Source organism: Euwallacea similis, chromosome 16 (genome assembly GCF_039881205.1).
Source record: "Euwallacea similis isolate ESF13 chromosome 16, ESF131.1, whole genome shotgun sequence".
Classification (NCBI taxonomy): Eukaryota; Metazoa; Arthropoda; class Insecta; order Coleoptera; family Curculionidae; genus Euwallacea; species Euwallacea similis.
This window is the reverse complement of record NC_089624.1, coordinates 1,827,685-2,884,300: the sequence shown is the minus strand read 5'-3', so window position 1 is coordinate 2,884,300 and position 1,056,616 is coordinate 1,827,685. Positions and strand designations below refer to the sequence as shown.

General features: G+C 34.7%; 74 protein-coding genes and 2 long non-coding RNA genes across 116 annotated transcripts; 37 read left to right on the top strand and 39 right to left on the bottom strand.

The window, feature by feature from the left end:
* Positions 1–37,283: 37,283 nt before the first annotated feature.
* On the top strand, positions 37,284–39,231 carry LOC136414069 (achaete-scute homolog 1a-like). The gene is made up of 2 exons (XM_066397863.1): positions 37,284–38,301; positions 38,637–39,231. Exon 1 carries the CDS (start codon positions 37,518–37,520, stop codon positions 38,289–38,291), a length of 774 nt encoding a protein of 257 aa, XP_066253960.1. The 5' UTR covers positions 37,284–37,517; the 3' UTR covers positions 38,292–38,301; positions 38,637–39,231.
* A 4,881-nt stretch (positions 39,232–44,112) lies between these two features.
* On the top strand, positions 44,113–45,377 carry LOC136413947 (histone-lysine N-methyltransferase SETMAR-like). Its single transcript, XM_066397719.1, has one exon. It carries the CDS (start codon positions 44,149–44,151, stop codon positions 45,319–45,321), a length of 1,173 nt encoding a protein of 390 aa, XP_066253816.1. The 5' UTR covers positions 44,113–44,148; the 3' UTR covers positions 45,322–45,377.
* Positions 45,378–115,427: 70,050 nt separating this feature from the next.
* Positions 115,428–117,010, bottom strand: LOC136413948 (uncharacterized). The gene is made up of 2 exons (XM_066397720.1): positions 115,846–117,010; positions 115,428–115,672 (listed from the first exon to the last, which is right to left on the bottom strand). The coding sequence occupies exon 1, from the start codon at positions 116,917–116,919 to the stop codon at positions 115,867–115,869; it is 1,053 nt and encodes a 350-aa protein (XP_066253817.1). The 5' UTR covers positions 116,920–117,010; the 3' UTR covers positions 115,428–115,672; positions 115,846–115,866.
* An 8,928-nt stretch (positions 117,011–125,938) lies between these two features.
* Positions 125,939–131,698, top strand: LOC136414007 (cytochrome P450 4g1-like). Of its 2 annotated transcripts, XM_066397790.1 has the most exons (11): positions 125,939–126,204; positions 126,252–126,361; positions 126,414–126,504; positions 129,964–130,146; positions 130,200–130,266; positions 130,322–130,448; positions 130,529–130,703; positions 130,754–130,866; positions 130,919–131,159; positions 131,210–131,395; positions 131,453–131,698. In XM_066397790.1, the coding sequence occupies exons 1-11, from the start codon at positions 125,991–125,993 to the stop codon at positions 131,614–131,616; spliced, it is 1,671 nt and encodes a 556-aa protein (XP_066253887.1). In that variant the 5' UTR covers positions 125,939–125,990; the 3' UTR covers positions 131,617–131,698. The 2 variants fall into 2 exon arrangements, with proteins under 2 accessions (XP_066253887.1, XP_066253888.1); XM_066397791.1 differs by lacking the exons at positions 126,252–126,361; positions 126,414–126,504 and having other exon boundaries at positions 125,940–126,204; positions 131,453–131,693.
* A 4,368-nt stretch (positions 131,699–136,066) lies between these two features.
* On the bottom strand, positions 136,067–137,101 carry LOC136413941 (histone-lysine N-methyltransferase SETMAR-like). The gene has a single exon (XM_066397712.1). The coding sequence runs from the start codon at positions 137,099–137,101 to the stop codon at positions 136,082–136,084; it is 1,020 nt and encodes a 339-aa protein (XP_066253809.1). The 3' UTR covers positions 136,067–136,081.
* A 2,727-nt stretch (positions 137,102–139,828) lies between these two features.
* Positions 139,829–201,017, bottom strand: Scgdelta (sarcoglycan delta). 2 transcript variants are annotated; one of them, XM_066397802.1, is made up of 7 exons: positions 200,784–201,017; positions 199,851–200,030; positions 148,199–148,248; positions 142,823–143,042; positions 141,205–141,394; positions 140,965–141,157; positions 139,829–140,911 (listed from the first exon to the last, which is right to left on the bottom strand). In XM_066397802.1, the coding sequence occupies exons 2-7, from the start codon at positions 200,019–200,021 to the stop codon at positions 140,605–140,607; spliced, it is 1,131 nt and encodes a 376-aa protein (XP_066253899.1). In that variant the 5' UTR covers positions 200,022–200,030; positions 200,784–201,017; the 3' UTR covers positions 139,829–140,604. The 2 variants fall into 2 exon arrangements, with proteins under 2 accessions (XP_066253899.1, XP_066253900.1); XM_066397803.1 differs by lacking the exons at positions 199,851–200,030; positions 200,784–201,017 and adding an exon at positions 149,246–149,388 and having other exon boundaries at positions 139,836–140,911.
* A 36,093-nt stretch (positions 201,018–237,110) lies between these two features.
* Positions 237,111–248,032, top strand: LOC136414070 (proton channel OtopLc-like). Of its 2 annotated transcripts, XM_066397865.1 has the most exons (13): positions 237,111–237,381; positions 241,672–241,878; positions 244,494–244,590; positions 244,645–244,894; positions 244,952–245,072; positions 245,130–245,352; positions 245,403–245,578; positions 245,636–245,813; positions 245,868–245,999; positions 246,300–246,546; positions 246,598–246,853; positions 246,910–247,163; positions 247,219–248,032. In XM_066397865.1, the coding sequence occupies exons 1-13, from the start codon at positions 237,223–237,225 to the stop codon at positions 247,280–247,282; spliced, it is 2,364 nt and encodes a 787-aa protein (XP_066253962.1). In that variant the 5' UTR covers positions 237,111–237,222; the 3' UTR covers positions 247,283–248,032. The 2 variants fall into 2 exon arrangements, with proteins under 2 accessions (XP_066253962.1, XP_066253961.1); XM_066397864.1 differs by having other exon boundaries at positions 245,636–245,999.
* A 7,511-nt stretch (positions 248,033–255,543) lies between these two features.
* On the top strand, positions 255,544–262,086 carry LOC136414054 (proton channel OtopLc-like). The gene is made up of 15 exons (XM_066397849.1): positions 255,544–255,792; positions 257,385–257,534; positions 257,664–257,750; positions 257,812–257,992; positions 258,047–258,198; positions 258,251–258,468; positions 258,524–258,616; positions 259,858–260,021; positions 260,482–260,608; positions 260,662–260,788; positions 260,845–260,945; positions 261,004–261,279; positions 261,331–261,494; positions 261,556–261,730; positions 261,788–262,086. Exons 2-15 carry the CDS (start codon positions 257,509–257,511, stop codon positions 261,934–261,936), a joined length of 2,040 nt encoding a protein of 679 aa, XP_066253946.1. The 5' UTR covers positions 255,544–255,792; positions 257,385–257,508; the 3' UTR covers positions 261,937–262,086.
* A 30,603-nt stretch (positions 262,087–292,689) lies between these two features.
* LOC136414134 (uncharacterized) lies at positions 292,690–338,290 on the bottom strand. Of its 2 annotated transcripts, none has more exons than XM_066397981.1 (6): positions 338,141–338,290; positions 328,989–330,243; positions 294,378–294,554; positions 293,441–293,896; positions 293,319–293,390; positions 292,690–293,268 (listed from the first exon to the last, which is right to left on the bottom strand). In XM_066397981.1, exons 1-6 carry the CDS (start codon positions 338,152–338,154, stop codon positions 292,969–292,971), a joined length of 2,274 nt encoding a protein of 757 aa, XP_066254078.1. In that variant the 5' UTR covers positions 338,155–338,290; the 3' UTR covers positions 292,690–292,968. The 2 variants fall into 2 exon arrangements, with proteins under 2 accessions (XP_066254078.1, XP_066254079.1); XM_066397982.1 differs by lacking the exon at positions 338,141–338,290 and adding an exon at positions 336,575–336,699.
* On the bottom strand, positions 294,726–311,601 carry LOC136414136 (uncharacterized). Its single transcript, XM_066397984.1, has 2 exons — positions 310,839–311,601; positions 294,726–295,019 (listed from the first exon to the last, which is right to left on the bottom strand). Exons 1-2 carry the CDS (start codon positions 311,136–311,138, stop codon positions 294,861–294,863), a joined length of 459 nt encoding a protein of 152 aa, XP_066254081.1. The 5' UTR covers positions 311,139–311,601; the 3' UTR covers positions 294,726–294,860.
* On the top strand, positions 304,654–305,651 carry LOC136414135 (probable zinc transporter protein DDB_G0282067). The gene has a single exon (XM_066397983.1). The coding sequence runs from the start codon at positions 304,700–304,702 to the stop codon at positions 305,513–305,515; it is 816 nt and encodes a 271-aa protein (XP_066254080.1). The 5' UTR covers positions 304,654–304,699; the 3' UTR covers positions 305,516–305,651.
* A 2,025-nt stretch (positions 338,291–340,315) lies between the features above and the next one.
* On the top strand, positions 340,316–343,063 carry mbt (serine/threonine-protein kinase PAK mbt). Its single transcript, XM_066397958.1, has 2 exons — positions 340,316–341,477; positions 341,906–343,063. Exons 1-2 carry the CDS (start codon positions 340,602–340,604, stop codon positions 342,776–342,778), a joined length of 1,749 nt encoding a protein of 582 aa, XP_066254055.1. The 5' UTR covers positions 340,316–340,601; the 3' UTR covers positions 342,779–343,063.
* A 5,404-nt stretch (positions 343,064–348,467) lies between these two features.
* LOC136414121 (serine/threonine-protein kinase SIK2-like) lies at positions 348,468–373,872 on the bottom strand. 3 transcript variants are annotated; one of them, XM_066397955.1, is made up of 11 exons: positions 373,478–373,872; positions 366,711–366,827; positions 360,757–360,820; positions 359,337–359,452; positions 358,745–358,915; positions 357,579–357,702; positions 357,315–357,517; positions 357,061–357,220; positions 356,559–356,967; positions 354,944–356,012; positions 348,468–350,046 (listed from the first exon to the last, which is right to left on the bottom strand). In XM_066397955.1, the coding sequence occupies exons 1-11, from the start codon at positions 373,601–373,603 to the stop codon at positions 349,933–349,935; spliced, it is 2,673 nt and encodes an 890-aa protein (XP_066254052.1). In that variant the 5' UTR covers positions 373,604–373,872; the 3' UTR covers positions 348,468–349,932. The 3 variants fall into 3 exon arrangements, with proteins under 3 accessions (XP_066254052.1, XP_066254053.1, XP_066254054.1); XM_066397956.1 differs by lacking the exon at positions 348,468–350,046 and adding an exon at positions 350,993–351,147; XM_066397957.1 differs by lacking the exon at positions 348,468–350,046 and adding an exon at positions 351,286–354,641.
* A 778-nt stretch (positions 373,873–374,650) lies between these two features.
* LOC136414040 (G patch domain-containing protein 2) lies at positions 374,651–380,097 on the bottom strand. The gene is made up of 6 exons (XM_066397832.1): positions 379,816–380,097; positions 379,605–379,759; positions 376,386–376,592; positions 376,081–376,331; positions 375,843–376,023; positions 374,651–375,283 (listed from the first exon to the last, which is right to left on the bottom strand). The coding sequence occupies exons 2-6, from the start codon at positions 379,729–379,731 to the stop codon at positions 374,985–374,987; spliced, it is 1,065 nt and encodes a 354-aa protein (XP_066253929.1). The 5' UTR covers positions 379,732–379,759; positions 379,816–380,097; the 3' UTR covers positions 374,651–374,984.
* A 7,866-nt stretch (positions 380,098–387,963) lies between these two features.
* On the top strand, positions 387,964–391,588 carry LOC136414010 (uncharacterized). Its single transcript, XM_066397795.1, has 6 exons — positions 387,964–388,722; positions 388,781–388,991; positions 389,052–389,302; positions 389,358–389,522; positions 389,574–389,802; positions 390,311–391,588. Exons 1-6 carry the CDS (start codon positions 388,399–388,401, stop codon positions 390,991–390,993), a joined length of 1,863 nt encoding a protein of 620 aa, XP_066253892.1. The 5' UTR covers positions 387,964–388,398; the 3' UTR covers positions 390,994–391,588.
* A 2,578-nt stretch (positions 391,589–394,166) lies between these two features.
* On the bottom strand, positions 394,167–402,047 carry LOC136414021 (hexosaminidase D-like). Its single transcript, XM_066397808.1, has 13 exons — positions 401,721–402,047; positions 401,124–401,302; positions 400,896–401,070; positions 400,666–400,842; positions 400,425–400,611; positions 400,056–400,134; positions 399,836–400,000; positions 399,587–399,773; positions 399,097–399,225; positions 398,932–399,047; positions 398,748–398,881; positions 397,781–397,960; positions 394,167–396,905 (listed from the first exon to the last, which is right to left on the bottom strand). The coding sequence occupies exons 2-13, from the start codon at positions 401,292–401,294 to the stop codon at positions 396,707–396,709; spliced, it is 1,899 nt and encodes a 632-aa protein (XP_066253905.1). The 5' UTR covers positions 401,295–401,302; positions 401,721–402,047; the 3' UTR covers positions 394,167–396,706.
* A 317-nt stretch (positions 402,048–402,364) lies between these two features.
* On the top strand, positions 402,365–403,248 carry mRpL22 (mitochondrial ribosomal protein L22). The gene is made up of 3 exons (XM_066398051.1): positions 402,365–402,670; positions 402,721–402,934; positions 402,987–403,248. The coding sequence occupies exons 1-3, from the start codon at positions 402,473–402,475 to the stop codon at positions 403,205–403,207; spliced, it is 633 nt and encodes a 210-aa protein (XP_066254148.1). The 5' UTR covers positions 402,365–402,472; the 3' UTR covers positions 403,208–403,248.
* A 25-nt stretch (positions 403,249–403,273) lies between these two features.
* On the bottom strand, positions 403,274–415,790 carry LOC136414185 (ral GTPase-activating protein subunit beta). Of its 7 annotated transcripts, XM_066398043.1 has the most exons (27): positions 415,617–415,790; positions 415,343–415,549; positions 414,734–414,953; positions 414,643–414,669; positions 414,338–414,552; positions 414,106–414,289; positions 413,945–414,051; positions 413,742–413,889; positions 413,001–413,165; positions 412,237–412,338; positions 412,044–412,181; positions 411,377–411,599; positions 410,929–411,230; positions 410,651–410,860; positions 410,258–410,353; positions 409,620–409,760; positions 408,813–408,994; positions 408,414–408,637; positions 408,236–408,359; positions 407,925–408,139; positions 407,594–407,822; positions 406,751–407,000; positions 406,403–406,603; positions 406,102–406,278; positions 405,889–406,004; positions 405,699–405,829; positions 403,274–403,412 (listed from the first exon to the last, which is right to left on the bottom strand). In XM_066398043.1, exons 1-27 carry the CDS (start codon positions 415,650–415,652, stop codon positions 403,301–403,303), a joined length of 4,482 nt encoding a protein of 1,493 aa, XP_066254140.1. In that variant the 5' UTR covers positions 415,653–415,790; the 3' UTR covers positions 403,274–403,300. The 7 variants fall into 7 exon arrangements, with proteins under 7 accessions (XP_066254140.1, XP_066254142.1, XP_066254143.1 ...); XM_066398045.1 differs by lacking the exon at positions 410,258–410,353; XM_066398046.1 differs by lacking the exon at positions 413,001–413,165.
* Positions 415,791–416,016: 226 nt separating this feature from the next.
* On the top strand, positions 416,017–419,441 carry Taf7 (TATA-box binding protein associated factor 7). Its single transcript, XM_066397858.1, has 5 exons — positions 416,017–416,158; positions 416,262–416,538; positions 417,035–417,198; positions 417,462–417,879; positions 417,941–419,441. The coding sequence occupies exons 1-5, from the start codon at positions 416,084–416,086 to the stop codon at positions 418,147–418,149; spliced, it is 1,143 nt and encodes a 380-aa protein (XP_066253955.1). The 5' UTR covers positions 416,017–416,083; the 3' UTR covers positions 418,150–419,441.
* Positions 419,442–435,297: 15,856 nt separating this feature from the next.
* Positions 435,298–505,795, bottom strand: oaf (out at first). Its single transcript, XM_066397792.1, has 5 exons — positions 505,577–505,795; positions 465,396–465,509; positions 441,558–441,736; positions 441,368–441,507; positions 435,298–437,498 (listed from the first exon to the last, which is right to left on the bottom strand). The coding sequence occupies exons 1-5, from the start codon at positions 505,694–505,696 to the stop codon at positions 437,197–437,199; spliced, it is 855 nt and encodes a 284-aa protein (XP_066253889.1). The 5' UTR covers positions 505,697–505,795; the 3' UTR covers positions 435,298–437,196.
* Positions 505,796–510,608: 4,813 nt separating this feature from the next.
* LOC136414086 (glycerate kinase) lies at positions 510,609–514,180 on the bottom strand. Its single transcript, XM_066397896.1, has 7 exons — positions 513,920–514,180; positions 513,313–513,643; positions 512,826–512,966; positions 512,629–512,765; positions 512,133–512,354; positions 511,116–511,296; positions 510,609–511,039 (listed from the first exon to the last, which is right to left on the bottom strand). The coding sequence occupies exons 1-7, from the start codon at positions 514,106–514,108 to the stop codon at positions 510,660–510,662; spliced, it is 1,581 nt and encodes a 526-aa protein (XP_066253993.1). The 5' UTR covers positions 514,109–514,180; the 3' UTR covers positions 510,609–510,659.
* Positions 514,181–514,619: 439 nt separating this feature from the next.
* LOC136414051 (phospholipase A1 1) lies at positions 514,620–518,925 on the bottom strand. The gene is made up of 7 exons (XM_066397844.1): positions 518,571–518,925; positions 517,942–518,071; positions 516,485–516,707; positions 515,876–516,065; positions 515,630–515,821; positions 515,409–515,577; positions 514,620–515,354 (listed from the first exon to the last, which is right to left on the bottom strand). Exons 1-7 carry the CDS (start codon positions 518,656–518,658, stop codon positions 515,213–515,215), a joined length of 1,134 nt encoding a protein of 377 aa, XP_066253941.1. The 5' UTR covers positions 518,659–518,925; the 3' UTR covers positions 514,620–515,212.
* Positions 518,926–519,880: 955 nt separating this feature from the next.
* On the bottom strand, positions 519,881–550,268 carry VGlut (Vesicular glutamate transporter). Its single transcript, XM_066397708.1, has 12 exons — positions 550,153–550,268; positions 549,626–549,727; positions 527,141–527,260; positions 526,954–527,086; positions 526,667–526,903; positions 526,329–526,614; positions 526,094–526,275; positions 525,824–526,037; positions 525,611–525,768; positions 524,665–524,838; positions 524,447–524,608; positions 519,881–524,398 (listed from the first exon to the last, which is right to left on the bottom strand). The coding sequence occupies exons 2-12, from the start codon at positions 549,637–549,639 to the stop codon at positions 524,249–524,251; spliced, it is 1,830 nt and encodes a 609-aa protein (XP_066253805.1). The 5' UTR covers positions 549,640–549,727; positions 550,153–550,268; the 3' UTR covers positions 519,881–524,248.
* A 1,487-nt stretch (positions 550,269–551,755) lies between these two features.
* dpp (decapentaplegic) lies at positions 551,756–553,350 on the bottom strand. Its single transcript, XM_066397692.1, has 5 exons — positions 552,994–553,350; positions 552,677–552,942; positions 552,482–552,629; positions 552,266–552,431; positions 551,756–552,215 (listed from the first exon to the last, which is right to left on the bottom strand). Exons 1-5 carry the CDS (start codon positions 553,255–553,257, stop codon positions 551,845–551,847), a joined length of 1,215 nt encoding a protein of 404 aa, XP_066253789.1. The 5' UTR covers positions 553,258–553,350; the 3' UTR covers positions 551,756–551,844.
* Positions 553,351–560,010: 6,660 nt separating this feature from the next.
* Positions 560,011–566,223, top strand: LOC136414063 (uncharacterized). The gene is made up of 6 exons (XM_066397856.1): positions 560,011–560,300; positions 560,497–560,668; positions 560,724–560,847; positions 560,896–561,103; positions 561,158–561,302; positions 561,358–566,223. The coding sequence occupies exons 1-6, from the start codon at positions 560,216–560,218 to the stop codon at positions 561,536–561,538; spliced, it is 915 nt and encodes a 304-aa protein (XP_066253953.1). The 5' UTR covers positions 560,011–560,215; the 3' UTR covers positions 561,539–566,223.
* A 1,430-nt stretch (positions 566,224–567,653) lies between these two features.
* LOC136414080 (uncharacterized) lies at positions 567,654–572,642 on the top strand. Of its 3 annotated transcripts, none has more exons than XM_066397879.1 (5): positions 567,654–567,735; positions 567,789–569,862; positions 571,043–571,249; positions 571,314–571,679; positions 572,146–572,642. In XM_066397879.1, exons 2-5 carry the CDS (start codon positions 567,797–567,799, stop codon positions 572,240–572,242), a joined length of 2,736 nt encoding a protein of 911 aa, XP_066253976.1. In that variant the 5' UTR covers positions 567,654–567,735; positions 567,789–567,796; the 3' UTR covers positions 572,243–572,642. The 3 variants fall into 3 exon arrangements, with proteins under 3 accessions (XP_066253976.1, XP_066253977.1, XP_066253975.1); XM_066397880.1 differs by having other exon boundaries at positions 567,694–567,914; positions 567,972–569,862; XM_066397878.1 differs by having other exon boundaries at positions 567,694–569,862.
* A 740-nt stretch (positions 572,643–573,382) lies between these two features.
* Pcmt (Protein-L-isoaspartate (D-aspartate) O-methyltransferase) lies at positions 573,383–575,850 on the bottom strand. Its single transcript, XM_066397918.1, has 4 exons — positions 575,514–575,850; positions 574,130–574,385; positions 573,802–574,012; positions 573,383–573,749 (listed from the first exon to the last, which is right to left on the bottom strand). Exons 1-4 carry the CDS (start codon positions 575,626–575,628, stop codon positions 573,588–573,590), a joined length of 744 nt encoding a protein of 247 aa, XP_066254015.1. The 5' UTR covers positions 575,629–575,850; the 3' UTR covers positions 573,383–573,587.
* Positions 575,851–577,565: 1,715 nt separating this feature from the next.
* TBCC (Tubulin-binding cofactor C) lies at positions 577,566–579,081 on the top strand. 2 transcript variants are annotated; one of them, XM_066397911.1, is made up of 2 exons: positions 577,566–577,677; positions 577,735–579,081. In XM_066397911.1, exon 2 carries the CDS (start codon positions 577,971–577,973, stop codon positions 578,967–578,969), a length of 999 nt encoding a protein of 332 aa, XP_066254008.1. In that variant the 5' UTR covers positions 577,566–577,677; positions 577,735–577,970; the 3' UTR covers positions 578,970–579,081. The 2 variants fall into 2 exon arrangements, with proteins under 2 accessions (XP_066254008.1, XP_066254007.1); XM_066397910.1 differs by having other exon boundaries at positions 577,732–579,081.
* Positions 579,082–580,791: 1,710 nt separating this feature from the next.
* LOC136414184 (mitochondrial amidoxime reducing component 2-like) lies at positions 580,792–583,122 on the top strand. The gene is made up of 5 exons (XM_066398042.1): positions 580,792–581,039; positions 581,101–581,470; positions 581,532–581,743; positions 582,648–582,722; positions 582,969–583,122. The coding sequence occupies exons 1-5, from the start codon at positions 580,792–580,794 to the stop codon at positions 583,120–583,122; spliced, it is 1,059 nt and encodes a 352-aa protein (XP_066254139.1).
* Positions 583,123–583,578: 456 nt separating this feature from the next.
* On the top strand, positions 583,579–584,600 carry LOC136414183 (mitochondrial amidoxime reducing component 2-like). The gene is made up of 5 exons (XM_066398041.1): positions 583,579–583,645; positions 583,706–583,898; positions 583,955–584,120; positions 584,198–584,404; positions 584,460–584,600. Exons 1-5 carry the CDS (start codon positions 583,579–583,581, stop codon positions 584,598–584,600), a joined length of 774 nt encoding a protein of 257 aa, XP_066254138.1.
* A 2,446-nt stretch (positions 584,601–587,046) lies between these two features.
* Naglu (N-acetyl-alpha-glucosaminidase) lies at positions 587,047–591,183 on the top strand. Its single transcript, XM_066397675.1, has 15 exons — positions 587,047–587,186; positions 587,238–587,398; positions 587,455–587,630; positions 587,682–587,900; positions 587,951–588,242; positions 588,290–588,435; positions 588,746–588,830; positions 588,926–589,075; positions 589,599–589,814; positions 590,068–590,154; positions 590,210–590,400; positions 590,458–590,578; positions 590,630–590,723; positions 590,778–590,948; positions 590,999–591,183. The coding sequence occupies exons 1-15, from the start codon at positions 587,111–587,113 to the stop codon at positions 591,148–591,150; spliced, it is 2,337 nt and encodes a 778-aa protein (XP_066253772.1). The 5' UTR covers positions 587,047–587,110; the 3' UTR covers positions 591,151–591,183.
* An 853-nt stretch (positions 591,184–592,036) lies between these two features.
* LOC136413914 (uncharacterized) lies at positions 592,037–597,802 on the bottom strand. The gene is made up of 9 exons (XM_066397676.1): positions 597,179–597,802; positions 594,971–595,241; positions 594,714–594,899; positions 594,446–594,655; positions 594,219–594,365; positions 592,873–593,235; positions 592,597–592,821; positions 592,354–592,545; positions 592,037–592,286 (listed from the first exon to the last, which is right to left on the bottom strand). Exons 1-9 carry the CDS (start codon positions 597,248–597,250, stop codon positions 592,111–592,113), a joined length of 1,842 nt encoding a protein of 613 aa, XP_066253773.1. The 5' UTR covers positions 597,251–597,802; the 3' UTR covers positions 592,037–592,110.
* Positions 597,803–601,736: 3,934 nt separating this feature from the next.
* Positions 601,737–604,653, bottom strand: Tektin-A (Tektin A). The gene is made up of 7 exons (XM_066397900.1): positions 604,498–604,653; positions 603,917–604,104; positions 603,406–603,632; positions 603,055–603,349; positions 602,432–602,654; positions 602,002–602,156; positions 601,737–601,950 (listed from the first exon to the last, which is right to left on the bottom strand). Exons 1-7 carry the CDS (start codon positions 604,651–604,653, stop codon positions 601,737–601,739), a joined length of 1,458 nt encoding a protein of 485 aa, XP_066253997.1.
* A 494-nt stretch (positions 604,654–605,147) lies between these two features.
* Positions 605,148–619,679, top strand: bbc (choline/ethanolaminephosphotransferase 1 bbc). 6 transcript variants are annotated; one of them, XM_066397906.1, is made up of 8 exons: positions 605,148–605,407; positions 605,490–605,724; positions 605,784–606,024; positions 606,594–606,752; positions 606,860–606,991; positions 613,248–613,406; positions 613,939–614,064; positions 614,126–615,451. In XM_066397906.1, exons 2-8 carry the CDS (start codon positions 605,498–605,500, stop codon positions 614,327–614,329), a joined length of 1,248 nt encoding a protein of 415 aa, XP_066254003.1. In that variant the 5' UTR covers positions 605,148–605,407; positions 605,490–605,497; the 3' UTR covers positions 614,330–615,451. The 6 variants fall into 6 exon arrangements, with proteins under 6 accessions (XP_066254003.1, XP_066254002.1, XP_066254001.1 ...); XM_066397905.1 differs by lacking the exon at positions 605,148–605,407 and adding an exon at positions 619,562–619,679 and having other exon boundaries at positions 605,450–605,724; positions 614,126–614,270; XM_066397904.1 differs by lacking the exon at positions 605,148–605,407 and having other exon boundaries at positions 605,450–605,724; positions 614,126–614,270; positions 614,807–615,451.
* Positions 619,680–621,153: 1,474 nt separating this feature from the next.
* RhoGAP71E (Rho GTPase activating protein at 71E) lies at positions 621,154–639,733 on the bottom strand. Of its 6 annotated transcripts, none has more exons than XM_066397889.1 (11): positions 639,229–639,733; positions 635,627–635,898; positions 632,458–632,659; positions 631,862–631,873; positions 630,269–630,467; positions 626,337–626,497; positions 626,137–626,280; positions 625,422–625,587; positions 625,056–625,191; positions 624,845–624,996; positions 621,154–624,791 (listed from the first exon to the last, which is right to left on the bottom strand). In XM_066397889.1, the coding sequence occupies exons 1-11, from the start codon at positions 639,391–639,393 to the stop codon at positions 624,706–624,708; spliced, it is 1,695 nt and encodes a 564-aa protein (XP_066253986.1). In that variant the 5' UTR covers positions 639,394–639,733; the 3' UTR covers positions 621,154–624,705. The 6 variants fall into 6 exon arrangements, with proteins under 6 accessions (XP_066253986.1, XP_066253990.1, XP_066253988.1 ...); XM_066397893.1 differs by having other exon boundaries at positions 621,154–624,787; XM_066397891.1 differs by having other exon boundaries at positions 625,056–625,188.
* Positions 639,734–641,528: 1,795 nt separating this feature from the next.
* Positions 641,529–653,180, bottom strand: arr (low-density lipoprotein receptor-related protein 6). Its single transcript, XM_066397870.1, has 25 exons — positions 652,833–653,180; positions 651,812–652,050; positions 651,181–651,368; positions 650,945–651,122; positions 650,774–650,886; positions 650,497–650,711; positions 650,230–650,445; positions 650,021–650,173; positions 649,604–649,774; positions 649,038–649,232; positions 648,553–648,865; positions 648,342–648,493; positions 647,989–648,121; positions 647,793–647,924; positions 647,578–647,726; positions 646,851–647,096; positions 646,190–646,341; positions 645,761–646,011; positions 645,520–645,705; positions 645,007–645,248; positions 644,794–644,950; positions 643,976–644,159; positions 643,563–643,827; positions 643,286–643,508; positions 641,529–642,930 (listed from the first exon to the last, which is right to left on the bottom strand). Exons 1-25 carry the CDS (start codon positions 652,903–652,905, stop codon positions 642,687–642,689), a joined length of 4,770 nt encoding a protein of 1,589 aa, XP_066253967.1. The 5' UTR covers positions 652,906–653,180; the 3' UTR covers positions 641,529–642,686.
* A 1,316-nt stretch (positions 653,181–654,496) lies between these two features.
* LOC136414083 (zinc finger protein 354A) lies at positions 654,497–660,726 on the top strand. The gene is made up of 13 exons (XM_066397887.1): positions 654,497–654,855; positions 656,031–656,216; positions 656,273–656,400; positions 656,693–656,996; positions 657,059–657,292; positions 657,346–657,567; positions 657,626–657,720; positions 657,993–658,214; positions 658,324–658,512; positions 658,727–658,918; positions 659,170–659,353; positions 659,746–659,958; positions 660,015–660,726. The coding sequence occupies exons 2-13, from the start codon at positions 656,035–656,037 to the stop codon at positions 660,115–660,117; spliced, it is 2,268 nt and encodes a 755-aa protein (XP_066253984.1). The 5' UTR covers positions 654,497–654,855; positions 656,031–656,034; the 3' UTR covers positions 660,118–660,726.
* A 792-nt stretch (positions 660,727–661,518) lies between these two features.
* On the top strand, positions 661,519–663,124 carry LOC136414107 (uncharacterized). Its single transcript, XM_066397928.1, has 2 exons — positions 661,519–661,941; positions 662,036–663,124. Exons 1-2 carry the CDS (start codon positions 661,638–661,640, stop codon positions 662,170–662,172), a joined length of 441 nt encoding a protein of 146 aa, XP_066254025.1. The 5' UTR covers positions 661,519–661,637; the 3' UTR covers positions 662,173–663,124.
* Positions 663,125–663,499: 375 nt separating this feature from the next.
* Positions 663,500–672,909, bottom strand: LOC136414076 (pericentriolar material 1 protein-like). 4 transcript variants are annotated; one of them, XM_066397871.1, is made up of 21 exons: positions 672,488–672,906; positions 672,197–672,332; positions 670,819–671,009; positions 670,635–670,763; positions 669,566–669,764; positions 669,268–669,503; positions 669,081–669,225; positions 668,842–669,028; positions 668,507–668,788; positions 668,023–668,278; positions 667,589–667,957; positions 667,170–667,537; positions 666,729–666,916; positions 665,952–666,243; positions 665,203–665,413; positions 665,050–665,151; positions 664,784–664,998; positions 664,392–664,570; positions 664,203–664,339; positions 663,881–664,004; positions 663,500–663,825 (listed from the first exon to the last, which is right to left on the bottom strand). In XM_066397871.1, exons 1-21 carry the CDS (start codon positions 672,620–672,622, stop codon positions 663,788–663,790), a joined length of 4,119 nt encoding a protein of 1,372 aa, XP_066253968.1. In that variant the 5' UTR covers positions 672,623–672,906; the 3' UTR covers positions 663,500–663,787. The 4 variants fall into 4 exon arrangements, 3 of the variants coding, with proteins under 3 accessions (XP_066253968.1, XP_066253969.1, XP_066253970.1); XM_066397872.1 differs by having other exon boundaries at positions 670,819–671,006; XM_066397873.1 differs by lacking the exon at positions 670,635–670,763.
* A 197-nt stretch (positions 672,910–673,106) lies between these two features.
* On the top strand, positions 673,107–675,961 carry Smu1 (Smu1 spliceosomal factor). Its single transcript, XM_066397897.1, has 10 exons — positions 673,107–673,231; positions 673,293–673,359; positions 673,997–674,140; positions 674,200–674,314; positions 674,370–674,580; positions 674,741–674,948; positions 675,000–675,223; positions 675,277–675,378; positions 675,438–675,774; positions 675,827–675,961. The coding sequence occupies exons 1-10, from the start codon at positions 673,206–673,208 to the stop codon at positions 675,923–675,925; spliced, it is 1,533 nt and encodes a 510-aa protein (XP_066253994.1). The 5' UTR covers positions 673,107–673,205; the 3' UTR covers positions 675,926–675,961.
* Positions 675,962–677,178: 1,217 nt separating this feature from the next.
* Positions 677,179–695,330, bottom strand: LOC136414088 (glycogen synthase kinase-3 beta-like). 2 transcript variants are annotated; one of them, XM_066397899.1, is made up of 8 exons: positions 694,998–695,330; positions 687,134–687,324; positions 686,978–687,061; positions 686,812–686,922; positions 686,570–686,760; positions 685,779–686,019; positions 682,621–682,807; positions 677,179–681,879 (listed from the first exon to the last, which is right to left on the bottom strand). In XM_066397899.1, the coding sequence occupies exons 1-8, from the start codon at positions 695,080–695,082 to the stop codon at positions 681,695–681,697; spliced, it is 1,275 nt and encodes a 424-aa protein (XP_066253996.1). In that variant the 5' UTR covers positions 695,083–695,330; the 3' UTR covers positions 677,179–681,694. The 2 variants fall into 2 exon arrangements, with proteins under 2 accessions (XP_066253996.1, XP_066253995.1); XM_066397898.1 differs by lacking the exon at positions 694,998–695,330 and adding an exon at positions 689,943–690,080.
* Positions 695,331–696,218: 888 nt separating this feature from the next.
* Positions 696,219–697,350, top strand: Rpi (Ribose-5-phosphate isomerase). Its single transcript, XM_066397917.1, has 2 exons — positions 696,219–696,741; positions 696,792–697,350. The coding sequence occupies exons 1-2, from the start codon at positions 696,240–696,242 to the stop codon at positions 697,103–697,105; spliced, it is 816 nt and encodes a 271-aa protein (XP_066254014.1). The 5' UTR covers positions 696,219–696,239; the 3' UTR covers positions 697,106–697,350.
* Positions 697,351–697,457: 107 nt separating this feature from the next.
* Positions 697,458–698,536, bottom strand: LOC136414104 (uncharacterized). Its single transcript, XM_066397923.1, has 4 exons — positions 698,381–698,536; positions 698,118–698,321; positions 697,935–698,068; positions 697,458–697,882 (listed from the first exon to the last, which is right to left on the bottom strand). Exons 1-4 carry the CDS (start codon positions 698,381–698,383, stop codon positions 697,696–697,698), a joined length of 528 nt encoding a protein of 175 aa, XP_066254020.1. The 5' UTR covers positions 698,384–698,536; the 3' UTR covers positions 697,458–697,695.
* Positions 698,537–698,808: 272 nt separating this feature from the next.
* Positions 698,809–700,218, bottom strand: LOC136414099 (uncharacterized). Its single transcript, XM_066397919.1, has 4 exons — positions 699,907–700,218; positions 699,673–699,852; positions 699,073–699,240; positions 698,809–699,021 (listed from the first exon to the last, which is right to left on the bottom strand). Exons 1-4 carry the CDS (start codon positions 700,114–700,116, stop codon positions 698,839–698,841), a joined length of 741 nt encoding a protein of 246 aa, XP_066254016.1. The 5' UTR covers positions 700,117–700,218; the 3' UTR covers positions 698,809–698,838.
* Positions 700,219–700,857: 639 nt separating this feature from the next.
* Positions 700,858–702,274, bottom strand: NANS (N-acetylneuraminic acid synthase). The gene is made up of 4 exons (XM_066397909.1): positions 702,128–702,274; positions 701,902–702,078; positions 701,531–701,693; positions 700,858–701,464 (listed from the first exon to the last, which is right to left on the bottom strand). The coding sequence occupies exons 1-4, from the start codon at positions 702,239–702,241 to the stop codon at positions 700,881–700,883; spliced, it is 1,038 nt and encodes a 345-aa protein (XP_066254006.1). The 5' UTR covers positions 702,242–702,274; the 3' UTR covers positions 700,858–700,880.
* Positions 702,275–702,370: 96 nt separating this feature from the next.
* Positions 702,371–703,700, bottom strand: LOC136414100 (probable U3 small nucleolar RNA-associated protein 11). Its single transcript, XM_066397920.1, has 3 exons — positions 703,365–703,700; positions 702,672–702,943; positions 702,371–702,611 (listed from the first exon to the last, which is right to left on the bottom strand). The coding sequence occupies exons 1-3, from the start codon at positions 703,591–703,593 to the stop codon at positions 702,408–702,410; spliced, it is 705 nt and encodes a 234-aa protein (XP_066254017.1). The 5' UTR covers positions 703,594–703,700; the 3' UTR covers positions 702,371–702,407.
* A 1,176-nt stretch (positions 703,701–704,876) lies between these two features.
* Dtwd2 (DTW domain containing 2) lies at positions 704,877–705,831 on the top strand. The gene is made up of 2 exons (XM_066397835.1): positions 704,877–705,060; positions 705,123–705,831. Exons 1-2 carry the CDS (start codon positions 704,975–704,977, stop codon positions 705,799–705,801), a joined length of 765 nt encoding a protein of 254 aa, XP_066253932.1. The 5' UTR covers positions 704,877–704,974; the 3' UTR covers positions 705,802–705,831.
* On the bottom strand, positions 705,797–706,720 carry LOC136414043 (DNA replication complex GINS protein PSF1-like). The gene is made up of 4 exons (XM_066397837.1): positions 706,573–706,720; positions 706,453–706,517; positions 706,073–706,332; positions 705,797–706,011 (listed from the first exon to the last, which is right to left on the bottom strand). Exons 1-4 carry the CDS (start codon positions 706,642–706,644, stop codon positions 705,812–705,814), a joined length of 597 nt encoding a protein of 198 aa, XP_066253934.1. The 5' UTR covers positions 706,645–706,720; the 3' UTR covers positions 705,797–705,811.
* A 3,023-nt stretch (positions 706,721–709,743) lies between these two features.
* Positions 709,744–716,580, bottom strand: LOC136414077 (DNA (cytosine-5)-methyltransferase PliMCI-like). The gene is made up of 20 exons (XM_066397874.1): positions 716,450–716,580; positions 715,630–716,053; positions 715,356–715,528; positions 715,019–715,295; positions 714,647–714,778; positions 714,338–714,585; positions 714,099–714,280; positions 713,799–714,040; positions 713,564–713,742; positions 713,130–713,289; positions 712,836–713,073; positions 712,584–712,772; positions 711,994–712,257; positions 711,775–711,940; positions 711,417–711,569; positions 711,224–711,351; positions 710,876–711,022; positions 710,640–710,814; positions 710,126–710,352; positions 709,744–710,034 (listed from the first exon to the last, which is right to left on the bottom strand). The coding sequence occupies exons 2-20, from the start codon at positions 716,011–716,013 to the stop codon at positions 709,829–709,831; spliced, it is 3,870 nt and encodes a 1,289-aa protein (XP_066253971.1). The 5' UTR covers positions 716,014–716,053; positions 716,450–716,580; the 3' UTR covers positions 709,744–709,828.
* A 485-nt stretch (positions 716,581–717,065) lies between these two features.
* Positions 717,066–719,379, top strand: LOC136414013 (V-type proton ATPase subunit D-like). Its single transcript, XM_066397798.1, has 5 exons — positions 717,066–717,242; positions 717,416–717,533; positions 717,590–717,737; positions 717,927–718,142; positions 718,491–719,379. The coding sequence occupies exons 1-5, from the start codon at positions 717,202–717,204 to the stop codon at positions 718,712–718,714; spliced, it is 747 nt and encodes a 248-aa protein (XP_066253895.1). The 5' UTR covers positions 717,066–717,201; the 3' UTR covers positions 718,715–719,379.
* A 1,024-nt stretch (positions 719,380–720,403) lies between these two features.
* LOC136414182 (fibrillin-2-like) lies at positions 720,404–739,071 on the top strand. Its single transcript, XM_066398040.1, has 28 exons — positions 720,404–720,604; positions 727,446–727,697; positions 727,756–727,896; positions 727,949–728,116; positions 728,171–728,425; positions 728,474–728,715; positions 728,768–728,909; positions 728,967–729,077; positions 729,663–729,866; positions 730,165–730,344; positions 730,401–730,536; positions 730,871–731,080; positions 731,161–731,418; positions 731,469–731,722; positions 731,823–732,155; positions 732,538–732,839; positions 732,893–733,016; positions 733,075–733,222; positions 734,790–734,977; positions 735,032–735,223; positions 735,588–735,833; positions 735,891–736,160; positions 736,306–736,518; positions 736,810–736,942; positions 737,389–737,659; positions 737,982–738,084; positions 738,149–738,276; positions 738,676–739,071. The coding sequence occupies exons 1-28, from the start codon at positions 720,541–720,543 to the stop codon at positions 738,994–738,996; spliced, it is 5,589 nt and encodes a 1,862-aa protein (XP_066254137.1). The 5' UTR covers positions 720,404–720,540; the 3' UTR covers positions 738,997–739,071.
* Positions 739,072–742,712: 3,641 nt separating this feature from the next.
* LOC136413951 (pancreas transcription factor 1 subunit alpha-like) lies at positions 742,713–745,976 on the top strand. Its single transcript, XM_066397726.1, has 3 exons — positions 742,713–743,067; positions 744,231–744,538; positions 745,677–745,976. The coding sequence occupies exons 1-3, from the start codon at positions 742,856–742,858 to the stop codon at positions 745,823–745,825; spliced, it is 669 nt and encodes a 222-aa protein (XP_066253823.1). The 5' UTR covers positions 742,713–742,855; the 3' UTR covers positions 745,826–745,976.
* A 3,477-nt stretch (positions 745,977–749,453) lies between these two features.
* Positions 749,454–751,965, top strand: LOC136414084 (trehalase-like). Its single transcript, XM_066397888.1, has 5 exons — positions 749,454–749,947; positions 750,003–750,246; positions 750,301–750,671; positions 750,868–751,399; positions 751,458–751,965. The coding sequence occupies exons 1-5, from the start codon at positions 749,591–749,593 to the stop codon at positions 751,769–751,771; spliced, it is 1,818 nt and encodes a 605-aa protein (XP_066253985.1). The 5' UTR covers positions 749,454–749,590; the 3' UTR covers positions 751,772–751,965.
* A 644-nt stretch (positions 751,966–752,609) lies between these two features.
* Got2 (glutamate oxaloacetate transaminase 2) lies at positions 752,610–756,658 on the bottom strand. Its single transcript, XM_066397908.1, has 6 exons — positions 756,304–756,658; positions 755,732–756,239; positions 754,735–754,917; positions 753,473–753,711; positions 753,139–753,289; positions 752,610–753,084 (listed from the first exon to the last, which is right to left on the bottom strand). Exons 1-6 carry the CDS (start codon positions 756,372–756,374, stop codon positions 752,962–752,964), a joined length of 1,275 nt encoding a protein of 424 aa, XP_066254005.1. The 5' UTR covers positions 756,375–756,658; the 3' UTR covers positions 752,610–752,961.
* Positions 756,659–757,054: 396 nt separating this feature from the next.
* Positions 757,055–759,850, top strand: Wdfy2 (WD repeat and FYVE domain containing 2). The gene is made up of 6 exons (XM_066397800.1): positions 757,055–757,311; positions 757,460–757,807; positions 757,886–758,132; positions 758,186–758,349; positions 758,919–759,086; positions 759,153–759,850. Exons 1-6 carry the CDS (start codon positions 757,154–757,156, stop codon positions 759,286–759,288), a joined length of 1,221 nt encoding a protein of 406 aa, XP_066253897.1. The 5' UTR covers positions 757,055–757,153; the 3' UTR covers positions 759,289–759,850.
* A 404-nt stretch (positions 759,851–760,254) lies between these two features.
* Positions 760,255–822,887, bottom strand: LOC136414106 (reactive oxygen species modulator 1). 2 transcript variants are annotated; one of them, XM_066397927.1, is made up of 4 exons: positions 822,877–822,887; positions 761,405–761,498; positions 760,723–760,856; positions 760,255–760,436 (listed from the first exon to the last, which is right to left on the bottom strand). In XM_066397927.1, exons 3-4 carry the CDS (start codon positions 760,854–760,856, stop codon positions 760,328–760,330), a joined length of 243 nt encoding a protein of 80 aa, XP_066254024.1. In that variant the 5' UTR covers positions 761,405–761,498; positions 822,877–822,887; the 3' UTR covers positions 760,255–760,327. The 2 variants fall into 2 exon arrangements, with proteins under 2 accessions (XP_066254024.1, XP_066254023.1); XM_066397926.1 differs by lacking the exon at positions 822,877–822,887 and having other exon boundaries at positions 761,405–761,552.
* Cdc37 (cell division cycle protein 37) lies at positions 762,038–765,031 on the top strand. The gene is made up of 6 exons (XM_066397829.1): positions 762,038–762,184; positions 762,900–763,187; positions 763,248–763,526; positions 763,604–763,828; positions 764,584–764,773; positions 764,856–765,031. The coding sequence occupies exons 1-6, from the start codon at positions 762,152–762,154 to the stop codon at positions 764,939–764,941; spliced, it is 1,101 nt and encodes a 366-aa protein (XP_066253926.1). The 5' UTR covers positions 762,038–762,151; the 3' UTR covers positions 764,942–765,031.
* LOC136414004 (BRCA2-interacting transcriptional repressor EMSY) lies at positions 766,346–770,522 on the bottom strand. Its single transcript, XM_066397787.1, has 5 exons — positions 770,283–770,522; positions 768,836–769,010; positions 768,034–768,399; positions 766,736–767,718; positions 766,346–766,487 (listed from the first exon to the last, which is right to left on the bottom strand). Exons 1-5 carry the CDS (start codon positions 770,341–770,343, stop codon positions 766,381–766,383), a joined length of 1,692 nt encoding a protein of 563 aa, XP_066253884.1. The 5' UTR covers positions 770,344–770,522; the 3' UTR covers positions 766,346–766,380.
* Positions 770,814–772,699, top strand: LOC136414102 (sperm-associated antigen 7). Its single transcript, XM_066397921.1, has 5 exons — positions 770,814–771,049; positions 771,531–771,687; positions 771,775–771,946; positions 772,065–772,221; positions 772,426–772,699. The coding sequence occupies exons 1-5, from the start codon at positions 770,971–770,973 to the stop codon at positions 772,539–772,541; spliced, it is 681 nt and encodes a 226-aa protein (XP_066254018.1). The 5' UTR covers positions 770,814–770,970; the 3' UTR covers positions 772,542–772,699.
* Positions 776,381–778,727, top strand: LOC136414133 (uncharacterized). The gene is made up of 4 exons (XR_010752525.1): positions 776,381–776,475; positions 776,544–776,612; positions 778,446–778,535; positions 778,591–778,727. It is a non-coding gene; the product is annotated as an uncharacterized lncRNA (long non-coding RNA).
* On the bottom strand, positions 779,447–780,097 carry LOC136414044 (caveolin-2-like). The gene is made up of 3 exons (XM_066397838.1): positions 779,940–780,097; positions 779,711–779,890; positions 779,447–779,653 (listed from the first exon to the last, which is right to left on the bottom strand). Exons 1-3 carry the CDS (start codon positions 780,009–780,011, stop codon positions 779,447–779,449), a joined length of 459 nt encoding a protein of 152 aa, XP_066253935.1. The 5' UTR covers positions 780,012–780,097.
* LOC136413938 (uncharacterized) lies at positions 781,552–784,606 on the top strand. Its single transcript, XM_066397709.1, has 3 exons — positions 781,552–781,717; positions 781,774–781,984; positions 784,275–784,606. The coding sequence occupies exons 1-3, from the start codon at positions 781,687–781,689 to the stop codon at positions 784,444–784,446; spliced, it is 414 nt and encodes a 137-aa protein (XP_066253806.1). The 5' UTR covers positions 781,552–781,686; the 3' UTR covers positions 784,447–784,606.
* On the bottom strand, positions 794,334–859,830 carry LOC136414096 (homeobox protein aristaless-like). Of its 4 annotated transcripts, XM_066397913.1 has the most exons (5): positions 859,612–859,830; positions 856,686–856,876; positions 813,707–813,944; positions 811,936–811,981; positions 794,334–796,179 (listed from the first exon to the last, which is right to left on the bottom strand). In XM_066397913.1, the coding sequence occupies exons 2-5, from the start codon at positions 856,840–856,842 to the stop codon at positions 795,673–795,675; spliced, it is 948 nt and encodes a 315-aa protein (XP_066254010.1). In that variant the 5' UTR covers positions 856,843–856,876; positions 859,612–859,830; the 3' UTR covers positions 794,334–795,672. The 4 variants fall into 4 exon arrangements, with proteins under 4 accessions (XP_066254010.1, XP_066254013.1, XP_066254011.1 ...); XM_066397916.1 differs by lacking the exons at positions 856,686–856,876; positions 859,612–859,830 and adding an exon at positions 836,393–836,529; XM_066397914.1 differs by lacking the exons at positions 856,686–856,876; positions 859,612–859,830 and adding an exon at positions 833,141–833,382.
* Positions 799,451–800,509, top strand: LOC136414103 (larval cuticle protein A2B-like). The gene is made up of 3 exons (XM_066397922.1): positions 799,451–799,799; positions 799,859–800,126; positions 800,178–800,509. The coding sequence occupies exons 1-3, from the start codon at positions 799,788–799,790 to the stop codon at positions 800,504–800,506; spliced, it is 609 nt and encodes a 202-aa protein (XP_066254019.1). The 5' UTR covers positions 799,451–799,787; the 3' UTR covers positions 800,507–800,509.
* A 3,365-nt stretch (positions 859,831–863,195) lies between the features above and the next one.
* Positions 863,196–865,820, bottom strand: LOC136414105 (endocuticle structural glycoprotein ABD-4-like). The gene is made up of 4 exons (XM_066397925.1): positions 865,672–865,820; positions 864,395–864,534; positions 864,074–864,240; positions 863,196–863,513 (listed from the first exon to the last, which is right to left on the bottom strand). The coding sequence occupies exons 1-4, from the start codon at positions 865,681–865,683 to the stop codon at positions 863,392–863,394; spliced, it is 441 nt and encodes a 146-aa protein (XP_066254022.1). The 5' UTR covers positions 865,684–865,820; the 3' UTR covers positions 863,196–863,391.
* Positions 865,821–871,957: 6,137 nt separating this feature from the next.
* Positions 871,958–874,571, bottom strand: LOC136413917 (bifunctional 3'-phosphoadenosine 5'-phosphosulfate synthase 1-like). Its single transcript, XM_066397680.1, has 9 exons — positions 874,180–874,571; positions 873,863–874,096; positions 873,657–873,811; positions 873,370–873,597; positions 873,082–873,318; positions 872,825–873,033; positions 872,574–872,769; positions 872,237–872,522; positions 871,958–872,181 (listed from the first exon to the last, which is right to left on the bottom strand). The coding sequence occupies exons 1-9, from the start codon at positions 874,370–874,372 to the stop codon at positions 872,081–872,083; spliced, it is 1,839 nt and encodes a 612-aa protein (XP_066253777.1). The 5' UTR covers positions 874,373–874,571; the 3' UTR covers positions 871,958–872,080.
* A 2,244-nt stretch (positions 874,572–876,815) lies between these two features.
* On the bottom strand, positions 876,816–966,258 carry Gfrl (Glial cell line-derived neurotrophic family receptor-like). Of its 4 annotated transcripts, none has more exons than XM_066397882.1 (15): positions 943,508–943,569; positions 934,589–934,828; positions 917,565–917,687; positions 907,641–907,811; positions 905,709–905,853; positions 901,126–901,253; positions 890,624–890,824; positions 889,196–889,421; positions 888,760–888,897; positions 887,308–887,513; positions 886,809–887,135; positions 886,600–886,664; positions 883,345–883,710; positions 879,757–879,876; positions 876,816–879,477 (listed from the first exon to the last, which is right to left on the bottom strand). In XM_066397882.1, the coding sequence occupies exons 2-15, from the start codon at positions 934,743–934,745 to the stop codon at positions 879,256–879,258; spliced, it is 2,595 nt and encodes an 864-aa protein (XP_066253979.1). In that variant the 5' UTR covers positions 934,746–934,828; positions 943,508–943,569; the 3' UTR covers positions 876,816–879,255. The 4 variants fall into 4 exon arrangements, with proteins under 4 accessions (XP_066253979.1, XP_066253981.1, XP_066253980.1 ...); XM_066397884.1 differs by having other exon boundaries at positions 886,809–886,964; XM_066397883.1 differs by lacking the exons at positions 934,589–934,828; positions 943,508–943,569 and adding an exon at positions 965,920–966,258.
* On the top strand, positions 892,784–895,288 carry LOC136414108 (uncharacterized). Its single transcript, XR_010752511.1, has 3 exons — positions 892,784–892,950; positions 894,771–894,838; positions 894,922–895,288. It is a non-coding gene; the product is annotated as an uncharacterized lncRNA (long non-coding RNA).
* A 6,494-nt stretch (positions 966,259–972,752) lies between the features above and the next one.
* On the bottom strand, positions 972,753–981,802 carry LOC136414019 (uncharacterized). The gene is made up of 4 exons (XM_066397804.1): positions 981,372–981,802; positions 977,608–977,670; positions 975,484–975,641; positions 972,753–975,427 (listed from the first exon to the last, which is right to left on the bottom strand). The coding sequence occupies exons 1-4, from the start codon at positions 981,592–981,594 to the stop codon at positions 975,224–975,226; spliced, it is 648 nt and encodes a 215-aa protein (XP_066253901.1). The 5' UTR covers positions 981,595–981,802; the 3' UTR covers positions 972,753–975,223.
* A 969-nt stretch (positions 981,803–982,771) lies between these two features.
* Positions 982,772–1,002,368, bottom strand: LOC136414124 (uncharacterized). Its single transcript, XM_066397959.1, has 21 exons — positions 1,001,982–1,002,368; positions 996,995–997,246; positions 993,286–993,397; positions 992,927–993,022; positions 992,694–992,850; positions 992,475–992,610; positions 992,212–992,416; positions 991,936–992,160; positions 991,718–991,882; positions 990,532–990,686; positions 989,614–989,815; positions 989,300–989,558; positions 988,649–989,244; positions 988,408–988,581; positions 986,400–987,846; positions 985,548–986,116; positions 985,047–985,465; positions 984,574–984,785; positions 983,723–984,088; positions 983,368–983,610; positions 982,772–983,305 (listed from the first exon to the last, which is right to left on the bottom strand). Exons 2-21 carry the CDS (start codon positions 997,237–997,239, stop codon positions 983,160–983,162), a joined length of 6,129 nt encoding a protein of 2,042 aa, XP_066254056.1. The 5' UTR covers positions 997,240–997,246; positions 1,001,982–1,002,368; the 3' UTR covers positions 982,772–983,159.
* An 8,002-nt stretch (positions 1,002,369–1,010,370) lies between these two features.
* Positions 1,010,371–1,012,621, top strand: LOC136414001 (uncharacterized). The gene is made up of 2 exons (XM_066397782.1): positions 1,010,371–1,010,744; positions 1,010,934–1,012,621. The coding sequence occupies exons 1-2, from the start codon at positions 1,010,425–1,010,427 to the stop codon at positions 1,010,986–1,010,988; spliced, it is 375 nt and encodes a 124-aa protein (XP_066253879.1). The 5' UTR covers positions 1,010,371–1,010,424; the 3' UTR covers positions 1,010,989–1,012,621.
* A 2,720-nt stretch (positions 1,012,622–1,015,341) lies between these two features.
* Positions 1,015,342–1,017,790, top strand: LOC136413983 (tigger transposable element-derived protein 4-like). Of its 2 annotated transcripts, XR_010752507.1 has the most exons (3): positions 1,015,342–1,016,363; positions 1,016,426–1,017,198; positions 1,017,261–1,017,790. XR_010752507.1 is itself a non-coding variant. In XM_066397757.1 (2 exons), exon 2 carries the CDS (start codon positions 1,016,436–1,016,438, stop codon positions 1,016,862–1,016,864), a length of 429 nt encoding a protein of 142 aa, XP_066253854.1. In that variant the 5' UTR covers positions 1,015,342–1,016,363; positions 1,016,426–1,016,435; the 3' UTR covers positions 1,016,865–1,017,790. The 2 variants fall into 2 exon arrangements, 1 of the variants encoding a protein (XP_066253854.1); XM_066397757.1 differs by having other exon boundaries at positions 1,016,426–1,017,790.
* Positions 1,017,713–1,020,665, bottom strand: LOC136413980 (reticulon-4-interacting protein 1 homolog, mitochondrial-like). Its single transcript, XM_066397754.1, has 7 exons — positions 1,020,405–1,020,665; positions 1,019,823–1,019,903; positions 1,019,634–1,019,755; positions 1,018,978–1,019,175; positions 1,018,674–1,018,786; positions 1,018,159–1,018,423; positions 1,017,713–1,018,101 (listed from the first exon to the last, which is right to left on the bottom strand). The coding sequence occupies exons 1-7, from the start codon at positions 1,020,601–1,020,603 to the stop codon at positions 1,017,994–1,017,996; spliced, it is 1,086 nt and encodes a 361-aa protein (XP_066253851.1). The 5' UTR covers positions 1,020,604–1,020,665; the 3' UTR covers positions 1,017,713–1,017,993.
* Positions 1,020,666–1,020,838: 173 nt separating this feature from the next.
* On the top strand, positions 1,020,839–1,022,373 carry LOC136413981 (protein lifeguard 4-like). Of its 2 annotated transcripts, XM_066397756.1 has the most exons (5): positions 1,020,839–1,020,968; positions 1,021,179–1,021,432; positions 1,021,539–1,021,644; positions 1,021,716–1,021,867; positions 1,021,927–1,022,373. In XM_066397756.1, exons 2-5 carry the CDS (start codon positions 1,021,191–1,021,193, stop codon positions 1,022,177–1,022,179), a joined length of 753 nt encoding a protein of 250 aa, XP_066253853.1. In that variant the 5' UTR covers positions 1,020,839–1,020,968; positions 1,021,179–1,021,190; the 3' UTR covers positions 1,022,180–1,022,373. The 2 variants fall into 2 exon arrangements, with proteins under 2 accessions (XP_066253853.1, XP_066253852.1); XM_066397755.1 differs by lacking the exon at positions 1,020,839–1,020,968 and having other exon boundaries at positions 1,021,097–1,021,432.
* Positions 1,022,374–1,022,671: 298 nt separating this feature from the next.
* subdued (anoctamin 1) lies at positions 1,022,672–1,032,120 on the bottom strand. Of its 3 annotated transcripts, XM_066397875.1 has the most exons (20): positions 1,031,989–1,032,120; positions 1,031,603–1,031,731; positions 1,031,197–1,031,430; positions 1,029,564–1,029,800; positions 1,029,069–1,029,225; positions 1,028,947–1,029,015; positions 1,028,751–1,028,816; positions 1,027,924–1,028,087; positions 1,027,698–1,027,866; positions 1,027,418–1,027,650; positions 1,027,204–1,027,364; positions 1,026,625–1,026,857; positions 1,026,312–1,026,476; positions 1,026,052–1,026,255; positions 1,025,476–1,025,604; positions 1,025,149–1,025,269; positions 1,024,622–1,024,827; positions 1,023,486–1,023,658; positions 1,023,084–1,023,334; positions 1,022,672–1,022,963 (listed from the first exon to the last, which is right to left on the bottom strand). In XM_066397875.1, the coding sequence occupies exons 2-20, from the start codon at positions 1,031,716–1,031,718 to the stop codon at positions 1,022,782–1,022,784; spliced, it is 3,270 nt and encodes a 1,089-aa protein (XP_066253972.1). In that variant the 5' UTR covers positions 1,031,719–1,031,731; positions 1,031,989–1,032,120; the 3' UTR covers positions 1,022,672–1,022,781. The 3 variants fall into 3 exon arrangements, with proteins under 3 accessions (XP_066253972.1, XP_066253973.1, XP_066253974.1); XM_066397876.1 differs by lacking the exon at positions 1,028,751–1,028,816; XM_066397877.1 differs by lacking the exons at positions 1,031,197–1,031,430; positions 1,031,603–1,031,731; positions 1,031,989–1,032,120 and having other exon boundaries at positions 1,022,673–1,022,963; positions 1,029,564–1,029,798.
* Positions 1,032,121–1,032,537: 417 nt separating this feature from the next.
* Positions 1,032,538–1,056,217, top strand: kat80 (katanin 80). The gene is made up of 10 exons (XM_066397886.1): positions 1,032,538–1,032,971; positions 1,033,033–1,033,844; positions 1,035,687–1,035,975; positions 1,043,386–1,043,448; positions 1,045,062–1,045,243; positions 1,045,666–1,045,852; positions 1,046,304–1,046,560; positions 1,047,273–1,047,514; positions 1,047,765–1,047,839; positions 1,054,680–1,056,217. Exons 1-10 carry the CDS (start codon positions 1,032,929–1,032,931, stop codon positions 1,054,933–1,054,935), a joined length of 2,406 nt encoding a protein of 801 aa, XP_066253983.1. The 5' UTR covers positions 1,032,538–1,032,928; the 3' UTR covers positions 1,054,936–1,056,217.
* The last annotated feature ends 399 nt before the right edge of the window (positions 1,056,218–1,056,616 follow it).

Here is a 1,056,616-nt window from a genome sequence, read left to right as displayed (position 1 = left end):
GGTGGAAACATAAAGATGTATAAAGTTATCAAATTTTCGATATTATGGACATGTTCAAGAGACTTGAAGATTAGGATGAGGGGAGAACTGATTTGTTTCTTTGGATAGTGAGACATCACGATTGAGAAAAAAGATTAAAAAAGAATGTGTGGTAAACTGATATCCATTAAATACACCGGAAAATGAGTACTACCGATGAGTAATGTATTTGTGTGTTAAATAGACCGTTAAAGTTTTAAACTTTTCTGCGATTTTCTGTTTTAAACTGCGTAGAGTTTTTGAGATATTTGGTTCTGATATTTAGAGCTCAGTCTTTAGGATGCATACGATTACACCCTTCAAATGGAACTTAAAAGATACACAGGAAGGGAGATCAAAGATATAATAAATCTTGGTAAATTTATTCAAGGATTTTTCAAAATATTATTATGATATTGAATGAAGGTGTGGTAATCCAAAAATTTATAAAAACTCTTATTTATTTTGATAAATGTGATATAGGAGCAGGTACGTAGGATTTAGGGTTTGACATTCAGGCCTTTACAGGGATCAGAGTGATAAGGTTGCCAGATGGTGAAGAAAATCTGATGAGCAAAAATTAAATATACATACAGTGTTTATTAAATATTTGTAGAAATTTTAAAGTGTGAATCTTTGACTAATTTTAAGATAAAAAGTTCATATGACATGGGTTCATATCGACTTGATTCTGAGATACAGGGCTTCAAAAATTTTTTTTTGTTTGGTATTTCGATTATATCTATTTATTAATTGATTAAATTAATGAAACACCAGGTATATTCGAACGAGTTCATCAATCAATGTTAAGGCGAATTGATGCATGCATTGCAGCAGGTGGCGGTCGTTTTCAGCAATTATTGTAAATGTTATTAACTTATTTGCAAAAGTAGTTTAGTCTTAGTCTTGTAAATTATCTAAGTTTGTCACATCATAATATAATCAATAAAAGACACATTTTCCCACTTATTTTTTAAAAACTCTCAGCGATTCAACTTACAAATTTTCAACTCAGGTTTAAGCTTAAAATCGTTTTTTTTTCAAAACGGCTGCTTTCAGCTACAAATGCGAAAAGTTATGGTTATTTTAATCCAGGTAGAACACTGTATGTGGCGTCCTTTAACATTAAACAAAAAACTAAGTAAATATTTGAATTTCTCATCACCGATACTCCCAGTATCCAGAATTTCGTCAAATTAACGTGTTATTGAACAAAAATATTGTTAAAATACCAAATAAAAAATTTTTTTAAGCCCTGTATCTCAAGAATCAAGCCGATACGGAACCATGTTCATATGTACCTTTTTTACCAAATTAGTCAAAGATTTGCTCTTTAAATCTTGTACAAGTCCTTAATAAATACGCTATATAATATATAAGTATGTATATAATAATTAAGTACATAGAAGTTTCTTGTTCTTGGAAGTTCACGAGAATGTACTGACACTTTGTTTACCCTCTTTTTAAGCTTTTTAAAAATTCTCGAAACTTTTCTAACAAATGTTTGTTGGGTTAACCTTTTTGAAACTTTGAAAAATATTGTGCCTTCTAGACAATTTCCACTGAGATGCTTCTATTCGATTTGATTTAAGCATTCCCCAAAATCCGTCAGGCATATCCCAATTTTTGATACTCTATTTATTCTGAGATGCAAAACTAGGAAATACAATTTGAAAATATTCGTGAACTTCATACATTTTTTAACAAAAACTTCCCCTGTTATTGAATCTGGTGCCCCAGATTCAACAGCTTGAAGCACTTTGCACCTATGGGGGTGAACAATACTACCGATTTGAATCAGTACCGCTACCTGCATATTATACGGACCGTTACACTTTGTGCATACTTTTTTTGTGTGACATATGCTATATATGTCCGCCCCTTATCTAACCGTTATTTTTCATTCTCCCCCTCGAATCGATCACACACACACACACATGTTCTTTCGATTCAAGAGCAAACAATAAGCGTGTTTTTAAAGTGATAAGATGTTTTCACTAATAAATCCTAAAACTCATGAGACCACCAGATAGTTATGATCTGAACTGAGGCTGGAAGGATACATTTATCAAATTCTCATGCCCAGTTTGATACACGTCACCACGAAAAGCTTAACAAAGCCGTCATCGTTTTTTACCCGTAATCAGATTATATTAGGGTCAATAAAAATTTCGTGGGAGTGCACGGTTGGTTCATTTTTTCAAAGGAGATTGTATCTCGATCTTTATCAGAAATATTATAACTGCAACCATACTATTTCTCCCTATTCTTTCCAAGACAATGCTAAGCCTTCAAAGGGAATAAATTTATTCTGTATTTTAGTCTTTTCAAAAGTGTACGTCAACTTTGGATGAAACGGTCCAAATTTCCGTTTAGAGCAAAACTAAGCGATTTTGAGAAAAACTTTTTTCTTTGAGTACTTCTTTTCGACTTTCTTCAAGGAAACGCTCTCAGAAAGTTAGTAAAAGAGAGCAGATCGTACAAGAGCGAGAAATAACATTAAGAACAAAAAAGAATATTAAATTAAAAAAAAGAAGAAAAGAAAGAAAATTGTGCCAAGCTTAAATTTATTGCATCTTTATTAGGAAAATTAGGGAAAAAATAGTGTAAGTCTTCTTATTTCTGTTTGCATAATGCCTAGTTAATACCCCTGATTGAGAGTTGATACTTACAGTAACAGATAATAATCAAAGTGTCTCTGTCAATTGTGAAGGTGTTTCATATTTCATATATGTACCTGTTCTTATATCAACAGTTGTTTAGATGGTGGATTTGACAAATAGATTATCTCTTACAATCTTGAGTTTAACTTCAGGTGGAGGCTAAACCGAGGAATACATGCGCACCTAAATTCAGTTTGAAAAACACATCATCTGCCATGCGGTATAGTTGACTAACAGCTGTCGTTCTTTGACTGGACATTGAAAAACTGACTCTAGAATAAAAAATTCTAACAATCAATGGAATCGTGTACTGGTACTTAGTTTATCTGAATAATTCAAAGGAAGGTTCAGTTTGACGAGTTTTGAATTTTTTTTTAAATTTCAAAGTAAATAATCTCTGTTGAAGGAAAACTCCGTCGAACTTCAGAAAGCTATGGCGACAAATATGGGGGTGCCCCTGATTGTGGCTTACTACGAAACAACCTGTAGGATTTTTCTTGTCAATTAAAATATGGAAGGAGGTATCGCCGAAAGTAGGTTCAAAGAGAAAACTATTCCTGAATGTTTTCTAGTGAATACAGGTAGAGATCTCCAAGATACAAAAGAGTTAGGTAGAATACGTAGTTGCGTCACTAAAACTCGTGAAGAACTGTAGCTAACCAAGAGGCTTGTGACGACCCATTATCTTAAATAAATATTATTTTATCTCTGTTTCTATTGATAAAAAAACTTTCATTGAATGTATAATTTATAACTGCTTTAATTCGCAAACCTCACTTCGTAAAAAGTTATTTGATAAGAAAATCGGCATTGAGACAAACTATACTTTTTGCAATAGTTTATTTCAGTATTACCATTGCGGTCACATCTCCTTCAATGCAGGTGACAAAACTTGGCTAGAAAAAAATATTCAAGGTTTTAATGATTTTAACACCTTTTAGTATTCAATCGTCTGACCTTCCAGAAGTTGGAAATCTCATTTGCGTAAACGGTACAAGAATGTATAAGTTGCAAATATATGAGTAAGTTGCAACATATTAATGAATTGTTGTGTGAATCGTCGGACAGATAGAAGTTGAGACCCAAAAAATCACTTATACCATTTTAAACGAGCACTCATCAAATGAACATCAAAAATAAACACAGTGGCATGTTAAGGCAACATAACAAACCGTCAAATTAGCAATGCCATGATATTGCAAATATCTAAAGAGGGTTCGCATTAAAGGGGCCCAAAATTAAATTATATTAAAGGAAAGAACAAATGAAGGCCCGCTGCTCAATGGCTGCTTTTAAAAAGAGCTTCCAACATCCACTAATTGCGGAGCTCTTAGGCGTCTTGTACAAACAAAACGTGCTATTAAAACTAATTTTTTTCAGTTCATCATTTCGCTAATTTACATATAATTTGGGTTTAGGGTTATTAAAAGAACATAAAAATTTCTAAATTGCAGGAAATATTTCGCCCTGTCCTGTTCAGGAATTCATACGAACTGCCCAGAGGGTGAAGGAATTCGTGTTTATGCTAAGTATGTGTCAGATCTTTTATCTTAATATCGGTGGGGGCTGTATTAATTTTGATATGCAAGTGAGCCACTTATTATTATGGAGATCTTGTGCCAAGTAACTCGATATATTAATCGATTTCGAGCCACTCTTCGGGCCCAGTTTTTTTATTGTAGTAATTTAAATTAAAACTGATAATATTAAAGCATTACCGGCACCTGTTTCAAGGGGCAGCCAAATAAAGCGAACCGGAGTTCGCCAAAAAGTCCGCTTTAAAATTAAGTGCTAATCCGACCAGGACCAGCGGAACTGTCTCCTTAAAAGGATGAATCTTACGAAAATGCACTGCTCCTCTTCTTTTAATATTACAGCATTTAAGATGTTTACTTCCAATTAAAATTGCACTCATTAAAAGTTTTTTTATACCGTTATATGCTCGCTTCAAGACTATTTCCAGGTATTGCTTTTGACAGCACTGCCGCGGATGCAACACGTAATAAGAAATGATAGATTACGCAGTTATTATAACAGCGTTAAAGGGAGAGTTAACTTGGTGAGGATTTTCGTCGAGAAATTATTGAAGATCTTCATGTCCAAGTGGACAAAATTGTACAGAATTAAGGCGCATTAATAAAAAAAAAAACATAATTTTTATTAATGAAAACTAGGTAACAGCGGCATTCTAAGAGTCGAGTGCGAATTCTCGAAAATTTCACTCCATATCATAAAATTGGAGCACGATGTAACGATCGCATTTTATCCGCTTCAACACCAAGGCTGGTGCCGAATCACTAAATACTCATTATCGTGTTGTTTATGTTGCGATTATTTTATTTGGTGTCACCAAAAATTTATCTCTGCATTCTATAGATGTCACGATTTGACCATGTAAAAACCGAGATTTCCCTTATGGAAAAACCAAATTCACGTCCGATGAAAATAAAAAACAAAGGATAAATTCTGCAACAGCCATATTATTATATTGCCTCTCAAAGTATCTTTAAAAAGAGGAGCGCCCTGGGTTCGAATTTAAATTTGCAAATCGAGGCAAAAAGGGTTCTTGAGGGTCTTCTACACCATCGAGGAAGCTGTCCAAAATTTTGCAGTCACCCTAGTTTGACTTCAACTCGAAATCAAGTTTTTCCTGGGTGGCTGCTTGAAGAAGTGATGCGAGTTTATGCAATTTTTCAAGGTCGTTGGTGCCCGTCCAAGAAGTAGATATTCAATTTAAATTTGAGCAATGTTTTTCCAATCGATTGAACACCAATTTAGTGCAAATAAATTGTATAAAGATTACTTTCTCCGTAAGCGAAGGTTCTACGTGAAAATGCAACGCTAACCGGCATAACTATTTTTTAGAGTTTCAATTCGTATGAAAGTAAATTATATGGCTGATTTTCAGAAACCGGAGATCACTGGCAATTGCCTCAATTAAAACGTCATTTAAAGTTTATCTATAATAAGCAGCCTACGAGCGAGCTAAAATCGCCTCTGCGAGCGTCGTCGTTAACATTCCCACAAACGAAAACCCTCTACGAGACATTAATCAAAATTTTGTCATACGCGCAGTACCATTATTTCTTTCACATACAGGATGCATTATTCACTTAATTGGGAGCCAGCTAGTGGTTTTCAGAGTGCTATGACAGTTATGTGGGATATGCACCATTGGTCGCAGGCTTTCACACAAAAAGCGAGAAAAATTTGTCACAGGATTTAGTATACACTGGTGGAACTCGTTTTTAGTGGGATGTTTAACTTGTAATTTTACGTGATAACGTTTCCTGAAGACGTGAACTGGATCAGTTTCTATTCAAGATATTTGCGAATTTCCATAAAGCTATATGGATGCAATGGAATAGGGGGAACGTTACGTTAAGAAGTCTTCTGTTTTAAAGCTAACATGAATTAATGGGAGATGTGCAATTTTTGTTCATTCCGTATAGAGAAAGATCGTTGGCGTATATCCTGCCATAGCCAGGTTTTTAAAGGACATTGAGACTGGTACCTTAATTCGTAATTTTTTTTTACATTTTGCATGCTCCTCCTTAAAATTAAAAATGAAATAATGCACACATACTTTTTATCCACTCTTGGGCTTTATACAGGCAAAATCTGTATGTCCAGGGTGGTCAGATTCGGAGTGTTTTGGCAGGAAACCCCTGTTTCCCGGCTAAATAGAAAAAATCAGCTGATATACACTGTCGGCAAAAAGTGGAGACACAATTCAAAATTATCAGCAACTTTTCGAAAAATGATTTAAAGACTTAATCGTCCTGCATACAAAATTGATTTCAACTTGTGAACCATATTCCTGTGCATGAACATTTCTGTTTATTTTTGATTTTTTTTGTTAAGAGAAATAATTAATAAATTTGGTGCGGCACGAAGTAGAGAAACATTTTCGTTACAGCAATTTATTCGAACAATTTTCCACAATTTTTGTACAGAATAGTACTGAAAATGCCGTGTGGTCGTACTTTGTCCGAAGATAGCAAATTAAAAATTACAGAAAAATTCAGTAGTGGTTCAAGGCAGGCTTCAATTGTTAGACAGTTTAATTTCAATCGATATGTGATAAGTCAGATTATATCATCAAGTATAGTAGAACAGAAGTATTGTAGAACAGTAAAAAGCCCTAGGAAAATTGCAAGGTCTAAAAAACAACCCTCCCTGAAGACAGACTAATGAAAAGATTAGTCGTAGCAAATCCATTTGCATCTTTCACTACAGTGAAGAAATAATTTTAAAAAATATTGCTTTTGGTCCGCAATATTCGCTATCGCTTGAGCAGTATAGGGCTTTATGAAAAATGTCCGGCAAAAATTTCTTTTATTTCAGCCAAAAACTGAGCCACCAGACTTAAATCTGCAAGAGTCCATCTTGATTTGAGTATTTCTAAACGGAGGACTGTGTTAATCCCAAACGAAAACAAGTACAACTTGTTCAGATCAGATGGAGTGAAGTGGATGAGACCGCCAAAACAGTGTAGGTTAGACCCTATATACATATTATCAACAATAAAACACGGCGGAAGAAATGTTATGGTGTGAGGATGTTTTTCAGGTTTTCGTGAGTGTAGTATTGGCCCTTTGATTAGAATACAAGGAAAGATGGATCGGTTTCACTATCTGGATATATTGCAGAGTCAAATGTGTCCATTTGCAAAGGACAATATTCCTTTGCGCTGGTCATTTCAACTTGAGAGCGATCCAAAGCACACTGCTGGGGTCGTTAAACATTGGATTGCAGAAAACAGGATTTGTGTTTTGAAATGGCCAGCGCAGAATCCCGATTTGAATCCCATTGGAAATTTATGGGATCAGTTAAATAGACAGTTACAACCAGCCAACAACATCGAGGAAAATTTAAAAATCAAGACGCATCGTCCTCTGCATTGAAAAAAGTCTGGGTTTCTATAACTCTTGAATACATTGACAACCTGATCAAGTCAATGAAATCTAGATGCATTGACGTGATAAAAAATAAAGGATACGCAACTAGATACTAGTCATTGTAAATTTAAAAAGGTTTATTTGTAAAGTTTCTTTGCTTTTTGCCGCACCGAATTTATCAATCATTTCTCTCGGAGCAAAAAAAAATAAAAAAATAAATATTTATGTACAGGAATATTATTTACAGGTTGAAATTCATTTTGTATACAGGACGATTACGTGTTTAAATCATTTTTTGCAGAGTTATTGATAATTTTGAATTGCTTCTCCAGCTTTATGCCAATAGTGTATCACCAGCTCCGTTTTTGAGAAATGCTTAGATATGAAAATGCCATTTTCGCCATTTATCGCCGACGGCAAAGTAAAATAGGAATCGTATAAAGTACAAAACATTGTATATCTAGAGAAACCTATGCAGAGTTGGGACCTAGATTTAGGGTGTCTAAACAGATTTTCCTACCCCCCAAAAAAAGAAACATTAACTTCCGTTCATCTGGCAAGAGTTGGAGTTCCAGCTCGTCAAAGAAATCCCATTTATGATCAACATTTGCAATATATTTTATAAATGATGTTTGCCTTAAATCAATACACGCTTTCGGCGATTTTCAGTTATTACTTCCGATTCAGAATATTTTGAGGACGCTCAAGATTTAATGATGAATATGACAGATTAAGATTGACTGCATTGTGCAGACCCTCGAGGCCTCTGGTAACGAAATTAATTTACTTCTCCTTTAAATCTAATGAAGATAAGTTTAGTCTCATACTCTATTTTCCCACAAGCACTAATTAAGGCAGTCTACTGGGAAAATAATCTCGTGATGTCTACCCACGGCTCATTAACATATTGACGTAAACAAAGTAAAAAACAGCGTTGTTGGCACTTTTCGAAGCAAAAATTTACATAAGGCCTCTTCTCACATAAATTCATCAGAGATGGAGAGTGGTGAAAGATACATGGAATCAGTTGGCACTACGTTTTAAGGCGTTTTATTTGGATTCGTCAAGTTGTCGCCCGGTGGACCGACGTCTCTTCTCATGTGACATTTCAATGTAATTCGGGTGGAGTTATTTCATTGAAAACGCATCCATGCTAGCCATTTGCATTTCGAGATTATCGTTTCTCTACGTGGGAGATTTGGGGCTCAACAACAGTACACATGCAAAATAGTCCAGTGTCTTTAGTCGGGCGTCTTTTATTTAAATCGACCTCCGGTTGATAGACGTGTCCGCTATATTTCTGCCAACATTTTGGGCGTATTCAAATCCAGATGGGCTATCTGCCTCCTCTGATCTAATTTACAATAAGCCGCTCGTTTTGCTTTCTTTTTGATTGAGTTATGGCTGAAAAGATAACAAATTGATATTATTTTATTGTTTCGGCTTTCGTATGCACGGTCCTGCTGCTGTTTGCCGCGTCTTCAACGCGGTCGACATATGGGAATAAAAGAGGTCCTGCTGGCTAAGTGAATCTTATATTGCGGCGTGAGCAAGGTCTAGTAACCTTGACAATAAGTTATTTGTTCGGGAATCCATTCTAAAATACATATGGGTGCTACACATTTGTCTTTTAATTAAAAATATCTATATTGCCTGCCCTTAGTGCGTTGCTTGGACAGTTGCATAAATAATTAATGAAACTGAACGCCCCGCGGTAACAAGAATACACTTGCTTGTAAAATATCGCGTAAATTAAAGCGGCACGTAATTAATGGAAATAGTGCCAATTAATTTGATTGTGAAGCCTACCTTCTGGGTCTTAGCCCACGCTTTAATACTGAAAGTTCTTTGCGAGCGATACTGGACAAAAGCGTAGATCAAAGCGGACACTTTGAACTCCGCTAAACGATGGGTTTCTTCAATCGAACGTTTTCCCACAAAACCTTAATCGCTCATGATTCTCAGGCCCCTTATTTACCCTTTTGTGGTAAGTTTTACACTTATTTTGGCACTGCTGGAGAATAGAAAGGGTTGAGATCTATCGACATTTCAACGTGACAATGCTTCGGAAGCATATGGCCCATCGCTCAGGTGGTCCTTTTCAACACCTGCTCTTTGACGCGTGGCATATCCGAGATGTGTAGCTCGGTCTTCGAAGATGTTCGCATTGAATATTCAAAAATCACATGAGTTTAATTAGTGCAAGGGTTTATTGTTCACCTCACTGAAAGCGTAAAAGAGGGGTCGCTGTATTTTCGAAATGTAGCACTTCGCTTGTGCTGCACCCCACAATAATTATCTGCTGATGGTGTTCAGGAAATGGATAATACAGTAGAGCAAGCTTCCTCTTTGGGAAGGAGTGAAGATGTGACGGGTGCTTTGTATGGGAAATTTTTGCTGGAAGGTAGTTAGGGAACCAATGCAACAGAGGAGATAAATCAGGTGCAAGTCGTTTTTTATCGGGCATCGTGACTGCACACCAAATCTCCATTGCACTATATTAACCATTTATCCATATATTAAGACGTCATGGGTAAACAGTCGGCATTGTTATTATACCATAGCTCCGGGCTGTTCTTTGTGATTGCCGATTTTTTTCCCCATTAAATCTTAATACTTAATAATATTGGCGATCCTTTATTATACATATAAATAAGTAACTTTATAGCTTCTTCGGAAAGTTATTAATGCCAAACTTTATGTTAATTCAGAGCTGCTCTATTATGTAACGCAATTTTGGTGCTTTTAAATTTGATTTTTTAGTAAGAAAACTAGTTTAGTCACGAAATTCGTTTCCTCCCGCGAGTGGGGATCGAATTCGAGATTTCAGTAATAGGTCCACGAAGAAATATAGGCGAGAATGCTCAACTGCATCTTTCATCGTGCGTATCCCTTATTGCACATCACCCTGTATGTGATGGTTCGAGGAGATACAATTTTCTCAGTCCGCATAACAGAGTAGGTAGAGCTGTTTTATTGAGTAGGTGCTTCGAGACCAGCAAAGAAACTTAATCCAATGTTAATGCAATCTCTCAACTTAATGATAATTAAATGACCGATGTTATCACCAGTAATTATCAGCATTATCGTTGGATTTATATTAATAATTATTACGCCGGATTACATCACCACCTAATTAGTAAAACGCAACTTTTAGGGCAATTAACAAGATTTTTGCAGCTGCGTTGCGTATTATTGGCTTCCCCCACGACATTAAATCAATATTCGATGATCAAAATATGCGCTTGACCCAGTTTCCTATATCCCACAAGAGACTATCTCAAAAGTACCGAAGCCTCCGTGATATGTTAATTTTTCACTTTCCTGATCTGCGATATTACGCTGTCAATTAATAAACAGATTACACTTTCTGCGACTGTGTGTACCATTAAATTTTCCGTGTGATGACAAGTCAAATCCTCAATTTAAACTCATTTATCTCCCGACGATGACCCAGAACCAGTGGCAAGCAGAGATCTCTAAGCTGCTTCCGCTTAAGCGGGCGTAAGTGGTACCACCGGTATGGTACTCACGTATCAAATTGCTTAATTATGCAGCATAACTCATAAAAAATATACGGTTACATCTACGTTAGAAGCCAACTGAATGAACGAAAAGTGAATGGAGGAGAGCCACCTTCAGAGAGGTCCGATTAAAATTCGAGACGCATCGCGGCCTCCTAACAATGTGTTTTCCGAGAGAATCGTTTAAAACGCAACGTCTTGTTATTGTATGTATTCGATTTAATGGGCATAAATAACCTCGTTGTAGTAATGGGCAGTCTCCAGTTTGGAAAATGCTCGGTATTTGCCTCAATTTCGTTTTGAATTGCCTCAAGTATGAAAGAGAGTTTACGTAAAATGTGACCTTTATTTTATTCATACAAAGTACAGCTGAAATTTATTCAAAAATGAATGTCGACGTATTATTAACTGCCCATCTCTACGGGTATTGATACAGGGAGCTGCAACTTCTTTTTGTAAATTCAATAAAGAAGCTGCAAAACCTTACAGGTTGCACGTAATTAAATTTGGTACAGTGGTATTTCATCCAATTAAAACCGACCGTTCTTGTTAAAGAATTATGAAAATATTAATAATAATAACTTTCTTTTGATCTGCAAATCGAAATGAGATTTAGTACCGATAAACTGATTTAGTCGTGCGTTCTTTTTGAGAGACAGGGTGAATATCTTTAGCCCGAAAGTTGGGTAATTGGACCGTTGACATAGTTCCGTCCGGAATCCACCATACAAGTCCATTTTCGGTTTATTAATGATTGATATTAAATACAAGTCCGACGCAATGGCAAACATAGGAGTCGCTCAAAGAAGCATAACAAGACTGTTATTATTAATTATTTATTGTCTACCTCTATGATTTACGTACGCACAGAACACAGAGAGACCTGTTTCTGATTATTAGTTTCATCAGGCTTGTGTGTATATCAAGCAGCTACAGAACGTGTGGGTATAGCGTGGAATAGGTGAGAGGCAGAAAGGTGGGTACCACAACCAGGCGTCAGCTGAGACTTTTATGAAAACACCGAAATTTTTCCCAATTTCGGGAATGTCTTTAGGTTAGCTCAGGTTAGCAGCTTCGCCATGGGTACTCACTGTGATTTTAGGCTGCAAAGAATATTAAAAAACAAAGAAATTTTCGAACGGGTATATCCGCATGTGCGTATGTCTAGACATGCGCGGCATGATGTATGTGATTCTACTTCGTATGAATTCACGCCTGATGAAGCCAATGAGTAGAAACGCATGTCGCAGTGTTGCCCAATATCCTCTTCCCTTTTTATTTGAGCGCTCGTTTCCTTTCGTGGACCAACAAGGTTTCTTGACCGATACACAGATCAATTTTTAAACTTGTGCACTTTCTATATTTTTGTTAAAAGAAACAAAATTTTTAAATAACTAAAAAAGGCTGTGTTGTGAAAATAAGTCTGTGGTTGCAATGTCAATCCCTAGGGCGCCCCTTGAATCAGGTATTGAAGTAAAATGGATTTTCCGACATTTTTGTAGTGGGCTTATATTTGAGAATAAGAATAGTATTTTGGGTACAAGAATGACGCTTTGACTATAGAACCATCTAGAACATTTATAAAACACAAGAAAGAATAATATCATTTTATGTAGAACTCATTAACGCGCTAAATAGAAGTGTTAAGGGCGTGAAAGGGTAAAAGAAAATAGGGGGGGTAAGCTGAGATAACATCAAGTTAAATATCTAATTATTTAATTTTTTAAGCTATTTAAAGTAAAGAACCAAAATCAATGGCAAATGCATTCTAACTTATTACACATCATACAAATACGTAATACACCGAAACTATAAAAACTTAGGATTGAAATCGAAAATAAAATATTCCTTGACTCATCTGGAACGCATATTATGTACGTGGAACACTACTCGAAAAAGAAGAAGATTAGTGTTATAGATCCCACAAGTTATGCATGGTAAATGATGGCATTCGAGTCTCTTAAAATTAAATGGTCACAATCGTAACGATATCAGTAATGAAGATCTGTCAGAACCATTAAGACTGCGGCGCGAATTTGGCCCACCCCATACGCGTATCGTAATTAGTGATAAGGCTTAATTTATGAATTGGTCTTGCATCAAAGTGTAGAACCGTTGAAATCAAACCGATTTATCGAACACATATTGGAATATGATGTATGGCCCGGGTTTTTGTGATGACATTTCCGAAACGATTACAACAACGCCACACTCGATCTACATTAAATTAAAGCAACTTTACATTGCAGCAGGAAAACTTTCTTCGTCTGATTTGCATGATATTTAGGGTATATTGCTTCATTAGCAGTGGTTAATTTTGCGACATTTAAGTCTTTATGTTTGCCAAAATAATCGTCGTAATTAATCGCGTTTCTGATTGGCAGCTGAACTCAGCTGCAGTCAAAGTGGTACCCACCGAAAAATGGCTGTAACAATAAAACGCGAAACTGTATCACATGCGTCTGCTTTTTATATTACCCAAAGGTAATTAAATCGAATAGCCGAATTGTACGTTGCATATACGTTTTACGTACCGTACACACGTACCACCGAGGACTCGTGGCCGACAACCAATCAGATTCAACTCCGGGTAGCCGGGTGTCTTGTGATAACCACCTGCCGCCTACGGGTGCTTTTACCACCATCACAATCGAAAATGTACCCGAAAATTCTGTGAAATTATTATTTTCTTTATAGGTGACGATGCAGTTCCAGTATCTACTAATGTTAGTCTGTTCTTGGTTTGGGCACTAACCTAGAGCTTTCTCTTCTAAGGGTGGTTTTCTTTGCATATCATTCGAGAGATCGGTCATTTTCGTACTTCTCGCAGTAGTTTGTAGGGGAAATATTTGGTCTAAAGTGATTCCCTTTTGCTGCTTTAAGATTAAGCTGCCACACAGTATCTCTTTCTGTTATATACCAAAGCTTTCCTCTCGCCAATTTCTTTGATAAGACATACATATATTATATGAGGGATTCTATTCAAAGCTCATCTTCTATAATTTCAATATTTTGTATTCTTCAATTGGCGTCGAAGGTCTCGGCTATCGGTTAGTCCGAGACTGGTTTTTCCAGTTTTTCCATTTTTTATAGGCTATGCAGTATCTACCCAAGTATCTCTTCACCTTCATCAATCTTCTTTTCGCACCAATTCTATTTTCGAGTCTTTTGGGTATTTTCTTCTTGAGTAACTCTTTCTGAAAATGGATGGACATTTTTTAAATTTTTTGACCCATTTCAATTGCTGTCCTTCTCATTACTTATACTCATTATTCGTCTCAGGTGGTCGTTTCGTCATTTTTATTATTACGTAAAGGCGACGATGTAGTTTGTACCGAAGTTCCCAGAAGTCTCTTCTCTCCGGTCGATTTTGAAGCTTTCAAAAATTGGCTTCCAGTTTTTGATGTCTCCTAATCACTGTAGGTCTCTTTTCGTCTACCGTAGTTAGCTTTCTTTCGATTTTCTTTCAGGTGATAATCGATACTTTTAAACAAAGTTAGATTGAATTTTCGAGCAAAATGTGAAGCCTTGTAGGGTGGTTGTCGCCAAAGCTGATAAGAGAATTCTTCATCTGTAAAAGAAACATGTGTCATACTACGTTTGTGTTTTCAATCAAGCCAGTACAATTAAATGGGAATATGGAGATTAAGAACACGGATGTCACTAGAGATAAATATGTCGTTGGTGTCCTGGTTTGTTTGAAGACAGAAATGCAATTGTAGCAAAATTGTCGATGTGCTTAGAAATATTTTAGATAATTTTATTTAATGATAATTAATGCGTTAATGCAATTTTTATTAAAAAAAAAACTTAAAGCAAGTACACTCATGTATTATGCTTACTCGTGTTCTTTTGATCCTAAACTTCATTCATGCATATTGGACTAAAATGAATTGAGGATTTTCGATGTCTATTATATCAAATATCCTTCTATGACTTTAGATATACACAGGTCTAACCTGAACTAACCCGAACTGAACAACTTTGATGGTAATATTCACGAGATTTGCTCGTTTATGAAATGATCATATTTTATGCACACATTTTTGTGCATTTTGGAAACTGACGAGTTACGGGAAGCTAAAGAGGAAAAAATGAAAATTTTTGGAATACTCTTAGTTTCACATTTCTGTTTGAAATTATTACCTGGAGAAACTTAAAAATTGAGAAAGATTATATATTTGCTTCTTAAAATGGATTCGGTGCCTTTCTTACCTCGGTCTTCTAATCCCTAAATTTAAGATAAACCGAAGCAATAAATCATGGGAACATCATCACCAGACAGCAGACAAAAAAGAGGGCCGGTGATAAACAAAAGATACAAAAGTAACAATAAAAAATCTCCATCAAACGATCGCGTCGGACCCTAAACAAAACACTTTTACTTGTGGCTAATAAACATTAATAATGTATTGGGTGTGCAGCGTGGAAGCGCCACAGCTGTCTTGTTGTTCTAGTCACACGTGCTCGCGAGTCTGCTAAACCGACTAGACGAGATTACTGTAAAGTCTTTTTGTCCATTCATCCTTCCTTCTCTTTCATCGTCTTCTTACACAGATTGTCTACCTTGTCTCGTCTAATGAATGTAGTTCGTTCTTGACGATCAGCTCATAGAGACGAAACGTTTGATTACACCAAGAAGTTGTCAAAAATGTCGTACACCCAGGAAATTGTTCGGACAAAAGGGGACATCCGACGCAGATGGTAATGCGAATTATGAACACCCATCAAACTGGCCACTTAAAGCTGCATATCTTATGAGGAGCCCCCAATAAATTAATTCGCTAAGAGTGGAAAAAATAATCGACGGCTAAAGAATTTTGGATGTTTAGCACGTGTGAATACAGGTGATCAACCAAACTACAGGTACCGTTAATTGGTTCACCTGCTTCATTGGGTTCCTTTCGCAAAAACGGCGACGAAATGGGCCACTGTCGTTTGAAAAATGCGACACGACCCTGGGCCTTGCCCACCTCAAACCTCATCTTGATGAAGAAGAGATTCATTAGAGGGATCAAGGTTACAGATGTTCAATTTGTCAGATTGGGATGGACTTAGGGGGTATTTCCGGGGTTGGAGATCATTTGTTTTGATGGCGAATTTCATCCATCAAGGGATATAGCTATGTCAGACTTGTTAATTATCTGAGAAACATCACGACTAATGTGTTCATACGCATATTTAAACCCGATAAAATTTGCATGTTAAATTAGTAGGTACCATCTCTGCAGAAAACGTGTTCAGTGACGATAGGGTGTGGTTATTGAATATAACGACATAACACTTATCGAAAAGCCACAACACACCTCCCACCGATAATAATTGGAGGGCGAATCATCGCACCTCGTTACGAAAAAATTACGAAATATACAGTTGCAGTCGAATGTGTAGTATGTATTTATGAGACTGATATTATTAAAGGTTAGTTAGTCTTTATTACCAAGCACCTTAAATTGAGACAATGTGATATGATGTGCAATCAATTTGCATAAACGAACGGCAGTAATGAGACATTAAATAAGATGCCGTAATAATTTAATGTCTTTCGGGAATTTTTAAGATTCAATTAAAATGTAATTAGTATCTGATACTGGTAACCACATTGGAAAAGGTCGAAACACTTATAGCAGGGTGTATGTTAATGGAACGATAAAGAATCTAGTTTCCTGAAGTGGCAAAGCAGAAAAGATGAGAAGGAGGAATCAAGGAGATAATCAAGAATATACGTCAAAAATTAATTTGCTCCTAGTGATGATGATGAAGATAAATGTTAGTTAGACATCTATAATTTGTGACCATTTTTCATTACCATACTTTCTACAACGTTCTTCGGACAGTTGTCGATCCTTAGCTAAGTCTATCAAATGTTTTCGCTTTAAATCTAGAATTCAACAGTCGAGCACGGAGAAATGCATGGTGCCGATGATTAACTTCTTCAGAAATTTTAGCCAAATCCTGCAAAAGTTAATAATTTTCAAGTAAATTGAAACTAAAAAAAAACGTTTAAAGCTCATGTCTTGAAGGCGCATTAATCCAGAAGAACCAGGAGATTGATCCAGTCATTCCATTGAGCATCTTTATGACAGATTTTTAATGGTTATTTTGATGTAACAGCAGAGTTCCATATTTTTTCATGAAAGAAAAATTCCCATCAAATTTGACTTATCCAAAGCCATCATCTACTAACGAGAACATCATTAGCAGTTCACATTAGGCCTATCCGATTCTCCTATTTCAGACATTAGACACATACGAAGTGTTCTGAATAGAAAGCAACATGAAGATAATAGAACAAGAACGAATCGATAATTCATTCATCAAGCCGACTATTTTCCGGCTTCATTCACTTTAACTGAAGATAATGAAGATTAGTGATCTGGCCGGGGTATCGAAAGGGGATCGATATATTTCATTTAGAGCCGTCGAGTGCTTTAAGAAAGGAAGCAATATTGTGCTGAAAAGGGCTCGTCGCAGACTCGAATTTTAAAGCAATTTAAGACACAATTATTATCGAATAATCCAAAAACCAATAGTTTACCTAAAATTGGCTTTAGCCACAAAATTGCACCTGAAGTTAATGGATACAACCAAAAAAACACTTTCAAACTGCCAATTATTGAATTATCTCAAGGGTTTTTTAATCTTAGTGCGTGAAACAATGTTTGCGAGTATTTTTCTAAGTGCTAAAAAGGTGAAGATAGGCGCTAAAATCCCAGATGATTGCCCCGTCTAATATCTAAATTCACACTTTTAGGGAAAATTACAGTCCCTTTTTAAGGGTTGCTGATTTATATCTATTGATTGACGGCTTACAATATTGATTGCAGCATTTAATGGGACTATTATCTGCAATTTTGACCAGAGTAGAGCTCGATAAATGGCACTTGAAAAATACCATGGCGTACAAGTTTATCGACTTCAATTAATCCAATTACGATATTGCTCGCTGAATCGAGTAATCTCAGATTGTTTCTGTCTCTTTCGCGATAAAGAGGAAATATCTTAATTTATACTCGAATTTCTTGTTTCAGAGACATCCTCGTTAGCACAAGGAATTTGCTAATTTGACCGCGACGCATCAAAATGATCTGCGCATCATTCATTAACTGAAAAAATCCAACATGGTAATTGAGCTAAAGCTCTAAATTTAGGCTGGTTTAATCTGATTTTCCGCTTTGTGAGCTTACAGTTAGAATTAATTCATAATCCTTTTAGCTTGAGTAGCAAAAATTAATGGGAATAAATCTCGGTCTTCCATTTAGCATGGTAATTTTTTTCTGAAAGATCTTCAGTTTTCTTAAATTGAAATCATATTCAATTCATATTGCAACCAAAAAGTCACTAATAGCGCTGTCTTCAAATCACACGTATCTTCTATCGTGCGTGTCCTCACCTTTTGCCTTTGAAGAGTGATAAAGATTAAGCACGTAAAGCAATTTTTTTAATATTGGGTTTCCAGTACAACTCGCGTTTAAAGTCGTCCATTCATGTCCATTATTGGATTTGTTTTTTTTTTTTCTGGCAATTATATCAATTACTTTGGAAATGACTTATGCGTGTTGTCGAAACTCGATCAGTAGTACCAAACCTATTACCTACTTCTTTGAAAGAGGATTCAATTCGACTAAAAAAAATTTTGGGGTCACTTCAGGTTACTTCAGGCGAGTTGTTTGCGTTAGGACAGTACGGGTTATTTTCGGACAATCCAAACTACCTAGCCAAGAAGTCCATTCAATTAAGTTATGGTAACTTCAATTGATTTATTCGAATTACTTTAAAATAGTTGAAATTACTAATTTTCGTCCCTGATTTCTGTAGGTGAAATGAACTTTAAGGGAGTCTACGCCTTTACAATTTTGAAGTACTGAAATAACTCAGTTCTAGTTTTCCTAAATATCTACTTTAAAAAGAAAAAATCTTTAATTAAGAGCAGACCCGTAATTTAATATTCTCAGACCCAGACTGTATTTCTCCTGAGACGTATTAAGTAATTATGCTTAGGCCGATAAGACAATACATCCGTCAACCCAATAATCCCCGTCTATGACATTTAATTAAAAATAATAAAGTCGGTAATTCTGTATCATTTGTAAGGCATATTTGTTTAGCCTGTGTGGTCTCTATATTAATTTTGTCTCACAAAAACCGATATCCCGCTTAATAGAGCCCTTAGAGTCCATTAGGGTGGAGTTATCCTATACCTTGTTACGAAAAAAAGGGCTTTCCTAATTAATATGATTTTTTAACTTTGCTTATAAAAAAGACAATTTAGGGTTGCGTTATCCTTCAGTTTTGTAAGATCGAGTCATTTATTAATTTATGACAATAAGAGAACAAAAGATTTGTTAAATTGCTTATGTTTGATGTGTAGATGATAGCGATTAACATTAAATTTAATTAATACAGCAAATTATTTTTTATCTGAAGGGCACATAAGATGGATAGGAGCAATCTGACTATTGAAGACAGTGCTGCATTTCGATTCGTTCAGAGATAGAAAGCGAAATGATTAATCTGCGGTTGGGGAGAGGTGTTAAACTTTAACAGATTTGTAGAATATTCTGTTTGTCGTCCGTCCACTAACACCCCTCGTATAGATTCCGAGATAACTAGGCGCTTTGTTTAACGTGACAGTTGACAAATTTCCATTTGTGATGGCTTTATTTTAGCCTTTGGATTTAAAGAAGGTTTCAAAATTTATTTCGGAATTTAACTAAAAAAAATTGCATTTTTGTGTAAATTGAAAGTGGAAGAGAAACCGTCCGTAAAATATTGTCAACTCTTTAGGGTTGTAAAGACAACTTGCTACGGTATTTTCACCAAACTAACCGTGGAATTGTGTGAAGAATCCTGTTGCAAAGTTATGCTGCAGAGAATTGCATCAATCTGCAAAAAAATTATAACTAATTTATGCAATAAGTATAGCAATTTTGGAGAGAGAATGTAAAGACTTACATGATTTTAAGAGAAAAAAGTTTAAGGGTCACAAATCGAAGCCTACTTTTAATTTAAAAATTTAGGGATTGTTTTCTCGGAAAGAAGGTTGAATCTGGACGGTATTTTGAATATTTTGAAATTTAAAGTTGAGGTTGCGAATTAACAATTGACATAGATATTGAATATAATCCATAGCTAAACCACACTGCACATTAAAGTGATCTTCAATGACCTACGCACTAAAATTGAAATTCAACAGTCAATTTGGTTTGTCCAAGTATACTTACAGGGACATACACCTTGAAAAAGTATTATTCTCTTTAATGTCTAAAAAAGTCCTTGAGGAAGAAAATGGACAAGTAGTTGATATTACCAGAAGGAAATGTTATGGAAAATATGGAACTTTTAATGTGTAACACATACAGGGAATGGTAGACATATAGGATAATATAAGTAGTTCTTAGTGAACGGATGTCAAGTTTGAATTTACTGCGGTTTACGATTAAGAAAAATTGCTTTGAAGCAATTTAGAAAAAACCTCCCATGGTGACGATCATCATATCTTTATTAAAAGATAGCTTTTGAGACAATTGAAATTAAACTTCTCGCATTTTGCTGAAACAGAGGATTTTCTGCTAACTAATGCAAATTAGAAATATATTTTAAAAAATAGATTAAGTTTTATATAGCACGGATATCACCATAGCCTCAATCCCATTTGATCGCAGTTCCGGGGTATATGAAAATGCCCAAGACTTAAGCTACATATCCCTCAACTTCAAAATCGCTCAAACACTAAAAATTCTTATCATAACAAATACGAGCATAACGTTTTGAGTTTTGAACATTTGATATTTATATAAATAAATCTAAAATAATATAATAAATGCTAATATACAGCCAACACGCAGCTTCTCATGATGACGACCATGAAATACAGAGTCCACCTTTGGAAACTGACACAATCCGTATATGAACAATCACAAGTTTAATGTATTTTTCAAGTTTGTATTTTTGTTTTGTAGAAAAAACCTGACGTTGTAAAAATATTTTCAACATGATGTGACTTCTGGTTGCACTAGAAACTGACCCTACTTCATTTTTTTTTAATGGAACATGGCAGTTTTTTTAATGAAAATGGATTTTTTGTTGAAAACCAACATAAGTTTCATAATACAACATTGTATCGATTCTCAACTATTTTTCATTTATTTTCATTTTTACGATTTTTTCAACACACATCACAAAATAAAGGAAAAACAGTTGAGAATCGGCATTGTGATACTTATGTTGGTTTTCAACAAAAGATCCATTTTCACTAAAGAACTATGTTCCATTTAAAAAAAATAAGTCAGGATCAGTTTCCTGTATAACCGGAAGTCATATTAGGTTGAAAGTATTTTTACAATGTCAGGTTTTTCCCACAAAATAAAAATTCAAAATTTCAAAAATACATTAAACTTGTAATTTATCATATACGAATGGTATTAGCTCCCAAATCCTCCCTGATCCTGAATATGGTATTGATTGATCCGAGAGCTCCACGAATCTTCATGAATTATACATCGAACTTTGTTCAAAAGTTAAAAGTTGCTTAACATTTAGTTTAACATTATTTTTTATTTATTGTAAGTTGCAAGAATAATCGAACTAATAAATAAGTTCAGTTTTTACTCTGATGGGCACGCTGCCAATAAAAATAATGAATATTGATATCATAAATTAAACAGATTATCGCTGGTGTCATTGTTATGCATGAAACTCGCTGATGTTAATGACGCATTTAAAAGGCAGTTAAAAATTTGCAACTTTATCTGGTCTATTCATGCAACTAAAAAATTATCAACCGTTCAGGATAAACGCCAATTTTCAAGATTTTAGTAATTTGAATACCGACACGCCTGCGATCGTACATTGCATGTATGCTAATTAAGACACTGTCACATTTAACCTGACATTTCTTGCTTAAATTGCTATCCGAAGCTCCGTAAACTGGACTGAGACATTTTAAAGTTATTTCGATATTATACACATTTATACGAAATAGCCGTCTAAAACATAAAAGTTACTGGCGGCCCCGTTATGCCTTTTAAATTCAGTTCAGAACCATCTTTATCGTTATTTAATAATCGCGGTAAAATTAAGAACCCCCTGTTTATTAGTTGCTTTTTGGGAGTAGTCGTATAAGGAAGAGGCTTTCTCTCGTCTCAATTGGAGTTGAGAGAGTGAAATTCTCGCAATTAAATTATGGTAGAAATGGCGCTTCGCTACCAACAAAGGCATGCTTACGATTACATGTGTTAGGTATCATTGCTGTTATTAATCAAAACGGACATTCTTCATTCATACTTCAGTGAAGTGTGTATAGTCGGAGGGAACATGAAAGTGACACCGCTTGACGGATGATGAGTACAAAATTGATGGTTGTGCACCACACGCGGCTACATCGCCGAAGAATCTCGTGGTATGTTTCAGCCTCTTATATAATTGTCCTTTGTCCCAATCCATGAAGAAGAAAATTGGTGTCGTAATTGGACGTTAATCCTCGTTAATTCTTCACAGAAAAATCATTTTTTGAGAGAAATATCAATCAAACGTAACCAACGCGCCGTGGTAATTGGGAGCAACATCTTCGACGTGGGGGCCTTCAGTTAAGAATTCACGAAGTCAAGCGGTTTGATATTTATATGAATTACTTGACTGGAATTTGAAGATAGAATTACATTAAAAATAAAAAATACTTTACTTGATTTTTGAAAGTTCGGCTTAAGTGGCCGCAAACAGCAGTATCTCGCTCTACACTAACTTTAGTTATTAGGGAGAGAATTCCTTCTTTCCAAATAAAATTCCTCTGTCCAGAGTTTCTTTTTGAACACTTCTAAAATTACTAAAGTATTCTTGTTTGTAAACGTCAGGTACAGGTTTGTTTGAATGGTATTTTGTAATTTTTGAATTTCCCCTTGAAGTTGCATTCAAGTTAATTCAGCTTTATTTAGATATTTTTTCAATAGGCCCTTATTTAGACTTTAGCTGGAAAAAGCCAAGCTGTTTCAGATTTCTTATGTAATTTGTTTACATGACAAGAGTTTCCCTTTATGCAAACAGCTTTCATTGCGTCTAGAGGTTTTTTTTTAAAAGTTCAAAACCGCTGGTCCTATAAGCCTCAAAAATTGTTATTTTCTGTTAATCGAGATTTACACTAATTATTTAATTTGTTTTCGTCAGTTTTACACTTGAAATTTCAGGTTCGATTGGCTTTTTTCCTAAGGTTTTTGGTATTAAATTTCGAAATCCATGTACTTGCGGAATTGAGTTTGAAAATTCTGATTAAAACCTGAGTAAACATGAAACTTAGTCCCAAATTAGCTAAATAATCATCAGATCATATTTCAAAATTTCGGTTCGTCCTCAAATTCAAACACTTGTCAGTGAAGCTGAACTTTTGCAGTATTTTAATTTACACTATAATTTTCCGACTTTAAATTTCAAAAAAACGATTAATTTTTTTTTTGTTTGAATTCTAAAAATAAATTCCAAAGTAACAAAAAAAAAAATCGAGCTGAGAATAAGAGTCACAGAAATAATTTTAAGTATTCCGGGTTTTCGACCTTTATTTCAAGCCAACGAGCCTGAAAATTAAGTCGGTTCCCAGTTTACGTTATGAAATATTGCCTTGCATCTGCTTAGCTTTCTGTCAAGGCTGCTGCCTCACCGAAACTTGCTGATCCCTGAAAATATATATACATGTATATGCAAAATATATGTTACTTTGTCCTTATTAAAGCCCCTTTTATAAAATTTTTGAGTTCGCATAAAAGTAGCGCTTGAAATGCTTCGAAATTAAGAACTAAATCATTACGTGCAGAAGCCAATTTTGCCAACGCTCTGCCAAGATTTAAATCCTCCAAGTGATAACGTACGAGGACACGTTCCAAATTGTTTTGCATATTTTCTGAATAAACTCGAATTAAATCTGCGACCAAGATAAATTTACATATGTTATAAGCGGTAATTGAAGGCTTCCTATCTCAGGACGTGAAATTATTTTCGAAAACCCCCAATAATATTTAAAACGAATCACATAAATAATACTTAATAGTAACACTATATGACTATACTTTTATCGAAAAGTCTTGCCGCTGAGGACTTCGTTGCGCAAAAGTATGTCTTAAAGATTTATCACTATGCAAATTTCTTGTTATTGCTCACGATAATTTCTTGGCACTTATATTGTACAATAATTCTTATTGGCGAATTAACCGAAATTGCCTTATGTAAAATGACTAATTTTTTATGTAATATAGATAAATCATCAGAAGGGAATCCTGTTATAACTACTGCAGAAACTAATGCCGATTCCATGTTTCATATCCTACGTATGTGCATACCTCAAGACAAAGCAATAAAGGGGCACTAGTCGAAGATGATTATGGAAAATATACATAGGTCCATCTATCCTTGAGCCTTCTTCATCCAACCTTGGCATTGTGAAATCTAAACTCTTAGGCTGACCAAAAGAGGAATTTTTCATGGAATACTCGCAAGGTATTTCTTCACAGAACGTCTACGAACATAACTCTAAAGGCTGAAATTAAATACTCCTGAACCAATACACACACTTAACCCTGGGAACTCCACTAATAATAAATAATACATTATATTAACTACATTTTTGCCGATAAAGCGTTATGTGGAAGAATCCCATATAATTAATGTCAGACTAGAAGTGCTCGTCCTTGAGCTGCGAGATTATGTGGGTACCCGGTGCTCATTTTTTCGAAAAGAACCTGGTAAAAAGCCTTCTCGAAGACGTTTGTAAAATGTTAATTGACTTGAAACAAGACGAAATGTCGTCTACGCGTGCTAAACTATGAAGAGAAGCGTTAAAATCAGGTGAATCTGTGATAAGCAAATTCTCAACGTCACTTCAAAGGTGACGATCGAAATTTATTAACCAGATTGGAAGGTTTAGACTTTGTAGTTGCAAATAGCTCCAACTTTCAGCGGTAGTTTCACCTAAAGTTCAAAATCAGTCGAAATATTTCTGAATGTGGAGAATGGAATACATATTACCCAACCAAATCTAAAGGTTTTTCTGAGCAATCTCCGTCCTCCCTCCTGCCAGGAAAGGGCCATACACTTCAATATGGAATTAAAATAGTTTTATTATTAAAATTAGCAAATTATTCACAAAGTGGTCGAGATAATTAAACCAAATTTGTATTCAGGAGTCTTGTAATAGATAATGTAAATACGGGGTGTTTCATTCGAAACAAATAAGTTATTGAGACTCCGGTACGAGCCATATTTGCAAAGTAACTAAAAATGCAAAATTTCACATATTACCAAATTTTTCAATATATGTAATTACAAAACAAGTTTTTCTTATTGGATTTTGCTTTGAGCGTTAAGAAAAATTTTGGGATTTTTGAATAATGTTAAGTAAGCTGATGCAAACGTAATGGTACAGAATTTTGAACAACTCGAAATATTTTCACGATTTTTTTTAATTTTCTTCAAATTGAAGAGTTCAATGTTTGGGTTTTTTAAATAATTTGAAAGTGCCCCCGCCGAATTAAGTTTTATGAAAATTTTTGAATTCGAAGTATTTTGAAAATAATTCTGAATTTGAGATACCGAAACAATTTTATTTAATTTTAGTTGCTTGCAATCTTAGCGCAGAAGTCTGCAAGACATAATCCATATTTAAGAGATATTATTCGTAGTTTCGAATTTTGACAAATAAAATTAAATGAAACAACCGAAACAGCAAAAAGTGTGGTTGATGAAAAACACAAAGAATGTTGACATTTATGTGCTAACAGGCATCAATGGAGATCTGAATGGAACTAAAAACCAGGATTTTATAGCGTCTAACGTATAAATTACCCTAACAATCCTCGTTATGCTCCTTTGCCAAATCCTTCCGATTTTTTCTCGTATTCAGTGATGATAAGTTTTCAGAATTGCAGAATTATAGTCGGACAAAAAGTTACTTGATTTTTCTGTCAATTCTTCTGCTCATTCGTCAATACTTATCCACCAATGTTTCCCAACTACCGTATCCTACAATACACTTAATTAAAAGAGATAGCAAAAATGCTAGACAAAGGAGCATTCAAAATCTACAAAGGATTTTTTAGGTACCGAATTTCAGGCCTAATCAAGGGATTCTTTTGAGCCACTGGGTGCCGATACGCGGGCACTTTGAACCATAATTAGCAAGGGCGTGCTATCATTTATATATAATTATAAAGGGTGAGAAAAATTCTTCTTTGGGCCCTGTAAGCTTTTTTATTTGTGTTCTATGCCAGAGGCGTACAATTCAGATAATTTTGCGTGTGTTAATCCAGAATAGAGCCATCAAAAGTAAAATTCATGAATATAATCGAATGGACTCTTAAATAGGGAGTCGTCAGATTACTTATACTTTCAATTTTGCTTTAATTTCAATGCGTGTTATAAATTGGCCGATGCCTTGGTTGTTCGTGTCTGATCAGTTTTGATTCGTATGATCAATGATTTTGGGATCTGCCAGGTAAGACTAGATTTGATTTTAATTACTATTTGTCTATAGATGAGAGATAGGATCATGAGTCCCGCTTATCCCTCAGGATAAAATATGGAAAAGAAAGCATTCAACCACTCTCTTTGGAATGAGGAGAAAAGGGCCTTTCGCCCAAAAATAATATACGCCACTGAACGAATGGTTTTATTTCCGTAATAAATTATATTTATGGGTTGGAAATATAATAAATTTCAGTAGCCGTGTTAATTTTGTTTGGGCACATTGTTAAATATTTTGTTTGTGCCTAATGATGCTGATGACTTCTTGTGTCTAGCCTTTGTTTTAAGCCGATAATGATGAGATTTCAAACATATCAAAGCGGAACTTGCACCTTGGATTACGATCCCACATGCAGTAGCTGTTCAGGTAACTTAGCTGTGATAATCAACCTTAATCTTCTATTCAAAGGACATCCACGAATCGTAAAATCCCAAGTGTCCCGTGGTTTTATTTCCACTTAAATAATTGGAACCAATTTCTTTCCCTTTAAACCTTCATTTGCCTAAAGACGGTTTATTATATATTGAGACGTCAACCATATAAACAGGAGCCAATAAAATTCAGGATTTATACCAAGCGACCATTTACGGCAGACTTGCTTCCGATGGTAAAGTACCCTTTGCGACAAATAACAACCAGTTAACTCCTTAGTTGTCCAATAATTTTAAAAAAAGCTCCAACTAACATCAAAGATTAGTTTTGAATGTTGCGTTATCAAAAAACTATAAACGAAGGCCCTCAAGCCACTGGTTATAAGATTTTTTTTGCACAAAGTTCCAGTTTATGTCTTCATTAGCATCTCGATGTTTCAGCTAACGGGGACGGTTTTCAGAATATCTGGTAATAAGTGCCCTGAGTGTAGATAATTATCATTTTACTTTTCCCCAATTAAATTATAAAGTGCTTCACACTTACTACAAATCTCTATAATAAGGACTTAGCTGCATATGTTCATCCCTAATTCACACAGTAAATTGCCTTCCCTGGCTTTAACGAGAACTCGAAGTAAGTTATTAAATCAGTTCCTCACACAAAACCAGATACTATCGAGTTTTTCATTGACAATTTTACGAAGATCGTCCTCGGATTCAATGTAAACGTAAAAGCTCATCGACACCGGATCCACTTTAATTAAAGCTTACACTGAATGGCGATTGAATCGATCTGGTGATTGTGCAAATTTACTTTTTGAAGCACATTCGCTTTTAGGCTGATTCTTCTCTTCCACATCGTATATATGCTAATACCGGTAATGGGCGAGTTAGCAACTTAATCTCAAAAAAGTTAACGTAAAGAGCATGTCCAGTGTTAAGCGAGTTCACTTTACGGCCCTTTTCAAGATTCTGAAATTTTAATTTTGTTGTCACGTGTTTTTTTGTTTCGGAGGACTCTTTGAGATTTTGAATTCGTGCTTTTTGAGATACAGTATATCACTAACATTTTCTATAATTTCTACTAAACCCGTATAGGCACTCGTATTCTTTGGTGGGTAGTTCTATGCGTGATCTGAATAATTTATCAATCTGCGATTTCTCAATTTTATTGGCACCTATACGTAGTACATTTTTTACTGAAAAAGACGTTTTTATAAAAATTTGTATTCTTAAGCCATTTCTCTGTGAGATGTCATATATCGCCATATAACTTTCGTAATAGAAATTTTATTGAGAGTCTGGTTATGTCAGAAAGCTTAGATGTATGATCTTTCACATGCGATCTTGTTCACACACAATCTATCAAAGTATGGTAAAGGTGCACTATCTATTTATGTAACCAGTTAGAAAATGAACATTCTTCTGTAATGAGAGATTCTGCGGGAAGAGCTAATCAAGGCCCCGCGACTAAAATAAGACAGGGGTAACTCAAAATAATAACGGTATTCTTTAATGAATATCTTACATGACTTTTTCAAATTTTTCATGAATTTGTACATACTTTAGGTGTTCCCTTATCGGTAATACTACAGAAATCGTTGTTACTAGTCCTATTTGTTAATTAAGTTACGAAACAAGAGTATCCGCTTACATTACGTAATTAGTCCGAAGGTGAAACCCGTTTAATTTTCAGTTGCAATTAGGAAATATTTCACTTTTTGTCTACATATTTAATTATTTGTTAAAATTAGATAAATCTTTCAGATTTTATTAGAAAAAGCTCTTTAAGATACTGTTTGTGGTCATAAAATAATTCACTATGGCTTTACTACGTTGAAGCGGGAGAAATTATAATCTTATTAGAATAAAGTGGGTATAAACGATATAAATTTAACACATGATTAAAATATTTTAAAGGTATTTTAATTTTAATTTAAAAGTTAAATGGCTAGAAAATTGAACATAAAAAGTGTTGTGTAATGCGTACGTAATGAAATTTTTTTCGACTCATCGATTTATGAATTTAAAACGGGAATTACATGTACCGAAAACGGCGAAAAATCTTTTCCTGAACCACCCTGTATATAATTTTTCATATTTATCCAGATCTTATTTATACTACACTGGATATTGTTACAGAAATCACAATTAATTTCGGCAACTTCTCGTGTGCTATACTTGAGGTCTTTTTTAATGACAACTCTTTATTTATACCTACAGCTGGCGATCAATATTAACGCACCACCTGCTATACGAGGACGCACTTAATTGCACAGAGTGTTTCCAGTAAGACTGAAGACTGCTTTCTTTTGAATCACCTTATATTTATTTCAAATATTGAAAATAGCAGTTTTATGCATTGATACCTTTAGAATTTAAAAGCAAATTCATTTTCACGCAACAAACAGGTTCTTTTATAAATCTCAAGTGTCCGATGTACACTGATGTAAACGAACGGTTACGTGACAGGAAATGTGGATCTTGAAAGTACCATATTCTCCTTGCGCATATACCCATTTAATCTGATATGAACTGGAGTATGAAATTCTGATTTTAATACAGCTCTATCGAATATAATTTGCTCAACAAAAGGGGGTGCTTAATCAGACCTAAAAAGTTCTTAACACTGGAAAGTAGCTAAAAATACAATTGAATTTTATTTATAAAATTTTCTCCTATATTGTGGATGTAAGTAGTAAATTAAATCACCATTTCCACAACGACGTTGCTTCGTATCAAAACCCATTAATCTGTGTTGAGCCAGATAGCGGTCAATTTCAAGACACAACTTGAATCGCCATCAGGATCGCGTTTATAAATAACGTAATCGTGATTAGATTTTTCTTAATAGCGACCCTCTAACAACGAAAGGGTAGGTTTGGCTTAATTGGACGCGATGGGATTCATGCCCTTATTGTTAATTTTTCTTCGACTACTCGCTCAATGTAGATGATTAATCTATATTGGGAGGAGCACTAGGTCTTAACATCGGAATTACCATGAAATTATTATTTATGTTGGGATGGTGTAATAATATTCATGGGTAGCCACTATAACCGAAGAACTGAGTAATTACACACTCGTCAATCTTACGAGATAATCCTAGACAAATCCTTGCTTCTTATCTAGAAGCATAAGTTATCGATATGGCACTCGAATTCTAGCTAATTTACCTATTCAACCAGACCTAATCCATTAGCTACCATTGTCACTGCGTCATCGTATATTGGATTACAACCTTATAATACATCATCAAACAGAATTAGAAGAACGCGGTCTATCGGTAGAGCGGCAAAAGACAGAAAAACCTTTCTTGTGCCGCCGGCATTTTTTGTCTAGTCACTGAAGAATTAAGTATGACCAAGAAATATTTAAGTCAATATTCTGAGGGAGGATGCATGACATCTTTTAGAGAATTAGCTTCTTAATTACTGCTCAAAAATCGAAGTAATCGCCCTATGACAAGGACTGGTTTGCATCTGATAAGGCTAAGAATCAAATCTACTTGTTATAATCCCGCAAACTGGCCGGACTGCATTTTCTTTTGCATTATTAATCGCCGCAAGAAGTTGATTAATTTACCTTTTATTGTGTCTTTAATGGCGCAAAAGAGGAGTAGCTACGTCATTTATATATCATATATTGTTACTCTGCATAGTTGCAAGAATACCATATAAGGCTACTCGCTCACTTTGTTTTACCTCATTCAAGGCAATTTTGCCTTTTTCGAGACAGAAAACAACGTTGTTTTTATTGGAAAATTGTTGTTTGTTTTATAAACTGATATGTACTTTCTACATCAGAACCACAGTACAATTATCAAGAAATCGTGGCTGCCTCGAGGCAAATTACGAACAAATCCGACCAATTGGTAGCAATCATGTGGTAATGGGACAGTTTTCGGGAAATTATCGATAAGGTATCAATTTCGCCTTACCTGATGGTATGTAGTGCCTCCAGCTTTCCGATAATGACTCCAATATCAGAGTTTATAAAAGCGGTAACAAGTCTCGTGTCAATTATTGATTTCTTGTAACACTAAGGAGAGAAATTTTCTGTCAAGTTAACACGATCTTGATATTTATTTTGCGTACATTTTTGGGCCACTTATTTTTGTGCAAAAATGCGTTTTTTCACCGGATATACTAAACAGCGGGTAACAAAACAGTCTGTGCATCACTTGCTAATATTGGGTTTGGTTAATTTAATTTTTAAGCCCAATCTTCGAGCGTTATAATTTAAAAAATCATTGATCTGTTTCGAGGTGCTGGACAACAACGAAAAGCTTATCGCCTTCCTCCTTGTAATTTTTGGAATCACTGAGGCAACGTGAAAGACTTCATGATACAGTACTCATTTTGACGCTTTGTGAGCCTGACTTCATGATCTCTTTTTGGCTTTGTGAAAGTCAGAGGATGACAATCGTACGACTTCAAATCGCTCTCTGGTTTCGTCAGGCTTGTGAAGACCAATGAGGTTAACCGAATTTGCGAGATAAGTTCATTTAAAAAAATGATCGAAGTGTACTATTTTGATCTTATCCCTCGGGAACATTCTGCTCCTCAGACTCCGAATTTTAAACTCAAGTTAAGATTTACCAATAATCTTTTCTAACGTATTTAGCGGAAGCTCGGAAATATGGCTCTTATGATCCCTGCTTCCAACTTTGAGCCACAATCCTTGAGGGTTTAGACTTATATGCCTGTCAGGTTAGCTCAGGTTAGTTCAGATTTGTTCAGATCATGTATGGTAAGTTCGAGATGAAGTATTGATTGATCCATTTAATCTAAATCGCCCCAATGATAGCCCGATTGAAATTCTAGATAAAGCTGCCGTGTTATGTTTTGGGAAAAGTCCATTGGGCATATGCATACATTGAAGAAAGATTTAATTTGAATATTTCTAATAATAACATGTGGATTGCAGTTTGTGATCAGTTGAACGATGTATGCAGCATATTGAATATTCCATTTTATATGGAAAATTATCACACTGAAGTACTCAATATTTCTGCTATTCTTCTCGTAAGCACTTCAACAATTCAGTAAATATGTTTTTACCTTGCGAATAAATATGTCGACCGGTAATTTGAAGTAGATATCGGCAGTTATAAATATGACTTACAGATGCCTGGGGAAATTACACATTCTGAGCAGTACAGTCTCATAACTAGCAATAAATTCCATAAAATATAGATTTCCCTCTCGTCAAAATACCCACAACTCGTTTGCTACTAAATAAACGTCTGAAGATAACGTAATTTGCGGAAGAGATTCATCGACTAAATGTACAAACCACGCTCATAAACAAAGATGAAGATAGAAACTTTATAAAATGTATATACTTCCTCTTCAACGGCTCTTCCAACACAACATCTCCCTGGGTAATTTGAGGCAAAAATCTGGAATTTAGACGCCCCTTAGAGTTAATATTACTGGAAGACACAGCTCTTGTGATATAGATTTGGCACTAGCATGATTTGACTCAAAACCAAATGCTTATATTGGAGGTAAGACATTGTAGTTTAAGTGACTAGAAAGCTTTCTGATAACTTTGCTAAGAGTTTAATTTCCATAAAAACGATGGGATAAAGAAGCACCATTGGCTTATGAATTTTCATCTCTGGAAGTTATCTTTCAGGTAAAGCTGCCAGCATATAGATCTGGTCGCTCTTAGAAAGACCCTCGTCATCTTGCTGATTTGACATAAAACTATCGAATACGTAGAAATTTGACAGCTTTTAGAGCCTTGAGGCTTAATATAAAATTTATTTACACCGCACGTCAGAGTTAAATATTCATTCACTTCAGTTGAGCAGGCTGAACTTTCCAATGGTTCATCAGCAAGTTTGCCAAATCCATCAATAGAATATTTTAGGACTTGAAACTCAGATATCACTGGGCTTAAAATCATCTAATAAAGAGCTTTCATAACGCTCAAAATTCACACAAAATAAATGAAATATTTCATTACTTGGAAGCGAAGAAATGGACCTGAAGTGAAATCACCCTTTTTGATGTTCTTTCTCAGGGTTCTTTAAATCCGTTACTTTAGGTCTGAATATAGCTGCAATATTTGTCCGTGAACTTAGAGCAATTTTCCTATTTTTTTTGTATCGTTACGGAGCATGGCCGAATCTAATGGATAAATTACTTCAGAAATAATTGCCGCATTAAAGGCACTTAAGGCACTTTTACTTGAGTGCAGAAAAATAAACGTTTTGAAAATTTCTGACACATGTGTTATTTATTATAATTGAAATTATAATGAAAATTAATCTTTAACCAACCAGAACTGAACCTCAGGAAAAAATTTAATCGAAATGTTTTTACCTTTTACAAGAGCCGTTTCCCATACAGAATGTAACATTTAACTTGAGACATCACAACATCTCGAATAATAAGCGCTCTACGAAAAAAATATCTATTATAAAAGTTTAATTATTCCGTGGGGGAAATACATTGATGATAAAATTTCGGCACAAGCATTTCTGATACGCACAATTATATTGTCACGTGTCGTTAGTACTTGTTTATAAATTTTGTTTTTAAGATAGCCCCACAAAAAAAAATCTGGCGACGTGAGATCTGGTAATCTAGCAGGCCAATTCACCGGATTAGCTCTACCGATTTCAACGATTAATGAATTTACGATCAATGCTTGTGCCGAAACTCCAGCAGACGCACTTCTCGGTTGTGTTCGATCGATTGAAATGCGGATTAATAAGTGCATCGAAATTGAAGACCATCATTTTGGGATTTACTATAAAAACTAATTGTAAAAAGTTTTCTTTTACATTGATTGTAAAGCAAATTTCACCAAACTTTTCGGTAAAGCATAAGCCAAAGGACAATAAATTTTCGTTGATTATAGCGCTATCTATCGTGAGTCAAAAAAAAAATTCCAGGCAAATTCTTCTTCAAATTCAAAATTTTTTGCCGTAGAATTTGAATCTGCAACAAAAAGTAGGGAATTCCATTTACGAAATGAAAGTAACCCCCATCCCCCCCACAAGGGGGGGGGGCACAAATTTTAGCATCACTGTATTTCCCCAGCGGAATAATTAAACTTTCATAATAGACATTTTTTTCGAAGAGCACTTATTATTGGAGATATTGCAATGTCGCAAGTTAAATGTTACACCCGGTATACTGGATACACATATAGCGAGGAAAGGCATATTATATATTATTTCAATTTTTGTCATTTTTTTAATCATTTTCTACGTTGTTTCAATATAATTTATACTTTGGATAACACTTACCCTAAGAGAGTATCTTAATTGTTATCAATTCCTCGCTTACCCTCCCTACAGAGGTGCATTTCGAACTTCCGGAGGTATCTCAGAGTCTTATTAAAAACTGTTAAAAATAAGTAAATACCCAGCCAAGTACTGAACTCTGTTGGTAGCTGCCAAACAAATTAACTTCCAACTCTTCTCTTATTTTATACACTCGTTGATCAGACATGACTGTAGATAAAACTATTACGATGGTGACTCGCTCCAAAGCAACTACCGGAGACCTGGTGGGTGGGAAGTTAAGATTAAAAATACATAAAGTTCCTTAAAAAATCCAATTGCAGTTGAGATACATGAACATTAAAATTATCGGCATTAAGTTACTGGTTATATGGAGATGTCAGTTCGGTTTACTGGGCTATAAAGTACCATGCTGGATTATTGCTCTATTTACGAGTCGATACGGCTCTCGTACGGCTAATAGCAGGAGATTGCATATGCTAATAATTCCGATAATAGGTGAAGAACCTAAATGTCAATTTTAAGTCCTTTAGTATTGATTTTATATGGTTTTGCTTTAATGAAAATATGTACTAAATAAAAACAAGGGGCAGATGTTAGGGATTTTTAGACCATTAAAAAAACAATGCTAACACAAAGCCTAAGCCTGGAGGCACACTTCAGATCTGATTTTGAAGTAATAAATAACAGTTTCGGGCGAAAAATTCAAATTAATTTAAATTAATACAGATTTAAAACACCTCTGAGTGATTTTTGTTCAATCATAATCAGCCTGACTGAAGGCAAATTATAGATAATCACACAGTACGGCACGCAGCTCTACAGACCATGTTGACAGGACTGCGTAATATATTAAGTGCTGTTTGGTAAGATGGAATCAGTGGTGTAGATTTCCTGCTGCTCCCATAAGGTTGTGGCATGATTGAGTAAAGTGTAGATATGCTCGTGCAAAGCAGGTTTTGCTTGATAACTGAGTGTTTTGTAATACGGGAGTTCGGATAGCTACGCCACTGGGTGCCGTTGTTAAAACCCGTTGACAGAACTATGTGATATATTGGCTATTATTACTCACCGAGGAAGTTAATAAGAGGCAGTTAAATATGTTTTTAAGCCTGGCGTTAAGTTGTTGACAGACTTCTTTCACTACGCCGCTATCTCTTCAGTGGTGCCTAATTAACACTGTTATATTTGTCTGAATAATCCAAGATTTTCAAAATTTACTTATTGATTGAAGACTTCCAAATGTTCATGTCTGCGCCATCTAATGTATGGCCCTCGAAACCTCTTAGGGACAGGTAAAAATATTTAACCCATCCCGGCCCTTCACAAATTTATGGTACGCCAGGATTTAATTACGGTTTATAAATTCTTCTGTTCTAGTTGTGCAAGTCTCGTTCAGTTTATGGCTCGAGTCGTAAAGACTCAAAGGGCTACAAATTTATTGCGGGTAAAAGCAATTGCACGCGTTGAAGGGAGGGTTCTGCGAATAATAAGGTCTGTAATAAATCTTTTTTCCTCTTAGGCGTAGAAGTTAAATCGAAAAGTTAAGGTTTATTAGTTTACCTATAAGGTTGTTCATGGAAAAAAAAGTTTAAATTTTCGAGGGTTATAGAGGAATAAGCAGTGAGTAAAAAAATTATAAAGTAGTAAAATCTAAAACTATTACAATTTAACGAGGCGAATAACATCGTCACAAAAAATCTAACGGGGTCATGTCCGGAGAACAGACAGGCCAAGGATGTTTCGAGTTTGTGCCTATTCACGTTCCAGGAAATCTATGTGATAGATATTCTTGTACAACTTTTGCATTAAGTGCAGGCGCGCCATCCTATTGAAACTGACAGTTATGTGTTAAAGTCAACGGGAGATTACCTAAGGCTTCTTCCGAATCCCTTTCAATTAAAATGAGTAATGGTTATACAAGAAAGGATCAATTATTCGAGTGCCAAATATTTCAACCCAAATGTTAAACTCAAAGCCATGTTGGTGATGCACAATCCTGTAGACACGGGGGTTCTCTTGGGATCAGTAATGCGTAATTCTACTGAAAATTTAATTGTTTGCTACTTCACTCTTACCTGATGATTTCGAAAATTAAGATCCGCTACACATTTCCTTCGCAAAATGTTCTTCAGCTTTCGTCATCACTGGGTCGAAGTCCCTGACAAATTCTAAATTTGAAGGGATGGTACCTTTGTTTGCGTAAAACAAACCCAGCTGTTGATTTTGGGATACTTGTGGATATATTCAATTTCGGAATTTTCAGTAACCGATAACATTACATCATTTTGTTCTTCGCTACAGCGTTTGTTGCAGCTTGTTACCGGTTTTTAAAATGATCCATCTTCTTCAGCATTTCTTACGAGACATATAAAAACTTTACGGTTTGGCTGTATGCTTTAATTTATTTCGAAATTAATGATAAACCAAAAATTTTATCTTTAATCTGTTCGAATTGTGAAATTGTTCCCTTGAATACGCAAGTTTTCTACCGTTTAACCAAATCTGTACCTATTACTGTTTACGAGATCCCCATGCTGTTCTTCCTTAGCTCGGACACACTGCACAACATCTTATTTTACGTATCGTAGTAGCACACTAATACACATAATTCTAAATCACCATCGCGCATCAATATTGTAGAAGATGTATGTTACTTAGTCTTACTCAGTGACTTTTATCAGTCCTTGTGCATATTTATTTATACATCAAGGTTAACTTTCATCTACTTTTTGCATTAGTGTGTCTGGTACAAAGCACCATTCAACTTTCCAGGTGTGCAATTAAAAATTCACTTGGATACACACACACATAATGAGATTATGGTGTGAATGAGATACATTTCAGCTTTAGCAGGCATTCCTGAAGACTGCGTACCCGCATCTAACAACAACAACAAGGGTGTACAAGCCAATGTCAACTTGTCGCACGGTTTAAAACAAGTGCGATTGCACGGCGATCACTTGCGATCGGCAGCTGTCCCGGTGCCAAAATTAACATTCCGTCGCACGAGGCCTTATTTTGTCCCGTGCACCACCCATTCGGCCTATCACGAGCCATTCTCGGCCATTTCCGGAGCCGAGTCGGCACGCGTTCCTACGGCTACCCCAGCTCACACGGCCCCTTTGGAGGGGGAAGGCCCTGTTGGAAAGAAAACCCAAGGCCTAGGGCTCCCGAAATCATTCAGCCGCGCGCTCTCGAAGCAGCAAACGCGTCCCTTCTTCACGCTCTTCTTTCTTGTATTTTTCACGCGTCGCGTTCTTCTCAACCTATGGCTCTTGCAATGACCCTAGGTCAAAAGAACAACATGTATAACGTAATCCAGCATTCCATTCCTCAAGCGAATTGTGTGATCGTGTCGCAACCTCAAAAGCATACGGTGATCGCCTCGGGGAAGAGGCCTCTGGCTCCGGCTCCGGAAAGAAGTTCCGTTCTAGTGACCAATAACAACAATGACATGCGTTGCAAGAGGAAGATCCAGTTCATGCCCTATGGAGCTCCGCCTGTGCAGCAACCCGCCTCTGTAGCCAGGAGAAACGCCAGGGAAAGAAACCGTGTCAAGCAAGTCAACAATGGTTTCGCCACTCTAAGATCGCACATCCCTCAAAGTGTATGCCAAACCCTAAGTCCACAGCCCACTGGCGGTAGAGGGGCCTCCAAGAAACTTTCAAAAGTTGAAACTTTGAGGCTGGCAGTAGAGTATATCAGAAGCTTACAACAAATGATTGATGACCATGAGACTGAAATGGGAATCAGCAATCCTGGGGAGCATCAATCGTTGAACGAGCAACGCTATTACACCAGCTCCCCGGATTCTAGCCAGATCTACCAAAGTTCCTCCTATCCTATTCTGTTGCCAACCCCGTCTTGCTCAGAAGCCTCGGCATCGCCCACTCCCTCCCACAGCTCTGAAGGCTCCTTCTCAGCTTCATCTACCTTCACGAACGCTCTGTATCACCATACAGAGAACTACGAAAATTACGATCCAAAAAGTCCTGAGGACGAAGAGTTGTTAGATGCGATATTCTCTTGGCAGCAAGAATAATTCAATAGAGGTTAGTATCAATTTGGAATTGCAAGTTTTTATACCTGTTTCGAGCTTACCTGCCGGGTATAATGCACTCACTGTATAAATTTCCTTTCCTACCCCTAAGTTAAATCCCGTTCATTTTTTGTGCCGCAGACTCTTTTCATTGCAACTTGACAGGGGTCCCTAATATAAAGACGAGTTTCTTATAAGCCGGAACAATACAGTCTGAGACGTTATGTAAAGAAAAATGCGCGAAATACCCTCTCCCCGGGGATTTCAAACAAGTTGCTCTAACGGACTTTTTTAATTTGTTTCTCTTTTTATTCCACCCTTGCTTTATGCTTTTTTCAATTGTTACAGGTTGTGCAGTTCTGGCCAGTCAAACTAGCTCTCCCAGTGCCTTTTCTTCATTCCAGTGAGAAGTGATAGATATTTACATATATTTTTTGAAGAGTTTATCACTGTTTTCTAGTCATTATTCATGTAAATAGTTTGTATATATTTTATTGTTTACATTTATAGTGCTAAGCTGAAAGCGCTTTTTTGAGTATTGTTCAAAATCTATGGCCAGCAAGAAACAAATTCACTATTTTTGTATTTGATTTTTGGCTACGTGTTGGTTATATTGTTGCAATAAAATTGTTCTAATATTCACAATACACAACATAAAGGGTGATCGTAAAATAAGTTCCAGTAAGCGTCGAAATATTCATGATCACTTCATCTGTTATTCAGATGTTTGGTGCTAAGTAGTGAAGCGCGTGCTGCGAGGGTTGTTTTAGTGATCACCTTTACTTTTGTACTGAATAATTATAGATTTATTGTACAAATTTTACGATTTACCTTTTAAGAATAGCGTAAGTGGTAGTTCGATAAGTTATCGGTTTAATGTTGCATGACAACGTACTGTTTTATACTGTTAAGCGCATCAAATGTCGAAACGTACTGATTTATAATAAAATCATTTCATATTTTTTTAATTCACGTTTTTGTCCTTCGAATTACCCTGATTAATAATAGAACAAACGCCTATGCGTAAATTTCTGCCGAAGCTGTTTTCCTATACTTTTGTTCCTGTCGCAACTAATTCAAAAAACTTCGAAATAATTAGGAATAATCACTCAAAACTGTCAAAAATTCGTCCAGCCCAAGTCCTTAAAATTTTGACAAAATTTACATATTGGGGGTTGGACCAATAAAAACTAAAACATACACAGGCAGGTGTCTTACAGTAACCACGCGCCATACTCGTAGATAGGTTAAACTTCGATCTTATCTGGTTTTCTTACTTAATAAGTACCATCCAGGCAGATGCGTTTTTATTAGAGTTGTCTGCTTTAGGTTTTAGTTCAATTCTCATAAATTTTAGAGCAATTATGTACAAGACTTTTGTTGATAACATTATTTCCTAATGTATACTGCAAATGAACGCGCGCGCGTGTGTGTGTGTGTGAGTGCAACTCTCAGCTCTGAGTACTCCCAGGTATCGCCTAACACGGTTTGAGATGAATAGGGGATAAATTTGTTATTCAGACTAGAGGATTTCGGTTCGGTTTTTATTTGGGATATATACCTGCTTCTAGGCTTTGGAGAGCCGTTTTGTACTGAAGAGGGAGGATTGTACTAAATTTACTCTATAAGACATTGAAATTAATAGTAGTTAAATGCAGTGCGATCATTTTACTGAGAATTAGATCACTTTCCTCGTTAAAAGGCATTTTAAATTTTATCATGACGTACCTATATTTGATCCTGCGTGATTGTATTGATTCTATTTCATTTTTAACTTGAGTTTTTAATATTGTATATTTTGGTAGATTTATGGCATACACATCAGTTTTATGTGTAACCTGTGACAAGTTACGGTAACCACAAGAAAACAACTATTTTATTTAAAGTGGATTGGAAATTTGAATACATTAAAATAAAATTCTCTTTAGAAAAAAACTGATGACGATTGACTCTAACAAAACTATTGAAATTTTTATTTTGAATGTGTAGGAAAATAATATTATTAGGTAAACTTTTTAAAGAATTTTTCACAGTATTAGTAGATCTTCGAATTAACTTTTTAGTTTTAAAATTATACGTTTAACATTTAACGCCATATGAACACCATCTCAGATTTTTATAATTTTAATAGCCGCACATAAAGTCAATAATTACAAGAGGTACATCGTAATTAATAATTAAACAGTTTTCAAAATTATAAAAATGTAAATTAATCTTCATAAAGGAATAAAAAATTTAACTTACTATTTCAAAAACCGAGAGTCCAATAAAAAAATCTGATGGCACCACTACAAAGCTCTTAAAAAGCTTTCCATGAATGTTTCATTTCTCTCTAGTCGCCTCTAAATGTACTAATTATATTAATACTCAGTACATGAATCTGAACAATTTACAAATAACCTTATATCTTTGATGTAAAATATTTTTCGTAAACTGCATAACTCACGGTCCATCGGACAAATTTTTTACAAAATTTTATAAAAAGTTTCCTTAGATTTGCGTCTGCATTCAAATCACATTCGGGTTATTAGAAACGTTAAATGTGGTGTCAGATCGAGAGATCTTGCTGATTAATCTATGGCACCTCGTCCACCAATCCATTTGCCGCAAAATCAATGGTTGAGTCACTCTTTAAATGAAAAAGCGTAATCAGAGGAACCTCCATCTTGTTAAAAATTAAGGTTATCCTCGTTAAGTTCGAGGGATCCATTTTCATTAGCTTGGTATTCTAAAGATCTTTTATACTCTCAACCACTTTTGCTACTTTTATGATGACCAACCTAATCTGGATAATAAGGAGAAGACTTTTCGTTACGATGTTAAACAGAAGAGATAAGAAAAATTGAATTCTGCTGAATGAGGCATTTGGGCTATTCCTCAGTCTTTGGCGGTAGCTCTGGTATACACAACATAACTAAAGGTGGTTATAATATTATATTGTGTATTCAGCTAACATAAATAATACATTTACACCATAGAATGGTTGATTGCCCTGCAACATCTCAAATTCAACGTTAATTTAAAAATTGTACTAATTCTAGTACAACTCTCAGAATGTTGATAGCCCTGTCTTCTACCTGGCTAAAATTTTCATTTCAGAAGGAGCTCCGGAACTGAGATAGATTTGAGAGAAGTTCTGATTTTACATAATATCCTTTATTTTTAAAATTAGTTCGGGTTACTGACCTTATTGACTGTTAAGCTCTCAAAGAGAAGTTCTTAGAAGTCACTTTTGCACATAAGCCAGCAAAATGCTCTAGATGGGATTGCGCAGATTGATTTGTGACCTTAGAATGTACTCTCTGTCTACAGTCGATATTTTGTAAGTTATATCTTCATGAAGAAGGTTCACCTAAATGTCATATAAGTAGGTAACCGTTATAGTACCTTCTTAGCACGAAAAACCCATTTTCAGAGCGTTATAGCCGTTTTATGCTAAATTATTCCATAAATCAATCCATACCCACTTTCATTGCTCTGCGATATTGATAAACAGGCTCAGCGAAAATTCCCTGTTTTTTTAAATCAAATGTATGGAATGTACTACAATGTTCAAAGCGGAACAGTTTTGCTAATTCTGTACAATTTAACCCATTAATGCATGAAAACGTATTAGAGAAGAGAATGAATGAAATAAGTGCTTGGACCACCTAGAAAACAAAGTGATGTTTCCTCATAATTGGCAAAGACACTAAAAGCCAAAACTATCAACGCGGGCTGCTTCTGGTAAAGATAAAACTCTTTCGTCAAAGTTACACCGCCGTTGTAACACAAGAAGTCCGGCATTCTTCATAGACAGTCGCCTATGAAGAATTTCGGTATTATCAGGCCACCTCGATTCTTTTTTTTTAAGGTTTCCACCCAATTATCTTCAGCTAACAAGGGTGAAGCTATTTGTTAATTCCTAGGGTCTTAAGGGGGAGAATTCAAATTCTTTGATCATAATTTATGCTCTTCTTTGGCAGAAATGACGCGTGCCTGCACGTGGCCTCAAGACAACCACTTTTCAAGGAAGTGTTTTCTTACCTTCCGTTGCTATCTGCCATAAGAAAAATTCACATTTCTTCACCTACGGTAAATTAATGCACCTCATATAAAGCAAGCTATATAAAACCTCTATAATTTATCGTCGCACAGTCGTGTGCAATAGGAAGTTGTACAATGGCCAAGGGCCCCAAAGTGCATTTTGAAATTCCACCTATTTCCTCTCTGGCCGAGAATATTCGCGTGCGCCTTTGGTTTCGAGCTTTCATTCAACTTCGAGTTTTTGTCGTACCAGGCATTGTTGGTTTCCGACGTAATTATGGGTCTCATGTTGGTCTTGGAGTGCCCAAAGTCCCGGACTAGTTTCAAGCACATTGAGGGACCACGATGATTTATTTTAATGTTTTTTTTTTCAAAGTTTTTGTATGATTTTGGTCAGCAGTAACTGTACAATTAAAACGGTCAAAGATAAATGCATTAATTGGCAATCGCACTTTTAATAAGGGCAACTCCGAAATTGAACGATTCATCTTCTGCACACGGTGTTATGTTTTTAATCTGATTAAAACGCCTTATTAAAATTTCATAAGGCGCTTAGTCTTCGTTTAGGCTAAAGTCGCAAAAGGGTTTAAATTGACTTGTAGTGACAGTTTGAAGCACTGTTGGACTCATTATTGGTGATATGGGTGCGTGAAAGGAAGCATATATGCTACAAAAAAACTTAAAAAATTGTTTGGAACTTTTCTCATTAATCAATTATAAACCTAAAAAGTGAAACAGAAAATAACGGATTCATCGGACAGATCCCGCCTTTAGAGCGATTGTGCCTTCTCGATTGTTAGGCCTAATTTAGAAATATTTTCGATTTCTTGAGGAATTTCGTGGGATTTGTTTTTTCGATAGGACGCTAAGGTTTGTGGACATAAATTACTTCATGGTTGGCCAATTAGAGGAAAAAACGGTCAAGCGATTTGTTCTTGACCGTAATAAAAATTACTTTAGCAGCTAAGATATTTTTCTGAGACCTGAGAAATCCGGCAGGTAACCAAGTTTGCAATATAATAATTGTGAAAAGGAGACAGTTCGGACGGAAGATTTATAGAAAAATTTATATGATCTCTTATTTCCATATTTGTTATACCTATAAGAAGTTCTCAACTTTTCTTTATGCTTTTGCAAAGCTGAAGTTAATTTGCTCGGTTTGCTCAGGTCAATGGTTTAGCACATATTCGTATACGACAAAGCCAATAATGACTATTACAGCTTATGTATCTTTTTTTGTTTTCAATTAATCGATACTTATCTTAAATCACCTCATATTCAAAATTCAAAATTATCTAATCTGAATTCATCAATCACATCATTGAAATCTCCCCTATATCACAGCGCAGCATGAACCTTCAAAGTTTATTTAAAGCCTCGGTAAACTCATCAAGTGAGTGATTTAAGATTTATATTTGGTATTATTTGGTATGATGGTATCAACTCCATCCTTTGAGCTGTAATGATATTTTCAGATAAAGCAATTGGGAAAAGAGTTTTTCATGAGAAGTGGTTTTTAATCCAAATTAGCTGAGTAGTTGGTTTCAATGAGTCTTTCAGCTTTGAGCTGCAGATTGGAACCCATAGTATATACTCATCCGAGGGTTTTACTCCAATCAAACCTGACCAACAGAACAACGTAATCCACATTAACTTTATATTTAGCTCAAGAAAAACTCGAAAATTGAGAAAGAATTTCTGACTCTGGTAATCCATAAGGGAAAAATTTGCTGAGTTCTCTAAGAGGTGTTGTCGGAGAGGCAAGATAAACTGATTATACTATATGGTCCTATTACTATTAGGTCGTGTAGTATGAAATGAGTAGATTCTCGAAATGCCACATTCAACTGCGAATAACTTCACTCGAAATCTATATTTGGACTTGACTTTTTTATGTGGAAAAGGCACATTCTTCCTCTTTCGATCAGAGTTTAAAGTGTTAAAAATTATTGAAAACTTTTATTTTTATAAAAATTTTTGTGCAGCCATGCAAAATAGTGAAATTCGTGTGTTAATGAAATATGAGTTCCACCGTGGAACCACAACAGCTCAGACGGCTCGCAATATTAATGATGTGTTTGGTACTGAAGTCACTTCACAGCAAACAGTATCTCGTTGGTTCATGAAATTTCGTTCTGGCAATTTTGACCTAACAAATGAACCACGTGGACGACCTGAAACTCAAGTGGATAACGATTATCTGAAAGCCGTGGTGGAAGCGAATCCATGTCAAAGTGCAAGCGAATTATCGTTAATATTCAGTGTAACCAAAAAAACAATATTGACTCATTTGGCTGAAATTGGTAAGGTGAAAAAGCTGGACAAGTGGGTACCGCATGAGTTGAGCGACATACAGAAAGAACGACGTCTCGAAGCTTGTGTTTCTTTGTTGTGCCGGTATAATAACGATCCATTTTTGAATCGAATTGTTACTTGTGATGAGAAATGGATCCTATATGACAATACCAGACGTTCATCGCAGTGGTTGGATCAAGATGAACCACCAAAACATTGTGCGAAAAAAAATCTTCATCAAAAGAAGCTTATGGTGTCCGTTTGGTGGTCCAACGCAGGTGTCATCCATCACAGCTTCATGAAACCTGGTGAATCGATTACGGCTGATGTCTACTGCCGACAACTGACCGAAATGATGAGGCAACTGACGGTTAAGCAGCCAAGATTAGTCAATCGAAGCGCACCGCTATTGTTGCACGACAACGCTCGGCCACACACCGCACAAGTCACCTTGGCCAAGCTACAGGAGTTGGAATTGGAAACTCTTCGTCATCCACCGTATTCATCCGACTTAGCACCCACTGATTACCACTTCTTTCAAAATTTGGATAACTTCTTGGTAGGGAAAACATTCAACTCCGACGAGGCTGTCAAAGCTGCCTTCCAAGAGTTTATCGACTCTCGGCCTGCAGGCTTTTACAGCAGGGGAATCAATGAACTTCCCGTTAAATGGCAGAAGTGTATTGATAATGGTGGTGCATATTTCGATTGACAATAAAAACATTTCATATGAGAAAAAAATGACTAAAGTTTCAATTCAATTCTACTCATTTCATACTATATGACCTAATATATTATACACTCAGTCTCGTCCAGAATAAACAGTATATGCACCAGTTGAAGCAAATTAAAAGTACTTCGTAATATTATTCTTTCTGGGGGCTTCTCAAACAGCTGCAAAAAGTTGAATTTGGCAGTCATAAACCATCACTATTAAACTCAAAAATCGAGCCCCTTAATCCACTCTGGTCAAAGATAATCAAAATACCTCGTGCACGGGAATGCACCCTTATTAATATCGCCGAATTCATCTTAAGGGTACAAATTTCAATCTGGGCCTCATTATAATTCATGATACACTGTAAGTCACCGAGCATCTATCCCTTTGGTTCGAGCCGACTCAGGTTCCAGGCTATAAGTGTCTCATTAAGTTTGATTGACTCTCCGTTTCTTAATTGAATTGTTTTTATGTGCAATTTCTCAAGGGTCACTTGGCGAATTTGTCGCTTATGCTGGCTAATTGCTGATAAGGCAAGAGCGCAGCAAATGCTTAGAATTTTGATTAGTCTTGGAGCGCGCAGAGGTAAAGTTCCATTGGTGAAAAACAGAAATAAATTGGCAGTGAAGGTACGAATGTATTAATAGCCTTCTCAAGTAATTTCAGTTGAAACTTCCATCAGTTTAAATGAGCGAAATCCCGGAGCATGAAAAAGGATAATAGCCATTGGAAAAAGTCGATTACTCGAGCAAAAACAAGCCGAAAAATAAATGAAATCATGGTCTGATCGATTTAGACAATCAAACACTTGGGAGGTGATAATGTGGTTAACGAGTTGGGTACACGCTGGTTCGGTTCGGCTTTTCGATTGAAAATCGTCGTGACCACAATTATCAGCAGAAAAACGTAATCACGAAGCCGAAAAAGCATGGCGGCTCACGTTCTGAAGGACTTTTTATAGTTCTCAGTTAAAATCATGTTTTTTGTTAGTCAGTTGTTTAAAGGGTACCTCTGTGGTTCAACTTTGCTCTTTGGTATCTGTCTAGAAAATTCGAAATTTCCTCTAAACAGCAGTAAGCCGAGAGCGAAGTCACGGAAGATCTTTGATGAAGCTTCTAATGTTTAAAACTGCACAATGAGTCCTGATGCTGCTTTCCAGAGAAGATTATTCTCCTCCAAGTATTACTCAAAACAACACTTTTCCAGGATTCGCGCTCCACGTTCTTTGTGTATTTGCTTTAAGCCTTCGACACATCTGCCCCAATCGCTTTTTGTTTTTTTTCTATGAAAAGATTGGGAGAATGCTGGTCATATAGTATGATGACACAGTTTATCCAGATTTTAAATTTGTCAATGTTGCTTTCCAGAAATTTATAGTGGAGCCAGTACTTTTTTACACGTTTCTTAAAGAGTGTAGAATATACCTCACCGAAGTGAAATACAAACCCCTAAATAGGCTTAAGTTGTATCAGTGTCCTGGAGCATCTACTGGTCATTCCTCCCCATTCTGCCATAAAAATGGCGTCAGCTGCACCTAATTAAGAAGAAGGTAAGCTTCTGGTCAGCTTCCAAAGATGTATTACGGTAATAAATTAATCTCGATATCTTAATAATCATAATTATTTCAGTATTGTAACTCTTATTATTATAGCCACCATATTAATATGTTTTTGTATACGGGGGAATGTATTAAGATGACCTCGATACTTCGGTTTCATCATTAAGGTTTTTGCTCATTATATAGTTGTTGAAATTAGCCGTTGGCCAATCTTCCAGTTGTCCCCTTTGGTATTACTTGTGTGAATTTTCCACGTTTTCATTTTGCAAAAATCAGTCAAAATGATTTAAAGTTAATCCCGTGATAAGATGAAAGTTGAACTAGTTCTTTCTTTAATTTATAACGTTATTATTGCAATTTTATGAATACGAAAGGTCAGTGGGCATATATTTTCGTTCCTTACTCCCATTCGTCCTGGATTTAAGTAGCAATTTAATATTGCACGCTGACATGCAAATAATCGATAATAAAATCATCGATACATATTTATAAGAGAAACAAGTTCCCAAACGATTCTCTCTCAGTCTGCCATTCTTCAAAGTTGACTTCTGCTACAGGCGAAACTGAAAGTTTTATTAGCCCTTGGCCACATTACCGGAATTCTGCCACACTTTTGACGTTTAAATCTACCACCCACTGGCCCAGTAATAATAAATAAGGCCTAACATATAACCACCCACAAGAACTATGTTGGAAGGACTATTGCAAGCCACAACAACTCAATGGGACGTCGATCTATTTTGGCATCATAGTTTTGTTCTTTGAGCCATTCGAGCCCACAAATATGTTTCGACGTATTGTCCTGAATTCAATTAAAACGGATTTCTATAGATAAGTTATCGATAGCGTCTCGGATGACAATTCGTACATTACGTGTGTGGTATCTGGCGAGGAAGATGCCAGCTGTTTTTTCTTGTTTGCTAGTGTTATCTATAATAACACGAGGATTTTGGGAACTCTATCGATAATATATCGATAATTAATCGCTTAATTGCGTAATTCAATGAGGAAAGCTGCCTCATAATTAATTTTTGTAAACATTTATAAGTCACGTTTATGTACCAAAATTAAAACATAACTTTTAATAACATATTTAGGTTTCTGGTTTCGTAATAGCACTAAAATATTACCTGGTAGGGCACCATTACAACTTTCACCCTCCAGCTGTTTTAAGCAAAATTCGGAATCTTGTAAAAAAGTTATTACTTTTTATAATGACTCACTTGTTTCGTATTTAGCTCGATAACCGTCAAAATTGAAAAATAATCGGTGGCCCAGTGAAAAATTTATTGCATCAATTAAAGTATTTAAGCAAATTACTAACCCAATTTTTAAAGACAATTTTTAATTTGGCAATTTTTCGTTGGATCATTTATCCTCCATACTGTCCGCGTGTTGTACGGTAATGATTGTAAGGCGTCTTTAATAATATTGTAATTGATATTTTTGTCGATGTGTGTGGCCCCCAGAGAGACGGACATTGTGCAATGTTGTTGCCTGAAATTGTTTCCCTAGGTAATTGCTCAAATTGAACAACAGCAACCTGTAGGAAGTAATATTGAAATTGCTTAACACCACGGGTAGGTTCAGTCTTGAATCACTCTTTTAATAAGAAGCATGAGATGGTTTTTAGAGAATCACCGAATAATTAAAGATCTACTCTTATACAGTTAAATTCATTGTATTGTTCGTTGCAGAACAAAACGATATTTGAAAACTTGTCAGTTTTACTTATAAAGTTTTTACTGAGAAAAAAGTATCGAAGCAGGCACATTCAAAGGGAAGCTCTATTAGGAAATGCTCTATTAGGGAATGCTCTTACCAAAATGGCATAAACCTTACATTGCTTCAAATTGAAGGTTAAGAGTTATCTAGGGAACTTTTGTCCTTTCCAATCAATTTTCCAAAGAGCCTCATCCCGGAGCACAAAAGCTAAAGAGCAGTCTTCGCCGATTTTAACGGATCAATTATCATTACCTTATCGAGTTATGAATGATATTATCACAAATGAATTGCATTAATATAGATTAGATAAATAGATTGATGATCGTTCACAAAACTTTGGCTAACCAGTGATACGTGGAGTAGAATGTACCCAAAAGTATGGAAACATCCAATTATTAGGGAAAAATCTGGACCAACATGAAGAAATCCAGTATGATTGGATAACTGTGTCATGAATGGCAAGTGTAAAATAGTTTCCAGGCTGAACTTAAACAGTTTTTCAGTTTAGATTCGTTAGCCTGTACGCAGAAGTATAGAGTGAATATGAAGTAGATAAATAAATGCTAAGTAGAAAGTAATAGTAAATGAACATGAATGAAGGAAGTAAATTATAAAATGGAAGTTTGCTTTGCGGCCACTGGTTGTAATTTATTATCACAGATCGATAGAGAAATGAAACAAAAAATGAGCTTTAGTTTTGAAATATCAGTCAAAGTCAACATATTGAAGAAATCGGTAAAAAAACTTACCCATTTTTGGACAGAGTGACTATAAGATCACTTTCTGCAGGTGCGTAAGTGGGTCTGCTTTATACACCAGTGGAGTGGCCGCAAAGCAGATTTGCTTGCAAATTTCCATTTTGCTCTTTTATTACTTACTTCATTTAATTGTATTTACTTCTGCATAAACTGTAAAAATTTCAAATTAATTCTGACAAAAAATAAATCGTTTTTCAATTAAACGACCAATTAGGTGGTGTGTTTTAGCTGGAAAGATTATGCAATTTGTAGCTGTATTTTTTGGCGTCATCGGACAAGTGAGCTTCAAGTAACTCATGAAATTGATACTTCAAGGCCCCAGATCAATGGCATGATCAAGGCCTTCAGAAACCTGAAAAAAACTGGTCTTCCCCGTATTAACACTAACTTAAGTAAATCGTCTTTAAGAATATTTTATTGACATGAATGCAATTATCTCAATCTAAAGATTTACGAGATTTTAGTAAAGTCTGAGGAGTTGCACAATGAGTAATCGCTCATTTTATCCCTTTCCCTTTCCCTTCCTCCCTACTCCTCCATCTTTCGTCTCAAGAATATCCTCAGTATCATTCTGCAGATGAACTAAATGGGCAAAAACATTTAACATTTTTGTCCAGATTAGTTTAATGTACTTTTCCTGAGATCAAGTGCGAACGTTTTACCCTATAATTTTTTCTTCACATCTGGGAATCGAAAATGAAGTATTTACTGACATAATACAACAATTATTGTTTTAGTGCGATAATTTGCAAGGGGAGGATGTAATGTAGGAGCGATGTAATTCAAGCATTCCATCGGAATCTTCTGAAAATTGTCTTTGTCAATAAAATAATAATTCATAATAGATACTTTGTCGGGGACAGTCAAACGACCATTGATTGCATGGTATGAATATTAATGGCGATGTGTTGATGATGTGCACGCAAAGTTATAATCATTCTACTGCATATCATTGAGATTAATTAGATAGATTCGCTTGGAAAAATGGTACAGTGCATGTTACTCGCAGTAAAAGGTTTTATTTGTTTTTCGCCCAGTTGGTAGCGTCAGTTCCGTTTTGGCCTTTAATTCCACAATTTTCACAGTTCAGCGCTATAAAGACAAACTAAAATCTAGTTGACGGAACTGAGATAGCCCTTCGATGATTTTAAACCAGCTTGAATTAAAACAGCCTTAATTTGAGGACCCACCAACCATCCATCAATCCAACAATCAACAACTCTCCCTAGACAATAGATTAAACAGCATCACAAAAAGGGCACTTAAACAGGACATGAATATGCAAAAGGTACTAAAAGTCTAAGAAATCGCCTTTATTTCAGTCCAGGCATGCCCTTTATGCACAGTCTGTTGGATTTCTGATGCCATTTATCTGAAGAAATTATGAGAGTGATAGATTCGGTCCTTAATCTAGGCAGTAAGGGTCGGTTTCTGAAAGAGATCCGAGAGATTTCCTTTGTTTATATTTTAGATATGTGGTCTTTGTCGTTAGTCCGGCGCCGACGGTGTATATTGTATTGTTTTATGGTGTGATACACATATCAGTGGTATAAGATTAGGAGCCAGATTAGGGCAACCGCTGGATAACGAGGGGCTTTTTGTCAATAGAGCCGAAGATTATGTTAATTATCTTAAATAGCAGTCATATGTTTATGCTGGATTTTCTTCGATAGCCCTTCTAAACAGCACCCCGAAATACGTGCTTCTGTAATCTCGGCACTTTGTAACCTTAATAGCTCCCTGTTTGTTGATAAAGATGTAAAGGAGTCAAAGAGGGAGAATACACATTCCTTAATAATTTTTCGTGAAATAAATAAGATCAAATCAAAAATCTCTGTCGGAGAGGTGTGAGAAATATATATTTAAAATGGAAATATGTTGTAAATTTAAAGGTGTAAAATTTTAATTTTATTAGCCTGGCCGTCGATTTGATATGCTTTGCCCACAAAAACTGATATGAATTACATTAGAATGGACACCTATGGGGTTTGTTGGGTTTAGGAATTTTGATCAATAATATTAATGCGCATATTATACTCAGGGATCTGATTTAGTGTTCCTTAACGCGCGACTGACCATTGGGATCTTGAAAAATAATGTTTTATTGGCTATAAAGTGACGACTATCGATAGATCATTGAGATGGTACTAAGCTTCATGTGTAGTCTGCACGCTCTTTTACACAAGAACTTAAGTACAATTCTACATTTAGGCTGGGGAATATGGTATAGATAAATATATTGATATGACCGGATCTCACAAAATCGTTTTTGTCGAATTTTAAACGTTTTTTCTTTCATTTTTAGGACCAGGAATATTAACAAAATTTCTTCAGTTTTTGCTTTTTTCATCTATACTTACAAATGATTTCGGCGAATCTTTTCTAGATCTGCAAGTAATTTTTAGAGATGTTTTAGTGTTTTTTCAAATGTACAGAATTGTGCGTTAAATATCTCTAATTTTGCGCATATTGTAACAACAAATAATTTTTTTTTTGGGTTTTCAAGTAAATTTTATGAATTTTTGGATTTTAAAATGTTCATAAAATGTCTCCAGTTTAAGTTTGTTTTCTGAGTATATTAAGTGACCACATGACTCCTTTCTGGATTTCTGGATACATTTTTGGGATATTTATAATTTTTTTTTTTGGATCTAAAAATCTGCATTTTCTCCAGATGACGCTTGTTTTACAGATAGGAGGAACCTCATTGTTTTTCAATGGATCTCCATGAAATTTTTAAAGATTTCTTTTAATTTTTCAATGTAAAATATTCACACGTCATTTTCTATAGAGAACGATTTCAGCGATTTTTCAGTTCAATTCTTTAAATTGAAATCAGAAAATTGTGCATAACATTTTTAATGATTTAATTTAATGATGTCTGTGACGAAAACGTTTTGTTAGATTCAAGAAGACTAGTAGCCTGAAGTGACCTAATCTCATATATTCGTTATTCTAAATTCTGTAGCATCAAGTTTGTTGTTTTTTCTGGATATTTAAGAAATGTGTTAAAATTATAGACTTGGAAATGGGAATAAAAATTTATTTGTTTTCGCAAATTTTACAGATACAAAATATCACTTCGTAGTCTACACTATTTCTATTATTAAAGGATAAAGATTATATTTAGATCTTAAAACTTACCAACGTATCGACATAAATTATTATGGAAGACCGATAATGACTTCTAATTATGATAAAATACAACCTCCAGTATTTAGGCCCAAACAGATAAAAATCTATTCCACCAAATTGCTATAGAAATCACATCTCAATCATCAATGATTATCAAAATTACATGTGATTTATTATAGAAGCAAAGTAAACAGAACAATCAATAGCGAGATTAATATCTCGGTACCGTCAGCCTCAAAATTTCTACAATTCCTAGTTCAAAATTTGAAAGTCATCTAACTTAAAGGGTTGCCACAAAGCATTGAAAATTCTAATAAAGACTTTTGAATGGAAGAAATATGGGTCTCCGTATAAAAGAACGATTAGTACACTATTGTAGCATGGTTTTCAAATTCTGACATGTGGTCTGAAGGTGTTCGATATGTGTGTATTTCAGGCAACTTAATCTTCGGTTTGGCTCATGGAAGGCAATTTGCAAAGGAAGTCCCAGTTTCTGAAAGGAAGTGAGAAAAAAATTAATTTTCTGCTCGCTGAAGTATGAAATTATTTTGTCAACAAACTGGATGTTATGGGGTGGCAAAACGCATAAGTCGAAATAACATGTCATAGGAAGTGATTGCTTTTGGCTGCAGGTACGGTTGCTTAAATTCCGATTATGCCTCTTCGGGCAAGAAACTTCCTTTCTGTTGAAATATACTTCGTGTTAATGAGAAGCAGCAGCATCAGCTTACACAGATCCTTAAATCCTCTTAAAAATCCCTTGATGACAGATAACTGGCTCTTTAAGAAAGAAGACAATATGCCGTGGACAGCAATAAATCGTCTTCACCTCTTTTAAAAAACGGTTTATAATAATATCCTCACCAAAAATGAAATTTATGAGTTTGTAATCAAATCTTCTGAAATGTGTGGGAATAGTGTCGTTTCCGCTTTAGGGGACAAAGAGCATAATGCTGACCATCACTCGAAATTTTCTTGTAAAGAATCCTTGCCTGTGATTGTACCAAGAACAAAAACAAAGTGAGCCTGGTTAATTGACATTGTCAAAACAAAATCTGGCAGAAGCTGTTGCACTTGCATTTATTTACAGGCCAACCCTCGGCCATCTTAGATTACTAACAAAATAAATCTGCCACACGTCCCATGCCGTGCGTATCGAGCTTCAATCTCAAACGAAAATAAATTTTAACTACTGGCAAAATCTCGAAGAGTTTTCGGAATTCTGCAAAAGTGCATCTGCCCTTGCTGATGGATTTTTAACAATTGTTTTCTTTTTGGACCACCTATACTTGAGGCTGTTTATCTAGATGGTCGTGGTCGAATCGATGACAACTCATTTAGCTGCTTGTTTGGACAATTTGTGACATTTTAAGCAGAAACATGTATTTAAACATGAGCTCGTTTTCTGGCAATGATCTCTGATTGTATAAAGTTGTTTGTTCTTCAAGCTCTTTTGCATGCCAATGCTACGTCCTAGAATTCAAATATCGTATAACAATGCAGTTAAACCGTTTTTCATCGATCACAAAAAAAAACCGCAATTTTGTGCCTTCCTTTTAAGGGATTTATAGAAGGACGACGGTAAAAGGACGTTTGAAAGGTATTTCGGGTCTTCGACAATGGACCAATAGCGATAAATAGTTCAATGATGACGAGGTAAACAAGACAACGGAATACAGGATTTAAGGAACATTCTTGCTGCTCTTCTTTTGCTGCTCATCGCAATTATAATTCTCCGTGATTGTTAAATATCGAGGAAATATTTTTTCACATCAGCACCTGTTGTTGGTTAATTGAAATTTAAAATTTTAAGTTTTTTGCCAGTTTTTGCTGTAGGTTTAACCATCACGTTAGCGCACAGTGGTAGAAAACCCCAAACTAATTCTTCTCCCTGGCATGGCTTGCTACATATTGAGCAACTAGATTTTCAAATTCAGCCTTTGGTTTTCATTATTGAGCATTACAAATGTTAAGTTTCTGTCCTCTCTCTGAATGTCTTGATACAGAATTGTAGAAAACGCCGTAAAAACTAGACAATTCCTTTCGGAGATGTGATAAGTATTATCAAATTTCAAGGAAATTGGTTTCCATCTTTCATCGTCACCGTCGTTACCAATTTAAAATTTTGGGCCAGTTTCTGTTGTAGATTGATGATGCATAATATCCCTAATCCACGGCAGAGAGGGATGAGAAGCCATTATACGAGTATTATACCACATGCAACATATTCGCATTTTCAGGTCTTGTTAGTAAGATTATCTGATATAAGCGTCGAGTAGTCCGCATGACCACCACAAATCAAACTATATTTATTTCACCTTTAATTTTCTTTACCATTTATTATCACATTTTTATTGACTTTTTAATTAACTATTTGTAATAATTTACTAAAAAAAATAAAACTGAGTATCTGTTATTTTTCTTATTTTTATTAAATATTTTAATGGTAAAATATTTTTTTAGAAAAAATATGTACCATGTACCATATACCATGTAATGCAGAAGTTTATCCAGAAGGCAAAGGCTTTTAAAAAATGTTATAAAAAATATAGGTCCGTATTTTAAATGTTGAATTTTAAATGAAGTTGGTGATTTATTTTGAATGATCTCTACCGTTTTCGAGAGCCCAATGGTGAGTATTGAATATAAATAACACCGTAGATCTGAAATTTACATTTCAAAGGATTCCAACATCAAAGTTACATTTCAATTATTTTAAAATTTATTTCATTTTAAATTATGAAAATTTGTACAAAATTGTTCTTAGATGGACTTAAGATGGTTTATGGTGGGTAGATGGTTTAGATGGTTCTTAGATGAACTTAAATGATTTTCGATCCTAAAATTCTAAACAAGGAAAACTTGATAATATGTATATAATGTTACTCAAATAACCACGGATATTCTAAAATTCTGCAAAACGTTATGAACTTCGAGTAATGAAAGTTACCTACATCATTATGTAAATATGTCTATAAAATTCGTATTAATATTGTTTGCCAAAAATTAACTTCAAAATTTCAAGTCGTTGAGAAGCAAATATCTCTATTTTGTCACAATTTTTTCACATTTTGTGCGTATAAGTAGATATAAAAAATATCCTCTTCATCTATGAATTATTCAGATATTTCAAAAATATATATTAAAAGTATCTGCTACTTGGTCACTATACTAGAGTGTTAGTTAAAGACATTGACTTAATATAGTATTATCTTGTAAGGAATTATTCATAAATTCGAAAAATGTTCAACATTTCAGTCACTACTTTCTTATTCTGGTTAATTCAGCATATTTCGAAAATTCGCTTTTTAAATTGCTGCACGTAACTTATTATAAAACTTATTTCTAAAATAGGTTATTTTCCTGCAAATCATTGCATTTTCTCATATCTCTCATTTTTCACCAATCAATTCCCATGAAATTATATTAAATTAAATATAGTAACAAATTCACCTTTACGTTAATTTGGCTTTCCTAAATCCAAAATTCCGCTTTAACTCATTGGGACGTCCAAAGGATATTTAAAAATTTATTTTCAGATTATCCGAAGATCTTTAAAAATTTTCAAAAACATTGTTAAATCATTGTCTACGTCAGAGCAATGTGTCAGTTGATCGTGGCAACTGTGTAACTTGTGTAATATATCAAGTGTCAAAAACATATTTAGCGTTTTAATTAAATTAGAACTCAGGTAACACTATCACATGATAATCTCGTTGGTGAGTAGGTACGAATTTGTTGAAATGAAGGCCAGTAGTGTTCCATTCTTGGCTTCCGTGAAAGTTATTTTCTAGGTAAATTGGCTCGATGTGTTAGCCCTGGAACTTTAAACGTTTCTATCGTATGGAGTTTCTTTCTTTTTTGTTATGATCCCTATGATCACTGCCAGTTTACGTTAATACGAAGGTGATTATAATCGTTTGATTTGCGAAGCGTATCCTAGGACCAAGAATATTATTAGCCAAGTTATTTTAATTTAATGCTATATAGTTAACAAGTTATCATTATTTTACATTTATAATTAAATTTTTCTATGTCGGGTGCAAATTCTTATGCTTTATTTTTATTGTTGTAAATTAAATATAAAATCAAAAAACATGTTTATCGTATTGAATCCTCTTTACTTAATAGTTTAAAGCATACAAGTTAACTTAAGATTGTTGTCTTGTAAGTGGAGTGTTTTCCTGTCACTTGCCGACTTATTAAACCGTTTAATGGCTTTTATCAAGCCGTCTCAAAGTTACACTGAATAAAATGCCGTAATAAACGGCTGCATAAAGCTCAGTATGCCACTTGACCACTTCATTTTGAACTGCCTGTATATTTTTTATTGCCATAATAAATTGATTCGTATCACGACTACGATCTAAAAGGGACTTTAAAAACTTTTACTGTAATTTTTCTTCAAAATATATTTATTGGCGTTTGCAGCTTAATACCTCAACAACTACATTCCTTTATCAAAGGTTCAACAAAGAGGGATTTTTTAAAAATAAATCGAACAAGTCAGTGTATATAGACACAGCTGCAGGAGTGTCATGAATAAACTGTATTGTGGTGATCCAAAATGCAAACACTTTGTACACTTTTATGCCACGTACTATACTTATCTACGATACGTCATTATTGCTAGGCACGAATTAATGTATTAAGGAAATCACTGCCGCTTGTGAATCATGGATTTTTTGTGTTACCATAATTTGCCATAAACGATCGGAATTGTTGTCTCCGAAGCACAATAATCGATACACTTTTAAGTTAAAACTGCGACTAAAGATCATAAAATTCATTTTATATTAATTTATTACGGTTTTGAGTGTTTAGTGACATTATCATTTGAAGAACGATCAAATAACCATTGAACATTGCCGCAGAACCAATCAGTAGATCTTATCACTCAATATTAAGCGAATTACATTGGGGCTTTTTTTGAAAACGTGCCGCTTTTCTTGGAACGACATCTTGTTAATGTGAGCTTTTGATTTTCAGGTTTGATGTCGAAATAAAATAATCATCGGCAGTCTCCGTCGTATCATTCTTCTCGCAATTTTAAGTCAGTGACACCAACCTTAAGCTAACCACAACAGCTGATCCTCTTTCTCATTTATTGTCCCAATTTTTTCAATAAGATTTTAAAGATATTCGAATAGGCCCACTCGAAACCTCCATAAAGTCGTTAAACTCCATTTGTAATCCCATTCTTCCAAATACCCAAGACCAATACGTTTTGTTTAGCATTCCAACTTCAGTTGAGCCGATTGATGGAATGTTTTCCGAAAAAAATCCGTAAATTTTTGAAAGGGCCAGGACGAACATCACTTATATCCAAGAGAATGGAAGGGCCTCGAGAGAATGCCCTTTAATTGCATTTATTGAAAGTGAGGCGTGAGACCGCATTGTTGGAAGATGAAAAGTGAATCCATGGGCAACCGAAAAGAGAATGCAGTTGACACCTCGCATCCATTCATAAACACAATACACCTACAAATAGACCAGCATGTAAAAGTGTAAATTTATTTTGTTGATCCAATGGGCAGTTCTTAGGATTACAGGACCGGATTATATCAGGTGTAAAGCTGTAATGTACCTACCTCTAACCGCGTAATATGACAGTAAATAAGCGAAATTTTTTCTTCACCAGCACCAAATACGATTCGCCGGTAATAAGCAAAAACGAGTGAACATTTCAGAATTAAATATACACAAAACTAAAAAATCTTTTGCCTCAAAAACGATACTTCAGTATCACCACAAAACTGATTTAAATACGAAGCAAAGGGGCTGTTTAAAAAGGTTTCCAACATTACTTTTAAAATCTCATAACCAACCTTATTTTGTCTTCTATAAATAACCCTCAAGTCCCTGAGAAAATCGTTTTTCATTCCTCACAATATTTGAATAGTTCCTGATAATTATGAAAAAATAATTTAAAACCATTTTTGCATCTTATTTGCTCTAATCTATTATAAATGCTTGGGAACAGGCTCTCCTGTTTGACTCTAGTGAAATGAGCTTTCAACTAACGCTAAACGCTAAAAATCCTAAACTTATACTATTTCTTACAAGAAATAAATCTTTTATTCAATTAAAACAAAAGTAAATTATCCTATTTTTCTTCATCTTCATCCTGGAGTGACACGTCTTTGGCCTGTCTATATCTGGACAGGAGTGGCTCTTTTGAATGTGCAGTACCTCGTATGGTTTCATAAAGATAAAACTATTGATTACAAAAATCTTATAGTAAAAACTTACTTTTTCAATTTTTTTTAAATTTTTGGCTTTCATTATGCATTCTTTAGATTACCTATCAAGTACAATAATTAAGGCAATATTTAGAAAGCAATGTATAATAATTATAACACATGCAGCTGTTCGTCTCTCTCACACACAAAGTTTTTTTCATAAGTTGTTCTTTGTTTGACTCATTGCAGCTCCACAGAAAAACTTCAAATATTAACTTGTTAAGTTTATTGGCGCCAGTGTCTGTTTTAAAGAGAGTTTATAGACAGTAATAAGAATATGTCATGCATTAAAGCTGGTTTTAAAAATAGTCATGAAAATCTTTTTAAATGAGCATTTTTTCAGTGCTTGGAATCGCTTTTGGGTTGGAATTAAAGTCTTATTCATGAGATAAAATATTTGCTATCTATTTTTATATTTTACTCTTAAAGACCCTTTACAGTCTAATATAGAATTTAAATCGTTTCTTAAGGCGTTGCATGCTGTCGAGGAACAAACCCTAAATGGACTTTATCTAATGCTAAAAAAACAATAGTTTCTCTTTCAAAAATTGATTCCTAAACGAACAAATAAGATGTCTTCATTAATGTGTATAGGCGTGGCTGAGCTTGATTATATTTGCTTTGCGGTACTATTAGAAAGAAGATTCTTATGGAAATTAATAGAATATTTACTGCCCATTGGGTGTCACTTTTAAAGTCGTTTTAAGGCGCTTATGTATAATTCAAGGCGCGTTTGTTAAGTGGATTCGGCATGATTTGTGAGGGTGTGTGCTAGGTTTTCATTTTCATGCTACGGATTTGGAGCTTTTTGTATTTATTACAAAATACTAGTAACATATATACTTAAAGTATCAAACTTAAAATACTATTATAGTAGGTAACGATAGAACTTAACGGTAACTACTCAATAAGCCATAGTCATTTCGAATTTAGTACTTGTTCACATTATTTCAATTAACTTCACGTAGATTTTAACGATGTTTTCTGATCATTTTATCAACTACATTTAATTTCTCCTGCCTGTTGATCCATTTAATTGCATATTTACCTGCCCCATTCTCCTATAGTTTTTTTAAAGCTCGAAAAAACCAAACCGCAGAGAAACAATATTGATTCCCAGAACAAAAATGCTCTCGAAAAATGATTTTCACGCTTCGGCGTTTTTTCACAAAACAAGGACCCGGAGTTTAGCTCTTCGCCATGCTTCGTCACCTCTGGTAGTGATTTTTCGGCCTGGTGGACATCGGCAAAAGTCGATAGGACCTTTAAATATTAAAAATCAGTCAGTGACCATCGCTTTTGTGGGTATTAGCGCATGGGCCAGTAAAGTTCGAGTGGTTCTTGGAGAAGTATTTTTTTTACTGAAAATGCCACAAGTAAATTCCACTCATGTTTATTTTTTTTCTCATTTTCAATAAGGTGTTTAACTGGCTACACTGAAGGTACGGTCAACTCAATAGTTTTGCAGCACCGTGTAGAAAAATTTCCAAATTCTGCTTGATCGAACCACCACAAACGCCCAGGGCAATTGACGAACAGTCGGTTTGGGTCGCGGTCTCGTGCCATTGCGGTCTTCTAGGTTTTGTACGGGAGAACCGGCGACCAATAGCGCACCGATTGGTACTTGAAGTACTTGGCGGCGGTACCAAAGCCCATTCGTTCACCTGCCTCTTTTACATTGTAACCAACTAGCCGACCGGCCGATCAGGATTGTTTATTGTTGAAATGCCGCGGTTGGTGTCGGGTTCCTGCCTACTGTTCTCGTATATAAACATTGTTGAACCTACCTGGCGCTAATGCTGGCTAGAACGGAGATTATTAGTTATGTAAGAAGATGTAAATAATAGGAGGTTAAAATTCGAGATTTACACGTATAGGGAATCTCGGGAAAAATCTTAGATAAAAAAGGAATAAATAGTACATTGTCGATATTTTTTTTTGACGCAAGCTTAGGGATGGAATTTTCAAATGTTTGATTTGCCTGGTAACATATCAGTTTGACTTGCCTCCAAAAGAGGCATCCAAAATATCCCATTCACTTTCCTCCTACTGTTATCGATATTTCCCATTACATAAGCATGGCAAGTTAACCACCCTGTATGTGGAAAGAGGATTAGTCGCTTCGAAATTGCTTCTTTTTCACTGTTTGCTTCTTTCTCACATAAAAATCGTTTAGTAGTCTAATAAATATTTGTTTAGTTAAAGTTTTTTTTTTTACTTAAATCAATTTTATTTAATTGTTTTTCTTATTTTGTTTGGGTGTAACGCCTCACGCATAAGTAGGGCTTATTGGCGAGGGGTAAATGCATACCATTCTTAGTTAAAACCAACTCGTTATAATATTTACCCTTTACTAAGGGCTCGGACGAAAACTTGTTAATGTTTTGATCATATATGTACCCCCGTCTGCAGAATCTAAGAAAAAATTATTATATAGCGAAAATTAACAGAACGAAAGTGTATGGATTGTGGATACGTAAAATACATATATGAAACCCTCCTAAATACAAAAATATATGAAAATTCCTCGTTTCAATCGCTGAAGAATGGCAGTCGCTTGATCTTGAGTTAGGTCATTATTGTAAAAGGTCGATTTGAGGTAAGTGAATGGAGTTTGACCATTGCACCTAATTTAATCTGCCTTAAAAAATAGTATCAGTGTTGGTGATTATCTAAGTGGTATTTGTTAGTGTTTAGTTTCTTTTTATCTGTCCGAGATTGACCTCTTGTTCAAGCATAGCTAACCAAGTATTATCCATGCTTAATGAACAAGAGGCCACACATCGGTTTTTATTAAAGAAAATATATGTATTTTCTTTGTTTTTACGCTTCTTTGATAATGGTTCCTTGGTAATGATGCATCGTCCCATTTAATTCTGTAACCATTATGAAAGACGTGCTGACATATATGTGTATTTAACTTATGAAAATGTCTATTTTTAGTGTGATTTCGGAGTTTTTTAATTGTATTGTCAATATAAAATTCCTCACATTTGCAGTGAATTTAATTCGTAATTGGTTGATTTAGTCTAATATACTTGCTATGTATGATATGTTATGTTTCCAGAGAAAGAGACTATCGATCCTATGATTTGTTTGCCCTTGTGACAAAAACACTTTCATCTATGCATAAATAATCAGTCACAGAATGTAAAGAAAAGAAGAGAAAAAATACATTTAGAGATGTTTCAATAGAGTGGTTGAAAGAAAAAGGAAGCAGGGTAGTCTTGTTTGCCTTGTATTTCTTAACTATAATATATGAACAAATATTCTACCTGGAATTCAACCTTTGAGACAAGTTTTAGCGAAATGGCCCGGCGATTCAAAAATAGGTGACGGCATTAAATTTGCGCCGGATTAGTGTGATGTCTCAAAATTTAAAATATGAATAATCTACAATTATTCTGATGTACTTGATTTTGTTATGGTGGTGACTTATGGATTTCAGAAGCTAACATCAGGGCTTTTTCCAAATTTTTCGGAAAGCATCTGATGGTATTTTTCGATCCTGTTCAAAATCATACAAATACAATCCTTCCAATAGAAGAACTTTAAAAATAATCTTAATTATACAAAATTAGCAACCTCTATCAATCATCTTTCCCTTGTCTTGTAATTTCGCCCTCCACAAGACACCACTTAATACAGGATGATTAAGGATTCATTTCTGCAAGAGATCCGTTATATTTTAAATGAGTTGTATTTAAATTCAAGGGGCGAATCTCATCAACGATATTATTCAGCAAAATACCGGCCACTTCATAGGGGAAGTGATTTCAGTTGCCTTGATTAGTATATGAGCTTATTTGGGCCCAAATTCGTTTAATATTTCGAAGAGTTACTGCCTCAGTCTGAGCTTGTTTTTATAGGAAATCGGGAGCAGTTAAGACTGGTTTTGCCTGCGCGACATGCATCTTAATATATCTAGCTCGTACTTTTTGTAAAATTACGTCAAGTATTAAGTATCGGTAATGAGGTACATGATTCCGATAAATCGACTGTAATATTTGCATAAGAGCTTTTAAATCAGGGTTTCTGACCTGAAGCTTCCTTAAACGCTTTTAAATTTCCTTAGTTCCTGGAATTCAAGGATCTTGTGCAACTCAGGTGTAAAACTTGAAAGACATACACAATGCCAGTCAGTTAAGGGATACAAAGGCACAAAAACCAGAAGAAATTTTACGACGGAGCCGAGGGATCAATTGATTATTGGCCATATATTACATAAGGGTCTTTGCGCGGGAAAAGGGAAGATACGGGTGAATTTTTCATTTTGGCGCACCTGTATAAACTTTTTCATATTCATGAATAACGGACTAATCAACTGAAATAAATTAAAACCGAAATGGTTTTTCAAAATTAACTGAGTTAAAATTCATAACCAATTTGTGAAATCGGCATCAACAATTTGGTGCAAAAATTGAATTTTTGGGTCAATATAGAGCCAGTTGGTCATCAATTTATATTAGGTTCAATCACCAACTAAAAATCGACTTCTTCCCATGGGACTTGTAAACTGATACTTTGACACAAGAAAGGGTTTAAGAACTACGATACTAAAGGGCTTTTAAATGGATACAAAGCAGCCCTCTCTAGTGCATTGTGAGTTTTATTGTCACCAATTTAAAGCCTACCGAGACCTACATGTGAGATATAACCTTGACTTCAAGAGGTTCATTTTTGAATAACAACTTTTCCCAATTTGGAATTCATTCAACTCCAACACCGACCAAATTAACCCAATTTTCTGGGGAAGAATCAATCATTCGAATTGTTGCCTCAAGTCTTCAGGATGTCTTTAATCTGACCAGAACAAACAAAAACGCGAATTGGGTTGTTTTTATCCATTTATAATTAATGCTGACACTTCAGGAGAGTGTCCAATTTATTATGACGAGATGAAACGTAATTTACTTTTACTTCTACTGCATTGTGCAGATTTTATTTCCTCGACAAATTCGTAGTGGAATACAATTTTGAAATTTTCCTATCAATGAACCATAAACCAAATTATTTCGGCAATCAATTATAAGAAAACTAGACTTAGTTCACATTTTTAGCTAGCTTTTCGTTTACAGTTAATTTAGCTATAAGTAACTCTGAAGATTTTATACTGGGGTTTAATATTTTTTTAATTTTTTAATTTAATTATTATTTAATATTTATATATGGGTTTAATAGGGCTGAAGAAGGCCATCATATAGTTTGACAATGTATTATGAAATGTGTAAATGTGTATTATCGCAATGAAAGTGAAAGTTTAACGTTACACCATATGAGGTCGACTTAGCTTTCCATTCATTACTTTTTGGACTTCACCGGTTTTCTTTAAATCTCTAGTGGGACTTTTGGTCATTTTAAACATTTGGACCCTCAAAAGTCAGTCATTTTCATTTTTTAATTTGGCCTTCAGTTTTTATCCAACGACATTAGATGAATAATAGAATATTAGATACACAGAGACATATATTGCAATTTTCGTAAATAATAGAGCAAATAAAAATATAATTTTCATTTCTCTTGATACTTTTTTGAAAACCTTGAAACTTTTGCACGTATTTGAATAAACTTAATACAACTCAAAAAATGAAAATAACTGTAATTAACTATAAAAATTTATAAAATTTAAAATGACTATCAACTAAAACACTTGAATCCAAATCTTCTTCAAAGTGGCTGTCGAACTCTTTCGAAAAAACCGTGGTTGTTTCTTTAACACTTTGTGTTTCGGAAATGAGGCAATTCTATACATATATGGTATGTATGTTTATAGGAACTTTTTTTTATTATTTTAACCCAAGGTATATCCTCTTAAATTGTTCTGTACGTTTAAGAAATACCCTGTATAATAAAAAAAAATAGTGTTAAGACGTGTTCATCTCTCCTAGTGGGAAGCCCTAAAAAGAACTGTGTATGACTAGATTGAAGATTCAGAAGTCACATTCTCCTCTTGAGAAGTTGTGGGATTAAAGCTGAGACAGATGGAGATAAGCGTAAGTACATGAAGATTTGAAATCCCGGGATAAATTTTTTTTTAATCCTCTGAGTTTTAGAGATGGAAAACGATGGATTAAACCAGATTTGAAAATGTAGTATAATTCTGACACCATTTGACTTCTTTTTTTAAGAATTGGTATTCCAGAAATTGCTTGCTTGTTCATATCACTTCGAAAGCTCGTCTTCAGTGTTTTAGTGTCGTTGGTGAGATTGAGAACGATTTATTTAGTGAGTCTTAAAAAGATAAGGATGCATTTTTAAATGGATGGATTTGTTTTGAGAATTCTTACTGCCAGAATTTTATGATTTACCAAAAAATATATATTCATAACTCTAAGTCCAAGGTTTTCATTTACCATCTGTAGTATGCAGATAAAAATCAACACAAATTGGGGATCTACGGCTCCTAAATTAAGGAAATCATTTTCGACCTTAATGTATCATATCCCCTAACCCTTTAAACCAACACCATCATCCCGACATCCGGTCAAACCTAAATCGATCTCTGGAGCTTTTAATGGTTTGAGCTTTTGTAATTATAAATCGCACTGTAACAAACGATCTTTTCTTTCAGACGTACTAATCTCCGATCTGATCCTTTAGGGCTCAAAAGGTGTGAAAATAGGTCGATTTCCACGTAAGCTGGAACCTTATCGAATACCAATCGATCTATTATCGAAGCTGGGAGCTTAATTATTTTATAGCGCTCATCTTTAGGCTTCACAATAAAAACACCAGTGGCTTATTAACATAAGAATCGGGCCAAAGATCAAATCTCGGACACTTAAAGATTAGTTTAGAGGCATTTAGCGCCAAACAATGAGCTCTTTCACGCCTATTCACGGCGGGTTAATTATGGAAACTTGAGGGATGGTTTTTTTTTTTTCATTTAGTTGATGGGAGGTTGCAAATCTTAGGTATTATAAGATGATTTACCAATACCCTGAAGAGTTTTTGTCTTGGGTGGTAAAACGCTGGAGGTGGCATTTTGAGATAAAATCCAAGGCCATCAGGCATATTTTTTCACCACTGAGTTAAGAGTTCTCACATATTAGACATTCAACATCGTACTCCCACGATACCATTATTAGGCCATTCCCTCGTTTATCTAGTAATAATTATGTTAGACATAGCTTGATGATAAACGGGTGAGTATTAGCTCTACTCGTATATCGGATGAGATGCTGCGATATGATGAGGCGTCCATATCCGATAGTTTATCGGTAATGGCTGTCTCTAACGGTACAAAGTATAATCATTCTTAGGAGCGTCTCTGGCCTGTGTAATTAGGATTGATATTAATCTCTTCCAATAAAATTTGAATTTTCATTTTTGGGGGCCATTTACCACCCAGTGTAAGGGACCTCAGGGTACAGTCTCGACTGTGGTAGTTAGCATATAGTTATCACCTTAGAGATTTATCGAATTTAGATTAGGTAATAAGTTGTGTAACTTTACATAAAGCGCCCTTCTGGACCATGGACGTTTCGGTATATGGCAAAATTGGACTTTCCAGGTTCGTCAAAAACTTCAAGCATCTCTTTTCAGAGCGGTGTAATTTGCTCACTCGGGAGTTAAAAAAAAATCTCTCAATGCAATCTTGGTGACACCGATAGTAGAAATATTTCCATTATCTCCGAAATTATTTCTGAATATTTCCCTTCATATTACTCCGAACTACTCAGAAAGTCCTCGATTTTTTGCTCAAATCAGTCCGAGTGGTTAGGAGTGTCAAATTTTATATGATCTATTACCGTATCTAACTGAATATCCTCAGCTTCTTCAGATGTTGCGCGGTTCCCCAATTTTATTAAGAACTATGATGATCTCGAGTATAATTTAACAAAGTGACTGACGAAATGTTTGAAATTAAATTTATCTCAAAAACTTGACACCTGCCTACCTCGAAACCTGCAATAGAAAAAAACCTAAGAAATCAGCGTGAGCTTTGACTTCTAGCTGAAAAGGCCTCGGACTTCATTCTTGTTCTCTCTAATAACCCTATCTTTTTGCAATTATATTGTATTCCGAGGTATTTTCATAAGATCCATGGCTGCACCTTATTTACAGATTTCACGGTCCACCGATATATAAACATGATGAATCGGATAATTTACGTCGAACAGAGTTACCGCGAATTATGATTGATACCTACTGACTTTTTGTAATTTTTTTAATGAAATATTTATGCATAAGCGATCATTACGTTACCGATATGCATTGGTTATTGTCGGTAATTTGCTACCGGATTTTTCGGGGCCGGGTCAAATTAATTTCGCATGGAATTAATCAATATCTGTTTAATCGAATCTTTATGTCGTTACCGACTATCCATCAAGCCATCCCTGGTGAACCGATTTCGTGACTGATAAGATGAAATCTCACCAGGGCAGCCTTATTTCAGCCATCATGAACGTAAAACTTTTTAAAATCATAAAAATGCTTATTGATTAAAAAGTAGGCCAAAAAACACTAACGAGTTTGTAGTCATCAATTTGTTAAAGAAAGTTTTTCTAGCAGTCTATTATCGGCCCTTTCAACCCTTTCATCGGATTAAATTTAATAAACGCATTTAGAGGGCTAGATGCTCCAACACAATTTAATTACCTTAAAAAAAAAGACGTGCCGATAAGGCCTTAAGAGGCGAACCTCTTTCCCTACGCTTTTATGAGAAGAAAAAACAATTTTAATTACAAATCTTCGAGACACTGTTTTATATAATATAAGCTCAGGCCTAGGGCCCTATCAGTGCTTATATTATTCAGCTGAAGAGTTGAAGACAGCAAGATGAAAAGCCACAACTACCCGAGTTGGCGTAAAAGAAACTTAAGTATAGCACGCATAATTAGTGTGGTGCTTTAAGATATTGCATGAAGAACAGAAGGGCAGAAAGGTCAGATATCAAGTTAGTAACGAGATGGAGGAGAATTCCGACACGTCAAATGTTGAATCCCTACGTTTCGCCTTGCAATGTTAGTTTACTCTTGTGTGTTTGGGTCATAAGCGTTTATACACACAGGGTGTCCCAGAATGAATGGAGCAAATCAATATTGCGTGCTGGAACGTAAAAAACAGGGCGACTCAGCAAAACATGTCTCACACAAAAGTTGCTTGTTTTCATTCTACAGAGTATCTCTCAGACCCTGGAACTTGAAACACGCTAAGGAAATAAATTGTTCGTTAGTATAGTGGTGACTATTATGCTGATGCAATCATACTGATTGCATCACTTTCACACACTATGATGTTGCAATCAGTGCGCCGAAAAATTGAATGGAAATTATTTCGACAACGGTTAGAGATACAAGTTTTTTTACAAAATATCTTTTTAGTGTAGATGAGTTTAGAGTATCAGAATTCGCAACATGATTGAAGTTATCTGCACTGATAAAATGGTTAGATCGATTTTTGTGCCTTATTAAGACACAAGGGACGCGGCCTATCGACCAGCTGCGAACAGAGAGTTTAAGTGAATTTATCGTACACAAAAACCCCTGGGAGCAATTCAAGCCGATAAATAAAAAACTATGAGATTTACTGGCAATTTACAGAAAAAACTTAAACATCCTGTAAAATGAAAACTAGCAATTTTTTATGAATTTTTACAAACTATTTTCCGGCAAACCACATACATAGGTATTGAATCGGTTTTTTTTTCTAGGAATAAACCGGCTTTAAGTACGTCCCTGAAGTTTAAATCACCCGTGTTATATGGCCGAATGTCCCAGCTAATCTGCCCGAAAAATCGGCAAATTTTGAATGCGGGTGCTAAAACTGCGGTCAGTCTGTCTGAATGTGGTAGATCGATATGCTTGACCACCTGATTTGACCCTCAAATGGTTTACGTTGCCGCGATTTCTCGCTTGTCATAGCTGCAGCCCTACAAAACCGCCGCAGTCATATAGCTCATTTGTCGTTAGGGTACTTTCGCCCTAAAGGGATTAACTTTGAAAAATTTCTTATTGAGTTACCCAGTCAGCGACGCTTCGTAATCTTATAGTCAATAACCCAATTTAACGCTTTTCCAAGCATATTACATAACTCGGCCTTATCGCCGCTAGGTGTCAAAGTTAACAATAAGTCCTTCGGTCTTTCGCCTGTCTCTATTTGCATTCCCGGGACCCCCTTATAAAAGGGTAACGGTGTTAAAGTTGCACCTTGAGCAAGGAATATCAACAGGTCTTGCGGAAACAAAATTGTCCACCCACGCTGGAATTTAAACAAGGGGGCGCGTGGCTTCACACCTTTACCCTTACGTAAACACTCTTATCGCGAAGCACTCAATAACGTTTGCCCTTGTGTTTTGTGATCTAAATTCGACACTTGAACTCCTTCTGACAGGCATTCGATGCTGGGTGAGTTTTTGGGGGAATTTTCACACTGTCGGGAGAACTGAGAAAGAACTTACATCATGGACAACAGCTCGCCAGTTCTTGCAGCCAGTGCTGACCAAAGTCTCCTTCTTGATCTTAGCCCTTCAGCTTCAGTCCCTACAACTACAGCTTCTGTAGTTCTCTCTATTCCAAAAGTGTTCAGTAACATTCTTGCTTCATACTTGATCAAAGCAACAACAACTTTGAAATGAATACATTTTGCCTTCAGCTCTAAAATAAGTGTCCCATATGCAAAACTTCTACTTCATGTTGACTTTGCCCTTATCGCTCGAAGGAAGTCTTGTATGAAAAACCGAAAGTTTAACTCTCTTTTAAATATTTGATGATTGTGTTTGCACTGTCTGGGGATTTTTGGTTTGTGTGTAATTTATTAGTTGTGTTTCCCGGTATAAGCGTGCCAATGCTTTAGCTCAGGACACTAAATTGTGGTTTAGTTTGTTATGAATGTGCGACATGTTTGTCAGCATTCGCAATCTTATAAGCACCTATTATAAATAAAACTATTACGTCAGAAACATCTGCGATTTCTTATCTTTACATTATTTTTCTGCAAGGCCAACCTCCTTTCCTTAGACAGTTCCAAAGTCTATTCAAAATTTAACTAATTAAGACTCTAATTTCGGATGGTGGCTCCTCTTTTTGCTCCACTGAAATTCCGAAAACAAATATGAGAAACGTCGTTCCAGTAGCTTGAAAAATTGCTTTCAATTAGATCGTCTTGGGAGGCACAAATTGAATTTTACGCCTCTTAAGGAGATTTGTTTCTACTCGACCTTTCCAATTACAGAAACAAACGTATAATTAGATACCACCTAAAGCCTCAGAAGATAGAGCGAACTTTTAACAGAACAACGGTTTTGATTTATTTACTGGGCACTAGATTACATAGAAATAATTCCAACTTTTACTAGAATTTGAAGAACAAACACAGATAATTTGCAGGCAACACCAATTTTCAGGTCTGCTGCTCAAGCAATGAAAGTGTTTAGCAACCCCTGAACAGTGCCTTAATGTAACGTTTTTCTCATCTGCTGCCTCAATTCTTGCACAGCATGTTTCTCATTAACTTTGTTAATAATAATTATTATTGCTTGTAATGAGTTATCTTGGGTTTTAATCTGTCACAGGCCACAAATTTAGCACGCGTGTTTCGCACAAATTGTCACAGAAGTACTGCAATGTGACTGAAAATAGGATCAAGTCGAAAAGTCTTCATTAAAGTAACTTAAACATACTCGCGTAGTAAAAAGTATGTATATGTGATTTGGTATAAGCATACTACTTATCATAAAAATTGTGACACCTAGTAATAATTAATGTATTTTAATGCAACTTACTGCAATTTGTAAATACATTAACAACACTATACAAAATAAATTATGTAACTTGCGAGTGAACTAAAGTCCAGAAAGTCTTTAAAATTCGAATAATGTCACTTTGTGAATTTACACGCTCAGAAACTCGTGTGGGCATATTTCTACGCAAATGGTAGATTTTCTCTTGAGGTAGTAATTTGAATCGCATTTCGTAACTGTGCTAAAATACATCATGGGTTCTCCAGTGTAGTAACTGTTCTTCCTGTCACGTTCCATATGTGTTCTCTGGGGGAAAGATCGGGAGAGCATGGAGGCCAAGGAAGCACATTAACATTGCGACGTTATAGCTGAGCCATAGTTATACGAGCAATGGACGTGTGTTAAGTAGCTGGAAAAGCACGTTTCCAATACGTTGAATGTATAATATTCTTCCTGTATGTAACGCACGGCGTTATATGTAAAATCTGATCAATTGTACTACTATTACAACAAAATATATATACCAATTTTGGTTGAATTTGATGCTGTAATTCAAGTTGTCACAATTTTTACGATAAGTAGTATATGTTCAAAATCTAATATCTGTTGTACGTAGATAGAATTTGAGCAGGTATACTATACCTACATATTCTTAGCAAATGCAATTGTCCCGAAATCGTATATTATACATATAAATGTGAATATCGCATCAAAAATGACCATCGCATTTGCTGCTCCAAATGTTCGAGAGCTTAACATATACAGGAAGGATACTTCGATACATTGTAGGGCTATCCCATGTTTGATTTAACATAGATTTTCCATATAAATTATGCCCTGAGGTGCTTTATCAGCGAAATATCCAATATCAAAGTTTGAAAATAACTCTCAATCTTTTTTCTGCGTATCCTAGAATTTATGATAGATTTAGTTCAATTTTAAGAGTATACGAGTACATTCTGTAGCGTCGCAACTCATGGTTACGATCCATAGGATGACGTTGTTTTGGAACATAAAATAAATGAAAAAATTAGTTGGGGGGAGGGGGGGCTGCAGCGGGTTCTCCGTATCCTCATCTATTTTGAACCAAGTGAAGTGATAGGTACCAAATGGTATTCCGCGATGTCTACAATAAAATTAATATAGAATAGAGGCTTTGAGGTCGTTTTGGTTAGTGGTTCTATTTTGTAGACAAAGTGTCTTGTCTAAAATATCGGTTCAATTTAAAAATCATTGTGATAGTGCTGGGCTAGATTACTGGATTACACGAAAAAGTTCAAAAAACACTAAGTTTTAAAAGATGTCTAGTTTTTACACACTAACTGGGAGATACCAATTTAAAAAAAATATTTTCGGAGCCTTCTTAACTTTTATGTATTTGCTTTGATGAAGAATAAATATTTCTAATATTTGAGTTACTATCCATTAATTTAGAATTTAGATTGTGCTATGTCTCACAAAATGACCTTATCAAGTAGGTATACCCAAAATAGGGTTAGGTGTCCAATAAACCCTTATTGTTTAGGACGTAGAAAAAAGTACAAAGTGCTAAAACTGAAATTCGAAAAAATGGCCATTACTGTCCGATGCAGTTTTTGCCGTTATAATTAAAAAGTTTGTTTACGGACTTAATTTCTTTTTTACGGACGCTGTTGATGATTCGGGTCGTCCTTTCCCATTACGAGTCGACGGCATGGCAAAATTAAAACATAACCCCGATGATCTAATTATTCCATCGGGTGAAATAACGATTAATCGATGAACTTACGTCTTGATAAAAATTCGGGGAAGACCTTGACTGGAAACTGGTAGAAAAGAGACCGTTGACAAAGCCATTCTTTAATCTTAGCACGATCTTTAACGTTACAAGTTATATCTTTACATCTTACAAGACTGACGACATTTATGCGAGAAACGCATTATTCAAGCTCACTTGAATATAAACATCAACAAACGCACAATAGAAAATTCGGCTTTCGGACTTCTTTGTGCCATATTTCACGCAAGATCGATCAATAAATTCTTAACACAATGAGTTATCCCTCGATATGTGAAGAAATTTAAGAATAGTCCAAGTTTCTATAGACGAATGTGCTGACCACTGGGTTCTGACCACATTTTTGTAAACAGATCTTTTTTTTCATATGCCATTGTGCAATGAGATTAGATCAGCTTACCTATTATGTAAAACGGTTTTTTAGGCAGACTTCTGACCGTCGATTTCTCCGGCCGTTGGGAATGATGAAAAATTATGGGGCGGTGCGCACAGTACATTTGCAGAGTCTGAGTTTAAGCATTCCCAAGCATTATTCAAGCACTAATTTAATTTCCACTGCTTCTCTTAATTCGTTCGAAATGTTTATTACACCGGGTGGCGCAATTTATAATGGACTCGTCAAAATACACGAAGTTAATCAAGTGCAACAGCTTAATTTAGAACGTACCATAAATTTTCATTTTTAAAGATCGTGTACTCGGTGCTTAACAACGCGATAAATAGTCTTTTTGATGTAAACTCGTTTCACTTCAAGTCATTTGTGTTTCGAAAAAAAGAATGTTTACTCGCATTTCTATCTCCCATATCAAAGGCTTATTAGCCGAAACTCCACTGGTTTAAAATTGAAACTCTTAAAGCCACGATTATAGAGACATAATCATAGAGGGAATACTTTATGAGGGGATTAAGTCAAAACAAGTAATTAAGCCAATAGGGGGCAGTCTTGAGTGGAGTAAAATTAAGAAGATTCCGACAATGGCAATGAATCCAAATAAAAAACGAACCTCCTTTAATTGAATTGTCTCATCGATTTGGACCACCATGACTTGGTTTCGACGCGTATTTATTCCCTAATCAGGCGGGCTTTGTTTATGACTCCTGTGGCTCTTTATTCGAGTGAGTCGTGTTCAGCTCAGTAGCTGACTCGATTTGAATTGCAATACAAACGAGCATAAATTGGAACCAAAATTGGCATTTATTTAAAATAGTGGCTATAATTTAGATCAGTAGTTTCGGAAGAATGAATGAGAATGTATTCTTTATTGGGAGCAGATTGATCAGATTTTTATTCAATGAAGTTGGTGTTAACTGAAATTAAGAATATCATGTTTAATGGTTCATTTCTATTTAGCACTTTGTTGCTTGCGGGTGAGTTTTAAACAATATTACTCTAATAGTGAATCGAATGAAGTCAGATACAAATTCAGAGGTCATTTTTTTAGCCTACCAGGTCAATTTTCGATTTTGAAAATGGTGAGGATTAAAGGGTACATATACAGGGTGCTAATTAAGTACATATACTTATTTCGAGGAATGAATCTTTAACTGATTTTAAGGCAAAAAGTTTCTACGAATGTAGATCTGCAACATCTTCGTTTAAGAATTAGGTGTTAAAATTTCATTTTTAATTTGGGGTTTTTCAATATTTTCAGACAGAGATGTAATAATCGGACAAAATTTGGTATACAGGAGTTTTTCATGACACGAAATCCCAATATTATCTTAATTTTTTGATTACAGATAGAGAGCGCTACATACAGGGTTCCATTACATTTTAATTGGTTCTAACATTTTGTGCTACCACTCCTTACCACTTCTGTATTAATAGGCTTATTGTACATTTACTTTTATTGAAAAAAAGCACTCTTGGAAAATGTCTCTAGAAGTAACCATCTTGGAGATAAACGGGTTTGCAATTAACGTGACTTGGATAAAATTGATTTAATAACAATTATTGAACTTATCAAAATTAGTTTAATATCATAATAGTTGTTGAAAATGACCATATGCATGTATAGAAGTCGGAGATGTCGGAGGAAGTTGAATTTCAACAACTGTTATAATATTAAATTAATTTTGGTAAGTTCAATAATTGTTATTGAATCAATTTTACCCAAGTCATACTAATTGCAAACTCGTTTATCTTCAAAATAGTTATTTCTACAGGCATTTACAAGAGTACTTTTTTTCAGTAAAAGTAGATGTACAATAAGCCTTAATACAAAAGTGGCATACAGTGTAGCGCAAAAAAATTGTGGCCAATTAAAATGTGACAGAACCATGTATGTGGCGCCCTCTATCAGTAATAAAAAAATTAAGACAATATTGGGATTTCGCGTCATAAAAAATCCCATACACCAAATTTTATCCGATTATTACATCTCTGAAAATATTAAAAAAAAAACAAATTAAAAATAAAATTTTAACACTCTCTAGTTCTTAAACGAAGACGTTGCGGACCTACATTCATAGAAACTTTTTGCCTTAAAATCAGTTAAAGATCGCTTGAAACAAGTACTTGTACTTAATTAACATCCTGTATTCAGAGCGTGCCAGGTTCACGTCGAATATCTTTGTTTATTATTTTTTAGGATATAAATATAATACTTTTTGTCAGTTTTGAGTTCCGAGTGCAAACCTCAGTCATAGGACTGAGGGCTGGAAAGTGTGGAAATAGAACATGATTATCATAATACTGTAATCAACAACATGCACAAACCTACAAATTTTCACACATAAACACGGGTGCTAGCAGTTTTCCACTGGAAACCGCGTCTTCGCAAAACTTATTTGAAGCTTTAAATCTCTGATCATCTCGTAGAAAGTTTTTTTAAACTGACTCGTAAAGCTGGAATAAAAGTAAAAATAAACCGGCAATTTCAAATTGGTTTTCTTCTAGGCACTCTTTGACGTAGGTATGATAAGTGCATCATCAATTCAAGTCTTGTACGACCGGAAATGGATCCTAAATCAATTAAAACAGCGGCGGATCGAGGGCAGAAAAAGCAGAAGCACAAAAAGAAGACTCGAACAGTACCTGCGCCATAAACAAAACAAAAGCCACTAATGTAAGTGATGATCTTCGCGTTCAAGTCTGACATACACTGAAGGCATCAATGACCATGAGTCGCTGCCTACCGGTCTATCAAACATTCTTCACACAAACACGAGATGATTTATGTATCTCTCTTAATAGATTTTTTTACTTAGTTGCTTTTTAATTGGAACGGATTCATTAGGACTCTTACATTTGTTATGCTCTTCTTGTATTATTGAATATTAAATATGCATACGAAATTTCGGCACCATTTTGATGTAGATGTCTTAGACCCTATCTGATTGTCTTGATCTGATCGAGTTAGATTACCGCCGAGCCATGAGTGAACAGAAAAATTCAATTTCGTCTTGCTAATGAAAATTTCATTTATCTTCGCTGGCTTAGTGCCAGCGAGCTAGCCTGAAGTTTGAAAGGGCAACTTTTTGAACAAAATTGTCAACAAAACTCCCATTTAGCATTCGCAGAAGCTATAAACTACGTCAAACGATAAAAAGGTCTTTAAAGGCGTGACATTGCACACAAAGGGATGAAATTCGAAAATCGGACACTATGTCCACCCTGTTAGCACTATGTCCCATTTGATTGTTTTCTTGTTCTGCCTTGTTTCGTTTAACCTTTTGGCTTGTGCCGGTCGCATTTGTGCTTATCTACGGGCTGCTTCCTGTATATACAAATAAACAAAGTGCACAGAGTGATTTAAATGGCGTAACCTCACAAAAGGGACCCTGTTTCATTTTGGCAGATTATCACTTTAACATAGTTATAAAGGGGCAAGGTCAGGTATACTTCAACATCTAAAGTTATATTGCACTCGGAAACGCACTATCGCAAAGGCGGAAATTGATACACAAAGTACATGACACTTCTTTTCATGACGGAGATTTTTCTGCTAATACCTGGAAGACCGATTCTTCAGTGTGTGTAAGCAAATTTGGCTCAGGGCTATTGTGAAAAGATGCGCGAAAAATGGGAGTATTAAAGCTTCATCAGCTAGTTAAAGTTTACTTTGCGTGTATTAAAAACTAATTAGAGCTGCGATGAGGGGAGTTTCGCAAAATAATGGGCAAATAATGAATTGGGAGCTTTAATGACCTAAAGGAGGTCCCGTTTTAATGTTCGATACAGTGAAATAGATTTATCTTCTTTCTCCTGCGGACTTTCTTCTTTCAGCGTCATTCTCAAAATCTTCTGCATTTGTAGTGATGCTTAATTCCCACAATGTAGCAGCGTTGGTACTTCGGTGGAACCGTAACTAAATATCCTTTCCCTACTTAGCCGCAGTTAAAAGGGCAGCCTCACCTGCAATTTTGTGCAGAATTCTCATTACAGAAAAAACAGGCGAGCAGTAATTAGACTAAAAATACGCACCACCCACCGAGTGGCACCAAAATATTTACCTTTTCGCTTTTTACGAGGTACGTGCCTGGTTGTTTGATCACGAATCCGTTTCATGTATTAAACTGCGACAGTACCACGTTGAAGTACTAACCATACGTAAGCCGTAAATTTCCTAATTAAACTCTAAGGGTAAGTTGACCTATATCACTACCGCTTATTCAGCTGCGTACATTCCCCTCGAACTTTGTAGAAGATACTCAATTCGTTGGCACGAAAGTTCCAGTTGTGGAGTCTCACGTCCGTAGACCTCTCTGAAGTTTCAGTACAAACGGGAGTCCTCGGTGAATGAAGGAGTTTAATGGTGCCAGAATTTTATGAGCAAAAATGTAAAGTTCTACGTCTATGTGTTAGACCTGTGTAACCACGACATGTGTTAAGTGAAAAACGACACCCTGCACCTTTGGTAATAACGCATTGTGCGAGACAAGTTTACATGCGCCGTCCAGTTTTTATTTCGTATATAGGTAGGTACTGCCCGCATCTAATAAAATTTTCATAACTGGTCAATGGTACGTGCATAAGTCGTACCTATATTCTGAGGCAAGCAACCTTGACCTTTTTTGCCCCTGAAATAATAATTGATATTGGCACGTGCGTCTCCAGACATGGGTTTATATAGGCCTCAGCTACGTACTCCTAGTGTTACCTATAAAATCAGTTTTAGCCGGCAGCAATGAAGATATAAATTATTTTAATTACTTCTTGCCTGATCATCGGAAAGCAATAAAATACATCATTTCGAATGACTCGAGCTCTGTAGTCGAATATCGCAATTGACTGCAGTAATAATATCTCTTCAAAACAGGGCAGAGCAACTACTTGATTAAAATTGTCGATGTTGATGGCCGATTAGATAAAACGTTTATTCAGTTTAATTACAGAAGAAGGAACTGTTGCTCCCGCTCCAGGAGCAGAGCATGTAGTGTGAAACACCTCATATATTACATGTCAATGAATTAATGTGAGAGAAACACCCACAAGATCAGACTGTATTTAATTATGGTCTTGCGAAATTACAGGCAATTAGATTGCATTGTTACACAAATGTAGAAAGGGTGGGGTATGGGGTTACCATAATATAATTTGGTATCCAGATGATGACATGTGATAATCCTTAAATAAATGTGATGGGGAAACGCCTCTAGTACTGAATCAGCTGAATTCTTTTTTTGGGGAAAATATTCGGCTTACTGTTTTTGATCAAGTCTTATGGAGATGTAATTAATAACACGATCTGGGTCCGGGTTGAATAAATCATCGGATGGCACACTTTTTAATTACAAGAAATCATTCATCACCTCAAAAGAATCACAAGTAGAAACGCTTCATTTCGAGATGGTCAGCAATTCGTCCAAGAGCGACTTTCAGAGTTATGCCCAAATTTACCATTTTTTTTCTTATAAATTCTTAGCAATTTTTTTCTTATAATTTGCTGTTTGACACAGGAGAGAGATACTTAGATAATTTTTCGGAGAAAACTTTGATACAATAATGGATAACATGTTCTATACGTGTTTTGTCCACTTAAGGAATTGTACTCTAGAACGGTTATTTTCAAATTTCACCCCCGTATCTCAGTAACGAATCATTTGCAGCCCTCCTATGTATGAAACATATTTCGTATCTTTAGACGTACACGCTATGTAAAGTTTGAATATTTATAAATATTTTTTTTGAAAAATAAATAATGTTTGAATCATTCTTAAATAAAGTCAAAGATTATTAAAAAATGAACAAGTTCTGACCGACAAATTAAACCAACTCAATTTGTTTAATAGATAGGTAATTATGGTAACAATATTACTTCTGGTTTCTCGAACCTGGCCGAAAATGAAACTCCAATTTTTAAAGTGTTACAGATATTAGGCAAAAACAAGTTCCACCGTTTCTCCTTAATTGGTATAATTTTTGGCAATTGCAATTAGTAAGAAAAACCGTTAAAAATTTTAAATACCTTTCGAATGTGACAGTTAAATTATTGGATTGAGCTGATATAACATTTTACGGCGATTTTATTAACTCTCGAATTACATGCAATTACGTGACAGTAATAGAGCCCAAACGAGGGAAGATTAACATTTTCATAAAAGTTCTGGTTCTAAAACAATCGACTTTTCGTTCTTTTGCGGACCAGCTTCACCATTTTCCCAAGATATTCATAACTAATCAGGCACACTAATTAAACATACCGTGAACATATATGCACAAGTTGAAAGAGATGCGGATGATTAATATCCCATTAAGCTTACAAAGCGTATCAATTAAAACGAATATATTAATTTAATCGGTAGTCCATCAACTGGTCGCCGATCTGAACATTGGAAGCCTCTCGTTAGTCAATGGGCAGATTGTTTGCGGTACTTCTGACAATCACTTGACCTGTTTGCATCCACTTCAATTACTTACCAAATAATTTACATTTTTCATGTCCCTAATTATTCCACAGGCAGCAACTCATTATCCCGAAATTATGGGGATTTTCTTAGCTGATTAGATGAGTTTACAATAATTCATCGAGCCATTACTAAAATAACCTTCGCCGATTCTTTCAAAGACTAATATAATCCATCAAAAAGCCCATCTAGTGCTTACTGCTCTTAGATAGATATCAGGCTAATACATCAAGAGTATTAACTTAAAAGTGGACTTTCGGTAAACGCCCCTGGCGGACGCTTCTTTCGGATCTGTTTGTCTTGTTTTATGTAGAGCTGAAAGGGTTGATCCGAAAATGTTGTCCGCACCAATACATTTTTCAAAATTCCCTATAGGTGCGCTTAAACTATTAAGATTAAACTGAGCAAATTTGTAACAGCAAAGTCAACAGTGGTAGAGTATGTTAAATTCAACTGTACTAAATGTCTATATTTTGAAAATTAGTGTGTTTGCCATAAAATAATTTCGAAGTATAGCCTGCTACGCTTCTGGTTTTCAACAAATTTTAATTGCCAATACGTATAGAATCAAAGATTTTTAAATATATAATATGTAGCATAAATCAATGGTGGATTGTGCTAATTTTGTAAAAATTAAAATTCCATCCATAAAATAATTACCAAATTTAGTAACTCAAATCAAATTAGTCTCACTTAAAATAGTAAATGATCAAAAAAGGTACAGCAAATTACTACATGCCCGTATGCCTTTCGGTTTCACCACTAATCTGACTATAAGGCATTTTTCTTACGAGTATGCGGTAAAGTAATTTTACCTATAAAAAGTTTTACCGCACGCAAATCACAAATGTACTAAAATTTATTGTAGATATTGATATGCGTAATCGGTAAAACTTTTTACCGCACGTAAGTGCACAAACGTTTTACCGAATGCTAATACTCAATTGGACGTATAAAAGATGATAAAGTCCATAGGCGCTTGTAAGAAAAATGTCGTACATAACACGTGCAAAAGAGTCTTTACCGCATTCGATTGCTGACCGAATTCCGCTTCGCATCGTTCGGTCAACTGCAATTAGCATGCGGTAAAATATCATTCTCGGCACTTATCAGGTAAATAATTAATACCTAGTTTGCATTTTTTTCATCCAATAGTGCAAAATTGGAAATCATCTTAGTCGGCTTTTTATAAAGTCATTAGTTCGCCTAAATTCACATTTTTAAGATTAATTCACCTATCAAAACTGTCTAAATACAAATGAGTTAACAACGCAAACTTTTCTTTTGTGGCGAATTGACGATTCATCGGCCCCTCATAATGGCTTCGTTTAGTTTTCAACCCCATGCTGACATTCGTGTGTCTTCATCAAGGCAAAGTAATAGCACCCTTATATTCAGTTTCAAATGAGTTTAACTATACCTCATTTATATTATTTCCGCACTTTACAAAAATGATAAAATTTCTTACAAATTGGAACTTTTATCATTTTTTTACAAATGTGAAAGAAACGGTCTGGGTTCATTGGTTTATTAATAGTTAGTAATAGACGCTAATAAATAATCTAAACATAAAGTGAAGATTTGGCAGAGTCAATACAGTGCATGGAAGCCGCCTCCTGATGGATTTTCGAGTTATTCTTTCAGACGGAAAGGTGGCGGAGTGGATAATCAAAAATTCCTTTATCAATATGGGTAATATCATCTGAGGTTTAAAACACGGGAGGTATAATATCTAACCAAATTTGAGATTTATTGATTTAAACCAATCTGTCTCATGTCACTGTATTGATCAGCCTATCCAGATCAATGCCTTCTACTCGGCCCATATTAGCACGAAAATTCTCAAGTTTTACAATACATTTTTGATGCACGCTTTGGGTGCAGCCAGAGTGCGTCTAAACCACTCCGACAAAATATTCTCTATTGTGAAACTTTATAGGAAACACATAGTTATAAATACATTAAAACATCCTTATATGCAAATTTTGTTTAGATGAAATCAAACCACATTAAAAGTAAATTAAAAGTGTTATTTTCGAAAGATCTATTTAGATTCTCTAATAGTATTTTTTGCCATAATTTCAAGTAATTAAGTTATTATTTCCTAATACCCTATATTCCTTCTTTTTGTGGCCTGCAACCACAATAATTATTCAACATATAAAGACATACGAGGGTATCTGATTGTTCGCAAAATATGTAAATACAGAATGCAAATTTGAGGCGCTAAATACAAGACATTAATTCCTTATTCAGCACTCCATACGTTTTTGCATATGAATTCTTATCTTCCTTATTAAAACTTGTTCGCATGTGTGTGCCGAAAATAATAATTCGTACTTTCGTATGTTCCTTGACAGAAAAATGAGACTTTCTTGGTTCAATTTGCTTATTATCGGCTTTTGAAAATTAATTTTTGTTAACGCAGTGTTGCATTAGCAATGAGCCTACTGAAAAATTCATGCGAGAGCATTTGTAAATTTAATTATGATGCTAATCAAAGGACCCGAGAAGAAAAAGCCCCATTCCCTAAGCCCATAAAACTGCGGGGTGGGTTCACTTCTAGCGGGGCTCTAACGTTTTTTTTTTGCGCTATTGACATAAAGAATACTATCATTATAAATGCCACGCCAACAATGGGCTTAATGCCGAATGGTGGCGCACGTGAAACGACAAAGGGCGCAAAACCACCCCTAATCCAACAAGTATAACTAGAAACACATATGCACGTCGAGTACGATAAAAACTTTGCGTTTATGATGCGAAACACGCGTATCGGGATGCTGATGCATCTGAGTACCACCGGTACGTTTATATTATTTACTTTTTCTTTCCACCTCAAGATTTGATATCAGAGTATCAAGACTACCATTGACTGCTCCTGTTAAAACATCTCAAATTCAAGATCTTTACCCAGAAATATTCAATCTAAGCGTGAACCACTGGGCCAAAATTCTCCAACTGTAATACGCAACCTGGCTCACTTCACCTTACCCATAGCATAAATCCTAGGGCAGTTAATTTAGCATATGCATGCACGCAAACAAGTTTCAATGATTATTTTAATCTGAACCCACACCCCTTTGAATGAGGGTTGCCACCCCAGTGCACATGCATTCGAATGTACGCACATGTGTGGAAGTAGAAGAAGCAGTGGTGGAGGTAAGTGGGTAGTACGGGGTACATGGTGAGAATGTGTGGAAATATTTAACTGACGGCGATAAGCGTCGATGTGTTACATCAATCGTGGCAATTTTTTAGTACCTAGCCCTAATCGAGTAGATATTTGGAAATGGGATCTTGTCTCTGATCTCCTGTTTACATCTGCAATATTAACTGCAGCCTCTAAATGATTTAGTGGAGAATTTTGGGTTTTCTGATTTTCGTTTTTTTTAATTTTTATATTTACAATTAATGCGGCATTAAGAGGAAGGAAATTTCAGAGATATCTGAGAATTTTCAGACTTTGACTCTCAAGCTTTTAAGTGGAATTCACATAGGCTCAGGGAAATTAAAGAGGGGGTTTCTCATATAAGGGAACAGGGTATAATTCATTCTACATTTGTTTCCTTTTCAAATTAAATCACCAAATTTCTTGAACAAACTCATCTTCGCAACCCTTAATTTTGCTACATTTTACATCCACCCATTGGCAATAACATCAATGATTCGCTCCATTGATACCTTTCTAATGGTCTCTTGAAAATTTTAAAATCACATTAGAAGTCAACGTGTTATTAGCCTTCCCTGTAGGACAATTTCAGCAAACGACACTTAATTTTCAGACTGGCTAGGTAGGACTTGTGGTAATTATTCCTTAAGAGAAGTTATTTTTTCTTTGTTTTTAAATTACAGTGGGTCCGGACATCAATCGGTAAAATTGCGGCTTTGTGAAAGGTTTAATGTTTACAATTTTTTTGGAAATGACACTGCTAATGCGTTTTATATTCAATAAACTTGAGAGCATTAATCCGAAGATCTTGCAGAAATAGTCGGGATGTTTGCTGCAGGTAGTCGAGATCTTTAAAGTCATTCATCCCACACGGAAATTTTGAAGCCCTCGAGAAGCTAATGCAGAGTGTTTATTAAAAGCCTTGGGAAGGATCTGTAAGAAGTAATAAGACACGCCATAATGTGTGTACTGAATGACGAGTTGTAATTATTAAATTACACAAGAGACAATGGTAGCCTGAAGCCAGAGCATAGCAGGAGTATTACCATAATATGCGTACATAACAGATGTAACTTATTGAAGATGACCATTGCCCAAAAGTATTCCGGCGGTATGCTCAAAGGCCACTAAACGTTCGTAATAGAGCTTAATTCTTTTTCGAAAATTCCTTTAACTGCCCTAATTCTCTTCCACGTTCCACTAATGACCGGCAAATTGTTTTTGATGATTTTTTAAAATCCCAGATAATAGAAAAAACACCTCCTCGAATACGTCCGCACAGCCCTAAAAGTAGTTTTTATTCAATTTCTGGCTAGTAGAGTCGCGGGGCATAGACTGGTTTAATGCTTTTCGAAATTGATGGATAAATTGGAGTTTTCAGTATAGTGGAAATGTGGCAGAACAACACCAATAGCCTCATGAGAAACCTTCAAAGGGTCTATGGTCACGAGGAGATTGTGGATTAACTGAAAAGTTTCAAGGTTATAAATGATTTAATGAATGAGATGTATGCTGTGGAGGAAGAAAAGTTGTAAAATGAGTTGAGTTCTAAGATGAATCATTTTTAGGTAATTGCTGTGCAAACCCTCTGGAAAAATAGGTCCCAGCCCAGAAACTCGCTTTGGCAAAATCCATAATGAGGCTGCAAGGCAATTTAAAATAAGAACGAACACTATTCTCTGATAGTGTTTATACTTGAAGCTTTGAGCAAGATTTTATTCTTTGAAACTCACAGCAGCAATGTACCACCAATGTATTTCTCAGTGATTTACGCAAATTTTGGAAAGTATGTGATAAATAATAGCAATTTTCAACCATTGAAAAACCTTTGAGTCTCGTGATTCAAAGCATATTTTCCATCATAACGTTTTTTTTTTAAATAATATAATCCACGATGGATACGCCACTGCAATCTGCCCTACATCACCCTCCCTCCACACTATATAGTAAATGTGCGTACCTTCATTGTACCGCTTTAATGCAAAGAAATGCAGAACGAGTGATTAAAAATCACAGGGGTTGCTGATCAGGCAAAGTAGTAGCTGAAGCACGTGCCACGTGTGCAAAGAATAACGTTATCCGAGGGTTAGTTACATCAAAATGAACATAGGGCACGCGTGCCTATAATATGCCCTTTGTTTTGCCTACACAAAATGCTTGGTATTGCTATAGATCTCTGAGATAGCCCTTGTCGAAGGGTTTTAAATCATTTGGCCCAGTTCTGCTGGTTGCCCTTATTAGCTCGTTCCGAAAAGGACCATCAAGAGTTAGTTTTGTTTGACAAACCCAATAAAATGTAATAATTGGATGTTTTACTAGTTTTTCTGGACGTGAAACAAGCTCAAAATCGAAACATAAATTCTTATTAACGAGAGGGAATATTGATGTTAGATTGGCTTTTGAATATTTTATCTTACATCTAACACGATGTAGGTAAAGCTTCTCTTCGGAGCAAAATGTGACATTTGGGTTTGCTTTATTGATTCGAAGAATTTTGTTTTGTGACTTGAAGTGGCATTAAAGATGCTTATCGGAAATATTTGATGATGAGCAATACCGAAGACCAAATTTTGAAACGCACGCTTTTAAATGTGTATAACGCATAATACTTGGATGTCGAAGAGGCGTTTTTTTGGCATTTTCACCAATTCAGGACGTGTTAAAAATTTACTTTACTCAGTTACATAAGATAGATCGATATATGTTAATGGCATATTTTTACATATACATATTGTACTAATAACAAAGTGGTAGCTATACGTGGAAACCATCTTCGTTTTCGATATACAGGCTGTAGAATTTATGTACTATTTAGGTGAAATTTAGAATTTTATTTAACATTTTAGTGCTTACAGGGTTACGAACAGTTACTTTTTTCAGACTGTTGCCCCTTTTACATACCAAACCTTTTTGCGGCGTGATCCTAACCATTTCTTCATAAGAACCCGAATTTCTGGTTCAATTTAGAACTTTTTTCGTTTCTTACATTTTTTTCTCTGTGACCGTTTTCCAGCAGTTTGTATCTGTTGCATCTCTTGCTTAATGCGTTCCAATTTGCCTCTCTCCCACATCCTGTTTTTTTATCCTTCTCGATCCCTCGTTACCGTCTCTCAACACCTACCTCAAGTGAAATTGACGAACATTTTTTCCTTTCTCCTGGTTTTCTGAAATTCGTAAATAGCTTTGAAAAATTGTATCTTGTTAACTCAAAATAACATGAACTTTGAACCCACAGTAAGTAATTTGAGCTTCAAAGTACTATAAATAGCCTCAATTTAATTTGAGTATTGAACTCTGCAAGTAACTTAAACACACTTTAGCTTAAAAACCCGCAAAATAATGAAAGAGCGCTTTGGAAAAACTATAAGTAAATTTATCTAATTTCAGCTGAAAAATCTGTAAGTAACTTGAACTCTGAAGAACTATGAGTAACGTGATATAAACTAGGCGTTGAAAACTGTAAGTAAACTATACCCACTTAAGCTTTAAAACCTTTAAATAGTCTAGAGATGTTTTAAGAAACTGTAAGTAACCTTTTCTAATCTGAACTTTTAAAACTAGTAACTAACTAGTAAATAACCTATCGGAAGCTAAGTGATATGATCTAACCTGAGATGTGAAAACTTTAAGTAATCCAAACAGCGCACCCGTATATACCGGGGCCTCATATATGTACACATATATCAATGACCGTTTAAATTGCAACTACAGCAGAGGCAACTGAAAGCTTTTGAGAAATAACTCTCAGACCTAGATTAAAACTGGAACAATTTGTTATTGCTGATAAGCAGTAAAACTTATAATTATTCATTTTTAAATGTAAATTTCAAAAACTCGAGCAATTTAAACAGCTTGACCGAATTTACGATGGACCTTGCCCACACCGCACGTAAACATATTTCTCTTAATAAGACATTTGGAGAATTTTTATGGCAGATAGCATCATTTACGGAAAAATTTGCGCCCTTTCACCGAAATAGCTTAGCTCAAATTTTTAAATATATATCACTTTCGGCCCAAAACACCCGGCAAGAAGTATTCTCTTCGTGATGGGGCATTCTCCAGTTCTAAGCTAACGATCATAGGTTCGATTAACTGTTCTTCTGAAAGCCAACTTCAATACAGAGTCTCCATCTCAATAATATAATTATTTAATCAGCAATGAGCACTCAAGAATTGATCTCTGTTACTTACAAAGTGTAATTTCGGGGAAGCTAATTTTCGCAGTATTTTGGGGAATGTCCCATTATAGCTCCTGTACGTCATTAATTATATGTGCTTGTAAAATGTAAAAGTTTCTCTTTACAGGTAATCCATATAATGACTGGTTTTTTAGCATAAAATATTTATGCGGCACGCAACTATCCTGTAGAAATAATTAATAATATTTAATACCCCATAAAATTGTTTATACCGCCGCTACAAGATAAGCGCTAATTTTATGCTCTGGATTCTTCTAGTGCGCGTTTATTATTTAAACGGACTCACATGGGTAGACTTTTAATTACTTTGAATTCCCTTCCTGCTATTAAAGATGTACCTACAGTGTTACTCATCTTTTTTTAATCTTTGGATGAGAAATAAGAGAGATGTTTTGGCGCCGTATTCAGTAAAAAGCCTTGGGAATATTATGAGTCAATTTGAAGAGTAAAATGTTCCTCGAAAATGATGTCAAAATCATCTGCTGTGTAGATATGATCCTGACATTTGCGATGCCAGCCGATCATTTTTAACGTCATTCCCCTATGAGCGACTTCCTTCCTACACTCGAATCTCTGGAAAATATGCCATTATGTCGTTTAAACATTTTCGAGTGACCTGTCCAGAGATTATGCTCTAGGATTGAGTCGAATCTGTCGGTATTCGAATACTTTGAAAATAACCCATTGGGCTAGGTATAACATTTACCACAAATGACGATTTTCAACCAGTAGCGTTCTATTCGAACTGGATGCATTGACCTTCGGATTACAATTCATAAACCGCAATTCTAGAAACCCAAAACCGGATGTTTAGTCTTCTAGAATAATGTTATTATAACGTGTGCAGGTTATAAATTTCTTTTTATTGTCATCCTGTATCACTTTTGATGTCATTACAGCTGAATTATCCTTCACCCATTACACAGAATAAGATCTTAGTGAGGCTCTTCTGATTTGCATGGAAAAATTATAGCTTATTATTTAGATTAAATCTCTCTGAAGGAAATTACTCTGAATTTTTGAATAAGCTCCATATACTGTGCGTAAAACGTCTGGCAACCGTAAATTATCTCAACAAATCCACCACCTATTAAAAAACACCTCTTGCCAAAGCTGAATCATTTTAAAGTTTCATCGTTCTGTGATGTTGTGATAAGTTACCAGTAATATCAGGTTGTGTTCTTTCTTATACAACGGCAAAAATTTTTATTACATTTTCTGATTCACTCTAATATTCTGTTCACATTCCATCTTGTCCTATGATAAAGGCTAATAGTTTAGCAACTCTATGCTTTATTATCCTAAGCTCTACTTCTCGTTGACAAAACTCATGCAAAATCTAGAATTATAAATATTCGTATATTAGGTGGGTACCTGGAAAATTCCTCATAGTTCTAGAAAAACCAAGAAAGATGCGTCCAAAAATAAGAAAATTATAGATGATCCTAATCAACACTATCAGAAAAACTCCCAAGATCATTAGAAAAAAGCTGCCTGTTACTCTAGACACTGAAATATCAGCAGACGACACTAAGATCCTTTACTTCTTAATATCAAACAGAATTGTAGTATTACATGGAGGCTTTTGTAGAAATGTAGCTGTCTTTCTTTTAAAGGGGTAACCTTTTATTCAGTGATGTTGGCAAAATTCTAAAAAAATTTTTAGGTTAGTTAGAAGTTAGTTCAGGTTAGTCTACTTGTCTCAGGCCAACGTCAGTTATTTTAAAAGATCCCTTTAGCCGTAAAAGTAGACTTTTCCTATTTCTCTGTCAATTCTTATAAAGAACAAGAATGGTCAAAGGAGGATGAATACCAAATCCTGGAAGCCTAGGAATGTAGTGAAACCGAGAAGAAATAAACAGAAATGTAGCGCTTCTTCATTCATATTTGAACACTTCAAATTATCCCCAAAGACCAACGTAAAATTATACCATGGACAGGTTCAACCAAAAAGAAGTACAGCAAAGATGTCTCAATTTTCAATTGCAGCCGGTCACTTTCAGTAAAACAATTGGAAATACTTAAAGAAACTCTCAAAAATCTTTAGTTTATAATTGAATAAAATCTCAAAAGACGTGGTACTTTATAAACGAAAATCATCGCAGTGCATATAATGCATTGCAGCCCTAATGTGGCTCGAGCCATTTTGAAGGTCAGTAGGGGGGTGCTCCAGGTGTCGGCAGCTGGCGACTCACCCCCCTCGGACGTGCACCCCTGCGATGCAACTAGTAAAACCACCCCGAGGTTATACAGCCGAACGAACGGTTTTTTCTAATCAAAACCGGGATTGGGTGCAAGTGAGGTTCTCTGAAATATCACGAGGAGATATCCGTTTTATGATGAGGTATTAATTAAATAAATTAATTACGCCTTTATGTCACGCTGAACGGTACTTAGCAGTACCTACCTACTTATAAAGGCGGCATATCGTGTCGTGTTGGCCACTCATTATTTTAATTTAATTTATATGAAATCACAAGGTAATTTACAGGTTCCTTTGGCCATAAACGACTTGTCCATGAATGTACTCCCATACTCTCAATTTGTCAGTTCGATTTTATAGTTGACTATCACGCTTCCATTAAAGTGCAATATCGAATTTACACCCTTGTAATGCTTCATGTCCGAAATTCTTAATGAGATTCTCCTGAATATCAAAGAGGCCTTTTATCAAATTTTACAATTTCTTGGGAACATTCTTATGCATACTCCTCCATAGGTGGCATAAACACGTCTACAACCATTACCAAAAACCAACCACCGATGACAAACCTTATCGGCGAATTAAATCACTTTTAATCTTAATCCGAGACGTATCGAATAGTTTCTGGTCTAGAATATGTGAAAAATGTGTCGGAAGAAATTCTAGAACAAGGCAGTCTCATCTTACCAAAAAGTATCGAAGTAGCCTGATTGATGTTTATCTAGCTACCGAAATGAAATTTTGTTACCTTCCAAAAGGTAGGTAAGGGAGAGTCAAATGCCATTTCAATTAGAACATGATATTAGAAAAAGAAAGGGTTTTTCTTATTGCCATCACCGTTTGAGAAATCACAAAAGTTGAAAATGAAATTTAGTTGCTATGACTGGAGATTTTACAACTGTGAAGTTTTATTTGTGTAAACTTCTTTAATGTAATCTCCTATACGTTCCCCTTTAACCGAGAGCTAAACCAGTTTAAGTTTCAGCAACTGGTTTACTCATACAGGGTGTCTCGGAATTAGGCGCCTAAAGTTGAACAGTGAAATATCGAGTCAAAAATAATACTAGCTTGATAAACTATATTTATTAAGGAAATTCTGGGTTTTCATATTTTTCAAAATTTTTTTTTCATTACCATAATGTATCATATGTTACGATTTAGGATTGCGGTTTGATATAAACATAAAAAAATCTGGTTTTTGCAAAGAGTACCTTGGAAATAATTTCCATATTTGTGTTTTATTGCAGTTACAAAATGAGTATAAATTTGTTAACAAATTGTCATTTTCAAGGGACGAAAAAGGAGAACGCTAGAAATTGATTGCACTTCGCATCGAAATGTGCAAGTTATTTCGGAAACATCTCGGGACTCTCCACTCTGCCTGATGAGATACGTTAATTTCTGCTGCTCTAACCCTTCTAAAAGTAAAAGGATTATCTTGAATCTAATGGAGAGTTCGATTCAATGCCATTAATTATTTCTCAGGTTTTAACACTTTCCTTGCCGTTTATAAAATTTTCACTTCATTCACATTTGGCATCCGAAAACAGGAAAAGAAAATAATTTTGAGGTGGTTGTTGTCTTTATGGATACCGCTGTAGATATCTTTCCGAAGTGGCTTGTATATATTTGATAATATATTATACTACATATATATAGTTTTCCTTCACTTAAGAAAGACATTTTGTTAATGAATTTATACTAATTTTGTAGCTGTGAAAAATGCAAAAGTCCAAGGTGGCGCCAGTAAGAGAAAACATAGTTGATGATGGTTGTCAAAAATCGAAACGTCGGATTTCAAATATGACATTTGCACGTTGTAAACGGGGAAAAATTGTAACGATGAAGTGTCATTTTGAATTACCTCGCCAAATAAGCTGAGAAAAAAATGAGAACGTTATTCCAAACCATCAGTTTTCTTTTTCAATTTTTTCAAATTTTCATATGCCATATTTTTGACCTCCGAATTGCGTGACTTTGCAGACTTCGTTTCTTTTATGGTTTACGAGATTTTCCTGATTGAGCTCCAAAACCGAGCACTATATATAGAGTGTCCCAGATTAAAGTGCAAATATATAAAAAATCGATTTTCCTTGTAAAATTAACAGACACGTATTTTTCCTTTTTAATCAAAAGTCCTTGGTTTAGGTTCCAGAGCTTAAAGTTAACAAACTTGGCAATTCAAATAGGATACCTATAGTTTGTTTACGATTTAAATGTGTCTTTTTATCTTTGAAATGTTCATTTTTCTAGTATTCATCTACCTTATTGGTACATGTTGAGAACCTATAATAAAAATGTGAAAGTCGTATCTTATTCATATTCATAAGGTAAAAGGATGTATTTAATAAGCAAACAACAATGATTTTTTTAACCAAATGACGATTGATTGATTTGATTGATTGCAAGAGGCGGGAGGCACAAAAACTGCCTTTGGCACGTATAGGCCTCGAGAGTGGGCCCGTCACGTCCCGCCTAAGTGGAGTTACAGTAGTCCCATCGAATTGTGAAGCTGACGAGTCCGTTGGGGTGTAACTCTTTGATCTCATTGGGCAATAGGATTGGTTGCTAGAACTCCTGCAGTCGAGCATAAAAGGAAAACTGAACGTTCTAATAGCACGTATCCAGATATTTCAGATTCGAGGCATCCGCTGCACTCCAGAACTATACGACCTATCGTCTTCTTGAAGTCTCACCAGATCCATAATAAAACTGATGGAAAAATTCGGAAGCACAGACAATCACACAAACCAAACTCCTCCGTATATTAAACGTGTCACAGACGACGAATAAACGTGCCAAGTCAGAATAGACATGCCACGTCAACATCCTTGGTAGGATTTTTGGCCCCAGATCACAGACTCAAACAGGATTATTTCTTTTTTACTTTGTCATTGCCATAGGCTTGGACTGGACTTTTTGGGCAAAATTCGCCCCCATTTTCACCTTTAGTTTATTGTTTCGATTGTCGAGTGTTCGCCGACGGGAGTCTCTTCAGCAATCTTCTGTCCTCCTGGACGCCTCTTTCTTCGCAAGCTGTCTCCCAGGCGCAGAGTCGTTAAGGAGTAATGAAAGTAAAATGCCAGAAAAATATCAGGTTTTTTCTTCATTATTTCAGAAAAAATATGTCTAGGAACCTAGGGGGCGGGGAGATTGACCTACCACAATAAGGGGACCTGGGACTGCAGGCGGAGGTAGCTGCTTAGCACTAGTTGGCCGCAGAGAAGTTATACCCTGATTCTTGAGAATAAATTCTCCCAGTCCGGTAGGATTTGTCGTTGGAAGGTAATTTGTCGTATGTTTCTTCTTCCTGGTTGATCGTAGGTAGGAGCAATCCCATCAGATGTTTGTGTAAATCGCTTTGGCAATTCTTATTTGTTGCCTGTTTAACCGTATAGCAGAGCTTGAGAGCTTTACTGGACAAAAAGGGAGAAATGTAGCGTACATAACTGCATTAAATGTTTTTCCGTCAACTGGTTATTAAGGCGTTTGTTTACCGTATGCAGAATCGATCATGAATGATCCATTTTAATGCAAAATTTTTCGATTCTTCGGTCGTCGGTTCTGGTCCATGGAAAAATGTGGTAACTTACACGTATATTAGCGAGTCGTCAGTCATCTTACTTTCTATCGACGCATTTTGCTACTTCAAAGCGTTAAAATGTCTTGATTATTAATCGGCGCCATTAATACGCTTGCTCGTTAAATAGCTATTAAATGCCTTCCACCAAATGTCGAGTTTCGTTGTGGATCATAATTATCTTTGTGATTCATCTTGGTTTATACTGTATTCTGATAAGATAAAAAGTGTGGCACCTATTTTACAGTTAAATTGATCATTTAGTTTCCGCTCTTTGCATACATATCTTCGTTCTCCCTAACATAATTGAAACGTTAACAAGTATAATCAACTCCACCTGTGAAGTCTAACAACGATCATTTTTGGTAGCTCCTACAACAAATAACTCATTCAAAATATAATTAATAATTACCCCATCTTTGGATCATAAAAATATCCTTTTTCTGATTAGTGTCAGCTTCCTAAACCTGTCGTTGACATAAAACAATATGTGGTCGTGACTTCTTGCGGTGTGTGTCCTATCGCCATACAATAAAACCCCGACATCTAAATCCTCTTTAATTATCTGATAACATCTCCATAAGAAGGCGTTTTGTTTCTACATAGTTAAGTTCTGAAAAACAAATATTTCCATTAAAATAAATATTTTTGTCTCTCATGAGGTCTTAATGACACAGGCCACCACCGGGATGGCTTTCTCATTATTCAGGTGTAATGGGTAATAAATTTTAGCAGTCCGAACCTACAGGGTAGCTACTAAAGGATTGCTGTTTTTTATGTGTACCTGCCCTTAAATTTAGCATGAGTAATGTGAGAACTCTTCCCGCTTTAATCGTTCTTCAACATCCTTAGTGTCGATAACGAGAAGCACCATGAAATTGAAATTTATAACCATGCTTTGAATTTTATGAGACGTCCGAAAAGTCCCATGGTATACCATTTCCGTGCACCCTCCAGTTTTTGTCTCGTGTTTTCAGCCTCTTCAGCAGTTCATGAAGTATTTATCGGCGAGAAAAAATCCTGCCATTTGATACACTAAAAAGTCTGCTTCCTTTATGTTACAATGCGACAGGCCAATTTCCACAAAACCCAACACAGAACACAAGCGGCTTAATTACCATTAATATCATCCCGTTAAGTCTTCTTATTGTTAATTTGGCTAATTACAACGTAGTACCATCAGGGTCAAGTACCCCGGTCGGTGCCGGCTAAATGGCTTGTCAGAGAAAGAGGAGACGTGCGACCACGCCCTTACCAAGACGCCAAAAAGTACGCTCGAGCCGTGGTTCCACGTGCCTCAAACATATTATTTGGGTACCTCTATATTAGTTTTATAGTAAAGCAAATAAGGACCAGATCTGCATACGAGATTAGAAGGATGGAATTTCGCTTTTAAGATGCAATTTGTGGTAAAGCGTGTACAAGATTGCCAAATTGAATCGAGAAGAAATTATAAACCCCAAAAGAGGTTCTTGGGTATATAATTTTAGAACCGATAGAGTTAAAATAAAAATTTGTCTTCTTATTACATTTTTATGAAGATTCTTGCTTGTATGATTCCAGGCACTTTTAAATCATGTTCACAATCAGATTATCTCATTATTACCTTCTCCTTTCAATTTACCAACCTGTAAAACAAATTATTACGCAAGCGGTCAAAAACCGATTAATAGTCGTTAAGGACAAGACAAAATTACCGAATAAAAGCCAAAAAAAAACCTAAAATACGTTAACGGTATGAGAACAGTTCATTTCAAAAGGTATTTTTCCAAAAAATTTAATGAATAACGCCAGTGCAATATCGATCGAATCTGGTGTGCTATATGATGTAAGTACCCATCATATACGACCGCCATTAAGGCTTATGGGTTCTTATTACAATTACAGGAGACTTGGCGAGGCACGGGAGGGTCAAAAGCAAGCCGAATTGTATCGATAAATTATGATGCTACTACTACCTACTCAGAAGTCCGATGAGTACTGCTCGTTAACCTGTGTTAAGTCTCAATGATTCATAAGTATTTTGATAGTGACATAATCAGTACATAATAAGAGAAACAGGAAGTTTGATCGTCATAGATTTTTTTAATCGTTTTGTATGGTTAGTAATGTTTTAAGTCAAATGTAAATAAGTCTAAAAAATTGCAAAGTCTGTGAATTCATTTTTGGCTTAAAGGCTTAAAATTCTCAAAATAAAAGAAAAAAAAATTTTTTTGTTGTATCACTTTACTACCTAAAAGGGTAAAAATTTTAAAATTCTGGTTAAAAAACCAAATTCTGTGGTTTGGACGGGGATATAAGAAGGTAAAAATTGTAAAATTAGAAATAAAATGACACATTTTGCATTTTTAAAAGGAATATGTCCCAAATATCGAACATAAATTTAAAAGAATCCCAATATAAAACCAAATTCTGGTATTCAATAAATTCTTACCCATATTTCCCGCCGAATTTCATCGGCAAAATCAATTTCTAGTTTCAATCACAACTAAAACTGACGTCAAAGAATTATGCAAGAGTCCGAAACAAGAAGCTTCCCATTTTATGATATTTGTCAAAGGCATTTACAGAATTTACAGTTTCTCTTGAATTCTGACGAATCGCGTACTGCACATTGAGTCAATGTGACTCAGAACGGTACCTTAAAACATCATCCATCCGTCCGGTCAAAGTCCATCATCTGGTTTAGTAAGAGCAGTCCAGACCCATAACGTTGAATTTTGTTGAAGTTATCCCAATCACATTTTCTGCACAAAATGATACACCTCGTGTTGTCTAATTGTCAATCTCAGAATTTCCAATGAAGAAATTGCTTCACAGGGGACGAATCTAAGAATTTTACACCAACTTTGTTTAGTAACATTACTCATTTTTATCCAACCAATTATCTAGAATTAATTCATTCTCGATCAGTTTTCCGGCATTAACCTTCAAACACCTTTATTTTTATGTAGTCACATGTATGTAATATGGTAAGAATGTACGCTCCCATCCTCGATTAAATCATCAACCGAAATTAGGTCATCAATACTCACACATTACACAGTTTTGATCCAAGTGACTACGGAATTCCTATGAATTTTGTGTAAATCCCATGAATTTTCTCAATCACTATAACTGCGATATGGTAAGTCCGTTGCCCAATGAACTGAGTCAATTCTGACCTACAAAGAACAAAGAATGGTGTCTGGCAAAGCGTACCTATTTTCATCTCATGTTTATGGAGGTTTTCATTCAACCTACCTGCTAACACTGTTCGGGAAACTATCATAGCTAACTTTAATTGAAATTTTCATAATTAAACTGGCATCACTATTTACATAAATGTAACATGATTACAGACCATTAACGTCTAGCACCCAGGTTTATTATCTCCTGATAAGTAAGACATGATTTTGGCGCCACGGTAAAAATAATTTCCATGAATTGTCAATTCAGTTAAATCACTTCCTCATGATACACTAATTTACACTAGTCATATCCTGTAACTTTAATGGCTAACTTTAAAAATATTGGTTAACTTTCGCCCGATAAAGATTTCAATTATTTATTACCATCTAAATTACGTTACAGACAAGGAAACCTTATCATTTGTTTAAATACTGACGCACTAAAGGTTTATTATTTCAGTTCTCGTGCTTCACTTAAAGTGTTCAGAAGTGTGTTAGTTTTATTCAATGGAGATGGGTAATTGTTGTCAAAGAACTCAATCCTACGATGTTGTCAGATACAACGTAGGTCAACCTGAAAATGTACAGACACTGCACTCCTATGGTGGTGAAACTAGAAGTGGGTCGAAGGAGCCAGAATCAATGCAGAAAACCCTTGCTCCAGACAACACCTTTAACACACAGGCAATTTCGAATAATAGTGACGTTGACTCTCCAAATGGCACTTGTTCATCACAAGATAAATCAACAAAATCAAAAATTGAAGAAGATGATAGATCTGAAGAATCAGCACAACTAAGAACCTCAAAGGTTCCCACCAAGCGACCTAATTCTAGAAAGTCAGCACTTGTAGTTCGAGATATTGCTGCCATTCCAGAGTACAACATAGTAACGGCTTTAGCGCGTGAACCAATCAGGAAAGAAAAAATCATCTGTGAGTCTGGGCAAATGGCTGCCCCTTCTCCAGCAAAGAGGACTATTTCAGTGGAAGCCAAGTCCACAGGGTTCATTGTGGATGTGCCTCAAATGGAGGGATTGGGACCTGATGGTACTTTCTTGGTAACATTCAATAAAATGGAGTTGAACGATAGGTGAATCACTTTAAGGGTCTGTGCACAGACATCAGTTATTGTGTAATTACATTTCAAAGTTTCTTTATAGAAACTTCTTGTGATGCTTTTTGGTAGAAGCCTGTATATAATGAGTATTTGGTAAACATTCGAATCCGATATTTTTTAATTTTTACTTAGATTATTTCCTTTTATATAGATAAAGTAGATGAACTACTTACCCAAAATAAGCTTTTGAGATACCTATTTATTTATCTATTTAAGAGTTTTATACTATTGTTTTTCACTGTAATAAATATTGTGTGATTTTGAGAAATTACTTTTAGTACAACGTGCCTCGAGAACATGATAAATATAGCGTTTGTAAAAAGTATTGCAACACGTTTATAACTTTCACAAACCTGATATTTTTTAAAATGCTTAAATGCGTATAATTTTATTACAAAAATGGCATTTAATACATTATTTTCGATGTTTAAATTTTTCACCCCTATTCTTTGCTAGAATTTTATTTTCGAATGAAGTAATGTTTTGTTTAAATTGATTTATTCTTCGACATAATTGTTGCTAGTGATCTGGACACAATCTTCATTGAATACACACATATGCAAAAGCTCAATCTATGAAGGAGTATAATCGGCCACCAATTCATAGGCTTATTTTTCATAGCAAACAACGTATCATATTTGCACTTATTGCAAAACAAAATAATTCCATCAATTACCGGAATTTTTCTTGGAGGAAATGGGGAATAAGTAGCCAATAATATTTGCTTTCAGCAAGATTGTGTACCATCACATTATGCTACGGCTGTGAGAGTATCTCAATGAAATTTTCCTTGGGAGACGGATTCGTAGAAGAGACGTAATAAAATGGACAGCATGACCTCCAGATCTTACGCTCCTTGATTTTTTTGTGGGTCATTTAAAGGGTTCCGTATGCAAAAATAGACCACAAAATTTAAATGATTTATATCTTAAGCTTCAAACAGAATTAGAATGAATAACAGAAGCAACACTGGATAATTGTATAAAAAAGTTTCAGGAACGACTGCATCATTGGCAAATAGTTACTGGGGCCCAATTTGAGTATTTATTGTAGGAATTTCAATTTTATTTTATATAATAGTTTTTAATAGTCAATTTAATAGTCAATTTATTTTGTATGTCGCAATTTTATTTTTTTAAGGAATCTTTAGATCCAATTTTATTACTGAGTATACCAGATGTATCCTTTATTGAATTATCCTTTATTTTTTATACTACACTGGGTACCTTTCCTTTTGAAAATAAAAGGTAGTAGGGGTAGCTGGATAGAGGTGAAAAATTTGAACATCGAAAAATAACGCATTAAATACTTTTTTTTAAATTAAATGATACGTATTTAAGCATTTTTTTTAATATCGGGTTTATGAATGTTATAAGCAGATTGCAATTCTTTTTACAAACGCTATATATCTGAGAATTCCATTTATCCTATATTTTTCCCAAAAAAAAAGAGGTTTTAATTATTAGATAAGTATGTATAATTTATGCACGTTTGGTGGTCATATGTATGAGGAAATCTATATAATAATAATATTATTTGTCTATGACTCATTACATCCGAATGGTTAAATGACTCTTCTCAAGTAATCAGATGTAATAATGTACTTAAGTGGCTTAACGATAAGGCGTTTATAGTAAAACACGTAAACCTTCGCATGTGATAAATATAGGATATAGAGATAACATACAACATTAACGTAAAAGTTAAAGAGGTGCCTTTAAAATCAACTGGTAAACCGATTTTTGGTTGGTGAATGTGTGTGGGGGAAAGAAGAGAGAAGTGAATTGAGGAAAGAAAGACGAAATATTTACTATTAAAAACTAAAGATGTGGATAAAGGAATTAACAAAAATAGATGGAGTAGGGCTGAAAGAGGTGCCAAACATACAAATATGGGATGGTTCCTATGCACAGGTTTGTCTCTTTAATTAATTTGGAACCACGCTCAATGCGTCAATGTAGAATTCTATACTTAGAGGAAAGATCCCAATCGAATGCAGAAAATATTTAATCATTATCGACGTATAAAAAAAAATTAAAAAATTCATCTATTCAAAATAATTCCAACTTGTAAATATTGAGAAGAATCTTTAATCCAAAATAAATAATTTCTTGCTTTTGGAAAGAAATTTATTTGATTTTGAATCTACTTTATTTCCCGCCATTATTAGTTTCCTTTGAAATCAGAAGCATAAATTCTACAAGAGTTCCGTTAGGAGAGTCTTGAAAACTTATTTTTATCCGTTTCAGTTCAAACTGAGTTATCAAAATATCGCCCCTCAAAGGAAAGCATCAGTTATCAAGTCTCTTAAGCCCCTAAAAGAGCATTTAATCTCCGAAGTAGGTATTGCTCAATCTTGAAGATTTGCTTGCCTGACTTTGAATACGTTTCAATTACAAATATTGAAAATATAAAAAATAGTCTTAGTAGTTTTTTTTTAAATACACTATGTTTTTTTCAAAATTTTTCAAAAAGTGGAAGGGAAAAATTAATTCAGGGTATGGCGATGGCTTCTCAGCAATAGTTTAAAACTTTAAAGGGCGCCTTAAATATTGGATGTTTAGTTATAAGGTTTAGATATTCGGGCACCTAAGAAGGTTTATTCTTTAGTTTGTTTTCAAATTCTGGGTCCTTTTTGGTACTAATTGCAGGTTAAAATTAGTTCTATCTTTACATTAAAATATCCTCTAAAACCCCCTCTAAAAAATCAAAGCCTAAATATTCCAGAGTTAATCATACGGGCTCCTACAACTCTTTTCACATGTGGTCCACAAAGACCACTTGAAGCTTAAGAGCGCGGAAACCTTCAAGAACATCAGCATAATGATTAGATGCGATTACCAGCTGGGTCTTTGTTAATGTTCTAATTATCAATTCATCTCCATCAAAAAGTTCAAAAGCCTGCTGCAATTTCTGAAAATATGCTGCCAGTGCTTTATCCATGATTTCTTTGAACAAAGTATTGTAAAATCTATGAGAAAGACTTAAACTAGTTCAGCACGAGGTCTTAATAACAATTCAAATTTCTTATGTTCATATATGGGAGGTCTATCAGATGTCGATATTGGTTACCGATGTTATTTAATCTACAGGTTTGAATCATTAGTTTGTTTTGGGAAATGCGTCCAAACTCCATACAATAATGAATTTTTATCTCAGGCATGATTAATTGATCTCTGCCAAAGCAATTATGCAGCTTCACTTTCGTGAAATCGATTATCTTTGAGAACTAACACCATCAATTGAAATATCCTTATCACAGTTATGTCTATCAACCAGGATGTAGAAACGATTTTTTTCCTTTACCTCCAAATACACAAAAACAAGGAGATCCAATTATTTATGGAATTAAATTATTTCGTGCACGTGTGCGGGTTCTCGTTAAGGGGTGTCGCGCAACACCGGGGCGGTTTGTTGAAAAAACCGGAAATGCGACCAACCCTGGACACACTTCAATCCGGGGAACGGTCGAGATACGTCATTCTCACCGGAATTTGAGCGTGTCGATAGGAAATTAAGGAAGCAGGGCTAATTTGGCACAAGACACGGGGGTTGTATACATTTGAATTTTTTATTAAGATTAGAGTATAATTTATATGGCATGTGCGAAGGGGCTCAAATGATCGAGAATAATGCACCGTATTTTACAAGGGGAACCCGTGATGCTTGTTGTGAGCTAACGTTCACAGCATGGATACATTCACTGTAGATATTGTCCAGAGACTTTTCAGCAAATGCTACTACTGAGATTTGCTACTGAGAAGGTGAGCGCTGAGCTATTACTGAGTGCTCCTATTCAACTTGGTTATCAACGCAAGGAATTTTTCACGAAAACTGGCGAGTTCAAATATCACTAGTGTTTTGTACGAAATCCATACATAGTAAAACATTTCTTTCTGAAAGCAATGCCTTTGAAAATGCAGTTAAATCTTAATGCTTCATATGGAATTCTCTCTCGCTAGATGCGATTTTTCCGGTATCACAGTCTCCGGTAAAGAAACCATTCTTATACAGGACGATTCGGAATTAAGAGACTAAATCATAAAGAAGATTTCTCACAGTGATCTGAAGAAAAAAATCATATGAATATAGGCGCGCAAGTACCTGCAAATGCCCCAAATGCTGCAAAGTAGTCTCAGCTATTTTATCGGTTAAAGATGATCGGTGCACATTTTTTAACTTCAATCAAGTAATATTTCATGCAAAAGTTAAACTCATTCCTTATCAATGTAGATTATCGAAAATAGTTGATGCCTTAAAAAAAGTACACTGTTATATCAGGAGGTAACTCCTACAGTAAATATTGTCTGACTGACGTGCATATGATCTTTGTTCTTAGATCACTATGAGTACTCACCTATGGTTTTTCCACTTTAATTCTGAATCATCCTGTATTAGGGTGTTTTCTAAGTACGGTATGTAACTTCGTGAGAGTATTTTGTCGCTAAAATAAAGGTAATTTTGTTATATAAATTATATCCCAAAAATACTGCATTACGGAAATGGAGGATGTGAAAGTTTCATTAAAACATTATGTGGTAAACGTGGTACACCAGTGTTCTTTTCCAATTTTTCAATTATTATTATATTATATTTAATTATTTTAAAATTAGATGAAAATGACTTAAGAAATCGAATAATTCAAAGTTACAGTGCCATAAGAAATACTCCAGGAGTTTTTGAATGGGCGAGACGGTCAATGATGAGACGATTGAAATCGTGCATTTTATCAGAAGATAGTCATTTTCAATATTTGCTTTGATTCACAAATTATTATTTTTATGATTGCTATTTGTCGTTAAACAATAAAAAAATTTAAATGCCTCCCCATTCATTCATGAATAGTAGTTATTACATTACGGCGCACTACAATGTCTTTTTTTTTTAATCAAAAACGGTGCGTCCTACGAAAAAACGTCAAGAGACCTTTTTCCTTCCAAATCGAACAAACAATTAAAAAAGAAAAAAAATATTTAAAAAAAACACTAGCGTACCATGTAATTTTTTAATGTTCACACCCTGTATTTCCATAATGAAGCATTTTTAGGATATAGTTTATATTACAAAATTACCTTTATTTTAGCAACAGAATACGCTCTCGAAGTTACATAGCACACTTAGGAATCACCCTGTATGCCTGATGGTATCGTTATTGCTTTGAGGAACTGATTTTCTGTTTTCCTGCATTATAAAAAAGAAACATCTCTAAAATATAAACCTTACCACTGTGTGGTTTCTTGGAGACCCTTCTTGCTCTTATCCACCAAACTATAAGTTCATCCTTCTTTACAAACTCATTATAGACTGAAATATCTATTAAAATTTCATATAAAACGACCGACCGATTCCGATAAAATGAAGCAGTAAATATGTAGATAATACCGAAAGTGTCATCATACCTTCAAGCGAATGCCGAATACCTGAATCTGTTTTGCTGAAATCCCTCCACCGTTACGCAAGTGTAAATTTGTTATTAAAACAGGAATTTTTAATGAAATATTTTAGAATTGTTAATTTGCTTTCTTCACAAGATCGATATGTCCCGGAATTCCTTCTATGTGTGTTCTAGAAAAATGTCAATCAGGCAAAGGCGATCAAATACTTTCACATGCACTCTCACACTCAAACGAAGGTGATAAATTCCATTTTTTGCTAAAGATTCTTGAGACTGAGACTTGTATGTAGTTTTTGATTCTGTCTCAAATTTAAACTACTTTTAGGTCTCGATTTCGGTTTTGATCTCGTATATGTAGTTCAGCAAGAGACTTACACAATCTCGGTCTCGGTCCGGTAGTAGCACTCAGATACTTGGTCTGGGTCTGGGCCTCGATTATATACGCGAGATAGTTATTAGTTTCGTGGTTTTGCGAACCTCTGATGTAAACCATAAACCATACATCGACCACCGCGAGCGGTTTTTTCGTGCGATAAAGTACCTACTACTTTTCACACTCAAACGAATGTAGCAAGTACATTGCACAACACATCAGTAGGGAAAAAGCCTAATTCATGAGATTGAGACTTGATCTCGATATCGGTTTTGAACATTAAAGCCGAGGTCAAGATAGTCTGAGACTCGATCTCGAAATGGAAATTATAGTCTTGGTGTCGGCGTTGGTGCCATTTGAGACTAATTCGTCCAATTAGTATTAAAATGATGATTATTTAATTTGCTTTTTTTAATATATTAATAAAGTTTAAATATTTTCTTACTTAAATCAAATTAGTTTGTTTGCTTTCTTGTAAAATTTTTATTTTGCTACATGTCAGGTATCGGCCTTTAGCTATTCTGTTGAATACCTGCTTGAGGAACATTAAAATATTTCGAATGCTGTTATCGTGGAAAGCAGCTTTAGCGCCATACCAAGATTTCAATGAAAGTACTCATAATATCAAATAGAAAATATGTGTTGTACTTCTGTACAAAAGGCAGATACTCTTCAACATTGGAGGATTTTCCAGCGGTAAAGGGCAATATGCAAAAAAATATCGGTCGCTATCGATCCCAAACCAATATGTCAAGCAATCGGCACCTGCCAATAGCGCGTTTCGGGTTCATAAATATTAATGAAGAAAGCCGCACTGCGTTTGACCAAATAAATATCCGCATTCAAAATGGCACCAGGCTGCAGGCAGGTGAGGCACACGGCCCCAGTTGTTATTACGTTAATTATTTTAATTCCTTTTACTTACGTATGGCCACCAAAAAGTGGTTTTTTTCGGCATCACTATCTCACTCACAATTTTTTGTTTGCTCAACTTTTTTTGAACCAGTTTAATTAACGAAATTTAGATCAATTCATGCGTGGTGGCGTAGGTGGAATGAAACGTCCATTTATCAGGATAAGACGTTTGTTCACTTAAAGAGGACCTTTGAAGATTAAAGTCAAAACATTGTGACCCATAATTCAGAATTAAACTCAAAAATAATAAAGATACAGCCCTCGCGCACTCAATGGAACACAGATCGGGTTGTCGCGGCGTCTTTGTACATTTTTAACTAACTTTTACATGATAATGGGGTTTATATTTCGGAGGGAACCTCTTTTCGTGAAGAATCGCTTTTCAAGCCGATGACTTTATTATAGAGATTTATTGTTAATGAGGAACTCATGATGACGTTAGCGTCTTTCGCTTTTCAAATTTATAAGTATTGGCCAAGCTGGTTTCTTGTCGGATTAAGACGGTTTACGACTCAGTTTAAATATTCTTTTCCATTTCGATTATTTAGTGGAATTCCTTTTCTTGTCTGACTTAAGTAGCACATTTTTGTTGTCACCAAGACTCCTGGGACTCCTGGGGTTGCTTATATGACTTCCAAGTTAAAAATCAGAAGTTAATTTGAAGTGAACGAGAAGTCACCGATGAGGTGACCATCCGTTCACTTGCAGAAGAAGATCAAAATCAGTGTCGAAATATAAATCTCTGGGCAATTTTCAAGTCATGTTGGACCCATCTGATAATTGCGCTTAATAGAAATTAATCTTCAGCTTAAGATAACAATGTGTGCAATTCACTGATTCTTTGATAAAAAAAGTGATAATCTTGTAAGTATTGTCAATATATGTTCACTGTCCATCATTATATGGTTTTATCAGGTAGATAATTACGAAATACCAGCGGATTTGCTTGATGAAACGGCATCGTTTTTGGTCTTGATGGGGTGCGATCGTAAAGAACAAAAACGACGTAATGTCACGGTTACTTGGAAGTCGGTGGCTTAACGTTGATTAGTTCGGTGCTTAAGTATAATTTCGAAAATATGAAAACAAGCCATTCAGGCGATTAAACTGTCTGCCTTATTAATGAGCTGAAAATAGATGTTGAAGGTGACGTCGACGAATAAATATACCGTAGGTGAAGCATTTAAATTCTACCTTGAGTAAATAACGCGACCGATCTAATTAGAAACAAATGGTTTTTAGTGATAAGTAAGAAATATGAATGTTTGAGGTTTAATCGTGCATAATTAGAATTGCTTGGGCTGCCTGACTTATCGACATTCAAAGAAATATTACCAGTATTATTTGCATATTTGCAACTGTTTAACCGCTTTGCAATAACTATTTATATGTAGAATTGCTTAGAACAGAAGAAAGTCTGTAATATTATTAAAATTCGATCTAATTCAGAGAATAAAGAGGTGATAAAACTAAAGTGAACAGGAGTTGGAAAATTGAGCTCACCTCATCCTGGGACTTTTAAATAGTTCCATGCAGTTATTCTTCTTGAGATGAATTGAGGTTACTCAGAAATATCGAAAATTATTTTTTGCACCTCTTTCTGTTACTAAAAACAATCCATATGTGTCACATTATATCAAATAGGTTACTGAGAACTACCAGTTGAATACAATATGTGCAAATTAGTGATAGTGCAGTTTCTCATAAGAAAAACGACTTCAATCTCTTCCACACCCTACCACCAGTTTGGAACACCCTAGCTTTTGCATACTGTATCTCTTGGACACTTTAAAGAACGCATATCTTCAGATATCTACAGATTACTTACATCTCACATATGCAATATGTAAAATACATGGGGTTTTATGGGCATCCCCGCTGTCTGAAGGTCTAGAGGGTTGAGACTTTGATTTGGGAAGGTAAGGTTGGCAAATCACCCAATACGTTTTTGCCGATACGTTAAATTTTTCTCAAGATTTGGGGACATTGTGTATGTGTACCATCGGTTTTCCCCAAAATTTAAGAACATCTTAAAATAATAATTTGGTCTTACACTACGGAACGTTTTTAACGTTAGTCTTTTATGGAGCTCCAGAGAAATCGAAGATGAAACGATTCGAGATGGAGAAAAAAAAAGGAGAGAAAACTTCATAGTCATTCAATATGCCCAATAGTGGTGGGCTTTAAAGCTACCAGTGGAAAAAGTTAATTACATTTTCTTTTATAGGTTCAATTAAATATTAGCGTGTGGTGAAATCTTTACATATAGATGTGCGGTAAAAAGTTGACCGTACAAAAGTTCTGATACTGACGCAGTTGTTTTGATTAGCGTGCAGTAAACACGTTTTACCGAATATGTGCGGTAAAGTGCTATTTTAACTGGCAAACGTGTGTGGTAAAGCCAGTTTATCGCACCCTCATAGAAAAAACATTATTTTGCTCAATGTTAGGAAATATAATATAGCTTTAGAAATGTACTTCCCAGATTATTGTTATTGGTCATATTATATAAATATTAAAATAATCCATTATTATTTGTTTATATCAAGAAGGCTTAAAAGTAATACATATTTACTTATAAACATACCCGCCTATGATGTTATGTGGGATTTCTTAGTTTCTGATCAATATGGTGAATGCACGATAATTCAATTCTCTTCTTGGATACAGAAACAACTAAAATTAAAATATCTCAAAAACAGTTATGAGTATTTTTTGTTATATTTATACTTAGAATTGATTTGCAAAGTATGAAACTTTAAAAATTTTGGGGGATTTAAACGAAAACTAAGGAAAACCTACTCTATGGCGGTATTAAATTTTATATCGACCCATGCTGATATCGACTTTCTATCTTAGTAATATGAATTCTACCAAAGAATATGAGTCGACCATCACGATTTGGAACAAAGATCCTTTATTTTGTACGTCGGGTCGTAAAATATAATTTCGCGCCACCGTTAACGGTCGTAAAAAACCTTTTTCGCTCCGTAAACCAGAGAAGAGTACAGATCACGATTTTCAAATAAAAAACGGAAATAAGAACAAAATTAATTGGAAGATATTATCTACATTTGGAAAATTGATGTAATTTAAAAGCTGTGATGTATCAATGATTTAGGGTGTACACTAAGTGTTGTAAATGATTTTCACAGTAATAAAAGCAGAGGCGTACTGGACGCAATTTTGAATTGAGAAAAATCGCGAAAAAGTTAAAGTGGAATAATTGAAAAAAATTGTTGGATGTAAAAACACTACGATCCTTTAACACTACTATATAACTAGGATATATTGTATATTGGTTGTTGCATTAACATAAACTTGAGATGTACTTATCTCCTGATGCTCTACTGGACAAAATCATTTTTTAATAAATCGACTGGGTGCTTATAAACACAAAAAACCAAAACTTTTTCAGTACTACTTGTATTATTAGTGTATGTAAGCCAGACCCGAGTCTTACGAATAATATCGAACTAACCCAGGGACTTACATCTTATATTCCTAATGTTTCTGAAGATTTGGGATTCAGGGATCATGATGATCCTATTAACTAGGAACGATAGGATAGTTTAGATAAGCGACTATGCATGGAGAAATGAAAACTCATCTCCATTTACCGTTAAACTTTTAGATACCTGGAACCATTTCAAAAATATCTTTAAAAAAAAAACTCGGTCACGTTATATTGAAAAGAGGGTCACCCTAAACGTCGGCAGATATATTTTAATTATTCCAGACCAAAACAATGAGATTTTTTCACCGGGAAGTCCCAAAAATGACACGCTCGGTAACCAACTACAATGCCCCTTTGCTCGCCAAAAATGTTCCCATACGCATTTGCATAATTTCCACATTACGCAAGTTGTTGCCAGCTTAGACCCTTATTATTTTCCGCCGGTACAAGAAACGGATTCGAACTAAATCATTTGACCGATGACAGGACAAGTTCGGATGTCGCAAAACAATTACACTTTACAGATTAATAGGCCATTTATTATCGGAAATTATCACCTCAAAAATGAGCACATCATTCCCATATATATCGCCAAGTCACGCAGTAAATTCTCAGACATTGATCTTCATATATGAAGGAAATCTGATTTTTTCTCATCAGACGACCTTATTTGAGTGGCATCCACTTAGCGTGTGCCATATGTCTCTTGAGACGGAGATAAATTTTGTGGTAAAAGTAGTAAATTCAGCACATGTGGTAGATACGTCTGTTTTAGCGGAAGTTTCTGATGTTCAGGGTGAAATATTACCAACAAGTGTTATTCACCTTATGTTTACCATTCCCCGGTTATTATGGGTCACACTTTGAGCTATTTTTGGGTGTTAGGGAATTCTAGATATGCAGAGCTTATCAGCTTCATAGTCGCAATATGCAGGGTGTTTTCAAAAATGTGGGCTATATCCTGGAAATGAAAAGTTCTAATCAAAAGTTTGTGCTTATGCTTTTAAATTATTTTCCAAAAACTAACTCTTACCGAAATACAGCTTTCCAAAATTGGATAGCAAAAATGGTATTTTAATAACTCTTCTTCCAGTTGATTAAATTTAATAAATTGTGGGTCAGTCGTGCATTATACCAAAGTTAATAAGATAGGGCTTAACACTCCTTTCTACATCTCCAGGGAGGCGAAGGGGAGCTACTCTCAACTCCTTTATCCCTAAACTTTTAAAATCTCTGGTTTTTTAACCGTTATGCGATTTATTAGATTTCCGGCGAATCTTTTATCAAAAAAACACCATTTTATTAATGGGCGAATTTGACAAAACTAATGGAATTTTACGTGTATTTTTTACTTTATTATCACCTAGATATCAAAATAAACTGCATTTTTGTGTCAAAATTCTTCGAAATAAATTTATTACTTTGAAATAAATTCCTTAAATGTGATCTACTGGGAAAAAAGTTATACAAAAAGTACCGTTTTCGCTATCAAATTTTGAAGAGCTGTATTTCTGTAAGAACAAGTTTTTAAAAAACAATTTACAAGCATAAGTACAATCTTTTGAGAATTTTTCATTTTCGTGATATTGTTTACATTTTTGGAAAGGCCCTATATAACGCGCTTGTCCGCGATCTCAATTTCTCTTGGAAATTTAAACCTCTGATTGCTCAAACATAGATGAAAAGATGAAAACGTTCCGAGGGGGCAAACCCTTGACGAAAATGTGGGGCACAAAATAAAAAAATGTACTGAAAATGGACATATTAGTGTGAAAAATGTTCAGTAATGCAGGAAAATGTAGTGGGAATTTCCCAAGACGTTTTTTTTTGTTCCAGACTTTTAACCTGAACTAACCCGAATTAACCTAAACGGCTAGAGTTGCAGGATTAATTATTAGGATTTAGAAGCCAGAAAGAAAGGGAGAGAGGGGGGAAGTGAAAACACTTAAAAAAAATAAATAGAAAGGTAATGTTTGATGGAGAGCAAATAAGCAAAGCTCAAAATCTGCACTTACATCAAAATTATAGGCCAAGTAAAAATGTTAAGAATAACCCGAGACCTCGTCACCAACATATTATAATTTTCCACTAATTTTCCTATAACTGTCCGGTGAAATAACTAATGCATGAATTTTCAAGCTGAAAGTAATACTTCGAGCCAAAATGTGATCCTTGCAACATCGGTGCGGTAAAACATTGTATCGCACGTGTGCGTAACAGAGTTTAAAGCACGCTAACGTTTTGTTTAACTTTACCAATGGTTCATCATGAATTTTTTGCATTCATTAGGACATTTCTTACCATCTCGAAATTTTCGGGTGACACTCCACTAAGAACTATCGCAAATCAAACAGGGTGACACAAATAAAGCATGGTCCCATGCGAACCTAATCAAATAAAAGGACAAAAGAGGCCTGCGGGATAGGAAAAAGAAACAGTTTGTCAATACGGAGGAAATGTTTGCTTAGTTATTTAAATGTTTCAATATTTGTTCCTGTGTTTATGAGCAAACCTCACTACCAGTTTTTAGATTTTATTGATGCTTGTAGTTCGATTCCCATGACTGCTCCGTGACAGGCCAGTTTTATGCATCAGATATTATGATTACCGAGTTCAAAATTACATGTTTGAACTCAATGATTTCAAAATTCATTTTTGAAAGCAACGATGTAGATACCTAAAAAAATGTAAATTTTTCGATCAATTTACATCGGGTAACCATGATAAATCGTTCTTGCAACTGCTAAGAAGTTCCTTAAACTTGATGCCATCAATCATAAAAATGAACCCTCAAATTCGGTCAACTCACGCACAATTTCAGTCTTCCATTCAAAATTTTGACTAGAAATGCCTTGAAAATGAAGACACTGAGGTGCATAGTTCTCAGTTCCCCTCGCTATATCATCGAACTTTCATTTTACCTGTATATTGAAAAACAAGTTTCAAAAAGACGTCGTGGGAACTTCGCATTCTCGTTTACGAGACCTTTCGATCCTTTGACCGTTTAGAAAATAAATAAGGTGCCCTTTTGTACTGCTAGTCCTTAAAGTCTTTTCTCCTTCGGGACTTATGGCACCAATCTGTTAAAATGTTTCGATATGAAAGGCGAACTTGGCGAGACCGTTAAAATATGTATGAAGGTTAATTTCGCTCCGGTGAATTTCGAGGATTACGGAAATCGATTTAGGGGCACTGTATGTTCAGGTCTCAGGGTTGAAGGGTCAGGATACAAAACCGACTTTCTCAGAAGTTTTTGGTCCATCAAAAACGTAATTCAATTATTGAGTCTCGAATAAGGCAAGCTTCTACGGACAGCAGAGAAGTACTGAACTTTTAGGTATTTGTTGATGAAATACGGCCGCACACACATTTTTGAAAAATTGCTGAAAATAAAAAATTAACGGAATCTTATGGTTTTAGCAGAGCACAACCTTTAAAGGTTCCTTTTAATAGAAAAAATGATCAACTCGAGAAACTTGTAATTAGATACGGTCTAATGTGTGGAATTATGGTTAAAAAAGGTAATTTTTGAAAAATTTCTTGATGCTAAAAAATTAAATGAACGTTTATGATTTTTTATTGTGAGATTATTATTTATATATATTAAATTATGAAAATATCAAACTATGGAAAAAAATTATTTCGTCAACTCACTAAGAAAATTAATGAGTTTAAATGAGAAATTTTAACTTCCCCTATATAAGACATGTCTTCCCCTGGAAGACGTGAAACATCTGTTTACATATGGAAATAGCATGACTATAACTTATTTAAATCACCAAATTTTTATCGTTACTATGACAATTGTGTGAAAATTACAGCAAAAATGCTTTTTTTAACTTTTTACTTTGGGAGCCAATAACTTAGTAACGAAATTCGCTAGGATTTTTAAACATATAAAGTGCTAGCATTATTTTAGTCTTTTCTATAACCCTTGAAATTTATGACTGGACCTTCCCGGACGCCCTTTATAGTTCGGCACTCGCCAGTCATTATCCTTAAACCAGGTAGAGTTTTTGCGATTTCTAAAATCACTTTTAGTAATTATTAGTCCTAAATATGTAATACTTTATTCATTATGTTCATTGTTCTGTTACATGCTTTATTTATAAAGTAACGATAGCATGCTTACTATAAATATATTTTTAAGTTGTAAACAATGGAACTCATGATTCTGAAGCGATTATTCAGTATCTAAAATTAAATATTGAGTTTAATAGAATAGTTCTATGTAATCTGAAATTTAGTTAAAATTGCTTTTCTGGCATGTTATTCATAGAATCAATTAATGAACTAACTATGGAAAACCACATGACGATCCCAATAGTAGTAATAGTATGAAAAAAAGAAGTTATTTTTGACCGATTAGTTAGATGATAAAATAGATAATCTTGGGTTATTGGTCTTGTGCAGTAGCAAGAAAAATTTTCAAGCTCCTCAGCAGTTGATAATTTTTATCATTCATGAGGGTGCTATTGATCAATTAGCGAAAGATTAATTTCATTTAATGTTTGTCCGTGATTACGGATAACAATTTTGATTTGATTGCGAGAACTGGAATCCCCATATTCCAATCTTTGCAGATCTGGAAATTTTTTAACAAAGTCGATTTTAGGCCGTGATCCTTGAATTTTATAACTTTCAAACTCTCTGTCTTCAAAATTTATCTACATTAACCTGAAATTGCAATAACAAGAAATGATTACATGATCTACTGCTTTACAATTAGGTATTTCCATGGATATTATTAATTACGTCTAATACACAAGGTGCTATATATGTACGTGGCCAATCTTCGATGGGTGATTTTTTGAGTAATTCTAATCCGAAAAGTTTATATAAACATAGATCCGGTAATGTTCCGTTTTCAAAATTCACGGTGTCAAACTTTTTTTTAATCATTTTTTTCGTAAAAATCTTCATAACCTTTTAGCCGATTTTGTTGAAATTTCGCAGCGTGTAAAAAAGTCGCATTATTAGTTGCTTAATGTGAAAAAATATAAAATTTTAAGAAAATTCAGTAGCCCATAAATAACTGCCAAATTTCAACGAAATCGGCTAAAGGATTGTTAAGATTTTGACGAAAAAATTATTTTTTATTTGACACTGTGCATCTTGAAAACGAAGCATTATCGGACCTATTTTTATATAAATTTTCCGTCTTAGAATCACTAAAAAAATAACCCTCTGAAGTTTAGCCACGTTCTTAAATAACACTCTGTATTAAGTTTTTACTGAAACATTCTGAAATTTATAAGAATGGCAATTCTAAGTCTGCTGATGCTGATTTAAGCAATATAAAACAAATTTAACAAATTTCGCCCGTTTCAGCCTCCAAAGAATAACCCTAGTGCACGTGGGCCCGAACCGTTTTTTAATCCTATTAGGGGGCATTATTTGTATTTTGCAGGGCATATAATATTTGGTTGACATTTGAATGGATAGAAGATTATTCAACTTTGATACGGGAGCTTTGGTAAAATAACTACAAGGAAAATCTTCCAGAAAACATTATCGACGTAAAGATAATAACGACCTCTACGTGAAATCGAACACTGAGCAAACTACTGAGTTATGCTTTTGTAAATTGCGTAGTGCAAATAAATTTTCATTACTGGAGATTTATAGCAGTCTCCCGTGGTTGTTATATCATCTCTACCAACTTGTCTTCGGTGGTATAACGGGCAAAGGAAGCCCTGAACGATACATCATTCGGGTTTTTTCCTTTCTTGGGGCGGTCTTCAACTGAACTACCTTCTTTTTTTAATTTTTTGGGAATAACGCCTTACTCTCCAGGCGGGGTTGTTTTTGCGATGGAATTGCACACCATTTGCTGTTAAAAGTAACTCAGAATAGCAGGCACCTTTTATTAAGGGCTGGGACTAATGCCCTCGTTAACGTTTCCGTGATAAATCCGTCGTCATCTTCAGAAGCTACGAAAAAAAGAGTGGGTATAAATGGAAAATGAAGAAATACTGTTAGGAAGTAGCTTCTGTTTTATGGGATAGCACCGGTAGAATGTGACTTATTGGTAAGGTGTCCATTCTAAAAATTATGATATGATATTTAGAATTTTTTGTTAACAAGAAACTGACCTATTCTCCCACGACCTACGTCAATGGGTACTCGTTCGGTCATTCAATTCCCTCGCTCGACGTGAACCCAAGAACAAGTTCTCCTTTCCTGGCGGAGACGCGTTTCACCGGGACAAGAAATAATGCGCACTCTGTATGTCTGAAATCCGTGAATGGGCGTCCGCGGGACGGGATCGAGTTGAATAATAAGCTCTGGCTTTGGGGAATCTAAAGAATACCACTTCAAGTTCAATGTCAGACGCATTGTGTTAAATTCGACCAGAAACCAGTGCAGTCATATCAGATTTTTTATTGCACTCCCGATAATTATTCCCACACTTAGAGATTCATACGACAACGTTCCTCCTTTTATTACACAATCAAGATCCAGTCCTCCCATCATTCACGTACCAACGACTTTGGATCAGAATCATAATTTCAAATGCGTCCCAGTCAGGCATATTGTGTTTCAGGTCGACTTCGTTCTGCAGGTAGAGCAGCCAGCATTGTAAAAAGTGCATCGGGGCAAAACTTAATCCTTATCAAAGTACTTTAACCCCCCAAAGGAACGCTATTTAATGTTGAAATATAAATCTGATATTTAAATATATAGAGCGCGGTCTGATCTTTACCTTTTTGCCCTTCCAGGTAGGCAAGGTTGATCTTAAAGGCCTAAGGGATTGTGCCCCCGGGATTTGTTTGACAATTCGTGCAAAATATGACCAGGAATAATGTTCTCTTGCCCCTTGTATATTACCTTTAGGCAGTTAAGTTAACCAAAGATCCTTTAATTTATAACTAGATTTACTCGAGTATGACATAAGCTGTTTCATAAAAAGTTGCCGTGACAAAATTGTTGTTTTTTGTGGCAAATTTAGCGCATAAATATTCTCCAGGGTGTTTCTTAGAAAACTCTTTAAGGGTTCATTCCTTGGGTCAAAATTAGAAAGAAGATTCTTTGAACATGTGTCTGGAGTGGCTTCATTTCCGCAATTCAGGGCGCCAAAATGAATTTCTTTATTATTTAAACAAACTTTTATGCAAATTTTATTAAACAAACATATCAGAGTTCGCTCAGAAGTTTCAGGAGCACACCTACGGAACAGGTCTCTCAGAATTTTCCAAAACTCACGCTGGATTTTTGTAATTTTCAAAATTATTTCGAATAGAGCAACTGCTATTGTAAACCTACCAGGTATTTCAGATTCTAGAATGTTATTAACTAGATCCTGAAAATTCCTTGTTTTTTTTTTTAAATTTATTATGATTGTAAATGTTCCGAATAATTGACTGCCGATTAAGCATTTATGGATTGATATCATACCGTGCCCATCTCGTGCTTCGTCTCACCCCTAATCATCAACAGAATCAACTGGAATGGTATATTACGACAGTGGTTGGGATGGGAAACGACTCTTTAGCGTCGAACCCAGATTGTGCTTGGATGTTGGTCGAGCAAGAATAAAAAGGTGACGGGGTGAATGAAATTCACACATGTGATTGACAGAGCATGTAAGTCACTTTTGATGTTTATCAGAGGCATTATGAGGCATTTACATCCAAGAACTTCTGGAAAACATCTATTCTATTCACAAGTCTCTCGAATAAAGTTTTTTAAAACAAGATGATGCACGACCACACGTAGCTAGAATTATTTTGGATTACTTTTCACGACACGAGATAAATTTTTTACCTTGGCGACCTAGATCTCCAGATTTTTCACCTATTGACTTTTAGAACAACGAAAGTAGAAGATTCTAAAATGGACCTCATTCCCAACAAACCGTTGAAATGCTGTATAAATAATCTAGAATAAAACACCGCAGGAGGATAACGATAATCTCATTAAGTTAATGCCTGAACGTTTTTAGGAGTAAATAAGAAATCGTGGAGGATCGACCCTTAATTAGTTTTTAGGTTTTGAGATATCGAATTTTTTTTATTTTTTACTGATGTACTTATAATAAACATACATCTCAAACTGTATGTCGATCATAAAATGTCGAAGGAGAAGATTTTAAAATCAATTTTTCGTTTATCTTGCCATGAGTTTTTCGAATTAGTTTTTGCTATGAATTTATTTCTTTGATCAACTTAATTGTTGAAAAAATGGGAACGAGGTATATTAAGTGACGTTGATATCAGCAGTGGTCTTTAAAATTTTTTTCCAATCAAATTCTTGCGTAACGCCACATGACAACACATAAATCTGGTAGGCTCCGCAATATTAGATCGAATTGAACGTCTAAAGGAAGAAAATCAACGAAAACCTATTTCATATTCCATAGAAAATCTGTTGAGAAGAATGAGAATTAATTAACTAGGAGTGATACAAAAGTTTCGATAGTACAATTGTTGAACATGGGTATCATTCAACTCCAAAAGACGTTTGTCTTGACAAAAACTGCAGAATAAATTTTAATAATAAAAAAGTCATTGCATGTAAGAAAATATATATTATAAAATTTTAAAAAAACTTAACAAGGTCTGATGTTTTTTATGATTCACAATAATCACTAGCCTAAATAAGTCACTCTTTACAATACGATTAATTGGAAATATTCCAAATTTCAATCTTAGTAAGGCAAAATTCGGTTTAATGTCATTTAGAAATAAAATGAATTTTGATTGTTCTCTTGACCCTAAAATATTTCCATTATCTATATTATCAAATCCAGGGAAAAAACTATTATTCCTATGTTGATTTCCCTTAAATAGAGGGGAAAAGAGGAAATTTAGTTTTATACATTTTATACGATTACATTAATACACCTGAGACATTTTCGTTAAAAGTTATGGTTATGAACTATTATACATATAAATTTTTAAATGTAATTACTTCTTCGAAAGATATTTACACTAAAATACACAAAAAATAAGTTAACTAGGCTAACAGAGTTCCGCCTTAAATCACCTTTCAAGTCTGTTTCTCCGTGAGATCATAAAGTCTTCAAATCTGAAAATACAGAATTACTGCTTTACCAGATAAAATATTAATTTTTTTCCATCGACAGCAAATCCCCTATTAGTAGGTACCTTCATAATGGAAGTTTTTGCTGCCTTATTTAATTACACTAAATGGCAAACAACAAATGACTGGAAATTTTATCACATTACAAATTTGCATACCTAATACTCAGCAAATGTCTGCTATCTCCTTTCGTCTTGTCCATCAGCACTATGTTGCCACCAGCCAGCCTCGGCACTCGCAAGCTCTTCCTCTGGCTTCAAAGAAATGAGCGGTAAATCATTCAATTCAGCCTTAATCTGCACGTTAAAGTTACTTCCCAATTTTCCAGTTGCGAATACTGGAATGAAGCAGTTCTGCTGACGCATTGCTTCTGTCAGCTTAGTTGAGGTCTCATTACTTGGACTCAGGGATCCTTCGCTATACATTCCAGGACTCAACGAGCCTGCGGTAGTTTGTAAAGCGTTTACTTGCAAATAAGACAAATCCTGGCTATTGAGGTCCAATTCGGAGTCCAGGAGATTCGGATCGCTGAGTATTTGCTGATCTACAGACATTGGATCTAAGTTCTCGGAGTTCTCATATAAAGTTGAAGGAACGATTTCGAAAGTATTGTTGGAAGTGTTGATTCTTATGTATTGTTGTGGAGATGGGGTGGCTACAGATGAGAAGTCGTCCTCGTCATCTGAAGGGGACATCACAAAGTTATAACCCAAATCATTGGAGTCATTTTGAGATGTAGGGGATGGACAAGATGAAGTCTCTCCTTTAGAGAAAACGTAACCGTCCATCGCTAGGATGTCCTCTAAGCTCCTGATATACTCAACGGCCATCCTCAAAGTCTCAACCTTACTGAGCTTCTTGTTTCCTCTTCCATTTCCACTCTCAAAAGCTTGAGCAATGAAGTTGGGAATGTGCTGCCTTAAGTTGGCAAAACCGTTGTTCACTTGCTTCACTCTATTCCTTTCACGTGCATTTCTCCTCGCAACTGCCATCGGAGGAGGACTGGTCTTTACCTCCTTCCCTCCTTTCTTGAAACCTTTCCGTCCCGGATTTGTGATCAGTATATCGTCTTTGGAACAATCCTTCGGCTGTGGTAAAATCGGAGTAGGTTTCCTTAGTACTATAACGTGTCTATCACCAGCTTGCACATGATTCGTGCTGGTCTTCTGCTGAAGTATGTTCAACTTTTGTGACCCGGACCCGTTGTATTGCACCACACTGATCTGCGACATTTTCACTTATTGGTCCGCACTAATAAAACATTGCTCATTGGTTTTAAGGGAAGTTAACCGGATGTGAAGTCGGTGGCTGATACGTGTGCTCTTTGAAATCGTGAAATAGAATGAACTGAAAGTTTCCGATCTAATTTTATCGTTTGGCATGTGGCACGAGCGCGCGGGTAAGAAACTCCACCCATTTTTCAATTCCGAGGGGTGTTTCGAGTCCAACAGCTGTTCGGCTGTGTTAAAAGCCGGCACATATGAGGGAGCCGGGATGGGCAGTGGATCAATAATGCCATTAGGTGGACAAAATTTCTTATCTTTACGTTAGTTGAGGGAAGGTATATTTTAAATTGATTTAATAACAAAATAAGATTATATTGGATTCAAAATTCTCATTCCCGTTTGGCTAATAAAATGACATGAAACGCGCGATTAAAATAATTACGGGCATACATACGTATTATTTGCCGACTACCCCAAAGTATATCGCGGACTCGTCCAAGATGAAAGATCTTCCTTTAGTCCATGATTCAGGTTGGAAATTGATTTTGAGCTACGTTTTTTGATTAGCGAAGTAGTTGAGCGAGAGCTTCTAACTCAAACCTCCAACCCAAGAAAATTATACAAGATATTTTATTTTCGGAACGACCTATATATTCGAATATTCCTCAACTTTAAGCATCGCGTATGCTTATGAGCTCATTCAGAGAATTCATTTTATATTATTAAGGCAATTGCTTCGTGGATTCTTCAAAAACCGGCACACAAATCTTGAAAAAAGCAAAAAATCAGTTATCTTCAACCCTTCGAAAATTTTGAGGAAAATATCCAAAGTTTTTGGGGTACCCTTTAAAGTGTTCTCATTTTCATGGGCTGATATGAATGCACGAAAAATTAAACATATACTCGATTAAAGATTTCTAATCTATAATCTGTAGCCATACCATTCAGATAGAAGTACATTGCAATTAATATTTAAAAAAACTCTGAATTTTCACCACATTAAACCGTCATTAACGATTTAGTTCACAGATCTTGGGCACGAATGTCTGTAGATAAAAGAAATGAACCGAAAAATGTTTTGTAAATCTGTAGTCTGTATATTGTAGCGCCAGTAGTGATTAAATATCGAACAAAAAGTTTGTAGGCTTAATTAACCGAAAACCTCAAGATAATGGAAATTTTGACATATTAGGGTCATTCACAGGTTTGTCGTGGCACTAAGACAAGATGTTGGCTGGAACCATTAATACATACACAATACACTGTAAAAATGTTGTAAAATACATCAATCATGAGACATTTAAATGGTTTCCAGTTTTTCAATAGACTGCAAAAGGATTACTAAAAATTTAAAAAAAGTTGTAGGTATTGAGAATCAAAATCTCTTAGAATTTCTAAAATCATTTTTAGTATTTTCTATTTAGTTACTTCTTCTGGCAGTCGTTTCAAAAGTTAGAATAACTTTTAAAATTTTTCAAAATTAATTTAGTTAATAGTCCTATTTCCACACTCTACGACGAATAATGTCTGAAACACAGCTTGCCTCGTTTCTTAACGATTCACCTGGTGCATTGCTTAATTTACATTACCTAATTACATTTCCTCATTTTCTAGATATTTTTAGTGCATTGTTTGACGACGCCATTTGCCCCGCTCAAAGAAACTTCAACCCACTGTTAATATGAGGGACCCCCGATGCGTATGGTAAACAGAAACGGCTCGTCCGCACAGGTAAGTCAGCTTGGCCGGGTCCGTGGGACATTCACTTACGAGGATTTTTCAATGTTTACTCATACAGCTACTAAAGGGTGGAATAAATTGTCTTGTAGGCTGTTTGAAACTGAAGAACTTCCGTCAAAGGCATTTTTGATACCAATAAATATTTGCGAACTTTCTGATCAATTTAAGGCATAAATTGTATACCAAACGGAACTTTCCCCACCATACAGACGGGACCATATGGGATCAGATGTTACGTGGTGGTTTTGCTTAAGGAAATGCACTTCACGACGATTGAATAACGCTGCAAGCCAAATGTCGGTCTGATATGCACTCCAGCTTTAAAAATAGATAGTTCTGTAAGTGGCACATGTGCCCCTAATTGCCATTCAGCAACATGTGGTTTACCTCTTGAAGAATTTGATAATGGAAGAGTATTTTTATTCCTTGATGCATGTTTTGTAGGACATCGTTTTGAATGACGTTGGAAATTTTTTTCTGCCGCAAAACCACTGTTGCCCGTTATGAGGCCAACTGATCATTCTTTAGTGAAGAGTGGGGAAAACCATAGAATAGTTACCTAAAATTTTCTAATTAGATTTCTTCAGTTTTATCTCGTGCTCTGAAACAAGATAAATCCTTGTGAATAACGGCTTTAGAGCAATCCACCAACACAAAAGAGAATTTTTTTGGGTGATAATCCCGTTTTTGTTCAGGTAAAAAACGGTATTCCGTAACTAAATGTATCAAACTTGTAAATTCGGAATGTGAGAATGTGAGAATGGGGAAGTCTTTTGTCAGGGAAAGATTTGAAGCTTTCACGCAATTTCATAACGGTTTTTGGAGGGATGCGCTAGAATTTTAACCAAAGGAAGCTCTAAGGGAAAAATATTGACATGATTCAACTTTTCGTAGAGCTACTGGCAGTTAAGGCACATTTATGTAATAAATACAAAATTAGAAATACAAATAGGTATGTGGATAGTCACCAGTTCAAGAAAACATCAAAAACGCTGACGAGAGGAAATTATCAAATTGAACTTTGGAACTGAAGTTGGATTAAAAGGTTCTTAGGTTGGAACTGCTGATATGTTATATCCAAAGTATAGACAGGGAGATATGTATAAAAAATTAGAAAAATGTCTACAAAAACTTCAAGGATTTGCTCATATATTATAGAAAACTAATCGTGATAGGTTAAGATTTGCCAACGAACAAACCGGAATAGCGATGGTAAATTTCGAAAATCAAAGCAAGAAATTTGAAAAAAGACGTAAATAGAGAAATTGTAATATGAGCAATAAGAGTTGAAAATTGCTAAAATATAGTGGCGTTAATTTTTTATTTGAAGTATTGTTTGTAGGTTTTGGTTCGTATGTTTGATTGGTTTTGTCAAAATTTTCAAATTATATTTGAAGAACAAGAATTACATTTTTGCCTTATATATTCCCCCCCCCCAAAAAAACAAATAAGAACTTTATGTAGTTTGGTTATTTGGATTACTTGTAAAAAATAATTTGTCGCCAATAGAAACTCCCATATACGATATTATACAAAACAATTAAAAAATACTTTGAAGTTTTGTATTTCGAAAACTCTTAATTTTTTAATTTGTGCGGAAATTTTTTTAGGGCACCTTGTTTCTAGAGAGTTCCACTACAAATACGTGCAGACAATATAAAGATCAATCTTAGTAATGCGAGGAAGAAGATGAACCTGAAAATTCCCTCGTACATTCCGAGCTTTCTATCCACTTAAGAAAAATAGCTCTAAATTAACAGTGAAAAAAACATAATTACAAATTAATTTCTGCTAAAAGCGTAATCAATTCCTCAGTAAACGAATTTTTTTGCTTGATGGCACTTACAACTTAACTGCTTTCAGTCTCCAATGATACAAAAAACTTCATAGTGGCGTTTCTCCGGTACTTCTCAAAGAGAATTCGTTTATTGGTCTCGTTAGCCAATTAAACAAAATAATTTGGCGCGACTAATTTAACGGCATGTTAAATGGTGGCAGAGGAGCAATCTTTGAAATAAAACAAGAAAATATGATTGCAATTTCCCTTCTCCCGCCTTCCCTGAACAGTTAGTCAATTTGAAAAAGCTCTTGCGCCCCTTTTTGAGCAATTTTATGTCCCACTGTTATTGTTTTCGCACCATTAGTCGTCGGCAGAACACAATTTGAGCTAATTTACGATATTTTTATTTCCCCAAATCAATTAGCCAACCGCCGTCTCAGAAAAAAAAACCCACTGAGATGCTAAGCAGGAGAAAAGCTCATAAAATCTTGTCCAAATTGGAAGTTCTTTTGTTCCTATTTAACACTTAATGATTTTATTGGCTCAAAAACATTGGCGTAGTTAACATCACAAACCCCAAACCATCTAATTCTAGAACCCATAATGCTTTTTAATTTATGGTCGCATCAGCAGCAAGCTCGGAGCGAAATTGCACTTCGTATAATATCAAAAGGGGGCAGATGTTCTGAAAAAAAAAACATAGTCTGGGCCGTATAGAAAATACCGTTTTAAAGTCGGTCCTTTTTCAGTGGAGGTCCTTGAAATCTGTGTTGAAAAAGGAGGGAAAAGGTCTACCTGAACTTTTGACACGTTCCTTGCCACGCGCCCCAGCTCGGGATGAATTTGCACAACAATCGGGCTGGGATTTCTTTTATCCCCTGTATAACTGCCGCCCATAAGGATGAATTATGATGCACGGCGTGGACCGAATTTGCGCGGATGTTGTAGGCTTAACTTTTGTGCTTGCTGAAGCTGATTCATCACAAAATAAGTTTTTTAACGTTTGAAAGTTTTTCAAATTTGAAATGTGCATTCAAAAATCTATAGTACTTATACGGCCTAACTGAGATCTTCAACAAAAAATGCACTGCTTTAAGGTCTATTAGAAATTTATCCGCAAAAATGTGGTCTTTTTGATTAAGGCAAGGTGCATTAAATCTTCATGTTTCGATATTAGGCATCGGTTATAAAATTGTTTTGTACAGGTCATTTAGGTACACCCTGGCTATGTGGACCTATTCTCTGTTATGTTAAGTTGGTGGTTAAGCTAAGGCGGATCTTAGCTGATGTAAAAACATTGCTTTCAAATAAATATGTCATTTAGGCTGAGTTGCTTAATTATCATTTAAAGTTGGTTTAACTAAATCTAACTCTTGTAAATTTTGACGTCCATAAAAAAATTCATTGCTATCACAATAACCGCAATCTGAAATCGTGATAAAAGTAAGTGAATTTAGCTAATTAAGGAGATTTAAAAAGGCGTATGGTTAAGTATAACATTATGATGAAGTGAACCAATTAATGTAAACATAAATTTGTATAGTTAAATTCAGCGTGAAATGTAATTTTCATATCAGATATAAAAATCACGACAGTAATAAAAAAGAACCCTCCCGTGAAGATGACGCGATAAAGTTTCACCAAATTTTTTTCTAGCTCGAATAGCTTTTTACATCTTAAATATGTTAAATATAACGAAAAGTATAAAATAATTAGTTCTTTCTTAAAATAACTCAAAATCGCATATTGCAAGATGCCATATGTTAGCCTTGAAATTGCGCGACTTACATTTAATCAAACTGGCATCTCTTGCTATTTTCGAGATCCCCATATTTTGAACGTCCTGATTATGGATGCAGTATCAAATGTGTGAGTTTATAAGAGAACAGAACAGAAGAAAACCATTGTCATTAAAAATTTTTGAAAAATAAGAATTGTGAAAGACCCGATAATGTGCCTCTACGTATTATCAAATGGTTTGTGCTGATTTGCATCTATACCTTGTCGAGCATTGTGAATTAACCTTATGAAACTGGAATATTTCCTTCAAACCTCAAGTGATTTAAAGTCACTATTGTCATATTCTAAAAAGAACATTCTTTATTGCCAGAAAATTGCCGTCTTTGATTAAATATGCAATATTGGATAAGCGCATGCCTTCTATGAACCAGAATATTATTAAAAAAAGTTAATAAGGCTTGTCCTCTGAGCTCTTAGTAAATGATGAATGTTAGTCTTAATTAGTTTTAACTCAAAATAGTCTGCAGTTTCATCACGCCAACAATCCCTACTTGTGTGTAAGATGTTATCCCAAACAAAATAAATAAAACATAAAGAATCTGTCTTAAACGTATAAAACATTTCGACTTTTTTCAAATCGAAGTCAGGAGTTATTAATTGTGATGTGTAATGGAAGTAACTCAGGAACTGCTATTTTTGCTGATATTGTGGATTGAGAAGACATTGAACAATGTCAGGATCCAGAAAAACTTTGAAATTTGACGATTTTTCAAGTGACCTAGAATCAAAGATTAGTCTGATTCTGCCAAGGAAATTGATTCATAACTTTACAACCTCATGATCTCCATCTCATCTTTTCACCAGTTTTTATTATTCCTTACCCTGCTTCTCTTTCAATCTCATTGAGATGTATATTCTTTTAGGCTAATTTGCAAACGTTACATTAATATAAGATTATTTAGAATTCATTCATGTCACCTTTACAAATTATTATAATGTAATTAATTTATTCTACCGCATTGATTACATTATGCTGTTCAAGCTGTTATCAAAGTCATTCATTGAATTTCGTTATAAGTGTTTATTGAACAAAATCAAGTTTATGGTATCAAAGCTTTATTACGACTAACTAAAAGAAAAACAAAAGGCGTTGGGCAAAAATGAATATAAGCAGAGTATCGATTAATATAGTGCTGGTCCAGCAATCATATAAAGTTGGTGCCAAACTTGCAATTCATTAAGAAAAATAAGATTAAGAGTAGAACCTTATCGGTCGGAGTCGGCACAAATTTCAGATAAACTGAAAAATTCACCATCTTGATAACTAATTTTGATTAGAAATACATTGAAAACAAATCTATACTTGCATATCACTTTTCAAAATTTTAATAAATGAAGTCAGTTCGGATACATTTGTTGGATGTTTGTTCTAAAAATAAATCTTTTTTGTGATTTAAAGTTATAATTTTTATTATTTTAGTTACAAAATTACATAATATCGCGAGTTTGTGTGAATTCTTCTGATCTGTTTTGCTACATTTGTGGTCAGTTTACATCGAAAAGTGAAAAAATGACATTTTACCCATTGTTGTAAACCTGTTATGAGGTTCACTTTAATAATAAAATTAAAAGGGTGCTCAATGTTTGTTGCTTAAAATGTTATAAATATTTAACAGGGTGGTACAACGGAACAATAAAAAAAATGCTTTTTGGTGTTCCAATGCACTGGCGGGAACCCAAGAACCACATTGACGATTGCTATTTCTGTCTAACGAAAGTGAAGGGTTTTTCTAAAAAATTAAAGGGTTCAGTGGACTATGCCAAGGTAACATCTACCCCATCCTGCAGAACATCCAGTTCCGATAAGATTCCCCAGTTCGACCAGCTCAACAAGTTCAACATGTCTTCCTTGTAAAAGAGAGGTGTTTCAAAAACCGGCTAATAGAGAACTGCATTTAATTACTCAATCAGAACTAAATGACTTTATCAGAGATTTAGGATTAACCAAGAAAAAGTCTGAAATATTAGGATCTAGATTGAAGCAATGGAATCTTTTGCAGAATGACGTTAAAGCAGCAACGTACAGAAAGCGACACGTTTCTTTAGCTGAGTTTTATTCGAAAGAAAATGATTTAGTTTTTTGTACCGGTATTAATGGACTAATATTGACGTTAAGTCATAGTCATATACCAGAAGAATGGAGACTATTTATTAAAGGATCGAAGGTAAGTTTAAAGGTAGTTCTACTTCACAACGGTAATCATTGCCATCTGTACCTGTAACGTATGGTGCTTACTTAAAAGAGACTTATGAAATTTTAAAACTTATTCTGGAAAAGATCAAATTTGTAGAGGATAAATGGCAAATTTGCGCAGCTTTAGGACTGCAAACAGGATACACAAAATATTGTTGTTTCTTATGTGAATTGGACAATAGACCGCGCTCAGAACAATACATTAAACAGGACTGACTTCTACGAACTGGATTTGTTCTTGGCCAGAAAAATGAACCATTGGTATCTCTTGAGAAAATAGTTTTACCACGACTACATATAAAACTCGAATTCATAAAAAATTTTGTTAAACAACTACCCAAACATGGATCAGAATTTCAATTCCTGATTGAAAAATTTTGTACATTAAATGAGACCAAAATTAAAGAAGGAATTTTTGTGAACCGTAATATAAGAAAAATAATGAATAATCCCTCCTTTTTATTAAATCTGAGTCCTATAGAAAAGACGGTATGGTTAGCCTTTGTAGATGTGACAAAAAATGTTCTCGGAAATTACAAATCGCCAGATTTCCATGAAAAAATTACATCTTTACTGAATGCATAACATCAGCTAAGATGTAATATGTTACTAAAAATTCACGTTTTACGCTCACATTTGAGTTTTTTTCCAGAAAATATGAGTTCAGTAAGTGATGAACGTGGAGAACGTTATCATCAAAATATTGCTGAATTTGAGAAACGTTATCAAGGAAAACAGCAATGCTAGCAAACTATTATTGGTACCTTCACAAGGAAATTGCTAAATCTGATTACAAAAGAAGACAAATATCAATTTTCTAGTGAGAAGTAGAGAACTATTGATATAAACAATGATATGATTAAACCATTTTCACTATAAATCCTGACGTGTAGTAAAATATTATTTTCTAAATTCCAACTAACATTAAGTTAAGGAATCATAATTACATACTGTAAACATAGTGATTTTAAAAAAAAGTATTGTATAGAGTTGCAAAATATTAAGATTTTTACTTTGGAAATTTTTAGAAGTAATTGAACTTTGGCGCTTATGTAATAATTATGAGTGTAATATACATACAAAGCATATTTTTCTGATACATGTAAGAGGGTGAGTCAAAAAATTTTATCATGAGGAAATTCTGCGAATAGATTTAATCACATGCTTGCATGTCATAACTTACTTCATCGCTTATAGCTGAAATATATTAAAATCGAAGTTGAATTTAAAATCGAACTCAGCTGCGACATGAATGCGCTTATTAAAATTTATTTAAAAACATTTTCGACCAAGAATTTTTTTATGCAGTCATGTTTGAATTACCCGGTATAGAGCTACTTTCTATTTAATACTTTATTGTCTTCAAGCATTGATAATGGCTTTCGACAAAGCCCAGAATATTCATGCGTTTTATAGATAATAGAATAATTTGCATCGTTAAAAAATGCCTTCGTTTGAATTGTTTGGTGTAGCTAAATTGTTTATAAAAGAAATTTACAGGAGAAACCAACTATAGTCACTGGTGAAAATACTAAAACTGTAACTGATTTTACTTTCCCAAAAATGTTGTCATTGGGGATGCAATTCATGACTCACTCCTTCACATCCGTTTTAAATCCATTTGTTTCAATTTTGCTAGGGATTATCTTGATTTTGACGATTTACCATTTCTGGTTCCAGTCTCTACGATATGTCAAAATGGCTAAAAATATTCCAGGCCCCAAGCCAATACCAATTCTAGGAAACGCTTTAGAAGTTTTAGGATTAGGACCTGAAGGTAAGAATTTCCGAAATGTATCCATAGTTTTAAATAAATTTCTCTAGAGGCGATGAAGAAAGTCCTAGACATGTTTCAGAAGTTAGATACTGATGTTGCGCGGGCATATATGGGTCCTAGACTGGTAGTTGGGATAAATAATCCCATGGATGTAGAGGTAGGAAATGTTGTGATGGTGTTTAAAAGAATTGATCGTAGTTTGTATTTAGGTGATACTAAGTAGTTCTGTTCATTTGGAAAAATCGTGGGAGTATACTTTGCTTGAGTCTTGGCTAGGGAAGGGATTACTCACCAGCAAGGGTAAGTGAGAAAATAACATTATTTTCCAACAATGAGATTTTAAACATATTTTTAATGTTTTTTTGCCTCGGTGTCTATAATTTGCCCTAGGGGAACTCGTGTAGTAACTCCATCATCTATCTAATCATCTATCTAAAGATCATGCTATCTAAAGATCTAGCTAGAGATCGGAGATCGTCACCTACAGAAGGTGGCTAACACATTCCATTTACATCAAATATTTCATATCAGTTGGTCCTAAAACGTGGTTAATTATTATATTTCCACCATCGTAGTTTGAAGGACATTTTTAATTAAATGCCCAGTAAATTTTGCTTCATACTCCCTATTTTGGTTAAGTGTTGCCAGAAAATTGTTGTTTATTGTAGGACACTCCTGAAATTTCGTATACAGGGTGACAATCATGTATTAACCAATCTATTCTCACTTATCCCCTTATCATCATCCACCACTAAATAATGTTAAATCGCACATCTCCCCTTCACCCTTGTGATATCTTATCTTAAAACTTTTCAAAATGTGATTTTGGATGATACCCTACAAAGTTACATTTAATCAAGCAGTTTTCGGTTGATTAAGGAAAATCTAGTTGCAATGTGTTTTCAGTTAATTTATTCATATTAATTTAATAAATGCTGAAAATCATGCATATTAGTGTCTTGGCAGCAATCTAAAAACTCTTAGCCATTTTAAAATCTTTTTTACGTCTGTGGTCTTTATTATTAAATGAACAATCAAAAAGTGTAAAAACGCATTGTTTATGTTTTTAACGTTGTTAATGTTTCCTCCGTAAGTTTTGTTTCGTAAAGAAAAACTGCAAAACTAGAGCTGTAAAAACCGAAGGACAAAAACATTAATAACGTATTTTTAAACATTTTGTTTGTTCAGTTAGTAATAAAGACCATAGACGTAAAAAAGGATTTAAAATGTCTAAGAGTTTTTAGATTGCTTCCAATACACTAGTATGAATAATTTTCAGCATTTATTAAATTAATAATGAATAAGTTAAATGATAATATATTACAATAAGATTTTCTTTAATCCACCGAAAACTACATGATCAAATGCAGCTTTGTAGGTTATCATCGAAAAACATTTTTTTGAGAAATTTAAGTCAAGAATTCAAAAGCACGGGGTCAGCATTTAACATTATTTAATTGGGGTGGCTGGAGGCGAGAAGTGAGATTTACCACCTCAGAAGAGGCGGTAAATGAGAATGGATTGGTTAATATAAATTTTTGATTCTCTCTCGATATTGTAGAAATTAGTTCCAGGAATTTTTTATATCATTTTTTGTTTCTTATATGCAACGATTGTACGTTTTCACATTGTCACTCTGTATGTGAACTAGCACTTAAATGTTATCACAGCAAAAAATAAGTTTTCATCTACCCCAATTGGTCCTTAGACCGAACATTTAATCCATGCGGTATAATCGTATTAATTATTAATTAAGTGGTTTTCAGTTTGCTCCTAAGAGAGAACGTGTGCTAAACTGATTTTGCGAGATGTATAACAGTTTACATGTTTTTGCGCCCAAAGGTAGATACAAAGTTAGTAGTCTATATAATTTAATTAACGTAATCAGTTTTGATTTACTGGTACTTAATACTATTTAAGCTCTTAACGATAGCTGTTATTTGATGCCTTCAATTTTAAAAATATATTTAGTTTGCTGTTGAAATTGATTTTGGTATGATCACATGCGTTTTGGTTAATATTATTTATATAGAGGTTATATAGAAATAGGGCGAGTTAACCCATAAGTTTATCAGTTTAAATGATGCGCTACGTTCTTTCTTGCAGAAATCAGTGAGCAAACGAAAAAAGATTAATAGAAAGTGTTATTTACGCGAAAAGGCAACAAATTAGATGTATTTACCATCCCGTTTATTGAACATAGATTAATCGGTTAAAGACGGTTATTTACCTTGACATAAACTTAATTATTCCTCTTTCATACTTTGTTGGGGATACAATGCGGCTACATTCTATACAGGATGTCTGGAAATATCATACAAATATTTTGGGAGGTGATTCCATAGATTCAATCAACACGGTCTTACACAAGATAGGTTGTCATGCTTGTACCTATCAATTTCATTTGAATCAACGTGTCTTTCTGTCATTCACATTAAATCTTAAAATAGCATTAATTATTCTTTTCTTAATTCTTAAAATTCAATATTTATTTTACTTTTATCATTTTGAATGAACACCATTCAGGGCATACGTCTGATATGACGTTTAAGGTGGTACTGAAAGTCTACCGACTGATGGTTGGAATGAAATACAAAGAGTTCAGAAGAACAAAAATTTTCCTCATTAATAGATCATCGCGTGGAGTTTTGGTCGGCACCAACTAACTCATGATATGGTGTATATCTCTAATCGTAGTACTCGTCCCTAATTTTAACTAAGTAAACCACTGTGGACCTTTATTTACACAAACTTCCTGTTTTATTTTGATGCAAAGAATCACTCTTCGTATTTTTTCTCACTTATTTATTTACTCTCGGTATCTTGTATTTCAATATTGTCTTGTGGATGGTAGCTGTGTTTATCGATACGCAAATATTAGGTCTATCATACTGTTCCACCTTATAGTTTTTTTATATTGGCAAGTTTTTAAGGATGGCAGTTCACGGGTCAGATGTTCGTCTTCTTGATACTAGCTAAGAAACTATCTAGAAAGAAACTTCATAAACTGAATTGAGGTGTCCATTTTCAAAATTAAAGTAATCAACTGCCCGAAACCAGTGCCCCTGGTCACAATCTTTAAAATGCTCATGTATTATAAAGAAAATATTCAGTCGCCATTCGGTCGAGAATACCACTGTATTAATACTGGTAATGTTAAGATATTTTTCTGCAATTGGTAAACAATGGACCATTTTAATTAAAAAAAAGGCTGTAAAGTAACAATTTTACTGCCTAGACATAAAAATTGTCACTTTACGTACACGCAATAGTTTAAGACTATAAAATGTTTCGCTGATCGCTCCTTTCACGTATATTTATACTAATCAAAAGGTTGATTTCACATCCATTTGTTCATCACTTAGTTTTTTGTGATTAATGAATTAAAACTGAAAGGTTTGTAAACACAAGGGGCAGCAAAGCCAAAATTTTCAATAGATTTTGATGAAATTTCTCCATTGGGGTAGTCGGCAAAAAAGCGATTTTTAAAATTTGGTGTTTGAGACAATTTATGAAACATTTTCCTAACTTTTACTAAAACAGCCTTTCTGAAGATATTTGAGTTAAGTGCCCCCCCCGTTGTTATGAAAATTTTAAGAAATACGTTTTTTAATTGGCATCTACGTCCATAACCTATTGAATTTGTTTGTGTGCTTGAATTTTCATGCTCATGACTCTTTTTTGTTTTAATTCATTTTCAAGTGCTCATATTGAATCACAACCTCGATAAACTCTCCCCAATAAACATTTTAATTACAGGAGAAAGATGGAAATCTCACAGAAAAATGCTGGCTCCCACGTTCCATTCTTCAATCCTTAAAACGTTTATACCAATTTTCAACAGGAACTTCAATACGTTACTGAAGAAACTTGATAAGATAAAACACGTAACCTTTGACGTATTTGAGTACACAACTAGCACAACTGTGGATATTTTATTAGGTATAAATTTGATTTAGCTCTTTGCTTTGAAAATTAAATCAAATATTAAACAGAAACTGCTATGGGAGTGAAAGCCAAGGATGACAACGTTGGATTAAAGTATGCCAAAGCGATTATGGAGTAAGTGGGTCAATACATATAAATTTTCAGTAAGGGAATTTTTCCATGTCCTTAGCATGTGCTACATTGTTCACCAAAGACATTACAATCTTTGGCTTCGCATATCATTTTTCTTCAGATGGACTAAAATGGCAAAGGAACAAACTAAATTGCTGAACATCATCCAAAGCCTCACCAGAAGGGTATAAATTCCATAATTATTCCTTTATATTTTTTGCTTTATAACCCTGTCTCGATTTATAATGATTTTCTTATTTCTCAGGTACTCAAATCCAAAAAGGAAGACTATGTGAAGAGGGTTGAGAAAGGAGAGCACAGTATATATAATGAAGTAGTTGCTGAAGCTGCCAAGAATCAAAATGACACTGAAAATGAAAGAACTGAGAATTACTCTTATATTCGAGATGATTTAGAAGACAATGAAGAGAATGATGTTGGTGAGTAGATCTTCAAACCTGGAGATTTAAATTTAATAATAATTGTCTAGGTAAGAAGAAAAGATTGGCTTTCTTGGATTTCATGGTAGAAGCAAGTCAGATTGAAGGAAATAAACTGACTGATGATGATATTGAAGATGAAGTGAGCACCATTACTTTCGCGGTATGTTATTTATCATTTAGAGTTTAATTGCTATCTAATAATAACGTTCTAGGGTCATGACACCATATCAGCAGCTTCGAGCTTCATATTCACTCTTTTAGGAATCCACCAAGATATCCAAGAAAAGTGTATTATAGAATTAAAAGAAATTTTCCATGATGACTGGAATCGATCAATTACATTTAAGGACACCATTGAAATGAAGTATCTGGAAAGAGTTATAATGGAAACCTTGAGGTTGTACCCGCCAGTACCGCTAATTGCCAGAAAAATCAATGAAGATGTTAAACTTGGTAACCGTAGTGATTAAGTATAAAAATTTGTTTTCATGTAGTCGTTTTAGCATCTCGGGATATAACGCTTCCTGCAGGCACAACTGTGGTAATATCACAGTATGTTAATCATAGGGACCCTAAAATATGGACAAATCCAGAGAAGTTTGACCCTGATAATTTTTTGCCTGAGAAATGCCAGGCTAGACATCACTATGCTTATTTTCCATTTAGTGCTGGACCGAGGAGTTGTTTGGGTATGAAATTTGGGTTCGTATTACAATCTTGGAACAGAAAAGAATGTAATATTTTAGGTAGAAAATATGCTATGTTACAATTGAAAGTGATGATCGCAACTGTTCTCAGGAAATACAAATTAATTTCGCCGAAGGAAGAAAAGGATTTTAGACTGCAAAGTGACATTATATTGAAAAGAGCTGATGGGTTTGACTTGAGGGTTGAAGATCGAATTGTTTAATTCACATTCACATTCGTAGTTATTGTTAATATTTTAAGACAAGATAAATCAGTAAATAGTGTGTCTATAGTAAGCGATTCAAGGAAAATTTATTTTAGCCATTCCTATTATTACATATTTTCATATATACAGGGTGTTTGGTAACTCGATACATTCCTTTAAGGGAGTAATAGAGTATGAGGCAAGGACTAAATTTAAACTAACTTGCCTTAGTACCAAAGTCGATAATAATAAAGATACAGGGTGTCAAAGTTGAAGAAATAAATCATATTTTCTTTAATATCTTACGATTTCTTCTAGCAAATTTTGGAAAATTGTGTGTCCGGAGGTTTTTTGAGATGAGAAAAAAGGTATACTTTATTGAAGTCGTTAGAAGCAATGGTTTTCAAGAAAAACGCACCTAAAGCTAACGATGTAAAAATAATTGGGGTAGGATGAAAGAGATGGTTTATGCTCAAGAAATACAAACAAGAGAGCAATTAATACGTTGTATTGAAGAAGCTGCCGTACCTCTTAAACAAACATTTTCTGCCAGAGTAAATCATGTAGAAATTACGTGCGTGTATTAGAAGAAGAGAGCATTACTTTCACAGAAAACAGGCAACGATCCTTTTAAGGACTATAATATTAATGGGCATAAAGAAATTCAATAAGTGCTGAAATTATTATATAGGTATACTATATACATATAATTATTATATGCGTATAACGTATATAATATAATTTCATTTGTGACGTAAAATAAACGAAATAAAACACCTATATTATCTATTACAAGTAAACAATTTAAGCTGAATCTGCATGTCTTCGCCCAATCTCCAATGAATAAGCACAGTTGATAAAGGTGTACTTTATATTGCAAACCTGAAAAATTTAGCAAAATTATGATATGTGGCAATTCATGAAATACGTAAATAACGTACCTTTTTGAATAAATCGTTACTGATTTGAAATGTTGAAAACAATGAAATGGAAGCTTCCCTTGAAAAGTTGGTAATTATAGTTAAACACATTTTTTGACTTTCAAGACTCCATTGCTACCAATTCATACTATACACAGCACATCAATGAAATGGTAACCCTGAAACTTTTGTATAACATGTTCAGTAGACCTAAGTGCGAATATCTTAACAGTACTTTTTCTATAAGAATAAGATGCTCGATAAACTTGCAATTAAAGGAAACTCGGTAAAGGTAACCGAATAAATTTATTTTGCTCAGAACGAAAATATACCCCACACAAGCCTATACTAGTTATACTTACATGTAAATTTTGAATTTTCAGCGTTTCGCAGAAGTACAGTTAACGTAATGAAATTACAAAATACAAATTTGCCAGCAAATTTGTTTTGCGGTCATTCCATTGGTTGTAATTGATGATTACGGACAGGCACGACAAGAAATTGAGAATAAATAGTTACAAAGTGAGGTAGATAATTGGACAAATTAAGCAAAAATTAAAATTTTATTTTGATATGTAGGCATGTGGGATAATTTATTCAATCATACTTACATTATTTATGTAATCTTGTCCCAAATCTGAGACCAAATAAGAACCTACGAAGAATGCAAAGAAAAATACTAGTCCATTAATTGGGGGCAGCAAGTTCTGCACTGTAAATTAATAGTTTATGGCGAATATTCTGGGTGAATTTTTAGATGTACGTACTAACACTACAGTGATTAGGGCTAAGAATCCTCCAAGTAAACATGTAAAAAGAATAAGGAGGAAAATTGTCTCATGAGTGTCAATTAAATTGTAAATCCTGCTATAAACGTTACCACTCTGTTAGATTCTGACTTAAGATTTTTCACAATTTATTTACTACTTGAAGTACAAATGCCCCTCAACAATCTTTATCAATTGAAACTTAACAAACCCAGTATTGTGCTCTTTCTTCTGGTGATCAATAACTTTAATATTTTTATCCCTTTTATAGACATTATCAAGAAGTAACAACGTATCGAAGTTCTGAAGGAATATTATATACATCTCGAGACAAGTTATGATTACCACTGAAATATTGGTTTCATTTCCAAAGAGCATTATAATTAAGTAGAGGACCTTTACAAGGATGCAGTCTAAAAGCAAATATCTTTTGAGAAAAGCTGCCTATTGTTACAAAGAGACGTAATACGAGACATGTCCACAAACTAAGTTCAGATTTGTCAAAACAACTACAATACATCTTTCATTTTAATGTCTTTGTTGAAATTTGCTTAAATGTATCTTAAACGATTTCTCAACATAATCGCCATTTAGGTTGAGACATTTATCATAGCGTGTAGCGAGATTTTGTATATCAGTATCTAGGAAATTGGCTTCCAACGTATTTATCTATTCCGTAACCACTAGTTTTATTTCATCACCGGTGTTGTATCGATGGTCTACAGAAATCATTTTAAGTAGAGAAAAAGATGATAATCACTTGGCGCGAGATCGGGGCTGTAGGGTGGATGATCAAAAATTTCCTCTTTAAATTTCTTCAAAAGTTGTGTGGAACCGGCAGTGTGCGGTCGTGCATTATCATGCAACAAAACAATTCCGGACATAAGGAGACCTGGTCATTTGTTTTTTATGGCCCTTCGTAAACTTTGCAGTGTAGCACAATAAGCAGCTGCGTTTATTGTTTTTCTTTGCTCCACGAATTCTATAAGCAAAATGCCGTGCCTATTCTCAAACACTGTACACATGACATTCCGTTTGAACAATGCCTAATTGAATTTCTTTGTTTTTGGAAATCCACTATGCCGCAACTCGATTGCTGCTTGCCCTCTGGTGTAACATGAACAATTCAAGTTTCATCACCAGTCACAATATGGTTCGAGAATTCGTCACCAGCATCATCGTAGCGCTCCAAAAATGTCATCGTTGCGCTAGTCACCTTAACTTGTGTTCGTTAGTAAACATTTTCGGTACCCATCTTACGCACAATTTGTGATAATGCAATTTTTCTCTCACAATTTCATACAAGAGAAACTTTAAAATTATTGTAAACTTTCTGTTCTCACGAACTTTTTCATTCAGTTGTTAAACCAAATTCTTAGTAACTAAGGATGGCTTCCCACTTCGTTTTTCATCGTGCATGTTTGTCCTACCTGGGTGAAACTGTCGGCACCACATTCTTACCATACCTTTACTTATGGCATTTTCGAGATTAACATCATAAATTTGCTGAAAAATCTCCATCGGTCGAACATTTTTTGCGTTTAAAGACTTAATAACCGTATTTCGCATGTGGACGGATTATCTATAACTTTGTTCATGTTGACAGGACCTAATAAGATTACTGTCAAAGTCATGCGAGTCATTTGTTTTCCAGAGTCTTTTTACTTCATAAACGAAATTTTTCTGACCAGATTTGCTTCAATCGTGCCATCTGTTTAAAACATATTTGCGATCGGAATTTAGTTTGTGGACATGCCTCGTGTAATAATAATGGAACGAGCTTTGGTTGTAGACTCAATAAAATTGTATTAAACAATACGTGTATTGACACGTATTGTTGAAAGAGATCATCTTTATGGTAATCGAAGAATTTATCATTTCAATGGAACATATTCTTTTCTCCACCGTTGTTTAGTACTTACCTGAGCACTCGTAATTGAGAGCTCTCAGGAATACTGGCAAGGGAATAAATGCCTCTAGTTCCCTTGATATAATGTAGCTGTTAATCATCATCGAAGATATGAATGTCGTGGCGAAAATAGCGCAATAAAGTTTGAGTTTGCTCTTCAGCTTTGCCATCCTTCTCTGAATTTCAGAGCTCAGTTCTCTAGTTCTGAATGTTGCAAGGTAAATTGTTGTTTCTTTGTCCAAGGGCATTACCGAGTTCATTAAATAGAGACACAACGTATTCATACATATTGCTTGAAGCAATAAATTATTGATTAATTCATAAACATGTTGTTTAATATACTCACAAACATGCAACAACAATAGAACGGCATGGACTTTTTCATAGCCGGTATATCATTTAATTTTATGATGAGGTAGGTTTGTATAAAAATGATCAGTCCAAAAACAACTGTCGAAGTATACATTATGGGTTTGATATATTTATACAATCGAAAGAAGTTATTTAAAATGCAAATAGGTTGGAATTTGCTGTTAAGCTCAGTTGGGCTGTTTGTTACCTGAAAAATATCTGCAACACTATCACTATGCATCTTTAATGTTAACTGAAGACTTCAGTCACTCTCAAGTATCTGGTTATAGTTGCAGGAAGTTATATGTCTGTAAACATCACAAACATTCCTTTATTAAAATTTAATATATTTGTTCATAAGTGCTATTTAATAGCACCTAATGACGATATACGTTAATTTTGAATTAGGCGCAATTGGTACTGAAAGTTGTGCTCCTTTGATAGTTCTTCCTCAACTATTAGGTCGTGTAGCATGAAATGAGTAGAATTGAATTGAAACTTTAGTCATTTTTTTTTCATATGAAATGTTTTTATTGTCAATCGAAATATGCACCACCATTATCAATACACTTCTGCCATTTAACGGGAAGTTCATTGATTCCCCTGCTGTAAAAGCCTGCAGGCCGAGAGTCGATAAACTCTTGGAAGGCAGCTTTGACAGCCTCGTTGGAGTTGAATGTTTTCCCTACTAGGAAGTTATCCAAATTTTGAAAGAAGTGGTAATCAGTGGGTGCTAAGTCGGGTGAATACGGTGGATGACGAAGAGTTTCCAATTCCAACTCCTGTAGCTTGGCCAAGGTGACTTGTGCGGTGTGTGGCCGAGCGTTGTCGTGCAACAATAGCGGTGCGCTTCGATTGACTAATCTTGGCTGCTTAACCGTCAGTTGCCTCATCATTTCGGTCAGTTGTCGGCAGTAGACATCAGCCGTAATCGATTCACCAGGTTTCATGAAGCTGTGATGGATGACACCTGCGTTGGACCACCAAACGGACACCATAAGCTTCTTTTGATGAAGATTTTTTTTCGCACAATGTTTTGGTGGTTCATCTTGATCCAACCACTGCGATGAACGTCTGGTATTGTCATATAGGATCCATTTCTCATCACAAGTAACAATCCGATTCAAAAATGGATCGTTATTATACCGGCACAACAAAGAAACACAAGCTTCGAGACGTCGTTCTTTCTGTATGTCGCTCAACTCATGCGGTACCCACTTGTCCAGCTTTTTCACCTTACCAATTTCAGCCAAATGAGTCAATATTGTTTTTTTGGTTACACTGAATATTAACGATAATTCGCTTGCACTTTGACGTGGATTCGCTTCCACCACGGCTTTCAGATAATCGTTATCCACTTGAGTTTCAGGTCGTCCACGTGGTTCATTTGTTAGGTCAAAATTGCCAGAACGAAATTTCATGAACCAACGAGATACTGTTTGCTGTGAAGTGACTTCAGTACCAAACACATCATTAATATTGCGAGCCGTCTGAGCTGTTGTGGTTCCACGGTGGAACTCATATTTCATTAACACACGAATTTTATTATTTTGCATGGCTGCACAAAAATTTTTATAAAAATAAAAGTTTTCAATAATTTTTAACACTTTAACTCTGTTTAAACTCTGATCGAAAGAGGAAGAATGTGCCTTTTCCACATAAAAAAGTCAAGTCCAAATATAGATTTAGAGTGAAGTTATTCGCAGTTGAATGTGGCATTTCGAGAATCTACTCATTTCATACTACACGATCTAATATCTTAACTCAGAAATATTTATTTCTTTATTTCTATTGAACTAACGAGCATATTATTTGTAGCTGTAAATTCATTATTCTTCATAATTTATTTGACTTTAATATGACAAATCGTAAACATTTTTTTGGGTTCCCTATTCAACTGAAATTGTTAAAAAGCAGTATTACGTCATTTTGATAATTTTATTGTAAGCTCACATTTATATTGTTTATATGCCAGTTGAAAATTCTGCTTTAAAATTTCCCGAAGGAACGTAAAAACAGAGTTGTTAAACGTTACACTTGGATGCGAGCACAGAGTATCATGGTTAAGGAAGGTTATGTGAAAATAATTCCATCAAACTTTGGTTATTGAAGAGCATTAGAAGACATTTTTAAGGACAAACCGGCATAAAATTGGAAAACTTCTAACGGAAAAATTTTAAACATGAATGCCATAAAATCTTACTCATCACAGCTATTGAATTTGGTAACTACCCAAAAGAAAAAAAAAATTCAGTTCGCACCCCTCTAAAAATATTAGCTCATCATGGATTTTCCTCAAGATTTCTGGAGTTTATAAGCGTGAATGTTAATTTACTTTATCTGGCAGCACTTGAGGTACAGATATCGACTTGATCGTTCAGACACTATAGTCACCTTTTGATCGAAAGCTTCCAAGATCCTGTCTATCAAAAATAACCCAGGGAAATCATATTGTTCAATCAGTGTGTTCAGTGATTAGTAGGACTTACCCCACTTACCATGCATATATTATTTCATAAAGTAGAACGACTGTTATGTTTGTTAGTTAAAAATCTTCTTTCGGATTTTATATTTATGGCAAAAATGATTTGTTTCTCAATAAAATTAAATTATAAACCAAGATGAAATCAATTATTTTTTATTTTAAAAAAGCATTTTATTCGGGAATAAAGACATCTAGAAGAATATAACAAAAAGAAAAAGCTTTTTACTATAGTAGTTCGTATATACACATTTTTAAACATTTTAATAGTTACTTTTTCTTTACATTTATTGCTAACAATTGTTGACTCCCGGAAAGCTTATTTGAAGCTCGCGTTACTACGAATCTCAACAAAACCGACTAGTTTTCAATAAAATCATTTTTATTAATTTATATAAATTTTGTCATGTAGCATGCCAGCCCTCATCAAAACATCTTTTGAGATTTATAAAAAGCAATAAGTGTATTCAAAAATTCTTGCTGACGAATGCTTTGGAAAAATTTGTACACGTGACTCGCGCGTCATAAATTAATTAATCATTATTTACAGGTAAAACGTGTTAAAGCAAAAGTTAAATTTAGGGTTGAACTGCAAGCAGTAAACAAAATTTGTTTCAAAGCACTCTTAACCAAAAATTTTTTCATATACACTTTAATTAGGTGCACAGAGTATGTTAAATTTTCGCATTATTTCTGAAAAAATCACCCTATATTTTTTCTACAATTTTTCAATTAATACAAATCAAAATTTCTGCTGGGATCGCCTCGAATATTAATATAATAATTAATGCCAATTAATAAGGATCGTCTGAAGATAAAATACCAAACTCGGATATAATGTGTTTATTTGAGATTAACCATAAGGTAGTCTTGAAAGAAATATACCCAAAATGTATATATCATGTTAGCATGAAGTTATCCATAGAATGTTCGCTGTGAATCGTGAAGTGCAACAGTACTTTATCTAACAAGGTCGGAAAGTAATACTTAACTGCGGGATAAAATATTCTTCGAACGAGCGTATGTGCATTAACTTTGTGCCTTCTGTAAGTTTAATTAAATATTAGGGTGCGGCAAAAATTTTTATTACGAGCATATCAATGATCGCGACTTCACATTCACAAAAATTTTGACACTCTTTCAACATGTCACTTTCATTTGAGCGAGGTAAAATTTTTTACGTGCGGTATAGTGCTTATATCAGCTGGAAAGTTCGTGCGGTAAACCCTGCTCTACTGCGCGCTCGTAGGAAATAGCCCATTATACACGAAAGTTATGAAATGATTCGTAATGACTCAATCGTCAAGTTTAAGTAACGCAGCGGGCAGCTTCGAGGCCGCTAAGAGGTGAAGGTCATAATGTTTAATTTACAATAAACTTACCTTATTAAGAATAACTTAAATCAAAAGCACAAATACAAAGGCTTTTGAATCAGAACATCAATGAAGGCGTTTCATTTGAAATTCATGTCCATGGCAAACATCTTAATTAGTTCACTGTGACGCGAATAATTAGCCATATATTTACTATCTGAATATTAAATAGATCTCGGCAGCATTCAAATGTTGATTTTTCTTTTATTTATATCCGTTTGGTTCGTGTGGTAATGTCGTTTTTTTCAAAGGCAATTAAATCGATTTAATAAATAACCAACATATATGGGTCATTATTTTATTATTTATATATTATATAGTATATAGTAATACTATGTATAGTATTTTAGAAACAAGGCGAAAAAATGTTCTGAACAGTTATTCAGCATACTTAATAATGCTATCGTTTTAAGAACTACCCTGAACCAATACGAACTTAGTCGTGTTTTTGGATATTGAAATTCAAAAGATGATAATGACCTTCAAATTTCGCCATTGCAATTCGGAACATCCTGTATAACTTCATGCTAAGAGCAAAATTTCAATAACTGTTTCCATTACCACCACCTCAAAGTAAATCTCAACAACTTCGCACAATATGGGCTCAAAGGAGTACTTTAACAGAGTCCAATTAAGCAACATGGTCATAGTATACAGGATGAGCCAATTAATTAATACTATTAAGATTCGTGATTTTCATATAAAAATTGATGTCAACTATTCAAGTAAGATATTTATATCATCTAAATATATTATGCCATGAAATTCTTAGTTTTGGTTTTTTATAGAAGTATTTTTTGGCAAAACGCCTACAGTTTTTGAGATATTTAGCTTAAGCTTGGATTGTGAAGTATTTCTGATAATTTATATGTTTGGCATATCAAGATGATTTTAAAATCTACCGTTCATCAGCAGCATGCACCAGTTGAATATAATTCAAAATTATAAATGTGACCATCTGAAAGTTGAAAATTGAAGTTTTTATTGCATATGATTACATGACATACCTTTACTTAAAATAAGCTTTTGTAACGAACATGAGAGTCATGCTACTAGGTATTTTCATTGACCCATCTTGTAGAGTTGCCCCATGAAACCATGATTTATTGAGTTCTGCGCTTTTATCGTCCAAATTTAGCTCAACATTACAATAATCAATCAGCAAAATTAATTCTAATAAAGTTCAACCAAGATCAGAAATATGTTATCGACAAAATCCATCATCATTTTCGCTTGCGCAGACCGCATGCGGGTCAGCCAAGAACAACCGTCCGCTCTCGCATGCGCACAATTGAAAAACATCAAAGCTCCTTGCCGCTACAGGTCGATGACTCACTTTGGCGGTGGGGAGTTGAGGCACGATGATAGACGAAGACTCAAGCCGAATGGCTCCGATTTCGCTTCGAAAGGAAATGTCACTTTGGGCAAGGGTGTTAATATGCCCACCCCTCGATTCCAGTTTCAGTTCTTTTGGGGCTTTGATTTGTAGGCTGCGAGTTGGGGATTCTAACCTATTTTTATGAAATTTTAGTGCATTTCAATTAAAAAAATAATGTGAACTCACCGTAAATCCTGTCCACTTTCGGCCCGAATCAACCGAGTTTGTATGGACCCGCTGAACTTACTGCCTCCTTCACCAGACACTCTGAGAGTGTCGGCACCTACCAACACCTCATTTTTATCTGCGGAGAAAAGTGGGTACCCTCGGTCATCCAGAATTTGAAATTTGTTGGCTACACACTCGAAGTTATCTAGACCTAATGAAAGTTTGAGCATTCAGTATATCAAAATGTTAAGATCTTACCTAGATGGATAGAACTGCCAGTACGACCATCCTTGTTTCTAGACCTTAAGGTTATATTTCTACTAGATTCTATTACTATTGGTTCCCCAAGACGCGATCTAATTTGGCTGGCTATGAGGTTTTCTAATACAAAAGCGTTGCCTTTCAGTCGGATGCCTCCTGGCACGATTTCTAATTGACCCATTCCATCCTAAATTCAAAGAAAACATTTTCATCTGATCTACATGATTTATGTAATTTTAGGCTAATGCATTTTCTCATGTTTGTTTATTATAAACACCTTCTTTCCTCAGATTTAAATTAATATTTGTCAGGAATTTCCCAAGCGTTAATTCAGTTTGTTTGATGGGTAAACACATTGAAGTACGGGTATATACAAAACTACGTGTTTGGCTTTTCATATTAACAGGCTCAAGAATATTGAAAGAGCAGCAAGTTTAACGGTTTCTTATAAACCGTTTATACATTTTTTGCAAATTCATTAATTTTTTAAAATATTTTGTAGGTCCCGCATATACATATAAGATATTTAGCACAAATGTGTACTAACTTTTTAGGACCTACATTACTACTGTGATACAGATGTGAAAAATTCCTGCAAATTTTAAAAAATGTACATTTAGTATAGAGTAACGAGAAAAATATAACAGAAATTAAAATATGGACATTTTTGACCCACTCTGTACATAATTTATTTGCATACCTATAAAACGGTGGCATTGTGACAGTCATCGCTTTTCACTAAACAAAGCAAAAGACAAAAAAGTTTCTAAAATATTGACAATATTTAAATCCTCGATACACTGTAGGTATCTCGGAAATTAAGCGTTGCGGGCTTATGTTTATATGAGCTTTTTTAGCGTATTCCTAGTAGCGGAATATTTTGTTAAAATTTTAGAAATTAATAGTGGAATAATTCGTGTATTTTGTGGCTCTTAATTTGGTTTATTAACAGTCCCACATATACAGGTACTTCACGCTCCATTCTTTTCAGCAAATCATCATATCAAGCCAAAACAATGCTCTTACTATTTTCAGTGTTTCGTCGCTATAAAACTGAAATTGCTATAAACTGAAACCGAAACACTTTCACATGTATCGTAAAAACACTTCCAGATGCATTTTATCCTTAATTTCATCAACCTCTGGTTCCTCCTAATTAAAACAAAATTCCGTTCAACGCCTTTGTCGCTGACGTCTTTTTTTCTGTCGTCTTTGAAAAAAGGTTGTGCCACACGATCTCAATTAACGCGGCTTTAATTGCGAATGATTAGAAAAAGCTGTGAAGTCTTTTTTTGCGTAGAGTTTTGCGGCCCGACGAGCCGTCCTTTATTCTGGAAGCGTCTTTATTTTGCGGCCTGCGGTCATAATTAGTAAACTTTGTGACGAATTCTCTCAAATGCGTCACCCATTTCAAGTCTACTTTTAATTCTTACGTATTATATTTTAATTCAGTTGAATTTACTGGCAAGAAATCCATTACTTTCGATACCCATGATTACCACTAATACTGAAGATGAAGGCGCGCATAAGTCTATTTATACATCAGTCGTAGATTACTTACTCATTTAAAACTTCAATCTAACCTTTATTTTAATTCAATTATATGAGAAATTACCGAGGAGAAATCCATTACTTTCAACACCCATAGTGTTAAAGCTAAATTGACAATGACGATGAAGAGCAGGATGAGGATGAGAGCGAATAAACACTTTTTTCGCCATCCGTAGATTCCTAGTCTGAAGCCTTGATGGCATCTGTGGTCTTCTATGGGAAGTGGATGATCGTCTTCGCGGAGTGGTATTGTGGTCGTCGCTGACGCGTCATTCTTTTTCATCCTGAAAAGTGCATTAAACATGAAGAATACGATTTTAGTGGCCTGGTAAATGATGAGATTGTTGTGAGTATTTAAATTAATGGGAAAATAGCTCTAGATTGCAGAGAATTTCTCTTTTCTTTCTCAGTGTGGTAATATAACATATCTTCTTTTTACCGAATATTCCACAGCTTTTTGCATTATTTTGTTTCCACTTCCGGTCCAAAAGGTAAACTCTTTATGGTGATTGTTGGCCAATATTAATTTTTACCTCAAGTACGTAGACACCAGGCTAACGAAAGCGAATGAACACATCCGAGTGTGTGCGTTTTGTGTTCATTCGCTTCCTATCCGTTCATGTACTATTTAATACGCGCGTTAAATAATGCATGCGTTCGCTTTGGGCCGTGTTTGGTCGACTAGCGATGCATCAAAGAATATTCATTCGGTGAAGGATTGCATGTGGTCAGCAATAAGTGTTATTTGAGGCGAAGTCAAAAAATTATTTTCAGATCGACCGAAAAAGAATTGAAGAGTTGAACTGCTTTATCAAAAAGAATGTTGTAGTTATTTTATACTGGGAGTTTTAAATCGATAACGCAGAAAATGTTATGCTAATATAATCTTTAATGCGAAAGCCGCACACTTTTACTGCCTCTCTTCGATAGTTTATGCCATTTGAAAGAAACTTTGGTGGAATAATTTTCGGCGCTACCATCTCAGACACTATCGAATATAAAAAAATTTTACTGTCAAATTTTTTTATATTCTACAAGTTCACTTTTCAATTTTGTATTCAGTTTTCTTCCAACATTGGACCTTGGTAAGACCTAAGTTGAGGATTTGTCATTATATCGTGAGGATATCGAAAATTAAACATCTCTTTAATATAGTTTTGATAAAAAGGAACAAAAAAATTTTAACTTTTTTTGCATATCGAACAGCGATAAAGCCAGGGAATATCGATTTTTTTACACTATATTAAATTTTTTATGCTTTTATCATATATTTTTAAACAGTTTTTTAAAAGAAGACCAGTATTTTTCAAATATATGCAGAACCGTTTAAATCACCCTCTATGAAATTTTTTTCAATTAAAAAGAATATTACGAAGTTCAATAGGTTTTTGGCCCTAGCCTGAATATGTCTCTCTATTTTTACATTATGAAATTTTAAATGTTGGGCACAAATCAACATTATGTTGTTGGTTTCTATAGCAGTTTAGGGACGAAATATGTCAATTTGATATCTATTAAATTTAATTCCTATTTGTGCATCAAAATCGCATAGGAGGTGTAAGGGGCCTTCAATCTCTGGATCCCCATGACAGACACGAACATGAATATTTCAGGAGCCCCGGCAAATATTGACGGCACTCCAAATTCCGGGTCCTTATTTGAAGACACGTTTCCGACTAATCCTTCTTCAGACGCGCTAAATCTATTGAGAGGCCGAGCATTTCTCGTGCTGCCGAAATTAGAAAATCCATGTTAATATTATCCCACAATTTAGTAAAATTTCCGGATTTTTCCTTTCATGGAGGAAATGAAGGCTGAAGTGAATTATTTGTAAGCTCCTTTTCCTGACAAGCCTTGATAGCACGCGAATGAAATACATCAAAACGATTTGATATGCTTTAGCTATACGTAAATTTTTAAGGGCCAATTTGCAAATCTCCTTTAGTAAGAAAGTTTTGATTACGTATACCTTCTAGTGACAGCAAAAAGAATTGAAAATAAATTTTGGGGTTTAACTTTCAGACCCGGTCAATTTCTGCCTTGAAAGATCCTTCGCCATATCAATCGTGACAGGCCTTCTTTCCTTCTTTAAAGACGTGTTTATCCCGCAATAGCGAGGACAAAAAGTGCAATGTATTTTTCATCCCGGCGGTCTCTTTTCGAAGTCCCGGGAAAGCGAGAATTTCCCAGGGGAGAACCTCGGGAAAAACAAACACAGAACTTGACTTTTTCCGTTTGCGTTCGAACCCTGATCCCAGTGGCGTCTTTAGTTAATGTTTTTCAATTATAGCTGGCAAATCTTTCGGTAAAGAAGCACCATATGCCGAGTTAAGAAAACAATACGTTCCCGGTCCGTGACGGCCCTTCCATGCAAATGTGACAGGGCTATTGTTTCAAGGACACGATTTATATTTCCCTTTGCCATTTATCAACTCAAACAGCCAAGTTTTACCTCCCGCTTATGGAGTGGCTGTTATACGGTATACAGGACGAGCATATGATTTATTGCCGCCCCCCAGATTCGTTTTCGGAACCGGCAACGGATTCAATTGTGCATGGTGGAAGGATCTACATATTTTCAGTTGAAAGGGTGAGGGGTAACTAAGGAAAACTTCCCTTTTTTGGTGATCACGATGAACCCTAATTTCAGCCAAATTTTGATTCACGAATCAGAGATTCTAGACATATCAGATTATCCAACACGACAACTGAATCTTTGCTTGCTCTAAAACCCATAGAAAAAATTCGCTTAAAAAAAAACGATGTCGCAAGGAAATTTGTTAAGATTTGGAACGTTTTCTCTTTCACCTTGTGTTTTATAACCATTGGTTTTATTATTCAGCACATACCGTCCCGCACTAGGTAGTACATCCTAACAAGCTTCAAGCCGCATTCAAATGTCTTTCTTATTTTCAGAGATTGAGATATAGTGATAGTTGATTTGTGGACTTCTAAATTCCACAAATATAACCAAAATTATTTAAAAAAAGTGTTTTAGTCATATTGGTTTATCAAATCACAGTGCGCTAAAAATGAAAAGAAGAATGCCATTCAAGACCAAAGTTAACATACAGCACGTTCAAAAAGGTTATATCAGACTTAGAAGGGTATTGGGGGATATTGCGGCGAACAATTTTTGCATAGAAACCCGAAAAATGAGTCATTTTAATTCCAGGCTCATATTTATTCAAAAAACTTCGACATTCAACTTAGAAGAATAGAAGAAAAACAAACAAAATAAACTCTACACATACTATTAATTTTTTAGGGGAAAAACTGCAGATAAATTTTATGCGATAGTATACTTCTATGATGTGATGACGGTGTGATAGGTTCTGGAGAAACATAAAACTGCTTTTAAAAGGCTATTTTATTTTAAAGCGCTAATAAAAACAATTTAGCGTCGTGGTTGCTTAAAGACAATCTAAATCATCATTTACAATCGCAATATATTAGATCCCATCCAGCAGGTATCCGAGGCGAAATCCAGGCTGGTCTCTTCCAGGCGGCCATCGTAAATTATCCCACGGTGCTGTCTCGTCGGGCAGCCGGGGAATCCCCATCGGACGAGGTAAATTTAGCGCCGCTCTCCGGCCGTAACTCAAAGTCCGAAACACTTTCTGCCATTTACAAGCGTGACGTCACAGATGCGGGTTACTGGACTGACCGTCAATATCCTGCTCTTATCTCTGTACCGTTGATTACGAAAAGGGGGAAAATAGGCAAATAATTGTCACTTATCTGGCCTTTGTCATCGACTTATGCGCTTCTGAATAGCAAACTTCCCCTCTTAGGAGATTACAAATGACTCCGCTGTCAACTTTTTCCCGTGTTAAACCCTGATAAGTGGCTGTCCAACATTCAGACGCTGTTTAACACCGACTTCAGACGTGATAACAGCCCCTAGAGTTAATAGGGCAGCGATATTTTACTTGCCACGACTTAGCTCGCTCCTAATTCCAAGGCAATTTTTATCGCAATCGTAAGAAATTGGGGTTTGAGTGCCTGCTTCCATTGATAGTAATGACAATGTTATCCGTAATGACTAAGAATATATTCGGAATATGTTGGGAGAAATAAAATAATAGTTCTCCCATTGTTCCATTCTCAATTCTAATACTTCGTATGTATCGCGCGTTGTAACGGAGTTTGACATTTCCATTATAGTTTCCGCAAGAGTTAAGAAAGAGTTAGCACGCCGAAATTCAGCTATAGTTGTCGATAGTTTAACCAGCTTTTAAGGGAAAAGTTTTACTATTCAGCCACCTCTCACATACCTCCACTAAACCATAACCGATACCCCTTTTCATAAGTTTTGTGGACCGGGAACGAGCGTTTTATCTTTGAAACAATTAAATCCATTGCCCGGGAAAAATTTAATCACTATTTATCCATGATTGATTTCATGCCTATATTCTTTTCTGTACTAATAATACTGTTCACAAGCTTGATGCAGTCGTTCAATTAATACACGTCCTAACTGCTGTGTACTGGATATTGAATATCATTTCGAATAATAAATATTGTTTTAAACGAATAGATGTCAGTGCTGATAGAAAGATAATTATAAATGTAAACTTCATAATAAAGACAATTTGCAGCAAAAGGTGTTTTGCTGCAAATTGTCTTTGTGCAAATTATAAATAAAGAAAGATACTGAACTAAAGTCGAAAATATCTAGTTTGTACAGAGTGCCATAAATTTCGCTCTTAACATGGAGATGAAAAGCAAGAAATTTTGTTCTGTTTTTTAATGCTCAGTATTTTCAATATTTTAATAATTCCGATTACTAACGGAAAAAAAAACGCAAATTTCTATTTCCTTTTTACCTCTTTTCTGTATTAAATTATTACCAAGTGAGAAACATTAAAGTGAAAATGGAAATAACATTTCCTATTTTTTTATATATATTATATATTTAAATGGACAGCTTCGAATTTAGGACCCTGTACCTGGTCTGGATACCAGCGTCTAAAGACATTAGATCCACGGATTTATCTATATTTGCATACTGGTAAGAGCGTTCAGGGTCTCTTCTTTGTTTCAATTTCTCTCGACTAAACTGAAGAGAAATCCCTTCACCCTCCCTCTCCTCTCATTTTATTTTCAAAGTAATTTATCCGCAGGAAGAGCAATCCAATAACAAGTGTTAAACCCAAGCTGGCAACATAATCTAATATCGAGCCCCTGGTCTTAGAGCACACCTAGATCGATTCAACACGTGGCTACGGTCAGAGCTCGGGATTTGTGTATCAGGACTTTGGCAAAGTGGCCTGCATTAAAGTTTCAATATCGCACGACGATGGTAATTAGGGGCGAAAGATAAAAGGGGGTTGTTTCGGAAGGAAATCCGCCTTTCAGTGTTGTAAAATTTCGGGTCTTTGTGATGGCCGTTAGGCACTATCTACTGATTTCCGGTCCAAGGGCCATTTTAACTTACCTCAGAGATTGATCTGAGTTGTTGTTGATTATTTGGAGGCTGGTGACAATCTGAAACAAGATTTATTTGCTAAACAACAATATGTCAACTTTATGTGGTCAATGCAATACATTTTGCAGAATATTTTAAGTTAAGCCATATGACAAAAAGCTCCTGTCCACAAACGTTCCGTTTTTATGATATAAGGCACAAATAGATTTAATGTTTGTTCTGTTTCTTGAACGGGATGTTTTATAGAATCAGCAGATTATCTAACATAGAAAAGTAGCAGCTAGTAATAAAGTTTACGAGTAGTAGACATATATCTAGGCTAAACCTGCTTCTATAAGTTTTGGTAGAAAAGTCATGCAAAACATATAATGTTTTATAGATGGTTCTAATTTAATTAACAAATTCTTCTTTGTCTATAAATTTAATCTGTTGAGTTTTAGCCAGATTAAGCAGTTGGGCGCGCCTTGATATTGGAAATATGAGTTAAGATTGTTAATTTACCTGCAAGTTTTCAGTTCGATCGTAGATAGAAGTTTTGAATCAGGTATTAATCTACACTAAAATTCAACTAAAATTGCAAATTTGTACCTTTTAAATTTATATAAGTGATGTCTTTGCGTTACTCAGGGTGGCTTAAATAAATAAATTAGGTGTGTTCATCTTAGATAATTTCTTTATTCAGGATATAATTTAATGATGATTTTGTTAACTTTTTTTTTAATGTCTGGAGTTCAAGGAACTAAGTCTTTCTGAAACTTAGTTAAACAATGTTGAATTTTCAGGATATGAGGATATTGGTGATTTTCCAGTGTCAAGTGTAGATATTTAACAATAATTAGTAACTTATCTGAATCTTACTATAATAGTTCTTTATTTTGTTAGAGTCGACTGGTCCTCTCTTTGAATATTCATGGATCAATATTATATACTTACTGACCAAATAGTAATTCGCGTCGTTAACAAATATTTACTATTTATCATTAAGATGCCAAAACAGAGAGAGTGCAACATAAACAAAACAAAGCAGTACCGAAAATAAAACATCCATCAACCCACCTAAGAAGATTTAACGCTTGCACATATTCTGTAACAGCGACGTAATAACACCGAAAACAACTTCACAGAAACTGTATTATAATTCCTCAGGATTTTATTACGGCGTTAAGAGTATGATACGAACTGGCACACTTAAGCCGTGGAGTTTCATTTCAAGTTAGACCTGAGTTATAAATAAGTTGATTTATTTTGTCACGCCGCTCCTCTTAGCCGAATGCTCTTGAGCTAAAAAAAGATTCCTATTTTACGGGAATAATTGGCAAATAACTTAGGTTAATTAAAATCCACGTGGTTCTGAACAGAGACGCACCAAATGTAGATTACACTAATTAACATAAAGTGGAGACGGTTCCCAATGTAAGAAAAATATTAGTAGTATTAGTAATAGTAGTACTAGTAGTGGAAAACAGACAAGAAATAGATTAAATAATTGAAATATTTATAATTCAGAGCTCCTCAATTTTGATGAGCGGCAATGAGACGAAGTAAATGAGAAAAACCGGAACTTTCATCTCATTTCAATTTCCAAAAAATTGAAATGATATAAAGTGAAACTAGAAAGTAGATAACAAAATCAAAGATGCAAAAAGCAATTTTTTCAATTTTGATTGTCGGAAATGGCAGATGATTAGACATGATAAAAATTACATCTGAAAAACCAGGATTTATAACTTGCCTAAGCTATTGTATTATGAATGCTAAATTTGCTTCTCTTGTGGAGTGCTTCAGATGAGTAACTTACGGTAGCAATCGTTTCTCACAGAGACAGTACCCTTCATAAAGACTGCTAATGGCAGTCAAAACGTTGGCTTTTTTTTCATCGAAATGAGGTGTTTCATTATTTTGCGGTCACTAATTTCATTATCTACTGCATCTAGAGAACTTACATTTCTTGAAAGAAAAGGGAAAGTAGAGTAGAAATATGTGACAAATATGGTGAAGACACTTTAGGAAATTAGAAGAGAAATAGATAAGGACATCAAAAATTTAATACTAAGATTTCTTTAATGTCGATGATCGATAACCAAAGAAAATTGCGCAACAACGACAAAATAAAAGGGAAAAGTAGTGTGTAGTATATTTTTTAAAATTCTTCCAAGAGCGAAAGAGAATGATGAAAAACGGAACTAAAATTTAGCTGACCATAAATTTAACAAATCCTAATCCACCAAAGTCTATTTTATTTAAAATCCTTTACCTAAAACTCGAATTCATAATCGTACAGCAGGCAGGATGTTCACGTAAGAACTTATTAAAATCCCCCAAAGAAAGCACCTTATTCTCATTCCACTATAAAATTTTAATAATGTTTTCGCTATATAACATGCTGGGATTAAGCGAGACCGCACAACTTTATCCTTAAGGGTTTTTTTATTAAACAACTTTCCGAAATCTGAGGAAGGTATTGCCTGATGCCGCTACAGCCAGCTATATATGAAGTTCGCGGTCTGACTCTTACTCTCAAGTATATTAGGGAATTTCCTAATAAAAGATAAAAGAAGCATATATGGGGACAAGAAAGTTCGTATCAACGCTTTAAAAACTTTGGCCAGGACCGTGATTTATCACCGTTTAACCTGGATAAACAAACCTAATGGTTGAATTTAATCTTGAAATAGGCCCTAATTAATTAGAGCACTTCATGCACATGCCCTTAAAGCTTCATTGCATATTACGCGTGTAAAGATAAACTGAGTGGTGTTATCGTTTCTGGTTAAATTAATTAACCTCCCCTGGAAACAAATGGCTCTAGGGTCCGTTGGTAATATACAAAATGATACTCAAATCATCTAATTGATTGCATACATGTTCGGCCTTGTATTATCTTCATCTAGTTGCTCCGAAGAACACATAACAATGGCGATTTATATTTTAGCAACTTGATACATTTTGTGGGTGAGCGGTAACTGAGAGGAAGCTCGTTAAATACATATGACATTCAATATCCAATGCCAGAAAGTAAAAAAAGACTTGTATCGCTCGTTATGTTCTCTTTTGTGTGTTCCGCCCATCGGCAGGAAATTGACTTAAATGGTTTTTCTTTTAAGGCGTGTAGTATAACATTTTATTTTTCTCGCATCTGAATGGTGGCTCGTTTGAATTTCCCAGCCCCTTTAAAAAAAACGAATTTTCTAATTAGTGATTTATTTAATTAACAAGTCACTAAACCACGGTCCTCGAAAAAGATAAATAATATAATTCTCCCTCGGATAATCAAGTCGTTTTATCCAGAAGTGGGCTGAGATACGAAAATTACTTGAAAAACCTTGGAGAGTATCGCCGCTAATGAAAATCACTCCGGAAACTTTTTCATTTTAATTGAGATGAACTTGCGGAGCAAGTTCAAAGATTGCCCTGTTGGCAAATCCGAAATTTAAATATTCTTCCTTTCCTTCCTTGGCGGAAGTTACCGTGAGTTAGGAGGCTCTCTTCGTGTTTCATTTGGAGAAAGTTCGATATGTTGATGACTATCCTGAGAGAGATGATAAGTTTGAGCTGCTACAGCTTTATATAACGTTTGAAGATAACATTAAAGAATATTTTTTAGTAAACAATAATGTGGCAAAAATAGCTTGGTGAAAAATTCAATAAACATTCAATTAGAAGACAGAACCTACAATCGACACAACGTACTGAGACTATAGATTAGAGATTCAAATATGATAATGAGAATTATAGGAAACAAAATCAGGGATTTTTAACTCAGATATGTTAGTTGTGAAAATAAGTTCAAACAAAAAATATAATATAATAAATAAAACTTACTGAGATTGGTCGAATTTTGGTTACTAAGAGTGAGGAAAAGGGAGGGAACAAAATATATGAAAAAGAATAACGGTGATTGTAATTAAGATTTCTTAGAACGAGAAAAATGTCTTCAATTTTAGTACTCAAGTTTCTTCAGCAGACTGAGGAATAGAGAAATTTACAGATGAATAATCGATGAGAAAAACAGGAATTTATATATCTGATAATCTTTGTAAAATTTTGTAGAATTGGGCCTTGTCCCAAATAATTTACTCTTTACAATGGCTTGACCCAAAGTTTTCTCAATGCAGGGTTATTGGTTCGATGGTCAGCCTGAGGTTCATGTCAACGGCCACGAGTAATTGCAAGATTTCCATACCATTTGTTGTCCCACTGAATTGAGCTATCTTTCGACCTATCCACCGCTCACTTTCTGGTTGTTCCCAAGAGCAAGGTAAATGAGTACACTTCTGATAACTGACCTATACAGAGCAATTGACACAAGAGTCCTGTTGAATATCTGTTCTGTACCGACTCTAACCAAGACCTCGTAATAAGTTCGGAACTACGAGTACAAAGCTGCTCCCATCCTTTGTGCTATGAAACTTTACGACAAACTTCCACGTGAAGGTTGCTCTATTATTTAGAGCTTATAAAAATCTTTTATAAGTTCTTGGAGATTAGTTCATGACTCTTCTTTTGGTTATATTAAATTCATAAGACCAAACAATTGATTATTAACATTAGTTAATTTCATAAGATCAAACAAATGATTATTCACAATAATTAAATTCATATTACCAAACAATTCATTATTTAAGAGGCAAGGCATCTCCTATGGGTTTTTGATGGACACGTAAAAGTGCTTTGCTTGCTAATTACGGAGATATCCTGTTGCAGGCGATATTCATTGACGGAATCGAACACAAATCCTTTGAATATGGAACCATAAATATTCCGTTATCTTGCGATGCATTTCGTTTCCATCTCTTACGCGATTTAATCAACTGCTCAAACATTAATTTCAGCAATTTGCTACCGGGATGGCGTTGTTGCCAAGTCGTCCGTGACCGATGGTCGGCTAATTATTTACCAGAGATAACCATGCCCCGATCATTAGAAATATCGCTTAGAGAGCCGATAATATGGATGTAATTAATTGCCTTGGAACCGAATGACGGGCGTTAAATCACGAACATACTCGATTAGATAGCTCATGTAGCTGTGTTCAGGCATTTGAGAATTCCTAGTAGAAATTTGGCTGCGGAGATCTCATAGTAATTTATGTCAAAGTTTTGCCGCTTGCACATAATGATACCTGAATTAAGTTTTATATGCTTGATACTCATCCAAAGGATCCCTTCGCTAAGTATCTAAAGTTCAAAAATTAAAAAGGATTATTAAAGTCTCAGTACGAATATAAAAATGTGATAAAAGTTTAAGAAGAAATAGAAACATGAATTCATATGTGTTTCTTTGTGAACTTCTCGACAAAAAGAAATATTCCAACGTTGTTTCACAAATTGTTTGAAACTGAAAGCTTTCAAGAATATCTATTTCTCATGTACAATCAATTGGCACACGTTCAAAGGTTAAAGCAATCCCATGAAGAATTCGATAACGTTTGCTGAGCTGACACGTGCTAATTAACAGGACATTCCGATCGCGCCTCCGGGCATTCCTAACAGGGTTGACCACGGTTAGCCAATTTCCCTAATCATCAGCCTCCATTAACTGCGTCAATAATTATGTTAACTATGATGGAGATAAAGTAAGTTTCATTTTACTTTAATTATTTTTGGGGCAAATTCGAGGCAAGTGCTAAAACGACAAGAAGGAAAATTTGTAGAAATATTTATGAAAAACTGTTAGTCCACATGAATTTGCTTTGCGTCGAGGCCCACTTAACCGTAGATACGCCACTGGGTGTAATTTACTCAAGCATTTTCTCCTTTTAGACTTACGGTTTTCGTACTGCTTCTTTGGTTGACACTGCGTTATGTTAACAACTTGATTTAACCTGATCGCATCAAGCCAAATATGAAAATGATTAAAGGAATTTGATATTGATTGATTACGTCTTTAGAAGGGGTATAAACACTACATACATTGTAAGCACTCTTGAAGTTCAGTCTCTTGGGGCGCGTGTAAAGTTTTCAGAAACTAGGTCTTTTGCCAATAGAACGCCCTCAGAAGTTTTAACTTAAATCAAACCTGGGTAATTTAGTAGTTTGTTCTTGATCATCGTGCCAATTTACCGGTTGCAGCAGTTTCGTATCGTTAAAACCAGCACAGTTCTTTTAGCCAAAAAGAAGAAGCTTGAAGAAAGAAAACCCTGAAAGAGACGAGGTAATTATGCTTCACTTTTTATTTATTCTGAAGAAAAAATGAATTATCCTCCCTTGTCCTCTTTTTAGGGTGCTTCTTCTTTCTTCCGTTTCTTTGTTTGGGAAACTCTGTCTTTCTTATCAGTTTCTTTAAGTTTCTGATTTGTCCATAATTTTTATTTTATACCGTTAGTTTGCTAATTCGAGAGATTTTTTTGGATCTTGATATACTGGAACAACTATCAGGACTTAACTTGCCATAACTTAGAAGGCCGACAGCTAGGTATCTAGTTTCAAGATTTATTTTTGTATATCCCGCACTTGATTTGATTAATACTATTGTTCGCACACTCATACTATACCTAAGTTATATTACCCCCCTTTTAGGGTAATCGCAGCTAGCTGCCTACACTAGTGAGCTTTTCCGATAAGCGCAGACTTTACACACTTGGATTGCTGTAGTGCTAACCTATCAATGATTTATTTGATATATATATGATTAGTGTTTTTGGTGTTATATGAGTGTCCTGTGGTAGATTACATGTATTTTTTGTTTCTTCTTTGTTGTGGCACCTAGTTGTTTTGGCAAGGATACTTAGCTCTAAAATTGTTTTCCAAGTTTTGTTGATAGAGTTTAGGATTAGAATATCAAAATTTGGCGACGCTCAATTTGTTTTGAGGTATTATTTGTAATCAAATTTCAAGGGAAGCTCGACAGTCAAATTATGGTGAATAATTCACGATCCTAAGCTAAATTCGAGAATATTAAACAGCCTTTTAGGTTTGTAAGATATTAAAATGTCTTCAAATAAGAACTGTGGGGAATAAATCATAAGAACACTTCGTTTAATTATGTGGGTGCAACTCTATTTTAGATAGCCGATGTTTCTCAAAATACTGAAGTTTTTATTCCTTTATTACTTTTGTTGGGAAAAAAACGTTCGTTTATGCAAATATTTCAGATGACAGGGCCAGAAAAGTGCTTGGACATCGCCCAAATTACCCCTAGCACAAATTTTTCTTGGGCTGAAATCTGGAGTATCAAAATGATTAATATGTCCACTCCCACGTTTTCACTCAAGCTTTCTATTTAAGAGTGGGACGCAACAAGTGGTTGATAAAAGCACTTTTTCGTTGCGTGTGTGTGTGAATCTGAACACCCTTCTTATTTTATTTGTCCATCTTTTGTTGACGGAATTATTTAGGAGGATTAAGAGCTTAGAGTCTGTTTGCCGAAAGATTAGACCTTGCTAACCCAGTGTTTTTCGAAGGTTCCGACTTAGATGTCAATCAAGGGTTTTTCACCTGGGAAGGAAAAAGTTTGAATTCACATAAATAAATGCGTCGGATCAGGACGAATTATGATACACAAAGGAAAATTTATCTAGAATTTTTCGGAGCCGTCAATAATTGAAAACAAACAACCAGATTTGGGCGTTAGTTTTCCATCGCAGAACGGCATTCTTTTCACGTACTACGTGGCCCCTCAGGAATCGATCTTTTATTTTCGCAAGGATGGAATTTCCGATTTGTTTAAAATTTATGGATTGACACTTCGCAGCTAGCACACCAAGCGTAAATAGCAAAAACTACATAAAGCCTTAATATGGGTGGAAATTAGATCCTTGCGAGTCATTAATCAAAAGTAAAATAGAAGCGGGGGACCTTTAGTTCTCCGTCGTGGATCAATCAGAGAAACATTAATATACCAAGCTTATGACGGGCCCTATTTACGGAATTATGTCGCCATTTGTCAGAGACGAGTCGCGACATGAGCGGAAAATGCCAAGGCCTGATGGATGTCTTTTTCCCGGAGGAAATAGTTCGATTGTCGCCAGTTAAAGCGTATGCTTCCTGCCTTTTTCAGGCCCAAATGCCCGCCCCTAAAAGGTTTAATCAAAGAAAATGCTCCTGTTTTGAATTTATCAAATCCTCTGGCAGTACATCTGAGGAAATCTGGGTCAATTATTGCAGCTAAAATCTCCTTAAATCCCATTCCTTCCTTTACGGAAGCCCGCAAAAACGGACCCGGCAAATAAAGATAAGACATCGCCGACCATACGTATGCAGATTTTGCCTTTTTACTAGTGCGGCGAAATTAGAAAATTAGAAAGGACTTACTACCAAGGACAGTGATTATCTTCAAGCCTGGATTAACCCGACTTGGATTGGCTATAAAAGAAATTCGCTCTTTTATTTTCGTGTCAGAGGAAAGGCTGTTTTATTTAATTTCTTACTAATTTAAATGCGGGAGGGGGAGAGAGGACGGCCACAAGGCTAATTTTGTTAATTATTTCTGCGTTGAAGCATTATTAGTTCTAGTCTCTTAACCTTCTTTGGGAAATATTTTGGAAGAACTTGTGGTGGTTGAGTGCCCTTTCAGGTGGTGCCGTAAAAAATTTAGGGAGAAAAACCTCAATTGGTGTTTATATTTATATATAATCTGAGTCAAAGTCATAAAAAATAACAAAATCTGAAAAAAAGCGAAGCTTGTATGACGTTATCGCAGAAATATATTGCTATGGGTGTTGGGAATGAAGATTAATTAAGAAAGGAAAAACATTGCATGCAAGGGTCCAGTTTTCAGTAGCTAAAGATTTGATGAAGGTATTCTTAGCTTAAAAAAAGTATCAACTAAATTGGTGTTTAGGGCATTTTCTGATTATTATGATAAGATTCAGAGAAGATACAGAAGAACTACATTCTATAGTATTCTTAATTGATTAGAACCGTTCTATTCCCGACTTTTCTATATGAGAATTTAAGGAATCTAAATATTCCCATATTGCTTGTCTATCCAAGTTCCTGCATCTCCCATGAATTCGTAGGTATTCTCATATACGAGCCAAAACTAAATATTTTCAATATTGAATGGATTTTATTTGCTTAATTTTCAAGGCTATTACGAAAAAAAATTTGATCAAGTTCTTCTTCTACCATATCAACTGCTGGAACTTCGAAACGTATGAGGAAAATGAACAATGTTGTATTAAAGACCCGGAGTTTTAGCTCACAACAAACTTGAACTATCGTGTACGAACATGCATATAAATGTACAGCAAATAATATTATTTTATATAACCGTTACACTTCCTGTTTCAAATCGAAAATTCTAAATGCACTTACGTAGGTGAAAGTTTTACGGTCCTATTAAGCAAACACTCGTGAAGCCACTCAAAATAATAACATTTGTTTTGAATTATTATTAACAACCAATACAAGGACTTAATGTGTTTTCATGTTTGGATGTGCATGTTAATTTTTTTTCTATGCACATTATATTTTATTTCCGAACCCCCTACAGGCAATGGATGTAGTTTTCATATTACTTCTCCAAAGTCTGATATTATAATGTTCTTGTCCATTATGGTAGCAAACTTAAAGAAAATCTAATTTCCAAAATCAACAGTCCCCAGACATCTCAAGGCGATTAAAAGCCACCAAGACAATTGAAAATCCAATTAGGCCTTAAATTGAACAAGAAACCTGAAAGAGTGTTTGCGGTTAAACAGCAACTAAAACCTTCTTGAATGTAGAGATTATTTTCCTTGTTGCAGTTCTCGCCTTCTAATCGAATCAACGACTTTACTTTGACCATATCTGGTTACAAGAATATTTATTTGATGGCATGTACCAATATCATAAGATAAACGTTCGGTTAAAATCTTTGTGACGCTTTCAAGACTACAATCGACAATCCTCACATAAATATATTCTGATTCTGGAGTAATCCTGGATAATTGAAAATATTCCGCGCATTTCCTGGAATGGGAAACGTGCAACCGCATTGGTAAGGCGACGCATAATGCCAGCCGATTGTTTCAAGATTTCTATATCATCTTTGGGGGATTTCAAGACTGCTTCAAGATTTCTATTATCCTTTTTCGGTTCGTTTCAACTATGCGAGGATTTAAACATCATACATACGCGATTACCAGATGGAGTTTATTGTACAATAAACTAGCAAGTGAAAAGTATAAATGCAACTACTTTTGATAAGTCCTACAATGGTAAAAATGTTTTTACATTCATGCAGAGTGGGGCGTCTGAGGAATACGTAAATGGATTTATAAGAAATCGGAATGTCTCTGATGCGCTTTTTAAAATCGGAAGTCCTTTAGCGATTTTCTCAATCTTCAGATTTCTAGGGCAAAAATAACTCTTCGTAGATCTTCTTTAGATTCCGTTCTTCTTCTTCAGAAAAGCAGGAATATTCAATTCAGGAAACGGCTGGTGGTACAAATGCAAAAAAGGTATTCTAATAATTTTTTCTCTTGTAAGAAAACCTTTGTTTCTCTTGGACAGTTAGTCCCAGCCATGATTACAAAGTCAAGATATGACTGCACATAAGAAAAATACTCCCTCAATTTTGAAATCCACTCAAGTCCGCAGCTGATGTACACGGTGTTAGAGAAATAGCTTTCGTAAATTTAACCAATGATTAAGAACATCATTTTGAACAAAAAAGTTCCTTACAAGAGGGGTCGAAAACCTAATAGTTAAAAAAAATTTCAAAACTGGCAACCGAAAAGCTATGATAAGCTTTAAAATTTGAATAAAATGTGGAAAAACGTACTTGACAGACGTTGATTGTTTGATATGTAACAAAAAACTTAAAACTATTCAACAATAACATTGCTAAAAGTAATTGAAAACTTAATTAAATTTAAGCGGTAAAAGTAAACGTAAGCGGCAACGCTGCATTGAACATGAGTGAGGAAGAGGAGTTTGTTTTTGTTATGATTGTTTTTTTATGGCCCTTCGTAGGGTCGATCGCCCACTTTGCGGGTGAAGCGATAAGGCATTGGCATGCGCAGTAAACAGGTAGGCCTAGTACCTCAATAGTACATGAACTATGTAGCTGGACAAGTGAAGCCCATTAGAGAGCATTGAGAAGGGATAAGTTAAAACTACCCTTATTTTTCAGTTTTGCAATGGACTGTATGTGTTTCCATACTTTTAATATTTTAGTGCGATTTCGTTCTCGTTGAATGCATCTTCTGTCAGTACACGCAACAGATCATCCGCAAAGTTAATTTAAGTGAGCTTTAAGTAATTTTATTCCGACTTATTAACAGTATCTACGCGACAATGTATTCTTTACGCGAGTGTCATGACATGCTTTTGATTTATCGAGAGGCGTCACAAAATTCTGAAGAAGCTAAGCGCATTTACGGTAATCGTTATCCAGAAAGAAAACTTTCAGCTTGACAAGCATTTGTGCAAGTTTCCCGAAGGCTTCTGGATACAGGTAGCGTTATTCCTACATATCGAAGGACGAGGTCGCGCACGTGAAGTTGATTCTGAAGCCGAAGAACAAATTTTAAACCTTGTTCAAGAGAGTTCAACAAGGCGTATCCAGAATAGAGCATGCATGGACTCAAATGGCGAACATTTCGAACATTTAATGTAGCAAAAACAATAATAAATTTGTGTTTTTGGGTGTGATGTGAGTGGCGTAAAATGTGCAACGTAACATGTTTTGAAAATTAAAGATGATAACAATAATTTAAAGATAAATGGCTTTTCAAAATAATAAAATAAGAATCACATAATTTTTAAATTTCACGAATTCAGTGTATTTTGTTAATTATGTACTGTAAAACCTACCAGACCCAAAAAAACGGTGTAAAAAAGCACCCCAAAGCGACTAATTTTATGCGGCTATTTAGGTGGGTATGGAAATGAAATAAATACGACGCGACGTTGCCAACTCTCACAAGATGTTTTCTTGATTTTCCGGGGAAATAGTTGTATTTACGACCTCTCTTATAAGGAACTTTTTTGTTCAAAAAGACGTTTATAATCACTAGTCAAATTTACGAAAGTTATTTCCTTAATACTCTGTACATATCAGGAATCGTCAGAGAGTCATATATATTGTTTAAAATCATGTCAATCTGGTCCGCTCAGGTGAGTTACGCATTAACACAGACTCCATGAAGGTTAAACAATTTTTTTTGTGTCAAAGTTTTTCCTTCAAATCTTACCAATAAATATTTGTCGAAACCTCCCTAGCTAAAAACAGCCACATCAGTTTTAGCCTGATTTAATACCAGTCAATTACTTGAGGCCGAATTGTTAATCCTACACACCGATACCAAATCACTTCGTTTAACACAACTGACACTCCGACCCAAACAGGCCACAGCTCTACCATTAACATTCAAAGAAATGTAGCAATTAATTCAACTATAAACAGAAAGATCATTGTTAAAAATAATAAAGAATAAAGGTTTTAGCAGACTACCATGTGAAACGCCGACGCCAACATCCCATGGGTTGGAGGAGAACATGGTACTATGTCTTAAAAGCATCTCTTGAGTTCTACCTGATACTAAATCATCTAGCCAAGGAAATCCATTATCACGAATTTCATAAGTAATCAATTTACCCAACAATAGTCCATGATCAACTAGTTCAAAGTGTCTCTTTTTTTAGGGAAAACATAAACACGAAGACGAGTACTTAGATCTAATTTTTCCATGAGGTTAGTAGCATTACTGGTAAATAGCCTCCAACTAAAACCAAATTGATTGGAACTGGAAAAGTTTATGCTTTCCAAGTACGCAATTAATCGTTGATAAAATGCCTTTTAGAAAACTTTTGGAAAAAGCAGAAGTAAAGAAATTCCCGTATAATTGAAGATGTCTTGCTTACTGTGACTATTATGGATTGAAACCAAAATTGTTTGTATTATTTTATGACTATGTGCAATTTTATTTTCATCAATCTGTAATAATCAACTCAAACAACTGGATGGCTGCAAAGCAGATTTGCTGGCAATTTCCGTTTTGTAATTTTATTACTTACTTCATAGTGTATCTACTTCTGCGTAAACGCTAAAAATTTCAAACTTAAAACATTTCTCGCAGAAGATAAATTTTCTATTCAATTATACATTTCATGCTTAGCAACTTACATTCATATTCACACTCCAGTTGTTCCATCAGCCTTATGTGCGTTCCTCTTTGGGATTTCTTATTCACCTTTCCATAATATTGTATATTTTTCATGTATTTTCTACTTATTTTTGTATGTAAAATAATTAAGTACCTATTTGGAGTGAGTTTCGGTTCTTGAATGTAAACATTTTTCTTTCAATTTTGTGATACAAACGACCACCGAGCCATGTGCTGTGTCTAAATTTGAAGAAAAGCCTTGTATATTCGAGTTCAAAACATTATTAAATGCAAATAAGACCCACGAACTAACTTTCAAACTGGGTTAGAACATCGCGCTTGCAAAAACTTAAATACGCATTAGGATTTCAATTAAAAGGTTGAGAGCAACTCCGGCGGGGAAAAAGGCAATATTTAAATTCTTCGCTGATCTTTGAAGTCCGCCTTCGACTCTCAATTAAGACTGAAACTTTCAAGACCGATTCTCATTTAAGAAAATGATACCCGAACCAAATAACTGTAAAACCTTTCAACTTAGACGAGATTTTAGGGGTTAGCAAATAATTTATTTATTTAGACTTTCATATCGTTTGAATTCCTAATATAATTAACATATCATTGTTGCAATAGCTATTAGAGGAAACGTGATTTAACCAGCAGGTTTACTTTAGGAGGTCTGTGAGACCATGCAATCAAACGATATCGTATATTGAGAATCGACTATTGTGATAGATTCCCGCATGTTTGTCGCAAACAAATCATGCCAGTTGGCCATTGGCCACACGTAATTTCATTTATCCTTCACTAAAGCACCACCTGTAATGTAGGTCCAAATCTAAAGCCTCATGATAACAATGTTTACTCTTTATAATCCAAATATTCAATTCCAGACTAAACCAATTTGATTCACCTCTATGAATATCTGAATCATTAATAATAAATATTATTCTTTCATCATTCGTAAACCACCCAAATCAAGGCACAGGAGCGAAGGAAGTCAATTATCCTTTTTCGAGATGTGCATCCAAGATAATGCAGGGTCGAGTTAATCCTTCAGATGGGCAAAGCTTTCTCTAAATGTGATTTTCTAGGAAACGGACCGCCACAAAGGAGTGACCGCCGGGTTTTTATAATATCGGAAATAACTCCATTTCGTAGTTTCTTTGTGTGAGAGTATGAGAAATTCTCGGTTGAGTTGTTATAGAAAAGAGACAAAAATTTGTAGTAATAATTGTAAGAATGCGGTATTGTGTCTTCCATACATCGACGAGGGTTAGGAATTTTACAATAAGTGAGAATACTCTTTTAAAGTTAACGTATTAATGTTTGATCGGTGGTAATTGCACAGTCATTCTCCACCGCATAGATGATTATTTGATACTTGAAGTAACTTTATAAATTTCTTTCTGATGGTCCAACAAACAAGCACTTATTTTTCCTAATTTGGCGGACTGAATTAGGAAAAGGTTTCGCATTTGAATTGTAACTGCCGCCATTTTGAATATCCACAATTTTCATTCCTCTATATAGCCTTCTCATGAGGACTTCCAGATACATAACAAATGGTACAAGTACTGTGCTGAATAATAGAAAACCTTATTCCTACTATATTTTGATAAATACAAATATGGAAATCCAGTATAAGAACGCTATACGACAATTTCGGGAAATGAAACGTTCTAAATTCAATAAAGAATTAAAATAACCTCAAAAACTATAAGAGCTATGTTAAAAATACAAAAATGTCTTAAACTTTGATGCCCTGTGGCACCTAAGAGTTTTCCGATATATGCTATTCCCACTAAGATAAGGTTATTCATCGAATGCCAAAGTCCTGCTAGTATAAACTGACTCATCCTATATTATGGAGATTGTGGAAAGTGAAGCTGGTTTTACAAAGTCTGCTCTTCCCGTTCGCCATTTACTGCCCATGAGCTTTCTTTGTTTAACACTCCGATTTTATATCTTGTGGCGTTGGTCGATTATCTCAATAGAAACAACAGCATGCGAAATCCAGCTTTAACGTCTGGGCTTCACACATTTATTGAGTATGCTTAACGCACTATTGACCTTTATGACTCTTACATGATTTTTTCTCACACCTTTATCATTTACTGGATTATGGATATATACCCCAAAAAACGTTTCGATTGCATTTGAAAATCAACTATATAGAGTTGAGTTTATCGCACCGAAATGACGTCATAGGGCGCAAAATGGCGTGTATATTCCTGTGACTATTGCGGCATAGATAAGGAAAACGACCAAGCGGGCCTGCCGATCCTTAATGGCCCCATCTTGGAGGATTAAAATTGACCCGTCAGATAGGGGACTCGTTCCGTTAAGAAAATTATATTTTGAACATCAGGGCCTAAGGGGAATCTTGAGGAAATCCAGGTTTGTTACGTATTTTCGGCGCAATTAGGACTAAGTTTCGTGTAGCCCTAAGTGGATATTTACCAACTAATTTATAGCTGATGGATATTTGGATAAGAATCTTCACAAATGGTGGTATCATTTGTAGTGTAAAAATGTTTGCGTGCCACCGAATTGCCTAAAGACAAAATACTTTTTTGGCCTCATTACAGTCGTGTTTACCAAGCTTTTAGTCTCTATAGACCACAAAATTTCTTGACCTCAAGCATACGCCTCAATTTGCAGCTTCATTAGAAATTCACCTTATACGGCATCGAAATTTCGGAACAGATAGGGCTAGTTTTCAGAGGGGAATATGTTTCCAATTTGAAGTTCAGCACAGTAAGAGCAATATAGGAATCTTAATTAAATTGGTTTCGGATTAAATATCGGAATACAAATAGCTATGCTCCAATACCGCTTAAAAATATCCTCTTGCACGCCAAAGGATAATATGCAGATGGTTAAACAAGTACCTACCCTATCATAATTCAACAAAGCACCCATTACAATAGACTGTGAATAGGGCAGTTGACTAATGTTTCGATATACCTGCCTATACGCTAATGTGTGCTTTGTGCCTAGCTACGTCTAAGTAATATTAGTCATTGATATTACCCATATGAAAAGCGGCTTACATCATACGTGATTTATGTTCCTCGTAAAGCAAATTAACAGTCACAAAATTTCAGAACGAGACGGTAAACGTTCTCGTCTAGTTTTTGTCTGCTCTTGCAAATGAGAGGGTAAAAACCTCAAAAGAAAGTCGCTTGTAATAAAACTAAATATAGATAAAAGCAGCTTATTTCGGTAATTTTACCGCGAAGCTCCAGCCATTCTTTTGCCTCCGAAAGAATTAAGTCGGCGGAAAATATAGTTTCCACCCGACTAAGGTTGAATCTGATTGAGCAGTTTACGTCTTTTTGTCAGCTTTAATTGCTACAATGCTTTTGCATAAATCCCATAAATTGAAGCCACAGAAAATATTGCTATCCACCTCATGGATCTGCAATACAAATTTTAGCCTCGGGTTTTTAATAAATCAAAAAGTGTACTAAGTAATTAAAACTGTGCTTTCAGTAAAGCAGATGCTTTCTATGTGCTCTTTGTGGGGCAGACTTAATCTCAAAATGGTTCAAAAATATATTTAAGTTATCTTATGTTCGAACAGAGCGATTATTGGTTCAGAAGTTGTTGCTTACTGATAATGATGTTGAAGACAACGTCGTTGTTTCAAAAGGGCTTTTGGGTAAAATGAGTATAGAAATTATGATGGGAAATATAAAAGAAACTTCAACCAACTCATTCAGTTTAGATGTGTTCAAGGAGTCTTCACATATTCATCTAATTATCCTCAATATTACGAGATATTTTTCCCAATTAAGAGGTTTTTATGAATTCCTTAAACGTTCAAAGCTTCCGAAACTTTGAAAACTCCATGTAAAAAAAGAGTATAATTTGATCAGTCAGTATGCAACTCTCCAATTAAAGTTTTCAAGGGTGATTTTTAATTGTAACTGCTTGCAACTTGCAAATATGTTTCCTTTTGATGTTGATCTATTTGAAACCAATTTTCTAGTACTAAAACACATTTTCCCGCAAAACCTCGTTCCACTTTCGAATCAAAATCTATTTTTAAGTTTATTGTTTAGGTTTTACGTAAATTTACAGAAGTTAGTTTTCCCTGTTAATTCGCTTCTTTTGAAGTCGTATGTGGAACGCTACAGTATTTTAATTGGTTTCTTGATATAATTACATCTTTTACTTTTTTATAATGAGGATACAGGCACTGCGGAGTCTATAGAAATTAGAACTTCAAAGATGTTTCACTTAAGCGTCGAAGTTTAGAATACATTGAATGCCAAGGCTGTAAGAAAAATTTTATTTTAATTGAGGCTTTTAAGCGACAGCTGCAGTAGTGGAAACTTCATATCTTCATCTATTGATTTCGCGTCACTTGATTTCGTTCACTAACCTTGGGCTATAGTAATTGATTTAGCACCAGAATAATTATTGTACTTTCTCTCCAGTTATTGAGAATAACTTGATCCATCAATGCAGAGATTTTCACCCATAATTAGTATTTTCATTTGCAAACTCGTTACAAATGATAGGAGGTACTTCCATTTTAAAACCCAGTTCACAAATTGAGCCAGTAACCACAATAACTGCTGTAGTTCTGCAGGTACCGGGCGTAACTTGAATAAGTAAAAACATATTCCCTTTTGTGAAATTTCTTCATTTTAGGGCAAAATTTGAAGAAAACGTTGGTGAAATTCACTTGGAAATGATATTTTGTTTAACTGGTGTCATTTGCTACATAAAACTATGCAATTTTTGACTTATTATGTAAATAGCTATTTTGATCCACGGCTCATCTGATACTATTATAACAGTGCTGCAGCTTTTTTGACTAAAGAGGAAAATAACAGTTAAAATCGCAATTTAATTAACTCCATGTCATTATGTTTGAGCTCCACAGTTTAATCATCGGAACCCTACAAATCATCTCGATTAACCTATTTTCATTAAACCTTCATTCCTCATGATTCGCAAAAACTTAATACACGAATATAAAGTCCTAAAATGTTAATCTAGGTGTACCCTAAGGGTCAACATGCATTGACCTTTAGGAGAACTTCTTTAGAAAAATTTCTGAACACTATAGTTCGCTACACATCCGTAAGTAAACATCAATTAATAAAATAAGATTAGATCCTAATTATTCAAGCCGAACTACGCAGGTACGTGTAACATCATTTCTACTCATGAATATAAATTTGACTGCCAACTGGCTGATGCCGATGTAGTCCCCAGTTTAGCGGCTAATTTGCAGGACACTGTTAATATTTAGGGCAATTTAGTAGGATTGGCAGCAATAAAGTACCTACCGACTTATTACTTGTTTAGTGCTTTATTAACTAATTACAGATCGATGCAAATGCGAAAGTTCTAACACGTTTCGGAACGAGAAATGTTAGCACTCCAACCTTCTAAATGCTATACTTATGCTTGAACATTCAGGAAATTGAAACAAATTGATTTTGTATTGTTCTTGCTTTGCACAACCTCAGAGTTCTCACAAATGGGGAAGATATAGGGGACTTGTGTTTCACATGAAGAAATAGGTTTAGAATATTTGATCGAACTTTGAGCTCTCAGTCGTGTATAGTGTTAAAACATTATAGTTCCAAAACGGGTCATCTGAGGTAATTATGCTTTGAACCAATCAAAAGAGCTGATTTAGTTCCTTCTTTTTCTTCACTTATGTCATTGAATTTTAAACTTATCAAAGGAGTAAATTTTGTTCTCTATTTCTTAAAAAATTCATATAAATCAGTGGCGTTTCACATGAACGGCAGATTGACAAAATATAGCTTTAAATTATTTTAGAGGAATTTAATATTGAAACATGAATATTTGCTGATTAAATTCTAATCAATGACGTATTGCCCTACCAATCCTATAACAATATGGACGGTATTCTTTTAATGAATTCGTGATTTGTTGCTCGATAATTAACATCAGGAAAAATAAAATGCGTCTGCTGTTGTCTTTGCTGAACGCGGTCTTGGAAAGCCATGATAATGTGACTATTATTTCATGGGTAAAAAAGAGCCATACTTACTTTCGCCTTAATATACACATTCATTGGAATATCGTGTGGAAAAGCTAGTAGTTTCCGGTTACAATTATTAAAACAAGTAAAACAATAGCGAACCAAATCGAAAAATCATCAACCCACGCGAATGTAAAAACCAAACAATCGCACAAAATTCCCAATATTTCTATTTATCTTACCCGGTCATGTTCGAATCCTATTTAGATTTAAATTTCTACATGGAGATCTGCTAGTGATATGGTTTTTAATGTTTTAATGCTCTGTGATAGGCCTCAGTTATATTTGATATTTTGTGCTGCTGACAAACCGGCTGCCCTTTGTTAATTTTGCTAATTTGTTTTATAATGCTCGAATAGAATTTTTCCATTTTGGCGGGCAAAATACGGCAGGTTTATTTCGAGCATTGGATTTTAATTGAAATAGTTGCCCGCTGATGGGTTCGTAATCTGGTGCACAACAATTTTTCGAAAATACGTTTTAAAATTAACAATAATGATCCGTTACAACCCTCCATAAACTAAACTAGATTACGTTCCGCCAGGGTACAGAATTATTACCGTGTACAAAATTATCGTAGGCCTAAAGGAAGGAGAGGATTCAAGCGACGCAGGATCGTCTACTATTAATTATATCGAAAATATAATTAACCGGGGAACCGGAACAGGCACGATTCATACGAACCTATACGTCACGTACGGTAATAACTTTTGAGAGAGTTTCGTGGCCGCCAAGTTTCCGCTAAATAACAAAGTACAAGCTTAACGTCAGCATAACTTGACTGCGAAAGGTTAAAATTGCTTCGAATGAATTTGCTCAAGTAGTCAAGAGACCGTTAATCTTTGACGTTATTTTAACCGAGTTAAAATTCAGAAGCACAATTATCTAACCCTTTAAAATTTCACATGAGAAATGGCACAAAGTTTACTACCATATTAGGCGAACGAAAACCGCGTAGTGTGACAAATTTTTTTAATAATAACCAAAAAGATGTGATGTTTCCATGGTATAGCAAAAGCTTGTGATATAACTGAAAGATTTTATACAGAAAAGAATAGAAAAAACAATCATAGAAGCTTTTGGGACTGAAAGCTCGTTTTCTAGTGAGTGATTTATCAGACTAGTGAGGACTAGAAGTGCTAGAGAAATTTTTAATAAATGTAGGATCGCGCCCCTTGTAGATAGGTGTTACTGTTAAATGGGATACATATTAGATAGTAGGAATTAACTGTAAGATTGTTATACCCCTGGGGTACGACTCTGGTGGGCATTAGTTGGGGCATGGGAACTTCCCATGCCATGCCTTGTCGGTGTTGGAAATCCCCGCAATAAACCGGGTCGGCATTGGAACTGCTTGTAATATACTTTGTCGGCATTTGAATTGTCCTTGATAAGTTTCGTTGGTCCTATAGTGGCAGTTCCAATTCCCAGCTTAAGATGTAACGGTTTAATGCGGCGGGTGGTATAGACGGCACCCTAGCCAGGGTACGCCCATGGTTTATCACCATGGGTTTTAGTATTTAAGATTTTGCAGGGCATATACAAGCCCTCTTTTCTTCTGGGTTCGGTTGTCGTTGGTAACTCAGAAGTCGCATCCGCGCTCGCTAAACTCACAAGTTACTTTATACTCTCTTTTGTTCACTTTACATTAATAAACGCATACTTATAGTCCTTTCCTATCTGTGATTTTATTATAAGATATAAACACCATCCTATATCTACAGTAGTATCAAAACCCGATACTACATAAATATATCTCTTTATGAGCTGATAGCTCACTTTCACTAGAGAGCACTATATCAGAGTACTATTTTCACTTTTACTTAATAACTGATTTCACATAAAGAAAATTTGACCCACGGTTTCTTATATATATTGTTTTCAAAAGAAATTATTGTTGTGCGTTATTACCTTTTGAAGCCTTGTTCTGCCTTACATATTATAAGAAAAATTTGCTATTATTGAAGTCTACAGTATAATCTGCGTGTTCTGACAAAAGATTGTATCAGGGGAGAAATCGTACCAAGCAGTGCAAAAATACTTCACTTCTCATGCAGCCCCACATAATTTCGGGACTTTCTTGGAAAAACCGTCATTAGCCTTTTCAATTATTGCTCTCGTTATTCTTAGTTGTTGTTAATTGCAGACGAATTATTCCAAAAATTTCCAGTGGAAAGTCAATGTCTACTCATCAAACGTGTTATTCCAAGCTCCCTATCCGTTAAGATTCCTAATCAGTAGCTATGCTTTGCAAATTTAAGTATCCAGCTAAAAATTTTCCAGTGAGTGCTATTTTTAGTTAAAAAGACCTTTTTTGAAGAAGCCGTTATTAGCCTTTCAATTATTGCTCTTGTTATTCCTAGCTGGTTTGCACGACAGACTAATTATTCCCAGAATTTCTTACAGGAACTCAGAGTCTATTCAAAAAACATATTATTCCAAAATCCTCTATTGGTTAATATCCCTAGTCATCAACTATACTTTACTAATCAAGGTATGCAACTAAAAATTTTCTAATGAGTTCTCCTTTCAGCTAAAAAGTAATTTTCTCCATTAATGTCCATGCTAAGCTTGTCATTAATCTCATCTAACTTGACTTAACACGAACAGCATGGAAATTCCTTTGCGACAAAGAAATATAACTTAACATGCAATAAATGTTCTTACTCGAACGGTACAAAATAGACAAAATAAAATTAATTAGGTTTATGCCCTTGCCCGTATAAAAGTGATTTTTTTTATATCTGGTTTGGTATATTATTTACTTATGACAACCCCCAAAGTTTATTAAAATACATCCAACAGGTTTTAAGACGATGGTCGATAATCTAGCTTTACTCTGAGAATAGAAACTCGTAGAACGTACAGGTGAGACAAAAATGTATTTCCATTAATCTCTCGTTATCAACAATTCGCTTGTTGAGATGTTGAGACTTTGGAATACTAAGAACGTATCCTCTTACAAATCTTGTTGATCCATATGCTCTCTTAAAAAGAAAAAAATCTTCTCGATTCCAAAAGTTTTTTTTTTCAGTGTATAATGGTGTCATTCGCCTTTCCACCCAGGGAAATTGGTTATGAGAAGGTGAAAATTAGCTCCCGGGAGCTATAATGGGAGCCAAAATTCTACCGTCGCAGATAGTTTCACAGTGCTTCCAGCGTACACACAAATTTAGTGTTTTCTTCATCAATAAAATTGTAGGGTGTTATTTTGCATCCTCAAACTAACCAATGTGACAGTCCTTAAACATTTCGACTTTCACGTTATTAGGTCTAATCTCTCGTAGTTAATTGCTCTTCAGAAATTATCGCAGTAATTAATCTGAGCAAATGATGTCACGCCAACACCTGCCTGTTCTGCTCCCTGCTACATAAATTTAAATAACTAATTTTGTACCTGTTCTCCTTTGTGACATTATCTAAACCTCGAACGACTACTCATAACACAATCCGCAGAAATAGTTTCACGAAGAATGCGAAATATGTAATGAAAATACCTGGATGGCGATATGAAATTTTCGAGATCTGCCATTGGGAAGTCGAGAGCACAATATGGTCTCTATATGAAAACACCCGAGATTTTCAATTTGATGTTGTCTGGAAGAGTCGTTTTGAGTGATATAAGCGGATTTCGGGGGATTGCCTTTTTTCAATAAGTGTTTTCTGTTTAATTAATGCAACTGTGGTTAAGACTGCCTACCTGTAATGGAGGTTAAAAAAAATGCAACCAAAGACAAATGGGTAACAATCAAAGAAAAAAGCACGGGCAACCTTTAAAAAATCACGAGAAAACTTTATTAATAAACGGGATCTCTTGGAAGCGGATATCCTTCTTCAGATAACGTTAGAAAGGAGAGCAGAGCAGGCATAAATTTAAAAAGTAAAATATGACAAGTTATTTCGCCCAAATCGCCTTATACATTTCTGCTGCCTATTTTCTGGCTCTAATTTCGCAATCCGCAAACTTTTTATGCCCGCAATTTTTCATATTTCCCATGAAGGATTTGCCTGAGGGCTCGGCATGTCCCTTTAACGTTGGTTATTATATTAAACAAGCCGAAATGTTGTTTTTATTGCTCGTACTTATGGTTGCTATTTCATTTAGAACCGTTTAATGAAGTCAGCTTTAATACAGTTTAATTCTTTCACTGTTTAACAAGCAGGATATAGCCTTTATTTTAAGCGCAGTAGAATTCAAACTTTGAATAGTTGTTTGGTTAAGGGCATGAGACTAAATTGACTTAATAATTGAAAATATTGGAGCACAAAATGAGTTTTTGACCAACAGATCCAGAATACAAAAATTTTAATGAGCAAAGTTTGGACGTGAAGAATCTAGAAACATCCCCGTGGGGTTTGTAAATCGTTTTGGTTATATCTCGTATAGAGTGAACTACGTTATGGAAATTGGACAATAAATTATACTAATTAATGTTTTTAGCTGGTGTCTCGAATATAGAAGCTGGTTTTTTTCTAGCCATCCTCATTTATTTCAAAGAACGATTGGCAATCATTCTTTTCTTTAGTCTCTGAGACATAGTCCTTCTTGTATATATCTCTGATTCTTTTGGATCTGCATTTAAGACCATAAATTTGGAAATCCAAGGACTCTCCTTTGTGTTTTTGGTTCAGTTCTAGTTATTAAAACTTCTCAGTAACGTTTTCTTTTTAATTGCAGAGGAACGGTACTTCACAATGGGCATATGGGATGTGAAAATATTTTCTATACTTTGAAAACCCACTAATAATCATTTATATCAAGTTTGATATAATTATATCCACAAGAAGTACTGAATCAACTTTTTTTTTAATTGCAGGAGGTAAGTTTCTCTCAGAATGATTTTTTTTAAGAACCAAAGACCATCAGTTGTGCCGCAAAGTTTCATTAAATTCCATTCTCTTCAAATTTTCAATAAACCAATTCTTTTTTACAAAATTGCAAGATGAAAATTTCCATCAGAAGGATGAATATAATTTTCTTTTTCAAAAAAGTCATTATTTTTCACAAATTTCTTTCAATTATATTCATTTTAAATGCCAAATGGACTCGTTATTTGGAAATATTATGTAGCATCGGGTTTGATACTACTGTAGATATAGGATGGTGTTTATATCTTATAATGAAATCACAGGTCAGAAAAAGGATTATAAATGTGCGTTTATTAATGCAAAGTGAACAAAGCGGAGGACAAAGTAACTTATGAATTTGTAATCGCGGAAGTGACTCCTATGTTGCCAACGACCAACCAAACCCAGAAGAAAAGAGAGCTTGTACATGCCCCTGCAAAATCTTAAATACTAAAACCCACAATGATAAACCATGGACGTACCCTGGCTAGAGTGCTATCTGCACTAGTCGCTACATTAAACCATGGCATCTTAGCTGGGAATTAGAACTGCAACTATAGGGCCGCCAAAGTTTATTGCGGGCAATTCCAATGCCGACAAAGGCTATTACAGGCAGTTCCAATGTCGACCAAGCATAGTATGAAAAATTCCCATGCGTCAATTAATGCCTACCAGGGTCATACCTGAGGGGTATATCAAGATTAAAGATAATACCCTATTATCTAACATCTATCAAACTTAAAAATAACATCTATTTACAAGAATACGCCAACAGTCAACTGCGATCCTACAATTATAAGAAGGAAAATAAGAGGAAATATAAGAGGGATATATCCTTCAGAACGGACATGAAATCTTGGAACTAACGTCAAGTTTCGTTAAATTTTATTCACTTTAAGTACTCAATCATCCTGTTTATTGGAAAAATTGCAGGAGAGATGTGTTCTCCAGAATAGAATACATTTTTTTTCAACATTCTGAAAACCTGAAAATCATCTTTTGCGTCAAGTATGTATGATTGAATTCCATTCATTAGTAGCACTTCGCCGCAAGCAAAATCAAGTAGCATATGTCAAATATAAAAAAAATTTATGAGGAATCAGAAACCTCAGATTCACCTGTATGCGATAAAACTTTGGCCCTATGAGCGTGCAGTAAAGTAGCTTTATGACAATATTCTAATTCTCTTTGCTTCGTTTGAAAAAATTGACGTTAAACGCAGTGAAGCTCAAAATTATCGATATTTTGGATGCGATCCAAGTGTGAATGGCTTTAGTGGATTGATATAGGTGAAGAGTGCTTCATATGGGTTCTTTTTGTGAAGATTCTTTATAAGATTGATTTGCCTCACGAACAGGATATGAATTCTAAAAAAAAATGCTGGAAATGGTATTAACAGTTTGCTTTCTTTCCTCCGTAACAATGATAAAACAGGAACTGATACGAAATCCATGGAATTTGGAGTAATCGTAAACCGGTCGCATTCTCTAGTGTAAAAATAAACATTTGAGGATAATCTGCTTTGACATAATAATACTTTGAACAATATTCGTGAAACCGTTGCATATTCCGAATTCAAGCCAACGCGTAATCCCAGATGGTCACTTGAACCCTTGTCGCCGTCTCTGACGTCTCGTTTTAAGCAGGGTTAATTCCCCTTGTTCTTGAGGGCGGGAATTACACGTTGGCTGAAATTTAAAGATTCCCGAAGCCATGTCCTCTTCATAGCTCCCGTCATAAGCCGAAATACATCAAACCAAATCGCCCCTTTTTATTTTATGCCCATACTTATCTTAAGTACGCGTTTCATCCGCATCCACTGAAACGGCAGCTTGATATCCTCAATTTATGTCGAGATATTCACGTAGGACATTAGGGATATTTGTGGGCTTTGTTGCTTTTATAAGTAGATATTGCGGACTCAATAAGTATTGCGCTAATAAAATTTTTGAACAGCCGTATAGGGGGAGTTATGGCAATTTGGAGTTCTGTGGAGCCAACAACCGTGGTAACCTTTTGAAAAGTGCATAACTGAACTGAAACGAAACAGATGGAAAAGAGCAAAAGGAATTATAATCCGAGTGGCGTTTCGTAACGAAGGAATTGTGCTCGCCAAGTTAACCGCATCGCCACCGCATTAAAAATGGTTTTCCCGGGATTATTTCCATACGGGAATAATCCCGGATTGTGGGAATAAAAGGTGTGGCAATGAGACCTAATTGTTCCTTTTGATTGGGTTTTTTGTCGGGTAATAATTGTGCCGAAAGAATCTTCCGACATCACGCTGCTAAGCAGGATAAAATCTCATTTAATAAAAGCCTAATTGCCTACAAGACCAATTTGAGTAGTGCCACCAGGCTATACAACCTTTAGTCATAATAATCGCTTCCCTGACTGAAATCCATTAGAAAACCCTAAGCTAATCGTTTAATCGGCCATTCATTACCGCGGGTTCAACAACGTTGATCGATTATGGGCCATTATGTAAAAATTACAATAATATTGTCGTCGCCGACACTCCTAAGACCTCGGAAATTGCTCAGGGTGTAAGGCACCACTTTTTCCTTGAGGTATAGTAAAAATAAGATGGAATTTTTGGTAATTTCCGATTTGAACATTTTACGATACTCTTTATGAAGAAAATTTTTAAAGAAGGGTCATTGAAGCTCAAAGATGGATGTAGTATGAATGCAATATAATATGCTGTAATATACTGGGAAAGTCATATTTAGGTTTAAAGCTTTTATGGGCTTAAAACGATTTACGTTTTGCTCCTTTAAAACAGCTACAGCTTCATCAACCATTTTTTATATGTTTTGCATCCTGCACTAACCACTAGAAGCCATTATTCAATTATAACTATTGGTAAAGGTTCTAACCAGGGACGGGCATTCCAGAGACATGCTATGAACCATTGGGCCCTTTTTTTCATTAATTTGCAAACATGCAAATTTTACGTTAAATTATCAAAAAGTGACACAGTTTTTTAAACTATAAAGTTATTATATATATTTTTTACTTAAAAATGTTGTTATAGTCGAAACTTGCTAAATTTAGTGGTTAAAAAAAACTAAACCTAAACATATTCAAATTATGATCAATAACTAATAGTAATAACGAGCCCTAAATCCAGACTTAAGATATATTTCAAGCAAAGTTTATAGGAATTTTTTTGAACTCTTTGAGTCTCGGAATCGACTTTTAAAAACTTTAAACTTTATTATGACATCCTATGCAGAGTATCCCTTTCTACTTGAATGTTTAGTTTTTCGAATTCAGCTTCCCTTTCTAATTATGATGTATCACATGTTACAATTCCATTATTAATGTGTTAACGATTGTATACATAATTATTATATACACATGTATATATGTGTTATTATACTATATTATATTATATTATTATATTATATGTGAGGTGCGAAGGGCCAAATTATTAATGTGCAATGAATTTTAACTACAAGCTAATTTCTCTTTATGTTAAAATTAACAACATTAATAATTTTTATTCCAATTTTGACAAATAAAGTGACACTTTTCATAATCAAAACTGCTAAGTAAACCGTTTTCATTTCGTAATTAATCACATAATAAAAAATAGTTATTGACAGTTATTAAATTTATTGGAAAGTGTTATTTTGTGAATTTTCTTACTGTGGAACCTCGCTTCACTCATGGCACACTATCTAACCCATTACCGTAAATATTTCCTAATTGATTACAATAATAACTGTTGAATGTTCATCCTCCAAAGTTCCTTAAATTTCTGAGAAAGTTGTCGTAATTAAGAAAGTTAATAGTCTTCTATGTGAATGAAGTAAATTTTCAGCAGAAAGTTTTTTTAGTGTGAATTGACATTATCAAAGTTACGAGATGGTTTGCGAACACGTGAATAGTACCAAATAGGATTTAGAAAGAGTAGAAAAAGTTCAGAAAAGTTATGAAATGTTTCCCTACTTTTAAGAAATCTGTTACACTTTCGTAAATAAAATTAGGCCTATAATTTTTCTTTAAAACACTAAAATTTCACCCCGAAAACTTGCAAGAAAATTTCAAAATATCAGAGTCGTGTCAAACATGGCTCCAAAAGAGGTCAAAAATACTAGAACGGTGATACATTTTTTTATGAAATTTTATGCAATACCCTACATGAAGTTACACAACTGAATTTAAATTGTTTAAGGTTTGTATAATTTTAACATCGAGACGCAAAGTTTGTAGTTTAATAGTGTTCGTGTGCTTATTTAGAGCGCAAAGTGATACATTGTTTTACGATGGGAAAAGGAAAGCGCATGATAAGCACTCAAATTATGGGAGGTTCTCGTTTTAATTTGGGTGACTATACAAGTAGCAATCTTATAAATTACTTATACAGTAAGAATATTAAAAGCCTTCACTATCTTGGACATTCCTGGTTAGTTTTCAAAATAGGTTTCTACCACTTTTTTCGCTTAATGCTTCTTGCTTTTCCCATAAACCCTCCAACACAAAGTTCCTACATGAACTTCTATCTAGAAAGAATTTTGCCGCCATAATCTCAAACTCATTGCCTTCGTGACTTTATTTTTATTGGAAATATCCGTTTGTCCATTGAGGAAGAAAACTAATTTAAGTAAGTATATTTGCCTATTTCAGAAGAAAACGGTAAAACATGTCACAACCTCCAGGAAAATCATAAAATATTTTCATGTTTAACAAAATTTAATTATGAAGCACCTACTCATCGCAATTTAGGAGATTTAACAACCTAACTATTCACCTGACCTTCAAAACTACGGATATGCAATGAGCCTTTTCAGATGTTCTCGGCATACGAAATGTAAAGGGGAGTAACAAAGACCAGGAACATTTTTAGTTTTCTATTTCTAAGAAAAATAATTTTCAAAAGAAATTATGCCTTTAAGTTTAAGTTTGAAAAATTTCGTAGCGAAATCATTCCTCTTGCCAATTGACATCAGCAACCGACACCTTTCTATCTTAATACTGTAAACTAATGCCTTTAATAATAATTATTAATGAGATATTGTTTTATTTACCTATCGTTTTAAAATGCGTCTCCGGCACCTAAATCGTTTTCTCTTTGAAAACTTTAGTTTTCCCTTCGTATTCAGCTCCGCGACCTATTCAGACCATATTTGGGCCACGACTGACACTGTTTGCAAAATTACATATTTATGAGAGAGTTTCGTTTTACATTAAACAAAGAGGCAGTCTCGGGTCGTATTTACTTAAATCTGGTATTATTAAGTATCTAACCTTAAAGGCTTAAACTTCAACCGAACTATTATATAAAAAAAATAACCCGTAAACTTTTATTCCTCTTAATGAATAAGTTTCGAAACGTAATGAACTAAACTAGAACCCATTATTTTAACCCGCAATTTCGTTTGGATTCGGTTAAGAGTAATTATACAAAGCGTATGATTAACTAAGCCGGGAGTGTTATTTTAAAATTTAGATAATCTAGCTTTCGCATAGGGGCGGTCGCTATTATATTTCGCACATTGTTTCCAGTCCCTAGAGAAGCCTCCCCGACAGCTACAATGGGGTCTGTGTTGTTCCAAAAACGAAAGTTTAGTTTTTCTTTTGCACCATATTAACTGATGAAAGTTAATGTAAATTGTACTTTAAAAGTGTTTATAATTAATTGTGTTCATTAATACTATTGTAACTATAAGGACGAAATTGCAAATCTAAATCTAAAGATGATTATTTTTCCTTAATATTCCGGGTTTTGAAATTGCAGAAAAAATAAAGACCAACTTGGAGCTTTTTTAAATCTAATATTTACTTTTTGTTATCTCTCTTTCTGTTTCACGGCATGATTGATGCACTGTCGTTTTCGCACCACTGTCGCACTGACGATTCACGCACCACTGTCGCATTGAGTTTGAATCTTTAAAATAGCAAATTCGCATACTTCTATAAATGGTGGTGTACCTTCATACGTTATGTTAAACATTTCTTTCAAATCGGAAATGTGGATCCTTTGTTTACATTAAATTGAGAATTATATTTTCTTCAATATCCACTACCAGTACTTGCGGTTGCTGGAAAAACATTGAAACTAACTCGTGCATTGATCTGAACTCTATTAAACCGTTTCGATTATTAATCGCCTTTATTAATACACTTACTCTCCCATTCTCTATAGGTCCACAAGCCGAGCTTAAGGCTAAACGTTGTTTAATGTGACACTTCTACATGCAAAATTATCAATCTAATCCACGCTTTAGACTTCAATTGTGGCCTTGCAGAGGATATGAGGGTTATTAATTAAATAACTATTAAACACTAAGTTTAGTTTCTGGATATGATGAAAACCAAGAAAATTCATTTTTCCTAATTTAACTAATGGTTCTAAATACATCAATGGGCAGAAAAGGATTACATACTTGGGAATATTTTTCTTCTTGTAAAGTTTCACATTTCAAAGAATATAATATCTCTATCTAAATCGGTATAATGATCGGAGGATTACACGGTAAATACCTGGCTGATTAAAGGGGTTTTCGTCAAGTGCTTAGAAGGTATTTGGCAGGTATTCGTCTTGAGATGTATGGCAGATTTACATGCATAATTTGGAACCTGAAAACGATCCATTAGCGCTTCTCTTGCGGTAAAAGTCGTTTGTGTAATTTGATAGAACTCCTACTCTGAGCTTAGTTGCAAATTAGGCAAAAGTATCTCGGATTACTTTCGCATTCTTTATAGTACAATCAGATAAAAGCTACGATTAGTTCACCAGCACGCGACTTTCATTATCAAGCAGCCGAATAAAATATAAAGGTCGATATCCCTCGATCCTTAGGGCCTTTCCAGTTTGATTATCTTCCGTTTGACCAATTTATGCCCTTCGTGCAAAGATAAACCACAGATAACATTCCAATTTCCTTCTTTTTCTTGACCATTTTCGGGCTATCCGACCACTTAAACAATTAGAGCCATTTCGGGGATATTTTCCTATTAACTTTCACTGTACTAATGATTTCTTCCGTTACAGAACTCCTAAAGGCAGTGAAGCTTCGGAACATATCTTCATGCTCTGATTTAAATTACCTAAGTTCAACTCGTCATTGCTTCACCTGTCTACCTGCAAAATAAATTACTGCAGAATTTACATCTAACTTGATGGCAAAACAAAGTAAATAATGAGTACAAGTGATCAAAATTAACTCTATTCTATCCAGACCGGTTACACATCTCTTATAATCCAAGGTAATTAGTTTCCGAAATAGCTCCATATTCTGTATCTTATATCCCGTGAAATTGCTGATACAATGTAGCGGTCAAGTTTCGCTAAACAAGACGTGATTGACCCTTTGATCAAAACTGAATTGTGTTAGGTGTGGCCTTTGTATATGGACGGGTCTAATTACGGAAAATTCAAGCGGGGACTGTTTTGATAGAGTCACTTGACTACGTACTCAGTAGGTAAATTTGAAATTTAAAGGCCAATTTCAAAGTTGTTGGCGAAAAATAGTTGAAATTATTTCACAGAAATAATTCCAATCAACAAAACTTGTAGTTTGCGTCAATTCTCACTGCCCGAACTTACTTATTTGTGCATCTCCTGTATTTCTTCTTCATTTCATTTATAATAACTTTGTATTATTATTACATGAATTTACAATGCAGTCTCCGTATACCACAAAACACGAGTATTATTCGTAATTAGGCCCATCGTGATATCTTGCCGAGCTACAAACAGCGAAACTTAATTTCCAAATCTTGTTTATTACAAAAGTTGTTTCAAGTAGGATCTCCGAAATACTAGACACGCTGTTCCCGAATATTACGTAATGCTTAAAATATAGTACACGTACAATGAGGAAGATTAGCGGAAAATGAACAGACACTTTTCCGAAGTTATCAACTAAGCTTCATTTAATTAAGCTTTGAAAGCTCTGCCTGCCAGAGTTGCCCTGCCGGAGCAATATTAATATTATGCTGCGTGTCTGTATTTTTTTGCTTGCCCCTCTATCCTTATTGTTGTCTTGCGATAAAAAAATTTAAATCAGATTGTAAATTTGTAAATATTAACTTCAGGAATCTCGCCCGTGCCACGCTGCGGCATTCCGTTTGGGTTGCAGGAGGATGGATATATTCGGAATGTTTCTCGTTTAATGAAATATTCAAAAGCCACTTGGATGGTTGGGTCTGTAAATCACAGGAAGGAGTCTTTTTTTGTACTTCTTCGTATGAGGAAATCTAGACCGCGTAGTCTTGCCACAGCAGGTAATTAGAGCTTAGCAAAGAATAAGATATAATAATTTTGTGGGCAGCTCTGATTTTAACTTGAAATTCTGCAAATAAAGGTTCATGAGTAGTATCACCTAAATTTTTAATTATCTACATGGTAAAGCTTTATCATCCAAAAGTTCACTAAGCGCTAGATAACGTTGACATTTTCTTCTATAAATTTTAAACGTAGAAGTTTCATTTTAGGGTTACAAGATTTTAGAATTCCGATTTGTTTTTCTTTCATTTTTTCTACCCGCAATTCAAATACTAAAATTAAATTTTCTGAGTGGAATTTTCAATTTTTTAGCTTCCTAACCATGAAGGAAAACTACAGAATTTTATTTTTATAAACCCCAAGTTGAAGCCTCTTAATTTGGTTTTCCATACACGCATTCATTGTTGGTGAGTGGTGGTCAACATCTAAGGAGTTGGCAACTGATCAACGTAAAAAAAACTCGACTTTTTTGTGGAAGAAAGGGGATGAATTTCAGGATATGACTTTTAAATGGCGAATTACAATCTTATTTATTACTCACACTCCTTTGTCATCTTGGAAATTGCATGTGCCATATGTGGATTCTGTTGAAACCAGGATGGGTTGAAATTTTCCCAGAAGATTTGCTAAATTTGCAAATATAATTAGCATAATAAAATTGGTTTTTTATTATGTAAACACCATACCGAGAGAGGTGAAATTGCATAACTTATCTCAGCGAGTAGAAATTATAAGGGATCTACCTACGTACCAATCTATTATTGTCAATGTGATTTCAGTTCTCCACATTTTACCACCAAAAATAGAATATTTAAATTGGATTCCTTGAAAATCAAATGGTTTAGCCACTGAGCCACAATGATATAATTTGCTAAATACAAAAAATCCCAATACTTAACGGGTATTTTCAAACGAGAGCACGTGATGGACGAGACGAAACAGAAATTTTAATTGAAAAGCCTTGTATGGCCTTTGCCGCACTCGACGCCAATTGAAAATTCGGCAAAACACAAAACGAGAGCTGTTGATTAAAATGATTCTTTCGATCACAATAGAGCCCCACATTTACATATCCAGAGGTACATCAATTGAATTTAGGAGAGAGATTCAATAGAAAACCTTACCAGGTGCTACAGTAAAGATATTAGTATCTTATGACGATTCAGGGAGTCAGTAACTGCATTTTTATTTGCCGCAGACTGAATCCGGTCTAAAATATGTCTTTCGTTGAAGCAGACATGTTTTATAGTCCTGTTTTTGCAAAAGCTTTGGCCCGATATCAATTTTATATCCTTCGTTTGCAAAGAGATTGCCATAAAAATAGGGAATATTTTTTATTTAGTGCAGACCCGGATTACCAACTTGCGACTAAAAAATAACAAACGACTCCATAAAACTCGTAAAGGTGGTTCTTCTGACGAATCTGATCCATATTTGAATTATAATTTTCGTGTTTTGAGGTGAGTGCGAACAATTATTGGCAATTCGCCTATTCCGGTCCTTCGTCGCTCTAAAAATGGGCAAATCTTAGCCCACTTAACACATTATCCCAAGTCAGGATCAGTGCTGTAATTGAAACTCCTAATTCCTATTATCTCCTAGCAATTCCACATCCAACATCAACACCATAATTCGATATTGTTTCGTTCGACAATCCAGCGAGCCCCGAGCAAATCGTCTTTTTGGTCTGAAACTTTTATCAGCCACTGACATCGCTCCCCGTTACGACAACTTATTGTTGCAGAAATAAGAGAAACAATCCTTATCCCTGCTAAAAGGAGACTTAAATGGACTTACATCCGCTCCAGATGTCGGATCTATTATTTCTTATTTTGGCGACCTTAATAACAAATTGCTCAGCCGAAGATTAAACGTAATTCGAGAGTTTAAATAATAAATGCGTCTCTAGACAACAACAGCAATTTGCTAGATAATCGCGTCTCTGTCATTCATTATGCATAGAATTGGTTAGGCGTGGTTTTCCTGCACGGATTTGGAAATGAATTTTGTATCTAAACGCAAATGAACACGATTGTGTGCTTTCATACGTTAGTGAATCGGTCACTACAAACCGAGATTAGTTATGATGATTAACAAATGACTTTAATGTCTCCTCTGGAATATTATTATCCATTGTGCGAGAATACAAAAGTGAATGTTTCTTGACGTAAATACCGATTTTCACCCGATTAGACAGTTTTATGCATGTAGTAATAGCGCCAAGAAGTCATGTCGGGAGTTTTCCATTCTTCTTTCTCCTTTCAGCTTTCTTTCGACTAGAATATTTTCATCGTTAAACATATTTAAGAGATTCTTAAAAAGATGAGGCAATTATGGTGGTAGTAGGTTTACAATTCAGCTGTTATATTGAAGATCTAATCCAGCAATGGTAAGTAGAACCACCACTTGTCACAAATACCTCGGAAGAGAGATTACTTCACAACAAAAATAAGTAAAGATTTTGGGAGAACATAAAGCTCAAACAGTATCGTTTATAGGGTACACAAAGTGTTAAAAACTGAAATTACATATAAATATTTCTAAAAAAATTATTAGTATTTTAACGAACTATAGCAGGTATTAATTTATTTATTAAAGTGTTTTCCTCCACGCACCCCTACGAAATAAACATAACAAACGGAGATAGTATCCAAAAAAATTAACATAAATCGCTAATATCACGAAATCTCCTATCATTCCCTATTAGGTCTTTAAGATGGAACGTCGTATACTGGGTGTCCGGGCGAACCTTGAACATAGGAGATCAACATGGGAAATCGATTTTCTTTTTATGCGCCTGCACGGATTATTCAATTGAAAAACTTTTATATGGAGGTCATAATATTCAAGATCGGTCATTATTCTGCAATTTTTCCAATCTCCTAATTTAAGCCATTTTGGCTCAAAACGCGTCCAAATTTTACAACTTTGAGTACCCTACGTAACCATTCGAGGCCGTGATTGGTCAGAGTCAAGGTTAGAATTAAACAAACACAAAGTTGCCCACAACTTAAGCGTAAAAACCCCATGTCAAACGATTTTTTTTTTGCTAATTTCGAATCAATTTTCCACTTATTTACGAGTTAGTTCAGTGAAAAATTAAGAGGAAAACCTAAGGATAATTATCATGTGGTCTGCTTTGATGTCCCCACAGTAAATAAACAAGTTTCTTATTAAGCTATAATGATAACATAAAGACTATGTCGTTTTATCTTACTTACTAAAGAGAATTAAAATTAAAATGAATTAAAACCATTTTGAACCAAAACGGCTCTAATTAGAAGATTAAAAAAATTTCGGAAAGATGGCCGATCTTGAGTACTATGACCTCCATGTAAAAACTTTTCGAATGGATAAACCATGCAGGCGCAGAAAAATAAAAACCGATTACCCATGTTAATCTGCTATATCCAGGGTTCGCCTGGACACCCGGTATAGTCTAGTACTCAAAAATGCTGGTCTCAAGAGGAAAGTAGCTGAAAACCACAATAAAAAATTTTAATTTCGGCAATGCTGCACTCATCCCCATTGATTCACAGATTATTCAATTGCCAGTGACTTTTATTCGTGAATTACAGACTCGTCTTACTTCAATATTTCTCTAGTCGCACTATCTGATGCATTTTTTGTATTCTGAGAATAATAAATGTTAATTGCTAAATATAATAGGATTTAAGGGTAGCTGTCCAGAATTTACGAAGGTCTTATTTGCCTACAATGAACTTTTTCCTCTTTGAAAATGTATTATTTATTTACCGAATACATTTGATAGTAGTCTACATAAACCATTTAATTTCCCTTTAAAACCGATACAAGAATTTCCCAAGTTATAAGATAATTAATTTTGAAAGCTTTTTTGATTTTTTATTCTACGAATGAAAAACCTGACATGTTCGATTTTTATTTCTTAGACATGACCTAAATAATGAGGCAGATTCTGATTCGAACTTGGCCCATTACTCAGATAGCCGAGGCCACTTCGTCGCCTTAAAATATTCAGCTCAATGGTGATGTTTTGTTAAACGAAGCTCTGTCACCCTTTTTTGGACAACTGGAGTAGGGTAAATATTTCATAAAGCCTAAAAGTGTCCTTTTAAGCATAACGTCTTTTTTCCCGCTGCTTTTTCTCCTTTAATATTTACCATTTTAATTAAAGCAATTAAACGCCCGTTTTCCGAGCTTTAAAAATACGTTTAACATAAATATGCATAAATTATGTCCTCGATTAACAAGGCGCGACAAAGAGTTTTGTTAAGAAATGTTCATGTCTGAGACTAAATTATTTAATAAAATCGTATTCTAGTTCTAATACTACTGAATAAACTATTAGCGAATCATGCAAAATTTGAAGACATTTAAATGAACAATTGTCTTTCTTTCAAGAACATAACATATACATCACCTTCTGCAATCTCGGAAGTAGGTTGGGCTGTTTTTGTCTTTTCGTGAAATACACTGTCTAAGAATAAATTTTCTAATATTTTTCTCAATGACGAGAAACGTCTTGAGTCTGAAAAATATTCAATATATTATTATTGCCCTGTTAATAATTAACTGAACATTTTATATGTAACGTTGAGTTACGAGGAATTATACAATTTAGAACGCAGTTTTATTCCAAATGAATCGGGTTGTAATGAAGTTAATTATTTTTGGACGTCAGGGCCCTCTATAATTTTAGTTCATGAAATTTAATGCACTTTATAGGATTTCTCTTGAAATATCATGATGTTTCAAATATTTTAATAGTAGTAGTTTGAAAGCCAAGTTTAAACCTCGAAGCGCGTAGCGCTTCGGGACCTAACACGTGAGGATCATAAGTATTTCACAGCCGCGATGTACGAGTATATACGATTTTCTCCACTACTAAATTTAACTAGTTTTTATAAAAGAAAATTCAATAAATTCACCTAATTTTAACAAAAATTAAATGGGAAACACAAAAATGCATCGAGTCTTAAATCATAAAATAATCATTTTTTAAATAATTTTGTTGTTACATGGTTTGATGTTGTGTGTACTCATTTTCACTACTCCATTCCTCAAAATATTTATAATACTATAAAATTATCTTTTTCTTACCAAACAAAGAAAAGCTGGGAAAGTTAGCACAATCCCCAAAGAGCATCCTTATTTCAATATAATTTGACCACTAAGACTAGGTAGATATTAAAGAATAAAGTGTCAATATTCATAGACGCGACATGTTGGTTAGAACACTGCAAATCGAGTCGAGAATAATAGAGAATATAAATATGCAACAGTAAAAAGTGACTTCAAGAACGTATTATATCATGAGCTACTCATAAGAAACCGTAAGTGAAATTTCACTTTCTGATTAACCTTGTGATAATTTCACCAGCAGTGACTAGAAATGAATTAACATAATAACAAAAAATTATTTGATTTTCACTATATGAGAATCAGATGATTCGTTCAATGGTTGTAAAAATGTTAGTATGTTATGCATTTTTCACTCCAAAATGCACACTATTTCACACTTAAGAAACTAAGAAGTTAACACCAAGAGGATTCTACAGATAATGTTAGGTGAAAAACACGTTTGAATAAAAGCAAAATATTTACATGACTGAAAATCCCTATATATCATGTAAAGAATCGCCCAATCTTACATCAATTGACATCTAGGAATCAACGTACTTTTAACATCAGATTTTTGTTAAGAACTTACTTACTGTTGGAATTTCTCTTTCTATTTTGGCTTTTTGGATTTTTGGTTTTCTTACAGCTTAAATGTGTTAAATGTTCAATATTAAATGTTATATGTGTTTTTTACGAACCCACTATAATTTCTATATGTATAAAGAAGTCGAATAATTTTATCATAAGGTAATACAATCAACAGTTATTAACAGTGAATGTGGAAACCTTGTCTGAGATAGAAAACAAAGTGGAACAGGTGGACCACTCCGATGTGAATTAGTGAGTTTCAGTCGCTTAAAAAAAGGTTAACTATAATTACACAGAACTTAAAAAACCCAAAAATTAAAAAAGTATAACCTGGTTTAAAAATAAATCCAATCACATGAAGAAATCCAAGACAAAAAGAGAGGCTTTGTGAAGAATAAAATAGGAGATAATACCTACAATCTACGACATGGATTACAGAAAGGAGTACGTGACGATGGCAGAGTTGTGCAACCGATTAAATGACAACTTGAGTGGATATTTCAGCTATTGAATACAATCTGTAACAAGGCGGCGCAAGATTAATGGATTTAAGTGGAGAAGGAGTAGATAGTAATAGAACGTACTTAACTGAATTACAGGACTTCAATGCAAAAGAACAAAATTTTGAATAGAATACCAATGTACATAGACTAAATTTCGGATTGGATCTTCAGCAAGGGGTCTTTTCGAATAAACCGATGAAGATACTAGCATATCTAGATCGCTCAACAAAACCACTGAAGGTTGGAGTTTTTATTATTGATACAATGCTTTCTTTGACTAGTTCTGTTTTTACAAGTTGTCAGAATGTTATTCTTCATGTGGAATGCAATCGATGATTTCATAGAAGGTGCTAACTTAATCTTTAAATCTAGTTGTACATCTGGATATTACCACGACAGTAAATGAACAGAGAAAACTTTGAAAAATGGTTTAAATCCCAATGAGTTTCCTCATAAATCACTTAGAATAACAGCTAATGCTAGTAATCACTCCGGGCTTTGCGAAGAGATTCCTAGAAACACATGGGCAAAATATATACTGAATAAGGTTGAAAGATAAAAATTAGGATTTTCCTGAAAAGACAATGACGGGTGAAATTTGAGATTTAAGGTAACAAGCATTACCTCTAACAAGTATAGAATAGTTAATATCAAACACGGACGAAAAGTTTGTACTCTGGTCTCTTTTAAGCATCTTTGCACACATCAAGTTTTCACCCCTCTATATTCCCGAACCCTTAATTTCATGGTTTAAAATTTGCCTTTCTCATTATTTTCGTCCTCTTTCTTTATTGGACATTTTCGTAATGAGAATTTTAACATAATAAACATTAATTAGTTATTTAATAAAGATTTTTAAGAACGATTAAAAGTTTTTGAACATTTTTCAAATGTAAAAATTAAAATAACAAATTTAATAAAATAAAAAATCTTGAATGTAAAATAACATTATTTCAGCGTTTAAAACGTTCCTGGAAATATCTTGTTCAGGTGTATTTCAGGGAAATTATAAGTAAATATGTCCTAGTTGGAAAGTTACGAATTAGGTTTTTTAGCCACGTGTGCTCTCTCACTTGTGAAATCGTGGCACGTTCTTTGAACTTAACTGGCTTCTCACATCATCTTCGAATTCTTTCCATCAATTTTCATTGAGAAAATCGCTTACGGAGCGCATTTTTCTGATTTTATTCGATGCATAGAACATTTCCTGAAAATCCTGCATTCTGTGAGAACTTGATCTGAAATCCGCAGTTTTGACACATTTCCCTTTTGCTTATCAGACAGTGGTTCATAACTTCGGTCATAACCCAAAACAATTTCCTCTTGCCCAAGTAATATCCAAGGCAAGACGTACGTCCCCATCTCCTGCATAATGCAGTTCGCCTTATCCCACATCTTGATTACTTCGTTACTGCTGCCACCCAAAACGAAGGCGTCCGACGTTTGACAAGTGGCGTGGGCACGTGACCGCATTTGCTTTGTAAACTTTACTGAAACTGTCGTAATTGAATTCTCCGAACGGGGCATCACGTCGACGATTCAGTGTGAACGGGGCTTGCAAATAACGACTCGCTCAAAAATTTCACGCAAATAGATTATGGATTATACTTTGAGTAGGGACTATAGTCAATGATCTCGCTCATATAATAAGCGGGGGGGCATTGAATAATGCGGTACTAAAACCGGGCATCTTGCACGTCACGTCGTTCGTGATTTAATGCAAAGTTCCGGTTTGTCCGTCTTCCTGCATGTAGACACGTCGACGTTGTAGAAACAATGGGATAATACTGTTGTGGACCCTGTGTTCGGATAAGCTCTTAGTTATGTGCGGCCATTCTTCGGGGAGGATAATTTTGTTAATTATACCGTTAGTCTCTCCCTACCGTATTTGCTATGGAACAGGAGTTGAAACACATACGTACTTCCTAGATTATATTAAGCTTGAATATTATGTTTGTATTTGAAAAGGAGTTATTTAAATAATGAACTTACCTAGTTAGTCTAGGTATTTCTTGTTTGCGAGAAATTCCTTTATTTCCCTAATAAATACACTTAAATCCAAGAAACATCAACATAGTTTTACGTCTTCGGATAAATCCGCGAATTACTAAAAATCAGATCTAGTGTGGCCTAAAAGGAGATTAAACTTAGAGAAGTTGGCAAACTTGGGTATCTCCCATCTCTATTAGAAATTTTCAGAAAAACCTCGAGTCTTTTGAGGGAAAGTTCACTGCTAGTATGTATAGATATAGATTACATATTGACCTGAAACTTAAAAATACAATTTGAAGATTCTTCGTTTCAGGGAACTTACCAAATTGCGAAAGCCTCTGTCCCGGGAATTAAAAAACACAGACCAACACGCTCAGCGCAGCCAGAAAGAGCTCATTGTGGCGATTGATATGATTGGAAATTTTCAGGAAAATTTCTAAGCTTTTGAAGATATTTATTCTATAACTCACCACTAATATACTCCTACTAAAGTAATAACGTAATGTTATCAGCTCATATAACAACTTCATCATCAAATCTTGAGTTCATTAATAAACACCTTTCCAGTATTTATCCCATTTCACTTTCTCCTAGTGTAAAATTTTCTCTGACAAATTTTGGATATAAAAATTAGCCCCCGACATGAATAAATTTTGGCCCAGCAATTTCCGTCGGAAAATTTTCATTGTCTAGCAAAAGGGAACAATTTCCTCAAACTTGAAAATAGACGGAACGCACGTTGCGGAGCCCGAAATCCGAACCGTCATCACGGTCGGAAATTAAAGGTAATCTGTTTTCTGTCATCTGTTTAATATGATCATATTTTATTTACCGAATTGGATGATGATTATGGCCAGGAATGGGGAAATTTAACGGGCAATTTGTCTTGGTTTATTCTAGGGCGCTGACAAGGCCAACGTTTATTGCCTCAATTTTGCTATTGTTTCTGTTGATTAATATTCTCACATGTGAGGTTGGCGCCTTCTTGCGCTATTGATGGGTAAATAAGCTCTTAAGTTTATTCAGGTGGGAAATAGTTGGATAAGTGGTGAGAACGTCATTATGTAGGATGAAGAGATCTAGGGAATATCAGACCAAATTAACAGAGACCGAAGATCAGTTGAACTTAAGCGATTTGATGGCGATCTGTCACATTCTAAACTTGGACTATTCGGGACAACACGAGGACATCGCGAATCGGGTATGCTCTTTCCTGAATGACAGAATGATTTTTTTCAAATGGACCTGAATACCAAAAATATAGAAAAGTTGTTGTAATTTTAGAAAGAGAAGGTAAGTGCCTCAAAGGCCAGCATATACTAAGATACTTTAATGAATCTCTCGCAGCAGACTACTACGGGCTTTCAACTGTGAAATGTATGAAAATACGTTAAGAAAACTTGACTGAAATAACATCACTTTTGTAGCATAAATTTTAATTTAATTCTCCGGTTTGTGGTGAAAATGAACTTGCATTGCTACATGCTAATGCTGATATTACTTATTTTAGAAAAGAGACTTTAACTTATAAGATGTTAAATTATTTTATAGAAAAAGTAGACGTTAAACCTATCTATTATAGAGCTACTTTCATATCAATAATTTACTATAATTCCCCTGTTTGTGGTAGCACTGGACTGAAATTGCTTAAATGGGTTAAAATTATCAGCAGTATTATCAGTATTTATACACGATATATTCTAAATTGAGATCAAGCTCTCACTTATATTGAAAACACCACACAAAACGAATAAAATACAATTTGATAGGTTTTTATATATTTTTTTAAATTAAAATAGAAGCATTTTCCACTGTCTGCATTTATAGTGAGAAAAGTAGTCGAACTAATTTTCTTAAATTATTTTTATGGAGGCCGCAGAAAAATTTACAAAGTCCTAATAAAGAGCTTGGGCGCTATTTTAAATATATCCTCTATATACATATATCTAAAGGACTTTACCGCAAAATTATGCTTAATTCCACAATGTTTAGGGTGGCTCTGAACTTTAATTTCAGATCTGCAAATTGTACATTGTATTTAGAATATGTAATAGTCAGTGAATAAAACTGGTTTTTCAAAACCAAAACCTCAATAGAAAACTAAAGGTTTTCTCCTCAACTTCATCCGTGACGAATCATAATATTGCGTGCAGTGGTAAAAGTTTTCCACCAGGAAATTCCTGCGACATTGTTGTTCCTTCGCCGAACTGCACGGAACTAAGCGCGGCTTCACTTAAAACTTTAATTTCTGGGTTTTCGTCTTGCCAGGCGACACCAATTACGACAAATTGTGCCGGATAAGTTGTAATTTTATTAGAAAAGTTTTTGATCGCGACCGGCTTAAATGGAGACTGTTTACTTCCTCTCTCCCTCTCACCCCACTCTCCCAAGGCAAATTACGCCTATTTTTTTTTTTTCACGTCAGATTATCTAATGAGTGGGCTGCGAACAGCTATTCATCAAAGTAAAATCATGCAAAAGCGAATGTTTTTTCATGTAGTTATGCCGTAGTTAATCAAATTTATTAACCCTAAGGGCGGCCGGATAATATTCACGTAATAACAAATTTATTACAAACAGAGAGACGGCAGCGTTCATTAAGTCAGCAATAAATATTAATTGCTCTATCACAAGAATTTCCGTTTATCAGGATTTGAATTGTAAATCATAAGGAACTTAGACCCTAATCCGTTTTTGGCCGACTTGAAACAGTGGCGCACATGAAATTTAGAAGGTTTATTTTTCCGGCACTGCAAAAGGATTTCATGGATTGTTAGCTTTCCAACTTTTTTTAGTAGATAAACTAATGTTTTTTTTCCTACAATTTCTAAAATCTAGAGAGAATCGAAATTTCTTTTACTGTCGAGAACAATTATTAATGATTCCATGAGAGGTACTGCAACGCTAATAGAGGCATAGAGAAATTGACTAAAAAAAATTTATATAATTGAAAATACTTCCAGTTGAAAGGCACCAAACGATTTTGTTAAACTAAAATAAATTAAATAGCAATCATACAACCAGATAATTGTTATTTACAAAACCATTTCTGAATAAACATTTTCCCTCCTTAACTAAAAAATGTCACGATAGTAAAACCTGCCCATTGCTCTCTTGTATTGGAAATAACTATTATTGCTTTTATTTAAAATCAATGCCCACGTCTGCGCCTGCAAATACAGATAGCCAGACGAAATAAAAAATGCCCTGTATTGACCTTTGTGCATATTTAAAAATAGGCGTTAATAGAAATAATATTAAATTCGCGTCAAACTCGTTCGAATTTTCAATATTCTATAATGAAATCAATTTTAGTGTGTTTGAAAATATGTAGTTATTTACCTGACAAATGTGAAAAGTAACGCTTTACTGTACACTCTTTGCAGTTGACCAAATGACGCGACGGAAAGTGACCAGTGATCGAATTTGGTAAAAACACTTTAGCATGTGTTAGATAATAGTTCATTACATAACGAGCAAAGAAATTAACTGTTAACACATGAGTGTGAAATGTTACGTACTAACCATACGTGCGGGAGGCAATCATGGAAACTTTTTTGCAAACTAGATATGGTATTTTCTCCAGGACCATGAACTATGGAAAAAAATAAAAAATCTGCCCGACTGGGATTCTGCGACATTGTAGCGGAAATCCAATTGCAAAATTATTTTTGAACTTCTCGGGCTTAGAAAAACATATGTTCCGTTACTGTTTACATCATACAGGATTTGCTGTACAAAATTAATATTTCGAATGTCTAAAAAACTATTGACTTTCTGTTCGAAAATTTGAAAGTCAATATTCCGAAATAACTGTAAACAGATTATATGTATTTTGAAATATTTTCAATATGTTTAGTTATTATTTTTACATTATTGATTCGCACCTGCTTTGAAAAAGACACGTTAGACCATTGTTTAAATGGTATAACATTGAATTGTAATTCGATTTAATCCCCAAAAAAGACCTTTTAATTGAATTATTAGCGAACCAGTGAAAATCCAGGCAAATATTTTAAACTTAAAATTTCAGTCTAAATATAAACAGAGAATTTTGAATTAGTTTTTGGTGCCTTAATTAAGATGCGTTCCACCACTGCTTGTATGATAAATGATAGTTTATGATCTTAGTTGTTTCCACACCAATTTGTATTTTGATCCGCTTAAATCCAGTGTCGTTCTAGACTCATTATTGAAAGTGAAAATTTCAAACTAATACACTCACTTTCACACGAAATGCACCACCCAGTAATAATAATAATAATTAAGTCTTGTAATTTTGGCAAAATAATGCTTCATAATAGAGTATCAAATGATCAGACTTTCAGTAAAAAAGAAAGAATGCTAGTGGTTTTTTTGTCATCGACCTATTAGATTTTTTATTCAATTGTAAATAAATAAAATAATATTTACATGGAAATATCAGTTTATTTTGTTGTTGAACTGTGAACAAGACATCTCAAAATGCCCCCAGTGAGACAGCGTCGAAATTTTTCCCACGTTTCGGATTTTTATAGAGGGCGAATTATTGGCATGAAAGAGGGTGGACTTCTTTTCGTGAGATTGCCCGAAGAATGAATCGGAACCACACCACGATTGCGAGAATATAGTCTTCGTGGTCTGAAGACAGGGTTCAGCGACATCATCCAGCTGGACGTCCTCCCCGTAGCAGCAACGTACGTGAAGATCGACGGATGACCATTGGTGATCGATTTCAAACAACAATGTCTGCTGCAGTAGATTGGATGGGAGCTCTAAATCGTCGGGTGTCGATGGCAACAGTTTACAGAAGAATTTCGTCTTTTGGCCTGCATTCATACCGCCCAAATCTACGACTGCCACTAACCGCCCAACACCAAGCTTCCAGATTGGCCTGGTGTCAAGAACGACTTAATTAGAATCATGAGTGGAACAATATCGTCTTCAGTGACGAGTCGCGATTTTGTTTATGGATCAATGATGGTCGTAAAAGAGTCAGACGATACCGAGGTGAAAGAAGAAATTTGCAATTTTCTGAAAGGCGGCACACAGCTTTAACACCTAGTGTTATGGTCTGGGGTGCGATATGTGTTGGCCGAAGATATTCTCTTGTGTTCGTTCCAGGCACCCTAAACGCACGTTGTTACATTGACAATGTTCTGAGGCCAGTATTAATACCTTTCACGCAAACTTTGCCAAATGGCATTTTCCAACAGGATAATGCAAGACCACATAGTGCGAACGTTACTCGACGATACCTGGAAGAAGCACAATTGGAAATACTGCCTTGGCCTGCACGGTCACCGGACCTATCGCACATCGAACATCTTTGGGATATGATGAGTCGCCGTCTTCGAAATTTACCGAGGCCTCCAAACAATGTGGATGACCTACGACATCATCTTGAGGTAGCATGGAATGAAATACCCCAGGAAGATATTGATCATTTGTTGCAAAGTATACCGCGAAGAGTACGTGCTTGCATTGCCGTACGAGGCGATGTCACTTATTATTAATTTTTTCATTATCAAATGTTGTATCTTTTAACTAAAAGTCTGATCATTTGATACTCTATTATGAAGCATTATTTTGCCAAAATTACAAGACTTAATTATTATTATTACTGGGTGGTGCATTTCATGTGAAAGTGAGTGTATATTTCCGAATTTCTTGTGTTTGAAGAAAATATTTCTTACCACGGTTTATCAGTTTTAAAAATTAGCTATAGCAAAAATATCAGTGATTACGTGTGATGAAAAATCTAAATGTGGATAAGAATAGAAATAAATAAAAAACATTTAAAAAAATTTTTTTTTTAAACTCTTACCCCTTGTCAGTCTAAACGACGCAGCAATTTCATTTCGAGTTCCTCCGAATTAATAATTAAATTTATTGTTTAACATTGTTGCTAAGAACACTAGGCTTATCCTTTTGGTTTATTTTGATTTCTCAAAATGATCAACCATCATCTTACATGCCCCAAGACTAGATTAGAATTCTGATTAGTGTTGATTTTTTATTTTACATAAAATTATAGCGGCATAAGAACTCGTATTTAACTTCGTAAGCTATAAAAATCAGTACCTAGATGTTTAATCGCCTTAATTAAGTGAAATCAAATCGGTATCGAGACCATTATTGTTCCCAAATTAATTTATGGACCATTCTGACCGCTGGGGGACAGTCCCGAAATGCTATTATCTGTCTACTAGTGGTCGATTTCTGCTAGGGATGGGGCCTTGTCGTGTTTCATACTCTAATTGCCTTTGAGATTAATTGACGTTGACGGGAATATTAGGTATCTATCAATAGGAAGATATAGTTAATTGCCTTACGAGTGCGGAAAGTGATACCTTACCGCACGTTAATTGCAGGTAACCGAACGATGCAAAGCGAAGTTCTCCGCTTTGCTCTTCCACTGCTCGAGCACATTAAAATATTTTCGCAAGTATAATAGTTTTGCTTCAACCGCATGTAAGTTAACTTTGTTGTCTTCTGTAAATTCAATATGCACACGTGCAATAAAGAACAAATCGAAGTTTTTGACATTAAAAAATGACCTTTTCTTATGATTTTTACGGCAAAGTACTACTTTTATGTCGCAAATGTGTGTGGTAAAATCACTTTCCCGCACCCTCATAATAAAAGAATTTAAGTTAAATTTGACATTACTTTAGCAATAAGAAATGATATAACTGAACAGGTGGTTCTGATTTTCCTACCATATATTATATGAATTCAAACTAGTGTAATGTGATCAAAGCATAACGTTATTGACTTTTTATGTTTACCAAAATTAGTATAGAAGCTTCCAGAAATAATAGAATTCAAGGGAGATAAAACATGCTACTGTGTAAATTAGCTGGTATAACTGAAATTAGTGAACACATTTTCTCCGCAATTTCGAACTTTCAGAATTCAAGTTGCGAAATTAAAAAGTTTTGCTACATAGATATTTTCCATCGTATAATAACAAACTAAAGTGATATATAAAAGGCAATACCGGTTATTCTCTAAACCAAAGAATTAATTTGTAAGCTGGCATTCACCAGTTTAGAGTTGCTATTGATTGCGGTGCCTTTTTAATTGGAATGTAATGTTTTAAATTAAAATATAAATGAAGCATTGTTTTCTGTGATCGTTGCTGGTGGTCTGGCTAGCTGGATTAGCGGCATACATGGGCAATTCTCGTAAACAAACAATTTACTGTCCAGTTATTTCAATATCTTGGTTGATATTAATTTGCCTATCGACATATGCGGAAAAAAATTTCACCACTACCTATGAAAATATTTCTACCACATACTAAATGAAGGGGAAAATCAGCAATATCTCTCAATTGTGCATTAAGGAATCCTACCTACATTTTACAATCCTGACCTACATTGGTATCAACCAAAATGCAGTAAAGTTCATGACATGTCATCATAACAGTAAACAGCCAACCTAACAATAAACACGAATGAAAAAATTTTTTATGGAAAATATATTTATTGTACTCAGTTATAGGCAAAATATGGTCCTATCAATAACTAAACTATACTCCGTGCTATAACTTTACTTGCGCAATAGATTATCGAAATTGTTTGATTGTACTTTATATTTCGTAATACTTTACATTAATTAAATTAAATCAAATATTTAAGTTCTCTATGAATGTTCGAAAAACTGGCGATTATAATTAATTTTAAATAGTTACCTACTTTCCAACGTACCTTTGGGAAACCTTACCTTACTTTAATTTCTGCAGTCCAAGTAAGTTATTAATAGAGATCGTTCTGTGAACTTCTAAAAAAAACTCGAATTGAATTTTAAAAAAATTATATGCGAGAATTTGTTGAAGTAGCAATTTAAAATTTTTAATACAGCTGTACCCTAAAAAACTATACACGCAAATTACAGAATTTACAAAATGTGGTGCGTTAGATAAATAAATTATTTGCTTCTCTGACTGCATTTACTGACAACAAAAAATCATTGTTACCCCTTTCTCTTTCAAAACAATTTATTACGAATGGTACACATTTTTTGCATTTGCTGGTTTAGAATTTCGGCATTCTTTAGCTTCCAGTCCGATATGTCCACTTTTACTAACAGTATTTGTAAGGGAACAATTTGATAGTCAGGTTAATATTATATTATCCGTCAGAACTTATGAATATAAAACAATTTAAAGAATCTCCAAAGGAGTAAAACACGCAATTCTATTTAAAAACCTTTAAGGATATAATGGAACTAACGGCGACAAAAGTTAGACGGCGTCTGACTTTCGAGAATATTTGGCTGGTGGTAAAAATGAAACTACTGTTACGCACCTTTCATGGATGAAAGATTCGTTCAAGTCATTAGTCATTATCAATTTTTTATCAATTACCTTTAAACTTGTTAAATTTTGACATTTAAATTGATAATTAAATGCCATTCATAGATTTCAAAGCTTTGAGGAATTTACTGCGACATTATGATTTCAGCTTAACAAATTCAGGACAATAAATACAAAATTTAAAATCATGTGTACCAAAAAAATTTGCTTTGCCTTATTCGGTTAATTATAATCAGTGTGTTTTAAAGTATGACTTTCAGCACTTGTTAAATAATTGGCTATTTCCCACGCTCCCATACGAATGTAAACATATCCAATTAGAAATACTAGTCGCGAAAGTTTAAAGTAATTAATTATAATAGTTTACTCGTTTTATACCGTTTGATGAATACTTGTTCAGGATAAGCTCTTACAGTTCTCAAAATAATGAAACTACGGATTCGATATATTCGTGGTTTTGTCAAATTATACAGGGTGAGTTTTTTAAGTGTGACACGTAAATATCTCTGAAGTTATTCGTTTTAGAAGAAAAAGTTTCAAATAAAGAAGGGGTTGTATGAAGGGGGAAAATTTTTGGTATTGTCACTGTTTCGATTCAAGGTCACCTTCAGTTTCTAATCAAAGTCAGCTTTGTTTTTTCAAATGGAAACCCCACATTTTTTTGACGGATTCTGATTTATTGTTGAAAATGAACATGTTTTTACTTGAAATATTGTTTTATTCAATTAATAGTTTTGGAACAAATTGATATTTTTAAAAAATTTCTTTTTCAACAAAAAATGCTAGTATTAATACATTCAACAGAAGCAATAAAAAAACATATTTTTTAAATAATTCAATAATATAAATATTCAAAAGAATGTCCTATTGCAATGCATCTAGCGATTCTTATTTTAAACGACTATTAAATATTGAAAAATATTTTTGATAGAATGTTACGGCAAGCTACTCTTATTATTTCTTTCATGTTTTCAGCAGTTGTTGGCACAACATAAACAATTTCTTTTAATTATCCCCAAAGAAATAAATATGGAGATGTTAAGCTTGATGAACGTGCTGGCCAGTTAACATTACCACCACTACTAATCCACTTTTGGGGAAATATTTCATTCAATTTTTCTCCCGAACAATTGTTGCGTAATGGACTGGATATCCGTTATGTTGATACCACATGGTCATTTGTCGAGTTATTTCTTCCAGAAGTATTGACAAATCATTTGCTAAAAACATGGAAATACTTTGCAGCATTGAGATTTCCATGAATAAAAAACGGCCAATTAAATGTTCATCCACAATGCCACGCCAAACATTTACAGTCCATGGATGCTGGTTTTCCACTTCTCGCAACCAACAAGGATTTTCAATAGCCCAGTAATGCATCTTGTGCCTGTTAACTTCCGCATGGTTTGTGAATCTAGATTCGTCCGAAAACAGCACATTTGAAAAAAAAATCATCATTTTATCTGATTTTTTTTGAGCCCAAGTATAAAATGTATCGCGGTTTTGAAAATCCTCACCATGCATTATATTTGTTTTCAACAATAAATCAGAATCTGTTAAAAAATGTGGGGTTTCCAATTAAAAATACAAAGTTAACCTTGATTAAAGCCTGAAGGTGACCTTAAATTGAAACAGTGATGATGCCAAAAGTTTTTCCCCTTCATACAATCCCTTCCTTATTTATTTTTTCTTCTAAAACTGATAACTTCAGATATATTTACGTGACATACTCAAAAAACTCATCCTGTATATACTATTTAAGAAAATCTTAACCGAGTTTTAAAAACTCTGATTGAAAACCAAAATTCTCAATCTAGAGCGAAATTTAGGTCCATCTTGTCGGCTTTTAGTTACTTACAGATCTGGAATGTCACTATCAATTAAAATGATAGTTTTAAGAAGAAATTTAGTTGCTCTCATTAACTAGTCCAGTTCATTAAAAATTCAGGGACTATCTTCAGATCGACGACTTATGAATTCTCGAGAATAAAGTTTGAATATAAAACTCGGACAAAACGGAATGAAACCTGAATTAGAAACTAGTTTTTTAGAATAAAAACTGAATTGTTCTTTACAGTGACGGTGCCTAATTTTATACGAAAAATGAGACCATAGCCAAATAATCTAACAGTCTCATTATAACTGGTTATGCTCTGAGGTACCAAATTAATGCTAATTATCTAATTAATGGTTTTCGTGCAATTCCTAAATTTGAACTGCTTTATTATTTAAGACGATAAGGGGACAGAGTTTTTTAATTTGAAAGCTTTCTTCGATTTTGATTTGATTTTTTAAATTAATTAATTAAAATATGTTCTCAACTCAAAGCCATAAAATATAAGACTAGTGCAGTGCTAAAAAAGCGTCGGTAGCATTTCCACCTTGTGCGAGAAATACTGTGCAACAGGGCAATGAAAATCGATGGGGCAATAAAAACGATGTCTTTATGACTGCAACACTTGTCCTAGGGCAGGTTGTTTTGCTTTGCCCTAACCCAAATCGTTTCCGACATGGCACAGGGTGCTTTACATGACTGCATTTCGGATGTCTTTTGTTCCTGATTCAGCAATTCAACCAAGAATATTTAAATGAACCCGAGGTAGTTTAGGTAGGTAATCAAGACACTCCGCAATATATTGCCTGGTTCTATTTAAAAGTGTATCGATTCGACGTAGTAATCAAGTGTCGCAAGGAAATTTCTAAAGGAGGGTTTAAAGGAAAGCGATACTACGTGTAGAAAATACTTGAGGCACCGAAAAAATTCCAAAATCGAGTTATTATTTACGTGGTCTTGTTAAGATAAGAAGCAGGGTTTTGATTTATGAACAGCGCACGGGGTGAGGTTTCGCCCGTAAATCGTCCAGGGTGACTTTAATGAGACGTAATTTCTTGTAATCAGAGTAAAAGACCTCGAGATGATACCGCCTTAGTTGGGCGTTCAAAATTTTCACTTGCACACTTCCTTTTCAAAACTTCATCTTAATTAATTTTCACATGTTGGTAATAAAAGGAGACTCACATTGTTTGCAGACGAAGAATCTTGGTTCCAGTGTCTTCTGTCATCCGAGGATATTGAGGGATTCGGGGATGTGGGGTAAAATAGCACGTGTTTTTCCCCAGTACCGGACTGCTGGTAGACACTTCTCGTCGTTTTGGCTCCATTAAGATACAACTCTTCATTCATTGGCATAATTTCAACCTGAAACAAAACAAATGAGATAACAAAAATTTGTCATTTTCTTAACTTTGAATTTTATAAGTATTTTATGAGAACTTAGTAATTATAAGCAGAAACAATTTATGAAGAACCTCAAATGACGTCGGAAGATAACGTAAAAATGTACATTGAAGGTGTAGGTCCCTTGGTAGTAGTATTTTTAACTAAATTATAAGAAAGTGGGAAATAGTATTGAAACATTTTGAGTTTAAACAGTTCTATTACATAAATGGAAATATAATTGATTCAATTATGTTTTAATCATAAATTGTAATTAATCTATTAACAAACCATATTGTTTTTTCAATTTAAGAATTTCTTTGAACGTTACCAATTATTAGTAACTACAACCAAGAAAAAAAATGATGTTTTCTTTTTGACTCAATTCAATCTCGAAATTCTTCATTCAATTTGAAAGAAAAAAGTTCTCCCGTGTTTCTTTTGCATAAAGCAACGCGTTCGACAAAAAATATTTCGAAGGTTTAATCAACGGTGTTATTTCAATAAACTCTCAATTTAAATTTGATCGATGTTATTCAAAATATTCCAGTTGTGTGCTACTTAAATATAAACATAGAGAACGATTCTTACATGTTGGTATAAAAGATAGTTCTTGCACATTTTTTTGTCCATTATGCAAGGATTTTCTTCAGTTTTTCCAAATTAAAATAACAATAAATTTTTCTTAAACTAACTTTCAAAGCAAAATTCACTTTCAATTGGGGTTCAACTTACCAAAATCTAAGCAAAATTTAACTAAAAGAAATGTTCATAACTTCATGACGTATAACACTCCTTAATGAAGAACTCATGCCATTTCAACAATTTTTCTATAGTTGTCTTTTAAAGTTCTCTCAAAATTAAATTCGTGGTGTGCAAAACACACAATCAAATATTTCATTACATTGAAACTTCCAGTTTTATCGTAAGTTTCGTGGGCAGAGCGTCCGGGCTTTCCCGAAAACAGACAACGCGCGACTGCTAAACTTTCACGTGTTTTGGAGACATCAGGCTTTTGTTATTGCCGTATGCGCAAGCGTTAAATTGGGCCAGTAAGAAACGTCTTGAAGAGTTTTATTGTTTCCCATATCCAGAGGAACAGCCTGGAAAGGTGTACTTTCTTAAGGTTATTTTAATGCGTCCATATTTCGTATTCAATCAAACTAAAGACAGAAACATTATATCTAGATATTCACTTCGGCTTAAGGCCTTGCGATGCTAAATTACACAAAATAATTATTCTTGGAACATTTACTGAAGGGCACAAAAGGGCAGGAATCAGGAAGCAGGTGACGTTTCTTCCTGTTTAACCTTTTGTTGTCAGTCAATTCTAGCGTTAGCAGATTCTCGCTCTTGTTCTCGCAGCTCCCTAAGGAAGTAAGGTGACTTGGTAGTTGGGTACAATTTTCCCAAAAACACTGCGAGTGAACAATTGAACAAGAAAACAGAAAGAAAAAAATACAAAATACACAAAGTGAGCATTATTATTATTAACATTCACTTTTCCTCGGAAAATGCGTGGTATTAAATTTCAGTCACGAATTCCCGATTTTTCGCAGCGCCGCTGCCTCCGAGCGATGTTTGTTATCAATTAGAGGTATAAAACCTTTAAAAGGGCATCTTAAGAGATTTAAAGGGCCCCTTTTCTCAATTTTATAGGGCGCCAAGAACGATAAATCAATACCAAGTATTCCAAATAATAATATATATTTCCATGTGGAATGGGAATAGTACAAGTCATAAAATGGGGCCAGTTAAGCGAAGTTTGCTAAGAATTAAAGTTGCTAAACTATAACTACAGTCTCTTGCTATCTGGTAAGTGCAAACGATCCTGAAGGCAAAGACGTGCTTGCCAAAATTTCTATCTATTATTTGGAAAACAGCCTGCAACGGTGCGATTTCGCCACTTTAATGCATAAAAATACGATTCCGCTTGTAGCTACAGCTACACGAGGCGGAGATAGCGGCATTATGGCACTCTTAGCATCATATTAAGAGACGATAACAAAAATTAACAGTGCTCCATATATCAAGAATTTAACGTCTGTATTCTAGGAAGTTTTAATTTAGTTATCACAAAATTTTAGTTAATTGATGGGGGAGGACCACGCGACCACGTGTTTGATGTAACCAATAATTAGTGGCTTTGCCTTATCTGTAGAGTTGGGTAAATATAGCAGAATTGTTCCATTCCTGGTGGGAAAGTTGAAAACGTCTTGTAATTATTGTAGATTTGTACATTGCTATGTTCAGGGATGTCCAATGCTTATAGCCAAAGGTTCTCTCCCGATGTGTCTTCACCTTGGCGAGGTGGGAGGGTTTGAAGTCTCCGTAGATCTCAGAAGCCATGCCGGTGCTTGTGATAAACCGGAAAGTGACCTGGGGGGAGTTGGTTAAGAGAGACACAAGAGTGGGGCACCACGTCCTCTATTGGAGAAGGGAGCAACGCCAGTAGGAACCACCACCCCCCCTGAAGTAATGCCTTACGGCGGTCCCGGGGGGGATCAAGGGTGAAGAGAGGAAAGGGGGTTTTAGAGGGTAGTGAGCTTTTGTTTGAACACTGGAGCCCCACACTATCAGTTCGAACAAGACCTTTCATCAATGGATTGGTGTACGTAAAAACATTTCCCGAACCTCTATAAAAAAAAGTCAAAGGGTAAAAAGTCAAGTTGAAGTTTTTCCAGGGATAACGACATCCCTATCCGAAAATGTCCTTTTAGAAGAATAATGTCAAATTTAAGCCTAAAGAATATTCTTCAAGAAAAACATTGAAGAATGTACCTCCTCGTCGGAATGGCAGATAGTCATAAACCAGGTTTTTGGTGCTGAGTTCCTAAAAAACTACCTCAAAACATCGTAACTCTGTTAATTGGAGTTGTTCAACCACTTTGACATAATTCCCAGGGGAGCGTTCAACCCTCTAATATATAGAATCGGGCCCCAAAAGACATGAAGAGTTTAGTGCCATAACGCTTGATTAAAGTTAAAAATGAAATGAGACAAAATAGAGTACTGTGAATGAAGAGAACGACTGAAAAATTTAAAAAAATGTTGTAGTGGATGAGCAAATTATTGTGATTCAAAATGATGGGACATCTTAGCAAAAAAAAAGCAACATATAAATAATTTATGATATATAATTCATGGTTGAAATTGCACAGCAGGAGCAAAGCGGAAAAATTACCTTTTAATATGATTTGATCACCAGACGCAAAAATAGTCATTACGACAAACATAGAGAATATAGTTTTTTTCTGTATGTTCAAGTATTCGATATTTATTGGCAATATTTTTTCCATATTTTACTTTCAAATGAAACCAATTAAAATATTTCATAGCTCTCTTGCGCTTTATCATCTTCCATATAAACAAGGGAAAACATTACAGTCTTCTTCGGTTCTTATTGCATCTGTTAGGCTACTATAGTAGAGCCTCTTGAAATATTCTATTATTGACTCGCTATCGCTGGCAATAAATCGAGATGAAATACTATAGGCCATTAGAAGAGAGATTTTATTTGTCTGCAAGGAAAGGAAATATTTGAAAAGTTAGATGGAGGATAAGATTAAATAAATGTCACGCGTTTAGGTGTATATTACAAGAAATGATGTAGAAACTTAAATTTGTTTTGTGAAAAATGAGCGGTTTCCTATTGTACCGGTAAATTCATATTGAAGAGTGTTGTCACATAAAATAAATAAGGCGATTTATTAAGTTGTGTATAGGAAATTCTGTGGAGAAGCCCAAAAAGTAATATGGAGCCATCTAGCGTCAGATAATGTCTATTAGGCCCACGCAGCTGCTGCAACATTTCGGGCGGGTAGAGAAATGATTTAGTGCGCCCCTGATTACAATTTGATGATTGTTCTGCCGGCGATTCTTCTCTGTTAAACGCTAAACTTTCCGTGCATTACAGCGAACTTTAAATATTAAAAAAATTACTCCGATTTATGACATGCTGGAGAGAAATTTGGGGGTTTATTAGGAATCTGTTTTATTAAAGGAAACTGATGTCTTATTGCACGAACTTCCCCTACTAAACCAAATTTAAATCAAAAGGGCGGTGAAAAAGTGCAACAACGGAAACATTAAAATTTTATGTGAGATTCAAAATCAAATATGTGTCAAATATGTGTGTGTGCCAAATACATATGTAGCAACAGTTCCATGATTTTTATCACTGCTTTGCTAGTGAATTTTGATTCGGGTTTAATAGAAGATAAGTGAGGTAAGTTAAAATTAAGCCAATAATCTATAAAGCTTGCATATTAGATATCTTTAGAAGTTCTTCTAGTCTAAGAAACGTCTTATAATTTTACCGACCTTGAAACCCTTGTTTATAAGATACCCGTGCAATTAGACCACCCTATGTATCAACGTGTAACACAGTATGATGTATAAACTGTTAAATTACGGTTAATTTAAAAAAATTATCTCACCAATTTTGCTTTTCCCTGAATATTTCAGCAGACTCAATTTGTCATCGTATTTAACGCGTCTACTTTAGCCGACCTTCTCGCGAAGAAATGCAAATTATCATGAGATGTTGGTTGTACTGAACGGCAATGTAGCCAGCAAATTTACATATCATTTTTTTCATAGAAAAAGTCTATCAACGATTTGATCCTTCTGCCTTTGTGACCAAAACACTTACATCTATGCATAAATAATAATTCAAAAAAAGAAAAAATAACACATTTGGAAATGTTTCAATAGGGTGGTTGAAGGAAAAAAAAAGCGGGGTTGTCTTGTAAAGCAAAGAGGGTTTAGAATTGTCTAGTTGTGACGATTGTCTTTCCATTTTGCCTGAATTTGTTTCAGTCTTTCAGTTATTCTTGTCAAGTGTGTGTGTTCATTTAGCCATTGACTGGATGAATTGTATAGCGAGTTGTCGGGGTATCTTTGGAATCAGTCTTAGTACAATTTCTTTTGATGTTTGTATGTACTCATTTTTTTTTCTGTTGCAGTTGGCTTTAGTCTGTGTTCGTAGTTTAGAGGTCTGCATATGGACTTGTATATTTTTGGTCCAGTTTTTGTACTTATGTATTTATCTTTATACATCGTATATCAAAATGTGCATCCATCGAAAATGTTTCGTCCGTTTAGGAAATACTATCCATTATTTCTAAGGTGTTTAGTCAATTTCAGTTCTTTGTTGATTTTTACTCCTAAGTATGTTACGTATTTTTTTATTTAATTTGTGTGACCGTCTGTTATTAATGTTGGAGACTGCTTTAATTTAGTGATTTGAGAGCAGAAGTTGGTTTTTGGTGGCATGTGGTGTTAGTCTCTATTTATAGAAGCATGTCATTATAATCCGTTAGTATCCAAAGGCTTTCCACCTATTTCTCAGTTGTGTTGTCATGTACAGTATAGACAATGTATTACAATATGTATGTTGTGTTTCTATACACTTTTGTCCTTTAAAGCATGGTTGTACATGTTGTGATAGTATACATTATAAAAAAAGCGTGAAAGCGACAATCCTTGAGGGAGTTCTTGTTCAACAGAAAAAGGAGAAGAAAGAATTTCCTTAATTCGTCCTTCTAGTTGTTTGTTTTCCAACAGAAAGAGCATCGTAGTTGGTGTGATTTGGCTTAAAAAGCAACTTTTGGGGAATTGAATAAGCTACTCCACCTGATATTCTCCACTATTCAAAATCAACTGGCACCGACGTTTAGACAACAAAATTTCTTATGGCTCATTAGAACATAGGTTATCACGAATATAACAATCTGATTTTGACACTGTAATTAACCCATAGAAAGCTAGTTACCTAATTAGTTGTTGGCAACTGCGGTCAAGTAATTTTGACGCCTACGGCAATTAATCAAAACTAGCCGCTCATAATATGAGAAAAAAGGATTAATCTTGAGGCAACAGTGGTGTGGGTAAATGGCGGTCCTAGGAAAACGAACTCATAAATTCCTGGCAAACCCACCACACCACGGCATGCTCGATAAATTAAATTTCTGCCAGTAAAAATGATCGAACTATCCATCGTAACCCGTGAGAACTGACTCTTGGAAAGCAAATGTTCTCGTCAGATAATTCGTCCGTTCTGCTGCAAATTTTAACCGGATTTCCCTATTTGGACACGTAATTCAGCCATTACGGGCTCTAGCTTGCTACAAGCCTAAGCCCCGGCTCTATATCCACGGCGTTGCGATTTTTTCCCTTTGCCCGGATATTATGTATAGAGATGTTCATCCTGAATTCCTGGATTAGTGTCATTCGACGGTTTATCTGGGTTGTGTTTCAGAGATCGGCCCTTGTATTCAAGGATTAGGATTACGGATAAGATTTCATTTAGGTGCATATTATGTGAGATAATTGTCGTATGTACTGTAATAACAGATGCGAAATTAATATCCGATGTAATATTTGATAATTGACCAACGGAAGCACATAATTAATGCTAGCTCAATTAATGTAAAAAAATATCAAAACTAATCTTTCAAGTATGACAGAAAACGAGACTTTTTTAAGTTAAAAACGATGGACTCCAGGTATAATAGTTTTCAGCAAGATATTCACCCTTTTAATGTGGTTATAAGTTTGTTTTGCATAAAAGTCATGTTCAAGATAAAGACGTAATCGAGCTCACCAAACCAAAACCAAGATTGCAGTCATTTTCCAATAATAAGATCCATACTATAAGTATATGAACAACACCAAAACCGAAATCGTCTTAGCCCGGCACAACTTTGCTTATTAAATATACACATAGGTATAAAACTAATAAAGCAGTGAGCAGTGGTTAACTACACTGATAGACAAAATTAGCGCACTATCTATAAATTTCAAAGGAATTTTAATAAAACTCACCTAATAAAAATTATTTTTTTTAATTGAGAAAAGAAGTAATAGAATTAAATTACTTCCCCTCCCCTACGTTACCTTGGGCAACATTAGGTTAGTTCAGTTTTTTTTAGTTTTTCAGATTTATTAAAAATTTACGAATAACAAAAATCGAAAATAAACTGAATTTCTCATTTTTAACAGTTTCAATATCGTGTATTCCGGCCTCTAGCTCGAACAATTCTTCTCAAACTTCTTGGAATGCCATTAAAAAGTTTTGTGATGAATTCTTAGGGTATGTTGTGCCATTCTTGAGGAACTGCGTTTTCCAGCTCAGCCAAGTTGTCAGAAGCAGGATCTTGTCGTCGAATATGTCGTTTAAGATAATCTCAAACATGTTCAAGTCAGGACTACGCACCGGTCACACTAAACGTTGAATGCCAATCTCGTTCAGATATTCGCGCGCGATTAGAGCTAAGTGCGGTCTGGAATTATCATTGATAAGCAAAAAATTGTTGCAAATGTGAGGTGTAAAAGGTACGACACGTTTTTTTAAAATGTTTTGGATCTACCTTTGAGAGGATAATGCTCTTCCTCGGATCACTACAAAGTCCGTACGGGCCTTCAAAAAAATGCCGCCCCAAAGCACTATTGCGCTACCATGAAAAGCCATTTAGGGAACCATACATGCTTGGCTGTGGCTTTCACCTGGTCTTCTCCAGATAAAAGTACGTCCATCGGAAGACTTTAGGCCCACTTTGACTTCATCAGTAAACAAAACTCTCTTCCAGTCATCCAAATCCCAATCGACGTGTTCTCAAGCAAAATCAAGCCTAGTTTGCTTATGAGTTGTTGTTAGGTCCAAATTTTGGCGCGTGTACGTGGTTGGGTCGATTCACCCCTTTCGATACGATAACCGTGAATTGCGTAGATCGTGGACTGGATTGATCGATTATGAAGGACCACCCTGAGTTCGCAGTCTCAGAGACACTGTTTTCGCGTATAAAAGAAACTAAACCTTCTTAACTTAACAAAGGTTTATTGGTAACATTAACAACTATACAATATCGAGAAATGCGTTATTTAAAGAATGTTGACGAGAGTTTAACGCGTACGAGTCCGTGATGAAGTGGCGAGAAAAGAGAGCTTCTTCAGTTTCGCACCCTCCTTAAGTATTGATACGGAGGTGTAACGCCCATAGACGTACCCCCGATAGGGCCCCATTAGCGGCTTCTAGGCTACCTTGTTACGTTAAAGCGTAGCACTTAGAGGCACGATCGCTGGGCTTTTATTGGAGCCCAGCCATTGTATTCGTTTGGCGGTACCTTTAATTTAAATTCGCAATGTTAGTCCGACAAAGAATAGTGCTGGAAATCCCAATCATAAAATAACTTCCCTCAGCCGAAGATGGGTGTTAAGCGCTGGGAATTCCAACAGTATTACCCAATGGCTGGGGTTGTCCATGGGCGTAACATCAGTTTGTTAAACTAACTTTTAATCCGTAATAAAACAATACGTCACAAGTCCTAACAGTTGTGCTTAAGAGAGAGTATTTTGCGGGTATTTGGCACTCAATCTTGATTCATTGAGCCTTCTTCTTACGGTTTTGGAAGAAATCGTAACATTTCGGGCATCTAGAAGTCGATTTTTTTTTCATTTCCGGTGAGAAACCGATTTCTTAAAGCTTGCAGGCGTATAAAACGATCGTCCACTTGGTTTATGGATCTTGGTCAGTTTTACCCTGGTCGTCTAGTATGGTAACCTGTTTCCCTAAATTGCTGGAGACATCGACCAATGATGGTATGATGAACACCCAACCTTCGGGCAACCTCACATTGGGTATACCCTTCTTCCATCAAGGTTACAATTTTGACCACATCATATTCGCTTAAATTTCTTGTTGGAGGCATTTCAATAAGTACACACAAAATCAAAATTCAAAATAATACAATACTTGTTGACAATAACGATGCAATATTGCAAATGGTGTAAAACAAGTGTCTCAACAAATGTCAAAATGGATTAAAAACAATTAAAAGTGTACAGTGTTACTTGATTCTTTAAGAAAATACGTCATTTACACGCCTACTTGGGAAAAAACTTATATATTAAAACATTTATAAGTGGTGCGCTAATTTTGACCATCAGTATATTTACCTCATATATCTAACACCTAAATTCAACCTTGAGACCAACCATAACGCATCTACAGGAAACTCTTAAGAGCGACTCTAGCAAAGTTACATGTTCAGTAACACATAATGTTTGTAGTTTCTGTGAATTTGTGTAATTTTTGTGTTTTGTGCTGTAATTTTGATGATTGGAAAGGTGCCCGAGTACATTTGGTTGGGCTTAATGGCTGTTTCTTAAAGTGTATACCGAGTCGAAACTATTATTAAACACCATATTTTTCCATCAAATCTACTTTTAGGACGATATAGAGTTTTCTGATAAATATAATACTAAATTATGTTCTCTGTCTTTCTCATTTTGGCATTTATTTCCGCATTACATTATTTTTCTCCTTCCTCTTTCAGCACTTCCTTACCTCATTTTTACCCCTCTTATCCCCAAAACTTCATTTTTCCTTTCATTTGAGTCTTGAAAAATATTTCAGTAATTAATCAAGATAAGGTGTGGATTAAAAGGTATCTGAAGTTAGCAATCCGAAGATAATTTAGAAATTTTTATGCCGTTCGAATTTAAATTTATTTGATGCCTAAACCTCGAAGATGCGTGTTGCTAGCATTTTCAGGGGGTACATTTTCATTATATTTTCGAAAAAATGATAATCCACTAAAATTACTTTGATAAGGTCCTATTAAACCAAAACGACTAGCGATATTACCGGTTATTTTCCACGTGAATAAACCTAACAACCTAAACATAAAAGCTATTGTCCGAGATAGCGGGTTATTTTTGAAGGCCTCTGGCTTCGTCCACCTTAATAGTCGATTATCCAGGCTTTGAGGGCTTAAATATTTCAAAGGCGGAGATTTTTGTACACGATACCGAATACTTTACGGCTCTTGGGTGCTTTATGTGAGTTGAGAAACCGCGTCCTTTGAAGGTACTCAACATATCGATAAGGAGGCATAAAAATGTCTTCAACTAGGAATTTGACAAGGCGACAAACACTTTAACCTCTATAAAACAACTCTCCAATTCCTCGCTGATACAAAATAAACATCAGCAAGGGATCTTTGGCACGGATTTTACCACTTAACGTCTCTATATACATATGATCCGTCGATAAAAAAGAAATTGGATCGCTCTATTCCTTTTAGAGGTACTAAGCCGGCCTTTCGCCCTGTTATCTTTGGCCGTACACACTCTTCCAGGATAGAGCGGTGCGCCTGTCTCTAGAGAGGGATTATTTCAGCCAATAAAAATTTGGCAGAGAATTCGAGCTGAGTGGTTTTAATATTTAGATCCTGGACAAAACCATTAAGGTACCTCATAATGTTAATTTTAGCTACATGAGAACAAATCGATGAAATTATTCTGTGACTTAATAGAGTTAGAGAACCCGAGGTCCGTGATAAAACTATGTATATGGCAATTAGGCGAGATTGCAAAGAAATTCGCGAGGTTGAACAAAGCGGTTTCTAAAATCCAATTTTGGCCTTGTAATGTATGAGATGTATGTAGGAGGAGGGTAATCGTTTTAGAGCTGCACGTATTCGGGTAATCTAAGCTTTAGTAAAGGAATAGCCGGGGCAATTAATAGCTGAGTTTCAGTTAAATAACTTTCAGTTGTTAGCCATCAAATGCCAAATATAAGTCTGTTTTACACACATTCCAAGCAAGTAATGGAGATACCACTACAGTCTTCGTTATGGTTTAACCATTAAATCACAAACAGCTTTATCTTAGCTTTGAAATTGACGCTAATTTATGACTTAAAATGACAACTGAGTAGTACAGAAATATTGATCTAAGTTGTTATCCCTATACCATCATTATACCATGCATTTTTACGTGCAAACAGGATTTTACATGTTACATCACATACAAGTAGGTAGGATCAAAAAAGATGGTGATATTTTTCATCCGAAGAAAGAAAATTTGCTGGATTCTTCAAATGGTAATAAATACAAAAGATAGCAGTTTGTGTGAAAGCAAGCAGTTAGATGTCTACCTAGGAAAAAAAACATTGTTTGTAAATTATCGCAAAAAAGCCAAGACGAACACGTGTGCAATAGCAAAATAATCCCATTATTCAAACTAGGACATTTAGGGCCTCACCAATATCAAGAGTAGGATTCAATATAATTTTTGGTTTGTGAATGCTTCTAGTTTTAAAGAGTGCCTTTATTGAGGAAGACTTAGATCTGACTATTTCATCACATCACCAAACAATGCGTAATTTGAATTTTCTAAATAATGCAATTTTTCCCTGATTTCGTTGATCTCACAGATATCCAAGTAAACGAGATCCCCATTCTTAAAAGGCTCCAGAACAAGATGCACAATTCTTTTTTGTTCCGGTTTCACTCGTCGGTAAAAACTCTATTGATTATCGACTTGATTATTTTCCACTTGTTTTATTTGAAAATTGAAATTAATCGAGGAGTGCTAAAAAAGAGTGAGTCTTCTTTTCTTCCCTATTCTAAATCGCTGGTACAATAATTAAACTATCAAACTGAACAAACATTTCTTACCTAAAATTCCTTTTCTCAGCATGCGTTTTCCTGAGTGTTTGGTTCTTCTTTTTGTCATAAATAGTCTTTCACATCTAACTTTTTTCCTTTTGATTCCTTTTCGTTGGAATTAAATCCAGTATTTTCTCATTAAATTTGGAACTCCTACGTATTTTTGAATTTGTAAATTTGTCAACTTCTAGATGACTTTTTGCAATAAAATTATGACATTGATATCATTGTATAACGTTTTTCAATATCTAATTCTTTCATCATTACTGCCAGATTTTGGTTGCTTTTTTTTTCCTTTTAGACATTTATTTGCATACAATTTTCTTTAGCAAAGAAAATCTTATCCTTAAGGACCGACCCTAAATGTTTGTCTGAAAAATCATTTTAAAAACACCGACTTTCAATATCGTTTTAATGATTTTCATTTATTACATTTTCACGTTTCTGTTACCCTCAAAATCCAAAATGCCCACGCTCATTTATGGACGGAATTATTATAAGGGATATCAGTGGCTTTAAGGACGCCTTGGAACTTTTAATATGATTGCAATATAAAGAAATATCTATGTACTTAAATGTTGCCAGAAGCAGTATAGGAATAGAGACTAAACTTCTGCAGGCATGCCACGTCATTCTTATAAACACTTTCTACTATAGTTTCTAGCTCAAGCCCACTGCTTCATTGGGCTTGAGATAAGTATTTAACAACTTAACTTTTACGGCAACACTTTAATAGATATATATGACCCGCTGATATAATAATAAAGGTAATTTCGGGTGTTCCATAAAGTGACTTTTATATTTACATTTATCACTTTCTAAGCTGTCCAAGCAGGTCATAAACTGCTGCCCGCTTGGATAGTAAAACATATAGGTTCGTTCATAACGCTATTATTAAAACTATCAGTTGGCTGTAATTATTATTATTTTTGTATTTACAAAGTTATTTGTTCGACACATAAATTCGTAGACAAGGCAAGTAATAAGGAGCCGTAAATTTGTGGTGTCGATATGTCAGAAACAAGATTATAAGTTGAAAATTATTCTGAAATAATTATGATTCTGCGTTGTCGGTGGGGATGAAGTTGATAAGAGTTTGCAAATATTTGTGTAACCTGTCGGGTCCTCGACACTCCAAAGAAAATACCCCCCAATAAATTAGGCAAACATTATCTGAGATGGCACTGGGAGATTTCAGAGGTCTCTACAGAAGTGAAGTGCGAAATCCATTACTTGCTGGTCAAAATTTTGGGTCACAACTCAGTTTGACTTGAAATTTCAATGGTAATCGCTTTGAAAATTTCTCTGGAATTGCTTACCTGCAATTCAAACTCGAGAAAAAGTCAAACTTTCCCTTAAAGGAAATATTTGTGGAAAGCAGCTTTGTCCATTAGTGGAAGTATTTGGCCGCTTGGTGCTCGTTTGCGTCGGGTTTATTTGCTCTAGCGCCCACTAAATTTGCACAAAACTTAATTTGGGCACACAATAGACACATCTGGTTTCGATATATAGAATAATACTCCCGCAAGATTCTAATTTTGTTTGCTCGCCCCTATTTATGTCTTGGACGGGTCGTCCGATTTGTTTGCTATTCCAGGCAATTTTGAAACGAAATTTAATTTTTCGGATCGGACTTGATAATTATGTCTTTTTGAAATAAACCGTATACGAAAGCATCTCCGTATCAGCATTGACACGTCATCGACACCGGCAACTATTAACAATAGCTAAAGCTGAAGCTGAAGCTTTTGCATGGAGACGAGGTATTAACCAACCGAAGCATGGTTTCAATTACTCGGGTGCAACTTAATCAAAAAACATCAAAGCGGTGGTTTGGCATCGCTGTACATTTTGAAGGAAGGATACTTACCAATTGGTCTTAGTGTTTATTATTATAATACGAAAAAATAGAATGTAAGTAGTTCCGCGCATTCTCTGGTGCATGGTCGCTAGAACAGGTATTTACCCTTAAATTTCATTCCCATGATCTTTATTTTATATTTAGTTCTTATAACTGACAGACAACATGCGAAACCTGACATTTAAATATAATCAATTCGGTGTGACAATGACAAGGACAATGACGTATGTCAATAAGAAAAACATGCAAATCACGCAAGGAAAGCGAAGAAAACATTTTCTAAGAGTAATTTTATAATATATCTTAACTTTTAGATAATTTAGAAAATTATTCCTGAAAGATTTATAGAACATCTATAAAATTGAGTGGCGGCCTAATATATTGGGGGATCTGCAACGAATGGATGAATGTTGTTAATTTTTTTTTTAACTATGAATTGTATAGTATGTCGATTTTGGTCTGAGTAATTTAAATTTTGCGAGATTTAAAATAACTTCAAACTTAATATTCAAACCTGAGCACTTGTGTCCTATGAATTGAAACCGTATTTCTTTTTTACTTTTAATTAAATCTTAATTTTTATTAGACATTTGGTTTCTTTTTTGTTGCATGTCTCATTATTGACATATATTTTGTTTAAACAGAATTTTATTTGCTTCAAATTTTGTTTCTTCTAAATTTACATTTGCTTTTCCTTCCATATTTCAAAATGTATTTACCCATGTTGCATTTTGCTTCCATTTTCTTGCACTTATATTAATATTTGCTATTTGATGTCTGATTTTCTCATCAATTCCTGATGTTTCAATTCTATGTTTTGAAATTGCATGTCTAATTTAACTTAAACATTTTTTGTGCAATGTTTTGTACTATCCAATTTCGGAGTTTATTTTATGATTCCTTCTGAGCTTAAAATATTAAAATAGGTTAATGATATTTTATAACCCTTGTTTATATAGATAAAGATAATGTAGAGAAGATGCTATCAGCAATCTTGGTTTTCAATCTTTTCCATGCTTTACTTCATGTCTGTTCCGTTCTCTCTGTTCTTCATGTTAAAGTAAATATCTTTCTAATTTTGTGGTTCTTTTAATGCCTCTTTTTTCATTCTATTATCAATGGTTATACCTTATATTTTTGACAGTATTTCTTCTTTCTAGTGGAATTTTCTTTGTAACTTTCTTAACCTTTGTTTTCTCATACTTTTCATCAATTTTTTTGCTTCTTAAATTTCCATATGCCTTACCTATTGCATTATAGACTGACTTTTACCAGTTTCTTGTAGCTTAAAAGCTTATTTAGTTTCAATTGAGTTTTGATTTATTTCTTTCTAGTCCTGCAAGCTCTTCAGTTGATATTTTAAAATTGATACATTTTTATTATCTCCCAACATTGCTTAAGTTGTTTTTTAATATATTTATATATCCTAATTCTTTCTGTTTAATCTTTGTTTCTTATTGTAAATTGTCGATTTGTTGATTTTAAGCTCTGATCAAGTTTCTATGTGTATGATGTTTTTTTATATTTGCTATCAATGTTGTCTGATGCATGTTTTGATTTCTTCGTTCTTATCAAATTCGGGAGTTTTTTCATCATTTTTAGTTTAAAATCTGGGACAGTTCGTCAACATTCCTCTCCCCAACACACAAATCTCTTCAATTAAGATCCCGTAGGCGTCTTTTGAATGGGAATTAAGACGAGTCGAATGTTGCGATGCTCCGACGCTCGCTCCCCTATCCCCGCCCCTGGGAAACTATTAAGGCCTACTGCGGCCTTTTATTCTACGACAGAGAAACAGAAACTCTACCTTTATACAGAGACGACTTGCCAAAGCAGGCGTATTGTCACGGAGAACAACTTCGCAGTTGTATCTCCATTTGCCAGAGAACGAACTTTTCGACGATAACTTACAATGCATTTGGCTGGAGGTGGCATCTGATGGTTTTGAAGCGGAAAATAGATGACTTGGCTATGTTGGAAAGAAAAAAATTTTGAGTGAACATTAGGGCTTTTAAAACTTTAACTCCAGTAGTTCTTGAGATATATAGATATACAGATATATTCCAAAATTTCAATTTTGACGATGAAATTCGTCTTTTCAATAGACAATTTAAAATTTTGCTGATGCTTGTCTTTATGGTGTCTTTTTGCTGATTTTATAGCTTTAAAATTAATAAGTTTATTCGCAAGTCTATCATTTTATTTAAGCAAAAATATGAATCAAAGAAACAATGTGCCCTATCACTGCAAAATAAGACAATGTTAATAGCGTATACCTAAAGCCTAGAACGGATATTTTCCTCTCTTTGTTTTTGGGTAAGCTGCTTATCAAAATGTCGGTCCCTTTTATGGTTTAACGTGATCATCGAGTAGAGACTACGTCAACGAGTAAATTATTCCCCTTTTGTGCGTTGGCTGGGCTTTCTTTTGTAGCCCAGTTTTACCTCTTCATTTTTGCCCCTATTTCGTTCATACATATTACTCCAACACAGAGAAGAATTTGCAGTAATTTGTACATACATCAGGACAGAATTGCCATAATCTTTCACTCCAGATAAGTTTTTAATATTTATTTAACAAAATCCGCAGGTGCTCGAACTGAGAAGAAAAATTAGAAAACTTCCCTTATTGGGATAAGACGGGGAACTTCTGGTTTTTTTTATTTGATTGCGAATTTTGTTTGAAAAATGTTACTTTTCAACTGCAATGAAAGCCCCGTTAAGCTTAATTTATTATGTTTTTAATTCTTGCCTTCCGAAGAAATGAATTTGGATTTAAGGTGCTCTAAATTGGATTTTTGTTTTGCCTCATCAGCATGAGATGCTTCTAAATCTTTCCTGACCTTATCGTTTAATTTCATTATTTTGAAATTTCAGTTTTAAAGCTGAAGGAAAATAAATTTATAAGAATTCAGACAAATAACTGGCGCAGAACACTAGCTAATCACTAGTATTCAATAGTGGTTCGAACAATCGTCAAGAACTATTGGGAAAACAAAAGAAAGCAGCATGTATCGAGAGGAGAAAAAAACAAAAAACAGCATAGATGAAGAAATATGGGAGAAATCCTAACAATATCCTTGGAAATTAAACAAGTTATAACTTATACTGAGTGTATCAGAAATAAGTACGTTAATTTTAACTGGTGGTAGAACTCTTCAAGGACAACAGCTTTCCCTAATACTTTTTTTTCGATCACCCTTCATCTTCAAGATAGACTTAAAAATAGTTTTGGACAAATTTCAGTACTCGACACTGACCTAGTCGACTGAGTGATAAACACATTCCAAAAAAAACCGCAAAAAAGGTTAGCAAGTTTTTGTACCTACGCCGAATTTTTAACGTCTAAAATGTTTACGATTATTGGTGATTCATTTTTTAAATTGTAATACAAGATTTACTTATAAAGTAAATTTATATTGTTAAGTAGAGTTTCATGGTAATAAAAAAAGGACACATTAACGAAAAAACGGTCGCAGCACCAAATAAATTTGATTTGTTGACAAAAGTACGCGTATCAGCAGATCAATCTCCGACCCTTTTTTCTGAAAAATAATGTTAACTCGACAACAAACATGATTGGCGTGTCATGAATTTTAAGGAGGGAAATGTAAGAATGAAAAAGTGGTTTTCGAGGAAAATGGTACATAAAAGAAATGTTGCCCTTAACGAGATCTACCACCAGTTAAAATTAACGTACTTATTTCTGATACACCCTGTAGAGAATGCACTTTTGTATGTGCACTCACTAATGCTACCTCCGAACTGGTGAGAGTTGCAAGGTCAATGAAATAAGATAAAATGGCTACAACTTCAATCCTTTTAAAAATCAAATTGTCAAAAGGTTCAATCTCTTCTAATTTGCTAATACTTTATAGAAGAATATTTTATTCTAGTGTGCTGCATTAGCGCACCTCAGAAAAGAAATGGGTTAACCGAAAGTACCAGGAAAATCCTTACAAACTTAGAAGAAATATTCTTTACATTGTTTATATCGATTTTTACGTTCACCTCAAATAAATAAATTTCGACCTACCCTTGAATGAATGTAGTACATAGATTCAACGATTTTAAGCAATTTCCCAGACTTTTAAGCAGTGATATTCTTACGTATTTTAATTCATTCATACCTGGTACCAGTTCAAAAAGGCGACTTAGAAATTACAAATGAAACGAAACTGGTCATTTATTACTAAAAACGAGCATTAATTTGAAAGGATGGAAAGCTGAAGCGTAAAAAAGCCGTTTCGACCTGCTGCATAATTCAGCATGTCCTAGTTATAAAAGCATCCAATTTTCCGAATATTAAAGTAAAATATGATGCTCGTATTTCGCGTTATTTACGTGATGCAAAGGGGAATCTGAGAGAAAGTGACGTCGGCATTCGGCAAATCCCATTTCTGCGTCTATTAAATATTCAAAACACTTAAAAGGGATGCTGCTTAGGACCTCTGAGTCCTTTCTGGTTTCCTGTATATTAAACACCTGTTCAGAACTAACTTGAATATTCTCTCGTTTCTCTATTAAATATTCCTCTTCTGATGAGAACTTACTTTGGAACGGGCTTTTAATTCCTTCATATTCCTCCTTAAAAACGTTCTTGATGTCGCATCGTTTATTTCAGTCCAATTAATCAGATACAGAATCCGAAACCACAGGGAGGCACCGGTGCATTATCAAAGAACAATTTGCGGGTTCGACAAACTCAAAAATCACAATCGCAGCTTTTGTGGCGCTAATGAAAAGACTTGGAATCAAAACAGCGTTGCCGACAATGAGGACGGTTTGGGTGTCAGGAAAAAATCGGGCAATAGTCATTTGGTCCTAAGCTGTGCCCTTCAGACTCATTATTTCCATGAAAATGTTTTTTAATGTCTGCCAGAGATATTTCATAGAATATTTCTGGAGATGTCAAGATAAATAATCAGTCGATTAATTGAAATAATAAATACGCCCCGAATTAAATGATTTAGAAAACACGTTCTTTTATTCTGGTATAATTTTAAAGTCCTTGTCCTCATACCCCGCAATACTCTCAGTACTGCATGATGATCGACCAATAAATATTGACATAAAAGGTTTTTCGCCTTCAATAAACTTGCTTCACAAGCGGTTATAGCAGAAAAGAGGGAAACTTTTCCGTGCATTTGACTCCATCAGGACTTCCCCAATGCATCTTCAGAATTTGATTTTCCAGACCCTTAGAAGGCCTTTCATTAAGTGTTCGTGAAAATGTTTGTCGACATGTTCACATTATTAGCTTGTTGTTATTTTTTAAACATAGAAGTTGGCGCTAATGTATATTGCCCCATAATTTCAAGACACGCAAGAATATTGCTGTAGGTTTTGAAAACAAAGAAAACCCTGTCCAAATAAGAATATTCCACTTTCATTTACAATTCCAGAAAAGAATATTGATCTCTCATTTAATCAACCAAAAAGCAATTTTCATTTGTGTGCAACGTTAGAAACATTTTTTAAATCAAAAGAGAAGTGAAAAATCTTTCCAGATACGTAGAAGGCAGAAGTCCACGTAAGGTGATTGAGTGAGTCATTAGAAGTGAATTAACCTTTCATCACTATCATTTTCGTGTTACTCAGTTCCTAGAATTCAAGCAGAAGAGATAACGTTGGTGAGGCTAGTGTTCACTTAATGAGAAAGAGAGAGAGAAGTACTTACCTATCTGAAACAATTATCAATCATCGATCTTCATCTATATCAGCAATAAATCAATTTGATGGCGTTAGCAATAAATTTCAGACGTGATAGTAAAGCTTAAGTTTGGAATTTTTTAGCTTTTACGCAGAAATAGAAACAATGAATATGAAGTAAGTCATAAAATTAAGTAATAAAATTAACTTTTTAAAATTATTTTGTATTTTCAATTTTTTTAACATATTAATTACATTTTGTACTTTTATTACGCCTTTCACATCCACTGTACTTATTTTTCAGTAAACGCTAAAAATTCCAAGTTTAAACTATTTTTCACAGAAAATAAATCTTCTCTTCAATGGCAGTAAAAGTTAAGTCTTCAACCCATAGGAATTGCATTCCTACTACTGATCACATGAATCAATTCTGGTCATTATTAAAATAAATGCACACAGTCGCCGACCTACGAATAGAGATTGCTGATATATTCTTATTTCAGAAAGACACCGGGGGACAGTAAGAAACTCTGTGGATTGGAATAGCGCATTTTTCTGTCTGTCTATGTATAATTATTAATAATTCTGAACTCTGGAATAAATTATAGCTGCCATAACTTTACCAAGCTTTATGAAAAAATTGAAAAAAATTCGTGCTTAAAAATACCCGCAAATGCACTAAAACCAAGTAAAGTCTACGAAGTAAACATTGCCTATGGCGTCACAGATTTTTATTTCTGCTATACTGTTCCATATAAAATGGATAATAGGTGTAATGAGTCACTTGACTCGTCGATCGTTTCCCAGAAAATTTCCGTCATTACGTTTTTTGAACATCCTACCATTTTTCCTGTAACTGTTTAACTGATCTTCCAATTAAGTTTCAACAAGTGACAAAAAATTCTTCAATTTAAAGAGTAACAAAATGATCCCCTAAAAAATGGGATCCAGGTTTAATTTTTAACATATACAGGGTATTATTGACAAAGTATCCGATATTTCACAAGGTGATTTTTCAAATCATTTTAAGATGGAAAGTTCTTATAAAATGTGTCCTAGCTCCTTTACTTTTCAAGACACCAAGTATCAAAAATGAAAAAATAAATCAGATATTATTTTATACATAGCTAATTTTTTTAAAATCGGGCTAGGACACACGTTTATAAGAACTTTCCATCTTAAAACTATATGAGAAATAACCCTGTCAAATTTCGAACACTTATTTAATACCACCTTGTATGTGTATAGGGTGAGTCAACTTATACTAGCAGGACTATGGTATTCGAGAGTACCTTAGTTTAAGTTCAGTAAATCATATAAACATATGTCGGCAAACGGTTTGTTTTTGAAATACAGGGTGTCTAAGTTTTAGACTTTTTTTTGTATTCTCCACATAACTCCTACAGTTTTTGAAATATTGTATTTAAGATTTCTACCATTTGTTACCTATAATGGCACAAGTGGAAGTTTCGACCTGTCCAGATGATTAAAAAATCTACAGGGTGATATTTTTTCGGCGGTCAGGTCCTTTTCTTCCGTCCAGAACTTTTTTGTGGTTCGCTACTAATTGCTTAACCTCAAAAATTTGGATTCCACGTTCAATTTGAAAACTTTTTTGTCTTTTACAGTTTTATCGTATCTGTAATTGTTTTCGAGTAACTTGAAAAAGTCTCTGAAAGAACGTATCATTAATGCTGTGCCAAACATGTATTCAACAGAATGGATTGCCTTTTGAACATCTAATTTTAAAATAAAATAATTCCAGATTATTGGTAAAGTAATAATGCTCTGGCTTATTATTATTACACGCTTTCGTGCAAAAATGTTCGGTAATTTTGCTGCACTTATGCTATTACCCCCAAAAACATTTTTTTAAACGAAAAGTTCTTTTTTTTTTCAAATTACTGGAAAACGGTTACAGAGACGATAAAACTGTAAAAGACCAAAAAGTTTCTAAATTCAACGTGAAATTCAAATTTTTGTGGTTAAGCAGTCAGTGGCGCACCACAAAAAAGTTGTGGACAGTAAAACGGGGACTGACCGCCGAAAAAATATCACTGTGTAGATTTTTAAATCATCTAGACCCATTGAAACTTGACGACCATCCTAGGTAACAAATGATAAAAATTTGAATAAATCATCTCAAAAACTGCAGGAGCTGTGTGAAAAATTTTTAAAAATCCAAAACATTGATACCATGTACTTCAAAAACGAAGCGTTCGCCGATATATATTTATATGATGATATTTATATGACTTACTGAAATTAAAATAAGGTACTATATCAAATGCCAGAGTCCTGCTAGTATAAACTAACTCACCCTGTACAACGCATTCCGAAATGTCATATCGAAAATAATTGAAGCCCATTAACCTTCCGAAGAAGTGGTGGAAATCCCGAGTAGAACAAAAATTAGAGTTATGGGGCTATTGTAGCGAAGCCTTCAGGACTGGAAGAACCCCAATGTTTTCTCAATTTTAAATTCATTATCCTTTTGGAAAAAGCCGTCTTAAAAAAGGAATAGCTATTTGTTTTTAACCACCACTAATTGATTCATTGTTTTCTTTTAGGGCAGGGCCTATCGATATACATATATTAGGTCGTGTAGTATGAAATGAGTAGATTCTCGAAATGCCACATTCAACTGCGAATAACTTCATTCTAAATCTATATTTGGACTTGACTTTTTTATGTGGAAAAGGCACATTCTTCCTCTTTCAATCAGAGTTTAAAGTGTTAAAAATTATTGAAAACTTTTATTTTTATAAACATTTTTGTGCAGCCATGCAAAATAGTGAAATTCGTGTGTTAATGAAATATGAGTTCCACCGTGGAACCACAACAGCTCAGACGGCTCGCAATATTAATGATGTGTTTGGTACTGAAGTCACTTCACAGCAAACAGTATCTCGTTGGTTCATGAAATTTCGTTCTGGCAATTTTGACCTAACAAATGAACCACGTGGACGACCTGAAACTCAAGTGGATAACGATTATCTGAAAGCCGTGGTGGAAGCGAATCCACGTCAAAGTGCAAGCGAATTATCGTTAATATTCAGTGTAACCAAAAAAACAATATTGACTCATTTGGCTGAAATTGGTAAGGTGAAAAAGCTGGACAAGTGGGTACCGCATGAGTTGAGCGACATACAGAAAGAACGACGTCTCGAAGCTTGTGTTTCTTTGTTGTGCCGGTATAATAACGATCCATTTTTGAATCGGATTGTTACTTGTGATGAGAAATGGATCCTATATGACAATACCAGACGTTCATCGCAGTGGTTGGATCAAGATGAACCACCAAAACATTGTGCGAAAAAAAATCTTCATCAAAAGAAGCTTATGGTGTCCGTTTGGTGGTCCAACGCAGGTGTCATCCATCACAGCTTCATGAAACCTGGTGAATCGATTACGGCTGATGTCTACTGCCGACAACTGACCGAAATGATGAGGCAACTGACGGTTAAGCAGCCAAGATTAGTCAATCGAAGCGCACCGCTATTGTTGCAAGACAACGCTCGGCCACACACCGCACAAGTCACCTTGGTCAAGCTACAGGAGTTGGAATTGGAAACTCTTCGTCATCCATTGCATTCACCCGACTTAGCACCCACTGATTACCACTTGTTTCAAAATTTGGATAACTTCTTGGTAGGGAAAACATTCAACTCCGACGAGGCTGTCAAAGCTGCCTTCCAAGAGTTTATCGACTCTCGGCCTGCAGGCTTTTACAGCAGGGGAATCAATGAACTTCCCGTTAAATGGCAGAAGTGTATTGATAATGGTGGTGCATATTTCGATTGACAATAAAAACATTTCATATGAAAAAAAATGACTAAAGTTTCAATTCAATTCTACTCATTTCATACTACACGACCTAACACTTCATCTTGTAATTGATCTACCTGGATAAGTATTATCAGTAGATAGAAAGTTAGGTAAGATTTATGGTCACAGACGTGCGTTACTAGGATAGTGGTGAGGAAATAAACGAACTGACTATGCGATCAAATATCAAGTTGCTATCTGTAACATGTTTTGGATTAAACCTCGCACTTTCCAAAGGAATAATATTATTTGGACAGTTGAAGCCGTAAGATTTTAAAGGGAGCAAGTACGTACGCCCATGACTTAAAGTCGTTTCAAAGAAAACATGCAGAGAGCTGGAAGCGTGCCGTAGTCGACGTAGTTGTGTGACACTTGGAAATATCATCCGAGGGAGAAAATATTTAATTAAGATTGGGCTAATGGCTTGCGAATGGATGTTCCTCCGAGTCGGGGCACCTCGTAAGACGTCTATTAGTTTCCATACGTCAGCGGGGCTCACCTTGAATCAGCGGAATAAATGAATTCTGGAACGTCACTTACCAAGAAAATTTTCCACATTCTTTTACAAACTTTTCACTCTGAAAATCTTGATAATAATTACACAGATTTCACAATCTGAAGCTTGAAAAGTCTGGAAAATTATCTGGATGAATTTCGGAGTTGCCATTACCGATAAACTTTCGTGTAATATGCCAGTGTCTAATTCCCTAGGCCATATTCGGGCAAGAGGAATAAAGACAGGTATATACAGGTGTTCATGCGTCACTGTAACGTCTTCTGGGGTAATATTCGTCGGATATTATGGCACATATTATAACGATTTGTTAGAGGAAGGAATTTTCATTAAGTCAAATTTACGGCGCTGGAACCTTTTTACCTAAAATTTATTTCCGGTTTAACGGGCTTGGCTCGATTTGCAAGACGTTTAGGTGAATTTTCATCTACCATAAAAATTTTTCGGACGACGTGCTATATGTCTTATCTCTTTTATATGGTAATTTAAACGCAGTAAACCATAGGGTGGGTGTATGTATAGTCTACAACTTCAGTAACAGCTAAGCCACTGTCGGACCCTCGCACCATCACCGAACCACGTGAAGTCGTTATAGCTTATGAGATAAAGCAGGAATGCGAAGTAAACGTCGCTTTCTGGCAACACTTTCCTGAATCTTTATGCGTCTATTGGAGATCGCAACATATGTTGCACATGCACCGTAATTTCCGGGGGGGCCTGGGCTATTTTATGACTGTTTCCATTTAATACGGGACTGAATGACCTTTGTACGGTTCGGAAGGAATAAATCTTCTATTTTCCGTTCGAAATGAGGCAAATAATAAAACCATTCGAAATAAAAGCACTTTGGTATCAACTTTTCAGCCGCGCCGTAAATATTGACAATGAATGTAAAATGCGGAAAATAAAAAGACGTCTACATCTCTCCATGTGGAAACCCACCTGTCATCCGCGACAGATTAGGAAATCCGCGTAGTCTGGAAATGAAGAACAAAATGTGAGGGTATTAGTAAATTCGTCAAGGTTTAAACGTTAAGATAATTTCTAAAACCATATCTCGAAATTTCAGGGAAACATTTTTAGATCTTTGTAATCTCTTGTGAGTTTCCTACCGCGTCCTGAAAGGCCATATAATAAATAATAGGACTTAGAGGGAAGGTCAACAGAGTGTTTGTATTTCATATAAATCAAATTCACACTTCAAGTGAAATTTCTGAGTAACTATTTATGAAACTCTCCGTTAAGAAAACAAGTTACATAAAATAACATTTCCTAAATTATTCATTCGTGATTCTTCATTTCGGAAATTTGATAAGTAGGCCGCAGTTGTTTGCGTCGTTCGTCTACCCTCCCTCTTTAGACATAAAGCCTTCAAGTCTTGGGGTGGTTTTGAAAATCCGAAATGACGTGAAGACAGCCCCGCAATACCTCACATTGGAAGTGTGATCATAGGCTATGTTACATCTGGGGACTCAAGGAAAGTGCCGAGGCAGGAAAGGTGTTGGAAGGAGAATACATCTATTTTGTCTGCTGCATTTTACTTTAAAATAAATCACAAAACATTTTATATCAAATTTAATTTGTTCCCAAACTAGAGTCATTGAAATTTGATTCTGACCTTGTTTGCTTATATTCCTAACGTGTGCAAAAGGGCGATAATTAAAAAGAAACAAGAGTCTTTTCAGTAATTTTGTAAATAAAAAGGAGGCGGGAAATACGTATTCTTCTCTTAGACCAGTACTAGCAGTAACAAGAGAGCTTTATGAATATTTTTGGGGTTCATGGCACTTTTTTACAAAACCCCGACAAAGATTACCTTTTGACGAGTTCTATGTCCAGATTATGTTTCAAAAAAGTAAACACGTGTAGAGGAAAATACGCAAAGAAAGGCCTTTCTGGCTCTTCACCGAGACCGCCCCCAATTAAGATTATTAGCAGTTTCCGTACTTCCAAAGTTTCGCTATGTTGAATCCATAAGAAATTCCAATCGAATTGTATATATGATGGTAGGTAGGATAATTAAATTTGATAAAGGATATGCCTAACCTCGTTGGCTGGCGAAGGACTTAAATTTCCTTTAGGAACCACGACAAATCATCGAGAAGACCGCTTAGAATGCAATATTACCCATTTTAAAGGGGCCATTTATTCCTTGTTCGGCGCCCCTAAGAATTAAAATTTACGATTCCACCGGAACCGTGGCATATGCACGCACGGCTCAAGAGACTCCCGGAATTATCTGGAAAAATTATTAAATACGTCAAATTAAAGGGGCGAATGTGATGTAATCAGGTTAGTACTCAGTTGGAACCGGAAATCATTCTTTCGCAACCAGAGCGTTGCGATTTTGTAATTTCCGGAGGCTGTTAATGTTTTGACTGACAGATGAATTTGAATGCAGATGTTCAGAATGTTGCCGGAATAAACTTACCTCGGTTTAGCAGGAATGAGAGGAAAGCGCTGTTTCATTAGGCTCAGGATAAAAGCTCAAGGGAAAGGACAATGGCTCAATTGCTAACTGAATTACGTTAAACCAACTAACTCGGATTTCAGTGGATTTAGAATAATTTAAAGAAATTGTCCGGAGGACTGGCTAAACAGCTTCCGACTGCTGCAAAATATCAGCTTTATTAATGCAACTAGGAAAGGACTCTCCTGGTCAGTGACACTTTATTAACTCAGATATCAATCTCCCTTTGATACATGTTTTCCTGGCCTTTACAGGTTGTTTCCGGCACCTGTTAGTTCGCCATGGAAACGACATTTTGCACTTTTTGGGATTTCTGCAGGCGTGAAAGTGAGAACTTTGCAGGAGGAATCGGTATATTTTGGTAATAAACTAATACCGCCATTGGCCATGAAAACGTTTTTGCTTTGAGCGAAAATTCAAAATCCTTTTTACTTCATAATTAAACCCGTCATATGCTGAAACGATTACACGGCACGTTGGGAAAGATTGTTTTTCAACAGGGTCACTAATGCAATTTTCTGGTAAAGTTTGCGAATCAATAAAAAATAGAAAAATTAGCAAAATTTAATTTGTCACTTTTCATTTCAGGCTTCGTATACAGGGTGATTCACAACTTATCTATAAAATTTTAGGGATAGGTGGGTCATAAAAAACTAAGTCGATTTTGTAAGAAAATTTTTTGGAAAATCCTTATAATTTCCGCGGAAAAAATTGTTAAAGTTTAACCGTCGTATAACTGGACGACTATAATATTTACATTTTTCTGCAGAATCCCTTCTAGGTTCATCAACCTTACGTATAATTTATAGTTAGGTCTCCCACGTGTCAATGGTTGGAAGCTGAAGACATGGGTGATCCGACTTAAGGGTAACAATTTATGATGACAAAATTGCTTACACTTGTAAGCTCGCTTTTTTTATTTCGGGTGAAACAAAAGTACCCTTAAGTCGGATCACTCAGTCTTCAGCTCTCAACCATAGACACGTGGGAGACCCAACTATAAATTATACAATTTTTCCGAAAAATTTTAAAGAATTTTCCAAAAAATTTTCTTACAAAATCGACTTAGTTTTTCATGACACACCTACTCCTAAAATTTTATAGATGAGTTGTGAATCACCCTGTATACAGGGTGCAACATTGAACTTGGAATATCAAAATATCTCGAATGCTAGACATCCTATAAAAAAATGTTTAGTATCAAACTTTAATCACTCTGAAAGGAAAATATATTGGTTGTAAAGTTGATTCCCCTGCACGCTCAGTGTATTCCTTTATAAATCTGATTTTTGAGATATCTTCACAAAAAGAAACCCGCTTAAATAAGATCTAGAAATCTTGCAGGCCAATTCACCGGACTAAATCTGCCGATCCATCGACCGTTAAAATTACGATTAAGAACTTCAACAGAATAATGAGCCAGATAACCGTCATGCTGAAACCATGTGTTCTCAGTATGCTTAAGCATATCTAAGTTTAAGTTCTGGAGTAATATAGTCAATTCATTTTCCAAATATTCCGGCACATTTCACCATTCAAGTTGCCTCCAATTATGTGGGGACCGATAAGTTTACTGCCAATGATTCCACAACATACGTTGACAGTTCGAGGACGCTGGAGCTCAACTACTCGAAGCCAAAGCGGATTTTCAACACTCCAATAATGCATGTTATACCTATTAATTGTCCCATGATTTGTAAACGATGACTCGTCAGAGAATAATAAACAACGGAAAATATTGGGATTTCGCTCTATTTGTCCAGATGCCCACTCACAAAAGTTTAAACGATTTTGAAAATCTTCCTTAGAGAGCTCTTGGTATGGAGAGATATGACGAGGATGAAACTTGTGCGTCCTCAGCATTCTCCATACATTCATATGAGAAATTCCTAATAATCCTGATATTTCTCTTGTGCTCACTTGGAGACTAAAAGCCACAGCACCTAAGACTGCAATTTGATTGTTTTCTACACACCAGTAACTGGGCGACTTTTCTGCTTCTGATTTCCACTCCCTTCATTAATAATTGTTTTAATCACACGATAAAAAGATGTCCGGGGTCGTGGTCTTTCAGGAAAACGCTGATTAACTTTAACACCAGTACATTTCCCCCTTAGAGTGATTAAAGTTTGATACGAAATATTTCTTTATAGGACACCTAGTATTCGAGATGTTTCGATATTCCAGGTTAAAGGTTACACTGTATAAGTAGCAACAAAATTAAGGAAACACTGTAAAATTACAATACGTGACTAAATAATCGAAGAGGAACGACCCAATTCAAAGTTCACATATGAACTTGCCTACAAGCACAATTTCCCGAATATAAGTCGGAAATATTCATATTCCGCCCTCATAACTCCAAATTGACCGGGCAACGAGAAAGAATAACTCCTCAGACGAAACAAATTGCATATCGAATCGAGAGTTAAATTGTTCCGCTTTGGTTCGAAAGGGGATCTTTATCTTTCTGATACATACATTTTCGAATAGGTAGTTGGAAATGTATGGAAATGGCAATCATCATTACTAATCATTTTAATGAGATTTCATTCAAGTCCATTATACTTCATTATTTAGATGAAAACGATTAATTCATCTCGAGCTTTAATAAAAAAATTAATCATTCTTCTAAGAGCTTTAATCGAAATCGGTCTTCATTTTCTTCTTCGAAATGGAGGTGAACGTTATATGTGTTGGACCGTCTTAGAAAGATATGTACTTTATAACATTGATTATATGCATAACTTTCTCTCGGACAGTGGATCACGAAATACATCGAGGTAAATGTACATAATGGAAATTCCAATCAAAGTAGAATAATTTGTAACACTCAATATTAATAAAACTCCATTCCCTGTTAGCATGGTCAGTCTTCGTAACAAAACGTGTACGCGGTTTACTATTTGGAAATTTTTATTCTTCGCTAACGAACATATGCAGTTTGAATTTTAATGGATAGTAATCAGTCCCTCGCAAACATTTTCATTATTCTTTTAAGAGCCAAATTATTGATGTACTGCTAATTGTATCAGAAGTTTGTTTCCATGGAAGCAAATTGACGTATTATTACATATCAAGCGTCTATTTTCGAGTGTCCTTTTCAGAACTTACGCTCTTGTTGATTCTGGCAGTACCTCAAATAACCAAATAAAACCCTAGGAATACTCTGTTCGAACCTATAATGAAGGCTATGATCTCGATGGAGAAGTTTGTATCATGAGCGAAACCGGTGACGCAATTCTCTTGAGGGGATAATACTCATTATATGCGAGTACAACACTATAATTTGTACAGGGCTGAAAATCTGTACTTTTCGCAAATGAATTAAAAACTACATTTCAATAATTCCGTTACCTTTTGTTGTGTTGAAATTATGATGCAACACTGCTTGTACTTTGAATTTTTTGTTTCTGCTTTCCTTTTGTTCATGTTGCAAGAATTTAAAGATTTTCTGGGTTCTTTCTAAGAAGGGCCATATGCGAACTCATCTGGCAATCCTTTATTTATGATGTCAGACTGGGGTAGTCCTTGGTGAAAGTTCTTTCTTGTTGCTTGCACATGTGTTTTGTCTAATTTTAAGAACCTTAGTTGGCAGGTCAATTGCATTGGCCTGGTTTTTAGTTTTTGTAAGTTAGTTCATTTTTTCCACTCGTACCATAAGGACCTACTTAATAAAATTCTCACTACTCTGTAGAAGTGTATATTTCTTGTTCTCTACGGAGACTCAAAATATCTCAACATGTTGTTTTCCTTTTACCGCCAAATCCCAATATATGATAAATTCATGCACTGAATAGCAGTGGAACGAAGCGAAAAAAATCCATATTGTAAATAAAAGGATTAGTTCCGCTGTGTCTGATCTTTCTCAGGATCCGAACGAAATAAATGCTTACTTAACTCAACTGTCAAATAATAATGTTGTCCACAAGCAGAGTTTAATTAAGTTTTATGCACATAATCGCTTTTCAAGAAGCATATCGTTCTCCTTTCATCCTATTCTTGGAAGTCTAATGTCTGAATTAGTTCTTGATATCAATTCTAAAGCATTTAAGACAGTCAATTTAAACATAACTTTGTTATATTTATGCTGTTCTTCAATTATTCCTTATATCAAACAGTTTTTTAAATAAATCTTACTTAAGAAGATAAATAATTTTAATACGTTGCCTTAGCCAAAGGGAAAGAATACCTCTACTATGAGCCAAGTTCGATCAATATCGATACCTCTCCTTCTGTATAAAAATGGAAAAAAATCGTGAAACATCAGATCGCTTCATACATTTCCATAAACAATGTTATTCCATACAATCAGTCTGGATTTCCTTCTGCTTATAGCCGCGTGCCTATCCTGTCGGATATGGTGGATGATTCCGTGATTTCTAAACAATAATAGGATAACAAATTGTGTTCTTTTAGATTGTTCGCAGGCATTTGATACTATTAATCACAATATTCCTGGAGCAATAAAAAAAAGCACATATTTCGTTTTCGTGATTGGTGATGATTTTTGTTTGATTATTTTATTGTTCATAACTGATAAAAGTCCACATGTTGGAGGAATAGGCGTCTGAAATAGCAGTATTTCGAGGCTTTCGCGTTCTACAATATTGTTAGCGTTCGATCTATATTTACTATAAAATAGTTCAGTTTAAATTCACTGCTGCATAGGAAGGACGTTTATGAAAAATAATTCTCTTATCAAATGGGAACACTAATTAATCGACACGAAACAATTGATTTCGCTGATGCAATGATCGATTTTAAGGGGCGGCTCACGAAAAGGCTATCTTTATAAAATTGATTATCCTCATGTGATTATTCCAGCACCAACTGGCTATCAGCACCCCGATTAACACTCATTTGAGCACTCTAATTCCCCTTTCTCTCTTTGGATCCTAATATCGTTCTCCATTTTTTCTTCGTGGTTTGGAGTTAATTTTTTTAACTATTAGAGATACAGGCTTGAGAAGCATCTTTCATTATGAAAAAAGCTGAATGTAGCCTTTTACATTTCGCTTTATTGTAAATTAATTTAGGCTTTGCGTAACATCACCCTCGTATATCCATGTTCCACATAAGAAATTCTTTGACGTCATATTAATACCAAAGTATTTCTTAAGGAAGTATACACATAAATATACCAGAGTGGGGCTTGGAAAAACCTAACTGTAGGTGTTTTTGTTGCATTACTCTATTTACATACATATAGGTCCAGCTTGTTCGTTAAAGCAAATGATAAGGTTCCAAGGGAACCTGGGAAAAGGCAGAAAATTTGTCACTTCATATGGCTCAATATAAAAAAATACAAATACAATTCTACTGGGTTATGCAAAGGACAGTAACCATTTACTTTCCAATGTCCTGTACAGCGTGTTCGAAGTGTTGTTTCATGTTACTTGTGGTCTTTTATGTTTCCTGCAGTAGTGCTGAGTATCTTGTCCCCTATTCCTAATAGCCAGAAATTGTAGGTATTAATTATCATTTTATGGTAAGTTCGATAATCCCACTTGCCGCATTCCCAGTTTTCCGAGAGCATGGGGTAAGTGGGGATCACGGGCAAGTGAGAAATGGAGGAAAATTCGATATAAAATTGAAAATTACAATTCTAATCATATTTAATGTAATAAACGTACTGAAAATTATCGATTATTTTAAGGTAGTATGCACGAATGCAATTTGTGATAGAAACCCGAATTGCTCGAATGCATTTTGGTCTAGAATGATTGATAATTTTCCATTCACGAGTTACATTTAGGGGAAAATTCCACGAACCAAATATTGTGTATTTCTGATACCTTTTGAGAATTTTTAACTCATAAACATTAACAGGAATTTTAATTTTAATCGCGATATAATAAAAATTATCGCGATAAAATCTCTGCCAATGCCTTTTAAATACCGGATTTTTAACGTAGAACAAATGGTGTATTAGATTAATTGATGTCTTGAAGTAACTGATGATATAAAGCTATGAAAGCACTCATATTTAAGATTTAGGAAATTTGTTTTCATACATTTGAAAGATGTTTGATTCTGCACTTGCTACAGCTGTAATGATACTCTCGTCGCGCATGTACTTCTTTGTAGGGTTTTGCTTAAAGGTTTTTTCTATTTCCAATTTCGAGATATGTATGTCTATGTCTTGCATATGTACAGGGTGGCCATCGAGAGGTGACCCTGTACCTTATCTCAAAAACTGTAAGAGTTACAAAAAACTTTAAATATAAAAGTTTCATAGTTTTGTTAATAGTTTTTAAGTACTTTATGTTTATGTATACAGCATGTCTCATTTTCGCGGAATGGAAGCTAACTTTCTTATTTTGAATTAGACAGTATACGTTTTATTTTTTTATTTGATTCTACATAAAAATCTAAGCCTTTTTTGTATTTAGTCATATATACCTATCTCTCATAGTTTTTGAAATAATGAAGCTTTCATTTTTTTTTCCCAAAAAATCAACTAGCAAAGAAATGGTAATATTTAGTTCAATATGCAAATCAAAACGATAATTTTTAAATAGCAAGTGAATGATGGTCTACTAACACTTAATATCTGGTCACTTTGTATTATTAATATACAGGGTGCCGAAAAATTTTGATCAAAAAATTTGATTTTTGACGGGCAAAAAGTCAAATATTTTAAATGGGACACCCTATATATTAACTTATATTTTAAATAACTTGTATTATATACAGGGTCATTCACGGTGAGTGTCCTATTAAAAGTTTACGGGGTTGTAATATAGCTAGAGATTTGAAATTTTGGATACCAATGTAATGGAGTTTGATCTATTAAATTAAAATGTTGGTATCATTGCGACGTTGCCAGATGTATGTGTAATTGAAGACATCTTTGTTATTTTAAATGGCACAGTCAGTATTTTATTAGATTTTCGAATTTCTCAGAAGATTTAAACCTCAGTTTATGCACCATATGTTATAGCTATGATGAATCGTTTTCAAAATAAACATTTTTTTTTGGCTGATTTGGCAACAAATAGCTCTAAATTGAAAAGCATATATCTTTTTAACTATCATATCTAGAACACTGAAATTTGAGCCACAAACTCTTATTAGTTATCTTTATTTTGTAGCATTATAAATTTTTTGTATTATATTATATATATATTTTTTTTTGATCAAAATTTTTCGGCACCCTGTATATTAATAATACAAAGTGACCAGATATCAAGTGTTAGTAGACCATCATTCACTTGCTATTTAAAAATTATCATTTTGATTTGCATATTGAACTAAATATTACCATTTCTTTGCTAGTTGATTTTTTGGGAAAAAAAAATGAAAGCTTCATTATTTCAAAAACTATGAGAGATAGGTATATATGACTAAATGCAAAAAAGGCTTAGATTTTTATGTAGAATCAAATAAAAAAATAAAACGTATACTGTCTAATTCAAAATAAGAAAGTTAGCTTCCATTCCGCGAAAATGAGACATGCTGTATACATAAACATAAAGTACTTAAAAACTATTAACAAAACTATGAAACTTTTATATTTAAAGTTTTTTTGTAACTCTTACAGTTTTTGAGATAAGGTACAGGGTCACCTCTCGATGGCCACCCTGTACTTATAAACATTGGATCTAGCATTTGATCTTATGGTGCCCTCTTGCTGTCCTATTTTCTCCCCTTGCCTTTTTGGACGTGCATGCATGCAAATTTCAATGAAATATCTCATAATTTTTCCCACCATTTTCAATAGTGTTTCTAATTGTGCCTCACGCAATCCCTAGAGTTTAATGTTATCCATATACATGAGATGGTTTGTTGTTTATAACGATGTTCCAGCTTACATTTTATCCATCTTGCAGGCGATTTAGGGCTCCGAGGAACGGATTTAATGACATACCAAACCACAGCGCACTCAAGGCATCATCCTCAAATATCCCTCTATTGAAATTAATTGGTTTTGTACCTATAACATCTTTGCCGGTCCTTAGGTGTAATTGAGTGTAGCATTTCGTCATCACTTATGAAAGGTAACTCCATAAACAAGAATGTGTTTTATAAATGTCTCATAAATGCCCACTCTTCATCCACCTATGAGAGACCATCTCGATTATGATCATAATAATTTTTTGTTTCTTATGAACATTCTTCATTAGTATGTTGGGTTGTTTTTACATCCTTGGTTTGTCCACTTATATCCTTCCCTGCGTTTAAATCTTGATCGATTTTGCTTGCAATAATTAATGCCTTTATTTGATATAGCAGTATACAAATTCACCCAAATAAACTGGAGATCGTTTCAAAATATCCAAGAGGGAAATATACGACGTGATCATAACTGAAAGAATGTTCAGTGATTTCAATTTAGTAATCATTGGTGTTCGTCGTCGAAAGTTGATATTAAATTGAGATTATACATGCAGTGGCGTCAATAATAACCGACATGGTAGTAAATTAAGTTTGCTCATTACTATAAATAATATTATTATTAAACGAGCTGAATTTTTGCAGACATATAAGCCGAAAAAATCTGCTGTCTTCAGTAGTGGCAAACGGCGCAAGAGAAATAACCGCAATAAATGTATTGTTGCCTTAATTTGCGTGTGAAAATAAACACTTGCGATGTCGGCTTGCCAGTTTGCAGTTGAATTTTCAATTCGGTGGAGCTACTATAATTCTTATTGATTGTAGCTTATGTTAATAATGGCTAAAAAAAGGTCAACAGAACTAACGACCTAACATAAAATTTCTTAAGATAGATGTACGTGGTATTTCAATTTGGAATGTTTTAACGGGAAAAACCTATTTCCTAACTAGATAGAAGAAAACTGATTTAGGCGTCACGGGGTCGATTTTTGAGAAATTTTCAATGTCAAAAACCGTTTCCCGATATTGTCAACACTAAAATATAGGTTTTTAGATTTTTGGCTATTTCAAAAATCGCCAATAACTTTCTTATTGATTAAAATATTGGAATAGCATAAAAACGTAGCAATATCGGGAACCGATTTTTGACAATAAACATTTCGTAAAAATCTAGCCCGTGACACGTAAATCAGTTCTTCTTCTATTTAATTAAGAAATAGGGTTTTCCCGTCAAAACACTTCAAATTGAAACACCCTATACATAGTACTTCTTTTAAGAGTATAGACGATGGAGAAAGTGTTTATTTAAATCTTTCTGAATTAATGAATACTGAAGGTTTTTTGCTGATGATGTTTCTTCTTCTCTAATTATTGTTACTAAAAATCTAGCGAGTGTACATATTACGTACTATGTAGTCAAGTGAAAAACGAAACTTGTGGGCCAAAAATTTCTGATCTTGCAAATTAGTGCAAAACTTTCCTGAAATGCAAATAAAACTGACGTGACTACTGGCGCTACAAACTCACATTGAAGGTGAGTTCAGTTACAGTCGATGTATGTTTAAAGGTGAAGAAAATAGAATAAACGAAGAATTAAACATTAAAATTACTATCCCTTATATGACCTAGACGGAAATCATCAATTCTTTGGGCATATCTATTGATGGGGACTTAGCCTGAAAGTTTCACATAAATAAATTAATATTAAACCTCAATAGAATCTGTTACTGGCTCAGAAACCTTAAATCTTCCTTAAACGTGGATCAACTTTTGCTTGTCTATAATAAGCCAGTTGCATCTCCAATGAGATATGGAGTGATATTCTGGAGTTTAAAAATGGGTAAGTTCATTCGGTTAATAGTCATTTTCACCACAAGTAAATTAAACCATTGTTTATTCGCGAGAAAACCAGACAGGTTCAGGAGCGTTAGAAAATTGAATTGACAAAAACTTTAATAAATATTATTAATATCCAAAGTCATTGTTAGTGCTAATGAAATATTTGAAAATACGGCTAGTGTCTCGAATATTTATTTTACTAAGGTTTCAGGAGAAGAATAATAGTAAATCTCAACCATAAGAAATAAAATAAATGTTTATTGTTTAATGGTAAGTTTATTAACATCGGTGACACCTCCAGGAAGTGGATTGAACGTTGATTTCTGTGGCCGTCATCATCGATTGTGCTAAATAGGGCCCGCTACAGCCAAATCGATTTCCAGCTATTGTGTAGCTCCCTCTTGCAGCCCGTAATTTTAGCTGGGAGATATCGATCGAGGGCAGCTTTTCCAATAAATTTAATATCGATTAACATAAGCTCCAATTTAATCGCTTTAGCTAATCGAAGCCTTCTATTATCTATGTATTATATCGGAGCCAATTTGCTTTGACATTAGATTGCCAAACGAATTCTCAGTAAATCTATGTTGTTTTTACTAAAAGCTTACTACATATTGAGGTATTTTCGTATTAGGACTGGAGCACCAGTTTCGAGAATAAATCATAAAACGACTAAATCCTTCAATAAATTATAACTAATTTATTATGGCTAAATGTCAGTAGCCCTGGCGTCATACATTGTAAAATTTAGAAATACATATTCTAATGCCTACCTTTATTTATGGCTTCCTTGCACTATTCGAAAGGGAAAACTCAGTTAATGTGGAAAATGTTTAGCAACAAGAGAAGCTATTTTGTAAGTATTTGTAAGCTGTAAGTTCTACTGTTGCTACCACAATTTCCTGCTTGTAGTTTTTTCGATTCGACTGCTCAGCTCAATCTACATGTGACATAGTACTGTAGTTCTTTTAAAATAATTCTTGGTCCAGCTCAGTGCTTCGAAACAGTTATAATTTTTTTTATCGTAAAGCTTGACAAAATTAAACTAAGATCTTATCAAAGTCTGTATTGTGTCATTCAGGGGGCCCAATTAAATCAGTGCCCCAATTAATTACTGGCAATTGGTAATTACGTTAATTAATTATTTCACTATCTTTCTGTTTAATATTTAATTGCTCCCAAAGGGTTTCTTAAAAGATCTCTTGAGAGTTTCGCCAGGCTTCCTCTGAATATTAAATATTTCTTGAAGCATTAGAAAAGAGAGTTTAATGCTAATTAGGTGCAAAGGTTAACATAGGTATGGCGAAACGCAAGACAAGAGCAATTTAATATGACGTTGACTAATACTTGTTTACCGGCTTAATCCTTAAAAATAACTGGAGCATTATAGTCTTAAATATTAGGAATGCTTTATTGCTTTAGTGTCGATAAATCAAGATACACGCCGTTCGTGGATACTGTTCAAAGGGGCGAAGCTTAAGAGGCTATAAATTCCTCTTTGACTTCCAATGATGATAAAAAGGGCTTATCTTGGCTACTACGTAATATCCGACAGCCAATTTATTGGTAATTAGGATAGCGTTTAGTTTCTCATGGCTTGTGAATGTGAGGTATTATAGCCAATATGGATTGGAAGTTTTGTAAATAGAGATCCATTGTCTCAATTAGTGTGAGAGGGCAGTAGAAAGTGTTGCAACTTTTGTTCCCGTTAAATTCATGATGAGGGAAGAGCAGCTCATTGGTGCAACCACGGAGTTGAATTCCCAGGGAGGAAGCCCCAGCGAAAGTAATAAAGTAACTTTTGCCTTTGATACGAGGGCGCTTCCGCTGGTTCCTAAGGACACACCAGATAATACCGTCAATGAAGGGAAACAGGTACCTACTATTAGTTTCCAGTAACAAAATAAATAAATTCGTCTTTATTACGGGTCTGTAATTTCCTCATCAGAGCCAGGAAAAGCATTTCGCTAAACGAGATCGTTTAAAACCGCTGAAACTCAAAACTTTTAATTTAACTGGATTATTTCAAGAACGAAACCCTTTTTGCCTACTTTATGTCTTTACAAAACAGTAAGATACAAACTTAAACTTGACGCCCGAATAAAACAATCTTATTTTATCATGTAACAGGGAAACAGAAGTATTATACAGGGTGTCCCAAAAGTAAATCGGCATATGTTAACCATGAATTTTACGTCGAAAAATAATCCTGGTTTGTTATATAGACTATGGTAAAAAGAGGTTTTGTTACAGAAATACAGGGTGTTGAAATAAAAGCCCGCATCAAAAACAATGGAGACCATTTTGAGTAGTTTTTGTAAACCTGTTAGAATTATTAATTATTTAAAAATATATGTTTACTTTAACATTGATTTTTAATTTTCCAGCCCGTAAAATAATTCGTAATAAGAATACTTTCTTGACAGTGTAATGCGGTGCATCGTACGATAAAATATCAAGGGAACTATTTCCTTCAGAATGGAACAAACAATTAAACGAAATCATTTATTTAAGAAAAAATCCGTTGCTTTTTTTTTCTTGAAAAATACTCAATGGCATTGCGCTACGAGCGCCACTGGTAGAACTGAAAAATTATTTTGCATTGCAAAATATTCGGCTTACGTTTCTATCGACATTACCCCAATTTTATTATAACATCTAAAACGATTTTGAAGATAATTGAGTTTTTGGATTTTTTAAATTTTATTTCTACACCCTGTATTTTTGTAACGAAACATCTTTGGACCATAGTCTACATAGCTAACTAGGGTTATTTTTCAACGTAGAATTCATGGTTAACGTAAGACGATTTACTTTTAGGTCACTTTGTGTATTTCCAAAAGTCATATTTTTATAATAATTTTACCTACTTTTAATTAACCCGAATACATATGTATTTACGAAGTGTATGCAGTAGGTAATGGTTTTTACATGGATAATTCCTAAATAAGAAAACTTTTGAATCTTTGTTTGAGACTAAATTTTTTAAACAAAATTATATAAAAAACTGTGTCTAGAAGTACGCAAAACTCAGACAAGAATATGTTGGTAAAATTATTAAAATTCTTATCTGTATTTTATGTATTTTTTCAAATTATCGTAAAGATTAGTAATACCCTCCAATAAATAGTTTAAAACATATTTTGGTTGCTTATTTGTGAACTAATCTCATTTTATTATATAGAAACAAATATATTTTTATTTATTCGTACGGTTACAACAACTAAAAAGATATATTATATTAAAGTTAGGAATGTACCTGAGAAAAAACAAAAAATCGCTGTGATCATTCAGTTACATTTTGACGAAAACCGTACAAAATACTTTGCTTAAAATACCCGTAGGTAAAAAACATAATTGTGACACAAAAAAAAAATTTTAAATAAAAATAACTCAAAATATGTTCTTTCGGGTACTTCTGTAGAATGAATCTCTTGCCAGTTAAAATGGTTATGAACGGTCTTGAGCACGAATGTTGCTATTAAATTTATTTCAGTCACACTAAAAATTGTGTTAAATTTGATACTAAAAATTCTCCCAAGTTAGTGCATTAAGACACAACATTTCGATTGTAATATTTTGCTGAGTTTTTCCAATGCGCATATGAAGCAGAAGATGAGAAGCAATTAGTAGGAGTGAAAAATAGTTTCAGAAAGTGTGAATGAATAATGTAACATTTATTTTAATTACATTTTATTAAAGAATTAAACTACCTTACTGCAATGTTTAACATACAGTATCAGAGTAAAAATATTATAACAGATCGTGAAATGGTACAAATGGTACAATGATCATATTTTTTCACATCCTGTTAGTGTTACTTTACTGAAAAATTTGTTACCTACAATGAATTGAAGGTAACTATCATATTAACTTTATTCATAGTAAATGCTGTAGTAGTTACTCTAGTAAATATAAGCCGACAATTCATTACCCCGAACCCTTTCGGTTCGCCCTGGTATTATTAACTATATGCTAATATATTAACTGGCGTTTAGAGATTTTGGTCCATCCAAATTCTCTCAAATTACCTTAGAATGAAAATACATATTTTCTTAAATGTGAATTAATTTCTTATTTTGGCACTACTCAGCTACAATATTTCTAAAATAATCTTCCATTCGACAGTACTGCTCTCTGGATGTGACATTATCCATATTTCCACACACGAATATTGTTTCCTTCTTTAATATCTAGAATTTCAATACAAGCGTCGAGGCATACAAAGGCAAATTGGAGACCGAAGAGGCGAAAATCAGTTACTTTACATAGTTCGTTTTCTAAACCAAGAAAAAGAAACTTCACCAGAGCAGCTGTGTTATGGAAGAAAATGCCGATATTCTTTGATATCACCTATTTCCTTTAAAAAATGTATATTAAGAATCACTTCGCCTTTAGCAATTTTATTGAAAGCTATATCATATTGACTAGGAGGGAAAATATTTGGCAGATGAACAATGCGCTAAAGAGGTAGGAACTGCAAATGTGGAGAATTCTGTTACAGAACGAGATTGGAATTTTCATTAACCTCCTACCTTGATGAAGTATTACGACATTGTATATGTAAGGCTGTTTTAGCTCCGCTACGAGCATTCTTCGCACCTTACTAGCTATCGTTATTTTCTCAGAGAAAGAATTACCTAAACCATTGTATATATCTACATGTAAAAAAAATTAATATTTCGGGCCGAAAATTTTGAAAATTTCTTCAAATTTTTTTGACGTTGGCTTCGCTTGGTTTACTGCCTAATTTTGCATTAAATATGAAAGTGATTTTTTAATTTTCTTTCTCGATGTTCATAAAAAAATTTGTATCTAGCAGAGCACTGTTATTTTTATGCAACCCAGGAATTTTTACATATATCGTCAATTTTTCTGTTTCTTGAAAGTGACGGACAGGTAAATGAAGCTATAAATTTTTTAACAAAGAGAAATTAGGCAACATCCAAAAACGTGTCCAAACGAATTCACTGAACTCTTAGCTGTGACTCAAACTTCTCGCATATTTTGTCTAGAATTTGTATATAAATTATGAATTTAAATAGCTTTTAATTCTGAGTGCTGCTTCGTGAATTCCAATAGAGCAGTTTTTCAGGTCTCTTCATTTTAAAATAAAGCCATTTCGCTTCTCCGCTTTCTAAACCTGAAAAACACACAATGTCTGTAATTTTTCCAACCACGATCTTCACCAAAAATAGAAAACTTTTAAAAAAATGTCTGATTTCTTCTGTTATAAATAAATGGGATTAGCTTAAATTCATCCCCCTCCATTTTCTTTGAGCCGAATCTGAGCACTTGATGACTACTGCCTATTAACTACATGAGGCTTAAAAAGGGTATCAAGATCAGAGAGCTGTTTGTCTCTTTTGAGATAGATATCCTCGTCACCGGCAGTGATTAGGAATGGCAGTAAAGAAAGACAATGCTAAATAATTAGAAAAGCAACCATTCAGTACGTTTGCTGGACAAAGTAGAGTCTCACATTTCATCTGTAGCCAGATATTTGATCTGCTTACTATATTTAGTCAACTGTAAGTTTGGCATAAACGTCGGGGTCATAAGTCCAAGGAATGTTGATAAGTACCCTACAAAATATACATAAACATTTTCGTTCTATTGACCGAAACATTGATAATTTTGTCGCTTCCTTTGTTTGAATTCAAAATGAACCTCCCTCCGTCAAAAAAGGAATCCCCTCTTTGAGTAATAAATCGAGTTCAAAGCCACATTAGTTATTCTGTCTCATTCTCAGGTCTACTGGATTTCGCTCATTTTCTGTGATTGCTCAATCTCACATTCACAAAATCCGCGTAAAAAATATGTTAGAGATGATAAACATCCTTTTTCTTAAATAATACCAAAGGTGTAAAGTAAAAGTGCAAATGTAAATATTAACCCAATAACAAGCATGAAAACATGCATCACAGGCCTAATTAATCACATTCTTTAATCTAAAACGATTTAAAAATTCCTGCTTATGATTCAGTGAATTCCACAAAAATACCGAAAGCTGAATCTCTGTAAGCAGATTATCATACCTTCAACCGATTAAACTTAATAAACAGTCTAATAATTCCTAATCATCGATTATCAGCATATTTCCTTAAGTCCAACTTCCAATTATAATTAATTTTTAATTGAGATTAATCCAAATGGTTTTAACAGGTAAACGATGATATCAAATTACCAAAACAGAGCAGTGACATGCTACCGCTATCTTCTCCACTAGAGCAGGACAACGTTTCGCTTGCAATGAGTGAAGGAGTCCTTAGACACCCCAATCCCAACAAACCAAAAAATGCTGTTCCAGGACTAATACATTCAAGCTCCACTTCGGATTTTCTTAGGCTCAGAAATGCAAATAGAGACAGGGTAAGATTTGCATTACAGGCGCAGCCAATTTTGTCTCAGATTTTTGGAAATTAGTTTCGCAATAAAAGCTTTATTTGCGGTAAACATAAGAGCAAAGCAAACGAATCTGAAGGAAAACAAGCGGCTTGTCACGTTGAGAGTTTTACTTGAAGACCTGATTACGGCTGTAAATTTCTCCTCGAACGGCGAACAGCCGGAAAATCGCGAAAATGCTGGAAAATCTCGATTGCCTTCGATCAAGAGTGTTTTACCAACAATTTTATGCTTTTCTATTCGATGAAGTAGCTTAGGTAGCGATGTAGAAAAACACTTTGTATAAATAACATTGGTACATTTGATGATAAAATAAAGAATTAAATGCATTCATTTTGTATATCTTACATAGGGATATAGTTTGACTTCCCAACTAAATTAGTTAAAATTAGAACAATTAAAAAAAAACATTCTCGAGCACCTTAATTTTGCTTTTAGCTATGTATTTTTTTATATAAAACGCAAATATACACCCTTAGCTGTGTTGTAGATAAATGTAATTTGCAACCGTACATTATCATTAAGTTATTGAATTCTCTAAGGGTTACTATGTTAATATCCTGGTAACTTTATCAAGAAGATAATTCCTGTGAGAATACAGAAATTTCTCAATACTCGGCTGTGATTTCATCATTTCTATGGAAATTATTCTGTTGGTAACAGTAAGAGACTTCTGATATATTGATGCTACGGGATTCTAAACATATATTTCATATAGCTGGGTTCTGTCCCTAAACTCGACGGTTATTGAGAAATTTCGATTGAATGCCCATAACCGCAATCATAAAATACACACAAATTCAGAAATGTACTACCTTTAAGTTGCTTGGACTTTATGAATTTTTTAAATTGCAAAATTAATATTTTGTTAAACAATTATTAATCTACTTACCTGGTTCATTGAAAAATGCAATAAATATGAAATTATTACTATATTTTTAAATATTTTATATGTAATTTTCAGTATGAAAGCCGACTGAAGCATAAAATTAGATATTTTTTTAACAATTGGAGTAGAATTTTGCATGATTTATTCTTAACGTGCATAATTTAAGTTGACAGAAATGGGCTTGTGGCACATATTACATATCCAAAATTTTCTGCACAATTCGAAAAGATAATGAAAAGTAGCCGGTTATATTTAAAAATATAATTAAATGTGACGATTTTTTTAAGCTTTAAATTTCTTTACAGACGTAATAAATGAAGTGAAATCATTACAAATTTTGATAATGAAGTTTATTATGATTGGAGTCAAAACAGAACGTAACTTAAAATAATCAAATTTCAACAAACTCTGCACTAAAAGCTATTCAAACGGCAGTGAAAATAAATTAAAACTAGTCGAAAATGGTTAAAAATTGAACTAAATCCCAAAGAAATTATCAACGAAAGAGATATACAAAATGTAACATAAGTAAGGGGTTTCCTTTTAACAAGACATAGACCTCAAAAAAGTAAACAATATTTTTATATAACATTTTTCGAAATTTCAAAAAAAAACGAAATATGTGCAGATCAGTTTTAATAAATTTTTGTGTAAAACCTAAATCTATTCCTGCATAAAATAGTAAATTCAACGTAAAGGGAATAAAATGTTACAACAAAAATTATCAGTTATTGTAAAAACACAAAAAACATTTAATGTTTACTATTTTTATGCAATTTGCCCCTGCTGCTCGTAAATTTGTAGGTACTCCTGAAATGGGTAGTAGCTAAAGATATGATACTTATTAAAACTTTCATAGGCGCATATTACGGTTGTTTTTGAGATTTCGAAAAACATATTATATAAAAATATTGCTTAGTTTTTTGAGGTCTGTGTCGTGTTAAAAGGAAAACCCCTACTTATGTTACACCCTGTATAAGTCGGTGTAATATAAATTGGTTGGAAGATTGAAAAGCAACGTAGGGAAATAAACAATTAATTCAATGTTCCTCGTAACGCACCACAGCAAAACCTGAACAAATCTTTTTAAATAGGCTAAGTCGTTTGGTTTTGGATAACTTTGAGAATGTAGTTTATGATCGAATATTAAGTGAATTGTAACTCATTATCGTAAGTATTTATTTTGTAAATATTCTTGTGCAATCTAATAATACCAAGCTCAAAGTATTAAATTATTAATTATTTGTGGATTTCATTCCACAACGCAAAGCTCAAATATTCTTAAACTTTATCGAAAGTACACAAACCTTTTGTCAATATCAAGCATTCCTATCGATATAATTTTTAATATAATAACACAGCTATGTTAACTTTGATATCCTTAGTAAATCCCAAATATATGAAAATTGGTAATCCACAAACTCTAGTCTAGTTACGGTAAATCAAGTTGTAAGTGTTGGGTTTCCGGACACAATCCTATTTTTATTCGTTAGAAATTAACTATAAGATCCGAATAATTGGTTCTCATTCAGTCTTAAAGTAGCTTTCAACGAAATTGGTTGAATAATAAATAATAATGGTGGTCATATTAGGGCAAACAATCTCAGTTGGGTCATATTTGAATTCTTCCAATGTGAGTAATGGTTTAACAATAACTAATTTATTTTAAATGCAAATTTCCTTTTTTCCTTAGATCCCACGAAGCATGATTCTACCAAGTACCCAAAACCCTGGACATTTTAATTCTATACGTTTAAATACATACTCATTCGATGGATCTCAAGTGGCAGGTAAGTGCTCCAAAATCTTTAAAAAAATATATTTCCACAGAATCATTATTCCAGATAGCGCATTAGAAATCAGTAACCCGAACCTAACAAACTTTGCTACAGCAGAAGAGCAATTCTCCCCTTCCCCTTCTATCCCAGGGGTTGGAAGAGGGTTCAATGAAGCATTCATCTACTCTAATGGGGGCTCTTATGCATCCCAAAATGGGACCTCGAAAATGGTAGTTCTTCCTTCGGTCGCCAGTAGTCTGAGCTCTCACCATCACTCCAAGCCTACACCTACGGAAGTGAAAAAGAAGATTTTTACGTAACTTTCTATCGATCTTCATAGAATAAATTTTTTCATTTAATATTTTCTTTTTAGGGATATCTTGACAACCTCAATGAGCACGATTTATGCAATCCTGATCGTAACCTTGGGAGTCTCGTTTTATATAATCGATTTTCTGGAATTGGAAAACGAAGAACTGAATTTTATTGCGGAGGTAAATTAATATTTTCGTAACTTGGCCGCCATCTTTTGACCTAAGTGGCTATTTCAGGGTTTTAGCCTTGCACTACTAAGTGTAGCTCTCCTCTATCTTTTATTCCTCTGCATCGATATAACTATTTACAACCGAAGAAAGGCAAAGTTTGAAAAACTTAAGGAAACCGTGGAAAGTGAAGATTTGGAGTTTATGAATTTGAGCAAGAAGGTGGATCATACGTACTGCTTTAACATGGACAGGCACTCGAGCAATTTCTATTTGAAGATTGGAGCTGCAGGTAAAAGAGTTTTGTGAAAAAAAGTTTTCTTGATTAATTGTGTCTAACAGTATTTTGCTTCGGACACCTGATTCATAGCATTCTAATACTCACCTACCGAGGAATCATCATGAATTCCGAAGACCAGACTTCTGCTGAATGCATGAGCGTCGTCACCTTCATCATTGAAATTCTATACCCCATTTACTCAGTCACACTCCTTTTTTTTATCTTCAAGTATTCCAATGTAGGTAGATCATTACAGTGTCAAGTAGTATTTTAAATAATAATTGTGGTTGTCCAGGTGATTATCAACAAAAACCGAGACTTCCATCGTTTTGGTTTCATGCATTGCGTAGCCTCCAGTCTCTGTTTCTGGTTATGGACAATTTTCCGGGAAACCGCTGAATATATTCAAAATTCTCAATATCCAGACGAATATGCTAATAGCACCGAAGGGGATACTATTCAGTTAAATGAGAGTGAGTTTCTTTGGGTAAAGGATTTAAAAGATGATTTTTTTTGTTCTGTTTTAGATTATGTAAAAGTAAAATCAATAGTGCCTTATAGATTCACAGCTATGTGTGAGCATGAAGAGCTGAACGTGATTTATCAAAATTACTCTCCCTATCTTTATCCTTTTAGTGTGGAATACAGCATTTTGGTGGGTAAGTACTGATATTTAATCAAATTAGACATTACAGCATACCACGACTCACTATTACATAAACACACAGCTTCCTCTAAAGTGTTAGGATGGAAGATCAATTGCACTTCTTCTAAATCGCTAATAATAACAAATATATACAAAGCTCGTTAAAACGTTTATAACAGTGCCGAAATAAATTGAATTTCCTTCTATAGCATTTTTCTGCTATAAAAAATCAACTTTCTGATTCACAGATTGTTACTTTTGCAATGCATCATATGAACGATTTAACTATTCTGACACCCCTCTTATTTTTCAGTGGGAATTCTCTACATAGTCTTTATGAATATCGGACTCTGTCGTCCAATTGAACACGATCATGATGACCATATACATGAGGAGGACACTAGACATTGTAGAAACGAGAGAAGGCCGTCTGAACATGAGAGCAACATTACAATACATGCGGACTGCCACGCTTCCAATAAAGGGCTTTTCCTTGGCTTCATTGTCTTGGTATTTTCCATGGTCAGCCTCATTCTGTTTTTCATCACTTACTCTAGCGAGTAAGAAGTAGATTTCAATTGAGGAAAATTTTGTAATCATGATTATGATAGGCGTTCGTCATTGGCAGAAATTGGTCTGCAAGTCAACCAATCAACGCGCCTTGCCATTATGGCCCTGATGATTATGGCAGTAGCTTTTGCCTATTTCCAGATGATTAAACTAGATGTTAACGAAGTTGCTCACAATTCTCTGGATAACTTTTTGTGCTTAATGTGTCTTCCAGCCATCTTCGTTCACGGAATATTCAGTATTATTGCAGGAATTATTTATCGCAATGGCTTGGCTGTTTCTACTGTTGTATTAGAGGTATTTATTTCAACTATGCCTGCAGCATTTCCACAGAATACATAATTTCCTTGAAGGTAATTCAAGTGGTGATCCAAACGGCGTTCATCATAGATGGCATGGCCCGTTCTAGCAACACCAAAACCCTTCGCAAGAAGAAGCCAGGAAGGGAATTTGTGATCTTTTTAGTGATCTGCAATGTTGCTATGTGGATTCTGCAAACATTCGAAGTCAAATCTCATGGTCTGGATAATTACCGACAAGAGTTCTATTCGAGAGAGCTTTGGAGCATTATCGGGCACATGTGTTTGCCTCTTATGATGTTTTATCGGTAATATCACCAGATTTTTTAAAACTGGTCATAAATCTACATATTGGCTTTGTAGGTTCCATTCATCGGTCTGCATTGTGGACATTTGGAAATATGCCTACGTTCCTTCAGGGCACTAAGTTTTAAGTTTATATGTGTATATATTTTTTTAGTTGAGATTAGGTCAAACTTAGATAGAAACACCTCACAGTAACTTTTTACGTTATTGTTGCTGTATCATATTTATGACCTTTTAAATCTCTTTGCAAAATTCGAACAAACTCAATTTAATTTAATAGCAAAGTACGTTCGAAAATGTCTACTAAATTTTGCATCTGAAATCTCAAAAATAAACACATATTTAAATGATCTAATTACTATTTGAGTATTGGCCGACCAAATGGTGAATTCTAACAATCTACAAATGGGTCAATACTTATGAGTGTTAGAACTAATTGAACAACTGAAAACGAAGATTTATCATTTACAGCCTTTTGACACCATCGGACATAGAAATGTGTTAAATATGTCTTCATTTTCCAACCAGGTAGATCAAGACGACAATCGGCAGATAAGCAAAATCTTGCGGAAGTCTAGATATAGCTACCAAGATTCAGCAGCATTAAAAAAGACAAATTTTACTTATTATTAAATTAATTTGTACTTACCTAGTTGGAAAAATTATATTGTTTTTCTATGGGCTATCATCGAATAAATGCTGAAATTCTGCTGCTGCGGTTATGCCTCCCTAGTACATTTGGTGATGTTTCTGGTCTAGTAATTGTGAGAGATTATGTTGTAATATTTAATGTGATATAGTTTTAATTCTATTAAAAATTGATTTATTTTGAATGCCAACAACATATTATATAATAAAATTTTTGAAAGTATTCTTAAGATTCATTTTGCGTGTTGGTGGTTAGACCCAAGTAAGTACTCTACTAAACGGTTATGGAGGCCCAAACCTAAATAATAGCATCCAGGATCGGTTTCAAGGTAGTTCCCACATAACCAATTTTCGACCTAAATAAAGCCCATCCTAAGAAGCACGAGGTCAAATTGTGCAGTTTCGATAGGATTAGAGCTCTTAGTGCATAGCTCTTGTTGTTCTAGTCCAGAACTATCTAAGGAAGAATTTCCTGACTTCATTGGAGGTCTTGTTAAATTAAAAAGGTTGAAAAACTGCAATGTTGTATGGGAGTTGGTGGATAAATCTATTAGGCCAGTGTAAAGAGCAAATGGGCTTGCAATATAGAACGGAGAAGTGGATTAGTACAACTTATTCGCCTGTAATCAGCTTGAGTTCCATGAGGATTTTGTTTGAAATTACAGCTGCAGTTGGTTTAGAGAGTGGTCATCTCTATATAAAACCAGCTTTTCTGCGTAAAGTTTGGAAGAAAAAATACGTATCATCTCCAGATGGTTTATTTGAAGCTGATACCTCACACAAAGTACGGGTATGTGAGCTAAAAAAGCCATTTACGGTCTCAAAAATTCTTTCGTATTTGGAATAAAATAGTTGTCAAATATTTCTCAACATTTCTCCTATAGATTTTGGAAGAAATGAACTAATGGAGATTGGATAAATTGTTTTAAAGAAATATATTATTATTCTGCTTAAACTGCTACGTCAGGATAAACTGAGTTTCTTAGAAGCAATTCCCTTGAGACAACCTGGTCAATGTCAAAATTGAAGACAACTTCTTCTTTTAATCTAGGAGTTTGGTCGAGTTTGAAATACCGGTTTACAGGAACTCTGACTGACCAAAAGGAGAATGCTTATAACGGCTGTCTCATAAAAAACAGGCGAAGCTATATCTCAGTTATTTATGAACGGATTTTTATAAATTGAAAACCAAATAAAACACTATTGTTTAAACTATAATACTAAATAATATCATAGTTGATTTTTTAGAACTCAATTTTTTCTGCTCCAGGTCTCAACTTCAAAATTTTAAATAGAACTCCATATTTTTTTAATATTGTTTGATAGAAAGTATTTTTCTAAATTTTATGATGTATAACAAGTTAATAATAAAACAATTTTTAATTGAAAAAAATTGAAAAATTTGAACAGCACTATCACAACAAGTGTTCAAAGTGAATTTTGCTATTTTTGTTTACGGCACAGTACAGATGATTTGTTTTGATGAACGTTGTTATTAGCGATAATTTTCAAGTATCAGTTTCTGTTAAAAATATTTAAAAATGAACAGTGCATTTACACATATGCTTGAAACATGTTTCCAAAACAATAAACACTCTGGTGAAGCAGTTCGTCTTTATTCTACCCGTTTTCTTAATAGGGAAGTACCTAATTATAATAAATTAAAATATTTAGAAGACAAACTTACGGCACTATTGATCTACTAGTAGATCGCAAATGTACTTCAATGAAAGCGTCTGACTAGCTGAACGAGTTAATTTAAAGGATATTTGGAATACCAGACCAAATAATCGAAACCCTACTGGAGAAAGTTAGTTCGTTAACCTGAACTAACGTAATTTTCCTTTCCGACCCATGTAAATCCACTGCTGATAAATCATTGACAACCCAGCACAACACGGAAGTTAATTCTTAACTAGTTCGCTACCGATGGTTATTTTATAGTTTGTTCCAAGAGACTGAACTTTTATTTTCTGTCAGGATGTTTATTTTGATATAAAATTAGTTTTTACATTTATGTAATCATTAACCTTAGTGTATAAGAGAGCAGTTAACCCCCACTCATCCATGGGATGCTGGGCTATATTGAATTGTCTTTCAAATTAGCACTTGCGACTCAAATACGGGTAAAGTATAAAAAGTGAGAATATCCATAAATTAGCAAATATTTATTCGAACATGTTTGTACAAAAAATAAATCTGAAATACATATTATATTCAGCAAAGTAAATAATTCGCTAAATTTCAAAAAGATTTTTTTTCTTTGCACATGATTGAAAGCATGTGATCCACGACTGGTACATCATTAAATTAAGTCCCTATTGCTTGAGCATTCGACCCACATACATACATATGTAACGGAGATTCCTCTAGGCCAATTGGTATAGCTCATATGCCTATGAGGGCCTTAGTAGTGAACAAGTTACATACACGGTGATTACTTTTACAATGCTCACCATTGGGATGTCTGAAACGGTAAGAGTTACAGCTTCGATTAAATTTTAAAAAAGTTACGAATTTTGATGCGCATTATGGAACCATTTTGATTTTGGATTGATCTGTCATGGTTCTACAAATATCCGTAAAATTACTAAAAAAATGCTATTAAAAAAAAATTCTACCAGGAAAACTACCCATTTGATTTTGATGAAATTTGATTTACTGACATTTTTTGTTATAGTGCTTCACATGACATTGACAGACCTTTTCTGCACCTTCTAGATTTTGCATTCTGATTATCAACTTCTCGTTTTCTTATGGACGCCATATTGAAATTTTACACCATGCTTCGAAAATTACATATTTCTGTTTTTCTCTGTGAAAGCAACTAAACACGCAAAATTCTTAACCGCTTTATTCAATTTATTTAAAAAACAAATTTAAAACTACAAAGAATGTTCAAAATGGTCGCCTCTCTGCAATGATAATGCAATTAATGTTTTGGCTCAAATAGAATACGTAAGCAAACGAAAAGTTGATCATCTATATACAAAATCTAGAAGGCACAGAAATGGTCTCTCAATGTTATATGAAGCGTCATAACAAGAAATGTTAATAACTCAACAAGAAATGCTAAATAAAAAATGCAAATAATCTCAATTAATGTTAATAAGTTAGATTTTGCCATATTGTTCTTCCTATAAAATTTTAGTAAAAATTTGTGAAATGAGATGGTCTTATTAGTACAAAGTGTTAAATTATCTGATTTCATCTGTTCAACAAAAAATAATTTAAAAATATTCGATAATTTTTTCCACGAGTTTGTATTGTATATATACACATGTGTGTCTGAGAGTGTGTATATATGTATATAATCCAGAATCCATAATAACTTATTCAGAGTGAAAGTAAATGTCACTAAAGGACACTAAAATTAAAACTGAAAGAATTCAGTGGATTTCCAAGATTGGACTCCTTGCTCAAAATTTATATTCTCCAATACAGCAACATGGCCAAAGAAATATTTGGGAAGTAAATTCGACGAGGTGGTAAGTCTTGTAAGTGAAAATCATATAAAATTCTAGATAAAAGTTTCTCAAATTGGACGAAACTACTAAGATCAACGGAAATTGCAGGTATCAACGAAACTGACTTTCTTTAAATAAAGCAATGTTAAAGGAATAATTTTAAAAGAAAAGACTCAGAAAAGTGCTATCAACAAGGTAAAATGAAAAATTCGTCACCCATTATAGAACAAAAAAGACATTATCAAAATTTACGATAAACCTGCGTTTTCCTAAACAAACATAATTACTCTTTCAAAACCTGCATGAAAAATTAGAACTTCAGAAATTTGAAACCGAATTCGTTTAGTACGTTTAGTAAATGTCTACATTGCTATTTAATAAACACTCGACTTCTTTTATATAGTTCCCTATAAACTTTTGAAAGAGCTAAATCATTAAACGTACCATATTGATCGAATGGAACTTGGCAAGTTGTCACTTCGCTGTAGATTGAAACTGAATCCAACTCTGTATGATTTCTATTTTATTTGCATTTTTTCACAATTTTTTCATTCATCCTATGATCAATTTGCACATTCTCATGATTTTTGTAACCTGTATAAAGGCAAAAGGTTCTTACATAAGAAACAATAATTTCTCAAGTCACAAGCATGCAAGAACTGTGAATAGGTCAATATTATATCAAATATCTGAGATGAGATAGCGATTTGATTCCTTAACTTCGTTCCCCTTCGAACATGCACTTACATATTCCTATATCCAGCCAGATTGGGTTTATTTTAGAGAGAAAGTGCATTAGTATAGTACGAGGGAAAGCTTTCGAAAAATGTAGATCTCTGATGCGATTTTTCAAGATATATCTCTGATAAGAACAAACTCTCTCTCTAAAAATTAGACAAAAAGTGATGGTAATGGATTTGTATACTTATCACCTACGTATATCACAACATTATAAAGTATTTTTAATCATTTTAATTGGTTCGGTAAATACACAAGCCATACCAAGTGTGGTTTTTATTAGACCTTTCGCAGTAAACATTTCAGTATATTTAACCCTTAACTGCTAATTGCAGCCGCTAACAACTTCTGACTGATATGGCAGGTTCGCAAGAAAAATTTCCATTAATTTGATTTGCAATATCTCGAGTTCGGCACACACATTTATATATAGGGGATAGTGAATTGAATGTAGTTAACCTAGTCGATGATGCATTTCCAACGGAAACAATCCAATGAAAAACTTTATTACAGCCAAACCAACCTCGATTTCTATACGATGACGGTCCAGCTCCAACAGGCTTGGCCCTTGGCAATTGTGTTTTGTCAGTGATGCAAGTCTGGTCCTGATGATGCCCATATTGTGTGTCTATGGCCACTCAACCATGTTCAGTATACCAACAATTGTATATTGTTTCGCCTCAACGAGAAATACTCATGATTGTAAAAATGCGATATAAGCGAAAGCACAGCGCTTATAGGAAAACTAGTTGCGAAGAACCCCGTCTATAGGTATAGGACCAATTTACTAGTGCCTTGCTTTATGATGTCTCGTATTCCGCACTGAAAATGATCTAAAAGAAGAAATTATCCATAATTATATGTTCACATCCATAAACTCCCACACTCTATTTTACCCTTATCCAGAAGTTTCATCCAAATTTATTTTGATCTTCATGCTGACCATTTATATTTTAATTACAACTGATCATATGAACAATATATTTGAAATGTTTGATACCTTTAACAGCCAGGAACTTTAACTGAAGTTTTCCTTTAATTCTGGAACTTCATCTATCTAAAAATTTCCCAAGAGCCATTTTAGGTATTCATTCACTATCAGTTCCATAGATTATTGTTCTTGTCACATAGGCTATTGCACCCTTAGAGTTCTGAGAGGTTTGCCCCTTAAACCCTCAAAAGATTGTCATAATTCACTAAGAATTTCACGTGTTTGAAAGAGTCTGAAAAAACAGTTATCATATTATTAAAGCGTCAAATATCGCGAGAGCTTTAGACACCGCTTTGATGCCTAAAGTGCTCTTGGAGTTGCTGCGGTTTGTCATTATTAAGCTGTTTATAACTAATATATTTAGGATCCCAAGGGTAAAATGACTTTAATTCATATTACCTTTGCAGATTTCCAGTGGTGCAAAACCCTGTGAAGATCAACCCTCAAAACTACAGTATTGGGGACTGTTACGAATGTCGTTATTATAATTTCTTGATAGCAAGGGATTTAAAACGTCGTCAGTAAATTACTTACTTTTAGTATCATGAAGGTTAGGCGGTTGTGAGGATCACTAATGGTCACTAGTTGGTGCTTAACGCATTCGCCATAACTGCTCCAAAAAAAAAGGTTAGTCGTGACCGTCACATCGAGTGCTACTATTGAAAACTTCATATCATTCAGGTCTCAGAAGATCATTCTAGGCATTTCAAATTGTTAAGGTTCTTGTACTTACCTGTGTAGTAACCCCTGAGAAACATTCCGAACACCATCTAATATTAACAATTTATTGACCTTCACATGATTCTGAGGGCCGTTACAATGTTAAGTTGTATGTGGTTTATGTCATCAATCATAGTTTCAAGTTATGCTTCGGGTCACTACTGTCCCGTGAATTCAGTATAACTCAGCTCAGGACATTATCTTACTTTAGGAATTCCGAGATTCTAATGATTTTCCGAGAGCAATAAAAGTTGGGTATATTTACAAACTCTCAGCTACCACATGTTCTGTGGGTCACACCAGAAGCCACTCTAAAGATTTGTTCAATTCTCGATAGCCCTAAGAGGCCTCCGAGGCTCATAAGGTCCATTCTTTACGTATGTATGTGTTTAGATTTCCACCTTGTTCAAAATCCTTTGGGAGCCGTGCTGGATACCAGAACAACTCAATTCAAGATATTACCTTAAGAATTATATAATAATTTCAAAGAGTCTCAGATATTGTTATCAGCAGTCTAAAATCCAATTGAGATAATTATCGATAATTGTCTTATTACACAGGTAATTTCGTGATGCTTAAAATATTCTGAGAATGGTCATGACTGGTGGTTAGAGAAAAATTTAACGATCGATGTATTAGAGGTTTCAAAGAGTCCTACTGACCGACATTCTCTTCATATTTTTAAATTTCCATCTGTACAGGGTATCTCATTTTGTAAGAATTGCTAATGAGTTCTTATCCTACTGCTACATTCTGGTTAAGAGTACAAAAGCGACTATTTTAATATTCTCCTTTTCAGTAAGAAAGAAGTTTCTTCTAAATCCAAATCCGTTTTCACAAAAGTTAAATTATTCAAGAGAATCCCTAAATTCGTTTGAAGCTGTTTAAATTAACTGGAACAACTCATTTGTACATAATCATATTTCAACTCCACAGACAATGAGCCAGGGCCTGTTTATCCAAGGAAACTGAGTTGCCTGGATGATTACGTGTCTATACTCGGTTTTCTGAGGTTTTATAGTGTGGAAAGCAGGCGAGGAAATCTTTATTGCCAATTCAAATACGTTTAAAGTTAGATAAATCAAAGGCAACTTAACCTGAAAAGACTGCTTTGGACGTTTTGTGTTTAACACATTTTTGCATCATGCCAAATATTTAGCTTCAGATGGACCTCATGATTCTGCAAAAACTCCAGGATTTTCTTCAGTTCGTATTTGAACTTTTCTTGTGTACCCTTCATCTGTTTCCCTAAGGAACTCTCATGGGAAAGCTAGTCCTCGCTCATGAAATCGATACGGACTCACAACATTAACCTGATAATTATCATCAGTTTAGCCAGCTATTATCTGTCTCTTTCTCATTGCATTTCTTTACCCTTTTTTACCACTTGCCCTCTTTTACTATGTATTGAAGCAGTGACCAAGTCGTTTAGGTTTTGCTTTGTACCTGGAAACAAAGTGTTTTTAAAGTCTTAAAATTCTTCCCGAAAGCCAAAAGGTCAGAATCGAAAAACAAAAAGTGGCTAGACTGTCGGTTCCTGGAAATCGGAAGTCGTCTTTCGTTTTGCTCTTGCAGGAACACGAGAGGCCCTCTGCCACTCGGTCGGCTTTTTAACCTTTATTTACTTTCCCGTAGTTGCACTAAAGGTTTAGTAATTTAGTGTTCACGTCCATGCCAAGTTCAAAATTGTTAGTTCTAGTGGAAAGAAGCAAATCACCTCTCGCCTTAATCAGAAAAAAATATTTCTGCTAATTAAGAGCGCAAACCAATTCAGGATTCAACCTGAAGATGCGAAAATATTAGCAGTTCAAGTTCGCATTCCTGCCGGCAAGCGAGAAATTAAGTTTTTATCTTTTAGCAGTAAAGTCGCTCTCGGCCAAAAGTTTTTCCGTATTTCGCAGAGCTTAATCTTTTAGGGAAAAAACAATTTTATTGCGGGGCCTTGTTCACACAAATTAGCGGGGCAACATCCCGGATTCCCATGGGAATATTTGTTTTTAGCCTTCCCTTTACTGGTGCCAGCTTTTTAGCTTTTAATTTGAAAGTTTTAAGACGCGGAAACGCAAGGTAAGATGGGATCTATGCTTTCTACCAGACGACATTAACTAATTGGGAAGTTTTAATTGTGGATTTAAAGATCAGAGTGAATTAATTATAAAAATCCGATTCCGAAGCTCATAAAAGGTTAGCCTGAAAGAAGATAAAGTCAATAAAAGTTCAATACAAATTAGTTCGGCTATCTAAAAGTGCTCATAATAGCTATTTGACAGTTAAATTTTCATGATAAAGGTTGGAAAGGAATTTTTGCAATAACAGATTGCAATAATTGCGAGGGAACTGCGAGTGATATCTATAGCAGTGGCGTGCTTTGTGATATTTAACTTTTTTAAACTAGTTCTTCGGAGCTTTCCACGATAATATTTTCTTCAAGATCTAATTTATTAATTCTTTTTTCATACTCTTAATTTTCAACAGCAAACAGTTGGCCTGATTTGAATTAAAGTCAAAAGCAATTTAAGTTCCAGAAAAACTCTGCAGCAAATGCTTTTTTGTGTGTAAGTTATTTATAAATAAATAGTCTATATTCTATGAATATTTAATTATATCTTTTAGTTGAATACGAGTGTTTAAAGCGAGTTTAATAGTTACTTTAACAGATACCTACCAAGGTCTGATACTATGCGCATCCGAGGAAAAAAGCGCTCTTCGCATTTCCGATTTTTCTCAGCGACGCCTCTATTCATAGAAAATTTCATTTCATTCGATAGAAAAATTAATTTGTCTAGACATTCGATATAAATATTTCTGAATTTTTAAATGTTCATATCTCTTGTATTAATTTGCGAACAAGATCTCCTGTAGGCAGTGATGAGTAAAGAAGTGTTGATCTTTGTCTTACACAAAATGCAAGACCTAATTTCACCGGTCAGTTTTAATACAGTAGAGAGATTCCGAACATCATCTGCATAAGGGCCTAGCCGCTTCCTCTTAAGGTCGATTGTACCATCGCATAGTTTAACAACAGGATAAACGAATTTTTCCCATTAGCACATTATTGCACCCTCAATTAATTTTATTTTATGAAATCGCCATTCCACCTAACGCTACACCAAAGATTTCAATAGGAGCCTGTATTCAAGATCAGATTCAACAGAAAATAGTTTATAGCGAGATATGTATGGTCAGGGTCCCGCTTTTTAGGTATAAAAAAACGTTTTACTAAAATTTGCATTATTTGCATATATTCGATATTTTAGGTGTTCACCTCATTTTTTCGATCTCCGCCATCCTTTTCCTTTCATTGCGAAGTTATTGTTACAATTAATTTTTCGCTTGTTTACCATATATTTCATGCCATTTGATTTAAAGCTTTTCTGAGTTTCAGCCAAGAAAAAAATCAGTACGGTTATGTGTTTTAAGAAACAATTAGAACCCTTATGGTACAATAAACTGAAATCTTTAACTCTTTAATCTCTTTTCGATAATACGATCAATGACTTAAAACAAACCAATCTCTTCATAAAATACATCACCTCTGCCTTGTAGCAAGGTAATGCATCTTATCGCAGTCGATCCCAGACCCTCAGCCAATCCTGAAAGCAGTTCTCAATTATAATGGAAATACCTCAATAAAGTAAAACAAAAATTGTTTTTCATAGGAGAGCAATCTAGACGCGAACCCGAATGCTAAATCAGACAGGAAGTGAGTAAGTTTTTTAAAAGTTTTAATAAAGAAGCGACAAACTGCCATCGAGGGACCCCGGGAAGCAATTAAGGAACTTAATGGACATCGTGCACGAGGAAAATAGGTAAGAGGGCGATGTTATGCTAATTTAAGGGGATTTGGGGGGCGATTGGATGGTATAGTCTAGTCTCTTAACTAATCGACTAGAATGAGGAGTAAAGATAAGCAAATAGCCAGCTCGTGTGTATTTTAGCCGGCAAAAGGACTTGAAGAAAGTAGGATTTGCCAGACGTAAGCACAACGAAAACATTTCTGAAGATGATGAGCAGGAATTTGAACGGTAAGGAAAATTGATGCGGTGGATACACACTTCAAAATTGTTATTTTGTTTTATTCAGAAGAAGTCTTGCAAACTATGAAAGGGATATGTGTTTCTTGCATCCACCACAACTAATTGTGACTGACACAGAACCAAATTTAAGCATGAACTGTGACTGTAGCGGACAATGCAATGGTGATTCCAGTGCTTTGTCCTCTCGAAGACCAAGTGCTATTATTGCCGCCTTGAGGAGGCCTTCACAGGTACCTTTGCACCACATCAAAAAATCACACTTCTAATAATTACCAACTACTTAGGCTATCGCCTTATCGGCTGCCCAAGCTGTGATGAATCAGCGCAGATACTTACTGGGTTTATTCAACGATAATTCCAGTCAGAATCTAAGAATTGAAGGAAACAAGACCAAGTTTCAGAAGATATCACTGAAATTTACAAAAAAGCTTGAAGGGTGAGCTTTCTTTGGTCGTCAATTATCAATTACCCTTTATTGATCTTTACAGCAACGGGTTTACAATAATTCTCTCAGCACTCTATGCAAAGCTCCTAGTGGTACTTGGAATAGCTTTCCCAATCACTGAAGTAATATCAGACCAAGTGCATCCCTTCTACTACCAAGGGTTCTACTTATATCTCTATTTGGGCAGTATTACTTTTATTACATATGAATACGTAAGTTTTGTCAAAGAGCGAGCTGTTGAGAACATAATCAAGAATATTCGTAAGTAACTTTGGATTACATTTATTGGATAGTTTTGTATTAAAGTTTCTTGCAGAAGAGGCGGAAAAGGGGGAATTCTTGAACAAATTACCTCAAGCAAAACCGGCGAAAAAGTATGGAAGTTTCTTTTTGAGATTGGGAGCTATTGGTAAGTCATCGAGGCGTACTAAGAGCTGAATGCATTTATAAAGAATTGCGGAGAATATTTTTATAATAATAAAAAAGACTCTTTGCTTATTTGGTAGCATATTTTCTAATAGACCCAACGAATCTCTTACCGTTTATGAAATTCTATACTGCACCTCCTTGTCTTGGGCACACTGTATAACATGTTTTGAGACACCCGTAGTATTTTCATAAAGTTCGCTTATGTTTAGGAGTAATATAAATACCTCAAGTGTTCTCAAGACCTCAAGTGTTCTTAAGAACTATTCTTAAAAGCCTCATCGCAACTTTATTAAATTTTAAAAACTCCCGCAAATTACTTAAGCCAAACATCCCATACATGGATTAAGTTGCTTCCCATTTTCGTTAGGATTCCATGGACATGAATAGCAATTCAATAAGATGCTCAGGAATGCCTCAAAACCATTAAAAACTACAAACTAATTTTAAGAATTTGGAAAAATATGTTTAAATTAAAATAATGTCTCAGCGACCAAGAAACCTTCAATGACTTCAATAAAGATTCGGAGAGTTAGGACGAAATTCCAAAATGTCGACTGTCACATTCGTAGAAATTTTTCCTCACTGAATTTTAAGCATTAATTAATCATGTTAAAGGTTGCTAAAGTGTTTAAAGAGATATTCAAGCATTTACAAAAATTTAAGAGCATCAAAATTAAATTAATCATTGAATTCAACAAGATCTTAAAAGTCGCCGCAATGTCTTAAAAGCTTTAAGAGAAATTCAAAATATTCAGCCTTAAAATTAAGTTAAGTTAGTCCTAAAAACTAAAAACTTGGTCCTAAAACTTTTTACTGAGTACGAATTTGTGTTTTTTTAATTATCATTCAGTGTATTTTTAAAAAATTTACTGTATTTCGTTATCTTCAATTCTTCACTTCGAAATATTAGAGCAATTCGACATTTTTACAGACTAAAATTGAACCGTCCAATAAATGAATTTCAATTTCTTTTAAGCTCTTTAGGATTTTTTTTTTCACAAATTGATAGAAAAAGTAAACCTATGATGACTCAGAATAGACTACACAGTGTTACTTTTAATGCATAGGCAAGTCATTTGGTGGAAAAAAAATTCTATACATTTACTTCATAAAAGTAATTTGGAGGAAGATCTCTACAGAAGAGCTAAAGACACTTAAACATTTCTGAAATTCTCTACTGTTTCTAACTGTCATTAAAGTATAAACCATTTCTCGTTTCAGCGTTTGGTATTGGCAGCATGGTTTATTCAGGATTAGAATTTGGCCGCTACTTTGAACTTCGGAATATGCCAGGATGTTATTCCAGCAGCCTCCAAGCCATCACTCCAGCAACCAGAACGATTCTGACTCTCCTTCAAGTTCAATTCATATTTCTTAATCACAAGGTAGGAAATTAATTTATACGTGGTGATTCGCAGTGATAGTGTCTTAGTCGTATATCGAGAATTAAAAAAGACGTCTTCTTCAAATCTGGTTTACGACCAAAGTTGATCATATTCTATTTTAAATAAATAATTTCTCCAGTGCAACTGACCAATTGTATTCAAAATTAATGGGAACATCGAAATTTCAAATGAAACATTCTGTATATTTCAACATTACTGGAATAATTTAGAATTTCTCAATATGTTTCGTGAAGCACAGTATATTCTGATTAGAAACTGTTTTCGAGATAATGACATTAGATAAATGGCACTTCAACAGGATAATATCTTTTGAACGGTTAGATTTATGGCATAATGTAATGTGTTAAAAAAATTGACATATGTTAAAATTTACAACACCATCACCACGAATCACCCTGTATAAACACGATGTTCACTGGAAATACGTAAATCATTCCAGGACGTTGAGCTAAACAGACACAAAATAATAGGCAGGTTTGGCCTCATGCACATGATTGCCATGAACCTTTGCGAATGGCTTTATGTATTGGTTGAAGAGACCAAACATGAAATAACTCACTTATCAGGTATTTACCTGTTTTTAGTATTGTTTATGGGGGTAGAAAAATCGAGTTTCTAGTCCTTCGTCAGGGAAATTTGACTAACAGTACTCGAATGGATGAAAACTACTGTTCGGATCACCAGCTCATGGGCTCCTTAGTGAATAATGCCAGCCCCTTTTTGTTTCCATGCACCATAGAATATAGGTGATTAAATCTTCAAATCTGATCTTTTTACACTTGTATTAACATATTATTTGCAGCTTAATTTGTGCGGTCATTCTTTTTGAAATGTGGAAACATATTAGGTCGGACGAAGATATTAAAATAGAGAATGGTGGAAAGAAACACAAGGCAAAAGCTGGTGATAACATTATCAATTATATCAAGCTTCACATTTCTACATGATATAATTTCTTTAGAAGACTTGGCCTCTGCCCACTCTGGCCATCATTTCACCATAGATTGTTCAAACTCCCATAAAGGGCTCTTCGCCGGAATAATGGTGATTGTCCTTACGATCATTTCCTTGGTAATGTTCTTCGTCCTAACAGGCAAACAGGGTCTTCAGGAAGGACGCAGCAATTATGCAGAATTTGAAGTGAACCTCGTAGAACTTCTTTTATACATCACGACGACACTTGCGGTACTCACAGCCATGTTCAGGTTAAGAAATCTGAAGTATGAACGTAAAGTTGGTAAGAACGCCAATGTCGAAATTAGAGCCAAATCGTTTATTGTCTATTTAGACCACCACGGAATAGGTTTGGACAACACATTACTAGCAATAGCCCAAACTGGTATGTTCATTTATTGCGTCTTCTCAATCATTGGCTGGTACTTCACAATGAAAGACAAAACTCCTGTAGGGCTAATTGCAGATTTGTTTTCATTTATCCAGACTTGCTTACAGGTTGGTAAATTTACATTATAAAGAATAAACAAATTATTTTCCATTTTTTTGGTGGTTTTAGACTATGTTTGTTCTGGATGCATGGTGGAGAAGATGCAGAAATTTAACGCAAGCGAAACGCAAGCCTGGACGAGAACTCATCATCTTCTTAATGGTGGCCAATATGGCCATGTGGAGTATAAGTACTCTGGAGAAGAGTAGAGCAGAGTTTCAGCCGAATCATCTGAAGTTTTTCGGTATGTAGGGACGAGTTTTTATTGTTTTTGTTATTTCAGAGAAATATTCTATTGAAGGTGATTGGGCTTGGACGATAATAACCCATATCTCAATGCCCCTGGCAATTTTCTACAGGTTCCATTCCACGATTTGTTTGTTTGAAATATGGAAAACAGCATACAAAATTAAGTCTAGTTTTAAAAATCCATTGTTTCCGGTTATGTAGGGCCATATTACAATTCATTTTTATATTTTTTAATAAAAAAATCTATAACGTATAACGCTATTACTATATAGGGTGTTTGGAAGTGATTTGTACAGAACTCTCCCACTGATTTCTGAGGAGATATTCGATGATTTATCCCAAATTACCTAAAATTTTTTGTAATAGAATTAATTCAGCAAAATCTCGTATTTAGTAATTTTTTCTTACTCTGTATAAAGTTTTGTTCTAATAAAGCTTTTATTCCAGAGCATGTTTTAAGTAAAATAAGCATGCCTTCTCAGAGCTTCCAAGGACCTTCATTTTTGAGATATTTGCAGCTCAAATTACAAGGAACACTTTATTTCCAGTGTGAATCCAATAATGTGTTCCAATAATTCAAATCCCGGCCCTAATTATCAGACAGGAAATTGACTACGAAGTATACGTCAACTTTTGGACTAAAAGAAGTTGGACTAAGTCCTCATACATGGAGTTCAGAAATCAGTGATAAACTTTTGTTCAGACAATTAGAGACGGCCTATCCATGTAACTCTTATTACTAATTTTTATCTACTCAATGAATAATTCCAAAAAGGATATCTATTGTTATGTGCTTTAACTTTTACAAATTCATAACTTTTGGTTGATCTCGTCCCAGCCTATATTTACGGTTATAATAAGCCAGAAAAGTTGTAGCAAACAGTTACTTAAAATGATTGATAAATCCGTAAATTTTACTAACAAACATTACTATAGGCTAAAAGTTACAGTGAAGTATTATTAAGTCCCATTTACGTAAAAATTTATCCGATGCATTTAATACGGCACCAAATTAAAATCATTTGTGATAATTGAGGCACAGTAAACTAGTGTCTATCATTCCTAACTTTTATTATGTAAAATTTGTTTTGTCAATTTGATTCTATTGAATGTACATTCAAAATTTGTTAATGAATGCTCAATATAATGTTATCCATTAATTGTTGTTCACGTTCACGTAAATGATAAATGAAACACCGATTTTCTATCTATATCTAACTATCTGGCCGTCCGACAGATAATTCCAAATCTTTCTTGTTGTTTGGATATCTAGTAGCGAATTCCATTTGCAATTCAGTGCGGAACTCGTATATTGTTGCAATAGTTTATTAAAGGGGCCCATACATTATCGAACGAATTGAGCATCGAACCGTTCCACAACGTGTTGCACAATTGCATTATCCATAGAAGGCCCATAGACTATGGAATGTATTGCGCAACATATGCTGTTGCGCAATAATTTGTCAATTTATGGCAGGTGTTTTGAAAGAATTTATTGGAATAGTACCACTTTCATATCTGTATAAAATAATACTTTTCAAGAGGAGCGAAACCAGGTGTTACATGTTGTTTTGGTAAAAATTATTTGTCATAGAAATCAGAGAGAATTAAAAAATATTAGATCAGCTGTGCGAATACTTTCCCATTAAAAATTAGATTATTAAATGGAGTTTTGTCCTCACGAAGCATATACCAAATTTCGTTAAAATGAGTTAAAAAATTAAAAAATGGCAACCTGAAAATGATTTGGTTTCCACTTGGTATGTTTCCTACTAAGGCACCATCTTAGAATGAAAGATACCAAGCACTATAGTTACGGTTTCTGTAAAACAAAAATGGTGTATCCTAAATTTGAGCTTCAACATGGAGATCTCTGTAACTGCAAGACGGAAAGCGCCGAGTAACTGAACAAGAAGGAAATTCTGCGAGTAAGAACTTTGCATACATGCATAGATCAATCTCAGGTGAAGAAGAAAAATATGATTTCTACCAGAAGACGATGTTGCATATCTTCCTTTGATATGCCAATAGCGAAAGAAATTATACGCGTTACAAGATAAAAGAGAAAAACGGAGAAATATGAATCCAGAGAATCATATGATGATTCATAATTGAGCAGGAGTTTAGCTTGAACCTATGGCTCCTTTAACCCTCTCATTCAAGCAAAAAATTTTGTTCAAAAGCAATTTCCTGTCGAAACATTCGCCGATTTCATAAAATAACCAAAGCCCATCAACTCGAAAACCAATAAAGGAAATGATAAATGTAATAGAAATCGAATTAAAGGGCGTCGCTGTAGGGACCAGGGTGCCCCTGGGGGTCCTCGCGCTCCATCTAATTCCGAACGCAAATTGTTCATAAACGCAGCTCATATCCGGGGGGATGTTGCCAAATTGCCGAGGCGGTGCTGAGCCGTCAACCCGAAAAGTCGATTTTAGAATGTTTATCTAAAAAATATACTGATTTTCCCTTGGAAAAAAGATCTGTATTTTATTCTACACCAGCAGAGGAATAAACAATCAAAACTTTAATAACTCTAAATTTTTCCAAAACTTTGGAATATTATATATGCACCAGAACGTAATGGAAAAATAATAGGTACTGAAACTGTCTTCCTATCACCAAAATAAATTGTCGAGACGCATTTTTCTTTGTTAGAAAGAAAAACAAGTCCCTCCAGGAAACGTGGTCCCTGTTTTTGGACATAAATCTCGAGTTATGGAGAACTAAGACACCTGAGACCCTGTCAAGACTCCGAAATATTTTCCTGACCGAAACTTTCCACTTTACGAATCAGCTCAGGGTTATAGGAGTGATGAATATTTCCCCTCTATCTAAAACTCCTTATGGAAAACTAATAAACGCACGACAAATTATTTAGTGACTCAGACAATTTACTGAACAATTGAGCACATAAAAACTTCCATCTGGATTAGACCTTCCGTATGGGAAATCCAATTAATTCCTGTCATAATTCCAGGGTAATTGCTGGGCGATTTTGGCGTGATCGCAGCACCATCAGGCGGAATGAACGATAAAAATATATATATTGTTTGGTCCGAATGAATTTCCGCTAATTGCACCCTGCCATTAGGACTTTATTTAGTTTTTTGAATTGCTAATTTATCTCTAAATTGCCAGCGATTTACTTCCGACAGATTGGATTTGCTGGCTGCGTCCTGTAATTGAGCTTCAATGACTTTTTTAAATTCGTTTAGTAAGGCCGCTTTTTGTCTGTCGATTTTTGCGTTTCTTGCCTATCTACAAACTAAAGTTATATCTGCTGAAGAAATCCCAATAATTGCAGGTTTCGTCGACAACGAACCAGTTTGTAATCGGCTACGTTCATCGCGAAACCCGGAACTCATGAGATCTTCTGCTCCTTGGTACCTGCGCGGTTACTTTTCCTCGACTTGGAATTGAGACTAAGAACAAACTTCATCCACATCTTAGATTTTACACAAATATTACCATACAGCTGAATTAACTTAAAAAAAATTTACCAATACCTACACAGAATGTTAAAGCTTCACCAATTTTTCACCTTGGGCCTCCAGCTCCGACAATTTTTAAGATATTTGCTTAAAATTTCGACTTTTGGATACTCATCTTGGCATAGAGAAAAATTTTTATTGGCGGATTATTAAAATCAATAGCTTTATATTTTTTAAGAAAAAAAAAACGAATTTCTGTCTTTATACCTCCTATTAACGTGGTCCTAGTGATGAAACGTTTAATGATTTTTATGATCTCGTTCGATCCAGTCTTAGACCGGTTATGAGTTCGCCTTTGACTAACTCTGCCGGTCGTTTTTGAAATAATAGAACGTTGTTACGCAAAACTTTCATATTATCCCCTATTTCTGCAAGACTCTTTCTAATTTGCATGACTTTTCCTTATATTTAAGCTCAGGTAGACCTTTAAATTCTATTTCGGTCAGATAAACCTTCTGCTTCTTTTTTTTTGAGAACGTGTACGAAGCCCTAAGTCTAACAAATTTTGGTTTTCTTATTAATTAAGTATCAAGTTGCCTTTTGTAGTTTTGCATCTTTTGCCGAATTCGTCTTGACGATTTTCGTTAAGTTACGTAGGAATTTTGTTAACTTCATATTGCCCGATTTGTTTCTAACACGGTTGGTCACCTTATCAATCATTACTTGATTTCAGATAGATTTTCGCTATTTTACTCAATATTTTTTGGTAAGTTAGACTTATACTTCATGCCTGAATTGCCTCAATTATCGGTAATTATATTGCATTCTACTGGCTATAAAAATGTTAATACATAATTTAATTGTCACATGTTGCTGTAATAGGTGTCTATTTCAGTCTTTCCATTGCAACTCGACCAAATTAGCTTTGCAGCAATATCGATTTTCCGTTTTGCGAGTTCATAAAAGTGTAACCTATTTAATAAGGTTTCATTTATGCCATTGAGGCATTAATACAAACTCTTTTTGGCTCAGTTGTGTGAAAGTCGGTTCAACTGAACCAGAACTGGTACCTAAACCAGCCCACAAGACCAGCATTATTGTTACTATCATCGGTACTGTTAACTTGACAGCATAGTTTATGGGATGGTTTAAGTTTTGGTTCACATGAGCCGACGGTCATAGAACTGAACCTGTGGGACAGGTAACTTTATTACATTATTATTAGTCGTATTGTTCAACCCAAGAAACAATGGTAATTCACGATTGTTTGCTAAAACAAGTTGTTTGTCTTATTGTTAAATTAGTTAATTTGAGATTAGAGTAATGTTTTGGATTTGATGAACCAAAGCCTTGCACTGTAATGGCGTAAATCAAGGCTGTTAATTTAGCGCTCAGGACATGTACTAGATCCAGATATTGTCCTGTACTGTAGCCTGAACTATTTACTCGGTTAGACTATGGACCCATCGATATTGTGTATTAACTAACAACAACATTAATTATTGCTGTCAGTGGTATGGTAAACGTTGCGGAAGTTTCCAAACACACATTTTGGCCGGTCCTTTTGACCTTTGATGTGCAACTTTGCTTCAACACTAACAAATTTTCGATAAGCTTGTCGTCGAACAACAATTACTGGGGTTGCGGGGCTAATTTCATTGATTTCGACAATGACATTAACTTGAAAGCAATTTGGATGTATTAAATGGGAAATTTGGAAACTACACCGTCAAAGGTCCAGGAAAACTCAATTATCGGTTTGTGTGGGTCCTGATAAAGTTTACTGATCAAATTTCCGCGGTACTTGCGACAGATAAGTGGATAGTTTATCAATATGCCTTAACTTTATTACCTAGTAGGCTCTCTAGTGGAAGTTCTGATGGATGTTTCAAAGTAAGAAGTTGGCAGAAATTAAAATCGAACTTTATTAATAGCTCTTGGAGGAGTTGTACCCCCAGGAGGATCCACTTCATATATTATTTGATTCTTAGTTTTAATTTTGTTGCCAAGTAAATTACACAAGAAGACACGTGGACACAGTCAATCAATACCTTCTACTATGATTTTGCCCTCATATTGACATAATTAAGTTAAAATTTTAATAGCCACATATCCATTATTGATTAATTATCAAACCGTAATATTATCATCGAAACCCAGGTAGGACCCTAAACAGATTGTATTGGAAACAAATTAAATGCTCTTAAACCCTATGCAGGTATCACGTAACATAATTCGCAATATTGTCTCTAACCCGTTTAGTGCCCTAATTTGTTTATTGTTTCATAATAACATTTTAACAATATTAAATTTGATGTTTCGCCTGTACTACGGCTGGAAGTTTATGTTATTTTATACCTTTGGCTATTGCATTTGAAATAAAAAAATATTAAAAACCATTAAATCTGATCAAGGACAGGGTAACAAAAAAAAACAAGAATGACAAAAGTTTCAAATTGTGCTTGATTTTTTCAGAAGGATTTTAAAATTTTTGAGGATCCCTCCTTCTCCTTAAAAAGGAAAGAAACAGAATAAATGAACAAACGAGTAGAAGAAATGGGTTCCTTGGGAAAGTGGCCACCAGAGGATTTTTTAAGAGAACATAGATTATTTTAGGTTCTTGAAAACTGAAGAGCCTCATTATAGAGAAAAAAAATAATACTTACTGAAAAGCAGCTAGAAATTTTAATTTTTTCATTTTCATAGAAACTAAGATTAACAAAATCGTAGCCCCTAAATTAAAGCCGAGCGTTTTTCTCTTTTCGAAATAGTACACTCTAATTGACATTTCCCAAAATTTGGAGCATCATTTCTTCAAAGCGACGTCAGTTTTTACTGATTTTTTAGATACTCAGACGAAACTAAGCATTAAAAAAAAACATCAAAAATTAGACTTGTGAAATGATAACTTGACAAATGAAAAATCTGGACCTCTTCAAGAGAATATTTAGAGGATCTCTGCTTGTAAAAGGAAGCGAGAAAAGGCGAGAGACTGATGCAGAAATTCATGCCTAGGGATAATGGAGAAGAGTGGATTTTTTCCAGAGTCTATGTCATTTTATGTTTTTGAGAAAGATAAGGTGGCTCATACCGGGAAAATATACAGACATAATAAAGGGTGACGCTGATTTTCTACTAGATTTTCTTCATTAAAGGTGGTATTTGTAAAAAAGAAGAAGAGGGGAAAGAAAAGCCCTAACAAAATAGTGAAAATCATATTCACACACAAAACGCTGTTGCGTGTGAATGCGTGGAAAAGAAAAGAAAAAGAATGAAATTAGTTGATAGAAGGTAGAAGAGATGACATAAAAAGAGGAAAATCGAATTGAACATCACCTTATTTTAAGACAAAGACCAGAATGTGAGTCCTATTTTTCTACGCAACGTTAAAATGGCACATACTAATTATTTTCCTTTAATGCGAACTAACCGGAATGTGTGATGGACTGCTTAGATTTGGTTCCATTTAAAGCTATCATACTTGAATTGCTGACAAGAAATCTATCTAAATTTAAAAAATTCTAAGTGAATATTTCCCAAATTAAAGGGGGAGGAAGGAGAGGTGTAAAAGGGGAACCGACACTAATGCATAAGCGAGTCTCATTTTCGGCAAACTTCGTCTCTTTTAAATCTAGTTACGAACCCACCTTAATTAACGGATTATTATACCCGGAGGGCCTTAGGGGAACCATTGCAACGATGCCAGATAGTCGTCTAAAAAATTGTCCTTCAACAAACGGTACAATTTTTTAGATAAGTTGATGTTTACTAATCTATACACGGGGTAAATTTATCAAGCTGAATGATTGTGATCCTATGTAATATGTAAAGATTGTGTGGTTTAGAAGAAATGCGACCGGCAACATCGGAAATAATTTATCGAATAATTCAGTGAGTAGAACGCCCAAAACGGGAGGTAAAAACCAACTGACTTTCCGTGCAGGACGCTTCCGCCTTTGCCAATATTTCAACAATAATCATTTCTCCGGAGAATATTCGGTAAATGTTTCATAGAATTTACAATTATTTTTATTAAAGAAAGACTCATTGTAATGGCAACGCCGGTTTCAAAAAAAAATCATCGTCCTTAAAATCAAAACCTTTTTCCTGGCTCCATCCTTTTCTCGTCTAATGTAATTTTCAGCAAACATTTTCTTGGGATATCTTTACGTCGTAATTTGAAACTTTTTAAACTGGTTTTTCTGAAAACTTAGTTAACATTTTTCTTTTAGTTATCAACGGTGCCTTGGTTAAGAGAAGGGGCGTAAGTATTACTTTCGACTTACTTTCAGCGTATAATTAGTGCATAACTATGTTGTCCAAACTCTTTTAAAGTTAAATTTAAAATTTGTAACAGGTCACTCAGGATAGAGAAAGCCAGTTAAAACCAAATTCAAAACACTGAGAACTCTTTACGTGATATGGTAGAGTTGTCGAAATCGACTATTGCTTATTCAAAATATTGACAACTCTACCATACCGTACCAATAAAAATCTATACCAGGTGCTATGCCAAGTACCATGCTAGATAGAGCCTGGTATTTTTGCCTGAATTAAAAAATAGTCGATTTCAAAGTAGGTGCCAATATTGATAATCTGTCTAGTTTCCTCATATGAATCTATTTTGGTCATGGGAAAGGATGCGCCAAAGTGATACTAAGGAATCACGAGAAGCATAAGTAAAAAGTTTATGTTTTTCAATGATAGATTAGTTGAGATTAATACAGGTTCCGTTACTATTTCCACCACGTAAACCAACGCTATTTTCGTACTACTGAAATCCCCTGCATGTAGTCCAATAGAGTGAAAATCGAGTTTTTAAACAAGACTACCACTGTGAACTACTCGTTCTAACGTTTTAAATTGGACCAGTATAGAAGCAGATTTCAACGTTAAATGTCCTTAAATCTACTTAAAACATGTGGGGCAACAAAAGCAGTTCCGATAAGTCGACTCATCTTGAAAAATCCGTCCGGCTTATTAAAGAAACATTACGTCCACGTAAAACCAGAACAACGTAAACTGAACATAATAACATAAAAACTAGGGTTAAAAAAGATTAAAAAAATACATTTTGTTTCGTACTATCCGGTGAGATTTATGCACGGAATGCTGCACTCTGCAGATTTGAGGTCGGTAAATGGAACATTACAGTTTAAGTTTGGAATTTTTAGCACCTACGTAGAAATAAGTAAAATGAATATGAAATAACAAAATTGCGAAATGAAAATTGCTTGCAAAAATTCCAAACTTAAACTATTTCCTGAACAAAATAAATTTCCTATTCAATGAAACATTTCAGTACTTGATACTGTAATGTTCTGAGTTGTTGTTACGCAATCTTATTGAAATCTAATTACAGATCTTTTGACAAAAAAATTGAAGTAGTTTCAATAACTATCCTCTTACCGTGACTATAATGAACATTTATTTTAACCTAAGTGTAATTTGAGTCATGGCAATATTAACTTTTTTTGCATGTAAATAGTTAAATATTTGTAAAATATATAGCAAATACATTTGACATCGGCAAATTTCGATAAATACCTAATTGCTTTCGATTCCGTCGGAGTGACAAATGCAGATAAATATTGAGTTCGGTATATTTTCAACAAACATGTTTGTTTTGATCTAAAACATAATATAATATACGATATACGTCCATTAGGTTTTGTTACAGTATTCGAAATTTCCAGACTTGGCTCCTGACGTCATCTCGTGCGTAAAAAATATGTACTGTAACAAGGCACCTACTTGCACACAGATAACTAGTAATTGTTCAAATATTTGGCCGGTTAATTAGCGAACAATTTTGTAACTCGTTCTGTCATTACTGAAGTTGACGGTCAAATTAGAAAGTGTCCGGACAAATTAAATTCGGTTTGTTCATATTTATATAATTTCTCTTTGGTAATCCAATAACCGCACGATTATCGTCCTACTCCACAAATAACAAATTTGACTATGAATAGATTTTATATGTCAGACATCCGAATTCGCTCGACCAAGTTATAGAATATATTACCCTAATTACTTTATGATACCATGTACAACACAGCACAGTATCATTAATTATATATTGTACAGGGTCGTCTATTATGTATAGATCCATAGGCTACCGGACTTATTTGAAAACATATCAAAAAGCCATAAATACAAACAATGTATATTTTCACTAAATTTTTCTAAGAAAATGTCAGATTCGGAAAAAAATAATCGCATATAAAATATTATTGCACAAGTGACATTTTTTTTAGTGGAAAACCATGTGTATCATTCAATATTCCGAAAGGACATATTTTAGTAATTTTTAATCAGCCGTTTAGTGACTATTTAAATTTACATTCTGGTGTTCCATACTCTATGGAAGGCATTTTCTATGTATACAGGATGTTTTCTAAACAAGCGACCCAAACTTAAGGGACAAATTTAGACAAAATTTAAGGAGGTATAAAGGAGCTCAAAATAACTGAAAAACATTCCATAAACATATCAGGAATTGCTTCATTTCTGAACTACAGTGTGTCATAAAAATTACGCTGATATTTTCGAAAGAATTCAACAGTCATTTAGAAGAAGATTGTATTCACTTATACTAGGTGGTCATAGTCACTATAAACAATTTTGTAAATTCTAATGCGTTAATTTTATTTATTTTAGATTTTTGAGTTGTATTAATATATATTTATTCAGAGATGTGCAAGAGTTTTTATTTCCATTTTGATATCGACGACACGAAATAGGAAAATATATCATAGGACAGAAAAGTGCTGCTTCTCAATTCTCTGTTAGATACAATTATGAAAAATGTATAAATTTGCAAGACGTTACTATTTTTGTGTTAAATTCCGATAGGTTAGTCTCGCGGCCACGGCCTTGAAATTTCTAAACAACCTTGATATACAGCGCGAGTCAGAGTTAAATCGCCATAGATAAATCATGCATAGGGAATTTGATTTTAAGCAAGAAAGTTCTAGTTGTAATGAAAATATGTTCGCTATTGCTTGCTAAAAGCGCTACAGCCCTTCAAAGATTTGAAACAAGCACTTGACTCAGTTTAATTTTTACACATAAATTCATACATTTATCTTAAATGGTTTTAAAAACACGAAGCAAAAATCAATTTCGGGCGGTCGTCTCTGAAGGGCTGTAGCGTTCTTAGCAAGCATTTGCGGATAAGTTTTTGTTACAACTTTCGTGCTTAAAATTAAATACCCTATGCATGATTTACGTATGGTGGTTTAACTCTGATTTACCCGGTATATAAAGGGTATTCCACGATAATATCAAATGGCGGAACTTTGAATGAAAAATGGCAATTTGTTTTATAAGTTTCAACACGTAATAGTTCGAAAATGAATCGATTCCGGATAAATATTTATTCGAACTTTTCTCTTATTTCGACTCAAGGAATATTTTCTTAAATTTGTGCCGCGTATTTAGAAAACACTTTGGAAATAAATACAAATTTGGTACCTTTAAATCTACTTGCCTGAAAGCAGGAAAAAATAGGTTATTTTAGACTATTCAATATTATGCTATTCTATATTAAAAAATGTCACACATGGAAAATATTATATTTTAGGTTTCCTAGGCGCAACATACATTCATTTTAATTATAAGGGCTATAGAACCCCGATATAGGAAGATATAATTTTTACATCTTGTCCACCAATTTTTTTCTGCCCTTTTATTAATTACTCTAGAAGATTGCAGGCCCCATATGTCATTAATCTAACACATCAAGGTTTTTAACGTATTCTTATGTTCATTAAAAATAATTCAGAAGTAGGTATGTCGCGGATTGTGTCATAAAAGTTTAACTCAAAAAAAAGTTATGCGTTGCCAAACTTGAAAATGACCAGTTGAAAATTAGCCAGGAAATCTTGAAAGTGCGCCAATGAACGGCTTGCTTCAGTGGCCATCAGGAACAAGAAGATCGAATATCCAGTGAACCAGAATATAATATTAACATAACTTATTTCTGGATGTTAGAACATAAGCAGTAATACGAGTAAGCTGATTCTTAAGGAAAATAGGCATATCCAATCCCACCAGCGGAGCCAAACATAAACGGGTTAAAGAGACAATCAGAAGCGATTAACATGGTGACCAACACACGCTGAACTAAAACTAATAAATTAATGCCTCCATTTTGGCGTAAATCAATTTGGTACGACAATGGGAGGGGATTTAGCCGCTTGCCCGATATTATTTTCGATTAGCGTTGTAACGTTGAATATCCTGTTACTTAAGCCAGCTGGACAGCCATGACGTTGTAATTAAGTTTTGTTTAGGAGTTGGATTAAGGTGGAAAGCTCCAGAGAAGGTATGTGCGACAGAGGAAAAATTCCAATTACATACAAATTTAAGCTTCAATTAAAAATGCGCATTCCTTACGCGTTTCTAAGTTTTAATTTCGGCATTCTGGTTTAATAAGGTTCGATTATTCGTTCGTACAGACGTATAAAGTGTTTTAACCTCTGGAACTTGTAATTAAGTATGTCAGAAAAACCCCAGGCGGATGGATTCTCATAGACCTTGGAAGAAAATATGTATATCGTATGCCATGGACTAGCAAATTTTTATAAATTTATCCGAGACATTAAGAGCCTCACCATTGTATTTTTGTAACCTTTCTAATTGGCGCACTTTTAATCATTATTTACATGTAGAGGGCCGAAGAAGAAGATTACGCCCGCGACCAAAGTTTGAGTCCCAATGTAAAACAAGGGACATTTATTTGATCCAAGACGTAATCTTTCTTTCGCCCCGTTGTACGTACCTTTTAAGCACAAAAAATGTTTTGTTTAGATATTTGAATGAAGGCGGTTAAAAATTCCAAAAATCCTATTTGCCCTTTACGGCCCGTTACCCTGAGCGACAAACAGTAAAAATATAACGACGCCCGCTGGTCATAAACTCATGGTTTCCATCATGGAAACTAAGATGTAAACAAATAGTTTCGATCCATTTGCGTAAAAACGTGTTTTTTTTATTTAGTGAAAGAAAAATTTGCAAAAGACATCATTATAGCTTTTAGCACATTCCATTATTAGCGAATCGCCTGAATTTCAATTTGATATTTCCACTGATTTTATGGTTCATGCTTTGGACACCACTGAGATGAAACTTAAAATCGTCTCTCCAGATAAACCCTGAAAGTACTAAAATCCTAAAATCATTGACTCTTTATTCAATCAAGTTACAGCATCCTTCTAACTACGAATTGAAACTATCTTAGCAGTTTAACCCAATCTCCAGGCTCACTCAAATCCCTTAGCATAACCCCAAAACAAATTTCAACATTATTCAATCCTTTCGTCCCTATTTCACCCTTCAAACATTTAATATCATAACCTAACAAATTATGACCCACACTTACCCAAGCGTTGCCACGAAGTTTGAGTTGGCTTCTCACTGAACTGGGATGCACTTCCTCCTGTTCGGAGATGACGCGTCCGACTGATGACACGGCGTCGGGACGGTCGACATCGGTGATGATCCCTCGGGATATCCCGGAGGCGCCAGCGTGTTGTTACCCCTTCCACCCGGCAGAAATCAGGGCTGTCCATTGGACCAGCTGTTGACGGGAGAGAACTTCATTCGATAGCTCTACATTAATTAGTTTAGATTTGAAATTATCACTTTTTTTATTTGATGTTTTACCTGGTGAAAAGTATTATCTGGTGTTTCGCAATTGACAACAGAACTCACATACAAAGAATGAGCAATGAAATAATTGAAGTATATCTTGAAGCAGAACTTGGTGTCTCATAAAATTAGTAATTATGCTTGTGGGTGAGATCAGACAGTGATCTCTGTAGTCCATTTTTGAGGTGGTATATGGTAAAATGGGATAGAGTCTTCGGGGTGAATAGAGTAAAAGTACAAGATGGCACTTCATTTAATGTGAACTGAAAATGTCTTCAGATATTTCATACTTTATGGAGTCATTTCGGTCATGAAAGGTTGTCATCTACCAAGTGGCAACTTAAAATTTCACAGGAAAAAAGTCGCTTTTATTGTTTGTAATCATTTTTCTGAATTTCCAAGGTATGGCGTGCTTTGTACTTTTTAAATGAAGCAGACATTAAGATAGCCAGGGTCTATAATAATTTCATGAAGCTACGCAAATAAACGATTTTTTTATGATGTGTTTGTTATCCATGAAAAAGATTTTTGGCTGTAAGAAGCATAATCCTAAAATCATGTATCAGGCACGATCGGCAGTTTCCAATGGAAAAAGAGTTTAACGCACATCAACGGTAGTGCAATTATTATTCTCGCTAAAGGAAATTTTTTTGATGTTGGAATCCAGTTTTTCATTAGTTATTAGGGTGACAGACAAAATTTGGAAGCCTCCGCACTTGTAAACACATTCCTATATGTTGGTGCTGAATTGGTTGGGTTGGTTGCTGATCGAATCTTTCGCTAAGTTTTGCCTCTTTGAATGCGACGTGGTCACTAGTGCAGAACGTGAGTTTCTCGAAAATCTTCCGAACTACCTTTACCAATTTCTCAGCTACGGCAGCAACATTCGGAACATGTAAGCCAAACTGCCGTAGATACCAAGCGAATTTTTAACGACGAACCGAATTAATTTTTAAATGTCAGGAGGCAGATCTCCCTGATAACAATGCATAGGGCATCTCAACAGTGTGTTGATATCTCTTTTGATGTTAAAGTTAGAGTACAAAAATTTAAATTTACGACCTGTAATAACGCCTTAACGCGTAACGAGTATGACTATTTAATTGGATCGCGAAACTCCACCTAGAAAAGAATTCACAGAAGCATTATTTCTTTGGTTTTCGTTTGAAAGTATTTGAAAGTGGGTATTTGCAAATATTTTACCTGATCCCTGAATGATGGGCCATCTCGTCCAAATTCTGGCCGATTTTAAATTTAAAAAAAAATTTTTGCGACGCATTTGCAATGACCAGGTCAAGCACATTCGTGCGCCGATTTGGCAAATAACCTTGTAGCGTAATTTGTGTTCCGCAAAGTTGGGTCATAGGAATCAGCCATGTCCATTATGTGTCCACGGGACATTTGGGGGAATAAACGGACTAAACAGTGTAGTGTGGAATGGAAATATGTCGCGTAAGCCCAACGCAACGCGACCATTTTGACGCACTGGCTAACTTCTGTAAATTATCAGCTTCTCATAATTGTAAAAAGAATCTGTAGAACCATCGCCTCTGCCCTCTCATCAAGCCACAATTATAATGCAACACTTCCATAAAATCGGAATATACGTGTAAAGCTGAGAGAAAATCATGTACATTTGTATGGATGGCGAGGCCCTCCCGTGTATGCAATTACCTCAAATCGCAATCGAAGTCCGCTAAATGCAGCGGCTGCTTTTTAAATGCCGCTATTACTGAAAGTGTTGGGGACCCATGTTAATAGTAAATTCGCCATTTAACTAGACAATCGTGCAAACTTGGAGAGGGAATAATATTATCGGCAGCCGACTGAGCGAAAACAAAAGGTGTCCTACACAATACGCCCTACTTGTTGCCGACTGTCAGTCGGTTTTCTAAAACGAACGGGAAATTAACGGGCCTAATCGCAATGGATTTCTCGGAAGAACCTTTCCACCACCAAGATGACGTAACTATTATTATGTATCCAACCTAATCGATAGCCATAGCTGCCACAATGATAGGAATACATTGACGGGTGAGGGTGATCAAGCCTCAATTTGAAAAATGCGAATTAGTTTGTCATAAATCTCTTGGCATGCGACAAGACGCGAATCGAAAATTTGCCAGTGCCCCAGTGACAACAATGCTTTTTGTGGTGAACCCAATGTAGATGATAAATGATTATCTGTCCGGAACACTCCAGATTTGAGCCGCGGAGATTTCCAAAGGCGGTGCAACCCTAATGAGCATCACCTGCAGGGCCCCGCTTAACCTCTGTAAATTGCTCACAACATTATTCTGAGCTTTAATCGTTTAACGCGTCATCACGGCCTCAATCCTTTACTCCGTTACTGGCATTCCCGCGCCCTATTTGATTTTTGATATAAATGAATTTGAAGAGAGATACAGCCCCTGAATTTCCCCCTAAGTGAAGGGCAATTGCCTGTGAGCCTTTAAAGCAAAACTAAATACCACTCCAGTGCGGTGGGACGTACGTCACGGGCCCTTCAGGGAATCCCTTGCTAATAAAATAATGTTCAGAAGAGACCCACAATCATGCATCTAACCTACAAATTAATTCCGGGATAAATTGAAACGTAAAACGAATATGGGCGCTCAGGGGTCTTAAGATTTATGAAAGTTCTGTTTTAATACACCTATTAAGCCATATGGGGATTTTGCAAGGGGGAAGTCAAAAATTTCCATAGTCCAGGTTCCAGATCGATACTTTCTCCTTCCAGCAACCTTTATAGATGCATTTATTCGTATTTCTCACTATTTGAGGGCGTTGTATCGCCGTGTTGATTTTATCCAGTCGGTTCAAGAGGCCCATTCGTCATTTTCGGTCCAAAGCCTCTTACTGCATCGATTTCTGAATATTTTCATCCATATTTTACACGGCGAAATTGCCATTCGGGGAAAGATGTCCCAATTTTGGTACTTATAAATATAAGGTCGTATAACCATTTTTCATTCTTGAGGCGTGAATCAGCACTCGCAGAGGACTAAATTTAATGGTGGAGGAAACTGGAACAACGAAGTGGTTGTTCAGTTCGAGATAACGCAACAAGGTACATATCTAGAAATGAATCTCCTTGTTTCAACAAAAGTAGTAAAAACTCGTCCAAAGAGCGAATAGTACAGTGAATAGTCTCTCTCAAAAGAAGCACACGGCGCCTGATAAATTAACCTGCAGGAGATCAAGAAGAAAAAAGATAAAGATTGGTGGAACATATTTAATAAAATGCTTGTCTCAGCGGTGCAAATACCAGAATATCATCAGGTCAATCAATACAAAGCATAATAGTCTTACAGAGTTTACACGAAGAGAGAAAGACACGTGAAACTACCCACATTATACTAATCTTAACGGTATACAAAAGGTGAATTCATTGTTTTACCTTTAGATTCTGCATATATTCGCTCCATTAAATTATGAACGAATTTTTCAACCGTTCGTTTATAAACAAAATAAACCTATAGCAAATAATGTATCGTAAGATTTGTCACCCCAAGAGTTTATAGTTTGCATTTTTACTCGCGGCGTTTCAAAAGAACAGGGATTGCTTCTTTGGTTTTGAATTCGCACATTTCTAACCCACTAAATTCAAACTTCGAACGATCCATAATGTTTATTCAAAAAATACTTCTCAATTCCGCTCCAAAATTTTTGAAAGTACTCTGTATTTTTTTATTATTCAAAAAACAGAAATTCACCAAACATGTCCTGAGTGAAATACATGGTCGATATTTACACGAACAAGACTCAGTCCAGGCAGATATTGACCAAAGTTTAAATGACATTAGAACGATGGTTCTAAAATAACCGTAGTTACCAAAGGCACTGGGGTGAAAATGCACAATCTTGCATGATATTATTTCTTTATCTTATGTGGCATTGAAAAATTTCTTTGATAAGAGTGATGAGTGCTCGTCGAATGATTCTAGAAAAGACGGAATGCTCAAAAATTCCTACAGACTGTGCCGTGCCCATTACTTCCATGATCAGTTTATATTATAGTTATAGAAAGTTTACTCAGCTACCATACCTCCATCTAGTCAGACCAAAGTAACACCGATAGAATCCTAAAAAGAGTTGTTTACAATTGTGCCGCTTAATTGACTCACTTTTTAAATAAATTTGCTCGCTGCTTCTGGTAGTTGCAGGAAACAAAAAGATGTGCTAATGGCAAATGACTTCTGTGATAAATATATGTCGGAGATTTATTAGTTCTTAAGTTCTGCAAATGTAACATTAGAAGAGACAATAAGATGAAGAGCAGGCGACAGCCTTCTTAAGAAAAAGCATTGTCGAGCAAGATCACTAATACCACGACGTTCCTAAGTGACTATGTGTACTAATTATATGGGTGGCATGATTCCTTTGTAATAAGGGCTAACAGGTACTTTTCCCACGGTTCTGAAGGACTCACCAGAACTGGGAAAGTTAAGACAACAGGGACAAAGAACTGGCAGTTAATAGATTGACGAGCAGAAGAGCGGTCGTGGGGTAGTGAATTCGCTAGTCTGTCTTTTCATTTTTGGCTATTAACAAAATACCTTTCCTCAACCATGGAAAACGGATCAAACGCTATTCCAACATATACATGTTTTCAGTGGTTTTATCAGGGTACGCATGTGTGGATAAGACAAACGACAAATGTCTTAACTATGACTGAGACGATATGACTCTGCCGTGATGATTTCGAAAGAGGAGAACTCTCAGCGTATGTGAAACATATCCATAATACAAAGCCAAAGACCAAAGCAGTCCATTAAACTCTTTTCCCTAACGAGCTAATTTCGTATTCCCACACTCGTATTAGAATTACGGGCGTTTCCACTTAAATCTCCACTACTTAAAAACCCATTCTGACTGGGACTAGGTGTAATTACAGGTCGGCCGACCGACGTGCATGTCTGCTTATCCCACTTCTGATTAAAAGACGAGATCTCGGGTCTCTCTGCTCCAAAAAGCCGGTCCGAGTCTTATATTTTAATAGGCCATCCCAGGTTTGCTTTTGAAGCTTCTATTTGAACGAACTCTGGGTATTAGAGTGATATTAGGTCAGAATTCAAACAGGGGCGCCGCAAGAAATTTACTTCTTCTCGCAAACCCTTGGTTTATACCATTAAATTGCATAAGATTTAAAAAAATTATTCGTTTCAGGTTGGGGTCAAGTTTTTGAATAATTTTGTGTGACAGTTCGTTCAGCAAATTTTCATTATACGAAATGTCTATGATAAGGATGTCCAGCATGAAGATACCGTAAACGGTAATGGAGACACACTTGGTTAAACAGGAGAAAAGCTGCGCATTTTAGGGAGTTGTTTCACAGTGCAAACAGATCTACAAATTTATTTTTGGTTTTTCAGCTTTTTCAAAAACAAAATAATTTTCGAAATTCTTTTTTATTTTTTTCTCGACTTGTGTTAATAAATATATGAAAACTAAAACCAGTTTTCCATTGCAATCTTCTTATAAGCTTTAACATGACCCTTTTACTTATCAACAGTGACTATCAATTCTTTTCCGAAATACTACCCTAATTAATTTACCCTAATAATTAAACTACGTAAATTTTTTGCCGATTTTAACAAAACTGTTTATTAATACAAATTCATTCACATATAGTAATTTACGCAATGTTTTAGTTTTAAATTACTTTTTTATTCCCTTTTTTATTATTTAATAATTTTTTCATAAAAGAAACACAAGATTCAGACAAATTATTGTGTTAAAAAAACAATCATGATACTGACATTTGACAAATGTCTAATTTTTTTTTAATCTTGACAGATTATTTAGTTCTCCATTATTTTTCTAGAATTATAAAGCGCAGAAAAATTTTTCAACTGAAGAAAAATTTGATGCTACGCAGTAACATCCATCACATAGAATTCCTGTAAGATAGATCGGGACTCACTGAGAACATCCTTGGCCAGCCCAATGTTCGGGCATTACCCCATCAGATTTTTTGTTAGAAGCTTTTAAAACTATCACGCTCAATATATTACTTAAAATTTTAGCTGCAGCAGTCAGGAGAAGTTATTTGTGCTTAGAACTATTACCGTTTGCAAGATCCTTATGCTAGGCATTCTTATCTCGGACACATTGTATTAGCATTGAAGGCTCCTGAGTAATGCGAATTTATTCCACATCTTATTTCGCCAAATCACCCGCGTGAAGCCTTAAGGTTTAAAATTTGTAAGTAAACGACGACAATAAATTTGCAAAACCCTTAATTTCAAGACATATTTGTGATAAGTATTGCGTAATAAAAATGCGTGGATAAAATGCTGTAGACAGTTTTATGCGTGGAAAAAGTGCTGTAAGCAGTTTTGAGGTGTCGTTTTTCACCCTAATCGAGTTATATTAATACTCTCTGTGGAACAAGTCTGGTAACCCCGACTATTCCCTTAAACCGTACATTCTGTTTTTTTTTCACTTTTAATAGCACCTTTTGATAATACCTATTGGTGGTTTTATTCACACTTTTCGAAGATACATCGCGAAACTACTTCATATGCGTAACTTTTCCACCGCCTAACCAAGTGTCTATCTACTACTGTTGGGGAAATCTCTATGTTGGACGTCCGCATTTTGGACACACTGTAGTCAGGGTGTTGGGAGCTCCGACGCTAATTTATTTTTTATAACTCTAAGCCCGAAAATCGGCTTAAAATTCCTGATCCTTCCTTTGAGAAACGGCTGAAATGGAGCTTTTATGATCATTTCCACGGGAACCGCAATTTTACGAGTTATATCTCCGAACGTATGTCACATAATAGTGTAGGATATGACATACGATTTATCTAAGGGTCCCTGCCGATGCAATACATGCTCATAAATGGTAATCCAAACAAAGCAAGGAAAAAGAGTAAAATATATTCACATAAAACGCCTTATAGAGGCGAAACATCAGGCGGCAATCGAGCACAGAGTGAAGTAAGCTTTTGCCTTTCTCGTGGGTCGTCCATTGTTTTTCTGGGCCGATAAGGGCATTCCCTGCAATACCGTCTGACACCGGCGATGACAATAGGCCGACGACGGCACAGATATCGGCTACCGTGTTGCATTTGTTTTAGGCGAAATGGGAAGGGTGGCGCCTCAATGTAATCTGTTTGAGTATTATGTTTGTTGTTGCCGGGGTGGATGGTGGCGGCATTTTCAACTGGGACGAAAGTCAATTAGACTAAATGAAACATACACTCGCCGACGCAAAAACTGATCTATCAAAAGTTTGCCTCGAGCTTAGAGATTCATAAATCTCCATTTTTCTTTACAAGTTGTAGGAAATTTCATCTAAGTGGATAATTTCTATCTAAAATTAAAGAAGCCTTTGCATTAGAGCTTAACCTACAGGGGTTTTAGAGGTATATTTTTCTACGTATCTTTCGAACTCCTTGTACGTTGAATAAGCTACTTTGCGACATAGTAACGTGGATGGACATAAAAGTACCTGTTGCCTGTATTTTGTATCTAACTTAAGTCGAACATCTGTTTATTCGAAATTAAATAAAATTCCGCAATCTGTTCGCTCACCCACATGTGCCATAATCTGTTATCAGTCACGTTGTGCTATCAACTTATTGTACTATCGGCCACAAAAGTGGTTGACCAGTTTCAAATCAAAATCGCTTGCGGTACTGTGGGTCGGATACCTTTTTTTGTCACACTTGACCTATATTACTTTTTGTTGAATCCTCCTTTTTGTGTATATACATCAATATTTTGCACACAAACATGTATTGCTGGCCGAATTCATTGAGACAATTTTATTTTTTGGTATTTTCTCAGTTTATCGTTAAGGCGCAATGGCTCCGAATCTGAGCAAAGACATTAAAAGTTATATAGTGCTTTTATATGAACAAGGCCATAATATTTCCGAAATTAGTCGTGAGTTGAATATTACGGTACGTAATCAAATTGTCTTTTTTCAATTAAGGTAACTTTATCACTGGCTTAAATTTGGGGACGTTTTTTTGTTTATATTGTTACTCCTGGCAAGAATTTCATCTTGAGTTGAGCGAAAAGTCTGTGAGATGTTAGCTGTGTTATACAGGGTGTTCCAAATTCGATATGCTATTATTGCTATCTCTTAAACGGGAAGAGTTACAGGGTCAGTTAAATTGGAAGAAATATGCCAAGTTTAATACTCTTCTAAGAACCGAAAACAATGTTGCCGAATGATTTTTAGTTTCTGAGTTGCGAGTGTGAAAAAACTAAAATTAGGTCGAATTTAATTTTCTAAATGAATCGATAACTAAAAGTTTTTCATCAAAATGTTTGATACAAGAACTTCGTAGTTTTCTTATGTCTACAAACCAGTAAATTTCAAAATTTTAAATGTTCCTTAGCTTTTGAGATAATGAGACAACAACTTGAGTTTTCCAAATACGGACCTGTGCATGTTTCGGCGATTTTTATAAGTTCTTAATAACCCCTTTACAATGATGTATCACAAGATAGAATTTTTATGTCTTAGTTTAAAAGAAGTAATTCTGCATTTTTCTCTCAATAAGCTAGGTCGGTTTTGGAGTGCCAGGCAAAAAATGCAATTATTATGCCTCAAAAATGTTATGCAGGCAAATGAATTATCAATCAAGCTATACGATTATAATACACATAATAATTTAACACATATACATAATAATTAACATAATAATTGCATTTTTTGAAAGCAATTTTTTAACTTCTATGGGTGGAAGTCTGCTGATGGTCCCGGCGAACTGGCAAGTTTTAAAACAAGGGCGAATTCTATTGAGTACGTTCGGATGCTCGACGAAGTTATGCTTCCTTCTGTTCGTACTTTGTATCCTGTGGCAGAAATGCCTGTCATCAAGTATGTTGATGACAATTGTAGGATACATCGCGCAAAAATCGTGAAGGACTGGTATCACGAGCATCCAGACATAAATAATCTTCCCTGGCCTGCATATTCGCCAGACCTAAACCCCATAGAATTTAGAGAATTTATGGGGCCTAATGGTTCAAAGGTGGCACAATAACAATGAACGTACTACCGAAGATTTGGTGGCACATTGCAACCAAATCTGGAATGGGGTTAGACCCTTGTGTCAAAACCTTGTGGATTCAATGGGCCGGAGGCTACAAGACGTCATCGACGCCAATGGGGGAGTAACCCGCTATTAGAATTGTTTATTTTTTTATTTAGTCATTTATTTATATAAATTTGAAGTTTATTTTCTCTCGATCGTACTGTATTTCCGAAAAAAATGTGTCTTGAAATTTTCCCTTTTAACGTACGCATTACGAAAAACGTCGTTTATGTCATCTTTTGTCTAAAAAACTTTGTGACATAGAAATCACTTGATTGTTAAGTGAGAGGTAGGAAACAGTCGGACTAGTTAATTCCTAATTCCCAGCAAAATATTATTGTTAATAAAAGTCTTGATTTAGTAAGTTGTACTACAGTGTTTTGTAAATTGTTGGTCTTGTTTATAATTGAATTTAACATGTATTTTTTTAGTTTTCATCTTAAACAATTATATAGCCATATCAACAACTTTTGCAATTTACAAAATTCAATGTTAATATAGTGAGGTTTTCGTACAATTACTAGCAGAATTGATTTATTTATTTAAAATTATCATCCTGAAAATATTACGGCAAACTTGGTATTCGATGTAAAATTCTAAATTTAGTCACTCGACAGAACGTTTTTGTTGTGGATCATTTTTTGTGAACTGATAAGGTACCTTCGCTCGGAATACGCGTCAAGCGATTTTGAACCTTAGCGTGGTCGACCACTTTTGTGGCCGATAGTACATTATTGATGTAAATATTGTAATTTCTGCAATTGAAGCAGCTCGAGTAATAACGTCAATCCCGGACGGTAAATCGCGTCCGAAGATCATTAATACGATATTGCGAGGCATTCGGATTTATCAAACGAGTTAAAGCAGAAAGGAAAAAGTGTACAAAGCTGCCCGGGATGGTCGATTCTTAAGAGTAACTGTTTACGAACTCAGGGTACCACGGCTGAGGAAGCGTGGTGTCCGTTTTCGTCGAGAAGAAATTTACAATCTCGATAATTAGTCGTAACTGCACTAACGAACAGCTTGTTTCGTTTCTGTGATTAGTAAATTGTGTTATAATTTCACGAATGCCTCGACAAAGTGAATTCGCTAACACTGAGATAAGAAATATGATTGTTTGCACTCGCAAATAAATTTTAGAAGCAGTCCTCCTGCTGAAAAGTATCTAGAACTGCATCGGAGTAATAGCCAACCAAATCACCCAACTTTAAAACTACTTTAAAGTCAAACTGGGGGAGACTGGTGCATTTCATTCAAAACTGGGTAATTGAAAACCAAAAATTCTCACTCTGAATCAAGAAGAGGAAATGCTCGTCCGAATACTCGAGAATCCAGAAACCAGCACCACACGACCCATTCAGGCATGAGGCAGCTTCAAAGTAGACTTTTTAATTGAAAACTAGTAGCGATTAGTTAATTAGGAAAACCACCTAATAGATACCAATATCTGGTTTCAACTACCAAACTTCCTATTTCCGTGGTCCTAATAACTTAGGAGGGAGTACTGATTAGGTGAGTTATTAAATTAACATTTAATGTATGAGCAATTGACTGACGTCTCAAAATATTCAACTATTGAGCACAATATAATTCATCATTATCATGTACCTTATGAGTGACAATACCTTCAATGTCGATAACTATTGAATACAGAGGAAAACTCATGACAGCTTTGTTAAATTAAGACGTCACAAAGTTGCTGAAGACATCCAGTCGTAAAATCATCAGATTACGGTTGTATTATCGTCGATCGTGCTAAAACTGTGTAATTCCAAAGGCAATCTTAGGAATTGAGAGCCCTAAAATGCGTTTATTGACAAAGTGGGAAGGGAAAATTAGATTTCGCCAGGAAGAGGAAGCAAAAGGTGGCAAATTTGTCGGAAATTTTTAGATAGGATGGGACAGGGATTGTGCTGTGCACTTTTGAAGTTTGAAGTGGTTCGGATGTTAACTTTAAAGAAAAATTTGTGAAGGTCAATAAAAATAGTCCTCTTCAGAAGAAAATTTAATATAACTAAGAAAGCATGGATTTTCCTTTCAAGCTAAATGCACTGCGCATTATACAGAAGGAAGGCGCTGATTTAATTCTGTTAATTTTGTACTGAAACGCGGAAAACTAAAAAATATTCGAAACCTCCATAGGCGGCTGTATCCGTCCGCTTTGCCTGATCCAGATCCCTGTGATCTGTGGTGCATGAACCGGTTCCGATAACCCGGAAAATTGTCCCGGCGACGGTTTTCCGATCTGGCAGACAGGAAAAGCGATACTTTACGCCATTTTCCCATGGCTGGTCGGATTGTTTTTTCTTGTTGTCTTACCCTTTGGGGATGTACTAGGTATATTTATGTCGACCGCTTCAGTGACTCACTTATAAATAGGTTACCGGCTTTGAAAGGCTAAAATCCCCGTTATTAAACTGATGGAAATCGAGCGAATATTCGAAATTTACATGTGACGGGGATCTCGTATTGGAAATTAGAGAATTTCTATATAAATATCTATTGCCCGTAATGATCCGATAGAAACATGAATGCGGCGCTCATTCCGAACAAATAGCGATGCATTATTGGTCAATACTCGAAATAGTTGAGTGCTCAATAAAGGCGCAATGTCCGAATTGGACACTGAAGCTAGTATTATGGCTGTAAAACCCTATAACGAGGAATGGCACTAAAACCCTATGAGGATGTTTCCTTTCCTTAATGTTTATCTGCCGAAACCGATCGTTTTAGGGCTTCGAGCCTTTTTGCAATCTTGGTTAGAATTTTGATAAATATTATAGAAGACTCATTAATTAAGAAAATCGGCTTCTAGAAGAAATGGTGAATAATATGTAATTTCATTCAGAGCTAGGAGACATCAACCTTTTTTAAGCGAAATCCCTTTTGATAACGACTTCTTTTCGATCGCATTCTTCTTCTAATGACCTCTTCCACAACACCCATTTATCTAAAAAAATGCTTCTATACTGAAAAGCTCCTATAAAAAAATCAAATTCCTCAAAGATATGTATGGGTCTTTTTATGAGTCATTAGATCTAAAAAACTAACTTTTGCATCAGTTTTTATGTACATATATTCCGATAGTAAATCACCAGGAGGAACAGCTACATCAAGTTCGCAGTGTTAGCGAAATACCAATAAATTCTCACAAAAAAGGAATAGAACCCCAACTATTGATGGTCGTAATAACCTATTTACATGGCATCCCAAATTTGACTTCCAACATAAAGATCTGGGGAACCGATGAAATGAAAAATCCGTTAAATACCACATACTATACTACATTTGCAGCGAAATATGATAAATTGATGAATTTATTTGGGTCTTACAGGCAGAGTTCAATAAACAACTTAGAGCCCGCTTCACTAGGGGTTTGAATAAGTGATTGTGTGAGACATTTTTTTGTAGAAATTACCAAAGCCCTTTCATCTTCAAATAGTCTTAACATTTTAAAGCTTTAACCCTGTAAGGGGTAAAAATCCGAGAAAACGTGAAAAAGTCCTAGACAAACTTCCTCAATGGATGGGGCGAAATTATTATCTCATCAATGGAGAAATATTTAGTTCGATTTCTGACGCCTTTTACAAAATAAAATGTTCGGACTTGAAATCAAATGAAAGCTAGCTTGATCAGGTTCTATTAGACGTCTAACAAAAATTTGCTAAATTGAATGGACAAAGGCATAAAGAAAGAGTGCCGATTTCTTCAACAATTAAATAAGCTAAGTAAATTATATCTAACTAATAATGGGTAGAAAAAAAGAATTTACAATTCAACCAAACCCGAGGAAAATCGCAAAATGTTAACAATGAATGAAAACTACTATTCAATAATGATTTTTCGAAAATAATCACGAACAATGAAACAAGAAGAACATGACCCAAATCAAAGAGTAGTTCAAAGGCCTCCACTTGCTCACCTACCAGGCACATGCTTAAACTATTGAAAAGGCATACCTAATCATTTTTATTTAACCACCTATATATGGTTTACAATTACTTCCATCACAAGTCCAGTAAGTGACTTGTTACAGTATGGTTTTTTACGGACCGGGCGACGTTAGAAGCCAAGTTGAAGATGATGAGTGCTAATTGGGCATGGTATCACAGAGAGATATTTAAGCTTTGCAATATCATTACATACGTAGGTATATAAATTTGACCTCCAAATATATCCATCTCTATTTACGTTGTCCCTTCGAATAACTGATAGCTGTTAAAAATTCTTCCAGTTCCTGAGCTACCTTCAAAATTCATCTAAGTAAGAATCATTTCAAACCAGTTATTTTTGACTGGCACATGATCGCAGCTTTATTTTGGTTATATATTATTCTGCTTCGTTCATCTTTAAAATTTAGAGATGTTTCTTTAAAGCTTTAAGCCGCAACAGGACCTAAATTCTTTTTATATTACTAATAATTCAGAATCTCCGAATCTTTGATGTCTATTACGCTTACCAGGAACACGAACTAAACAAAGTTTACTAGACACCAAGGCCCTTCAAAAAACGCGATGAATTTACTATTAGAGCAGCTATATTGATAATTTTGTGGTTGGTTAACAAGAAGCCAAGACTAGCTAGGATTATTAGGATTTTTTTGTCTTTTTGCGTTTCATTGCATTTTCAAATTTGCAACTTGGAAAATTACGTGTGTCAATACGTACTATAAAACTCCTGTTGTAACCCAATGAATCTCAAACTGAAACTTACCCGAATGCACTCTCTCAAACTTGTACTAAAGATCATCTATGATCAAATGTTATAGTCGAACACACTCTATACGGATTGAGTAGATTATAGAGTTATTTTAGTGAAGGACCATACCTCTATAATCCCATTAGAGGCTTAATGTTTCAACCGGCTTACTTCGAAACGGAATGGGTCCTTTGAACGAGGAGTAATCGAGTAAAGGTTATATGCGCGACTGATTCAGGAAAATTCGAGCCGAAAAATGAATCTGGACCGATTATCGTTTGAATTGTTACATACGTGTAGTCGCACCCTAAGCGCTCAGGCATATCTCCCCTAGGCGGGTACAAGTTAATTCGACTTCATTCAACTAACACTCTTGTTCTATGAGCATTGCAACCGTTGGCAGTGTTTGCCTAAGAAAAAACGTGATTTGTTGATTTGTGCTAAAATGGGTGGTTAAAAAAATTAATGAATTATGTGTAAAAATTCTGGATTTTGTCATATAAAAATATAACGATAAGTCGAATGCACTGTGTCCTCATTTACATGTAATTCTTTTTACTAATAACAATTGGTAATCCCCCCGCGTCTCTTTCCGGTATCTAATTTAATGTCATATGGATCACAGACCGTTTCCGCATATTTACTACCTTTTTATTCAAAGCATTATAGCATGTCGTTCAATGGGTTTTGGTTGCCCAAAAATTAGTGCCGCTCATATAAGCGATGTGTACCGTAATAATGATAGGATGTTATATTGGGCTTTACGTCGAGTTTGAGGTGTGGCAAGTTGCCCTTTTGTTGCAGTTCCGTCGTAGTACTTTCATTCCAGGCAAGAAGCGTTTTGGAGTGATTTAAGTAACATTAAATATTGATTTTTTGAGATTGTTTCGAGCCCATAATCGCTTCCAAAAAGAGATTTATCACACGTGGGATTTGATTCGGCCAGAGCCTTTCCAATCTGCATCTAGTCTAATACAACGCATACATCTGTTGAAAATTAGATAAGCTCCAATTTTAGGGAGTTTTCAGCAGAGAGCTTGTAAACCAATAGTGTCTTAACGGATAATGTTTGATATTTAATTGGCCAGGAAGTAATAAAAATCCGGTCACTTGACTTTCACAAGATATCACTGAGCTGTGAAACTCATTAGGGAAACCTACTTACGTAATAGAAAGTGGGACACAATAGACCTTTTTTATTTTTATGATACAAAGACGTCTATGGGGATTTCATTTGAGAGAAGGCGCAAAAGTCGTCTTAAAATCTAGAACTTCTGGAAATATTGTAGAGATTTCGGATAGAGAATAAGTCTGCCTATATAAGATTAGCCACGCAATCCGTTCCTTAGAAAAATTTTTGCTTCCCACTATCATAGCCCAATGAAATTTGGTTTCAGGCTAGAATCGGCCATTTTAAATTCAGGTAAAATATTTTCAAAATAGCGTCACTTTCGGTTATTTCGAAAGTAACTCCCAACTGCATTATTTTAAATGAAACCCCCAATTTTTTGCCATTTTCGGATTTCTCGTTAAATTTTAAGGCCAGTTTATGTAAAGTGTTTTATGTCTAAAATATACCGTTACTGAGTTATACTGGAAAATTTAAAAAATTCGACAGTTTCAAGATCTCATGGAAATCGGTATTGTGCCCTAACCGTGTGAATTTTGGAATCGCTATTCTAGAGCTCAAAGAGGACCTAATAAGCTACGTTTTGACGTATTTCAATTTGATAAAGTCTTCCACAACAACCGAAACACGCCTCCATAGTTGCGTGACTTCGAATCTCAATAACTTGCTTACTTCAGATGAGACACTCTACCCAGAATTGGTCTAGGGAACTTTAATAATATTTAATATAGAATTACGCTTTAGACTCGAAAATATTTTAAGGTACAGAGTGCCCTATTTGAAATAAGCAAGTTATTGAAATTTAAAGTCAAGCAACTTCAAAAGCATGTTTCGGGGGTTATGGAAGACTTTTTGTTAAATCGAAATACGTCAAAACGTAGCTTATTAGATCCTCTTTGAGCCACAGAACACTAATTTCAAAATTCACAGCGGTTAGCGCACAATATGGATTTCCGTGGAATGTCGCAGGTGTTAAAATTTTCAAATTTTCCGGCATAACTCGGAAACAGTAAATTCTAGACATAAGACACTTTACATAAACTAGACTAAAATTTTACGAGAAATCCGAAAATGACAAAAAATTAGGGGGTTCTATTTAAAATAAAGATGCTAGTAGCTGCTTCCGGTATAACCGGAAGTGTCACTATTTTAAAAATGTTTTACTTGGATGTAAAATATTCGATTCTAGACTGAAACCAAGTTTCATTGAGCTACGATAGGGAAGTAAGATATTTCTAATCAACAGGTTGCATTGGTAACCCTATATATGCTATAATTTGCATAGTTTAATATGTTGCCTTTGTAGTGTAATTCTGTATCTTTAGATTACAGATTTCATTAAACTAATCAAGATGACAATAAACTGCTTAGGAAGCTATAAAGTCTCCTCCATAGTGATAACAGCAACCATTAAATCAAGTATATAAAATTGGATTTAACATGTTCAATTAATGCTTCAGAGACTTAAAAACGAAAGGACTATTCGTGAGGCTAAGCGGCGTCTCGAGAAATTTAAATTGTCATCTAATATTAATTACAAAAAACAAGTATTTAACACCTTTAGAATCCGCATAAATATCACATCAACCTAAAAGAGAGCACTCTTTAAATGTAATACCGAAAAAAAACCTTTGTTTGCCCTTCAAACTATCAATTTGTTCTTTAGTAATGGGAATCAGAAAATTATTCTTGGGGGTAACTTAGTTCAAAATGCTAAAGTAGTAACCTATAATCACCAGTTTTCTTTTTGCTAAGCACAATTTTAGAACTATACTTACACTCACTTTCCTGAATCATATTATTTTGTAACGAGCCCTTAGCTAAACTACTGAAACATCTAAAGTTATATTATCTTCGAAGATAAGAGAGATATTGGACTCTGCTCACATTTAGATAGGTGCATCAGAATATTGGTAAATTGGTTAAACCATTTCTAATATGTTTAACCAGGCATGGTTTCGAAGTTGAGCATCAGAATATCAAAGATTGTGATCTTATCTCGGGACTTTTTTCTACTCTTCTTCATATCCCATTGGTTAACGAACAATAAAAGATTTTCAAAACAATGATTTTTGGAATTTGCATCAGTTCCATTAAATAATTTTCTTTCGTAATTTAGAAAGGGAAATCTTAGGTCAACGGATAAGAAATTTAAATGAAGTATTCGGAATAAAATACAAAACACTTAGATACAAACGCTTATGTATATAAGCCATGTAGAATAAGTACTATAAAGATGCAATGAATGTTATTTTATTGTCTATAAGTGGAAAAGAAAACCGGGATCCACCCATATACGTTATACATTGTAATAAAATATTCCATGAAAATTTTGATAAAAATTGAAAATACACATTCTTTATATACATGGAGCTTCAATAGATAATATAATTTATTAACGAGATACCTACCCTAGTTATAAAGGATGAAAGCATATAATGAGCAGAGAAAATAAATGTAAAATTTCTACAATTTTGTTTATTAGTATTTTCACTTTTACTAAATGTTATGTAAAGTCACGCTAATCCATTAGCTAGAAAAGTCCGATCCTGTGTTTGTATCGATATGCAATAACAGATGAATCGGGTTTTGGGGTAACACCATTGACAAAGAGATTTCAGTTTAAATCCGATTTACACTTTTGGTTTTTTTCCTCTACTGTTTTGCTACCTAGTTGAATGCGAAAAACCGAGAATAGAAATATGATTAAAAACTCATTTTGCCCTCAGGTGATGTTCAGCGAATTATTTTGAGATTACAAAGCTTAATTATAGGTTCGTGAGATTTAATTTATTAATCCTTACAATATTTCCATTGCGATGATAGCTTTGCATAAATTCAAAATTTTCTCGATTTGTATTACTTTAATAATCAATGTTCAGTTGCACGAATACACACTAAGATAACCTAATACTTTTATCAGAATATTTTTGGGGACATATCCTTAACAGGTTGCTTTTCAAAATCAAACAACCAATAGAAAACAAGTTGCTCTTTATAAGTTAAAATTTTCGTACACACAAAATTTGAACTTATTGCTAATGGCTGGAAAACATTGCGAGTTGCAACTTGAAATTACAGCTAGAAAATAAAATTTCTACAGCTCAAACTTTCCTGTTTTGCTAGGTAATCTCATTACTTATTAAGTAGAACAAATAAATAAATAACATATAGAGGCTTCCAACAGTATCCAACACTGGAAGTTTCAGCACCACTCAAAAAACACTGGCAATTAGACACTGTTCATTGTCAAAAATTAAGAGTTGTCCAAATTGCCTTTCTGGTTGTTCTTGTCTACATCAGTCATCATTTCAGTAGGAGCTTGCAGGGACAGAGGCGGACTGACACTGATAGGTTGGTGCTCTAATACTGCCATAAATAATTTGATAAGATTGCTGATTCCGATTAAATAGCCGTCCTCATGATTTCCCACTTTCCATTTGGAGTTGTGTGAGATCACCACGCTGTTGGGCAGTTTTATTGTCTTAGCAAAATCGATCAGCCATACATTTGCGTTGTATCGGTCATGGACGAACAGCAGGGAACTGCCAATTACCTATGAGATTAGAATTTTAGATATTTATGGTTTTGAGCAGAAACACATACCTCGTGAGATTGGAAAAATCTTGATTGCTCAAGAGTAGCTTTGATGGCCTTCAGTCTTTGGATATACTTGGGCTGTAACAATGTTTTGTCAGTTTCTAGTTTTAGAGATAAAATGAACTTACCACTACATGGGGAAATCCATCAGTAAAGCTGTCGAATGCCTCAATAATTTGATCCTTAGATTTTGTGGTTTTAAAGTCTTTACTGCTCGTCCCATCTGCATTCCTAATACCTTCTATCCTAAACCCTAAAGTGGCAGTTGATGATATTGTCTCTCTCCATACCATGTATCTAGGCTTCGTAACCCCTTTCACCCTGTGCTCCTCTTCAGTTGGAGCATTTTGATCAATCTGGCACATTTTTTCGTACATGTCTTTCCGCAGTTTGGGTTTTTCCTTCGCTTTAGCTAGCTCTTCTTCCAGGTATGTTCTCACTCCAATTTTGCAATCCATGACGCAAGGAGAAATGAAATCTCCCAGAAGATCTTGAAGTTGGATATATTCGCATTCACCATCATCACTGGCGACTAAGCCCTTGTACTCTGGCACATAAGGCCGAAGGACGTCTGTCATTAATACCTAGGATAATTGTTGTGAGTGTGAAGATCGCTGAAAGCTTATGGTAAATTCGGGTATCTGTCAAAAATTGACAGATCACAAATTTATTAAAGTGCCTCAAATTGTTAATATTGCTAGGTAAATGACATTTAAAACAGTTTAAAACCGTTGTCAAAATTGAAAACAAGATTATTATGGTCTCAATCTATAAAATACAGCAATATACGGTTCAGAATCCCTAAAACTGGTTTTAAAAATAATTTTGAAGTTTCTTTTTAAAGAGGTCATTTAATATTTGAAACAGGTTAATGAAAGCATTAAAGCATCATTCTATAGATAAAAATGTCTTAGCTGATTTTATATTTTACGCTAAACACTCTTTAAAGACTACAAAGCTTGGATTGTTATTTGAGATGTGACTAAGACAGTGGAATATGTCGGTTATTTGGCTAATCTGAATTGTTTCGGATACTCGAATGTGCCATTATATGTAAAAGCTTACTTGAAAGCATTTTTCTTCTTTCACACACAGTTTCTTCAAAATTGTTCCCTGGTCAGGACCTGCTTTGAAATTTCCCTGATGACCGGCTAGTTGGACCCAGGGATATCGATGTTTTTTGTAGGTTTGAAAAAATGGCGTCCATTGCACTATATTCCGCAACTTTCTCCAACCGGAACTCTGAAATGAATTTAACGTTAGAGCCTAAAAGTAACAAATCCTTTCCTTCTATTATAAACCAACTTCGCATACAGAGAACGACTTATTGATTTGCATCCTACCATTTAAGTGACGCTGGTAAACCCGTATTGTTACGTTATATACAAACCTTTCCCCGCTCCTGATGCCTAATAGGTTCGTCCCTTTCAGACTCCCATTCAGAACTAAGATCATCAGAACTAGGATCTCCGTATTCTGCATAATAAGGTACCTTCAACAAGCTTTTTTGATATTGCTCGTAGCCTGTATAAGATCCCCTACGACCTCCTAAAATGGGGCTGCCCGGATGCTGAGGGGTTCCAGGGCTCTGACTACGTCTAAATGACAATCGGCTTCTGTTGAATCTTGGTGAATTCCTTGGAGAACCCCTGGGGGATGCTGCGGGGGACGCTGGAGAGGGCGTTCTCGAAGTTCGCAGGTTGTAGTCTGAAAACGTTATTTGAAACAACTTACCAACTATAACAAAATCTACGGAGTCGTTAAGCATTGTGACGAAAACATACAACTGTGTGTATGTATTTTATTTGTTTTGAAATTTTTTTGAGATAAAAATTCTTCTAGTTAGTAACGGAATCTCCAAGTCCAAAGTTTATAGGTTAATAATAAAATAATTATGAATAATTCAAAGAAGGTCGCAACCGATAAGATATCAAAAGCTGTCACCATTAACAAGTCTTGCTGGTTACGATTATGTTATTCTCTCACAACTTTGACTAAAACCTTGTCTAGTTATATTGTAAGTAATATTTTCCCACATAGTTGAGTGTATTCCATGTTAGCAAAACGCCCCATATTTTCAAAAATTTGCATAATAATGCAAAATTTTGCGGTTTTATGATTATAATCCCAATGAAAAGTAGTAGTTACCTTGCTACGGTATCTCTGCATTTAGAAGGAAAAATTCCTTGACCAAACCACTAAAACATTGTATTTATATACCCAACTGACGTCAATCGCACATCGCGATTTGGTTAAAATGTACGAAGGCAATTTGCGAAAAAAGGTAGGTCTACTAGTTCTAACCAGGGCATGCGAATCAGTTAGAAAAATAATGTATTTTCATGTAATTGTTGTTAAGGTTTAATCGAATTTAAATTATGTGGATCATATTTATCCTAATAGTTTTAGTGTTGCAGAACAGTAAAAACCATTTGGAGGAGCAATAATCATACATGTTTTGACATTATTAGAACCTTTCTTACCCCCACTCCCACCCTTTCCCAATCTATTTTTCTCGTGGTAAAGTCACTATTGAATATCCCAAAATTCCCAATGCCTTTGCATTTACCACTTGGTAGACAAACCAACATTTTATTCTTAACTATGAATTAAACACCCTTCCACATTAATCATGAACGGTACTTGTGAGAGAAAGCGTTTACAAATTTTTCGAATTATCATATCACATTCCCCTTTGGCAAGTCGTCGCGCTCGAATGGCGTTAAATTTAAATTAGATTAGAGCCTAAAACTAGAAAAACAGGACATTTATATGTAAATTATACAATGACCTAGAGTGAAACATAGCACGTCACTCATATGGGATACGTCTGAACCAATACTCACCAAGCTGACGTTTCAAGTTTCAACGTAATTATAAAAATCTCATATCCCTGAACACTTGAATAGCATGAGAATGACGAGGTTTTAAAAATAAAAGAGGGTGATTTGAATAAGCCAATTAATTAATAACCGGTTTTGTATATCTATGTGTAGTAGAACATATCCAGATTCGACGCAACTTATAAATTATATAATTGAATGTACGTGTTAAAATACGATCTTAATTAAGCAAAATATTATTTCTTCAGTGTGTTATGTTAATCAAACACAAGACAACACCAGAAGACTTGGGAGGGGCTGTACAGCAGTATTTGTCTGAAAAGATATCCTTAGGCTTAATATACTTAAGCCTATCGTTTAAGGCATTTAAGGAACACATTGTGATAGATTTGAACTAACGAGAATTAGCAAACTACTTTACGTCCAAATCGCATAGAGATGAACATGAACTTCACAAAAGCTTGACGAGGCGCGAAATAGTTAGTGAAGCAAAAAGAGACCGTAAAACGAAACAAGGAAATTAATTTGGAACCAACTCGTAGGAGAAGGACAACAGATCTAGCCTGGAAGTCAACTCTGATGTTAGTCTAGTGGTGTACCCCCATTAACTCGGCCAAGTTACAACGACTTTTCCAACGTGAAATGCTACAACTACAACCAGTGGGGCCATAGAATATCCAAGATCTAGCTGAAAATCTCATAACAAGGACATTTTAGGTATAGTAAACCTGGAGATACATAGAAATACATTCCTCAACAGACTTTTTTCGTCGAAAGATTTACAAACAAGTTAAAAGAGGTTAACATGCACTTCAAAGAGTTAGATGTACGTTTTAATTTAAATTGTACTATTGACCGAAGAAGTATGATTTCTTTGCGTAATATCAATATTTTTTCCTTTTTTTGACAAGTTTTAAAAAACATCACTTTGAGCGAGCTAAATAATTCAAGCTGACGAGTTTAAAATGGCCAGTTAATACAATGGATCCAAATCCCAATTGGAACTTGGAATTTGAGTTCCAGGACGACTCTCAATCGCAACAAAGCACACAAAAATGTGGATAAATCTAATGAAATTATCAATTAATTAATTAAAACCATAGGCAGTTTGCGGCAAAACAATCAAAACACAGGGTTTTCAGTTAATCGAAAAACAGTGAAAGCTGGCAAACGCCAAATTTCTCTGGTTATGTAAATATCGGGAGGTTCAACAATTTTGACTTGTGTGTATTTTAACAATTTCATAATTCACAGCACAATAAAAAAAATTGATTTGTGTGTCTTTCCTTTAATGACAATTTCTGAGAGAAATCAGACTTCCTGATAAAGAATTTGGTCAACTGGTACACAAAAACTTCTATGAACTTAATTTTCAAGAATTCGAGTCACAGATGGATTCAGGAATGACGACTCTCTGCTCTCCCGACTAATATAAAACCAAAATAGTTACTTAACTAACACGTTTATTAATGACGGCGATTAATAATCAATAAGGTTTAATCGACATTGCTAATGTTAATAAGGTTGAAGCTACTAATCCCTTCTTAATATACGTGTTAATTACAACATTTTTGCGTTCAAAACAGCAAAAAATTAAAAACAACAAAATTATTATTTTATATTTAAAAGTCGTATTACTTTGAAATATGATCATTGAAAGATTGAGATTGAAAACTCCTATGTCAAAAACTGAAACCATCTCAAGAGACCAGATAGTATCCAAGCGTACTTAAGTGTTGTGTGGTGTGGTCAGATGCAAATAGCTAAGGCCGCATCAAACCAATCACAACGCACCCAAATTTATGCATTAATGCAAAATCGTATATTATTAATGAATGACTTTGTATACATTAAAAGAACTTGTCAATACTGAGTCGATCGAAAAGAAAATATAATAGTGTAGAAATAGAAGTAGAACACTCTTCATTTTGCACACGACTTTAATCAATCACTTAGAAGAAATATGAAATCCGAAATAGTATATTTAGCTAGAAGAATGAGCACTCGACAAAGTAAAAAACAAATTGGTTGATAAGTTTAAGCCATTTTAATTTAAGTAGTCGGGAAACAATTTATAGTACCTGCGTACATCAAAAACCTGAATTAATTAGAATTTTTCTTAATATTTGGAGATATACGTATTTTTCAATATTTTTAAAAGGTTGTAAATGATTTATTACATCCTATTTGATACATCAGTCGATGTTGTCATCCTGAATTAAACCATGAAATTATTAATCATTCCGATTGGATAATTTATTCTGATCGGATGATTCCCAATTTAATTCCCATAATCGTTTTATTCCAACATAGTAAACAGCAAGCTACAAGATTCGTTCGTTTTGATACATTTTCTGGTAAATGTTAGATTGCACTAAGTACCAAGTACGACTGAACACCACTTTCATTTGAGTCTCCCGATATTTATTTGAAAAACTGAAAATACCAAGATTAAAAATATTGTTAACCAAATAACACGAAGAAAAAAATCACCTTCGCGTTTCACGCGTCCGAAGCTCGACATTCGAAGAATCTTCTTCTTAGTTAACTTGAAAAAATCGATTTTTCAATCATAATAACTCATCTAAACCTCAAATGTCTGAACGAAAGAAGTAACATAAACATACGCATAGACGAGAACGACAGTGATTGGAAAGCAATGTAAAACTTCGAATAGAAGCTTCTTTCCGGCCACGACAAATGTGTAACATCAATTAGCAAAATTGTCATTTTTTGGACTTCGGACGTCTGATATCGAATGCATGGGACTCCTGTTCTATGCACTGTGTATATGGAATACAAATGCATAATTCGATTGAGTGAAAATGGTTAGAAATAAAACCACGAAATGCATTATTTTTAAATCAGCAAGAAGAAGCCGATCTAATAAACAATCCACTTTTTATATCGCAACTCTTTTTGTTTCAAATTCTACGGATATCAATATCCGAATCGACAATTTTCAATTTTTAAAATAAACGCAAGGTGACTCAAATGAAAAGGGTGTTCAATAATAGAGATTATGCGTAACAACTTTAATATTTGAAAGAAGAAAATTGGTAAAAATAGAGATACCTTACTATCGGCCTTACTAATGAGTAGGGATAACGACCTCAAGATAAAACAATGTTATCACTTCTTTTGAAATTTTGAAGTTTTAATTTTAAACCAGTGTGACGTCAAAGTGTAGTCAACCAAACCACACTATTTTACACGAACACTCTCCAAAATGTTAATAAAATTATATTTGTACTAAAAACATCTTCATAAAATGCTTTAGTTAGACCTTGTACATCGTTTACTCAAGCAACTATGAACTAAATTTAGCTTGTTAATTACCAACATGATTGTACTTTTTATTGAATAATGATGAACCAACAGGGAAGAACTTATAATCAAAAATACCTCTGAGATTACCATCTTGATCTTCACTGAAAACACAGGGAGATGGTGAGCAGGTGATCGCTGGCGACTTCAAACTGCTACCTCCGCAGTAACTTCTGTTGGTCTTGTTTGTGGGACGTCCATCTGGGTACAACTCGAGGCACAGTTTGTTCTTCGGCTGAGTGGTTCCCACGTCTTTTCCGTTCAAGTTGCCAGAGTTCAAAGCGTCGTTTATCATTGACATTACTATTTCAGGTAGCCAAGCCAACGTCAACCTAGTTACTGGTGAATTCCACGCCAAAAAAAGTTAATTGGCCATGCCTTGCAACTGCTACATCTTTTGCAACTGATCTTGAGCAACTGTTTCCACAACACTAAAATGCAAAAACCCCACTAACCGAAACGACGATTATTCACTATGAGATGCGGTTCCGGTCTATCTAACACTAGACGCATTTACCATGGCTGTTTGTTTAATAAAATACGAGTTTACGTCGGAAAAGTAACCAAATATTTCAACTAGACGAACCGCGGCAACACATGTTGCTTCGAATTTCCGACTGGTACCAACGCAAGCGTACCGCTGGGAATCTCGAATGTATATGATGATGAAGAGGTAGAACCCAATTGAATGTACTGTAGACGTATCAGCAATCAGTAGCGCAGACCCGCTGCTGATTCAGATTTTTTCTTCAAAATTGATTAATGACTATTTTCTTTATCACTCCAGCATGATTCAGATGATTGTGGTAGAACCCCGTGATGACAAAGCAATTTTTTTGTCTTGTTTAAATATTATATTAGAACAAATTAGGGTAAATTAAAAAAAAAAGATAATATTGTAAATCCCATTGACTTCAGCTTTTTTCTAATTAACATGATCAACTTAATTCAAATTTTCCTTAAGAAACCTCAAAATAATGTTGGAAATTCAGAACCATATCTAAATGAAATTAAAAAAACATGGAAGTTCCTGGGGAATTTCTAAAGTATAGTCCATTCTCGGATTTAATAAAATAAGCTTGAATCAGCCTAAAATCTCTAAGCAAAAATAGCTTTCTAAATTTGTATCAAGAAACTTCTGACTGGAGGAAACTTATTTCACAAAGTTGAAATAACCATAAGTTATAAAAAAATCGATAAGGTTCCTGAAGTAAACCCAGTAATCTGAAGTTTTCAAAACAAAATAGAAGTAGTTACTTCAAGTTTTGACGAACGCATTTTGAGTCCTTAATTAAGGTTTCCAACACCCTAAAGTTTGAAACGAAATGTTTTAAATGTTAGCTCAGGTTAATTTGACTCCAGTATGAAGCAGTCGCCTTTGGCTCCTGTCAACAAAATATTACCTTAGTGTAATAAGTATTATTTTCGGTACTAGTTGCACTATATACTATTTTCCGTGATTCATTACGAAAGTAAACTTAACAAGGACGGACACAGCTAAAAGAATTATTATATGGTAATACTGTTATTTTATTGAATTAGGCAAGCTATGTAACTACCAATAAGTTAGCTATATCGTACGTGTCTCCAAAAGATTTTTGTTCTTAATTATTTCAAAAAAGTCCCGTTCGCAAACAACTTTCCGTAAATAATTGGAGCACTAGTGGAGTTATAAGACGTAAAGTCCATGTTAAAGAAAGTCAGAAATTACGAATTTCTTCAAATAAACCTTATCCAACCTGAAGCTTCTAGAGAAACTCAGTATTAAATGTTAATGTATTAGAGAAAACAAACTACATTCTTTGTTGAATACTTAGTAAGGATATGAAAATCAGATTAATTTCAATTTTGAGAATAAATATTGGCTCTCTCCTAAGCTAACAAGATAGCAAAGATTATCTAATATGCAAGGCGTTAGAGAATCACTTATATCCATCAAAGCTATCGATTCCAAAGCAAAGAATTTCTCAGTCATTTTCAACAAATTTTTCAGCTTTAATGCATCATATTATTATCAACATTTTCACAGTTTTTCGATAGTTTTAGTTTTAAAAGTAATGATTTTTTTAAAATCAAAAACTGACTTATTTACTATATTCTTGATTGGTGCAACATATTGATACTAGCATAAACAACATATTTACGGTTTTCTTTCTGCGTCAACACAGAATTGCATAGAATCTACGTGCATTCTCTTACAATTGTTCCACCTGACCTAGGTCTAAGAGCCTCAAGTTCTCACGAACATATACAATCACGGGGTAAACGAACCATAGAAAATAACACCTTTTGACGTCACGCTGACGTCAAAAGCACACATACGTATCCTCGATTTCGAGAACGTTTTGCATGATTATGATAATATGAATCTGCTTTCTATAATTTCTACCATAGACGTACGCTTGCATTTCTAAAACAACAACTGACTGTATTATTTTAGTCTCAAATGAAGTCATTAATGGAGCAACGTTCTAGGCATTGCCCAAGACTGATGTAGAACAATAAATGCATATGGCGATATCGGGCTAAAGATTGCTAATGCAACTTGTCTTCGAGGAATTAAGGTCGATGAGAACATGGTCGTACACTATTGTACTGTAATGGGATTGAAGAAGAAGAATCTAGGTTTTTAAGCCAAATATTGCCAGCATTCATGTTGATGTGTATGTGTAGGAATGCGTGGATAAAAATTCACTTGTTATAAATAGCAGTTTAATGATGAGAGATAGACCCACGGGAGAGGGAATAACAGAATAGGTCAATATTCAATGCAATCCATATTATCTCGACCCAGAGAAAAAGAAACGAGAGCATTGCACTTCAGCGGATCAATCGTTAAATTCTCGAAATTCGACTTGCGTTGAATATTTCGTATTTGTGTAACGTTAAAACTCTGAAAAGTTCATGTTCTTTTATAATATCTTCATTTTAGCAATTAGGGTACTGTCTCTTCACCAGTATTAACATTTGGCTATCGAGCGAGCAGAGAGTATATAGTTATTCTCCCTGAAATGAAGCAAGACGCGATTAAAGAAGATATATGTACATAGGAAACTTCATCAAACGGTAGTGGGATTCTTTAGCACCCTAAAATCAGATTGTATCAATCTCCGAAAGAGGTATGGAATGAAAATATTTCAAAGGGTATAAAAATTAATCCAACCCACCTAGCCACAACTGATGAATATATAGAGTGAAATGGCTTGCCAATGTGACCAAGACTTTTGCTAACTGAATATAACCAGATTTTAATCATTATAGTGGTAAAAAATACATAGCAGGGCAATTTATTATTCACAAAGGCTAAATCATAATAGTGCATGATTCAACTGGAGCGTGAAATTTTGGCCTATAAATGTATGGAACAACGAAATGAAATTACTAAATCGTCTTTCTATGTCAGAAAGTTCCTTTAAGATTTTATGTGAAATTCCCATAAGAAACAAGAAAATATGAAAAAAAAATTAATAGTAAAAAAACTGATTTTTTATGGTATATGAGGCGGTTTTCAATGGTTCCTCATACACCCTATGCTCCGCTACAAACGGTAGATCAAAGGAGTTGCAGGTACAGATTTTTTTGGTTTGCTATACTTCGATATTACATCGCTGTAAACACTCATACAGTACACATCATTTTGATTGAAGAATTGAGGTAAGTTCAACACATCAGCATTAAAAATATTAATTGGTAAAAATACATATACCACCCTGCTTTTCGAGGTTTCTTAAAAACTAGAATTTTAGAGAACGGCCGTTAACGTGCATTGAATTCAAAGAATCAACGTAACGCCACTGTTCAACCAAACAAACAAAGCTAGAAAACCCTTTCAAGAGACAAGTTCATTTTCATACCTTATTATAAAGACATTGTAATGGGTAATTATTAAAAAAACCTTAAATGGGAGTTGAAATATGAGAGGTTTGTGTTGGATAAATTCATGAACTGTTATCTATTTGACAGATATTTAATGGTAAATAGCAGATGGCTTAATCAATGCCCTACGTTTCACCCCTAACACAAGGTCCTTTTGTAATGAACACATTATATTAAGAACACAAGATGTATCATTACATATGATTTTGTTATTAATCCAAACACGATATTATTGTCAATCATTCTACATAGCAGGAAGAGGAGCAGTAGATCTTTTTGAGTGGTAAGATTAGAGATGAAAAATCAAATAACACACATAAAAAAGATTTTAGCGATAGATATATGTATAGATCGAAGGATTTATACCGAAAAAATATTATGACGATGGGGAAAGCAAAAAGCAAAAATATGATAAATTTTATATCCTCAATAGATAAATTTAATCCCAACGAAATTAAGGGTGTATATATCGTTCTCAACCTTGGTAAGACTATACTGTACAAAAGTTGAATAGTATTGATTACACATATGAGAAACATAGTCGTAGACAACGCTGATCGAAATATGACCTAAAATTCCTTACTACCTAGTGAAATTAAAATATCCAGCTCACAATAAACTTCAACAATATTAATGCAAAAAAGTCGTTCTCTGCATTTAGATAGAATGAATAAGGGTCTTACCTTTAACTCCAATCACTTCATCTCAGATTGCATTAACTCACCTGCAAAGAAAAAATATACCATTAAGATCTCATTCGTCCTCTCGCTAGTTTTCATTCTTATATTAAAATACAGTGAAATGAAAATTAAATTAGTGCACTCAGCATACCTTAACATTAAACATATCTCGGTAAAAAATGCTAATATCCGCAAATCAGCGAATACTTAGGGACTATAGAAACGCCACTACCAAGCATGTTGCTATCAGGCCTTGTTTCTTGCTTGCAATCGAATTATTCACGGACTACTTAAAGGTGACAAAACAAGTAGATCCCCGACCTAGATTTGACCTATGCATGTAGTCAGCTTTATTAAAGATACTAGGTAGTTGGACAAAAAACAGGTGCTGCAAATTTGTCCCAGACCAAACGAATTTAGAATCTTACATCATGTAAAAAAAGTGTCCGAAGTAGTGAAAGTTCTTTACCGCAAGATGCAATAGGCAAATAGTTTGTCAATAAATGTTACAGATCGAATACAAATTTCACTGTATCCATAAAAAAACCCTAATCTTGTCTGTGGTAAATCATAAAACCATTGTTGCGGATATTCATATAAAAGCCACTACCGCATTCAACCAAATCAGTCACAATTTGTGTTCCTCAGTGGCTATCGAAAAATGAATTGCCTTAGAGGGCTGTGCGTGGTAGCCCTTTTGGTGCTTTGCGCCTTCAGTTACTCTGAAGCCAGGGAAATTACCAGGCAAAGGCGCGAAGCTCAAGCTGCTGAAGTTCAAGTTGCTGATGCTCAAGTTGCCGAAACTCAAGCTCTAGATTTGGAAACCGCAGCTTCCAAACATGGCGGTGGCCACAAATGGGACAAAGGAGGCGGCCATAAACACCACTCCCACCATCATTCTGACCATGGTGAAAAGGGAGGCAAAGGATACAAGGGACACCACCATCATGAGAAAGGGGAAAAAGGACATCATGACAAGGAGGGACACCACCATCATTACCATGAGGGCGGCGGCCACAAGAAGCACCATCACCACGACGACGGGTACCATGGTCACCACCACAAAGGAGAAAAGGGCGAGAAAGGTCACAAATTCGGGGAAAAAGGACACTATAAGAAGGGTCACCACACCCACGGAGGGCACGATGTGCACAAACTTGATGAATACAAAAAGGAGAAACACTTCTACGATGAAGATCACGACTCCGGTCATCACGAGAAACACGGAGGACATCACCACGAACACGGATACAAGAAGGGAGGACACAAGAAGGGTGGGCACAAGAAGGGAGGACACCATGAGGAACATCACGGTCACAAGAAACATCATCATCACGGAGGACACCATCATGAGCATGGAGGCCACAAGAAACATGGAGGACATGAACACCATCACCATCACGGACACCACCACGGAAAGAAGGGAGGCCACGAACACCACAAACACTGGGGACACAAGAAGCACAGCAAGCATTAAGCTTCAGTGCAACATAGAGAATTTTCATAGCGCTCATCGTGTCGAATTTGTCGGATTTGTTGATAATGTTACGATTGTTGTTGTTTTTGTTTTGTTATCAGAATTTACAATAAAGATCTAATTTAATAACACCTGACCTAAGGTTTACCTTCATTTCGACGAATTGTGTCAATTAATTTCGCGCAATCTTTCTACATCAATAATTATGGCAAAAATGAATCCAAAAAGTGGACAAAAATCGCATCGGAATTTGGAAAAAAGCACTGACATAATAATGAAATGATTTATTTTAACTGTGTCGTTTAATCAATGGAGCGAAAAGTGTTATTTTGTTAGCATAATTGCGGTTACAACAATAAATAAGCTGGTTAAGCAGATTAGTGACAGTTTTTAATGTTGTATATTTTGTTAGTTAATCAACAGAGATTTATGGTGCAACGCACAAGTCTTTGGAGTTGTTTGTGTACAGTGTCCGACCCCTCAATATTTGTACAAAATCTGAGTTCAGATACAAAAATATGTCACTTTTCTATGTGGAAATGAAAAACCTGTACGCTTTGAACAATTACGTCTTCACAGTTTTTATCAATTTGCAGTAAAAATAACTACAAGATAACCACAGGTTTATTAATCTCGTATTGAACTACTACACAAATTAACAGTTTTTCATCCAGAATAAGAAAATTTTCAATTAAGATCGCTCGTCCAAGTATAAACAGTGAAAGTAAAAGATCCAATTTGACTGATTTTTGAAGGAAATTATGTAATGAATCACTATATAACGCTGGTCTTGTATATTTTTTTATCTGCAAAAACCCTAAAGCATTTTCCTGCCGTAAGGAAATTAATATATTCCTTAATAATTCTTTACTTCCTAATTTATTTTAATTAGAATTCATTAATTATGTATATATTTATTTACTATATCTAGATTACACGAAACTAGTGCTTAGTTCAGAATAAAAATGGTTTGCCCAATATTAACCACAGAAGAGAATGGCCTTTATTTTCCAAAAGATTCTAAGTTTTATCCCCACAATAATCACAAAAATTTTAAGTTTAATGCTGTATGTACATTATATCTTGGCGATGAAGTATAATAATTTTGTGCTGAGTGATATTTCGTGTATAGTAGCCACACATTTAAATATACGAGTGTGTTTACATATTTATACATGAAAATCATTCATTTGAACTTACATTCATTTACTCAACCTTTCTAACGTAAAGGTCAGATCAATAATTATTTGAGTCAAAAATCAAACTAATTACTTCGGGACGTAGTATGTACTTGCATAGGAGATTTATTTTCTGCAAGAAAAAAAAACTAAACTCCAAACTTAAAACAGAATGCACTCTAAACATAAATAAATAAGCTAATAGATTTTGTGTACATAGCTGTTGGGCTCGTTCCAGAAGAAAGTAATGTAGAAATGAATCTTGAAATGCCAAGTAAACTGAGATTTTTGAGACTACCTAGACACGACCACGAGCTTCCTCCTTCCGAGAACAGCGCTGATTTCCAGAAAAAGAAAAATTATTTTTTCATTATCTGCTCAGCGCTAATACTGCGACCATACTCGAAAACGATGTGATATAAGGACCATATTAAATAAAAAATTCCAAAATATTAATATTGGATATTTTTATTTTGAGAAAAACCAATGGTATACCAATGAATATATCGATGCTCTGTGTCTTGATAACAGTGCTACCAAGGATCATAGTTGTCAGCAATTACCTCTTCAAATTCGCCGACATGTCTTGACATTTAGTTGTGTACCGAGTTTGTTATTACATGATTTTGAAGCTATAAACTAGAAGACGTAAGTAGGTACTGAATGTCTACAAAAGATGTGTTCTAAGAATGCATTTCTATTTATGAAGTATCCTATAATTGCGACCATAAAAGAGCGTCATAACCATTATTATCTCTTCAAGATCCTTTTGACGCACAAGCATTACCACTCTTTAATGTTATGCTGGTTGAGCATAATTAAATAGTCCATTAAACCACCCAATTCAGCAGACACTCAAGAAAACTACTACTGCCATCTGCTCTCACACTAAACAACTCGTACAAATTTCCTGTAAATATAGTATATTGTGCAGTGCTTTCCACCCAAAAGATAGCAGTACCGCCTATACTAGTACTGTACTAGTACTGTTCACTATGGTTTCAGGTCCTGCTATCTCGACTAATTTAAAAAATGCGTAATTAATTATTGACGCACGACGATTCCATTATATCACATTCCTATAAGGTGTGTCTAACATTTGTTTAGTTTCTTTACCTCACACCATAAACTGGTTTAATTCGCAATACGCTCTACACACCGAGATCATGTCTGTTGCTCATGACATAACAAATGATAAATTGGTGTTTGTGCATGTTTATAATACTATACTGCTTATAATTTATTATTGGTATTGTGTATTATGTAATTGCTGTAATGTGATTTTATTTCGTCTTACCCTTCGAATACAACGATATTTACGTTTAATACCAGGATCTTTTATGAAATGTTGGTACATTCATATTTTGAACTTGAGAATTCATTTTTTCGTAAACCCAAAGAAGAAAAAAACTATTATCCGATTTCTAACTACCATTGTTCAAAGAATTAAAGATATTTCAAAACTATAGGGAGTTTGGTGTAAATTATTGTTCTACATATTATTCCTTTTACCACCCTATTTATCCATTAATTTAATGCTGAATTTCAAATATGAGAAAGACCTTGAGAAACATAATAATTACCTCTTTTAACAATCCATTGGGGTAAGCCTAAATAGTTACGTTATGAACCTATGAAAACGATATAAAAAGATATCGAAAATAAGTCGATAAGCGAAGTACGACGAAATTGCACCCCCATTCTGAGTCTCAATTAATTTTTAGCTATTTTGTTAGATATTGCCTGATGTAATTATTTATTTCGATGTTCCCAGTTAATCCTCTTTTCATACTGTAAGTGTCTCTAATTGACATAGTTTTTATTGTGATCTTGTGATCATATATTGAACGAAAAAACGTTGTTAGCAAGATACAAAATTATCCAATAAGGTAAATATCTGCAATTGTCTGTACGAATTGAGCAAAACTGTCCACGATGATAAAACAACATGATCATGAACTGACTATAAATTACACATGATCATACCATACAAAATAGTATTTTATAGGGTAAATGTATAAAAAGGCATTTAAAACACATGCGACATATTGCAAAGCACTACTGATAGTGGAATGTTTTTTATAAGGTGCAAAAGCTTTAAAGGCTCTTATATACGAATAATATACAATATTTTTATTACAAGTCCATCAATATTATAACTGATATACCTAAATTGAAATTTATAATATTGTTTCCTTAGTAACCATACATATATGGTTTTAAAGGTCATAAACATCATAAAAAGCGTTTTATGCACACTACAGCATGCTGTAATCATCGATTGATACATGCATACTAAAAAATAGTTAACAAATACTTACTCTCTGATAAGACTAAGTATTTCAAGACCATATGCTTTGTTTCAAAATATTCTTCAAAAACATATATCAAAACATACGAGTATGCGAATGCATAGAGTTAATGAAAATCAAAAAACTTCCAAACCAGCGATAGAGCCATCCACAAATGTAAGAAATTATTTGTACTATATTTAATAAAAAAATTGATAAGATAAAAATATTACATAAGTCTGAAATTCAATAGCTATTTATGTAACCAGTTTTGTTTTATGTAATGAGTGGGATTCTGTGAGACGGGAGTGAACCGATGGGATTATTTTTTATTTATAATGAATAAATCAAAAGAAATTAGCATAGATTTGAATATATTCTTTAATTTTAAAACATGTTATAGCCTTGTGGTAAGGATGATAAAAATTTTAAAATGTAACATGAACAAAAGTCAATCATTTAGAATGCAATGTTTTTGACAATTTGGATATGAATAATAAATTTGCAAATTGCCTTGAAAGAGAAGAACAGCTTATCTACTTAACTAAAATTAGAAAACAATTAGCTCTTTCATACAAAAATTATACTACTGAGCTCCAGAAAACAAATCGTGATTTATTTTTGTTCTTTTAGAATAGTATAAACTCTGCTTTCTCCAATTGAGTTGGAAACTTGTAGATTGCTTTAAAATGTTAGCGCTTTCACATCTGAGAACAGACCGGTAGAATAACCTAAAAGACGATTCACACTGATAAAAGAATATAGTTAAAAGGGTAACTTGTTTCCCGATATTCCCATCGATGATAGTGATAAGCAAATATTTTAAAAAGACTCCTAGTTAAAGTAATCTATCTTGTATGTCTTCTATTTCCGTCGAGTGTAGGGCTTTGTATAAAAAAAATTGTTTAATATGAAAGAAAACAAAATTAATCTCATCTGAATATCACCTAAAATTAAACATCTCAATATATGCATATTCCAAAATTGCTAAAAATGTTTTATTAAGGGTGTTATTCTGCTTTTACGTTAACTTTTTTAAAGAGTTAAAAATTGTAAATCGAGAACTAGGAGATTTATTCCTAATTTATAAAATAAAAAAAAATTATTTTGACACCCTGTGCAAACAAGCAAGACTAGCTGGGTTTCTCTATTTTTTTACCCTCTAGTACCTAATTCTCATTTGTACCATTGTTCTTAAAACACTCTGCACGTAGACTTTTTAAAATAATTGAAAGCACTTCAGGACATTTATTTCGTAACTCAGAGGCTATGACAATCATAAGTAAAACAATAATGGGGCAATCACGACTAACTTTTTCATTAGCTCCCTAAGTAAATAATGAACCATATACATGTCAATTGTTATTCAACTGTTTTAGATAAAAGATGAGAAAATGTACTTCATAACCATTGAACTTATCCAACAACATTGTCTTTTAAAACTAACACGTTATAAGTTTCTGGAGGAAAAGATTTTTTTTTTAGATTCTATGTTAATGCCTGGGAGGGAGGAAAAGTAGCACTTTCTTCCGTTGAAATGTAAAAAAAACAATGTAGGGACGGAAATTAATATTAATCAAAATATTAAAACTTGATAATAGCACAAAAACTTTCTCGAATTGCTCATAATTTGTGCGTATTACCTACTTATCTATTGTGTTATGAATAAGCCTGAACAAACAACAATCTGCGGTTGATCTTTGGATCCATGAAGCTGTAGCTGTGAATAGAGTCAAGTTTACAAATACGAATACTTACTATTCCATTGATGGTAACGTAAATTTCAAATACTACTTTTAAAAAATGTAATAAATTTTTTATTGTCTTCTATTTTAAATTAAAATCATAAATTACCTTCTTTTTCTTCTCCTCAGTAGGTTGAACATACAAATCAGCAATTCCCAGCAAACAATCATCACAACGACATATGTCACTAGCTGCCAAAGAATTTCCCGACCCGAAGGAACTACACGAATCAACACTATTCGTCCTCACTAGTTGCGGATGCGCACTTGGTCCAATCGTGACTTGTTCCATTTTCGCCACCAACAGACTCTCCATCAGAGATTTAGGTCTCTGCTCTCTTGGAGAATGGAGACAGTGACAACACGCGCCTGATGGTGGAGGTGTGGCCGACCGAAACCCTGGCTCCATAGCCGGATTTGCCTTTTGGCTTCTTGCACTGTTAGTTTGTCACTGAATCGTAGTGGAAGTGTGTCGCTTCCCGAGCGTGCGATTTGCAGATGACGCCATTTGAAAAATAACTATTTAGACGCAGATCAAACACAAAAAAACTGTGTTTATTTCTCTTTTGATTCAAGGTTGCTACAACTACCATTTAATAATTAGTATCGGTCTGGTAAGTAATAAGCAAATTTTTATTATACATTCGCACAGGTGCAACTACATATAAAGACAAGATTAATATGTTTTGGACATTGCGATGTGCATTCATGTCAATCTTCGCCATATTCAGTCAAGTCGAAATTTTTAATTGGCGGCCGCTTTGCTAATTATTGAAACACGAATGTTCCCATCACCATGCCATGTCAAATGATTCAGTTTACTAGTGTTACCGTCTACCGAAACAGTCATTTTAATACATCTTATAACAAATAAGAATTAATTTACATTAGCAATTCATCAAAATATTTTTCGCATTGACAATGGAGGGGTCAAGAACATCCTTGCACTGAATGATCAATTAGGCAAGAGCAGTTTTCGGAAAATTATAGAGAAAAAAAATTGGGAGAATATAAAGAGAAAAAGGCTATCGACCATTTGATGTTTCTGTCCTTGTGACAAAAACACCATCGATACATAAAAATAGCAGAGAAAAAAAAGGAAAAAAAAATACATTTGAAAATGTTCCAATAAAGTGGTTGTAGGGAACAGGAAGAGGAATTGTGTTGTAAGGCAAAGGGGTTCAGAATGATCAAGTTGTGACGGTTGCCTTTCTATCTTGCCTGGATTTGTTGCAGCCTTTCAGTTATTTTTGTTTTGCATGCGCAGTCGTATAATAATTGGTTCGATGGATTGTGTAGTGAGGTGTCAGGATGCCTTATCTTTATAATCAGTCTTAGTTCAATCTGTTCTATTGTTTGGAAGTATTGTTTCGTTTTTTCACATGCATTCGTCCTTAGTATGTGTCCGTGATCTAACGACGGTCTGCAGACGAACTCTTATATCTTTATTGAAGTTTCTGTACGATCGAAGACGTTTCGTCCGTTTGGTAATTCCTATCCTTATGTTTCCAACATGTTTAGTTAACTTCAGTTTTTTCTAGATTGCTACTTCCAAGTATCTTTTAGGAACTCCTTGAGATAATGGATAGATTTTTTAAGATTTTATAAAAAATTTATTATGCATTTAAAGATATCCTATAATTTTCAAACCTTAGAAAATTTTTCAATTTCTTTTCAAGGCATTTTTTGATAAAGTTTCTTAAACTAGGACAAGACAACTCTATGCAAAAACTGAAAATTTTCTGGCCATATTTATTTTCTAGTCTTTCTCTACTTATTACTATTAGTACTAGTATCTACTATTACTACTATATTACTTTTCTACTCTATCTTTCTTGTATCTGGAAGTACTTTTTCAGCATTTAAATAAACATTTAAAAATGAAAAAAAAAAGATTTAATTTTATCACTCACAATACAAAATTAAGCAAAACTGTTTATCAAAACAGAGCATTGAACTTTCGGTGTTGTTTCGGTGTTTCATCAGCTTAAAAATAATTTGATTCAATTCTGTTATTGTGAGGTCATTCTACAGCCTCTTCCATCATCATTATTAAATAGTTTTACCAACCGTCAATTTAAACTGCCACGCAGTCTGGCAGCAAAAAACGAGTTACATTAAAGTCGGAAAGACATTAGTAGGCGTTCTAAATCTATTTGTAACGGACCGTTTTTGAAATTAATCAAATCTCCCACGTAAATAGGCTGATGATTTATAAGTACTAATAATCCGGCTTTTAAGTTTGATTACTCTAGTCTGTGAAAGTAGGTACCGGAAATATGGAACTTACATGCTTCAACGTAGCCAGTAAATTTTCTTAATTGCTTATAAAGAAAATTGTTCTTAATTGGTCGATAAACATTTCAAGCAGACGCACGTGCTGCCTCCCGTTGAATATGTACATTGAAGATAAATAAGATTATTGCTTATTGTGGTTCTTTAGAGGCTTATTAAAGTTGAAGGTACCAAGTTAACGTTAAAAAGTAAATATGGCTACAATTACATTACTAAAATGACATTGCAGACCCTTTAATTTAAAACCAAAAATAGCTGTGCTAACATGTCTCCAAGCTCATAAGTTGATTTTCTTTTGAGAAAAGGAAAACGTCAGCGTTAAAGAGTTGGAAAGTAGCGCTCTTCTACCTTTTGAATTGAGTAGGATGCAAAGGTACAAATACAAATTTCACAGAAAAGCAACGTCAAAATCTTAATAATTCTGAGTAAACTAGAGCTTTCAATACGAATAAAGACTACAAGTAGAAAAGTCTGAACTCACTGCAAAGTAACTGTAATTACCACAGAAAAAGATTCCTGTAGACAAAGTCTTGTCTAAAACTTTTTATTTCAATAGGTTCAAGATCAATGATATTTAGCATTTAAATATAAATAATACACCCTGTATCGTGAATCACCTTATGCAGAATCAACTTGATTTGATGTCCTCACAATCATTATATAAAGTGGGGTTCTAAACCTTAAATACAATGTATACCAAATTACTGATAGGCTTCCATAATTTCTGACATCGGATGTAGGTATCTAATAGACTGCGATACACATATAACTGTAAGTTTCAATATTTTATGACAAAATTACCGCTACGAGAAAATCGGATAAAAATAATTGCAGAATCATATCATGAGATTTGTCTTGGATTTGATCAATCCTGAAAAGTACAGTTGAACCTGACTAAATCCAGGAAAATATGAGATATTCAATTTTAGCTTATCTTCTAACGTATCACAAATGTGATCATTCGTCTTGTGTAACGAAGTACCGTCCCAACTAACCTCAGTTCCGAATAAATCGATTAACTCGATTTGGAAACCCTCTCAGCCTATATACACATACATTTTAATTCTAACTGCCCTAAAAAAACTCAATTAAACAACTTGCTCCTAATAAACGGTAGGTATTTGTGTTGCTGAACATCAGATTAACCAATCCCGCATGCTGAAAAAATTATCAATTAAGATCGTAACGGATTTGCGTCACTTAGATTATTGTTTAAACTCCAATCTAGGAGATAATCATCGCGGCAGCCGAAACGTTTCGTCGTTAGCTGTCAATTATTGCATGCCATCAGATAAAATTACTATGTCTCGTTATGAGTTACACACCCATTAATAAAGTTCAATTTCAGGAAATCATCACAAATGATTGATTATTACTGGAATTTCTAAGATGTCAATTGCCTTAGTTACGCAAATATTGATCAAACCAGACAACTACCAACAGGAATTATCAATTAATCAAATGAAGTGACTTTTCTCTGGAAAATTAACTTAATTTTGATAACTAAAGATGCAAATTTTGGAGAAAAATTGACTTACAAAAGGTTTTTAATCGACTCTCAAATACGACACCAGCAAAACCACGAATGACTGCAAAATTAGTTAATTCTACTACGCATACGCATTTCTTGAACTAATAAATTAATGCTCAAATAAAAGGGCCGGCCCGCAAACCCGATCTAAACCCGGCAGACAAAATTCCCAGCGATGGGTCTGCAGCATCTGGACCGTGCGTATTTACGTCGCGAAGTTGAGCTTAACACTAAAAGTGGCTCTCATACAGCTGTGCTTTCAAGTCCACCTTTATTACATTATCCATGCCACTTATCGGAGCTTAAAACGCCATTCGGCATCAGTTATATGCTAATGAGACCATTTTCCCAGTAGATTAATTTATCATTTTCTTGGGCTGCGATGGGCTCATTTTAACCGGGTGGTCCCTGTTGCGTTTACCTTTGATAACAATCTAAAATTGAAGCTAAAAAAGTAATAAGCAACTGGTAGTTAGTTGATCTCGAACAAACGACTCTCTCAATGGCAATTTGTTTGCAAAGCAAAGGGAATTCACTGGTTTATTATGGACGTCAGAAAATTTACGAGCTCTGGTGCCAAATTTGGAAGATCGACTTTTTTTGCCAATCATAAGCTTGATTTATCGTCGCCGATAAAGCGGACATGTAATATGGACTTTTTGCGGTCATGTTAGTACGCATTTATGCTAAAAAATCCGACAAGGTATATACAAGTGGCAAGGTTTAATTAATAAACGGACACCTGAAAGGCGTGTTCCAAAAAGCGTTCCTCTTAAATTCTTTGGTTTCTATTGAAGAACTTTCTTCCACATCTGCGATATTTATCTTGAAAATTTTTCGTATTTATAGTAAGTTCATTATGCCAAAGATGCCTGCCTAACAACCAAAAAATAATTATTGAAAATATATAGCAAAATTTTCTATTAAACACCTTAGATTCTAAGGTTTCATCCTCGCGGAATTTGTGGCGAATTTTTACATTAGGTTATTTTTTTTAATTCCTTCTCTCGACGAGATATCAAAACGAAATATTAATACTCTTATAAGTGAAATTGTCTGCAACAACCGATCAATGTGAAATCATCTTACAATTAGAGGTAAAAATTGAATAATCTGAGCTCATAGTGTAAATTTTCAACTTTGCAGAATGCCTGGAGAATTATTGCCATCTCATAACTGACAAAGTCTACAAGCATACGTCAATTTGATGTCCTACCAGGAAGTAGAGTGGATAATCTGACTCCAAAGTGGAATTTTTTACCGTTATTGAATTTATTCCTTGTTATTTTGTAGCAACTGTCAGTCAAGTCTTTTTAATTTGTTCTCATTGCATGATGTCAAAATAACAACGCAGCTTTACTTCCAAATTGACCATTTCTACATTACACTCAAGAAATAGAAATTTATTTCATCAAACTCGTTTAATTTTTACGGTACGATTGTCTTCTTCAGAGAATCAACAAAGTGAATAGAGCTCTCCCTGATATAAAACTAAACGAAATACTTCTGAGTTTTTTAGATCGTGATTGGCTCTTCACGACCGACGCAATTAGGATGCTTTTCATTCCAAACAGTTGTATGCTTTCTAATGGTTAGTACGTGGAATTTTTACCTTATCTAACTACCAGATCAACAGGTTGGGTAGCTGCGTTTTTTAAAGCTATTTAGTGTAAATAGTAACTCTAATCTGAAAGTTACCAGTAATGACATGTATTGTTCATGTAGATTACATTTTTCAATTTTTTTGGTTTTGTATAACCAATATTAATACTTAGTCACAGCCCTTATATATATATATATATATTTTTTTTTTTTCAGATAGAGCTAGCTCCAAGTCAAATATGTACTGCCTATCACTCAGATTCTTGACTACATCAATGGTAACTGCAATACACTTAAAGTCAGTGATGCAAAGCAATGGAACATTTAATGCTCTCCTTAAGAATGCTATTCAATTAGAACATATTCATTTGCCCCTGGTGGTAAAGAAACCTCCTCCGAATAACACTCTTTAATTCGTGAATAGCTTCGCGAATTTCTTCGTAAACTAATTCACGGTAAAATTTTCAGTGTCAAAGATATTTTACATATTTGAATTAATTCATGATGTGACTTTTCGAAGAAATTCATGAATAAATTGACAGCCCAATACCGGCTTTACAAATATGTAAATTTTGGAACTCCTGATAGTTCTCTAATGTTTCCCAAGCCTTGAAAAGCATTCCAACGGGCTCGTTTTTCTTCGTTGTGAAGAATCTGTATTCCAAATAATTTAGATTATGTTTTCTAAATAAGATCCGCACAAACTTAAAAATCTGCTTCTCTACCTATTCACCTATTTTTTCTGAGATACCAATCGTTTCAGACATATTGAAATGCGGAAAATATTGAAATGCAACCAAAATTTGGCTTCCTGTAGGGTATGAGAATTTGAGTTCCTCTGTCAAATCGCGTCAGAAGAGAGATATAATACAGTCTATAAAGTATTTGGATTTAAAAAAGTTATGACTAATTTTTTTCTGTTTATATCAACAATATTTAATTATACATAAAAGTTCACAAACTGATTTTATTACTTTGCCTATTCATCCTCAAACGCGTTTGCGTTCTATTGAGGATGCCCAACAATCAATTGGATGCATACTTCTCAGTTACTACTTCCCACGATTCTAAAACGGCTGCCACTAATTGAATTTTAGTATGAGGTGCTTTTCGGTCGACTTCAATTTTCATTACCCCCATATGTTTTCTATTGGAATTCAGTCCGTAGAAAAAAAAGAATAAATATTTATGTTAAATACTCTTATCATTGCCTTTTACCATGATTTTTTCACACAGAAGTAAAGTTACTTTACTGTCAATCGGCACCATTTATTAGAAAATTTCACATTTTCTAAACATACTATCTACAGGCTTGATATAGATATATGTATGTAAGTACATACACATTTATTTGTTGCGACGCTGTGCTAAATGTTGCATTAATACTAACGATATTTTTGTAATTTCTAAGATATAATATTTGTAACATATACATATATGTACATATGTACATACTATTGCTCACCGTTTGTTTCGGGCTATATAATCGTAATATGAAATCAGCTTAACAATGTGATAGAAATATATATGTGGTGTCCAAAAAATTTCTCGCAAAGAGCAAGTTAGAAAATTGGTAAAAAGTACATACTGCACAATTTGAATCTGTATACCTTTAATAGGAATTTGAAATAAACACGATTTTTTTCCGAGTTTTCCGATTATTATATTATATATTATAATAAACATATATGTATAATAAAATTTTAAAAAATAATGATAATAATTTAAAAATATATATATATGTATATATACAGGGTGTCCCACTAAGATGTTCACGGAGGATAACTCAATAACTATTAAGCTTAGAGAAAAAGTGTAAAGACAAAACATACTTAATTTTTTCAACACTACAAACTAAAAATATTTTCATTTATACAGGGTTTAGCATAAAGCTTGTGCAATATGAAACTTCTTTATTTCAAATGGAACACTATGTATATTTTTGCACTTTTAGATTCCAGACATTAAACTGATCAAATAACTATTAGATTTCCCTACACCTAAACCTAACCGTTATTGAGATATTTTGATTTAAAAGAAAAAAATTGCCAAAACACCATTCTATTAAATTATAAAATTCTTAGCTGTTATCAAAGTTGACTTTATGAAACTTTGTCGACATGTTAACCAGACATAATAGATTAGGTTGGCAGGAAAAGTTTTTATAAATATTATACAAGGTGCCCAAAAAAAAATGTCGCATTTGAAGAACTTTGAAAGCAGAAAAGTCGATTATTTTAAATGAGACACCCTGTATTTTTTTACATGTCTGGATCCTAAATTTAATTTGAATAGAAATCTGAATCGATTTCTATGAGGGATCCCTATGCCTAAAATTAACGGTTTTGCCATAATTTGCGATTTTTTTATTATTGGCTAATAATATTCCGAAATATCTTAGTTGCCTTGGAAAAATATGGCTGCTTCTATAAATGACATTTTATATTATTTAACAAATGACTATCTCAGTTTAAGCAAACAAATATTGATTTGTCATTTCTTTAACTTTTGGTTAATTAGTTGATATTTTTAGCTTAATAAGTTGATTAGTAATTATTTATTGATTTAAAAAAATGAATTTTTCTAAAAATGAATTAATACAAATGGTCTATGCGCTTGGAGCTAGTGACGGAAATTGCTTATTAGCAAGTAAGATACATCGGCAAAAATTTCCAAACATCGAACGATCACTACCTCATGTTTCAACTTTTAAGAAGCTCAAAGAACGATTTGAGAGAACGGGAAATGTTAATTACATGAAGAATAACCAGAGGAAGAAAAACGTTTTAAATAAAGAAGACGAACTTTTAGTTCTTCAAAGTTTAATTGAAAACCCTCATAATTCTTGCCGGCGCCTGGAGTTAGAAACTGGTACTTCCAAGTCTACCATAAATAGGATAGCACAAAAATTTAAGTTTCATCCATACCATATTCAGTTATTTCAAGAGCTTAATAATAATGATTTTGTTAATTGATTAAATTTTTGTAATTAGGCCATAGAAGAGAATCAGCGTAATCCAAACTTCTTTAATACTGTTTTATTTACCGACGAAGCAACTTTTCACAGCAATGGATTTGTAAATAAACATAATTTTCATTATTATTAGGTGTACAACTTTGCTTCCGCCGTTTTTGAATAGATGTATGTAGCGGTAAGTAATGATCGAAATAAATAACCCCATGTGGGCATGCAGGAGCCTTGGGCACCTGTTAACATAACCTCATAAAAATATTAGTCTATTTGTGTCTTCATCATAAAGTTATTCGCAATTGAAAATGTCAGTGTACGAGCCAAATTCTCGTCATTTGCGGGAGGTTTTACTTTTCTGCTTCAATATGAAGAAATCTGCTGCTGAGGCTCATCGAATGCTCTCAGATACTTATGGGGAAGCCACTATTAGTGAAAGGACATGTCGTGAGTGGTTTCAGCGCTTCAAGAACGGTGATTTTCACGTCGAAGACCAACATAGCGGTGGAAGAAAGAAGGTTTTCCAAGATGCGAACTTGGAAGCATTACTTGACGAAGACTCGTGTCAAAGTCAACAAGAATTGGCACAATCATTGGGAGTGACTCAACAAACAATCTCAAAACGCCTCAAAGACATGGGAATGATTCAGAAGCAAGGATATTGGGTGCCGTACGAGTTGAAACCAAGAGATATTGACAGGCGTCTGTTCGCTTGTGAACAGTTGCTTGCAAGGCAAAGACGGAAGGGATTTCTGCATCGTATTGTGACTGGGGACGAGAAATGGGTTCATTACGATAATCCCAAACGCAAAAAGACTTGGGGATATCCCGGCCATGCTTCCACGTCGACGGCCAAACCGTCTATTCATGGTTCCAAAATCATGCTCTGTATTTGGTGGGATCAACTCGGCGTAATATATTATGAGCTGTTACAACCAACTGAAACAATCACAGGTGCTCTTTATCGAACCCAATTAATGCGTTTGAGCCGAGCATTGAAAAAGAAACGGCTGCAATACAACGAGAGACATGATAAAGTGATTTTGCAGCACGATAATGCTCGACCCCATGTTGCGCAAGTGGTCAAGAAATACTTGGAAACATTGAAATGGGAAGTCCTACCCCAACCGCCATATTCTCCTGACCTAGCTCCTTCTGATTATCACTTGTTTCGATCCATGGCACATGGGCTAGCTGACCAACACTTCCGGTCTTATGAAGAAGTAAGAAATTGGATAGAATCGTGGATCGCTTCAAAAGATGTCCAATTTTTTCAACATGGGATTCGTATGCTGCCCGAAAGATGGGAGAAAGTAGTGGCCAGCGATGGACAATACTTTGGATCCTAAAGGTATAATTAGTTTTTTACAATAAAATCGCGAAATTCGGAAAAAAAACGGCGGAAGCAAAGTTGTACACCTAATATAATAATGAAAATCCAAATTTTTTTTACCCCTGAATCATCAATATCGGTGGACATTGAACGTATGGGCGAGGATTCTTGGAACTAAAATAATAGGTCCCTATTTCTTCGAAAATTCTATTAATGGAGATACATTTTTACAATTTTTGCAAAATGGTTTTGAGGAGTCTTTAGAAGAACTACCATTAGAAACAATTAGACTCATGTGGCTGCAATTAGATGGGGCTCCGCCACACTTTAGTCATTCAGTAAGAGAATATTTAAATACCATTTTTGAAAATAAATGAATAGGAAGGGGAGGACCTATTAATTGGCCAGCTAGATCGCCTGACCTAACTAAATTGGATTTCTTTTTATGGGGATATGTAAAAGAAGAAGTGTATGAAACTGTTTCTACAACAAAAGAAGATATGAAAAATAGAATTAGAACTATAATCCAGACGATTGATGTGCAAACTTTAAGAAAGGTACCTGATTCATTTTTAAAAATAATTCGTATTTGCTCACAACAAAATGGTGGACATATAGAACATTTGTTAAAATATACTTAATATATTAATTTTGTTGTTTTTTTTTACTTTAATTTTTATTAGCGCGGGGAACGAGCCATATTTTTCCAAGGCAACTAAGATATTTCGGAATATTATTAGCCAATAATCAAAAAATCGCAAATTATGGCAAAACCGTTAATTTTAGGCATAGGGATCCCTAATAGAAATCGATTCAGAATTAAATTTAGGATCCAGAAATGTAAAAATATACAGGGTGTCTCATTTAAAATAATCGACTTTTCTGCTTTCAAAGTTCTTCAAATGTGACATTTTTTTTTGGGCACCTTGTATAATATTTATAAAAACTTTTCCTGCCAACCTAATCTATTATGTCTGGTTAACATGTCGATAAAGTTTCATAAAGCCAACTTTGATAACAGCTAAGAATTTTACAATTTAATAGAATGGTGTTTTGGCAATTTTTTTCTTTTAAATCAAAATATCTCAATAACGGTTAGGTTTAGGTGTAGGGAAATCTAATAGTTATTTGATCAGTTTAATGTCTGGAATCTATTTTGTTTTTACACTTTTTCTCTAAGCTTAATAGCTATTGAGTTATCCTCCGCGAACATCTTAGTGGGACACCCTGTATATATATATACAGGGTGTCCCAGATAAGGATGAACAGCATGGGGATCTTGGAAACGGTAATAGATACAAAATGGTTTAAATTGGGAAAAAGTTGGGCAATTTAAAGCAAATTAATAATCTGTTTTTATATCGACGAAATTCCGAATGGTTACGAAGATATCCGGAAAAAAACGAATTTGGCGGTTTTCGTTTTTTGCAAATAACTCTTATACGGTTATAGTTAGAGGAATAAAAGTTTTACATTATTAAAGCACTTTTTTGAGAACTGTTTAGCAGTGTTGCCAGTTTTCTTGTTACATCCTTACTTTCGGAGAAAAATGAGTAAACTTTTGATTTTCATATGGGCGTGATATCAATTATTTATATTTTCAAAATCGTCATAAAATTCCCTTTTCAGCCATGCATTACATTTAATATTTTTCTCAGAAACTCTATGAGTTATAGCCATTAAAGCATTTTTTGATAAGCATACCTATGCCTGGAAAATAATGGTGGTTTATTTGAACATTTGTTATAATTTGAGATTTTGATTCGATCCAAGTTTAGCCGCATTGTTGTTATTAAATACATAATTTGAAACAATTATTTTTTTAATTTTAGGGTGATACCAGTAATATATTTATACTTTTAAATAATGTTGACGTTTCCACAGCATTCATTTATTTAATGTGCACCATTACTATAAGTCAAAATCATGGCCTACTTATCAAAAAATGCTTTAATGGCTATAACTCATAGAGTTTCTGAGAAAAATATTAAATGTAATGCATGGCTGAAAAGGGAATTTTATGACGATTTTGAAAATATAAATAATTGATATCACGCCCATATGAAAATCAAAAGTTTACTCATTTTTCTCCGAAAGTAAGGATGTAACAAGAAAACTGGCAACACTGCTAAACAGTTCTCAAAAAAGTGCTTTAATAATGTAAAACTTTTATTCCTCTAACTATAACCGTATAAGAGTTATTTGCAAAAAACGAAAACCGCCAAATTCGTTTTTTTCCGGATATCTTCGTAACCATTCGGAATTTCGTCGATATAAAAACAGATTATTAATTTGCTTTAAATTGCCTAACTTTTTCCCAATTTAAACCATTTTGTATCTATTACCGTTTCCGAGATCCCCATGCTGTTCATCCTTATCTGGGACACCCTGTATATATATATATGCGAGCAAAAAAATAGCGTCACCTATGCGCTCATAGCTTTAAGTTGAATATTTTTCTACCAATTGAGATGAGTAAAATCATAAACACAACACATTCTTTGAACACTTTTAAGAACAATCTATAAGTAATTTGATGTCAGTGTGTTGTATATTAAAGAAAATGTTGAGGAAAGTTACAAAAAAACACAAAAACGAAAAGTAGGTGACGCTATTTTTTTGCTCGTATCTTATATATATTTAAAATTTTGTATTTGCCCTTTTATTTTTAGTTCATTAGTTGCAGCTTGTTAAAGGGCTTATTCCAAATATTTGTTCTGTTTTTTAATGAACCTGAGACGCTTTAAACACTATCATTATTTTCATTAATCGTATAAATATTCTTTTTACGTGAGTACTTGCGGAGTCATTAAATTAGGTTATCGATCGCCACAAATTGCAAATAAAGTTCTACTATACAATTTACTTTTGTCGGCCATTATACGAAGGAAATTCATTATCTGACACTTAACACCTGTTTAATGGCAAGTACCAATTTATTTCAATGGGAAACTAATATATTTCGAATTATTGCTGCATGCTTAATTCCAACAATGCTGTAACTCCTCTATGTCAGAAAATTTGCTCGCCAAAAAATTAGATATGGAGAGCATGGCATTTTGCGCTTACATATCTGATAGGTTTCCTATGGATACAGTGCTGACCTAATGACGAAGGGGGGTGAGCTTAAATGACGATCCAAGGTGGCAGACCAGGATGGGGGGGGAGCGGACTTTCCTGGTCGGTGGTTTTTCTTGGGGGTCTGGGGGTGGTGATTAAAAATATCACCTAGAGCTAGGGAAAGCCAGCTCTGGGTGGATATTGTCAATTCTGGTGTTTTTGTGGGAAGTTATGTTGGGCATAAGGCAACTTAAACAAAGTCAAAAATAATCTCCCTTAATAAGATTCTTTTAGATTACCCAAAGAAATAAAATCTCCCACCATTAGTAACATGCCTCCAGGGAAATATCTACGAGGATAGTCCCAGAAGCACCCAACCTAACACTTCAAGAAAAAAAAATTGAAAATATGATGTTATTTCCTAACACAGTCTTCTTTAAGATTGATACACTTTTCTTAGCGATGTTCTATGGCATCTATACCCTGTTTATAGTAAAATGCTTCGAATGTTTCAAAATAGGCATCAACCTCGGACTCCACTTCTTCATTATAGCCAAATTTCTTTCTACCAAGCCACCATTTTTTCAAGTTTGGAAATAGAAAATAATCTGAGGGGACTAAATTTGGCGAATAAGGGGGTAAAAAAAAAGATCGAAACCAAGCTGATTGATTTTGACCATCACGATGACGGAAGTGTGGATTGGTGGGTTGCCTTGATGACATAAGATTTTCTTTTTCCAAATGCCATATGCGGTCGCTAAAAACGGCTCTAAAACAAGCTGTTTAAAGTTAGCTCTTTGTATTATAGGTAAATTTTTAACAAAGAAATCGTCATTTACATGTCAGCTTAGGTACTTCTAGGACTATCCTCGTATAAGATGGTTAGTTACCTATTGTTATATTATCATTTTTGTTTAATGAATCCTGAGATCTCTTCTAAAGAACACTATAAGTTTCTTAAGGTTTCTAAACCGTTCTTTAATGAAGAATCTAGAGAAATTGTGCTAAGATATGATTAGGTTACTTACCTACTATTTATATTATATATGAAACTCTTTCAAGTCTTCTGATTAGTTTGTTAGTTATTTGAGATATATTCATTTCTAAAAATGAGAATTCAACTTTTATAGCAATTTTCTAACTAAACTGGAAATAGTATATGTATGTCCTTTTAGGAAAAATTTACATATCCGGTTCTAGAAATGACCTATTGAATCTCGCATCAAAAGTAATTGTTTAATGCTTTGTTGATGTCATTTTGAGGTGATATTGGCATAGAAGACGAATCAGTTTTGAAAATTTTATGCCTTAAATGATGAATCCAAAACGGATTGCTTTCATGAAGATGAGCAAAAAAGGAAACGGTGATAAAGCCCATTTACAAGAAGTCAAACTGAATATCTTAGCCACATCACATTTGGAATTAAGCTGTTTATATAAACATATTGACAACTGTCCCCTTTTCTGTTGAAATGTATATTCAGCTAACAATAATTATTTCAATAAATCACAATTTTCAGACAATTATTATTGTTTGATAAATATTTGCAAAATCAGGTCGATATAAAATCCATCAATCATCGAAGATTAATATGGAGAAGTGCTCAGTATTGTTTGCCAGCACAAAGTTTGATTGTATTAAAACGATGTTCCTCCTCTGAAACGCCATGTTAACTGAACTTTTTGATATTATTCAACGTAATCATGTTCTTTGGTAAAAAAATTATTGAAGGTGTTTTAAACAAAAATCGCTTATATATCGTACAAAGTTCTCTGAAAACCGCAAAATAGACATTTATTATAACTGTGACAAAGTGCCTCTCATTACCTTTTGTGTTGTTCTAACGATAACATCGAAAATTTCTTCAGAAAATCATGGTAACCTGTATATGCTGCTGAAGAAATCTCTTCAAATACAGCCTATAGTTGTGACTTCGTCAAGCCAAAATGCTCATATGTATTTATCTACGCTCTCCATGAGAATAAAGAAGTGCTAACAATACCAAATAAAGAAAATTGACTCTACAACGGCTATAATCTGCCTTGTGCTTCTTAGCAACGTAAAGACTTTCAAGGAAATGTTTTCTCAATGACCAAAATGACATTTTAAAAAATGGAACTCATCCATGTCTTTGTAAAACATTTTTACAAATATCTGTCAAGAATTACAATATTCTCCAACGATTTCCTGACCACCTGGCACAGAACTGACTGTTATGACTAAAGAGTTCAACATTATGCAGAAAAAAGTATAGCCAAGGAGATTATTTTGAGAATCGAGGGTCGCCATACTGAAATTTTAGTCGAATTTTAGCTAGAACCATTCTCTATACAACGCTACAACAAACAATAAAATAAAATAGTTGAAAACAATGCAAAATACCACTTAACCTTTAGAAACCATGTAAAAACTATCTACCTAATTATTTCTTATAATTGAAAAGTTAGGCTGGATATGTAAATTCAGTTATTCGAGTTGTTCGTAATTCGTTGTACGTGATTCCCGCTGTTTGAAAAATAAACATACGAAATCACACGCATCCGTTTACAAACTTTCGCTATTGCGTTATTCGCTGTTTCCATTGTTGCTAGCAATTGTTCCACGTTTTTCCTATCTAACCAATTTCGCTGACATAAAGAACATGTCACTTTTCTAATCATGACAAATAATGTCATGATAAATCTTCAACATGCGAACAGTAGTAATAAGTGTAACCTGAAAACAGCAGTAATCACGAACAAAGTGAATAACAGAGTTTATAAATCCCGCTTTATGAGTTCCTTAATTCACGTTGAATCCTCATTTACAATCTCATCACATGTCAAAAGCTATGACACAAAATTTTAGATAAATGGATGTTTTGAACTGACAACTTTATGAAGAATCTAAAATAAAATAAAAATGTTGGTTACTTATAAAAAGAAACAAATGTAATGCCAACTTTCCATATTTCTACAAGTAACTTCATTTTGAAAATATTTTATTTAGACTTATTGCAATAGCCGATTTGGGCCGCCAAAAATTGTTTTCAAAACACGATTTCGGAAAATTCGTTATTTTCTAACTATCGGGTTACCTGAATCACCTGTATTCACAGAAGCCCTGAGGTTATAGTGGATGACCGAGAACTGAAGAACTCTGCAACTAAATAAGAAAATGAAGAAAGCTGTTTTGTCATGGCCCCTTAATCATTTTATTTCAGTTGTGATTTGAAAATAAAACCTGATTAATGAACTTTGTTATGTAGACTATCAAAAATAGTTTTATATAGTAACGTTGCAACTTATTTCGAATGCAATCTTAAATTTTTGCAGTTTCGGAAAGTGCTTAAAAAATCCCTTTCAACGATGTACTTCTTGACACCATTATCTCATTTCTAAAGTGCAATTTGCATGCTCTCATCCAAAGCAAAAGATAATTACTGCTGCAAGTGTCAAAGTTGATTTGCCAATGAAATGTACGATAGTGAACATGGTAGAACTCTATTTCAAATTAAATAGAAACGCAAATGAAGCAGGATACATATAAGCCATGTACAAAGTAACGGAGTAAATTACGTAATTAATTAGTTATCGTAAATTGTATATAATTGACTATTAGTAAACAGTGCATAATTCCTCCAGTTTCCCTAACGGAATCAGCAACGTAAAAGACAGTTTATGTTCCTAAATTGCCTTACATGCGGTTGATTCCATTAGGGAAACTGTTGTGCATATGACGCGAATGTTGTAGTTGGGTTTCTATTTAATTTGCAATAGAGTTCTATCATGTCCACTTTGTCTTCGTTTTAATAATTTGTAGCCATTTTAATAGAGCAATTTTAAACAGAAATTTCACTTGCAAATCAACTTTGACAACTACAGCAGCAATTATTTTTCCGGAAAACAGTAAAACCCAAAGTAACTGGTAATTAGTATGAATGTCTCATAAAATTCCCTGAAATATTTCCTATTCGACCGACTTTGTGTCTTCCATGAAAACCAAGATTTTTATACATGGAGAATCAATTTAAGACACACTGTATATCAATTCATACAAACCACAACAAAAGTAATCCAACCGATAATATTTTTCACATTTTTCACTACTGCGACGTAAAAACGATAACTCGGTAATTTGAACTTGACTTTCAAGTTTAAGTTTATGATACCACGAAACTCTCTCTCGGATTCATGATCGAAACATAAACTAAGATCGAAAGCGTAATTTTAAATTATATAAGTATGTGTCTCGACATACAAGATTGAGATTGAGATTCAGATTGATTTGTACTATTCCTAGTAAGAGGTCCAGAATTGAGCCCAGCGAATCGAAAAAATCGAGGAAGCTGTGCTCCTTCTAGCTTCTTAATTATTCGATACAATCATTTAAGTTTGGAGTTTTTATCGCTTACATATAAGTAGATACAATAAATGTAAAATAAGAAATATAATTACAAACAGAAAATTTGCAAACAAATCTGCTTTGCGATCATTCTACTGGTTCCCATTGATTATTACAGACAGATATACTGTAAAATTAAACATAAATAATCATAAAATAAAGAGCTAATTGAAAAAATTAAGCAAAAAAGAATAGATTTGGTTATGAATTGTGAGTCAAACTCGACAATTGTGACTAGGTTCAAAGTCAACATTGTTGAATTTGACTTCAGCTATTTCCCCCAGAAAATAAAATTTGTATTGAATTAAACTGGATAACTATATAAATAGAAATATATACCAGAAAGTTTTTGTACTTTTTACCTGTGCAATGATATGCATAAAATTACACAAAGTGTCACAAAAATAATTACTAAACTCGCCTTTTTAAAAAAGTTGTTCATTCTACAGGATGTCTGAAACGATTTCGTGTCGTGCCCTTTAGGACCGATATCTACTACAGATTGCAGGATAAAAAGTTAGAGTCTATATTATATTAATGTATTCTGCACGAATTCGGAAGATTGCCCACATATTCCAGGACTTCCGCCCTATCTCGGGGCTTAAAACCTGTAGTTAAATTTATGACGCTATTTCAGAATGCGTTATAGATATATTGCATTTTAGAGGAAGCTATTTTTTTTCTATAAAATTATAATTGCATCATTTACATAATGTTAAATTATACCAGTTCCATTATAGGCATGAAAGATATCTACTTCCAAGCCACAGATATCTGTTATCTACCTACCAGCGTCGTTTGATCCCGCTGACCTCTGGCGGCAAGTCTGTTCTAACGTCATAATTGACGTCAAATACCGCTCTTATCGGCGTTTGCTTAGTGTCAACAAAACTAGTGGAACTAATATATGTTCAGATGTAAAATTTATGTTGTTCCTTCTTCTAGGGATTTATTTGGAATAAATAGATGCATAGAGTGTGTTAACATCCGCAGAATTGTATTTTAAAGGATGCATCCAGTTAATTAATTAAAGTTATCACCCAATAATGCCTGTATGGCAATAATTGCAAGAATCAGCAGACTTACCTTTCGACATTTTGCTTGCGGTTTCAAAGTGGTCTCCGTCGCTGAAGAATCACCAGCAACTCCCTGCTCTTCATCCCCGCTGACCGTTGAACAAGTAGAACAATTAGACGATTTTCTGTAGGGTTTCCTAAGAACATAATCCGAGTCTAAACTGCTGATCGTTGAACCGCAGTAGTTCAAATTGCTGCACGAACTGTGTAAACTCGATTCGGGGCTCGAAGTGGGCTCTTTCCGATGGCTCCGAATGTATTCGATATCCTCTAGAGTCAGGCCCATAATGTCGTCCGAATAATCACTGACCACCACCGAAGGTGTTCGCCAATACCGATATCTCGACGCGTCATCACCATCGTCAGTAAAGCAACTTTGCCTCCGGCTGCCGTTGGGGTCAAACTCTGCATCTTCACTAGCGCAATCCATACTGGATTTCCTATCCAGAGGGAAGAGGACGGTTTGGGCTTTGATGATAGTCTTGCTAGGTACGCTAGAGTGATCTATGGACCCTCTAGGACTAGCTGCGGAGCAGTCTTTCGTCTCTTGAAAATCTTGATAAGTGGACTGCGGATCTTCGTCGCTTTGTCCCATAGCTGAATCTGAGCTTTCGCATCGCGTAACTTTATGTTTTCGGTGCCAATTAAAATGTTGTGACCTGTCGCGTTCTTCATCGCTTCCTCCAGATCCCGAAGAACTGCAATAATCGCTCTGCGGAGGCATCAAAAGATTCTCGTCCTTCTCTAACTCTTTCTTAAAAGGCTTAGAACTTTCCATCAATATGGCAACATACTCGTCCCGCAACTGTCGAACGCTTTTAAAACCTCCTTCATTATGATCAATCTCCGATTCAAGGATCTCGCGCTCGTAGACACCTTGTCGTCGATGTCGACTACTGGTCTTGACAGCTGAACCTTTACACCTTACTTTAATTTCCGTATCGGCGCTAGATTCGCATGTCTTTGATGATAACGACGAAACCCAGTCTGCCATCTGTAAGGTACTACACGAACTCCGAGGCTGGCTCAAAATAGATCTCCCTAGCAAGCCCTTAAAATACTTCGAATGCTGCTCTGTCTTGCTTTTCATCAAATTTCGAAAATCCACATCCTGCCCACTCTCTCCCATAAGCTCCACAGCTGCAGATATGCTTGGAATAGCTTTCGTGGGTTGCACGAGGTTCACTTTATCTCCTCCACTGAAGAACCAGGAAGAGGAGGCATTCTCTTCGGCGGTCTGGCGGGTGGTCCAGAAGCCGGCGAAACTGAAACGTAAAATGAGCACCAACGTAAGTTTCGTGGTAAGCGTGCATGCTATGAGATGTGTTCAACGACTGGTGTGTTATCATTGTTTATCAAACAACTGTGAATGTTGGGATTGTAATAAAATTCACTTTGCATGTATTGAAATAACCGACTGCGAGAGTACGGTTGGTTAAATTTCCTTTGCGATCAATTTACATACGAATAAATTAGAGAACAGGGTCGGAATCCGGTTGTTTAGTTTTTAAATGCTAATGCATATTTGTTTTTTGTCTCGACGAAAGGTTTTTATTTTTCTGGGTTACGTACAGAGCGATAGATGTTTCGGCGAAGAGCCAGGATTGACACATGAAAATTGCGCGCATTCTTCCCATTTTTTTAGAAATAACACATTTATATTATTGAAATTGCGGTTGAAACCTACAAGTTGATTCACCATTTTAGGAATCCTATGGAAACAAGGTACTACTTTTTAATTTTGGGAATAAAGCCTCATATACCAGTATGGGTTGTTAAAGCGGTGGCAGCGGATTGCACATTATTCTACGTTAAAACTAACTGAGAATAACATTAATCCTTTATTAAGGGCTCAGACGAACACCCTTATTACCATTGATAACCAGTCTATCACGGTCTTTAGAACCTAGGAAAAAAGAGTAAAAAAGTAAAATACGCTTTTTTATTGTAATCGAAGCATTTAGAAATCTGCAAATCTTTGGTCACGTTATTTTTTTTTCTATATCTTTAAAAGACTTAAAAACCCCTTTCAAGTATGTACCTACTTGTTGATACCATTATCATTGTGGCGTTTTTAAGCGTAAAACTGAAATTGAATGTAAATTGAAAAGATTTTTGCAATTTATACACAATTTCGATTCTGTGTAATGGCGCTATACGACACTAAAAAAAACAATATGGTATCCATTAGAATTGACGAAGTTACCGTACATAGGTAAATGCGAAATAACTGATGACAGATTATTTACACGAAATGCAGTATATCCAATTTTGCCATTTATCGGAAAAACGGTAAAGGGTAAATCAAAATTCTGTAAAACATTTTCCTCGTTTAACCGTCGTCTCTATCTCTCTTTCAATTCATATGATCCTAATCCAATAGGTATATGCGCCACCAATTTAAACCATATTACAGAAATGTACTTCCATATGTCATCAGGTGTGTTGAAGACAATTCCGAAAAGTCTCAAATTACCATTGCATATTACATACATATCATTAAAAAAAACTACAGACTTAATTCACTGCTGCGGTTGTAATGACTCCCAGTATATCATTGTTTTCTAGACTATATGGCGAAGATAGATTATTCAACTATATGAGTAACTTATCTATAATACTAAGTAGCTAATACCCGGTTTTACAGTTTCAGTTAAAATAATTCTAGGAATTAAAGGAATCATTCAATCAGACTTATGAATTCCTTAGGGTAACCCAAGATAACGAACAGGGATGGCCCTCGAGGAGTAACTCTATACCTATTCTCGCAAATTGTAAAGTTAAATTTATACAGGGCATAATGCATAACACAGCACTTAACGTACAGGTACATAACATATCACATGAAAAGGTCACATCTTTTTACTTTCTATGCAATCCTTATGAATTAGATTATGTTATGCGCTATATAAACCCAGCATTAAACTTGTTGAAACCAAGAAACTTTTTTATTTACTTTTTTTGTGACTCTGATAGCTTTCGATAGTTCCCCTCCTGTGGACCAACCTATATACGTATAATTCATTTTAAGTTTAATAGAACCTAACCTATAAAATAATAGAAATTTAATAGCGGTACCGTAATATAACGTCAAGAACACTTTGCAACGTCATTCACAGTCCTGTATATGACTTCCTAAAAAATCACGTAAATGTAAAATGCATAGGCAAGGTTTTATAGCGGCCGCTTTATTACGGCACTTCTTTCTTAGGAAACTTTATAGCCGAATTGTGGAGTCAAGGTTTCGCACTATATTATAATTCATTTAATAATCACAACGTAGTAGAATTATTACTTTATTTACACCAAATAAAACACCTGCAATATCTTTTTATAGAATTTTTCCAATTCATTTGTATTCATCTTAAACCTTACATTGTTTAATATAACAAGTACTATGCAAGACACAAGTTACGGAGAGTGTGAATTTAACTATTCACCTGTATGTATAATGCAAACACCTATTTAAAAATTCTGATTATTACATATTGGCGAACTTTTAACTTAAATACTGTAAAATATGAAAACCCGATCCCAAATTTTCCGTTTAATCCTAACCGGCTTAAGGACCAATTGATCTAAAGCCAAAGCCAGATTTTGAAAACTTAAATAGGTTTTACATGTGTATTACAATGATATTACCAGTGGTTATGAACCAAATTTAATGCAAAAACTTTGCCTTTATCCATTGACCGTAATTCCAGAAATGGTTTATATTCATAGATGCCTTACAAAATTCTTGCATTTATATTTAATTTACTTAAAGGACAGAATGAAAATCCATGATATTCATCTGGATATTTTTATGATCCTATCCTTTTGTAATAACGGATAATTTTATTGGTAGATAAGTCTCTTTTTCATATAGGTAAAACGTGATAAGGCAAAATTCAATGTGACGAGTTGTAAAACACTTGAATCAAGATCACGCAAAACTGAAGACTCGACTGAACAGTGAAGGTGATTGCTGTAAATTATTACCCGAAATTTATTAACCAATTTAAGTGTTCCAGTTGGCCTCATTGAACTACCTCAACACGGTTAACAACAACATGATGAGAGTTTTGAATTTTACCTCACCCATATACCATATACATACATAAATAGTACTTTGGGAATATACTACTACTCTGCAATACTTCAAGTTAATACAAGAAATGTTCTCGTTTCTCTATCATAATTAAGGAAAGAATTAATCAACATGGGAAAATCTCCGCCACTGCTTGAACCACAATACTGAACTGCTTTATGTATTGAGGCCAATGATACTTGGGCAAGGTTAATCAGACGCACCGTAGTATATCTGCGTAAATGAAAGTCAAATTCGGCGTTATCTCCAGGTGTGATATTTTGGTTTAAAAAAGACTAAAACAATGCAAAACGCCATTTTTTTTTATATAACGTTCTAGAATTTATTTTACTTAAATGGAGAGCCACGGCCAAAGGTAACACATGAGACCGCCTTGATACAGCCGCTGATGGTGGAAGTAGTTGATGGCTGACTTTATTAATTATTGATACATAAATGCAAGTTACCTATTAGGGTAAAATGGGTACTCAAATATTATAATCGTTTTTATACCATAAATGTACCAATGGGTCTGAAAAACAATGACTGAAGGTTAATGCAGTCGAGTTAAAATTACCCACAAAATTTTAAATCGCGTTCAAGAAACATTAATCTGGAATGTTTTTTTTTGTAAAGCACAAAACTGTTCCTTTAAAAATTCAGTGGCAAAGTTGATTTTCCTATGCCTATCATTTTAAAAAATTTATATTCAGCAAACCATACTTCGAATAATAAGCAATGATTGTAAACCTCTATAAAAGACTATTCTCATGAGCATTTCAGATTATTTTTCATAGGGACCATAAGAAACTAGAAACCATAGGAAAATCAAGGTATAGGTAGATTTTGAGTACTTGCTCAATTTTCTGCTAAAAAAATCGCCCTTTTCAAATTCTAAATGAATCTTTGCAAAATGTTGTATTTATTTTTTCCTAACGGTATTGAAAAAGATATTTCTCAATTAATTTAATGGTTATTTCCGTAATTAGTGCAGAAAGTGACACTTTGCCGGAGTTTGATTGCAATTGACTTTCCTTCGAACGAACGTGTATCAGCTTTGTGTTATCGTCTTAAGTCGAATTAAATATTGACGTGCGAAAACAAAATTACACGCACAAGAGCACGCACATGTAAAAAGATTTAGTGCTTGCATATTATTTGCCCTGACTGTCTGAATGACCTCAAATATTTTTGATACTGCCACATGCTACTTTGTTTTTCGTGCGATAATAGTATATTAAGATACAAGTTTCGTAAGTCAACATATTGGCAAACGAATCCAAATTTGCAAAACGAGGAACGTGTATCTGGTATTAGTATATTACTGAATTTAAAGAATTATAATAAAAACACAAAAATAATTTTAAATTTAAAGCAACTGGTGGTTTCAAAAGCGTCAAAATAGAAGTTGACAATGCTGCGAGAAAATAACTCACGTTCGTAAACCATAGCCGACACTAAAGAGAAGAAATATAGCAGTACAATGAGATTTTCTATAAACAAATTGCTAACAGCGTACTCAAGTGGCGGTAACCGTTCTACATTAGATTTTTTTTTAATTTGGAATTTTTAGTGTTTCGAAGAAATAGGTACAATGAACATGCAGTAAATTAGAAAATTACAAAATGAAAATTGACAAGCAAATCTGCTTTACGGTTATTTCATTTATAGCAATTTATTATCATAGACACATAATATGGCAAATATCTCAAGACATTAAGCAAAAAATGAGATGTAATTTTGAAATGTAATAAAATTTTAAATAGTGTCTGAGTTTGATTCAACTTTCTAAGGGGTTTTAAAAGTGGGTGGCGCCTATATTGTTAACATCGTCAAAAGTACCCGCACACCCACTCTCTGGAATGGGGGAAGCTGGTGAGTATCTAGCCTATAAGTCCAATACATTTTTTAAAATATTACCACTCCTGCACTATTTAAAGTCACCCATTTAGAGTTAACACACACCATTTTCTTGTAACTGAAAAGTTATGTAACATCAAATAAACCAACGTCACAATCAATTTTTTCTGACCTACAATAAAAGTGTAGATGGCACAAACAGCAGGCAAAAACTCTTTTGGGAAATTGCACAAATAATTGCCTTTTTCCTTAAATTAACAGGTGCCAATCTCTACAAGGGGCATTGTGTGAATCACAATTAAAAAGACTGGGAGAATGGAAAATCATTACTAAGCAATATGTGGATAATTTTGGTAATTGCAAAAATAATACAGCTAAACAAATTTTTAAACATCAGACACTTTGTTCATGTGAATTAACAGTAAAAATTATACCAGATCAAATGAAATATATATATTTTTAATTGTTTAAACATCGAAATTAAGATTAGGAGTATTACTTCTAATTCATCCAAATTAACCCAGGAATAGTTTTGAATATAATTCAAAAATATACAACGCCATTTTTATTTTATTGACCTTTTATTTCATCAGAATGAATGATTACGTCGGACGCAGCAAAAAAAATTAGTAAATGATCGACTGATGATAGTTCCTCCTCAGAAGAAGTAAATTACAGTTTTAAGCTTTGAATTACAAAAATTCGTATTTGTTTCACTCGTTAACATAAAAGTGCTTTAATTACTCTAATAGCACAAATGTAGTTTCAAGATATTTGAAATGGCTATAAAAAGTCAAATTATGAAGGTACGCGAACACGTACGTTGAAAAGAATTTTCCTATTAAATAACTATTATACATGGTTGCATTTAAGAGTCCTGATGGACTAGTGGGCACCAAAAATAAAACAGAAAATATTTGTCTATATTAAAACAATAAAGAAATTTGATTATCGCCTAAAAACGAAATCTTACATACCAAATTAAAGAAAAAAGTAAAAGTTCATTGGTAAGAAAAAGAGCCAATGGGAAAATATAATTAGTTCGCAAATACAATTCCAAATATGACCCGACGAAAAATAATAACGAATTTACAAAACTCTAATTTTCAAGCATTTCTTCGGATATATTTGAATGTTTAAATTTTTTTTATAAACAACTCAAAATACCTCTTTATTTTTTATGAATTTTTATTATAGGAATTTCTTAACTTCGCTACAATCAAATTGACTTACTATCTCTTATAACTTCAACTATACAATCAGTAAGAATGTTACAGGCGTGTAGTATAAGAGAGGCGCAGCAAAACGACAATAAACTAAATTGTAACTAACTACTGCTAAAAATTGAATGATTTTAAAATCCGCCCTTTTATGTATTGTGATAACTATATTTTACGTTATGGAGTTAACTCTCCAACTTGTTATAGGTATAAATAGGTATATGTATTCATAAAATCAAACCAAGGGTGCTACCAACTGTCCATATCAACCATTTACGCCGTTGATGTAGCTATAGATAACAAATCCAGTGTCATGTCCTGTAAATACTTTATAATTCCATTAATTAATTCTTGCATTATTATTATTTCATTGGACACATGTCTTACATACACGGAATTTGTCTTTGCTAGTAATGTACTTATACTATTACCTGAATTACAGCTTACCTGATGATGTATGACTCTTTAATTTAAATAGATGATGTCTGCTACAAGTAACACTAATCTACGCTATTAAATCGCACTGCTAAAATTTAAGTTTAGCCTTATGACACCGTATTCACATATGAGAAACATGATACACAATATAAGGAATTTTCTGATTATTCTGTAGGACATTCCTGCGCTGTATTTATTCACGGTTATCTCTTAAACAATGTTATCATGATTTATACAAGAAGTTGAGAAATCTTTCAGTGAAATTTACCTGACTGTGAACAAAACTTTGTTGACATATAAATCTTCAATTTATATAATTTCTTAGGATATTAAATTAGTCTGCAACCATTATCCGACAAATTTATCTACCATACCGAACAACTAGGTACCTTCTTATGCAGGTTAGTTCGTTCGGTTTAAGGTTAAACTGACCACTAAATTCGATTTTTGAGACCTATAAATTCTAAATATGACAAAAAGGTTTTAAGAAGAAAGCAGTCCTACTAATTCTAATATAGTTTTTCGTTTTTTCTCTTCTCTTTCTTTTTAATTACTTTTATTTAGCAACTTCTTTTTAATTGTTCAATGTCAATAGTTTTGTGAAATAAGTGCAATATCAAAAGAAGTTTAGTTGGTAAATCATTAATCAATTTGGCTTGTTTATCTATATCCACTTTTATTAGAGTTCATAAAGACCTTTTTGGCAGAACAAAAAACGAGACAGCCTTTTTTCGCCTTCAAAGTGTGTTTTTTGCGTTGAATTTACAATGCCAAACACATTTAATTTTTGTACTCACCTACCGAAATGTTTTTAGGTCACACAATTAAGATTGTACAGTCGTGAACCATATTCGCACCGTTTAATGGTTATTACACTAATTCATTCAGGATTTATTGCAGGATTGGCACGGAAGAACCAGTTTTGAATAATAATTCCCTTGACAAATTTGATTAATCTACATGTGTGTTTCGTATAGTAAAGCTCGCCCATTGTAACCTTTACAATCAAAAGAAAGATATCTGACCCTTACAGATTTGAAGATATTACCTATGAATGTGTGAAAAGTTCAGTGGTGAAATTATGTTATCACTTATTGTGTGTACGTGTATATAATATATCTACTTTCGCGAAAATAACTTGGAATTCTGGCCTACTAGGTTTATTCCATTGTTGATGAGGTATTAAAAGATGTGTGTGCCTCATAAATTAGGTTAAATAGTGTTTATCGCGGACTGTCGCAATTAAAGAAAAAGCGCCTTAGTGATGACGTCTTTGAACGCTTATGGAAAACCATAAATACGGAAATTTGATTAGCAACTTTCAACATTTAGTCCTATACTTATAGGTTATTTTAAGCATAGGTATTAATATTATATATGTATAAACTAGCTATTAGCTTACCTTATTTTTTCCCAAAACCCATATGGGGCATATAGGGACTTTGAAGCTACTTAAATCTCATTTTATCTATTTCTATTTCACGAAATATATAAAAATTCTTATGTATAAAAGTTAAAAGGAAATAATGGAAATATTCTAAATGGTATTGTTTACGTATTTTTTCTACCACTCACCAATGTAACTTCATCTTGAGCAGGTTACGCGCAAAGCTTATAAACCACTTTCACGACCCATTCGACATCAAGTATACCGGCAAACTGAATACTTAAAGCTACTAAATATAAACAAATTATCAATGCCATGATCATTGCAATTCTTCAATGATTTCGGATGTGAAACAGGAAATATGTTGGAAATCTGCTAAAACGTGTAGGACCATATGTTACGTTGAGCATTCGCTTTTATGTACTATACTACAATATGTATAGCTAATAACACTTGAAATTCAAGAAAACACAATGTTTTTAACAGTAATAATGATGATTACCGAATTATTATTCATAGCATTTTTACAAAATTAGCCATAATTATTGTTAAACATTGTGTGAGCATTTAGAAGCAAAATTTCCAATGGAACTGACGAAGTTGGAGATTTTAATAAGGACAGTACTTATTTGTTTTCAATAATGGAAATGTAATTAACAAGTTCGAAAATTTAAAAGTAACCTCGGTAAGGACTTAATGAAAATGAGTAATTTACGCGTCGCACTCGATGGCGCATATTAAAACTACCAACATACAATTTGTGGACCTAGACGAAAGTTGAACTTCATTACATTTTTGATTGGTACCATTAACGCCATCCTTTATCTTGGTATAAGTTTTTTTTTTATTATACTTTACTTATTATATTTGTATCATATTTTTGCCAGTAGTGCTTCTAGTTAAGATTTCTACTCTATGAGAGAGTGCTAACAGATACCTACTGAAATTGTATCTACTTGGGAGATCTCTAATGATCCGGAGATAAAATGCCTTTCGCAATTCTGTACTCGATTTTCGGACCACTGTATAATTTATTGATAACAACGTATGAAGAAAGTAAAAAAACCGATTCTGATCGAGTTGAATCATAATAAATATTTTGAATCATGCTGTCAATAGCTTTTAGAAAAAACGAAACACAAATCTTATTTTCTCATTTTTTCGAAATTCTCGCAAAAAAGGTTTTTTTAGTTGCGGCTTTCCGAAAGTTATTCACAAGACGATGTTGGTAAGATTCATATCCTGCAGGGTTTTGAAATCATGAAGCAAAATACCGTACTTCTTTGTCTAAGAGACGAAATTATAACTAAAATACAAAATTCCCAAGAGGCCTCAGATTTATAATGGTATCTATTTAATAACAATTTCCGCTGCAAAATAATGCCAAACTTGAAATTTTTAGCATTTACGCAGTAGGCATAATGAAAATGAAGTAAGTAATATAATTGCAAAATGGAAATATTACTTGTTTCATATTAATTGTATCCACATCTGTGTAAACACAAAAAATTCCAATCAAAGTATTTTCTCACAGACAATAAATTCTTCTTCTATTTAAGTATGATCCCACCATCCGGTCACTTCAACTTTTTATCTGATTCTAGTTTCTTTCAGAGCTGAAAATATTCTTATGACGACTTACCCGAAAAACACTGCAAACTTGAGCAACTATATGAGTCTTTGGCTTGGATAGCTTTTTTCGCTGCTAAACTTATCCAATTTGTAGAAGTACTTTTTGTTATGATTCTTGGTTTTTTTGGACATGCTTTTGCCCAAATTGCCTTTTGAGAAATCTGTTCAAAAGATATTAAAAAAAACTTGAGGACTGAGCAAACACTGTCTGGGAATGAATGCGAATTACCCAGTTAAAATTCACAAATTCAAACTTTCAAACTGACAACTACTGACATTATTGTGAAGTTTAGTCTAGACGTCAATGACAAACGAGCTGGCAGCTGATTAAACCGAAGACCATACAATAAATATTACAATAAAACGACCCAAATTATAGCTCTCTTCAGCCGCCATTTGGCAAAGGAACGCACACTCTCGTAACCTTCTAAAGGCGAGTGGCTATATTTTAGAATAATTGTATACTCGTTGACTTAAACAATAAGATCTTTTAAAGATCATTGGAGGCTATCAAAAGTTTTCCAAATTCAGCATTGACGTAAATCTGGCTTTACAAAATTATTACGGTAACATGAACTGAACAATCGCTATATACATATATTATAGAAGGAAATGGATAGAATCGATTCTAAAATATCCGAATGGACTGTAGTATTCTTGTGATGTCATCTAGTCATAGAAATTTCATTGTTATTTTCTTGTCAATGTACGTCAGAAATGTCACTAACTTCAGAATTTTTTTGACCTCGTTGTGACCTCGCCTTTTACAGAATTATTTACATTTTTTAAAGAAAGTATTGTTTATTAATTTAATATTGTCACAGTTTTCATTTCAATGAGAATTTCTGCATTCAGTAATGAACAGAATTCGACCCGTATGAACTTGGTTTTTCGACATTGGGCAGGTGTCAAGACTAGCCCAAGATATGGTTATGTTGGGGAATGTTTGGTATTGACCTTCTTTAAAAAATCCTAACGGGTTAATTTATCGTTAGAAAACAGAAATCCAGTGAAACGATGTTTTCTAAGAAAAAGAAGAAACCTCAAATCTCATCTCCTATAAATTTTGAACACCGAGTACACACAGGGTTCGACAAACAAGAGGGTAAATATGTGGGCCTACCGTTACAGTGGGCCTCAATAGTAGGCAACAATCAGATATTGAAGTCCACAAATCGCCCCCTTCCGTTGGTAGATCCATCAGAAATTACTCCCACAGAAATATTAGATCTGAAAACCATAGTGAGAGGAGATCATAAGTCAGAGAATCGATTAAGCATTACCCAGAATCAAAAGACTCCAGTTAATGGACTTATGCTACCTAAAACTTCTAATGTTGCTAGATCAAATTCTTTAAGATCTTCAAGTCCTCCAAGATTAAGGAGGGAACATAGAAATAATGCAAATGTTCCTCCTTCAGTTCCAGAAGAACAGATATTGCAGTACCCTTCCATGCGGAGAGATCCCAGCATTGGTAAACCTCAGGTCAGAGAAGGATCACCATCAGAACATTCGTTGAATAGCCATGATCCACATGCTTATGCAAATCAACATATTCTTAATGGAAATAATGCAGAGCATATCACTCCAACTACCAACATAGGTTACCCAATGTCTGTGAGGAATTCCGATCACATGCAAATATCCCCAGTGGGTTCAGTAGCATCCACAGTTCCCTCTTTACCACATTCAACGTTAGGCAGCCATACTTCCTTGCATCCACATCAACAATTATCGGGGCAACATGCTAGTGCACAGACACATACCAGGCCAGATTTAAATCAAAATGTTAAGAATGGAAATGTTGCTTCACATGGTCATCCAGGAGGACATCCTTCTACATCAAGTGGTGCATCATCTAGACACCATGAACAGAGGCTAACACATGAACAAGTAAGTCTTTTATGAGTTTAGTTTTAATGCTAACTTCAAGAGACAATATGTAATATGTACATACTAGTTGATTATGTTAGAAAACTGACTTGTTTAATCTGCCTTGCAGATATTCCATTGATTGCAATTGATTATTACAGGCTGACAAAAAATTAAATTCAGTAGAATTATCCTTAAAATAAAGGAAAGAGTTGAATGAATTATGCAAAAATCAGTAACAAAAGCATAGAATGTACTTAAAAAGTTTGACAATATCTTTCATATTGTATATGATTATTATGTTAGACTTGCCTACAGTGTTTTACATTCACTTGTTAAAACTCTGTACTAGCATTATTAGCTTAAACAGATAGAAGTTACTTTGATTTTCATTATTAAGTGACTATTCTTTATCACTTGTTGTAAGAAACATTTTTTTTTCTATTTAGTTCCGAGCAGCTCTACAAATGGTGGTTTCCTCAAAAGACCCTCTGGAAAACCTAGAACGATTCGTCAAAATTGGAGAAGGTTCTACTGGTACCGTTTGCATAGCCCACGATCGAAACACAGGACGACAAGTGGCGGTCAAAAAAATGGACCTTCGAAAACAACAACGCAGAGAACTTCTTTTCAATGAGGTTGTCATAATGCGGGACTATCACCATCCAAACATTGTAGAAATGTTTGACAGCTATTTAGTGAACGACGAGCTTTGGGTCGTAATGGAGTTCTTAGAAGGTGGAGCCTTGACAGATATAGTAACTCATTCAAGAATGGATGAAGAGCAGATAGCAACGGTTTGCAAACAATGTTTGAAAGCCTTAGCATACCTGCACTCTCAAGGTGTCATCCATCGAGACATTAAATCCGATTCTATCTTGCTTTCCTTGGATGGACGAGTGAAATTGTCAGACTTTGGTTTTTGTGCTCAAGTATCCCAAGAACTTCCCAAGCGAAAATCTCTTGTGGGTACCCCTTACTGGATGTCTCCAGAAGTAATTTCAAGGCTGCCATACGGACCTGAAGTGGACATTTGGTCGCTAGGAATAATGGTTATTGAAATGATTGATGGGGAACCTCCATTCTTCAACGAACCACCACTTCAAGCCATGAGAAGAATTCGAGAAATGCCACCACCGAAACTGAAAAATGCCCACAAAGTGTCTCCTAGATTGCAGTCGTTTTTGGATCGAATGTTGGTCAGGGACCCTGCCCAAAGAGCCAGTGCACAGGAGCTGTTGGCGCACCCATTTTTAAGACAAGCTGGGCCACCAGCCCTATTGGTACCATTGATGAGGGGTTCTAAGCATACCAACTATTAACTGGCTGGAGTGGATGTATATTTTGTTTAAACAGCTTTAAGGATGGTAAGTTTTTTGAGTTTATCTACTTATTGAAGTTACATTCTAATTATTCTAACTATTTCTCTTGTTGTGTAGAAAGGAAGGCTTGTTGATAGTATTGTTCTATAAGGTACATTCCAGATTAAGTATTGATATTACTATTTTTACATCCAGAGAGTTTATTGTAACAGATGGTGACCGATTTCTAAGGTGAAATAAAACTGCCGCCTTTGGCATGTATAAAAAATAAAATAATAGATAACAGTGAATTTACGTTAAAAGTTAAAATTTGGTTTCATTCTTTTTACCGTTATTACAGTAGTTATTATGATATGAACTTTAAAATTGGCCATTTTATGTTGTTTTTGATATTTGGTGTTGCTATGATAAAAATCAAATAATGTATTTTTTATGTTTCACCGCCGTTTATGTGTTTAAAATTCTGAATGAGCTACTTTTTTACACATAAAACATATTCTTGTCTCATTTTCATCTGTACTTTTTATTGAGAGGAAACGGAAAAACGGTTTACTAGATATTAAACGACAAATTTTAAAAATAAAACGTTTATGTACTCTTATTAAAGTTATTTTTAATTTTGAGAAACATTTAAAAGAAAAACAAAACCATTAAATATAAAATGTTCTTGAAGTACTTCACACATCGGTTTATTAAAAATCTGCAGTATTTAAATTCAACATTCTTTTTTTTCTCGAAAACGAATTGGAATATTGAAATAAGACAAGCACATGTTTTTCTTTATTTGTAGAAACAGTAATTCTATTATATTTTTTAATTGATTAGCCTTTAGACATATGATTTAAATAGTTGCCGATTCTTTTTCTAAATGAAGTGGTCAATTTTCAAATGACCATCCAAAGAATGTTGCTCAGAATGTTCGTAATAATGGGAACAAATATGGACAAAATTTTAACACTGTTTCTTGAACCATCGACATTCGGACAAGGTGTTTTGGGGACTAGAAATAATTAAAAATTGTTCACGTTTTCTTCATCTAAATTAAAAATGTAATCAGGAAAATTTAAGTGAATTTAATAGGAAATGATTTTCTATTTTCTAGAAATTATCTCTTTAAGTGTTTGCGATCCAAAATAAACACTCTCTTTTTGGTCAAAATTCTACACTACTACTAGCCACTTGACAATACTCAGTTTAACATTAAATATACTAGTGTAGCAGCTATTTGAGTCTAAAATTAATTATCAATTTAAAAGAATCAATTAAAAACTTTCATTCTATTAGATAATAATTACTTTTTAAGGACTAGGACCTTCAAATTCAAATCAATATTTAACTGAACTGACAAGTATTGTGTGTTAAAGTGTTTTAAATACGCATAACGTAATAATAGACTTGCCTATATTTAAATATTTTGAGAACACTTTGGAAGGTATTGAAGACAATCCAGAATATACATATAGGGTATTCCATTAACACTGGTTATTTTAAAAATTGAAAAAAACACAGTATTTATTTGAAAAATTCAGATGTTTGGATTGTAGTAAAGAAGATAAACATAGAGGTTCTTTATGAAACACAATATCCGAAAAATTATCTCCTCGTGGGTGACGGCACTCGTTGATTCTTTTGACGAAATTTTAGATAACATTTTGGTATAATGACGGTTCAATTTTATCAATGGTGCGTTGAATCTCGTCTTTCAGTTCAAAAATTGTTCTTGGGTTATTAATGTACACTTTTTTAAAAAGTCCAAAGAAAAAATCCAACGGCGTCAAATCATACGATCGTGGCAGCCACAACACATCGCCGTAGCGCAAGATAACTTTCTTGAAATTTCATCTTCAACAATTCCATTGTTTTGTTTGCTATGCAGTAGGTTGTGTCATTCCGTTGAAATCACGTATTTGTGAGTTCCATTGCAGCAATTCGAGCTCAGTAGAAATTGTTTATTATTTTACGGTAACTATCTTTGTTGACGGTAACCGCGGAGCGAACTTGATTCTCGAAGAAAAATGATCCAGCTACTCAGCCAATCGAAAATGTGCTCCAAACAGTGGTTTATGGTTGATGCATGGGACGTTGAAGGATCATTCTTGTATTTTCAACTCCCCAAATGAGACAATTTTGTTTGTTGACATAGCCATCAAATTGAAAATGCGCCTCATCCGAGATGATTTTCTTCGAAAAATAAACATTCACTTGTTACACTAACATCCATTCTATGAACTTTTAACGCTGTGCATGGTCTCTTGGCTTTAAACATTGTGTCAACTGAATCTTGTAAGCTTACAAATGTAGATCTTAAGCCAAAATTCGCTGCAAACTGCTTCATAAAACTCCCAATTGCTAAGAACAGGATTCGAACTTCTGGATTTGAACTGACCCATCGCCCCAAATTTCTCGATTAATCAGACTACTGTAGCCGACAAATGTACGACGTTTTCAAATCGTCTCCATGAAGCTCTCACTAATTTAGTAGTGGATTTTCACAATTTCTATAAGTTATACATCTGTATAATTCTCCATAACTAAATCTCAATGTTTACACCTCACAACTGTACGTATGACACAAGAAAAATAGTGATACATTCAAAATAAACACCAGTCTTACTGGGCTACCCTATTAAAAAAAATTGACAAAAAATCGTGGAAAAATTAGAACAATTCGAAATAAATGTGGAATGTGCGGTTTTATTTTTGTTATTGTTGTGGCTAGAATTAGTTTAAATGTCAAGATATATGGCGGTGCGATCTTAATTTAAATCACAAATAGAAATATACAAATGAAAACCTTGAACATTAACTTACCTATCATTGAGAAATTAACTTTTTCTTATATTTTAATATTTTTTATGCAAATTTTTATTTCATTTTTTATTTTTCTACTTTTTTTCTTGATAGGCAAATAAATACATCTCAGGTCTGTTAAGTACGTTTATTAATTTACTAAGTATTTATTCAGATCTGACTCAAGGTAAATTATTGTAGATATATAGAAGATAAATTTATTTGCTGGGTTCAATTAAGTTCTCTTAATGTTCCATATGTGGTAAAATAGCCATTATTATCTCAGTGTACCAATTCGAAAAACTTTGCGCATCTTTATTTGACAGTACAAAACATTAATATTTCTTAGGGTAAATACTGGAAATAGACAGAAGTTCGCAGATAAATATTGTAATTTATAATGTGAGTTTTCATTGAACAGAAGATTTATTTTCTGTGAAAAATAGTTTAAGTTTTGAACATTTGGCATTTACGCATAAGTATAATAAGTATGAAATAACTAATAATATTCTAAAATACAAATTTCCATGCATATCTACTTTACAACTATTTCACTGGTTGTAATTCATTATTACAGATAGGTAGGTAGGAAAACGAAATGCAGTTTAAATGGCCAGAAAATATAGAAATAAGAAATTAAGAAAAAAATGAGATTTGGTTTTGAAATGTCAATTAAAGTCAACATATGGAATAAATGGATAAAAAAAACTTTCCCGTTTTTGGATAGAATGACTATAAAATCATTTTCTACAGGTGAGTAAGTACGAGAAGAAGGCGAACTTACGCACCTGCAGAAAGTGATTTTACAGTCACCCTGTCCATTAATGGACGAGTTTTCTCATCCATTTATTTGATATGTTGGCTTTGACTCAAATATCAAAACTAAATCCATTTACTTAATTACTTCAATTATCTGCTTTATTTTGTGGGTATTTATGCACTATATCATTTTATTCATATAGTGTGTAATAATCTGTTGCAACCAGCGGAAAGACTGTAAAGCATATTTGCGGGTAAATTTTGTAATTTTATTACTTACTTCATATTCACTGCACCTATTTCTGCGTAAAAACTAAACATTTTTAACTTAGAATGAATTTTTATGACTATAACCAGTGAGATGAGATTCGCATTGTAGTATTATTAGCGGTATTATTAAATTTATTACGTTCAATGTCCTCCCATTTTCACGTTATTGGGAACTTGGATAACTCAGAAGCTCGAGCACTACTTGAAGTATAGTGCGTTTTGTGCCTTAATAAGATCAAGAATCGCTAGAATCCAGAATAAGTTGAGGAGTTACAGTTTCTTCGAACTATGTCATACCTTATGTTTTACAAAAATCACAAGAACAGAATATTTTTTGTAATAGATAGGGTCTCTAGCTTACCTTCATTAAAGATGAAGTAACCTACAGCTCCTGTATATAAAAGTCTATATAAGGCTGTCTAATAATCCTTAAAAATCTAAAAAGCTTCTTATTTTCAAGTCCGTGAGAATTCTTTATGACATTTCGAAGACTAACCAATATCTTCCAACAAATTCGGGGTCCACAATGTTGGAGAGTGTGGTCCTCAATGTCGCTAATTTAATTACAATTTTAAATTATTCATTTTTGAAAAGAATAAATAACAATTTTGAATAAAATGGGTATGTACCTAGTGCACAGAATGTGAAAATGGGTGATGTAGGCTAAGAAAAGGCCTATTGTGGTATATTAGTTATTAAAAGCCGTCCATGTTAATGCCTTACAAGTATAGCTTGTCATGTAGTTATTTCCTGTTTTTGTGTATTCATCTAAAACTTTCTATAAGACATATTTAATCCTAAATTGTTAGATCAAAAAACATATGTATACTTAATAACAGTTTATACATTTTTAGAAATCAAAAAGAAATATTTTTGGTATTACAATTTGCTAAAATGGCAATTAGCATTTAAATGATGAAATTTTGTTTACGAAAAACACGGAAAGACAACCTTTGCCAGATCATATTCCTCCTGAATTTATTTGATATTTTATTGCCCAAAAACTTCTGAATAGCTGCCGTAATTTTTTTTTCTTTTTTAAAATGATTTTGAATGTTTTCGAAAAATCCTTCCAAACTCTATTTTACCATTTTTGTATGAAATTTATATAATGCAAAATTAACAAAACAAAACTGGTGAGCACTGGATGTCACCATTTCATGAAGACCAGAACTATAGGGCAAACATTGGATTTCATGATTTGCATTTCCCTTCTTTCCATCCCAACTCTTTAATTTCCAACAAACTTCCATTGAGGCATGTCTCACAAGAAGATTCAAACTACACAGACGTTCATTAACATACCTACTCATTTATACAAAATTATTTACATCTTACGTATATTAGGTATATTTGCGATTTTTGACTGGGGAACTATTATCATTATTACATCATTGATATTTGTATATTACGAAGAACTTTTAATAGATAATAAACTTTTATTTTTACAATATAATGGCATTCTTATATTTAGACCTTAATTCGGTAGTAGTTAAATGCACCGATGTATACCTTTAAAAATAATTTTATAGAGGGTGATTCACAGTTCAATGGATCTAAAACGAACGTATGTAGAGAGCGTCATAAGTCAATTTTTATATGAATTTTTTTCATGCTTGCGGTTGCTGAGATACTGACCTCAGGAAATGTGTTTAAAAAAAATTGAAAAACTCTATATTTCAGCAACTCTTTAACATAGAAGAACCAAATTTTGAATTGAGATTTTTGAATGGACAACTATTTTCAATAGTATATCGTTGATCTTTGTATATTACCAAGAACCTTTAATAGCTAATAAGCAATTATTTATGGCATATAATGGTGTTTTTATATTTATTCCTTAATGCAGTAATAATCAAACGCACAGACGTATACTTTTAAACATGTTTAATATAAACAATAACAAAAATCAATATCAAACAGAATTATTATAATGTAGTTTAAAAAACGTATAAATATATTATTGCTGTCTACAAAACACACTTTTTAAAAGCACTATATGGCGCAGTAATGGCTAATTGCATACAACATTTTTTTTTGTAAAATTATTTTCATTAAATTTAATGTGATATTTGACGTGAATGATATGTTGTATCTATAGATTATACGTTAGTGTAAAATACAGGGAGTCCCAGTGTGTGTTTTCTAGCTAGGTTATCTCCAGAACTATTAAGAATATGCAGTGTTAGTATGTGCTGAGTAGTTGCTATTTATTTGTAAGTTTTCGAAATTTGACGTTCAATAGGATTGAAGAAAGATTTTGTGGATATTAAGAAAATGTGAGAAAATCCTATTAAGGCAAGCTAAAATTTAGGATTTCAGACCTATATTTTAGGTACCTTAGGAAACACTCAACTGGGACACTCCCTGCAATGGAGATAATATCAATAAGTAGGTAGGTATCGATTTCGAATACAATTTGCCCATATAAATAATGATATTTGTGTCTCTAAAAACGAAAAATTTAAAGAAACCACCGTTTTCTTGTCGAAGAAAAGTAAAAATTTTCCAGTAACAGTTCTCCTAGTTAAACGATCACGTAAATCTCAACGGTCTACTTTTAACCTCATCATCTTACATGGTACTACCAAAGGTACCTACCACTACTGCTCAAAATGATTGGAGCGCTGGCTCGCTTTTTCTTAAAGATAATACAGTAGCAGGTATTCTACACTAAAATTTACCGATCTTCTAGATGTAACTTTACTGTAGTAACTCTTGTGATTATCATTTCAGTTTATGCGTACTTATACAAGGTATCAAATCGAAAATGCTTGTTAACCCTGTATTAGGGATAATATCTACTCGCTTTCTACAGTTCAAATTAATATTACTATACTAAAACAGCGCATAATATAGGTAGGTAGGTACTCCAAAAGATGGCTTCTTTCCGCTTTCGAATAGCCCCACATCTACTCTAAAATTAAATCCTTAAATCGCTAGTTTCTCTAGTCTAGTTCGTTTTTCCCGTTTTTCCATCGTCCTTGGAATGTCATTGATTTTTATTTCGAATTGACTTAAGTATAACAATCTTTAATGCATCACTTAAACGTGACAGAAGTGATAAGCGACGCTGCGTGTTTAACATTTACCTGAACAAGAAGTTCACTCGTTGATGTTTTTTTGCCCTTGTAACGATCCTTATATCATATAAATCACGCTTAAATCCTGTTTATTTCCCTCGAAAGGAACATTATGTTAAATCTACAGCTACAATTTATTGTCATGGCTACATTGTGGATAGGATCAAATACATTAACTTACCAATATGAACTGACACAAGTATAATTGATTAATACTAATCAGATAAGTACTAGATCGGAACAAGCAGCGCGTTACATGGACTCCATTTGTTCAGTCAGCTCCAAAATTGGGCTCTCCCGTAAAGGTAGTAATGGTGGCCACACGTTTCCTTGTAAATTCGTTGGAGTTGGTAAACTAGCAGGACCCTATGAAATATTCAGGTATAAAATAACTTTTTCGATTATAGAACGAGCTGAGCTCGAACTGAGAGCGACAAATAACCTCAGAAGTCTGCGTCAAAAGTTATTATGAAACAAAGATAAATAAGTAAAATTGTCGAACATATATTATCGCACTCTGCACGAGCCGAGAACACCGGAAAAAGTTTAATGACATTTTCGATTGTGTTCAACGTCTGTTTAAATCGCGGACGGCAAATATCCCAAGCGTGAAGTCATTGAATCACACATGATTTTTCATTGCAGCCTCAGCAGTTCAACAAAAGCGTTTTGTCGTTTCAGAACGCGTATTTAAATTAATCTTAAACAAGCCCATCATGCATCCTTCATCCGACGATATATACTATGTACCAAAGATGAGGATGCCCCAATCTAAATCTATTACCAAAAACGGCCCCTCAGAGCTCCTGAACTTACACGAGTCCACATAGGCTCGATTTGTTTTCATCATAGTACTTACTCATCTTTTTCTTCTTACTGCTCCAGAATCATATTCTACTGTTTTTCTTACGTTTTCTCTTCGTGCGCAAAAAGGGTGATTGTTTACATTGTTACTCGCGTATAAAAGAGCGTCTGTAGACTTAGCCCCTAGGGCCTTCGTTGTAAAGAGTGATAGAAAAGTAGGAGGAGGCGATGCTCCAGGTCCAGAAGCAGCCGTAGATCGATGTTGTCAAATTCGACGACATTCTAGATGTGATCCCGTAATAAAAACAAATAACCCCTTCCTAAGCTACTTGCTAATTTTCAGTAAATGATGCTGCACAATTGCAATTTGAAAGTATCACTTTAACGCACGTGTACATGTAGAGATTTTACTACACGCTAATCAATTGAACTTAGAAGAGAACAAAGTTTACGGAAATGCGCTTGTAGGGAAAATATTATACCTAACACATGCAAAAGTGCCTTTCCGCCACTTTCTGTCAGGTAAACGACTATTACAGTGTTTTTAAACATTCAGTTTACTTCACATATTTTAAGTAAATATAATCATACTGAAATATCGTTGCTTTGGATGACGGATGCATGAGAATGGACTTATTCGTCGTGGGTATAATAATGTTCAATCTGGAATAAATAATAAATGTTACTAATCAACTGCCTTTCTCAACAATCTACGAGTGCATATGTTGAACATAAGTTATGAAGTAGCCTTCGATGATTATTAATAAGTCACACAAATGCAAAAGCAAGAAAACAAAAATAGTCTTGAAAACAATCTATATATTTATGGCAAGTTACACAGTGCATTAAAATAGCTAGTGTGGCCTAGTTAAATGCGACAATAACATTAATTTTAAATGAGTGATATGAAGTAGTTAACTAAATACGAGCAAATCTAAGTTACGTTATTATAACTACATATTACGAGGGAGACTAGTATGAATAATACTTTTTTGCATACAACTACTAGTTTGAAATGATATACGGCTCTGTTACATGTTTATACTCAGTTTCTTGAAGAAAAATAAAATTTGAGATATATACCAAAATTGCATTTCTGTCGTACACTATACGTCCTAAGTGCCTCTCAAGAAACTGAGTTTCAATTCCATCAGTGCACGCAAAACCTTAACTATTATTACTACTATAATCACCACACGGATAGTATTGTATACTCTGAACCAATAAAAAATTGCTGAAGAAAAATTGAGGCAGTACTGTAAACCTTCAAGTCACTTTTTTCCAATAGTGCCGAAGGTGCTGGCAGAATACGTATTAGGTGATAATAGGTAGTTGAGAAGTAAAAAGATAATTCTAAGGTTTAGAATGTCTCAGTTTCATAAAGCTATGTGGTCTGTATTTTTGTGATAAAAATCAGAAATTGTGAAAATAAACCCTCTTTGACTTAAATAATTTTTCAAGTGAAAATAAAACAAAAATACATTTAATTATGACATTACAATTGCGGCATTAACGAGACTATTTCAGTTTATTGAGGATATAAATACATAAGTTGTATTTTTTAAACACTATTGACAGGTAGAGATCGATTGGAATTTGGAAAATCTTATAGATTCGGCTATCTTGAAGAGAGCAATAATGCATGAAACATCCTGTACTTATATTAATAACCGCCCACTCTGTAGAGTTTAGAAGATCAGGTATAAACTTAATTTTTTAATTTTTTATTAATCCAGGTAAAAATAACATAATTCATGAAATAATAATATGCGTCGCAAACTTCTCTAGAACAAGAAGAAATATCCAACTCTATTGGCTCAACGTCACCAACACGAATCTGTATGTTTTCTTTTTATTTCCATTATTTTGTTAGTTTTATATCTATAAGAAAAAGTGATATAAAATTATTAAAAACTTAAATATTAAGTATTACATTGAATATACACATAAATTTTGTTAAATCACCCTGATGAAATTGCGTTTTGACGAGAGATCGTTCGGTAATAAGTTGGCAAGAAAAATTTCTATTTTTTTTTTAGTTGTTTTACATCAAATGTTAGTTTATTCCCCTTTAACCCAAAGAGAAAAAATCACAAATACGTACCTATACACAGGGTGACCCAGGGGTGAGTAATTATAATATACAGTGGCTCACAGTCAAAATGATGCATGCCTAAATTTTCCAATTTTGCTATGATAATTTACTTTTTATAATATAAGTCTAATAGCAAATAAAAGTTATATAAAAAACTATTCCCTGGAATGTGAAATAATAATATATTATACTAAATCAGATTTTTAAAATACATTTTTTCATAATAGCACGTCACAATAAAAATGATGCATTAAGCGAGTATAGGTAAAAAATATGTTTACTAATAACATTCCAATGTTTCTCGTTTGTAGCAAGTTGTATTTAGTTCAATTTATATTCTGCAGCAGTTTACATATTAAAAGTGCAATGGGTCGCCATACATCCATAGAAATAAGAGAGGCAGTAATTTTGAACTTTCAAAAAGGCACAAGTCAAAGAAAAATTGCGGAAATTCTTAATTTGAGCCCTTCGACAGTTCAACATATAATAGAACAATATAAAAAGGAGGATCGTATTATCAGCAAACCTTGTAAAAGCAGCCGAAAAATTTTTAATCAACACGACGAGCGATGGATTTATAGAAAGATAAGAGAAAACCCCAAATTAAGTGCACCAAAATTGACTGATTTGGTGGAGAAATACTTAAATAAGAAAGTGTATGTTGAAACGGTACGAAGATGTTTACGTGCCAAAGGTCTTCACGGCAGAATTGCTAGGAAGAAGCCGTATATCAGCCCGAAAAATAAGAACTCGAAGTTACTGTATGCTAGAGAGTATTTAAAGCAGGACTTAGAATTTTGGAAAACTGTTATTTTTACTAACGAAAGTAAATATAACTTATTTGGCAGTGACGGAAGAATAAATGTTTGGAGAAAATGAAATGAAGAGTTATTATCTCAACATTTAAAAAACACCGTAAAGCACGGAGGAGGAAACGTGATGGTTTGGGGATGTGTAGCTGCCTCTGGAGTCGGGAATTTACATTTCATCGAAGGAAATATGGACAGATTTATGTATTTAGATATTTTGAAAACAAATCTTGAAGCTAGCACCGAAAAATTGGACTTAAATGGTAATTTTAAATTCTATCAAGACCATGATCCTAAGTATTCCGCAAAAATTGTGAAGGAATGGTTGCTTTATCATTGTCCATCAGTTATAAAAACTCCTGCTCTATCACTAGACTTGAACATAATTGAAAATGTCTGGAATAAACTCGACGTAGAAGTTAGAAAACATCATATTTCCAACAAACATGACCTGAAGAGAGCTCTATCAGAAGAATGGGCCAAACTAGATCCAGATTTTTTAAAGAAATTAGTTGAATCAATTCCTAATCGTTTAAAAGAAGTAATTAAAGCTAAAGGTGGAGCTACTCGATATTAGTTCATAATAGAAATTATGTTTTTGAATATTTTTCTTTATGCATAATTTTGATTGTGATCATCATTTTTTAATTAAATTACGTTTGCAGGGGAACCGTACAAGTTAGAATAATTCTTTATATGACTAGTTAATCTTGTATTAATTAAAAATAAGATAATGTAATAAAACAGAAATAAATGTTTCTATTAAAAAAATTTAAACAAAATAATCAGTAAAAATTAGCTGCATCATTTTGACTGTGAGTCACTGTATGAATAATGATTATATAATAATTCTTTTAATAATCACAACAAAAGTTTTTCTTTATTTCAGTTATCAGATAATTATCTCCTAAGATAATTTGTGTTACAGAATCTCTTTATTTCGGTTTTTATAACTTAGGGATGCTTAAAATATCAAAATTTTGCTTATTATTGCTTTCAACCCTGAAATTAAAGCATAGTATGCTTACCCAAAATTTGAGTCAGAAAAAAGTACCTACAAGTTTTGTAACTTATAGAGCGCCCTATCCTTTCTTGCCACACGACCTGAAATACTATTAGGTAAATGCTTTAGATTTTCGACTAAGCGTAGTTTTTGAAAGATCGAGCAAAGCATAGAAGAAAATCGTTTTGAAACATTTCATTATTTAATTTGAAAATGAATCTTTTTTCCCTAGGTCACCCTCTACATATTACTGAAATTAAAAAAAACCGGACTGTTAAACGCAAATTAAAGCATAGAAGTAAAGTGTTTCTAATGCTCGTTATTTATTGAGGATTTGTAAATAGTCAATAAAGGAAAAGTCCTTTATCAAAACATAACGGAACACAACAGTGGGAATGATAGATCGCAATGTATCAAAAAATCCCTCATCTTAGCAAAACTCATCTAATAAGGAATCTATCAACAAGCAATAGCTAAGATATGCTTATAAAACTAAGCACACGCAACAAAATCAAAAAAGGCAGCAGTGCAGCACTACAATCGCTGAAGTACCTGATTCCAAGGGGGCGTGGTCTTCTGCCAAGTGGAGCTCTTCGTGGTGGACTCAGTAATCTGGCAGGAAGTTTGCATGTTGCTGGACAAAGAACTCCATGTCTCAGTTGAACCCTCTACCAAAGACTGAAACGCCAGCAGATCTTTGCTCTCAGTATCGGATAAAGGTAGCGGTGGGAGAGGTGGTAAAACCGGTTGTTGCTGAGCAATTTTATAGCTAGCTTGCCTTAGCATGTACCTCCTACTTAAATTAGTCGTGTCCAGAGTGCTGTTGGCACACTGCTTCTGCAATATCTGACGTTTCTGCTGCAGCAAACGTTGTTGCATGGCTGTTTGCAACTGAACTGGTTCCACACAAGAACTAGAATAGCTGAAGTTGTCGGGCAAGCTAATTTTCTTAGTTCCTCGAGGCTGCATGTACTGATTGTGCTGTTTCTGTCTTAGCGATACATCTTCTGGTGGTTCTCTTGCTTGGTACTGACTCTGCAACCTCATAGCCTCCCTCTGTACCAATCCCATATCCAGAACTCCTTTCGCTTTGAAACTTTCATTTAATTTCTGAGAATTGAAAGCTAAACTTGCTCCCGGTTGGTCGGCTACTTGCTGGGCTACTAAACCATCACTAGCGCGTCTTCCTTCTCGGAAATCTACCGGAGATCTGGTCAAGTTTCGAGTGGTTTTGAAGCTGGACATGTGGACTAAAGGGTTGTGTTTATGAAGCACTGATCGAGGGACTGGAGAGTATTTACTGTTACTACATAAGGCGTTTGCGTTAGATAGAGTGGGTTCGGGTACTTTGTCGGTTGAGGTACAGCTTGGCAGGCTGCTGGCTAGTTCGCTGGACTCCGATAAAGGGTATTCTAGACTTTCGAAGTTGCTATCGCAGCTGAGGTTTTGGCTAAGGCTCTTGGATGTATTGAAATTATTCACTACACCGCTTGATGAACTTGAAGACGCGTAGCTGAGGCGAGTGCCTCCCGAATGGGGAATCTGTTCTTCCAAGTCAGTTTCCACTCCTTCATCTGTTGAACTCGAGTATTGCATGTGGATTTCACTAGTTTTAAAGCCACTGTAACAAAACAAGTATGGCATTAGATCTTAATATGAATAATTATCCAGTTCGATCAAAACACTTTCGCCTGAATAAAAGAGGTCTAGAAATTTCAAAATCCTGCTTGCTAAGCCAATACAGCTCAGTGAGACGTTCAATTTGATTTATTTTTTGAGGACTATTCGTCTACGGATTCCCGAGAGATCAACACATGGGAAAATTTTCATTTACTGTTCAAACTATTTTGAACAAATCCGGCCGAACTGTAAAATCTGGCATTAATAGAAATTTACTGGTGCTGCCGGATATCTATCTCATTTCTAACAGACTCATTTATGTAAATAGTAAAACCAAAAATCTGAACACACACAATAGCCCAAATGATAATTAATATTCGTTTTTTAACGTCAAAAAGTTGCTCTGTTTTTCATAATTTCAGTAGTTTTTAAAACATTTAGTTGCAGCTTATTAACATATTTCTTCCCTGTGAGTTGAGACTACTCAAAGGATATGAAAAATAACTAGTTTTTAAAAAAATTTCATATCTATTCAAGTCATGCTTACCTTTTATTAAACCTGTCGAGACTGCCCTTCACTTCAGGACTATCAAACGGTTGCATGCTCAACATCAACGGATAATGGTTGACGCTCCCTTTTGTATACTCTTTGAATCTGGAACTGTCAGTTGAACTAGAAGGAATCGCTGACATCTGCAAGGTGGACATCAACCTGGTCGCTTCCGAACACATACTAAAAGTCGTCGTCGAGGCAGCCTGATTCAAAATCTTCAAGGCATCTTCACTATTGGTCGCTGCTAAAAGCTTGGCAGCATCTATCCCATGCACAGGTGAAGAATTCACTGGTCTGCTCGAAGATGTGACTGAACCCATGCTAATTTTACTGTTGCTGGCTGTTGGGGCGATGGTAGAATGCTGTAGGAGTCGTCGACAATCTTCGGTGGTGCTTGCTCGGCCTGTTTACATCAACAAGAATTAATAACCTACGTGCGTCTGAAACGACGAAATTTATAAAAATTTCAGGGATGCTGTTATGCCGGTTAAAGTACCTATTTTCCTCATTGCTTGTTCTGCAACGTTAGAAGGACGTCTTCTTTGGACTTCTCTCACTCCAGTTTGACTTTCGCCCCCCACAAGTTGGCTGCGGAGTTTGTCCAGAAGGAGAAAGTAGATTGCTGCATGGTGATCATAGCAACCTAAGCGAATTGACTGCAAAGGAGAAAATCATTAAATGCACTTGCTTGAACCTGCGCCAGATCATTAATTCACCTTCCTATCAGAGTCTAAAATAGTGATAACTTACCTCTCTAGTTTTTGAGCTATCAATTCCTAAACTCTGCATCAGTCTCAGAATTTGCTCATTAGGATGGGTGTTCGATGTGGGAATGGTGGGCGGAAAGGCGGGCAGGACGCCCATTTGAATCCATCGATGCTTTTTAATTTGTTGTATCGTAAACCGCTTGTTGGGTTCCAACACCAACATTTTTCTTATTAGTGATTCGCAGTCTAATAAAGCAAATCAGTTATGTTTGTTGTTTGCAAGTACATAAATTATATAGTTAATCACCTTGGCTCATAAAATAAGGTATCCTAAATCGACCTGACAATACCCGATCCCTAAGGGCCTGAAGGGAACAGCCGTCGAAGGGTAGAGCTCCGCAAACTAAGACGTAGAGTACTACTCCCAAACTCTGAAAATATTTTTGTACTTTAAGCAACGTTGAAGTTATTATTAGATCTAAGAGACAGATTTGCTGCATTTGAAAGAACCGAATTTAGAATAAAACGAAAAGGAAATTCGTCTAGTCACCGACCCCTGTCGTTAAGATTAAAATAGAATCCTCAGCAGGATAAGAAAAGCAAAGTTTTGTCTATCTACTGGTTTATTTTGGAGAAGTTCCATAAAATCAAAATATTGTAATGAATATTTAAAAAAGTTCAATTGTACCGACAGAAATAATTTTAATAATTATTTATACAATAAGTTCATAATGTAAAGTTTTATTGAACCAACCAAACATATTAGACTAATCAGTTTACTCGTTAGAAGTTAGTAGAAGTTTCATATCTTTAGAAATTCTGAACATTCTCCGGTTAAGTTTATCAAAAGTAACATACATATGCACGATATTAGAAGTCTCTTTGCACTAATCCAGTATATAAGATAAGTAATTTTTTTAAAAAGTTTCATATCAGTGTAATTTACAACTACAACTGCTCAAGGTAGTAATAGGAGAAACGTTTATTTCTAGTCGTGAATCATAGAGAAAACAATATTATCTTTGTGTAAACCCATTATCATACTTTTAGCTATAGGAAAAGAAAGAAGGATTAAAGAGAATCGATTCAATAGACTTTCGGTGACTCTTTGGGAACCCTACTGAATTTAATTCCCTCTACATTTCATGGTTCATAACATAGTAAGTAGGTTGCTCTGTTAATAACATATTACCCATGTCAATCACTCTTCTTTAAATAGATTTTACAAAATCCTCAGCCATAAATGAGCTCTAATTTGATATGTATTCAAAATTTTGCATTCAATTTGCATGTAAGCGGTTAAAAGGGAATATCTGAATTAGGAAAATTGTATAAAAACATTCTGAGGTGGCCTTCACTATAACGTCAACCGTTATTGGGCAATCAATCACTTTACACTCAATTTTACAAGGTACCGAGGTAAGTTGATAACCCTGAACTGCATATTGGCCAAATAAATAATAAGTAACTTACCCAAATATCGATCTCGGGTCCGACGTACTTCTTGCCCTCGAAAACTTCAGGGGCGGCGTAAGGGGGAGAACCGCACCAAGTCGAGAGCTGCCCTCCCGGGGTGTAGTAATTTGAAAAGCCAAAATCAGCTATTTTAATATTGTTATTGGAATCTAGTAAAAGATTTTCAGCCTGCAATAAGAGAATAAATAGTAGATTGATAATATAATAATTAATGATAAAAAAAGTTCATGTAATGCAATTTTGATTAAGTGTTGTCTGACTAAGGAATATATTCTATGGGGTTATCAGGATTGTTTATCGTAATCCTTATGCTGGTTTTAATAAGGAATTAGGACAAATTTGAGTACACATCATTATGAGAAAGTGGAGAAATGTAATTGAAATGTCACTCGAGGTTGAGGATTTTTATCGAGTTGTTGTGCAAATAGTAATCATGTAGACTAGTTGGTTGTTCTTATCAAGAATCAGTAATGCGTCAGTACATAAGGCTTAACGTCAAAAGCTGTGTTGATGAGATTCGACTTTAAAAATAAAAATTTCCCGAATCCCATTATTTGCAGTGTCATTCAACGGTCAAGTACTAACTCACCTTTAAGTCTCGATGTACTATGTTACGATTATGGCAGTATTCAACAGCTAACAAAATTTGCCAAAACTTAATCCTAGCCTGTTCCTCACTCATTCTTCCATACCTCGCTATGTAATCTGCGAACAAAAACCTGGATAAATTACTTTTACCAGTTATGAGTAAATAAAGAACAATCGTGCAACAGAGCCGACGGGAAATCTCACTTATTTTCAGCGTCCCGACGCGACGCGTCGATTTATCAAAATCTTGGCCAGTTCTGACGTCAGAACTATGTCCAAGGTCCTCGTCTTTAAGCATTATCAAAAATGGTCAAAATTGTCCTGGATGCTAATTTATACAAAAAAAAAGGAAGAATGCATCCAATAATACATCAACCACTTTACGTCATTTAAAATCGTCCCATTTTCGTATATTCGGATCACATGGTTCGTGATAGATTGCTGAAAAATCACGCCTCGTAATTTAACCTTTACGTATTCGGGGCTGTAACCTCATTCAGGGGTTGAAAACCCTCAACCGCGATGTTACTTGTTAATAGCGAACAGCGCTTCGTCACGTACGTAAATTTTATCTGGCAAATAGATTTAGAGATATAAAAACTGCGATGTGCAGTTTTTCGTTTAGAAACTGGACTCGTGAATTGAAGAACGATAAAATGCAATTTTCCTGAACTTTTGTGACATTTCCAACCCTTACGTGTCAATAAATCAAAGTTTTGCTTAGTATAGGAATATTTTATTTCGTCGCTTCTATAGAAATTTTAGTCCTTTTGGTAAAATTATTTGGACATTCATTTTACGGCCCTTTAGGGCGAAAAGACCAAAGTTCTAGTTATTTGGTCAGGTATCTATACAGGGTGTCCCTTAATTAACGGTATAGAACTAAATTACTAATATAAAAATGTTAAGATTTAACATAATTTATTTATATCCAAATGTTGATAAGCGAAATACGGGGTGGCAAAGTGCAAATCATTTTTCTATTGTCTTAAATGTTTCAAGAAATTAAATAAAATGTGCCACAAAACTCAATATTCGAGGAATTCTTGGCATGGGAAATCTCAATTTATTTAAAATTTTATATAAAGTGTAAATAACGCTTTCGGCAAACATTTTCCCATGTTTGAAAGCTTATCATTTTTTAACTCGGTGTATTATTTGGTTTAACAGTTAGATTGTTAAATTCTTTCCTTCGGGTCAGTCGTTTATAAATTTAAACAAAAGTAGAAAACGTATAATTGCACGAATATTAGATCGTTTCCGTGCTGGTTATCTGACTGAAAAGTTTCTCAGCACTATACATAATATTAAGGTATCTTGACCTTTGTAACCATGCCAAGCTGTGGAACTCGATGGAAAAATGTATGATAAATTTTTAGTTGTCATTATGATCTACGTATTAGTCATAAGAATTTACTCACCAAAAATTTCACCCTGACTTGCATACTCCGAAACTAAGTAAATCATATTCTTGGTTTCCATAACCTGAAACAAAGATTGAAGTATAATGTGTAGAATTATTCTTCAAAATACAACATATGCATTTATGAAATAGCTAATACAATAATTAATGATTTATATAAAAGAGAATTATACGAAGAGAAATAATGAAGCGTATGCATCTTCTGTGCATCTGTGTCTTATTGAATTGAATGAAATAAATTTAAACCACAGTTTATGAAATCTGAGAGAATTTCAACTTAATATCTTGAAAATTGAATCAATCAGCGATGATAAATCCTGAAACTTGTGAGGAAAACGTTTCTAATAACGGAATCGTTCAAAAACGTCTTTCCCAAAAATAATTGAGAAAAGTGTATGCAGAAATCGAGAACTTAAAGCAATGAGTTTCCACTGTATCCATTGCCCGTACTATTTGTTTCCACTATTTTGTTATATTCTTTAATACTTTTTTTTTATTTTCTATATATTTTTATTCTCTTCACATTTTCATTAATCTTATTTTATTAGTACTCGTGTTTCTATACGAAAATGTGAGAGTGGGAACGAAATTTTTTGACCAATCAACACCGGCAAAAATTTATTCTCACTCTCACATGTTCCTATACAATCAGCCCCCTGAAGACTCTAATTCTACACTATGGGGCAGAAAACCATACTTCAGACCTCAGCTTTTCATCGTATGTTCACTACTGGCTCTTTATATTTCTCCTAATTTTGTGTTTTTATCCAGATTATTGAAATGTTCATTATACGCGTGTGGTAATACACGAGTGTAAGTGTAGAATAGCGGAAAACTTGCATTATGTGCGCTAATACAGAGCAAAAAACGTCCCATTTTTTGCACTCATGAGTGTATAAAACATTTTGACATAGTCTCGCCTTTCGCTTGATTATAAACATTTTAGTGGCACATCCAACTTTCTCCAGTTGCGAAATTGTAGTTGTTCCTGCACATGAACATTTGCATGGTTCAATGGAGCATCAATTTTAGCTTTGATCTCTCTGTCAAACCCCTTTATCGCCATAAAAAAGCTTCAGCTCTTGACTTCTAGAATAATTTGCCTGTTTTGAACCTTCGCTTTTTTTAATCAAAATTCGATTTTAGAAAAATTGGTCTAATGCTGAATCCTGTAGGTATTTCCAGAAATATACCTACTCAAACAGCCTTAAATAAAGGTCTTTGAGGTATCAATAATAATTAATTCATGTTATGAAAATTAAGAACCATCCGATGACGTCGTTTAATGAAATCGAGCTACGTGGAGCGGCAACATTGGAAATGGCCGAAGCCGCTAAATCCGTTGCCAGGAGACGCAATGACGTAATCGGCGTCATTGGCGTCACGACGATCAAGTTGAAGGTAACATTTACGAGCGGCTCTAATTGAAACTTTACTTAGGAATTAGTAAACTGTTTATATGCCAATTTCCTTCATATGCTATAATATTGTTGCAATACTATCCACAATTGATCGCCGTATGTATGTCGGAAGTGTAGCCAGGCAGGCAACACATACATATATGCAAATAATGCGACAATTAAGCTAAATAATTACTTTTCAAAACAGATTATACAATTTACTTCTAGATTGTCGACAGTCACAGTTTTTATTAATTTAGAATTTCTGGCAATGCGTAGCAGCTATAAAACTGTCTCCACAGTGGTAATATGGAGTTAATAAAATATTTATGAAGGATTATTTGGCACATAATACGAGGTGTAGAACGTTTAAAGCGATTTAGATTTACTATTTTGATTCCTAACTATATTCGCGGACAATGTAGAAACCTTACGAAAATACACTTTGGAATCGGATTATATTTCCAAAATAGAGAATTCTAGTCCCTTTTCGTTAAGGAAAAAAAAAAATTTCCTTCAATTTGTAAGTTTTCTGTAATTTTTACACACAAAGTGTGAGCTTAGCAGCTGCAAACTTGATTGGATCGTGTCTGGATTCGATTTGAGCCAGAAGAATTACCAACAAATCGGCAATAATGCCGATACTGATAAATTAAATGTTTAGTCCGGAAACTTTACATTACACCCATGTGGGTTTGTAACAATTTTGTAAAGTATCATTTTTTGCCAATACTACACAAAATTTACAAAAACCTACATCGCAAATTTCAATAGATTACACAGGCAAATGCACTTTGCTTGTTAGTTTTTCGTTATTTTTTCTTTATTTTTCCTTAACAGCCTTGTATCATTATGATTCAACTAATGACTTAGTTACGTATGTTAATAGAAATTTACGTGGTGGGATCAATTAAGTTGGATTCTTTTGACGTTTCCCAAGGGTGTTCCACTCCTCCGAAACTAAAACCCAGCGCCTGAGACCAGATTCTTGAATCTCGGAAAATCCTTGGAAATGACGGCAAAGTAATTTAATAAATTATTAAAGCAGGGCAAGGAACAAAATAGTTCTCAGATGAGTTTCTGAAGGAGAATCTGCTTAACCTGATCAAATTCCTCTCGCAAAAATCTACAAGGGGGTCTAAATATGTCAAGGCAGGAGCTTTCTTTCGATTTATTGGGCTTTGAGCGTCAATCAAAGAAGCCTCTGAGCTTTTGCCAGAAAGGCTGAAATTCAACGGAAATATTCAAAACAACCCTAAAGATACTGAAGCACTTATTGACGTTCAGCAGCAATTACTTAGAAAAACACCTTTTAAGACTGTCCAAAAAGGAAGTGGGACAGAAAATTGCGAAAAATCTATTAGAAAGAGCGTTTTTGAAACCAAAAGAGCAGTCCTTTTTGAGGATGACTCATTCCATGTATGGGTTCACTATCAGATTTGCTGAAAAGTGACAAAGGCCCAGGAGGTAAATAACCCTCGAGTAAAGCTAGGAACTTTTTAAATAATAAGAAGAAAAAAGTTAAAGATCAAATGTTCAAGACGCTCAATCAATCGTTCGCATTGCAGTGACACGTATCTATTCCACAATAACTGACCTACTGCAGCTACATCTAAATGAAAGGAAATATTTCTATTTCTAAAGGCTTTGACATTGAGCTGCAAATAGAAAAGATACTTTTTTAAGGTTCTGCTGAAGGAAGAATTTCTAAAATTAAAGAAGAGTTGTAAACAGATACTCCGTAAGAAGCTTAGAGCTCTGGGGTTAGAGCTTTATTGAAAAAAACATTTTTCAAGAAGGCTTCCAAGTTGATTCCATATTGATGCTAAACAAGAAACAACTGCTCTAGGTTATGAGTTTCGTACTCCAACATAAAAAATTAATGAAAACTGACTTAAACTAAATTAATCAATTCCCTTAAAAAACTTTCCAAAGGAGTATTTGGGGTGTAAGTAGATAGGTACTCACCAACCCATCAACAGTTTGTTTTATTTAAGAGTATAACAGCGTAAATATGAAATAAAAAAACAATTAAAAATCGTATTATTACTTTTAATAAAAGGACAAACGTTATTTCCAAATTTAATTCTATGGAACAAACGGAATGCAAATTAATAATAATTATCAAAATACAAAACAGGGACGCAACGTAATTAAATAACGAGTGTAGTAAATTCATAACATTTGGGATTGAAAGCATTTTCATAAAAACCGAAGTAAATTACATTCTTTGCGGAGTTTTGAATAATTGTCAAAACGATCTGTTAATGATATTTTATCATTTAAGATGCCTATTGGGATTTTGGGTTCTTTCTCATTAAAACTTAGCACAGTACTTTAACACTGAAATTGCTTTTAAACTTTTCAATTAATTTTGATGAGTTAGAACTGGTTCTGTTTAAATCGAACAAGAAAAAAATAACTATCACGCTTTTTCATAGCAACACCTTGAGGTTTGGGATTATTCAGCACATGAAATCTGAAAAATTCGGGGCAATAACTGAATATAACGTTTGATTTGAACGAAAGATAGTTCGAGTATAGAAAAGGAAGTTGAGAGGAAGTTTTTAGGGTACTAATAACCAAACTTAGGTTAGCACACGTTGGTTTAGGTTAAGCGTAGCTACGTGCAGAAATAAATTTTGAACAAGATCAACGACCATCCAAAGACTGACGTTCACGAAAACACTTTAGTTTAGAAACCATATTGAGTGTCGATAAAACCATATCCAGATAAGTTATGTGGAAGATAATTTAGATGATAATATAAAGGCAGAGCATTTGTAGGTTTTATGGCTTCTATGTGGGTTGTCTTCCAGATAAGTTTACTGTTTGTTAGAGTGACCTTAAAAAGAATTTTAAATCTTGACTACAGGGCCGGACACACTCTCCATTTTTCAAAATATCGACATGAAACTGATGGTAGGGTGAACAGTTTACGTGCATAAAAAGAAGTTGTAGAGACAATGTAAATATTAAGACATCCCTTGACTTAAAACTGCGCATGCAAGTATCAGAATAGAATGGAGCGTGTTGAAGGACAGTTCGAAAATGTTTGGATCTCGAATAAATTCAAAAATGAAATTAAATTCCAGACTGACGTTAACGCAAACCAATTTCGAAGCGAATTTGAAGTCTTAAAAGGTCAGTTCGGGTTGAAAGCAACTTCGAGATTTTAATTCAACCTGACGATGACATTCGTCGATTTAATTTATTATATTTTGAGGTCAATAATTTTGAACTATTAAGGCCAGTTCAGAATAGTTCCGATTCACTGTGAAGTCTAAAATGATGTTATGTTCCAGACTAATCTTATCGGAAATCGATTGTAAGGCGAATTTGAGGTCCTTAAAGGTCCGGTCCTATTTACAGTAACTTCAAAAAACGGATTTCAATTCGAACTGATGTTCACTAAGTTATTTTATAAGATTTTGGAGTGAAGAATTTTGAGGCCTCTTCTTTTCTAAATGTTAGTTTTAGATGAAACTGATAGTGAATCAGTTGAGGTGACGCATTCGGCAGGATCGAGGAAATTCATAATCTTAGGGTCTGATTTACAGCTTGACACCATTTGTAAGTGAAAAATAAATATTTACATAATTTAGGTACAAAGAAAAGGGTTTCAACATTGAGCAAATAAATATAACCTCGTTTTAAGCATTTTATGTATGTTTGTTATATCCTTGTTTGCTTGTCTTAGGGCTAAATTTTTGGCAACTTTTCCTAGATGATAATTGTTAGGAAGGCCAGAAATTGACTGGGAGTGTCCGAAATTCGCATGAGCGTAGGTGGCTATTCGGATTTTTTATAAACCACAAGAAATAGAAAATCCATTTAATTGTGGGAAAAATACGCAATTACCTACTCAATCTAAAACAGTTGCGAGATTGAGGTATTTCCCAGTTGTTTCTGAGATATCAGAAAAAAACACGAAATTTTACAAAATCAATGTTGTCGGTTTCTATCCTTATTTAAAAACATATTTTAAAATTAATAACACTATGTCATTGGCACTTTCAATCGTCTTTGAAGTGGTACAACTGCATGAGATAAGCGGAAGTTTAACAAGCAACTCATACAAGATATTCAAATTGAAAACCTTCCGCGTCTATGCACTTTGGTTAAAGTTTACGGTCCATTGATTTTACGATATTTAGTGGGTAATTATTAGTTTATAATATCTATACATATGTATATGTACCCAGTTAGGAAATGCGTAATTTTGTGCAACAGGTGAGATTCCGTAATTTGATACGAGTTGCACAAACTAGAATTTAACAATTTTTGTCCATTATTCTAATTGCGCTCTAAGACGAAAAAGTCGAAAGAAAATGGAAGTTTGGACCTTTTGCGCGTCATAATAAGGTCTGTAGAAATAAAATAACCACTGATTCTGCTAATCTATCACTTCATAACATGTTAAAATCAAAAAATATTTTATGTTATTAGAATTATTTGGGAAACCCACTTTGCCCGTCAATTCTAGTATTTGTGAATTTTTCTAACGTGTTCCCAAATAAGCATTTTTATGTAAAACATAAGTTGGTCTTACCTGATATAGTTTAATAATATGAGGGTGATCCAGTCTTTTCATTATATCTACTTCTCTATACACCTTTTGAAGATTGCTGGCATCTAATTGGGACTTATCTATAATTTTGATCGCAACCTGAAACAGAAATGAACGTTGAGGTGTAATAGCCTAATTAATAGTTTAATTTTCAGCTAAAAGACAAGTGTTGATTGACAAACATCCCGGCAAGGCCGACGAGGTTTATTTTCAGAGATTTTTCCGAAGTGCTGTTAGACATGACCATGCCAAACGAGTACACCAGCTACGTCAATTATGCACAAACTGTTTAACTTTGTGCTACAGCTTAGAATAATTGGATTGAAATTGGCACGAAGAGTACCGTATCTACTCTTTGCGTCAACGTTTTGTTCTCGTTACCACCTTTGACGTCAACTATTCCATCTAGGCTAATAAAAAACTTGCTAACTACACTTATTCTATTCTGTAATCATAGATATTATAGGAAATTGTTTTAGAATATAATTAGCAGGACATCGGGCATGGTTTAGAAGGTCAGAGAGCCGACAGGAAATTTTCCTTCATTAATTTCATTAGGGTTCTTTCAAAAAATGATGCAGACTCTCTTGACCGTTCCAAATCAACTTTGACTAATTCGTCAATCTATACGACCTTTTATAGACTATTGACGTCAGTGGTTGACGCAAAACTTTGTCGGTTTTAAATAAATGTTCCAGTTGAGCTGCGATTGCCGCTCTTTCGTGTGGGCACTTTAGGGCTATTAAAACCGTTATACGATATCTGCTTTTTGCTTCGGCCTTATTATCGTTAATAAGACTATTAAGAATCGATTGTCACGTCTCAGCACGAAAAACGTACAGTAAAGTGTCCGGTGAAATATGACCTTTGGTCGTTTTTATCCCTAAAAACATTGAGCTTTGGCACCAACTCTGGGATACATATTTGAAAATTCAGGTTTTGCCTTAAATTCTGAATGAATATATTTATTGTCGTTGAGAAGGTTGCTAAATATAAGTTCTAGGAAAGAAACGAGGAGGAAAGCCAGCCAGAAATGTTATATTATTTATTTCTGGCTTATACCGTTGAAACATGATCAAAATCTGTAACTTTGGTTAGAGAAAGAGAAGCTTATAGTCAGATATACAAATCAAGGACAAGCTAAATTTTCCAGCTATCTTGTTTTCAAATGATTTTTTTAGGACAGAGAGGCCTCCCGAAATTATTCATTCGAAAGAAATTACACAAGAGGACTTCGAAATCAGACTCAGAAACGAATTGAATTACGAGTATAACTTGATTACAGAATATCTCAAATCAATTATTATACCGCTTTTAATGATTGTGATAAAGATGATCTTGATTTTGCCCGAGCATCCAGAGAAGGAAATGTGCATAGTGACTTGAGAACCGTTTTCAACAGACATAATGAGAACAAAATTCGAATTTAAGAGAGATCCTGAGCACAAAATGCTGTACAGGAACCTTCCATTTTAAAATTAGTGCGTGTGTTCTTATTCCCTAATGTCAAAAATATTAACTTGGAGATTAATCTATCTTCATATTTCATCAGAGACTGCAATGAGGTATATACTGAGTCATGCTCACACAATCTATTATTACAGCTTCCAAGCTTGCATGCTACAGATGTTACACCTTTCAAGCTATTAGTCATCATAACATATTTAGTAATGTAGAAGAGTTTGCGAAAGAATCTTCAATTCGCGACAAAAATCTACAGCAACTGAGGTCACACGATATGGTGAGTAGAGAATGGACGATATCTCTAGGTAAACATTTTCCCGCTGAAAATCTTGCAATCTCAATTAGGGAAGTCCAACGATAGCGTGACTGATTGTAAACCTTTCCATCGAAATTTAATACCACGTAATGCAATACCTGATAAAAGAAACTGTCCCTTGTCGTAGAAGAGAGGACACAATAAGAAAAGAAAGGATTGTCGGATGTGGCTCAGAGTCTATAAACACTCCATGATACTAAACGTCCTGCTTCAACATCAAAGGTGTTTGTGTAACTTTACTTCTTCTTTTCCCGGCATGTTAATGTAATAATTAAAATTCAGGATATCTGTCTAAGCCAAACTAATATTCTCTTTTACTGCTTCATTATTTCCTAGTACCTACTTAGTACTCTTATTAGAATTATTTTAATTTTATATTTATATAAATATCCTATGTGTGTTTGAAATACGCCTACTCAGGCTGTTTAAACTTCAAAGGAAGTTTGTGTAAAACTGTCAATTTCCCATACTGGCAGGGTAATTCCCAACTGATCCCACACTAAATCCGGCTGTAAAATCCAGACCATATGTGCGTCCAAGTTAAATATAGGAAAAGGTCGATATTAATAGGAGATAACAAAAATAATAACAACAAATTTTTGTTACATACACAAGCCGTGCCCAATTTAGATACGACGACGTGCGTCAATTTCGATATAGCCAATGGTTTTCATGGTAATTCTTTTCTACCGAAATATATTTGTTTTGATGCCAATAAGTTTTCCCATCAGTCAATATTGTTCATCATTCATGTGCAATAGTTAATCGCATCGCAAATTTCCCCTTTGTGTGTTTCTCTGATTGAAACAATGCCTTTTTCGTATATCGCTAATCTTCAATTATCTTTATCGCACTGTTGCACAAACCATTCATTGTCTTTTTAGGACGCCGATTGTCTAAGGTCTTTGACTGTTTCAGTGCGTGGACACAATAAAACTCCCATTACGTATCTATTATGCATGCGATAACGGAAATTGAAAATGTATGTTTGCCTACATAACGGACGTCTTGCGACAATCGTTGAAATGAAAATACTGGTGACCGATGGGCAAAAACCACAACAAGAAGAGGTATCTTGTTTGTTTCACTGTTTAGAACTAGATAACTTAGAATTGGAAAGTGATTACTACATTTCGTGTAGGCGCAATAACAGCAAACACATTGCTTACAGTTTGGATGGTTGTTTAGTTTCTTAGCGTGAGGATACGAATACATCTATTAATTAAATTTAATAACGTAAAACGTTTAACCGAGTTGTGATAGGTTAAGAGATACGTAAAATGTGCCTGTACCTAATCAACAGCAACAATTGGATCGTTATGACAATTAGGGAGCATTAGGGGGTCAGTGATCCTACGTTGTTAACACCGAAGGGAATTTGTGATGGAGAAAAAACGGAACATGGAGGGAGGAGCTTTGCAGTGTTAAAAAACCAGGAAATGTCGGCAATTTCAATGATTCCTTGCGGTGATTTCGTGGAAAAATATTTCAGTCAGTAACGATTCCCGATTATCTCTAATCTACTACGTAGTCTAGTCAATGCGGGCATAACCATAACGCTGACATCGACTTGGCGAAACGCATAAAATTCACCCTCCAAAGCGTTCTCTGGGATGAAGGATAAATTGGAGTGAAATTACCATTTAAAAATGAAACCTAAAAAAACGTTCATTAAGAAGCTGAACTGATCCTATTCAATCAGATTTTAGAGCAGATCTAGAGCTTTTTACTTCAGTTTCCGCTTCAAAGATTCCATGGAAATTGTGTGAATGAGGAATAATTTTAAAAAACCTTCTAGTAAGCGGTACACGTAGGGCTAAGCCATTTGTGATTTACTTTATCCAAGACATGTCTCTGGTATTTCAATGCTTGGTCTTGGAGGTGTCTTTAATGATCACCCTTTATTCATAGGAACTTGCCAAACTCATAAAAATATGTCGTTTTTGTATGAGTAAATTCAAGATTTCTCTGAAATACGATTTCGATTATAAAAACCTATTTTCAAGATTGTAACATGCGTTGCGTCAATTCCTTAAAAGGAATCTTGAAGCTGCCGTAGTAAGATCTTTGAATTTGTTTTCCACATATCCTGTTTCGTGATTTATTCGGTGTATTCTCAATTCCTTTTCATTGATGACATAAATGTAGGCTTGCTATGGTAATCTTTATTGACTGAAAAATCACAACAATATCCGTCAGTAGATTTGAGCTTAATTGACGAAGAAAATCCTCGATAAGGTATTTCTGGTACTTGAAAACAAATGGAAAAAATCTCATCAGAAAACTGTAAAGTCCTGCCTTATAGCTTCCTTCCAAATCAGAAACCAAAAATTTTAAATTATTCAGTGTCGTAAACAGCTTTGTTTATAACGACGATTTTGTTGGTTTAGTCAGGTCAAGGACAATAAATAATTGTGGATTATCGTTTGGTTTTTGGAGAACTACTTTTCTTTTTTTAATGTGCTGATTAATTTGGTTTTTGCTTGTGTCCTATAACTACTGCACGTGGCTCTAGTGTTGTCACTTTTCTGACTTGGTAAAATGTAAATGGTAGATTCAATCTAGCTAGGGGATCAGCAACAAGGATGGGTAGATAAAAATTGTTAACTTTAGTTAGTTACCCTAAGGTCTTTTTGCTTGGTATTAGAGTTTTGTATGTTATCGGAAAACTTCATCGACAGCGCCTGCCACCGAATGCAAATAGGACAATAGAACTGAGACTGGACTGTCTGTCAGTCCTAGTAAAACATAGTTAATCCATTATTACAGGACACAACATTTAGGCAATCTATGCTATACGGAAAACCGTGCCCAATAAAGCGAAGGCTATGTACTTAGGGATGACCATCGAGACCGAGCTACCCTGGAAAAACTATGGCTAACATGGCAATCGTGAAGCGTAGAGCGAAAGACATGGAGTCTGAAACCTCCCGTTCTACCCTGGCTTTTCACTGCGGTATTCAAAGTAAGGGTCTCCTATGGGTTCGTGGTTTGTTATGCGCTAAAGTTGGCGAAACTCCACAGAGAGATTGGCATGACCATTACAGTTGCATTCAGGACAACACCACTAGAGAGTTAACAGAGCTTCCAATCTGGATCAACAGGGAAGCTATGGCTTTCCATAAGAGTAATGCGGCTTGCAAACAGTGGAAGCAAACACGAGACGAAACCGCTCATTCGAGAGTTGCTGTTTCTTGGGAAATTCCATTCGCACTCTCAGAGGAATACCCGAATGACCGACTAGGTCAGAACCAGCCGTTTGAAGTAAACATTCCAAAGAGCGAAGAATTTGCGACGAGACTTCTTCAGTGGCCATCGAACAACAATCGGGTTTGGTATACTGAGAGATCACGAATTACTGATACGTAAATATTGGGAGCCAAGATGTACACTAGGGCTGGCCACGGGGGTAGCGAATTCATTTACTTGAAAACCTATTCAATGATCTTTCAATCCGAGCTTTTAGATACATTCGCACCTACTCTCTCTCATTCCCACCTGAAAAGGATATTTTGATTACAGTGTGAACCAAAAGTATGGAACGCTCGTAATATTTAGTTAGCCGTTTATCTGAATTTTGTAAGATTTTGCACAATTGAATATGAAATTATGCCGAATCAAATGACGAGTTCAACATTGTTATCACACTTGTTATTCCGAAAGCTAATATCAAACTGCTTGTTTTAAGTGGAACGCCCTGTACATTGTTACATTTTTAATTCGTCTTGAAAGTTTAGGTATATTTCATGTACCACACCTCAGATTATGAACTACTTTCGAATGTTCACATTTACATTTGGAAGAATAATATGATAATTTTTCATGTTTTAGACCCATAGTTTCCACTTTCTTATTTTACATTGTCAAAGCGAATCCAAATATGTGTTTGACATCTGTAAAATTTGTGACAGATGTCAAAATACAGAAAAGAAAATAAGAAAAGCGACTTGAAAACGAATTGAAAATCAGCTTGGAAACCTACAAAAATTTCATTGCTGGAATCATTTTCAAGGCGTTTTTAATTTGGATGAAAATGTAGTAGGTAAAGATAGCAATAGTACGGAATGCATCGTAGATACAACATAATTTCAATTCCAAGTGTAAAAAAATCCCATCAAATTTGTTACCGTTCCAAAATTTGTTACACACGATGTATATCAAGACTCGGTTCAGATGCCACAACTCTAATGATACATTAGTACACCTTAAACGTAAAAATAGCAAAAACAAAAGCTCAACAGTTTCGCGTATGAAAAATCATCTTGCTGCTGTAAACCATTGTCTTGCGTTAAAAGTAAAGAAAATTTCGTATGCAATTTTTGTTATTTATCTCCTTTACGAAATCGAGGAATTTTAAGCAATACGGATAAATAGTGTTTTAGTGTACAGATTACGTCTGAAGTAATTATGCATATCATACTCCAACAGACAAAGCTTTCGGACCTTTCCAAAACTAAAAAAACACTTCATTGAATGGCACTTAATTTTGGTGGTAAGTTTCAGTGCATAAAACAGACATTTTCGTGATTTATTTAATGTGAAGATACTTTATTGAGTCAAACCATTTGATTAACGTACAAATAATTGTTCATTAATTTGCACATGGCGAAACACGCAACCGAATCTGAGTGCAACTATCAATCCATCAAATTCTTAGATATTTGTAATCTTCTATTCAACCTCGTATTACGCCGATTGTTAGGCAACTTAAATGGAATCATAGATCAACAAGTATCTAGTAGATAATAGACTTTAAAATTTATTATCCGATATTCTAGAACCGTTGCAATTCGACGTCCCGGAACTTCTTCGATTGCACATCGGCTCAAAATTCAAGCAAAATAGATTTTTAAGTTATATTTTTGCGGGGAATACCACAATCCGAGGGTTCACCATTAACATTACAGAACTTAAGTATATTTGCTTACAAGCCGCACTAGCGACCCGTCAAGACGTTAAATATATTTACCTCAGTTTTAGTAATCCTATGCTTAGCTAACTTGACCACGGCAAAATTTCCTTTGCCGATGGTCCGCTCTATGTCGTAGAACCCGACCCTGACGGGATTTTTCGATATCTTTTCGCGTTCGCCCATCTCGCGTACCGCGCTGACTTAAACTCCCCGTGAAGAAGCGTACCTCACACGTAAAAGAAGGTGCGGAAGGTAGTTTTCATGTTATTGCCCGAGGGTTCGATGTATTGTCATAGTAATTGTGATGAAGGGTAACACTACCAGCGATGGAGAACAAACTCGACTTCGCGGACGCAGGATCCGACTGCCGTCAGCTGTTTGACATAGCGACACGGCGCCTCAGCGTGCGCGCTATGACGCAAAAGCGACGCACGAGAATACAAATAGTCGTCATACAAAGATTCCTGCGATCTCTGTAGCCTGCCGCACGTTTCTCCGTGCGAGGATTTATCGCACCCGATATTTAATTAATCAGCTATTTATAGCGGGGAAAATATATATTTGCATAACAATGACTGGAATAAATCCTGTTAATAAGCACGCCATCCATCTGGAAAAGAAAAATCAAAAAATTTGAAAAATTGTCCCATTCTTGGGTTTAATTAAGTGCGGCGACTTACCCTCATCTTCGTTGCTACATCTAATGTGTCCCAGACAAGCATGGCCGTCCTGTGAATTTTCGAATTTCCTTTCTAGTTTTTCTCTAATTACGATAAAAGACACATGAAAACTAAAACCACTTTTTCATTGGAGCTATATATAAGCTTCAACTTGCCAGTCTCCGTTTTATTCTATGACATTTCGTTTGTCAAGAATGATCTTTTTATTTCTAAATACGGCCCTAGAAAATTTTGTATCTATTTCATGTATTGCAAACTCATTGATGTATCGTGCTTATTAATTTGCGCAAAAAGTTTCACTATGCGTCCGACAATGACTATGAATGTACTCTTGCAAATAAAATATGTCTCAAAACGATCCAAATTTGACCACCCTTGACCCACCCTGACCACTTTTTGCAAATAAAATGAATTCCACATTTTAAACTATGACATTGGCTTGTGAGACGTACGAAATCTACGCCGTATTTGGATAATAACTAGTTACTCGATTGCTTAAGTTTTTTATTTATATGCATTTGCTACTACATAAATATCTACTACATTTTTTATAGATATTTCCAAATAAAAATACGTAAATTTAAAGTTTCGTTAAAAATTCGCTAGAAATAAAACTTTACTAAGTTGCGTAACGAACAAGTCTATTAATTACAGCGATTAATAATCAAGACTGTTTAACGCGTAAGCGTAGCAAACGCATTAAACTGGTCAAAACACAGTAAAAAAAATCAATCCTCTCACTGAGCACCTAAATAAAGATACCCATAAAAATAAAATAATCAAAGGCTAACTGCTTAATTCCACCCAAATTCTCCATTTGTAATCAGGATCATCAGTCTTTTAAAATCAACTAAACAATATACATATCAGCCACCTCGGTGTTTTCAAGGGCCTTCATTCTTGTGTGTCCGAATCTTCTTGTGGTGAGAACTGTGACCAGAATGGTGTCGCTGAGTTGGTTGCATAAACGGAGTTTTGTTGGTTTTTCGAAGCAGGGTTGTGCCAGCAGTCTCGAACCATAGATCCAGAGAATAAAGAGCAGCCAATTGGCCCAGTTTTTCTCGTTCGGCACCGAATAATCGCAACTCAAATTTGGAGGAATCTTGCAGGAATTTTGCGACTCTTTCGTTAGCCCCGGTGGAAATGCTGAAACCTGGTCTTTCATCCCGTAGTCTTCGGCAACCTACAAAATGTATATACACAGTGAACCATTGATACCTTTGCACCCAGTTTATTTTAAACTACGATGTAAATATTAGAAATTACCGTGACCCGTCAATTTTCTTTTCAAGGGAGACACGTTTTAGCGTTAAATGCAAATTCGCTAAAACAATCGCTTTCACGAAGGTACATTCAATTTTAGAATCTCAAATGCCACTGCGGCTGAATGACAAATTTTCAACTTTCAATGTCCCCACAAAAAAAGTTAAGGGGTGTCAGATCAGGTCATCTGGGCGGCCATTCAATAAATCTGAGGCAATCTATCCATTGATTTTGAAAAATTTTGTAAAAAACTGACGAACTAGAATTTTTAATATTTTGATTATAGTTCAAAATAAGCTGAGTGCAAAGGTTACAATGGTGCACCCTGTATATAAATGTATTTAACTTATTGTAAGATAAAAATCAAATAAATGACGATGGCTTGTCAGACTGCTTTGCATGGAAAAACATTACTATTGATAAAACCAAAAAAGAAAAATACGGTTGCTTTTTATTTATAACTAAAGATTTCAACAAACCCGCTCTGATTTCTCTGGAATCGTCGTTCCAAGGAGATTGATCCATTGACGAAGCATTGTCCATTGGAGGAGCCCAGTCAGTCAACTCATCATCCCCTTCGTGTCCTTCTCCACCACTCCAGCTAATACTGCTTTCGCTGGCTACTTCGCAATTGTCATCCTGGGTTTCCATTCTGCTTTCCTGGTAACCCAAATGGTTCTTAAAAAATGTCCAATAACAATGAATCATCATCCTTACCTCATCAAGAACGGGGGGCTGGCAAAATTTCTCAATTTTATCAACGACACTCTGATGCAACGGTTTGATTTTTCTCAACGATCTCGGATTGCCAGGAAACTCAATCTTTTGAGACCGCTTCCTTTTACCATTTGGAGGAATTGGCGTTTCATCAATGCTCATCCTTTTGAACTTCCTCTTGCGCCTTAAGCTAGGCCGACTTGCGGGCGAATGCTCATTTACCGAGTCAGACTCTAAACTATGGCTCACGCCTGTAGAGCATTAAGGATATAGAAGGAAAATTATCCGCGAGTATTAGTGCTCACCCCTCAATAGGCCGTGAATTGAATGCTTCATTCTAAACGAGTTTTTTTGGGCTAACGCCCTTGCCACTGCGGCACTCAAGCTTAAGTCATCGGAGTCAGATTGATGAAAACTTGCAAGTTTAGACCTAGGTTTATCAACTTTCATTTCAGAGTTACTGCTTGAGCTATCCTCTGAGTTGTTATCCGCTGATTTATGTGTGTATAGCTCTAAACGCAGAAATATACAAAGTAATTTTTTAACACAAACCATAAGGATTTCATTGCAATATATTTCGCTATTTTTTTTCACATTCCATTAGCAAATTACCTAACTGGTTCCTTATTAATAAAGCTAGATTAAGTGGTGCTTTTCAGTACATATTACCGATGGTGTTCTGACAGAAACGCTTAATAAAAACTTCATAGAACCATGAAACCAACCCATGTTTAAAAAATGCCTATTATTGGATCATGAGGAATATATGCTATTCGAATTTATTAAAAAACTCGGATTGCCATGTATTTTTGCTGCATAAAGGATATTGACAGTGGCCAAATTTTATAAATTAATGTAGTTAAAAATTCAGGAATGTCAAATTTTATTAGCAAAATATTAAATAAACTCACTCATTTAGTAAAAAAGAACTTTCCACATACTCTTGATAACATTTAATGTTTTTACTCTAAACAAAGTTAAATATCAGTAGAGGTGGCTTGAAGTGCTTTGTGAATAACATACGGTTTATGTATTGTGAACAGAAACTTAAAAGAAAATCGTGGAGAAAAAGACCTTCGCCAAACTACATAAGTATGACGTTAGTAATCGATCTAATTTTTAATTGGTAATTTGATTTAAAATCGACAATTTAAATTTTTAACGAGGGTTCACTATCATAGGAATATTCGCGTGAATATCAGTAGCGAAATTTCGCCAAAGTTCCCTACGAATATTCGTAGGCTTTTACCACTACTTATAATAAATCTTTCAATAAAAATAAAGGTCCTACATTTCATACCAACTTCTACCTATGATTTTTCATAAGTAGGAGATGGAAATTGGAATCGTATATACATCTACCCTATCGACATTTATACCTAGAATTTTAATCCTTTTTTCATAGAGCCATAGTAGCTTTAACTTAAGTGCTGCCTAACTTTTACGATAATGTTACATGTAACGGGTGATCAATAGAAAAAGCACAAGTAAATGTTGAAACGTTAGACATATCTTAGATAAATTTATCGGATTTTGTGTGATAATGGTGTGAAAATATATATAAATTAGCTCACAAAAATTTAAATATTGAAGAGAAACCATATATGCATTAAAAGCCAAATGGGAAAGGGTGCCAAACGCCTATCACTCGCCAGTCGAAATTGCGTTAAGTTACCAAGGAGAATTGGTCAAAAAATGAAAAATAAATATTAGATGCTACTACAAAGTGTGTTCTTTTAATTTATGAAAAAATTAACAACAATCTTACACAACTAAATAACATTACGCAGGTTATAAAAACTGGTGAAAACGTATTATATACATGTACAAAACTTTCACATTATTCAAATAAACGGATTTGCATTAATTTAAAGAACTTTTTTTTGAATTTATTGCCATAAATCGTTTAAATTTCGAAGAGGTATAAGGAAAATCAAATTTTTAATGTGTGGCCACAGTAAGAAATCTCAAGGAGTAAAGTTACATGCTTTTAGGAAACAACCATTCAAGCATTTCTACTGATTATTCAGTCATCAAAATATTGCCTTGAAAAATTCAAAGTTTATTCAGTACAGTGAACAATTGCCCATCTTGCTGAAAATAGCCACTTTGCAGTTCATCATCAAATTGTTCATGAATTAAATGAGAATTTCATTTCTATTGTATTCTGCAGTTAGTGTTCCTGAAAATGAATAATACTCTAGTTTCAACAAATTATCTCAGGAAATAGATTTATCAGTACTTAAAAAAAAAAAAACATTGGAACATTTTTTGTTGACTCATTGACGCATAAACCTTCTTGACTTTCAAATCTTGGCACTCTTCAAGACAAGGCTGAATATGATACTACCAAACCCCATTTATTTTCCAGCTATTGTGATAATAAATTTTTAATAAAAAAATTTTTTGTTCAAATGTATACACTATCATTAAAGAGTTACCAAAAGTTTGCTCTTCAAAATTCAAAATTGAAGTATTGAAAAATACTAATTTTTTAAACGTTTTGAAAATACAGTGAAAACTGAATGAAAATATTATAAAATGTGACTGTTTTGAGCAAAAAAAGATGAAAAAACTGAATTTTAACTTTAATAATTTATCAAAGTTGACTTTGATGCCTGAAGGGTATATAACATTTATAAAACCTAATCAGGATTACATTGAACTGCACAGAGCACATATCTGTTTCATACATTTTCATCAAGTCAAAGGATGATGGACTCTGCCTAGAGCTCTCAGGGCGCAATTTCCAATACCTACTACAAAAGTTTTGCATAATTATCACTGGTTATTACTCTCTTGATAACCTAGTGTGACATACCTATCCCTATCTTAAATTTAAAAATTTGTAAAAACCATTTCTTTTATTTGCTGGGACATGCCATTGCTAGTCATTATAAACCTTGAAAAGTGGATATTTTCACTGCTGTAGATGAATACATTTGCAGTTCCATGAACTGTTTTCCCAAAAGCAAAAAATAAGTTCTTGCTGCTGTAACTGGCTATATTCAACATTAATATTTAAAGTGTATACTTATTGTCTGCATCCTAGTATCGTAACTTATTCAGTTGTGACATATCACACTCCTAAATTATTATTATCTTGTGCATTGTATATCATTGCATTTTGAACTGTTTAGGATCAATTGTCTTAGGATCACAATATATAAAAATAGCATGAATAAGCGTGAAAGCTTTAAAGTAACTTAAATTTTATTTTTGTAAAATGGATCTGATGATTGAATCAAAAGGTTAACACTGTACACATACATAAATCATCAACAGCCAAGGGTTAAGTTTAAATAAAGTGTGTGAAACCTTCACCAACATAGCAGACATAGCAGATTAAATTTATAAAAAAAAGTCCATAATCTTTGGCTGATTTTAAATCCATCAATGCCTATTAGTTTCCTGGGCTAACTCTGCTCTACCACCTGATCATTCACACAACATTTGATAATTCAGATGTTACATTCTTTTGTTATTGTTGCTAGATTCTTTGAAATTTAAATATACTCTCTTACGGTGCAAATTTCCTGCAGAACGAGTTCTTCGTCTCATGCCCCATCTCCCTGCAGCCTGAGTGATAATTGGGCCGCAAGACTCCGACTCCTCCAAGGCAACAGTTAGATCCTGTGCTAAATGATCCATAATATTGAATTAGCAATTAGAGAAATACCTAAATGAGAGAGATACAAAGTTCAATGTGAACTGAAATCTGAGCTGAACTTTAACCTTTTGGTCTTGCTATAAACTTTCCCTTCTGATATCTTTGGGTTCCTGAAGATATCAAATTGCCTGTATCTAGGAAAATGATACAAAGTGCCATTCAATCTTTATACGACCTTATGTACTCTTGAATAATGTTATTATTTTAGTCAGAATTATTCAGGTTAGTTCGGGTTGAGAATTGAATAATTTGGGTAAACATTATTCTTATAAAGAACTTAAAACATTTAAACTAAACAAAAATAATAATAATAATAATAAACAAATACAATTTACGCATATTTTATTTACGTTATGTTTGACTATTGACATTTCTACTGTCAAGCAAATGCCATGGCGATTTCCATTGGAAATGCTTTGAACAGTGAATATACACTCTAACTACTTACTCTTTTTACTCGCCTTTATTTTTTCCCAGTTCCTACAAACGTTTAAGAACCCTTTCTGGAAAGAAATTTTCTCTTGTGAGAATGGCCGTGATTCTTGATTTTTCTTTTCTTTACTTAATTTTTTCTTCGTTTACTTGATTTTCCCTTTCTTTCCTTAACTTCCCTTAACCCCTGAAAAAAGGAAAAAGAAGAACGTTGAAAAATTTCTAAATTCCTCATATTTTTGAGAATTTTTTGGGTGATTTTAGAATTTTGCCTTGTACGGTTAAAATTAAAAAAAAAAAAAAAAATGTTGGATAAAAACACATTTTTGTGATTTTTTGAAGTAGTTCTCCTGATTTCTAATAATTCTTACTAGATTCTGCTACTGCTTTTTTTAAAAGATTTCCAATGAATTCTGAGAGTTTTCTAAAACCTTTAACATTGATTTTTAACCCTTAAAGTATACATTGACGCAGAGTTTAAGACGACTCATTAATAATCGTGAACCTCCCCTATTTCATCAATTTTTTTTTTGCGAATCATTTTGTAGATCTTGCCGAATTTCGGTGATTTTTATCATATGTGCCACATAAAATGCGCTTACTTTGCAGAAAAATAAGTATTATGAAGTTTTGTTTTATAAGTACTTGATTTTTCAGAACTGAAATTATTTATTAACTAAACAGGGCTGAACTGTAAAAATGAAATTATAAATTTATTTTTTTTAATCTCTTACAAGAGTCGTTTATATGTGAGTCCTTCTATGGAACAACCTTTTTATAGGGACGTTTCTGAATATACATTTGAAGCCTGTGAAATTTTAAACTTAAAATGTACGTTCTATTTATGCAGATATTATACAGGTCTATGTTAGAGTTATCCCTGTTCTTTGAGAGAGACGTTCGCAGGAAGTTCTATTAATGTCCAGATTAATCCTTAATAAACAATGTGCCATTTCCGATTTATAAATAAAAGCGGAAAAACGTTTAAGTTTTTCACGGATATTCAGAAAAGCAGCAGTAACACTGCCGATTTGAAAGAATATTCTTAACAAGCTTAAAATTGCGTGTTTGGCCATAATTTTACCACCTTCGGATTTCTTAAGATAACCGAAATTCCAGTGGTGGAGCTCGCAAAAGGGTCACCCTGTATAGCCGATCGCGAATGTGATAAATAATGCCTGAATGTTGGATAATAATTAAACAATATTCAATACAGTCTTTATCTCCCATTTAACGGACTATTAAACCATTTTATAATTGATAAGTCAGTCAATCGTGATTTTTGTTCACTATTTATTAAATTATCGATGCATTTAACGCGACATGCAGCTAAAAGGCTCAACAAGAGCTCAAATAGCGTTAAAATAACATTGTGAAGTCGTAGAATAAAATTAGTGAATTGCGTTTTTCGGCAGATGACTCGTATTACTTTCGGGTTTCAAATTCCCCGATTCCTTAGGCGCTGTAATTCGACTGAGACTCAATAGATGGCGAATAAAAAAAAATCACGTTCGCCACATGTCAAGAAACCCAGCAAATATTTGATCAATATGTAATTTTACAATTTTTTTTAGTTTGATTTAAATGATTGATTATTTGGTAATGAACTCGAAGAGTGATTGAGGGTGGTCTCAAAGTTGAGAACACTTTCATTCATAATAGAAATATCAGCTATTTCTATTTGAAATCTTGTCCAAAAAACTTCATGCGACACTCCAGCTTCAAATACATGTATGTGGGCTTTCATAAAAAAGTGATACGGAGTTGCTTATCAAATCATTTAACGTAAATGTAAAAAAACATGATGTCTCATAAAGATAGTGTTGTGACTTATCCCTGGGTATATGCAAGATGCTACAGACATCTACTGGTGTCCCGTTGCATATTGGAAACGGACTAAATTTGTATTAGTTAAAATAGATCATTTATGGTGAAAGGTCTTATCATCCCGTCAAAAACATATGGAGGTGTGAAGAGAATGATTAAGAGATGGAAGCATGGGAAGAATGGGGAAGGTTCAATGTCTGTCCTTTGGAGAAAAACAGATGCCCTCGAGATGACTCTCACGCACTGTATGGGAGATTCATTCGATTCCAGATTTTGAAGGAGTGAAGAAGTACTGCCTAGACTCGTGTTTGTTTTTTTTCTACCTAAGGAATACCAATCTGATATGTGTGTTCTTCACTTGGTCACTAAGTTTATCATTAAGTTACCTAGATTCTCTGTTATCGTTGTTTTTTTTAACTTCTTTGGGGAAGAATGATAGCTTATACCTACTCGTACTATAGTGTGCACCTTAAGGGCTTGTTTTTACTTGCCTAGAGCTTTAATTGTGATAGGTGGGTATATAAAACAATTATACCTAATTTAAATTGATTATAGATTGTAGTAATGGATGGAGGATTCGCGTAGTATGTTGATATTGAATAAGTACCTTTATATAATAGTTACGTCTTCGACAAAAAATTATTATTACTCATGTGATATTTGACTGATACTTGATTACTGGTCCACGTGCATGTCTCACGTATGGGAATCCCCGCGAAGGGAATGGAGAATGCGTTTAAAAATAAAATATCGAATTTAAAATTTTTCCAATTCCTTGGTGTCATTCGCTTACAATAAGTAATTATACTGATGTTTTTGTAAAATATTATCAAATCCTATTATTTCATGTATTCAAGTAAACGATTTTGCAAAGACTCGACTGCTGTTAAAAAGGCGTTTTATATAACTGAAAGTTGTTTCTTTTCACTATATTTATCGGTGAACTTATTTATAAAAACCTCAGAATTGCGTAAAGTAATAACTAGCTGATCTTCTGACCATTTTAGTGAAACAATTCTAAAAAAAGGCTCCAGGTATTATTAATAAAACCTCGACATATTTCAACCAAATCCGCCAAATCCTTGTGACTTACGATTAAAAATTATCTCTACTAAACACCTTATTCTGCGGTAAACAAGGAAAACCAATGAAGCAAATGCGTTTTTAAAGGCTGTATTTTGTGGTAGACTGATACTCGTTTCCTCTGTAATAACATTTGCCATTTAGTAATATGAAACCACAGAAAATTTCACTGTTTATGTTTTTATTTTTCCTAGTGGCCCGAGACATTTCCGTTCAATAATCATATGTAATATTACTAATGCATTGAAAATTATCGATTAATTTAGGGGCAATAAGCATGAATGCAATTTGAGATGAAAAAAGCACGAGTGCGCTTAGTGCACGAGTACTTTTTTCCGATCCATGCACGAGTGCACGAATGAATTGGTCTAAAATTGTCTGGAATTTTCTATGCACAAGTTACATTCAAAGAAGAATTTCACGATGTTAGAAATTCACGAAATGCTATGTATTTGTGACACCTTTACAGAATTTTGGACCTGTAGACACTGACAGAAATTTAATCGTGACAAAATTTCTGTCAGTGTCTATTACTGTGGTTACTATTGTTACTTAATCATGAAATACCTGATTTTTAGTGTAGAACAGGTAGTGAATGAAATTCTCATTGATATCTATGCTATGTTAATGAGAAAGAGTGGAAACCGTTGTTGGATAATTAAATTACTAGGCTTTAAAAGCTTGTGCGATTTTGCTCTTTTTCATTCAACGCACTAATTCCAAATGGAAAAACGAAAAAACCAAATGCAGCAATAAGACAAGGTTTAAAATAATAATTGATTTAAATGAATTTGAATCGCCTAGAAAGGTATTCGATATGAAAGAGTAAATAGAGTGGATGATTTTTTAAATTTAAATGCTATTGCCACTGAAAGCAATGAGGTTCACCAAGTGTAGGTAACCATTTTTTTTTTATATGGAAGTTGAAAAATTAATTGCAAATCGAAGAAGTTGTGGAAAGCGAGTTTCTTCTTAAAAAGTGAGTACGACATTACTAATGTAGAGGATCAAATTTGTTTTAAAATTACAAGTTCGGTTTGTTTACAGCCATAGGTTTGGACATTGAAGAAAGGAGACATTTTCTTAAACAATTCATTAACTTACAATCCACAGCTGTTCGAAGTGCTAAATGCATCTGAAGGTGCAGAATTCCATTTTTTTAAATAATGAACAATTGCAGGGCAGCCTGTCCAGTCTCTTCTTTGGTTCCTTTGGTTCTTCGCTATGTTTTTTATTGGTGACTAGTTTACTACTTAACCCTAAGAATGCAATAAACAACGATGTCGCAAATAGTATTGCTGTAATACTTTAAATTCAAAATGAAACTCTAAATTATATAACGAAGACAGCTCTTGGATTGGTCGTGCTTAATAATGGAAATTTAAACCTGATACCATTTGGTGATGATAAAACTCGCCCGATTTGGTTCGCTATTGCTGAACAAATTTGCGACATAACTAAAGATATAAATCTTAAATTTCAATCATCACATAGGGTGCTAGAAAAAAATTGAGTTATTAGAATTAATATACATCTTTTTTTCTGAATTTTTCTGAAAATGGATATTTTTTATTAAAGATGTTCTTTCTGATAAATATCTGGCATTTTTCTTCAATAATCGGCAAATACCGCACTAAAACAGAAACCAGAAGCATTGCAACTTTAATTTATTAACATTCCAATGGGTCGCTTAAATAAGCATCACATTCTGTAGCAATTGTGGTTTTTGCCATTTTTCTTTAACGCAGATTGACTCTTGATGTTTTAGAGCTGCAGACAAATTTGCTATTAGTTTCGAAAATATGTTTTCAAACAGGGTTACATAAATAACTTTTCTGCAGTATTTTTAACAGCGAGTGTCCAGTTATTTATTACCTGAAAAAAAATCGCCCTATATCTATGTTCAAAAAACTTGGTCAACATTAGCCCCGATAATAATATAAAGCGAAAGTGCGGTTCGTGCATAAATTAAAGAACCTTTTTAGATTAATGTAGAGTGAAATGTTCATGATAGAATATGTGCTGAAAAAATAATTTATAAATTACATGCACATTATAAATGAATAACGCTGGGTTGTGAAAAATAAACAACTCATTTCTAACAAACAAGAAACATTTCAAATTTACCAAAAAATAAAGGGAAATGAATATTTAATTCGTTGAATTCTGTGTGTCGACCATTATTTTCATCCCTAATTGAATTTCCAAAAAAATCCAAAAAATTCTTAAAAATTGCAAAGAAGGTGATGAAATATTCTTTCGGATAGTAAGACTTTCATTTATCAGTGTCTGTGTCCTCGAACGAATACCTTTATCAACCGCAAAAGATGCGTTTTTCGATCTCGCAATCTGTAAGGAACACATTTTGCAGAACCCTGTAAGCACAAAGTTAAAATGCAGATATGTAAATAAGCTTCTAGAATGATTTCACCACGGGCACTTAAAAACGCCGCATTGCTAATATATTCCTTCATCCAGCAAAGTTCAAAGAAATACCAAAAGCGCCTTGATGTTAAGCTAGTACTTTCCTACAAGACAGGATTAACCATGTTACGCGAACTGTGAAATTAATGCTTTTTTCGGCAGTAATTCTGGCTAAAGAAATGAAGCTTGCGAATTTTAATATTCTTATTTAATCATGTGATGATTAATTCTTGTCTAGGACCGTTTAATTCAGGACCGTAATAATTTATTCATCGGAGCATGGTCTTTGAAAACGCTATTTTTTCGATAAATGGTTATTTAGCAAACCTACTTTTGCTGGTCTTCAATGATTTTAATTTGATTACCATTGGAAAAATAGAGATTAGATAAAAATATAAAATACTCGTAACTAATAACGGTTGCTACAGAAAAATACATAATGCATTCGTATCTAACCATCTCGATTTGAAAGGGAAAAGTGGAGGAGCGTGCAGAAGATGTTGCAGATTATCTGCAGCTTGATTAAGCTTCTAATATTGTTAAGTCTGAATAAGGAGACAAAGGCTCTTGTAATTACATCCTCCTTTCAATCCAATAATTCAATTCTTCATTGATCCCATTTACTTCATTACATTTACATCCTCTTAGAAGATATTGTAGCGTTTAGATTTTAGTTTCAATTCAATACGATCAAGAAGAAGAAAAACGTACAAGACTTAGATGAAATTCATTAAATTACGAAGGAAACGATGTTCAATAAGATTTTTGTCCTGTGATCTTCGCAAATACGAAAATGAAAATATTGATATTAGGAAGCGTCTAAGAAATTTAAGGATGAAAAAATAGAAATAAGGCGCAACGGAAAAATTTGGTCTAGTGGGACGTCAGAGGAATCGGGATTCTAATTTACACGAAGAAGAAACAATGACATTTTTGAAAAAATCCAGAATAAGTAGAGGATCTGCTAAAAGAATGATCATCGGACAAGAAAACAAGATGCTCGTAAGTATTGACGAAATCGAAGAAATAGAGCATATTAAAAATTAAGAAAACGTGATCGTTAGCGAATTTTAATAAAATATTGTGGAAACGAAGCTTGAGGAGATTCTTAAAATCAAAATCGAACTTATTGGGTTTTCAAGAAAGCGAGGTGCAAAAGAAAAATTTACTCTCGCCTTGTGGGAAAACGAAGTACATGTAATTTTAAGAAACTTTTTCTAACTTTAAAAAATCACAGAGAGAAGCGATTAAGATTTACAAAAATTAAAAAGTAACTAGAGGAATAACCATTAAGAAAGGAAAAAAATAAGTATCTGAAAACTTTGATGGAACTGGTTAAGGTTTAAAAAACGATATAATATAGAAAAACTCAAGACAATTGAAAAGATTCGCTCCTATGAGGAATTGTAGTAACAGAAAATTACAAATTAAAGAAGTGTTAGTGATGAATTGAGGAAAGACTATGAAATAAAGAATGAAATATCAGAAGATTTTGAAGAGATGGAACTGAGAATTGAGAAAAAAAGATCCCTTGAAAAACTTAACCACATCTTCAAATGATATTGAAGAGTATTATACCTCTCATAAGCGAATGTTCGGAATGTTTTTCAGGTATCCTTGGTGAGGATTCCAAAATGATCAGTATTAGCACGATATGTAGATCCAAATAAATAGAAACTGGAATTGATCTAAATGCTCATTCCTTCAAGGCTTTCTGGTGTAATTGAGACAAATCTAAAATGCTAATTACTAAATTCGAAAAACCAGTAAAAAAATGTTACAAAAATCGTGGTCGATATCAATACAAGCGAAATTCGGCCCAACTATTGCTGCTGCCACTAATGGGGTTAGTCTTATTGGCAAATCGAGAAAAAAAAGGAATTGTTACTCGTCTATTTGTTATAACAAAGGAAGTGAATAATTAAGTAACTGTGATGTAAGTGGCGCAATTTAGATTCGCCGAGACGCGAATTGAAGCAGTGAAAGCATTTGTTGACAGCATCTGGTAATTTCAATTACACACCGCATTAGAGCACATAGACGAGGTAGTGATTCAGGAGCGTGCATCCTGTTGTTTCTTGATGTTGTGTACATACATCAAACTAGTTTGTTCAATAGGGAAATTGTGCAAACTGCGTGACAAATCTTTTACCCATATGTGAACCCATTGTGTTACAATCATTTGTAATTTGGATACCGATAATTCAGCATCAAATCTCGAAAATCAGTTGAAAAATGTGCCGACACAATTTTTCATCACTTCTAGCAAAAAGGGCCGTAGCCAACGTCTCAATAAATTATAAATGAACTGTTAAGTATGCCGTAATTTTGGAACATGTAGAACGGCCAAGTTGGTCATAATGAAGATGTACACCGCGAGGTGTCTGAGATGCGAGGAAGAATCCCCTCAAGGAAAACTATAGGACACAGGGACGCACAACATAAAAGCGGGGATCTTCTTCTGAAATTATCTCCGAAGCTTCTTTTCACAGACTAATGCCCACCGTGCAAATAAGAAGAATTCAATCTCCGATATGGGCAGTAGGTACACCACTGAATTTGACCAAGCCATAAAATCTGATGAACCACGCTTAATCAAAAAGTGAAAAAAACTTGTTGCAATAGCAGTAAATTTAAATGTAACAAACGGTAACAAATCTTTTACCTAGTTTTAATATTTTCGCGCCAATTAAGCAGATCCAATGGCTCTATGTAGCAGAATGAAACAAGGCAGTTGCCAAATAGTAGATCGATTTGATAGTCGATTATCGTTAGGTGGGGGATTGTATATAAGCTTCTTGCTCAAAAAATTCCATGTCAGTAGTTGCTAATCGATAACTTTAGAACATTCCTTGTAACACTGCGCTCAATGACAAGATATAATGAAACTCCACGTGGGATATAAGAATCGGCTTATTTTTACGTTCGTTGTAGTGCTGTTGTGTATTAGTGCCAGTGTTGGGCGTCACATACCGATAGACTTTGATCTTGAAGCATCGGCCGCGGAACCTCGTCCCATCGTCATAGAAACTGGACCATCAGCTGAAGCCTTACCTTTGGTCTATAATGTGGAACCTTCTGCTGAACCCGCTGTAGCAGACCTCGCTTCAGATCCAATTATTAGTGGACCTTTAACGGAGGCTAGTGAGAAAATTGAAAAAGTCTTGACTCCTGCTTCGACGTTTACTTATTCCAACAATAATAAGGTATTTAGCAAATTTCTTTAAAACAGCACGAATCCTTTCTCTGTTGCTGCATCATTAGCAAAACGAGGACACAGATCGGGAACCTGCAGAATCGAAGGTAGACGACCTTCGTCCTGATCCTATAGAGTATCATGAGTTTCTGGCGGCGGCTAGTGCCACGAATGAGAAAAAGGAAGTACCCGATAAGAAGACGAATCCACAACCGATAATTGAAAACGGTGAACTAGTTGCCGAAAGCAAGCACCACAAACAAGAGCACAAAGACGAAGGTAGAAGCTATTCATGGGGACCACATTTTTGAGGCTACTTTGATAAAAATACCTTTTTAGGAGGTGATGGGGAATTTGAAAAGGGAGGTGGTAAAGAATTCCATGCCCACCACGATGGGCACCATGGAGAAAAAGGCGAGAAAGACTATAAGGGACACCATCACCATGAAAAGGGCCATAAAGGACATCACGACAAGGAAAACCACCACAAGGAGTACGATGAAGGAGGGGGAGACAAAAAAGAGCACCACCACGATGATGGATACCATGGGGAGCACTTCAGGAGTCACGGAGGTAAAAAGGGAGCCAAGGTATTTCAGAACCCACATCAAAAATGTCTTAATTAAATTAAACATATTATTCCAGTATAAGGAAGAAGGCGAGCATAGTAAAGGCCATAGCACCAAAGGATCTCATAGTATCCACAAAAAAGACGAATTCGAGAAGAAGACTGAATTCTTCGAGGAGGACCATGAAGGTGGCGACAGTGAGAAACAAGGAGGGTACAGTCATTCTGAAGAGTTCAAAAAGGTCAGCAATTATCACATCCACGCACAACATATCAAAAATGATTTTTTTTAGGGTGGTCACTCCAAATCTGGCCACAAGCATGGAGGTCATCACAAAGAAGAACACGGCAAGAAAAGCGAACACCAGAAAGGAGGACATCATAAAGAAGAACATGGTCACGATGAGAAAGAAGGGCGAGGACATCACCATGCTCATGACCTCCAATGGGGTGAAAAAGACGGGAAAAGCGATGGGAAGAAATGGGCTTTCAAGAAAAGCAGTGGCACTGGTGGTGGTGGAGGTATGAAGAAAAAGAGAATTTCTGTTTTCATTAATAATCTGCCTCCAATGGAAATCTTTTATATACATGAAATATTTCCGTTGGAGATAAATCATCAATACATTCCTATACAGAAATATGCTTGAGAGTTCCCAAAACATGAGTTGGAAACATTATCTGTTGATCCATCGATTGAAACAGAAAGAGTCCTGATTCGTGGCTTACAGATAAAATGACAATTATCCGATTGATAAGTTGATGCAGAAATATTCATCAAGAAGGACAAGTCAAATTGAAATTGCCAGGACATTTTTGGATTTGACCATCGACTGCAATAATGCATGTTTAGATTATAAAGATCTCTGATAAATTTCAATTCGATGTAAAAATTAGAATGAGGAGGCTTTTCTTGCGCCTTGAAGGCCTCAATTTTCTACAGGAAAAAAATAATTAACGTTTGAATATATTATAATACATTTAATTAACCAAGCTAGGTCTAAAAAAATACATGAAACTGCATTGTTTTCAGGTGGTGGTCACGGCCATGGAGCTCATTCTCACCAAACTTACACAATTCAACAACCACCAAAAGCGAAACATATCCACGGCCCAGCAGCTCATCACTCTCATCAAAGCTACGCTGTGCAAGAAGCCCCTGCAAAGAAAGCTCCCCCTCGACATCCATTCCAAGGTTACGATATCTCACCAATATCCACATTTGTACTACCTCTTGAAGAGGGGTCTGGGGTGAACGAGCCAAGACTAAAGTCATCGGTTAACAGCTACGGACATCCGAACAAAAAGAGCGATGCTTCAGTTCAGTCCAGCAAAGTCAGGACTAAGAAGCGAAAACCTACCCCTACTGACGATTTTCTGGCAGATAATCCATTCAGCAGCGAGACAGACAGCAGTAAAAGTGATGACATAATCTCCACAAGCTCCTCAATTGATGATTACATTCAGAAGGAGCTTGACTTGATGAAAGCGCAGGCTCAACCAGCTGAAGAGTCATCTAGCAAACCCCCACCTGGAACCATCACCAAGAGGAGGAGATTGAAAAAAAGAAAAATGGTGAAAGACGCAAACTCGCAGGCCAGCTCATTATATCCCAAGGGGTCTAAGAAGAAGTGTCATAAGAAAGAGCGAGTATCTGTCGTTCCCGAAGAAAGTAGTCATAATTTCGTTATTGTTGCCGCAGACGATGCTGTCTAGTTGTTAAACGTTATCTGTTGTTGTTTTTGTGTTTACTGTTGTTGTTTATGTGATTTTGTGTTAATTCTAAAGGATGATTATTTAAAAAAAAGTTGAAGTGGGCGTTGAAATATCAGAGGCATGTCTTTGACACACTCATCTGTTAATCTAATGTCAGTCAGATGTTTGATTATAAATAGAAAATGGATTAATCAACGCTCTACGTTTATGGTTCACCGTCTACTGTGTTTTTTAACGATCACCTGTTTGTTTAACTGATCTATCGACTGCTATCCAGCTGTAATGAAACTACAGTAGCTAATTCGTAATCACCAAATTAGATGGGAAGACTGTAACTTTAACCAAATACGAAAAAAAAACCATTAGAAAAAGGAAGGTCAATTTGCTACGCAAACGTCACTAGTGAAGTGACATATGGGAATTATACGTTGCACGAAGTGCGGTTAGTTGTAGTGTTAAATACAAATTATAGTCTTTAAGTTGGTACTAAATTAAAGCTTTATTTTTTTAATGTAAAAGTTATTGTCCCACTTATAGATAGATAAAAACTGTAAATGGACCAAAATGAGTTTGGTTTTTAGAAAAGTTAAAATATCATATGCGGAGTCCCTCAGTTATTGCATTAGTTCCAGTTTAAGTTATACAACTGAAATTCTAGACTAAATATTCAAATGCGAAAAATTAAAAGTAAAGTTGAAAATTGTGCTTTTCTCGAGATCAAAACCCAATTTTAAAATACTGCTTGTTAACCATTAATTTCTTGGAGATCTTCGTCTAAACTCTTTCACACGTCTTTCATCCAAAACTCAGATTTGGGAGGTTTGGGAATTATTACGTTTATATTTGGCTTGCTAACAGGCAAGTTTTAAGCATTTTTGAGGGTATTTAAAATTCAATACCAGAAAAAAAAAACAAAAAGCATCAGAAATTGCTTCATGATAAATGGTCAACTTTATATCCTTGAAATACCGAGATTTTCATTTAAAAAATAGCAAGTTATGTCAAATTTTTAACATCGAACTCTGAACGTCCATTAAAAATGCTTCACATTTCTTGTAGATCCTATAGTAACTGAAATATCTAATGAGAAGAATACAAATTATCACCCTGCACAGGGTGTCCCACCCCCTCAATACCTTTTTGTTGTTTTTTAAAAAAAATTTTGGTATGGAAAGAACATCATTTGGTAACTAATTAATATTTTGATTGTCATTCTTTCACCTTAAGGCTCTCACCTTCGATTTTTTAAAAATTTAAAAAGCACTATGCTGTTTGTTAGAAGACTCATTTTAATCTCTATACAGGGTGTTTTAAAGGTACAGGCCGCTACTTCAGGGGTGTATTCTATACATTAATATAAGATACCGGCACCATCTTTAAATCATCATAACTTTCTTAGAAAACAATTAAAAAAAAAAGTAGTTGAACTTTCATCTTATATTAATTTATAGAATACGCCCCTGAAGTAGCGACCCACGCTTTTGAAACACCCTGTATAATGGTCAAGTCAATATATACCAGTCTTCTAAAAATGAAAGAAAATCCTGAACTTCATTTTTTATTAATTTAATCGCGATGTTAACTTTGCTGACTGCCTATACTAATAAATGTTCACAATGACCATTGACTTATTTGCATATCCGTCGATACAACTAACACTCCAAACATTGTCGTGCTTTATTCTACATTTCTGATATTATTAACATCCACTCCACTCCAGTCTAGATAAACTGAGACTGGACTTCAAGATAAAAGATAAAGAGTCTGGTTAGTGCTTACAACTTACTTTTTCGAAGGTAATATTCAGGACATGATTTTAGTTCGAATCAACGAGTAAAATTGATATTTTGAGTTCTAAATGAAAAGATAAACATCACTGACTGCAAAAAAATCCCCAAGAAGATTCGAACTGACCATCGACATCTTGTGAAGTAACTAAATTGTCGAGCTAAGAAATATGATTCCTAGTTGAATAACCAATCATCAATGTGATGTCACTCTTTCATAGAATTTGAACTAGTGAATTCTAAAAATCCCGGGCTCTGCAAGAACTCTCAAATGAACAGTTTATAAAACATGAATTCCTAAAAGGCTGTGGCGAATTTGGTTAGGAAAGTTTTTGTGAATAACAAGAAGCTGTTCAAATTAATGAATTTATTTCGATTTTTTTGTACTAATTAGTTGATTATACAATGCTTGTTTTTTCGAGCGATATGCTAGACTTTCTTTGTTTTCTTACATCGACAAATATTTATGATTTAAGGGTTTAATGCTTATAAGGCGATTTCATGACATTCTGACTAAACTCCATTATTCGATTTTTTACGGAAATTTACACAAATAATCACTTACTAATATAATCAATGACTAATATCAAACTGCCTGCTAAATCAAATAAATTTTGCATATTTTGTAATAGTGCCAAAACGTCATTAATGGTGGCGTAGAGTGTAACTCAATACTTTGGTCAACTTCTTTTTGTGTCCAAACTTTTTCAAGGGATTTAGGAGGTTAATCATGGACATATAAAAAGAAACTAAACGTTAACCAATATCACAAGTAGTGAGCACCAATTTTTAAAGAATATGAGGTAAATTAGGTAAAATTATCAAATGCTAATGTCTTACCTTAAATCAACTTTTTAAAATGGCGAAATCGATGTCAAAAAACTCTCGTTCCACAGCGATTCAGTAGAGAAGTTTTCAGTGTCTCCCACACTTTATGTATTTATATTCCATACATTTTAGTTTTGTTATTGTTTGTTTTTTTGTTTTCTAACATTTTGCTAGGTGTTCAAGACGATGACTTCTAAGAGCGAGAGATTCAATTCTTTTTTTTTTTTAAATGACCCATCTGAAAGTTCTCAGATTTAGTAGGTGAACCAAGCATAAACAGAGAGACTTAGAAAAAGAGGTGTCAAAGAATTTTACATCAGAAAAAATATATCAAAACTTTTTGTTTGCAGTTGCCAATTTGACAGAGCTGTAATTAATATTTTATATACATGTAACTGTAGTGTTATAAATATGTATTAAATATATTTTTTTAATTTTCAACCAAAGAGTAGAAATTAAGGGAGGAAGGGGACAACAGACTGTATATTATATATTGTGCGTATTCTTTACTTCCCAAAGTTATTGTTCTACTGTAGTCTGATAGCGTTATTAATAATAATTAGGCAATTTAATCATACATTTTTCTATTTCAGGATTGATTATCCGTTTTGATTCCACAAGCAGTTTAATTCAATATCACAAATTTCCACATCTACAAAAGAAATTGAACTTAAATATTTATTGCTGTTACTAATTCTTAGAGTTTGAATAATATAGTGAGTAGACTAATTTATTCGTTTAATAAAGGGCCCCTTAACAAACAGAAATGTGTATCTCAAAAAATTGAAACTAGAGATTATTTTTTATTCATTTTGTGCTATATAAGTATAAAAAACAGTAACAGAACAATATTTAACAATAATTATTTTTCACCTATCGCCGAAATTACTTTTGTACTTAACCATAGTTAAAATTCTTGAAAACACAGCCATTAAAAAATAAATAAGTAATATAAAATCAGTTCCAAATATCAATATAAAGGCCGTACCATTTAGCAACCGTTGCGTAGTGAGTAATAGGAATTCAATATATTACACTTTGCATATCACAAACCAGAGAAATTATTTTAGGATATATTTTCTCCTTTGGAAGTCTAACTTTTATGCTCCATTAATGCTAGGCTACACTAGAAGTAACTAAATTTCTAGCTTGTAACTTTTGGTGAAAGTGTGGGGCGGAAACTATCATCATAAGCATAATCATTAAGCACATCCATCATTTCACACGCATAAGAGATTGATGATAACACATACCGTATTTTTCGCATCTTTTTTTTCATATTTATGTGATCAGATACGGATAACATTTAATATGAAAGCGACTCACTTATTAATGGATTGGATAAAGATCAAAGCCGTTTTTCCTGTCAACATGGTTTGAAATTGGTTAAAAACACCGTATTTTTATATAAACTGCTAATATCACGCTGAAAACGATTTAAAAACAGTCATATGCAACTGTTAAAAAACAGTAGTAGTAATATTAAAAACAGTCATATGTTTTAAATCGTTTCCAAAAGCGTTCAGCATATGGATTTGAACCAGGTAGGAAAATTGATACGAACTGTCTCCTTTTCTAAATGACATATTTTCATACAAAATTGAATAATAACGTTGCAGCTCAAATGCGGTTTGAAAATATGGATGAAAAGAGTTATCGAAGAAAAATTGGTTCAACGTTCAAATCCACGCCGCTTTGAAATGGGGTATCTACAAGACCACTGAGATGTCGTACACGGTTACTCATGTTTCAGTTGTCTGGAAAGTACCTGATAGATATTTGTTCCTTTTGAAGTTAACTTAACCACATTTTATTTAAAATTTGTTAAAATACTCAATAAAATTAAATAAATTTTAATTTGTAAAAACTACCTATTGATGGCCAAAAAAACATTATTATTAAGCTTACTACACAGGTAACGGTTATCTTAAAGTTGGTTCATTATAATTCAACGATATCGAGGTGTTTTTCAAAGATTGACAATTTCACCACACCATTATAAATCAACTTAATAAATAAAGACAGGCAAAGTGTGAATTTAATATCAGTGATGCCAATCTTACTAAAAAATATGATAACCAGCTACGCAATCCTTGTTAAATGGTAGGGACTATATTTTTCACATGACTAGAGCTTTCACATCTATAAATGTGGCAAAAATGAGAAATGGTACTTTTGAGATTCTATAAAATGCAAAAAGTACATAAAAACAATTATTAATACTTTATAAGTATTCAACATGCTGCTAAATATAAGATGGAACATGAAATGTTAATTATCAGTCTCTTGTGCCTATTATAGTTTGTGAATGCTTTTGTAAAGCCTGATTTCGAATTAGATTATCCAATTTCTTGTAAAAGATCATTAACGATTTTTGATACTCATGTAAACTTTTTATTTTAATAGGAAATACATAGTTATAAGATTTTTCAACCTCTTGAACAAAAAATATGGATAATCTAATACAGGCGTAAAAAGAGCTTAAAATATGATGATACTTTATTAAAACCTAGATGGTAAATGAGTATAAAGCAGTTGCGAAATTAGGCTTAGCTAATTATCATACTAAACATTTTACAATTTACGTTCAAAATTGCATATTTGATCAGCAAAAACCAGCATTAGAATTGTGTAGATGCATTATTTCTTGTCTGTGTTAGAACTAGATCTGTGCATGTCAGTTCATCTACGATTTAAAACCAATTACTCTACTCATCACAAAAATATAAACACGCAGTTAACAAAAAAACATACACTGAGATTGTGGCTTGTGCTAGTATCGAGAGTTTACTACTTAGTCAAACCCATATTGATGACATTATCAATGAAAATACATGTATGTTCATTAAAAAATTCTTTACGGAAACTTCAGAGCGTTTGACCCTTTTTTACATCTATAATCCATATTCCACATCACTTACTCTCAATACTCTTATGGGCCAATATATCAAATTTTGGTAACTTTATCAACAAGATACTGGAAGAAGCGCTACAATATCCAATTCACTTCTAAATGAATATCCCCTTGGTAAAGTTATCAGGGCTCTGCTCTATTGGCCCTAAGTCAAACTACGAAACATCTTTTAAATAGCAGTATCTTATCCTATAATGACACCATGACGTTCTAAATCTCTTAGTAAAGGTAACGGCCTAGCTGGCCAATGTCTCACACTTTTCAGAGCCACGCTTTGATTTTGCAGCTTTTCCAGCGCTACTAGATATGGATAAACGCGCTGTTCTATCCATTCGGATATTGTGTAATTGTCTACTATTCCTGATAGAGCTTCCGCCGCGTTTCTGTAATAAGGATTATAACGGATCAAACCTCATTTTCTTACTTAAAAATTGAAGCGAGTGGACAGACAGAGATCGAAGTATTTTGTGTACGTAACAGTGTTAAAACTGTCTCAAGTGAGTTGCACAGAAGAATTCTTGAACTCTTCTAGGATGGTTTTGTGGCCGGTTACGACAAACTTTATATAGACTCTGTTTCAAAGATCTTTATTAAAATATCAGTTTTTTAAATTTTATTTCGCAGGTCCTTCAGTTTTTAAAACATCAAGTTGCATTTCACATCTGTCTCACACGGCGAGTATAATATAAAATTGTTAAATATGGCCATTGTTAGTCTTGTATTTATATAGAGTAAAATATATGCGTCGGTGCCACACCGAGATTTTTAGTAAATTTGAATAGCACATATATGCTGTTAACCCCAATTATGATTTCTTCAAAATCGATATCAGAAAACATATAGGTATCGATTTTTAGGTCTCCTACAGATTCTGAGGAAACCTTACATCCCATGAAATTGTGACCACTCTAAATAAATTTAGTGTGAAAATAGAAACGTGTAAATGTAATGTTTGATATTAACTCACTTTTTAACATATTATGTAAACCCATAGTGTACAAGCATAAAAAATATATATTATTTCATTTGATATGGTTTTTTGTGAGTTATCTTCGTAATTCAACATGTGCATTAGATATTAAAACAAATCGTTTTTCAACAAAATTTCAGTAAATCTAAAGATAAAAAAAATGTTGCAACAATTGACAGAAAAATAATTACTAATAAAATCGACATGAAGAAAGCATCGAAACAGATCATTATAGCATTGCCCGATCTAACTTTTTTCTTGATTAAAGAAGGGAAACTACTTACTTACCGAGCTAAACTTGTCATACCATGATATACTCTTGGTAAGTCCTGAGTGAGCTCTTCTACCCTCAATGGTAGGCTGTAATTGTGCTTCACGTTATACGGAGTCATCCAACCTTTTTGTCGGGTAGTTATGTCTAAGTATTCTTTAGCTTCCTGTTCAAGGTTGTGTAGACGATACGTTAGTCTGAAATAGGTTAGATTCTTGGGCAATAGACTTTGGGTTGGGACTTTACTCAATGTGCTTTTCAAGGAGGGTAGTAGTACGTATATTTAGTAATTAGTATTGTAAATTTTAGTTACAAATAATTTTTTTAGAGAACAAAGGCATGTTCTTAAGGTCGCCTTATGATATGTACTAAAATAGGCATCAAAAAAGGTGAGAAATTCGTCAGAAAATAATTGACATATCATTAGTCCTCATCCAAAGATTGGGATGGTCCGTAAATTTGCATTTAATAAATTAATTTTCTGAGTTTCTAAATCAATTACCAATAAACAATATGAAAATTTTTCATACAAAACCGAGAAAATTTTAAAAACATGCCAAAGTGCATTCGTCCAAAAAAAGGTTTCACAGCAAACCAAAGGATGGGATGAAAGGAAAAAAGAGGGAACTTATGTGAGAACACCCAATTTTTTTAAATTTCGGGGACGAATTCACAACTAGTTTTCTCACAATAATTTGAATTATTGCTTACTTATGGTCCCCTCTTTTTTTTCTATTCTTTCCAAGCTACACCTGCATGTACGTATGCCTTGGGGTATGCTGAACATGACGTGTGTACCTACTCTGTAAGCACACATACTTGCTGAAACTAATAAGTAGAGTTATGGATAGCTTAATATTCTATTTCCATTTCTACGCGAATAACTAATCCATTTGTGGACCTGCCACTAGTTTTTCCTATTTTTATCTTTATCCGCATACACTTCTATTGTCAAATTTCATTTTTTAAACTTATTTTGCTTACTTAAAAAATCCATTTCCAGGAAACAAGCACCTGGACAATTTCTCCCATAAATTAGGATCGCCTTCCAAATTCAGGAAAGGACTGAGTCTTCTGTCATTTGGCAGAGGACAGCTTAAAGCACTTAAAAATTGGTCCTATAAAAGTTTATTCTATGCAAAATAACAAGTGATACTGTCAAAATCACCTTATGAGAAACACTAAAAAATCCCTTGCTTGTAGCTAGTAAGTTTAACATCAGGGACGGGATAGCTGAAGGAAGAAGTTCACAAAGAACTGCGAAATGATCATACCTTTGCCACCCTAAAACAATCAGAACTATGAAGATATATTTACTAATAATATCACAGACCTGTAATGACAATTCCTCTTAAACCGTGTTTAAAGACCATAGACTGTGTAGCCATTACTTCTAACCAACGCAAGTTGTTTTCCAGATGGCGTTTTGCGTTTGGTATGTACAAAGTTTCGCCAAAGGCACCTGGAAAAAACAGTGTTGATAACTATTTATACCTGACGACTAATTCCGCATGGAAGGAGAAGTTGAAGAAATCAATATTTTAATGTTATTTTAGAATATTTGATAAAACAAATAACGTTCAAGAAATCTTGCAAAGATATATCAGTATACAATTTAAAATGACACAGTTGCTGCTATTTTTCAATATAAGTGGCAACATTGCACGTTGTGTATAAACTGTTTCATTGTTGCAATGTCTTAGATACTATAAACTCAATCAGCCTGTACAATATAACAGTTCTTAAATTTTATGAAAAATTTTGCTGTGGTGATTTTCTTCATGTTCGGTTTAGGCACAATTCTAAATGTTGAAAGATTCTACCTTTAAAAGCTGATGCAGTCCATGCCGTCTTAAAAACCGTCCCATATTTGTCCCACACCGAGGGTTGCACGAATCTGTAAACATCTTCTGCATAAACCCACACCATCGGTTCCACATAATCTCCTATGTTAGAAGATTGCAAGTTCTGCAAAGACATGTGTCGCAGCATATCGTCCCAAATAATAAGCTATAGTAAAACAACCGCCATTTTAATATTTTGGTGCGAATTTTACTAATATACGATTTTACCTGCACTTTAGAATTAATATTATGTACAATATTGACTACATTTTGAACGTGTTTAAGGAACAAATTTTCCCTTATTTCCAAGCGACAAATTTCGCACTCTCCCATTTCGAACACCTCGTCGCATCCGATGTGAAGGTATTGGATGGTCGGATGCATTGTCAAGACCTTTAAAATTATCAATTAATGGAAAAGAAAAAGCGCTAGTTGAATCAACATTTACCTGACTAATTAATTCTCGTAAAAGTTCCAAAGAGCCATTCTTGTTGGGACATAAAGCTTGAGGACTTTCAGGAACTTCTCTGAAAATTTATATGATTTAGAGTTATTTATTATATAGGTTGTTAAAGATAAGGGAATATATGGTCATGTGAGTGTTCAATTACACCATCAAATTTGCAGAGTTCACCTATTTATTACCATTAAAAGAATGCACTCCACTAAGTTACTTTTTACTTTTACAATTTTTACTCATTGAACTGATGTGTCTATTGTTATCATTATAGAAAGCTCTATAATAGACAACTTTACCTTGGATACCACATGTGTAATATCAAGTACAGTTTTTAGTCAAAATTTACTTGAAACTGACCTCAGACTAGAATATTCTCTATGTTTCAGGACAAATTCCATATGGCCAAAAGTCTGTATCAAAGGAATGATTTCTAATTTCAATTCTTTTGCATAGTCTAGAAGATCTTTAATTTGTTCCATACTGTAGACATTTTTAGCAGAGAGAAAGGCTAATTTTCCAGTGTAGGGAAACATATCTTCATATTCTATAACACAAAATTTGTATAATACCTTCAAGAACGCCAAAAAACCTGGTTTACCTAGTAAAATTCCAGTTGCGCCAACATTTTTGGATAAAGACATAATTTTTTTGAGATATACAATAGTAGGAGGGGCTCCTTTTAAATCAAAATGAACTATTCTTTGCTTTGGAATGAAGGGGTTGTTGTGATCAATAGGAACATATGGAATTCCTAGCTGTTGATCTGTTTCTGGAACTGCAATATTTATAACCCTACAGTGATTTGCCACAATGCATTTTGCAGTTCACCTTCTCCTAATTTTTCTGATTGTTTCTTGTTGGTGTCATAACTAATATGTTTAAATCTTTCCACATTATTTGTTATTAGTATTCCTCCCCCATGTTTTATAGATTTCTCCTGACCGCTGAGTTTTGCAGCTTCAATAAACTTTACTTTGATATTTTGAATGAAGGCATCATCTTCCTAAGTATAGAATATTTTTGAAAAAAAGAAAACATTTATTTATTTTAACTCACATTCTCATTTCCCCCTACACCTGATCCTTTTTGGTCAACAACATAAAATTGAATCCCAAAGATTAGCATCAATAGAATGACTACCAACATTATTATAGACATTCGCTTTTTTCTTCTCCACACTATGATTCTATGAATGCAATTATCAAAGCTTTTTCTTTCCAGATCCATGTCAATTCCTGTGAAGTGGAAATTTGTATTTAATAAACAACAATCATTGAGTATGATGTACAAAAGCAAGAAAAAGTATTGGTAAAATCTATTATTGTTGTAAAGAGAAGCAATTGTTATCTTATAAAGTATGTACCTTGAATTAATATATAATCCACAAGGTATCTAATTGCCACTCTAATAGACAATTCAAGTTGCAAGGTGGAATGTCATACCATTTTATCCTCTTTGCCAGTATAAGAAAAGTTCATATAAAAATTGGCTGAGACATCCCTCATTTATTAAAGGGGGTGTGTTTATTTTCATTATCTTACATAAATTTTTAAGGATATAAAGATATAAAATTATAAAATCTTACACTAAGTAAAAATTTATTTTTGGATTTTTAATTTAATAATATGAGGACTAGAATGACCTTTTACATACCGTTTATTGTGTTTTATTGATTTTAATGCTATAGTGTTTCAACATGGGTCTATAAAACCATTAATTTGAGTAAGGAATGTTTTGGTTGCCACACCTCATGTTAACAATTTATTAAAAAATTGGAGTTCATCGCTTTGCTATTGCATATTTTAGTAATGTCCATGTGCAGAGACACAGAGATAATTGAATTCAAGTAATCAATTGCATTACGTTGAATATAATACCCTTTTCACTTTTTGTATTTATCTTTTATCTTGTTTGTAATTTGCTTTATTTACTTTTCTTTGACAACCCCTTCATTGTAATTGTTGGCAGCTCACTGACAGATCACCTGATTATGGTCAATATTGATATTTCTCTGCTCAGCAGCGGGGATTAGTATTATTTAGAAAAGTTGTACATTTTATATTTCTGTTAGGTGCATTAAAATAAGAAAATGGACGTAACTAAAGCAGAGATATCGAGGGTGAATACGAATATATATAAGTTTAAAAAAAAAAAGAATTATTCGTGTGTTGATATATACTTTGTTTACAATGTCTACATACGAATTTTATTCCAGCCATTCCAACGTATTTTTTTAAATAACAAATTACCAATTATTATTCCGAACAAACTTAACCTCACATAAACACACTTCCAAAAACAGACTTCGTTACTACATTATCTTATTCTTATATCACATCTTTCTTCATTTTATTAAATATTCGCGACATTTTCTTATTAAAACTCAAGAATATTTGTGTCTCACTATGGCTTTGATCTCCACACGAAACTTCATTAAGTTAAATTATAAGCTTTGCCCCATTATACTCCAAAAGCTACAAATTCACAACACTCCAGTCCAAGATGCTTGGCATTCAACCACCAACAAAGGCCCCAAAACATTTATGGAATTCAACAAAAAAGTATATCCACCTCAGCAATTGGGAGAGGAACCCAGACCTGCTGTAAGTTTGACAACTAATATTTGCATGTTTTCTTTACTCAAGTATTACAGTTTGTATGTCATCAACGAGTAAACATAAAATACAGCCCATGGAAAATGTGGTATATAGCATGTCTTGTCAGAGGCATGGCTGTGGATGAAGCAATTAAACAACTCAAATTTATACCAAAGAAAGGAGCTAAAGATGTTAGGGAAGTTATTGAAGAGGCCAAGGAGCTTGCTGTTAAAGAGCACAATGTAGAGTTTGGTAGCAATATGTGGGTTGGTAAGTTTTTAAACATTTTTTTGAAAACAGTAAAATATTAAATTACTTTTAGCTGAGTCATTTGTTGGTAAAGGGAAGGTAATTAAAGGAGTTCGCCGTCATGCAAGGGGCAGACATGGAAAAGTAGAATACTTTCATTGTCATTATTTTGTAAGATTAGAGGAAGGTAAACCACCAAAGCATTACTATGCCAACCATCCAAAAGAGCCTCATGAATTGCTGGAAGAATGGCTGCAAGATATGAGAAAGCGGAAGATTACTAATTCTTTATAAATATATAAACAATAAAGATTTTTGTAAATAAATAATAAATTACTATATGTATTAATAATACAAAAGCAACAAAAATATATAAATATAATAGTTTTAGGTACTACTAAAAAGGTATGTTAGAAGTTCAGGCTTGGTCATTTCTCTTTTGTATTTCTGAACCATTTCTTGGATTTTCAAACGTCTTCGAACATGTGGAGGCTGATAACTACAAAACAAAAGGTTAATTGATTCCTAAAACATATAAAGTAGTCTTGATAATAAAACCCTGTATTTCTCTAGGGTACATAAGAAAAACTTGCCATGTTCTTCTACAGAAAAAGATATACTACTTAATTAAATATTAGGATACTTTTGCATATGTGGTTTAAAATCTGATCTACCACCATTCTAATGTTTGAAAAATAGTGATCCATTTTATCGACCACGGCAGCCATAAGAGTTAAATGCCAAATTATTTCGGATATACTTGGTGTCCCTGAAATAACTGTACAATGTTTGATCAAAAACTTCTGAACCAAAAATAAGATGTTCTAGGCAAACTTACCTATATCCAATGTTGCTTTCTTTTGTCGCTACAGGGTGTCGGAGTTCTTAAATTTTTTCGAAATAATTACTAAACACTTATCGATTTTCACTGATTTTAGAACTAAGAGTTACCACATGAATTGGCATCTTTTGACGTAAGCGGGATTTTTTTTTAATGCGTGATTCGTAAATAAAAGTTTGCGAACAATCCTATTAAATAACAAAAAAATATATATAATCATATACATATATTAATAATAGGATTTATCTTTAATTTATAAAAGGAGAAGTATATTTTTGCCACTTTTCAAATTTAGAATGTCGATATCTTGGAAATGCATGGAGCCAATTGCCTTGAAAAATATCTCCAATCTATCGTCTCCATACGCTCCATAACTACGCAAACCGCTTTATAAAATGTCTTTTTGTTATACTATAAATTTATAAGTTCGCATATATTATTTAGCTCTCGAAATTGTTGGGTTTTTAACACAACGAATGTTAAGGTGGATAGTGGCTTTATTTTTATTATACACGTAAGTATATTAATTACGAACATGATGTATTTAACACAGTATAAAATTCTAAATTAGTATTGTTCTCGAAATAGCTCAGATTTCTTTTTCTATCAAGTTCTCTTTACAATATGAAATATATTTTTTATTACGACGTTGTATGTTTGCATAATAGAACTAGTGCCTCGAATTCCCAACTTTTCCCCCATTTTACTAAATCTGGAAACATCGCATATTTCTTCTTATCGCGTATCGTTTACACGACCGATCAGCTGTACCTTTACAAAAGGCAGGTAGTAAATTCTTCGTACTTTTTTGTACCGATATCACTCCGCAGATGATTTATTCGAATGTTAGCACGACGATGAACAACATGTTGGTAATGCGCGCTGCGCTAACAATCAGGATAATCGTTTCTTTTTGTGTTTTAAAGACTTGTGAGATACGCCGTTAGTATATCCGTGATTTAGTGACTGAAAGTGGAGGCCGCTGACATGATTCTGGCTCACACTTTTGGTGCTCGGAGGTGAATTCCGATTGTTGTTTCTTGTCATTTATAGTTAAGTTTTGCTAAGTCAAAGAAAACGACGTAATTAAAATTTTAGTTGAAAATCGAAACTATCTGCAATTATCCTTTTAAAGGGTACTTAGGAGCATCTTTGGACGTGCCCGAAGAATGATATCACAACTTGAGCTGCTTCGAAGATTTTTAAAGCTTTTTCCAGGAATTAATATTGTTTTTGTGTCTCAGGTCTCAACTGTGTATGCATGCCTATGCTTCAAGTCGACATTAATTCGAAACTCTAACTGTTTTGAAGCTTTTTTTTCAGGAACTATATGTATAATACTGAATTTCTTTGTGTGTCATAGAATTCTAAACCATCAAACATTTGCAAGTTTTGAAAAGGAACTTTTTTCATGTTTTTGTTCTAACCAAACAACAATGATGAATTGCAAGGTATCCTAAATATTTTTTTTTTGTAAAGAAACTGCATGCCTGTCTGAAATTTTACAAGATACAAACATGTTTCAAAATAGAGTCAGCTTGTGGCAGAGAAAAAATTAAAGTAATTCATACAGAGGTGACAAAAATACAAACTTTTATTTACGAACCATGAGCTATTTTTATCTATCTAATATCTAATCTATCTAATATTTCCACGCATTAAAAAAATCTTGCTCATGTCAAAACACGTCAATTTATGTAGCAATTGTTAGTTCAAAAATTCGCAAAAATCGATAAAAGCGTTTAGCAATTATTTCGAAAAAATGATATCAGTTTTAGAACTTCTGCGCCCTATAGGGACAAAACGAAGCAACATTGGATATAGGTAAGTTTCCGAAGAACGCCTTATTTTCAGTTAAGGAATTTTTAGTCACGTGTTGTATAGTCATTTTAGGAATACCCTGTATATGTCTAAATACAGTTCCATATGAGAAATTGTACTTACGTATCTGAATCTAGTCTTTTCCGTCTGGCCATATTAAGAGCTGTATGCCTCACCAAAGACCCCAAACTGCGCCTACTTAACACCATACCATCTATAAGAGGCGATGCTAAACTTACCCTGCCAGTACATCCCTTAAATCGAGAGATACTTATCAAACTGCTTAAATTTATTACTAATAATTATTGTCTACCTGTAAATGAACTCTTAAAAGACCAGTGGAAAGGACCTGCAAGTAAATTATTAAAGCTTCATTAGGTTTTGTACTAGTTTTTTCTAGACCCGTGTTCATAGATTCTAACAAATGCTCTGGAAAAAATATCATATTAATTATTGGGAATTTCAATTAATAAAGCTTGACTGGAAATAATATTGATATTTATGTACTTAACAATGTGTGACTCACCTACAGGCAAATTCAAATGGTCTTCAAAACTTTCGAGCCAGACAATCATTATTTTAGTGGTGGTATATGGGTGAATGTTAGACTTGTTTCCGCGTTTCGGAGGCACGGGCTGTTTGTCTAATTCTAGACTTTGCGTTCTTTTTGAAGACGCATCTGACCATGGGTTTTCGCTCCAAGCTAAAACATTGAAGAAGCAATCAAAATATGACTAAACTGAAACTTTATACTATCATGCATATACGGAGTGACTGAAAACAAATGATTTTTTTGGCGCAATATTGAAACAAAAAAATATACTTACAAGACAAACTACTGGCATTGAAGCTATTCTGCACGTCGCTTTGTTTGAGACTGGACGGCACCACAAATGCAATTTCTGAACAAGCATCGGCCCAATATAGTACATGTTGGCTGCCGTCGTAACATTTTTGAGCCGGTATTTCGCAATGATGATCCGAGTCCGGCACAACTTTCCACGAAGTGGAAATATGTCCAGTCCAACCTAATTACATTCAAATGATAGATAGCTGCTTTACACATTTACAAGGTTATTTATAAGCTCTATAAAAAAACTTTGACACATGAGAGATGATGTATGAATATCGATTAATAATATTATTATACACTGTGTAAAATTGTTAGATATTACCTGGATGTTTTTGGACTTCAACAGGCCAGCCCAAGGTGTGAATGAATTCGAAAAAGTAAGGTGAAATCAAGGCGGGATTTAAAGCGTTGCTCACAATATCATTCGCATTGGTCTGATGTGCTTTAACATAAAATACGTGGACTGTATCACAAGTTCTAGGGCTCATCTGGTCAAGTATCTGTAAATCTTTGCAAAATTCTGTTGCACTGCTGTCCAGGGCCACTAACGTCGAACTGGTTTGAGCATTTTCCTATAAAACATTCCAATAAATAAAACTTAATTTAGGTAATTTATACAGAGTGGTCTATCTTGAAAACGTATAGGAAGGTAGAAATACTAGTAGTGTAAAAACTCGGAAAAGTCTCTAGAGAGAATTTTTGAGCGATTTTTAAACATTGATTTCTAAATAAGTTGATTGAATGTCAAAACCGAACAGAAAACCATTTCCTAAGAGGTATGGCTCATTACCCATTCTTATTTTAGAAATTTGGGCCCTTTCTCTCCTTAAGAGGGTAAAATTGATGCTATAATTTTTTCATTGAATATTTCCTTAGAAACAGTTTCTTTTTCGACAAGGCTCTTTCCTAGAGAATGCTGTACGTTCTCAATGGACTACTACTCTGTTTGCTACTAAGAAAATAGTAATGTATAAGTTCGGTTTAATTCCCGCCCGTTAAAAATAGCCAAAAATATGCTCAGAACATTGGTTGGGACTATTTGGATACATTTCTAATTGTTTGTGACCATCCAGAATAGATTTCCTTTTCTGTGAGAGCTTATATAAACTAAATAAAGATAAAAATAAATAGAAAATGTATGAGTGAAACTCCATTTATTGATTACCTCTTCGTCTAAGGTAAGAAGTCCAAAATGGCTGAGAAAGAGTCTGGCAGTTTGAAATTCGTGACAAACTGGTGGCGGAACACATTCTTCGGACGCATGATTCTGGGTTTTATGTAAATTATTCTCCATGATATTTTGCTTGTTTATTAATTGACTTATCAAGTTGATTTCTTCTTTTATTGACGTGTTGCTTTCCAGCAGGAAGTCCAATGTAGGTATTGATTCATCTCTGCAGGAAAGTCTTTGTTATACAGGGTGTATGCTCTAGTAAAAGTGCAGTAAGTGTGAAAAAAATTAATTACTAAAAAAGTCCCTCTTTATTTATACTTACACTTGACAATGTGGAACGCGTTCAACGCTATCTGGAAAGTACTTCTGTTTAACCTGGGGACGAACAGGAGTATCCTGCATGGCCACAGGCCGACAAGCATTTGAAGAATATGTCTTAGCTCCAGATTTATGACGAGGTAAATGTCTTAACTGCATGGTCCAGGCATGTCTTCCAAACGGACCCCGAATAAGAAGAGTGACCGTAGGTTGCGGATCCTAGGAAAGTGATAAAAAGACTGAAGTTTGCATCATTAAGGTATATCGATCTGAAGATGATTGTTCTATAAACAAGGGTTTATTTGTTAATCTAACCTGATCATTGCCCAAAGGTTCTTCCAGAAGTGCCAACATGACTGACCCCTCCGTAACAAAATACCTAAATTTTTCCACGGCGGTACTTAAATCGTTGTAGCTGGCTTTCGAAGAGCTGCACTGTCTAAATTTATCATAAATCAAACTAAGCTGTAAATTGTTGTTGCTTGACAATCACCTTAGTAATAATGTTTCATTTAACAAAGAACTTGTTGATTCGGGTCCACATTCGTTGGGAAAATACGCCACCTGTTCCAAGATGCAAGTGAGCAAGTTTTCCGCAGCATCTCTGACTCTCATCGAAGCGGGCTTCAATTCTTTCTCTTCCTTCATTTTTATTGGTTCGCCAGGTTTTCCTACCGATTTACTCCCGGAAACACCTAGTTCGCATACTTCAAGAACCTAAGCGAAAATGAAAAAGTATCAAAAGCAGAAGATGTTATAATTTGACTTTGAAGTAATTTCCAAATTTCTTACAATTCCTGTAATTATTGACTTAAAACTTTGAGAAAAGAATTCAAAAAGAGAATAACTTATGAATAAATTTCAGCAATTTAGACTTAAATGGTATGCTTACGGTCGTGAGACAATCTTTGTCCTTAAGTAAGTACGGGTGCTCACACAACCATACTGAACAACACTGGAAAGCCGCTACTATAGTGGAGTGTAGGTCTTTAGAATGGGCAGGTGGTGGTCTTGAACATTGATAAACGATATAGTCGCAGAGCCATTTAACTGCTCGCTTGCATTCCATAGCATCTGGATAATAACTTCCAATAATTCATAACTTATAAAGATTTATATGTGTGTTGGAAAAAAACCCAAAATATATAATTAGAAGTAGTGTCAATAAAACAATAATGGCGTGGTACGTTGTATCTAGGAAAATTCTATAGATTATATCTTAGAAAAATCTCAACCCAAGCAATCTATCTATTCGATTATTTGTTGATACCTTTTAATGAGGTGCTGCTTTTTTAATAAAGAAATGTACCTGTAAGTTTCTTGGCTGCTTGTAACAAGTGATGACCAGTTAATTATTACACCTCCAAACAGACTTATAGAAAAGAAAAAAAACCAACAGGCTGTATACAAGACATATCCTTAACTCAATATGCAAATCCAATAAGTCCACAAATGAAAACGCTATAGGAAAAACCAAAAACAATTGCTACAATTAGTTTTACGAAAATACAAAAAAAGCGAAAATAGAAATTTATTTGTATATTAAATCTTTTTAAGTTTCGAGGCGTCTACTTTTTGAGGGATGTCAATAATTTTCCCCTAATTGAACTGTTTTCTAAACATACTTTTGATTTGCGAATTAAGACGATAATATACAAAATTATCAATAAACAGAATCTACAGAAAAATTATAACATACCGGATTCCTTGATATGAATTCTGGCCAATCCTGACAAAAGTTCCAAAGCTGCAAGTGACACATTTAGATCGGTCTTCCACGATGAAATCAATCTGTGGCAGACCAAGTAGGTCGCTCTGACAAAGAGGGCATGAGCAGAATCTAAAATATAAAAATGAGTTAATAATTTCTAACTATGAGAGTAAGGACCTCTAATAAAGCAGATTCAGAGTGCTGCAAAATTATATTTCAAAAATATTTATAACAGTTAATTCTAGCAATAATTATAAAGTCTTTTCAACTTGGGAAAGAAGAGCTGATTACTCTGAGAGATAGGACGAGATTCAAGCAAATACATATAATTTGTTTTTAAACTCTATGTCTAAATGGTTAATCTCTTTGTATTTACAAACTTTAAGCTAACTGTAAGTTTTTCATCGCCATCTTTCCCATGTGATTTGATGAATTACTAGTAGTGGAAATGTGAAATATGCAACAATTCCAACCTATTTGACATTCACACGATATAGTAAACATCTAGATTACAGACTTTAGTTAGAATAATAATAATTTCCTCTTTTTCTTACCTGCTTTATTACAAAGCCCACGATCATATTTCATGTAATTCAAAATAATTCCAAAAGATTGACTTAACATACCTAAAGGTGCATCGTGAGATTCTGATGTGGATCGCTGATCAGGTGTCACTGAACGTTCGCTGCTAGCCATGCTAATCATACTGGCGGTGTCGGAAACTACAGGCCACGATCACAATGATCACATAGTATGCATACAAAACTTACGTATGATGTTTTATTATATATCGAAATTGATCTGAGTTGTAAAAGATAAATAATGGAAAAAGCTAAAGTTTGATCAATGACCAATCAAAACAGGAAACATTTTATTTATGAAACGATGTTAGAATTGAAAATAGAACAAAAATACAAAATTTGAAAGCAAACAAAGAAAAACATGAACAGTAAATTGTGTGGCAAATATAGCAGAAGCGAAAAAAGATGCTGAGAAAGCAAATTTTTAATCTTCCTTACCGCTACTCAGTAAATTCGAGGAACTTTCATTGACAGCTTGGGTGATGTGCTCAGTGGTTTCGTACAAAGCTGAATCTTGTACCGAGAGAAATAATCCACCCAGCAACATGTGTGTATTTAGTGGGTCATATTCAACTTGCAAAGCGTTCATTAGGAGATTCATAAGTTTAGGTTTTAGCGAAGAGAATGATGCTGCCTTGTCACCGCTCGCTAAAATATGCACTTCGAAAATGAAAAGTAAATAATAGGGGACACTTAAACAGAAGTATAACACAAACCTGCTGAACATAACTCCTTAATAGGACAGTTTTGAAAGTGCAAAGGTAAAACCAAAAGAGAGAGCAACAGGTGAATGGCGGCCCTCCTCAACTCAACTTTGTTTACGTTACTGGATAACTTGAGATCTTTATCGGGCAAAACGATCTCCAGCGCAGAAACATAGGCTGGAATAAGCGTCCTCACTCCGTCCAAGTCCAAGCTGAATATTTCTGTCGAGTTCATAAGAATGGCAACCATACAGTCACCGCATTCTTTAGAGCTGCTCCCTGATTTCAAACCTTGGCTTATCGCTAAGTAGAAGCTGAAAAAGATCATATGTGCGTCCTAAATTTTCTTATTCTGACAGTAGTGTTTCAGTTATTAACAACGTAAATTTGAAGGCAATTAAACAAAAAATCTGAAGAAAATAATACATTTCTTGATTATTTTTTATAGCGTTAGACCTACCGAGCTAAATATACAGGTAGAATTTCCTCCCCGGTTTTCTTGGCGCAGAAAATCCGACACAAAGTTCCCAAAGCTTCTGCTTTGCCACTTTCATATTTGTCAATGGTCAAACCTGGGGGGATCTCCGCCTCTGACAACGAACTCGGTTGAGAGAAGCTCAGGGAGCTTTTACCACTTTCAATTACCATTGAATTAGGACGTTGAAATGAGCCGCTGGATTGCCCTAAATATTGCATTATAAATTCCAGACACTAGTAGAAAAAATAATTAAAGAAACACATGACCTGGTCCTTTCAATAGAAATTAATAATTATAAGTTTATATTTATTTTTGAGTTGTAGATTTTATTTATTATTATTATTTTATATATTATTATCTATTCTGTTGTAGGTGGCAATTCGTTGAAAATGTATAATTAAAAATAGCAATGTCTTTGTTTATTATACAGGGCACCAAAATAGTATGGAAACACCCGAAAAAAAACAAGAATTCTCCGTTTTTACGACATATTTTAAATTTAAGAAATATTATTCAATAAAGTTAACACTAAATGTATCTTTTGTGTGTAAGATTTTTGAGGGGAGGTATCTCGATATTTAAAAGGACTACGTTACGTGCTCTGCATTAATTATTTCTTCGAGTACATATTTGAGGTTTGTACACTAACGGCTATGTTGTGAATGCAAATCGCAACCAATGAACGCGGCCTCGAATAACCATTCCCCGAATAAATGCAAGATCGTGTTACACTTGGGTCTCCCTGGAGCCAGAGGTGGTTTAGCATCGAAACCAAAAGAAGAAACTGCTGCAATTATTTTTTTTATTATCAAAAACATTCCCTAAGGCTTTAAGAAACTTACAAGATGTACTGGTGGTTGAAGATGGACCACTGTAGGGTGCGGTCGGGTTTACCACTGAAGTTCTGCTAGTGGTAAGTCCTATTAAAGAGGACCTGGGTATACCTAAATAGAAAAATATACTATCGGGTTCTAGGAAGCTTTCAATAATGTACAAATAAATTAGAATAAATTTTAGTAACACAGAAAAGATTTACTGTAATTGAGAGGAAAGATATATGTATATTATAGACTGTTCTGAAGGTGCTAAATAATTTAAATACTTTAATTTTGTATTGCAGAATTTACATGAGAGTTCAAATGAAAACCATGAGACAAAAACTTCTATACGCCATTTTTCAGAAAAATGAGAATGGTCAAATATAGCAGAATTAGCTTCAATAAACAAATTGCAAATTTTCTACAGGAGGAGTTACATGTAATATAGCAAAATTTAAAAAATCACATATGAAACTCATTAAGAAATGCTATTTCTAATTAACTTATATCATATTGCAAGATCTGGCTTCACTCTTGTGAAATCTGTCAGCTTATTTTCATTTAGGGTAATTTACTTATACTTCAATAATAGGTTTTCAATTGAATCACCCTTGTATAGAATCTCTTTACTTTAAATAAACTCATGAAGAGCCAAATTGCTAACGTGCTATTAATTTTACTAATTTAAAGGTTGTTTCTTGCTTGCAAATAGTACACAGAATTTGACCCTTAATTGAGTAAAGTAGAATTAATATTAAAGTGCTCTTGAGAAAATAAGGGATTCTAACCCTTAGTATTTGAAGATGGTGCTACGCTAAAACTCTTAGCCAGCTTTCGCTGGGTAGGAGGGGTGGGTGAGTGCGTCAAAATCGGAGGGGCTGGTGCCTCACCGCGTGATTTCTCCGTGCTTGATCCCATCACCATGGTATCCCACCAGATTGGCGGTGAAATGCCTACCAATGAAAGACGCAATGTATTATATACAGGATGATCCATCAGGAACCATATGATATGGAAAAACTAAGATTAGAAAGAATCTCATAATTTGGTACGGGTAATGAATACCAAATTGCTAGATTTGCGCCTCATAACAGTTACTCTTCAATCAATCGATGCAATTCCAGATGGACTACCCTGTATATTTATCAATACTATGCAATGTGTCGATTCAACCTAAACCTTTTATAATTAAAGATTGAAAATACTTTAAAATCCTAGTTTAGCTAAGAGGTGCATCAATATGAATATACCACGCACCTTCATTACAGCAAGAAGATATTAGTGAAGTTAGAGGTACAACAACGTTTCAAACAATTATTTCAGATGACACAGTACAAATATAATTTTAAAATATATGTATACTTGCAGGTTGAAGCTGCAGATGAACATTACGTGCAAAATCACCTAAAAAATGGGTTCTTTGCTAAAAGAATTATAAATAAAAAATGTATTTATCAAATGAAAATAAGAACATGCGTACATACAAAGGGTGCGAACAGCTGAGATAGCTTAGACGTTAGTATACAAACCCAGAAATGCATCTACTTGTCCTGCAATGCCTTTTATAGCTTTTAAGAATATTACAGGCAACTGCTGTAGACATGGGTGTTGACATGGATCTACCACCCCTTCAGTACTAATTGCGAATTGCAAGAACTTTTGAGTTTGGCTTATTATCTGCAATTTTTATTATATAATAATAGATAATAATAATTATTATTTTTATTTTTACCTCAGGCTTAGTTAAGCTAACAGGATTTCCAATGGTATTCAAAAATCTATACCAACTTTGTGCTATACAGTCATTCGACATGTTTTTGGGTATTAAATCTTCTTCCCCTAAATTAAATAATTACAGTATAAGGAGTTTTTATAGATATAGGTAATAAGTACCGATTTTCAACTCAGGAAAATTAGCCCCATACATAAAAATCAAAACTTTTGAAGTTAATGCCAAATTAACTCTGTTCCACTGTTCAATTAAAGCCACTCTATGCCTCCAATTCATACAACACTCACGTAATGTTTTCCAGAGAGGTGGAGATGGAAAACATTGGGAGCAGGCAATCAACCAAATCTAAAGGTTAATTAACATCTATAATGCTAAACCTTCACAATTGCATACCTCAAAAAGCACACTCAAAACGCGCTCGCAAAGCTGATCAGCCACATCGTCTTTAATTGTAGGAGGGGAGAGCAAAATGTCGTTGATTGCAAGGAGAAACATGAGCAAAGCCTCCCAAGTGTCTCTATCAAGAATTTTTGATTTGTGTGAGATCTCCTGCAGAGTACGTAGCACTCTGTGACATAACACTGCTTGTCGGTGAATGGTATCAGGTCCTAATATGTCATATGAACAAAAAAATTGTTTTAATTTTTTTTTTATTTAAAGAATCAAACTACTTAGTGAATGTTAAATGATTGCCATACCCAAATCCAAATACAAAAATGGCCAGTCTTTAATGCAAAACAAAATCAGATTTAATATATGCAGGCTTAATGTAACATAATTCAAGCTTACCCTCTCCTTTCCTAGGCACAAATAAGTAATGCAAGTGTGAAATAATTTTCTTGGCATATAAATTTGGATCTTCCACAATGGGTTTGGGAACACATACTTTTGGTTCAGACAACAAAGCTGTCAGCCATTCACAGTATACATTCACACAATCTTTAATTGTGTCATGTTCAGCCAAAGATAGGGAAAGCCCAAAACACAGAACTTCCATTGACCATTGTACCTTAATGGGAATAAAATTCATATAAAATTATGAAAAATAAAATATTGATTTAAGTGACACTATTTTCTTTGGAATAGGAAATGAGTGCAGAAAGAAACGCATTGCTACACATTTATTGCAGTTTACTGAACAACATGAAGTGAAGTTTTGTAGCAATCAAGTGCAGTAATGACACTTTTGTCCATGTTAGGTACAATATTTTTGCTATCAGCACATGTGTTTCATTCACTGTCTATTGTATTTTCAATTAAATGTTAGTGTACAGTATGATGTGAGGTAAAGTTTTACTGCATACATGTCAAGTTTATTTTCAAAAGAGTTGTTAGTAAATACTCTACTTTATTAGCCTTTACTTAGAAATTTAGGCCCTGTCAAACCACATTACTTACCTCTCTGTCAGTAGTCAAAATACTAGGCTCAGGGGCTTGGGCAATTCCCAAATTGCTTGCCAATTGCTTAACCAGCCCAAGTGTGATTTCTTTGCTTATAGGCAAATCAAATTTCTCGAGAACACTTTGGCCAGTTTGCTCCCCATATTGCACTGTTAGGCCCAGGGACGTCCATTCTGCATACATACCTTTATTTTCACCACTTTCCTGTAAATATTGGTGAAATTTGCATAATAAGTTTGTCTCAAAATTAGCACTCTCAAAGGCTGCTTACCTTGAGGTTCATTCGATTAAACAGTCCCAAATTCATAAGCGAGCTTTTCGAGCGAAAAAGTAACGGGACCGGAAACTGCTCTTCACTCACACAATTGTTAATAGTTATTTTGATTAAAGGTCATTAACAACAAATAATTACTGTTATAAAATTGCATTGTTTGTTTACGTTCTTTCTGATGTTTGTGACGTCTAATTAAACTTTTGATTAATGACAGTTATCATGTCTTTTCATAATACCATTTTTCTATCTTTGTTTGATACGCAACAACTAGTACTGCAAAAATAGAGAAACAAATTTAATTTCCTATAAGCAATACTTCAAACGGAATTGACATTTGACATTGGTTTTTGGTTTGTTTACGTATTACATTTTTTTGTGTTCTTTGGTTAATGTGATTCTCTAAAGTTTAATTTAGTTTTTTTAAATAAAATTAACAGTGTTTTTAACAAAATAAATACACAATAATGTACTCAAAAAATAAGGAATCTGATGATGGACCAGCTGAACTGGAATCACAATTTATTTTGCGTTTGCCACTTGTAAGTATTCATGTAAAATTTAAAAAGCATCTTTTGTTCCTTCAGTTTGAATAATTTCTATTAAATAGTAGTATACACCTAAGAGCATTTTTTAAATCTCTAGGAACCTGCAAAGGTACTAAAAGAAGCTATCAAAAATAGCGAAAACCTGAAAGACCGTTTTAATATTAAAATTGAAGATGATATGAGACATGCTGAAGTAAGGCTAGATCACTGGTTGCTTCCAGGCAAAGTGGTTGATATGCCTTCCATAATAGAGTCATTAAAAACTATAGACAGTAAGAATTTTTATAAAACTGCAGATATTTGTCAGATGTTACTCTGCAAAGAAGAAGAAGATCAGTTTACTGAAGATGAGAATCCACAGAAAAAGAAAAAGGGTAAGGCACTTCTTGCGAGAGCATATGAATTATTATTATGTTAATCATGGTTTTAATTGTCAGATTGGGAGAAGATTTGTAGTGGGGTTTTCCGTGGATTGTTGAGCATCTTCCTTTTTAGAAGGAAAGAGACTACAAATTCTTAATTAGAAACTGCATTGAAAGTTTATTTGAATTTCATAGAGAAGAGGTGATGCATATTGTAATCATTTTAATACTACAATAATACAATAACAATATTTTTAGCAGGTGGTCACTTATGCATAGTAACAGATTTTAAACTACAAGCTCATGCCAACATTTCTTTTAAGTTTAAATTTATTAGGAATGAATTTGTAATTTAAAATCTTGTCCCAATCAGAGAATTCCACGAATTCATCTGATCCTATCTACCTGCTTACTTAGGTACCTGTTTTTATATTATCAAGAAGATTGGAAATTAATGTGCCCTCTATTGTCAGTGATAAATACTTATTAATTAACTTTTTCAATGCAGATCCAAACAAGGTTGATAAGAAGTACCTTTGGCCTCATGGCATTACTCCACCAACAAAAAATGTAAGGAAACGTAGATTTAGGAAAACTTTAAAGAAAAAATATGTGGAAGCACCTGAGATTGAAAAGGAACTGAAGAGGCTATTGAGGATTGACAATGATGCAGTAGGTAATCTTTTAGACAAAATTACCATGCCATTAAAATGATGCCATAATGTTGATACTAAATGACATTTACATCTATTGTCTGCTTTTAGAGATTTTTAAGTGTTTTAAAATGATCTAAAAATCCAACTTAGAAATGACTTCCATCACTGTTAACTTTTGGCTTGTAAAAATTAAACACAAGGTTGCAAAAACTGCATGTTCCTAACTTAAGTAATAACTGATATACCTTGTAAAACCACCAATCTGTTTATTTTCTATAGGTAAGCGTTAAATGGGAAGTAATTAATGAAGACGACGAAAACAAAGTAAACAAGGGATCTGTTGTAATTAAAAAGGAGATCGTGGACCCCGAGCTTCAGCCCAAAGTGGCCGAGGACGATATTTTCGGTGGCGCTGTGAGTGATTCCGAGGATGAAGACGCCCATTTGAATGTCTTGGATGTGATGGATGAAAACAGTCAGAATTCGGCTGACGATAGCCATTTAACTGATTCCAATTCAGTACTAAATAACTCAGCTGATCAAAAACTGATTACTGAGTTTTCAAGTGAAATGTTTGAATCCAAGTTTGACGCTTCTGCTTCTATGCTGCAAGAGGTGGACTATTATGCCCCTTCAGGAAGTGGTATGAGTTTCTCAGAGCAGAATTTGTCATTTGCAGAACCTAATTTAAGTCGAGGTGACTACAGTTATATTTGCAATATCTTTTTAATTAACAAGTACTTTCATTGTTTTGTTAGAATCCGTTGAGGCAAAATTGGATGAATTGAACTCTGAGCTAAATGATATTAAAGCAAAGAGAGTTGAACAGGAAATCAAAATTGGTAGCATCGAAAACTTGGCATTGAGACAACGATTTCAGGCCAATGTGGAACGTTTATTGCAGGAACAGATTGAAAAGGAGCACGATGTTTATCAGTTGCAAGAACTACTCAAACAGATTGACTAGGGTTGTCTAGTCACCTTTCCTGGTGTTTTAGCATAGGAAAGGTGGCGAATTTCTTTGAGTAACTCTTGTAAATAATGATAATAATATGCTTTATTGATACTTTACTAATGCTTTCAATTGATGTACAGGATAGTCAAATTTGAATTATCTTGAAAGGAGAACCTCATTTCCAGACGATTACAATATGAACTCAACACAAATTGTAGATTTGAAGCATTTAGTAATTAATGGACAGCACTGTGGAAAAATAGCTGATGTTTTTGGTCACTACTTTGTGAAACTCTAGCAATACGGCAATATGGCTCATAATCAAAACTCTAGTAGTGCACTAATGTACTCACAATCGTTCCGAATTAGTCAAAATAGTTATTGCCTTATTCTCTGGTATTGAAATCTGCCAGTGGCTTTCTTTTTTCCTTGCGAATTGTATTTTTATTTCTAATTTTATTATAATATGTAGGTGTCGTATCGTGCAGGTATCGTCTAATGGTGGCCTTATTCTTCGTTGTCATTAGTCATGTAAAATGACTGTTACAATGTGTCATTTTCAGGTTTGGACAATACTTATACTATTTAAATATTTAAAATTGCTGAAAAAACTTTTAAAAAAATTAGGTAAAATTTACTTTTTAAATTAAAGCCGAACGAAATATATAAAGTTTTATTTAGGTATTTCTATTATTATTAACTCCGAAACAGTGATAGTTACAGAATTGGTTAAAGGGGAAAATAGTTGCTATTTTTAATTCATGTTTTTGTTAGTTTTTTCCTTCTCTACAAAATTTTAAGTCAAGTCCAGAGTTGGACTGAATGTTTCATAAAAGGATTTGATGGTATCATTTTTTCAAAAAAAAAAGAAACACGATCGTGTGATAGATCATTGAATTGGTGATGAAAAGTATCTACAAGAGAACAAAATTTCAGTTTGATCATTTAAGTTTAGGAAAATACATAATAAACTAAACAGGAAAAAAAATTATTTACTTCGTAATGTACAGGACTATACATGACGCATCGAATAGGCATGTTGAAATACGACAAACTAGATTTTTTCCTAAATTTCACGAGCTAGTAGTGCCTATACGAGACGGTCCAATTACCGTAGTTTACCATTTTATCTGCTACTAAGTCTTTAAAATTAAAAGGTCGGTTAAATGTGAAAAATTTACTAAATTTCATTGTAAACCACAAGATTCAAAAATGGTGATTTGAAAATTCATTTGGTTTATGAAATGTTAAGAAGTAAAAATCTGCAACAATAAGTAAAACACTGATGGTGGTATAAAAAGTATTCAACACTATTTTATTCACATGATTGTAAATTTTTGTATATATATTTTTTTGGAAAATTGCCATTATTATACCTTTTTATGAAATATTCAGTCCGATTGTGGATTTGACTTTAAAAGTTCATGTAACAGTATACGTTTACATAGTATGATTCAATAAAAATTATTGTGAACATTAATTTGGTATGTGCCATCAATAACTTCTTTCTTTGTGAGCTTGTTAGCCTACAGACACTTCTAGCTTCAGACTTCCCATGCGTAAACTTACCAGTTTAAGCTACCCTTTAAAGTTAAGTTAGCTTGAGAACTTATGGAGAATGGCAAGTCCTCGAATATCTTGAAAGGAATTCAAGCAATAGATGTTAAATGTTGGTGTCCATATCTCAGCAGTGCATTGCTCAATGAATGCAGCATGAAAAATCTATTGTGACATTTTTTTTTGCAGGAGAATCGCTGGATAAAGTTGCACTTCAATGTGGTCAGTATATGAATGAGAGTCTACGGTTTAGGAAGTAGCAATGGCAAATCATGGTAATTGAATCACCCTGTATATACTCAACTCTTAATTAAATCCCTCGTTGCGTTCCCTCTCAGATCCAATAAGATTTCCTTAACTGAACCTATAATTGCTATTCTGAGAGGATGCTCATTGAAAGCTATTGGATTTAACCGTGAGTTAAATTAAGTTAAAGCCAGTCCAACGGTCAGATAAATCCCAACGTCAGGGAATAAAAGGAAGGAAAAATGTAGATCGATTTGTTGACTTAGTGGGATCAGCAGAAACACTGATTCAGACAAACCCCATTAATTTCCTTAAAATGTTATTCCGTTTTGATTCGAAACGAAATTTCGACAACGGACTTTAAAGCTAATAATGCCGTTTTAGTGCAGCGTCGAATTCGGCTTTTGTCCGAGTCGATCAATTTTGTATGGACAGTCTGCGGAAATTATTTCGTGTACACGGCGGAGTTAATTCCAATTAATACCTGAAAGTTCGACTGAAATTTGCTTTGGTGTATTGATTTATGTTAGGGACCTTCAGTGGTATAATCTAATAACATCGCCATTACCATTATCTTTCTTTTCTGTCGACTCACCGCGTATCTGTAACAATCCATTTTGGATTGCTTCTCTTTTCTAAAGGAAACCCGCATCTTGGTTAAGTAAAAAATCGAGGTCACTTTTTCCGCTGCGGCTTTTGTGAGCCGATCTCTAAGCTAAATGAGACGATGTTTTTAATCTCCCTCGAAAATGAGCTCGCCGGGAGAAGTCATTTAGATGACCCGTAATTTAGAGGCGAGTGCTTTTTTAACCACCATTTCCGGGAAGAGAAATTACAGAAAATGCCTCAAAGTACCTTTCTGTAATTTCTTGCTGATAGTTAGATCCATGTTTTTTTAAATCTATAAAGTGCAGACATGTAATAACACCAGTCATAGCCAATTGCGAGTCTTCAGAAAAAATAATAAAAGATTCGATAAAGGTTAAACTACCCGTGAAGGGCGTATAATGAAGAAATCCTGGCACAACTTCAGATTTCTGCAATAAATTTGGCGTGCTGACAGAATGGGCGGTCGAACAATGGCCAAATTGCCTAAAATTGCCGCGTGTGTACGTCTAGATAATATTAAGCCCAATAAAATATAGGAAATAAAATATATAGGTCTCAATATCATAAAGTTTTGCGGACAAAATCCGACCCGGCTAGGAATTTCGCTCAAATGTGACCGATAAAATGTAATTTTTCACAATGGGTCACTAAGCAGTGAAGTTCAAGGGATAGAGTTCACTCAGGGCTTTTTTTGGGTTGGGGCATTTTATCGCTTAAATACATAAAAAGATTTTTTTCCCGAGATTATAGCTGTAATTTGTTACAATGTTTTGTGAACGCAAGTAGGGCCCTGTAGGCGTTAATGATGGACATGATAAGGCAAATTTCGCAATATTTTTTCATTCATTCAACATACAAATTCATTTTCCGTATCATAATAAAACGTCACGGTATACGTAGAGTAGGCCTTATACAGATATTACTAGTTCAAGTCGGAACATAGGAATTGTGCAAGTGGGAGAAAGACTGCACAAGTTTTAATATGGTTACGACAGAGACCAATGAAGTACGTTGAAAGGTAGCGATTGAAGTGGGCGGAGCTAATTTGGTTCCAGTTGCTAGATTTCTCATCGTTTCAGAATTTTTACTTATGTAAGTCCTAGTGATGGATTGAATTAGTTTCGAATTTGTACTTATTTATTAATTATTTACATTTCCCTATTATAACATTATTTAGGTACGTCATTAATGAATATGATGATCTGAATTCCCTGATATTTGTTTATGATCTTTTGCTGGGTGCGAGACTGAGCCGACGATACTGGCTGCAGACTCGAAGTCAATTGATAAAAGGAACGGAACGATTTGTTTATCTTTTAAAATTATATCAGAAATAAATAGATTGACCAGGGCAGGTAAAAGCATGTAATGGGTTTCGATTTTAACGCGCAGAATGATCATGTTTCTCTTTTCTTTCATTTATTTATATTGCTGATTTTTGCTCTGATATTTTTAAAAATGTCCATTACCACGAAGGCAGTGAAATCGATACTAATCTAAACATCGAAGTGGAGAGACCGGCCGAACTGACTCCGTTCACTTCGTTGGAAGTACAATATATTAAAACTTATGCGGCCCTTCTCCCACTTACACAATTCCTATGTTTCGATTTGAACTGGCGATATCTGTATGTGTCTTCAAACAATCCTATTTCACACTTATTATGTATTTAAATTGAGAATAGGAGCATTTAAATCAGTATCTCGATGTCTTAATGATGATCTATCTGTATTAAGGTTATACTATATAAAAAATAAAAATTTCTTCTTTTTTTCTTACTCATTTAAAAAAACCATATGAGTAAAATCAAGTGATTTAAAATGGTAAAAAATTGATAATGACATATCTACCTTTTTAGTTTTTTAAAGGGGTCTTAAATACCTTTTATCCGTTTCAAGATGCCTTCTTTTTGTCTCGACTCTAAAGTTCACAGAATTCATGGAATTTCACAGAATCTAAGGTAAAGTACTTGACTCCAAAATAGATAATGTACTTACCATAGAGCAAGCTACCCCCCACAGCAAGTCAATGAAAGTCGCTTTCCTGAAGATATATGAAGTTGTATTAGAATCTTTATTGGGTTTCCCTTTCTTCGCTTTGACTTATTACACAGGCTGTCTCGAAAAAGGAAGCTAATCCACTAACGACAGATAAGCATAAGGAAATCTAAGGGTAGCAAATTGGACTCGTATTTCTCAATGCTGTTAGATATACAGGGAAATAAAGTTCAATTTTTATTTTTTTATAGCTTCTTAAATTTTTGAGATATTGAGTTAAAATTTCGAGATCATTCAGTACCTTGAACTCTACATGGATAATCTGCTCAATTATTTGCTTAAATCTACAGGGTGATATTATTTCTGGAATTAGGCCCCTTTTTTCCAAACTAAACTTTCTTCGTAGTAGGTAGGAGAATTTAGGTATATATCGTTAGAGTATCAGCTGGCGCTGTATCTGGTGATATTCAAATTTAAAACTACCAAATTCAAATGCTTGAACCCGATGACTAGAAAATTCCAGGGGATTGATCTCCAGATAGCGTCTGTAACGCTGAGCTTATACACCGCATAACGCATAAGACAATGCGCAAGTAGAAAGGTGGCTCTATTGTGATAGTTATTACTGTTTATACAGTGCATAGTATACACGACATATCATAACATATAAACTCATCATTACTTCTCTGCCTGAACCATTTTGACGTCACTCCTCAACACTTTACTCCCCAGATTCAGGAACCTAGTCCCGGACAGTTGATGAATCTGAACTTTTATGGCCGGTTACGTAAAACGATTTTTACCAAATGATATTTAAACTTTCCTATTTTCAACACAGTTATTCTTTATCTGAAATGTCGTTGGACGCCGTCCGAAAGGTTGGCGATTTGTTGGTTTAATCTTTGGAAAGCTAACCGGAAGTCAAATTGATGGCGACTGAAATTACATTTCGGGATATAATCGCTATCACATTCGCAATGTCCTTCCATTTCTATTAAAAAAAATTGCATTTTGTCCTTTGATTTCTGCAAAGATTTGGCCAGAACTGAGCCATTTTCTTTAGTAACATTAAAGTTTTAGACTACCAACATTATATTCGAGATAAAAATGGAGTTATTGTTCCTAGTGAGCGATAAGTTTTTGGATAACACCTTGCAACTCCGTACTTTTAACGAGGTGATGAAGATATCTCGTTGCTAAAAGCTTGATATATAAAATGAAATAAAAGGAGATAAGTGACATTTTTCCACGCCAAAACCGAGGATTCATAAAGATAAAAATGAAAATAGACATTAATCAAACGGGGAACAGGGCGTTTAAGGTTCTGTGTATAAGAACTCAAAAGGACGAAACGATTAATTTTACTTTCAGGATGTCACTGGTTGTGAAAGGAAAAGGTAGGAAGCAATGGGTCGTATCTATAACAGCCGGAAAATCAAATTTTTATATATTCCCTATATTTCAATCCTATTCAATTCCGATGGCATTTGCAGATGTGTGGAAAATGAAGACGTGCACCAGAGGTTCAATTATTAATTCGTCTTCAGCAGTGTACCCATAGCGAAAACAAGGGCACTACTTTTTGTTCCCGTGAACAAACATGACCGAAGTTTGAGTCTGTTTAATTTTAGGAAGGACGGGGTGCGAAAAAGCCCTATTAATCATCGTTTAATTTTAATGGTGCCGGAAAAACTTTCCATCTTCTAATATAATAACCACAGGGGATTGATTCACGCACAGCACAGCCTGCATGAGATTAATTCTCGCTTAAGATATTCGCATGTGGCTAATTGCGCGTGTAGCGTTTAAAAAGGGCCTGGAAGGTGCATAATGGCTTGTTTTTGCGCATTCAGCTATGAAAGTGTTATAAAATGTTTAGTACCCTATTTCATTCAGCTAGATGTTTTATACTGGGGATTAATATCCTTTGCAATGATTATATTATTTTTACTTCTAGATTTCTTCTCTAGACTCATGCCATGAACTTCTTTGCAGGCTCAAGTTTTCTTCCTCAGAGAGCTGAGATAGAGGTGTGGTGACACCGGCTAAGAACTGCACCCAAAAATTGTTGGCCATGATCTTCCTAATCTTAAATCAGTGGTTGAAAAAAAGTGAGCGCAACAAAGTGACTAAAAAAATAATTTTTTGTCGTTTTCATAAAGCTTGACTTCAATTTTCCCTGATGTCTTCCTACTACTCTGAGGACCCTTTGACTCTTGACGGTATATTTTTTTAAAATTTACTAAAATGGTAATTTTTTGAAGATAAGTGGCTAACTGATAAGCTAACGTTACAATACATTTTTTACGATGGAAAGAGGCCTTATTGAAAACTTGATGATGATGCTATCTGCAACAAGGGGAGGGCCTCATTTCATATCCGGAAAAAAACTATCGATATCAACTTTGTGATACTGCAATGAAAACCAAGGCAGGAGATCCAACTCTCAGAAATTCGAAAAGCGTTCCTCAATCGTGTTATGCATAATTCCCGACACACCGGAAAACATAGATCTTCCGAAGCTCATTTTGTCCCTGATCGAGAACTTTGGACGATACTTCACCCGGGAATAAGAAATCCCTGGCAGTTCCCGTCATATTTTAGAATACATATTGTAATTTATTACAAGTTTTATCAGGTGGGACGATCTTTCGAATATATCTCTCCACGGTACGGCTCTACTTTCGCCCGCAAAGTTTTGACGTGTCATTTAACTTTGAATTTTAAAAAACTTATTTTCTGCCTTTCGGAACGGTTTTTACGCCATCGTCGCCAGAAACTTTTACGATTCTGATTAAAATTTTATAATGATTAATGACGGAGCTCTCTAAAGCATCTGGCTAAGTAAATGGTTCTGGGTTAGAAGTTTTATGGGTGTCACATAACTCTAAGGCGTATGATAGCCATTTATTTAAATTTTCCTACATTCGTTTCAGTATCTGGAATTGCAGAATTTGCAAATTAGGATTTTTTTAATTGCATGTAAAATGGTGTTAATCCATAACGTGTGACACATGATGAAAACCGCAATGAAAGGAGCTTCGAAAATTCCTTACAAAAGGGTCAAAATACATATTGCATTAAATAAAAATGCTTATGGTTTAATCTAGCTGGCAAGTTGGGTTGAATGGTAGAATGTTGTTCTCATTAATCAGTTGCAGATTTTTTTACACATCATATACAAATATTTTGTATTATAATTGTCGAAATCATTCACATAAACTTCTCGCCCAAAGTAAGATTCAAGAAAATACACTCGTTTCTTACTCACTCTGTTTTTATCGGCCAAAAACATACTTATTCAGATTATTTCACCCAGCAGTTCACAAGACAATTCGTTTCGGTAAATCGCCTTAGAAAGGAGAATGAGACGAGCTTCAAAATAATAAACCTTCTAATTGTGGCATTCTTCTCGATAACCCACGTCACAATAAACACCATACATCTCCCCTAATACGTCTTTGGCTGGTATTATTTTCATTAGGGATGTAATTAACAAATTCTCACTTCAAAGCTCGAGAAACAATCCCATACTCAAAGCGGAAACTTATCGTATGCCCCTCAAGACGCCTCATAACTTCAAGATTCTAGGCAGTTATTGCCAAATAGAAACTTCGCAATTCTAGTTTCTGAACTATTATTTGCATGAGACTAATCCGCAGGCCTCCATGGAACTTATCTCTAACATTATTATTGTCTAAGTGGCTGGTTGCATGCCTTGCATAACACTTGGTTTTTCGGCCCTAAATTCAACACAGAATACCGTATAAGAACGGGAAACCCTGTTCGGGGCTTTACTTCCATTTTCCGTTTATAATGGATAGTGGAAGTTAAAACAGCACAATTCTGGAGGAAAGCGTTCCCTTCGGGACTTGAAATTATTATAATGGATCTAAACTGTCAGCCATGCTGTTCTGTTGCGGCTTCATGGCTGTGGCATAGTCGGAGTACTCCGAAAATATTGCCAGCAAATTGTGCCTTGGATCGGTTGTCTGAGATGCTAAACGAGAAATATGAATTGTGATTCGACAAACTTTTCCTTTATCGATTTTTCAGGGAAATGATCAAGGATTATAATGAGAACATCTATCACGTCAATCTCTATTTAAATTTAAAAAGAGACTATAATTAAATTCGCATTAGTCAGCGCACAATGGCCTGATAATGATGACGTTGTAATGCCTTTTCTTTATTATACATTTTAATTTATGCCAAAACTCAAAGTTAATGGCTCGTAATGTCGTGCCATATTTTTCCTTTAATATTCCCTCGCCATTGCCAGGACGATATTAAGCAACTAAGGTAATGTCCCTATGAACCTCTTTGTAGACTGTTCCGAGAAATTGTTAAAAACATTCTCGCACTAACACGTTTCCCTTTTCCTCGGTTATGGCCCTTTAAACAAGGAGCATTCATGTGTAAATATAAAAGGCAATTTATTTACGTACTGTCTGCGAGAGCTTTAAAACTCTAAGTTGATTAATGGTTTCATTGTGACACGCCCTTAAGCCTATGACCCAAAGTAAGTGGCAAATGAACACCCACACCATTCAACAATTGTGTGGGAGGCAACACCCCAAGAGAATATACATCTTAACAATCTGATTAACCGTGGGTTAATTAAGCAGATAGTGCCGTTACCTCGGATCCATGTTTCCTAGGGGAGGCATGTATAATTTCAGTTCGTGCTCAATATATCCAGTGCGCGGCGCGTGTAATTGGATAAGACTAATTTAGTGAAAGACAATGTTGGTTCGTCTAACATTCTCTCGTATCATTTATCATATTACTTTGTGTGCTTATGTGTCTCCAGACCCAGCCAACGGATAAAATCCTAAAATAAGATGACAAATATTGTGCCAGCTTCACCTTTAGGAAGCCGCCAATAAATCATTTGAAGGATCTGTGGTTAAAGCTGATGGAAAATTTTCGCTCACATAGAACTAAGGTCCATATTGTAATATACCGTCTATTATAGAAGCGATTCAGGGCCAGAGTTCCCAACTCAATCCCCCTTGCAAACACCGCACCTCAAAATGTGATTTACCGTCTCCAGCATTAGATCCAAAGCCTCGTCCAGCTTTAGAATTATCGCCAGCAGTAAGCTTAGAGACTAAAAGCGATACAGTCCCGTAAACACAATCTCCCAAAGGATTAAAACTTTCTGTCCACTCCGAAATAAAATTTACATTTAGGATCCCGACTAGACCTTGCCATAAATCCGAGTTCCATAAAACGTCCCCGTTTGAAAAGTTTTAATGGCCGGGTCGTTACGCTGAACACCGAGAAACCTATTTGTTTAATTTCCTAAAGTCGTATAAAGACTTCGAGCGAATGACTTGGTAATTCTATTTTTTCATAACTTGTTGATGTACGATAGGCACTTGTCGTCAGTTTAAGTAGTGATTTGTCTAAAGTGCAACGATGAAATTCGAACGAGAATAGGAAGTTATTCATTCTGAAAAGTTTACAGCATCTGTGGAAAAAGGTCTTGACCGCTAGACAAATGCGAAAAGGTATAATTGAAGGACTTTAATATTAACTAAATTTTTGTGTTTTTACATGTATCGAGCTATGCCTGGACTATGTCGATAAGAAGTAAGTTGACTTCTCTATTTCTAGAAACCCTCCGCTCATGAAGTTCTGTAAAGGTGAGTATATAATTCATACAGAAAGATCCATCCAAAATCCTCTTTTTTAGTTTCGTTCCAATCATACATATTTTTTTCTATTATATGTTCCAGCACAATAGCATCTTGTCTAATGAATGGTGTAGATCCGATGAAATTACTTCCTAACGTTTCGACCTAAATCGCTATGGACATTATCAAAGGCGATGGAGTAACAGATGAAGCAATTATCCTTGTTTCTTGACGTAAACTGAAGCGATAGCTGATAGTTCGCGGTATTTATAAGTTCTTCTTTTGGTGGTAGGGGGTGGAGCATCGGCGCACATGGAGCGTACCACCAATACATTCAATCCGAATTAAGATCAGTGATTCTTTCCCTAGAAGTTGGTGTTGCGCTTGAATATCTCTATAGTCTCTCTGGTAAGTTTTGAATAGTAGCCTTGGGAGTGATGAAGGTTGTCCACTCTCTTGAAAAGAACCTCCTGACTATCCAAGAATGCATGTTTAACTATAGTAGATTTTGCTGTTTGTCCCGCTATGCAAGACTTTATATGCTCTGTGACTCTCGTGTTTATATCATTCTAATGTTACGTGTTTAGTATCCTTCCGGTTCTATCCGTAATCCTGTGAATACACGGAAAACATGTGAATCCATTCTTCCCATCGGGTTCCATATTCTGTTCACGAACTTCATGATTCCTTAGATGAATTGCTCTCCTGAACTATTGTTTGCCCCTTCCAGATGATTAAGTTCCTTTTCTAGTTTAGATGGTGAGCAAATTTCCTTCGCTCGTTGAGATGAAATTTTAACAACTCCTGCTTTTTGGCTCGGAGGATGGTTTGAACCTTTGTTTCAAGAGCGGTCTGCGTGCGTTGGTTTTTGCTACACCGTGTGTCCTACTTTTCCGTTTGAACTTCTGGATGCGTGAAAATCCAAGAAATCCTTTTCTATTTCCCTTGATAATATAAATGGTTATTAACCTAACAAGTACGGAAAATGCTACGTTACCGCACGCTGATTGTAGTCAAAACTAGAATGTGGTAAAGGTAACAGTTATTAACAACGCGCGAACAAAATAGCGAATTAGATTCCCGGACAATTTTTTCTATTTTCATTTTTAAACTCGTGTAATTGTGTCCCTCGCCTGCGACTCGTGCGCAACATTTCACGTTCGTGCGTGGATAAACTCTCCTGTGAATTACATACGCTATTTTTTTCCCCAACCATGGTAAGAATTTGTGAAAAATAAAAGGAATTTACTTCTTAAAACACCAAAATGACCTTCGGACAGTTCATATTAGTTTTGCCTCGTTGCTGTGGATACCGGTATGAAAGACGTGGGAAATAAGCTTATTTCCTTATCGTTATGCGCACAACCCGTAGGAAATGAAAGTATACGGAAATCGAGGGTCTTCCGATATTTTTGAGTCGGTAACAATGCAGTATCCTGATAGTCGTAGCAAAAGACATCAAAGCACCACCAACGTTCAATATAGCTGCCTTTTACTAAGAATTAAGACTTCGCTTACAGTGTGTAAATACGCTCGAGATTTTACAAGTAATCATACAAGAAAATCACCGGGTATAGATCGTTCGCAAACCGGATCTATAAGTCGATGTATATGCAAAACGTGTCGTGTCGACTAACCCCCATTGAATATTAAGTCGACGAAGGGTGCTATATAGTATGTATGAGGTACGGCCCGGACTTTAATGGCCTTAGTTTATTTTACAAAGGGTCTGCATGAAAAAACATGAGCCCTTCGCTCAACAATGAGCCATTACCATCGTTTTTCGTGTCGACGTTATAGAAATTGGTGATCTACGGCACTGAAGCTTAAGCTACACAAGCTCTAATTATTCCATTCTATTGAACTTTGTAAAGATTAGTTTCAGTTGTCGAAACTTAACTCGTTTGAAATGCGGAAATTCAGGTGCCACCGTGGTAATTATTCCGAGCCTTGTACGGTTGAGAGCATCGATCGTCAGAACGTCGGATTTTCTTGGTCAATAGTTTAAAGATAAATTGGCGCTTAATAAAACTTCCCCTTAAGGATAACTCAAGGGAATATATTCCCTACACTTAAAGCAATTTATCTAAGAAGTAATTATCAAAGGTTGGCGGCTTATGCCAAGTAAATCGGCAAAGATCAGCACCAAACGTATGGCGGAAATCAATAAACACCGCCGCGAAAATGGGAATATACGGATTTCCAATAATTAATAATGAAATGACATTTTCGGGCTAGGTCTCTGGAGATATGTTGAAACAGCGGAACAGACATTAAATTATTTAAGTTCAACTCAAATGCGATATGCTGTTTCCGTTCGGAAGTTCTGTGCTGAGGTAAGCTGGTTTTGCGTGCAATGTCCTGGGTATTGCAGATTAATGGTTAATTGAGTAAATTGAAAGCAAAATAGTTGGGTTTCCATTTAGATAAACATTTACAACAATACTGAATTGTTGGGGGTTTGTTCGAAATAATGTGGTTAATTAAATTAATATGCTCCTTTGTCCAAACATACAGTAATCTCGCCCACGGAGCGCACATAGATGTCAATAAAAAATCAATTAAAACATAAGCATTAAGTAGCGTTGGAGCTTTCTCAAGTTCCCAGGTAGGTAATTAGAAATTTGCTTGCTTATACCGAGTGTTCCTAAATGGTTTGTAAGAAAATCTGTCCCTGACGGAAATTGTATATAATATATAAAGTTCGGTATAATACGAGGGAGAGTCAAATGATAACCTTAAAAACGATATTAAACTGAATTTATTGAAGCAATGTCAAAAACGAGTATGTCATTTTTCAATATAGTCCCTATTACGGTCAATGCACCTGCTCCATCGTTTTGGAAGTGCTCGAATACCCGAAGAAAAAATATCTTTTGATGGTGAGCGCAGCCACCCACGCACTGCCTGAATCAGTCCATCATTAGTTTGAAATAATTTCTTCCCACATAAAGCCTGTTTAAGATGACTAGACCCATGATAATCGCTGGGGGCGAGGCCAGGCGAATACGGAGGATGTGGTAGACATTCAAACTTCAAATCTTGGATGACTGCCGTCGTTGTGCAGGCAGTACGTAGTCGCGTATTATCGTGTTGTAAAAGGACCCCTTTATATTACTGCTCCTCCTCCTTAATATGTAGGAATAACGCTACCTGTATCCAGAAACCTTTGAGAAACTTGCACAAATGTTTGTCAAGCTGGAAGTTTTCTTCTGGATAACGATTACCGTAAATGCGCCTAGCTTTTTTAGAATTTTGTGACGCCTCTGGATAAATCAAAAGCATGTCATGACACTCGCGTAAAGAATACATTGTCACGTAGGTACTGTTAATAAGTCGGAATAAAATCACTTAAAGCCCACTTAAATTAATTTTCCGGATGATCTGTTGCGTGTACTGACAGAAAACGCTTCAGCGAGAACGAAATCATACTAAAATATTAAAAGTATGGAAAGACATACAGTCCATGACAAAACTGAAAAATAAGGGAGGTTTTATCTTACCCCTTCTCGATGCTCTCTAATGGGCTCCACTTGTCCATAGCGCCAGGCGTCTTAGCACAGGATCATATGTCAGATAAGGTGGGATGAAATGCAGATGACCACAGCATAATGCAGATGGCTACATAGCTCATGTACTATTGAGGTACTAGGCCTACCTGTTTACTGCGCATGCCAATGCCTTATCGCTTCACCCGCAAAGTGGGCGATCGACCCTACGAAGGGCCATAAAAAAACAATCATAACAAAAACAAACTCCTCTTCCTCAGTCACGTTCAGTGCGGGGTTTCCGTTTACGTTTATTTTTACCGCTTAAGTTATTAATTAAGTTTTCAATTACTTTTAGCAATGTTATTGTTGAATAGTTTTAGGTTTTTTTTGTTACATTTCAAACAATCAACATCTGTCAAGCGCGTTTTTCCACATTTTATTTAAACTTTAAAGTTTATCACAGCTTTTCGGTTACCAACTTTGACATTTTTTTTGGAGAAAACTATTAAGTTTTCGACCTCTGTTGTAAGGAACTTTTTTGTTCAAAATGCTGCTTTTAATCATTGGTTCAATTTACGAATGCTATTTCCCTAACACTCTGTATAGTATGATGGTAATGCTTTTGACAGTAAAATTTTACAGTTTTATCGTGCTGTATGTTGCAGTAAAGATATTAACATTTTCAAAGTGACGCAATGTTCACATCACCCTATAGAAGTTGGCCCAGAATGCACAAAACACAGAATAAAGTATTTTAAAGGCGGTTTCAGCAAAAATGCAAAATTGTCGCCAAATTCTTATAATGGTTGCCCAGTTTTCTGGCAAAGTTCAGGGCCAATTAATCGAACAGCTAGCAATTTGACCAAGAGTATAAATCTATGGAAATTTTGAAACAAAGGCAGAATATTGGTTACTTTAACTGTTTTTTTTTGGAAATTATTTTCCAGGTAAACTTGTCATTAAGAATTTTTTTGCTTATTTTCCACTCTCTGTTACTTGAGAACTTACATCCAATAGCGAGATTAATAAATAAATTGTTATTCATATGCATGTAATAATTAAATATTTAATGAAGTCAAGAAGAGGCAATATAGAAATCTCGGTAGTGCAGGAAATACAGTTGAGATGAAGTGGAAAAAAATTGCATTAGACAATGTGTTAAACTATTCCGTTTTTTTATTGTGAGCATTGAAGCTGAGTATGAATTGTGTGTGTATGGCTTGTTCGTTAAATAACCATTACTACATATTAGAACACATTTTGTGTTACTGTTAAGTCGAAATTGATTTCGGAGATTTCCGCTTCATTCTGGAATTCTGCACGGTTCGCGATGCATTTTTCAAATTACTAAGCAATACTCTGGAATAACTACAATTAACTGGATTAAAAAGTTTCAATGTTGTGATTCAAATTTCTGATTTTTATGCTCCTGTCGGACTGACTTACTTTCCGGCTAACCATTGTTTTTACCTTTTATCACAATATACAGGGTTATTCACATCATGCTACACGGAATATTGCGGCTAAAGTATTTAATATTTCGAATTTTTCTTTTTTGCGATGTGTAGAGCTCATATAGAGGTACATTCTAAAATTATTTTACTTTTATACAGGGGGTTGTAAATAAGTGAAAAATATCAAAGTTATGTTTTTTTAAATGAAACACTCAATATATTAGTACCGTTTTAGATTCCTTGAGATAAATAAATGTAAGTCTGATTAAGGTTTACCTACCCTAAACCTTAAGGATTTTGAAATAATTGAGATTTTGTAAAAATGTAGTGCAAATTTAAAACTTTTGCTTTGAAGGAAGTTTAAACTGGAGTAAGTCGAAATTCACATCAAGCCTCAGACATGAGGCATATTTCATGCCATAGTCATGAAAATTTAGATATCTTATACAGTGTGTCCAAAAAATAAATTGAAAAATGTACTTACTTTGAAGGGTATTAACTTGCTTAATTTAAATGGAACACCCTATATTTTATTACTCCAACTATCAGATTGAAATATTATCGATCGAAAACTATTATACTTTTCTATACCTAAATGTACAAGTTTTCCTTGAAAATTAAGATTTTAAAAGAAAGTAGAAAATCCTATTACTTTTTATATCAGTTGCCACGGTGACATCTAAAATGTCAATATAAAGAATCATATTTATGCATTCATTTTTCGGAGATTTGATTAAATATAAAAATTATCTTGTAAGTTACGTAAATAATATTGAAAATATCATAAATAAAGAATTATCCTAAAAAAGAATGCATAAATATGACTCTTTATATTGGCATTTTAGATGTCATCGTGGGAACTGATATAAAAAGTAATAGGATTTTCTACTTTCTTTTAAAATCTTAATTTTCCAGGAAAACTTGTACATTTAAGTATAGGAAAGTATAATAGTTTTCGATCAGTATTGTTTCAATTTGATAGTTGTAGTAATAAAATATAGGGTGTTCCATTTAAATTAAGCAAGTTAATACCCCTCAAAGTAAGTACATTTTTCAATTTATTTTTTGGACACACTGTATAAGATATTTAAATTTTCATGACTATGGCATGAAATATGCCTCATGTCTGAGGCTTGATGTGAATTTCGGCTTATTCCAGTTTAAACTTCCTTTAAAGCAAAATTTTTAAATTTGCACTATATTTTTACAAAATCTCAATTATTTCAAAATCTTTAAGGTTTAGGGTAGGTAAACCTTAGTCAAACTTACATTTATTTTTCTCAAGGAATCTAAAACGGTACTAATATATTGAGTGTTCCATTTAAAAAAACATAACTTTGATATTTTTCACTTATTTACAACCCCCTGTATAAAAGTAAAATAATTTTAGAATATACCTCTATATGAGTTCTACACATTGCAAAAAAGAAAAATTCGAAATATTAAATACTTTAGCCGCAATATTCCGTGTAGCATGACGTGAATAACCCTGTATATCCCATTTCTAAATCTCCCCCTGTCTTAATGGGCGTAGTATTTCCAAAACATATTACTCTTTTGCTCGGCAATTTGAGAGGAGGGAAAGTTTTCCTAGATCAGCTTACCTTCTCATGGTCTCTCATAGTCCTCAAGTCAGAGAGCCTGACCTTCGCGTGACCGCTGGGGAGGTACTGTTATGTTAAGAATCTGGGAAGTGCACCTAGACTAAATGTTCCAGGGTTCCAAACCCCAAGCCCGACATCTTCGCTTTATTATTCTTTGGAGAGGTCCCAGTTAGCGGTTCTGGATTCCTAGGTAAAGGTTCGTTTTGTCCTACAGATATACTGAGGATTCGTTCGTCAACAAAAGCTTCGAAATTCTCCAACATTTTGTAGTTTTCTAAGAATTTTTAAAATTTCCTAAAGTTTATTGCGATTTTTAGGAATGTCGGAAGATTTCCTTCTAATGCAGTTCAGCTTTATTCCCTGTTTTTAATTTTTCTTAGATTTTCTAAAATTGTTTACAGGTTTTTTCATTTTCTGTTGCTAGTTTATTTTATTTACATTTTTTAAAAATCTTTTGTTTATAAATGAATTTCAGACTTTTCAACCAGAAAAGCAACCAGTCTTATCGAAAGTGGGCAGTATTTTTCACAGCAACTTGAAAGGAAAAATAAAACTACATCTTTAGTAGCCAAAATATCAAGTTTTATTTATTAAAAAGTATTTACCTAACTATACACACATTTTAGGTAAAAGAATTGTTTGCAGCCTCCATAAATACGCCTACATAGTCAATAAAAAGCATCCCCAGAGGAACATGTGCATAAATAAACAAAATCTACGTAGAAAACAGTTTTTAAAGTGACAATATGCCACGAAATAGCCAATTTAAAGGAATGTAACAGAAAATGCCTCGAACAAGTACAAAGTCAGACTTCTCTTTACATATTCATTTTAGGAATGTCATTGTAAAAAAGTATATTCTAGTAGAGACATCTAGGTCGGGACTTCTATTACAGTCACTCTTATATTCGCTTTATCTAATACTTCTTGTTCTATGTTATTGTCACATTCTAGAAAGGTAATACAATAAGCAGAGCGGAAAGGTCGAGGAAGAATTTGGATTGAACAAGCATATTTTATAGGAAGCTTTTAAGTCACCTAAAAGAGTAGTTTATCAAGTAGAAAACATACTTTAGTAGTTATTCCACTAATATCTCACGTTGAAGAGGCTTATTAGGGATGCGTTATTAGGATGTTAAAAACGGTAAAAGACACAGGATTAAACCGAGGTTGAATAACAATGTGTATGGGTAAAACAGATCACATTCAGGCAAAATTGTTGAAGTATGGATATAAAAAATTCAAAATATAATATAGCAAGTGCGAAAAGTGATACTTTACCGCACGCTGTTTGAAGTTGACGTTTCGCGTCGTTCGGTCAGCAATCGAGTATGATAATAGCATATTATACAGCATATTTCACGACACTAGTAATATGATGTGTACGCTTCCGCGCATCTCCATTTGTAGTATACAAAAAACGAAGTAAACATACTAGACATTAGCTATCGTACTGCAGGAGCCCTGCAATATTGCCGGCCTACTTTTAAGTAACCAGGCTGCTTGATTGTTATTTATAGCTAAAATTATTTCAAATAATTTTTAGAGTCATGTTTATTTTCTTATTTAAATTTGAAAAGAAAAATTATTTCAAATCATTTTGATAGCTGACTTTAAATAACAATCAAGCAACCTGGCTGTTTAAAAGCAAGCCGGCAACATTGCTGAGCTCCTGCAGTACGATAGCTAATGTCTAGTATGTTTACTTCGTTTTTTGTATACTACAAATGGAGATGCGCGGAAGCGTACACTCCTTCATATCGCCAGTGTTGTGAAATATACTATATAACGAGCACGAAATGGCAGTTACGTGAGTAGGAAATAATAATTTTTTACAAGTTCTTGTAAGACAGCAGTAGGAAAAAAGTATATTACATGTCTAAAAATGTATTAAATAGAGCTCTCCACGGTTTCAGCATTTGATTAAGGCCTTTCCTGGAATCTACTTGGCTCGCCTGACAAAGCGCCACTTTCCGGTTTTTTAATGTTAATAATTAAACCATAATTTCGGATTCTCTGGGATATTCTTGAAAATTTTAAAGATTTAGAGGAAGGGCCTGATTGACCTCGAAATCTGACCCATTTAGCCTCCACTTGAATAACTTAATTGTGTTTACTGATTTCGAAATCCTAATAACGTTTCTCGATTTTGAAACTCTCTGTTCACGTTCCTCAATACAGTGCAATCTATTATTATTATTATTTGCATTATAATCAGTTACTTTTAGTTTCACAGCCACAATATCCTAAACTACCTAATAGAGAAGACACATGTTAAATATTAAAGAACTCTACTCATATATCAAAGCAACTGAAGCGAATTAAAATTTAACCAAGTCTTAAGCAGCAATAATTTTTAAAGTTGGTCCGAAATGTGGTAAAAAAGGCCAGAGCCGATGCCTATCGTAATTACAACACAATACTAATCATTTTGTTGGGAAATACCTCTGAAGTTGTGGTCATTCGTCCCATAAACATTGTTGTTTTTGACCCACATAATACACGAGCAAATGACAAATCTTGCAGGTTTTAATGCCGCACCTGTAACTAGAGGCTCCATTCTTGCTTTTACAGTATTTAAGTTCACAAGGGTACCACCCTATACATTGTTCCAAATGGCATAAACATGGCGTCCACATATTCTTCATATCCGTGCAATTACTTATTCCACTGGGAGCCTCGTAGTTTATGTCATTATTCACATAGTCAGGGGTTGTTGGGAACCTCTTGAGGGCTGGCAAGTATGAGGCCGTAGGTATACCTTAAAAAAAGGATCATTATAATATTGCGTTCTTGAGGGTTAGTAAATAATATGCCTATCTGTAGGCAGTAAATAAGGAAACACGGAAAGAATGAAGTGCCAGGAAAAATAGGTAATTTGCTAAAAGGATGTCTCGAAATGGGGCCGATTTATCAGGCAGATGCTTCCTCTGTTAAGGACGCTATTTCGGGTTGAGATTTCTCATTATGCCTGCTTTGTTTTATAAATCAGGGCGCTGTTAGAATACGAATACGGTTTTAATTTTGATTACCCTCAGGTGGAAGATTGTTGTTGAAATTCCGACAATTTAAATGGCACCACCTTTGGGGATTTTAGACAGAAAGCGTTGCCGTGGAATCGCGTTCGGAAGTTAATTAATGACAATCCAAAACATCACGGGACAACTTCTTGCATGACTTTAAAATACACTTTTAATAATAATGGTGGATCCTCATGGGCGTATATGCGGCGTAAAAGCGGGACAGCGAAAAATATGCGTTGCTGATGGCCTGTTCCAATGAGCGTCGCGTATTGGCATATTTAACCCCTATGATGTTTGAATTAATGTTTTGATTATTTGTGATTGCGAGCACATGGGATATTCATCATCCTTTATTTTTGAAGGTTTAAGCAATATTGTGTTTATGGTTGCCAACATAAACGCAATATTATTATGCAGCTAGCTTTTTCGATATTCAAACAATTCGAATCATTTTAATGGTATGATATTGACGTTCCCGCGCATTTACGCTGCGCTTCGCCAAAACATTCTCCATTTGATCATGGAAAAACGTTTTCATAGATTCTCAGCCAAGACGAAATTTCATGAAATTGCAGCCATTTCTTACATCATCCTGTATAATCTATCTTAAGTCTAAAGAAGTAAATCATGCCGAGCACCTAAGGATAAGTTTTTTTACAGATTTCTCATTTTTCATCTCCCTCCAAAACATCACTCTATAGGTACATGCATTTTTATAATTATCTGAAAAGTTTCTTTTGCTTTCCCTCAAAACAATAAAATTTGTATTCCACAACCTGTTTTCTGCTGAAAAGGGATTCCTTGTAAGAGCCTCCAAGGGCCTCCCCTTTTAAGATATTTGCAACTCAAATTACTAGGAACGCCCTGTTTTCAATGTGAATTACACCGATCAACACGCATTTTAGTCTGGATTTTCTATGGGGGCGTCTATGAAACGATTGACCCGTTTTACATTTCAGATTATGATGTGATCGAAAGATTTAAAATTTTATTTTGTAACTGAGCATTGACCCGTTGCTGGACGATCGCGTAAAATTCGTTGATACAGTTAAAGTGGGTGCAAAAAAGTGATGCAAGTGAAAAACAATTCCATGTTTAGGGGCTTTCTCCAATTTTCGACGAATTCAAAATAGACGTATGGGGCTTGATGAAAGTTCAGATAAAATGGTTGATACATCGCAATCAAGAAGAACCAATGAATAACATTAGTGTTGCCAGCCGAGTTTTTCGGGGTTTGAAAGTATTAAATAAACAGTTTTTCCTTAAAATGTCCAATGTATTCACAAGTAACAAGAAAGTTTGTCAGTAATTAGTTTGTGAGAAAAAAGGGACATTTTCTAGATTGATCATACCCAGATGTAAACAATAACCGATTGCGGAAAACAACATGAGGCAAACAAACCAAGAAGATTCTGATACTTTCTAGTGGATCCGAGGCCAAACAGATACCAATCAGAAGCTGGCAATTAGTCACAGACAGAATCAGTGTCCTCTAGTGACTTGGTAGATTACAGCAAGTTTAATATACTCCAAAGTACACACTATGATACATGAGAAGAATTGTTATTATACCACTTGCTGAGAATGAATGAGATGCAGGAATATTTTAATTTGGCATTTTCATTGTGCCCTCCATGTACTCAATCATTTGAAAATGGTATGCTCTCGTTGTACTGTGAAAGGAATGATCACGAGCTGGCCAATGAAAATGCGAACGACTAATGGAATCTTGTTTTGAATCTCCATAAAGCTAAGTGAGACTGTACTTTGGATAGGCTCGTCCCTGGCCCTTGAGTGACTCACACAAAAAATACTGGTAAACACAGGTTTTGCGACATGATCATTTTTAGGCGTTTCTAATGTATTTTGATACCCTAAAATCAAATCTGAAAACGCAATTTTTCTATCACCAATGGATATTTGGTAACATGCAAAGTTATAACTCACAATACGTAAAATTTCTTACACACTACTTCATACATGATGATCCATATGTGCCGATAAAACAAGTCCATTCCTGTTTATCAGTAGACCGGCTTCCGAATCGGTTATATTTTCCATGTGTTGAACAGTGGAATGCAATTGGGGTATACCAAATACTGCTGTTTCCTTTGCGAATGGGACAGTCGTGCACAAGATCGTCATTATGTACAGAAAGGGTGGCCATCACGTCAGGCACTAACCCCGGAATTAAAAATTTTTACAAATGGGCCACTAGTTGATCCCAAAAACGTATTATTTCCACTTTTGAATATTAAATTGGGACTCATGAACAATTTTGTTAAAGCAATGGATTGGAATAGAAGAAGGTTCTTGCAGCTAAAACAGAAATTTCCCAGACTTTGTAAGATAAAAATTAAAGAGGGCATATTTGTGGGTCCACAAATAAGGGAAATAAAAGATGAAATATATGATAATATGTTAAATGGAGCTTAATTGCGAGCTTGGAGCGCTTTTAAATCTGTTTTGCGGGTGAACTACTTAATGCTTATAAAGGAGTAGGATGTATCATGTCTCTCAAAATTAACTTTCTGAACTAGGACCTCGATTTTTTCCCCGAAAATTTGGGTGCAATATGATGAGCATGAAGAACCATTAGGTTCCACCAAGATATTTCTGCCATGAAAAAACGATATCAAGGCAAGTGGAAAATCACTTTGCTTGCTGATTATTGCTGGACATTGTTAAAAGATACCGTAAAAACAAAATAGTGCCGTAAAATATTGAAAATTACATTCTGATCTACTTGTACGTTTAAAATCAATAGTAAAAAATACATTTGTCGTTAAATTTTGGTAGAAAACAACATCCTATAGCAATGAAACTGTGGATGATATAAAAAATCTTAGGCCAGTTTCGGCTTTTTCGGCGAGTTTTACATAATAAACACCTTGTCTTATCCATGGCACAAAAAAAGTAAATTTTTGTTTGCCAGTGTAATGAACATTTCCGAGGCTTTCAAGGCACACTAATGCGGGGTTGACAAAAAGATATGTAATTTGATTTAAATTTCTTCATTGCAGAATTTTCAGCAAAAAAAAATTGATTTTCATCCAGACGAATATGGGGCAGCATGTTCTACCTCTGGACATGACAGGTTTTTCCAAGGTAATTATGAAAAAAGAAAATATTGTCGCTAGTTAGAACATGCTTCGTCATATACTTACGCAATAATTAGACCAGATTATTCCTTGCTGGGATATTCCTGAAAAATCCTCTAAAAATAGACCAATCCAAGATGATATCATTTAAGAAAATCGTGGACGTGCGACTTTAATTAGGTCGATGTATTTCGGTTGGCTTGCAATTTACATGATGGTTTCAGAGCGAAACTAACCAAATTTGGCTTCCAGTTTACTGTACCTCAATTAGCTCAACAGGCAACACTTCGACTCTTATCATGAAGCCTATTTTCGACATTTTCTTGTTGTATAGATTAAAAGTTGGTTAACTGGGTTTTGTCCGACGGATCGGTCGATAAATCGATACTGAATGCTGATTCTGTTAGGAGGGTCTTAACACACATTATAACATTTAAATATTGTTTGATCTCATATCAGATTTTTCCGAAACTTCAGACTCAATCCATTTTAGAACAGATGCTTACCATGTATATTGGACCACTTCATAATGTCTTCATATCGCGTGTAAGTAGCCTGACCAGCCTCTGCACATGCATCTCTTATGAAGGGGCTGATGATGCCGGAATGTTTGAGTACCACCACATAATCCATGGTGTGATTGACCCTGAAACCTTATTAGAACTACTACGTTCTTCTCATAGTCTACATTCTCACCTTCCAAGGTCTTCTTCTGGAGTTCGTACCGTGCTGGGATTTTTCTGCCTCAGCTTCGACATAGCATCTGAAGATATGAACGAATCCTTCGCAAAATGAAAAATGAAGCACATCACCTGGTATTGACTTTGGCCTCGTTCCTCCTCTCCTAGGATCAAGGTTTTCAATATTTGAACTTCCTGCAACAAACACTCAGTATCACTGCACACAATTCAAAGGCGTTTGCAGTTAGATGCGGTGGGTAAACAAAGTTTACGAGGATTTCGTTTTATATTCATGGCTGATTCCATGAATATTTCAAGTCTCGCTTTACGTTTAATCCTTCCTGTAGACCTCGGCCGTAATTTTCATCACCCAAATTACGGCGGTCACTGTTAATAGAGCATATTTTACGAGACCCGTTGTACTGCCTTTGAATTATTAATGTAGGTACGAGATGGATATTGCTTCTTGATAAAAAAAAGGACCTAACGTGTCTAGGAGGCATTTTCTGGTTGAAAGTTGGGAGAGTTCCCTGGAATGGCGTGTGTCGAAAAAATCAAAGATATTTTCTCAGATTGTGTGATAATGGAGAGTTTCTTCTTTATTTACTGCGATATTCTACAGAGAAAGTAATGGGAAACACTTTTGGAAATTAAAAACGCCCATATACGAGGTGTAACGGAAATAGTAACTCACTAGGAGGAACAATGGGAATATTCTCGTTGTTTCTCTGGAATCTTCAATTCCGGAGAAAAAGGGCGTCACCTTTATGACGAAAAACCTCCATACATAAATAATTATACATAAAATATTAATAGGAGGAAGGAAAAGAAATACATTTGGAATTGCTCCAATAAAGTGGTTGACAGGAGAAGGAGGGTTCAGAATGGTCCAGTTGTGACGATTATCTTTCCATCTTGCCTGAATTGGTTTAAGTCGTTTAGTTATTCTTGTCATGTATGTGCGGTAGTATAGTAATTGGTTGGATAGATTGTGTAGCAAGTTGCCGAAGGCCTTATATTTCTAATCAGTCTTAGTGCAATCTGTTCTGTTGTTTATGAATTCTTTAGTGTTTTTCGTTAAATTTGCCCTCAATAGGGTCCGCGGCCTAATCGTGGTTTGCAAATGAATTTGCATATTTTTTTTTACGTTTTTTTTGTATTGATCCGTTGATCCTCGTACCTCAGCGATAGAAAATGTTTTCACCGTTTAGTAATTTATATTCTTCTGTTTCGACCGTGTTTAGTTAATTTCTCTTTTTTGTCAATTGTTGCGCTTAAGTACTTTACGTCGTTATTTGATTTAGTTGTGTGACCAACTGTAATTAATGTCGGAGATTCAACTTTAACGTGATAATTTTAGAGTAAAAGTTGGTTTTGATGATCTTTGGTGTTAGTCCTTATTTACGGAACTATGTCGATGTGTCCGTTAGTGTCTGAGATCTCTCTATCGGTTTCTTAATCGTTTTGTCATGTATGCAAGGTTCAAATGGAGGGACTTATTGCGAATTGAGATTGAGGAACTAAGTTTGTATGGTGTGACTCGAGCAACCCTTTTTTTGATCCTTCCTGTGGAATACGAGGCTTCCACAAAATGACAGCCAAGATGATGTTGGACTGGATATGACATTCGGACCACCCTGAGTTTGCAGTCTTAGAGACACTGTTTCTTGCAAAATTAATCAACAACCTTCGTTATTTTAATTAAAGTTCATTGAGTTCATGATACAATAATTACGAGAAATTACTTAAACGTGAGTGCGTCTATATTCGAGACTAAACGCGTATCTACACGTGTCTGAGTCTAAAATGATACTGACTTCCTAAAAAAATCTGATTGACCATTTAAACTTAAACTAAGCATGAACAAAGCATAATTAGACATTTTCCCAGGCTAGCTACATTAAAAGAAAATGGAATCAGATTATGGTCTAGATTAAACTTAAACATAAACAGTCATGAATTGAAGAAACGGCTGGCGCTGAGTCCACTTGCAGGGTGATCGACTAAGGGCCTAAACTAAGCCTAAACATATATAAATTAATTATATACAAAAACCAAACGGGTATCGATGGCTTTGTCGATTGCTCAAGTCTTAACAATGTGCAATAAGTGCAGTATCGTCAGGGGATGTATTTTTATATGTTGCCCTTTAACCATTTTTGCAAATATTATGATAATGCACATTATAAAGGAAGGGTAAAAGAGGCGATTCCTGAGGGAGCCCCTTTCAGGAGAGAAAGGAAAGGGTAGAGTGGGGTCAACTCGTGCTTCTAATCGTCTGTTTTCCAATAGATTTTTGATGATGTGAAGTAGGTATTTTGGGGTTTGAAGTTTGTATAATTTGTAAACCACCGTGCCAGACGCTGCCAAACGCCTGATTAATGTCCACAAATAGACTTGCTGATCTTCCACCGTTTATGTGTTGTTTGTTCAATAGTGGAGTGTTTCAGTTTAAAGCCAAACTGATATATTAGCATGTTTTCCGCTTAGTTCCTGAAGTCTGTTCTGTATCATTTGTTCGAAAACTTTACTTAGCACCCAGAGAAGTTTAATAGGTCCGTAAGTTTGTGTTGTTTATGGCCATATTTTCAGATAGACCCTATAAGCCGGTCTCTCCTCCAGTCTGGCCTTGGCTTCTACGAACATGCAGCAGTCAGCATCATTACGTTTCACGTAATTCACATGTTCAGTGGTTTTAATCAAATACGATATAAATCAAATCGATCAAATATATCAAATAAATATATATCCTTTTTGCCTCGAAATGACGCTTTCGCAAAATTCGAACTTGAGCTTGTTTTTTATTCTGCCGCAGCGGTGGTGAGGTGTCGTAAACCTATTATTCGCTAAACACGCATACTCTCAAATGCTTTTTAGTCATTATCTTCTATCTATACATTCTAAATCATAGACGACGGGCAGGCACTGTAGAATAAAACAAAGTAAGCATATAACCGAAGCGAGCAGGCTTTACAGCTGATGCTATTATAATAGAGCGCCGAATTGAATATACCTACTTAGCGAACATACGACGCTCTATGCCCCATATGCCATTGCATTCGAACATTACGAAAATGGGAAAATTGCTCACCCCTTGTTGAACATTTCGTATCCGCATTTCAAAGTTGCCCAGATCTTGCTTATCTCAGATAATCCCTTAATTATCAGAGCGCAGCGGTGCGTTCCGTTCCTGCATAGATGCGAATGTATCAGAATGTTCTCTTAATCAGCTTGCGTTGGACAAGCGAGCCCTGATGAGGCGTCTATTTCGTCAGATCTCAATCGGTTCAGTTTACAGCTCTGTGTGATGCTCATCACAGCAGGGGGTTTCCTGTTATTTAGGTGTATTTGCATGCAGGGGTGGTTTTTGTTCATTAGGGTTGCAGAATGGTGCGGATTTCCGAATCGATTTAGCTTTAACAGATAATGCTGATTGCTTGGCAAATTGGGCAATGATTCATTTTATTCGTTATCTGAGGAAAATATTTCAGTTTACTTAACCCTTTAGCATCCGGATGTGAATTGGGAAAATGCGAAACAGATACATTGACGATAAGTATTTTTCCGCAGCTCGTGGGGCGCGCACTAATCTAGTGTTGGATTCATGAGTCAGATAGCTTTAACCCTTTTGTATACAGTACGTCCGCAGATAGAGGGCCCAAGGGGACAAATGTCGTTTTTCGACAAAAAGTCATTCACGATAAAAGTCTCTGCTTCTCGAAAAAATACGATTTACGAAGATAACTTTGATCTTTTTTTATACAGGGTGCCTAAAAACTACGAACACATGAAATACTATCAAGAGTAAACTAGCTTTATTTCCCATTTTGGAGCAAAATGGTAAATAAAAAACAGATTCAAATCCTATTCAAAGTTTACATACAAAATTCCCCTATTCCAAAATAGTTTATAAATAATTCAAAATAAAAGTTAGTAGATATTACTTATTCAAACACACCTCCCCCGTATTCGACGCATTTCCCAAATTTAACACATTTGTTGTGAATACGTAAAATGAGGTGAAAAAGTTAAATTAGAAATTGTTTGAATTTTAAAAGAAAAATAAAACTTGGAATACTCAGTTAAAATTTTGTATGTAAACTTTGGATAGGATTTAAAATCTGTTTTTTATTTACCATTTTGCTCCAAAATGAGAAATAAAGCTAGTTTACTATTGATAGTATTTCGTGTATTCGTAGTTTTTGGGCACCCTGTATAAAAAAGTTCAAAGTTATCTTCGTAAATCGTATTTTTTTCTAGAAGCAGAGACTTTTCAAGAATTACTTTTTGTCAAAAAGCGACATTTTTTGTCCATTTGTTCTCTTCGGCCCTCTATCTGTGGACATACTGCATATGCAAAAACTTCTCTATTTTTACAACAAAATCGAGGCACGATCAAGAAATCGCTAACTTGTACATAGTGATAGTGTTAATATTGTTAATTAAGTTAATCTTGTTAGATCTAAGATGAAAAGAGCTGTGGGGGGTTGGTGTGCCCCTATAGGACGCCTATGTATGTCGCAACCTAGTTAGAAGTATTTTTGTCAATTAAGAAGGTTTTGCGATCGTTATCTTCATGTGATTTTGATATTTAGTGATTGACGTCTAACCACCCTTTGTCGGTACTGGTGGGAAAGCATAGCCGCTATTTGTCGGTGCTGATGAGAAGTGCGGCCGCGCTTTGTCGACATTTATGAGAAAGTACCAACCAAAGGTTATCAGTACCACTGTAACATCGCAGGTGGTGTCATAAATCGATAATTGCTCTCTAGCCAGGGTACGACACTGTTTTATTACCCTTAGATTAAGTATTTAAGAGCGCCCCGAACCTAAAGGGTTCCCTTTCTTTCGACTGGTTTATCTGAACCTATTATCCGCGGAGTAGTAATCTAAATGGTGTATCCGTAAATATAATAAATTATATCAAACCCTAGACGACGATAGAAAAACCTACATTAGGTTCCAATAAAAACAGAGTTAGATGGTTATTTTGAGCGCAAGGTTAATGTAGAGAGTGTTACTATATATAACATCATTAATGTTTAGGGAACTGTATTATTTACATCAGCTTTGTTACCTAGATACTTAATTACATAAGACGATTTCTGGATTACAAATGAAATTGCATTTTGTACCGCGGGATGGAGGGTTCATAGGGGGTGAAGTATCGTTCAATCATCAGAAAGCCATATTATAAGACGTATAAAATAAGAGTGATTCCCTTCGTGCTTTACACATTGAACACATCTGAAAGGTGCCTAAAGTAGCTGTTTAAAGTGCTGAGATATAATGCCTTGTTTACTAGAAATTCTGCACAATTTTACCCTGTACTGACACCCAGTGTAATTTGTGGGTACAATAATCTCGAAACAAATCACACTTTCTGTCTAGTAGATCAGGCAGCTCATACTGAACTCTCTAAAATTTTGATTGTCTCGTGCATATTAAATCCAAAAGTAAAACTGTTCTACAAAGTTTGAAACCCTGATTAAAAGTTTTGGGCCCCAAAGTTTCCTTTTTCCGTCCCTGAAAATGAAATTAACAGTTACAGAACTTTAATTGCTTTCAACTTAATAATGGCTACTTTACTTTGCAGTTGAATTGAGTTTATATTTCTTTTGTGGTAATGGGCGATTCGCAATGGATTTTATAGGTCCAATATGTAGAGACAACACAGGAAAATGGAGCAACGCTGGGAGATCCTTCGTATCCCCAAGGCATTGCTTCGTGTATAAAGCCTCTTTTCCGTGCAAAATTAAATTTTCCCAGCCTTGGTCCCGTGATGATATAAAACAACGCAATTTTAGGCCAATATCGATTTTTATTTTCACACAAGCGGGAGGTTATTCTTTTTGGTGTCTGCTTGTCAACTTCGATTCTTATTCAAGTCAAAACATCAGAAATATTTCACTTCGCGGTGTAAAAGTGATGAAACATTTATTTCCATCAGTTCGAGATGCACATAGACCCACTTCTTCAAGAAATTGGGAAGCCCCTAAGTTCTACTCTCCAAATGCTGAGAGGCGGATTGGAACCACTAGAACTGTTTCGAATTTTAGGGGGCAGCTAAGCTCATATTAACGTTCTTACATACTCGGAACTGGAATAACACTTATTTAAATTTTACATACTAATTTTGGGACATTCTGTATATGAAAACTGTCTAAGCAGCTTCTTCACTAGTAACTCTTAAAATCCTACAGGAAAGATTTTTTAACAGACAGTGACGGAACTATCGAAATAAGTAGAGGTCCAAGTAAAACCGGACACCCTGTAGGTACTTATTTATCTGGAACTTCTAGACCACACGTCTCAATTGTAGCATCAGCAATATTCGCTTTTGGAGGTGGCCCTTAGTAAAGTTTCAGTGGTATGATTTAATTGGTCGCTTTTTAAGGCACTTGGTAAACGCCAAGAAAAATATCGCGCGACGTGGCTAATAAGCTGAATGGTCTAGCTGGCAACCTAACTTTTATGGAGAAAGGTTGACAAATAGCCTCTATCGTACCCCGTCGATCTCACGTTCATTCCATCAAAAAGCTAATCGAGCCGAAGTTTGAAAATATAGACGAATGAAGAGAAGTTAAAGTGGAAGAACCCCAATAAAACAAGAAATCGCCGTTAGAGTTATATGCGTGTTATATTACTTTTAAGCCACACGTGTATATGCATTAAAAAAAGTTTCGCCTAGCTGATAATTTAAAAATTTTATGCAATTCATGAATGTCACGAGCAGGCACTATGTAACCATGTTAGATTCAAGCCTTGTCTGGCTGCTAATTCTCTCGGGAGTTGTCGTCATTTTCCCTGGATTTCTGCTCGAAATAAAGGTGTTCGTCTCTGGGAATAATAGGATTTCTAAAGTTGTCAAAGATTCAACGTAAAAAGGAGAACGAGCCGGATCCAATTTTAGTTTTATTAGGAAAGCACCGAATCTGTTTATTATAAAACTTGCGGCCTACTATAAACCTCCACTGAGAAAGTTAACCGCGCAATTTTCCCTAGGGACCGAACGTCGTTCCCGTTTCTTTGGCTACTACTTTCCTCTTTTGTCTCGGATATTTTCATTATTTTGCCGTCAATCAGCATTGACATTCGACCGGAAATAGGCGGTAATATCATTAATGTGATAAAGCGAAGGATTTCAGAACTTCTCAGGGCAATCTGGGGATGTTGAGCTCCTGGGAAAATGTGATACTTATCATTTAAACAAATTAAAAACTTTACTTTAATCCAAAATTAGTGGTAACACATATTTTAATTGCTTGAAAATCTTTCATTGGAAAAAAATTCCTACCTCTCGCATATCTATACGTACGTACTGTATACAATACATACAGGGTGCCCGGAAATAACATTCAAATATCTTGTGAGGTGACTCTAAAGATTAAAATAATAGAAAATGTTCTTATAAACATACCTCAAAAATTGCTTTTTAAAAGGGCTAAAACCCCTTAATGGGGGAACTTCGACGATGGTTTTTTCGCAATCTTTTCGAAACAGTTTGCGCTACAATTGTGAAATTCAGTGTACTGTACTAAGTTGGAATGGGAAAACTTTTCGTATGTTAATAATTGCAGATCTTAGTCGGGGACATCACATTCAGGGGATCTTCTACGTAAATATCGCCCTAACTGTTTTGTTTCTGACATTTCTTAATTTTTGAAATCAAATTACTGAATCTCAAATATTTTTAAATAAAAAAGGTCCTCTTATTCCGTCTCGTTAGGTTAGATCGTTTTCCAGACAATGGGTTTTTATAAATCGATGCACGATTACATGGACATCGAAATCTATGAAGAAATAAATTAGATGGTTTATTGAGATGAACGGAGGCCATTTTTAACATTTGGTATGAATAATCGATAAATCTTTAATAATATTAGTCTTGTTACTGCTGCTTAATAAAAAAATATTTCTATTACAAGGGCGCCTATTACGTTTATTAAGATGCATTTTGAAGCCCATGTAACCGTGCATTAATTCGTAAAACCTATTTTTCTGGAAAACAGTCTATCTTAACGAGATGAAATAAGAGGACTTTTTTATTAGGTGTACAACTTTGCTTCCGCCGTTTTTTTTCCGAATTTCGCGATTTTATTGTAAAAAACTAATTATACCTTTAGGATCCAAAGTATTGTCCATCGCTGGCCACTACTTTCTCCCATCTTTCGGGCAGCATACGAATCCCGTGTTGAAAAAATTGGACATCTTTTGAAGCGATCCACGATTCTATCCAATTTCTTACTTCTTCATAAGACCGGAAGTGTTGGTCAGCTAGCCCATGTGCCATGGATCGAAACAAGTGATAATCAGAAGGAGCTAGGTCAGGAGAATATGGCGGGTGGGGTAGGACTTCCCATTTCAATGTTTCCAAGTATTTCTTGACCACTTGCGCAACATGGGGTCGAGCATTATCGTGCTGCAAAATCACTTTATCATGTCTCTCGTTGTATTGCAGCCGTTTCTTTTTCAATGCTCGGCTCAAACGCATTAATTGGGTTCGATAAAGAGCACCTGTGATTGTTTCAGTTGGTTGTAACAGCTCATAATATATTACGCCGAGTTGATCCCACCAAATACAGAGCATGATTTTGGAACCATGAATAGACGGTTTGGCCGTCGACGTGGAAGCATGGCCGGGATATCCCCAAGTCTTTTTGCGTTTGGGATTATCGTAATGAACCCATTTCTCGTCCCCAGTCACAATACGATGCAGAAATCCCTTCCGTCTTTGCCTTGCAAGCAACTGTTCACAAGCGAACAGACGCCTGTCAATATCTCTTGGTTTCAACTCGTACGGCACCCAATATCCTTGCTTCTGAATCATTCCCATGTCTTTGAGGCGTTTTGAGATTGTTTGTTGAGTCACTCCCAATGATTGTGCCAATTCTTGTTGACTTTGACACGAGTCTTCGTCAAGTAATGCTTCCAAGTTCGCATCTTGGAAAACCTTCTTTCTTCCACCGCTATGTTGGTCTTCGACGTGAAAATCACCGTTCTTGAAGCGCTGAAACCACTCACGACATGTCCTTTCACTAATAGTGGCTTCCCCATAAGTATCTGAGAGCATTCGATGAGCCTCAGCAGCAGATTTCTTCATATTGAAGCAGAAAAGTAAAACCTCCCGCAAATGACGAGAATTTGGCTCGTACACTGACATTTTCAATTGCGAATAACTTTATGATGAAGACACAAATAGACTAATATTTTTATGAGGTTATGTTAACAGGTGCCCAAGGCTCCTGCATGCCCACATGGGGTTATTTATTTCGATCATTACTTACCGCTACATACATCTATTCAAAAACGGCGGAAGCAAAGTTGTACACCTAATACTTAAAAATATTTGCGATTCAGTAATTTGATTTCAAAAATTAAGAAATGTCACAAACAAAAAAGTTAGGGCAACATTTACGTAGGAGACCCTCTGCAGGTGACGCTTCTGCAAAATCTGTAATTATTAGCGAAAAAAAGTCTTCCCATTCCAACTTATTACAGTATACCGAATCTCACAATTTTAGCGCAAACCGTTTCGGAAAGATTGCGAAAAAAACCGTCGTGAGAGTTTCCCCTTTTAGGGGTTTCAGTCCCTTTAAAAAGCCATATTTGGGATGTGTTTATAAGAATTTTTAAAATTATTTTAGTCTCTCGAATCACCTTCCAAAATGTTTCAACGTTATTTCCGGACATCCTGTATATTGAAATTGGGACCGTGTAAAAGGTGTTCATAGTTTAAAGAACCTATGAAGAAGTGAACAAAGGAACCCTTAAAAAGTGAATAATACTTATGTTGTCATCTCCCTGAGCAGCCCCAAACAATAAAGTCAAAAGAGCCAATAGAATTCTGAAGATTCCATCACTCACCCTCACATCAACCTACCAAGACTTGATATATCGATCCAAAACTTAATTGGATGAATAAGATCATGAAACAACTTGCTTGATGGGATAAGCAAAATGAATATATTTCTCTTTGAAGAGAATATACACGAATTAGAATTTTTGAGAAAGGTTCCTCAGTAACGGAATAATGAATGATGATATTGAAAACTGTCAGTACCTAAACCACGGTTTCCCATTTTCTTACTTATTTTCATTGATAAAGAAGTTCGAGAATCCTTCATAAGCTCTTTGGCTTAAGATACACCACTGAAAGTCTAAAGTAACTCAGACTTGTTCAAGATACTAAGAAGTCAAACATCGCCCTAATAAGGTCAGGCACAGCCGTACCCTTATCTTCTCACAGTTTACCACTTCGACAACGATTTATTATTAACCCTTTGTGTCATGCCCAAGTCATAAGTCACAGTAATAAATAGAATCGGATATCTGTTGGTGTGTTTTAGACCGTGGGGCGACTTTAACCCGGAAGTAGCCGATAGCGTTCCTGGGCCCTTCCGGGAGTTAACAATTCAATAGGAATTTATATTGGAAGTTCGCGATTGCCCCGGACATCTGGGAAATGCCGCCAACAGAGCATCAATTGATTCATGCTTTGTTTAGCCTTTCCGAATTAACATTTAAATGATTTTCTCTAGTCGACTAAATTTCAATTGTATTTATTTCAGGTAAAGTTAATATTACCCAACTTTTGAACTTGTTTGGGAAGACATCGATTAAAGGTTGTTCCGGGAGGTTAAAACTTGCACACGTGAAAAAGATGCTCGCTCGTAGTTGGATCCCAGAAGGCAAATCTCGTACAACCGTACTTAAACGAAAATACCTGACTGAAATATGAAACAAAATGAAAGCTGACAGAATCCTTTTGAGCTGAGAACGTAATAAATCTGCTTTTAAAAATTTCAAGCCTCCAAAGCCGTTCCCATCTGGTTATTGCTAAAGCAATATGCGCTGCCTTAGGATGCACAAAAATGCAAAGGATTGGTATTAAGTTGTTATTAAAATCCCTCTTGAGCCTTGTCGGCGGGAAGAACGTACATAGATAAAACGCTTTTGACGTCCAAAAATTTAGAATTATGAAGCCATTTCTAGCTTTGCAAAAGACTAAAAAAACGTAAATCAATCATTACTAAATATAATCGACTGTGACGAATGCAATTGTCAACAGTAAAGCTTATATCATTGATAATGGTTTCAATCCTGTCTTTAGCAGAATGCCACAGACACAATAACAGATGTGATTGTGTTGACCTGCCCTCATTTCGGCCATCGGAACAGGGCATACATTTAACTGCCACATATAATAGAGCGTGAAATATTGGGAGTGGAAAATATGCAGGACCCAAAATGTAGAATTTATTGAAGGAGCTCCAAACGCATCGAAAATCCACTCGGTTAAGTGAGGCTTTCAATGCCTTACAAAATGGGACCGGGTAAAAAACACTCCGTCCAAATATCGACACGGAAAGAAGGACAAAATTAATAGCTTTGGATGTGACGTGTACCCCATGGAGCTGCGGCCCTATATCCACACTTAAACCGGGGATTTCTCCAACACACGTAATGGAGCGGGCTATTTATTTTTCGAGCGAAACTGTTTGTTTTACACCGACGCTGGTAATGACTCAGAACCACTGGATTATGTAAAAGATATGGGTAGTGTTTTAGTTAATGTGGGTTAGCTAAGTTATCCCGAATTGTGAATATGGCATGAAGTTAGGGGCCACAAAAAATAGCTAACTTTTTGACCATAGGAGATGCAGGAAATGTTCAGAGACTCAGATCATATTGATTTCTAATTGAACAATATTCTTTTGGATTTGAAAAAGTAAATTTTTCGGTGGTAGTAGTCCTTTCATGAACAAGCCGGTTAAGAGGGTTCCATCCGGGTTGTAGGTGTGCTGACAATGGCCGAAAGTGTCCAGGGGAAAAACTGATGGGTAAACGACATTGAAAGCATAACGGCCGTCGCTGTGTCTGATAAAATAAAAAATGCAAGTAACCTCATTACTTTTATTAGTGCAACTGTTTTATAATTTCACTACAGATCAAACATTGTGGTAGAGAGCGGAAAATCTCCTATTTTTGAAGATTTAAGTTGCTTGTTGGGATTTTAGACAAATGTATCTATTTCTTGTTCTTTAAAGTCATTGCCACAATCAATGTGCTAAGTTTTGTTCTGCGCTCGTGGAGTTTTTCCAAACTTAAAACTTTTCAGATTCACCCCTGTACAAAGTGTAGATTGTGACCGAAATAGAGATACTTGTTGTAAAGTACCTTGTCGTGAGCGGATCATCGCAGCGGAAATCCGACACTACTTCAACTCCATTAAGCACATACATATCTGCATGTTTCATAATGGCCATATAGGCGATCCTTTAACATTTGGTAATATTTTGCTGAATATGATTATTGGAATTAGCATATGTTTGCTACTTAGGAGAAACGTAGGAAGTAGCTAAGTTACGGGAAGGTTGCCTAATTGACTGATACAACAGCATATTATAATAAATCATTCTTTTAACCAGAGTAGTTTTGCAGTAGCAGTTTATTTCCGCGACTACTAGTATATTCGTTCATTATTTCTATTGTTATCGAGTTGTGTCTGTACCAATACGCCGACACGCTATCTTCACGCTTGGTATTGCCCTTAATCCCAGCACACCGTTCTCAGACGAAGAGAGATTCCTGATCAAAATTTATTGTTTCCAACTAATCTCTACCTCCAGTCCTGCCGCAAACTCTACTCGAATTATGGACTTTCGTCCTGTTTTGTACATCTTATAATCGACAGTGTTTCAACCGTCGCGTCAAAAGTTTTGCCCCGCAAATGACTTCCTCCTTAGTTAAAGAATATTACATGAAACATCGTCAATGCTTCTTCGTAAAAATGAATATCCAGTCTCTGAAGTTTCTCGACATATTCGGTCCATAATTTTTGCGAGACAAACTTTCCGACTCTTTTATTTTCGGTTATTTAAGTTCTCCCCGGAGGCAACAACTTTGCATCATAAAATACTCCATAACGACTAGAAACTTTCGTTTTATCTACTTAGTATTACAGTTGGTTCCTAACCTACTTATTTATGTACTTATGTAAGGAGGATCGAAGTAAATCCCTTCGTCTCAAATTTAATGCGGAAAGCATGAATGACGCGTACCTTCTAAGCACATTAGAGCGCTATGTTCCAGTTCCAATATTATCCCGAACTGTTAGAGAGCTGATAAGATTATATCGTTGTTACATGTCAGTCATATTTTCCCCTTGGTTCAAATTTCAGTCAGAAAAGCCCGTATTTCAGAAGAATATTAGACAAGATTTTTCCTTTGAGGGCACAATAGGAATTCCCTTCCTTAGCGGCGAGCTGTAAAAGTTGATGCCTTATTCGATCCGTTTGTTTGGTCCCTTTTTCTTGTGTTATTTTGGTTTCATATTGGACTTAAAAATAAACTTTTATTAAATTTCTCTGGACGAAATGTGACATTATTTCCTGATGAAGACTGTTTTTCCTCGAAAGAAGTCGCATCCATTTGCGCAACCATTCGGATATAATAAAAATGATTAAAAGGGCAAACAAATGGTCAGAAATTCTAGCCGAGAGTTATGATTTCGGGCCGGAAAATTAATTGCTAATAATAATTTTGCACTTTCGCAGGAACACGTAAAATATGAGTGCCCATAACACTAACAGCCGTTAGTTGTAAACCTGGATTTATGGCAATATGCGGGGGTTAAAAATTAGTCGTGCCGTTTTACCCTGATAAATTCGGTGTTGTTTACTTTACTTCCAGATTAATTGCTTTTGTTTGCCGGCTAGTTACGTTATCTTGGGGATACATCAATGATATTGTTCTAGGATTTTGCCTCTTATTACACAACAAGGGACGAAAGTGATAATTTTAATGCCGCGAATAATCTGATACTTATCGAGAATGGCTTTATTATGCGCCCCTTTTTAAGCCTGGTTCGTTCAGTATTTTAAAACTCCAGAAAAAAACACCGAGAGAAATTCTTTTCCCGATGATTTTAACTTTACGTTAAAAGTAGTTTTAAGCTGCTCATATCGATGAAAACGATTTATGTCATGTAGTTCAATTGCCCCGAAATCATCATTTCATTTTCCGATGTGCCTATTGCAGTTTCATCTTCAAACACAGAAACAAATTTGGGAACCAAAAATTGCGCTTGTTTGGACTTACTCATAGAAATCACATAAATCTTCCTCAAGCATACAGAGAAGATTCTTGTCGGTGCCCTAAAACTAGGATAAAAACAGTGTTCACAACATCTTGGCTGAGCTAATGCACATTTTGTGTATACGCGAAAGAGTTTTTCCCACTTTTAAAGACAATGCTTGTTTCGCACACACCCTCACTTAGAAACTCGAGATAGAAACATTAAAAAGTACTTTAAAAAGACATTCTAACTTTGCCTAAGCTACAAAGTTATCATGCATTAACAAGTTCTAGGATATAAACTGCTCCCAAAGTTAGGAACTCAATTTTGCCCGAACCAAGGGTGTAATATTTCGAATTAGGGAAGTTCTTGTTCCAGATCGAAACGCTTACAGTGATAGATTATAGACGTTTCGAAGAGCCTTGTTATGTTTGAAATGTGTACCCAGTTGAGGCCCAGCGAATCAACTTGTATGAGTGTATAGTTTGGGATTTATTTTCGTCTGTGTTTGTATGCGATAATTGGATCGGATGATGTTATAGCCTATTCACCTCGAGCCATTTAAATCTCGGCAATTTGTTCGAATAAACGAGAGGAATGGAATTAGGAAGGAACAGTGATTCAGATTTTGAATTTTACTATGTGTGCATGAATAGGATTGATGAGGAAAAACACCATGGTATATAGCTCTATAAGAATATAGCCATTTTACATCTGCTTGTAAACACATGGCAAGGCTCATTAATACCTACAGTGCAACAAATGCTATCGAGCGTGATAGAATTACATTCTATCACTTAAAGAGTAATATAGAATCATATTTGTGCGAGGATTCAGGGTATTACGTGTTGTCAATAATGGGACAGGATAGAATTGTAGCACCTTCCAGAACTAGGAGCGTGATAAAATGCATTTCGATTGACATAACGTACGACAAAAATGCAACAACAAAGAAAATCCAGAATAAATAAAAAAATCAAATTTGAGAATATATGTATATGAGAATATGTGTAATATAATCAGTGGCACAGCACAGAAAATTTGGGAGTGATAACGTTGGCTTCGGAAAAAATGATTCATGTAACTTTTCACGATAATCTAAAAATTAGTGATTTAGAATGTACGTACTAAGATAAATTCAAATTTTGAACTTGATAACAAAAAAAAAACTGAAAGTTGTGAAAAAAAATTGGTGACATAACACTAGGTACTTATTCATTTTTAGGAAAAAAAAGCAATCATATTTTTGACGTCCTGGGGACATTATCTAACGAAATAAATGTGGGTCTTGTTCATTTTTTATTTGTTTTTATTTTTTCTTCATTTTTTTAAATAGCTAACTGTCGTACGGGACCGTAAAGGGAAAAGTGGTGCTGGGTGGGGCAAGATAATGTAAGGTAAGGTAAGGTAAGGTAAGCTAAGCTAAGTCTGGTTAGGCAAGGTAAGGTAAGCTAAGCTAAGTCTGGTTAGGCAAGGTAAGGTAATATAGCAAGGAAAGCCTATTTATGTTATTTAGGTAAGGTTAGCTAAGGTTTGGATTAGTTTATTTTTTATTTCATTAGGTTGTAGTAAGCCTCCAGGAGTGAAGCAAGATAAGTCCCAGGAAGATCTAAGAGTGCTTAAAAAAAAGAGGTCGCAGGTCCTCAATTAAAAAAAAATTAATGAAAAAAAACTGAAAGTACGTGTTTTGTTTACCACAACCAGCACCCCTTTTCACTCCATGGTCGTAAGACAGTTAAGTGTTGAAAAAATGAAAAGAGAAATTAAAAATCAACAAGACCCACATTTATTTCGTTAGATTATGTCCCCAGGATTCCAAAAATATTATTGTTTTTTTTCCTACAAATAAAAGAACACCTAAAGTGTAATGGACCCAAAAAATTAAATAGCGACTTATCTTTGTATGAGCGATCCTTATGAAAATACGGTTTTGTAACGATTACTGAAATAGTGAAAATCTAACCTGGAACACCCTATATAATAAGGCAACAACCTCATTACTAAACGCAAACAATCCACAATAAATAATTAAATTAAGCTTTCTTTCGTACGTATAAGTAATTATTAACTTAAAATTATCTAAATAGACAGATGAGGGTCACGAATACTCAAATTTCAATATCCTAAGGCCTTAATAATTTCGAAAGTAGTTTCTATGGATAAATCAACTGAAGTAAACTGTTCTCTGTTCACTGTAGCCTTCAGCGACTTGGGCATCCATCCGAAGATGGATTCTTTAATGAACTTTAATCAAGCAGTTTAGACAGGGGTTGTACTTACGGGCTGGGTTGAAAGAATAATTTGCGAAGATGTCTAGCCCGATATCCTACTTATCCTGAGCATTAAATGTTGGAATTAAACATTCCAGCAGTAAAACGGTTCGCGATTGTTTGAATTCCGACAACAGACAGTAAATAGCGAGAGCACCCGATGTCGAGATTCTTGATTTAACCTCATTAAAGAGTCAGTTCAAGTAGTGCTGTTCTGGATGCTCGAAGCTCCGTGGATAATTGAATGAGTTCAGTCTACGAGTATTTATCGATTAAATTTTATGAAATTGTGTTCTAGGCAATAAATCTCGCGAAAACGTATTTGTTTCAAGATTAAAAGATAAAAGTTGACACTGCCTCGGGGACCGCCTGATTACCCTCCATATATCGCGCTAGGAATATCCCATCCAAGACCGAATAAATCATTTTTTCCCATAAATCAATTTCAGCCTTGTTATCGGATATTTGAATAACGTATCCGTTAACATTCCTCCTCGTTTCCAGTCAGACATGCGATCCTTTGTGATGGGAGCCGAGTTTCAAAAATATTTTTATACGAAACGTAACGGCACCGTTGTCGGATTGATTCTGCTTTTCTACTCCAAAAGTAAGTCGTATTTGAATAAGAATTTGTTTGAACAGGCCTTTTTTCTCCCAATAGGCGGAAAAATGCTGTTTTCCGCGCTATTATTCCTGTCCGAAGTAATCAGACTAGAAGGGTTATAATAATATGAAAATATATTGTGGAAGAGCAAAATCCCACTCACAGCAAATTTATTCCGGAGGTAGTAAAAATGTCTTTTCTATTGCCCAATTCAAAATCGTCATTAATGAAGTTTTTTCAGCAAAACTGACAATTTTTTATGCAAAAACAAGGTGGTAAAACTGCATTTTTAGCCACACAGGACGGGAAACCTACTCATTTTTGTGTAACAAAATTTTCATCTTACTGAACATGCAAAACGGGCGTTCTTCCGCATTGGTCCGCATTTGCCACGTGCAACACCACTTTCCACACTTGTATCACTTATGACGTACTTCAGTCGGGCATAGTGTTCCAATTTGTATTTCCAACATTTCCAAACCTCCAAAGACCTCTCCTGGTTTTATAAAATTGTTATTCACTTTTTTACTGCGTCATCACTTTATTCAATCATCAATCAGTAGTAAGAAAGAAATAAAAACACTCAAAAACAAATTACATTCTGTATAATCGCACATGGCAGTAATGCCATTATTTGGACTGCCGCATTGAAACTCTTCCATGTTGAATACCAATTCGAAGAGTTTCGAACAGTTATTGAAATTTAAATTAATGTTTTTGCTTTTAAATTGCTTTATTTGAACTTTATTTGATATGCACCGCGAAACATACTTATTTAAAAACAATGTTTGCTTTGAGTGCCATCTGATTAAATTCCAACGTAAAATCCATAATGGATGTCCGCAGCTGCAAAACGAAGGAGAAGTGTCTGAACGAGAATAATTTCGAAAGAAGCAAACTAAAATTCTGAAAAAAAATGTGGAAAGTATTTCGTATTATATTCATCGAATTTATGACCTCAGCACTTTACAGTTCAAACCATAGAGGTCAATTACCATGTCACTGAGAACATTATATACAAGATGTTTAGGTTGATTTGTAAATTAGTCCTCTTCGATTTTTACCTACTTATTTGTAGCAACATCTGATACCAACAGTAAGCATATAGAGAGTAATAGAGTGGTGTGTTTGAGTAGTTCATAACTCCAAACTAAATAGCGACAAGACGGTGCTCTTTGTTTTTTAAAGAAGATATCCGCAACATTAAAACACGTTAGATTAGCTCGGGTCGGTTAAGGTTACTCAAATTTACTTATTTTTGAACTCAGTGATTACAACAAAGTCTACGTTTCAGAAATGGGTTTAATTGCCGTCCATTTATTCAATATGTCGACCTTGACCCACTTTTCTTGATTAATTTCTTTAATTATCTGGTTTATTTTGTGGCTGCGGGTGCTTAACTTTATTTTTTATCTATCTGCAATAATCAATCACCATCAATGAAGTAACTGCAAAGCAGGTTTAGTTGCAAAACCAATTTAATAAATTTTACTCACTTCAACTTGACTACAATTATATATATATATATATATATATATATATATATAATAATAGCATTTGATGCGTTTTCCATTGTTGAGGAAAGGTTTTTTTTAATAGCCAAAGAATGAAAAGACAGACTAGCGAATTCACTACCCCACGACCGCTCTTCTGCTCGTCAATCTATTAACTGCCAGTTCTTTGTCCCTGTTGTCTTAACTTTCCCAGTTCTGGTGAGTCCTTCAGAACCGTGGGAAAAGTACCTGCTAGTCCCTATTACAAAGGAACCAATAGTTTAGTGTCACCCAAATAATTAGCACACATGGCCACTTAAGAGCGTCGTGGTATTAGTGACCTCGCTCGACAATGCTTTTTCTTAAGAAGGCTGTCAGCCTGCCCTTCATCTTATTGTCTCTTCTAATATTACATCTACAGAACTTAAAAACTAATAAATCTCCGACATATACATATATATTTTTTCAAATTTCTGAATGATTATTAATTTTTTTTTCATACATTTTTGCTTAGCTCGTAGGGATTTGCTATTCTAGATTCGTTGACGGAGGTCGAAAATTGGCTTTAAATTGAGAAAAAATTTCCTTGGTAAGAACTCGAAGAATTACACGTAAAAAAATTGCAAATGTAGCACAGAAGCCTTACCCCTAGTGATTAGTAGATAAATAGTAATCCCGACTCTAAGTACAACACGCAGATTTTTCTCTCTTCCCGCTCGAAAGTCATCTATAGCTGAATTAGTATTTGGAGAATAACAAATTATTTTTTATTGCAGTAGGGCAATAAAATTGCAATTTTCAGCCAAATGGGGCAGGAAATTTATCCATTCTTCTATTTGAAGCCTACCAAAACATACAAAAAGCTATCCTTTCCGCACTCGTTAGATAAATAATCATTTCGTGACGTGAACATAATCTAGTAATTTGTTGGCGGTCCGAAACGGCTCCCTGTTGTGACGTTGGAATGAGGCTTTATTACCGGCCGAATATACAAATATATTTTAGGAAATTAAACGTTACAAATTGCTGTTGCAGAACTAATTTAGCCCTGTCATAGCCAGTGGGAAAAACAACGTTAACGACCTCTTTGTTATTTTTGACTGACAGGTAATTGCTTCAGAATAAAATGTGGGATTTATTGTAATAACACACAATAACGGCATTAAAGTAAACCGACTTCGTTGAAAGAACAACAATATTAACTTTAGAAATAAATTATATTATAACGAATAATAATCTAAGAAATTACGTCTATCACAAAATGAATCCCAAATTTTCACAGATTGTATGGAAGTTCAGAGTTCCATATACAGTGTGTACAGAAAGAACGGGAACGGTAAAACATTATTTTCTTTTACATCAAATTTACTGCACATGAAACACCCTGTATAGTACACTGGAATTATATTCAATTGAACAATTCACTGCCTAACTTGGCCATCTAATTTCGAGACACCTTGTCTAGCCTTATTTAAAAAGTCTCTATTATTTTTTCAATGTGTCATCAATATCACCTGTAGTAACTCTAGAAAAAGAAACAAAAATTTGTTGTCCTACTTTGAACAAACGAACAAATTGTTAGGATTGCAATTGATTTTCGTTAAATATTACTAAAAATACTTAACGACGAAATTTTGTAATTTTCCATTGCGAATAAAATATACCTGTGTAGTACATTTTATGTAATAAACATTACATAGGTATGCTCACTGCGGACAATATTGTAATGGTCAATATTTAATTTCACAATAATTATTGGTTCCAGTTCCTGCATTGCTCAGTGCGATTATTAATAAATTAGTTGCTAATTATTTATATTCCAGTGTTCCATTTCGCAGAACTTCATGAACATTTCGACTGATTCAACGGTGGTCCGAAATGGGGAAAAAGTAAAAAAAAAAGACAATAATGGATATTACAATGAAAAGTTATTATCTAATGAACTTTGAAGGAAATGTTTAAGAACTGGGAAACTGTTATTAACTGCAGGTTGAGTTGAGTTGAGAAACAGCCTGTAGAAGAGAGGTTCCGAGAAAAATATTTAAAAATAGGGAAGATTAATTTTTGAAGAAAAATATGTCTTATGATATTCCAAAACACTGGATTATCAAAAAAAGGAGGCCGCTACTGGTTACGTGGCATTTATCCATATATCAACAAGGCTCGCATAAGTGGATATGTCTTTACCTATATACATATGTTTGATTTTGTAGTAGTATACAGTAGTATATTATACATAGGGATAAATAGTCTTAGCAGACACGTATAACTCAGCAACCTTATGATAAATATATAGTACATCATTAATTCTTAAAGAATTGTTTTTAGTAGAGATAAGCTTGTAAAACAAACAAGCCTAAAAATAATTAGAAGTATAACGAAAAAATCCAGTAATTTGAATTATTCTCTGCAGGAATCTGTAAAATTACAGCACCGTTGTTATTCGCCCCATCTGTTAACTGAGTTAGGAATTGAACCTAAATAACCACCGGGTCCGATTAAGAAAAATGATACTGTATTTGCCAAAATTAGAAGAAACGAATTTTGCGGTAAAACAATATGTGATATTCCAGCTTATTTAAAAATTTCGGCTCGCCATGGACTGAAGATGCCTAATTGAATTTTAACCTCACTCATTTATCAAATTTCACCACTTCCATTGTTCACTATTAATAGAGGAAAAAATATCTGCATCGTGTAGCGCCCCAAAATTTTTATTAAGTTGAAATAGTATATACAAAAAAATATGTATCATTTGATTTTTGATAAAAACACTACACATCGAATTAAATTTTAGGTTTTAGTATTCTATAATTTTGGAAAGCGGTGGATTATCTTAATACATAAAATGGCTTTCTTCAGGGGCAGTATTTTATTTGATTTAATGTACGTATCTCCACATATCACGAATTTAAATTGAATAGAGTAATAGTTTAGCATACACACTGACCTTCCATATTTGAACAGAAACGCTTTATTTTCAATTTGAATGTAATAAAATGGCAATATGTAAATTGAATATTCGCCAAACAAATTCACTTTAATTTAATTTGCAAATCGAATGGCAATTTATGTTCGGTTACATGGTCGAATAAAGTATTGGCAACTTTAATTATTGTACAATGGGTTTAATAAATTTTTACATATTTACACTGCATGAATTTGAATTCGTTAATGATAATTATTGAAGTTGTTGCATTGGGCACCTGATCAGATATCAAAAATATAGTAGCTACAGTACTGTTTTACTATAGGCGAAGGGTTTTCATTAAAAAAAAACAGAGTCCTAGGTCCACAATAACAATGCTGAACAATAGATTGAATATCGGAAACATTTGTCACAGAACTAGCCAAACAAGCTATGTCACGGACAAACACAACCGAAATTGATTACCTCAGTTAATTTTTTTATTAAATCGTGGCTGTGCCTACAACATTTTTCCGGATGAATGGCACCGTATAAGTATGATTTATTATAGGAAAACTAAAATAAACCGACGGAAATTCTGCTGGCAAGTGATTACGTCGACGTGGGAAATGAATTGCGAATAATAATTCTTCAGTAGACCAGGAGCACGTACTATTCAATGTCGCCGACCAAAACACGACTGATTTAGGCTTATCGGTCACTTGATTTATGAGTCTAGACCTAATGAGAGTGCTTATTAATCCTCAGGGAAATGTGGTAATTTTAGACCTAGTTAAGTTATGGATATACAGACTTTAACTTGGCATTAAATTGAGCTCATTTGCAATATTAATTCATTTAGTTAAGCAATCACGTTACAATGATATGAAATTTCTCAGTTGAGAGGTAGGGTCAGTTAATTCTCGATTTTCGAGCCTGTTGAGTGAGGTGCAAAGTTAGTCGAGGGGACTCCAACGGTGTATAAACAAATCACTTACAGTGACTACTCAGCATTGGGGCTTGAAGTGGAATTTGGAGGTGGCACTACCTAACTACTTTGATCTATGGCTTGTCACAGAGCCTGATTCTGCACTTATAGGCCACTGCCAATAACAACATGTAAAATAACAAAGTAGAATAAGAGATATTGGTTGGAGATTTGGAAAGAAATGTGTAAATTTCTTGTTCTTCTCTCTCAAGTGTGGTCTAGTACAAGTTATTAAGATCTTGCTGGAAAAACCAGAGCGCCCCTTATATTACATTTAAAGTGGGTTTTTCACTGTAGTTAATGAAAAGCATAGGTAGATTAAAAGACAGATTAGAGGGAGTAAATGATTACTGATTAAATGACAAAAAAGAGGATTACACATAGAAGTTCAATAATGAAAATGGCTCTTAATGAGCGGACTAATTAAAAATTGAAGGTAATTAAGAAACTTTACCGAAGTTCTGGAAATTGTAAGAGTTCTAGGAGCAGAGGTGTACGTTTATCTGGATGTCAAAAGAATCTAATTCTAATTTGATTTCAATAATGTATAGAGTGATTTGTTTAATTGGGGATGCAACGAAAACATTTAAATCGATACGAAAGAAATATAAGAGCCAAATATATTCCTTAATTGAACAAGTATTTCAAAATTCGAAAAATCATCGGTCAACGTCATGCGAAAAAAAAATTACTCAAAAGTGTCTTATTAATGACATAGTAGCATTCCTTCTAACATTTGATAGTTTGAAATTTTTAAGAACATCAAAAATCCGAAATTTTGATTTTCATGAAAAATCTCCAAAAATGTCAAGAATTCTCTATTGTTAAAACATATTTAAATTCAACGTTAAAGTAGACACACTTACCTGAATTTGACTATCCCTGCATCTCTTAACTTGGTTGCACTCAAGAAATGCATGCAAGACATGCATGAAAGACATACATGAAAGACATGCATGCAACATACATACAGTAATTTTGCTTTTGCGCCGCACGTCTCCAAGTAATATACCAAAAGCACAACTGAAAATTTCATGTTGCATGTCTCATATATTATTCATCTCTGATGTAAATGGGCTTAAGATCTCGTAGATCCCTGTACTCATCTTTGAATTTGTAACACCCTGTATATCTTAAAAAATTCTTTAAATATCCTAGATTTTTTTGACATCCTATATTTAAGTTTCAGCAGCCTGAAACCCGAATATTTTGAATTCAAGAAAAAAAAAACATTTGGAAATTACGTCAAAATTATGTGTGTTAGTTAATGTGACACATGGCTCGACTTAGTTACATTAAACCTTTTTACGCCATTCTCAGGGAACCTTTAACCAACCAGTAAAATCGTATCTAAAGATATCTGGCTAATGGGCTTTTAGCATCTATCAATGGGCCATTACTATCTTACTTTCGAATTATAAAACGGAGAATTTTAAGGGCATTATGATAACGAATATTAATGAGTAAAATTTCATCAGCAAACAAATTCCATTCCATAACTTTATACTTACATTTCTGAAATCAATAACCTGCGTTACGAGCGTACCATCAGACCTCTGAAATTCGAGCATCACAGTGTCGTCACTAGCATTAGCTGATATAGTCTCTTGCACGACATCGCCTCCCTGAAATAAGAAAGAATTCCCCAAATTAGGAACAATTATTATTCCACTGGTAAACTATTTAGGTTGACTACATGAACTTCTCGTTTTGACGGCAGTAATTCAAATAGTATTCCAGAGGGGAACTTTAATAAATAGCGTGTTAGAAACACTGTAATTTAGTTAACCTCAGCTGAGAGCGTACCCAACCCTGCGGCTTAACCGCACGAAACAGGATGATGCTAGTCTGCCGTCTTGTATTTGTTCCTTGAGAATTGGGAATTCTAACCTGGGTCAAACAAAATTGAAGTTTCTTTGACTCTCTGGATGGTAAATTGGGGCAATACTCACGGTGTTTCCACCTTCGAATTTACTTGGCCCGCTCCTTTGTACCTTTCAAAGGACTAGAAATGACGCTTTGAGCATCATAAACTCATTTCCCAGGCAAAAAGAATCCGTATTATGTTCTTTTGTTAACTTGGCTTTCAAATTACTTTCGTCGCTTTGATGTCGAACTCGAGGCAGTATAATTTTATTTCAAAAACTCTCGTCCTACATCAGTCTGGCAGGTACGTCTTAAGCTACAAATCCGTCTGTGCCGAAAAGAGAGGAAATTGTGCCAACTGCTTCGTAACTCTTTCTATTTGATGCCACCTAAACAAGGATTCCTCTTAACCCCCCGGTCACGCCATATCCTCATTCGCACTCGCAAAGTCTGCAATAAGTTTGTACGTCGCTATAGGCGAGCATTGAGCCACACAATAGAGGGCTCCTGGGAATAATAGAGATCCCTTGCTATAGTGCATATCGACACCTACTCTGCTACTTATTTCCAGCGAATTATGCTTCAGAACTTTGCTAAATATCTTATATTATCTGCACAAAATTATCTATATATTCGCTAGAGTTGATTCAGACCTATCCCAGAGGCAGCAAGAGAAAAGTGCAATATCTCCCTAGATCGTGCCGTCAAGCTGACTATTACGATATATCAGGGTTTTTCTCCGGAATAAATAGCCTGGCCATACATCGTTTTCAATGTCACTTTATTGGGAACCAGGGTGTTTCTAAAGAGAACAGATTGCTCCTCGAGAATCCGCTCCAAAGAAAAGAATGGAAACGTCTTCTGGGGTGTTTCACATACGCCGAGATTCCGACATCAGTTAAGGGCTTTACTGTCCTCGAGAAAAAACTCTGTATTCCACCAAATTCTCAATGTGCTTTCGAAATTATTGTGTCTATTCAAGGCGTACTAGAAACCATTACAAAATTGCGTGCTTCATGTACTTCGATTTGAATAATATTATTTTTGTATGCCACCAGTTGACATCATGTAATTACAAGACGTTGATGTGGACTGCAAGTGCTAGGTGGTGCATAATAAATATTTTCGTTTAAGCTGTAATTGTATTGTGGTATCGGTATTTTTTTAAACAGTATTGAATTTAAGCTGTGAGTTATGAGCTTTGGAGAACGTTAAGAACCCAAATGAACAATGATTGACGAAGAGCATACGTTCTCCAAAGTAAAAGCTTTGTCTTCCAAAGGGAGTTGTGTTAAGAAAAGTATCATTTCGACTACTTTTTCACTTGAACTTGAAAGGCTTTAGAATTGTCTAGAATTTCCTATTGATATTCAGTTAATATGAGACATTTCCATTCCTAGATATTGTGTGAAACTCATAAAATATTCTGTTTTTTCCTTGAGACTTAGGAATTTTCTTACGAAATTTCGAAATATGGGAAATTTCTGAAATAGTGGGAAATGCTGAGGAAGTTGGAACGCTTCATAACTTGAATTTGCACGAGTCTAGTACTCCATCTAAAACATAAGGTTTCCTAAAAACTTGTAAAAAACCATAAAACTTTTAATTAATTTCTGGAAGTCCTGGGTAATCCATAAAAAATGGAGCTATTTCCAAGAGACTTAGAAAATCTATGGAAAATCCTGGATCTTTAGGAAACTCTGAAAAATTTGAATGACTCGTTATAGTTTTAATACAAATCGTTTGTATATTTTATAACATCTGGGTAAATATCAATTCTCTAGGCTCGACATGAAACGAGGATTTCGTAACTCATGATAGGTGTTGATTAGGTGTTTACTTTGATTGTAATATTAGAACACTTGTAGGCCAAAACGCAAACATAGTGCCTTAGTTTCATTCATAGCTTCGTCTTCGATTTGGCTATAAATAGCGCTGCGGCAGTAAATGTGCTACTTTTTCTTCCAGTTAAATAAATATTATGTCCACATTTTATACTTGTTCTACAATAAAATTATGACGCGATAAAACTATAGAAGTCTATAAAAAAACAGAAGTGAAGAGAACTTTTCTGAGCCGATAAGACTATTTTTCAAATGGCAATTACCATTATCTCAAACAAACATCTTTTCCATAATTTACACGATAGTCTCTGCTCATACAACCACGAAATAAGAATTATTACGTCATTATCCTGACCCAATTAAATATTTTTCACGAGTTCCTATTTCACTGCAATGTTCCAGTCAGTCCAGGAAAATTGCCATGAATAATTTAAAAATCCATCAAGATAGAAAAGTCGGATAACTTCCACTGCCTCGCTTAATCTTCTATGGCGCCAAAGTTCTTTCCGTATCCGGGAATATTGTTTATTTAAGGCTTTCCAGGAATTCTGTCTTTGTAAATAAGAAATGTGGTTTATTTATGCTCACTTTGGAAAAGTCAGGCAGTTTCTACCTTACCCTAGATCCGGAAAGTAAATAAAAACTGATGGTTGGACGTAGTTTGAGGTCTTAGGGTGAGACCGTAAACAATACCGGGATGATAAAGCTTTATAAGCTCGAGGAGGGTATTATTTACATTTGCAATTCAGTTAAAGTCCGGAAATGCTCGTTTTGGCAGAGGATTAGTTTCAACGAGTTGTCCTTTAAATCCCGGATTAAGTATAACTTCTTCTAAAATAGACGCTTGTGAGCGCTGATGGGAGCTTTTATGTACGTTCCTGTATTAAATAAATAATAAATGTCGCTTTGCCCATATAAAAAACTCATCAAAAGTGAAAAGAATCGTGTATAAATAAACTCGAAAAGTATTTATTGTAATCAAACTTCAGAGTTAGCGATACAAAGCAAAAGTTATCGCGTGTGACGAGGGGGCCGACTGCTTAATGTCCCCATTTCCGTTTGTTTTGGAAGTTGTAACTTCCTTCTGAACTGCTTTGAGTTTGATGAATAAAACTGAATTCGATATCGAGCGTGCGCCTTTCGAAGAGCAGAAAATTCAATTTGAATGTTAGAATTTTCAGGCAGTGCTGTAGGTATTAAACCGGAAACAGTAAACCAAATATTCCCAGATAGCGTCAAAGGGAATTTTCAGTTCACTTCCCGCAACGCGTGTAGTTACTATCAAATAACTGCTTCGGCTCCAGCAAGTGGTGGCCATTGAATCTTAAATTACTGGTTGATCTACGCCAATGCTCAGGAGGGCTGCATGTCTTTGAAGGTGCGAAGTAACAAGCACGAAACACCCACTTTGAAATATTTAAATTCGATTTGATAAGGGAAAGCTGAGGACAAATTGGGGTCGTTGTTCGTATGTGCATTCAGCTTTTGAAATAAAGTGACTTGAAACTGGCTGATTTTAAAAGCAATCTCAGATATCTCAAAAAGCACAAATGGTGTTTTTTAAGTTAATGGAGCTGAAAGTTGAAGAAAAAAGATGACGAAGAATAGCCTTTGTTTGAACGTTAAATGGAGATGAAGGTTTGCAAATATTTAATGAGGCTAAACAAGGCTGGAATGATAATGAAAAGAAATTTAAAAGTTTATGAGGACTTATTTCAGAAATTACGCATACCGGATAACAGAAAAAATCAAGTTTGAATGATTCCAGCAAATATGTAAGCACGATCGGGGCCTCTTTTTCGGAACTGAACCCTATTTCCCTTTCGAACATGGCCAGCCGAGATACCTCGGCGGTCGGACCTAGAGAGCGGGGTTCCCCCTTTTGGAACTAAATGGCCCGGCTCGCCCTTTCGGGCTTGGACGGCCGAAGTCCCCCTTTCGAATCTGAACAGACAAACCACATGCAGCTTTAATAACCTGCTATTACAGTCTTGATGACCCTTCAACAAGATATCTAATTTTATATAAAATTTCAATACTTCCTCAATTTAATGTAAAAATATTGTGATTTCTGAGAAACTTAATGCGTTTTGTTGAACAATTAAAATCAAACCTCTTAGTCGGACATTCGTTACATGGTTCAGCAGTTAGGAGCTAGATAGGAGAAATTGCTTTAATGCGTCTTAGCTACCATTTTCAACAATTCTCGAAGTGTATTTTCAACTCTTTTTAATTTCTAAGTCATAAAATGTATTTGACATTGTTTGCCAAAAACACAATTTAGGTATCGCTGCTTATTTAAAAAATATCTGAGGAAAATTAACAGGTTGTCTCCGTCACCTTCTTATCTTGTCCTGTCAACCATTTCTAACGCTTCCTGTCGTGCATTTTCTTTCAATAGTTTTGTCTTCCGCTGACAAAAAAGCAACCTTTTAATGGTATGAAATGGGTTGTAAAATCTAATTTTTAATAATACTTTTACGGCCTAGCCATTAAACATTTTATCACTGCAAATTTGATAGATAAATGGCGTAATTTTTTTTTGATTTCATGAATCGGTTAGGAAGACATTGTTACGGATTATATTACGGATTAAAATATTTTTCTTTCAGAGAAATATTTTAGCAGAAGAAACATCTGTGTGATTTTCTTGGATCTCGTCTATCATTTTTATTAATTTCTGCGTTTTATTTTTAATGATATTCTATTCTTATCTCCCAGATACCATACATACAGTCTACGTACCACATACACAGTGTACTCTCGTTTGCTAGATAAAGGGCAAGAAAAAATAACAGGTTATTTATATTAATGCTAATAGTTTTTATATGTTATTGTATGCAATGTAGTAAAAATTTGACATCGAATTTGGTGGAAGTGGTAAGAAATCGTAACACCATATTGCGTATCCAAACATCGTTACTTTAGACAGACATTTGTGGATAAGAAATTCGCGTGTTATTTTCTTGGTTCTTGTGAGGCATATTTAATTATTACGGTACGCGATTCCGACACTATCGAAACAAATACAAAAAATAAATACTAACACGTAATAGTAAACATAGTTGTAAAACACTTAATGCTTTACACATTAGGTATCAGTAGTAACGGGATAAGCTATAATTTTTGGACTATTTGAATGAGCGCAGTAGCTCAAGACGTTGAATGAAAATAGCCAATTTCAGCAGGAGATGAAAAATTCGTGTGCTTCATATAAAACTAAAGGGGAGTTTTGCTAAGTTTGTTTATAAAGCAAAGGTGTTTTCAAATTTTGAACGTTCAAGAAATTGCGGGATCTTTTAAGAAACTGAACAAAGTCAGCCACTATCTGCGGGAAGATAGCAACATAAACTAACTTACGACCTAATAAAATGAATGAGATTCGCTTAGATTGATCTCATACCGTAGGCGTATAACAACTCAGATAATGAGATTGGCAAAAAAAATCTACGAAAAATTTTAATCATTTTAAATATTCACGAAATTGCATTGGATCTCAAGAAAATAAGGTGAAACAGCTAATGCCGGTATCAGATGGCAGAATCGACTTCCATCACGTGGAATATCGACAGAATTGCAGGATATCAGGAAAATAAACTAAAACAGCTAATATTAGAACGAAGATAGCTTTAAACATTTTGGAATAGAGGCGCGAAGAAATTGTCGCTTACAAATTTTTCATTACAATAACTTGTTATGAAAATATTAAATTGCAATTTTGTCATTAAAATCACCATCGTAGAATCTTTGAAATTAGCTCCGAAACTTCACGATGCAATGGCTCGATTTTACGGATTTTTCCTTGCTGAGAATATATTTTCACAAAAAGACCCTTATCGACATTCTATAACGAAGCCACCTCACAAAATCAAACTCAATTTAGCTCCCAACTTTCAACTATATCCCCAAAATACTCCGTAATGCTGGTAACTTAAGCGGCTTACCTGAAAATCCTCTCCCGAATGTTGGAACTTGATGAAGAACACACGAGCGACCGTCTATCGTTCTCTCTTTGCTGAGTCAGATTTTATGTCAAGTTTTTGATCCAAATTAAAAATCCAATTTAGTGACTTACTACTAACCATTAATTCATTTTCTTCCTTCTACAGATCATTGCAATTGATTTTTGGCCAAACTATGTGTTTCGACGATATTTCTATTTCACGTCGGTCCCATTTTCTGTTAAAAGGAAAGTGAGCTACTTTAATAACATCCAATTAAGTTCGTTATAAAAACCCGGCTCCAGTAAAAATATGGAATTTAATACTTTCCCAAGAAGTTGTTTCCAGTCAATTTTCCTTCCCTGCGTTCCCAACATAATCCTTGTTGAAAGGGGGGATTTAAGAGTTACCAATTGCATACCAATAGGATTTTGGTAGGGCAAAATACTAAGGGCATAAAATATCGATAGTCTTAAAGAGTATTACCTACGTGATTCCGGGGCGGCCTTTTATTTGTTCCAATACACGAAAAAAAATATCGATACAGGATATGCTCACTAACTGTGGGGCGAAACCTGTTAAGAATTCCATTCTGGTAGAACAAAAAATCCAAGCTGGGAAATTCGGACGTTAATGCTCATGTCGGGTTACACGGCTCGTTTAATGGAATCTCGATTAGATTGCTCGAAATAAGGAAAATAAATTGCCTTCACTCCCGACGTGTTTCTGCGGGAATCTTAATGGGAATTATTATATCTCTTAAAAAATCCAGGAAAATCCATTAAGAGTATTTAAACTTAAAGGTTTATCATATATCCAAGGAAAGGAACTATTTTTATTGCTCCTCGATAAATTACCTATTTAACCTTCGGAGAAGCTTTTGCATGTACGACATTAAAGTCCTTATAACTAAGTTTGCCAAGACGGGAAGATTAGCCCGATTTTGATGTAAGTAGGCGCGAAACCCCGTGGGCTCGATAATAACTGAATTTCGTAATTACGATAATTATCCTGGTTAATATACAATTTTGCGCCCTTGGAAATGAACAGATCTTGTCCCATTCGTCTGAGACTAAAGGTCTACCAGACCAGAAATTTGAAGAGGGTAAAGAACCTTTGACTTGTTTCCACATTACGAGATTAAAGGACGACGGTTATCAGCGACAACTGTCCCTAAATCAAATAGCCCAGTTCCTTTTCATTTCGCGGTAAATTAGATTTCATCTTGTAGCCATACACTAAAAGATCTTTGTGAAATTTGGCCTCGTATGTTTCTTGAAAAGAAGTAACATGCGAGCTGTAAAGTTTGTGTAGATTTTTATCCTCTACTTTAGAAGCTGTTGGATTAGGAGATATTTTAAGCTCCCGAAAAATAATGGTCCTCGCTGCTAAAAACTACACGAATTATCTTCGACCAAGTGCGAAAATTACTTATATAGTCTATTCAAAACTTTGTCAAAAACCAATTTAAATTCTATATCACTTAGAAGTGTATCTGAAATGAATTTGAGTAACTCAAAATGTTATAGAAATACTCAATATTTCGCAACTTAAAAGACACATCATAATATAGCTATGGACCATCAAATCTGTTGAACCAAAAATCCATAACTTCTATCCATAAATGAATATATGACAATATGTCTGGAGTATCATTAAGCTCCCTCGGTGAGGGTAACTCAGGTGAATTATTCTTAGTTCTCAGTTTAAGTGGGAGTTAATATTTTTCCTTTTCGTACATGGTAGCAATTTATATTCTTGTTACATCCCTGTGTGAGATAGGTAACCTCTTCAGCAGAAAGGGCTAAAGTTACCGTGGCCCTAGGAATACATAATACACGGAGCACCTTTTAATAGTTTGAAAAATGCAAAAAGCGAGCAACTTTCAAGTCAAGTTGTTTTTTGCTTTATTTACAATTTACAATTTAGTGCTTTTGAACACCATATTATATAAGCACCAATAATCCACACGAATTTTCCTCATAACAGTATTGAAAGTAACCCCATAATATGCAGAATGCTAAACTTATGGATATTAAAGCGTCGAGCTAAACTTATGGATATTAAAGCAAAACTGCCTCATTGCCCAGGAGAGATAAATTATAAAGCAATATATTATCTCCAACGATGCAATAAAATATTATTAAAAATATAGGAAAATTCATAGAACTCCCATGTAAGGTATGCACATCAAGATAGATGAAAAAAGAAGCATAAAAAATCTAAACAATCATTACAATTTTTTGCTCAAAATTCGTTAGCGTGAAAAAGGCCAAAAAACGCATTTAAAAACAGCGTCGTTAAAGGCAAAAACATCCCTTTTAAGCGCAAAACTTTCTGTCCCAATAGGTTTATGAGTCCCTGAGGACAAGTTGAAAACTTGGCCGGATAAAAAACGAAGCATTCAACGAAAACAAATAAAAAGTTTCGCAACTTCTCCTATTTTGCGAATTATACAATGCTAGCTTTATATTCTCAGGCAGCCGGAGCTGTTTATTGAAATGACTCTCTTTTTTGGACCGAAAGGAATTTCGTCTTTAATTAAAATTACCGGGGGCTCCACTCTCGCAGCTTTCTTCTTTTCTTATTGTTTTCCAATTCCAAAGGAAGTTGGGTGAATAATTAATAAGCTTCAATTTATCGTCCAAAACGTATTAATTCGGCTCCGAGAACTTTTTCGTAAACGTCCTTAAACACACATAGATCGATTTAATGGATAAGACAATTACTGATTTGTCATAAAAATATACTTGCTATTTTTTCTGCCATATGTGTATCTCATAATAGAAAAAATACAAGGAAAATAAAAATATCTTCAACGATATCAGATCGATGAAGGGGAAGAATTTTTTAATACCGGAAAAGTGTCATTTTACAAGAAGATGGTAATATTAGTGGTTAGCAGTCAATATTGTTTATAAGCTTTTAACACTTTTCTGGAACCGTAAAATACTTACCATGAACTAGAATTTGTAAACCCCTCACACTCCATGCACATCTGCTGCATAATAATTTTTTTTTTGTCTTGTTTGGGAATAAGGTCTCACACACAAGTAGGGGTGAATGGAGCAAAGGAATTGCATATTATTCTAAGTTGAAACTAATTGAATATTTACATTCAGCTTTTATTAAAAAAATTATTGTTCCTTAGCTGTTGAAACAAGGAATCTTTAGAATGTTTCACGTATTTTATATATTCAAAATCCATACACCTCAGTTCTGTTTTTTTTTCGTTTTTGCAATAATTTTTTCCTAAGCTCTGAAAATGGTGATTTGTCGCTCTAACGTTAACAACTATTTCGATCGGGCCTTTAATAAAAGATAAATGTTATTTTTAATTAATTTAACTGAGAATTGTGTGTAAATCTACCGCACCAACGACCCCTACTTGTGTCAGCCATTATTCCCAAACAAAGTAAAAGAAAAAATAAAAAATCCGCCTCAAACGTATAGAACATATTTATAATCCTTTTTAGAGGCAGGTAGCTATTTTCGAAACCTTTTAAACTAAAATATAAAATGATAGATGTGCATGTAACATTTTTACGATTGAGAACGGATGTCTTTTATAGAAGGTATGGGACGTCGCCTCGTCGGTCCATGTGTTTCAGTTCTGGAACCATGAATAAAAGATGCACTTCAATTTGCGGGGCAACGAGGGTCGTAACATAAACTTAAAATCGTTGCTCGTACAGTTATTAAGAGCTTCCGACTATAAATTACGATTTTAAAATTGCTCCTGTCGGATGTAAAGAAGTTGTTCGGTGCCAGGCTGCCAAAAATAACTTCTAAACTGTATAAAATACTCGTAAAATAAATCTTGGATGTTGGAAAATTCCCAACTCGGTCAAACATCTATAAATTTCCCATATTTTTTCCCCTTCCAAGAAGTAGAATGTTTATGACCCACTTTCCATGCTGAGACTCTTAAAATCTCAATACTGCAATGAACGGTAATTTATTTCTTTGTTAGGTTTAACAATGGCTTGAACATGGCAGACCGAAAGTGAGATTTTTAATTCGTGACCCATCGAAGAAAGCGCAAACAATTTGTAGGCGCAAAGGGAATCGATTGAAGGGCTTTCAATATTTTGACCTGACCGACTGTGGGGAATCGATAACTGATGAATATGAGCTCTTGTCTATCAGTGCTAATGGATTTCAGTGAAACAGACATTTACGACGGCATAAAAAGTGTGGAAGGATGAAATTTCCGGATTATTGAATATAACGCTTTTATAGCAGAATCACAAAACTATATTACAATTTCATGTATTATTGTTTTTCCGCGAACATAAAATAAAATGTTGGACCATACATTCTTTGATAAATTTAACAAATATTTTCGAAATTTGCTCAAAATACCTTCTAGATTCTTCACTATTCCGAGTTCATTTTATGTGCTCATCAATAAAGCTCAAAGTTAGAATTGTTTCTTGCTATTATTACTTGTCATTTTGTTTGAGTTAGGGCCCTTTGATTCAGTTCCCAAGCAGTTCTTCAGCCAGAAACTCGAATAAAACTTGAGAGAAACTCTTTGATAGTCAACTCAACTTGATTAAAAGGATCTTGAAGTACGGCAGAAGGTCTTGAATTAAAAAAATGCAGATTTTTTCGTTGCTTTTCTGCTTAAATTCGAAGAAAACCAAGAAGGATAAATATTTCTTCATAGAAAATATAGAAAGTAATAAAAAAATAGAGCGAATGGATAAAATTCTATTATTCAACGACATTTTCTAAGTTTACACGTTAGGAGGAACTCTTCAGTGTAGTTCTGCCTATTTAACTTAAGAAAACTTCTTGGATATTAAAATATTTTTGACTATTAGGATTTGAAAAAGAGATCTTGAAATTGTTAAGAAAACTCGGATTTAAAAGTTTGAAATTTTCAGAATTTCTTAGTTATTCACATTCATTCGAACGGCACATTTTTTTTCTCAATGAACGTTATTAAATGATTATAATTTTTATAAACCTTAATTGGCTTTAGGAATCTGAAATTTACAGAATCATTAGTTATAAAGTCATACTAATCACAAATTTATGGCCAAAATGTTTTTTCAAATCCCCGACTAACTAATAGGAATTTATTGAATACTTTACAAAAAAGGATTTATATGAATAGGGTGTTTTGTTGAACAGCAACAAATAGAAATACCTTTAAAAACCGATACCAAAAAAGCAAAAAGCGTGACTTGACATTCTTATATCGTATGAATTTTTCAAAACACGTAATTTTTTAATTTAAAATGTACGTTATGCTAACCCAGATACACCTTAAGTGGTCTGAATCCATTCTATCTATGAATTTCTAAAAACGTCTATTTCTTGCAAAGCCGGACTGACCTTATATAGAAGCACGTTACTGAAAGCTTACGTTCAATAAAACCCTGTTAACCTTTTTCCGGAAATTACACAATTAATTGTAATAACTCTTCTTGAACAGTCGGAATTAACAACATTTTTCACAAAGCTCCAGTAAGCATTAAAGAGAAATTTTCATTCAAATTGAAAAAGACCCCATATGAATGTTAAAAAGTGGGTAGCCTCAACTTCCTTCACTTGCCGGAAATGCTTGGAAATGGTATTTTTCATCTCCACACCTAGGAGGACCCCGAAAAATAAACTTTTTGTGGAATCCAATCTGGTCCAGTCTATCTTCGTTCCTCAGGAAGACTGAACCTTCCCATTTTTCATCTGTCTACCTGCACATTCATTTACTTATTCACGAATAATTTGAATCAGCTTGTAAGGGAGACATTATGCATTATTAGATTTAACTCCACTGGTGTAATTCCAGAAATATATTTAGGACATTATAAAGTGACAATGCATCCAATTACGAGATATTCAACACCTTTTCAGGCTAACTCATTTATTAAGAATCTGTTCCTTCGCATTGTTTAAGTTGGGTGAAGTCCGTACTTAGTAATAACACTTAAAGAAAACGCCAGATCAAGAATTTAAAATAAATCTAAATAACAAATCCCCTTCGAAATTGTAAAAATTATCAGATCTTCCTCGTTTGCGCACAAAAAGTTCGAGCTTTTCCCGAAATCTAATAAAATCCCAAGAACCGTTTGTTCGAGCAACAAAAATACCTCCCCAAATCTTCGCAAAGCCTCGACGTCGCTTTTGTCCTAAAACCAAGATTTAAGGCTTCTAATTGCTACTGATAGTCGTAGGTAAATGTAAAACACGACTTTCTCCAGAGGCGTACGTGTTTTAGAGAGTTTAAGGTCACTGAAATGTTTAGGGATGCTCACTCAAATATTGCAAATTGGCGAATTGCGAAAATACATAATAGAGGATTATCCCTGCTGGATTACTCTCAGATAATCCCAGAAGTTCCAATCCAATTGCATTTGATTAAAAATCCCACGTGCAAACAGCGTCGCTCCCTCATCTCTCAAATTTCAAGCACCGAGTTAAAGTTTGCGAGAAATGAAACACCTCGGGACGTTTCCCAAAGTTTTAGGGAGATTAGCTATCAGACGCAACCTTTCGGCAAATGAAATTCGAATGTAGTTCCAGTGTGCTCGTTAGTAACGTTTCTAGATTGCTAAAGGGAGTTTAAGAGGTAGTACATAAACTCTGGAAGTCAAACGAATCGAGAATTCTTTCTAAAACAGAACAGTCGCGGCCTCCTGTGCCAGATAGGTCACGTTTTGGAACCCAGCCATGTGTGCATTTCTTATTAACGTTGATTTTTCTACACACCGTCTTTCTGCTTTATCTTCGGTTCAAGGTTTGTTCAAATACTGTGAAAAAATTGCCGCGCAAATGACCCGGAATACAAACTTTCTACTTTGAAAATTTTTGCTTTTCGTCTCTCTAAGAATTATCGAATAGCGCCGGACACTTAATAAGCATTCTCCAATTAAGGGATTTTTGCTTCTCAAAAAATTAGACCAATTAAATTGCTGAAAGGAAATCCTTAAAAACTCATTTCTCTCATTGCACCACGTAATCAGTAGCAATTTTTACAATAGTAATTCGGCTCTTGTTGGGCGAAATCACTTTCTCAAATTCCGAAGTTTGTATGCGGAGCGACGGGTCATTGAGTAGAGTGGCAAAGTTTCAGGATAAAAGGGTTAAAACCTCGCCGAAAGCTCCTATTTTCCGATAGTTTTATTTCCCTCATTCATTTAATCGACATCTCTTAAACAGGCAATAAAAATGCATTTGAACGGATTTAAAGGAGAATTTGCTCAAGCAGGATAATAAGCATATAATTATGATGCCCTCTTCAATAAACAAACAACGATCTAATGCAAATTTCATAATTAAACTATAGCGTGAATGTAGGATGAAACAAATTACGCATTGCCAAACAACGAGAGAATCGGTTGATTGCTTTTATTTAGAACGTTGAATGTTAAATTAACGATCGAACGCTCTAGTTAGCTCTTTGTTATAATTTATATTGTGCCGAAATCGATAGATTAGCTGCGCTTGCAATGCTGACTAAATAAACTGTTGAATCTGATCACAATGATGGAAGGAACATCCGCTTCGCACCTTTTCAGCAGAAAAATAATTACTTCATTTTGGAATAAATTATACCCGAGTTGCTAAAACCCACATAAATGTCAGGAAAACCGAAAAAGTGATAAAATTACCAAACCTCGAAATGCGCCTTTCTATAGAAATTATATTGTAGGTAAGTTTGACGCAGTTCATTATTAGCGCAGAAGTTTGCTAGAACTTAATAGTAAGCGATCGTTTCTTTTCCTTTGATCCACCTCTTGAAAATTGCCGTTCAAAGTTGTGAAAATGAGCATTACTATGTGAATTTTGAGCGTTACTGCGCTGAAATTATTATTTTCCAGTTTTGAAAAGTACCAAAAATTACTCACGAAATCGATTCAAACAGGGGTAAGTTTCCGAGGAAAACGACTCTATAGCGGTCCTTCCAGGCAATACCAAAAATTGCTCCTTACAAGGAATTTACGGGAACTCTCGAAATCTCAACGACGACTATGTTCAATTGACTGAGACCTCATTTACTTTTGGCTGCAAAAAAGTGAATCTCTTTGGAAAATAAGCTCCCAAGGCTCTTTCAGAAACATACAAAAATTGCTCCTCAGATTCTTGTGAGAATTACGAGATATCGAGGGTTTCTATACTGAAATCGTCGATACTTTTGAGTTCCGGATGCGTTTCGATTTCGAGAATTTTCCAAAAACGCTCAAGACCGTTCAAATACACGCACGCACAAAACAGGACATATATTTTAAAGAAATTATCCAAAGTAATCGCTAAAAAATTCTAAATATAAAATTTACAAAACTTTGCAGAGAACAATACAGTATTTTTAACATCAAAAGCAGAATAATTATTTTATTGTACATTCTGGCTTTTATTGAAATTGTAAATCCGTATTTCGCTATTCAATAGTAGGGAAACTAGAGTTAGGACCCCTATTGCTTTTTTTGATTCAATGTGTCGTTCTCATGCTTAAGGGGAATGTAAGAACAACCCCTCGTGTGTGAACAATAGAGTTAATGAAGAATTTTTGGTTATGAATGATCTAAATTGGAGCCTTGTAATTTCTCGTAAACATTACGATATTTGAGTTCAGAATTCAGAAATATTAATGAACAGGCAATTATGTGAATACATATATTAGTCATTAATACACAAATAATTATTTATGATATTATTTTTGTAATGAAGGTTGAATGGCAACTCAGAGCCTCATTAAGGGCTAAATTATTAATGTACTTTCACCTTCAATTATAAACTAATTGTCAGTAACACATCACAGTGAAGTTGTTTTAACGAAAAAACCGCCGATTCCAAACGGAAAAATGATTTTCAAGCATTTCTACTGGAAAAATTTTCGTTTATAATCTAAAAAGACCACAAGAGCTTTAGTTCGAGTGGTCTTTTATTTGATTTTAATTAAAAAATTTGTCGCATAGAAGGAAGTCTCTATGAGAATTACATTTTTGAATTAAATCGGCGGAATTCGATGAAACATTGACCTTAGAGGCATATTTTATTGGACAACTGCAAAAACTAGCAGTTGGTCTCGAATTGGTGACGGATTTAACCCACCGGGAGTATTTTTCTGAAACCGTTTATGGCAGATGGAAAACGCTTCTGACTAGTTGCTACAACAACGTGGCCTTTTCATTTTGGTCTTTTCGATGTGATTTTTTCGGAAAAGACTGTTACCTACGACGATTGCTGGTATATCGAGAATTTTTATTGGTATTTCAAAGTGAACGGAGTTGTCATGGAAACATTGAGTAGTCCGATTTAATTAACCCAAATTCGTCAAGTGCTTTTCAAGGTTTTCTTGGAAACTGCCTTGATATAAATGTTAACAGCACATTAACGATTTGGCCCTTAGTCTTAAGTAATACTATAGTAGGACTCAATATATTGATTGGCGCAAATGGCACAGAATAGATAGGGATCGTTCTGATGTAAAGGCGAGTTCAATTTATTGATAAATAAAACAGTTGGAAAAACTTAAAATAAGTGAAACGCAAGCGAGATAAATTAAGGGACGCTGTAAATGGCGCCTTTGTGTTTGTAGCCGCGGGGCGCTTTTAAATTTTAGGGTTCAGATGGATAAAAAACGGATTCGTCAGTTTAGCACTTTATTTTTGCCGGCTTTATTACAAAGGGGATCGTTTGCTGTAATTAAGCTACTTGAAACTAAACTCGGCTTTGTAAATAAATAATTAACATGATTCGAGGTGTTTTAAAATAATTTAAGGCTTTCTGAACAGTAGTAGTTAACAAAGTGTTTCAAAACGGCAGGCATGGAACCTAGTAGTAAAAGAATCGCAAATATTACGTAGCTTTTGGCGGTGATTAAAAATGACGAGTTCAAGCATAACTTAAAAAAGCCTAGAAAGTCGTCCATAAAAATTGCACCGATAACGATATGATGTAATGATGGCAATGCGGCATTCAGTTCTAAAATGAGATGAAAGAAATCCTTTATCTCTCACACAAATCCAGTCAAATTTTTAAGATTATTTGGTGTAAATTGCATTATTACGATTATCAACTGTTAGGGGAATATTGATGTTTCAAATATGGATCTCTATGAACTTTGACAGCTGTAATTTCTGAACGATATAAAATATGACGAAACGGCTTTCCCTTTCTGTTTTAGTTTTTCAAGACAAGTCGGTATATTAAATTTGAGGTGTGTCAAATTTTTGAAAAATATCACATTTGCACTTCCGACTTTTCTCGAAAAAGTAAACTGGAAATGTAAAAGCCATTTTGTCATATTTCAAACCGTTTAAAGATTGGACTGTCAAACCTCAAAAAGAGCCACATGTCGAACGTCAATGTTTCATAACATGTGACATAATATTGACAATTATTTTAAAATATAATTTTCATAAACTTTTCAGATTTCACGCAATTCTCAGACGCCTTAAGAGCCAATCCTGTATGATAACAAACCATTTCTGCTCTGATCTTAGTAAAAAATCGACATGTGCGTTTGAAAACATTCGAACTAACACTTTGTCATGTATAGTCAATTATATACTCGCCATTAACAACATACCTACTCACTTAAGCAAAACAGCCTTTTAATTGCTAATGAACAGGCTTATTTAAAAATAATTAAAAACCCACTAATGTTCATGCTGCTTTAGTAATTACCAAATCTTTATTCAGCCAAATTAAAAATAATCCTCATTCCTCACGACCCAATGTCCCTTAATTAAAACAGTTGAAAGCAGCTTGCCAAAAAAATAATTAAGAAATTTTAAATAAAACATAACTACGGGCGGTCTTTCCAAAACGGTCTTTGTGCTGAATGGGCGTCTAATTAACCCTGATAATGATGACTAGACCTCGGAGATGTTGAGGCTTCTTACTTATAAAGCAGAGCTACAGGAAAAGAAATGAGGAATTTTAAATTGCGTCGTCCTAATTTAATAAAACTATCTATGAAATTTCAAGAATTATGTAAATTCGTCGCAACTATAAATCTGATCAACACACAGGCAATTATTAGCATGATCCATTCCCATGTAACTGCATCTGGTCACCATGTTCGGTTTAATTACGTGCAGGATAATTATTTCCCACAGCCTTGTTCATAATCCGGAATAATTAACATTCGGGACATAATTTACCCGATCAACACATAACTCTATCAATAAATACTATCCCTGAAGCGAATTATACTGATAACAGTGAAAATTAATATATCGGTTAATAGGCGGATTTAGTGCGTACATTCTATTGTGGTAACATCTTCATTAGTTTAAGCAAATTGCAAAACCTCTATGTTATTAGCGCAGATTACTTAACACGTAATCATGTAATTGATGAAGGGGTAGTAGCAGGAAGTTAATTGCTTGTAGGTATGTTTAAAGTCAAATCAAATGCACTATACCGAAAAGGAAAATTGTAAAAAGGCCGTATTCTCAAGAAAGCTCTCAGCTGAAATGTTTATAAATGTGCAAATACGAAATATGGAACTATTAATGGCATTAAACATTATTTAAAATTGCCATATTCCTTTTACCATCCAATCTCGTAATATTTAGAACAAAGTTCTAGTATTTTAAATTCTAAAAACCGCACTTGTAGCGTCTTTAAGAGCTTGATTTGCTTTTAGTTTCTTCCATAATTAGGAGATTTTGAATTTGGTGTACAGGAAAGGAAGATAGTAATTTAATTTCCCTAATTTCATCAAAATGCGAATTCTTGGAACCAGTAGATTAGTTAACTGGTCTTTGGTTTGACACAAATTCGAACGGGTTAGTGTTTAACTTCCATCACGCAGCTCTGCAATTATCAATTATGTGGTATTCAGTAAAGCTCGTTTTTGTCATTACGGTGGGAAGAAAATCCATTCGTAATAATGGAAACTTATTCCCGAAATATCAAGTCTTAATTTCAAAAGCTCCAATATTAATACAAGGAAGACTTCACCAACTTGATAATTTGATTATGTACCCCTCACATATTTACAATTAATTAAATAAGTACCTTGTTATATTCGTCTCTACAAAGTAAAATAAATAGATAGAAATAAATCCCAATGTAATAATTTGAACATTACTGTTGCAAAATATGTGAGTCGTACTATGTTAAATTATGTGCCAAGCTATTAACAGATAATTTAAGTAGATTTCATATTTCTCTTGAAATATAAAATATTTCATTATAATGTGAAGAATACGAAGAAACTCAGCAATAGAAAATAGATCCAAAAATAGCAAAGATGCACAACAAGAATAACCTCCACCTTAAGGTTTTTCTTTGATGTTTACATGAAAATATTGAATACTTACTCTGCAACTAGACTAAAATACGTTTAACTTAACATTTCCTTGAAAAATTCTGATTAATAATAATAAAGAAAATAAATAAATAATATTAACAAATAGCAGTTACTGCCACAGAAGGGACTTGAAATACCAAAAACTAACAGTAATATTTATATATACATAATTTTTAAAACTTACTCTTAAAAATTTATAAATGTTGAAAATGTTGGTTCGTTTACGGATAATTAATTGCCCAGCATAAACATGATTCAACAAGTGCAATAATGAAAGGTTCGCAGAAAACATAGTTTCAGTCTGTTAAAATGTGTTAACCTGTTTTCAAACTATGATGTTTTTTTCATATTTTTATTGTTTTTTGTTATACAAGATCCCAAAGAATTTTGATAAAAAAACTAATTGAAAACTTTTGGAGATATGGGCTTGCAGTCCAAGATGGTAGACAAAATTTTAGATGTTCAGTAATATGGCAGACCATTAAAATTATGCAACGTCACAAAACTCTATTTTATCCAGTATAAAAATATATTTACTTATTCAAAAATTGTCATATTTTTTGTTATCTAGAACAAGTGATTCACTATACAATGCAAGTCACAAAGCATGTGAATATCAAAAAAAAATTACGAGTAATTAAAAAGTTACATGCACTAAATGTTTTATAAGTTTATTTTAATCTCTTGTTCTAATCCTCTCTATAAAGTAAAGACATCAAAAACAATAAAGAAAGAAATAACATATTGAACACATTGTGTCAAATTATGCCCCAAATTATTACTCCTTAAGTTACGTTAATTAAAAGTATCTCCATCTTATGTCCGAAGTACATACGATATTGCATTACTGATTAAAGTATATTAAGGAAATTTATATAATATGGAGACGATTGTTTTTACCTTAATATTAATTGGAAAATAATACTTGGTAAGAAGCAAAATTAGGGGTAAAAGCAATCGCAGTCAAGGATAGAAAAACAAGTTTTCCCTGTATTTTCTGGAGTTAAGTGATGAAACAAAAATCACTGCCTCACCTCATGTTGCGACACTATTCCGCCATTAATTATGTGCTGCGCCTGGCTCCCAACCATCCCACTTTTTGTTAGTTAAAGTTCATTTTAAAACCGTTAAGCTGTGCCGTATGATGTAGGCATCCTTGTTTTCTAATTAGTTTTAACTTTCCACTCTGTTTTATGCTAAATAAAGCCTCTTCGCTAATGTCATTAGTTTTGTGGCCCGGGTACATGGATTAATGTGAAGGTACAAGATGGCACATTCATCATATCTCAACATACACATATAGAAATTACCAAAACTTTGAATTTAATTTACTTTATAGGAGCTTTTAAACGATTGTAGTTACTTACACAAAGCTGCTTTCAACTTGACAATAATCAACTGAGCTTCAGTTAACGTAATTTTCATGCCATGGTCCGGCAAAACTCCTTTTGTGATAACATATTTGATCTTAAAACACACGCCCACTGCCCTTAATTATCAAGTCACTGCTTGGGATGAGAAATCCTCAGCCTTAATATTGTAATAATCAGCTAGAATTCCCGCAGTGCATTCTGCAACTAATTTTCATTTAGAAACAAGAATGTGACAAGAAACGAACATGAAGTAAATCATCTTCATCCCGTTTTTTTTTCACGGGACTCCATTTATCCTTTTGCTCCAGGGTCTGAAATTTAATTCCCATTACGAAGCAAATTTGTTGCTTTTATTGATGCTTAATTACTCCCTGCGCATTGTTCGGAGCTTATTTTGTATTCTGTCGGTCAGAAAGTCTCCTTTCAAACTGAAAACAATAGGAGGGAGAATTGGGATGTTTGTTTAAAAAAAAACACATTGCTGTCAGAGATGTGAATGGTTAATGAACAGAAGCCCACACAGAGACAATAAATAGATTTTCCCGCTTACTTCATCAAGTAATTACGAACCACTAATCGCCGGACCGAAGAGTACGCACAAAATCAACAAAAATCTAATGCGCACTATAACTAAGCCCTTCCTAATTAGTTTCGAAAAGACAAACAAATTTTAGGATTAGTTCTAGAAGCCTGGAAAACAAGCCATAATTAGAAAGTCCCCTCTTATGAAATTAATTAAAACCATAAAATATTTGAGGACGTTCTTGCTACTCCCATACTGGAGTTTATAATACTTAAACATAACAGTGTTTACATCGCAAGCTTTATTAAGTTTTCTGCCTTGGTAAACTACGCTAAGTGTTTGTTCATATTAATTAAAGTTGTTTAATTGCTGCTGAATTGTGTTGAGAAATTGCTTTGCATTTTTTATGCAGATAAATATGTACCAGGAGATCCCAATGCAACTCACGTAGTCAATATACTTTACCTTGTCATCTATGATCCACTTCGTGCTCTAGCATATGATATAGGGAGGGCTCTTGAGCTTTGAGATCTCGATCTCGGGACGCCAAAAGTATATATGAGGAAGATACGATGATCATACTCTCCTTTACACATCTCCCAAGAAAACGTTGACAGTCATTGCCATCCTGCAGTAATTTTTGTAGCAATTATTACTTCGATTGGTTTGGATCTGCGAAAGCACATACTTCAATGTTTCGCATTCGAAATTGCTTTTTTCCACCTTTTCCACATTTACTTTAAACTCCACTGCAAATTCAATAGCCCCCTTCAATTCATGCTGATTGTGCGGGTTTTTCCAATATTATTTTAAACGAATAGGCAATTACTGGAAGATAACATTCACGAACAGTGGACTTTGCTGCAGAGTAAACAAAAGTTCACTAATTAACGGCCTCTGTCCATTTTGATAACGATCAAATACCCATCGAATGCAATTTACAACTAATTGCAAATGTTGCACGTCTGAGCGATCAAAGAGATTTTTTTGCTTCCTCGATGAGAGCTGGTATTGATTTACATACAACTCTGCAGAATTAACGCAGAAAGTAAACACAAAGAAATTTCAACTGGATAATTACACGAGCGTCATCAAAAAGCCGGAAACGTAAATGTGTTAATCCGAAATGTGGCGATGAATCCAGCTTTCCATCAGCGTTTGCTAATCAAGGGCGATGTGCGAGAATTTTGAGTTAATTGCTAATTCCGTCTGGATCAATAGCTCATGTGGGGTCTAAAAGAGGGAGAACGTTGATTAAGGTATGTTGTACGAAAAAAGATGATTTTGGATAAGCGAGCTATTTCCCTCACGACTTCCTTAGAGAAATAAAGCTATATAATAATCAAAAGTTTTCTTTGATATTTATCAGCTATTTAAAATAACTCTATTGAAAAGCAAATTTGTTTCTTTGATAGGGTTCTGAAGAGTCGCCTAAATTCACCATTGCAGATGCATTTCTTAATTTTTTTTTAGACAATTCCCGAATTTGGTAGTTAGAATGCCTAATTGGGACGAGATTATTATTGAAAGTATGTACGATCATATTAAAAAATATGTTCATTACAAAGGCATAAAGTCGAAACGTCGTATAAATATTTTGTTTGTTTTTTTGTACCTAAAACAAGCTTAAACTAAATTTGAAACATAAAAAGACAACATGGCTCGTATCACAATATTCCATCAAATTTCCATGGGAACCATAAATAAAATAACAATGGGGATGATGACGACATTGTGGCCGATTAGCACGCTAGGTAAATAATGAGCCGCGTCATTATTAACCTGTTTTCAACTGTTAAAAAATAGAGGGAGAAACGTACAACATTCAATACATCCAAAAATGATGTCCTTTAAAGCTAATACTAGAAAAACGAATATAGAGGTTCGACATTTCGCAGATAGACAAAGAAAAGTGCCAACAAGTAAAATCGATTTTGCAAATGATCAATTCTTTCCGGCTGTTTCAGAACTAACCTGAACTATTGGGATTTTTTTTACATTAAAGCGACATTAGCGTTTTATTCACTAAATAGTATTGAGCAATTTCACCACAATGTTATGAATGCTCTATCTCTAATAGTTTTCGTGATTCCAAAATTGATATGCCATAATTTGAAGCCCCTTGTACATAAAAAGCTCTCGTAAATTTTTCAATTTCAACTGAAATTGCAACCCTTAACGAATTGATATTTGAAAAATTCAAGTATTAAACGATTATTCGAGAGGGAGCACAAACTTTCCACCTCGATATGTGCAAGATAAATATTATACTTGTAGTGTAGCATTGGTCCATTTTCAGTCTCACAAAAATGATCCTGTTAAAAGTATCAGTAGCAGAAGAATTTAATACAGATTTAAATGTTGGCATCAACATGCTTAAGCAGGATATTTGTGGAAGGTTGAATTCCTAGAGGTATATCACCCAGGCCACAATAAAAGAAATTCAATGAAACTTAAGTACTATTCATCAAATAACCCTGAGAGAGTTAGTAGACTTATATGAATTCCCCTACAAAATCATCTCAAATAGGAATCACATAGCAGAAAAACTCAAATAATAAAATGGTTTTGAATTCATTATTCATTTTATCCAACATAATTTTTTTGTATAGAAAATTTCTTATGCATTTAAGTTTAGAGTATTAAACTATGAATGCCACGTACATTTTTATAAGAAACTACCTCTCCCATTTAAGTACAAGCATATTTTAAGTAAATAAGAGCATATTAAATGTGTGTTGTCAACTTGGATGAGACAGATCTATCAGGATTTAAATACTTGGATCTTGTATTGATTCGAATTTCCAACGATGTACACATTGTGTCTTAAATTCGACTCTCATGAGAAACCATTAGAAATACAGACACCATTAAATAAATCCATACAATGAGTATTTTTAATATTGCCGAAATTTCCAAAAGAAAGCAAAAAGTGGCCTTATTTCTTTCTTTTGCTTAAATTTTTGTGAAGCACAAAGAGTGATATCATTTTTTAAAAGTATTTTCGTATACTTTACTTTATAACGCGAAATAAATTTGTTTTATTTCTCTATTAAAATACATTAAACAGCATCCAGAAGAAAACCTTTACAGTCGTAGAAGAAATGTAGAGGGAAAGACATGTGAAAATCGCTTATTAAACTCGTAAGACACTGTACCTCTCACTAAACTGTTTTACCTATGTGAAATGTGCTATTTTCGACAGTGGTGGGATAATCTACTATTTATTTAGAAAACTTCCTTTAAAATATATTTCGTGCATCTAAAATTTCAAAAAATCTTGAGTTTAGCATTGTTACTTTCCTAAAAAGGTCGGGTCCGGCACTTTGTCAAATAATAATAATAATGCATTCAAAGCTGTTTCTGACCACAACCCTTCGTGCACGAATTTTACATGCATTTAACATATCCCTACTGAAATCGGCAATTATTGAAAAATCATGAACAATTTTGGTTTCTAGAAGAAGTTAGAGAGTTAGCGCTCATCAGGAACATATTCCGGCTCATTCACCTTTCTAAGATCGAAGAAGTTTGTCATGCCTAAAAAGAATTTAAATAATTATCAAAGCTTCTTCGCAAATTATCATATTCATTAAAATTCTAGAAATTTCGCATAAAAAATCTAAGAACTGTTGAGTAACTATTGCTGTGAATAAAATTTTAATAATAATTTAAGAAATCCATAATTCCCATACATCATTAAATTTAAAGTTTGCAAGACTCATAATAGAAATAACCTCGAACATTGTACTAATACCAAAGAATTGAGCACTTATGTGAAGGTCTGATGAAGGATACTTACACTTTAACTGCCAATTTAGCTGCCATGAAAGAAAAGCATTTGCTACACTTGTATTTTAAAGGATTATTAGATTAAAACGGCCATTAAGGTGCGGTGAACGTAGTGGAACGATACCATTACTTTTATATGGCTCACAATTCTAATGCAAATAAGGGAAATAATGGAATAATAGGTGCTGGTTTCACCTTTCCTGGACGCGTATTTCTACCTAACCCAAAGAGTATCCACATAACCAACTTGTTATTCTGTGAAGAATAGCGAAAATTATTCTTCTCTTAAGCAAATATTTAAAGTTTACCCAGGCTGCTCTGTTTCGTTTACCAAATTGTGTTTTAATATTGTTTTAAACAGTAGGGAGCGGCGGCTTCATAAAGTCCTAAACAAGGATGTTTTCTTCGTTGACGCATCACGAGAAAATTAAGAAAGTTTTTATCAGCCAAATTTACATTTTCTCCCAGCTGGAAACTTTATAGGTGCTTTGTACAAATTATGCCGATTAAGCCGACTTGAATTTATTATTGAGCAATTTTATCGGATATCAGGTACAGACCTGAGTTAGCCAAGAATAATGAGTCGTACAGTTTATAACTCGACAAAGACTCCTACATATTCAAAAACAATGTTGACAAGTTGAATGGCTTTTATGTTAGTTCAGCCGTCATACAGTTTACGATTCAACACTAGCAGGTATTCCATTATTACATACTTGCATGAAAGAAAACTATTTTCAGCTCTCTCCAACAACTTAAGCCCACAAATGCTGACTGAACTAACCTGAACTAAACATGAAGACACAATTACCTTTCCTTCACACAAGACAAAGATTATACGAATCAGGTTTTCGGGATGACGCTTGGATCTCGGCGTTTGTTCTTCCTGGAGTATTGCAGATCCCAAAATCAAAAATAAAATTTAGGATGAGACCCACAATATTCAGGGTTTAGGTTTAATTTAACACTGCCACAAATTTTCTTGTTGCGCTCATCCTGTGCGTGAAATTGCCTGTACGTGTCGCCGGGTAGGTCAACAGATGCTAAATATTGGCTTTTTCGAGTACGAGGGCAATTCAAGTCCATCCTGAAGTGGAGAAATTTAACAATTTATTTTAGTGAAACATTTCTTAATAAATTGACATGCCCGAGATAATTCAATAGTATTGAGTTCCCGATCCTCAAAGTTAATGTATTAGAAAATGTAAAATAATTATATAAGATCCGGGCAAAGGATAAAATTAAATGTGACACGATCGCGGTGTTAAAAATAAAAACTCCGATGTATGAAAAAATCGTCATCCTTATTTTTTCAGGGCAAAACCCCAAACTGTGAATCACTCTGCGAAAGGTATTACAGCTCTCCACAAAATTCGATAAAACATACCCCACCCTAATAGTAAAAACCCGTCTACAGGGCTAGTCTCGCAAACCTATTTGTGTAGATTGATCTGGCAGTATTTCGAGTTTTGATAAATTGGCATGTTGTGCCCATTTGTGTTTTAATTTTTTCATTATTTCTGTTAATGAAATATCTAATAAACTTTACATTCTCGTAAATAAGAATTGACCCTGACACGACGAATTGCATATCACTTCACATCCACATGACTGAACAGGTTAACAGAGATGAAAACCTGTGATCTCATAATGAATAGTCAGTCAATAACTCTTTCCTTGGCCTTACATAAAGCCTTTACTTATCAACTTTTCGCTCTGTGCTCACAACAATAAACTCTATGACTTAATATACAATCCTAGTATTTTACAAATTTAGCCATATATGCTTTAAGCATATATGTTTCCAAAATGAAGGATTTCAAATTTCATTTTTAACAATTTAAAATATTGATAAACATTTGCTGGGAATGCACCAAAATAATAAAGGAACGAACATCAATCAACGCTTGCAAACAGTGATATTTCCTGTAATGCTACTATTCCTGCTGATGGGAAAATGGCAGATTATGTAAAAACATGCTGAACAATGATTTTATGCTTTTATAAAGCAAGGTTTCGGATATGAATAAATTCAGTTATTTTCTATTTCAGCATAGAAAAGGTTAATCCATGAATGAAGGATATCGAGACGTTTGAACGAATTAAAAATTAACGGTTTTGCATGGCTGCACACGTCCTGATTCTAGAAGAAACGACCTTTAGAAACCGTTTTTCTTATAAAAATTGGGTAAAATATGTCCAAAATAAGAGCTCCGACTATTTTGAGTCGGTGTGATCTCACTAGACTATCTGCTAGTTTCGGCCGCAGTAAAACTTATCAGTTTATTGAGCTATTATGGCGAGTGTTTTAGTGAATAATCAATAGCACTCTGCCCTATCTGGATTCTTAAGACGATACGTCATTGTCGGTGTTATGACTCGGGAGTCGTTGTCTCTTTTTTGCTCCTAATCTCATTTTTATCCTTAATAAGTGTATAGCAATAATATTAATTCAAGTAGTGGGAAAAATCTTACATACCCTGCGGTTGTGCAATGCTCATAATCCTCACGGTCTTAGGTCCCCAGGCGTTGCACGTCTCATGATTTAAGCTTAACGCTAGGACCATAATGGTGCACTTCACAACCTTGGTGTATAATATGGTATTCTTATCTGGAAATATTGCCAGATAAAATTCCCCTGTAGATCATTCGGAGAATTTAAATGGTCCTTATATTAAGGAGATTGACACCTTAAAATATTCACAGCGAAATCAGGTATCTACTGCGCCGTAGAGAATATCGCTTCGCCAATTAGCCGAGGCCAATTAATACGGAGAAGGAAATTTATTTTCAATTCCCATACCTATTAGATTTTGCTAGAGATAATAGATCGGTAAATAACCAGAGCTGCACCTGTGACGCAACCAGAGAATTTTTGCGCTGACAGCTGACACTCCACTCGATTGCCCGAATAGCGTGATAGCCGACCCCCCACATGGCTTTTAATTATCATTGGTACGTCACTCCTTCTTTTATTACAAGATTTTTCCATTTGCACCCTAATCTGATGATACGTTGAAATTTTTATGATTGCGAATTGTGCATTGTTAACAAAAATGAACTTTCTGTCGTAAAATCCTAAAAGTAACCTGATTTATTATTAAACATACTCAGGAAAAGATCTTCGGTTAAATGCTCCTCAGCGGGGAAATTCGATATGGCTTTCCCCAGCCTGGGTTCACAATTTATGAGTATAAAATTAAATTGCTCATAGGGTGTATTCATTGTGGTGTAAATTTTTAATAAGCAAAATAAATTGCAGGCAGCGTCTATGCAGCCCCCGTTCCCGTTAAAGGCAAAATTTAAGGCAGTATAAGGTATCTATTAGGAGCTTTGCTCCAAAAATTCAATACAAACCGGGAAAAACTGAGGCGAGTAACTAAATTTGGAGAAGGAAGTAACAAATAGCGCACGCGATTAATTTGATTTTCATTCTTCGGATTCATTGTTCAATCTGTTACTCAGTGTGCAAAATCAATCTTGGCGCACTAGTTGGAGTTCAATTACTGAAAAAAATAGATATTTGTATATTAATTGCGGTAATTGCTATACTGTCGGTCGACGAGCGTGCAACAAAAAGAATTTCCGAGAGCGGCAAAACTTTGTGCTGAAATTACACACATGATTTTTTCCAAAATCATTCAAATAAATACCGAGTAAGAAGCAGAGGTTTTTCTTAATTAATGTAACAATACAAATATGTACTAAGAACTTTGGTTACCCAGCTTTTTCTGTTGAATACGGTTTCAAACTTAGTTTCCCACATAGTGTGTCACGCCTTTTTCTTGAACCATCAAAATCACATCAAAGTTCACTTCTATCTAAACTTTTAGGGTCAGAAACTCATTGTTTCCCTAAGTTCACTTTCATTAGAAATATTCATTTTTTTCCTGAATCGTGCATACATTAAGTACATTAAGTATGCACGATTACCTATTTTAAAACAACATGGAATTGAATTAATTGAACATAAATAAATAAAGGCAGTAAATATTAAATAAAAGTCACGACATGCCAAAAGCAAACTAACTCATAGCAACACAACCAGCCGTTACATTCGTCGCTAGCGCTAAGCAAGCGGTAAAATTCATGTCGGCTCGCAAAGCGTACAAATAAAATTCCTCGTAAAATCACTATTTTGCGGTCTCTTTTATATAAAAAAATATGTCGGATTTAGGTTAACCAAGTTTTCATATCACAAGTCCAGTTTTATAGTGACCAATGGCTAACTGACACATACCTCAGACACTTCATCCGTAGACTAAATCACCTCCCTGTGGCTACAAGATGTAAAGTATTCAAAATCTAAGCGATAAGAAAATATTTGGGACAGCATGAAGATACAACCTTTATTCTTAAACCAAGTTAAGTGAACACACCTCTTCGTGATGCGCTCTATTTTTACAATCAAATTATTGCAACTGAAAACTTGGAGGGATGTAAAGTAATACTGAACTGAACTGAATGTCGATATTTTCATGGTATGTTTCCTGTCCCCTAATTCCAGAACTATTACTATAAAACTCAATTTTTGCACTGATTTTGCATTTGGCATGAAATGAAGTGCAAAAATGACACACCAAATACGCATGAAAAAAAGTCGTTATTCCAGTAATCATGCAAAGGAAATTAAATCTCAATTCATAAGAGAATTGTTTTGTACTTTTATTAACAAAATCGGAAAGAGAAAAATATATAACTCGTCTAAAAACATGAGGGTAAGCCAATCTTCAGACCACAGAACAAATTTAAAATATACTTTTGGATAAAAACGATTTCATCAAAAAATTAAATCAGATAATTTGTTTTACAAAATTAAAAGTATATTTCACTAGATTAGATCTACAACATATATCATGTGGTGCAATGATCACGAACATACACAAATGGGGTGATTATTAAAAAAAAGTCTGAAGTATTCAAATGACACAAACATATCTTGGATAATCATCATTCAATTGTTATCTATGGTCAATATCAGATTTTTGGTGATAAATACTGATGGTGAAAAGTATGAAAAGCAGTTTCTAAAGATATTCTATAACCAAAACGCCTTTCTGGAATTTAATCCAGGTTTGCCTTCTTCTGCATGACAGTTCCCGGAACGGAAAGGAGTAGAAGATGGATGGGAAATGTGTTCTGGAACATAAACATGTTTTCTCAGATTTTTATGGTTTGCCTCCATGGTTACAAACTCTTACCAGTTTTTTTTTGTGGATTGTTGGGCACCTTACATTGTAGAAGGAACGGAACTATGAATTTGAAATTAGGAAATGCACTGTGAGTTCATATGGCTTAGAGAAAGAAGGCGACGCTTAATTTTAAAATAATGCCAGAATAATTATTTTAATAATATGATAATATCACGAGAATATTTTAGGATACACGGTAACATGACCTGGTAGAAACATTCTAGCCTGAGATATCAGATAAAAAAACACTTCAAAAAATGAAATTATTAAATTATTTACATCAGATAATATAACACAGTCGTATACAATAATCAGACTAGTAAGATATGAAGATCATACTAGTGTTTTCTTTCTATAAATACTTTACTGTACCACTTTGACGAAAATTGAAAAACCTCTAAAAATTTCAGGGCATCTTTCAGAGATAATAAATGAATAAAATTGATGGATTCTTCAATCCAAATTTTAAGATAAAAGTAGTGGTGAAATTAGAAGTGAAAAGCTGCTTTCGTTCCGTCACTGACACTGCTGTCATTAAATCTCACACCTTCGATTTCATCTTTGATTTCCAGGACTCACTTAGGAAATTGTTTTTTCAGGGTGCCAAGAGATTAACTACTTTATTAAGCATTAAACAGGGTGTGGCGAAGTGTTATTCAAATAATTCTTGAGTACATTCTGCATTCCAAACTACGAAAAAAATCCTATAAACATGGATCCGGAAACTGACGCTTCGGTGTTAACGGTTTGTAACAATTAGAAATAAGAATTTAAAGTACCTTGAGTGCGAGTCCAGCATGTAAATTGGTAGTAAACTTAGTGGGAAGATTAAATTCGTGGAAGTAATAACTAACAGAGGTCGCGCCATAATTAGCCTCTTGGTGTCGATAGAAGTTATGACTCTGCTAGTAAAGTTACCATCACATTAATAATTCTGCACTAATAGTATTAAAAGGAACAACTAAATTTTTCAGTTCCGTAATCAATTTTCCATTCGGGTCATTGGGCTCGTTTTGTTTGATTTTCGAAAAAAGTTTCCTACCCTTAAAATGTCACTGATTTCTACACGAACGTGCAAATAAAGCTCCCAAATCTCATTAATGCTTATACCAACTCCATTTACTCCCAAAATCCACAGGATTTTCGGTCGAATTCTCTGCATACGAAAAAGAATTTTAAGCGAACCCGATGACTTTTAACGAAAAGTGTTCCGCTTTTCTCCGCCCTTCAATAAATACATAAAAAGTGCTCCGAGCTTGAGCCGCTCTTTGTACTTAACCAAAGTTTACCAAGACCTCCCGCTAATGGATTTATCAATTTCCCGTCGAAAGTGAAACACCTTTAGGCCACACGGGAAACAATTAACTTTCCTAAATTAAACCCGTGTCTAAATGGAACGTAGTCACGCAGCCTGTGTAGGTATATGATTGTCTCATAATATACCAAATAAATTGCTATGTACACGCTCGTTACCTAGACACGAGACGCGCTCATATTTTGCTGGAATTAATTTTGCCAAGGGGTACGATAGGACAGCCAGTTTCCCAGACCTGGACACACCCCAGGTGTCCGGGATAAATCTTAATAGACTCCTATTAAAATTTAAAGTGCCTGTCTGCTCGTCTTGATGGAGATTCCTGGAATACACGTCTAAGGGAATGATATATTAGTTTTACAAATTTAATCATTTGGCTGAATAAAGTTGCAATTCAAGGGTAATTCTATCAGTGCAATGAAAATGATCGATAATTTTTGGGAAATTTGCACGAATTTAAATTGAGCGGAAAGTTCACGATGCAGCGTTTGCCAAAAATTAAATTCAATTTTCTTACACGAAATAACGATTTAACCAGAATTTATTCTTTCGCAGTTAACACTTTTGCTCAGTCAATTGTTAGATACGTTAGTTTCATATATCTTATTCTTCGGCCTTCTAAGTATTTTATATTAAATTTACGAGAACTATTGCCATTTCTCTCAGCAATATCCACTTCTTCTGCAGAATACGTTGATATTTGAGATCATTACCAAGTACCAACATATTTCCGTGCAGGTGTTACATTTTGATAAAAAAAATATCAGGAAAGGTTAAATTTATTATTACGGAAATTCAATTATCTTCCACAAAATAGAAAAAATACATTATTTATTTGATTTCCGATTACGCTGTTTACTGAAGCCCTTATTCTGGTGCCCATACAAATTGGCAAACAAGTTTACAAAAACTTTGTTAACGTTGTGTTTCTCGAACTCGTTCACAAAGGGAAAGAAGAAAACTGGATAAAATCCTTAAAGCCAATCGAAAACGGTTCATGTGTAAACTTATTTTTTACTCCAGAAACATGGTAAAACCATGGATTGATGCTGATTTTATTACCATGCAAAGGTCAACTTCAATACTGGCCGTACAATAACTTTCAATATTTGCTTCTGGGATTGCGCTTTGGAAAAATGCAAAGGTGAACTGAAAAATTAATTAAAAGTTTTATTCTTCCAGCTGGCAAGCTGCAAGAATTAAAGTCTTAACCGGCTTTTGTTGGCGGTGTTTCTTTCCAAGTTGATTTTAGCCGGTTTGAGTGCGTACTCGACACGAATATTAACAAGCCACTTCTACAATCAGCTGCGATATTTTATTAAAGAAAATGTAATAAAGACTGGTACACTCTACAAAGCATTTGAAACATTAGAGCTGTGAGCTGAAGATAAGCTCGAAAAATATAATTAAAAGTTTCCCTACTTTGTTCCAAGTTCCAATTCAAACTAAATCGGGTTTTGTCGAGATGTCGCTACTCCCTAAAATCTCGAAGAAATAGGAAGTTGTTTAATGCCGGATGCCTTATCTAATTTCCACATTTGCAAATAAACTTTTCGGAAGTTCGCAATAATTTCGCTCTGATAGTTCCATGATATCCAAAGGAAAAGGTCCTCGTCAAATCCGGTTATCTACAGTTAGTCAGCCGCCACCTAATCCATTTAGCAAGAATTTCCATAAAAATTCGCTTCTATGTTAAAATTGCATACATTCGCCCGAGTCAAGCGTTCTGGATTTTTCGTATCCCCGAATACAAAAGTGAACGGTTCCATATAAATATTTATGTAAATACTTTCAAAGATATAATGCGTTTTGCTTTTGAAGCGTCTAAAGATTTTACGAAGAAATATTACAGTTTGCAAACTGGGATAAATAGCTTTGCCGTTCGCTGTTTACACGAGAAAGTTCGGTCGTCCATGGAAAATTTTAGATTTATTGGAAGGATGGACAGAATGGAAATTAATGAAGAAAATACACGGTGATCGTCCTATGGAGGACACAAGAAAAAAAACATCGGGTTGTAGTACTTTAATTAACTGAACTATCATTACAATCTACATAGGATTATGAGTTGAACTTAAATATCATATTATAGAGTACCTTTGTCACCAGCACTGGTAAGGTTCAAGGTTATGAACATCGACATTTTTAATGTTAAACTTTTTTTGATTAGTAAAACTACAAGAAAACTTTATCAAAAACAACAAAGATAAACAGCTAAAACTCAGTTAGTTGCACATAATTAGCTCCATAGACAATAATTATTTGTCTTTCTACAATTACTTACCTGTGACGCTTCATCTTTTTATATGCACATCCGTCGACGAGATTAGTGCGATACTTCCAGATTGATGTTAAATCATTTCCAACACGAGTCATCTGTGAAATCCTAGAGAGTCGAAACTGCTAATTAGGGGATGAGTTTGGAATACCCCCCAGCACGGTGCAACTTTTCCCTAGATTTACGGAAACTTTATATGTGTAGTACTGATTTTTCCCTATACTTAGGGAAATCGAAAACTGACAATGTTGTAAGCTGTGGTGAGCCAGGAGGAACCTTATTGATTCAACTTTTGTTCGATCAGCTTCTATTCGTTCCAACAAAACGACATGTCCCAGAATGTTCATTTTTTCTTGAAAAAAAACATGAATACCTTTCTATTTAATTGGAGGTGAGCATTTCTCAACCTTGCGAATATTCTCTTTAGGTTCTTGACTGAAAACCATGGTTGAGACTTCGTATTAGGAAGGTGGACACCCTCTATGCGGTGTTGTCAAGTTATGCAACTTTTACCTACATTTAGGAAGATCTCAAACTGATAATCTCACCTTCACCTCACAACAAAATATGTCTCCGTATTTTTGTTCACTTAGTTATAAATTTTATTACTAGTTGCGCAAAAAACACTTCTTTAATACATACATATTAGTTACCTACCTATATACGGATATAAGGCATATAAGGTCGAGCCTTGGTGTGGGCAAATCGTCGAATATCATCAGATCCATTTAGGAAACGAATGATTTCATATGTAAGTGGATTATGCGTTGCGTTTTTAATACGAAGTTGCATGATTGAATATGTTGATTTTCTAAATGATTTATACGCATGTCTAAAAGAATCGACCAACCAAAAAAATCAATCAGAAAATTGTGTTACTTATTGTCGCTAACTGATGTCATTGACTGATTTAGTAAAGTGGGCCAAATATTAAATAGTTGATATCCAGAAGTATAAAACAAATTTAAATTGATTTAAAAATGAAATTTAAATTTAAATTGATAAAAAAATACCTATTACCCTACTAAATCGTTACCTCTTTCGCATCTTTTTTTTTTACTTTGTCAGCCACAAGGCAACAGAAGGCAATGTTTGGCAACTCTCACATAGATACATGTTGACGACTGACGTAAAAAGCTTAATTAAATTGAGATGATCAGCACAGATAATCGGTCGTTGAATAATCCTGTGGGATTTAAAACATTCCAACAGGTAAGTATTTCTGGTTGCCTGTTGATGAATACGTACAAAAAAAACTAATCAACAGTTATTTTCACAAGAAAGAAAAGTGCCGCTTTTACTGCAGCAAATAATGTAATCAATATTACAGGGAATAAAAGGCATTTTCATTTAAACAAAAAGGAAGTCGCAACTAGTAATATCAAAAAGCAGCAACTTATCAACTCCTTCGTCACCTTTTAACTTTGGGCGATTGCTAAGTTAAGTTCATAAATTTTTAAAAGTACTCGAAAACCTTATTCTTTATAGACAGAGAAAAAGATTTTAATCTTGTGCTGATTCAATGCCTTGAGTTTAGTTTAATTTACAATCATAGATCCGAAATATTCTCTATTCGTTTCTTAAATATATCGAAGATAGATTGCCAGAGGCCAGAGGCAATCTATCTACAATATATTTAAAAAACCTACTGCATGCGCTCAATATGAAAATCATGAACATGAGTAGCGTTTTAAACAAAAATTTACATCTTTGAAATATTAATCACCCAAGAAGTTTTAACACAATATGGTAGTTTTTTTACTTCCACACTAACTTCGTAGAAGATACTCTGTGCAATGAATGTCTTTTTGACTTTCTTGTACGAGAGTCCACGAATAACCATTCCGGCATGGGTATAGCTTTAATATCTCCATAATTCCATTTAAAAAATATATAATTTAGTAAGACCTTAAAAACTCACTTGAAACAATTATGTTTTAATTATTTAACTAAATTTATAATTTGCATGCAAAAACCGTGAAAATTAAAATATGTGTATTAAAGATATGTATGTCATGAGGGTAACAGTGAATCACTTTTTCAATGCTATTATTCAACACTGAATAGGGTCAGGATATTGTCAACTTATCATGATGGCACATCGATAAATGTCCTCTGTCAATCTTCATCAAGTTTAAAAAAAAAAAATTTAATTGATCCACTATGTACACAAAACAGGCAAGACATGTTCACCATTTCATGGAAGCAAGGGAATGGGCTTTGTTAAATTGCATTCCGTTAATGACACAATAGCTTGTCCTTCATCTCCATCTTTGTTGTATCATTTAATCCCTCCAAGCGCACTTCATCTTCTTTAACCTTTTCGTCTTAAACACTATTTAATTTTTTTCATTGCTTTCTCTTTTCTTATCTGACTATTTAGTTGATGATTTCTCACATGCAATTTACATTTTTTTGGTAGAACCGATAGCAATAAAACAATGTTTAAGATTCCTTGGTTTTGAATTAAATTAAAGATTCCAACCTTTTAAACGTCTTTATTGAAGGTCATGCCTCTACTCCTTTGGTTTTTTTTTATTTGTCCGAGTTCCTGTTTTAGGTGCATCTCTGAACTGGAACGGAGATTTAAAATCAACCGATTTGTCGGCTGAAATTAAGTTTATTGACGCTGATGCGCCCAAAGTTGAATGTTACACCCTGACATTTAAATTTTCCGAGCTAATTAGCTGGTTCAAATTTGTCATGCCTAAACCCTTCGTTGAGTCGTTATTACCATTAGAGTCATTTGAAGTGGAAGCAGTTAGCTGTCTTTAATGTGCTGAACAATCTGTAACCGTTGTTGTAGAGATCAAAATTCTTGTGGCCTGCAATCTGGACCTAGCAGATCTCTTACTAAACTAAGCATAAAATCTTCATCATCAAATGGAAAAATCCCACATTTCTTGAAAGCACTTATGATATTATAGGAGTAATGACTTTCAGAAAAGCAATCCGGGGAATATCGCAGATATTTATGGGCTTTCCAGGATTTTTCAACATTTTAATATTTTTCATGTTGTATTGTAATACGATTCAAATAGTCCATAGATTTCTACATGTAAGGGCTGTAGTTTCCCTGATGTGCCGAGATGCAACGTGAGTATATGGACCTCGACATGGTCATAAGAGATAAGGATATTACGAAATGTAACAAATCACCCTGTACTACGACTTTGTATCATATTTCTCAGTACTGACATTCAAATGTTGTGGAAAAGATTTAGCGGAAAGAATCTCTTCTCAAGCCAAAAGCCTCATCAAGATTTGAACAAAAAGCGTCTAGATGCTAGTTAAGTTGTCACTATTTTCAAAGGAACAATCTATTTTTCGTAATTTTACAGCCCTTAGATCCTTTGAAATGTCTCGAAGAGTCCAGGGTTCTGAATTTACTAAAAACTCTATATTTGTTACAGCACAGAAGATGTTTTTCAAATAATAGCAGAAAAATGATGGCAACCTTACCAAACAAAACTTCTTTGTATAAACATGAGGTCTTAAGGCTTTCGTTTTCTGGACACAAGGTGCAAAATTATAATTCATTTTAAAATTTTCTCTACAGTTCCTAGAATTAATATGCAATTTTGCTTCAAAATTGATAGATAGTTAGGTTAATCTTTATACACGTATGTCAACTGATTATATGTATATACCCATAGGATGATACTGTTCCTAGTCTTCTTTTACCACCGTCACAAGTTGTGCTAAAAACGAGTTCTTCGTTGTTCTGAAAAACTATAATTCCGTAGATTTTCGTAATCATTTGGCATATCTTTTTATGAAAGAAGAAATATAACCTTAAACTTTTTCACTATCTATAGAAAGTCACATTATGTCTGTTGAGGCTAAAGTGATCTCAAGTGACTTCAAATAATTATTAACTCCAAGATTCCCCGACGATTTCAAATTCGTAACCGCACTGCTTTATATGTGCTCAGAATTGTTAGAATCTTATTATCTTTCTTTTAATTTATATAATATAAGCCTTTTAAACTTATGTTGATCTTATAGAAGTATTCGGATGACGAGTCTTAAGTTACGAAAAACACTCCAGAGGTTAGTAACATTTAGACAAGATATCGATGGACTCAAATCAGCAAGAAATCTCCAACATGGAGAACTCCAACACGAAGAGGGAGGATCGCTCCTCCCTCTCGGTTTAAAATTAATTGTACTACTAAAAATTCCAAACTTCAACTAATCCTCGCAAAAAATAAATCTTCTATTCAATTGCCTCTGCAAGGCCAGTATGTCCCTAATCTATTTTAGGGTAAAATTTTTTTAGTTTCAAGAATCACCACTCTTGAACCAGTTTTGATTTAATCCTGGTATTTATAATCTGAGGACACAGCAAATTCCGCCTGAAAGACCGATAAACTGATTCGCAAAGCTATGATTACTTTTCTTCTCGGACCTCTCTCTTGTGATTTTTTGATGATTCATATAATTAGTGAATTTTGAAGACTCGCCGAAAAATATCAAATTTGCCTATAAGTGGGTAACTATTTTTACGACTAATACTTTATCGACTTTTTCGCTAAATTATGTAAAGCCTCTTTGTTCCTACTTAGTAATTAATCTATCCAATGGCCCGATGGAAATACGTTTGTCTTAAAGTTATTGCCTCCCCTTCCCTTTAAAGTTAAACTAAGGCAGACTTTAAAGCGTCCTATATACCTACCTAAAATATATTGCTGTCACCAACACATTAGGTACGTGAAAATGTCCTTTAGAATAGCAGTTTACGCTTAAAAGTAATGGTCCAATTGTTGCTTAGTTTACTAGAAAAACTGCCTTTCTTACAATATCGAGCTAGATTTATTTGAACCAGGTAAGGTTCAACTAGAAGACTTATACCTATTGGAAATGTTTTGGGATCCTTAATTGACCACTAAGCTAAAATGTAACAAATTGCCACTTTTTTGTACTCTCCAACTTAACCGTAAAACTCAAATAGGTTTAAATATAGAGAGAAGAGAGAATATAGCAAAGCCATGATTTTCCATCATAGAAATAGAAACGCACGATTTAATGTACAGGGTGTCCGTTGCTACAATTCAATCATGGGGATCTTGGTAACATTAAAGATGCGAGATTGGTTAAACTGACGGAAAGTTACACAATTTGGAATTCAATATAGCTTAAAATTAAAAAAATTTCGATTACTTTGGAAGGTACTTGAAAAAAAACTGAAATTTTGGAAAAAGTTTTTATTTTTCTCTGAACTTATTTATTAAAGTAATTCAACGTTATTGACGTTTCACTATTACAAACGTTTTCTCCTTTACAACATGGGGATGCCATATATGATGATATAGCCGAATTTTGCGCGTTTCCTAAGCTTAAAAGGAGTGTTCATAGACCAAATGTAAATAAAGTGGAAATTTCTCAGAGGAGGAATAAAATGTTAAAATCTCCTCAAAAATAACAAACGGTCGTGAATTTAATTCTCTATTACATTTAAGATAATCCCTCTTCTTCGACAAAAGTTACGGCAGAACGAATTAACGCATCTCATCGGGTCGTGCGGAGAGTCTTAAAAAAACATAAAATACCGACGGTTTAAAATTCATATCACCCAAGTCTCCATTCAAGAGATAATGGACGGAGGGTGATTTTTTAGGAATATCATAGCACAACTAAGGCATGTTCGATCGCAACAATGAACATGTTTTGTCCACTGAAAATCCACACAAGCACTAAAGACGTCGACTTCAAGTATGTTTCGGACTAAATGTATGGGTAGTTGGCTTGTTTGGCGATACCTTTGGTTTCAACAAGATGGTGCTTCGCCATAGTGGCAAATTCTTTGTCCGAAATATTGCCCGGCGAGATATTTTTTCTTTATTTTTTAAGAGATATTTTAATTAATGGAGATATACGTTGGCCAGCGGCTCTACCAGATCTTTCCCCATGAGATTATTATTTATGGGGAACTATGAAAGACCTCATTTATAAATCTGTATCCCCCGACATTAACGAGCTACAATGGAAGATCATCACAAGTTTAAACGCCAAAATAAGAAAAAGGGGCGCTTTAAGATCAATATATTATAGAATTTGAGAAGTTGCACAGAGCTGTGCTTGGAAATGGAGGGTGAACCATTCAAGCATCTCTTATAACTTTCTTTATTTACTCTTTTCTTATTTTGTTACTTCCAAGGAACTTTATGCAAAAACAGTATTTATGACATTTCCACTAATCTACAAGACTGAGCCTTAATATATGACACATCAGTGTAACCAGAAAATAAACGATGAATTCAGAAATATAAAAATGCAAGATGCCGTGCATAAGAAGAAATAAAGTTGATGATGACTGTCGAAAATCGAAACATGGGATTTGAAATGTGACATCGTTGTAGAAGAGGAAAAGTTGCAGTGACTACATGTTAGTCATTTTGAATGACCTCGCCAAATACGTTAAGGTGAGGAAAAAATAAAAACTTTTTCCAAAACGTTTCACTTTTTTTCAAAATCCTTCGAAAAACATAGGAATTTACGTTGCCCTAATTTAACCGATCTCGTTTTGCTACCGAGATCTCTGCGGTCACGCTCCAAAAACAAACACTCTGTATATCAAATTACCCAGGTTCCAAATGCTACTATTACTCGCCCTTGATGTTCAAGCTGTTTAGGGATCTCTTATATTGTTATAAGGTTTTTCAATCACAGCCTTCACCACGGGTATAATTTTTGCATTGACTTGTCCTTTTTAATATTTCTCATGCTCGCTTTTTACACAAATTTCGTATCTCTGAGTACTTTTCATCTTTCTTCCATATGGTTATAGGAAACATAAATATCTAACCGTTATTGAACCTCCAAGTAGCAATCAAATTTTCTCAAAAAGTAAAAGAGTCCTAAGTCTGCAGTATGTTGATAATGCCAATTCTCCAATCTAAGTAGTTTATTCCCCATCCTTTAACATCTTGGAGAAGCCGATCTGCGAACCTTCGTAACAATAATTGAATTGTCTATATATGACAAGTTTCTCATCCATTCTCTACGATTGATTGAAATTTCCCGACTATATTTAACAGTGGTTGAAAGGGGGTATAATTTAATTTGCCGTTCAAGTTTGAACATATCTCTACCCTTCAAACGTAAAGATAAACAAGCGCATATCTCAAATTTTACCACTGATACAATAATATCTGAAATAACAGAATATCCCACATTTCTTACGTTCAAAACATTGATATAAACCTCCCGACAAAACAAACGAAAACGTTCAAATATCAAGGAAGTAAGGTTAGAAATCGGATGTTTCATCTTTCCTAAGCGAACTTACCTGATTTTTCACGTTAATAATCAACTGACTGTGTCCCGTACCTGCTAATATCAAACACACATTCGCAACGAGGGTAAATGTCACGTAAATTCCGGGTTTAAAGCCTTTATCTAATCGCATTTTACGGCAAAGTTTTGGACGTCGTAATTTTTCTCGTAAGTACACGAATATCGCACACTTACACCGCCTAAGCGTCAAGATACAATGCGGTGCGATAGGCAACACACTCGCCTTTCGATAGGAAGACGGCATGTGGCGCATGATCCATGTTGCCAACTCGTTTGAAAAAACGCTTTGGATGGGAATTTTACACTTCTTACTACCTACCGTACATTTGCTGTCCTCGGTCCCCGATCCTGGAGCCGAAAAGAGTGGGGGAAAAGTTAAATCACACACGGAAAGTAGTACTCAGAGGGTATGTACTTGCTTTAAGTGAAACTATATGTGAAATAGACTATGAAATATGTATATTTCTCTGAATGATATTGGCAACATGGAGGAATGTCATTCCCGTTCCCGTTCCTCCTTCGGCCATGTGGTCCCTATCGATTCGTGAACTTTCGTTGGATGTCGGAAACTAATTTGAACAGCGGGAAGCGACATAAATTTTATAATTATCTTGCCCGCAATTCCCGTAATATATTTTCAACAAAGCTTCAGTTTATCAGTTTTTAATCTTTTGTTATGGTTTTCAATTTACAGCAGCTCAATTGCATCTGCAGAGGCGGATTCAATGTCACCGAGGTATAGATAAAAGTCCTATACGGGGGGTTTCAGTTTAATCTGCCTCCTTTCACGGGTAGGTTGGAAATCTCATATCATCAAGAATATGTTTTTTCTTGCTTGTTAGAGCTCTAGAATTGCGCACTATTTTTTTATTAGAATTAATGGGACTCGCACGACTGTATAAACTAAAAATGGAGTTTTTATTCTAACGTCATTTAGGGGCCCTCGACGGCGTCTCGGAACGCATTTGAGGGTTTTTTTAATTTTTGATCTATAACAGAAATTACAAGAGGCTCTCACAAAGTTGCCGCTTTTATTGATGTTTAGCAAAAATAACAATATCTGCAGCTTGCGCAAATTAACTTTGGGAGTGGAGGTACTGCACTTAATAATGGAGCAAATATTCAGTGAAAACGAGATCGTACTAAAATATTAATAACATGGAGCAACATTCAGTCCATGACAAAAGTGAAAAATAAGGGCGGTTTTATCTTATCCTTTCTCGCTAGGCCCTAATGGGCTCTACTTGTCCATGGCGCCAGGCGTGTTTACCTCTACATCACCCATTTTTCCGCAAGTTAAGAGCTCTGTAAAGTGCCACACACACGCAGTAAATGAAGCAAAATTGCTATTTGCCGTATATTTTCTTTTTATCGTAATGTACCGTATTCTTCGAACCTTTTACTACGCATGCAATGCTTTATAGCTCCACACGCAAAGCTAATTTGGGCAAGCTGTACAGCGTCTAATGGCATTTTGGGAAATCTAAACAAAACCGAATGGATTTTCAGCAAACGACATTTTCTCAGTGTAAAACGAGTTAAGAAAAATGAAATATATGTATAACCAATGTTTTAAATCTTGTTTGCGCGAGCTTAGTATTAATCATTAGTACTCATCACTTGCACTAATACCATCAAAGGTAAACAAACCGAATTAGCGCTAAGAATTAGTAAAATTGGGAATGCAAGTGAATAGAAATCTGTTCTCTTTACTTACTTATCACTTGCACGTACCCCCTCTAAAACTTCCTCTCAACTTGTGGCGGCATTTTCAATTTGAAGCGGTAAAAAGGTACAAGTAACCGTGCAAATTGTGGAAATCTTGGATATTACGGTATCTATCCACAACAATCTTGAATATTCCAGTGTCTCCTCAAGTTTGCCAATATTGTACAAGCAGGACAACGGTTGAACTCGGACCAAGAGCGATTGAAGCAAAAACATTCAAAAGTATTTTTTGACGTTTAAAAAGTAAGAATTATTGTGATTTCATTTTTTGGTTTTTTGAGCTTGTTCCTCCGAGATACAGACCACGGGCATCTTTTCAGCGAATTTTTGAAATGCATGAAATTTTTAAGGCTGCACACTCACAGAGTTATAGGTAAAGTGCTAGTAGTGATGTCTATAAGAGCCAAGCTCTGATTACGCTCAAAAAAATTTGTTTTTCAGAATATTGAATTTTACCAGAAACAAAGTTAAAATTTTCGAAATGTCCTCTAAGAACATGTAAAAATGTTTGCTTGCTGTATCATTTTCCATAGATGGGACGTTTACCATAATTGCAGGTGTCTCTATGAAGAAATATTTATTATGTGCATGACATCGATATGTTATGTAGCTATCCGTGCCGTCATGTGGTCATCTGTGATATCCTGTGCTCATCTGCATTTCATCCCATCTTATCTCACATATTATCCTATGCAGAGGCCCCTAGCTACGACGCCTACTACGTTCTTACTTGTCAACTCAGTAAAACAACCCACTAGGTTTTTTACTAACGTTTGTGGCTAATGGTTAGTTCAGGTGGTGAATACTAATGATTAATATTAAGCTCGTTTTAATTCAATATCGCATGAAAGTCGGCGGAGTAATTTCCGAAATGCGAACTCTCAAATATGGCTGAAAATGTGCTGTTTCGACTATTTCTGTGAGCAGTTTATCTAATCACATTCAACGGAAGGGAGGGATGAACTATGTTTCACCCGAAGTACCTACCTCAAGTTGATTAATGTTCAGTTTAAGGCGGGTGAGGAGGAATTTCTCAAAGCTAATTTGAAACACGACTTTGAGCATAGCATCGGCAAGCATGGGAAATCAATTTTGGCGATAGAGACCGGAGACTTTTTTTAATTCCGACATTAAAAATTAGAACAGTATTTCTCCCAGATATATCGTTTCATCCATTTGGCAAAATAAGAAGGTGCTTAGGAAGGCAAATTGGTAGGGCCGACAAAAATTCCATAAATATCATATAATACAATGTGGCCAAATGGGTGCGGTATAAAAGGGCGACCAAAAAATGTGCTTAGGGCAATATACATATAAACGCGATTCTGATATATTCGATATTTGAAATTAAGAAGATGCTTAACGACAATAACCTCTTGATGCCCAAAGCCGATAAGAGTTCTTATTTGGTTGTCGTGACACAGGCGGATTATATCGAACGGGTCACGGGACGTCTGAATCCTTATGATTTTTAGTTGATTTCTAAGGATCCGATCAATTCTTCGTAAAATCAAAAAAGACTCTGAACTATTGTCAAATAACTTTGGAATGTTTTAATATTTCAAAAAAGTATATAAACCTGAATATCCAATAAACCAGTAATCGCATACGTGGATTTTTTTTGGCGCGGAACGGTTTAAATTTATTTTTCTTTAGAGCCCGATGAGCAGTTCATCTAGTTATACCATTATTATGTTCAATTTGACGCAGTGAGATGCGATGGTTTTCAACAATGCTTCCAACCACGAATGACTTTCTACATTTTCATTAATCCTGTGTGTTCTGGTTTTCTTCTCAAACGATCCATGCTTAAGCAAATTCACTCCGAGTCCATTAAATATTACACACCAGGGTTGACGCCTCTCTGGATGTCTATAGAAATACATATTTTGAGCTTTACATGCACTTCCTCAACTCAAAATGCAGCAGTTATTTATTTCCAACTTCTTTCGATTAGACAACGGTGCCACATTTTTTATTACTTTAAAATATCGGCTAGTGGAAAGTGTAAAACTTTTAACTTTTAAAGATTAAAAATTGACAACAAATACAACAATAGCGAAGAATTATTTGTTAACACTCCACAAAAGTATCCATAGCAATATTAAATTCCAGTGGTGCTTTTTGATTATGAAAGAAAGCACTTGTTTCTAAGCCTACTAAGGTGAAATGATGCTTTTGTTTATTTTTTTTTACTTTGAAGGCGCCTTTATCATATATGGTTAAAAGCCTTTGTTTATTGCCTATTCGATGCCACCAAAATCTAATACGAGGGCCATAAGAAATAACCAAGTTGAATATAATTGCTCAAAATCTAGAAGGTTTGGAAAAATTCTGAGAACGCCATTCGATTGGTAGTCCTCAATAATATAACACTGCCAAATATTGTAAAATTTATTCAAACGATTTACTCGTAATTTATGATTTTATAAAATCACAGTTTTCAGTTTTTTGCTCATAGTTTGGCAACCCCTGTACATATTTTTAATTTTAGAACATTTTCTGAACGGGCATGAAAATGCGCATCTTTTTTCTAATTTGTGTCACCTTGTATCTCTTACCATTTCCATAATCCCCATGGAACTCACTTTATTTGGAACACCATGTATAGCTAGTTTAGTTGATGCTTCTCTCTTGTACTCTTACTATAGTGGTGCATTTACATTAAACTAATCGAAAGTTAAATCATCCTCTTCATGATCGAGATCCAGTATTATAACCCCCGTGCATTCAACAACTCCTTCATAACTAGATTAAGCAGTTCTCATTATTTGACAGATTTTTTCATATTGATCATTGATTCACAGCATATTCCCGTATTGCAAGTCAGAGTGATTATAAAGATTGGTTTACTATAGTGAGATCATATTTTTCTATGTATCTTTCAGTCTCATATATCTTTTTCTTCATGATACATTTTGTCTCAACCCTCAGAATTACTCGTGATTTACATTTGATTGGGGGACTGTTGACTAAGATGGAAATTTAGAAATTAGGGGCGAGTAATTTAGTACCTAATACGTGCCAACAAAGGAAATTTAGTCTAATATAACACTTTCAGTTCAACTAAATCCTTTAGCACTTACTTTGCTACTTGTCACTCAACTAAATTACTCGCCTAATGCAACTAGGCATAAAGGTCCCCTGATTCTCATTTCACGCTCCTCCTAGCTATAAACTAAATCTTCACTCGATTAAGGGAAACTTATGAAGCTTTCTCAATTCTCGTTGTGGAACCCTGTATGAAGCTTTCAAAAGGTACAAAGCTTTTTTGAAAGAAGCATTTCTTTGGAAGAATCTTTAGCTTATTCACTTTCCCCAGCAAAAATAAAGTACAAAATTGAGTATTACCGTATATTCCCCTCTAAGCAAGGCTCAACAAACAAAAAATGTAAATCCATCACGTTGGTCCCGGTATGACCGATTTTAATCAAGCACCCCCCATCGAGAAACTCGCTGAAAAAGCTATAAGAATCGTGGCTCCTCAAATACGTCTCTGGCTTAATTCCGAGATGGGAGCACGTTGCCGCCAATCCAATGCACCCAACAGCCCCAGCTGCGTCCGTAGGCCCATCAATTCCATCTGTTCCGGCACTGAGTAAAGAAATATTTCCAGGCTTTGCGGTTGAAGGCACCATGTATTTATTAAGTTCCAGGCAAAAAGCAAGGGCTAATTGTTGATTGCGACCCCCTTTTCCTGAACCCGTTACATGAACTGTTGGCTCACCTAAAAAAGTACGATATACTATATGTATATATTTATATATGACGTTGGCACACAGTCTACCAAATAACTAACTAACCTGCAAAGATAAACAAGGTTTTCTTAGATCCATCCAATCGCAATACTTCATCAATAGCTCCTTCCTCTAGATCAAAAGGAATTTTTTCTAAAAGAGCTTTTATTTGACATTTTTTTTGTTTAGAGAAGCACCAAGCTAACTGGGCATAAATCTCAGCAAGCATATTAACATCTCCTTCTACCTGAAAGGTACAGTATACAGGGTAATTCACGTAGCCTAATGATTAGAAATTTTTGAATAATTAAAAAAGGTAACTTCCTCAAATCCGGTATATGGCCATAACATATTTCGATGTTGCTTCTGGTTTCAGATACAATTGACAACTCTACGCTGATTAAACTATTTCTATAAGATGAATATTAAGAGGGGTGAAACGATATTACAAAAAAGAATCTATCGTGATAAATATATAATAAGATAAGATGTGATACTGAAAAAATAATTTTAGTTATTTAAATTGATTTGAAACCAGCAAAAATAGATCGAAATCGGATCCTACCCCATATAGGATACTTGAAAAGCATTGTCTTAGGTAATTAAATGGTTGTGCTAATGGCACCCATCAAAAGCTCAAAGGCTCCAAAAATGCAAAAAAATTCTTGTCCGTATTTAAAAAAATGAAATTGATGATGGTTCCCAAATTGCGAAATGTTGTATTTCAAATCTAATGACACCATCTTATTAAGGCACTAAAGTGCCCATGAGCAAGTGAAATTGAGATTTAGGAGTCTTTTTAAATAATTAAAAAATAAGCTATTTGTGAAAATTTCAGGTTTTTTCGATTATCTTCGGAAATAATCGGAATTTCCTAAATTTTAAAACGACATTTAACAAAGCTCGAAAATGCGCAACTTAGCTCCAATTTAAGTGACTTCGTATTTTTTATGGTTTTCGAGATCCCAATGGTGAGCAGCGAATTTGAATTACCCCGTGTACTTTGTTTATCTACATGCAATTCATCAAAATTTTATGAAAAACGGACTACATGTATCACGTTGTATGGGAAAGGAAATATACCTTATGAGATATGACAACGCACTGAACATCTTGCTGCTCTGCCAGAAGTTTTGCGGCATCTGTAGCAATTCGATTAGTTCCAATAAGCACGTTATGGACATGTGTAAATTTTCCTTTGCAAACATCAGCAAACTGAGATTGCTTATTCCTGTTAATGCTGTTGTTGAGTATTTCCTTTACTGAGTTAGGAGCTACGCCATAAAGGTCGTACTTTTTTAAGATCTGCAATAAAAGAGAAACACATAAATAATCCAAATTATCGCAACATTAAAATAAAAATAAATCAATTAAGCTGCAGAAATACTACAATTCCCAGCGAAATATTAAAGGAAATTCAATTTCTCTATAAACTCCAGGTAGTTACTGCTGCAATAAACTTAGATAACTGCTCTTTAAGAGCTCCTCTTTACATGCAGTGCAGAAAAGTGTAATTACGCTCGCTTAATATGGTGTTATGTTAAGTTATGGAAGATACATGATGCTTTAAGTTAAGTACCTCAATTGCTACTTGAGAATCTTCCTCCCAGTATACAGTAGGTCCACTTGCAATTATGTCTAGAGGGTCCCCGACTACGTCACTCAAAATTAATGATACTACTCTCGCTGGATATGCAAGATGAGCTAAGCCCCCACCTAATAAATTATAATATTGTCCATAACAAGAATTTTTTAAGTAACAAAGTGTACTGAGACCTTTCAAAAGAGATAATTGCTTGCGAACAGTATTAAGTTCTTGAATAGAGGCTCCACTTCTGCTAAGGCTTTTGATAATATCTTGTTTTTCTTCGAGGGTGATAGGGGGCTTGGGAAGTGGTAACAGTGCTGAACCTCCCCCTGAAAAGTAGAAAAAGTTTCAAGGTGTGGGATTTAGTGATTTATTAGCTTATCTGTTAGCAATTAACTGATATAGACTGATGTTTCAAAACTTCTTAACAAAACCGCAGCATAGTTGAGTTTTTGTGGGATATCCTGATTGGTGTATTAAAAGTCTAAAGAGTTTTTGGACATTTTTTTTAAATGTCTCAACATTTTACCGCTGCTCTCGAAATATTCTACATTTCAGAGGATTTTCTTTGAAACAAACAGAAACATTTTGCGCTTCCAGAAGTTTCTGCAAATTTATTGTTTTCTTTCTTACATTACTCCCCCTACATTTTTTCATTATCATATTTCTACCTACCTGAAATTAAAACAAATAATAAATCTTCCTCCCCCAACCCCTCCACCAATTCCTTAATTTCCTCAGCTCCTTGTTCTGCATCTCGATCCGGAATATTATTTTCCGCCCCTTGGATAAACCGGACTGTGGAGCGTTTTCCTAGAGATTCTGGATATTTTTCAAAAATCCCCCTTGGAACTGTTACTATGGCCCTCTCCAGGCGAGTTCCCAAGGTTTTTTCGAGTTCAAGGGCCATGCCCAAAACAGCTTTCCCGAAACCCACTGCATAGTAAGCTTTCGCAGTGGGATAAGTTTGGTTATTGACTGATAGATGTCCGTTAGAGTATTTTATCTAAGAAACAGGATTTTATCTGAGAAATAGAATAACACGATGTTTTATATTTGAGTTTTAACGTACGACCTATTACATTTCTACTATAATTATTGATTATTTCACAGTCCGAGATCACCAATATTACAGAACTCTAGAATTTTTTGAGCTGCAAATTCTGTAAAAGCGAATGGAAATTCTAGATGGCGCATAAATAACTCCTACATGAGATAAGAGATACGTGATGCAAAATAAATTAGACTTTCAACTTATGTGCATATGTAATAGGTACATCACCTGGTTTTTAATTAATTCAGCTGGTTGCACTGCCTTGACGGCATCTTCGAACAGATTTTTCAGAAAGGAAATATGTCCATTCATCTTGCATGACGCCGATAACATAGCTCTCATAAACAAACGTAATAATACATAATCATCCGCGTCACGAAATGTATTGCGATTTGTAAATTTCAACGCGTTTATCATTTCGATTTCATTCAATAGAAAAGTTGAAGGTTGTTTTATCTGTATAAATTCTGTTGTACACTAATTTCAATTATAAATTCCGACTCTGTTCTCGTCCGCTCCGAATGAATGTGTAACTGTACAGGGGTGTATTGAGGTCTGAAACATTCGCCCACAAGGCGATTTTTGATTTTTTGAAAATTTGTTTTATTGTGATAATATGTACAAGGCATTCCAAGTAGGGTGAACACCCTTTTCCTTTACATTTTTTTCCAAATTTTTAGTATCATTTCTGGTATGGATACTTTATTAATTGCTCGTGTTGATATCTAAAAATGCTGCCAAATTAAGCTAATGAAAATAACTTTGTCGGTCTTTTTGCGACATTCACTTCCTAGGGTGTGAAAGTGTCATTTTACGCATCCAGATGGAGCATACTGTATTTGACGCCGGGAAGTACAAAAAATATTTTAAATATTTTGCAGCATTGTGCAATTCTCGATCAGATATCAGACTCATAAATAATTTTTGTTAATGTAAAATTCTGTTTGTATCTTTCTATCTTTTATTCAAAAATGTTCCGATAATATGAACAGGCACCTACTTAAAATTACGCTACTATTAACATCACAGACTACAATATCTACCCTAGACATATACCTAAACGAGCAAAAGTCACTTTTACTACCTTATAAAAGATGATCATAAAAAAACCTCAATTAGGCTTTCAAATATCAGAGGCATGCCTGGGATCAATTTATCAATTAGTGAGATGTTTGATGGTAAATAGTAAATTACTTAATCAACGCTTTAATTTTATGGTTCGCCGCCTACTCCTTGGTTTCTTTTTAATGATCACCCGCCAGTATCTATTATCGGATGACTAAAAGCTTAAGTGCAAGTAACCTCTTAACATAAATTAGTACGTTTGATATAGAATAATTTCAAAATGCAAATAATATCTATTCTAGGAAGGATTACAAAAGTTAGAAACATCGAAACGTATAGCCAATAAATAAGAATAAAGTTGAGCTAACCAATTATTTACAGAAAACCGCTCTCATTAGCATCCAAAAGAGTGAAAGGACTTGATTCTAATTAGCTTAATATTAGTTAGTTTCACTGTCATCTGCTATCACCGCCGTTCCTGGCCAATCTTTGCAAAATTGGTAAAGTACGTTTAGCCAGCCTCTGTTTAATCTCCAAAGGCGGCCCTTGGGCCCATGGGGGATCTGCGTAGGTTCTCACGTAATAAACACCTCTAGCTCTAAAATGCATTAAAAATGATCTAGAAGCATAGAAAAGCATAAAAAATCCTTACTTATGAGACACGTGCTCCCCCATCAAAACATAATCCTCGTCTTGAGGCGAGCACCAGTTCAGCATAAAACTAATCAAGGTGGGACATGGATAAGCCCAAAATCCCTTTTTTGATATAATCGATTCTATGAAGTAGGGAGTCACTTTCGTGTGGTCACATGCCAATGTTTCTACAAGAGGGGACAATTATATGTACGAATTTAGGCAGATGAGAAAATTTACTGAAGACGGTATCGCTTCCGCATCCAGGCTGACTAGACCCGCCGTTAATGTAAAAATCTGCATGTCCATTGGGCCCCCACTGACCTAAAATACCAGCCCCGGTGTGAAGGACATCCACAAAATGGGCGTCTGTGGAGTCCAAGTCTCTAGAAGAGTTTCTGCCCATGTAAAAGAATATGGTGGGGTCCAGCCCTTAAAGGGAAATAATATTAAAACTAATTTGAAAGTGAATTGAAAGGTTTTTACCGGTAATCCTGCCAAGTTTTCCATCGCGTTGTGGGTCAATGTAGTTGGCCACCAGGCCAGAAATATGTGCGCCCACGCTGTAGCCCACTAGGTGTAGATCATCCGCCCTAACACCTCGGGGATGTTGGGTGAGATATCTAATTAGTTGAGCGATACATTTGGCACAAAATCTAGGCGCCCATTCCATTTGCTATAGAAGGAAAAGTGAAGTCAACCATTAAGAGCGAAAAAATGCGGTATTGGCTTGAAAGGGAATTTATGAGTTTTACAAACGAGGTGCGCCAGACGTAAACTAGATAACCTTCATTCACTCTTCAGTTCGCTTTTTTAATCGTATAAATGGGTTTTGTCTATTTTGAAGGCAGCAAATTCTCCCTGCAATTATACATTTAATGATAGCTTAAATTTCCCTTATTGCGTAACGATTATAACCAATTTCCTTTATGAAACCCATCAAAATGTCTTGTGTACACGATATCTCCAATAGGAAACGGCCGATTTCGCTTTTAATGGGATATCATTCCTAATACTTAGTAATTACTAGAAGCGTCATGTCACAAGTAATTTTTTAAGTAACATCCGATTTCCTTCAAGGTAAATTAGACTTACGCTGAGGCACGGTTCCTTGACCAACGTCCCATAATCTACGATAATAATGTTATAATTCCCCCTGTAAAAGTAGGCGTCCCTCATATCGGTGCTAGGGGATAAATTCCTGCCTCCTCCAAACCCATGGACGACAATTTTTACGGGGTATCTTCTGTTGAATTGAGATTCATATAAGGATTCCTCTTTGGTTGTGTCTAGAAGTTCAGGATTCTCCTGAGTGCGCCTGAAGAGATAAGTACTATATGTGATATTTTGGAATTTAAAATGTGCTAATATAACGCTGAAATTTCAATGCAACACATGCTTAGCCTACAGTTTAAGTCGACTTGCTGGCCGGGTTTTAAATTACTTCATTTGGTAAATGTGACCCTTGTTTTTGTGGGTCGCGATTGGTAATTGTAAATTTAATGTATACGATTTTATGTGCGCTATAATTTTTCAAATATTCAACGTGACTGGGGAGAAATTCATTTGCGACAGGTTTTAATAGTCATAGGCAAATGAGAGTGTCTTTAAAATTTACGAAGAGAAAAACACCATAAGTGAAGGGTGGATGAATAACATGGATATCCAAAAAATAAATCATAAAGTCACTTCACAAAAATTAAACTTAACACAAAATGTAGTAAGAAGAGCGGGTATTAGTGATCAGCAGGAATTAATCCGTTAGAATTCGTGATCAGTGAATGATGCCCACGTCTCATCAAAGATCAAATTGCAATTAACTCCAAAATTAATCGCCGATCTAAGACGAAATCTTTATAAAATTGACTACCACGTTCCAAATTCCACTTTGAGCATGTGAATCTCGGGAACCGTAAGAGTCATTTAGGTTAGACCAGGGGCCTAACAGTCAAAATCGCGCCCTAAAAGCCTCGAAATACTTTCACTCGAGCTCTTTTCCAGAGAGACAGTTGCCATGAGGGAAACTTGCATACTGGAGATACAACAAAAAATGTAAATTTTCCTAGGAAATGATCTTTGAAATTGCAATTCCTCAGCCAACAATAACAACTTCCAAGTGGGACAGTTTCAGGTTGAGAAGCGATGGCATGGATCACGCCACATCATATTTTGAAGAATAAATTATTCTTAAAAGAACCGTTTCAGACACACTTTTCTATAGAAATCATGTGTCTTCGCCTTTCCCATGTTTATCTGTCTTCATGATGAAGTGGATTTGGACGTTTTGTTTGTGTTCAATCGCAGAATCGCTTATTTAAGCTTGCTTCTGTACACAAACACGTACTAGGCCCCAGATTCCTTAAATGGGGTCAAGGATATCGAAAACAAGAAATTTACTTTCGCGCACAGTTCCTTAAAAAAATATCGCAAAATGTCGCTTTTGCAATATAGAATAGTGGAAGGCAACGCGGTTATGGTAACTATGCACGGCCTGCAATTTTCTTAATCTTAAGGACTGGAAACTTTCGAACATTCAAAAATCTAAAGCTCACCTTGTGTACAGGAAGAACTGAATCTGTTTATGGGGACATCTAAATGGCTTAGGAATGCAAGAAGAGGTATTGAAGAGCTCCTGCACCGACTGAGGCTCCTCCTTATCCTTCGTCTGTTGTCCGTATATCCCTGAAACGGTAAGAAAATCTAGATCCAACTGCATTGTTTATAAATAAATGCGATACATATTGCAGTGCAGTTTCTCACAATGAAATTGTTGGTTCATTTATTATACCGTAAATTTCCTCTTTGTAAGTAAGGCACACACTTCTTCATCGCCGACCTCAAAATTGCCTGTTTTTATTCATGCAATTTCAAGATGTTGCATAATAAAGGTCAAAGAGAAGAAAGTGGATCGTATTGTATATAAGTTTGATATAGTCATTGCGAAACTATTGACCCCATCAAACAACTTTCTTGCATTTTATGGAACCATTAATACACGCTATATCTATCATTTTGCTTTCTACTAAATAGTACCGTATTTATAAAGTTCATTGTTATTACGTTATGCATTCTACTGTTAAATAAAGCCATCATTCTTCATTTTATAATTTATACGTGGATATCCGCGTTATGCATAAAGAAATTGCGTTTATAGAAAATTTTGGAAGCCAAATATACTCACCGGTGAAAGTAATGAAGACCAAATAATAACAAATAAACACCGCACTTTCACGCTTCACAATGCAAAATACTCCTCTCTGCTTGGTCATGTCGTCTTGAATGGTCACTATAACTTCGCCGAAACTGAAAGGGTCGAATAACTTGGGTCAGACTCACATCGATGCAATCACACATATCAAGTGAAAGTGGTCGTCCTTACATGGTGCCACGAGAAATAATACTTTATGAGCACCCAAACAGAAAATGACCGTATCGTCTGCGATGGTACCGAAGAAAATCTACATAAAATTCGTGCGTCGAGCGGTAGCGCTTACTGGTGGTTTTCTTGAGCGTGGTGGCATTCACATTTGTTGACCATTCACATTACGTTGGTGTAATACCATCCAGCAAGAGCAAAAGGAGGAAGTACTTTCAATTAAGAAACTGCCTTGAGTCATGTAGTTCAGTTCGGAGAGAAATGAATAGAATGACAAGCTGTTTTTAGAAGCCTCAGCGGCTGAATGCGTAGAAGCAAGAATCATTTTAGCAGTTGCCATGCAAGAAGTAACTTCTGAGGATGTTAATATCCGCCTCCCGCTAAAAACATTTTAGGACTTAGGCCTAGCCACGACCAATGTTTGGCACTATTACAGCACAGAAAGAAGCACGCTAAGTCCTAAATTTTCTCTAAGGACTCCTTTTTCCCCTTTCGCCCTTCTCGTTGCAGATGATTTGTTGCACTATTGCAAAATTGCCAAGACAGGCGTGCCTTCTTTATCTACCAGTCCTTTGAACTGCTCAAGATCGTTAAAAAATATGTGGACTCGGCAGAAAAATCTTTCCGCATAACCCCAAGTAGCCGATCGTGCGGACTCACCGGAAGGAATCGCAAACACGCGAATATCGAGTTATACAGTAAAATGAAGTAATTATTTAAATAATATCTGCTCTCTGTTATACCGTGCATTGGAATAGTTTTTATTTTGTTAAAGATGCGCTGTGCAAACAACACTCAAAAGAACCTTCTTTTTCCAGAAAGTGTGCCAAATTCCTCTTCTTGCATCGTCAAAAGTTTAACACTTTCCCAAGGAACGTATTTGTAGCAATAAATATTTCAACTTTCTGAACTTATTTGAATTACGCCACTGTTGACCCTCCCGCCTTGGAATCCTCAGAAACCACACAGTTCATGGGGTCCCATACAACAATAGTTTAATGCATTGGGGAGGTTTTTTGATTAAAATAATTTTATTCGTTTTTGAATAACATTGGATTATTTTGAGATGATTTTACAGTGTAGAATTAGATTCACGGCGATAGTTAAATACCATAAAAGAGAACAACATTTACATGTATTACAGTAGAATTTTTAACACATGAAGTAACAGGTACACTATTAACGCAAAAATATATTTTCGTAGTAGCTATGTGATGATAAATTATTCAGGCTCCGAAAAGCAGATTCAGGTGGAAGTTTCTTGAAATTCTAAGCAGATATCTATTTATGAATTTGAAAGTTGAATTGCTCCTTTGATGAGATGAAATTGCCTTCACCTAAATCTGCTGCTACTGAACCACTTCCAACAGTACATCCACATATAGAGATATGCAACAAACATCAAAATTTCGAGTCACAGGAGATTGTTTATATATTTTACAGTTTATTATTGCAGCTACACTACTAAGGCCAAATTCCTAATGTGCTGCTATCTTTGTCAGAAACGTTAGCAAGCCTGCCCAATAAGTTCTACAGCACTTTAGAATTTGCCCCAAAACGATATTAATTTTATATGAATTTATTACACAACAAACAGCCTAAAAACGTTAAATGTATGTAAGTATGAGTAACAAAAACTGTCTTTCGATTTGGTTATCATAAGTTATACAAAATCATAAAAGAACTACAGTTATTCATAGTCTCTCAAGCTAAGCCAAACTAAAGCTATCTGTGGATGATATTCAATATGGTCAATTATGAAATGTATTTCACGATGTGTAACAAATATTTTATAGTAGGTAGTTTCAAAGAAAATTCTCTTTTTACCGCTCATACAAGATTGATTATTCTAAAAGATCATTCTCGCAGAATTAACTAAAGATTCTTTGATATAAATTTCGTTATTGAAGTTTTTTAATTCGAAGATTAATTACACAAATTTGTCTATTATTTAAACTGATCAAGTAGCCATATTTGATTTTCTAAAAGATAACTTGAACAACATAACATTTTGAAGACTAACTACAATTATGCAAACCATAACCATTCTCATACATCTACTTATAAACCTTATACAAGGTTAACCAAAGGAAGATCATTTTAATCGTCTTCGACGATTTTAAGAATCTGTTGTAGTATACCAATCTGAACAAGCTTGAAAAATTCAGGCTAGTTTAGGTTAGCCTCACCGTTTGCTGACGTAAAAGCAAAGCTGCGGTGATATTAAAGGAATAAATTGACTCGCCCATAATTTAATTACGATCTATTATCTTAATATTTCAAATTTAGCTCATTAAAGTTTCTTCCAATTGAACATGAAATGAAGGCAACAATTCTTCTTCTATTACCATCCAAAATCAAAAACTCTTAAAGGTTTAAATTTTAAACGCTAAACCCATTTGTTTTTCGAAGGGTTCCTCCTTCGAAGTACTACTTATTGTAAGAAATTTTAAAGTAGAGGCACCTCAAGAGTTTTTTTATGCCGTATGGTTACATTTACAGAACTACAGTTTAGTTCTGAATGTTTACCTACATCCTCCTTCTGTTTTCCCTTATAGTTAAGAACTCTTTAGCGTGGTGATAAGGATTTATTAAGAGGCAATATCAAAACAATATCACCAAATTTGTATTAGTTTAAAATCTTGTTCAATTATTATTAGATCTAGTTTCAACAGAACACCTCATCTTATCATTGTAGATTATTTTTATAAATTATCGCCAACTTGGAGGTATATAATATTTTAATTTTTGATTTGAGTCGCAATAATCCTCTTTATCAGGAACCACCTTAATTACAATAATAATTGGTGGATTTACTGTTTTCTTTAAGACTAAGAACATCCCATGCAAAACATAAGAAGTACACACAATAAATCACATTATTTTGCTTCTATGTGCTGAGAATCTCGTTTGCTCTCTCTCTCTCTCTGATGTTCCTTTGTGTTCGCAGAAAATTCTCAGCAAAGATATTTTTAATTTTAATTAATACAATTCTCAAACAATATTTCTCTTACATACCGACCTAAATGACCTCGCCCAAAGAACCTAAATAATATCCCCTAGGTAATACTAACTTAGACTAAATTTGGGGGCACTATCCCCTTATTGTCGACACAGCCTTAAGGCATTTCACCTTAGAAAATCTTAATCCTTATCTAATATTCTTACTTATTTAAAAATAAAAAATATGCTCACATAAACACGTCCTTAAGATCAGTTTTATAAGTCAGAGCTAAGTTGAGATTAGGAGCATGTGCGTTAGCCCACGAACGAATATTACACGATGAATTGGAGGAGTGTCTGAGGAACGGAGAAGAAAGCGAGCAAAAACTAAAAATTCTAATTGAAGGGTTCTTAGGTTTAAGTTTAATGCTCAGACTTGTTTTAAATAGGCTTATAAAACCGATCCTAAATAGGACCAGTAGTTTCAACTAAAACCCTATAGGAATGAGTATTGCTAACGGGACAAATCCAATTTAACGATCGAAAAACTGGTCCATAAAAGTTGAAAATGCCTATTCAAAACGGTTTTAGTTCTTTGGATCAAAGACTGAAAGTTTTTTTGTTTTCAAATTATGGATTTGTGAGATTCCAAAATTATAGAACTACCATTCAAGCTTTTTTTAAAAATATCAGTTGCTCCATCCATGCATCAATTTTTCCTTATGGGTCTAACGTCTCTAACTCTATAATATACAAATTGACAACGTTATCCATAAATGTTTTGACAGTGCTATTCCTAACAATTGCAGCTTATCTTAAAATAATAAATATTATTGTATTTTAGTATATGTTTAACTACGTATATACAATGGATATCTTTGCGCGTGATTTTAAAAAAATATCCGTTATGCGGTAAATGATTTGAATGTTTTGCATGCCGTCGTCACAACATTAAAATGAGATTTTTCGTATTAATTTGACACTAATAATTACATTAATAATTGGAATATTATCGTCAGTGAAATATTCTAAATATTCTTCTAAAACGATAACATCCCAGTTAAAACCAAAATGAACGTCGACTAAGCAACTCTTTTACAGGACCAAAGAGAACATAAAACCATATTATGACTATTTTCAAACTTAATTTGATTATACTCTGGAAAGTTCATAATCATGAACTTAATGTACTTTGATTTTATCGGTCTTAACTATTTTTTAATTATACCCTTTCCTACATCATCACTTATTTCTGAATATGCGTTATATATCTAATAAGTATTGTCGCAAAATTTACTCTTAATTGCTGTGAATAACAAGTGCAGAATCACTTTGTTTTTTATTGTTCTTGTTTAAATGTTTTTTATTGTCATTTTAAATGTTTCGCGACCTAGATAAAGGCGAAGAAGCCTTTACAATGTTATTTAAAATTATATATTATCAACTCGAAAATTTAAAAACAGAATAAACATGTATAAGGTGTCCCAAATTCGATTCTCGATAGGGGAGTTCCAAAGCCATTTTAGAAGTACAAGTTGGATTGAAGGCAAAAACGGACCTTCACAAAATGGACACTTTGCTTACTTAATGATTAAACATTTTTACTTCTTTATGTGTTATAAACAATCGGACGTCACATTTGGCAATTTGCGGTGTTTCGATCAGAAATATGCATCGTCAGAACTTTTAAAAATATATTTTCATTGACTGAGCATCTACATGTTCTTTTAATGCGTGCGAAATCATTCATTAATAATCCGCATTAATGCATGATATTTTCTGAAAGATTCTCATGTCGATAGTCGAATTCAGGGCAGCCCGTACAGGTATTCAAATTGCAAATTTAGGAAGAGATGTAAGTAGACAGTCCTGCATCTGTGGCCCAGAGTCTTGCGATTTCCAAAAATAACTTTTGTCTATTTTTTGGACCTGTGATTTAAAAGAAGTATTTTTCAAATCACCCCTTTTCATGTGCGTAAGTGCGTTACGGCACGGTCTTGGTTTTTGATTCGACAAATCAAAAACTTTAGCCGATTTTTAAAGATTTTCAATGGCGACAGAACTGTTTTCTAAAAAAAATCACTCAGAAAATCAAACGCGTAGGCCAATTTCTATACAACATGACCATGAATTTTTCGATTCGCAATTTCTCTCCTCTCAGTAACTAAGTATAGTGCGATTCGATAACTATCATTTGCACAAACTCATTTTGTGCCTCAAAAAAATCCAGCAATAATGATTTTTTACTTAGCGGTTCCTTCCATGCTCGCAACTATGTACATTCCTCGAGCGACCGAAAATGGTTCCTTATTGCCCGCAATGAACCCATACAATAATTGCGCTATCTAAAGTTATTTTACCTCTTTTACTTCAAATGCACCTTTCTCTGAACGTGTATGTCGACAGGCAAAAATCTCAAGTCTCTTCCTATATTTGACAAGCCGCACCTATACTTTTCCTAACAAGCCGTGTCTTCCGTCATTTAGTTCCCCTTTAGCGGAAAATTAACTGCACAATGGTTTTAATTAGAACTAATACTACTAATAAGTTCTATCGTCGATTGTGCCATGCAAATAGGTATCTTGGGCTTCAGGCTGTACAGCCTCTTGCCTAAAGGGATTTCTCGAAACCGGACCGCTTAAAAATGGATTGGCCGATGGAACAACAGACGGTTGTACTGGAGCTTCCTCCTAATTTAATTAAATTAAAAACATTTCCTATGACAAACTTTTCCTAACCTGGGAATAAGTCCGTGGTGCCGGTGGTCTTGCAGGTGGGCCAGAACTCATCTCCTGAGGCAATGCGGAGGCTCTTGAAGGTGGCAGGGCGGTTTCCATCGCAGCTCCGTAGTTAGTCACTCCTCCACTTGGACGACGTTGCATCAAACCGTTTGGCTGAGTCTGGAACAAAGATTGTCCTTTGCGATCCTATTTTCAAATGTTTGATGTACACGTACCGCATATTTAGTTACAGGTACCGATTCGTTCATTTGATTCCACTGCCTTTCCTCCTCAGCTTTCGGATCAGCCCACGGCTGGAGCTCCCCAGAGGCGAAAATTCCATAAAAAATTATTCCGGCATAGTGAATGAATGCAGATAAAATAATGAGGATGCGCCATTCTTCTTGGGTCTGGAAAAGAACACTCTTCAAAATAGGGATGGAGGAATTGGATGCCTTTTTATCGAGATTAAATTCTACTGATAAAAAGTTGTTAGAAAGTAAGTTTTCGTTTCGTTTCCAAACGCATTTTTTTAATCAGATAAAATTTTCTTTCAGATTTACCAACAAATTTAACAAACCATCAAAATGACCTGTAAAAACCGATAAAATCATGAAAATTTGCCCCATTTGCCTCTAATAAGTAAGTTCAATGTTATCGTTTCAAGTAGTAGCACTGCTTCACCTTACAACATTCACCCGACATAAATTGTTTCAAAGTTGGTGAAACTATAAGGATTTTTTCTTGAACAGGCAAAACTGGAATAATCTCAATTTCAAACACAAATACAGGGTGCCCAAACTGCCCATAAATCATCGTTCACAAAATCTCCACATTTTACAATAATTATATTTTGATTTAGATTGGACGCCCCTGATTGTACCCTGGAAATCCAGACTGGAACAATGCTCCGTGGGGGTGCTGTTAAAACACTTTGTACCCGAATTTCCCTCTCCCGATTCCATAAAGCGATATTTCATTTCCAAGTTCTTTCGGTCCAGTGCGTCCGATAAAATGAACTCTCAGTATGCTGACGTCGTTTGCCGGTTGTCGGCCCGCGACACTGTGCCCATTGTTCAGTATCAAAGAGCATCCGTGCAGAAGTCACGCCACTTAATTTTGGGGATCTCTTTTACCCAGATACCATACAATTAAGCACTAGATCCCAAGAAGGCTACGTACCCCATTAACGACGATTGTATTTTTGGCCAAAGGTATTATTGCTCCTGCTATGGTGCCTATTCCATTCGAGAGTCCCATGAGGATACTGGCATACCTAGGAGCGATGTCTAGATGATTTACGTTGAAACCGGAAATTGCAAAACCGCTGAAGGCCACTCCTGAAAGTCCCATGGTACCCCTGAATTTATTGTAAACAGACCTGGGAATAAGTACCTATAGTTAGGGCAGTCATTCCTTGGATAGTTGTGTGAGAATAAGCCATTGCAAGGAAGAACGTGGCTTCCAAACCGAACCCCCCACAATTGAAAAGCTTTCGCACTTGAGTGGTGTTTAAAATTCCCTTTTTCCTCAGACGATCAGCCATAATTCCTCCCGCTGGTACCACCAAAGTCATTAGGAAGTGTGGTAAAGCACCCAAAGAAGCATTCTGTCGTAATAATAACATTTCTACACGGGGGGTGGTAATGCGATAATAACAAGTACCTGGGTTGTTGTGGTACCAAACGCCTCCTTGAAGTAGGAGGCTTGAAATAGCACCAGGAGGTAGAAGTTCCACGACCTGCAGAAATTGGCCACAAATATAGCATAACATGGCATGGACGTAAAGAAGGCTTTCCAGGGGGTGTTGCCTAAAGTCAGGTTGCTGTAATGCTGCTGACTACTACCTACGATACAAATCTAAACATAAACAATTTTACCACTTGATCCGACAAGTCACCTAAAGATTTTTCAATCATAATAAGCTCTTTAGCATCAATGCAAGTGTGCAAGGAAGGCTTCTCAAACACCAGCCACAACCACGTTAAATACCATATTATACCAATTACAGAATAAAAATAAAAGGGCGCGAACAGACTTATGTTCTTCATAAGTATACCGCAAATCATCATAGAGAACATTACACCAGCGTAACATCCACTGAAAGCTATGGTGGCCAAACGAGATCTTTCCAATGGCGGGGCCCAATGGCGCATTATACCATGGCAGGCTGGATACGTTACGCCCTACGGTAGCACATATTATGCTACTTGAAAATGTTTTACATGGCAAACTGACCTCAACTAATCCTTGCATGACTTTAATAATGATTAGCCCTGAAGGATTGTCATACAAGGCGGGCACAAAAAGATTGAGCAAGCAGGAAGATCCTATAGCAGCACCGAAAAGTTTATTAGCTGGATAGGCGGCTGCTATAAGCCCACCAGGTATTTGGGTGATAAAATAGCCCCAAAATATCGCTGATTCGATAGCTCCCATCGTCGAAGGTGGTACTTTAATTTGTGAAGAGCTCCTCTGGAAATACTCATTTTATAAAAGGGCACTTTTGAGCTGCTAAAGCTCACATTCTTGCCCTCGATTTCTGAATTCACCATACCCATGGTCTCCCTCATACCGAACATGATAATGAAACCCATGCAACATAATAAGGAAACAGTGGATCTTCTAGATAAGTGAGGGATTTCCGCTTTTAGATATCTGAAAAGGATTAAATGTTGAGTATTGGTTTGGAGTTATGTACACAAGGCATACTGATCGATTGTTCTTGGTGGGGGTCGTTGGTACTCAGGTAAGCTGTCTATGCTAACATCATCGGCCTGTTCGCTGGGATGTTTCTTGAGTGTTGGGTCGTCAAAGTCTTCGTATTGTTTCCTGTAAATAAAAATTCGTATTGAGCTAGTTACCTTGAATTTTTCGAGTTTTTCTCGATCTGAGAACTCTTCTCTGCATCTTTTTAATTGGGGATGGGATGAATTACATAGAATTGCTAGTTATTACTAAAAATAAAAATAGCCCGAGCTAAACTAACCCTAATATCCTTAAAATCCTGAGGTTTGATTTCCTTATTGATCCATTTCAGCGTTCCTTGCTCATTACATTTAGGTGCAGTGTCTATGAGCTATAAAATACATCTTTTTCTCTTCAGACACTCTTCTATTCAGTTTAACTAAAAATCTAATATCTAAAAAAAATCCCATAGAGAGTGCTGTTCCAGTCAGTCCAGGATCGGCTTTCATATTTTACAGCAAAGGCGATCGTCGCCATTTCTTTACCGTTATTGTGGTTAGTTTAGACGGTCCTGTCCCAATAATGTCCAGTTTAATAAATAGTTTAAGGTAAAACAAATCTTAGGACTATGTTTTACAGAAAAAGCAGAGAATTTCTGAGTTCAATCCAGAACCTAATTTTCCTTTCCAAGTGATTTAATCAAATATCAACACAAAGAGTGTGGGTGGGGGAATTCAAGAACCCGTTTCAATGAGGTATCACTTAACCCCCATTCCCGTTTCAGAAATTTCGAGATATGACATTGCCAGTTGGGAATGTAAAGTTTCGGCTACAACTTTGGCACCAAAATGTGGCCTCTTATAAATAAACTTCAGGTGTTTCGGTTTTTTCCTAACAAGATCCGTTCCTGGCAACCTTCCGGTACGCTTTTTCTATGGGCCACCCTGTATGCTATCTTTTATTTTTTGGTTTTATTTTCATGAGTCAGTCATGGGCAGGCACCGCATCAAAGGAATGGCGTTATGTGAACTATCTGTGAGACTGACAAATACACTTTCCATGAAGTCCATGAAGTTGACCCTTCGTACACTCTTTTTGCTGAGTCCTCTTGAAGACGCTCGAAGACATTTGATGAGTCACATTTCGAAAGTGAGACCTTTCCAAGGTGAAGCTTTATATCTTATATTTATCAACCGTCGCTTGAGTCTATTTTGAAAGGAAAGGATATAAAGGGAGGATGTGTAAGGTGTAAAGGAACTAGGCCAGTATAAGAGAAACCTAAGATAAACTGAGCACCAAAGTCATCTTGAAAGAAAACGCATTTCCCCCAAGTCCTCCAAACCCATTTAAGCTTAATTTTCCGGCTTTATTGTGTGCGTTTTCTGCATCGATCACGTTCAGGCCGATTGTGATATGATTCCATCGTCTGCCCTGCTCGAGCACTTTCCGCTTCTTTCCATGAATACAGAACGGGAGCATGGCAACTGACGTTAAGTGGCTTCCGTTGATATTCTAAGACGTTCTCGAGGGCACACATTTTGTGCTAATTAAGGAAATTGTGTTAAATTCGGATCTGAACACAATAAAGTCCGACCCTGCCGACTAAATACATTATCGCGAACCCTAAACGCGACTTTTAGTGAGAGACAGTCATTATGCGTTATGAAAGCCGGGCATTAAACCAGCCATGGCATTTTCCAGTTACATTTATCACAGAAAGTTTGAAACGCATTTAATCTAATCGCTACCGTCTTTTGTCCCGTGATCGGTTTAGTCCATTTAGATTTTTATTCCTCACGCGAGTTTTATGCTCGTAATAGCCGCTATCATGTACTAAAAGTTTACCGCCACACCACCATAAAGAAAAAAAAGAACTGTGTTTAAATTTATTTATGGGGTCTGGTGCAGCATCAAAAAGAGCAATGTCGATGGCTCGATACAAAACTGTTGTTGTGGATTCGGAGTCGAACAAGGGATTTGGCATAAGAAGCAACGTCGGGGAATAGTCACGTTTCGGGTATCAAGAATAAAATGTTTCAATTTGCGAACGGCATTCGAATGTTATTTAACGCATGTTTAAACGAGACGAATGATTAGGACAGGTTTCATAAGGGCACAACTTCCGCATAATTATTTGCTGGTATTGCGAACAACCGAAATCTTGAAGGACAGAAATCTCATTAATATCGTTAATTTGTATTGCTATATGGACCTTTAACAATGAAGTGAAAATCCATTTTGGGTTGTTCTTTCCTTTTCGTCGTTACAGTAATCTCAACGTCTAAATCTTCTGGCAAAAGCAGATTTAAGGTAGAAACAGGCTGCTATAGTCACATTATAGCATGCGACATTTTAACAAGGAGTACATCGTGTCCTACGTGGTCGATTTTTTCTTCGTTTTAATGTAGTAGATCACTCGGGTCCCTAGGTGAATTTTAACACAAAGAAAAATATTAAACTAAAGCTGTGTATCCACTTGAACAATTGTGTGCACCAACTAAATTTATCTACAGGGTGTAACATATTGTTATGGAGATATTTTAGGGACGATAGTACTCTGCATAATGAGAAAAAATGCTAATAGTCACAAAAATGCGCTGTTTTTAGACATACAGGGTGAAAACGTTTCGCAATTGTTCTCATATTTTGCGTTTTTCTCACGTTTGCTTTGAGTTTAATTTTTGCAATTTCGCAGATCTATTTTCTTTAAAATCCTCTACAACAAAATCGTCGTTAGTCATATACAGGGTTTTATATTTTTTTGGAACATCCTGTATGAATTCTGATACCAAATTTAAGTTCCTTCTTCAAATCTTTAGCTTTTTGCTCTTTCAGTATTTTCGCATCTTTCACTGTTTTCGCAGAATTTGCAAAAATATCTATCGAGGCAAATTGAGAAAGTCCAGTCCACATATTCCGGCATACAGTCTAGAATACCACGACTGAATTTCAGCCATTTTAATCATTTTGTTTTTATTTTTCAAAATAAATTTCAAAAATTTGAAAAACGGAAAGTACGAAAAAAAAATGTAAAACTGCCTGTACATCGAAAATGGTGCTCTTTTGACCATGGGTTTATTAGCATTTTTTCATTATTTTCCAAAGTATTAGTGTCCCTTGACATGTCTTCATGATAATACGTTACACTCTGTATCACGTTGAAACTTTATCCGAGTTTATCGATCAACTCTACTTACTCAAAGGAGTTTTCTTTGGAGGGCATTAGGCGAAGAATTCATAAAATCAGAACATTAAGCAGGGTTTTCTTTATCAAGTTTTTTATTGAGCAGATTTCTCCTTCAATCATTTTCGCCACTGGCGGCCCAACATGCCTATTGTGTCGGGTCGAGTCTATTGTTCCAATCTGATTCAGTATAAATCCTCCTTTTTTTTTAATTTACATAGGATTTAGGAATGTTTTCAAAATTCGCGAAATAAACTTTTCCTAAATATTCAATATTTGCTACTCCAAAAAAATAATCGTGTAGGAAACATGAACATTCAACAGGTCACCATTTAAACACATTAATAATTCAATCCCTTCAATCTGCAGAGCTCACCTGTTACTTCTATTCGTGGACTATCGCGTTTATACAAATTGCCTGGCTAAGGGCTAAACCCCTCCAACTCCCTCAGGGATAATAAAATCTAAATAAAACACCTGTTTATATGATCGAGAAAAGATTTTCCTTTTAGAGTTTTATTGCATCGCTTTCAATTCACTTTGGGGAGTATCACAACCGCAATATTCAAACTAAGCTAAAATTAATTAATGATGCGTGTTTAAAGTGCAAAATTACGGGACTCACTTCAAGTTGGTTTGTGGTCGCACACAACATACACATTAAGCAAACTTACCTTGGCATTTCTAAATGGAATATCTGGTATTTTCAGTGTTCTAAAACTAATGGAAAATCATGGATAAAACAGTTCACTAGACCACAAGTCGTGCTAATAAATGAGATCTACAAGGAAACGGCGGACACGGAGCTCCGACCGACAATAAGGACATCTCGGGAAATAACTGAAGGAATCCGCACTCGGAACTAAAGTCACGTGCCAATTGGTCCTGTTTTAGGGACGTTTTCAACTGGTATAGATTCCGGGAGTCGTAAAGAACCCTTCAGATCGAATTATTTTTCACTCCTTCATAATTTTAGAGTATACGACGCGTGTTTTACTGTTCAGAAGTTATTTGTTTTAAAAATATTGTTGCATCAAAAACACAATAATGGGTAAGTTCAAAATTAGGTCGATAGGGTCCAAAACGTTCAATTGTGACCCAGCAAATATCTCGAATATTTCTATCGCTGTCGAGGCCTGTGTCATTGGACCCAGGTCAGTGTGGCAATCGCTCCAGCCATTTAGATCATATTGTTACTCTTGATGTATTTAAACCATAATTATTGCGTTTTCTTTTTACTTAAGCTTTGACAAATGTTAAGACCTGTGAATTATTAAAGCTGGATCGGAATTTAACTAAAGGAACAGAACCCTTTGATCGTCACTCAACTAGTACCACTAGTACCTTGTAGTGACTTCTCGCCGGCTTTGCCACCTTTTTGTTCTTTATCTCGTAAACTATCATTTTTTATACTAATAAACCTTAACTAAAGTAGGAAAGATTGCCTACTGTTTTATTCGCAAAACAGTATTTCTGAGATTGCGAGTTTAGGAAAGTCCGAATATGAAACATCCAGTTCATAATTATCCTGACGGTCATTTGTTGAAGTACCTCTTTTCGGCCAATTAGAAAGATCAGGTACTTTTGGTCCCCTACATCGGACCAATTTTCTAATATACATTTTGGTCACTTCGAGCCGGACAAGACGTTTTGGTTCTTCAGCCAGACACGACAAGCACATCAACAAAGAATCTCCTAGAATCCCTGATCACCGATAAAATATCTCAAAGTTGCTTCTCACTTCCCCTGAATTTTTCCGCAACCGCAGATTTCAATTTTTTAGAGACTCTATTCTCTTTTGATCATCAATAAATCCTGAATTTAAAGAATTTCAAAAATTTTTCACATATTGTGAGAGGATAGTTTCAAGATTGTGGATTTTTCAAAGGACAGCAGGGGTATATTTCTTCTTAAAGAAAACGGAGGGTCTTATCGTTTGAGCCCCTGAAATGCACATTTTATACTTCTATCTGGTTCAATCAGCCGATGCGATTCAGGAGCACGAGAAGGGACCTTTTTATTCGTTTTACTTCCGTTTTGTCACAATAGAAGGGATTTTTCACAATACCAGGATTATTCGCCAAAGGATTCTCAAAATATTTTTCTCTGACTCTATCGAGATGATGAATTAGGCTATACATATAATAGATTTTTATCGTTATTGAAAATATTCCCGGACTACTACGTCATTCCCCCATAGATTTATATTTAAATGGAAATTTATCGATGGCTCAGCAAACGTTTTATTTAACCTTAAAAGCAATAAAAGCGAGGGATTATCATTTGCTTAAAAGCAAGCAAATCTCCAGCTATATTCACTCAGTTTAAATTGAATCACATTTATCTGGGTCTGAAAGGGTGGCTTGAAAAAAGAGCTCCAAGGGGACGATTCCTAGCTGGCTTTCTAACGGCACATATTTTAATACAGAGTTGTACTTTTCCCCTTTGAATCCATGCACTTCAAGCTAAAAGCCCAACCACACTTTTTCCATGTTCGCACTCCAAACTGTTGAGCCCTCAATCGACGTTTGATGCAAATTAGGAAGGGATGGGAAACTTTCTTCAAAGGGCTATTGTTTTTAGTATTGAAGCTTAGGCCAACAGGAGAACATCGCCTTAGCCATTGTTACTTAATGTTATTGAATTACTCTTTTCAAAGAAAATTCCCAAACAAAGCTGGTTCCATTATTAAATTGCAACTGATACGGCTTGTCACAACACAAGCCCTTCATTGAAAGTCATGGCATTGTAAAATTCAATCAGTTTATGGAAAAAGTGAAACCTCAACCGGGAAAGATTTCTTTTGTAACCTATACCATCCATTAATGTGATTGCTTCTTTGTAATTTGCCGGGCTTTCAAACATGTTTCAGGTTCCGTGGCTTGTTCTACTTAGCCATGTGAAGATCGACTAAAAACCTTAAAAAATCATGAGTGCATCGAATAAAAACCTTTTACTTAAGTCGTCGGGTGAGCGCACATGAAAAATGCTTCTTCAATGCACTTTTTGTGTTTCTTTTAAGTGTCTTTAAGGGTTTGAATGTGGGGTAGTTTGAAAGGGAAACAAATGTCCTAGAAACGGTCACTCTTGGGTGAGTTTGTCCATCAATCTACAAGAGTAAATGTGGAAAAATGCTTCAGGAAAATGATCGTCCAATAAAGAAAGGTGGATTTTTTTCAGGGAGCAGGAACTTAAAATTGATTGGGGAAGGGAGTACATTAAGATTTAAGTCCGTATAAACGACAATTTAGATAAGACTTCCCTTCGTCCCTAAATCCATTTCCCGTTCGCACCAGATTAAAACTTTTCTGTTTCAATTACCTTTTGTCTTGTCCTTGCTTTTACCGGTTCCGTCACTGCCTTTCACTGCTGATCTTTTTTCTAATCAAAACGAGAATTTAAGATTGACTATAAGGATAGTAATTTCAAGTGTCTTATCTTCTAAATTTATGTTCCATACGATTTTTGGTTATGACTTGCATGCTTTCCCAACACATTCTAGTTCATACGTTTTACGGCTTACGTTAAAGCAACTATAAATCCAGCTTAATAAGTGCACCATTACTCCTGATTTTACACAGCTTAATATTTCTCCTTCTAAAAGAAAGGAAGTAAAATAACCAAGCTGGAACACTCGATGTAGACTTCAGAAAGAAAATGAGGCGGAATATTCTACTTCAGATTTCTCAAAGTGATCAATGCCAACAGTCGCTATGAAAACTAATTTCCAAAATTTGATTATCGAATTAATTGGTGAAAAGAAGATAACTGGAAGCATATGTTGGCTTTAGAATGGGTTGCAAAGCGAAGACTTTAAGAACACAACCAAGATACCATAAAAGTTAGGCCTATAATTCATACACTTACAGGATATTTTCCTTCCTTCGTTCACCAGTTAGGTACTCGCTATTCACTATTTATGCCAATTTACCTATTTCTACTTCTTAAAAGAGAAAACTGACAATGTGGATTCGTGCTAGGAAGCAATTTGAGTACAAATCCTCAATGTTTGAAATGGCAGGAAGTTTGAACTTCGAAACCAATCTTTTCTTTGACACTCACTGCCGGGTTGAATTTCAGTATTCATGGTATCTATCAAAATTAATGGTATTTTTGGTATTTCTGTATTTTACATCCATCTGTTATTGATATTCCGTAATTTGTAACAAATTTGAGTCAGTGGTACACGGTGTGTACCACCGGTTTTTCGCCGCTGATGGTACTCACCGTGCACCGTCGGCTCTGCTCGAGGAAATCCGATGGTTCGCAATGTATACCACCGGCACTGAACGTGTTAAAAAACACCTAAATTTGCAATATGCGAGTTTCTAAGAATACAAAAATCTAGCCAAATCAAAATATTTTATATGAAGCATGGCCACTTCCATTCACATGAAACAATGAAAAGTTGCTTAGAGACCAAATCTGCAAATTAATCGCGGATTAAAATCTTATTGGCTCCAACTCACTACGAAGCTATATATACCTATTGTGTTTTCATACAGTTTTCTCGGGCGAGTCAGAATTTTTCGACCATTCTGCATGCAATAGCAAAATCATTTCGAGGACCGAAGTTCTATACTCTCGGTCCTCTACGAAGTACCTTTAAAATTTATTAAAACGGTTTGAGTCGTTCCTGGCAATTGATATATTCTAAAAATTCCTCATGTGTAAATATTTACCAAAATCACATACTTTCTGGAATTTAACCCAAAGATACGTACCTGGGTTTTCCCCCTTTAATATTCAATACATATTATCGACACACACGTTATACCAGTTCGAACAAAAAATATTGTCATTAGATAGAATTGCCCACCAGGCAATGCCTCGTACGGAAAAACTGGAATTAAACAAAATCTGTAAATTTGGCTAATTATGAAAGTCACTGGGGACATAAGGGCAATTGGGGAATCAACTAGGTTAACCCCCATTAAGAGACAGGTGAACGCCCTCCTTCCCTCGTTCTGGTGTCATAAAACTTTCTTATATTGATAAGATGAATTAATGATTTAATTATAATGATTGAGATTGATAAAACAGACGGATTAAAATACATCCTGTCTTACTTGTCTATCAATGCATCACATGAAGATATACATAAGATAATTGGGAAGCATTTGGGTACACCTCCATGAAGGTAAAGGCGAATGTCTCCCTGCCAACATGTCCAAAAAAAATTAATTTCCTAAATTGTCTCAAGTCAAGTGAACAAATTGAATGTGTGCTGTACTGTATTCTTTTCTATTTGAGAGTGTTAACGTATACCGAGTGATTCAAGAAAGTATCTAGCACTTCCGGCAAACCGAAAGTGCTAGATAAACGTCGTTGTCAATGTCAATCAATTCGCTCTATTCTCATATGTATAGCTTTCCTCCAAATTTTAACCTTCTAAGTTTAAAAACAATAAAGATATAAGGGCGAGCCACCTTCTTGAATCACTCGGTATATGATTTTTTTCTACCTGCACCCTCAATAGTTTATTATATTTTATAATTCATTGACAGTTCTAGATAGTTTTTACAAAGCAGGCTCTATACATATCTCCAACAGTTTTTGAAACAATGAGGAATGTAACATTTTTCAAAAATTTTACTCAAACAAAAAATTCCACTCAAACAGTTTCCGGGATATTTTTTGTCATCCGTTTTCCAAGATATTCAACTCTACGCAAAACGATTGTTATTTAGATTAGGTCCGGTCTGGAACAGGAGCACGATTTGGGGACCGAGCCTAAAACGCGGAACATTTAGTTAATTGAAACGTCTGGGGTTGAATTGAACAACGGCACAATTACACTGAGTGTTAACTGATGATAATGTATTCATTTCCCCATGCAGCTCCCCCTTTAATGGTATTTTAGAGCGACTCTGCAAAGTTTTTGCAAACCTAGTTCTTACCGTTTGATTCGGTCCATCGGCAGCAAATTTAATAATAATCCCCGTATAATAAAGCATCCTGCAGGAATCTGATCCAATCCCGGTTCCAATTAGCCATGAAGCAGACTAATTAAGTTTTGCCTTTGAGCGATTACTCTTGTTAGTCGTCGCCGTTGAATATGTATGGCTTTTTTGTCCTCAAATAATAATAATCGAAATGAGTCTCAAGCCCCTCATTGGGTGGGGGTGGAGGGTGGGGGGAGGGGGGAGTTGTGAGAAAGATCAGACGTTGAAAGCTTTGAGGATTTTTGCCAGTAATAACTGAGGAAAGAGAAATCCCTTACCTCTTACCCCTCCTATTTAAATATCATAATCAGAGTTTACGTGACGGTTAATTAGTTCCCACAAAGCATCCGGGGATTCCTGCATGAAACTTTATATTTCAAAGGACATTGATACTGTTTCTCCTGTTGCTGCTCTTTCAAGTCCTGTTTATAGGGGCATTACACCAAGGCAACTCCATTATTAACTTATCAGAAAGTGAATTATGGACTTCCAAAAGACAATTTCCTTCCAATTTCCGTTTGTAATGCATTTATTTATACGATCTTCGAGCGTTCGGTTGCACTTATTGACTGTTCTTAGTTTGATTCTTTGCACGTAGCAGATACGTGGTTCATCGAGTAATTTTGTCACGTGACGCTTTCACAGCCCTTCATTCAGCCACTCAAAGGGCCTTGTGGCAACGATATTATGTATTATGCTCTGGTTAAGTGGTCATGGACGAGACGTCAAACGGCGAATACTTCCAGAAGTTCTTTAACCAGTTTAATAAGAGTCAGATTATGAATATGATGGCAATTTTAAACAAAATATCATAATTGTCGAACATCGAAGAAATATTGGCGTATTAGTGATAATGGTCTTTTTCACCATGTACCTCAGCAACCATGCATTTGAGACTATTTAAATTTTATTTCCCTGAAGAAGTTGTAACACGCCATTGTTGTTCGGGGTTATTTCCTAATTCCATTTCTTGGTATTCCTCGACATCAATTTTTTGAATCCCACACTTTCCTTCCTATTTTTTATCAGTCTGTATTATACATATGACTATTTGATTTTTAATCTTGATTTACTGGAATTTCCGCTCCTTACCAATCCATTACCTTTGAAATAATGGTCCATACGTTTTTTTCCAAGATTTATTCTCCAGATTTTACCAATCTGCCTGTTGGAAGATATAAGATTATGTTCTGGTGGGGATTTTTCCACCGGTTGCAGCGAAAAGAAGTCTTCCTCTTAATTTATTTTCGTTTGACTTCAGTTCGGTCCCTTCTCCCGAAAACCTCAAATTAAGAAAAAGTAGGTATACAGTGTGTACAAGATAATGATGCCTCACTTGGGAATTTCTTAGACGCAGAAATAGATGCATGCTTGGTTAAATTATGAAAAATTTCCGCAATTTGACGGTTCACAAAATGCTTCTTAGAAATTCACAAAGTTTCGACGAATGGTCAAATTATCGTTCTGACTAAATAATTTAAAAAATACTCATAAAATAAAATGAAGGATGAAAATTATATTTCAGACAGGTACTTTTTGTGGAGAATCAAAATCAGCAGTGAAATTTTCCAAACCATTCAAAATACCAAACTACACTATTTGAATTTCCACACTTTCAGCCGTTTGTTATGCATTTGTATCTAATAAAAGTGAGAACCTTAAAAAGGTGTACGGACTGCTTTAGACTCGCGTTATATTGGATTCCCTGTATAATTTTTCCCTGTATTTTGTATTATTTATTGGAACCCCAATTTATTAGAAATCTAATAAACTTCAAAGTATTCATTACGCTATAAATCAGAGGCCTTATTTTTCATTGTTATCCCCATCTCCAGACTTAACGGCGTCATCGCCGATAAGAAGATACTGCTTGTTATTTTTTATTGCCCTTGATTCAGATGAATTGTATTTATGCCGGAGAAAATCGATAAGGGGAGAGTTTTCGACGTATCGTTGTATGCACCAGTTATTTATCACTGCACTTCGACACTCAAAATGTGTAATACTAGTTTCAGGGTTTTAATATTTGCTTTTCAAATCTGTTTTTAGGTTTGTTCAATTTTTTTCTTCCCTCTTTGTCTTCTCATATTCCGGTATGCTAATCAAAATTCAGCTTTTCAGGTTCACAAAGCTTTCAAGGGAAATGATCGACTTCACTCTTTGTTTTTTCGGCTGAGCATTTAAATTTTTGTTTTGTAAAAATTTCGGAAAATTATCCCTTCAAATTAAATTTTCCAGATTTTCAAATTTGAAATTTTGTGAGTTATCAAAATTCAGTCTTTCCAAGTTTTTGTTATTGAAGATTAATTCCATTCTTTATTTTAGTTCTCACTTTCGTTTTAGATCGGCATTTAATTTTTTTAATAATAGCAAATAGATCAGCTTCATGTGTGGTAGTCAAATTATCTTTCCAAGATCTCAAATTTCGAGCTTTTCTAGTTATGGAGAATTTTACTATTACCAAACCAAACGAATTTTTACGGACTCTAAATATTAATCTTTTTAGGTTTTCAGTACTTAGAGATTAACAAAAGAGAGTAATAATTGTTCACTCATCAGTTTCTCAAATTCTCAAACTTGATAAACTGGAAATGAAAAAGTCCTAAATCCTATTTAATTACTTGTTTATCCCCGTGTCTTGCAAAAACGTCCTGTATAACCTTCTTTTTGAAGACGAAAATTTTAATAAGTGGGCACCACAATGATTTGAGCGAAACGATAGAGAATCTCAAATGCGAACACCACAAATAGAGCTTGAGCATCAATGCGCGCACTGAAGACGTCGTATTTGATGTTGGAGCAGTACCACAGTACCGTTCAACTTCAATAACTAAAGTTTCCCTTTATGTACAACTTCGTAATCGTACATGCTTAAAGAGATACAAATTTTGGCCGATTCAATGCAATCACGTTCAAATGCTGATCCAGCAAATCCGCAAAATTAATTTCGCAATAAAAGCCTCATCCGTCCTCAAATATACCCTCCGGAGGGGTAGTCGATAATTATGCACCGGCCCGAAGTGTATTACACCGAGTGTTTTAATAAAGATCCATAGTGGGACGGTCGACAACTGTAATAAAACATTTTGTAGCAATCAAAGATCCAGTGGCGGAGACGCAGAGCTGCTAATGTATCATTCCCTTGATGATAATTTTGTGAAACATCAATTTGAAGAATCCATCGACGCGAAAATGTGAAAGACCATATTTCAGACCCCTGACGTTAAACACTCCTCGTATTAAAATAATCAAAGGGCCACCTTCTACGCCTCTGGATTAAAATAAAAAAGCGGGTGGCGGCAGTGAATCCCCTTTCAAATATTAGATATCAAACATATAATACAGTAGGGGATGTTCTGCTTTAAAAACGCATGTAAAAACCAACTAAATTGTCTGGGGGCCGTTCTCGCCAGAAGATGAAAGCTACACCCTTTCCCTTTGAGAAGATGCATATGAGATTTCGCACAAAAATATACGTTTATGTCAAGTTTTATCAGAATACTTTCTAATCGATAAAGCATTTCCCATCACAACGTCAACGCTGCTACGAAACGAAGAAAAAAAGAAAAAGAGGATGCACATTGTATAGCCACCCTTCGTAGAAAGGATGTCATTAGTAGAAAATATCCGCTGGCAATGTGTCATTTATTACTTTATATAGACCCTCTCGTTATATTTTTATTTAAAAGCTCTACAATGGGGTTCCGTTTATTCGATAACGTCGAGCTAATGCATGTGGGTAGCTTTCTGCGCCCATTTGAATCGCCGCTAATACAGTTCAATAATGCTATCGCTTTATTAGAGTTTATAAAACACGGGTATTCGCTTCATAAATCTGAAAACAAGGAATATATGAGTCACAAGGGCTCTCGAATCTCCTCTCGACAAGAAAATCTTCTTTATTGCGTTTTGAATCCGGGCACAAATCCGACAATCCCCGACTCAAGCGTTGCCTAGCGATTCAGCTCTTTCTCTCAAATACTTCTCTATGCTTTATTATGTTTTCGATGGGGATCGAGGCGGTGTAAAACATTTTTAAATCGGTGTAATCGCCGACTAATCAATTTGTCTTTGTTTGGAAGCTAATCTCAGTTCTCACCCGACTGAACCGGGCATTCAAAGAACTTTGCATAAAATTGGCGTGCAGAACATGACTCAACTCAAATAACCAGAAACTTCATTTGACCCCCCGAAGTCTTTTACTTTCAGTGGCCCCATATTGGATGCTGTTCTCCGTCTGCAGCAAATATTTGAGGAGTCAACAAGGCCGCCCATCTCCTGAGCACACAAGCCAGGAGCACTTCATATCCCTGTTTAATATCGCTTCTTCTTTTTCACGACATTTGATTTTATCACTTTTGAACTACGGCAGGCCAAATCAACCCAAAGGGAAAATTTCGAAATTAATCCGATTACACTTTGATGATGTTACCCGCTAACTGAAATTAACGAGGAAACTTTGCGCAGTTCCAACTCGACTCTAATCACGTGATTGATGGCGATAATTAGTGTATGATTTCAAGCTGATGAGTTTTAAAGTTACAAGCACCTGCGGTTTGATATATGCCACAAATTAATTTGCTCTTTCGGGCTCCTAAAGCTAAGAATTCGGGGCAAGAATGGGGGTTTTGGCCTTGTTTTCAAGATAGACGAGGCCCCGGCGCCGTCGGTTCTGGAGAACTTAACGACTGAATGGCGCCCAACAACTTTCAAAAAACTATTTGTATGTCTGTCTGTGTCTTCCTGCTATCTTTTCTATTCCCCCCTTGCAGTCGATGAGAAGTTGCGGCTGCCAGGATCATTAAGTAAACTGGGACAAAAGAGAAAGTATATGGGGAAGTTTGCCAATGGGGATTAGGCATAAGATTTCAATCCAGCCGTAATAAGGACATTTTAATAATTAAGTAATCAATAGGATGATGAAGGAAACATGCAGGTCATCATGCTGAAAGTGAATTCAAGGGGTGTGATAAGGCAGTTCTCAAAAGCTATTTTCAAAACGAAAAGTGGTAAAATTAATTTTGAATCTTTCTATTGAACATTATTCTATGACTTTTCGGGTCCGAGAGACTATAAAGCAAACTGTATATATCAAATATTTAGAAGCATAACTACAGCTTCTTTTTCATCAAGTTGGAAAAGCGTTAAGAAGGGGAGAGCTCCAAACTGAAGAAAAAATAAGAACATTTTTCCAAAATTTCAGCTTTTTCGAATAAATTAACTTCGAAAGTTATCGACAATTTTCAAATTTTAAAACGGCATATTCTGGAAACCCAAATTGCGCAACTTTGTCCCAATCTAATCATTATCGTATCTTTTACGGTTACCGAGATCCCCATGATTGCGCTCTAAAAACGAATGATACCAAAATACCACTTCTCGATTCAGCTCATTATCTTGGAAATCTGCCCCTGGGAACATCACGGTCTCAGTGTTTGAGTATTTGAAATTCAACAACTTTTCCAGAATCTCTTACCAAGTGGCATGACATCATGCATCAGTCTCTAACACACTCCTAAATTGATTATAATCAAGTGTTCAGGTTAGTTCAGGTTAGTGTCATATCATGAGCCAAATTAACATTTTAGCAGCTTAGTGGTAAATCACACATGCACATCCACAGGTACAAGTTTGATTCGATTTTAACACTGTGCACCTCCATAAGGCATCATTTGCGGATATATGTACATACGATTTTTTTACTTAAAATTATGCACGACTTCGCCACCTTAATGAGAAACTTTCGCCAGTGGTATTATAAAACACCCTGTATACTAACAGTAGAAAACTTATATTGGAGTGAGTTGAAGCAATGGCAATTTACGACTCCCAACAATTTCGCACAGAGCAGCACATATTAAGATGCAAAATACCTTTTAAATTTTAAATACGAAGGGGAAACGTCCATTAGTCCTCCCGACAATCTCTTAATCAGGCCATTAGCGGGATTTGCCCGAGTAAGCAGTTTTGCCAAAGACCATTATGATACAGGCAGGAATCTATTATAATCTTGACAGGCCTTTTGGGGTATTATGTTTAGCCACTTCAACAGTGCTTTGCAGGGCTATCGCTTGAAATACTTATACTCTTTAAGTGGCTTAAAGGAAAGAATTTCGTTGCTGGATGTAGGATGCACATGTTTTAACTCCCCTCGGAATTACGTGCCAGGCCAAACAACTTAAAGTCAAATGCAATTTGAGTAATAAAATGCCTCGAAATCAATTTCAATTAAATTTGCGACTCCGCTAATGGAAAGTGAAACCCCCAAAGATGGGACAACTTAGACGGGGAAGCCCGGTTGCAAATTGAGTTACGGTCGACACAATGGCAGCGATGTTTGTTTGCCAGTTGAGTGCCGAAAACATTAGAAACTCACCAGCCCTATAATAATTGATTTTCCTACTTTTCGCCACACCGAAATCCATGCGGAGAAAAACAGGAAACAACAGTAATAAAGAAAAATTGTCTGATCAACGGTTCTGGCACTTAATCTGACTGGTGAAGGGTTGTTTGGGGCTATGCGTTGACGGTAACAAGGAGCGCCACTCTAATGGCGCTCAACAGTCGCTCGTCCTTTCATTTCTAAAATCCTGTTTAGGAACTGTACATTTCATATCAGAGAAAAAAATCACATATTGTCGAGTTAAGCAGCCGTGCAAGAAAGACGATTAAGGGTGTCCGTCAATCAGCGACGTTTCTGTGCGAATCCCCGCGTAATCCATCAGGAAATGATGCGAACGGGTCTTTCGGAGCCCATTCAAGTGTGACCGCGCGATACCATTCATTCCTTCCCAGGGGAAATCAGCTAAACCATGGCTAAAGCCGCATCGAGGATTTGTCGAATAAAGACGGACTTTTAGCCTTTTTTAGATCGATTCGCGGATTTGAGAAACATATTTTGCGGAGAGACCGAGAAACTGTTCGCATTTCGAAATGACAATTTCCAGATAGTTTTGTTTGAAGTTGGGCAATTGGAGGAAAATCGGCCTCTGTCGCGGAAGTGCACAGGGTGACCCAGAAACAATGACACAAATGAGTATTGGGTGATAAAACAGGTATCAAATACAGGTAAAAAAATCGAACCGAATCGGACTATTTTTTCTCTTAAAAATTTTTAAACTTTCTAAAAAATCCTTTAACTTAGCTGCCATTAACCAGAAAGTGTACATTTTCTGTCGAATTTTTCCACTCGAAAGTATCGACAATAGTCGTTGCATGCAAGACCGGAAAGTGGTATTTTGCGGGGCAAGCTAAGTAAATTCCTGGACGAGACGTAGGCGATGACGAAAAGTTTTGAGAGCCTTGCTAAACACATTTTCGATCGCGTTACATTCAATATTTTCATAACGACCATTATCTGATTTTATTGTTTTTTATATTTGTTATAATCAATTTAATTTAAAAAAAAACATAAAAATTCTCCATGGCAACAAAGAAAACACATATTATTTCAAGTTTTCAGTATTATGTGGTTCACAGAAAGGAATTAGAAAAACGAAACAACAGAAACCGGAAAAGAATTTTGTCGTTTTCAGTTTCGACCCGCAAAACGCTTTTGGCACGAAAATTGCACAGAAAATGCACACTTTCGGGCTAATTGTAGAACGCGTACTTTACATGACCAAAAATACATATAGCAGTACTCTCCGGTCTTTCCGTTATTTTTCGGTAATGAACTATTTCGAACCTAACGGAAATTCATAGAAAACGAGATATTCAAAAACTACCAAAACTATCTAAAAAATAAGCTAAAATACTACGACATATTCCTATGCAACAATGTTAAAACTAAATATTTTTTTAGCCTAGATCTAATTTTTTTTACGAAAAGGAATAATGGAAGCAGCCTTTAATACGAGCTGTAAAAGGAAAATATATTTTTTTAATCAACTTAGAAGCCCTCTGGAAATAGAACGAAGCTCTTTCGCATATAGGTAAACCGGATCTAATCGATCTATTTTCACCCGAGGAATTTGTCCTTTTATCCAAATTTGTTTTCGCTGAAACACCCTGTATAAACCATAGATGTATCTGAAATGTTTCAAAATATTTCCTTATTAAATGATTGATGAACTTGATGTTGGTATCATATGTGAGAGCTCAGACCAACAGGAAATGTGGAAAATCCAATTATTACATATCGCAACTTATGATCAGCTATGGGTGTTTGGCTGCATAGCTACCCTGCATAGGATAGCATAAGAAATGTTGACCAGCAATCAGAGATGGCTAATTTTATTATACGCAATACCTCAGAACATTATTTATTTGTGTGTCTAGAGTCCAGAAATCATAAAAAATTTCTATTCTGAATTTGAAGTATTAAATAAGGAGAACATCGAAATCCTGCGACTCCGAGAAGTAAAATTGGAAGGGAATGAGGAAGATTATCAGAAAGAAGTTAAGACACGAATAAAAAGCGACATTATCAGAAAGCAGCGTAACCGAACACATAGAACCTGGCTATCAGAGAACAAACTCCTACGGCGATATAAATAAGTTAGAGGAAGAATCGGAATGTTGATTTTCCTACGACTATCAGGGCATCGCATAGTTATCGATTCAAAAATTATATCGAAATAGCCTTCATTTCCGTATACTTTAATTCCCTACGGGTTGCGCGCGCAACGATATGGAAATAAGCTGGACTTTTACTTGGCATTGCAAAGCGAAACATAACATAAGAGCCAACTAAAAGAAGCTTAGCATTATTTTTATGCCCTCAGGAAAGCCGTCTAACGAGTTACATCGCTCAAAAGGAAACTTTTTAAAGGCATTAAATTAATGCAAATTTCGACGTGACTTGGATCTGGTGCAGAGGAAGCTTGATCGGATTAGGGCTTGTAAAATATGGTTCTGTATCTCCGAATTTTTTCTCTGGAAGTGCCAATAACAAAGTTGGAAAATTATCGAACACGGCTGGATTCTAAGTCCGACTAATATTTTACAGCACCTATAGCCAGGAAGATGAATGCAACGGACGTGAAAAAATCTGAGAAGATTAATTTTAAAAGATTAATTAATTTACGACTTCAACGAACGTCATTCTAGCTAATTAAATCGAGTACCCCGAAGACCGATTTATCCTCGCGTCTCATTACTCATCAGTTAGGTTCATCTCTAGTCAGTGAAACTTGCCTTTGGCATCAACAAAGTTAATGAAAACGGCAAAAATTTCGGCCCTACAGAAAATAGAGCATAACGACACGACAGAGCTATCCGTCGTGTCCTTTTTGTTGCATCTCGATTAAATCTGCGAGTGAAAGAAGCAAGAGCGTGCAGAAGCGACTTACAGCCAAATGCAATGAAAATAAATACGATTGACGTAGGAAAACAATGAGAAGACTGAGGCCTGCGGCTCACTCCATTCAAGCAGGATCTATGACCGGTTTCGACCATATCAAGTTCCGCCAGTTTATCTAGAGTCAATTAAATACATAAATATAGGTAAAAATCGGCATTATCACTGGCAAGAGTTTTGAGCCCACAGGAAATAGAACTACCAGAGTCATTTTTCAGGCTCAATATACCTGCCGTTGATCGTGCTGAATTCTAGTGCTTTTAATTGACTCAGGCAGTACCGAACTGAACACACCTGATAGAATGAACTATGCTAGATTTAATTAAACCCAGAAATACATCTTAATGCTCTCAGGTCTACAAACAGATCTCAAATACTACACGCAGTTAATTGGTATGAACTGCAGATTTTCATCCAAATTTTCACCGTTATCTCTTATTTGCTCACTCTTCAAATTTCGCCAAGAATGATTTTCTCAAAACTATGAAGAAATCAATATCTGAAGAAATATAAACCAAAACGATCTCATTCTGACATCTAAAAAATACATTTGTACCTATAACTCTATAAATCTTCAGAAATCTGTTTTGCCATTCCGGAATTTTATTTTCGGGCACTTTATCATACGGATATGTCTGGAGTTTCCCTAAGTAACTTCACCCCTAATGCGGCTTCTTTCAGAACAAATAACCTTGCTAAGTTGTATACCCCATGTAAAAGGGCACTAACTAGTGGCTTTCTGCTTTATAGCCCTTTTGATTTATCTTGTTCTTGTTTTAATGATTTTGGTATAACGTAGTTTAAATGAGAAATATTAGAAAATTAGGAAGTTCTAGCTTTCATTAAGCTGTTCGCAGTAAACTTTCAGAAAAAATAATCAACTTATTTACAGTCAAAAAAGCCCAAAGCGGAGAAATAACATAAATCTGAGATTATGCTGTTATCAGACGGAGCCAGTGAACAGTAAAGAGGATAAAATGTAACCATAAACGATTCGGAAACGACCCTGCTCGGCGGGAGGTCAAACAGTGCAGGAACAACCAGATTCGCTATGATTTGTATCATCATTGAGTTTAATTTACGAAAAACGTTTTTCAGAAAAACGTTAACTTACTTTTGATTCAATCAACTGTGAAGTTTCATTAAGGTGTTTCGTATTCCACCCCAAAAGGCGTGTCGTAAAGCTTATTTATTATCGTTGAGTTTCATTCTTCCAATGAACTCGACCTGATTTTTTCGATTTCCAAGGATTTCTTCAAAATTTTCAAATAAGAACAAACATTGAATTTAGATGAACTAAGCTTTCTATGCTAACTATACACTTCAATTTATCTAATATAACACTTTTTTTAATCATTTCTAGATGAAAAGCACGTATTTAAGTTAAAGATAAATTAAAGTTTTTCAATTAAATTGAAAAATAATATGTCATCAAATAAAATGAAATAGTTGAAAAACAAAACTAATTAAATTATAACTTTAAAATGAATGACTCGCACTTTGTTGTATTATACAAATGTCACACGTATGATTGAGGAAGGTGTTATCTTACTTGAATTTTCCACCAGTCTTCATAAATTAGACTTTCACTATGAAGATGGCCAAAACTGGAAGAAGTTCAGAATAAGTTATATTGTTTCAAAATTATGCCATATGTTCCTCAATATTTATCACGTTTTCATGCAAACTGAAAACATTCTGAAAACGTTTTGAATTTTGAATTTTGCTATGTAAACCCGTTTTAAATTTTATTTCAATATTGTTTTGTTTTCGGATCGGTTTGCTAATTTTCGAGCCCGTATCGGGATTGAATGAGCATGGGAACACAAAACGGTTTTGAAATCAGGGAGACTAAGTCAAAATTGTTTTAATTTATATTTAAAAAGGCAATACTGTTTATTGTTTATATGGTATTTATATTCATTTAAACGGATGGAAGCGAACCATCTGAGTTTAACGAGTTTAATAACGGTAATAGAGCAATGACGTTTATTTTCAAAATCGCCTTGAAATCGAATTGGATATCATCAAACACGAATTTAAAAACTTCGAATCGTTTTCAAAATGTTTTCAATTTACGTGGAAACTCAGTGCTTGATTATGTAGATGCCGATTGACCGATTTCCACTGGGGTGCCAACTTATCAAAATTGCAAAATCTGAAGCATACAATCAAATACCTGATTCTTTTTATCCAAATTAAATACTTTGAAAGAGTACACGACCAGATTCTTGAAATGCTACAATATGATTATACTCATTAACAAAAAAAAAATTACCTTTTCTTAATTTAATTTGTTTTAGAAAATTGATCATTTAATATCGTTTAAACGTAAAGTTGAATCACCTTCACAACCACTTGTATCGTCGCTTTAATTATTTCTTTTTGGAGTCGAATAATCCCTGGGAGAAACGTCTGGAGCGTTCCAATTCCCGGAAGGCCAATTTGACTTCGGTTTCAGATTCCGACTTTGAGTTTATTCCCTTGCCGATTTGCGACGATCTCAGCGCAAATAGAGTGTTTATATTTTCGGTAATAGACTATTTTCAAAGCAAATAAAATCAATTCGCTTTCGCCATGGAACACGTGTGATTTTGGCGACAGGTTCGATTGAAACCTTTTGAAAAAGTTAATGTGAGAATGATTTTTTCCTGCTGGCGTGCGATAAAGTGGCTTCGCCGTGCGCATTCGTGAGCTGAAATTAGCACTTTTTCGCAAGTGTGTTGTAAAAAATTTTGCCAGACGCAAATCAAAGTGTTAACACTACGCATATGCGTTTGTCCCCTACCAATATTTAATATTTAATTCAACGTTCAGGAGACTATAAAGTTAACACACATGCGCTCGTGAGAAAAATATTGTATCTAACACGTGCGGGAGGATCAACTCCAATCAGCGTGCGGTAAAGTGTTCCTTTCCCCATTTGATAGTTTAATATCTGTTACCGCACTGTTACAAAAAAATAATAATAACCATCTAATTTGACAGATTTAATCCAAAAAATGGTAGCAAAAGCGCATGTTTATATTAATATTAATATGTTCTTTGAAAGGTGTTTACCACATTACTTTGTAGTTAATTATTTTTATTTTTGTTAGTCCATCTGTGCATAACATTTTGAGCAGTATTCTGAAACTCACTGGTTAATATTAAAATTTTCCCGCAATCATCAAGAAGATATGCGATTTTCGAGAGAACAAGTCGTCTATAGTAACTTATTAACCATGGATATTATCTGATTTATGGGCTGTAGCTTGTAACTGGTATTGAATGGTATGAACACTACTATACGATTACATGCTAAATGAGCCTCTATGGACACAGCTCAAGCACAGCACGTGAAGGCGTACAATTTCGGAAAATCACCTGCATACTCAAAGAAATACCAATTTAAGTTCACTATAACCGAGGATTGTTGCCACTTCTACGATAAATTAAGGTAGGTACGTTTTATCCGAGAATTCGTTATAAGCAGATTTGTTATTTGAGAAAAATCTAACGTACGGTTTTATAGCACTCTGGTTAGTACTTTACCGATTACTTCATTATAAGTGAAAGTTTGATTGTAAGTGAAAGTTCGTTAAAAACTGATATTGCATATAAACAGAGTACTCCATTTAAAAAAGTAAAACTTTAACTACTTTACTGTAAAAAATTTGGACGACTTTTTTCGTCAGGTTCAATATACATCTTTACTTATGGCAATGCCCCGAATTTCATTAAATTGCGTCAAACGCTTTTTGAGATATTACTTAACCATACAAAATATATTTTTCGTTCCGTATATGAAATACTGACGAAAACAAGGAAAAAACCAATATTTTATTCGTCTTAGTTTGATTTATACATCAAGTACCGCCTTGCTTTTAGCCTGGCTGCGAGATTTTTATTGGTTTTATATTTTGGAGTTATTTTACTTTTAAAGAGTTCTATTTACCGGGTGTAAGAAAACGCAACCGACCCTTCTAACTTCTTAAGTTCAGAATATCACAAGTGTTTAAAAACTGAAATTCGGCATAAATTTAAGAAGTTAATGGATGTAATGAAGCTTACAAATATTTTAATTTTTATGTTCTTACCATCCAGCCACCATCTTGCACCACTCGCCCTTAAGCCACGAAAGACACTTTTCACTACTGCTAAGGGCAGAGACTCAGGGGTAGGGTAAATCCATGGAATATCTGAAAAATTTAAGAAAAAAATTATTTACTTACGTTTGCAGCTTTGCAATTTAATCAAGTTGTAAAGTTAATACATAATTATAAATTGAATTAAATTAATTTCTGTAGGGCTAGATCTAGGGCTTTGTAATGATTTTCCAAACCCTGCGCATATCCCTTGGAAGCTCACATTCATAGTACTGCGCACAAATCTACCCCCCCATAGTCTCTAAATGAATAAATGCCGTGGAAATATATCTAAGATTGTTTCTTCACATCTACGATTCTAAAATCGATTTTTGTATTGATTTCAATCAAACAACATTGCAATTTTGAACTCTCTTGAAACTTACGTTAAAAAAAAAGCGATACTAATGGAGCTTAACTACGCCACTAAGTACAAAATTTCAGCACTACAACATCCTTTTAAATAAAAAGAAACTCACCACTTATTTACCGAGCACCCGGAGCGAGCGACGCCACATTCGACGCTCTTGTGGAGCGTCGGCGGCGGCGTTTGCCGCCCCAGCGCCGTCTCCAAGATTAGCTGCCTATTGGGTCCCTTCTACAGTAGCACATCCGCGGCAACTGTCAGCAAAAAGGGGCCCCAGCCAATCGGGACCACATGTAGGTGGAGCCGACCCTCCTGGGCACAGTTTCAATTTTCCCAAAAAAAATGTTATATGTAAATGGCGGCCATTTTGGAATATCCGGGCTGATTGTTTTGGAAAGCTTATTAAGTAATTTCCCCCTAAATGTTGCTCTCCCTGTGCTGAGTCTCCTTGAAATGACGATTTTTCAATGCTACTCGTCGATAGAAAGTTTTTGCTTCAGGTAAGATGAGAGCTTTTCCTTGGAAGTTCAAAAAGTTGAATGCACAGTAACTACTACCCTACGAAGAACACAAATCTAATTTTGATTTAAGAATAACCTATCGCCTTTTCTTAGCCTTACAACTTAATATGTCTTACCCACTGACAGCAATAATTGACTCTGAAGCTGGCTTGGAAGTCCTAAATCCGGATTCGTTTACTCACAAGAAATTCTCAGCCCAAGATCTTAAATATCCCTCAGACAAATTGTCACGATTTTATATCCATAATTAGAATGGGTACTGTGTTGATGGTTCAGGAGTATATGAAACCCCTGTTGCTACCATAAAGTTATTTCTGATAAACTGTCGGTCTACTTATCCGTCCATTTATTAAAATTTAAATTCCTCAATTAGGTCAGGAACTTTTCTATCCATGAATTATTTCTTTACGCGTCTGTAACTATTTTTTCGGGCTATTTGAGAAAATATTAGGCGATTCCCAAAATTTTTCTATTCATGTGGATCAAGTCCGTGTCCATGTGTTATAATTCTCCGAATATTATTAAATTAACAAAGAAAATGGTTGTTTTCTCTTATTTTTTTAAATACATCGAAAACAATTACCAAATGCAAAGAAATTGTAAATGTAGTAAAGGAGGATTGACCTCCGAAAAGGTACCCCCTGTGGATTTTAAGAATAATTTACAAAATCTTCTTTAAAAAAACACCAATTTTTGAAATATTCATAAACCGAATATTTTACAAAAAAAACACTTTTTCAAACGTCACTTATTTTTAAAAATTCCCCCTCGATTTCAAAACAATACCTTTCACCCGTGTTATTAGGGTTCTAAATTGTAATTCTACTTTTAGTTTAACCTGTCAAAATTCCTATTTCCTAACTTCCTAAATAGGCAGCCTGAAATAGCAAAATTCATGAAAGCATACATTTTCTCTCAAAATATTCAAAGTTAGAATGGGGATTCGTCATTCTCTAAAGGGCTTTTACGATTCTAGATTTTGGTGTTTTATTCTAAAATTCAAACCACTGATTTTCTCTGAACTGAATTTTTGTGTTAAGAATTCCTAACACATACGAGTGTTAGTATTTATTTTTGCGATTACTACCTCCATCTGTTATGTTGACTTTTGTAACAGAATCATAGGACAAGCTAAGTAAAATTTTAGTGTAAAAAAAAATAATACACTATTTTTTGGTTCTGTATTATTTTTATTCATTTACATATTTTCCTGGAGCTAACATAAGTAAACAAAAGCTTAACCAAATTTATTGTCATTTTATCGGCAAACTTTTAGACCTACGTTACCGACACCCACATTTATCAACAACCAAATGATCGTAACTCTTCAAAACAACGTTCCCTGCCTTATCCAGAAACATAATCGGAAATGATCTGTATTCAACAGGCACACAGCACACTTTTAATGCTGCATGGTGTCCATTTACGAAGTGTCGCAATTTCACATGGTTGTTGAGTTCATCTTGACCCAGACGACATTTTCCGGAACACTGATATACCATCAGTCCATTTTCTGGATACAGGATTAAATTGTTCCAGTACAGTTGATGGAAATCCAAGTTCCAAGGTCTTTTAGAGCAGGCTGCGTTAAATTGAAGAGTTTTAGGGCCAGAGCTGAGGTTCGGGGCAGTGTTGTGAGGGACGCTGGTATCTGCTGATATTGATCATCAAAAGATTATTTTTACACTATAAGCAGAATCTTGCCATTTTTTCGTATGTTCAAAACAGCGAATGTTCTGAAAACTCCTGCGTTTGTGTCGTTAAATACTGAAATAAGTTTGTTTTCGTCGTAGCTTGAAATAGTTAATAGGAGTCCCAAGTTTTCTTCTCCGTTTGCCCAATTATCGATGGGCTTCTTAATTTTGAACGTCTATAAATTAATTAATTGAAATTTAGGATAATGCTTCCTAGCAATCATACCTGCCAGCCCCGTTGTGCCTTAGATATGTAGATAACATTGAACAGCTTATGAACGTCAGGGTTCTCTGCCAAAACTGATTCATTTAGGTCCTTGCTAAATTGCTTTTCAAATTGATATAATCTTAACACCGCCGATGTCTTAAAAATGCTAAAAAAAACAAAAAGTAAAAATTTTTGGAAATGTTTTATCGTTACCTTGAAGTGTTCTCCAACGGCCAATAAAAATACATATCGGCATCACTGACCTCTTCATTAGGCTTCAAAGCACTCAAATCAAACTTAATGATCCGGCTAGAAGAATTCCTGTTGACGTTAAAATATATCCTCATGGTGTCAGTTTTAAGAGGTTCCTTGATTCTTTCTTCATAAAACTTCCCAAAAAAAACGGGCAAATCTGTCTTGTTGATTGGTTTGTGGTCGTAATCCCATTCGTAATCCAGGAAAAATTTTTTCGATCCTGCCTGCGCGAACCTAATTCATGCGTTCATATTGGCGAAACCAAGGATACTTACAGGCTTAGGTGGTTCCTTATTGGGTACCGAGTTGACGTTCTGTATGTTTTGAGGTACATGAGGATTGACGTCGAAGTCGCTAATGTTATGGTTCAAGAAGTACACTCGATTATACACACTGAATTCATTGTTGCCTATAGTTTTAAAGTAATAGGATTTCCCTGAGTAATTAAGAGCTCCGACGCAGAAGAAGTGCAAAATTCCTAATACAGTAATTGCACTCTTCATGTTTGCTATTTCACTGATACATACAAAAAAAAGCATCTTGTTGCTCGTAAATAAAATTAATGAATTTCAACAAAGTAAGTGGAGCAATTTTGAAAATTGCCCTAACCCACGGATTTTGCTCTTACGAGGACTTTAAAGATGCGGAATAACGTCTAATTTATGATGTAATAGTGAGAAGTACTTAAGTATTATGAAGGGTTCGTTAACTGCTCATATAGTCGTACTAGCAATCCTAAAACAGAAAAATGCTTCATGTTACAGCTGAGTCGACTTGGAAACCACGCGAATTTCTGGCAATCTTCATACTTCAAATCACTAATACAGCAAGTATTTTTGAAATTGAATGGTTTCGTACATGTTTCCTTTGAGCCGTTCTATGCATCGGCGAGAATCGCCGTATCTTTTATATAATAATATTAAAATCACATTATTCAGCTAAGAATAGCTTAATTTATTGCAGGGTGGACCTGAATCCAATCAGTTCCAAACGCTTGAGCAACAAAATGAAATTTTTGCTTTTCCCTGGATGCGCCTTCAAGTGGAAAATGTGTTTCCATGGAGCTGCGATATCGATCCGGTTCCGAAATACATTTCACCCGTTTGAATTATAGACCGATTAAGTATTACTACCAGTTATGACTAATGTACGGTATGACACATTGTTACGAGGCTGTTGGACTGAATACTGGGCGATTAGTGTAACAGTAATTTTTTTAAATGGGTAAGATTTCGTCATAACTTCCTACTTTTTGAATTTATTAGGTATATTTACTCCTTCGTGCCGCAACAGTGCGCCATAGGAAAATTTAGTTTAATCATAATTGGAAGCTATAAACGTGTGGTAAGCTCCTAAATTGCCCTCAAAGCATTCCAGCATTAGGAGCAAACTTCCTCATAGAAATTATTTAGAATCATTCGAAAACATTATGAGGATTGTGCTCAAAGAGATCACTGATGGAACTTTTTCTAACATGGTCAGATAACAAAAGGTCTTGGACTCAGGTGTTCCCATTTCTTACACAGGTGCACTATAGCTGTTTTAGATTACCCCCAGCCCTACGAAAATGTTTCAATAACTGCTGTGCTGGCAAACTCCCAATAATAGTAAATGATGGTGTTCAAGCCAAATTAGTTGTTTCTGTGGTCATTCGCAAAGATAAATGCCAAATTTACGATAGAAGCTTATTCCTCTATAGTTTGCAGTACCCTTTCCTTAAACTAAAAAAAATTTTTAAATAAATTAAAAAAAGATTATTAGACTAAGTTAGGTAAATTGATTAAATCGGGCTAGTTGGTTAGGTTAATAGTCATAGATCCAATCGATCTTTCCCAGCTCTTGTGCCAGAGAGTACTTCTTAGCAATTTACCAATTTTCTTAGACAGTACTGTTTTGAAATTTGATGAGATTTGCCAACTCGTTCAATTTACCTATAACGCTTAAATTATCGAATCAAGGAATATAATAGCTCGGATTAGTTTAATAAGATAAATGTAAGGAGGTTAACCGGAAAGCTCGGCTCTAGATCCTATAAATTTTACAGAACGAAATCGTTCATGTAGCAACATTCGCATAATCAAGTTGTTGCTATAGCCAACATCAAAAACATCAACATTAACAAAAACCACGAAACGAAGAGAGCAAGCTACAATTAAAGAAAATTTAAGCATCAGAAAGATAAGTCAAGGTTTGTCCCGGGGCAGTTGATTTGGAAGTGTTGAAGTATTCTTATAGGCCATTAGAATTTATAGTCTTGTATTACTGCTGTGCAAACCTCAATACAAACACGTGCCACCACTAGAAGACTGCATGGTCAAGACGCCCGTGGGAATACGGCTTACACCTTCTAAAAAAGAACGTAAGAGGTCTATCTCGGAGCAAGCAAGGTTTGAATTTTGAAATCTAGACAATTGTCTTGGCTAAAATTGAATTTGGCAATTCAATTTTAGCGCCTTGAGTTAGAGGGTTTCAAGAGGATCGAAAACCAAAAAGAAAATTATTCTAAGTTGTTCTAAATTAAATGCCTTGTAAATATTCGCAAATTTGAATCTAAGGCAGTCAGCAATGTCATGGAAAGCGTAAAACTAAAAAATAAACTTGTGTAACATCTCTGAGCGGTGCCACTAGTCAGAATTCAAAAACAAAGATATGTATGTGTAAGGAATCGCTCATTCATAACAAACCTCATCAATCGCACTGGCACATTTAAAGTTAAACCTCATATCCGCGAATGACACCCCCCTGGATGGCATCCCCGTGAATATCGTCGGCTTCGTTTTAGCCACGGTTTCGTGGTTCGCACCCCCGATATCCAGGGGTAACGGGGTGGAAATCATTGCTGGCGATAAGTTACGACGGCATGACTTCATCATGCCCAGCTAATAAACGGCATATCCCCGTTAAAGTTCGTTCTCTGTTGCATAAGTACACAATGTATCCAAGATAAGGATGTCCAGCATGGGGATCTCGTACGCAGTAATAGACGCAGAATCGGTTAAATTGGAGAAAAGTAGCTCATTCGAGAGAGTAATTTCACGGTGCAAAGGTATTAACAAAATTATTTGTTTTTTAGTTATTTCAAAAAACAACGAAATTATCCAATTTCATTTTTTTCCCCAAGTTAGGGGCGACATAGGTGCAAACTAAAACCGCTTTTTCATTGCCATTTTCTTCCATAAAAGCTTCAGTGCGACAGCCTCGATTTCATTCTATGAATTTCATGTATCAAAGATGGTCATTGGCTTTTTTTCTAAGTACGGTGCTAATAAATTTTTTATCGATTTTAAGACTTTTTGTTACAAATATATTGATATAATTTTAATTGTTCATTACTTTTCTTTATTATTTTCCGTAAACGAGCTGGCCAAAAATGCTCCGAGAAAATGCCTATCCATCTTCCAAAAAATCTATGTGGTGGATATTCCTGCACAATTCTTGCATTATACAGGGTGTCCCAGATAAGGATGAACAGCATGGGGATCTCGGAAACGGTAATAGATACAAAATGGTTTAAATTGGGAAAAAGTTAGGCAATTTAAAGCAAATTAATAATCTGTTTTTATATCGACGAAATTCCGAATGGTTACGAAGATATCCGGAAAAAAACGAATTTGGCGGTTTTCGTTTTTTGCAAATAACTCTTATACGGTTATAGTTAGAGGAATAAAAGTTTTACATTATTAAAGCACTTTTTTGAGAACTGTTTAGCAGTGTTGCCAGTTTTCTTGTTACATCCTTACTTTCGGAGAAAAATGAGTAAACTTTTGATTTTCATATGGGCGTGATATCAATTATTTATATTTTCAAAATCGTCATAAAATTCCCTTTTCAGCCATGCATTACATTTAATATTTTTCTCAGAAACTCTATGAGTTATAGCCATTAAAGCATTTTTTGATAAGTAGGCCATGATTTTGACTTATAGTAATGGTGCACATTAAATAAATGAATGCTGTGGAAACGTCAACATTTGATTCGATCCAAGTTTAGCCGCATTGTTGTTATTAAATACATAATTTGAAACAATTATTTTTTTAATTTTAGGGTGATACCAGTAATATATTTATACTTTTAAATAATGTTGACGTTTCCACAGCATTCATTTATTTAATGTGCACCATTACTATAAGTCAAAATCATGGCCTACTTATCAAAAAATGCTTTAATGGCTATAACTCATAGAGTTTCTGAGAAAAATATTAAATGTAATGCATGGCTGAAAAGGGAATTTTATGACGATTTTGAAAATATAAATAATTGATATCACGCCCATATGAAAATCAAAAGTTTACTCATTTTTCTCCGAAAGTAAGGATGTAACAAGAAAACTGGCAACACTGCTAAACAGTTCTCAAAAAAGTGCTTTAATAATGTAAAACTTTTATTCCTCTAACTATAACCGTATAAGAGTTATTTGCAAAAAACGAAAACCGCCAAATTCGTTTTTTTCCGGATATCTTCGTAACCATTCGGAATTTCGTCGATATAAAAACAGATTATTAATTTGCTTTAAATTGCCCAACTTTTTCCCAATTTAAACCATTTTGTATCTATTACCGTTTCCAAGATCCCCATGCTGTTCATCCTTATCTGGGACACCCTGTATACGGATGCGCCATTCTGTTGGACCCAACAGTTAGATGTTGAAATCACTGGAGCATATTGAAAAATTTTGTATTGGACCATCGTTATGACCGGGTCGGATCCATGACAAATTGTAAATTTAAAGGGATGGTACTTTTGTTTGCGTAAAATAAATCCAGCTGTTCAGTTTGGAATAAATGTTTACGAAATCCCTTTGTTGTTTTGATCACACTATGTTACCAAATCACCAGTTTCAAGGTGCAAGTGGCTAAAAATTTCATTTGGTCAATAAATGATCACGATAAATATACAAAACACTTAATATCAATATTTGTTATAAATATTACACAATAAAAATATTTTCATACGTGGAATAAAGTGGTGTAGACTGTTTTAACGTGTTGATATCAATATTCCCAGTACTGCATACACACATATACAGGATATTTAAAAAAAGAATTCAAGAATGAAGGGTGTGATTCCTTAGCCCATTTTAAGAAAAAAGTTCCTATTAACATGTGCCCGCAATTGCACCGTTTTCGAGATACAGGGTGTCAAAAAAAAATACCGGTGTTGCTGTCTTTGTTGTTATTGTTGCTTTCTGTTCATGGAAATGTAATGTTGCAAATGTTATTTAGTGACTGGTAACAACTGGTATATTCGAGGCCAATTAATAATGTGGATGAACTACAGCAACAAATAGAAAATAAGTACCAAACAATTAGACAAAATCCAGGGTTGTTCGAAAGAACAAGAGCTTCTTTTCGGCGAAGATGTGAATTATCTGTTCAAATGGCAGGTGGACATGTAGAACATCTTCTTTAAGTACGGAAAAAAAAATTGAAACTGTTCTTGATCGTGTTATTTTTGACAACTCTTTTTTTGACACCCTGCATCTCGAAAACAGTGCGTTTGCGGACCCATATTAATAGGAAGTTTTTTTCTTAGAATGGGCCAAGAAATCACATCCTTCTTTCCTGAACCCTTTTTTTAAAATACCCTGTATAAGTATGTCGATCCAGTCTCTAACGAGTACCGGGTATTCTCAGGTTTTCCATTGAAAAGTCGCAGAACCTAAGAAATATATTACATGCTGTTTTGTGTAGGCTTCTAAAATTCAGTGAAAATAATATTTTGAGCTATATTTATTAATGTATTTACTCCTCGAATTCCCAAGCCATCGACGCTGAAAATAAAAAATCATCATAAAGAATATAGTAACCTTTTGAAAATGTTTAAAAAGATTTCGAAAACTTTTAGGCGTTTTTGTCGTCTTAATGGACTGATACATGCCGTATTAAATCTGCACACTTTATCCCGTATCTCGGAGAGTAAAAGCGACATTACAAGCCAGTTTGTGGAGGCTCATAAAACACATTGAGATGATTAATGTCAGATATTTGCGGCAAGGCAGTTCTTTCTCGAATTCCCAAGAAATAATCACATTGGAAATTTTCAGGAAAAGTTCTGAAATTTATATGCTGTTTTTCATTTTTTATCGATTGAAATGAATCTTGTATTGAACCTGGTTATCTGAATTGAAGTCCTGAAACCTTGGAAATATAATGGAATGCATCTTTGCACTTTCAAAATCGAAAAGATAGATGTCGAAGTGAGTCCACATTTCAGAAGCTGAAGGAATGTTCCTCTCTGATTTTAAATTTCCTCAAATTTTAAATCAGATTTTTCTAAAAGATTGCTCCAGCAAAATACCTCCACTTCCACTTCACATACAATAGTCCCAATGCATTTCACATATTCCAGCAGTAATAAAACATGTAAATTCACTCGTTATTGCATTATTTATCCTGCAGAACTTAATTAAAAGCCATAATTTTTATCTTTCTTAAACATAATGATAGGCGCTAATAAGAAAACCACGAAGATTAGAGAAATACTTCATTCATTATACGTAACCGTATGTCACTGTACGGTTGTATAACTAAGCTGCAGTTACAGTTGATCATTGGTTTACTCTTATAGATAGGGATTACTTTTAAGTTTGATAGATGTTAGATAGTAGTAAGTATTATTTTTAAGATTGACACACCCCTGAGGTACGACCCTGGTAGACATTAGTTGAAACAGGGGAATTTCCCATGCTATGTCTTATCGGTATGGGAATTTCCTGCAATAGACTTTGTCGGCCCTATAGTTGCAGTTCCAATTCCCAGTTAAAGCGTCACGGTTTAACGTGGCGGGTAGTGCAGATGACTCCCTAGCCAGGGTACGCCCATGATTTCTCACCATAAGTTTTAGTATTTAAGGACTTGCAGGATATGTACAGATTCTCTTTTCTTCTAGGTTCGGTTGGTCGTTGGCAACTCGGAAGTCGCGTCCACGCTCGCAAATTCATAAGTTACTCTGTCCTTCGCTTTGTCCACTGTATATTAATAAACGCACATTTATAATCCTTTTTCTGAGCTGTGATGTCATTATAAGATATAAATACCATCCTATATCTACACTAGTATCGAACCCGATACTACATTTATTTCGGTCACACTAAAAATTGTGTTAAATTTGATACTAAAAATTCTCCCAATTTGGTGCATTAAGACATAACATTTCGATTGTAATATTTTGCTGAGTTTTTCTTACACCATCCTATATCTATGCAAGTATCAACCCAATACTATATCGCATAAGTTCATTTTCATACAAATAGTTGTATATTTGTCAGTTTTACATGAAAATTGTTTTTTATTTGCTCTCACGTGAAGGTTTATCTATAAGTGTATTCATAAGTATTTCAATTGTATTTCGAATGAGAATGAAAAACATACGATAATTTTGCTTATATATGCAAGTGTTCACAATGGTTCAAGGAATATAGTTAGCTTCTACTTCGAGATAAATATCGGTCCAGATAGAACTGTACTAAACACCGTTTCCAGTAAGTAAATACCCACTATGGCTTTAAAATTAACAGATCTTTCTAAACAAGAATTAGAGGAATTCTTCGATTCATTTGATACAGTTTTGTCTGATGTTGACGGTAAGTGTATATTACCTTTTTTAGTACCTTACTAAGAACCAATAAATCAGGGTCTTGTTAGCTTTACCAAGAGAATAATTTCCATAGAAACGGAAGAACTTGTCAGTGACGCTTCGGTTTTAATATTTCTATGGAGGCTCTCTGGTTTGCAAAGTTAGCAGGACTTTGATATATTAGCACTTACTCATTTATATAGGAGTGCTCTTCACTGATATACTTAACGTAATTGATGGTGCTAAAGAAAGCATTAAACTCTTAAGAAACCTCAAGAAAAAGTTGTATTTTATCAGCAACAACTCCACCTCGCCTCTAGATTTATATCTTAATCGCTTTAAGGTTTTCGAGGCAGTAAAAGAAGAACTCGTAAGGTAATATTTTTAGTACATAGAAGATTAATATTACTATTGTATTTCTGTGCTCTAGGCCTATAGACTCAATTACATGGTACCTAAAAAAAATTAATTTCGACAAAGAATTGTACGTAATTGGAGTTAAAGCTTTTAGGAATGCTTTAGAGCAGGCAGGATTTAATGTAGTCTATGATGAGGTGAAATTTTTGCTCTTACTTAAGCAGTGTTGAACATTACTATCGTAGGTAACTCCTGTAGAAGAAACAATTGTGTCGGCAATGGGCATAACTGAAAACATAAAACCTAATATAGGAGCCGTGATAATTGATTTTTCTCTAAATGTCAACTTTTTCCAACTTCAAAAATGTGTGGAGTACATCAAGAAAAATAATGCAATATTCTTAGTGGGAGCTTGGGACACAGCAGTACCACTCGGCAAAAATGCTTATATCGGTATTAATTTGCTTCAAAGTTTCAATACAAATTTCACCATTCATTGACCACCAGGATCAAGGCCATTTGCTGAAATTATAGAGCAAGTTACAGGAGTATCTCCAATAGTGCTTTCGAAACCTGGAAAGCCATTCCAAGAAATAATAGAAGAAAACATCGGGCCCTTTGATGAAAAGCGAGTTCTTTTCATTGGAGATACGTAAGTACTACAATAATTCCAGCATATTCAGCTGAAAGTTAAAGTTCCATTCCAGAGTTGAAACGGATATGATTTTTGCCACGAATTGTGGATTCAAGAAATTGTTAGTACTAACAGGGTTAACTTCGGACGAAAACCTGAAGAATTGGAAACATGATGAGGGTTTCAAACCTGACTACGTATCTGACAGCATTAAGGATTTATTTATCGTAGCTTCGAAAGTTGGTATTGCCTAACGAAGGTTTGAGAATTAGGTATTAAGTAATTAAGGTTTTTTCGAAAATACGAAAAGTTTGTCTACCTCAGATGTAAAATATATGGTGCTTAGTAGCCCCAGGTTACCAACTATTACTCGACTAAAAATCCAATAACTTTTCGCAAAAACCTTTAGTTAATTATAAACTTTATTATATAAGCTTTTCTTTAACAATCGTATACTTAAATAATTAAATTCTATAATGTTTATAAAGCATCATTATATTTATTTACATGACTCGGGCAAATAAGGTAATTAGGTAAAATTTAGGTAAGACACGTGCTAAGTTCGTCACCACTATGTGTTAATTGCAACTAGATTAGTGTTCGAAAACAGTAGTATCGATGCTGGTGTGTGACATGCGAGAATCATTGGTCACTAAAATAAGCAATACAAGTAGACACTTAAAGGACGGTTTTCAATAGAATTTAGCGATTATCATGAAAGTCTCGTATTGCTCTATTACGGCTACAAAACGATCTAAAACTAGAAAAAATTCGTATACAAGAAGTATACTAATTTACGAAAAGAATTTTTTACTCGACCATCTATAATTAATTTATTTGTTAGCTATAAAACTGAGAAAAAACATTTTCAAATGAGGTAATTTGAAATGAAAAAGTGATGGGAGGGAAAAGTTGAAGGGTATTTTGGTAAATAAGACTAAAAACACTGTATCGCCTATCCCATTAAGAGTAGTAAAGTAGTAGAAAAAAACAAAATAGTAAACAAAAAATAGACAATTTTAATGCTTTCTTAATATTAATTTTTTAATTAACGTAGGTACTTTTCTGATCTTTTATAATCTACACCTTTCGTACTTATGTCTTTCACATTGACTTTGAAGACTTGTTAATCTTCCAAATTAAATTTAAAATTAAATGAAAAGTTGAAAGTGCAAGACAAACAATATAGTGCTTTTTATTACATTTTTTACAATGTCGTCATGTCAAGAATTAGCTACTCTACTTAGGGTAGCAAGATCATGACGCGACGGCTGGAGTCGTCCTAATGATTTTCTAGCCTAATGACATACAAGTGACATTAATGACAGTCCAGAGAAATGAATGGAAGTCTGAACATATGTTTTTACAACATTTACTATTTGCGTATTATTGCGTACTATAATTTTACACATATCCACGTGCTAATTGTTTGTATTTAATGTTTTTTTTAGGATCGTGATTTCATTTGAGATTTAGAGATTTTTGTCATTATATGAAAAGTAAATAGGTACTGTTAAAAATGATCAAATTTTTAAAAGGTAAATACGCAAAATTAAAACATGTAGTAGTCTGAGAAGACATTACCTACCTGCTAGTTCTGACTCTAAATCGGATACATGTGGCATTGTTTTCTTAGCCCAAATGCTGAGCGTTCCTGCAGAGTAGCGCCTTTTTGGCCGCTTATCATTTAGCGGATTGCTTAATTGACGCAAAAACATATGTAAATGTGCATATTCACTAATTTTAACACAACCTAAAAAAACATGCGCATGGTTACGCACCCCAATTCCGACTAAACTATCTCGGCCGACATAAAGTCGCTAGTCTGCTGAGACTCTAAGTATAAAGTTGAATTCCCAACACTTTTAATAACAAATTCATCCTTTTCTACTAAATATTGTTTACTTACATAGGTATATTATTATTATGATCACTTAAACTAGTATAGTGATCCTAAAGATAGGATCACAAGTATCGGTACCTAAAGACCTATTATTATCCACTAGTTTATTATCAATATCTCTAAAGTATGATATTTATACTATTTGTATAAATAGCAAAAGTGGCACTTTATTGGAATGTTCCAGTTATACTGATTTAACACGTGTAGATACTTAAATTCTAATTCTTCCAAAGGGAAAATACTTTATTATATGGGGTAACCCTTATTTGGAGTAATTGATACTAAAATGTAACGTTGCTGGGTACATCACCTTACAAAAGGTAATGTTCATGGGCGTAACATAAGAATACATCGGGGTAACATTAGAGACGTTCTCCATTTTTTTAAAAACTAAAGCAGCAAGGCAAAACTAAAGAATTCACTTCTGCCCTTCTATCTCTTAAATGCCCGTTCTTTGTTTCTTTTGTTTTAACTTTTCCCAGTTCTGCTGGTCCTTAAGACCCAAAGGAGAAGTACCTGCTAGTCCCGATTTTCCATAGACAAAATCTCACATATTGCCACTTAATTGCGTCGATAATAGTGACCTTGTTCGACAGTGCTTTATCTTCAAGATTGCTCTGTTAGCCTGCCCCTTATCTTATTATTACTTTTAATGTTATATTTTTAAACTTAATGACTAATAAATATGCAACAAATACATTACACAATGATTAAACCACTTGGCTTTCCTTAGTTAAATACTAAAATGCTCAACCCAGTTTACTTTAACTGGTAAGATTCCGGTCATACTATCCATTTTTAACATTCATTTATTTTGATTATACGTTCTGCAGTTCCATGCTCAAGATAAAATAATTTGCACTTCCTATCCATTTTCAAAATGTTTAAATAAACAGTAGGAAAGTATTAAAACATATTCTTCAGACTGATTTATAATTTACTATAGTATTATAAAGTACATAGTAATAAATTAAACTTTCAAACTTAACAAAGTAACTTTAGTCTATCTGAAAATGTAAAGATCTGAATGAAGGTAGGGTTTACACCATGTTCTCACTGTTATTATTGCTTCTATAGAACTATCAGTTGATCATTACTTGATATTTCATATTAGACAAATTACATATTCGTGTAATCGAATACTGTATAATCCATTCAATTAGAAAAAAATGGTGTAAAAAAAATCGTGGAATTTCGATATTTCGAAAAAAATTCCAAGACCCTCTGGTCCGTAAATGTATTTGAATTTATATGTATAATAATACATTTATGAAAAAATTGAATAGAATTCGACCAAAAATCAACAAAGATTAAATGTAGGTAATAGATTGAAGAACTTAAGAAAAATATCAAAATTCACCAGTGTCATACGAGCAAATATTTTTTAAAAATTTTATGGACTAAGACTTAAGAAAATACGCTACCTTATAAAGTAGTTGAAAGCAATCTATTCTCGTGTTAAGCAGCGCCTATTAATATGCATATAAAATTTGAAACTTCTATCTGCGGCAGATCAAGCAGAATAAAATATTTTTTTACTTTTAACACCCTGTAACTCTGTTACCAACTAAGATCAGACACATGCTTACATGAATTTTTTTTATGCTCACATGCTTTTTCTTTATTTTGTATTAGGTGTACAATTTTGCTTCCGCCGTTTTTTTTCCGAATTTCGCGATTTTATTGTAAAAAACTAATTATACCTTTAGGATCCAAAGTATTGTCCATCGCTGGCCACTACTTTCTCCCATCTTTCGGGCAGCATACGAATCCCGTGTTGAAAAAATTGGACATCTTTTGAAGCGATCCACGATTCTATCCAATTTCTTACTTCTTCATAAGACCGGAAGTGTTGGTCAGCTAGCCCATGTGCCATGGATCGAAACAAGTGATAATCAGAAGGAGCTAGGTCAGGAGAATATGGCGGGTGGGGTAGGACTTCCCATTTCAATGTTTCCAAGTATTTCTTGACCACTTGCGCAACATGGGGTCGAGCATTATCGTGCTGCAAAATCACTTTATCATGTCTCTCGTTGTATTGCAGCCGTTTCTTTTTCAATGCTCGGCTCAAACGCATTAATTGGGTTCGATAAAGAGCACCTGTGATTGTTTCAGTTGGTTGTAACAGCTCATAATATATTACGCCGAGTTGATCCCACCAAATACAGAGCATGATTTTGGAACCATGAATAGACGGTTTGGCCGTCGACGTGGAAGCATGGCCGGGATATCCCCAAGTCTTTTTGCGTTTGGGATTATCGTAATGAACCCATTTCTCGTCCCCAGTCACAATACGATGCAGAAATCCCTTCCGTCTTTGCCTTGCAAGCAACTGTTCACAAGCGAACAGACGCCTGTCAATATCTCTTGGTTTCAACTCGTACGGCACCCAATATCCTTGCTTCTGAATCATTCCCATGTCTTTGAGGCGTTTTGAGATTGTTTGTTGAGTCACTCCCAATGATTGTGCCAATTCTTGTTGACTTTGACACGAGTCTTCGTCAAGTAATGCTTCCAAGTTCGCATCTTGGAAAACCTTCTTTCTTCCACCGCTATGTTGGTCTTCGACGTGAAAATCACCGTTCTTGAAGCGCTGAAACCACTCACGACATGTCCTTTCACTAATAGTGGCTTCCCCATAAGTATCTGAGAGCATTCGATGAGCCTCAGCAGCAGATTTCTTCATATTGAAGCAGAAAAGTAAAACCTCCCGCAAATGACGAGAATTTGGCTCGTACACTGACATTTTCAATTGCGAATAACTTTATGATGAAGACACAAATAGACTAATATTTTTATGAGGTTATGTTAACAGGTGCCCAAGGCTCCTGCATGCCCACATGGGGTTATTTATTTCGATCATTACTTACCGCTACATACATCTATTCAAAAACGGCGGAAGCAAAGTTGTACACCTAATACTAAAGAATACATACCTTAAATAGTGCCGTACAATTCTGAAACACTTTGTATAATCAGTTTCTGTTAACAGTTCATTAATTTTAAAAAAATAATTTGTAAATAAAATAGATTGCATTTTCACCAAGGGTGTTTAATATTTTTCTCTCAAACCATTCTCCTATCAATAAAACTAAACACAGTAATTTAAACTTCTGGTTAAGTTTTAAGATAAAAAAAATTTCATTCCTTCAATGCTCTAAATGTGCATTCATTCATAAATTTTACAACATTTAATTGATAAAAAATTATGAATGAAACGATGGTAACGACCTCTTTAACAAGTTCCATTCATTAATTTCTGGGCTTGAGCTTGTTACTCAGTAGACTCAATGTGGTTCTCGGTTGTGTTTATAGGCGAGTTTCGTAAATGTCTACGTACCTTCCTGATCATTTTCAACCATAGGACTGCTAGTCTGTAAGTGATTACTCCAATTGGCATTTTTCAACTTGGATATGGGTAAAATTGGTACCGGAGAGTACAACTGGTTGATTCGAGTACTTAATCTTGATGTCTCACTTTGGAAAACGTAAGCAGTATGTTTACTTTTAAAAAACATTGTTGTTGACTTGATACGTGACGAAAGTTGAAGCATTGTGTCCAAGATCTTAACAACCGGAACTAACCTCATTAAAGTTCATATCAAATCAAAGGCGCCCCAAAACCGCTTTGACGCACACCGACCAGATGTATCTGTGGTCATTTGCTATATTAGGGGAGTAAATTTTGTATATAAAAAAAGGGGAAACTCTGAGAACTTGTGAACGTTAAATTTTAAATTATTTGTGATAATACTCTTTATGATAAAGCAATATGTAATTAGACTTATATTATGCTTTAATTGTGGCTTCAGAGTTTTTTTATTAGTAAATGGATAAATGGTTGCTAAAGAACGAAAACAGTCTGGTAGCTCTGTTTAAAAAAACCTTAAAGCCTCTCCAGAAAAAAATTTGAAAATCCTACTTATAACACTATAATAAACCCGAAAACTGTGGTCTCGACAAATATGTCGTATTGATGTTGTCGCATGTGTTTCCATATCATTGCATGCACACTTGGTATTCAAATAAACGTGTTATGTTGGGATTGTTTGAATACGCTCTTTTTCGACGAACACACCGAAAAATTGGCAATTCTTGCTTCCTATTTACTAATTGAAGTTTGAGGCCCTTTTGATTGTATGTCGCTAGAATGCCTCTACACAGGACACCGCAGATAGAACTAAAAAATGCCGTGTCTCTACCAGCAATGTTCTGATATCTTGCACAGATTATGCCGCATTTATGTTCTGGAATTGATGACTCAACTCAAATTATTATCGAAAAAGTTGCAAAATTCCGCAACGCAAATGCAAAAGTGGTTATCTCTTCTGTGTCTACTCTTTATTTACTTTGAGCAACGGAACAGGAGAACGTTCGATACGTTAAATAATAACTTTACCGAGCAAAATTGTGAATGCGCCCTCCACTTCTTTTTTGTTATTAACGTCATCAGTCACAAGTCACCTTCTGTCCGGCACACCAAGACCAAGGCAGCAAGGGCGCATGCTTCAAATCTGTTTTCTGTATTTCTCCTTTAGGGAAAGATAAGTCAGTCCTATCATGTCAAAAAATCTGAGAACAAAAGCACAATAGATTTTCAGTAACCAGTATGATGGACAATATAATTTCAATGCCCTTAGCAATCGATGACGGGCTTGAGGAGGGCGAAATAGTTTCGGACGATTTAGAAGCAATATCGGATGATTCACTAGTTTCTACACCCCTTGGTAAGTCCCTTAATCCTAGAGACAATTTGCCCGCTTTGTCTTTAAGCAGCCTGTCAGATGTAGCAGAAATTCAGAGACCGGGTCCATCAAAACGCAAGAGAACTCAAAGGCGTCATAAAAAGAGCAGCCGAAGATGTAATGTGAACTCTGATAACAGCAACATCAACTCAAATTTCTTAAGAACTAGCCTAAAGCATCAGCTAAAGGCTGCAATACACATTGAATCTGAAGATGCACATAGAAACAGTTTGAGGACTCGTTTACGTGGCATGGTCAATAATAATAGTACATCTGAGTCAGATTCAGGTGAAAAGATACTGCCTGTCAGAGAGAACACCCCTGTTGATGTATCTTCAGTGATCATCATTAGTAGTGATTCTCCAAGTACTTGTAACGAAGTGCAAGAAATTCAGCCAGAAGTGACTTCTTCAGAAAATAGAAAGGATAATATTGCACAAGCCGAACAAGTCGATGATAATAGAGATAGTCTTGCAGAAGAACTAAAAGAAAGTGATGAAATAGATAATGAACTAATACAGCTTAGACTGGATGCCCTTAAAACTGCACTTAATAGTAAATTTGGTAATAGAATAAGAAAAAAGAAGAAAAGTCAGACAATAGATGAGACAAATAAAGAAAACAGCAGTAATAATTCTGAGAATACTAGTGGTGAAGAGAAAATAACTGAAACTGGAATGGATGCCACACAAAATTCCACAACATCTGGTCATGAATCAGGTAATGTGCCAGTTTCTCCAGAAGAAGATGAGGATGTTTTAAGAGCCCTTTTACTTGCATCAATGTCCAAAAAAATAATTAATGAAACCCCCAAGTTAGCAAGTACTGAGAAACTACCCAAGAAGCTGCAACAGCAAACTAACAAAAACCTTTTAAAAAGAATCAATGTGTTTAAATTAAATAACAATTTTACCGCACAAAATAAATTTAATAAAGTTGTTAATCCAGAAATAGTAATCACCAAGCCTTTGGTAAAACCTTCAGTAATGATACCCCGGGTAGTTCCCCAAGTAAAACCTTTGATAATAAGAGTTAATTCAGATTCAGATTCTGATCTGGATATAAGTAGCAACTCTGAGAAGTTACCTGTAAAGAAACAAAGTCCACAGACTGTGATACAAAGTACTCATTTACAGAAACAAATTGATAGCAGTGTGGATAAGTTTCTAAAGGAACAAAGACAAATGGCTGAAAATAAGCTGAGCAGAAATAAACAAAAAAAAAATGAGATTACAAAAATTAATGACCATAATAGAACAATTATTAAACCTGTGATTAGGAAGGCATTAAATGGAAAAGGGCATGTGCAAATAGTCCAGTCAATAAAGTCTTCTATTGTAACCCCAAAACTGCAAACAGGGTCAAAAATTAATGATTTAGATAAGTCTGCATTAAAATTTCTACCTGCAAGCAAAAGGGAGGAATATAAAAAACTACAAAATTTAATTAAGATAAAGCATGCTCAATTGAAAACTAGGAGAAACTTACAGACTACAAATTATCTTGGTGCTGATTTACGAGGTTTAACTTTTAAAAGTGGTAACATTAAAAAAGGATCAACTTCTGATTTGAACCTTGGTGTTGTGAATGTGACAAAAACAAACAAAACCAAAAATATTTCTATAAACTTATTAAACTCTAAACTAAATAATGGTTTGAACAGTGCAATTAAAAAAGCTCCCGCAGTTTCTTCAATAAATGTGAAATCCAGAATGGTATCTTCCCCTAAAATCCAACCTAAAACTTGGCACACACAGTCAACACAAACTATAGATACTCATCAGGTGCAGCTACCTCTTAAATATGAGACAAGAATAAAGGATTTCCAGCGCCAGGAGTTAATTGCAGCTGAAAGAGAGCAAGAGAAGTGGAAGGAGTCGATGGGGCTAAGGGATATCCTGAAGCAAATGCAGACAATTAAAGATGGAAGGTACTTCATCTGTTTATATTTTACAGTCAACTACACTATCTACAACAAGGCAAAGTGTTAAACATCAAATTCTTGATGAAGTCTCAGTTTTATGTTATCAAAGAGGCCTTGATCAATTAATAATTCTTAATCAATTAACTTGAAGTTTCTTTCCTACGGTGATAGAAAATTAGGATACTATTTGACCACCACCTCTTCTTCCATATTGATCTTTTTCTAAATTTTGTGTTTAAACTCTTGATGAAACTTCTATATTTTTATATATACAAGTATATTTTTATTTTGGGTTTCCATGATAGTGGCACTAATAAGTGTTGTAAATTGTTCTGTAGCTTCAAATAACAACTTTTTTTGTTAAGTAATGCCGTTTCACTAATGAATGTTTCAATGGAATATTTACTCTAAAGTGAGCACATCAGTCTTAACTATGTTACATAGATCTTCTGCGTCCCATTGGAATCTCCATTAGATTTGAGAGAAAAGTACATTGTTTATTCCAAAGGGTGTCACAAATTCGACTTTCAATATGGTGACTTCGGAAACAGTAGGAGTTAGAAAGTCAGTTTTCTTTGGTGGAAACTGTTCAATTTTTTTCTGTTACTTTCCTGGGCTGAAAATGTGTATTTTCCATCTAGGTGGACGTTAAATGATACCACAAGTTGTTTCATTGATAATTTGAGTCACATCTTGCCATTTAAAATTTAGCATTTTTATTAGGATATTGGAAAATATATTTTGTGAAAATATTAATTTTTATAGAGGTAATAAATGCATCCAATTTTATATGATTAAAACGGTTTTATTGCTCTATTGCAATCAATAAAAATAACACTTGATGATGGTTAAAAAAACGAAACGTTGTCTTGAAATTTCAACTTCACGATCGTATTCCACTCAAAAAGTGACTTAAAAAAAGTGTTAACAGTTTGGCTCTCTCAAAACTTCTCATAAACTTGAACAGTTAGGGAGCTCCGTTTTCGTCATTATGTTACTGATATAATTACCTAGAACTTTCCCCATATAACCGACTTCTCAACTCTGATAGTTTCCGACATCCCAAAACATGTAAGCCAAATCTTGGACACACTGTATACCCAAATGTCATGCTATATTCCAATAAACAAACTGAGAATAAAATTTACAATACGAATGGCATTAAAGTATTTTTCGATGGAAAAAGATTACAGATACAAGAGCGATACAAATGCTTTCGGCCATTAGTTAAAAAACTGAACGAAGTTAGTAAACAGCAGAAGCACTGGGATAATGAAGTAGAACGATTAATGGGTCTATTGGCAGGGGCTAGAGATCAACAAGATCAACTGCATAAAAGTATGATAAGTTTAGTGAAGGAACTTGCAGAAGGAAAGGAAAAATTGGACTCCAGGTGTGTTACAGTTCACCTTGCGCACAACAACTACATGCAGGCCGTTTATTTTCGTGTTTTTCAGCTCGGTAATTGACAACCCAGTACCTAAATCCACACATGCCTTAGTAACTTCAACACCTATTAAATCCCCTCCCATTATTTCCAATTTACCATCATCAAGCACAAGCGTTCCTTTCGAAACCCTCTTAAGTCATGTGACATTGCCTTCTAATCAAACAGTGAATGATTTAAAAATTAATTGGCAACACAGTACCACAGACGACGGGGGTTGTAAAGAAGCAGAGTCGAACATTATAGGTTCTAATAACATTGATAAGTTTCTCGAGACGAATGAGGAAGGGATGGCATGGCTGGCCAAAAATACTGATCTCTGTAATAGAAAGCTGGATAAAGTGAAGTACGTTTCGCCTTTGGATTTCACTCGAAGGTGAGGATCAGAAGAATTTGGGTGGAAAGTATAAATAGTTTTGTGTATGAACTGTCTTATGTGATATTACTTATAAGCTGAAATCGACGTAAAACTTAATGAAACTATTATTCAAGAGACAAAAGCAGAAAGTGATACTTCACTTCGGTCAGCAACCGAGTGCGTCAAAGATACTACCGCACCTGTTATGTATAATATTTTTTCTACGAGCGCACGTGTCTTAACTTTGTCTTCAGTCAATTAGATATTGGTGTGCTGTAAAAAGTATTACCGCATGCACTCAGTGTCAAATACCCCCAAAAAATATTCACACCCGTTCATGCTACTTTGATTTGCAAACATTTTTTGCCGCACAGGTGCGGCGTATACTCGCATATATTATTATATTTTGTGTTAATTCATTTTACCATAGAAGTAGTTGTAATTAATAATCAGGCAGTGCTTGTGATGAATTGCATATTTTTAGGAGGCAAGGATTGGATCCATTTGGAATAATGTGTCCGTTTCAAGTGAATGGCAGGTGTAAAGATGCAGGTTGCACTTACAATCATCTTCCCAAATAACCACAAAAACTTGATAAGTATTTGTTTTTTCTTTGTGCTTTAAATGTTCTTTTACAGTTAGCAACCTTTAAAGTAAACCGTAAAAGACATCTTCATTAATTTTTTGGACTGAAAATGCCATATCTGGCATTTTTTGCTTTTAAAACGGTTGTTTGTGCAAGAATGTTACATATTAACTATTTAAATATTTTTGGAGTACAAATTTATGCCATTATTATTGTTGTTTGTTATCTATACCAATTTATTTACGTTTAGAAATCATTTTTTCAACAAACCAAAGTGTTTTGATATAGATACGCAGATATTAAATACCGATATATGTGTACGTATGTACAGAGTTTAAGAATGTAATTGTTCGCAATATTTTTGCTAATTCAATAAAACGTTTGAGATTAAAAATTCTATGTTTAATTATTATTATTAATAACATTTACTATTTAAATGTAGTGTTGAACAAGAATGTATTTTCTTAATATTATTTATTTCAATAGAAAATACTGAGGGCCGCTTCTTCCACACCTAGCTAAAACTGCACCTGAAGACACTTCCAGTCAAGAGTAGCCATTAGTCAAAGTTTGTTAATCATTAGAGAGACGTTTCAGATGATTGTATTTAATTCAACTCTTGGTTGAAAGTTCGTGTTAACTTCATTAAGAAAAAAATTGTTTTCGCCAGTTGTTAAATAACTACTGTTGCTCCCTAGACATAGAGGTACTAATCATTAGATATTTCTGAAACTTTCTTTGAGAGACGCATAAAAAGTATGCAAACAATTAAAGGATTTGTCTAAATATATTTTATAATACGTTCATAAAAAACTGCGTATTAACCTAGTAAAATAATATTCTAGTTAGGAACATGATGTGAAAAATGCTATATTTTTCGCAACGTAAATCTAAGTCTTCCAGCTTCATTGTCTATAAAACATGATTTGAACAAAGGGAAATGGATACTGATTGCCATAAAATGGCCAGGTGAGAAAGAATAAAACAAAATATTACGTGAAACTCATTATTATTAAAAATAATTAAACACAAACTATCAAAAAACAAACAAAAAGATGGTGCTAATAATGGTAGTCACAATCTGACATTTAAAGAATAGATACTCTATGTTATGAATGTATATTAAAAACGTAGTTAACAAAAAAATTTCATTCATTAAAAAAGAATTTTAAAAAATACTTAATTTTACTTAGTTAAAAGTATCATTGTGAGATAAATAAAATTAAATAATTCTGTATCTGGCAATAAAACCTCTAACTTAAACCACTATACAAATAACGATAACATAATAATAAAAAACAAACAAAAAGAAACCCATATGCAATGGATGCCTGCAGTCGTCAATATGATCGGGGCCACTGATGTTCTTTGTCAGTTAAGGGAACGTAAACAACCCCCATTAGAACTTTCCTAGCCACTGAACCATCGGATAATTTATCGATTTGTTCTAACTGCTGGTCTCCTCCTTCAGGACCTACAGGGATTATTAATCGTCCTCCTACCTAAAAATCAAAGGTCCTAGTATCAATTCCACTATAACATAATTTTATCTACCTTTAATTGGTCAACAAGTGCTTGTGGTAAGTTGGGAGCAGCTGCCCCTACGTGGATGGCATCGTAAGGGGCCAATTCTGGGTAACCCTGTCTACCGTCTCCAGATACCAGAAGAACTTGCCCTGTATTTATAAGTTCAGGATTGTCCGTTAAGACATTTTGTTTAGAAAGTTCTACTAATTCAGGAATATGGTCAATACCCACTGCTACCCTGAAAATACAATATTTTACTTACACTAAATAAAATATAAAAAGATTTTGGCAATCCTAATCCTTATATCATTTAAACAGATCCTTAAAAACAATATACAGTGAATCTACACCTTACCCTTTGGCCCCCATGACTTTTGCTATGCAAGCTGTTAAATACCCACTACCAGATCCTACATCCAACGCTCTTGTTCCATTAACAAGGTGTTCTTTAAGCAATTCCAATGCATGTGCATGCATATGAGGTGCGCTAATTGTTACTCCATATCCTATATTTTGAGGAGAATCCATGAATGGATTATTTTTGGAATAGTGGCTACGATCCACTGCTAACATTGCTTGTTCTATTATGTCCGATTTAATTATTCCATTGGCTGCAGATAAGAAATTGAGTCTATTATTTAAAATTTTAAAATTAAAGTAGCTTACAACTAAGCTTAAGCAATACAGTTTAGAAAATTGAAATAAATAGAATTGGCAATTTAAAATTTTTAAAAATACTCTGTAGTAGTGCACAAAATTTTTGTATCCGATTGACTTCTTGGTTAAATGTAGTTTTGACTCAAATATAGAGGGAAAGTTATGAAATATAAGAACTTATTAAGCCAACATTTGAGCGAAACTATTCTTTAGTTAGTATTTTATAAAAGAACTGTCTTCCTGCCACCAATTTCATACAAATATTGCTTCAATAAATTCTGCATTCACTTCATGCTGTAGTTAGAGTGTACCTATATTCGATCAATTTCTTTATTGACAACACATGTAGAGTGTTTATTTTTTGATCAATGGAAGCACATTGACCATGTCTATCAATGAAATGAATTATCATTCTGAATGTCTTGCTAACAAAGGATATTGAACTGCAGTCTAACTTCACAAAAATGCAGTATAAAACCAGTATTGTAGCTACAATTTCTTCATGAAAAATTGCAGTTTTCCACTGATTTGAAGGTTCATGAACCAGAACCCCAAATTTCTAGTTCAGTTGAGTAGTATTTTAACCAACTACTGTTTAAAAAAAAGGTTTTGTATTATTTGGCAGCAATTCATTTTATTTCATACAAATTTAATATAATAAGGCAAAGATAGAAAAACTAATGTTTTCTGCATAACATAAACTTTGGTATTATTTCATGGAGGAAAAACTTGATAGAAATTAAAGCACACTCCAATACTGGATAACAAATTTCTAAGTGAATTAATTTGCAACAAATTTGTCAATGTAAAAGTGATTTTACATAGGGGAATTGATTCATGAATTGTCAGTGTAATTGCTGGTTTTACTGAATTACCAGCAGGCCACAGTGAGATCTTTTAAAGTACTGATAAGCAAAATTAAAACCAAGTTTCATACTCTAAAAATGGCTTTGCTATATACTAGTGATACTAGACAGTAGACAGACACATTCTCAAGAGCTCTGATTATATCCAGGATGAATGTTTACAGGGGTCAGAATCTTGGAAAAATATCAGAATCAAATTATTGTTAACTTTCTTACCTTTTAAATTTCGAACTAATTCGATGTTATTTCTTCCGTGTGATCTCCATGCCATAGTGTTAACAAATATCTGGAAAATTAATAAGGTTCGCAAGGAAAAGTGTCGTTTTTTCATTACAAAAATAGGAGAGTTTTGAGTAGAATACGTACTGCCTGTTTACTGACACTGAAAATAAAACTACAATTTTCTTACCGTTGCAAAATAACAATAATTTGGCACGAAGCAAGGCTAAATTTAAATTAATGACTATTTTATTATTAAATTAAGAATTAATTCGAAATTGAAAACAAATTTTAAACGTTTTTAGATGTGTTTTGACGGCAATTCGGGAAAGACATTGACTTTTGAATTTGACATTCCAATTTGAGTTCCGTTTTTAGGTATTTTCCATTATATGTGATGGACACCTCCACTTTACCCTCCATGTTTGATCACAAATAATGGAAAATTCAGCTGCAGTACCGTTGGTTCCCGTTCGAAATTCAAAACTCTGCATGTACTTTCGTAAGAATACGGAATAGGGGTTGAGCGAATTTGTTTTGGAGCAAGTACACTTGCAAAATGCTATAGCATTGGACCTCTGTTCAAGCTTTGCTCCCTCCGCACTGCAAGCACAAAACCGAACTACTTGTTCACGTCATACTCATTTAAGCTTGTTTGACGCTGTCCTGACGTCTTGTCATGATGACATTTCACTCATCATTAATCAAATTTCGTTCATTTTCATTAATTCATTACCGAAAAAATTCGTGAGCGATCAAAAAATGTTAAAAAATAGAAAATTATGCTTGTAAAACGTCCAAAGCCAAGAACGTGGTTAAAAAGATCTATATTGACGCTCATTGCTATTGAAACGTTTATGTTTGCCGGTGCATATATTGCTTGGGGAAAAATAAACACAGATCGGGGTGAGTCACGTTATTTAGGTAGTAGCATGTTCTTTTTTTTCAACCTCGATCAAACTGTTACTGAATTTAAGTCCTACGTTCTTCTCGTAAGGCTTACGGCTCAATTTTACGAAGGAGTGGTAATATGACATCATAAAATTTCATTTAAACTACCACTTTACCCCCCACATAACTTACTTAGGTGTTGTGTACACATTTTTATTTAGAACCGTGTATGTAACAACATTATTGCTTACATTTTGCTTAGGTGGGCACAGTTCAATTGTTTACTATCACCTTCCACCTAAGTGAAAAGTGAGTATTTTAAACTGGGATAAATGTCAAATAATATATCAAAATAGTAATAATTTCTTTTCAAGCACCTGCATAACTACCCATGTTTTCTGAAATGTACCCAGAAAAAGGATCAGCACCATATTCAATTTGCAACAGGTTTTCTAGAAATTTACTTCAACAGACTTATGTTTAAATAGTTCTATATTTTTTCTTTTGTTTTTATTAACATGGGATTATAAATAACACACTAACCACACAGTATTGGAAAGGATCCTCTGTCTGTCCTAAGCAATATCTAACCCTGGTGCTATGTGCCTCAGAATTCCTATCTTTTGCTCTTGATAGAAAACAAACACTTCCCACCTGGATGTATAATCTACTATTTCACCACTATTACTTACTCCTACACTGAAATGAATTAACTTTGTAATTTTTCAACTAACCTGAACTAACCTAGGTCATCATGTTCAAAAAATCACTTTGTATAAAATAGTTATGTTATTAGTCCAGAAAATACCACTTTCCCAAGTATGGTCAGAAGTCATGTAAGCAGGAATACGTGCATTTTAGAACATATGTCTAATTATGCTTATCATTTTATCATACCTATCATTATTAAACTTAAAGTATTATTTATGATGAAAATAACACCTGAACCTGAGTTTTCTTCTAAATGCAGATACAAGAAAATACTTGAAAGACAATTACCCTTCCCTATTAGAGGTCTACTATAAAGGAGGAGAATTTTTTGAGCCAAACTTAGCAAAAAGAATTCGGGATACTGACGAAGCCTACTGGAATGCCAAAGCGGTAAGAATTTCTTACAAATCCATAATTATGTTTTGTTTATTTCATTTCAATAGCATTAATGGACCCTTCTAAACTAGTAAAGTCAGTGTTTTGGCTGACATCATTCAGTGGATTGGGTTATATCTTGTTCCTTGTCACCACAAGTGGCAACAAAGAAGAAGCTATAAAGGTAATTGTTAGGCACTGGATGTTATCACATTGTTATTAAAAAAAATTATTAAAGGAGTATCCAGGAGTCATCAAAAACAAGTCAGAGGGTCATATCAGTAAAAACCAACAATTCTACAACGTTTTGGAAACCGCCACTCAATCAGACAAACCGTTGTACCGGGTTTCTAAGCAGGAAATCGACAATATTCTTAGGAGGCAATAACAGCACTCACGTTCATAACATAGTCATATAGAAGTTGTAGTCATAATTTAGATTTTTTATATAAAACCATTAAAAATCACTAAAATAACATGGAACTAATAAGGGAAGGAGTCGACAAAGTTAACTCTATGAAAATCCGAGAATTAGAGCGGAAATTGAATGTCCAACGAAAACAGGAGAGCAAAAAGTCTGTAATGGCGGAAAATGAACAGTTGGAATTTTTTGAAAGAACTTTTGACGAAAAGCAAAAGCAAGTTGAAACTCTTTTGAAGCAAGCGCAAACATTATCAAAATTTGAGCTCCCTGAACACTTTAACCTGATTTCAAAGGAGATTTTGCTTCTTCAGAAATATGTGGCTGCCTCGAACTTATTTTTACGCAATTATTTTTTGAAAAAATGTCAGACCACCCTTCAAGAACTCAATCTTAAGGCTACTACCCTTGAAAATGAGTTGTTACCAAAGAAAAAATTTGGTTTCAAGAATAAGAGCCTTAAATCTAAAGAAGTAGGTGAAAAGCGCAATAGAGTTGATGCAGTGGATTCTTCAATTTTTCCGACTAGTAGACTTTTTGATACTTCAGTCCATACCATAGAATGTGGTTTTTATAAAAGGCATAACGAAACTCTGCTTCTCACAAGAGAAGAAATCGCTAAGAAAGACGTTTCCTTGGAAAGATTGTCCAGCTGCAGGGTGTATTTGAAGGGATACCCGAGCACCCTACACTTAAACCATCTTACCGACTGTCAGATATTCTCCGGCCCGGTTTCCACGTCCATCTTCGCGGAAAACTGTAACAATTGCACTTTAGTTATCGCTTGCCAACAATTAAGACTGCACGCCTCTGGTAATGTGAGCATTTACCTTCACGTGACTAGTAGAGCTATTATGGAAGATTGTGATGATGTTGCTTTGGCCCCGTATAATTGGAAATACGAAAGTATTGACGAAGACTTTGCGAAGGCTGGTTTAGATAAACAGGTGAATAACTGGAGGTGTATCGACGATTTTAATTGGTTGAACGTGGAGAGGCATTCGCCTCACTGGAGCGAGATGGAAGAGAATAAGAGAGTTAAGGATTGGACGTAAGTCAAATAAGGAAGGTGCAGTGTGTTTTTGTTAATCTAAAATTTTTTGCAACGTTTGTAAATAATGAGTTTTGGCTTTTTTGATAATTTAATAAACTGTATTTTAATGGTTAGTTGTTTCTATGTTAGTTTCCTCCTTTTCTTTTACGTTTATATTTGCCTGGTTAAGGACCTCATCGTTTTTTCGGAGAGGGCTTTTGGGTTCTAGTTACTATGCTTTGCATATCTACTTCATTAGGTATGATGGGACAAGTACAAGATATCTGAAAACCAGTGCCATTAATTTAACCGGACATTTTGGCCCCAAAACAGCGAAAACTCCATATAAATGAGTTTCCGAAAACGTGTTGTTTTCATGTACAGGGTGTGAAAAGTTAGTTCTTGCAGATGTATTTTTAATATTTCCGAAACCAAACGAGATAAATTAATGCAATTTTGTTTGCTACCATAATTTTTTGTGGTCTTAGTGAAGCTATAACAATAATGGATACTTTCGAGTAGGGACGTGTTGTGCGTAAAAATTACCCAAACTTTTTTGTATATGTCCTTGTGGAATATTCAATATTTTTCTTATATAATTGTCAATTAAAGTATGTTCTTTGTTTTAATGCATTTTTATAAACAAAAAAAGACTTAATAAACTCGCCGGGAGCACTCTAACTCGTCCCGTATATAGGTCTAATTTATTTTTTGGCGCACGAACTAGTAAATTCTTTATTCAAATTTAAATTTCCTCACTTTTTTATGTTTTTATAGACAGGTATGCGAGTAGTAGGTACTGGTCCACCGCTTCATACCACTGCCCCTTTCCAATTTCATCGACGATAATCATCTTGTCCCTCTTCGTTACTCCGCAAAGCCAGCGGGATATTAATAAAATTATATTGTCATCACAGTACTGGTACTAACAGCGTAACCAATAGAAGCAAAAGCGGTGATACCGGTATCCGCCTGAGTACATAATCATGTGGTTTACCAGCAGATAAGTGCAGCAACAAGGCGTGTTCTTGAAGGGCTCTTTTAGTCCATAGTAGGTAACTATAGATACAATTTTCTACCAGATTTAGTTTTTGTAACCACATTGCTTTAAATTTGTTACGAAAATTAAATTTTCTATCTTGTTGTAGATGTTTTATGTGCATTCACCTTTTCCTTTTTATTCATGACTATCCTAAATCAATTTATCTATTTTATTTATTTAAATTCATGTGATCTTCGTTTGTATAAGTATAATCATGAATTAATGTAAATATATCGGTCATTCAATTCATTTTGTTGTGTCTTGAGGAGATAATGAAGATTCAGCTTCTCGGGTTTGTTGTATTTACTCATCGAAAATCTAATCGATTACAGTTTTTAACGATTATTCCAAAATAACTTCTTAGACGTTTCAAGCACGCTTTCTGTCCAGCTATATGCAACATTTTACATATTTTTAAAAATTTTTATAACAAAAAACGAATTCATACAAGGTCGAGACCCTAATTTGCCAATGTTACGATTGGTAAGTAATTTCAATTATAAAGGTAATAAATTCAACTACGTGCGTCTCTTATCTGCCTACGATTTCACTGTTTGGTATAAGCAAACTGTAATAAAGTTACGTTCAGTTTTGAATGTTTTTGTGTCCTTAATAAAATTAGATGATACTATTAATTCAAAAAAATTGCTGAAATTTTTGATGGCACTGTAAAATCGCAACTTTTCTTCCCTTGTGTAGTCACACGTTTTAAGGCATTAAAACCAAAACTTATCTCATCATTCAACAGCAAGTTCTTCAATTAATGTATGATCTCAGGACTCATATCACAATAACTGCCAACATGGGTATCGCAACAAAACTAACAATAATATCCCTGGCCTCAATTCTGACCGCTGCGGGGGCCTACTTCTACCAACGCAAGAAAAAAGACATTATACCCTGGTCTTGGGAGGAAGTAGGAAAACTCACGAAACTGAACTTATTTCCTTTGAAAAGTGGCCATAGGATCGAGCTTACCAAGGCCGAGTGTACTGAATTCGGCTTAAAACATTGTAAAGAAGACACTGGAAGGTACCAACTCAGAGATAGGTAAAGCCGATGTGCTTATAACTCGTTAGTTCAAAACTCATGAAATTAGCTCAAATTTCAGATGTTTGGTAGTTTACTCAGAAAAAGATAACGAATTTCGCACTGCCCGAACCTACCCCAAGATGGTTCTCATCGATGTTTCCGTGCATGACGATAACTACCTCGCAGTGGACGCTCCTACGATGAGGACTTTATACGTGAAAATCCCAACGAAGGATGATAATGAGGAGTCGTTTATTAGATTGCATAGGGGAGAAGAGATATACGCTATAGACTGTGGAGACGAGCCCGCCTCCTGGTTCTCCAGGTACATCCTCCAAAAGGACTCTGGATTGAGACTCGGTTATCACGATGCGACCAGGAGGAGAGATATTAAAAAAACCCACAAGACAATTATGGATTATTATACTAATTTAACTAACAGTTCTACCGTAGGTTTTTTTTATTAATAGGCAAATTTACGATGTACAATATCCAATTGGCGATTTTTAGGGATTATACTCGGATATCACATCAGTTTTGTTACTAAACCAGGCTTCGGTGCGTGACTTGAACAAAAGGATCGGCAATTCCAGTGTTACAGTCGATAATTTTAGACCCAATGTGGTTATAGATGGTCCTGCGCTTCAACCCTATGCTGAAGATAACTGGGACTGGATTAAAATTGGAGATGTAGTCTTGCGAAATGTTAAAGAATGCACTAGGTAAGCACACATTGATGATTTAAGCCGGCGTGAGAAGCCTGTGTTGTCGAAAATTTAGATATTAAGCAGTGACTAGTATGGTTTACCATCGAGTAGCACGTCAGAAAGACTTGTCCTTTAAGCTGCTAGTAAACCATCAATTTTGAGCTATGTATTCATTTGATAAAATACTGGGGATCCGGAAATGACGTGGAAATATTTTGAGAGGTGATTCTAGAGGATAAAGTCAAAAAGTTTTTACAAACATACCCCAAAAATTACTTCTTAAAGGAACTAGAACACCTTAAAGGGGAACTGTGAAGATGGTTTTTTTGCGATATTTTCGAAACGATTTGCGATAAAATTATGAAATTCGATATACTTTAAGAAACTGGAATGGGGTTTTTTTATGTTAATAACTGTAGATTTTAGTCAGGAGCGTCACGTATAGTGGGTCTCTTACATAAATGTTGCCTTAAATTTTTGTTTGTGGCGTTTCTTAATTTTTGAAATAAAGTTATTGAATTGTATTTTTTTAATACTTGCGATTTGATCATTTTATTTCAAAAACTAAGAAACGTCACAAACGAAAAAATAGAACAACATTTACGTAAGAGACCCCCTGTACGTGACGCTCCTGACGACAATCTGCAATTATTAACACAAAAACAATTCCATTCCAACTTCTTAATGTATATCGAATTTCATAATTTTACAGCAAACCGTTTCGAAAATATCGCGAAAAAACCATCTTCAGAGTTCCTTTTTAAGAGGTTCTCATTTCAGGTTTCCCATTAAGAAGCAATTTCTGGGGTATGTTTATAAGACTTGTTTTGATTATTTTAATCACTAGAGTCGTCTCCCAAAATATTTCAACGTTATTTTCATATACCCTGTATATCAAACTTTTGTGAGTTATTTTCAGGTGTATAATGACAACAGTGAATCCAGAAAATGCGTCCAGAAGCTCGGACAGAGAGCCATTGAAAACCTTAGAGACGTAAGTGTTTCATTCACAACAAACACAACTATTTTACGACTAAATTTTGTTCCACATTTCAATCAAATAAATCAGATTACCAGAAACAAAATATTTAACCAAATTTCGCGTGACTGACCTTTTCTGGCCTGTTGAACCAAGACATTTTTGCGGTTTAACAATCAACTAGTTTCATTAACGTAGTAAAATTTATTTAGTTATTTCCATCCTTTATTACAAGATCCACCGGGATAAAACGTTTTACAGATACCGGCTCAGCAATGGCCCCAATAGTTTACCTACTATGGGAATTAATTGCGAGGTGAAAGTGGAGGGAACCATCAAGCTTGGGGATCCAATTTACGTTCCTAAAAGCGTGGTCCATCCAGCGGCAAATGGGGCTGTGAAAGTGCCAGAATGAGAGTACCGCGTTCCTAAATTTGTGCTGGTAGTATTATTATTGTTGATCTGAATTATTTACTTAATATACATAATAATGTGGATATGATTAATTAACATTGTTAAGAAAAATAGGATTACAGTGTAAATAATAAAGCATTTGCCAGTGTAGTCATTAGAAGTATTTAACAATAAAATATAATAGTAATGTGTTGAGAGGTGTTTTAGTTGCTTATAATCCGAAGGTTCCATTTGAATAAAATTAAATAATGGTGATAGTGATGGATTAAACAGTGTTTTCCATATAAATTTCTTCAGCTTGGGAATTGGTTGATACTTATCCCAGGAAATATTATATTACACATGCGACGCCGCTGTATCCATCCAAGGTCCTATTACTTATCTCACCAGTTAATATTAAACAAACTAAAATTAAACATTAAAACACATTCAACTATAAAACTAGCCTGCAAACAACATGGCTCCTCCCGTCATTACTGCGACCATCGCTATTGGTGTGGGGAGTGCTTTTTTCACCATTTTAAGTATAATATCTATACTCCGATGTACTACTTTAACTAATGTTTAAAATCCCTTAAACATAGGCATACTGCTCTTGAAAAAGCTGCTCAACAGGGAGAAAATTCCGTCCCAGTGGCAACAAGTGGGGACGGTGAAGGACCTGTTTGTATACCCTCTGAAGAGCGGACATAGTATTCGTTCTGAAGCTTTATTTCTGACTGATAAAGGTGTGAAAGAGACCAACAAAAAGGATAACAGCATCGAGCTGAGAGATAGGTCAGTATTGATTTCAAATGGAGAACTTGTGTTTCTGAGCAGTCAATCAATGCCAGATCGTTCCTCATCTACACCAGTAAAGGCAAAGAAGTGAGGACAGCCCGGCAAATCCCGAAAACTATCCTAATCACCATACAAGCCGCGGAAAATGGGATCATTCTCAGCGCCCCTAATAAGATTGACCTTTACGTAATCATTCCAAAAGTTAAAAATGACGTGAAAGTGTAAGTTTTGCCTTGTTATTAAAGTTGCATGCCCTCAAACCATAAAGAAAGATGCTGTTTTGCTAACAATTTCAGCACGCGATTTGGGATAGTATTTTTGGAAATGAACCATTTACGTGTACTGACTGCGGGGAAAGTGTTGCTGAATGGCTGAGCACTTTGCTTTTGGATAAAGTCGAAGGCCTAAGATTGGGTTACGGTGATGGAAGCATTGCCAGGAACGTCCTCAGAGACCACAAGAAGTGGGCGGAATTTTACACAAATATGGATAACAGTATGGCTGTAAGAAACTATGCTGTTACCTATTAGCTTAAAGGGGGAAAGTTAAACTTTGTAGGGAATTTTCAGCGATTTGGCAGCTTTGCATTTAGTCAATGAAGCAACCGTTGAAGATCTGAGCGAAAAGCTGCCTGAGGGTCAGAAAATTTCGTTTAAGAATTTCAGGCCTAATGTGTTGGTTGAAGGTTCGGAATATTAAACAGATACTTTTGAGCGTTATTTCAAAATAAATCTTTAGGACCCAAAGCATTTGAAGAAGATAAATGGGAGTATGTTAAAATTGGAAATGTAATAGCCAAAGTTTGCTTGGAGTGCTTACGATGCATTGAAACGACTGTTTCAGAGAATGGTGTGTTAAATAAGGAGAGGGAGCCATTAAAAACTTTAGAAGCGTAAGTGATATGGATATAAGGTTTATACATCTATAGGCACTTGATTTTCGTCAATGCTCAATTGATTAATTAGAAAGTTCATATTATCTACTAGTTTATGGCGAATTTGGATCGCCGCACCAGATGAGGGTACTCAGTGCGGTAATGTAGCCAACTGTTTCTAGTATTCTTAATTTATTAGGACGCCTGGTAACATGTTAGACAGATGCAGATGGATAACCCGAAACACACGATATTCGGATGTGAAAAATTCGCCGGTTTGACAAAAAACTCAGTAATATTTGCATGCAAGAATTTAACAAGGAAACCTGCACGAAACTCTTATTGAAATCAGAGAAATACTGGGATGCAATTGGAAGGTACCTGGAGGCAGTGATGAAGATAAAAGTGGAAAAAGAGTGAATTCGCAAACAGCAGCTGAGATCCTGAGAAACGGAGTATACAGTATTTAACCGAGCTTGAATTGCATTTTTTACGAAATTTTTAGCTGCTTTCCTTAAAAACTAATCGATAGATTGTGAATCGTATTACACCATTGAAGATAACTCTGAAAGGCATTGAATTTGAGGTGTCACACGAGCCCTCGTGCCATTTTTAAAATTTTTGAGAGGGTTGCTGTGACGCGCCTAAGGGTGAAACTTGAGGGTTGAATTTTATATAAAAACTCGTTGCCCTCAAAAACTATTTTGGGATATTTCCAAAAATTCCTTATTTTTCAAGATTAAGGACGGAGAGGGGAAAGGGGGGTTAAAGTTTTCATCGGATGACCCTGTATATGTATTCTATATATATATATATCTATATATACCGCCCCTCTTTTAAAGTACTGCCTAACGATGGTCTCAGAATGAAGACAGGGTAGAGAGAGAGAAAAGTGTTTAGTAATTGTTCCCTAGATTCCCCAAGAAGGGCCCCATACTCAGGGGTCGAGCAATACAAATATCATCAGACTCACAGACACAAGACCTCAAGGTTAGTACTTAACCCATTCACTTCGTCCGCTACACCCAACAAAAACAACGACATATGCAAATAATTTTCGCCAGCCATATTACCGCACTGGTACGATTGCTTGAATTCGCCATTACTGCACTAAGCTGAGAGCATCATGTACTATTACCGAACACCGAATATTTATAATATAATCGTAAAAAATTGACTTACCTAAACTATCGAATACGTCTATGATACTGACTCGACTGCTTCTGCCTCGCGCATCCTCTGGAACCAGCAAAAGCAGCAACTTTGTCCCACTTTTCCATATAGGATTTTCTACCTGAGTATCATTTAGTTCTGGTTTACAGATACCGGAAATCAAATGGACCGTTTAAAAATGGAGTGATGGGTATTTATCTGAAGGTATTGAAAACTGGTAGAATCAAAAAAGGGGACGCTATCTACGTACCAAAGGCCTGACATGACAATCGACTTGTGTTTCCCAGAGTCACCACAGCATAAGCTATTTACCATCAAAATGTTTTTTGTTAGTCAATAAATAGAATGGGTTGTTTTACTTAGTTTAAAAGAATTTTTCGACAGGACAAGATTGGGCATGATCATAATATACAGGGTGTGTTATTCAGGTGTACCCAGTATTGCTATCTACAAAAGGTGAAAGAAATCGATTAGAATGGAGAAGTTTGATGGCGTTGCTAAGCTGTCTTTAGTTTGTGAGATTTTACGAAAAATGTAAAATTCATCAAAATATTCAATTGAAGATATTTCAAAAACTATTAATCCGATCATGAAAAGTTTAACATATTTTTTTGTTAGTTTCATCCTCACTGTAACACAAGCTCATTACTATCCCAAGGTCATCAATATATCACCAACTCAGATGTTTTTCTATACGGACCTGGAATTTTTATTTCATTTTGGAAAGCGTTTTATATAAAATATAAAAAATTATACCTTTTTTCACATAATTTCCTCCCCAATCCAATTTTTCCTGTTGATAAAATGCGATTCAGAGAACTGAAAGAACAGAGTACATGCATTTTTTTGGAAATTACTTTTGTTGCTTGCTCTATCGCGAGTTTCATTAATTGAACTGGATATTAGTTAATAACCTGAATGGTAAATGTTTAAATTCCACGCCACTGTAATTCTGAAATTAATTCCTCAATTTTTATCATGGATCTGATTTCTCCGCTAATGGTCGTTCAAATTACAGTAAATGAAAGACAATGAATGACCACTTAAACCGAATCTTAAAGAAACAACAGAGCTTATCTAAAGTGGATAAATAACATTTTAGATTTGTTACCAAGTTAATATCGATAATTCAGTTGTATTTTCGTTTAACTGAAGATTCAATATGAAACTCTATTATCTTTTCCTGTGCGAAGTTTTTTTCTGTTTATTCAGCTTTGCATCCCCTCAAGTTTACAATAGTAAGGTCGCCCATGTAAACGTCTTCCAGATTTAGAGGAGTTTTCTTGCAGGATTCCAAACCACATTGGGACACTTAAAGCCTCAGTCTTCTTCAGATGTACAAGAAGATGCGGTGATTCAGTTAATTCAGCGAATTTTGCCGAACAGATCAAGTGAATTTGCTGTGACTGTTAATTCCAGCTTCACTCAAGATGGGAAGGAGTGTTTTAAGGTGACTCTTGCATTTATCCATTTGATAATCTCAAGAAGACGTGAAAGTTCATATAGATCGACAAAATTGACGACAAAATCCAAATCTCCGGTACCACAGGAGTCACTGCAGCCACAGGTTTCCACTATTATCTTAAATATTTCTGCAACGCCCATATATCTTGGGAAGTGTCGCAGCTCAATTTACCTGAAGTACTACCCGATGCCAGCGTAGAAATACCATTAACTGACCGGTACAACCTTCAATAGATTTTAATACAAATATCCGCTTTTTTCCCCAACAGCTTTCGGTACTACCAAAACGTCTGCACCACAAGCTACAGCTTCGTCTGGTGGAGCTGGGATCAATGGGAGAAGCACATAGACTGGATGGTCCTCAATGCCTTTAATTTTGTGTTGGCTTTCAATGGTCAAGAGGCTATTTGGGATCGTGTCTATAAGAAACTGGGCTTGACTAGTCAGGATATTGATGAGCAATTCGCAGGGCCTGCGTTCTTGTCTTGGTTTGTTGCACAATAATCCACTTGGATTGGAAATGGATGGATTTCTTCAGGTTAAGAATGGGCAACCTTCGGGGTTGGGGCGGACCGCTGTCCGAATCCTGGCACAACAGGTCCTTGTATTTGCAGCATAAGATCGTTGATCGAATGAGGGAGTTCGGCGTCATTACGATCTTACCTGCTTTTGCCGGCCAAGTTCCCAAAGTTTTCCCAGATTTGTACCCCAACACAACCATGACGAAAATGTCGCGCTGGAATAATTTTCCAGACAAATATTGCTGTCCTTACTTCGTAGATCCTACGGAGGATCTATTTCAAACTATAGGAAAACTGTTCGTGGAAGAAGTGAGTATGGTTCTGTTTTGGACATTTTCGAGACTTCCGAAATTTAGCAAATAGCAGAATACGGCACCGATCACGTCTACAACTGTGATAGCTTCAACGAAATGGAACCCACTAGTGACAATCTCACTTACCTGGCTAATGTGGGAAAGGGCATCTTCAATGCACTGACAGCAGCTGATCCTGATGCAGTATGGTAAGAGATGATGACTCAAAACCCTTCGAAATTTGCGAACTTAAAATCCATCCACTATCGCTATCTTGAAAATAACTTGACAAAAGAAAATAATTGACAAAGAGGCAGGTTTATGTCGACTTCTGCAAAATCGTCTTTAGATGTTCCCATAGAAATACCTAATTTTTACCTTCAGGGTCATGCAAGGCTGGCTCTTCGTCCATTCCTTCTTTTTCTGGACTCACAATAGAGCCAAAGCATTACTGACTTCAGTACCTCGCGTAAGTTCATGCTCTTCACTTTACTAACATAGATTTAATTTCATGCACAGGGTGATGCAAGGATGGATGTTTCATAGCGATAAGTTCTGGCAGGATGTCGATAGGGCCAAAAGTTTACTAACAAGTGTACCGACGGTAAATCATTTTTTTTTAGCTTTTTTTGTGTACTTGTCTGTATGTTTAAGGCAATCAACTTTTTAAGAAGTAGTTCCGCCAATTTTTGATTTTAGGGTCGAATGATCGTTTTGGACCTTCAATCGGAGGAATTCCCCCAGTTCGATCGTTTGGAGCAATATTTCGGCCAGCCTTATATCTGGTGCATGCTCCACAATTTCGGAGGGACACTGGCTATGTATGGCTCATCGAGCATTATAAATACAGTAAGGATTTTTCTGTGTGTTTGTCGAAGACCGATTTGAAGGGCAAGGGTTGGACGCAGCGAAGTCTCTAGTTTGTCTCAGATTAATACCAGGCGTTTTAATGCAAGATACATGATTGTGTCAGCTCCGAAGTATACAATTTTTTACAATGAGCGAAAAATAGTAGACCTGCTGTATAATAACAACTAAGGAAAAACCTATTTGCAGTGATAAATCGCTCATTTGGTGCAACAGTGACACCAGCGAAATATGAGAATCTTTCGAGGTAGTGGCTCATCCTCATTATCACCAAGTGATGATTTTCCTCTTTCTCTTTCTTAATATCACATCTTTAAAATGGGCATCTTGTACAATCACTCATCATACGATCAATTTCAAGTACGTCTTCAGGAAAATCCAACTTTTGAAATTACATCGTTGTTGCAACAAATAATTGACTTTGTTGTATCCAGGCGTTCTTACTTCAAGATTCAAACACTCAAGCAGTTGTTACAACAAAACTTTAATGATTTTATCTCAATAGGAGGTGATAAATGCCAGGAATGCAGCTAATTCAACTATGATAGGCACGGGTTTGAGCATGGAAGGAATTAATCAAAACTACGTGATTTACGACCTAATGACTGAACAAGCATGGCGAACGGAGCCTGAAAACTTGACCTTGTGGTTCAGAAATTACTCCAGGAGGCGGTATGGAAAGGAGGACACTAATGCTGAAAGTGCTTGGAATGTAATGCAGGTAATTTGGAATTTTGTAGACCGACATACTGCATACAGGGTGATCAGATTTAGACTGTTCATTTCGAGAACAGATCGAGAAATATCTATAATTCTGTTATTGGCAGAAAATCAAAATTGAATTAACAATTTCTTACCACGTTGATTGCCAACGACCCAACAATTGAGTCAAGGGGAACCAGAAAATCTACACCAAACATATATTTTTTTATCCCTTGATCAGACCCAGATTCTAGTATATCTGTATATTATAGAGCACTATTTACGACTTCAAAGACACTGGGCGTCTCAGAGGTCAATTTGTCATTACTAAGACTCCCAGCTTAAATATCGTCCCTTGGGTATGTTTCAAAATTTGGCAATGAATTAATTTATTAAGTTGAACTAACGAGGTAGACATGGTATGATCCCGATGTCGTCATTGAAACTTGGAAAACCTTTCTACAAGCTTCGGACAACCTAAAAGACAGTCCGGGGTATCTTCACGACCTGGTGGACCTCACCAGGCAAGTCCTTCAGGAGAACGGTGACCTCTATTACAACAAACTAATTTCGGCTTTCAACGATAAAAATATCACAGAATTCCAGTAAGTCTGTTTTCATTAAAGGGCGTTAATCCAAATAATAAAGATAACTATTGATAGAAAACTGGCCACAGTGTTTCGAGGCATATTCCTCGACTTGGAATCAATCCTGGCCACCAATAAAGCATTCTTATTGGGCACTTGGTTGGAAGCCGCCAAAAGCGCTGCTGATGGGAGTAGGGTAAGATAAGTTTGATTTTAAAAGACATTTTGGTGTAAACATTGAAATTAGGAAGCGAAACTGTTCGAGTTTAATGCAAGGAACCAGATTACTTTGTGGGGTCCAGAGGGACAGATCAAGAATTATGCTATCAAGCAGTGGTCAGGTATATAATGATCTCCGATTCCTCTAGCCGATTTTAATAAAAACACTGTTGCAGGTGTAGTAAATGACTTCTTATATCCTAGATGGGACGAGTTTGTCTATGGCATGAACTTGAGCTTGGTAAACAACATAACTTTCAATCAAGCTGTGGAGCAGAACGTCATATTTCTCCTCTACGAAGAGCCATTTGTTTTTGCCACAAACACTTACCCCACCGAACCTTCAGGTACAAATCGAAGCCCTCTTCTACTCTAGTTTTTAACCTGTTTCCTTTAGGGGACTCTGTACAGATAGCAGAAACCATCGCGAATCGGAGTTATTATGCTGAGCGTGACAACGTTCCCTACCTGAAAACTATTCCCGTTAGGTCAAGACCTCAGGGATTGAAAAGGTTTAAGATCGATTTAGATAGCTATGCAAATCTATAATTCGCAATTAAACGAAATGTAAAGTTGTTTTAATCCCATGTTAATTGTTTACTGAAAAGTTGATTCGTCATCGTTTTTCAAAACAGGGGTGTTAGACGCAATAAGGCGCCTTACTGGTGTATGTGGGCTTTCGATAAGAACATGTCTACATTCTCTAATTCGATTTGCTGTCGGACGATTTGAATCTGGAAACTTTACAACAATATTCACTGCTAGATAATCGTTCCACTTAAAAAAGACAACTGCTTGATACAGTTGACACTACTCTAGACCGCCCTAATTTGGGGTTGGATAACGAGAATAAATAAGTATAGATATATACAGAGAAATACAGAAGTATATTTCGAAAATATTCCGAAAAAATCATATTCAAAGTTCCTCCTTTAAGAGGTCTAACCCTTTTAAGAAGCAATTTTTGGGCTTGGTGAAATAGAGCAGCCAGCCCGGTCGCCTGACTTAAATCCCTGCGACTTTTTCTTTTGGGACCATTTAACAGATCAAGTTTATAAACATTGGTCAAATAACGTAAATAGCTTAAGGGCTCGTATCGTCGGGGCAATGCAATCAATCAGGCCTACCTATGTATATTCAGGTGAGAAGATCATTCACGCAAAGAATAGAACTGTTTGGATAATAACGGAATTCATTTTTAGCAAATGCTTTGAACATTAAGTAACAATTAATTCTTGTAAACAGTAAATTTTTATTTTGCTTTTCTGGTCGAATTAATTTTTTTTAACAAAATAAGGAAAATAATTTTTTTCTTGAAATTTTTCTTATTATTTAAAAAGTGATTGTCATTATTTCATATATATGCCGAATTCTGCATAGCGTTTAGGGTTTGGATACTAATAATCACATAGACACTTGAGCAACAATTATTTTAATACTAATAACAATATAATACATAAATACAATAAGTATTCAAAACTCAAAATTGGGATCCTTAACTAAAATTCTTCAATAAACTTCATTTTCGCCCATGACATGTAGTTCCTCTGACTCATTTTTCGCCTTCTTCCTGTGGCATTTCTTAAACAAAATATCAGCTGACCACATAAGAATCGGAAGCGCATTTAAAAAATTCAGTAGCAGAACACAGTATATGTAACTTCCAGTTTTAGTCCTTGTAACCCCTGAAACCACCACAGAAATACCACCGCTTACTCCCCCAACCCGATCAATGTGAGTACAAGTACTAACCAATTGCATGACCTCCAATCAAAGACATTATACTGTTGGATATAATTTGTATAGCTGAAGCAGATGCAAGTCTCTCTTGAGGAACGTAGCTGGGAATGATCAGCGACATATAGACAACCCTGAGTCCTTTAAAACAGCCCAGTACGAAGGCTATGAGTAATATCATAGGGTAAGTTGCAATGTATATTATAGCTGAAAAAGGTTCAGTTAGTGCTATTAATGCAAATTTGGTCCATTTTTCACCGAATCTGGCAGCAATAATAAAAGCCAATACCAATATGATAAGAATTCTGGCCGGTTGGTTCAGGCAGTCTCCAATTTGAGGAGCAAGGAATCTGAATAGAATATCTGCAGCTCCTAACAGTGATAGAAAGGCGGCAATTTCGGAAATTGTTAGTGAGTATTCGAATAGCAAGAAGGGGAGTAGAACAGTGAAATTCATTTCAACAAGAATTACAAGAGAAGCACCTAGAAGAAAAGCCTCAATCGGTACGCCAAGTAAGGAAACATTAAACTCACCTATCATAATATTCACATATCTCAAATCCATGAAGATATCAAGACCCAGCAGTTCTACAACTTGATAAAACCATTTCTTATACCATGGAAGCTTGTTGATGTTGAAACTTTGGTCCTTGTGGAATTTATCTTCGAAGTGAAAAGTTTCATCAAGCATTCCATTTTCCCCAAGTTTGTTTTTTCCGTGATGCTTCTCTTTTTTCTCCTGACTATCCTCAGTCTTTTCCTCTACTTCATCTAAATTTATTTTCTCGGCAAATATATCATAGCAACTTTCAAGGTTGATACTTTCCTCACTCTTCCACCACGTCGTTTTAGTGAGGGGTCTAGTTTGGGGTATCATACAGGAACTCCGCCGTTGCCCTATTAATTAAAAAGTAGTTTGAGTGAATTAAGGAAGAACTAATGAAAATGCAGTCATTCACAATTGAAATCAGCACTATTGTTGTGATTTCTGTATTCCTTGGATATAATATTGATTGGGCAGTATTTTTTTTTTACAACTGGAACTCATTCAGTTTTTGCGATTCTTACATGAAGACTTTCTCCCTTAAATTTTTGTTTTCATGTTTTTTATCAGTAGATTTAATAACAATGAGAGAATTCTCTCAGATTGAAAATAGCAAAATCGGCGAAAATAGTTATTTTAATAAGTGCGGGAAGACACCTTTAGATTATCTGTTTCCTGAACAGATGTTAGAGTTGTTTTCAGGTAATCAACGCGGGAAAGTAATTGTTAACATTGCTAAATAGCACTTGATTCTCTTACCGCACGCAAACGGAAAAGTATATATATCGCATAACCCGTGAAGAAAATCACTTTTAACACACGAGTGTAAAATATACGCACGAGCCGCAGGTCAGCGCGTCAATCACACGAGTGTGTTAAGAGACTTTCAAATAAGTTGTGTACACTTTTTTTTTTACTTGTATTTATTTTTACACAAGGTGTTTCCGAAGAACGGTGCATAACTACAGGATATATTTTTTTGAGAATTAAATAATAAAATTTAAAAATCAATAACTTTACTAACGCTGAAATGACTCAAATGCATTAATTGACTCACGTCTAACTACGCCACTGGTGGCAGATATAAATTGATTTAATACTAAAAATGCAGTTCTTTATCAACGCACAAAAACTGCAAAATTTTAAGAACCTAGCATTGACTGTTTTAAATTTATTTTAAATAATAATATACATATATATATTTTTTAATTTACAACATTCTGTATTTCGGAATCTAAACATTTTTGGCCACATATTTATAGGATTTTTGTTTCTTTAAATACCACAAGAAATGGTGTTCTGAAGTTACTGTACTTAGGAAACATCCTGTATTTACCGGAATCTAAGGAATAAAGGCTTCCCCCCAATGTGGAATCAAGCCCCATTATTGCTGCATGTTCCTGCTCATAGCTGATGGAGATTATTGAATCTTTTCGTCTGAAAGCTGGAAATCTTCTGTTGGTCATAAATTCTCTTGGAGGAACTGCAAATTAATAGATAAATAATCAACAATCTAAAGATTTTCAAGAATTACTTAACAGAAGATTGTACTCCAACACTTACACATCATTTGGTATGACCTGACCGGCATCAACTCATCGAGCGCTTCGTTTTCCAAATCTTCATCATCTAAGGAATTTTTTTTTACCGCTTTTTCTAGACTCGCTTTGACTGCATCATCATCAACGTCTTCTTCCTCTTTTTTAAGCTTTACCATGTGCTTTTTCACGGGCTGAAGTAGCACTGCACCAATATAGCCATGGGCGATAATTCCTAATTTGGTAAACGCTATTATTAATAGAGATCAGGGACATGGGGGACATTATTATGCCTGCTAAAATCAATATAACTCCATCTGGATGGTAGTTTTGGATGAGCACGTTAATAATCTGAGGCATCAAGATAGGTCCTAAAGCGGTGAGTGTCATGGACAGTCCAATGGCTTTGTTCTGATTCCGTACAAAGTAGGATTTTATAGCTAGGGTATAGGAGGATGTGTTTAGACCTACACCAATTCCTATTAAAAGATAACAAAAATTATTTTTAATATTAAGAGTGTTAGTGTTTTGAGGATTAAAGGGTTCTTACCTGTGACCACACCAAAGGTAAGCATAAATCCCAAATAATTGTGAATCCATGAACTCATGCTTAAGCCAAAAAAAACGAATGTTACCCCAGCCAAAGTAACCTTTCTGTAGCCGAATCTTTGTAACAGAACGTTATTGATGAGATGGGTGATATAGCCGAATGATGCGTGGACGTTCAGAGCAAACCACATTTGGGTGATGGTCATGTCTATTTCCAGCATTTTGTCTTTGAAGATGAGCACGACGTTTTGGATTAGAGGTACCATGAAAAACTGGAAAGAGCGATAAAGCAAATCGAATCGAGACGTTTTTAATTTCCAAATTAGTGTGAGCGTTCAAATGGAAAGGAGAGAGGACGTTCGGACTTCTTGGTTTCATTAGGCCTGCGTATGTCTGTAGAGGATCTTAGAGCGAGATTGCACACCCTCTTTAAATTTTTTATTTGAAGAAAAATGCGTCGATTAACAAGTTGTGTCTAATTTTCTTAAAAATTTTACGACGTTGCAGGAAAAACCATTCAACATCGCCTTTTTGATATATTAGTGAAATTTGTTTTTTATAGGACACCCTGTATATTATGTTTTTCTATAGATGACACTCTTCATTGTAACTTAAAAAATATACGATAATGTCATTAATATTGTTTCCAATAGTTTTCACGCGAATTATAAATTCTTCTTCCTTAATATTCACATAACTTCTACCTTCGTTCAAATCAACAGCATATGCGAAATCCGCATTCTCGTCTCCCATTCAGTGAGATAGTGTTGAGTGAGATACCCAGCAAAGACCATGAAAATTGCGACACCCGGTTCTTAACCTTATCAAGAATTTTTAAATTTAAGTACCTAGCCGAATTGTAAAGGACATTTCTCAATTGGAACTGATTAAACTATTAATCTCCCTTTACACACTGATAAACGCTTAATGATATATTGAAATTACAAATATTTGTATAAATAGTGTGAATCGAAATCTTAGGATTGTATTAGGTATTGTACAGGGTGATCTTTTAATAGCGCATAAGCTTTTCGGTGCGATGTAGGGGACCGTTGAGGAAGTCTTAGAAAAATAATTAAAACATTCTATCTGTTTCCTTTTTTTATTTACTTGTTAAAAGTGGAATCGGGAATACCGTATTAATTGTTAATGAACATTTTCAAAACATTGTTGCCAAATGCATACTTACAGCATTTTGATGGAAAAATTTCGATTTTCCAATCGAAAAATGAGCCCAACGAGAACGCTTTAAGTAATTTTTATTACAAATTACAATTGAAGATCCATAACGTTCTACTAAAAGTGATATAAAATTGCAAAATTTTGAAAAATGGAGAAGATGGGTTCTCAAGTTTACCTTTCCATATATCTTGGTCGATTGTCGAGAAGGATTTTTTTTATTATTCTTCTAGCGCTTCCTCAAAAGTCCCCTACAACGTACCGAAGAGCTTATTCGCCATTAAAAAATAATTCTGGAGTGTCCCATCGAAAAGGGAACTAAGTCAAATTTTCATATTACTTACTTTAAAATGCAAACATATCATTGCAGAAAACGTTGAATTCGGTTCGTTAAGACAGAATAAAGTCATAAAACCGTTTTTTTTTAATAAGCTTCCGCCAGATATTTTATTAAATTTTTTAGAAAATCTCCGCGTCTTTTCTTGCATAGCACAGCCTTAAAGTTTTGCTCGTGGACTACTTAAAGGGTAAATTTCCACTCCATGATCGATTTTTTACCTTAAAAGGTGACATATCAGGTATAAATTTTTGTAAGTTCAGTTAAAAGAAAATTGGATTCTATGGAGAAAAATACATATAAATATAATGGCTATCTTCGAAGTTCCAAGTGTTGTGTTATTCCTCCTCGGTAGGACTCCTGTGCGTGTGTTAAAGCTGTGAGTGGAGGTAATAATTTTCAAAACGGCAATTTTTTGTATTTTTCATTGATCCAAAACAAATCGAGCAATCAATGATTAATAACAATAACAAAATCACAGATGATGCTTACAGATGAATCGCAGATAATGTTTTAGTACTCGCTTTATTTTAGTTGGAGAATGACGGCAAACCACACTAGAACAATTATGGTCGGGTTTAAACTAGACCTTATAAAAACCAACTAAATAATAAATTCAAGGGTGACCTTAAAATTTGTCATATGACAAAACCATAAATCATATTTATTTCGTTTATTTCACAGGGAACTCACGTTATTCAAAACACTAGCAAACACGATCACCCAGCCGTATCCTCCATCGGGCGGCTCCAAATCATTTTCCATGGTTCCAGCAGCAACGCCTTTTTCGAAAAACTGGTCCAAAGCTAACGAATGCACTTTAAAACGGATCCATGTTGAAAGTAAGGTAATGCAACAACTTCTCCATCGAACGAGTCACCTTTTCAGCTGCACTAACACTAGAAAAGCACTTATTTTCAATTATGCAAAAAACACTTTCTATGATAACGTCATTTTTGTAAGGTACTAAGATTTAGCGTTATTCGACACCGATTCCAACAAAATAAATAGTACTTTAATCGCCTTGGCGAATGGCGAGTGCCTGTAGAAATTAAAATTTCAATTACTATGAAAACAAGGTGGTACTCGGTGGCTCTAAAAAATATTTTTAGTCTAAACAATTACATTATTCCTAAAAATCTGTTAATAACTGGGGAATAATTGCGTAGTTTCATTTACTTAAACGGTGAGATATGTTTTGAAAATGGACTTTGAATGAATCTTGATTAGAGGATGAAATGCGTAGATAAAACATAGGGTAATTAAGGCAAATACAATAAGAGTTGTTACTAAGGAGGGAAATGAATAATTTCTTAGTTGATTGATTGTGGGAGGACAGAGGCACTCCTTCCAGGGAAAAAATCATAAAAATCATTTTTGTCGGTTTGTTTTTAACATTATTTATTACTGGCACCAACAAACTATGCATGTTTAAATCCTGCTGAGTCTGCTTAGTCAAGGTTTCGCATTTTAGTAATTTTTTCCACTTGGTTTTTCAGATAAACATTTAACATCTGCATACATGTACGCGTCTTATTTTTGTTCATTCCTCGTTGCTCTCTTTGCTTCGCAGTTATTTTCCTCCCCTTCACTCCGTTCAAAATTTGTCATCTTTCTACCTACTTCGCAGGTAAAGAGAAGCTTCTTCAATTGTAATGCTGATTGTGCGGTTTTTATTTTTTAAAGTTCTTTCAGAGAAATTCTTGAGCTGCTGAAAGAGTTTCTTACATCTTCGGAATAGAAAAATACGCTCGAATTTCCCTATGGAAAAAATGAAGTTTTCTTCTTTTGAATATCTCTACGTTCAGAAGAAACTTAAAAAATACACCCTGTAGATCTCTTGATTGCCGTCCTGCAAAAACTGAAGTTAAGGCTAGTTCGACGGATCGGTTCCCTTTATTTCTTAATTAAAACAATCCCAAAAGTTGCTCTAAACACCCAAGTCGCTATTTAATAATAAAACGAACAAGTGTCCTTGCCCGAATGTCCTGCCTTTGCTGCTGTTTCGGCTTTAAATATCCCTTTGAAATTTGCATTTGCGAGGAAAATAGCATAGACAATTGTAGTATTTTTCCGATTCTAAATCACATCGGTGGTTCATTACTGCATTCGTTTCCTCGGCTATGGCAATTATCTTAATTTAGTGCGCTACAGCGTTAACAATAGAGATGAAATTTAATTTCCTTCCCATCTCTGTCCAACCTTTATCTACAGGGTATCCGAGAAACAATGGCACAAATGAGTATTCTAATACCCAGCATAGAGCGATTCAGCTAAATTTATCTTATATAAAAATTGTTTGTTTTCAATCTACAAGATGTTAAGGTATTTTTCTATTCTGTAAATCGGGAGTAAACCCCAAAGTTTTTGATTTACAGACTTGAAATTACTTTCGGGGGCTTCCTGGACATGATATCTGTTTATATAATATCTATTTCAATGATAATATCTGTTTCAAGATAGCTCATAGCTGTCGCCACCTGCGCCTTACTGAGGTCCAAAAAATCGCCCTAATTTGTGAATACTTCGATATTTTTACGAATCCGGACAATCTAAACTCTTCTAGATCGAAAAAATATTCTGCAAAAAAACCATCAGGTTGTTACATCTACGGATTGATCGAGGTAGTGAACATCTATGGCCATATCGAACGTCCGACTTAAGCCCATTAGATTTTGGGGGATAGTAGATAAATCCTTATCTAACAGCAGAGAAAAGTTATGGAGTAATATTCGAAAAGATGTAAGTTGACAAGATACGACCTTTAAATTTTAACATAATAATGTTATATGAAGTAGGAATACTATATCACTACACACGTTTATCATGAAATAAGTTTACTCACAAATCCAGTTATGCTTTAATGAATTAAACTTACTAAATTGGGTCAAGGTAATGGCTAAATATTTAGGCAAACTCGCTTATCGTGCTATGAAATTAGTATCATTCAGAAAATTGATTTGAGATTAATGAGGTCGATAATCTCTCAATGGTATGATAATATATTAATAAAATTTGGCATTTTGAATGAGTCAATTTCAATTAGTTTTAATAAATTCACTGCAAGTTAATAATGTTCTAGCCAATTAGAATTTAATTTAGTTTAAATATTTCCGTTTTGATAACAAATTAAATTGATTGAAATTATATTGTATCTTAATTCAACTGGTTCTGATTGGTTTTAATAGCGAGGAGCTTATATAATCCGGGTTATCGAAAAAGTAAGAAAAGTCTTGTTTTATCTGATTCAGTTGAAATTTCTTCAAACTACTGCGAGTAGAATGGACTGAGTGAACTTAAAATTTCATCAGAAATAAAAAGAGTTTTTTGCATCACCAATTTGAAACACTCTATACATCCATCATAGACTAAACTTTTTCACCAAAGTAAACAATAGATAACACTCATAATAATTCATTAAGGAGCCTAAAAGTAACAGATGCGCTCCTCACATTTCGTAAGTACGTAATGTTGATCGACATTTGATAATAACTTATCATGGATAATAAATTAAAGCCTGTGCTTTGTGATTAAACAAAATAATTTCACTAACAAAAAATACCGTGTTTCATAATAAAACCTATGAAATAATAGCATATTCTAAGATATAAAATTAATTAAATTAAGTCAGACATACGCTGTTTTAATTCAGAATTGCGAATGAAAAGGCTACAATGTTTTTTTTTCATTTTTCGGGCAATTTTTTATTAAAAAATTACAATGATTTAAAAAAGTTATTTAACATTTGTTAAAAAAGAAACACATTTAAAATTATCTATAGAGCCAAATACAAAAATGAAAACCGTAAAAACTACCTTTTTTTGATAGTCAATTTGCTCCTTAACTGGAAGTCTGTTTCAAATCAAATTTTCACAGATATTTTAAAGTTACTTCTTAAAAGATACTTCTACAGAAGTAAATATCGCGTAGATATTCTCTTATTGTTTGTAGCACCCAGTATAAAAAATATGTTATTACTGCAGACGAGTAAAATTTGTCAATCGCGAGGAGAGATTTGTATCACACGAGGGCAGTAATAGGAACCCTTCTTAACGGCTGAATTCACATACCTGGTTGATCAGAAATTTTGGAGGATTATAGAAACATTTATCAGAATAGTATGCTCGAAAATATTAGAACAACACCTCAGTTTAATTGGTCCATAGTTGCTAATTACATCTGAAACCATTGGCAACAGGCAAATCGATATACTTAGTAACTATATTTCGTATACTCTAATTTTAGTAATAGTATATTCTAATTTTCTACTTTGTACGTGGTAATGACTCAAGAAATATGAAACGTTTAGCACTCGGATTCATTTATTAAATTATACAGGGTGTTATTTACGTACGTAACCAAACTTAAAGGGAAGACGAACAATTTATATAAACATAGATCCGGTAATGCTTCATTTTTAAAATACAGGGTGTTAAACTATTTTTAAATCGTAAAAATCTTAATAATCCTCTAGCCGATCTTATTGAAATTTGGCAACTGTAAAAAATTGTATTTTTAGTTGCTTAATGTGAAAAAAATATAAAAGTTTTTAAAAAAGGCAGTGACACATAAATAACAATGATAACCATAAACAACACTGTCAAATTTCAACAAAATCGGCGAAAGAATTATTAACATTTTTAAGAAAACGCTTTTTCTTTTTTGACACATTGTATCTTGAATACGAAGCATTATCGAACCTATATCTATATAAATTTTTCGTCATAGAATCACTCAAAGGATCTCTCTTGAAGATTGGCCACGTACTTGAATAACTCCCTGCATAAAGGAATCTAGAGTGTGTTGTGAGTAAATTGTGAATTTATACGGTTTTAAATATCGTTTTTTGATGTGTTTTTAATATAAAAATACACCAAGAGGATCCTGTTCAGCTCTGGGGAGATCAATCAATCAATGAAGCTCGTGGGTGATATTGAAAAAAATAAACTATATTGTTTACTACGCCGAAAAAATTTACGAAAAAGATATGCAATTTCGATTTTAAAAAAGTGCATCACCATACCGTCGTTCGTGAGAACTTCTGTATTTTTATTGGTAGCCCGCACGGTGGTGCAGCACTAGCTGGAAAAAGGCCCTAACTCCTTTTTCCAAAAAGGGATTTTTTAATTAAATTGCATACAATATTTGATTATTAATGAATCACTCCTTAATGACGCTCTTTACAGCAATTTGTTAATGGAAGAAATCTGCTTGAGTAAAACACGATTTTGTTTATTGAGTAAAAATAGAATCAATAACCAGATAAAGCAGTAGACGATGGATAATGGGACCTAACTCTTTTGATCCTGTCCTCCTCGATTTCTAAGGTTTTTCTCTTCAACATTATTTCCCTTTCCAGGATGTTTCGCACGTTGATCATTTGCTCCTGTGACTTTTGAGCCTGGCTTAATTGGGCCTGCAGAGCTGCCACGCTCTCTCCAATCGATTTAACTTCGTCTATCAACCTGTGAACGACCCATTATCATTCAGCCTAATGCAAAAAGATATGGCAAAACCCGAAATGAGAAGCATCACGGCAGTTCTCGAGCCTCGGTCTTAGAAGTCTGTTGTCTAATCTTGTCTGAGCTTTTTTCATTGGAATGTCCATTCTTCTTATGGCAGACCTTAATGTGTTTATCAGATCCTCGACATCTGCCAGCTGTCTCAAGAGCTATATAAAAGGAATTTGTACCAGAAAGCGTAAATAGATACACTGGTGTTCTAAAAAGTGAATTTACCACTAACTTTTAAATGAAAATTTGAATCTTTTTAAGGAAATTATATGATGGGACCCTTGATTTAAAGTTGCGAAACTGCCGCTTCCGGCAAAACCGCAAGGAAATTTTGAACATCATACATCACAGAAAAAACTTTCTATTTTAAAAATTGTGGAATATTCAGGTGACAGGCCACTTTTCAGGAACACTTGGTACAATAGAAACTGACCTGTTTCAACTCATTTTCCATTTTACGAACGGCTTCCTGTACGCAACAAATTTTTTTGCTTAAAGCCATTTCGACTTTATCGGCTTGTGTTCTCAGATCTCTGGCCGCATTTATTAAAATAGCATCCAAGGTATCCCGTAAGGCTACCGAACGCTGACGAGTTGTTTCCCCTGCGAGGAGGGTTTCTTTAGCGAAGTGTTCCCAGTATTCTGGTGTAGATTGGCTGAAAATGATTTAATTGAGATGACCAATGTTATTTCAGAACAATTTAATCCTGGACAAAGCCTGCTAAAGCAAACCAACCACTTCTTGCACCCTTTAGCTGGAGTTTATCGCAAGGGCAAATTTCGCTCCAAACCTTTTTCCCAGGACTGAACCTTGAAACGAATGGAACGCACTTACAAAAGCCCTAAAAGCAAAAAGAGAGGACAAGGGGGTTAAAGGAAGTGATACTCCTGAGCTCGATTCTAAAAACGACAAGCGGCAGGAATCAAAATCTAGTACGTCCAAACTGCAATCTGCAAGTAACAACTTCATGCCTTTTGAGCAAGACACAGACGAAGGAAACAGAAAAACTAATGGTTGGGATGAATATACGTTATTTAGAAAAAAAAAAAGCATACTTGTCAGGAAAGCTGACCGCTCCAGGCTTAAACATCAGAATAGTGGACCGGTTATTCAATGAAGAATTCAACGCATCAATTTCATGTGAAATTCTTTTATCGCTCCAATCACACTCCAATCGCTGTTTGGCGGTGCGATCCTCCAAAAGCTGCATTTCCACATCTTTCAATGTTCGAGAGAAAATTTCCCTGATTTCCGAGCACAGGGCCATCTCTTTGATCAGTTCCTCCTCTACTTCATCTCGTACTAACTCGCTGTCTAGTCGGCCAGTCCTTCTTTCCAAGCTCTCTCCAGCTGCAAAATCGCGCTTTGAGATACAGACGTAGATTGATATGAAGTATTTGGCGCACCAATAGATTCTGGCATCTGCAGGACCGAAGCAGCCTGCTTCAGCCTCCTTCTCTGATCCTCCAGAAAGGTAATTTCTTCGGCGGCTAGGACAATTGCTCTGTCCAGCTCGCACTTCCAACGCGTTATCTCCATTTCTCTTTGGTTGAGGCGTTTCGTATTATCTGCCTGATTTTTATCAACGTCTGATTGAGTTTGTTCTAAATATTTTCTACTATTCCAGTCAATGCTAAAATTTAAAAAAAAACTGAACAAATCTGTGCATATTTTTTACTATTGAGCCTGACTCAACACCGTAAAGTAAGGAGGAAAAAAATAATGAAACAAAAATGACGAAAACATGACCAAAGAAAATTAATCAAAATTGACAGAAAAATCGACAAATAAAATGTGGACATGAAGATGTACCAAACTGAGGTCAAGTTTTTCTTCTAATTAGTTCTGGTTATCGTTTACTATTGTCGGTTTGATTGAAAAGTTCAACGTCAGCTTATTGCGGGGCTGAAGTCTTACAGATTGGCTCTGTGTTGCTCAGTTTTCGTATTGTCCAGCACCTCCAAATTATGAGCCCTCCATTGTCCTTCACTATAGTGAGTGATTGAATATTCATCAACAACAGGCCTGGTCCCAGTCAATCCTCCTAGTGGAGTCCAATCGGCTTTGCCGGTTGCCCACGGTCCCACAGGACCCATTTCCAAAACCTACAAAACTTCATTTGCTAACTATATTTTAGTTCCACTTTTAGAGATGCTAACTTGAAAAAATCAATACTTGCTCATCGGGATTCAATAAATTTCGAGATTCAGAATCATAGAAGTTGCGTGACATAGAGCACTCCGAAGACCGGTTTCGAGGCTATTAGCTCTCATCAGGTCGACTCATTTCTGACTGATTAGCCGACGGAGATAAATCGAAATGATAAGAACTAATAGATTTAAAACCGATCTTCGGAACGCTTCAATTGAGAGCACACAAATTTTAAGATAACGCATCTCAAAATGTCTGTTATCATATATTAATAAGAAATGTTAAATTCGCCTCGTTAACCATTTAGACTCTTTAGGTATCTCAATATATCTCTTATTATTACTGACTTGTTGTGCCATGATGGGATCCTCAGGTTGAGGTAAGTAGCAAGCCGGCTTCTCCGCAGGTGGTTCTGGTCTCAGTTCACTTAGTTCTGGAATTTTATCACCAATTCCAGGATTTTCCGGGTCGAATGGTTGCTGTCTGCCGGCAGTAGCGTGCATGGTCGGAGGATTTGGTTTTGTAATACTCTATTGAAGATTATTGCTTTTTAAAGCTATCGGAAATGTGCCGGAAAAAATTATTGTTTAAGCCTACAGTTGCTTCAAATCGAGCCAAATAAAGGCAAAAACCATCACTTTTGACAAAATTATTGATCAAACATTTCAACCCCAAGCTCTATGCTCAATAACTAAAGCACCTAATGTGAAATTGAAATGTGCAAATTTAATTTTATGCATGAAAGATAAAAAATGATAAATATTAATTAACAAAATTTGCCAAAATATTGGTGATAATAATTTCAATTTCGCGCTTTGAACCAAAACTGCTGCTTTTACGTCTGTTGCGCCATCTAGTAGGCGGTAGTGTCTCCATCTAACTTTTCATTGAAGGAACCTATATTGAAATGTCTGATTCATTTTAATAGAAAAACATGTGTTTTTGACAAGCTTGTAATTTTAACAATGACAAGCTGAGTTGGAATCGGATGATCGTGATGTCGTGATCGTCAAGTGTTTTGTTGTTGCCAGTTTGGTTGTCATGCTTCTTCTCGAATTTTATGAAAAAAATAGTAAAGAGAAAGTTAAAGTACTTGGGGAAAGTGCAGTCTCGTCTTGTTTTTAATTTAAGAGCTTTGCCGGAAAATGTTCATATCTTTCACCTTGCCACATTAAAATTTCTATCCGGCAGGCCATATTAAGCCTCAATATACGTCCCCTCTCCTCAAATGTGCGGTTAGAACCGTATTATTTTAAGGTAAATAAAATCCAATTTAATCCTTTATTAATATTAATAGTCAGAACTGCGACTTATATGTTGATTACTCCCATCAATCCAGCATTACAAATGCAGTATCACAATATGAAGATATTCAAGCAACAAATCTTGTCTGAATCTCAGTTACGAAAGTTAGGAGAGCATCAATACTCTTGTCAAAGTGTTAGCATTTGTGATAAGATTTTACAACCCTATTGGAATTGGTTGGTCTTGAGAGTTCCAATATGGTTTGCCCCCAATTTGCTTACCATCATGGGTCTTTTGGTCAATATTATTACTGCTTTAATACTAGTTGCGTAAGTCACTCTCATGTTATTCCAAACTGCAAATAATAAATACATATTTTTTGGAGCAGATATTCTGCTGATGCTCGACAAGAACCCCCTAGATGGGCTTGTGCTCTATGTGCTTTAGGATTATTCATGTATCAAAGCTTGGATGCTATTGATGGCAAACAAGCTCGCCGAACAGGCAGTGCCAATCCTTTGGGAGAATTATTTGATCATGGATGTGACTCCTTGTCCACAGTCTTTGTAGCCATATCAGCATGCACAGCTATCCAATTGGGGACTTATCCTTCATGGATGTTTTTTCAGGTAAATTCATTGTCTTATTTGTATTGGTTTCAGTGGCAGAGACAGGAGCAGAAATGCTACTATGTTTTTTGCAGTAGTTATAAAAATTTCCACCTTAGAAGGGTAACACCCACAGAAAATTTGCATTTATAATCACATCAAAAATTAGGGTTTACTGCATAGTTTTTTTAGAGATGATAATTAAAGAAAACATATTAGAATTATTTTATAATCTAGTTCATCACTGGATTAAACATCCTTTAAATTGGGAAATGTTCAAACAGAATTAGGCATTTTTCTTACTTTCTCTCTAATTTTTCATTCACTTTTAAAATTTTTCAGGGAATATATGCAAATTTTCTGACAATTTTTCCCCATATCCAGCTCTTGAATTTCCAAAAACATTCAGGGATTTTTTTTAACCATTTTGTAAATCTTGATCATAAAACCTAGCCTCTTCCATTAAAATTTTTCTCCTTAAGAAGACACTAAATATTCAATTTTTTGACTTATATTGTTTATTTTTCAAATTAATAAGTATTGTATAATGTGTCTTTAGAAGAAAGTTACTTATGAACTGGTGTTTTTAGTGTTTCTGTGCAATGTCCCTATTTTATTGCGCTCATTGGCAAACCTATGTGTCTGGGACTTTGCGTTTTGGAAAAGTGGATGTAACTGAAGCTCAAATGACTATCATGGGAATATTACTTATATCAGCTATTTTTGGCCCCAGCATTTGGTCTGTTAAGGTAAGAATTATAAATCTTTAGCCTATATTCACTTAATTTATTTTCAAATCTTTAAAGAACTATTATTTCCATATTTTTGAACAAACTTATGGATAGGAGTATATTAGTTTTTTAGCGGCACATTTATACTCTGGTACTTAGTGCCATTGAGTACCTTCATTTGCGGAGGGTGGGCCCTTTACAGAACAGTAGTCATTATATTTACTGGTGGAGTAGGAAAAAACGGATCCACTGTGGCAGTAAGTTGGCAGGAAACAGTGATTTCTTATTGCAGAGCATGGGCTGGGCGCTAACACATTATCTCTTTTGTGGTTGTTTCATTTAAATTCAAGTATCCTGGGTAAATGTGGTTCATTAATGGGATTTTTTGTTCTGTTATAAAGCCAGACTTCAAACCAATTTACATTAATACTTCCCTTTTAGTACTACGTGTAGGTCAGGCAAAGGGATATCAATATTGAGATTTTATTGATTTTTAGAATTGTTTTGTGTTTCCTACTAATTCAACTCTTTTTAAAATACTTTATAAGACAGTATCAATCCTTGTTTCGTGGCTAAACATCACGTTTTGATTATCTTTTTTTGGTGAAGGGATGAAAAAATTTATTGGAGCAATGGCAATATTCATTGGACATATCTATAGCAAAAAATAACTTGTGAGGAAAAACCCATTATTTCAGATTATAATATTATTCTTTACCTAGCAAGACTGAAAGTAGTAGGTCATGTATATCCATTTTTTCGACAGGGTGTGTCATTTTAGAGTATAATAAATTAATAATAATTTATTGTTCATAAAAATTTCAATATTTGTATGTCAAAATATGATGCTAAACTGTAATGAATTGAGGTTTAAATGAAAATGACTGTCATATTCTAGGAAAACTAGAAAAAGGTAATGGTAAGTTCACAAAGGAATAGAAACGTACTGAACAATTCGGTGACACGTGTATTTAAATTATGGTTTCATCAGGTATTTGCGCGTCCAAAGTAAGTGTACATACATCATGCTGCGATTGTCTAAAACATACACACATAAGGGTATAGTTTGGAAAGGATGGAAGCAAAAAAAAATCTAACAGTTCCAAAAGAAAATATGCCACGTCGCAAAGTCATTCTTCAGTGAAAAATAATCTTTCGTTCGATTTGGCCACGGCTCGTCCTCTGGAAGAGAAATAACCAGCTGAAACACCAGGCTGTGAATGTTCATAGTTATCTCCCTATAATAACAATAATACTATTAAAAATGCAAATAGCTTTTACTCGCTGTTAAGAGTTTAATATACCCATTGAATCGAATTACCTAAGTCGCTAGGGGTAAATAGCAACATAGACCAGACTGTGGATATTTAACCTACTGATAGAGTTGACCTCTAGATTTCAACTTTAATCCGTCCTTAAGTGATACAGTCGCCAGTGTTAACATCAAATCAAGAAAGCTCTTTGCTGCAATACGCCCCGAATTAGCCTGAAACAAGAATTATCAGCGATGTTTTTTGCAAATGCAGTTTTCAGATTTTTTCACACTTTTTCATTTTACATTTCTGAGTGTACTTTGCTCACTCATTTCGACTGTTTGAAGTGCTCAATTCCAACTTTCTTGTAGATCAAGTAACGAAGAAATTAATGAACACATAAAAAATTTATATTTATTCAATTTTGAAAGTCAAGAATGCCGAAAAGAGTGATAGAAAACTCTAATTTTGTTGCCAGAAAATATATACAGAGAACCGGAATTTTTGACTTAGGATTCTTAAATATTTCTGAACGAGAAAACTAATGTAAAGAAGAAATATTCGAGTAAACTATAGTCTTATAACTCGGCTTTCTTCAATTTATATAACCTACAGTCGAACGAAATGTAAAGAAAGAAGTCTGCAATGCCCAAAATTTACTAAGATTCCCCTATTTTTAGTATACATCATATTTTGGGCATTATAAACCTCACAAAAATATCGGTATTTATATACGTATCTAGTCGTTTATAAACGAAATTTTCCTTATTCTATCATCAAACTCTGCATTACTAGGCCTTATTATTGCGAAACATCATTTTAAATCCAATACTTTCTTAGGTTTTCGACCTGTCATGAACAAAACGTTTTTGTTCAATATTTCCTGTTGGTTTTGTATATATTCTAGGGGATTTTTGCGGTCGATTGCAAAAAGGAGGATATGGAAAAACGGATTAAATGTTGCTGTAAGAAGAACCATTTTTACTGTTTTTTATTGCAGTTTTAATTAACAGTTCGGCATTTTTGTTTGCTTATGCTTATGCTACTATTGCTGCAAAATTGCAGCCGGAAACAGAATTTAGTTTACTACAACCAGTCTGCGTCTGTAATAAAATCATTGTCATAGTTTAAATATTATACAATCCAATGTCACGTGCGACGTTTACCCTATAAAATCCAAATTAACTTTGATTTTAGGAGATTACTGTTAACATTACAGTAAAATCCGTTTTTTTATCACAGTTGATCCATAAATACACATACTGCCTAAACCTCTACCGTAGATAAGAGCCATATAAAATGGGGGGGGGTTAATCCTTTAAGCCTTATTTTTACAACTAAATGAGCCGTGCTTAAATCTAAACCACTTGCGCGTTTTATTTTCATATGAAGATTCCCACCCTGGACGTCGAGGTAAAGCTCATACCCATCGCCATCGCATGTGCAGTCGCACTAATTTTGGCTCAGGCCAATGTCACTGTCATTCTGGCAGGGGGAGTCGGCAAAAACGGATCTACAGTGGCGGTGAGAAAGACGTTGTAGATGTAGATGTTCCATAAATGATGTAGAACTGCCACCTTATTGCAATAAATTACATGTTTAAAAATTCTCGGTAATGCTATTCCAACTTATTAAAAATCTTTATTAGCCATGGAAAGTAAATGTTTTTCCCCGGTATAAATAGTGGGCCCGTATAAAAATGTATGTTCGTTAAATTTCTGATGTGTCTCATATGTGGTCTCATTTGGTGTCGTATTATGTAAGCTGTAGTTTCATGCGTCCAAAATCCGATGTCCTAAAACCTTTTCTAGATAAAGGAAAAAAGTAAATTTTAAATACATGGCAATTCGTTTGGGTCTAAAATGTCTAAAGGAGAGAAAGTACATACATATAAACATAGGCAATAACTGTGATCGGAGAGCATCATTAGCCCTTGGATACATTTGGCACTGCATTGCCGATCATTTTCGAGCAATGTCGTCCCATAAAGGGTTCTCTTCGGACATGACAAATGCCTAGCATCAAAGCCAAATAGTTATGATAAGTCAATTTATGGGACGTCGGATATCAGACACATAAGACTTCGGCGTTATACGAAGGATAAATGTATTCTTTCTATGCCGAGCTCGATTTTTGATAAGCTGAAATATCGTATGCAGTCGAAATAGGTCTTAACTGGCGAATCCAAAGTATTGCCACGCAATGAAATGAAGACAAAATTGAAAAATGAAAGTAATCACCAGTTAAGAGTACCTTTGACTCTTTCTTCCTCAAATGCTCTGCTACAGTGGCAGTTCTAAAGGTAACGAAATAGCTATTTTTGGGGTTTTTGAACACGCGCAGCTGGGAGCAACAATACTAACTGGGTATAGGTATATCATTAACACAATAACAAAATATTGAGCCTTCCATTAATAATCATTGTCAGTGTCTTATAATGCGCAGTTTAAATTGTTCATAAACATACAAAAAAGCAGTTATGAAAATAAAACTAGCAATGTGCCCCACTTGAAAATATCTATTTTCAACATTTATTATGTATATGAGTAGAAAAGAATTGCTCTATAGTCAACCCGTCTTTTCAAGCAACAGTTGTATGCCCTAATTTTGTGTATGCATGAACAATTTAGTCTAATAGAAGAAATAGCATGTGCAACTTCAGCTTTAGTAGCAGTAGATTAGATCAATTGTAACTTGCTTGGTTGTAATTTGATGAACTGCTAAATTGCAATGGGCTTGTAACATATCTGTGAAGGCTCTGTATTTGCATCTAAAGAGGTAAAAGGGTTGTGAAATACTTTATAGCAGCTTTTCTCCTGTTTATCACCCACCGACTGGAGGAACTTAAGCTTGTCCTTAGTTCCTTAAGTGTATGCTGCTAACATTCTTTTGGAGCTCATGTAAACTTGAGAAAATATCTCCCTTCGATCAGTACGGAGCAGCCCTTTAGTGTTAAGAAGTAAAATATTTCCGTAAAATATATACTTACATATTTCCATACTAAATCAATAATTTGGGAAAAAAAGATATTATAAAATGCTTTCCTAAGACGATGATTTCTGCCAGGTAAACTTGACAAAAGAAATCAGCTTTAGTGGTTCAACATATTTTATATTTTATATATTGAACAATGAAAGCTTATTTCTTTTTATTTATCTGGCAGAAATCATTTTCTCGAGAAAGTTACAAAAATTTCGATTTTTCAACCCTAAAGGTTTTACCAAGTTCTTTTATTACAAATTTCTGACTAAATTGGAAATAAATGCTTGCCATTGTTTTGTTACCATGTAGAGATCTGAGCTCGAACCTACACTTCAGTAATTTAGCCATCAGGGTCAAAAATGTTGTGAGGTTCAGCAGCATTCTCCAAATTCACCGCTGAAAGTCACCGCAATATTTTAATGTCTTGACTTTTTCAAACTTTAGTTAAGAATTAACATTATTTTGTCGATTAAGCCAGCAGTATTATATGTATATAGAAATACCTACTTCCCATGGAACCGAAATAATTGGTTGGTCAAATATGGCTGGTAAATTTACATGAACTTATCGGGTAAAATTATTGCAGTTCTCCGAATTTAAAGGAGACGTAAAGTTTTTTTAGCTTGGACGTATCCGCTTACAATTGGCTCATTGGTCGTGTCCTATGGTCAATGCTGCTGCTTAACTTACCGGCATTGTAGTAATTTGGACAGGGCGATAATTTCCATAAAAATGAAAAAATAGAAGTATAGAGCAGTGATAAGTTTATTGATTTCCATACAGTTGTCTCACTTTAGTTCGGAAAATACAATTATCAATTTCTTGCAAAAAATAGGTCACTTAAAAATAAATTGGTCTGTTATTAAAGGCAAATTAAAAGTAATTCAAGTATCAGTTATATTCATTCAATTCAACTTAAATATTCAATTAATTACACCTTAATAATTTAATTACATTCGAATTATTAAATTACTGTAAAAATAATTCGGTTGCACGATTTGTAATTGAATTACTTAGATAACTCCATACTAGATGTTACATTTTTATATTACTAGTTACTAAATACTCTTATTTCTTAGGGTTCCATGTGATGTAAAAATTAATTTCAACAATTCTCTTCAGCTTTGTACTTTTTATGCAACCTTAGACAAATTCGATATAACTATATTTAAGTACAGTATGCGCCCAGCTGAACAAGGTAGGGAATAACTAGAATTATGAGCTCTGGAAGTATTATCAAGAGATTATTGCACCAATGGTACCTGACGCGAGTTTATCTTTAAATCAAGGTTAATTTTCGAAAAATTACTTGACAAATTTGATCAATAAACTGTATTTGAAGGTAAACTTTTATAAGTTTATTGGTGCAAAGTATCTACAAATGTTATGCCGCTGGACCTTTTTATTAGGTTGAAGGCGATCCTCGCAACATACAGTTTACAAGCAGACTGCGTACCCTCGTTCAATTGCAGGTGTGTGCACTTGGACACTCACGTGTGTGGGAATTGAAAGTAGTTTTTTGTAATTGAAATATATCCGAAGGATTTGGATTATTTGTGGTAATTGAATTGCTGCTCAGTTATAAAAACTAATCACAATGAATCTTTTTTAACTCAATTACCGACAATTCTGATTTCGATAAAAATCAACTTCCAGGTAAACAGGTCACACAAAACAAGGCGATTTTGTCTACGGTATTCTAGATCATTTTGATGTGGCACTATTGCATAACTCAGTTGTTTACTAAAATTTATAATAAAGCGCCCTGATATTTCCCCTCTCTTTTACTTCCCACAACAACGGAAAAGTTCAGCTTCTTTGCACTAAAGAGACACTCTTAACGTTTGCTTGCCTTTTGCTTTAAAGTAAGACTTGCTGTGCTGTGTTAACAGGACTTCATTGAACAAAAGAACGGTACAAATTGTTAATTTAATAATTTTTTGTAGTTTTCCCAATCTCAGTCAAACACCAATCAAATTAAACTTTAGCTTATCGTTTAGGTATGAAATAACCATACAAAAATAACAGAAAATGTAAAGAGAACATTTCGTGAAACCAACACAAGTTTTAGTCGTCCATTGTAAATAATGAGAAAACATTTTAAAAAAATGCTACATTGGTTCAATTACCCCCAGTACAACAAAAGGTGAGTTGAAAAGTAAACCAGAACCAACTCCTGTTAACACAGTCACTAGCTTAGTCGACGTACGTGGTGTACTGCGATCATCTGGGTTCGGGATATAGGTACCACGCAGAATTAAGAAAGAATCTCTTGCAGGGAACCAGCGTACTTTCTCCAATAATACCCATATTATTGGTCGTACTTCCAGCTTTTATTATCTACAAGAAGTCTGAACAAGAGATATATCAAAACCATCCAGTGCTGTATATTTTTGCCTTTGGATTGGTCGCAGCTAAAGTCACGAATAGATTGGTGGTAAGTTTAGGGAATTTGCCAACTTTGATTACCATTTTCACATACATGTTATTTTTGAATCAGGGTACATATCTTGAATGAGCAACACGGTCACAAGATTAAATTATTCTACAAGAATATGAGCATAGTTATACTTGAAAATTGCTCAATTCAAACGACTATATATTAAGTCCGTTTTAGACTACTCAATTTCTGGTATAAGGCGTTAAAGGAATTTTGAACTGCAAATTTTTCCAAAAACCACACTGTCGATGTACATCCAGATATTGTGTAGGGTCTCTGAAATTTGAGGTGTCACTGAGATCTCCGAAATCGTAAGAGATATTAAATAAAATTTCAGTGGTTTCTAGAATATCGAGGTATATCGATACCAACCCGAACTAACTTAAGGAAAACCATAATTTATGGCAAAACGTGGCCATATTACAATTTTTTACATCCTATGGTTGTTTCACTTTGACACTACCAAACTATTTTCATCAAATTGTTGTTACGATTGAGCTCAATTAAGAACAGATATTACCTATTTTAGGTGGCCCATATGACCAAAAGCGAAATGCAAATGTGGGACTACTCACTGATTGGTCCTGCAATGCTCTTTTTCAACCAGTATTTCAACACATTTTTCAATGAATATATTGTATTATGGTTAGCCTTGGTGAGTGTTTTCCGTCAATTTTATATCCACATACAACACTTTATTATTCTCTTCTCATCAGGTGTGGGTCACCTTAGATCTTGTAGTTTACTGTTGGCGAGTCTGTCACGAAATTTGTGCATTCTTGAGAGTGGAACTCTTCAAAATTCCATATCCAGGAGGGCCGCAAAAGGTGTACGAAGCACCTTCGACATCAGAAAAGAATGGTACGAAATCACATAGCAAAATTAAAACTCGAAGTAATTCTAGAAGCTCAAGGCTTTAATGAACGCCCTGTCTTAATTTATGTTTGAATTCTATAACTATGTATATCCGATGTTAACGATGTACAAGGTGATTCATTAACAATGAGAAATCTGAAAATTGGAAATACCACACCTCAAGTAGTGACCACTGGCGCAAACACGCGTTATACGAAGGTTGATAGTTTGGGAAATATACGGGGTGTTGAAAAAAGTTTCAATTCAATCAAATCGTATCTTAATCGCCGCTTAAGAACGCACCTTCGAAAATTTTCAAGCATACCGAGATAGACATTTTCACCATAATGGCAAAAAACGAACTTAAATTTTAACTTCCAACATCCAGTATTTCGGAAATTATCAACGTTCGGATAAGGCTTGTTTGCGAAAATTGTCATCATTTGACGTGTAGTGCATCTCCAGTTTCTGGATTTCTCATTGTTAATGATTCACCATGCATAGCTGTAACTTTCACGTAAAACAATGGAAGTACTTTACAGCGATACACCGCTCTAAAGATGGATCGGATGTTGCAGAGGGTACCCATTTTGTTTAACAAACGCTAAGGTGTATATTGGGTGTCTCTCTATAATCTTGGTTTTCCTAATGGGGTACGGTATTTCAGTTTTAAACCAGGAGCAGATCTGAAATAGGGCGACAAAAATAGGAAATGGGATGTACATTTTATTCTCTATGTTAAGAGGTATATTATTGGGTTTGAATAATTTTCTTTCATTGGAATGTTATATTGACTTACTGTGCCAAAATTGCCTATTATCACACTCATTTTTCATTGTCTATTCACATAACCTAAGACAGTGATTGGTGGTTTAATTGCCTTTATTTATTGATAATAATATACTATAGCTCGCTAACAATTAAGTTTTCGCCTTGAAAAGGAACGTTGTGATAGCTGATAGGTGGTTCGTAACATTCAAACGCACATTATTCATGAAGTGTATCATTCTCATCATCACAAACCAACAGAAGAAACAGTATATATTTATAAAACAAATCGTAGATGTATAAGTAAGACCTTGTTAAGTGTGATATACATACCTACGTAGAAATGCTTAAGAAAAATGTCACTTTAGGCGATGCTAGTTGTTATAAATGTACAGGTAGATATAAACATTTTCAGCTTAGATTTATTTATTTCTTTATCCCTTGCCGTCTAGAAATTTTCTTATGTGTAATTAGATTCGCTTGTTGCTCAATCACTTGCATAAAGTTACTCGTGTTTGAAATTTTATTTGACTCAAGCGAATAATTATAATAATAACGTTTCTTATCAGGACTTCGTAACTCACTACACTTCGTAATCAGTGAGAAAGAAAACATGGTATACTCATGCAATTACTTCAAAGATGAGGATGTGTTCAATGACGAAATGTAGACAAAATGGTGAAAACATCGATTTATATGCACAATATTGATTCCTCAGAGTTTAAGTTGGTCGATTACAGTCATGTTTTCTCATTTAACTTTTTTATTATTTTAACATTAACAATTGTGAAAGATGCGCAAAAAGAACAACGTGATTTGAGTTAATTAAAAATTAATATGATAGTCATTATTGGCTGCAACTTTTGGGCGTCGACATACGGCATTGGTGGAATTAAATTTTAGCTAACGGAAATTGGTATATTCGTCCACATTTCGATTATTTCGTCATTCAAAGACTGTTGGTTTGGGAATCTTGTAGTACGAATCCGACGTTCTACCTTTTCCCACAAACTACCCTTGAACAAGGCAAGATAGGTGTGTATATATGTATATACAGTGTGTCCCAGTTACGGACTTACCACCCTTGTAAAATCTTTATTTCTTGGCCGATTTTGACGTTTTTTTTTGTTAATTAGATATTCAAAATGGCCAAGAAATAAAAATTTAACAATGGTAGGATGTCCTTAACCTGGATACACTGCATATATATAAGGTGTCCCTGAAATGCCTGAACAACACCTGACCAAAAATTCCTGAATCAAAAAGAAGGCGTTGTAGGCAAATTTACTCATATCCAATTTTGCTTCGTTTTGCTGGTACAGAGCGCCAAAGTTATCAAATTAATATAATTTTTTCGAAATAATTGCTAAACACTGATCGATCGATTTTCACTAATTCTGGAAGTAAGAGTTGCTACATAAATTGGCGCGTTTTGACGTGAGCGGATCTTTTTTTAATGCATGGAAATATTAAAAATAGCGTGTGGTTCGTAAATAAAAGTTTGTATTTCTGTTACCCCCTGTACGAATGGCTATTTTTTTCTCTGCCACAAGTTCAGTTTATTTTGAAACTTTTTTGTCTTGTAAAACTTTCACCAGGCGTACTGGTTCTCTACAAAAAATTATTGACGATACCTTGGAATTCATCATTGTTGTGAAAACAATGTTAAAAAAATTGTGTTTTGCATTTTCTACACAACAATAAAATAAATATTCCGTACATCTGACATACCGATAGGGTTTATTATTGTTGTTGATCGGAGTTGAGTCTATTGCAAGTTGAATAATTTTTGATCTTTTAAAATACAACATTATTTTATCGCTGAAATAATGGACACGCTTCTAGTAGATGGATTCTGTGAAGGAAATGGACGTATGAGTGTCATAGTTTATCGCAACAAATGTCCAAATCGCAGAATTCCTCACAATCAAACTTTGGCGACTATTGAAAGGCAACTTAGAGAAACGGTAGTTTTAATCTAAATAATGTTAATCGAAGACGCCAGGGCCAAAAATTGAGGAGAAAAAAAATATGGTGCCATCCTAGTTGAGTGGTAGAATATCTATGAAAGTAGAAGGTACCAAAGAAACCCATTCCTAATCGAATTTCCAATAATTCCCAATATAAAAATAAATGATAAGATAATAATAATAGGGGTAGAATTATGTTAATATGGTTATTGCAAATATTGAAATAGTTGCCTGCCTAAGTCATATTAATAAAAATTACGAAGTCTGGATAATTTGATGAAGGAAGGGATGCCAATGCAAGATCGTGTCACAATGTTTACGGCTATGGTTCATATGAGAATTAAATTTATAAGCTCGCATATATTATTCAGCCCTCGAAGTTGTTAAGTTTTTACAGGCCGAGATTAAATGTTAAAGTTGATAGTGGCTTTATCTTTGTCATATACATATGAATATTAATTGTGAACATGGCGTATTTGATACAGTATGAAATTCTAAACTAGTATTGTTCTCGAAAAACCTCAGACTTCTTCTTTGATAATGTTCTTTTTGCAATGCGAAATGTATTTTTTATTCCATCGGAATATGTTTGCATAATAGAACTAGTGCCTTGCATTCGCAACTTTTTCCCTATTTTATTTAAATCTGGAAACATTGCATGTGACTTCCTATCGCGTATCGCTTCCAAGACCGATGGGCTGTACCTTAACAAAAGGCAGGTTGTAAATTTTTTGTACGTTTTCGTACCGATATCACTTCGTAGATGATTCATTCGAATGTTAGCGCGGCTATGAACAAGATGATCGTAATGCGTGCTGCACTAATAATCGGGATAATCAGGTTTTCCTTTATTCTAAAGACTCGTGAGGTGCGCCGTTAATATATTCATGACTTAGTGAGTGAAAGTGGGCGGGGTTTAAGTGTCGTTTCGTAAGTGAAAGTGGGCGGGATTTAAGGGTCGTTTCGTAAGTGAACGTGAATGTTGCTGAGGTAATTCTGGCCCACGCTTTTCGTGCTTAGGGGTGAGTTCTGATTGTTGTTTCTTGTGTTTCTCAGTTAAGTTTTGTCGGGTCAATGAAAACAAAGCAATTAGAATTTTAGTTGAAAGTCGAGATTATTTGCAATGTTGGCTCTTTTGAAAGGTACTTAGAACCATCTTTGATGTGGCCGAAGAATGATGTCGCAATTTGACCTGCTTTGAAGGTTTTTAAACTTTTTTGAGGAATTAGTATTGTTTTTTTTCGTGGTTCAGGTCTGAACTGTATACTCCTCTGCATCAAGTCGAAATTAATTCGAAACTAAACGTGTTGAGATTTTTTTTCAAAAAGTAGAATTGGATTTTTGCAGGAATCAATATTGATTTTTTTCTCAGGAGCTAATATTGAATTCTTTTTAGAAATTAATATTGAATTTTTCTCGGGAATTAACATTGAAGTTTTTTCAAGGATTATGTAATATTGAATTTATACGTCGCAGAATTTCGAACCATCAAACATTCGCGAGTATTGAAAGGCAACTTTTTTCATGTTTTCCTTCTAACTGAAGAACAATAATGAATTCCAAGGTAGCATAAATAATTTTTTTGTAGAGAAACTGTATGCTTGGCGAAAATTTTACAAGAAACAAAAAGTTTCAAAGTAAAGTGAGCTTGTGGCAGAGAAAAAAAAGTCCTTCAGACAGGGAGAAACAGAAATATATACTTTTATTTACGAACCACGCGCTATTTTTAATATTTTCACGCATTAAAGAAAGACCCGCCAACTTATGTAGTAACTCTTAACTCCAAAATTAGTGAACATCTATAAAAGACTGTCTGTAGCGGCAAAACGAACCAATGTTGGATATAAGTAAGTTTGCGAAGAACGCCTTATTTTTGGTCAAGCGTTATACAGACATTTTTGGGGCACTTTGTATATATGGACTTACTGCGTTTCACGAAAAATAGCTCTGTAGTAATACGCAACCCTCTCCATGATTAGCGCAACACACTTTGAACGAAATTTGCTAAATAGTTTCGCGGCTGGGCGTCTGCGGTATAATTTCATTTCGACCAATCTGCGATAATCAGCCTTTAGATGGGTTTCCAAAATCGAAAGTTCAGCAGTTATTCTTACAGCAGACATCCACCGATCTCTCTAGAAACTCTTTTGATTCTTATATCCATCCAAAATGTCGTTTTGCGAGACTCCTGATTTCGTGATAATTTTTACGTGCCCTTCTCTCATTGTAACACGTAGTTATTTTAGACATATTGTAAGTCAGCAAAAGAAACTGCTTTGAAATGGAAGTCACTCTCTTTCCTTTCAAAAAGGCATTCACCACCGTGTGTTTCAGTACCATCTAAATTAGCTTACCCGGCATATTTATTTCTGTAAAGGAAATGACGAATAAGCTGATTTAACATGTAAATTTACCCCAGTAACTTTACTTATTAGAACCTTAATTTGATTTTCCCACGTATTTACCTACTCACATGCTTATTGCCTGCACCCTCCAGAAAAATGATAGCTTAATTTTTGCAAAAATGATGCGATAACAGGTCTTGGTTACCTTTTTCAGATGAAGACCTAACGTCTGCCCTGCTTGTTTGTGAAGAGACGTAACAGCAGTTTTTTTTTCTTTAAATTAGAAAAATTGATTGTATTTTATTACTTTATAAATAAAAGAGATGTTGGGTGAAATCTTTCTGAGCCTCATTGTTAGAAACCTGCTAGTTCTTTTTCAAGAACTAATTTTCTGAAATCATTAAAGAAAATTTCGATTTTTTTCCAGAAGAATACTATTTTTTCTTAGATCCTGAGGATGTGGCCTACTTGGTCTCGCACAATAGTGGGCAAAGAGTTACCGGATTGACTCTTTACAAGACACAAACATTACCCACTCTACATTGACTTTTAATTATGGTTAAAATAATTAGATTGTTGAAATGCAAAAAAAATTTTAATATCTTCTCAACAGCATCTATCATCGAGCCTTTCTTCTTTAAGATGAAGTGGTTCCACGTGCCGTCCACAGTATGTAATTAATCGCTCTTCATTATGCTCAAACTCATTTCAATTTAGGAATCTTGATATTTAGTATATTATAATTCATGGGGCGAATCATTTGTCTAGGAGGGTGGGTACTACAACAAACATTCGCCTTAAGAATATAAACCTGTAATAGACCCAAGCGTACTTCTCATCAAGATTATAGAAGGGTAAATAAACATCAATGAAAGATTTCTGGATGAGATTACGATTATATGGGAGAGCCATCTCACATATGTACAACCGTAAAATTATAATGCTTTATTTTAAAAAATAATTTTCTTTGCCCGTTTTTGAAGAATAAATTAAAAAATCTGCCAATTTCAGCCTTGCACAAATAAACATCACAGTTGCAATACAGGTTCATTAAATTTAGCCATATAGTAGTTATTCTGTTTGGTTTTCATCGGTAGTTGATATTAACTATATTTACTTACAAAGGTGTTCGTCGTTGTGAAACTTTCAACTGCAAATTTAGCCCCTCAAATCGCCTCAATTCACCTTGTCCCAATTTGGTTTCTCAGGGCATTGGGCAGTAACTGCTTCTCGTCCAATTTAATCCATAGATATGTAAAAAATAATCTTAGTGCTAGATAGGCTAGGGCATTTTGGAAAAGCGTTTTTACGACATGGAGGGGGTCCATTTTACTTACTTGAATTGATTTTGGGTTTGACATGCATAGTGGTGGCATTGTTATCCACAGATTTTATCCACCTATGCAGGGGAAACGGTCGTTACACGACCGTAATAGAAAATCCAGTGGTGGTTCTTATAAAATGCGTAAAAATAAGGTGGTGCGTAAATAGTATACTTACAACTGAAGAGTAATTGTCTAGTATCTAAGAACCGATTTTATTTTATGAAGTTATCTGATTTCAAGGACTTTTAAATAAAAAAAATTATTTTCCTGCAATTTTAAGGAGAAAACTTCGTATATCTATCGATCTAAGCTCCAAGCCTTGCATCCAGTTTCTTCACGATAACGACGGCTTTCCTTAGACTAGTTTTCTTCGACATAGCCTCATTTAATACGAAATTGCAAGCTATTTTCAATGTATCAAACATCTTTTTAAAGATGATCTATGAGAGATATTACGCCATTTAAAAAATAAAACACCGAAGACGTACTTGAATATGTTTATTAAAATTTCCAAGATCAAAAATAACATACAACAATATCTTTGGCGAATTCCTCCACAAAGAATAAACGTTACTTGTAAAACATCCATATGTATTACTTTATAAAATTACAAAATAACCAACGAATTCTCTAAGAATATTTGTTTTATCAGAAAACTCGTCATTCATTGCGTAACATTTAAGTAATAAAATTTAAGTATTATAAACAGATAGACTTTTTGCCGCAGCAAGATATAACTGAAAATAGCTACAGGGTGATGCAGTTGCGTATCGTACATTCAATATAGTTTTTATTATTTCAAACACCCACACTTTATAACGGACACTAGAACGATGGGTACAGGGGGACTGATAAAATTGCAGTTCACATTATTTGAAGGAATTGTAAAACTAATACCTTTTGGAGAAAGATAAGTCCTTAATTGGAGAATGATATTTCTTATGAGCAACTTTTGTGTTTTCATTGTATCTAAACTAGTTTTTGTGCTGGCTTAAATAAAATGAATACCCCCATACATGATCTAACAGATGACACATTAATTTATATATTAAAATCTAAGGCTTTGCATCATCCTGTGAAAAGTCTAAAGCTCTATTATTTGGTGTTATCAATCTTACAGTTTGTCATAAGCTTAATTTCGAAAATATATTGTAATATTTTTTTGGTTACTATAACAATCGTGTGACGTACGAAAGAAACATTTTTGCTACATAGTTTAATAAATTTTAAATAATTGTGCACAAAGGGAAAATACTGTGTACAAAGACAACTCTTTAAAATGCGAAATAAAGAACTCCTAAAAATAGTTCCTTTTTCCCATATAATTCTTACAATATTTTAAGGTAAACATTTTTATAAAAGGTAAAAAGAAATTTATTAAAATACATATAAATGCACACGCGTTTTGGAATGCAAAATTTTTAACAATACGTTCGTTAAAAAATTTGGTCTTACTTACAAGCTAATAATAATAATAAAAATCGATGAGTGGGATAGACAAAGTGTAAACAATTTAATACTACAGAGGTTATAAATCAGCAAAAATAATGCGAATAAAACCATGTATAATGTTCTAACAATTGTAACATTGAAATACATATATTGTGAACTAGATTTATAATACAGGGAGGTTTGGAGTTGCAGAATGGCATAAGCCAAATATCGAAAATTGTCTTTCAAACCATGAAAGCAATATTCAAAAAACACAAAAAAATAGAACGCTTTTATTGTATTAGTTTCCTGTATAAGCTGCAAAAATGTCAGAAAAAGCAAATAATGACAATGCAGATAGTGTTATTTATTATTTCACATAATATGTATTTAAGTTTGGCTGCTATTTTTTGTTAATTTTTACTCGGGGCTGTTACTTTAAACACTTTAATTAGCATTAATACTAACCACGTATAAGGACATTGAATTACTGGAGAATTTTATCCGCGGATGAAAATCTTGTCACTATTTGTTTTTTATCACTTCTCTAGCAGCCACTCGAACGACAATTACTTTTACACTTTGCATGTGTGCAGTAATCAGACTAAGTCTAATTTTAGAAATAGAGTTTGTGAGTTGGATAAAGTACACTTTGGGACTACCTAACTATTAAATTGCTGAAACGATGTTTTTTAAACATAGCCCATCCATGAACTTCTTAACTATTATTTTCCTGCCAGTAAGATTACTGTCAGACATTACGTTCGTACGTCAGGGAGGAAACTGCCCATAACTTCACAATTCAAATTTTTAAATATTGAAACAATATTTAATATAAGGCTTCAACACTCGGTTAAGCGAGTTAACAGTGAGGCAATCTTAAAATCCATACTTAGTTTAAATCAGGTTCGAACGCCATTCGAAATTGCCGACGTCGACTTGCATCCTTTACCAAACTCATTAATTACAATATTTAAGAAATATTTCTATACGGAATACGATGTTTAAGAAATCGCTATAGCCTTGAGCCTCTAGGTCTACAATGGAATTTAAATTTAAAACAATTTCCATTTTGAGAGTCAGTTAGTTACTGCGCACGTGAAGCTTCACCATTGAGCTTCCATTAAAGTTTGTCCGTTAAATTTGTCTAAATATAATTAACTAAATTCTTAAACAGAATATTTTGCACGTAAGTGCATCAGTGGAAGGACTTAACACAACAAATAAACTTCATTATCCGAGAAATTACATTATTTTTTGTTGCAACAAAAGCATTGCATGAGGTTGCAAAGCTATGGTAGGAATTGTACTCGTACATAAATAATATTCTTAAACTCGCAATAATTGCATATTTACCGCCTCAACATAAGGTACATTTATATCAGTACAGAACTTCAGGTGGCAAGGTGTTTATAACGTTACCCACCCGTTAATTACACTTGAACACAAATTTATTCGTTCCTAAATAAACTTTTGGCATAGATTTGTAAAACAATACCAAGACAGTCTTCGAAATTAATTTGGTGATGAAAAAATTAATACTACTTGTACATACTTAGAATGCAGTGGTGAGATTTAACGATAGTGAAGCTCGGGCAAGGACCATCAAGGAACCAAGATTGATTTCGTACTAAAACAGTTAATTTCAAGAACATACTTCTAAGAAATATCTTAATCTTAATTTTAGCAATGCCTCTTCTGGGTGCAGCAAGGCACCCTGCACTAGCAGCTCAATATTCGTATTAAAAATCGATAAACAATCCTAGATTATTAAACAGTCTGGACGGACACTAATAAATATTATCCTGGTAATCCTTGACGATTATTGCCTTTAATGCAATACTTATCAAAGATGTATCAAAGAACTAATTTGGAAATTATACCATGTGCTTTAAACCCTTTTTTCTACTTATTTGTAAAATTAAGGCCGGCACAATAATAATTTTATTATAAGTAATGTCTTGTGCTCAAATATTTACAAATTGGAAAAAATCGAAATAGGCATTGATGTCTAATCCACCATGACCTAAATCATTGATCATCAGATTAGCTCATAAATATTCTTAATTGCGCCCTTTAATGTAATGATTATACAGGGTGAGAACTTTTATTCAGAGCATGCCTTGAAATTCAAATGATCTACAGGAGTTTTCAAAATTATTTGAAAAAGAAACAAAAGGTCTTATTTTCGGTTTATCTATAAGATGCCTCAAAATATTACAATTCAATTCGTGTAAGATGATTCATATTAGATGTTGTTCATTGTACCTAAGTCTTAAAATTACAATAAAATCACATCTCTGCCGTTGGAGCTAAAGCACATCGTATAACACTATAAAGACCACACACATCTAAAAATTCAAAGGGCCACACTGCATACTTAAGTTTAATAAGCGTAGATTTTATTAATACAAATTGCTGCAGTTCCAAATGCGCTTTCAGCCAGATAAAGAATTCTTTTCATTGTTTTCATTGTTAGCAAAATTTCATTAAAACATATTTTCGCATTTATTTTGCCGATATAAATAGGTTCAGCTTCAGCTCGCATTTGATCTGCAGCCATCAAATACCTCGTAAGTCTTATAAATTGCGTTTAAAGTCCTTAAATGCGCGGTTTGTATGTGAGAGTGACGCATATCGTCTCTGTAGTATTGGCAGTTCCTGGTATCATCGGATCGTCCTTGCTACCTTCAAGGATGACCGTTTAACACTCCCCTTAAAAAACAAAAATGTGTACTTACCATTCTCAGCTCCTTTAGTTGGGGATTCCACCGGACACGAACATAGTTCCGTTTTATTCTTAAAACTGCACGATCTAGATATGTTTTCGTACTTGATTTTGAAGCTGTTCGAACGTGAATTGGAACCCCTTCTATCATTACGGCCTTTAAAGCTGTAAGAAGTATGAGATCATGCAAATCAGACCTAACAACAAAAATAAAGATAAGATACCTGCTGGATCTAGATCCATTTTCTTTATTTCTACGACTGGCAGACCGGACGCATCTTTTGTCTCTGGAATTTACACATTTGATACTGGGTCTTTTTTGGATGGATTCGGCGCTTAACGATAAGCCAGCTATTCCTACTAAAAAATATTTTTTTACAACTTGTAGTATGCTCCGGAACTAGAGAGATATGAATAACCATTTATTTCGGGTTATTAATTTAATCTAGAAAATAAATCCTGACAATCCTACATCTGGTAACCCAACAATTTGTGCCTTGTACTTTTGTAAAATTTAAAATTCCTGTTTCAAATCGACTGAATTTCTTCAGAATTGAAAATTTTAGTTTAACAATTAATAGCGGTTGTACCTATAGTTCCCGATGATGATCGCCTCAGTAACGCATTAGTAAATGCTGAAACGTCAGCCGTGTTAAGAGGAATGTCCAAGGAACCTCCACAACTTTGGCAGTCCACTGACGGTCCTAGAAACCACTGGGAACGAGTTTTCATTCTCTCTGTCTGGCGTTCGTGAACCTTTAAACAATACAAATATTTAATTTGGTTGTTTATTTTTTAATCTAATAGTTATTTGATTTGACTTGAGGCGTATGTTTCCTAAATTTGTGAAGTTCGCAGATAATATTTCAAAATTTAGTAGCATTTTGGTTATGTAGTTTCCTATCGTTTCTTGGTGGTCGAAATTTGCTTAAAAGTTCGTATTCATCTCAGCACAAACGAGAACGCGGCCGCGTTTTATGTTAATTTGTATTTATGGCGATCCAGACGATTACTTCCTTCTGTTCTGTCAACCTTAACACTTCAAGACACGTGATAGTGACCTGAGAGTGACCAGTACTGCATTTATAGTTTTAGTCGCTGTTCTATCTTTGTCGTCTTTTAAATCGCGAGGACTATCATTTGACAATTTATGGTGAATATCTGGCTCAGATGATCTTTCGCTCGGTTAGCCCCATATAATTTCTCAATATTTTAAAATGTTGGACAAGTATCACGTTTGACTAGTTTTATTCTTTATCTATCTCTTACCATAAATTAGGAAAACAATAAAAAAAAGGAACTCACCTGAGGTAAATAACTAAGACTTCTCGTGCTTTCTGCATAAGCATTAACCGCCTTCAATTCTTCCAACGTCATTTTGGGACCCGAACAATTATTGTGACTAAATTTGGACGAGTGACTTGTACTTGAGGAGTGGGACGTGTTACTCTGAAAACCACAGTCTTTAAATTTATTCTCTCCATTAAGACATTATCTCCAACTACCTGGAACAGTCCATTTTGCTCCAGCGAAATTGACAGCCTAGTGCATGACTCCAAAAGGGTGTGTTCGGCAATCATGCCCAACGACGAGGAGTTTACATGGGGCTGCAGCCCCACTTCTAGAAGCGCAGGGGTGGATTGACATTCTTCAGCCTGGGTCAAGGCTACAAAAGATTTGCGAAGTTATAATTTTAAAGTCTGTTGATTGCACAATCATGGATTAAGTTGAGAGCAGCAAAATGTTTCCAAAATTCCATGTGCTAAAGCTGGTTTCCATAGAAACCAAGAATTTCACCAACACCTAGCCTCTATTCTAACCGTTTCTATGGAAATTAGCTTGCAGTTCAAGTTAAGCAAGTTAAAGTTAAAGTCAAGCATACTAATAATTCAGCTAAAGGATTTTTTCTCTATTTTGTAGTATTTCCGCTCAAATCGGAAATTTTAAAAAATAGTAAAAGGAACTGCCGAGGCCCTGAGAGTTTGACAAGGAATTGATTTGAGAGGACATTTATGGAATCATGGAGTATTTAAAACAAACCAAGCCCGAAAACATTGGAAATCATTGATGTCAACGAAGGAAAACTTTGTAATTTTTAAAATTTAAATAAACTTTTAACCTATAGCTGAAAAAATTATGCCGTAAACATTTCAACTCGTGATTTTCGATGGCACACCAACCGTTCGGTGAGGGTCGGCATCAGACCAATATCGAAATTTGCTCACCTTGTACGATCAAGATTTATAAATCGAAATTTGAAAAGAAAAAAGCCAAAATTTGTGCTCAAAGATGTAAGCCAATTTACAAAAAAACGTCATATTCTAAATTATCCAAGCTTTTTGTTACACCACACAATATTCAAAATTCTTAATTACGAAAAAAGCCAACTAAAAATGATTAAAAGCTACATACCTGCAAAACAGTGCAAACTAATAACGGCAACGTGCTGTCCAGTTTGTTACACTAAAACTATTTATTAAGCCATGCAGAACGGTGCAAATGGAAAGGCTGCCAACAACCGCAAAAGGGTAAAACATGTAGGGCGGTCAGGGCAACACCCAAGAGGACAGTCACAAAATAAAACTGCCGTATTATAAAATTAGAATTTAAAAAAATTTATTAATGTGAACAATAATGGAAAATATCACAGAGTAGCGATGCATTCATGAAAATGTTAAAGTAATTATTTTACACACACGAGCGCTAAATGATATCTACTATAAACTATTTAAATAATAATCCAATAAAAATATTGTCTGTACAACGCATGAAGAAAGAACTAATCATTGGAAAGCGTAACCAAACCGTGAGAGGGCGCATTTTCTTTAGTCACGTATGTAGTACCTATGCTTTAGACATTAATATATTTCATATGGGTTAGATAGCACAGGTAAAAGGAAATTATTAGTAATACATGGTAGCATTCGATGTGATTAACATCGGATGTGTGGTAAAAAAGATTATCCTTAATTATTTATCGAAAACGGCCTACATTTCTATTCCACTTGCTTAATCGCATTGCAAATTTTTGCTTCATGTATTAGCATAATATTATGCCAATGTTGAAGAAAAATATGAACAATTTATGAGATAATTGTATATCACTTTATATATATTATGAAGTCAGTTTACTTGAGTAGCGATGCTAAAAACGCTTATAAAATATGAACATTAGCCTCTATTTTATATTATTAACTCCCATTTGAGGTTCTACAGAGAACAAAATTGTCAAAAATTAGCAGTGAAAATAATTTTTCCCAATATTAGAAAAATGATGAAAAATGTGTTCCCAAAAATGGTTCTTCCTCCATGACAAAACATACTAAAACTTGCATCCATACCTGTTGATGTGTATGAAATTTAAATACTTTCTTCTCAACAAAAACAACACGAAATTTGAAAACAAGCACAATTTAAAATTCAATTGATCCAATGTAATTCAAAAAAGGACGGAAGGGATTGAAATTCGATATCATAAACATTTGTAATGTGTACAAACTAAAAACCAAATAGTTCTTTTAACTGATTGTCAGGTATTTTTAAGTGTTAAGACCTTGCATGTTTATAATTGTAAATATACGACAATTGTTGGAAAAACTTTATAATTGACACATAAATTTATATAATTTTAAATAATTAACCATGGAAAGGACTCTAACCGCTAAAGGATGACACCCCATTGTTGTTTTAATTTTATGGTTGCCATAGAAATGAATGTCAAATGAAACGTCAATGTTGATGTTATGATATGTTATTCAAAATACATTGCTTTCTCGTATTTCAGATTTAATTTATACTCTATTTAGAGATAAATTTGATGCAATTTTATTAGATGTACTTAACTCTAGTAGTAGAAAAAATCGTATATACACCGCGGATCCACACGTCTTAGACTTAAACTTGAAGTTCAAGTCATAATCGTGTACTTCATAACTGTGATGTATAATATACTACTAAAGTGCTTGAGATTAAAACTTAACATACAGTTAACAATTTTGCAGCAAGTTTGTTTAAAAAAAAATAGGGTACTTCTCAGGTATCCGGTGAGTTAAATTATGACCTGCTTAAATTATAGGCTGATTCGATTTAGACGAGGTTTTTTGTACAATTTAGCTCTCTATGACATGTTTCTATAGGATTTAGAATATGACGTTCTGCTATTCGGTAACCACCATCAATTCATTTATTCAATAAATACAGTCCTAGATTTTTTATTTCTGAACCACCTTCTTTTTTAATTCAGTGAGATATGATCTGATAAAACGGCCCTATTTTGTAAATTTTCATTTTGACATATTTCACATGCCTTGGGTACGAGTGATTTGGATAAATACACTAGCTGACACTATATTTGCAGACTTGAGGAGTGCAGTTTTCAAATTAATAGTACGAAATAAAAACTTGAAGTTTACTTCTAAAGAATAAACGTCATCTTTTAAGTCTGATAGCACCATATCATAGAGGACAAAATGCTAATCGGAATTTACCAAGTTTCAAAACAGCAATGATTCTTCAAATAACTTAGATCATCATGCTCAAACTCAAAAAACGATCACCCTGTATTATAGGCCAATTCCATAGTCAAAAACAATTTTAAGGCTTTTTCAATTATTTGCAAAATGGGTATTAATATTGTTATTTAAGAGAAGATTCTTCCATGATTTCTCATAAACAAAGCAAAAACCACCTTATGTAATAAAAATATAAAAGTCCAAGTAAACTCCAAATTTTCAATGTTAGCATGTTTACGTGCACGATGCACTCTAACACAAAATGTATTAAAGTTTTAAAAAATCGATGAAAACATCATATTTGACTAGGAAAAAGGATCTTAGACTCAAAAACACCTAAAGGCAAAAAAACTTACAAATTGGCATAAAAAAAACAACTAATACATCTAATAGGAATTAATTTTTTGTATTATCTTCGCAAATTTCATACCCATCAACAGGTCTCTCTATCAAAACCGAACATACTTACAAAACATGCGTACAATTCAAATAATTCCTGGAGCTACTTCAAGCAATAAATTTATTGAGAATTTTTTTCTGTAAGGTCTACACTTGACGCACCAACGATGACCTAATTAATAAAAAAAAACTAAATTAAAATAATAGTTCATCACGGCATGATCCACTTGAAACCAATAATTCAAAGAAGAAAACAGTGAAGCCCTAGACCGTGTTATTGGCATTGTAAAAATCATCGGGGGGTGGAAGATCGTCCCTCTGTGATTGATTACCTTCCATATATCCCCCGTATTTATCGTAGTTATTGAAAAGTAGCCAAGTGTCCGGGCCCATTGAGATGTGCGCTTTGGGGGCGAATCAAAAACGGAATTAGTCATCGTTAAAAAGGGAAATATTCACATCCCTGTTTAGTTAGTTTACAAGGCTGTGCTCGAAGTTATGCTACAATCAAAAAACAATAAACTTACCTGAAAGATATCGTTCCAGAGCTCCGAACTCTTTAGAAAACACTCCTTTGGAGGGTGGAAATTGGAACGAGCAGATCCATTCGCCTTGGACGCGCAAAACGCGGCCAGTTACACGAGCGTAGTACTCGTAGTTGTCTCTGCCGAAGAGATTGGACGACGCGAATTCCTCAATGAGATGTTTCATTACTTTGGAGGCGACCTAAATACGAACAAAAACGGATGGAAGACTGATGATCGATATATTAAACTTTCAATCAAATTGGTACTGAACATAAAGAGATGTTAAATGGAGAATAGGAAGGAAGATGTTTGCATTCAAACGGGATTCAAACAGTTTCGATTATCAACAGTTTGTCTGAAAATTCTTAAAAACTGGTTGGACCCTAAAGTGAAAACTGTCATGCACTCTAATGATGATTGACAACATACCGTTTTATATTACAATTGTTTAGTCATCAGGTATGCTTATACAGGGTGTCCCAAATTTTCTTGCCCAATGCAATAACTCTGTAGATAGAAAAGATAGAACTGCCTAGATAGAGCAAAAAAATGCTTATCACTTACAGTCTACTAAGAATGCAATCAATTTTACTACAGAGTCCCCAAAAAATTCTGTATCCCACGTGAAAAATCAATAAATAAATTACATTTACTGCTTAAAACTTCAAAATTCGATACAGCTGTCATCAAAAAGGCCATATGGATGTTGATCTTTGCTTTGCTTCGTTGCTGTGGATACCGATACGAAACCGTGGGAAATAAGCTCATTTCCTTATGGTTGCGCGTGTAACCCGTAAGAAATGAAAGTATACCGAGATCGAGGGTTTTTTGATATCTTTTTTGTTTTGATAATGATTCCATATCCTGATAGTTGTAGGAAAAAATATTTCCTTTATGTTTACAATTAATCCAAATACAATCTACAGGTAAAACGACTTGCTCCGCGACATCATCTAAGTGGAACTCACAACAGCTCTCTTGTTATAACCGTCAAACTGCCTACCACAGATTCAGTATGAGAATCTGAACAATACCTTAACTCTATTTCGCAGTAATTAGAGAAATTAACCTGCAATTAAAGTTGACAACACATTAATAATTTAACCCTTAACCGACTTGATAACTCATATAATTTTCAAGATCCCAATGCATGAAAGACAAATTTGGAACACACTGTATGCCATAATACCATTCAATGAACAACTTAACAACTTGTTATAGCCAGCTATTTTATATAACGACATAGAAAAATCAAAAAGCTAGTATTTTTTTATTTTTTCGGCTTGCCCGGGCCGAAGTAAATGAAATTTTGTTACAAAATTGCGTAACTATTGGATCGTTTATCTTAGTATTCACTTGAAAACAAATGGAGATGCTATTACTGCAAACGTTGTTAAACATATTAAATACTAAGAGATTGGAGAAATCTCTTTCATTAATAAAGCATTGCCTAGCAACTTCAAACAGACCTTGTTATTTAATATTAATAAAATTTTCTACAAACAACACTTTAGGAAAACCCATGAAACAGGGAGACGTTGTCTACTATCTACCAACAAGGTGATTTAGATGATTTATAAAATTGAGACTTACGTTCACTTCTGCCTTTAGTTTCAAAGTAAGCATTATACAGCAAAAGCAAAAATTAGTAACTTGAATCTAACGAAAATCGATATAATAAATAGGATAAAACATATAGAAATGCAATCACATTAAGCTGTTTTACCCCCTTTCAAGGTATCAAAAGCATTCTATATAATCTGCGCTGAAGTAAGTATAAATATAGAAATAGAGTTTTCACCACCTAATTTCGTCGAAAACATGATTTTACTACATATATACATCCGTATTTACATTTTAAGTAGAAATAACAAAGATAAACAACCACATATTGTATAATCTTTACATCTTGCTTTTGGATACCTAATTTACAAAAAAACGAAAAAAATGATCAGCTCTAAAAAAGTGTCTCAGCTGTTTTGCGCAAAGCGTTGTGTAAAAAAACTCTGCTAAGGTTGTGCACAACAATTTCGATAATGGAAACCAAGTAAATATTCAATACTCTTGGTATTAAAAAAATAATAAAATAAAACTTAAAGGGATCTTAATTTGAATAGGTTAAGAACCTACTCAAATTATAACATAAATTATTTGAAAGCATAAGAGTAAATTTGTAAACTTAATCTTACCTTGAATTTCATGACATCCTCCATTTTGGCAGTTTTCCCATCGCTCACGCAAGAATGGAAAAAACTGGGGGCCACGCTGACTCCTAGAGCTTCACTCGTCATGCCTGTGGAGGATCTCTCGCTATTTGAGGCAATCACGCGAAAAGTTCCAAATAACAAGACCAATAGCCTTTGGGTGTAAACTGGTAGGGAAGTAATAATTCTGGAAATATAACAATTGGTTTTATATTTCCAAACTGGGAACGAAGTTTCCTCAAATATTAAAATTTCATCGGAATCACTGATTAGACTACTTGGTCTTGGATGTAAATATTTAGACGCGTGAGAGCACAGCCAAATTTTACCACTTTCACAGTTACCTATACAGGACAAGTTTTCTTAGATGATTTCTTGGTTAAATGAGTAAATAATTGCAAATTTACAGGAGATTATCTGTCGTTTTTTTTTAATTCGTGACTCACTAAATGTTTCGAAAAAAACTTTTGGACAGTTTCTCTCATCATTCCTTCTGCTATTTAACTTCCCTCAGCAAACTTAATATTAGTTCATTAGTAAATGGTCGCGACAAAATTATTTCCTTATTGAAAAGGTCAATTTTCAAGCTCATTATTTTTCAAAATGGTAGATTTACTCTATTTATTCTTAAGTGAGGTACCCGGAACGTATATACAGGGTATTTCAAATTCGACCCTCACCATTGGGATCTCGGAAACTAGAGGAGATACGAAAAAGTTTAAATGGGGGCAAAGTTGCGCAATCTAGTGCATGATCGAATACCGTTTTCAAAATTTTAATTTTCCGAGTACTTCCGGAGATATCCGAGAAAAACTAAAAATTGGAGAATCCATTTTTATTTTTTTTTAGCGTTATTTGACAAGAAAGGTTAAATCCGTAAGCACATTTTCATTGTCACTTTTTCTCAGCTACACAATGACATATTCAAATTTGCGATCCGACGTTTCGTTTTCGGCTACCATCATCAACTTTATTTTTTCTTATGGGCCCCATATTGGATTTTTCGACAAAAAAATAGTGCGTTTCATTCTGAATTCATTGATATAGAACTTCTTATAATTTACTCTTTTAAAAGCCGAAATATTTAAATAAAAAGAAATATTACATAGTTGGCCTTGACTCCATCGAAAGACTTTCTTTTGTTCGCGTTATATGACAGAACTTCTCAAACGAATTTAGAGCGTGTGCAGATTTCCAATGAAAATGAGTTTCCGAAGTGAAGAAAAACGAGATATGTTAAGACTTTATTACAAATTTGATAGGAACAGTACGAAAACAGCTCAAATGTATTTTGAGTTATATCCGGAAAGACAACAGCCGCATAGAACATTATTTAAAACTTTGGACGAACATTTAGCTGAGTTTGATGCTTTTGAAAAATCTAGGATGAAGTATGGAAGCAGAATGAAAGAAGATACTAGAAATAACCTACTGGCAGAGACAAAACTAAATTATTATTAAATGATACAACAAGTGTTCAGATTGACGACCTTCCTCCTGCATACATAAACGAACACGTCTATTTAAATTAGTGACAGCCCTAATAATATTTCTCCTTCTGATTACTCTACATTGTGTAATGATGTTTTCTCTAAGTTCTTCTATTGTGTTATAATTTCGATTCTCATATATTCTATTTTTCAAAGTGCCCCACAAAAAAGTCGTCAATTTGAGCACTTGTTGTAACATTTAATAATAATTTAGTTTTGTCTCTGCCAGTAGGTTATTTCTAGTATCTTCTTTCATTCTGCTTCCATACTTCATCTTAGGTTTTTCAGAAGCACCAAACTCAGCTAAATGTTCGTCCAAAGTTTTAAATAATGTTCTATGCGGCTGTTGTCTTTCCGGATATAACTCAAAATACATTTGAGCTGTTTTCGTACTGTTCCTATCAAATTTGTAATAAAGTCTTAACATATCTCGTTTTTCTTCACTTCGGAAACTCATTTTCATTGGAAATCTGCACACGCTCTAAATTCGTTTGAGAAGTTCTGTCATATAACGCGAACAAAAGAAAGTCTTTCGATGGAGTCAAGGCCAACTATGTAATATTTCTTTTTATTTAAATATTTCGGCTTTTAAAAGAGTAAATTATAAGAAGTTCTATATCAATGAATTCAGAATGAAACGCACTATTTTTTTGTCGAAAAATCCAATATGGGGCCCATAAGAAAAAATAAAGTTGATGATGGTAGCCGAAAACGAAACGTCGGATCGCAAATTTGAATATGTCATTGTGTAGCTGAGAAAAAGTGACAATGAAAATGTGCTTACGGATTTAACCTTTCTTGTCAAATAACGCTAAAAAAAAATAAAAATGGATTCTCCAATTTTTAGTTTTTCTCGGATATCTCCGGAAGTACTCGGAAAATTAAAATTTTGAAAACGGTATTCGATCAAGCACTAGATTGCGCAACTTTGCCCCCATTTAAACTTTTTCGTATCTCCTCTAGTTTCCGAGATCCCAATGGTGAGGGTCGAATTTGAAATACCCTGTATAGTGTGAAACAAATGTTTGGAATTCTTTCTTTTACTTCATTTAGAATAACGCCGTTAGAGGTTGGAGCAGTGAAATTGCACACTATTATGAGTTAAAACTAACTGATAATAATATTCACTATTAACTAAGAACTTGGACACATCCTTGATAATATTTTGGGTAATAAATTTGTCACCCTCACCAAAACCTAGGAAACGGTACTTAGGAATCTAGGTGCACGGACAATCGACTTATAGAAAAAGTGGGCACATCCGATAGATTTTGTGATTTCATTTTGCAATTCCTTTGGAGTTTCTCAATTTAAAAAAAACAGCCATTATATCCCACTCATACCCACAACAATCATTACTCCTGCACTGTTATTCAGTACCTGTGCTGTGCATTCTGCTTAATAATATACGCATGAACAATTAACACCTACAGCGTCACCGGGCATATAATCTACTTAAATAATAAACACAATTAATCAAATATTCTGCTTCAGCACCTGAAGTCTGACGTTGGTTTGGAAAGTGGGACGCACCGATAAAGGATTTAAGCCATATTTGACTCACTACAGTCAAATAAATATTAGCTTCTTTTTGATAAACAGGAAGTGTACATCATAATGGCCGTTGGACTAAAGCGTGGACACTGTGTTACTTCGATACTTACCTAAAGATTTCATCTCGCTGGGTTTTCTGATCGCCACTCTCAAAGATGTCAAAAAATCTTTGCTCTATTTCCCTCCCGAATATGCCCCCAGGGACTTTCCGAAGGAATTTTTTCAATACACTAGCTATGGTGTACACGCTGAAGTTATCCATATTAACAAGCCGCCCCGTTTGTAGAAAGTGAATAAGCTTTTTCATCGCCCCTTGGTGGCCCGGAGCCCTGAAGACATCTTTTCTATAGGGGGCTTCTTTGTTCAGTTTCAAAACTAATACCTATTAGAGAACATTATGATAATAACGATTTAATTGTGCATTACAGCAAAATGTGAAAATATTAACCTAAATTCAGTTTATTCACAGTTAATTTGATCTAAATGTGCGTCAAGTCCCATCGAAAATTGCAGGCAGTCACCATTAAAAACTCCTGCCCGTCTACTGCAGTTTCAACAGAATCGTCAGGGTGTAACGTTCGTTACAAAATATTGCTTGCAACAGAATGACACTAACGGTCCTACAATATCCCTGACAAATTTACATTTGATTATTATTTAAATATGAATAAATCACGAGATTTGCAATCAATTAATGCAAATGTCCGTAAGCGTGGATCTTGTTTAGAATTAACTTACACAAATGAGGAATTTATTTATTTGAAATTGCCATTATTGTCATAGCAATGCGTTTCTTATAGACTTCAAAATTTTCTAAGGCCCGATTTAGATTAACCAAGTTTATGTCATGAATCAACAACTCAGCCTTAAACTTAACCCATCCATAAAGTTCTAAACTACCCAATCCTAATCTGCTCAAAAAAATGCTCTAAGCACGCCAAAATTAAATTCCAGTAATTATTATAATAAGAAAATTATGACCTTATATAACGAGAATGGTAAAAACCGAACTTTTTCTTGTAACACGAATGGAAAAATTCTCCTATAGATACCGAGACTACGTTGCAAACTATTGCTCACTTCTATGAGCCACATTGTATAATTTTAATTCTTCTATGATTATTTTTATGCTTTGACAATGTTATCTATTAGGACAATAAAGCTATCATTTGAATTTCAAAATTTTTGCAATCTCAATGAAAACACATAAAACAAAATCAACTTTTTCTGCCACAAATCAATGTAATATTAGATGCGTCCATTCAAGTGAAAAGCAAAGAATTGATTATCCTCAGTACCCAGTAAACAAAAATAAATATAATACGCAGTAAATACATTCACATAGGTAGATAAATACGGAAAAAATCAAATAAAGTTATCGCCTAATTCAAACAAAATCAAATGCCTTATTATTTTTGGAGTCGCTGTAGTTAATCAGCGCATTTAGTCTTATCAGTTGTAGTACTATAAGCTGTTCATCCTTAATAGCATAACAATCTCATTTAAGATTCCTTCAAATTAGGTTACTGAACAAGAGGAGAAATGATTTTAAAAATTTGATTACATTTTTCCTGTCCTGGGTGAATTTTCAATAGGTTTATGGACTATTGACAAAATGATAGTGATAAATACATGAAATCTGATTGCACTCTCACACGTTGAAAGTTTGGGAACAACTTGATAACTTGATTCGTTTAAGATATAGAGGGTGTTTTTGAAAAATCTTCTATTTGGACACGATGGAGTATTTCAGCTCGTACAGAAAATAAAACAAAAATTAAAATATGATATAGTAGATATATGTATAATAGATAAATGATATAGTAGTTTTTAAGTGGAAATAAAGTTGTATTTCTTAAAGGAACACCCTATGTATTATTAGATATGTATTTTGAACTGTCCCGTCAATAGCTTTAAAAAAGCAAATAAATATCACATATTTTTTGCTCTATTTATTTATATGATATATGAAAATGAGTGAGACATTGAATTCTATGTACAAAACCTTTGGGTAGCATTTTTTACTTTAGAGAAAACTAAAGAATACCAACTTCCAAAATGTACATACATATATAAAAAATGAATCAATTATTTGTGAAACAATGATACCTACCATAATATATATTGAAATTTTAACCCAAGAATGTGCAATCAGATCTAGCTATTATTGTTTTGTTAATACTCCTCTACAATAACTTTTGTAATGTAGTGACTAAGGTTGAGTAATGATTCAAATGAGTTTCCCAAGAAGGGATTTAATAGTACAACAAAATGACTTCATAAAATTTTGTAAACTAGGTAATACTTATACTAGTTATTAGCAAGGTTATTAGCAAACTGTACAGTACTGATACTACCACACCCAATTCCAGGACTTAAAAATATAATACAATGAATCTTGGTATGTATAATATGGAAACAGTGACTAACAATGACCATATTAAACCTGCATCTTAACTATCATAATTAACTTTCAGTTTATAAAATTACCTTTTGATTTTTTTCTATTATTTTTTCCTAATACTTACTTTTTGCTATCAACTGTTTGCAGGGGTCAAAATTAAGTAGCAAAACAATTGCTAAATTTCGCCTTTTGAAAAGAATGTTTAACTTGTATACAGGGTGTCCAGAAATAACATGCACATACAAAGATTCCCATAATAACATGAACAACAGGATGCCATTAATTTTTGAAGGGAAAATAGGCCAATTTAGCTCAGTTTACCTAGCTAGGAAATAGTTGTGTTTTCACGAAAGAGAGCTTTTTAGTTGATTTTAAAATAGGCTTTTGCTGAAATGAAATCATTTCAAAACCCCTTATATCATTCAAATTTGAACCTCTATGGAAAAGGAGTGTTTCTAATTCATTCCTATCACTGAACAGTCATACACCATAATTTTAATTCCACAGAGTACCAAAGCATAATTTGTTACACATATAAACATATTCTATTCTCAACTTTCAGTTTTTAAAATTTCATTTAATATATTTCACTAAATCCTTTAATGCACTTGACTTGATAGAAAATATATTTAATGGTATTTTATGGCATTTTGCTGCTGTTTCACATTAAAAACTATAATTTAATTAAAGTCTAAAAACAAGGGGAACTGCAGCTTATGAATTATATCAGATGTATAGCATTTTATGGGAATTCAAGAAGGAAAATTGATTGTTAGTAAGGTATTTATTATCAAAAAGTAACATTTCTTCTAGATTATTGAAAAATTATAGTTTACTCTACAAATTTAAGATGCTGATTTGCTCCTTGACAAATTTCTGTTGAATGTTAACAAAACTTCCAATTAAAATGCTTTTGCTCTTTGACATGAAAAATTGGTATATAAACTTAATTATTTATTTGATTCTTTTGAAAAATATTTTTATCCTTGTTTTTATGAAATAATAGTTAGGTAAATATACCTGGATAAATAATAACTTTAAATATTTGCTAAAAAAACTAAAATATGCTTAAGAAAATGAATCTAAGTGAGACCTCCCCCAGATAACACAAAATTAAAACAAACTTTAGTAGTCAATGAACACAAAGACTTGCACTTGGTTTGTTTGTATTTGAAACCCCAAATGGAGATATACTTAAAAATCTCCCTTATAACCTAAGACGATTTTTTCTACTTACATAAGCACAAAATAATATCAATGAAAAAAGTTCTAGAAAAAAACCTGGCAAATGCCAATAGATAAACTTACCAAAAGGGGTCCAGGGATGTCATTCTTGCAAACCTCTTGAAGAGGTACGCCAAATTTAACCTTTTCCAACCTGCGGGGGTAAGGCCCAGAAGGGTGACCACAGGAGGTGACTACATTACTGAATGTGGCAGCGCGCCTATGCATCCTCGCCGCCCAAGTGCTCATTTCCAATCAAGCGAAAAATATGGGGCCCCAAAAATACCTACGCGGACATAACCTAACTTTGACATCAAAACATTTTTCAAACAGTTGAATACTTTGGTTACACGACACACTGTAACACACGACATTCACGCGGCTTGCTAGTAACAAGGGGTCAAATCGCTAACGGAGGCCCGAAAGGGCATTTTATTTCATACAGACTTTTAAATATTCACGCCCTGAATGCATAAGGAAACCTAAATTCATACACCTTCGCTACTCAGCACAAACACCGAACAAACAGAAACAGGACAACGACAGACAGAACAGAATACTATCAACAGAAACAGAAGGACGATGACGAATGACGAAAGCGGGATGACAGAAAACAGAAATGTGTCAACGGATCGACGCGGCAAACGTTAAGGAGGCCGTACACGGCGTCCGCAACGTTTGCAGCATTCCTCGTCGCGTCGGTGCCACGTTATCTCATTACTAAAAGATTTCCTGGTCCCCCGGCTCATATGATAAATTTAGTTGCAAGCCGCAGAGGTACCACTTATAATGGACTATTTAATAGTTGTGGTCGATAACTTCGGGGCGTCTCATCAGCTGACATCATCAATAAAAACTAATGATGTCGTTCATTGTTTTATTACCAGCAATTAAAAGTTTGCACTATAAGAGTCTAGAGACCTAGAAATCGGTGGCTCTCCCACGAGCGATATTTGCTTTTTAGGTAATGCAAAAAACAGTTTTTGGTCCGTAGAGATATATTTTGCTAGTAGTCTCAAAATTTCAGATCGAGTCAACCCTCACCTCAATTTTGCAAAGTTTTTATGCCCTCCATTAGTTTGACTTCGTCATGAATGAAGAATAGCAGTGATTTTACCAAAACTTGTGATTTTCTGTCCAAATACTTTTCTTCGATCCGCATTCAGAGTCAGTAGTATCTTGTACATTTTGCTGTGGCGTTTTTCACCCCATAAAGTGATCTAACTAGAGCTTCTTTGGTATATGAAGTAGCTCGATCACTCTTCTTCACAAAATCGCTGACCACGCCTACTGAAATGAAATAGTAAAGCTAAGAGAAAAAGAGTATGGTGTAAGTGTATAACTAACTATACACTTGTAAACAGTGTAACTAAATGCAAAAGTTGAATTTTTTGAAAATACTCTGTAATCTTTTTTATTCATCAAAGAGCAAAAATCTACCAAACATGCCCCAAAATATCTATCAAAGCTCTTAATTAACATTATACAACAGTATGGTTTCAAAAAACTGCAACTACCAAATGCAGAGGGTTGAAATAATTAAGCGCCAGGTGAAGTGAGACACCCAAAAATTTGCCTAATTTTGATTAGTTATAATTTCGCCCTTTCTTTGGCAACGTTAGAAGGTGGAAAGCGCTATCCTTGATCTATGTGTCATTGTCTTTATATATTTTTTGCATTTATCAATCCATCTCACCATACAATTAGAGCCGAGAAATATTTCAAATTTTAACCAAGAATTTTTACAGGTCCCTAGAGGTTTTCCCTCAATGTTAGGTGAATAGGTTAGTGATATAGATCCAAGCCTATATCTTGGCACACATTTAAGTTTTTTACATTATCTTGCTATGTAAATACTATCATTTTATGAAATTTCATTTTTCTTTTTAAATATTGCATTTTTTAATTGAACAATAGCAGACATCATTTAAATTGTACAAAGGGTGACTTTCTAATCGAAATAATTAACATCACTGGCGTACAAATTTATAGGATTGAGATGAAAATTCGTTTTTTTTAAAGTTAAACAGTTTTTTTTAAGAAAGAAAAGGTCACAGGAAAGAAGTAGAAGATTTGAATCCGTCAAAAAGCCGACCAAATTTCCGATAGGCGAACTTTTAAAATTCGCGCAAAATGTGTTGTTGCGACTATTTTTGTGAACAGTTTACTTAAATAAAGTTCCCATATCTATACAAATTCAACAATCAAATAAGTCTCTCTACTTCTTCAACTCTTTTGGATAATGCATTTAATTTCATCGGCTTCTTCCTCTTGCGGACATAACCAACAAGTTGTAATATAGATTGTGTCCACAGTAATGACAACTTCTCAGGAATTCCCATGTCTTTGGAATTTTTTAAAGTAAAAATTATACACAAAAATGATTATTTACAAAACGCATTTATTATGATAAAGTATACGCTAATTTGAGTAAAAACAGTCTATACAAGTTATGAAACGTCGTTGTTAAAAAGTTAAAAATAACAAATATACAATCACACATTATAAATATAGGCACAAAGGTGAATCTTTAAAGCTTGGCGATATGATATCCACATACATTCGTTTTCCTCCAGAAGGGCGTCATTTGAAAGTAGAAATTATAACTGCAGTTAAAAAGGAAAACATTTCACTTTCCAAATAAAAGTTCAATCTAAATTATAAATTAGGTTACAAAGTCACAAACCTTTCAATTGATAAAGGAAGAAATTCAGTTTCAAGATATATTAACTAGAAGGAAAATGTATATGCAGTTCTAGCAAGACGTTGAACAACTGACCCTATGCGGCAGGATGCGCCAATGTGGTTATATGTATGTTTCTTATACTGATTTTACTGTCGTGAGAATACAACAATAAAACTGCGAAACATCGACAATTTTAAACAACTAACTCTCTTCTTTTTGTCGATCCAATTCCTGGGTTATAACAAACTAAACCAACGTTCATAACTTACTATGAATTACTGTTCTCGCAAATCACGCAATATCTGAAATTAAAGAACCCTTCTGAAGGAAATTAATTAAGGCATTCCTTGCATATACGTCTATAGAAAAGAAGCTATCACAAACTGATAAAATGACCGTAAACTCTTATTAAATTCACATGTACAAATTGCCTACAAAAATGGTAAATTGCACTTTCCAGATATATTTAAGGATGCATTTCACTGCAACAAACGACAATGCTCTAAAAATAAATGCTTAAAAAACTAAATGAGACATTTAAATCTTAATGAATACGACAAAAAAATAAATATTACACTACTTGTAATGTGAGTCGTTCTTAAACTAGTGAGGTATGAAATTAAAATATGCCCCAAAAAACAGGGTACATTCACAAAACACTTGTTTCAGTGCTTTGTAAAACAAACAAAACTAAGTATAATCTCCTTCAATTTCCAACAAAAATTCAACTTTTTGGAAAGCATTAGCTGCCAACGAAGATCAGAGTTCTTAAAGCTCCGCAAGTATTTAATTCTTCTCTGATTACATTGGCAACGTGTTACCTACACATCCAACAATAACTCGAAAGGAGTTTGGCTCATGAATCCGAGTCGCCCCTAGGACCAGCCACAGGACTAGGAGGTGGCGGTAACGGACTGAAATAAGTAGAACTTCTTGAACTCGGACTTGGAGGGCAGCTCTCCTGGTGGTAGTGCGACCGTGGCGTAGGAGGCGGAGGATATGGCCCTTCGTACCTGCTCTGATTTAACGGATAGTTATAGTCGCTCTCGTCGTTCACATCTGTCGAATTTGGAGTTGGCGGAGGCGGCTGATTGATAGCCCTACAAATAAATAAACTATGAGACCGGTTCTTGGTTGGAAAACATTTGAGAGTATCAATCATAAAATCACCAAAAAATAATTAATTTTTAAACTAATTATTGAAGACATAAAAAATATTTCTAGAGAACTCTTTAAATGCTCTTTATTATTATAGTTGTTCACAGTAAGAATGTACCTGATTTATTTTTATCCAAAAATACAGCTCTTAAATTTTTTTGTTTTTGTTAAGAAGATCATATTATTTTTATTGTATTAATGTACAATCACTTTATAAGGAAAAAAACGTTTCAATTACACAAAAAATAATTTACCGTAAAATTTAACCAGAATTTAAAGATTAATAGATTGACTCACCTATAATGCCTGTAAGGTCTGTACCTCGAATTAGGACTACTGGCTCTGGTCGATGCGGCTGTAGTAGCAGGACTCGGAGGGGGATTTAAAGTCTCCCTCGGATAGCCACCACTACTAGATCCATTCGTATTCGAGCTACTGGAAGCACCAGTGATGTGTCTACGTTCATACGTGGACGGATAACCGTCATTGAGCATGGACATCCGAACTACGTCAGGAATACCTTAAAATACAACAATTAAAAGTTCCCACCTAAACGAAAAAACTAAATATTAACCTTTACGGGACTTTAAACTTTTATTATGGCAGTTCGGGTCCAAAGGACTCAAGCTGTCCTCCGGCGGTTCCACGACAGTTTCCCTGGCTGGACAACATCTATTTCTTTGGTAAAACAAAAATACCAAGACGATGGCCGCCAATATGAACAAAGAAATTGATAATAAAATTTTGTGTTTGGACACTTCAAATTGGCAATCTCGCTCGTCTGAGCCGTCGGCGCAATGCTCGGTTCCGTCACATTTTAAAGATGAAAGAAGGCAAACCTAAGAAGGCCAATTTCATATCGGTTAATTTGAAAAAATGTGAAACGTATTACGTTTTGTTTCTTAACATGTATATTTCTATACAATTTTTCTTCATATTTCTGACAGCTCATTTTAACTCAATATAAAAACAATGAAGGATTCTTACCTCAGTCTGGGGACATTGAAAGCCGTTTTCACAACAATTCTTCTCATCTGATCTATCGGAACAATCGTCTAGACCGTTGCATATTAACGATTTATCTATGCATTGTTCATCTTGGCATCGGAACTGGTCAGGTTTGCAACTGGGACAATCAAGTTCGTCACTGCCGTCTGAACAATCTTTTTGTCTGTAAAATACGACATCGTAATCAGTGAAGTGAGTTATTAAAAAGGTTAAACGATTTGGAAACTTGTAATATCTAGTCAATTCAAAAAGATAGAAAGCCTCAATAATTAAGGAATATCAGGAACCAAGCCAAATGTATAGATAGGTACATGCATTAGTTGACAGTTTTATAAATAACTAAAAAAAATTACAATTTTTTTTACCAAAAAAACTGGTTTATTAAAATCCTTCTAAAAAAGACATAATATATGGAATCTCGGAATGAATAAAAGATACAAGGTTGGTTAAATCATAGCAAAGTTGCGTAATGCCTTCATTTAACAAAATTAATTTTTAAGAATTACAAAATTCTGAGTAGTAATTCGGGAGTTTTCAGGGAAAAACAGAAAATTTGGAGATCCGTTTCATTTTCTCCTGGCATCATCAAAGGACAGCCGAATCCATTCCGAGGGCAAGAAATGTCGCTATCAACCGAGGGACTCAAACCACTTATACAGAGTGTAGGTGTTCAAAATTACACACAGAAGTCAAAGAAAAGAACAGAAAGTGAATTGTATGAAATATGAATTATTTGCCATGGCAAATAAAAATTACAAAAGTTAAAATAAAAATAAATAGTGAAACAAAACTCTTACCTGTCACATCTCCAAGAAATCGGAATACAGTCCTTGACTTCTGAAGAAGCAACAGAACACGAAAACCTTTCAGGCCCGCAATTCGGAATTGTTTGACACGACTTTTTATCATCGTTTAGCATTTTACCGTCCGGACATGCACACTGTGGAGTCGTTCCTACAAAATACATTTTTGAATGTTAACATTACCTCAAATTCAACTGTCAATCCTACCATTCAAAACACAAAAATGCGAACACCTAATTTTCGGATCTCCGCAACTGTGATTACCCAATTGTTTAACTGAAATAAGGTCCACGATGTGTGAAGCTTGGATTGATAACTGAGTACTGGATTTTCCAGTGGTTAATTCCAGTCTTTGTAGCTGATTTGGATCCCTGCCTATCCAGTATAACCAGCCAGCGTGGATAGTAAGATGGGTAATTTTAAAGTGACTTTCATTAAAGACGACATGTCTAGAAATATAAATGTTTCTCTGTACTTCTAGAGTACAATGTAAAGGGCATTTGAATTTGACCTTTCGATATAATTGAAGAATAAAAAACAGAACACTCTGTAAATAGCATACGCCAAACAATACATTAGTAATATGACTTAACCAATTGGTGAAATTAAGCAAATTATTTACGAAAACGTAATAGAAAAAATTGCAAAGCTTCAAGTATTATGAGTTATTTATTATATTAGATCGTAAGGTCAAATTAGAACACCTTTTAGAATACTCACTTATTCTCTCCGTCAATATTACTAATGTAAATGCTATGTCCTTGAGACCAAACAATGGAATCGCTCTCTGTGTCAACGGCAATGGCAGATATATCATCTGCTCTTGTGATAACTATTCTATGAGAGCCATCTAAGCGGCTTCGAATTAGTTGAGGTGTATCTCCCACGTCAGTGTAAAACAGAAGCCTAATAAATAATATTAATGTTATAAAATATTTACTTTACTTATTTATTATAATACCTTTTGGTTACATGTACAACAATTAATCGCGGCTTCTCTCCTTCAATGTTCTTTAAACTGCCAAAAGGGTTATTGTTGTCGAGCCTAGTTACATTAATAACGTTTTGGATAGCGCAGGTCCAAAATAGTAAACGTCCCACACTGTCTACGGCTATGTCAAAGGGTTTAATATCGTGACTATTTGAAACGAAGAGACTTGTGTCTGGGGTGATTATATTGGATACTTTGATTCCGTGAACTTTTCCATCAATCTGGAAGAACATGGTATGTCGTGTGTGCAAGGAAAAAATACTCTGCATGGTAATCTCGTGAAAGTTAATAAGATACAGCATAGTATGCGCTTCATTGCTCTCATTAAAATTCTAATCGAATTAAACCTGGTTACACATAAAATAGCAACCATTATTATTGCACAGATTTCTAACTTACCCAATATAAGGCATTATTTCTCGGATCGAAATCTATAGCTTTCACTGCCCTCAGACCGTGCACTGGCATCAAAGCTTCTGGACAATCGGAGGTATCCGGAACTAGGCGTACCACAAGATTCTTTAAGCTGTATATCATGAAACTCATAGGTGCTAAAAACATTATTATTATTATTAAAAATATTAATAACATGTACGTGAACAGGTTTTAAGAATCATTAATCATGCCTTAATGGCTACATTGAACAATTAATTTTACTAAAAATCGTTTTCATGGAAATTGTCTTTCAGATAAAACTGTTACTTTTAGTGTAGAAAAATTAATAATTTAATAGCTTTATGAAGAGATTAACTTTCATACAGAATATGAAAAGAGGCACGTCATTAATTTATTTCTTCGTTTTTATGGAAGTTTTCTTCCAAGTAAAATTCCCGGAACTTTTAGTTGCCATAGAAACATTGAAATAGAGCTTTAACTGCCTTAGGATTGGTTAAATCTTTTACCTCAATGAAAACTAGTTTGACTTTCAGGTTAACAACATATTAATAATTTTGGTATTTAATAAGACAAAATTATTCCTAATTCGAGAATAAAATGGACGTAAAAAATAATTTTTTAATTGTAATTAAAAAAAAATGATACAGTATTCTAAAGAACTTACGTGTACATTCATTATTATGCAATTTGTAATGTGTAGGACAAGCACATGTGTACTTGGTATGCTCCGTAGGGCCGTCGGCGGGCAGGGCAAGACACAAATGAGAGCACCCGCCATTGCTCGTAGCACATTGATTCGTTTGGTTTTGTTTTGTCGAATGATATACCAACAGATCAGTTATATTCTCACTCAGATCTGTGACTTTTCTCAATTGAGAACCGTCGTATTTCAAAGCTTGATATATTTCGGCTAGAAAACCAATATTTAACAATAAATGAGGTATGATTACTCCAAAAAATAAAATAATAGATAAATATATGTTAACGAGGATATCACATATCCGTAACAACTGCTAATTATCGAATGTTGATATACATATGAATATTTAGTATAATATAGATTTTAGTGACCGTAATTTCTGAGTTCTAAAATCTCTCAGTTTTAAACATTTTAACGTAGCATTGGTCAATTTGTATTGACAGTTCTCATTAATGTCAATTGTAGGGCTGTTAATTAAAGACGCTATCACTATTCTATTATTTGAATAACAACAGTAGAAATAATAATTTCTTGAGGTCTGAGGATGGAAAAAATATAGCCCCAACGGTAGACTAAGAAAAACATTTGGTTTTTGTATATTACTTAAGTTTATCCTATGACGATACTAACGGAATTAATGAATTTATAATATTAAATCAATATTTTAATTATTAGGTATGAGAAGGCTTACCAGTTTTCTCGTCACTCCAATAAATAAAATTTTTATAAAGGGCCAGCCCGACTGGGTTTAAATTTGGATCGTTCACAATACTTCTTAAATCGTTGCCATCCAAGTCCGCAGACCATATAGCAGCTGGACCAGTTTCTATCCAATACAACCTAAAAACCGGCAATAATTTTTTTCAACTCAAAATGATCGATTAATAAGTAGACGTCACCAATTACCTTCTTTTATCATAATCCAAAGTAAGCGCAGTGGCCTTCCCAATAGTAGTTATTAGATCACGTTGTTTGCTTCCATTCATAGCAGCTTTTTTAATATGGTTTGAATGGCCCCATTCGGACCAATACATATATCTGCAACATAAACACAATGGTAAGAATTTTTATTTCCTCTTTTCATTTGGGTGAGTTAACGTACCCTGAAACCGGATCCAATACTATGCTATGTGGTTCATAGATTCCGTTCCACAACAGCGTTCGTCTAGAGGTTCCCATTAGTCTAGACACCTCAACTCTTCGCGAAAAAGGATCGGTCCAATATATGTTGAGACCTAAAATAATGGAAGGCATAATATTAATTGAGAATCAAAGTTACAAACATAATATATTAATATTGAATGTAGTACGATTTATAGGATAAAGTTTATTGGTAAAACACTTGAAAAATAACAATAATCACAACAATAAGCACCTTATAAAACTTATATCTTAATATACTATTTCCGGGTTTTCGGGAAGTTGAAATTACGACATTTTACACCTGAATCTTACCTAGCCAGTCCACTGCTACTGCTTCAGGCGATGTAATTCCAAGATCGATTACTTTTTGCGGTTCGGAACCATTGATGTATGCCCTCATAATCGTTTTTAACTTGCTGTCACTCCAATAAATCCTCCGTGAATTTATATCAAAATCAATAGAGCTGCAAGCAAAGTTTAATAAATTACTACACACATTTTTTTTTCAAACAATTAAGCGTACCTAGCTTGCCTTATGTGAGGAATATGTAAATTACTCTCAATCGGTTCGTTTTCAATGCTGACTCTTCCAATGCTGTTGTTTCTAGTATATAACAAGAAAGCTTCAGGTTTCACGCAGCTTTGTTTGTCTTTGGCTAGATCAAAGTCAACCTCACACGCACAGAGTCTAAATTGATTGTGCCTGGATAAACAAAGTTGCGAGCAATTGCCGTTGTTCGATTGGCACTGATTCCATCCTGAAGAATTTCCTACTTTAATCGCTTTGAGGCCCATTACATTCTCCATTTGGTCTACTATAACCTGTCTGTTAAGACCTAAGAACAAGTTAACAGTGTCAGTGATAAAAATTTGGGTTGGAAATAGAAAACAGATGAAAATAGTGCCATAAATTTAATCGTGTATTCAAGATAACCAGCTTTCCAAGGCGAGCCGAATTTTTTTTAAAATTAAAGTAACATACGCAACCAGTAAATGAAGAAAGATTACCTGATTCTTTATGAGCCCGATCGATTGCTCGTCTCTGCCAATCGGTCCAATACAAATAATCGTCCATAAGGCTGAATCCAAAAGGATGGGGTAAGTTGTCCGTAATTAGAGCGCGTCTTTCTGTGCCGTCCATGTTTGCGTATTCTAGTTTATCTGACTTCGCGTCGCACCAGTATATTTTTTTGTTTAGGAGATCTATAGAGAAATTAACATAAAGAAAGGCACCAAAGAATATAAATTTCAGTATTAATCTCCATTTTTTCAGAGAGTGATAAAAAGTAACAGAAGAAGCCGTCTTTGTGAAAATATATCCCTTATATTTTAAACTATTCATTTGAATATACATTTGAATAATAATAAAAAAATTACAGCGCTAATTGCATACTGTTTCAAGTAAGTCAACTTATAAATTGGAATGTATTAATGGAAACTGTATTAATAAAATCTTGCTCAAAGGCAATCTTTTTTTACCTACTAAATTTAAATATAACCAAAACAAAGTTTGATCAAATTCTAAAATTAATTAAAAAATAATTAATGTTCAAATAAATGATTTGAAGACTCACCCAATGTTATTCCATTAGGCCAACCCAAATTTTCGTGAACAACATAGATACGGTCAGATCCATCAAGGTTTGACCGCTCTATCTTAGGATCTTTTTGGTTCCAATCAGACCAGAAAAGCCAACCCAATTCAGAGGCAACTGCTATACCCCTTGGATCAATTAAACCATCACCTAAAATTGCCATTTTACTTGAAATCTGAACAGTATTCATAAGCTACATACAGAGTACACAACAAGCTGTCAAAAAAAACCTTTGGCAGAAACAAATATTAACTACAACTTTTGTCTTTAATATTTATTTTTGCTCTAAGAAATAAAAAAATTAGTGAGTTCATTTATTATAAGTAAATCTGGATCTAGGGACTTGATAGCAGGGAAATAATTCAACTGCCTTTCCAAAACAACTTACAGACTTACCTATAATGACCTTCCTAAAACCGCCTTCCAATCTAGCGACTTCAATCCTGTCAGTCCCTGTATCAGTCCAATAGATATTTCTTGAAACCCAATCTAAAGCAATACCGTCAGGGTCTTGAATTTCAGAGACAATCACGTCTTCTTGTTCACTCCCTTGAAACATCACTATAATGTTTAAATATATCTTAATAAATAGACATGTAGCAAACCATTGAGCCTCGCCCTTTGAATTTTCTTAACTTCATCATCGGACCAATAAATGTGTTTGTCAATCGGATCGAAATCAACAGCAATAGAATATTTCACGTCACCAAGAGGCATAATTTTGAAACTATAATCTGGAGAGTCCAGGTAAATGAGACATAGCTCAGTTCTCCTGGCTACCAGTAACATCTCCTGAGGTTCATTGGCACAGTTTTTGTCATCTAAAAAATTTCAATTTCCGAAGATTTCGAAAATAACATCGTCAAACATACCTAGAAGTTTGATTCCAATTGGACAGGCGCAAGTAAAATATGGTGGATCTGGAGCGAGTAAACATAAATGAGAACAGCCTCCATTATTCTCACATGCATGAGGTAATTTAGGTTGTCTTTGTTTGTCATAAACTTTGATGTCCATGGGATGATTGGTTGCATAAAATTCAAAAGGATGCGGTTGAGTTCCATTCTTGTAATAGTAATGAATCGCTCTGAAAATAAAAAACGATTATTTGATTGAATGAGGATTTTAAAAAAGACAAACAAAACATACACTGTCTTCCAATCCGTCCAAAATAACTTAAATGATGACTGTGTTAGGGCATATGGATAATCAGATGCTGCTGATAATATTGTAGACATATCCTTTCCATCATAATCCATTGCCTAAATTTAAACATGAAGACTAATAAAATTGCAAATGAGCAAAAGGATAATTTGGTACCTTTATAAAAAGCAATTTTCCATCAGTCCAGTAAATTCGCTCTGCTTCATAATCAACAGTGATCCCATTGGGCCAGTAAATGTTATCAGAAACAATAACTTTTCTAGTTTTCGGGTCCCCGTTCATGCCAGCTCTTTCAATTTTAGGGGTTTCACCCCAATCAGTCCAAAATAACAAGCTAATAGCACAAAACCATTTTAATTTTTACTGTAGAGAAATTGAAAAGTACTGCATACCCTCTCATAGGAACTACAGCTATGGCACGTGGTTGATCGATATCAGTCCAAAAGAGCACTTTTCTATGTTCTCCTTCTATAGTAGCGACCTCCAATTTATTACTTTCACTGTCGGTCCAATAAATATTGTTTGCAAACCAATCTATAGCTAAACCATCAGGTACTAGGACACCACTTATTATCTCAGTCTGGAATGAAGTAAAAATTAATAACCAAATATTATTTGTGGCCAATATTAAACATTTGAGTGACTTCACAGAATGAAATAATGTTGTTAATTTCACGAGAAGCCAAGAAATTATAACATATAAAGACTTACTTTCAAGGAATTTTTCCTTTTGATAGTTTTACATATTGACTAGTTCTTTATTTAATAGTTACAACATTTCAACATTCAATAACTGAACTTTGAAATTTGAAGCACATTTCATCATTTCTCTATTAAGGTATAGAGCTCAAAAATTAAGGTAATGGGAATCTCAATTATTTTAAGAGATACAAAGTCGATTAAATTAAGATAGGATTGCACAATTTTAACTTTCACAAAAGTACTTTTTCAAATTGGCAGTTTTGCCAATATTTTTAAGATACTTTGACATTAATTCCTGATAATAATTTATTTGCTCATTACCTTATTCTCTGCAATAGTACCGTTGAAATCACAACACTGTATACTTTCAAGTTCATGGTCAGCCCAACAAATTCTTTTGTAATCATAATGGAAGTCAATGGTCGATATGTAAGTATAATTTTTTATAATAGTTGTGGGCTTCACTTTTTGATTTTTGCTGTCAAATGTAGAAGTAACCATCCTTATATCTTTTGTTGCTGAATATAAAAGGGTCACTTGGTGTGTTGATGAAGAATGTCCTAGAATGCCAATGAAAATAAATAATATATATAACTACTGTAAATGCAAATATAAACTCAATTATAGCTTTTAACTTATACTAACTTATTCTAACTCGCAAAGATTTCTATTATTATTTGGGGTGTTTGTGTAACCTTGGCTCAAAATAAGAAGAAATTTGCTAGAAAAATTTCTGATGTATTTTATATTGTGTTAGACAAATGAAATATGCAATTTCTCAATTGCAGGTTGATATGTTTTATTTTGTCTATGAAAATAGTTATATTATAAAAAATATTTAAAAGACCTTTTTTTTCACATAAATATGAAGTATTCAGAAAATGATTATTTTTCTTTTAAAAGGTTCAGGATTACATGAATGAGGATACCACTGGTGAAATTTAAAATATTTTTCCTCTTAAAAGATGTATCTCTACACCTATTTTACCCTCTCCAATTTTCATAAAAATATTTAATGCCGTAATGGACTTATTAAAAGAAAATAATTTTTTATCTTGTACTTCAGATAAGAAGTGAGAACTGATCCATGTTCATGTGAATGTTATTTCTTATTTCGGTCATAAGAACTTACAGTAAGCAGTTGGAAGACTTATTCTCAACCACCCTGTATTTTTCAGTTTTAAATTAGGCTTCATAATTGGACTTATAACAGAGAAAATGCTAATTTATAGGCACATAGACTAGAACTATATTTTAAATATTATTAAACATGATTACTCTTTTAATTATTTTATGAGATCTGGGTACACTGGAAGGAAGAGGGTATTTCTCTTATGCTTACCTAAGAGAACAATGGGCACTAAATATTGCCCAAATAACCAGAGCCATATCCAAATCCTATTCTTGTTCCACATCTGTATATCAAGTAAAACACATTTAAAACTGCACCACTATTCACATTTTAGTAAACATAATAGATTTGATTACATTCTTTGAGAGATCAATGTGATAAATAAATATTGGTCTTGATTTATGGTAAACGGTTCATTATTTTCAGGGTTTCAATTTATAAATCAATGTACCCTATAACCAGTATGGATTCTTTTAATTATGTCCGTATTAAATTAAAAAGTGCAATACGAAAATATTTGAAGAAAATGATGATTTTAGTTAAAAAACAAAATTCATAAACAAAACTCCGCCATCAAGCTACTTCTTTCACATTGGCATTAGTGGCATTGGAAGAAATACAGAATAATGACAGAGACGTGTTCGGTATTGGGAGTCGCATAACGCGTGTGAGAGTGATGGACCGCAGGCACACCAGTTTTTACACCCGCCGATCTTTCAGAAATTGATCTTGGACGCGCACCAAATCCACATTTCTTTACATTACAAATTTACGGAGGCACTAGGCAACCTTGAGTGTTAGGATTTTGGAAGCTTTCCAAAATTAGATTAGAGTAAATATTGCGATTATTCAGACTAACAGTAATAAAGCAAAAGTACATATTCATAACGATTGAACATTAAGCGAAATCAGTGCCGTCAAAGAGGCCATCCTTGTGTCTCTTTTTTGCATTATCTGTATCTCACTTTTACACGCCCCTTTAGCATCGGGCCCTCTATTTGTATTGCATGGTCATTTCCAGAGCCTAAATCTGCCTCATCGTTCTGACATTTGGAATTGCGGTGCTATGAAGAATGTCAAAAAAACAACTCGAGGATGCCGAATACACCCTTAATTTGAGGGGTGTGTTAATGTCATGGATTTCTGGTTCTCAAAAAAATCTCTACTCTTTAATGGGTATACCAAAAGTCTGGCTTTTCAGTTTGAAAATATTTCAAAATCTCTTAATTTTATCCACTGTATATAAAGCATTAGAAGCGGAGATGCAACGAACATCTAATTTAACATTATCGATTTTCCATTAATTTTTTTAATCAATATTAATTTCCGAACCATCCTATATGGTATTAATTATTCGATTGTAAAAGACATTTTTACATAGGTAGTTTTTTAATTGTTTAGTGTCAAATTATAACATTTTTTTGAATTGGGTCGAGGGTAAGACCAAATAAAGGCATTAATTATGTCTTGACATCAAAAAGTAGAACTAGAGACTTGAATTCTCTGCTTGAGCTTGTCCTGAAAAAATAAAACCCACAACTGTAGATACCGAACACACCCATAGAATTTTACAGTTTCCATTCGAAATCTAAAATGTCAATCCGTAAAATTCAATATTGCGACATCTTTAGTCCGATACATGGACTACATACGAAAATGTTTTAACGTGCCATCTATAGTCCATACGCGAAACAATGCGCAGTTTTCATTCTCATTTAGTTTTCAATATACTATTTTGCCACAATGCTGCCATATTTGGCTAGAATTAAACTTTTATCAATTTAAACTGAAAGGGGAAATCGCCATTTAATCCTTTTTAGAGTTAATAAAATAGCCTGCAATCATCCCCTCATTTGTAACACAATTTAAACGGGGTTTTGCTGTCGCGTTGCCCATTACAGGTCAACCCGTATTCAGATTCGGCCATGTTGGCAACGCCGATGGCAGTAGGTTCTCTTGCATTGTTGATGGCGCTTGATTCTTGCACTGTTGTCACTTTTTGTTCTGTTTTTGTAATTTAATGTGATAATTTTTAAAAATACGAATTGTTCTGTTCATCTAAACCATCCGGACAACATTCGGGTCCAGTTTTGAGGGCCCCCAATCCATTATCGGTGGATTTATCAGTGAATTTCAGAGTGGAGCCCATGCTAAAATACTGTAAAAGCTTGTCCCTGGGACGTCGTGTCAACGCCACAAATTGAATGAAAGCGCGAAGTTTGAATTCCTAAAGGTAAAGACTTTTCATTATTTCTAAATTCGAATTATGTTGATATGAAAAATTTCTCTTAAAAATAATAGAATTAATATCATTGTATTAATTTCATGTCAGTGAATTAATAGGCCAAATTGCAAAATTAATGCTTGTACCACTTCCCTGAGCCGAGTAACTTTAAGTTTAAATTTCTCAACTCATTTCAAATCTGGGGCGTGATTCTATAGAAACATATAAAAGTGAGAATTAAGTTTTTGTTCATTTCACCAATGAAATCTTTTGAGCTATCGCAATTGTTAAAATTTTAATTCTCTCTCCTTCATGTTCTACAATAAACAGGGCTTTGCAATAATGAAGATCTAAGAATTTACATAAATGGTATTTGAGTAAAACACATCATATTATTTTCGAACATGTGCTAAAGTACAATCATTGTAAAAATTGTCAACATATATGATATCTTGCTACTTGAAATTGAACCACTCCTGTCTCAAATTGGTTTTTAGTAATCAAAATAACCTGAATAACTTTTTGAAAAAGCTTGACATTTTAACAATTTTAACAATTTTCTGCAGAAGCAGCAAGGAGCAACTTACTGCTGGATTCAGCAAAGTCAAGAGTCTTCATTTCTGCTGAATGACACCCTATGTTTTAATTTAAGTACAAAATTGAAACAAAAAATACACTTTTGCTCCAAATTTCTAAAACATACATGTTCTTCAATTGATAATATTGCAAGGGTCTACACTTTTCATGTTGGCATAAATGGAATTGTTATTTGTCAATGAATGTTAATGGTAGTTTTTGAGCATATAGGATTATTCCCTCTTGTCAGATTATCTGCATGCAAAGCGAGGTACATTTGTAATGTGCTCAATATGTGAAAAAGAACAATGGCCACAACTTATTCTGGTTTTTTTAATTAATTTTTTGGAAAGTGGTGTTTTGTGCATTCCAATGTGATTTCTAATTGTGTGAAGGGTTTTCAAATATTAGAAAAATATTTCTGTTATGTAACCTATTTGGTATGTGACCATTCTTATTTTTATGTCGTTTTAGTTAATAATTCAACAAAATTGACAGTAAATGTTGTTTCTGAAAGGAAACTTATTAATACTAAATTAAATAATAAGCAAAGTCAAAATGGTAGTTCATCATTTCCTATTTCCTCCCTTTCAAATTCCATCTTTCAGAACCATGGAAAATTCAGAAGAACGTGAGATCCTTGAAAATGTTGTAATAACCTCAGAAGGTGCAGATGGGCCTCAATATATTCGACTAGCTGATAATTCCCAAATAATCAGTTCTGAGCTATTGCAAAACCACAATGGGCTTGTGGTTGATTTGGGTGGAAATGATTTTATCCCTGTGTCATATAGGTAGGCTCAATGAAGCTATTATTTAATTTAATAAATAATGTATTATATGAATTTAGCTCTGAGGATATTTTAACCCAAGAACTAACAGAAGAAGATCGGAATCTTGCTGCAGCTTTGGTAGCAGTTCAGCTTAGTCAACAGCAAAAACAGCAACAAATACAAGATTCATCACTTCCCCTTATTGGTAATTTATTTTCGAGTCTTATTGTGAGTTTGGCATTGCCATCTAAATATTATGAAACTTGTCAAAAAATATCAGTTTTTAGGAATGATTTTCAAATAATGTTAGGGTTCATGCATTTCAATTTTTCAAACCTGAATTGTGTAATGTTTTTAACTTTCCCATGGCTAAAGTTGCAATGCCAGATTTGAATTGTTGATACATATCCCCATAAGTATTTAAAAAAGATATTTTTTTTCAATAAATAAATTTTCGTTTGCAAGTTTAATAAAATATGTATATTTGAAATTTCTAGCAGGTGGTAAAATTCTTGAAGAACATTCACAACTTATATTGACGCAAGATAAAGGCGCTGGCAATGCCCAATATTTGAAAATCGTAAACTCGGACAGCATTTATCTCGAACAGCAAGGAGTGCATAAAATCGTCGAAAATGTTAGAATTATTGATGACACCGACCAGAATATTCCCATTCAAACTGTACATACTACAGTGGATGATAGTCCACAGCACGTGAATCTCAATGACAGCAAAATTGAGATTACTATTGAGAAGGATGACGAATATGAAAAAGCAGATTCTGATCGGGAATCCGTTAGGTAAAGAAGCTTTATACGATATTTTAACTGTTTTGGCTGAAATTGATAAAATATTTTATCAGAAATGATCATCGTTCCTCCAAGAAGTCGCTACCACATAAAAAAAGGATTAGTAGAAAACTAAGAAAAAACAGCGTCCCTACGACCAAAAAATATTCTTGCTCATTTTGCACAGAGAGTTTCGCAAGTAACGATGAATATCAGGAGCATGAGGGTTCCTGTAGTGCAGCAAAAGTGCCCATTAATTTGCCGTTTGCCTGTCAATTGTGCACCGCCGCCTTTGCCGATCAATTAAAGTAAGTGTAGTAATTAGTGATCTGGAAAAACAGTTCTTTACTTGCATATTCAGGTTTTTTGAGCATCTAAAGAAGCATTATGAGCCAGGCGGTTTGGACGGACTGCCACTTGTTTCCGAGTCCGCCGGGACTCCCAGCCAATCTGAAGATAAAAAGAAGAAGCCGATAGTAACAAAACAAGAAAAGAAAACCGTAGTCGAAGAAAAGGAGCCTCAGGAAACGTTGTTGTCAAGTTTGCTCAGCTTGCAATGTATGGAATGCAACAAGACATTCAGGTATTAGGTTAGAGGTGGGAGGTGAAGAGGCTTTTATTTTAAGAAATTAATTAAATAGGCGACAGAAGACTTTTGAAGCCCACATGAGGGATGTACATACCAATAAGGCAGAACCTGAAGATGAATTTTCAGATACTGAAGATATGATGGCAGGTATGAACTTTTGGCAGGTTTAAATGTTGTGTAATTTTCATTTAAAGTTTGTTTTAGAATTTCCAATTTCTTTAATAATTTCTAAAATGTCAAATTGAAATAATATAGGAAACTTTACATATTTTAAAAATTGTTTAAGGAGTTAGGCAAATTTCATGGGTAATAGTAATTAATTGGTCAAAAATACAGAAGTTGGGGTGTTAATTTTCCGTTAAATTTGGGTAACTTTACATTTTCCTAACATCACTATTACATTCAATTTGTCTATATAGGTATAGATGTGGCGGTAGATTATGACAGTATTCAGGGAGACGAGGTAGAAGACGACAGTAAGGCCTGGTACCAAGAAGAAGAACTGCACCAAACTGAGAAAGACCTTGAGGAACTAGAGGATAAGAATGAGCATGTTTGTCACTTATGCAAACAACCATTTGCGCTTAGAGCTATTTTATTACAGCATTTGGTTACCTGCAGAGTAACCAGCGGAATGACAGGTAAAAAAGAGTTGAAAGTTTTTGAGTAGGGACTGGAGACTAAAATTGTTTGTTTATATTTTCCAAAAATATTATCTTTGAGATTGCTGTAACAATATTTCATTTTTAGAACCGACTCCAGCTGTTATCGTACGGAAGAAAAATAAGAAGATTAAAGAAAAATTAAACTGCGAATTATGCGACAGGGTGTTCAAGCACAGAAATTCATTGGTGTACCACATGAGGAGTCACAGTGGTGTCAGACCTCACCAATGTGAATTATGTGGAAAGAGTTTCTTCGCTTCTAGTGCTCTAAAAGGTAATGTTACCTATGAATGTGAAAAGTGTGCTTTGAAATACTATAGATTATCAAAATGTGGTACATTTATTAGTTTATTTACACTGGATATGCGAACATGTTCAACAATTTTTATTAGTGTTTTAAACCAAAGTGCCTTTGAATGAACATTCGTCATAGTGTTTTTGACATAATATTAATTATTATACTTTTAAAATTTTAATATTGTTTTCAGTTCACTTGAGATTGCACTCGGGAGACAAACCGTACGATTGCGTTCATTGTGGCAGAAAATTCAGACAATGGGGAGACTTAAAATATCACATCACGTCCATTCATTCAACTGAAAAGAATTATCAGTGTGAATATTGTGGAAAAGAATTTGCCAGAAAGTATTCCCTGGTGGTACACAGAAGAATTCATACAGGTATGTATATAAAAGTGATGCAACTACAGATTATTACTATTACTAACTTATTAAGTCAATATAAGTTATCAATAAAATACATGGGATATATGTATTAAAAAAATTTGCTAAAAGATTAATAAGGTAGTGATACAAATAGTTGCCCAATCCTCAAGAACAAAGGAATTTAAATATTTTTTAAGGATTGTCATAATTCTTTTTGATAATCAGAGGAAGAAGGTGCTTATGTAATGTAACATATTATTTCTCAGGAGAACGCAATTACAAATGTGAATATTGCGGCAAGACATTTAGAGCCTCGTCGTATCTACAGAATCATCGCAAAATACATACTGGAGAAAAGCCACACAGTTGCCCGATTTGTGCCAAACCGTTCCGAGTGCGGTCCGATATGAAACGGCACGAAAAGACGCACGGAAAATTGGCTACACCGCGGTGAGAGTCTCAAATATTATGTTAATTTTTTGTCATTTGATTTTAGGCTTTTTTTGCTCATATTTTGACAATTTCTGTACATATTTAAAATTTCAAACCATTATCTGGAACAGCACAAAAATTCACCCCTTTAGATCGACATTATTTAAGACATTCTATATTCCAAACTGATTTTACCCTATATTCCAAATTATTTCAGTAAAAAAAAAACTAAAAACTATTAGGTGTAACTGGGATGATAAATGTATTATAGTTTCAGAGATTCCAATGATGAGTTTCGAATTGGGGCCTCCCTGTATTCCTCAATGTATTTTTTTTTAACCATTATTTAGTTTTGAAAAAGATATTTCCGGTTCATAAAAAATTATTGTAATTTATATTATGTTATACAGTGGTGCAGCTAAAGTTCAAGCTCAACAGCAACAGCAGGCCCAGGCCCAAGTAACTGCAGTAACCGAATTTAAAGTGCACAAAGATGAAGTGGAAGATAATGATGAATCAAACGAATTACACATAGGTGAAGATGAAGATGCTGAACATATTTTAGGCTATGAGCAGCAGGAAATTGAAATGATGGGTGGGGGAACAATCACCAAGAGAAATTTGTAAGTTTTTTGCTCCCCATATGATTTTCCATCCCTATATTGTTTATTTCCTTTAGATACACAAATGGTCATGAACTGTTCTTGGTGACGTATCCCAATGAAATGGTCTCGCGCGGTGCTGGGGGTACTGAAACGTGGATTCACACAAGCAATGCTTAATTTATTATTTCTTTCATTTAAAACAAGCAAATTTTCCATTTGTGATGGAATATTTGCAAAGATAGGAAGTTCCCATGCATGCAATTCTTGTGTCAAGAATTGGGGTACAGTAGGTATAGGCCCCTTCAAGAGTGCATGTTTTCTTATCTCAGAAACTATGACAGTTGTCAATTTGATTTAATTGAACAACTCTTCGTTTCTAGCTTATTATAACATACTGTAGATACAAAAACCTCTCAAAAAGTATATTTATATAATATTCAAAATTCTCATGCTGCCTTTTTACCTATTAGCCATAATTTTTAGGATAAGGAAACACACACTTAATGGGACCATCTTGTACTCTGTCTAGTGTTGGTGTTTATAACAGTTTGATTGTTTGACAATGTGTATTCTCTATTTCCCAATGACCCTAAATATACACAATTTAACAATTTTGTATAAAATACAAAACATTGTACATTCAGGAGTCGTTTTATAGTGGATAGTCGGTCGATTGTGTTAATAGTTGTTGCGTTTTTGAAGATCTATTCTAGGTCTTGAGTTTACAATAGGCAAGCGAATTGTTGGTCATTATTTGAAGACAGAAATATACATATTCGCAGATCACTAGTTTCATTTATGCATTTTTTGTAGTTTTATTTCATGTTAAATTGATGAGGGTTGTTTTAACCGATTTTAAGAGCCGTCTGGACATCGGAGCTGGAGTTGATACTCCCACTCCTGTCTCTGCTCTTTGGGTAAAGATTTTGTGGACTCTAATCCCTATTAATAGACTTTCGACACCCTCATAGAACTTCTGCCAGAAGTTTTTTTTGGCGCTACTTATTTTCTTGTTATAGTCCGTTAGTACTTGTCTGTAAACGTTCCAGTTGTCAAGGATTCTAGTACTGTTGAAAAATTGTCGGACTTACTTCCATTGTTTCTTCAGAAAGGAGTTCCACCAAAAAGTATATCTTGTTTTCAGTTACATTAATATCTAATTCAGACATGCAAATGTATGTATTTAACTTAAGAAAAATCATCGATGTGGATTTATTAAACGACAAGAAAAAGTAAAAAAAATTAGGCGGGCAAACCAACCACTAACCAAACGATGACAAAAAATAATAAGGTTATTTCTTAATGGGTTAAAAATGTCGAAAATCCATTTAGGTGAAATGTGACAATGTTGGGGATAGTGCATAGTTCGACCACTATAATCAGTATTTCTTAAATTGGTAGCAAAAATTGATGTATATTAATTTGTCATATGTATATTATGTATATTTAATTAGAATGGGAATGATCATTGTGATTAATTAATATTGATAAATATTAGATTAGCGAGTGTTCTCTTAATCCATGCCTCGGCAACGTTGGAGTGAAAAATTCGAAATGACATGTGACGCACAAACATATTAAAATCTTAACCTCATATTTTGTAACATTTTCTTTTCAAAATTTTCAAAAGCCGCACTAGAACTAATTTTGAATTCAAACCGTTACAAGTTACGGTTCATCTTTAATCATCTCTAAAAATGCACGAATACATCTTAAATAATTCGCGAACGGATGCATTTAGATTAAGTGGTTTCCAACCGACCTCTTCAGCGAATGCCAATCAGCAAAAATCAATGTTAATTAACATATCCTCAAATGTTTATTACGGTTATCAACCTCTGCGGCCTCCTGTGGACGTCGAACCTATGCAAACAGAAACTTGTCAAAAGGTTCCCAAAGATGAAGGCTCCAGACAGCAAGATCTAGAACATCTGTGTGGCAAACGTCACAGAGAATCAGAAAATGGGAGCCCCAAAAGTTGGAAGCGAAGGCGGCTATGTGGTAAATATTTACTTATGAGTACATCTTTGTATTTGTTAACAATAGTTAAAAATATAACTGTGACCTCAGTGTTAAAATTAATTTATTATTTTAGATGTGACCAAGTTAATGCAACAGTCTCAAAAGGTTTCACCTTCAAAAATGAATTTGGAGGAAGACTTGTTACGTGAAACTCATGGTTGTAGTTACTATCATTGGATTGCAACTAACACCAAAGTGTCTTCTCTATAAGATTTAAGTATTAGGGCAATATAGTAATATTGTGTAAGTTGGGCAGAAGACAATTTACATGAAAACTTGTACATTTTTAGTATGAGTGCCTTCATTTAAATACTCATTGGATGATTTTCACATGGCCTTGTTCCACCATCATGGGATGTTGCCAGTGGCAAGGTCACAATGCATATGGTTTTTGAGCAATTCAAAACTCATTATTTTTAAGCAATGCATCTACAATCACCTGAGTAATGAAGCACTCTTGGGTCTCCACTACATTCTGATGTGTACAGTGGCATTCCTGACAGTGCTTCACTATTGTGAGGCAAATGATCCCTGGGAGTTTATCACAATTGAAAAATTAAAGTAGACAATGCCTAGCAGCCAATCTTAAATGAGAATTTAATAACTGAAGGTTATTAGCATATTAAATACCTGGTGATCCTTAATTATTGAATAAAAGTTAGTTGCGGCTATGAGATCACATGTAACTTAATCTTGAAAATAATTTTTAGATTTTGTTTAATTTAACAGACAACAAGGGTAGTCTAATCTTCCTCAATGTTTTAATTGAGCACAGCCAACTTGAAACTAATCACCGGACAAGTTCCTGTATTAATTAATTATTGTCATCCTATATCTTATTTATACATTTTATCCTAATTATCTACTGGCATATCCACGAGATCAACTCTAGTATGACCAAAATCATTTATCATATAAACATAGTTTCTATTCCTGAGAAATAAAAAATATTGGCTGTACAAGACATTTTATATCCATTTACATATTGTCCTATTAAATACACCAGGGTTTCAAGTCAGTTTATAAACTCTGATATGTGTATATTGTGCAAAGGTGGTTTATAGCTATTGATAAAAGATTTCCATGTAAAGTAACAAAGCAAATATTTTTTGTATGTTTCTATGTTTATATCACCTGTATTTCAAATAAACTGTTTCTCATATTATACAGTTTTCATTGAATAGCACACAGTTGTAATACGTTTTAGAAAAATAAAGGGGAGCCTGACCTAAAAACTCTTTCCACCCTCTAGACTATCAGCTCCAGTTGAAGTGTTATATTGTATATACCCTTAATGGTAATTAGATACTCACTGCAAATTTGCATTAGAAGAATTGTAGAAGTTGCAGAGCAACCAGTTTAAAAATGTAACACCCTATACTTTAACGACAAACCATATCAGGATTCCAAACCAATGACTTGATAGGAGTTGGTTTTCAATTTTTTGACATAGAATCTGCTTTAAAATTTTCTGAACAATATTTTGCAACACTCTGTAAATGACTTATTTTCAATTGCTCAAAATAAAACAAGAATCTAGATTAAATACCCCCTTTACTTATACTGGGATACAATAATTACATAAATCTGTAACATAAAAAAAATTCCTGGAATTTAAACTAAGCAACGATAAAAATAATTAATTTCTCTGGCTGGCACATGTTCAATAAATATAGGTCCAAAGGAATCTTTCAAAAACGATTTTTTTATAGCAAACAATAGATTCAAAATTATTACGAACAAAATTCAGTCCCAATGCCAGAATCATCATCCACTTTTTTAGCAGAACACGATTTCTTAAAAATCTTATTAAATTCAAACGATTTCAGTAGGGATCGCTGTCACGATGAGATGGAAGCAGATCTAAAATATTCAAGAATTTTAAATAAAAAAACTGATGGATCAAAATAGTTAATACCATTAGTAGGCGTATTAGTTCCAGATTTAATTTTAGTCTGCAGCCTCGTAGGAACTTGGTCTAAGCCTTCACCATTAGCTGGAAACTCCATAACTGGTATATTCGAAATTTCCTCTTGCTGTCCCTGAAAAATCGATACCATAATTAGCATTCGGTAGTCACTCAGGGCCAAATTATTAATGTACTGCCAACTTTTTAACTGCAAAGTAATTCACATAGAAACATTGAAATAAGGCTTGGATATTGGCTAGACTCGTCGAAAATTAGCTTGATGTTTAGCAGCTCATTAACAATTAAGCCCACACACAATAACAGTGCATACTTGAGCCTCCCCTTCAGGGGACTCAATAATCCCACCAACAGCACCCTCATCTTCTTCCATTTCATTTTGACCCAGTCTATTTTGGTCAGCTTCCGTCAAGTCATCATCATTCTGTATGTTACCGTTCTGTATTGGACCTATGAAAACTAATTTCTAAAAATAGCACATTACGATACAACATTCGGATACCTTGATAATTAGCACTTAGGTCATACAAAGTGTTATTTGTGGCAAATGATACAAGGTCTTTTCTATCGTGTGTTGTGCAGCTCTCAGGGATAGTCTCCTGTATAAGATGTATAAAGGACAGTTCTCCTTGCAACAAGTCCCCGATGGTTTGTATCAAATGTGTTTTGATGTCGCGCACCCTAAAGACGTTTTATATTAGAAACAGTCGTTTCCTTCCTTTGAATAAGATGAACTGCATCGAAGAGTAAACTGTATCCAACTGCCAAGAAATATTTAGAGATTAAACGCATTATTTTAAAAGACGGGGAGGAATTGAATTTTTTGTTCCTATGGGGGAGGCTCTTGTAAAAACAAGAACATGTATGCCTCCCAGCCTCTATTCTAATACTCACCTTTTACCGCGGTACTGCTCCAATACATCGTTTAAAACATTCGAAAAATGCTTCAAGAAAACAGCATCTTTTACCGAATCTTTGAATAGTTCGCTATCCAGGAATATCTGCTTAATGTTGGATAAAAGATGATTGCCTATGATGTCCTCTTCTTTGGCTTCCAGTAATGACACGATCTCTTTATGCGAATTTTGTAGAAGAGGCTCGTCACCTTCCTACAAAACATTGTATTTTACATGAAATCTTTCACCTAAAATATATTTTACCAGGCGCAAATTGAGGATATCTGAAGAAAATTGCTTTGTGGACCTCAACCAGGCAGACGTCTGTTCTGCTGATTCAGACAATGGAACATCTACTTCCCTCAACTAAAATACAAATCTATTATGATGTTTTAAGCGCAAACTTGCAATAATCACCTGCCGTGAATTTACACTTAGAGCACAATTCATAGACTGGGTCAGTATATTCTGAACAGACTGCAGAATTTTAAGCCTTAACGAATCCGATTCTATTTTCTGCAAATCTCTGAAGAGCTGTATTAGAAAGTGTGGCCTGGCCTCGTTGGCAGATATCAGCGAGGCTACTTCTTTATATACGTTCTCCCTCAACTCATCCACAAGCTTATTTCTAATCACAAAACTCGATATCAGTCTATGGCAAAGAAACACATACAGGGTTTTCCGAATGTACTAAAAACATCAATTATCTCTCTATTCGTTGGGATTTCCAATGGGAAATTTGAAAGGAGAGAATCAGAGATAAAAGAACATTTGGCATCCAGTAAAAGTTTAAAAATAATTGTTATCACTTGATTTCATATTTGGATTTTTGAGGAAATTATCGACATATTTAATTAACAAACTTTACACGAGAGAGTTCACTCAGGGGATTACCTGCGTGAATTCATCACTCAGATATATTATTTATTGTGTCAAAGAAAAATGATTTTATTATACAGATAATAATATAATACAAACATTATGAGACATTCCATTTAAAAATAAAACATTGACTGACTTCTCAAACTATGAAATCTGACAACGCCAACGATGCTTCCAACGGATGTGAAATGATTTTTTTTTGACTATCGATCTTTAAATTTCATCGAAAATTTGAATAATGAGATAATTTCACACTTTTGGGATATTCTGGATAAAACACGTACTTAGGACCATTTGCGCTCATTTCTGTTAAAAGTTCTGCGGATGCGTTACTGGCTTCATCAGCTACACTGTCTCCCAAGGGTAAATTAGTGTGCTGAGAGTTGATACTGAGCAATCTATTTAGATCTAGTTCTAGATCCCCTATGCTGAACCTGGGTTCTGATTGACTGCTACTGTTGTGCGGCTGCTCAAAAGTGGTCTTGTGTACGTTTTGGTTGATGTTCAATACATCTGGAGGAGGGGCGTGTTGATCGCCAGATGATAGATTTACAGCTTCACCATTATGTCTTGAAACTGCGTTAAAAATTTCAGTTTATCTAATAGTCCAAAAGTGACGGAATTAAATGATTTAATTTATATCGAGTTGGGATTGCGATAGTTTTTACGCATATTTCACTTATAAAGATAGAAAAATTTCGTAGTGTGGCCATTTCTTATAATGGTGTAATTTTTATCATACAAGGGGTTACAATTTTGAATCAGCATTTTTATACTAATTCTCGTACATAAAAGGTTCTGAAAATTTGTTTCCTCTAGAATCATGAACGGCTGTTGACCTTCAATAAATTGTTTACTCGATGCCAAAGGGAATAAAGAAATATATCATACAAAATTGTTAATTTTCAATTTTCAGTACTTGGTGCTTTTTACTTTTCTTTATTTATCCTGTTTCTAGAAAATACCTCGCCTAAACTGAAAAACTATTAAGAACATTTTTTACAGGCTCTCGACGCATACTGAATGCCGCAATAATACACAATTATTAAAACAAAACTTACGTTTAAAACTCCTCTTTCTAGGAGTATTGTCACGGGAATTGGTGGAAGAGTGCTCCGAATTGGTTTTAGATGCCGACGTCAATGGAAACGGATTTACTCGATCCAAATGAAACCTATCTAGTCCCGAAGCTGCATTGTGGATACTACTTTCACTGTTTTTGGAGGATAACTGATTCTGACGGGAATAACTGGAAATAACATTCACGTAACAGAGAAGCTTACAACTTCTACCATGTTTCCGCGAGAGTAAAAATTGATTGACCATTGATACCACGACTTACCAAAAACAAAATATTTCGATGTGCCAAAGAGACTCACAGGCGATTAAATCGAGGATAAAGTGGAATAGATAATAAATTGCGACAACAAACATAAATGCAAACAACAAAAATTAATGAAAACAGCAGTAAATTAGAAGCTAACGAATTGAAACATAATTACCTCCGAAAATTGTCCCAATAATTGTTGGCTCGATTGCCGGGGGCGACTTGATTGTTCAACGCCTGCCCGTTCCAAATCGGCTGGTTAAGGTTAGAATTCATATTAGCATGCATACCGACATCACTGACATTATTCAAACAAGATTCCAAAAGAGCACTGTTAGGGATTTGCTCGTTGTTAGCAAAAGCCATGTCGCTATTAGACACTGCGTTACACTGATTCAAATTAGGCATGGAGCAAGCCGCCGACACTTGATTAGTTTTGGGGACATTTGGGACTCGAAGGTGGTTGTTTGGAGGTTGGTTATAGGGAGGTATATGAAGGTTTCCTGCGTGATTGTAGGCTTGTGCTTCCAGTCTTTCCTGAAGCTGCAAATCAATTTATTTCAACCGCGACCAACCTAAAATATTTCTAACTACCATATTCACGGTATGTCTGAGTTGCGCAACTTCCTTTTGCTGTAACCATAACATTTGGCAACACTGGTTCAAGGTGTTCAACATAAAAGATTGCGTTTGTAAGGTATTGGTTGCCACCCAGTTCTGGTAGTCCGGAGGATGGGCGCCATTTTGTAAATTATTTTGCCCCCACGGAATTTCGGCGATTGGTTGAAACACGTTTAGCTGATTTTGGGTGGGTCTAAATGGACTGGGAGGACACGACACCCTTTGTTGTTCAGAGTAAATCGAGCACGGGGTTATGTTGTTTCTCACTTGTTGAATGTTACTAGTATTTTGTTCTAACACTGAATCGCACAAGCTTTTAATTAACTCCAATTGTTTTTGAAGCTGAAAATGGAAGTACATTTAAAATGAGAGCTTTATACAATATTACATTTTTTTTTAATGTTTACCTTTTCTTGATTTTGATTGTTTGATACAGTTCTTGAACTGTGCCTCGATATATCGGACCTATTAACAGAGAGACTTCTTAAATTTCGTTCTGGCGTTTGAGATAAACTATGCAATCGATCTGACGGACGTTCACCCTCTGTGCGATTGTCGACAATGCACCGTTTGCTTCTGTAGTTTTGATATGAATTGACGGGTTGAGGGAAAACGTTATTCCCGCTGTCGCGATGTTCTGCGTACCCACGCTCGTCTCCATCACTGCAAGGAACAAAAACTAGTCTGTGCATCAAGTATTTGATTGAAGACAGTTACATATAAAGTTCTAGGTGAAAATGTAAAATGTTTCGTACCGAAGAGTTAATGATTTTTTAATAATAGTATCGCATTGAGAAAATTCTTTAAATACTCAATAAAATAAACGTCGTTTCGATATTTCCGAAAACCGTAAAATGGCTTTTTCACAAAGAATGCATGTTTAACACTTACCTTGACAACCGATCGTCGCTACATTGATCTTGACTGAAAATAGGCGGTTTCCATGACATATCGTTCACAGGATTTCCCCCTACATCATGATTCAAATTGGAGGTTGAGGCTTTATGCTTTCCCATGATTTCCTCCAGCTCCCTCTTTTTCGCTTCCAACTCCATCTGAAGAGCAATCTTTTCGTTTATACTACTGGTTCGCTGTTTGGGTTTAGCACCTTGGTTCCGCTGCCCTTTGTTCACTTGTTTCTGATATGTTTCATTTGAAACGTGATTATCTAAGCTGTATCAAACATTACATTTTTGTACTTGGTTATTGCAAAATTAAAATTTTACCGATTTTCAACAAAACTATCATTTCTCCTGTGGCTGGGCTTGGCAATTTCATTCTGTAAGTTTTCTGCTCTGAGACAAATCTCATTTGCAGCTACCTGAGCTTCTTCTGGATTTGTAGCATTTACAACTTCTAACATATCTTTCAATTTGCTCAGTTGATCTTTCATTGTTACGATATTTCCAATCGCTATACAACATATTGAGAACCTCATCAAAATTATTAATCCACACCTTCTTACCAACATCACTTTGATTTTCCTCATCCATCACTTGCAATTGCATTACTAATTGATCCACTTGATCCTTCTTATTCTGCAATTCGATTAGTTTCTTTTTCAGCTCCGCTTGCTGAGATCGTAATTCGCTATCTCGATTATCTAAAACCTATTAAACTGGTGCTTTGAAAATTCAGCATAGAGGACTTACATGTATTAACTGCTCTCTTTCATTATTGGCATCATGCATGGTAAGTATTTGATTCTGTAGATGTTGCATCTCCGACAGAAGTTTATCACTAGGGTTTACAAGTTGGTTCTCATTAGGCGCTTTGTTATGATTGAGGTGTTTCGCCCGCTCCTCCAACTCTTTGATAGCAATATCAAACTCGGCCAAAGTTAAATTTTTGTTGCTTTTTTGACTGTCTAAATTTACTTGGTTGCTAGCTGAAAATATTTATTATATCTGAAAACGGGAAAGAACGAAAAAATGGCTACAATGCACATACAGTGGGCTGAAGCGGCTAGTTTCTCTTGCAGGCGCCTGGCATCCATTAAACGATTTTCGGCTTTTTGATTCCATTTCAACGTCGACAGTTGCTGATCTCTCATTGTGGTTAACTCATTATCGAAACTGTCTAAATCGGATTCCGCTCTTTTTGTGTATTCGACGCTGTTTTCTGAATAGTTATCCGCATTCGCTAGGCTCTAAAACAAATACACTTAAATAATATAAACAATAAAAGATTATATTCTCAAAAAATATTCAATTTAAAATGCTGTCGATTTTTATATAGGAAATATATGTATTCGGGATGACTCTCCAGGAACTGAATCAATTAACTATGGACAAATACAGAAACTAGAAAAAAATTGAAATTCAATGGGGACACACAATGAAAATATTTTCAAGATGAGGACACAAATCAACCTGTATATCCCCCACCAACTTTTGCATTCAGTAATTTTTTTTTACTTTTTGATTTTCCATTTTATATTCAGGGTGTTCCAGAAAAAATGTGAACCTGCGTAATGTCTCGTTACTGAGATATACATAGCGTGTTTAAGTTAAGATTTTAAATTCCATATCCTTCAGTCTTTGAGATATTCAGTAAAAATTTCATATGTTTAGGTTACACTTATAGAACAATATGAGGACATTTTTAATTTTTGGAAATATCAAGTCAATGAAATTGAAACATTGTATTTCGAATGCCTTATGCTAATCGAAGTTCAGATCATTTTATTTTCTCTCAACCAAACAAACATATACAGAGAGAAAATTGTTTACGTTTTTCTGGAACACCATTCGTAAACAATAATTAATGTCATATTATTGAATAAAAAAATTAGACCCTAGAGAAAAGTTGAAAACTTAATTTTTCAGTTTATTCATAAATGAATTTGTCTAGTCGACTTCTTTACACTTGGGATGGGAAATATTACACTTAATATTCACGTTTTCTAACTCACGTATTTCTTTGTAATTCGATAACCGTATTAATTATTCATACACATAAAACTCAAAATTGTTAGATTCGTTAGTACCATATCTCAAGCAAAATACAAAATAGTCACCTGAACGGGTTGGGCTTCCGCCATTTCGCTTTTATCAATCTCTTCCAGAAGATTTGACAGCTTTTTTTCACTATCCAATAAATCGTTTCTAGTTTGCAATAAATTCGTTTTTTCATCAATATCAAAAATCTATGTAAAATGCAAAAATATGCAGAATATTAAAAAAAAAAACGAAATTGTTTACCTGTTCGTCAGAATTTCTTATACTGGTCATCAGGGAACTGGTTACTTCCAAATACTCCCTAATTTGAGACAATTTATCTTCAATCTGTTTGCGGTCTGGATATCTGGTAATATTATCGCATTTAAGACTTGACCCAACTGAATTTCTTCTTGATGTGGAAGAGCTGCTAGCTGGAGTTACACCATTCGCTACTTAAATTTGAAACAGTACTTTACTACCTATACCCAGTAATATTAGAATTATTAATAACAAATATATTGTCAAAAAGAGAGCACTCTATGGTAGCGTCACAAAGGAATCTATCCAAATAAATTTGAATATTGTACAAAGATTTAATTTTCATTTTGATACTTTCTCCAACTTTATGCCAATAAAACACAAGAAAAAACTTTAAATACAAATGTTATATACAGTGGCAGACAAAAGTGGAGCAACAACCATATTCTTGAAAATATTCAAGGTTTGTTACGACTTGTTCATAAATTAGTAATATCAAAATTATGATAGGATATCTAGAAATAACGCTGTAAAAAATTATAAGTTTATTCCTGAATTCAAGGCATTTAACAACAAAAAATGAATAAATGTGCCAGACAAAGGTAGAGCAACAATATATAAAAATTCTTTCTGATGTCTTTTTTTAACAATTGAGAGGTAAAATTATGTTTAAGTATGAGAACTTTGACGCTCTGTAGCAGCAAAACAAAACAATATTAAATATAAGTAAGTTTGCTTAGAAAACCTTATTTTTGGTTTAGAAATGTTTGGTCAAACATTGAATAGTCATTTCAGAAATACCCTGTATATTTCTATTATGAAAATAAATCAGCCATAATTAATTTAGTATAACTTTACTTGTACTGGTAGGTGTCATGTTTTCTTCTTAGATTGGCATATCTGAACCTAAATTTTGTATTTACTAACTTGAGCTTGTTAAGTTAGATTCTAATGTCCCTATAAATTCCTCAAAGCTTTGAAATCAATAAATGCATTTAATTAAGTCAATATCTAACTAGTTAACAGAGTTTAACAATAGTATCAATCTTGCCACTAGCCAAATATTTTCTAAATTTAGACTTAATTTCCTGGGCCTACTGTAGTATTTTACCCTGAAAGCTTTTTAAGCTTCAAGTATGTAAGTATAACTTAATTGCAAAATCACTGTCTTGTCATATTATACAGGAGGTAAATTTCCATGACCTTTTATGGAAGTAAAGCTTTAGCATTTAGAGTATAAGTATACCCCATTAAAAACTTAATGCTCTGTAAATTTAACTATTCTCAATAAAGTAGGTTATATATTCTTTCAAAACCAAAACAAAGAAGGTTAAAAATCTCATATAATATGTTAACAATTTATTAAATAATAACTTCTTACCTGAATAATTAACTAAGCCACTAGGAACCTCTGCACTATCAACACCTACATCCATAGCAGAGTATCTGTTTCGCTGATTCCTGCTCTTGTTTTGAATAAAATTTGAAGAATCAGCATGCACTTGCCAAGAAGGAGACTAAAATGTTCACATTACTGTGCTAGAATAATCTACCAAAGTCCTATTTTTGAACAACATTATTTTTAGATCCTCCTCCCACAAAATTGGCAGGAAAAGGTTATAAATATGTTATGAGATGAAATATAGTAATAAGCACTAAGTAGGCCCCTTACGAGATTATTAGCCATTCTTGGAGTTCTAATTTGATCTAGTGAAGAATGCATGGCTACTGCATTGTTGGAATATTTTATTTTTGGAACTGTGCCTGTGTTTTTACGTCTGCTGAGATTTCCTTGACCATCAGCCATTTTTTAACATAGATATTCCTCTTCTTGATTTTCTTGCATAGATGTTCTTAGAATCTGGTTAACATAACTGAAGTTTTGGGTTGCTGGTTGCTTTTTGTTGAGCACTTTACACTCCGAAACTATGCAAAGCGATAAAAGCGTATAAGTTATTTAAAATGCTTACAAACGGATTTGTAGAGAACGCTTTTATATTGATATTTTATAGTTGTATTAATATAGTATTTTATGTGTATATTTTTCAATATTTTTTAGACTTGAGCTTGAGACTTGACTCTTGACACAACATAAAATCTTATTCCAGAAATCGAAAATTCCACATACCATATTTCAGCTGTCATTGAACAATAAGCCTTTTCAGGAAAGATGATCTTGGGCGTGTGTCGTGTTCAAAGTGTTCGCACCTAAGCGTGTGTAGAGTGCACCTAACATAGGTATTCCCAACTGGTCCCCATATTCTTTCATTTTCTAAGGTTACGATGATTGTGTTGTAGCTGTTGTGTATTGTGTTTTTCAGTAAAGTTTTAACTTGAAATATAATTTCCTAGATATAATCAACAGGGATATATCACTAAAATTATAAACAATGTCTATTGAAATTGAATCCGCCGAGTAAGTTCTTCAAATGAAGTAGGTAATCCAAGCTTCTTCTCACCATGTATTAATTTTCTAGTGTTATTCGGCTTATCCAGCAATATCTAAAAGAATCAAACCTTTATAGGACGTTACATACACTCCAGGTAAGTCAATTCTTCATTTACTATTAAAAATAATTTGGATATATTTGAGGAGAAGAGATCTATCATTACATATACATATTTGGATGTTCTCCCATATGAGGTTTGATTCTAAATAGCTCCATCTAAATAATTAGTAAAATGCGTATTTCATTTTTCTTCCTGAAATCTACTTATAGCTCTCAAACTGTTGACTATTTTGTCCCATACCCTCTGCACCTATTTTGGTAGTGGCATAACTTATGTTTATGTGTAATTTGAAATGAGTATTATTTTTCTATCAACTCACTCCAGAGTTATAAAAGCACACATAGGTAGTGGACTTAAATATTCAAATGAGACACCTTTATTAAGCTTCCCAAAGATTCTAAAATGCAATTAAAAAATCCTTACACTTACCATGCATTGAAGGACCTAAGTTTTCATATTTGCCTGGTAATAATAGGAACGAGTAGGACTTCAGGTTCAAGTACTTTAGGAAAGTATCTCTAGATATTATTTATTTGTTTCACATTAATAGAATCAATATAATAAATAACAGTAGAAAGAGCCAATGTGGCATCAAGTTATTGGAGTTAGACAAATTAAGGGGGCAATTTACAGAACGACTGGCCTTATAAATCTAACATCTGAATTACAGGAGGAAACTGGGGTCACTTTAAATACAGTGGATAGCATAGATGGTTTCTGTGCAGACATAAATAATGGTCATTGGGACACAGTATTAAAGGCAATTCAGTCATTAAAATTGCCTGACAAAAAACTAATAGACTTATATGAGCAGGCAAGCAAGTTCACTAATCAAAAAACCAATATTTTATTAAAGAAATTTGTTACATACAGATTGTGTTAGAGCTTATTGAACTTAGAGAACTGGGAGCAGCCAGGTCTTTGTTGCGTCAGACTGATCCCATGATCATGCTTAAGCAAAATGAACCTGAGAGGTATATTCATTTAGGTAAGGCACAGATGTTGCTCCATTTTTCCTGATGGGTTTAGATAACAGTTTCTAGAAAATCTTCTGGCGAGGTCGTATTTTGATCCAAGAGAGGCTTATCCAGATGGTAGCAGTAAGGAGAAGAGAAGGGCGGCAATCGCTCATGCTCTGTCAGGAGAAGTTTCGGTGGTCCCTTCTTCACGTCTATTAGCGCTACTTGGACAGGCATTAAAATGGCAGCAGCATCAAGGGCTTCTACCTCCTGGAACCACTATAGATTTGTTTAGGTAGGTGCCACTGGTTTGATTTCCTAGGGGGACTTCTTATGGAAATACATGTACAGTAACTCAACGCCCGTCATTGGCGATAAACATCGAAAATGTTGATCTCTTCCTCATTACAGTCATTAGTTCCTAAAAGTTTTTTAATAATATTGCTTAAAAAAAGAGGTAAAGCTGCCGTAAGAGAGCAAGAAGATGAAACATTCCCTACTCAGATGGCAAAGCAAATCAAGTTTGGACAAAAGTCTCATGTTGAGTGTGCCAGGTTTTCGCCAGATGGCCAATATTTGATAACGGGGAGCGTGGATGGGATTATTGAAGTTTGGAACTTCACCACAGGAAAAATTAGGAAGGATCTGAAATATCAGGCGCAGGTAAAACCGGTATTACTACTGCAGATCTATGAGCTATTGAGGATGTTGTAGGAAAACTTCATGATGATGGAGCATGCAGTGCTTTGCATGGCGTTTTCCAGAGATAGTGAAATGTTGGTCACAGGATCTCAAGCTGGGCGTATTAAAGTGTGGAGGATAACTACTGGTCTTTGTCTAAGGAAGATAGAGAAGGCGCACAGTAAGGGAATAACGTGTTTGCAGTTTTCCAGGGATAATACACAAGTTCTGAGTGCTTCATTTGACCATACAATTAGGTGAACTTGAGATTTAAAGTAAAATTCAAGGTTGTTAAATCATTCATTGTTAGGATACACGGTCTTAAGTCGGGTAAAACTTTGAAGGAATTTCGTGGGCACCATTCCTTTGTTAATGAAGTGATCTTTACACAGGACGGTCACAATATTTTGAGGTTAAAAAATGAATTCTGGCTATTTAGGTTCCGATAATGGTTAAAAATTTATATTCCAGTGCCTCATCAGACGGCTCAGTTAAAGTATGGAGCATAAAGACAACAGAGTGCATCAACACTTTCAAATCGCTAGGATCCTCTGACTGCACAGTGAACAATATTCACAATTTCCACAAAAACCTTGAACATTTCGTTGTGTGCAATCGTAGCAACACTGTTGTGATTATCAATCTTCAGGGACAAATCGTCCGGTCCTTCGCCAGTGGGAAAAGAGAAGGGGGTAATTTTGTTTGTTCAACAGTGTCCCCCAGAGGAGACTGGATATACTGCGTTGGAGAAGATTTGGTTCTCTATTGTTTTTCCACTGTCAGTGGGAAGTTGGAACGGACTCTAAACGTAAGTTCAATGAGACTTTTCAAGAGGTTATTTAACTTGAGAATTGTTTTAGATTCATGAAAAGGACGTGATTGGGATCGCCCATCATCCTCACCAAAATCTTTTGTGTTCTTATAGTGAAGATGGGTTGGTCCGATTATGGAAACCTTAAACTTATTTGATCTTAAATAGAGTGTTTGCCTGATAACCAATTTGTTTATTTTATAAGACCAAAATTTGCAGGCATGTGTCCAGGTTATTATAATTCGACCTTGTGTTTCATCTAATAAATTTGGTCTGTATGTTAACTTAATTATTATTTGCTTAAGGAAAATCACTGAACTCTATCAAAAAGAAATCCTTGGCTCTAAAGCGCTCGTAATTTTTGGTGTTTTGCAGGTCTACAGACAAAATTTATCCGATAAGACATGAGGTTTTGTCATAGTATATCAAAAAATACATTCGACGGTTGTACTGGTAACTCGAATGAAATATCGATAATTTATACTTATAATTAAAAGTTACAATTTTTATAAAATTTCAGCAAATGCAAGCACACAGCAATGAATCTCTTTGGAGAAACTGTAAAAATAATTCAAAGGCCCAATAAATTAGTGTCCCATTCTCGTTGACAGGCAGTTTATATGCAATTTGAAATTTTGTTGACGAATTTCTAGAACAAATTACATATTACAATTGTACAATAATCAATATTGGACAATTTGTAAAACATGTTTTTGAAGTTCAAAGTAGGCAGCCAAAAAATTGCTGGATTTTGACTGCATACAACTTCACTATCTCTTTGCAATGTGAAAAAAAAACGTGGAAAGTCATCCTTGGTCTATGTATCGTTGGCGTCTGACATTTTTTTTACGATTCATTCTCGTAGAGTATGAATTTTGAACTTCGAAACATTTCAAAAAGAATTTCGGAAATATTTTGTGAATTGTTGGTTCTATTTTGAAAGAGCTTCAAGGTTATTTTGATACATTACGTTCCTATACTATTTTTTAATTAAGCAATAATAGATATCATTAAAACTGCAATTTTAACAATTTTATTGGGTGTAATTGTGACAAATTGAAAGTACAGGGGTATTTAGTTTTGAAAGTATAGAAGATTCAGTGATTTAAAAATTATAATACCCAGAGTTTGTAATTTTTGAATGACATGATGACGTTTTCCACCTTAGGCTGAAAATCAACTTGGAAATATCGTAGTTATAGGTTGGCAAGTTTTTGGCTGTTCTACTTCATCTGACACTATTTTATTCAAAATCGAGTTCAATCATACAAAACGTTATATTATTTGTTCTCTAAAATAAAAACTCCCCTTTTGTGATATGTTATATTTGACTGGTTCTACTCTAGATCATCAGTATTTACTGTAATCACAAAAGTACCTCCATAACAATAATCGTTTAAATAAGTTTCATTATTTTATTGAATTAAAATAATATATACAATAATTAATAAAAACAAGCTTCCCATAAAATAATAATCTACAGGGCCATAATGCGTGATAAGCCATTTAGTTTAATCGAAAGCCACTGAATTTTGAATCCAGTAGACGAAATTGAATATAATAGATAATAAAATATCCTTTATAAATCAATAATTTAATTAACACACTTTACACAAGTTTCGGTTTTCATAGTTCTGCGTTTCAACATGATTTCAGTAGTGCACAGAGATATAAGATTTCACCAAATTATTTATTGTTTGAAGGAAAATGGCCGCTTTCGCAACAGACGCATGAGGAGCTAATTGAAAGCACTGTTTATCTGGCAAAAGGGACCACCTTCCTTTTTACTAAATTGTGACGTGTCTGTGTACCGATAAGTCGTAAACATTTTAATGCATTGCACTTTACTATAGCTAAATATAGAGATTTGTCACTCGATTTCATTTAACTCTCTAAAGCAAGAAGCTATAAAAGTTAGGTGGTAATATAGTACCTACGAGTCCTCACGTATTATTTAAATTGGACAAACCTGACAGTGGTTTTTGTGAAACGTTTAAAACGGTCGGTTTATAAACTGTCACAAAAATTCGGCCAATCCAGAGCTGCCTACCTAGAACGTATTTAACACGAGGGCTTCTCAGTCAGAAATGAGAGCCATCGCGTGATCGCACCGAAATTTGCCCTCAAAATCGCGCACTTTTGCAGTCACAAGAGCTTAAAATTACTTTGACCATTCCAATTTCTAATAATTATTTATTATTTTATCGTTATTACTAAAGTAGACGTTTCAACTATTTTTAGATACATATTTTCTTATATGCCATTAATTACTAACCTAAACGAAGTTGGTTTTAGGATCTCGTATCTATGACTTTGAGATTTTCTTTCAGCAAATGCATATCTATAGCCTAGAGTAGAAAATATGTATCTAGTTTTGTCGATGGTCGCAATTCAACCGTAAAAAAAATAAAGGGACTTAGAATTTACAGTACACCAAATAAATAAAATTAGTAAGGTAGGGTCTTAAAATCCGCACTCCTTTCAATTTTTGTTTAAGCAGGCGAAATTTCGAATTTCGGGAAGTTTTCTGGACAGTATCTAAGATTCCAATATGAGCTAAAATAATTCAAAGACTAGAAAAGGAGGTAGGATCTTAAGGTTGCAAAACGTAGGCGTGTTTAACGAATAAGTGAGGAGGGTTTACGAAACAAATAGCTCCCTTCTGTGCTAAAAAATAGATGTACGGATTATGATATTCTCCCTTAAAACTTTTTTCTTTGTTCATGAACTAAACATTGAAATCTTTAGTTGACATAAAACTACAAGAAATGGTATTTTTGCTTTAATTAAAACAATTTTGCGTATATGGATCTCCATTTGAGTTTACTATACTATACTAAATAATTGTATTTATTGTAATAATATACATAATTGTGCAAATCCAAATTCTGCAGTTACCACGTTTATCGATTCCCTGAAGGTTTAATAAAACATTGAACAAAATTGCTATAAAAATGCCCAAGATCTACAGTTCAAAGGACTTGAGATGATGAAGTCGATACCAAAATATTTTAGAATTTATAGGAGGCACATTTTGTGATACGGTATAAATGGAGAGAATGGAGATTCATGTTGAAACTGTTCGAGTTCTAATCGCGCTTGTAATTCGCAATATAATCGGAGTTAGTTAAAATTTCAAGCTATTATCTAAAAAAAGACGCAAAATTTAAAAGAAATGAGTGAGACATTTTTACGTGCTATGCAGGATGGTCCACTTTTTTATAACAAAATTGTTATCACTTATAATACTCAAAAAATATTACTGATTTGCCATATAAGTGATTTTCCAAAAACTCTTCCTAACTTACATGCAAGGTGATAAACTTTCAAAGTTTTTAAAACTTTATTTCATGGTTCTTTTTTGAGCTATTAAGTTGAAATTTAATACACATATTACTCTTTATAATTAAGACGCACCCCCACAGCAATAATCGTAATCGTATTAAGACATACACCGGGTCTATTGGCACAAATCAGAAGTTCTGTACCATGAAACTCCAAATTTATTGAAATTTATTTACTGAATTCCTATTTACTAAGTCAATATAAATTCAAACTTAATCATTCGACATTTTCATTGACCGTCAACATCTGAGTTCTGAGTGTTTCCCTTAATTTGAAATTAAAACATCAGTTTAATTTCCGGTGAAAGTGTAGGTTTCATAAAGCCATCCTATATTTTAATGTTTGCATAGTTTTATGTCGTTTTAATAATCAATGTAACAAAAAAAAATAATAAGGGAGAACTGCTAAGATGCCCGGTATACGAGGGTTAATAAAAAAAAAACAAAGATTTGCAGGTGGTACAATTAAGTTGCCATGACGATGTAGTGAACACTGGGGATGGAAGGAAGGTAATTATGAACAATCGATTCATAAAGTAATGTAATTTTGACTCCTAAGATTTACCGAAATCGACTAATCTGGGTTAAAAGTAGTGGACGTAATTGGTCGAATGACTTAAGTTTAATTATCTGGGTGAATGCATCATGAATGACAAAGACTGGAAAGTCTCAGCCAATGTGAAAAATCTACACACTGCTTTGAATTCAACGACAGAATAAGTTTGGTCGTAAAGTTAGCTTATTCCACAATCATCATCAATCATCGAATATTATTGTAGCAAGAAACGTTATAAAATTTCTTCAGCTCATTGCATGTGCCATATTGGACAACATTGCATCATTCCAGTCCTCACCATGGTTGTAAGTCTGATGCTGATGTTGATCAAGTTATTGTCAAATTTATTGATATCTTTTTATCAAACCTCGTATGTAGTACGAAAGATGAACGGATTTATGAGGGTTAAATTAAAATGTTAAGGGTGTTTTTCCCACGACCACTGAACTAGCGTTTTGGCGTCATACGACTCATCCAATCATTTGTAACCATAGGCAATTTGCGACAAAACGCTCAAAACACGGTTCTTCTAGGTAACAGAAAGACAATGTAAATTGGTAAGTCAAATTCTCCTGTAAATCCCTAATTTACTGCGGGTTGTGCTATCTGGTTACAGTCGACATTCAGCTTGGGGACATCAAACTGCTGCGAAAGCGTTTTGTGTGTTCATGAGAATTTTGATTTTCCTTTTTAGTTTTTTTCATAAAACGATTTATTTGATTCTTGTGAAATTTTATATATGTAAGTACATAATTATTTTTAACAATTCTATAAAGTTTAAATACAATTTAATTTGTTTTGGGGCCCTCCCTATTAAAATTTAATTATCTATTACATACAACAATTACTCTATTTGTCCTTGCCGATTATTTTTACAGAAGTGCCATGATCGTTTATTAATAATAAGTTCTTTTTTTGTCAAGAACTTTGGGGATTGATTTCTATCGAAACGAGCTTGGTAGTAGGTAATGTAAAAATACCACTGAGTATTTCCAAGCTAAAATGTTACGTTGCGTGCTTCACAAACAATCCCGTTCCTTTCAATTTACCTAAAATATCCGCATTTATAGGTCGTGGGTGAAATATTTAAAGAAAAACCCATATATAGAACCACAATGACGTGAACCACAATGCTTTGTATTCGTAAACCCAAAGTGTTTGAATATGCAGAGACGTTATACGAATATACTCATTTTCTAAGATGCTTGGCTAAATTACGGTTCCCTAACAATTAGTAATTTCTAAGCGCCGAGGCCAATATTTCTTGGCCCACTTCGTACACTGGACACGACTGTCATACAATAAAATAAATATAAGTAAAAGTTCAGCATCACAATAAATACCAGCCTCGTCGACTAAACCATTTTTTCTAGGAACTGACCTAGACTACAGGCACGAAGAGAAAAGAAAACATGTAACTAAAATCAAATCGGTTTATGTTTAAAATCTCGGTTATTTAAAGATACCAACTACAAAGTTATACAATTTACCAGTTTTGTTTGCCGTAATATATGGTATCCATGTTGCAAACAACACACCTATTTTATACATACAAATTAATTAATAATGAACTAGTAGAGAAAAAAATGAGACTATGTACACTGAAATTTTATATAAGGGTCGTCCCGGCAACCGAGAGGCACGTGCAAGGTCAGTGAACGGAGCCCGGCTATCGGGACTCCACCACGTAATTGTCGCAAGTTGCTTTTTGGGGTATACAATCTATAGCAAGAAAACCTTGCCAGTTCTCGAGAAAGCGTGCACACCCTGATTTGCCCCAATCCCGATACGGATACAAACGGAAAAAATTATGCGCAAACACACACAGACACACTCCTCCAGGCGCATACCAAACCTCAAGGAGACGCCTCCCCGCCCAATCATTCCGCCAACCGAGAAAACCCCGCCCATTTGACGCTGTTCTGTACACGCGCGCACGTAACAAAAACTAATTTTGCCCCGCCCGGAGCTAGGCTCCTCCCTCTCTCGTCGTTCGTGACGAGCCATTCGTCGTATTCTAGGCAACAGCTGATCCCGACGGGTTCGGCACCGTCGAATTGTCGGCGTCGGGAGCGTGGCCTGATTGGCTCCCGCCTCCGGCCGAGTTACTGTCCTGTGTCGTCCCACCTTCCGCCTGGCCTTGATTTGACTGCATGCCTCGTGGTATCAGGACGTTGTTCAGGGATGGTTGTATACTTAATTCTGCAAAAGGAGAAAATCATATTTTAGTAACAGTCTTTCACAACTAAAAAAACTTTCACAAAAAAAACAACTGGTAGTCACGTAAGTCATAGGTAAAGTCAAGCTCCACATGGCTTTAAACACCATTTCGCGCAATTCATTATCATGCAACGCATTTTGAACGCATTAACAATTGGGTTGTTGTGCTCGATACAGTTTAATTTCATTTTTCAAGTACCTCACAGTATTCGCTCATTTGTAAAACCAGGAATCATAAAACTTTAAGGCACAAACTATGGATGAGCTGTAATACTACCTTTCTAATGGGAAACTTATTCATTTTAGTTTGTTTTTAAATTCTATTCAAATGTTGGTTTACAGGGAAAAATCAGGTATTTCAAATAACAGCTTTTATATCTCATTATTTCAGGATTTCTACATACTTAACAAGTGATTATGTAAAATGACGTCATGCGTTGGGCGACACTCTGAACGCACCCGACTCACAGCTGATATCGGATGCTTGTTGAACAAATGTAATGATCATTCAAGTCATGGTCAACGATATAGTTTCAGTTTACTACTGAATGACGTTTATGTGCTCCCAAATTATTGGCTTTAAAAGGTTTATTATTAATACTGGAGATCAAAATATGCCTATTTATGCACTAACCTAAGCATGTATACACCTTCTAATTACACATACTTTAAACTGCAAGAAATACAAACTAACAACACATAAAATATGTAAATATTACTTACCTTGTTCGGTAAAATTAAACAGAGGAGGCAATTCGTTGCCATTAGGCAACCGAGTGCCTGGTTCCCTGAGTTCGTTGAAGAAGGCATGGGCGCATGCTTGCAACGGGCTGATGCGGGCCGAGGGGGTGTACTCTAAGAGGCGAGCCACCAATTCGATGGCCTCAGGAGGAGTCCTAGCACGAAATACCTGGACAAGGAAAATCGTTGGAAAAATGTACCTTTGCCTGCAACTATATAGAGCTATCGACAAAAAACGTTCAGTATACAGTGAATATAAGACGATAATTAATTATTCAAAATTGTTAGTACTCACTGCCACGTTTGATCTATTGGGAATTCCAAAATTAAATATGAAAAAGCAAGTAATTCGAGACACTTGACAGTGACATTATCACTTTCACAATGTCTTGAAATTCCTTATAGTATTTGATTATAATGCCATTTTACATCAACCGTTTTCGATAACGTTTCTTGTTGAAGGCTCTTAATAATTAGTATTAATTAATAATATATTTTATTGAAACCAACAAAAAAGCTGTATAACGATCCATTTCGATTTTATTAGCTAACAAGACCGGTGTTCTGCCATAGATGCGTTGATTAATGTGTTGAAGACGTAAACGAGCGAGACAATTTCTAGATAAGTGTGTAGTTCCGCAAGATTTACGGAATTTTCAATTTTTTTTGTCACACTTAACAATACCCTGCCAGCCATGTCAGAACGCAGTAACACAAGTCTCATGCACTTTTCACCTGTCGGTAAGAAATTTGTAGGTTAAAAATTGGATTTACTGTAGAGAGGAGAAATTTAATTGTATAGTTTAATCATTATCTCAGTTACAGGGTTGAGTATATGTGCCGGAATGGTTCAATTATTGACAAATGAAAAGAGAATAAGAATTTGGAGGATTTCCTTAACTCAAACACCCTAAATACAATATGTACAACATAAGCATGCACTAAAGAATATTGGAAATTATACTACAAAATTAAGAGATTATATAAATCTGATTGCAGCACTTTGTAGAAGGTAAAGTGCCTATCTAAATGTAAACTTTATTGTGATCCTATGGAATCATAAAAACTTTAGCAATGCGTCCTTATGTTAGAAATTGTAAGCATACAGGGTGGTCCTCCGGCAGTTGCATCGATTATGTAACTACAAAGGGAAAAAATCCGAAAATTTGGTGATGTACCCAAGTCAAAGGAGACAATCTACATAAAATATTTTTGACTGTAACTTTCGCGCGGTTTAAATTACAGAAAACAACTTTTTAGGCTCTTGTACTAAATTTTGAAATAGAAGCTAAATATGTAATTTGATATTTTAGAAACCCTCAAGTTTCATTCTAATAATAGTTACATATCTTAAAGTCTCTTATATCAACCTCAAAACGCAATTTTAAATGTAAACGGTGCTATAGCCGAATATTAGAGGAAATGACGTATTTACATGATACGCTCATCACATCGAAATATTAAGCTGCACATAGTCTCGACTTAATTTGAAATTATTTCAGATAATGAAGCAGATAATCCAATGGGGCTACGATCAACATCCAATTCTCACCCTACACGTGAACGATTATAGAGAAAGACAAGCGCGCATACAAACTCATCATGTGACTTACTCGTATGCGCTGATGTGCAGTAGAGCACCGCGGCATTGACATTGTCGTCAGCATGAGCTGGAACCATAAACAGAGGCGCGATTACAGACCTTTTTGTTAGTTCTTGGCTTCAAATGTGGATGATCATAGATGTTTAAGACGGTTACAAATTAATCGCAGGCTATATGGCATAAGCCATACGGGGTTGTCAGTTCTACAATGCATACCATTTAGATCTCCTAAATGCAAAAAAATACAATGAAGCTTAAATGACAAAAAAATTTAGTATTTTGCTACTTTTTATATCCACCTTGAGTATATTAAATATATTTATCTGCTATAGCTCTTGAAATATAAATTAGCAAAATGTCACTTTTTTATTTTTGACAAAAACGATTAAATTTAATTACAGCCAGTGTCCAGAATTATAATTCGTTTTGCACATTATTTTTTAACACTCAAACAACATTAAGCGTGTTTCTACACTTTTAACAATTCTCTGGTAAACAACTATTCTCTGATTGCACTGTGTTTAGAAGGCATTATATGTTTCTAATACCCACTCATCTATGATGTCTTAACAACTGTCAATTTCTTATGCCGCTAATTTTTCTAACATTTCTAAGGTATCTAGATCTTACACTCCAATAATAATCAACTTAAATGTTTCAATCAATCAATGAATTAGGGACTCTATTGTCGAAATTTATAACTTGTTGCCAACATGCATGTTTACATTCTTTTCATAATACCTTCAGTACTATGACTTATTAGCCTGCTAGAAGGTGGACTTTTAATAAATTTTAAAATAACATTTTTTTTTAATTTCCCTAACTCTGTATTTGTTTGCCTCTACGAGATCCCAATGATATGCATTGCAAAAATGACTAAGTGAGAACTTTTAGCGGTATGTCTCATGTAGTTAAAAATTACGCAAAGCGATAGAAATCACACACTTTTTCCCTTTATTTGTAACAGCCATGAACAGAATTTGATAAGAAATGTTTATAATTTGAAATTTATAAATTTCAAATTCTACAAAATATTAAAAGATGAAATTTTAACGCTTAGAAAATAATAACTCTTAAATCGATATTCCTGTAAATTTTTGGCTCTAAATCAAAGAAAGAACGCAAACGATTGAACCTATTGCCGGCCATATATTTATTGACGAATTAAAGAAAGCGCCATAGTATATAATTGTCAAAAGTTACATCTTGCTGCGGAGTACAAATTCTACCAAAAAAATCGATATGTTCATTTTCCTTACACCTTACGTTTACAAATTTATAAATCCAACATAGCAACTGGGAGTGAGGTAAGGATTACTCATTTTAAAAATAAAATTTGAACGAAAACCTAGAACTTACCATAAATTAGGCAAAGCAAAGCACATTATAAAGTTAACTTTAGTAATTGGACATATTTTCACTCTTTATGGTTATTCAAATGCCAATTGCTAACTCATTTAGAGACATATATTCGCAACAGCTTGTAGAACTCGTTATTTCAAGATACAAAAAGTGTAATGTACAAGTTTACACTTACCTGTTGCCAAGGATGAGATTTGATTTGGGGAAATTTGAACTCGGTATAATTTGGGTTCATTTCCTTGATTTGGTCCTTAGTAGGCGTGCCGAGAACCTTAATGATTTCTACCAGCTGATCTACGCCCGAGTCGCCGGGGAAAATCGGCTGTCCGAGCAATAGTTCAGCAAGAACGCAGCCTGCTGACCATACGTCAATTTTCGTGGTGTAATCAATGGCTCCGAATATCAGTTCCGGAGCCCTAAAATGTTTAAAAGATTTTTCAAGATTCATTTTTAAATAAACACACATTATTCTCAAATTTATTTCTTCGCATTTCATCCTATATCTGATCTACAAGATGTTTCAGAAAAAGATGGTGCTGTTTTGGCTGTACGTAACCTGTAAAAACCTTATTAGAACAACTATAAGAGGACCTTGGCCGTCCAGATCTATTTTTTTTTTAATTAATTTTTTAATATTTGACGATAAAGTTATGAAATGGTGTAGACAATAACTGTGAGGGAAAATCCCCCCAGTGGTGCAGTTATCAGCATGTCATTGAACAGTTTTAAGAAAAAAGTGCTTGACACTGTTTTTTCCGAAAATAAAAATTAACATCTAAATAAGACACCTTGTTTATCCCTAAAAGGGAATATTTAGAAAAAGTTAAACGTTGTATGTAAATGTAACCAAAACAGTGTGTATAATCCTTATTCCGAAACATCTCATAGAATAGACATTTCATTTAATGACTAATTTATACCTATTCATATCAATTATTCTGAATGTTTTAATAATGGATCCCCTACCTGTAATATCGACTACAGATGTAAGAGACGTTAGGCTCGCCTTTGACCAAATGCTTGGCGCTACCGAAATCGCAGAGTTTGAGCACGCCGCTTTCCGGATCAAGCAGCAGATTCTGAGGCTTAATATCTCTGTGACAGATGCCCAATGAGTGGATGTATGCCAGAGATCGGAACAGCTGATACATGTACAACTAAAAGGCAAACATTAACATGGAAGTTCGAGCAGTGTCTACTTTGCGTACCTTAATAAAGCTAATAGGTATAGTTTGTTTGGATTTGCTATAATGCCGGGCCACCTTATAAACAGTTTCGGGAATATATTCCAAAACCAGGTTCAGGTACACCTCATCTTTCTATAAGAAGAGAAATATAACAAAATGGCCTAAGGAGTGTAAAAAGAGAACTGACCTTATCCCCACTGGAATAGAAAAAGTATTTAAGTTTAACTATATTACAATGCTCTAACTTCCGCATGATCTGAAGCTCTCGATTCTAAAAATCAAAATGTAGTATCTTATCTTATAATAGGGCAGTAATCTTAGAATATGGTTCCTAAATTCAAACCTTAAATCTCTTGTCTTGCAGTACTTTCTTGATGGCGACTAGTTCACTGGTTTCACATAATTTTGCTTGGTAGACAACACCAAAACTGCCGTTACCGATTACTTTGGTATCAGTATAGCTGACTTCTTGGGGTCGATCAGGGCCTTGGCCTGGCGTTGCTACCACAGTCGTCACCTTACTGCCATCTTTGCCTGAACGGTCACCAAAAGAAAAGAAAATTGAAAAATTAGAAAATCACATCATTCACGTCCTCACCTAGGCAAAAGCATTTGAACTTAACCAATAAATTGGGGAGTATAGCAACCCCCAAAAAAAACATTTTTGTTTCCATTTATTAACATTATACTGCGGCGCATTTAAAACATTATAAATCTGCTATAATGAAACCAATTTGGAATATTTACAGGAATTGAACCAATTCAAAATTATTCACAGATACTACGTTTACATCAAGCTTGCGTGAGAATACTCAATAGTCGTGTTTATAAATGATTAAAGTGTAATTATCTGCGTTACAGTCTTGGCTATTGCGATGGTTCTGGAGGTACCAAAGGGGGAACTGTAGTTGGTTCCCAGTGAAACAAACGATTTAACAGTCATGAAAGAATCGCATGCTCGCTTATCTACATAATATGAAAATGAGATTTGTTAACACATTGCTGGCTACGTTTCTGCCGTTCGCGAGTGTTAAATTAATTAGGAACCAATAAATACTAGTAAATGAACTCCATTACAAGGCTTTCAAATTAGAGCTACTACAAAAACGCTCTAGTTGTTACCAATTAAAATGACATCAAATATGTCTGACGATAAGGCGAATGTGGAGCAATATCCATACGGTACCACCACTACAATATTTTATTGAATCATTTAATGATAAGGATACGAGTGCAGGGTCAAAAAAGGGAAAAAACTGATACTTCACAAAATCAATTACTTATTCCTTAAGAAATAAACTTAGTCAATACTATTTTTGATAAAGCAGACCAGCCTCTCGAGTTATCAACAATCAGCTGATGGTCTGAACCAAGGCGCAATAAACCAGTTTATAGCTGGGGAATTATATAACTTCGACTGATTGACACTACCTGATTTAACTTTGGAAGTGGAAATATATTTCTCCATGGATTCTTCGTCTAGCGTTTCTCTGTGACCTTTACGGTTCTCCTTTAGAGTCTGCCCAGCCATTCGGATGATTTGGACTTATTCAAGCAATAATTTTTATTTAAAAAAAACTAGTCTATATTCAGGTGACGCGTGACACTGCGAAGTGCTAGATTTGACACAGCTTCAGTTACTATCTTGAATAGGTATTAATTAAAAGTAAATTATACAACGAGCACAAAAGGCTGCTAAGTAGTTATTTTGAGCAAGCTGTATATAATACTTTTTCAATTACTATAATGTTTTGTGAAAAATAGTAGTATATTATCTTACCACGAGTAAAAATGAGTCTTTTTTTGCTACAGCCAGGAATTGAACACAATGCCATGTTGTGACCCAATTGAACTGCTTATATTTCCAAACGCATCAAAATGCGAAATAGTTTTAAATTATGTCGATAGATTTTTTGGCGGAAAATCCAGAAACGTCGTTTAAGTTTTTAATTTCTCGAGGTGTGCCCCAAATCTCCATTTGTTTTAACGGAAAACCCTGTATATTTTTTTACACAGTGTGTCGCATTTAAAAAATTTAAATGCGACACACTGTTTATAAAATTACATATTACCCCTAGGCGTTAAAGTAGCACTTTATACGCGCGTTCTCAGGTAAATAATATTGCACTTAAAGGTCGTTTCAAAGAAATGGATTCACTGCCTTAAAACTTTAAAATTCAATACAGCTTTCAATGTTTACTTGTTTTACCTCATTGCTGAAAATATCGCAACAAAGCCATAGGAAATAGGCTTATTTTCTTATAGTTGCGCATGCAACTTGTAGAAAAGGAAACTAAACGAAAACCTTGGATTTTTAATATCATTTTTATGACCAACATATCATATGTCAATAAATGCAATATCCTGACAATCGCAGGACAAGTAGTTTGGATATTAATAAGTTTACTTAATGTACACAAAACCAATCATTAATCATCCACATTAATATATGATTTTCGGCTGGTCGTGACGGACTAACGTCCTTTTTTAAAGTAAACTTTTTAATGCGATGGATTTCTGGATGTTATATTTGTCCCTGACTGAAAATGATAGATTTTGCAGTCTATCTATTTTGGTTGCTTGGAAACGGCATCAACCACATCAAAAACTTGACTTTAAGAATGGATGTTTCGTATTTGCCCCTATATTTGGAATATGATCCGTATCTGTCACATGAAGGTTTCCATTTTTAACGAAGAGATTTTCAATCTCAGCCTGAACTATTTAAGTAAATAAAGTGACTTTTAAATTTAAACTAGAAACATTTATAATTGTATTAGTTCTTAGTTTTTCGCAATAAAATCGGCATTTTTTTTTTACTAACACGTACATTTACCAGCGATTAATATCAACTTTATTAATGCGTTCACTCCGGTCACTCGTGAAAGAATCTCTATTATTGATCGCCCTTATTAATAGACTTGTTTGTTAAATAACTATTTTCGCTACTATTAAGAATCCCGTGATGGTTATGAATATTAATAACGCCAGGAAAGTTAAACCAAACAGTCTGATTACATTTGATTGATGCTATAACACTGGACCCTGTCACTTAAGTTTACTGAATGAAAGAACCAAACCATAAATTGAATCAATTAGAGGTAATATGGTAGGAGGCTAAAATATGAATTTATTTTAAAACCTAAACGTACATGTTTTTCGTTCAATATCCCACTTCTTTTGTAGCTTTCTAAAGCAACAAAAAATATGATCAATATGGTACTCTTCGTTTTCTTCATTAGCGTATTTGTCTATAGGAGAAATAATCCCTAGAGTAGCTTGTTTTTGTTTGTCACACAAATTCTCGATATTCAAGCCATACTTCAAGCTTCGTGATTTGCGCCCCTTCCTCTCATCACACTGTTCTGACAAATCTGGGTTGTTGGCCACTTTAGCCAGAAACTTAATGTCTGCACTCGTTATAGACATTCTGTCGTCTATTTGACTGATTTTCAAACTACTAAACGGAATATTGACATGATCGATAAGAACATTTTCAGGTTTCTTTTACCCCACTAACACTCACTTTTATAAGAAATAGGCTATACTAATGATATACCTAGATTCGGCACTGAAAAATGACTAAAATAAGTATATCATTCGGGTTTCTAAGGAGAAGGAAAAGATGAGACCGTCGAGGTCATAGCTTAGAGGTCGATTAATGTTCCCCGCTATGTAACCTTGCAAGGCAGATATATTAAATACCTATTTAGTTGTTAGGCAAATTTAGATCATTTGTCGCTAGATATTGAAGAGGAATTATTATTAATGAAATACCATTAAAAAGGTTGCTTAAGTAACGTCCAAACCAATTCCTAAATAAAATTCTATGAAACTCTAGCAGTAAGACATCCCTGGCTGCTATTATCATTATTATACGTTAACGAGGTATTCTATAAACAATTCTTTATAGTTGACTTTATAGACCTCATTATTAACTGTGGGATTACCATTCCCATTGTTTGATTTTTTTGGATATTACGATGAATATGAGGACAAATCAAGGTATATACAAAATCTGACTTAAAGCTTGATTCCGGTCTGTCCCGTAATAAGCCGGCTAATAATTTCAGAGAAAATATAAGATATTTACTGAGCATAAGAATTTTGCTTAAAACGATAAAAACCCGTCTTCTATTCCTTAAAAGCCTACTAAATACATTATTAACAGTGGATTAATTTAATATAAAATTTCAACATATTTATAGATAAAGTTATTTTTGATAGTGCTATCACTAGACTATGCGTAGAAATTAAAGTTTCAATTCCTCGTCAATTCCGCACATTATGATGTAATCGCAGATGGTATGTACTACCAAAGGTTATGACAGTTTTTAAAACCATGCACTTAAACAATGCGAGTCCAAATCGAAACAAAGCATGTTAGAATGCAGGTATCGAAAATTCTCAAATCAATTATTCAATGTCACAATTACAAAATCAATAAAAGCACGCGCTAAAGTTAGCAAAAAAAGGAAGTTGTTAATTATAGTGTGTCTACATTATTTACTTAACTAACATTTGGGTACTCATATCAGAATATATCGAACAGTAAATAAACTAGAATGAGTTATAAAAGTAACAGTTAGATATTTGTAAACTTGTTTGTAAGTTATTTTTGTATTAACTTTCAGCATGACGTGCGTGCCGTATCTGTTGACATACGACATACGTAAAAGGAATAGGTGAATACATCGAGGTATAACACCGATGAGAATTGATCGAATTATCATTTCACATTCGCTCATGTAAATTGCGGAAAACGGGTTGGAAAATGACAGTCCACGTAAATAAATATCTAATAGCTAATAAAAAAATATATTAAGTCGGCTTAAATTTTGCCTTTCCATAAGAATAGGATTGCTGCCGAAATAATTTAATTTTATGGCAGTAATGCTAGCAAGTCATGTATTTGTTGCAGTCTGGCAAGGTTGATTTTGGCTTTATTCTTGCGTAGACAGTCTTGATCTTGCATTCATGCATCTAGTATTGGTTTTCCATTTTATGTAAGACCAAAACTTGTTTGCTCATCACAGCATAACTTTGGCAGGCCAATATTTTTAGATCAAAGGTACTGACCGTACACTGCATGGGAACTCTAAGGTACCTACACTCCCAAAAGATGATGTTTGGTTGGGACTTATTTTTGGATGGTGACCTACCACCCAACATGTGATTTCCATAAAATGATAACAAAATTTCAAGAGCACCCGTACTGTTATCATTATCTATTCATTTAAAAATAAAATTAATTTGCATGTTGATATGACGCATTACTATGTAAGTGCACCTTGTATATAAAAGGTGCACCATACTCTACCTATTACCGTGCTCATAACTCTAATAAAGGACATATTGGTCGAAATATTTATCAATCTACCTACCGCTACCTTGGCTAATTTTCTACTGGTAAACTTAGAACAGAAGTGGTAGTCAAAAATAAAACCCAACTATTTTGGTTTTTTTTCAAAAATATAGAAACTAACAATGCTAATAAAAGTTGAAAATATCCTTTACCTTGCACTGATAAATTAGGGCCTTATGAGGCTAAATCTAATGACTTTAGATGTCAACATTAAAAAAAAAAAGTCATTTATGAAAGGGGCTAAATTACATAATGTAAATATGTATTAACCTGATGACAGTATTGTATTAAATGTATGAAGCGCGTTATTCAAAAACTTATACTGAATCAAATAAAAACCATAAAACAACAAACCATACTGATGAACTGAAAGTTGGAATAGAAAGGGTTTTATTTCCACCAATGCAAAAAAACATATTCAGATGAAATGAGAAATATTTCCATGAATGTGTCATTGATCATGAAAATTGTACTAAATATCTAAATCTCCGAAAACTAAAAAAAGCTAGGTATGCAAGTAGGAATTTGAAATATGTCTAAGTATATCCTAATAGGTCAGATGTTAATGTTATAAAATTAACATACCTACCTGTAAGTACTTAATTTGTTATGATTCAAATTTAATAATTAAATTAAAAAGTTTCTCTTCTATTTTCTGAAGTAGGTTACTGCAATGTTGTTTATTATAATTACTTAACCAATGTTTACTAGGAAAAGATTGATAAAGTGCAAAACAGGTGCATTAGATTTGATTTTGAGACCTGCGTATATCATCAACTAACACCTGCATATAATCAAGAAAACTCTAAAATTCAATCTTGCAGTGAAACAACAATTTACAATCTTTGTACAAAAAAATTTGTATAAGAGTAAACTTCCACTATATATCCATAATTTAGAATTAGAATGCATTTGCAGAGACTTGTATTGAAAAATGTTGTAAGGTTTGATATTCTACGATGTAGATCAGATAATTAAAAAAAAGGTTTGCTTATAAGACTTTATTAATAAGTGTTCTAAATTCACATGTTTATTTTTAAATTGTCAACTACTCTAGAATTTTAAAATTGTACTCCAATAATAATTTTCTACTAAGAATGTAAGCCTTATATTACTGTCTTTTTCAGGCAGGATGCATACACAATAAATACTGTAAATCACAGGTCTTATGACCCCATCCAGTCTATAACAAGTAAGCGCGTCATTTTGCTAAACAGTATATTCCTAAACTGGATGGTTTTAAAAGTAAAATGTATTGCCAATTACTCGCCAACACATGACGCCATACATTCTTTCTTACAAACATTAGTTCCAGGACAAAGTTGTTATCTTATATTTCATCATGGGGATTTCTAGAAGAAACTTTCATAATGTACTTTTCTCAGTTCAAGTGTATCACCTTTCTCAATGCACACTGTTTCAAGACTTGAATGTGGCAATTATAGTATTATATAATTGAGGAGTAGTACCATGATGTTCTAAAGATGATTCAATTTCTTCATTTTCCCTGTATTAGTCCTTTTCTCTTTCCTAGTTTCCTCTATGTTTTGAATTTTTTTTTACAGCATCAATGTATTTCAAATTTGTATACAGCCACTGATATGATTTATAAACTGAACAGCAGTTAAAGTCAATGGTTTCTAAGTGTCAGTATAGCAATTCTTATAGCTAATAGAAGAAACATATCATCAGTATATCACAGGACTTAGCAGGAGGCAAAAGGCTAATGAAGGTGTATTCTTTCAGATATTTGAGGGAAAAACATGCACCACCTTACTTCATTCTCAGTGTGGCACTTCTACACCTCACAAAGGCCACAAACACTTTTGAAATAAAAAATTCCGTAGGAAAGTATGACAAATACTTAATAGGGGGATTCTGTCTTAAATTTTTGTCAGGAACAATTTATTGTCTTTATTCCACTTGCATAGTTCAACAAGCCATGTTGTACTGGCAACTGACCAAAAAATGTCAATGAAAACACAATTATAACTAAAATGAAAGAATGTGACAGCAATAACCAATGTTTCCAATTCCACGACAGTGTCGTTTTTTTTTTGCCCATGTAGTAGACATTTTTCAAAAAACTTTAAAAAAATGTCACAGACAGAATAGCACATGCTAGCTTAGTTGAGCCGAGATATAAGATAAAATTTAGAATATTATAAAAACTGTGATCTTTTTACTTGTTTCTCCTTGCTTCTGGTAAAATATGATAATACTAAATTAGCTTCAGAAAAAAGTTCTTATAAAGCTATTAAATTTCTTGGAAATTACATTAATCAAGACCTAAATGGGTACTGTTTTGGCTGAAGATATAACCATTTATTGGGTGTTTTGACTTCACCACTGAAGTTCTAAAGTAAGGAACAATCCCAAGGCAATATAAAGGCCACTGCTCTAATGGTCATCAATTGGGAGTGGCCTACTTAAAAATTAGAGCATAAAATGTTCATGCATCATTTAGTATTTTTAGCATAAGTAAATAAACCAAAATTTTAAAAAGGGATTCATGTTTGCAACAAATTGGTGAGATGGGCATGAAATTATGTCACAGGTTGAGGATTCCTCAAAAAGGCTAATGGATTTTCAGCAGGTTGAAAATTAGGGGTGGAAGATTGGATAGGTGGAGAGCTCAGAAAATCGTGATTTTCTGAGGGAGAAAGGATATCCAAAGGGGTTGTCATGAAAAGTGAGTTTCATATTTTTCAATCCTACGTGGACATAAAAAAAATCAAGTATTGGAGGACACAAATGAACTTGGTCGAATTTTGACAGGAGCGGCCATGTTGGTGCGCACAGGCAGGAGATAACTGGAGACGTAACTTCCGAGGGTACTTACTGCTGATTTTCATGCCTCCCAGAGGGGGATTTAACGGCTGCTTGTTGCCCTCAGCAAAGGAAGTCGTTCTTGGTCGCCCACTCATGCTTTCTAGTCACTAAAGTCCTAAGCCCATACACCTATCACATTTCCTTTTGCACCACTTTATTGAGATGTTTCGGCCTCCCGGGCAGTAGTATTGTTGCAGTACGACTCGTTACACGGAAATACAACCCGAACAATTCATTTCATAGCTAAAATTTTCTTTTTTTAAACCATTTTTCACTGAGATCAGGCTTCACCTTCTCATTAAATTCTCGATGTTCAGACATTGACCTGATCGGGTATTTCCGCTACCAATCACGGCGTTTACGTCTGCGACGAATTTTGCCGAACCACACATCGATACTTTTTATCCCATGTATAGTGGCGCCATCGCCTATAAAGTTTAATAACATACTAATAACAAGAACACTGTAAAAATTACAAAATTTAGATTTTTAAAGTTAATTGAACATACTTTTAAATATAACTTTCAAAAATAAATTGGAAGTATCAATTTTCCACAAGAAATTTATTTACCGTGACTCAGAAATAACTATGATATACCTTGATGTGGGATAACCCTCCACATACATATACCGTTTATTTTCTATTGTCCTCAGGTAATTGCTTTGAACTAAGTATGAATATGGTAATCAGGCCAGGGCAACTCATCATCACATGAAAATTGATATCGCTCATTTAAATTTACTTTAATATTCCTTTCCAAAATCATTTTATGACGTTTTACGTTTTAAGTAAACTTGGGAAGGAAATTCAATCGTTGAAGCGATTTCAGCAGACCAGTGTATGTGTTTGGAATAAGTATAGAAAATACCTTTTTTGTATACCAGATACATCACAGCTGAGATGCATGATAATATATATGGACATATATATATATATATATATATATATATATATTATGTCTGACGTCACTAGATGTTTCATCTCTGAGAATGAATGGTTTACAATTATGCAACTTAGTAGACTTCTTCAATTGGGGTACCTTAAGGTAAAAACAATGCAACTAATACGATGATATACGCATTCATAAAATACATACAGAGAAAAAATGTGTCTTCTTTTTTAGTTGTGCTACAGACAAGCGATACTGCATACTTCATGACGCGACACGATAGTTATAAATATACTTCAAAACAATGTAATAATAATTGTCATATGTCACAGTGATAAAAGAATGTCCGAAACGTCATTACCATGTGCCAAAACATTTTCAACATTTTGAAATCGCAGCGGTTTATCACTAATTTTAATCAGAGCTTGAAATTTATTACCAATTATTCGAATATATCCTCAAAAGGTGCCATGGCTAATTTAGAAAAAGCTAAAAAACTGGCAGCCTACCAGGCAGTAGACAATCATATCGAGAATGGGGACATTATAGGTATCGGCAGCGGTTCTACAGTGATATATGTCGTTGAAAGACTAGCGCAAAGGGTTCAAGCAGAGAAACTAATCATTTCTTGTGTTCCTACATCGTTCCAAGCAAGACAGTTAGTGATAAAGCATAAATTGACTTTGACCAACTTGGACATCAATCCCAAACTCAATGTGTGCATAGATGGGGCTGATGAAGTGGATTCTAATCTTAACTTGATCAAAGGTGGTGGAGGGTGCCTGTTACAAGAGAAAGTTGTCGCCAGTTGTGCTGATAAACTAATTATTGTTGCTGATTATACCAAGAATAGCTGTAAATTAGGTTAGTTTCCTAGTTGATATAGTTCTTCAAATAATATAACACTATTCTAGGTGATCAGTACAAAAAGGGCATTCCCATAGAGGTAGCTCCCATGGCATATGTGCCTATAAAACGTGTCTTGGAATCAAAATATAAAGGCCAATTCGTTCTCAGAATGGCAGTGAATAAGGCTGGGCCAGTGGTAACTGACAATGGAAACTTTATATTAGATTGGAAAGATTTTGATCAAAATTTACCATGGGAACAAGTAAACAGTGAAATAATGCTAATTCCAGGAGTGGTAGACACAGGGTTATTTATTAAAATGGCACACAAGGCATATTTTGGTATGAATGATGGAACAGTAGCAGTCCAAGAATCTTAAAATATGAAGGTGGACATTACTGCTATGGTGTTAGAGCTAATTAGAGATTTAGTATGAGATAAAAGTAAATCAACACTCTCTAAAGCAAATAATAATGTTTTCTGCTAATGAATTTAAAAACAAGGTAGGTATTTAGAACAATACTTTATAGCTACTACATCAATGTTTTGATGACTACCTGGAAAATAATTTCAATGGAAACCACTAGACTAATACTATGTATATTTTTTTATCTGTAGGATAGTTGTCCAGACTTCCTCTATCTAGATTAAAAGGATGAAATGGGTTTTGTTTGTTATCTGTGGATTTAAAATATTTTTGTATATAAAATATATTAATAAAAACTATTGAGTTTATGCAAGATATTTTTATTTTGAAAACTATAAATTGAAAACAGAAACTGTAAAAAAATGCATTATCAAAAATAATAATTTACGAACCACATACAAATCATTTACAAAATCCTCTCTTTCATAACAGAGAGGTGAATCCTCAAACTGAAATTTCACAACTTATAAACTAGGATCATTCATGACTAGATAAAATTAAAAGAGAACACTCAAAAACATGCACAGTACACACATATTTAGTTAGTAAAGACTAGTTTTCTTCATGATCCTTAAAAACTCTTCTTGACTTATTTCTCCATCACCATCTCTGTCAGCTTCATCTATCATTTCTTGCAATTCCTCATCTGTAAGATTCTCCCCCAATTCCTTTGCTACTCTCTTCAAGTTTTTGAAGCTGATTTTCCCCGTCTCATCATCATCAAATAGCCTGGAACATACTTTTACCAGTTGAATTAACAAATTCTCAATGCAATACTTACCTGAAGGCTTTCAGAATCTCTTCCCTTGAATCTTTTTCAGCCATCTTTAATGACATTAACTCTAAGAAATCTTCATAAGATATTTTGCCTGTGCCTGCTTTATCTATGTCTGCAATCATTTTTTTAATTTCTTCCTACAAGGAACTTTCAGAAACTATGAATGAATACGATATAATAACTGACCTTCTTTGGTTCAAATCCCAATGCTCGGATGGCTACTTTCAGATCTTTTGCATCAATTCTTCCACAACCTTGAGAGTCAAACAAATCAAATGCTTCTTTAATATCATTTTTTTGATCCTCACTCAGTTCAAATTTGGGGCCGGATTTTTTCCTTGGAGGTGCTGAGGTCTTCTTCAGCGCCCCAGTTTGGCTCTGGCTTTGGGCCTATTAGTAGTGATTTGATAACGTTAAAAAATAAAAGTTAACCAATTTTTTTTATTTACCATTATTGATGATATTTACTGATTTCGCTTGATAATATGTAGTGTTAAATGTTGGTATTCTTTGGTCTTCAATCAAATAGAAGTTAAAAAATAGCTAGCGACTTTGGTTGCTCCGGTTTCTAAATTTTATTTTGTTTGTTGGAAATATGTTTGTATTTTCAATTGTTTTTTTTTGTTGGATCAATCGAGTGTCAGCAGCAAATGCGTCATTCTTCAATGGCTGAACTGATGACATCATGCTGTATGCGCATTTGTTACAATGCAAACTTTCCATCTTAGCGGAAGACGTAGTAGCGTTCTTATAGCATCGTCTCGAATGGGTTTACGATCTATTGATAACATTATTTTAACATAAATAAACATAGAGTTATTTTTTTAAATAGATTATAGGTACACAAAATATACACCTTTTTATGAAATATAATATCAGTAAAATAAATCAAAATTAAGGCCATTAGCTACTTTTTGTCATCTTTGAAATACAAAAACGATAATTCATATAAATTTGGATCTGAATTGTAGCACTTCCTCACCACGTCTATAAACCAGAAGCACAAATGCGCCAACTGATCTCGGGTGGTAATAGCTATGAAAGCTCCTGCTGCTTCCATTGAATGTTGGTGAGAATCGAATAATGTTATCTACGACAAAAATACTGAAACAAAAATTAATTAAACTGCCAAAACACTAACAGTGTTACTCTTCTTTTGGAAAAGAAACAACACTGTTCGAATATCTGCAATTAAAGCCACATATAGATCTTCCATAGCCCCTTTATGCTGTTTCAACCACTCCTTGTAATTGCGTTTAATGTTCTCGCATAGAGACGTGGACAAACGTTGCATGTAAATAGAACTTTTCTGAAATACAATTCTACTCACCATGCACAATCAACATTTTTTAAATTGGTAATAGCATTTTGAATAAATACTTTTTCTCCACAACCCCCCACGAAAGCAAACATAATCAACGGGAATAGTAGTCGTGAAAGCAAATACTAACACACGCGTTTGTTAGAGTGAAATTTGAAAAAATCCAGGACCGTATTTTTAAAAAAATGAAGTCAATGATGGCTACAGGAAAACGAAACGTCGGATATGAAATATGATAATACCATGTTGTAAAGGGCACAATTGTTTTTCTCGATTTACTAGTAAAGCTGTAAAGTAGGGTCAAAATAAAATTAAAAACCCTGTACAAAACTCTCAAGAAAGTTTCTTAACAAACGCACGTGATTGCAGCTCTTGCTTGCCAGAGATACTTTCTTCGCTTGTTATGTAAATAACTATTACCCATTCCACTAAATTCGCTATCTTATCTTCAGTATATTTCAAGGCTTCAGGAATGTTTAAGTTAATGTCTTTTAAAAGCTTTTTGTTACTGAGTTCCTCGTGTAGTTTGTTTCCCTCCAGCATGCTCATTGCCAATAAATGAATCAGTCTAATGTTCAGACTTTCATGGGGATGATTTATCTACAAAAATCGAAGTTATGAACTTTAGTTGAGACTTCTCAGCAACGTACCTACAATAACATTGTACTCGTGGCACTTGGAAGCCATAAGAATAGCAATGAGCGTGCATGCATTGCTTCCATTAGTTTTATTGTGGATGTTGTAATGGGATTGGCAGAATTTCTGTTCGAACCATGTTATACGGATTACACCTTCCCCAATATGTTGTGTTTCGTATTCAGGGAAAAATGGTAATTCAATGTTTCTGCAAAGCATAGTTAGCATCTACGGTTGTAATTTGGATAGTGAAAAATACTATATATTAATAGCATTACACATATCTGAAATAACTGAAGGAAATATCAGAGATTTTTGACAAGTATCATTATCTCCAGGTTCCGTAATCATGCGGCGACGTTGACTGTCGATTGGTGGGTATCTGGTACCTTAAATTAATATATTTCATCCCTATTCCATTCATGGGGTTAAATAAGGAAAAAGGTACTAATTTAGGATATTAAACGCATATTACTCGCTAGACGAAATTGCCTATGGTGGCCACTCCATGGGTTCACTACTCGTATGCTCACATTTACACTGTGTGCCGGCATGCTTTGTGCAATTATCACAAATAAAATGCACAAAAAGGACTTATAAATTATATGCTTTGTCCAGTCCATGTATCCGGTTTCGCCACGCTGTTGTTTTTTCACAAATCAATTATTATTTATGTTTAAAAAATTCGAATTTTAAGTATGTGAAAGAAATAAAATTTTTATATCATTTTGTCAAGAAAATGTGCCAAATTTCTTGACAATCTGATGCAGAAAATTTTATGTATTCTCCTTATGTTTACCAATGGAAAAGAGTCAATACCACAAAAAGCATCAACAGACTTTTTTTACTTTAATTTCATATACCGAGTTAACTTTTTTTCGATATTCAATATCATTAAAAAGAAAATTAAGCAGACATTTTTATAGACTCTTTACAATGCAACGAAATTCCTAGAATCATTGTTAAAAAACACTGTATATTTCATGTTTCATCTAATCGATTTGCTCACTATTGACAGGATCATCTTTTCTAACAGAATATTTCAACACTTTTCCCAAAATCTTATGGCACTCCAACGGATCTAACCCTTTAGGAACAGAAACTTTAATTTTTATATCACTATCTCGAAGTTTATGTCCAATTACTAGATTTTTTCCATACACAAGACTTTTTCCAAGTTTCTTGAAGCAGGGTATTTCAGAGGGCTGAATTTGCTTCAGTGGTTGCCCTAATGAAACTTCTACATCCCGAATAAGAGCAACCATTTTCTTGAGCTCGTTGGGTTCTAATGAACACTTGTGATCAGTTCCTTTCAGATTTTTATTCAGAGTTATATGGCGTTCTATAATTTTCGCTCCTAAGGCGACTGCTGCAACAGTTATATGAATGTCCAATTCATGTCCTGAGTATCCTATTGGTATATCAGGAAATAATGCTTGAAACTCTGGAATTACTTTCAAATTTACGTCTTTATATGGAGTTGGATAGGCTGAGACGCAATGTAATATAGCGAAATCTTTATGGTAGCTTGAAACTAGTTGATAAATCGTTTTTACAAAATTTACATCCGCCATTCCTACAAGAGCGTGTATAAGTATTAAAATTTTAGTTTGTTCTATATTGTCTAGTATATTTTATGTACCAGTTGATATTATTAAGGGAATACCGGATTGAGCGGCTTTCATCATTAAGAAATGGTTATTGAAATCTCCTGAACCGATTTTGACAAATGGAACATTAATACTTTTCAGAAAATCAAATGATTGGGGATCCATTGCAGAAGCAGTGAACAGTATTCCGAGTTCCTGTAAGGAAGTTATAATGAAATAAAGATAAAGTTGTTAATACATGCTGACAGCGTTTTTAAAACTACATTGTTCTTAAGTATAGAACCTATTTTCTATCTCAGATTTATTTGAATTCCAAGTTATTTTTTAGTTCAAGAAGATTATACCTACATAGAGACAGAAGCTTATATTTTCCCTTGATTTTGAGGTGGAAACATTTACTTACTTTTGAATAGGTTTGTAGTTGAAGAAATTCTTCTTCTGAAAATTCAAGGTGTTGTTTGTGACTCCCATAAGTTTCACCCCAGGAATTTGGACCTTCATAAATGGCATCAAGTGCAGATTGAGTAAATTTCTCTGTTAGGCATGTTTTTTGGAACTTTACGCAGTCCACCCCACATTCCTCAAATTAAGTTTTTACACCCTTCTTGCAAGATGTTTATTCAACTTACCTTTGCCACTTTAATTAGTTGTTTTGCCACATTAATATCACCCTGATGGTTTTGTCCAATTTCCGCGATTATAAATGTTTTCTCAGATGCTTTGATTTGACTTAATATATTCATTTTTTTATTTATTTTTGCTATATTTTCTTGAAAGTAAAACTATTACTAAACTAACCACAAGATGTAAATGAATTACTTTACTGAGCTGGATAGCTCAATTGCTTAACAATGATAACAATAAAACTCAAATTAAATTTTCCACTTTACTTTATTCAACAATTACTTTTCATCTTTTCCTTTCATACTTCCAAACATAGACTGGTGCTCTATCCTTATCTCCCTTTTTTACTCTCTTGGGTGGTAACACATTGCTCTTGTTTTCTACAGCTCTTCTTATCTCAAGTTTTTCTTGTGTAATAGCCAACTCCTTCTCTCTATTAATTCGTTTTGCCAATTCTTTATACATGGACTGCCGTATTCTCGCTGACTTCTAAAATATATAATATGGACAACTTAGAATTATAAATTCAATGTGATACAATCAACATACTTCCAATGTTTCAGGATCTATATCAGGCAATTCAACTGTTGACAATTTATCCACATTTACACCCAAACTTGTTTTTTTCTTTTTATCAAAGAAAATATGTTTATTTTCAGTGACATGGTCAACGCTGGTAAGGTGCAACTGAGCTTGAAGTTTTTCAATTTTCCTTTGTTCCTGGGTTCTTTTTGTTATAATATATTTTAGATCTTGTGTTCGCATCAGGTGAATTTGGTCAGGGGTATCTTCAGGTTCTACCTCTTTTTCGAAGTGTTTTCCTATTAGAGATGTTAATAAAGTTATGAGGAAAATTAACTATAAGAACCTAACTAATTCTATGGCATACAATATTAAAATTTGGCAGTAAATTTTAAAAAATGGCCATAAAATAATTCACATTTAAAAAAAAGTAAATTTGTTATGTGGAAAAAAAATAGATAAGCTTATCTTATTCAAGGTAACATTAGAATTTCAGCCTTCACTTCACTTAAAACCAACAAGTTAGTTAAATTAATTTAGAGAAATTAGCGAAATTTGATTTTTGTAAAATATCTAGTAAGTCATGAACTTTTTTGAAAAAACGAGTAGTCTTAAAACAATTTCTTAAAAGTGTAATTCTTTCCCCTTTTAATAAACTTTGTAAATCTGTTAATTACTTTATATACATTTTAAAAATTAAGAGGGTCAGACAAGGCTTACCGTCTTCAATTTTGGAATTAATCATGTGGTGATAAAACTCATCTGGATTTTTATTCAAAACCCGTTTTCTCAAGGATTTAAGTATATTTTTTTTATCATTATAGTCTTTTGCTCTTTTTTGGTAATCCTTATGCTTTTCTAGGAGGCCTAAGTGCTGTCTTTCCTCAGGTTGATGCCTTTCTCGATGAGTTTTCTGATGACCTTTAGCTGCTTTTTTCCACACGGACATAGCGTATACTTTATGGATGACTACTTTAATATAAAATTTCTTAACTCTTAAAAGCTTTTTACAAAAAATATGTAAAATAATAGAAACAACGTTCTTCAAAAAATGTTACAAGACAACATAGCCTAATAATTTGAAAACAAGTAAAGTGTGATTTCGGACCAATAGTATTCTTCTAGTTTAATGACATATAAATGACAGTAATGACAGTTCATGAATGAATGGGAATTCAGAACATGTGTTTTTACGATTTTTACTATATCGTACTATAATTTTACACTACCGTCGAGGTAGTAATTGTTTATTCGCCTGTTTTTTTTTCGGCAAATATTAAAACATACTTATATCAAAATAGTTAAGATCAATTTATAATTCTGTAGTAGAAAGGAATAAACATATATAATGCAAACAATTAAACATTAAAATTTATTAGTGTCATTTTTAGTTTATTTGTAGCTTTGTAAGATAGAAAAATAAACACTAAATGAATATAAGGAGGAAGGCTTAGCGTATATGCCTTATTTTATAGTTACTACTAGAGACCTATCTAGTACATCCTTCTTTATTACTATTTGCCATACAGAAAACACTTTGACTCGCTTTGAGTATGTTACATGAGCAACCATAATTAGATACTGGAGCGGATAATTAACGGTACTGTTTGGAGAACAGAAGCTTGCGTATCCCGAATTAAATTTTAAGTGCATAATTAATTTTTGATATCAGTACCTCAATTTTCAGTGAATAGATCGCCTTGTCATAAAGGATGTTAAACATGTATTCTCATATTATTCTTTCTTCAATAAAACTAAAAAAAAGGTTTCGAACTTGAGTGAAATAAGAAGTAAATCATTCATTCATAAATTTTACTACGATTATCGAATGGAACATAAAAGGCAAATGATATCTTTTTGACAGATACCATACACAATTTCGTAATGAACTTCCTGCCCAAGCCCCCTGTAGTTCTTCTAAAATGTAAGCTTCAAAATAGAATGGCAACCATGCAGATAGCGCTCTAGCGAACTGTACGAGCAATAACCATTCTACTTAATTGTGATCTAATGGAATTAAAAGACTGATTACATTATTATTATTATTCTAAATTAAATAAGATTGAACATTTTATTTTTCAAGCTTTAAATTTTTATTACTATTGTAATATTTCCTTTGAATTTTAATAAAAACAAATATAACACAAATTGACTGCATTGCTAAATTAATAGTCAGGGTTAACCAATATCAAACAGCTGATAGACCTGATCCTTCCGGAGTACTTGTACATTAGCCACTTTTCCACAATTGTCAATGTCAAATATTACAAACATTAATTTTATAGTTAAAAATTAAATTTCTTAAATCTTATCTAAATCTAAAAAAAGAAATGGACCTAGAAGACGACGCTATATTAGATTTATGCGGACTTCCTCCAGATCCCCCTGAAATGCGCCAAGTCTGTGATAAGTGTCAGTAAGTAAAATTCCCATTTCAAAGTATTGAACGCACACATTTTAATTTTTTTATTCCTACAGACGCCCACGGATAGTATGCTATTGCAGTTCGATACCAAGCCCCCCATTGTGCCCTAAAAGCAGGATAATTTTACTGCAACATCCTGCTGAAGAAAAACGGTGCCTTCGTACAGCTCCAATGTTGCAGCTGGGTCTTGCACCCGGCAGGTGCCTTATCTTCAAAGGAAAACGATTTCCTGGTGCTCATGAACAATTGTCTAGTATTTTAGAAGATCCTAGCACATTACTGCTTTATCCAAGCCCAAATGCTGATGCTATTCAAACATTGGCAACAGATGATTCTACTAAAGGATCAAATATTGTGATTATTGATGGAACTTGGCCACAAGCAAAGGCGATTTACACAGGGAGCCCAATTCTCCATAATTTAAAACAAATTAAATTGTTAAATGCTAGCACTAGTGACTATATTATTCGAACTCAACCAGCAGATGGATGCCTTAGCACCTTAGAAACTGCAGCTCAGAGCTTAGCAATTTTAGAGAATGATGTTTCTTATAAAACAAGACTGCTAGAACCTCTTAGAGTAATGTGTCAATTTCAGTTAGATAAAGGGGCAGTGTCTCATCAAAGTAAAGAATTTTTGATAAAGAACAACTCTTACCCCAAGTTAATAGGGAAAAGATTAAATCGGATATTAAGGGAGGCTGAGAAGTTAAAAATAGACCATGTTCCTTAATATTTTTTTATTAAATAATATGCTGAAATACACCTTGAGTAATTAATTCTTCACATTCTGACCTTGGTAAATAATGCCTGCTGTCTTTTTTGAGAAGGAGAATTGTGCCATCTGAGAGTTCATATTTTCCAAAATCAACTAAACATCTCACTTCTATATAAAGTGCCTTAGGGGGTTTTAAATTCACTCCCAAGTTTAGCCCATTTTCCCCTAAAACTCAAAATGTAGAGTGAAAAGACAAAATTTGTAACAAACATATCTATTTTGGTACCTAAGGATCGCATATATTTAGCCAAACTTCGAGAATACTTAGAAAACCATTCTATTTCATTGGAGCTTAAGTTTGTTTTAATATCTGGAGGGAGGATACTACCAAATTCCCACCTCATAGTTCTAAGTCGTCTTAGCCTGTGATAGTGATAAGCTACTAAACACCGAACATTTCGCTTTACAGCAGACACTCCTACTCTTAACGTTGGATATAAGGCATTATTGTGATTTGCCAAGCCTGATTCATTTGCTACAACTATACTGAAAAAACCTGTTTTCAATCTTAAAGAAGTTTTTTGAAATGATGATAATGGCCTCAAATAAGGGCCAATCTTATATATTTTTGTTATGTGTCTTGTATGTATTAGACTGGTAACTTACCCATCTGCTCTATTTTGATCGTCAAGCTGTTTGATCTCAGTGCAAACGGCTTTGACCAAATCAGTCTAAAATATTATTTATAAGTGTATAAATATAGGATTTATGACTAGATTTCCTTACATTATAAGGCGGCAGGACTTCTTCGCATCTTGATAATTCCTTGATTAAAGTGCAAGCTTTCTCTCCAAACATTTTGATACATAAATTTCAAAATTCAAAAGCACAAAGTACTGTTTAATATGAAATAAAACCGAGCAGTACGGATAAAACAAACTTGGACTTAAAAACTAACCTCAACAAAAACGATTTCATTTTTACCGCCATAATTTCATATGTCATTTCAATTCAAAGACATATGACTGCACGGGAAACGTAAACATCGTACGATTTCAGTATTTCACATCCAATACCCGGTAGTTCAGGTTGACGAAATTATACTAACGAATTTATCTTACGATTATAATTATTCCAGTGTTTCGTTTGAAGAAATCGCTTGATCCGCACTAAATAGTGTAGCTCTTTCTGTGATCTATGTATTCCTAAGTCCCAAACTACACGATCGTATTTTTCGCGGAGAAAATCCATCCTAATAGAAGTTGTATCTACAAGCGAGTTAAATTAAATGAATGAAATATAAGTTGCATTCATTTTATTTCCGTTGATATGAGCGATTTTAACGCTCTGTGGTTACGTTGAAATCGCTACCGCCGCAACACGCTGGAAATACGAAACATTGTTTAGTATAGGACAAACTGCACGAGCGGGCGAGCGTACAGTTCTAGTGAAGTATTCAACGTTGAAAAATTTATTTGCGAAATTGAAAAGCGTCCAGGATTATATGATGTTAAAATTAAAAGTTTTTCAATGGTTTGGGTGGGAAGAAAAGATTAGTGCAGTGGGTTTTTGGTGGTGATTGAGAGCTAAGTAGTTACCTTAGAGATTTAGAAAATTTGGATTGAGAATAGGTGCCAAATGTGGTATTTTGGGATGTGGGCTATAACAGCCCTCTTAGTAGTACGCTATACGGGTTGGAATCCCTAATAGGATGCGAAGCATCCGTATAATAGAAAATGAATAGGTACCTGAAAAATTGATATACAATTTAAATGATAAATATAAAAATGGTAATTTGACCGAAAAACTAGTTGAGGAAATGATTAAAAATTAAAAAACCAAGCCACAAATGTGTTTATATGTAACTAAACATCAAATATACACAATAAAAGGGAGATCAAAAAGTTTTAAATGTTTTGTGCGTTGCCAATAACATTAAACAATTACTTATTGTAATTATAAAAGTATGTGTTTCTAGGAAGGCTGCTAATAAAATAATAAAAAATATTCAAATATATTTATAATTAATTAATTAATTCATTAAAAATACTTTTATATTCATGCTTCAAATTTTTTACATATATTTTAAATATGATCGCTCAATCTTATGGCAAAAATATATACTACATAAGAATAACTTTCCTACATTACAGTTTCCTGCATCAATCAATAATAAAATTCTGGCAACGCTACACGTGTTTATTTTGACATTTCACATTAGACAATAAACATTTATTTGAATCAGGAACATTACCTGAAGAGAAGAGATATTTTTTATAATCATTATGATGAAAAGTACGTATAACGAAGACGTTTTGAAGACACAATAATCTTTTTATTTTCAATCGCAAACATACTTGAAGAGTGGAGAAACTTCCAATTTTCAAAATTGCAGAAACAACTTAAAATGCCATATCCCTGTGATTTAGTACTAAGGAATGGATCAACTTTAGTAAATACAATTTTAAGATTTATCACAACTGAAGGTGAATGAAGAATTGTGATTTCTCTTATCGATGGAAACTTTCCCTTTACGTTATTATTTGGTGAAATAAGTGGATTCACTCCTAATCTAAGACAGAGTACCATTCGATTAATATATGGGAACCAAGAGTATGCTATACTTACCTTTTCGACAGAAACGAATTTTACTGCTGTTTTAAAGCAATTAAGAATTTTTTTAAGCTAATAAAATGTTGCAACGTGATTTTATATACAGTACATCTAAAAAGTCTCTTCTGACTTGTGTAAGAAATGTCCATGTTAATTATTTAATGTTACTTCAGGGAAATAGAATATATACCAACACTGCCATCAAGCAGTGATGATAGCCACAATAGTAGCAACAATTCAAACGAACAAGTGTAAGATGTAAATATAATTTTTGACCAACAAGAACAACAAAATTATAGCGCGGACCCTCGGATTTCGAAAAAATCCGGCACAAGTGCAATTTTTAAATCAATAGAAGTGTTTTCACTTTCATTAGATATAAGGACTCAAAGAGTCCTATTAGAGCGCCTTGCACCCATATGGAGTTTAAAAATAGAGACACTCAGTCACTGCTGTTACTCATTTTGGTGCATTGCTTACGAATGTAAAAACTATAATGAAGGAATATGTAACACTTTTAATGCAATTTAGCCACATAAAAAAATAAAAACCGAATAAAATCGAGACAGCTAAAGGGGATACTTTTTTTAACCGACTATTAAGGTTAAAAGCCCGTATAAAAAAAACGTTTTTCGTAGGATTTTGAAGAAATCGTTGAGCTATGCTACACGATGTGCACTATGTGTACCATTACATTCAGTTGCCTACTTTAGTTTTACGGATGCCGAAGGCATCCTATTAGGACTTCGAGTCCCTATTAATAAAAGGTGCATAAAATCGTCTTCCTCCGACTCGTCATATGTTGTGCAAAGTAACTTTTTTGGGGGAAATACAATAAACGTTTAAGAAAATTTCTTTAATTTTTCCCTCAGGTAGATAAGTACCTGGGGATTTGAGGTTTTTGATTCCTTTATTTAAAGAATATAGTAATAGGGATGTTAAAAACAAGTAGACAGTGGATAGATAGATTGGTGGACATGGACATCTCACAATTTGATTTGTTTAGATTAAAAAATGTATTAATATTATATTTTGTAAATAAATAAAGTTTATTTACTTATACTAAACCTTATACTTACCTATACTATACTAAATATAATGAGACTACAGAAAATTTAAATTTAAATAATAAAATTTGCAAACATTGAATGTGCGGTCACACCAACAACTCGCTTTTTATAATTCTTAACTCTTCCACCAAAGGGAGAGTTGATTTTTGGATTCGCCAATATTTATTGCAAAAATGAACCCATTTCATGGCATAGATTATACGGACAAATAATAAAAGGATTAATTAAAAAACTAATAAAATTTTTAAAAGTGTATTTTCAAAAGTGAGTATCTGAACTTCACATGAACTAATAAATAATTGTTACCTACTTAAAACAATCAGACCAATTAAACAATTACTTCACTAAAACAAATTTTATTAAATTACGTTCTTTTTTAATCCTCTCTTATTGACGACTTTTAAGACTTCCCTACCCAAAGCGCGAGCCATCGGCGGTGGTACCGCGTTCCCTACTTGTCTATGTTTATCTAATATATTTCCACTGAAGATGAACCGATCAGGAAAACCTTGCGATCGGGCGCATTCTCGAACGCTCACCACTCTGTTTTGTTCCGGATGTAAAACTGGAAGTCGATGACGAGTGTCATAGAACAATATTACATGAAGTAAATGGCAGTGTTCTTTGGCAATTTTGACACACGTGAAAACACTTACCTCTACCTTGCTTCCCCATTGGTTCAGGATTGGTAATGGTAGTACCGAAGAAACCTTCCCATTCCAGACGTCCATAAAGTCCAGCCCAATGGTTATGTCTGTCTCCGGTATGAGGTAAACACCAAGGAATCAAGGTGTTTACTTGTTTGTCTGTAGGATCACAAGGACCTCCTTTGGCGCACGCACAAACCCCTCTAGGTGGATCTAATGATTTCTGCTTTTTTGATCTGGGATGCGAACGAAATTGTCAAAATAATGCGAATAGACATGTCTGCAAGGGGCAGTGAGCGAGTAAACAATTATGGGATAAAGTGGATACTAATCAAGATAGGTTCAGAGAAAATCACTCGAACACGTCAATAATTTTTATTTACAATTGATCAGTCTTCGACATATACAAGGAGATTGATCAAATCCATCTATTTTTCGTCTATTAGTAAGTAAAACAAAGTCCGTGGAAATTTTCCTATTTGGATAGACTAATCATTAAAATATGTACTTGTTTCATACTTACTTATAAGGATAGAGCAGAACGCCAGATGTGGTCCCATCACTTAATTTAACCACAATATTAGGTAAATCCCTCCAGTCTGATCCGGGGCTGGTAGGAATGTGGGAAATTCTGGCTACCACCATCGCGGACATTTCCTTGCAAATGTGATCACGAACTAGCTGACTTTCTTTAGGGCCTATATGTAAATAAGATCTTTAATCGAAATCAGTTGAAACAGGAGCGATCATAAACTATACCTCTAATAATTCTTTGAAAATGCGATATTGCCTCCGAGTCATAGGGCATTTCTAACAGGCTGCAGCCGTTTTGAATATCAGGGAGGTCTGCCATGGCATCTCGAACGCAGATGGTACGATATGGGGCTGAATCTATCCACTGACAACCTAAAATTGAGGCAAAAAATATTGAATAAAATGAAGCGTGAGACAAGTATCCCTAATGACGTCTCTTAATAAATTTTAAACTTTGATAAGAATTTGGTGGAATGAACCTCTTCTTAGAAAATGAGTATTTTTCTAAATTAACCACCACATTATAAAACTATGATAAATTTGCTCAATCCGCTGGAACATCCAATAACTTACCATTGGAATATTTATAGTCATCCACCACGAAAGAGAGTTGAGTACCGCGTTTATTAAACACATGCTCTGGTTCGGGATATCGGGGAAGAACATAACCTGGTGCTGCGGCCATCAAAATCAATCTTCTCCTAAAAACGAAAACAAACTTTGCTGTACAATGAATCAAAATGGATATTAAAACTAAATAAATCACCTCGTTTGTGGTACTCCATAATGCCCAGCTTGCAACACTCCCCAAGTTACCTGATAACCCATTTTAACTAAACAGGAGATAGTTAGTTTTAACACCATGCTTCGTTTAAATGAAACAAAGTTCCTCACGTTCTCCAATATGAAATATTTCGGTCTAAAGTTGAAATTATTAAATATTTAAACCGGACGTAATAGTGAAGATTTCGATTAGTTTCGGTTCATGCAACCTCCGCACTCTTCCATCTTTATTGCTTATAATACGAAATATATGAGTTGAGAGGTAGCAGTATCGAACACAAACATAATGAGATAAACTGCAGTTAACTAAGTTACAAAAAATGAAGGCACTTAAATATTACCTGTAATATTCACAAAAACTCAGATAGGTGGATACAAGCGAATTTTTAAAGTGAGAATACTGGCCTGCGTTAAATCGGTTCATTCCGGAAAATCCTTGACACGGTGGTCCTCCTACCAACATCTCCACGTCTCCTTTTTTCGGTAATCCTCGATGTTCACCCTTTCCTACAATACACTAATATTGACGACTTGTCACGTTATTTTTTAAGCAAACGCACCTTCTAAAACCTCCTTTAAAATATTGTTACAATCTTCTGAGAAAACTTTGGCGTCTGGATAATTAAACCGAAAAGCTTGAGCTGCTGCTAAGTCGAATTCAATGGCCCATTTAGTTTCGCATATTCCCGATTGATGTAATCCCTCGGACAAACCACCACAACCGGCAAAAATGTCCATTCCGCGTAAAGGTTGAGGGATTTTATCCCATTCAGGAGGCGTTTCGATTATTTTTCTAGAGTTGGATTTACCTTTCGTTTTTCCTCCTTCAAAGGAAATTAGTATGAAAGATGTAGTTCTAAAAGTTTTATCTAAATTCCTAAGCTGGCTCGAACTATCCCGAACTAACTTAATCTAATAAATGTGGTAATATGGCCGAAGATTTGTAGTCAGTAGTTTTTTTTTATTTGAAAATTCTCAATATATTAAACACTGATAACTAACAAAATGTTTTCTGTAAAATTCGGTTTACATAGAGAATCGGTCTGGTTGAAATATTGCTTTCGTTTTCTTTGTATTAAAATTCAATGATTCAATGGATGAACACATTCATATTGTGTTAAATTTCTTTCTCTAATCACCAAAAACTTACCTTTTCCTAATGCCCCTATTTTCCTATATCCCGCTGGAGGCTCTCCAAATTCTCCGGTCTTAAAATCAAACTGCTCTTCAAAATAAAACCTTAAAGGACCACCCATAGACCAGTCTGAGGCCGACTGTACATTCTCAGAAAACATAATAAAGCACTTTCCTTCCACATTTGAAAATGATGTGGTTATAGCTGAAATAATACATTCAGATCAATCACACAACAATTTACAATCAAATTGTCTGTAAAACTTACTTTTTTCAGTCCAATAAATTAAGGTTAAATCAACCCTGTTAATTAAGAATACCTTTCCAGTGTTTTCAGGACGGCAAAAAAGTCGTACGGTAATTTTAAGGTCATTTTTCTTGTTGCCGATTATTTCCTCTATAAGTCCTACTATAAAAGGTTTTGGGGTGTCAACATTTGAGCCTTTTATGTTGTCTGCCTTTTTTCGGTAATATTCACAATACATATTTTCGTCAACGTCACTTTTCTATGTAGAAATAAAATATATTTGAGGATAATAGACTGCATGTTACAGTAGCTTACCAATTCATAATTGGACTCGCTACTTTCCCTATTAAACTCATACACATCTGGCATCAAAAGAACGCCACTGCCTACTCTAAATTCAACGTTTTTCCACTTTATTGTGTTGTCAGTTTCATTATAATTAGGCATTAAAAATATCTTCTCCTCTGATTTCCTCCTATAATAATGATTTATATTAAAAACAATATGTAAAGTAATGAGAACAGTCGCCATTTGAACCACAAATTAGTGAAGCGAAATTCTAAAGCAGACAAAAAATGAACCTTTAGCTTATGCTGACAACTAAGTTTGCAATAGTCAGTAGTCACTTCTATGATGGCATTTTCAATCAAAACTTTGGAAGAAATGTAAAGTGTAACAAATACTGTAAACGACCATAACAAGCATATATCAAATATGTAATCATTAAATATAAAAAGTAATATTCTTACTTGCAAGCAATGCAGGCACTATTGTCCAATTCTTCATCTTCAATGTCAATAAATCTACTGAGTTCACTCTCGTATCTCTTACAAAAGTAGAAATTTTCTCCGTCATCTTCTAAATGAGGTATCGGATTTGCTGTTCCACCTAATTCAGACCAATTATCTGGGGTTTTTATATATTCAACCTAAAATTATACAGCAACAAATAAAACTTTAATTTGATAAATCGCTTCATATATACATTGGCTTTTCTTATTAAACTCCCCAAAGGCAAATCCTCACAATTGTTCACTAAAAATAGTTCTCGGGGATCGGCAGTCCCACTTAAGATAGTATCACTGCCTCGGCAGAATAATAACCCGTGAAATAGGAATCTTTGTGGTGATTTGTCGTACATGTGAATAACTTTGGCCACCCATAAAGGCTCTGAGGGGACCTCTGACTTTAGAGTAACAAAATCGCCTACTTTAATTTGGAGACCATCTGAAATTTAAACTAAAGAATTTGTTTGGAGTTTCAGATGAACAGCGATATATCTTACCTATAACTACCGAGGAATACGAATCAAAACCTTTATATTGTGTTTCACATTTCTCTTCCCAGTCAATATTCTTATGCACGATTTTCTTTGAGCACTGTTTAACTTTAGCATTAAGTACTTTCTCGTCTACCTCATCTTCATCGTCAGATAGTTCAGCATCCGCGATTGCCATATTTGGGCATCTTAAAATATTAAACTATATAGTAAAAATCCCTAAATAAAGTACTTTTGTAACTTACTTTCTAGATTTGCAAGACTGTTTCATTTTGCCTGGTCCTCCAAATTTGAGCATGTCTTTGCAAAACGTACATTGGCCGCAATCCGGAGATTGGCATGCCTCGCAAACTCCACATTTCTGCTTTTTAGGTGCTTTCTTCTGGTTATTATTGTTGGCCATTTGATCGGGAAAGAGTTTCTCAAAAAATTCACGGACAAAGCTTGTCGTTATTGCTTTGGTCCAAAGAGGTCGTTTGGTCATTTTTATACCCTAGCAAAAATAGAACATTCTTCCTATTTGAAGCGGGTGATTTCGAAAATACAGAACTTACTTTGGTTTCCAACTTCAATACTTTCTTTCTTTGTTTAAATGTTACCCCCGCTAATTTCACTAAAGAGCGCATGCATGGAAGGGATATTAGCGGTTTTTCCTCATCGGGGTAATGGCTATCGATATTTACTACCTGAAACAAAAACCGGCACTTTACAGAATTTTCAGCAGTTGCTTGTGAAAGACTTCCTATTAAAAAAATTTCCGCATCGGTCTATTGCTAGTGATTTTTCACATACAGATGAAGAAATTTATTAATGAGCCATTTAGCACAAAAAAATAATCAAAAACTGTATAATACATATTATTATTAAAAATTAGTAAAATAAGGCAAAAATAATAAATAATCCAGCTTCTAATAAATCATACTAACTTGATCGCAGACAAATTGCGCATTCTGTATAAGAATGTCCTCGACACTGCCATATTCCCCCATACTCTCAATATGCTGAGCCAAATCTTCATAGCTGGGATTATCAACGCACCGATCCAACAAGAATTCTACCACCACTTTAACTAATTTTATCTTTTGCTGGACCCTGTGGAAAATTGGTGTGTATTCAAGCGACGGTTCCATCAGGTAATATTCGGCAAATTGGGTGGTAAATGCAATGGGAAGTTTATCGCCACCATCATATCCGGCCGTCCACCTGAATATCATAATAATGAAGAATATTTTTTATTATTGGAAATGGTTAAATAATAATTACCATTCAACAATAGGTCCCAAATCATGGGCTGGAATTCCATTCTCAATACTACAATCGTCGTCATCAATTTTTTTAATGTATCCAGAAAATTTTAGGAAAACATCCTTTTCTATCAAACCAGAATCAAACGCACATAAGTGACCTTTTTCGTCATACACACTAAAGTGAGTTATCTAAAAACAATAGACAATATAATAAAACTTATTTTTTATTCACTAAAACTTCTAGTATGAAATTTGAGGGATTTTTAATACACTCTATATGCTATACTTACTTTATGTGTTGGAAAGTCGTCCTGATCTGTAAACTGTTCTTCTTTTCCAGTAAAAACAGACAATTTCTCATCAGTGAGAGCAACAAATTCCTCACAAGAATTGTTAGGATGACCATTATATAGCAGAACACTTTCTAATAATTGCTTACAAACACTACATCTTTGACTTTTTGGTTTAGTAAGAGATAATTTTATGGGTAACTTTTCGTTTGTAGAATTTAACATTTTCAGTCGTTTCAAGTTAGATTTTATATCTTCATTGATATAGTCAACATCTGCATCATCATTATTGTTATTATAATTATTGCTACTTTCCTGTGGTTCTGATAGCAGCTGTGTATGGGAAGAAGGAATTGAAATTTTTTCAACTGATGTACTTGCCATTATTGGTTATGTGCTTTAGGAATATATAAGTAAAAGATATCTGAAAAACAAAAGGTTTTGAAAGTATGTGTTAATAAGGTTTTTTATCTTCAACTTCATTGAGAGCATAGTTCTTATCTAAACCATTAGCGAATACAATTACATGATTCTTATTCGTAACTTAGAAAGATCTTTTTTGTGGTTCCTATTAAACTTGGATAAAGTTAAATAATTTGTCCCTAAAGGCCGAATAATTTAAGTTCTGTTAGTGAAGAACTGGTAATGTTAGCCTTAAGTTTATCTTGAATAACATACTTTTTATGTTCTTTCTCATATAAATGGAGCAACGGAAAGACTCTATTTCTAAGTTATAAAGACCTTCATGTCTTTCATTCTAAACGTAGCAAAACTGCAATAATTTTGCTGTTAACCCATTTTATTTTAAAATTAAACTTACCACAATTAAAATATTCAATAAAAATAGGTTTCTTACAATTTAGTGGTTATAGCCTGGTCACACCAATAAAATTAAATTGAAACTTAAATATGCATTACAATTGAAAATTTAAAAAAAAACTCACTAAATAGAGAAGAACTTTCTGAATAAACTAAATGAAAAGAAGAATATAACAAAACGTTTTTAATATAAACATACAATCAATAACAATTGGCGGGAAAAGCAAAAAACAGGTGGTAATATTTGATCGATAGATGATACTAAGGTCGTGTTCAGAAACTTCGCCCCTGTTCTAGGTGTGACGTTTGACAATATTTTTCTTTAACATATTTTTATATTTTTTTGAATATCTTTAAAAACAAAATTTGAAATAATGTGGATTTTGGCACATGTAAAAAACCGTTATAAATTATGCATACTACTTTTGCAATACTTAAAGCGCTTTAATGGTTCATTATAGCGTCATCGACCAAGAACACCTTTTTAATAACTTAAACTTTAACGAACGTAATCCGAAATCACTATTAAGTTTAAATTTAAATGGCAAATGACAATTAATTAGCATTGTAAAACATGCGCAAAGGAGAAGTCAGAGTCAGTTGATATATATTGACTGTCATTTGAGTCAGCTGACTAGTCCCGTGAATTTTTGGAAGGGTGGATAATTTATAATTTTCTAGAAATTTAAAGTTTTCCTTACAAAAGAACTCTGTTGGAATTTTTCCCTAAAATATTTACAAGAAGAAGTCGGAATGTCTGCAAGTGACAGGTTGCCTATTTTTCCCTCTCGGGGGTAAGTGTGCCCTTATATTCTAACACTCAAGTGAATGGTACTATAGAACCACTTGCGCTAATTAATTTTTGTTAAAAATTAGTTCAAGTAGACTCTATTTTAACGTAAATTTATACGCACAGAATGTTGATGGTACGTATCTTCTTTAAAAATATTAATTTTTAACATTTCAGTGCACAAATGTTAATGAAAATGCGACTAAAAGGGGCACAAACTGGACACAGCTTATTGAAGAAGAAGGCTGACGCCTTGCAAATGAGATTCCGTATAATTCTAAGCAAAATTATTGAGGTAGAGACGTTTCTTCCAACATCTTAAAAATCTCTGGAGAAATTAATTTTTTACAGACGAAAACCTTGATGGGTGAAGTCATGAAAGAAGCAGCTTTTTCACTGGCAGAAGCAAAGTTCACCACTGGAGACTTTAACCAGGTTGTGTTGCAAAATGTCACCAAGGCTCAGATTAAGATTCGAACAAAGAAAGACAATGTGGCTGGTAGGTTCTTATTTACTTTCAGCAAATTAAACGGGGTCTAGGCAGCATTCTCACATTTATTTTTCTTCTATCTATCTTCTTTTTGCATGTGTCAAGAAGATGTGTGAAAAAGTCAAAGTCAAATTTACAAAATTAATGAGATTTATTATTAGTAACTTAATATACTAAAACAATTGATTTGACTTTCAGGTGTTACATTGCCAGTTTTTGAATCATATCAAGATGGTACGGACACATATGAATTGGCAGGGTTAGCCAGGGGTGGACAACAATTGGCCAAGTTGAAGAAGAACTATCAGAATGCAGTTAAACTGTTGGTTGAGTTAGCTTCTTTGCAAACTTCATTTGTCACTCTGGATGAAGTCATTAAAATCACAAATAGAAGAGTGAATGCCATTGAACATGGTAAGTTAGTTACTTTTCAACCTTTCAAGTTAAATTAAGATATTCTTTTTGACATGAAAGGCTGGAAATCTAGGTATCCACATTAATTGTATTTTGAAGACATTAGCCATATTTGTGATTTTTTTTGTAAGCTTTTGGTGTGTTGCACCAATTTTATTAATCACCCTGTGAATTGCAATGAATCTTTTGCCAGTTTCAGACAGGTTTCAATATAGTGATATAGAGAAAATGTAATATATCCCTGGTAAATTGTGTTTAAGCTGTTATTAGTTGAGATTTGTGAAGCTTCTTTAAGTTTCCCTTAAAATTTATGTTCACTGTTTACATATACATATATTTTCTTTCTAGTAATTATTCCGAAAATTGAAAATACTCTGCAATACATTATTTCTGAGTTGGATGAGGTTGAAAGAGAAGAATTCTACCGTTTGAAGAAAATCCAAGACAAGAAAAAAATTATCAAAGCACAAAAAGAGAAAATTCAGGCAGATCTTAAGGCCCGTGGACTCATTGCTCAGCAACAACAACCGGCCAACATTTTGGATGAAGGGGATGAGGACATCTTATTTTAACGTCTTAAAAACTCATTTACTGAAATACATTTGAAAATAAAGATGTCACAATTTCTTTTTAAAAACGTCACTTATTGTTTGTTTAGCTTTCAATCTTCAACATTTATGAAATTGAGAGTTGTAAAAAAAATAGGTATTGAGGTAAGTGTATGCAATAAGTTCTTGTTATAGATATAAAATGAAAAGTGATGTAATTAAATTTTTTGGTAAAGTTATGAATTATTATTAACAAAACATTGAAAGTCGTCATAAGACTTCTAAAAGTGAATACAATATATAGGGTCCTCTTTATGTATGGATATGATGGATTATTTTTTAAATTAAGGTAGCTGGAAAAAACCTTTAAGACAAAAGTTGTGAGGCTATTTCTGCCTACTTTTTTTAAAGAAAAATGAATAAATTAAGATTCTTAGAAAAAAAGGTGAGATTTTGAGGTGACGCAATTTTGATAACTGAATACTTAAATTTAAACATATTTTCAGTTTCCATAACGACGTAAAAACGAACCTATATAGGTCATTCCACTTATACTTTTTGGTTTTCAGTATTGATCCAACTAAGTTGTGGTCCAAAATATAATAAAATGTAGGTATTAATTTTTCTTAGGTTTCATTTAAGGTAAACAATTTTATTTTTGTTTTGCAACTGGTTCCAACAGTTGACGGTTTCTGTAAATGTATATTATTATATTGTATATCTATAAATTATACTTTAATATGCTAAATTAAAGGTGTATTTGTCTTGTTTTACAAGAACGTCGCCTTTATACAAAATTTTAGTTTTGTGAAAAGAAATGTTCTTTATGAGATATAATATAATGAGATAACATAAGTTTAAAAGAGGCGTTTTATTTGCTGAAATCCTTATTTATTGATAGTGAGGGGAGGGAAGGAACTTTTTTTTACGCAACTGGATCTCCGAACTCGACTAGAGGAGCATCGAATTCAATTCGAAAAATACACTTTCTGCAGGTATTTGATACAATAAGTTTTCTACGAAGATAAGAAAAAATACTAAGTTAGCGGCCGTAAATTTAAGGACCCTTTTGAATCCTTTTCGGTTTTATATAACATGTCAATATTTTGTAACAGAATATTCATTGGTAATGATAATCCATGGAAGTTGGACCACTGCACAGCTGTTTAAATATTAGAGCATATTTTATAGCACGATATATTTCGATATTCCATTTTACTATGCAAGATGGTCCAATTACGGCAATAAGGAATCTTAAGCGCCTATCTGAAAAAAGTTGTGCTTAGCACGATAAAATTAAAGGGAGGATGTAGTGACTGTGTTGATATGGTTGGCAACCCTATAACCCAAGAAGTAATTGTGCTTTTAACAATGCATTGTAAAGTGATCGTAGATGGTGAGCGAGGTAGAAGACATTTCAGATAGACGGTTCGTAAGGCCTGTTGACTTCCACGTGTGGTGGTTCCAATCTTAGGATTAGAGGTAGTCAAAATAGCGCTCCCTTTTTAACCTATACCACGACTATGGCCTTGGTGACATAACTAATTTTAAAAGAAAACTAAAACCATAAAATGCGGGTGACAATATGAATGAATAGGAAGAAATACTGGCGTGGGTGTTTTTTTTTCGATATAACTCACGATGTCGAAGGCAAACGAAACTCAGTGCTATTTGATGTCTCTGTTTTCTTGCTTAAAGTCATCGGCCCACTACGCTTTCTAAGATTATTATAAAATTAATTCTGTTTCATCTTTTGCGCTCTTGTTCGTCCGGCGGCGAGTGCGGCGGATTTAAATAGATAGGCGCACATATCTTATGTTAGTGGTGCGGTCGGGTATACCTGATTTGAAATGCAACTTGTTCATCATTTTACTGGAAAGAAGGCACTTGTGTTTTTTTGGATAATTCTCTTTTGTAAGTACAATGGAATTATTATCGCATTAAGGGCTCAAAGGGCGCTAGACATGCCTTTCCCCGAGCGCGCTTCATGGTTTACAAACAACCGCTTATTAGATAACGTAGAAGCAAACTATCAATACTTGGAGAATCTTCTCTGATGGAATCCATAAAACTTACTTTGATTCAAGGAATATCTCCTCTAAATCTGGAAATGCTAAACAAGAATCTCGGAAATGCTCGGAATATGTCCGTGGAGTCTCATGGTTTTCGTCAGTAGATCACTTAGTTGTATCAACCTTACTAGATGAGATAGTGTCTGATGTGAATTTTCAAATGATAGTAAAGCTTTAAGAGGAGCCGTTTTTTTGCAAGTTAACTAGGTGGTAATTGATTTTCCAGGGCTGCATGTTGGGTGCATACACCCAAAAACTGTTTATTTCAGCGCGCAGCTCTCAAACTCTTCAGTAGCTTAGTTCCTCTCGGGAATTGAACCTGGGATCAGGGGCTTGAGTTATATGAATAAAAGATATAAAATAAAAGTTCTGAGCGTACATTCCACTACGAGAATAGTAAAGAGCACGTTGTGGCTCAGACAAAATTTTATGGGTCCCAGGCGAACTTCTAGAGAGGACTTTTATTTTGTTTGCGTTGCAAAATCCTGGCATAACACATACAGGGCAACTCATCAATAATGAGACATCCGAAAGCTGAAAAAATCTATATATAGGGTGTTATTTAAGTATGTAGGCAAATCTAAGGATGATTCTTTGGGTAACTCTAAGACGAAAAGTTTATATAAACTTAGGTCCGGTAATGTTTCGTTTTCAAAATACATTGTAAAATTTTTTTTTAAATCGTTTTTTCGTAAAAATCATAATAATCCTCCGATTTTATTCAAATTTGGCAGTGTTATTTATGTTTGCGTATTATTTACGCGCCACTAACTTTTTTTTTGCATTAAGCAACTAAAAATACAATTTGATGCGAAAAAAATTCAAGAGACGAAAAAGTTGTTTTTTTAGTTGCTTAATGCAAAAAAATAAAAGTTTAAAAAAGTCAGTGGCGCATAAATAATAATAATAACCATAAATAATACTGCAAAATTTCACTAAAATTGACTAAAGGATTATTAAGAGTTTTATGAAAAAACGATTTAAAAAAAAAGTTTGACACCTTATATGTTGAAAACGAAGCATTACCGAATCTATGTTTATGTAAATTTGCGGTCTTAAAATCACTCAAAATATCGCCAAGTTTGGCCACATATTTAAATAACACCCTGTGTTCAAATTGTTATAATTACAATTCATTTTTTTGTCATTATTCTAAAAATATCTAGGTTAGACACTTGAAAATTTGTAAAGTTATGTTTTTTTAGGTAACGAAAAAGATACATTTTGCAATTTTCGCGTTGCTAATAGACGCCGCCACTTATCATCAATCATACAGAATTTACAGTTAATAACTTTCCACCCTACATATCTAACATGAAATTTGATTCAAAATCTGAAAGAGCAATAATTTTCCCATTAATTATGCTTCCTTGTTTTATTTCGATATCTCGATCCGTTTTCGAAAAAAATCTATTTAATGAACACTATGTTTAAATTTGATAATACCAGAAATTAAAAGCAAAATAAACTTAGTGCATTTTCATTTTCTAGAACACATATAAATTAAATAAATGATAACTCTACAAATTTTCAAGGGTCTAACCTAATATTTTCAAATTAATGGCAAAAAAATGAATTAAAATTTTAAATTTCAACACCCTGTATATATCTGAAACTATCAACTTTCGGATAAGGCATATTTTCTCCAATTGGACCGATTTGACGTGTAGTATTTCTGGTTTTCGATTATCCCATTGTTAGTGAATCACCCTACATAACACACGAATCGCAACATAATTGTCACGGTTATACTGATCTGTTGCGTAATCTCAGTATTACGCACGGTTTGAAGCTACATTACGTACACCTGCAACTGCTGATTTTCTGACATAGACTATCCTTATGTTATTTATAGCTTACTGCTACATGAGTGGAAAAAACACATTAAATCATGTACAAATGCAATGGTTAGTCATATGTGCTCAATGTGAGTACATAGAAGATGAACTATACACTTTAGATTTTACACGGGAAATAAATATAAGGGAAAAAATATTAGGATGACTTGAAAAACCAAAAAATGAGCTAGAAGAGATATTTTACTTCCAGCAGAATAATTTATTGTTGACACATAACGCAACTAGTAAATTTCTATAACATTTCAAACAATGCTTCGGTTAATTCGAACAACACTAAAATCATGTTTAACGTATCGCCTGTTAATTGGACTTAGAAACATCGTTAAAATACGAAATTAATGACGGCTGCTCTTCCTCACGGAACTATAAAACAACTGTGCAACGTAATTTACAGATCTAAAATTAGGCACTAAAATCTCCACTGATGTTCCAAAATTGTGTCTGAAAATAAGGTAGTTGGTCTTTTCGAGGTGTGGAATGTGATGATTTTTGGTTTGCTAATTTTCTTTTTGACTGGCCATATGAAATATACTGTTCAGGAGGTTCGTATAATAATTTTTTGATGAAAAAACTGGTGTTTGTTGGCCTGAAGCCTATGAGCGCGTGTCCTTATCGATCAAGTCGATAAAATCCAGCATAAGAATATGTGCGAAAGAGGTGATGAATATTATTGCGCACCTGATTATCTTAATTCATTATTCTACTTTACACTATTCACTTTTAGTAATAAAGCAGAAATTGATAATCCAGGTGTACGTACTTATACAGGATGTCCCAGAAAGAGTGCACAGGAACGTTGTGCGCAAACGCTTCGTTGCTTAGATATCAGGTGTTGAAGATTAATTTTTTAAATTTTTTGTTCACAACTTCTAGTTTTCTTTTAAATATTTAACATAAACTTCTACTAAAAATTACTCTTTAAAGGCTCCATGCCAGGTCCCATTTTATCGCCGTAGGTTTCTATGTTGCGCGCCACTGACTACCAACTATTTAAATTCGAATTCTCTGTTTCATTTATATTTTCCTTGTTCATTGTGTTTTTTTTTCTATCATAATTTTCGGCCTATACACAACAGTGCAAATAAATAGCAATGCTTTAGAGTAGATGTTCAAATTAAAAAAAAAAATCATGTGAGCGGTATTTATGAGTCGATCAACAAGAAAGTTAATAAATAAAAAGGGTTAAAAATGAAAAACAAAAAAGTTCTTTGATATTTAGTACTTCTTATCTCAGTGACTAGAGGTGTGCGACCCGCCATTCTTATTAACATTTTTGTTTCAAATGAGATCCTCTAGCATCGGTGTAATTTTTGAAGTTTACATCTTGTATAAGATTTTAACATTAAATAAGGTTTGGATTGGTATATAGAGCGTCTGTTTTTAGAGGTCAACCATGGGAATCTCGACAACCATAAAAGGTACGAGGAAGAATATGCCGTTTTAAAATTGGAAAAAATCCAATGACTTTCAGTGGTTCAATTTTCTCAAAATACCTCTCAAAGTTGTTGGAATTTTTCCAGTTTTAAAACGGCATATTTTTCCTCACATGTTTTGATTTTGTATCGATTAGTTCCATGATTGTTGTTTGTATTTGTCGGTCATTTGTCTAAGAATAGGTTAGTAATAGGCAAAAAATCAAGAGACATTTTTTGTTGTAAAATGTTAGGAGAATCCAAAAATAACAAAAATGTTAAAAACTCCATTAGCGTTCTACACTTTACGACGAAAACGTCGACTGACTTGCTGCTATCTACGCCACTGGCGGCAGATGAAAATCGACTTTATACTAAAAATTTAGCTCTTTACCAATGTATAATAATTACAAAACTTTAAGAGCTTAGATTGACTGTTCCAAATTTATTTCAAATATAAGGTATCTCTAAACATAGTGCCAAAAATTCAACTACGTATTCTAGGTCCCAAAATATAACGAAAACTTCATATAAATATATATCGAAAGGCGCTTTGTTTATACAAGGTGTGAAAGGTTGGTTCTTGAAGATAGTTTTTTTTAAATTAATATTTTCAAAATGTTTCGAGATAAATTAATGAAATTTTGTACTTTTTTGCTTTTTCTGAGTTTCTATAAAGAAATTGGTACATTTTTCCAGGGACGGGTAATATATAGAGGGGTAGCACTTAAAAAGTACTTAAACTTTTTTGTACGTAACTTTATTAACGATTTTATAGAAAAAAACATTAAATATCAAGATTTTTACATAAAAAAGGTAGTCTTGTTGAAAATCGAAGGCTCTAAGATTTTTCAAGAAAAGTGAGATTTCACAAATCGGTGAATATTATGTTTTATTAAATAAACATCAGATTTAAAACCTTTTTTTATTCGTTTTCTGTAATAATAATTGTAATTAAACACTGTTCCGCTAATAACAAAAAATGACCATAATTTATTAATAAATGTTGTCACATATGGAATGTTAAAAACATTTTTTTGTCTTATTTCAAGACCAACTGGGTTTTAAATCTAATGTTTATTTAATAAAACATAATATCTACCAATTTGTTAAATCTCACTTTTTTCGAAAATTCTTAGAGACTTCGACTTTCAACAAGACTACCTTTTTTATGTAAAAATCTTCAAGTTTAATATTGTTTCTATAAACTCGTCAATAAAGTTAAATACAGAAAAGTTTAGGTAGTTTTTAAGTACTACCCCCTATATTACCCGCCCCTGGAACAATGTCACAATTTCTTTATCGAGATTCAGAAAGGGTATAAAAAGCTATAATAAAGTATAAAATTTCGTTAATTTATCTTGAAACGTTTCGAAAATATTAATAAAAACCATCTTCAGAAACGAATCTTTCACATCCTGTATATCCAAAAACGAAGCGTCTTTCGATATATATTTATATGAAGTTTTCGTCATATTTTAGGGCCTAGAACATGTAGTTGAATTTATCTTTAGAGACATCTTGTATATTTGTTTAATTTCAACACCTTATATCTCAGAGTCTAAGCGTTTCGGGCCACGTTTCGGGCCACGGGCGTGTTTTACAGGAACTTTTTATCTTTAAACACCATAAGAAATTGTGTCCCGAAATTACGGACCGTACTTAGGAAACACTCTGTATACATCGATTAACGATTTATCAATAAAACGATACAAGTTCCTCATGCAAGATCGTTACACCACAGCGAAATATTCGCACATGTGTATGAAGACGAAAACATGTAGGTGTGCATTTGGTTTTGAAATTAACAATAATAGAATGTCTACATATGGCTTGTAACAAAAATAAAGTGTAGGTCAGCAGATGATTAAAATTTAATGATTACCGTTATGAGCATTCTTCTCCAGCGTGTTAACTCTAAGCATGATTATAGCGATGCAAGAACACCCACACATACACAGTATGCCAATACAGCTTATATCAAATATGTTGCCTCAGTCACATCAAAGTCCAATGAGCAATTCATAATCGATAAATTCTCCAAAATCAGCCCTGCAGATATTTGGCGGTTGGAGGCATATTTTTAAGAATTTTCGTTGTTTTTCCGAAATACAGGGTGTGTCTGAAAAGTTGGTAAAAATTTTAATGAGTGAATTTTGAGCCAAATTTAAGACGAAAAGTTCATATAAAAACATGTCTAAAAATTCTTCGTCTTCGATTTACAGGGTGCTAAAAAACACTTTTTTATTCGTTTTTTTTTAATTACTTATTTATTTTTCATTGAAACTTGCTGAAAATTTGTACATATCATACGCCAAGTGTTTCCTGCAAACGGACATTTTCGGACTTTCAATTCATATACGGGGTGATGCGGATTGATGAGTTTTCATCTCTCATATATTACAATTTTTTTTCTGTTAACTCCGGGAAAATTTCGTTTTTTCCCAATACTGCCGAAACCGAACAAATTTTGGCAACGGTGCCTCGAGACCTTCACTTGACATCAAATTTGACAATTTTTGTCTAATTTAACCGAACTTGTAACGTTTACGGTTTAGAAGATAGCAATAGTTGCCCATAGGAATTGGAATACCCTGTACAAAAATATTCTCGAAAAAAATCTTTTCAAGGACTCATGATATTTGCCCCTTTTGACGAGCCAACCGCTCATGAATTTCAAAATAAAACTTAAAATTCCATTGATTTATAATGACTCTTTAAGTTCTGAAGTCCTTATTATCCAAGCATATTACCATTGAGATTAATCTTATCATAAAATCTGCCACGGTTGGAAAAATTTTGAAGTCAATTTCAATTTAATATTGAGAGGCATTAAATTTTCAGATTTCAGACAGAAAATATTAACTACCGGAGATATAGTTTTATTGTTCAACAGTTATCAATTTGAATAATGGTGGTTGTGAAGAAGAACACGAGAAGAAATAACTTGTAAATGCAACACTACGTTTTCAGCTTTGGTTGCCGATAATTATTTATCTTTTCGCGTTGATTAATAAATTCGCCCATAAATCACTTATTTAGGTCTTGATTTACCAGTTTCGTTCCAACGAACCTAGACAATTGAAAAACGATGATGACCAAATTACGGTTGGAGATGGACGGTGGTACCAAATCTGTGAAATCGATTTTGGTAATATTTACAGAATAAAAATTATTGACACTGTTCTGTGTGGGTTCACGCGTTAGCTTTATGCCAAAGAGATCTCTGGTCATAAATTTATTTGATTCATGGCACAATTAACCTACGCAAGACAAAAACATGAGTCGATAGTTAAAAATTCCTTTAATACAATGACCATCTGTCGAATTTAGATGAAACGGCATTAGGAGCATATTGCGAGGTATCAAAACAGGAAAATTAGTCAAGCGTTGATTTTTTGTCATTTCACAGGCGCTGAGAACTCGTTGGCAAAGCCTCATCGCAAAAATTTGAAAAATCTGGATTTGTCATGTAAAAATGTTCCTCCTCCTGATATTTCCAACGCGATATTTGTCAGGCTTAAACATGAAAAGCACTCCAACACCCTGTCGTACTTGGTAGCCGAATATAAGTGCAACCACGATTATACCTTCCTACCAAACCAGAAACTATATTGCAGTAAACATAAATGGATAGGGGAAAAGCCCAAATGTGAGAAACTAAGTAAGTAAGAAGAACGCAACACACACTTGCAAACTGCATTGTTACCTCTAAATCCTAGAAGTAGAAATTCTTAACAAATCATCGGACAAATGCACACAAGTTAATATCAATTGCCAGCATTCCTGCATAGTTAAAAATGGAAAAGCTACTTGTAAGTGCTTCGAAGGATTTCGATTGGTTAAAAATGGAAAATGCATAGGTAAACTCATCGACTAGCCCTAAATACCACTACAAAATCCCAATCGCTTCAGATATCAATGAATGTTTATCCCGGAAAACCAAGCAGTCCTGCCCCCATGGGTGTATAAACCTGATTGGATCATACTACTGCAATACTAGCACTGAAGGATTCCAGTCCGATGAGCCAAGTGAAAATAATGAAATTGTTTATGATCAATATGAAGATGAGGATTATGAAGGTAATGATAAATTATAAAACATGCCTTAAAACGCTTGTTTACCATGGATTTTAGATAATGAAGAATATGAGGATGAAGACGAGGATTACGACCGCAAAGAAAATACCGAAACACCAGCTTTGAAGATCGAAGTTACTACACCAGAAAATTCGTCTGCAGCATCTACTTCAATAACGCCTCAAGAAGTTGACAATAAATTGAAAGAGAAAGAGGATACTGAGGTAGAAGAATATGAAGAATATGAGGAGGAATATGAAGAGGAAGATAATCCTGCGTCCACAATGGAAGAGCCTACAGCTGAATCATCGAGTAAGCATTATCAAGTTAGTTAATAAAAACGCAATTATTATTTTACAGCTACTAAAAAACCTGAGCCTCCTTCCACTACTGAAAATTCTGTGAGTACAACAGACTATACTGAAAACGAAGATGTCCAGGAAAACGTCCCTAAAGAACTGGATGCAAAAGAGGATAAAGATATTAATGTGAGCAAAAATCTTAAAGAAAATGAAATAACTGATGAGGAAAATGAGGACTATGAAGAGGATTATGATGATTACGAAGAAGAGTATGATGAGAATAAAAAAGCAGTTGCAAAGGTTTGATATATTAATGAATCGCACTCGTTGATAATTTTATTACATATGTTAGAAAGTTAATGTTACTACTAGTCAAACTGATGAGGACTTGGTGATTGAAGAGATACCGAGCGTCGGAAGAGTATTTCCTGAGGAATCATTGACATCTACAACTACAACTCAGAGTCCAACTTTGTCTACGATTGCGTCGGAAGGTAGGGACAACTAATGTTCTGTATTCACATCTTTTAAATATTTTGTTTTATACGTAGTGAAAGAAGATCAAAACAGGGAAGACACTACCACAAAGGTATACAAGGAAAGCCCTACAAGAAAACCTGTCTCTGTGGCAGTAGATGAGACTAAAGACTTGGATAAATCAGGTAGTCGAAATATTCCATAAATCACACTACTTTAACCCACACGTATGAATCGACAATTTTTTCTTATGAAGGAAACATTTTGATTTCCTAAACCCTGAATCCAGGAAAAGAAAGCCTTCCTGGAGGTGGAAAGAAACAAAACACAGTTAAAAAAGCCAATTACGTCCATTTAAATATTGTTGTGATAATATTGAGTGATCATTATCCAAACCGTTGGTAATTCAAAAGTATTTGTCCATTTTCCAAAAAATACTTTGAAGAGTCAACGCGATCACTCTTGTAATTCCATTGTTATTTAGCCCCTTGAACCATCAGCTCAAGGAGCATCAAAGATACGAAGAATTCTTCGCAGGCCTGAGGGTTTCTCTTCCCTTCGGGCACCTTCGGGAAAATCTCAGAGCATAAATGTAAATAAACCTTAATTGAGCGGAAAAGGCTTTAAAGGTTCTCCCAATAAACTTTCTCCTCATGAGTTTTAAAGCAAACAATGAAGGTCAATACAGTCGGATATGGAAATATTACCTCGTGATATACGCATGTCTTTGATTTTGCTTTATGAAATAATTTTTCCGGAATAATTACTAGGTGAAAACATACAAGTTTCAAGCACCACATTAAAAAGCACAAATCTAACTGCATCAAATCCTGACTTAAAATTAGAAGAGTATGAGGAAGAATATGAAGAGGAGGAAGAGGAGGAGAAGCAAGAAAATGTAATACCCGATAATGGTGGTTCAAGTGTAAAAGTTTGCGAAAGTGGATTTGTTTCAGAGGAAAACGAATGCGTTGGTAAGATTATAAGGAACTTGGATAGCAATTAGCGATAGTAGCTACAACCACTATAGCCGTCAGTGGTTTTAACCGCCATCACTACCGGCGGTTTTAACCACTATCATTGTCAGTGGTTTTAACAACTATCAACCTTAAGGGTTTAACAAACAAATTCTAGTTTTAACCGCTATCACGCAATATTATTCACTCGATTTACTAAGGGCCTTCCTTATCGCACTCAATGTCATTTAAAACATCCACTCGAATAGAAAGAAAAATATTTTTTGATATAAACGAATAATTTTAACATTTTTAGACATAAACGAATGTGAAACAGGTCAAAATACTTGCTCGCATTCATGTGAAAACATCATTGGTGGTTACGAGTGTCAATGCCCAGATGGATGGAAACTATCTTCAAAAAACAAGACTTACTGTGAGGATATTGATGAGTGCTTCAACAACCCATGCTCGCACGTCTGCGTAAATCTTCCTGGTAAATCATGAATTATTTTGCCTTTTTCGAAAAAAAGATTGATGATTACTTTATAGGAAGTTATGAGTGTCAATGTCCTGAAGGCTTAATACTGCAAAACAGTACATCATGTGCCAATTTATCTTGTTCTCACACAAGTACCAAAATTGATGGCGTGTTCCAGTGCACGTGTCCTCTGGGTTTTGTTTTGGGGTACGATGAAGTTAGCACTTAATTGTTGCTAATTAATACTTATTTCAGAACATAAAACGTTACCGATCATGATGTCTAGAGAGTGCGCTTCTGGAGCTTAACCATTGGGATCTCGGTAATCACAACAATGCGAGGTCTAAAAAAAATTAAAACTTTTTCCAAAATCTCAGTTTTTTCTTCGCAGTTTTTTAAATTTTGAAACGGCACATTCTTGAACTTTCAATTGCGCAACGCTGCCCCAATTTAACCGACCTTGTATCTCTATCAGTTAACGAGATCTTCATGACTTAGCTCCTGAGACGGACGCCCTGTATTTTTACCCTTTTTTGTCTAGGACTGACCAGAGAACTTGCGAAGACGTAGACGAATGTCTCATTGAAAACACTTGCTCACATCAATGTGAAAATGTAATTGGATCGTTTCGATGCATCTGCCCATTAGGATTCAAACTAGAGAAGAACGGGCAGCATTGTGTTGATATAGATGAATGTGCGGAATCGAGTACATGCCCAGAAACTTGCGAAAATACTCTTGGAAGTTTCAAGTGAGTTGATATTTCGACTGAGTTCCTCGAATTTGTGGAGTTTTTACCAATTTTCTGGTCTCTGAACATGAGCATTGCAGGTGCCTTTGCGAAGAAGGTTTCCAATATGACTCCGTCGGAAATAAGTGCCTGGATATCGACGAATGTGATGAAAAACTGAATCTCAGCGAATGCGAACAGCTTTGCATTAACTATGAAGGCAGCTACGAGTGTAGCTGTAAAGCAGGCTATTTTCTATCTGACGACGACATCACTTGCTTGGATATCGACGAGTGTTCCATATACAACGGAAATTGCAGTCAGCTATGTGAGAATTTGCCCGGATCGTTCACTTGCAAGTGAGTAGAGCTTCACATTTGTTCCAACCAACTTGAAGCCCTAAATTTAGGTGCAAAGAAAACTATCGCCTTTCTCCAGATGAGAAAACCTGCCTGGTAGATGATCCATGCTTAGAAAACAACGGAGGATGCTCACACGAGTGTGTAGTAAATGAAAATGGGGAAGCTGCTTGCAAGTGCCCAGAGGGGCAAATCCTTGAGGATAAAAGTTGCGTCAAAGTCGATCCTTGTTTGGTGAACAATGGTGGATGTTCTCATATATGTGTTAACATCGATGGAAGAGCTGATTGTAGATGTCCGGAAGGTAAGCAGACATTTAGAGCAAGACGATGACCGTCTGTTGATGATACTAGGTATCAGCAAATAAGATAACTTACCATATTCCCATTTTTTCTGAATTCCAGGTTATTCTCTGGAAAATACTACACGCTGTTACGAAATAAACCAATGCCTCAACAGTAACGGCAACTGCTCCCATTTTTGCGAATTTATCGACCACGAAGTCCATTGCAGTTGTCCAGAGATGCACACGTTGGTGAACAACTCGCAGTGTATCGAGCACAACCCTTGTGAAGTTAACAATGGTGGTTGTTCCCATTTGTGCACATTTGAAAATCACAAAGTGATCTGTTCCTGTCCGGAAACGCATAATGTGCACAATGATACACACTGTGTCGAAAGGAATCCGTGTTTTCTTGAAAATGGAGGATGTTCACATCAGTGCGTTTTTGAAAATGGTAAGGTTTTTCGTGGAGGAAAACTGAGAAAAAAACGTTGGAGGTTCCCCTAGATACCTCAGGGAGTTGATAAAAATCGAGGATACGTCTTCTGTTCTTACCCGAAGTCATATTCCCACGTACCATCTGGAAACTTAATTTTTAACCCTTCAAAATTTCGGTCAAGACCCAAACTTAAAAAAGCTTTCTGGAGGAGGATCTGGGACTCACAGTTAAATTATTTCGGGCAAGGTCGTCTTCCCACGTTCTTGTCACGCTGTTCCCAATGTGTATCTCCCGACCGTGTACTTTAGGGTTCTAAGTCTGACTTACGCATGCTTTTACTATCCGCATATTTAGACACTAGAGTTTATGCTCCAAACTTCAAGTATGTATTTTTTAGGCAATATGTTTTGTAAATGTCCGGAACAATACAAGTTAGAAGGAAAAACTTGCTACCGAATCGATCCCTGTTTTTTTGGCAACGGAGGCTGTTCACACGAGTGTTTTTCGGACGATAATGGGGAGATCTTGTGCAGTTGTCCAGAGAATTATTCCCTGAACGACACCAAGAATTGCTTTTTGGAGAACTTGTGCTCAAAGAATAACGGAGGATGTAGTCACCTATGCGATTTCAGTAGTCAAACTGTAGTTTGTTCTTGTCCGGAGGGATATGACGCTGTAGGGGAGACTTCCTGCAAAAAAGTAAGGTGAAATTTACATGGAAAGGGGTGCCTAACGCAACTGTTCATTATTAGAAAAACGTTTGTGATTTTGAAAATGGGGGGTGCTCGGACTATTGCGAGAACGTACAGGGAGGTCCCAAGTGCTCCTGTCCAGAAGCTTATGTGTTGGATGCGGATAATAAAACTTGCATTTCAGGTAAAGAATATTCTCTAATAACATCATATTCCATTATAATTTTTTTAAATATTTGCAGAAGACCGGTGTTCAAACAAAAATGGCGGTTGTTCCCATTATTGCAAAATGGAATCTGGGACGGTTCAGTGTTATTGTCCAAATCATCACGATCTCGTCAATGGAAATAAGTGCGTCCCAGTTAATCCTTGTCTAATTAACAACGGAGGGTAAGCATGATACGCAGCTTTTATAAAAATTTATATTTTTGATATTGAGTCCCTGTTACTACACTGAACCGCAAATTTAATGCATAATTTTTAGAACTGAAAAGTTCGCCTTCAAAAATATTTATAATACGCGCTAGTGATTTGAAATTATTTCTCTATGACTCTTAGAACTTTTTTATAATTTTTTACGCGTTTATTTATAACAACAATTGTTTACAAAATATTGAAAATTGCTATTTCAGCGATTTTGACTCGAAGGTTGCATATCTCATTTAACTTCGTTTAAGTTGTGTTTTTAGTGTATTTTTGAATTTAAAATTTTGTTCTTAAAGAAAATGACACAAAATGTCCATTAGAAGGGATATTTTTCGCTAGAAGAACGTGCAGCTGTTGCAGCACTTGCGGAAGTAACCACAAGTGCAAATCGCACTACAATTTAGGGTGACCCAATCTATGATCTCCACAGCACTCGCGCGGTTTCAGGAGGATGACACTAATCAAAGAAGACCAGGACAAGGGTGATAAAGGTTGACAACGAATAATCAAGATCGATTTTTGCGACTGAAAGCTTTACGAAGTCGATTTGTTACGAACACTGCGCTGTAGCAGGAGTTTTCTCGTCGATATGGCTTTCGTATCACTTGAGATACAGTGGGAAGAAGGTTGACTGAAAGGAATGTTACTCCCTATAGCAAGCGGTCCCCTATTGACTGTAAAACGTCGAAGACACCGTCTTTAATTTTCCCAAGAGCACCAAGATTGGGGAGATCGTCATTGGGGCAACGTACTCTGAGGATGAATCTAGATTTTGCCTTTTTAATGATGTTTGTCGCAGAAGAGTGTATCGATGTCCTGGAGAGCGACACGCTCAGTACAACATTGTCGGTACTGTGAGTTATGGATGTGGATCTGTTAGGATATGGGGAGGCATTGGTTTAGAAGGTTTGACAGCCCATCGATACACAAAAGACATTTTCGAGCTCCATGTAGTTCCATATGCCTCATTTATCGGAAGGAATTTTAATTGATGCACGTTAATGCACGCCCACATATGGCAAAAGTAGTGCAAAATTACCTCCAAGATGTGGAAATTCAAACGTTGCCTTGGCCAGCAAGAAGCCCTGATCTGAATCCCATCGAACATTTATGGGGCAAAATGGGTCGATAAAGTTGAACCTTGCAGGGTCCCCCTGGAGACATAAATGAGTTGTTATTGAGGATAGCGGAAATATGAGATTAAACTGGTCAAGATAACATTAGAAACTTAATTTCAACTGTTTGGAGGAGGTGTAAAGTAGTAATAGAGCAAGAGGGGACAATACACGCTATTAAATATTCAGTTGTTTGCACAAATCAAGGAATAAAAATTTTATAATTTTTTTGACACGCCATGTATTCATTCAACTATACCCCTTTTCGATTCTGTTAAGTTAGATTTGTTGAAAATCATGGACATACCTCGTTAGTAAATGTAAAATCTTTATTCTAAAATCATAAAAACGAAAATGTGTAAAAATTTAAAATATGCGCTAATTCTGTAATGCAGTGCAATATGATGATTTTCTAGCTGTTCTCATGAGTGCGAATTCGAAAACGGAAATCTAACATGCTTATGTCCGGAAGGCTACAAATTAAAAGGAAAAGAATGCTCATTAATCAATCCTTGCTTGGAGAAAAACGGGGGTTGCTCTCATGCTTGCACGGCTATCAATGGTCTGGCAATATGTCGATGTCCACCTGATTATGAACTTATAGGTAACTTTGTGTTAACTGCCCCAATTCACAATGGAATTTTGGAAATTTTTGCAGACAGAACGTGTTTCAAGCTTAATCCATGTACCATTGACAACGGAGGGTGCTCTCATGGTTGCCATAATGACCATGGCGAGGTGCAGTGTTTGTGTCCCCCAGGGTACAAACTGTTCGGAAAACGCTGCTTAGATGAAGGTCCGTGCGAAAAGCACAATGGAGGTTGTTCGCACATTTGCTCAAGTATTGAAGGTAACCGAGAGGGTGCACTTATAGAATCATAATGCCTTATACAGGGCGTCTGGAGGTATTGGAAAAAATTGAAACTTTGTAAAAACGTTTTTATTTTTTCTTCGTCTTATTTGACGAGATAATTCAAAATTATTAGCACTTCATCAACAAGAACAAGATGAACAACGGATAAAAGCTCATGCTAAAATCCCTGCAATAGATTAAGGCCGACGGCATCTATCTTAAGAACATGAAAGTTGCTCAGATTTAGAAAATAAGATCTTCCAACGAATTGATTTCGGCGTTTATTCATATGACTACAATTGCAGATTACTGCATCTCGATGTTGAAGACAACAAACGTCCCTTTTTGCATACATTTTTAGGTCGCGCAGTGTGTAGTTGCCCTACGGGCTACGCCCTACGACCCAACAAACAAGTGTGCAAGGAAATTAACGAATGTAGGATAAACAGAGGTGGGTGCTCTCATGGGTGCACAAACACTCCTGGTTCCTACGAATGCACTTGCCCCTCGGGTTTCAAATTGAAAAGCAACAATCGAATTTGCGAAGATGTTGATGAGTGTGCAATCAACAATGGTGGTTGTGAGGTTTATTGCAAGAACTATAAGGGTAAAAACAAACAATATTAAAAAACATATACATACATACAAATCATTTTTTCAATAGGAAGCTTTAGGTGCGACTGTCCAGAGGGCTATACCCTCCAACGAGATAGGAAGTCCTGTAGAAGAGGGGAAGTACATCAGTGCCTCATTCCGAAATCACCCATGAATGGGGAGGTTTACTGCCTAGGTCATCGCATTGACTACCGCCTTACTTTGCCCACTGGAACGTCTTGTAATGTGTGGTGTAATGAGGGATTTAAACTGCGGGGTCGACCACAACGAACGTGCAAAGATGATGGGGAGTGGGATAATTTGGAAGCTGAGTGCATTGGTAAGCCTTCCCCGAATTTGGATTGTTCGATTAGAGGTCCCGAAATTGAGAACCTGAGCCCTCGATGTCGCACCATTTCAATAATATGGCGAAGATACGTTTTTGTATCTATTTACTTGATTTGATTTGATTTTCTACTCTTCAGCTGCGACATGTCCAAAATTACCCAGCTTTGAAGGGGGGCGGTTCTTACCAGGAATGTGTAACACAGGCAAGACGTATCCTGGGGGATCATGCGACATATATTGCAGACCTGGATATAGGAAATCGCAGCAATTTCCCACTGTTCGATGTCTCAACGATCTATCATGGTCCGTTAATGTTACACCCGACATTTTGCAGCATTTCTGTACACGAGGTATTTTTTTTTAAGTTCGCTAAGAAAATTTCATTTGCCATCCGGCACTAAAAATCAGGTGTTTTGCTGTAATAAACACTCACGAAAATTAAAAAATTATACAAATGTGTTACAAATACATAGCTTTTGATTCCTCAAATTCTCCTCCGAATGTAATTCGTGCATCGAAAATTCTAGATGATTTTGACATTTCAAAAATTCTAGATAATTTTGACTTTTCGAAAATTCTAGATGATTTTGACTTTTCGAAAATTCCAGATGATTTTGAATATGGTATTCATCATTTTGTAGATGCAGTTCAAGAATTGAAAGAAATTTATATACGATGTCCAAATAGAGGACAACTCAATTTCGTCCTGCCTCCTGGACAACGAAGCATGCCAGTCTACTTCCCACAACCAGACACAAACGTAGATTTTCATAGGTAAGTTAAAACTATCCCTAAAAATAACTTCCAGATCATTGTGCGCCGGCAGTTTCTGGGAATTTTGGAGAAGTAACTAAGATACATTTTCAAAAAATAAACTTAAGATAAGACTATATATAGATTATTTCAAATATAGGGCCTAAATAATATTTATTTCGTATATCCTGAATTGTCATGTCCAGCTGAGCATCATGTCCTGACCTGACTCCATTAAAGTACCCGAATTGACCTAACTAAAGTCATCCGATTGAAGTTTATTGAATATGGATTGATCTCGTTCAATTTGTTCAAGAACTTGTGTTGACTCGAGCAGTACTCCCTGAAGTACTTTATTAAATTTTCATTTGCAGAAAAGCAACCCGATTTAGCTTGAGTAAAAGAACTATTTATTTCCACGGATATTTTACCTTCAAGATAAGACTACCATTTATCCTCTCTTCCAGGTATGTAATATCGCAACCACCTTGGGGAAAGCGGTTACACACCGTTCTCCCTGTTGGGACCACCGAGGTCACTTTCACAGCTCTACACATCAATACTACCACGTCATGTAAATTGACCATTAATGTAGAGGACAAGGAAAGCCCCCAAGTTACAAGGTGTCCCGAAAATATCGAGAGGGTTTTGGAGCCGGGCCAGTTCAGTCAGATAGTTTTTTGGGCAGAACCGCAGTTCATTGACAACGTGGAGATTGCTAGAGTGGTTAAATCTAGGGTAGGTTTTTTAGTGTATGGGTTTTCCATAAAGAATTATATTAACTTTGGAGTAATACTAAAATTAGGCAAAGTGGGGAAGATTGCACCTTTCGAACAGCGGAGGCTATTTTGATTACGAGTGCAAAAAGTCATTTAAGCACCCACATTTCTCACTATAATTTGGGAAAAATCCGCTCTTATGATGTGCGTACGAAAAAAAATCATTTTGCACACGCATATGAGTGCGAAATGTACGTGCATGCGCACTTGAATCTTTTTTGTTTTATTTAGAATTCAGGTAATAAAAAAATATTTCTTATTTTGATAATGTTTGGATTTAGGCACCAGGTACGGGATTCACCGTGGGCTTACATCACATCAACTACATAGCTATGGATAAGTCTGGAAATAGGGTTACCTGCCAATTTACAGTGGATATAAAAAGTATGGAATTGTACTGATAACTGTATTGTACTGCGTAAAACATATCATATATTTTTTGCTTTAGAAAATGCTGAACTCGGAAATTTAAATACTCTTCAAGCCTTTGATCACAGCTCAAAGAATAGAAGAATCAGCGAAGGAGGAATTTATTACAAGGCTGTGTTGGTTTGTCCTAGTGGGGCGCAATATGAGGTAAGATTTTGGTGAAGAAAGGAAAAAGAAACGTCTGTGGTTAATTATCAGTAAGTAAATTGCTGGATGTGTTCTCAAGAGAGACAATACTGTTTTATTGCTTTCGTCTTGTCTTAATTTTCGTTGGAATAATTCTTGTCAAAGATTGATTGAACTCTCTTGACTCCTACCGTTGATGAGAGTCTCTGAATTATTTGAAGGAGTGAGGCTTTAAAAAGATGTAGATTCTTACATTTCATAACCAAATCTTATCTTTTGCTTAATTTCTTCAATTATTTGCTATATTTTGTGGTTGGTCATATTCATGGTATCTACCTCTGCGTACGTATTCTCTTTGCCTATGCACATCTTTTAGTTCAAATATATTTGTTATTTCAAATGGTTTACTATTGTTCGTAGAATTTGGCAATTCGTGAGCCAGAACCAGGATGCATTTGGAAAAACATCAAGGTGAAACAGCCCCAGCACTACGAACCAATCAGGATAATACCTCACCAAGCGACAAGAAGACCGTATTATTTTAGAAATGTGGCCCCAATTCCCCGGACTTTCGATCCTATACCTAATATTCCAACACTGCCAACATTATCAACATTATTTTCCACATACCCCAATGAAATTCATAATCAAAATTCAAAGTTCTTATATGGAGGTCGGCATCATCAAAATTATCCCCGCAATCGAAATAGGAAGGAGTATTTCAGGTGGAATAAGAGATAAATTTGGCCCATAAATATGTTGAATTGGGTATACTTTTGAGTTTGTGAATTTAATTAATTTGTGAATTTAACCAATTATTTTTATTTGCATTTGTTTGTAAAGTTTGTAAAAAAATTGCATCTAATTAAATCTTATTTTCAATATTGTTTTGTCATTATATTTTCGTTCCTTTCCGTCTCTGTTTGCGTCCAAAAGCATCTTTCCATTCTTGAAAATGTTTGGAGTCTCAGAACTCAAAATTAAAAAAATGTTTAACATTTTAATCAATTGTAACATAAATTCCCGATATATCCGCGAACAAATAAAAAAATATCAAAAATCCTGCTCAAGTCGATTCTCAAGCCAGTTCTGTGAATTTAGGGTTGTTCAAAATTTCTGAATGTTCGTGATCAGGGCAATTCGGGTTATTCAACATTTCCGAAACTTTTCGTCGAGATCTGTTTTTCTTCTCTTTAGACGACAAATTTTTTGAAGTTTAATAGACCTTTTGGAGCGCCAATAAGGCGGAAGGAACGCGATATCTAAATATCGTTACGTATAACCATAAAACCAACAATACACCGACATGGCGACAGATATTACATCTTAATAAAATCGAATTATCACACATTATCGCCCCGCTCATTGTGCTAAATTAGCAGCCTATTGAATCAATAATGGGCCTTTAATGCAGTTGCACTTTCAGCCCCCATGATGCATCAGTGTATCACCGAGGGGGTGTTTAGTTGCTACATATGTTTCTCTCAAACGTTCTCTCAGGGGGTGAGATATAATAACAGGGGGTGATTGTGGAGGGGCAAAGGTTGGCAGAAACAATGGCGAAGGGGATGCTGCTCAACTGATGTTTTTTCTAAGTGAAATTATACCCACTGAGAGAGTTTACCTGCGGGGGAAAACTTTAGCAATAAAATACTGCAATTTTTAGTGAAAATTTTTGCTCGAAATTTTGCCTCAAATTTACTAAAAAAATTCCCCTTTTGTGTTTAAAACCAGAAAGACGGTGGCTTAAACAGGAATGGAAAGTGTCCATTTTATGACCATGTTCGATCATTCTGATGAATAATCCTGAAAAAAACAGAAACGCTTAAACTCTATCAAATGGATTCATAATTGGTCCCACGTGCCCTCCCATTTCCAAGGGTTGCAATTCGATTGACGTGCTTAAGGCTCGATTAAATTACTTGTCAAACACCAAAGCGTGAAGAGAGGATTATATGACAAATTGCAAGTGCTTCCCCATTGAGTGTTTTTTGTTTGCAGACGGGATTGAATGTTGAAGAGAGGCCGAGGGTGTCACGCGTTGCGGTCGTCATTGTGAAACTAATTTTTGGGGCGCGGTGAATCAGGGTTGGAAAAAAATGTAGTGGCGCATCTGCCTAAATGCCTGAAAGTGAGGATATCTAATAGAGTAAATAGCAATATTTAGCTGAAAAAAAACGGAAATTAAGCTATAAAACTTAAACATTCCTTCAATAAGTACGCTTACAACCCTCCTCTTTCTTCGTTAGATTTTGCTCAAAAAAATGATGCAAGAGGACAGGAAACTGCGTGGTTTTGAACTCGTGGAGAATATATAAATAAATTTTACAGTATCCCACATTAATCATGAACACTTTACCCTAGGGCCGTACATAAGAAGTCTTTAGTTACAGGGTCAAAATCAATTAATGACATCACCCCAAAATTTTCGAACCCCAAATGGTTCTCTAACAGATGAACGTCGATTTATTTATGTCCATCATAAACTCAGTAATTAACAACACAATTAAAAACCCATACTGGATGTGTTCTAATTTATCGCATGTCGTATCTCACCCTCAGTATATCCCGGGGTTACACATATGTCATAAATAAAGGAAGTGCTTCCACCTATTCCTAAATTTTTAATGACAGCAGATTGGGGAAACCCACAAATTATACCTTCGACCCGCAACATCATCCAAAAAAGGTATGTTACGTATCTATGGCGTTCAGTAGAAACAGGGATGTATTCGTGGTAATTTGACGAGGTGGAGATAGACGGGAAGGCATTTTTTTATATACAATTTCGGCGTAGAAAGTCTTCGCCTTAGTAACATCCTAATAAAAAATTTAAAAAATTTAAAATTTAAAATTTAAAATAATAAATAAATAAAATAAAAACAAAATTAATCCCCGCCCACGTTAAGTTTAGAGTTGTCCCACCTCTTCGTTTTGACTTTTCGGAAAATCCACAAAATGCAACCTCGCTTGTCATTTAAATTCTTAAGGGGCTGCTGCGACGCGCACACGGGTTAAGTTGGGGCTGTACGTTTTAACAAATTTGTCCGCCTTCAAAACGAACTTTGGCGTATTTTGTGATTTTTTTCATTTGAAACGTCCAAACAAAAATCCACCCCTGATTCATGAAGGCCTCTTCGGTTCAGTAGTTCGGGAACTGTTTAGTTTAACCCCCCGGGCATTAGAACGCACGTGTTCCTATCTCACCACCCAATCGCAAATACTTTATTTTGGTTTGATTTAAAAATCTACTCGTTCTATTTAAAAGCTGCTTACTGCCGGGTATTAAATCTAATGCAAAATATACATAAGGGGAACTGGCAATTGTTTATATTTTATTTATTCTATCTATAGAGATTTTATCTCGTGTAATGGTTTAATCTAGAGTTTGCTCAAGATATGATCAGACTAAGCTTGGAATGATTATGTTTTGTAAATATTTGATTTTTATTGTTTATTGGGGCCCATTTAACTTTGTGTAATGCTTCTAATTGCATTAGATGTATTTTCAAGACAGTTGCTGTTTTTTGCAAATCTCACTAGCTGATCTTTCAGAGATCTCAAATTCCTATACAATTATTCTTCAAATTTATGCACATTCAATCCCTTGAGGTGACTCCAAAGAAAAAAAATGCAAGAGATTAAAGTTTGGACAGTGGGCAGGCCAGAGAGTAGGACCGCCTTGGCTATCCGTTTATTTGGAAATGCATTATGCTAGTATTCTTTTACGGCTCTACTAAAGTGTGGAGGTCACCGCCATCCACGAGCCACATTTCATTTCATGTGTTTCAAATTTCATTCAAGTGTTTAAAGGTACGTTTTTTAGTAGAAGATTTAAGTGTCGTAAAAAAATCTTCAAAAGTTAACTCTCTTGTAGTTTTGTGGACTTGAAATTCTTAACTGTCCAGAGACATTTATTTAAAAGTTCATCGAGGTATCTCAGTTGCACAATTTTTGATGCGAATAATACCAGTCATAATCAACAAATGAATCAATTTATTCACTTTGGCACCCTATATTCATGACTCTTTTGAAATTTGGTACCCCTATTTTTGAGCTCTTCAGTGCGGTTTTGTTGTGATTTCTTCATGGCACAGCAAAATTTAAAGAAATCATATAGGAAATGCCCGTGTCACGTTGCCTAGATTCGAAAACCTTTTATTAGGCAAAACTCGTGTCATATTGCGGGACGAGCGTAGTGAAGCTCCACTCGTACCATAATATTACGCATTTCTTAATTGGTTACGTAATGTAGGTATTTCAGTCAAGGAGCGAAAACAATAAAAGCTTATTTTCCGTATTCCATATCGATCAATATCCTAGGAAGCGCAGATAGGCGGGGCAAGGCCACCCCTCTATCAAAGCTCCGGCAAATCCGAAGAGGCCCGGACAAACAAACTCCGGAATGTCCGGGCTCTATTGGGGAACGAAACGGATTCCGGCGTTCTTTTAGTAGCTGTGGATGGCCTGCACGTGTCGTTTGTGTCAAGACACGTGCTACACGTGCCGCTCGTTAAGAAACAATCGCTGACATGAAGTGAAGAATAACTTCAATTGCGCACCGGTAGATCAGTGCTTGATGTGATAACAATCCAAAAAGATGTTTAACATGGACCATTTGGACTTGGACGTGGTTAATCGGCAGTTCTTCTTCGACCCTAGTCCGTACATCACGAGTAATGGTAGCAACAGTTCAACCGGGTCGTCGAACGGTAGTGACTTGTTTTTGTATGATGAGAACAGTAGTGATTCCGTCTTGTCGAATTATTCCTTTAATAGTGATCAGGAAAATAACGGCTCGGATCCCAAAGAGTAAGTACAAAAAATCGAAAACAATAATAATTAACACGGCTAATAGTTCCTTATCTTATCGCTGAGGCATTGAGTGTGCTCCTACACTTATTGCAGTACAGACCTTGGAAAAGTAATGAAAATTAATGTACCTGTTAGGCCCGCTTCGTAGCAGGAGCAACGCCCAAGCTCACACTTTTCCTGAATCGCTAAGACTGGCACTCGCGACGATAAGGTCCTCGTTACTCGTGAAGAAATGTTCAGTTTTGTTACACGGCTCACTAAAAGCGCTGCTGCCAAGGGAACTGAGTCGTCTAACTGTCTGTTTGGCTGATTCACTAGACAAGACGGTTATATCACAACAATTGTAACAATGTTGGAATTCACGTTTGTTTTACGTCATAAATCTTAATTCGCTATCGGCGCCACTGACTTGGATTCGAGCCACTGCACTTTTCACGCTTAATTCGGAATCTCCAAAATTTCTGCTCCTCGCGAGTCCAATCGCGTTGCAATAGAAGCTCTATCGAGGCCTTGTTTCGAACAAAAAAAATAAGAACATTCATGTCTCGTAAACCGCTAGAGATAGTTATAATAACTATTAAGCAGAAACGATCAAAAGAAAATAGCGAACGTAAAAATGAAATAACATACAGGGTGTCCTATTTAATATGTCGGAGTTGCTAGTGCGTTTTTAACAAGAGAGTTATGAAAAAGAGGTACCATTTCTAGTGGTGAGAATTCTAGAATCTACCGAGAGCTGCTAGTATCACTAAAATCGAGTAGATTATCACAGTTTTTATCTGACTTGATCGCTTACTGAAAACTGAAAGTCCTGGGAATTATTGCGTCCCAACTTAAATTGAGAATTTGAGCACGCTTCGTCTGGTTTGAGCTCCACCCAGAGCTCTTTCAGAGCTTGAAATTCAGAAACTGGCTTTCCTGACTACGTAAATGTGACTCTGCCAAGTAACCGTTCTGGTCTAGGGCCGAAGTTCGGTTATCCAAAGATCTTTTACAGGGATAGACCAGGTCATCAATTCTAAAAATAAGCGAAATTGCGGAATAAAGAAGGTCTATGCTTTTACTTAACGCGACTATAGAAGGCTAAGCGATTTATTGCCATTCACTCGGAGGCGCTTTTAGAGATTCTTCCTATTAAAATTTAAAATCCTCTTTTCTAGACGCACTCATCGACATAGAAAAAGGAACAAATGCCCCCAGCAGCAGATTCAACAGAGGCAGGCTGCTAATCTCCGAGAAAGGAAACGAATGCAATCAATTAATGATGCGTTTGAGGGCCTAAGGGCTCACATACCCACTTTACCTTATGAAAAGCGGTTGTCCAAGGTAGACACCTTGAAGTTGGCCATAGGATACATCAATTTCTTAAGTGAATTAGTGAAGACCGACCGCAACTCTAACACTGAGTATTTTAATGGTCATCGGAGAACGTCGCAGAAGGATGAAGTGAAGAAAATCATTGTCAGAGGTAAGAAAGTTAGGCACCGGTCAACTACTTCTGAAAACACGTCTTTTCGTACGAGTGGGACGATGGCTCGGCACGAGTCACAGGCGAGTGGCACAATCCCATGAGTGATTCTCGTATGTATCGCAAAATGATTCATCACACCAAATATTGCATGGTAACCGATACTTTCATATGAATCGATTATTGAAAACGCGTCGTAAAGGACTTAATAATTATAAAGATTCGATGATGAGGATTGATTTGTTCGAGGCCAAGGGCCAATCTTCCCCCATTTGTTTATGGTGGTGGTACGTATTGAAAGTGCGGAAGGTCCGTGCAAATGGCATTTGTAACGCAAAGCAGCTGCTTCCGGTGATGTACTCCACTCTGTTACACTTGATGTAGCAAAATAAACAATATCCGCATTAGTATTGTAGAGGGTTATATTTGTGGAAAGGGATGAACTCTCACCAATAATAAATTCTTCTATAGGATTGATAGTTCGACTAGAAAATCGCGTTTTTAATCTTAATTCTTTTTCAAAGTTTCTTCTAATTCATTATAATGTACTCTCTTGAAACAGTCCATCACAATACGATAAATTTCGCAATCGTCCGTCATATCACCATCGCCATCGGAAGTACTTTTTGATTGTCCTTCTGATTTGTGTTATTGCTGAAGAAGAGATCAATAAAACAGTTCATCTATCATATCATCATCATCATCATCATCATCATCATCAACATCATCATCACCGGAAGTACTTTTTGATTTTCCTTATTTCAATTAATGCTGAAGAAGAAATCGACGAAACTGAAAAAATCACTATTTTCAGATTATTCAGTTTCGGATTCTCATTTTTGTCTATTTCTCATTTCTGAATTGGCTTAATATCTGAGGAAGAAGTAAAGGAATATATTTCCTTTTTTGAGGAGCGAGGAGAGTGCTTCAGTAAATAAAGAATTCCATCAAAGTCCTGTTTCTATGAAGTAAGTTAGAAGCTGTATTATCCCAAACATTATCTACACACGAGGTTGACACTATTTGAACCATAGTGAGAAATGTCTGCAATGGGAGAAATTTACTCAAAACTTACAAAACAATCTAAATAATTTCTTCTATAATATTCAATATTTTCATCAAAATATTTGTATTTTAGGTGTTGGAGGTTTATACACTGCTCATTCGTTATCGTGGTCCAGGGATAAGGAACCTCATCCTAACGGTATAATGCATGCAAAAGTATGGATTCCAGAAGATCCGAGGACAAATAAGGAAGGGTCAAGCTCTTCTTTCATGTCGGACTAATAATTTTGTTCATCTCAAAATAGCACAGTTTCTTTTGTTGATTTTGAATTATAATTTAGCATGTTTCAGTCTCAAATGATTTTATCTACTCATAAAATAAGTCTTGAAAATATCACTTATAGCAGTTACCATTTCAAGAATCTCCTTAGTGGGTCTGTTCAGTATTTAAAACTCAGTTTTTCCAACTCCTGGTAACTTTGCTAGCAACATCCTTTTCATTGAAACAATGAAATCACTTTCATTGACTTTCTCAATTTCCATTGCAAAACATTATACATTTTCAACTGTATCGTGATTTTTTTACATTCAAATCTAATAAGTTTTACCTATTTTTACCCACGTGAATTCTGCTTTTAGAAGTTGTCCGTGCAGAAACTGTTTGCGCATGACAAAATACAACTTTTGACATGCGTATGAGGTTCAAAGCAGTTACTTTGACTACAATTGTAGTAACAAAGTACCTTCCCTCTGGGCGATTCTCGATATTCTCGTGTTATCACTCTCAAAGCTGAAAGATACCAAATAATGCCCTTTCCTACCAAATTCTTATTCTAGTCACTTTTTATATTATGTTATAATGCTATTTCTAAATGGTTGTAAAATATAGTTTTAGAATATACTTACTGTTTTTAACAAATTGTTTTGTATTATTTTTTACCGAAATCATTTTCACTGAATTCCGGTTGATAATATTCGGATTCAAAATGGCGGCGCACGAGTTATTTTGCAAAAAAAATGGCGCCATATTTTTAAAACAGTTGCAGAAAAATCGTCACATAAAAGCTGAAGTTCTCATTAAATCACGAAATAATTAACGGTACGAAATCGAATGAGCAAAGGGTGACTTTCAAATTTAAACCGTTTTGAAAATATTTCAATAATTAATGGATATTTAACGGGATATTAAATCATTAATGGACTAAATCAAACCAATAATATGCGTAGCGTCAATTTTCGGAAATTCCACCATTTTGAGTTAAAACGACGGATTCCATTAGTGGTTTCTGGCAAGGTTCGCCAGAAGGAACCCGTTTACCTGGCCAAACAAGGATTATTGGTTGATTAAAGAGAATTAACTAGATATAGCCCTGAATGTTGAGAGTCGTAAATATTATTATCATTAAGAATAAACTCGGTCGTAACGTTTCATTTCTTATCTACCTATTTTCTAAGTGGTATTTTGTTAGTGATACTTAATCATTTTATAACAAAGACTTTCGACAAAACAATACCGAGAAAAGTTTAATTTTTATTGTCAGTAAATCTATTATTGTATGTAAATGCTGAAAATGGTAGATACTAGCAACATCTGCAAGATTTCCCACGCCTGAACGTCGATTTTCCAGCTCCTGTGGCAACCTAATCGATAATGTAGAACGTTGCTGATTGGATACATTTGGAGTTTTCCCACGATTTTCCACAATGGCGGACCAACTCTTATGAGATTTAACCGATTCAGGTTTGACTAATTCGAACTAATAGATACCCAAAAGCTCGAAATACATTTCAAACACGAAAAGACATCATTTTTTAATTTTGACAAAAAATGTTACAGACTTTCCAATTGGAAATCGTGACTCAACGGGTTTCATTTCGCAACTAGTTCCATAAAGTATGCAGGTGCCATCATTTCATAATTCAATTAATAAATCGGAGCAGTATATGCCTCAAATACGATAGAAGATGTGGGACATTGAGAAAAATTGGAGAAATATGATTCGATGAGGTACTCAGTATTATGATCATTCAATGAAATTATCATTGCTTCCATATATGACTGAATTAATCATAAAGAAATCCGAATAATCTTTATTATACATAAAAATAACTTGAAATCTCAAAATATTAAGAATACAATATCATATAGGACGACATTTAGCTTAAAACTTACTCAGAACGCACGCTTTGTGGATGCCATGCAATATGTTTTTTGGGGCTCAAATAGGCCGCTTTCGCGAACCTCAGGAAGCAAATGCGGTCGACGAAAGTTTTGTGAGGTCCGAGGAACCTTAGAGAACACATAGAGTATGAAAAATTATTTTAAAGTCCAGGGTTAAAGGGCAATGTCAGGGAATGCCGTCGGCCCTCTTACATTCGCCGCACTTGTAGAAGCTTTGCTAGACGGATTAGCCTTTTGTGCGGATGTGAGAAATCACAGGATGGCAGATATTGAAACTACACCTCGAATTGCTTGCAGCAGCCGCAGAAGAAAATTAGGCGTAAAGAAACACCTAAAGTCCTCTTCACAAAGCTGGAGTCGTATCACTTACAGGAAAAAAATTAAGAGAAAACTTTAAAAGTAAAAAAAATGTGCAGCGAAGGTTGCCAAAGAAAGAGATACCTCTGCAGCATTAAAAAAATCAGGTATGAAACTCATTAGGAGATGTTAGTTGGGGTAACCTGTGTTATATGTGCTCCTCCCGCAGAACCCGACTCGTTGCACAAAGCCACTCATTTCCTAGCTAGCTATGTAAATAGCTATTTAGCAATTTAGCAACTTTACACCATTTTAGTCGACATTACTTTATATAGGATTCCATTATCGCTGCATTGTAAATTTATAAATCCGCCAGATTAACACTACCTTGCAATCAATTACAAATAATACAGTTGATTTTCGATGATTCGGTGATGTTACAATAATAAAAATTAAGGAATCCAATAATCTTGTCTACTCAATGATGATAGCAAAATTCAGTGAAATAGGTACCTCGATAACATGAAAATTCAGGTTTTTGATGCTTTGGATACGCCTGGTGCATGATTCAAATGGGCATACATATGAATTCGTAATGTACCAAATGAATCGAAAATTATCGATGTTGAAAGCAACATGCACGAATGCAATTTGGCAGGAAAAGACACAGCTGCATTAAGTGCACGAGTGCTTTTCCTGATCCAGATTACATAAATATTGATCAAAAATGACATAGAATTTTCGATAACGAATTTTATTTGGAGGAGGATTTCAAGAATCAAAATCTACTTATTTGCGACACGTTTGTAATATTTTTGGCTCGTAAACATTGATAGAAATTTGATTGAAATAAAATTTGCAGAGAGAAATTTAACGAGGAAAAAAGTAGGTCTCGCTATGCTTAGAATTAACACTTAATAGTAAAATATCTATTTTTCAGCTGGTGAATGAAATTTTCATAGAAAAAATAAAAATTCCATAAGAAGGTTCGGGGAGCTCGAAATTTTAACTATCGCATGTAATTTAAAAAATTTATTAACCATTTTATACACTTCTAATACCGCTATTGCTAAAACTTTATACAGGGTGTTGCCAAATATTGCGGGAGTACTACTATCAAACTTGACTTAAACTTGTTATTCTATCTAAGATTAAAGGATTGTCACACATGTTTTAACACCCTTCATAAAAATAATTTCACTTTATTGACTGGACTGCCCTGTATGCTGATATGCAATAAATGACTTCAGACCTGATATTGGTAAGATCAGATAAAACAGTTTTGCACTGAAAAGTTAAGCTCTATCGTAAAATTTTATTCGAAAATTACCGAGCTGTTTAGGTGCGGATCAATAAAAACTAAAAACATTGTTTACAAGTTAGTACAAATCCTTGCTTAAGCACTTTAAGGAACCTGTAGATAATCAGATCAATATCTGTTCCACATAAGGAAAGAAACATTAAGACAATAAGTAAAAAAGTGATAATAAACTTCCAACTTACCGTTTGTGCAGTAATAGTGTGGATACCCAATCCAATAAAATTCTTTCATTTCTATCATATAAAACATGAAGTTGCTGATCACATTGTTGCTGCCAATTCTCTTCTGTTCATGGATCTCAAGCGCCAGCATAATCCGACCAAACATCCACACTTCAACAATGGTGGGCAGGATGAATCTCAAGGAGAGCCAGGAAGTTCATTCCTGCTCCAATATAGTTTATTGCCAAGGTGATCTTCTAGACACTGTCCAAAGACAGAAACTATTTACCGACTCCAAACGCTTTGTGGATATGAGTCAGGTAAATGACGAAAACGTGACTTTAGACAACTTTAATGCGATGATGGCAGCAACGGGTAATCAGCCCAACAGAACTCAGATCAAAGATTTTGTAGCAAAAAACTTTGAGTATAAAGCTGAATCTGTGAGTATTAAAAAGTCCTATGCAAGAAATTTTGTACTGTCTATATATCTTTCAGGAAGAGTGGACGCCCCAAGATTACAACCCTAAACCTGAATTTTTGAATAATATCCCCGATGCTTCTATTAGAGAGTTCGCGAGAGATCTTGTCTCCATTTGGCCCCAATTGGGGCGAAAAATCACAGATTCAGTTAAAGAACATCCAGACAGACATTCAGTTATTCCTGTGCCAGAGGGTTTTATCGTACCTGGAGGAAGATTTCAAGAAATTTATTATTGGGATTCTTACTGGATCATTAAAGGTAGTTACGGTTTCTCTTAAACAACACATCTCATAATTAATAATTATACCTAAGGACTGTTAATCAGCGAAATGTCTACTACAGTCAAAGGAATGCTCACCAATTTAATCTACTTAATAAAACAATACGGGATGATACCAAATGGTTCTAGATTGTACTATTTAAACCGTTCTCAACCGCCAGTGTTTACCATGATGGTGGGTCTTTACTTGGAATACACTAACGATTTAGAGTGGCTGAGGACGAATATCGAGTATATAGAGACAGAGCTAAATTTCTGGCTAAGTAAAAGAACATTAAAGATTTTGGTTGGCGATAATAATTACGAATTGGCACATTATGGAACCGATAGTAATACACCCAGGCCGGAATCGTATGCCGAGGATGTGGATACCTGTGCTTATTGTACCACGGAAGACAAGAGGGTGAGGTATTTTTCCTTGTCAAATGTGTGAGATTGAAGCTATGTTGAAGTATTACAACTTACGACCATCTTATTTTCGAATAATATTTGGGATACTAAAGTTTCAGTAAACTTCAATGAAGATGGTTAATCATCCCTTAAAAATAAAATCACAAGATTTTAAACACCTAGTATATCGAAAATAACTTCTTTTTTAGCGAGGATGCTACAACGCTCTGAAAACAGCAGCAGAGACTGGATGGGACTTCTCAGTACGCTGGATATTCGACGAAGAAGGAGGTACAAACGCCAATCTTTCCTTTACAGATAGTACACGAGTCATCCCAGTCGACTTAAACGCTTTTCTGTGTAAATCATTTCGATTGCTCTCGGAATTTTATGGAAAACTAGGAAATACCTCGAAACAGAACGAATGGTCTACTCGGGCAGAACAATGGCTAAACAACGTAGAGTTGATCCTTTACAATGATGAAGACGGTATATGGTACGACTTCGATTACAATTTATCTAGACAGAGGAAGTATTTTTTCCCGAGTAATTACGCCCCCCTCTGGGCAGAGTGCTACAATTCGAACCTAAAGACGGAGATGGGGATTAAGGCTGTAGATTATTTTCAGAGGAATAATTTAGAACTGTATCAGGGAGGTATTCCCGCTTCACTGGAACGTACCGGTGAACAGTGGGATTTGCCCAATGCGTGGCCTCCATTGCAGGAATTTGTTGTTTTGGGTAAGGTAAGCTCAATTATCTGGGTCAATGAAATAAATAAGTATACTTTTATTTATAGGCTTGTATAATACAGGTTATGAAAAAGCTCAAGAAGTCGCTAGAAATTTATCAAAGCTTTGGATTAATGCCAATTTGATTGGGTACAACAAACATGGTGCTATGTTTGAGAAGTACGATGCACTTGTTCCTGGACAATATGGTGGAGGAGGGGAATATGAAGTCCAGTTAGGATTTGGATGGAGTAATGGGGTAGCGCTGTCTTTCATAGAACAGTTTTACTCCTCAGGAAATATGTTCAAGGCATCTCTAAACCTCTATGTATATTATATCGTGTTTGCTTTAGTGGCAATTTTAACAACCGGCATTAAATAGATGAAATGCTAAAATATAATACAAACAGATTGTTAATAGTCCTTTCTTTAATTAATTTAGTTATTATATTCAATGTCATTTTCAACCGGTATATTACGGTTTTCAGGGATTTTAAAAGTATAATTTCATCGAACTTAAATATCTAAAAAATCAACCATCAATCCCAAAGAAATAGTAATCAATGAAAATAATGGCACATCGTTAGTTATAGTTTCTTGGGTTCCATAGAAATTGTCTTATTAGATAAAGTTGCCATTACTTTGATCTACTAATTCTCAGGTTCGGTAAAGGATCAAATTCTTTAACTTTAGTTTTAAACTCATTTCAGTCACTGAAAATAACTCATCGAAATGTTTTTCTTTTCTCGCTTTATCCTCCGATGTCGCTGTCATAAACCAGTGTCATTCATGAAAAAATGAAGACAAATCTGTAAAAAACAATGCTATTTCGACTTTTAGGTTGCTCGAAAACCCATACTTCTCAGGTACCACATTGGAAAGGCTCTAGCGTCTTTAACATGCATTTTTGAATACATTTTCATAGCATTTTTTTGTATTATTTTGAATATTCCAAGGGCACGTGTCTTCTAAAACTGTAAATGTGTAAAGGTGGTAATAATTTTCAAAAAAAAATTCTTATCATGATTTAATCAATATTTACCCTCTGAATGGCCTAATTAACGTTAGGTACAATGCTATTTTAGCTTAGAGAATATGAATGAAATTTTTAAAGCTTAGCTAATAACAAATAATTAACAATATATAAAGAATCAATACTAAATAAACTGTGCTGGGAAACGCTCTTCAAAAAACTGCAAAAATGGCTCCAATAGAAAAAATAAAATTTAAAAGCGTATATTTAAAGACTTGAGTATTCCTCGAGATCAGTAATTATTTGAAATTGCGTTGAATCTCAAACAGAAAAAATAGGAGTTTAAGGCTTTAAAGACAAGAGTTTAGACAGAATTTCTTATCCAGAAATGTCACTATTATTCAACTCATACTGTGTTCAAGTCTTGTATAAATGCGATCTTTCAGGAAGTAATCAGGCGTGTAAAGGGACTTACGGTAAAGTAAGTAAATCTAATGATGCATTGCTTCATTTAGTTGACGTTTCCCATTTCAACTTCCAAAACGATATAACTTTAAAATGCCGCACTGAAAGTAACTGTTATATATAATAAATCACGTTCATTTTGTAACCTGGTGGACAGCATGAGCGAGATAATCAACGTTCTTGCTGGTTACGCCAGCCATGGAAATACGTCCGTCTTTTGTGAGGTAAATACTGAATTCTTTGGTCAGTTTTTCCACCTTAAACAAAAAATGTAACTTAAAATGCGCAAATACATGACATTGTAGTTTTACCTGAGAAGCGGTCATTCCAGTGTAGCAGAACATGCCTATTTGGTTGGTGATGTGGTCCCAGCTTTTCGATGATCCTTCTTTCTTCAAATTCTCGCGCAATTTTGTTCTGACTGAGATGATTCTATCGGCCATTCCTTTCACTTCTTTTAGCCTAATTATGGGTAAATAAGAAAATAGCTCAAAAACAGTGAGTTACCTGTTAAAAATGTTTTAAACGGCTGACGCGATCCTTCGTGGGGGATTTTAACTCAAAATATTCGGAAAATATTCAAAATTGATTTATCCACTGTCGTTTTAGAGCTCAAATAATTACTTATGCTAGAATTTCGCTTACCAGTCAGCTCTCAGCTGTGGGTCCCCCAGAATTTCCGTAACAATTCTCGCACCATTGATCGGAGGATTTGAATACAATGCTCTAATTAGAATTTTAATTTGAGACATCACTCTATCGGCTTCATCTTTTGACTCTCCAATAATACTAAAGGCTCCGGCTCTTTCTCCATATAGGCCCATATTTTTTGCATAGCTTTGACAGAGGGCAATCTTGTGACCGTCTTTGATAAATTTACGCACCTACAAAACAAATTGAAAAATTTTAGTGAAAATAAAGTCTGATAAGATTTTCCTCAGAGAAAGATGCAACTTATTATTACAAATCCACAATAGTGAATATGCCCAATTTGTCATTTTGCATCATGCGGTTTGTCCCAAACAAAAATAAATTGCAAGTCTTGATTTCATCATTACTCCCTAAATTGTTCTATATTCCCTTGATTGAACTAAATTTCTATTAATCCAGACACCCTTTTCCTCGAAATTCTGGGATCATTGGGGAATCTATGGAAAGGGATTATGAGGGTAATAACCCTCTTTCATGATGCCATATTTAATATTAATAGAACAGATTGTAATACACGATTCAAGAAATAAGGGACATGTTGCTATACTTACTAAGTAAAAATTACATATTTTAATTATGTGAAAAAATTTCCTTGATAGTCCGGTTACAACATTAAATGACAAAAATTAAAAATAAAAATTTATTAAGTTACTACAAAACTGATTATCATAGCCACGTGTGGTCTTGCGTTGTTTCTTGTTTTGATAACCCTACACAAGTCAATAAACCCCAGTGTACAAAAAAAAAGTTCTTATGCAACAGATATATACATTAAATAAGTAAGATTTTTTTACTTTCTATACGTTTAATTAGTCATAACAAAGAATCATTTTACATGCAAGGTGAGTTTTTTTCGATTATTAGTGAAAGGATCTTGGACATCGCGACTTATTAAGTCACTTAAGACGGTAAACAAGTGCAGTATTTTACACGACCAATATGATATCTTTATTCTATGTTGAAAAATATTTTTGGCTGATTAGATATTTCGAAATAACATAATTTTGTCTATTTCTTTTAATCGACCCTGCTGTGTCTTAATTTAGGAATTAAGGTGGGAAATGAGGGCGGAAATAGAGGCAGGTAATATGACTTTTCCCAATTTGTAATGAAATTAGTAATATTAACATTACATACAAGATTATAAATAAATTATTTGTCAGACCCTTGTGGAATAAATATTCGGGGGTGCTTACCGCAAATGCATCATTATCCACGCTGCCAGTTGCAAAACCTTGATAAGCCATATCGAAAAATGGGAAAAGATTCCTTTTCTTTACTAAGTTGGACAGCTCGGCCCATTGCTCTTTGCTGGGGTCAACTCCTGTGGGATTGTGCGCACATGCATGAAGTAACACAATGGACTTCTCTGGAATTTTCTGTAAATAACAAAATGCTATTTAACAACAAATTATATGGCACTACTAATAAATAATAATTTACTAAAAAAACAATTTGAACGATCTCGTGAAAACAATTAGAGATATGGTCACTAACTCTTATATTTCTGAAATCAGCAAAAAGAAGCTAATCTAAGAAAATAATAATCTACAGAGGGTTTCATCACACCTACATCATCATTTTTCTTTACCAGAACTTATCTGACTTCAAAATTTCGTGGTTTTCAAGAAACATTATTTTGGTATTATTTCCAACTTCATTTACAAATGTTTTTCCCAAGAAAAATAGAGAATTTAACACAGAAGAGGCTTCATGAATTCCCTTTAACCCTTACTACTTTCTTTGTTATTCATAGACTCGTTTCAGAAATTATGCAAAACAGCCTCTTTGCCCACTGATCCCACACAACAGCTTTTTTATGCGTGCCTATATTAAATAAACGTTGCCGAACTTGCGCGTTTTTTAATCTATTCAAAACACGCGTTCATATAATCTGAATACAACCTGTAATGGCTTTTGAAACCTCAGCATTGTAAGTAATAATGAAAAGTTACAGCTTTTGATTATATCCATAATTATAATATTCAGGCTACTGGAGGGTCAGATTAGAGGATGTTCTGTAATTAAATCAAATTTAAAGGGATTTATGAGTGATGTAACATGATAATCAGGTATTGATGTATGATATGATGATGTATTGATTGATGCAATGTTATGTAATAAGGCATATACATAAATCAGTTCTATGTGAACCAAATAATGTTTAAGGGCTAAAAGCAATAGAAAACTTACTGAAATATCTTCTACAGCACCTGCAAAGTCCAATCCACAGGTTTTGGGATCATAATATCTATAAGGTTTAACATCTAATCCAGCATGCTTGAAAATAGGAGTATGGTTCCCCCATGAGGGTGCTGGCAAATACACAACCTTATTAGCAGGGAAAAAGTTGCTCAAAAAGGCAGCTCCTACTCTCAAGGAACCTGTACCAGAAATACCCTGAATTGTGGCATTTAAGCCATTTTGTACTATTTCTGAGCCTTCTCCAAGTGCAAGTTCGATGCTTCGCTTGCAAAATTCGGCAGTACCCCCAATCGGTGAGTATTCTTTATCAAGATTTTTGGCGCGCATTTTTTCTTCGGCTTTGCGAACACAAGGTAATACATATGGTTTGCCATTGTCATCACGGTAAGTTCCAGCACCAAGATTGATCTTTTTAGGATTGGTATCACGCTTGTATGCCTCAGTTACTCCTAAGATAACATCAGGAGGACCCATTTGAACAGCAGACCACCAAGAACTGCAAGAGGCAACCAATAGGACACTGTAGGTCATAGAGGTCAAATATCAAAAACTGCACTTACTTCGCTCTTTGGGCCATACAGGCAATGCCATGCTTGTTCTGCAGAAGTATTGCTGAATGCTTTAAAGACATTTTTTGCTAAATGTATGAATTAAATTGTTATAAATGGAAGCAAATAAGCACGGCCGGTTGTTGGGCGGTTTCACTTAAGGTTCGTAACTGAGAGCGAAAGTGGAAACTACTCGAGCGCAAACCGATTTTGTCAGGACAATCAGAAAAACAAGTTTATTTTAAGAATCCCACAGTAATCATAAGGTATTTGCTTAGAACATCCCAGTTATTCGTGCTTGTGATATGGTTAATTGTACTGAAGTTTCAAAGAGAGAACGCTGACGAGTTGCTGACGATAGTTATCCTAGGTTAGGTTTTCCTGGCCTAGAATTGTTGATTGACGTTTCTGATCCTAACAAGGAACAGTTACAAGTATTTGTTATTTTGTAGCAGGTAATATTGACTGGTAACAGTGAAGAGTTCAGAAATTGGATATACGGTGTGTTTAACAGACAGATATATAACGTGCAATTATCATACGTATACAAAACGTTGGAAAATGTTCTGACTTTAGGTTTTTTGTATTCTGAGGTGTAGAAGTTTAGTTTAATTTATGGCACTATTTTTAAAGACGCCTGGTTAATATACTATTCCAGTCTGGTTGAAGACCTTTCGAAATTGGAACAGTTATGAACACTAACAAATTATTATCGAACACAACTTACGTCATTGTTAAATGTCACATTTCTTATCTGTCTAAGGATTGTGGTTTGTTTTGACATTGACAAAAGAAACGTACAAAAAAACTTAAAAACAAATTATACAAAAATTGGTCCCATCCATTTGCGATTGGGTAAGAAATGGCTGCGGAAATTAAACCGGCTACGCAAAGCAACGAAAGGTTTTGCACAACGAAAAAACCCATATTGCTTTCCAAAGTAGAAGGATGCAGTGACGAAATTAACGCCGCAGTGTTGATTCCTGGGGAAGATGGGGTCATCAGTGTCTCAGATGACAAGTAAGTTCAGGGAAACTTTTGTGCGTTTTGTTTTTGATATTGAATTTTGATAGTTATTTACATGCAATTGTCATGATATGAATTTGTTTCTAAAGGGGTGGAGTTCATAAATATTTGCTTAGTTACGTCAATGTCGTAATTTCTATAGGACGGTACGAGTCAGTTTGAAAAGAGACTCAGGACAGTATTGGCCTAGTATATGCCAATACATGCCCAGCGGCACCACTTCCATCTACTACACAGTGGAAACTCGGCAGTTGTTCATTGGTCAAGAAAATGGAACAGTCTCAGAATTCTCTTTAGCCTCAGACTTCAATAGGATGATGCCTGTACGGGAGTATTTGGCACATCAAGCTCGAGTCACAGATATAATATTTGCCATCACTTGTGAATGGATTTTGAGTGTTGGAAGGGACAAGTTGTTTTCCTATAATTGTACTCAGACAGGCAGAAATATTGGCACTTTCAGTTCTGAAGCTTGGTGTACATCTTTGCAGTATCCTTTCTTTAATTTTTCTCTTTAGATTAGGGTTTTTCCCTTTAACAATATATCTCTTAACTTAATTACAACTAGATTTGATTCACAGTCAAAACATGCATTTATTGGTGACTATTCAGGCCAAATAACAATGTTAAAATTAGATAATAATGGTCCTACTATAATAACCACTTTAAAGGGTCATACTGGATCTATTAGGTCTTTGACTTGGGATGTCTCTAGGCAGATGCTGTTTAGTGGATCATTTGATCACAGTATTATAGTATGGGATATTGGAGGTCAGCAGGGTAATGCATATGAACTTCAAGGACATCATAATAAGGTACTTGTACTACTTTTATTTGCTTTGAAGTTGAGAAAATAATGTGGTTTTAGGTTTCAGCATTGCATTATTCAGACTCAACCAAGCAGCTTATTAGTGCTGGTGAAGATGGTGTTATAGTGTTTTGGGATATGAATCAGCCAAGGCAAGAGACTCCAGAATGGGCTGAAACAGATCTTTGTCAACTATGTAATAAACCTTTCTTTTGGAATATACGGTAAGCTTGAATATAATATGTCATGTGATGTTTTTTGATTGTGGTCAAAGATTCTAATAGTATACATAGCTAATTAATTATCTAAATTAGTCATGTCAACAATAAGTTATAGTGGATAACTTTAGTATTGTGATCTGTTGTATCAGTATTGGAAGCAAATTAAATATAGGTACAGGGAATCTTTTTTAAATAAGTTCACTACTATCATTCAGAATAGCTTTTTCTAATTTTTTACTGGACCTATCCATGACCCCTGTGAAGGAGAATAATAATATCTTCTTGAGTAAGTTAGGGAAAACAACACTCAAAAGATGCATTAATATAATCAATTGATTATTGCATCTTTTGAGAGCTGCACAGCCAGCAGGTCAGCAGACCGGCTCCATTAATCAAACCATCATAATCTTGAGTGCAATCTCAGAGCAGAAAATACTGACTTTGTCTGGCTTTATATTGAAGTACACTGAGACATGCTTACACTTGAATGAATGTATTATAACATCTATGTATTTCATCTTGTTTTGCCAGGATTCCAAAAAAACTTATGTTTAAATTGATTAAATTTACAGAGCAATGGTAGATCAACGTCAATTGGGGCTGAGACAACATCATTGTCGTCATTGTGGAAAGGCGATATGCGAGAAATGTTCTCAGGGAAGAGTGACAATTCCCTCAATGGGCTTTGAATTTGCAGTTAGGGTCTGTGAACCCTGCCATAACATACTCAAAGATAAAGAGTAAGTGTAATTTGTAATAACAATCCCATGATTGATTGAAAGAAATATAGATTTTTTTAAATTTAGGAGACCATCAATGGCCACCTTTCACGACGCAAAACACAGCGTACTGGCCATGGACGTGGATGAAACTGCAAAGAAACTCATTACTGTAGGTCAAGATAGGGTTATTAAAATTTGGGACATTTCAGCTTTATTGTAAAAAGTTAAAATCTACTTTATAGGATGTGATGTATAAACTACTTGTCAAAAGGATTAAAGTTGGTATAACTTTCTTTTTTTACTTTGATGTTATATTTTTATTGTATAGGTTATGTTTCATTTAATGTTGTTTATATCATCTTTGAATTAATAGTTATTTATCTAACAAGTGCCAAAAGTGATATTGATGACCGAACAACGCGAAACGTAGTTTGGTCAACAATTGAGCCACCATTGCAACTGGTCAGCAATCGAGTGCAGTGAAGACACTTTCGCACGTGTTAGTTTCAATATTTTTCCTACGAGCGAATGTGTCAACTTTATTGTCTTAAGTAAGTTTAATCGAGCATTAACGTGCCGTGAAATCTTTACATGCATATGTGCAGTGACCAGTTTTACCATACGCAAGTAAATGTCAAATGCCCTCGCAAATTTTAATATTGGCACGTGTTACTTTTAGCTCGCAAATGCGTCTGGTAAAATCTTTTCTTGTAGGAAAAATTTATTTGTTCTCTTATAGAAACTAATTATTATTAATAAAGTCTTCAAAGATTGTTTCTAAACATTGAAGGTTTCCTTTTGAAGTTCTTCGTCTTTATATATAAATTAATTATATGACTTTAGATGTGATCTTAAGTTTAAAGCAAAATCATTTAACCTGAATATAAGAGGTGTATATTTGTTATATTTGTGGGATCAACAAAAAGAATCTCGTGATCTTACTAATGCATTACCCAGGTTCTCTACTTAGTAAAGTATGAAGATCTTAGATCATGAGGTGGTAATTGGGACTTTTTTGAAAAGACTAAAGAGACAGCGTAGTAATGCATATACATATTTTGAAGTTCAGGCATTCATTTCCATAACATACCTTTAAAATTTTTTGTGGCCTTAACTTTTTATGTTGTATTAGCAAAATTTAATAAACTACTGAATAAATCAATTAATTGGGTTAAAAAAGCGTCTCTTGATTTGAAACAGACAATTTATTAAATAATAACAATAATAAAAATATCTACATCAACATATTGTTGTAAGTACTAACATCTTAAACCAGATCCTATTGCTAGGAAAGTACCGAAAGACCCACCTCCTTGCAGCATTACCTTGCCTACAGTATTTATTAATTCTCTGCCCCTTAACCCACTCCTGAAATAAAATTTTAAAAGTTAAGGGCTAGAGGCAAATGTCATTGCTTGTGAATAATAAATTCTTTCATGGATAAGCCAATTTCCATGAAAATGATTGAATAACATTATTGTACATTTTATGGTTAAAAATGAAAGGTATGAATGGAAATATTTTATTTCAATAGATATCAACTTAGATCTGAACAATCTCAGATTGATTTGATGTAAATCAAACTAAATTTATTCACAGGGTATTTTCATGAAACTCAGATTTGTTGCTTATTCATTGAAACAAAAATTCTCACCTCAAAGCTGAGAATCCCCCGAATATTCCTCCACTTGCCATCCCAACACAGAATCCTAATAGAAATCCCGTTTTCATTTTGTCTAAGCAGGATGGTCCTTGTTGAGAATATACACCTCCTGGAACTGCTGGCATCTGAAATTTTAATCCCAACAATTAGAAGAGATTTCTCAGCTTGGCACATGTTTGGCTGATTTTTAATATCATATCTGGGTCTACAGAAATAATATTATTTTGAAAAATATTGACTTTTGATATTTTCTTAAGATATCTACTTAATAAATTTAGTGAATATTTGCCCACCTTCTTAATTAAATTTTAATAATTTAACAAGAAATTGCAATAAAGTTCCTCAGAACTGTATTTACATGGTAAGCTGAGGGAATGTGCACCAAAAGTTCAAAACTCAACTTTTAGTAAGAATGAAAGAAAATGTAGAAGTTGTAAAAGGCTTCAGCTTTTTTAAGGGTGATGTGATTAAAATAGAAAAAATTTTGGAGCTCCAGAATTACAATGCACTCTAGACTTCAATTATGTTTACTTTGAAGCAACATTTTTGCCATTATAAATGGAATTTTTAACACAAATGTGAAAGACAATGTTTTTTGAGACAGTGAACATAATAGGGCTGTAGGGCTAAGGATCGTGGGGCAGAAGCTGCAAAAATAATCATTTTTACTTACCTTTTTAAAGTATGTTGTGAAATTTGATGTAATTTTAGTTATTCATAAATAATTAGGATCAAAACTCTCAAACTTGAAATATTTCTCAAAAAAATCGAAAACTATAAACACCGATAATGGTGAGCTTTTAGACTGGAAACTGGGGATGGTAACGATATCGAAAAATGACAATATACTTTATGAAATATATCGATATAATGGAGTAATTCAGATTATTAGAGTAGTATGATCGTTCTTGTATATTTATATGTTAAATCGATCTAGGACGGAATAAACGCAATAGGCACTTTATGCAAATAACACAGCGATATTAGCAAAATTCCGCAATTGGAAAGTGTTAGTAAAGTACCTCCAGAAGGAAATTATAGCGCTGGAAAAATGATTTTCCAAATGGAAGATTGGTATCAAAGCGTGAAAGACCCAGGCAACTGCCTTCAAATTCAGCTAAGGATGTTGATGCGAAAGTAATCAGAGAGAAACAAAAAGAGCACAAAGCATAGAAACTCAAGGAAAAACAAGGAAAGTATAAGTTCTGTTACCCGGGAGTTCATTTGAGTCACATGACCCTTGGCATACGTTAATGCGGTGGCACATTGCCCTCTTTGGGAGCTAAAGCCATGTACAAGCGAAGAAGAAGTAGAAGAAGAAATTTTGAGACTTCCTTTGATTTATGAAGAAAAGGCAAATCAAGTAAATAGTTTCTTGGAATTTCCAGTTTTTGAAGCATAAAGTTGTAAATTATTAAAAATGGTAGATTATAGTAAATGGAAAAGTATTGAAGTAAGTATCAACATCAGGAGATATGTCAAAATAGGAAAAAAAAAATTTTTATGTCCCAGAGATCTTGCAATTTGAAGTCTCTCTAGACAGTTTTGTTGTTTAAAGTTTAAAATGTTCTTGTTGTCTTAAGTCCCCGCAGACTATAGACTAAACAGTCCACCGACAGTTTAGTTAGGTTTGGCTGCATCATTATGCCCACACATCAGTTATCTGATTTAGAATTCCTGAATGTGCCCCACACATATGTCTTTATGCGAATTAAGCAGGATACTAAGCTAATGGCTTGGATGACTCTTAAGGAGGGAACAATATCTTTTTATTATTCATAGGTTCTTGCACTTGTTTACCTTCAAACTCAGTTTATTGATCAAAACTGATTTTGGAAGTAAGTTTATTGGTGCTATATGGCCTCAGCATATTCAATTATACTAGTGTACTAATCCTTAGCATGTTATGTCAAACAGCTTTCAAAATTCAAGGTGTTTCAAACTGTGATAATAAACTTTAATCATATATTTTGCAAGGTGTTTCTGTTTAACCTGATGTTTTTTCAGTAGGTGATTTTGTAAACATATATTATTTGAAAAATTTATCTGTGAAAAATAAACTCATTATTCACGATTAACAGCATTTGTTGTACTGTAGGGGTTAATAGGCCTTATCATATGTTTACAAACAGATGTAGGATTACCACATACTTATACGGCAATTGTAGGTGTCCGATGATGAAGATGAAACACATCCCAACATTGATACTCCATCCTTGTTCCGATGGCGACATCAGGCAAGGATTGAGAGAATGGAAGAACAAAAGAAAGAGAGGGAGGTTATTGAGAAAAAGAAGTCAGAAACCAACAAGAAAATAAATGACCTGAGAGAGAAAATAAAAGCCAATCAAGAGAGCAAACAAGATGTTGGAGATTTAGAAAAGGAGCTAAATACATTACAGTTGCAAGCAGAAAAAATATCTAAAGAATTTGAGGATCTTGAAAAGAAGGAGAAAGTACTTAGAAAATCATTTTACACAATTTAGGAAAAAAAACATAAAAATGTGTGTTTTTAGATGGCTCCATGGAACATAGATACAATCAGCAAACCAGGATTTGCTAAAACTGTCATTAATAAGGAACCTCAGCATTCAGTCAAGGAAAACCTAACAGAAGAAGAGAAGGAGAAAAGAATGAAACAATTCATCAAAGAGAATGAAAAGGACTTAAAGCATTTTGGCATGCTGAGAAAGTATGACGATTCAAGGCAATATCTGAAAACACATTCTCATCTGGTGTGTGAAAATACTGCAAATTATCTTGTTATTTGGTGTATCAATTTAGAAATGGAGGAGGTGAGTACTTGTTTCAGGGCCACTTTTCCAATCACTTGTTAAGTATTGTAAGATAAATCCTTCTTGATCTTGCTTAGAAACATGAGCTTATGGGACATGTGGCTCACCAAACCATCTGTATGCAATATATTTTGGAATTGGCGAAGCAATTAGACTATGATCCTCGCGCATGCGTCGATGCATTTTTCTCTAAAATTCAAGTTGCTGAAGTTGAGTATCGTCAATCATTTGAGGATGAATTAACTCAGTTCAAAGAGAGGATTCGTAAACGGACAGCTGAGAAATTGGAAGAGGCACTTAAGGTGAGGGTTTCAAGTTAATTTTTATATGCTGGAAGGGACTTTAAGCATGGAAAATGTGTAAAATTTTAGCTAATATGCTGTTCATTGGCAGACATAGTTTGTATGTTTTATTAATATATACGTGATAAATATGATGGAGACCTGTTTTGAAACTAACGGCAATCCAATTTTTAGTACGTCTATATTGACTTATATCTTGCGAAATGCTCAGTAATTTGCTCACACTAAAATATTTATTTTGCGTGTTCTTTCCTATGGTATCCAAAGCTTCTTCCGTTCTTTTTGTTCTCTTTAGATTACTTGTTCTCCTGCAAGTTTCTGAGACAAAGTTTTAGACAATCATTTACAGGGATTTCCTTTGAAAACAAGACTTTGAAGGGCTCAGGTTTTTGAGCCCTGGTCATTGACCTTTTGAAAGATTATATTCGGAGACTATGTTGCTTCAAATTCAATAAAATCTATTTGTTTATCGTGCGAATGCTACTAAACTATATGATTGAAACCTTACAATGTTTTTATGAAATAACAAAAAGCATTGCGCTACACGTTGTCGTTATTATAGCTGCAAACATACCAGTTCCCTCACCGGTTCTCTTCTCCGTATTTTCTATCACATTCTGAAAATCGATATTTGGGTGTCTCTCTATGCGCTACAGCCGCGGTGTTTATAATGCCGCATTTCGTGTAACATTTGCTTAGAAGTAAAGAAATTACATAATACCTTTTTCCTACATGACAAACAATTCCTTCAATAGGAATATGAACAAGAAGAAAAGCAAAAGAGACTGGGCCCAGGTGGTTTAGACCCTGAAGAAGTATACAATTCACTACCTGAAGAACTGCAAAAATGTTTCGATACGCGGAATATTGAATTGCTTCAAGAAACAATAAGTAAAATGGATGAGGAACAAGCCAAATATCACATAAAACGATGTGTCGATTCAGGTCTGTGATAATGTGCGCTTGAATATCGTTTGATTTATTAAAACTTTGGTTATTTTGAGTATGTATTTATATCTTTTTCTAGGTTTGTGGGTTCCTGATGCTAGCAAACAACAAGCAGGCGATGGAGACGATCCTGAGATATCTGGAGAAGAAAAGGCGAGCGAGTGAATCTATTAATTTGTTTATTTTTCCTATTATTATTGATTTAGTTTTTATTATAATTATCTCGGTAATTATATTAAATAACAAATTCTGTCATACTGTGTTTTATTCTGATTATTCCATTCAACCCCATCTCTTTTAAAAAGTTATGCCGGCATGTGTGCAATGAACTTAAACTCGAAGTGCGTCTGCAAAAGGGCGTTGTAAGTCTAAAAAACTCAATATTAGAGAAGTTAAAAAGTTTAAAATGATGGTTGATCTTGAACGCCGACAACATTTTATAAATGGTTACATTTGTTGTTTCGATAATAAAACCCCTGAAAATCTGCAAAGCATGTGCTTCACGGCCTCTTCCTCAATCAAATGTAGATAGCATTTTAAGCTATGCGACAGTTCTAGACTGTTTTTACGCATATTTTTATTACGAATATTTTAATAAATTGGACTAGGGTTTCTTAAAATGGACCCCATCTGATTCTCCGTACACTTCCGCTCTTGTGCCTTTAATTATTTTTGAGCAATCCGCATACAAGGTGAGTAGTCTATTTGCTTGTATTAGTCATGATTGGTCCAAAAGGTCGGTCTCGATACTGAATGACTGTCTTTTGTTGCCACTTACTCGAGTCTATGTATCCTTTCTTCCTCTTTAGTGAAGGAACTACCACCATAGCATCATAATTGAAAAATATTAGATTCTAAAGAACCATCGTTTCAATAAGCAAACGTCAATCGATAAGCAGCAGCGGAGATGTAATGAAGGCCGAATTTTATAAGCGTGATTAAAGAGATGTACTAAAATACTTTTTTGTGGATTTTCAAAAGTTACAAGAAAGACATTGCGAATATTTAAATATTTCCAAAATAAGTATAAGGGATTCAAAAATAAAATTAAAAAGTTCAGTATAAGATTTAAAAAGAAAAAGTTGATTGATTTTTCCAAACAGTAGAGTTATGATATACTTTACCTGTTTGCATATCCCGTTATTGTTACTTTAAATCACTTATTTTTGTAATGTTATCTTCAGCAGTTTTATAATATATCATTTAAAGCCTTATTCTTCGAAGATTTAGATTTTATCTCCCACAGACAGTCCTGATGTTTACCTTTAATCGAAATTCCTAATCGTTAATGAGATAATCGGCCTATTCTATACTTTTGGAACATATTATATCTACACAAGATTCCATTTTCCTACTGAAGTTCCAAACATAGTTTTTGATAAACATATCTATTTACAACTCTCATTACTCGACTCATTTTTGTTACATAAGCAAGTTGATTACAATAATTACTAACTGCCGCGGAATTCATACAAACATTTTTATGTACAAATAAATTATAACATAATATATGTACACGTAGATGTAGATGAAAATGACTTTACAAATTTATAAAAAAATAATCAGTAATGTTGGCAAAGTTTCTTTTATTGCTTATCTACCACTCATTGCGAGAATTCGTCTGTGTGAATAACTTCGAATTCTTGCAAAACTTCCCCGTCGTGGTGAGGTTCCATGAAATCAGAGTTTTCTAAATCGATGGATTCTGTACCTGAAATAGGTAGGACATACATAAACGGGTTCTATATTGAGTAGTTTTAATAGTTTTTTAGAACAAAGACACGTCATTGATGATAGATGTTATGTTATAATTTAGAAATGAACATAAACCCACCGTAAAAAAAAATTTTCATTGAAAAACTATACTAAAAATTTTATCTATAATTTATACAGGGGCGAGAAAATTAATTTCCACGGCAGCATACTATGTTTTTGATAATTATAAACTAATTTACTTACTTGAACCTCCATTGCTATTCCTCTCATCAGTCTCGCTGTTTTCAGAGCTGAGCGTTTCACTGCTCCCTAAATCTAGTTCTTCACAATAATCCTGTGCTATCCGAAAATCGTCGACATTCGAGTCGAATTCATCGTTTGCTTTCTCTGTTCCGTTCTCCGCATAACCATTCAATCCAATATTCAAGGGCTCTATTTTAACAACCTCCACTTTACACTTAGGCTCATTGGCCACATTTAACGCACCATCCTTTGGGCTATCCACGCCATTCTCTGGCGGTATACTGCTTATATTGTTCAATGTCCCATCGTAAGGTATGACCTTTAAGTTAGCCTTGGGATTAAACATTTGCAATTTAGATAATGGTATTACTTTCTTGTTCGATGCCCCTTTAATTGTGACCAATTTCGGTTTTGAAGCTATAAGATTTGGACTGGAAAGCTGCAGTGGGGCTGCTGTGGATATCTGCGTGTGAGGGTTAGGAACAATTTTAAATTTGTCTAAATTTAGTTTTTGCAACTTATTCATAGGAACTGATAATGTTTTTTGCAGTATACTGTTAGTTGGTAAAGTTTGAGAATTAGAAACCACTATCACTTTTTGACCGATGCTTATGGTTTTTTTGGGTGCGTTCTTTTTGTTTGTCTCACTAACAAGTTCTTCATTAGTATTGTTACAGACAGTGTTCATCGATTGCTGTATGTTAAGTAATACCACAGGATTTAGTGGTAAGTTCTTGGTAGGAATATCGTTATGTGGCAATGGACTAATTGCGGTCTCTTTCGGTGCATCTCTGACGGACACAAAATCTGTTTTTGCTGACGGTATCGCAATATTCTGAATAATGTTGACTTTCGACGGAGGAAAGGCAGGTGGAGTCATAGGTTGGACCGGAATTCCATTTGGCCTATTTTTAATTAGATCTTTGTTTTCAATTTCAGGCGAAAATTCTCTAGCTTTCACTTTCGGAACTTTCGATACTTGCCTAAAACAAGGAAAAAACGAATTGAAATTGATTGGAAGATACCAACTTAACAACTGTAAGGCCTCAATGACTTGACTCCTTTAAAAGGTCGGTTGGTGATTTGGTACCCCTCTACATCATTCAGTAAATATCGATTATTAAGCAATGCCTTTCTTATAATATAAACCTCTTTGAATTTCAGCAACAATTTTTTGTTTACACTTGGGGTTCTCTTTAACCCCAACAAGGCATAAATTAATTTGATTTCAACAAAAACAAATAGCACTCCAACGTTTAATAGTATAACAGAATTAAGTTTATTATTGAAAAACTTACCGATATATCTGTTGAATTTTCGTCAATTTAGGTCCTAATAAATGTTGAGCTAAACTGCTACTCTCCCCTACATTACTACATTTGCGCCTCTTGGGTTCATCTCTGGGAAGTTCTGGCATACGAAATGAAGACGCCTTGCCATTTGTGTCATTTAAAACAGGAGCGGGAGACGTCGACTGTGGCTGCGGCCGTTTTCTTTCAGTATGTGCAGGCAACGGCAGCTGTTTATTATATTGAAAGGCTGCCTCAGACGCCTCGTCCGCTACTTCTGAATATGAAGTTTGAGGAAGTGCTCTAGGCAACAGAGGGACTAATCTACGACCTTCTTGTGCCCAGTCTTCAAGCGAATTTAACTGACCAGAAATGCTAAAATTATTTAGTCTTGTTGTAAAATTTATAGTTAGGAATGAAATCCTTATGATTATTCTAGTTATTGGGTGAGAAGGGTATAATCCATTGCTCTATCTCTAATAATTATAATAAATTTGTTGGTTCTAGCTTTTTAAAATTCAGTTAAGAGATTACAAGTAGAGCTATAGAAATTCCCTGGCTGACCACCATTAAAGCGACTTCAAGACTAAAGTTCAATTCAGAAATTCAATATCCAAAATATGTATTAGCAGTACAACTAAATGATACATTTCTTCCCACTGTTTCTGCCACAAAATGATTCCCTCAACATGTTAAATATCCCATTTTACATGAATCATTAAGGTAATAAGGCCCAAACCTATTCTATAACCTACATAAGCACATGCTCCATTCATTTACCTCTACAAAAATGAGATTTTTAAGTGCTTACTGATATGCTATAGTATTTAATCTCTCATCACTGATGGCCCTACGGATTTCCGCTTTATGCCTTTCAGTGGAAATATTCAATAAAACACTTGATTCTTTTAAAATCCTTCGCTTATCGGGATTGAGAGATCCTTGAGCTCTAAGCGCTGATACTAATGAGGAGTAGGCTTCTAATTCTGTAAAAGTAAAAATGTTTGCATTTTAAATAATGATTATGAGCAAATTAGATGTACAAAGTGGGTCAAATACAATACTTTTAATAGAAATCTAGATAACTGTAATAGTTAGTCAAGAATGAATGTGGGTCCCTAAAAAAGGCTATTTTTACATGAAATATCTGATGAAAACAGAACTTAAGAATGATGGCTCCTAGTGGAGAATCAGGTTGATTTCAAAAATGTGTTTTTATTTGTAACCACTTTTGAAGTTTATGGTATTTCAAGTTATAAATGGATTTTGTCTGTATACATAGGTATTTAGTTAAACACAATGCTTTTCATAGAAGTTTCTACAAGATCCAGACCGGATCATTACAAATTTTGTCTGAGATATCTCAGTTATTAATATCAATTTAAAAGATACAAGAGATTGTATCCCAGCAACATCAATTTTGCATTTCCATAAAACCCCTGATGAAACCTATACAAAATGACCCATGATTAAAATTTCAAAGTGAAATACATAAACAATAGGTTCTTTTACCTTATGGCATTAGATGCTATAAGGTAAAAGTGCACATTTGCCTCAAATTTAACCTAACATAAATTTTTAATTTTAAATTAAATTTAACCCTAAACATAAATTAACCTTTCCTGTATCTTTTACGATTTCCAAGATTATTTTACTTACCCTGAAGCACCCTTGAATGTTTTTTTAACACCTTGCATATCAAGCAAACAATAATTGCATTTCAGCACCACAGAAGTAATTAAGTAATTACAATTTCACTTTTTGGCTGAATAGTCATATGGTAGTAACAGTGAAATATTTGATGCTTTAATGAGGGAAACTGTATGAACATCATTTTAGGCAAAAGCAGACAATTATTTGCCTCTGCAGTAGCAATGTATAACCTCTTCCAATCGAGCTAAATCAAAGTTCACACATTCAATATACTATACTTCAGTGGTGAAAGTATTTCACTTTTCATGAAAATTACATAAATTTTTTTGGTTCAAATTAAGGGCCAAAATAATCTTTATGACGTTTCAACATCACAAAATACAGAATTGGCCAACTAAATAGTAGCAAACCTTAAAAATCTGCTCATAATATACAGTATTTGACCTAAAGGGGATCAGAACAACAATGACTAGAGAATCAAAGTATAGAGGTTTAACGACTTCTTTAGACATCTCAATGCAGTGGTGTCCAACTGGAAATCATCTATTTGAAGAATATCTTCATATAATCTAAAAAAATGAAAAAAAGCTTTTCGTGTGTGTTACCTAAATGCCTTAAGCTTTGTAGAGACTCCTCTTCAGTCAAATCAAGTAGAATTGGCCACATTTTGAGTTGTATTTTATGTGTATAATTTACCAGTAATTAACATGCCATTCCCGTTAAAATGTTGTATTTAACACAATTTATTTGTCTCTAAATACATATTTTATTACTTTTTAAATTTAGGAATTAATTAAAAGACCCTTCCAACTTTTATTTACATTCTGGGAGTGATTAAGCGTCGTTAGGGTCGTGACAATAATATTATCTTAAAAATTATTGTGTTCATTGTTCCGGGGTTATAAATTTTTGCTGAAACTCCCGGATAGGGTAGTTATCCTTGCACCAGAACCAAATCCTAGAACGAAAAGAGTAACTTTTGTTCTAAAGAGGATCTTCTGTGGCGAATTTCATGTGTATTGGTAGGATCTTCTACTTCAATTTCATCCTTTTTTATTTTCTTAATTTTCTTTATCAATTTTTTTCTTTGTTTTAACGAGTTTTGTATACGATTTTTTGAATGCGAGTTTTACTTCAATTTTATCTTCTATCAAACAAAAGAATATTTATTTATATTTACTCTAATAATATAAATATTGCTTTCCTTGGATAATTCGTTTCGAATATTTTTGTTTTTTGCCTTTTGGTTCCTATTTTGTGTCCCTGAATTGCAATTATAAATCACGCAGAAAAATGGATCTATTGGATTCTATAATGAATTCAATGGATAAACCTCCTTCACTCAGTGAGCAGGAACGAGTGCTTCTTAAAAGTAAGTAGGCAGTCTTGTTACCGAGTTTTATTAAATCTTTATTCAAATGATTTCAAATATCAATCACATATCTGAAAAATAGCTTATTATTGCGTAAACTTTTTTGAATTATTATTTAGGTCGCTTAAGTACTTGGGTAATGACCACATGTCTCTCATCTCTATACATTTTAAAATTGTACTAAACAAATTCCCTAGAATTTACTTGTGATCAATTTGATCTGCCTAAAGACATGTTTATAGATTCACCTAATGGTAGATTTACCTATTGTAAAAAAGTTAAATAAGATTGAATATACAGGTGAGTTTAAGCTTTTATCTGAAGAGGATGAGCAGTGAAAGTTGATAGCAGGCAGCTTCTTACATTACAAATTAAAGAATAATCCTGCTAGATTTCTGTTGTCTAATTAGTTATGAATATGCTATACAGCCAGCTATAATCCAGCATGATTTTAATTTGTAATTAAATATGTTTATTTTAGAGAAAAAAGAAGAACTTGTTAAAATTCAAAATGAAGAAAAGGAGCGACTAAACAGGTTCAAGGAAAGGGTTGAAACAAAATTGAATACCTACTTCAAAGATCCAAATAACTTAATGTTAAAGTTTGAACCTATGGATCAAATTCACCGTAGCATAGTGTGAGAGTAGCACAAATAATAAATGTTAATTTGTGTCAAATTTTGAACCAAACAAATGAGATATTAATATTAAATTTGGTATTTTAGCCATGAAGCAGCAGAGTCACAAAATTTGTTATCCTATGGTTTTGGCATTGAAGGTGTCGATAGATATGTTAGAGTGTACAATAGGTTGCACCCGCCTTGTGAGGATGAGCTGGCCACAAGACGTAGAGGGGAACCATGGAATGAGCAAATCAAACAACAATTAATAAAAAACGTAAGTTCTTGAAAGGGGTAAAGTGGTTTTCCTGGGTAAATTCTACAAGTTATGAATAAAGTACGTCTTTGCGTCTTTAAAGTATCATTAAAAGTACCGATTTTTTTCCTTTTTTTAGAGGGAGCGTGAAAGACAGGAAGCTATAGAGTCTGCCAAGAAACCAAAGAAAATAATACCCAACAGTAATTATAAAGATAAGTATGCTCATTTAATAGGTCAAGATGCTGCCTTAGATGCTGCCAGGAAAACGGAAAGCAATAAAGCCTATGGATTTGGTAAGCATTTACTATAAGATCATTTTTATTAAGTCATTAGTATTTCTGAAATTATACATTGCGGCTGAGTACATATGGAGAGCACCTTATATTGGTTTGCTTTTCCGTTTTGCAAATACTACAAAATTGGTTATATTTTACCAATATACTAAGCCAAGCTTAAACCATGCTTATAATGCTAGGTCTGATCATGGTTTTTTGCAGTGCCGAGTGAAAACAAAAGAGACCATCGTTCAATCGAACAGACTTTGGCCGATATTAAGGCAAAACGACAAAAACTGAATAGCGAAAATCAGGGGGAACCCGACGATACATCTTAGTATTACATGAAAATCAATTACTTAGATCTCTATAGTTTTTTAGTAGTAGGTTGTAGATATCTGATGCATGCGTAATTAGTTTTACTTCATTTAACTAAATACTTCAACGCTGTGCTGGTATTGTATTATATTTATGAATTAAAAAAGTAAGGTACTAACAGGGTTCAAATTCTTGAATCTGTGGAGTAGAACATTCCTCGGGAATGATGTCAGTATTATTATTTTATATATTAAGAAATGTAGCGCAATTTGGCGGTATTTCGGTGAAAGGTATTTCTACCTCTCAGATTAGGGAACTTAGCCCAGGTGCTTTTCTGATCCTATTCGTTTTCGCAAAATTGAAATCGGTTTGTTGTTTCTATGTATTGAGAACATCCTAAGAATCTATGTACATTTGACGGTATGGGAACTGGGAACACCCCATTAATTTTGAACCGTTCTTGTCAGAACTGTTAATACGATTACTTTATCTGTAATATTCTATACCTACTTTTTAATGAGGTAAGTAGATATTTCGTTTTTGCTATTAAAAAAATACTTGGGCCGATTTAATTAAAATTTTTAAATTTATTTTAGATATGTCAGTTTCAGAATTCGATGTTGTCAATACGTTAACATCCTTTTCTTTTTAAAATTGTAAAATTACAGACAATTGATGCCTGTAATACATTCTACACCGGGAAGATGAAGTTACCAACCACCCGAATATTTTTTTAAGTAATACGTGCTTGCTGCTAGTGTCTACTGGCATTTTTTTATCCGCACTAAGTGCTCCTGTACAGTTTCATTTAATTTTCCAGCAAGTTTCAGCATTAATGTAAAAAATTATATATTATCCTTCAGTGTTTTCTGTAAGTAATTTTCCTGTCGTTTCTTATGCTTGGCACGACAACGTTTTATCAGGCAACGAATTTTGGATGGGAAACTTGTGTGGTCTTGGAGATTCAGTAGCAGCTTCTTCAAGTTACAAAACTGCATTGCAAATTTAAATTACGGAATTGCACGATCCCTTCGTCAACCCACTGCAGAAGCTAAAAATTTGCGAGTGATAACTCTTAATCGAATTATTACCTTAAGGAAATATTTGGAACGATTTAGTATTAAGGGAAGACACTGTGAGGAGAGTAATGAACGGGGTTCTCCAGAAGGGGAAAGTTTGAGGAAAAATGAACTTATTATTGGAGGTATAGAGCATTTTATTAATATTGCTTTTATATGACCTTTATTATGGCTGATTACTAATCACTAATATACCTAATCATGAGTTGTATTATTATTATTATTATTAAAGTTTTTTATTTCAATTCTATTTTGTTTGATTTTATCCTATCAATTTCTAACTAGCATTGTCATGAAAAGTACTCGCTTTTAGTGTCTTAATACTGATGCACAGACTTACTGCGTACAAATACGTCGAAGTGCAGACATGACGTTCATTAAAGTGGCACCGAAAGATAAAAAAATAGAACTTAAGCGTCATATTTTAAGTATTTTAGGCAGTTTCAGTTATGTCCTCTTAATGGCAAGAATTGCAGGTAGGTATGCTGATTTGGGGATTTGTAAGAATTGTGTTTTCCTTTATCCAGTACCTTTAAATAAAGTCAAAATATTTCATTCAAATCAGGTATAGTTGCAATATATAAAAACTGGGTCACTAATATGTAAGCGAACTAGGAAGCTGGCTTTATGTGTAATATTTCTAACAAAAACGCAATAATCAATAATTATGACTTATACATGTGGAAATTATTCGGTGCAATATCTTTTGTGACCTGTTAATGGAGTTAATGTAAACTCGGTTTCTAAATAATTTATATTGTGTGTGTGCTTCGATTAAATTATTATTTCTACGAACTAGAAAAAGTGGACGAAGTGTTTTACACACAATTGTGTGCTGTTTTTTTGGCAAAAGAGACACTAACTCATGGTAGAGTAACGAAGGAAATGGCGCTAGCGCGACCGCTTAGAGAGCGACACAATTTGACTTAAAAAAGGGGGACCAATAATTTTAATTGAATACCAGCAATTCTCTCTTTAATTTATCAAAATCGCTATAGCTGATATAATTTCGATTAATATAATTTTTAAATTCTGATTTATGTTTAATTTTCTTTCTTCCTCTATCAAAAACATTTTATTAGTCTATTTAAATCTTCCTGCAGTTGTCTATTGTAGCCTTTAACATTTAGTATCTTTATGAATATTTAAGTATCATCAAATTATCATTTGTGAAAAACAATAGTTGATGCGATCACGAACAATTCCGATCAGATCATCAATGAGTACGCTGAGTAGTAGGAGTACCAAACGTATATTCGTCACAGAAAGCTCATTCACGCGCGGCATTATGATCAAAGATGAAAAATGCTCAAAATGCATTGGCGAGGCAGCCAGCAATCCATAATTTCCTCACTTAATTTAACTGACTCGTATTATCCGATAGCACTGAGGTATATCAAGGTCCTGCTTTCGTCGGTTTCAGCGGATGCAGGAGACAAAAGATGAAGTCGGGCTATCAATAACCCATTCGGGGGACCCTAGAGGCCACCAGAATCTCAACTGGTCCGAAACTATGAATTTTTACAATTTGTGTTTATTATTCAATAAATTCGAATTAATTAAGGGTGTGAAACAAAGGTATTGTTTTAGGTTTGTTATACTTCACAATCCGAGGGCACCAACTAGAGACCAACATGATAAGGTCTCTCCTTTACTGCATAATATACCTCACGATTTATTTAGTTTTGTTCTTGATGGGCTTTCAAGAGGCAAATTTTATATTGGATGGATCCTTCTATACCTTAGTAAAGTATGCCATCCATGCATTAAGCTGCGGAAACGTTATGTTACAAATCGTGTATGGATACTTTGTAAGGTTCAGGATGGCTAAATGGTTGAATCGCCTGGCTGCCTTTGATGTCGATATGGAAAGATTTGGTGAGATTACGTTTTTTTGATAAAATTTTGAAGACTGAAAGGTTTTCCTTGTGTTGATCATACGTCCTTAATTTGAAAATATAATTTATACAAACTGGATATGTCTTCTGCATCTGCAATCATTTGCCTGCTAAAAGAGAATCCCGTCAATTTATTATATCCAGTTCAATTTCTTTTCTATATGTATATGATACATTTTTGCTGAAATTCCCTCAATGAACGAACATAAAGAATGGCTCCAAATAGGGAAAATATCTCGCTCATCATTGATTTTTTTTCTATTCCAGGCGTGATCTTCAACTTTAAACCAATGCGAAAACACTTGATAAATTTGAGCATAATAGAAATAATACTAACATTACTAAAGCTGGCCTTGCACGAAGCAGCTTTTCGTAACCCATGGTCGGTATTCCTATCTGTGATCACCTACCATTCTTTAAAAAGTATTTATAAAGTCACTTTCCTGGCGGTAATTGGCCATGTTCATTTGAGGTTTAAGAAAATCAACGATGTTATAAGCGAGTTTAACTCAGATGGAATGGCTGGCCTATGGGAAAGTATCTTTCCAGGTCTGTTGTGTTGTAGATACCTGAAACGACTTAATAATAGTTTAAACTCATTCAGTCACCAGTGATATTCGTCAAGACTCTCCTTGGAAGTTAGACCAACTTTGCAAGTTTCATTTCAGGCTGTGTCACCTAACAAGAATCCTGAACGGTATTGCGTCTTTTTATTTTTTCTACTCTTTTGCTATGTCTTTAGGAACAATGATGTTTTTCGGTTATTTCTTGAACCACGATTTTCGATGGGCGAGTGAAGTGGCTTCAGGTAACTTTAAGTTCCTTGACTACGTACACGTTTTGAAAATTATTTTCCAGAGTTTGACCCTATATCAAAATACACAATTATCACGTTGACATTTTTATTTGTTGCCCTAGTTCATGAGTTGGCCGACTGCCTTGTAATAACGAGGGCCTGTGAAATTTTATGTTATGAAGTAAGTATTTCACAAAGTCCCCAACTACGTGTCAGGAATGAGAAATACTTTGAATTTTTCAAATATAGGCTAACGGTACTCCAAAGACTTTGCATGAGCTGAGAATTAGGATGAAAGACAGGACTTGGGACGATTGTGTAAGTACAAAATTCTGCCTAACTTGCCCAATTACTGAAACTGCGTTTTTTATTAAAAAAGTTACACATTTAACAATGACTACCCTATATAATAATTTTCCCGTGCATACAGGGTGTCCCAACTTTTAGGAGTCAAATTTTAACCACGGTTTCTACACAGGAAAATAATTGTAGGTTGCTATATAAGTTTTATCCTAAAAATGTTTGGCAACAAAAATGCAGTGCGTTCAAATTTTCATAGAACAACTACAAATTTATTAATTTCTCATAAATCGCTTAATATATTTCATTTTTGTTGACGTTACTCATATCAAACAACTAATTTTTTTAAATAAAATACAATATTTGGTTTCAATAGTAGCATGCGAACGGGTGCTACCTTGAACATATTTAAAGAAAAAATTGTACGTTACTGGTTTTTCTCAAAATAAAAATCATATCAGTCTGCATTCATTTTTGAATAAAAAAGATCTAGTTTTATTGGGGGAAACATGCCGTTTATTAAATTTTTTAAGTACAAAAAAATTATAAAATTAAAAAATTAATAGTTAACAAGTTGTTAAACATTATTGAATTTTATAGCTGCTGGTCGAAGTGTAATCTATCTAGTTCGATAAATTTTTGACGTCGACGAAATGAATAAAATTTAGCGTTGGAAGAAAAAACATTATAAAGTTCAATAAAGTTTAATTATTTGTTAATTATTAATTTTTTGGTTTATTTTATTTAAAAAAATGAAAATTGCTTCAACATTAGTTTTAAGATAATAAAACAATCACCGCTGATGCATTAACGCGATTTTAATTTTTTTCTTTAAAATCGTACATTTCCTAAAAAAAGATTAAATTTTTTTTTTATTCAAAAATAAATGCAAACTACAAATGTGATTTTTATTTCTAGAAAAACCAGCGTCGTACGTTTTTTTCTTTAAATATATTAAAGGTAGTGCCCATGCCTACACTACTGTTGAAATTAAATATTCCATTTTACTTTAAAAAATTAGTTGTTTGATATGAGTAACATCTACAAAATTTCAATAAAATGTATCAAACGGTTATGAGAAATTAATAAATTTGTAATTTTTTACGAAAACTTTAACGCACTCTATTTCTGTTACGAAATATTTTTGCGATGTGACCTATATAGCGAACTACGATTATTTTTCTATATAGAAATCATAGCTAATGTTTGACACCTAAATGTTGGGACAGCCTGTATATTAATCTAGTTTCTTTGCCTGATCTAACGAAGTCAATGTCTATTGGCGCATATAAACCTAGTTCAGATTAGTTCAGGTTAGAACATTTTCAGCGAAACTATGCCTCCCATGTGTATAGGAGAATTCAAGGTCTAAAGAATTTAAAGCAGGAGAGATAAGAATCACAACACGTCATAGGATGGTCCAATTACTTGACATATTGATTTTGGTGGTTTAATACTGTACTAGGACCGATTTCGCTACTATCCTTGCTCCATCATTGGTGCTTTAATAAGCAACTTAAATTAAAATTTACAAATCATTCTGTATTCTCATTTAAATTAGAAAGGAAGTTTAATTTTCTTCAATCATACAAGAAGATCAAGCATCAAAGAAGCCAATATAGATATTACGTGAAATAGCAATTATTTGAGAATTGTCGGCATCGGTTGGAGGCCAACCAGTGTGGTGGGATCGTTATAGGTAATTCCTTGTTCGTGGCATAAATTCGAGGACACCTCCTGAAATCGGTGAAATAAGACGAATCAAGGAGTTCGGGATTCGTCGAATTTTGCATGCGGCTCGACATTAGGGCACAAATTAAAAATATTTTTCAAAATTAACGTTTGTTTCAGATTGTTGCCAATTTGCTTCAATTCATGCACCAGAAAGTAATATTTTCAGCTCATGGATATTTCAACATAAATTTAAGCATGTTCGCATCTGTAAGTGTAACGTCATCTCTGATCATGTTCACATTAGTAATGTCTAATGTTTTAGATGATCGAATTGATAATAACGTACGTAGTTCTGTTTATCCAGCATGACCGTGCAACTTCAGGACCCAATGCCAATGAGGCATAGTCAAGTATTACAAAGATTGGCCAAGTAAATTATCCAATCGATACACATCACCCAATCAAGAAAGTAATATAATTAGTTTATACACGTGTTTCTTTGTTGTATTTCTATTTTTTGGCTTTATTGTGCACATTAAAGCAATAATAAAAATCATATAAGGATAAAGAACTAGAGATATTCAAAGGTAGGAATACGCAAAGGAAAATGGTAATGCAGGTTTATTTGTATCCTTTTTTATTTATTAATAATCATGTTATACGGGATGTCTCAGACCAAAAAGAAAACATTTTAATCCTAAATTCTGCTAATGAAAAACAAATACGTATTTTTCCTTTTTATCCGCAAGTCGTTTGTTTCAGCTCTGGGGCTTTAGAGAAATACCTTGCAGCGCATATATGAGTAGAAAAATTAAATTTGATACACCCTCCTTAGAAATAATATATATTGTCCTTATACAGTTATACAGGGTGATGAGCGACGTCGTAGACAGAGACTAAGTGTTTATAAGGACCTCAAAACAATTCAACTTATATGATTTCTTTTTCACTAATGCTTCGATTTTGGACACTCTGTACATCAGTCATGACAATGAATGGCACATGCTGAAATGATGAAATTAGCTGATTGCCAAAAATGATCAAATATTAAGTATGCTCGTTTCCAATCACATGTACGGTTAGTTGGTAGCTTACGGCTGTGCTCTTTTCTATTCTTGTTCACAACAAAGAAAAAAATATTTCACATCCAAACGAATACTCTAAATTCCAAAGTGAAATTACACAATTGATATTTTATCTTCCTTTTCATTAACATCGCCCTGTTCTTCGATAGGTCCTGTTCTCACTTTAATATGGGCCAAAATGTGCCCGAAAGCTCCCATAAGAGGGGCAAGAAACCCTTGGGTCAAAGCTCGAACAAAGAGTCTCGTCACTCCACACGAAATTTTACAAAACCATAAACTTGGCATCGCACACCAAATATACTAAAACGTATATTATATCGATTAATCTTTATTCCGGATGATTAACATATTGCTTACCAGAAAGTAAAAAATGGCATAACATGATCCGATTAAAAAAGCTGCAATCGGAGCGCAAAGAACCGATAAGCACGTGTAGACTCCGATTCTGGAAAATCTGAAGCACAGTTTGCTTAAGCTCCAAGCGCACTCGGGGCTTCGAATTGATTGAGGTTCGCCTATCAAATTTTCCCACGGGACCTGAAATTGTCCCTCAAAACTCCCATGAGAAAATATGCATTTTACTGACCTCTAAATGCTTGTTAATCTTCTCGGGATCCCGGTCCTCCAAATCCACGATCTCACTTTCCGATTTCGACATTTTTTCCGACTTTCTTTTCTTGCCCCTTTAGCGGCGCTCCACTTACTGTTGGCCAGAATATTAACCCCTTTCGTAGTGGACCTCATTAAGTCGACACGCACGCAAGAACAAAATAGAATATCAACAAGTCTCAATTTGCCTGCGCTAGCGCCCTGGATATTTACATAAAATATCAGCAAATTAGTAAGTCCACTGTATAAAGCTTTATTAGATTTTGTAGAGGTGTTCTCAGGCTCGCACGCTACATCACCTTTTAAAAATTCTCCGAACTCTAGAAACTCTTGGGACATCCTGTACGTGGACCATTCTCTGGGATGCATTTGTTTGCTCCTTGCTGGACGTTCCATGCAATTTGTTAAGCCTTTGGCTCTCGCGTTCTTGTAAATGTTTAGGAAACATCAATTCATACTTTAGCAATAATTTTTATTGACTTATTGTAACAGACAAACAACATAAATTCGAGATTAGCAGTTTACGATGGAAAATTATTTCGAATTAATCCTGCTAGGCATTCAAAAGGAATCCGCTGTGGCGTGTGATTTAATGGATTATTTTATCTTCTCTCGCTCTCCCATTCTTCGATATTTTTCCTTTCAATGTGACTTATGTGAAAGTAGGGATTCGGTCATTGGTGGCATTAATAATAAGTATAATAAGTGCATTGTCTCAATCCAATCTTTTCCGTTCACATTTTTAAAAAGCTTTATTCAGACAGGAATTACCGAAAATAAACACCTTCATAACGTACTTTTTGACCTAATTACAAACAAACAGAATTTCAATTATTTTGCTTTGATTGGTTTTTGTGCGTGGAAAGATTAATATCCCGTAAAGTGAATATTGCAAAATTGAGATGCCATGGCTTCACATAGGTATTTTGCCTCAATGCACATCTTCCACTAGACAACAATGAGAGCTTACTTGTGAGCACAGTTGGAAGCTTTTGGAAGGTTAAGCAGTGCCTTCAGAATAATCATATCTAGCACGGAGTACTTTTTAAATGGAAAGAGAAGTTGGTTAAATTAGGAAAAAATTATGTAAAAAATACAACCAAACTGCGCCGTTGGGGCAGTGGTTGATCCGAATGCGTCGATGACCCATTCGTGTTCGCTCCTCACTCAAGTGTTAAGATAGCCTGCATTTATTTTGAGATCCAATCACTTCAGAATCCTGAAATTCCGACTTTTATAAATTTATCAGTTTGATTGGAAAAACTAATGTTATTTATAAAATATGACGACGGTTCTAAGTCGCAAATAGCACGATTTATGATTACGTTGGGTCGCAAAAACGCCAAAATTCCACTACGATAAATAGAACAATGGGACCTAAACATCAAGACATTGACATCATTTTTAAGATTCGGCCAGTAATCTGGCTACCAGTACTCAGCAAATAAACAAGGATATTATTATGACTTAATTACAGCTAATTGCTTATAATCATTTCCTGCAATCTGCATGTCCTCAAACGTACGTCACCTTTAGTTAAGCCGATTAAGTCCCAAGTGGCAGCCTAATTAATTAGCTAAAGGGGTTTGTTCATCGAGTAGCTTAACCTCTCGAGATAAGCAACACGTTGACTTAATCTTATCATCTATGCCAAGACGTATACGTTCATTAAGCCAGTTCTTATATCAAACAAACAACAGAACCTTCCTAAAAGTTCTTTGACAATGAAAGTCGCTCTGTTGCTTTTCACGACTCGTAAGTTTCAAAACAAAATTTAAATTCAAATTGAATTCGTTAATGTGGGTTTCCAGTCAGCGTGATTTGCCTGGAATCCTATGGGTTCGTAGTGGGTCAGAATGGTCTGGAAAGACAAGAAGCTGGATTTCAGGATGATGCACAGCTAGAGCTTCCAGATGGGACTTTGCCGCGGATTGAAATTGGAGTCGAAGCAAAGAGAAGCCTTTGCATCGACAGACATGGAAACCAGATAGTTGGGAACGTCGGATTGAAAACGGACTGCAGGTAGGATCTTAAAATTTCCTTAATCTTGCGAAGATTAATTGGATTTGATGACGTATGTTGAGTCGAGTGATCAGTGGCCCCACTAAGCCATTTCCAAGTGTAGTTCAGAAATTGCAAAAGAGGAATTTATATTGTCAGTTGTAATTTTGTAAGTACGAATCATCATCGAAATTACATAAATGAATTACATGTTTCGGCCGCTTTCCATGAGACAATTTTAAATTAAGTTTAATTTAAAACATAATTTTTTAATTTTAAATTAGACTTAATAATGAATAAAACAAAATTTAATACGTTTGTGCCGAAAAAAAGTTGCATATTATAAGGTTATCTGACTCTTGAATCGAATTACTTGAACTTTATCTAGACCCATTTAGATCTGCATTATTTGCATTATCCTCCTTAATTGTTTCAAAAAACCCCGTATTCTGGTTGCTATTTACTTTTTAATCATTTTTCGACGTTTTAAAATACAAACAGCACTTTCAATTCAAACAGATGCTCTAATATCTAAAACGGGTAAAAATCAGATTGTTACCGGCGTTTTTTATCATTACATTTTTAGATTTCCAACTTTCAATGGAAACTTCCAATTTCAATTAATTAATCGTACATGGACCGTGAATTAGTGAAAATGCTATGCTGCTTAATGTATGAAGATGAAATTGGAAGCAACCTACTGTTTCACCTGCAGGATGGTTCAAATTCGTTACTTTTAAACGAGAATCTTAGTGGCCGTAATAAATCGAAAATTGTCTTTGGGCGAACCAAAATGTGGTGGAAAAATCATTTTGTGGCACTTAAAGGAAAAAAAATTGCGAAGAATCAATATACTCATGTTTGAGTTTTGACTTCAACATACTAATGCTGTATCATGCGGGTACTGCGGAACCAAATCTCATTGAAATCGGAGACCTCCGATTTTTACTTAATTTTTTAGCACAAAATTGTCATATGCGCTACTGGTTTAATAAAGACCAAATTTGCGAAGTTGTGTTTACACTTTGTGCGCTTCAACGTCATTTTTCCAAATTCTTCAATATTTCATTTATCAACACATTTTCGAAGATGTACTCAACTTGTGTTCTCAACATTAATTCAGCATTAGTTTAGGGATGGGGCGTGGCCCATTTTCTATTTGTGCCTATTGTTGCACCGCGGGTACTACTGCAGAGAAGTACCTCTTATAGTGGATGCGCATTTTCTGTTAGCATTGGGAGTCTTGCTGCGTTTACTATTCGACAAATGAAGAAAAGCAGTATTCCGTAAACCGTTTTTAAATTTTATTTTTAATTGAATTAAATATTGATAAAAATTACTTTTTATTTTTCAAAATATATTAAAAAAAACGAATTAAAAAAATTGTCAAAACTGTTCTCTTCGCCACGAAAAATATTTACCCTTTATCACGGAATGGTATCAGGGTGAGTTGCACCAACCACCCTTGTCAGTTATACAGTCATAGCGATGCGGAATTAAATTTTTGACACCGATCTCATTACGTTCATAAAAAATTTTTTTTAAATAACGTTTTGACACGATGTCATCTATCTAGTAGATCAGAAGTTTCGACGAAACATATTTACAATTTGTTGCAGCGCCATCTATACGTTATTAAACTAAGTAAGTCTTCTTTTTTGAGAAGGTTTCTTTTTTAGTGGCGCCATCGATATAATATTAAGATTGTTACACAAATTTTTCTCGCGAAAAGTTTTCTTATCGCGCCATCTAGGCGTGTGCAGCTAAATTAAGCAGTCGTGATTGAAGAAATCCGTTTCTGTTTAGCACTTACAGTTGCAGGTGGGGCAATCAGTTAAAAAAAAGTTGGCGTTGCAAACGACAGCAACTTGGTGCACATTTTAAAAGTCGAATGTGCTTTTTCGTAAACTTTTTACGAATAGTCAACGATAAGGTGTGATTTTTTTGTACAATAAATGTGTTAAATTAAATAAACTTATCTAAATTAAAAATAAATGAATGCAAAAATACAAAAATATAATCCGCCTTAGATTGTTAGGTAAGTGATGATTTATATGCGGGTTTAATTATTAACCTTTATTAGAAACATGGCGAAAAACATACTTCATAGTCATTGAACACATCTGACAATGGCGTCTTTAGCTTTAACTTTACAAGAGTTTAAAGACGTTTACAAAAACTTCACACATGGACGTATGTAGTTAAGAGCCACTTACTATTACTTATTATTAAAATCATTCCAAAAGTACATTTTATTAAATATATTTTTCCTTAATCTCTTAATATCGATATATCTGTTATTTTCTTTCAGTAAATTTGTCCAATGTGCTCCTGGTATAGAAGTGATTTCAAGCTGTCAGCCTGGATTGCTGTATAATAGACGGAAAAATCAGTGCACGTGGCCCCGAAAAGCAAATTGCATAGAATACAGGTCTAAGAATCCTGGAAAACTTGTTATTCCCGAGTCTGAAATACCTTGGTGAAGATCTTCTTTTTGGAAATAACTTTGTGTGAATACGTACATTTACATGAGGCTGCAATAAATGTTCATATTAATGATAACTAACAAGGATTTATTACAAATAATGTAACAACTTTTTATACAATTTTTTGTATTTTTTCATAGCACGAATAATAAAACAGTTTTTTAATTTTGATAAGATAAATTCTTTTGAACTTAATAAAATAAAATAAATTAAAATTTATGAACTCAGGAAGGATTCCTGCGTCCCAAAATGGTAATAGGTAACTTGGGTTCAGGTTGCTTAAATTCCTTCCCGTCTAATTTACATTTTGTGTAACTATAATAACATAGTTCAAAACTTTAAGTAAACAACATTACATCATATGAAATGATTATATATCTCTTTATATTGTAACTCTATCTGAGCAAATTGATGACTTCATGGGAATTTACCTATGATTTTGAATTGATAGACAATGGCCAACTTAATTTGAAGTGCTAAACAAATATTTCTAATAGAATTAAAATTGAAACAAAGTTAAAAACAGGAACTAAAACAAGTATTTAGATAAATTTAAGAATGCAGCTCTATATCTATATTGTTGTTAAGTATAGAAAGCAAGAAATCTTGATAAAATGGTGACAGCATCTTGGACGAAAAATTGATAATAATTTAAGAGCAATTGAAAGATTTATTTTAATAAGTCGGGATTCAAATAGCAGAAATTGTAAGATATTTCCAAAGAATGTGTTTTAAATTTCTCATTACGCAATTAATTTTTGCTACTTTTGCCGCCTAGTTCGTAAAAGATTACTGACTAAACTAGTAAAATATTTTTTTACTTTAGTTGCTTCAATTATTTGCGCAAATTAACTGCAAATGTCGTTGTCTTACCTAATCTGTATGAAATTCCGCGAGTTCCTGAAATCTAAAGAAATGTGTTTAAAATTTTGGGGAATGTTGAAACGTAGCATAATTTTTTAGATGCACGTAGAAAATTCCTAAAATATTCAGAAATGTTTTCGAATAATTCAATTCTAGATAATAGTTGAATATTTCCTGGAGGTTTAGACAATTATTAGAAAATCCTGAAACTTTGAGAATTTCAACGGAGTTTGAATTCCCTAAAACTTCCTTTAGACATTTTCGATCGAGGATGAAAAACGTCCTCATCCAGTTCTCAAGAAATGTAAGCACCCATCTCTACTTTGCTAATACATGTTTGATTTGAAACATCTCCTAACTCAGTAATAATTGCGAAAAAATATCGTTTAATTAATTGCAAATCCATACCTCCTCGGGCATTTACGATATTACAACAGTGCTTCGCACTACATCAAGGAGTTGATATTACCTTTAGGCAAATTACTTAATAAGCGGCATCTTCCATATCTCTTTGATACACTTTACCCCATACCAATAAATCACTTTCGTTAAAGAATTGTTAGTAAATCACGCGTTCACGGATTGTTTACACTGGAAGACACATTTATTGGTTTTGGATGAGTTATGGCGCATTGAGTTCAACTTTGTTACATTTTTATTGTAACAAAGTCGGGCTTATTCGTTAAGGCAATTAAGGGGCGACCAATAATACATGTTTTACGATCCGAGTAGAGCTAATTAAAATTATTAATTGGCAATGGTCGGTCGGCAATAAATTGTCTCACTCCCTGGCCTAAAGACATTGTAATTTTGTATAAAAACGTGACACTATCAATAATTTCCATTTAGAAAACGTAATGTATAAGGGTATAATTGTGGTGTAAAAATATGTTTGAATGCTGAAAGAGAAGAATAATTGAAGTTGGATGATAAATTAAACAATCATTACAATCAACAAATGATTTTAATGGTTTCTCGGTGGTGGGTCGATGGTTTACAAATATGGCTAATTAGTAAATTATCCCAGTCATTATTAATAGTAGCCCGAAAGAAAATTACCGATCTATTTTGTTGAGATAATTTATAATAATTTACAATATTGTTAGAATCCTTTCGGTTGAGCTTTGGAAAGCTGGAATTACCGTCTATTCAATTTTTTTATTCAGTGCTGAACTCGCACAATTTATTCGTCAAAAGGGAAGAAAGAATAAGTATTTGTTGATAGATGGAATACATCAGCATTAATTACAGTTAACATTATGGAGTTATGAAATTCTGGTGAGTCGTGTAACGTACCCACCAGAAGTTTTAAATGCTTTAACAATCTCATTAACATGATTATCCCCAGCCGTATTCCTAATATTTTGATCTTTTATTGTGAATCTCTAGATCGAACTCCCCCAAACTTTTTTTTTCAAAAATAGTCGTTTCTTTTCAAATGAGTGATATTCACAGTGCCATGAAAAGGATTCAGGGTTTGGTTTCATTTTCAAGTATGTTGACTTGGCTTTGAATTTAATCAAGTCCGAATCGAATTTCGTGTCTAGAATAAAAACTCAATTCAAGTAGCCACTTGAAAAATCAAGTGGTATCAGTAACGTTTAGTTTATTACAGTAACTGAACTGGAAATAAACCAAACTGTTTATTAAATATTAGCGAATTGTCAAAATTACGCGCGGGAAGGAACACTCGTTTAAAGTATATTGGTTTACTTTCGGAGCACCCTGTATAGTTGTTAATTATACTGATTGCTCAATATTTTCACATTATTCACATTGTTCCGCACATTGTAATAAATCGCTTATTTTAGATGATATACAAAATCTCACGGATTTAGGTCTGGATAGCATTTAGGCCAAAGAAGCGGCTTTATTTTTCGTATGTATATACCCAAACAAGAAACATTTTTAATTGCTTAAATTATTAAAATAAGTGTATTGAATTTACGACTGAAATATCTTTGCGAAAAACCATCAATTTAAATGTTAACTCAATAAATTAGCAAAAGAATCAAATCTGTTTCGTTTAGAAAATGATACCACGCAGGAACATCCTTTTTTGAGCACCTGCTAACTAGGCCCTCATATATTTTTCATTAATTATTAAATTAAAAAGATCATCAAGGCAGCCCCATTTATTCATGATTAATTTGGTTCGCGGGCATCTTCTGATGAGTTTTCTTTTTAAACGGGTATTAATTTTAATTAGATAATTGTTCAGAGGTTGGGCAGATACCCGACCGATTTTGACAGCAAGCGAAATAGAAATCTACCATTTTTTTGATCTTTTAGAAAATCCATATTACTGAGAACGATTTTTTCATTGTAAATTAAAGTGACGGGACATTAAATTATTTACGTCTTTTTTGAAATAACCTCTACAAAGTAAAAATCGGTGGTAATATCTGTCGGTCCACATGGTCAATAAAAGAATAAACAAAATTAAAATCTGAGGCATCGCAGTTGGATGCCAGCACCGATCTATTGTATTCAAAGTTTACAATAATTCCCAATTTTATACGATCGCATTAAACTTTTACAATTCGGATTCAAGCAGCGCCTTATGAATGCTAACGATAATTATATTCTCTTTTTCGACGTTTAGTATCAATAATAAAGGTGTGAGTACAACCACATATTTGGACAAACAAGTCACTGCTTTTTATTACATAACAGCACGAAGAGATACATTTTGCAGGCATTTTTATATGAATGAAGCGCAGTAAGGGCGTTCTAAATCATTCACTACCTCCGCAACTTTTTGCCCATCGAGCCAAGGCAGAAATGACTGAATTATCAATTCCTTTGCATAATGGAAATATGCTAAAAATGGTCGACAACGATAGAAGTAATGCCAGCATCGTGATATTGAATTAATTCAAGTATATTTATTAAAACATGAAAATTCTATTTAAAAAAATCCTAGGACTTCTAGAACTTTTAGAAATATTTAGATTAGTTGGCCCTACGTCCAGAAAAGTGCACGTTTATCAAGCAAACATACCGGATATTAGCAACTCTAAGGAATCATTCAGGTTTTTTTTAAGTTCTGGATTTTCTGATTCCTCTGGATTATTCGCCACATCTATACTAATGTTGACCCTAACAAATTACCGATATTGTAAATTTGATCAAAACATCTAATAGATTATATGGCTATTTAAAAACAAGAACATTCTCGAAACTCCAACATTTTGTATCTCAGGAACAAAGCGTTCGTGGATGTGAACATGAAGCTTTTATCTTGAAACGAGCTGACATGAATCAGTGAGACATTTTTGTTTTCGTTATGTACAGGGTGGTCCCTACCTAATGGGCCAACCTTAATGCACATACAATTTGGCTAAATGTATCTCAGGGAGTCAAAGTTTCAATTATTTTTTCGAATTTTGCAGTTTTTTGAAATATTGGCACGGGAATGCTCATTTAGGTTGACTTCACCAGATTCGTCAAATAATTAGTAGAATTTGCAGAATGCTACTTACCCTGGAGTCGGAAACTGGTAAAATTGGACACTGTGATGTTAAAAAACTGGCATGAGAGGTTCAAGTTTTTTTCTATCTCCCTTAATAACACTATAGTAAACGCCAAACAAAAAGCCTCGAACGTCATCAAAGTTTTATGTCGCGCTGTCCTACGCTATTGCCAGACTTCAGAACAAATCTTTGATGCGATATAATTTGTTTCAGGACAGTCAATCGTAAGATTTGATAAAAAAAATGTTTTTAATTAAAGAATTTTATTATTGTGTAAGTAAATAAAACTCGGAAAGACTTGAGAGCAAAAATCGACAAAATCGCCGGTATTATAAGATAACTTCACAAATAATCAGACAATAAACAAACATGGGTTTGCGATTAGCGGCAACCCTGTCAGTTTAAAATTTTTCCAGTGATTATGTTTACCTCATTAGAATTATCGAATTTTTGCCGAATAACGTCACATCAAAAGTTCTGATCATATTTTATTATAATTATGTTTATATTTTATTATCTTATGTACCTATATGACTAAGTTCATTGTATTTTTAATAATTAATACGTTTTACCTTCGTATGATAATGATAACTAAATAAGTTTGATATACATGTTGTGTATTGTTTCCGAGATAAACATAACCAATGTGGCCATGTTATTTCGTCATAGATGACGTGCGAAACTTTTTTTTTGGCGTTTACTATACATATATAGAAGGGAAGAGGAAAGAGAGGAAGCAAGCAGAAACTCCATAATTTCAGATTGTAAAAAAAAATAAAATTAAAAAAATAATGTTCAACATACAACACTGAAGAACAATGTTTTCCAGTTAGTTAACTGTACCGAAAATGTACCTTTCACGTAAGGGCCCGGAATAAGAAAAATAATAAATATTAGTAAATCAATGGAAAATTGCTGGGCTTTTTCAGGCTTCCCGGGCCCATCTATTTTACCGTTGTTTCTCCCATTTGGTTATTCTAGTGGCTCTAGTAAAATAAGTGCACTAGTAATTAGGGATAGTGTATCTTACGGTTAATTGTCGATCTGCAGGTAAACGGGTTAAAGGCACATCATCGTCCTGCCCGTGCATCCGCCACTGCTCTGCACTCAATTCGGATGTTCCGTGTAGTTGTGCAACATTTGCTTATTGAGTGTGTGCAATGTGCCATTTATTGCCTCACTCGTTATTGATCTATTATTGCCCAGCACGAAGTGCAATGATCCCACTTAGCGCAGCGTTTAGCCAAGGTGTGGCAAATCACTTAAAATCCTCCAGGATCGCCTTTATTTTGTTTATTACCTTCTTTATCTGGTAATGATAAAAGGTTAAACTTAACATCGAAATTACAAACACGAATTTAATAAACTGAGTTGAATATAAATTATTTTTAAGCAAATTATGTAAAACGCACCATTAAGGCGATTTATCCAATTTAAAAATGATAAGGCCATTACGAAATTACCTTAATATCCTTCTTCTCTGATGTTCTGTACATGTCCCGCATGGTAATAATACTGCTTAGAGCCATCATATTAATAATCTAATTACGATCTATGGCCGTTAAGTGGCGGGTCAGGTAATCAAAAACTCAGACGGTAGCGAGATGCATTCTACGATGGTTTGCTCTAATTTTTTCCCCACGAATCGCCAGCATATGTCTGTTCTTTTTCATTTTGAGCCCGAAGAGAAGGAAGGTGTTGGATATGACGTGTAGTTTAATTGCAATTTGCATGTAATTTAATTTCATCAGGGTCGGACTGGGTGGAGTCCACTGACAGCCTGATTACAGGGCAGTCTGGGCTCGGTCCAGCGACCGTCAGTTTTTTAAATGTGCCATAAGTGGAACTTCGATTAACTTTTTTAATTCGTTAGGATATTGAATTTATTTGAATAATGCCATTTAAAATTGGATTGTAGTCGGATTTCATACATATTTATGTTGTTTATAATGGCTTTAAATAACTTCTTCCGCTCCGTTATTTTTTACAGACACATTTATTAGTTTTGCGGTTAATTGCGTAGTAATGTCCAACTTTACGACTCTGAATCTCTCTATAAATTGCCAGAGTATTGAACACTCTATTTGCTGATATGGAATGAAGTGAATGTCTCCGACATTTTGATACTTTGTTGGGAAATATTTAGTTTTTACATGGCAATTTTAATGTTTATGAGAACGTTTATGAGATCCCAAGTGCACTTCTGCCAGCATTTTCTTAAATAGTTGTTCGTCGGAATAATAGAAGTGACGGATGTTCCCAATTTGTTCGCAGTCTGAGTATATAATCATTGGAGCCACAAGAAGAAGTTCGAAAGCAATGCAAAAACCGCATAGTTCTAGAGAAAAACAAGCCCGTCTTCGATTGAACTAAACTGCGTTTATCTAAAAGTTGCTGTTTTCCATAGTAGGAAAATAATGCTAATGATGCATGTTTATTTGGTGACACAGAAAATAAATGTGCTACTTTGATTTTATATCAATGTGTTAGAACATACGAAACCGAAAATTTAAATTGAAAAAAAATTCTTGAGCTACGGTGAGCTAATATGGTGAGACCTAAATAAAACCTAAAACCATTCGTAAATTTTTTGTGAGCTTTAATGTGACGGCCTTAGTCTTATTCTACGAAGTTCGGTTTGCAAAGGATCATCAGCAACTTGTTTTCCTGAATACGGCCCTGGTAGATTTTGCGAAAAACGAAATAACTTAATTTTTTAAACTGCTCACACATTACGTAAATTATTCAATTATTTTTTTTTAAACAAAAATTGCCTGTATACAGAGTTGTCATCGTTTTTTGCACCCTCCTTGAAATAAACCGAAACAATTCGTTTCAAAAACTTGCGAAGCATTATCCCAAAAGAAGCCGCATCCCTTAGAAAGTCGCCGGGGGTTGGGGACGTGCACCAGTGAGCGACATTAAGCCCTAAGAAGAAGGTGCCGGCATTTTCAAGAGGTAACATACTAGAAAATTGAGTGCCTAGTCTTTTATGGTTGATTAGATTAACACCTTCCCTAAAAGTGTGTTTAATACGAATAGAAACGGGGAGGTTTACAATGTAGAAAACTCGGTCGGTCGTCTCAATGAGCATTGATAAATTCGTTGAATTTACACATCTTCATGATTGAATTCGACACTTAGAACGTTTTTTCTGTGAAAACTGCCGGAATTTCAAACTGCAGCGTTTTTGCCATTCAACCAATTGAAACTTTATCCTTACGAAGTCTTAGGTCACAATTAAATATTGATAATATTAAATTAGGCCGGACCATCAAAATGTCCTATACCTTATAATAAGTTTTTCAGCATGTTATTATATTAATTTGAGATAAACATAATTATAATCGTAAATGGTTGTAATTAAAGGCAATGGCAGGACCCGTTCCATCCGTGTAAGCGATCATAATACGATAAGAATATCCCTTAATTGGGATCGCTATTTTATGGAAGTAGGCACGCCTAAATCAAAAATTGTTAGTTAAGTATATATGAGTTCATAAATTATATATTTTCGTGAAAAACCGGCTCGTAATCTTTCAACTTTAACTAGTTATTAGTGGATTAAAAGCGCGAGACGGTAGAAGTGATATCGGATGGTAATTTAGACTTCTGGTTGTGATATTAAGTATCCGTTTAAGTCATTTCCATTTGCCGTAACGCGAAATGTTCTATAAGTGGTACTATTACAAACATAAGTGGTTCCAGAAATAGGTAAGGCATCAATTATAATGGAGCTATAAGATGGCGTACTGCCGGAAGCAAGGTTTTGGGGTTTGGGGGTGCTGCTGCGCTACCACAATACTACACACGCTATCCGAATGAGTATTGAAGTTTTTGCAAGTTTCTCACAGAAGTACTGCATCGACCGGGAAAGTTTATTCGAACACTGCAGTCTTTAATGAAAAATAATCGTCCGCAAATAGCAGATGAGGAAGGGACGTGCATGGTTCCTAAGCTGAAGCTGCGAAAATTTGGCACGATAAACTAAGAAAATTCAGTTTTCCGTACGTTATCACCGAATACACGACTCGTAAAAAGCAGAAAGCGTGAGTCGCCGCTGGAAAAGGTCCAGCAGTATCAATAGCGCATTGGACCTGTGTTGTAGTTGATCGGGCCCAACAGAATAGCCAGTGGAACAACTGTGGGTTAGTACAATAAATTATTTTTATCGGCTGACCGGATTGGGCTGAAGAGAACTGTTCATTACCTGGAAAGTACAAAAGATTGAGTTCAGACGCTTCGTCGTAAAGAAAAAGGCGCCATCGGTAATGCAGACACAGATTTGGGCAAAAAATGCCAAAAATCATATGCTCAATAGGGGTATATGTTTCGAATGCTCAGTACGCTACTGATGTGTTTTAAGTTCAAACGAAAAATCTTTGAAACGCATTGACTTGCGATGCCAATTTAGGCTGATGCGTTTATTTTATTGTCGAAATATTCACTTTAGACACCTTGAGTCGCGTACCCGTACGCCACTGTTTTGTTAGACAAAAATAATGGAATAATATTCTGCACCTGCAGAGAACATACAGACCTTTTAGCAGAAATGAAACCATTGGCGTACAACGTATATTTTACAAGAAAGTTTCGCTTAATTTTGAGGAGTTCTCCAAGTTTGAACGTTTGATATTAAACCATACTCTCGTACACCACTGACATATTTAAAAAAAAAATGAATAATATTGTGTCTCAACGATCGTTCAGCTTTATCTGCCAGAGGAAGATTATTGTCGTGCGACGATCGCTCCGGAAAATAATTTTTTTACATTTTTTATCTTTTTAAATTTGTAAATATTAACATTTAACACGGAATTATGTGCTTGTACGTTATTGTTTTGTTACAAAAATAATATAAAATTTTCGTTCACCTATAGGACTTCGGTAGGTACTGTCAACACAAACAGAACCGTTGGCGTGCAAATGTCTATTTTAGGAAGTAAATCTTGTTCAATTTTTGAATAGTATTACACCAGGGATATCTCGAAGCTTTAACTATTGAGCTAGCGTTTCACATTATTAAATCACACCTTCCACACCTTTAGGGCGCAATCTAATAATTTGTGCTCTCCTCTTGTATGAACAGCAGCCTCATAGCATCGAACCATATTCAATTTTTAATTTCATCTTCGTCAACATCTTCCAAAATTATCATTAACATATGTTGAAGTTCGGGGGGTCGAGGAGGTTCTCTTTGACGTCTGCTCATAAGATCCCAAAAATATTCAATTGCGTTTAAATCTGGTCTTTTGAGAGGCTATATTATTGTGCTGGTGATTATTTCACGAAGCAATTCTTGCACAATTCAAGTGATCTAGTATGACCGTGCATGAAAATAAAATTGTGTCATATTAGAGGCGTAAAGGGTCTTTACATGAGGATCTAAGGTGTTCTTTATAGGATGAGAGCCTCTTGGTATTACCACTAATTGTAAATCTGCATGAGCTTCTCGACACTTGACACTATTACAAATCCTCCAGTAAACAAGCAAAGACGGGAAGTTTCTTTTTTCTTTACACTAAAATAAATAAAAACACATCAGAAAATAAATCTTATTTATTGAAGTAATAATTATTTTACAAACGGGACGGCTTCATTTCACTCTCACAGTATTGCAATATTGCTATTTAGCTAGGACATCAGTAGATTAAGAACCTATTATTTATTAACTATGTATAAAATCTATATACAACTTATTGCTTCAAACAGCTGATAATACTTCTTCATCATATAAAACAGGTATAAAGTAAAAAATGCAATAAAAATACGATCTAAGTACTAAGAATAAAATCATTACAAGGAAACTTAAATGCATTGAATTGGTTGTAAGTACACTTTCGGTGAATTTTCAAAATAACGTTTAATTAATTAAGCGTCCAAAAGTACTTATGTTATTAAAGATCAGATATTGTTACATATAATATAATACAGGATGTCTTTAAATAAACTAATTTATCTTTTTCCACTAAAGCGATAAACATCAGGAATGAAGGGAAACTAATACTAGGTGTTTGATATGGTGTGATCATGAGATTATTTAAGTGCTAACCATTTTGCAAATGCATGGCTCCAGGAATAATTGTGGCTAAATTAATTTAAATTTGGAGGAAAATTTATTTCTGAACAATTATTGGAAAATTCGGTCAGTAACAAATGAAGGTAACTCGGGTTAATGGAAAATAATAAAATAATCAACAAAAAACCTGGGCAAATCCATGTTAAATTAGGGAAAACGTAGCAAATTAGGTGAATTCAAGTTATTAGAAACTCATGAAAAAAATTCAGTTTAAGTCTGAACAATATCAAGTTGAGTTTATTTTTTTGGAAAATCATGGATACATTGGTTTCCGATGGGACAGTAAAATTCGAAAAAATGATGGCAACATTTCTGTTCGAAAGCCTCGTCAAGAGCTTGATGCCCTTAAAGTCTGTCTTCCATATTTTCATGTACAACAAACTGGCAGCCGGAAGAGGATTTAATTTAGGATGGTGTAACAAACTTTGAAAAGCTCTGTATGCCTGGATCTGGCCATTTAAACCAGAGTTTCTTACGGGTAATCGGTAAGTCCAGAGCAGAATCATATAGCATGCAGAATATATCGATTAGATGATATTACTTGATGGAATCATTTTTTTGGATAAGTCGGAAGCCCAATCGACTTCTCTAGAAAATTACACAAATGGAAATGAAGATGAATGCCAAATTCCATTACCTTGATTACTGTTGCTTTGAGGGCGAGATCCAAAATAATGACCACTTTGTGGAGTAATGGCTAGCACCTTTCCATTTCCCCTCGATATTTTTATTTGACTTTACCTCTCCAACAAATCACTTTGAAAAACTCTACTGAGATTCAGAACAAAACACTCCTAAAAGAATCTAGCTAATTAAGTCCCCACTTTGCCTCATCATTTCCAACCTCATTTCATGCTCCCTGGCCTTAAGCCTTAAAGAAGCAATGCTTGAGCTCCGCCTGTCGACTTCAGGTGGCGGCACTGTACTGGAAGTTCCCGGCGACAGGGGCGGAGTGGTCGTAAACTCCTGCTTTGGTCTTTGGGCGGCTGAAATATTCGCCAGCAGTGTCTGGAACGAGCTGGCAGAGGGGTAAAGTCCGACCGATGGCGGAAGTAATGGCGGTCCGGCCCTGTGGTAAGATGGCGGCGTGGGGAGGTAGCCAGGAAGAACGTGATGGGGGTAGCGGAAAGTCAGAGAGTCGAAGGGCTTCCTGAGGCCGAAGGGAAGGTTGAAGGGGTTCGGGAGGGATGCGGGTACTACTGCAGGGGACGCCGCTGATGACGCAGATGTGAGGTAAGGGTTGTAGGGGTGCGCTTGAGGACCCACTTTTTCCTGCTTGCGCCACTTAGCTCGTCGATTTTGAAACCACACCTGTAACAAGAGAAACACGAAATTAGCTCGATTGAGAATCGTGAAGGCATTTAGTTCGTTAAAAAGGGGAGTTTCCCTTAACAATTCTTCGTGGTAATTTATCCGTACACTTCCATCGATATAAATAACTTTCAGAACAAGGTGTATGTCGTTTTCTACACGCGATACGCTTCCAAGAAAAATTTCTTGCACCTAATATTGATTACCACATGCGGTCGCCAGCATTTTTCTCAAATATGTGGCACCGAAGTTTCCCGGTAAATAATTTAAACTCCGACAAAGCATTTTTTGGATTCCGGCTTCATAATTAAAATAGATTAAGTAATTATTATCGTAATAATTGGCGTTGTGATTCCGATAATTGCATTAACGAGATATTTTGCCGATGTAGAGGCCGCAGTTAATATGGTGCCATTAAACCGACTATTTCTGGGTACCGAGAAACGACAAGAGAGTTACTTTTTTGCCTCTGTCTCAGCCATTCTTTTCTTAATGATTTTATCAGCCTTTAAAGTAGTAGTTGTTATGATTGTACTTAATACCACCGAAGCGGTGGATCGTTCTTGATGGATGCGAGCAAATCATTTGTTAAAAAATAATGCAACTTTATTAATAGAAACTGCTAGTTTTTTCTGCAAATGTGCCGATTAGTTGGAATTTAGCTTATTTATCTGTTGTACTTTGGGCGATTCCCTCATTGGGCTCATCGCTGATTAGCACGGCAAGCGGGTTAGTTCGGGCTACGGCTGATCGGTTCAATCTGGTTCTTGGTTATTGGTTAACCAACCTGCGTTGATGAAAAATAGATGCTTAGTGAATAGAAAAAAAGACTGAGTTTGGTATAAACAGAGAATTACCTAACAACCCATCATGTTTATAAACCATTCGGCAGGGGTATTCTTCGGTGTTACCAGGGTTCGGGGATGCTCCACACTCACGACAGATGTTCCTCGATCTAGCTGTGTTGTCTGAATTTGGTCGTGGAAGGGACTTGTTTTCTTTCGCTGTATTTTTTTTTAAATTTGATTTTGCCATCTCCTAGTCTAGTTTGCCATAAACGAAATTCACTTACTCTGTGGCTAATCCATATATCATCTTTAAAAGCCGGGTGGATGTCCGCCACCTCCCAGTCGTAAATATCGACATGGTAAGATTTAGGTGCTTTAGTATCAGGCAGGTAATAATAACCTCTTTATTATAGAGCAGCAAACGGGTGTCAGGAGGAATAAATTTAATAAGGCGAAATAATAGCCAGATAGCGATTGGAAAGCTAATTACAGGTAGTACCACTACTGGTTAACGCCAGCCAGGCAGCCAAAGCAGAGTAGAACGTGAGTGGGCACATTTCTTTCTGATGTATTATATCCCATCTTAATCGAATACAGTCAACGATACCACTGATGGCATCGATAACAATTAATTGGCTGCCGATTACCGAGCGTTATTGAGATTGGAGTGATTGCCGGTTGCCGGGCTATTATTCTTTTATCTCATGAGCATTAACGGTCTTATTTAGTCAATGATATTGCTGTTTTTCGGATCAGCACTTTGTTCTGGAACCCGACGGGGGTTCCTTTATTTTGATCGGCTAATATGTTGTGCGGCAATTTCGACTACTTATGAACGATACTATCTTGGTTAAGTAGTTATTGCGGGTGCTTGGGCATGCTGCTCGGTCGCTAGCTGTGTTTAATCTGTAGCACAAATAAAGATTTGTAGCGTAGAAGCTTAAAATCCAATTGTGAAAAAGTTTATTGCATCGGATCCGGTCGGCACGATCGCTGAATAGTAATAATGACCATGTGGCTGCAAAGGCACCAATAAATCTGTCCAACAAAATCCTCTCTGGTACTGAAACTCCTGTTCTTTCGAAAGGCTTAAATTGCTCTGCCCTTCCCTAGGACTTTGCTAAGCTCGACTTTATTTCAAATATAGAAGAAACAGCTCAGGCGCAATCACGGGAAAACCAATAAAAGCTTGAGATTAGCTCAAAACTAATTTTAGAAAAACCGTTTCGTATTGAACAACCCTCATCGAACAAAAGATGCTCAATTCTAGGAGTGGAGCTAAGAATATTTAAGTCCTTCTAGCTGACAAAGGTAGCACCATAGCCATGATGGACTCTGTTACTTATGAGCAAAAATGGATGGTCTTTTAAATGATGAGAATTAATGTTAGAAAGACGAATTTCACAGTAGTAAAGCACCTCATTCTTAGGATGTTTCTAAGATTCATAAAAATAACAGACCTTTAAGGCCTAGTGTTAGCAGCATAAATCATGCCCACATCCTCTGTTCGTGATTTTTGCTAAATATCCTATTAAGAGCACACACCGATTCTTACGTAAAAATTTCCGTTTATTTTGGTTTTTTCCACTACTTTTTTCCTGGGTTCGGAAGACAGTAACAGATTATCACCGAAAAGCACAAGGATGTTCATCTGTGCCTTGAACAAAGGGTAAATGTTGTTCTTAGTTAGTTTTAATTGAGAATAGTGTGCCTAATGGTATGTGAGAAGTTATTCCCAAAAATAACCCGCCTCAACAGCTTAGAACATGCTATTTACAATGAAAAGTGCCCCCTCTCCTAATATTTTCCCACCCTTTTAAAGCGAAAATTTTATTTTTTTTAATGAAGCAATACGGTCAAATTTTGGCTCCCGAATTAACAGGGAAATGATTTTACATGATCCCATCAACTTCACTATTTTTTACATCGGCTAAGTATTGAGAAGTTCGTTTAATAAATGCAAAATCATTTAGTAATGATCCTTATTATTGTACGGCCTTTTATTTAAGCCGATTTTGAGCGCGTTGTGATTGGTTTAATACACCCGACTACACTCACGACAACTTGAATCTGACCACTCACAACACTTATGCTTGACACGTGAATCTACTTAGAGTAAGTAGACATTTTTTTTTCCGGTATTTTGCGATGCAGTCGACGGAAAATGTTGTAACCGACACGCACCTACACCGAGCAATTAATAATCTCAATTTTATTAACAGCCTCAATTACATACATTTTAATATATTTATTCGTTCGCTTAAATAATTTAAACAGGTAATCGCAACTAAAGTTCACAGATTCATATAACTGACTAAAAATGCATTCTCCTTGCACTTTCGATACCTCATCCTTGACAGTTCTTTTCGGTCTTCCACAGCGGCGTCCTGCGTGCACTTGCGAACTGACCAGCGCCCCACTTGGTTTATATGTCCAATTAATTCTAACTAATTAATAACATTTCTTACATTTCCACATTCAGCTTATAGAGGAAGATATACCAGTTTCTTGTTCATAATTCTACTAAATCACCTTTCGTTTTTGCGGCACTACACTGATGATCTTTAATTAAGGCATTATCTTCCTGCGCCGCCCTACTTCTGATATTTGATTCCACCATATTATTATTGCATTTCAACCTTGGCACCAAAATCTTGTGACATAACGTCCCGTTCACGAATTTATACGACTTACCGGTTGTCAGGCGATCTGGTCCAGGCACATGTGCATTTTTGTTCCACATTTTTCGATTATAAAAGATCATCGGGCCCGATTCGAATTACTGCAGTTCGCTACTCGATCAAGAAAACATCAGCACAAATGGCTTTCAGGGTAAGTGGTCATTTGCACAACTCCCTTTAAAATATATCAGGGTTTGTTTAAACTAATAGTTCATCGCGTTCGCCACTCTTGTGGCTATGGCCCAGGGTGGGGCTTTGTTGCAGCCCGCAGCCTACGCAGCCGTCCCAGTTCCGTTGACTTTTGCCAGCCCCATTGCCAAGACGATAGTGGCGGCGCCTGCTGAAGAATACAATCCCAATCCTCAATACAGCTACGGCTACGATGTCCAGGATGGGCTTACAGGAGACAGCAAAAGCCAAACTGAAACCAGGAACGGAGATTTAGTTCAAGGCAGCTATTCCCTCGTTGAGCCTGATGGTACTTAGTGAATTTTATCACTGGAGTGGCCGTATACGGGTATTGTTTTAGGTAACAGGAGGATCGTAGACTACACTGCCGATCCCGTAAATGGCTTCAACGCAGTCATCCGTAGAGAACCAGCTGCAATTGCAGTTAAAGCCGTCGCTGCCGCCCCCGCCATCGCTAAATTAGCCCCCGTAGCCGCCCCCTTGGCTATCACCCCCGCACACATCGCTAGATTGACGCATGGTCCCATTACTTATGGTGCAAGTCCAGCTTTGGCTGCCGCTCCTTTCGCCACGAGATTTGCCGCTCCCTTAGATCATGCACCTATCGCTTACTCCGCAGCCCCTTCAGTAGCTAAAGTAGCCTACTCTTCTCCCATTGTTCCATATTAATTGTAATTTTGCAACTATACATTTTTATTTATTTGAGTGGTAATATATATATATATATATATATATATATAATATATATTATATATTATATATTATATTATTATATATTATATATATAAATAGATAGGTAAATTGACATTTTCTAATGAACATTGTACACAGGATGAACCATTTAAAAGCGGGATTTTTGAGCGGAAAAAAACTATATCTTAGGTGTAAGGCTCGCATATTTACTACAAAATGCGAGAGCTATTACAAAAGTTGTAAAATGAAGGCAAAAGTATAAACTGAATATATTTTTAAGCATACCGGGTGGCACAAAAAGTCGTCCTAGAATTTAACTTTATTATCTTAAATGCAATCCTCTGTATATTGTTAAATGTTTGGATTTTTTTCAAATTTCTAAGAAGATTATTTCCATTAAAGTGCCTTATTACAACTTATAACTATTTTCGAAATACCAATGTTCGAAATATATATGGTGTTTTCCAAAAATGCAGCGCGACTTTATAGATACAAATATAGGGTATCGAATTATAATGATCAATCACTTCTCAAAACGCGAAAATTCATAAGAAAGTACTAAAACCAGAATATCATTGTCGTAAATGCTCGATTACTCACCTCTTTTATTAGTACACATAGTACATGCTTAAAAATAAATAAAGCTATCCTACCGACTGCGCCAACAAAATGATTTCCATAGATAAACAATTTTTTAAAACAATTTATTTGAAAAAGCCTTAAAATAACTACAATACAATCGAAAGTTAACTGAAGAGTAACTACTTAAGTGAATGTGAAGCAGTTTTGTTACAAATTATAATATACATGACTCAGCATTACAAAATAATTAAGGAGAAATGGCATCATCTTGGGTTGTATGACCTTCGTGTGTGGTAATTGCGTTACATAGCTTTTATTATGATATTTTTGAGTGCTGCTGCCTTGGATAAGACATAGTAGACTACCGTAGGCAACAGAATGTAGGAAGTACTCTAATAGATTGAGAGCCTTTTGTGGAAGAGGGTTTATATCTGGTGTTTACTCCAGATATCCAAGAAATTTCCCGTTTGGATGTCAAAAAATGCGGGGGTTTGTTAATAACTTTAAAGCGCGCAAGGAGTCAAAATTCAGTAAAAAAGGAAAAATTCTCATTAATAAGTGGTTGAAAGGTTGGACTGGAATTAATTTGAAAGCTCTATTATTGAGAAACTTGATTTGTCTTGAAAGTTTTGGGCGATATCCTGCATATACCTAATGGGATACCCGTATGGGATGGTCTTAGCATGGGTGATCTCCCTTATCCATCGATTGCTTCGAGAGTGGTAATATTTATTGTGGGGAAACCTCAAAAACCTATGAAGTGTCATATAGGGCTCTGACTATAGAACAACTTGTAGAAAAAAAGCTCTAATAGATTAGAAATTACTAAATGAGATAGACTCTAAATGAACGAGCTTGCAGTATTTAAGTTATCAAAAAGGACTTCGAAGACAAAACCGGGTAATACCAAATTTATTTCGGACAAAGATAAACGTTAGTTAGATCAGTTGCTAACAGATTTATTCAACATTAAAGGCTGGGCGATGAAGAATCATACATGGGTGTTCCGTTCCTTAACCGACCTTGTATCTTTTATGGTTACCGACATCCCCCTGGTTGAAACGGACACCCTAGATACTCGTTATTAGCTTTCAGGCGATTCTTATTGACCATGGTAAATGCAAATAATTGATATAATAAAAAATGGATGTTAAATTGGTATTTTTACATACCAGAAGGTATTGATGAAGATAGCGATTAGGTATGTAAATTGAATAGGGCTTTGCATGGGCGTAAACATGCGCCATTTAGTTAGAACAGGAGATTCCACGGTTTTTAGTTGAAACAGATGTTTGTTCGGTCGGGAGATGATCCTTGCCTATATCAGTAGAGAGGCAATATTGTATTCATATGCCGACGATGTGGTAATTATCAGTAACAAGCAGGTATTTCTGGTCTCACCATTTTTGATATCCCATTTAATAAATATTCAGTGCTTCTTCTAAAACCATGGCCTTTGGCAGATATATCTACTAGACTCGCTTATCGTTTATCTTACATGGATACCTACACTTGATGCGATTTGTGGTGGTATTTTGTTTACGCTTACGTTTAACCCTGTCATAAATTAAAATAGCTTTAATAGTTATATGACTACTCTTTATCGCGTAATCGTCCAGCCTGTGCATTCTTACAGGATCCATTAACTACACGCTGAATTAATTAGTTTTCATACCGCTAATTATGTCCGTATTGAATATTCTTATTAAGGCATTTAAAGCGAGTACACCGTTTATGATAATAACGGCCGCTAATTAACAATTTAGCTTTTTTTTTCAAATAAAAGGAAACGAATGATTAAAAACGACCAGGTGAGCCCATAAAGTGTTTAATGCGGGTTTGGAAACATGTTATTATTTATTATTAAAATGTATCTTTTATGAAATGTTTATTTCCTAAGCAATTAATGGCTTAAGTCGTTTTAATGCTCTTTGGGAACGACGATTACGAATGAGTGCACAAAGCGTTAATGTTCGGGAAAGTAATAATAACAGGTTTACGTACTTCTATCAAGTCCTGCACCTACCATCATAATTCCCTCATCAGTTCCGTATTTCAAAGACACTTTAAAAGCTGCAACGCCAATTTAACTATTAAATTATAGGGTGATCAATATTGTGATGGCGGTCGTAATGCATATCCTCGTCACTTGGATGCACTCTAACCCCCATAAATGTGGGCAAAAATAAAACCCACAACATTCTTTGCTGCTGAATAATTTATTTATGCTAACAATATGGTATCATCGCTAAAAGTATTCGTCTTCAGCCGGTATCTCATACGACAAGAAGGATGCATTAATGGGAGCAGTAAGCCCGAAGCTGATCTTCGGTATCAGACTGATCACAACAATCTGCGTTGATGTTGCTTTCTTTTTCACTCACTCTCCTGGATCGGTAAAATGTAGAGGATCTATGGTTCCCGAACCAGGGTATGTTGAACTCAGCTTCCTAATCGCAGACCTCATTTAAGAGTTCATCGTGAGGATAACTCGACTGGGGTTCGCTAAATCCAATAGAGTTAATGAAGTTCCCAGCTTTTTTTTGTTTTCGAGTAGTGAGTGGAGATTTGCGCAAATTGCTGCGGTGTAAATGCACTTATACTATGCAGTAATAACGGTGGTTCTTCGACAAAAATCCGTTCCCCTATGCTGTTTAGCTTGAAGCTTAAAATGTTCTTAATTATGCTCAACTATAAAGTAGCTTTGAAGCTTTCGCTGGGGGACCGAAAACTCGCGATACTCCGGGGTGAACCTTCACATTAATTCTAGTTTATGTAATATTGAAATGTACATGTTTTTCATAGTAGTGCTCAGTGAATTACTGTTGCTCTTACATCGGTCCAATTTCTTATATCAGGATTCGGAGGTCGTTCGAGTCGCTTCGTCACCGTTCAAATCTCAACTCCTAACTGAACGTTTTAAACGAGCTCTCCATTAAATATAGCCCATTTCACATGATAAACCGATCAGTAGAATATGATAAATTCTAGCAGTTTAAAAACAAATCTAACCTGGAAGACACCCGAGGGAAATTTAATTACAGCGTTAAAAAAGGACGATCTATTTTTTAAAACCGTCATACATCCAATCATGAGAACGCCGCCCGAAAGATATTAATTAAATTTAATGATGGTCGGGTTCTAAATATCCAAACGTCTTTAGTGTAAACATGACAAATCTGTGATTATACCGACCCCACATTTAACAACAGAGGCGGGCCAGAGGAAAGGCCCCCCGCCGGGTCCAAAATTAGCTCAATGGTGTCCTGCTGATCGAGAACCCAGAGCGCCTATTAAATACAAACTCGCATATTGTTTCAAATTTACGCGGCTTCTTTTGTACACACACAAATTTAATAGCTCGTTCGAGGTTTTTTAATTTAATTAACTTTTCAGTACAAAAAAATGTCAGCCTCTTGACCAAGAATAAGGCATATGAAGTCAATGAGGCATGACCCAATTGACCATGTACGTTGTACTCCGGCTCCACGATCAAAAATCGACTAACAACAGTTATTTAACGCATTTTCGAATACACTTTTGATGATGGAAAATTAGTACTTTGGCATTGGTCTAAAGGGTTTTCTATAATTAAATCGAACGTAATTAACGTTTGCATCAGACGTGATATGACTGAGAATAATTATTTCAAAATTACCTTCAATTACAAAGTGTATAGTATAAGCATATGTGGCATCGTTGAAATCTGAAAACCTAGTGCCCCAGACAGTGATTTACAGTGGTTATCAATTAAATTAATTGGGATTATAAGCGATTTTAGAATAAAAGTTTACAAAGAGAAAAGTGATTCGGGCTTTATACAAGTGTGCCACATTGAGCGTAAAGGGATCTCTTCACATCATTCCACTTTTAAATTAAATTAAATTAAATTAAATTAAATCTTTCTGGTGGAGTTCGGTGCTCCGACTTAATCTGTTCTTGAACTTTACTACTGATAGTGTGGTGGAGGCTTCGGCTGTATTGTTGTGAAACACCCTGTATAAGATCATTTATCTACTAGAATTCCAGATATCCCGATATGCGTCACCGAAAATAACCCTTTGGTATGTATTTTCATGTCATTTTATTCAATGAGATATCTTCGAAAGAATGCGACAAATTTGATTTTAGAGAGCAATATCGAGTTTGTTCCAAATTCATGGTATAAAAAGTTGCGAGATGACTATCACCTTTGGACAAGCGCGATGTCTCACCGGTTCAAAGTCTACAGGATAAAAGCACATTAATCAAATACAAATTACCTTTCCAAACACCCCGAAAATATCGGTTAAATTAAAAAACAGATAGAATGAAATATTGAAATTTCATATGTTTCCTGAAATCATCTAATTATATGGGCGAGATGGTACTATTAACGCAGGTAGATGGATCTTTTTATAATTTATCGCTTTAAGCCAGGTCCATTGTGAGTTTTATAAATGAAGAATACAAGCATGAAATTTAGCAATCAGTGGAAAATAAAGTATTCTATAACTTATTAAAATGACCCTTTATTGGATTTTGCTGGCACAAAAGAAATGAAAAGCTGGCGAGTTATGAACGCCGCCGATGACGAAGAGCTTATTGAGGGCCAAATTGAGCTATTCTCGCCTCTTCCATTGGATATTGTTTACAAAGTAAATTACCTGTCCTGATTTTAACATGGCATTAACTGGCAAGCTCATTGTTGCTCCTATTTCCCGAACAAAAAATTTTATAACCGGAATAACAAAATAATTCAACGCTTTTAAACGAAGTTTAGCTGAAACTACTAAAAACACGTCTCAAGTTAAATAATGACGTCAGTTTATTTATCTGGTAAATTTATTTTTGCATAACTCATGCCGGTCAAAACACAAAAAGCAATATTATTAACACAATAATTGCTTTAACATAATTGGATTAAAATGCTGCTAATTACGGTTATTATAATGCGCATTATTAACTACACGGTTGTGTTTTGATTACCATTAACGCAAAATTAATAGAAAAAATAGCAAAATTGCTTTAACCTTGATTATAATAGTAATAAATTACATGAAATTTTTGTCTACACTCCTAGAGCAATAATAATTTTAGGATGTCGGCTCGCGCGATGCCATTACGTTGCCTGTGTAATCATTTAGTTTTCGACGCAACCTTTAATTGACTATAAGAAATTATTATTACCAATTTTTGATGTGACTATTAATAACACTTTTTGTAAACTCTTATTTTTTAATCAAGATATCAGCCCCCATGTATACGCATAAACACCTGTTGCGTCGAAATGACACAGCACAAGAGGAAGAGAGTCATTTGAGAAATGTATTTTTTTCGAACACCGAGTACAAGTCACGGACTTGAGCGATTAGGTTTAATTAAATAAATTATATGTCTCCATTTCTCAAGAATTGTAGTTTGTGAAGGTGAGTCGAGTCGGGATGGGACATCATTAAAGGAATGCGGATGACCGGGAGCTTAATCAGCTATCGGTACCTTTTTGAGTCGTCTTTTTGCGGAAACCGATTTTATTCTGCTTGATTGAAAGTTGATGTATTGCTAAGAGTTTGATGGACCCGACCTTACAAAGACGATGCCACGCAAAAAGCAGGCCTGCGGTTCAGGGCCAAACTACTTCTTAATCGGATCAAAAAATACCGGAAAACTAGGGTAACATGGATTTATACATATGAATTTTGTCTTGTTTTAGGGGAATTTCATTATTGCCAAATATCATTAGAATGATCGTTCACGCATATGTCGCAAATTTGTATCCACTTGACCTGGAACTTTTGAATCGTGGTAATCAGAACAAGATGTTTCGAAAAAATTTAAACAACCACGAACTAACTTATATAGGAATTTTCGAGTATTAGGGACTACCCCAAACCGATCTCAGCTTGGATTTTCACGAGTTGGGGATAAAATTAAATCAACATACATAGGAGCTTTCAGGAAACTCACTGTACTCTTCACAAGAATTTTCGCGATAAACAGAATCTCGAGAATTTTCAGTCAATCCCTATCAACTTGCTGAAATCCGTCGGATGAAACAGGAATTGAGAATTGTGGATCAACCAAATTTTCAAGTGGACAACTTTATTACTGGACAACTTTAAATCAACGCGAATAGAAGCTTTCAAGAATTTTCAACTGACACCTATCTGACCTATCTGAACAAAAATTATGAAGAAGCTGGAAGGGTCTCAGCTCTAGATCAGGTTCAATAAGAGGTGGACCTGCTTGATCCAGGGTATTTCTAGATTTTTAAAAATTGCTATTCAAGCCAATTGGGTTGCGAGGCGAGAACCAGAACCAAATTGAACAGAGATGTTCGAGAATCTAGGAGTACTAAGCAGTACATTTTTGAGAACTTGAAAATCCTATTAACCAGGAATTTTCCAGAATTTCAAGGTAACCCATACCGAACTGATTTGAAAGCATTACGCCTAATGGGAAGTAGGTACCTAACCCGGAGCAAGATGAACAAAAATCAATCGTTTCATTTTGGAAGAGTGATCATATCAACAACAGGAATTTCTCAAACAATTTTCACGTAGCTTGGTCCAACTTGAACAGAATATTTTTAGACCTGCGATCTGAGTTACTAGCTGCGAGAATTTTGACCCATTTCAACCGGAATATTCGAGAATTCTGAAATAACCTAGAGCAACCTGAATAATAGTGTGTGAATAATGTGGGGATAATGGCTAAGTTTAATCCGTGTTACGTCATGATGATGATGATGATGATGATGATGATGATGATGATGATAATGATGAGAATTCCAAAAATATTGTCGAACCGGCCTCTTTATTGCACCTCTTAGAAGGGAAATCGGGACAGTCTATTTACGTCACGGTTACAATGTAAATATTATAGCCTTAGTAATCTAGATCTTTTAACCTTGATGATGGGGATTTCCAAAAACTATATTGGACCTAGAAAAAGAGCGACGAGGGCAAGGTCAAGTGCAGTTCTGTTCCGACTGTATTCAGTTCGAGAGCTCCTCTCCCATCTTGTCTGTAAGTTTTTGTGATTGTTTTTGTAATTGCTTTGTTTCGTCAATAAAAGTTACGCACGAGTTACACACTAATTTTCTCCCAGGCCATTAAAAGAGTAATATTTGATCGTTTGATGGCGCTCTTAAGTCTCTTGAATGTGGACTCTTTACATCAGAGCGACAGTTGCTCCTGGTCTCTCAAAATGTGCAATTTTTTATTTTATTAACTCAAAATTTTGGGAGATTCGATATCGACTCCGCGATGGCCACATGCCTTTGGTGTTCCAAGCCTAAAAGGTGCCTTTATCTATTATACAGTTAAGATTTCTGTTGCACTGTTCCTTCCGGAATTTTGCAAATCTCTTAACGTTGCTCTAAGTTTTTAATTAGGTCTGTTTTGCCGCAAATGGAGGTAACTTCGAATGATAAACTTAAGTAAATTCACTTTTTGAACTTAGTTTGCCCGTTATCCTTGACGCAAATCTCTAAATTAGAAATTTGCATGGAGCATAGGGAGATGCTATTTTTCTAAAAACAAATACTTATTGTAAGTATTTGTTCTATACTTATTGTATTGTATTGTATACTTATTTTAAGTATTTTTACGACATTTTAGAAAAATTACAGCAAAGTTAGGAGTGCAAATCTTGCTTGTGCGAAATTTCCTAGCTGCGACTCTAGCAGAACTCTCCGTTGGGTGTTACAAAACGTACTGTATAATTAAAAACATAAGTAGACCATTGTCAACTAATAAGATAATAAGTCCTTTTTCCTCATTACAATAATCGTGATAAACAAAACATATGTACCAGGTAATTCAATTTGGAAATTTCGTGCTATATTCAATAATCGTGAGTAAAACAGCGTGTTATTCCTCTATTAGTGGAATGTTGAGAGGTGTAAATGTTGTATACGACATAAAATTGCAGCGAAGCGACTAGGAAAACCACATTCCCACTATTAAATTAATGAGCAATTAATGGCCATGACTCAACAACTGTCTGCCTTTGTTAGAGTGATAAGTCAAAAACAATGAGCGCAGAATTCACGTTTGATGCGATGAGTGCTGTTGTAGTATAAAGTGAAGTAAACGGAAATTTGGAAGCTGAAAACCCACTTGAAAGATTTTGAAGAGGCCAGAAACTAACCTGGCCCAAATCCAAATGGTCTCATCCACCAAACTGACATAATTTCACTGATGAAACGCAAATTTCAATTTAACGAGACGTGCGCGAATTAGACCAAACCTTTCGAGAGCTTTTCGAAGTAAGCTCAAAAATCGTCCGCGTCCGCGAAATCTCAATAAGTAATTTGAAAATCCATTGAGTTACGAGCATCTTTAGGGGAGAGGGTTTTCCTTTTTATGCAACTTACTGAAAAAAGTGAGGTGGACTCTCGACAATTCAAGCAAACCGCTCCGAAAGTTTTGGTACGCAATGAAAATCTGAGATAGTGATCCAAATGATCCAATAAACACTCCAGAAACACGCCACGAAAATTGATAGGAAGCACGAAAGAGGCACAGAAAAGTTAAAAAATATCATTTCCATCCTTTGCTGGGTAGATAGGATACTTGATTCTGATTGCGGAAAAGTGGGTCGAAAACAACAATACCGACAGGATTCTTCAAGAACCACTTTCTGAGCCTTCAATTTCCTTTTTTCGCGAATATCTTCAGTAATTCCTAATTATATGCTTCCCTAATTGTGGCAAAATGGATGCCAAAAGGTGGGCAAAAATAACACTTCATCGACTCTTTAATGAACCGTCAGTCACGTAATTGAACACGCAACGAAAAAGTTAGTGGGATATAAATTAGGCAGTTATTTAGCTACGCAATTATTATTTTAACGTTCCGTAATTTGTTTGCTGTACCAATTTTCGGAGGTAATGTGCAGTCCCGCTTACCTCATGACAATCGACATTTACACACGGAGAAGGAGTACTTAGGAGTAACTGTAAACTCCGGTTTTTGTATTATGTAACTTTTCTTCGCATCGTTAAGGGCCTACAAATTAGGGTTCCACCCTCCTTATCTGGAAGATAATTTCAATTAAAAACCATATTTTGGTCGACAGCATAGCTTGCCTGGAAATTATCCTGTAGGTAAAGTTACCTGGAAGTTAAATTTTTGCGCCTAAGTACTTGTAGCACAGAATAAATAATTGTATCGTAAATATGCTAAATTCAGAAAATAATGTGAACAACATTAATGAGTATGCTGGAACATACTTAGTTGGCTGGGACTACCAGTAGAAAGAATAATCTAAAGCGGAACCAAGTGGCTCTTAGGTGGCGATAAAGTAGAGCATAAACGTCTCGTAAACTGAGCGAGTTTATTTCAAATGGAAGAGCGGTCTTGGCAACTAAAACGAATGTATTACCTCGCCTATTATTGGCATATTAACTGTGAAGATTCAATTGACTTGCGAAATAAACTGCAATGGAAAGTATGCATTTATTACTGCATATTAATGCCACTTAGAGCCACTTAGATGATAAGTTTGAACAAAAGAGTAAAACCATTTGAATTAGTATTTTTTGTATTTTTGTAATTTAGGTTAACCAAAACCCGTTAATCTTTAATTCCCTGGACGTTTTCTGAAGAATTTTTAAAAAAGAACCATCTGCACTAAAAATCAGATATTTTATTATTAAGTAACAATCGTAGATAGAGTAGCAGGGGTAATTTATCGCGATTACAGTTTTGTCAATGACTACGAATCAGACATTCTCCAAATATGTCACTGTGATACAGAACATGAAACCCTCCTCCGAATATATTATAATTCTCACGCTTTTTTTGATCCCAAATTGCATTCATGCATATTAACCTAAAATAGAAATTTCTATATACTTCTTAGATTAAACCTTGTGTACTCTGATCATCTGTGTCAGAGTTGCGCTCAAGGTGCAATTACATACCATACGATAATCACCTATCGCTGGGTTCCCACGGCAAAATCGCCATTTAAGCCTACCCGCTCCAGAGACCGAGGCGTCGTATGACGTTCTTGACTTGGTCTGACGCGCAAAAATGTCAAAAACGACTTAAACCTGTAGTGTTTTTTTAAATAAATATTATGAGTAGATAAACGAATGAATGTTAATAAAAAAAACTGCGATATACGGAGTGTAGATTCAGTTAAAGCTTCTGATAGAAAAGAATTCACCAAACATAGCCCTTTCCGTGAAAACAACAATTACGCCATCTTATTTGTACTTAAGAGGATTCAGCTTGAGCGTTTCTTACGAAACTCAATTTTGCAAATATGAACTCAAAAAATTAGAGGCACATGTGGCCGCTGGGGGGCAAGATACTATTTTTTATTTTAAGTATTGTATACTGAGAATATCTTTCAGTTGATATCTCGTTTATTAAAAGAAAATGTACATAGTAACTTTTCATTTATCTATTCAAATAAAGTGGCGGGAGTGCGTCAAATATAAAAAAAATTAAAAACCAGGCTAATGTTAGTACCATTATTTAAAGCGCTTCTTCTTCTCACTGGGAAATACCTCATTTCTATCGAGTTAATTAAGTCAACTGTGTGCTTTTTGCTTATTTCTGAAACACTACCTGAACCATATCCACGCCACTGGAGATTGCACCGATTGAATTAAATTAAATCATTCACGAAACATTTTAACGCAGTTATGTAAGATCACTAGCTCTGGTGTTGCGGTCGTCTGACCTTAACAGAGAATCAAGGTGAAGTTTAATTTTTGTTGTTCCGAAATCTAATTAACGCAATTTTTGCCGTATAATTTTCAGAAATTGCTGTGGAAATTTAATTTATAATATCGGTTTTATAGAAAGAAGGTTAATTGATCTTACCTGTATTCTGGCTTCTGTTAGTCCAATTTTCATGGCTAATTCCTCCCTGAAACAACAAAAGATTTATCAAATTTCGAAAGATGGCGAGTATGTTGCTCACAATCGCAATTAAGCCAAAGAGGTCACCACTTGATTGGATTTGGACGCGTTTAATTGCCGGGGCTGGGCTTTATTAGCGAGCAACGTTTTCGTTGCCCGAAACCGTTTCGCTCAATCCTTTCAGAGACTATAAATCCATTATCGCGCTGGCAAAAACCCACATATTTTTATGCAAAAACAATAACATTTCTATATTCATCATGCGATAGCACTTATGTTTTTGTGGGTCCTCCTAATTGACTCTGAAACCTTTACAAAGCCGACCGGAGTGCCCCGACAAATTGCAGACAAGTCGGAATGCCTGTCGAGAAGCCCCGATTACTTTATCGTGGGTTGTAGAACGCAAACATGATATACTCATTTGACTGCTTTAGATACCAGTGATTTGTGGGTCCTTTTCTACTTAGGTAGAGAAAACTCTAAATCTACACCGGGGTTACTCATGGTGCACGATTCACCAAAAATTGCTATTAGAACTCGGGTCGTAAACCAATTTATTCAATCACGTTCAAAATACTCCGATTTTTACGCGTTAGTTGGCCCTGACTTGGTTTTTGAAGATTTTCACGTTCTTCCTCTTTTTAGCTTACTTGGAGATTTTGGGGGATGAAAATTCAATTTCCCATGTTGTGGCACACATTAGGGTACTGCTTAAATTTTGCACCTTTTTAGACTAATGTGAAGATGTTTCTTGAGGCGAATTCATTTAAGCGCATTTTCAACTTCGTGAAACTGGTATGAAAATGACTCCATTATCTCAGAAATTAAAGGAGATGACTGCTTGTACAATTTTATCTACAGAGCTAATTGAGACAGAAAGATTTCGTATTTTTTAAAGAATTTTTTGAGGTGATCTAAACCAGAACTTCCTGTGATACCAAGATCGAGATTGAAAATTTGCTAACTGAATTTATCTCCTTCAATTTTAAGAGCCCTTCACTTCGAGGTACCTTCAGAATCACGAAAGTAGTTTGAGGTCGGTTTGTTCAATTACCAACAAATTACCAAGGTATTAACGATGTCGACGATATCGATACGAAAATTTAAAAAATGATCAAATGTAGGTCTTTTTCATAATTCAAAATTCTTCCCAGAATTTAGAAAAGTTCGATGTTTCGTTTTCCCTCCTCTGTTTGCAGATTGGAATATCGTTACAGATCTGGACCCGACCAATTTCATAACGGGCGTTTCGTGATATTTTGTTCAATATTATTGTTGAAATTAACACCATTTTAATCTTTCGGAAACTTGTAAGAGGCAGATAAGTTTTAGTACTTCGGTCTTGGTAGTTCAGCTAGCCTATTTCATCCCGCCGTGCCCAATTAATGTAATTTGTCTAACACACGTGTGTGTTAGCGTTTGTTTTCGTTATTACTATTTTAGTCTGTTATGTTTGTTTTTGTAAAAATTCGTGAGAAAATTTCAAAGTTACACCCGATATAAAACTGATTCTTGCTGGGAATTTGCTATGGATATCCAAAACTTAGATTAAACCAACCAAATCATAAATTACGCTAATTCCGACCAACGAGATTAAGGTAGGTAAATATAAATCTCTCTCGACACTCATCAAAATAAAATTGTAATGTTTAAAACTTAGCCTCGTCAGCATAGAAGCAGTATTCAATGTCGAGTTTTTCAGTTTCAGATTTCTAATGAATCGTTGCCATACCTCGTGAACACATCCGGGTAGTGGGTCCTGGAAAATGCCTTCTCCAATTCCTCCAACTGGAAACTGGTAAACGTCGTCCTATATCTCCGCTGCTTTCGTTTCGGAGCATAATCATCAGGTTCATGATCACTGCCATCACTTATTTGGTCCTGCCCTGGAGGCCTTGGTTCGGTACCCGCAGCAGGCGTAACTTCCTCTGAAACTCCCATGTTTTCCGAATTTTCAGACGGATGAGATTCTGAAATGAAAGAACATTATTGAAAATGTTGGCAATTTAATTTACAAACGAATTAGTCATTTCCCAGTTAGAATGCTACTTATATGAGAATGTCCCTGAAAAAGGAGATTTTAGCAGATTTGCAATATAAACGTGTGGAATTACAAACCACAGAAAGGCTAAATGAAAATCTAGATCAGATTGATCCGCATCTACGGATCTTCAACTAATCGGATTGGCTGGCGTAATTGGGGATTAATCAGGTTGGCTGAAAACTAGCTGATCAGGATCAATCAAATCTAGATCGTCGTTTTCAAAGGGGGCCATAGCTTTTCTATGTGTATTTATTGTCAATTAAGAATGGCAACGGGTACCCTAGTTTTGCATTCTCTATGAAAATAAAAAATGCCATTAAATTTAAATTCGAGTATACAACTGGGCCTTGTTGCCACTTTCCATATAATGTTATAATAATGATAACTGGTGACGGTATACGTATAGCCTCCTCAAGGTACTTACATATGACTTTTTAACCTGCAAAATTCCTTTTAACGGAAAAAAATATGTCATCAAAGTTTTTGGGCGAAGAAGAAAGAGGCTCTTATTTCCCAATTTCTTATTATCATGTATATCTAGACTTTTTATCTGTATTTGTATTAATACGTTTTTTTGTGATTTTTTAATAGACCATGACCTCAAATTAAAATTACTATTTTCAATCTTCCGAGCAAGTTAAAATTTGCCTATACACTACGTGTTAATTTAATAACGTACTAAATTGGCATAATAGCAGAACCATGAGCACTTTAGAACAATCTCAGACGTGTTACGCAAATTGACCGGCGTAAAAATAAATCTCAAAAAAATCATAGAAAGTAGTTCAATTATGTATAAGCAATAAAAGCACTCCTTGTTAATTAACTTCATTTAATCTTAATTGAATATAGATTTTTTGCCAATATTGCAATAAGTTTGGTCATTCAAGCCTTAAATTAAATGAGGAAACTTATAGCTTCTACCTGATTCAACTTAACAAGTTATGGGCTTTGGTATGAAAAATCGCTGGTAATGGAGCTTTTTTTGATAAAAATTAGCAATTAGTTATTAATAGTAAATGTGATAGAGGTATATTCATTATAAATAACCACCGCATGTGTGCTTCTAATGGACTAGTTGCTGTACAAAGACTTATTAAAATATTGATTGCTTTTATAGAAGTGTAAAGGTTTTATGTGAAGGCAGTGAGAATTACAAAAAGCTGATACAGCTGATAAAAGTTGCAGATAAAGCAAAGGAATAGTGGAAAAAGAGTTGATTTTGTCCATTGTAGTCTAAATTAAAAAATAAATTCTAAAAGTATCCACAACACGTCCAAACGTGGGAAGTCACTAATTTTGAAAAAATTCCAGCTTTTCCTCGTCGACATCCTGATTATCCTTCGCATAGTCCAGCATAGCAATACGTTTTAAATACACAGGAACAAACGATTAATTTTTCCCTTAAGGAAATGCTTCACGTTACCCTTCACTTTACCAACCCTTTACAGTAGCTGTTCAACGTTAAGCCACAACATCAATAGCCCTGAATTTACACCTTCGACAGTGTGGCAGTAGGCAAACTGGGGGTAACAGCCTAAGCCTTTCTTAAATGGATTAAAACAAAGCCGCTTAAGACTATTTGAGAAATGTTCGTAAAAACCGACTGTCGGTATTTGTATCTTTATTTACTCCGGCATCTGACAACTAGGTTATTTACTGAATGCAATGTCGAATCATTAAGCAAACTCATATTAATTAAGCGCTTTGTGTTTTGCCAAATTACTGCGCTGGACTGGTTTCGATTTTTTGGATGGAATGGCTATGGAACAGCATGTTTGCCTTTCCGACCAAGGAATGGTAATTGCTCCCTGAACCTGTTTATGAAGAACAATTTTCGGTTAGGGTTTTTGCTTTAATGCAATGGGACATCTGTTAGGGTAGGAATCTTGCAGCACGTTGTAGGCATGGCAATATTGGCTAGTACCTTCGGAAACGAGGAAAAAGAAGATTAACTGAAGGATATCTAAAAGCTGAAAAAGCAGGCTGGAAGCTTGAAAATGTCCTATGTGCGAGAATCGTAGCTGAATTTAATTTATCTGTCGATATTTTACCGTTGCACATCCACGGGACTTCTAATTCTTTCTAATTCTAATTCGGCTTTCACCAGATTAAAAACCTTCAAAAGTCTCAACCAAAAATTCTTCATCCCAGCAAACTGGTGAAAAATTGATTATTGATGTGCCGCTAGATTTCTTACGTGCTTGTACGTCTTCTCCTTCATTTCTCAGTCGGGCTCTCCACGGGACTACCGCACAAGATAGACAAGAAACTTTCTACAAATTATTGAAGAGCAGTTGAGAACTTTTGATTAGGAATGTCGTAGGTTTACGGCCATTTGCTCTGACCGAGTCCACCACAAAATTACGGTTAATACAAAATAACGGTCACTAATATCAGTTCGAGAAAAGAACCGATGATATTGACTGCAATTTTATGAAAATCAACGTCATAGTTCTGATGTTGCCCTTGATGCTGCTGATTTGTTCCCTCGATGGTTAAATGACGACGAAGATCCTTTCTTTTATGTCTCCTATCCCTCGAATACCCCCAAAATAAAGAGAGACCGACGCAGCACTAAACTCTAGTAAACGGTTCTTTTAGTGTTGTACAACTTCAAAGCATAAAAATATTCCATATTCTATGAGGAAAAATGGAAAACGAAGGTTACAGAAAAAATTATCAATCAGTAGAAGATTTTAGAGAAGCGGTTGAAGAAGGTTTCGATATTATCGATGAGCGTTCGATTTGAAGAGCTACAATTTCAGTTCTGAAGCGATGCAATACGTGTGTGAATAACAACGGAGGGCTTTTTCAACAACAGTTGATAAATAATTGTTCCTAGAAAGATATTTAATTTTTTCAAAACTAAAAGAAATCTTATTAAAGTAATTAAAAAATTTTAATTTAATTTGACTTAAATGAGGCGAGCTGTCAGTGTCAAACAAATAACAAATCAATATGAACGATTTCATGGCCACCTATCTTATAATTGCAATATGGGATTTAAAAAAGGTTGCGAATCCGCCATTTTGAGAAATAACTGTCTATTTACTGGTATCACTTTAAAACTTGAAAAAATATCTTTTTAAATAAGTCATAACCTACTATGCTTTCCAAAAAAGCAAATTTATGTCATATCTCTAAAATGACAGCTGTCAAAAAAATCTGGTTAACCTATGTTTTTTAGGACAAAATTATCTACAATATTGGTACACAATTTTTTACGATTTAAAACCAATAACTACAGGGCTAAAAGAAAAGATTAAAATAAACTGACAAAATTTGGTTTTTGCTAAATATCTAGTAAGCCATGCACTTTTTCAAGAAACCGAAAGTGGCTTTAAACTCTTCCCCTAGAGCTGCAATTCTCTCCCTATCTAACCAACTTCCTAACTCTGCTAGTTTCCGAGATCCCTTCACTAATCATCAAAAAAACTCGCCTTGTACACGGAAACTCCCATTTCAAAAAGTTGAATTTCTTGCCTTTAAAGCCGGATCCATAAACTTGCCATCGAATTCATATTTAGAATTGATTTGAGTTTGGTACTGAAAGATAAATACCAATAAATTTAATTAGCCCGTTCATATGCGCCGTCGGATGTGAAGTTGCCGCTGAGCTGCCGTCGAAGATAAACCAATTTTATCTTCTTGGAGTTGGCGCTTGCAACAAAATCGTAGCGTGGCGACGTCGTCCAATATAATCAGGGGGAATCATGTTTTAATTTTTGAGGAAATGTCAAACATGAAATGAGGGGATATATTCTTATGTTTAGGTATGCAAAACAACGCGAAATTCAATTTCAAGGATATATTTGGCTGTCAAGCTGTGCTGCGAATACGACGCCGACGTGACGTTTGGAGCTGGCACCGACGCCACGTTCGCAGCTAGCACCGAAATCAAATCTAACGTCGAGTTTTAAATTCGGCTCATGACTTGGACTGTCAGTAGCGGTGATCATCTTAATTTTAAAGATATTCATTTCTAAAGTTATTTTCATAATTGATAGGTTTTAGATTTAAAGCGAGCGCAATCCGCAACTGAACAAGGAAGGAGTCAACGTCAGTTTGACGTCATAAATCTTAAGTGTCCAATGTTGAGTCATAAATCATAGATGAGCATAAATCCACCATTAGTGAACTTTGGACCACCGTTTAAGATCCTATTCGGCTACATTTTAAATTTCAATGTAGATGCTAATGATGATAAATTTTTGGGGTACCCTTATTTATAAATCATGAAAATATGCCTACATTAATGAAAATAGTTGAAATTTATTAAAGACGAGCGTCGACAATAAACGGATACGTCTTGGCTAATTACACGCATTTCAGCATTTAAATAATCTCAAACAATTTAAATAGATTACTATCATTGTGCTTGTGGTCTTTAATTCGGTAGAACAAGAACAAAATTTTAATTTCTTTAAATCATTAAAAGTTAATTTTATGCTTCGTAAAACCCATGACAAGCACTCTTCGTAGTTTCGTACAATTAAACCATTAAGTAAATGTGAATTTTTATGGTGGTTCGAGCCGGACCCACGCCAAAATTTCGGAAGCAATTTGCGTTGTACCTCCTCCATTGTTGGGCCTTATTTGGTGGATGCCTGACAGGTGCCATCGAAATGGTTCATGGTGACTTTCACCTCGGGTCTATTACATGGAGGAACCACAATTCGACGTAAACAAATGAGGACATGAATGCGGTTTCGTTCTAAATTGAAAAAGCACCCAAAACGTCCGACGAAAACAATTACTCAACATCGTAAAATAGAAATGATTATTGCCGGACGGGGCACCGCGTGGTCGAATTTGTTAATATCCGAGAAGTCATAGGTAGAACAATTACATTAGTGTCTTATATTTTTATTTTATGTATGTTATATATTTTTATGGTACTTTAAATTGACACGAAAACATGATTCCCGCGGTGGCGATCCAACGTTTTGCCGGGCGTTGGTGAACATGATGCGTGATCGTACCGGGCAGGTGGTACGAGGACGGGTTGTTGGCTTTTGATGCCCAGCGAGCCGAGCACTAAACTTTGGGGTTACGGGATGATGGTACTGTACCGTACCATTAAATTAAGAGCCGCCTGCAACCTCCTTGGGTTCAATTAATATTATTTCAGGTTTACATCAGAATTGAAAAAACAACTTTCTGTCCCACAAGGAGATGGTTATTTCTTTCATGCCGCTCATCATGTGGCCACATTAAAACTAGTCAGTACCCAAAGTAATGACAACGGTCGCCAGTTGGGACCATCTGGCTCGAATTGATGAAAACTGACGGAACCTGAACTGATCAGTTCTATCACGGCATTGTCACTCTAAATAAATAAAGCCGCAAGTGATTTAGTGGCAATGGCTTTGAGGGTCTCACGACATGCTAGCAAATATTCTTTGCCGTGGCTGGACATTACAGGAAAATCTATTTCGTGTTTCCGCTTGTAATTTTTATATTACAATAAAAGTAAAAAAAAATGAAACAAAAATTTAATAAGTGCGAATCGGAGAACCATTTAGTTCAGGTTAGTTAGTAGTAGTTGACCAAAGGACGTAAAGTCGCGCTCGGTCAGCGATCGAGTGCGGTAAAATACCTTTTCACGTGTTACATACAATACTTTTTCAATGAGCGCACGTGTGTTAAATTGGTAGCCTTCAGTAATTTCAATTAAAAATTACTGTGCGGCAAAACCCGACTTTGAATGGCTTTAATGCCTTTTTGTAAAAATCGAAACGCAATAAATACTGGTCAGAACACTTTAATCACACCAAAGCTTCAGGGCAAACGTTTTAAAAATTAGCTCAAATTTCCTATAACTGTGAAGCTACAATTTAAAAGCAGAAATAACAACTATAAATCCTATAGAGTAGAATTCTATTTAGGAACACACAATTGTTCCAGATACATTGTACTAAGAAGCTATCCATCCATATTTTCCCCGAGGGAATTTGCGGATTTTCTGGGCATTGACGTGATATTTCTCATTGAAAGTGCAAATTGCATTTTGAAATGATAAAGTAGCGATTTCTTAACTGGAATGAGGAACCAAGAAAAGAAGTTCATGCTCTACCGAAGGTTTCAGGTGCCTTCTTAGCTATCTTGTAGTAAGAGCTCAAGAGTTTCGTCATGAACCTGAGCCTGCTGGGGCATGAGGATAATCCTAACATGTCTTATGTTATCTAAAATACTAATAGCGTTACCCCTTCATTCTAGCTATGAACCGCCCATATTACATAGATATTACCACATAGAGTCGCTCCAGTTTATCCAGAGAATATTTGACGTCTGTGAGACCTGACGTTCCAAGCAGCACAACACCGGTACAGTTTTTCCCCTAATTATTTTGCGCGACGATTAGCACCAGTGCAATTATCGGCTGCATAATTGCACTAGTACCATACTGAACTCCTTAATAAGGTCTGCAAAGAGAAACCTTCAGTTTTTGTCCGTCTGGTGTGAAAATTACACTACTCTGGTCGAGTTGATTTAGCGATATGATTTCTTAATGTTTTTGATTTAGCTCATAAAAATGAATTATTCATGAAGGAAATCTTGAATTAATTTAAACGTTCGTCTTAAAATCCAATCTCTAATCTTCACATTTTCAATTACCTATCAATCCGTTTCCTCCTTACCTCGCTAAGATTCCTTGACAAATCCCCTCAATCAGCCTGTGTTGTCAGTGCAGTTTTAATTACCCGTTATTTTAATTAACGCAATAAAGATATTAGATGTCATACGACTAATTAATTTGTTATGAAATATTACCTTATTAATGCAATTACTATTTTTTAATGAAAATAAATGAAATCGTTGTATTTTGATTGACGATAACATATTTAATATGTGCTAATGTATTCCGAATTATTATAAATTCAACGCAGTGGCAAAATGCTAAATTTAGATCCAATTATAGTTAAGTTCAATAATAAATTATTGCAAAGGAAATTAGCGAAAAAGTGATAACTTAATAACGGCAAGAATGCAACAATGTCAAGCTTTAATTTGCTTCAGATAGCAGGTCAGTTTCTTTAGGGATGCTCGTTTTAAATACGAATTCATTACGCCTTCATCACAATATTATACTTAAGCTTTATTAGTACTGCCAACACAATATGCAAATTTGCAAACTTATTACGAAGATAATTGCATTAACTTTCCCCATAATTAATACTAAAACGTTATAAACGACCACGATACGATCTAAAGTTAATTAGCTTTTTATCCGCCATCTTCGGGACTCAGGAAGAATATTCAACTCGTCCAGGATATGAATTCTGTCACGTGAGCTATGCAATATATTTCGATGTATGAACACACTTTGCCTTTTCTTGGTCTTCTGGTGCAGCTATTTAAGTGGTTCCTGTCGGTGATAGTAGAATTTACCGAATTCTTAACACTAGTCGTTGTTTTCACGCACCAGCGACTGAAGCTCTTAATTTTTTTCATACAGCTACAATCTCGGAAGAGATTACCACTGAAAATCAGACGCATAAGTCGTCTTCAATTCTCTTGCGAGCACGCGTCATGATTATTTATGGAAGTGCGGGAAGACATAGTTTACCGCACGTGTATCGCACTTGCCCGAACGATGCGAAGCGGAGTTCGGACGAAGTAAACGTGCCAGTGTCAAAAAAAGTTTACACTGGCGCTTTTTATCGCACACGGGCGGTAAAGTGCTGCTTTCTGTTCGCAATTGCTGGCGATGAAACTGCTTTACCGCACGTTCGTAGGAAAAATTGATTTTCTGCCATTCCCTACATGAAATTCGTAGGTGGGCGTTTTTGAACGTGCTTACCCTTGAAAATTTCATTGTTTTCGAAACGTACAATTTACAGCCAACAAAGCAGAAAACCAACTATCAGAAATAGTCAGAAAAATGCGCAAGAAACTCCAATCGGTACATTGCGCATATTTCTGAATATTTCCGACAGTCGGCAATCGGCTTCCCTTTATGCTAGAGCGAGACAGGGATCTAAACAAACCACACGACAAAGCAAGACATCCATCAGTTTCGCAACTCTCGTTTTACGACGCAGTTAAGATCTTTTGAAATTTAAGAAGATTTCAGATGAATTTTACCCACGTAGAGAAAATTCCCGGCACGATTTTGATTTTTTCTTTTACTTAAGCGTTCAGAAGAAACTTAAAAACACGCTTAAAATGCCTTAGCGAAAAAACCAATGGCGTATCTCCATCCTAAGGGCCAGCAAGAAATTTTTCGAATTTAGGCAGTTTTTGGATAGACTAGCTCCTTTCGGAAATAGATTCTTTTATAGGTTGAATACGTGGAGTTCTGCTATCTTTCACTGACGTTATTAGGGTAGTTTTAATCCGGTACAAATATTTTTATAACGGATGTTTTTGCTCTTAAAGGTCTGTTGACATAAGACTTTTTTCGAAAACGGCATTGCAATCAACTCATCTATTCCACTATACCAAACATAGAGCCCCCATATATGTAAACAACGTGCCCTTATTGAGTGGTTGTAAGCAACTGTCCAAGAAAAATTCCTACATCTGATTATACTGAAATAACTTAATTAAATAATCGAGCCAGCCTAATTAGACGCATTAGAAGAGGCATGCAGGTAATGTAAGCAAAATGGAAAATAGTTTCAAAGAAGTGTGTTTAGCCAAGACGGGGCTAGCACGTGCCCTTCCTAATTATTATTCATTCAGACTAACCTAATTGGATTTAAGCGGTTACCGAATCAAGTAAAAAACGTGTAGGTATTTTACCGTATCTGATGCAAGCAGAAAAGTAGATTTCTTGGTGATCGTTAATGAAGACTTTCATTATCGAATGAACCTCTTTACTACATATGTAATCATGTATTGCAAACAGTATCAAAATTGTTTATTTTACGACCATGGAAAACAGACAACTTTCATTCTACTTCATCCTAACCGAAAACTTCCTTTTCATCTCTAAAGAAGAAATCCCCCTAACATTTACTTTCATCTCTAAATGAAACGTTAACATTCATCTCTAGAGATGACAGTGACTGACAGCGATGAACGGTGACGCGTGAATGAAAGTTTGACAGTGATGCGTGAAAACAGTCCACATGTTGACAGTGATTGAACCATGACATGAAGCAGGATTGCATAGGACAAAACTGAATATATAATAACCTATCTTTGTGTCTTCGCAAAGTGTCGAGTAGGTCAACGGTATAGTGGAGCTGTAATTATTTTGCAGTGGAACTGAATACTACATTGTATTGTTTATTTTGTGTATACTTGGCTGCTTGTTATAAAATCGTGTACTGCTAAACCGTGTGCATGTGTGCTTGATAATGTTAATGACAATTAAGTTGTTTAATCGTTTAATTACCGTTTGTATAATGCGTGGTTGTAGAAAAAGTATAGCGTTGTACCTGTCAAAAACCATTTTCACAAATGCGGGAAAATTCAACAAACTGTTCTATCGATGAAATGAAATTCGATTTTCGTCACTTGTTGGACGATGTGCTATTATATGACGGCGACGCTCCCTCAAGTAGTGTGCGAAAAGTGAATTTTTCACACGTATGTGCATGATTATATAAAGAATAATTTTTTTAAAATTCGCATTTGCAACCTTTGAAATTCAGTTCGTGAAAGAAAATCTTCAGTATTTAAAACCGTCAAAGGTCGCATTGGTCAAACAATAATGAAAAAATAAAAAAAGGAAGAATAATATGTTGTATATGTGTGTTTTTTCTATAGTTTTTACCATCTGTGAGTCCAAAAAAACCTCGAAGTGCAATTACTCATTATTTGATCTATATTTCGGAAGAGTGGTGTGATTAGAAAGTAATAGTAAGAATAATTAACACCTCTAATATGTTAATAATTCATAAGTACTCGCAACTACATTCCAACCAGCCAAAAAAATTAAGGTGCATATGAATAAATTAACTCAATCATGTTACTTTATAGGGGTGTTCTTGTGGCGTTGCACTATATACAAACGTTACACGCAGACAAACATACTTCCGCGTTATGACGCATTTTAATTTATTTTTAACGTACGCACCCACCCGTTATTACATTGTCCGCCACCCAAACAATGTCACATAAATAATAATTAAATGTGTTAAAGATAAATTATAATTAGAAGGCTTGATTAGGTAAGTGCAAATCCATATCAAAATTCTATAAATATCCAGAAAATTGAAAATTGCATTGGCAGTAGGTAAAAATGGCATGGTACCTCTTTATTAACAGTAGCGTTCATTACTTATCTTATACTGAATTGGTAAGTACTTAAACTAAGTATCTACAGTAAATTAAAATTTTAGCGTTCTAATGGTATTAGGAATAATTGTCATTAATGCGGAGCGGTTGTGAATCCATCGTACTTCAATGTTGTGTGATAAAGGTACAATACAGTTGAAAATATTTTCCGGGCATATGGGCCATAGTCCAATGGAATTGCTTTTTGACCTGTCGCCCACAACTGGGGTGGACATTATGAATGACAATCAGGTAACGGGCGACGAGGTCGTTCAAGTCACTCGACGGTGATCGATGCGGTAATTGAAGGGGGGAAGGGGATATTCTGTAAAAATTCCCAGCTCTCTAACCGTTTTCGAGATATTTTTAATTAAATTTTCCGGTGTACTGCCAACGATTTGTGAGTACTATAGCGTGATAGAAAAATTTATTATACTTCCACGAATGCATCAAGGAATAAATTCAGTAATAGTGTTGATTGCGCTTATGTCTAAACAAATTTTAAAAGTCGACGTGCTGCTGAAAGGTTCCTGGAACTTTATCTTAATTATAGAAAACCAAATAATCTAACTTTTAAACAAATACATTTCAACAAAATAGATGAGACTGGTTCCTTTTCTTCAAAACCGGATAATGGAAGACCAAACATGTTCACTGTGGATCAAGAAAGGAAATCTTCATCCGAATACTGGAGGATCCAGAAACTAGCACTAAAAGTTTCTTAGATCAGATAAACTTTCGTCAAAGCTGAATAGGAAAAGGTATTTGAACTTCTTGAAATATGATTTACTTCTAGTTTTGGAGAATTTTTCTCTAGCTTTAAGTAATGTTTTTAGTTTTAGCAAGATACCGTTCCTACTATACATTATCTTACTTGTACTAAGTATTGAAGAGCTGTGGCCACCACGAAGTCCCGACTTAAACCCATTAGATTTCTTTTTTTTTGCTAGAGGTAATCAGAAATTTCTCGGGATTTTGAACCTTTATTTGAGGTTTTGCCTGGTTTTAGAAGATTTCATTTGCTTTTTGAGAGATATATAGTTCATGAGATTATTAATTTTCCATCATATGTACCACCATAAGGCAAGTAGAGGACTATATGTTATATTTTATGAGCGATAATCACGTAACTGTTAGTTCAAATTGCTTACTATTTAAAAGTTTTGGAAATTTCTATAGAATTCAAGGGAAAATGACATTGATGTCGGCCGCCTCATATTGTATTTAACTTTGCACTGCAAAATAATAGTTGCCAGCACTACCTAAATTTTATTTAAAAGTGACAATTAAATTGTAGGTTGTTTTCGGCCACATTGTACTAATCGCTAATAATTTTAATAAATTGAAAGTGGAGGCACTTAACCGTGATATGGAAGTGGCGGCACCAGTGACCTCCATGGTTGTTTTATTAACACTTTTAAGTAGTTATCACTCCTGGAATAAATTACACTTTCAAATCACATTAAAGTTTCATAATTGTACATCGGTCATTTTGCCAAAGCCATGCGATGTCATGTGAATACAAAGTAGGGGATTCCCCCCACGATTTTGCCTCCTGGCAAAATGAATCCACTGATCTGGGAGCAGATTCTTGAATCGGGGGGTACAACTCTTCCGGGAAATGACATTAAATTGAGGTGTGATTATTCCATGTGCACATACCTGAAGTGTGTTAACTGAATCGTTTTTACGTGATTTCTAGGAAATTTTCTACTCACTAAATTGAAAAATTTTACCTCTGCAGGAAACAGTCCTTTCATGTGGCTACCACTTTGGTGCTATTTACTTTAAAGTTTCTGCTTAGGTTCATTGTTCGGATCACTGAAAATGCGACTTGCGTTATGCTCCATGTGTCTGCTAAGTTAGGTCGGAGAGAACGTGCCAGGCCGCGCTTGCGGCCTAGCACTTGCTGACGTAGCACGCGCCGTGGGAACAAGCCACTAAAAAGCTCACGTGATATGGGGATCGGGCGAGCGAAACTTTTTTAGAACGTTAACGAACATGTTGATGTTAAAACAATTTATAGTGTAGGCTTGTATTTTCACCTACACAGACACAATTTACCAAGGGAATCAGAGCCTCTAAATTGGAAGAATATCCGTTTTTAGCCAGTTTTTACGCGGACTTTTTCGTGATTTTCCCCCATTGCTGTTTTCGTTAAACCATAGTAACCTCTTGACGCAGAAGGTGCATATATGGAATTCCATTCAGCTAACCACGACCTAATAGTCAGTTAATGCGTTTCAAATTGCTTAATAATAGTGCACACATAAAATAATTGTAAAATCTGTTCATAACTTGAAGCAATTTGTATCGGCGGACTTTGGCTCTAATCAAATTACCCGCAAATTGCCCTCTCCTAATTAACGATCGAAATCTAATAATTTACCACCGAAAAGGTTAAAACTATCGATATAATAAGAACCACTGCTCTTAATTGTCACGCAATTTGGCTCCTAATTAATTTGTAATTACCTGCATTATACTACGTTTATACGTTTACAGGAAATGTGCCGCTCTAATGGCTGATATAATGATAATTAACATAAGCCTATTTATACACGTGCGGAAGCGGACAGATGATAAAAATGGAAAGTAATATTGCATTATATGGGAAAGATAAAAATATGTTTTAGTGATAATAATGCAGGTTTGCTGAAATAGGGTGTCTGAGCCTTGTAGCAACCATTAAAACCCGACCTTAAAACATGTAACGCTAGACAGTTATTAGCCCGAAGATTAAAACTTAATGGTAACTCAATCCACTTACCTATATCCTCGCAATTTGATGATAGAACAGAAAGAAAAAGAACGGAATTAATTTCGATTCGCAATACTCCTATCGAGAAATATATGTAAATTAGAATTAGAATAAATGAACTGACTCAACCCTATTTACAGTTGATATTTATTGCTTTAAAGTGTCATCGCTCATAGACATTAAAGGTATTAGATCAAGGCACAAACGCAAGATAATTTTATTATTAATTGTAGACATGTTTATCTCGTGTTTAAATTAACTTTGGGTTAATTTGCATCTTTAATGTTAGAGCTAAATTAATTTGACGGCAATAATGTAAATGAGAGTTGCTTGGTGCAAGTCGAATGCCCGGAGGTGTCCGAACGAAATTCCTGATGCAAACAAGGTTTCCACGTCCATCTTGAACCTGAATCTGCTTTATTCATTTATTTTGCGGCATATGGCAGACATACAATTTCCGAATGAGAAATTGATTTATTACGGTCTTTTGGGCATGTGATATAAGATCAGTAGTTATTCACTCCGGTAACGATATGATGATGGGGAATTAGCATAGTATAATTAATGAGACACATAAACTTTGGTATGAAAATATTGCGTTCAAGTACGTTTTACGACAGAGAAAATCAATTTAAAAATCAATTTTACTATGTTCTGTCTAGGGATTTCGGTAAAGAACCACAACTCAAGCACCAATAAACTATCCTGACAATTTGCATTCATCTTCCGATTTTGGCAAACCTTTTATTGGACTGTTGAGATAGAAATTCTGTAGGAGAAACTGCCACGTATATTTGCTACAAAAACCAAGATTTAGTGTGCAATTTTGGCCGAAAACAAAAGACAAAACCGATGGAACTTCAGGAAATTGTACACACATAAGTGCTGAAGTAATGGCTTAACGAAAATTTAGAAGATAGGGCGAAACAGTCGTCTGAATCCTGAATGGCCACCAAAGCCTCCAGACTTGACGTCACTGGTTTTTTTCTTTGGAACATCTTTAAGCAAAAGTTTATAAATCAAATCTCAGTCAGTGGAAGAACTAAGCGCTAAAATAACTCAAGAATGTGCAGATGTTACTTCAGAACAGCTAAGAAAGGTAACTATGAATATACGAAAAAGGTTTCATACATTTTGTACAAGTGTCTCCGTGTCTTGCAATTAACGGCGGATCGATGGAAGCATCAATAATTTGATTATCTTTTTTATTTTTGAACTTTTTGAGCTATTTTGAGATTAAAATTGTTGTTACTAGTAAGGCCTCTTGGGACATCGAATTATGATCATAAAGATTCATAAAATGAAATATAAATTCGACGAATTCTAAAAAGGTAATATAAAAAATATCGAACATTAGTCTACAATGTCTTTAGACAATATGTGGATGAAAACTAATTGAATATTAGCATTTTAAACCGTTTTGCCTCTCGGATTTTTGATAGTAATTAAACCCAAGAAGCTTGTTAAATACCAGTTGAAAAACTCAGAAGCTCAAGCTAAAATAAGAGAAAAATAGCACGAATCCTTCAACACTTGGAGAGTTTTACCACGCACAAACTGTGATTATTGTAAAGAACAACATTTGCGTCACGTTTAAAATAAATATCTCAAGAACGGCAGGAAATTTGAGGGAAAAAATATCTGAAAATTTACCAATAAGTGACAATAACCAGGGCTCGACAATACTTTTCTTCCCTTTGTATTATCACTTGTCAAAAGAACATTTACAACTCGGCAACAAACGTACCAAAGGTGCTAAATGTTCTTAAATTGAAATTGCCCTATTAAAAAAATAATTTATTAATGGGCAACCCTTAGTCGTAAAAGGCAAAGAAAGTAGACTTTTTTTGGCGACGGTGAAAACTTAAGGAATAAAGGGAGGGCCTACTTAGGGTAATTCACAGGTAATAAGCTCAGTATTTTCTCCTATGGAAGGGGACTCAACCTCGACAATTTTAAGAAAAAAACAGAGATAATGCGCTAAAGGCGGATCTCTTAAAGGGTGTTAGTTCTAGGCTAATTGCTTCTGAGCTTTTAATCCTATTGATACCACGTTAATGCAATTTTAAAACGTATGGTACTTTTAAATTTTATTTTCTTGGAAGGTGGAAATACTGCCTAAGGAAAAACATTCTAGGAATACACGAACGAATATCCAAAACGAATTAGTAGTTTTGAGTTCCCAAATTTGTTTAGGTTAGTTAATATTGGCTCAGGTAATGCAAAAAAATATAGAAATCCTGAAAGATAGAGAAAGACAATAAAGCATTTATGCGGACAGGTAGATTTTTTCATCATTTCCAATTTTTCTAATTAGTTTTTTCAATTTCACCAACACCATTTTATGTTAATTTCATGTTACAATTTCTGGTATTGAGCAGGTGAGAAAAATTAACAGTAAAAACCCGTATCGCGTCTCCCTTATGGTCAAAAGGCAAAAATGTTATCTGTACTGCTTGTAGTTAATGTGTAAGGCTTGTCTTACAGTCGTTTCGATTAATTACCAGAAACCGGCTTGCTTAGATGCAGTTGGGTAATAAAAATCGTTTTCAGATCTGGCAGTTTTAATATTGCACTCGGTATCTGCAAACTGAAATATTATTTTCAATTTTTAAGTTGTTGAGTAATTCAAAATAACACGTGTAACTCCAGTGTACACCATAAACGCTAATAAGAGTAATTAAGTTAATTACATTAGGTTTTGGACTTAGATAATGATAAAAATATATGTATTGTCAGCTTGGAAACAGTGGACATAATGGGCAGGCTTTTTATGATCGTTTTATTATAGTATTATCGGTTTGTCACAATTCGTCCATTAAGAATTGATAATAATAAGCTGTTCAGTTGGAGTATTAGTCCCAATTAACTTAAGAAATTTCTTAGCTTCGACGAAACCACAAACGCAACGGTTACATGCAAAATTTCCTCTCACACTAAGCCGGATTCATGAGTTCCATAATGTCTGGTAGGTAGTGATTTATCTTAAGGTAATTTACTGGCAGATTCTCGAAATATCTATTGTTTAGACCTTCTTAAGTTTCTAGCAAATTTTTGAAGCTTAAGACTAATTTACTACTAACAAAAAATAGAAGGCGGAATTGGTAAATCTGGAACAAGCTTTCATTTCTTGAATCATTTCATTCCGGAAAAAGGAAGCAATACCTCCTTTTTCCGTTGGCCTAGATTGATTTCCTCTTAAGATGTTGAAGTATTTTATTTAAAAAAAGGCAAGTTAGTTCAAATTATTTATGTTTTTTTTTCATGATTTTGCACTTAAAATTTTATCAGGATATTTGCAAAATTATGGATAATTTTTGTGAATTTTTGTGCAAGTGGAACAGTGCCTTTTCCGATTGAAGTAGCATGAGTGTAAATTTGTTAAAAATAAAAAATAAATTTTTCATTATGTTGTAATCAAAAAAGAAATTAAATATTCCAGAATAGTGCGACTCTAGTTCTAAGAAATCTGGAAAATTGCTGAAAATTTCAACATTTGAATGTACTAAATATTGAGAAAAATCGTCGTTTATCTAATTTAGTGGCAAACATGGTTAAGGTACAAAAAGTTATTTAAGATTTGGAACCTGAAAGTTTTGGAGGCTTCCAGCTTAGTGGTTCATTGACTCCATGTAATTATAATGTAACGGTTTGCCAGTTTTCAAAGTGCATTGTTCCTGAAATCTGATTCACCACATGTTTCCTCATTAATACATACTTTAAGTTCATCATTGTAAGAATTCATGCTAGAGGAAAATATTACATCATAGTGAAAATATTTACCGATTTCAGATTAAATTCCTTGAGATTTCCGGTTTACCAATATTAATTTAATCAGTAAATGTAACTGAAAAAAATGAGAAAAAGATATGTAGGGCTTCAGAGACAATAGGTATGCAACAATACAGGAACTTTGATCATTTAACCTTTGACATTAAAATTTAATATTGCCGCACATGTCGATTAACCAGGATTTAAACATCATTCCGAACTCCTCAAAATCGCAACTTTAAATTTTAACTCGTCAGAACCGTAACCGCTGGCGGGGGGAGGCGGGGGTCATCATTACCCTTTCTGCTTACGCACTAGTACATTAATGGTTGAATAATTGATTTTTCACGGAGTTCACGGAGGTAGATGTGACTTAAAAAAAAGTAAGTTTCACGTTGGATTGATTACTTTAATACGTTTTAGTATCTCAATATTTAAATTTTGATCCAGTTCTTGTTTGGTATGTCATCGTGCACTTTCGTCTGACCCTAATATGTAGGTATGATTATTGTAATCAACCGAAAACAAACATGCCCCGACATAATGGAGGTTAAAAATCGGTGCCGATACGTTAATAATTGCCCATCTTTTAGGTGTTTCTCTTCAGTCGATTAAAGCCGCTTATGTTTTCCGGGAATCACTCTGCTAGCATTACAGACAAGTTTAACAGGTTAATTATCGACGAGATACAAGTGAATTTATGCTTTTGTATTAAATTATTATGGTGATTACTCCTTAATAACCGAGACGATTTTAATACCGCAAACAAAGAAATTGCACTCGCTACCGCTAGTTCCTAGAGTCCGGCATAAACAAGATCGCTTTCTAGGTGAGTGTGTTAGCACATTTTTAAAACCAGCACTTTTTTCTTTTTAATTATTATTATCGAAAGTGCTCCGCTTCAAAGTTTATTTAGCGCTTTCACCCTGATGAATTACGAGCAGAAAACCGAACCCGGCAGGTAAAAACCTTCAAACGGCTGGAATGCACCGGCTAAAAGTGAACCTAAAGTGGCCACTGGACACAACTTTGATAATTTTAGATAAGCTGTTTACAACCTTATTAGAAAAGGTATAGTACTAATGTTTTGTTTTAATTCCGGCTTATCGAGCACGGGCGTCGCTCGTCTGCCTCTCAGATTATGTTTCCCCGTTTTGAGTGGAAACAATTAGTTGCCTTGCCACACACCCAGTATAACCCTTTTTCGAATTACGAAGGAATTTTTATTACTTTCAGTTTGCCTTACAGGCAATTTATTAAGAGCAACCTTGTTGCAGCTATAAAATGTATCAGAAATGAGTGCGAGATCTCAAAACGGACTCGTTTTAACGAAACTGTGAAAGGGAAGTGCGCGTTTTAATAACCAATGACATGAATATACATGTAGACATTAAAACGAGCAAAATTTTGCATTGGGTTGAACGAGCCTATCAATCATAAGATGGCCATATAAGTGGGTACTAGATATATAGGTTCGACGTAGGCCGAAACCTTTAACCAGCTTCGTCATTTAGATGCTGGAGCAAGATGAAACAGTGTAGGTTTCAGCAAATCGAATTGTCAGCTCAGCCGAGAAGAAATTTGTACAACACCCTGTATAAGGAGACGGAAATCAAAGCTAATATCCTCGTTGATCAATATTCCTGCATTATTCACGACGCTTGCATGGGATATACGTGGGGTGCTACTCTCAAAAAATAAAAGAAACGATGGACAATTCCCCTCAAACGTATAATAGAACATGTTATCAGCATGTTGATTACCATTCCTATCTCCGATCCTCGTTGAGAGTATGAAATAATAATTCTGCAGAAGATTGGTATAGTGACTTACTAGTCCTTTGATCATAGCGGCAATCACGCGTCCATTGAAGGCGATTATGCTGAAATCGCATGTAGCCGACATGGGAATGGTCACAAGTCCAAATACTTGGACCGAACGGTCATCAACACTGAAGGAAGTCCTGACGAAGTGACGAGGCGAATAGTTCTGTGTTAGTGCTGTAAATTCTATGAAAATCCAACGGAGTTCAGGCCCTCGGAGAGCAGTTGCAAAGAATTGAGAAAATATCACCTCCCAACTCGATCGGGCAAGCGTAATTCACAGATTTTGGACACATTGTAAAAAACCAGGAGAAACAAAGGAATTTATGATAGAACTAATGGGGTCAGCTGGGCCAGCTGAATATTCAAAAAAAGAGCATTTAATGGCAACAATTCAAGAATTTTCAATTCTCGAAAAGACTTCTCAATCAGTGTGGCATCACAAACATTCCTTGTATTTGGTCGTGTTAAAACAACATTAGATGAGAAATTAGCGGGGCAATGACGTAAAAGTGAAACTGAATACTGACTTACCTCCTGGACATGAAATTTTCATATTTGAATCATCACTCGAATGTGCACTAAATTGCGTCATGTTCTATAAAATGTTTTCGTCCTATTTGTCCAACATCCTCAATAATTTTCGAAAACTATCAAAATCTACCAAGGCTAATGTTATAAGTATTACAACGATGCTAAGAATGCAGGCTAAAAACCAAATGAAATACATTAAAAAGCATCGAAGCGACAGTATTAGGGAGTTAAGTCAAACAAGCTTTGTCTACAGGCCAAAGCGATATAGGCTCCATTAGTCAGGCCCGGTCAAGATAATGTAAGTGCACGTATCAAATGAGCTTCGGTTAACAATAACAGCTACGCGACACTGCGGCGCACTTTAGACCGGTCACTTTTACCTTTTTTACTGCGTCATAATCGTGCTGATTGTATCACTCGTCCCAGAGCTTATAAAAAAAAACTGTCATTCGTTGTTTATTGTATACGCTCCTGTACCCGGATTAGTTAAGCATTTAAAAATATAATAAGTGCAAGGAATGTTGGCAATAATTTTGGCATAAAAATGGCACCGATTTTGCCAGACTAAGGATCAAATTTCGTACGCGAAACAAATGACTCAAATGGCATTTTTTCGTCTTCAGACCAATATGTAGAAATCCATCCATTCAAGGTCGTTCAATGACTTTATATACCAACTTATGGTTAGATGTTCAAATGACAGTATTTTGAGATATTTACATATGTATAAATACACCCCCCATGTAGATTGTTATTGGAAGTTAAATGTCAAAATGGAAGTCAAAAGTCAGACTTCAAATGTCTCTGCCAGTAATCAACAGTCAACAAACATGGACAGGTTAGCCCAGGTTAGTTCAGGTAGGAGAGAAGGATTGAATTGGGTACAGGGAGTCCAATAAATAAAACCTATAGCATAGAGGACTACTTATTCCATGGAACAATGAAGCACACTTTATAAGGGGATTATTATATCATTTAAAAAAATATCCCCTTAATTGAGTTTGGTACCTGAATTCTGATTTTATACTTAGAGCTAAGCGTTGGGGGGTTAAATAATCTAAAGGTTATTATCATAAAATAAAATCGCCTGACTAAACAAATGTATAAAACTTTAAACTACTTATTTCGCTTCCATTTGTTCCAAAATTAACTATCAAATTCTGAGAAAAACGTATTTTCGCACTGTGATTAGCATATCTTTCGTAACATAGGTATTCTAATTAAAGTAATATTTATAACAGTATTGAGACCCATGCCTAATAAGGAGTGAACCGTTTTTAAAAAAGACGGTAGCCATGCTGCTTCCAACTCAACATGATTAAGCTACCTTATCCAATAATGAAAAGTTATTAGAAGAGAAAGAAAAAAAGATGAGGGACTTAAACGGTCCTCTTTTTCTGTTTGAAAATGTTATTCACATAGATTTTGTTAAATAAATAATCTCAAAATAATAAACAATTGATAAATAATCAAGCAAAGTATGAAAATTGGAAAAGTATAGCCAAAAAGGCACGTATTCGGACCGTCTAAAGTAAAAATAGTAAGTATATTAATAAACGAACATATAATGAAGGATATCATCCCCGTTCGAGATGTCTCCTTTGCCTGCGTCGCAATACTCCTGAGAGGATGCTAATTATATGCTAGTACAATATTAGGCTTTGACCGTGCCTACACGCTCGTTCTTTCCGCAAATAAATTTAGACTCTTTTTAAATAATTTCGTTATAAAAATCTATTGTGATTTATCTCTTAACATCGCATGCTAGTGCATGAACAGATGACTATTTAATCTAATTTTTTTTAGGTTTTCCAAGGATATTCAACATTCTGTATAGTGATTATTGAATGGATTTTATCAACATTAAGTTCCATATTGCTGAGACTTCCAAGAAAGTTCCTTCTGAGTTTTACTTTACGGCTAAAATTCTCTGAAATATCCACTCGAAGAGGGAAGATATTTGATATACCAATATGTTATAAACAGAATTTTTTCAAATTCTTGCTGACTTCATGGGATTTTTAAGCACTTTTCAGGTATGCAATTCACAAAGAGGTGCAAATGTTATATACGGCTTTTATTTGATTGACATAGAAATTTGTTGAACAAATTTTTTTGTGAAAATTGCTAGAGCAGCGTTTTTTCGTTTTTGCCTTTTCAATTTCTTATTTTTACAGGTTATTTTTAGAACATTTTCGAAAAAGATCACGTTAAAGTTTAAGGGAGTGAAATTGTCGAAGAAAATTCTCAGTTAAGACTTATAGCGGCGGGAAGAATTCTTAGTAAAGTTCCCTCAATGACAACACCAAACCGAAAACCATAGCAATTATAAAGTATTTAAAGCACTGCTATTTATCTTTTCCGGAAATTAGATTGCGACTTTTCACTGCCTAAAATTACAATTGAACTACTTTTTAAGAGGTTTGATTAGCTGTTTTATAGATCGATTGATTTTAAAAGTATAGTAATTGTTACTAAGACATTTAAAACGTAAATTCAATAATTTTTTTTTAATGAGAACACATTTTCTAAATTCGAGGTTGAGCCTCTCAGCTTTATTTTAAATTCCCCAAAATCTATGTTTAATTTTACAGATACTTTTCTGTGGTTTTCAATTATTTCTTTTATAAAACTTAGTCGTAAACTTTTAGGGCCCTCCCGTTTGTCTGTTCCATGATTGCGATATGAATTTATGGATATCTGAGGGCGGGAATTGAATGACTGCCCAAAAAAAAAATAAAAACACACAAATTCCCAATTTAAAAACTTTTGCCATGTCTTAAAAAACCTAAGGAAGTTTTGAGTAAAACTTGGTTTCAGAAATCATTTCAATATGAGTTACTTAATGAACACCCTGTACGTACTAATACAGCTTACGTGTAACCATCAATGTCAGGCAGCTTTGATTGTATTGTATTTTATTTGAATCTGCCTTTTGTTACTAAAATTCTTTAAAATTAGATTTGGCTTGTAACATCTTTCATGTAACATTGTTTTTAAGTTTAAAATTGATGACATAATGTTTATTTTACTAATTCTCTCTTCATTAAGGTCATTCATTTATTGCTTTGAAGATTCTAGGGCTTGGTAAGTAAGTATATTGTCATTAGATCACCAACAACTTTCACTCCATGTCTTCATCCTACTAAGGGATGACTCATGACATTTTTCCATAGAATTCCTACGATATACCATTTCAACACTCCAAAATCACATAAATTCACAAACCAATCACTAAAAACTAGCACTCACCCAGGGCCGCTGATGGATGATAAACAAGAAAAAGACAAAACAAAACAAAACTAGAAACAATGGGTGCTGAAAACAATGAAACAACACCTGAACAACACGGCGTATACAACGAAACGTCTAGGCCTACTTTCTGTAAGCAACTGGTATATCTCCTGTTCCCCAGGTATCGTGTTACCTGGTGTTTAATCAATTTCAACCAATCAGGATTGAGGGCGGCGATTTACCTGACGCTGAAGCCCAATACGCGCCCAATGGGCGGATCCCTGGACTTGATTAAAATAATGGAAGTCAAAGTTATGAAAATGCTATTATGGGAGTTAATTATTTGTAAACAAGCCCTAATTGCCTTAAATATATTAAACGGGCTTGTATGAATCGCTCGATTAAGGTTAAGGGGATATTGATATAAATTTAATAACGTCAATTTCTTCTGTAATGATAAATGGGCTAGTTTCTCCATTGAATGGAATATAAGGTATTTCCATACATGCTGCCTTTCTTGATGACTAAATTTTCTAGCAAATGGTGCTTTTAATAATGTCGTAAATTCATCATGCTTTCTGATATATGGCCTTTAGTGGTGAAAACATTTAAGGCATTCAGAGTAATATTTTAACTTGTGAAAAGTAATTAAGTGGGATAAAAATATTAACCGTTATGGGTTAGAGCAGGAGAAATGAGTTACAATAATTAATTAGAAAACCTTATTTACTCATTCCTGCTATAGAGGGATTCTCGAGTTTAATGAGATCAACACAGAACAGTGCTCTTTTTGATGATAACTAGTTACAAGCGAGACCAAAAATTGCATAATCGCCAAAAGTAGCAAAACTTAATGTTGCAAATTGGAATTTTAATTATTTTCTACAACAGCCTTTTTCTTCATTAATATTAAAAACAGAACTAATTTATTAAGGAAAATTTCACAATGAGTGATCAAGCAAATAAGCTCTAATGAATATCTTTTATAATATCTATTTAATTTATGTCTAAACTGAGTTGAAAAGATTTATTTTTGCAGTGTTTCAGCTAAGGCTCGTCCACAATGGAGATTTCGTAGATGGTAAGAAATGCGGGGTCGGTTAAATGAAAAAAATTGCCCAATTTGGAGTCCTACAAAATTAAGCTTAGGAATGTGTGCTCTGAGTACTTTCACGGATGTACGGGAAAAATGAATATTCCGATTTTTCTTTTTCTTTCTCTACTAGTTAACTCTACTCCGTAGAACATACATAGAACAGTCCGATTAACTTCTACGGATCCATGTGTTGATTAACTTTTGTTCGGCCTTAATTCATGTTCCAACAATAGGTATCAACAAAGAATTTTTTTAGGAACAGTCAGTCTCCTTTTTTCTGAAATACCGCAAATATTTTTTCCATTGAGCGCTATGCGGAATTTCCATTTTTTTCAGCCAATAAATGTTTTAACTTTTACTTTTTTTCAGTAATTTGTATTAATCTGAAGGTAACCGTGATTGGTTCCGTTTATTTGCGAACTATAAATCTGAACTAAGAACTTTACAAACTGAAAAAGGAGGCAGCGATGGAATCTTTATTTTTTAATTTAACGTGCTTTGCGGTTTTTTTGGGATATACAGTATTATTCAGTTCATTGGTACTCACCCACTGTTCCAGCATACTTTATAATTTATAGCACATATGGAGTGTTCGACGGTCGATGGCACGTTAGGCGCTTACAAAAAAATAGTTCTTCAAATAGTAATTCTGAAAAATTGGTCAATTAAGTAAATGGCATCGGAAATTTACTAATATTCAGGATGTTACATTTCAACTAATTTCAAGGCCATTTGCTTAATTGGCCAAATTTTTCTAACAATTATTTTAAATATCTAGTAAAATTACAACTACCTATCCTCTTATTGGCTTAGGTCAGGTACTCACAGAGTTTGGCACAGAATATGAATCATCAAGTACTTGAGAATGAAGGTAAATTTAATCAGCAGTTTATGTAGGTAATGATTTTTCTGAAGACGAATATTCAATTGAAATATTTCAATAGAAAAAATGAAATATAGAGAAGATGCCGTATTTCCGAATTTTTAGTTAATTCGATAATTGATTATTTATCGCGGTAACATTAATTCCTGAAAATTAAAAGCAAAACAAATCTACGTAATTTAAATTTACCTTGAACTATCATCAACGTTCTTATTAAGCAACATTAAGCAAACTGCTCAAATAACGTTTTGTTCATTCCATGTTTCGAGACAATAGTTCTGATTAAAATGGACAATTTACACTGGACATGTGTCCAGATGGACATAAAGGTAAAAATAACGACGGTACCACTAATCAAACCAAACTTTTTATTAAACAACAATTGCGCTAATTTCGGACAAACCCGCTTATATTAAAAAGTCCCGGCTTAATTTTGACCATCGCATTAGAGCCGTATCGAAATTAACTGCTCGTCATTAAGGCGATTCTCATTTTTATATTGTGAAGCTTATTTGAATGTACGGGAGTAATACAATTTTATTTCCAACAATGGACACTAATGATGTTAATATAAAACCAATTAGGTTGTGGCGTAACACGGCCCGGTTACTTGTTATTAGATGGATGCCTAGCAAAGCCGCTGATTTTATCTCTAAAGTAGACACGAAAAAAGCTCGTTTAGACGGGTTCTTCATGGCAACTACCGTGGGCCCACACAAAATTATTTATGTGAATAGAATTTTTACTATACTAATAACTTTGATACATAATCATTTAAAGGGATTACCGATGACGTGAATGAGTTTTCCGTCATTCATTACGTATTACAAGTTGAATATGTTAATAACGATGTTGGTTTGAATTTTGCCGTATCTTATCTAATTCGACATGACGCACATACAGAGTGTGTACATTAGAGCTTACACATGTCTAACTCTCAAACGCTTTCAATTCGCGTCAAGCCGCGTCTTCATTCTTAAACTCAGTTAACGCACGGGATCAGAAATAGTAGTACAGGTACAGAGTACAGCTTGAACATGTTTGTGTATGTATGATGACCCGTTGAAAATTCTTACTGATGGGTATGCACCATGGTAATTGGAATTATTCTGCATGTCCTGCATAAATTTCGCGAAGAACGGTCAGAAAACGAATTAATTACGGCCCTGTAAAAGTATCAAAGTTAATTTTCTTTTGCTGACGCGTTAGAAATTTTTGCTGACCGGTATGCACGATGATAACTGAGGCCGTGCTACGTGATCTGTAAAAATTTCGTCAAGATCGCTATGTAAATGATTTAATTACGGTCCTGTGAAACGTTCCAAGTTAATTTTCTTTGCCGACCCGTCAGAAACCTTTGCTAACGGGTATGCAATGGTAATTGGGGCTATTTTACATGTTCTGTGTAAATTTCGTGACGATAAGTCAGAAAATTAGTTAATTACGGCCCTGTAAAACAGCCAAATTAATTTTTTTTTAATATTCTTGCTACGTATTTTTAAAAAGCTACGCTGCTTAAAGGCCTTCCACATCCTGATTCAACCATGTAGAAAAAATTGCATTTGGTTCTTCTGACCATTCAGCTGCTCCTAGCATCATAAGAACAACTGGCCCACTACAAAGTTAAGGTCCTTGATCACTGGGCACAAAGTACATCTTTGTGCTTTGGTCAGAAGAAAAAAAAACAATGATATTCGTCGCTTTACATAAATATCATGTCTGTGACATTTCAATTTGATTTCATACTCAGTCACTTGCTGTTTTATTGACTTTATTTCACGTTTCTTATGCGACTTTAGCCGCACTTAATGATATCTTGTGGCACTAACGCCATGGCTACAACGCAAGCCATTCGCGGTTGGGTACCTTTTACTGCAGGAAAACGTGCTTAGTTTCGACCGATCTCCTGTTCCATTATAGATGTTAAATTGGATGCATCATTGGATCATTGTATAAATATATTCTTTACCGGTATTTAGTCTGCATGTAATAATCCTTCCCACTGATGCAATTTTGGAATCAAGCTCGGCTTTGTTGCTTGTACCACCTTTTGTTCCTTAAATAAGACCGTAAGAAAAACTGAGATTGTCGATAACTAGCCGTGAAGACTGAAAATCTGAAACATCTCTAATCATTTATGCCAACAATGACCAAAGCCCATATTATAGCTGCCACATAATAAAAACATGTTACGAAGCATTATATAGGGTAATAAGAAGGCTAATAGCATTAGCATGACTATAACTTTTTATATTGGGCAATGTATTTTTGTAAATGACCATGACAGATAGTTAAAAAGGCTCTGCTTTGAACGAAAGTCCCTGCAAGTCAGAGTGAAACAAGACGCGTAGAGAATACGTCTTTTTATGCTACTGATGGTTCACCACTAGACGTAATAGAGTCATTAAGAGGGTAAAATTTTTTATTAATTTAAATACTTTACAAATTATAAAAATCTACTCGCAGTAAGACCATTAAATCCCATTAAAATTAATAAAGTATAGTGTACTCGCATATAATGGGCATTATTACCTCAAGAGTAGTGCGCACGTCGCTTCGCTCGGAATGCAAATTTTCCCATCGGGTATGATAGGTAGTCTTCACTATAAGCTCGTGTAATAATTTAGTAGTCCACTCTTTGATTCATCTAGTTTTTGATGATTGAATCAATTAAATAAGATAGGGTGCCTGAGAACCTATCCAGAACGATGTTTTTGATTAGATAAGGTTAGTGCAAATTCCAGAAAGTTTGTCTAAGAAGTATCACTGGAAACAGTAGGTTTTAATAATGATTTCCGAGGTTTCCACACTGATATTCAAATTTGGTACCTCCTGTACATTCCCAACCACACCTTTAAGATTTTATGTAAATCAGTACTTTTTAGCATACACTTAATTGCTCACTTAAACTGACTGACGTGGAACCTATATGGCCTGGGAATATCATTTTGCAGTAGAGACTCTTGGAAAGCCATCCTGAAATCCTCAAGATATCCATGATAAAAATTTCGAAAATATGCAAAAATAGTTATTACAATCATTTGGAAATTTGCGGCAAATTTTACATTTTTAGTTCTGTTTTTTGCTTCAACCGACGGATTTGGATCCTACTTTGAACTTTCGTAGATAATAGGTTTGTTCGTTCCAACGGGAAATAAACTCAAATTTGGATAATCAGAAAGGGTTTAAACAATTTCCATCTGGTATAGTGCCCTTCATTCTGATTGTTTTTAATGGTTCGCAATTGGTTTTCCCCTTTGTTGGAACGGTCACAATATATCATTTCAAGGCTAAGGTTTGTGTTCATATTCAAGCCTGAAATCTGATATTTAAGGCCTATTAAATCCTTTAGCGGCCGTTATGCATATGGAAATTTTATTAGACGGACTCCGGGGAACACATGCATTTGCTTTGATTATTTCTTGTTTATTACAAACGGAGTTTAATAGAATTACATTCTATCACGGTCGACTTCATCTGTGGCTCTTTAGCTTTTAGGCTTTCTACCATGTGTTTACAAGTTAGTTCAGGTTAGAGGGATATTATAGCTGCTTATTTTTTACGCGATTATGAATCTATGACACAATCACGACTACAATAATTAAAGTTTTGCTCTTTGATTTGTTAATAAAATTAGTTATATAATTGTCGGTTTGATCAACAATCATCATAGGAAACCAAAAAATTGTGCTGCGGATTAAGTGAAGCGACGCCATCTTTAAAGGCTTGGAGAGGCCTTATGAAGGTTTGAATAATGGAGTTTTGGCCTCTTGCAGTTTCTGAAATTCTCTATAACAAATTAGAAAAACGAAAAATTGTCTTGGTCTGTAAGACCTTCTTACTGCATTTCTTCGAACTCGCAACAAATGCATAATTTATTGTTAAAAACCCTTGATGTTTTTTTACAGTTTCGTCCGTTACATCACACTGAAATTCTCACTCTTTAGTGACGGATAATACCTCCCTGAATTTAACAATGGTTAGAAAAAGTAATTTTAATCTGATGAATAACTTTTACGGAAAAAATTTAATCGAACGGAAAGGCGACGATCGGAGTGTAAAATTGATACGCAGAGATGTAAAATAAAGTCGTTGTTTTCTTAAATACTTCGATTCGAATTAATCTTCTTTTTACCATTTAAAATTGTGTTGGTTTTGAATGCAAAGCTACCTACCTCACAGTCAATCGATTTGCGTTTTTTGGTTGCTCCTAGGTGGCATTAATATAATAGTGTTTGTTCTTTCCTTTATTTAAAATTTAATTAGACACATAGCTTTTTATCATACTTGGCGGGATAAAAATACTTGGATATGGGAAAACCCAATTGTGCCATTCCCATAAAAATGCCGATTAACATGTGGGGTACACAAATAAATTATTTATGTGCTTATAAGTTACAAGTTAAAAATTTAATCGAAGCACCGTTTAAAGCTAAATCAGCTCCAGTTTCTCCTATTTGGAGTTCCAGGTCACTCGGGACTCGAAGTCAGTGAGTCAGCCAGCGCTCTCGCCCTGAGGGTGCCTAGTCGAGACCGAGTCGAGACCGAAACCAGCAGGTGAGCCGAAGCTCCAGAAGCATTGAAACAATGCGACGCCCTTCGAAAGTTCTCAGTTATTTGGAACAGTTTCAATGCGAAAACTATCCCTGATGCGCCGTAATTGAAGAGGATGAAACACTGAGCATTCGATCCCATAACGTAAGCATTCTTTCCCACAATCGATGGCGTGTCTGATCTACCAAATTTCCACATAGTTCTACCTACGACTGTGGCTAACAATGAGCTTAACAAATCGCCTTAAACATCGAGGAAGGCGCATTAAGTTTTAGTTTCACCGATTGAATGAACAAAGGAAGGCAAACCTAACTAGTGAAACCGTAATCGGGATACAATTTTCTCGTGTTGAATCAATCTCGATAATGGCAGGATGATTTCAGAGAACGCGTGCATCGTGCGGTGGAAAAGCAAATTAAAAAACCGACAAACGTTGTCATTTTCGTAATTACCTAAATAAGATTTTTATTGCTATTTTCTCTGCGAATGTTGATTCTAGTTATTACTTAAGTTTGTGCATACAATCAGTTTAAGTCTCGTTGTGTTAAAATTGCTTGCAGGAGACGTGATTCGGATTACGTCTCCGATTTAAAATTGGTTTGGGGAAATTACTCTTAAAAATCGAAGTCATTTATGTAAAAAGACAGAAGATGTCGGCTTCTGAAAGGTAATCCGTGGACCTTCGCAACATCAAAAAATCCGCTTCAATTGTAAATGTTAATCGCAACATCTAATACTTCTTTGTTCGTGCTAATTAATAATAATGAGAGATAATTTCATACGGTAAAAGAAACCTATTTGCATACGCACACCAGAACTAAATTTAATTTAAAACTTAACAAGAAGGAAGTCGCGTGCATTCCCGCCATAAAGCACTAACCAAACACAGAATATAGCTAATTTTATTAGGTTTCCCTCGTTTTCGGATTAAAATGTTTTCGTTCCAAGTCCTCCAAATTCGATTTCTGACTAACTTCAGGTATTAGGAGTATTTTATTAATGTTGACACGCAAATGATTGCTGCATCGCTCGTAAGCACGCTATTCGAAGCAATTTAGTTTTAAATCAGATATTTGTGTATTAGGGAACAACAATTTGGCTTGAAAATAAATATAATAATACAGTGAATATCGGGATCGCTCTTTCAGTTTTGAAAATGTTCAAAGAATTTAACTGATTGTTTTTTTTTCTACGTAAAGATAGTATTTCAATCTAACATTGAACGATTTTGTCGGTCTGATAATTAGAATGTTTAGCGTTAAAAGGAGGACTAAGCATGGCTAAAACTCTCCCCGCTTTCCAATAATATTGACTCGTGGGTTATGAGAGTGACTTCCTACCAAATGTCTTGTTCCGTTTGTGAAGGCTTGCAGATCTCATCCAGCGAGAGTCCAGCAAATGCACATTAGTGCAGGCACTTTCCAAGGAGTATGATATATTAATCGTGAGATCTTTAAGAGAAAAAATCTCATGTTTATCACTGATGAGACTAGTGTTCTGCAAATCGTGAAATATTGAAATTCTCTGAAGATCCACGAGTTTTCACATATTTTAGAGGATTTTTGGATTCCTTACTTTTGCAACCGTTCGCAAGCTCTCTAAAAATTCCCAAATTTAATTAGTTTCGAGGGACGTCAAAATGCGACAGTTTTTTTGCTTTTATTGTCCAAAAGAGATGTACAAACTTCTTGGAAATCACCAAATGAAACAATAGTATTTTAAGTCTACTAGGTGTCTTGTTTACAGCAGAGATTTTTTTCATACACGATTTTTTTAGGGTTTTATACGCATTAACGTTACAAGGCCGATAAGGAGCATTATAATTAACTCACGTATGTTATTCACGTATCAGTCGAGTATTGTCCAACATTTTTCTTCACATCACCGCGGCCTTTTTGCAAAATAAATTCGTGATAAAGAGGTTCTAATATACAATATAGCGCATTCCGTTTAACTGTTTAGGTGAAAAGTATATTTTTAATGGTGAACTAGGTGAAAAATGTGAAATTTGATATTCATACACGTTACAAAAAATGAATAAGTGGCAGTACAGAATTCTTTAAATAAAATTGAAAATTTGGAATTCCAAATTACATAGAGAATACTAGCAGAGGCGTTATGGGATTAAGTTGCATGAATGCTGTACCGAAAAATAAATAATATAGGTTAGCAGTAAATCATCTGATAAAGTGGTATAGCGAGGGCCTTAACGGCAGCCGTCCGTTAAGAACTGTTTATCATGTCTATTTTAAAATATGTTAAATGTCAACAAGAGTACGGCGTAGCGATATTAACTCTTTAAACCGTAAGCACGTGTAAAGTTTGATTTACTAATCTCAAAAAGCTTTGTGTGCTAAAATGATGGATTTTACGCCATAAAAAAGTATGTGCAAAAAGCTAGACATTTTGTCCTTGGCGAAAACAAATCAGGCATCCGTCCTCTGTCCTTTGTCACCACCCAAAATTAGTATTCTCTGTTCGCTAATATATCAATTATAGAGTTAAAAAGTGTGTTTTTCAAAATCGGCTTAACCTTGATCTGTTTTTAATCGGATCCGAATTTGGTCGACAACGGACGGAAGTACCCACCTAACGATTTTTCGGCAACTTAAGGGTGGTCTTCAATTAGTCACCAGGCGCCTCTGCTATCTTGGTGAACCCGGCTTAATGACGCCGGATGACAATTTCATCAGCAGAATAAAGAAACCGCTATTAAATATTATAATTAAAGGCAATTTCTTTGTCGTTTCTAATGTCCTGGGAATCGTTGGCAAATTGCCGATGATATCGGGGCCTACGGGGAAAAAATTGTCACCAGCAACGTCGCTTTTTGTACGAACTAAACGGGTAATTGCTAAAGAAACTCCATAAAATTATCTTGCAGTGGCGTAATTGTTTAGCAACTTTTGTTAAATCGCAAAATGATTGGAGATGATAAAATTAAATTGACATGCAACATGATGAGCACTAATTAAAAGTTACTTAGAGTTGAAAGATAGAGGTAATAACACACAAGTAACTGTGAAGATTAGAAAAAACTTTGGGAAAGAAGCTCAGGTTAGTTCAAGCTCAAGTTGAAAGTCACAGTTAATAACACCCTGAACATTTCTTCTTTTGTTTAGAGCAGTTCTATAGGTCACATTACCATGAACTAGATATCAATTAATGTGGAAAAAAACCTTTTAATTTTTATTTTCACCTTTTCTCTGTATATATTCTGTGCTATTAGAGCTCCTCAAAAATCATTTAAAAATGTAACGCGTCAGTTTAAAAACTAACCACAATCGATATTTCGGTCCTTACAGAAAATATTATTTGTAAATATTCAAAAACCGTCAATTTTTCAAGGAGGACATTTTTGAAGTCGATTTTCTATTAAATTGCAAGCACTCTCTACTGGGGGTGGAAACAACTGCTAAAATCTTAAATGAGAAGATCGTTCGTAAACGAGAAGAGTTATTCCTCATTTGAAAGGTCTTTTCATTATCTTTCCAAATGTACCGGTTTTTTTTATTGAGAAATCATGTCATCGAAAAGTCATATTTAAACCGTAAATAAACTTAGGCATCAACTGTATTGTACAAAAATTGTTTATTAATGTTTTAAGTGTTCAAAATAAGGTGTGTTTTCAAATTCCACTTTAACATTCACAAAAACTTCTACTTCAATTTTTCTACCCGCAGCTGTAATTCCTCTCTTCAGTCCCTCCAAATCTTGTGCTAGGTTTTATAAACAGATTTAATTACTCCCAGACAAAAAAAAATCCAGAGGAGTTAAATCGGGAGATGGCGGTGGCCATTCAATTGGTCCTCTTCGACCAATCTATTTGCCAGAAGACCTATCGTGTAACTACTATCTAACAGGAAAAGAAATAGGGGGCTGGAGCTCCATCTTGTTAAAAATGAAGAAGATTTTCTTGTAAATTGTCATTACCAGTCTTTAACTCGCAAAATAAAAGTTATAATAAGAAAGAATAATTTGACAAAAAACTCAAGAATTCCATTATCCTTTTTTAATCTAACAGTTTTATTCTCACTGTTTTTTCTACAAGTAGAATATTTAAATAAATGTATTTACAAACACAAATAAACAAGTCAAAATCAAAATAATCACTTGTAGTTTATAAAATCCAGCTTCAAGATTTGAAAAGATTGAAGAGAAGAATTACAGCTGCGTGTAGGGAAGTTCAAGTAAAAGTTGTTGTGAATGTTAGAGTGGAGTTTGAAAACAGACTTTATTACTCTTTAGAAAATAACGAACAGCATTTCGAACCCTTAAAGCATGAATAAGTAATTTTTCCACAATACAGTTGAAGCTTGGTTACGATTTGAACATGATTTTTCTAAAACCTCTCAATGAAAAAAATCAGGTACGTTTGGAAAAGTAATTGAAAAACCTTTAAATGAGGTATAACTCAATATCTCTTCCCACTTAAGATTTTAATGGTTGTTTCCACCCCTACTAGAGAGTGCACGCAATTTAATAGAAAATTGACTTACCCTTGCAAAAATCGACGTGTTTTTGCCTATTTACATATTTTCTATAAGACTGAAATATTGAGGGTGGTTCGTTTTCAAATTGACACGCTATACATATACGATAGCTTAGGCATGTTGAAAATCTTGCCAGTTCAACAGACAGTATGCTCCGCAGTTTTAGGGATAGTCAGGAATCAGTAAAACTCATTAAGGGATAAGTAGTAGTAGGGTTCCTTACTCAGCAGAGAGTACTCTCCGCTACTTTTGAATTCGCTGAGAATCAATACGGATAAGAAAACAGAGTAGAGATGTTCCAAAACTTTTCCAGTTCAGGAGAAAATATTTTTCACTGCCCTAGTGGTCATCAAAAATCTGTGGAGCCAAGGAATTGAGTAGATAAGTTTGTCTACTCAAATCCTTTGCTGTCTACCTTGTAGTACCTTGAGTGTCTACTTGAGTAAAAAGATTGGCTACTCGAGAACCTGCGGAATCCAAGACAGGACACTCTTGGCTAAGAGTCGTCCGGGGTCAAAAAGGAATATCAGGAGGAGGATGTGATTGAAAACCTTGTCGCCTCAGGCGAGAATACTAGTAGGTTGTAACTAGTGCTTTTTTCACGTGCCTACGGAGCTTAAATCCAAACAATTAATAATTTCAAAGAACACAGCCAATACCAACGAGCGTACCCTTACAGGAATTTAATCCGGCTGCTCTGGCAATAAATATGCGGACGCATTAATTTGTTTCTCTCCTCCTTTGAGTCATAAAAATCCTTTGTCTAGTCGTGCCGACATTAAATGTAGAATAATTGGCATCGACCCTAAGGGCGCACCACATTGTTTCGTATACCTTTACTTGATTAAAATTTATTACCCAACTTTTGTTTTTATTAGTACGCTGACTAACCAATTAAAGATAATTTGTTTTTGCACTCTAATTGGTTACTAAATGGGTTAACATTTATTAGTAAGACTTTTCGACTGAACCCATCGGCAACGAAAGCGCCACCAATTAAGGTGAAGAAATGGTCTTTGTGTGTTTGACCCCTGCGCCATAAGGAACGTAAGAAGGGCATACACTCCATGAGTCCCGAGACTAAAAATTGTTTCCACACTGTGTATGTACTATATGAGATAATTGTAAAACTATACCACGGAAAGCTTTGAGAATAACAACAGGAGTACTGCCAATTGTTCTGCTGGTACTAGATCATGGTACCAACCATGGTACCATCCACAAATTAAAAGGACCTTATTTTCCTTGGAAGTCGTACCTTCTGCATTATATGCGAACTATCTTACTTACTTAATCTTCTTACTTATCTTACTTATACTTAAATCTTACTTATCTTAATTTTTTTAAAACTAACTTCGAATACCACAATGAATTCCACCCTTTCTGAAAGTTAGACGTTGTTAATTTTCGGCAAAATTTCGATGCTGAGAATGCAGATATTTTGTAAAAGAAACAATCAGAAATGCGTCGAAAAACCACTAGGGAGGACCACAATGCCAATTCTTCAATATTCAAACGGCTTGAAGTGGGTCGACCTCTGAAAATGAAAATCCCTGGAACTGCAGTCACTTTAGGTAGTCTTAAGAATAAAGCGATTTGTCCTTTAGTGCTTGATGAACTTACAATTGTTGAAATTTGAGTTTTTTCTTTGATTTGAAGTTGAACTATTTTAATAATGATTACATGAATAAGAATATAAATGTAGAAAGAAGAACAAAAATATAGTCTTAAATAGAGGGCAATTCGGGAAAAATGCACTTGCAAAAGGTTTTTTTAAATTCTTATGTAATAGTCAATACTAGCGTAAATATTTCAGGTTACTTTTGAACATTTTTACATAATTAGAAGGTTTATTTTATAGATTGCCTGCGCTGCTAATAATCTTCCTTAATGAGTAACCTAATCTGTCTCTAGCTTTTTTATAATAGCTTATTAATTATTACTCTGTGCTGACGTATTATACGTATAAAGTACTGTTAGCCAGCTCAGCTAATCAGCTCAAGCGAAAGCTAATAAACATATTTCTTCAAACCTTCAAAACAGTTTTGCATAGATAATAATTCCGTCGAAAATGATTAATAGGGTCGTATATTGCATTTTCTTTAATCTAATATATTTTTATTGTTTTATGTTTAGGCTTGTTCTTGGCAACATATGGTCATAAAGCATTAAATTACTTAATTGAGGCGATACGACTGGGTACCTCTTGAAGATGTCTTACTGGAATGTCACCATAGGTTCTCTTGTTGCCAGGGATTTGCTGACACTACTATACAGGGTGTCATTTAGGTACGTGGTCAAGCTTCAAGGGGTGATTCCTTGGGCGGTTCTAAGACGAAAAGTTCGTATAAATTATAGGTCTGGTAATGTTTTATTTTCAAGATATCAAGTGTAATTTTTCTTTAAATAGTTATATATGAAAGAACTCCTAAGTAACAAGAAGACGCTAAGTAAAATTGGTGACAGTTTTTAATGTAGTACAAAGGAATCTTTTAAGCTAGAAATTGTTTGTCTCTTTTTGCTAGTGGCGTACACAGGGGTAACGCCGGAACTTTGAGCAATTTTTTTAGTAAAAACCATTTAACAATAAGTAAATGCCAAAGTTCAACAAAATCGGCTAAACCATTATTAAGATTTCCACGAAAACACGATTAGAGAAAAAGTTTGACACCCTTTATTTTGAAAACGAAGTACTTATTACCGAACCTATGTTTATTTAAACTTTTCGTTTCAAAATCACCTAAAGAATCACCTCTTGAAATTCGGTCACGTAGTTAAATAACACTCTGCATGTTCAGGTCCCAAAGAAGTAGTTAAGGGTCACCGACCGGTGATATCCAAAAGCAAAAACCGACCGAGGTATTTACCGTAAGTTAGGTACTTAAATACTAAGTTTTAAAGAAAATGCATTAAAAAAACATTCAATAAACAAAAAAAAGTTACACAATTCGTTTCTTTAATATCGCGTGTGCCATCAACGGGCTTTTATTACGGCATTCAAGCATCTTTCGATGCTTGAAGTAAATTGTCACAATTAAACATTTGCAATTGTCCGAATTATCCCGGGGCGCAGCTCCAACACCTTTCAGCTGCTCAGTTGACTTGCAGCACTTCTGGATCTTAATTGTCTGCTTAGCATGACCGAGACACGTTCGATGGGGTTGAGATCTGGAGAACAAGCAGGCCAATGCTAGACAGTATCTTTTTTAGTGATTCGCTGGAAAAACTTCTTTCGTTCCCGATTTTGAAGCTTTGTTGCGGGTTGAAAACCAACAATTTCAAACCTATCTGATAACTCCGCTAATAAGGGTTAGTCGTGTTCCCACCTACCCTACGGACATTTAAGTGTTAATCCTCCAAAACTCCGACCGTTCGCTCGTACTTCATAAATGTAAGACCTAAGCTTCTTTTTCAAGAAAGACCCCTGATTCATCATCTCCCGGTGATGCAGACTAGCCCATGTTCCCCCTTGTGTCTCTCGAACGTCTCGTTTCTGAGAAGTACTCGAACTCGCGGTACTCGAGGGGGGATAATCATGGTGATACGGGCGAACCCGCGTTTCTAAGTGTGACTTCCGCCTCGGTCCGTTCACTTTCTGATTTCTGGTCTGACTCCCCCAAATTTTACGGTGTTATTTCATGGCGGTCACTAGCGACCGTGAGCTTTCTCGAAGATGAAGCACCTACATCGCCACTTGGACGCTCCAGATTTTTTGCGGTAAACGCAAATAAAATTAATTAATTCAGTTTCCTGAAATACACAAATAAAATGACCATTTCAAATATGCTGGTCATCCGGAGCGTGAAAAAAATTAAAATAAGCAGTGAGCATTGCATTAATACGAGATCCTGTTCGAATAGGGAATATCGCCTCGTTTTAAGATTAATCTGAATTAGGCCCACCTGAACTTCTAATAAATGCAAATAAATCATTCAACTTCGGTGGATAATTACTCTTCCTACCTACCGCTAAGAAAAGTAACGGAAAGCATTTCCAGTTTTTAGGTAATTCAATTTTGACTTATTTAAGCATGTAATAAATTAACCAAAGAAACAGACGAAATCTTAAAGGAAATGAACACCGAAAAAACTATATAATTACGTGGTACCATTCTAATTTAAGCCGAAAAACAATGTTGATTTAGTTCATTGATTTATCGGTCTGGAAATATATTGTTTTATACGGGTCTGATTCGATTTGCTTCAGATATAACGAGGTATTGTCAATAAGTGGTTAAAGTCAACAAAACGACAAAAAAAGCGTTGGGTCATGCTCGAATCTAATATCTTGGTAATGAACTTGTGGTTAGCTCAACCGGAACCCCAGAAAAACTTTTTAATTAGAGAGAATTTTATAAGACTGTTGCAGCTCAATGCCTCTCTGTAATTGGACGGTAGTCAGATGTGATTTTAATTACTTATTTCATCTCGCGGATGTCTCTGTTTTATGATCAACACATTGTAACCCAGAAAAGCTCTTAAAATATGATAAAAAAAAACCATTTGGTTGATCTTTCGCTTTTTCTCAACGATGTCCACGTCCTTGAAGAATCAAATTATAACTGGGATGATGATGAGATGAGGCTGCGAAGTACGTTGCATCGACTAAGTAATAGTCGAAATTGTTCAGCTTTAATAGGGAACTTTTTTCTTTTTTGTTCATTTAATACAGGCCAAAACAGGTTCTTTAAGTAATGAATGTTCACATTAATTATTTTCCCGCAAATCTGCGCATCGGCTGGACGGAAAAAGCAATATTTGAAATTCCTGCAGACTAAATGAAAGAATTCCAATTGAGATTTCTACAAAGTGATGCAAACTGGTTATGACTCTATATTGAAGACCTCAGACCCGTTTTCTTCTGCCTGGGACCAGATTGTTGAATCTGGGGAGTATAACGCTCCAGAGCAATGACGTCAAAATACCGAGAATTGTGACGTCCTACATGGCTGGGTAGTGTTGACCGAGCCACTTTGACGTCATTCGTAGGGAACGTTCTAAGGTCCAAGTATTTGGCCGTTTACAGAATCTGACTCCAAGAGTGCACTCTGGAATATAACTAGTTTTCTCGATTCTGTTGGATATGTCTGATTGTGTGTAGTAGTTCAAAATTGCGGATTTGATATCCATAATCACTGCAATGTCTGGCACATTTAGAAGATAAAACTATCTTAGTCCTTGCTCCCCTCCATCATCAGCCTATTTTGCAAGAATTTTGAGACACCTCACCGCATTCACTCGAGTCCAGGAGGAGTTATTTTGCCGGACCGAGTCCTGTAAACTTTCTTTTTCCATTGCGCTAGCGGAAATTACTTCTCGCGTGTAACACGCTGCTTACAATTATCATAACGTAATATACTATTACCGCACCCGATTGCTGAACGAATGACGTGAAGCAGATGCATTATCGCACTCAATAGCAATGGCTATCCTGACTAACTGCAATCAGCATACGGTAAAGTATTACTTTCCGGCACACATGTTAAGTAAATTGTTTCACCTCACAAATGAATATTTTAAAGTGGCTTTTTCTTTGAGGTATTATTATGGCATTCCTATAGGATTTACAAAATCATTTACTAATGAACTCCATTAATGCACGATTTTATCGTCAATCACTAACAGTGCGCTGTATGTGAGTCGCGTAATTGGTACCTGTGGTTTCTTCAGGAATCATGTTCGACATTAGAATCTCGGACACAAATGCAAATGTAAATAGTGTGACTTTTTAATTTCGAAACTTCAAACGTTTATTATTTTATTGTTTTCCGGATTTCTTGCAACGTAATCAACGGAAGAATGTTCTAACTAAAACGTGTATTAATTGGCGATTAAAATCTCGACTTCTATGGTAGCGAAAAATGTCTCGATTGTTGATCGCCATTATTTTTCATTAAATAACTATTAATGTATGCTCGGGTGAAAAAATATTATTTATTGGGAAAGCCATAATCGTGGCACCCCAGGATCCGAAAACTTGCAAATATTTGTTTCAGGCATACAGTGACTCCAAGGTAAGGATAACCAGTAAGGGGATGGCGTAGAAAGTAAGAGATTGATTAAATTAGAAAAAAAGGGGATTTAGTTATTAATTAATATACAGGGTGTAACATGGAAATATTTCAGAGAGTGATAGTATCCTAAAAAAATAATAAAAAACTGCTAATTGACCGTTGTTGTAGAATTTGCCAAAATATCTATCGATGCAAAGTAAAAATGTAAAGGAGTTAAAGAGAAAATCCGGCTCAGTTATCAACTATCTGAAGCAATTCGTAACATTTAATCAAATTTCTGAAAATAAAAATAAATCTAAACAAAAACAAAATTATAAAAACTATTGAAAATGTTCTTCTAAAATGTGAATATTTGTCACCCTGTATATGGAAAATGGTGCGTTTTTGACCATGGGTCTATAAGCATTTTTAATTTTTTTTGCAGAGTACTCTCAACCCCTGAAATATCTTCAAGATGATATGTTACACCTGGTACAAGTAATTTTATTAAAAAGAAAAAAAATGATTTGAAATTTTTACAGTTTTAACTATTTTCGCACATGCCCCGGGGGAACTTCGATTTTCGTTTTCCTTTAATAATTAAAAAACTACTCATCGCAGGAAGATGAATATCTAGACATAAGGATAAAATATAGAGAGCCAAACAGAAAAATTAAACAGTTAAAAATGACGAACTATATACAGTGTGTCCATGGATAAGTGAAACGCCTCTTGCAAAAGATTCTCGATTCAAATTTTGGTTTTTCGAGGTTTTCAGATCATGATTCAGTCACTACCTGGAACTCGCATACTCTGCCAAATTTTTCTTTTAAATAGGAATTATGAATTCATTTATTTACGTTTAATGCAAAATAATTTTTTCTTCGGGAACCATCACCGGCAGTCGGCGGAAAAAACATTAACTGAGTTGTGTATTAATGGGTCGATTAATACCTTCATTACTTAAATAACTATAATGTATGGACCAATATAGTTTCTGGATAAAAGCAAATCTCAATGTTTGTTCTCATCTCGGACAACTGGAAGAGTGATTAAAAGCGCCGCGTAATTCTAGAAGGTGAAAATTAGTAAAACGGAGCGCTATGAAGAAGGATCACATAACAGAAATCGTTATATTTTTCATATCACTGAAAATCGACAAAATAATTAAGAAAAACAAACATCTAAAAGTCTATATTCGCCATGACTTGTTAAATTAATTAAATCCTTATATTTACACAATCTTATAGAACCTAAAAAATTACCACTACAAACACAAAGTTTATGCCCAATAAACGTCAATGTTTAATTCTTTTCATTTCGTTTTATAGTTCGAAAGCACTCCGTTAAAAAGGTATGAATTAAAATGCACAAATAATGTCAAAAAATAATTTTCAGGTTTAACAAATGATACCTCACCTAACTACTTTGAATATATTTACATAATTTTTGAGTGTTGAACAAGCTTCGGCGCCATATAGATCATAAATTATAATCTGTTCTTGTAATGAAATTTAAATTAACCATCGCCAAAAGGGATCATGGATTCTAATGTTTTAATTAGGCCACCAATGTTTTTTTTTTTTTTTTGGATAATTCAATTAGTTGTTTTTTCAGCGCAGTACTCTTGAAAAGATTCAATAATGAGGGATTGTCCAAACCAACGGCAGGTAGGTGAACTGAAATTCATGTGTGAACCTTAGATTTAGTCTATAGAGATCTGTCTGGGCTCAAAAATCATAACAGAAGATTATAGATGCATTAGTGAATTAACTACAAGGGACGCGTTGGGATCCTAAACGAATAAATTATCATAACCCCATATTATAAAAAGGACCATTCTGGGAGATGATTGCGAGAAACCTACTTAGAAAGTAAATCAAATAAAATTTTATATGAGTTAAATATTTTTCCTGCAGGATCGTACTATAAAAAATCTGCTTCGGCCACCGAGGAAAACTCATCGCACGAAGTATAGTGTTATTTCGTTAACTATTTTTCCCAAAACCTCAGAAATCGATCAATATGTGGCAATGTTGTAAAGGCTTCCTAAACGAGTTCCATAATCGACAATTTTTGTCTGCTATAACCAACTTTGTAACTCCAGCCGTTTGATAGCGAACGCACTTAAAAAGTACAGCCTGTATATGTATAGGACGTAAAAAATAAAAAAGATTTTAACTAACAATTTGGATATTGGAATAGGTGAATTTTGGTGCATATATGATCTATTTGCCAAAATTTTGATATAATGCTGCACATGGGACATTTGATAATGGGCGTGTTTCCCTTGGTTTTAACCCAAGAGAGTTAAAACCAGAAGGAGTACTTACTTTATGCGAATAGATTCAGTGAATGTACTTTATGGTATCCATCTTAGAGTGTATCCATTTGCTTTCTAGCAAATGTTTCTTTGGAGAGGGAAACATCCGCCAGAACCAATTAGAATTTTACACTTTCGTCATTAGTACAAGAATTTGCTGGTACCGCTCATTTGTGTATGCGGTTTCCTCCGAAGAATTTGTCTAGGTATCTAACGTTTCAATTGCTTTTTTATTTTATTTATTATTAATTTTTTTCATTGCAAGTGGAAATCTGAAATTAACGCTTTTTCTCCCGATGCATTTCTTATGCACAGCAATAACAGAATCTAGAACGACTCTTGTCCACCGTATTGTACCCCAATGTATAATTCGTCTCCACTACATTTGATCACTTAGGCAAGTCTTGGCGCAACAATCACAAATCACAACAGTTCTTGAGGTACGATATTGTATGGGGAGACCTGAAATTAACGCTTTTTCGCCCGTCGCATTTTTTGCGCGCAGCAATAACAGAATCCAGAACGATTCTTCACCCACTGAAGATATCGAATCGAACAAAAACATTAATAAAGTTTAATTTGATTATAGCGTTTATAATGAAACGAAAACAGAACACCCGTATTTTTCACAACCGGCAAAAACAATCATCAAAAAAGCGGATAAACCTTCAATCAAGATGACGATGACGGGAAGTTCGAAGTTGTACGCTCCGGCGATTGCTTTGTTACCACTGTCACGCTTCAGGAAAAGCTAACCGATGTCTTTCAAACAAAATTAAGTCCTGCTTATTCTCAGAAAATTGAATTAGTGAAATAAATTCAAACAAGTGTTCCTTGAGGTTGAGGCTTTGATCGTTATTCGTTACGCTGCACCAGTTACTACAAGAAGTTTATAATTGTCCAGGGACATCTCTGTGACCGCTGAAAACTGACGCCTCTTCATGTAGTTGATGATTTTATGTTACCTTACCTTGATCAGTGACATCAATACTCCCCAAACTCTCTCCAATGTTAACTAAACTGCTAATGGAAAATATTGACTTGGCAGTGCGCAGCCTTCCAGTTTCTGGAGCAATGGTCTCTTCTTTGGTTTTGGTGGAAAGATCCATTTCAAATGCTTCATCCATCACCTCCTTAATTTGTATCAGCAGCTGCTTAGGTCTGCAATGGTGAATAATGCTTATCAATGTGGAGCGAAGAAGAATCAAAAATACATCGTCAGGTACGTTCAGCTATTATAGGTATGAAAACTTTGAATTAAAAAACTTAACTGAAAAAGTCAGCAATGTTTTTCCGCCACTGGAGCAAATAATTTTTTTTTAACACAGTCAGATAGCTATTCCATATATATTATCAAAGCATTGGCGTAGATGCTGTTTTGTGTAATCCAACATAGGAAATTTGGTTCCGCCGCTGGAAGCCTGCTTCACATTGGGTTTATTTAATTATTTCTATAGATATTTAGTATTTCCTCGTTAACTACATTGGCGTTGATGCCTTTTCTCAAATTAAATTTTTTTTTACCCCAACGAGCTTTAAGTTTTCGATAAATTCTGTTTTGAACAGTCCAGAGAGGGACGTAATTGCCGCCACTGGTACCCTATTAAAAAACTTAATATCTTTTTCCCAATTTTTTTAAGGTTCGTCACTATTTCACCATTAATAGCATTTTTTTGCCAGTTACCCTGTTTCTAAATTAAAAATTTATAAACTCGGCCAGTGTTGGATTTTATATTTATATTATTTTTTAACGTCGATTCGTTTAGTTCATTTTTTACTTTCCCGTTTCTGAATTATTTGCCCGTTATTTATTTATTTCCGTTCGTATTTTTTTTGTCAAACTATTTTTTTAGTTAAATTTGCACTTGGGCCATTTCAGTACAATATCAGTTCTGGGTCTTATTTTGTATTCTTTTTCATTATCTGTATTTTCTGTGTTTTCAATATGTCCTTTTCACATTTGCGCTGTCCATTTTAGCGCCGTTGCCCGAATCCATAGTTTGAGAACCACTGAGTTAAACGAAAAAATTCTACATGCAATTAGTTTAAAAGTGCATTTAGCCTTCACTTAGGCAATTTAACCGCATTAAAGGGCTGTCAAGTAAATTTAAATTTATTATAATTTGGCACAGAAATATCCGAATATTGAAACGTAAAATGCAAATCTAAAAAATGGCATACACTATTTTAGCCTCGTTAATTGCTCGTGTTGATTGTGGCTCACTAATTGACAGTGATAACTATGTATATTCATATAAATAAGTAGCCTAGTTAAGGTAGATAATTTAAATTGGTAAACATTATGCGCATATGAAAATAAAGGCAAGTGGCAACTTAAGCCGATAGCGTTTATTAGGAAACATTTATATGCTTTATTTAACCAATATTTTACCTTAATTTGTGGCAAGTAAGCCAATTTGAGAATTTAGAATACATTTAAAAGTGTAAATTTGACTACGCGCGACCCCATTTTGGAGGGTTTACTATCGTGTCATAAGTATCGTAAGTTTTAGCACAATGTCGAGCACAATATGTAGACGTTCTAAAACTGTCTAGCTATATGATATTATACCACCATTGTATATGCATATATACACCACATTATGCAGCCAGAAGCACTTCACCTTCTGTGTAATTTTTTTACCTGCAAGTAAAATTTTGCCAGTTTTACTTAGTTAGCTAAAACTTTAAGGAACATATTTGGTTTGACGGTTTCAGAATCTTCAAGAACTCTCCTTCGCAGTTTCTCTTGCGTCTCAATGACGTTCGTAAACATAATTTCTTATGCACCCCCAAAGAAAAAATCAAACGTGGTCATGTCTGGAGAATGGGCTAGCCAAGGATGTTTCGATTGGATCCCTATCCATTTTCCAGGAAATCTACATACATATGTGATTAATAACCCTACGCAACTTTTATGTTATATGGAAAGCGCCATCCTATTGCAATCATCAGTTTTGTGTTAAAGTCAACGGGAGATCCTCTACAGTCTCCTCCAAATCCCTTTAGAATGGTTATCAAAGAAAGGATCAATTATTCGAGTGCCAAATATTCAAACTCGCAGGGTGAACCCAAAGCGAAGTTGATGATGCGCAATCCTGTAGAACCCTGTAGAAAATTCCATTGTTTGTCACTTGTCTCTCATCCAGACAAATTACTTTTTGTAAAAAATTTCGATAATCTGAATTTGAGCTAAAAATGAAAATCTGAACCTTTCAGCATTAGAAAGAGATTTTTAATGTACATGTTAGGACCTGTGTAGATAAGCGCGAGACCCAAGTCGACGTGACATTGTCGCCATCCGTCGTAGCACGTTTTTTACATAGTATGTGTACCTTTACGTTTGTGTTTAAGTTTTAGTTTCAGAACAGACACTTTTAGAACACTTAGTACGCACGAGTCAACTCGAAGTTTGCTCTTTTCTCACTTTGTCTCATATTCTTGTAAACTACTCGTTCTTCAAAATTATTTCCTACCTCTTGTAAACGTGTTTTTACAGCTTTTTTGAATAATACTTCGGCATAGTCAGAAAAGTCGTCTCCTTTTTTTTGCACCAGTGTCTCTAAGACTGCCAAATCAAAGTGGTACGACCGTGATTATACACGCCATGGTTAGTTTGGTGGGACTTTTGGTAAATCCCGAATCTCGGTAAACACCATCGGAACATATCAGTACATATCAAAAGAATATTTTCAAAAACCGCTACAATGCGAAGCAATAAAATGATATTTAATAAATTAATAATTAACAATGAAACAAGGTCTTTTGCTTATCTACGACTTCCGGAAAATGATTTAAGTGGCTCCATATGAGTGAATACAGATTGCACCGCGTTTGAATTCTGACAACCACTTACATCGCAATTGATCGATAAAAATACCAAATGACTAACTTACTATTATGGCTAAACAATTGGAAAATTCATAATTATCCGGTGCTAATGTCCGTTTAATGGTCCACAGCCAATCGCGAAATCCCAAACGAATGTTTAATAATTATGGAAAATTGAATCCAGAGTAATTAAGAATTCACCACGCGTTTTCGGTCCTCGTTTCACCATCAGGAAGATGTGGAAAAGCGGTAGACAAACGGCAGGCCACGCACAAACTGTTGGAAGTCTTTGGTTACCTGTGGGTTGTGCTTACCGGAGACCGCCCATGGGCGGGCCTCGGTGAGCACTCATTAATTATCACCCTTGTTACTGTCTATTTGAATGAACCTGTAATGTACTCCTATAAAACGGTTATTGGACAAATGGTTTATTTAACTAAGGTCATTTGCTTATTAATAGCACGAAAATGGAGGGGTGACAGCGATCTATAGAAAAATGAGGAAAATAAGAAATAAATGGTTTGGAGGCACGCAAATGATATGGTGTAATGTTCTGCATTTTACATATTAATTAGCGGTATTTCATTGCTTTTTGAGTTGGGGGAAATGGGGGGTGCACTTACATTTCAGTAAAGTTGTTTCTCAGACTGATTCGGAATCGTAAAAATGTAAAACACAGAACAAATCCTTAACCAGATGTTTGAGAATAGATTAAGATAACTAGTGCTATTAAAGATTATGTCGAACACAAAAGTTAAGTTTTCCGAGAAATAGTTTGAAATTTTGAGCGTCTACGCAGGAGTAGATACGAAGTAGTAAATTTACAAAATCGAATTTTGCAAGCAAATCTGCTTTGCGATCATTCCACATCACACTGATAGATAAGTGAAGAAATGAAACAAAAAATTAGATTTGGATTTGATCGAAAATTATTGGTTTGAAAGGAAAAATTGAACACCTAGTAGGAGGTTGGTTAGGTTAAATTGTTATAGATACCAAGCCATATTGGATTTTATAATAACGAACCTTTCCCTCGTGTGCACGGTATCTGTTTTTAGAGCTCAACTATCATGATCTTAGTAACCATAAAAGATACGTTAAATTTGGGCAAAGAAGCCCAATTTGGAGTTCAGGGAAAGTGCCATTTTAACATATACAAAATTACTATGATTTTCTGTTGTATTCGCAAAAACCGAAATTTTGGAAAAATGTTTTTATTTTTTTCTCGGCATATTTAGCGAGGTAATTCAAAATAATTGACACTTCATAATTGAAACTTTTCTTCTTCTGCAACGCTTTGAAATCCGACGTTTCGAACTTCGACGTCATCACCAACTTTGTTTTTCTTATGGTCCCCATCTTAAATTTTCACATTTTTGAATTCAGTTTTTTTGATTACGATGATGAAAATACTTAAAATTCTGTTTTTACAAACAGTGCTTTGTTTTCTATTTTGTTATTTGTAAGGCACTCTATGCAAAAACAAAGTTGAGCCACTACACTTTTCGCGGTCAATGCAGAACCAGCGTTTATTTGTGAAATATGACAGTTTGGGTATGAGAACATATATAAATTTAATTGTTTTACAGCGCATTTGTTAGTGTAAAATTAGTGAGTTAGCAAGAAGTTAGCGATAGATCCTAGAAGAATATTTATCAAAACTAACGGAAAATCGTTTCTCAAGAAGTTCGAGTATTGTAAGAATGGCTGTTTCTCCAATTAAGTATACCTTCTCTTTCCTTAGAAATCTAGGAATTGATAATTTGCTGACCTCCGTCGCTTCAGAGCTACTGAATTTGGTTCTCTCTGGGTTTTCTAGTATTCAGTTTAAGATTTTCTCTTCTTAATTCGCAATGAGAATTTTTGGTCCTGCATTGTTCGATTTTGAACGAAATTAACTAATTTCACCCAGTTTGATGTAAATGCTTAGCAGTGTACTGAAAAACTCAATTGAAAATGTCTTGAAAACAGTTAGAGTTTTTTTGCATTACCTTTTTGATGTAAAAGAGCTTAGTACCTTACTGAGTACTGTAACCCGGTAAGACACAGATGTTTTACCGGGGTACAATTTATCGTAACCAAAAACCTTACTGAAAGCAATTTCAAAGTTGTAAATAAAAAGCTGTGAGATTTTTTTTTAATTCACAGAAAAGAACTTAAATATCCTGTAAAACGAAATCAAGCAACTTTCAATAAGGTACATTTAGCCATATCGTGTTATTCGTTTGTCCACTAGCATGTTATACCAATTCCGAAGCACCCTGTATATAACTGAGGTTATACATATACACGTCAAGTAGGAATATGAACATCAGTTGATTAATCTCTCTTCTGGTGAAGTCTTATAGACACTCTACATTCTTTAGATGCGATTTCAGTGATTCCGCATTCGAATCACGAAAAAGTGTCATCACCTGTGTACAATAATTATGAAAGATTTTAAAAATTCATTATGTTGGTGTAGAATAACTCTCCTTTCTCTTTGTTTCTCTCTTTCGCGAATCCTAAAGCAATGGCAGAGTTTTCATAAAGCTGTCTAGACAGTCGAAACCATATTGTAAATTCGGCTGCCGCTTTCTCGAAAATGATTAAGAGTCAGATATTGGATTATGATGGTTAGCTCACTTAACAAACTAAGTAATAGGAACAAGTGCTTTCGCTATAGTGTACAGATAATTTAAATTTGATTTCTATTCTAAACATATTCGGGGTGGCCTTTTAATACAGAAAAACGATATGCCGTTTTTGGTATTAGACCATATTAGAATTATTCCGTGGATGCGACGAAAATACTTAAGACAAGTAAGAATTAAGAATAAGCAATTAAGAATTTAGAAATTGAATAATTCCGGCCAGTCTACTTAATAAACCAAGCATAAGGAAATTTTTTCCTTCGCCACAGTGTCCAGATAGTTTCAATTTTATTTCTCTTCCACATACAAGATGACCTTATAATGTGGAAAAATACCATTCCGCTTTTGAGATTAGAATTAGGAGAAAGAGTTTAATACAAAAATTGTAGAGCAACAAATAGGAAATGTGAGAATTATTCTGTGGATGAAATCAATGAGAAACATTTTGATTTGATTGTATTTATTGTTGAATAAAAAGTTATTACTACTCCTAAAATTAAACCACATGAATTAATAAACTTATCATTTTCGGACTTTAAAGCACTTTACCTTACTATTAAAATACTAAATTTTTTAATCCAGCACTTTAACCTTGTTTCAATCCGTAGATAGATTAATTGAATTTACAAATTGCACTGGAATTAAGTTTAGTTTTACCTGGTAATCTAATGAACACGTCTTTAGTAATGCATCCATAAAGGAAAGTATTTTTCACGTTCGTTTGATAGAATGGTTTTTGCAAATTGTCTACAGCAATCAAGAGCTTCGAAAAGTAGTAAATTTCGCAATAGGTCTGTAGGTACTATATAAGTCCTCACTCACATCTTATTGAAACCCGCGAGCTATTAAACGAGCTTTAGTACCATTTTTCAGTTGTCTTGTTGGCTTATTACCATCGTCCACGTTGAAGACCCACTTACGTACTGTCTACTGTATTGGCATTTTTTAGCAATGGCACCTCACACTAGGTATTATTCGCTTTGAGAGGTCTGTTTCAGTACAAATATATTGCACTATATTTTCATAACTTTTGCTTTATTACTATCAAATAATATACACTAGGTATTCATGGTAACATAAAAAAATTATTATACTGACCTATCTACAAAAAAAACATTAGTAGTAATAATTTAATATATGAAAAATATACAAAAACATAGCGACAAATCACATAAAACAGTTAATTATGACCATCCATTCTGTAGTATATTCTTATCCCCTGAAACCACCTCCAGGTCTAGTTATCCCATCATCTTCCTCTGGATGAGCTGCGTTCCATTCTAAAGCTTTAAGAATTTCTGGTGGAATTGGAGGAGCTACTGGTAAATGCGCTCCTAGAAGGAATATGAACAGAAGATTAATATACCGTACGATATAAACAAGTAGAAATAGAGATTTTTTTACTTTCTTTCTCTCCCTCTATACGTTATTAAGACTGATGCGGAAATTCAGAACAAAAATCTAAACATCTACTTATGCTCATCTCCCAATTCTACTCAAGGTGGACACATACATGCAGCAATCGGGGAATCTCCACTAACCCGAAATATTTATGTTAGACTTTTCGATTTGGGAAGAAAGGGTGAATTTGTGTCACAAACAACAAATATTTCCCTAGAATGACCCATCCACACCATTTGACCTTTGCAAAATGACCATTGCTCATTATTCGGGATTGGCCGAATGCCATATGTGAGTATGAGTCTCATGACGTTAAACTCAATTTCTGAATGAGATCTGTTTTTGAATTGGGTAAAAATGAGTTGAGTTTTGAACTTGAGTGAACTTTTGCTGTTTTTGCTGAACGGTTGCTGTATCTGAACTCCCACTTCATTTTAATTTAAAATTCTGTCTTAAGCGTTCTTATTTAACTTCTTTCGTAATAGAATTTCACCTGTGGGTTGGAAACCTCCTTCATTTGCAATATATTGCAACTGAATTGGTGTCCCATCAGGAGCAGTGTATTGGAATGATCCTTGGGCCTCCTCAATTGGATCTTGGGAGTTCGCATTTTTCGGCTGTCCCCGTTCCTCGGCGGATATTCCGTTTTCCGCTTCAAAACTGAAAAAATGTAAGAAAAAAATTACTTATTTATATTAATATATTATTTTAATTTTACCATCATTGGCAACATTCTGTTAACAGCGAATTATTATTTGCGAAATTTAGTTTTTAATTTTAGAGTTAAATAATAATACTCTTCGGTGTTGCTTACCTCCACCTGTACGATCCATCGATCCCAAGATCATTAGTTTGGCTTAATATTCTAACAATCTGTCCTGGTGTTTGAGGTGCAACTGGCCTGTAGGGGCGTTGTGCGTACACCACGCAGAAAATCGCTGCTAATACGAAGATCTGAAAGAATTTTGAGATCTTATTGAATCTCTACAAAGACTAAACAAAGCTGCCAGTAAGCTGAGCCGGATCAGCTACATATTCCAGCTATGACATTGTGTATTTGCTCAAGGTATGGTTACAAGTTTATGGGCAGACTTTCGAGCTTACTTGTAACGCAAATACAATTTCTCTGAGATTTTTAAATCCATCATAGAAGAACTTGCTTTACGAAACTTATCGGACATTCTTTTGAAAAAACTTTAAAATTTTTATGCAATCGTGAGGCTTTTACTGGGATAGTACGTCGGTTTAAACTCTAATGCTATGATCAGTATTATTACGGGATGAAACCAAATTTTAATAATTTTTCGTCAAAAATTAGACTTTGTGTTTCATGGTCAGTTTTAGGGTTTTCACACAATTAATATTTTTAAAATCAAAATGTTAGAAAACTTAAAATTATTTAAATTTGGAATGTGGAAACGCCTAAATATTTTTCAAATTATATTTTAAAGTAGTCATAAGCATTATGAAACAATAATAAAATATTCAATAAACATTTTCCTGAGTTGTTGACAAATAAGGTCGCAATTGTGTTAAAATAAAATGGGTAGATTATTTTATCTTCCGAGGAAGGTGCTTAAGACGGGAATTTACATGAGCAAGGGAGAATTCATCCTGATGTCAATATTGCCAAAAGTGCACCCACAGAAAAGAAAGAAGAGAGGAACAAGAAGAAAAAATCTTCCTGCGCTCTTTATTTATTTTGTTTTATTTTAATTTCTGCTTGTATTTATTAATAATCTGAAGCCACCTCAATAAACATTGATGTAATAAAAAATCATGTATTAGCACGAGATGTACGAAAAAAACTAAAATTTGTAAAATTTATGTTAAAAAATTTAAAAAAAAAACATTATTTTCACCGCAATAAAAGAAATTCATAAAATATCTCAAATCGGTTCACATACCTTTCTAACGTTAACCGTTCTTCTATTATCATTTTTTTTTTGACGCCCCCAAAACTAAATAAATCCATCATCAATTCCCAACACGCTATACAGCTATCTAAATCTTTACATAGAAAAAAAAAACTGTGAACGACAAACGCCAAGTATTAACTAATTGCTACCAAAAGAAATGAGCTGCACTTACCGCTGAGTGCATGATGGTGAAGCTTCTTCACGACACTGTCATAAAGTGCAGTTTAGTAGGTATTTATATTACCAGCGACCTGCGTTGGGCATCTCTTTTTATCATTTTGTAAGACATTTTCTTTAGGCGAGCTTACCCATAGTAACGTCAATTATTATTCAATTGCATATTAAAAGCAAAGGTTATTTTCATATTGCTATGTAAAAGATGCGCCCAGGAACGTATACCATGTATGCGAAACCAGTACCGGATTGACGTGGGTATTTTATTTTACTGGAACCAAGATTGACGGGGATGTGTGTGCATCGCGTGACAGCCGTACAATTTAATATGGGTTGTTTTACATAATTATTGGGCATTTTCTGCCAAACAACTTTATTGGCAAACACTGCGCAATTCGCTAAAATAGCGATCTTAGTCAGGACTTCGAATTCCTGCTGCTGAACCATTTATATGAACTTTTCTTGAGTAGGCGCTCGGGCCCAACCCAATCTAATTTCTTATTTGCCTAAAGTGCGGCACTGTCGTAAATCTGATGGTGTAATTGTTATCATGGGACTAGGAATGCAGAGCGAGGGTGGCAATTAGAATCTCATAAATATGAATTCTAACTTCTAATAAATTGGCTAATGCCATTGAAGAGGATGTATCAGACAAATTGGATGATAATATAGCACTAATAAAGCATTAATAATAATTAATTTCCTTTCCGATTTGTTTATGATAGATTAATTTCAATGTGCAATTATCCAAGCCGTGCGTTATGGAGACTTAAGTAACGCGGAAAAAGAGGTTGCTGGATAATAAGCGTTTTAGACTAATTAGTTTTGTTGAGGATCCATAGTGGCAACCTTTATTAAATCTCGTTTGATTTCTTCCGGAAAAATCTCGCATTTTTATACAGGGTGGTCCGAAATTAGGCGCCCAGAACGAAGCCGTGAAATCTTCAATCACGAATAACATTAGTTTATGAGGTGAAATACAGTACCGAGAAAAAGTAAAGCAACTTTTGTTATATGTCTTAAATTAATCTTTAATATACTGCATAAAACAAATGAAAACATCAAATGGTATTTTATGGGTGAGACGTGCTGTTAACAAACGTTTCGGTCCGAAGTATATGATACTTTGGGCACAATTAAGCACGGCGGAGGGAATGTTCAAGTACGGGGGCGTTTTTCTCATTGGGAAATGGGACCTATTATCAAAATTGACGGCCTTATGGATCGATACAAATACTTGGAGATTTTAACTAACACTAAGCTGCCATATACAGAAGACAACGTGCCTTTACGTTGATGTTCCCAAAATATACGGCAAAAATTGTTAAAAAATATTTTGAAGATGAAAGGGTTACAGTCATAAAATGGCCGGCACAGAGTCCCGATCTGAATCCCATAGAATACCTATGGGATTTAATTGATCAAAAAATCCATTCCCAATATCCCAAAAAATTCAAAAACGGTGTTGAATTCTTTGAGGCCATTAAAATAGCCTGGAGCGCTATGCCCAAGGAAATTATTGAGAAACTTATTGGTTCTATGACAAGGTGTTTAGAGGTTTTCATAAATAAAGACTACGCTACTAAATATTAACTTGTTTTATCATTAATAATTTTTTTTCATAATGTTTCTTTACTTTTGCTTATTGTTTTTTTGTTTTCAGTATAATGTTATTGTGATCAGGACAAATTCTTTTGTTTTGCTTGAAAGTTGTATTTATCTGGTACTTATATAAAAAAATAAAACATGTTTTTATTTTTATACACATTTAAAATATTACAGAAACTTAAATGTTTCTCTAATTTTGCTCAGTACTGTATATTCCAAACATCTTTCCTTACCGAAATACAGGGTGTCAAATATACAGATTTTTTTAATAACTTTATTATTTCACAATTTGTTTAGTTTGTAAGGTATTATCCTGACTGTCCAGGTACCATTGGGGGATTCCGACCGTCCAGTTCCCACCGGGACGTCAGGCTGTCATGTTCAGGACGGGGAGTCCTGGCTGGCCGGCCGAAACTTCCCTATCACTGGGTCACCGAGGGATTTGACTGGAAATCTGATTATCCACGCCTTTTCGGGGCATTCTGGTCATTTAAGTGCGACTGAGGTGTCCCGGAAGTCCAATCAGTTTCAGTGTCTCCAGGTGTTATAAAAAACTCTGTGCAGATTTTTGTTTTCGAATTAGGGATTTTTATATGGATTTCATTGGCTTCAGATGAGACATTTTTTAATAATAAATCTGCCAGTTCGTGGTTACGATATTGCTCACAAACCCCATTAGTAACGTAAATGATGATCGCTGTTACATGCACACAATCAAACTTATATGGAATCACCCAGTATTTATGGAAAAAAAATGTATCTTGCAAAAACATAACAAGCGAATAAAAATTGAATGTGTTTACTACTAAAAACGGTTAAATTCATAAAAACATGATCAGATTTCATGATCAGGTTAGTTCAGGTTAGTTCAGGTTAGGTCAGGCATGATCAGGACCGCTTTTTAACTCAAATATCAAAACGTCCTACCCCGAGCTTCAAAGGCAACTTTTGCAAGCTACAGGTGTTAACATTTCGGTCGAAAATGTCAGGAAAAGATTTCGAGTTCGAGGCCTTTTCAACAGGAGAGAGCTAAGGGTTCCAGTCCCATCAGTGCAAAATAAAGTTGACCGTTTAAATTGGTGTTTCGAGCACCAAAACTGGACAATTAGACTATGACGATACATCTTGTTTTCAGATAAAACCAGAATTGACCTACAATCAGACGATCGGCGAATTCGTGTTTTAAGAGGCCGTGGGAGACAGGCTAGGCTTCGAACTGCTCGATTTGTTTCCAAATACACAAGAGAAACTGTAATGTTTTGGGGTGGCATTATGATTGGTAAAAAAGACCCTTTTGATACCCATTAGGCAAATACTAACAGATCGAAAGTATGTGGATCTAGTGCTGCAACCCGTAGTAAGTCTCTGGAGAGGTGCTTTTGGTGATTCTCTTTTATTCGTGCACGATAATGCACCTCCACATACCAGCGGAGCTAGTAGACATTTTTTAGAAGCGGAAGATACGACGGTTTTAGATTGGCCTTCTTGTCCGCCAGATCTTAGTCTAGTTGAGCACTCGCGGGACAAGATCAAAAGAAGGATTAGAGCACGACAAAATGACCCTGGCCACATCGAACAATTAATACAAGCAGTTTTAGAAGAATGGAGACATTTTCCCCAAGAAGCCACGGATAATTTAATAGTGAGCATGCCTCATCGAATTCGTTCTTGTATTATCGCTAGAGGAGGCCTTACTGCCTGGTGCAATACTGGTTATTAAATTTAAAAAAACTACTATTTTTCCTTTCATTTTTATTTATCATACATTTAATTTTCAGGGAAATTTATATTTTTTGTTCTTTTTTTTAATTTTAGAATTTGTTGGGATATTTTTTTTCCATAATAAGACGTTTTTGAATAAACTGCCTCTCATTTTGAAATAGTTCTTTTAAAACCTAATATTGTTTTCTTGTAATTATTGGGCGATTCCATTTATAATAAGTTTGATTGTGTGAATTACTGATATTAAGACCTGGCCACCCGTAAAGCGCCAAGTCATAGACTACCACAAGGGTATCATTATAATTAATGCTAAAACATTGGTACATTATTCATAGAGCCACCTTTCGAGAGGTCCTTTAAAGGTCAGCATGCAAATTGGCACAAAGATGCGCCTCGTATTTAACCAAACGTAATCACTATAATTTGATAACCAACACGTTATCGAACCTGACACCTGAATTAAAACGATTTTTGTGGGTGTAATATAATCTAATTTCGCAGTTTCTAATGATGACGTTACCAAGACCCAAGGCCTCATTTGCCAAGCGTGCATACATATTTATGTAATGCATAATTCCCAGAAAAACTAACGAAGAAAATATCTTCTGCATGTCTCCAAATCGACGTAGGATTACATCTTTATGTACAAGAAGGCAAAGAAGATTTTTTAAACCTCTATTCGTGGATTTCATAAATATGCATGTGTTTCGCAATAATAAATGTAACATGAGACCGGTGCAAGTACACAAATTTCTTTCTAATTATACCTGCGTTTACTCACATTACATCACCATCGCCCTCTCAATCCACGGAATATTTCATTATAAATAATCTTCATGACGAAACAGGGAATAACGACGATGGTCAGCGAAGAAGAAATACATTCCAATGAAAATGCAGACAGTAGGTATTACATTAGTTTCTAATAGATTATAAGAGGATAAATGTCATGATCGCATTTCACGAGCTATGGGTCACCCAGCATCCTTGGAATAGACGCCTATTCTTGAGGTTTCACTATAAAATAATAAAATAGCAAAAAAGCAGAGTGTTAGTTTCTCCTCGTCGTTTTTTGACATTTTAGATGTAATTAACCATAAATAAATAATGCGGAGTTACTTTACATAGTTAATAAGTTTGCGGATGCCTTAACTTCCACACCCAGCTAAAAAGAATTTACCTTTAGATGTAATTACAGATGGGCAGAAGTAAATGGAAGAAAACATTTGAAGGCTGTTTGAGGCTAAAAGGATGTTATAATAATGGGCTAGTCTGTGAAATATTTTAATGTGTGGTACGAGAATGTTTTTCAAAGTTCATACGTTTTTGTCTGATTCTGATCTATAACTATTATGCCGATTCAATCAAGCTTAAAATAGCTTCAAACAAAGTAAACCAAACAGTTAATACCAAACTAGCATTAATTAATGCATACCGGTGAATTAATAGAACTAAGATTAACACACTGCAGTATCCCGCCATCAGGTTAGTTGAGGATAGGAACCTGGCGGAACCTAACTATTGGCTTCCTTAAGCCAATTAAATTTTGCTTTATGTTTTTTGTGATATAAGAACTGGAAATGGAATAGTCAGAGTAGGTCGTCGGTATTGACTACTATTAACTGCATGTATAAAGGAGTTTTAAGGGAACGCTGGAGACTTCTCAACCTCCCTTGGAGTTTCCCAAAATTTCACAATTTTCCATATATGCTCAAGGAAGTAACTGAAGCTTTTATCTGGTAACCCAAAATTTCCTAGAATGAAGAACCTCATATTAACCGAAAATCGAAAGATTTTTTTGCAAATTCTACGTAACTTTGAGATGCTTAATAAAAATTTTGAACATATCATAAAGCATTCGGAGCTTTTCTAAATGTGATAAGATCCAGGAGAAAAGCATAATTTTCTGAAAATTTCGCAGGATATCAAGGAATGGAATACTGACCGAATGTCTAAAATATATTTCTTGGACATTCTGGATTTTCTAAATTAGTCTGAATTTCTCAAAGTTTTAAGATTTTTTACAAACTTGTTTCTTGGTGTTATGGAAATAACCCAATATTCTATAGGTTAGTTTAGGTTCTCTATTCATTCCTAAATTTCCCCTGATATTAACTAAAAATTTTAGGAGCTCTCAGGAACGGTATGTTTCAAATTGTTTGTTTAGATTTGTCCAAACTCAACCAACAGGCAAATTTTTTTTCTAAACTCCCAGAATATAAGATATAGATACATAGAAAAACTTCTAAAGAACTCCGAAGATTTTTTCCAAAAATTCCCAAAAAATTCTTATCAACTTCTAAAAGCTTTAGTATTTTCTATATGAATTGAAAAGTTCTTTCAACCTCTCTCAACAGAGAATTTCACTTGATAAAATTTTAACTCTATAGTGTGATCTATTATAACAGAATTCCGCTGTAAAATTTGGCACATGTAAGGTTTGAACTTCCGATTTTACACTAATTTGTCAAATAAAAAAAAGGTTCTTCCATAAATACCAAAAAGAGCATTCTTGTCCTATTTAATTACCAAAAGCTTTTTATGATACTTCGTGCAATAGTGCACCATAACCTTGAGCAATGTTTCGATGCGCAATTTATTTGATAATGTATGGACCGCCTTACAGTGTAACATTGTTTACCTCAGAACATGCTCATAAAATGCTACTGTAACGCTTAAGAGTAATAGTAGATTCTTGAGGTAACCGATCGTTTCGCCACACTTGAATTCCAAAAATTAGATATATGGTAGTTGTGATATTTTAGTCTTCAATTATGAAGTCCAGCTATGAAAGTTAAAAGCAGCGCCAATCTATTCCAGAAGGTCAACACCAAATACACAATACACTTTTAATGAATACAGTGGTTATCTCTGAAACTTCCACAGCGGAAACTTTGGATCGATAGAGAATCGAGAAATAATATGAGTTTGCTTGGTAAACATTGCCTGTAAGACGCACCGTTCCTGAAATATAGAGCGTTGCAGTTTTTCTCTTTCGATTCTCCCTCGGTCCCTGAAGTTTTCGCCAGGGAAGCCGCACCCTCATATAATACATATAAGTTATTAAAATTAACATTTTACATTCTTTTCTGTAGAGACTGATAGTAATCGGAAATGATTCCCCACGCTTTAGGGCTCATAAATCCTTCAGGAGGATCCTCCCCAGTTCTGGCTAATTCTATGAATAATCACACATTCGAAAATCGCACGTAACACCAAGGAGATCCACTTACTTCTCATCTTAGTTCCGGAGATAAAATCAAAATCTTCTTTCCGTTTAGGCTCGAAGAAAGCCATGGCTTTTTGAACCATATCATATGCAGCCACCTTAAAGGGAATAATTTCCAGAGAATTGAGGCCTGGAGCCATTTCGAGTACTCTCCTGCCATGAGTTGGGTCATACAAATTTCCATCAGGAGCAGCGTTATTGCCCTCTGGATGCGGTATTCCAGCCGGATCTCTTCCTACGATGTAAAAGTTAGCTTTTGCTATCATTCTAGCTTTGGCGTGCCACTGGACCTATAAAATCAAAATTGTCTACAGATGGTGGAGCTAATACAAGATACTGACTTCTGTGGGCCCAGCATACATCATAGGGCTTGGAAATATGGCTAGAATTGTTGATTCTTTGTTCAACACTCCAGCTTCTAAGACAGCTTCGTGCTGTTGGATGCGCACTTTCAGAGGAACATCATCGTCTTTCGTCCACCCTCCCAAAGGGTTTAAGAGTAGAACTGGCTTCTTGTAGCCCCTTTCTTTGAGCTGCCTGTAATCGAAGGAATGCAAAGTTGCTGAGTGATAGTGCGATGATGTTGAGGTACCTTTGAGTCTCTGTCATCAATAGAGCATGTCCATTGTGGATTGGGTTTCTCAGTTGAAAGGCGAATACAGCATCTGCGTTCATTGATGCAAATCTTTCTCGTAATTGTTTAGGAGTTAGTCGATATTTGTCTAGTCCGTCATCCCATTTCACTCTTTTGATTACCTCCAACTCTCCACCAATTATCCAATCCCCAGATTCATATATTCGCTAAAAGTGCAAATGCACAAACTTTTAACATTCTATGCTAGAATTTACCTTGATATACGGATGATTTTGATGAGTGGTACCAAACTGCCTTGCCACTCTTTCTTCCTTCCTATGGATGTATATTTCAGGTTTCCTCAAAACTGCGTAAAGCTCATCTTTATAGTACAAAGTAACTGCTTCACTGTTCCCAATCGTTTCCTTAAGAGCTGTGGATATTGTTAAGACAATTGGTACACTTTGGTTGATTCTTTGGCCGTTGAAATCGATGGTGTTGAAGTGAAGGGTCTAGATTTTCACTTCGCTGTTAAATGAGCAAAATATGAGTTAAAAAATTACCTGTAGGTACTGGTCCTCTCGCATAAATCCGGACAAAGGGGAGGCCCATCCCTCACTCAAAACCTGCAGCCATTGAGTGTCAATTACATTAAGCTCAATTCTAGGTAAGTTGTGTGCTTCTGCTTGAATACTTTTGATTTTGTCTTGGGAGACAAAGAGGTCTCTAATTAAATCTTCGCAGTTGAAAGCTGATGGGGATCTATATGCTAAGTCCTTGGAAAGTATACCCTAAAAGCCCATTCTGCTTATGACTCAGTGGCTGGTTAGGTGTCTGTTGGTTAAATTACGTTTTCGCACAGCATTTCAGCAACCAGTTGCACACATTCATGAATGGAACATTTCGCAGTTTTTACTACTAATTCTGGGTTTTCTGGAATTTCGTATTCTTGGTCCACTCCAGTGAAAGTTTTTATTAGTCCTTCTCTAGCTTTCTTGTATAAACCTGACAAATTGTTTTAAGGTATTTCGATTAAGACTACACGATCATATGTACCTTTTACGTCGCGTTTCTCGCAGACTTGTATGGGAGTATCCACGAACACCTCGAAGAACGGGAGATCGCTCTCCTCGTGAATTCTTCTCGCCTTTTCCCTGTCAGATTTAAATGGCGACACAAAACTGCACAAGCAAACGTGGCCTGCGTCTGCAAACAACTTTGCTACTTCTGATATTCTTCGAATATTTTCTTCTCGATCTTCTTTTGAGAAACCTAAATTTTTGTTTAAACCTGCAAATCACTTTGGTAAAAGTCACCCTAATTTATCGCCGAAAATGGCAAATTCGCCTCAATTTTAATACTTGCATTTTTACCTGTTCTCATGTTATCTCCGTCTAGACTATAAGATGGAATTCCCTTTGAAACCAGAAACTCTTCAAGAGCAAAGGAGATGGTAGTTTTCCCAGCACCTGACAAGCCTGTAAACCAAACAGTACAACCTCTGAAGGTTGTTTGTTCTCCAGAACCTAAAACTTTGGCTCGTTTTTCTCTGGAAACGTGTCGCATTTGGTACTTGACATTCGTCGCCACTTGCTTATCCTAAAAAGTTGTAGAAGAATCATTAACTAGGGATTCTACACGATGGCCCTTCATTTTGTGACATCCTTCAGTTCTTAAATCAGTAATAGCGTGTTATGTGATTTAGAGGAAAATTCATATAGGCTTGACGTGACTGATTGTCTTGAACGGAATCAAAGTAAAAGACCTCTAAAAAGCAAAAAAAAAATTGGGATTTATAATTCCAGGGGAGTCAGTTGAAAGAAATGTTAGAATTGCAACTAAAATATACAGGATGTCGATTTGAAAAGTTTCCGCGCATTGTGAAAACGGCTGAAGCTTTATGTATCGTGAAGGTTTTTCTAAGATGATGGCATGTTGCAACTTTTCAAATTGGCACTCTGTATAAGCTTGATAACTGGCAGTTTTGCAAAAACTAAGGATGAGTTAGAATGATAATAGGACTCTCTTCAACTTAAATGGGTTACTTAAAAATGAATACAGTATTTTTATGATGTTATTATTATTGTTATTATTATTATTATTATTATTATTATTATTATTATTATTAATATTAATTTGTATTATATTTTATCCACATAATTCGACTTAAAAATAAATTGTACTTATTTTTCTTTGATTGATCTGACATAATCACAATACCAAGTACACAAAATATACACTATCTTTGATACTATGAGAATGCGTAAGTAATTCGATAGTTCAAATCTAACACTCACCCAATTAGTGGTAATACTATTCCTCTCATCAGTCATTTTGCAAAAGTTCAACAAAATAACACTTTTTTTTACCACACTTTATTTAATTTACCTAAAAAACAGAAGATTGCGTTATACACATAAAGACGGAAATCGTCGTGCTGATGACGACGAAAGCATGCACCTATCACTTCTGCAAAACAGAATTCAACAGAAATACTTTCTCTCACAAGAAAATGAATGAGTTGCCACCAGGATGTATATAAAGTGTGCTTAAGTATTAAAAATGTGTTACGTGCATTTAAATTGTTGATATACTCCACTGTTTTGGCTGTTACATTAGTTTTGCCACTAGGCAATCGACATATTACTCGGTAGAGTATGGTATTATCAGATATCTGATTGCCTATTTGTATGGAAAAAAATGGTATAAACCGTTGGGAGTAGTAATTTACTAAAATTTAGGCTTCATTCTTAAAAACGTTAATGATATAGTTCTAGAGCCACTGCTAATAAAATGTTTTATGTACTTAGTTATCAGGTAACTGCTAGGCATATCCATATCTCACCAATACACATATTAACATTTCGCGAAGCGTATGTACATACATTAATAATATTTATTATTATACAAGTTCTTTATGCTATCCATTATTCCCTAAGGAGAGGGAATAACGGTAGCCAAACTCAAGTATAATACTTTACTTTGCCTATGGTTATTGTGTATTGTCACCGATAAAGTCTATCGAAACCTAATTAAGGATTGTAAAGTCAAATTTATGTTTGTCTAGCTGTAGCTGCGTAATCAAGCAGTAGTTTATCTCCCGTAAATTTCCCATTATTCACTCTAATGCTATACGGTCTATATTTAACGTCAGTCAACAAGCTGAGTGTTGGTTCATTATTAATTGGTCGTGGATGAATAGACTTAATGGAGTATAATAAGAAATTTTCCATAAAGTTTTCATCTTAATGTGCTTACATTATTTAAATTTATCACACATTTTATTCTTGCAATGTTGAAAAATGTTTTAAATAAATTTCTGAAATAATTTCTCCACTGGTCGCCGCGACATCGGCGCTAAAGTCGAAAAATGGATTAGCACCACCCTCAACTATTTGGAATTTTCTCCTAAATTTCGATGTATTTGGAGTGTTGTTTTTCACATAAACTGAATGATATAGATCCTCCATGTATGACCTTAATATCTCAATTGACCTGGCACTTCGAAAACGCGCTTTCAGGAAAATTAACTTTAAGGGAGTTCTAAACGGTAAAAATTACTGTTAAACAGGTCCCATATATCGAAAACTGAAACAAATATTGTCGCCGGTTAACCTATTCTGCTCAGCCTTTATAACTCATCGAGACGATCGATTTGAGCAATTATTTAATAAAATTACTATATTGGTTTGCCTCCTCTGCTTTAGTAAATATTAGCAAACTTTCGAGATATTTTCACTTAAGTTGGTTAATTGGGGCCTCAATGCGTCCCCCTGGAGATCGCGATTGGGACCCTGGAGCCTTAAAGTGGAGTTGCAGAAACTTTTCGTTTAACGCTCGTTCAATATCGAAAAAATGATTATCGAAAGAGTCATGCGTCTCACAACTTGAAAGAGATGTTACATCCCGGTTTGCGTAGGCTTTTAGAGCGTGTCATTCATCGCGCATGTTATTTAACATTTCTACCACTTTCATGTACTTGTGCCAGCAATTAAAACGCCGTTTTTATTACAAAATCAAAAAGCTTTATTTTACCCAACAAAAAATTCGTTTTGCTAGATCTAAGACGCTATATCTAAAAGTGTAAAGTCAAGTAGCAAAAAAATAATTAAATATCTTTACAATAAATTTCCCTAGAACAAACAATGCCTCGTGTACTATAAACACTGTGTTTTTACATTAAAGCTATGGTATGATATGTATTTGTTACAATTAAGCCTTCACATTGTTTCCTTAAGCAAGGGGTATTCTACTAAGTAGTTGTTTTTAGTTACAGTGAGATGTATTAGTTTGCGGGTTGGAATTAATTTCGACTTTTGTTTATCGTAAAATGGCAACGAACAAAGTTACATTATTATTAGCGTTATATAGTATAATTAGATATATTTTTAAACACATGTAAACCTATTTTAGATTAATTTGTTTCTATGGGAGGAAGTGGGGTAGGGCTACCAACCACTGTTTTGCTACGAAGTCTTTATGCTTTAACTAACTAAAAATGATTACCTTTTGATTGAAGAAGAAGGGCATGATATAGTAAGGGTTTTAATATAACGACGTTACCTCAAGGAAATTTTTCATTTAAATAAGACACCGAAAAAGTCAACATCTCGGTGAGAAGCCGACTGGTGGTAAAGTTTGTAGATTAAATTGCATCAAACTAGCAATCTCTGGTGCCACTGCATGATTTGCCGTAAAAATGTAGCCCCAGCAGCACCAATTCGGCATAAAACATTAACAAACATAGCCATGTTTTGGCAGGGTGAGACAAGAAATTAAGTCTTTGCGCATCTTTTGCGAAGTTCACTTGTGAAGGATTTTAGGGCAGTATACGTAAACGGAACTAAATATCACATCTATAAGGGGCAAACTTTTGCTGAACGAAAACATTCAGGCGTAACGTGGAAACACGGCCTTATCCGTTCCGACCTTAAAGAGTGCCGCCATTACTGGATGATCTCTGTTACTTACTGTACCGATTGTTGGGTGTCTCGAAATTAATCTTCGGTTGGTTGTAGCAACTGAATAATGGCCAGGTTTGCTGCAGATAGTCAAAATTTTCACAGAAATTTATGGAAAGCAGGATAGAGGAGACCTCGTTACAAAGCCTTGATTTGTTTTGATTTTGAGAGTGCGATTTGTTTTGATTTTGTTCATTTAAATAGGGCAGCTTCCTTTGCAGCTAGTTATTGCAGGAGTTTCACTATTTTATATGTATATCGACACAATATCTGCTAGATCCAATAGGATCTTTCATATTCAGAATTAGTCTTATCCTCTGCTCCTGCTTGTGATCATACAACTTCTCACATGCATTCTGGGGCCCGATTCTGGGTCATAGAGGGGAGAACAGCCAAAAGGGGCGGCGTTGATAAAGCTTAATTGATTTTGACGTTATTCCCCTGTGAACATTCTACTCCCCTAAATTCAGAATCGGTCCCCACATGGGCACTGTAGGGACTTTCTTACTTAGGACAATATTGCCCGTAGTTCCTCAAGCTAAGCTTAAGTCTAAGCGTGACTTAAATTGATAATTTTTCGTTGAATCAATCTTAAGCCATGGTTCAAAAATTCGGCCAAGTCATGCTTAACAGTGATTTGATGATCAAGCTTTACCTATAAATAAACAGGATGGCATGGTATGGGTATCTGCCATCGAATCAGTCATATTAGATCAGGTTTTTTGTTCCTTGAATCTAAAGTTTCAGCAACTTAATATTGCACAGGAACGGACGCAAACAGGAAGTTTTATTCTTTGTTATGTTTCTTTTCGGAAGGCACTAAATGAGCGAAAATCTCTGCCATCTAAAGAAGAATCGCAGCCTGTAGACCCATGAAATGATCATTTTTGGGCTTGGAGCAATGAAAAACACTTACTGAGACATTAAAATTGGAGCGAAATTAGACTTCCAGGATCAGCTAGTGGGTTACGATTTTTGATACAGTGATGTGTGTGATACATTGAAGGATACGACAAAAAGAACTTTCACCGAGCCCTTACTCTTGTTCACCGGTTCACCAGGTCTCGGTCGGCTGTTGGAAAATAACCCGAAGTTTCACATTAACTTTTTTCCAAGCCGCAGTTCCATAAATCTGAGAAATTTTGAGCGCGTTTCGCTCTGTTGCCTTATGCTTGTAAACTATTAATCTATACTTGGAAAAGTCAATTCCAACCCGCCATAGATGCCATAAGCTCACATCGAGGAAGACATTTCCAGATTCCTACGTCAAAAGCAATTATAAAATAAAGAACAACCCGTTCTTTATAAATTTATCTAAAGGTCTGAGCAATGCCTTTGAAACGACAGTCAGTGACTAATATAGTCTATGGTAACAGTAACAATAATAGTCAACAATGATATATGTACAAAGTGGATTACGTTTACCTAAGAGCAGTGTTTCAAAGACACCCTAATATTCTAAGTGATATGCATTCATCAGTCTCATTGTCACGAAATTGTCAGGTAGTTTATAATGGGTCTCACCATGCTTAGGGAGATTAGAATATGAGTAACGATGGATGAGGGTAAGCAACTAGCTGAGGACGTTTCCACTGGTACGATTTCAATCTCCGCCATTTTGAAAATGGATAGCAGGACTTGAGAGAGAAATTCTGGATGGCGGTTGTTGATCCGGTCGACGATTATTTCCATTAGGTCCGCGCATTGTTCCTGGAAGAAACACATTTTGGGTTTTTTTTGGATTTAGAAATTTTTTTGGTTCCTATGATAATAAGGGTACTGTAGACGCGACACTGGAGCCCGACAAATGCCATTCGGTTTTTGGATATTAATCTTTTAAAGAGGATGGCATTCGACTCGTTTAAGTCGACGAGAGAAGAGCAATAAATACTGATAAGTTTTAATAGTTATTGCAACAATTTAATATGTTTTATCAAGATACCACCACGTAAAGCAAGGCATGTGTTATCCAAATTATGAGCAACCCACCTTTTCTTTTTCCAGAATTTCAACGGCACTCAATTTGCTGACGTCAAAGTCGTCCGAAAGCTTTCCAACGATGATGACGTTCTCTCGAGTGGAGTTGAAGAATTCCATAGTGCATAATGTCTATGAAAATACAAAAAAAAATTATACTAATAACTAATAATACATTAAATCAATAATACATATACAGGGTGATTGAGAATAAGTCTGCCAACTGCTTGCTGTAGGTTCCTGTGATCGCAACAAGAAGTAAAATTCACACGAACATGAGTTCGTTTTCCCTTCCTGTCTGAAATACAGGGTAATAAAAAATTATTATTTTTTTAGTTTTTTCCTAATAAGTCCGTTTCGGCATTGAATATTTTTTATGAAAATTGGGGAGCGTAAAAGAGGTGTGGAGGCACATCTTTTCGGGGAAAAATGTTTTTAATTTCACCAATGGTGTGATCCTTGATGTCACCTCATTGATGTGATCCTGAGCATTTTAAATGAAAAACATGATGCGCCACTGGTTTAAAAGAAATAAAAGTCGTTTTCTGAATGCTTCATATTTTTGTGAAAAAAAAGGTCTCTTGAATATTTTTCATAAGGTTAACCATTTTCATGGAAAAAAATAAAACGCAACAATCTGCAACTGAGAAATCGCATAATTCATTTAACACAATAAAAATACATTAGGAATTTTTCAAATAGTGCGCGATAATATGCAAAAAAGGACCGAGACATGCATTTTTGCAGGTGGAGGACATTTTAAATAGCCTATTTAATTGTTCTTTTACAACTAACACAATGTGCCTGATTGAGTCTTGTAGTTTTAATCTCAGTTAGCAAATAATGTTTTTTTATCATGAAAACGGTTAACGTTATGAAAAATATTCACGAGATTTTTTTTTAAAGAGAGATATGAAGCATTTAAAAAAATATTTTGATTTTTTTAAACCAGTGGTGTATCATATTTTGCATTTAGTGTTCAGGTTCACATCAGCGGGGACGCCACTGGAGAAATTTTAAATATTATTTTTGAAATGCTTCCTTATTTCGATATATTCGGCTCAAGGTCGTTTTGAAATCATTCCAGTAATGGTTTTCTACATTTGAGAAACAGTTCGAAATGAAATAATGTCGGGACTCATATATGTCCCACAAATTCCAGGACAGTGTATACATGGTGATTCACGTAACTGTTTCATTAGAAACTTTTGTACTTATAACAAATCTAAATTTTTCATATTTGGGAGTTAAACTAATATATTAAAAAATCGCAAATTAGAGCAAAAGCGTTAATTTTAGGTATAGGGATGCTTAATAGTAATCAATTCAGAATTAAATTTAGATTCTAGATATATAAAAATATATGGGGTGTTCCATTTGAAATAAGCGACTTTTTTGCCACCAAAGTTCTTTAAATATGACGTGTTTTTTTGGATACCCTGTATGATATTTATAAAAACTTTTCACATTAAGCTAATCTACCATACCTAGTTAATATGTCAGCAAATTTTCGTAAAGCCAGTTTCCATAGTAGCTGAGAATTTAAAATTTTATAGAAATGGTGTTTTAAAAAGATTTTTCTTTTAAACCAAAATAACTTTGAAACAGTTAAGTTTAGGTATAGGAATATCTAATAAGAATTTAATCAGCTTAATCACTAGATTCCAAAAATGCAAAAATATACTGGGTGTTCCATTTGAAATAAGGAAGTTGACCTCAACTTCCGGTATAACCGGATGTGATATGACCTTTAAAATATTTAAAAAAAGTAGAGTGTATCTATATTAGTTTAACTCCGAAATATGAAAAATTTAGATTTGTTACAAGTACAAAAGTTTCTAATGAAACAGTTACGTGAATCACCCTGTATGTTCAGTCGAAAGCACTGAGACATTTTTTGTCCCAAAGCACTGATACTTCAAGACTTGATTAATTTTTAACTACGGAAAGTAAGTGTGGACTTCCTGAGCTCTGGGGAATGTTTTGTTTTTTCTTACGGCGAGCGCACATCTGAAATCATATTCGTTAAAAAAAATTGGAGCAAAGGCATAATAGAGCGGGACTAACACAACATCGAAAAAACTTCAGAAAAGTTTATTTTGCTGAAATTTTCGAAAAAAAAAAACATTAGTTTCCTAATGTTACCTCAGTTTTCGAATCCATAAAAGAGGTAAAAATTCTCAAAAAAGAAGAGATCTCTCACAAGTGAAACTTTGTAAGGTTGCTTGGCATGCAATATACAAAATTCAGTTATATTAATGGTCCGGCGTCGTCTGAGAGACTACTTTCACAAACGAAAGTTTTGACAAATCTGACTATGGAACATGAACCAATAGATGAATGATTAAGTACATGAAATGAGAACGAAATTGGAGAAATCAGTAAGGAATCGCAATAGATGAGAATGATTATTTATATCGTGTAGTCTGTCATTGACGCCCGGCCAGATAGTCCCAGAGAACAATCTAAATCCAATATGCTCGAGCCGAAATATTCTTTAGTTTCGGATTTTAACTTTTTAAAGTCTATCTCTGTTTAATTTCTGTACACAAATTCCATATTTCCAGCTCTGGTTTTCGATATTTTCCATACCGATTTCTAAACTGAAATATCCGAGCTTTAAAGAATCGATGACTGCTGACCTCCAGATCAAAACCTCGCAACATTTTTCACCTTCTTTTCCATTTTTTCTAAGGTTCATGCGCCTACTATAGGAGATTTGTCCGAACTTCGTCATCATTTGACCGATGAAGAACGAAAAGTCTTCTGAATTTACAGATGCATGTCAGAAAGTAGTCGAAATAGATGAAGTCTTGTCGTGAAATGGTTCCCACTCATTAGTGTCCAAAGATTCGTCGATAGCACAGAAGCTTGCAGTGGAAGAATTGGTGCTCATATCAATTAAATCAATTAAAATAAATATCAAGAACGTCTGTGGAAATTGCTGTGCTGAACATTATCTTTTACACAAATAATTTTATGGGAGGCCGTTAAAACCTCCATCCTTTAAATAGTTTTTCGAGTTCAAAGATAGGAATGACAAATCGCCAGATAATTGCAGATACTTCAGGACTTCAACATTGAGCTTCGCAAAGCGGAACTGTTGACCTTCCAGCAATTCAGTCCCAAGAATAGCTGTAAATTTCGGAATAAAACTATAGAAATTAACTCATTTAACACTTATTTATTAACGAGTTTCTTTGAGTTGAGAGTTGAGTAAAAATAGTCACACTGTTCCAAGGAAACTGCTCTATGCTGATTTGCTCTCGCATTGCAAATGAGCTGAATCAAACTACACTGCATGCACCTTGGAGCCTGAGGTTGTTTGTTATGGTTAACATGAGAAAACTAAATTGCTAAAAACTCGCCATCTTCCAACTGAGAGTCGGGATCGTGGAAATGGGAACTAGAAAATTCATCTGCGAATACGAAAGAGATTGGAGCCTTAAAATGGGAAAAAGTGGTAATAAAGTAATCTCCTCAATTTCGGAACACACTGTGTTATTAATATTCAACGAAATCTCACCAAACTATAGTAATCTTCCCCTGCAGGTTGATTAAGACAACGACTATTATTCTATGTCAGATAAAATTACTTACTCCATTTTCCTTTTCCGCCTCTTCTCTTATGAAGGCCTGAAGAACCCTAACTACATCCTGGATAACGACAAGATGCGTCGTGTGGTTCTTGTTCAACTCTCTCTCATCCACTTCACTGTACCCCAGGAAAAGAAACACCCCGTGTGGCAGAGAATAATCCGTCGGGGAGGGCTTCATGCAGATGAATCTTCCGGAGTAGCATAGACATCGTCCTCTAAATGCCTGATATGCAGGAGCGGCATGATTGTAAAAAGCAAATTCCGTCTTGCAAGGCATCCTGTCGATGCAAATCGTTCGACATGACAACTTTTCGCCCGTTTCGCACTCGCACACGTCAGAACATTCAAATTCGTCTTCGTGATAAATCTGAAAATGGAGATTCATGACATGCTCGATATGTAACACTTCGGCTAGAAATTGGAAAGCTCTGGTATCGGCCTTTTTTTACTTTCAAAAAGGGAAACTTGTCTTAATACGTGACGAGGAAAATATGTCAATCCCTCGTTTGGGAGCTGTTTCATATTTAACAGATTTCGGAGAAATATTACCGCAATTTGGTTTTCGATACACCTTTTGAAATGGTAAGAGGTGAAAGAGCACTTAAAGAATTGAGTCGATACTTGCGATATTTTAAGAAATCTAATGTATAATATAAGGGAGTTCTAATTTATTTAGGTCATCAATGCAAAAACTCTACTTCATTAACGAAGATTGGCTGAGAACCTCACGGCCCAAACATTTAATATTTTATGAACTATATTTATATAAATTTCTAAAGTTCATTCTACAAGAAACCTCATACCTACTCCCCTGTTTTTAATGAAAATTGAAACAACAAGGGGACGTACTCTGGTTAATTGAAAAACACGTATTTAAAACCCGTAAAAACCGAAGCGTACAGAACACAATTTTTAGGTAAAAACCAGTAGAACAAAATGAAATGAAATAAAAATGGAAATTGCTGGACTTTAAAGGGCTATGCGACGCTAATGATTTCGTCGAGTGCTGGATAGGTTCTCGATAAATTGAAAATTACCTTACACGTATATAAAATCAGGGACGTACTGCACGCGATTTTGAATTAAGAAGCAGAACGAAAAAAGTAAAAAAAAAGACGATATAAATTGTATCGATCATTCTATTAAACAGCACTGCGATACATTAATAATATATTACGGTGTTATGTGCTGTTAGAGAGCTGTTAGAGATCTGGGTAATTTTAATAAATATTAAATTTAATCCAGTAACAATAGGGTCCTACAGAGTACAACTTTCAACTCAGAACCGGCATTATACACACATAAAAAAAATTAAAATTTCTCTTCCATCATTAATTTGGAAAAACGCTGGATTGGCAATGCTTTGTGCTGCAATGTTTCTTTTCAGTTATTTGAAAAGTTCCCATGGAATTACAATAAAAGCAACGGAATACCCAACGCAATTTTGAAGTAATCCGCAGGACCAAAACATTAATAAACAAGGGAAATTTGATGTGTATAGTATATGATGCTGTAAGCAGATCCAAATAAAATTGCTTTGCACAAACTTACTTGTTGCTCAAATTTATTAATGTCGGTTCTCCATGGAAAACAGATTTTTTTGCTGTTACAAATAATGGAAAGCAACAGTGCCTGAATCTGATATACGAGTGGGGTTAGAAATTTGGATAATATTTTATTAGGTTTGTGGTGAATTTTTACCCTCACTTATTCGTCAAATTCCGCTTCCACTGTCACCTTCCATTATTGATACGGGGGAAGATGTCTATTTCCCACGGCGCGTCGAGATTTTTAATAAGTCGGAATAGATTATACCTTCGCAGGTATAGAAGTGCATCATAAAGTAAAACATGAGATTGTGATTAAATATTGCAAGCAATCGTTCTCCTTATGGAAGCAATAAGTGCATGTATAAAGCATTCAGCCATGTTCTAGGAATGTAGTAAATTGATGAAAACACTTTTGTGAAACTTGGCGTTTCAATGCAATCTATACAGAGCCTTTTTTATACCTGCTGCATTTACATTTTAGATTTAGTGGGCATAAGTATAGCTTTTCAGTATTGATTTAGTCATTAGCAACAATGCCCTGGCGGTAGGATAAATTGTATTTTTAGAGAACGCATTATATCCATTACAGAAACTATTCGATGCATTGCATTTTATAAATTGAATAATTCTAGTACAAATAAGTTATTGATTCGGTACGCGATATGTCTTTTATTTCCCAATGATAAATTAAGTATTAAATGCCAAGGGCATACTTTTTGTGTATGTGTCCAGGTTGGGGGGCAAGTGATTGACGTAAACAGCTTTTTATCACATAAAGTTGCTTTCAATTTTAATGGAGTAAGAGTTCTTAACAATTCGATATGGCAGGAAATTCGCTTTTTTGATAGAGCACTTTCTAATAAACACTCCAAACAGATTATCGGAAGGGGGACAAAATCACACTTTCACAGTTACTCACAAATTTCCGACGTTTATTTTTCATGTTTATCAAAGGATATTCAATCCAAGATCGTGGAAGTGTATACTTAAAAGGCAGGAAACCAAGCAATGTATAGATTCCGTGTGTTTTACACCCTCAAATCCGTCACTCCTAGAATCGTTGAGCTGACATGTTTCCTATCCATTAATTCCACCCCTCCATGATTCTGAGACTTGATAAAAACATGAAATAAACGGCAGCAAATATCCCATTTGGAGTTAACGCATTCATCGGCAGACCCAACATCGAAAGTTCTATCAAAAGGGCTAACAGACACCGGTGTCCGCCACGGCCTTGTGGTAGAATCTTCAACCAAAGGATCGGAGCAGACACGATTTGCAGCCATAAATAAAAGGGTGAAGGGGTCATGGCAGACGCTTTCAGTCGGGTAGATACAACTTTCCACAATGGAAAACGACTGGCCAGCTTTCTTTAACTCTTTCAGAGATTTAGCTGGAGAATCTTCTATGTCTCTGTGATGTGAATAAGATAATTCATCATAAAAATCATCATAAGAATGATGTTTCTATGATATTTTCTTGCCCGATCCAAGTGCAGAGACAAACTGGACTAGATTCTGGCAAACGTCCCAACGAGTGTTACACTTACCGTTTGTGTCCGGGCGGCCTGAAACGACAAATGTTAGCAGACACTAGTGTCTGCCATGGCTCTTAATGTGTTAAATACCTTAAGGACATTCTACTGACCTACTATTATATTTTCTAATACACGAAGTAAACTTATTAAAAAATCATATCACGCTCACCCTCTTAAAGCTGCCTTCCCTTATGAACTGATCAGGAAATTGTGGCCTCTGAACTATGCAGGATCCTGGAATCAATTATTACCTGTGAGTGTAAAGCGCGGAAGAAAACTAAGGAATTCTGGATATTTCGCATAAATTACCAAATTTAGAAAAAGTTAAATTACAAGAACTCACTTCTCACTACCATGTAAATTCCTGGCAAAACTTACTTGGTGGTGCCGTCGTGGTTGTGGTAGTAGCCCGAGTTCTCTTAGTCGTAGTCTTCCTCTCAGTCGTGGTAGCCACCCTGGTGGTGGTGGTAGTAGAAGTAGGCACGAAGGCTTGTGGAGGGGGCAGGAGTTCTGTAGATACTTTAGGCGGCGCTTCTGTAATTGATTTAACAGCCGTCAAGTGGGCGGGCGTGGTAGTGCTTGGGGTGGTAGTAGTGGTGGTGGTGGTAGTGGTAGTTGTGGTTGACGTTGTTCGAATTGGAGTGTGAGTGGAGAGTCTGCTTTGTTCGGCTGCTTTCTTCATGTGAAAATGTTTCTGGGCCTCAACTATAACAGGGAAAAATATTTAGAAGATAGTAATATACATTATTTAATGCAAATGTATGGATATACACATTGGAAGTTGAAATTAATTATAATCTAGAACTAATTTCACATGATTACTAAAGGCGAAGCTAATGTACATCTGTATACAGCTAATATTACGCACAATACTCACCAACACAAGGATTGACCCAAAGTAATCTCTGCCATCCGAGACATTCATATAGTTCACTTAAGTCAGTTCCTTTGCAGGCACATGTAGTTCGAAGGTCCGTGCCCAAGATAGATAATATTGCTTTTCGACATTCAGTCGGTGAGCCTGCGCACTTTTTGGTCACGCTATCTACTGCGCATGACTGCTCGTAGTACTCCAGTTTCATCCTAGCTCAAACCAAATGTGTTATAAGCTTCAGCAGAATATTCTTCAGCTTATAAAACAGTTTTATAATTTCGGCGTTTGTTGAGAAAAACGTTATATTAATGAGATACGCGCATAGTAGATCGAGTGATGTAGTTAACTCTGGATAAACTCTGGATAAAGAAATTCTAGAGTCTCATTGATCCTTTTTGGGAAGTGGAATGGTCTGCTTGATTTTTCGTTATCGGGTAATTCAAACGTTAAATCAAAGTGTTTTCCGTCCAGAGAGTGTCTCAAATCTGCTTTCTCTATGTGAGATTTTTCATGATTAGAATTACAAGTGCTTTCAGAACTTTTCCTACTAATTCCCGTTCAATTCAGAAAAATTTGTAAGTGCCACTGCTTTTAACATGGATAAAGCTTATTTAAAACATTTTACCGATGAAAAACACTTTGATTTAAGATTTAATTGTCCGTTAACGAGACATCAAATAGACCATTCAACTTTTCAAAAAGCTTTAATGAAACGGAACATTTATTTATCTGGAGTTATGACTAACGTTGAGAAAACTGTCAATAAAAATGAAGGAAAAAAAAGCGCCCATCAATGATCTTCAGCCAGTATCTGCAGCTTTGTTCGTAAACAAATCACCAGTCGCAGACGGTTAAACACGTCGGGAAATTTTTCACCACTCAATTGCACCAAAATCATTTTAACTAGAACTGATATTTTTGAATAATCAGCCAATATTCTTCGAGGTTCTACGAGAAGAGAGTAATTTTACATCTGCTTGTAAATACATAACAATGAATGAAAGAACGAAGAAAAAAAAATGGAAAAAAGAAGGAAAGAGAAAAAGAAGAGAAAAGGAAAAAACGAAAAGAGGATGAAGTGTGTTAGAAAATCTATTGATATTTAAGGCCTACTATATTATTATTGCTGGGGCGGCCGGAAACCGGTTAGGAGTGCGAGTTATTTCCTGCAGAATACGTTTTTGATGTAAAAAAGTTCAGTCTCGGAATTTGTAGAAGTATTGAAGTCATCGGTACTCAGAAAAAAGCTAAGCCCACTTTTTGTGCCTGAATATGACATAGGTTGCGCCAACTATCAACTAGCTTGGATCAGGGAGAGTAATGGTCCAATTTTTTTATCCGCTACACTCACTGATACCGATGTTTCTACGACGCTCTGTATAAAAAACAAAACTTGAATCACATCAAATCAATGCATCGCGACGTCATCGAAGCCGGGTGGTAAACAGTCCTTACCTGCACGGTTTGCTCTCTTTGCACACTTCAGCCAAATGCAGGCAGGTGGGTTGGGGCGATTCTTCAATGCGCTGTGCACACACCGGATGCAATTTCTCCTGAGCCATTAAGCATGCGTCATGCTTATTCTCCGTTTTCCTGAAGAATACATTACTAATTAGATTGCTACAGGATGTGCTACAAGTGTAGAATAGTTAGTTATTAAGCTCCGCTAAGTCTGTCGTGAATTGCGAAGTTTAGAGGTGAAATCTAATTAATGCTTTATCCGCTGCTCTATGAGATGGTTTAGGATTTACAGCCATGATTCTAGTGGAACATTTCTAATATGCAAAAGTCTCCAGTTAAGCCAGTTGAACGAAGAACTGTATTTTCAATCGCTAATGATCGCAAAAAATGCCATTTCCCTATGTGGCCCGTGTCTCCGGAAAATACCTACTTGCACAAACAAAAAGCGATCTCCACGTTCCAGGAAAAATCCGGTTTTCCATAAAACGCCTGAAGTGCCTCCATACACGAGTTTCTGTTGCAACGGGAAATGTCGCAGTGAGTTAAAATCGGCGTTAGCAACTTTCGACAGTGGTGGTTATTGTTACAGCTATCCATGGCGCTGTGACAAGTGCTTTGGAAAACCAGTCTTTCTTTTTCTGGATCGATCGCGTTACCTGGAAAAGATGACAATAAGAGAGTTGAGTCACTGTTTAAATTAGAGAATACAGATTAAGGTTTTATAGCAGATATCGAGGTTCAGGTTAGTTCAGGTTAGTTCAGAGTCGCAGTTCTGGAAAGTACTTTACTTGATTAGGGTTTTTTCCTATTGTGTGAAGATTGCAATAAAAATAACGGATAATCTAAAAGACTTTTTATCTAAATTCTTAACATTTCTCATTAACTATGTCACTAAAAGTCATTTATGGCATTTCTTCACCTTAAGGGCCACCATATCAAAGTCCTTTTTCAATCAACTTTACCCATGAGAATATTTAAATTTTAACAGAAAAATATGTTAATTGAAAAATTAGCAACAAAGACAACAACAATTATCTTTGTAATTGATATCATGGTGCTGTGAGTCATCCTATATGTTTGAAACAACAACATAAATAACAGTAAGATCAGAAGTGACGACAACAAAGTTAGCAACAACCAGAATAATGACAGCAACAATTAACTATATTTTGTCATCACAAGTAACGACATGATTAATTATGTGCCTGCGCGGATGCCAGACGTTGAGGGTGGGAGAATAGGGAGTGAGGGAGTGGGGGAACCTGGGTTGGGAGTGGGCGAGTGGGGGAACTCGGGTTGAGAGTGGGATTGGGATCACAAACGCATTAAAATAGGTGGATTAGGGGACGGGAACACACATTAAATATGGTAAAGGTACCATTGAGAGCATTTGCCTAAATTAAGAAATCTGTTTGCCCCTAGTGCCACCGAAAGGCTAATTTAGTGGCATCGTTTAAGTAAAGACTAGGAACAATTTAAAGGTAAAATGCCTGGACGAATCAATTTTACAGTGCAAGGTTACTGCCAAATTAGCGCCACCCCATTAACGTTTGTATTATTACTTGAGGTCGCTCCGAATATAATTGATCGGTTCTAAAAATACAATGAAGGAACTTTGATTTCTTGTTGATATATTTAGACGTAAAACAAACTCCCCTTTCATTCCCCTTTTCGCATTAGCCTACCTAAATATAGGTCTAAAAAACCTCTAATTGCTATAACTAATGTAAACATGCATTTTATTGCCTATATAAAGTTCCAATTTCACTGTCATGAAAGTTTTTTTTTTAACTCTACTTAAATCAACACTTTAAGTGATTTTGCAGGAAGAACAAAATAGAAAATGTACAATACGTACTTGAAGGTCCTTCGTCGTCTTCTTCTTCTGGGTAGGAATAGGACACTTTGTGACTCTTCGGCTTGTCATTCTTCAGGATGTTATTGGAAATGTGGTCATATCCAGCTTGGGCATCTTGACCGTTTACTGTGTCGACCAATGGGTTTTTAAGCAGTATCGTACCGATATCATCCGAGAATGATGAAGACATGTTTTCGGGAGCTGAAATTACTGCGGTTTAAATCAAATGTATTATAGATGATGTTCACGCACAGAAAAACATGAAAAGTTCATTTTTTATCATGTCTAGAAAAATAGTCAAATCTGAATTGCTCCTTTTATCGTCTTGAAATAAAAATAGTTAGAGCTTCCGGTTATCTCCCTTAAGACTGCTTAAAATGCTCTCGATGTAAGCAAGTAGTGATTCAGTGACACTTCAGTGCCGGTCGTGCTAAACTTGTCAGAATGGTCTTTAGGGAATGAAATAAAACGGCACTCAGGTAACCCTCTTATTGGCTGTATTACATTAATTTGCATTTCCTAAGCAAGTGGAAGGAAGTGAGGAATAAAACGTTTCTCCTAAGTAGCTTTTGCTGTAATTCACACAAAATTATCCTTATGAATAAGATTATATGTTGCCTCTCCTTCTCCCCTCCCTCTGAAATATTTAGCCTAGTTGAAGATAAAAAATGAACTTGACTGGACACAAAACGATTCGGAATTATACATCATTTTCGATAAAAAATCTGCACTAGCTGCGTAAAAAACTATAAAAAATTTAACACCGCTTTTGTGCACTTTTGACTTGACAAGCAAGATCTGTGAGGGTGAGAAAAAATGATTTGATTGCCACTTAGTGCAGTCTTCTCGCATGCATTTATTACAACAATTCAATTCTGTGTTATATAAGTGTATCAGTATTGGAGCAAAATTCTTGAAATATCGATAACGAAAAAGTAGTTTTCGTGGAGACCAAAACGATTAAATAATTTATATGAAAGTTATCTGGTCTCTGGGCCTGCGGCACTTTTCAAATTTTGTCTCAAATGGTCCAATTATTGGTAGGAAAATTATTATCTAACTCTTGGGTGAATGCAGAGAAACTGTGATTATGAAGTGAAATGGTTTAGAAATTTTAAAAAGGCAGTTTGGGATTGGGTTTCTCCCTGCAAAACCACTTGAAATTTTGAGCTAATTAAACCAACATTATGCTTACTAAAAAAGTGCAATATTTTTGAAAAACATGTGCATCATTTACTCATGCTGTTCTAGTTACCATTTTTATAAAACAATTTTATGAGGTGAAATAAGTTGGAGAATGAGTCCTGGTTGGCGAGGTTCATTTTTCTAATTAATGAGTATAAATCTGTAATAGCCCGAGAGCGTAATCAAAGTTTTCTAAATAAGGGTGCAGTTATATTTCCCCAAGGTGTAATTGTGCCATTAATTCACTATGATTCAACGAGAGGTAACAGTGTGAAATAAGAACAATTGGATCGTTCTGGAACTATGTATTCTAATGTAAGATCTATTAAACCTTAAACTATCGTTCGAAATTATCGGTTTTTGTATGTTTAAGCGTTTTTTTGTTATAATTTTTAATCAAGAGCGGCCTTTCTTCCTTTTTGTTTTATTAATTATGAAATTTTCTTGCCTTGATCATGTACTTTCAGTAGTTCCTTCGGTCTCAAGTGAATTCTTTATTATCAATCCATATTCAGTGCATATTCGGAAAACTTTTTTTTAAATTCTACTCTTTAAGCCGAAACTGGTGTTTTTTCTAATTTGTACTCCTAAAAAGAACTCTTTCCACAAAAAAGCCAATTTCACATTGAATGTTTTTTTCTAAACCTCTTGCTTTGCGACGCAAGCTATACGTAGGAGGGGCCATTATGATACGCACATATGTAATAAGTTCTAAATTTCAATAAAAATTTCAGAAGATCGCAGAATAATCATTAAAACATGTAACACTAATTTCCTAAAAGTTGTTTAATTAAAAAAATATATCCTTGGTGGTATGTCACGTATTTGACTGTTTATTGAAGCACTCTAAATTCCAAAAATTGTAAGTATTCCAGTGTAATTTCGCTTGAAGCACGTCGCAAGGTTACATAACAAAGTACATAAAGTTGCTATGTTACGTAATAAATTATCGGTATAAAACTCGCCAATGTGAACGTCTCGTATCATCAGTTTTATCAAAGTTTTCCCAGAAGGTTCGATGTCGCAATGATGGGTATGGAGTTGTTTTGCAATAGAGGATCAATTCAATTTTTGTTGGTACCTACTGGGTACTCGTTTCTGGAGTTCAATCAGGAGGACTTCGGCAACCATAAACATATCAGGTCAGTCGTACCATTTTAACTTAAATCGCTAAGCTGAACGTTTTTCCAAAACTTCATCTTTTTTTAAATATCTTTGAAAGTCATTTAAGTTTTTCCAATCTTAAAATGGCATGTTTTTGAACTCCAAATTCTGCAACTTTTTCCCAATTTAAACTCACTCCTATCTTTTATGGTTACCGAGATTCCCGTGGTTGAGCTCCACAAACGGAACTCCTGTATATACAGGGCGATTTTCATGTAATGATTAACTTCGTTGAATAATTAACCAGACATCTTTCCTCCTCCTTTCCTTTCTTGATTGAAAAATATTACCCTTTATTATGCTCGTCCGGTCATCATCTGGATTTCTGTTTACATTTCCTTTTATTCTATCCAACTCGTAAATTTGATATGATACAATAAGTGCAGTAGCGACTCGTTATCAATAAAATATTCATGAGAAATGACGAAATGATGTATAATTCCGTATAACATAAAGAAGGGGTTACAGACAATATATCGGTCTCACCGTTAAAAGTATAATGCAGCAACTGAAGAAAAGACTTCGCAGACGATCTTCTCTATGAAGTGAATAGAAATGCACACTACTCTGGTGCCGGTGCCACTATATCTGTGCTTTGTCATGCAATTATCGACTGCAAGGGGAAAATGCCTTTGAGGACACATAATTTATGCACAAAATTATGAAAATTTGAGGACCCAATACTAGTCGCAACTATGAAATCAATTCCAGCGCGATGGCGTTGAATCCCCCTCTTGAGCCCAAATTTTCTAGAATTTATTTAAAATAGAGCATGATAAATCTTAGAACGTAAACAGAAATTAGCTTCCATTCTCCTATAAAAGAATTTTACGAGAATTAAAAGTTACATGAAAAATTCAAAGCTAGTCAAACCAGGACATTTTCCACAAACAGTACTTGGTGCATAGTGAAGTTGGGTAAAGTTAAATAAAGAAGCTAAATGATTTATTAAATAACGGGGAATATTGCCAGGGGGTTTTGTCAATGAATAATGAGGACTTTCGAATGTTCTTTTAATGCTGCTTACTATGCTAACGGTAACCTGTAAAGAGAAAACGCCTTTGAGTTTATAACGCAAAGATACTTAAAAATATCTCAATATCCGCAACTTTAAGCTGTTCTTGATCAATATATATAGTATCAAGAGAACAAAATGAGACAGTGAAGAAAATTAAAGGAAGTTGGTGAAATTGCGAAAATATGAAATATTACGAGTATATTCTACGCAAGTTCTAGAAAGTTTAATGGGGGAAATATGAAAAAGTAGTTAATATTTCTTAACTTTATGGCGAAACTGTATCTTCAAGATTTCGAAGTTTCTAAGGCTCTGGTGGCTAGTAACTTTGACAACAACATATCGGCAACAGCAAATAACATAAATATTGTTGCGGCTGGCGGGTGTGCGCCGCTGGGAAAACATTTCATGCCATAAGATCTTTAGTCAAATAAGGAGACCATTGTTGGGAGTGAGTTAGTCAAGACACAGGGAACAATACAACACAACAGAAAAAATAGCTTTACCTTCGTCTTGAACGTCTGGTTTGTTCAGTTTTAGTTAGTTCAACCTGAACAAACCTTAAACTTAACCTTAGAGGACACTGCCTCTATAATTTTCGATCTGTCAAGAACATGCCCTTTCTACTTCACTTCCTTTTATAAACCTTAAGCAGCAAGTTGCTCAACGATCGATACCTTAGTAGACTATCTACTGGGTTGGAATTTTCTGGTAGTCGATCATCGCCAACGTTTCCTAGAAGCAGATTCTGGAGTTAGATTTCCTCAAGATTCTCATTTTCAGGCCGACCTCAAACAACACAGAATCATCGATGGTTTTACCAACCAATCTAGTCGGTCAGGTTGGACAGGGTGAAGTATTACTTTCTAAGATAATTTACCTGTTCAAGACCTCGCGAAGGAATTCCTGGATGTCAATATGTCTTCCGTTTCAGGAGAACCAAGAAGATTCAAAGATCATCGATGTTAGTCAGACCAAGAGCAATTTTGAACCTCAATGACGAACCCCTCAATAAATAATTCTGCTTTCTGGGAAGCATCTGGGCCGATTATCCAGGGTGAAATAAGCTCTGGAATATTAGATGTCGCCATCAAAATGATCTTTTGATGGAATTCCTGGATATGGTTCTCATGAATGGCAGAATAGAATATCTAAGTAAAATTTAGTCTCTTGCTGGCCCGTAAAGCTAATCTGTCTTAGATTCTCTTCTGATACATTAAATGTACGTGTGACGTATAGGCCTGGAAGCTGTTTTGGAATGTTGTTCATGTAATCCTGGATTTGCAGCATCTGCTCACCACTTGTGGAGAAAGGTACTATTATAGACAAATGTACCTCACGCATATTTAAAATATAACTTTCAGAAATCGTATTATTCACCCGAGAATAGGAGTTAAAATAAAAGATTTTCCTGTCTAGAATTTTTCACGCTCAGTTAGATTTACCGTGTCTCCTCACCTGACCTATAACGCTCACTTTGCGCTCAATTTTTCATGAGGCAAGTCAAAAGGGAAAATTTTCTTAGTACATCATACGTTTTTCTCAAGCAGAATATATATTAAAGACACTTCACGACTCCGAAGTCGTAAATTACATCGAATTTGGCACTTCAGAGCGTCCCAGAGCCAGTATTTTATTCTAAAATGGACTTTTTGGCCTTAATGGTAATTGACCTTCATTTCGCCAAAACTTCGTTAAACTTTTTTCTTCGATACTTCGCGATATTACGGCGGAAGTTTTCAAATATCCCGGTAATGAGTTTAAAACTTTACGTGAACGAAATACAAATTCCTCTAATAGCAATTGTTTTACCTCTATATGGGGCTATTAATTGGTCAGCAGCGTCACGTGATATTTTTTAAATAAAAAAACCATAATTTAACCGAAAATTTGTAAATTTGTAAATTGCTTGTTTTACGAACTTGGAGACGCAGTAAGAATTAATATTATATCGCATTATTTTGCATGCTCCAAGGGCGCGGTTGCGTGAATTTATTTAACATAATATTTAAATTTTAGAGCGTGACAAGGGTGGAGTTACTGAGAGTTACATTTTAAATGACTGTGTAAAAATCTGCTATGATTTATTTGTCGTTCGTTACAGAAAATTGGTCTTAGCGATTTGAATCTTATAAGTTTTTTGTTCGTACCAACGAATTCTGCAGTAACTGATTAAGTCCGAACTCCACCCTTCATAACATAACGGTCCGTTCGGTTTGACCTTAATTGACATGTTAACCAGGACGCTCAATTGGCCTTTTCAGTGTGACACGTAGCCGTAAGTTAAGTGTAAATAGAAAATAAATAAATAAAAATTGTACTAGAAATGCATGCAACATTTGGGAAGAAAGTCAAAAGGAACGCAACTAATTGATACTACGATGACTGAAAATGGGGATAGGCAAAGATTTAGTAAGTGAAACAGAGATTTTTTCAATGAGGCATCTTAACAGATACTCGAAGAAATGTCGGAGGAAAAAGCCCAATGTGCGGGGGAATTTGCACTTCTTTTCCCTGGACACTGATGCAAATTTAGTGAAACTGCTTTCGCGACTGGTTCTGGGTTTGTGAGATCAAAGGACCACTCTCGTTTTGGTCAGACCGAGAGAAACTGAATTGAAACTCGTTGTGGTTTCACTTCTTTGAGTACGTATTTTACAAATGTGCTTAATCTAATTCTATGAGAGTACCTAGTCACTGTTGGTCAACCGAGTGGAGACCTCAATCGTCAGCTCCCAATCCCCCTTCTGCTGTCCTTCTAGCGACCATAAAGCTACAATTAGTGAGATTGGAGGATCTCTGCAGTTTGGGTACTGACCCTTTGTCGGCCTCTAGTTTTTTACCTTGTGAAACCACCAGATGTTGTCTCTAAATTCTAGCCCCTTGGGGCCAGTATTGTACAGATGTACGACTTCTTGGGAAATTCTGGCGGTGTGGTTTTTATTTTGGCTGCACTAAACTGTACTGCCGACAACTGTTACGTACCACTTTGTGATATCTCGAGCTTAGGATAAACCTTTCGACATGCTTTATTGTCAACCCTTGGAATTCCCAAAAAATCTGTACTGTGTTCGGACACCCAGGTTTCTTCAATTTGATTCCCAGAAAAAGGCTGTCCTAGTTTGACAACCATTGAAGCACCATTTGTCTACATCTCCATCTATAACTTTCTTCTAGTGACAAACTTCAAGCAAAAGCCATAGATTATGGCTTGACTATTTCCATAATGCCGTCTATTTATTGCAAAAAGTCCCTACCAAAAATCTGGAGTGTTTTGTTGAAACTGCGACTGCCATACACGTTTTGGAGGAGATGGTTCCTCTCGGGTCATGGAGATTTTAGTGAAGAAGTTTGCACAGTCTGAGTCGGTAAAAGCTGACGGTTTCCAATGGTGATGTCTAATCGAAAGAAGGCATTTTTGCTGTAATACTATTTTCGATGAAAATTACAAATGTTAACTCGAAAACATCCGCAGCAAATCGACTTTGCAAGATCGGGTCTTCATACATTAAAAAATATAAATACGCTAATTTCAAAATACGCAATAAAGAAGAAAAAAGTAACGTCAAATTACCACTAGTTGAATCGTGTGCAAAATTTAAAAAAAACACTCCACAAAAGACTGGAAGGCACAAAAAGTGGCTGCATGGTGAGGTTTTCCCTCATAACAGTAGATTAGAAGGAATAAATTGGAAGATATGAATGTACAGGATATGTAGCTTCATCAGACATGATGCCACTTGCGATATAGCTGGTGAGGCTGTAAATCTTTCATCGAGAAATTTTCTAGGGAGAACGTGAGCAGCCGGAGGGCATTCGCGGGAATTCGAGATTTCCTGTGTCAACGTGTAGGTCTCGGGTTCCCCGGTAAGTTCCACTTTATGAGGCTCGGGCCAGGATGTGCCCGTGAGCGGTTGCTAGAGATTTATGAGGAAAAAAGTTCGCCCGACCCAGCGTAAGAGCGGGCCAGGAAGGGCTGCATTTTGTCGGGCTTGCCCACATCGATGTGAGAGGGGGCCCCCGTTAACCCGATAAATTCCATTTTGTCAGGAAAATATTAAATGGGGTAGCAGAAAAGTGAGCACTAAACTAGAACACTATTTCCAGAGATTATATTTGTGGAGAATCTGACCACAGACCTGAAGGCGGTGGTGGATCCTGAATTACCAATTGTTACGTTTGAATGCTACAAGACATGCCCAAACCTGCAGGGACCCAATTTTCATCTCGCTGAGAACTCCCATTCTTTGGTCTACCGAAACATTTCAGCAGCGTTTCGACATTGCTGATGATCATGGCAAATATTAATCACTTCTGTGCCCCTGAATTAATATGTGCTCCTCGTGCTGTTCCCTTTTTTACCTGGAATTCTCTCCTCTCCTTTTATTGGATACGTGTTCATACGTGCTACCTAAAAACTAGTGAAGGCTGTCCTAATCAAAAAGTTGCTTTATTTCATTTAACTTCACACCAAATAAGTCATTAAAATTTCAGAGTTCTGGATTTTATAACATTGCGAATGTACTTTCCTGCTCTTGCCGATTCCGTAGAGTTGAGACGAGAGCCTTTAATAATCAAATTCAATAAAAAATATATAAGACGAAAAAGTGCTGAATTGCAATTTTGCACGTAACACGTTGTTTATTCGTCTCAAAGCGAAACCATTCAGTCGTTAGATTTCGAATGGTGGAAAGTTTATGCAGTTTTCCATTCAATGACTCCAATATATTACGTGTCTTTACGATTCAGGCCTTGAAATATTTATTTCGCAACTTAATAATAAACTATAAAAATGCTCGAAAAAGATTTAAAAATAAATAAATTCTGCTACTGTCGTTTTGTGCCCTTTCTTTGTGTGAGGATATAGTTTACTCACTCCTTTTTAAAGAATGTTTCATTAACAAAACCACAAAAAAGTGGCCGAAAATAGGTCAAATGTAACTAAAAAAGCAATAAATCAAACGTCAATGCACGATTTACACATTTCTATTTACCTCCTGCCATTGACTCTTTATAACAGCCGTGTAAAAGAAGTTTTAAATAACACGGCCGTACGGAAAGTTTTTAGGGCAACTGAACTAACCTGGACTAAAATCAATATGCACATAAACGTTGGAGCTTTGAACGTTCAATTTATTCACGAATTTCAAACATCAGCCACACTGCGAAATAGGTTTTAAGGTTTAAAAGCTCAAATTATGAATTCGGATATAAATTCACGGTGACGCCATTAAAATAGAAATAATTTAGTCGCAACTACTTTTCATCAAAGGAAGTTGGAGGTTGAAACTTGAACTCGTCACCTTCAATGTCCAAATTAACCAAGGGAGGGCGAAATTTTAGAATTTAAGAGACTGAATTTGGCAGCAAAAAAGGGTCAGCATAAAGTTGGTTTGTCATCTTTTTCAGCCTTTTTTCGATGTTTAAGAGCTTGCAAAACTGTCAATTGTTGGTGAAGTATATTTTGTTTGTCTAGTGGTTCGCCCCCTCGAATGTCCTGATCCCACGGAGAAGGTAGACAAAGGTTTTCAGTTTCAGTTCAGGACGACTTCCTTCTGGTATTGAAAATACCCTCAGAGGAAATCATAAAGTAGCTTCCGGGAATCGAAGTGATTCATAAATTAAATGTACCTTTAGGTCCCATTATAAACTCTAGAGGTTCTCCAGCAAGTGCTCTGGGTAGTTTTCTTATTCAAATAACTCAACCCTTGGTGGACGATGTCACCACTTTTGTAAAAGATTCCGTGATGCATTATTTTTATTTTCCTGCACATTAAGAAAAGTGTTAGAGTTCGTAACGCTGTAGAGTTGCGAGGATGCGAAGAAGGAGAGAGGGTCTTTGTTGTGCCACCCAGGGAGCCTTAAGCCCAAGTTTAGACAATATTTTCAGAAGTGGAATGCTGCCGGAAAGTCCCAAATAACTGAGAATAAGGAACAAATAAATTAAAGAAAATTTCGATGTTAGAAAGCGGTGATGGACGGCTGAAGAAAAAGGTACCCAGCAGAGCCAACATTTATGCTTTGCCAGGGAACAAAATCTAAGATTTAAGAAATATGAAAACGTCAAATTTATAACCCTGACGAGATTCATATTATTTGCAGCAGGTGATACTGAATATTAACTTGGCTGTTATCGCATGAAAATTTTCCGCCCCAAGGCGATTTATTATTACGAAGACTGATGGCTAACTGGAGGAATTATTAGAAATACATAACTCGCAACCGACAAAAACTGAAGTTTGCATCACTGAAACAAAAAAAATAGGTCAATTTCTTTTATGCTTCGGTAAGACACGGATGACGCTACCTATCAACTATAGCTTGGAACGGAGGTTTCAAATGAACTATTTATCGTACCTAAAAAACCCCTTGGAACAATTTGAACTCGGTAAATCAAAAACTGCGAGATTTATTCCCAATGTAGAGAACAAAAAAATACTTAAACATGCGGTGGAATGAAAACAATGTTTCTGGCACACCCCGTATATTTTACGCGAGATTTTTTAATCAGTGTAATTTTCGCCAAGCTCGCGGCCATCCAACTTTCCACTTACTAATTCTTCCTCCAAAAACATGCCTTCGAGCTACATTTAAACATAATATTCCAAATTCAACTACGATGGTGAAATATCGTAGGTCCAAATTAAACTGTAAAGTATCAGACTTCAAAGACCGAGCCGTACTACGTACAACAATTTCGACGGTAAATATTTGACCTGAACCTACCTATCCAATTATTAACAGAACGGGATTTAAAGCCGGACCCTTCTTTCTTTTATTTAAGGCAGCAGAAATACTCCTGACATCTCTTCAACGTTCCTCCCGGGGGAAATTAAATATTAACCTAATTCATTTCGATTACGTCACATATAGGTTGTCAATTCGATAACCGGCCGACTTAAGACAGCCCTTCACACCGAGAAAAAATAATTCCCATTTACAAATCTCTTAGATAGAACTTAGAGCAGAAACTAATGCATAGTAAGCAGCACTAAATCAACCCTCATTCGACCTCGATTGGCAATTTCATCGTTTAGAATCCTATAACAGTAATTAGAACCTATGTGTTCTATGGGGAGATGTTCAGCTAAGTAAGGGATAAGATTCCAAGCTTAACAGCTAATTGTTGGAGACTTACCTACGCAAGGATTGTGGTTTACCATGCTGAACACTCGATCGCATCTCTTCTTCATGTGGTTGTTGGGGCAGATGCAGCCGAACATTGGCGATCTGCGGAGGCCCGCCCAGGATTCGAAACAGGCATCCCTAAAATTGAAGGCTCATATTAGGTATCTCTCGTTAGCCTTGAAATATTTTTCTTTTATTCGCGTCCCTTCTGCACGCACAAGAAGGTTTTTTTTATTTTTTATTATTTTTTTTATTTTATTAATTTTTTTCAGCATATTTTCTCATATTTTTTCCTTTGATAACTATTTACGAAGCCCAAAAACCAAAAGTTTCTCAAGAATACAAAACATCCCTCATGCGATTTGCTACAGATATGGGATGCTTCACATGAATCGTTTGAATGATGATGCTAAAATTACGTTATTTCAAAATGACTGCATATCTTAAGCTAAATCGATCAATTTATAATTAAAAGTTGTAAAAGCTTTAGCGATTGCCTGCTACATTTCTTATTAGATGTTTAATATTTAAGGAGTTTCATGGTTTCCCTTCTGGAGTTTCAAGCAGTTTGCCTGTCTAAAATCAGAGGTTAAGATGCAGTGTTGGATCAATAGTTGAAAGTTTGCCTATAATTGTATGTTCAGGTGAATATCAGAGTTTTTCCTAAAGGGAAGTTTGGAAAAACCGTATGATAATCTCTTGAACTTGCGAGAAACCAGAACAAACTTTTATTAGATATCGTGTAGATATTTCAAAAATTCAATAAAAAATCCACGATACGGAAAACTTTTATCAGTGATACGAAATTAGTTTCCCTTTTTCTCGACTCGTAAATATTCCTTCTCAATTTTAAATTTAAATTAGCATTTCCTGTATATAAAAAGAAAAGTAAGCGCACTTAAGGCAACGATGTTGAAGTATGAATTGCCATTGTTTCCTACAATACCGTTTTGTTAAATAAGAGCTCGAAAGAAGGGAATTATTCATCATCTCCTCCGATTCTAAGAGTAAAGCGGATTCTTAAATGCATCACTATTCCAAAAACCTGATCAATTTCTAGCTCTTTAACTGTATGTCTATTCAAGGCACTAGGCAACAGTCTATCTAACCTAGACAAGAGTTCAGCAAGTTCAGCATCGATAGAATTCATTTTAACCTTTAGATTAACTAAGGAAATAGTTAGCCGAAATAGCCAGATTGCTAGTTTTACCCATTTTTTTCATTTTGTCCAAATCTCTTTTAATGGGATTTCCGAATTATAGGGCGGATCCAAATCGGTTATACATATACTGACATCTTGGAAGCTGCAAAAGATACCGGGACGTTTAAGTAGGCAAAATTAAACATTTTAAAAGAAACTCGTAGCCGGCTGATAAAAAAGGCTTTAAACGGGATAATTCGCCGGAACCCCCAGTTTAACGGTACTCGGATTCGCTCTCGACAGGAAACTGCAAAGATAAATGCAGTACAGGAAGATGAAACTAATTTCGAGAACACGAACCATGAAATTGAAGGTTCGCCTAATTTGGAAGTCGTGACAGTTGAAGAAGCTCTTGATGCTGTTTCAAACGAAAAAATCTACGCCATCGGAAATTCAAAACTATCCCTAAGGAGCCAGGTGATGGAAGCTCTGAGAGGAAGTGTGCAAAATCGCAACTTGCGCACCAGCCGCACTGCAGATAAGATATTTAGTAACGCTTGCGCAGGTAGTTAAAAGTGTGGTAAGGGAGGGGCACATAATTTAATAGAACGGTCCGTCCATGCCTTGCCACCAAATGATAAGAATGCAATGCAACAAACCAAGACCAAAGACTGTGTGATTGCCTGGGTTTCTAGACAGTAAAAACTTTTACTGTTTAGCACTTAAAATCCGTTACACTTAGAATTTTTAATGCTTACGCAGAGGTAGGTACAACGAATTTACAGAAATAAAATTGCGAAATGGAAATTTGCAGATAAATTTGCTTTGCGGTCATTCCATTGGTCGTAATCGATTAATGCAGGTAGATGGAGAATGAAATTGAGCATAAATAATTACAAAATAGAGCACATAATTGAAGAACTAAAGCAAAAACATTTTATATTTTGCCCTGATGCAGACACAATTGCTCATAATTTAATAAATGGTCCTAAGATCCCATATAATAAATGTTCAATATTACGACAGTACAACAGTGAATCTCGCTCCCATTATTGATTTTCGCATCCAGATGTTTTTCTACAATCAAACGTCGGGAAAAAACAAGAAACCGAGTTTAACCTCTTAGCATTTCTCAATTCCGGCATCAAAATTGATTTCTTTTCAAACTGAAAAAAAGGTCGACCCAACTCCGATCGTCTTTTGAAATTTAAATGGGAAAACCACTGTTAAAAGTTTTAATTAACACACTTTATAAATTTCGAAAACTTATACCTGTTTCCGGTTTTAAGACCTGGAGCACTGAAACTTTTCCTTTTAAATATCTTTTTGTGTTAGGGTCAGGTTTTACAGCAGGGATATAGAAATTTGATATGGAATTAGAAATAGTAATAAGGAACTGATATCAAATTATAAAAGGAAATTAAGGATGAATGAGTTTTTGCATACCTGCATTGAATAATTTTAATTGGTACAATTAGCGTGCCAAACGCAAAGGAAATTTATTTTAATTTCACCTGGGACAATCGGCAGAAACGGAAAAGATACGAAACTCACATGTTAACAATTATTTCCTACTCGTATAATATTGTTGGAGAAAATTTAAAAAAAGACAAAATTTCGTTTTTTTTTTCAAAATATGCACGCATCGTTTCATTGGTCCAGTCACTTCAGACAATGCGTCCCGCATCAGAAGCATTACTTCGGACATTTTAATACGAAATTCAATAACTTTGCCTTAGGTGAAATTGAGATATTTACCGCTTATTCGAAATCTCGAGCCAGACACTTCGTGGAAATTAAAAGATATTAAACTAATTTACATAGTAAAAAAAAACAACAAAGACAAATCCAAATAAATTGTTCTCTGGAAAGACAATTTAGTGGCCTGGCAAATTAAAAGTAATGTCCGTTCAATAGGCCTGGACAATGGGGTGGGTTAAGCGCCACTGACTCTGACAGATTAATTAGAAACCTCCCAAAGGTGTGAGTTGGAGCTCTTTTCCAGTTCATAGTTATCAAGGCAAAAAATAAAACTCTGAGAGTTAGGTAAAAAAAGTAATAATGAAGAATGGCTATTTCCGCTCGGGAAAAAGTTCACGAACCAATAAAAATCAACAACGAAACGACCAGTGCGCTAACTCGATCCATTTAACATGATCTAACCCAAACGAAATATTTTCGTCACAACACCGAAAAATGGAGAGAAGAACACTGAGCGAATCGACGAAGTAGAACAAAATAGAGAAAAAGAGCAACGTGGAACCGTTGGAGTTAGAATGACGTAAAATGATTAATTGTAAGAGGAACGGGCACAATACAAGAAGACAAATTTAATATAAAAATTAAATAAAATGGTAAGGCATCACACTTGAATATGAGGAAGTATCAGCATAGAGCGGCATTAGAAGGAGAAAAAGCAACCAAAGGACGATCAACTGATTGAATGCAAACAAACGTGGTTAAATAAAATTGAAAAAACAAGGGAACTAGAATGGAATTCAGAATAACCGTGAGTATTGAATATGCTAAACAAGAGATACACCAATAGTAATTCAATAAATATTTATTTCCATGCCTGATACTCAACAGCCCAAACAAGGACTTACCATGAGCTTCGTTTATGACTATGAAGGTGTAGTGAAAAACCTCGAGGAAGTTAACTATGTAATAATTTATTCGAATAAGTTCGAAGTAGTGGGAGAAAATTATACGAATCTTCGCAATAAAAGGTATTAGTAAGCAAATAATCAAGCGCTTTTTCTTCGATGGATATGATGGAAGAGGAAACCTTTTTTTTGCTATTTACTACTCGTTTTTTCCAGGTAGTAAAAAGGTTTTTTAGTTCAAATTCAGGCGTGTCCACTGGAGAGACTAAAAATTGAGTGTCGACGTTTGCAAAATTTCGCAATTTTTGTGGTCAATCATTAATGGTCCCGTTATGCAGACACTTTTGGAAGACTTTGATTTAGGGTTTTTGTGAGGAGTTTCCTCATAATTTGTCTTGCTCGACATGTAGCCCAAATAGAGACCACTCTGTAGAACAATGTGGTAACGTTTTTAGAATTAAAGTTTTTCTTAACATGTAAGTTTATTTAAAAAATCCTATTTTGCTCTTCCTCAGAAAAGTCTGACTATCCTGAACTATCTCTCACTGATGTGTGTTCTCAAAAAATAAAAGAAAGAATATCTGTGAGGTCGGGCTTTAATCAACTCAAGGCTCTATCAGAGCAAACATATCTAGGTTTATCAAATAAGTGGTGCTACGTGTGCATTGGCCTTTTCATAAATCTTTAATATTTATCTCTTTCCATCTTTAATACATTTAATTATAAATGATCGTAAAAACATAATAATCCTACCATAAAACAATAAACAGTGGTGTTTGAGCTAATCCCAAACAAAATGGACAAAAGATAAAAGGGAATTGCTAATGATTTGGACATTGGACTTACCTATCCTCTGTCCTGCATTTATTGTCCCGAACTTTGCAGTGTGTCTTAAAATCCTCGTATAGTCTAATGCACTTCGGCTCTTGTTGACATACATAATGGGCGTGGGTACAAGTTGGCAAAGCGTCAACTGGATAAGGATCTTTTTCTGAAACAAAGCCAAATTGTGTGTTTAGCAGGTTTAGTAAATTTTGTGTCCTTATTGCCACGAGTTTTGTATCTGTAGAGTTTGTGTCATAGAAGGAAGAACTAGAATCAATGCTCATAGTTTAAATATAGAAAAATGTTCCATGAAACACCCTTGAAAAATCCTATCGCATAAAAAAAGAGAATCGTAAAATATTTAGGCCACCTTTTATGGGAGGAGAAAAGAATATTTCCTGTCTGGATAAATATGTAAAATGTATTTTTGTGTGCAAATGGGGAAGAGACTAATTCTCGAGGGTAGATATAAACTTGAAAATGTACGATGACGCAATCGAAGGATCAATATTCAGTTAGAAATTTTTTGGCAGCGACACGTGCAACTAAGCGCTTTCAATATTTTAAAAAATCCTTTAAATATAGACGAGTAAATACCGGGAAATATAAATTCTCCCCCTGATTTAAGAGGAAATATCGAGAACTCGTTTCCGAAGGTAGAAATATATATAAGGTATTTACAACTGCTAAGATTTGATAAAACTCGCAAAGGTTCGTAGAAGAAGATTGGCCTCTTTATGGCTTAATGTGTCCCAAGGTAAAAAAGCAATACTTGTAATCTGATTTTCCGCCGCCGGTTCAGAGACCGAGATATCGTTAAAGTTAATTCCAGAAGTTCTTCGCCTTTATTCGAAATCAATGTCCAGATATAATAATATTTCAGCTTTATTTAATAAAATTCTGGGAAACGTGCTTTTTGGGCTACCACTTTTATATATCAAAAATCCACATCCTTAATATTTTTTCTACTTAATTGGATTTTCTTTGTAGCGAAAAGTCATAAATGTTAGCATTATACTGTTGATAGATTAATTTAGGACTTTAAATACAACACTTTTGAAATAACACCGAAAAATCAAGTGGTTTTAGATCAAGATATCTTGGCGGCCTGTTTACTTCCAATTCACACTAAATTGTGTCCCATACTGTCATAAAATATTCCACTTAATAAACTTTGTAAAAATTAAATATACAGGGTGTTTCCTAAATGTTAATAAAAAATTTAGGGGGTTATTTTCTGAGTAATTTTAAGATTTTTTTTTCCTTTGACGATTTTAGGAAAAATGCTTTCTTCCCTAGATATAAAGCCATAAATTTTTATTAATTAAATTTTGTCTTTTTTATTAAAATGGTTAAACTGAGCGTAGCAAGATAAAGTGTATCTTGAAAACAACACCTTACATATCCCTAGACTAGACCCTAGATCCCCAGACTTGAACCCTCTGGACTATTTCCTATGGGGTTATTTAAAACCATTAGTTTACACTAGTCCAGTGGGAAACCTCGAAAATTTGAGAAATTGCATAATTAATAGATGCAATTCAATAGAAAACAGTATTTTTGAAAGAGTTCGGCTGTCAATAAGGAGAAGATTCGAATCATGCATCCAAGCTGGCGACAGTCATTTTGAACAATTATCGTATCTTTTAATAAATTTCATGAAAAACATTTACCACCTTGTATTTAAGAAACAAAGCATTTTTCCAAAAATCATCGACGGACAAAAAATTCTTAAAATTACTCAGAGAATCGCCCCCTAAACTTCTACCTGACATTTAGGAAACACCTTGTATAAAAAAACCTGAAAAATCCAAAGGTAGATTCCAATTTCGTGAGAATCACCAAAAGTAAGTCCTTCGTATAGCATCCAGTCGATTTACTCCGAAAAGAGCATTTCTTTTATTAGACGGACATAAAGTGTTCTCTCTCAGATTGACAACAATGTCTACGTACCTTTTTCCTTGACAAACACACAGGGGTGATCGAATAGGAAATCCCTGAAGGAGTTACACTCGGGATCCACATGGGGCTCCCGACAAAGACACGTCGGCTTGAAAAAGGGAAACGCTTGAAGGGTGCGTAGGGCCGCTTGGCATTTCGTCACCGTTACTGTAGAACAAGCAACTGAAACAGATAACGTTGCTAATTAACATTGCCCTCCCGTTCTAGTTTTATTTGCGACTTAACAGGGATTCAATTTCGTGTTGATTTCCTTCTGGGAAAACCCGGAGAATAGACCAACTTTATATCAGCTCCTAGATGAACCCTCCCTTTGATGAAAGAGAACTAGAAATCCTCTAACCATAATTTCTTTGTTCTTAAAAATACCGCTATAATGAGCCCGCACTGCAATGTTATCTTCCATTAGTAATGATCTCCGCAAATCTTGGAGCTTTAAAATAAAATAGGAAACAAACTTAAAATCCTTCGGAATAAAAGTCGCTAAAGTTTAGAAAATCCAAATTCCCTCACAGATAATGAACTTTATCGTTCCACTCTCCGTTGAATCGACTTTAAGAGAAATATAAATACAGCTTTAGTATTCCTTCAACGTCTGCTTTGAAATAAATTTACATAGAATTTTATGCTTCAGGTTTCGATGACTTCTGGAGATTTTATTTAGCGAATAATTGAATAGCGGTTACGGTGGGTACATAACTCTTATTCACTTTATCACATGTTTTAAGTCACTTATGTGAAGTGTAAACTTCACACCCTACTATCCGGAACACTTTGTGAAGTGTTCCAGAAGAATACTATTGTGTTTGTAAAGTATACCGATTCGCATTAACCCACCGTCGAACTAACGATTTGTAGGGCGGATAAGGATTAATAGTAAAGTATGTTACTAGGAGTAAAAGTGGGTCTTTTTGTGTTGAGCCCAGAGATTGTAGACCGAAGCGAAACTGAAGCCAACAATTGGGCGACGCTTCGTTCCCCAGATATAGAGTGTCCAAGTTAAAAAAAAAATCTTCGCAGCTCACGGAGTTTATGAGATATTTGGCTCGACATTTGAATTTAGCTGCGTGATTCGGGACTGCATGGTTAAATGAGCCAACCGACTGCGAGAATCTACAGGGCGTTTCCCGTAGACTGCCATTTGGATCTGCGAATATAGTATAGTAAATTATGGTAAAAATAAGAAAATTTCCCTGAATGTATATTGTTTTGCTTTTATGTTCATCTGCACTAACGTTTTTCACGTTTTGACATTCCTGGCTGGGTAAATCACAGCAGGTATCCGTGGCGAAGCTGCCGTGCGAATCCTGCACTCAACACTAAAATTGGAGAAACTTTAGGTTTTCCCTCAATCGACTAAGCTGGTGCTTATTTATTTCCATTTTTTCCAGGATTCATCCGCATGTGCGTCTGTCTTCGGCGATGCAGCATGATATACTTTGTGCGCACATATACTCGATTAAGCCAATTAGTATCAACGCATACCTCCGGATAGCCACCCTCTTTCGATTTCTACTCGGACGCTTTATTCCTTTTGTGCACTTCCTGCGATCTTTTCCTACACTGTATTGGGACCCTAACTAACCCGAACTAACACTCTTTCATGGGGAATTTCCCAGATTTGGGATTTATCCTGAATTTGATTCCTTTTCATTTTCTATTATTTTTCCATATTGCTTTATTGCGAAAGCGGGGCTGCACACCTCCGCTTTTCTGCCTCTGTTGTGTGATGCTTGCTCCCAGATGTTTTATCTTAATTACTTACATGATTCGGAGGAGATTATTTATGGCCAGTTTGCAATGTCTGGCTTGCATCCGTAGGTACAGAATTCCAAGCAGCTTGGAAAAAGAATTAACAAGAGCACGAATGCTATTACCTAGATTAAAAAGTTTTGTTCAATTATATGTTACATAAATTATCTAAATGCCCTGCTCACCTCCGCTCAGTGTATCTCTTCTAATTCGGTCTCACTGCAAAACAAAAACAAAGCTGCAAAACATTAAAATAAGATGCCCCACTAAGTTCCAAACTTGAACACAAAGTCTCGAATATCTTAATGAGCTATCCACTTACTTCTACCTAACCACCTCGCCCAGTGAGCCGAGAGGGCAATTTATTGACATCCCTATAGTGCAATGCGATCCTATCCTAGAACGTTATCAAGATTGTCTTGCCAAACCCATTCTTATAGACCATTTTCGCCTATAGTCTACACTGGAAACCGTCCCGAATGTATTACGTAACCGTAATGTAAAATTTACTGAGACCTCAAGTCTCTTACATCAACATGAAGTCAATTAGGCAGGCTCTGCCTGGAAAATATAAAAATGAACTTGCACACTACATAGCTTTAATCAATAATTCTTTTACGTCGTGCACATAACTTGCCCTTATATGTTGAGGCTATCGATTAAATCTGCTTACTAAAATCCAGGGACGGAGGGAAAGTTTTATAATCCAAATGACATTCCTAGTAAGCCGAAGTCCGGTTATGTGGTTTTTGTATTCATTTCTCCGCATAAACGAAAGACAATATGGAAATGTTCAAGATTTTTTGGAGGCTTGTTCATTAGGCTCACAAGAATGTTTTGTGTGTGACACTGGCCGGCAGCTTTTATTCTTCAAGACCCATTTTCTTTTATTACATGCAAATTATACTTTCGTTGGTCACGTTTAAGCTTAAGAAAAACTGTTTGGTTTTGACACCGAGTTCGGTTTTGAATGGTAAGCGAAATGCTCACGTGTAGGCTTTTTGTTGGAAAAATTCTAATAAATGAGGGGAAAAGTTAGCAGAGTAGGACTTTGGGGTCTTATATCCGGCAGCTTAATCAAAGACTTCGAAAGTGGCATTAGCTTCTGATTCGTTAAGTGTCCAATAGTGAAGCACACACCAATTTTGCAACAGTTCTATGATATGATGTAAGTTTTCGAACGGTTCAAATTGGTAACTTTCGAATTTCTTCAGTACCAAGCAAATTTTCTGAAGTTCCCTCTCGGTCCCTTTTATGGACGATTCACGTTCGATTGTCCACATGGTACACGAGGTAAAAAAAAATTCCATTTCAAAATTAAATTCGTTCACTTGTAAGAAATCGGCAAAGCATGCGCTCTTTGAGTATCTAAATATGTTTCTTCACAAAAACAAAAAACAAAGTTGCAGTTTTCGTAGTCGAAACAGCTGAGTAACCTTTTGTAACTAGTTACGTAATGAAAGCAGCTACCTTAATTTCGCAACTCAGTTAAAAGATCGAGCCAGTAATACGAATGATTGCTGCAATTCTACAAAGTGCATTCATTAGCAACTGTCAACGGGGAAACCCCGGCCATCCAACTCCGATCCAAAGACAGTGGCCATCTAGGTCGAAGGGAAACCCCGACTCGCCCGATTCGACCGTGGACACTAGTCGTCCAGGTTTGAAAAGGACACCCCGGCGTTCAGGTCCGAAGGGAAAACTCCGACACTCGAACCCGAGAGGGAAACCCCGGTCGTCTAGGTCCTAAAGCTAGACTCCGGTTGAAATTTTAGAGAGATTTACACCTAATAATACCGGTTTGCATTGAACAACTCTCAAATTTACATTTTTACACCATTGTCAGGCAAAAACCTTCTCTTTATTCTCTACCAATCGATATACTGAGGGGGCATGACCGAAAGCATTGAGGCTAAGAAACTGCTAATTTAAAAATCTTCGGGTTTGAATGTAAAGAAAAGTGCTTACATGTAGCCTTTTTATGCAGCAAAAGTGTAATAAATGAGTTGAAAACTTGTTTCCGGAAAGAAGGCTTTAGCGCTCTATATTCGACAGCTTATTTCTTAGGCTTTGAACGTACTAATTTATGCTTCTTGAGATACTCAATTAGGCATATTTCTATAGAACCTCACAGCATTGCGCATTACCAACATTTTCCTTTTCTAGAGTTTTCTAATCAGGCCGGTTGAGCTAACCGAATGTCCTGCAACCCCTGATAAAGCCCTATATACACCCGAAAATCAGGTTGATTTATGTTTAGATTTCGATATAAGGAACCATTAGATTTGTAGAGAGAATCGCCACGTAATCTTCCAATTTTCGTAAAATCCTTTTTTTATCTTTTGATAGGCAAATTGATCCTTTCGGGTGATTTGGTTTGGTAAGAGTATATATAAGTAGGGGGGCTCGGTAAGGGAGGGGATAAGAGGAATCAATTTCTTAGGCTGAATATGATAGTCCATGATTGAACTAATTAATAAGTTGCCGTAAATGCAAGAATTATGATTCTGAAATTTTTGGTCCAAATTTGACTACAAAGCGTTTTTACGCGTAACGTCAGCATTGATTTGTAAACTCAGCTAGATTCTCATCTTCTGAAAATTTTACATTTAGGTTTTTTAAAGTTTCCGGAGCTTTATATGATATTCTAGTTATTCTAGTTTATAAAATATTCTAATTATCTAATAATTAACATTAATCTAGATTTTTCATTTTAGGACTAAGCCATGATCAAAAATTTCTTTTCTTGCTCACGATGTATTTTTTTGACTGAAGACACATTCGCTGCGCAGTCAATTTAAACCAACAATTCAGAGATGGGTTACTTTTGGTGTAATTAGATTAGTTCTTCGCAATATACATCAATCAAATCATTTTTTTTAAGGCTGTAGTGCAAACACAATTATAAAAAAGAAATATAGTGAAGGTATATTGTATACTCAAGAAAAGAGACTGAAAAAACTAATGGAAAATACTTTTTCCTATGGTCACACATGATCTCAATATCAATTGAGTGATATCCCTTTTCCTTCCATGAATTTTTGATTACTTTCAGTGGCGTTACTTTCGAAACCCCAACACGGAATCCTTTAACGATGTCCAGAACACCCAGAAATCTAAAGTGTCGCATTACTTTAACTTTTATTATGTTTCTTCCTTCATGGGTGATTGGCATTTTTATGTGTTCTTCAGCCCGCACCGTCAAGGCATTCGTAGCTTGGTATTTACACTTATATACTGAAGTTTAGCTGAACCCATATAAATTATCCTGCCCAATTCCCCATACATCCCACTACAGGGGCACGACCCTGTAGTAAGGTCTTAGGCCTGTAAATATAATTTCTTCAATTGAAATTCCTCTTAAGAATCAACGTTCAACCAAAATGGGTCTGAAAATTGTAATTATTTTTCCGAATACCTTCAAAAAAGAAAATAATATGAATGCCTACGATGAGATATGAGAGCAGTCATCGTGACTCCAATTAATAAATAAAAAAATGGAGGTACTTAAAAGAAAAGAAAAAAAAGCCTACAGGGTGTCCCAAAACGTAATTTTATTAGACGCTATAACTCTCAAGTTCCCTTACTTTGTGGGACATCACGTATGGTTTAAGAATATAATTAATCTTGCACCCAGGTTTCCCCGATGAGAGTAAACACGGTTTCTTTTGAGCCCTTAAGCTAACTTTCTTTTTTCTCAGCAATGGAGATTATTTCAGATTTCTAGCTCTCGTGATTCTTTCTCCAAATATCGGAATTATTCGAGAATAAAAAGAGTTGGAATAAATTTAAATTGAAGGGTAAGAGATAACGTAACCTACGGTTAAGTAATTTTGATTTCGATCACAGATACGACTGCCCCCGACATATCAAGCATCAAGAGTCGATATTTCGAAGAAGATAATCGACAACCCGACACCTCGATTTGATTTTCAACTAAACTCACGAATCATCAAAATTGTTTTGTTGAACTTCTGAGACTCGTTCTGTAGTCAAGTTCTAGGCATCTTGAAGGTTTCATCTGAGTTTGGGGAATTTAAGGACCTCTTTTCCTGAGTTGTTTACTTTTTTATAATTTCAAGTATTCTGGTATTGTTGCAATAATTTTTCTAATGCTTTCTCGTTGAAATGTTTCTTACTTCAAAATTAGGAATTCGTGCCAAACAATATTGTCAGAAAATATAAAGAAAACTACTCAATTTCCAATAAAAAAGCAATGATGTGCTTTAAAAGGATCAAAAGCTGCATGTTTCCGAACGATATTTTCTCAAAAATAAATTTTGAAGCAAATGTGGCATAATGAAAAATGAAAGTAATAAAGGGCGATGAACAAATCCGCAAATATCCCTTTAATACTTAATAAAGTCAGTGATGAGTGGCGGGTTGTTTTCAATATTGTAATAATTCCAAGAAGATATTACTACCCATACAGTAGAATTGGTTGAACGGCTCAGATTACCCTGGATATTAAAGCTTCCAACACAGCTAGGCACAGGGACACCAAGAATATTTGCTTAATATAAACTGAATAAACGTATGAATAATTCGAGCCAAGTCCGTGAACAGATTGAACAGGCAGAACTCATTACAGAACTCTCGTAAAACTCATCACCCATATCAGTTTATAAACTAATGAACTTAAATTTTGCGTAACAATTATTCCTCTCTCTTTTAGCATCCATTTCACGTAAAAGTAATACGGTTACTGTGTAATCATCCGGTTTATTTATCTAATTACAATGCATCCCCGAGGCAACATAAGGACAATAATCTGGCCATTTAGGCAACTCATTCTAACGGTAACAAACAGGAGATTCACCACCGAAGAACGCGTAAACAATGGCATATCAACTTCCCCCTGAATCAAAGCTAATCTGGGACCCCACTGATGATCCCAAATTAAAGTTACAACATTCAGACGAAGGTATTTTTGGAAACGTAAAATGGTTAGCAGCTAAAATTCACATGGGGGAGAGAAGGAGTTGCCATGGATCAATAAGGTAACTTGAATAATTTATGGAGCCATTCTGGTCGGTGTTATTCCGGCTCCAGCTTGAAATTGTCCCTTTTACTTAGTTTGTTTTATTACATTTTTCGTAACTTTTAGCCCATTAAGTAATAATTTAATTTGTCACCTTTGAATCGGGCAAAATTTCGGCCTGCGACAAATAGTAGTTCAGTGAAGATGTGAACCGTGTGTGTATTTTGTTTTGTCAGAAATGAGAATTTAAATGTGTAAATTATGCATCTTAAGCTCCTTTGACGTTTTTGTCTTTCTCTCGCGAACCCTTCCAATTTGAGCCAATTTCTGCTTGACTGCTCCACATTCTCGTATGAGAATCTGAAAAAGCATTAATTTTTCAGGGCATGTTTGCTGCTAACGTAAGAAATTCACAGCTATTTGCCTTGTGCTTATTATTTTTTTAAGATTACATCCTGCCCTTGGGTAACATATGTACAATTTGAATTCCATAGACTTTCCCGCGTTAGGAATCATTATGACTATTGATCCTTTAGATTGACTATATTGAATTTTCAAATATCTCGAAATATGTTACGAAAAGCGATTCATCAGGTCAGGAAAAAAGTTATTTAATATGCAAATTGAACGTTTTGTGTTGTTTTTTTTTTTGTGTTATTTGTTAGAGCTACAAGAACGATAACGAGTAAATAATGGCCCTGGTCATTATAGATCCTAAGTGTATTTTCTGACTCCTGGTCTAGTAAGGACTTTCAGGTCCATTGTGGCCTTTCAAATAAGAAATTCAAGTTGGATGGTCAATAGAATGCGACAAAAAAGTTTGGGGCGTTAAAAGGGATCTTGACCTCGAAAGAGAACTATCCTGAAGATTTTGAGAACAATTTGTGAATCTTAGTCATAAAGATTGTGAGAGTGTACATACTTATAACGTAGATACGTAAACTTCATACTTCAAAAACTGGGGCTCTGATATAAAAGTTTTAAAATTTGTAGGTTTAACGTCCTATATCTCTGTAACAAGGTATTTTTGGAATTCAGTTTGCATAGCAAACTAGTACTATTTTTAATTGAAGACATCAGAAGTCACCTAATCTCCGGGCACTCTGTATAATATGTTTCATAAAAATTTTACTAACTTAAACATTTGGAATCGGTCAAGTATTCAAATTTGATTGGTCGTTCATTACACACAAGGTACATATAAGGGAATCGCATTTGATGAAATAATAAAAAGCACTTCAAAGGGCCTAAAAGAACTTTTCATCTTCCTTTTTTCGTCCTAAAGACTTAATTATTAATATTCTGTTAACTTTAACTACAGGCTTATTTTCACAGAAAAGCTGAAATACAAGTAGGAAGGGGGGAAGAGGATTATTTGTCTGTAAGGTGTTATTCCCTAACCAAAAATAAAAAAAATGAACAATCCTCCTTCAATTCTTCTTCGCCCTGAACATAAGATGAAGGGAAGGCTCTTTTAAGCATTCTCACAGGAATAGTACAATCCATGATGCATCCTTTAGGGCCTAATATCGAACTTTAGAGAAACAGGATACATTTCTGGTAAATATATTTGTAGTATTTTGTAGAGATAATGCATTTGGAATGGTCAATACTGTTTGATGCCGCACTCAAAGAGTGTAACTGAAAGTGTGACTTATATATTTTTTTTCAAACGTGATTTTGAAATTTTTTAAAATTTAATCTCTTTTACTATTACTCAATACTTGAGTTTACATTCCTGAGAACCAACTTGAAAAAACATATAAATAATTCAAACTTTAAAATCAGGAAAAATAGATCTTTTCATTTTTGTAGAAAGATATGAGATTGCAGGGATATAAGAATTGCATCTACTTGTACTTTTGCACGTGGTTTAATTTAAATGCGAATACCATAACGGCAATCTCCATATTGAGAAATTCTAATAATAGGAACTAAGAAGACGGCAACAGCATAAGAAATACGGACATGTCTTCAATTATGAATTTATTAATATGAAAATTATTTGTCGAAAATACATCTCGTACTTCTTGCAAAACAAAAGTTGAAATAAAATCGTCCAAACAACCCATTATGAAAATCTGACAAGCCCCATCCAAAGGACGAATATTTCCTCATTTCGAATGCCAATTACCTGCTTCAAAAAGATCAAAGAACATCACAGAATAAACGTAAACAAGCATCGGATAGAATTTAGAGCAAATAAATACAAAAAATAAGGCTCGCCCAGATAACGCCGGCTCATTCGTACAAATTTACTAATGGTTCTTATTGTTGTATTCGATCCCCTCTAACAAAGGGCGCAAACGGAGTATTATGTAAAATGGATCATAATAAAGTTCCCTAGAGGAACGACAAAGGAACAAGGAAAATAGATATCCACTTTCTAAGGTATTTGAAGTACGCTTTCTACTTCAATATTTATGCACGTCATATAAACGAAAACTAAATGTGGAAGATAGACGATATTTAAATAGCGACCCACTTCGTTTAGTCTTATTGATCTGGAATGGATCCGCTATTTTCTAAAGTTTAAAATATGTTACATTTGGATTGGTTCAAGCACTTAATAGCACCTCTATTATGCATTTCGAAATTCGAATTTTTCACACAAGGGAGCGAATTCCTAATAAACTTAAAGGAGTGCGAAAAGTGATTTTCGCACGCAGTTAAACGGGTTTCATTCATTATTTTTAAGTTTACTCGTGTTTTTTCAACGTTTTCAACCTGTGCCACTAGGAAAATTTTATTGTTATTTTTTGTGATTAAACTTATTCTGGCTGTGGCTTATTGTCACTTCCCTGTGCCTCACCTTTAAGAGAACTAAACACTTGTACCTTAACTATCTGATTACTTTGCATAAGAAAATCTTGAGTGGCTATGCAGACCGCAGGACAAGTTAGCCACTCGAGAGGAATGTGGATACGCCCGATGAGCTTACGCGCGATTTGCTTACGCACCATGCGGTTATGCACGATGCGGTTACACACGATGCGGTTACACACTATTCAATTGACAATCACATCTAAATCTACCAAGATTTTTAAGTTGTGAAAGTTGCGCATTTTTGCACATTTAAATGGCCCAAAACGGTTTATATTAGAGAGGAAATCAACACTGTCCCTGGTTTCATCACGAGGATATACCTAAAGTATTTAGCTGCACAAAAACTCGTTATTACTTACCCACTTCCGGTCCGCAAACTCGAGGGATAATTTCAAGTATAGCGGAGCATGAACTGTCATTAAAGCACAGCTGACGCGCGGTTATGCAGTTGAGGATCGCTACGGTCGGTTTTGTGTTTGATCCTGAAAAAAAAATTCTTTTGTGAGAAATTGTAAGGACGAGTGGAGAACGAGGAGGGGAATTTTAATTATTTGTCGCGTGTGAATGAGCATTATTTGCACGAGGAATTTAAACTCTCGAAAGTTGTTGTATGCGCCTCAATTCACAGCAAATTGGAAGTGTACGTAAACTAGTTTCATTGGTAAATTCAAACTGAACCGCACATTAAAATTACATGAAAGAAGGTGTGACCTGAATTAAAAGACGAAAATCATATTGTTATTATGTAGTTGGGACTGGCCAAAATTTTAGAAATTACCGATTCCGTGCTGCAAGTCCAAGTAGTGTACAGGAAGTCCTAAGGAAAACCCGGAATATCTTCTCTGTTGTTTGTTAAAAGAAAAACACTAAAACATGTTAACTTTGATAGGGAAGGGGACGTCATTTGGTGACAAATTTGTTTTCGAAATGCCATCCTTCTATCTCTGGAAATCACCCTCTTTAAATTTTCATATTAGAAGAGGGGTTGTAGTATGCTTCGTTTCAAAGGTAATTTTACCCTTCAGATGGTCAAGCATTTATTTTTTATTTTTGTACGCCAATCTTCAGGAAATTGAACAAAAACCAAATAACTTGATTTTAAGCATGAATGTTATCGTAATAAATGCTGAAAGTGTATAGTTAGCCTCAAAATGTCTCGACGTCCCAAACGTATCAATAACAATGACATTTCCAACGTTCCATTTAAAATTGATAAACCCTAATTTTTTAGGAGGAACAATTTATTGATATTTTTCACTGCACTCGGTGGTTTTAGTACTTCGTGAAAAGACATCACTTTGCAGTTCGTTCAATTTTTTTATCTGATTAAAGTGGTTTACATTTTACAAGAAAAAATCGAGATCGTGAATAACAAACAAAAACAATTGTTTTGCAAGAGCCGCAGCTCGTGTCTTCAATTTAATCATCCTGACAAAATGGTATGCCCTCTTATGTACCTAAGTTGCTAATGAAATCAAGTGAGACTTGTTCCGTCCAAAATAAAAAACACTAAGTTGACCGCCCAATGAGAGATGATTAAGTCTAAATCGCGTTTCTGGTGCCCGTTTAAATGGAAAACAGAACGTCTGTACGAAAGATTATTGGGGGATCTAGAGTTTAAAAAAGTACTGTCCAGAGAATTTTAAAAGAAGTAAAATTCCATTCTTACGTCATAAAAACAATATAGGAATTCAATGAGGGTGATTTCGACCTTCCATTAGAATTCTGCAAATCTTTTAACAACATGTTACCTTTAAACAGACATTTGTTTTATAATACAACATTGTCCTATAGAAGTTCGTTCTGTTAAAATGGGGAAGTTAACAGATATAACTGTCGTTAGTGGAATGATGTCAATCTTCATTTGTTCCGAGATACCCATAATTAACAACTTAAAAAATTAAACGTTTCGGCAGGGATTTTGGGTGATAACATTGTTGTAGAAGAGATCCAGTGGAGTGGCCCGCAAAATATCCTGACTTTAGTCCCCTGGATTTTTTTTATGAGGACATTTGAAGATCAAAATCTATGACACACAATCTAATTCCCTCGAGGAGTTATGTATCCGAATCGTCGAAGAGTGCAGATGAATAATATCAGAAATGTTAGATAACGTGCGTTTTGAAGATCACCTGTACATGTGCATGGAAGTCAATAGAGGTCACTTTCAATATTTCTTAGGATAAAATAAGTAAAATATCAGTAAAATTAGTAAAATCAAGTTATTTGGCTTTTGTTTAATTTCGACGAGACCGACATACAAAAATAAAAAAATAAAAGCTGGACCATGTAGAGAACAAAATTACCTTTCAAACGAAGTATAACACAACCCCTGTTCCAATTTAAAAATTTAAAAAGAGGTGTTATCCAGGGGTAGATGGATAATATTTCGAAAACAATTTTTTCACCAAATAATATCCCCGTCCCTATCAAAGTCGACGTGTTTTAACGTTTTTTTTTAACAAACGATAGAAAAGATTTTCATTTCCCCCTGGGACACGCTGTTTGATATAAGGAACCGCAATCTTGTATCGGTCAGTAATGACCCAAAAGGGAGTGTTATTAATTAATTAATTTTACTACATACACCAGGACGTACCTAATAAACATAATAATAAAGTAGCGATTACCTTGGAACAATGTTATTGACTTATTAGCACCGCTTAGGCCGGCCATAAAAATCAGTCAACGATGGATTGTCACGAAATTTGGTTCTAAATATACGAATGTGAAACAAGGCAGATGTTTTACCTTCCCAGGATATTTGTTTTCGATCAAGATTCATTGTACTTAAATATGAATAATAACTTTAGTTCAACGCAATATTCTTTAAATTGAAGACTTAAAAATTTTTTTAGAGGTAATTTTCAAGTACTCAGGAAGTCCGTAAATGGTGACTCAATTCAAGCGAAAAATTAAAAATGCATTGATCAAGTAAGATTTTTCAAAAGGGTACTTAACGGAAAGTGTAATGAGGTTCGTGTGAGAACAGTAATTAATTAATTCCCGGACGAGAGCTTTCTTATTAAAATCGTCATGAACCAACTTCTAAAGGATATCATGAAAGTGTAGCAACTCCGCTATAGATTCGTTAACCGCATTTACTGCTGCGACTGTGAATACTGCAAATGGTAGATTGGAAAGAATAGAACGTAGCTGTGCTGCTACTAATTGCGTCAAAATGTGAAAACCAGAGACTGCACATGAAATCTGCAAAAATTAAAGCCAATTTTCCCTCAAAAATGGTTCCTGGCATTCACTTGGTTTTAGGCACTAACCCCACAGAATATTTCAAAATTTTGAAGTAAGACTCTGTACTCAGAGTCAGTGGAAAACAAGCTTTTATTTCCGCCTCACGACCAACATCCATAAACACTATCGCAGACATAAATTGACTGAAAAATGGGATTGTTCTCGAACTATGAAAAATTATGATCCCATTTTTGGGTCACAAATATAAACTATAACCACACCCCAGGAATACATAAAATGTTTAGCAAAACCATGGACGTATTGGCATTTGCAACAAAAAGTTATTAACAAAAATTTTAAATTGGAAACTTCTCTTATCGATGTTTATTTCAGTCGTTCGGGCCTCGCGATGATGAAGTCCCGAAGTTCAAAAATCCATTTTTTTTTACTAATTTCCCAAATCGATTTAGTTCCCCCGCATGAAACAAAAAAATCAAAAAGTTCTATTTTTTCTCTTTTTTATATAATAAGATATTGCGACGATAAAGCCGTGGCGGGCACGTAGGGAATATAAGAAAAACGGAGATACTTCTCAGATCGATAAAACTGTAATGGAAATGGGAAGCCGTTAAGACAAAGGGGAAAACGTGCCGCGAAAAAATTCGTTCTACGGGTTCGAAAGTTAACAAGAAAATATCTCAAATAATGTCTGTTCTCCGAACTATAAATATTTAACAGTAGTTTACAATATCTTGGTGAATGATCCGCTTTCTGCTTCACTTTTCGGTAATATTCAAGTGACAGGCTCTCGAGCTATCAATTCTGTATTCATTAGTTTCCGTCTCCGCTCGTTTTCTCGAAATTGTTTCCCATAAATATAATGTTTCGACGAAATGGAATCTTTTATGGCTAATTTATTTAGAAGAATTTAATTTTTCCTTTCAACATGAAAATCTACCGCTTTAATTTTCCTTTCAAGAGCATTATAATCTTTTCCGAGATAAATTGTTGTTCTAAGTATCTAATTTACACGAGTTCAAATCTAAACTTCATCATCATTTATTAGTACACTATCGGTCGCATCTGGAGGGTTCAAACTTCCCAATAACCAGAAAATCATCATGGTGCCAAGTTTACAAACCGTTAGTTTCTACTCTATATGCACGTGTCTTCCTAGTTTCTATGGAAAGTTTACCGAGCTCCCTGGCATTTTTCCTTGGTTGGCTCGATATAGGTGTATTATTCCACCTAAGTACATGATTTTTACAAATGAAAAATCAATTAGAGTCTTTTAGCTTTGTATCATTATAAACACCGTAAACCTTTAAATCACCCTGGCTCGTGTGCTAATAGAAAGAATATAACATTAAAGTAACTCTGCCTCTGCCTTATAATGGATAAGTCAATGTTTGGCCACAAACAGAGCACACCCACCGAATATGAATTAGAAAAGTAGGTGACCGTCGATGTGTAACAGAATAATCGACGGACGCTGACTGCAAATTTATAGTTCAACGGAAGTTTTTTAATGTCATTCTGTAGACTTATTCTATGGTAAATTATCTATCGGTAAATATTTCACATTTCATATTCAAATCTGCCGAGCCAGCTAAGAAAATGGAGCTAACCTGACGCGATCGTCCAGTACACTAAACTCTTGTAGTGTCACGAAAGCGAGATTGCCAAATTGGGATTTCCTCAAATCTAGGGAAAAACAAATGATGCAGATATAACATCCTTCATGAATATTTCAATCCTGTAGATTTCCGAAGAACCTCCCGTTATGACCTCTTATCAATTGAACTCATCCAGGACATGCCTCTGATGTTTCCACCCTCACTCGAGGCTTTTCTTGGCCACCCTAGTTGCCGATTTTCTATAGTAACTGCGTTACACTTTCCACGTTTTTTCCCGTATACTATAGCACACATTGGCAGTCGTTTTAACAATAACATGATTATCAAATTGCATTACATAAACTATTTTCATACTATAGATTCAATCATATCAACAAAATTTAAGTTCTACTATATCTTGAACCTAAAAGCCAAAATAGCGATAAACTGTTCAATAATTAGCGCTGCATCAATTGCACTGCTGCTACTCAACATTTCTGGGTTGATACAGGTTCTATATTGAGCTCTCAACCTTAAAGGAGTTGATAGAGGCTCAGAAATGCCGATTTGTGATATCTTGAGTTGAGCGCTTGCAAAATCGCATAAATTAGAAATCATAGTGACCCCATATCTCAGAAACTAAAAGATGTATTACAACTCGGTTTATGTCGGCTTATGGGTGTCAAAGAGAAGATATATTTTCGAAATCTCTTAAGACAATTGCTCCAGGGATTCCCAAGATATCGTCGCAACATACTTGGAAGGTGGCAAAAAAATGTCCTGTGAAAGCAATTACCAAATTTAGCGGGCGACAGTTTGTCCATTTACATATGATTAGAGATTACGACATTAGGGAAAACATTTTTCGGTTGGATAATAAAATATAGACAATATGCCTATGAGTGGAAAAAATAAACCTGGAACACAGACCATAGAAAATCGCATATATGACTGAAACCTCTCTATTTTAGAAATCAAACAAACAAAGCTCACTGCGTCCCATATATGATGTGTACTGCATTTTTCCGACCCAATCTCGCACAAAAAAGAAAAACAATCGCAGTTGCTCATTTACCAGGTTGGGAATATCCATTATTCCGCAAACAAACCTCTAACAACCTAAAAAAAAAAAAAAGAAAAACCCTCATGAGTGTTCCCGTTTTATCGAGGGCTAATATTCTAGAGAACGTATATTTAATATATTAATCTGTTTCGGAATAGGGGCGTAACGTTTTTATCCAACTTGTTTAATCCCAGTGGTTTTCAAGATATTACCACCAAGAAATATCTACACTGCATAGAATTGCGAAATCATCATAGTCAAACGAGAACTAAGCTCATGAAATTTGTGAGAAAGCAGAAAAAATTTGTTATAAAATGATCCTCAAAAAGGATGCATATACCTTCAAGAACAAGTAGCTAACAATCTTCAAGAAGACGTAGGCAACAGGGTCTCAAAGATGCGTTATAACAGATATTTTCTCTCAGCTTTAAATATAACCAAAGTTTTAAAGCCCTTTAGCATACTTTTAATAAACGTTTCTTTTGCAGAAATATTTATTTTAAAAGTAGATGCAATTTTCTTTCAAATTATTTCAAAAAGGTTAAAATTATCTTTAGGACTAAAAAGTTAGCTGGGTCTCAAAAATGTGTCCTTTAAAAATAGTCACTTTTATTCTCCAAATATACTTTCAAGCTTAGAGCTCTCTAGTGCACTTTAGTCAAACTTTTCGTTTACAACATTAGAGGTATTTCAAAAGCAAAGGAATATTGCTATTAGTGGACCCCCAGAGAGATGAAATTTTCTATAACAACAAAAAGGTGATGGGTTTCAAAAATGCATCATCGACAAATTGTCTCTTTTAAGGTTCATATAGAGAGCTGTTTCTTTAAACCGCTGATCGTGCTTTAGAATAAAACTCATTACATGCAAAACGCAGAGCTGCGCGTCGAATAATTGCGCCGCCCCTCCACTGCGTTTTTCGTCATAGACGGCGCTGTGACGGGCTACTCACGCCAAGCGTGTGGTAATTAGAAGATGATAATTACAATATATCGAACTATAATACTGATATTTATTTTATCAGATTAGAAGAAGTTTCTCAAGTTCAACGTTCGAAATTGAACAGAAGATGAGAGGTAGAGTTACCAGTATACAACTACCATTAACATACCATTAACACTGTAATATAGCTCCCAGCAATGTTACGAATTTAAATAGAATGACCCTACTTTGAAGGGTACCCACATTTTATTTTTACTTTTTGGAAAACCTTTTTTCCATTTTTAGCACAAGCACTAATCAATTTATCACACAATTAGGTAGTAAAAAGACAACATAAACAGATAAAAACTAAATTTCTCCCGTAATTTGCAATTTATTGCGATTCGCGCTGCCTGGTTAAAACATCCCGCTTTGTGACGTTACATGTCTATGAGAGCGTTTCACGCGTTCATGAGAATTTTGGATGTTTTCCATAAAATGATTTATTTAACATGTGCGAAATTTTATACAAGTAATTATATGATAATTTCTATTAATTTTATAAAGTTTAAAAAAAAAATATATATATATATTTTTGCCCTTAGGAACTGGAAGGTAGTAGAGTCTCATGTGTACATATAAGTATCATTGAAAAATCGCCTCTTTTATTGTAAAAATATGTTTCAGGCTTTAGGACCCTCTAACATACTCTAATGAAACTTTTCATTTAAAATAATAAAGGAGCTTTAAAACTACAATAAATTTGCCATAAAATTACCACAAATGATAAATTTTAGTGCATATTCAATATTAATAATTAAATTTGAACCCCACCAATAGCGCGCCAACGTCTGCATAGTGTGCAAACTGAATAATTTATGACAAAAAGGTGTTGCGCCACTGTTTTATCTATAAAAAAAAATTAACCCGGTATTACTCGGTTAACAATAACATCAAGTTCCCCATAAATATATTGAAATCATCTTATCGAATCTAAATCTAACTATTATTGAAAGCACAAATTGAATCCATTGATGTAATGCTTTTAGTTCTACAGCGACCGGACGAAAGTACGCACCATATGGGATTTTTTCCATTTCAATTTATCGGAAAATTTCATTCCTGGTAAACGTTTGCGCATTCCTGCAACCTCAAAACGCAGTTTACAAAATTTGTATATGCCATTTCATATGGGAGAGATTCGAAAATGATGAAAATTGCTCATAAGTAAAGTACCTTTATTTTTAATTTTAGAAGAAACATGTATTATGAAAAGTTGATTAGAATTAAAAGATAAGCCCAACAATGAAGTTTTGCACACACTTTTGCAAAGAACGAAATTTTCTGATAAATTCTAATTTAAAAAAATCCCATAAGGTGCGTCCTTTCTGCCGGTCAGTGTATAATCTTCTCTTCTACACCTACAAAGTTCTTCATCATTTTTTGATCTCAAAATCGATCCTGATACCTTCAAATATACTTTGAACAATGCCGACTTTAGCCCTCTTTTAATACGAATAGTTAAATCATTTGTTTTTTATTGAAGTCCAAGATATTAAAAAAAACAGCTCGAATTGATATCAACAATTCTGTATCTCAATTTAGACTTTCCGAAATTATGTGCTAAATTATTAATCTCGTTTCAACCTCATGTGCCTTTTAAAGTTTTCATGTGCATATCAAATGTGCGCACATTATCGTACTAGCCGAATTAATTAATGTAGCCCTAACAAGCTTTATCTCATTCGCTCATTATGAAACTAACTAAAAACTTGAATCTTTTTTATTTTAATTAAAAATTCCGTTAAATTAGTGAACTATATTAACGATTATTTCGCATAATATTTGATAAAAATCGCAGATGATTAAATTCAAAATTAAATATTCCCTTAACAGCAGATTTACCATCACGTTATTAACTGCATGGAAATTTACCGTGGATAAACTTTTTTTAAAGTCGGCTTGGAACGAATTTCAAAACGGTAAAAATTGCATAAGTTGCGGGCTCCTTTTAAACGAAATTTCCTCTGTAAGTTATGAGTGTGTCTGACATCATAAAGGGAAATTAGATGCCTTAGAGTCACCCATTTAATGTGCCTTTTTGACATAGTTAAAGCTCAGTCAAAGGTGATTTGCTCTTTTTTCAATTTTTCTTCAAAGTCTTTCCTATTTTATACCAAAAACATGCCTGTTATTAACGTATTAAATTACTTTTTATTTTTTAGCCTTTTTCTACACCCGTCTCGAGAACATACACGCACCTTGTATTCTTTTTCAAATGTTTAGAAGAAGTTAAAATTTAAATATATTAGACTTCGGTAGTTACATGTTTTGTAAACGACACCCATAAGCATTTTCAGATATTAATAATCCATATTCGAAATATTCCATTTCCTCTCCATTAACGGATCTCTCGACATGATTAGTCGAGTGTGCCGCTTTTAAAACACTTCGTGATGTAATTTATCAAACAGAACATTCCCAAATCATGGTTCATATGCAAATAGTGGTTGCCTTTAACGTACCTACTTATACTTGCATAATAATCGGTAGCGTTTATAGATGTCTACATAAAGGTGTTTAAAGGAAATGTTTCATTTTTAGGAAGCAGAAATTGCTTTGTCAGGTTCTTTTGTTAATGCTAATGGATGCTCGTGTATGTGAGTTCAGGGCCCTCGTTCTATAGAAACATGTAAGAATGAGAATGATATATTTGGCCAATAAAATCGGCCAATGCAATTTTATGAGTAGCTAACTTGGGAAACATTTCATTCTCGCTCTTGTCTCTATAGACTCAGGCTCCTGATGTTCAATTCATGTTCTTAAATTTAAGCCTGTAAAAAGCTCCACTGATTCTCGAGTGATAATCTTTATGTGGATGAATATATTGATATATATGTTTATGAAACAGTCAGTTGTCTCTAAGACTTTATATGACTGCGATTTTCAACTTCGATTTTCAAAATTTTCGATTCTGGAAAATTTGGTTTCCTTTTTGAAAATAATCATTAAAAAATCGTAATAGTTTTGTAGATCTGTTTACAGCGCGAAACTGCTCCCCTTAATGCGCAATTTCTCCCCACGTAACGAATTCTGTACCTATTACCGTTTATGAGATCCCCGTGCTAGAGATAGGTTTGCTGGGACTCCTTACAGATATTTCTGGCCATTTCTATTGATCTGAAATAGGTTTTCTATTTCTGTTCAAAACGAAGGTAAATAATTCAGTCAAATTATTTCAATGACCCTTATAAATGGCATTTCATTCATCGCATCGTTTTAGTTAAACATTGCTCTTAATTCTAACTTTAAAGTCGTTACGCTTCTGGCACACAAAGGAGTAGATGGGCTGTTTTCGTTAAGAAATCCCATAAGAAGAATCACTGCATGTAAATCTTGTCCGCACTTTTACAAAACTCTCAAGGAACCAAAAACATGTTGGCAATGGTTTACATGATCCAGACAATGCTTTGCTAACGCCCCTCCATATAAAACTCCACACCAAGCAATTTGTCAAGGCATTTCCTAAAGACGAGCGATGCTTCTAACATTCAGTACAAATTTTCACTACCGTGAGAAGCAAAACTAAAGAAACTAAAGAAGTTTGTTGGGCTAGAAGACGTTGGAAAGTTAATGAAGGGGCTTAGGGGTTAATTCAGAACTACGATCGACTAGAAGGGCTTTTCATCGGCATTAAATTTTGGTTATAATATGAAATAATTGAGAAGTTAATTAAATTCGAAATTATCGGGAAAAGGGATTATTGATAGTTTTAGCTGATAATTTTGTTGTTTCACTTTACGGTGGATATATATAGGAAATATCAGTTTTGTATTCATCATCAATGAAATTTGAAACGTATGATGTATGAAGCTGTGCAGTAAGTAGGAAACCGGTGGCTTTCTAAACCTACAGTGTGTTCGCTTCTGGAGCTCAATCGTGGACATCCTGGTAACCAAAAAAAATATTTAACTAGTTAATTGGTTGATGATGGTTGCGGAAAATCGAAACGTCGGATTTCAAATACATCGCCATGTCGTAGAAAAGGAAAATTGTAACGGTGAAGTGTCAGTCATTTCGAGTTACCTCTCTAAACGAGCTGACGAAGAAATAAAAATCTTTTTCCAAACAGATTTTTTCAAATACTTCCAAAAGCTCGATTTTTTTAAATGCTGACAGGACATATTCTCGAATTCTAAATTGCGCAACGTTGCTTCGATTTAACCGACCTCCTACCTTTGATTGTTACCGAGATCCTCACGGTTGATTTCCAGAAAATAAAGCTCTATATATACGGGGTGCTCATTTCCTCCTGTCCCTTTTCAACGACCCTATAACTTATTAACTCTATCTTTTCTTCACTACTCGAAAACATCAACATGGTCTGGTTCTGTACCGGTGACAGATAAATCGCCGGTCGCATTCGACAGTCCTTCAGCGATTTTAATGCTGAATCGGTTTAATGCTGAATCGCATTCGATTACGGCTCTGAAAAACGGTAGCACGTCGGCCTGCATTTACGAGCTCTCTTTCGTGCTTTGCGTACTTGTAGCATGATTTGGGAAAATTGCTTGACTTTTTATCGGAAACTTAATCTACTTCGCGTAAAAGTTGACCCATACCTCTTGCCATTAGCACAATGACTGGTGGGGTGACACGCAACCATTCACTCACCGTATTAATTTTTACAATATTTTATATGGTCAAATTTTGTTCCCTTTATAAATACTTCATTTGTCACTCGAAGGGCGACCTTTTCCCTTAATGAAACCATTAGTTTCGGTAGCCATTGCGCAAGGTCCAGCGCCTTATCCGTCCCAGAATCGTATGTATGATTGTTTGGACGAAGACTACCGATTATACCTTATTTTCTTATTGGAATTGAGCGATCGGTTTTATTCAATCGGGTAGGAAGGAACGGGCTGGACTTGAGGCACTAAATATGTAATATTAAAAATATCAAGTACATACATATGTGGTGCGGGAGCAAATTCTTGATGTCTCAGATTAGGCCTTGAAAACGATTACAGCAGCCCCTCCGGAAATCTCTAAACGTTGAAGAAGACGATAAGGTGGGGAAAAGGGTAGGATTCGTGAAAAGGGGGAAATTGCATACGCCTGATAAGGTGAATAAGCATGTATCGGTTTAACAATGTTCACAAGGAATGGAACAGTCTTAGTAAGCATTTGGAAAACAAATGGGCAAAGGACACACTTTTGTGATTGGCCTTTTGAATTCGCCATCTTGAGTTCATACCTTCACCACCCGGATATTCCCATCGTCCCCAAAATCTGTTTCCATTACGCGTCCTTATCGCCAATGCAGGAAATAAATCATTTCTCAACTATGCTAACTGAATTTTCGCAATATTTTTTGTAGCATCTCACCGTTCATGTCTCTGAGATAATACGTGCAGGTCCAAGGTGGCACCGTTACGAGAAAGACCCTGTTGGCACAATTCACGCGAATACTCATCAACAAACTCCGTCGCAGAGGTGATAAATTCCGAGACGATAGTCTAAGCACACAGCGAAGAACTGATAATCTCCCCAATGATGGAACCCTTACGTTGACTTAACAGATGTATTACAGATATATCACATGTAAATCCTGGTAAGCTTACCTGTAACAGACCTGTTTGTCATGCACAATAATTGGAGCGTTTCAAATAACGGAGCTTTGCCGAGTAGAAATCAGTCGGGTAAACGCAACAATGTTCTAAGACTCCTGACAATTTTGGATCGATTTCAGTGCCCAGCACTAGTCTTCTGTGAGTCCCCACGGTTTCCCCATACCGCGATTTTCGTTGCCATTAATGGATTTTTCGGGCCTCTATCGTTTGATAACCGAACGAAATTTGCATATTTCGACTTTTCTATGCCCCTACTTCTGCCGTCCTCATCTGATCGGCTTCGTAAGGAGATGAAGAAAGCCCAAACATTTATCTTTGCAACGAGCTCCGGCGGCATTTCGCAACTCAGACAGAACTGAAATCATACCGACGAATGAGCAAGGAAACAAGTAAATTTTCTTTTTGCATCGTTTTCTGGTGTGTTTAAAAATAGCGAGGGAAATGTCTCGTCTTCGTTAAAAATCAGAAACGGTGCCCACAATAGCCAGTTCAGTACTGCAGAACCGATAAATACGCATTAAAACGCTGTAATCCGAGATCTATTATCATTACGTTATTCGAATGATCGATGATACATATTTTTGAACTGGAGGACCTTTTTAAATTAAGGACCATTTTATGACTCAAGTCAAAAATGAACCTTCGCTTTTAACGATTTTTCAGAAAGTCCATTACGAAAGAGCCGCTATTTTAAGCATGATTTTTATTTAATAGTGGGCTTCGAGTAAAACGTTAATTATAATTAATACATTAGCAATGCACAACTTAGCGTCCGTAAGGAAATGAACGAGGGCAAGACGTCTAAAGTATTCACGAAGTATACAAACATTTGAACGAGGCTCTTGAATTAAATAACGAGAAACTTCTAGACTTATGCTGCCGAGCCACTGGAATTGATCCCTCAAGGCTGTCTCAAATTGGCATGATTTAGGGGGTTAAAGGTTGTAAATAATTTTATTTCTTTCCACAGTTCGGTAAAGCTGTTTTTAAGCTTCTACCGGGATTCTAGTAAATTCTTAATTAAAGGGCGCTTATATTGAACTATGAAAAAGTAATTAATACCCCATGGCATTCACTAATTCGGAAGCCGGGATTTCTTCCTTAAATTGCTTCACCGGTTACAACCTAATGAAGTTTTCGGGAAACTCATCAAAACATTTTATCGGAGAGGGCGCCTGTAGGTGCGAACGATTTAATTTCTTCTTAATTAAAAATAGAAATTATTTCGTAAACTACGTAACAGTACAATTTAGATTGTCAGTAACAGCTAGATTCTTCTTCAGTCGGTAGAAAGACGATTGATGGTCTAGAGGTGAAACTATCTTCTAATCTATTTTTTACTTATATATTATTTTCTTTAAATTAGATTGCGCATTCCCTCACTTTAGGCTATCGTATAGTTGGCCAGCATTTGAATATTGCCTTTGGAAATCAGCAGATTGGCCGTAGCGATCTTGTTGCATAGCCTCCTCGGCCACTCCATCTGACACCCTTCGATTTTAATTAGAGGGCCTTGTAAAGAGCATCACGTACAGGGTGATGATTTCGTACGCCTACTGTAAGCTGGACAATCAAAATTTGCTTAGAAATGGGTTATAGAAAAGCGTTAATTGATAAATTGTTTAAAAATTATATCTGTGTTGTTATGTAACTTTCACAATGGGGTATTGGTTTAATTGAATTTTTTTCAGATAGTTCACCACCTGTTAAAAATTAAATCACAAGACCTCAAACACCCTGAATAAAGTATATCCCCATGACTAGACTCAATAAAAAAATGGAATGATTTGTATTGTAATAAAATTTGAATTGTGTTGTATCATTCTCAGCATTCTGGTACCTGACTTCCACCCCTCGCTGACGGCGAAAGTCCCAAAGCTCAGTTTCCATCCTTTTGCGAAAAGGACAAATTACTGTTCTCTGCCCCGCATGGTCCTTCGACAACCTAACTCGTCTTTAATTTACACTCCCTTTAGCTGTTTTATTAATATTCATAGGTGATTCCGGTATTAAAAGTTGCAGATGAATGGGGGATATGCGTGACGGTTGTGCGAAATCCTCCAAACACAGTTTAAAAAAATTAACTGAAAAGAGGAAAGTTCTGGATATAATGGCTCCGCATTTCTAGAAGCTCGAAGAACTTTTGAGAGACGTGAGAGTTTACGTTTCAGTTAATTATCATGTAAAATCATATTCAAATCAGTACAGAAATCTTTTTGCTCCATTTAAAGAAGTTAATAGATGAATGGCAAAAACACTCGAACGTTCTGGAGGCTTCGCGAATCCTCTCGCAGCTCCACAGGTCAATTTGATGGTGACCTTAAAACCTATAAATTCAATATTTCATCTCTAAATCAAGTCATAAAGTACATTTGCGATATACACGAGTACTAATACAGTTGACTTGTGCAGTCTATTTAAAAAAAAAAATCAGAATAATTATTCTAAAAATAGAGTTGGTAAATTTCAATAAATCAATACGCTTGTCTATGCAAGATTTAATCGTAATCCGAATAACGGCACTCGATTATTTGCTGATTTGAATCCTGAGAGCGCAGTTCCTGGTTTCGCTAAATTGGAAAGAAATTTACGACAGTGTGGGTCTTTTAATAAACTTCCAATTGGAAATGGGACGGTAACATTAGACGGAAATTCTGGATAATTGAAATTTTATCATTTTCCATCGAGTCCCGAGTTCTCTCCTCATTTCAACTGACAAAGAATCAGTTGTGTCCAAATTGTATTTACCAGCTTTGGAAATCGAACTTGTTTTCTTTTCGCTGCTTCAATGGAGTTAACTTGTCGCGGTCATGTATAAAGTGAACTCCGGTTGAATTTTTCTTTTTGGATGTGTACTTTTTATCGATTTCTGAATGTCGAGTCAGATCGTGCAACACGAGGCACAATAGCGGATTAGATGTCGGTAATCTAGTAGGCAATACATGCACGAAGGGCTTTTGAGATTCGATGCATTTCCGCTTTCAAATCGAGAATTATTTTGATACTTTGTTACGTGAGTAATTATGAAAGATGGTTGAAGCCTTTTCAGCAACATTTTGCGCAGAATAAATATACCTCTTCAGCGCTAAATCGGGCCGCCGTTTTATCACACAGCTCTTGTTAGGAGCCACATTAATAAGCGATTGAAAGCGTAATTTTTCCAAGAGATTTGAAGTGAAGCATTGATAAGGCGTTCGCTTGAAAATCATCCATCACAATTAGGCTCGACGTCCGCTTTGTATCCGAACCTGAGCGGGTCAATGTTTCGCAATTTATCTTCTTCGTGCCAGTGTGTTCCGCCATTAATTGGCGACAATGGAGAGGGATTCTGACTAATACTTCAACTTTTTGCTCGGGCATAAGAACTTCAAATAATGGAAATCCTCTTTGGCCATTTATTATAGAGCCCCTCAGTTATTTATAACAGAGCGACGGTGCTTCGGTCCTATTTAGGATTTTTTTTTGTCTGTAAAACCGAAACAGAATGAAGCATTGGGGAAATCATTTCCTATATCAACAAGAAACTGTTGGTCAATATTAAATAGTAACTTGAATTATTTGTTGGAGCCAGTAGAGAGTGTCCGTCTCTGGAGTGCAACACTGAGAGTCTTGGTAACCATACAAGATGCGAGGTCGGTTAAACTGGGTCAAAGCTGCGCAGTTTGAAGGTCAAGAACATGCCGCTTCGAAATTTGAAAAATTCGCAAGGCTTTCGGAGATATTCAGAAGGAACTGAAATTTCGAAAAACGTCTTATTTTTCCTTCAGCTTATTTGGCGAATTAGTTCAAAATGATTCACGCCTCACCGTGGCAACTTCCCCTCTTCTGCAATGTGGCGATCTCATATTTGAAATTCGACGTTTCGATTTTCGGCAACCATCATCAACTTTACCTTTTCTTACGGGCGCCACTTTGAATTTTTACTTTTTTGAATTTGGCTATTTACTTATTACGATGATGTATCACATGTCAAGGTTCAGCCTTGTAATGTGGTAGAAATATCTAAAATCCTGTTCTTGCAAAGGATTTGAAAGGGTTCGTACAAAACTAGTTTGGTTCTAATTCTAAATTCTTGTTGGTGTTCCTGTGATAAGGCTTGAGCAGTTTCTTCTATAGCTAAAGTGAGCTCAGGAACATATTTGAGAGTGACAGACTAATTTAGGATTTTGGAAAGAATAAGAGTTTCACTCTAAGAGAGGTTTTTGCCGGACAGATTTATTACTGTCTTTGCAGCTACGTTGTTATTATTATTAATCAATGTTCGTCCAAGACCTTAAGTGAAAGGTGAATGTTATTCCCAAGTAATTTTACCTAAAAATGGGGTGCAATTCGACCCCCATTTGTGCATGAGGTTTTATTCCGAAATAGAATAAATGTCAAAATCGAAAAAAGGCAAACTGATACATAAAAATGATGAATAACACATTTGTTTTACCGCATCGTCACAAAACTTAATTTGTTATCTACGTGACTAACCTGGAAACGCAAATATAAATTGTTATTAACCATCATGGCATTCCAGAGTCACCTTCGGCAAATATACCAAAATAATCTCCATCATTTAGAGACCATAAATAACAAAGCATTTATTAGTGAAATATGGCTGTTTAGGCATAGGAACATGATACATCGTTTTAAAGGAAATTTAATTGTCTTTCAGCGCATCTGCCACAATACATGGGCGTTCTATGTAAAAACGTACCTTAAGCAGGTTTAGTGCCTAACCATAAAAGTATCAGTTTTAAGCCTCCCTGCGCGAAATAGATCTACTTTTCCCACATGGGGCAAGTTCGTGGATCTTCCCGAAACAATCACCAAAATTTCTGTTTTTTGAGGCTCTATGCAGTGATCCGCTACGGTTATCCTCCTTTTGCTTGATCCCAACATGTCCCAGGAACACTTACGCAAATATAATAAATAATTGATAGTGATAATTATTTTTCCACTACTTTACTTACCAGGACGTGGTGCCAGAGACGTAAGCAACGTTCCGGCAGTGGACGTCGGCTCGGTAGTGGTCAAATCGCAACACTCTCGTTCGGGAAATTCACTACCGAGTGTCCAGCCAGTGAGGGCCAGTAGCCACAAAATTGTCCCAACACAAAACATACCCATCCACCGTGTTCGGGGTTTTTATGAAATTCACATCTCGTTGGGGACCGCTTATTGCTAAGAGCTGAGAGCTAAGAGATGCTGATCTGCGGAGAATGCAATTTCAACTACAAAAGCTCCACCTTTCAGTTTCGGATGATGAATTGAAAACGAGCTGCATTGTGTCACGGATAATCGTGGATAAGGTCTGTGATTTATTTCTGTTTTTGTCTAGGATTAATGCGACATTGGCCTGCAGTTTTCGCGATATCGCAGATGAAACTGGACTTTTGCAATAATTTTCTCTGAGAACTAAAATGTGCTTCCCAGATTAATGGAAATTCCTTACTAGTCACGTGCAAAAAATATTTATAGAACAACCCAGAAAAAAATCCTCCTCAATGAAATGCTTTTCTCGTGAATGCACCAAGTGAATCACCTTATTACAATGCAGACTTTAAACCGGGGTCTTTAAACCCCTGATTAAATTTCCATGATGCTTTGTTACATATATTTACGTATAGATTGTTTAGGCAAACTACCTCAATGAAGTACGTGCCCAAGGTATATAATCAATCACATGCAAAATATATTAAAGTATATTTTCATAATGCTTTCAGAATTGGCGCAAAGCATGCAACGGGGGCGCATTATTGGAGAGCGAACAAACAAAATATGCCCTAGAAAAACAAGTGTTTGTTAAACCCTGTTTTTGAGAAAGTTTTTAATGGAAAAGTTGGAAAGCGAGAGCTTCCTCGAAGATATCGCCATTAAATTTGATAAATTAAAGCTGAAATCTGTTTAAGTTAAATGATATTTGGTGCGATGAGTTTCGTTGGCAGTAAATGTTTTGAAAATTTATAAGCAGAAAATTTTCAAATCTTTTCATTCAGAATGGAAGATCTTATATGAGATTCTAGAAAGTATGACATGAAATCAAGTAAAATTTGGGATTTTCATGTTGAAATGGAATAGCATGTGTCTCATTTTAGTCTATGATTACATTTGAAATTAATTCGTGCAACTTTGCAACGGGCAGCAGACGAACTTAACTGATTAAAAGAGAAAAATTTACGATTCTGCTCTTATTATCATCCAGCCTCAGAACAATTTTAATTACTGGACTTGTGACGTAAATAACTATTTCGTTACTCCACGTAATTTGATTCAACATGAGACTGATTTTCTGCGAGGAATATTTTAAATTTGGAATTTTTACCGTTCACGCAAAAACAGGTACAACGTGTATAAAGTAAGTCATAAAATATTAAAACTTAGACAAAGGAAGGGCACTGATGATCAGGAGCACTTACGCCCCTGCAGTTAGTAATTTTCCAGTCAACATTTTCCAGTCTGAAAGTTAAAAATTTTTTTCTTTCTTCGTCAAAAAAATGGGAGTCATACGTAATAAAATTGTGAACATTCTCTCGATAATCGTGTTGTATTTTATTTGTGGTGAATCAGAGGAAAATTGATACACATTGAAATTGGTTACATGGTTTGGCAATATCGCTGGTCACAGTTGTCAATAGCCGGTTTATTTCCAATTAAACGTTGTCTATTAGATTTCTCTAGCAATTATTGACCGCAAATTATAGTTTCACGAATTCTCTTTGGCAATACACGAAATCACTTCATATCATTTAAACATAATACGAAATATAATAATGCAGTTATTTAATTCGATTTGGCAATTACATCAAAATCCCCGAAGTGCAATAACCCGAAAACACCCATGCTATCGGAAACTCAAAGTTAGATCAGAAAATATTCATGCAGTGCAAAGTCAAAGACGTAGCTCTATGGGGGATGATGTACAGAGTGTCTCAAATTCGGTCGGTTAAAGCCGAATGATTTTCGCAATCCTGGCCAGATTTTCATCAAATGAAACTCAACAATAAGAGAAAATTTGTCGCCGCCTTGGTGTCATATATATAAATTTTCAAGTCACGTTGAATGAATTCCTTAACCATTTTTCTCGTATTCAAGGAATTCCAATGAAGCTTTTCGGAATTTTCATAACAGTTTCAAGGCAAGTAGGTTTGAATTCGACAAGATTGTCAGATATTGTTATTTTTTCTTGAATTTTCGAGAGATTTCTCCTTATTTTCTCCTGTTTTTAGGCAATTTTTTAGAGAAAATGTGAATTTATTTTTCGTGTGGGCTCACTAAGTGGAGCTTTTACGGAAAAAAAACCATACAATGACCCTGATAATTCTAAAGGAACGCTGTTGAAACTGAGCGAATATACTGAGTTATATTAAAGCGTTACCATTTAGAAGATAATTGTGAAATACGATTCCCAGGCCGCTAATTTAATAGAAATTTACGATTCGGCAATAGACAAATCGGCGGTCCAAAAGTCTAATAACATATAGGATGTCTCATGTAAAAAAAGAAAGTAATTATAATTAGTTGCAATGGTTCAGTTGCACGGACGAACTGTGCCACTGAACTCTACGACAAAAACTGACCAGACTCGCTTTTCATCGACGTTCAATTCCTCTTCTTCCGAATGCATTGTAAACACGTGTGAAGAGGTAAGAAATAATTTTGTGATGATTCGATTGAGAAAGGAAAAGTTTAACCTAACAAAGCAGAGCACATAACCAATTTCCTAAGTAAAACTACCAAATCCGCAACGTAAATATATCGATCTAAAACAGTGTAGACCTCAAGTACACAATTGGGTATATTGTAATTATAGAAGCAGGTATATTCTCTTCGATAAAAGCCCCTCAGAGCGATTAAACTTTCCCCCAACGCAAAAAGGTTTCCATTATTTTAGCTTCGTGCTCATAAAGTTACCGGAGCAGAACTTCTCGAGGATTAATATAAAGTTACACAAGTTTAATAGTAAATTCAAAAGTATCTGCGGTTATATATCTTGTTAGGCAACAGGTTATGTTTCTAAGCAGATTCCTTTTTATTTTCCTCATCTTCCCGTCTCTCCTCGTTAAAACAACTTCTCTTTCATGACAGCAAACCGGTCAGATTCTGTATACCTGTACATATTTAATAGAGAATTTCATTACCTGCCTGGTTTACATTAAAAAATGGGTATTTCGTTTTTGAGCAAGAATAGAGGTAGGTAAAAAAAAATACAAATGGAAAGACGGAAAGAGTAGAGCAGAAGCGTAATCGCGATGAAATTTCTGTCACTATCTGCGATTAAAATATCTACAAACGTGTTTTAAATACGTATTGTTAGTTTATGAAATTCCCCTTTAAATATAAATCGTGCAAGGAAAATTCCAGATAATTTTAGACCATTATGCACTCATGCAATCTGCATTAGAAAAACGCATTCGTGCACTAATTTCATTCATGCATATTACCCTAAAATTGTCGATAGAAGTTTCAATGCACTTGCTGTATTACCTTCATCTGACTATTTCCTTCATGCATTAAAGCTGCAGTGCAATTTTCACTGAGTTTCGGCAACAATTGCACTTCTAAACAAAAATTGCATTCGTCTGGTGCCTTAACAATGCTTTATTGATTGATAAGGCGAAACCTTTCTACGGAACCTCTCTTTCTGTTCGCGTTTGTTCGGAAAATCGTGGTACAAAAATTTTCGTGCAATGTAAAATTTGAGAAAATACCGCTTCTGGGTTTCGGGTCTTAAAGAACCGGGCTTTTTGTGGCGCTTTTCTTCTTATTTTTCTAAAAAGTGCCTTTTTATGAAATAACAGTAAAAATGCATTAAGCTATTTCTGGACGAGAAACCTCCAACCATCATTTTTGGCAATTTTATGTGCACTTCACTTTTACTGCTGAGAATACATAAACCAGTGGTGGTGGGTCCTCCATACGGCCAATTGGTTAACAGCCGCCCAAAAATATTTCAAAAATTAAAAGCGCTGTCGCAAGCTTTATGTATGTTTTAAAATGTAAATCAGGTTAAAATGCCTCCCTTATTAAACTTATTTAAAAGCAATATTAAGCACGTGTCGCATATTTCCGCATCGAACATATAGTTATCATAGAAAGTTCAGTCAGCTGCGGCGCTTTGATCTAGTCAGATTAAAGCAACGCCCTGTCTTCACAATTCCGTGGCCAATTTCAGCTCACTCTTATCATCCGATTGCATGCGAAAGTAAATAAAGTTGCTGTTTTCGCTGCTGCCAGCGGGTGCACGAGGCAAGAGGTGTAGGCAGTCGTGTTATCAAGGACAAATTAGATCGTTTAGCCAAGTGAGTTTCTTTTAAGGAGCACTATAAGTTTTTGCACGACGGCAAATGCTTTTAAATAGCAGCTATTAACCAGGATCTCGGTCAACAGCCGTATCGTCGTGTCGTCGGCATATGAGTTGATTTTTTACAGCAGCAATTTTCATTTCATATTTAATTTTAGATTTAATTGTGTATCGTGTGTTGGTTCTAAACTAGTCTGGTCTCGTTTAAGGTGTACATCTACTCAAATTTGTATTATTAGTTCTGCGATGGACCTCTTTAAATCAGTCAGTAACAAAAAACATGTAGAAAAGAATGGAAGAATATCGGACATCGGGGTAATTTAGATCGTTATACTTTTCTCACCCTTAGATATTTTTATCCCATATGAACAAACTGAACCCAACGTTCAGTATGATTTTGGAAGTGTTAAGAAAAGAAACGCAATTATTCAAAAATTATTATTGTTCTACATTATGCCAGTAATGATATGTTATAAATAATACATTATACACCGAGGCTGTTAAGTACATTATGATGACCCGAACGTCAAGCTTAAATCCCAAAGCGCCTAGCACTGAGGGATCTAAGACGTGAGGCCCATAAGTATTTCACAACTGCAGTGCATATACGAACGATTTTTTCCACCACTAGACTTAACTGAATTTTGTAAAATTACAATGTATCTGGTGCACAAATTAAAAAGTTAACGCGTCTCGAATCATAATTTAATGGTGATATATCATTTGACATTAATTTTCTTGGCAACCATAATTAAAAGAACAATAACGTGATGACAATTAGCTCACCAAGTATATAATGAGCCTTTCACGTGTCATTATTAATCGGTTATACAACTGTTTTGAAAAAAAGGCAACAAAGCATAATCCCGTCTTTTATAACTAGTAGTGGAAAAAGTGATTTTAGTACTGAGAAATTAACTAAATCATACTATCCATGTGATTTTATCCCTCTTTAAATAAGAGATTGGTACGAAGATTATTATTTTGGGAGCAATTTCGACCATTATTACCTAGGTAATATCGACATAATCGGTATTACTTTCGAATAGCAGGTGACTATATTTATTATTTAGAAAGTAGATAAAGAGTTATGAGAAAACAAAGGATCAAAGCAGGCGACAACGAAAATCAACAGAACATATTGAAAGAAATAATATCAGTTTCTGATTGTTACAGAACGAACAATGAAAAAAGCAACTTTCTGATGTATTTACTTCCACTCTCAATAAAGTTATTTTCCTAACAAGTGCTTGACTGCTTCATGCTGCAATCGCGTGCAAGAAAATATTCCGCAAGAGTTAGGCACAATATTTTTCTACGACTTTGAGGATATTGCATTGTTACCGATTCAAAAATGAAATCGAAAGACTTTTCCCACGTGTTCACGCCCAACGATAAGGAAATAAGCTTATTTCCCACGCCTTCGGTCCGGTATCCATAGCAACGAGGTTAAATAAACGATCCGCCGGCCATTTTAGATACAACCGTATCAAATTTTTGAAATTTTAGACATTAAATCAAATGACGTGCAGTTCAAGTGCAATTTATTCATGGTCGTTATAAAGTTAATATATGATACTAGTTTCCATTCGCGTGTGGGAAAGGGTACTCTCCGTGTTGTTGCGCAAAGTTGTACTTTCCGCACTGGCGTTGGGAAGAAGAGTTTTTTTTGCAGGTATTACTTTGTGGTGACGTTAATAGGTACTTTGTAACACTGACTATCTATGACATCTTTTCATCAAACAGAGTATCTGAGATCATCGAGCGCTCACAAAAATAAGATATTTTGAAGAGAGTTAAAAACACGAAAAAAAGAAAAGCTGCAAAAGGAGATTAGCGATTCAGATCATTTTCAAGTAAAAGGGGTAGCAACGCAGATTTTTGGTATGTGTTGGTGATTAATCAGTAACTAGTATTTCATTGAAGATGGAAAGGATATGGTGTGATATGATAAACTCTTGCCTTAATCTTAAAAATTATTTTTTGGTGGTGTTTTTATATTTTTACAAATTCGGAAGGGCCATAAATCTCCAGTTCCAATGGTGCATTATCAGTTGAAATTTAATTTCAAGATGGCGCTAAAAATGCTTTTTGAAAAGTTTCAATATGGCGCCTTATTTTTCATGGTCTTAGCCATCCATCTCCTTGTAAAACAAAAGTTTATTGCACATTAATGTAAATGTGAACAATGCAAAATATGACACCATTTTTAAAAAATAATCTTTTTATTCCTCTCTTTATCCCATTATTTTTAGTTATTATGATTTGGTTTTTGGCGGTATACAAGTGGAAGGTGAGAGATCCCGAACAATCCTAAACATTCACTCAGACTCGTCTCACATTCGTCTTATCTTCAAAACTCAATCCTCATTCACTTATTTTGAGTGCTATTTGCAAGCTTTACTGATAATTTTTAATTAGATTAGTAACGGTCAAATATAAGTAAATGAATATTTCGAGATACTCCTAAACTCTCATTTCAGCCTTAAATGTGTTATTTTCAATGATGTTTTATTGAAAGGCATCGGAGTTCGATTTCGAAAATGGCTCAGATTGAACATCGACGATTATTAAATTGAAAATAGGAACCTTTCTTAGACCTCTATTCGCCAACTTAAACCAATTTATTTTACAGTTTCACAAGCAGATGCACAGAAAATAATAACCAAAAGCTAAATACCATTTTATAAAAGCGCCGGTTGAATGTGAAAGTCATTTACATAGGAGGCAAAGTAATTAACGCACTTTGAATGTGAGAGATCAAAGAGAAATTACGGTTAAATTATTTATTAATAAAAAAAACTATGACGACATCAAAGGAATGGAAATTATAAATACACTGTTTCTTGTTTCTGAATTAGAATTAATTTAGTCTCGTTTATTTTTGAAGCGTGTTGCGTAAGTTTCTACCCAAAGAGTGGCTCTCCTTTTAGAGCAGGGCTCAGGTTCATGTGACCCAACTCCCTAAGGGATAATGAAATTCGATTTTTCTGATGGCCTAATATTTATTGATAGCAGATGAATTCCGTAAAAAGGTCTGTGTGGTCCCATTTGGTTCAAAGAGGAAAATGTTGATTCAGTAGAATTCTGTAAAATTGCTATTTAAAGTCACGGCAGACCACGTTGAAATGCCTTTGAGTTTTAAAATTATGCATTTATAGGAGTATTTTGCGGAGGAAAGTTATATTACGTTGTTGATTTGACGAGCAGCTTAACTAGATATAAAGGAGGTTTCCGATAATCTGGAACGCGTTAACTGATTTAAAATTCATTTACTGATATTGCAGATTTTTACAGATAGGCGGAAGAGCTACTAGAATAAAAAATAAAGCAATAATTTTGAATGCACGAAAACAAGCATACTTAAGAAATCTCGCAAAAATTCAGATCAACAGTTTCCGAGATATTGAGAGAGTTTATTACTCACTATACATACTACATAAAAATGTTCGTCTTTCCTTTCTATTTCAAACTTGTCGCCTTACATGAACTCGAAAACCTTGTCTAAATACTTCTGATGTGACTTCTCACAGTGACACAGCTGCAATCCAAATAAGGTCTACATAATAAAATTCCAAATGATAATTATTTTGTTTGTATTTATAAATAGATCTGGACGGAAGAGATAATAACGGAATTTCATCGTTATACCACTTAGCGAGAATGAGACGATAAATCTAAATTTAAGTTCAAATGTCAGGAAACTCGATATCGACTACACAAACATATCCAATATAACTTTCCTAGCTTCCACTATATTAGATAGTATGACGGGTCAGAACTCAATAATGGTCAAATAAAACATCACATCGGAAAGTCATTCCACTTTATGCCGTAAATAATAAATCAACTAACAATGATTGCCATATAAATTTAAATTGTATTGACATAATGGATGTGAGGAGAATATAGTGTGAGACGAAATGTACAGAAAGATTGCAATATGCATTTGCTATGTTAATAAATTACGAACTTAATACTCCAGATAGCTCTAGCCAATAACTCACGAAACACCCATCAATTTAACCTTATCGGCGTCCACTAGGTCAAATTTTATTAAATTTGTTATCCCGACCCAGATTCAATAACCGTAATTGTCGCGGTTAAACATATTACTGCCGACGATGATCACTTGAGCGTCATACTTAATTAAATTGTGGTACTCTGCCACATTATTTACCAAGTATTTGCCGAAGCTCAATTATGAGGTTATATAACACTTGAATATATCCACGTGGACCTTAAGTAACGTAACAATGGTCAAGCATAAGCTTCAAGGATAATCGCTTATTAAGACTTGTGAGTCATACTTCATGGAATTATGCAAATGAAACCGATATCGCAGAAATAAATCAGGAATCCAGTCCATCTATTTCAATTGATGCAGCTGGTTCTATAAATAACTTACAATCGTACTCAATGGATTATGCATCCTGACATGTAAATATTGGAGCTGCACGTAGCAGCTAACTGGCAAGCCATGTGAGGCTGAAAATATTATCCGAACATGCAGCTCGTTGATCTAAACTAAAAGGAGGTGCTAAGGGACTTTAGGGTGACCTTTATGGAATAAGGGAAAAAATCATACCTTGATTCGCGCCACTCGAAACACGCGGTGAAGGGTTGACGAGCACGTTTCGCGTTCGAGCGCGATAGAACTAAATGAGGGTCGAATCGGCGGAAGTATTGCGCCCTACACCATGGCGCCGCCACGAGGTCGATGGCGCCGTCCTCGAACAGCCGGTGCACGTTGGGCCACATGACCGTTCGGTCTGGTAGAAATGGAGAATTCTAGGTAAAGAAACCCCCCAAGATGGAACAACAACTCGTTTATTTACATTATTGACCGATAATTATAGCATTTTATTTCTATGACATGTTTTTTGCTCGATATTGAAATCAATCCTGCTTCGAGATTGTTTTTCTGACAAGCGAAAGAAAATTCCTTTTGACGACTTGAACTACATCATGTCCGACATGGGGCTGGCATTTCATTTCTTAAGAATGATCAACTAACTTTTTTTCTAAGTGCGGCCCTAATAAGTTTCTTGCCCATTGGGAGATGAGACTGACGACGTGAAAAATCGAAAACGGGGTGAATGACGGCAGAAAGAGTTATGACAGGCCAAGGAAAGGGTGTGGGGCAGGGACTTCCAAGTGTCAGTTCGAGAAAAAGGCACGTTAAACTTCAAACTTTAAATTTTAAATATTCAGGGGGCTTTGATTGCCGATCCAAGCGTAGAAGTACTCTCAGTTCTAATCTCGATTAGATGGTATCCTTTGAAATATCACCTTATTCTGCATAGAGAGAATAATATAAAGAAATAGAGAGAATGATATTTATAATATTCTGTATTTGAATGTTCACGACAATCTCAAAACGTGATACTTTCTACCTATGTCCACGGCTCTAAAAAAATATGGGAATTTTACATCTGCTTGTAAACACGTGATAAGGCCTATTAATCCTTACAGTGAAACAAATGCTATCGTGCGTGATAGAATGTATTCTCTCACGCTTCATTAATAATAAACACGAAATACCCCAAGCCTCTGTAAATATATGTCTCTCTCTGGAATAGCCCCCAAATAAAATTCCCGTATGCATAATGGCCGCCAGAGTATTCAGTAGGCCTTAAATATCAAGTCTCACCCTTGAAGTTGAAGTTTGGGCGCGGCAATGTGATGATGTGCCAGCAATGTTAAAACGCCGAAATATCATAGATTGTGTTGTTAATTGTTAAGTTTTATTGATTTAAAGCCTAAAGTGAGTAAAGTATTGTATACGCATATAATGAGCATTGTCCCCTCATGAGAACTTCGCTATTGGTGATGATAGCATTCATTATAAGCTCGTCCAATAAAATACTATTTTCGGATGAGTGGAATAGAATGTCGATTATTACTGCATTAAACAATGATTTAGTCAACCTCAATAGCAATAATTAAGTTAAGCTCCATTATTCCAAATATCTGGACCTAATTATTTCCGAAAGTGCACATAATTAGACTCAACATATTTACTGTTTTTCCTTATATTGATTTTCTGGACAAACATTTAAAATATTTTTGACTACAATTCTATAAAATTTGTTTCAATTTTAGATGTTTATTAATTCCTATAGTACCATAAATGCTATAGTATAATAGTAAGTTTACTGAATAGGTGTTGAATTTAAACTTTCCACATGGCTACGCGATGAGGCGGTGGTGTTCATTAATTATTGTTTCCCAGCTCTTTTCATTAAGGGAAATTACAAAGGGCACAGAAAAATATGAAAGATCCAAAGAAGAAAAAGGATGAAAACTAGTACATAAATAATTCCCTGAAATAATGATTTACGGAGGTTCTGGGAAAAACAAAAAGGACATTTAGTGGGTATTCCCTATGGATCTTAAGTTTATCTAATATTATTTAGGATGAGTCTCACTCGAAAATGGCGTCCAGTTAGTGTTTAGTCCCTTCCATCTCGTCCGTTATGTATAATTTTTAAATCGCTGTACTAAATCATCCTCTAGTTTAATTTAGCATTGCGACGACTCCTCCTCCGTATTCTGCACTGCTTAAAAGCGACTCGATGTGCAAGAAGTCTCCTTATTTCGTAATATTCCAAGGTGACCTGCCCTAGAAAAATCGGGACCAACCTAAGGGCTTTATAATATTTATATAGCAGACCCATACCAAGAGCTAATCTTTTAATTTACGGAATTTTAAATATAACAGCAGAAAGGAGCCTTATTTCCGTAAAATTATACAAAATAATAATCAAAAATATATGAGGAACTAACGTTAAAAAGACTTGTCCATTCTTCTCAAAATTTTGCCCCACTGTGCGTTCTTCGTCCTAGAACAGCCGGCACTCGCGCAATCCCCCGATCTTGAAACTTACCCCCAGCTGGACTTTCCACTTTAAAATGCATCAAAACTTTGCTTACCCGAGGACTCTGCATTCAGCGTCTTACGGCAAGGGCAAACGGCTAAAGTGAGCTTTAACTCTTAAGTGTTTGAAATCGCCGACCATGCTGTACGCATTAATTTTCCTACAGAGTTTCTAATGGGGATTTGAATTTGGAAAGAAGCGGTCTAAAAGTCAGAAAATGCACCGGAATGGCTTGAAATTTTGAAAATTCTGGGGGTTAAATTTTGAAATATTCATTAACAGATAACTGCGATACGAGAAGTTGGTTCTACAATATTGATGAAAGGGAATGCGGTAGGGAGAAAAGTCATGATACATAGAGATAAAATTTAGTGGAGATGGTCCATATTTCATAGAAATTCACGCAATTTATCATATCAGGCCCATTGTGTACTGTTGTTTGAATAAAGTAGAAAAAAGAGAAATCGTGGGATTTTCAATGCTCTGTTCACTACACGATCTGACCTTCTGTCCAGTCCGTTTTCCGTGGTTAGTTAAGAGAACAGACACTTTCTTCGTCTTTAGAATCTAAAATTTCAAACCAATTTGTAAAGGACTTCGGAAAAAAATGATCATAAACTGCTTTCATTTTAAGGGACTATTTTGTTCACAAGAAACAGGTTTTCTTTACCATTTTAGCTAATAGTGTCAAGGTGATTTATAGAGAGGGGCCCGATTTGTAGGAAAGAAACCAATAATTCTAAACAAATATTATTGCGTGAAACAGTTTTTCCCGCAGGAAGAGTTTGTTCCTCACTATTTTGACTTGCAATTTCAATATGATTTATAGAGGGTTCGTTTTCTATAGAGATAAACCTAAAAAAGAGTTGTAGAACTGAGGAGTTTTATTCACAAGAAGAATGCATTTTTCACCATTTTGGCTTGCAATTTCAACCGAATTTATAAAAAAGTAAAGTGAATAAGTCAACCTTAACTATCACAGGAGAAAGAGGGTAGTTTTCTCCTGTGTTTTATTTGGAGTGTTTCCTTCAGCTTTCTAACTTGAAATTCCAAGTTGATTTGTAGAGAAGTAAAGGAAAAAATGGAATCTAAATTAATGTAAGAGAAAGGGATTGTTTCGGTCTTCGCTCATGTGAAAAGAATTATATTTTTATTTGGAAGTTTCTATTAAAATCTCACTACGTTGATGGTAAGGATGTAGTCTTAGCTTCACCTTTATCTACTAAAAATTTAGGCAAGAAACTGTTCTGAACTAACGGAAAAATGCAAAAGATTGGATGGGTTTTCTTAGCTTCATGGAATTGAAATTTTGTTTGCTAAGAAGAGTAGAGTAGGGTTACTTTCAGACTTTTGATTTGAAATTTCAACTTGATTTTTATGGAAATTTATGCAAAAAATAAGTTAAAACTAAGCTGCAAGAAAGAGATGATTTTCTTCACCAAAAGATGCTTTTTCACCATTTTGACTTAAAATTCCCAACTGAATTATTGATAAGTTGGGCAGCAAAATAAACTAATATAAATTAACTTCAGGGAAATTGACTCTTCTATTCCTTCTTCAAATAAAAAGTTTCTTTTGATTTGTAGAGGAGCTAATGAAAGAATCTAATTTACTTTGATCACAAGCAGAGGCAGGGGCACTATTTCAATCAAAAATTCAATCAAAATGTCTACCTGATTTGTTTATATTTGTTGTTGATTGTAAATAAATTGGGTAATTCAAGAAGCTATTCTAAAATAACTTAAAGGAAATTAATGAAATTTGATGTTTGAAGCTAAAAACGATACTTCATATGTGGAAAATGAAATAATTTTCTTTTATAAAGTGCCTCAACCATGCGCTCTTGGTTTGTTTAACTGTTCGTATAATACTTAAAAATAATTAAAATAAATATTTTCTTGCAAAATTATGCATTTGCGCTGTGAGTGCAAAATTTGACTTGACCATTAATCGTAACTGAATTCCATTTTAATTACATTTTAAATATTAAACGAAACGTAAAATGTTGCGCACATTTTACAATTTCTGCAAATTTTATTACCATCCATGCATTATTAACACACTTGCCTTTATCGCTCCCGGTTAAAGTTAAAAAAATAACTAGAATTATGTCCGCCATCTTACGGAATACCACAGAAATTAGCTCTAAACAAAACTGGATGGTTATCGACCCATAGCTGGATCGATAAAGGCTCAAAGAAGCGCTCTGTAGCGTTATCAATAATTTCTGGAATGGCATGTTTGGATCGAATGTTCCCGAACAGAGGGTGCTGAATGTAGTTTTAGGTTAGCTCAGGTTTTAGAACATTTATTTTGCTTCAAGTGTGCAGATTTTCATTTCTTAATATGGCAAGGAGCGTTGAGAATGTGACACAATGAGAAATCTCATGAAATACTAATTTGAATTTTTCCGAGGCGCCCGTATACTTTCGCGTTTTATGAAACATATGAAATTGCCTTGAAATTCGTTATAATTTAGGGGAGATTTTTAGTTCTTTTTTTTAATTTGGAAAAACTCCAAAACGCACTAATTTTAGGGAGTTTGCGAATTGTTTTTGCCGTCACCTTTTTATGATTTCAGCAGTATGTTTTCAATGATTTTTATTAGTCCGTGTGGAGCAACTCTTGATTTAAAACAAACAGTAAGAATTTAATTTTGACTGCCATGCAACGAATTCAGTGGCTCGTTTTGAATGTTTTTTTTTTATCAACTCGCCTATTGAATACGTTTTTTTTTCTTTATAGCTATCCTGTTACCAGTCCCGTCCAATCAGCAAAATAAAGCGACGTCGGGCGTGGTTAGCAAGTGGATGGGTGTTCGCAGGAAAAGGACGAAGGAAAACCGGCCCTCGGGAAGAAACGCACGTCAGAAAACCATAAAAGGTCGAGATGAAGCAGCAGAAAGCCGGAAAAAGAAAAATTTCCGACACTGACGATATATCCCTCACAGAAAGCTCCGGGCCGGAGAAGAGTTCTTCCACCTCCAAGGATTTTAGTGAGTAGGCGCTTCGGCAAGGTAAATCCCACGCTACCCGGCCGAAAGAACATCAGACCGGGTGTTTTTCGAAAATTTTCTTTGTGATAAAAAAAACTGCTACCCGCAGCTTTTGGAAGAGGCTTTTCAACATTGAGTTGAAATTGTCCCTTTTAACGTGGTGTTTAGCTAAAATTACAGTTGTTTCGTTTTGTTTCATTACGTTTTAACATCTTCGTGGCTCGTTTTTGGGGATTTTTAGCAACAAGGAAATCACAAATCTTCGTTTCATGCAGGTTGTATTTCAATTACCATGACAGTTTGTATGTTGAGTAGATACGCGTTTTCACAGTTTTCATCATTATTTGTTCGCCAATCTGCTCATCAATTTTGGAAGGTTTTTAATTATGTTTGTAACGTTGTACGTACCCAATGACCAGGCTTTTGAGTTTTTCCGCTCAAGTGCTTTATTTCAAATAAATATTTCCCATAAATTTATACACATTGAATCAGTAAATTAAACCAAAAAACATTTTACATTGTAATAATAAATTTTTTACATTACTTGTAAATAATGAACTTATATAAGCGGTTCAGGTTGCAATACGAGAAATGAAAACATTTAAAATTTTAATGAAATAGCTAGGTATAGAATCGGATAATTTGCGATTCTTGTAAAACATTTAAAGGTCAAGTGTTTTACTTAATTGCTATAATTCTATCTAGAACTTTTACATTTTCCTAACAATGCAGTTGCTAAGTCTAAAAGACCATAAATTTTTAATTGGAGATACACTATAAGAAACCCTGCTATGTTACCTCTTTATTGGGAACAACGCTTTTCAAAGTATGATTTCATTTTAATTACAGTGAAAAGGTTGATTATAGTCTTTAAAAAGGGCGCCAGAATTTTTAGGCCCAACAAAAAGCCCAATCCAAAGTATCGGATAACGGGAATCAGATAGATAAATTATACATTGATGATTAATTTGTTTGCTTCGATTTTTTTTTTAATTTCATTGTGAATTTCCCTCAGAGGAAATGCATTAAAAACTCAAATGAATACGTTTTGAAGCCCTGCAGGGATTTCCCTGATAAATAAACTAAGTTCAATCCATCCAATGAAAATTATTGTTTTGAAAAATTTAACTTGAAAAGAAAGCCTGTTAGTCAAATGCTGGCAAAGCTCCCTCTTTAATAACAACCTGCACTTTCCCACTGAAGTTTATGATTTTTCAGTAATTTGTTTAATTTTTTTTTGGTAATTAATTACTTCCTTAAATTTAATTAAGTCGAATTTAATCAAAATCTACTATGAACATTACAATTTGTGTAAGTTTATTTGTGCTATATTGAAATTCTTATTAAGATCTCTAATATTGCCAATTTACTGTAAAACCAAGTTGTTGGCTAAAAACAAAGAATTATTTGGGCCAAATCTGGACAATCTTAAGAACAGACAAAAAGGAACACGAGATACAAAAACCGGAACCAATCCATTCCAATTTCAGTTTTTTTACTTATCTCCACAGTCTTCATTAGCAGAGAATCACCGATTTTGTGCTAATATTAGAATTTTTTATATTTTACCTAATTCTCCTTAATGACTTACAAATAATAATTATTGAATGACTACATAATTCGCTTTTTGTGCTGGAGATCACCATATACCAAGAATATTTTCACCACCTCTTTGACCCTGCAGGACTGCCCGCTATTACGTACTACCTGCGTCATCATCGCAATTACAGTGACGCAAAACCTCTAATAACTCTAAAACCCCTAAAAACTATAATAAAAAACTGAATAAAATAAGAGGACTTATGGCATAAACTATTGCGAGTTAACGATGACTTCGACGTCCGGGGTTTCCCGGTCTAATGTTAACGGTCCTTGTCAAAAAGGGAAAGCTTTGAACGAAAATCCTTGTTCTTTCGGTTTATCCTGCTGTTTATATTTATAACAGAAATCGGCTTTACAAAGCAGAAAGTTTCATTTCAATTACCCTTGCACATGAATAAACAGGAAAATCGTTCATGCAATCTTGAACCTCCTTCTCTTTTTATCATGGAAATCTCTAGTATGTACCTACTCATTTTCTTGATTAAAGAATATCTTCCGGTATTTGCTTCAATTTCGAAATTATATGGGTGCAGATTTAAAACCGATAGGTAAATTCTAGTGTGACACATTGGTGTGCAGCTAACGAAAATAGCGACAACACTTCTGCGAATCTGATAGCTGTATTTGGGGCCATGTACTGAAAGACACTTTTCATTATAAGACTAACATTTTTGCAAACATGTCAAGAGTGTAATTTTTCCTACGCTTATGGAGAAGGTGTACGTTCCCATGCCCTTTCTGAAAAGGTGTATTTTCAGTACAGTAAACTAACTGGAAAATGCTCATTTTCATTATCCTATAATGAAAAACATTTTCTTTAATTAATATTTCAAAACTCCCAACCGCAAGTTATTTTCGCCGTGAGTCCATTCGACTCTACGTTGCCTAAAAAATCGCCTTTTTATTTTGAACTTTTATTCAAATTAACCATGGTTGTGTGAAACACCAAATTTTAGACACTCGCATTAATTATGAATTAAAATTATAAATTTGGCTTTAGGTCAGGATCACTTATGATCTCTATTCCTGCAATGTTCCTAATCACAAGTGGGTATTAAAGTTTTTCACGTCATCAATAAATTTAAACAAAATCTAAAAAATAGATCTTCCTGAAATAAATCTGGAAATGGGATCTCTCACGCTAGAAAAATCAAAGCCATCGCCTATCAAATTCATTCGATCAAAGGGACATAAGCGCAGAAATTCGATCGATGGATGATGGGCGTTTAATTAAGCGGAAACCAATTGATTTCCCACCTCTTTGCGTTTTTCGTCCACCGAATAATCACTCTATTGATAAGAGAATTCCGTGTCGACAGCAAATTAAATGCTGTAAATTAAAAATTCCTAGGGACGGTAAAATTAAAAATCGTGTGTTGATTCTTATCACTGATGTACAGACACGAAATACCTCTAACAATATGGTATGAATACACAGAAGTTTAATCCCGGTAAGCTTTTAGTTTTGCGGAAAAATTACGTTTTCAGAAATGACACCGGTTGCAAGCTTAAAAGCACACGTACATTTACATTTAAATTATGGCAAATAAGACCAGCGAGGGTATACACGCAAGACCCATTGTGCTTAACAATGCCGCCAAGAAGAATAGAGCACTAGTGAGACGTATTAGTGTTACATATAAAATCTACGAGCTTCTTGACAAATTGGTGTATAACAAACGTGAGTTTCAGTAAAATTTCCTTATAGCCTTTTAATCAGGGCTCCCCGGGATTCGCACAAATACCCCCTAGCTTATACAGTAATTTATGGCAAAACAAACATTGAGCTCTTTAGAAGTAGCCCTATCTCAAACTCGGGTGTAATGTTACTGAAGCTTTATGGGTTAGTTACCAAGGTCAAATAGCCAGCACTAGCAATTGGAAAAAGATGTTTCACCCGTATTATTCATTTTAAGCAAGGGAAAACGTTTTCCGACTAAAAGGATGATATAGGGATAGGGGTTCAAAATGTGCTGTCAACTTTTTCGGCCCCTCAGATGAATTCAATTTATCCGAGATTTGCTTAAATGGTAAAAAGTTCGAGTTGCTGACACTGATTTAAAAGTTGGATGCCGGTATCTTGTAGGATTTATAACCCACATTTATCCGATTTGATGAGTGTTTGGAGCTGAGGAAAAAGTCGTTTGTTTGCTTTGTAACTCAAAATTTGCCCTCGAAATGACGATAAAACTACGGTTTCATGGCGAGATAAAGAAATGAGGAATGAATGTTTAATACGTTCTTTTGTATTGCATTACATAAAAGGATACTCTGTTTAGTTTAAGTACGAATCTGGAAGAAGGGAGGTAAGGACGTAGTTTTGTTTTTGAAAATTGAAATGTCATGATCAGTTTTTTTTTAATCTCTCAATTTTTTGATAAATCAGATATTTGGATTTCAAAAAATTCCATCAAACCACACAAAATTCAGTAAGAAATGTATTAAGATTTACACAAAATAATCCCAAAATTCCAGAATATTTCCGCACATAAAAATTTTGTTAGATGAGATTTCTTATACTTTATACTATACGTACATATTATAGGGTCCGCCTTTAGGAGCTCACACAATCCGAATATGGAAAATTACAAGTACAATGTATTTTTGAAGTTTTTATTTTTGTTTTGTGAAAAAACTTGACATTGTAAAAATATTTTCATCCTGATATGACTTCCGGTTAAACCGGACACTGATCTTTCCTTCATTTTTTTAAATGAAACATGGCAGTTTTTTTAGCGAAAATGTTTTTTTTTTTGAAAATAAACATAAGTTTCATATATACTATATAATACAACATAGTATAGACTCTCAACTATTTTAAATTTATTTTTATTTTTACGACTTTTTCGACACTTGTAGAGCTTTACTAAAACTCAATTATTTACAAAATTATTTGACATAAATTGCTAAAGTAAATTTTAAATTACTGGAAAATTAACATATTTTCATAGATAATAAAAGGATTAGGAAAAATATTTGAAACAGTTTTTGGAAAAAATTATTGAAATTTAGAATTTTTAATTTCAAAAAAGTAAATTTTTTCAAATAACATTCTACAATTATTTTTGCACCATTCGATTGACGGGAGAAAATGAACAAATATGATATACATCATAAGTATCAAAAGTTAATGCCTTTTTTTGTAAATCGAAAAAAACTCTAAACTATTTCATATTGTGTGGGTAATGAGTACATCAAAGTACCTTTACCCGATTAAGTTGCTTAAAATTTATTTTGATTGCTTGTTTTGTTTTTTTTTATCCATAATTGTCAATTGAGTAAAATTGTTGATCATTTGTGTTGTTCCTGGCGAAAAGGCTCGACTTGCTTTTTCTAGTCAAGATTATTTGAATTTAACGCTAATTCACGAAAAATATCATAGAGTCGTAATGCAAACAGTAAGAACAATATCCAGAGTGTCCTCGACCATCTGCGGATACAATAAGACGCAGAGTTCAAAATCTGGAACGGTTTGGAACATTCACTAACTGCAGTCAAAAAGAAACCTGCTATTGATAACGAAGAAAATTCAGTAACCACTTTAGCGCAGTTCTGTGCAGATCCTTACAATTCAAAAAAAATTTGGAACATTCATCGTAAATTAATTGTAAACAATTATTGTTAATTAAATCATTAGAGTAACATAAACTTTTTTCTTAATTCGGCTTTTGACTAATTTTTGACTAAAACTAAAAAAACAAAATAAACATTAAATAACTGATCATGTTAAGGTACGCTGATGTGTCTATTACCTACGCAGTATAAAGTAGTTTAGAGTTTTTTTCGATTTACTCAAAAAGTATTCATTTTTGATATTTATGATGTATATGGTAGTTGTTCATATTTTTCCTACCAATCGAATGGTACAAACATAATTGTAGGGTGCTATTTGAAAAATATAACTTTTTTGAATTTCAAAATTTGAAATTTCAGTAAGTTTTTTCAGAACCTTTTTCAAATATTTTTCCCAATTCTTTAATTGTCTATGAAAATGTGTTAGTTTTTCAATAATTTAAAATTTACCCTATAAGTTAGGAAAATAGATGTAGGAGTGCCAGAGACGATCGTAACAAATATCCAAATTGCACAATTCCGAACTATCAAACTGTCTCGAGTATTGAAAAGCAATTTAGGGAAACGGGTAATTTTAATCCAAATAATGTTAATCGAAGACGCCAACGCCAAAAAACACCACAAGATGAGAATAAAAGAATATAATGCCCTCCCAGTTAATTGATGGGATATCTATGCAAGTGGAAGGTACCAAAAAAACCCATTCCTAATCGAATTCCCAATATAAATATAGGTGGAAAGAAAGCCTTCAGGAGGTCCAACGAAAGGTAGAATTACGTTTATATACATATATTGCCTGCATAAGTCAGAAACGTGCTATTAATAAAAATTACAAATTCTGGACAATTTGATGAAGGACAAGATGCCAATGAAGGGCCGCGTCACAAGATTTGTGGCTATTGTTCATAAGAGAATTAAATTCGTAAGTTCACATATATTATTCAGCCCTCGAAGTTGTTAAGTTTTTAACAGGCCGAGATTAAATGTTAAAGTTGATAGTGGCTTTATCTTTGTCATATACATATGAATATTAATTGTGAACATGGCGTATTTGATACAGTATGAAATTCTAAATTAGTATTAATCGAAAAAGAAGTCTGAGGTTTTTCGAGAGCAAGTTCTTTTTGCAATAGAAAATGTGTTTTTTATTCGGTCGGGGTATGTTCGCATAAAGAAACTACCACCATGAATTCGCAATTTTTCCCCCGTTTTGCTAAATTTGGAAACATCGCATGTGACTATCGCGTATCGTTTTCAAGACCGATCAGCTGTACCTTAACAAAAGGCAGGTTGTGAATTTTTTGTAAGTTTTCGTACCGATATCACTTCGTAGATGATTCATTCGAATGTTAACGCGGCTATGAACGAGATGTTCATAATGCGCGCTCCGCTAATAGTCGGGATAATTAGATTGTCTTTTACTCCAAAGACTCATGTGGTACGCCGTTAATATATTCATGACTTAGTGAGTGAAAATGGGCGGGGTTAAGTGTCGTTTCGTGAGTGAAAGTAAGCGTTGCTGATGTGAGTCTAGCTCACGCTTTTAGTGCTCGGGGGTGAGTTCTGATTGTAGTTTCTTGTGGTTAACAGTTAAATTTTGCCGAGACAATGAAAACGACATAATTAGAATTTCAGTTCAATGTCGAAATGATTTGCAATTTTGGCTCTTTTTAAAGGTGTTTAGACCTAGCGTTAGAACCTTCTTTGGATGTTGGCCAAAGAATAATATCATAACTTGAGCTGCTTCGAAAATTTTAAAAACTTTTTCCAGGAATTAATATTGAATTTTTTTCAAGAAGTAAAATTTAAATTTTGCAGGAATTGATATTGAATTCATCTCAGGAATTAATTTTGGATTTTCTTCATATATACGCATGTATACCTCTATACATACTCCTTGAAGCCTATTTACCGTGTTCTTTCACATTTATCATCCCCAGTTTTTAGAAATCTGCTCTCGAAATAGCCCTTTTCGTAGCCTCTATTCTAAGAAAAGCAAACTTTCATTTTAATGACCACCATAAAATTGCCGCTGCATAAAATATGTATATTTAAAGTGAAGCAGTCGCGCCTGTACACGCCTGTGTATTTTAAATAAATCGGTATCTGCATACGTAAAGTTTGAGAATGCGCCCTAAAAATGTAGACTCGTTTGTAATTGATGGGATTTTTAAGCAACTTTTATGTTAAAAAGTTATTGAATATTCTAAAGTATCGGAAATTGATACAGAATGCATGAGAATAGTTTTAATACAAAATCAGAGTTTTTGGTGAGCTCAAGTAACAAAAGGGGATACCTCCCCACTATGAAAATTTGTCCAAAATGTTTGATGTGCTGTATTCCGATCTACTGATATTAATGATTTGTGGTGCTTTTGTCGGAATGAAAACCAAAGCTCCTCATAATTCATGAAATATATTTTGCAATAGTGATTAGCGTCTCTATCAGTATAGTACATCAGCAGTGAAAATCAGTAAAAACAATTATTAATTTATTGTTTAATTTTCTTTTATTATTATTGCTTTATTTGGACTCTTAATGTTGTAGTATATGTTGAAAACGCCAATCAACATTGCAAAATATATTTCATACATTTTGAGGAATTTTATTTCTAATTACAAAAAAGACCAGAACCTAAGAACCAATATCATAAAGAATTCAGGACGCTGCAACGTTTCGACGTACCAGGTAGATTATTTAATAAAAGATAAGGAATTTTGGAAATAAAATTGCAGGTAATTTGGATACAACTTCAAAATAACTTAAATAAGCCTTAAAGCTACGCCGTATCTCAAAAACTAGATAACACAATGCAACCACTTTGCGTTAGCTCATAAAACTCATTGAGGCAAATAATTAAATATATATTTTTTAATTTTTTGACATTTTTTTTGTCAATGTTTTCATAAGTCACTCTCTCTTATTCTGAATTCTTATTTAAATATTCCTGAGAATGCTTCAAATTTGAGCTAAATGCCAGATTTAATGTGCCTCAGGGGAAAGTTATATAAGGTCTTAATTGATAATAATAACATTTCTGAGTAAAGCAAAAAGTTACAATATACATTTGCCCCAACTTTCAAGGCTCAATTAAAAGTTATTTAATAGGCAAAAGTGAAGTAAACCTTTTAGTATTTTGTTTTGGAGGACCCGAGCAATCCTAAGGAAGTTACATAACTTCTTTTGGAGACTCATCAACCGTTTTACCCCCGCTTTGTGAAATTGTAAAGAAAAATAACGTGCTGTGAAAACACGCAAATAAAGTGTTCTGTAACATAAATTTCACTTTAATTTTGTCTCCTCCTACATTTATGCGTAAAAAACCTTCAATTTTGAAGTAAGAATGAATTTGAAGTCTGACATAACCAGAAAATAAATTTCCTCCATTAATACTTTGAACAAAAACGGAGGGGTGCCTACCTGTGAATTGAAGCATAAAGCTAAATTCGAGAATTGAAAATCATATTTTGAGCAATGCAAAAAAAATTTCTTTGTCATTCTCATTTTTTATCATTTTATTTATTGGTTTATTGGTTTTTAAGTTGTTTTCTTAAAAAACGCGGAATCTAATTCGTTCCCACGCCAGTACAGGATTAGGAAACCAGCATGGCCTCCAAGATCACCCGATATGAACCCTTTAGATTATTTCTGTGGAATCATTTAAAGTCGCTAGTTTACAAAGCCATAGTCGAAAATGAAGCATCTAAGACACAGTATTAGAATCCTTCAAAGACTCAAGCACCTTATATATTATACACCTATTTTAAATCCTAAATTAGAGATATACGATAACGCTCCTTATACGGTATAGGGTTTATTTAATTTTGGGTCCATTTTAATTTAGTTCAATGTACGTCTTTTTGTTCGACTGTGCATTCATTTAGCTATTGTCCTTGGAACTTCTTGCCAACAATAAAGCCGGTTGTTTTTTCAAAAGACTTGGCACAGCCAAGTCTAATGGAAAATTACTTTTTCCAACACCATTATTTCACTAGCGTTATTATTATCATTTATATTTATTCACCATCCCGTTTCATCCAATTTTTAGTCCCGGAAATTTACAGTAATAAACCTATATTATTTCGGAGCATCGACCTCATTTACCTGCATTGCGAAAAAGTGCAGGCCATATTTCAGGGCTTTTTTGCACTATCTATGCATTTGTGGCAGTCCTGACATTTGGGAGGCAATAAGAGTTAAAATTACAGATCCCATTTGAATTGCGATCATTCCCTATTTCGAAATAAATTTGTTTCTCGGGTTAGGGGCCACCGCAATTGCATTATTTCGCATCAGGTATTTTGATCCGCAAACCCTGTTCTTAAATTTATTGTGTCAAGGGTGGATTTAACTAATAATGATGCCGACGGTAAACAGGAAATTCATTCGACAGAAGATCGTATACACGCATAGCTAAAGCATACAGACTTCATTTCGCTACCCCAGAATAACTTGAAAAAAAGCCATTTTTTGTGTGTCTCTGTGCCATTTGTTACTCTGTATATAGATAAAAACAGACAGCTACAGCCGTGTCACGCACGTTATCCTAAACTCGCTTTGTGTAACCACCGCAGTAGAAAAATTCTGTCGGCGTTCCCTTTAGCCAAATTAATTTTTGTATCCTTTTTGTTTTTGTCATGCAAATATAACATTATATCCCTCGTACAGTGTTAAGGGAGTATTTCAAAGCTTTTGTCAATTGGCATTTAACCCCAAAGAAAAAAATCTAACGGGGTCATGTTCGGAAAACGAGATTATCAAAGATGTTCCGAGAGGGTGACCATCCATTTTCCAGGAAATCCGTGTGATAGAAACTCAAAAAACGGATGCCCAAGAGCGGAGCAGTGGAGAAACCGAAGAAACCAAAAGGAATGTTAGTACGTATTCTGTGAGGAAAAACCACTGAGGTATGCAGGAGAGAAATATCCTGGAATGCGGAATATCCAGTGTCCTCAAGCCGGTATTTTGTAGCATTTTACTTCAGTCATTGATCCGAGATCGGTTTTCTATGTATCAAAATAATTTTTTTTCGTTAGAATACAATTTCGTAGCAAAAGTAGTAACATGTGAGAAACTTCCATGAAGTATAGCGTATTAAGGAAAACAAAACAGATTAATTTTGCTAAGTAATATATAGCGATTAAGCGCAGTCGGGAAACTGGAAACCGCAAAAGTTCGCGTTGGCTTATCTCAAGAGACCTCCAGACCAGAACGTAAGCCGAAACTCTTGTGTGTCTTAAAAATTATAATTTATTTATTCAAGCATGTTTCTGTTATTATATTAATTTCAGTTCCTAATTAAGATTGTGAGCGCGGGGTTAATATAAAACAAAAAAGTTAACTCCCTTAGAGCCAAATTATTAATGATATGGTGGTAACATCTTCAGGGAAATAATAATTTCATGGAAAATGGTTCCATGTTGGAATCCATCTGGCTGGTAAATTTGTTAACACTCGAATGATTTAATGAATTTCTCCAGTCAAGCCTCTAATCCAACTGGTCCCCACCAATTAAAGGATTTAACACTGGAACCCTGGGAATTGATAATCATCCCAGTCTCTTCATGAATTCAAACGTTAGGAATCTAGTTTTTGATGTATTTATCTCCAGACAGTGTTTGAGAAAATTTCTCTAATTCACACAGTGCTTCCATGACCTGCACACCACTCACCTGCACATCACTCCTGCACCACCGCTGATGCATCATCGGCGAAGAGTACTAGGTTAAACTCGAAATGTGGGTTTTCACCGCCATCTGGGTCGTTTTACGCCTTATCTAGGCACTCTGGGTAAAGTCAAGTCAATAATACGTTATCAGAACTAACTTTATTTATCAGTCGATTAACGTTTATTTTATGTGCTAAAAATGTTATGTTATAATACATTCATCCTCATGACACATTCTTACTTCTATTAACATATAGAAAGTATTATGTATTCAGTGGATCCAAGATGGCGCCTTTAAGCAAAAATGAAATTGATGATGGTTGTAGAAAATCAAAACGTTGGGGATTTCAAATATGATGTCGTTACGTTATAGAAAAGGAAAAGTTGCAATGAAGAAACCAATCACGACACCGCGTACAAATGTTTCAGTGCCAAAGTCAATGTGCAATTTAAATCTGGCGTCAAGTATACAGGGCGTTATTTAAGTACGTGGCCAAACTATAAGTGGTGATTCTAAGACGAAAAATTTATATAAACATAGGTCTGGTGATGCTTTGTTTTCAAGATACAGAGTGTTAAAATATTTTTTATTACGTTACGTATAAAAAGAAGACGCAAATATGGCATTGAAACTTGATGACGATTTTTAATGTAATACAAAGGAATCTTGAGCTAGAAATTGTTTGTCTTTTTTTGCTAGCGACGTGCATAAGGGAATGCCGGAAATTACAGCAAAATCAAACAAGAAACACTCTTTATTAAAGCTATACTTAAAAAAATGGTACGAAATTTTTTTTTAGTAAAAAGGTATTTAACAATAAGTAACACGAAATTTAAAATAATTGCTGAAAAGGTCCTCCTCCAGTTTCAATGAAAGCATTAGCTCGCTTTAACATCGATTGCCGGACACATTGAAATATTCCCGGCGTATATCTTATGTTGATTAAATGAATCCCGTATCCGTTGGATTAATTCTTCTTCAGCATTGAACCGAATTCTCTAAACGAATGACTTTACATGCCTCCAAAGGCAAAAATCTAACGGATTTAAATCCGGTGACCTGAGTGGCCATGACTGCGCTTAATGCGGAAAAAATATAAAAGTTTTAAAAAAGTTAGTGGCGCATAAATACCAATAATAACCATAAATAACTTTCCAAATTTCAACAAAATCGGTTAAAGGATTATTAATATTTTTAGGAAAAAACGATAAAAAAAGTTTGACACCCTATATCTTGGAAACGAAGCATTACCGGACTTATGTTTATATAAACTTTTCGCCTTAAAATCACTCAAAGAATCGCTCCTTGAAGTTTGGCCACGTCCTTAAATAACGCCCTGTATAAATGATAAAACAATATGACTGTCAAGAAATCTATTTTTCTAAAACACAGCCATCCTTTTTCAATTACGAGTTAGAGAGGCATTGCGATGAATAATGAGTATCCGAGTTTTGCACATTTATTATATCGTCACTCAAGTTGAAATCTCCGAAATCTTTGCGGTACACTTTATTGTCTTTCATGAAGAGAGATTCGGATAATGAACTTTCATATTATTGATTTAAGATCGGCCTTTAACGTTAAACTCAAGAAGCACCAAAAATGGCTATTTTTATACCCCCTACTAATTATTGACTTTAAAAATGAGGCTTCCGAAGCAGAACGAAGTGAAACGCGATGAAAGCCCAACTCCACTCTGCCGCATTCTATCATCTTTCCAGAATATAATAAAACGATACTGCTTTGTTCTGCAACCCGAGACACGCAAGCGATATGGGGATCCGTTTGGAAATAATAGGCGCCGACCTGGAATAATGTCTCGATAACTGGCAATAAATTAAGCTCTTGTCAATTAGTATGTACTAAACGGAATTCCGTATGACTGACTATATTATAAAGTCAACACTGTTCGAGCTTCGTCATCACGGCAAACACTTCGTCCAATTTAAATCTTTGTGCTGTTTGCATTGTCAAATCCATAAAGTTCTTCGTAAATTTTATATGCTTTATAATGATGCGCTGGCACGAATTCGTACTGCCTGCATACCGGTGAGGGCAATTTATTTCTCAAAATGATTTAAGGCTTTTGACCTGTTTTACATCTTCATCGTAATTTCAAATCGCCGACCGTAGGGAAACAATTTTGTTACGCCATTTGACTCGTTTGGTATTCGCAAATGGAGAGGTTTACATTTTTTGAACTTGTCTAATTGTGAGGTAATGCTGGGACCACCAAATTTTTTTTCGATTTATTGATATTTGTTTGCGATACTAGTGCGCACAAACTCATTATGTGTTAAAGTTCTGGAGCGTGCAGCAAGCATAAGTCTCTAGATATATTTATTTAATAAGTAGGAAAAGTCAGTGGTAAGTCCGCAAAAGGAATGAGCGTTCGAATTGAAATGGAAAAAGGAGTAGAATTACGTGTCGTCGGTTGCCCAACATCCTTTTTACATTTCTACTTGAACGCTCATTCCTTTTCCTAATTCCTTTTGCTAATCTCTTTTGTTGCGCTATGAAGGGAAAAAAGGTGTTGGGCAACCAGAGACAAATATTTTAACTCCGCTTTCCATTTCCGCTTGAACGCTCACTTCGTCTGCAGATTTCCATTGTATACTTTTGCTAATTCCTTTTGCTCATCCTTTTGCTATATTATGACGAGAAAAGAATGTTGAGTGATCCGCGATACGTATTTCAAATCCTCTTTCTATTTAAACCTGAACACTCATTTCTTTTGCGGGCCTGGTACTATCTTGTCATACTTGTATGTTCATTCGCTTAAACTTTTCCAATGTTAGACACTCCCGACTGAGTAACTAATTAGCAGGTATCCATGGGCATATCTTAAACTCATCCCCGAAATTGGGAAAACTTTGATGGGTTCCACAATAGGCTGAGTTGACCTCTGCTTTTGTTTTTATTATTTTCCTCCCGTCCTTTCCAGGTTGCAGCGACATGTACTGATCTCTTTAGACATGCGCAGTACCTACTGCGTGCGCACACATGCCGTATGAAGCCAATAAATAGAAACACGTATTTGGCAAGGTTACTCAACGATCTCGTTTTATTTGCACATGAACACTATTACTTCTGCACACTTGTCACTAAATGTTTTTACTATTACTGTCATCTTCGCCAATTTTTCTATTGTTTATTTAATCATTTAGGTCAGTTGGGTAGCAATAGATAATACTTCTTCAGAATTTTAATATATGGTCATCATTTCAAAACGATTTTACTTTAAGTAATTTTTCTTATAATACAAGTTTAAAGAGCAAATTCGACATAGAAAAATAAGTTATTAATGTCCTGTCAACTTTAACTACCAATTAATTTTCCTAGAGCCCAAATCTTGGTAAGATTCTTGATTTCTACGGGAACCAGCTTAATGTTAAAGTTAAGTTTAACTGTTGGGCCCTAAGGCACTCACTGCGGTAAGGAACCTCATGGCAATGACATGTTGGAAACTTTGTTTTCTAGCGAATTTTCTATAACAATTCTATAACTGTCGAAGTTTTCCATCGAGTTTTTTTTATTGCCATGAGATTTGCACCAGAATCTGACAGTAAGTTGGTAGATTATAGAAATGATTGGTTGAGATGCCCGTGGGAACCCGACATATCTGTACCAATAACAATGATTTTTCTAAACCGTCGAAATGAGTTAGGAAGCTGAATTAACTTGCAGAGAGTGATGTAATTGATGTAATTTTGAGTAAATTTTGATTGGATTTACGCAATATAATATAACTTAGCAACTGCAGAAAACTGGTACTAATTTATCTTTCTAAGGGCCTGAAGATGAGATTACAAGTCAGTCTGGAAAATAATTTCCATCCCAAAGTTTCTATGGATATTATGCTGTCGACAAAGTTAGCTAAAGTTTGATTTTCTGGCGCCAACAGTGATGAAGCTGAATGCGATTGGTAAATAATATTAAAAATCTCCAAGCCTTGTGTAAGTTAAAATTTATTGATAGATATTTCGTGCAATTGTTATTCATTATTAATAATTGTAACTGTTCTTCTTAATTTTCATATTTTTTTAGATTATTTTAGACGGTATGCCTTTTAATAAAAATAGTTAAATTGCTTATTATTATCAATTTATATGTATAAAAGCTCATAGAAAAAAACTGTTTTTCACACTTCCTTCAACTTTTTCTGCCGCGCAATATTAAAAGAAGAGTGGTAATGGTTCTGCTTTACATAACTGAGAAGGTAATTCGCCGAAACTTTCTGTTTTGTAGAGAAGTTTGTCGCACTAAAAAGTTTCAAAGCAGATAGCGAAAATGCAAATATTCCTAGTTTTCCCAAAACAGCAACATTTATACAACATTTGTTTTCAAATCAAATAAATTAAAATTCATGAATATTGTAGCAAGTTGCACAATTCGTCCATAAACTCATCAGATGCTGGGAAAAACACTATTTTCCGTTTGCCTACTGCAATCTACTATTTATAGGACAAATTAAACCTTTGCCTAAGTCTATTTCAGATATTTCAAAGTGTAGTTAAATTTCATCAAGAATTAGAATAAACACTGTTGAACCCTCAGCGATTGCTGGTGGGTGAGCTTAATAAAATGCGTTGGTGTTCTGTCTATAATAATGTTTTATTAATCTAATTTAATAAAACTAAAACGTGTAGGACGGATATAATTGTGATATGACACAATTAAAGTTAATCAACTCTTAACTAAATTAGGACACTGTTCAATTAACTATCTGTGAACTAATTGCGCTGTACACTTTTCTCATGAATCTGTCGCTTGTTAATTGTTATCGTAAGTAATCAATTTACTTGTTGCTTAGTAGTTTCGTCTTTACTTAAGATACTTGACTTTCCCAATATTTAAAAGTAGAACTCAAACAATTACTTGATGTAAAGTTTTACAATTCGTGTCGTTATTTACAGGTTCAATTTAAGTGATTAATCAGACACCCACTGAAGAAAGAGAATCACAAGGAAAATCTAAAAATAGCAGTCGATTCTTAAAAAAAATGTAAAATTTTAATATTCATCATTTTGTAGATATAAAACGTTGATTTGGAGTGGTGTAAAGTACATATAACAAAATTTAGTCGCTTTAACTATGTAAGCTGAAAAGGACATTAATAGTGGGGTGAGAATAAAACAAGTTTTTTAAGGAAGACTTGACGCATATTAAGAAAAGCGTGAGAACTCTACCTTCCATAACCACTTTCAAAGCCTCAATTTGATTTTAACAAATAGTTCTAGGTTGCTGTATAATCTATATTTGAAAAATGGTTCGTTACGCAGATACAGGATGTTAAACCTTTATATTTTTTGAAGTTTTATATCAGAACTTCAGTTTCTGAAGTACCAAGTTGAAATTTTATATGTATGTACATCTTTCTCACAATCTATATGAGTATGATTCACATATTTTTCTTAAAATCACCTCTTTCGGGCTCGAGATCTCTTTTAGCATTCCAAACTTTTTTGCACGGTTTTAATTGTCCAAATAGAATTCCTTGTTTAATTTGGAATCTTTTTGATCTTTTGCATTGCTTCTGTAGGTCATGATTTTTTAGGTATTTGAAAAAGAATAACAGAAACCACTCCATATCTGCCATTATTATTGGAAGGAATTATTACTCGGTCTGTATTTGCCGATCCATATGGGAACTCATAAAGCACGGGCACTTCTTATGCCAAAATCGTGCGCATTGCTAGTTATTTTTGCAAATAACTATTGAAAAAAATGGAAAAGACGAAAAATGGGAAATTAAAATTTCGAAAAATTGACTGTTAGTAGTGTTCGGAAAAACTGCCATTCCTCAGCGATTGGGACGAGCAATTTTCAAAGTGTTTCACATATTTTACATACTCATGTTCCATTAGTTCTGAAAATTTTCACTTTACGTTCAATTTCTTCTTAGATTCTGCAGATGGTGGCAGATTTTTCACCGAAACGTTGACAAGATTTTTCGTCCGAGAGCTTAGTGAAGGATTAATGTTATTCTCAGTTCGCTTTAATTGATAATAGTGTGCAATTTCACTGCTCCCACAATCCCTACTTGCATGTAGACCTACTTGCATCTAAACAAAATAAAAGAAACCATAAACGATCCGCTTCAACGATGCACCACTTGTTTATGTTAAAATAAATTTTAAAGCTATTTTTAAAATATTTTTATGTGCCACTGATGATGTTTTTCTTACTTATTTTCTGTAGTCGTACTGCAGTTTGTCATGCCAGAGTTTGTCGTAGTCCTCAAATTATTTTGGAAAAGAAAGATCTCCAAAGACTTACCAATAAGCAGCAAGCATAGGATCGTCCAAAATCTGGAATTCCACATGTTTATTCAGTTCATTACGAGCAACACTGCCGGTTAAAACACGGTTCACATAAGTTCTGGAAAGTTTGGAGCTTACGCAAAATCCAGCCGCAGGAACGGCGAAGAAGAGAAGGGTCGGAGGGCAGATATTCCGCGGTTAACGACAGCAGTTGTAATGCGGATGCGGTGTATCGCATGGCACGGAAAAGCTCATTCGAAAGCTCGCGCCAGCGCTTCCTACAGTCGCATTCATGTTTTCATAAATGCGACCGACCCTCCTGCTGCTGCTGCTGCTGCTGCTGTTGCTGCTGTTGACTGCAAAATCAAGAACTTAACCGCGGCATGCGATCATTAACGGCCAAATGCCCGAAAGTGGCATCGGTCGAGGGATTAGACTGGCGGAATCTGGATCATTTGTCAGACAAATTGCAACGTTGTTTTTCTTCTGTGATGGAAATTTTAGTTGCGCGTTATCTCACGTAATGGTTCCACGTACACTTCAACAAACCCTAAATTTGATTAGCATTACTGGAACTTGATGAACGAGTGGTACGATAACTCATAATTTTTCAACTCATAAGACCGCCCACATAAGCTAATTAGGGACGTAGAACACAATGAAGCACTAGTTCGTATCAAAAGTGCAGCACTGGGAAAAGACGAAAGAAAAAGAGTAAATTCTAAGGAGATTAACTCTAGAAACCCACGAACACACACTAAACAAACCGAATAACTGTATTATATTCATTGTTGCTTCTTAATCTAGCTAGGCTAATACGAAGTTCACTGCTCATAGAGCTTAAGGGACTTGTGGGTGCGTTTGTTCCAGTGAACATGAGCTTTTCCCAAGAAAAGCAGTCTCTTTTCTTGGGTTTGACCCATCTGCAGATGTTTTTCAGCCCTGCCTCAAGTCCGTTTCTTGCGCGGCTTTTAAATGGGAATTTTATAAATCTTCTACGCGAACGTAGGGGGTGGACACCAGCGTCTTTAGAAAGGAAAAGGTAATTTCTGAGGACAATTTATAAACATCTACGTCGAAAGGTTGAAAAATTCCCTTTTAATGGCCATGCAGGAAAACGGACTTGAGGCAGGGCTAAAAGGCAACATATGCAGATGAGTCGAAGCCAAAAACGAACAGTCCAGCCCCTGCGACTTTTTCTTGAGAAAATCTCAACTTCTCTGAGACAAACGCATCCGCAAGTTTCTAAACTCTATGAGCAGTGAACTTGGCATTAGTCTGGCTAAATTGACGAGCAACAATGAAAGGCAGGAGCTGGCAAATAAGTGGACCGAATTGAGCAACTGTATTATGAACAACACAATTCCAGCAACATGAAAAAAAAAGGAATAATAGCAACTATCCCGAATAGGGAACTGGGTAATGTACAAACAGAAAAATAGAGACTTATTGCATTACTCCCGGCGTTAAGTAAAGTTTTTAAACACGTAATGAAAACCAGACCTCGGGAACTGATAGGAAAAATTTATCGATTTGGCCTCTAACTGAAATATTCGACTATTCACTCACTCATTGTTTTGACGAAAAACATACAAACCAATACATTTACATGGTAGAAGATCAGAAAGCATATTTTTTGCTAATAACCAGGCATTTAACATCTAGCACAGTGGTCTAGTACACAAATTGCACGAACTTCGAGGCCAAAATATGTATTTCGTGTTATTAAAAACCTATTAAAAAACACAACTAGAACTACGAATTGACAACACTCTTCCATTCCCTTTTTCTCCTGAACAAGAGTTCCCTCAGGAATTGCCGCTTTCAACCTTCCTTTATAATGTATACTGCCATGAAATACAACCATTACCGATAAAAACCATATCGATAAAACAACATATACAGAGTGTTGCAGAATAAACCTGCCAACTGCTTGCTGCAGGTTCCTGTGCCCGAAATCAAGAAAAGCAGGAAAAAATACCAACATGAATCAGTTTTCGCCTCCTGCCTGAAACGGGGGAAAAAAATATATTTTTTTTTAGTTTTTTCGTAATAAGTCCGTTGTGTTATTAAATATTTTTATGAAAATTTGGGAGCGTAAAATAGGCGTGGAGACACGTCTTTTAAATGGGAAACAAGGTTTCAAATTTCATCAGAGGCGTCCCCATTGATGCGACCCTGAACCAAAAATATGATACGCCACTGAATAAAAATAATTTTCTGGATGCTTCACATTCCTGTGAATAAAACGTCTCTGGAATGTTTTCCGTAACGTTTTTATTTAAGGGATCAGTACAAAAAATGCGACCAAAACATACAATTGGGATATGTCCCAGTGTGTGTTACTTATTCAAACACGTAAGTTAAAATGTAGATCCATACTCAGGGTGTCGCCTGAATTCGATTTGCTATGATATCTGGAGCCCTTGATTAGAAGAGAGCGTGGGAAATATTTTATTTTTCTGGTTTTCTTGGAAAGCGCCATTACACGATAACGAGCGGCGATTACTAAATTTGCTAAATTTCTATGAAGGGACGGACGATACTTTCTCCTTAAAAACTGCTTTTATGAAACTCCCGATGTTGAAGCTAGGAGGTATGTAATCGATCAATACCCAGATTTCGTATAATTTTAAAAGTTGTTATACATTTTTCCGCCCTCCACCCTGCCCTTTCAGCTCCCTCATAACCATCCCTTTTTTTTTTCTATTTAAATTCCGCTCATCCGAAAACATTGCTGAGGTGTACGATCATTAAAGCCTGAATGGCTCACGGTGACACATCGGACATTTGAATAGCCAACGAACCGAGTGTTGCTCTAGCGAAAACCTCGGCTTTAAAAGCGTTTACATAATGTGTCGAGCTTGGGTTTAAATACACAAAATTATTAATCAAGTCCAGATTACTCTGTCCACTTTGCAGCGTCCAGTTTGCGTTCAAACAGTGTGTTAGGCGAAATATGAAAGTTGTATCCAGAGCTATAATCGCTTTCGGTATTTTCCGCTGAAACTGCATCTTTTTGCGGTGCCATTAATTTTATAAGTGGAGCTTTTTCGCGCGATTAGCAAGAAACAAGGATTTTGTCAACATCCTTTTTTGTCGGAGGACAAATTATTCCTGCGGAGCCGATAAATGAGGCGATGGGGGGGGGCGAAAGTTTCGAAAAAAAAAAAAAAATTGGCACGACCCAAGTGTTTGATTTATGAATCGCCCATTTGTAACAATGTAGGTCGCCCTCTTCTAATTCAATTGCAATGCATTTAAGTAGGTACCTACTAAATGTTTTACCAAATTTAATTCGTTTTATTAGTCGCGATTGTTCGTGAAGCTTCAGCATAAAAGCCGTTAAAAGGGCCATTAATCTTTCGAAAAGGTTTTTTTTTCTGCGGCTGCTAGAAAAACAATGTTTCCTAATTGTAGGAGGGATTTCTTTATCGGGAACAAACTGGGCATTCTCAGAAAGCGATCGTTTTTGCGGCGAATTTTCGAAAAATCCTCTCCGTTTATTCCTGGATAATGTTGTGAGCTCAAAAATAAATTTCACGATGAAAGCTTATTCCCAATACAGCTACAACACAATACCGATAATAATCCCTAATACAAAGTCGGTCTAGAAAACCTCTCAATTCAGTTTTATTTCTAGTTTCAATGCCCTATTTGAAAATTTTCCATCAATAGATCCTAATGGAAACTTAACGTTCCAAATAATGTGCAATAGATTGCCATTACTAATTCAATTCGTTCTTCTATTATTATTGCTTTTAAAGGGCCTGACAACAAATTCGCCAGGACCGCTGCTTTGCTTTGAAATATTGTCCAGTTTATTATATTTAATGCCTCGTTTGTCATCTAAAACTAACGTTCACCAACACTTCTCACCCTAGAGGAGAAAGGATGTTGCGCAATTAGCTTTATGGCAGCTAAAGCAAGTTCTCTTTGTGAAATTAGTGGCAAAGCTGTAAAGCTTTCAACAAATTCGACTGCTATTCGGCACAGTTTAAATTAAGCTTTTTAATCAATCTGGCTCATTCAAAATCGAAACAAAAGTCGGTAACTAAATGTATCTACGAGTCTTTCATTTCCAGTTTTCAACAATCGTACACAAATGTAAAATTGAATCAGGATTTAAACATGATATTTACTAGAAATATCGAATTTTACGAGCGAAATTCGTAAAATGCCCCGCTTTATGTTAAAATTTTCATTAGTTATTGAAATATTTTGTGGGGTTTGTTGTTGGAAAATAGAATTGGTTGTGAAAGGCCAAAATAGCACGGAAACAAGGATCTTACAATGAAGCGTTACTATCAGGCAATTTGTAAATGCATAAAATCCACAGAAATTTCTATTGTGGTCGTTAGTAAGTTGTGAATCATTTAGAATAATGAGTTTATTTGAATTGAAAGGAAACGAGAATTGCAGCTAATTATTTATTAGCCACGATCGATTTTGAATCCACAAGGACGTACATAAACACAAAACACTCTATTTGTTTAATTTTAAGGGATTTTCTTCCGTAATTTGTATATATTTTTCATTCGCTGTCTCTGCTAAAAGCATGGAAATATACAGGGTTCCTCGAAACTAACGCGCAATAATATAACGAATGTCTCAAATTACGACAAATGGTGCATTTTTCTAAAGAACTGTTCTCTCAAACCAGAAGGGATTTTTTTGGGAAATATGTGATTTTTGTTTTCTCGGAAGCAACCTTTTCACCGACAGAATGAAACAATTAAAAATACAAGAACTCCTACCTACCACGAACAATTTTCCAGGTACATGGGAGTGATGATTGTTTTCCAAAATCACAGGAATTATTTCTTAAAAAATACGCCAATGTCTGAACTCGAAACTTTTCGATTTCGAATTCTAGTTTTTTTTTTTTAATGTAAGGCGCACTCGTCGAAATTCGAATTTGGGTTTGATGCGGAATAGTGAGGACTTTATATATATACTTCAAAATACGTACAAGAAAAGAAACCCGCTTCAAGCCATAGTTCAAGTCTTAGAGGACCGAGGGGACAATGGCTACGACCGTATTTCACACGAGCCCGATAGGTAGACGCTGTCTAAGAATCTCACAATATGGCATTCAGAATTCGGTTATTCAGTTGGGAGTGAACACTCCAAATATTTCTGTTTCCCTGTACTGCTGTAAATGAAAAAACTGAAGTAGCCATTTTGTATATAAGGTATTCCAGTGTTTCTAACACAACTTTAACAGTCCATGGAACTTTTAATGTTAATGCAACAACAGGCCCGCTAACGCCCCTTTTCCGACATAAAATGTGCAAAATTTTTTCAATCTTTTTCTTTATTGCTACCAAAGTTTAATAGATATTTATGTAAAATTTGGATGTATCTAAATTTTCCGGGGCTAAATCGATAGATACACCAATTGATCACGAAGATCTACTACGTGTTATTTTTAGAGTCATGCCCCCTTTTACCCCCTAAAACACTCAAATAATTATAGGTATCGATTCAATTTAGCAATTATCATTTGCTCGAAGCTCACATCCGCATCTTCATTACTGATTACACAAAAATATGAACGTTTTCCGACTCATTACGTAAAGTAAAGAAACCATTTTCGATGCACCACCTGCATTGAAAACGTGAAAATAACTTCTTATAACAATCGCAACAAAACTCTACAGCTCGGATATTTTCGAGTTTAATTCACCACAGCTCATATTTAGATATGTACATAGAGTAACTGGTTTAGAAGTATTATTAAAGATAAAATGATTCTATTTATAATAATATATATTATTTCAAATGGTACTACCTCTTTTTGGATATAAGAGAAGAAATTTAAAAGTTTAAGATGCTGGAAGCTCCATAGCGTTTTCTGTTGATAAAACTTATATTTGTATTTTTTTTATTTTGTTTTATTTTTTTTGTGGAATTGGTGAGACCCACAATATGATGGAAACTGAGCAACTTGAATTACCTCAAAATTTCCAAACTTTAAACTTCGAAGAATAACGACTATGCCGGTAGCATCTGTAAAATACCAACGGAACAATGTCTGAAACTTACCAAAAACTGCAGCAAAATTCGAGGGTATGCGATTAACAATATGTATAAAGGACAATTCGTACATTGCGACACTTGGGCGCTCGTGCAGTACGTGAGCTCATGCACTAGATGAACTCATGAGCTTCTGACCTAGATTACATGGATGCACAGTCAGAAAAAATCGATGATTTTCGGTGCCCTAATTATACCGGATGTCACTTAGTGATAGGCCGCAGTTCCAAGGGTGCGTTTCTGAAATAAATTCAAATAGAAAAATTCATATAAACGTGTGTCCTAGAAAGTCTGGTTTTCAAGATACAGGGTGTCAAAGGTAAAAAATAATTGTTTTTTTATTAATATCTCAAAGATCCTTTGCCGATTTTGTTGACGTTTGCCTCTGTTATCCATCGTAATAAGATGCTAAGTTAGCACTGACTAGATGATAATTGTGAGTTCCAGTGGTGTTCCAGGGGGCAGTCTTACGAATAATATTCACAAAAAAATGTACACCACTGACTTTTTTAAAAGAAGTATTATATTCGAAGAGAATTATGTGAACCAAATGTTACGTATTTGTCGCACCGTTGAAGAAGTTTTTACTTGTAGCTCTTCGACAGAAACTTTATCGCGACAAAATTTTGCAATAAGCAAAAAGGTTGCAGCAATGAAATTCTTACCCTTCCAATTTATTCTAACATTATTCTCGGGATTAACTAATAAATTTAGCCTGCCTACATTTATTATTCTATTAGGTTCAGTCCTTTGGTCTAGAGAGGAGCCGTGATCGATTCAAATACAGTTTCGTCAAAAATAAAATTACAATTCAACAACAGAGAACATTTATTTAAGTGGGTATGTGAATATAACGTAAATACAAATATCTATCTAACTTACATAATTAAAGCTAAATAATAACAACATTTAACTTCACTTAGTAAGTACCTTAAAATGGAATGTAGTCGTATGGACGGCTTTCTAACAGCCAGGAAGGACACTACGTGTGTAGCTTTATACAAAAAAAAAAAAACATTTTTCATGGCCGGTGAAGATTAAACACACTGAAAGAGAATATCCTAAAAGATCACAAATTAGTACGCTCCTGCATTAATTCAAAAAAAGTTTTCATCCAAATTTAACATCGAGTGAATTTAACGTTCAGTGCATAGTGATAATTCAAAATCGAAAGTTAACGTCGCTACCGGAATTTTTACTATAAATAGTTTACATGATATAAATTTGTAATTTTTTATTCGCAAAAAAAATCACTTTCCGCTATCACCCTGTATCCTAATATAATAATAAATGAGTATAATATAATACCTAATATATTGCTTAGTTTAGTTATGAGCTTGCAATTCAAGTACCACTTTTTAAAATTAAGTACAAATTGCCGCAAAATTGCTCGTATTTTTTGACCGCTGAAGGCAATTGTAAAAATTGTATTCCTAGTGGAAAAGTAGCAATTTGTGACGAAGTCTTCCTTGAAAATTAACAAAAACATACTACTTATCACACTTGAGAATCGTACACGTACATTTCACACTAACGTGCAGGTGTGTATACATGTACTTTGCGCCCTGATATGCGTGTGGGAAGTGTAGTACGTACGCGCTAATTATATTTCATATTTAATGTCGTAAATAAATAAAAAATCGGAATTTCCATGAAACCAGCGAGGTTTTTAAAAATTTTACCATCATAAACGCCTTCAAGCAGCCAGCTTCTAGCATACCTTTACATTATTTCCGTATTACATACCATAAAAATACGTATATATTTATAATACTATTTAACTTAGTCAGTGTTTGTAATAACATTATCCTTATTTGAGTGATGTAATGTAGTGATGTAAGTTGCACAATTTACATTTTTTCATTGCACAGTTACCCTTAAGAACTAACTTGAATCTAACTTTAAAAAGTTAGATTAAAAAAAAAACTCAAAATCGAGTATTTTTTGAAACCTCACTATTTTTTAACATTGTTCGAGATGTTTTAGTATGCTTAGGAAAATAGGCCTGTTCACCATTTTGGGTTCAAATTACGCACGCTTTCAAAATGTTTCTTTTTGGGTTCAGATTTTCATAATTTTTTTTTCTCAATATCGCATTCTCGCACTGGAACGAAACTTGTCCTATGGTTCGAATTGAATATTCAACTATCTAGCAACAACATAATACCATAGGAAATGCTCCTTTATGTTTGCTGATGGGCAGAACATTAGCAATTAATTGAAAAGCATCGCGGATTATGCCCAATCGAGGTCGCAGCAGCTAATTACATTTCATAACAGTTTTGTTTTTATAACTTTTTGGTACACAGTTTTTTACTAATTTTGGCAAATAATAAAGGGGCAGTTATCTTAATTAAAACCGCAAACTCGGTGGGTTTCATATCATGGCTAGTTGCATAATGAAACCAAGTACCTTCATTTATTAACTCTGCTAACAAATGGGACCGGTAACAGCAATAGTTGTTGCCTTCTTGTGATTTCCTCATTGTCCAGCAAAATTAGAAGAGACCATGTATGAAACTTGTTAGGAAATTATGTTTAGTTTAGCTCGTGCTGAATTCGCTCCTCCCGCAGAAGCCCGCTCGTTACACAAAGCCACGCATTTCGTAACTGGTTAGGTAAATAGTTATTTACATGTTATTAAGTGTAGATATTTATAAAAGAAACATTTTTGTTTTGGTTGATCGAGGTCGACAGGCCCATTTAGCGCTAATCATCATAAACCGCTGACCGTAAATAAAATACTTAATTAATTACCATGGTGGCACTATTCCAAAACTACAAGAATGCTTAAGGAGTTACGAAAAGTAATAACTGTTCCGCCATAATAACACGGACATTAAGCTAATGCCTAATCAATATACCTACACAATGCATTTCCCTATTTACTAAGGACTAGCCACATATTAATCTCCCTCTTTATTGCTCAATAATCAAATTACTTTCAAGAACGTATAATGTTTGAAGGGGATTTCGTGATACTTTACGAGAATAATGCCCGAAACTTCCGGTTTGCATACACAAAGATAAAAAGTTTCCAACTTATCCCCTGAACAACAGTAAAACTCTTCTGTCCCCGACGTTTAACACAACTTTTTGCACATTACATTAAGATTTCAAAAGGTTGAATGCTGCACCAAAACTTCAAATTATCTCTTTTATGTAATGTGCTTTAATGAATATTTTTTTAGAACATTTAAGATGGACTTGAAGAAGACATGAACAGCCATTGCGCGAGAACTGATATTCTTCCTTTACACCTATCACAACATTTTCTTAGACTAGTAACGATTAGGTGTCTTATTCATGGCAGGATTATCATAAGCATAATCCAAGGCACTATCTTCAGCTGGACGACGGTCAATTGAAGTCGAAACTGTAACGGGACTGTGGTCAGAATTGATCGTTGTCGAAGGCATCTCAAGTTTTAAATCTCTCCTGTTGTTGCCATTCTGGTTTTGAGTTGTGTCCCTGGATGAATCATTCTGGAAAAAGGATCATTTCAAATAGTGCTTTTTTTCAAGTAATTCGGGGAGCTCACTTTTTTGAAAATTTTGCCTTTAATGACATCCCAAGTGATGTTTTTTTTGGCCTTACATCTGTAGAGTTGGAAGATAAGGGCGCATGCGAGTACTACCATTAGAAGTACGACTAAGGTCAATGTGATGGTTACAGTACGGGAAAGCCGTGCTACGATAGCTGGAAGTTGAAAGAGTAGTAACATAACAAGAGAGATTTAACTCATTATTTTAGTTACAGAAATTCCTCTTGCCTAATTTCATTCCAAAAATTTGGAAACTAACGATGAACTTGCTAACCTAATTTAACGAATGAACGTCTTTTTCCCAGCCGCAGCTCCTAAACTAACAGATTCTTACAAATAAAGTGTCCCAAATTCTCCTCTCAACATAAACATGATTTTGGAAATCATTAAAGGAAGACGAACTTGCGAATTTATCAGAGAAGTATCCTGCATTTAAAATATTTAAAAAACTCTATTGTCCCCGAAAATGTCCGGAAATAAAACCGAACATTTCACGGTGTAGGAAAATAATTTTTCACGGAGATGACGTTTCGGTTTCCAAAACCCTCATCAACTTTCTTTCGATACGATTAATTGAAAATAGTCATGGGTCACACAAATTCCTATCTCAAATGGTTTCCCACATCGATGTCGAGACCCAAATTTGGGACATCCTGTATATACCCTTCATGAATCAAACATTGTCATTCGGACAATGCCTCCCAAACTTTCTCTTTCGTTCCAGATAAATTAAACAGTTCAATAGACCCTGGTGAGCGATTTCAAGTTTCCACCGGTCAGCGAAGTTAGTCGGAAGTAGCTACTAATTAAGGGGGATACTATCCCTCATCAGAACTTGAAAATATTCCATCACTCATCGTGTAATATTCATAAGCAAACTCCGTAAACTTACAATAGAACGATGTTAGTTTTATAACTAGCTTGCGTTTTATTTTGGCTGAGCATAGAGATGAAGAAGGGTTTGTTTATAATGGAGAGAAACTTCCAATACTCAAAGCCAGCGATGCGAAATTGAAAGAACGAATATTTGTTGGACCGTAAATTAGAAAGTTTGTGAAGGACAAGTTGTTTGAAAAGAAAGGAACTCTCGACGAGGAATTATTTTTAATTCAGTTGTTGCGAAGTGTATGAACTTTATGATTGTCGATCTTCAAATTCGAAATTTTCAGAGGGAGCTAACATTTGTAAAATGGTTACGTTGCATAAATTCTCGATCTCGGTTTTCCAAAAATTGGATCTATCACAAAACCAGCAGTAAAAACGAAATCAAAATCAAGATCGACATTGTAAGGCTCAAAAACATAGCACCCTTAACAAGTTAATAGATATAAAAATGTGCTATGAGCATGAATGTATTATAACATAACATTTTTATCACATTAAATAAACTTTAATCGGCCGTTAAATAATGTTATTTTTGATAACGTTTTATTGACTTGGTTGAAATTCATATTTACAAGGTTGTACGAGTTTTTGAAACATGGCATCAGGACAAAATTTGCTGCCATTTCTCTTTATTCATAGCTAGGAGCTTCGATGTTTCATTAATAGTTCTGTCGTTCTATCTCAATTCGACTAAATAAAAAAGGAAACCAGCAACTCTAGATTCTTCTGCGTTCATGAGCCGCCGGCCATTATCCCTCCTTTGATCCCCAATACAATTGAGTGTTTTTCTCTTTAACTAAATTCGAATTAATAACATTTTAAATTGTATCTGTCTCTAGTTGAGCCTACAGCAGTATCAAAGTTGTCACAGAAAAAAGGTTACGAAAAATAGGAGAGACATAAATATAAAGGAAGCAAAAATTACAAAATACAAATGCACAAACCAAATTTAATTTTTTGCTTAGTTTCTTCGGTTATCTGCTTTATTTTGTGATGATTTATGCTCAATTTTATTCTCTATCTATCTGCAATAATCAAGTGCAGTTAATTGAATGGCCGCAACGCAATTTGTTTGCAAATTTCCATTTTGTAATTTTATTGCTCCACATACTCATTTTAACCACTTCTGTGTGGACACTAAAAAACAACTAATGAATAAATCTTCTATTCAATTGAACAAAATTTGTTCTTAAAGACAAAAAAATCAGGAAATATTATTAAATGATTGATACGTACACCTTAAGTCCGAGTCATCATCATCGGCATCTTTCCTTACATATCGAAGATCGTGTAGGTAATCTGAAAACCAAATATTCATTTAAACCAAAGCTATTGACTCACTGTGTTATGATTTGCATTTTTTCTTTCCTTCATGAGTATATGAACAGAAGCCAAAAACTCGTATGGATTCGCTTGAGACTTCATAGGAACCTTTTTAGATAAATTATTGTAAATTCACCCATTGTCTTAATTTGGGCGCAGAAAACCCATTCTAAGGCTTTTAGCCATCATAAAAATGAAAACTATTTTTACATGTTTTAGCGTCAAAAAGCGTTTTTTTTTAATCATGTATTATTAAAATTAGGTGCAACTCATGTGTTGTTTTATGCGAATTTTGAAGTCATGTTTTGGGATCTCATTTTCCAACAGAAAAATTTTTAAAAACTGCTCAACTGCTTAGTCATAGCAAAATTCGAATTATTCATTAGTTAAAATTAATAGTTTCAATATCGGTCAGCGTATTTTAGTCCGTGTAAAAGACGATAATTAAATTATACAGGATGTTTTTCTATGTACTAACACACTCCCTAGAGGAGGCGTTAAAAAATGGAGAACGGGAAAAACAGAAAAGGATTTGCCTGCATTTTTTTAAATATTGCGATGGTCACTATAGAACAATGGAAGAGTGAAATGTTAAGGTTTTTTTTTTAATAAGACACCCCATACATTATCAGTTTATTAGATGCCCAGGCACTTAACATTAGCTCTAAGGGTTTTCGTGAACTTAAAGGAAATTAGGCCAATAGGGCCTCTAGTTAAAATATGCATAACGCTTAGAGATCCGAATTCTAGTTACAGTATACATTATATAACCCATAGATTTCCATAACAACTGTGGAGGTGTGAAGGTTTGCGGAAACCTTCATCATATTCCATTCCATAATAAACCTAACAAAAATGACGTTGCCTTCAGGGACCATTCAGTCGCAATAACATTTTACATTATTAATATTCCAGTGCATTCTAAATTGCTATCTATGGTATAGGTACGTTTTAGATTATTCCTAATCTCGTTTGCACAATCTCGCCTATTTATTATGGCTATCATGAATAGGGATTTACGATGTTTGCATAAGCGAAATCATCAGCCTATTGAATCATCTTTATTACACATATACAATAAAATTATAGAACTAGATAGCGCACAACAATAAATGTTTTAGACAAATTGATCACGTTATTGTTATACAGATTGTCTTATTTATGTAGGAGTACCAAAAAGTACAAGAAACGATATACTCTTGGCGATATACTCTTAATGATAGCCACCTTCCTATCATTAAGAGTGTTTCCTTCCAATTTTACCGTAAGGATACTCAATTAGTTTGTTTACCTCACTGCACGAGTGATTTTTAGAATCTACAGGAAGATGCTTCCTATGAAGTCACATCCTCTTTTATTCCCGCCTCCTTTTTTATGGGACACCACTGATCCTTTTGTTGCAAGATTTTGCTTAATTACTGGCAGTACAAAAGAAATGCTTAAATAAAGAAAAATTAATGTTCTGTATTTAAAAAAATATTAAATTCTGGACTAGGGCTAAATCGTCACATTTCGACCTCGGGTAACTACGGTAGGGTTTTGTATAGACGGTTTAGGGACACCCTCTGAGGCAAGATTTCCACTAATTCATCGTACAATAAATTGAGGGTTTGTTTGCAGCAACTCTTCATTCTGACCTAAGGAATTTCCACTGTGCATAGAAACGTTTCGAGAGAATTAAAGAAACACTGGAAACCCTCCAACGCAATTTAAGCCAATCTGGATTCGATAGATACTTTGGAAGAGACTCCCTAATAAAGTTACAGAAACTTTGAATTGAAGGAAAGAAAAAACTAAATTTGGCTTCATTTGCGAATTTTAGCAAACCGATGCCTTTTGAATTCCTAATACGTATACCCATTTAGAATAAAGATCAAGTGCTCATTCTAGGAAAAGGGTAATTTATGAGCCAGAAAAAACAAACAAGAATAAACAGGTTTACTGGGTCAGTTCATACTTCTACCAAATTACACACACACAAAGTTTGAGCTTCTAACGTTCGTTCCAAAGGGATTTTCCTTCTTGCCAAATTTCATAAAATCGACTGACCGCGTGTTTACATCAGAAATATTGAAAAATCTTATGATAGTTCATTTAATGCAATTACGTGTACATATAGCAGATACACGGTGTGAAAAGATCGAGCACGCCCAAATAAAAAAGTTAATAGGAGTGAAACACCTTTCAGGGACACCCGGTATGTCTGCGGCGTCATTTGTGGCAAATTTGTTTGAAATCGGATTAATGTGGATCACTGTTCAAATAGTAGAAAAGAATTGTCTAACTAACTTGAACTAGTCTGACCTAATTAGTCAGTCACGTGACTCTAAGAAAAATTTCATGAAATTATTTGACCTCGGGGAAAAACTAAATCTTATACGGGGTAAAGATTGATATGAATTCACATGGATGCTCTCTTTTGCAATGAACAAACATTTTTTTATCTCTTCAAATATTCGGCATAGTCAACTACCTAAGTCAAATGACCTACCTACCTATATGACCATTCACAATTTCACAGTTTCCAGATCCTTTATAAACTCGATTTACATTAGGAAGGACTGTTCCGAGATGGCAAACGTATGGGTGTATTGTGGCGTGTAAATATAGTTTGTTTTATCGTTGTTTAGTATTAGTTTATTTCCAGAACACTACCTATCTATTAATACTCCATTAAAACAACGATTTTCAATTTTTTATCTGTATTTGCAAACTTAATTCTGATATTATTCCATGAATTTATTAACAGTGATAAGTCATTAACAAACACTATAAATAGAAAACTGGGCAAAACCAATACGTATAATAAACGTATACATAGTATACATGTAGTATGTTAGAGAGCATTTCAGACTTCCTCGCTATTCCACTCCCAGACATCATCAAAATTTGTTTCTAATTAGATGGATATGTTAATATAAAGAATATATATAGAATTTCATATTTTTCCAATTTCAAAATAAGTCATTCCCGCTATTATATCAAGCGCACCTTCCATATTTTCAGACGCTCTATTACTTCACAGACATATTCAAATGTAGTGGATTGAGTTGATGTTGACCGTATTAACTCTTACTCACTATTTTACAGTGATTTAGTGATTAACTTTGTGTTCATAGCTACTTCAAAGGTTTTGGAAAGCCCGGGAGGCTAACTTATTGGTCTAGAATTACAATCTTGGTATATTTTCTTAAACAAAGGCTTGATTAGTGCCATCTTCAAGCTATCACTAGTTTCATCATACCTTTAGGAACTGCATATATGCCTATTCAAGCTGTAGCTCAGATGCCGCTGCTGCTACCGCACTTAGAGGAATTTCATCCACGTCAATCCAAATTTTACCTCAGAAACTTCTAGTTTTATTATACTTTTAGGAGTTTTTTTTACTTGTAAGTACTTCATCTATGCCACTACCGCTGTTGTTTCACGTCGACGTTAAAAATATCCTCCTTCGAATAGCATATATAATAATGCCTCAAGGCCACTGGGACAACCTGTATACATGACTTTTTTTCGTTCACGATCATTTTTGAGACATCCTCTATTGGTAATAACTATCGAAATCCACGTTACTCCCTCTAATTAATTTTTTTATAGCCACTTTCCTGTCCATTATTTCAGAATGCAGCATGTCCCTAAGCTGTCTTAATTTTATCAGAAATACTACCATCACCTACCTTGACACTGCGATTCGCAGATACTTTCTTCATAGTTATGAATTAGTGACTTATTACACACATTAGCACATTCCTGACAAGTCCTATCGAGATCTGAGCAGTATTGGTTGAGCTTACACACCCTTTGTCCGCACTTGGATCCATCTACCGTAATGCCCCCATGCACTCCGAAAAAACACTCCCACGAAACAATACTCACAAACAACAGAAAAACTTTTTCCATGTTAAACCTTTAACTTGAAGAATCACATTTTATAGTGCTTAATACAACAGGTGTGACGCTATTTGGTAGGTATCTTCAGTGATTGCGACGTAACCATGTTATAGGATTTTACCTGGGTGAGTCAGAGACCTGTACACCCAGTGCTTATGGTTGATAACAATAGAAGTCAGTTTCGCTTGAGACGAGTACCATTGTGAGGCAACGGGTAGGGGATTGTACAACCTGACCACTATACGGTGCTGTTACCTCCGTTACGGTAATAAGCAAATAAGTGATTAGTGGTAATTACAATTTAAATATAGAAACATATGCATTTAGTACTTACTTATTGGATCATTTGATGGTATCATGAACACCTTCTAGAAAAACACGTGAGATAAATGATGAGAATTAATTTGCGTGTAACATTTACAATAAAACATACATTAGAAACCTTTACATCGCTTGCGTAAAACGCCCTATTATACATCTTATTACCGAGCGGCCTTCATTTAACAAGACTGCAGGCACCATTTTAGGAATTCCTCTACTTAAAGCAATTATTAAGTCACCCTCGGTAAAGAGTAATAAATCACCTCAGTAAATTCTCACTTTTCTTAAGAATAATCATATTAGAGAATCTATGTGAGTGGAAGAAAATTATAAATAGTAATCGTATTATTACAGATATATTACACACGGGATTTTAAGGAGAAAAGTCCGTAATTTCTTTAAAAAAAAAAAGAATAAAAATTAACAACAAAATGACATCCATAATTCTCAAAACTTAGCCGCGCCATTTCTAGTTTCGTTATTATATACACATAGCTTACATTGTCTAGAAAGTTAGGTGTTATTGAAACCCTGACAGTACAACTGACAACAATACCTGTGAAGTCACTTCAGGTCTGTAAAATTCTATTTGATAAGTTTTTTTCGTATTATATTTTATATCGGTTATTTCCATTGAATTTCAGAAGATAATTAAAGAAAGACTGTCACACTTGCAATAGATCTATAATCAAGCCCATTTCTCCTATTTTTTCTCTTTGAATTTAACAACATGGCGTAACCAACGCAATTGTAAGCAAAACGGCTTTGTGGTGATTTCATTAGCTACAATTGATTATTGAAAAGCTAAAGATTTTCTACTCCATAGGGTTCACTTTCTAAGGTCTGTTCATGAAATTAAACACTGTTATTACTGATGTAGACATAAACTTTTATTATCTATTTATTGTCACTTCAAAACGTCACAAATATATCATCTTTGTTAAGTACTTTTTAACCACGTAACAGTCAAATATGTTGAATAATTGGCTTTCGAACAGTAATAAAGCACACTGACAATCACCGAAGCCGCCCTCAAATACACATTTTACCATCATTTCACCAGAACAAATCAATGGAAAACGGCGTTTATCCAGACTTCCGTGAAACTGGTAACTATATCTTTACCAATTCAAGAAATGCTCAATACCAGCGAACATTCTTTAAAACGTCACTATAAACTGCTTATTGCTAGACATCTAAGGAAAAACAGCAACAATAATATACTATTTAAAAACAACAAAACAATACATCTTCTAGACTGAACAAGCTACATGATGAATTGTTGGCTGAATTATTCCTCCAGATCCAGGTAAAGTTGTTTTACCCTCGCTGAGGAATTCATCAACTGCTCGTGCAGCTTGACGCCCTTCGGAAATCGCCCAAACTACCAACGATTGGCCTAAAACAAAAGTATTGTTTCTCATCTTTTTGTTCTTCTTCATTAAATAACTTGCAACTTACCTCGCCGGCAATCACCAGCAGCAAATACCTTATTGTCGGTAGTTTTATAGTCTTTGGTGGTAAAATTAGATCTGGGATCCAATTCCAAATCTAATTGGTCACCTATGGCTTTTTCAGGACCCAAAAAACCCATGGCCAATAAGACGAGGTCTGCTTTGAATACTTTTTCGGTGCCTGGAACAGAGTTCATTTGCCAACGGCCACTGTCGTCTTTCGTCCATTCTACATTCACAGTCTTCACTCCTGGAATTCGACAATAACAAAATGAAAAAGCAATGAACAGAAACAAGAACAACACAAAGAATTTAAACATTTTTCTTTTTTTATTTATTTAAAAATTTTTCTCTTTCCTTACCACTGACATGACCATTTCCGTCATCCAAGAACTCCTGTGTCATGATGCTGAATACGCGCGGATCGGACCCAAATTTCACTTTAACCTCCTCGTGGCCGTAATCTACTCTGAAGATACGCGGCCATTGTGGCCAAGGATTATCTCCAGACCTCTTCGGACTCGGCTGGGGTAAAATTTCAAAAGTGGTTATGGAGGCGGCGCCTTGTCGTAAAGAGGTAGCGATGCAGTCGCAGCCGGTATCACCTCCTCCGATGACGATGACATGTTTGTCTTTAGCATGAGGGCCGTCACGATTTACACCCAGCTGTTTTTTCTGCCAAGTTTCGAGGAATTCCATGGCAAAGTGAATGCCATTTAATTGACGACCTGCAAGACGAATAGTATATTGTAGTAGGCAATTCAAATTAAATAGAGATGGATGGGTCACTTGGACGGTAGCAACGAGTATCTTAGTATTATGGAAATGTTTCAATCATAAAAGTCGAAACTGACATAAGATGTATACATGGTGTGCGGTTCTGGAGCTCAACCATGAGGATCTCGGTCACCGTAACAGATATAAGCTCTAAATGCATCTAGAATTCCCCGGCATACACACATATGATAACTTACGAGGATTAAGCATAAAGAAATAAAAAAAGGTACTTTGCTTTACCATATTTTTTTAGGACTGTACATAATCATTACACCTATGGAATTATTTTTTGAAAACTTTCCGCTTTTCACATACAAAATATTTTGATACCTCTTAAAATTTTTGCGATGTTGGGCCGTTGCCACACTTAGCAGCAAATTACGGCAAAACGCTAAGAATTACAAAAATGACTAATAATCAAACTTTAAATTTTTACCTGGTAACGGTAAATCCCTAGGCCAAGTAGCTCCAGTGCAAAGCACCACTGCATCATACTCTTCTGTAAGCTCCTTAGCAGAAATATCTTTCCCCACATTGACATTGGTCTTAAAGACAATGCCTTCTGCAGCTAAAAGATCAACCCTTCTCTGCACCACCTGCTTACTGAGCTTCATTGTAGGAATGCCATACTGAAGCAAACCCCCAATTCTGAAAATAATGCAATCATAAACTACCATGAATGTAATCATAAATTACCAAAAAGCATAATGAAAATTGTTGGTCAAAGTTCAATATATCAAAAAATAAGAAACATTTTTTAAAGCGATGAACCCCTGTATAATTTCGAGAGTATCACCAAAAAATGGATTCGATAATACTCTAACATAGAAAGAAATCCAGTAAAAGGAAGTTTCTGAAAAAATTTGCAATTACTTTTTTATCGTCAAAATAATGACCTAGCATCCTTACCTATCATTTCTCTCAAACACAGTAACACTATGGCCAGCTTTATTCAACTGATTCGCACAGGCTAATCCCGCTGGTCCTGATCCTACGACAACTACCCTTTTCCCAGACCTCACAGATGGAACTTTTGGAACAATCCAACCGTTCTCAAAAGCGTGATCGATGATCGAACACTCGATATTCTTGATCGTGACACTCGGCTCAGAAATACCCAACACGCATGCACCTTCACATGGCGCCGGACAGACTCTTCCGGTGAATTCCGGGAAGTTATTGGTTTGAAGGAGTTGACTCAACGCTTGACGCCACTGGTTTTGGAACACTAATAGGTTCCACTTGGGAATGATGTTTCCCAGGGGACAACCGTGGGAATTGGATTGACAGAATGGAACTCCGCAGTCCATGCATCGGGCAGCTTGAACCTGAAATTTTTGACAAAAAGTGAAAAAACTGTCATTCCTCAGTGGAACGAGAAATTTTCAATGTTTCACATATTTTACATACCTTTAAACCTTTCCGAACATGTTGAAAATTATAAATCTCGTCCCAATCTCTCATCCGCTTTTCTGCGGGCCTATACATTCCCGTCTCCCTAGGATATTTCATAAACCCTCTAATCTTATCCAAAGCTCGTTCTGCCTTTTTGGGCTCGTGTGCATCTCCTACAGCATCTTCGATGTCTTGAATCTTAGGCTCGTTGTTTTGCTTAATAGTCTGAACCTCAGGTTGATCTGCAGTAGCTTTATGTTTCAGTACTCTTTGGTACTCGTATGGGAACACTTTGACAAATTCCTTCATTCGCGAATCGAATTCGTTTATAAGTTGTTGCGCGATTACGCTGCCAGTTAGGTCTACGAATTCCTTTAATAGTCGTTTAACCAGGAGGACGTCATCGCGGTCTTCAAGTTTGCATAATTCGACCATTTCCATGTTGCATTTGGTGGAAAACTTGCCATCAACGTCCCAGACGTAGGCGAGTCCACCGGACATACCGGCAGCAAAGTTGCGTCCGGTTAGGCCAAGAATTAAAACGATTCCGCCAGTCATGTATTCACATCCATGATCACCAACACCTGGAATTAATAAAAATGAATTAATCAAAATGAAATTATATAAACTGTATAACCTAAAGTTTTCAACTTTTGATTTTACTTTAATTACATTGTGTACAATCTACAGAGTGATAACTGTTAAAATCATAATTTCATGCACTAGAACAAAAATGAAATGAAAAAATTTTGGGGTCCCCTTCTTCTTGAGAATGAGATCCCCCATTTTCAAGGGAGGATTCTTCTCAAATACACAAATATACGCTATTTTATAACTTGTATTAGTATGAAAAGTATCACAACTCACCTTCTGCAACGGCAACTGCTCCAGAATTTCTAACGGCAAACCTTTCTGACGCGATACCCCTGAAGTAAGCTCGCCCTGAGGTAGCTCCATATAAACACACATTCCCCACAATAACGTTCAAATGAGATTCGAATGGCGAACTCTTAGGAGGATAAATGACAATGTTGCCACCAGAAAGACCTTTTCCTACATAATCGTTGGCATCTCCTTCCAAAGTAATATTCACTCCTTTGGCCAGAAAAGCACCGAAACTCTGTCCCGCAGAGCCTGTCAGTCTAATACTAACCGACTTCCCATCAGGCAATCCCGCCTCATGATACTTCATGGAAATGTGGTAGCTCAAAGTGGAACTGAAACATCTATCTTCGTTTTTGATCTTCATTTCGATGTCCACGCAGTCTTGAATGCCCTCAATAACCGGTCTGGCCAAGTCGATTAACTGGTTATCCAATCTTTGCTCCAGTTGAAAGTCTTGACTTTCGGAACCTCCTTTGATATTAACTCCAGGCCTCATGTGTAAGGCATTTTGAAGTATTAAGTTCAGGTTGAGCATTTTAGCCTTGTCGGAGTCGGTTTCATTGACTTTCAGCAAATCGGTTCTACCCACTAATTCCTGATAAGTTCTAACGCCTAGTTGTGCCATAAACTCTCTAATTTCCTCAGCCAACATAAACAAATAATTGATCACGTGCTCAGGCTGACCCGTGAATTTTTTTCTAAGAAGCGGGTCTTGAGTGGCTATTCCAACTGGACACGTATTTAAGTGGCATTTTCTCATCATCGTGCACCCCATCACAATCAACGGAGCGGTGCTGAGGCCGATTTCATCGGCTCCAAGTAAAGCGGCGACCACAACGTCGAATCCAGTTCTAATTTGACCGTCGGCTTGAAGGACGATTCGGGATCTCAAGTTGTTTAAAACGAGAACTTGATGGGTTTCTGCTATTCCCAGCTCCCATGGTAGACCGGCATTTTTAATACCTGTCCAGGAACTGGCTCCAGTTCCGCCATCATGACCAGACACGACGATATGCTCAGCTTTTCCCTTTGCTACACCACTTGCTACAACGCCAACTCCAACCTCAGACACCAATTTGACAGATATACGAGCCCGAGGATTCGCACATTTTAGGTCATAAATCAATTCGGCCAAATCTTCGATGGAGTAAATGTCGTGATGGGGTGGAGGAGATATTAAACCGACTCCAGGTACCGAGTGGCGAGTTTTGGCAATTTCTGGTGAAACTTTGTAACCGGGCAACTCTCCGCCTTCTCCAGGCTTGGCTCCTTGTGCCATTTTAATTTGAAGATCGTCAGCGTGCGCTAGATATGCAGATGTAACGCCAAATCTGCCTGAAGCGACTTGTTTTATTGATGATCTCTTTGTGGGGTCCAGGTATCTTTCTTCGTCTTCGCCGCCTTCGCCTGTGTTGCTTTTCCCGCCAAGCTATACACAGAAATGATAAACTAATATACTTTTTAATAAAGTTGTAACCAAAATCGTCTGATCATGGATTACTACGAGTCTAAGGTGGCACAACAAAAGTCGTTGTTTTTTATGGTGAATCAACTACAAGAAGCAAGAAAGAAAAGAAACATATAACTTAAAAGTGTATTACTTAATGTAATAAAACAATCAAGTCGACATCTTACTTGCAGTAGAAAGATACAAAACGATAACTTCGATTGGGCCAAATTTTATTTAGTGCCAAATCGTAAATGTTCAGTCAATTTTAACAGCAAACTAATTCCTATAGAAACATTGAAATAGGACGTAGGTATTGCTCAGATTATTAGTTTCAACGGAAACTAGCTTGATGTTAACCAAGCACATTCACGGTCTGGTCCCTAAATAGATAACTAAAGAATTCAATTTCACTGCTACATGAACTTTAGAAGCTATAGAAATGTCATATAACTGCAGTTCATGTCCACTGTTATAGGCGATACTCTAGTCCAGCGATGAGATGTGATTAAAAAAGGAAATTATTTTTCAAAATAAATATACCTTGTTCATCGCTATGGCTAGTGTTTCGTGCGCTTCTCCGCTTATAGAACCAAAACTCATGGCTCCAGTTGCAAACCTTTTGACAATTTCTGTAGCAGGTTCTATTTCGTCCAAAGGTAGTGGTTGATCCAACGTCCTTAAAGCAAAACGACCACGCAGTAGGCAGTCTCTAACCTAAAATATAGAGTAAATTGAAAGTTAAAACACAAATTACCGGATTAAGAAACTTTGGGAAACTTACCGACTGCATAGTAGACTCCACAAATCGATTATAGGCAGTCCTGTTCTTTTTCACTGTTGACTCTTGCAACGAAGCAATACTAGCCGGCTCGTTGATGTGCTTCTCTCCCCCTGCACGCCAGTGATATTTTCCGGCATCTCGAAGAATCAGAGTATCGCTACCTAACTGGTACGCATTCCTGTGCCTTTCAAATGCCTCGGCAGCCAACAACTCCAAACTAACACCACCGATTCTAGACGGGGTCCCCTTGAAACTTCGATTTATCACGTCCTCTGCTAATCCTACGGCTTCAAATATTTGTGCCCCTTTATAGGATTGCAGAGTAGAAATGCCCATCTTCGCCATGACTTTACTAATTCCTGTTTGCATTGCCTGGGCGTAATTTTGATAAATTGATTCGTCTGAAAGGGTGGTGTCCAGAACTCCTTGATCCCGTAAACTGTAAGCCAGTTCTAACGCTAGATATGGGCATACTGCGTCTGCTCCGTAACCTAATAGGACGCAAATATGGTGCACTTCTCGAGCTTCCGCACTTTCGATTATGAGAGCTACCTTCATTCGTCTTCTGGTCTCGATTAAATGATGATGGGTAGCACCTAATATTAAAAATATATTTCTTAAAGGAAATTAATAAATATGGGGCTCACTCACCCAATGCAAGCAAAGAACTAATTGGCACCCTTTCCTTGGAAACGAGCCTATCAGACAAAATAATAACTTGGTTTGTCTTAGCTGCTTCATTGGCCTCGTCACAAATCTCCTGCATTTTTTTAAGAAATCCTTCCACCCCTGTTTCGACCGGGAAAGTAATGTCGATAACGTGGGACGACCATCCTCGATGGGAAATATTCTTAAACACTTCCAGATCGGAAATTGATATTACAGGGTTTTTTAGCCATAGTCTATGGACCTAGAAGACACTGGCCCTTAATGGATGATTTCATATGGTCTAAAAGCAACCATACCTGTTTGGAACTAGGCTCCAGAATATTCGACTCGGGCCCAATGGGGCAATGCAAGGAAATTACAACTTTCTCCCGGAATGGATCAATAGGCGGATTGGTAACTTGGGCAAATAGTTGCTTGAAATATTCGTACACAAGAGGGGCGAAGTTAGAGAGACAAGCTAAAGGAACATCGTTACCCATACTACCCAACGCTTCTTTCCTGAAAATGATTATTTTGATTACAACGTGATAGTGCATTTGACGGTACTTTTCGGTACTACCTACCACCGAAACTTCCTATGCGTCTAGTTGGAGGGCTATGCGTATGCGTGGTTAAAGTTTTTAGGTATTTTGCGTAATGCAAGTCTGTAAAAAGGTTTTGAGTCACAAACAAACATGCCCGGTTCGAACGGGCAACATTTCTAAAAATCGAGGATTAATGAAAGGGTAGGTCAGGGATTGATGGTTGAGGATGGTGTCTATTAAGGTTGACAAGGAGTGAGGTAATTCAGCAACAAGCATATACCAGAATGAGCTAAATTTTTTCCTCGATCTACTCTTCAACTTGTAGTGATGATAATTTTTTTAACAATGAGGCCCCTTGCCACCGCCACATTCTTTATAGACTAAAAGCTAAACATGGCTTGAATGGACAGTTTCCCATACAGAAATGTCAATTTAACCCAAGTTTAAACTTTAAATTCGGCTTTGAAATAAGGAGAATGTGGGGGTTCGTTCTACTTATTATTAGAGCAATCACGATGATTTAATAATCATTTCATCAATAAAATATGGTTTCATTACTGAATAACCTCATGAACATAATGTGACATGATTTGTAGAATTTAGATATTACGGTAAAAGGTATCCTACAAATTATTATTATTTGACATATTTTGACTACAAAAACGAATCATTATAAAAAATGGTACTTACTTGCTATTGACCATAGGAAGCAAAAGCATTTGAACCGTCTCAGTGGAGTAACCATACAAAGGTAGACGTTTGTCACCCAGTCCGCTTGCCTCGTATTTTGCTTTAGCTTGATGTCCAGCGTCTAAATGCGTCTTTCGCAGTTCTTCCATTGAAATCTAACGAAATTAAATACAAAATATAGGATTAATAAATATCAGTCTCAACGTCAGCGGTCAACGGAATTCCCAAATGGCGTTCTGACCCATAATTGTGCACAGTTAAATATCCCGAAGGATTTAAACAGGAATCTTAAGCTACACTTAAACCAGTAGGATTTCGTAGAGATTATTTAAGAAATATGTAGAAAAATAATTAATTATTTTCGGAATATTTTGGAAATGAAAAAAATTGACAAAATATCCAAACAGCTATTGCACTATTTGTGATAGAAATAAACTTTAAATCATAAAGTTTCATAATATTTTATTGCCTTCAAATTAAAACATCGGTTAAGGCCATGCGACTCTTAACAAAGAGTTATCAGTATGAACTTTGTGAAATACAGACCTAGAATCGTCATAATGTCGAAGGGATCACATTTTGTATAAATAACAAATCACATGAATTTAATATGGTTTTACGTGACCCAAACAACAGAGAAATGTAGTTTAAAAAATGTTAATAAGTAAAAAATCATGTTAATCTGGAAACAAATTACAAAATGTGGCAACAAGCAAGCGTATGTTATTGCAACTTATTAAAAATTTGTGTGCGCCTCGAAAAGCAAATTTTATAATTAACGAACAGTGATAGCACCTGAACTTGGCACTTGAATAAGATTAGAAATGTATGAAATGTCAAATTTTAAAAAGTATTTTGGTAGCTATATTTCACTCATGTGTCAAATACAGCCGCTGTCATTGCTCATTATTTACACAAGGGAAAAATATTTGCTTTCCACCAAGAACACGGATGTTTGATAAATGGGAATAATATATATTAATTTTATTACGGCAAATGAATAAAAACACAAGCTCATCCGTACACTCACCATCTAGAATATTCCCGAAGATCACATAAAGAGAAAGGGAAGAAAACATAATATTGTTATCAGTAATATGCAATACATTCAGTGACTATCTAAACTACTAATGCAATTTATATATTAAACCATCCCTAATAATAAAACGAAAATGATGAAACTCACCTGTTCCTGCAGCCAATCTTTATGTGGGCGAGACAAAGATATATTCTGTTTCAATTCAACATCCTGAATAACAGATTTCTGTACTGTATCCACTAACAACATTCTACCAGGTTTCAAGCGACTTTTAAAAATCACATTCGCCGGGTCCACATCGTACACCCCCACCTATAATAATTTAATATAAAACTGGTAAACTTTTAAAAAGTGATAATACGTGCCTCACTGGCCATAACCATCATATTATCTTTGGTAATGTAAAATCGGGACGGTCTGAGACCATTCCGATCTAAAATTGCACCAATGAATCGTCCATCAGTGAACGAAATCAGAGCTGGTCCATCCCAAGGCTCCATCGAACACGCGGCCCATTGATAATAGTGGCGTTTCTCTTCCGGCATTGTCGGGTCATTTTGCCATGCTTCGGGAACCATGGTCATTACGGCCTTGAAATCCTTATAATGAAAAAGTACTTTTTGAAATAAAATATTACATACTTCAGGCAATTTCCTCTGTCCAGCATAAACCAAAAACTCCAGCACACAATCAGCTGACCCACTGTCGGACAAATTTGGCTCAACCACCGGATACAATTGCTTCAACCTCTCTCCGAAGTGTTCATTCTTCATCACGCCTTCTCTGGCTTTCATCCAGTTGACGTTACCTCGAAGAGTGTTGATTTCTCCATTGTGAGCTATCATGCTGTATGCATAACAGGCTCATCTATTATACAAATATAATTAGTTAATAATAAACATACCGCAGTGGATGAGCCCTTTCCCAACTGGGGAATGTGTTGGTACTGAATCTTGTATGAACCAACGCCAAGTAGGTGTCGTACAATGGGTCAGTCAAGTCCGGAAAGTATGTCCACAATTGGTCAGAAGTCAACTGACCTAAATTTAAAGTTCAAATATCATAATACTAACAAACCATCTTCACAATCAGAATTTGTACTATATAATTTTAGTCTAGGTACCTTTGTAAACAACAGTCCTCCTGCTCAAAGAACAAATATAAAATCGTTTTCCCGGAGCCTGGATCTCGTGACTGGCCCTCTTCCTCAGCACGAAAATGATCCGGTCCAACTGCTCTTCTGATGCACCGTCTAAGGACGGTTTAGGAACTACAAATGCCTGCAAACGTTATTTATGTATTTAACTATCCTGCTGCAGAAGGTCAGAATGATGAAACTATAGAACCAGTCCTCACCTGCCTCATGAATGGTTCAGAGCTCTTAGCAACCGCCCCTATGGAGGAATTGTTGGTTGGTATGGTACGCCATGCCAGCACGGAAAAGTCCAATTCCTATATCGTATATAAATTTTCATTGAATTTAATTTTTAAAAAACGGTACACACAAACAAAGATTCATTTTTCCTCTATTATTTTATAGACATAAACTAAACATCTCAAAATACATCATAAACTAAGGATCAAACTGAGTAAAAATTGAGCGCGTTGGTCTAAATTTAATTTTATAGCAGGAATCCAGGTTATTCCTTAAATATGTTTTTATTAAATTATTAATATATCAAAGATATATTTAAAAAAAGTAACACATTACTTACCTCGGCCAATGCACCAAATTTGTTCTCTGATTCTTGGTGATGAAGTTTATCCAGAAAGAAAATTCCAGTGGCGTAGCGACCATATGCGGGTAATTGAACATTTTGTTCGTCTCTAAATATAGAAAGAAGGAAACAGTATAGCCCGGAATTAAAAAGTATCAGTTGTTTGATTTTTTATTCAGTTTGAATAAACTTCACAGTTTCTGTGCCCAATGCTATTATTATTCGCGAATAAATTTGAAATGGTTTGGGCTGCTCTTAAATTATTTGATAGCTAATATTAAGGTACATTTTTAGCTGAACCTAAACTGTGGTAAATATGTATATTTAACATTGGAGAGTATTATTATGCCATAACACGCTATTATGCAATAAGTTGCACGTGATATAATAGTGTTTCTAATAATGCTTCAATTTTCTAGTTAACTAATTCCAAGCAATTGACTATTTGAACATACTCCAATACGTATATAATTTTGATGAGTGAACAATCAGCGCTTCTAAAAGATTTTTTATTGCTCCAACGTACATGCACGAATAAGCGCTTTGGTGCGCATGATTTAAAGCCTTTAAAAAAATTTTTCGGTGCTCAACCAATTCATTAAAGGCTTCACGGGATTACGTAACCATAATTATCAATTCTAAAGTATACAGTTAATTCAATCCACGTGGCAGTAATTCGCGCCAATAATGCACCTATAAACAAAACAGGAAACAGTCATTGAAACCTATTTCTGTGACTTTATTTTTGCTTGCATGAACAAAAAACAATTACCATTGCTTTTTCTGGATTTCGAGGCAAACAATGCAAATATTTCGAATACATTTGTAACCTTATATGTGCATAAAAATGCACTTAAAAACCATTAGCAATGATATCGATACATAAGCTTCACCAAAGTGTTCTTTCTAGACAGTCAATCTAATCTTCGAGACATTAGCCAAATAACGTTTTCCTGTCGTGTCTGCCTGAGATGCCAGATAAATTGCTACCGCTACTATAAACGAAATAATCGCAAATACTCGATGTTACGACGCATTATTCAATGATTAGCCATTAATATAAATGGTAATATTATCGCTATTGACTTAATTGAACCATGATCAAGAGGCAATTCTTAGAAAAAACACCATGTTTGTATAGAATATATTGTTGTAAATATCTATTTAAATAAAAATTCCAAACGATTAAAAAATAAGCTAAAACAAATACCTACTCTGAGTGTTATCAATTCAAGACAGTTTTCACTTAATTTAATGATACCATTGATGCTTCTGATTAGGCATATTGTGAATAAACGAGATTCCTAGTGTACTGGATTCCGTTCGAAGTTCACGATCTATAGTAGAGTGATGCAAGTAATAAGTCATATGAGATTTTAGTATAAATAGCATGCTGAATTTTAAGAAATTGACTGAGTTGTGGTTATAAGGAAAACATTATTTATATTTTTCTTTAAATATACATTTTTAAGATATCTGAAGTAAATATAAAGGAAAAGTTGCGTTTTAACTATTAATAACAGGCATGTCACAAGTTACAACACACCTTATCTAAAGCATGAGTAGAGAATGCACAATTTCATAAAGTCATTATAATTAAAAATGTAAATAAAAAAAATCCGTTCAGGCTTAATATTTACATGATTTTTATTTACTCTATTGATTTATGTTTGCTTATATATACGTATATATACATACATATATGTGTACATTTGATATACATAAATTATGTGAAATTAACAAGCGAATTTCCGAAATTGCGCATCAAAGATATCTACTCTACGATAATAGAATGATTACATAATTTAGCTTTTTGTTACTATATCAAAAAAAAAACAATTTACATATTAAGTACATCTAAACTTATTATTTATTTAAACTAATAAAAAAATTGAATTATTTGTTTTTAAATTACCTTTTCCATTTATTAATTTTTTTTTTTTAATTTACTTGATGTTGACGGTTATCAATTCCAACCGATATGATATATCGGAAGTTTAACAAAATATCAGAAATGCAAACAGAATAAATGGAAACTTGTGTGGACTCGCTCGATGTTTTATCAAAGATTGAGTTAGACACAAAAAAGATTAAAGATACGAAATTATTTCTAAATAGAAATAGTAAATGGGAGCCTTACCGCCAGAAAAATTAACGTCGTGCAGTTTGATAATTGTGTGAGGTGTCGTAAACGTCACTGCCTACATATAACGAATATTTTTAGTACAAATTTGTTGTAGTTACCTCGGAGAATTTGCAAGTAATTTACTTTTTTTTGTGAAAATGTATCTTTTAGTTCCTTTGCTAATTTAACTGAAGATTCAGTTTTTCGTTTAGATCCCTTATTTCATTCACAAAATACCTCATCTCTTGTATTGTCTCCATACTCCATCATTTTGAAGTTAAATCCATAGACCTATCTGAGACTTCACCCTATTCTTAAGCTCTTTTTTATCTAATACATTTTTTCCAATGTGCTAAAACTATTTATAACCCATAAAAATGACATACATATATACATATAAAGATTTGTTTATTCCGCACAATCCATTCTGTGGAGAAGTCTATAAAAGCCTTTTATAGTTTTATATTTAGAAAATGTGTTCCTTTCTCATAAATGTAGTGAGTTCTACGACATACACTAGTCCTGCATTTAACGTTATAATGGAAAACACTATAATCTATAATAGTTTTAATGCATTTGTGCGGATTATGATCATTTGCGCAGTTTTTTCACAGCACGTGCAATTTCTTGTGGATTTCCTCTCATAAATTGACAAGCTTATTGTAGTTTCATTATTAATTCTTTTCTGAAGTTCTGATCGGTTGAAAATACCATTTAGTATTTAAGTAACCCCAAACGTAAAAATCCAGAAGTGTTAGGTTTGGGATGTGCGGAATCTATGTTACGGTACAAGCGCCCATTTCATGTTTCCGCATACTTTTTCGAATTGCGTTAATTAAAAATTCCGGTCGTAGCAAATGTCGCGTCATCCGTGCATGTGACACACTTTTTAAATTGTATTTTTTGTACAAATTCCTAAGTGCCCTGATAGAAACTGACGTAAACTCCCCTCTCACCTTCAGAAAACGTGCAAAATTTATGACCTTTTTTTTACTTCAAAGAGATTAGCGTTAGCAAAGTTATAAATTAAGATCAAATTAACACATTTTTTTTTGGTAAACATTGTTAAACATTTTTTTCAAGGACCATTTTTTTACCCAACTCTTACCAAATTATAAACAAACAAGACAATTTACCTTCTTATACCTTCAGTGTTCACAAAATTAAATAGCAATTAATCACAAAGAAAACGTTAGATATTTTTTATAATACAATGTAGTCAGTTGCCTGCTTACTCTAAGGAGAACAATTTAATTATACATATCCGAATTTTACGAGACTCATTTATTCAAATTAATGATGACACACTCATAATCACCCATTTATGATTTCACAATTCATTTAAATTAAAAAAACGTTGTACCTTTGTAGGTTGCCAAAAAGTGTATTATAATGGCTACCTGTAACGTGGGAATTTATATCGTGGACCTATCTCAACCAATCCAAGTTTCATTTATTAAAACTAAACATTATGTAGTATATTATTACCATTTAGCCACAGGTTTCTTATACTGCGCAAAATTACTTTATGCTGTTATTTTTTAGAAACATGTACAACCTTTACAAGAAAAACGTACTTACTTGAGTTTTGCGGTATAAAAATCGTGAGGAATGGCAGTAAGTACACCAGCCCCGTCGCCGGTATCGTTGTCACAGGCGCAGGCGCCACGATGGTTCATAGACACTGCGAGACGCTGCGCATCTCGTACGATCTTTTTATCACGCCGCCCATCTATAGCAACAATAAATCCAACTCCACAGGCTTCCTTTTCAAATGAGGGGTCATACAGGCCCTGCGCACCTGGGGCCTGCCACGGAGTTGCCATCTAATAACTGACAAATGAAATTGTTACATAAAAATGGTATCCTGGTGGAAATCTATCTAAAATATTTCTCAAAAAACGACATTGAACGACATAATTGAGACCATGTTCTTTAACGACTAGAACGATCGCCACAAAAGACGCCTAAATGGTGTATACAGGATGTCCATTTCTGAAGTTCAACCATGAGGACCTTGGTAACCATAAAAATTACGAGATCGGTTAAACTAAGTCAAAGTTACGCAAAAATTCCAGTGACTTTCGAAAGTATTGAGAAAAAAGAAATTTTGGAAAAACCTTTTAAGTTTTTCCTCAGCTTATTTGACACGGTAATTTACTATGATTTAAATTTCATCATTGCAACTTTTCTTCTTCTACGACGTGGCAATGTCATATACATATGAAATCCGACATTTTGATTTTCGTTAACCACCATTAACTTGTTTTTTTTTATGGGAGCCATCTTGGATTATCACATTTTTGAATTCAGCTTTTTTTAACTACGATTATATATCAAACGTTAAGGTTCAATTTTGCAGTTTGGTGGACCTAGCATAATAATTCTGTTTTTGCCAAGAATGTTCTGGAAATAATAATCATGGAAGTTTTTCGAATTTTTGAAACGGCATATTCTTGAACTCTAAATTGCAGAACTTTTCCTAGTTTAACTGATGTCAAAACTTTTAATGCTTCAGAGAGCCTCATGGTTGGGCTTGAGAAACGGATTCTCTATATGTATTTATTAACTGCAAAAACCTATGGAACAGTTTTGACCTGTTGACGTTATTTTATCGCTACATTTTTACCAGATAATCAGGTACTTACTTTAACAAAATATGTATTGTCAAAAACAACGGAAACTTTTTAATCAAACTGCTGCATTACACAATATCAATACACAATAATAAGCATTAGTATTTGAGATTACACCACATTCTATGACGTGTAGACTGGGTACATATTTCAATGACCTTAACACTAAGTCAAGTGCCATTACCGACGCAATTACATAAATTTTAAATTTACGATTGCTAATAAAAACGATTAACATAGGAATTTTCACAAACACTCTAATAAAAACTTTATTGAAGTGCTTATTCCAGATTAAGAATAGTAAAAGGTGCACCCTAAGTGCATTGCGAACTAAGGTGAACTGGATTATGCGAATTGAAACTTCAAAGCAGGACACTTGGGCACGAGGACAATTTTGATATTTACTTTAATATTAATATCTATTTAAAATACCTGAGCTAATAATAGATTTAATAATAATAGATGGATTTAATGTGTAGAAGAATAAGCTGTATTAAAACTGAAAATTAAAAACACATGAACTAATTAATCTTAAACCGCAACTAAAAATGTACTTGAGTACTTCCTGGTTGGGAACGGGGACAAGTATTTTGTTTACAAAATTTGCGTGATCAAAAAACATCACCAACTGGGCGGATAAGAGAATCAAGGGGAATTGACTTGTAATCTTATAAGTAAAAAAGCATAATTTCAGGCGAATAAAATTGATTTTCGAAATGGCCTTAGAAGAACCTTTAGGTTTCTACTTAACATTTTTCACCCAAGAGCCAATTTATTATTAGATTTTCAGCGTTTTGGTTTTAGCCGTTTTTCTCATGCACTTTGTGCCATAATTTCTTTCTTTGCAGCACCTTTTGGCTGCATGCTAATTATATAATTTTAACCACACTAGCAGTGGCATCAGATAAGTTAAACGTGCCATAAGGACGTATCCCCATCAGGCACATGTGCAATCACAGCAAAATTGCAGTGAAAATGGAATTTTATAGCGCTCATTATCAAATGACACCCCATTTAGAATACCGCTAGGCTCGCGTTTACTGCTAATAAAATGTCAAAATCTATTAGGATCACAACTGATGTTTGATTCTAGAGTATCCTGAAAAGTTCTATACTCAAAAGGAGCATGACGCTTTAGGGCCCGCCTTAAATTCGGATACTTGGGTATCCCAGTGATTTCAGATACCTTGGTATCCCAGCCATTTCGGATACCTGGGTATCCCAGCCTGACTTCGAGCCTGTCGTTTCTTAGGAACAAAATTTTCAATACAGCAAAACAGTTTTGCATATAATTTACTTGTAAGTACATTAAAACCGAAGTGCTTCCTGAGTTCAGACCAATCAATATGTGTCTGACCGTTTCATATATTATTTATGTGTCACATAATTATTGAGCACATTTCAAATCAGTAATCCAGCAATCAGAAAACATTGAAGGAAGCTAGAAGGAACTTGCTTTTAGATATCTGAACGGAGTCAATATTTGATAATACAAAATCTAATTTTCAGTTCAATAGTTAATAATAGTGCTGTATTGTGTCGAGACCTCAAATTGTACGAAACCATTTAACAATATAGATTTAATGTCAAATAAAGTCGTCCACAATTACGACATTGCAGCCGTCACGTACATTTTCCAAGGCTTCGAATCGTGGATCATACAGTAGAAACAAGTTATTGACCAAAACAGGTGATCAGTATGTTTCGGCTAACTCGCTGCGACGTTGCCAAAATTTACGTAAATTTTAACCTCACTTTTCAGGTCGATTTATCGTTGTTTTTTATTTTTTTATGTGAGGCTGAATTTTTGATTTTATTATTAACAACTTTCACAGGATTTCGACTTTTCCTTTTAGATTTTCTTATAATAAATTAAAGATTTAAGAAGTTTTATATCTGTGATTACCTTCTATTACATTTCAAATAATAAAAAAACCACATAAAAAATAACGATAACTGATAATTGATGATAATTATGATGATGATGAAGATGATAAAGACAATGATTATAATCATGATGATAATGATGGTAATTATGGAAATGGTAATAATAGAAAAAAAACGTCATTTATTAGCTGGAAAGCGGTAATACCTAAAAGTGATAGAGCAAATTAAAAGCTGAAGCTGAGTGAAGTATTTAGATTATGAGGATGAATAAAACAGTCTTGTTTAACACAGTGGCAGCTAGGGATTTACTGACTGCTTTGGGTTGTGAATCAAGAGTGATGAAGGCTGAGATATAACATGTGAATACTGGGCTTATTAAAGGATTTAGGATATCTTTGAGTTGCATATAATGAACCATCTCACATATATGGATGACTCTAAATTTTATAAATCAAGGAAAGCACAATTACAAAAACTGTAGAATATAATAGACACAATATCATTAGCTTAGAATGGATAAATGTAAAACCATGCACATTCAAAAAATTAATTGTCACATGGCCCACTTGAAACTAAAACTTAGAGAACCAGATTAAAGTCACAAATCTTGTTTAAGCCCATCAACACATTTGCTATCACCATCTAAAAACATTCTTTTAGAGTAATGAAATGTTCCACCACAGATTGGGCAAACATTAACACAAGAAAGAGAGGAGCATTTACTAAGGAGAAAGACTGCAACCCAATCCATGTGTTTATTGATCGACACTCAAAAGGACAGATGAAAGTCAAGAAATGACCAACCTAGTAAATACCATACTAATAAAGTCCACATGAAAATATAGATTTTCCCTGCACAAAGCCATGTGGGCTCTAGATAACAACTGCACTCCACTAAACTCAACCAAAATGGAACATGAATCTCCATTTTAAGAGCCAGGTAACCACATCATTCCTCTTCTCCAGAATCCTCACCAAATAACAAACAGTATAAATTGCATTATGATCTACAAATTCACAACACACCTGATATTGCATTCCAAACTAAAACATTGAAAACCACTTATTTAACTGACACAGCAGTTCAAGCAGATCAAAATCTCTTCAAAAAATACATAGAAAAAAAGAGTAAATATCAGGAAGTCTTAATAAAAATACAAAGACTGTGGAAACAGAAGGTAGTCTAGATCACCTTCATGATGTTAGTAACAGGCAGTTATGCTGCATACATATAATACCATGATACAGCTATTGCCAGTCTTCTGGAAAAAAAACAGCCTGGAACATCAAGTTGGGAATACTCAGAGTTATCCCCACAATAATAATATATATAAATTATTATTTATTATTATTATCATTATTTATTATTGTTATTATTTATTATTACTGTTATAAATTATTTTTATTATGATTAACTTTCTAGATCAGATGTCCAATTTCCAAACAAATTATCCATCGAAACAAATATTCATATCTTCAATAAGGTAATACCTTCGATAACACCTAAACATTCAAAAATACTTGCTGAAAGAACAAAATCTTCTGAGAAGGAGTTCAGGAATATGTTATTAGAGAAAAAATAAGTTGGAAAAGTTTTAGTTAAAGTGGAACTACTACCACCTATCAAGATATTATTGATTTTTTTAGGGGTAATAATAAAAACAATTAGTATAATGACTATTAATCTTCTATATCAGGTCTTCAATTCCCAAGCAAATTCTCCATTCCAATTACCACCCACCAGGATATTATTGATTTTTCCCTAAATGGATTGCGCAATTGCCGTTTTGTATGGAAAACACAGGGGGGGCTAAATTAAAATTACAATTAATTATCCAAAATTAATATTGCTGGTATATTTTAAGTAAAAAGCCTCTGACCGCCCGCAAATCCAGCCAAAAGTTATTTTTAGAATAAATAAATGGGGCATACATTCAACGTAAATATAACCAAAACGTGTGTGAAAATACTGAAACTTAACACAAAACGTTTCTAGTACTTTTTGCATATGATGAATTTTTCTAAAAAGAAGGTAAGACACTCACCCAAAAAGTAGTTAAGTGATGAACACTTCTTTTTGGTAAAGGTGAATTGAGACTCGAACGTAGTAGGCCCTGGCACTGAAAACGACAAGTCAATTCTCCTTTTAAACAAAAACCGGTCGAAAAAACTGCGAAACGCCGAAGGGATCAAATTGAGAACTGCAAGAGCAACTCTTCACTAAATTTATAGTTTATCAACCTCCAATTTTAGTTAAAATGTTTGGTTCAGAAGTTTAAAAAGTAAACAATCGATAACAGTTGTTTAAAAACACAGTGGCGTCAAGTCACAGGGGTCGTCACTCGTCGACACAGAAAAACCAACTGCCAACAAAATGTTAACTATTCGCACAGCCGCAATCGCACGAAACAGCTGGCAACTGAATCAAAACTAAAACATGCCGCCGATTGTTCTATTTGCATTTTGAGATAAATGGGAATGCGCATGAACTTAATACCACTACTAGGTGGGCTATTATACTCCACACCCCAAAATAACCCATTTGGCACCTATTCTTACCCCATATTCCCCTTTACCCCAGGTACCTACCTAGCCCCCAATCAGCGCCAAAAACACACCGCACTAATATTTTCGTCTCACCCAAACCATTGGAAAAACTTTTAAGCAAAGACATCAAAAACCTTCTCAAATCCCCAGGTCCCCAAGTACAGAAATTTATTTCGAATTTTTTTTTTATTTCCCCAAAAAAGTTACTTTGCACAACATATAACGAGTTGGAGGAAGACGTTTAGGTGCATCTTTTTGTTAGAAAATCGTTTCTCTAATGTAGGCAATTGAATGTAACGGTTCACGCCAAGCGGGAACTTAGTTGAGCATAGCTCAACGATTTCTTCGAAATCCTGCGAAAACACACGAGAAAAAACGTTCCGGTTTTATTCTGCGATTCACAATTGAAATTGAAAACTTATAAATGAACTTCATTTTGCAAACTCGATTCGACCTTGGGTGCCGGGACAGTTTTGCTTCGTCTATCTTCGTATACGTGCTTTTCAAATTGGTGCCACAAAATGCTGTCCACCGACGTGGATTTTGATCACCACTTGTACAATGTATTTTAAATGGCAGGGACAGAAAAAGTGTCCCCTTTAGCTCTCTCGGCTTTGTTCGGTCTTTATGACTTAATTGTATTTATATTGAAAATATTAAAATATCAAACGCTTCATTGTTTTGTTTTTTTTGCATTTGTAAACAACATGAGCACTAGTAGCAAACATGTGACTGTTTTTAGAATCGATAATGTCTAATAAGTTGACAGCTTATTCATACATAGAAAAAATGTTTTATGTTGATTAAAACCTTCAAATTAAATAAAATCCTTTATTGGAATTCAAATACAATGTACAGTATACCATATAATTACATTTTTCTAAGTATACCCTGAAAGTTTGAACAAAATTGAACCACTAATAAGGGAGTTACAGCCTTTTAAAATCGCCAGAAATTACCCGATTTCATCATTTTGCTTGAAAATTTTTACTTTTGGCGATTTTAAAAGGCTATAACTCCCTTATTAGTGGTTCAATTTTGTTCAAACTTTCAGGGTATCCTTAGAAAAATCCCCTCTACAAGATTATTACAATCATATTAAAACATTTCCATCACAGAAAAAGTTTCCAAAACAGAGGTTTTTTTAAGGCCCTGAATACCACTTTAAAAACTAAATTTTCAAAAATTGCTTGAACACGTAAACTGAGTTTTGATTTGAATTTTCATTATATAAAATTTGAACAAAATCAATAGAAAATTACGGATAACAGAATTTTTTTTTCGCGTGTTCTATTTATATAACCACGACTGTATGTGTTAGCAATTATTTAAATTCCACTTTGATATTAACAATTGTTTATTTAATTTAAGTAACGAACGATAGATTTGTTAAGAATTGATTCAGATATTTCAATAATCAACTGATTATAAGGTTTTTACTATCCTGCCATTTCGCTGAACATAGAACAAAATATAATTAATTTGTACAGTAATAAATAATAGACAATATAAACTGACGATAAATTATGCACTAATTTTAACAATTATTAATTAGCTTTTAAAAAATCACCTTCGTTTAACTAACGTAAAACAAGTGTCTGAAACATCCCTCTGCAAATCCTAGACCAGATGCTACGCATCAGCATCCACTTATGTTATCGCCAAACGATACGATCCAGACGAAATATTCTAACACATATACAGGGTGTCCCGAAAATCAATGTTAAAAATGGTATCACAAGATTATTTGGGTCAAAACATTAAGATTTAGGTCACAAGTTATTTGAAAAAAGTTTCTCACTTAGATGCTATTGGCGGTCAAAGTTCTTGAAAAAAAAAACATACTTTTTGTCATATCGCGAGAATGCTTCAATGGATTTTAATGAATCCCATTGTGCATTTATTCACTAGTACAGGAATTATTTTCATGTAACATTTATGTCTTCGCAGTGTGAAAGTGGTAAATTCGTAACCATCTTTGTACAAAAATTATCAGAACTTTTCATTGGGTAGCTGCATCGTATCGTTTTTTTTTCTGATGATACATTAGCCCTTTCTCCAACTTTTCTATCCCTTGGAAATTTCTCGTACGGTTAACATTTCACGTCGAACAAAAATTATTTTCTTTTCTCATACAGAACACCAACTTGCCACTCTTTCAATAATTATCGACGCTTGTCGATATGAACGCTGACGTCACTTATAAGAAATGTCATAAAAATTAATCAAGAGGCTCAATTCATAAAAAAAAAATTTAAATAAAAAAAACAATTTAAATGAACTATAAAAAATGATAAATATGAAAAATTCAATAATTAAAAAATCATAGTAGATGTTCAAAGTGACCTAAAAGAAACGTCAAAAAATTTTGATTCATTTTTATGACATTTTCCATAAGTGACGTCAGCGTTCATATTGACAAGCGTCGATAATTATTGAAAGAGTGGCAAGTTGGTGTTCTGTATGAGAAAAGAAAATAATTTTTGTTCGACGTGAAATGTTAACCGTACGAGAAATTTCCAAGGGATAGAAAAGTTGGAGAAAGGGCTAATGTATCATCAGAAAAAAAAACGATACGATGCAGCTACCCAATGAAAAGTTCTGATAATTTTTGTACAAAGATGGTTACGAATTTACCACTTTCACACTGCGAAGACATAAATGTTACATGAAAATAATTCCTGTACTAGTGAATAAATGCACAATGGGATTCATTAAAATCCATTGAAGCATTCTCGCGATATGACAAAAAGTATGTTTTTTTTTCAAGAACTTTGACCGCCAATACCATCTAAGTGAGAAACTTTTTTCAAATAACTTGTGACCTAAATCTTAATGTTTTGACCCAAATAATCTTGTGATACCATTTTTAACATTGATTTTCGGGACACCCTGTACATATGTAGTATTGATTTGGAATGCAGTTCATTGTTATTCTTGAGCAAGTGGGCTAGGTTCCCCGGACGATACTCCCGAATCATTGTTGCTGAAAAATAAGTAATAGTTTGTACAAAAGAATTTGAATTTTAATATACAGTTTTCCTCAGAAAGAATAACCGTTCAAGATACAGAAGACTGGTAGCAAAAAGATTTTTGTTTTGTATCTTATACAATAGTTATAATCTTATAGTACATATTTTACCTGTCAGCTCTGATGCTACGCCGAAAATTGTTTTTTGAATCACTACACCCAAACTTTATCGTATAGTATGCATCTGTATTCATCTCTATTTTAATTGTAGTTAAATTGATGTTAATAACGTCATCAATATCTTGTATAGGTATGAGCTTAGAGCCATATCCGTCCTCTGCAGGTGTTATTTTCACTTCAATACCTCTTTCTCCATTCGTGGTGGTTATTCTTCCCTCATATTCGACACGATGTTGATATTTTATCAGCACTTGATAATTTCTGGCCGCCATATTCATTCTAAACTTCTTTCGATGTGTATTCATTCTTATATGTTAAAGTGATAATTTTTTAGATGATAAGAAATAAATAAAAACTTAACCTTCAATTCAATAGAGAATAAGCAGAAACCAGAAAACAACGTTACATTAATGTTTCCCGCGATCTCCGCAAGAGAGCTTAATACCTTCTTTCACAGATGGCGATCGCTGTTTAAATTTGTAAAATTTGTATGGATTTAATATAAATTTTATTTTTAAAAGATTAATCTCTTTTAAAAATCACATCTTTATAGGTAAATTAACTAAGAATACAGCATTTAAAATTTTTCGATCTCCCTTTTATTGTATAATACATATCTGATGTTTAGTTACATACAAGCACATTTGTGGTTTGGTTTTTAAATTTAGAATTATTTCCTCAACTTGTTTTTTGGTTAAATTACCATTTTTATATTTATCATTTAAATTGGATATAAATTTGTCAGGTGCCTGTTCATTTTCTGTTATTGCATTACACAAATGAGATTCATGTTTCGCAGATTGATGATTATTATCTGACTGTTTCAATTGCCTCAATTGCTCACTTTGTTCACTTTTCGTTATCTCTATGTTACTGTTAATTAAAGTATCATTATAATCACATTGTGTTTGTGCTTCAGTACGAGGTCGTTACGACCTCCTAGAATGCGAAGCATCCATATTAGTATTAATACGCATTTGTTGCATTTGAGTAGTAACGTTTTCAAGTTCCTCTTTCAACTTAGTTACAGGATCTTTTAGTCCATGTTTATTCATCATGTATTTATATAACGGTTTAATTTGATGATAAATTCGTAATACATTCGCTCTAGAAGTGTTATGCTTATGTCCTATTTCTGTTATAGAACATTTTTCGTATTCAACCAGTTCGTAAATTTTTTATTTTTGTTCAGGATTCATTTTAACATTTATTTATTAATATTAAAATAAAAATTTTATACGGGCGCAAAGCTCCCTATTCGAATATCTTCGGCATCCGTATAACACTACCGAAACATTAACCATATGATCATGTAACGTAAGTGTAACAGTTATATGTATAACAAATTAAATTTCCTCTTTTAGAGTATTTTTTAGTATATCGTGATGAAAACTTACATTTGAAACAACAATTACATAACATATCGTTGCTTCGGAGACGCCCGTTGGAGCAGTGACAGTTTTATTAAAATCCACATGAAGAAAAATTTTGTTTTTGAAATCAGAAATATTGATAGGTGGCAAGACAAATCTACACAGTAAATTGTATGGCTATCGTTGAATGAAACAGGTGTGTACAGAGGAACTGTATTACCAAGTCCAAAGACTTTTTTGAAATTATTACTATACACATCTTAAGCAATAGCGTATTTTTCATTTTCAAAATCTAAGTCGAGAAATTCTTCCGAATAACGTTTGCCGTTAATTTCAAAATAAAGATTTTTTTAAATTTGCATTATCAAATAAGTTGTTATTTTTTAATTGATCGTTAGTCCTATCTATTTGGAAAGCTACGAATGTAAACACCGGATTATCTATATTCCTATAAATGTGCGTGATATCTAAATACAGTGTTTTTCCTGATACATTTTTATGCTATTGCCAACTTTTAAATACGTATTGGTAGGGACCTGTAGTCAATTGATTGATAATTTCAACTTTAGGGTTATCATCATACTCTAGAATTGGTACTCTTAGTAAAAATTCCGTAATTACGATATAATTTTTCCTGGATGAGGTAGTGTACCATCGGCTTTTTTACTTTTCCACCTGTATAACTCTTCGTTGTTATTATTTCTCGTAAATGTTATTTCAAAATTACCTTTATAGATAGGAATATTCACGTCCGAAAAAAATTCCAAACCTAAAACCCCCAATTTGCCAGCTGAAAAATTTCCTCCACCACAGAATCTCGAGATAAAACCTGAATTTAAAAGATATCCGTTCGTAGTAATTACATTTTTTAAATTTTCATCCGCAATTTCAGCACCAGAAAACGATACAGCTCCTTTTCCTACAATTCCGGGGAACTCTACCTCGTTTAACAGTTTATTATGTTTCTTTACTTCGACATGAGAAAAAAGCCAACAACTGGTCAACAAAATTGTCAACTAGTTTAACATTTGAATTTAGACCATAATTTTTAGTATCGTTCTGATGTTTATACAGTCCAGTGATACAGTACTGGAAATCAGAAGTACAGAAATTATCACCGGTACCGATTTGAAATAAAGTTTTCTTGTTTACGCTATTCACATTTAACATTGAAACAGGATGTACATTTTTATATTCAGCTCTAATCACATCTTGAGAATATTCTAAAAACATTTGTTTACTCATATTGTTATTTATTTATGTAAAGATATTTTAAATATTATTTTTTAAGAGATATTTAAATTTCTTAAAAAATGGTGAAGCGTCTTTGAATCTATTTAGTTAATTCTTTTCTAAAACTTTCCAATGTTTCTGTTTTTCCGATTGTCTTCCCTTTCTGAATTAATACCATTTTAATATCTTTACTAATTTCTGCTGGTTCCTTTTTATTCTTATTGTATTCGTTTAAGATTAATGTCTTCATTTTTCCATAATTTTTTATTCCTTGTTCAATATCATTGAACTCTTCATCAGTGATTTTTCCGTCTCTAATTGCCTTATAGAATTTTTTTCTATTGAATCAAGTTTACTTTTTGCCAACAACCCAATTGCAGCATGCTTATTAATTTTTTTCGTTATTATTCCACTAGAACTTCACAAAACTACCATAAATGTTGTTAATCCAACAGAAATTGGTACACTGAATGGAATTAGAATTGGAATTGCAAAAGATGCAATCATAACTTTTGAAAGTGTAATTACACATTCTATACCAAAAGTTCCTGCCGATATTTTACGATATTTTTTTTCATACGATCTCTATCCTTTCTTTCGCCATCAAGGTACTGGTATTGATTCATATTGTAATTGGTAGAGTTGAATTCCGGAAATAGAATTTTTGAGTAAAGATTTTGATGAAATGATTCACAATACAAAATATTTGTTCGAATGGTGCCGAAGCTGTAATGTCATTTAATTAATTTTCATTCATGATATTTTATTTAATAAAATATTTTTTTCTCAAAATTTTGTTGGTTGTAACTCGTAATTATAAAACGAACCAATAATTTTTTCATTATCTAAGTCTTTAGTTTTATATGTGGTAGAATTAGTGTGCTGGACTTTAATAATAACAAATATTTCTTTCCACCACGGCTTCCTTCGGTTTCCGTGCCCAAAGAAGAAGCTAAGGAATTGCACAACCGAGTTCGTAAAAATTTTCCTACACGAAAAATTATAACGTTAGGAATTAACGATGTTTGAGCCACTGATCTAGTAATAATGGTTAATTATAAAAAGAAAACGATAAGTTTAAATATATACTCAATATGATTGACATATTTTCCAAGTTTGCATGGTTTGAACCTTTAAAGAAGAAAAGTGGTGTAAAAGTTACTAAAGCTTTCGAAAGAATTATAAACGCAGCGATGCGTGTAAATCATAAACCGCCAAATCTGCTTCATACAGATAAAGGATTAGAGTTTGAAAACGCAACTTTTAAAACAATGTTAAAAAAATACAATATTAAAATTAATTCTGAACAAAAATTAGAAATTTACGAACTAGTCGAGTACGAAAAGTGTTCTATAACAGAAATAGGACATAAGTATAACACTTCTAGAGCGAATGTGTTACGAATTTATTATCAAATTAAACCGTTATATGAATACATGATGAATAAACATGGACTAAAAGATCCTGTAACTAAGTTGAAAGAGGAACTTGAAAACGTTACTACTCAAATGCAACAAATGCGTATTAATACTAATATGGATGCTTCGCATTCTAGGAGGTCGGTACGACCTCGTACTCAAGGGCAAACACAATGTGATTATAATGATACTGTAATTCACAATAACAAAGAGACAACGAAAAGTGAACAAAGTGAGCAATTGAGGCAATTGAAACAGTCAGATAATAATCATCAATCTGCGAAACATGAATCTCAATTGTGTAATGCAATAACAGAAAATGAACAGGCACCTGACAAATTTATATCCAATTTAAATGATAAATATAAAAATGGTAATTTAACCAAAAAACAAGTTGAGGAAATAATTATAAATTTAAAAACCAAACCATAAATGTGCTCCTATGTAACTAAACATCAGATATGTACAATAAAAGGGAGATTGAAAAATTTTAAATGCTGTATTCTTAATTAATTTACCTATAAAGATGTGATTTTTAAAAGAGATTAATCTTTTAAAAATAAAATTTATATTAAATCCATACAAATTTTACAAATTTAAACAGCGATCGCCATCTGTGAAAGAAGGTATTAAGCTCTCTTGCGGAGATCGCGGGAAACATTAATGTAATATTGTTTTCTGTTTTCTGCTTATTCTCTATTGAATTGAAGGTTAAGTTTTTATTTATTTCTTATCATCTAAAAAATTATCACTTTAACATATAAGAATGAATACACATCGAAAGAAGTTTAGAATGAATATGGCGGCCAGAAATTATCAAGTGCTGATAAAATATCAACATCGTGTCGAATATGAGGGAAGAATAACCACCACGAATGGAGAAAGAGGTATTGAAGTGAAAATAACACCTGGAAGGGATGGACATGGCTCTACGCACATACCTATACAGGATATTGATGATGTTGTTGATGTTAACCTAACTACTATTAAGATAGAGCTAAGTATCCCAATAGATGCATATTATATGATAAAATTTGGGTGCAGTGATTCGAAGAATAACTTTCGGCGCAGCATCAGAGCTGACAGGTAAAATATGTACTATGAGATTATAACTATTGTATAAGATACAAAACAGTTACCATTTTTGTAAGCCCTCAGAAAAAATTACCTATCTTTTTGGTACCAGCCTTCTGTATCTTGAACGGTTATTCTTTCTGAGGAAAACTGTATATTAAAATTCAAATTCTTTTGTACAAACTGTTACTTATTTTTCAGCAACAATGATTCGGGAGTATCGTCCGGGGAACCAAGCCCACTTGCTCAAGAATAACAATGAACTGCATTCCAATCAATACTACACATACATATACAGGGTGTCCCGAAAATCAATGTTAAAAATAGTATCACAAGATTATTTAGGTCAAAACATTAAGATTTAGGTCACAAGTTATTTGAAAAAAGTTTCTCACTTAGATGCTATTGGCGGTCAAAGTTCTTGAAAAAAAAAACATACTTTTTGTCATATCGCGAGAATGCTTCAATGGATTTTAATGAATCCCATTGTGCATTTATTCACTAATACAGGAATTATTTTCATGTAACATTTATGTCTTCGCAGTGTGAAAGTGGTAAATTCGTAGCCATCTTCGTACAAAAATTATCAAAACTTTTCATTGGGTAACTGCATCGAATCGTTTTCTTTTCTAATGATACATTAGCCCTTTCCCCATTTTTTTATCCCTTGGAAATTTCTCGTATGCTTAATATTTCACGTCGAAAAAAATTATTTTCTTTTCTCATACAGAACACGAACTTGCCATTCCTTCATAATTATCGACGCTTGTCAATGTGAACGCTGACGTCACTTATGGAAAATGTTATAAAAATGAATCAAAATTTTTTGACGTTTCTTTTGGGTCACTTTCAACATCTGCTATGATTTTTTTAATTATTGAATTATTCATATTTATCGTTTTTTATAGTTCATTAAAATTATTTTTTATGAATTCAGCCTCTTGATTAATTATTATGACATTTTCCATAAGTGACGTCAGCGTTCATATCGACAAGCGTCGATAATTATTGAAAGAGTGGCAAGTTGGTGTTCTGTATGGGAAAAAAAAATTTTTTTCGACGTGAAATGTTAACCGTACGAGAAATTTCCAATTGATAGAAAAGTTGGAGAAAGGGCTAATGTATCATCAGAAAAAAAAACGATACGATGCAACTACCCAATGAAAAGTTCTGATAATTTTTGTACAAAGATGGCTACGAATTTACCACTGCGAAGACACGAATATTACATGAAAATAATCCCTGTAGTAATGAATAAATGCACAATGGGCTTCATTAAAATCCATTGCAGCATTCTCAAGATATAGCAAAAAGTATGTTTTTTTTTAAGAATTTTGACCGCCAATAACATCTAAACGAGAAACTTTTTTCAAATAACTTTTGACCTAAATCTTAATGTTTTGACCTAAATAATCTCGTTATACCATTTTTGACATTGATTTTCGGGACACCCTGTATATGTGTTAGAATAGTTCGTCTGGATCGTATCGTCTGGCGATAACATACATAAGTGGATGCTGATGCGTGGCATCTGGACTAGGATATGCAGAGGGATGTTTCAGACACTTGTTTTACGTTAGTGAAACAACAAAGTCGATTTTTTAAAAGCGAATTAATAATTGTTAAAATTAGTGCATAATTTATTGTCAGTTTATATTGTCTATTATTTATTACTGTACAAATTAATCATATTTTGTTCTTATGTTCAACGAAATGGCAGGATAGTAAAAACATTATAATCAGTTGATTATTGAAATATCTGAATCAATTCTTAATAAATCTATCGTTCCTTACTTAAATTAAATAAACAATTGTTAATATCAAAGTGGAATTTAAATAACTACTAACACATATGTATATGGTATACTGTACATTGTATTTGAACTCCAATAAAGGATTTTATTTAATTTGAAGGTTTTAATCAACATAAAACATTTTTTCTATATATGAATAAGCTGTCAACTTATTAGACATTATCGATTCTAAAAACAGTCACATGTTTGCTACTAGTGCTCATGTTGTTTACAAATGCAAAAAAAACAAAACAATGAAGTGTTTGATGTTTTAATATTTTCAATATAAATACAATTAAGTCATAAAAGACCGAACAAAGCCGAGACAGCTAAAGGGGACCCTTTTTCTGTCCCTGCTATTTAAAATACATTGTACAAGTGGTGATCAAAATCCACGTCGGTGGACAGCATTTTGTGGCACCAATTTGAAAAGCACGTAAACGAAGATACACGAAGGAAAACTGTCCCGGCATCCAAGGTCGAATCGAGTTTGCAAAATGAAATTTATTTATAAGTTTTCGATTTCAATTGTGAATCGCAGAATAAAAACGGAACGTTTTTTCTCGTGTGTTTTCGCAGGATTTCGAAGAAATCGTTGAGCTATGCTCAACCAAGTTCCCGCTTGGCGTGAATCGTTACATTCAGTTGCCTACATTAGAGAAACGATTTTCTAATAAAAAGATGCACCTAAACGTCTTCCTCCAACTCGTCATATGTTGTGCAAAATAACTTTTTTGGGGAAATAAAACAAAATTTCGAAATAAATTTCTGTAATTTTCCCCAGGTAGGTATCTGGGGATTTGAGAAGGTTTTTGATGCCTTTGCTTAAAAGTTTTTCCAACGGTTTGGGTGAGACGAAAATATTAGTGCGGTGTGTTTTTGACGCTGATTGGGGACTAGGTAGGTACCTGGGGTAAAGGGGAAAATGGGGTGGGAATAGGTGCCAAATGGGATATTTTCGGGTGTGGGGTATAACAGCCCACCTAGTAGTAATATCGATTCCTGCAAACTCGATTCAGATTCAGATCGATGAAGAATGAGGATGAGAAAATTGAAAGTTTCCTTTTGGACCAAGGATGAACATGAAATGCGAAAACCGGGCAAACAGTGAACAGGGCGCACCACTGGCGTGCAGCCAGATAATAATATATCAAAATAAAATTTTGATTTTGGACAGATTGGTGACTGAATATTTTAAGTAACCATGAGCGCATTTTAAGCTTTAAAAATAGCAGTTTCAACAATCTCAATTCGTGTTAAAATCTTAAGACCTCTAAAAAGATGCTTTTGAATTATGCTCAGATCAAAAAAGACCAAAAAATGGACATGATGTCAGTAACTATATACATATATCACATCAATGCGACCGCGTCTGTTTGGTTTTAAGTGGTTTATGAAACAAAAATCCCCATTGATCAGAAACAGCTGCCAACCTTCCCAAACATTGGCCATGGAAGTATGGAGGCCATCGCATTTAAATTCAAGCATTAATAACGAATCGCAAAAAATTGTTATCATTCAAAGTACAACAACAAGTAACAATATTACTTCAAAAATTTCCCACAACCGTCGATAATCATCTTCAAGTTGATTTTCTACTGCAACCCCTTATTGAGTAAAGAAATTCCAAAACAAATCGCTTTATTAAACATGTCTCTGGATTTAGCAAAATCTAATAATACTCAACTGAAGCCTGTTATTTTGAAAATAAATACCTTGGAAGACATTCAGAAGACTGATAATTGTTTGACCAACAGCATCATGCTGTACTTGGAAGATTATGCTGAAATTAACAAAATTGAAGAAACTCTGAAGATCAAATTTCAAGAAATAAGACTCAAGGCAAATAGAAGTAGGAGGAGGGCTACGAAAAAACATGAGGAATTTCGCAGTGATAAGATTTCCAGTTTTCTCGATCTTGTAGCAGTGGCGGTGGTGAAGAATCATACAAACCTTAAGAAAATCTGTCAGAGAAAGTTTGACACGATTTGGAAAATGATGAACTCTAATAAGTGTAAAGGGGTACTGCTGGAGCAATGCCATGAAGCTTTAAGGGACTTAAACAAAAAGAGGAAGCTGTTGAGAGTTATTGAGAATGAAAATATCACGCAAGAAATGGTGGCTAAATTGTATTAGGATGTGGACATATTCCTGAAGGAGAAATACTTATACGAGACTATTAATATGGAGTTCTTTGAGTGTGTTTCACAATGATCCATGGCAGATATTTCAAATAAGTTTAATTGAATTATATGCAGACAAGTATTACAGTGTAGAATTCAAGTCACTTTAATATGTATGTATGTTCTTTAGTAATGTAAGTTGTTTCTGGATAACTTGGTGGAGGTCACTTTTCTTAGAATTTACAATAAGTACGGGTGAAAAATTAAAAAGAGCGAAATGAAATGAAAGCATGATGCGGTAGAAGATAAATCTTAAATTCCGTTTTGTTAGATTTTACAATGAAAAATTTCGAACAAAGCTCTTCCAGAATATTTAATTTTTTGTACATTCAATTTAAAGATTCTTCTGACCATCTTGGTGAACCTTTTTTAACCTCGAACTACATAACGGACAATGGACTTTATTGTATTTAAATTTCTAAACTCCATTAAAACAAAAGAAATTAGATACATATAGAAACTTAAAATTCATCATAACAAAACAAAATATTATTTCCTTAGCTACGTCAGTCCGTTTTTAAATAATATAAATCATTTATTCCAGATAGTAGACCTTGAGTTTTTAAATTGTTTATTACTTGTTCTGTGTGCCGTTCTGACAAAATTCAAATTTCATCCTCGATATCCGAAAGAAATTGCGCTTAGAAAGTCAAACTAGTACAATCACCCGACCCGTCTTATTGCATAGTTTGTGCTATTAACTTTAATGTGACCGCTTGTACTACTCTATAGAAGGTTAATTTTTGGTCGTGTAAATAAAAATACAGTCGAACCTCCATAACTCGAACCTCTATAACTCGAAATTTACTATTGTCCCCTGTACGTTTTGTCTAATTTCCATGTATTTTAATTTCTTTAACTCGAATTTCCCTAACTAGAAACTCTCTGTAACTCGAAGCCTAGCAATCGAGCAATAAACGTGATGTGGTCGTTAACGTTCAATGATAGTTCATCGAATTTCGCTTTAACAGAAGGTAATACTGGCTTTTGGGTATCTACCGATTTATTTGTGATTTTAGTTAATACGTATGTTATGCCAACGTCCACACATCTCGGTAGATATAGAAAAAGCTGAATAGGATATTCGCCATTGATTATGTACCCGGATATTATATATTTTTTCTTGATAACGAATCGGCTCTCTAAAAAGAGGCAGAACTGATTCAGTTTCCTTTGTGAACAGACATCTCATTTTTGTCGTTAGTTTTTAATTTATTAAATTTAAAAGCCTATGTTCAACATACAGTTAACTCGTATACGTGCCATTTAGTGTCGGGAAAATGTCGCCGCCGCGGAAACTTAAAAATCTAACGATTGAAAAAAAAATAGAAATTTAAAAAAAAGTGGAAAGTGGAATTCAAAAAAAATATTGATAAAGAGTATGAAATACCGCAAAGTACGTTGTCTACTATTATTAAAAATAAATCGTCCATTTTACAATTTGGTGCCGAAATTAAAGACCAAGCTAGTTTCAAGCGAAATAGGCCTAGAAAAACTGTTAATACTGCTTTAGTAAAATGGTTTGAAGCCGGTAGAAAACAGAATTTACCCATATCAGGCCCAGTTTTACAACAAAAAGCTTTAAATTTTGCACAACAATTAGGAGATAAAAGTTTTAAAGCAAGTTCAAGATGGCTTGAAAAATTTAAAAAAAGGTAAGTTATACCTCTATAGGTTCATTTTTGTTTAATGTTTATGTACTTTTTTTAAATTTTAGATATGGTATAATGCAGAAAAAGATTTGCGGTGAAAGTGCAGCTATTGATGAAGCGCATTGTAATACCTGGATCCAAGAAACTTTGCCAGCTCTTTTAGCTCTATATGCTGAGAAAGACGTCTTTAACGCAAACGAAACTGGATTATTTTTTAAATGCTTACCAGATAAAACGTTGTCCTTCAAAAACGAAAAGTGTTATGGAGGCAAACTAAGTAAGGAAAGGGTTACCTGTTTGCTAGCCGCAAATATGACTGGTACTGAGAAATTAAAAATTGTATTAATAAGGAAAAGTGCCAAACCACGATGTTTTCGAGGTGTGACAAGCTTACCACTTACCTATAAAAGTAGCATGGATGACTGCCGATCTGTTCGAATCGTGGCTTTTGAAATTGGACACAAATTTTTTACATCAAAACTGAAAAGTTTCACTAATTATTGATAACTGTCCGGCGCATCCTCAGCTAAATCACAAATTAAGAGCCATCAAGTTAACTTTCTTTCCACCGAACATGACTTCCAAATTACAGCCTCTCGATCAAGGCATCATAAATTGTTTCAAGCTCCATTATAGACAGAGGATTTTGAAAAAAATTTTGGACAGTTTTGAAAGTCATTCTTCCATTCCTAAGATTGATCTTCTCGATTGCATTACTATTGTGGCCAACGTGTAGAATGTGAATGTCACCCAGACAACAATTCACAATTGTTTTAGAAAAGCTGGTTTTAGCATTCACAACTTTTATGACCAAGAGGATGAAATTCCATTAGCACAAGTAAGGGAAAAAATAATCCAGGAACAACAAATGACTTCGAATATTAAAGATATGTTTAATAGATGTGTAGAATTATGCAACGTAGATCACCTGACATCCATGGATGAGTTTATAAATGTTAATGACAATCTATTACTAGCGAGATTGCTACAGATGAAGAAATTGTGGCTAGTATTAGTAACCAGGCTGAGCATCAAGAAATATCCGATGAAAGCGACAGTGATGATATTCCCAGGAAAAAACCTTCCCTTCACGAAATGTCAAATGCATTTGAAACACTCCAACTTTTTTTTAACATGAATGAAAACACGACAGACGATATATTTCTTTTACTTGATAAACTAAAGAAATTTTATGAGTTAGATTGTGAGAAGAACACAGTACATCAAAAGTTAATAACCGATTACTTTAAAAAGTGATCACATAACGTATAATAACATACATATGTATAGATTTACATGTTTTATTTAGTACAATATGTAATATATTTTTTTTAATTAAATATTTGTATGTGTAATGCAATAAATATTATTTATTTTATTATCCACTCTTTTCTCTTTAATTCGAAATCTCTTAAGTTGAAGTTATTTTGCGGTCCCTTAAAATTCGAGTTATGGAGATTCGACTGTATTTGCAAATGAATGATTTTATTATTAAATATATGTTACAAAATTAATTTTTTTCGTTCAAGTAATATTTCTAATTCCGAACAAGAGGGAGAGTGGATTTTTGAAACCTACAAGTTATTAAAATTATCACAAAACTGTATCGCTTACGAACGATGACAAAATAAGCTTAACACTCAGCCAAGACAATTTTGCCTCTGGCATGGCCTTTTTGAAGAGTCTCCATAGCTAACGGCAAGTCCTTGAAACCAAATTGCTGTTGAATAATTGGCCGTATCTAAACATAAATTGCCAAGCTTAAAAATTCAACTACTACTAATTTCATAACTCTCACTTTTCCTTGACATATCAATTCGTGAATAAATTTAAATCCACTATTTGAAGGAAGTACGTAGCCCCATCGAACAGTTTTCCCCGAGCATATCCGAGAAGCATTCGCAGCTACCAAATTTCCAGCGCTTTTTATTAATCCTCCGACTAAACCATCTTTATCGTTATTCACTAACAAGGGTGAATTCAATGTGACATATGACTCGTATTGCCAACTGTTGGGGATGTTATCAATTCCGACTTTGGCAGCATCCAGTATGATGTTGTATCTTCAAGGAGAACATTAACTTAAAGCAATTGTAAATTAACACTAGTTCCCCATATTTCAATAACTGAAAACTTCTAATAATAGATAATTCAAAGAACTGTAATATAAGCTTACATAATATAAACTGAACCTGAGCTGATCTCAAAACATATTACCCTCACCTTTGATACCATTTTTATCTCTGCTCCTAGCTTGTAGTAACAAAAAAAGAAAAACAAAGAACTAAAAGAAAACAATATCCCATCACTTACTTTCCTTCTAATTGCACGTTTTTTTCGAAATCAGGGTCTCCTCTATCAAATATAACATCGGGATTAAGTGAAGTTACCAATGGAATGGCATCTTTTGAACATGTAGTGTAAACCTAAATGAAAATTTATAATTATGTGAAATTTTCTTTCAATTGAGTGTCTGGATACCATAGAGACTATTGTTTACAATACCTTCATTGATTAAAGACTTTAAAATCGAGTCCAGGAGCTATACTATATTTAAGTTTTAATATCTCCTTCAGATTTTGAGAAATTCAGCATGAAATTTTAATAAAATACCTACCACACATCCCTGCGATTTCAATAGTTGGATGGCTGCAGTTCCTACACCACCAGACCCACCTAGCACTAAAACCCTCAAGCCTTTATTTGGTCTGTTGATCATATTTGCAAAAATGAATAGTCCACTCCAGGCAGTCATTGTTGCATATGCAACTGCGGCACTCTCTGCGTAATTCAAATTCTTTGGTTTAGATAGCACCTGGAACAAAATCATACTGTGGGTAATGAATAAGTACTCATCAGTTTATTGTCTCTATGTATACCATACAGTGTACAGGGTGTCCCAAATCCGTTTAAATGATAAAACACTAAATAAATATCATCGACCCTGTGCGTATTAGAAAATAGTATTAAACAAAAAACCAGTAGTTGTGAAAACTACCTTCAGTAAAAATTTATTTATAGTCAATTTTCTATTATCATCATCATATAATCAATTAAGTAATTTACTGATATTTTAAAAAGTTTATGCACTCTTTGTGGCTAAAAATAAAACAAACTGTTCATTCACTGGAGGCAAACAGCGATTTATTATTTAATTAAGTAGGGATGATGAATTAGATTAATTTGAAATCATTAATGATTTCTATCAGTTATTTCCACTAGATCTTGTATTGTATGTACGTATAGGGAACTCCCTGGGTTAATGATGCTTACACAGTGTTTTGAAGCAATAACAGCTTTGGTAAATGACCCTTGTTTGTAAGGTGGTAGAAATCCATACACTTCATCTCCAATGTTGAGTTCCTTGACTTCATGCCCTTTCCCAATTACAGTTCCTAAATCAATATACTTATTTATTTGAACTTGCCCAGAAAATTAAAATTTTAGAAAATAATTATGTACCTGAAAAATCTCTGCCTAAAATTAGAGGAAATTCAACTTCAAAGTTCCTTAACATTTGAAATGAAGTCCTACCATAGCCACCTAAAATTGAAATGAAATTTTTTAGGGATAAAGGAATTTTTAGAGAATCTTAAATGGACTGCTCGATTTGAGCAGGGTAAGGTGGAGTTATTCCATAACTGTCTGTGACTGCTTCAACATCTATAAAATATGAAAGCAAACTGTTTACTGCTTTGTTAGCATGTGCTATAAAAAATATGTCCACTATAGTTATTTCTAAAAGGACAAGAGTTACAAAACTGGTTACGCAGAAAAAATTTTTTGGAGACTTAATATGCTGTAACTGGGGTTGTCAAATTGCTTTTGGTATCTGAGATTCTACAAAAAATATAAAATGAATCATAATCTTAATTGCAAACATATCAAAGAATTAACAATTTGATTAAAAAAAGTTTAATATATTTATTTCTTTGTTAGCTTCTTCCTCACAAGTAGAGGAAGACAATAAATACAAGGGTAACTTTTCAGTCACTTCCTGTCATCTCATATAAATAGCATTAATGGTATCAATTAGCCACCTACCTAACATAAATGAGTCTATTGGATTCAGCGATGCTGCCTTCACTTGCACGAGGACATCATCTGGGTCAGTTATAATGGGAATTCGAGTGTCCATAAGCTGTAGTTCTTTTAGATCTCCATATGAATGTATAGTCCACGATAATACCTTTCGTATATCCTTTGGTTTAGTTGCTTGTTGGCTTATCCTCCGCAGAATCATTCTATTTGATTTGTTTTGAAAGATGAGAATTTGACCCAAATGTGAATTTGGAAGTTTTGGAGAACAATTGTTATAATTTTTTTTTTTATATTTTCAATTTTGGTTAGGTTATGTTTATTGTTTTTAAATACGTTAATAGCATTTAGCATACTTTGGAGCGCTATCTGTCGGAAGGCCGTAGTAGTCAGAAACAAGAAATTCGTCATCGGATGATTGATTGATCAAGTTAGTTCTGTCAAAAAAAGCAATAAAAAAATACGTGACGTATCCAAGAAGGGAAAAATGTCCCAGAGTTAAAGTAATTTTTTATTACGTTAATTTTTTTAAGCTAATCTGTTTAATCCTGTTGCAGATTGTAGTTGAAGGTAAAGTTTATAAGTTTGCAAAATAAGGGAAATTTCCTATTATTATTTGGGACCTTGTTTATCACCACATCACTACATTACGTTTGTTTACAGTGCTTTCCTGAGCACTAAAATAATTGAACAATTTTCACTTTCCATATTGTTTAAGCTTTAAAAACGTACATTAGGTGTTCTTGGCCCTAATACCTTAGGTTCACCTAACCCATCCAGTTTCAGCAGGAAATGTCTCAAAGTGTACCTTTGATACTTACTGAAGATGTGGAGCAAGGAGGGAAAAAATATGATGAAAATGGAATTGAAAACGATTTTGCTTACAGAAATAATGTAGCTCAGGCAACGAAAATCATCCGATTGGCTTTCCTTCGGAAGGTCTATGGCCTTCTTACTATGCAAATCTTCTTTACTGTGATTATTGCTGCTATTTTCATGTTCACCCCACCTATCAAAGGATTTGTTCAAACTAAGTAAGTAATTTGTAATTCCTTGGTTGTGTGAGATTAGAAGCGTTTAACATGATAGTTATTTTACACCATACAGCTTCAATTACAAAAAATCTTTCATTGTTTTCAGTGATTGGATGATGATGCTCAGCTTCTTTGCTAGTATAATTCTCCTAATTGCCCTGCACATAAAAAGAAAGGAATCCCCAGCCAATTTTATTTTATTGACTGCTTTTGTAAGTTCTTAACTATATCTACACATGTATATATATGCATTATTAACTATTTAAATTCCCTTCAATTTTAGACACTAGTCCAGGCATACACAATAGGAGTAATTGTAACCTTTTACTCCAAAACTATAGTTTTGGAGGCTCTGGTATTGACTCTACTTGTATTGGGAGGTCTCACACTATATACTTTTCAAGTCAAACATGATTTTTCAGCAATGCATTCTGCGTAAGAATTTAATCAATTTTTATTGAGTAGGGAGGATGTTGATGATTTCTTTTTTGCAGTCTATTTGCAGGATTGATTATCCTGATCATAGGGGGATTCTTGCAGATTTTGATTCAATCTCCCATTTTTGAATTGTTAATAGGGTTTGGGGGAGCGTTCTTGTTCTGCCTCTTTATTATTTATGACACCAAAATGATTATGGAAACTCTTTCCCCAGAAGAATATATATTGGCCACCATTAATTTGTACATGGACATTATCAATTTATTCTTGTATATTTTGAGAATCTTGCAGGCCTTAAATAGGCAGTAATGTGTATTGATAATTATTGTGAGCAGGAGTTATGTAGATCAATTTTATTGTGCTCACAAAATAATAATTGCACTTATTATTGTGATATATTCAGATTTTTTGTGTATGATAATATATTTTTGACGTATGAAAAGCGCCAATTTACGGAAATCGTTTGTTTTTGTGAATATAATAAACATAATTTGTTCATTAGACTATGGAATATGTTTTTCTTATACTAGACCTGGGCATATAGCTGAACTGCAGGTCATAGCTCTTTAGCCATGACTCACCTATGGCAGATCTGATTAAGGGGCGTTGAAAGATCTATATAAATCTAGATCGTTAACTACTAAGATTGAGATGAGCACTGAATCTTTAAATTGAGGTTCATTCAAAAATATATTCTTAACTTTCAACAACCATAGAAACATTTATCAATTTTTTAATCAATATTCACTATAAACTATTATAGTAAACATTTTTGTTTATAAACACAACTTCTCTATGCTTAATCAAAACTAAATCAAGCTGAAACGCATAAATTCCAGAATTGAATATAGGATAACGTTGACTAGATTAAAGGATAAAAAGGAACATGAAATTGTGATGAGTATTAATAATTATACTGAGCACGGAGTATTTGATTCATCGTCATTACCGTCGTCCATTTGACCATCGTGGTTTAGCAAATCCAATTTTCTCTGCGAAAGTGATTTGCTGATTACTCTGTCCCACTGTTCGGGAGTAGATGGCGCTTCATTGATATTTCGCAACTTCTCGATCGATTTTACGCTTGTTTCTTCTGAAAATGAAAAAACCTTTATATTAATAGCTTAATGCCTCAAAAGAAAAAACGAGACTAAAATCAGAAAAAGCTTTAAAAATATGGACAAAATTGCCACTTCTCCCTTTTTTCACTTACGTAAGTTGCTTTTCGCACGTAAAGCCTCCTGTTTAATGATAATTTCGTTGGTAATAAAGGCCTCTCGTCTGATTCTGTCTCGCAGTTCTCCAGGCATGTCTGGAATGCCCCATTTAACTATGATCATAACCAGCACCACAAGGTTTTCGAAAACGACCACAAAAATTAGTCTCGCCGCCAATATGTGCCAGTAGAGAGAAGTGGGTTCGTATTTATCTGAGTTCCAAGGTGGATTCCGATAATCTGGATATCTGTAATAGTTAAATAAGTACCATAAACGGAAGGTTTATGCAAACTTCACTAGAAATTGTTTTCTGACTTGATAGTTATTTATGCGTAAATCAGTGAAAGATTACGTCCACGGCCGAAGCTTGAGTTAAAACAATCATTATAAAAACATACCTACAAAGTTGTTCCACTGATCCGTTTCTAAGCTTCGAGTGATCTTCAAAGTCGGAAGTATTAAAATAAGACAGAGAATTATTTAAATATCCCTCAAGTGATCCCTCTTGGCTCAGAGATATTCTATATACTAGACGTGGAATAAAATCTGATGTAAAGGCTATAATGAAACCCTGGAAAATAAGAAAATTCAGGACGACATTCAGGAGTAACATTGAAGTATGGATACAAATTGAGAAGAGATATAGTATTTCTTTCATCTAAAATACATGCGTCAATTAGGAAAAAACTCGATTAAGTTTTTTGGCACTAAAGTGATGTTTTCCAAATTGACCCTTACAGTCTGTTTTGTAGGTTCAAGTATTACAAATTTGAAAGTTAAAATAATGAATCCGACAACAATATTCCTACGCTTATCCCAAGGTGTCAAATGGCTTTAGTTCAAGCTTGACCTATAAAACTGACCGTTAGTAAACTCTGGGCAGGGTCAAAGCTAAAGTGAATCAAGTCCATTTTTGACGTTAGTTGTGTGAAAATAATAACGATATTTTTGAACTTAGAAAAAATAGCTTTCATAATTTCAGTTCATAGTTTGAATGAAAATTTATAAAATTAAAAAATAACAGTATTCTGGAAGTGGTGCTAAAATTCAATCAATGGCCTTAAATCAAAATTCTACTTCATTATAACATATTTACAACGGACAATATGTCAAGCTTTTATAAGCTAAAGCTACAAACAAGAGTAGACGCATAAAATAAGTATAGAAGCAACATAAATGACGTTACAGATTACGTTTTCTGTTAAGAGATTTTAATAAAATAAAGCGTTTTTCGCGGGAGGAAAGTGAAATGTTTTCTTTGGTGTTTAATTTTTATATTTCCCTTCAATTCTTGTTCACGACCATTGGCATATCTTACTGAATTTAGGACACAACAATAAGATAGGAATTTGCCACCATTTCTCTTTTGTATATCTTAGTCTATGGTAGAAGAAAATAACTTGTAATCGTATTGCCCTGTAATACATTTGTCGTTGTACAAGTTTTTAACCAAAAGACTCATCCCACTTTAACTTTGAACCATTCACCTGTTAAATTCAAATAGGAATTTTCCGAGTGATAAGTAGTGGCTTACGTTCGTGACAACAGACAATTTTCCCACGGAATCCAATATTCTATACCACACCCCGATATCTCGAACTCTTTGCGATACTGGTCTTCTGTACATTGTTAGCAATTTTTTAGCATCTAGTCGCATTTCTAAAATATTGTTAAGAAGCGCGAAAAATGGTGCCAAAGGAAACGCTGCTACAAATATGGTCACAAATCCATATTGCAATACTGTAAAAATAATAGTTTCAATGGGTTTTTGTATGTAATATTTGTTGAAAAACTGAGAACAAATATTGAAGAGCAGTTAATGCTCTGTCAATTATAGGAAATGTGGGGAATCTAAAGATAATTAAACTAAATTAATTGTTCAAAGTGTTCATGCGGGAGTGAGATTAAAGAAATTGCGAGAGAAGTTCGTAAACTTAGAGATAAAATTTCTGAATAATTGTCATTTTGAGCGACTATTATGTTAAGTGAACGCTCACAAACAAAATATAAACATTTATAGTGTCCCATGAAGTAGAACCTAAACCTCCAAATATTACTTACCCATTTCTAAATATTCAGGAAATAAGCTTCTCGGACCCCACTCAACTAACTTAAAGTCTTTTTCCCATTGTGGTCGAGATCCTTTACATGATAATTGTTCTTTTGAAATACCAGTTTTTACCTAAAAATTAAGCCAAGTAAACGATTTAATATCGTATATTAAAGTCCACCGTCGAATCACGAAATGCATCAAGCTTTGCAAAAGAGTTATACTTATCATTAATAAAAATTCAATTATTTTAGTAATGCAGTGAAAGAATGTACTAAGAAACAAATATCAAGTTTCTTTATTGATATATCGAGTTCTACCTTAGCATCAGAGCGTACCTTTAACGTGTTCAACCACTTGAAAAACAATGGAAACATCATCTCAAGGACTGTATTCATGGCTTGTTTTCCAACCATTATGACTGCCAGTTGTATGCATAATTCGAGAAGGCACCCACCTGGTCCACACTAAGGGCAATAACATTTTACAATATAAAGTGGTCGAATTTTTATAACAGGACGTTTATAATAAACTCCATTTTAAAGAAAATTGTCAGTATACACTTATATACACAATGTATTTGGAAATACAAGGCGTAGTCAGGTTTAACCATTTGATCCGTTTAGTAGCGCAAACTTACATCGTCAAAATTTTAAGTAAAAAATCTCAAAAGCTCTTAGAATCACGGGTAGCATTTTATAAAATAAATGAAATTTCCTGTACTGTAAATAAATGTTCTTCCTGTGTGGTTTCCTGTATCTCGAAAACTAAGCATTTGTATATATAAGTTTATATTGGCATTTTATTTGCAAAAGCGTTGTTCTTCAATCATTTGAAATTATTTTTTTAACTAAAGGAAAAAACTGGAGCCTGATGTAGTAAGGAACAATTTTATGTACAGTAAGTACACTTACTTCTTCTTGCCTATAACCGAGTATCCGATTATATCCCTTAGGAGACCCAATAAATTTTCCCTTAAAGAAGGCAATATAAAAAATAGAAGCATAGTAATTCACAAATTGAAGAAGGTATATTTTTAAAGTGAGCGAGTCGTCAAATTCGGTTTGAGTTCGTAATAATTCGAATTCTGTCAGGTATTGGGCAACACATGTATATATCTAAAAACGTACCATTAATGAGGATTTGATTTATAATTATTTAACGTATTGCTTACTTGATTAAATATAACGATTGCTACTAGATTAATCGATGCAGCAGTCACAGTAGTAAACAATATAGCAGAGCTGTTGTCCATTTTATCAGAATAGACTTTTAAAGCAATTAGAATTGACATTCTGTATAGGACTACTGCAAGCACAGTGGCGAATGCCATGCAAACCTAGAAAACATGTGAGACTTCTAGAAAATTTATCAAATTATAGTACCTATATGAGGAACTATTACCCTAAATATTATGAGTTAACTATGAAGACGAAATTACAACTTCAACTATTAGACTCATGAGAACAAAATCATTCAATACTTACCAACAACAAAACACACGAAAAACTAAATATAGTCATGGGAACTTTTATTTTCCAAAAGGGCACATGAGGTTCCATGGTATTCGTAATCACATTCACCGATTTACGTTTAACATGCGCCAATCTAGCTAAGTACTGCGGCCTGGGATGTTCTTCCTGAACGTCAAATCCAGTTAAATCCCAGCGATGAGTTATTTCAGCTGAGTAGCGTTTCCACATTTCCAGAAAAGTAGTTGCTAAAATTCGATAATGGTTTAAGCATTATTACACTATTAGTTTAGCAGTCGATTGAAAAATTAGTAGAATGAGTCCCTGCATTAGGGCCAAATTATTATTGTGTCGTCAATTTCACTCGCAAAAATTTATTTCAACGGAAATGTTGGCTTGAGTTAGAGCGTAGGTATTGGTCAGAATCTTTGTTTCCATGAACACGAGCTTGATATTAAAGTTAACAGTTCATAACGTTCATAATTTGGCCTTAAATTGTTGTAAAAATATTTTACTGGTTTCATAATTATTTTATCTATTTTAAATCTTTAAATTATATTTCTGTACGAAAAAACTCTGTTTACCTGAACTTACCCCATAACGACATAAAGACAGCATAAAACACAGTGGTAGAATTATCAAATAAATAAGTTATTCTAGAGTGAACACACGTTTCGTTGAGATTCCAATAATCGCACCAAACATCACACAATGGACACATTTTATGCTCCAAATTCAAGTGACAAATATCATTACTACAATAAAACTTCTTCAATATCAATTTCAGCTTTTCCTCATTATCCGTTACCTTGGTTTATTCTGGTACATAGTGGATAAAGAGTAAATAAAACAGGCAAGACCAACAATAGCGGGAGCAATTAATATGTGGGTATAATACCCCAACCAGGCAAAATAAAGCGCTATTTTAACCCCGAAATATTCCTTTACACAGTCTAATGGTTGATATCTGTACCATTTCTTCAGTGAAGCCCATTCAGTGTATAGGAGATTGCGAACTGTGCCTTCTGCTGTTAAATCACCCTAAAAAATTCCTGGAGTAAACTTTGCACATAAGTAAAATAACTCACGTCATGTAAAGAGTATGCCGCTTCGTATACATTTTCATCTATTAGTCTTTCAATGCCAAAGGCAAAATCGTTCTTAAAATTATCGCTAAACCTCTTTCGATCTAGAATGAACTGAATTATGCGAGAGTGAATTGCTGGCGTGAAGAAACAAGACGATTCGGTATCAAATCTAAAAAGAATGTTTTTTCTTATTTAATATCCAGACAAATTGCAGGTACGAACTTACAGGTATTCTCTATCTCTACTATAAATGGCAGTAAACCGTTGTTCAGCCTTTTCAGGAATTTTTTCCTTATCTACAAAAATCCATTCCTTTATTTTCTTCCACCGGTCATTTACTTCCTCTAAAAGGAAATTCGTTCTACGAGATACTTGTCTGAGTGCTGGTATCTATGAAATTTTAATTTTCTAAACTACTTTATTAGTTGGAAATGTTAGGGATTAGTACTGTAAACCATGATATTGCTGTTAGTATGGCAAACTTTTGTGACGGTTAGAATGTGTAAAATAAATGAAGAGGTATGAATATATGGTAAACGGTAAGTGAAAAGTGCAGAGAAATCTAGCTTTAACGCTCTCATATTACTAAGCCCTACTTAGAGAAATAAGTTTTATAAGAAATTGAAAAAATAAAAGCCTGTTTGTAAAAAAACAAACGTGACGCCATATTTGTCAATATAAAAAGGAATATATTTTATACCAAAAACAGGCCTAAATGAATTGGGTACTTTGAATTCGCCTATATCAAAAACATTGTTCCCAGTCGTTTAAAAACAAAATGCAAGAAAAACACCCTGTACATCTAAAACTTTACATTTTTATGAAGCCTTCTCTTCAATCAAACAGAAAAAACAAGCATTTAAACACAATCCCCGATGAAAAGAAAAACTGACAATTAGAGCAATCGAATGCATTGCTTCTTGAGCTGCAAACAATATAACGGCCACTTATTCTTGGTTTAATTATGATAATTGTGTGTGTGAGACAATCTTAGATCGGTCAGCAGTCATAACTTAAGTATAAGCGATGCATCCGAAGTCGTGCTAAAAATACCTTTTGAGTTAAGTAGGAACTACCAAAATTATTCTGTCTGTATTCTTGGGGTAATTTACATAGGTCCTAAGAATAAATAAAATATGTTTAGTCTAGTGTGTAAAGTGCAGTATAAATTTAAATGTAAATGCATTAAAAAATAGAACAGAAAATAAATTAATTAAGCACAACACTATGAGAGAAAAATTTGCCTTACCTCTTTCATGGGCATTCTTAATTTTAAAATTTCACTGTATCTTCTCAGTACTTCCCTAGGAGCATGGATCTATAGAAACAGATATGAAATTTCTCATGTGCTTTCAATTATTTCAAAATTACTTTTATAAAATATAGCTTATGATTCTCTACAGGTTCATATTCCAGCTCTAAACCTTCTTGTATCAGATTCTTTTCAAAGATGCGCCGCATTTCTTGAGCAGAAAGTGAACATGCATCTTCACTTGAGGAATCCCAAACCAAAACAAAATCTATAGACCTGCAGGCAAGAAACAGTTACCCGTAATAAATTATTCGGATGGGATTATTCATTAAATGCATAGAAAATTAAATGGAAGAATGGCTTGTAAGCGATTATTAATTTGTAATTACTGAACTTTTAGTAAATAAACAAAAATGACTGGGAACATCGCTAATTTGTGCAAACTTTCGTGAATATCTGTCATTGACACAACTATTGGTGCGTTTCATAATGCTGCCAAGTTGCACTTGTAACACAAATCTCCTGCAAAATTAGAATTGTAACGGCACAAAATTTCTATTTGTTCAAATTTTGTACTGTTTATTGAAACAGCGCCATTTAACTTTTTTTCATACCTTTTGCCATCATTGAAGAATATAGTCGGTCTTGGACACTTTTTTGTATCAGATTCACAGCACCTATTCAAAGAAGGATTGTGGTTTTGACTAGGATGGATATGATTGTGCATTTTGAAGGATTTTTTTGCTTCTTCAATTGGGGGTTCTGATATTGAAGTAGCATTATTTGAATTTTGATTCATTACGATGTCTGGATTTAAATTCAAGTTTCCAGTTTCAGTGTGTAGGAAATCTCTGAAAATTAATAGAAAATAGTATTTTAGCTCAAAATCTCTGTAAATTTACTTATAAATAATTAACTACTTTAAATAAAAAAAAGGAAATATTCAAACAACAAAATTTTGCGAATTTTAAATTACTCCCTTCTTAACATTCTATGGTTACCATATTCAAAATACAATTATATTAATTGGGAACGAGTAAGAAATAAAGAAATAAAAATTTAACACACAGTGAATATTTTCTTAACTGCGCTTTTTACAATGCATTAGAGGACACTCACTAAAAGACACTACTATCCAACTTCGGGCTCTTTTCATTACTTTCTAGCAAAATACACATTACATTCCCTTGCTACTAATAATTTGTAATAATAAAATGATTCTATCTGTGTCTCATTGGTAGGCACGCACGTAAAAGAGTTATAATACACCTATGACAATGAAAATCGATATTTTCAATGTAATTACCATGTGTGTTCGTCTTTGAAATCGATTATAAAGAAACGACAGAAAGTGTTCGATCCCATTTAATAATAATTACATTTACAACAGAGTTTTATACGGTGTTAAAAATAAATCTGGACTATCATTACAACTGATATAATTTAATAAAATTTCGAGGATTGTTTTATGTATACATACCAAATGTGATGAAAAAATCGTACCTATCGTCGTGTCTAAAATATTGTACCTATGCAAGTTATTAATATTTCTGAAGTGTAGTTTGACTATATGCGAAAATATGCTAAAATGAAGAATTATTTGACAAAAATCACAAATGTCATCAGTATGAAGTTGATTTAAAGAAAACATTTAAGTAAACTGTCGCCACAAAATGGATAAAGTGCTTGGCACTGAATATCCCTATTATCAGGAATTATACGACAGAATTAAAAGCCATTTGAGATACGAAGCCCATTAACCCCCATAAACTACACTTAATTAGACATTTATTACTTTTTCGTAAAGAGGAAGACCACACAAGTTTCTTATTAGCATCTTTTTCCTACCTTCTTGGTGAAAGGGAGAAAATGATGATGAGTAAAGAAAAAATTATCGTTGGCCTATTTTTTATGAAGGCATTAATTTTTATTTTAAAAATTTGAAATCTGTTAACAATCTGTAACTAAAATGTAGCTTTAGCTTAATAGTATTATTAGTATTATCAATCACCAATGATAAAAATAAGAAATATGGAATAACCAAGAAGTATTTAATATACATTTTTCTCAGAAATGCTGTCAACAAGGATATTTTTTTAATTTTTGCTTTACTAACAATATACTTAAAATTATCTCTCTGAATATTGTCACATAAAAAATGAAGAATATTTATTAAAGATGATGGAATTAAAACCAAGAAATTGGAAATTAATTTTCTTCTTTTATAGTATGTTTGCTGATTCTTACCTGTTTGTATCCATATCCTGATCCAAATTTTCAGCGCTCTTATACAAATTTATAACAGACATTGCAGCAATGTCATTATCAGGATTTTTACTATAACAACCACAATCAAAGCCTGGATTTTCAAATCTCAATGCCTTCTTAGCACCATCTTCACTTTTACCCAAAAGTTCACTTATTTTTGGCATGTCCAGTGGATTGGGGACAGTATTCCATTTGAAATTTTTTTTTTTTCTTCTAAAATGTTAGATTAGGGTTGGAAAACAATGTAATTTTGTTTCTAAGGCCTTAATCACAAATCTACCAAAAACTTGTATAGGTACTCTTGAGAGTGTGCTTTTAACTTGACAATCAATTTGTTCATGCTTTATATTACTAACTGATGATGGAATGTAAAAATGAAACTTACTTTTGGAGTAATTTAAGAGTGGCATCAACTTCAGGAGTGGAGGCACTTCGCAACAATGGATACCTATCGCTAAATATGCGGCGATCATATTTCTTTGATGTTTCTGCATTAGACATCGAGATAGTGCTTCTAATTACGTAAAAAAAATATAATAAAGTATAATTTGTGCCACCCCAAAACTGGATTAAGGAATATTTTTTGACTTTAAATTTATAATTGAATAAATATGTAGAAGTTCTGTTGACATTTTTACGAGTTGTGGAAAAGAATGCAAATACTTGAAATAAACAGCTATGTAAGTGGGAAATTCTATTTTTAAAAGTTCAAAAATCACTGTCTCTTTTCTCATAAATTGTCGCTAATTTTGTTTGGTGACTAGCTCTTACCTAGAGATTTTTGTTCAAGGTAAAAGGAACTGTGGCGTGTGGAACAGAAAAATACCTTTTTAAGAAAATTAACTTCACTATTTATTCACTAACTTTTATACAGTAAAAATTATATTTACATTTTTTTAAATTTGGAAAATCTATCTAACCTGTAAAAGTTACAGCAACAACTGACAGCTGAACAGTAAACCGGCTATAAGTAGATTTGCCGCACACATTCCAGAGCTGGAAGTAGCACTTTACGATTCGCAAGTCAAAGTGGCACGTATAAAAATATTTTGTGTGGATTTAACACACATGCATTTGTAGGAAATTTCTACCTATTCTACCTAACATGTGTGTAATTCGATTATGAGTTTTATTAGATATTATTTGATAATGTAGACTTGTTCGAGTCTTGACAGATTACACACTCACACTATGATTTATACTTTGGAGTTCCGATCATTTCACTCACACTGGCATTTCCTACAAACAAAATGTCAGTCTTTTGTCAAATGACAAAGCACATCCTTCAACCTTCAATAATTTTTTTTCAATATTTAATATTTTTTAAAAAGAGTTTTGAAGCTGGGAAAGACAACCTGTATTACTTGCAGCTTGTTGCTGTCAGTTTACTAATTCGTGAAAGATTTAAATTGTGCCGTATTAGATCAGTTTCTAAGCAATATTATATTCTTATCTTTACAAGAAAGTCATAATACCATAATACCAGTTTTTTTACACTTAAATTCTCCTTGTCTCCCTAGTTCCATGCTCTTCCTTGGTGGTTACTATTGATTCCTTGATTCGAACCCAACATCTCCTTGTCCTGTTCTTCTGCTAAATTAAATTGCTCCTCACATCCTGAAGTATGCATTGTGAAACATCAATGGGGGCAATAATTCAATTAAAATGATTGCATCTCCAAACCCCTGTATGGAATTCAGTTGTGGATATTATGGCTTCACTGGCATACTTGAGCAAAAGATCATGGAAACTTCGTAAGTACATTTAGATGTAAAATACCTTTTAATTTTACTGAAATGTCAATCTGTTTTTCAGAGGATTTCGAAGCTCACAATGCCAACGTAAACTGTGTGGCATTGGGGCACAAATCAGGGAGGGTTATGGTAACTGGGGGAGATGACAAGAAGGTAAACTTATGGGCAGTAGGAAAGCAGAGCTGTTTCATGTCCTTAAGTGGGCACTTAACACCGATTGACTGTGTTCAGTTTAACCAGTTAGAGGAAATTGTCTGTGCTGGCTCCAGAGCTGGTGCTCTCAAAGTATGGGATCTGGAAGCAGCAAAATTAGTTAGAACTCTCAATGGCCATAAGCAGACTATAAAATGTATTGACTTCAGTCCTTATGGTGACATGTTATGCTCTGGAAGTGGAGACAGCACTATTAAATTGTGGGACACTCGGAAAAAGGGAGTTATTTATTCATATAATGGACATCAAGGAACAGTTAATAGTATTAAATTTAGTCCTCATGCCCAGTGGATTGCCTCTGGAGGTGAAGACTCTAAAGTGAAAATTTGGGATTTACGTGTTAGTCGAGTGTTGAAAGAATTTTCTGACCATTTAAATGCAGTGTCTTGTGTAGAGTTTCACCCTCAAGACTTCCTTCTTGCTACTGGTGGTGTGGATCGAACAGTGAACTTTTTGGATTTAGAACATTTTAATTTAGTGTCTAGTGAGAGTGATGTAGGTGCTGTGAGATCTTTGTGTTTCAACCCAGACGGGGAGTGTTTGTTTACAGGAGTTCGAGACTATCTCAAAATCGTAGGATGGGAACCTAGTAGATTATATGACTCTGTACCAGTCTCATGGGGGAGAGTTTGTGATATTTCATTTGCTCAGAATCAATTGGTAAGTGAATATTGTACCTACTTTATAAATAAGAAAGTGTGAGAAAATAAATAGTGTTAAATATTTTTATATTTTGCAATATCATACTTTTATATCCATAAAAATAATGCTTATTCATATCTTGTCCACCATTGTTTAGGATAATAGCAATTGTTAACAATCTTCTCAAAAGGATCCTAACGTTCATTTTGATTTGGCTGTCATTCACCACTTTTATTATTTGAGTGTTAATAGCAGATGTATTCTGGACATATTTAGGCCAGAATATCCATATAGCTTTAATACTTACTTTTAAGAAAACGCGAACAAAACGTTATCATACTCGGTGTTAAAATCGAGGAAGTGCTATGTAGCCAAGTGTAATGAGGATTATAAATTTGTAAAATATGCCTATATCCTGCTGTGTAAATATCAATATACAAGGTGATTCCTACACATAGGGCGCAAATTTAAGGGGGTATTCAATTAAAATACAGAACAAATTCAAGCATAACTTGGAACACGGTTTGGCAGCTGTAGACTTACTTCGAATTTGAAAATGTTGTGTCAAAAAAATCAAGTGTTACTGGTGGCGATAAAATTGCTGGCTTTATGTTGTTGATTGTTATTTTCATAAACAATCATCATAAACAATATGATGCAGATAATAAATAGCTCTTTGGAGACGGGTTTTTACCCCGAGGCGTGAGAAGAAATCACAACCATCATTCTGCCTATTCTCAAGGAAAAAAAGTGGAACATATTAGGGATCTTCAGCCGAGAAGTTTGTTTCCTGTATTTCCAAATTGGGCAGCTGAGTGTGGCCCAGGAACGGCACCTAATTAAGAAGACAAAATTAAGTAATTTCGTTTCAAGTAGTGCTCAAATTTAACCAGATATATTTTTCTTCTCTTTATTCATTATTTTATATTTAGCATCCGGACCTGTTCACATCAAAAACCTTTTGGAATGGGTTAAGTAAAGCCAAATATGTATGAAGCTCAAAATCTAAATTTAAGTGGTGTTTGTAATTATATATTTAATAATTTTAGAAACTATGTACATATTTCAAAAATAAAACATTTAACAGACAAAACTGGTTTTTAATTCTGCTTTTGCAAAAGTTTCCTTCATAAGTATCCTTGAATGATTGTGTTAATGCAATTCTCTCCAAATGCAAATAACTGGGCGAATAACTTGCGAAACGAATCATTATTCTTTACTTGTATGCCTATCCAAATTAGATTTAATTCGCGCTGCTTGTGTCAACCTTGAAATCACCTACCTGCAGGCTGTGTTTACCTTTTACGTTAAATGACCGCATGAACGTTATTGAATTTTCAGCAATTACTTATATATTTCCAATCTAAAATTATTTAAAAGTTAAGCGAGTTCAAATTTTGTTGAGAATTTTACGATACTATTATCTACCTATCCATAGAAACACCCTTGCCTACCTACCTATTTACCTATCTTCCCATAATAGGTAGGTAAAAACGCTGATTAAAAATTTACGTCGATTTTTTTACCTCGGTAAAGCGCAGATAGTACCACCTATTAGGTACTTTGAAAAAGATATTTTAAATTAATTTATCGTTACCAAAAACCCCCCAAAGAAAAACATCAAGTCTGTAAATCTAAAACTGTGGGATTTACTCCTAATTGGAATGAAAACATGCTATTTTTGTATAAGGCAACTAGTTAAAGGGCTTTATTTTTACCCTGTAGCACCAATACTGATTTGTGCTAATATTTCTGAGATGCCCTGTATAAGTATTTAAAAAGACCCTATACTAAATACTTTCAAAACAAATTCCGCGGGACATTTTCCATTTGTCTAACTTATACCTTTTGAAATTTAAGGTGGGAGCCTCATTTTACTTAAACCACGTACAAGTGTATGTAGTAGAACTGAAAAAATGCCATCCCATGGAAGGGACCTCGGATTCCGTTTCGCCTCCAAGTCCTTTTGTACAGAACACGAGTGTGAGGAAGAGCTTCTCCAAGACAGAACGCCCTGTCAGTTTGAAGACGAGGAGTATGGATGTGAAGACGATAGAAGAAAGCACGTCGGGTACCGATCCGGAAGAAGAATCCATGGCTGATATTACTAATTTCAAGGACTATAATGAAATATTTCGAGGAAGAGGACGTAAGTATCATAATTTTTATTTACGTTGAAAAATAAGTGTACATTCAGCATCGCATATACCCAACAATATAAATAAATCTTCAAATTCGTTTCAACACCTCGTTCGTGTTCATTGTCAGACGAATACATATCCTAACACGAACATTCGTCATTACAATTAAGCAAGCGCGAACAGTAAGTGGTAGAAAGAGCATCATTGGAGCATTTTTCAAGGCAAAATTTTGTCTTTTATTCATTTTTATCACAATAAAATCATTATTGCTGAGTGCTCTCAACAAAACGTCTTCAAAAAGTTGAGCATTGTTGAGCAAAGATATGCTCAAATCCGTCCTAGACTTAAAGCGAATAAAAATAACCACGGCTTTTGAAATTGCACCAATCAGGAGTTTCCTGGTAAGTTCTGGTTAGTTCAGGTTCAAGTAAATAATTATTAAGCACCCCAAAACATCCATGTCTAGTGTACTCAAATTCGGCCTGTTGAATTCCTTTATATTGTGGATTTCTAGACTCGTCTTTAGCTGACTTACTGCCTACATCTCCACATTGACTATCAAAGATGTGTGTTCAGAAATCAACTTTCCACGTTAGAAACTGCGTTAAAAAGCTGCTTGGACTGGCAAAGTATTTCAAACTGTAAAATTATATTTATACGTAAGACTTGACAATTAATTGTTCCATGACCTCAAATAATCCTTACCCGGTAAAGCAAAGTTACGTTAAAGGCACCGCAGTTGTTATTTAATACTTGTATAATTTGTTGCAGAAATGCAAATCGTGAGGGAGAAAGAGAGAAAGTCCTTCGTTACTTACTATTAATGGGTTAGTTAATGAGTTTATAATTTAAGGAACGACTAAGCAGAGTAGGTACTCAGGTATTTATTCAAATGGCGAGCATTGAAATGGACGTTTGCTAATAATATAATCGGTAATTAGATCATTATGGTTTTGTCACTGTAGTGTATACATATACATATATGTATGTACTTATTGTATTCGACATTAATGAATACCCGTTACAGAAGTTATTTTTGTCAATCCTTGGCTAGTGGTTAGAGTTCAATCACTCAACAACAAAGTCAATAAATATGTTGACGATAATAAGTTGACTTAAAGAGTGCCGTAAAGCATAACTTGTGTTTTGACTTTTGGGCTTTATTTAACCAATATTTCCTTACATGTGACATTTTATTTTTTTACATTTTTGTAGACCTTTTTTAGGTCACCTTGCAAGAATATTCCATCGACCTTAATCAACATTTTATAGTTACCCGTCGGATACCATAAGATGACCTTTAAGACTGTGAAAGACATATATAGATTATATCTCTTGCAAAAAACTTTTCCCTTGTGTGCATTTCCATCTTAATGTGCCTTTTTGTGTTGGTTCCGCGTTTCTAAGGCTATAAAAGTGACCTTTCGTGACAAATGACCGTTTGTTCAACTACTGCCAAGTACCACTAGTACCGTTCTAACCGGTGCAAAAGCGGTTAAGTCTTGGAAACTAACTGAGTTGTTAGACGTGTGGTTAATTGAAAATATTATTACCTATTCGATTTTAACTAATATATATACAATTAAAATTTCATAGGATAAATACTCCAAAATTCTGCATCTGTCGTAATGGATGGCCTCAACAATTATGTGTGCTATTCCAGACTTTTAAGAAATGTTTCATATTATACACCCTCGATCTTTGAGACAACTTTTGACATGGTTAATTTTATCGATATTGAGAATAATAATTGTGAAATTACAAAAGCGACTTTGTAAAAAAATTTGCTTCCCGCCGGCATAAAAATTATCGTTATTTGCCGTAAAATGAGAAAGCTATTCACAAGAAATTGAAAGCAATTAACGACGGCGCTCTACTAAATAAAATCAATTAATAAAATGCAATGAATCCTTAATTCGAGAACACGCAGATAATAATAATCAGGAATCAGGTTCTCATTTCTGAGAGGTAGAGCGAAATGTGTGCAAATTAATTTAATAGAAAAGCAAATTAAAACGGTTATACGAGGCGAAAAATGTGAATTGATAGATTAATTGACATCAAAATAACGTTCGTTGAGTGACTTAACATATCCCAAGATTATTTTCCATATGACGTCAAACTGACATTGGCGTGTTGACGTCATTGACGTCTATATGACCTTGGCAAAGTCTTCAGGAGGTCTTGCATCGTTAGTTTGAAGTGATGTCCTCAAAACGTTAATCAACTTAATATGAATTTTATCCTTGTCATGATTATTTGTTTCTTATTTTTAAAATGTCATTATTTCATTTCCTTTCTGGTTTATTTTTGCTGAAAAAATTCAAAGAAAGTTTTGAATGATTGCTAAAAAGAAAATGCGCATTTTACTCCAGCTGATATGCATGTTATTTAAGACCTCGCAACCATTTGGCCTATTTGATAAAGAGAGAGATAAAGTTTGTAGGTAGGCCTGACTTCCGGACTCATTTTACTACCGCTTTGTATGGAAGGTCAACGATTTGGGGAACGTCTATTTTTACCTTTGGACATGCACGATACATTTTATAGTAGCAAAGAGGTTACCACAATATCCATTACGACAATAGCTAATAAGTCCTTTGTTCGACCTTTATCGGCTTACTTTTGACTATAACACATATGCATATTTAATCGTTTCTTCGAATTACTGTATTTCTTGCTTTTATACTCTATAAAATATATATAATTTTGATTTGCAAAGTTGTTAAAAACTAAATATTTGCGAAAACCATTAGCTGGCATAAGTACCTGCCAGCATATGACCAAGCAGTTATTTTTCCTTTTCATTATCACACCAAATATATGCTTATAGTGAAATTACATAAAGAAACTTGTAGACTTTAATGGGTTTTCGATAAAAGTGAAATCTCCCAGCCATTATAGTCAATGACCTGTAGGCAGACTTTGAATTTAAAAACGAAAACCCGACAGTCGTAAACATAAGGCACAAGTATGGAAAGGCATTTCTGAAGTACCCAGTAAGGCTATTGTGTATGCAGACATTACAGGATGGTCGTGACTGTCCCGAAAAGGTAAACCGCTTTGTAAAGACTCTCCTAGACACAGGAAACAATGCAGCCTTAATAAGTTAAGGCTTATGTATTTATGTCGGGTGTCTCATAAGCCTCAAATGATATCTCGATAATTAAAATCGATATAATTCTAAATACTTATTTTTTTTAACAATATTATTTTTCAACAACGTATTAAACGTAAATAAACATATGTATATACAGGATCGGCTAGAGGGTGTAGCCTGATAAATTTTTCCTACATTTATGTACATCCGTATTGAATTTTTCCATTTTCAACATCCTGGCTGGGTAAATCAAGGCGGAGGTGCTGTAGAGATCTTGAGTCAAAATTGGGAAAATGTTGGGTTTTTTTCCAACAGGTTAAGTTGATGCTGGTTTGTAGCAACATTTGTTTGTATTTCTTTGCTTCATCAGACATTTGCGCGTACAAAAAAGTACACAAAGGCATAAAAGGACCCTGGTAGGCAATTTCCGATTTTCCATGTTAAATTTGGGTCATTTATTGGCAATGTCCGAGTCCGAGTTTTTGCATAATCTATCATAATAATAAACATAATCGTTTGTTACACTATACTGAACATAGTTATTACAAACTGCTGCAGCATAACAGATAATTTAAATAACTATCTTGTAGAAAGTTCTATCTTTCATTTTCTTTTAACTGTTATTTAAGAATGTGTTCATGATCTATGCAGTTTTGTCGTTGAGAGAGAGTTTGGGTTAACAAATTCACTTCATGAGGATTCAGGAAAAAACCAACAAATAATGTGAGTCCGGTAAAGCACAAGTTTTTAACACTCCAGTTTGTAAAGTTTAGGACAAGAATCTAATGTCTCTTTGAGATTGAATGTACGGCATAGAACCTAACATGTTGTATCAAAAAAAGCGCTTTTATGAACCCAATCGATACAATTTAATTTCAAGATCGAAAATTCCATAATTATTACTTACAAAAACATAATCTTTTCTTTCCAAATTACATTTCAACGTTCAAAATTTGGAAATTTCCCGTTGATTGCCAAAATATTGGAGGAAAACATATTTGTTTGATAAAATTACTTTGATATTATTCTGAACTTATTTGAAGAAATGATTAAAAATAAATCATCTCTTCATTACCTTTTTTATCATCTGCAAGATAGAGCTATTGGATTTTTAATATTACGTTTCGGATTTTCGTAACATCATCAGCTCAATTTCTTCTTCATACGGGCCGATCTTTTTTATTACATTTTTTGAAATCCCTTGACCTTCTTAATAGAATACAGTAACACCCTGTGTATTAAATGCATATTTCTTTTAAAAAATGTATTTAAAATTTTATGCAAAGTAGTAAAACTATGTTGTCTATTGTATTAAGGCGTGTCATGGCGAAAACCAAACTGGAACACAATGCAATAAATCCAACGAGATATTAAATTACACGAAACAGTATACTCAGTAAACACGATCAATAAGCGACCTTTTTTTCTTGACACTTTGCTCCACTTTCGCAAACTCTCCATCTAGGTGTGATTTTACAGTTTTCGTGCAAACAATGGATTTCTTGGACTTGTAGACATAGATAAATAATGCAGTAATATTTCGCAAGTCATATGATATACAATACTACCGAGAAACTTTAAATTACAGATCTAACCATTTTGTCAAGGTTCTAATCACCTGTTTAGGAAGAAGCTTATTGCGACCTTTACGCATAGCCGGTAGGTTTGAATGAATCATGATTTGCTTTACTTCTATGGGATGTTGATTTCTCTCAAGTTAGCCTTTGAAATTTATTAAGCTAATTCATTCAGTGGGAAATGTGCCGATCTTCATTAAAATGGAAGCGATAGATAAACGGTTGGGCATTTATTGCTTTAGAATTGGTCTTTTTTCAATGTAAACCGCCCATTATGTAAACCGAAGTTGAGACAACATTATTCATCGTATTTTAGAAAATGGTGTTCCACAAAATAATAATAAAGGTAGATTAAATTTGAAAATGAATTAAAATTATCAAGTTTATTGTGGACTCTATTTCTAGTAGCAGTCATTTCTATTTATGGGTTTCGATCGAATATTGGTTGGTTTTTAACGTTATTTTTACTCAAAAACTTAGAAAGCAGAGTAGGTAGGGGCAAGTCTTTAATTCCATTCGATCAATCTAATCATACAGATGTTACTTGCTCTGGAAAATGTAGATGTGTTTTTTTATAAATCGTGCGTTGATTTTTTCATCATTTCAAAGTTGGGATTTTGTTTCATTCAATTTTGGAGACACTAACCGACGAAATAAAACCCCATGTTACATTTTCATTACTTTTCTATTCTAAAATTCTATAACATATGGAGCACAGGGGAGATAGTTTAGTTATGATCCAAAGAAATCGCATTCATTTTAATTTTCATTGTGTAGCCCCACTGGATTCGAAGATATCATTAATCCATCTGATTGCTCTCCGACTTCAGATAATTTAGTGTCAATGTCCTGTGTGCATTGGTGCAAAAGTTTAGTTTTTATGTAATTAATCTCAAGAGATAAATGTTATTTATAGATGGGTTATACAGGGTGTCTTTACGCCGCGAATTCTTTGGTGATTCACTAAGTAGTAGGACTTATTTAAAATCAGTATTAAAGTGTGGCCAGCAAGAAAGCTAAACATGAAAGCGTTAGAGTCTAAAAGGTTTAGAGTTAAAAGAAGGGAGGAGTTGCAACAAAAATCTGAATAAGTAGGGTATAAGAAGTGGAACATGTACTATAGGACTTTAGTTAAGTCGTCTCAGGAAAGGCGATTAAAAGAGTTAATGAAGGACCAGCGAAAAATGTGAATGTTGTGAGACAAGGCGGACAGAATTAAGGAAGTTAGTAGATGACGATAAAAAACCTCGAAAAAGGATTATTTTGAGAGAACAACGAAAAGAGGGTATTTTGATAGGACTATTTTCATGAAAGGCATTATGCCGTTATGTTATTCTTTTAATTTGCCACGTCATCATTTCTTGTTTTATCCTTATAAATGAATAATTAAGTACACCCTGTATCTATTGTTGATAAAGCTGTTGCCTTTAGCCGCTTTTATACTGTATTTTTACAATAGTAATACCGGTATTTGCCTTTCTGTCTATTATTTAATAATCTTTTATAACGCCTAAAAATGCGAGTGTTAGTAATGGTGGTAACAACAAAGTATTATTTCCTTATCGATAAATGATTATTATTCCCCTAATATCCTTCTTAAGCATCATCAACCGCAAACTACTAAGTATAGGTACTTTCTTACAAGTATTGTTTAATACTGCAATTTCGTTGCACTTTAAAGTAATACCTAACTTTTGCAGATACTGGTCTGATTTTATTGCCGATAAACCTAATCACGTAGGCATTAATTATCTACGTAAAACTATTATTTGCGGCAAATGCTGATTTCGATACACCGATTAAGTGGACAAAGTACTATGCAAATTAATAGTCAGTTTCGTTTATAGTTTCTTTTAGTAATTGAAGGGTATTGGAATTTGTATAAAAATATTTTAATAACATTATTAAATCAGTGCTAACTTGAAAAACTTACATTTTATGAAATAAAAATCTAGATTAGATTTATATAAGTGTGTTTCTATTGTTTTCGTAGACAATTGTAGGAAGTGTAGAACTCGAATACTTTGGGACTGATAATAGGAAACAATGGAATGGTAGGATTTAATTAATTTCTAATCCGGCATCAAATAGGTCATTTTTCCAGTTGTTATCACTTTCATGGTATACCATACATATTCTTTCATTAAAATTCTAAAATCACATTGAGGCAATTTAAAAAAAATATCCACACACCCGTTAATTCAAACATACTATTATTAACGTAACATTCAGAGCAAATAAACTGTTAACCATGTTGTTTCGGTTACAAACAACTTTAAAAACGAAACGGTTTTGATTATTTTGATGATAATTCAGTCCTCACTTTCCAAGAAGTGGGTAATTAAACGCATTAAAACCAGTATTTTTTTTAGTAACATTATGTTAGACAATTGTTATATAATTTTTTTAATTAAAGCCCTCAGAGGTTGTGTGTACGAACGTAATGAGCATTTATTTAGAGTGAAAGTGTCATTAACGTTTTTATGGGCACTCGTTACTCGAATAAGTGCCAAAGACGAGGAGTAAACTGATGACTGAAATGTGGTAAATTAATATGAAAAATGTATGGAAACGTAGGAAAATGCGTGCAAATGTGGAAAATATCACGCCTTGTTTTCCATTAAAATTCCCGTTAAAAAATATTTTATTTTACCTACGTAGTTCTATAATGAAATGTTACAATAAAGTACTTTTCCATTAGAATGTTTTTTAATATTAAATTATCTTTTTTATGATTTTAGTGACTCGCACTCCTCCACCGGAACCAGAACCGTTCCAAGAGCCCGAACGTGACTTTACTTCAGGTACGTAATCACTGAAACATTAAATACGCATCAACAACACCAGATCAAAGCCCTACAAATCCGTGATACGTATAATTGAAATAGCACTTTAATCATGTTAGCAAATAAAAGTGTTCCATAATGAATTTTGGTTCTGTATGATATTTACTCGACCCAATTGGTTTGTAAATTGCTAGGTCCGGCTTTTTTGACTAGTATAGTTTCGGATGTTTCAACACCTTGGGTGGTGATAAAGCAATATGTGATTTGTATTGTATCTTAAAATGAGCCTAATTCACTACTAAATTATCTTCTTTTCCAATATCTTTATACAGTTTATCGTCCTTGCTTTGCCGAATAATATTGTTTTACATTGAAACCTTCACGAGGTCAAGAATTTCATATTATTTGAATACCTACCTATGACAAGAAGCGTTCATTTTTTGATGTATTTATTTTCTATAAGTTAATGAATAAAAATGATCGATCCTAACGGATCAATGTTCATTGAGGTGCAACTTCATCGTTCTCTTTAGCTCTTCTTGCAAGCAATTAATATTACCTCGACTCATTGTATACTTTTCTTTATAATGAATGTCAACGTTATTATTAAAATTGGTTTGATTGTCATATGGTTAACCTGAATTAAATCATTTGAATTTGAATGAGATTGCTAATTTTTCGAAATGTAAGGAAGGTTAATATATTTGCACTGTATAGGATGTTACAGGTTCGTGGGAATATATAGAAATCTCTTAAACTGTAAAATATACACAGATAAACTAAGATAAAACAAACATGCTCAATTTAATACTAATGCAAAATTGCTTTAGGATTAGAAAACGAATGTTTCAAATTTAATTTATATTAAATATTCATTGTAGAAAATCTTGGATATTTTAAAAGAAAATTTTCAATTTACAAGATGCAAATGTTATACAAACCTATCCTGTGTCTCTTATAGTGCACAAGAGCCCCATTTCCGCGAATTTGTAGCACCCTGTATTAATAGCCGAGTGAAAAGTAAGTAATTCTATTACAAATTTTCAGCCTTTGTTTACTTTGTTCCCTTCGTCACAACTGACATATTGCCTCAAGGCTATTTTTTTTCGTTTAATCAGGGATCACTGTTTTGGAATATTTTCGACTTCCCAATAAATCTGTTAAGATGGACTTTCTTGCGTATACAAAAATTATAAGCAAATATATCCAACATTGTTATGCTACTATCTGCTTTTTTCTTTCAATATTAGTTATGGAGTGGAATTGAACACTATTTTCAGTTAAAACTAAATGAAAATAACATAAATCTTACTTGAACTCTTACTAGATTCAAAAAATTAAAAAGATACTCTGCTTGTAAAATTCTTCAAACTTAAATTTAAACGAATCTTTTCTGATAAATTATAATGATTAGTATATAATTTGGTCAACCGCAATTAAAGCAAAAATCGTGCGTGAAAATGTTTCATCCATTTTAAACTCTTTGCTTATCTGAAAAATACTAAACAGTATGGAAATGGATGATTTGATACTGCAAATAATGATCGTCAAGAATGTGTACGATATACATAATTATACTGCAAAGCCTTTTGCTAATTGTTAAGATTATTTCAAATAAAGATTATTTTCAGTGCCCGTTGTATTTACTGAGCCCTATCATGATCCAGCGGAGCCTCAAATTTTGGGAGATCATCACCTGACTGACAACTTCGAGGCCCTTTCGTTGGACAATAACGTGAACAACTTCCACAAGCCCGACCCTCCTGCCATAAGTCCTAATAAGTATTCAAGATCTAAATCGAACTTGGATCAAGTACGTATTGTATTAATTTTTTTATTGGTTTTTATCTAAGGGTAAAATTTTAAATTCGCCAGCACATATCTTGAATTAACCTTAAACTATCTTAGATGATTAATGCACCGTTAATACCAAGATAATTTCAATGGATGTAGCTGTTTCTATGGGAATAAATCTTGGTGTGAAAATTTTCATCACACCATTTATTTATACTCCAAAAGCTGCATTTTAAAGCATGACTGGGAAAACTATCCATCAGGCGCGGGTCATTGATTCTGGTTAATTCAGGTTAAGAAAAGCTTTTGGGTCTAGATTTCTAGAATGGTTCTCTATGGTTCTCATTTGTATAACTATTCTTTGACTCCAAAGTTAAATTTAAAGTATTAATATTGAAGTATTAGTCTTAAACTTGTTTTACTAAAAAAATCCGTTTTTAGGTTTACCTCAGTCGGCTTACTAAACAACAAGACGCCGAAAACATATTGCCGACTGCCAAAACGAAACCGACTCCTAAATTCAATCTTCACCGACAAACCAGTGTGAACGAAAACAATGAGAAGACGAGGATAAGGAATCAAAGCGACGGAATGAAGCACAGTGCATCAGAAGCTAGCATCAATAGAGGTTAGCTCGGGTTACTATCTCAAAAACTATTACGCAAGATCAGTTAAATTGGGAAAAGTTACCTTATTTTATTATTTTCATTTCTTACTAATCTTAATCAATCCTTCAACTCTAACTATTTAAGCGATTGAAGATTCAAATTAATAGATATATGCCAAAGATAACACTATGATTTTTGAAAATTTTCAGTAAACCACCATAGGATGGATATATTCATGAATATCATTGAATGATGCATGCATTCAATGACATTGGCTTAAATTCTGCTTCAAGTAATATCATACTTGGTCAGAAAACCAAGACCAAACACCTAGGTGCGGTTTTACTGTTGTTATATATTAGCAAAAGTTTAAGAGAGTTTCATCAACGTCAAAAAAGTCGTATATACGGTTCCCAACTTCTAATAGCTTCTTTAAAGTAAACAATGTATTTTACCCTTATATCGTTTCAGGCATACAGTCATCACGAGTGATCTCCCGAAAAAGTTCATTCTCAAAACCGCATCGCAACTCCAGCGTGCCTAATGTGACGACAGTGAAAAACGAAATCAAGAATTCTCATCTACCCAAATCTCTGCATATAGTAAATCCTCCTGTAGATTTGTACGTCAAGAAGCTCTCTCCCGACGATGATGTTTCTAAAGAGAACGAATTTGTGCCGTCGCGAATTGACCGACCTGTCGGAGTTGATTTTGACGAATTCCTTCCTGTAAGTGCCAAATATGCAAAAAATATACGAAAAAGTGTAAAAACTTTTAAATAAAACGTTTTTATCTAAACCTACAAACAAATCAAAAGATAAATTTTATTGATTTATTGTTATGATATTGGTAATTATTTTTATTCAATTTTTATTAATACATATCGAGGTTGTGACGTCATATCATTTGTTAATGTTAAGTTAGGTTATGTGATACCTCCAATGAAAGGTGTTTCAAAATTGAATAATATATGCTTGTATGATTTTCATAAATTTGGTTAAGCTCAACATACATGGTAGGGTGTCAAACGTGAATTCTTTGAAATGATAATTGTAAGAATCTATAAAGTCTATGGATTATTTATGGATGCCACTTACGGATTTTTCTCGTAACCCTGAAAATTTGATAATCATATTAAGGTAAAGAATTGAGAATATCTGATACGCGGCTAAGTTAGCAGACAAAACTGTTAATTTTGTTAATGTGAGAAGCAGATTTGCGGTCATTTTACATGCGTATTCCGAATTTTATGTTTTAAGAGACTTTGTCTAGCCTCGATAAAAATAAATGTCTATATCATTAAAATATACCAAAAACCCACCAAAAAGATAATTGCCTGGCCGTGTCGGAAGTTTTGGCAAAAACATTTTGTCAGAAAATATTTGAGTATTTTCAGATATTTAATTTAATTTATTAATATGTTTTTATTGATATTTTCAGAAGGACCATGATATACTAGGCTTCAGGCACCATTCTCCGGATATGTCTGAAGCTGAAGCGCTCAGCTCGTTAATGAGAGGCCATCAGCGGATGATGAGCATTTTGACCACGCGAAAGCGAAATCAAAGGCTCGTTTTCTCTCACTGTAGGAATAGGGACATTAAGAGCTCCGTCGAGTCAGCAGTGCTTATGGACGATCTCAGTACTCTAGTAGATGTATTGGGTGTTACTAACACGAAATAGTAAGTTACACATGATAATAGGTTTACAGACAAAGATACATATACGTATACAAATGTGGTAATTAGAAACCACCTCCAACTTTTTATTTCCAAATGAAAAAATGGTACAACTCATTGGATAGAGTATTTTGAATAGGAATTTGAATTTTTACCTACGTTTACCTACGTATGTTTATAGAAAATAAACTTGTGATAATATCGCATGCATTATGAAACTGATGTAACTATTAATTATCATATTTTGTTTCAGTACTATTTGGAGCCTGGACCTCTGCGTCATTGTCCTACCAAAGCTTTTAGACTTATTGCAAAGCAAATATGAACAGTAAGTAATCCATAGTTCATATACACACTAGGACACAAATAATAAACCTATATATTAGGTTGTTCGGAAAGTAATTTCGTTTTTTCCCGACAGAGGATTTAATGGTATTTTTTTGCACTTAACCTCACACTTAAGCCATATAATTTTTATATGCTTTGAGAGCTCATATAACAAGGCTTGTGTGTGAAACATTTCAATTAATTCTACGCAGTAGTTTTTGGTTGGTGCCCTTTTAAATATGGAGAGCGATAAGCAGCATTTTCGACATATCCTACTGTTTTACTACAGAAAGGGTAAAAATGCTGTTCAAGCCAGAAAGAAATTGACCGATGTGTATGGAGAAGGTGTGTTGACAGTACGCCAGTGTCAGAACTGGTTCTCTAAATTTCGATCTGGCAATTTTGATGTCGAAGATGCACCACGTTCGGGAAGGCCGGTTGAAGCTGATAAAGACGCCATAAAGGCATTAGTTGATGCGAACCGTCGAATAACAACACGTGAGATCGGATTGAAGTTAAATTTATCGAATTCAACAGTTTATGACCACTTGAAAGGCCTGGGATTATCCTCGAAGCTCGATATATGGGTTCCCCATGTTCTCACAGAGAGAAATCTGTGTCGCCGCATTGACGTCTGCGATTCGCTTCTCAAACGTGACAAAAATGATCCGTTTTTGAAGCGCATCATTACTGGGGACGAAAAATGGGTTGTATACAACAACGTCAAACGCAAGAGGTCATGGAGCAAAAAAGATGAATCGACTCAAACCATTTCCAAAGCCGATATTCACCAAAAAAAGGTGATGCTGTCTGTTTGGTGGGATTTTAAAGGAATCGTTTTTTTTGAGCTTTTACCGGATAACACAACGATTAATTCGGAAGTCTACTGCCAGCAGCTGGACAAACTGAAGGATGCACTTCAACAGAAAAGACCCGAACTAATCAACAGAAAAGGTGTAGTGTTTCACCAAGACAACGCGAGACCTCACACAAGTTTGGTCACTCGCCAAAAGCTTTTACAGCTTGAATGGGACACAATGCCACACCCACCATATTCTCCAGACCTGGCACCATCGGATTATTATTTGTTCCGGTCACTCCAAAATTTTTTAGACGGTAAAACTTTCATCTCAAATGATGAGGTCAAAAACCACCTCGATCAGTTTTTTGCCAGCAAAGACAAAAAATTTTATGAGCGTGGAATTATGCTACTACCAGAAAGATGGCAAAAGGTGTTGGACCAGAACGGCCAATATATAATTTAATAAAGCATTTGTTTATTATACGAAAACTGTCATTCATTTTCACATAAAAAAACGAAATTACTTTCCGAACAACCTGATATATATATATAGTAAACCTGATATAAACCCAATTTTTAATTACTAGTTAGCGAACTAAACTGCCGGAATTTCCAATCTCATATTAAAAGTTTCTATCTTTATTTTTAATTTTCAATTCTGGATCTAATGGTGAATGGTGCATAACTGAATCGACAATATTAAATACGTATATTAAGAGTTGGGCACGCCGAAAATTTCCGTGTCCGAAACGTTCCGTTTTAGGGTAGTTCTAATGTTTCCAAAATTAAGTTCCTTGTGCATAACCATATTGACAAGCATAACAGTAAAAGGAAAAATGACACAGTAGCTACAATATTGTATGGCAGAGAAAAGCTGTTAATATTTCATTAAAATTCAAAATAAAAGTTTAAGTTGTTAAAGATAAAATAGTGAAACGTAATAAGCAATATGAATTAATTTGAATTTAAGTCATAGATTTTCAAACCTATCAGATCTTCGAGAGCGTAAGATAAAAAGTCAGACTTAGTATTTATTATAGTATTTTTCTCCCTGACTAGCTAAGTTTTAAAACATTATCAACTATGTTTCATGTTCTCTTTCCTATTCAGCGATATTTTCAAAACCAGAACAATAATAATTGAGCTGCAAATAAACAATTATGTAAAAACTGAGCTTCAAAGATAATCATATGAAGCAAACTATGCTGAGTCCTAAATAAGAAATAACTTTATATATTAATATTATTTGCATATCATAATAATGAAGATAATGACCATATTTTAGTTTCCTCAATTTAGAGTGAAACGATATACGATCGGCGTCAGACTAATCGGGGAGAACAGCCCTTCTTACATGCACGATATTTTTATTGTCCTTTACAGTACAACTGCCGACTTTCAATGACGCGTGCGGTATCCAAATTTGCGTAACAAGCATGACCCCTTATCAAGCGACACTATTAAAGACGTCAGTGATGCTTCTATAATGTTTTTTGATAAACATATAAAATTTAAGAAAATATCAAATGGTATTAATTGAGCACATCAAAGAGCAGCTGCAACCCGTTTGTTTAGCATAATCTGCATATTAATAAGACAAACAAAGTGACAAATATTCAACTCGATCACAATAAGTCACCCTAGGTGTCGTTTTACCCTTGTCTTTTCGAGAGATCCGTCGAGTCCTCTTCAACGAGACATCGAGAACCGTTCAAATTTGAATATGACTGAAGAGTTTTGATGTGCTATATGCAAACACGTTAGGAGCAGGTAACAACTATTTGGATATATGAGCTGTAGGGCAACAGTAGTCCGAGGCTGATTGACGTTAATGGGATGAGGGACGGGTAGTTCGAAGGGTAATCTAATGTAAGTCTACCTAACCAGGGATGGCAGGAATGTGTTGTCAAGAAAAGAGCTAAACTAGGTAACAATTGAAACTTTACCAACGAAATTTAAGGTCAGCTTTAAAACCAAATTGGAATTTGAACAAACTATGAACCATTTATTATTCTTATTTTATTATTAACAACGTCGTGGAGGGAGGGTTTGGAGGTGTGTCATAAATTTAATGACCTGGAACGACAAGGATAAGCAGAACTTGAAAAAAGTCGTTATAGGCTAATCAAGTCGGTTTATTACATACATGTATATAGTGTATGTATAGTGTGTCTAAGAAAAGAAATTGTCAAGCGTAAGGATCTAGTAAACGGTTATAGAGAAAATAAAAGTAATAGGGTGAAAAGTTACGAATTCAAGGGAATAGTTTCGAAAAAAATGGCGTCTCTTTTCTACTTAGCCTTAAGGGAGCACAAAATTAACAGTATAAGAATTAAAACTTTCACTTTCACCACAACAGGAGGAAAATGTATCTGGCAACGCGCACTTTCAATCACTAAATCACAGCTACACTAGTGGCATGTCTCACGAGTCTTTGAAATAGCAGAACACCCGATTATACCGATTATTAGATTTTTCAGTATAGCAAAGATCTTGTTTGTCACCGCGTTAACACCCGACTGAATCATCTAAGAAACGATAATGTTTCGAACCATACAAAAAATTTTACAGCCTTTTATAAATGTACAGCTCACCGGTTGAAAAATCAATACGCGATACGAAATAATAATGTATGTACGTATCTGAATTTTAATATTTCTACATATTGAAGCTGGGGAAAATTAACTCTGTACGTCTATATCTTGGACACACTATTTTAGTTTATCTCTTTGCCATAACTCGAAATTTTTTTGTGAAATTCCAATATTTCGAGTTTTCCGAGAAAAAATATCTTAAACCCGCAACGTTTCTCTCGTTTAACCAAGTCTGTAGACAGGGTGTAATATAAGTAGAGGTTTTCCTTTTAACACGACATAGGCCTCAAAAAACAAAACAACATTTTTTCGAAATCTCAAAAAAAAAACGAAATATGCGCAGATGAGTTTTAATAAATTTTTGTATAAGATCTAAATCCATTCCTGCATAAAATAGTAAATCAATGTAAAGAAAATAAAATGTCCCACAAAAAATTATCAACTACTGCAAAAACGCAAAAAACATTTAATGTTTACTGTTTTTATACAATTTACCCATGCCGCTTAAAAATCGTTCGTGAAGTTTAGCTCCAGGTGTTATTTTGATGAACTATCACTATTGATACTATTCAATTGACAATGACCCATAATTACTCGAATCACGAATTGGTGGATATGTTGTTGATATACGGAGAGTGTCACCAGAATGCTTCTAACAGCATGCATAGAGTTGTGGATAAGGCGAGCGACAATTTGTGCAAACGAAATCAATGGAGACAATTTCGAACACCTTTTGTAGCCAGTCCCGGACTGAACAATAGCTAAAGATATATCTACTTATTAAAACTTTCATAGGCGCATATTTCGGTTGTTCTTGAGATTTCGAAAAAATGTTGCTTAGTTTTTTGAGGTCTATGTCGTGTTAAAAGGAAAACCCCTACTTATGTTACACCCTGTATCCGTTTACGAGGTCTGTATATATGAAACCGGAATTTGCTGTTAAAAAGCTCTAACTGCCAATGTAGTTACCATCAAAGATTTTTAACTTACAAGAATACAATTTTCATACAACAGCATCGTTTGCAAAAGTGTTAAACATGTCGAATTTTGTGCCTGGAAACTACGATTTGCGGACAGCATTGATTTTCTGATACCATTTGAAGAAAACTGCTGCTGAATCGCTTCGAATGCTTGTCGAAGCCTAACGGTGAGCATGCTCTTGGTAAATCACAGTGCTTTGAGTGGTTCAAAAAATTCAAAAGTGACGATTCTGATGTGAGAAACGAAGAACGCGAAAGACCACCAAAAAAGTTTAAAGATAGTGAATTACAAATATTGTTGGATGAAGATGATCCTCAAACGTAACAATTCGCAGATCATTTAAATGTAACATGAGACGCCGTCTACATATGTTTGAAAGGCATGAGAAAAATCCGAAAGGTGGGAAAATGGGTTCCACATGAACTGAACGAAAAACAGCAGGAAACAATTATTTATGAAATGCTGCTCATCAGGTACAAAAGAAAGTAAGTTCTCCATCAACTTATGACTGGCGATAAAAAGTGAATATATTCTAAGAATTCTAAGCGTAAAAGATCATGAGTAAGTCTAAGTGAACCACCAACATCGACTACAAGGCCAAATCGCTATGGACGGAAGTGCTCTGTGCTTGGTGTGATCAGAAAGATATGATCTATTGTAAGCTGCTAAAATCTGGCGAAACCGTTAATACTGAACGCTACTGACAACAAATGATCAATTGGAATCAAGCTTTATGTGAAAAACGATCAGAATATCAAAAAAGGCAAAACAAAGTGATTTGGCTTCATGATGATGTACCATCACACACAGCAAACTGATTAAGGAAACGACTGAGGCGTTTATTTGAGAAGTACTTTTGCATGGAACTTACACCAGGCTTGGCTTCGTCAGATTACTACTGATGTGTATCGATGGGATACACATCTCCTGAGCAGCGCTTCACTTTTTACAAAAATCTACTAAGATGGCTTAATGAGTGGTTTGCCTAATTTTTTATAGTTTATTTACAATAAACGTGTACCTTCTGTTAAAAAATTTCGGTTTCATATTTACGCACTTGGTACGAAATCCCCATGCAAAACATCCTTATTGTGGACACACCCTGTATTATCTAACTTGTTTTACAACCATAAATACCATATGCCACTATCGAGATTTTCAAAATGGCAAGAGTTATGAAAATGTCTAGAAATTGATATGTTTTGGTAAATTGAGTAATTACAAAGTTTTTTTATTTATTTTTTTAAATTTTTGTCATTCTAAAGCTTAACATTAAGTGCATCCTCAGTCTCAAGTTTATATCAGGAGAAAGATGTTATTAATTTCGGAAATACAGTATCTAAAACGAAGAATTTCTGGAAATACGTCGTAATAACCTTCCTTCCTCGAAAATTGTATTATGCAAATTCTATTAACGTTAAATGTTGAACTTGTATCGAAACAATCGGCTTAAACACGACAAACAACAGCCCTTTAAAGGGAAATGTCAGCTGTTCTATCGGAGAATAAACCGAAAAACAAAGCGGAAACAGATCATTACGTTTCAACGAAATGAGCACCAAAAAACATGAAACCTTCTAATTATGCTGAAGGGAGCTAGGCCGGAAAAGTGCAGCTTTACCGTAAGACAGAAACAGAGCCATTTAATACCTGAACTGCTAGCTAATTGTTACCATGGTCCATTTAGAAATCACCCATTGTGAGAACAAACTGAAAAGGGTTGGACGTGTCAAATGGCTGACCCATGTTATGACGCGTGTCCTTTCGCACGCCCATGAATAACTAATTCGTTGACCGGGGGCGGAGCGGGGCCGATTTATTGAAAATATTTCACGCTTATTTCGTGGGGCTGTCCGTTGGCCCAATTTGAATTTAGGGGCATGCAAATCGACACCACTCAATTTGCAAACTGAAGTTTAGTTCCCATGACAAAAAAAAATTAGTGTAGAAATCTTTGAATGACCTTCTAGTAACACCTGAAAAACTATAATTGAAATAAATCTGAGAATTGGATACCTGCTGTAGTAAAGGTTAAATTAACGATGTGCTGTTAACTTTAACTGCAGGCTAATTTTACATAGAAACGTTGAAAATGACTGCGGGAAATCTCGAGTGAAAAGCTATGGATTGGAACATGTAAACTCTCCCAAAAGTTTTTCTTCCAATATTGATTATTTCATATAATCTAGGTCCAATAATTACTTCTTATAATATTTAATATTTATATATATAAATTGTTGCAAATTCATGGTGTTGAAAGATCACAGCAGTATGTTCAAACTAATCAACCTCGACCGTTTTTGCGTAGGTATCCTGAAGATTTTAACATGCGTACAAATTTTCCTCGAAAATTAATCGATTTTTGCCGTAAGGATAGGACAATTCCGAACTACAAATATCTGGCAAAATTACCTAATTTCTACTTCCTAGCAGCGATTTAGCATATTTTCTCATTTATTTTCAGATATATGAGCGTTGGTTGTGTCACCCTCAAACTGATCTTACGCCATTTCGGCCCAGTAATCCGAACCAACGTTCAATCGCCAGTGGGCTCCTTCGGCGTAGACATTCCCCGGGAGGAGCGCTATCAAAAGTGCGTAAAATGCCACGAGATGCTGTCTCAGCTGCGATCTATTGTAGCTAAGAAACTGAGCCTTCCAGGCAATATAGGAGCTACTTTCAAGGAAGTTCAAACCTTGATGCTGCAAACACTTGACTGACCTGTACTAAGGTATTTGTAATCATGTAGCGACCAAAAAAAGTGTTTAGAATTGCTTTAAATAAACTTTTTGATTTGTTATTTTAAGGGTCGATTTATTAAAACCGTGATAGATCTACCAAAGAGATAATTTTCGTAGAAACGGAGAAATTGGAGGAACGTCGATTCTATTGTTTCAATGGAAATTATCTTAATGGCAAATCTACGAGGACTTTGATATATTGGCACTAAATTGTGTAGAAAGCAATAGTTATTTCGTAGAGTGCAGGGTTTTCCTAATATTTGTAATATGTGGAGATTTGAAATCTTAATATTAATTATTATTCGTAGGCGCTGTATTAAAATTGCCTTGAGAAGTAATTAATGTTTTATAGAACTGTTGAAATGTCTTTTACTATCGTTCTGCTGCCACCCCGTAAGCTACTTTAAATGTAAAAATAATGATAGAAATAAAATTACTAATTTTTAAATAACCAACAAATGTAACGTTTAATACTTTTAAGACTAAAAAATCCGTCCTTAATAATCGTAGATTTTGTATCTACTTAAACTGCTAAAATTAGAGCTTTCTTACAACACATTTTCTGCTACGAATATCGCTGGTCGATTTTCGATGTTGCCTGGTGTGTTAGCTACACACACTTTTTGATTGATTTTTGATTAATTAAAAATCTATTTCACCCGTTGATCAAGTCACCAATTTTTATTCAACGAATGAAGGAATTTTACAGGATTTCCTAATTTCTTATAATAAAACATCGAACCCTGTTTTTGCATACTTACCATTATTGTTTTTAAGTCTCATACATATAAGAACATAATTTTTGCGAAAAATATTTATTGGTATTGTCGCAAATATAATGTCTAATCACCATGATATAATCGCTACTAATGACACATATTTATTAATAATTTATTACGTCTTGCCCATTTCATGATAATTTTCAATTGTGCCATTCGGATTAGTTGATTATATCACTAACGAATTGCTCTAGATTTTTTTCTAAGTATGTTTCATCTGTTTTTCTTTTACTTTAAGGTGCAGTGTGAAGTTTACTTTGTTTTAGCGTTGTTACTTGCGTTTTTAACTCCATTTTCTTCCATCTCGATGGTTCGGTTTTTGTATCACCAAAACAGAGACCTTTTAAATTGTCTTGCGAAATAAATTAGATCTTCATATGAGATATCTGAGGTAACATGAAAAAATGGAAATGCCTCTGGTGTCTCACATGCGTCTAGATTGTAGTATAACATTGTATTGATATTTGTAATACATTAATAAATAATTTACTAAAATTTCTTTATTATTTATTTTGCGCCCGCGCAAAAATTCTACCATATCGAAAATTTTATTTATGAATTCATCTATTTTTTTATCATGAAAGTTATCGTATAAATAATGAAGGAATAAATGATTGACTATCGCACGAAGTGATTTATTATGAATGGTCCCCCCCTTTTTATTTTTTTTTTATAAACCATTTTCTTCAGTTTTTGATCCACATATTCCATATACTGACTTTCACTCAAATTTTTAATTTTTTGAAATTTTTGCCCTAATTTCTTCAACACTCTACTTCATCCTGCAACTATATGCGTTCGATCATTTACAACCAATAGGATGGTCAGCAGATTTGCTTGCAAATTCCTATTTTATAATTTATTAGGTATTTACTTTATAT

Coding starts and splice junctions, on each gene's coding strand:
- LOC136414069 (XM_066397863.1), top strand. CDS start 37,518: ATGGCTCTTGCAATGACCCTAGGTCAAAAGAACAACATGTATAACGTA.
- LOC136413947 (XM_066397719.1), top strand. CDS start 44,149: ATGCCACATTCAACTGCGAATAACTTCACTCGAAATCTATATTTGGAC.
- LOC136413948 (XM_066397720.1), bottom strand. CDS start 116,919: ATGTCGCAGATCAGTGTGGTGCAATACAACGGGTCCGGGTCACAAAAG.
- LOC136414007 (XM_066397790.1), top strand. CDS start 125,991: ATGTTGTCATTGGGGATGCAATTCATGACTCACTCCTTCACATCCGTT. Junction 130,147..130,199: donor AACTGTGGATATTTTATTAG/GTATAAATTTGA, acceptor AATATTAAACAG/AAACTGCTATGGGAGTGAAA. Junction 130,704..130,753: donor CAATGAAGAGAATGATGTTG/GTGAGTAGATCT, acceptor ATAATTGTCTAG/GTAAGAAGAAAAGATTGGCT.
- LOC136413941 (XM_066397712.1), bottom strand. CDS start 137,101: ATGCAAAATAATAAAATTCGTGTGTTAATGAAATATGAGTTCCACCGT.
- Scgdelta (XM_066397802.1), bottom strand. CDS start 200,021: ATGCCAATGAATGAAGAGTTGTATCTTAATGGAGCCAAAACGACGAGA. Junction 148,249..199,850: donor ATTCTTCGTCTGCAAACAAT/GTGAGTCTCCTT, acceptor ATCTTGTTTCAG/ATTGTCACCAGCCTCCAAAT. Junction 141,158..141,204: donor TGGCAGTTCTATCCATCTAG/GTAAGATCTTAA, acceptor AACTTTCATTAG/GTCTAGATAACTTCGAGTGT.
- LOC136414070 (XM_066397864.1), top strand. CDS start 237,223: ATGATGAGGGAAGAGCAGCTCATTGGTGCAACCACGGAGTTGAATTCC. Junction 246,547..246,597: donor TTCATCACTTACTCTAGCGA/GTAAGAAGTAGA, acceptor TGATTATGATAG/GCGTTCGTCATTGGCAGAAA. Junction 246,854..246,909: donor TTTCTACTGTTGTATTAGAG/GTATTTATTTCA, acceptor ATTTCCTTGAAG/GTAATTCAAGTGGTGATCCA.
- LOC136414054 (XM_066397849.1), top strand. CDS start 257,509: ATGGACATCGTGCACGAGGAAAATAG. Junction 257,993..258,046: donor CCTTGAGGAGGCCTTCACAG/GTACCTTTGCAC, acceptor CCAACTACTTAG/GCTATCGCCTTATCGGCTGC. Junction 260,946..261,003: donor GAAACACAAGGCAAAAGCTG/GTGATAACATTA, acceptor TAATTTCTTTAG/AAGACTTGGCCTCTGCCCAC.
- LOC136414135 (XM_066397983.1), top strand. CDS start 304,700: ATGAATTGCCTTAGAGGGCTGTGCGTGGTAGCCCTTTTGGTGCTTTGC.
- LOC136414136 (XM_066397984.1), bottom strand. CDS start 311,138: ATGGAGCCAGGGTTTCGGTCGGCCACACCTCCACCATCAGGCGCGTGT. Junction 295,020..310,838: donor CTGAGGAGAAGAAAAAGAAG/GTAATTTATGAT, acceptor TAACGTTTTCAG/ACTACAACCTGCGAACTTCG.
- LOC136414134 (XM_066397981.1), bottom strand. Junction 293,897..294,377: donor AAGAAGAAAAATGCTTTCAA/GTAAGCTTTTAC, acceptor CAATTATCCTAG/GTATTAATGACAGACGTCCT. Junction 293,391..293,440: donor ATGGATTTCCCCATGTAGTG/GTAAGTTCATTT, acceptor ACATTGTTACAG/CCCAAGTATATCCAAAGACT.
- mbt (XM_066397958.1), top strand. CDS start 340,602: ATGTTTTCTAAGAAAAAGAAGAAACCTCAAATCTCATCTCCTATAAAT. Junction 341,478..341,905: donor AGAGGCTAACACATGAACAA/GTAAGTCTTTTA, acceptor TTTTCTATTTAG/TTCCGAGCAGCTCTACAAAT.
- LOC136414121 (XM_066397955.1), bottom strand. CDS start 373,603: ATGGGCGAACGCGAAAAGATATCGAAAAATCCCGTCAGGGTCGGGTTC. Junction 359,453..360,756: donor AAGTCAGGGTGAAATTTTTG/GTGAGTAAATTC, acceptor TTTTGTTCGCAG/ATTACATAGCGAGGTATGGA. Junction 357,221..357,314: donor ATAGCTCAAAAACTAGAGAG/GTAAGTTATCAC, acceptor TCTCCTTTGCAG/TCAATTCGCTTAGGTTGCTA.
- LOC136414040 (XM_066397832.1), bottom strand. CDS start 379,731: ATGGATCATTTAGCACAGGATCTAACTGTTGCCTTGGAGGAGTCGGAG. Junction 376,332..376,385: donor AATTCACGGCCTATTGAGGG/GTGAGCACTAAT, acceptor AATGCTCTACAG/GCGTGAGCCATAGTTTAGAG. Junction 375,284..375,842: donor TTCCAGAGAAATCAGAGCGG/GTTTGTTGAAAT, acceptor TACATTTTGTAG/GTTGCCGAAGACTACGGGAT.
- LOC136414010 (XM_066397795.1), top strand. CDS start 388,399: ATGAAACTCCACGTGGGATATAAGAATCGGCTTATTTTTACGTTCGTT. Junction 388,992..389,051: donor ACAAGAGCACAAAGACGAAG/GTAGAAGCTATT, acceptor ATACCTTTTTAG/GAGGTGATGGGGAATTTGAA. Junction 389,803..390,310: donor TGGCACTGGTGGTGGTGGAG/GTATGAAGAAAA, acceptor CATTGTTTTCAG/GTGGTGGTCACGGCCATGGA.
- LOC136414021 (XM_066397808.1), bottom strand. CDS start 401,294: ATGGATCTGGAAAGAAAAAGCTTTGATAATTGCATTCATAGAATCATA. Junction 401,071..401,123: donor GTGTAGGGGGAAATGAGAAT/GTGAGTTAAAAT, acceptor TTCTATACTTAG/GAAGATGATGCCTTCATTCA. Junction 400,612..400,665: donor CGCAACTGGAATTTTACTAG/GTAAACCAGGTT, acceptor TTTGTGTTATAG/AATATGAAGATATGTTTCCC.
- mRpL22 (XM_066398051.1), top strand. CDS start 402,473: ATGGCTTTGATCTCCACACGAAACTTCATTAAGTTAAATTATAAGCTT. Junction 402,671..402,720: donor GAGAGGAACCCAGACCTGCT/GTAAGTTTGACA, acceptor CAAGTATTACAG/TTTGTATGTCATCAACGAGT. Junction 402,935..402,986: donor TGGTAGCAATATGTGGGTTG/GTAAGTTTTTAA, acceptor AATTACTTTTAG/CTGAGTCATTTGTTGGTAAA.
- LOC136414185 (XM_066398043.1), bottom strand. CDS start 415,652: ATGAATTTGGGACTGTTTAATCGAATGAACCTCAAG. Junction 413,890..413,944: donor TTAGCTTAACTAAGCCTGAG/GTAAAAATAAAA, acceptor TAAAAATTGCAG/ATAATAAGCCAAACTCAAAA. Junction 413,166..413,741: donor ACAAGTAGATGCATTTCTGG/GTTTGTATACTA, acceptor TTTCATTGGTAG/GCATTTCACCGCCAATCTGG.
- Taf7 (XM_066397858.1), top strand. CDS start 416,084: ATGTACTCAAAAAATAAGGAATCTGATGATGGACCAGCTGAACTGGAA. Junction 417,199..417,461: donor TGAGGATTGACAATGATGCA/GTAGGTAATCTT, acceptor TATTTTCTATAG/GTAAGCGTTAAATGGGAAGT. Junction 417,880..417,940: donor AGAACCTAATTTAAGTCGAG/GTGACTACAGTT, acceptor TTGTTTTGTTAG/AATCCGTTGAGGCAAAATTG.
- oaf (XM_066397792.1), bottom strand. CDS start 505,696: ATGCGATTAGATAAAGGCTTTAAACCCGGAATTTACGTGACATTTACC. Junction 465,510..505,576: donor TTATTAACGTGAAAAATCAG/GTAAGTTCGCTT, acceptor TTCTTATTTCAG/GGAGGCGATGTCGTGCAAGA. Junction 441,508..441,557: donor CCAGAAGAAGACCTTGGAAG/GTGAGAATGTAG, acceptor ATAAGGTTTCAG/GGTCAATCACACCATGGATT.
- LOC136414086 (XM_066397896.1), bottom strand. CDS start 514,108: ATGATAAACGCGTTGAAATTTACAAATCGCAATACATTTCGTGACGCG. Junction 512,967..513,312: donor ATTATTTGTTTTAATTTCAG/GTAGGTAGAAAT, acceptor TCTACTTTTCAG/GGGGAGGTTCAGCACTGTTA. Junction 512,766..512,825: donor GCAATTATCTCTTTTGAAAG/GTCTCAGTACAC, acceptor ATAATTTATTAG/GTGGGGGCTTAGCTCATCTT.
- LOC136414051 (XM_066397844.1), bottom strand. CDS start 518,658: ATGACCAAGCAGAGAGGAGTATTTTGCATTGTGAAGCGTGAAAGTGCG. Junction 518,072..518,570: donor GGTCTTCATTACTTTCACCG/GTGAGTATATTT, acceptor TTACCGTTTCAG/GGATATACGGACAACAGACG. Junction 515,355..515,408: donor GGGGAGCACGTGTCTCATAA/GTAAGGATTTTT, acceptor AATGCATTTTAG/AGCTAGAGGTGTTTATTACG.
- VGlut (XM_066397708.1), bottom strand. Junction 527,087..527,140: donor CCACCAAGAACAATCGATCA/GTATGCCTTGTG, acceptor AATCCTTTTCAG/ATATCTAAAAGCGGAAATCC. Junction 524,609..524,664: donor TACCTGTAACTAAATATGCG/GTACGTGTACAT, acceptor TCTTTGTTCCAG/ACTCAGCCAAACGGTTTGAT.
- dpp (XM_066397692.1), bottom strand. CDS start 553,257: ATGCTTTTTTTTGTATGTATCAGTGAAATAGCAAACATGAAGAGTGCA. Junction 552,943..552,993: donor ATAAGGAACCACCTAAGCCT/GTAAGTATCCTT, acceptor AGGTTCGCGCAG/GCAGGATCGAAAAAATTTTT. Junction 552,630..552,676: donor CCGTTGGAGAACACTTCAAG/GTAACGATAAAA, acceptor TGTTTTTTTTAG/CATTTTTAAGACATCGGCGG.
- LOC136414063 (XM_066397856.1), top strand. CDS start 560,216: ATGGCTTTAAAATTAACAGATCTTTCTAAACAAGAATTAGAGGAATTC. Junction 560,301..560,496: donor AGTTTTGTCTGATGTTGACG/GTAAGTGTATAT, acceptor TCATTTATATAG/GAGTGCTCTTCACTGATATA. Junction 561,303..561,357: donor GTTCTTTTCATTGGAGATAC/GTAAGTACTACA, acceptor GTTCCATTCCAG/AGTTGAAACGGATATGATTT.
- LOC136414080 (XM_066397879.1), top strand. CDS start 567,797: ATGATGGACAATATAATTTCAATGCCCTTAGCAATCGATGACGGGCTT. Junction 571,250..571,313: donor AAGGAAAAATTGGACTCCAG/GTGTGTTACAGT, acceptor CGTGTTTTTCAG/CTCGGTAATTGACAACCCAG. Junction 571,680..572,145: donor CCTTTGGATTTCACTCGAAG/GTGAGGATCAGA, acceptor GCATATTTTTAG/GAGGCAAGGATTGGATCCAT.
- Pcmt (XM_066397918.1), bottom strand. CDS start 575,628: ATGAAAAAACGACACTTTTCCTTGCGAACCTTATTAATTTTCCAGATA. Junction 574,013..574,129: donor AAAGTCATGGGGGCCAAAGG/GTAAGGTGTAGA, acceptor TTGTATTTTCAG/GGTAGCAGTGGGTATTGACC. Junction 573,750..573,801: donor CACTTGTTGACCAATTAAAG/GTAGATAAAATT, acceptor TTTGATTTTTAG/GTAGGAGGACGATTAATAAT.
- TBCC (XM_066397911.1), top strand. CDS start 577,971: ATGGAACTAATAAGGGAAGGAGTCGACAAAGTTAACTCTATGAAAATC.
- LOC136414184 (XM_066398042.1), top strand. CDS start 580,792: ATGGGTATCGCAACAAAACTAACAATAATATCCCTGGCCTCAATTCTG. Junction 581,040..581,100: donor AGGTACCAACTCAGAGATAG/GTAAAGCCGATG, acceptor CTCAAATTTCAG/ATGTTTGGTAGTTTACTCAG. Junction 582,723..582,968: donor CCATTGAAAACCTTAGAGAC/GTAAGTGTTTCA, acceptor AACGTTTTACAG/ATACCGGCTCAGCAATGGCC.
- LOC136414183 (XM_066398041.1), top strand. CDS start 583,579: ATGGCTCCTCCCGTCATTACTGCGACCATCGCTATTGGTGTGGGGAGT. Junction 583,646..583,705: donor TGCTTTTTTCACCATTTTAA/GTATAATATCTA, acceptor CCTTAAACATAG/GCATACTGCTCTTGAAAAAG. Junction 584,405..584,459: donor ATATGGATAACAGTATGGCT/GTAAGAAACTAT, acceptor TAAACTTTGTAG/GGAATTTTCAGCGATTTGGC.
- Naglu (XM_066397675.1), top strand. CDS start 587,111: ATGAAACTCTATTATCTTTTCCTGTGCGAAGTTTTTTTCTGTTTATTC. Junction 587,187..587,237: donor ATCCCCTCAAGTTTACAATA/GTAAGGTCGCCC, acceptor GTTTTCTTGCAG/GATTCCAAACCACATTGGGA. Junction 590,155..590,209: donor GCTTAAATATCGTCCCTTGG/GTATGTTTCAAA, acceptor CTAACGAGGTAG/ACATGGTATGATCCCGATGT.
- LOC136413914 (XM_066397676.1), bottom strand. CDS start 597,250: ATGGAAAATGATTTGGAGCCGCCCGATGGAGGATACGGCTGGGTGATC. Junction 594,366..594,445: donor CAGGTCATACCAAATGATGT/GTAAGTGTTGGA, acceptor ATTAATTTGCAG/TTCCTCCAAGAGAATTTATG. Junction 593,236..594,218: donor CCTTTATTCCTTAGATTCCG/GTAAATACAGGA, acceptor TTTAATTAATAG/GGCAACGGCGGAGTTCCTGT.
- Tektin-A (XM_066397900.1), bottom strand. CDS start 604,653: ATGCACGCTACTGCCGGCAGACAGCAACCATTCGACCCGGAAAATCCT. Junction 604,105..604,497: donor ATCCCATCATGGCACAACAA/GTCAGTAATAAT, acceptor GAAGTTTTGTAG/GTTTTGGAAATGGGTCCTGT. Junction 602,655..603,054: donor GCGGTCAGCTTTCCTGACAA/GTATGCTTTTTT, acceptor AATCATTTTCAG/CCAATCTACACCAGAATACT.
- bbc (XM_066397902.1), top strand. CDS start 605,465: ATGTTGATTACTCCCATCAATCCAGCATTACAAATGCAGTATCACAAT. Junction 606,753..609,379: donor CCAGCATTTGGTCTGTTAAG/GTAAGAATTATA, acceptor TTTCATATGAAG/ATTCCCACCCTGGACGTCGA. Junction 614,065..614,125: donor TTGTATTATGGTTAGCCTTG/GTGAGTGTTTTC, acceptor TCTTCTCATCAG/GTGTGGGTCACCTTAGATCT.
- RhoGAP71E (XM_066397895.1), bottom strand. CDS start 639,393: ATGAGCACTTGGGCGGCGAGGATGCATAGGCGCGCTGCCACATTCAGT. Junction 635,899..639,228: donor ACATCCCTGGACCCCTTTTG/GTAAGTTTATCT, acceptor GTTCTCTAATAG/GTATTAGTTTTGAAACTGAA. Junction 626,281..626,336: donor AGCAAAATGGACTGTTCCAG/GTAGTTGGAGAT, acceptor TGTGGTTTTCAG/AGTAACACGTCCCACTCCTC.
- arr (XM_066397870.1), bottom strand. CDS start 652,905: ATGTGGAACAAGAATAGGATTTGGATATGGCTCTGGTTATTTGGGCAA. Junction 647,727..647,792: donor TTGGATTATGATAAAAGAAG/GTAATTGGTGAC, acceptor GCCGGTTTTTAG/GTTGTATTGGATAGAAACTG. Junction 642,931..643,285: donor AGACCTTACAGGCATTATAG/GTGAGTCAATCT, acceptor ATTTATTTGTAG/GGCTATCAATCAGCCGCCTC.
- LOC136414083 (XM_066397887.1), top strand. CDS start 656,035: ATGGAAAATTCAGAAGAACGTGAGATCCTTGAAAATGTTGTAATAACC. Junction 657,568..657,625: donor GAATGCAACAAGACATTCAG/GTATTAGGTTAG, acceptor TTAATTAAATAG/GCGACAGAAGACTTTTGAAG. Junction 659,959..660,014: donor ACAATCACCAAGAGAAATTT/GTAAGTTTTTTG, acceptor TATTTCCTTTAG/ATACACAAATGGTCATGAAC.
- LOC136414107 (XM_066397928.1), top strand. CDS start 661,638: ATGCACGAATACATCTTAAATAATTCGCGAACGGATGCATTTAGATTA. Junction 661,942..662,035: donor GAAGCGAAGGCGGCTATGTG/GTAAATATTTAC, acceptor TTATTATTTTAG/ATGTGACCAAGTTAATGCAA.
- LOC136414076 (XM_066397871.1), bottom strand. CDS start 672,622: ATGGCTGATGGTCAAGGAAATCTCAGCAGACGTAAAAACACAGGCACA. Junction 668,279..668,506: donor AGCGACGATCGGTTGTCAAG/GTAAGTGTTAAA, acceptor TGTTCCTTGCAG/TGATGGAGACGAGCGTGGGT. Junction 664,340..664,391: donor CCTAAGTGCTAATTATCAAG/GTATCCGAATGT, acceptor TAGTTTTCATAG/GTCCAATACAGAACGGTAAC.
- Smu1 (XM_066397897.1), top strand. CDS start 673,206: ATGTCTATTGAAATTGAATCCGCCGA. Junction 674,141..674,199: donor TAATAGACTTATATGAGCAG/GCAAGCAAGTTC, acceptor TGTTACATACAG/ATTGTGTTAGAGCTTATTGA. Junction 675,224..675,276: donor TCATTTGACCATACAATTAG/GTGAACTTGAGA, acceptor ATTCATTGTTAG/GATACACGGTCTTAAGTCGG.
- LOC136414088 (XM_066397899.1), bottom strand. CDS start 695,082: ATGAGTGGGCGACCAAGAACGACTTCCTTTGCTGAGGGCAACAAGCAG. Junction 682,808..685,778: donor AATCTCATCCTTGGCAACAG/GTAAGTGTAAAC, acceptor TTCCTTGTCCAG/GTATTTCGTGCTAGGACTCC. Junction 681,880..682,620: donor GTTTAATTTTACCGAACAAG/GTAAGTAATATT, acceptor CTCCTTTTGCAG/AATTAAGTATACAACCATCC.
- Rpi (XM_066397917.1), top strand. CDS start 696,240: ATGTGCCAAAACATTTTCAACATTTTGAAATCGCAGCGGTTTATCACT. Junction 696,742..696,791: donor CAAGAATAGCTGTAAATTAG/GTTAGTTTCCTA, acceptor ACACTATTCTAG/GTGATCAGTACAAAAAGGGC.
- LOC136414104 (XM_066397923.1), bottom strand. Junction 698,069..698,117: donor TGGGATTTGAACCAAAGAAG/GTCAGTTATTAT, acceptor AGTTCCTTGTAG/GAAGAAATTAAAAAAATGAT. Junction 697,883..697,934: donor GAGATTCTGAAAGCCTTCAG/GTAAGTATTGCA, acceptor AGTATGTTCCAG/GCTATTTGATGATGATGAGA.
- LOC136414099 (XM_066397919.1), bottom strand. CDS start 700,116: ATGCTAACTATGCTTTGCAGAAACATTGAATTACCATTTTTCCCTGAA. Junction 699,853..699,906: donor GCCACGAGTACAATGTTATT/GTAGGTACGTTG, acceptor CGATTTTTGTAG/ATAAATCATCCCCATGAAAG. Junction 699,241..699,672: donor TAGCGAATTTAGTGGAATGG/GTAATAGTTATT, acceptor ATTGTATTTCAG/AAAAGTTCTATTTACATGCA.
- NANS (XM_066397909.1), bottom strand. CDS start 702,241: ATGAATATATTAAGTCAAATCAAAGCATCTGAGAAAACATTTATAATC. Junction 702,079..702,127: donor AACTAATTAAAGTGGCAAAG/GTAAGTTGAATA, acceptor ACTTAATTTGAG/GAATGTGGGGTGGACTGCGT. Junction 701,465..701,530: donor TCCCTTAATAATATCAACTG/GTACATAAAATA, acceptor ACGCTCTTGTAG/GAATGGCGGATGTAAATTTT.
- LOC136414100 (XM_066397920.1), bottom strand. CDS start 703,593: ATGTCCGTGTGGAAAAAAGCAGCTAAAGGTCATCAGAAAACTCATCGA. Junction 702,944..703,364: donor TAATTCCAAAATTGAAGACG/GTAAGCCTTGTC, acceptor CATCTCTAATAG/GAAAACACTTCGAAAAAGAG. Junction 702,612..702,671: donor TAGATCCTGAAACATTGGAA/GTATGTTGATTG, acceptor TATATATTTTAG/AAGTCAGCGAGAATACGGCA.
- Dtwd2 (XM_066397835.1), top strand. CDS start 704,975: ATGGACCTAGAAGACGACGCTATATTAGATTTATGCGGACTTCCTCCA. Junction 705,061..705,122: donor CAAGTCTGTGATAAGTGTCA/GTAAGTAAAATT, acceptor TTATTCCTACAG/ACGCCCACGGATAGTATGCT.
- LOC136414043 (XM_066397837.1), bottom strand. CDS start 706,644: ATGTTTGGAGAGAAAGCTTGCACTTTAATCAAGGAATTATCAAGATGC. Junction 706,333..706,452: donor GATCAAAATAGAGCAGATGG/GTAAGTTACCAG, acceptor AGGTTTTTTCAG/TATAGTTGTAGCAAATGAAT. Junction 706,012..706,072: donor TAAATATATGCGATCCTTAG/GTACCAAAATAG, acceptor TTTGAGTTTTAG/GGGAAAATGGGCTAAACTTG.
- LOC136414077 (XM_066397874.1), bottom strand. CDS start 716,013: ATGGCAAGTACATCAGTTGAAAAAATTTCAATTCCTTCTTCCCATACA. Junction 712,258..712,583: donor AATAGGGGCATTAGGAAAAG/GTAAGTTTTTGG, acceptor TTTCCTTTGAAG/GAGGAAAAACGAAAGGTAAA. Junction 711,570..711,774: donor AGTTTTTGTGAATATTACAG/GTAATATTTAAG, acceptor TTTCAACTTTAG/ACCGAAATATTTCATATTGG.
- LOC136414013 (XM_066397798.1), top strand. CDS start 717,202: ATGTCTGCAAGTGACAGGTTGCCTATTTTTCCCTCTCGGGG. Junction 717,243..717,415: donor CCTATTTTTCCCTCTCGGGG/GTAAGTGTGCCC, acceptor TTAACATTTCAG/TGCACAAATGTTAATGAAAA. Junction 717,738..717,926: donor AAAGAAAGACAATGTGGCTG/GTAGGTTCTTAT, acceptor TTTGACTTTCAG/GTGTTACATTGCCAGTTTTT.
- LOC136414182 (XM_066398040.1), top strand. CDS start 720,541: ATGCAACTTGTTCATCATTTTACTGGAAAGAAGGCACTTGTGTTTTTT. Junction 730,537..730,870: donor CCTCTGGGTTTTGTTTTGGG/GTACGATGAAGT, acceptor TTTTTTGTCTAG/GACTGACCAGAGAACTTGCG. Junction 738,085..738,148: donor ATTTACAGTGGATATAAAAA/GTATGGAATTGT, acceptor TTTTTGCTTTAG/AAAATGCTGAACTCGGAAAT.
- LOC136413951 (XM_066397726.1), top strand. CDS start 742,856: ATGTTTAACATGGACCATTTGGACTTGGACGTGGTTAATCGGCAGTTC. Junction 743,068..744,230: donor AACGGCTCGGATCCCAAAGA/GTAAGTACAAAA, acceptor CCTCTTTTCTAG/ACGCACTCATCGACATAGAA. Junction 744,539..745,676: donor GAAGAAAATCATTGTCAGAG/GTAAGAAAGTTA, acceptor TTTGTATTTTAG/GTGTTGGAGGTTTATACACT.
- LOC136414084 (XM_066397888.1), top strand. CDS start 749,591: ATGAAGTTGCTGATCACATTGTTGCTGCCAATTCTCTTCTGTTCATGG. Junction 750,672..750,867: donor GTACCACGGAAGACAAGAGG/GTGAGGTATTTT, acceptor CTTCTTTTTTAG/CGAGGATGCTACAACGCTCT. Junction 751,400..751,457: donor GCAGGAATTTGTTGTTTTGG/GTAAGGTAAGCT, acceptor TTTTATTTATAG/GCTTGTATAATACAGGTTAT.
- Got2 (XM_066397908.1), bottom strand. CDS start 756,374: ATGTCTTTAAAGCATTCAGCAATACTTCTGCAGAACAAGCATGGCATT. Junction 756,240..756,303: donor TGTATGGCCCAAAGAGCGAA/GTAAGTGCAGTT, acceptor TGCCTCTTGCAG/TTCTTGGTGGTCTGCTGTTC. Junction 754,918..755,731: donor GTGCTGTAGAAGATATTTCA/GTAAGTTTTCTA, acceptor TGTTATTTACAG/AAAATTCCAGAGAAGTCCAT.
- Wdfy2 (XM_066397800.1), top strand. CDS start 757,154: ATGGCTGCGGAAATTAAACCGGCTACGCAAAGCAACGAAAGGTTTTGC. Junction 757,312..757,459: donor ATCAGTGTCTCAGATGACAA/GTAAGTTCAGGG, acceptor TAATTTCTATAG/GACGGTACGAGTCAGTTTGA. Junction 758,133..758,185: donor TTCAAGGACATCATAATAAG/GTACTTGTACTA, acceptor ATGTGGTTTTAG/GTTTCAGCATTGCATTATTC.
- LOC136414106 (XM_066397927.1), bottom strand. CDS start 760,856: ATGCCAGCAGTTCCAGGAGGTGTATATTCTCAACAAGGACCATCCTGC. Junction 760,437..760,722: donor GGGGGATTCTCAGCTTTGAG/GTGAGAATTTTT, acceptor ATTTTATTTCAG/GAGTGGGTTAAGGGGCAGAG.
- Cdc37 (XM_066397829.1), top strand. CDS start 762,152: ATGGTAGATTATAGTAAATGGAAAAGTATTGAA. Junction 763,188..763,247: donor ATCTTGAAAAGAAGGAGAAA/GTACTTAGAAAA, acceptor GTGTGTTTTTAG/ATGGCTCCATGGAACATAGA. Junction 763,829..764,583: donor AATTGGAAGAGGCACTTAAG/GTGAGGGTTTCA, acceptor TTCCTTCAATAG/GAATATGAACAAGAAGAAAA.
- LOC136414004 (XM_066397787.1), bottom strand. CDS start 770,343: ATGTGGCCAATTCTACTTGATTTGACTGAAGAGGAGTCTCTACAAAGC. Junction 767,719..768,033: donor AAAATTCAACAGATATATCG/GTAAGTTTTTCA, acceptor TCCTTGTTTTAG/GCAAGTATCGAAAGTTCCGA. Junction 766,488..766,735: donor GAATAGCAATGGAGGTTCAA/GTAAGTAAATTA, acceptor TACCTATTTCAG/GTACAGAATCCATCGATTTA.
- LOC136414102 (XM_066397921.1), top strand. CDS start 770,971: ATGGATCTATTGGATTCTATAATGAATTCAATGGATAAACCTCCTTCA. Junction 771,947..772,064: donor AACAACAATTAATAAAAAAC/GTAAGTTCTTGA, acceptor TCCTTTTTTTAG/AGGGAGCGTGAAAGACAGGA. Junction 772,222..772,425: donor CAATAAAGCCTATGGATTTG/GTAAGCATTTAC, acceptor GGTTTTTTGCAG/TGCCGAGTGAAAACAAAAGA.
- LOC136414044 (XM_066397838.1), bottom strand. CDS start 780,011: ATGTCGAAATCGGAAAGTGAGATCGTGGATTTGGAGGACCGGGATCCC. Junction 779,891..779,939: donor AGATTAACAAGCATTTAGAG/GTCAGTAAAATG, acceptor GGACAATTTCAG/GTCCCGTGGGAAAATTTGAT. Junction 779,654..779,710: donor ATGCCATTTTTTACTTTCTG/GTAAGCAATATG, acceptor TATACGTTTTAG/TATATTTGGTGTGCGATGCC.
- LOC136413938 (XM_066397709.1), top strand. CDS start 781,687: ATGAAAGTCGCTCTGTTGCTTTTCACGACTC. Junction 781,718..781,773: donor TCTGTTGCTTTTCACGACTC/GTAAGTTTCAAA, acceptor GTGGGTTTCCAG/TCAGCGTGATTTGCCTGGAA. Junction 781,985..784,274: donor GGATTGAAAACGGACTGCAG/GTAGGATCTTAA, acceptor ATTTTCTTTCAG/TAAATTTGTCCAATGTGCTC.
- LOC136414103 (XM_066397922.1), top strand. Junction 800,127..800,177: donor TTCCCTCGTTGAGCCTGATG/GTACTTAGTGAA, acceptor GTATTGTTTTAG/GTAACAGGAGGATCGTAGAC.
- LOC136414096 (XM_066397913.1), bottom strand. CDS start 856,842: ATGGATGAAGCATTTGAAATGGATCTTTCCACCAAAACCAAAGAAGAG. Junction 813,945..856,685: donor TATTGATGTCACTGATCAAG/GTAAGGTAACAT, acceptor CTTTCATTTCAG/AATCTCATCCGTCTGAAAAT. Junction 796,180..811,935: donor TAACAGAAGCCAGAATACAG/GTAAGATCAATT, acceptor CTCTTGTTACAG/GTGTGGTTTCAAAATCGACG.
- LOC136414105 (XM_066397925.1), bottom strand. Junction 864,241..864,394: donor GATGGATCGTACAGGTGGAG/GTAAGCAACACC, acceptor ACATTTTTTCAG/TTTTGAAGCGGAAAACGGAA. Junction 863,514..864,073: donor AGGAGGTTTCCAACCCACAG/GTGAAATTCTAT, acceptor TATTCCTTCTAG/GAGCGCATTTACCAGTAGCT.
- LOC136413917 (XM_066397680.1), bottom strand. CDS start 874,372: ATGCGACACGTTTCCAGAGAAAAACGAGCCAAAGTTTTAGGTTCTGGA. Junction 873,598..873,656: donor CTGAAATGCTGTGCGAAAAC/GTAATTTAACCA, acceptor ATGGGCTTTTAG/GGTATACTTTCCAAGGACTT. Junction 873,319..873,369: donor GAGAGGACCAGTACCTACAG/GTAATTTTTTAA, acceptor GTGAAAATCTAG/ACCCTTCACTTCAACACCAT.
- Gfrl (XM_066397882.1), bottom strand. CDS start 934,745: ATGGGTATGTTTTGTGTTGGGACAATTTTGTGGCTACTGGCCCTCACT. Junction 917,688..934,588: donor GTCTCTGGCACCACGTCCTG/GTAAGTAAAGTA, acceptor TTTTTTTTTCAG/GATCAAACACAAAACCGACC. Junction 907,812..917,564: donor AGTTTGCGGACCGGAAGTGG/GTAAGTAATAAC, acceptor TATCTGTTTCAG/TTGCTTGTTCTACAGTAACG.
- LOC136414019 (XM_066397804.1), bottom strand. CDS start 981,594: ATGGAAAAAGTTTTTCTGTTGTTTGTGAGTATTGTTTCGTGGGAGTGT. Junction 977,671..981,371: donor CTGCGAATCGCAGTGTCAAG/GTAGGTGATGGT, acceptor TTTGGTTTTCAG/ATTACCTACACGATCTTCGA. Junction 975,428..975,483: donor AAGGCAAAATTTTCAAAAAA/GTGAGCTCCCCG, acceptor TCCTTTTTCCAG/AATGATTCATCCAGGGACAC.
- LOC136414124 (XM_066397959.1), bottom strand. CDS start 997,239: ATGGCAACTCCGTGGCAGGCCCCAGGTGCGCAGGGCCTGTATGACCCC. Junction 993,023..993,285: donor AATTTGGTGCATTGGCCGAG/GTAAGTAATGTG, acceptor TATACGATATAG/GAATTGGACTTTTCCGTGCT. Junction 984,089..984,573: donor TAGGGATTTACCGTTACCAG/GTAAAAATTTAA, acceptor TTCGTCTTGCAG/GTCGTCAATTAAATGGCATT.
- LOC136414001 (XM_066397782.1), top strand. CDS start 1,010,425: ATGAATACACATCGAAAGAAGTTTAGAATGAATATGGCGGCCAGAAAT. Junction 1,010,745..1,010,933: donor CGCAGCATCAGAGCTGACAG/GTAAAATATGTA, acceptor CTTATTTTTCAG/CAACAATGATTCGGGAGTAT.
- LOC136413983 (XM_066397757.1), top strand. CDS start 1,016,436: ATGCAGAAAAAGATTTGCGGTGAAAGTGCAGCTATTGATGAAGCGCAT.
- LOC136413980 (XM_066397754.1), bottom strand. CDS start 1,020,603: ATGATTCTGCGGAGGATAAGCCAACAAGCAACTAAACCAAAGGATATA. Junction 1,018,787..1,018,977: donor TGAAATCGCAGGGATGTGTG/GTAGGTATTTTA, acceptor ATTTTCATTTAG/GTTTACACTACATGTTCAAA. Junction 1,018,424..1,018,673: donor AACGTGCAATTAGAAGGAAA/GTAAGTGATGGG, acceptor TTCTCCTTGAAG/ATACAACATCATACTGGATG.
- LOC136413981 (XM_066397756.1), top strand. CDS start 1,021,191: ATGTCTCAAAGTGTACCTTTGATACTTACTGAAGATGTGGAGCAAGGA. Junction 1,021,645..1,021,715: donor TTATTTTATTGACTGCTTTT/GTAAGTTCTTAA, acceptor CTTCAATTTTAG/ACACTAGTCCAGGCATACAC. Junction 1,021,868..1,021,926: donor TTTTCAGCAATGCATTCTGC/GTAAGAATTTAA, acceptor TCTTTTTTGCAG/TCTATTTGCAGGATTGATTA.
- subdued (XM_066397875.1), bottom strand. CDS start 1,031,718: ATGTCTAATGCAGAAACATCAAAGAAATATGATCGCCGCATATTTAGC. Junction 1,027,867..1,027,923: donor AGTAGAGATAGAGAATACCT/GTAAGTTCGTAC, acceptor CATTCTTTTTAG/ATTTGATACCGAATCGTCTT. Junction 1,025,270..1,025,475: donor AGTGGTTGAACACGTTAAAG/GTACGCTCTGAT, acceptor CTTAATTTTTAG/GTAAAAACTGGTATTTCAAA.
- kat80 (XM_066397886.1), top strand. CDS start 1,032,929: ATGGCTTCACTGGCATACTTGAGCAAAAGATCATGGAAACTTC. Junction 1,045,244..1,045,665: donor CTAAATCGAACTTGGATCAA/GTACGTATTGTA, acceptor ATCCGTTTTTAG/GTTTACCTCAGTCGGCTTAC. Junction 1,046,561..1,047,272: donor ATTTTGACGAATTCCTTCCT/GTAAGTGCCAAA, acceptor TGATATTTTCAG/AAGGACCATGATATACTAGG.